The sequence below is a fragment of the Corythoichthys intestinalis genome, chromosome 9 (assembly GCF_030265065.1).
Source record: "Corythoichthys intestinalis isolate RoL2023-P3 chromosome 9, ASM3026506v1, whole genome shotgun sequence".
Lineage (NCBI taxonomy): Eukaryota > Metazoa > Chordata > Actinopteri > Syngnathiformes > Syngnathidae > Corythoichthys > Corythoichthys intestinalis.
Window position 1 is genome coordinate 24,766,747 of NC_080403.1, and position 1,076,904 is coordinate 25,843,650.

Here is a 1,076,904-nt window from a genome sequence, read left to right on the forward strand (position 1 = left end):
CCTAATTGAACACAATGCAGAACATACCGTATACCATTTGCAGCCACGACTGACAGTCATGCTTGCCAAACTTCCCATCATGCATTTGGGCGGAACAGTTAAGTTGCTACAGTATCATTTAGTGAAAGCACATCAAAAATAATATTACTATCTCCCAAAAAATTAATGTTCACAAAAAGAAAAGTGCTCAATGCAAAGAGAACTGGCATTCCCAATAAAATAGCTTTGCAAAATACATATAAATGTTAATAATGTTAATGCCATCTTGTGGATTTAGTGTTATAATAAACAAATATACATCACACTTAAATACTTATGTACAGTATGTTGAATGTTTATGTCCGTCTTGTGTCTTTTCATTGCAACAATAATTTACAGAAAAATACGGCATATTTTAGAGATGGTTTGAATTGCGAATAACTACGATTAATTAATTTTTAAGCTGTGATTAACTCGATTAAGAATTTTAATTGTTTGGCAGCCCTATTATTAAGGTTATTATTATGTTTGTCTGATGAAGTGTCCTAGTGCCCTATCCCCAAACACTTAATTTTAAGATCAGGATTCCAGGAAAAATGAATAATAAAATATGATATGATATTTTTTTAAAATGCAAGTATGCAACAAAAGGGTCAGCCCTCGACTATATTGCATTACCCTACTGTTCAAGGTCAAGCTGCATGGCACAAACAGGTGAAAAACATTGTTGGGTCCCACGGGAAAAATCAGGTGAGCTTGTGAATCGCTAATGTAGTAAGTTTGTATGGTCATGCTATATTAACAATTGACATGCCAGTTTAATTCAGTCTCTGGCCACAATCATATCGCTAATCATCTTTCCCCATTGGAATACCAATAATGCGTTCCAGTGCCTCCACAAAAACAAGCAGCAATAAACAATTTTAGTAGTGTTTAAAGAAAAAAAGAAGAAACAAACAAAGACAAAACAAAACTCAACAGTATTGTAGTTTATCAAAAGTTCACATAGTAAACATCATGCTTGTTTATGATGTTCGGTTAAATACAAAATTTGTGAAAGCCTTATTTTATCATGTGTTTTGCAGTAAATTTCAGATGCAATTTTGATTAAACAGCTGAAAGCAAGCATTTGTAACTTAAAACCAAAAAAAAAAAAAAGGCCTAGCAATGGCTTGAATTTCATTATACCCATAAAGTGGATCACTAGTATGTCGAGGTGTCGCTAGTCTCTTCCAGCTTTATATTCACAACCAATTGCTTAAATTCAACAAGGCATGGGACAAACATTTGACATAGAAAGCATACCCTATTGTGACAGGAAACAGTTTGAATTGATTTGAATTAATGCAGCAACTCATGTGCCATCTAGTGGTCACAAATATGTGGAGACTTTAGAAACACCCTTACGATAACATTGCATGGTGACTAAATCGCCCTCCAATTTCCCTCTTCTTTAAATCGCCCTCCAATTTCCCTCTTCTTCTTCTTCTTCTTTTTCTTTCTTTTTTGTTTTTTTTTTTTGCATAGTTTACCCAAGTTGCAGTACCAGACAAAGCTAACCCATGTATAACAAATGCAGTTTTTAAATGGTGATGTTCTTTATTAATGTAAAAAGCTATCTAAAAGTTACATGACCCTGTGTAAAATATAATTGACCATTTCCTTATTAAGTCAGAAACTAACTGTATTGAATCACATCTTTAGGAAAACTGAGGTCATTTTTAATGACAATAACCAAATACCCCAACTATCCTTTCCCTCCGCACATTCAATAAATTTCTTAAATATGATGTGCATGACCAAATGAAGTCACACACACATTCACGTCCACCCACCAAAGACTCTAAAACAGTGGTTCTCAACCATGCTAAAGGTACCGAACCCCATGAGTTTCACTTGTGCATTCCCCGAACACTTCAGAATTATATAACAAAGCAATAAAAAAAATAAAAAAATAAAAAAATCTAAACCTGTTATACTGTATCTAAGATAGAAAAGTAATACCTTAGCGAATTCTTCTCCAGATTTTGTCCCATTTTGAAAGTACAGTATGTTTTAAAACAGGTCAAAATGTGAGTTTTTTAGTGTTTCGTTCACATCTACAGATGTTTTAATCAGCTGTTTGACAATACCTGATGGAAACCTTTGTTCTTAAGAGTGGTGGACTTGGGCGGTTGAATAAATTTGTCAATGAAGTAATCACAGAAAAGCCATAAATTGGAATATTCCAAAAAATATTTTTTTGATTTCAGTTGTATGTGTCTGTTTGACATGTCATTATTTAATGTGATTATAAAAAAGATGAAAAATACATGTCAAACTTATCTACTGTGGGGGTTGAATAATTTTGAACACAACTGTCGATGTATTGTCATTTCTCTCAAGGCCAAATTCCAATTCTTTATTAAAAAATTTACTCAAAAATGGTGCTGCTCTCAAATACGAAGAGATCCAACACCACCCTTTTATAACGATGTGAAATGGATGAATGGATTTAGGACGGATGTATAGGAGGTTTACTTTGACTAAAATCACAACCTGATCCACTTTTCAAAAACAAACGATATGACCTCAAACTTCCTGTTGGTTTCATGTAATTAAAAAGGGGGAAACCCATGCGGCCACATTGCTGTCAAACCAAGATTTTGAGTGGTGTTACTCACAAGCCGGTCCAGTATAGTGGAAGTTGAGCACATGTTTAGAGCGGATTTAAGTGATCATTTTTCTGTACAATAGACAATAAGACATTATCGAATGTTGGAAACAATCCCACGGGTGGCATTGTTAAACCTTAAACAGCCTTTGTTTTGCTTTAGAACAAATATATTAATTTGTATATATTTTTAACAAAAATAGTCACTAAAGAGATTGTAAAAGCCGCAAAATAATAGCAACAAAGTAGCCGCTAGCTTTGTTATGTTGATAAAAGCTGTACTCAAAATCTGCTCTCAACCTGTGCGCAGAAGTTTGCACCCTCCCAAAGAAAAAAAGCCTTGCCAACTTGTTGTAAGATTAGCAAATAGAAGCAGCATGATATGGCCTTAGGAAACTGAGAGGATTCAGAAATGACACAGAATTACAGAATTAGCAACATTTCAGCTCAACAAGTAAGTTTACATCCATGTTTTTATTTGTAATTTAATTTCAATTTCATTTCAGGGTTTCCCCCATCACTTTCTAGGGCTTGCCCCGCCCACCAGGAGAAAACTGTGCCATAGAAGAAAGTATGAAAAGTATATATGTTAACCGCGTCTAGTGGTACGTTTGAAGGAGCAACGGCGATATGTTATGGTCAATAGGTGAACAAAGCAGTCCCAGCCATCTGCCATTGCACTGAATTCAAGGGCGTAGGTTTGCAAAGGGACGGTAGGGACATAACACTACCGACTTTTCAGAATGCTGAAATTATCCCCACCAACTTTTAAGCAACCTTATTTGCATTATATAATGACTTCAGTTATATAGGTCATTTAGATTGTCTATCCATATGTTGTAAATGACCCTCCCATTATTAAGTTAATTACAGTACTTTCATTATGTTCTGACCCCTTTTCACTCGCTGAATGTGCCAGTCCATTTTCCCCCCTCAAATGCATGTTTGATTGGCTGATGACTTGACCCCCCCCCACACCCATTCACAGCCCGACAGAAATACAACATGCCGCCTCCCCTGCCCCCTTCAAAGACAAGGGATATTAGAAGTTTTTTTCCGCCACCAGCAGCCACTGTATGTAATGTAAAAAGACGTCAATGTTGTGGAGGTGAGGAACACTCCACTAATTTTACTACTGCTACAGTGCTTCAAGTCCATTTTACTCACTGAGATTTCTTGAAATAAGAAAAACAGCTAGCTGAAAATAGGATTAACAGACTTATGATAAGCAAATAGTTTGTATATTTAATCTTAAAAGAAAAACTTGTCAGAAATGTTCTTAAGTCAAGGATATTGTTCAAAACATTATTTGAAATTTTTTTTTTTTTGATTTATGTGAAAAATGACCAACTTTTAGATGTATGGGTTCAATACAAACAAATAGTAATATTTAATTAAAGTAAGTGGAAGAATCTGACGCATTAATCTGTTAACTAGCCTTTAACACTCAAAAAAGATGGAGAAAATTATTTGACTAGATAAAAAACAAAAAATCAGATTAAGACATTATAAATTTGCTGTGTGAAAATTAGTATAGGTCAATACAGATTTATTTTGCATTAAACATTTAGCCTCTCTATTAATTAGGTTCATATTGGTGAGGAATGTAGCCCTGACCCCCATTCACCAAATATGTTTGGTCTTATTAATTCCCCGTCCCCAGCAAAAAGTGTACATGCAGGTTTTGCTGTTATATCGTCCCTGCCAGTATTAAGACCAAACGTACGCCCTTGACTGAATTGCAGTGTATGTTTATTTAAAACTTTATTTCAAGACTGTACCTTTTTTTACCACCAGGCTTTGTAAATTTTCTTCCGACAACGCAATAGTTCAGCTGTTTGTTGCGGACAGTTCACACAGTGATGCATATACTAAATGGCGGACTTTCTTCATTCGTCTCCCTTAGCTGATGTCATCACTGAAAATTACCAATTGTACCCGATCGCGCCAACTGATTTCTAATTTGTCGCTGACGACCTGTGTGACTGATTTAAAAAAACAAAACAAAACAACTTTATAATAACTGCTGCTATATTATTTCAAAACTAGTTTGGATTGTGGAAGATTTTATTGTATATTTTTCATATCTGGCTGTAGTAAAAACTCAAATTTGAGTCTGTTAGATTTGCCAAAGTGTTTGCACAGCAATACTGTCATCTAGGGGAGGTATGCATGTACTGCAGGAATTAATAAAGCTATTTGATAGTTGAATATAAATTAAATTTTCCTCCTTTTATCAGTAGCCAGCCCCTTTCCTCTCGTCCAGTTAAGTTCCAGTTTCTGCTTTATCCTCAGCCTTTTTCCTCTTTTAACACAAAACTTTCACTTGGCAATGTTTGCATCACATGTGAGCCTTGCACTTGTGTATAAAGATAGTCATAACATCATACAAATACACACGTACAAAATTATCCATCAGGAAGTAACAGGAAGGAGCTGAAGGTAAAACTCATTAAGTTCACTGCAGACGATTATAGTGGCTGGTGATGCTATAATCTCTAATATTCTTTACTAGTTTACTTTACAAAAATTATGCACATGATGTGCAATCATCATTGCCTCAAATTAACCAAAATGTTTATTTCCCCCCAAAAGAATACGGATAATGATATTATTCTATATCAGAAATTTACTATGCACCCCTCAAATAGGAGCAGCGAGTGGGGGGTCCCCACCAAACCATCACTCCCTCCCTCTTGACATCAGCAATGACATCACTGCTGATTATACTGTATATAACCAGTTAGTCCTCCGGCATATCAGAGGCACCCCACCCGCTTAGCCAGCTGTAGTTGATGCCGGCGTCACCATGCGTGAAATTGTACATCTGCAAATTGGACAATGTGGCAACCAAATCGGCTCAAAGGTAATTAAACTGAATGCTCGAACTGGAATGCAGCAAAGAATTTCAGACCATATCAGGCTAGTTATATTATTATGAGTTTATTGTTATACTGTAATGTTATATCTACTATGTCCTATTAAATAACCATGATAATGATTACGTAATGTGGAATTAAGAAGAAATCTGGATGTATTTTTTTAATTTTCCATTTTATAAAATAAAAGTGGAAACATTTTCATTATCGATTCCCCTTTATTATTGTTATTGCATTTGTTTTTACTATTACTATTTTCCGCTAAAGAGAAAAAGACGGTGGAGATTATGAAATCTGCATTTCTCTTTTATTTCAAAATGTTTATTTTATTCTGAAATTGATTTTTAAAAAAAAGAAGCATTTAAAATATATTTTATTTCCTAATTTATTTGCACAATATTGTTTAAATGAGACCTAAATTATAAAAATAATACCTCAAATTAATAATGTTTTCAGTTTTGGACAGAATGTAGAGTCAAGCAAGTGCTTGTTTAATTGGTAGCTGAGGCCATCCTGGTACTCTACCAATACTGTAAACTCGTGTGACTTTCACTGTGGTATCGCAGTGCCAATAACTGTGAGTGACATGGGTGTTTTCTGTCGGGCATTCTGGGAGGAGATAAGGGCGACACTGGTGAGGGTGGGTCATTCTGTTTTATCGTGGCCAACGCAAAATGAGAAAGAGGAAGAACGAGATAGTAAGCAGCACATAATATGATATGTCAGTCATGTGTGCTTGCCCAATACATTTGAGTCCAAAGCCACAAATAACAAGTGTATTTTAAATATTTAAGAAGTATACATGTAAGGATTCACTTAGAGAAAAGAATATGTTCATGCACATGCATAATTATTAGGGCTGTCAAACTATTAAAATTTTTAATCGAGTTAATCACAGATTAAAAATTAATTAATCGTAATTAATCGCAATTCAAAACATCTATAAAATATGCCATATTTTTCTGTAAATTGTTGTTGGAATGGAAAGATAAGGCACAAGACGGATATATACAGTACATTCAACATACTGTACATAAGTACTGTGTTTGTTTATTAAGACAATAAATCAACAAGGGTGGCATTAACATTATAAACATTCTGTTAAAGCGATCGATGGATAGAAAGACTTGTAGTTCTTAAAAGATAAATGTTGGTACAAGTTATAAAAAATTTATATTAAAACCCTTCTTAATGTTTTCATTTTAATAATTAAAAAAAAAAAATTCACTCAAAAAATAAACTAGTAGCTCGCCATTGTTGATGTCAATAATAATTACACAATGCTCATGGTGCTGAAACCCATAAAATCAGTCACATGCAAGCGCCAGCAGAGGGTGACAAAACACCAAAAAACACAAGTTGTAACAAGTGGACATGACACTGTGCTGTCATTTTAATCTGTTTGAGCGGGGCATATGCGTTAAATGTGTCAAATATTTTAACGTGATTAATTAAAAAAATTAATTACCGCCCGTTAACGCGATAATTTTGACAGCCCTAGTAATTATTTTAATGATTATCAACGGTTCTTTTTTTTTCATTTCAGTTTTGGGAAGTAATCAGCGAGGAACATGGAATCGGAAAGACTGGTATCTATGAGGGTGACAGTCCAGTCCAACTGGACAGAGTCAATGTCTACTTCAATGAGGCGCACGGTAAGGCGCTATCAAGAGAGCATGTGATGGACACCCCTTACTTGCGGTGAATGTGTCTCCACTCTTTGTTCAGGTGGTAAATATGTGCCTCGCTCCCTGCTGGTTGACCTGGAGCCTGGGACCATGGACAGCATCAAGGGGAGTCAAATTGGTGCGCTCTTTAGGCCAGACAACTTCATCCATGGTGAGCTATGTATCCAAACTATCATGACTACAGCGGTGCCTTGAGGCACAAGTGGCATGTGCCTCAAGGCACCCTCATATTACATGTGCTCCATCTTACGTGTTCCAGACAACGGAAATCGAAGATTACCAGCAACAGTAAATGTCTGGGAACCAATGTAGTAGTTACTATAGTCCTTTCACGTACGCCGAAACATGTGAAAGCAAGGATCAAATTCACAGGTCACACCACGATGGCTGATGACGTAAATATCATGGCGAGCCGAACGTCACTTGCTCTTTCTTCGCAGTAAGAGGAAAAGCGGTGAACAAACATTACAATTATCAACATAACAAGCGGGAAGTAGCTAAATTAAACTGAAAACATAATGAATTTAAATTGCAACTAGATCGTAGAGGCGAGGAAGAGAGTCCATAGTCCCTCTTTGGAAATGTGTGATTTATTTTGTTGCCGATTTTGGGATCCGAAACTCCGAAAACAAGGTTGTACCTCAAAGCACAAAACAATTGAGGGATGCGTTCAAGTGTTTATTAAGACAAACAAAAATACATGCGATCGCGGAAAAGGGGGGATAAAACAATGGGTCTCTGACAGTAGGTCGACGGGGATCAATAATACAGTGCCTTGCAAAAGTATTCGGCCCCCTTGAACCTTGCAACCTTTCGCCACACTTCAGGCTACAAACATAAAGATATAAAATTGTAATTTTTTGTCAAGAATCAACAACAAGTGGGACACAATCGTGAAGTGGAACAAAATTTATTGGATAATTTAAACTTTTTTAACAAATAAAAAACTGAAAAGTGGGGCGTGCAATATTATTCGGCCCCCTTGCGTTAATACTTTGTAGCGCCACCTTTTGCTCCAATTACAGCTGCAAGTCGCTTAGGGTATGTTTCTATCAGTTTTGCACATCGAGAGATTGACATTCTTGCCCATTCTTCCTTGCAAAACAGCTCGAGCTCAGTGAGGTTGGATGGAGAGTGTTTGTGAACAGCAGTCTTCAGCTCTTTCTACAAATTCTCGATTGGATTCAGGTCTGGACTTTGACTTGGCCATTCTAACACCTGGATACGTTTCTTTTTGAACCATTCCATTGTAGATTTGGCTTTATGTTTTGGATCATTGTCCTGTTGGAAGATAAATCTCCGTCCCAGTCTCAGGTCTTGTACAGATACCAACAGGTTTTCTTCCAGAATGTTCCTGTATTTGGCTGCATCCATCTTCCCGTCAATTTTAAACATCTTCCCTGTCCCTGCTGAAGAAAAGCAGGCCCAAACCATGATGCTGCCACCACCATGTTTGACAGTGGGGATGGTGTGTTCAGGGTGATGAGCTGTGTTGCTTTTACGCCAAACATACCGTTTTGCATTGTGGCCAGAAAGTTCAATTTTGGTTTCATCTGACCAGAGCACGTTCTTCCACATGTTTGGTGTGTCTCCCAGGTGGCTTGTGGCAAACTTTAAACGAGACTTTTTATGGATATCTTTGAGAAATGGCTTTCTTCTTGCCACTCTTCCATAAAGGCCAGATTTGTGCAGTGTACGACTGATTGTTGTCCTATGGACAGACTCTCCCACCTCAGCTGTAGATCTCTGCAGTTCATCCAGAGTGATCATGGGCCTCTTGGCTGCATCTCTGATCAGTTTTCTCCTTGTTTGAGAAGAAAGTTTGGAAGAACGGCCGGGTCTTGGTAGATTTGCAGTGGTCTGATGCTCCTTCCATTTCAATATGATGGCTTGCACAGTGCTCCTTGAGATGTTTAAAGCTTGGGAAATCTTTTTGTATCCAAATCCGGCTTTAAACTTCTCCACAACAGTATCTCGGACCTGCCTGGTGTGTTCCTTGGTTTTCATAATGCTCTCTGCACTTTAAACAGAACCCTGAGACTATCACAGAGCAGGTGCATTTATACGGAGACTTGATTACACACAGGTGGATTCTATTTATCATCATCGGTCATTTAGGACAACATTGGATCATTCAGAGATCCTCACTGAACTTCTGGAGTGAGTTTGCTGCACTGAAAGTAAAGGGGCCGAATAATATTGCACGCCCCACTTTTGAGTTTTTTATTTGTTAAAAAAGTTTAAATTATCCAATAAATGTTGCTCCACTTCACGATTGTGTCCCACTTGTTGTTGATTCTTGACAAAAAAAAAAAAAATTCATATCTTTATGTTTGAAGCCTGAAATGTGGCGAAAGGTTGCAAGATTCAAGGGGGCCGAATACTTTTGCAAGGCACTGTACCAACCTAAGCTGTAGGCGGAGAGCCGATAAGACAACAAAACAAATACACTCAAATACCAGCACAACTCAGGGGTTTTCAAAACAAGGGTGGCAGAGGTGTCGAATGGCGCCCAGCAAGATTATATCTCGGCACCCTTCTCTTGGATCGCCTGGGCTTAAGTACAGTCTTGATGAGCTTGAATTGGCTGCAGTTACGGCTTCGAAACGTTCCCACAAACGGCTCTGGAAAAAAAACAAGATTTGACCAACATTGTGACAGCCTATGCCGACCAAAAATGACATAATGTCCGAGTTATAAAATCAAGCCAGCAGCCCTCCCCACACAGAAAGCGCCAGTGGGCAACACAGGACAAGTCTTTAAAAGTGTCCAACCCGCGTCATTCCCGGGATATCTCTACATGCGTGAAAGCAATGACGCAAGCAAATCCGGCGTCACTTTCCACGGGAATTTAACGGGATACGTTTGTGAAAGGGGCTTATGTTAACAGGCTTACAGCTGCTCAGTGATCTTGAACTGAATTTTAGCAATTATCAAGCGATTCCAGAATCTATTGACCAACAATGTTCTTCATTTTTTCAATCAAGGCAACTCAGGTGCTGGCAATAACTGGGCGAAGGGCCACTACACAGAAGGGGCGGAGCTGATAGAACAAGTGATGGACCGGGTTAGGAACGAGAGCGAGAGCTGTGACTGCCTGCAAGGGTTCCAACTGATTCACTCCCTGGGGGGCGGCACGGGCTCCGGCATGGGGACCCTGATGATCAACAAAATCCGAGAGGAGTACCCCGACCGGATCATGACCAGTTTCAGCATCATGCCCTCTCCGAAGGTCTCTGACACGGTAGTGGAGCCATACAACGCCACGCTATCGGTGCACCAGCTCCTGGAGAGCACAGACGAGACCTTTTGCATTGACAACGAAGCTCTGTACGACATTTGCTTCCGCACGCTCAAACTCACCACACCCACTTACGGGGACCTCAACCACTTGGTGTCCTTGACTATGAGTGGGGTCACCACCTCCCTGAGATTCCCCGGTCAGCTCAATGCTGACCTGAGGAAGCTGGCGGTCAACATGGTGCCGTTTCCCCGCCTCCACTTCTTCATGCCAGGTTTTGCCCCGTTGACGGCGCGTGGTAGTCAACAGTACCGCGCCTTGACCGTACCTGAGCTCACCCAGCAGATGTTTGACGCCCGCAACATGATGACGGCCTGCGACCCCAGAAGGGGCCGCTACCTCACCGTCGCAGGTATCTTCCGTGGAAGGATGTCCACCAAGCAGGTAGATGAGCAAATGTTGGCCATCCAGCAGAAGAACAGCAACCATTTTGTGGACTGGATCCCACACAACGTCAAGGTCGCTGTTTGTGATATCCCACCTCGAGGTCTCAAACTGGCCTCCACATTCATAGGCAACAACACGGCTATTCAGGAGATATTCCGCCGAGTTGGCGATCAATTCGCGCTGATGTTCAGACGCAAAGCCTTTCTCCACTGGTACACGGGCGAGGGCATGGACGAGTTGGAGTTCACAGAGGCTGAGGGCAACCTAAACGACCTTGTGTCCGAGTACCAGCAATACCAAGACGCCACTGCCGACATAGAGTCCGAATTGGAGGATGAAGATGAGCAGGAGCCACCCACGATGTCTATGGCCACAAGAATCCAGTCTAGAACTGAAGTTAAAATGGAAACAGTGAGAGAAACGAGTAGAGAAACTGTGGATGAGGACACAACTTGAAATGATAACACTCTATAAGGAAATGGTGCTACTGAATATTTATACAATTGTACTTTCGCTGTATTGTTTCATATGTGGAGTTGATTCTCACCTCAGGGTACTTTGGCTTCCTCCCACATAACAGAACATGCATGTAATTGAAGACCCTAAATTGTCCATAGGTGTGAATGTTGGTGTCCTCTGACTGGCTGTCAACCTGTCCAGGGTGTACTTGACGTTCCCCCTAAATCAGCTGGGATATACCTCAACTGATGAACACAAGCGCTATAGAAAATGGACTGATTGCTTTTCGGCAATTGGCTTCACCCTCCTTTGGCCCTGCACAGTTGTATAGACTACGGGTAGCTGGTAGGATACTTGACTTTGAATACATCTGTATTTCATGTGATTTTTTTTTTTTTTTTTAAGCTAATTCATTTTCTCTTGAGAATGTTTATACATAAAAGTTGGAATGTTATGAGAATTAAGTCATAACATTTTGAGAATAAAGTTGGAATATTAAATTACTGAATTCAAAATGTTAACCGATTAAATGTCGGAATGTTACGAGAATGAAGTTAGGTTACGAAACAACTGTAAATTAATAAACTAGGATAATGTTACGAGAAAGTCAGTCAGAAATGTTTTTAGATTAAAATGCTGTTAAGTGAATGAATTCCAAATGTTACCTGATAAAAGGGCAGATCATAGACTATGGTGCGGATTAGGTCATTATGTTTTGAGAATAGCAGTTTACAGTAGTGACCATAAAGTTGCAAAGTTAGAAATACAACATAAGGGTACGGGAAAAAAATCGTGACATTATGAAAAGAAAAAAATCATAATATTACAAAAACAAAGTCAATAATTTCAGATTCCGAAAGTCATTAAGTCCCAAGGTTGCGTGAAGAAAATCAATACGTTTAAATAAAACTGCCACAATATATTCATCAGGTGATATAATACTACAAAATACTTCAGATTACCATTCAAAACAAGCAATAGATACGTGACTTAAATTATAATGCTATCGCCCCCTATTTTTATGATTTTTTTGTAATAGCAACTACGTAAATGTGCAACAACGGTCCTCATTTTGGCGCCCTTTTGTTCTCATAGTATTACAAATTTTCTTGTCTTATATACTTTTTTTTTTTTTACTTTCACAATAATATTGTCATGTTTCAACTTTATCTTGTAATATTCCTTTGTCTCTTTTCAGTGCTGCCCTAACATACCCATATATATCCAACTATTTAAAACTTGTGAGTGATGGACCGCTTTGACGCTGATAGTGTGCTTGGCTGTCACACTGTTTCCTCCCACTATGAGTGGTCTGGGACTTTGAGATTACACATTTTACCGCCTTGAATGTCTGTGCCATATGATAAGTGCAGAAATAAAGTTATCTAAAACCTATGCATTATGATGTGGTTTTTAACCAATTGGCTAACGTTCCCAAATTACGAATGCTTCCGGTAATTATTTTTCACAAAAAATACAGTGTTAATAAGTAAGGTCACCTCAGAAAAAAAGGGGAATGAAAAAAAATACCTGGAAAGATAAGGAATTCCACAGGACAAAGGAGGGCGCAAAGTTCTCTGACAAGGACAATGGCCAACTGTATGGAAATCAATGCTATTTGGTAAATAGAGAATTCGTAGTAAAATTGTAAAATTACAGCAACCAAGATACAAGGTACCTGGGAAAATCTTTCCAGGATAAAATATAGATTTTTTTTTGCTTATTATCATGACAATAGTTAAGAAAGTTGCAAAATTCATGACTTCCAAAAATAAGCACAATTTTCTGAGAAAAGGCATAAAAGTACTCGAATAAAGTACAATGTTGGGTGTGAAACAGTTCAAATGGCTGCTGGAATAAAACAAAAATGAGAAGTAATGCTGCAAATTCAACTGTAAAAGTTGTGAGGGGAAAAAAAGTCTTATTTGTGAGATTAAAGTTGTATTAATTAAAATACTGTAATTTTTAAAACTATAAGCCGCTACTGTTTCCCCTCATTTTGAATTCTGTGGCTTTATAGTCCAGTGCATTTTATTGTTAATGTATTTGGGTTAAAAGGTAACACTTTATTTGACAGCAACATCACAAGACTGTCATAAAACCGTCATAATGATGACATGACACTTTCATAGGCATTAATGAATGCTTATGACGGATATCATTAAGTGTCATCTGGCAAATTTTGTTATTAACTCCATTCATGTCCAGCTCGTCCAGCTCATCCATCCGAAAGTGAGATAATTTGCCAGATGACACTAAATGACATCTGTCATGAGCATTCATTAATGCTTGTGACAGTGTCGTCATAATTATGATAGTCTTAGAATAGAATAGAATAGAATAGAATAGAATAGAATAGAATAGAATAGAATAGAATAGAATAGAATAGAATAGAATAGAATAGCCTTTTATTGTCATTATATAGTTGTACAATGAAATTGTGGGGCATCTCCCTTGCAGTGCAGGACAAGTAAAAATCTCATAACTACAAGAATAAAAGTATAAAATCTAAATAAATATAGAATCTGTATGAGGTAGTCCGATGTTCAGGCAGTGCAAATAATTGAAGTAGCAGCAGTTGTTAGTGAAGGCATTGAATATTGCACTTAGCAAGTATTGCATATAGTATATTGCATGTATAATAATAATAATAATAATACCTCAAACTTATATAGCGCTTTTTTGGACACTCAAAGACGCTTTACATAACATATCACAAAGACAGAATTAAGAATTAAGAGGTGGGAAAAGCTAGTTTGAACAGGTGGGTTTTTAGGAGTGATTTGAAGTTTTGTAATGAGTCCGAGTTCCTGATGGGTTTTGGGAGTGAGTTCCAGAGTGAGGGAGCAGCAGCGGCGAAGGCTGTATGTAAATTAATATTGGACATTGGGTGATGTGGTGTTACATATGGCTGTTTAGGGTGGAGAGGAAATTGATGACAGGCTTGTGACGCCGCTGTCAGAGTCTTACCGGTTAATATCTTTTGTTGTAAATATCCCACAATACAGCGAATGCCATTTTCATGTCAAATTTGTTGGGCGGCGGCTAGTCAGGTCAGGTGCGCTTTATAGTCCGAAAATTACGGTAGTTCAAAAAAAATTATGTTCTGAGAATAGCAGTAATGTTGCAAAAATAAAGTCAAAATATCATTAAATAAAAGTTGTATCACTCTGAGAATAGATATTTGAAGTTGTATTGTTTAGAAAATACTGTTGTATTATTTTGTGGAAAAATTCTATTCTGAAGATTAAGTCATAACGTAGATGAAAATAGTCATATATTCAAAAAAGTTATCCTGTTGTGAAAATTTATTTTTTGTAATGTATTATTTATTTTCATTCATATTAGTGATTGTTATTTTACAATTTTCTCAAACAGTTGTACCACTACAACAATAAAGTTGTCACATTACGGCATTCAGGTATTGTCTTGAAAATAAAGTAATTTTACTACGACAATAAAACTCACATTGTTACAAGAACACTTTTTTGTTTTTTGCTGTATAATAAGAGTTGTAACAGTTACTGAAAATTCCTTCTGTTAACATCAGTCCATAAATACTTAGATATACCGAATGTCAGTCAACAGCCTAAACTTTGTCCTTGTTCTTCCAAGGTTGCACAGAACTTTCAACCTTCCAATAGGGGAGAATTGTGTAACATTGAAGGTTATTGATACAATATTCACAGAGGATAAAATTATTACATTGCATAGTTTTTACATAATACAGGGTAGATGAAAAGTAGGTACACAACCTTTTTAATTAATTGTCTATCTAACTGGCAGCCCTCTCAAATCAAATGGATTGGACGTCTATTGCCGTCACTGGCAGTGAATAAATGACTGACCTCAGGAAGGGGAAAAACGTTGAATCAATTTACCTTAAAAAACAACAAAACAAAACAAAAAACAAAAAAACTGAATAATTATATGAATTGCAGTTTACGCTGTCTTGCTGTTATGTCACTCCGTTAGTGACTGACAGCAGGCCGGTCACGCGCGTAGTTGCATGCTGCTGAAAACCGGAAGTACGTCATCGCAATCACATGACAGCCCATGAACGGGAATCGGAAGGAGAGGGGGAGGGTCTTGCGGTTGTCTTGACTTCAACCCGCCGGCATCTCGCACACGTCGACCGGCTTCAGCGTGACGGATAACCCCGGCGAATTCCCTCCATCAATCCAACCCAAACTCGCCGTACGATGAAGATTTGGACATCTGAACACATATTCAAGTAAGTTTCAACTAATTCTGCTTGCGGTTTTATTGCAAAAGCTACGTTTGACATTGTCTTGTATCGTGACCGGCTTACATAAAACGGAACATCCGGGTATTGGATGATAGGCGCCAGAACAGACCCCCACCCCTTTGTTTGATAGCTAACATGCTAGCGACATCTATTCTTGTAATTTTAATTAGTTTTAACGGTCAGTATTGAGACATGTAGGTATTTTTTTAAGTCGCTTAAACAGACGTATTGTTAAGTATTGTAAAGGCGCATTTAAATGTAGCCAGTGGTGTTCTTGTTGCGTAAGCGACCCGTGCAGTCGAGTAACCTTTCCCCTACTTTTTCCTCTCTGGCGCTGTGACGCCATTAGCCAAACGCGTCTCCAGGGAAACGAGACACTGACCTTCGTCTAGCCCCGTATTCTCTGAGGATCCAGTCTGTGACATTTTGTCCCACTTTATTTGCGTTTTTAAAATTTTAGTTCCAAATATAATTGAAAGGAGATTATTTTAAAGGACCCCTCTCATATTCCTAATTAGGAGTGTGACAAAATATCGAAATGGTGGTATATCGTGATACCTTGTATTCCAAAAGGTTATCGATGGTCCTACCAAGAATCGAGATATCGTTTTAAAAAAGTGTCAGTGTTTAAAAAGAAAAAGGAATCAACAAGTTGATACAGAAAATTTTCCACGATAATAGTGTTTAGTTAACTCTATGGCTGCCATTGATGGCGCTCGACACCCAGTCCATTTAGACTGGTGGGAGGTGAGGGGGGCGAATAAACGTTTGTTCATTCAAAACCAGAGCATTGACAGTCACATACCAATTTTCAGGCCATTTACAGGTCACTTTCTGTTTATTTTAGGGCATTTACAGGTCACTTCCTGTTGAGTTTGAGTCACTGCCACTCATTTGGGAGATTCCTGGGTCACTTCCTGTTCGGTAACCCAAAATCAACAGGAAAAGAAACATTAAAACATTAAAAGAGAAAGTAAAATAGGACCGCATTCTATCTCATCGTCACATCAGCCACGCGGTGCGTTCAGGTTCAGCAAAAACGTCCGCCACTTTAGAACCCGATTCATTACATTATTACAGGAATTATTATGATGATGATGATCATATGATTCAGATTTTTATTTATAATTTATTTGTTTTGCTATGTGTAATTGCCATTTGTAATAGTACCAGCAGTATTTATCAAGGATTTAGTGTAGGTTTTCGGGCTGTGAAACGAATTAATGGAATTATAATGTATTCTTATGGGAAAATCCTGCTCGACATATGACCATTTCGACTTACAAACAAGGTCCTGCAACGAATTGACTTCATATATAGAGGTACCACCATATTTCGAATGAAATTGATGGACGAGCACATATTGTAGCCAACTTGGTGATAATACACACTCAAAAGGAAAACAGTACATTATTTTCAATTAAATATACCCACCTGGACGCTACAAACTGTTTGTAAAAAAAATGTTGTCCGAGAGTATGAGAGTACGCTCGCCTAATTAGCCTAATGCTAACGCGAACGCTATGCTAACGCTACGAGTTACATTTAGTGTGTGATGATCACTCAGCACAGACCTTTAAAAGCTAAAACAACATTGTATATTCTTCCTGGCCAAGATAAGAAAATAAATCTTACCGTGTGTGCAAGCTGGAGTGACTGGCAACGACACTGGTGAGTCGGGGGGGGGGGCCTAGCATGTCACATGAGTGGCACTAGACTCTGCTACTATGCAGACTACACATAAAAATGTCACATTGTGAACATGTGAAGGAAACTACTGTATTGGGCATTTTCGTCTCGTTCTCGTCTTGTCAGACGAAAACTGGCATTCATGTCGTTATGTTTTATTCTCCCAATACATGTTTTTAGCACGTTATCGTCTCGTCATTGTCATGAAAAAATTGTTCGTTGACGAAATATTTTCGTTATCGTCGTCATTGACAAAAACAACACTGGTGTTGCCATTGTTGTTTATTGTTGACTTTTTCTCCAACAGTCACCCATGGGAAACTGTGACCAAGGCTGCTATGCAAAAGTACCCCAACCCAATGAATCCTAGCGTGTTCGGAGTAGACGTTTTGGACCGGACAGTTGACAAGCAAGGCCGCCTTCACAGCAAAAGACTTCTCAGCACCGAGTGGGGTCTACCATCTATAGTCAAGTCTGTGAGTATCCAAAAGACAACAGCTCTCACAATGCGTTTCCTGTCTTTGGACAGAAAAGTTGGACCAGCTTTTTGACTGGAGTGTAGTAGTTGAGTGAGTTGAGTGTAGTAGTTGTGAGTGCCAATTTTGTTATGGCTGTGCTGAAACCCGTGACGGCATGTGATGTAACTTTCCAAGTTAAATTAAGAGCTCACGAGAACTCTAAATTCCTAGGGGCCCGTCTCTTATGTTGCGGTTCTCGTGACCTTGCCAAGGACTGAGGACTATGAGTGTGTCCTGTCAGTGATCCAGACTGCTCTGTGACTGTTGATTTTATTGTCACATTTGTCCTCAGATTATTGGCACCACGCGGACGTGCACTTACATTCAGGAGCACTCAGTTGTGGATCCGCAGAAGAAGAGTCTTGAACTTCAGTCCACAAATGTGAGTACTTAACCAATGGAAAAAAAAAAAGTAAGTGTGGAGCGTTGGAAATCAATAGCGCAATGTTAATTTTTTCCAATATTATTTAGGCCTATAAATATATATGGCGCAAAACACCCAGGTGTCATGAAGTTCCGCTCTGAGAAACCCAATTCGGCCATATTTCAAAATTGTCCCATATGCATGTGTAATAAATCATTGAAAAGCTTAAAATCTAAATTTTCTGGGGGAAGAAAAATTTTGAACAGGAGGGCATCTAAAAAAATTATTTATTTATTTTTTTTTTAACAGCAAAACCCTAACTGGACGCGAGAGCATGCGAGAGCAGAATTAAAGACGCCACGATTTTAACGAGATGTTATCGCATACTTACCTTGTTTCGATCCAAAAACTCCATTTGGCATGTATCACAGAGTGTCAAGACACAGCTGTGAATGGCCACAGCCGGATTTTTGGGGAATTTTATGGGTGAAACATGGTGATATAACAAGGGTCGCGATGCATAAATCGCAGACAGCAAGGAGTAGTTGAGATTTTCTTTTTCAAATATTTACCCTTTTAAAGTTTTCTTTTAAAAATTAAAAAAAAAAAAAAATTTCTTTGTTTGGATCGATTATTTATCATCTAAAATATCGGGGAAAATGCGACAGTAACAAAAAATTACAATTTAGAGATAGTTATGAGGTAGATATCCGTGACCTATTTACAGACACTATTTTTTTCATTGTGACGTAATTTGTTTAAAAGTTTAAAATATGCCAGTGAATAAATTTTTTTTTAAAGAGCAGAAACGGCTTTTTCAGCCTTGTCTGTGTTTTCCGCCATGTATTTTTTTTTTTTACTTTTTAAGGGCTAAAAAGTAACAAAATCATCAAGAAATATAATGTCATTGCCAAAAGAGAGAAAAATATTTGTTTTCTATTCCGCAACACTCCTGGAAAAAGTGGAGGAGCCAGTACTGTAAAGAGGAACATGTTTGGAACTTTTTTTCCAATTAAAAAAACCAAAAAAAACTAATTCTGTATCTGATTGGGACTCTGTATAATCCCATTCTCAAAATCAGGTGACTCTGACCCGGGTGCAGAAATATACGATTGGGACATTCCTAGTTTCTAATACACAATTCTGCTGTAGATTCTCTTCTTGTAGACCTTTGGTGGAATTAAAATTGGCTTGTTTTGCAATGGAATGTACTTATACTTAACTCTTTGAAGACCCGTCTGCCAATGTCCTTTTTCTTTCTCCCCACGCTGTAGATTACTTTTACCAATTTGGTGTCTGTGGATGAAAAGTTAACGTATAAACCTCACCCTGATGATTCTAAAAAGTAAGTTCATAGAAGAAAACCCATCCAGTGTACAAGCCTGACAATTCATGAGTTGTATTTTTTCATTTCTCCCCATAGAACAATCCTCACACAAGAAGCTATTATTTCTGTAAAAGGCGTAAGTTTGAGCAGTTACCTCGAGGGCCTTCTAGCAAGCAGCATCTCGGTCAATGCAGGAAAGGTAGGAGATTGACAACACTGCACACTAGTCTGGTCAGTGCCTTAAACAATTATTTTGATAGGTGACTAATCACTGAGTGAACTAATGGGCTCAAAAATAAATCACCTTGTTTATTGTGCACTGGAACGCTCTTAGAAAAGTTGGACTGAATAGTATTTAAATATGTAAGTGTACCATTACACGTAGATTTACACAGAGGTTTGCAAATCACTCCGTCAAAAATACTGTAATTTTCGCATTATAAGGCGCACCTGACTATAAGCCGCCACTCATCAAATGTGACACGAAAACGGCATTTGTTCATAGAAAAGCCGCACTGGATTATAAGCCCTGTCCTCACTGTATTATGGGATATTTACACCAAATGATATTAGCCGGTAACACTTCATTAGACAGCGGCATCATATGACGGTCAGAACACCAAATGAACCACCATGAAGCTTTTAACCAATTGGCTGCAAAGCTTCATTGCTTCAAGAAGCTTCATTTGGCCATCACTGCTCCCTTGGGGGAGACAGTCAACCTTTTATGCCACCTGCTGTCAACACTGTTGTTGTCCAACATGCCTCCTAGCATGCACTGCAGCGCAACACATGTAAATAACAATCAAAATTCAAGTTCTGTGCTATTTATTTATTCAATTACTGTTCCTGTTGTTTAATTAATTGATAGTTACAGTGTTTGGTAACACTTTATTTGACAGTGGTGCCATAAGGCTGTCATTAGACAATTAGAAATAATTATGACATGACACTGTCATGAGCATTACCGAATGCTTATAATTATCATTTATTTACAGTTATCAGTCAGTTTTATTCAGCAAATGATCTCACTTTTGAATGGAAAGATCTGAGCTGGACATAAATGGAGTTGGTAACATAATTTGCGGGACGACGCTTAATGACACCTGTCATAAGCATTCAGTAATGCCCATGATAGTGTCATATCATAATTATGATGGTCTTACGACAGTCTTATGACGCCGGTTCAAATAAAGTGTTACCAAATACCATAACAAGCAATTAACGAAACAACTGGAACAGTAAATGAATAAAAAATTAGCAGAGAACATGAATTTTGATTGTTACTTCCATCTAGAGTGCTGCAATGCATGCTAGGAGGCATGTGTTGCCTGTTAACGCAAATAAATCAACAAATAAGCCACACTGGACTATAAGCCGCAGGATTCAAAATGAACGAAAAAAGTAGCGGTTTATAGTCCGGAAATTATGGTAATTAAAAAAAAAAATTTTTAATGGAGAACTACAGAAATGAGAAAATATTTACTTTTAAAAGATTTTAAAAAAGGATTTGGACAAGTAAACCAAGTCTATAGACAATAATCCATGATCAAAATAGTTTGCTACTAATTGGATAATCGATTAGTTGTTCATTAAACGTGACAGTCAATACAATTTAGAGTACGGGTGTCAAACTCAAGGCCCGGAGGCCAGATCTGGGCTTCATGTCTTTTTGTGTGGCCGGTAAAAACAAATTATGTTTCTTGCTAAAGTAACCAAATTACAGATTGTTGTCCGTTTTGAAAACATTGAGATATTTCAAGCGTTTTTTTTGGTTACAAATAACAGGTTTGTACTGGCTTCTTGTTATACAACCAGGTATCATTCAATTTGTTGTGTATATGGAGTTGTTTGAGGTGACTGGAAAAAAAAAATATTTTATGGGTTTGCAGTCAAACCATTACTCGGATGTGGCCAGCGACAAAAATGAATGTGACACGTTTTATATAGAGCCTTGGATTATTTTAACGCTCTTTGGATTATGAAAACGAGAGAAATAAGTTTGCCACTTTTTTTATCATTCCATCCAGGGCCGTGAAGCCGTGGAGTGGGTGATTCGGCGGCTCAACACTGAAATTGAGGAACTAGCAGCGACGGCACGTGGAACCATACGCACCCCCATGGCAGCTGCTACCATCACTGACAAATGACCTCCGCTTCCCATTTTTCTAGCAAAGCGTCCCTCGCCCTGGTGATACTGACACAGCCTGGTACTGCTTTTGTGGTACAGCTGGGTCAAAATGGACTTGTAACTTGTATTGAAGCAGCAGGCTTTGGTGGAGTCTCAGGGGCTGGAGGTGGCCACTCAGGGAATTGTGGACATGGGGGGGGGGGGGGGGTGCTTGCCAAAACCTGGATTTGTACTGCATTGTTAAGTGATCATTTTTAAAGACGAAAAAAAAAAGGCATTTAATCAGAAGCGCGCACTTGGACCTGGAGTGTAAATAAAGCCTGAAGCAGCGCAGCCAACAACAGTGTATATGGCAATGTAATATGGCACGTGCCAATTGTGGCATGAAAAACAGTTGAGCGCACAAAGAGATGCATTGTCACAGGGTTACAAAAGCATCTACACAAGGAAACGGTTCACTGGATGAAGTAGCTTCCTATATAAGAATAGTTGCATTGAAGTGTTTTTTTTTTCCTCGTGTTTGAGGACACATTCAATGGCAGACATTTTTATTTTTTGCCGTGTTGAGATACCTCAACACTACTCTGAGACCTCATTGATAACATTCTGTACTAGAGTACGTTAATAAGCTTGTAAATTATTAGGTGTTATTTAATAGTCATGTATTTAAGTTGTACGAAGGGATCAAGTTGGGACGTGTGTGTTTTGATGAAGTCAATTATGGGTGGCTAATTACTGTGCTTCCATGCATAAGAAGGCTGCCATCATTCTCTTCTTTTGCACTTCCTACTAAGGCACTGCACATTTAGGAGCTGACAGAGATGAACTCACAAAGTTTTCCATCCTGTGACAATGGAACATTGGTGGAATTTTTGTTTTAATTTGAATGTATAACATTTACTCAGAACGCAGACTTTTAAATGCAGTGAGTTGGAAATTGTAACTTGTGCCTCTGTAAAATAAGTGGTCATGCCAACTCCAATACTGTGCTCATCTAATAAAATTATTTTGGTGACTTTGTAAATGTTCTTGTGAACTCCTTTTATGTTAAATTGTATAAGGAATTGCATGTTTTAAATGCAGACTTGGCCTCAATTATTAAAACTTTTAATGAATTATCCTTGAAATGAGTAAGTAAACTCTTACAAGGGCTTTGAAAGTCCACACTGTTGTCACTATTCACTACTTTTATATATATTTCATATTGTATGGCATAAATATTACTGCAATATAAGTATCCAATCATCCATTCCCTACTTTCCATAGATCCCCATAGGGCCAAATCAAAAGTCTTAAATTTCTCTTAGTTTCCACTTAACATGGCTACTGAAGTTGTCTTAATTCGTGCCAGTTACTACATATAGCTGAGTTTCGTCTCTTATTATTGCTTTCAACACGATAAAATTTACATAAAGTTCAGTTCAGTGTTAGCTTTTCTCGCTTGTATGTTCCACTCAACGCCAGCAGGGAGCGATAATGCGCCCCTGCGCTGCTTTACTAACCTAATCTAACTCAAGAAACAAGTGGGTTGTTTTGATTTGCCGCAATTTGAAGATTAGTTCGATGTTTTCGAGTTAACTTCTAAATAATGCCACTCCACGTTTACCTTAAATTACAGAGCAAAATAACTACGGAGTTGGATCCAAGAAGACTGAGGTAATGAGCAACTACGATACGAGAATTACAATGACGAAAATGGTTGAATGTAAACCATTCGTGGGGACGGCTTCCTTGAGGTTACCTTGGTAACTGGCAGGTCGTCAAACGTGGAGAATTGACGTCGTGAAAACCGGTAACAGTAAATATATTTGGCGGAATAATTGATGAAAATAGAGTATATGACATTTTTCCTCCTGAAGCCTCTGTTTAAAAATAATATACAGTGATGCCTCGTTTTTCACGGATAATGGGGACCGTCTCCCCCACCGCGAAATCTGTTTAAAAATAATATACAGTGATGCCTTGTTTTTCACGGATAATGGGGACCGTCTCCCCCACCGCGAAAATCGAAAACCGGAGTAGTGGCGGAGCCTATTTACATTAGAGATTTTTACAAGGGTACCACGGATAGAAAGACATGTAGTTCTTAAAAGATAAATGTTAGTACGAGTTTTAATAATTTAATATTAAAACCCCTCTTAATGTTTTCGTTTTAATAAAATGTGTAAAATTTTGAATCAAAAAATAAATTGCTCGCCATTGTTGTTGACGTCGCAGAAGGTAACGTCACATGGGCTCCTTGCCATTCTTCAACAGTGTCACACTAACTATCTAAGGTAGTGATTTAAATACACCACATGGTCTCAATGGCTTGTTTTAAATTAATTAGAGATCAAGCCAACGAGCGCGTTTTGTCCCTAGACTGACGCCGTAGTTTCCGGGTTCATTGTACCTTATGTTCATTTGCGTGTGGTCTTCCAAACATACAAGTCTCATGATAATGGCTCTCAGCATCATAGTTTGTATATTGTGACTAAATATTGACATCCAATGTATTGTGGCGCTAAACGAGTTGCTAAAATGTTTAGAGTTTTACCAAAGTCTGAGTAAGTTTTATGTGTATTTTGCATATCTTGATTGTGAATGCCAGTTCTCTTTGCATTGTTTTTTAATCGTGTGAGAATAGGGCGTCATTAATACAGATTGAAGCGCTTTTATTTTTGTGAACATTATTTTTTTGAGAGATATGTTTATTATATTAGATGTATTTTCACTATAATACTTACGTTTGTTGTGAAGGATTTGCCGAAGCTTATGCCAATAAACGGCGCTGTCCAATGAACGCCTGCGTCCACTCGCCTTTCTCTGCCTCTTAGATCTCAATGTGCAAAATAAGGCGTCATTAAAATGTTAAAAAATCATTTCAAATGATTCATTAGGAAAATAAATTAGTTTAGGATTGTTAAAATATTGAAATTACAGCTCTACTTTACCGAATAATCATGATTAAAGGATTTCCATTAATATCATATCACAATTTAGTAATACATTTGGGCTGTCTTTTGCATGTGCCTTGAGCTGAAATAACTGTGCGTCATCGCAGACTATATCAATAATTGTAAAGTCACACCTGCTCTTCTGAATCAAACATTACTAGATAAACAACTTCAATGCAAAAAACTTCTCGGGGTGTTACTGTCCTGGTCTCTTAGACTACAACTACCAATGATGGATCAGTTGATGCAAATCACTTTTGTTACCAGAGAAGGGTCATCTGACTCTAATCAGCACAACTTTTGTAAGGGTTTAGGTCCTCATTAGTCATTCCCATTCACACTCGCAAAACCACAGGGTTGGATGGCTCCAATTAGCATCTTGAGTGTTTGCAGGGTAGGGCTGCCTTGGCTTTGTCGGACAGTGGACCACTCAAGCAGGCAATCGGGCGGACAACCTTTTTACTGTATGTTTTAGTGTTTGGTAACTGCTCAGTATGGTTGTCTGATGTGATCGAATTGTGCACGACTTGAAAAAATTGGCAAGATATCAGACACTTTTTTTTGCTGGGGATTTGTTGCGGAGGACTATCTGACATTACAGCATTGAGAAAGAACAGCTGTCTCAATCTCTCTGAATATTTAGTTGCACTGTTTCTTTTATGTATGGAGCTACAATTGTCATATTGCTGATGATGAATGGCTGATGATGCACAACACAAGTCATTTTTTGCACAAAAAAGAAAAGCACGTGAAAAAAAGACATCAAAAGAAACTTTATACAAGGGATGGTGTAATAAAAAAACAAAGCATTTTTTATGTGGTGACACATGACATTTCACCATTTTCCCGGGCCTAGGTGTTGGAGGCTGTTGCCGAAGCAATTTTTCCTTCTGCGCCTTCTTTGCGCCCATATAGGAGTGAGCCAATTCCTTTGCAAGACCCACCAGAAGTCCACCTGTGCATGCCTGATACAACACATATGCATTCAGTGCTCTGCCATGTCAATCATATTGTAGAACAGGGCAACTGTCCATCTCCGTGTTCCTCCGTGTTTGACAAAGCCAAGCGAGCCCTGGATTTGCAAATATTCAAGTTGCTAATTGCAGCTATCCAGAGTGAAACGCCCCCCTTTACACCTAGGCAGCGACTCCACAGGAGTGTGTAGGGGGGTTGTCTGCTTGATTGCTTGTTTGAGTAGTTTATTGTTTGACAAAGCCAAGTAGCCAGTTTGGTATTGGGGTCATCTGACGCCCTTCTGGTCTTTCTTTATAGCCCAAAAACCCCGGGACTTCCAGTGATAGAAAGCCTTTATTCAAATGTCGTTTTTTTTTTTTCTTGCTATAGAAAAAAAACTAGCAGGAGTGTATGTTGTGTGTACTTTGCAGTGGGACAAATGAAGAGATGCGTGCAAGGCAAGCGCAGGGATAATGCTGTCGGGTCATGTGGTGAGTCCAAGTCAATGATTAAACACGATACGCAAGAGTTTTTTTAGTCTTCACTGTGACTTTTGAAACATTAGCTAAGCTGGAACACACTGACAAAGCTTGTGTTTGAACATTTTCGCAGGTGAGTCTCAGCAGGAAGCTTCCACATGGCATTGAATGATTCTGTTCCAGTACAATTGACAGCAATAGATGTCCAATCCAGTTGAACTGGGAGAGTTGGCAGTGAATAATCACTGCCAAACCCTTCAGTCAAAATGGATTGGATGACAGTGGCAGCAATTTAGTTAAATGTTTTTCATTCTTTTAACTCTTGCTTCATTATCAGTTCAATGTCTAATTCTTTATCTTTGTCATGTTCTATATGAAAATCCTCAAGGCATAGATGGCACGATTTCTCTCCCTGATCCGACCTCAACCGTACCTGCCTCTCTTTGGAAGGAGGAAAATGTCACTCGACTTTGGGGCACGCGAGGTGTTTGCAGCTGCAGTGGAAGCCGTGCAGCCCGACATCGTCGTCCGGCAGAGTTTGGTGCGACAAGGCGACAGCGTGGAGGTCGTCGGTGCCGATCGCAAGTTCAAGATGGAAAACAACGTGCACGTAGTTGGCTTCGGGAAGGCGGTGCTGGGCATGGCTACGGAGGCGGAGAGGATTGTGGGAGAACACTTGGTTGACGGAGTTATCAGTGTGCCACATGGCATTCAGCAGACGTTGCGGGAGCATGGAAAACAGTAAGCAAAATCAGCAAGATAGAAAATGATTACTTTCATGGCAACTTGCAAAAATACAGTAGGAACAAAGTCAAAAGTCTGATTTGAATAATGTGTGAACGCCACAGATTAATTTGTGAGAATTAAGTAACAATAATGTGGTAATGGTTTTATGGGAATAATAATGGTTTTATGGGAATAACCACACTATAATTAGCAAGATTGTTTCTGTCCAGGTTTATTTGAAGTAATTGTTCTACAATAGTATCATTAGATTACATGAATAATGTTGTAAAATAATGAAAGGATAAGAATAGGGTCAGAATATGAGTTTCCTTAAGATTCTATGACAGAAATACTTTTTTTTCACTATTGGTTGAAAGAAGTTGAATTTAATGAGAATTTAAACATAAAATGATGGGAATGTTTTTAAAGTAAGTAAAATGTTTTTTTTAAAGGGAAGAGTTGATACTGGAATGCTACAGGGGATAAGTCATGATTTTGTGAAGAAAGTATTATTATTACTAGAAGTCATCATTTTAAAAGAGTTAAGATGTAATAATACTAGAAAGGAGTCCTAAAATTTTCTGGGGGGGGGGGGGGGGGGGGGGGGGGGGGGAGAAATACATTTTCTTCAAGATAAAAAAAAAAAAAAAAAAAAAAAAAAAAAATTCTAGAATGCTATCATATGTTGTAATTTTGTTTTTTTGACAATTCCCGTATTAATAGAATAAAGTTAAAAAATGTTTCAAAGCTAAAAATAAGTTCTAGTTTTAAAGGAACTATTGCTGTCTTCACATTCCCTCGGAAAAATGATGCTTACCACTTGCTAATTGGTAATTATGAGTGCATCCTATTCATGTGCCTTTGTTGTCGTAGCAAAAAAACAAAATATGGCATGCTGTCATTGGCTTATACTCTAAACAAAAACATTTACGTAAGTAGTTCATTCAGACTGATTAAGTGCTTACTAGACATGTGCCGATTACCGATTTCAAGATATTCTGTGGTATGAAAACATCAAGGTTTCAAAACCGCAAAAATTTTCCATCATACTGTCCCTCAGGGATTAGCTATTTTTTTATGTCCCAAAAATGCATGGACAAATCCGTCGCTTGCAGCTGTAAGGCTCAACACTCCCCCAACGGTTGTTGCTCAGTTTCTGTGAGTCAGCTGTGCTACATAATGGCTGGAGGAGGTGAAACTCCTGAACTTTTTCCCCTATCGAAGAAAACAAAACCGCTGGTACGGGAATACATCGGCTACAGAAAAATTACAGACGGCCGCAGCTTAGAGGAGGAGGGCCAACAGACATGTAAAACATGTTTGCTGTGGGTGGCTGCCGAGGAGGCAATACCTCCAATATGATTTCACATTTACTGTATATCAAATTAAGGGCTAGTAAACACTGTCGTGAACTTTTCCCACCAGTTACAAGAGTTAACTCCAGTGTGTTTAGTGTGTCTAGTGGTTGTAAAACATGGTGTTTTTCTCTCTCTGCCAACTGTTTGTGTTGAGAAAGCGAGTGTGTGTCTAATGTAAACATGATACGCGTCATACACACATGCTTTTTATGGAAAATAATTACATTATTTTTGTTCTGACAGTAATAATGTTGAGCTGTGGCTGTGGGTTTAGGCTCACTGAAAGGACTGCACTTATTTTATTTAGAAAATGTTTTTGTTTCTTAATTAAACTTGACATTATTTTGTTCCAATTTGCTCATATGTTTTGAAAAATAAATGTTCAATGGAAAAACTTTTTTTTAAAAACCCAAATAACACATTTTAGAGCTGTAATTGCAATACCGTGGAACCGTGATATTTTGGCTTAAGGTTATCATACCGTCAGAATATCAAACCGGCACATGCCTAGTACTCACCCATGTCTCTTTCGCTATGCAAAACTAAAATTAATCGTAAACACTTAGTTACAATGAGTTTTTAAAATGTGTACATTACATTAGTGACCTGGTGTAAAAAACAAACATGCAAATTAAAGATGAATCTGCTTTTTAAAAAATTATAGTTTCTTACCATTCACAACTTCAAGTTAACACTGTCATTTTGAAAATAAAAGGTCATCCCATCTTGGAAACTGGCATCATAATAAAATCTCAGTTCTCCAGTAGAAAATATGACTTCATAGCTCGTTCACATGCAACTTTTGACTCAACAAGTAGTATTTACCATAATTACGACACCACATGAAGGCAGCATAAGTTGTATTACAATAAGAAATAAGTGTGGTAATAATTTTGTGATTAAAATTCACATCACTTTAAGAAAAAAAAAGTAGGATTCTGGAAAATTTGTGATTGTAATATTTATCGCTGCAGCCACCTGCTGTTAAAAGAAAATAGCCGAATACGAGTCATGGAGGGCGCCCAACACAACCTGCCTGACTCCGACTCGCAGAAGGCAGCAGAAAGTATCGCTCGGCTTGCTAACACCTTAACGGCGAAAGACCTGCTTCTCGTGCTGATTTCAGGTACACTTGAACTCATTCACTCCCAATAGCAGGCAATAGATTGATAAATCTTTGTTGGTGTGATGGCCGCATTCAGGTGGCGGCTCTGCATTACTACCCGCACCCATCGCGCCAATAACCCTGCAAGAGAAACTGGACGTCACCCGCAAGCTGGCAGCTGCCGGAGCCACTATTCAGGAGCTGAACACAGTGCGGCGCGCCTTATCTGTCTTAAAGGGCGGAGGACTTGCTCGGTGTGCACACCCTGCTCAGGTAATATACACTTTGAATTTTGGAAAAATGTGATTTAAAATGTTATATTCCAAAGCAAATAAATGTATTGTCACTTATTGTAGCATCATGCTTTTAGGCTGTGTTCACACATGGACAATAAAAACATTCTTGATGGTCCAATGAAAAGCATGATGATTTAGTTGGCCATAGTTAAGACAATAAAGAAATATTTTGATATGACTATTTTGCAGAAACTGTAACTGCTTTTAATTTGTGTGAGGGTTTGTCTTGTCAAAAAAACAATTGTAGATTTTAAATGGGAAAAAAAATACATAGAACTTTATTAAAGCTTGGCTAAAATTAATTTTTAAAAAAAAAATCAGTAAAACGGGTGTGTTTACATTAAAAAAATAAAATTGAGATGTTTCTATTTTAAGGATCAGTTATTGTAAATTATTCGGTAAAATATGACGGAATCGGCAAAAAAATATCGGACATGCCTTTTTAAAAAAAAAAAAAAATATATATATATATATATATATTTATATATATATATTTTTTTAATTAAATCGTTTTCTAAATGTATTTACCGTTACAGACAATGTGTTTACACTCTTCTAGAGTCTTTAGTTTAAGCTTAAGGTAGGGTTATCAAATTTATCGCGTTAATGGCGAGAATGAATATTTTTTACATTTACCACGTTACAATATTTAATGCAATTAACGCATGCGCTGCACGACCCACTCACGCATTGTCGCGTTCAATCTATAATGGCGCCGTTTAACCCATACAGTATATAGAGCTAAACGGCAGCGTAAAATGAGTAGAGTGGATTTTGACAGCCTTTGGAGCCTTTATTTAATGGCTAAAGCCTTACTATTCCTCTCCCAACGATTAGAATAATCGTGGGAAGCAATGTGGGGAAGAAAGGTTGTAGTTGATCTTTTTCTTGACGCCCTATGTAATTTCCCAACGCAGAGAAGATATATCAATTGGTACCACAACACACAGTCATGGTTGCACTTCCCATCATGCATTTGTGCAGAAGTTAAATGGTTACAGTATCATTTACTGAAAGCCCAACAAATACACTAGGTGGCAATATTTAGTCACAATATACAAAGTCACATTTATCCTTTAAGAATGACAATTCTTTCTATCCGTGGATCCCTCTCACAGAAAGAATGTTAATAATGTAAATGCCATCTTGAGGATTTATTTTCATAATAAACAAATACAGTACTTATGAACTGTATGTTGATTGTATATATTCACCCCAGTTTTATTCATTTTTTCTTAACGCATTGCCAAAATGTATATGATCGGGAAAAATTATCCGGAATGATTGGAATTGAATCCGGAGCAAAAAAAAGCAATCGGATCGGGAAATATCGTGATCGGCAGATACTCAAACTAAAACGATCGGGATCGGATCGGGAGCAAAAAAACATGATCGGAACAACCCTAATTGGCACCCATGCAATTCTGTCAGATAATGCTAATTTTTTCCCCAGAAAATGATTGCAATTACAATGCATTGGTAGTAATATCTTCATTTAGTTTGCTTGCAATGAAAAAAAACACAAAAGAGAATGGGGGGGGGGGGGGGGATCATTATCATTTTACACAAAACTAAAAAATGGTCCGGACAAAAGTATTAGCACCCTTTGAAAAATCATGTGATGCTTCTCTAATTTGTGTAATTAACAGCACCTGTTACTTACCTGTGGCCAAAACTGGTGGTGGCAATAACTAAATCACACGTGCAGCCAGTTAAAATGGATTAAAGTTGATTCAACGTTTGTCCTGTGTGTACCACATTGAGCATGGAAAAAAGAAGACAAAAGAACTGTCTGAGGACTTGAGAAGCAAAATTGTGAGGAAGCATGGGCAATCTCGAGGCTACAAGTCCATCTCTAAAGACCTGAATGTTCCTGTGTCTATTGTGCGCAGTGTCATCAATAAATGTTAAGCCCATGGCACTGTGGCTAACCTCCCAAGAAGTGGACGGAAAAGAAAAATTGACGACACATTTCAACTAGCGATTGTGCGGATGGTGGACAAAGAACCTCGACTAACATCCAAACAGGTTCAAGCTTTCCTGCAGTCCGAGGGTACAACAGCGTCAACCCATACTATCTGTCGGTGTCAGAATGAAAAGAGACTCTCTGGTAGGATACCCAGGAAGACCCCACTTTTGACCCAGAGACAAAAAAAGTCAGGCTGGAGTTTACCAAAACTTCCCTGAGAAAGCCAAAAACGTTTTGGAAGAATGTTCTCTGGCCAGATGAGACAAAAGCTGAGATTTTTGGGAAAAGGCATCAACATAGTATTTACAGGGGGGAAAAAAAAAAACGAGGCCTTCAATGAAAAGAACACGGTCCCCACAGTCAAACATGGCGGAGGTTCCCTGATGTTTTGGGGTTGCTTGGCTGCCTCTGTGCTTGACCGTGTGCATGGCATTATGAAGTCTAAAGACGACCAACAAATTTTGCAGCATAACGGAGGGCGCCCATTGTGAGAAAGCCGGGTCTCCCTCAGAGGTCATGGGTCTTCCAGCAGGACAATGACCCAAAACACACTTCAAAAAGAGCTAGAAAATGGTTTGAGAGAAAGCACTGGAGACCTCTTAAGTGGCCAGCAATGAGTCCAGACCTGAATCCCATAGAACACCTGTGAAAACGGCAGTTTGGAGAAGGCACCCCTTCATATCTCAGAGACCTGGAGCAGTTGCCCAAAGAAGAATGGGCTAAAATTCCAGCTGAGAATTTTAAGAAACTCCTTGCTTGATACCAAAACCAATTGTTCGCAGTTATTTTGTCTAAAGGTTGTGCTACAACGTATTAGGCTGAGGGTGCCAATACTTTTGTCCGGCCCATTTTTGGAGTTTTGTGTAAAATGATGATTAATTTTTTTTTTCATTCTCCTTTGTGTTTTTTCAATGCAATCAGAATCAACAAAGATATTACTACCAAAGCATTTGTAAATGCAATCATTTTCTGGGAGAACTTGAGCATTATCTGACAGAATTGCAGGAGTGCCAATACCTTTGGCCAGCACTGTTAATGCTTTTTTAAAATTGCTTTCGAGTTTCATTATATTTTCACCCCCCAAAAAATCATGCTTTTACTGTAATTTATTTTCACTTGTACAGTCATTTTTTAAATGGGTTTAAAATTGAATTTTAAATTTTTTCACGTTTTTTTTTGGGTGGGGGGCGTACAACAAAAACAAAGTTGGAAGTGTTTCAGAGAGTACTACTTGTACTAATAATTAAAAAAATGGAAATACATTTGGAATTTTTTGATTTTTTGGGAAAAAACATTTAAAAATGGTGAAAATGTTACTCTTTTTTTCCCCACTTTTGTGTGGTTGTGTATTCATATATTGTTTTTGACAGGTGGTGGCGTTGATACTATCAGATGTGATTGGCGATCCGCTGGACCTGATAGCAAGCGGTGCCACAGTGCAGGGTCCGGTGTGTCGCCAAGAAGTCCAGGCTGTTCTCGAACACTATGGCTTGATGGACTCTGCTCCCGCCTCAGTGAAAGATGTGCTCGGTAGACTTCGTCCACAACAAGAAGTCCAAACGGACGAGGCGAGCCATGTTCTCAACGCTGTAATCGGCTCCAACGGTGTCGCCCTCCAGCACGCGAGCCGCCGGGCCCTTGAGCTGGGTTTCCACCCGATCGTGCTCTCGCCGGGAGTGTGCGGCGATGTGAGGTCGGTATCTCGTCTTTACGGCCTCTTGGCCCAATTCGGTAAGGAAGCTTCATCCGAGCTCACCGTCAAGATGCTGAAGCTCGGGCCGGAGGTCGGGGTGGAGAGCAAGGACCTCCATCGGGTGATGCAGAGTTTGGAGCAGGGACGCGGCGTCACTTGCGTGTTGGCTGGGGGGGAGCCCACCGTGGAACTTACGGGGAAAGGCCGTGGCGGACGCAACCAGGAGCTTGCTATGAGAGTAGGGCTGGAACTGAGGGGCTCACGACCCCCGCCGGACAGTCCAGTCTTCCTGAGCGGAGGAACCGACGGCCAGGACGGGCCAACCGAAGCGGCGGGGGCAGTCACTGACGCGAGCTTGTACGAAGACGCCCAAAAACAAAAGCTGGACACGCTCAGCTTCCTGAAGAACAATGATTCTTTTACTTTTTTTAAACGTCTCTCTGGTGGACGCAACTTACTTGTACCAGGCCTAACATGCACCAATGTCATGGATGTGCATGTTCTTCTTATTCCGCAAGGCGCAAAATAACACCGATTACATAACTTAATGAATCCACTACAGTAAGCTCTATTTGTGAGGTTTAGTCATTTAATTATATTACCCCTAAAAATAAAAAGACTCATGAAAAAAAAGGGTAAAGTTAAGTGGATGTTTATGGTTCTGATTTGCATCCAAAAAATACCAATAACAGTGGTGCTTTGAGCAATGAGTGACTCGATTTAAGAGGTTTTTGACATATGAACTGTCATTGTAATATTTTTCTTTGACTCAAGATGCAGGTGTAGAGATCTCATAACAAGCAGCCCTTTGACAAATCATTAAAAAAAAGTGTCTTTGAGCTGTTTAAAGCTACTCTTAATTGATATTCACAGTCAAATGAAACAAGTCATTTGTGTTCTACAGTAATCCAGACATAATAAAACCAGTAATAATAATAATGATATATCATGTATGAAGAGCTAAATATTTCTGACATGGTACTTTAAATTTACAACAGATTCTACACAATTTTCTAGAAACAACCACAGTGAGTAAGTACTTCATAATGTTAAATAATCACAGAGACAGAGGTAATATAAATTGTGTATTTACAATGGTGTTTTCCAGTCAACTGTACAGCTTATATATAGAGTAATGATAAATTCCTATTAATAAAGTCTGAGTTTTAACGTGATTTCGTAGTCCCTGGAACTTTCTAGAACTCATCTCCGAGCCGTCAAACTAATCTCTATGAGATTTGAATGGTTCCCCCGCTGAGCTCCCCCTACAAACACAATGACAATACTCAAAAATAACAACAGTTGCCGTAATAGTCAGCGGATACCTACCATCTACCCAGGCCAGGTGTTGTGTCAGGTGTACCCCCGTTCTGGCCGCTCCCTGAACGCCACAACAAGTCACCTAAACATCGCTACGAATAAATCGACGATACATGTGCAGGAGGAAAAGAACTCACCCTGTCGATAATACATATCGTTTACGGTGTTTCCGTAAACCTTCCAAGCGAAGTGAATAGCTAGAAGACTGAAAATTAACCAGCTGAGGAGGATTTTGAATATGGAGACCCTCATGTCGTTGGCGAGCCAGTCCTCCACGAATTCGGACAGGAACGACAAGCAGCCGTCGGCAATGCGGGACAGAATCTCAAAATCCCATGGTTCCTCCATCATGCCCGTTTATTTTCCAGCGTTTGTCGAATATTCAGCGGAAATCCTTTTGCAAAACATCGCTCACTCTGTGAAACAAACACCGTAGCGAAATCTCATTACGGAAGTGACGCAAGTCTTGCAACCCTCCCCTCCGTTATGTACGTGACGTACTTGACAAACGATAAAACAATAAGTATCCATTATCAAATTTAAAAAAAACCAAACACCCCTTATTTTTACAAAATTATCAATTACCCTTCTTAATAAACTTTTACGATTAATGAATTTTTTTGAAAGAAAAATTCGCTCTTGCTACCATTTTAAGTACCTCGGGGGCGGTGCCGCCTGGAAACAACAACCATCCTGATTTGCTAAAGGATATCTTGCGTCACCAAATCCGGATGTATCTCCTGCGGTAAGCGAAGCATTTGTTTTCTTATCACTAACGGCTCCTATGTAAGCGTGAAGACCAACGAGAGACTACATGTAGCACTTTATGAATCCAGCCTTCGTCTGTTCACCAACTTGTAAGTTTTACCCTTTGTTTTAGTTTCTAATTGCGTCTAATTTGTTATGATCAAGAGTAAGCCGGGGGCCATAAAATAAACTGTGTGCGCGTCCCTTGCTAGCAGCTTTGGCTATCTCCTGACATCAATATGATCTGATTTGAATACAATATGTAGCAGTGATTAAACCTAACCCGTCATTGAGAATTGTAAGAAAACATTTCACACACAGGTACGAATAAAGGCTAATTATTACCGGAACGCCAGCCTTTTGGCAACCTGTAAGTCACAGTAAATACTCAGCTTTCAATGTGCGTTGTAGGAAAAATGCATAGCGAATTCCACAGTGTACTTTGTTATAACTCTCTTGCAGAAGCTTTTCACTGTTATCATGTGACCCGACACTTGTTTAATTACTGCCTTTCTTCCATATTGGCTAATTTATGATACGACCGCCAGTTTTTGCATCCATCCAATTTCAATAGCACAGTATTAAAGGGACAGACAACATCTAGCTAGTACAAATAACCTTCATGTGAAAGACTGCTTAAAATATTTATGTATGTATGTACAGTGGGGAGAACAAGTATTTGATACACTGCCAATGGCAGTGTATGTATGTAAACAAAACTACACTCCTTACGAGCGCAGCCATTATGTGATGTCAGTGATACCCACACACATACACATTGTTTGACTTGAGCACAGGTGCATGCGATAATAGGTAATAATGATGCCATTACTCCTGCAACGACTAATTAGGACTCGAGTAATTTGATTAGAATGAAAGCTTCAAATCAAATTTTGCTTCTTCGACGATTCGTTTCATGAGAGTGGCGTTGTAATGGTTTGTTTTAAAAGTGTTAGCATTTAGTTTTATTGATTTGGGTAGTTACACTGCCTCTAGTGGCAACAGTCAATGTAATATGGCATATAACTAATCTGGTTTAATCTGGCTGCTCCCTGTTAAAACCAACATAAGGTAGGTTTTTGTATGAACTGATATGTTTATGGATTTGTAATTTAGTTTAATGAGCAGCTTTTTTAGGAATATGTGTTTGACAATTTGTTAAGAGCATTGTAAAAACATTTCAGGATTTAAGCTCGCAGACTTTTGCCATGCAAGTTGCCAATTCTTCTTTTGTTGTACTTGGATCCTTATTTTTTCCCCCCACTATCGTTTTAGGCTAAGATCAGGTATTTTATTTTTAAATGGAAGTGAAATTCTGCATACTTTGAAGAAACACAAATTCATTTTGTGTTGGCATTTAATGCTATTTTTAAGTGTAATTTTAGCAAGCTGAAATAAATATTATTGTAAACCCTTGTTTATTTGTTTTACATATCCTAAAATTTATTCTGCAACAGATTAAATGTTCGTAATCCGATTATTAAAATTAACTGATCGATATAGTAATCGATTACATAAATAATCAATAGCTGACGGCTGCCCTAGACGTAGCATTAGAGAGGTGTTGACTTTCTTTTTAAAAAAATAAAATAAAAATTAGTGTAGGCATGGAACTTTCTATATAGATTTCACCATGTCTTTTTATTTCATCCTCATTCCCACCAACAAACCTCCAGTGAATGAGATGGTATCATGGACATGGACAATCATCAAGAAGGAGAGACACAGGGAGTCAAGATTTGCGATCCACCCATAAAAAGCACCACAACAGGTACAGTTATTGTCTGCATATTTGTGGTATTTGACATCTTTACCATTAGTGATGGTGAGGGTTCCCTTCATCAAAACTATTCTGTACTACAATTTGTACCTATCCTGTTTGTCATTGTGTTGTCTTTTTAGCAGCAGACACCCTGGCAACCTCACTTTCACTCTTGGGGAATCACATGTTTCCGGATCTGGTGGCCAGGAAGACTGCACAAGAGGAGGAACGGACACAAGCTGTACCGGAAGAACCCCTTCAGGACTCGGGAAGCTCCATCGGTTCTTCAACGACTGAGCCGAAAGTCGAGGAGCATCAAGATGTTACAGATGACACTAGGAACGACTTTAACAACGCTACCAATGATGCTACCAATGATGTCACGAACGATGGCACGGACAACGCCACAAATGCCTCGCAAAGCGACTCAGAAGATTTTGTCATCACCATGCTGGCTAAGGCCAAGCTAGAGGAGCAAGGCCTCGGCTTGAAGGGTCGTTCATCGCCACTATTGGAGACGGGCGTCCAAGAATCTCCCCTCGCTGTTCACAGCACGACCCACCGCGAAGAGGACGTGATGGCAGAAAGCTGGCGGCGTCACAGAAAGCATGTTTTTGTGCTAAGTGAAGCTGGAAAGCCTATCTATTCACGCTACGGCAGCGAAGAAGCTCTCTCATCAACGATGGGCGTCATGATGGCACTGGTGTCCTTTGTGCAAAGTGGAGATAACATCATACGCTCCGTCTACTCAGGTGTGAAGATATATTTTCCTGCTGATGTTTTAACCAAACTGACTAGCCTTGCTATGCTAATCAGTTTTGGATAACTTGTTGACCAACACAGCCGTTCCTGAGCTATGGTACATTGTACTGTAAGTGACTACAACAAAGTATGTGTGTTGTATTCACAGCGTATATGTTTTGTTAGTTAGTAAAAGAAGGTTTTTTTTAATGAAAAAGGTCTATTAACGGCAATTGAAGTCCAATTAATTTTGACTGAGGAAGGCTGAAGGGAGCAATCATTTGCTGCCAAACCCGCCAGGCTAATAAAGCACTGGTGAGAACCCTGCATATTTGTACAAAACAGGTTTTCTTTAAGCAATTTTCAATCAGCATACAATTTACATGACATGAGGCAGAAATGAGGCAGTAGTGAAAAAAAATGTATGTTTTATTACCTTTTTTTGTTTTTCTATAATTTTAATCTGTAATTGGTAGCGCATTCTTTCAATATTTGCAAGTCTCTTCTGAAATATAACAAAAGTACAAGTATTATCTGTTGATGATGACTCGACGATCATCACTTTAAGTACAGCAAATCCTGAGGAAATCCCGTATAATGTGCTTTGTGTCTTATGTCCTCTAAAAGCGGTATACAAATATAAAGTTTACTTTCTTATTTCCTTACTTACTAATGCTATTCATTTCTTTGTCAGAGGAGCACACAGTTGTCTTCCTCCAAAAAGGGCCCCTTGTGCTCGTGTGCGTGTCCAGTAGCCGTCAGTCGGAACAGCAGCTGCGCACCGAGCTCCTCTACGTCTACTACCAGATCATCAGCATGCTAACGCAGGCCAGCATCTCTCGCATCTTCGAGCATAAGAAAAACTACGACCTGCGTCGTCTTCTGGCCGGCTCTGAGAAGATCCTGGACGGCCTCCTGGACCTGGTGGACTCAGACCCAAGCTTCTTGCTATCGGCCGTGCACTGCCTGCCGCTGGCGTCCTCCCTCAGGGACTCGCTCAGCCAGATCCTGCAAAAGGCTATCACGCCTAACTTGGTTTTCTCCATTCTGGTCGCCAAGAAGCAGCTCCTGACTGTCGTTCAGGAGAGGGCGGTAATCGACGACGCCCGCCTGGAGCCAGCTGACGTCCACTTGCTGCTGAATCTCGTGGGCGCCTCGTCCGCCTTCCAGGCCGGCGAGATCTGGACTCCCATCTGCTTGCCGCTCTTTAACCCCGACTGTTACTTCTACGCTTACATCTCCTACCTGGACCCGCCCGAGTGCACGGTGTGCCTGCTGTTACTCTCCACTGACAAGGAGGCTTTCTACGCCGTGGCCGATTGCAAACGCCGCATCGAGGAGGCCATGGCGGCGCAGGGCTCATTGGGGCTTATTGCCAAAGCAAGGCCGTATGTTGTGAGTCAGGTGGGCGTGGCTGACTTACGGCACTTCATGTACAAGCCCTTTGACGTCCCCGACAACCATCGCCAGCTCACGCAGTTCACCAGGTTTGTTTGTCTATAAGACATTAAGCATTTGATACACTAATTATGATTTTTTTTTTAAAAATTCCCTGCATGACATTCATTCAACTCATTTGCTGCCATTAACGGCGCTAGACCTCCAATCTATTTCGACTACGTGGGTCGAATTCATGAACAGTTGAAATGGATAGGAGTCACGTCTAGTCTGTCAATGGTACTAAAATATAAGCATTTGCAGACAGTGACTGCAGCTGACTGGATCAAATTTGATAAGTCAATATTTGAATTTCAACACTTTTCTTTGATTGGCCGTCGGTAGAGTGGGTGTGTCGGTGGGAAGCTCATGGCAACCCAATGTGATTTTGACACATTGCGGAGACGCAAACCACACTTGTTCCTCAATGACACAGCTTCGCTATTTCACAATTATACAAAAATAAAAACATTAACTGAATTGGCACTCATGCTTCAGCGAGATTCCGTGTGCACTTGCACACAGTAAGCTGTATTTCAGTCATGAGACGTGCTTTCACCGGGACTTCCTGGTTCCAAGATGAAATATGTATTCACCTGACTTCTACACACAACTCACATTGTGCTTCAAGGCTCGAGGTGATCATCATATTGGAGACGTATGGATGAAAAGCAAAGGTGATGGGGAAAAAAAAAAAAGTAAATCGAGAAATAAGCAAGAAGGCCAACTTTTGCTGGCGAACAAGCTAAGCGGGGTGCCTCTTGGCTGGCTAAAAGGGAGAAAGACAGAAACTGGTCGTGTGACTAAAGTATTTTACTAAACTACAGCAAATGCAAATATTGGAAAATGACTTTAGTGTTTTTTAAAAAGTCCTAAATGGTACTCAGTGAAACATGTGGGAACCCGGCTTTTGGCATTCGAGCATGAAACATGAAGTTGATGCTCATGATTTGTTTTTGCGGACCACAGAAAATGACGAGGCAGGCTATATCTTGTTCACAGGCCCTGAGTTTGATATCTGTGATCTAATGAATTCTTGTGTGTCCGACCTGAACTGTGGACTCTGCTAGCCCCGAGATGGAAGCTCCATACCACACAGAGGAGGAGAAAATGAGGCTCTTGGACCTTTACCGGTTCATGCACAGTCGCATCCACAGTAGCTCTCGACCCCTCAAACTCATCTACCACGTTGCCCAGAGGGAAACTCTTCTAGCGTGGGTAAGTACACTTTTTATTTTTTCTTGCAATCTGTGGCCCGGATCCGTCTCATTGTGGCTTGTCACATGGCTTCAAGTACTACCAAATGATTTTTTGTTTTTTTTTTTTGACAAGAAAAGAGTTCAAAATAATCAGTGGTAGCGTGATTATTTTGGATGACAAATGCACATTGGAAGTCATCAATGTTCATGATATTGCTTGTTGGGGTGTGACAATATATCGATATGCTGATATATTGTGATATTTTGTATCCCTATAGTTTTTCGATCAGCTCACGCCAAGGATCAATAGATCGTTTTAAAATGAAGTCACTGTTTAACAAATAACCAGTAGGTTGCCACCCAAATTTTCCACTAGTCCAACAATTTAAACTAGAATAGTATTTATTAAAAAAAAAAAAAAAAAAAAAAAAAAAAAACTAAAATTCAACTTTTATTTTGCTACTAGCAGTATGGCGTGGCATTGCTTAGGTTTGTGGTATGTGAACGCAATACAACCGAATGGCAGGTAAAAAATACTTTCTTTGAGAGATGTAGCTGTAATTTAGTAATAGTAAAAAGACCCCATCTAGGGGTGAATGCACACTCGCTTTTCCATCACTGTGTACAGAGCGACGTGGAGAATAGTGAGAGACAGTTTTTATGTTTCACACTTGCTGCCCCAAGAGACAGCGCTTTTATTGAACAGAAAACACCAGAATTTAACAAGAGCAACCACCACTCTCAGTCATGGTTGCCACAGCTCTCCATGAACCATTGCGGGAGTAACACATAATAAATAACAGTCACTACAGTATGAATATCGAGCCGAAATAAATCCCATAGTAATATTTCGGAAATTTTGGAGTTGTGTTGTTCTCAAGGACAACACATTTTATTTTGTACATGAAATCGTAAACTTTGAAGGCTAACTGCGACATTGCAATCGAAAGAGACGTGTCCTTTGCCCAAAAGACGGCGCTGTCGCCACTGCAATCAGGGATTTACTATGCTAATTTTTGTAGTTCCGAATGAATTCTCCAGACTAAATGGAGGCGTACGGATATCGAACCCATCTAAAAACACACCCAGAAACATAAAGTACAACTGTGTAAAATTTTGTCAAAATCCGCCCAGCTGTTTCGGAGTCCATAGGGAACGAACATACGTGCACAGACACATACACACACGCAAACAGGACAAGTTTCATTCATATATACTGTAAGTATAGATATAGATATGGCTGCTCTCTCAAAATTGGCGTACTCCACAAGCAGTATCTTTTGAAAGTTTTGTTTTTTTTCTAGAGATTTCAAGGATTTTAAATGGTTGTTTTGCCCAGGTGACAAGTAAATTCGAGCTATACACGTGCTTCAGCCCGCTGGTGACTAAGGCGTGCGCCATCACGGTCATCACTAAGCTCCTCCGCTGGATCAAGAAGGAGGAGGATCGTCTCTTCATCAGATATCCGCCCAAGTACTCTACCACACCCAATCCCGCCAAAAGCTCACGGGGGGCCAAGGCGGAGCCACTGGACTCTGCCGACAATGGCTTCCTGTCCCTGCTTTGAGATGGACCTGTTTTGAAACTTGCCGGCAGGTGATGCAAAAACAGGTAGGAACAACTTTTAATTCTCAGATGGATACGGAGGACGGACAGCGCTATTTAAGTGATTTTACGTTTGTTTTATTAAACTATGAATGTACGGGCATGGGAGACTTCTTAAACAGCATTATGCAAGAAGAGATGGACAAACTGTAACACCTTGCAATAAAACCTCAGAGCCCCAAATATCAAATCTACAATGGTCCATAAGATACTTAGTAATAATAATATGATATTGTTGTTTGTGTTTCATTGATTTAGAACAGGCCTCATAGGATTTAAGAGGATTAGGAACACACAGATAAATTATATGACGAGAATAAAAGTTATATTCTTTGCCTAAAAGCAAAGCTGCCCGAATCATAATTGACCATTTTCAGAAAACAAGAAATAAAAAAAAATATATATATATACCAATTACCAAGGACATTGTTATTTTTATTGCTTTTGTGACAGTTGATTTGGCAGTTATGAAAGTAGGCTAACAATGTTCTACAGATAAAAAGGTCTATTTTTGCAAAAACAGTTATTTTTTAGGTGGAAAAAAAATATATTTTTCAAGATGAGATATTTTCTTGTACATGAAAAAGGTGGGTTATTTTGGCAAGTCTTAGGTAAAACGTACCTTCTTCTGGGAAGAAAAAGTTGTAATTTTATGAAAATAAAATAGTATTTTTTTCTGTATTTGGCTGGGAGATGAGATGTTATACTGTATTCTGATATGTTTTATTTTTTGAGCTAAAAAGTAAAAATAAAGGTTATTTTTGTGACAACTTTACACAAAAAAATGGTAACACAAAGTTATATTCTGGTAATATTACTACAAATATTACCTTCTCAAAAAATTACAACTTTTTTTTTCTAAAATACATCATTCCAGAAACAAAAAGATCAATTGGACTTTTCTAAATGACATTTTGGGGGGAAAATCTTGGGAGATTCTCGTGATATAATTATTTTACAGTGTATCCTTAATACTCCTTCATAGTGCAAAAAAGATACAGGAACATTTGTCTGTTACAATCGTGTTTTCATCAGCAGGATTTCAAACATTTGTTATAATTGTGCTTGTTTGTATTGGAGATTCCATTTAGACAACAGCCTCACCATTCATGTATTAATGTTGTCTCTTCAAATAGTCTTAAAAGTCTATGACTATGATTACTAGTATTAAGAAGTAAATCCCCAGGCCAGGTTGCACAAGTACATTAAGTGTTCAATGTGCATCGTGTGTTTGTTGTAACTAAATGTAGTTCTACAACCACACTAATAAACACATTATTAAATCTAAATCTAAACTTATTTATAAATGGAACTTTGTGTGTGCGTGTCTGTGTTTATTCCCTATGGACTCTGAAACGGCTTGACCGATTTTCTTGAAAATGTACACATTTGTACAATAAGCATCTGCAAGTGTTCTTAGGTAGGTTTTGTATCGAAGTACACCCGATAAGTATCAAAAACTATCATTGATAAAATTGGGTTGCTGAAGGAATGGCCAAAATTTGACAGACTCATAAAGAGTGACATCAATAGTGTTTCTCAGAAGTTTCAAAACTGCAGAGCTTTCAATGGTTCAGAAAATCAACAAAATCCCCAAAACCGATATATTCCGATTCCACCCCACAAATAGTGCTGTTATTGGACTTTCAAAAAGTGGTGTTTTTGGGAAAGTAGGCATTAGCCCTGCACAATATATCGTTTGAACATCGCCATCGTAATGTGTGCTTGCGCAGTAGTCCCTTGGCAGGACGTGCGATTGTTTTTTGTTTTTTTTAATGTAAACTTTTGTTTTTCTTCACAAAAGCAGCAGTTACAGTGGGGCAAATAAGTATTTAGTCAACTAACAATTGTGCAAGTTCTCCTACTTGAAAAGATTAGAGAGGCCTGTAATTGTCAACATGGGTAAACCTCAACCATGAGGGACAGAATGTGGAAAAAAAAAAACAGAAAATCACATTGTTTGATTTTTAAAGAATTTATTTCCAAATTAGAGTGGAAAATAAGTATTTGGTCACCTACAAACAAGCAAGATTTCTGGCTGTTCTGCAGAAATCGCAGACATCAAGGAGTGTCCGAGATTTTCATTTTGATATATTTACCCTTTTAAACTTTTTTTCCCCCAAATTTTTCTTCGTTTGGATCGATTATTTATCATCTAAAGTATTGGAGGAAAAGCGAAAGTAACTAAAAAAATACAATTAAGCGATAGTTATGAGGTAGATAGCCGAAACTTTTTACAGACGCTAATTTTTTCATTGTGACGTAATTTTCTTAAATGTTCAAAACATGCGAGTGAATAATTTTTTTAAGTAGTTTTTTTAAAAAAACTAAATATTAGACATCAATTAATGATTCTAAGCTAAAAATGACAGGCATTTCGAATAATAAATGAGATTACTTACCCTCTTTTTATGCCTAGGTTGATAGGCATAAATTGTTAATATTAAAACACGATGCCGTTTTTTTGATGGGAGTAAAAACCAAGAATCTTGCTGGGTTGATTCAAACAGCTTTTATTGTTGTGTGAGAAAATTTCCGAGAGAGAAAGGAGAACCTCGGGAAGGCTCAGGTGTTATGCTGCGTGACTTTTTTTGTTTTATTTTTTTAAAGAAAATTTCCTGACGTGTTGTCACCATTACAAAGAGCTACGAAGCGCCGTACACCCAAAAAGTTTTCACATATTTGAATCTCTCTGCTTTAAAATAACACTCTCGGCTTCCTTGTTTTTTTTTGTTTTTATAAATTAAACGTCTAAAATTGCATTCCTTTTAAATTACTTCCTGTTAGCCGGTATAAACAAACATTTACATATGTACAAAAAAAAAACTATACAGTTGAATAATCGTACTGTATGTTCCACACGCACTCTTTCTCACACAGACACACACACACTGGAGCCAGTTTGTGCTATTCAAGTCGATTAAAATGTCGCTCGACAGCAGTAGTCTTTGTATGCACTTAGCAAGTACTCCATGTACACTTTCACAATATGGAAAAACTTAAGTACACACTACAAGTCCCATGTATTGGATATCGCATCATGGCTGGAATTCAACGTACTGTACAGCAGAACTTCTAAAATTTGTGGATGGGCATTTTGTGCGATCATGACCATTTTAGAGTGAGCGCCTCGTAACTGTGACTTTTGTCAACTACACAAGATGGTATTTTTCGGACTATAAGTCACTTTTTGGGTGGTTTTGTTGGGCTTGCAACTTATACTTAGGAGCGACTTATTAAACTATTTGACACATGTATTACCATTTTTTTTTTAATTGAAAAAATGTTTTTGATACATTTTTTACAGATCAGGGGTCTTAAACATGCAGCCAAGGAGATAACTGTGTTCCACAGGACAATATTTTGTGGACCACATTTGACATCCAATTGTAATATTCATGTTGCCCACATATATTTTGTGGAAAAAAAAAAAAAAAATCATTCCAAATAAAATTAATTGAAGAATCCATTTTGGGTAAAAAAAAAAGAGTAATAAAAAATGGAAATAATTCAAAATAAAATAAATTTGAAAAAAATTCAAACTTCATCCCCCCCACCCCAAACTTTTTTTTTTTTTTTTAATAAATTGGGAACAAAAAATATTTAAAATCAAGTGTGGCCCAGGCTCATTTTGCTCTAGTTGTACTTGTATATTTAATTTTGATCTCTTCTGAACTCTCATAATTCGTTGCTTTCCATTGACTGTAATAGAGGTCCAATCCATTTTAACAGAGGAGCTGGAAGCTATTGAATTATAATTAAGAACGTATACTAGTATTTACATTTAAGATATTAATCTTACCAGTAGAATAGTAAGATTATGAAATCGCAGTTGTTTGATTTAGTATGTTCTATGTGCGTTTCATTTTGACCCGTTTTCATTTCGTCAAGCGCTGTCGATAGCAGCCAATGACTTAAATGAGTGCCCTATAAAGAGTTAAATTAGAAGTCAACCATGCTAACTATTTTAGGAGATTCCACTGTAATAGTAAATTTCAGTTAAAACCGTCCAGCCATGACGCGAATGTCAATTGAGACTTTCACAAAATACAATCTAAATAACTTTTCCCTTTTGAATGTTCACTATTTACAACTTTGGCCAAAACGGCAAAATAAAAATCATTTATGAACTCAAAGAGACAAGGGGTTGTGTCATAGTCATTACCGCTCGTCTTCCACTACACATAAGAGCACCCGGAGACGTTCTTGTTACATTTTGACAAAAAGTCATAAAAAGTTGGAGGTGGGCGTGAAATTGAGGTTGTCTCGGATGCGGTTCATGTGCATCATGGCACGGTCATACGCCGTGTGCACAGACTTGCGAACGCTCGGCTTCTTGCCTTCCATCAGGCGCAGTTTGTCCACGGTGTCGTCCATTCCCATAGGCAGAAGTTTATCCCGAGGGAGCCACTGCCTGAAAAGGAAAATTGAAACTTTAAACATAACCGCGGTTTGTTCGGTATCCAGCATCTCGTTTCCGATCTCACCAAGTTCTTTTAGTGTCAAAGAAAAGCACCAGGAAGAGCTTTTGTCCCACCTCCGCTCCCCTCCACTCGCCCAGCTTGAGCACCTCCACGGGAGGCACTGGGATGGGGATGCCGTTGTGGAGGAGTCCTTCCTGGGGCATGTCTGGGTCAACGATCTACCACAGTGAGGGGGATTCATGAACAATTGCTCTTTCAGCGTCTCGCCGGAAACTTCGTCGGTTCTTTCTCACCATGGCTGGGTATGATGGGTAGCCTCTGCATTTGGCCCACACCAGATCAAGAGGGGCCAACTCTGTCTCGCTGTCTCGACAAAGAAGTGTAGGTTTGCCTGTGGACAACATATGGCAACGAACATTTGCATTTGAAACCTTGATAATGATCATTTAGTACTTGGTTGTTACAGGCCACATTGTAGATATGGTTTCTTTGGGATTAAGTCATTGAAAGTTAATCAATTATTGAATGAATTGACTAACTATTTTGATAGTTTAGAGACATTTTTGATCTAAAAATTGTACTAATATATTTTTTTGCAAATTTTCTCTTTACATTACATATTCATTCATTCATCTTCTGTACCCCTTATCCTCACATGGTTGCAGGGGTGCTGTCACCTATTCCAGTTAACTTAGGGCAGGTGACCTGGCTGCCACCCAATTGCAGATATGGAAAAATATATAATTTTTCAATTCTTTAAATAGGGAAAATGTGTTTTGACTTTTTGCCTTTTTAATTTTTATTCAGTTATACTGTTTGCATTTTTTTTTATTTTAAATAAAGGGGGATGACTAAATTTTTTTTAGATTTAAAAAAAAAACCTTTTTAGTCTTTTTTTAAAATTATTTTTTAAAAAGAAAAAACTGCAAGTATACCCTTAATTAATGTAGTCCTCAGTCTTTCATGGAGGACGACAGATGAAAATTTTCTTTTCGCAAAAAAAACTTTTACTTTACTGGGCCATAACTATGTGGAATGTGAATTTTTGAAAATGACACACACACAATTAGAGGTGTGCAAAATTTCCGATTCTTAGATTATTTGCGATTCGACTGTGGAAGATTCGAGAACGATTCACAAACATCCAAATTCCGATTATTGAAATATGCCAAGTAAAGTGGAAGTAAAACACACTCAGCGCGCCGCGAGGTCTTCGGGACACAATGAGGAACGGAGCGAGAGTAGCTAAACATCATGCTTCTCATTACCCGGCCCCTCGGGTAATGCCAATGCTCAACTCACGGCTCTAGCTCAACTCATGCCACGAGATAAAAAAACACAACAACATACCTGACTTCTGCCGACAGCTGCTACAAAGTACATCCACATAATGTTACGGTAGATATCATTTATATAGGACTAGATGCAATATAGATTCGGTAGCGTTAGCAGCACATCTACAAAAAGCTAGATGCGGGCGTTAGTAAACGGCCGCCATCTTAAAGCAGTACACTTCCCTGCAAGGCTGTTGTAGCGAACCTTCCAAGCGAACCTAATTAACTTTTTATCTAAAATACTCCTAAATCGGTAAAATATTGACTTGAATCTATCTTTAAAATAGTTTTAAAACTTTCACATCCCGAAAGTAGACAAAAGGGAAATTATGGAATAACGGGAACAATTTTAACAACTTTAACGGTTGATTCACAACATTAAATTAATTGAATGTAGTTTAAAGCTGCTGATACAGAACGGGACTGGAGTTTTTTTATTTACTGTTATTTTTGAATATTTGTTTACTGTTATATGTTAACTTGATACTGAAATAGTAGTTTGGTTTAGCCTGAGAGTATTTTTGAACAATTTTGGAACTAATGTACAAAACATTAAAAAAAAAAAAAAAGAGGGGAGTGCATCAATAATCGTTTTATAATCGAATCGGAGCCTCTGAATCGTAATCGTAATCGAATCATTATGTGCCCAAAGATTTCCAGCTCTACACACAATGTACTCTGTCCCCTGGGAATACACACCTGATTCTGAGATATCTCCATTGTCGCTGATGGGTTCCTTGGCGAGAGCGGGTTTCCCTCGACTGCGTTTCGGAGGGTTTGCCTCGCTGCTCGATGCAAAAAGACAGAGCGACAGGGTTCATTTTAAGTCCAATTCTACAGGCAGAAGGTAAGTGCTCTCCACTCACTTGAGTTTTTGGTCATCATCTTGTTCGTCTGAGGCGTGTTTTCCATTTGGTAGGTCTAAATATTAGAAAAAGAGATGAAATTTGGCCCCTTCCCAAAATTTGACCCTTTGCTGCCCCCACATATCTTTCTCACCTCCCTCTCCAAAGTGTTTTTCCGCCTCGCTGTCTGAGCTGTGGCCTTGAGACCTCAGGTGGTGTGATGAAGGCGAGGGAGGACCAGTCTGTAAAGGGGTGATGTTAACATGAGGCGAATGCGGGCTAGCGGGGGCTCCGGCCAATCTGTCGGTCGGATCCTCTGTCGCTTTTCCATTGTGCTGCGATGGAGATTTCTTTTTGCCTGCTCTTGTGCCATTTTTGGCCTTCTTGAACAGCACGGATGTACGCCTGCCTACACCCACGACAGGCAGAGGGGGTGGCGTTCCCAGGGGCGTGCCTTCGTGTACGACTTCCGGTCGGGAAGATGGCGTCTCGCCCACTTCGGCCTCGTCCTCACCGTGATTTTTGATGACGCTCCGGGACGATCTCTGACGCTTGTAGGAACGCCCGGGTGACCGTCGGCCTCCAGTTATGATGCCCAAAATAGGCGGTTCCAGCGGCGCGTCGCCTGGTAGCGGTGATGACGCTGGACACGTAAGTTCTAACACAGGAGGGGAGTCATCTGTAGGCCAAAAACAAAATGAACTAGAAAATGCAATTTCCGGCAAAAGGTCACAGGTCACTTTATTTTCTGTCACTTCCTATTAAATTTGGTGCATTTTCAGGTCACTTTCATGTTAATGCATTGACTGCCATTGGTTGTGCTGGACGCCCAACACCTTTTGACTGAGAGGGACGTATGAACATTCAGTCAAAAGAGATTGGATGTCTAGCACCGCCAATGGCACTGAAAGATGTGCATTCAAAGCCAGTCCAACCAGTTTAATTGAATTGGATGTCTATTGTTGTCAAGGGCTGGCAATAAGTCAATTGTGGGTCACTTCTTGTTGATTTCAGGGCATTTCTGGGTCACTTTGTTGATTTCGGTTCACTTTCCTATGATTTTGAGGTTTTTCCGGGTCACTTCCTGTACATTATGGGTCACTAAGGCTACGTTCATACTACAGGTCTTAATGCATGAATCTGATTTTTTCGTGTTTTTCCGACTCGAGTCTGAACGTGACAAGTCGCATAGAACTGGACCATTTAAAATCCGATCTGGGTCACTTTCATTATGTGGTTCAAATCCGATCTAGCCCAAATTTTTCCAGAATGTCGCGGCGGTCTGTACAGTCAAGTCTCCTAAATCTGAATTCATGTAGCAATTACGTCATCAAAGAGCGACACAGACGCTACGGTAGCGGTGAAGCTGTGCGTTATTGGCGCCTAGCTTGCATTGAACACGGCTTTTGGGGAAGGGCCGGGCTTGGCAACAGTCATAAAAAAATAAAAATGTGTTGAGGATAAGCCTGAGAATAATCAGTTTTCACTGGTCTATATGAGCAATATTTCAACTAGGGCTGCAGCTATCAAATATTTTAGTAATCGAGTAATCGACTGAAAATTCTATCGAGTAATCGGATAAAACTTTTTTTTTTTTTTTTAGGTAAAGAGCAATTATAAATTTATATGAAAAAAAGACATTTAATCCAATATTGAACCATTTTCAGTCAATCAATGTCTTAATTTCCGATGTACAGTACATTGTTGAAAACAGCCAACAATTGCATCTCAGATGTGACGAACAAAAAATTCACTGCTTTTACTCAAAAAACTTCTAGATCTTTCTAGAAATTTCTTACCTAAAAATGTAATTACGCTTGATAACACACATCACTTGAAAGCTATGTGTTTTTCCCACGTGTTTCAATTGAATTTCCATTTGTGTCAAGCTATTTAAGTTCTAATTAAGTTTTAAGTTAGTCCAAACTGTAAGTACTGATAGGATTTTGAGGTTTTGCAGTGTTGAAAATAAATATATGATACCTGCTGTATTAGAGCACATTAGGGACCAGTGCTACTTGGTGTTTTATTCAGCAATGAGTACTGAGCTCAAACTGACAGTTAGCTTTATTATGTTTTAATTTTACACCCTCATCACTCTACAGCGCTGTGTTTTTACAGATTAAATATAGCCTGTATGTAAGACACGTTAGCCACGCATCGGCAGTGGTCATAATCAATAGAAACTAGCCCTCCGAAGGGTTAACGTTACGTGAGCGAGAGACAGTAACGTTATATTTATTAGCGCATTCAAGTATACTGCTTAAAGATGGCGGCTGTTTATCCACGCTGCCCAGACGCGGCCGAGTCTGCCATTTCGCATCTAGTCCCAGATGCTTGCGATATCTATGAGACGCGTCGGACACTACCTGCTACCACTAGCATCATGCGGACGTAATTTTTAGCAACGTCAGCGTAGTTTGTAGCGGCTGTCGGCTGCAGTAAGGTTTTTTGTTTTTTTCTTTTTGTTATTGCTTCTTCCTCTACGCACGTGATGTCAGTGCGCTGTCCCTCATAAAAAAGTTGTCCGGGCAAAACGTGATGCTTAGAGCTGGCAAAATTAAGTGATTCCTCAAGGTGAATAAAATTACTCGGATCAGTTTTTAAACTAGAGTTGCTCGAGTATTCGTTTCAGTTCTAATTTCAACATTGCTTACACGGCCGAGAGTCGGGGCAAACGGCCCGTATGTATGTGTGACATGCACGGACCGTGCGTGCATGCTATCGATCCATATAAACTTTGAATATAAGCCTAAACGGGGATTATTTATGTCTTTTATTTGTGTCCTCTTTTTGAAAAGCAAAATATGATATCCCTGGAATGACTGATGACCGCCAGCATGTGTGGTCATTTGTTTTGATGCTTCTGCGCATGCGGGTCTTCTTGCCCAGTGCGTGTCAGACTGCGAATTAGTGCGCATGCGTAATACTTCAATGGTCTCAATGGACAAAGGCAGTCTGAACGGGCACGCCAAATAAACAGATGACAAAAAATCTGATTTGTGCATTAAGACCTGTATTATGAACCTAGCCTTACTTTACATTTTTTGGGTCAAAAATAATGGATTATCTAAAAGTCCCAATTGAAAATCAATAGGAATGGATTGTGAGGAATGGTTGATGGATATGTTTTTGTGTGATGGGGCCATTGAAAATGTATGTGAAAGTTTTGTCAAATTTTGGTGAAATTGTGCATATATGCCAAAAACTACCTGATTTAAATGTTCGTGGGATAAAAGCATGACAAATACCACTTTTTAAAAATGGTTTTGCAATTGAAATGATTTTTATTTGTTCTTGTTTTTTTATTTAAAAAAAAAAAGGCAAAACTGAACATTAGGGGTGAAATCGAAAGAGAACCTGTGCTGCATACATTTTGGAACAGAGTGTGTCAGTTGCGCCAAATTAGTGGACAGAACCTAAACCTGAATATTATATGTGGGGGAGCTTTACTTTGCTCTGTGTAAAATCAGGCTTTTGTAAGTTACCTCCATGATCCATAATCTTCTTTTTGGCCCTCTTCGGTTCCTTTCTCTCCTCCTCGTCTTCCTCATCATCATCATTCTTGGCGTTAAGCATCTGGGCAGTTTGCTGCTGCTGGTTCACCTTCTGCCGAAGAGTGTTGATTTCTCGACGCAGTAGCCGAATGCGTTTGGTTCGTCCGCCGCTTGTCCGCATGGACGTCACTACGTCCAGTTTGTCAAGCAAGGCTTTGAGCTGCTCTTCCGTGCTCAGGTGAAGCCTGTTGTCAGGATCCAAGAGGGAGTCAACTGTGTTTGAGAGGGAAATGAAAAACATGAGTCTGGATACAGGGATGTTACGCGACATTGATAAATGTTGACTCACCGTCATCCCAGGTGCACTGCTGGAAGCCATGCTTGTTGGGAGACTCGGGCAGGTGCATGCCCGTGCTGGGGTCCAGGCCAATGCTCTGCGACTGCCTGTGGGCGTGGCGTAAGACAGCCCCGCCTACCTCGCGCAGCTGCAAAGCTGTTTTGTGGAACATAGTGTCCTTGGAGTTGTACTTTAGGCAGTTGGAGATCATGAGCTCAAAATCCTCCTCCAGGTCTGCCACGGAGCAGTAGGCGTGTCTCTCCAACTTGACCCGCATGGTGGACAGGTCCATGGGTCGGGATACGAACTCTAGGTAGTCTGGGACCTCGTGAAGAATTTGAATGACAATGTGAAGCCAAGTTTTAAAACAAAACAGTCTTTTTCCCCCACGTGTTCTAACCTCTGCAAGATTGACTGGCTGGGAGAAGATTTTGGCCGTGTCCTTCTCCTGCAGCTGCTCCAAGGTGGTCCGGAGGAGCACCAGTGCCGGCGTCAACTTCAGCTCTGTGGCAGCCTGCTGAATTTTCACCTAAAAAGGAAATTCCGGCGATTAAATTTGCTCAACTTGCACCAGAATCCTACTCAAGACCAACCTGTTCCCTCTTTAGCCGTTCTCTCTTACGAATGAGTTCCACCAGGAGTCTCGCTCTTTCCAGGTCTTGCCGCAACTTTTGCCAATAACGCAGCTCCTCTCGAGCAGCGCACAGCTTCTCATCGGGCTCCTTCTAAACACACAAGAACACGCAAACTTTAAACACTGGTCTGCTACTAAATATCCCTTTTGGGATTAATTCAGTGCCACTGACGGTGAAGGAGGACCGGAAAGATTAGGGTATATGCGACATTCAGAATGGATTGCGAATCAGTGGTTTTGATGTCTTCAAATCCTTCAGCCATCTTTCCTCACCTGTTCAGCAGTCCGATGGGCCTGCATGTGGGAGTGAAGTCGACGTATTAAAGGCATTCCGTTCCGAGACTGTCGCTTCAGTAGCCAGTAATTATGAAGCCTCTGCATGAACTGATTCTTCCGCTGAACTTCTACTCCTGTGCAAATCTTGTTCAGCCTGTAGAGACGATAAATTTATTCCCACTGAAGTATTCATCACTGGCAGGTGCCAGCCTTGGATTTTCCTTCTTGTCTCACCTGTGAGAAGGAATTTGAGGCACAAGCAGCACAGGCACGTTTGAGCGACGTGTAGACCCGCCAGGTCCTTTACCCTTCTTTTTTTGTCCCTTGGATGACTTCTTTGCCGGGGGCGTGGGTGAACTCTGAGTGTAGGACCTCTGTCCTCGGTTTCCCCTTCCCCCCACCAGTCTCCCTTCCACCGACTCGTCCCCTGACCCGTCTTGCCGTGACCCCACCGGGGAATGGTGCTCACAGAAGGCAGTCTTCTTAACAGAAAAGGTGGTCCCATTCACGCCAGTTTCCCGGACGGGGTCAATCTTCATGTAGAGTCCGGCTTTCTGGGCACAGGTGACGTGAAAGGCGCGGTAGCAATTGGCTTTGTGGCACTGGATAGACGCCCCCCGACCCTTCTGCTTGCACAGGTAACAAGTGAGCTTCCAGCGGGCAGGAGGGATGTTTTTTACCCCCTCTACAGGCTCCAGGAACACTGTGTTGGCAAAGCATACCTCCGGGATCCATATGGCGCACACCACGTGAGCCCAACGCCCGTCGCAGGTCTGCTTGAAGGCACCTCCTCGGTTGGGACACAGTACACAATCTACAGGGCGGGAAGGCGACTGCAGACAGCAGCGGCACAACCACTGGCCCTCAGGTACGTACGGCACGCCGTAGCACTCCTGATGCACTGCCAGGTTGCAGATGTCACAAAAAAGGATGACGTTGCTATTCAGACATTCGTCGTCCAGGCACACGCAGCAGAAGGCGTCCTCATCCACGGCGCACTGGGACAGTGCCTGGCTGCGGGACTCCAAGATGGACTCCCTCTCCAGGCGGTCTATCAGCAGCTCAAAGGTGTCTGCGGACACCGACGCGTGACCGTCGGACACTCGCTTCTGGTTTACCATCTCCAGCCAGGCTAGGTCTTCCTCGTCCATGTCGTACTCAGCCACTCTGTCCAGCTCTTCGTTGGACTTCTCAATGAAGCGGTAGTACGCGGCCGGCAGGGGAGTGGCATCCGGGGTACAAACGGATCCCAGCGTGCGGAAGGTAGGCTCAGGTAGTGGACTCTGAAGCTGCAGCGAATTGGTAGATGCCGTTTGCTGCTGGGAGCTGGATCGTTTGTTCTGCTGCGAATCATTTTTGCAATTCCTTCTCCCTTTACTGTTGGGGCTGGGCTTCTTCTTTTGAGTCTGCAAACTGTTCTCCTTGTTGCTGTTACACTCTGCGATATCCTGGGCCATCATTTCGTCCTCAGTGATCACTGGCAAAGGGTCTGTGATGTTGATTCGATGCAGCCTGCCGTCCAAGTCCACCTCAACGATCTTCTGCGCCTGGGCGTATGTCAGCGTCTCTCTAGAAGGAGAGAGCTGCAGTCTGTAGGGCGAGGGTGAGCGCAAGTGGCCCGCCGAGCCTCTGCCCCTGCCTCGCCCTCTGCCTCGGCCGCGACCCATGTTGAGTCCTCTTACAGCTGTCTTACATTCCAGCCTTCTTGCCTTCTGCATGGGGGGCTTACAACAGCTCTCTAGCACACACAGACACAGAGGAAGATAAATTAATGCTGTGCCTAATACTTGTGAGGAGAGACAGACAACTTCATCATGTGCATCCCAGCAGGAGGAATCCTGTTACATACATTTTAAAAAACAGAATTTAATTTTACTGATGTGTAACAAAGGAGGTTAATGTAACTAAAAGCCAGTATTTCCAGAAAAGAGACGCCCATAGTTAGGGCAGAAATTTTATTAGGGTTGGTACTATTTTAGCCGATAAAATTTGAGTATTCAAACTTCATGTGACATTTCGAGATGTCAAAAATGCCCACTATCCCATGCACCTGCGTTTAAGTCTCAGTGTCTTTTTTTGACCAGCAGCCTTAAAGGGATCCGCAGATAGAAAGACTTGTAGTTCTTAAAAGATACTTTAGTTTCAATATCTAATTATTTTAACTCATAATAAAGATGTCCCGATCGATCGGCCGATCACGTCATTTTCAAAGTATCGGAATCAGCAAAAAAATATCGGACATGCCTTTTTTTTTTAATATATATATATTTTTTAATTAAATCATTTTCTATTTGTGTTTAACGTTACAGACAAAATGTCTTACACTCATCCAGAGTCTTTAGTTTTGGCTTAAAGTAGGGCTATCAAATTTATCGCGTTAACGGCAGTAATTAATTTTCTTTAAATTAATCACGTTAAAATATTTAACGCAATTAACGTATGCACTGCACGACCTACTCACGCATTGTCGTGTTCAATCTATAATGGCGCCATTTTACCTATTTATAGAGCTAAAAGGCAGCGTAAAATGAGTAGAGTGAACTTTGGCAGTCTTTGAAGCCTTTTTTTAATTGGCTAAAGCCTTACAATCCCTCTCTCAACAATTAGAAATATCGTGGGAAGCAATGTGGGGAAGCAAGGTAATAGTTGATCTTTTTCTTAACACCCTATGTTATTTCCCAACGCAGAGAAGATATATCAATTGGTGCCACTACGCACAGTCATGGTTGCACTTCCCATCATGCATTTGGGCAGAACGGTTAAATGGCTAAAGTATCATTTACTGAAAGCTCAACAAATACACTAGATGGCAATATTTAGTCACAATATACAAACTCACATTTATCCTTTAAGAATTACAAGTCTTTCTATCCGTGGATCCCTCTCACAGAAAGAATGTTAATAATGTAAATGCCATCTTGAGGATTTATTGTCATAATAAACAAATACAGTACTTATGTACTGTATGTTGAATGTGTATATTCGTCCAAGTTTTATTCATTTTTTTCTTAATGCATTGCCAAAATGTATACGATCGGGAAAATTATCGGGAATGATTGGAATTGAATCTGGAGCAAAAAAAAAAAAAGCAATCGGATCGGGAAATATCGGGATCGGCAGATACTCAAACTAAAACGATCGGGATCGGATCGGGAGCAAAAAAACATGATCGGAACAACCCTAAATTTGAAACCCCTCTTGATGTTTTCGTTTTTATGCAATTAGTAAAATTTGTTTAACTAGTAGGTCGCCATTGTTGTTGACGTCGCAGGGCGATGACGTCACACTGCCGGGCTTCCAGAGTATGACTCAAGCGATATAAACATGTCATCTGTACAACCATTTCAATTTGAACCCGAGAGGAACATTAATGAGCACAACAGCACTGTTGATATTTCACAAAACGAGCACCAAAAGCAAAATGAACAGGAAAGACTGTTTGAGACGAGACGAGAGACCAAAACCGGCTAAAAGTCCAACAAGAGGCGAATTTGACACCCAAAGTACAACCGTGCGCTTTCAGCTTGTTTTGTTTAGATGCATCCGGACACAACATACTTAAAGAGCATACGACAGGAGAAAAAAAAAAGTCTTAAATAGCATTATTATGTGAATTAGTATCATATTTTGAGACGATTCGACTATATACAACAATTTAGCAAAGCGCAGATGACGAGAAATTAGTCTTTTAATCTGCCGGTTAGCCACGCCTACCATTATAGGGCTCTAGTGTCCCCAACAGGTGGATGACGTCAGCGGGAGACTGGGCTCATCGGTTTTACTATACAGCCCATTGAGGGGGAATTATTCAGAACGAGGAAAACGCGACGAAGAGACCCGCAAAATTTCATTGTTTCAGTCTCTCTACTCCAATATTTTTACAGGATATTCTTTTTATCCAAGTATTTTTCCCCAATAGCTAAATAAATGGCTTGAGAAGGACCAGTCAGCCCGTCGAGGGGGAACTATTCACAACGAGGAAAACGCGACGAAGAGAGCTGCAAAATGTCATTGTTTCAGTCTCTTTACTTCAATATTTTTACAGGATATTCTTTTTATCCAAGTATTTTCCCCAATTGCTAAATAAATGGCATGGTCATGACAAATAACAGTCTTGTGCTAAATGGAATATGAAATAATAAAAATGCACTTATTCAGGACAACATGGCAAAATTACTCCATAATGGTCAAAACTGTCGACTTCACCTTTACTGTCGCACCTCCCAAACGATATTTTATGACACCTAAATCGGACATATGTCATTTCCCTTCCCCTGCTTCGGAGAATGTAAACAAACCAAGAGGCGTGACAGCAGGCCGACATGCTAACCCGAACCGAGTGATGTTTCAAAGTCTTTGAAGCGGAAAATCACACATAACTAGCTCGGATGTTTTGACATGACGACTGGGTTGTCGATTGTCTTCGCCGGAGAGCAATTTACAGCTTGTTCCCCGGAGGAGGGCGGCTGCAATTGTTGTGCACCTAATGTGCATGAGGAGAGCTTTTTACATGCCTTTCAATGACCAAACGTAAGTAGTCCTTAATTTAAAGAAAGTTTGTAGTGTTTACTTTGTAATCGCTGTATTCGCGGCTATTTTTAACTCAAAGTTGCAATTTCTGATCTGTCGGAAAATTTGACAGAACACCGGGCACATGAGCACAATAAGCCGAATATAGTGCTCTCCCGGCGGATGGATGTGCGACAAGCCGCCGGTGTTGTGCCGAAAAATAGCCGCCCCGCATGCATGTCAGCCACAAAATGCAAGCCACCTACATATTAAAATAATCCCAGTATTTGACATAATACAAAACACAATGTTTACTCACTTCCTCTTAAGTCCAATGGTCCCACAGTAGTAGGGCTTGTTTTGGCCAATATCCACGGTGAATCGGAACCTTTTGAAACTCCAAAGAGGCGCACACGCCTCTCCCTCATACATTTAGATTTTTCTGTAGCCGTTTGGCTGGCGTGACGCAAAAAATAAACATATTAATCCGCAAAATCAGCTGAATCCTTTGTCCTCATACACAACAGTACGGCTGTATAGCGAAGAGGACGCCTTCACCCGTAGATGTCACAGTGCCCTCCTCCTCAATGCAAGACCGAAGCCGGAAGTCACTCATTTTCATGGCGCGGGATTAAAAAACTAAATAAATATAGCGATCGCTTCCACACACATTCAAGCAGTCCATATCATTCAGGAGCATAAAATACCGCGTGAATTATGAAATAAACAAGCTTTTTCATGTCACATGCACTTTAAGATGCCTTAGGAAAATACTTAAACGTAGTAATATCAAATAAGGGTTGTTTAAATATACTACGTGACTAATGTGGTCAACAGATCAACAATCCGCTTTAAAGCTACCACAAGAAAACACAATGCCTTAAAGTATGAGAAGGATACACATGCAAAAAGTGTTTTGAGGCAATGAAAAAGTAATAAAAGACTCAATAAAAACACAAATAGTAAGTACTCGCTGCTTTTAACAGATGAGCAAATGTGTTGGACATCTCGCTGCGTAGAAGGAATTGCAGTAACCCGGTAGTATTCGTTGAGTGGCAGTTACAATCTACGTCGTCACCCCGAGTGTCCATTGCAGGTATAAAAACATGGCGGCCTCCGTAGGTCAAAACATGTACTGAATATAGATTTTTAAATCAATGGCAATATTTTATGTGTTTCTGATAACATATTTTAGTAAAATAGAACAATTGTGGCTTACTAGAGCCTACAAGTCTTTAATCTGAGGTTCCCTTTTAGAAATTCACAAATAGCATGAATACTTTAGTCAAGAGTCTTTCAAATCATAGCCATTTATACAAGGAGTTATCTGTTCTTTTAAAGTGAACAAATATGAGAATTTACTTTTTAATATCTTGTGTACAAATATTATTGAGTTAAGATGTAGGGGGGAAAAAGTGTCAAAATAATTTTCAAAGAGGTTTTACAATGTAATGTTTGTTTAAACTCAGATTCAGAATATTTATTGTCATTATTACAAAAAGCACAACGAAACTTTGTTTGGAGCATCCATACAGCTAAGTTGGCAAAGTGCAAAACCCATATAATACCAGTGTTGGAAATAACGCCGTTACAAATAACGCCCTTACATAACGGCGTTATTTTTTCAGTAACGGGGTAATCTAACATTATTTTTTCCGCCGTTACCGTTACTGATGGTCAAAAGCGGTGCGTTACTTACTTTGAATAAATTGAAGAAACTACCAGCCGTAGCGAGTCTGCTCTGTTTATTTGCCATCCAAGACTTGAGGTGCGTTCAAGTTCATGGCAATGAAAATAGTCAACACACATAGCCTACCTTTGCAAGAACGATGGAGTTGCCGTTTGATAGGGTCATAATGTGCAGGTCCTGCACCCATCCGCAGCAAAACTGTTCGTAGCTTTGTAGCGATTTGTAATTTCGGAATCATTGATGAGTTTAGTTACATACACAAAACAGCAGAATGTCCATTTTGCGTAAATGTGGAAGTCTGTTGACAAATTCACTCCATTTGTCTTCGGCTTGCTCGTAAGGGTCAACATTGTTCACATCCTTAAGTTTGATCACATATCTGTTCTTCCGAGTTTGTCTCTTTATCGACCTAGCAAGTTAAAGTTTAATGTCCTGCGAGCCAGACCTGCTTCCATTATGGCTGCGTTGTTGTCAAATCTCACATTATCCCCCATTTTGTGATGTAAACGCTCGAGCATTTGCATAAGAGCATAAAGGCGCACGTACTTCAGAGCCGGTTGTTTATATGTATGTGAATTGTCTCGCCCTATGTTTGTATATGTGTATTTGTTGTTAATAAAGTTTTTTTTTTTTTTTGTAAACCAAACTTCAGAGCCGTTTTCACACACAAACCGGAACAGCGCGTGCGGCAAACACACACACGCAAAACAGATGCAGAGGGATATGATGGCAGAGCATTCAGAGGAAAATTTGTCCTTTACGAGGTGGAGATATAAACACTATTTCAAGTTGGTCGAAATTAAAGGAAAGAACATGCATGTAAAGTGTAATTTATGTCCCGGGGCAAAGCTTTTGTCAACATCTGTGGTAAGCAATTCAAACCTGTTTATTTTTGTTGCACATTAAGTGTAGGATAAATCTGTTGCTGGTGAGGTGCAATAAATATTACAAGGTTGTATAACATAACTACTTGTCCGTTTTTCTCTATTTAACGAACTCGAATACTGCTCAGAAAATTTCAAATTCTTTGACATACAACAACTTTTTAAAGTAACGGAAATAGTTACTTTCCCTGGTAACTAGTTACTTTTACTATAGAGTAATTCAGTTACTAACTCAGTTACTTTTTGGAAGAAGTAGTGAGTAACTATAACTAATTACTTTTTTAAAGTAACGTGCCCAACACTTTATAATACATACCCTTTAGTACCAACTGTAAATATTGACACAGTATTGGACATATGTACAACAAAGATTCAACAGCAGTATGAAGTAATGTCATGTAAACTGCGATTAGAACTAACTGCTGACTAAATATACTCAATGTCTCCTCCAGGTACGTGGATCTGGTCAAACATACGGATACAAATATACTGAGGAGCTATTTAACAACATGGTTATTATAATTATAGCAATAGAGTGGCACTATCAGTTTCTTGTAGTTTGCCTTTTGTGTTGCAAAATAAGTTCATAACTTTTTGCTAGCCTGTAACAATGACATTCGGTTAGTTAAAATAATGACAACAATAATTCATTCTTAAAGACTATAATATAACAATTTGCGCTCGTCCGGCTGTACAGGTGTACGCAATGTTTTGGCATTCGTGAATTTCCTGTCAAGACACGCCTTGTCTCTCTTCCCATTGGGCCAATCGGGAGCCAGTACCGTTGTCACGTTTCTCTTCGTCCAATTATATTTCCGTAAAAGTCTTTTTCTCTTTTTTTACGTCCTGTTGCTGTGTATAGTTCGGTTGAGCAGCGCTAAATACCAAACCAAGTAGCTCGTCGTCCGTCAGCCATTTTGAGCTCTCAACAGCACAGGGAAGCGACACAATTACATTATGGCAACAGCAGCAAATAAAATGAGCATTAGGCTCGGTGCTTATATGAGGTATTTAAATGAATGTACACGTTAGACGACACGACATAACTATATTCACAGTCTAGACTGTCAGTCCGTTGCGTTCACCCACAGCACATGTTAAAAAAAAAGGAAGGACAACGATAGCGTTTCTCTGTAAGAGCAGGCACTAAACATACACACGACTCTTACTTTAAAATAACAATTTCTCGACTAACGCTCCAAACGTCGAACATGTCTGCCTTACCGTGGAAAGTGGTCCTCAGTAGTGCGAGTGACAAACAGAAGGGAGGGTGGGGAAGGGGGAAAAAAAAGGACCTCGCTAAATGTCAGCTCAGGCTTCAGCCACCGCGGTGGACGTGCTAGCGGTTAGCCTAGCGAGCCGGTCAATTCGTGAGCGACGCGGCGTCATCTTCAATTCAACCGCCATCGTTACGACTCATCACGCCGGCTGTTTACATGGCTGTGATTTAAACCTTCCCAGGGATGCCAGTCCACAGTCACACAGTCGCGTAACCGCAAAGATATGAAATTAATGTACCTTGGATATGGCTAAATATTCGGTCAAGATGGCTCGAAAAATACGCCCCTTTTTGGAGGAAAAAAACGCCGTCAGCCAATCAGAAACCGGCGCTTCGGTTCGCGGGCAACGCGCACCTTTTCGTGATTGGTTGGTTTGGCAATACGAGGTCACCGCACTGGATCCGGCGATTTGTAGCGTGAAAAAGCGATGGAAAAAAACAACGGATAGCGCGCTTTTCGGACATGTCCTCATCATGAAGTAATTCAGTACAGTGAACCCTGGCTACATGAGGGTAATGCACTCTCCCCTTTATAACTGTATAAGAGTTTAAAAACCTTATATACATTTCAAACTATGGTCTAACCTCATTTTACATTTCCCTTTTAACCCTTTATACGGCACTTATTGAACTTATTTCTGGCTGCCATTGACGGTGCTAGACGTCCAATTCATTTTCACTAGGAGGGATGGCCGCAATCATTCGCTGACAGATAAGCATTTACAAGCAGTCCTCCCAATGAACTGGATGTCTATCAGTGACAGGGAATGAGTTAATAGTAAATATTCTTTTATTTATTAATATTATTATTAATATTTTCACTTAAAAAAAGAAAAACAATCAGCAAATATTCTTTTTCATTTAATTTTTTTTACTTGAAATATTTCACTAAAAGAGATAAGACTGCTATTTATTAAGTTAAAACCTTTAGTCATTACAAATACAATATTTAAGAAAAAATGAAGTTTTAAACCTGGGCAAAGGTTCTGAGGAGAATCCATTCATCTTCATTCTGCGCAAAGCATTGCTTAATCCAGTTCAAGATCGTACACAGGTCCCACCTTTCTAAATCTCGGTTTGCAAAAATTAATTCTCAAATTGATCCATCATGTGACCAATGTAAATCAGAAGTGGCCACTTTAGCACATATGTTTTGGTATTGTCCCAAGATACAACAATACTGGGAGGGCATCTGTAATGCACTATCTAATATGATTAAGGTCAAAATTTCTATTAAATACACTTATACTATTCTTTGGGGTTGTACATGAGAGATTAGTATTACCTATTGGGGGACGTAAAATCATTGCCTTCTCAACATTATTAGCTCACCGCCTGATCCTTTTTAAATGGAAGGATGCAACGCCACCGACAATATCAGAGTGGATCAAAGATGTGATATTTCATCTGAGACTTGAAAAAATCAGATACTTGATGAGCGGCTCAGAACAAAAATTTCATCTAGTATGGGGGGCTTTTCTGAAGTACGTTGACCATCCTTCAACAAAGACAGAGGAATGAAAACTCTGTAGTATAAAGGCAGACTCAATATGTATCCTGTTATATGCTTATGGTCTTAAAGTATGTTTTATGTATATGCCTGTGACAGTGGGGAAAGGGTCATTTTTTTCTCCTTTTTTGGGGGGGGGTCTTTTTCTGTTGGGGGGGAGTGTCTTAAATGGATCTTCCTTTAATTTTTTGTCAATTCTGAATAAATACATTCCAACACAAAAAATGAACACAAAAAAAATATATTTTTTACTATTTTAGTTATTATTTAAGAAATTTAGAGTGTTATTGGAGCCATAACCAGGAAGTATTTCTGTTTTTATTATTTGTAATTTTGTTTTATTCACATTTTATTAATTTATCATTTTAATCTTACAAAATATATACAGAATATATGTGGGCGCCAAATTTTGGGTCATATAGGCCACACTTGTACTATACCAAATATTAATGTGGTCTACATGACCCAAAATATCATGTTCACATATGTGGATACCAGGACTTTAATCAAGTTTTTTTTTTTTAATTATTTATTTAATTTAATTAATAAAATTGTCAATTGTCTTATAAAATGTTACAAATAAATTCCTCAAATTTAATTCTTGATTGGTAAACAGGTCATAATTTCCCCACGCTATGTCCCCTTTTAAATTCCTCCCACTACTTGAGAATTCTTTCACAATCCCCTCCCACCAACCCAGCATGACTGCTGGCTATCTTCACCAATTTGGCAATCATCACACTTTCACTCTGTCATCTGACTATCCGACATCCTAGACAAGCGGTCTGGTCCAGTGGTGAGGACGCCCCATAAAGGTAGACTGCCCTTGCATACATATGTATGATTAATGGAGATTTACGTCATTGTACCTGTTTTTTTGCATACCACATTATGATTAATAGAGATATATGTAACCTTTTTTCCCTAATCATAGGATAGGCAACATTAAATCATCAGGATGCTGTTTGTCTTCTTTTTATGGTCTGTTGGGTTCTTCTTCAAGATTGGGACATGCACTGCAGGTAAGGAATTTGCACAGATAACCCAACATACCAGAATGTGCATTTGTCAGCAGACTCTAAAATTAGTCTCAAACAAAAGAAATATTCATAACACATATACGATTTTTTCTTCACGGCGTCATAATTTTGTTCATAAATTTAGGAAATGAAATCCTATCAAAGTTTACTAGTGGTGAGGACTGCGTAGGATGCTCTAGGTACTCAGGCTTTATTTCGTGTCAAAACACACTAGGTTCATTGAAAACGTGGACTGTCTATAGGTGTAAATATGAGTGTGGAGGCTTCTCCTGGCCAAACTTGCTATAAGATGATGTATAGAACATGGCTGGATGTTCAGCCTGTTCAGATAATGTGGAAAAATATGGTGTTTTTAATTCCTGTATCCAAACATGTCAAAGTGTGACCCGATTACAACATTAGGCCATTTGCTGTGGCCCGTCTCCAAACTCCTCAATGTGTTTTTTGCCCTGACGTGACATAAATGCTTAATCTGTCAACTTTGCATCAAAAGTGTTGCTCAGCATCCTGTCCAACTGTTGAGAAAGAAGAAAACAGTCAAATTTTCATGGAAAATAGTCATAAATCATCAGTATAGAAGCAGGGGGTGTATACAAAGGGCCTTGTGTGTCTCAGTGACATGGGGTTGGAAGTGCTTGTATTAGTGTCATCTCTTTGAAAAGGAGGACCCATAAGGGCCTTGGCCCAGACCGGCGCTCTTGATACTCTTTTGACTGGCCTCTCATGTCCAAGTGCCATGACATTGACATCCTTTGAATGGACACGCTGCTGCGGACTGAAGAGTGTAGCCTGAACAAGGAGACTGGAGTGGTCATATCAACGGGACGCAGGAAGGAGATGTTTGTGTCCTCCAAGTGTTCATCTCAAGTGCACAAAGAACGCTTTGATTTTGCTACATCAAGGACATGAGCCAAGGCAACACGAGCGGTATTCTTGTTGTTGCTGTTCTTTTTATCTGGGCTGGCTAGACCGCCACAGTCATGGGTGAGCTGGAGCCTTTTCAATCTTTGTGACTTTTGGCAAAAGATATGGTATACGTCTGTGATGGCTCGCCATACATTAAACAGTCACATACAGGCAAACAACCATTCATACATACACCTATGGGCAGTTCATTCAACCTAATGTTTGTTTTTAAAACGTGGGAGTACAGCAGAAGACATACAGTAGAAAAAACAACTACTACATAGTGTTATCCATATTTGAATAAATATGTTTATGTTAAATGTTAAATACTGGTTGGTCTTTTGTTTTGTTTGTGCTCTTTTTTTTTATTGTATGGATCTAATCTGGATTTATTATTTTTTGCTAGGCTTTTAATGGCAACCTATATTTTAGCATCCTTATTTAGATGATTACATACTGTACATGAATATATTAGGGCCCGGTGATTTTAAGTTTGAAGATCTGAAGATTTTATTTAAGTTGATCTCGGTAAGCAGCAGTTTAATCGACTAGATCAGCTGTAAACTGAATTGATACTGTTCTGATACCCGACTAAGAGTGGGAACCTCACGATACGATATGATTTGCGATACAAAGCTCACGATAACGATCATCTGACGACATGGCGATACAATGATTATCGATACATTTGTAGAATATCCTAGAATGAGTTTCTGACCAACAACTAATAAACAGAAAAACAAGGTTCTGCTGTGATTTGGAATGAGTTTATCACTAGTACACGTCCATCCATTTGAACTAGGAGGGTGGCAGCAAATGAACATTCGTTCATTCACTGCCATCCCTCCCCTTCAAACAGATTGAACGTCCAAGGCCGTCAGTGGCAGCCAATGCCAGGCAATGAGGTAATTTTAGGCCTTTAAAGGTCATTTACCTGTTGATTTTCAGTTACTTCCTGTTTATTTTGCGTTACAGAGCAAGAAGTGACCTGGGAATCACCCAAATGAATAGGCAGTGGTTCAAACTCAACAGGAAATGACCTGTAAATGCCCTAAGATGAACCACAAGTGACCTGTAAATGTCCTGAAAATCGGACAGAATGACTGTGAATGCTCTGGTTTCGAATGAACGAACAGTCTAAATGAATCGGGCGTCGTGCACCGTCAATGCAGCCTTAGAGTTATATGAGACACTATTATGGTGGAAAATTTTGGTAGCAACTTGTTGGTTCTGTTTTGTTTTATTATGTTTTTTAAACATTGACACATTTTTAAAACCAGGAGCATATCGATAACCTTTTTGGGAAACAAAGTATCACGATACATCACCATTTCGATATCTTGTCACACCCCTATACCCGACTGTGTGGTATTGCCTGATTCAACACTGATATCATGTTTGTTTGTTTCGTTGTTGTTGTTTTTTAATATATAGCTTTTAAAAAAAAACAAAAAACAAAAAAAACTAAATTTCTACATACTCACGTGAATCTTATGTAATTCTCCTGCTTAACTCATTGATTGCCACTGATGGCGCTAGACGCCCAAACGTTAATTCGCTGCCACACTGCCACTTCAAATAGATTGGACATCTAGAAGTAATAAACACATTTAAATTCACAGCAGAGGGATGATAGCACAGCTTACGATTGAACATCTAGCATTGTCTTCAGAAGAGCGACAAGCGCTCCTTTTTTTTACAGCGCCGTATGTAGCTAGCGGCCATCTTGGGTAAGGCGACCGGCGGTTAGCGACTAGGTCCCAAAGTGTACATATTGCGCAGCATTGGTACGCTGTTTCTTAGTACTCCCAGATACTAGTTATGTCATCTTGTTGCTGTATCCGTACACGGATTGACTCATTGTCATAACTTGTTGAAAATAGTTCAAGTTTGTGTTAACTCACTTGAAAGATCTGCATAACAGTGTAATAAATTAGCTATTTTTAAGGGTGCTGACTTGGCGATTGAACATAGGTTTTGAGCGGCTTTGTTTGTAAGGTATGTTACCAACTTGAATGAGGATTCTGTTTGACAGTGACAATTTATACTTAGTAAACATGTCAGATTTTTATCTACCGTAATTTCCGGACTATCAGCCGCTACTTTTTTCCCTCATTTTGAATCCTGCGACTTATAGTCCAGTGCGGCTTATTTGTTGATTAATAGGGAACACTTTATTTGACAAAGGCGTCATAAGACTGCCATAAGACCCTGATAATTATGAAATGACATTATCATGGGCATTAATGAATGCTTCTGACAGATGTCATTAAGTGTCATCCGGCTAATTATGTCACTAACTCCCATTTATGTCCAGCTTGGATCCTTTACATCCATTTAAAAGGGAGATAATTTGCCGGATGACACGAAATGACATCTGTCATATGCATTCATTAATGCTCATGGCAGTGTCATGTTATAATTATGATGTCTTATGACAGTCTAATGGCACCACAATAATATAAAGTCAAATAAATTGTTAGCAAATTCCATAACTAGCAATTAATGAAACAACTGGAACAGTAACTGCAGAAATAATTCGCACAGACAATTTTGATTTGTTATTTACATCTCTAGCGCTACAATGCATGCTAGGAGGCATGTTGGATGAAAACAGAGTTGACAGCAGGTGGCAGCAGAGGTTTACTGTCTCCCCCAGCAGTGATGGCCAAATGAAGCTTTTTGAGGCAATAAAGCTTTGCAACCAATTGGTTTAAAACTTTATTGTGGTTCATTTGGTCTTATGACAGTCTTATGATGCCGCTGTCAAAGTGTTACCGGTTGAGATCTTTTGGTGTAAATATCCCAGAATACAGTGGGGACAGCTGCGGCTTATAGTCCAGTGCACCTTATCTATGAACAAATGACGTTTTCGTGTCAAATTTGGTGGGTGGCGGCTTATAGTCAGGTGCGTCTTATAGTGCGAAAATTACGGTACTTTTTCTTCAGTTATCATAAAGATATTCATGATGAAAAAGAAATAACTGCCTAAGTGTATCTAATTGTCTCCCCCTTTATCAGCCCAATCCGAGCTGAGAATTACTACAATCCTGGTAACCCTCGTTTCTTTCATTTGTCATGTTTTTTTTTGTTCGTCATGGTGCAATTCAGTATAACAAGCAAACCTTTTCACATACTTTAGCAAGAGCCTTACACAATGCCCAAAGGATCACAATTGGAAGGCTTTTGCATGGACTTGCTGTCAGAAGTAGCTAAAAAACTGGACTTCAAATACAAAGTGCATCTGGTGAAGGATGGCTCTTACGGCAGACAAGATGACAACGGGCGCTGGAATGGGATGGTTGGCGAAGTGGTGCGAGGGGTAAGAAAATGACTGAAAAAGTGTGTTGGATATTTCTGGTCAAGCCTCATTTGAACGCTCCTTGCAGGAGGCTGACTTGGCGATCGCTCCGTTGACCCTCACTGCCGCTCGGGAGAAGGCGGTCGGCATGAGCAAACCCTTCATGCAGACAGGAATAAGCATCCTGCTGAGGAAGGACATCTCAGAGGGGACCGGATTCTTTGATTTCCTCACTCCCTTTTCGGCTGAAACTTGGATTGGTATCATCATCGCCTACCTGGGAACTGCTGTTTGCTTCGCTATAGTGGCAAGGTTGGTAATATGGTATGGTATCATGGTTTTAAGTGCCTATGACAGCAAAAAGCATGTTCATTTCATTTCATATTTTACGCGGTGTATTATGCTCCTGAATGATGGCTTGGATGTGTGTGGAAGCGATCAATATATTTATTCAATTTTTTGAATCCTGCACCATTAAAATGAGTGACTTCCGGACAGTGTCTGGATTGAGGAAGAAGGCAAATGTGACGTCAGCGGACTAATCATCTTCACAATACAGGCATTACTATATTATGCAAAAGGACTCCGGATTCAGCTGATTTTGCGGATTAATTCGTTTATTTTTCGCATCACGCCAGCCCAATGTGCTGCAGGCATTTGTTGCTGCACCAAGTTGAGGCGTGTGAGCCTTTTTGGGTTTCCAAAAGATCCCGTTCACCGCGAAGAATGGGCAAAACAAGTCCGACAACTGTGCGACCATTGGATGGAAAAGGAAGTGAGTAAACTTCGTGTTTTATATTACGTCAAATACTGGGATCATGGCACACGTTTTAATATGGAGGCGGCTTGCATTTGACAATGCTCCCTGTCCACTGAAAAGGCGGGAGTGGCCGCCTCCCTCTGCCAACGACTGGCGGCTTGTCGCACACCATGGTCGCCGGCCGATGAGCATCCGTGCTCTGGCAGTCACGCGCTCATGTCTGCGGTTCTCAATTTTGTAGAGACTTCCATCCCTCTCGGCCCTCTTCGTGTGCCCGCCGAGAGAGCACTATCCTCGGCTTCGGCTCAGGCAGCCATGCGCTCCGACGTCGACCGGTTTGTCCAGCGAGAATACGCTATTTTCGGTGTTCAACGACGAGCCAAAACTTGCTCGCCGCCGGGGCTGGTCGATCGATGAAGGCTATGACCCCCCCCCCCCCCCCCCCCCGCTGCTTGTGACATGAGTCAGGGTAGTTTTGTGTTAGTTTTAGTTTTCGAAAGGCAAGGAAGAGACTTGAAAGAGCCGCCCGTTTCGGGTTAGCATGTAGCACAGCTCTCACACTCCTTTGTTTACACTCTTTCCTTGTCTCTGAGTCCCCGCAGGGAAATGACAAGAGCCGACTAACTCCGGTGGCATAAAATACCGTTCGGGAGGTTTAAGAACTCGACAGTTTTGACCATTAGGCAGTAATTTACCCCGTCGTACAGAATAAATGTATTTTTAATATTTCATATTCCATTTAGCACACCACTGTTATTTGTCACGACCATACAATTTTTTTAGCAATTGGGGAAAAAAATACTTAGATAAAAAGAATATCCTGTAAAAATATTGGAGTAGAGAGATAAAAAAATGATGACATTTTGCTGCTCTCTGACGCACTTTTCTTGTTCTGAACCTTCCTCCTCTAGCTGAAATCCAAATCAGCTGAAATCATTACTCTGGTGACGTCATCACCCAGATGGCGCCACCAGAGTGCTATTATGACAGGAGAAGCTAAAAGGGCAGATTGAAACACTCATTTCTTGTCATCTGCGCTTTGCAAAATTGTTGTATATAGTTGAATCACCTCAAAATATGATATTAATTCACATAATAATGCTATTTAAGATTTTTTTGTAATGGTGTCACAGGCACTTTAAATGGCTAATAGCTTGCTCGATAGTGACTGTTGACACAGATATATTTGTTTTTTTTTTCCAGAGTGAGCCCGAGTGAGTGGAGTCAACCTCAAAGTGAGCAGAACACTTTCAGCCTTCCACACAGCCTATGGTATGCTGTTGGGGCGCTAACGCTACAAGGTAACATCTCAGATGGGCATCATTGAGGTTTCAGCTGTTTATGTTCATCTTCAGCCTTTTGACTCAGCTTTTTATTAATCCTTTCGTGACAGCGGTCACTACAGTGGGCAGCTATTCAAAAGTTAGCATTAGCTGAACTTATTCACTGTCAGCACAGGTCACTGAGTATGTGTTTTGGTTTTATTAAAAGAGGGAAATTGATTTTGAAAACACCTATTGACGGACTAGACGTCCAATTCTTTTCAACTGGAAGGGGCTGGAAGTGATCATTCCATTGAATGATTGAATGGTTGCTTTTGTTCGATTCTGGTGTTTGCTGGGTTTCAGGCGCCGTTTGCCTCTGCGGAAGTGTCGTTGTAGAATTTAGATGATAAACCACCTCTTCTACTTGGAGCTCCACTTCATTCTGGTCCACTCCGCTGCAACTGTGAACTTTGAATACACAGATTTATTGTTTTTTCTGTTCCTGGAATCAATCATTCCATCAAATGATTGCTTCCCCCCTCTACCAGTTGAAATGGATGGGATGTCAGGCAACAAGGTAATTTTGGGCCATTTCAGGTCATTACTTGTTATTTTCAGTCAATTCCGGTTGATTTTGGGGCATTTTATGGGTCACTTTCTGTTGATTTTGGGTTATAGAACAGGAAGTGACCCGGGAATAGTGACTCAAACTCAACAGGAAATGACCTGTAAATGCCCTCAAATGAACAGAAAGGGACCTCTAAATGCCCCGAAAATCGGAAAGAATGGTTTCGAATGAACGACCGTTCATTCCCCCTTCCCAGTCTCTTAACGGACTAGGCATCCAACTCGGTCAATGGAAGCCATATAGTTAACTGAGACACTATTATGGTGGAAGATTTTGGTAGCAACTTGTTGGTTCCTTTTATTTTTTTGAACATTGACACCTTTTTAAAACGATATCTCGATTCTTGGCAGGAGCATATCGATAACCTTTTGGGATCCAAAGTATCACGATATATCACCATTTCGATATTTTGTCACACTCCTACTATCGCCGTTAATTGCAACCAAAGAGTTATGCTGTGTGCGGTCAGCAGAGATGTATAAAAACAAAACAAAACAAAAATAAATATACGGTATAAGTACAATTCCCGGCACAAAATACACACAGGCCATACTTTTTTGAAATGTGTCTTTATTAATGAAATTTTTTTTTTTTTTTTTTTTTTTTTTAGATTTTCATTTTTTAGAATTAATGTTATTTGTTTAAAAATGACTTATATTTTATATTAATCATGTATTTTTTTTAAATTTGTTTTTCAAAATTATTTTTTATGTATTACTTTTTAAATACTTGATTTTTTAAAAAATGGATCCTCCAATTAAAGCAACACTAGGGAACTTTTCAACCTTTAGAAAATATTTTCATAACATTTGTGATAATATGCTGACTGACAATTAGTTGGATGACACCTCTTTTATATTTTGAGGGTATCTGTATCGCTTTCACCAACACTAATTAATTTTGAGGAGGGTTGCAGGAACCTTGCCACACAAAAAAAAACTATAAATGTGCTGAGTGCTGTACGACACGAGTCCCCAAACTACGGCCTGCAGGCCGGATATGGCCCGCCTCCACATTTGGTCCGGCCTCCTGAACATTTTTTTTTTTTTTTGTCTTTTCAATAGTGTTATTTATTTCTTGGCTTTTTTCTGTGAAGAACCCAGAGAGGGTTATTTGGTTGTTATCTATTTAATTAATAGTGTTATTATTATTTATTATCATCTCATCTCATCTCTACGTTTGTTCCGTGAAGAATCCAGAAAGGGTTATTTGATTGTGGCTTTCTGAAAAGCAATGCATTTTTACATTTAGGCACTCCTGCAATCGTCACACTTTTTCTGTTACAAACTGACCCCGGCCCCTCATCAGAGAAGGGAAAAGTTATGTGGCCCTCACAGGAAAAAGTTTTGGGACCCCTGCTTTCCGGCGTACGTCACTTTCCCCATTTATTATAAAAACAGAAGTCGATGCGAACGCTTTCGCACGAATTTTGTAAGGATGGCAGAGCAACAAAAGAGACAAAAAGATTTGTCTGAGGAGGAAAAAAGAGGAAGGCTACCAGGATATACAGAAAAAACATTGGCCCGACTTTCACTTGCTGGCATGAACGCCACCCCCTCCCTCACTCTCCCTAACCGAACTCGTTAGCGCTAAGAAGTTCGGCAGGGGTGGGGGGATTACCCACACTAAGCCACACGGTTGCTAACTGTCATATGCTATTGTTTAGCCACAACAGGATTTATTAACTTATTACTTTTCATTCTTCACAGAGCCGCTGGAAACAGAAATGTTGTTAAATCCGTCGGCAGGCGACCGGGAGATTGATTTTTGATTTATTGATAATTTTACCAAACTGCGGGTGTGCGCTGGTCCTCATGGGAAATGGAGTGCTGGTCCTCATGGGAAACAAAGTCTTTCTTAAGGCAAAACACTTCCGCTTCTGTCCACTGGTCACTAAATCGTCGCTAAAATCGACCAAAACTGAAAAGTTACATAGTGTTGCTTTAATACATTCATTTCGTTTCAAATTATTTATAGATTTTTTTTTATGGCCCATCGCAAAATACGTGCGGGCAGCTCTAAGGCTACAAATGGTTCTCAAATATGGGCCGTAAAGTATTTTCTCGTGGGCCGCAATTGAACCCTGGGCCGCAGATTAGAGACACCTGCACCACATAAATGCAATTACTTTTTAAGGTGGACTTTGTCCGCTTGAAGTTTAGAAGGGAAGCTAAAGTAGATTTTATTTCTTCTTTGTAAATTTAGTGACCTGTTTTTTTAAAAGTTTATTTATTTATTTATTTATTTATTTAAATGTTTGATAGAAGACGATTGGGGCTGGTGGTGTCTCGCAAAATATATTTTTATATATTCTAATATATTCATATATATCTCTGTAACATCTTTGTCTGTAAATATCCCAAATTAAAACGTGGACACCTGCTGTTTATAGTCAGGTGGGGTGTATGTATAGGTTTTTTCCTTAAATTTTCGGCTTGTAATCAAGTGAGCTTTCTTGTCCGTAAATTACAGTAGTTATTGTATTGTGTTGACAGGTGCCGGTCCACATCCCCGCGCTTTCTCCGGACGCGTCATCTGCTGCAGCTGGTGGCTTTTTGCTATGGTCATATTGGCTTGTTATTTCTCGAACCTCAGTTCTTCCAAGAGCCCTGAATCCACCCAGCTGAACGTGAAAGGCTTTGAAGACTTGGCCAAACAGGATGTGATCGAGTATGGCTGCCTGAGTGCCTCCTCTACGCTGGCCTTTTTCAAGGTAAACATGGAGAATGGCTTTGTCATTTATTAGTGGTGAAAAGAATTAAACACACATTTTTCCTTTCTCGCCCAGAATTCGGACAACCCAGTGTATCGCAGGATTTTCGAGCACATGGAGAGAAGTAAAAGTCTGGTGTTGACCATGGATGAAGGAATCCGGCGCGCAAAGGAAGGCAACTTTGCCTTTATTGGAGAGTCTGTGTCTCTGGACTTAGCAGTGGCACGCCACTGCGACCTGGTCAGAGCGCATGAGGTGGTCGGCATGAGGGGATACAGCATCGCCGCCACTCTTGGTGAGAAATGATTCTTTAAATTTAAGTTACAGGATGGGATTTAATGGGAAAATTAATGTTCATCTAAACCACAAGTGTCGAACGAAAGGACAGATCCGGCCTGCTGTGTAATTTTGGTTTGTTTGTTTCTCGCAAAAAAAACCGAAATACATCTGTGGTCCTCATTGAATGATCGAATCCTACTTGTACATTTTTTCTTTGCTAGTTTTGTTTTTACTTTTTAATGAAAATGTTCCCTCTTTTTTTAAAAAACCAAATATTTCGCCCTTTCATTGACATTGGTCACTACAGTGGACATCTTTTCAAAAGTTATTATTAGTTTAACTCATTCACTGTCAGCCCAGGTCACGTCAGGTCATGTGTTGTGGAAATTAGTAGAAGAGCGATCATTCCATCGATTGATTGCTTCCAGCCACTCCCAGTTAAAATGGATTGGAGGTCTCATGCCATCAATGGCAGCCAAAGAGTTAAGCTATGTGAGGTCGGAAGAGATAACCGAAACGGAACAGAACAAAACGAATGGATAAAATTCCCAGAGCAAAATACACACAGGCTGGGCCACACTTATTTGAATTAATTTGTTTTAATTCATTTTTCTAAGTTCTAGTTTCCTTTTTTTTTTAATTAATTTGATTTTATTGAAAATGATATAGGACAGTGATCCCCCGCTATTCTCGCACTTCAAACTTTACGCCCTCAGTCCATTGCAGATTTTTTTTTTCAATTAAATAATAAATAAACAAATGCAGTATTTTATAGAGCTGTCCCGATCCGATCATGTAGTCTCTCACTCTCCCTCCTGCTGCTTTTCTTGGTCAAGCAGCGCACTGGAGTTGCTTTTTAAAGTTAACGATGATTGATTGTTAAGGTTTTATCTTGCCAGAGAAGCTTGGAAGCCAAAACTTCAAGGCCCCGCATGTGTCAATCATCGTTTGGCGTGTTAAACATTTTCTGTAGCAACTCATTGTGTGCAAGTGAGCAGCATGATCGGATTTGAGTGGACTCACTCATTTAAGCATTTAATAAAGAAAAGCATTTTTCTACGCAATTCTTGTTTAAAAATAATTCAGTGGGACAGTAACCTGTTTAATACGTGTAACATTTGAAGTGCTTAAAACCATTTATTAAAATATACAGTATATTCTCTATACGTTATAAGTTTTAAGTTAAGTTACGTTTATGTTAAGTTTTTTTTAATTATACTTTGGGGGAAAAAACTGAAAAGACGTATTATGTGTATCTCTTTCCAATGATAAATCTGAATAAATACATTGAACACACACAAAAAAAAAAAAAAATGGGGGGGGGACGCTACTTTGCGGTTTTTGACCCATTGCGGGGTTTTTGGTCCCCATTAACCGTGAAAAATAAGGGATCACTGTGTATATATTTATTACTCGTGGCTTTTTTTAATTTGCGGGTTTTTAAAAAATTCTTTATTATTTATTGCTATTTAATCAATTGACCGCCCCCTACAAAATGAATCCTTAATTTAATTCATTTATTTTAAATTGAAAATTACTCATGTTTTTTTGTTCTTGTTCACCATAGCAAAATACATGCGGGTATAACTAATACTACAATTGGATTGTCAACCTTGAGCCGCAATTGGCCCCTGGGTAATAAGTTTTACTTATTACTTACTTACTCCAAACATTTGGGGGGACGGGGTCATAATTACTGCATGCAAGCATAAAAAAAATAAAAACTTTAAAAATATGTAATTTTTTCTTTTACAGATTTTTCCATTTTTATTTTTTTGAATGGCAAAGTGAATGATTAACATAAAAAAAAGAGAATATTACGTTTTTAATTTAAAAAGACAAAATGATAATTTTTTTGGTTTTAATTTATGTAAATATTGAAATATTTATGAGAACATACAGTAGTTGCTATCTTGAGGCTCAAAACAAAAAGATACATCAACTCTCAAAATCGTTGTGGATTCATTTGATAATCGATTTGTTGTTGTTGATTTTGCTCTAGTTGGCAGACATAATGGCCCCCCGATGGAAACTAGAACTAACATGTTGCCCAGGACAAACATAAGTTTGACATCTCTGATCTAAATAACCTTGAGTTTTCTCTCCAAGGATCCCCCATCATAAAGAACCTGAGCGTGGCCATCCTGCAGCTAAGTGAGGCAGGCGAACTGGCTTATCTGCAGAGCAAATGGTGGGCCAGCAGCTGCCTGGAGGACAAGGCCAAGGTGACAGCTTTGCATCCGCATAGTCTCAAGGGGATGTTCGCCGTGCTCGCGCTAGGCCTGACATTGGGAATGCTGCTGGCTGTGCTGGAGCTCGCCTCCAGGAGTCGCAGCAGAGCGGAGGAGGAGAAGGTATGAATTGATTTGGGGGGGGGGGTTTGACATTTATCAAACCTGTTAAAACCATAAGCGGATTTAAAGGGGGGGGCAGGGGGACGGCACCCCCCTGCTGGCCGAAAAGTGTCATTGCATGCAACAAAAATGAATGAAATGAACAAAAACTATATATTTTTAATGGGTCAAAATTATTTTTCGAACAGATCATGTGACTAGCAACTTGGAGACGGTCATTTGCTTTGCATATAATTTTCAAAAATAAGAATAAATAATTAGGGGAGGGCAATTGTATTTTTTTAAATGATTTTTTTCTTTGATTGAATTTTTTTTTTTTTTTTGATTGAAGCAACTTTTATTGGGATTGAATGATTTAGACACAAATGTCCTACCCATAATATTGCCCAAACACAAAAAGAATTGCTTCAAAGAAAACGTTTTTGATGAAAAATCAAGTGTTCAAATACAAATTTTTCCATCTCAAATATTTTTTCGCATTCAGAAACTTTTTCCATGATTGAAATTTTTCGTTTTTTGATTGAAAAGATTTTTCGTTTTGAAAATATATTTGTTTTGAAGGAACTTATTTTTTGATTGAATAATAAAGACAAAAATGTCCTAGCCAAAATCTGGGCCAAACACAAAAAAATTACTTCAATCAAATAAAAAGATCAAAGAAAAATAGCTTTCACATGCATTTTTTTTTTTTTTTAGTTTCAAATGTATTTTTGCATTCAAACACATTTTTTAAGCGACTTTTTTTTTGGTTGAAAATATGTATTTTGATTGAAGCAACTTTTTTTGATTGAATAATAAAGACACATTTCTACCTCCATATGGCTCTGCCCAGGGGATACAATTTATGATTGGGGTAACTACATTGGCACGACACCGGCGGGCGTACCATATTTAATGGATGATGATCTTGGCGAAAAGTATTGCCTAAGCAGTCTGATTTAGAATCCCCCTCAAGAATGATGGGAAACAAAAAACACTGTCAACTTATTATTATAAATATTCTTGTAAGTTAATTTTATTGCTGATACTGCGTTTGGGGGGGGTCATCATCATGTTGTCCCCCCCTGCCCCAAAAGTCAAACTCCGCCTATGGTTATAACATATATTTGATATTAGCTATTTAAAAAAATACACTACATCACAGTTTTGATGATGCAAACAGTTTCATATTTTTCAGGATTTTCTCATTTTAAAACTCACAAGTCACAGATACAATGAAAATCCTCAATATACGTTTCTTTTCTTTTGTGTTTCAATACATCTTGCCCACAGAAATCCTTCTGCCGGGTGCTGACTGAAGAACTCAGCCTGCGTTTCAGAAAAAACGACAACAACAGTGCAACAAAGCGAGCTCAAGAGCCTGCTGAAAAAGAGACAGAAAAGGCATAGAATCTTTCTTCACACACTGACAAAAGACCCTTTCTGATGGCCTATAACTCTTTTAAAACCCCATACATAATCAATGGCTTGGTAACAATAATACAAATACTCAAACAATTAACATCTCTAACTATGAACTATATGTAAACAATTGCTACTAGTATGCTTCTAGAAATTTAAGGAAGCTTAAAATAAAAACAGTCACACAAATTTTGTTATTTTACAATGACACGCCAATAAAGGAACTTATTCCTTGTTAGAATTTCATCTATTTGAAGGCTGCTTTCCTATTTCAGGACCTGGATGACAAATTAAGTGCTTTGCAAAACAGTATAGCATTTTATTTTACTATGACATGCCAATAAAGGAACTTATTCCTTGTTAGAATTTCATCTATTTGAAGGCTGCTTTTCTATTTCAGGACCTGGATGACAAATTAAGTGCTTTGCAAAACAGTATAGCATTTTCACCGAAGAATTTCAGTTATTTCAAAGTCGGCCAGACAAGGTTAACCCAACTGTGGTAACATTGAGATAATTTCTGTGACCTGTTTTCACCACATCACGTTTGTTCATGCTATTTGGCATCAGTGTGCCTTGACTGAGTGCCAGTAAAGAGATGTTGTTTTGTCGGGACATGATTATTAAATTTTTTTTGTTTTATATTTTAGGCCAAAATTAGTTTCAGACTTTACAGACAGTAGCCGCCAGAAATATTAATGCAGTAGTATATATTTTCACAAAAAGTCTGTTATCAATTTTTAATAAACAAAAAAACAAAATGGAATCAGGAATTGTAGATATAATTGCTTATATGGTAGTCTCCATGTTTGCCTGGTCATAAAGCACAATATTCGATAGGATTTGAAAGATCAGTAAAAATTCTCTCAATTGGCCAGCACTCTAAAAAAATGTCTTTTTGTTTTTGTTCAGCTCAATACCCGGCATTTCAGTTTGTTCTGCTGGGGAATATGTATGTTCGTATTTGAAAGACCGTGAATGTGTACTGTTAGCAAGGGATAGGGACAAAACCCTGCTGCCTATGAAGAAAATGAGTAACAGACACGGATTCAAAAACAGATAAGACAGATGACAGAAAAGCATACTAAGCTATGACCGGCCTAAATGAAGCTCATCTATTTTTAACCTATGCGCTTGGCAGCAAAATGCCACCACATGGCTTAATAGTGATATTTTTATTAGACTTGTATTTGTCCGAAATATAAAAAAAAAAGCATGCAAGTACACAAAATTCACGAATGAGGTGGTTATTTGTAATTTTGTTATAATCCTGGACACAATTTTTTTAAGTCGATGTACCACTGCACCTTGTTAGACTAACTAGTGGTAACAAAGCCTACCTAGGCCCAAATGTGTTCTCAGATCCTTTTACATCAAACAAAAGTGGGGATGTGCATCTAATTGCTCTCAGTTTTTGGTCAAAAAGTGCCTTCATCTCCCTCTGCAGGGTGCCATCACACTGCTCAGCACCTGCCGCAACGGGGGCATCTCTGAACTCCAGGCTGTCTGAGCTGCCCCCGCTGCTAGACGAACTGTCAGACAAGCACAGGCCGTTGGGTACAGTTCTTACTAGGTGGTCGCTGTCCTCGGCCATGCTCTGGACTCGCCAAGTCTGCCAACGGAAAGCGGATCTGCGGTCTACCATGGGTGTGACAGGGGAGATATTGGGTTTTCGGGGGCAACTGCGTGAGCGCACTTTAGTTCGTATTGGGGTGGAGGGCTTGGGGGTGGCAGGTGCCTCTAATGTTCTTCTGACGCGAGCTGGGGAAGGCGGAGGGATAAGAGGTACAAATTTTGCTTCGGAACATAGGGGATGGTGTGGTATCGATGGAGGAGCTGCAGGCGGAGGTTCCCCCGGTGGATCTGTGTCAGTCACTGTTTCTGCATCAGCCACCACAGAGGGTTCAGGCTCCTCTTCTCTAAATGGGGTCAGTGTTTGCAACTCATCAGCTTCAGGCAAAGACTGCGGATGACTGAAATTAACTGCAACGGGATCCTGTCTGTCTTCGATAGGACTGTTTGGGCGTGAAGGGCTGTCCAGGTCAAAGCTCTCTTGAAGCAGAAATGCCGGTACTCTGTTTGAATCTGTAGAAGACATCTTACTAAAGATCCCTCTCCTCATCTGTGTTGGCTCATGAATTTTGACTCGGTGGGCACGTCTCACGGGTTCACTCATGATCCCTCTGTGCATGGCTGCCCTGGCGGCGGGCCCTTGCACCAAAGGGGACATTTCTTCGTTCCTGCTGTCCTGGGAGAAGCAGTCGGCGTCCTTGCGGAGATACAAGGGGGGCCAGTCTTCGGAGGACTGGACGGAGGAATCGAGGGACGGCTGCCTTTGGGGTCCCTTCATGTGTTTCTGGGCTGCTTTCTGAATGTGCTTTCTGGCCACTTGTACAGCATTTGCTGGCTTTACCTATGACATAAAATGTTTAGTTATTCAAAAACTTCAAAATGAGTATTTTTGCATGAAGCTTACCTTCCCATCGATGATAGCAATGTGAACAAAGATGGAAGACTCTGCCATCCCTTCCAAGTACACATGCCGATAACCTTCAAGTTCACGACAAAGGCATCTCATTTACTTCAGATAATTACTTACAGATTCTGTGGCTCTCACCTGGCATCATACTGCTGAAAGATATTGTCCTCTGACCGATGAAATCCCGCCCAATAGGGTCATGATCCCAGACTTGGAAACGTACCAGAGCGATCTGTGGCATCAGAATGTGGAAGACAAGAGTCTCCTCCCACATGGGGTTGAAACCTGAGGGACAATATAATACTGCGTTCATACATCATCTTATATTTATTTCACCGAAGTCCTGGTATGCTTACATATAGTGTACGAGAAGTATTTTCATCAATTAAAAGCTCATCTGACTGCTAAAATACTGTCTTTACATACCGTTGTCATCTACCACTCTAGTCTGCTGCTTTGTACAATCGACAGGTAGACCGATGATCTCAACCTCTACAAATGGATCGATGATCTAAAAGAGGCATAAAAATATCAAACCGTATCCATACAGATTGAAAAGAAGTAGTCTAGGCAGTGCAGTAATGTATATTGACCTCTCCTCTGTCTCCAAACATGGAGTCCTTAGGTTTGGGAAGCTGCTGTCCACTGATGATCTTCAGCACTAACTGAATCTTCTTCTGCCCTGGAAGTGGATCTTCCAAATTGGGATTAAAGGCACCTGGAAAACAAACAACAACAAAAACCAAACATCACCCTTCTTCACGCTCGTCAACTAATGCAGGTGAACATTTGCATACCTTTACGCATGATTTTAGGTTTCAGAATGTAGCCGCAGTTTCCGTTGCTTGAGAACTTGGCTCTGTTCAGTTCGAGCATACGACCCTCTGTTTGATAGTTCATTGCCACTGGAAAAAGACCTATAAATTCAGAGTCCCATACTCATACAATTATATGTAATTTCATTATACCCATGTGACACCCTGTGTTCCAGTAGGGTTGCGGGTTGAAGTTGCTGGAATCCACCCTGTAATTGGACGGGTAGACTCTCAGGAGTTGGCGCTGGTTGAAGCGCACCAGCTGACGAGGCTTCAGCAGCACAATCTGATTCATCACGGTTTCGTTGAGCGACGAAACCTGGCAACTGTTTGTATAGGCTGCCGGACAAAATACAAAATTAGTTTTTCCAAATAACAGTTTGTTACCATTGCTAGGTCTCATAGTAAAATGAGGGGTACCTTGAGTTTCTATGTCGTGCACCCGGACAGATTTTGTGTACTTGACAAGGTCGGACAGAGCACGGGACAACCTCATTGTTTTCCTCTTCCTGAAAACAAAAATAGAAATGAAAAAAATAGAATGATGCTGCTTTTAAAAAGCCCAACAAAAAGCCCTACTTTGGATGATAAACTATTTGTGTCCTGTCCCTACTGCCGCTGCTATAGTCAGACTCTCCATCAGACCTGACCTTACTCCTTCCTCGCATTCTCTTTTTTCTCTGCAACATGAACATATGTTATATTTTTAAATGTTCTGAGGGCATCCAGTCCATCCAAACCAGAAGGAAGACCTTGCGTTTGAAGCTTCTCATGATGGATCTGCCGAAGCGCCTCTTCTTCTTTGGCTGTCGAGCAGCTAGACCACAGTTTTCTTCCTGAAAGAGTCGTGTTGTACATTAAAAACAGGACACATTCAATTAAACTTATTTTAATGTTGCAAGTAAATTTGCCTGGGAATAATCTTCTTCGTCATACTCTTCTTCCTCATCCCCAGTGTCTTCATCAGACACATCTCCTTCCTCGGCATTCGGATCAAGGTTTGCTGGGAGTTTCTTTCCCTGAAATGCAACACATGTCTGCTTGCTGAAATCTGGACTAGGGCTGCAGCTATCGAATATTTTAGTAATCGAGTAATCGACTGAAAATTCTATCGATTAATCGAGTAATCGGATAAAACTTTTTTTTTTCTTTTTCTAGGTAAAGAGCTATTATAAATATACATGACAAAAAAAGACATTTAATCCAATATTGAACTATTTTCAGTCAATCAATGTAGGGCTGCAGCTATCGTATATTTTAGTAGTCGATTTATTGATGGACTAGTTAGTTCATATAATCCAGTAATCAGATAAGGAACATAAAAAATTAAAATACCTGAGCTGAACCTCAAACATTATAAATGTATTTTTAAAAAATGAGAATCTATGTAAAACAAAAGAACAATTGGCTAACTTGCATAGAAAAAGTCCACTAGCCTAAACGCTATAAAATGCTAAAGTTTTTTTTTAAATGCTCTAAACAATTGGTTCAGACACACATTCCCACCAAAAAAAACAAAACAAAAAATGGCTAAATATACCTATAAACTAGATTATAAATGCATTTAAAAAAGCATTAGCTCAAACAAAAACTTAGCTTACGTTGGTCTTAACAGGGAGCAGTTGGATCCAGCCATGTGAAAAGAGGCAGACCAGACAGCAGTGTATCCACCCTAATCAATAAAACTAAATGCAAACACTTTCAAAATAAACCATTACAACGCCACTTTAATTAAACGAATACTCGAGGCAACAAAATTTAATTCGAATATTTTTTTTCTAATCGAATACTCGAGTTCATCGATTAATCGTTGCAGCACTAATCTGGACTAAGATGAGGATCTATCAAGTAGGTATTTACAGTATGTCTGTATTTCTGTAACTTGTACAGGTGTGCACTCGATCGACGTTATGAAGCTCTTTGTCTATCTTGGACTCGACTCCCGAACTATTAAGTCTTGGTCTTTGCCCAATATTTCAGTCTAGGTCCTCTCTTCCAAAAGTCTTGATTTTGACTTGGTCCCAAGTGACTTTTGGTTTTGGACAAATCCTGGTCCGGTCTTGGTTGTGGTCTTGAGCGCAACACTAGTAAGGTAGCAGGTCGCAGCAGATATACAGGTAGGCAAGTAACTCTGTAGGTGAGAAGTTATGTAAGTAGTCAGGTCAGTCAGTGGGTAGAAAGGTAAGTAGTTTGTTTGCCAGGAAGAAAGGCATGTAGCAGGTTGGCAGTTGAGTGGCTCTGTCACTAAGTAGGTACTATAACTAGGGTTGTTCCGATCATGTTTTTTTGCTCCTGATCCGATCCCGATCGTTTTAGTTTGAGTATCTGCCGATCCCGATATTTCCCGATCCGATTGCTTTTTTTTTTTTTTGCTCCCGATTCAATTCCAATCATTCCCGATAATTTTTCCCGGTCATATACATTTTGGCAATGCATTAAGAAAAAAATGAATAAAACTTGGACGAATATATACATTCAACATACAGTACATAAGTACTGTATTTGTTTATTATGACAATAAATAAACTTATGCCCAAATGCATGATGGGAAGTGCAACCATGACTGTGCGTAGGGGCACCAATTGATATATCTTCTCTGCGTTGGGAAAGAACATAGGGTGTTAAGAAAATGATCAACTACTACCTTTATTCCCCACATTGCCTCCCATGATATTTTTATTTGCTGAGAGAGGTATTGTTAGGCTTTAGCCACATAAAAATGGCTCTAAAGGCTGTCAAAATTCTCTCTACTCATTATACGCTTCCTTTTAGCGCTATCTATAGGTAAAAAGGTGTCTTTATAGATTGAAGGCGAAAATGCGTGAATGGGTCGTGCAGCGCATGCATTAATTACCTAACGTGATTAATTAAAAAAAATTAATTACCGCCGTTCACGCAATCATTTTGATAGCCCTACTTTAAGCCAAAACTACTCTGGATGAGTGTAAGACATTTTGTCTGTAATGTGAAATACAATTAGAAAACTATTTAAATAAAAAATATATATACAGTATATTAAAAAAAAAAAGCATGTCCGATATTTTTTTGCCGATTCCGATACTTTGAAAATGACGTGATCGGACCCGACCGATCGATCGGGACATCTTTAACTATAACTACTATAAAAGGCTAATTAGGTGCTTAAGTAGTTGGTGGAAAAGTAAGTTTTGTAGATATGTTTGTTTGAATGATCTCAGTCCAAAAATGTGATTGCGTTTGACCTTAAAGTTACCCCAGTTGGCTAGTTACTAGTTAATTGTAGTGTTTTTTTTAACAGCTTTACCTTGACTAATATTTTTCCCTTAAGGATCTCTGGCGAAGGCAGCTTCCTGAATTCATGCGTGTTGATGTTGGACAGGTCCAGTTTATCCTGTAGCACCTCTTTCAGGTATTCTGCCATTTTCTTCTGCTGAGGCACACTGCAGTGGTTCTCTATGGACAAAATCACTGGATACCTGCAGAAGAGGCAAACGTGAAATCAGTTTTGTTTTGTCACTTCTTCTGGCTTGTTCAATTGAATGAGCACATACTGTGATTTTGTGAAGGCATATTTGTTGATTGTTTCAATGACGTCTTTGAAAAGGATTTTCGATGTCAATGTGTAGCCGTGGTGAATGATGGGCTCGCCATCTGGCCCATCCCAGCAGTCCACTGCAGAAGGATATGAAAAAGTGGCAAGTATGAAGAGCTCAAATGTTGTCTATTTTTTCTGTTTCATAAGACCCCAAGATCTCAGTCATTCATAGCGCACCTCACTGGATTATCTCTTGTCGTTTAAATCTTTTTTACTTTGCTGTTCTATGCAAAGTTCGAAAACAATGTCTACCAGAGTATCAGGTTGAAAAGGTTCACCTTCCACGCAGCGACAACCAGCCTGGAGAACGTAGGCATACATCTCCACACTAGATTGCGATAGCAACTGGTCTCCGGTCAGGTAGGTGTTGTGCGAAGTGGCGATGAAGTAATTGCCCAGTGCCTGTGTCATGTCCTGGTTAACCTGGTTATGCTCTGGGTTGAAAATATCTCCGCTCGGGCTTCGCATGTAGTTCGTAAAACCTGGATGGAATGAGGAGTTAAATTGGTGTCAACGGATGCTTTTCTAGTTGATGTCGGACTGATACCATCTATTCCCAGAACCAGACGCTGCAGGTTGACAGGACATGGCTCAAACTTGGCCACGATTTCCATCAGGTGCTCTCTGGTTAGACCTTGCATCTGCCAAACAAACATGACTTCTGCAGTAAACAGTTACGTGCTTGGTTTCATCTGTGTCCAGAAGGGTGCCTCCATCTATTCTTCTGTTTATCAATTCAGACTATGGTTTCATCATCTCATACAAAACATAAATACTACTCCTTCTCAAAAAATTAGAATATTGTGATAAAGTTCATTATTGTCTGTAATGTACTGATAAACGTTACTTTCATATATTTTAGATTCATTACACACAACTGAAGTAGTTCACGCCTTTTTTTGTTTTAATATTGATGATTTTGGCAAAAAAGTCAACAAAAAACAAAAATCCCTACCCAAAAAAATTAGCATATTTCATCCGACCAATACAAAAAAAGTGTTTTTTAATACAAAAAAGGTCAACCTTCAAGTAATTATATCGGCTATGCACTCAATACTTGGTCGGGAATCCTTTTGCAGAAATGACTGCTTAATGTGGCGTGGCATGGAGGCAATCAGTCTGTGGCACTGCTGTGGTGCTATGGAGGCCCAGTATGCTTCGATAGCGGCCTTAAGCTCATCCACAGTGTTGAGTCTGGTGTCTCTTAACTTCCTCTTCACATTAACCCACAGATTCTCTATGGGGTTCAGGTCAGGAGAGTTGGCAGGCCAATTGAGCACAGTAATGCAATGGTCAGTAAACCATTTACCATTGGTTTTGGCACTGTAAGCAGGTTCCAGGTCGTGCTGATAAATGAAATCTTCATCTCCATAAAGCTTTTCAGCAGATGGAAGCATGAAGTGCTCCAAAATCTCCTGCATTGACCCTACCCTTGATAAAACACAGTAGACCAACACCAGGAGCTGACATGGCATCCCAGACCATCACTGACTGTGGGTACTTGACACTGGACTTCAGGCATTTTAGCATTTGCTTCTCCCCAGTCTTCCTCCAAACTCTGGGACCTTGATTTCCGAATGACATGCAAAATTTGCTTTCATCTGAAAAAAGTACTTTGGACCACTGAGCAACAGTCCAGTGCTGCTTCTCTGTAGCCTGCCGCTGCCGCTGTTTTAGGTACAAAAGTGGCTTGACCTGGGGAATGTGGCACCTGTAGCCTATTTCCAGGTTTCTGCAGGTCCCCCAAAGTCTGGAATTGGCCCTTCTCCACAATCTTTCTCAGGGTGCGTTCACCTCTTCTGGTTGTGCAGCGTTTCCTGCCACACTTTTTCCTTCCCACAGACTTCCCACTGAGGTGCCTTGATACAGCACTCTGGGAACAGCCTCTTCGCTCAGAAATTTCTTTCTGTGTCTTAGCCTCTTGCTTGCGGGTGTCAAAGATGGCCTTCTGGACACCAGTCAGGTCGGCAGTCTTGCCCATGATTGCGGTTTTAAGTAATGAACCAGGCTGGGAGTTTGTTAAAGCCTCAGGAATCTTTCGAAGGGGTTTTGAGTTAATTCGTTGATTCAGATGATTAGGTTAGTAGGGGGGGAGGACGATGACTCCTTTGCTGGGCTGCGGGAGGAGGAATGGGCTGCGCTTGGGGAGTATATCAGACTCTCAATGTGAAACATTAAAACTGTTCAGACAACCCGGGCGCTTAGACTTCCATTCTCTGTGTCAAACAGCTGAACAGGACAGGTAAAAAAAAAAAAAAAAAAAAGGTTAGTAGCTTCTTTAGAGTACCTTTTCATGATATGAGATAGGGATTTTTGGTTTTTATTGACTTTTTTGCTCAAATCATCAATATTAAAACAATAAAAGGTTTGAACTACTTTAGTTGAGTCTAATGAATCTAAAATGAAAGTCCAATGTTTATCAGTACATTACAGAAAATAATGAACTTTATCACAATATGCTAATTTTTTGAGAATGACTAGTAAAGTAATATGACTCTTAGATAGCACATCTCCCATCGGAGGTCCAAGTTTAGATCTCCTTCCTGAGTGGAGTTGAGTACTTTGTCTTTCTCTGACATTTCAAAAGCACACGTTAGATTTATTGAGATTCTAAATTGTTTATTAATGAGACTGTTAATTATTGTTCAACCCAAAGGCCTTTCTAGTTCACCCACTACCCTACTGTTAAGTCTCCTCACTGTACAGTAAGTGCCCAACAATTTATCCTCATGCCAAAATGACAGTCCATTAAGTCTATGGTTACTGTTGTGAAAGCACTCTTTTGTGATTCCTGTCCATAGGCTAAGCTAAGTGGAAATTACACCAACTGCCAATTAGCAGGGGTTGACCAGCACACAAAAGTTTCAACTCTGTCATCGTACCTTCTGCTCGTTCTCCAGGAAGCGGGCGAGGTCGTGGAGGTCCATTACTTCTTTTTGGTTGCTGTAGGAAATCATAATAAGGTAGAGATCTCGGCGCGTGGAGATCATCTTGTAGAAAGAACAGAATTCCTCGAATCCCAAAGAGCCCTGGTTTTCGTCTGTGTCTGCTTCCTGTAACATGAGATGTATTATTTTCTATATTTACTCAACTGCCAGGCACTGATGGCATAGTGGTTCTTTTTGTGTGTTTTCTCTCTAGGCATTGCGGGTTTAAGTTTCCACAGTGATTATGTAAGGGTGAATGCTTGTCTGTGAATGTACAGTGTGCCTCTGGATTGTCTGGTGAGTAGTCCAAGGCATAGACTGTCTTTCACCTCAGGCAGGTGGCCCTAAACTATTCCACATCAGGCGGCAGTGGGTGCAGGATTTCTTTCCAACAAAACAGGACGACACCTTTGCACCAATCTGGTGCATGAGTGTTGTCAGTTGATTGTAGTCAGGTGCTGCTTGTTTTAGCAGAAACCTCATTGGTTAAATGGTCGGTGCTCGATCGGTAGGAACAAAAACAGGACCCACAGCGGCTCTTGAGGACGGGGTTAGGCAACCCTGACCTAATTTCTTCTGTGATCGATTACCAGTTACCCTGAATATGTTAGGGGGTAGGTGGTATACAGTGTTGTTAATAACGGCGTTACAATATAACGGCGTTACTAACGGCGTTATTTTTTTCAGTAGTGAGTAATCTAATTAATTACTTTTCTCATCTTGGCAACGCCGTTACCGTTACTAAGGACGGAAAGGCATGCGTTACTATGCGTTACTATATTGGTCGAAAAGTCTGAGGGAGACGGACTCACCGAGACGACAGAGCAGAGCAGGAGCGGGGAGGAGGCAAGAAAGTTGTGACGCCGAGCAAACGCGATGCTAGGTAGCTCCAATAATACATGTTGTAGCCGATAGCCGACAAACTACGCCCGCATGTTATGGTAGATATGGTAGACATGGTAGATATCACATGTACTGTACATAGATATAACTAGATGCAAAATGACAGACATGGCACTAAATGCATTAGTAGACAGCCGCCATCTTAAAGCAGTAGGCTTTTTAGGACGGCTCTGTTGTAGAGAACCTTCCTAGCGAACCTAAGTAACTTTTTATCTAAAATACTTCTAAATCGGCAAAATCTTGACTTGAATCTATCTTTAAATGATGAAACAGTTTTAAAACTTTCATTTGTCGAAAGTAGAGAGAAGGGAACTAATGCAATAATGGGAGCAATTTTAACAACTTTTAACAGTTGATTCAGGGTAAAGGGTAAATTAGGGTAAAGAATTGGGCTCGGGCCAATTGTACCAAAAACCTCCACAAAAAACACATAGTGTGGCCAATGTTTTTTTTTTTTTAATTTTATTTTATTTTAATTTTTTTGAGGGAAAAAAAAAAAAAAAGTAATTATTACCAATGACTTTGCCAAGTAACTAATTACTCTTACATTCAGGTAATTGAGTTACTAACGCAATTACTTTTTGGGAGAAGTAATTTGTAACTATAATTAATTACTTTTTTTCAGTAAGATTAACAACACTGGTGGTATATAGTAGCAATGTCACGGATGGACAATTAATGCTGCCTGTGATTGGCTAGTGACTACTCCAAGGTACAGTGGGGCAAATAAGTATTTAGTCAACCACTAATTGTGCAAGTTCTCCCACTTGAAAATATTAGAGAGGCCTGTAATTGTCAACATGGGTAAACCTCAACCATGAGAGACAGAATGTGGAAACCCCCCCCAGAAAATCATAGTTCGATTTTTAAAGAATTTATTTGCAAATCATGGTGGAAAATAAGTATTTGGTCAACACCAAAAGTTCATCTCAATACTCTGTTATGTACGCTTCTTTGGCAAAAACGTAGGCCAAACGTTTTCTGTAACTCTTCACAAGCTTTTCATACACTGTTGCTGGTATTTTGGCCAATTCCTCCATGCGGATCTCCTCTAGAGCAGTGATGTTTTGGGGCTGTCGTTGGGCAACACGGACTTTCATCTCTCTCTACAGATTTTCTATGGGGTTGAGATCTGGAGACTGGCTAGGCCACTCCAGGACCTTGAAGTGCTTCTTACGAAGCCACTTCTTTGTTGCCGTGGCTGTGTGTTTGGGATCATTGTCATGCTGAAAGACCCAGCCACATCTCATCTTCAATGCCCTTGCTGATGGAAGGAGATTTTCACTCAAAATCTCTTGATACATGGCCCCATTCATTCTTTCCTTCACACAGATCAGTCGTCCTGTTCCCTTTGCAGAAAAACAGCCTCAAAGCATGATGTTTCGACCCCCATGCTTCACAGTGGGTATGGTGTTCTTCGGCTGCAATTCAGTATTCTTTCTCCTCCAAACACGAGAACCTGTGTTTCTACCAAAAAGTTCTATTTTGGTTTCATCTGACCATAACACATTCTCCCAGTCCTTCTGGATCCTCCAAATGCTCTCTAGCGAACCGCAGGCGGGCCTGGGCGTGTACTGGCTTCAACAGGGGGACACGTCTGGCAGTGCAGGATTTGAGTCCCTGGCGGCGCATTGTGTTACTGATAGTAGCCTTTGTTATTGTGGTCCCAGCTCTCTGTAGGTCATTCTCTAGGTCCCCCCGTGTGGTTCTGGGATTTTTGCTCACCGTTCTTGTTATCATTTTGAAGCCACGGGGTTAGAACTTGCACGGAGCCCCAGATCGAGGGAGATTATCAGTGGTCTTGTATGTCTTCCATTTTCTAATAATTGTTCCCACAGTTGATTTCGTTACACCCAGCGTTTTACCTATTGCAGATTCAGTATTCCCAGCCTGGTGCAGGTCTACAATTTTGTCTCTGGTGTCCTTCGACAGCTCTTTGGTCTTGGCCATAGTGGAGTTTGGAGTGTGACTGACTGAGTTTGGTGGACAGGTGTCTTTTATACCGATAATTAGTTAAAACAAGGTGCCATTAATACAGGTAAAGAGTGGAGCCTCGTTAGACCTCGTTAGCAGAGGTTAGACTTCTTTGACAGCAGAAATCTTGCTTGTTTGTAGGTGACCAAATACTTATTTTCCACTCTAATTTGGAAATAAATTCTTTAAAAATCAAACCATGTGATTTTTTCCCCCCACATTCTGTCTCTCATGGTTGAGGTCTTTTCAAGTTGGAGAACTTGCACAATTGGTACTTGACTAAATACTTATTTGCCCCACTGTATATTTGGTAGAGGTCTTACCTGGAACATCTCACGGACTTTCTGCTTAGGTAGATTCACGTTGAGTTTGTGAAGCAGTTGGTGGACTTCACCAATGCTCAGGGTGCCATCTCCATTTTTGTCTGCCTCCGAGAAAGTCTGCTGAAGCCATGTGAACTGAACTGAAGTCAAGGTGGATGACGAATAGATGAGTATTCACTTAACATGGTTTGGCAACATCCACTGGTAGTTGAGTAAACAGAAGAACTATTTTGTTTGCAGATTTTTTTTCCCTCATGCATTTTGCCAAATTACCAGAATAGCCACTAAGAACTTCCCACTCTTTACTCTTGTGCTAGTTTTGTGCATTATAAATCTTGGTTCAAAACAACACAATGGAGCTCTTGATCTGGTGTTGGAGTGTTGTTAAAAAAGAATGGGTTTTTTATCTCACTCTTCGTATTGTTTAGTTTTTAGTGATGGTCTTGACTCCCTTAAGTTTTGATCTTTACTTTGTCTCAGTGATTTCTGGTTTTGGGCAAGTCTTGGTCAGGTTTTGATCATGCTTAAGTATTTCTACACCAACTTAAATGATGATAATGTAATTACTTTGGCTATCACTTGCAAAGTTAAAGGATATTGATCACGGGTGCGCTGCCTCCTAGCCAAACTGTCTTCGTCGCTGATGCCAGCCATGAGATACTTGAGTCCGTTGATCCAAGTGCGGGCCTCCTCGCCGTTGGTGCTGACCAGGTCCAATGACTTGACGCGCTCACCGTAGTAGATGCTGAAGCAGCAGTTTGGGTCAAAGCGATTGTCGGCGTATCGTCGGAAAACCTCTGACTTTTTCCCCTCACGAACCTCGTGGATGGAGTCAATTGTAACTGAAATCAGATGAAGAATTGATTACAACTCTGTCGTGTTTAGGTCTACAGCAGGGGTGTCCAAACTTTTTGCAAAGGGGGCCAGATTTGATGTGGTAAAAATGTGGGGGGCCGACCTTGACTGATGTCCTTTACGTTCGAACAATATATTTAAGCAAATTTTAGCAAGCCATTCTGGGTGCTAAATTTGCTTTATTATTATTTTTTTTAATTAATAATTTTAACAATCTCGCAACTAGCCTTTGTGGCGTTCTCTTTCGACTCTCGGGCTCTTGCAAAATACTGCTGTTGTGAAGTTAAACTATCTTCAGGTTACTTCAATTTCTCGTTGCTTATCTTCCCTGTAATCTTGTCGTACATGTCAACGTGTCTTGTTTGATAATATCGCCTCACATTGAACTCTTTAAAAACGGCGACTGCCTTTTTTGCAAATGAGGCAGACACAGTTGTTGTGTATTTTAGTGAAGAAATAGTCCAATTTCCACCTATCCTTGTAGCGTCGGCCGTCGCAGTCAACTTTTTTTTTTTTTTGGTCGCCATTTTAGAAAATTGGAAGGGTCACATGGGGTGATGTTGCTCAGAGTGCTGCTGCCTTTTAGTGGGTAAATGAGGAGCAGCATTTAGTGTGTAAGCAACTTCATATGCTGGTAGCAGTACTGCTGACCAATTTATCAAGTCTGTGTGCGGGCCAGACGTTATTGATTTTATGACAGAGGCTGGGGGCCGGATGAAATTTGACCACGGGCCGCATTTGGCCCCCGGGCCGGACTTTGGACATGTCTGGTCTACAGGGATTAAAACAATCAAAATTTACTTTTGGCTTTGTCGTGTTTCCTGGAAGGACGCCATCGGATGCACGAGCGGTGCTCATCCAAGTAGTAAAAGCGCATGAGTCCTTTCTTCTTTCCCTTGAGTTTGGTCATCTGGGTCCCAGTCTGCATCGTGCACATGCATCTCTCCACTGGAAGGTAACCAACCCCCAAAACAAACAAATCATCAGAACTGACAATGAATAAACACGTGCATGCACGATAACCTCCAATGGAATGGGTTAATTTTACAACATGTACACGAACTTGTAAATATTCCACAATTAGCCAAATATGCTAAATGTTAATGTTAGTGCTCTTTGCAAATTAATTTGTTCAAAGACAGTGTATAATTCTCTCTTTGATATGGAAATACTGTATAAAATTACATTGTTCCCCCGCATTTTCCCGGTTTGGCATTAGTGAATTGTGTATGCGTGCGCATGACCAGAGCAGATGACTGTACTAGTTTGTAATCTGAAAACTACATGTGACGCAGCCTGGCTAATCCCAAAGGATTGTCTTTAGTCCATATGCCCATTATTGACTCAAGGGCCTCCCTAATGTACATTGTGTTGAAGGTATGCTAGAAATCAAATATAGGAGTATTTTAAGTCAAATAAAAAGTGACTCTTACCAAATTGGCCTAGCCTCCATTTAGGCTGAGCCACCACACTCCCACCAATCCAGAAAAACTCCTCTGCTAGTCTGGAGATGGACGCCTTCTGCCATAGTCTTGGGGAGCTCATAATGGACCTGGCAGGGGAATTTGGAGGATTGGAAGGCATCTTGGGAGAACCCCCAGACTGGAATGCGCTCATTCTGGGGGAGAGAGAAGCCGGCGGTGGAGGGCTGCCGCTCATCCCCGCAGTTGGAGGCGGCACCCCCGGTGCGGCATTCATCCCTGAAGTGGACATTGGCCCCCAACTCTCCTGTCCCATGAGCCCTGCTGCCACTTTTTTTCAGCAAACCTGACCCCCTAATCGCAGGTCTTCATCCCGCCGGTCCTCTGACATGAGTGGCAACCTGCAACGGGCATGCATTGTTGCTTGTAGCGATGAAGAAAGCAGCATGTGACCACCTGTAAATCTTCCCCAAGCGATAATCCCGAAGTGAGGCTTCGGTCTTGCTATCATGGAGGGATTTTAACGCGACCAATAGGAAGGAGGAGCAAGTAGACACTCCATACACCCGTCAGTTATAAATGCTGTATATGCATAAACTAATACACGGTTCAAGGATGTATTATAAAGAAACATTTGGATTTTTATTTTCTGGGCACTTTGTCACTTTTATGTAAGGCTGATTCCAGGAAATTAGATGTTTTTCATGCACAATTAGGGTAGTCTCCCAACAGTAGGTCGCACTTCAATACTAAAGTCAAAGATACTGGAGGGTCTCCATTCGCTCCTGATGCTGCACTATAAGTAGGTAAATGATGACACTGTTAAAGTACTTAAAGGGAAAGACAAGACCTTTATTATGTTCATACTCAGGGGTGAAAGTGGCTAGAATTTCTTGCCGGAACTCCCTGACGTGAAGGTTGCCACGGGGCCAGAAATTTAATTAATTTATTTATTTTCCCCCTTTCATTTTTGTGTATGTGTGTGTGTGGGGTGGGTGTCAAACCTCTTGAACTACTGAAATAAAAGAAAACTGTTTTAGCAGTTATTTTTATAACACATACAAAAACTGATTTTCATTCAAAATGGTATTTTTTAAATGATTTGCAAATTAAAAGTTAATAAAACAGCAATAACCCCAACCTCCATCTCCTAATTTTTTATTTTCCCTCGTTTCCTCACATACTAAATGCCAAATCTCAATTTTAACTACTTAAGAACATAGGATGTACTAGTGTAATAAAATTGAAGTTAATGTACACATTTACTTTTTTTTTTTTTTTTTTTAAATAAAGATGTATGTAACATACATTCAGAAAAATAAGTACCAATGACTTATATTATGCAGCGTGAAATGGGATATATTTTGAAGATCGCGCAAACATTGGCTTTTTTAAATCATAAGGAAATTAATAATTAGCCTAACATAAATGAACAGTCCAAAGTGCACATTGACAGCTAAGATGTACTGAACCTCCCCATCAGAGCAAATAAAACTAAATATGATAAATAAGCTTCCTCAAGTCTTTCGTTGCTCTTAAAGATTTGATCCATTTTATGTTGCATTGCCCTTTTTTTGGCTGTTGTAGAAAACATGCACATTTGAACCAATCAGAGCTAACTATCTCTGCTGATCATATGTCAGTATGTCAGCCAATTGAACGGATAAATGAGTCCAGGCGTTTTGCTTTGCTGCGTGCATTCGCACATTGACGTGACTCATCATCGTCAGACTCTTGTAACTGCAGCAGCTGGGGAAACCTCCATGCCATCCGTGGAATAAAATAAATAATAAATATTGGTGGAAACAGATTACGCTAGACAAGCACTTTATTATGCATGTTGTTAACACTTGTGTATGTAAATCTGATGTTGGTAGATTGTTTTCTTGGAGATGAAATGCATGTGTGGCAGCTAAGCATTTTTTTTAATATAGCTTTTTGACAGTTGCCATCATATTTTTGGAATCAAAGCACCGTGTACTGCATTTCGGCCCTGAATCTTATACCGGAACAGCATTATGGCCCTAAATCTTATGCTGGAACTCCGTTCTGGCCCTGAATCTTATACCGGAACTGCCCCTGTTCATACTACTTTACTACTATTTTAGCCAATCAAATGTGTGTATCCAAATTTACCCAGTATTATGCCTTAGTATTATGCCCGGGACTATCACCGGACGAGGCGTGTGTGAAAGCGCGCGTTTGATTTCCGGGTCACAGCACGATGGCTGATGACGTAAATATCATGGCGGGCCCATTGTTATTTCCTCTTTCTTCGCAGTAAGACGAAAGCCGTAAACAAACATCACGAATATCAACATGGCAAACTGGAAATGGCAAAATTAAACTGAAAACAAAACGAAATTGCTACTGGATCATAGAGCCGAGGAAGAGAGTCCATCGTCCGTCTTTAGAAATGTATGGTTTATTTTGTCGCCGATGTTAGGGTCTGCAACTGCAGAAACAATGTGGTACCATAAAGCAGAAAACGATGGAGGGAGGTGTTCAAGGGTTTATTAAATACAAACAAAAATACACGTGATCGCGGAAAAGGGGGAGTGACACAATGGGTCATTGAGAGTAGGTCGATGGGGATCAAATATACTAACCTAAACAGTGGCCAGAGAGCCACTAAGACAACAAAACATACACTCAAATACCGGCACAACCTAGTGGATTTAAAAAACCAGGGCGGCGGACAACCAAGCTAGCAAATGCACAAAATTCGAGAGCACAAGGTGTCGAATGGCGCCCAGCAAGTTAATATCTCTGCATCCTTCTCTTGGATCGCCTAGGCTTAAATACGGTACGACGTCGGGAATGCTCCCACAACCGGCTCTGTAACAAAACACGATCTGACCAACGGGAATTTACCATAATATCTGTGTGAAAGGGGCTTTTGTTGTCAATGCAACAGGGCATTGGTGAGTTTAATTCAATTGTTGTGGGAGGAGTTGCATGACTCTTTTATCTCTTTAAATATATTGTGTATGTACTACGTATATATATGTGTATGTATATATATATATATATATGTATATATAGAATTCTGCTGAAAAAGTAGCGGGTATTTAAAGATAATCCAACAACAATTTGCCTTTCAGACCCCGCGTATTGGTCAGCTTTCTTTCTGAAAGAAAGAAGAAAAAAGAAGTCCTGTGCTAAAGAGAAAAGCAATCCCAATGACAAAGATTTTAACATGTATTTTACAAATTAAATGACTCAATGAATCATTTTTTTTTTCTTATGAACGGTTTTCAAAAGCTTTATTGGTGGATTTTCTCAAGTTAAAGCGCCACACAGAAATTCATAAATTTAATTGTGTAAGCAGGATCTGGGTATTATTATTTAATCACAGGTGTTTTAGCTTATTTCAATTTTTTTTAATTTAAATGGGCTATTATTTATTTTATTATGTGTTTATATTTTACAAATGTGATGTAGTATTCATTTATATTGTATATTTTATGTTGTATTACTTTAGTTCCTATGTGAATATTAGTTCCTACTTGTTTTGTTGCGGTAGGAGGGTTTTGTATTGAACACGGGGCCGTGTGGGTTAAAGTGGGTTACCATTGCATATTAGTTTGAAAATCGACCGGATCCACTGTATTTTTACACGAGTGACTTCCGGTCTGTCCGATCCTAGCTACCGGAAGTAGTATTGATGCAAGAGGGTCGCGTGTCGCGTCAAATAATAAACTCTGCCGTTCTTTTCGCGTGCGTTGTGTTGAGCCGCTTCTGGGACGCGTCTAACACGCGGCCGCACTGCGACTGGTGTGCATTGGCTGATTGACTTTAACGCCCGCGTTTCACTGCATTCTTGGGCCGGCCACGTTGTCATGCCGTTGACGTTTCTGGGTTATACTGTTCTACCGTGTTGGTCCTCATTATAGTAGAGAAGGCGGAGTAAATATAATCTACACAAAGAAACTGTAACCCGATCGACTCACAGCCTCGAAAAGTCAGGGTTACATTACGTCAGAAACTTGTTCGGTACGCCTCCTTTCCGAACCGAACACCACATACCGAAACGGTTCAATATAAATACATGTACCGTTACATCCTTAATATATATCTCAAAATATTTTCTTTCTCAATCAAAAAAAAAAAAAAAAAAAAAAACAAACAAAAAAACAACTGAGTGACTGAATTAACAAAATCAAAATACTGTCAACAAATAAAATCCACCTTGTCCAAATACATTATTCCTATTCTGTTACACATAGGCCTATATTATTATCAGTTATATCATAAAAATCTTATGATGAACATGTCTTCTAATCACTGTGATATTATACTATTGGTATCATGTATGTGACTTTCTGGCGACCAGGCTGTAGAGCGACTTTGATGTCAGATGAGATGGGCTCCAGCACCCCCGCAACCATTTGTGAAGATAAGTGGTAATTTTCGGACGATAAACCGTTTCTTTTTTCCCTCATTTTGAATCATGTGAATTATATCTAGTGCGGCTTATTTGTTGATTTATTTGGGTAACAGGTAACACTTTGACAGCAGCGTCATAAGACTGCCATAAGATTGTCATAATTATGACATGACACTGTCATAGGCATCAATGAATGCTTATGACAGATGTCATTAAGTGTCATCCAGCAAATTATCTCACTAACTCCATTTATGTCCAGCTCAGATCTTTTACATCCATTTAAATGTGAGATAATTTTCCAGATGGCACAAAATGACATCTCTTCATAAGCATTATTTATAAGGTTCATAGCGGTGTAATGTCATAATTATGATGGTCTTATGACAGTCTTATGGCACAACTGTCAAATAAAGTGTTACCAAATATCATAACAAGCAATTAATGAAATAAATTGAACAGTAACCGAAAAAATATTTAGCACAAAACATGAATTTTGATTGTTATTTACATCTGTAGCGCTGCAAAGCATGCTAGGAGGCATGTTGGACAACAAGTGTTGACAGCAGGTGGCAGCAGAGGTAGTCTGTCTCTCCCAGGGGAAGGGAGAGATTGCATTGAGCAATGATGGCCAAATGAAGCTTTGCAGCCAATTGATTCAAAGCTTCATGGTGGTTCATTTGGTCTTATGACAGTCTTATGATGCTGCTGTCAAATAAAGTGTTGCTGTTTAATATCTTTTGGTGTAAATATCCAATAATACAGTACGGACAGCTGTGATTTATAGTCCAGTGCGGCTTATCTAAGAACAAATGCTGTTTTTATGTCAAATTTGGTGGGTGGCGGCTTACAGTCAGGTGCGCCTAATAGTCCGAAAATCACGGCATGTAGAAAATGAATTTTGATAGGGAGTATGCTTGAGCTCAATATTGCAATTTTTCTTTCGACACTTAAATGCCACAAAGTGTCCTTTTTGATGTTGTGGAAATTGTCACCCTATTCCCAGATAAGAACACACTCTTGAGAGCACTTGATGATTGACTTAGATTTTTAATTGGTAATATACACATTTTCCAAAGGGAAAAATAAAACAAAAAGAGGTGAAGGCCTACATCCAAACCAAAACTACAAGAGCATGAGCTACAGTAAGAAAATTCTGAGTGCTATATAACACTGTACCCAATAAACAGTGAGCCAAGGTAACATGATGATGGAATTGATAAGACATACACGTGTTTCTTGTCTAAACTAGGCGAGAACACCAAAAGAAGGCTCGGTTTCTACTCTACATCCAAGTTGCAGGTACAAACATTTCAATTGTCTTTCAGTTTTTTGGTCAGTGGCGTCAATATATATATTTTATATACTCTATTCATCTCAAATAAACAATCAAAGGGGACTTAGTTTAGTTTCATCCAAGTCTGCTGAATGCCCCATTGGTGTGATACTTTGAAAATCCCAATATAGGTTCTTTTTGGTTTCAAGTAAGAGCAAAACAAACAAACAAACAAACAAACAAACAAAAAAAACAGGAGCAAGCGACAAAATCTTATTTACAATATTCTCGTATTTACATCAGCGCATGAGGGAACGAGTGTTTCATTTTAACTTGTCTGTATCACGAAACGGGGAGCAATGCGAGGTTTGTTTCAAAAGTGCAATTCCTTGTTTTTTTTTCCTAAAGTAAAAAAATATTTGCTCGCTTCTCATTTTATATACGTAGAAATGCTGTTCATATAAACGCCATTTGTTTATTTAAGAGCCCTAAAAACGAATGCTTTCAAATGAGCCGTATAAATGTAATTACAGTACTAAATACAAAAACAACCCCAGAGGTACCGCATTCCGAAGGAAAAAAAAAACTGCCTTATCATTTCTTTTGTAACTTTGAAGCGTTAATTGCTGATAGGCATATTTTGAAAAATAAGAATGTACAAGAAGATATATAGGCTGAAGTCATATATTATATATTTATGAAAAAATGCATCCAATACTTCAGCTTTAAATGCGTACACGTTGGTATGTGGCTGCTTTTCTTGCCTATGGAATATACAACAAATATAATATCTTTAAAAGTTCATCCTCTACACAGTTATATTCATATTTATTTATATAAAAAAGCAAGCTGATATTAAAAGTGAATAGTGGTAAACAGGTGTCTCTTGGGTCCAGTGGTTTGCAGCGACACCTTGGAGTGTACCAATACTTTTGTGGCACCATTGTTGACTGTGTGACCGTTCCCTTCATATTCAAGTAAGTGTGATGTGGCCTCTCTCCAATTAGCTTATAACAAAACAGTCACTCATGGAGTTCTGGACATCATGCTTCCTTATCCAGTTTTCATTTCCTAAAAATTGCCCATCTTACTGATTCATCATACGTCCATAAAAGTACTCTTTTAATTGATTGTACGTCCGTTTTGTCTCCACTTTAGGACGGAGCACTTTGAGGCGTAGTGTCCTGAGCCGCCAGCTGGGACTGCAGGTCTCGAACGGCGGTTTCAAGGTTCTGGCGTGCCTCTCGTTCCTGCCGTAGTTCCCGACGCAGCTGGTCGCGGTCCGCCTCGGCCTGCTGCAGCTGAGAGTGCAGCTCGTCCATCTGGTGACGGGGGTGAAACAGGAGAGGTTAAAATAAAGCGGTTGATGTCTAAGTACAAGTACAGTTTGAGAGCGGGCAGTAAATTATAATATTTCAGTGCCATTGACGTAGAATCATTCGCTGCCAACCCCTCCCAGTTCATATGGATTTGATTTCTATCGCCATCCATGGTATTCAATGAGTTAAATGGTAATAGCGTACCGCACGAATGCTTTTTTTGACACCACCATCGTAAACTGGAAGAGGGTCAACATGGAAGCATGCTCTCATACAACCCATGCTAGTCCTGTTTGTTTTCTGCTGGTAATCTTTCAAAAAAGAACATGCCGAGTAAACACTGATGCTATGGAACTTGTAGAAACTACTCTAGACATTACAACATATGAAGGATATTTTCTTCATACATTTCCCGAAGCCAAAAACTCAGAAGAAAAAAATGTGAACAATGGATCCAAAAGACCAGTTTAACGCCAGCAAGGTGAAGTCATTCACCTAAATATGCAGTAAAAATTTTGTTGGGGGCAATGCAGTGGCGCCACCCCTATAAATTGGTTGGGCACCCCACTGGCCACCCCGCTTGCCAGTATATCGTTAGATTGTTGTAGCATCAGTTATGCATTTCATCCCAAATGAATGCGTTTATTTTGTTTTGTTAAATGTAGGGCTGTCAAATTTATCATGTTAACGGGCGGTAATTAAATTTTTAAAACTAACCACGTGAAAATATTTATCGCAATTAACGCATTCGCGGTACGACTCATTCACGCATTGCCGCAAACAGCCTACAATGGCGCCGTTTTACTTATATACAGAGATAAGAGGCAGAGTAGAGTAGATACAAGCATTCATTGGGGCTGTGCTTTTAATTGGCAAAAGCTTTGTCATCTCTCCCACAGCAACTATTAATATTGTGGGAAGCGACTTGGGGAAGAATGACAGGAGTTGATCTTTTTCTTAACACCCTGTAGTGTACCCAACGCAGAGAAGATATAGCATTTGCAGCCACCACACACAGTCATGGTTGCACCACTTCCCATCATGCATTTGGGCAGAACAGTTAAGTCGCTACAGTATCATTTACTGAAAGCTCAACAAATACACTAGATGGCAATATTTAGTCACAATATACAAACTCACATTTATCCTTTAAGAATTACAAGTCTTTCTATCCGTGGATCCCTTTCACAGAAAGAATGTTAATAATGTTAATGCCATCTTGTGGATTTATTGTTATAATAAACAAATATAGTACTTATGTACAGTATGTTGAATGTATATATCCGTCTTGTCTTATCTTTCCATTCCAACAATAATTTACACAAAAATATGGCATATTTTAGAGATGGTTTGAATTGCGATTAATTACGATTAATTTTTAAGCTGTGATTAACTTGATTAAAAATTTTAATCGTTTGACAGCCCTAGTTAAATGTACACCTTTTGCCTAATATATACATAACACAATAAAACAGAATTGTTGTGGAACTCAAAATGTTGACTGGACAGTTATTGACTATGCACATTAAATCATTAGTAACATCAAATATTACACAATACACCGAAGTATATCAGTAGCCGTGTTCTTAAGTCTTTCTGATAGTTTTCCCCTGACCTTTTTACTGCAATAATATTATGAAAACCTGAAATTATGGCTTTTAGTTTAGGCCACCCCAAGATTTTAAGTGGCGCCATCTGGCAACCCCTATGAAAAATTTCTGGAGGCGCCACTGGGGGCCATGGTCCTACAGATGACAATGCTGATCCATTGCCTGCCCCGAAGAGGTAGGCCATTTTGATATTTTTACTTATTTTTTCAGTGTGGCGTTTTGCTGTGCTGCTTGTCTGACAATGAATGACCTGAAAAAAATTAAAATAGTTTCCCACTGTCACTGTTGTTACATTTTCTCTTGTTAAGAAACAACTTTAGTGAAGGGGAAGTGTAAATAAATTAATATAATTAAGATTTGTTATCAATGAAAAAATGAAGTGTTCGTTGGCTGTCACTGAGTAGCATTTGCGATCGCTACACAAAAATAGCAATATAAATTACCCCCAAGAACGATCAGAGGTTGGATGCTCTGCATGTGTTGCAAAAGTGAGAGTTCTCTGCTAAAGCTTGACTGGATTACCTATGCTGGATGTCAATTAAACCAAAAGACAAATCCAATAGCAAGGAAGGCTTGATGGCGTACCGGCCTTTTTTATTCTTTTTTTTTTTACTACCTAGGACGTGATTGACTGACACTACAAATGAATCGATTAGTCGCTAATACACAATTTTTTTTAGTATAATCGCAGAACAAAACATTCTGTGGGTTATGAAAGATCAGTCTGTAATATTTGGAGCTCTTCTTTAAAAACTATTGGCAGTAAAAGACTTTTACTGAAATGTTTTACGTAACTGACATATTACATTTTTGGGGTGATTTGCCTACCAAGCAAATATGGCCCAGCAACAGTCCGTTTTGGTTCAGTGACCCTGCTTATCCAGCAGATGGTGCTGCGGTGAAAGAAAAAGATTACGGCGTTGGAAGTTGGAGTGGAAAAAATGAGGGTGCGTAAATACAAAAAAACAAAACAAAACAAAACAAAAAAACTTGCAAATCAGTTGAGCAGCACAAAATATTTACAAACAAATTACATTTAAATACTTCTTTTACATAAATAAATTTTTATATAAACTGATGGTCATACAACGTGATAAAGTGAGCTAATTTACCCGACATTTTTGCTGTCGATGGATATTTTGTTTTTTTTTCCTGCAATTTTTTTTTCAGTAGGGTAAATATATTGTGTAAAACGTGCTGTAGTACATACATACTTGAATATATTTTAAAAACCCAATCTTTTTTTTTTTTTTTTTTTACTCGATTCTGATCCCCTGAAAATGAAGTGATAAGATCCCTAGTGAATGCATTATGTTTCGGGACGCCATCGCATCTCACCTGTGCGGAATACTTGACGCGAAGTCGCTCGGCCTCGCATCCTTTGTCGCAGCCTCTCTGCTTCCTCTCATGTTCCAGTTCTTTCTTGAGCCTGCCGCACGCTTCCTCCGCTTCTCTGGTCTTTCTCTCCCAGTCCACGCGGAGGCGCTCGATCTCCTTTCGGAGGTTCCTTTTTGCCTCCACAGCTTCGCGGAGGCGGCCCTTCTTGGCCACCTTCACAAACTCCAATTCCTGCCAAAACAACGCAAAATGATTGGAAGTTGACCTAATTTTAATATCTTTTACAACAGAAGTAACTTTGAAAGAGCGGTATGCAAAGATTTTTTAATTCAACACCCTCAGGCCACAAAATTGAACATATTTGGTTACCTGCTGAAGGCTACGTTTTGCCTGTACGGCGGCGGCCAGCTTCTCTTCTTGCTTCAGCCTCATCTTGACCACCTCCTGCAGGAGTTTCTCTCGAGCCTCTTTGGTGTCCACACCAGCGTACAGCGTCTGTCTGAGAGCGTCTACCTCGGGGCAGATGGGTCCTGACAGCCAGGTCGGCGCCTCCCGAGGTGGAGAGCTGCCCCTGGTCTGGGGGGTTTGAGTTTGAGGGGTACTGCTGCATGCTGAGGGGGGTGAAGCCAGGGAAGATGCTGGCAGTGGACCTGCACACAAACAATTGGAGTTGGGGGATGTGAAACATTTTGAATAGCTCTTTAAAAGTTTTGAATACCGTAATTTCCCGAATATAAAGCACACTCCCCCCCCCCAGAATCAACTTGTAAAATCATGGTAAGCATTATGCAGCAATCCGTTGCCGAACATTACGGTACATGACGTCACCATTTTGTTTCGTTAATACTTCACTCTGATTGGTCGAATGATTTCGTCTGTGTTAAATTCTGCTTTTTTCACTCTTCATAAAGCACAGAATTTAGTTTCTTGAACTCATTTGAGTCAACGTTTATTGCAACTCGGCAACTCGGACCATAACAAACGTAACACAACACAGACTTCCTGTGTCCGTCAACTATATCTGTCCATCGGGAAACTCACACCCAAAAAAACAATAGTTCCCCTTGTTACAGTAGCGATGTGCTCGTTTCGATTTCCGACTTCGGTACTCACTTTTATTTTACCGTATCAATCCATGGAAGAAATATTTATTCATCATGATGAAACGATCAAATTATACAGCAGCCTTTAAAAGAAAAGTCACATCCGTTTTGTTTTCTCCTGGATTTTGGTAAGTTGGAGAAGTTGTCAGATCATATTATTACCGCGCATATTGTCAGTTTACGGTAATGTTTTGAACTACCACTGTGCTATGCTTTGTGCTGTGTTTCACCAGTCAGTAAAATGACATTTCTGTATCTGTACACGAGCTCTGTTTTCTTGTATTTTTCTATTTATTGGTGCTAAAATTAGGATGTGCATTATACACGGGTACAATAATTTCCCCTAGATTTTACATGTAAATTTGGGCTGCGTGTTATTCACGGGTGAGCCTTATATTCGGGAAATTACGGTACTTCATTTTGTAGCATTTATTGTAATAATTGTTCTAGTGTCTTTTTTAATAATAAACAGAGGTTGGCAGTAACGTATTACATTTACTCAGTTATATTTACTTGAGTAACTCTTTGCGAAAAATGTACTTGTTACAGTAGTTGTACAACGCAATCTACATATTTATGGGGTCAGATTAGTCTCATAAGTACTCGTACACACATTGTGGGATTCATAAACACATAGCATGCGAAACACACACACATTGTGGGATTCGTACACACATTGTGGGATTCGTAAACACATAGCACGCGAAACACACACACATCGTGGGATTCGTACACACATAGCACGCGAACCACACACATTGTGGGATTCGTAAACACATAGCACGCGAAACACACACACATTGTGGGATTCGTAAACACATAGCACGCGAAACACAAACACATTCACCAAATGTGTGTGTGAATTGTTTTACGCGCATTTGTAACGTGCTTCCAATTACAAATTCCCACTTACGAATACAAATTCCCACTTACGAATGTGTGGATCGTTTTGATACCCGTCATGCGCAACTGAGAAGAACACATGCATTTTTTTAACTGGAGCCCGTCTTCAGCCAATCAGACGTCTTCCTCTTAAACAGCCAATCACAAGGGCTGGGCTGTTTCGTTACGTCACTGCTGTGCGCCTTCAAGTCCGGCTGGAGATTCCTTTTAGACTACAACGCAGTTCATGCGGTTGTCGTGCGGGTAAGTAAATTTCTAAAGTATTTTCTTTTTATAGTGCCTTTTGACCACTAACCTATGTAAGCAATTACATATACACGAAATACTTAATTGGAATATTGTTGATATTGCAAGACGAAAGCGTAACGAAGTTAACGTCTCATGATAAGGAGTAAACACTAGCTTCCTTGCTTCTATTGTTGTCGTTGGAAGGGAGTAATATTTCTAAAGTATATTCATTGTATAGTGCGTTTTGTCCGCTAACCTCTGTAAGCAAATACATATACACGAAAGACTGAATTGGAATATTGATGATATTGCAAGACAAAAGCGTAATGAAGTTAACGTCTAAGCAGTAAACATGTTGCTCGCCAAAGTTTTAATGGCGATTCGGTTATTGTTCAAGAGAGATTTTTTTACATTATAGCCGGTTAACAGCGTACGGAAGTTAGCATTGTATGATATAAGCATTAAACATTTGGGTCACCTGGGTTTTAATGGAGTTTCGTGCTTGAAATCATACAGAAATTAACCATATGGCTAGTGACCCAATTAAGCCATTATATTTTGAGAAGGCTAAGTCCTATATATATTAAAATTTTTCAAAAAAGCTTAACTGCTAATCATTGTTTTCGGGAGTGTATGTATAAAGTATTTGGAAGTCATTTTTCAAATTTGTCTTTCTGTGCATGTGCTTTACAGTTGGTGTACAACATGGAGAAGAGGTTCCAGGAGATTTTCAATTTTATGTCTAGGGGTGAATTCCCTAATTTATAGTGAATCTCAGAAATGTGCTTTAAGAAGATATATGCAGAAGCTCAAACTGAAGGGTGAGTAGGCAAAGTATTTGTGATGTTGCTGTTATTTATAATATATATATATATGTGTGTGTGTGTGTGTGTGTGTGTATACAGCTATATAATTGTTATTTGTGTGTATTTGTGTTTATATGTGATCCAGTCCCAAACAGAAGCACGATCACTGTTTAATGAAGTACACTCGGCTTCAATTGGTGCACACACAGGCACTGTTAAAACCAGATCCTCAATGTACTCCAGAAATTATTGGGATGGCATGACGGTGGACATTGACTGGTGGGTATGTGATGGTTTATTTCTGCATTTTGTCACTAACTAATTTTGGTGAGCTATTTCAGATCTTATTAACCTGACCCGTTTCTCATGACGATTTGTTTTAAGGTCTCTGAATGCGACGGATGTCAGAGGACTGGTAACTCTTTGGCTGTGTGTGACACAGCCATTACAAAGCATTAAGGTATATTTTCATACTGACCGTGTGTAATCAAATAAAGAAATGTATTTGTGGTTTTTATTACATGCGTGAAAAATTGGAAACAGCTTTGTCTAATGCAGTGCTTCTCAATTATTTTCTGTTACGCCCCCCCAAGGAAGACGTAAATGTTTCGCGCCCCCCCCCAACTCTCTGCCGCCACTGTAAATAGTATCATTCGTCTATATTACTATTATAAGTACGCCTCAGCCTAACATTGTGTCCTTTTTTTTCTATTAAAGAAAAAAAGTAACATAGATCAACTTATAATAAAGTATAACTTTTTTAACATTGTGTTGCTTGTAACAGAAAAGACTTAATGCGCATCAATTTGCCTGAAGTTAAAAAAAAAAAAAAAAAAAAAAAGTCACATCCAAACTGTAAAAATACACTCAAGGTACATTTTTGACCATTTGATACTGAAAAATAAAATGTAATAAAATCAGTAAATAATAACAAATTCAAATTGATTAGAAACATTTACTCTTCAGGACAACATGCCAAAAAATTTGACCGAAAAAAAACAAAACTGAATAGAAGGGGGGAAAAAGGTCTCTGGACAGAAGGAAAGTTTTTATTTTCGCTGATTCACCACAGTGCTCACTGGTTTACTGATATAACACTGACAAAGCGGGACGATTGTGACAATTGGCAATATTCGGCACATTTTCGCTGAAAATCAATCAAGCGGCTTGTCAATGAGATTGAGGTCTAATGTCTTTAAGTGGCGTCTTAACTGATTTGGCTTCTCCGCTATAATCATTTTTAGACTCAGTAAACAGTGGTCTTTCCTCATTTCCCACTATATTAAAAGTCAAAGGCAAACGGCCCGAAAAAAGCGCATTCTCGGCGGCCGAGGGAGAACCGTAGGTGAGGGCGGTGGTCGTGACGATCCCAAGCCGAAAACGGCACTTCTCGGCCGGACACGTGAGAAAGACAGTGGGTCGCTGCGTGAGTCCAGCTCTGCATGAGTCTCTTCCGTGTGCTCTTGCTTACTTCAAAAATACTGCACGCACTTTGAAAATGAGAGCGCCACTGCCACCCACGGAGTGGATGTGCAAGTACACTTTATTCTAGTACGGCAAAAAAAAAAAAAAAAAAAAGCATGTTCCCCGAGGTCACTCGCGCCCCCCCTGGCATCGCTCTGCGCCCCCCTGGGGGGGCGCGCCCCACCATTTGAGAAGTACTGGTCTAATGTCACGCATGTATTTAATATTTGGACATGCGTGAAAATTAGGTTTTTATGTGTTCCCTTCATATCAAGGTGGGAGCCATCTACCCAGATTAAGTTAAAAACTTCAAAGATAAAACATGGTGCTCTTCAGATTTTGTAGGAATAGCTGTAAGAGATATGTTCAATATTGGATTTGCCTTTCACAGGTGTCTGCTGTTTGGGAGTTGGTTGGGATAGACCTGACTGGGCCTCTCCCAAAAACCAAGGATGGCTTTCAGTACATTCTTACTGCCACCGATTATTTTTCCAAGTGTGTTGAGGCCTTTCCTTTAAAAAACAAAACAGCATCAGAAGTGGCATAACGTATCTGCTCAATTGTTTATAGACACAGATGCCCCCAAAGAATCCTGTCCGACCAAGGAAGAGAATTTGTCAATTAGGTATCTGAATGCATTAAATTATTTTCACAGTGGGATTTTGGCATTGTTGTTTTCCCCCTTTTTTATTTATTTTTTATTTTTTTAATTGGATTTATTTACAATGTATCAATTTTTCAGCTCAACGATAACCTTTGTGCCTCCTGTGCATTGAAAGGAGTGTTACAGCTGCATATCATCCTAAGACGAATGGGCTGGATGAGAGGACAAATGGCAAACATAAAACGGCAAGTTGTTGTTGGTGTTCTAAAATGTATATCTAATTGTACCCTTCTACTTCGTACAGCTCTTACAAAATTGGTGAACGACTGACAGGATTTGTTTGGTGGTTTGGCCTATTCAGTAGATAATTTTGACCGGATGGTCATCTGGTCAAGTGCCGTAAATAATAACTTTTTTGATTTAACAATGTTGTGTTTTCAGTTAAATTACTGTGGGCTGCAGAGGATCAAGGCAAGGTGGAGGCTGTCGTTGGACCGTATAAATTATATGACACATCTTTTCATACGCTAAAAGGCAACGGCTGGCTGTCTGATGAAGTCAGTGGGAGCAATAAGTGTTTAGCAAATAACAAAGATTCTTGCCTTTTGCCAATTTTTTTATTTTGCTATGCAAGTATTTGATGCATACATGCATATCCTCATTGAAAGGCAGCAGCCAAGTGCTGGATATAGTTTTTCTCAATGCATTTATTTTTTGCCGGAGTATAGTTGTAATGTTGTTACCCCTTTTTTTAACAGGAGCCCATTCACCAACTCTCTGCTGTGGTAGCTGGGAGTCTGCTTTTGGGAAAATTTCAGCCTGTTAGAAAGGTAATCCATTTCATGCCAATATTTAGCTATATTATTTTAACGCCAGTAACCCAAAATAACAATAATTTGGTATTGTATGTTCTTCAGAGGAAATTCCCTGTTGAAAAAAAAAGTGTATTTGTCCTGTCCTGACCTGTATGCGCTCATTGGATTTTAGTGGTTAGTGGGTTTCTTATATTTTCTTAAGACCTACCGATTCTGGAATGTATTATATATAGCTATTAATTTAGCTGATGCCATACAGAAGTTAAATTTCATTAAGTTAACTACATAAATCTGTCATTGTGCAGAATTACACAAAGGAACTAACCTTTTATAGATTGTCCACATTTCTAAGAGAACACTGGTGATCAACGATCCCTTGAGTAACGAGGACAAATATGAGCAAAATCTTGCGGAATTGGAGGTAACCGCTTCAGAAAGTTTAAATTCCTAGTATTATGTTAATATGGAAGTTAATAGTTCAATGTTCATCTTCATTGTTTTGCTTATAAAACAATAATTAGGAACTTCTTGAGGTTGGCGGGCCGTGAGTTCCAAATAGAAACTTGGACTACCAAAACTGTGGCCCATAACAAGCAGCAGAACAACAGTAGCTGTGGGGTTTTCACATTAAAGGTAATGATTTTAAGATTTCGGAGTCTCTGCAGTAAAACTTTGCTGCTGTTGTTGTTTAGCACTGATATGTAACAGAATGCCTAAAATGCCATTTCAGTTTGCGGAAGAGTATATGGCCAATGGAGATCTCAGGCACAACCAGACCCACCTTCCCGAAGTTCTGAAGGCTCGAGGAGATCTAGCCTGTGCCCTCCTACAGGCTGGGAGTCTGAGATGTCTATTTAAATTAAAAAAATGTCTCAAAACTTACTTGGTCTCCTCACCTCACATAATTGAACTCCTGATTGCTCTCAATGTCACTATTTACTTTCAAAGGCATCCAAAGAACAGATCTGAGGATTTGCTGCTGCGCTTTATCCTCTCTTGCCATCATTGATCACTTATTAGGTTTGTCGCAATAAAAAAAAGTGTTTAAAAAGGTAGTAAAATTCATGTGGCAGGTCTTAACCCCTTAATGCCTGCAATATGAAGCAATTGTCAGAGAATCACAAAATGTGAAAAATAAGGTCTTAAACCTTTTTTTTTCCAAATTTGTAAAGAAAAATGTGTAATAAGCGCTCTAATATCTATTTTCCTTGTTAAATCCTGTTTTTCTCATGGAACATGCAGATGCATGAGTTGACTTGCATCCATTTTTTTTTTTTTTTTTTTTTTTTTGAGGAAAGAGTTCTAAATCCTAAGTGTATCAAATGTGATTCATTTGGCAAGAAAGCTCTGTTGCTCCAAGTCTTTCAAAAAATATATTTTTTTATATCCGTAATAGACTACCATCCTTTAAATACTGTCACTGTAGGTAGCATTTTTAACAGGCTTATAATGTCTATTTTTTTCCTTTTAAAATGGTCTTAAATTGGTTTAAGCATAGACATCACAATCATACATTAAGAAGTCTGAATTTTCCCAAGTATGACTTTCAAAATGGCTTGAAATGGAGAAAGTAATCTTAAAAAGACTTATTTAGCGGAAAAAAAGCCTGTTAAAAATGTGCCACATATAGTACAGTATTAGACATCTAATCTTGCTCTCATCATCCCTCTGCTGAGCGGTTCAATGAGTTTTTCACCAGTTGACATCCAATACATTTGAAGTGCATGGGAGGTCCTCCCACTCAAAATGGATGGGACGTCTTCAGCTGTCAATGACAGAGAAAGGCAAAACCGTTAAACGTATGCTACACGTACGCTACATTTGTTCGACGGGACACCTTGCATCGATAGTCCCCGCGGTCGAGTTGAGCTGTCAAAAACGGGGCTCCTACTTTTACAAAAGCTCCCCATTTGTCACTTGTCACTCTCAGTACACCGGACTTGAAGGCGCACAGCAGTGACGTAACGAAACAGCCCAGCCCTTGTGATTGGCTGTTTAAGAAGAAGACGTCTGATTGGCTGAAGACGGGCTCCAGTTAAAAAAATGCATGTGTTCTTCTCAGTTGCGCATGACGGGTATCAAAACGATCCACACATTCGTAAGTGGGAATTTGTATTCGTAAGTGGGAATTTGTAATTGGAAGCACGTTACAAATGCGCGTAAAACAATTCACACACACATTTGGTGAATGTGTTTGTGTTTCGCGTGCTATGTGTTTACGAATCCCACAATGTGTGTGTGTTTCGCGTGCTATGTGTTTACGAATCCCACAATGTGTGTGGTTCGCGTGCTATGTGTGTACGAATCCCACGATGTGTGTGTGTTTCGCGTGCTATGTGTTTACGAATCCCACAATGTGTGTACGAATCCCACAATGTGTGTGTGTTTCGCATGCTATGTGTTTATGAATCCCACAATGTGTGTACGAGTACTTATGAGACTAATCTGACCCCATACATATTGACTTTATTTTTTTTTACCAGAGATGCCGACAGTGGCAGTTTCAGTTTCACCAAAAATATTTTTTCACAACAAGAACCACATGACTCCATGATACCAATCAGAAGTAACAATGTTTTTTTTTTTCTCTACTAGAGGGCGCTCATGCTCTTTGGACGGGTGATGTTTCATGGTGTTGTTCTGACTTCAATTCAATGATTTTTGTGACATCTTTTTGGCCTAATATAGTCATGTAATAGGCTATACCGTGATCCCCCATTTTTCACGGTTAATGGGGACCAGAACCTGCCGTGATAAGTAAAAAACCACGAAGTAGCACACCCATCCCCCCATTTTTTTTTTTTTTTTTGTGTGTTCAATATATTTATTCAGATTTAGCATTGGAAAGAGTTACATATAAGACCCATTTTTTCACTTTTTTTCCCCCAAAGTATAATTTAAAAAAAAGTATATGGCGGAAAACACAGACAAGACTGAAAAAGCCGTTTCTGCTCTTGCACTCTTCTTTAAAAGAAACTGCTGTATTTTAAGCCAAAACAACTGTTGTGTTTGATAGAACAATATGTCTATATGCTGCCATTGCAGATTCATGGTGCATTAAGCCCCCGAACTATTTTTAATTTTTCCGTTTTACCCTGAAAACCTCCGTTTACAGACGTCGCACAACCGCTTTTGTTTCAACCCAGCCATAAAACGAAGGTAATTAATTATATTTCTTATTCAAAATCTCTGTCATTTTTAGTTCAGAATCATTAATTGATGTCTCATATTTTGATTAAAAAAAAAAAAAAAAAAAACGACTTTAAAAATTATTCACTCACATATATTACACTTTTAAAGAAATTATGTCACAATGAAAAAAATGGCGTCTGTAAAAAAGTCACAGAAATCTACCTCATAACTATCACTTAATTGTATTTTTTTTGTTACTGTCGCATTTTCTCCAATATGTTAGATGATAAATAATTGATCCAAACAAACAAACAAACAAAAAAACGTTTAAAAGGGTAAATATATGAAAAAGAAAATCTCGACCACTCCTTGATGTCTGCGATTTCTGCATCACGAGCCTTGTTATATCACCATGTTTCATCCATAAAATCCCCCAAAAATCCAGCTGTGGCCATTCACAGCGGTGTCTTGACACTCGGTGATACATGCTAAATGGAGTTTCTGGATCTAAACAAGGTAAGTACGTGAAAATATCTCGTTAAAGCCATGGCGTCTGTAATTCTGCTCTCGCGTGCTCTCACCTCCAGATAGGGTTTTTCTGTTTAAAAAACTTTTTTTTTTTTTTCAAAAAATGCCCTCCTGTTTAATTTTTTTTTTTTTCCCAGAAATTGAAATTTTAAGCTTTCAATGATGCATATCGGACAATTTTGAAAGTTGGCTAAATCGGGGGTCTCAGAGCGGAACTTCAAGTCACCAGAGTGTTTTCCGCCAAACATTTTAACAAATGTTTTTTTTAAGCACTTCAAATGTAATAATTATGATACGTTTTAAACATGTTACTGTCCCACCGAATTATTTTTAAACAAGAACAAAGTAGTAGTAGAAAAATGCTTGATTTTATTAACTGCTTCACTGAGTCTACTCAAATCCGCTCGGAGCTGCTCACTTACACACAATGAGTTGCCACAGCAACTGTTTAACAAGTTAAACAATAATTGACGCTGGTTCGTGACGCTGGCAAGATCAAGCACATATATCTGTCAATCATTGTTAACTTTAATAAACAACTCCAATGCACGTGCCCTGCCTGCCTGACGAATAACGAAAGCGAAAGGGAGGGAGCGAGAGGGAGACTGCGCGATCGGCTCGGGACAAGTCCTCTGTATTTTATTGAAAAAATATCCGCGATGGGCTGAGGGCGTGAAGTTTGAAGCGCGAAGTAGCGAGGGATCTTAGTATAATATCTAAATAACTTCAGTTCATATAGATAAAGTTGTGCTGAAAAAAAAAAAAAAAATTTAAATTTGACATTGTAAGCAGTTACTCATTACTTGAGTATTCTTTTCAACAAATACTGTTTTTTAAACTTGTGCTTGAGTAAATTTTTGCATGACTACTTTTACTATTACTTCAGTACCGGTATTATAATTTAGAAGTAACGCTACTCTTACTTGAGTAAAATTTTTGGCTACTCTACCCACCTCTGATAGTAAATATACACTGTGGAATCAATATTTATTGATTTTTTATGATAAATTTGGTAGTATTTTAGAATATTTTCAAACAATACCTTTGAAGTACCTTTTTAAAACACCTTTTTCTAAATTTACAGTACGTATGTCATCACATTTTCTTCATACTGTTGTAGTTATTTTTAGTATTAAATAAAACCCTTTTTACAAAAAACCTTTGTATGAATTTTAAAATAATTATTCTAGAAAGGTAGAAAAATTCTAAATCTAGCAATTAAAAAAACTTAAATGTATTTAATGACACAATTTGCAATTTTTCATTTTAGAGTAGCATTTTATTTTTTAAATGAAACATTTTGCTGTAATTATTTTAATGCAGCCCTTAGGTTTTAGTAATTTTTTAGGATTAAATTTTGTAGTTTTGTAAGATATGTTTTGTCTACTAAATATTCAATACTGTTTTTAAATAAATGGTTTATTTTTCATACGTAAAATAGTCTGTAGCATGAGAAATATTGTAACTAGTTATGATGAAGTTAAATACTATGTGAATGTTATAATTTTACTGTTAAAATCGATGTCTATAGCCATCAATGGCATGCAGTGAGTTCATTGCTCTAAATTAAAAAAATAAAATAAAATAAAAATAAATAAATCAACATTAAAGTGTTACTTAGGGCCATTAATAACCAGTGTGTATTTCTGTTTTCATTCATTTTAATTTAATTTATTTATAATACAAATCTATATGGAAAAAAAAATCATAATTTAAAAATACCAACTATATTTAAAAAAAAAAAATTAAACAAAAATAGTCACGTGCCCTATAAAGGGTTAACGGTGTCTCATTTTGAAAAGCTGTCCACGATAGTGATATACTAGTAGCGAATAATCGGCCAGTTAAAATGAAAAAAATGTTTCCAAAATTCTTTTGATGTTGTCGCACAGTTAACTTCTACTATGAAACACATGGTGGCGCCACTGTACAGTGATTAAATGAATATGTCTACAAGACATAGACTTTCCTTAGTCTTTGGAAATATTCCCTCTACTAGATGCTTGACTGTACTCACGATCATCACAGTCATCCACATCAATCTCTCCATCCGTGTCCATATCGTCGCGATGGGATGTGCCATTTTGCCCTCCTTGGATCGTCGGAGTCCCCCTGCCAGGAGCATAGCTATCTCCAGGAAGTACCAGAAGATTTGCTGGAGCTTGTGCCAAAGTCTCCTGACTCTTTAAATTACATCTGCAAGGGCAACGGAGATTCTATTTAAATTTGGAGTACCATCAGCTTTCTACTTTAATCCGGCTCACGGAAACTTTGCATTATCAAGAGTTCGATAATATGATGAACAGCCCAAAAAGAGCAGTCTTTTCTTTTACTTTTAAAGTCATCTCAACTACAAATGACCTTGAGCATTGAGTTTGTCCCGCCATGATTTCAAGCATTTGCAAAACCGTGTTCTCACCTCTCCTGCTGGCTCTGAACTGCTCCTTTCTCTCGCTCCGAGCCTTTTGGAGACCAAGGCCGGAACGCTGAAGGTCTCTGCTTGAGCTGGATTTGTTTCAGCTCCTGGAAACAAAAAACGGCAAATTTGAGTCACGATGGAGTAGAACTATCCAAGTATTCAAATGACTGTGACTGACATGCAACGATTTGTTCAACAGTCCTCTATTATTATTGTTTCCCAAAAATCAAGAGGAAGTGACCTAGAAATGCTCCAAATCAACAGAACCGAGCTGGAACTGCCCCAAAATAAGTAGGAAATGACCTGGGAATGCCCCATCATTAACCAGAAGTTACCAATAATGTTCCAAAATGAGCTGTTTACTAGATGCTTTTTTTTTTTTCTATGCGAATGTCAAATGAAACACAACAAGATCTTTAACCCTTTATAGAGCACGTGACAATTTTTGGTCATTTTAGACAAACCTAACTTGAATATTATTAATTTGTATTGATTATGTATATTTTAATTCTTAATCATTATTGTATTTTTACATTATTTGTTATAATGACACATACATTTATGAATTACAGTGATCCCTCGTTACTTCGCGCTTCAAACTTCGCGCCCTCAGTACATTGCGCATTTTTTTTCAATTAAAAAAAAATAAAATACAGATGAGCTGTCCTGAGCCGATCACGGAGTCTCACTCTCTCTTCCTGCTCTTTGGTTGTCAGGCAGTGCACTGGAGTTGCTTATTGAAGTTAACGATGATTGACAGACAGTTGAGGTTTGATCTTGCCAGAGACGCTTACTTTAAAGCGCCGCATGCATCAACATCATTTAACTGTTTAACATTTAACATTGTTAAACAGTTGCTGTGGCAACTCATTGTGTGTAAGTGAGCCGCTTGAATAGATTTGAGTGGACTTGCTTGATGAAGCATTTCATAAAGCCAAACATTTTTTCTACTTTATTCTTGTTTAAAAATAATTTGGTGGGACGATAACATGTTTAAAGCTTATTGTAGTTATTACATTTGAAAAAAAAAAATATATTTTGGTTTATTTATACTTAGGGGAAAAAGAAAAAAAAAAAAACATGTCTTATATGTATCTCTTTCGAATGCTAAATCGGAATAAATTCATTGCATACCCACCCACACAGACACAGAAAAACAAACGGGGGGGGCGCTACTTCGCTGTTTTTCACTTATCACGTCGGGTTCTGGTCCCCATTAACTGCGAAAAACAAGGGATCACTGTAATGCAATGTTGATAAAAACTACAATAATGAAAGTAAAATGAACAAAATTACTAGAAATACACTCTAGTTACGGCCCCAAATAAGTCTCCAAAGTTGCATTTTTTTCAGAGTAATTAACTCATTGCAGTCCAATTTAAATTGGGAAGACTGGCTATTAATACTAAGTTTTCAGTGACATTGACGTCCAGCGCAGTCAATGGTAGCCAATGTGTTAAACCATAATTCGTGCACAAAAGGGCTAATAGGAAGTGACCCCAAATCAACAGTAAGTGACCCGAAAATGCTCCCAAATGAAGAAGAAGTGGCGTGAAATCAACCAGAAGTGAACCGAAAATGTCCCAAAATCAACCGAAAATGACCCAAAATATACAGGATGTGACCCACGAATTAACCCAAAATCAACAGAAAGTGACAGAATTAACAGAGAGTAATGCAAAATCAACAGGACCCGGGAATGCCCCAAAATAAACTGAAAGTGACTAAGAAACAAGAAAGACACAAAATTAACAGGAAGTGATGCAATAGCCTGGCTCTGCCAGACTATTCTCCCTGTATTTTTCAAACACTGAGAGAAATAGTCTGGGAACCATCCCATTAACGGCCTTTTCGAGCAGATACAAAATCAATCGACAAATCAGATTCGTTTATTTGCGTGACGTATTCTTCACGAGCAACGTCACTCTTGCGCGTCCGAAGTCGTCTCCACAACAAAGCTGAACAGGAGAGGCGAGAATATGTTCCAATCCACGGTAAAATCAGTTTTAAATGACCAAAAACACATCGACACGAGTCATTGACAACAGTCTGTCTCGCGCTAGCCATGTCGAATAAACTCCGCTCTCTTCGTATGTTTACTTCCGCGCGCAAGTCCCTCGTCCTGCCGTCGCCATTTTACTAACGTCACGTCTGCCCGTCGCTGATTGGTCCACTCCGCTGTCTGTTTGCTGTGGTTTGCTCCGCCCTGGAAATTGTTTCCGTGGGAATGGTGGCCAGACTCAATAGCTGGAACAGCGTTGAGTCTGGTGTACCAGGCTAGTGATGCAAAATCAACATAATTCGTGCACGAAAGGGCTAATAGGAAGTGACCCCAAATCAACAGTAAGTGACCCGGAAATGCCCCCAAATTAAGAAGAAGTGGCATGAAATCAACCAGAAGTGACACGGAAATGTCCCAAAATCAACCGGAAGTGACCCAAAACATACAGGATGTGACCCATGAATTAACTCATAATAAACAGAAAGTTACAGAATTAACAGAGAGTAATGCAAAATCAACAGGACCCGGGAATGCCCCAAAATAAGCTGAAAGGGACTAAAAAACAAAAAAGACACAAATTTAACAGGAAGTGATGCAAAATCAACAGGCGATGACTTTTAAATGCCCCACAATGAACAGGAAGTGAACAACTGGAGTTTACTGACCAGCAGAACAAAGGATCTCCACGTGATTTCTCCAAAAACGGTACATTCTTGTTTTCATTGTTAGCTGACTATTGATGGCGTTGAACGCCAAATGCACTTTTCGAAGTTTACTGCCTGTTTACCAACCTTGTGCGTGGACCTGGACAAAGCCTGCAACCACTCGGCTTTGCGTTCCTCGTCAGCTGACGGAGATTGCAATTTTTCCAGTTTGGGTCGCTTGGCTGTGACAGGACTCGGCGACTGCGAGAGGGAGAGAAAAGAAGATTTTAATGGTGGCACGTTTTTGTGGGTCAAATAAGTCCAAAGCTTCCAATTTGGGCTTTTTTTTCTGATTATTTTTTCATGAGGAGCGAATTAACACTTTCATGCATGAATTATGAATGTTTATTTATAAACTCTAATAGGTCACTCGTTGAACTCTCGCTGGCTGCCGTTGATAATGCCAGACGTCCTATCAATTTTAACTTGGAGGAGGGAATGAACGAATGAACGTCTAGCACCCTCAACGACACTGAAAGATGAGCTTTCATGGACAGTCCTCCCAGTTCAAAGAACTGGACATCTATTGACGTCAATGGCATGCAATGAGTTAATTACCTTGGGAAAAAAATTACATGGGGCTAGTGCTGCAACGATTAACTTGAGTAATTCGATTAGAAAAAAGATTCAAATTAAATTTTGCTGCTTCGATTATTCTTTAAATTAAAGTGGTGCTGTAATGTTTGTTTTGAAAGTGTTTGCATTTTGTTAAACGATTTGGGTGGATACACTGCCCTCTAGTGGCAACAGTGAATAGGAGATAACTCACATGGCTGAATCCAGCTGCACTCTGTTAAGACCACCATACGCTAAGATTCTGTTTTGAGCTAATGTTTTTGAATGCATTCGTAATTTAGTTTATAGGTATATTTATCGTTTTTAATTTTTTTTTTTTTTTTAATGTGTTTGAACCATTTGTTTAGGGCATTGTAAAAAATGTTTTTTATAGCATTTAAGGTAGCGGACCTTTGCAATGTAAGCTAGCCAGTTGTTGTTTTGTTGTACTTAGATCCTCATTTAATTAATTATTTTTTATACCGTTTGAGGCTCAGCTCAGGTATTTTAAATTTTTATGTTCCTTATCCGAATATTCAAACTAACTAGTTCATTGATCAATCGTTCATTGATTAATCGACTACTAAAATAATCGATAGCGGCAGCCCTGCTTAGAGTACTAACCAGTGTATTCCTGTTTATATTACCGTATTGGCCCGTATATAGGACGGTGTTTTTTGCATTGAAATAAGACTGAAAAAGTGGGGGTCGTCTTATATTTGCGGTTACCCATTCACGACGCTAGATGACGCCAGGTATCATTGAAGTGATGTTCTGTCTACTCTCAAGTTCAACCAGTTTGCATTATTTTATTGCAATGTTTTTCCTTATTCAGATTTGTTTTAAGACTACAGCTACAGTTAGACTTCACTTCGATGGTTAATGCAGGTATTGCAGTTTTGTTGTTTTATCACAACACATTTGGTTTATTTACATTTCAAAAACCAAAAGTCATTCATTTACGAATGTGATTCCACTTTAGTTTACATATTTAAATGTGCAGATATTAAGATTTGAATTAGGCAAAATAACATGCTTTTTCTCTCAAATATATTGTTATAATAATTTGTTTCCTATGTACTGTAATTATTTTCTGTATAAAAATTAATTTGGTGTTCAAAAAGTATTTTTTCAAACTTGAGTTTTGAAAAAGAGGGGGTTGTCTTATAATCAGGGCCATTTTATATTCAGGCCAATACGGTAATTCAAATAATTTAGCTGTTATTAATATTTTGTTAATTTACAAATGTATTAATAACTATATAATAATAATAATACAAATCCAATCATTATTAATATTTTTTAAAAATGATGATAATAATTGTACTGTAGTTGCTAATATTTAAGTTTCTTTAATGAACAAAAATAGTCACATGGACGTTCACGGGTTAACTTTTAAAGAGCTGTCCATTGCAGTGACCGCTGTCCCTGAAATTGTTCAGAGGATGAATTTGGAATAAATGAACACTTTGTTGTGGGTCTTAACTGAACGTGAATGGGAGACAATATAGATTATGCGGGTCTGCCGATTGGAGTTTTTTAGTGGGTCCAAGTTGAAAATCAATTGAAGTGACCAGAGAATATTTTGTAGGTGTTAATCAGTGACTATGCCAATGACTATGAATTGACTATGTCAATTGCGTGAGCAATGCCAATATGTTGAATAGGGCTTTTATACAAAAAGAAACGTGAGAGTTTGCATCCCAGAAAGTGATTACATATGTGTAAAACTCAAAGCATTCCCACAGTAACATCTATTTTTACATTGCTTGTTCTCTTTAGAGTCATGGGTGGTGTGCTCAAAGCGACATAAATGATGCTAGAATGTTACAAGATCATTCAAACACGAGGCCACGTGTATAACCGCTAGTTCAGGTATGCAGTGCCAGACCTGACTTAACACCACCCACCCTTGAGCTCACTGTACCAGACACACACACACACTCCTACACACACTCCCACGCACACATATGCATGTCAACACTCGCACCGACCAAGCGAATCTCACCAAGCTTGATGTGTTAAAGCTGTGAGACGTGATTCACAGCGAGCCTGCTTAACGCTAAATGAGGTTTGCCGCTCATTTGCATCGGCATGCAGGAACAGGAACAACCATTGAGGATTTCCGATCACCGGGTTAGCACTGACACAGATCCCATTTGATATTAAGGCGCGAAAAAGTTGGGGGGCTGCTAATTTAGGAGATGCTCGTGCTCGATGTGTGCTACGGGCGGAATGTCATGGGAGTGAGTAAGCTAGCAGCAGGCCTGTGCGGGTCTCCACGCCCTGCCTAAGTAAACACTTCCCCTTGTGCGACAAGTGCAGACTTGCGGGCCGAGGAAGTTCTACGTATCATCATATTAGCTTTTTTCCGTCGGAGTTGCGCAACTATTCAAGTGCAATTACTTTAATTGACCTGAGACTGCGCGGTTCAAGAATTCATGTGGTTTTAACTGTACCTGACGCCACCTCAATCGGGAGGTGTGAAAACCGTGCTGGCTGCTATCCAGATGCGCATAGACTAATTTTCCACTCTTTTCAAAGCATTACATTGATGAACACTCATTTCCTGAAGGCGTCCGCAAACTCTAAACCACTGCCTTTACACTAACCTTAACTTCAACTTCAAAAGACTCCGCACCTTTAGTAATTGCTTGTACGTCATAGATTTGCCATAAGGGAGGCAAGTTCGGACAGTCACTGCGCGGATCACGTTTTGATGAAACATGGAAAAACTTGAACAGTGTAGAAGACACAGTAGGCTATTATTTAAACAAAAAAAAAATCTGGTGCATGCTTTCCTCTCAGTGCAACGCTACTTATAGTTAGTTACATTGCATATATGTATACACTGCTGGCCAAAAGTATTGGCACACCTGCAATTCTGTCAGATAATATCAGTTTCTCCCAGAAAATGAATGCAATTAAAAAATATTTGGTAGTAATGTTTTCATTTATTTTGCTCACAATGAAAAAACACATAAGAAAATGGGAAAAAAAATTAAATCATTATCATTTTACACAAAACTCCAAAAATGGGCCAGACAAACGTATTGGCACCCTTTGAAAAATCATGTGACGCTTCTCTAATTTGTGTAATTAACAGCAACAGGTGGTGGCAATAACTAAATCACAGTTGCAGCCAGTTGAAATGGATTAAAGTTGACTCAACCTCTGTCCTTTTGTGTACCACATTGAGCATGGAGAAAAGAAAGAAGACCAAAGAACTGTTTAAAGACTTTAGAAGCAAAATTGTGAGGAAGCATGGGCAATCTCAAGGCTACAAGTCCATCTCCAAAGACCTGAATGTTCCTGTGTCTACCGTGCACAGTGTCAGTTAAAATGGATTAAAGTTGACTCAACCTCTGTCCTGTGGCCTTGTGTGAACCACATTGAGCATGGAGAAAAGAAAGAAGACCAAAGAACTGTCTGAGAACTTGAGAAGCAAAATTGTGAGGAAGCATGGGAAATCTGCAGGCTACAAGTCCATCTCCGAAGACCTGAATGATCCTGTGTCTACCGTGCGCAGTGTCATCAATAAGTGTAAAGCCAATGGCACTGTGGCTAACCTCCCTAGATGTGGACAGAAAAGAAAAATTGACGAGAGATTTCAACGGATGACGGATAAAGAAGCTCGACTAACATCCAATTAAGTTCAAGCTTTCCTGCAGTCCGAGGGTACAACAGTGTCAACCCATACTATCTGTCTAGGAAGACCCCACTTCTGACCCAGAGACATTAAAAAGCCAGGCTAGAGTTTGCTAAAACTTAGCTGAGAAACCCAAAAAAGTTTTGGAAGAATGTTCTCTGGTCAGATGAAACAAAAGTAGAGCTTTTTGGGAAAAGGCATCAACATAGAGTTTCAAAGAAAAGAACACGGTCCCCACAGTCAAACAAGGTGGAGGTTCCCTGATGTTTTGGGGTTGCTTTGCTGTTTCTGGCACTGGACTGCTTGACCGTGTGCATGGCATAAAGTCTGAAGACTACTAACACATTTTGCAGCATAATGTAGGGCCCAGAGGGAGAAAGCTGGGTCTCCCTCAGAGGTCATGGGTCTTCCAGCAGGACAATGACCCAAAATAAAATTCAAAAAGCACTAGAAAATGGTTTGAGAGAAAACACTGGACTTTTCTAAAGTGGCCAGCTATAAGTCCAGACCTGAATCCCATAGAACACCAGTGGAGAGATCTGAAAATGGCAGTTTGGAGAAGGCACCCTTCAAATCTCAGAGACCTGGAGCAGTTGGCCAAAGAAGAATGGTCTAAAATTCCAGCAAAGCATTTTAAGAAACTCACTGATGGATACTGGAGGCGGTTGTTCGCCGTTATTTCGTCTAAGGGTTGTGCTCCCAAGTATTAGGCTGAGGTGAGGGTGCCAATATTTTTGTCCAGTCCATTTTTGGAGTTTTGTGTAAAATGATAATGATTCCCTTTTTTTTTTGCATTCTCTTTTATGTTTTTTAATTGCAAACAAAATAAATGAAGATATTACTACCAAAGCATTAGTAATTGCAATCATTTTCCAGGAGAAATTTAGCATTATCTGACAGAATTGCAGGGGTGCCAACATTTTTTCCAGTTTTTAGGTTGACGTTTTTCGAACCCATAATCTCAGAAGTATTACATTAAATCGTGACCAACCTACATTTTTAACACAGTTGGCATTGTTCGTCTGCTTTTTCATGCGCCACTTGAGTAGTTGCACAAGACATGTTTGTCTGGACCTCCACTCCTGTCTGTCTGACTCACATACACGTCTCCTCTACCTGTCTAACCAGTCACCACTTTACACATTTGCTATGCACACACTCACACAATGTTTGACTTGGCTTCTACAAGTTCATTCTTTGAATCCAAACTGCAGCGGTCCTCTCACCTGCCCTATAAGTTAAGCGTTTGTGAGATGTGCCGAGCGGCTCTTTCTACTCTGAGGTTTTTTTTTTCTTTCTGGGTCCGCGGGAAGGTTGGCTAGACATAACAAAGCCTCGAAGCAGACACTCCCCAGACACCGCAAGGGACCCGCGTGGCTAAATATGACGTTGACCTCAGGCTTTGTAGACATAGCTCGGCCCTGGAGAGTCATAACATGTCTTGTACTTCATGTCCCAGTGGTTGAATGACTGGAAGTAGAATGCGAACTAACAAACTGACAAACAGAAAGATGGCCGCTGATGGTGATAGACGTCTAATCAGTTTGAACTGGCAGTGCATCAATGAATGTTAATGAATTACCGGTAAACACACTAGAACAGTGGTTCGACTGAACCCCAGGGGTTCGGTGAGTAAGCCTCAGAGGTAGGCCTGTCACGATAACAAATTTTAGTAGGTGATTTATTGTTTCAAGTCTAATAAATCAACTTTTTAAATGCAATAAGTTTTTATTCTTAAATAAAACACAAACTATATAATAAAAATGATAAATATAAAAAAAAATACACACACACACACAATGCATAACGAGTCATTTTAAAGCTAATTAAGTGCAGAATACGGAATAGGTGAGAAACCCAATGGCATTTTTGTAGTCTGCAAATTAGAGCCCATTAAAAGTGTTTATTTGATCCAAAACTACTTTTTCCTGCAAAGTGCGCATGTTAACCAAAGCCAAACTATTATCATTTATTACATCATATTATCATTGCCAATCAGATTTTCCATGTTGGGCTTCACTTTAAATCTATTCTAAGTGTACACTCTGAAGTATGTAAGATTACCTCCAGGTCCCTGAACATGACGTGCTTTTATTTTGAAATGTTCACTGGAAGTACGTTCGTAAACCGCTAACTGTTAGCTTTACACTCAGTAAAAAACAAACAAACAAAAGACACACTTCGCGTTTCGTCATGCATGCGTGGTCAGTAATAAATATTTTTTTCTTTTGTTCGCATCATTAGCAAACGCTGTAATCCAGCGAGTTTTAATGTTTTAAGTGTCACCTTTTAACCACAATTTTGCGTTGTGGCGAAGACTGCCAATGCTTTATAGCAGGCCAAAGTGGTTATAGTACATTGTCATTTTTCCTTTAGCCTCAATGTAGCAAAGCTAACGTTTTACAATGCCTAATATGGATGTGTTTCCTTATTTAATCGAACTTATTGCATATTGCGACAGGCTTACTCTGGAGTTCGATGAAGGTTAACCCTCTATCTAATGGGAGGAGAAATCGGTTTGCTCAGTGGAAGGTTGACTAGCACTTGGTATGAGGAAGTATAACAGACTTACAGGCAGCATGAACTGCGTAGATAAAAAACAAAACAAAACAAAAAAAACATCATTTTATGTCATGAAAATAGTATATGATGTAAAGATGTGACAATATAATGAGAATGTAGATATGTAAACAAAAGAAGGAACAGTTTGAAATAAAATGAGTTTCATTTCATTTACCAACGTGAAAATCAACAGGAAAAGGCAAAATTATTTGAAGTAAATTTGAAATCTGAAAGAAAATTGAACAGGAATTCACTTAGCTGTTAGCTTGCTAGGTTTTGAATCCGTTAAAAAATGGCTTTATTATGAAATTCCAAAGGGTTCGGTGAATAAACCTTCGGCGAATGCACCTTCGGTGAATGCACCTGTGAAACTCGTAGGGTTTGGTACCTTTAGCAAGGTTAAGAACACTTGGACTAGAATATTATTACACATTCTTGCAAATTTCAGTTAGCACAGAATTTCTTCGGATATTTTTGCCTGCAGTCCCGAAAAATGCGAGTTAGTTCATTGCAAAGCTACCGTAATTTTCAGACAATCAGGCGCACCTGACTATAAGCCGCCACCTACCAAATTTGACACAAAACGGCATTTGTTCATACAGTATATAAGCCGCACATGAATTTAAGCCGCGGCTGTCTTCACTGTATCATGGGATATTTGCACCAAAAAATATTAACCGCCTTTTGACAGCGGCATCATAAGACTGTCATTAAGACCAAACGAACCACATTCATTGCTTCAAGTAGCTTCATTTGGCCATCACTGCTCCCTTGGGGGAGACACTCAACCTCTGATTCCTCATGCTGTCAACACTGTTGTCGTCCAACATGCCTCCTAGCATGCATTGCAGCACTACAGATGTAAATTACAATCAAAATTCATGTCCTGCGATAATTATTTCTTTAGTTAATGTTCTAGTTCTGTCGTCAATTGCTAATTATGGTATTTGGTAACACTTTATTTGACAGTAGCGCTATAAGACTGTCATAAAACCAACATACCTATGACATGACGCTGCCATGAGCGTTAATAAATGCTTATGACAGATGTCATTTTGTGTCATCTGCTAAATTACCTCACTTTTGAATGGATGTAAAAGATTTGCCGGATGACACTAAATGATAACCATCGTAAGCATTCATTAATGCCATGATAGTGTCATTTCATAATTATGACGGTCTTATGGCAGTCTTAAGATGCCGCTGTCAAATATAGTGTTACATTTTCACACAAATAAATAAACAAATACGCCACACTGGACTATAATCCGCAGATTTCAAAATGAGGGGAAAAAGTAGTGGCTTTTAGTCTGAAAATTACAGTAATCAGTCTGCTTCTATAGTTGACTAATTTGACAAATCGATTAGCTATCGACTAATCGTGGAAATTATAGTAAAGTCCTTTCATTTGTCGTCACCCATCGTTGATAAAACACGCTTTTCACCACACCATATCATACTGTACACTTAAGCACTGTGCTCTCTCCTCAGACTTCCTGTGGCCGAGCGAGTCCCTGTGGGAACCGGAGTAGGAGGGAGGTGGGCCAAGGGAGAGGGAACACAGAGGAAACAGTGAGCTGCAGGAATGTTTACTTCAAGGCCAAGTACGTCCCCCACCCCTTGGCTTCTTTAAGACTCCATTCAAGCATTGCCCTTTTCAACCGGCCATTGTATGATATGGCTTTGAGGTGCTGTAATGAAGCGGCCTTTCAAAGCAAATCCGCAGGCTAAACAGCCTCTAATAGCCGCCCGGGCCAGAGCAGACATGCTTTATTTTTTAATTAGAGGTGCCCTGCAATTCTGAAGGTAGGCCTCACATTGCTTGACATGTTGCTTCAACGGCATCGTTGAGGAATCATTTTGTTGATATTGTGCCTACTGGAGCATAGCGAGACAACATTGAGCTTAATGTTTTTTTAAACATTCTCCGGAATTTGGTTTATCATTGTGGTTGGACTTTTATTCCGTATTACAAAGTAGCTACCAAAAATTTATTGACTGCCATCCCAGGTATTTGTATAGTATTTAAAAACTATGTGTTTAAAGCAGTGGTTCTTAAATGGGGTTCGATCAAATGCCAGAGGTTCAGTGAAGGTTAAGAAACGCAGAACCCTATTTTGCACGCTGTCTAAATCTAGGCAAAGTGGCGTTGTAGACCAGGTTTTGGACTGGTTTGCCCTCAATTTACAAGCTTTATTCCATTTCTTTCAACTGCTAGCCCTCTATCTAATTTGAGGAGAAATTGGTTTGCTCAGTGGAAGGTTGACTGCCACTTGGTATGAGGAAGTATAACAGACCTACAGGCTGCATGAACTGCGTAGATAATTAAAATAAAAAATATATACATATTTGCGTCATTTTACGTCATGAACATTGTATGTGGTGCAAGGATGCGACAATAATATGAGAATGTCGACATGAAAACAAAAGGAACAGTGTGAAATGAAATGAGTTACATTTCATTGACCAGCATGAAAATCTACAGCAAAATGATTTGTAGTCAATTAGAAGTCTGGAAGACATTTGAACAGGAATTCACATCGATATTAGCTTACTAGGTTTTGAATTCGTAAAAAAATTGCTTTATAATGAAATTCCGAAGGGTTTGGTGAATGCACCTCTGAAACTCGCGGGGTTTGGTACCTTTAGGTAGGTTAAGAACCACTGTTTTAAAGTCAAAATGGATTGGATGGCTTTCACTGTCAATGGCATTTAACTCATTCACTCCCAGCCATTTTCATTGGAGCAATGCCCTTCGCTCCCGTCTGTTTTACTGGATTTTGACTGATTTAGCAAGGCCCACAGAAAATTCATGTAATCATGGAACCCACCAAAAGAAAGATTAGACTCTCTTGTTTCAGCAGAAAAAAAAGTACGTTCATATCTTTTTCTATTCTTTAGAAATCAGCATTAGAAAATAGCTTAGTTTTTGAGCAATTTCTGATGAAAAAACGGAGAAAATGAGCTTTTTGTAAACGCGTACATTTCAAACATAACTTTGACTTTAATACAGCTATTTTTTGCTTTAGTTACATCCCAATCATCTGAATAATGTTTTCCTTTTACAAAATAACAACCACACAAATAGAGCTTTTGATTGCAAAGTAACAATTTATTGACACATAACTAACTGAGAGATGACGCTTGGTGCCGCGACAACGGGTTAAACTTTTCCCTCACTGCCACTGACTCGTAAAGATGGATTTTTTTTTTGTCTTTATTTTGTGATGACCATTGCCTTGTTCGCCTGGGGAACTTGTGTTCCTGGGGGGGAACTGGTTTGGCCGTGCGTGTTTCCATGCGGGACACTGGAGGTTGTTGCGGGCTCTGCTCGGCGAGCAGCATGGACTCAACTATGCTGTACTGGTTGAATCGGGTTGGGGGTCTTACCAAATGCACTACTGCCCTCCAGTGGCCAGTTTTATTGCTTTAAAATGGGTTTTGAGCATTGTGCATTCTGTCTTCGATACATGGGAACCTATAGATGGCGATTGTCAAAAAAAAACAAAAACAAAAACGCAAAAGACGTATAAATACGTTTTTGGGACACTGAAGAAATTAAAAATTTGCCTGGTATACCAGACTCACCGCTGTTCCAGCGATTGAGTCTGGCGACCGTCCGGTCAAATTCCGAGGGCGGAGCAAGCCACAGCAAACAGACAGCGGAGTGGACCAATCAGCGAAGGGTAGACGTGAAGTTGTTAATGCGACAAGTAATTAGCGTGAGGGGAGAATGGAGAAGTTTATTCAACATGGCTAGCATGAGCCATGTTAACTGTTGTCAATGACTTGTGTCGATGTGGTTTTGGTAATTTAAAACTGGTTTTACCGCGCATTGGAACATATTCTCGGCTCTCCCGTTCGCCATCTGTGTTGTTGTAGAGACGACTTTCGGCGCGCAAGAGTGACGTTACTCGTTAAGAACACGTCACGCAAATAAACAAATCTGATTGGACGGTATATTTTGTACTTGCTCGAGAGGCCGTTAATGGGCTGGGTCCCAGACTATTTCTCACAGTGTTTGAAAAATACAGGGAGAATGGTCTGGCGGTGCCAGGCAAATTAAAAATAGGACGTATTTATACGTTTTTGGGAGCAAATGAGTTAGAGTGAATAATAACATTTGATACAATTTAGATACATTTTTTCCATAAACAAAATATTTATTTTTAAGTACCATATCTTTTTATTTTTCAGCTCTTTAAACAATTAAATCTTCTTTATAAAAAGCTGACAATAATGAAAAAACATCAAATGTGGAACAAATACAATCAATCGAATATTATACAGACATATGAACTGTGTCAAGTGATATCAACCGTCACAATTCCCATAACGAAAGCAAAAGAAACCTTCCCAAAATATCTCTTTGTGAGGAAATGCCTTTGCCCTTATAACTTTCACATGTCTAAACCAATGACAGAAGTCTTAAATGGATACATCCAGCATCTGTTGCAGCGCTTAAAAAAAAGCCCAAACTAAAGGAAGTTATCCAAGAAGCCTAACACGGGTCGGCTCTCATCTGGCAAGCCGGAAATAGCCTCCCTCAGCTGAACTTCCCGAGGCGACAACTCTTTCGCTGTACCGACGCATTCGCCTCTGCTTTAACAACCGAGAAGACACAACAGTTTCAGATAACGGCTTCCTTTCCTCCGCTAAACCCCTCGTTGTAATCCCCCAGCTCCGCGTGTGTTTAGCGGGGCGCTGTCTCCCTCAAGGACACACCAACTGGCAGCGCTCCCTCAGGAAACGGCCTCCCGCTCGGGGAAGGCTGGCTGTCGTCATCGGATCCCTCGCGCTCGGCCGGATGCGCGCTCTCTATCAATTGTAGGACTTTGCTTTATATAAAGCCCCCTGTGGTCACCTTGCAACAGCTGGGTGATGCTCGGAGGTGTCTAACCAAGATATCCCTGAAACTCCATCCCAACTTTGACCCTAACGTCACGCTCCAATTTCCCCTCACTTAAGCTCATTCACCAGCGCTTCTACTTTTAGGGCCATGGTGTTTATGTAGCTGCACCCAGCCATGACAGTCCTGACACACACATGGGGCTTGACATGAGGTCGGCATTACAGCCAAGCTTATTGGATTGTCCTAATTGTCTTGGGCTTGAGACTGGATGAGGTGACGGGCCGGGTGGGGACGCTGATCCTAAAAAAAGGTGCGACATGCGACTGCTTTAGCAGTCCACATGGAGATTTCATAATATTATTTCAGTGTGAACATTCGTTCATTCGCTGCTTTCCCTCCCACTTGGGGAGTGGGAACCTCTTGGTACCTCACGATACGATTTGCGATACAAAGCTCATGATAACGACGATGTGACGATATAGCGATACAACGATTTTCGATACATTAGTCAGGAAATCATTCTAGGATATTCTACAAAAAAACGAATAAACAGAAAAACAAGCTTCTGCTGTGAATTGGAATGAGTTTATCACTAGTAGACGTCCAATCCATTTGAACTGGGAACATTCGTTCATTCGCTGCCACCCTCCCACTTCAAACGGATTAAACGTCTATGGCCGTCAGTGGCAACCAGTGCCAGGCAATGAGTAGTTTTGGGCCATTTATGATCATTTACCTGTTGATTTTCAGTTACTTCCTGTTGATTTTGGGGTATTTCATGGGTCACTTGCTGTTTATTTTGCGTTACAGAATAGGAGGTGACCTGGGAATAACCCAAATAAATAGGGAGTGACTCAAACACAACAGGAAATGACCTGTAAATGCCCTAAAATGAAAAGCAAGTAACCTGTAAATGCCCCGAAAATCGGACCGAATGACTGTGAATGCTTTGATTTTGAATGAACAAACGTTCCTGGTCTAAATGGATTGGGTGTCAAGCACCGTCAGTGGCAGCCTTTAAAAAATTTTTTTAAATTTATTTATTAAAAAGATTTTTTTTTTTTTAAATTGACACCTTTTTAAAACAATATCTCGATTCTTGACAGGTGCATATCGATAACCTTTTGGGATACAAAGTATCACGATATATCACCATTTCGATATTTTGTCACACCTCTATTACAATTACAGTGGGGCAAATAAGTATTTAGTCAACCACCAATTGTGCAAGTTCTCCTACTTGAAAGGAGGCCTGTAATTGTAAATATGGGTAACCCTCAACCATGAGAGACAGAATGTGGAAAAAAACAGAAAATCACATTGTTTGATTTTTAAAGAATTTATTTCCAAATTAGAGTGGGAAATAAATATTTGGTCACCTACAAACAAGCAAGATTTCTGGCTGTCAAAGAGGTCTAACTTCTTCTAACGAATCTAACTTCTAACCTGTATTAATGGCACCTGTTTTAACTCATTATCGGTATAAAGGACACCTATCCACAACCTCATTCAGTCAAACTCCAAACTCTACTATGGTCAAGACCAAAGAGCTGTCGAAAGACACCAGCGACAAAATTGTAGACCTGCACCAGGCTGGGAAGACTGAATCTGCAACAGGTAAAATGCTTGGTGTAAAGACATCAACTGTGGGAGCAATTATTAGAAAATGCAAGACATACAAGACCACTGATAATCTCCCGCGATCTGGGGCTCCATGCAAAATCCCACCCCGTGGCGTCAAAATGATAACAAAAACGGTGGGCAAAAATCCCAGAACCACACGGGGGGACCTAGTGAATGACCTACAGAGAGCTGTGACCACAGTAACAAAGGCTACTATCAGTAACACAATGCGCCACCAGGGACTCAAATCCTGCACTGCCAGACGTGTCCCCCTGTTGAAGCCAGTACACGTCCAGGCCCGCCTGCGGTTCGCTAAAGAGCATTTGGATGATCCAGAAGAGGAATGGGAGAATGTGTCAGATGAAACCAAAATAGAACTTTTCGGTAGAAACACAGGTTCTCATGTTTGGAGGAGAAAGAATACTGAATTGCATCCGAAGAACACCATACCCACTGTGAAGCATGGGGGTGGAAACATCATGCTTTGGGGCTGTTTTTCTGCAAAGGGACCAGGACGACTGATCTACGTAAAGGAAAGAATGAATGGGGCCATGTATCGAGAGATTTTGAGTGAAAACCTCCTTCCATCAGCAAGGGCATTGAAGATGAGACGTGGCTGGGTCTTTCAGCATGACAATGATCCCAAACACACAGCCAGGGCAACAAAGGAGTGGCTTCGTAAGAAGCATTCCAAGGTCCGGGAGTGGCCTAGCCAGTCTCCAGATCTCAACCCCATAGAAAATCTGTGGAGGGAGTTGAAAGTCCGTGTTGCCCAAAGACAGCCCCAAAACATCACTGCTCTAGAGGAGATCTGCATGGAGGAATGGGCCAAAATATCAGCAACAGTGTGTGAAAAGCTTGTGAAGAGTTACAGAAAATGTTTGGCCTTCGTTATTGCCAACAAAGGGTACATAACAAAGTCTTGAGATGAACTTTTGGTATTGAACAAATAATTATTTTCCACCGTGATTTGCAAATAAATTCTTTAAAAATCAAACAATGTGATTTTCTAGTTTTTTTCCCCACATTCTGTCTCTCATGGTTGAGGTTTACCCATGTTGACAATTACAGGCCTCTCTAATATTTTCAAGTGGGAGATTTTATTTTTTCTATTAGTGGTTGACTAAATACTTATTTGCCCCACTGTTTATGTCTATTTGGCCGTGATGGCGCTCAGCTCTTTATTTTGAAGGTTGTATTAAGTTAAGTGAATAATATTCATTAATTATTTATGAGGAAAAAAATATCGATAGTTTTGACATATTTTGGGACTTGGACCACTATTTCACAAAACTTACAGCGGTAGCAAGTAGTAGTAATTGGGAAGCAGACATCAAGCTTTAAGTGCAGAAAGGAATAGAGAACAGGCACATCTTTTAGAGAATTAATAGTCCAAATCCAGGTTTTTTTTCCCAATGCAGACATATAGGGAGAAGTCTATTATTGCACTCAATCATTTTCTTTTTAGTTTGACTGCCAGTGCATCTCATATTAGTGTAGGTGAATGTCATTTATCATCATTTCATGTAATTATTCATTTTGAATTACACCACTATCACACTAAACTTTAAAAACTCGTGCCACTTCTCTGACATTTGTTTTGAATGTCATCAATACTCAATGAAGTTCCCTGTTAGTTTGTTTGACACATTGTGAAAACAAAATTAATCATCCTCTTATTTGTAGTTGTCATCATTGACAAGCTTGTAGTCTTACTTGGCTAAGCACACAAAAAACATGGCAATGCCTTTTCGGCGCGCCAAATTCCAACCGAGGTCCAAACAAGGCCACCATGACAACAGAACGTGCCACCTGCCTGTTGACAGCGGTGTCCTATGTCACTCTCTCCTCATGGAGCGCGACCACACGGCATGTGCAGCTCGTAAGTCATTTCGGCAGCGTCGGCAACCTCGATTCAAGATGGCCGGTAACACATATGTCGGCCGATTGGACGTTATTAACACCGCCGTATTGGTCAAGCCTATCTTTGGACAAGGTCCGACATCAAGAGTGCCTTATATACTCTACAACGGTTGGGAAACACTGATCTAATGGTATCCGATTTTGCTTTTACCAAAATAACATGGCTTGGTTTTGATTGATAAGGCTGGGGTAGGTTTTTATTTGACAGCATATTCATCAATAGAAAGTTTTCGAGCCAGCAGCTTGACTTTACGGATCTTCCACTGACTATGTTGACAGTATCCGTAATATGCTAATGAGTATCATTGTGGCTCTTATCCAGATTGACAGTAAACCTCAGCAAAGACCTGTCAATCCCATGTAATCTTCTAAAAGGGACTATATTTTAGTAAAAGTAAATTGAATGTAGTGTTAGTCAATCTATTTTGAAAGTTTTTTTTTTTTTTTATGGTACACAGTTTTGGCAAAAGGAGCAGTTTCTTTCTAATGAATTTCTGTAGAATTTATTCATGCGTAAAATGATTGTATTTACTCATAATCAGATAATTTATAAACCAATTAGAGTGGGCTAACTACTTTTGTAGACAAAATAAACATTAAAGAGATATTTGGACTTGGACAACTATTGTAATAAATTTTATTATTAGGGCCCGAGCACCAACAGGTGCGAAGGCCCTATTGTTCTGCAAAGGATTATCATTATTATTCTTTTTTCATGGCAAATGAAAATGGCCATTTCGGAGGTCTTAACATGCTCAAAAACTCACTAAAATTTGTACAAACTTCGCAAAAATTTCGATAATTTGGCAAAGTTGGCAAAATGTTACAAAATGGCTCAGTGGCGACCCCTAGAATTTTTAAAAAAGACCTCTCCATTTAGGTTTTTAGAGCGATGAAATTTGGTGAGTCGATACATTGGGCAAAATGCTTTAAAAAGTCTCTTGCTCCCATTTTCCAAACCCAACAGGAAATTGGATATTTTGCATTGAATGTTGAAAAATATGCAATTTTTGTCAAAAACCAGCGTGCACGTTTGAGACCATTGCGCCGAGGCAGTTAGTTGGATCCTCCTCAAAATTGGTGAGACTCTTCATGAGACATATGAGATGTTAAGTTCTCAAAATGGTGAGTTTTCATTCACGGGCCTGACCTGGGCGGAGTACCAAAGTCGAGCTTATTTGGGGTTTAGGGTTAGGGTTTAGGATTAGGGCTTCTTCAGGGCAAATGAAAATGGCCAATTTGAAGTTCTGAACATGCTTAAAAAACTCACCAAAATTCAAAATGGTGAGTTTTCATTCACGGGCCTGACCTGTGCGGGGTACCAAAGTTAGGCGTTTTTTTGTGTTTAGGGTTAGGGCTTAGGGTTAGGGCTTCTTCATGGCAAATTTTAATTATTATTATTAGGTGGTTGTTATTACTTTTTCATGGCAAATGAAAATGGCCAATTTAAATATTATTATTAGGTGGTTGTTGTTACTTTTTCATGGCAAATGAAAATGACCTATATGAAGGTTTTAACATATTAAAAAAAACTCACTGAAAAGAAATTCGAGGAATTGATACATTTCTCGAGGGCCCGTTCAGTCCTGCTCGCAGAGCTAGTTAGTATTATTATTATTAAATCATAGCAACCATTAAACATTAAATCACACTCCTATGAATGACAATGATGCTGTTAGCCCACTCTAATTCTCAGAAGCTAATGTAGCACACTGTATATTACGATTTATATACAGCAGAGATTAAACACGGAATTAAATAAATTACCTATTTACTATTTACTACTATTACTACAAAAGTGCGCTAACACCATCATTTCAAATAATTTCATAATCTAATTCGTTATAAATTTCTCCACTTAACTCATTGGCTACCAGTGACGTTGATAGACATCCAATCATGTGGTTCTTTTCCTCCTTCTGTGTGAATTTTTACATGAGATAATCACAAGTCCATGTCCAATCCATTTGAAGTTGGAGGGTTGGCAGAGAATTAACAAATCGGAAACCTGATAATGATGAATTATTTATAAAATAAACCACAAATAGTTTAATGAAATTCATTTTAATTTCAATGCAATTTATTTATATTCCCTATCTGAGTAAATTGGAGCCTTGGGGGAAAGTAATTTAAATTTCAATACAAAGTAATTAATTCAAAGCAAATCATTTTTGTATATTTTTTTGTATTTTCCCCTCAAGTGATCCATTTATGTTTATTATCATTATTATTTTGAGAGCACATTGGTGCCTTTGAGCCGAACTCCTACTGTGATACAATTGAATTATGAGGAGCGATAACCAAGAGATTTATTTATGAGCTTTTACTAAAACACCCCCAACGTGCACGCGTGCGCACACACGCACACACATTGGCTTTTCTGCTTCTTTTCACATTTAGCACACTTGCAATGCAGGAGCAGCTGCGATGTTAAGCAGAATGCTGGAGGGGGTGAAGGTTAGTGAGAAAAAGCTGACCTACACTTACATTTTATGACTCCTTTCATTATTACTTCTGCTTTCTGTGCAGCTTATCGATTAAAAAAAAAAAAAAAAAAGATTTTAGGTCGGACGGCCGCAAATTCCAAACCCGGTGCAGTAAGCGCTGTGTTGTATCGTTATTATTTTCTGGAACCTTGTTCATACATGTACGCGTGTGCATGTGCGTGCTTGCACAGAACTTGATCTCCGCTGTGCACTGGTGCCAACGCCATCTTGGCTATGTGAGCTTAATCCCTTGGCATTACACTGACCCTCATCTGGTGCTCGGTTGGTACTGCCCGGCTCGATCTGTTCGGCTCGCCATCCCCGGGCCTTGAGTTTTGATCATAATTGCTCGTTTATGCAATTTAAACTGCATAATGTTTTTTGTAATCACAACTCTTTCACTGTCATTGATGGCAATAGACACCCCATCCATTTCCGCTGGACATTTATTGCCAACAGTGGCATCAAATGAATAAACCCTATTAGCAGCTTAGGTTGACAATGAGTGCGCATCCATGCAGCCAATAACCTTGTCAAAATCAAGTTTTTGGCACTAACTTGGATATAAGGCTATGTAAACACAAGCTGTGTTTCTATTAGCCCTAACATATTTTGCAAAGAAAAACAGGTGATGGAAACACCTGAAGTTAGAAAAAAACACTCAAATGTCACCAAAAAGTTTTTACCTTTCATGATGAGGTTTTTCAGATTTTTGATATTAAAATATTTCGCAAGAGTGCAATTGAAAACCTTTTTGAATTTATACACGATGTCAAGTACCCAGTCACATGATCACTTCTCCACACGCAACACTTTTTGGGAGTCCATAATCCTTCAGTTGCGGGATGAGACTACACGAGAATTACGAGCCTTTTGTGAAAAACACCCCTCAATGGAAACAGCTTCAGTTTATTTAGACATATTTTGCAACACACAGCTAGCAAATCACAGTTATACACGCTTAATTCACAATTATAGACAAGTTTCCGAGGTACAGTGTATCACAAAAGTGAGTACAATTCTCCCATTTCTGCAGATATTTAAGTATAACTTTTCATGGGACAACACTGACAAAATGACACTTTGACACAATGAAAAGTAGTCTGTGTGCAGCTTATATAACAGAGTGAATGTATTTTACTCTCAAAATATAGCCATTAATATCTAAACTCCTGGCAACAAAAGTGAGTACACCCCTTAGAAACAACACATATCCCGAAATGTCCAATTTGAGTACTGTTTGTCATTTTCCCTCCAAAATGTCATGTGACTCGTTACAAGAATGCTTGGAATGAGTTTATCACTAGTAGACGTCCAATCCATTTGAATTGGGAGGGTGGTAGTGAATGAACATTCGCTGCCATCCCTCCCACTTCAAACGGATTGAACGTCTATGGCCGTCAGTTGCAGCCAATGCAAGGCAATGAGGTAATTTTGGGCCATTTAAGAGTTACAGAACAGGAAGTGACATGGGAATCACCCAAATGAATTGGCAGTGACTCAAACTCAACAGGAAATGACCTGGAAATGCCCTAAAATTAACAGCAAGTGACCTGTAAATGCTCTAAAAAAATCACAGAATGACTGTGAATGATCTGGTTTCGAATGAACGAACGTTCCTAGTCTAAATGGATTGGGCATCAAGCACCATCAATGCAGCCTTAGTGTTAACTGAGACATTTATTATTGTGGAAGATTTTAGTAGCAACTTGTTTGTTCCTTTTTATTTTTTTAGATATTGACACCTTTTTAAAACGATATCTCGATTCTTGGCAGGAGCATATCGATAACTTTTTGGGATACAAAGTAGGGCTGCAGCTATCCAATATTTTAGTAATCGAGTAATCGACTGAAAATTCTATTGATTACTCGAGTAATCGGATAAAACATTAATTTTTTTATAGATAAAGAGCAATTATAAATATAGATGAGAAAACAAGACATTTCATCTAATATTGAACCATTTTCAGTCAATCAATGTCTTTATTTTCGATTTACATTGTTGAAAACAGCCAACAATTGCATCTCTAATGTGACTTAAAAAAATCACTAATTAATTAATAACTAACTAATTCACTGCTTTCGCTCACAAAACTTTTAGATCTTATAAAAAATTTCTTACCGAAAAATGTCATTACGCTTGATAACGCACATCACTAAAAAGTTAGGTGTTTTCCCCACATGTTTCAATTGAATTTCCACTTGTGTCAAGCTATAAGTTCTAGTTAAATTTTAAGTTAGTCTAAACTGTGAGTCCTGATAGGATTTTGAGTTTTTGCAGTGTTCAAAATAAATGCTGTGCTGTATTGGAGCACATTAGGCACCAGTGCTACTTGGTGTTTTATCCAGCAATGACTACTGATCTAAAATTGACAGTTAGCATTATTAAGTTTTTATTTTACACCCTAATCACTCTACAGCTCATTTTCACAGATTAAATAAAGCCTGTGTGTAAGAGTTAGCCACGCATCGGCAGTGGTCATAATGAATAGAAACCTAGCCCTCCGCAGGGATAATGTTACTGTCACTTGCTCACGTAACGTTAATCTTATTTATGAGCCCTGAGATGTGTACTGCTTTAAGATGGCGGCTGTTTTATTAACGCCGCCGAGTCGGTCATTTCGCATCTAGTTCTACGTGCATGTGATATCGACGACACGCATCAGACGCTACCTGCTACTATGTTGCTACCACCGTAGCAACATGCAGTAAGGTATTTTTTTTTATTGCTCCTTCCTCTACGCACATGAAGTCAACGCGTTGTCCCGCATGAAAAGTAGTCCGGGCAAAACGTGATGCTTAGAGCTGGCAAAATTAAACGATTCCTCGAGGTGAATAAAATTACTCGGATCAGTTTTTAAACTCGAGTTACTCGAGTTGCTCGAGTATTCGTTTCAGCTCTAATACAAAGTATCACGATATATCACCATTTCGATATTTTGTCACACCCCTACTGTCAATTATCATGCCAGGCTTAGGGGTGAGGAGGAAAACACATGACTTCATTAGTGCAGTGAAAGACTTGAACATTGTGTTTTACTGTTGGTAGAAAGTACCGGGATAATCAGATTTAGTAAAAAGTTACTAGTACGTGGTGTTTGACGGAATGCGGAAATGATGCAATCTGCATCATCAACGCTCTCTACGCATGATGACATTGCAATGCGAAACAAATCTGCCGATTTATTCCCAACCCAGTACAGCTCGCGCATGTAAATGGATAACGCTGACGGTCTAAAAAGGTAAAAGAAATACATATGCTGCATGTAAATTAGACATGTAGACAGACAAACAAAGGAGTTTCTACTGTTACTCAGTAGCATTAATATGAATCATTTTTGGCAGAGGATAAAGAATTTATGCCTACATTTCCAGTTGAATTCTAGTTGAATTTAAAATAAAATGAAGAGCCCTCCATTAGCCATGATAATAAATGAAACAGCAACGATCCATCACAGCTGAGTCAGAAATGAGTAACGCGTGTCTTTTACGATGGAATCGTTTTTTTTTTTTTTTTCCCTAATAAAAACGGACCGTAACAAGATGGTGGTTTCTCACTCTCTGCCCTCAAAACCGCAATCCTCCTCCTCTCATCTGTCTGTTTGGGGACTGCAAAACATTGGTTGGTGCGTGCAAGTCCTCCCTCTATGCCCCCCGCCCCTCCCCAAGCCCAAAACAAAAACAAAACACATTGCTGTACACAGCAAGACAGCGACATCGCTGTCTGACTGGCTGAGTTTTTAATCCGCTGGCTTATTCTAATGCCGTGGCAAAGGAGGCCCAAAGACGATTAAAATGTCACTGGATAACCTCTCAACAACCCAAACAGTAACAGTTCCAAACACACACACAACAGTGGTGTCAGTGCCACCGGCAGGTACTGGATCACACCTCTCAGACGTAGTCCAGGTACAACAAGTTACAGCTTATCCCCTGGAGACTTCTCAGTCTAGAAGAGGAACGGGCCAAATGGACGCACGCATCCCATTGTGCTCTGCTGGGGGCCAAACTAAGCCCCTTAATGGCGATCAGGCTGAGACAGTGATGATGTTTTAGCTCCATGAAAGAGTTTGGAAAACAAAAGCTTGGGTGGATTTAAAGCAACATGCAATGAAAACAAATTTAGGATAAATCACTAAATGTAAATTTAGGCATAATGAGGTCACTACAGTGGACAGCTATTAAAAAATAGACACTTAAGACTTTTAATCCTTTATAAGGCAGGTGACTATTTTGGGTGATTAAAAAAAACTTAAATACCCGTAGTCCCCGGGTTGTGTCATACCCGACTAACTACCCGTGTTTTCGACTTTATGACGCCTGAGAGTTTTGTCTCCAGTCGTTTTTTTTTTCAGTCGCGTAAAAAGTTCCCGTTACTGTTCTTCACGTCAGGATCCCTCAATTTTTTGAGTTCACACAGTGGGCTCGCGTTGAGAGAGGCGACGCTGGTGACCTGAGCGGCCATGATACGACCCTTCCCTCGCCTCCCCTTTTTCCTACAGCGCCCTTTTCTCTCCACACGGCAACTCACTCGTGAGTGAAGCCTGAATAGTCATTGAATATGACGGGATTTAACACAATGTACCTCCCAGTATCTTATTTTTTACTTTATTTTATTACCGTATTGGCCTGAATATAAGACGGTGTTTTTTGCATTGAAATATGACTGAAAAAGAGGGGGTCGTCTTATATTAGCGGTCTAGACATTACACCCATTCATGATGCTAGATGGCGCCAGATATCATTGAAGCGATGTTCTGTCATGACAGATCTCAGCTACTCTCCCCACTCACAACGCTAGATGGCGCCAGATATCATTGAAGCGATGTTCTGTCATGACAGATCTCAGCTACTCTCAAGTTTAACCAGTATGCATTATTTTATTGCAATGTTTTTCCAAATTTAGATTTGTTTCAAGACTACAGTTACAGTTAGACTTCACTTTGATGGTTAATGCAGTTATTGCAATTTTGTTGTTTTATCACAAAAGATAGGTTTATTTACTTTCAAAAACCAGAAGCCATTCATTTACGAATGTGATTGCACTTTAGTTTACATACTTAAATGTTCAGATATTAAGATCTGAATGAGGCAAAATAACATGCTTTTTCTCTCAAATATATTGTTATAATCATTTGTTTCGGATGTACTGGAATTATTTTCTGTGTAAAAATTAATTTGGTGTTCAAAAAGTCTTATTTCAAACTTGAGACTTGAAAAAGAGGTGGTCGTCTTATAATCAGGGCCGTCTTATACTGGGGCCAGTACGGTAATATGTCATATAATACATGTTTCTGGATAGTTATTTTGAGATTTTGGGGTATCCTACTTTTTAAAAAATATTTCTTTTTCCTTTTTAAGGATACTTAAAGGGTTAATTTCGACTTGTGCAGATATTCGGGTTACGTTGCCAGCGCAGGAACGGAACTCATTCGTAACCTGCGGACTACCCGTATGAGCAATTATGATTTTATATATATATATATATATATATATATATATATATATATATATATATATATATATATATATATATATATATATATATATATATAATATATATATATATATATATAATATATATATATATATTAGGGCTGTCAAAATTATCGCGTTAACGGGCGTTAATTAATTTTTTAAATTAATCACGTTAAAATAGTTGACGCAATTAACGCACTAGGCCCGCTCAGACAGATTTAAATGTCAGTACAGTGAAAGGCCAACTTGTTAATTGTGTTTTATGGAGTTTTTCCGCCCTCTGCTGGCGCTTGGGTGTGACTTGCATATGTTATGTGGCGTCATGTCGCCCTCTGCTGGCGATTCAGTGCAGCTGATGATTTGGGTTTCGGCGCGCTTTTCTGACGTGATTATATGTCGACGCGAACTCACACTAATAGTGCTATTCAGACCAGCTAACGTCCGCATCCAGAATTCAGTGGCAGTTCTCATAGCCCCATCACACTGTTTGTGTCTAATACATGCATCGCTTGTGAGTTATATTCCTCCTTTGTTTATATTCATAAACATTAGATAGTTATTGATGATGTGTATTTAAATTTGTTCACATATATGGTGAAATGCAGTAACATTGTTAGATGCTTGTGAGCTAATTGGCTAGTGCTACTGCTCAAATGGACACGTGTGTGTACATTTTATGTTATTTTGTGATTTATGCAAGTTATTGACACATTGCCTTGTTATTTTTAGTTTATCAAAAATACAAGAAACGTGCTCCTGTCAAAAAGAGATGACTTCAGTAAAGCCCATGCAACTTTGCCACACCGTCTGATTTCTTTTTGGAACTTATGTTCGCTATCTGTCAATTTGTGTACTCACACACATTGAGGACAGAATAGGGCTACTAGCTTATTTTTTTGATTGAAAATTTTACAAATTTTATTAAAACGAAAACATTAAGAGGCGTTTTAATATAACATTTCTATAACTTGTACTAATATTCATCTTTTAAGAACTACAAGTCTTTCTATCCATGGATCACTTTAACAGAATGTAAATAATGTTCATGCCATCTTGTTGATTTATTGTTATAATAAACAAATACAGTCCTTATGTACCGTATGTTGAATGTATATATCCATCTTGTCTTATCCTCTATCCATTCCAACAATAATTTACAGAAAAATATGGCATATTTTATAGATGGTTTGAATTGCGATTAATTGCGATTAATTACGATTAATTAATTTTTAAGCTGTAATTAACTCGATTAAAAATTTTAATCGTTTGACAGCCCTAATATATATATATATAGGCTATATGGCGGAAAACACAGATAAGGCTGAAAAAGAAGTTTCTGCTCTTGCACCCCTAATTATATAACTGCTGTATTTTAACACAAAAGAACTGTTGTGTTTGATAGAACAATATGTCTATATGCTGCCATAGCAGATCCATGGCGCATTAAGCCCCCGAACTATTTTGAACTTGTCCGTTTTACCCTGGAAACCCCGTTTACAGACGTCGCGCAACCGCTTGTTTCAACCCAGCCATAAAAAGAAGGTAAGTAATTATATTCATTGTTCGAAATGTTTATCATTTTTAGCTTAGAATCATGAATTGATGTCTAATATTTAGTTAAAAAAAAAAAAAACTTTATAAAATTATTCACTTGCATATTTTAAACTTTTAAACAAATTATGTCACAATGAAAAAAATAGTGTCTGTAAATACAGTAGGTCACAGATATCTACCTCATAACTATCGCTTGATTGTATTTTTTTTCTGTCACATTTCCCCCGATATTTTAGATGATAAATAATTGATCCAAAAAAAGAAAAATAGAAAGAAAACATTTAAAAGGGTCAATATTTGAGAAAGAAAATCTCAACCACTCCTTGATGTCTGAGATTTCTGCATAGCGACCCTTGTTATATTACCGTGTTTCACCCATAAAATCCCCCAAAAGACCGGCTGTGCCCATTCACAGCTGTGTCTTGACACTCGGTGAGACATGCTACACGGAGTTTTTGGATCGCAACAAGGTAAGTACACGATAATATTTCGTTAAAATCATGGTGTTTTTAATTATGCTCTCTCATGCTCTAACCTCGAGTTAGGGTTTAGAGTTAAAATTTTTTTTTAATGCCCTCCTGTTCAAATTTTTTCTTCCCCCAGAAAATTGAGACTTTAAGCTTTCCACACGTGCATATAGGACAAGTTTGAAATTTGGCCAAAATTGGGGGTCTCAGAGCGGAACTTCAAGTCACCTCAGTGTTTTCCGCCATATATATTTCATTATTATAAATAATTATTGTTTTGTCTGCGATTATCAATTTGTAAATAAATACAGCATTTATAAAAAACTAAATTAATAAAAGCCAAAATACACTCTGGTTATAGCCCAAAGTAACTCTCTAAAGAAGCTTTATTTATTTATTTGTTTATTTGTTTATTTATTTATTTAGTTTTTACATCGTATTTAACACATTGCATGCCATTGACGTCTGTAGATGTCCAGTTCATTTAAACCGGGAGGACTGGCCATGGATGCTCATGTTTCAGAGGGAGGGACGTCTTTCGCCCTTCCCAGTCAAAATGAATTCGTCAGTGGCTGCAAAGTTAAATTAGTGCCGTGTAAGGGTAAAAAACCAAAACGTTTTGAATTTAATTACTTTTAATTCAGCATGAAGTGAGAAAAAAAATCTTGGAATGAAGTTTTTTAAAAATGCAATTCAGGAAAATTTATGCAAATACTGTAAAAGTTATTTTGTGTAAAAGAATGAAGGCAATCAAAAAAAAAAAATCAGTATCCACTGAATAATATGAATAACATTAATAGGAGCTGATTAAAGTTGGCTGTGCCATTTGTTTTCTATCATAATTCAACCTTTGTTTTCCGTTTCCTAAAACTGCTTCCAAAGAGTCTCGCCTGTGGCCACTTATATAAATTCAAACAAGCGCTTCGATTGTACCAACGCGCAGACGTTTTGGCTAGCCAACGGGACGTCGAAGACTGGAATTTTTGTTTTAAAAATATCAAAACATAAAAGCAGATCACAAGTCAGCTGAGCTGCGGTTTTGCAACGTCGCGTCTGGTAAGCTGAGCCGCATGACCGCGTGCACCCTCCGTCAACCACCGTCGCGCACTCCGACACCCCCGCGGCAGCTAGTAAAGGGGAGGGCAGGTGGCGGGTTTATTTGGAAAGATGAAAATGGGATGAATACCAGAGGTTAAAAGGTGACAGGGGATAGGATTGAATTGGGGTGGGGGGTCCGTAAAATCCGTCAGAGGTGAAGTTAGGGTCAGCGCTCGCTCAGTGTCCCCATCTGATGTCGTTTGACCGAGGCGGTGTCTGTCATGAGAACGGCTCTGAGCTAATTGCTTCAACCCCAGTCATAAATCCGACTGAAATTTATGGATGGCCTTTTCTGCGCAATTCGACCTTCCGGGTCATCCGGTCATCAGAAAGGCTCTTGTGACCAGCACAGACCACAGCTTTTGTTCAAATATATTTGAACTTCACTTCATTGGTAGGCCCAAAATGTTAGTATTAGAGTCCTGACAATAATAAACGTCCAATCCATTTGAACGATTAAGTTTCAGTGCCATTGATGGTGACAGTAAAAAATCAGAAGTGTAATTGAGTACAATATACAGTGAGTTTGAACACCTTGCGATTTTGCAAGTTCTCCCATTCATTGTAGGTGCTTGTCCACTGTGAGAGACAATCTAAAAAAAATCCAGAAATCACAGTGTTTGATTTATTTTTGACAATTTATTTTTATTATACCGTTACAAGTATTTGAACGCCCGTCTATTAGCTAGAACTTTGAGCCTCAAAGACCTGTTTGTCATCTTTAAAAAGTCCACCTCCACTCTACTTATTCTCCTAAATAAGTGGAGTGAAGGTGGACAGTTGACCTGTTTGAGGCGGTTAGCTGCATATAAACACCTGTCCACCTCATACACCCCAAAGAGCTGTCCAAAGACACCAGAGACAAAATTGTAGACCTATACAAGGCTGGAAAGAGTTGAAGGGCAATTGCTAAGCAGCTTGGTGATATAAGATCTACCGTTGGAGCAATTACTAGGAAATGGAAGAGCGCTAAACATGACTGTCAATCTCCCTCAGACTGGGGCTCCATGCAAAATCTACCTCGTGGGGTCTCGATGATCCTAAAAATGGTGAGGAATCTGCAAAGAACGAAACAGGAGGAGCTGAAATGAGCTCCATTTCCAAGGTTACTGTTGGTGATAGACTAAGACGTCATGGTTTAAAATCATGCATGTACGGATGGTTCCTCTGTTTAAACCAGCACATGTCCAGGCCTGTTTAAAGTTTGCCAATGACTATTTGGATGATCCAGAGGAGTCATGGGAGAAAGTCATGTGGTCATATGAGAGCAAAATGGAACTTTTTGGTCTTAATTCCATTCATAGTGTTTAGAGGAAGAAGACTGATGAGTACTATCCCAAGAACACCATCCCTACTGTGAAGCATGGTGGTAGTAGCATCATGCTTTGGGGGTGTTTTTCTGCACACAGGGACTGGACGACTGCACTGTATTAAGGAGAGGATGACCAGGGCCATGTATTGTGAGATTTTGGGGAATAACCTCCTTCCTTCAGTTAGATCATTGAAAATGGATCATGACTGGGTCTTCCAACATGACAATGGCCCGAAGCAGACAGCCAGAATAACCAAGGAGTGGCTCTTTAAAAAGCATATCAAGGTTCTGGAGGGGCTTAGCCAATCTCCAGACCTAAACCCAATAGAAAATCTTTGGATGAAGCTCAAACTCCGTGTTTCTCAGTGACAGTCCAGAAACCTGATCGATCTAGAGAAGATCAGTGTGGAACAGTGGTGCAAAATCCCTGCTGCAGTCTGTGCAAAACTGGTGAAGAGTGGGTGTTCAAAAACCAATACTATGTAACTAGTGCTGCAACGATTAATCGATTAACTTGAGTATTCGATTAGAAAAAAAGATCTGAATTAAATTTTGCTGCTTCAAGTATTTGTTTAATTAAATTGGCGTTGTAATGGTTTGTTTTGAAAGTGTTTGCATTTAGTTTTATTAATTTGGGTGGATAAAGGACCCTCTATTTTATCTCATTTTACATGGCTGAATCCATCTGCTCCCTGTTAAGACCAACATAAGCTAGGTTTTTGTTTGAGCTAATTTTTTTTTAATGCATTCGTGATTGAGTTTATAGGTATATTTAGCCATTTTTTGTGGGAATATTGTCTTAACCATTTGTTAAGAGCATTCTAAAAAAACATTAGCATTTTATAGCATTTAAGCTAGTGGACTTTTGCTATGTAAGTTAGCCAACTGTTCTTTTGTTGTACATAGATCGTTTGAGGCTCAGCTAAGGTTTTTTTTTTTTTTTTATGTTCCTTATTCGATTACTCGAACTGAACGGTTCATCGATTAATCGACTACTAAAATAATCGATTGCTGCAGCCCTTTTTGTAACATTTCATAAAGGCACGTCTACAGTGAGGAAAATAAGTATTGGAACACCCTCCGATTTTGCAAGTTCTCCGTAGATGTTCTACAGCCGTATTGTCGAGCCAGTTCATGGACGCACGCACCACGCTCATATTTTTCCATCATTTTCATCTGCATTTCAATGGTAATCGTCAATTTTTTCCTTTTTCACTACTTGCACTAACCTTGGAACCCGTGTTTTCGATCTCAAGAAAATCCGCCGTGCGTCAGTCTTCTAGCAAAACAAAGAAACTGCGAAAAATTGTCGTATTTCGAGCATGTCGTTGGATGTAGAAACAAATGGTGAGTCAATTTTTACGTCAGATCTCGAAAAGATCGTGTGTCGAAACGATCGTATGTCGAGGTACCACTGTACTGTATTTACTGTATATTACAGTGTGTGCTTTTCGCCATTGGTTGGCGTAGCGTCTCGTTCCCAAAATCAGCCGGGAAAGTCTTCAGATCAGCGAGCACCCTAATAAATATAAGCACTACAGAAAAACGTATAGCAGGAAAAACTTATTTAGTTTTAATATATTCTCTCTGGAGGAGAGACCGATGCAAAAAAGAACCCGCGCATACAATAATATTTGAGTAGGATCAAATAGGGTTTGGCTTGTTTCCACTTGTCCGGGGAATTGTCCGCGAGGGGAAAACGGGGGATTAAACACCCACAACATCCGTTCCTAAGATCACACATTCCAGCCTTAAACACTGCTTTTGCTGCCCTCCTCCAGCCATAGGAAAGCATATCTGCTTACACGAGTAATTAGGTGAGAGGGCCCCGGGCCTTGCATCTTCCATGACGATAAAAACGTGCTCTGTGTACTAAATAAATAAACAGTCCAGCAAAAACCTCGCAAATTGGGCCAACTCCACTGTCTGTTCCTTGAGTCCGCAAATGTCTTTTCCTTTCCTGGATGCTTTTATTGCTCCAGCGCCAGTGTTTTTCTCTCCATGGCAACTGCATAACAGCAGAGCCCATCTCAGCTCTGACTCAACAAACAGAACTCCACAAAATACCCATTTCAGCGCCAGGGTTTTCTCGCTCACCCTCGTAACGTACATCCCGACCTTTCCTCGGGGCGCCTCGGAAAAATGATGGAAACTGGAGGCACGTATGTGCAGTGTGTTTTCATAGTACTGTAAATGTTTGTTAAAATCAATATTAGGGCTTTATTCCAAAGAAGTGTATTAAATATTCTTGCAAGCCACTGTAAATCTAGAAAATGCAATTCCTGGAGAAATTGCGTGGGGATGCCTTGCTCTGTCTACATGGGTCACTTCCTGTTAATTGTGGGGTCAAAACAGTTTGAACACATGCTGTTACTAGTTGTTTTTAATATTGGTCTTCTTTTACTGACTACCACAACACAAACTCTGTGAATACGATCCATATGGATGATTCTCATGAAGCTAACTTAAAGTATGTCTTTGAAGATTTTAGGGATATAGTCATGAAAACCTGAAATCGTTCATCTTTTGTGACAAAGATGCTTATGTCTATTATGTGGCCCAGTCCACGATTTGTCACCAAAATAGAATTTTGTATGTTTTTTTTTTTTTTTTTTTAAACTGATTTTGTCGTTACTATAATGCATCCATGAAAAGCTTTGATGTTTTCACTCCAATACAGCATCATAAATAGAGATGTCCCGATCGATCGGGTCCGATCACGTCATTTTCAATATCGGCCATGCCTTTTTTTAATATATATATATATATATATATATATACAGTGCCTTGCAAAAGTATTCGGCCCCCTTGAAACTTGCAACTTTTCGCCACATTTCAGGCTTCAAACATAAAGATATAAAATTTTAATTTTTTGTCAAGAATCAACAACAAGTGGGACACAATCGTGAAGTGGAACAAAATTTATTGGATAATTTAGACTTTTTTAACAAATAAAAAAACTGAAAAGTGGGGCGTGCAATATTATTCGGCCCCCTTGCGTTAATACTTTGTAGCGCCACCTTTTGCTCCAATTACAACTGCAAGTCGCTTGGGGTATGTTTCTATCAGTTTTGCACATCGAGAGACTGACATTCTTGCCCATTCTTCCTTGCAAAACAGCTCGAGCTCAGTGAGGTTGGATGGAGAGTGTTTGTGAACAGCAGTCTTCAGCTCTTTCCACAGAACACTCGATTGGATTCAGGTCTGGACTTTGACTTGGCCATTCTAACACCTGGATACGTTTATTTTTTAACCATTCCATTGTAGATTTGGCTTTATGTTTTGGATCATTGTCCTGTTGGAAGATAAATCTCCGTCCCAGTCTCAGGTCTTGTGCAGATACCAACAGGTTTTCTTCCAGAATGTTCCTGTATTTGGCTGCATCCATCTTCCCGTCAATTTTAACCATCTTCCCTGTCCCTGCTGAAGAAAAGCAGGCCCAAACCATGATGCTGCCACCACCATGTTTGACAGTGGGGATGGTGTGTTCAGGTTGATGAGCTGTGTTGCTTTTACGCCAAACATATCGTTTTGCATTGTGGCCAAAAAGTTCAATTTTGGTTTCATCTGACCAGAGCACCTTCTTCCACATGTTTGGTGTGTCTCCCAGGTGGCTTGTGGCAAACTTTAAACGAGACTTTTTATGGATAGCTTTCTTCTTGCCACTCTTCCATAAAGGGCAGATTTGTGCAGTGTACGACTGATTGTTGTCCTATGGACAGACTCCCCTACCTCAGCTGTAGATCTCTGCAGTTCATCCAGAGTGATCATGGGCCTCTTGGCTGCATCTCTGATCAGTTTTCTCCTTGTTTGAGAAGAAAGTTTGGAAGGACGGCCGGGTCTTGGTAGATTTGCAGTGGTCTGATGCTCCTTCCATTTCAACATGATGGCTTGCACAGTGCTCCTTGAGATGTTTAAAGCTTGGGAAATCTTTTTGTATCCAAATCCGGCTTTAAACTTCTCCACAACAGAATCTCGGACCTGCCTGGTGTGTTCCTTGGTTTTCATAATGCTCTCTGCACTTTAAACAGAACCCTGAGACTATCACAGAGCAGGTGCATTTATACGGAGACTTGATTACACACAGGTGGATTGTATTTATCATCATCGGTCATTTAGGACAACATTGGATCATTCAGAGATCCTCACTGAACTTCTGGAGTGAGTTTGCTGCACTGAAAGTAAAGGGGCCGAATAATATTGCACGCCCCACTTTTCAGTTTTTTATTTGTTAAAAAAGTTTAAATTATCCAATAAATGTTGTTCCACTTCACGATTGTGTCCCACTTGTTGTTGATTCTTGACAAAAAAATTAAACTTCATATCTTTATGTTTGAAGCCTGACATGTGGCGAAAGGTTGCAAGATTAAAGGGGGCCGAATACTTTTGCAAGGCACTGTATATATATATATATATATATATTTTTTTTAATTAAATAGTTTTCTAATTGTATTTAACGTTACAGACATAATGTGTTACACTCATCCAAAGTCTTAAGTTTAGGCTTAAGGTAGGGTTATCAAAAATATCCCGATAACGGCGGCAATTAATTTATTAAAAAATGTGTCACGTTAAAATAATTAACGCAAATAATGTATGCGCTGCACGACCCTCTCACTCATTGTCGCGCTCAATCTGTAATGACGTCGTTTTACCTATATAGAGAGATAAAAGGCAGCGCTAAATGAGTAGAGTGATTTTTGGCAGCCTTTGGAGACTTTCTTCAATTGGCTAAAGCCTTACAATCCCTCTCCCTATTATTAAAAATATCATGGGAAGCAATGTGGGGAAGCAAGGTGGCAATTGATCTTTGTCTTAACACCTTAAGTTATTTCCCAAAGCAGAAAAGATATATCCATTGGTAGCACGACGCAGTCATGGTTCCACTTCCCATCATGGTTCCACTTCCCATCATGCATTGGGGCATAGTTGCAGTATCATTTACTGAAAGCTCAAAAAAATACACTAGATGGCAATATTTAGTCACAATATACAAAGTCACAAGTCTTTCTATCCGTGGATCCCTCTCACAGAAAGAATGTTAATAATGTAAATGCCATCTTGAGGATTTATTGTCATAGTAAACAAATACAGTACTTATGTACTGTATGTTGAATGTATATATTCGTCCGAGTTTTATTCATTTTTTTCTTAATGCATTGCCAAAATGTATATGATCGGGAAAAATTATCCGGAATGACTGGAATTGAATCGGGAGCAAAAAAAAGCAATCGGATCGGGAAATATTGGGATCGGCAGATACTCAAACTAAAACGATCGGGATCGGATCGGGAGCAAAAAAACATGATTGGAACAACCCTAATCATAAATATTCAATTTCATAAAAACATATTTTTTATATTTTTTAAAACTATAATATCTAGCAGATTATGATAAAATAAAATGGTTTTTCGTACTCTGTATTAAATAGATATTTAAGGAAAATATTGTGTCCAAGCATGCAGCTTTCATATCTGTTGCACTGTGTTCATGGTCCAGTCATAATCACTGTTTTTTAAAATAATTTTTACCCATAATGCACCATAAAGAAGGTAAGACAAAAGATGGCTATAAGGTAATATTGTTGGGCCTCTTCTGATATTGTTAATAGTAGGGATGTACCGAATGCAAAAATCTTGGCTGAAACTGAATATTGGAAACACTTGGCCGAAAAACCGAAAGGCCGAATAATACACAATTCATTCTTTATTTCATGATTTTTTTTTAATTCATTATTTTCCGATGGGCCTTGGCCTTTTTTTTGTCTTTTTTTTCCATCATCAGGCGATCAGGCGGAAATAAATATGATCCTTCTTACAAGTACGCAAATATCTTTCAAAATGTTCTATGACCCCTGAGGCTTGAGAAATTTTGTTTGAAACGTGCAGATTTGCATTCCCGGCGGCAGTGAGCATTTTGTGGCAAACTCGGAACGCGTCCCAAAGGTGCCTTCGTCGTTCTGTTCGGTGCACTTCATGGCTAATGAAACCTCAATAAATGCGCTTTTTTGGAAGTTTGGGACACTCGAAAAATGGGTGTCACGTTGCTAAGCTAAATGAGATCTCGTACAAGCTATTACGTTTTCGCCGCAACTAGTAGTGATGCAATAATGAAATAGTAGTAGAAGAAGAAGCCTTAGCGACTTCCGTTTCAACAAAACATCGCTTTGTGCATTTCTTCTTTAAACGTTAGCGTTATTTCCTGTTGATTTTTTCCATTTTCTACCGTCAGGTCAACAATTGTAAGATCTTTTAATATCTCCAGCAATGTGTTCGTAATGCACATTAAAAACGATTTTGAAATGAGTGTAGTGTTGCAACAATTAATCGATTTACTCGAGTCATTCGATTAGGAAAAAAAGCTTCGAATCAAATTTTGCTTCGAATATGCGTTTCATTTGAGTGGCGTTATAATGGTTAGTTTTGGATGTGTTTTTATTTAGTTTTATTGAGTTGGGTGGATACACTGCCTTCTGGTGGCAACAGTGAATATGACATAACTGATTTAACATGACTGAATCCAGCTGCTCCCTGTTAAGACCAAAATAAGCTAATATGTTTTTAATGCATTCGTAATTTAGTTTATAGGTAAATTTAACTGTTTTTTGTGGGAACATGTTTGAACGATTTGTTAAGAGTATTAAAAAAAAAAAAAAAGTTAGCATTTTATAGCATTTAAGCAAGCGGACTTTTGCTGTGCAAGATAGCCGCATGTTATTTTGTTGTACTTAGATCCTCATTTATTTATTTTCTTAATATCGTTTAAGGCTAAGCTCAGGTATTTTATTTTATTTAGTGTTCGTATTTAATGCTCTTTTGAAAGTGCAACCTTAGCAAGTCTTTGTTTTACATCTCCTAAAATTTATTCTGCAACGCATTAAATATTCCTGATCCGATTACTCGATTATTCGAATTAGCTAGTTGATGGATTAATCGACTACTAAAATAGTTGATAGCTGCAGCCCTAAATGAGTGTGTTTATGAACACTGATCGAATTACAAATCGACGTGAACCGCCCCATGGTTCAGAATGGGTTTGAATTAAGTTAGAATATTCCGAAGGGGGGTTGAACACAAAGCATTTTTTCCCGCTCAGGCTTTTAATGTAACGTAGCCACCGTCAATGGCAGCCAGGGAGTTAACAAGTGAAAATTTGCGTCCCCGCGGTGCCACATTTCGGTAATCACTGACATACGGCATCGGACAGACCGGCGTGGCTCAGGTGCTGCGTGGGTTCAGCCTGACACATTCGGTCGCCGAGATGGCCGCCTTCGAAACGACAGCAGGTTCTGAATAAATAGACTGGACGGTTACGTAAAAGTCTGCCACTCGTGGTCTCGCCGGGCTGAGCTGTCAGGACGCAGGCCAGCGAAAGGTGAAGGCAGGCCAGGGATTAGTGTCAGCGGCATGAGGGGGAGCTCTCACTCGCGCATAAATGCATTTCAAACCACAATATGTATAAGTGCCAGTTGGGCCAAGTAACAAAAAACTGCTCAATTTTTCAGTTTTCCATTCTTCACTCTCGCCAGAAACATGTTAATAGCCATTACAAGTATTTATAATAAGGAATAACATCTCTATTATTTCCATGGTGACCCACATTGCTTGTTTAACATCAGTGGACGAGCCAGGACCGTTCCATGCTGTGTATTACTGCTCTGCATGTGCGTGTTTTTTGTTCCATTGCCTTTCACTTGACGTAAACTAACTTTGGCTACCAAGTGAATTATTAATTAAAAAAAAACACTAATATGCACTACAAAGGCGTGAGCCCCGTGTGGGGAGTGTCTTTACCCATGCCAGGAAATGATTGGAAACAATTGGTCAGAGGCAGCAGAAAAATAGACATTTATACATTACTCACACTATTGCATATCAACTTACAGCCACCATATTGATTTTAAAGGTCCTCTCATATTTGGATGAAAAACACCCCTTGACTATAAATATAAAACAACAAATGACTAACAGTAAGAACGGCGGTAATGGAGCGTCCCTTTGCTTGCTGTATGGTTACGTATTATGTCGCACTCTTTCGAACTTGGAAAATGTCATAATAATAGTAAATATTGGTATGAAAAACATGTCAAGGCTGTCAATATGAAAAACATCTAATCAAAACAGTAATTACATAAGTAACTGAGTGTGAGGCTCGTGCTTTTTGATTGTGTATTCTTATGTTGCATGACGTCCGTAGCCTCCAAATGTCAAACGGGGAGCTCTGTATGCCTCCGGTTTTAATGTTTTTAAAACAGCAAATGAATGCTACCCTCCCAGTTGGAATGCACGGGACGTCTATCACAGTCATTGGCAGCCAGTGAGTTAATCTTGTCTACAAATGTTCAATTCGTAGTAGAACAGCCTTCCTACTCCTCTCCCTGTGGAAAAAAATAAAAATATGTCTTTAATCCATAAGAGGGATATCCCGACCACATATTTTTTTTAACGTGAGTCCGAGTCACCGGAGTTTGAGGTTCCGCTGATCAGTGTTGTTAATCTTACTTCAAAAAGGTAATTAATTACAGTTACAAATTACTTCTCCCAAAAAGTAATTGAGTTAGTAACTCAGTTTCCTCAATGTAATAGCAATTAGTTATTCGGCAAAGTAACTGACGGTACTTTTCATGTTCTACACGTTATTACATGATTCATTCTATAACGTCTTTTACAATATGTTTATATTAACTGATTGAACTGAACTGTCTTTTACATTCCCCCCCAAAAAACATACAGTAGGTCACACTTTTTACATTTTTATAATAAATTTAACCTATATAAGAGTCTATTGTAACCTTATACAAACTTTAGCTTTCAAATGCTGTGAGAAAAAAGCCTTTTTGTTTTTCCTGTTGAACTGAACCCTCACTGAACCGTGACCCCCGTACCGACGTACTTAATGAGCCGTGACTTTTGTGTATAGTCACACCCCTAATATATATCGAGATATTTTTCAATATGCAGGTGAGGCTCTGAATCTCCTGCCTCTCCTATCTTTGCTCTAGTTGTTTTGAATAAAAAACATCACACAAGGTTTATGGATACGTCATTCAAGATAAGTTTAAAGCAAGTGACTATTTTTTGTTAGTAAAAAACAAATTATTATTGTATTGTAGCATCTACAAGGACAATGCCAACTTGGTGATTATAATGCATACTGAACAGGAAAACATTTCATTATTTTCAATATGATGTGCCCACCTGAACGCCATTAACTAATTGCCCGAGAGTTTAAGATGATACTTGCCACGCTGAATGCTAATGCTAGCGAGAACACGAATGCTATGCTAACGCTCTGTGCCACCTAGCATTGCTTTTATGTCCTCCCCATCCTGCTCTGCTCTCTCCGGGTCTCTCGTGTCATTCAACCAAATTTGAGTAACACGAGCCTTCACATCCTTAATAACAGTAACCGCATTGCAAAGATATGAAAAGTAATAAATTAGATTACGCTCTAACGATATAGTATAACTCGAGTCCTTTAAATCTACTCCCTCACCCGTTACCTCCGGTATGCCTCAGGGCTCTCTCCTCGGGCGCCTACTATTCATCACCTACCTTCTTCCCATTGGCAATATTTTCCGCAAAATCAACATCAACTTTCACTGTTACCCCGATGACGCCCAGCTCTACCTCACTGCCGAACGCTCCTCCTCTCTCCCGCTCACCTTCCTGACTGGCTGTATCACCGAAATAAAAAACTGGCTCACCCACAATTTCCTCAAACTCAACAGCAGTAAAACCGAGGTGCTCCTCATTGGTTCAAAATCCACCGTGTCCACATACCATAGCCATCCCCTCACCATCGATAACTCCACTGTTCACCCTCCCTCCAAGTCAAGAACCTGGGTGTCATCCTGGACAGTACACTTTCCATTCACACATCAATAATAATACTCGGATTGCCCACTTCCACCTATGCTCTATCAACCACCTCCGCCACTCCCTCACTCCCCATTCTGCTACCATCCTGGTTCATAGTCTTGTCACTTTACGCCTGGATTACTGCAACTCCCTCCTCTTCGGCCTTCCTCAAAAGACCCTCCATAAACTCCAACAGGTCCAGAATTCAGCAGCTTGCATCATGACTCGTACCCCATTCATCCACCAAATCACTCAAATTCTCCGGCAGCTCCATTGACTCCTGGTCCACTTTCGCATCCAGTTCAAAGTTCTCCTCTTAACATTCAAGGCCATCCACAACCTTGCCCCATCATACCTGTCCGACCTCCATGCTACAACTCCCTACCATGCCCTAAGATCCTCCACCTCCTTACACCTGTCTGTCCTCCCAGCTCGCCTCAGTACCATGGGGAGCAGAGCATTCATCCGCTCTGCTCCCCGGCTTTGGAACTCACTACCCCCCGACCTCAGGAACACAGACCCACTCCTCCTTTTTCAATCCAAACTCAAAACTCACCTGTTCAGACTCGCCTAGCCATAATAATCCCTAATTCCATTGTATTTTCTTTTCTTTCTGAAATGACTGTACGGTGACCTTGAGTGCCAGAAAGACGCCTTCAGAAATATTAGTACTAGTAATACTAGTGTAATGGTATAAGGCGGAAAACACAGACAAGGCTGGAAAAGCAGTTTCTGCTCTTGCACCCCTCTTTAAAATAAACTGCTGTATTTCAAGCCAAAAGAACTGTTGTGTTTGATAGAACGATCTGTCTATATGCTGCCATAGCAGATTCATGGCGCTTTAAGCCGGCGAACTATTTTAAATTTGTCCGTTTTACCCTGGAAACCCTCGTTTACAGACTTCGCGAAACCGCTTTTGTTTCAACCTAGCCATAAAAGGAAGGTCAGTCATTGCATTTATTATTCGAAATGTCATTTTAGCTTAGCATCATTAATTAATGTCTAACATTAAGGTTTAAAAAAAAAAAAAAAAAACTACTTTAAAAAAATTATTCGCATATTATTAACTTTTAAACAAATCACGTCCCAATGAAAAATTAGCATCTGTAAAAACGGATACGTACCTCATAACTATCGCTTAATTGTATTTTTTTCGCCACTGTCGCATTTTCCCCAATATTTAAGATTAAAAAAAATTAAAAAAAATTTAAAGGGGAAATATATCAATAAAAATCTCCTCGAGTGAGGGTAGGAGGGAGCGGGAGATTGACAGGCGGATCGGTGCAGCGTCTGCAGTGATGCGGACTCTGCACCGGTCCGTTGTGGTGAAGAAGGAGTTGAGCCAAAAGGCGAAGCTCTCGATTTACCGGTCGATCTACGTTCCTACCCTCATCTATGGTCACGAGCTGTGGGTCGTGACCGAAAGAACAAGATCCCGGATACAAGCGGCCGAAATGAGTTTCCTCCGCAGGGTGTCCGGGCTCTCCATTAGAGATAGGGTGAGAAGCTCGGTCATCCGGGAGGGGCTTGGTGTCGAGCCGCTACTCCTCCGTGTTGAGAGGAGCCAGTTGAGGTGGCTCGGGCATCTGGTTCGGATGCCTCCTGGACGCCTCCCTGGAGAGGTGTTTTGGGCATGTCCCACAGGCGGGAGGCCCCGTGGTCGACCCAGGACACGCTGGAGAGACTATGTCGCTCGGCTGGCCTGGGAACGCCTTGGAATCCCGCCGGAGGAGCTGGCTGAAGTGGCTGGGGAGAGGGAAGTCTGGGCTTCCCTGCTAAAGCTGCTGCCCCCGCGATCCGACCCCGGACTAAGCAGAAGATAATGGATGGATGGATGAAAATCTCCACCACTCCTTAATGTCTGCGATTTCTGCATTGCGACCCTTGTTATATTACCATGTTTCACCCATAAAATCAGCCCAAAATCCGGCTGTGGCCATTCACAGCTGTGTCTTGACTACATGCTACGTGTTTTTGGATCGAAAAGAGGTAAGTACGCGATAATATCTCGTAAAATCATGGCGTCTTTTATTATGCACTCACGTGCTGTCACCTCCAGTTAGGGTTTTGCTGTTTAAAAAAAATTTTTTTTTCTAAAAGCCCTCCTGACCAAATTTTTTTCTTCCACTAGAAAATTGAGATTTTAAGCTTTCCAATGATGTAACACACATGCATACTTGACAATTTTGAAATCTGGCCAAATTGTGGGTCTCAGAGCGGAACTTCAAGTCACCTGAGTGTTTTCCGCCATAAGTATTATTATTATTATTATTACTCAGTACTGACAATAATAACGCTGTTAGTAACACTGTTATACTCCAACGCCTTTATTAACAACACTGCTGCCGATACTGAGCTCAGATCCGATAGCTTGGTAATGTATTAAAGAGTGGGAAAAAAGCTCTTCCAATTGCCTCCTCACCAATTTGAACAAAGCTATCACAACATTATAGCCATACAAAAGGGTCATTAGTAGAGTTGTCCGATATTATCTGACGAATAGGCGATAGTATCGGCCGATAAAAGCATATTAATATAATATCAACATCAGTTTTTCGTTATCACATTATAGCATTATAAGTGAATGTAAAAGCCTTCTGCCTTTGTACAAGGGCTGGTCACAGCTTAAAAAAGCAGTTATGCTTATTGACCATTAGATGCCTGCAAACTAAGATGCTTGGGATTTGTTATATGAGCATTATCATTAGTAAAATATCCAGTGGGCCACAACGTCACAATCAATCACAATACAATTAGTCATAATATGGTAAGTCTATGACCGCATAAATTGGTATCGGTTTGATATCAGTATCAGTTTTTTGGATATTGGTTAAAAAGTCATTATCCGACAACTTTAGTTATTAGTGCAGCAATGGTTTCAACAAAGCGAAAAAAGGACAAAAAAAAAAATCACAATTCCCCTTATAGACTCCACCATCAGTTGACAAGACAACTCCAACAGACTTTACTCCACACCTTCCCGTAGGGGGCTGAGCCATAGAGCGTTGAGGTGGCTTTCACTATTCACTGAGATAAACACATACTGTGTTCGCTGAATTTAGGTGGAAACAGGACGAAGGTTTTACTTCATATAAGCAAGCAGGAGTGTCTAAAGAGTCATTTTGTCGAGGATTCAAGGTAATTATTATATTTTTCGCACCATGCATGCACTTTGAAACGTTGTGAATAAAATGAAATGAATGGAAACAATTAGCCTAACTTTACCTTGAAATATTTACATAAAAAGAATGATAACTGCCCGTTTTTTGCTCTTAACCAAGAGTCTTGACTGTTTTATGTTCATATGTAAAGAAATTCTCCGATTTAAGCATTTATTTGCTAGAATTTTCAACTTAAAAAGCTCTTCGTTTCGTGACGGCTGCCATGTTGGATTAAACAATACCATAACTTTGACTTGAAATATTAACGTAAAATGAACGGCAACTGCAGGTTTTTTGCTTTTAACAAAGAATATAGACTGAGTTACGTTCATATCTATAAAAATTCCGCGATTTAAGCATTTATTTGCAAGAATTTTCAACTGAAAAATCTCTTTGCTTGTGACGGCCGCCACGTTGAATTTTGTATCCCTACACAATAGCGGAATTCAACCTAAATAAGTTGTGATTGTATACAGAAAAATACAAATTATGCTTTGATTCCCTTTTCTTTTGCAAATCAGTTGTGCAGCTCAAAATAAGGTTGGAAAAAAAAATCTATATAAGCATTTTGTTTTACAAAAATAAACTGTGAGTAAAATAAAGGTGGTCAGCCAATGTGATAAATCAGCTACGTCTGTTCATGAACCCCTCCCAGTCCAAATGGATTGGACTATAAAACTGAAAAAAAAAAAATCAAGTTCAAGTTTTATTTTTGAATTACCAAAAAATAGTCTCTTGCTCTATAAAGTGTTAAAGGTCTTAAGAGTCAACTTTTGAATACCTGTCCACTGTCATTACCATGGTCCTTGAAAAGGTTAAGGGTTATGTTTTGTATTTTTACAACAAAGTTTTGTTGATGGTTGGACCAAAAAAAAGAGAGATCAGAGATGCCTTCTCACTCATGCGGGAGATTTATCTGCAGCTTTTTACACCCGAAGAGCAAGCGTTTGGCTTGCTGCGAATGATCTCAGCAGGAGTTGTCGTCGGCCTAAAACGGACGTCTCAATGTCGCGTGCGCAATGTGACCTACAGCCGTGCGGCATGTGCACATATGTGCTACATTCTCATTCTGAGGATTTACTGGAATTAAACCAGACCTCCGCTGTGGCAAAGACCGCAACTCACACTTGACATTGTTATGTCTTTGAGAAGAAAACCATCAAAGGTGCAAGGGTCCTCTGAGAGTCCCACTGCACACACTCTCAGCCTGTTTATTCACTCACATTTGGAGAAAATGAGGTGAAATTTCAAGCAAAAAAAAAAAAAAAGCCCCTTCCTCTACGAGGGCCTCGACGGTGATCCTCGGTTCCTTCCACTGCATTGAATCAGGGGATAAAAATGTGGGCCTGTGTCTCTTTAAAAGCCTGTCTGCAGAATGCATCAGTCCTGTGGAGCAGACACAGGCCAGGACGGGGGAGGAGCGTGGGGCCGCGCGGAGGGAGGGTGACGGGCGGGAGGGAACAGCCGCAGTCTGGGCTTCCAGCCTCCTGGCTAGACTGCTGAAAGTTATTATTGAGTTCCTGTGTAGGGCCTCCCCTCCCCGTGGCATGCTACGAGGAAGAAAGTGCGGGAAAGGCACGCAGAAAATTAGCGGCCGCCATCTTGGTAGGGGCGACAAATGTCGCAAGTGAGTTCAGCCGCGTCGGCTGAAACGTGAACGCGGGCGCGTCGTGGTATTGAGTTTCACTGAAGTGCCCAACTGTTTTCTTTTTAGCAGTGTAACCGGTCGGAACAAGACGGTTGTCAGCGGGCCAATGAGGAGGCAGCGAGCTAAATCCTCTGCTCTTATGCTAAGTGATTAGTATGATTCAAGGGCAGGTGGTGGGAGGGCGGTGAAAGTTGTGCGTGCGCTCAGTGTGTGTCATGGATTTGAAAAGATGATTTTTGGTAAAAGCATGAATGTTATTTGAAACAATCCGTGTTGATGTCTCCTCTCCCCATGCTCTTTGCAAGTGTTTTCATTTTTGGGTTTGACTGTTTGTCCTGAATGAAAGTTCATTGGGATCGCTCTTGCATTGTTTCTCTTCCCACTTGACATTAGAGGGGGCTTATCTAAAGCAACTGAAAATTTGGCCTTACAAAGCAGTAAACCTACCATGCGGTGACACGAAACTTTGCAAAGAAACCTTTCGTTTTGTATGATCGCCCTTAGTGCTGCAACGATTAATCGATTAACTCAAGTATTCGATTAGAAAAAAAGATTCAAATTAAAATTTGCTGCTTCGAGTATTTGTTTCATTAAAGTGGTGTTGTAATGGTTTATTTTGAAAGTGTTTACATTTACTTTTACTGATTTAGGTGGATACACTGCCCTCTTGTCTGCCTCATTTCACAATCCGAATCCAGCTGCTCCATGTTAAGACCAACATAAGCAAAGTTTTTGTTTGAGGGAATGTTTTTTTATTGCAGTCGTAATTTAGATTATAGGTATATTTAGCCGTTTTTTGTGGGAATATGTGTCTGAACCATTTGTTAAGAGCATTGTGGGGGGAAAAAAACGTTAGCATTTTAATAGCATTTAAGCTAGCGGACTTTTGCTATGTAAGTTAACCAATTGTTCTTTTGTTGCACATAGATCCTTATTTTTTTTTTTTTATACCGTTTGAGGCTCAGCTCAGGTATCTTAATTTTTCATGTTATTTATCCGATTACTCAATTATTCGAACTAACTAGTTCATCGATTAATCGACTACTAAAATAATCGATAGCTGCAGCCCTAATTGCCCTATTTGTCTGATATTGAAAGGTCAATGCATGGATTTCTCCTTTCACAAGTTCCTTGGTATGTGGGCTTATTTTTGGAGTAACTACAGGTGAGTAGAGTAGCCAAAAATTTTACTCAAGTAAGAGTAGCGTCCATGCCTCATGGACCGGAATTGGGCCACAACCCATTGGTTGGGGACCACAGCCCAAACTTTTTTTTTTTTTTCTTTAGTTAAGAACCATTGCTTGGGTTAACTAAGAGCGCTCAAACTCACGAGAAACACATTCTAAACATGAATACGACAAAAACAAACAAACAAATCATTATGAAGTTTTTATGTCATCTACGTAGTTGTTTTTTTTAAAGATTAATTTCAATAGGAAAACTGTATTTATTTTTTGTATTTAAAAATGATAATTATTTTCTTATTATTTTCCATTGATTTAATATTATTTTTATTTCATTTATTTTTGAAATAATTAATTGGGTCTGCAGTTGTATGAGTAAAATGAGTAACAAAACACACACGTACCATCGTACGTTCAAGAAAACTAAGCTCTGTTGCAATCCGATATTGTACTTCAGACTAATTCATACGTTATTTATATAATTCTAACATAATTCTTTTCATACTTTACACGCTACACCTGCTTTTGCAGCCTTCTCCAAGTTTGATGAGCACGTCGAACCCCATGCCACACTAAGGAAACCATTAAAAATGTAATACAGTTGAGTGACACAGAAACCTACAAGGGCGTGGGCGTGCCTGCCAAACATGCTTTCATTCCGCTGTCAGCACTTTTTTTTCTCCCCACACACGAGCAGCCGAGGGTCTTGCAAAGCCCCAACTAGCGCCGTCGGCCAAAGGACGGCGCGAACGTGACTCATGTGTACCACAAACACCAACTTTTTACTACTCATTAATGCTTTAAAGCCCAAAGCGATGTGCCCGTTCTCTCCTTTGACTCATAAATCAATACCTGAGGTCACCCTTTTAACAGCAATGTGGGTGTTCTAAATATTTACAGCGGGGTGAAGTTTGGAGTGTTAAGGGAGCGGTCGCCATTTTTGTTATAGTCGCATCTATCGCTCGCCGTTTTTGACAGCAACGTAGGGGTTAGAACCTCTGGGTACCTCACGATACGATACGATTTGCGATGGAAGGATCACCATAACGATCTCAAAGCAATTATCGACTCATGGGTCAGGAAATCGTCCCAGGATATTCTACAAAACAACTAATAAACAGAAAAACAAGCTATCGTTTATCACTAGTAGACATCCAATCCATTTGAAGTGGGAGGGTGGCAGTGAATGGACTGTTCATTCGCTGTCATCCCTCCCACTTCAAACAGATTGGACGTCTCAGGACGTCAGTGGCAGCCAATGCCAGGCAATGCATTTATTTTGGGGCATTTCAAATCATTTCTTGTTGATTTTGGGGCATTTACAGGTCACGTCTTGTTGATTTTGGGTTACTGAAAAGGAAGTGACTCAAGAATGTCCTCAAATAAATGGGAAGTGACTCAAAATCAACAGGAAGTAACCTGTAAACCTGACTGGCTGTGAATGCTCTGGTTTCAGTGCCATTGATGGGACGAGACGTCCAATCCAGTCAAAATGAATTGGATGTCTGGCACCGTCAATGGCAGCCAGTGAGCTAACGTTGACACTATCCTAGCAGAAGATTTTGGTAGCAACCTGTTGGTTCGTTGTTGTTGTTGTTTTTAAACAGCGACACCTTATTAATATGATATATCGATTCTTGGTGGGGGCAAATCGATAACCTTGTGGGCTACAAAGTATCTCGATATATCACCTTTTCGATATCTTGTCACACCCCTAAACAGATGTCCATTCCATTTTGACTGGGAGGGCTGACAGTGATCATTCGCTGGCAGTCTATTGTCAATCGTCAATAGCAGGCAATAAATTGATGGCTTTCTTTGCATTTATCATATTTTGTAACGACCTGTCTATTCACATACCCATAAAATGTGTAATTGGTATAAAAAGTGTACACACCCTTGCCTGATTTTCAGTTTTTTGCTGTACCTAAATTAGATGAAAATTTCATTTTATAACTTTTTCAAATACCATAATTTTGTAGTTACTATATTAGACGGGCATAAATCTGTTTAAAATGTAACATTTTAAATAATACTAGTAATAATAATCAATACTTTTAAGAACCCGTTCAAATTCCAGATTTTGTGGAATAAACTACCTGAAAATAAATGATTTTGAAACTCTTTCAGGCTCCCGATTTTTGCCCCCCCCCAAAAAATTAAGACAAACAGGACACAGAACTACGTCACACAATACGTCACACAGCCCACTCTTTCGCCGTTTGCGTGCTGCTCTATTCTCACTCGCCGAGACGCCGACTCAAGAAAACAACGACAATCTGGCTCATCCTCTTCCTTGAGTTGATGAAATAATGCATTATCTTGCGCTACATTTAGTTTTCAATTCATCCTGCACGTTTCAAAGTCGCTTGCTCAATCCAACCCGCAGTCGCTCGCTACCCCGCCTCCCTCTTCGTAGGTGGCGCCTCGCTCAGCAACTTATTAAAAATGTTCACATTACCTCTGTCCTTCGTGACCTCACAATGGCTCCTGGGATATGTAGTCTTTCGAGGTGCTTTCGGTTTTGAAAAAGGACAAGAATTTATGGAAATATGGACACATGGTCCATGCAGCGTTTTAATGTTTATTTACCAGGGAAATAAAATAAATTATCTCCCATTTTACTTGGTAGAATGACTTCAAGTAAAAACGGGCATAGAACTTTCAAATGAGACCAACCGGCGACACGTAGGTGACGTAATTGCAGCGTGACGAGGCTTCAAAGAAGATATGCGTAAACGTGTCGCAACCAGCACATTCGGTATTGAAGGGTTAATGAAATAATAAAAAATAATTTATTTCAAAACTCTTTCAAATATTGTTTGTTAAATTAATAAACTAGACGAAAATAGATCATTACAATTTCTTTCAACCATTATTGTGACCTAAAATCTGCACAACTCAACTGATTTTTTTCCCCTTTGCCTATAACCTTAAAAAGGTTATAGCCTGCATTAATGGTGGAATCGTTTTTGAAATGTTTCATCTTGCTGTCATTTATTAATATCACAAAAAAACTGGCATTTGAGGAGCAGTGTATACACTTTTTTTTTTTTTCTTTTATAGCCATTTAAAGAAACAGTCGGAGCAACTCTGAAGCCAATCTAAACCTGCAACCACATAACACATGGTTTCTAGAATAGAATTTTAACGTTAACAATGAACGCCAACCTTTCTCAACCACAAAGCCTAGAAAAAAACAAAAGGATCAAGAACAGAACTGCGATGTGTCACCCCTAAAAATGGGTGTAGTACAGTATGTTACCCTGGTGCCCTCAAGAACATTTTGGTGATTTCATCACTGGTTCATGTTGTGTACTTTCTTAAAGGGTGACTAATGGAAATGTCAGTTTGGAACACTTAAAGAATATTTAGTGATTAAGTATTATAAGTATTGTAAATCATGTTGATGGCACATTTGGCTAGTAATAAGGTGGACCAACCTGGATGCTGGTTGGTTGATTTGTTTTTGTTGTTTTGTGGATATGATGGAGTTATGTTCCATTTTTATTCATGAAGTGGGTAACTTCACTTTTCACTTGAATGACAGGTCAAAAAGAAAGAGTGAAGTGAAGAAGAAAAAATAAGTGTATTCATTTTTGTTGTTCAAATTTGGAAGGCTTAGCAACCAATTTGAAAAAAGCCATATGTTGCAACAAATAATGGCTGTACAGTTAAGAAGCTGCCAGCCTCTCCCAGTCAAAAGAGATTGGACGTCAATCGCTGTAAAAGGCAGCCAGTGAGTTAATTTATATGAATTCCACTCTGACGCAAGCAGCAGAGCAATTTTCAGGGCAAAGATAATGTTTTCCAACGAGTCACTTTGTTAGAAAAATAAAAGTTTGGGAGGTACACGGAGCGCCGTACAGTAATGAGGTTAGAATGATTGACACTGCTCCAGAACCTTCACGCCTCCGTGTCGTTGCGAAAGGGCGAATGGGGTTAATGTGTCTCAGCTGAGGCAGAACTAAAAAAAAAAAAAAGAAATCTCTCAATGCCAGAATCAGCAAATCGGACCTCTGCGTTGATAACCTCATTTTGGAAAGCCTACGGAGCCACTCACATTTAGTCTCTCAAGCGCTGGCTCACTTCAACTCGGCCTCTTCAAACCCGGACGAAAAATGCTCTGGCAGGGTACAGAATTATGGAGAAGATGGACCCTTGAGCGTCTGGCGTTTTCACAGCTTCCTCCTAATGCCACTTCAGTGCAAACAAGAAGCCACCTGACTACCGTATTTTTTGGAGCATAAGCCACTACTTTTTCTGCAAATGTATTAACAAAGTAGCTCATTTATGGATTTTAATAGGCTAGCTAGCATCACGCACACTTTCTGGTTTAGTTTACGTATTTTGCTTAGCAGCCGGGAGTTTGATTGTGACATTGCCTCTCATGGGTATGTTCTAGGAATGTGACAAAATATCGAAACGGTGATATATCGTGATACTTTGTATCCCAAAAGGTTATCGATATGCTCCTGTCAAGAATCGAGATATCGTTTTAGAAAGGTGTCAATTAAAAAAAAAAAAAAAAAAAAAAAAAAAGGCTGCCATTGACGATGCTCGACGCCCAATCCATTTAGACTGGGAACGTTCGTTCATTCAAAACCAGAACATTCACAGTCGTTCGGTCCGATTTTTGGGGCATTTACAGGTCACTTGCTTTTCATTTGAGGGCATTTACAGGTAGTTTCCTGTTGAGTTTGAGACACTGCCAATTCATTTGGGTGATTCCCAGGTCACTTCCTGTTCAGTAACGCAAAATAAACAACAAGTGACCCATAAAATACCCCAAAATCAACAGGAAGTAACTGAAAATCAACAGGTAAATGACCTTAAATGGCCCAAAATTACTCATTGCCTGGCAAGTGGGAGGGATGGCAGCTGCCACCCTCCCAGTTCAAATGGATTGGACGTCTACTAGTGATAAACTCGTTCCAATTCACCGCAGAAGCTTGTTTTTCTGTTTATTAGTTTTTTTGTAGAATATCCTAGAATGATTTCCTGACCAATGTATTGAAAATCGTTGTATCGCTATATCGTCAGATCATCGTTATCGTGAGCTTTGTATCGCAAATCGTATCGTATCGTGAGGTACCAAGAGGTTCCCACTCCTAGTATGTTCTACCTACCAGCACGAATACTCCGTAAGCCACCAAACTACGAGTTTCCAAGTGTAGCAGCGAGCGCTCAGAGTAAATTGTCAAACACAGCTTTAGCTTTGTTACTCAGCTATAGTATTACAGCAAATTATTCATTGGTGCATTGCCAGCTTGTTGTTTAGTAGGGGTGCACGATATCCATTTTTTGAAACCGATATCTACAACTTCCGGCTCCTCAAAGCCGATACCGATATCGATAACCGATTATAAATATATAATTTTTTAAATGTATAACCTGAGTTTTTGAACAGTGGTGACAACTGTCCCTGAAAGGCTTAAATTGAAGTGTTTTTGTTGTTTCAGAGTGGCTGTGAACACACCAGTGGGACTTTTGACCCTGTTTGGCTGCTGATGAATGATGAGGATCTGGTCAAGTGCGGCTCATGTCCACTCTTTCTTAAATTTATTCAATTTGAGTGGTGCAGCTTATATTCAGGCGTATTCTGTAGTGCAGACATTACGGTAATGGGGCTGGATGCGAGGGCTCTTGGTAGAAAAAAATTAATGAGTGTTCGCTAGTCTGTGTGGTGCGCCTGGTTGCTTTGGAGAGGGTGACGCATAGCCAAATAACACCGAGCCATTGATTCATCATCACTGTTTACGCAGTCACATAATTCAGCACCATCTGCACCACTCATCTTCAGCGCGGCAGGCATTACACGAGAAACAGAAAACTCAAATCTTCTCCACATATTTCCACAAACGTTCACAATCCCTACATTGTTTTTACACAAGCTCTGGGAAAAAAGGAAAGAGACATAAAAAAAATCAATTGGAGCCAAGGGGCATTTTTGCATTGGAAAGCCCCAGATTGCAGCAATTTTGAATGCTTTTCCAGGGTACGATACTCTTTGTTGCAAAAAGCTGGGAGGGGAAAAAAAACTCAATAACGATGTTCAATTAATGTCATGGTGGAAGTAAATTAGTTTAGCCCTACCGAATTGTTAAATGTTCTTTCTTGGCCGTGCAACACCCTTCGCAAATCTGCATGGAAATCAGTTTTCCCCTCACTGTCGTTGTCCTTATGTTTGGTGTTGCTGTTACTACATAAAAAATAAAAAAACTTTTGAGTACTTAATGGGAAATCTGACAAGTTGCCCTAAAGAGGACATTAACCTTTTGAGGGACAGTGGTCACTACAGTGAACAGCTATTTAAAAGTTGACACTTAAGACCTTTAACCTTCTATAGGGCACGTGACTATTTGGGGTCATTAAAAAAAAGAAACTGAAGAATTAGAACAAAAAGGTTTCATTTGAACTCTTTGACATTTGTAGGAATACATACATATGCATACTAAAAAAAAGTTTACCAAAAAAAAAAAAAAAAAAAAAAATCACACATTAACATTTCTTAACTCATCAATAACAGCCAATGAGTTAATTTGATTTTATGAAAAAACTACATCCAAATGATGCTTTTTGGGAGTGGTTTGTTTTTTTCCTTTTGGCCACTTTAATCACAATAAAACCTATTAAACACAACACTATTATCCAATTTAGTGGAAAATGTAAAAATATTTTCATTTTTCTTTGATATTGTAACACCAATACACCAATACAATACTTGTGAGTAAGAATGGTTGTTAGTCTACATGAACTGTGATTGGCTGCCACCCAGTCCAAAGACAACTGCAGTTTCCTTTATTGGGCAGTTTTTTGACTCATTTGGAGCGATTGCCCTTCCAGTCAAAACAGATTACATGCCTAGTGCCGGTCAATGATGTTAGAAGATGAGCATTGACAGCCACTCCTCCCACATATATGAATTGGATGTCTGTCATTGTCAAAGGCTGGCAACCCGTTAAATACAATGAAATTAAAAATAAAGAAATCAACTTTAGAGTGGTATTTGGGGGCCATAACCGGAGTGTATTTGTGATCTTGATATTGCATTTATGTGTGGGGGGTTGGGTGGGGTTAATGTTTACGTTTACTATAATTGTATTTATTCATTAAAATAAAATACTTAATAGTAATAAAATATATATACCGGTATAAAATATATATACCGGTATACAGTGATACCTCAGCTCACGAAGATAACTGGTTCCCAGAAAGTGTGTGTAAGGCGAAAAGTTCGTCTTCCGAACATTTATTTCCCATAAGAAACCATTAAAATGAGAATAATCTGTTCTCAGGTCCCCATAAAACATAATTTTCTACTAAATAAGCCTTAAAACTACACAAAAATATACCTTATTTTATGTATAATAAATGTGCTATTGTATTGTAATTAAAGAAATAAACTGTACTGCATAATAAAGTCGTTTTATTTACCTTTGTGATGGTAGTTGATGGCTTGATGGAATGGAGTGGGAGGAGGAGGGAGGGAGGGAGGGAGTTACTGTTTGGAAGGAGAGTCACCTTCCATAAGGTCTGTAGGTAACTCTTTGTCGGTCCCATAATAGCAAAAGTACACTCAATATGGTCCAAAATGTCTATCAAACACAAACCACGTCCGCACTCAACGAAAGGGAGGGGACGAACTGGGACGCCGTGAGCGTGCGTCAGCTTCTTGTGGTGCTGTTCGACCGCGTGGTTTGGTTCGTCCGCCGAAAACTAGTTCGTCAGCAGAGACTATATGCTCGCGAATTTAATGTTCTTGAGGCGAAAAGTTCGTGAGCTTAAGCGTTCGTCAGCGGAGGTTTTACTGTATATGTACAGTATATATACAGTATATATATATATATACAGTGAATATATATATATATAATATATATATACAGTGGTACCTCTACATACGAAGTTAATCCGTTCCAGGACCTTGTTTGTCAGTCGAAATGGTCGTATGTCGAGCAGGATTTTCCCATAGGAATACATTATAATTCCATTAATTCGTTCCACAGCCCAAAAACCTTCACTAAATCCTTAAAAAATACTGCTGGTACTATTACAAATGGCAATTACACATAGCAAAACAAATAAATTATAAATCAAAATCGGAATAATAATAATAATAATAATAATAATTCCTGTATTAATGTAACGAATCGGGTTCTAATGTGGCGGACGTTTTTTGCTGACCCTGAACGCACCGGGGGGCTGACGTGCCAGAGACAGACCGGTGAGCTTGAGTTTCACTTTCACTTTGAATGTTTTCTTGAGAACACCGTCAATTGCGGCAGACAGAAGGTGTTTTTGTTTTGAATAAGTTGTGAAATAAATGATAAAAACGTGGCGAAGTTGGCGATTTCTCTGGAGATGTTACCACAATAAGAATTGTCAGCTTAACTTATAAAGACTGGCGAACGATGGTCGGAGGAGGACCGTGGAGATGTATTGTTGAGCCATTTCACGGATGCCCACCCTACGCTCATATTTTTCTGTCATTTGTATCTTCATTTAGAAGGTAAGCGTCAACTTTTTCCTTGTTTCACCACCTGTACCAACCTTTTCTGAAACCAGTGTTGATTTGTCACACAAGAAAATCCGCCGTGCATTCGTCTGCGGTGCTGCCATTGTCGTCGTATTGCGAGCATGTCGTCGGATGTAGAAACAAATGGCGAGTCAAATTTTACGTCGGATGTCGAAAAGTTCGTGTGTCGAAGCGATCGTATGTAGAGGTACCACTGTGTATATATATATATATATATAAGTTATATAAGTTTTTTACTTCTTCCTACTCCTGTTCGAGTCTTATGTTTTGTTTGTATTCTTGTATATCCATAATGTGATGCATGTTTTCGAAATAAATTCAATCAATCAATCAATCAATCAATCAATCAATCAATCAATCAATCAATCAATCAAACTTTCAAAATGCATGTGTGATACATCCTTGGAAAGCTTAAAATCTCAGTTTTCTAGGGGAAGAAAAATTTTGAACAGGGAGGCATTTAAAAAAAAAAAATTTAAACAGCAAAACCCTATCGGGAGGGGAGAGCACACGAGAGCAGAATTACAGACGCCATGACTTTAAGGAGATATTATCGCGTACTTACCTTGTTTCGATCCAAAATCTCCATTGAGCATGTATCACTGAGTGTCAAGACACAGCTGTGAATGGCCACAGTTGGATTTTTGGGGGATTTTATGCGTGAAACATGGTAATATAACTAGGGTCACGATGCAGAAATCACAGACATCAAGGAGTGGTCGAGATTTTCTTTTTTATATATTTACCCTTTTAAACATTTTTTTTTTCTATTTTTTTGTTTGGATCGATTATTTATCATCTAACATATCGGAGAAAATGCGACAGTAACAAAAAAAATACAATTAAGCGATAGTTATGAGGTAGATATCCGTGTATTTTTTTAAAGAAGCCATTTTTTTCATTGTGACATAATTTTTTAAAAAGTTTAAGATATGTGAATGAATGATTTTTTAAAGTCGAGTAGAGAGGGGGCCAGTGCCCCTGCACCCCCCCCCCCCTTAAAACAGCCACTAGGAGGGTGCGTTACCAGCTTCAGTGATTGCTGGCGTCATCTTAGTATTCTTGTTCAGTAGACGTAGACGCACACGTTGCGGCAAAGTTGGGACACTCAAAAAATGGGTCTCACGCCTCCAATCGCTAAGCTAAATGAGATCTCAATGTACATTTGTATGAAACTGTAGTTCAACAAACAACAAAAAACTATCCCGTTTTCGCTGAAACTAGTAAAGCTCTTTACAAGGCTATTATAATCTCTCCTATTCCTTAAAATCCTTAAATGCTGTTTTCTTGTGCAACAAATGGAATCGATCGAGAGCCAAGCGAGTGTGCAAAGTCCTACCGGCGACGAAGCCAAGCAAAGTCGCTTCCAGTCGCGAAGAAGCAAATTTATTTTAATTTCCTTCATTTAATAATTTCTATATTTCATTGATACCTCACAACACTTCCAAACCGCGGACATGTTGGCTGTGAGCCAGCAGTGTTAGCTCACCTTATTTGATGACATCATCACAAGAGGTTCGTCACACATTTCGGTGGTAAACTTTCGGCCTATTAACCGAAAACCAGAAATGCAATTTTAGCTATTTTTGGCCGAAGGTTTTCAGCGCTGAATTTTCAGTCACATATCTACTACATTCAAATCTATATATTCTTTATCATCTGCAAAGCACACTGAAGCATGGATTGGACGTTCATCGCCGTCAATGACTGTGAACGAGTTAACATAGTTGTTAAACCTCTTCTTTGTCAGTACACCTCTATGTCCTTTTTCTTCTCCTTCTACTTCTTCTCCCTTGCCCTCGAACTCTGACCCCTTGCGTCCCCTACTTCACCTTCCAAGTCAGATGCCGGGAAGACGAGGGAGGGCTGGCTGTGGAAAGGCAATGAACTTCTGACCTGTCATACAGATTGCAGGGGAAGCTCTGCAGCTCGGGGGCAACCAGAGTCCACCATCCACTCTGGCTCTCTTCACCCTGCCATCCCATAAACCGCCTGTAAAAAAAAAAAAAAACCTCTCGCTCCCCCTTTTTTATGGCTGCCAGATGGTGGGGAGGCCTTCTTGCCTCTGGACTTGCCTCTCTGTAGTCTAGTAAAACCAGTTGACCTCAGCCATGTGAAAAAGGGGTTATTTATGAAAAGGCTGGGAACAAAACACAAACATCCGACAATCAAACACCATCTCATCAGCGAAAGAGCGAGCCCCCTCCCTTTTTATTTTTACGAGAGGACGCGCACCCCAGATGCAGGTACACCCCCTACTTCCCTTCTCCTCCTGTGTGAATAGGTTTTATTTGCCCGTCTTGGGCGTGAGTGCACTTCTTTGGCAGAGTTCACGATTTCTCCCCAAACAAACAAGAGCAGTCTGCATTCCCGTCCGACTTCGGACCGCACCGCCGCCGTCTGGCTCCTCGGTTTTCCTACTTCACCTTAAGCAAACCCTCGTTCCGCGTCTCCTCGGGGAGAAAGCCAACATATCCTCTCCCCTATCTTCCACTTTTGCTCTCGTACCAAACCGGCCTCAAATATTTTCGCTGGCTTGTCACTTGTGTAGGAGTCGTAGCCTTTCGGCGGCGGGCCAAGGTCTCTGCGGAGTTGGGTGGAAACGGGGTTAAAAGTACAGATTCTAGACTTGTTATTTTAAGAAAGAATATATAAGAAGCTGTCTGATCAATGAAATCATGCAATGTTGAAAATTGGTTAAATGGGGAAATTAACTAAGCTGTAATATGCTTGCCAGGCCACTTGTTGGCGATGTCACTTTAGAGACGCACTAAATACAACCTAGGTTTTTTTTTCTAAAATAATCTTTTGGATTGATTTTTTTTTTTTTTTTAACATAATTTTTAGCGTTAACCCTACCTTTGCAGCAATACAAGTAAAGCCACTAGGGATGTAAATCCCTTGTTTTATAATGATACGATATCGATTCTTTGAAAAACGATACAATATCTGCCGACATCTGTTAAATTTTGCTCAAGTAATTAAAAATGCAAAGCAATTTTTATCGTTGTTGCTGAAAATGTTCTTCAAACTTTTGAATGAAAATCTTCAAAAGTTCATTGACGTGTTGTGTTTCCTTCTATTCCGATTTGATGCTTAACCGAATCGATCGATATATCGGTCCAGACCGATGTATGATTACTAGGGTTGGGCATCGTTTGAATTTGAATGGTTTGGTTTCGATTCCAGTTCCAAACGATTCTCGATTCCGATTCTTTTAATAGGAAGGGTAAAGAAAAATTGCACAGTTTATATTAATTTCTTAACTTCTCATTTATTTTTTTCTAAATCATATTAACTTTCAATTAACTTTGCTATGAATTTCTCTCAGGGCTATTTTTAACTTGTTTATACTAAATACATATCAGTCATTGAACGTGAATATGTTGAAGTTTCTTTCCACAGGAGTGCACTTTCACAAAGATGTTTATTTTTCAAAAGCTCACGGAGAAAACATTTACACATATTCTTTTGCCTATGTTTTAGAGTTTCTTATGCTGCAGGCATTTATTGCATTGCGTCGTTTGTTTTAGGTGGTATTTCTACAAGTTAGTTAAGGCGGGGAGTGTTTTCTTCCTTAATCATAAGTTGACTACTTTTTAAATTTGATTTCTTTCTAAACTGATATATTGTTCATCCATCCACAAGATTCTCTATTCTCGCTATTGTAACTCCGGACTCTACAGATTTTCTTTGGTTTTGCTATGTGCGCCTGGCTTCTCCTTGTGGTGACTTACTGGAAACAGCAGGCAAAAAGAACTTGAATCCCTGTGGTATACAGACGCTACACACTTCCTCTGCACTACACAGCGTTGGGAACCCTTAATAAAACAAAATCTGTAAGTTTGTACGTTTTAACAGTGGGTCTGATATCATTTCGGTGTGTTTATTCTGTTACTTTGTTGTAATTTACGTAAAGCGAAGCAACAAATTTTTGTGCTAAGCTAAATTAGCAACTTCATATGATTTCCTCATAATGGAGCTAGTCTTCATGTGGCTTCTTCTTTGTGTTGTTCGGCAGCTATTTTTTCAGGTCGGCGGTCAGGGCATCAAAACTTGGAATCGAAATTTTTAAAAAAAGTCGAATGCTTCCGGCAGAACCAGAGTCCCGGATCCCATCGATGCTGGATGCTAAACCCAATGATTACACGCCTACTTTCTATCAATTAAAAAAAAAACCTCTTTTAGTTGTGGTGCCCAACTAGTCGCTTATGATTGCCAAGCGACTAGTTGGAAACATCACTAAAACTGTTGATTTTGAAGTTAACATATTCAGTGCCAGTGTTTTTCTTCTTCGTTCTGTTGCGTAGGAATCTATGAGGCTGCACTACTGTGAATTTCAAGTTACACAATATTAAATGAAAAATCCCCAGTTTTCCCCCTCACATAATCTATTTAAATAGCATTTGTTGGTTTTAAAGTCTAATAGTTACAACTTGAGGTTACGTAAGTTTAACTGGTTTGCAGCAATTTTTGTCCTTGAAGGGTTTTTAATACAAATATTGACTGTCATTATTACTTCACCACGGCGTTAGCTTAGGCAAACAATGCCTTCTGACTTGCGTATAAATTTTCAAGTAAGTTTTAGCTACAGAATCAGGTTTATTCACTCTCATCTACAAAACATTTCCCTGTATTTCATTCGTCGTCATTGTGCTTGCATATCCCTGTTCAAGCTGACGCCCTCTCCCATTTGACTGACCTCACCTCACCTCACATGCCCTTTGTTTCTACCACCCCTCCTTTCTCCAGTCTAGCGGTCAGAATCCAGGCCCATTTAATGCCCTTACCCGCAATTCAAGCCGACCTCAGGGCAACCCCGCACGGCGTGGCTGTATGAGCCATTAAAAAACCGGACTGTGTGGGTCATTAGTGTGGTAAACTTTTACTGTCTGACCACTGAGTCTGCATGGACTCCACTGTTTCAAGCCTAGTCTGAGCAAAAGTTGAAACAAGCTATCCGAACTCTTTCCTTCATAATTGTAATTCAAGATTTAACAGATGCTTCACAAGTTAGATGAAATGTACTGTATGTAAATGTGCAACATCTGTTTGAAATCATTATTAACTGGTTGTTGGCAATAGTCGTCCAATCTTTTAGAACTGGGAGCCCAGTTTAAATGGATTGAACGTCTATCACCGTCAGTGGCAGCAAATGAGTTGAATGCTTGAGTGGCATCACTGGAATTTTCCCATCACGCTGCTGTTTGCACTTAAGTTGGAGAAAGACAATATTACAGAAAGAAATATGTAATAGTGCTAATTGATTAATCAATCATTACTTTTGCAACCGATCGGTTCATATATTAATCACGTTAGTCACTGTTTTATTACTTTGGGCTGGTATTTTGGCTGTAAATTTGTATTTTAACCAAAACGAGCTCAATGAAAAGAGCTCTAAAATACAGGTAGTCAGTCCCTGGGTTACGACGTACCTGATTTACTATACATGATTTTGACTTAACAGAGTCTCGTCTGACATTTTGTCTCCATTTTCTACTCTATTTTATTAATATGACGTATAATACATGTTTTTGGATTGTTATTTTGAGATTTAGGGGGTGTTTAGGTGTTTAAGTGTTCATTCCAACTTAAGAGGAAAATCGAGTTACGGAGCCAGCGTAAGAATGGACCTCATTCGTCACCCGGGCACTACCTGTTCTTTGTAATTGTGTCATTGTTTTGCAGAAAAGCGGTTGTTTGATTAAGTACAGATAATAAATTTGCTTTCATTAAGGACTACAGAAATTACAGAAAATTTATTGTTTTTATTTTGGAAAAACGGAATAAAATTACAAAATACACTACCGTTCAAAAGTTTGGGGTCGCTTGGGGTCGTAGTGTACCATATGGGATTTTTCATTATGTACACCACGGTTCAAAAGTTTGGGGTAAAATAGAGAATTTTTATTTAAAATTCAAGATAAAAAAAAAATCTAATATAAAAACTGAGAAATGCAAAAGAAAAACATTTCCTTTTTTTAAATTTTTTTTTTTTTTTTTTAAATATACTTTTAATTTGGAAAAAATGCACCAAAAAAAGAAAAATACAATAAAAAGAGAATATTTGTCTTTTGCTGTTTGTTTTTTAATCAATAAAAGTAAATGAACTAAGAAATGCAGACAAAATGTAACAAAAACACAAATAAGAGAACATACTTTTTTTTCAATTCAAGAGAACTAAAAAAAAAAAAAAAAAAATCAAATTCAAAACAATAAAAAAATGAGTAATATTTACTCATATTCCTTATTTTAATTTTAACGAAATGTATAAAAATAGAAGGAAAAAAGTAATTAAATATTTACACAAAAATATAGCCTTGTGATTGGCTGCCAACCCGTTGAACTGGGGTGCCCAATCCCGGTCCTCGAGAGCCCCTATCCAGCTTGTTTTCCGTGTCTCCCTCCTTTAACACACCTGAATCAAATGATCAGCTCATTAGCAAGCTCTGCAGCAGCCTGATAACGATCCTTATTAGTTGATTCAGGTGTGTTAGAGGAGGGAGAGATGGAAAACAAGCTGGATAGGGGCTCTCGAGGACCGGGATTGGGCACTCCTGCCGTTGAAAGTGTAGCCCACCTCCTCCCCAACGCTAGTTATGATAAGCTTTGGCATCCTCGCGACCCTTTTCAGGATAAGCAGTACAGAACATGAATGAATGAAAAATATAAGAGAACATTTACTTTTAATTGGGTTTAACTGAGAGGATTTGGACAATTTTTAGGTCAACAATCACTCTGAATGATAATTAACTATCAAACCAGTAGTCGATTCATTTGAAAATCGATCACTTGTCATTTAATCGTGGCAGGCCGAATACATACACAAGTTATGTTCTCCAAAGAAATGCCCAATACAATAGGTGAGGACTGAGGGTATCCCTGCATAACAATATGAGAATAACAGCAAACCATTCTGCTGCTTTCACGGAACTATGTAGACAAGAAGGGGCCCGAGGGGGTGCTCGTCTGCGCTACGTTTCCTCACTCACAAGTAGTTGTGGGCAGCCGAGCAAAAGTGCAGCTTCAGCACTTCCCCGCGTACTCTCCAGTTTCAAGCCAAGACGAGCAAGCAAGAACAAAGGCGGAGGAGCGAAGCTGCCGCAGAGGTAATGAGGACGGAGGCGCGCCGCAGTCTAACATCAAGTCCTGCTGGAGGACGCCTCTACGCACTGTGACCCCCACCCCCCCAATCCTCTTCTCCTTCCTTCGTTCAATCGCCCGCCAAATGGAAACCACAGAGTGGCTGGAATGTACATGTACAAGACAGGAAAAATCAGTCGTTGCATACTGATGGCTCGCAGACTTCCTGTATAGAAAAAAAGTGTCAGGACAATGAATTCATATGACGCCGATGCTAATAATGCGGAGTGAAGAAATCAGCTAAAAGGTGTCTGAGGAGTTCACAAGAAGATGAAAAGTGGAAATCTTTGACACCATGAGAGTACAACGGAACCCAAATTTGAGGATGTGCAGTCTGAAAAAGGAAGTTTTTGACATATCTTTTTCTTGTGGATGCTGAGAACAAATGTGAACTAAGGGGCAGTTTACATGGCGACTCTGCGACACGAAGACGCAATGACTGTGTTGCGGAGTGGCCTCGCGTTCGTATGGGGTCGGCAAAGACGGAAGGCAAAGATGCAAACCTTGGAATCCTGCCTCCAAAGTGGAAGAATTTGATTGCGGGGGATTGAGGGGGGCTTGCTCCGCATGCATATCAAAAGCTCCCGCAGCGCGGGACTGTGCCGATAACATCAGCACTTGTACACGTCACATTGGCCGTGCACAGCAGTGCTACTAAACATTAAAAACAGCAAATATGGCTGAACGTCGGCTGCAATTTACTGTTTTTAATAATATTTTTAATGTAAATATGTTGAATGTTTCCATTTTTGTGCCTTTTTTAACAAAAGAAAATGCCATTGCATGGAGTGGGCGGGCAATCCGGGCATGTTGTCTTCCGGGCTGAGGAGGTCAAAGTGCATCATTCGCTGTCGCCTTGTAAATCTGCACTGCCCCCTTTGGCCTGGCATAAATACTAAATCGTTTTCATGCGGAATTGCGACACTGTTCGAATGGAGACGGAACCACATAAATGCAAACATGAAATTTTTTCGTCTTCTCGGAGAGTCACCATGTAAACGGCCCCTAAGACTGCCATGATTAATCAAGTCATCGACAACTAATCATGTATCCGACAACTAATCATTAATCAAATTAATTGGCGAGTACTTTGAAAGTTGACTAATCTGGTTGAGACATTACTTGAATAAAATTGTTCAAATCCACTTCTGTGAGCCTCCTAGCAGAAATACTCTCTGATTTCTGTCGTTCTCAAAACAAGACTGATTTTCTTTTTAATTAATCAAAATAAGATATTTGAAAACATCTGGAAACCAGGATGCAGTTACATGTTAATCACTTCAGCAATTCTTTTTTTTTTTTTTTTTAAATCTTAGCGGTTATCTAATATAAAGATAATTATTTCTGGCAACTCAAGTGAGAATCCAGAAAACCATCTGTACAATAATTTTATGTAATGTTTGTCCTCATTTGGCTTGCTAATGTTAATAAAACTAAATTAAAGAAATGAAAATGAATACAAATCGAAATACACATTAGTTGCAGCCCCAGGTAAAACTCTAAAGTTGACTTTTTTCTCGTAGTATTTAACTCATTGCATGCAACTCAGGGCGGTAGACAAATTCATTTAAACCAGGACAACTGGTTGTGAATGATCACTTTTTAGTTAGGGGTGTGACAAAACATCGAAATGGTGATATGTTGTCGTATTTTGTATCCCAAAAGGTTATCGATATGCTCCTGCCAAGAATCAATATATCATTGGGGTGCTTACAGGTCACTTTTCATTCATTTTAGGGCATTTACAGGTCACTTTCTGTTGAGTTTGAGTCATTGCCTATTCATTTGGGGAGATTTTTGGGTCTCTTCCTGTTAGTAACCCCAAAATAAACCGTGACCCAGAAATGCCACAAAATCAACACGAAGTGACCGAAAATCAATAGCAAATGGCCTAAAATCCGCCCAAATTAAAGTCATTGGTTGCCATTGACCACCTTAGACGTCCAATTCGTTTGAAGTAGGAGGGCCACACTTCCAGCTCAAACGGACTAGACGTCTATAAGTGATCAACTCAATCCAATTCACAGGAGAAGGATGAAAATGGCTTGTTATTTGGTTTATTAGTTTTTTTTGTAAAATATCTTAGAATTATTTCCTGAACAATGTATGGATAATTGTCATATCGCCATATTGTGAGATCATCGTTATCATGAGCTTTGTATTGCAAATTGTATTGTATAGTATCACGAGGTACCAAGAGGTTCCCACCGCTAGTTTCAGTGCTGTTGACGTCATTAAACGTCCAATCCATTTTGACATGGAGGGACGTAGTTTCATTCGCCCCTCCCAGTCAAAATGGATTGGATGCCGAAAACAGGTTTGTTTTCGTCAACGATGACAACAACGAAAATATTTCGTCAACAAACATTTTTTTCATTACGATGACGAGCTAAAAACGTTCTTTGGGAGACAAAAATATAACTAGACGAATGCCAGTTTTCTTTTGACGAGACGAGAACGAAACGAAAATGCGCAATACATTCCGTCACATGTTCACAATGTGTGACATTCTATGTGTAGTTAGCTGGCTGGTTGTGTCACTCGTGACATGCTGCACACAACTCTTTCCCGACTCACCCATGTGTCATCTTCAGTCTCCATGAAGGCTTGCACACACGGTAAGATTTGTTTTCTTGGCCAGAGACAATATGCAATGTTCCTTTAGCCCAGGGGTCGGCAACTCAAAATGTTGAAAGAGCCATATTGGAACACAAAAACAAATATGTCTGGAGCCGCAAAAAATTAAAAGCCTTAAATAAGCCTAATAATGAAGGCAACACATGCTGTATGTATCTGTATTAGCTTTATTAGCCTACTAACAAAATGACTAATTCAGCTAAAATACATAATAAGCATTCATGATTTAATATTTATTTTCGCTGCATCGCATCCAACGCACCACGTGACTACTCTGTTGTATGATGCCACCTCAAGTTTAACTTCATTAAAATATTATTGAATTGTTTTATTGCTTTTATGAAATTGTAGAAATGTAATAATGAAATTTGATTTTTGATGTCGTTTTTATTTTGAGGTTTCAAAAAACAACAAAATGGAATATGCATAACATGCCCCTTATCTGGACATGTCTTTGATTTTCTTTCTTATCTCGGCTTAGTTTTTGAAGTCTCCAAATAGGTTTTCTGATATGTTGATTAATGTCTCCTTCATGTACTCACTATCTGCGAACGGTTTTCCACGCTTTATTATCCCCTGAGTTGCAACAAAACATGCAGCAGTAGTGGTGTTTGGTAATGCAATCCACTTCTTAAATCTATTTTTGCGCTCCTCTAAGTTCTTCAGAAGTAATGGAATCGCACTTTTTCTCTCACTCCAAACTGGGTACTCGGCTGCCGGTTTGTTTACAATATCCACCTGCCTGGCATCCCGCCCTGCTGATAGAAACGTGTGTTGCAGGCTATGACGAAAATCATCGTTGAAAGAAATGTAATATTTATGCTACACATTTTACAGCATTGGACAACGTTAAGAATGTTTGTGTCATTTTTGTCCTCCTACAGAAACCATATCAAAACGAAAAATATATTTCTCTCAACCATCTTTTCCCATTTTCAAACATTTTTGAAAATGCTCCAGGGAGCCACAAGGGCAGCGCTAAAGAGCCGCATGCAGCTCTTAAAACACGGGTTGCCGACCCCCGCTTTAGCCTTCAAAGGTCCGTGCTGAGTGATCATCTCTCGCACTAAATGTAACTCGCAGCGTTAACATAGCATTCACGTTTGCCCTAGCATTAAGCTAATGCTAACGGCGAGCGTCCTCTTGAACTGTCAACAACTTTTTTACATATATTTCGTGGCATCCAGGTGGGCATAATTAATTGAAAATAATGTGCTGTTTTCCTGCTCAGAGTGTATAATCACCAAGTTGGCGTTGTCCTTGTAGACGCTACAATATGTGCTTGTCTGTCAATGGTCATTCGAAATAGTTGGAGATCTTTACTTATTTATTTAGTTTTGGATTCAATTTTTTAATTTTCCAAATGAAAACATTTTTTTTTAGTAAAGTTTGACTAAAACTAGATTAAATTAGTCCTGAGTTTTCATCAACAAAAACAAGACGAAAACAAACACATTTTGAGATGATTGAAGTATGACCAAGACTAATTAGTATTATCATCCAAAAGACTAAGACCAAGACGAAAATTAAAAGTGCTGCCAAAAACCACACTGCCTAACACAGTCAATGAGTTAAATGAATTCCCTGAAAGGTTCAAAAAAATATTCAATTTTTGTGCATGAAAGAGTTTATATTTAAGAAATTTTCACTCCATCAAAACTAGTGGGCCACATTTAAAGAAAAAGAAAGTTGACATTTTGATTGGCTGCGAATGGACTCAGCACAAAAAGCTATTTCGCCAGCCAGGAAAATGAACAGGATACACCCTTGAATGGCCGATAGTCGGAACCCGACCCGAACTGCAAGGCACACAAGTAATCACCATTACACGTCCAAAGCGGTTTCCGCGCAACATAGCGACCACGTCAATAATAAAGGAAACAATGGCGCAAAGTTGGGAACGAGAGGGGAACCGTGGCGCAGAATCGTGGAAACGAGCACGATTTATTGCGGAAGGAGAATCCTAATTAAATCTCTTGGCACGCCCTTTCTCCCGGGAGAAGCCAAAATGCTGCAGTGTGTCCAATTCGCAGCACTCGGAGGGCACCTGAAGTGGACTACACGTTCTTACACGATTGAAACCCGAACGTCTCGGGAGAACGTCTTTTTGGCGCCCTGTAAAAAGCTGTGTGTCCGTACTGCTCCATGCCAGCCCCACCCCATTAAGAGCCAAGCCTGCACATCATGTGTTTCCATTTTACTGATAGGGTGGAAATGACCTCAATGCTGTAAAAGATGACAGGGGTGCTTGTGCTGTTCACCAGATGTGTGTGCAGAAGCGGGTTGGGGAGAAAACCATTCGCCTGAGGAATTTCTCGGGCGGTGACTGAGGGTTCAAGTTGAGCTGCAGAAGGTTGCTGGAGTATATCAGCGGCACCTCGTGGGGGTAATTCAAGGGGGGGTTCCAGCACCTGCTGTGGCCACAAAAGCCACTTCCTCCCACTGATCCCCCCGTTTTGGGTGCCGCGTGCAACTGCGACAAAAGGCGGAGAAATTAGGGAACGCCGTTGATGATGGGGCGACTAATCTCTTTGGAGCGACTCATTATGTTGCAGTGGCGTGTACAGTGCGACAGCTGGAGGGGAGATGTGGCGCGGGGAGGTTAGCTTTGTGCGAATGACGCCCTCAACAATGCCCTTTTATCACCTCTGGAATCATTCATACATTCCATATGAGACACATCAGCCAAACACAATGTGAACTGTAAAAGCTCAGCAGGCAATTTAATGTATGTTCTTGAATGTTTTTGTATAGCAGACACATTTTTGACAGTAATAGACTATGCTAACAGAACACTGGGGTACACTTTTCAAATCTGATTTCATGTGTTACTACACTATTTATTAGTAAACGAACTAGTGGTGACTTAAATGAGTCGGCTTGTGAATATTTCGAGGCATGGATTGCTTTTATATTTTTCTATTTTGGGGGGGGGGGGGTTCTGTGACTAGGTATGTGTCGGTATGAGATACTGACAGTTTGACTTAAACCAAAATATCACGGTTTCACGGTACTGAAATTACAGCTATAATATGTGTTACTTTGAGATAGCAGGGTTAAAAAACAACAACTTTTTTTCCCCATAGAACAGGAGCCTAAACCCACAGCCACAGCTCAAAAATATTAGCATCAGAACAAAAATATTTGAATTATTTTCCATTAAAAGCACATGTGTGTGGCTCGTATCATCTTTATATTATACAGTACACACTTTATTTGTCAACAGCAACAGTTGCCAGAGAGAAAAAAAACACCACATTTTACCACCGCTAGTCACACTAAACACCCTAAAGTTAACTCTCGTAGCTGGTGGGAATCGTTCATGACAGTGTTTACTAATTTTAAATTTTGTATGAATGCGAAATCATTTTGGAAGTATTGCTTCCTCGGCAGCCACCCTCCGCAAACATGTTTTACACGTGTAACTTTTCTGTCGCCGAAGTATTCCCATACCAGCGATTTGGTTTTCTTCGAAGGGAGAAAAAGTTCAGGAGTTTCACCTCCTCCAGCAATCGTGTTGCACAGCTGACACACTGACACTGAGCAACAATCGGTGGGGGAGGGTTGACCCTTGCAGCTGAAAGTGAGGGATTTCTCCCTGCATTTTAGGGACGTAAAAAATAGCTAATACCTTAGGTACGGTATGACGGAAAATTTTTGCGGTTTTGACACCTTGACGTTTTCATACCACGGTTTACCTTGAAACCGGTAATCGGCACATGTCTAGTTTTGTTTGGTGGGCCGGTCACTCACGTAATTCTTATTTTTCTTCTTGAGGACACTAAAATTGCTCTGCTGTTATTCGTGGACGGATTGCAATTACATCTTTCAGGCATATTCTAGGGATGTATACATATAGTTTTGATTTTGAGTTTTTGATTTTTATTTTTTTTATGGCAGTTACATGTAATTAAAGTAGGGTAGTAATCGAATTGGGATGTAATGTTGCACACATCATGGAATGTTAGAGGTCTTAGTTTGTTTTTGTATTTTTCTTAATGTATTTCAATTATTTTTTATTTGTTTATATTTTGGTTAGTTTTTTTTATTTACAAAAATAAATAATTACATTAAAAAAATGTTTTCAGTTAAAAAATAAAACACAAATATTCTCTCTTTAATTTAAAAAATGTAATTATTTGTTTTTTGATTTAAAACAACCAAATATTAAATATTGTCTGATTAATTTTATTTTATTATTTTTTTATTTAAAAAAGGGGGGAAAACTATGTATATTCTCTGATTTCTTGAGTCTCCAATGTAAACATGCTCATTAATTTGGCATTAATCAAAATAACTTGAAAACTGGAAAATAATACAGTTTAATAGATAAATAAAATTTACAGTCCAACTTTTTCGTGTGGATAATTTTTTCTTCCAGTGCACATTTCCAGCTAAAATATTAAGACCAAAGGATTATAACAGTAAATAAGGTGCTTTATTCATGATCTGATTAGTTGACTAATCGCTAAAATAATCAGTGACTAATCGACCATCAAAATAATTGTGGCAGCCTTAAACTTTACTCACTTTTTCTGAAATTCTTTAACATACCGGTAATAATCATCCAGTTGCGAATAAGCCTAGTGACGCTCTCGAAAACTCTAAATGGCAAAAATTTGACAAACTCCACCCTTTATTATAACGCAGGTAAATTTGACCTATTAGTGATCAAACCATCAAAATCACCTGCATTTTTGCCATCAATGGCAAAAAACGAGTTAATTCTTTACACAAATAATCTCACCAGCAGCTTTTTTTACATGCTAATTTAATTAGCTAAACTCCTCTGTCGACACCATGTATATAAGACACTGCGTCTTATAATAGTCTGGTGGTCATTATAGGATAAAGGCTTGGGTGTGCTCTATTTCGGGCCACCTCTGTCTGTCTCTCTGTGTTTGTGTTTGCAATCCTGCCAGATGCGTGCAGCAAACTGGCAAACACACCGACAATCAAACCTGCCAAAAAAAGGAACGTGACATGAGGAAACGTGACAACATGGCTGTCATAAATGCGCCTTGGCCTGGAACTCGAGTCAGTCTGGCAAAAAACAAACAAATGGGGAGGATGTTTTGGCTGCAAAAGTTTTGAAAAATAAGCCTTTACTTTTCTGATTTCTGTATTCATCAATAATTGGTGATAAACTATTAATATTTGTTTAGTCCGTCTTACAGATTAATGGCAACATTTTCGATCGTAGGTATTATATACTGGGCATGGTCACGGAAACAGGTTTGCAAATTTGTACTAATGTTAGCTTTTTCCAAGGAATAGCTGCTAGCTCTTTTGCTAGCTTTTACTCGCTAGCTAATAGGGAATTTTCTTCTAAAACAGGAAAAAATACAAAAATAACGTTGTTGAGCGGCACATTCAATCAGGGCTAATTGTTTCATACAAATATGAAAACTAGAAGTAAGGGGAAATTTGCTTTCCCATTTTTTTTTAACTGTTTAATGTCAAATTCAGCATATCATGTGATTAATTGCTTCTCTTCTACTATGATAAAAAGGTAACAGGGTTGCTTGCAAGTTGTGGGGTACACGTTGCACCAATAATAATTCATAATAGATTATAAAATATTAGCTCATATTATAAGAGAAAATGGCATTTTAGGGCAGGGGTGGGCCAACTATTCCACAAAGGGCTGCATGAGGACAGCCTTTCACCAATCTGAAATCTTACAAGTAGGCATGTGCTGGTTAACTGTTTCAAGGTTTACCGTGGTATGAAAACGTCTTGTTTTCAAAACCACTGTACAGTATTACGTAGCTATTTTTTATATCCCAAAAATGCATGCCAGAATGGCGTGGAGCAGCAGCACTCACCCCTCCCCCTCCAGTTGTTGCTCTGTCCTGTGTGTCGGTGACACTGCGGTCGCTGTCAAAACTACACCTGAGCTTTTTCAAAACCCCCTCCAAAAAGTTATTGGGAGTATTTCGGCTACCGAAAAGAAACAGATGGCCACGGCTTAAAGGAAGAGGGACAGCCGACGTGCAGACAACACCTCCAACATGATTTCACATTTACGTGACCATCATCCGTCACTTTACACAAAATTTTAGTAAACGCTGTTATCAACGTTTCCCACCAGCTATGAGAGTTCACTCCAGCATGTTTTGTGTGTCTAGCGATGGTAAAAAAAAATACCATGATGTAAGCTTGTTAACGTGGCTGGGTTAGCATGCCAAGACAGCTGAGTAGTTTTCTTTCTATTAGCGTGCTTTCGTAAGGCCTTTCACCATTGTAAACATCTGTTCAAAATAACATTTTCATAATACGGCTCGTGGTGTTTTTTGTGTTGCGAGAGGGTGTGTGTGTATAATGTGTAAATAAAAATTCAAGTCATACACACAGGCTGTCTCTTGCTCTCACTCTCCATTAATATTCAAGTAATTAATCCCAAAATATATAATATAAATATTAGAGATGTCCCGATCCGATATTTGGATCGGATCGGACGCTGATATGGGCAAAAAATGCGCATCGGTATCGGATCGGCCGACACGGAAAAATTCCGATCCAGTTTTTTAAAGAGTTTGGTCCGGGTTTTCTAGCACACCGATTTACATAATCCATTCCAGTTTTTGCTTCGGTTTCCCTAAAATCGGGTCCGCATTTTACGGCACACCTTCAACACACTACATTACCGTCTCCCAATTTACCGAGAGACTTTATCGGTAAAAATGTCAGCTGTGTGGGATCATTTCACCTTAAAGGACGACAGAGACGAAGAGGCAGGGCCCAACATATGCCACAATAAAGTCAAGCGTGGTGGTAAAGCTGTAAGAAGTTTTAATTCAACCAACCTAATCAAGCATTTAGCGAAATACCACCACAAACAATATAAGGAGTTTGTTAAGAAAACCGAAGACAAAAAGAAAGGTCCTACGCAACTAACACTGTCAGAAACTTTTGCTATGAGTGACAAACTGGCACTCGACAGTCCCAAAGCCCAGGGAATAACAAGAGTGATTGCCGAAGAATTCATTCTGGATGACGAGCCATTATCTCTTGTGAGTAAAGATGCACCATCCAACACTTAGAACCACGGTCCAACATGCCCAGCCATCATTACATCCTTGAGCGATTCGGCCGTGGAAGATTCGAGAATGATTCACAAACATCCAAATTCCGATTATTGAAATATGTCGAGTAAAGCCGAACTAATACACCGCGCGGTCTTCAGGACGCAATGAGAAACGGACCGCATTGCGTCCCGAGAGTAAACATCATGCTTGTCGTGACCCGGGTAATGCCAATGCTCAACTCACGGCTTTAGCTCAACTCATGCCACTGGATAAAAAACACAAGAATACCTGACTGCTGCTGACAGCCGCTACAAACTACGTCAACATCGTTTAACTGTAGATAATAGATATCATATGTATATAGAACTAGATGCAAAATGACAGACTCGACAGCGTTAGCAACATTGAAGTATGGAAAACTAGATGCGTTAGTAAACGGCCGCCATCTTAAAGCAGGAGACTTCCCTAGTAGGCTGTTGTGAACCTTCCAAGCGAACCTAATTAACTTTTTATCTAAAATACTCCTAAATCGGCAAAATCTTGACTTTAATCTATCTTCAAAACAGTTTTAAAACTTTCACGTGTCGAAAGTAGACAGAAGGGAAATTATGGAATAACGGGAGCAATTTTAACAACTTTAACAGTTGATTCGCAAAATTAAATGAATTGAATGTAGTTTAAAGCTGCTGATACAGAATGGGGACTTGAATATTTTATTTACCCTTTTAAAATATTAACTTGATACTGAAATAGTTGTTTATTTAAACCTGAGAGTTCTTTTTATACAATTATTGTAACTAATGCACGAAACATTAAAAGCGGCTAATAGCTTGGGGGGGTTTGTGGGATTTTCCATTGAGGTTGTTTGTGTGTTTTGCTTTTTTAAGACAGTTTACAATATTATTTGCACGTTTTACTGACTGACTATGCCATTTCTGTATGTTATTTATAATGTTTTGTGTTTGTCACTGAATAAACAGGTCAGTTTCTTGTTACCAACCGTTGTGTGTTATTCAAACTCACCTAATTCAGCTGGCTAGTTTTTATCAAGAGTACTAAAACTCTTTTCAACATGAGTCTGACAACTAAGTAAGGAGGCTAAATAACTTTAAACTTTAAAACATGCTCAGATAGGCCGGTATCGGTATCGGCCAGTATCGGTATCGGATCGGAAGTGCAAAATAATATCGGTATCGGATCGGAAGTGCAAAAACCTGGATCAGGACATCCCTAATAAATATAAATACATCTCAAAATAATACATTTTAGAGCTATAATTGGAATACCGTGATACTGTGAAACTGCTGTATTTTTGCTTAAGTTTATCGTACCGTCAAAATCTCATACTGGCACATGCCTATGTACAAGTGCAATCAGTTGATTGCAGTCAGGCGCTTTTTGTTACCGCTGAAACCTCATTGGTTCACCTGTCTGTGCTGAATCAGTTGGAACTAACACTGCAGCCCTTAAGGACTGGTTTGCCCGCCCCTGTTTTAGGGGGTACTCCAGACTTATTTTCAAGCATTTTACTCTCTTAGTTTTTCTAGATTTTGTATCAAGACGAAAAAATGTACTTCAAAACTGCATGTTTTTGCATTTCGTAAGTGGCATTGTATCAAATATGAAGGGTGGGACGTAAAATGTCCTCCAATTCTGGAATGACCTGAATGACGCAGTAACAAAAGCCAGTGCAGCAGATCCTGGGGTGACTGTTATATACCTAAAGCGTCACTCCAACAGAGTGTGTTCAATTCATTTGTAACGGGCACCTGGTGACAAAACCGCGTATTTCAATTGCTACCAGGGTGCATTCACACCTATGGATAATTTAAGAGTATATAACGAAGCAAAGAATGGAATGTGGGGAGAACATGCAAACTCCATAAGGAATGCCGCAGCCATGATTAAAGCCCAGAACCTCAGAACTGAGAGGCAGAACCACTAATCCTCTGTGCTGCCTACTTAAAACATGGTTAGGTTAATTTTAGATGGTGGTGGCTGCTTGAAAGAGAATTCTATTTCTATTGCTTTAAAATTGTTTTAACTCATTGGCAACTATTGATGGTGATAGACGTCCAATCCATTTTGACTGGGAGGCCCGAATAAACGAAAACTGGCATTGAATGAGTTTAACGTAGAATTCTGGCAACTGCAGCGGCCAGTATTTTACTGTAAATTTAAAGAAAAAAATACAATGTGGATGAATTGAAGGTGTCCACACTACTTAAGGACTACATTATTTCATGTTAGCACATCACCACATGCAATTAACCATACTTAAATTGTGATTTAAGGGCTTGGATTAATAATTGAGATAGTCCTTGGGCATGTAAATGTTCTCTCTATCTTTCCATCTATCCATCTGTCCTCTGTATGTAGGCCAGAGTGAGTGGAGGTAGAGCTGTAGTAGAAAACAGCGTGAGGGGGAGTGCGGTGCAGTTGGAGGAGAGCCCATGCAGGGAGGCACGTCCTCCAGGGTCGACCCTATGTCAAACGGAGGAGGTGAACGGTCTCGCTGATGGCGAGGCCAGCTTTACTAGAATCGGGCCGCAAGGGAGGAGCGGAGCTCTGAGGTCTCTCAGCTGTGAGAGGGCTATGTAGTGTGAGGTCTGGCGTACAGTACGCTTCAGTACTGTACATATATGTGCCACCGTGCGCTCTGCTGAGCTTTCCTCAGAGCCGGCGAGAGCCAGCAAGTTCTTATTTAGCACAGCTCTGCTTAGCAACCACAGCCGCCCTCCAATCAACACCGGCCCACTGCTAACCACCGTGACTTCAGTCCGACAACGCTCACCTGCCCACACGCGCAAACCCACACGAGCGCGCGCACACAGCCAGTCTGCAAATCAAACTAGTTTGCCAGACATTGTGGTCTTCTAAGCACACTTTCTACCAATGTGTATCATAAGATTTTGCCAGTAATGGAAGACGACTTTTGTATACTACAGCATTGTAAAAGCGGTTTAACAGAACAATCAGATTTCAGTGCCAAAACCGTTGAATTGAAAGACTACTCCGAAACAAATAGCTTGCTTCCTGGTGTTTGGCAGATTTACCGTAATTTTCCCCCTCATTTTGAATCCTGCGGCTTATAGTCCAGTGCGGCTTACTTGTTGATTTATTTGGGTTAATAGGTAACACTTTATTTGACAGCCGCATCATAACACTAACATAAGATCGTCATAATCATGACATGAAAATATCACGAGCATTAATAAATGCTTATGATGGATGTAATTAAGTGTCATCCGGCAAATTATGTCACTAACTCCATTTATGTCCAGCTCGGATCTTTTACATCCATTCAAGAGTGAGCTAATTTGCCAGACGACACAAAATGACATCTGTCATAAGCATTCATAAATGCTCATGGCAGTGTCATGTCATAAGTATGATGGTCTTATGACAGTCTTATAGTGCCACTGTCAAATAAAGTGTTACCATATACCATAACTAGCAATTAATGAAACAACTGGAACAGTAGCTGAAGAAAAAAAATAAATAGGCAGAGAACATGAATTTTGAATGTTATTTACATTTTTTAGGGCTGCAATGCATGCTAAGAGGCATGTTGGAGGAAAACAGTGTTGACAGCATGTGGCAGCAGAGGTTGACTGTCTCCCCAAGGGAGCAGTGATGGCCAAATTAAGCTTCTTGAAGCAGTGAAAGCTTTGCAGTCAATTGGTTCAAAGTCTAATGGTGGTTCATTTGGTCTTATGATGCCGCTGTCAAATAAAGTGTTACCAAATACCATAACTAGCAATTAATGAAACAACTGGAACAGTAACTAAAGAAAAAATAATTACGACTGAACATAAATTTTGAGTTTTATTTACATTTTTTAGCGTTGCAATGCATGCTAAGAGGCATGTTGGACGAAAACAGTGTTGACAGCAGGTGGCAGCAGAGGTTGACTGTCTCCCCAAAGGAGCAGTGATGGCCAAATTAAGCTTCTTGAAGCAGTAAAGCTTTGCAGTCAATTGGTTCAAAGCCTAATGGTGGTTCATTTGGTCTTATGATGCCTCTGTCAAATAAAGTGTTACTGGTTAATATATTTTGGTGTAACTATCCCATAATAGGACATAGGACAGCTGTGGCTTTTAGTCTGGTACGACTTATCCATGAACAAATGCCTTTTTCATGTCAAATTTGGTGGCTGGCGGCTTATAGTCAGGTGCACCTTTTGGTCTGATAATTATGGTAGCTAAATCGCTGCCACTGGTTAGGTTTACATACATACATTTATGGAGATTAAAGCCTAATCGGAATTTAAATGCTTCATGTACACACCCAATCGGAATATTCTGACCCGATCAAGCATATTCCGAACAAGATTTTATTCGGACCGAGAGGGGTGGTGGTAGGTGTCGGTTTATAATCTAATGGGCGTGCTTGAAAACACAAATTTCGGAAAAAAACTGTCTTTACCGCGCATGTCGCGAACGAAAGACATGACAGGAGAAAGACTGAAATGATCTGTATCCGTGATGAGCACGTTGCTGTAAATTTTCAAAAAATCTCAGAATTGTTGAACGACATGATGGTAGAAAGACGGCAAAAATATTTGAAATAGCACCAACATTTAAGTGGAAATGGACGGAGCGATGTTTTGTTGTAACGGCTTCTTCTTCTACTACTGTTTCCGGTATATTCGGTCAATCTGCGCATGTCAAAACGATTTGTTTTGCCCGAAAGTGGGATGCATGAACATACGAGTCCTAATCGGATCAATATTTTCAGTGTCCATGAAGACAGCGAAACCGATCATAATTTTAATCCGAAAACCGAAATTTTGTCAATCTAAACGTAGCTGCTGAAAAGTATAGACGTTCAATCTATTTTTGGGGCATCTTTCGGTGTCAATGGCCTTGAAAGATAATCATTCGCAGCCAGAACCTCTTCGAATGGATTTGAAGTCTATCGCTGTCAATGACTGTGAATCAGTTAATAGTGCAAAACCATTTGTTGTCCAAAAGACAATTTAAAAAAAGAGACTTGTCAAATGTAAAACTTTAATTTTGGAGATTAAATCTAAAATTCAAACTCAAAACTTAATTGTTGAGTGAAAATCTCTAGCGATTAAGTTAAACTTTAATTTTGACAGAATTCAAGTACATGTATCATAAAATATGTACACACAGTACATACATATTAGTGCTGTCAAATATATACTGGAAAATTAAATGTTTATAGTACTGTAAAAGTTAAAGCTTTAACTTTGCAGATGAGTTAATGCTTTAAAGCTTTACTGACTGTTTGACAATTAAACATTTTCCTTTGTCAGCACAGACAAATTTATAATTAGATTAAATTATAAACAAATAAAGTTTGTTTCATCCTTCATCCATTGAAGTTTATGCATACATTTTAACCCTTTATCATCACAGTAAAAAAATGTGTACAGTATGCCATTAATGAAGTACCAACTCTATCAAATTTAAAATTCATAATGGTGATGCACAAACTAATGAGGTTACTGATATCGTGAGACTATTTGCCCTCTCATTGATAGGCAGAATAACATTTTTTAAAAACTGATTTACTGCATTCATCTCAAGTGATGTTAATTTCACTTATGTTGAGCTCATTACTCACTGTTTTAAATGTACTGCACTAGTATATTAAAAGAAAAACCGCACCCCGACAAAGCAAACTGACCCAAACCAACTCGTGGAAATGTGGCTTTAGTTTTATTTTGACTTTACTGGAAGCACATCCTCTTAACTGGGGAAGACTTAATCACTTCATGACATCGTAATCCCAAAACTAATTATGCATCTCCTAAATAACAGGGGAGTCGTGCAATGCGAATCCTCCAAACATTCCTTCCCCTCCGACCCCCAACCCAGAGACATACACGCACAAACAGTGCTTGGCACCAGTTGCAAAGTGCGGCGCGACCCCAATGGTGATGGGAGCCATCAAAACAGGAGGCGCAAACAAGATTTGGAGCAAAATCTGTCTGAATACAGAGCAGTCTGTTTGCTTTTAACTGCGTGAGCTAATCCTCCTTCCCAGCCTGGCTTTGGAGGTTGGCGGTGGGCGAAACGGAGGCAGGGGCGGCATGCCGCTTTGTCATATGGCACCAGCGGAGCCAGATTTGGCTCCAAAGTGGTCCGAAAAACAGAAATACACACTGCTTATGGCCCCAAGTAGGACTCTAAAGTTTTTTTCTTTCATAGTATTTAAATAAATACATGCCAATAATGGCGATAAGACATCCAATTCATTTAAAGACTGGCTATGAATGCTTATATTTCTAACATCTTTAGCCATCAATAGTTTTCAACTCACATTTCAAAGTACAAGTGTATAACCTATATTGCCAAATGAATCACATTTGATACACCTAAAATTTCATGATTTTGAGACTAATTCAGAATTTTGACATTTCTTTTTGAAAAAAAAAATGATGGATGCAAGTCAACACATGCATCTAAAGGTTCCATGAGAAAAACAAACAGGATTTAGCAAGGGTTATAGATATCTGAGCGCTTATTACACATATTTATTTTAACTTTTCTTTTTACAAATTTGAAAAAAAGGTTTCATTAGGACCTTATTTTTCAAATTTTGAGATTCTCTGATAAGTGCTTCATATTGCTGGCATTAAAGGGTTAATGTATTTGAAAACAAATCTCTATACAGTGGTCACTCTACTTGCAAATGTCTCTACATACACATTTAAATTAGAAAATGTTGCCTCTTTTTACGAAAGAAATTTCAGGATACGAAAGGCAAAAATACAGTATGGCTGGTACTCGCAGCTCCCAGTTTACTGAACGAAACATATTGTAGCTGCTCTGCCATTGGCTATTGAATAGCATTCCTGGCATCCAATTGGCTAAGAGGGACCTCTACTGTATGTGTATGTGTGTATCCCAGCGTCCTCTTCATTCGCTCCTCATGTTCTGACAGCTTTACATGAGTGTATAAACTTTAATTCTTTACTCTATTCTTGTTTTTTTACATCATGAACAACTCCTGATTTTATGTTTAACGTGCAATAATCTAATTTGATGGCTTTTTATGAATTATAAAAGATTTATGTCTGAATATTGGGGGGCTTGGAAAGGATTAGGTGCATTAAACGCGTCTCTACTTACAGAATTTTCAAGTTATGAAGTAGAGGTACCACTGTATTACATTTTCATGCGCAAAAAATCTGAGCGGTGTTTTAGAGAATTTTTTTGCTTGCAAATGATTTAGGTCTGTTTTAACACACTTATAGCACATAGTGTTTTACAAAGCATGTTTTAGTATAAAGCTATCAAATAGATGTTGCGGCTTGCACATTTCCCCTCACTGTACGTGCCAGTGAGCTGCCGCGCTACATTTGATGCACGCTCTAATTACTGCATTCCATAGGGGATGCTTATAGGCCCGCCACACTTTGAATGAGCTTGGATGATGACGTAAAGCTTGTCTGAGTTTCCGAAAGACGGGACAGGTCGGGAAGTGTAAAGCGCCCATCGCATTCCAGGAGTGAGGCGGGATTAATGCAGTTTCAAGTCCTCGCCGACCAACCGACCGCCTGCCGCACCCCTCGACTGCAGCGGCTTAGCGTCTCAGCCGGCAGCAGATGCAGACCAAGATTTCCTGCCTCCGCAGCAGATGGGCTTGATTCTTAATCACAGGGCTGGAAATTGGGCGGTGATCGTGGAGAAATTGATCATGACTAACCCAATACAAGCATCTGTTCTGTAGCTGACCGACGCTAATCACACCACTCCTTGGACATTTTGAAAGTTGTCTCACATTACATTTCTTATGTTTAACTAACTAGCCCTCCCAGTCAAAATGGATTGGACATCTATCGCCGTCAGTGGCAGCTAATAGGTTAATACTTTTAAAAAATCTATGCATTTTATTTATTTATTTTTTCTCCTTAACATACCTCGTTTATTATGACAAGGCAGCGAACAGGAAGGGGTTATGGGGGAACAGAAGAAAAGAAACACAAGAGAAGAAAGATAAGAAACACAAACTACAACAGGAAATACATTGAGCGTCTACACTAACTACTAATATGTTGGTGCTATCGTCAACTAAATGTATTTCCGGTTGACACCATGTGGGGGGCCTGTTGACCAGGGAAAGAGGGGGACGGGGGTGGGGGAATCTATAAGCTAAGTGATTGAAAGGGGTAGAGTGTACATAAATCAGCTCTGTGATCTAGAACCCAGTAATCGTGTGAATCCCTTGTGAGTGTAAGCCCGTTGGCGACCGACCCTACGCCGCCCCATCGCCAATCCTGGCACCGGGACCCCCCAGCCGAGCGCGCCCTATCACATCCAGCTGCACGCGAGCCCCACCAGGCGTGCGACAGCCACGCAGACGAGCGGAGACACCATGTGGGCGCCAACCCAGGGCCATGGCCCCCACCCAGCCAGCCCAAATCTATGCATTTTAAAAACTCGATCTTTTACGCTCAATTCGGATTCTTTGGAAATGATGTGATCGGGCTCGATTTTTTGATCACCTGATCTGATCGGGGACATCCCTCATCGTAAGATTTAAATTATAAGCATATCATTATTCTTGATCTACCTTTTGAATAATACTATATTAAAACTATTGAAATCAGCAGTCAATGAATATTATTATCATCATTAACAGTATAGTAGGTATAAATTTGTTTTTACATTTATAGTTTGAATTCTTCATACCAAACACAGACACATATCAAGAAATATACAAGTTTCTTTCCATAAACAAACTCATGACCCCAAACTAAAGGTCGACCGATAAAGGGATTCTCAAAGACTGATGCCGATACCAATAAAAAAAAAAAAAAAACACTCCACCATTTGCTGATGTCTAAAGCCGATTTTGTACGCCGATATTTAAGGCCAATATGCTACTTTTTTCAACCACATTAATTATGAAATGCAAGTCAAACAGTCATTATACAGTGATCCCTCGCTACTTCGTGCTTCAAACTTGACGCCCTCAGTCCATCATGGATTTTTTTTTTATTTAAAAAAAAAAAGAAAAACGGAGGAGCTGTCCCGAGCCGATCGCGTAGTCTCACTCTCCCTCCCTCCCTCCCTCCCTGCTCTTTGTTTGTCGGACAGTGCAGTGGAGTTGCTTATTAAAGTCAACGATGAGTTACAGATGTTTGTGTTTGATCTTGCCAGAGACACGAACTTCAAAGCCCAGCATGCGTCAATCATCGTTTAACTTGTTAAACCGTTGCTGTGGCAACTCATTGTGTGTAAGTGAGCAGCTAGAGCGGATATGAGTGGACTCACTCAGTGAAGCATTTAATAAAGCCAAGCATTTTTCTACTACTTTATTCTTGTTTAAAAATAATTTGGTGGGACAGTAACATGTTTCAAACTTATCATAATAAAAAAAGGCCTTATATGTATCTCTTTCAAATGCTAAATCGGTGCACTACTTCGCAGTTTTTCCACTTTCATCAAAATGAAGGATCACTGTATAAATGTGTAAAAGTCACATTTTTCTTCTGCTGCTTCCTTTTATAACACTGGCCACTAGGTGGTGGAAAATCACAAATAGCTAAAATCATCACCCAAACAGTGAACATAACAAATTTTCCATTATCTTGGCTATATATCGGCCAATAGAAAGTCGACCTTACAAACAAATACTGTACAAATAATTCCAAAGTTACTTGGGCCAATGGTGAACAGTGTTATATTGTCATGCAGACACAAATGAGTTTCACAACTACAGGTAGAAAACTGCAGTGATATGTCAGTTTTTCAAGAGGATAAAGAATACATGCCTGAGATTGTGTGTGTAGTCGGAACAACTGTACTTTAGTAACACAGAAAATCATTGGTTCTGGGATTTTCCAGCCTGGGAGAGTTTGCGAAGCACTCCACACTACCCCTCCGAAAGAAAAAAAAAGAAAGAAAAGGGCCGCACTTCACAACTCGTGAAAGGCCAGCCCTCAAACAAAAGAGGCAGCGGATCTTTAGCCCACATCGGCTGTGACAGAACCCCAGCTGACACTCTTTTAACTCGAGGTCACCCCTGGGAGAATGGAAGCCGCAACCCTTGGGAGCTCCTGACCACGGCGACAAGGTGACGGTCTCCAGTGGGGGCTGCTCAGGACATGAGAGAAAAGACTAAAGGCCACAATGGCAGCCGAAGATGTGAGAAAGAACAAGGATGGACATTGGGCAGACGGGCCCGTCAAGGATGTCATGTGGTAGCTTCCTAGAGGTCAGCAGACAGATGGGAATGGAAATGAGCCGGCCCCGAGAGCTCATTTTAATCTGCCCGCCAACGGATCATCCCGTCATTACGTGCTCTTGTGTGCGTGCGAACGCGCTGACGCTCCAAAACAGCAAATAAGTCATACGTCACTTTGCTTACTTTTCTTTTTTATCCATTTTTAATTATTATTTTGTTCATTTTAATTTCATTAATTGAGTTTTTCTTAACATTGTAATAAAATGTAAATGTATTTATAATAATAAAAAATTACTTCATTTCTTTTGGCTACATAAATGTGAGCATGCTGTCATGTCAAAATGCATCAACGTGCAACTTGCAAAAGAGTAATACTGTAAATATTGATTTACTGCATTCGTGTTTTACATTTCTTAGTTTTACACATTTTTTCCTATGCTCTTGGGCACATAAATGCAGAACAAAATCAATTAATTCATAATAATAATGATAAAAAGACTGATTGCAAATTGTTATAGTTTTTATTTGTTTTCTTCCCCTTCTTTTTTCTTTTATTCATTTATATTTAGCTATTTTATTTTATTTTGTTCTTAATTAATTGTAATTAATTTATGCAGCTATTTTCCCCCCAAATTTTTCACTTTCAAAGATTCAGATTTTCACATTTTGCTCAATTTTGCGTTTTCTTTTTTTAAAATGAACATCGCTTAAATAAGTGTGTTTAAACATGTATATTATTTACCTCCCAGGAGGAAAGTTTTGTTTAAAAAAAATAAATTGACATGACTTTATTATTACATCAGCTACCTCCCACATTAATAACGAAGTAGTAGTCTTTTACTTGTCTTAGTTTATGTTGGAAAAATTAATATTTTACATGAACCAGTTCCACAGGATTCGATTTTCTGAGTCAAACCTCCCATAACATTGCGCAAGACACACTAGACTACAGTTTATATAATTCTGGGTTGGGAAAAAGTAATATTATTTGGACCTCCTTAAACAAAGAAGTTGAATTTGTAGGAGTAGTAGCAGTCTGCTATTTTTTAATGAATTCAATAACTTTAATCGCAGCGTATAAGTGGAAGCACAAGCCCTTGACGCTCACTTGATTGGTTCACGCCACGTTTGAGGCTAATTTCTGCCAGTGAGAGGAACAATGGGATGAAAAATTGCATAAATTGGCCTCAGCTGAATGACTTTAATAGTCGCGCCATGAAAGAAAGGACTAACTTATGCTCTCCCATTTGAGCGTTAATGCTTTCCGACTGAAAGCCGCAACAGGAAACAGGCAAAAGCAATCCCTGGTTTTTAGAGCTTCTAATCCAAATGAGAGTAAATTAACAATGTGTTAGACCCATTGGAGCGTTTTTAAAATTTTCCTGAAAAGTCAAAGTTTTACGATGAACTCATTGGCTGCCAGTGAGGGCAATAGACGTCCAGTCCATTTGAGCTATAGTAACTTTAATTTATTTTCTTGCACATATACTGTATATATTAGAGCTTTGATTGTGATTAATAGCATGACATGCTTGAGATTAATTGCGATTAATCACCTGGTCATATATATTTTGCGATATTAAAACTAGAAGAATTTTCACCAGATGACTTGAATAGCTCTGCTTGGGAAGACTTTGGTGGATCACTATGACCACATTGTATTCATTAGAGATGTCCCGATCCAATCACAAAATCGGAAATCACGCAGATCGCACCATTTTTCCGAGGATTGGAATCGGGTGAAAAGGATCGGGTTTTTAATTTTAAAATACCGTATTGGCCCGAATATAAGACGGTATTTTTTGCATTGAAATAAGACTGAAAAAGAGGGGGTCGTCTTTAATTCGGGGTCTAGACATTATACCCATTCACAACGCTAGATGGCGCCAGATATCATTGAAGTGATGTTCTGTCATGACAGATCTCAGCTTCTCTCAAGTTTAACCAGTTTGCAATTATTTATTGCAATGTTTTTCCTTATTCAGATTTGTTTCAAGACTACAGTTACAGTTAGACTTCACTTTGATAGTTAATGCAATTATTGCAATTTTGTTGTTTTATCATAATGGATTGGTTTATTTACATTTCAAAAACCAGAAGCCATTCATTTACGAATGTGATTGCACTTTAGTTTACATATTTAAATGTTCAGATATTACGATTTGAATGAGGCAAAATAACATGGTTTTTCTCTCAAATATATTGTTATAATCATTTGTTTCGGATGTGTGCAGCTAGTTTGCTACTTAAAATTAACGATGATTTACAGGTTTTTAGCTTTGATCTGGCCAGAGACGCCTCGGTAGCTCTACAATCAAAGAAACAAATGTGGTAATCATCATTAAGCTTGGTAAGCAGTCTGAAGGTAGGTGACTCAGGAAGCCATGTCTCTGCACTATTGGTGCTTTTACGAAGAAAAACAAAAGTTTACATTTAAAACAAAAACAAAAAACATTCGCACGTCCTGCGATGGGTCCATCGCATGCGCACATTGCGATGTTCAAATTAGGGGTGTGACAAAATATCGAAATGGTGATATATTGTGATACATTGTATCCCAAAAGGTTATCGATATGCTCCTGCCAAGAATCGAGATACCGTTTTAAAAAGGTGTCAATGTTAAAAAAATTTAAAAAATTAAAAAAAAGGAACCAACAAGTTGCTATCAAAATCTTCCACCATAATAGTGTCTCAGTTAACGCTGCTTTAAGGCCGCCATTGATGGTGCTCGACTCCAATCCATTTAGACTGGGAACATTCGTTCATTTGACACCAGAGAATTCGCAGCCATTCTGTCCGATTTTCGGGGCACTAGCAGGTCACTTGCTTTTCATTTACAGGTCACTTCCTGTTGAATTTGAGTCACTGCCTATTCATTTGGGTGATTCCCAGGTCACTTCCTGTTCTGTAACTCAAAATAAACAGAAGTGACCCATAAAATACCCCAAAATTAACAGGAAGTAACTAAAAATCAACAGGTAAATGACCTCAAATGGCCCAAATTTACCTCATTGCCTGCTATTGGCTGCCACTGACGGCCATAGACGTTCAATCCGTTTGAAGTGGGAGGGATTGGACGTCTACTAGTGATAAACTCATTCCAATTCACAGCAGAAGCTTGTTTTTCTGTTTATTAGTTGATTGTAGAATATCCTAGAATGATTTCCTGACCAATGTATCGATAATCTTTGTATCGCCGTATCGTCAGATCATCGTTATCGTGAGCTTTGAAGGGCTGCAGCTATCGATTATTTTAGTCGTTGATTAATTGATGAACTGGGTAGTTCGAATATTTGAGTTATCGGATAAGAAACATGAAAAATCAAACTACCTGAGCTGAGCCTCAAACGGTATTAAAAAAAAAAAAAAAAAAGAGGATCTATGTACAACAAAAGAACAATTGACTAATTTACATGGCAAAAGTCCGCTAGCTTAAATGCTACAAAAAGCTAACTTTTTTTTTTTTACAATGCTCTTAACAAATAGTTCAGACACACATTCCCACAAAAACATCTAAATATGCCTATAAACTAAATTATGAATGCATAAAAAACATTAGCTCAAACAAAAACTTAAGTTCAAACTTAAGTTGGTCTTAACAGGGAGCAGTTGGATTCAGCCATGTGAACTGAGGCAGACCAGAGGTCAGTGTATCCACCCTAAACTAATACGATATATCACCATTTCCATATTTTGTCATACCCCTAGTTGTCGCAGTGTAAATGCTGAACCTTTTCAACAAGTCATTTGCAAGTGTTGTTGTAAAGTAGCTCTCCAACCGATCTCTGGTCCTCTTGGTCTAATGTGCCCTGAGCCTAGGGCCCTTTCACACTACAGTAGCACTGCTTGGTCTGTTTTAAAGGGACCAGAGTTCTTTTTATCAGATAGTCAGCCTTGTTTTGTAAATATGAATGCGCACCTGAACTCTAGTTCAGACCAAACAAATAAACTCTGGTCCGCTCAAAATCGTGGGTCTCGGTCCGCTGTTTGGTCCACCACTTTAATGTTCAGCACTCCGAACTAAAATGAAGCAGACACAAGTCTTTACTGTTTTTTTGGTGACTCTGATGTTAATGCGACAATAAAAATGATTAAGTGCGTTAATTTGTGAGTTAATTCAGAATTTACTAGTTAACTTGCCCAGCCCTAATATATTTATATATGATTTATGAACAATAAAAGGCTATAGTGATACAAAAGTTCAATAAAGTTTGGTTAAAAATCTTTTTACAAACACTAAATAGCTTAATTAATATTTTTAGATATAGCAACAAACGCTTTTTGGAACCAATTTTTAAAATGCAAAAGGACAGCCTAACACATAAGTGTCCTTGCATTATTACTCATAGCTTATAATGTTTTGATGGTATGATGTAATTTCATGTCATGATTGTAAATCTGACTTTGTAAATTTTGAACTGGTGCTTGATTTGAAAAATATTGTTGATCAAATCGAAACCGAGTAATTGCACCGCTCCGCCGCTCCCCCCCAAAAAATCGCAATTACAATTTTTTCCCTAAAATTGTTAGTCCCTACCATCAATGAGTAAAAATTTACAAAATGGAGTGCTATTCCACTCAATCTCCCTTTGCGTTCTTTATCAAACGGCCATCTGGCCAGCGGACGGGCCTGCCATTGGGGTGGAGTGGGCGGCTGTGTTGGTGTCTTTGGAGAAAGGTCGAAGGTCGCAGCCCTTTGACAACATGTCAAGGCCCGGCCCGCGGCCTCCTCTCGGCAAGCTGCTCTCGACCGCGAATTGTCGGACGCCATGCGGAACGGACACAATGACTAAGCGGTTTGACCAACTCCCACGCGCATCCCTCAAACCGCTCAATCAAAGTTGTTTTCATGCTTATAGCAGCAAACGAGAACGGCCTGAATTAGTAGAAGTGAAATGCAATTTGTTTTACTACTTCAGTGACACAACATGTTTACGTTCCCTTTCATTTTCTACGACAGTGCATTCACAAGCAAAAACGAGTCAGGCCTGAATTTATCGCGCCATCGGCCGGTTGTTTATTGAGCACCCAAATCCAATTTCTTTCCATTGCTTCAAGATGTGGTGACAACATAACATATGTATGGTTGATTTAAAGTTTACGGCAATCACGTTTGTTGGCTTGTGGTTTCGGAACTGCTGATTTATACAACAGTACTTTTAGACAGTAGAGACTGTCAGTCATAAATACAGTACATGTAATATTGTAGTACATGCTGTTAAATTTGAGGTTAAATACAGGCAGCTGTCGTTCCAAAAAAACAACAACAACAAAAACATAAAATAAGTGTAAAACGATTTAGTGCTTCGATAACTGGTGTTGCACCAATACAGTTTTTTGGCTCAAGATACTGTTTCCGATACCCAGCTGTGTGGTATCAGTCGATACTGTACAGATACCATGTTTTTAAAAAAATATATATGGCGGAAAACACTCAGGTGACTTGAAGTTCCGCTCTGAGACCCCCAATTTGGCCAACTTACAAAATTGTCCTATATGCATGTGTGACACATCATTGGAAAGCTTAAAACCTCAATTTTCTGGGGAAAGAAAAACTTTGAACAGGGAGGCATTTAAAAAAAAAAAATTAAACAGCAAAACCCCATCGGCAGGGGAGAGCATGCGAGTGCAGAATTACAGATGCCTTGACTTTAACGAGATATTATCGCGTACTTGCCTTGTTTCAATCCAAAAACTCCATGTAGCATGTATCACCGAGTGTCAAGACACAACTGTGAATGGCCACAGCTGGATTTTTTGGGGGATTTTATGGGTGAAACATGGTAATATAACAAGGGTCGCGATGCAGACGCCATTTTTTTCATTGCGACACCATTTGTTTAAAAGTTAAAAATATGCGAGTCAATAATTTTTTTAAGTCTTTTTTTTTTTTTTTAAACGAAATATTAGACATCAATTAATGATTCGTAGCTAAAATGACAGACACTTTTAATGATAAATATAATTAATTACCTTCGTTTTATGGCTGGGCTGAAACAAAAGCGGTTGCGCGGTGTCTGTAAACGGGGGTTTCCAGGGTAAAACGGACAAATTAAAAATAGTTTGGCTTCAGAAATGGCTTCATGCGCCAATAATCTGCTATGGCAGCATATAGACATAGTGTTCTATCAAACACAACAGTTCTTTTGGCTTAAAATACAGCAGATTCGTTTAAAGAGGACTGCAAGAGCAGAAACTGCTTTTTCAGTCTTGTCTGTGTTTTCCGCCAAATACAAAATATTGTTTTTCTTCTTTTAGTACAACATTTCTGGATACTAACTTCAATTTAAAGTCATTTCTAATCTATCATGGCTTGGTCCTACACTGCTTAACTCATTGGCTGGCATTGATAGAGCTTGATGTTCAATCCATTTGAAGTGAGAGGGATGGCATCTTGGCCAGAGGAAGAACAAATTTGATTTTTGAACTGATTGGCTGCCATTGACAGCGCTAGACGTCTATTCCATTTTGACTGGAAAGGCGAGCAGTGATCATTCACTGGCAGTCCCTCCTAGTCTAAATGGATTGGACGCCTGTCGCCATCAGCGGCAGATAATTGTCCAACTTATCCTGACTTCACTGTCTTGAGGTGTTGGCATTTAGGTAGCAAAAACTGCAGAATAAGCAGGATGTCAAAAGATAATTAAAGAAAAATAAGCACACTAATATTTTTTTTAAAAAGATATGGAATAGTGTGAATTGTCATTGATCAACAGCACCTCCAAGCATCCATAATCAAGCGCAAACAGCTGAGTTAGCACCTCTTATTAATAAAGCCGCCATGTGACGTGCAAGGGAGTCTGAGTTCGGCAGATAACGTGGGCTCTTTTTTTGTGTGGCCGGCTTAAGCTTGGTGTGCGAGCCGCCGTCTGGCCTTTGAGCAGCTTGGCCTGTCAGGCTGATGTATGGCAGCGGCGCTGGTGCGCGGCTCCCCGAGGAGCGTGGCCTGTCTGCTAAGTGGGACACGACTGACAGTGAACCACAGCCAGCACGCACTGCCTGCCCTCACCCCCCAACCCCCACCCGGCCATCCTTCTGTCTTGTGTGGAACGCAGTAGTGTAGTGGTGCCTTGAGAGACAAGGTGAATTATGTAATTCGCTTCTCAAATTATCTTTCCCCATTGAAATGAATGGAAATGATGTTAATCCATTCCAGCTTCCAAAAAAACCTAACAAAAGTAGCACTTTCCAATATCGTAATTCAACTCAAAACAATCAAGTTTAATAAATAAAATGATAATAGTAATAATAATTAATTCATACAATTTTATGAGGACCAGGAGTAAACAATAATAAATGAAATAAATAAATAAATAAATAAATAAATATATCAGCACTGCAAAAAATAATTTTTACCAAAAATATGTGTCTAGTTTCTTACAAAAAAAAAAATTCATCACACTTAAAGCACGACAAATATATGCACTAGTATATATAATTAAAACAGAATATAAAGGCTTATTTTTTACTTGCTATAAGCAAAAACTATCTTATAAACAGGGGTGCACATAATTTTTTTGCCCAGGTTCTCAGAGGAGGACCTGGAGATGTGACTTGGTCCTCATTGAGCTTGAGAGCCGCCCCGCCTGATGCGATAAATTTATGACAAGCTTTACTTAGAGCCAATTAACTTTAATTCATTATATTAACAATTAATGCTTGATTAACATCAACTGGCACAACAAAATTGCCATTACTTTGAAGTGAAATGTAAGGAAATAAAAAGCACCAATTCAAAATAAAGGGCATTATGCGGCTCCCACATTAACTCCAAGCCTTTTTAAAAGTAGGATGTCCTCCCAATAAGACCTCATTGAACGTGCATGTTTAGCTTTGTAAAATGCGAGCAAAAACATGTTTGTCAGTGCATGTCGCTGTTCATTACTTTTATTCCGCCCTATTCCGCCACTTGTCCATAGGGCGAGTGGGGTCCTGTTTGACATCGATAGTTTGCTTAATTGCCACATGCTCTGTTTTTTTCGTGCTTTTCAAAGTTTGGATGGCTGAAATTCTTTGACCCTACATAAAATGCGCTGCTCTTATCGGCGACATTGGGATTCTCACGGCACATTTTGTACCGCATTTCCGTGCGAGCATCATTTGCTTCTAGCCATGGTACCACCTGTAACCACTTTTCAGCAAAAGTCCTTTTTTTCGGTAGCTGCGGTGACATCTCTGTCGTCTGTCTGTCTTTTGACGGGGGTGGGGGAACACGGAAGTAATTACTCAGTGTGGCCTGCCTCTTCGACATTTTGAGAAGTTGTTTTCTCGTGTCCGCCGTAAATACAGTGGTCAGCCATCGGTACGCAAAAGCGTATGGAAGCCGTTGAGGGCCAGCGCGTTTGTCTACGTCCAGTACGCATGCGCGCATGCGGACCACTTATGTGCACCCCTGCTTATTAAAAAAAAAAAATACTCCACTTTCCAGTGAAATGTAATAAATATTGGAACGTGAAAAAAAGTTGAAGAAAATAAATAAAAAAATGGAAAATAAAGTGCCAAAAATAGATAATAAAAATACCAATTAATGTTGATATAAATGCAAATTTTAAATTAAAAACTGTTGAAATATATGATGAAATAAATATTGCAAATAAAAAAGAACAATGTTGAAATGAATAAAAAGTGAGCAAAATACATAAACATTCAAATATATAAACAGAAACCTCTAAAAATAAATAATAAATTTTTTTGTGATGCATTTCACCAATTATTTCTTTAATTTTGGCACTCCTCATCTCCCATACAGTTCCTCACAGAGGATAAAAAATAATAACAGTGGATATTATTTTTCAGTACTGTGTAAATATGTTGCTGCAAGAGTTGTACTCAAATATGAGTCGCTTAACTCAATAGCTTCCATTGACGGCGGTATATTTTTGACTGGAAGTGCTAACACCTCCAAAGTTGATTTAGGTTGCGAGCATCTCACATCACATCATCAAATTCAACTCATAAGTATTTCCAAAGTGATTCTCAGTCAGATTTACTTCTCTGTTCAGCAACTTTGCTCAATCTTTCTTCCCAAGGTTCCCTGTGATGACACATCTTCTGGCCAGCACTGAGACTGCAATGATGTCCACTCATTTGCCTGAGTCCCACACAGCAGCTGCTCTGTGACCGAGCCAGCCAGCCAGCCCCCCCGGCCGCCCACCCCTGTCCTCTATGCTCTTTTGTCCACGCTGACCCACGCAGGACGCCATCACGGTGACACCAACACCCACCCACGCGCAACTTATCCCTCCACGGCCACCCTCAAACACACATCCATATCCCAAACCTCATTAAACTCTTAACCCCAGCACCACCTTAAAATAGCCTCCACGCACCCATCCTCCTCCTCCTGCCTAAAAACGATCAGGTCTCAATTTATCTTAATGTAGAAGGATGTGTTCACGCAGGAGAGATTCGTCACCCTGGACTGGTCACCCGTCAGTTGCAGGGCACACAGATAGACTTACAACCATTCACTCTCACAACTCAAGAAATATGCAAATGTACCACTAACCCATCTTTGACCTCATCATATATAATTAAAGGAATAAAAAAATGTACTCTGACTTTTAGCAGTGGTTCTCAAAGTGTGGTTATAAATTCAAAGTGCATTGAATGTTAAATGGGGGCTGCAAAATATTGTCCCACGGGCCACAATTGGCCCCTTGGCTGCACATTTGAAAGAAAAAAAATATTTTGAGCATGAAAGGGTTAAAGTGAACCTCAGACTTAAAGACTTGTAGGCTCTAATAAGCAGCAATTGTTCTCCTGTACTCAAATATGTTATTAGAAACATAAAATACTGTACTGTCATTGATTTAACAATCTATAATATTTAGTACATGTTTTGACCTACGGAGGGCGCCATGTTTTACGGACACTCGGGGTGATGACGTAGATTGTCGCTGTCACTCAACGAATACTACGGAGTTACTGCAATTCCTTCTACGCGGCGAGACTTCTAACACATGCGCTCATCGGCGAGTACTTACTATTTGTGTTTTTATTGAGTCTTTTATTACCTTCTCAATGCCTCAAAATAGTTTTTGCATGGGTTTACCTCTCATACTTTTAAGCATAGTGTTTTCTTGTGGTGGCAAGATTAATCACGTAGCATATTTAAACCAACCTTATTTGACATTTCTATGTTTAAGTATTTTCGTAAGGCATCTTTAGTATGTTGTGTCTGTACGCATTCAAACAAAACAAGACGGTAGGACTTTGGGTGTCAAATTGGCCTCTTGTAGGACGTTTCACCGGTGTAGCACATTTTGGCAGAACGTTTTTTTTCCTACTCTCATCACGTCTCATCCCGTCTTTCCTGTTCATTTTGCTTTTTCTGCTCATTTTGTGAAATATTGACAGTGGCGTCATGTTCATTAATGTTCCTTTTGGGTTCAACTTGAAAGGGTTGAACAGATGACATGTTTATGTTGCTAGAATCATGCTCTGGAAGCTTGGCAGCGTAATCATGTGACGTCACCACCCTGTGACGTCAATAACAATGGTGACCGACTAGTTAAACTAATTTTACAAACGTGCATCTAAACGAAAATATTAAAAAGGGGTTTCAATATCAAATTATTCTAACTCATAATAGCGTTTATTTTTTAAGAACTACAAGTCTTTCTATCCGTGGATCCCTTCAAACAAATGGCAATAGGTGTCCAATCCATGCCAGCCCAGTCCAAATGGATTTCCAACCAAAGAATGCAAAACAAAACAAATTCAAGATGCAACTTAATGAACTGTACTGGGAATTGAATCATCAGCGTACCACTAGCTGTACCTGAACCACATTTTGAGAACCCCTCTTGTGGCCAATTATGCTACTGGCGTCAAAAGTTGTAAGAAGAACTGCAGTGTAAAAGTTGCAAAGTTCGATTGAAACATTGAAAAAAACACTTTGAGAATAAATGAATCAAAAGCGAACTTACTCTACACGTCTTCACGGCCATCTTGGCGCTCAAGTCATATTTGCCCTTAAAGTCCCTGAGCAGCTGCTCCAGCCTCGCTTTCTCCTCCTTGCCGCCGTAGTCCGGGTCCAGCAGTACGTAGGCCCGCCAGTTGGCCGAGTCGAAGCCCCAGTGCACGGTCCGGTTCTCCAGCCGCTTGTGGCTGTGCACCACGAACTTCTTGGGAGGGAACATGAGCCTGCAGTCCAGGCACTGCACGCAGGCTGCCCCGGGGCCCGAGTAAAGCTCCGGCACAAGTAAGCCCTTGCAGCGGCCGAAGCACTCGTGGTACACCCGGAAGCTGGCCTCGGTGCGCTCCAGCTCCGGGAGGGCACCGCCGCGGCATCCGCCGCTGGTGCCACCGCGCTCCTTGCCTCCTCCCCCGCGGCGAGGTGGGTACGAACCGCCGTAGATGAGCGCGTTGCACAGACGCTCGGCGTCCGTCTGCGTGATGAGACCGCAGGAGGGCGCCGAGAAGGGCAGGATGCCCACCACTTTGAGGATCTCCAGCTGGTCGGCCGTGCAGCGGGAGCAGTAAATGTGCAAATCGTCGCACACCGAGTTGATTTGCTGCAGGGAAAAGTCCCGCAGCACGCTGTTCAGGATCTGCGGCAGGCACAGCCGCTTCTCGCCGCCCACCACGAAGCAGGAGATGGGCTCGCGCTCCAGAAGCGTCTCGCAGCGCTCCGTGGAGCGGTCCGACGGGATGAAGAGCGGCCCGGACATGAGCGGCGGGGTGTGGGCCGGCAGGCTGAGCACCAGCTCGGCTTTGGGGTCCTTGAACAGGGACTCCTGGTGCGGCCAGCGGGCGGAGAACGACGCCGGTCCGCTCAGGGAGCGCATGGAGCTCAGATGGAACTGCTTCAGAGTTTGCTGAAGTCCGGGGTGAGGCTGGAAGCTGCTCACCTCCATGTTCCTTGATTTGAACAACAAGAAAAACTTGAAGGAAAAGGAGAAAAAAATAGATTTAGTAGTTTTTGCCAGGCGTCTCGTTCACTCCGCGCCCGAGTCGAGCATTTCCACGCCGCCAGTCAGACAGCTTCCCCCGGACGAGGAGCAGCTTCCCTTCCCGGTGAAACCCATTCAAGAAAAAAAAAGATCCACGGAAGCTTGTCTTCTCTGTCACTCTAATGAACAACTTCCACTGTCGGAAAATCCCTCAAAGAAAACTCACCACAATCACGAGTGTTGTTTCTTCTTACGCCTTCCACGGCCGTTTACGCACTGCTCTTAATGTGCGCTTCAAATGTGCCACCAGTCTCTCTCTTCCTCTCCCTCGCTCTCTCTCTCCCTCTGTTTGTTTGTGTCTGCTTCAGTCATTGAATCCCAGCCAGGAATGTGACTGACTCCCCGGGCTTTGGCTCTTCCCGTAGACAGCTGTGCCTCCCACTGCTACATGGCAGCTGCACACAAAAAAAGAAAAAGAAAAAAAGAAAAGAAAAACGAAACGAAAGAAAGGTGGAAAAATCCATCCGAAGTAAAGCAAGAGGTGGAGTGAAGAGAGGAAATTTTTGTTAAAAAAAAAAAAAAAAGATTCAAAATGTGAAAGTCGAGCGAGAGTGATTAGGCAATTAAATAAAATTATTTTAATTTAAAAAAATACATGCAATTTATAATTGTAACAAAAATAAATATTCAAAATACTAATTAAAAAAAATAATTGCAAAAAAAAATAATACTAAAACTCTTCCTCTCGCCTTCAATCTGGGGATCTCTGAGCGCAATTTGCTGCCCCGTGACGCCGACTAGAGGCAAGGCAAGGCAAATTTATTTGTATAGCACAATTCAACAAAAGACGATTCAAAATGCTGTACATGAAATGAAGGTCATAAAAATCACAGTAAATCAAAAGAACGTTAAAACAAAGGCAATCGAAACAGAAAATGAAATTATACATGAAAATCACACTAAACTGAAATCAGAAATGGAAATAAAGCAGAAAAGAAATATAAAGCAAATAGCTTGAAGTTTGAAATATATGGCGAAAAACACAGACAACACTGAAAAAGCAGTTTCTGCTCTTGCACTCGTCTTTAAAAGAAACTGCTGTATTTTAAGCCAAAACAACTGCTGTGTTTGATAGAACAATATGTCTATATTCTGCCATAGCAGATTTATGGCGCATTAAGCCCCCGAACTATTTTTAATTTGTCCCTTTTACCCTGGAACCCCCCGTTTACAGACGTCGCGCAACCGCTTTTGTTTCAACACAGCCATAAAACGAAGGTAATTAATTATATTTATTATTCAAAATGTCTGTCATTTTTAGCTTAGAATCATTAATGGATGTCTATTTTTTTTTTTTTTTTTTAATATTCACTCGCATATTTTTAACTTTTAAACAAATGACGTCACAATGAAAAAAATGGCGTCTGTAAAAAAGTCACGGATATCTACCTCATAACTATCGCTTAATTGTATTTTTTTTGTTACTGTCGCATTTTTTCCGATATGTTAGATAATAAATAACGGATCCAAAGTAAGAAAAATTGGGAAAAAAAAAAAAAAAAAAACATTTAAAAGTGTAAATAAATGAAAAAGAAAATCTCAACCACACCTTGATGTCTGCGATTTCTGCATCGCGATCCTTGTTATATTACCATGTTTCACCCATAAAATCCCCCAAAAATCCAGCTGTGGCCATTTACAGCTGTGTCTTGACACTCAATAATACATGCTACATGGAGTTTTTTGGATCGAAACAAGATAAGTACGCGACAACATCTCGTTAAAGTCATGGCGTCTGTAATTCTGCTCACGCGTGCTCTCACCTCCAGATGGGGTTTTTCTGTTTAAAAAAAAAAAAAAAAATTCCAAAATGCCCTCCTGTTAAAAATTTTTCTTCACCCAGAAAATTGAGATTTTAAGCTTTCCAATGATGTATGACAAATGCATATCGGACAATTTTTAAATTTGGCCAAATTGGGGGTCTCAGAGCGGAACTTCAAGCCACCTGAGTGTTTTCGGCCACATAGACAGTTATGGATATGCTGTGGTAAACAAAAGCGTTTTTAGCCCTGATTTAAAGGCGCAAACAGTTTTAGCACACTTCAGACCTTCAGGTAATTTGTTCCATAGGCGAGGAACATGATAACCAAATGCTGCCTCACCCTGCTTGGTTCTTGTTCTTGGAACATATAGGAGACCGGTTCCAGACGACCTTAGGGGTCTAGATGTTTCATAGGGATCCAACAAATCAAGCATGTATTTTGGTCCGAGGCCATTAAGTGTTTTGTAGACGAGCAGTAGTATTTTATAGTCTATCCTTTGACTCACTGGAAGCCAGTGTAACGATTTCAAAACCGGTGTAATGTGGTCTAATTTCCTTGTATTTGTAAGGACTCTGGCAGCAGCATTCTGTACTAGTTGCAACTTCCTGACTGACTTTTTTTATCAAGACCTGTAAAATATACTGTTCCAATAGTCCAATCTACTGAAAATGAATGCATGCATAAGTTTTTCAATGTCTTGTTGAGTCAGAGACCCCTTAATTCTGGCTATATTGTTTAGGTGGTAATAAGCAGATTTAGTGACAGACTTTAGATGGCTATCAAATTTTAGGTTTGAGTCAATAATTACGCCAAGATTTCTGATTTAATTTGTAGCTGGATGTGACATTGTGCTAAGATGTGCGCTTATCTTTGACCTTTCCTTTTTTGGCCCAAAAATGATCACTTCTGTCTTCTCCACATTTAGCTGGAGGAAATTCTGGCACACCCATTCATTGATTTGATGAATGCATTTACTCAGGGAGACTAAGGGACTATAATCATGTGGGGACACAAAAATGTAGAGCTGTGTGTCATCTGCATAGGTGTGATACAAGATGGGAAACTGTTCCATGATCTGAGCTAGGGGAAGCATATAGATGTTCAATAAGAGTGGTCCAAGAATGGACCCTTGAGGGACTCCACACGTGAATTTGGTTCATTCTGACTGATGACGAATAGCATTTAGGACTTTGATAAGCACGGTCTCGGTGCTGTGTTGTGGCCGAAATCCAGACTCAAATGAGTTAAAAAGATTATTTTGCATCATAAAAACCTGGGTCTGTTCGAACACAACCCTCTCGATATTTTCCCCCAGGAATGTCAGATTTGATTTTGGCCTATAATTACTAATGGTTGAGGCATCTAGATTAGGTTTTTTTTTTTAAGAAGATATATTATTACTGCAGTTTTTAAAGTCTGTGGGAACTCTCCTGTTTGGAGAGAAGTATTTATAATCTGTATGGGTATGTCTGGGACTATGCAAGGAAAAACAGTTTTGAAAAAGTTTGGAGGAAGGATGTCAAGGCAGCATGTTGTGGGCTTTAATTTGGACACAATGTCTGTTAAAGTGGCATGGTCCAAGAGGGTAACCTGTTTTAAGATTGACATGAGGGACAGTTTGGGAGGCATTTAGTGTAACAATTGTTAATCTGGAGTATCACACAGTCTGTCTAATCTTTAGTACTTTTTGTGTAAAGAATGCTGCAAAATCATTACAGGACACCTCAAATACCAATTCCTGAGGTACTAGAGGTTGCTTTTGAAACAGCCCTTGACCAGCATAATGTTGGCTACCATATGTAGACAGTGGAGGCAAGAATCTTTGAGGTCCTCGACTATTTTAACTCATTGGCTGCCATTGACGGACAGCCGTAGACCCTGCACTGAAACATGATTATTTCATGTCATGTCAGTCTTCTCAGTTTCAAGGAATTGGACGTTATCATTGTCAAAGGCAGGCAATAAACAAATATATTTCACCCTTTCAGGGACAACGATACCACAGTGGATAGCTATGCTAAAATTGACACTAAGACTTTTAACCTTATTTTTTCCTAAATACATTTCATTCTTTATAGGGCAAGTGACTTTTGGGTCATTTAAAAAGTATGTTTTAAAACTATTATTAATTAAAGCATCACTATGTAACTTGTCAATCTTTATAAAATATTTTCATAACATTTGTGATATGTCAACTGACAACTAGTTGAATGACACCTCTTTTATTTCTTGAGGGGGTCTGTATTGCTTTCACTGGCACTAATTAACTTTGAGGAGGGTGGCACGAACCCTGTCACAAAGGAAAAAAAAAAAACTACAAATGTGCTGACTGCTTTCTGGCATACGTCACTCCCCCCTTTCCCCATTCATTCTAAAGACGGAAGTCGATGAGTACGCGCGTCGCTTATGCGCAAATTCTGAAAAGATGGCAGAACAACAGGAGACAATAAGTTTTGTATGAGGAGGAAAAAAAGGGAGGCTACCAGGATATACAGAATAAACATTGGCACGGCTTTTACTCGCTGGCGTGACCCCTCCGCCCCCCAAGTATGAATTGCCTTCATATGAGAGACAGTTTTCTCAAAGTACTGTATTTAAGGATGCAAATTTGGAGAAAATAATTTAATAATTGGAGAAATCAATACTCACATTTGATTGACTAAAATGGTACAAACATTTTCAATTTATTGCACAAGGTGTTGTGGTTCCCTTTAAAGCGTTTCATTTAAATTTATGTACAGTACTTTGATTTAAAACTGCAAAAGTGCTTTATAAAATGAGTTGTTGAACTTATTCTTCTAACAGACTGTCCCTTTGTGTCCATACAAACTTCAAACCTTAACAGGAGAGACAATACCTTCATCATGCCCATGCAGGGGGAAATAATTTTTTTTAAATACATTGAATAAAACACAAATTTTCATTTGTCTAATGAGTAAAAGTAGAGAACAACGTTATTAAAAAGCAGTATTTCCACAAAATAGTCAGGGCATGACATTTTATTAGCCAATCAAATGCGAGTATCCGTGATTACCTACACTTTCTTGTGACGTTATTAATACCCATTATTAGAGTTTTCCGATTATGATTTTTTAACCGATATCCCAATATTGTCCAACTCCAAAATTCTGGTACCTATATCAAACAGATAACTATATATGCGGATGTGAACTTAACATATTATGGCAATGGATATCTTTAATCTTTTATTGTTCATTCAATTTTTGCGCCATGAATATAAATGGTCTGCTCACATAACAAATCCCATGCATCTTAGTTTGGAGATAGAGTATTTGATGGTCAGTCAGCATAACTGCTGTGTTGAGCTGTGACCAGCGCTTGTACAAAGGCAGAAGGCTTCTCCATTCACTTTGAAGGCAACATAAATATTGGCCTAAAACCAATCATGAAAAATCAATCTCGATATTACATGATATATTAAAATGCTTTTATTGGACGATATTATCGGGTAGCCGATAATATCTCACAACTCTACCCATTATTGCATGCACTTGTGAAGTCCGTCAATGTGTATGTGTTTGGATATAACTGATGTAATATAGTGGCTACACTCTTAAGCAGTGTCACTTTTTTGCCATGTCTACACCTAGCAGGTTTTTTTTTAAAACGAGGATCCTGCCCTAATATGTCGGGAAAAAATAATTACGTCCACACCAGCGTGTTTGTAGAAAAAAGAGCTTCCACAGTCAACCGCATTCATCCATTTTTAAGTACATTCATAACAATTTGTGAAAAATAATTTTCCACAATACCCCCATCCTTCTCATGTGTTCTTCAATATGAAGCACTGCAAGAGTTTGTAAATACTGGTCAACGGAAGCAAAAAAACAAACAAACAAAAAAAACAAACACTTAATTTACTCCAGATGTAAACATTGGTCCCATGTGTGACGTAGGGAGTAAAGTTTGTCGCAGTCAGGGACGCTTCCACAGTTAACTCTTCAGTTATCAGTGTCCACAGGATGGCGCCACAAATGCAGAATTCGCACATCTTCACTCTGGGCGCTATTTTCAAGACCCCTATTTAAATGTGCGTGTGGATGGTAGGCCAAATCGTAGAAAAAGTTCTTTTTGCCAAATATCCTGCTACGTGTAGACATGGCCTTTATTTAAACATTTTCTCCATTATCTGAGGCCTGAAACTGCTGCACCTGGTACCAGACCTTGGATAAGCGGTTGTAGATGGACCAGAGGTCTGGAGAGAGAGAGAAAAAAAAGCCATTTCCTGAAGCTGCTGCCTCCACAACTTGACCAAAGACAAGCAGTAACTGTCTGATGCGTACATACATAATTTGAGCAAATTTTGGTCAGTCATCCCAACTTTTCCTTAAACTGTTAAAGAATGGTTGTTCGTCTCCAGCGATTGGCTGGCAACCGATTCAGGGTGTCCTACACCCACTGCCCATAGTTAAATGGGATTGGTTCCAGAACCCCCGCGAAGATAAGCGGCTCGAAAAATGAATTAATGAATATCAGTGAAGACTAATTTGGGTTTCCGCTTAGTGTAACCACTGCAGGGCGCCAAATACAAAAAAATGCATTTTGACTGACCTACACTGCACAAGCAGTAGTTTGATTCATTTACATAAAAAAAAAAAAAAAATAGTGCCACGTAAAAGAACTACAGATACTAAAGATTTTATTGAGACCATAAAAAGCGGTAATATTGCTCAACATAAATACACATGCAGTATCCCAAATGTATTCTTTTCATCTGACCTGCTATTTGTTTCAACAGCATTCTAAATGAAACGATTCAAGTTACCAACGTCAACCTTAAAAGAGCATATCAGTAATGTTGCATTGAGATTGCTGCTTTAAATTGTTTAATTAAAAGCATGCTGCAACTTAAACATTATTTATTGGATTACAAAATGCTTTAAAGAACTCAAACCATTTCCTTTCAGCACCGCAATAGTCAACTTTAGTCACTTTAAGACACATTAAAAACATTAACAAAGAATTCCTCCCATTCAGTGCATCTTCATTAAGAACACAATACAAACAGATGCATCAGTATTTACCATCCCTATTTTTTGCACTTGAAATCGTACTTACGTGCTCATATTAAATGTTTGCCTACAACTGAGGCAGAGATGCGTGGTAACTGAACACAACGGGCAAAGTTCCTCGATCTTGTGAGTGGCTGCTCCCAGCAACGTCTAACCTACTTTTGGGGTACCAGCAGTGATAAACTGGCTTCTCAGGAGTGTTTTCAGTCCAGAGATAATTGCGTTCAGCCCAATTCCGGCGGCTTATTGTCATACTGCGGTGGCGGTGTGATGGGCTCGATGTTGACCGGGTTGGTCGTGGGACTGCGGATTTGGATGCGGAAGTCCTTCAGGTGAAGCTTGTCCGACTTGATACGCCGCACCCGCAGGGGGCGCAGCAGGCGGCTGGCCCGGCTGGCGCTGCGCGCCGGTAGACTGGGCTGACGGGCGGCGTCGGCCTGGGGCTCAGCAGCTGGTGATGGGGCGCCGTCGCTTAGGGGGGCGTCCTCAGCCGGTTGCTCGGCATCCTCGTTCTCTACGGCCGCAATGATGTCCTCGTACGACGGCAGGTGGGTGTTGCTCTGCCGGAGGTTGCTCTGACGCACGGGGTAGTCGCTGCTGCCCACTACTTCCTCATAGCTCGGAACGTTGAATGTGGTTGGATCCGGAACGCTAAGGACGGACAAAGCGTTCTTGTTAACCTTGAACTCATTTGCTGCCATTGATGGTAATAAATGTCCTATTTGTTTAACTAAGATGGCTGGAGTGAATGAGTTAATTAAAAGGTCCTACGCACATCTAGCTACTGAATTTCAGCATTTTCTCAATAGAATCACAACATGTCATGATTGTCGATTTATTTCTGGAGTCGTCGGTGAAAGCAGACTGATTAACTTTGTAATTAACCCTTTCAGTGGTCACAACAGTGGATATCTTTTCCAAAGTTAATATTCACTCGGTTACTACCTGCCCATGTCACAGATAGGTGTTGTGGTAGTTAGTAAAAGAGGGAAATTGATATTGAAAACACCTATTGACAACGATAGACGCCGAATCCATTTCGACAGGGAGGGGCAAGAAGCAGGGGCGGAGATTAGGGTAGAGCTGGGGGTGCGACCGCACCTGAGCCTGGGCCCCTTAAGGGTGTAAAGTGGTTGAGGGGAGGGTGAAACAGAAAGGTAACATCATGTGTGGAGCTGTACTATAGTGTTTGTTGAAATATCTTTGGTAGCTGCTTTTGGCCAGTTGTCTGGAGGGGCCCGAAAAAATACACACACATATCCTGATGCACACCGGACGTGCCTATAAGGGCCTGTAAAAGTGTGGAGGGGCACACACATAATTGCCCCCCTCCCCTTTGGACGGCCCACTCGGGGTGTCTTGTTTATGCTCATCGCACCCGGGCCCTGTTCACATTTGTTCTGCCCCTGGCTGGAAGCGATCGCCCCTACCAGTTAAAATGGATTGGACGTCTATTGCCGTCAATAGCAACCAAAGAGTAAGCTATGTGAGGTCACAAAGATCAATGAAACAAAAGGAAAAAAAAATCCCAAAGCAAAATACACTCAGGCCACACTTATTTGAATTTGTTTTTCCCCTCTTCTTTTTTTCATTTATATATTTTTATTAATTCATTATTATTTTTAAAAAAATTGATATTGTTTATTACTCATGGCTTTTTTTGCATTTTATCTTAAATATTGTTAATTACGCATGGCTTTTTTTTGCATTTTATTTTTCTATTACTATTTAAACTGATTATTTTTTCCTAAATGTATCTTTGAATTATTTCATTTTATTTAACATTATTTTATTGCCTATGGCAAAATACGTGCAAGCTGCGCTAATAATACAATTGAATGTCAACTGGAAATAGGAGTTGCAAAATATTGCCCCGTGGGCTGCAATTTGTCCCTGGGAAGAAGGTTTATCTAAATATTAGCAGGCATTTGAAAATGATGTCACAGTTACGCAGTTATATAGTGTTCATAGTGTTTCTACTAGAATTTTGTTCCAGCAGCGGCGGCACAAGTAAGTTTTAAAAATTAATATGTATACAAAATTTGTATTTATTTTGCAATTAAATTTATACTTTTATTGAATTCATATAGAATTCAGATAGAATAGAAAAAGCAAAGGAGACTAGCAAGGTAGTTCTATAACATGAGACAATAATCATGATAATATATACTGCAGTACTGTAGTGTTTCCTAAGAAGCCAGGCACTGGTGTGTGCCAAACTGAGTGAGCAGAAAGGACAAACCCGTGCGCGCAGGGGTCAAGAGATTGACCGAGAGAGATAGGAGGAAAAGAACGGGTAAAACTAACATGCAAATTATGGAGCAGAATAGATTTTTTTTCGCTAAATATATTTTCTTGTTGTCATATCATTGCTCGCTCAGAATTTTGGCACAAAGACAACTCCATGGATTCTAGTTTTGTTTGTGCATCATTTACGTCGCTTGCATCAAAGCTGTTGTGAGGTGAATTTCATTTTACAGCAGAGGGCAGCATTGGACAAAGTGGTGGCCCTATGAGATCAATGAAAATTTTAAAAATGATTGGTTATTCCAAATGCAATTTCCATCAGAATGCCATGCTATTATTCAAAGAGGGTTTGCTTTAATAGGCAGACAAGTGTGCTTGCTTCCGAAAATGTATTTCTTGGGAATAGTTTTTTTTTTTTTTTAAATCCTTAAAATCGTTCCAGGATGAAAGTTCACTGTGCACTTCATTGTAAAGTTACACAGTCAGAATTTCCGAAATTAGAGTTTATGAAATCTTATTTGGAGGGACGGAGTGATGCGATTTCACAGCCAAATTCAGTATACTCACTCTTCTTGCTCGCCGGCCACATGATCCAAGAAGGCAGACGCCGCTGCCGTCGTTGCAACTTGCGGATTGCTGTTCGCTCTGCGCTTGCTCCGAATTCCGAGGCAAATGGACAGCAGCAGCATGGCCAGGCCGACGCCGACCAACACGATGGCGACCGACGATGACTTGGAGAGCTCCCCTTCTTCGCTGCCGCTGTCAGTGTCATCCGCGGTGGTGTTGCTGGACGTGTTGGTGGAGGTGCCAGACGCTTCCCCATCGACGGGGATGACCGTCCACACGATCATGACCACGCCCAGCGCGATAAGGCCCACGCCCAGGGCGCACAGGGCATAGTGAGCCCCCGAACCGGCGCTCTCGGAGCGGGCAGGTCGGTCGGCGGCTCGCTCCCCACTGTTGCAAAGGCCCCGACTGGAACACATCCCTGCAGGACGTACTGAGACAAACACCAAAGTTCATGTTGACATTTTTAACTCTTGGATTTCCTGTAGGATGTTCTATTTTTTTTTATTGGTACTTCCTGACAAACACTTTCACTACAACAGTTAGTTGCCACTTGCTTTCTATGACAAATAGTGCAGCACACCATTCATTAATCTTCAGTGCCGCTTATCCTCAACAGGGTCGCATGTTTTCTGGAGTCAATCCCAGCTGCTATAACTATAGGCAAGGCACACTCTGATTTGGTTGCCAGCCAATCAGCAACTGCTGAAATTTCTTTTCATTCTGTAGAAGTAACATTTACTGGTCTAAAAATCTTAATTTTTTTTTCTCAGTAGTTTTCTTTTTGTAATATATATATATATATATATACACATTTTTTACTTATTCTTTGACTGTTGTATAAGAATGTTCATTTCTTTATATACTTTTGAAATATTTTATGATTTGATTTATGTAAAATTTGAAAACATTTTAAACGTATATCTGTATTTGTATCTATTGATTGATACATAATAAATCTGTATTATTGAGATTGACCAATGTAGGATTTTCAAATGCTAATGCAATAATGAAAAAAAAAAATAAAAAGAAAAATCGGTTGATTGCTGATGTCTGAAGTCAATTTTGAAAGCAGATACTTTTTGCTAAGGCCTTTGAGTGGTCCCTAACTGTCGAACAATCACATGCATTCCCTTTCATCTTACCCTAAACCCTACCACTCTCATCATGCTTTCTACTTCCATACAGAAATTTTTAGGTTAGTGTGAATTTTTTTTTAGTGTCGTGTGAAAATTTATTTAATTTTGTATGGAAGTAGAAAGCATGACAAGAGTGGTAGGGCTTAGGGTTGGATGAAAAGGGAATGAAAAAAACATTTTTTAGGTTCGTGTGAAAATTGTTTTAGTGTTGTGTGAGGATAAGCAGCATGGAAAATGAAGGAATGAATGAAAATAGGTTTTTAGTGTTGCGTGAAAATTTATTTAATTTTGTATGGAAGTAGAAAGCATGACAAGAGTGGTAGGGTTTAGAGTTAAGGGGAATGCATGCGATTTGTTGACAGTTACCGATATTTTATATAAGTGCTGCAACGAATCAATTAGCTCGACTAATTCGATTAGAAAAGAAAAGCTTCGAATCAAAATTTGATGCTTCGAGTATTTGTTTGATTAAAGTGGCGTTGTAAATGCTTTGTTTTGAAAGTGTTTGCATTTAGTTTTATTGATTTGGGTAGATACACTGCCCTCTAGTGGCAACCGTGAATATGACATTACTCATGTAACATCGCTGAATCCAGCTGCTCCCTGTTAAGACCAACATAAGGTTATAAGTTTTTGTTTGCGCCAATATTTTTTATACAGTCATAATTTAGTTTAGTGGTATAATTAGGAGGTTTTTGTGTGAATATGAGTTTGAACGATTTGTTAAGAACATTGTAAAAAAAGAAAAAAAAAAAAAAAATGGTCGCAACTTATAGCATTTAAGCTAGAGGAATTTTGTTATGAAACTTAGCCACTGGTTCTTTTGTTGTACTTAGATCCTCATTTCTTTATTTTTTTTTTATACCATTTGAGGCTAAGCTCAGGTATTTTTATTTATTTTCTGATGAAAGTGCAATTCTGCATAGTTTGAAGAAATATGTTCCATCTCCTAAAATATATTCAGCAATCAGCAGCGCATTAAATGTTCCTAATCAGATTACTCGATTATTTCAATTCACTAGTTGATAAATTAATCGACTACTAAAATAATCGATAGCTGCAGCTCCAATATAGATATAGCGGAAAACACAGACAAGGCTGAAAAAGCAGTTTTTGCTCTCGCACCCCTCTAAAAAATAAACTGCTGTATTTTAAGCCAAAAGAACTGTTTTGAGAGAACAATATGTCTATATGCTGCCATAGCAGATTCATGGCGCATTAAGTCCCCGAACTATTTTTAATTTGTTCGTTTTACCCTAAACCCGTTTACAGATGTGGCGCAACCGCTTTTGTTTCAACCCAGCCATAAAAAGAAGGTAATTATATTTATTATTCAAAATGTCATTTTTAGCTTAGAATCATTAATTGATGTCTAATATTTTGTTTAAAAAAATAAACTACTTTAAAAAATTTACTGGCATATTTTAAAGTTTTAAACAAATTACGTCACAATGGAAAAATTGGAGTCTTTAAAAAAGTCACGGATATCTACCTCGTTACTATCAATTAATTGTATTTTTTTCGTTACTGCTGCATTTTCCCTAATATTTTAGATGATAAATAATCGATCCAGACGAAAAAAAATTGAAAAAAAAAAAATGTTAAAAAGGGTGAATATATGAAAATGAAAATATCGATTATGCCTTGATGTCTGCGATTTCTGCATCACGGCCCTTGTTATATAACCATGCTTTACCCATAAAATCCCGAAAGAATCCAGCTGTGGCCATTCAAATCTGTGTCTTGACACCCGATGATACATGCTATATGGAGTTTTTGGATCGAAACAAGGTAAGTACGCGATAATATCTCGTTAAAATCATGGCATCTTTAATTCTGCTCTCGCGTGCTCTTACCTCCAGTTAGGGTTTTGCTCCTTAATCCCCCCCCCCCAAAATGCCCTCCTGTTCAAAATTTTTCTTCCCCCAGAAAATTGACATTTTAAGCTTTCCAATGATGTATCACACTTGCAAATTGGACAATTTTGAAATATGGACAAATCGGGGGTCTCAGAGCGGAACTTCAAGTCACCTAAGTGTTTTCCACCATATATATACATATTACAAATTGAACACACAGATTGAAATCCAAACATTTACTCAGATAATATAGTCGAATCTTTAGCTTGGAAGAACACTGTCCCAGCTGCGCCTACGAGATGCAACGAAATCCAAATCACACGTCTTCCAAGTTCCGTTACCATTTCTTTCTTATGATTTGACAATCAAAATCGTGTAAAAACAGTTGCTCCTCCCACTTAATAGCTTGAATATACATGCTCACAAAGGGAATGTGTCACATTATCAAAAACGAATGTGCCGATTGACCAAAAGGATATCTTTGTTATCTGTGATCGATTGCTTTTCCCAAGTACCCGTATGTACGTCTCCCAAAAATGTATAACTTGCATTAGCATTTCCTAAAATTGTATTTGTGTCGTGACACATCAATGCAAAAAATTTTTTTTAAATTGTGAAATTTAAAAAATTGTGAAATTACAAATTTCAAAATGTTTTCCCCTTTCAGTTTCAATGCAATGATTCAAATCAAACAATAACATTTCAAATAATGTCATTCAGATAAAGTTTTATAGTTCAAATATCAATGTTTATTGTTTCAAATTCAGTTTGCGATAGAACAAATATCAGCCATCTTCCATCACAACATCGAGTGTCAATCATTAACCACTGCCACACGGCGGGCAGCAGTTCCTGCAATGACTGCCCAATAGTGAGCCAGCTTTACACGAGAAACTCAACTTTAGGAGGGAGGACCTTCAATTAATGGCTGCCATCTTTAGACCCGTTTTTGCTTTCAAATTTGAGTATTCATATCGACTTGTAAAACCAAAGCGATATGTTCACGCACGACCTGTGCTGCTTCGCAGTTAAAACAACGACCAGAACTTCCTTAATGGATGACTTACCTGAGTCACACAGGTGTGTTCGCCCAACTCACTCACACATGCAGACGAAGAAAAAAACCAAACTCCAAATAAAATAGAACGCCCGAAAGAGCTAGTGTATGATTTCAAAGCAGCCAATTTGCGTTTATCCTACAGTTTAATGAGTTGAGAGGAATTTCAGTCAAAACTACTACAACCTTCAACACACGCAAACCTCCTCGCGCCCTCCCCACCTCTTCCTGCCCGTGATATCATATATACAAAACGCTAGATGTCTAAAAGCGGAATCGGCAGCGTAAATTCGTGGCATCCACATTGCTTCAGAGGACTTCTCTATTGTACTGAACGTACGTGATTTTCTCCAGCTAAATACTCTCAACTCGCTTAATTTTTTAAGGAATACACAAACAAATCTATCACTTTATGACAAACTGGATTTTCGTGGCTAGGATTCAGGCTGGATGTTGATTTATTTATTTAAATATTAAAATTACTTTAAAGTACGCAGTAATTTTACTGCAATTCTGAAGCTTATGGGTAACCAAGAAGTTTGAAGAATGAACTTTCCATAGCTATTTCAAAGTACACGCTCCACTGACTCTAATGCTATGTTAGGCAAATGCATCTGACGCAAAATAGACGAAAAGTGACGACGCCGTCCTCAATGGCTCACAGCGCGCGTTTGACATCTAGCCTTATATATATGGTATCTATGATAGCGCACCTTTTAATCCAATGAGAAACCAGGTCCGAGCACCGCATAGCTCACCTCTAGGCCCCGAGGCAATCTGACAAACACCGGAAACGCAAACATTGTTAGCTGTATATCGTCACTACCTATGTCCTTATTAATTTATTGTCACCAAGTAGATAAAAAAATACCTTAGCGTTTGTTATAAAATCCAAGTATGACTTAAGTAAGGACTTTGAAATATTTCTGAATTAGTCAAAGTAAAATTTTCGTGTTTCCATGTCTTAGAGCTTAATTTCCCAGACATAATTGATCAATCTGCATCTGCTCCATTGATTACTACGTACAATGGGAAACATTTTTGATGTTATTTTTAATCTCATTTAAAATTCAACATCTTGGGACTGAGCGAAGATTTTTGAATGAAATGTTCAGGAGATTTCAACAGCTAAATAGCAATCACCAATGTCCTGATTGACCCTCAGCGAACTTGTTTATGAGGTCAATAAGTTGATTAGATACATCACAATCAAACCAATATAACGGTACCTTAAGCAGTGACCGACCAGCTTACTGTTTTTTTTTCTGTTTTCGTTATTTTTACACTCTTACACAGAAAAATGTTCATAATGGATGGACCCGATGCAATGTTGTTTTTCACAGTATGTTCCTTTTTTCTGTCAGTCAAATTCATGACGTCGGGCAGCTCATGAACAGACATTTATATGTTTAGGACTTCAAATGACACGGTGACGTTAAGGGAAGCAATTAAAAAAAAAAAAAAAAATCAATATTTAGGTAAGGATATTTTCTAATGTTCTATCAACTTTAAAGCAGTAATGTGAAGTAATTTCTTCACATGCCAAATAGGGTCACAAGTAAAGTAATTAAACATTGTCCAACAAATAAATCATGAAAAAATAATTTATATGTTGTATATTTGACAAAATAATCGCGTTTCCGAAGTTCGAGCCTGAAAGGGGATGAACCCGGAAGTGACACGTCACACCGGGAATGCGATGGCACCTCCATACATAGGCCGCCATACAAAGCCCTTCAAACAATGATTCAAACAGTGATATAAGCGATAGATCAAGCGCAAGGGAGGAGATCCAAGTTTTTGAAGAGTTGGTGGAAGAAGAGGAGATTGGAATTTTATGTTATTAGCCAGACGCTAATCAGGATGCAAACAATGTGCCTAGACTTCATGACATGGAATGGATACAAGACCCATCGAGATTACAACATTGGTAAGATATAGGCTGTTATTATTTTCATGATTTGAAGATGCAGGCATTTGCACATAATTTTATGTTTTTGTCTATCTGATGACATTGTTTAAAAAAATAATAATCAGACTTCATGTTCATTTTGGCAGATCCGGCAGCTCTCGTGCATTTAAAATAATAATATAAAAACGTTGGGGGGAAAGAAGGAGATGAGTCGTTGTTATATCTTGACCGAGTGACCCACACGACTCCTTTATTGGCTTTTACAACTTTACTCAACGTCTTGCCAAGTGACTGAAGAACAACGTTTCTCTCTTTTAGTGAAGGAGTAAGTCACAAACAATAACACATCTAAATGACATGCGTACACTCTACTGGTGAACTCCCGTATTACAACTTAATAATATCCACTATATCACAATCGCCGATGGCTTTCTCCACTTTATTGTGGCAACAATAAGAAAACAAAGTGGCGTCTAATGGCGTGAGGAAATGTAGTTTTTTCACACAAGCGAACAGATTACAAAGCACCACTTCAGTGTTGTCCCGAGACTACATTTCAATGATTCACTGCGTGGCCTGCGCGCTCGCTGATTCGCATTAAAAGCAACACTTGTCACCAGTGACGTGCGGTGAGGTTCATGGTTGGTGAGGCACTGACTCCTTTAGTGTCAGATTTCCAAATATATAAACCAAAAACGGTAGCTTATTCAATTGGCTACTGGTTATTTCATATCTCATCAGCATTCTTCACAAAACACGCACACACGGTACATATTGTCGATACGTAAAAGTAAGAAAATAACATGCATTTGCCCCACACCCTCAATGTGTTGGTCGTCGCAATTCTATAATTCATGCAACACAAACGAGAGTAAAGAGTGGTGTACAAAGCCACAGAATTCAATTCTGACCTTTAGTGAAATATTCAGTTGTTTTTAAAACTTTTAATTCTGATACTTTAATCAATTTATTACAGATTGCTAAACAAAAAGTGTGAAAAGAAAAACAAAGAATATTTTATTTAAGGCCAAAATTTAGTTTTTAAATATTCTATTGTATTTTTCTTGGTCTAAGCTCTTTTTTTTTAATTTATTTATTTTTTTTATAAGATTGAAATGAAAACTGTTTGTGCTCTTGCGCCTGTCCTTCACCACGAAAACCGCTGTTACTTTGGAAGGGCATAGGTTTGGTCTCAACATTCGTAAGGACGATATAACAGCATAACCTGCATGTAGGTACACTTTTTGCTGGGGACGGGACATTAATAAGACCAAACAGATTGGATGAAAGGGCCACATTTCTCATGTATATGAACCTAATTAATTAATAGGCAAAAATGATCAATGCAAAATAAATCCTTATCTACTGATAATAACTTTTACGTGCATTGGTTCAGATGATACACTGTTCGATTCAAACCTTTGTTTTCAAAAAATACGAACGAAACATTTTGAAAACTTCCTGAATAAATGTCTGGTTTTTATTAGCAAACATAAACATAATGAAAATAATTCACTTAATAATGGTAGGGTCAATTCTATCCTTACAACATATGGAACTATTGAAAGATCTAAATTCTCTATATAACTGAACATTATATCATGCAAAAAAGGTAAGGTTGCTTAAAAGTTGGTGGGGACAATTTTAGCATCCTGAAAAGTTGGTAGTGTTATGTCCCTACCGTCCCTATGCAAACCTACGCCCTTTTTGTAAAAGTCCTCCTTATTTTCCTTTACTTTAAAAAAAAATCTCTCCGCCTCAATGGAGAGGATTGCTTCAATTAGATCGTTCTGTGTTCTATTTGACAAGCCAGAAAACACAGTGGATGTGTCCAAAAGTCTAGCTAACCTTTCATCTTTCTCAGCAAAACCATGTAATCGTTCTACATATATGCCACGTTTAGAAGAACTTACACGCTCATCGTTACCACGAAATGTTAACTCCTGTTTAGCTAGGATGCAGGTTGCATTAATGAGGTCTTTCAAACTCTTTTCTTTACTTTAGCATGGAGGATGCTACCGTTGAGCTTCCGCTGTTCGTCAAAGCCAAATCGATCCTTGAGCTTCCAAAAGTTTTTAAAGCAATCAGGCTTTGAATGTGAGTGGTCGAGCTCTCATGTTTGCTGAGGCTTCGTCGTAGTTTTTTAATGTCACAATATCTCGTGTTAGTCCAGACATTGGCACAAGTTGAGAAGAAAAGGCAGGGAAAGCAGCAAAGGCGATTTTTTGAAGGACAGCCACATAACCAGTCTTTTCGGGTGTACCAGTCCGTTTGAAAAGTGCGAGTTATCTTCTGTCCCGTAGTTTGAAGCAAACCTTCTAGCTTCGGTGTTGTGTTAACCGCGTCCACATTTAACGGAAAGTCCAGTTTCACGTACGCCCCTTGCAGTGCGGCAGAGTACTATCTGCCGCAGCATGTGCCTTTTCACTGCGGTTTTATGTCCCATCAGCAAAACTAAATATGTCGCTAACAAACATTAAACTTTAAGGGATAAAGACATTAGCCAGAATGTGGAAAATCAGGTCAAATAAACGTATCTGGAAACATTATAACGGCGACATGCAGATGTACGGCAACCAGCACGCTCCAATTCCATGTATCAACCCAGTTTGTTATGGATTGCGCAATCAGAGGTGAGGCTTTACTCGTTGCTGCCGCACCTCTCATTTCATTTCTTTATTTGAACAGGAAATAGGCAAATTCAGCGATTTTGACTATAAAAAATGTTTGAAATGAGTCGTACATAAAGAGCAATGGACAAATATTCATATAAATTTGATGCTATAATTATTTTTTTGTCATGATGACAGGTGAGGCTCTGCCTCACCTGCCTCCCCTGACCGCACGTCACTGCTTGTCACCTGTCAGCGGCTCTCGCGAAGCGGCGAAACACAAACTAGAAGGCTATCTGCAACGTGACCGTGAATTACCGCGACGCCGACCCGCTTATGTGCACATCCACACCCCTTTCCCGATTGACAGTGGATTAACCCTTTCGGACAAGATCGTAGATGACGCACAATTTAAACCAGTGGTCTCAAACCGGTCCTCAAAGGGCCGCAGGGGGTACTGGATTTCATTCCAACCAAACGAGACAAATACCTTTTCACCAATCTGGTTTCTTACAAGTGTAATCAGTTGATTGCAATCAGGTGCTGCTTATGTTAGTAGAAACCTCATTGGTTGAACTGTTTGTGCTGGATCTGTTGGAACAAAAACCAGGACCCACTGCGGCCCTTTGTGGAGTCGGTTTGAGACCGCTGATTTAAACGAACGCAACAACAACTATAATCGGGGATAGCCTTGGCTAACGTCGCTAGCTTATACTGTTCGTTCCACAACAGTTGGCAGCTCTGCCTTGACAAAGTCATCAGTCATCTATCCAAAAATCACACTTACTTTTTGGCAAATCCTTGATCATAAGCAGACCGGTTAAGGAAGCAGGCATCTTCGAAGTGTTTGCAGCAGAGAACACTACTCGATGATGGCATGAAATTCATTCGCTTCGTGCGAACGAAAGATGTCCATTTACGTGCCCTGCTATCCTTTGGCCACTCATACAACTTTTCGTTTGAGTGAGAACAAAACATCGCCACACACCGCTGTGGCATCTTACCGAGAAGCAATGCAACAAACAATACTGTTCTAAGGCGGACTTCCCTCGCACTTCCCGGTGTGACGTAATTTCCGAAGTTTTCCGAAGATTGCCGAAGAAAAGCATTTTCGTTGTCAAGGGCGTTGCTATGGGTTAAACAAAGAATCTGGAAGGGTTGCGTGAAAAAAAAAAATGAAAATATGCTTATAATTGTTTAGCCAATGATATTATTCAAAAACATGTTTGGCCAACCTTAGTTCACATTTCCCCTTTCGGGTATAGCCTAAATCCTCTTTCATAGAATTTGATTCCAGCGAAATGACATCTGAAAGAAAATTTTCAAGGACAAGGTTAAAGCTTGGGATTTCCTTCATGTCATATGAAATTCCAAGATAAACAGATAAAAAAAAGTACCTTTTTCCAAACAGAATTTCACTCACTGCGCTTTTCGCTAACAGATTCACCGGCAAAAACAAACGACACAATCCGTTGTGTCAAGTCCCTGACTTGAGCAATTACAGGCAAGGTTTCAGGCCAGGGGTACACAAAATATTCCAGAAAGGACAGCCGTGGGTGCAAGTTTTTATTCCAACGGATAAAGAGGACATCTTTTCAAGAATCTGGTGATTACAAGTGTAATTGGTTGATCGCTGCTTGTTTCAGCAGCAACCTCATTGATTCAATTGTCTGGATCAGTTGGAACAAAAACCTACACCTACAGTAGCACAATGATATTCTGACGGTATGATAACCTTAAGCCAAAATATCTGTGTTTCAAGGTATCACGGCATTGCAATTACAGCTCTAAAATGTGTTACTTTGGAATATCTGTGTTTAAAGAAATAAGAATAATACATTTCCATTGAACAGGATTTAAATTTTTCATAACATATCAGCAAATTGGAACATAAGTACGACGTAATGTTAAAAAAAAAAGAAAGAAAAAAATGAAATATTCCAAATAAAATGAAAATAAATGCATCCATACGAGCTATTTCGTTTTCTTCGAGGGGGGGGAGTTCAGGAGTTTCACCTCCTCCAGCCATCGTGTAGCACAGCTGACTCACTGACACTGAGCAACAACCAGTGGGGGACAGTTGAGCCTTGCAGCAGCAAGCGAGGGATTTCTCCATGGATTTTTGGGACATAAAAAATAGCTAATACCTTAGTGACGGTGTGACGGAAACTTTTTGCGGTTTGGAAACCTTGACGTTTTCATACCACGGTATACCTTGAAACCGGTCATCGGTACATGTCTGGTTAGGTCCCAGCATTTCTGGATGGACATTTATCTGGGTAATTATGACAACCAAGTCATTAATTTATCATAAACAGTGTTCAAATGAAGCTCCTCGGTTGCGTTATGATGGTAAATGCGCTATTATTGTCCAGTGGACAATAATGGCATTTTTAATTGAGTAAACGTGACCATTTGGAAAAAATGTGAGTAAATGAATAATGTGAAAATTTGAATGTTTGCAAAACAATGATTAAGTAATAATAGAGTAATCGTGAATAACCATGAAAAAATTTTTAAAAAATTGTGATGGTTGAAACTTATTCAATCCAGTTTGAACTGGTTCATACATGTTTTGACCTGTCCGACAGTCACGACCATTTTTGCCCTGTTTGGATCAGTCCTATCTTGTTGCTTGTAATTTTGTCAATGGAATAGTCAAATATTTCCATCATTGGAATTGACGGCTGCACCAATCAGTTGGTAATTGAACACCAACTGGAGACTTTTTTTGTTTTTGTAATTTGCAGGTGTGTAGTGAAAATCTATCGGAGCGGATAAAAAGTTTTATTTTTTCTTCTTCTTTTTTTTTTTTTTTTTTTTTTTTTACTGTTATTGAATATGATTTTCAAAAAAACATTTGATAAAGGGCAGGAGGCAAGGTTCACCCAGCCAATCACAAGGCATAATTAGGCAAACAACCATTCACGCACACACAGGGACAAGTTCGAGTGTTCCATCAGCCTACCATGCATGTATTTTGGGGTTTGAAAGCAAACCATAGTGCCTGGAGAAAACCTGCACAGGCTGAGGGAGAACATGCAAACTCCATATAAGGAGGCTGGAGCAAGAATCGATCCATAATCTCAGAATTGTGAGGCGTTGTCCTAACCTGCAACCTTAAAGTTTCTGACGTCTTAGGTTAATTTAGGAAGAGCCCTGGAGAAAAAAAATCCTATAGTGCCTCAATTGATCATTACGATAAAATCAAATGAAAACGTAATTCTGGATGTGCTGGGAGAGCATGTCAAATTCTTTCAAATTCTTGGTATCTCAATGCAGGTTTGAACTTGCCTTGCTTCAACAAAACATGGAGACGCCCACAAAGTGGCGGACCAACCTGTTTTTGGACTTTTTAAATCACCTGAAGTGTGTTTTTACACAAAACAGCATACATTGTTTTGTAAATATAATGTTACTAGCTGTTAATAATCGTAGTTATTTCACCCCTTAAGTGTTAAATATATTTTCCAGAAAAGTAGTAAGAAACATTCTGGGGCCACTTTGCTTTATGTAGTAGTTTTGTGTCTCATTCTGCCCTAAAATGAAGCGAGCATTAGTCACGAACAATATGTCTGCACTCACCTCTACTGGCTAACAATTCCGCAATAATTTAAACAGCCCTGATACAAAATATCAAAAGTCTGGCACCGACAATCAATAGATACTGGCCCATGCTACAAACGTAGTTACCAAGTTTCAGACAATTCACAAATGACAGAGGAGTAGGGCTTACAGATGTGTCCACAAGAACAACAACAACAAGAACAACCTGGGTCACAACTTGTCATGCCTTCAGCCTCTAATAATGATAATAATAAAGTTGTTTTACATGATGGCTGCTGTATTTCACAAAGCACCCCTACAATAAAGTAATAATGTGGGGAGTTTTATTTTGCAAGCTCCCTACAACAAAAAAATATTATAAATTGGGTGCGTTTTTTCAAATGCATCCCTACGATTAGTTATTAAAAATGTCAAAGATTTAACAAAAAACACATTTACAGTCCATACATTTTTATTATATTTACAACAGTTCTTTTATTCTCAATATGAGAGTTGGAGCTAGCTAAAATCCAGAAATCGTCTGATAACAAAAATACGGAGGCCATGTCTATACGTAGCAGAGTACCTTGCAAAAATAACTTTTTCTACGGTTTGGCATATCATCCACAGGCAGGTGCACATTTTGGGCATTGATAACAAAGGTTTTAAAAAATTCAGACCAAAGTGAAGATTTGCGAATTCTGCGTTTGATGTGTCATCATGTGTACGTTAATAACCGGAGTTTTGCGGTTTTTTAAACAGTCGAAATGTCACTGCCTGCAACAAAAAAAGTTCAAACGTCCATATGTGCGACCCATTTTTTACATTTAGGGACTGCGCTGGTGCTTACGGAGGATTTGGAATCTCACAACATAACACATACATCGCAAATGTATTAAAGCAGACATGGCAAAAGTCCGGCCCGGGGGCCAAATGCGGCCCATGGTCAAATTTCATCCGGCCCCCAGCCTCTGTCATAAAATCAATAACGTCTGGCCCACACACAGACTTAATAAATTGGTCAGCACGACTGCTACCAGCATATGAAGTATCTTACACACCAAATGCTGCTGCTCATTTACCCACGAAAAGGCAGCAGCACTCTAAGCAACATTACCCCGTGTGACCCTTTACTCCCAATTTTCTAAAATGGCGACAATCAACAAAAAAAGAAAGTTGACTGCGATGGCTGGTGCTTAAAGGACAGGTGGAAATTGGACTATTCCTTCACTAAAATACGCAACAACTGTCTGACTCACTTGCAAAGAGACAGTCGCTGTTTTAAAAGAGTTCAATGTGAGGCGATATTACCAAACAAGACACGCTGACATGTACGACAAAACTACAGGGAAGATGCGTAGCGACTAGCGAGAAATTGAGGCAAGTTGAAGCTAGTTTAATTTCACAGCAGCAGTATTTCGCAAGAGCCCGAGAGTCGGAAGAGAACGCCACAAAGGCTTGTTGTGAGATTGTTGAAATTATGAATTAAAAACTAGGCCTGCAAGCAGGACTGAACGGGCCCTCGCAATCTAGCGCAACTCGGACGTCATGCAACTCGGACAGTGTGCAGGTCAGGGTGGTGGCAGATCGTCCTCTCTAATCATCTCATTAGAACCTAACATGCGCGAAAGTTGCCTCTTTACATTCACACACCTAAGAGATAAAAACCCCTATTGGACAGAGGACTACAAAAAAGGAGCGAATAAAGGGTCATCACAGCAACAGACAGAGACATGTGGACATGGGCCGTAAAATAAGTATTTTAAAAGGTCTTGAAACTACAATGACCAACCTGAAAAGAACTGGACATATATTTTAAAAAATGAGTGACTTTCTATTGCCACTAGTTGGCGCTGTAGGGTTGATGCAAATGACCCCTACAGGACCCTTCAGACTATGACTCAACAAGCACGATATGTTTGGCGCAGATATGTTGTAGAAGTTATGACTGTTCAAAACTTGTGGTGAGACGAAATGGCTTCAGTCATTTTTACTTCTCCTGTTGGACCCTTCTGCTTCAACCAAACCTCAGTATTTTTCATCAGGCACCTGAACACATGTCTTCAGGCTCCCCTGATGCAGGTTTGAGGTGAATAGATTTTTTTTTCCTTGGAGGAGGAGCCTGTTTCGTAAAAAAGGCATTTCCTGTTCCCACTAGGGGGCGCTAGGCCTAATGAGTAATATTTCAATGCACTCGTGTTCAGGGTGGGATCCCGCACATACATGCCAGATATGAAAAAGATTGAACGTTGTTTCAAGGAGCTATTAGTCCTTTACTGAATTTGTCATTTTGCCGAAAAAATGGCCGACTTTGGCACCACGCCCAGGTCAGACCCATGAATGAAAACACACCATTTTGAAAAGTTTAGATTTCATAGGTCTCCTGAATTGTCTAACCAATTTTGAAGATGATCCAATTGATTCCCTCTGTGACAAGGTCTCAAATGTGCACCCTGTTAATTGATAAAAATTTCACATTCGATCCAAAATACCCGATTTCCTGTTGGGTTTGGAATATGGGTGCAAGAGACTTTTTGGAGCAGTTTTGCACAAGGTATCGACTCCCCAAATTTCATTGCTCTACGTTAAAAAAACCTAATAGGAAACGCCTTTTTGAAAAATTCAAGGGGGCGCCACTGAGCCATTTTGTTACATTTTTTTGTAACGTTGCAAGATTATCGAAATCCACACAAAGCCGCATGTATGTGCAAAATTTGGTGAGTTTTCGTGCATGTCCAGGCCTCCAAATGTAAACTGTACTAGAAATGGACAGAAATTTCACATTTGATCCAAAATACCCGATTTTCTGTTGGATTTGGAATATGGGTGCAAGAGGCTTTTTTGAGCAGTTAGGCATAAGGTATGTACTCCCCAAATTTCCTTGCTCTATGTTGAAAAAACCCAATAGGAAAGGCCTTTTTTAAAAATTCTTTCTGTCGCCACTAGTTGGCACTGTAGAGTTGATGCAAATGACCCCTACAAGAACCTTCAGGGTATGACTCTCAACAAACACGGAAAGTTTGGCGCAGATATGTTGCATATCTGCCAAGTTATGACTGTTCAAAGTTTTTGGCGAGACAAATTGTTGACGGTCATTTTCACTTCCAGTTTGGACCTCTCCGCTTCAACGAAACCTCAATATTTTTCATCAGGCACCTGAACACATGTCTTGAGGCTCCCCTGAAACAGGTTTGAGGTCAATAGATTTTTTTCCCTTGGAGGAGGAGCCTGTCTCGTAAAGAAGGCCATTTCCTGTTTCCACTAGGGGCGCCAGGCCTAATGGGTAATATTTCAATGCAGTCGTGTTCAGGCTGGGATATCTCATAAACATGCTAAAAATGAAAAAGATTGAACGTTGGATCACGGAGTTTTTAATCATTTTCTGAATTTGGTATTTTGCCTAAAAATGGCCGACTTTGGGACCACGCCCAGGCCAGACCCTTGAATGAAAACACACCATTTTGAAAACTTAAGATCTCATAGGTCTCCTGAATAGTCTGACCAATTTTGAAGACGATCCAACTTTATCCTTCAGCGACAAGGTCTCAAATGTAAATCGATAAAATTTCGCATTTGACCCAAAATTTCCAGCTTCCTGTTGGGTTTGGAATATGGGTGCAAGAGACTTTTTGGAGCAGTTTTGTACAATGTATCGACTCACTAAATTTCATTGTTCTACGTTGAAAAAACCTAATAGGAGAGGCCTTTTTGAAAATTTCAAGGGGGCGCCACTGAGCCATTTTGTTAAATTTTTTTGTAGATTATCAAAATTTACGCAAAGTTGAATGTATGTGCAAATTTTGGTGAGTTTTCGTGCATGTTCAAGCCTCCAAACGTAAACTCCAACTGTGAACCGAAAAAATTTCACATTCGATCCAAAATACCCGATTTCCTGTTGGATTTGGAATATGGGTGCAAGAGGCTTTTTTGAACAGTTAGGCATAAGGTATCTACTCCCCAAATTTCATTGCTCTACGTTGAAAACCTGAGAGGAGAGGCCTTTTTGAAAATTTTAAGGGTCAAGGGGGCGCCACTGAGCCATTTTTTGACATTTTTTCAAAACGACGCAAGATTATCGAAATTTACGCAAATCTGCACGTATGTGCAAATTTTGGTGACTTTTCGTGCATGTTCAGGCCTCCAAATTGGCCATTTTCATTTGCCATGAAGAAAGAAGAATAATAATAATAATAACTAGGCCTGCAAGCAGGACTGAACGGGCCCTCGCAATCTAGCGCAACTCGGACGTCACGCAACTCGGACTGTGTGCAGGTCAGGGTGGTGGCAGATCCTCCTCTCTAATCATCTCATTAGAACCTAACATGCTCGAAAGTCGCCTATTTACATTCCCACACCCAAGAGATAAAAACCCCTATTGGAGAGAGTACTACAAAAAAGGAGCCACTACTGAGCTGTGCAGCCAAGCCCTTATTCAAAACCAAAATTAATCTTCTAACTGGGCCAATTCGACCAAGTGTGCCAACTATTGTGGCTCTATAAGCTCCCTGAATCTCTGAAAAAAAATATTTCCTTGAAATGGCGAACAAAGGGTCGTCACGGCAACAGACAGAGACACGTGGACATGGGCCGTAAAAAAGTATTTTAATAGGTCTTGAAACTACAATGACCAACATGAAAAGAACTGGACATGTTTTGGAAAAACGAGTGACTTTCTATCGCCACTAGTTGGCGCTGTAGGGTTGATGCAAATGACCCCTACAAGGCCCTTCAGGGTATGACTCTCAACAAGCACGGGAAGTTTGGCGCAGATATCTTGTATATCTGCCGAGTTATGACTGTTCAAAGTTTTTGGAGAGAAAAATTGTTGACAGTCATTTTCACTTTCCTGTTTGGACCCCTCCGCTTCAACGAAACTTCAATATTTTTCATCAGGCACCTGAAGACAGGTCTTAAGGTTTCCCTTATGCAGGTTTGAGGTAGATTGATTTTTTCCTTTAGAGGAGGAGTGTGTCCCGTAAAAAAGGGCATTTCCTGTTCCCACTAGGAGGCGCCAGGCACAAATGGTAAATTTTCAATCCAGTCCTGCTCAGGCTGGTATACCTCACACACATGCCAGATTTAAAATAGATTGAACGTTGTATGAGGGAGTTATCAGTCATTTTCCGAATTCGGTGTTTTGGCGAAAAAATGGAAGAATTTGGCGCCCCGCCCAGGTCAGGCCCGTGAATGAAAACACACCATTTTTATAACTTAAGATTTCATATGCCTCATGAACAGTCTCACCAATTTTGAGAATGATCAAACTAATTCCCTAGGTGCCAAGGTGTAAAATGTGCACACTGTAAATCGATAAAAAGTTCACATTCAATCCAAAATACCCGATTTCCTGTAGGATTTGGAATGTGTGTGCAAGAGACTTTTTGGAGCAGTTTTGCACAAAGTTTTGACTCTCCAAATTTCATCACTCTATGTGAGAAAAACCTAAATGGAGAGGCCTTTTTGAAAAATTCAAGGGGGCGCCACTGAGCCATTTTGTTAAATTGTTTCGTAACGTTGCAAGATTATCGAACGTTATCCAAAGCCGCATGTATGTGCAAATTTTGGTGAGTTTTTATGCATATTCAAGCCTCCAAATGTAAACTCTTACTGTGAACCCATGAAAATTTCACATTCGATCCAAAATACCCGATTTCCTGTTGGATTTGGAATATGGGTGCAAGAGACTTTTTGGAGCAGTTTTGCATAAGGTATCTACTCCCCAAATTTCCTTGCTCTATGTTGAAAAAACCCAATAGGAAAGGCCTTTTTTAAAACTTCTTTCTGTCGCCACTAGTTGGCACTGTAGAGTTGATGCAAATGACCCCTACACGAACCTTCAGGGTATGACTCTCAACAAACACGGGAAGTTTGGCGCAGATATGTTGTATATCTGCCGAGTTATGACTGTTCAAAGTTTTTGGCGAGACAAATTGTTGACGGTTATTTTCACTTCCAGTTTGTACCTCTCCGCTTCTACAAAACCTCAATATTTTTCATTAGGCACCTGAACACATGTCTTGAGGCTCCCCTGAAACAGGTTTGAGGTCAATAGATTTTTTTCCCTTGGAGGAGGAGCCTGTCTCGTAAAGAAGGCCATTTCCTGTTCCCACTAGGGGGCGCCAAGCCTAATGGGTAAAATTTAAATGCAGTCGTGTTCAGGCTGGGATATCTCATATACTTGCTAGAAATGAAAAAGATTGAACGTTGTATCACGGAGTTTTTAATCATTTTCTGAATTTGGTGTTTTGCCCAAAAATGGCCAACTTTGGGACTACGCCCAGGCCAGACCCTTGGATGAAAACTCACCATTTTGAAAACTTAAGATCTCATATGTCTCCTGTATAGTCTGACCAATTTTGAAGACGATCCAACTATTTTCTTCAGCGACAAGGTCTCAAATGTAAATCGATAAAATTTCGCATTTGATCCAAAATTTCCGACTTCCTGTTGGATTTGGAATATAGGTGCAAGAGACTTTTTGGAGCAGTTTTACGCAATGTATCGACTCACCAAATTTCATCATTCTACGTTGAAAAAACCTAATAGGAAAGGCCTTTTTGAAAATTTCAAGGGGGCGCCACTGAGCGATTTTGTTAAATTTTTTTGTAGATTATCAAAATTTACGCAAAGTTGCATGTATGTGCAAATTTTGGTGAGTTTTCGTGCATGTTCAGGCCTCCAAACGTAAACTCCAACTGTGAACCGAAAAAATTTCACATTTGATCCAAAATATCCGATTTCCTGTCGGATTTGGAATATGGGTGCAAGAGGCTTTTTTGAACAGTTAGGCATAAGGTATCTACTCCCCAAATTTCATCGCTCTACGTTGAAAACCTGAGAGGAGAGGCCTTTTTGAAAATTTTAAGGGTCAAGGGGGCGCCACTGAGCCATTTTTTGAAATTTTTTCAAAACGACGCAAGATTATCAAATTTTACGCGAATCTGCACGTATGTGCAAATTTTGGTGACTTTTCGTGCATGTTCAGGCCTCCAAATTGGCCATTTTCATTTGCCATGAAGAAAGAAGAATAATAATAATAATAATAATAATAATCCTTTGCATTACAATAGGGCCTTCGCACGCCTAGTGCTCGGGCCCTAACTAGGCCTGCAAGCAGGACTGAACGGGCCCTCGCAATCTAGCGCAACTCGGACGTCACGCAACTCGGACTGTGTGCAGGTCAGGGTGGTGGCAGATCCTCCTCTTTAATCATCTCATTAGAACCTAACATGCTCGAAAGTCGCCTATTTACATTCCCACACCCAAGAGATAAAAACCCCTATTGGAGAGAGTACTACAAAAAAGGAGCCACTACTGAGCTGTGCAGCCAAGCCCTTATTCAAAACCAAAATTAATCTTCTAACTCGGCCAATTCGACCAAGTGTGCCAACTATTGTGGCTCTATAAGCTCCCTGAGTCTCTGAAAAAAAATATTTCCTTTAAATGGCGAACAAAGGGTCGTCACGGCAACAGACAGAGACACGTGGACATGGGCCGTAAAAAAGTATTTTAATAGGTCTTGAAACTACAATGACCAACATGAAAAGAACTGGACATGTTTTGGAAAAACGAGTGACTTTCTATCGCCACTAGTTGGCGCTGTAGGGTTGATGCAAATGACCCCTACAAGGCCCTTCAGGGTATGACTCTCAACAAGCACGGGAAGTTTGGCGCAGATATCTTGTATATCTGCCGAGTTATGACTGTTCAAAGTTTTTGGAGAGAAAAATTGTTGACAGTCATTTTCACTTTCCTGTTTGGACCCCTCCGCTTCAACGAAACTTCAATATTTTTCATCAGGCACCTGAAGACAGGTCTTAAGGTTTCCCTTATGCAGGTTTGAGGTAGATTGATTTTTTTCCCTTTAGAGGAGGAGTGTGTCCCGTAAAAAAGGGCATTTCCTGTTCCCACTAGGAGGCGCCAGGCACAAATGGTAAATTTTCAATCCAGTCCTGCTCAGGCTGGTATACCTCACACACATGCCAGATTTAAAATAGATTGAACGTTGTATGAGGGAGTTATCAGTCATTTTCCGAATTCGGTTTTTGGCGAAAAAATGGAAGAGTTTGGCGCCCCGCCCAGGTCAGGCCCATGAATGAAAACACACCATTTTTATAACTTAAGATTTCATATGCCTCATGAACAGTCTCACTAATTTTGAGAATGATCAAACTAATTCCCTAGGTGCCAAGGTGTAAAATGTGCACACTGTAAATCGATAAAAAGTTCACATTCAATCCAAAATACCCGATTTCCTGTAGGATTTGGAATGTGTGTGCAAGAGACTTTTTGGAGCAGTTTTGCACAAAGTTTTGACTCTCCAAATTTCATCACTCTATGTTAGAAAAACCTAAATGGAGAGGCCTTTTTGAAAATTTCAAGGGGGCGCCAGTGAGCCATTTTTTTACATGTTTTCGTAACGTTGCAAGATTATTGAACGTTATGCAAAGCCGCATGTATGTCGAAATTTTTGTGAGTTTTCGTGCATGTTCAAGCCTCCAAATGTAAACTCCTACTGTGAACCGATAAAAATTTCACATTTGATCCAAAATACCCGATTTCCTGTTGGATTTGGAATACGGGTGCAAGAGACTTTTTGGAGCAGTTTTGCATAAGGTATCTACTCCCCAAATTTCCTCGCTCTATGTTGAAAAAACCCAATAGGAAAGGCCTTTTTTAAAACTTCTTTCTGTCGCCACTAGTTGGCACTGTAGAGTTGATGCAAATGACCCCTACAAGAACCTTCAGGGTATGACTCTCAACAAACACGGAAAGTTTGGCGCAGATATGTTGCATATCTGCCGAGTTATGACTGTTCAAAGTTTTTGGCGAGACAAATTGTTGACGGTCATTTTCACTTCCAGTTTGGACCTCTCCGCTTCAACGAAACCTCAATATTTTTCATCAGGCACCTGAACACATGTCTTGAGGCTCCCCTGAAACAGGTTTGAAGTCAATAGATTTTTTTCCCTTGGAGGAGGAGCCTGTCTCGTAAAGAAGGCCATTTCCTGTTCCCACTAGGGGGCGCCAGGCCTAATGAGTAATATTTCAATGCAGTCGTGTTCAGGCTGGGATATCTCATATACATGCTAGAAATGAAAAAGATTGAACGTTGTATCACGGAGTTTTTAATCATTTTCTGAATTTGGTATTTTGCCCAAAAATGGCCGACTTTGGGACCACGCCCAGGTCAGACCCTTGGATGAAAACTCACCATTTTGAAAACTTAAGATCTCATATGTCTCCTGAATAGTCTGACCAATTTTGAAGACGATCCAACTATTTTCTTCAGCGACAAGGTCTCAAATGTAAATCGATAAAATTTCGCATTTGATCCAAAATTTCCGACTTCCTGTTGGATTTGGAATATAGGTGCAAGAGACTTTTTGGAGCAGTTTTACACAATGTATCGACTCACCAAATTTCATCATTCTACGTTGAAAAAACCTAATAGGACAGGCCTTTTTGAAAATTTCAAGGGGGCGCCACTGAGCCTTTTTGTTAATTTTTTTCAAAGATTATCAAAATTTACGCAAAGTTGAACATATGTGCACATTTTGGTGAGTTTTCGTGCATGTTCAAGCCTCCAAATGTGAACTCCAACTGTGAACCGAAAAAATTTCAGATTCGATCCAAAATAACCGATTTCCTGTTGGATTTGGAATATGGGTGCAAGAGGCTTTTTTGAGCAGTTAGGCATAAGGTATCTACTCCCCAAATTTCATTGCTCTACGTTGAAAACCTGAGAGGAGAGGCCTTTTTGAAAATTTTAAGGGTCAAGGGGGCGCCACTGAGCCATTTTTTGACATTTTTTCAAAACGACGCAAGATTATCGAAATTTACGCGAATCTGCACGTATGTGCAAATTTTGGTGACTTTTCGTGCATGTTCAGGCCTCCAAATTGGCCATTTTCATTTGCCATGAAGAAAGAAGAATAATAATAATAATAATAATAATAATAACTAGGCCTGCAAGCAGGACTGAACGGGCCCTCGCGATCTAGCGCAACTCGGACGTCACGCAACTCGGACTGTGTGCAGGTCAGGGCGGTGGCAGATCCTCCTCTCTAATCATCTCATTAGAACCTAACATGCTCGAAAGTCGCCTATTTACATTCCCACACCCAAGAGATAAAAACCCCTATTGGAGAGAGTACTACAAAAAAGGAGCCACTACTGAGCTGTGCAGCCAAGCCCTTATTCAAAACTAAAATTAATCTTCTAACTGGGCCAATTCGACCAAGTGTGCCAACTATTGTGGCTCTATAAGCTCCCTGAGTCTCTGAAAAAAAATATTTCCTTTAAATGGCGAACAAAGGGTCGTCACGGCAACAGACAGAGACACGTGGACATGGGCCGTAAATAAGTATTTTAATAGGTCTTGAAACTACAATGACCAACCTGAAAAGAACTGGACATGTATTGGAAAAACGAGTGACTTTCTATTGCCACTAGTTGGCGCTGTAGGGTTGATGCAAATGACCCCTACAAGGCCCTTCAGGGTATGACTCTCAACAAGCACGGGAAGTTTGGCGCAGATATGTTGTATATCTGCCGAGTTATGACTGTTCAAAGTTTTTGGAGAGAAAAATTGTTGACAGTCATTTTCACTTTCCTGTTTGGACCCCTCCGCTTCAACGAAACTTCAATATTTTTCATCAGGCACCTGAACACAGGTCTTAAGGCTTCCCTTTTGCAGGTTTGAGGTAGATTGATTTTTTCCCTTTAGAGGAGGAGTGTGTCCCGTAAAAAAGGGCATTTCCTGTTCCCACTAGGAGGCGCCAGGCACAAATGGTAAATTTTCAATCCAGTCCTGCTCAGGCTAGTATACCTCACACACATGCCAGATTTAAAATAGATTGAACGTTGTATGAGGGAGTTATCAGTCATTTTCCGAATTCGGTGTTTTGGCGAAAAAATGGCCGACTTTGGCACCCCGCCCAGGTCAGGCCCGTGAATGAAAACACACCATTTTTATAACTTAAGATTTCATATGCCTCATGAACAGGCTCGCCAATTTTGAGAATGATCAAACTAATTCCCTAGGTGCCAAGGTGTAAAATGTGCACACTGTAAATCGATAAAAATTTCACATTCAATCCAAAATACCCGATTTCCTGTAGGATTTGGAATGTGTGTGCAAGAGACTTTTTGGAGCAGTTTTGCACAAAGTTTTGACTCTCCAAATTTCATCACTCTATGTTAGAAAAACCTAAATGGAGAGGCCTTTTTGAAAATTTCAAGGGGGCGCCACTGAGCCATTTTGTTAAATTTTTTCGTAACGTTGCAAGATTATCGAACGTTATCCAAAGCCGCATGTATGTGCAAATTTTGGTGAGTTTTTATGCATATTCAAGCCTCCAAATGTAAACTCTTACTGTGAACCCATGAAAATTTCACATTCGATCCAAAATACCCAATTTCCTGTTGGATTTGGAATATGGGTGCAAGAGACTTTTTGGAGCAGTTTTGCATAAGGTATCTACTCCCCAAATTTCCTTGCTCTATGTTGAAAAAACCCAATAGGAAAGGCCTTTTTTAAAACTTCTTTCTTTCGCCACTAGTTGGCACTGTAGAGTTGATGCAAATGACCCCTACAAGAACCTTCAGGGTATGACTCTCAACAAACACGGAAAGTTTGGCGCAGATATGTTGCATATCTGCCGAGTTATGACTGTTCAAAATTTTTGGCGAGACAAATTGTTGACGGTCATTTTCACTTCCAGTTTGGACCTCTCCGCTTCAACGAAACCTCAATATTTTTTATCAGGGACCTGAACACATGTCTTGAGGCTCCCCTGAAACAGGTTTGAGGTCAATAGTTTTTTTTCCCTTGGAGGAGGAACCTGTCTCGTAAAGAAGGCCATTTCCTGTTCCCACTAGGGGGCGCCAGGCCTAATGGGTAATATTTCAATGCAGTCGTGTTCAGGCTGGGATATCTCATATACATGCTAGAAATGAAAAAGATTGAACGTTGTATCACGGAGTTTTTAATCATTTTCTGAATTTGGTATTTTGCCCAAAAATGGCCGACTTTGGGACCACGCCCAGGCCCGACCCTTGAGTGAAAACACACCATTTTGAAAACTTAAGATCTCATATGTCTCCTGAATACTCTGACCAATTTTGAAGACGATCCAACTATTTTCTTCAGCGACAAGGTCTCAAATGTAAATCGATAAGATTTCACATTTGATCCAAAATTTCCGACTTCCTGTTGGATTTGGAATATGGGTGCAAGAGACTTTTTGGAGCAGTTTTGCACAATGTATCGACTCGCCAAATTTCATCGTTCTACGTTAAAAAAACCTAATAGGAAAGGCCTTTTTGAAAATTTCAAGGGGGCGCCACTGAGCGATTTTGTTAAATTTTTTTGTAGATTATCAAAATTTACGCAAAGTTGCATGTATGTGCAAATTTTGGTGAGTTTTCGTGCATGTTCAGGCCTCCAAATGTAAACCCCAACTGTGAACCGATAAAAATTTCACATTTGATCCAAAATATCCGATTTCCTGTTGGATTTGGAATATGGGTGCAAGAGGCTTTTTTGAACAGTTAGGCATAAGGTATCTACTCCCCAAATTTCATTGCTCTACGTTGAAAACCTGAGAGGAGAGGCCTTTTTGAAAATTTTAAGGGTAAAGGGGGCGCCACTGAGCCATTTTTTGACATTTTTTCAAAACGACACAAGATTATCGAAATTTACGCGAAGCGGCACGTATGTGCAAATTTTGGTGACTTTTCGTGCATGTTCAGGCCTCCAAATTGGCCATTTTCATTTGCCCTGAAAAAAGAAGAATAATAATAATAACTAGGCCTGCAAGCAGGACTGAACGGGCCCTCGCAATCTAGCGCAACTCGGACGTCACGCAACTCGGACTGTGTGCAGGTCAGGGTGGTGGCAGATCCTCCTCTCTAATCATCTCATTAGAACCTAACATGCTCGAAAGTCGCCTATTTACATTCCCACACCCAAGAGATAAAAACCCCTATTGGAGAGAGTACTACAAAAAAGGAGCCACTACTGAGCTGTGCAGCCAAGCCCTTATTCAAAACCTAAATTAATCTTCTAACTGGGCCAATTCGACCAAGTGTGCCAACTATTGTGGCTCTATAAGCTCCCTGAGTCTCTGAAAAAAAATATTTCCTTTAAATGGCGAACAAAGGGTCGTCACGGCAACAGACAGAGACACGTGGACATGGGCCGTAAAAAAGTATTTTAATAGGTCTTGAAACTACAATGACCAACATGAAAAGAACTGGACATGTTTTGGAAAAACGAGTGACTTTATATCGCCACTAGTTGGCGCTGTAGGGTTGATGCAAATGACCCCTACAAGGCCCTTCAGGGTATGACTCTCAACAAGCACGGGAAGTTTGGCGCAGATATCTTGTATATCTGCCGAGTTATGACTGTTCAAAGTTTTTGGAGAGAAAAATTGTTGACAGTCATTTTCACTTTCCTGTTTGGACCCCTCCGCTTCAACGAAACTTCAATATTTTTCATCAGGCACCTGAAGACAGGTCTTAAGGTTTCCCTTATGCAGGTTTGAAGTAGATTGATTTTTTCCCTTTAGAGGAGGAGTGTGTCCCGTAAAAAAGGGCATTTCCTGTTCCCACTAGGAGGCGCCAGGCACAAATGGTAAATTTTCAATCCAGTCCTGCTCAGGCTGGTATACCTCACACACATGCCAGATTTAAAATAGATTGAACGTTGTATGAGGGAGTTATCAGTCATTTTCCGAATTCGGTGTTTTGGCGAAAAAATGGAAGAATTTGGCGCCCCGCCCAGGTCAGGCCCGTGAATGAAAACACACCATTTTTATAACTTAAGATTTCATATGCCTCATGAACAGTCTCACCAATTTTGAGAATGATCAAACTAATTCCCTAGGTGCCAAGGTGTAAAATGTGCACACTGTAAATCGATAAAAAGTTCACATTCAATCCAAAATACCCGATTTCCTGTAGGATTTGGAATGTGTGTGCAAGAGACTTTTTGGAGCAGTTTTGCACAAAGTTTTGACTCTCCAAATTTCATCACTCTATGTTAGAAAAACCTAAATGGAGAGGCCTTTTTGAAAATTTCAAGGGGGCGCCACTGAGCCATTTTGTTAAATTGTTTCGTAACGTTGCAAGATTATCGAACGTTATCCAAAGCCGCATGTATGTGCAAATTTTGGTGAGTTTTTATGCATATTCAAGCCTCCAAATGTAAACTCTTACTGTGAACCCATGAAAATTTCACATTCGACCCAAAATACCCGATTTCCTGTTGGATTTGGAATATGGGTGCAAGAGACTTTTTGGAGCAGTTTTGCATAAGGTATCTACTCCCCAAATTTCCTTGCTCTATGTTGAAAAAACCCAATAGGAAAGGCCTTTTTTAAAACTTCTTTCTGTCACCACTAGTTGGCACTGTAGAGTTGATGCAAATGACCCCTACAAGAACCTTCAGGGTATGACTCTCAACAAACACGGAAAGTTTGGCGCAGATATGTTGCATATCTGCCGAGTTATGACTGTTCAAAATTTTTGGCGAGACAAATTGTTGACGGTCATTTTCACTTCCAGTTTGGACCTCTCCGCTTCAACGAAACCTCAATATTTTTCATCAGGGACCTGAACACATGTCTTGAGGCTCCCCTGAAACAGGTTTGAGGTCAATAGATTTTTTTCCCTTGGAGGAGGAGCCTGTCTCGTAAAGAAGGCCATTTCCTGTTCCCACTAGGGGGCGCCAGGCCTAATGGGTAATATTTCAATGCAGTCGTGTTAAGGCTTGGATATCTCATATACATGCTAGAAATGAAAAAGATTGAACGTTGTATCACGGAGTTTTTAATCATTTTCTGAATTTGGTATTTTGCCCAAAAATGGCCGACTTTGGGACCACGCCCAGGTCAGACCCTTGAGTGAAAACTCACCATTTTGAAAACTTAAGATCTCATAGGTCTCCTGAATAGTCTGACCAATTTTGAAGACGATCCAACTTTATCCTTCAGCGACAAGGTCTCAAATGTAAATCGATAAAATTTCGCATTTGACCCAAAATTTCCAGCTTCCTGTTGGGTTTGGAATATGGGTGCAAGAGACTTTTTGGAGCAGTTTTGTACAATGTATCGACTCACTAAATTTCATTGTTCTACGTTGAAAAAACCTAATAGGAGAGGCCTTTTTGAAAATTTCAAGGGGGCGCCACTGAGCCATTTTGTTAAATTTTTTTGTAGATTATCAAAATTTACGCAAAGTTGAATGTATGTGCAAATTTTGGTGAGTTTTCGTGCATGTTCAAGCCTCCAAACGTAAACTCCAACTGTGAACCGAAAAAATTTCACATTCGATCCAAAATACCCGATTTCCTGTTGGATTTGGAATATGGGTGCAAGAGGCTTTTTTGAACAGTTAGGCATAAGGTATCTACTCCCCAAATTTCATTGCTCTACATTGAAAACCTGAGAGGAGAGGCCTTTTTGAAAATTTTAAGGGTCAAGGGGGCGCCACTGAGCCATTTTTTGACATTTTTTCAAAACGACGCAAGATTATCGAAATTTACGCGAATCTGCACGTATGTGCAAATTTTGGTGACTTTTCGTGCATGTTCAGGCCTCCAAATTGGCCATTTTCATTTGCCATGAAGAAAGAAGAATAATAATAATAATAATAATAATAATAATCCTTTGCATTACAATAGGGCCTTCGCACGTCTAGTGCTCGGGCCCTAATAATAATAATAATAATAATAATAATAATAATAATAATAATAATAATCCTTTGCAAAACAATAGGGCCTTCGCACGTCTAGTGCTCGGGCCCTAATAATAACTAGGCCTGCAAGCAGGACTGAACGGGCCCTCGCAATCTAGCGCAACTCGGACGTCACGCAACTCGGACTGTGTGCAGGTCAGGCTGGTGGCAGATCCTCCTCTCTAATTATCTCATTAGAACCTAACATGCTCGAAAGTCGCCTATTTACATTCCCACACCCAAGAGATAAAAACCCCTATTGGAGAGAGTACTACAAAAAAGGAGCCACTACTGAGCTGTGCAGCCAAGCCCTTATTCAAAACCCAAAATTAATCTTCTAACTCGGCCAATTCGACCAAGTGTGCCAAATACTGTGGCTCTATAAGCTGCCTGAGTCTCTGAAAAAAAATATTTCCTTTAAATGGCGAACAAAGGGTCGTCACGGCAACAGACAGAGACACGTGGACATGGGCCGTAAATAAGTATTTTAATAGGTCTTGAAACTACAATGACCAACCTGAAAAGAACTGAACATGTATTGGAAAAACGAGTGACTTTCTATTGCCACTAGTTGGCGCTGTAGGTTTGATGCAAATGACCCCTACAAGGCCCTTCAGGGTATGACTCTCAACAAGCACGGGAAGTTTGCCGCAGATATGTTGTATATCTGCCGAGTTATGACTGTTCAAAATTTTTGGAGAGAAAAATTATTGACAGTCATTTTCACTTTCCTGTTTGGACCCCTCCGCTTCAACGAAACTTCAATATTTTTCATCAGGCACCTGAAGACAGGTCTTAAGGCTTCCCTTATGCAGGTTTGAGGTCGATTAATTTTTTCCCTTGGAGGAGGAGTGTGTCACCGTAAAAAAGGGCATTTCCTGTTCCCACTAGGAGGCGCCAGGCACAAATGGTAAATTTTCAATCCAGTCGTGCTCAGGCTGGTATACCTCACACACATGGCAGATTTAAAATAGATTGAACGTTGTATGAGGGAGTTATCAGTCATTTTCCGAATTCGGTGTTTTGGCGAAAAAATGGCCGACTTTGGCACCCCGCCCAGGTCAGGCCCGTGAATGAAAACACACCATTTTGATAACTTAAGATTTCATATGCCTCATGAACAGTCTCGCCAATTTTGAGAATGATCAAACTAATTCCCTAGGTGCCAAGGTGTAAAATGTGCACACTGTAAATCGATAAAAAATTCACATTCAATCCAAAATACCCGATTTCCTGTTGGGTTTGGAATACGCATGCAAGAGACTTTTTGGAGCAGTTTTGTACAAGGTATTGACTCTCCGAATTTCATCCATCTACGTTGAAAAAACCTAAATGGAGAGGCCTTTTTGAAAATTTCAAGGGGGCGCCACTGAGCCATTTTGTTACATTTTTTCGTAACGTTGCAAGATTATTGAACGTTATGCAAAGCCGCATGTATGTCGAAATTTTTGTGAGTTTTCGTGCATGTTCAAGCCTCCAAATGTAAACTCCTACTGTGAACCGATAAAAATTTCACATTTGATCCAAAATACCCGATTTCCTGTTGGATTTGGAAAATGGGTGCAAGAGACTTTTTGGAGCAGTTTTGCACAAGGTATCAACTCCCCAAATTTCCTCACTCTATGTTGGAAAAACCCAATAGGAAAGGCCTTTTTTAAAACTTCTTTCTGTCGCCACTAGTTGGCACTGTAGAGTTGATGCAAATGACCCCTACACGAACCTTCAGGGTATGACTCTCAACAAACACGGGAAGTTTGGCGCAGATATGTTGTATATCTGCCGAGTTATGACTGTTCAAAGTTTTTGGCGAGACAAATTGTTGACGGTCATTTTCACTTCCAGTTTGTACCTCTCCGCTTCTACAAAACCTCAATATTTTTCATTAGGCACCTGAACACATGTCTTGAGGCTCCCCTGAAACAGGTTTGAGGTCAATAGATTTTTTTCCCTTGGAGGAGGAGCCTGTCTCGTAAAGAAGGCCATTTCCTGTTCCCACTAGGGGGCGCCAAGCCTAATGGGTAAAATTTAAATGCAGTCGTGTTCAGGCTGGGATATCTCATATACTTGCTAGAAATGAAAAAGATTGAACGTTGTATCACGGAGTTTTTAATCATTTTCTGAATTTGGTGTTTTGCCCAAAAATGGCCAACTTTGGGACTACGCCCAGGCCAGACCCTTGGATGAAAACTCACCATTTTGAAAACTTAAGATCTCATATGTCTCCTGTATAGTCTGACCAATTTTGAAGACGATCCAACTATTTTCTTCAGCGACAAGGTCTCAAATGTAAATCGATAAAATTTCGCATTTGATCCAAAATTTCCGACTTCCTGTTGGATTTGGAATATAGGTGCAAGAGACTTTTTGGAGCAGTTTTACGCAATGTATCGACTCACCAAATTTCATCATTCTACGTTGAAAAAACCTAATAGGAAAGGCCTTTTTGAAAATTTCAAGGGGGCGCCACTGAGCGATTTTGTTAAATTTTTTTGTAGATTATCAAAATTTACGCAAAGTTGCATGTATGTGCAAATTTTGGTGAGTTTTCGTGCATGTTCAGGCCTCCAAACGTAAACTCCAACTGTGAACCGAAAAAATTTCACATTTGATCCAAAATATCCGATTTCCTGTCGGATTTGGAATATGGGTGCAAGAGGCTTTTTTGAACAGTTAGGCATAAGGTATCTACTCCCCAAATTTCATCGCTCTACGTTGAAAACCTGAGAGGAGAGGCCTTTTTGAAAATTTTAAGGGTCAAGGGGGCGCCACTGAGCCATTTTTTGAAATTTTTTCAAAACGACGCAAGATTATCAAATTTTACGCGAATCTGCACGTATGTGCAAATTTTGGTGACTTTTCGTGCATGTTCAGGCCTCCAAATTGGCCATTTTCATTTGCCATGAAGAAAGAAGAATAATAATAATAATAATAATAATAATAATAATAACTAGGCCTGCAAGCAGGACTGAACGGGCCCTCGCGATCTAGCGCAACTCGGACGTCACGCAACTCGGACTGTGTGCAGGTCAGGGCGGTGGCAGATCCTCCTCTCTAATCATCTCATTAGAACCTAACATGCTCGAAAGTCGCCTATTTACATTCCCACACCCAAGAGATAAAAACCCCTATTGGAGAGAGTACTACAAAAAAGGAGCCACTACTGAGCTGTGCAGCCAAGCCCTTATTCAAAACTAAAATTAATCTTCTAACTGGGCCAATTCGACCAAGTGTGCCAACTATTGTGGCTCTATAAGCTGCCTGAGTCTCTGAAAAAAAATATTTCCTTTAAATGGCGAACAAAGGGTCGTCACGGCAACAGACAGAGACACGTGGACATGGGCCGTAAAAAAGTATTTTAATAGGTCTTGAAACTACAATGACCAACATGAAAAGAACTGGACATGTTTTGGAAAAACGAGTGACTTTCTATCGCCACTAGTTGGCGCTGTAGGGTTGATGCAAATGACCCCTACAAGGCCCTTCAGGGTATGACTCTCAACAAGCACGGGAAGTTTGGCGCAGATATCTTGTATATCTGCCGAGTTATGACTGTTCAAAGTTTTTGGAGAGAAAAATTGTTGACAGTCATTTTCACTTTCCTGTTTGGACCCCTCCGCTTCAACGAAACTTCAATATTTTTCATCAGGCACCTGAAGACAGGTCTTAAGGTTTCCCTTATGCAGGTTTGAGGTAGATTGATTTTTTCCCTTTAGAGGAGGAGTGTGTCCCGTAAAAAAGGGCATTTCCTGTTCCCACTAGGAGGCGCCAGGCACAAATGGTAAATTTTCAATCCAGTCCTGCTCAGGCTGGTATACCTCACACACATGCCAGATTTAAAATAGATTGAACGTTGTATGAGGGAGTTATCAGTCATTTTCCGAATTCGGTGTTTTTGCGAAAAAATGGAAGAATTTGGCGCCCCGCCCAGGTCAGGCCCGTGAATGAAAACACACCATTTTTATAACTTAAGATTTCATATGCCTCATGAACAGTCTCACCAATTTTGAGAATGATCAAACTAATTCCCTAGGTGCCAAGGTGTAAAATGTGCACACTGTAAATCGATAAAAAGTTCACATTCAATCCAAAATACCCGATTTCCTGTAGGATTTGGAATGTGTGTGCAAGAGACTTTTTGGAGCAGTTTTGCACAAAGTTTTGACTCTCCAAATTTCATCACTCTATGTTAGAAAAACCTAAATGGAGAGGCCTTTTTGAAAATTTCAAGGGGGCGCCACTGAGCCATTTTGTTACATGTTTTCGTAACGTTGCAAGATTATCGAACGTTATCCAAAGCCGCATGTATGTGCAAATTTTGGTGAGTTTTTATGCATATTCAAGCCTCCAAATGTAAACTCTTACTGTGAACCCATGAAAATTTCACATTCGATCCAAAATACCCAATTTCCTGTTGGATTTGGAATATGGGTGCAAGAGACTTTTTGGAGCAGTTTTGCATAAGGTATCTACTCCCCAAATTTCCTTGCTCTATGTTGAAAAAACCCAATAGGAAAGGCCTTTTTTAAAACTTCTTTCTGTTGCCACTAGTTGGCACTGTAGAGTTGATGCAAATGACCCCTACAAGAACCTTCAGGGTATGACTCTCAACAAACACGGAAAGTTTGGCGCAGATATGTTGCATATCTGCCGAGTTATGACTGTTCAAAATTTTTGGCGAGACAAATTGTTGACGGTCATTTTCACTTGCAGTTTGGACCTCTCCGCTTCAACGAAACCTCAATATTTTTCATCAGGGACCTGAACACATGTCTTGAGGCTCCCCTGAAACAGGTTTGAGGTCAATAGATTTTTTTCCCTTGGAGGAGGAGCCTGTCTCGTGAAGAAGGCCATTTCCTGTTCCCACTAGGGGGCGCCAGGCCTAATAGGTAATATTTCAATGCAGTCGTGTTCAGGCTGAGATATCTCATATACATGCTAGAAATGAAAAAGATTGAACGTTGTATCACGGAGTTTTTAATCATTTTCTGAATTTGGTATTTTGCCCAAAAATGGCCGACTTTGGGACCACGCCCAGGCCAGACCCTTGAATGAAAACACACCATTTTGAAAACTTAAGATCTCATAGGTCTCCTGAATAGTCTGACCAATTTTGAAGACGATCCAACTTTATCCTTCAGCGACAAGGTCTCAAATGTAAATCGATAAAATTTCGCATTTGACCCAAAATTTCCGGCTTCCTGTTGGGTTTGGAATATGGGTGCAAGAGACTTTTTGGAGCAGTTTTGCACAATGTATCGACTCGCCAAATTTCATTGTTCTACGTTGAAAAAACCTAATAGGAAAGGCCTTTTTGAAAATTTCAAGGGGGCGCCACTGAGCCATTTTGTTAAATTTTTTTGTAGATTATCAAAATTTTTGCAAAGTTGCATGTATGTGCAAATTTTGGTGAGTTTTCGTGCATGTTCAGGCCTCCAAATGTAAACTCCAACTGTGAACCGATAAAAATTTCACATTTGATCCAAAATATCCGATTTCCTGTTGGATTTGGAATATGGGTGCAAGAGGCTTTTTTGAACAGTTAGGCATAAGGTATCTACTCCCCAAATTTCATTGCTCTACGTTGAAAACCTGAGAGGAGAGGCCTTTTTGAAAATTTTAAGGGTCAAGGGGGCGCCACTGAGCCATTTTTTGACATTTTTTCAAAACGACACAAGATTATCGAATTTTACGCAAAGCCGCACGTATGTGCAAATTTTGGTGACTTTTCGTGCATGTTCAGGCCTCCAAATTGGCCATTTTCATTTGCCCTGAAAAAAGAATAATAATAATAATAATAACTAGGCCTGCAAGCAGGACTGAACGGGCCCTCGCAATCTAGCGCAACTCGGACGTCACGCAACTCGGACTGTGTGCAGGTCAGGGTGGTGGCAGATCCTCCTCTCTAATCATCTCATTAGAACCTAACATGCTCGAAAGTCGCCTCTTACATTACCACACCCAAGAGATAAAAACCCCTATTGGAGAGATTACTACAAAAAAGGAGCCACTACTGAGCTGTGCAGCCAAGCCCTTATTCAAAACCAAAATTAATCTTCTAACTGGGCCAATTTGACCAAGTGTGCCAAATATTGTGGCTCTATAAGCTGCCTGACTCTCTGGAAAAAAATATTTCCTTTAAATGGCGAACAAAGGGTCGTCACGGCAACAGACAGACACGTGGACATGGGCCGTAAATAAGTATTTTAATAGGTCTTGAAACTACAATGACCAAACTGAAAAGAACTGGATATGTATTGGAAAAACGAGTGACTTTCTATTGCCACTAGTTGGCGCTGTAGGGTTGATGCAAATGACCCCTACAAGGCACTTCAGGGTATGACTCTCAACAAGCACGGGAAGTTTGTCGCAGATATGTTGTATATCTGCCGAGTTATGACTGTTCAAAGTTTTTAGCGAGACAAATTGTTGACGGTCATTTTCACTTTCCTGTTTGGACCCCTCCGCTTCAACGAAACCTCAATATTTTTCATCAGGCACCTGAACACAGGTCTTAAGGCTTCCCTTATACAGGTTTGAGGTAGATTGTTTTTTTCCCTTTAGAGGAGGTGTGTGTCCCGTAAAAAAAGGGCTTTTCCTGTTCCCACTAGGAGGCGCCAGGCACAAATGGTAAATTCTCAATCCAGTCCTGCTCAGGCAGGTATACCTCACACACATGCCAGATTTAAAATAGATTGAACGTTGTATGAGGGAGTTATCAGTCATTTTCTGAATTTGGTGTTTTGGCGAAAAAATGGCCGACTTTGGCACCCCGCCCAGCTCAGGCCCGTGAATGAAAACACACCATTTTGATAACTTAAGATTTCATATGCCTCATGAACAGTCTCGCCAATTTTGAGAATGATCAAACTAATTCCCTAGGTGCCAAGGTGTAAAATGTGCACACTGTAAATCGATAAAAATTTCACATTCAATCCAAAATACCCGATTTCCTGTTGGGTTTGGAATACGCATGCAAGAGACTTTTTGGAGCAGTTTTGTACAAGGTATCGACTCTCCGAATTTCATCCCTCTACGTTGAAAAAACCTAAATGGAGAGGCCTTTTTGAAAATTTCAAGGGGGCGCCACTGAGCCATTTTGTTACATGTTTTCGTAACGTTGCAAGATTATCGAACGTTATGCAAAGCCGCATGTATGTCCAAATTTTTGTGAGTTTTCGTGCATGTTCAAGCCTCCAAATGTGAACTCCTACTGTGAACCGATAAAAATTTCACATTCGATCCAAAATACCCGATTTCCTGTTGGATTTGGAATACGGGTGCAAGAGACTTTTTGGAGCAGTTTTGCACAAGGTATCGACTCCCCAAATTTCATCACTCTCTGTTAAAAAAACCTAATAGGAAACGCCTTTTTGAAAAATTCAAGGGGGCGCCACTGAGGCATTTTGCTACATTTTTTCGTAACATTGCAAGATTATCGAACGTTATCTAAAGCCGCATGTATGTGCAAATTTGTACAAGTTTTTGTGCATATTCAAGCCTCCAAATGTAAACTCCTACTGTGAACCCATGAAAATTTCACATTCGATCCAAAATACCCGATTTCCTGTTGGATTTGGAATATGGGTGCAAGAGACTTTTTGGAGCAGTTTTGCATAAGGTATCTACTCCCCAAATTTCCTTGCTCTATGTTGAAAAAACCCAATAGGAAAGGCCTTTTTTAAAACTTCTTTCTGTCGCCACTAGTTGGCACTGTAGAGTTGATGCAAATGACCCCTACAAGAACCTTCAGGGTATGACTCTCAACAAACACGGGAAGTTTGGCGCAGATATGTTGTATATCTGCCGAGTTATGACTGTTCAAAGTTTTTTGCGTGACAAATTGTTGACGTTCATTTTCACTTTCCTGTTTGGACCCCTCCGCCTCAACGAAACCTCAATATTTTTCATCAGGCACCTGAACACAGGTCTTAAGGCTCCCCTGATGCAGGTTTGAGGTCAACAGATTTTTTTCCCTTGGAGGAGGAACCTGTCTCGTAAAAAAAGGCATTTCCTGTTCTCACTAGGGGGCGCTAGACCTAATGGGTAATATTTCAATGCACTCGTGTTAAGGGTGGGATACCACACATACATGCCAAATATGAAAAAGATTGAACGTTGTGTCAAGGAACTATAAGTCATTTACTGAATTTGTCATTTTGCCGAAAAAATGGTCGACTTTGGCACCACGCCCAGGTCAGACCCGTGAATGAAAACGCACCATTTTCAAAACTTAAGATTTCATATGTCTCCTGAACAGTCTCACCAATTTTGAAGATGATCCAACTAACTCCCTCGGCGAAAAGGTCTCAAATGTGCACCCTGTAAATCGATAAAAATTTCATATTTGATCCAAAATAACCGATTTCCTGTTGGGTTTGGAATATGCGTGTAAATGCTTTTTTGGAGCGGTTTTGGACAAGGTATAGACCCCCCAAATTTCATTGCTCTACGCTGACAGACCCTAATGTTATAGGCCAATTTTAAAATTTCAAGGGGGCGCCACTGAGCCATTTTGTTATATTTTTTTGCAACGTTGCAAAATTATCGAAATTTACAATTTTCCGGACGTATGTGCAAATTTTGGTGACTTTTCGTGCATGTTCAGGCCTCCAAATTGGCCGTTTTCATTTGCCCTGAAAAAAAAAAAAAAAAAAAAAAATAAAAAAAAAAATAATCCTTTGCAAAACAATAGGGCCTTCGCACGCTTAGTGCTCGGGCCCTAATAATAATAATCCTTTGCAAAACAATAGGGCCTTCGCACGTCTAGTGCTCGGGCCCTAATAATAATAATCCTTTGCATTACAATAGGGCCTTCGCACGCCTAGTGCTCGGGCCCTAATAAAGATATATTGCATGTCTGAATGTTCAGAATTAGTGGGGAGAGAAAATGGCGACGGTCATGATGACTTTCTTATCGGACCCCTCTGCTTTAACAAAACAAAAGTGTTTATTAGGCACCTGAACACGGTCATCATGACTTTCCTATTGGACCCCTCTGCTTTAAGGAAACAAAAGTCTTACCGGAGTATAAGTCGCATTTGTGGGTGAAATTTACTTGATAAAATCCAACAAATAGAACAGATATGTCATCTTGAAAGGCATTTTAATATAAAGATACAATAGAGAACAACATGCTGAATAAATGTACAGTGTACAGTGCATAAACAACGAAATGCGAATATACTGTCCTCACCAGGACGCTACCGCTCGGTCCTGGCTATAGACAGCGAACTCCAAAAAGACAATTATGGATGTCCGCATAATTTGTTGAATCAATTTGGTCCTCGATAGCAAACAGGTTCACATCACCGTAAATAAATGATAATTACGTACTATTACAGCAATAATGTAACAGATTAGCATGCGTTCGCTAGCATTAGCACACCATTCAAACAACCACACAACTGGCTGTAAGTGTCCGCTCGCGGGTGGAAAACACACAACAACAGAAAAGATGATACACGCAGGCGTTGCCTCTGTAGAGATATTTTAAAGGCATAAACAATGAACGTAGGTTCGCAGCCGTCTTTCTCTCTTGCTAACTCGCCCACTCACTCGCTCGCTCGCTCACTCACTCGCTCACTCACTCACTCACTCACTCACTCACTCACTCACTCACTCACTCACTCAGAGCTATGTGGCTGTCAGTCTTCTTCTGGTGTGCGAGCGCTTATTCACGTAAACAAGTGCGAGTGCGCTCCCAGGTGGGCGTGAAAGCGCCACAAACTAAATGCATCCATTTCAATATAAAAAAGTCAATTATACAATTGAACATACATTGCCAAAGGCAGAACGCGAACGTGGCCATAGCTATTAACAGTTATTCAGATAACTATAGCATGCTAACAAGTTTACAAAACCATCAGTCCAAAACACCAAAATAACACGGGAAATTATATCATAATGTGTTAATAATTTCACTCACCAGGGGGCACCAGGCCTAATGGTTTTGTAAACCTGTTAGCATGCTATAGTAATCTGAATAACTGTTAATAGCTATGGCCACGTTCGCGTTCTGCCTTTGGCAATGTATGTTCAATTGTATAATTGACTTTTTTATATTGAAATGGATGCATTTAGTTTGTGGCGCTTTCACGCCCAACTGGGAGCGCACTCGTTATTATTATTTTTTCATGGCAAATGAAAATGGCCATAGCTATTAAGAGTTATTCAGATAACTATAGCATGCTAACAAGTTTACAAAACCATTAGTCCAAAACACCTAAATAACATGGGAAATGTTATCATAATGTGTTAATAATTTCACACATAAGTCACTGCTGAGTATAAGTCGCACCCCAAACCAAAATATGAAGAAAAAAAAACACGACTTATAGTCGGAAAAATACAGTAGTCTTTTACTGAATTGTATTGTCAAAAATAAGACACATTTGCTCCCCTGCCCAGGAAAGGGCCGTGAATGAAATGTCACCATTTTGATAACCTAACATCTCATATGTGTCATGAACATTCATTCATTCATTCATTTTCCATGCCGCTTTTCCTCACGAGGGTCGCGGAGGTGCTGGAGCCTATCCCAGCTAACTCGGGGCAGTAGGCAGGGGACACCCTGAACTGGTTGCCAGCCAATTGCAGGGCACAAGGAGACATACAACCATTCACGCGCACACTCATACCTACGGACAATTTAGAGTGCTCAATCAGCCTACCATGCATGTTTTTGGGATGTCTGACCAATTTTGAGAAGCATTCAACTTACTGCTTCGGCGTAATGGTCTCAAACGTGCATGCAGGTTTTTGACAAAAATGCAAGATTCAATCCATAATACCCGATTTCCTGTTGGGTTTGGAATATGGGTGCAAGAGACTTTTTGGAGCAGTTTTGCACAACGTATCCACTCCCCAAATTTCATCACTCTACGTCGAAAAAAACTAATAGGACAGGCCTTTTTTAAAAATTGAAGGGGGCGCCACTGAGCCATTTTATTACATCTTTTGGCAATGTTGCTAAATTCATGAAATCTACATGAAGCCACATGTATGTGCACATTTTGGTGAGTTTTCGAGCATGTTCAGACCTTGAAATTTGCCATTTTGAGAGAAAATGCCGAGGGTCTTTTCACTTTCCTGTTTGGATACTGCAACATCAACGAAAACTCAATATTTTTCATCAGATACCTAAAGACATGTCTTAAGGCTCTCCTGATGCAGGTTTGAGATCAATTGATGTTTTTCACCAGGAGGAGGAGCCTTTTTCGTAAAAAAGGGTGTTTCCTCTTCCCACAAGGGGGCGCCAGGCCTAATGGAAAATATTTCAATGCAGTCGTGTTCAGGTTAAGACACCTTACATGCATGCCAAATATGAAAAAGATTGGACCTTGTATCAGGAAGTTATTAATCATTTACTGAAATTGGCGCGTTGCCAAAAAAACACCTGACTTTGGTACCCCGCCCAGGTCAGGCCCGTGGACGAAAACTCACCATTTTCACAACTTAGTATCTCATATGTCTCATGAACACTTACACCAATTTTGAGGAAGATCCAACGTACTGGCTCGGCGCAACGGTCTGAAACGTGCATGCTGGTTTTCGCCCAAAATGCTATGTTTTTCAACATTCAATCCAGAATATCCCATTTCCTGTTGGGTTTGGAATATGGGTGCTTTAGACTTTTTGAAGCGGTTCTGGACAACGTATCCACTCCCCAAATTTCATCGCCCTACGTTGAAATACATCAAAGCAAAGGGCATTTTGAAAATTGCAAGGGGGCGCCACTGAGCCATTTTTTTATTTTTTTTGTAAACGTTGCCAAATTGTCGAAATTTTCGCGAAGCCGGATGTATGTGCAAATTTTGGTGAGTTTTTGAGCATGTTCAGGCCTTCAAATTGGCCATTTTCATTTGCCATGAAAAAAAAATAATAATAAAAATATTTCAATGCAGTCGTGTTCAGGTTAAGACACCTTACACGCATGCCAAATATGAAAAAGATTGGACCTTGTATCAGGAAGTTATTAATCATTTACTGAAATTGGCGCGTTGCCAAAAAAACACCCGACTTTGGTACCCCGCCCAGGTTAGGCCCGTGGACGAAAACTCACCATTTTCACAACTTAATATCTCATATGTCTCATGAAGACGTACACCAATTTTGAGGAAGATCCAACGTACTGGCTCGGCGCAATGGTCTGAAACGTGCATGCTGGTTTTCGCCCAAAATGCTATGTTTTTCAACATTCAATCCAAAATATCCGATTTCCTGTTGGGTTTGGAATATGGGTGCTGCAGACTTTTTGAAGCGTCTCTGGACAACGTATCCACTCCCCAAATTTCATAGCTCTACGTTGAAAAACATCAAAGCAAAGGGCATTTTTAAAATTTCAAGGGGGCGCCACTGAGCCATTTTTTGATTTTTTTTAAAAACGTTGCTAAATTTTCGAAATTTTCGCGAAGCCGGATGTATGTGCAAATTTTGGTGAGTTTTTGAGCATGTTCAGGCCTTCAAATTGGCCATTTTCATTTGCCATGAAAAAATAATAATAATAACTAGGCCTGCAAGCAGGACTGAACGGGCCCTCGCAATCTAGCGCAACTCGGACGTCACGCAACTCGGACTGTGTGCAGGTCAGGGTGGTGGCAGATCCTCCTCTCTAATCATCTCATTAGAACCTAACAAGCTCGAAAGTCGCCTCTTTACATTCCCACACCCAAGAGATAAAAACCCCTATTGGAGAGAGTACTACAAAAAAGAAGCCACTACTGAGCTGTGCAGCCAAGCCCTTATTCAAAACCAAATTAATCTTCTAACTGGGCCAATTCGACCAAGTGTGCCAACTATTGTGGCTCTATAAGCTCCCTGAGTCTCTGAAAAAAAAATATTTCCTTTAAATGGCGAACAAAGGGTCGTCACGGCAACAGACAGAGACACGTGGACATGGGCCGTAAAAAAGTATTTTAATAGGTCTTGAAACTACAATGACCAACATGAAAAGAACTGGACATGTTTTGGAAAAACGAGTGACTTTCTATCGCCACTAGTTGGCGCTGTAGGGTTGATGCAAATGACCCCTACAAGGCCCTTCAGGGTATGACTCTCAACAAGCACGGGAAGTTTGGCGCAGATATCTTGTATATCTGCCGAGTTATGACTGTTCAAAGTTTTTGGACAGAAAAATTGTTGACAGTCATTTTCACTTTCCTGTTTGGACCCCTCCGCTTCAACGAAACTTCAATATTTTTCATCAGGCACCTGAAGACAGGTCTTAAGGTTTCCCTTATGCAGGTTTGAGGTAGATTGATTTTTTCCCTTTAGAGGAGGAGTGTGTCCCGTAAAAAAGGGCATTTCCTGTTCCCACTAGGAGGCGCCAGGCACAAATGGTAAATTTTCAATCCAGTCCTGCTCAGGCTGGTATACCTCACACACATGCCAGATTTAAAATAGATTGAACGTTGTATGAGGGAGTTATCAGTCATTTTCCGAATTCGGTGTTTTGGCGAAAAAATGGAAGAATTTGGCGCCCCGCCCAGGTCAGGCCCGTGAATGAAAACACACCATTTTTATAACTTAAGATTTCATATGCCTCATGAACAGTCTCGCCAATTTTGAGAATGATCAAACTAATTCCCTAGGTGCCAAGGTGTAAAATGTGCACACTGTAAATTGATAAAAAGTTCACATTCAATCCAAAATACCCGATTTCCTGTAGGATTTGGAATGTGTGTGCAAGAGACTTTTTGGAGCAGTTTTGCACAAAGTTTTGACTCTCCAAATTTCATCACTCTATGTTAGAAAAACCTAAATGGAGAGGCCTTTTTGAAAATTTCAAGGGGGCGCCACTGAGCCATTTTGTTAAATTGTTTCGTAACGTTGCAAGATTATCGAACGTTATCCAAAGCCGCATGTATGTGCAAATTTTGGTGAGTTTTTATGCATATTCAAGCCTCCAAATGTAAACTCTTACTGTGAACCCATGAAAATTTCACATTCGATCCAAAATACCCGATTTCCTGTTGGATTTGGAATATGGGTGCAAGAGACTTTTTGGAGCAGTTTTGCATAATGTATCTACTCCCCAAATTTCCTTGCTCTATGTTGAAAAAACCCAATAGGAAAGGCCTTTTTTAAAACTTCTTTCTGTCGCCACTAGTTGGCACTGTAGAGTTGATGCAAATGACCCCTACAAGAACCTTCAGGGTATGACTCTCAACAAACACGGAAAGTTTGGCGCAGATATGTTGCATATCTGCCGAGTTATGACTGTTCAAAATTTTTGGCGAGACAAATTGTTGACGGTCATTTTCACTTCCAGTTTGGACCTCTCCGCTTCAACGAAACCTCAATATTTTTCATCAGGGACCTGAACACATGTCTTGAGGCTCCCCTGAAACAGGTTTGAGGTCAATAGATTTTTTTCCCTTGGAGGAGGAGCCTGTCTCGTAAAGAAGGCCATTTCCTGTTCCCACTAGGGGGCGCCAGGCCTAATGGGTAATATTTCAATGCAGTCGTGTTCAGGCTGGGATATCTCATATACATGCTAGAAATGAAAAAGATTGAACGTTGTATCACGGAGTTTTTAATCATTTTCTGAATTTGGTATTTTGCCCAAAAATGGCCGACTTTGGGACCACGCCCAGGTCAGACCCTTGAGTGAAAACTCACCATTTTCAAAACTTAAGATCTCATATGTCTCCTGAATAGTCTGACCAATTTTGAAGACGATCCAACTATTTTCTTCAGCGACAATGTCTCAAATGTAAATCGATAAAATTTCACATTTGATCCAAAATTTCCGGCTTCCTGTTGGGTTTGGAATATGGGTGCAAGAGACTTTTTGGAGCAGTTTTGCACAATGTATCGACTCGCCAAATTTCATCGTTCTACGTTGAAAAAACCTAATAGGAAAGGCCTTTTTGAAAATTTCAAGGGGGCGCCACTGAGCCATTTTGTTAAATTTTTTTGTAGATTATCAAAATTTACGTAAAGTTGCATGTATGTGCAAATTTTGGTGAGTTTTCGTGCATGTTCAGGCCTCCAAATGTAAACTCCAACTGTGAACCGATAAAAATTTCACATTTGATCCAAAATATCCGATTTCCTGTTGGATTTGGAATATGGGTGCAAGAGGCTTTTTTGAACAGTTAGGCATAAGGTATCTACTCCCCAAATTTCATTGCTCTACGTTGAAAACCTGAGAGGAGAGGCCTTTTTGAAAATTTTAAGGGTAAAGGGGGCGCCACTGAGCCATTTTTTGACATTTTTTCAAAACGACACAAGATTATCGAAATTTACGCAAAGCCGCACGTATGTGCAAATTTTGGTGACTTTTCGTGCATGTTCAGGCCTCCAAATTGGCCATTTTCATTTGCCCTGAAAAAAGAAGAATAATAATAATAATAATAATAATAATAATCCTTTGCAAAACAATAGGGCCTTCGCACGCTGAGTGCTCGGGCCCTAATAATAATAATAATAATAATAATAATCCTTCGAAGAACAATAGGGCCTCGCACGCTGAGAGTGCTCGGGCCCTAATAACTAGCCCTGCAAGCAGGACTGACGGGCCCTCGCGTATGGCGCAACTCGGACGTCAAACAAAGTCGGAGGGCAGGCAGGTCGGGGCGGTGGCAGTCGACAACAGACAGATATCCAGGCAGATATATTGCATGTCTGAATGTTCAGAATTAGTGGGGAGAGAAAATGGCGACGGTCATGATGACTTTCTTATCGGACCCCTCTGCTTTAACAAAACAAAAGTGTTTATTAGGCACCTGAACACGGTCATTATGACTTTCCTATTGGACCCCTCTGCTTTAAGGAAACAAAAGTCTTACCCGAGTATAAGTCGCATTTGTGGGTGAAATTTACTTGATAAAATCCAACACGTAGAACAGATATGTCATCTTGAAAGGCAATTTAATATAAAGATACAATAGAGAACAACATGCTGAATAAATGTACAGTGTACAGTGCATAAACAACGAAATGCGAATATACTGTCCTCACCAGGACGCTACCGCTCAGTCCTGGCTATAGACAGCGAACTCCAAAAAGACAATTCTGGATGTCCGCATAATTTGTTGAATCAATTTGGTCCTCGATAGCAAACAGGTTCACATCACCGTAAATAAATGATAATTACGTACTATTACAGCAATAATGTAACAGATTAGCATGCGTTCGCTAGCATTAGCACACCATTCAAACAACCACACAACTGGCTGTAAGTGTCCGCTCGCGGGTGGAAAACACACAACAACAGAAAAGATGATACACGCAGGCGTTGCCTCTGTAGAGATATTTTAAAGGCATAAACAATGAACGTAGGTTCGCAGCCGTCTTTCTCTCTCGCTAACTAGTCCACTCACTCACTCACTCACTCACTCACTCACTCACTCACTCACTCACTCACTCACTCACTCACTCACTCACTCACTCACTCACTCACTCACTCACTCACTCACTCACTCACTCACTCACTCAGAGCTACGTGGCTGTCTGTCTTCTTCTGGTGTGCGAGCGCTTATTCACGTAAACAAGTGCGAGTGCGCTCCCAGGTGGGCGTGAAAGCGCCACAAACTAAATGCATCCATTTCAATATAAAAAAGTCAATTATACAATTGAACATACATTGCCAAAGGCAGAACGCGAACGTGGCCATAGCTATTAACAGTTATTCAGATAACTATAGCATGCTAACAAGTTTACAAAACCATCAGTCCAAAACACCAAAATAACACGGGAAATTATATCATAATGTGTTAATAATTTCACTCACCAGGGGGCACCAGGCCTAATGGTTTTGTAAACCTGTTAGCATGCTATAGTAATCTGAATAACTGTTAATAGCTATGGCCACGTTCGCGTTCTGCCTTTGGCAATGTATGTTCAATTGTATAATTGACTTTTTTATATTGAAATGGATGCATTTAGTTTGTGGCGCTTTCACGCCCAACTGGGAGCGCACTCGTTATTATTATTTTTTCATGGCAAATGAAAATGGCCATAGCTATTAAGAGTTATTCAGATAACTATAGCATGCTAACAAGTTTACAAAACCATTAGTCCAAAACACCTAAATAACATGGGAAATGTTATCATAATGTGTTAATAATTTCACACATAAGTCACTGCTGAGTATAAGTCGCACCCCAAACCAAAATATGAAGAAAAAAAAACACGACTTATAGTCGGAAAAATACAGTAGTCTTTTACTGAATTGTATTGTCAAAAATAAGACACATTTGCTCCCCTGCCCAGGAAAGGGCCGTGAATGAAATGTCACCATTTTGATAACCTAACATCTCATATGTGTCATGAACATTCATTCATTCATTCATTTTCCATGCCGCTTTTCCTCACGAGGGTCGCGGAGGTGCTGGAGCCTATCCCAGCTAACTCAGGGCAGTAGGCAGGGGACACCCTGAACTGGTTGCCAGCCAATTGCAGGGCACAAGGAGACATACAACCATTCACGCGCACACTCATAGCTACGGACAATTTAGAGTGCTCAATCAGCCTACCATGCATGTTTTTGGGATGTCTGACCAATTTTGAGAAGCATTCAACTTACTGCTTCGGCGTAATGGTCTCAAACGTGCATGCAGGTTTTTGACAAAAATGCAAGATTCAATCCATAATACCCGATTTCCTGTTGGGTTTGGAATATGGGTGCAAGAGACTTTTTGGAGCAGTTTTGCACAACGTATCCACTCCCCAAATTTCATCACTCTACGTCGAAAAAAAATAATAGGACAGGCCTTTTTTAAAAATTGAAGGGGGCGCCACTGAGCCATTTTATTACATCTTTTGGCAATGTTGCTAAATTCATGAAATCTACATGAAGCCACATGTATGTGCACATTTTGGTGAGTTTTCGAGCATGTTCAGACCTTGAAATTTGCCATTTTGAGAGAAAATGCCGAGGGTCTTTTCACTTTCCTGTTTGGATACTGCAACATCAACGAAAACTCAATATTTTTCATCAGATACCTAAAGACATGTCTTAAGGCTCCCCTGATGCAGGTTTGAGATCAATTGATGTTTTTCACCAGGAGGAGGAGCCTTTTACGTAAAAAAGGGTGTTTCCTCTTCCCACAAGGGGGCGCCAGGCCTAATGGAAAATATTTCAATGCAGTCGTGTTCAGGTTAAGACACCTTACATGCATGCCAAATATGAAAAAGATTGGACCTTGTATCAGGAAGTTATTAATCATTTACTGAAATTGGCGCGTTGCCAAAAAAACACCCGACTTTGGTACCCCGCCCAGGTCAGGCCCGTGGACGAAAACTCACCATTTTCACAACTTAGTATCTCATATGTCTCATGAACACTTACACCAATTTTGAGGAAGATCCAACGTACTGGCTCGGCGCAACGGTCTGAAACGTGCATGCTGGTTTTCGCCCAAAATGCTATGTTTTTCAACATTCAATCCAGAATATCCCATTTCCTGTTGGGTTTGGAATATGGGTGCTTTAGACTTTTTGAAGCGGTTCTGGACAACGTATCCACTCCCCAAATTTCATCGCCCTACGTTGAAATACATCAAAGCAAAGGGCATTTTGAAAATTGCAAGGGGGCGCCACTGAGCCATTTTTTTATTTTTTTTGTAAACGTTGCCAAATTTTCGAAATTTTCGCGAAGCCGGATGTATGTGCAAATTTTGGTGAGTTTTTGAGCATGTTCAGGCCTTCAAATTGGCCATTTTCATTTGCCATGAAAAAAAAATAATAATAACTAGGCCTGCAAGCAGGACTGAACGGGCCCTCGCAATCTAGCGCAACTCGGACGTCACGCAACTCGGACTGTGTGCAGGTCAGGGTGGTGGCAGATCCTCCTCTCTAATCATCTCATTAGAACCTAACATGCTCGAAAGTCGCCTATTTACATTCCCACACCCAAGAGATAAAAACCCCTATTGGAGAGAGTACTACAAAAAAGGAGCCACTACTGAGCTGTGCAGCCAAGCCCTTATTCAAAACCAAAATTAATCTTCTAACTGGGCCAATTCGACCAAGTGTGCCAACTATTGTGGCTCTATAAGCTCCCTGAGTCTCTGAAAAAAAATATTTCCTTTAAATGGCGAACAAAGGGTCGTCACGGCAACAGACAGAGACACGTGGACATGGGCCGTAAAAAAGTATTTTAATAGGTCTTGAAACTACAATGACCAACATGAAAAGAACTGGACATGTTTTGTAAAAACGAGTGACTTTATATCGCCACTAGTTGGCGCTGTAGGGTTGATGCAAATGACCCCTACAAGGCCCTTCAGGGTATGACTCTCAACAAGCACGGGAAGTTTGGCGCAGATATCTTGTATATCTGCCGAGTTATGACTGTTCAAAGTTTTTGGAGAGAAAAATTGTTGACAGTCATTTTCACTTTCCTGTTTGGACCCCTCCGCTTCAACGAAACTTCAATATTTTTCATCAGGCACCTGAAGACAGGTCTTAAGGTTTCCCTTATGCAGGTTTGAAGTAGATTGATTTTTTCCCTTTAGAGGAGGAGTGTGTCCCGTAAAAAAGGGCATTTCCTGTTCCCACTAGGAGGCGCCAGGCACAAATGGTAAATTTTCAATCCAGTCCTGCTCAGGCTGGTATACCTCACACACATGCCAGATTTAAAATAGATTGAACGTTGTATGAGGGAGTTATCAGTCATTTTCCGAATTCGGTGTTTTGGCGAAAAAATGGAAGAATTTGGCGCCCCGCCCAGGTCAGGCCCGTGAATGAAAACACACCATTTTTATAACTTAAGATTTCATATGCCTCATGAACAGTCTCACCAATTTTGAGAATGATCAAACTAATTCCCTAGGTGCCAAGGTGTAAAATGTGCACACTGTAAATCGATAAAAAGTTCACATTCAATCCAAAATACCCGATTTCCTGTAGGATTTGGAATGTGTGTGCAAGAGACTTTTTGGAGCAGTTTTGTACAAAGTTTTGACTCTCCAAATTTCATCACTCTATGTTAGAAAAACCTAAATGGAGAGGCCTTTTTGAAAATTTCAAGGGGGCGCCACTGAGCCATTTTGTTAAATTGTTTCGTAACGTTGCAAGATTATCGAACGTTATCCAAAGCCGCATGTATGTGCAAATTTTGGTGAGTTTTTATGCATATTCAAGCCTCCAAATGTAAACTCTTACTGTGAACCCATGAAAATTTCACATTCGACCCAAAATACCCGATTTCCTGTTGGATTTGGAATATGGGTGCAAGAGACTTTTTGGAGCAGTTTTGCATAAGGTATCTACTCCCCAAATTTCCTTGCTCTATGTTGAAAAAACCCAATAGGAAAGGCCTTTTTTAAAACTTCTTTCTGTCGCCACTAGTTGGCACTGTAGAGTTGATGCAAATGACCCCTACAAGAACCTTCAGGGTATGACTCTCAACAAACACGGAAAGTTTGGCGCAGATATGTTGCATATCTGCCGAGTTATGACTGTTCAAAATTTTTGGCGAGACAAATTGTTGACGGTCATTTTCACTTCCAGTTTGGACCTCTCCGCTTCAACGAAACCTCAATATTTTTCATCAGGGACCTGAACACATGTCTTGAGGCTCCCCTGAAACAGGTTTGAGGTCAATAGATTTTTTTCCCTTGGAGGAGGAGCCTGTCTCGTAAAGAAGGCCATTTCCTGTTCCCACTAGGGGGCGCCAGGCCTAATGGGTAATATTTCAATGCAGTCGTGTTCAGGCTGGGATATCTCATATACATGCTAGAAATGAAAAAGATTGAACGTTGTATCACGGAGTTTTTAATCATTTTCTGAATTTGGTATTTTGCCCAAAAATGGCCGACTTTGGGACCACGCCCAGGTCAGACCCTTGAGTGAAAACTCACCATTTTGAAAACTTAAGATCTCATATGTCTCCTGAATAGTCTGACCAATTTTGAAGACGATCCAACTATTTTCTTCAGCGACAAGGTCTCAAATGTAAATCGATAAAATTTCACATTTGATCCAAAATTTCTGGCTTCCAGTTGGGTTTGGAATATGGGTGCAAGAGACTTTTTGGAGCAGTTTTGCACAATGTATCGACTCGCCAAATTTCATCGTTCTACGTTGAAAAAACCTAATAGGAAAGGCCTTTTTTAAAATTTCAAGGGGGCGCCACTGAGCCATTTTGTTAAATTTTTTTGTAGATTATCAAAATTTATGCAAAGTTGCATGTATGTGCAAATTTTGGTGAGTTTTCGTGCATGTTCAGGCCTCCAAATGTAAACTCAAACTGTGAACCGATAAAAATTTCACATTTGATCCAAAATATCCGATTTCCTGTTGGATTTGGAATATGGGTGCAAGAGGCTTTTTTGAACAGTTAGGCATAAGGTATCTACTCCCCAAATTTCATTGCTCTACGTTGAAAACCTGAGAGGAGAGGCCTTTTTGAAAATTTTAAGGGTCAAGGGGGCGCCACTGAGCCATTTTTTGACATTTTTTCAAAACGACACAAGATTATCGAAATTTACGCAAAGCCGCACGTTTGTGCAAATTTTGGTGACTTTTCGTGCATGTTCAGGCCTCCAAATTGGCCATTTTCATTTGCCCTGAAAAAAGAAGAATAATAATAATAATAACTAGGCCTGCAAGCAGGACTGAACGGGCCCTCGCAATCTAGCGCAACTCGGACGTCACGCAACTCGGACTGTGTGCAGGTCAGGGTGGTGGCAGATCCTCCTCTCTAATCATCTCATTAGAACCTAACATGCTCGAAAATCGCCTATTTACATTCCCACACCCAAGAGATAAAAACTCCTATTGGAGAGAGTACTACAAAAAAGGAGCCACTACTGAGCTGTGCAGCCAAGCCCTTATTCAAAACCAAAATTAATCTTCTAACTGGGCCAATTCGACCAAGTGTGCCAAATATTGTGGCTCTATAAGCTGCCTGAGTCTCTGAAAAAAAAGATTTCCTTTAAATGGCGAACAAAGGGTCGTCACGGCAACAGACAAAGACACGTGGACATTGGCCGTAAATAAGTATTTTAATAGGTCTTGAAACTACAATGACCAACCTGAAAAGAACTGGACATGTTTTGGAAAAACGAGTGACTTTCTATCGCCACTAGTTGGCGCTGTAGGGTTGATGCAAATGACCCCTACAAGGCCCTTCAGGGTATGACTCTCAACAAGCACGGGAAGTTTGGCGCAGATATCTTGTATATCTGCCGAGTTATGACTGTTCAAAGTTTTTGGAGAGAAAAATTGTTAACAGTCATTTTCACTTTCCTGTTTGGACCCTTCCGCTTCAACGAAACTTCAATATTTTTCATCAGGCAGCTGAAGACAGGTCTTAAGGCTTCCCTTATGCAGGTTTGAGGTAGATTGATTTTTTCTTTTAGAGGAGGAGTGTGTCCCGTAAAAAAGGGCATTTCCTGTTCCCACTAGGAGGCGCCAGGCACAAATGGTAAATGTTCAATCCAGTCCTGCTCAGGCTGGTATACCTCACACACATGCCAGATTTAAAATAGATTGAACGTTGTATGAGGGAGTTATCAGTCATTTTCCGAATTTGGTGTTTTGGCGAAAAAATGGCCGACTTTGGCACCCCGCCCAGGTCAGGCCCGTGAATGAAAACACACCATTTTGATAACTTAAGATTTCATATGCCTCATGAACAGGCTCGCCAATTTTGAGAATGATCAAACTAATTCCCTAGGTGCCAAGGTGTAAAATGTGCACACTGTAAATCGATAAAAATTTCACATTCAATCCAAAATACCCGATTTCCTGTTGGGTTTGGAATATAAATGCAAGAGACTTTTTGGAGCAGTTTTGTACAAGGTATCGACTCTCCGAATTTCATCCCTCTACGTTGAAAAAACCTAAAAGGAGAGGCCTTTTTGAAAATTTCAAGGGGGCGCCACTGAGCCATTTTGTTACATGTGTTCGTAACGTTGCAAGATTATTGAACGTTATGCAAAGCCGCATGTATGTGCAAATTTTGGTGAGTTTTTATGCATATTCAAGCCTCAAAATGTAAACTCTTACTGTGAACCCATGAAAATTTCACATTCGATCCAAAATACCCGATTTCCTGTTGGATTTGGAATATGGGTGCAAGAGACTTTTTGGAGCAGTTTTGCATAAGGTATCTACTCCCCAAATTTCCTCGCTCTATGTTGAAAAAACCCAGTAGGAAAGGCCTTTTTTAAAACTTCTTTCTGTCGCCACTAGTTGGCACTGTAGAGTTGATGCAAATGACCCCTACAAGAACCTTCAGGGTATGACTCTCAACAAACACGGAAAGTTTGGCGCAGATATGTTGCATATCTGCCGAGTTATGACTGTTCAAAGTTTTTGGCGAGACAAATTGTTGACGGTCATTTTCACTTCCAGTTTGGACCTCTCCGCTTCAACGAAACCTCAATATTTTTCATCAGGCACCTGAACACATGTCTTGAGGCTCCCCTGAAACAGGTTTGAGGTCAATAGATTTTTTTCCCTTGGAGGAGGAGCCTGTCTCGTAAAGAAGGCCATTTCCTGTTTCCACTAGGGGCGCTAGGCCTAATGGGTAATATTTCAATGCAGTCATGTTCAGGCTGGGATATCTCATAAACATGGTAAAAATGAAAAAGATTGAACGTTGGATCACGGAGTTTTTAATCATTTTCTGAATTTGGTGTTTTGCCCAAAAATGGCCAACTTTGGGACTACGCCCAGGCCAGACCCTTGGATGAAAACTCACCATTTTGAAAACTTAAGATCTCATATGTCTCCTGTATAGTCTGACCAATTTTGAAGACGATCCAACTATTTTCTTCAGCGACAAGGTCTCAAATGTAAATCGATAAAATTTCACATTTGATCCAAAATTTCCGACTTCCTGTTGGATTTGGAATATAGGTGCAAGAGACTTTTTGGAGCAGTTTTACGCAATGTATCGACTCACCAAATTTCATCGTTCTACGTTGAAAAAACCTAATAGGAAAGGCCTTTTTGAAAATTTCAAGGGGGCGCCACTGAGCGATTTTGTTACATTTTTTTGTAGATTATCAAAATTTACGCAAAGTTGCATGTATGTGCAAATTTTGGTGAGTTTTCGTGCATGTTCAGGCCTCCAAACGTAAACTCCAACTGTGAACCGAAAAAATTTCACATTTGATCCAAAATATCCGATTTCCTGTCAGATTTGGAATATGGGTGCAAGAGGCTTTTTTGAACAGTTAGGCATAAGGTATCTACTCCCCAAATTTCATCGCTCTACGTTGAAAACCTGAGAGGAGAGGCCTTTTTGAAAATTTTAAGGGTCAAGGGGGCGCCACTGAGCCATTTTTTGAAATTTTTTCAAAACGACGCAAGATTATCAAATTTTACGCGAATCTGCACGTATGTGCAAATTTTGGTGACTTTTCGTGCATGTTCAGGCCTCCAAATTGGCCATTTTCATTTGCCCTGAAAAAAGAAGAATAATAATAACTAGCGCAACTCGGACGTCACGCAACTCGGACTGTGTGCAGGTCAGGGCGGTGGCAGATCCTCCTCTCTAATCATCTCATTAGAACCTAACATGCTCGAAAGTCGCCTATTTACATTCCCACACCCAAGAGATAAAAACCCCTATTGGAGAAAGTACTACAAAAAAGGAGCCACTACTGAGCTGTGCAGCCAAGCCCTTATTCAAAACTAAAATTAATCTTCTAACTGGGCCAATTCGACCAAGTGTGCCAACTATTGTGGCTCTATAAGCTGCCTGAGTCTCTGAAAAAAAATATTTCCTTTAAATGGCGAACAAAGGGTCGTCACGGCAACAGACAGAGACACGTGGACATGGGCCGTAAATAAGTATTTTAATAGGTCTTGAAACTACAATGACCAACCTGAAAAGAACTGGACATGTATTGGAAAAACGAGTGACTTTCTATTGCCACTAGTTGGCGCTGTAGGGTTGATGCAAATGACCCCTACAAGGCCCTTCAGGGTATGACTCTCAACAAGCACGGGAAGTTTGGCGCAGATATGTTGTATATCTGCCGAGTTATGACTGTTCAAAGTTTTTGGAGAGAAAAATTGTTGACAGTCATTTTCACTTTCCTGTTTGGACCCCTCCGCTTCAACGAAACTTCAATATTTTTCATCAGGCACCTGAACACAGGTCTTAAGGCTTCCCTTTTGCAGGTTTGAGGTAGATTGATTTTTTCCCTTTAGAGGAGGAGTGTGTCCCGTAAAAAAGGGCATTTCCTGTTCCCACTAGGAGGCGCCAGGCACAAATGGTAAATTTTCAATCCAGTCCTGCTCAGGCTAGTATACCTCACACACATGCCAGATTTAAAATAGATTGAACGTTGTATGAGGGAGTTATCAGTCATTTTCCGAATTCGGTGTTTTGGCGAAAAAATGGCCGACTTTGGCACCCCGCCCAGGTCAGGCCCGTGAATGAAAACACACCATTTTTATAACTTAAGATTTCATATGCCTCATGAACAGGCTCGCCAATTTTGAGAATGATCAAACTAATTCCCTAGGTGCCAAGGTGTAAAATGTGCACACTGTAAATCGATAAAAATTTCACATTCAATCCAAAATACCCGATTTCCTGTAGGATTTGGAATGTGTGTGCAAGAGACTTTTTGGAGCAGTTTTGCACAAAGTTTTGACTCTCCAAATTTCATCACTCTATGTTAGAAAAACCTAAATGGAGAGGCCTTTTTGAAAATTTCAAGGGGGCGCCACTGAGCCATTTTGTTAAATTTTTTCGTAACGTTGCAAGATTATCGAACGTTATCCAAAGCCGCATGTATGTGCAAATTTTGGTGAGTTTTTATGCATATTCAAGCCTCCAAATGTAAACTCTTACTGTGAACCCATGAAAATTTCACATTCGATCCAAAATACCCAATTTCCTGTTGGATTTGGAATATGGGTGCAAGAGACTTTTTGGAGCAGTTTTGCATAAGGTATCTACTCCCCAAATTTCCTTGCTCTATGTTGAAAAAACCCAATAGGAAAGGCCTTTTTTAAAACTTCTTTCTTTCGCCACTAGTTGGCACTGTAGAGTTGATGCAAATGACCCCTACAAGAACCTTCAGGGTATGACTCTCAACAAACACGGAAAGTTTGGCGCAGATATGTTGCATATCTGCCGAGTTATGACTGTTCAAAATTTTTGGCGAGACAAATTGTTGACGGTCATTTTCACTTCCAGTTTGGACCTCTCCGCTTCAACGAAACCTCAATATTTTTTATCAGGGACCTGAACACATGTCTTGAGGCTCCCCTGAAACAGGTTTGAGGTCAATAGATTTTTTTCCCTTGGAGGAGGAGCCTGTCTCGTAAAGAAGGCCATTTCCTGTTCCCACTAGGGGGCGCCAGGCCTAATGGGTAATATTTCAATGCAGTCGTGTTCAGGCTGGGATATCTCATATACATGCTAGAAATGAAAAAGATTGAACGTTGTATCACGGAGTTTTTAATCATTTTCTGAATTTGGTATTTTGCCCAAAAATGGTCGACTTTGGGACCACGCCCAGGCCCGACCCTTGAGTGAAAACACACCATTTTGAAAACTTAAGATCTCATATGTCTCCTGAATACTCTGACCAATTTTGAAGACGATCCAACTATTTTCTTCAGCGACAAGGTCTCAAATGTAAATCGATAAAATTTCACATTTGATCCAAAATTTCCGACTTCCTGTTGGATTTGGAATATGGGTGCAAGAGACTTTTTGGAGCAGGTTTGCACAATGTATCGACTCGCCAAATTTCATCGTTCTACGTTGAAAAAACCTAATAGGAAAGGCCTTTTTGAAAATTTCAAGGGGGCGCCACTGAGCGATTTTGTTAAATTTTTTTGTAGATTATCAAAATTTACGCAAAGTTGCATGTATGTGCAAATTTTGGTGAGTTTTCGTGCATGTTCAGGCCTCCAAATGTAAACCCCAACTGTGAACCGATAAAAATTTCACATTTGATCCAAAATATCCGATTTCCTGTTGGATTTGGAATATGGGTGCAAGAGGCTTTTTTGAACAGTTAGGCATAAGGTATCTACTCCCCAAATTTCATTGCTCTACGTTGAAAACCTGAGAGGAGAGGCCTTTTTGAAAATTTTAAGGGTAAAGGGGGCGCCACTGAGCCATTTTTTGACATTTTTTCAAAACGACACAAGATTATCGAAATTTACGCGAAGCGGCACGTATGTGCAAATTTTGGTGACTTTTCGTGCATGTTCAGGCCTCCAAATTGGCCATTTTCATTTGCCCTGAAAAAAGAATAATAATAATAATAATAATAATAATAATAATAATAATAATAATAATAATAATAATAATCCTTTGCAAAACAATAGGGCCTTCGCACGTCTAGTGCTCGGGCCCTAATAATAATAACTAGGCCTGCAAGCAGGACTGAACGGGCCCTCGCAATCTAGCGCAACTCGGACGTCACGCAACTCGGACTGTGTGCAGGTCAGGGTGGTGGCAGATCCTCCTCTTTAATCATCTCATTAGAACCTAACATGCTCGAAAGTCGCCTATTTACATTCCCACACCCAAGAGATAAAAACCCCTATTGGAGAGAGTACTACAAAAAAGGAGCCACTACTGAGCTGTGCAGCCAAGCCCTTATTCAAAACCAAAATTAATCTTCTAACTCGGCCAATTCGACCAAGTGTGCCAACTATTGTGGCTCTATAAGCTCCCTGAGTCTCTGAAAAAAAATATTTCCTTTAAATGGCGAACAAAGGGTCGTCACGGCAACAGACAGAGACACGTGGACATGGGCCGTAAAAAAGTATTTTAATAGGTCTTGAAACTACAATGACCAACATGAAAAGAACTGGACATGTTTTGGAAAAACGAGTGACTTTCTATCGCCACTAGTTGGCGCTGTAGGGTTGATGCAAATGACCCCTACAAGGCCCTTCAGGGTATGACTCTCAACAAGCACGGGAAGTTTGGCGCAGATATCTTGTATATCTGCCGAGTTATGACTGTTCAAAGTTTTTGGAGAGAAAAATTGTTGACAGTCATTTTCACTTTCCTGTTTGGACCCCTCCGCTTCAACGAAACTTCAATATTTTTCATCAGGCACCTGAAGACAGGTCTTAAGGTTTCCCTTATGCAGGTTTGAGGTAGATTGATTTTTTTCCCTTTAGAGGAGGAGTGTGTCCCGTAAAAAAGGGCATTTCCTGTTCCCACTAGGAGGCGCCAGGCACAAATGGTAAATTTTCAATCCAGTCCTGCTCAGGCTGGTATACCTCACACACATGCCAGATTTAAAATAGATTGAACGTTGTATGAGGGAGTTATCAGTCATTTTCCGAATTCGGTTTTTGGCGAAAAAATGGAAGAGTTTGGCGCCCCGCCCAGGTCAGGCCCATGAATGAAAACACACCATTTTTATAACTTAAGATTTCATATGCCTCATGAACAGTCTCACTAATTTTGAGAATGATCAAACTAATTCCCTAGGTGCCAAGGTGTAAAATGTGCACACTGTAAATCGATAAAAAGTTCACATTCAATCCAAAATACCCGATTTCCTGTAGGATTTGGAATGTGTGTGCAAGAGACTTTTTGGAGCAGTTTTGCACAAAGTTTTGACTCTCCAAATTTCATCACTCTATGTTAGAAAAACCTAAATGGAGAGGCCTTTTTGAAAATTTCAAGGGGGCGCCAGTGAGCCATTTTTTTTACATGTTTTCGTAACGTTGCAAGATTATTGAACGTTATGCAAAGCCGCATGTATGTCGAAATTTTTGTGAGTTTTCGTGCATGTTCAAGCCTCCAAATGTAAACTCCTACTGTGAACCGATAAAAATTTCACATTTGATCCAAAATACCCGATTTCCTGTTGGATTTGGAATACGGGTGCAAGAGACTTTTTGGAGCAGTTTTGCATAAGGTATCTACTCCCCAAATTTCCTCGCTCTATGTTGAAAAAACCCAATAGGAAAGGCCTTTTTTAAAACTTCTTTCTGTCGCCACTAGTTGGCACTGTAGAGTTGATGCAAATGACCCCTACAAGAACCTTCAGGGTATGACTCTCAACAAACACGGAAAGTTTGGCGCAGATATGTTGCATATCTGCCGAGTTATGACTGTTCAAAGTTTTTGGCGAGACAAATTGTTGACGGTCATTTTCACTTCCAGTTTGGACCTCTCCGCTTCAACGAAACCTCAATATTTTTCATCAGGCACCTGAACACATGTCTTGAGGCTCCCCTGAAACAGGTTTGAAGTCAATAGATTTTTTTCCCTTGGAGGAGGAGCCTGTCTCGTAAAGAAGGCCATTTCCTGTTCCCACTAGGGGGCGCCAGGCCTAATGAGTAATATTTCAATGCAGTCGTGTTCAGGCTGGGATATCTCATATACATGCTAGAAATGAAAAAGATTGAACGTTGTATCACGGAGTTTTTAATCATTTTCTGAATTTGGTATTTTGCCCAAAAATGGCCGACTTTGGGACCACGCCCAGGTCAGACCCTTGGATGAAAACTCACCATTTTGAAAACTTAAGATCTCATATGTCTCCTGAATAGTCTGACCAATTTTGAAGACGATCCAACTATTTTCTTCAGCGACAAGGTCTCAAATGTAAATCGATAAAATTTCGCATTTGATCCAAAATTTCCGACTTCCTGTTGGATTTGGAATATAGGTGCAAGAGACTTTTTGGAGCAGTTTTACACAATGTATCGACTCACCAAATTTCATCATTCTACGTTGAAAAAACCTAATAGGACAGGCCTTTTTGAAAATTTCAAGGGGGCGCCACTGAGCCTTTTTGTTAATTTTTTTCAAAGATTATCAAAATTTACGCAAAGTTGAACATATGTGCACATTTTGGTGAGTTTTCGTGCATGTTCAAGCCTCCAAATGTGAACTCCAACTGTGAACCGAAAAAATTTCAGATTCGATCCAAAATAACCGATTTCCTGTTGGATTTGGAATATGGGTGCAAGAGGCTTTTTTGAGCAGTTAGGCATAAGGTATCTACTCCCCAAATTTCATTGCTCTACGTTGAAAACCTGAGAGGAGAGGCCTTTTTGAAAATTTTAAGGGTCAAGGGGGCGCCACTGAGCCATTTTTTGACATTTTTTCAAAACGACGCAAGATTATCGAAATTTACGCGAATCTGCACGTATGTGCAAATTTTGGTGACTTTTCGTGCATGTTCAGGCCTCCAAATTGGCCATTTTCATTTGCCATGAAGAAAGAAGAATAATAATAATAATAATAATAATAACTAGGCCTGCAAGCAGGACTGAACGGGCCCTCGCAATCTAGCGCAACTCGGACGTCACGCAACTCGGACTGTGTGCAGGTCAGGGTGGTGGCAGATCCTCCTCTCTCATCATCTCATTAGAACCTAACATGCTCGAAAGTCGCCTATTTACATTCCCACACCCAAGAGATAAAAACCCCTATTGGAGAGAGTACTACAAAAAAGGAGCCACTACTGAGCTGTGCAGCCAAGCCCTTATTCAAAACCAAAATTAATCTTCTAACTGGGCCAATTCGACCAAGTGTGCCAAATATTGTGGCTATATAAGCTGCCTGAGTCTTTGAAAAAAAATATTTCCTTTAAATGGCGAATAAAGGGTTGTCACGGCAACAGACAGAGACACGTGGACATGGGCCGTAAATAAGTATTACAATAGGTCTTCAAACTACAATGACCAACCTGAAAAGAACTGGACATGTATTGGAAAAACGAGTGACTTTCTATTGCCACTAGTTGGCGCTGTAGGGTTGATGCAAATGACCCCTACAAGGCCCTTCAGGGCATGACTCTCAACAAGCACGGGAAGTTTGGCGCAGATATGTTGTATATCTGCCGAGTTATGACTGTTCAAAGTTTTTGGAGAGAAAAATTGTTGACAGTCATTTTCACTTTCCTGTTTGGACCCCTCCGCTTCAACGAAACTTCAATATTTTTCATCAGGCACCTGAAGACAGGTCTTAAGGCTACCCTTATGCAGGTTTGAGGTCAACAGATTTTTTTTCCTTGGAGGACGAACCTGTCTCGTAAAAAAAGGCATTTCCTGTTCTCACTAGGGGGCGCTAGGCCTAATGGGTAATATTTCAATGCACTCGTGTTAAGGGTGGGATGTGGCACATACATGCCAGATATGAAAAAGATTGAACGTTGTGTGAAGGAACTATTAGTCATTTACTGAATTTGTCATTTTGCCGAAAAAATGGCCGACTTTGGCACCCCGCCCAGGTCAGGCCCGTGAATGAAAACACACCATTTTGATAACTTAAGATTTCATATGCCTCATGAACAGTCTCGCCAATTTTGAGAATGATCAAACTAATTCCCTAGGTGCCAAGGTGTAAAATGTGCACACTGTAAATCGATAAAAAATTCGCATTCAAACCAAAATACCCGATTTCCTGTTGGGTTTGGAATACGCATGCAAGAGACTTTTTGGAGCAGTTTTGTACAAGGTATCGACTCACCGAATTTCATCCCTCTACGTAGAAAAAACCTAAATGGAGAGGCCTTTTTGAAAATTTCAAGGGGGCGCCACTGAGCCATTTTGTTACATGTTTTCGTAACGTTGCAAGATTATTGAACGTTATGGAAAGCCGCATTTATGTCCAAATTTTTGTGAGTTTTCGTGCATGTTGAAGCTTCCAAATGTAAACTCCTACTGTGAACCGATAAAAATTTCACATTCGATTCAAAATACCCGATTTCCTGTTGGATTTGGAATACGGGTGCAAGAGACTTTTTGGAGCAGTTTTGCATAAGGTATCTACTCCCCAAATTTCCTCGCTCTATGTTGAAAAAACCCAATAGGAAAGGCCTTTTTTAAAACTTCTTTCTGTCGCCACTAGTTGGCACTGTAGAGTTGATGCAAATGACCCCTACAAGAACCTTCAGGGTATGACTCTCAACAAACACGGAAAGTTTGGCGCAGATATGTTGCATATCTGCCGAGTTATGACTGTTCAAAATTTTTGGCGAGACAAATTGTTGACGGTCATTTTCACTTCCAGTTTGGACCTCTCCGCTTCAACGAAACCTCAATATTTTTCATCAGGGACCTGAACACATGTCTTGAGGCTCCCCTGAAACAGGTTTGAGGTCAATAGATTTTTTTCCCTTGGAGGAGGAGCCTGTCTCGTAAAGAAGGCCATTTCCTGTTCCCACTAGGGGGCGCCAGGCCTAATGGGTAATATTTCAATGCAGTCGTGTTCAGGCTGGGATATCTCATATACATGCTAGAAATGAAAAAGATTGAACGTTGTATCACGGAGTTTTTAATCATTTTCTGAATTTGGTATTTTGCCCAAAAATGGCCGACTTTGGGACCACGCCCAGGCCAGACCCTTGAATGAAAACACACCATTTTGAAAACTTAAGATCTCATATGTCTCCTGAATAGTCTGGCCAATTTTGAAGACGATCCAACTATTTTCTTCAGCGACAAGGTCTCAAATGTAAATCGATAAAATTTCACATTTGATCCAAAATTTCCGGCTTCCTGTTGGGTTTGGAATATGGGTGCAAGAGACTTTTTGGAGCAGTTTTGCACAATGTATCGACTCGCCAAATTTCATCGTTCTACGTTGAAAAAACCTAATAGGAAAGGCCTTTTTGAAAATTTCAAGGGGGCGCCACTGAGCCATTTTGTTAAATTTTTTTGTAGATTATCAAAATTTACGCAAAGTTGAATGTATGTGCAAATTTTGGTGAGTTTTCGTGCATGTTCAAGCCTCCAAACGTAAACTCCAACTGTGAACCGAAAAAATTTCACATTCGATCCAAAATACCCGATTTCCTGTTGGATTTGGAATATGGGTGCAAGAGGCTTTTTTGAACAGTTAGGCATAAGGTATCTACTCCCCAAATTTCATTGCTCTACGTTGAAAACCTGAGAGGAGAGGCCTTTTTGAAAATTTTAAGGGTCAAGGGGGCGCCACTGAGCCATTTTTTGACATTTTTTCAAAACGACGCAAGATTATCGAAATTTACGCGAATCTGCACGTATGTGCAAATTTTGGTGACTTTTCGTGCATGTTCAGGCCTCCAAATTGGCCATTTTCATTTGCCATGAAGAAAGAAGAATAATAATAATAATAATAATAATAATAATAATCCTTTGCATTACAATAGGGCCTTCGCACGTCTAGTGCTCGGGCCCTAATAACTAGGCCTGCAAGCAGGACTGAACGGGCCCTCGCAATCTAGCGCAACTCGGACGTCACGCAACTCGGACTGTGTGCAGGTCAGGGTGGTGGCAGATCCTCCTCTCTCATCATCTCATTAGAACCTAACATGCTCGAAAGTCGCCTATTTACATTCCCACACCCAAGAGATAAAAACCCCTATTGGAGAGAGTACTACAAAAAAGGAGCCACTACTGAGCTGTGCAGCCAAGCCCTTATTCAAAACCAAAATTAATCTTCTAACTGGGCCAATTCGACCAAGTGTGCCAAATATTGTGGCTATATAAGCTGCCTGAGTCTTTGAAAAAAAATATTTCCTTTAAATGGCGAATAAAGGGTTGTCACGGCAACAGACAGAGACACGTGGACATGGGCCGTAAATAAGTATTACAATAGGTCTTCAAACTACAATGACCAACCTGAAAAGAACTGGACATGTATTGGAAAAACGAGTGACTTTCTATTGCCACTAGTTGGCGCTGTAGGGTTGATGCAAATGACCCCTACAAGGCCCTTCAGGGCATGACTCTCAACAAGCACGGGAAGTTTGGCGCAGATATGTTGTATATCTGCCGAGTTATGACTGTTCAAAGTTTTTGGAGAGAAAAATTGTTGACAGTCATTTTCACTTTCCTGTTTGGACCCCTCCGCTTCAACGAAACTTCAATATTTTTCATCAGGCACCTGAAGACAGGTCTTAAGGCTACCCTTATGCAGGTTTGAGGTCAACAGATTTTTTTTCCTTGGAGGACGAACCTGTCTCGTAAAAAAAGGCATTTCCTGTTCTCACTAGGGGGCGCTAGGCCTAATGGGTAATATTTCAATGCACTCGTGTTAAGGGTGGGATGTCGCACATACATGCCAGATATGAAAAAGATTGAACGTTGTGTGAAGGAACTATTAGTCATTTACTGAATTTGTCATTTTGCCGAAAAAATGGCCGACTTTGGAACCCCGCCCAGGTCAGGCCCGTGAATGAAAACACACCATTTTGATAACTTAAGATTTCATATGCCTCATGAACAGTCTCGCCAATTTTGAGAATGATCAAACTAATTCCCTAGGTGCCAAGGTGTAAAATGTGCACACTGTAAATCGATAAAAAATTCGCATTCAAACCAAAATACCCGATTTCCTGTTGGGTTTGGAATACGCATGCAAGAGACTTTTTGGAGCAGTTTTGTACAAGGTATCGACTCACCGAATTTCATCCCTCTACGTAGAAAAAACCTAAATGGAGAGGCCTTTTTGAAAATTTCAAGGGGGCGCCACTGAGCCATTTTGTTACATGTTTTCGTAACGTTGCAAGATTATTGAACGTTATGGAAAGCCGCATTTATGTCCAAATTTTTGTGAGTTTTCGTGCATGTTGAAGCTTCCAAATGTAAACTCCTACTGTGAACCGATAAAAATTTCACATTCGATTCAAAATACCCGATTTCCTGTTGGATTTGGAATACGGGTGCAAGAGACTTTTTGGAGCAGTTTTGCATAAGGTATCTACTCCCCAAATTTCCTCGCTCTATGTTGAAAAAACCCAATAGGAAAGGCCTTTTTTAAAACTTCTTTCTGTCGCCACTAGTTGGCACTGTAGAGTTGATGCAAATGACCCCTACAAGAACCTTCAGGGTATGACTCTCAACAAACACGGAAAGTTTGGCGCAGATATGTTGCATATCTGCCGAGTTATGACTGTTCAAAATTTTTGGCGAGACAAATTGTTGACGGTCATTTTCACTTCCAGTTTGGACCTCTCCGCTTCAACGAAACCTCAATATTTTTCATCAGGGACCTGAACACATGTCTTGAGGCTCCCCTGAAACAGGTTTGAGGTCAATAGATTTTTTTCCCTTGGAGGAGGAGCCTGTCTCGTAAAGAAGGCCATTTCCTGTTCCCACTAGGGGGCGCCAGGCCTAATGGGTAATATTTCAATGCAGTCGTGTTCAGGCTGGGATATCTCATATACATGCTAGAAATGAAAAAGATTGAACGTTGTATCACGGAGTTTTTAATCATTTTCTGAATTTGGTATTTTGCCCAAAAATGGCCGACTTTGGGACCACGCCCAGGCCAGACCCTTGAATGAAAACACACCATTTTGAAAACTTAAGATCTCATATGTCTCCTGAATAGTCTGGCCAATTTTGAAGACGATCCAACTATTTTCTTCAGCGACAAGGTCTCAAATGTAAATCGATAAAATTTCACATTTGATCCAAAATTTCCGGCTTCCTGTTGGGTTTGGAATATGGGTGCAAGAGACTTTTTGGAGCAGTTTTGCACAATGTATCGACTCGCCAAATTTCATCGTTCTACGTTGAAAAAACCTAATAGGAAAGGCCTTTTTGAAAATTTCAAGGGGGCGCCACTGAGCCATTTTGTTAAATTTTTTTGTAGATTATCAAAATTTACGCAAAGTTGAATGTATGTGCAAATTTTGGTGAGTTTTCGTGCATGTTCAAGCCTCCAAACGTAAACTCCAACTGTGAACCGAAAAAATTTCACATTCGATCCAAAATACCCGATTTCCTGTTGGATTTGGAATATGGGTGCAAGAGGCTTTTTTGAACAGTTAGGCATAAGGTATCTACTCCCCAAATTTCATTGCTCTACGTTGAAAACCTGAGAGGAGAGGCCTTTTTGAAAATTTTAAGGGTCAAGGGGGCGCCACTGAGCCATTTTTTGACATTTTTTCAAAACGACGCAAGATTATCGAAATTTACGCGAATCTGCACGTATGTGCAAATTTTGGTGACTTTTCGTGCATGTTCAGGCCTCCAAATTGGCCATTTTCATTTGCCATGAAGAAAGAAGAATAATAATAACTAGGCCTGCAAGCAGGACTGAACGGGCCCTCGCAATCTAACGCAACTCGGACGTCACGCAACTCGGACTGTGTGCAGGTCAGGGTGGTGGGAGATCCTCCTCTCTAATCATCTCATTAGAACCTAACATGCTCGAAAGTCGCCTATTTAAATTCCCACACCCAAGAGATAAAAACCCCTATTGGAGAGAGTACTACAAAAAAGGAGCCACTACTGAGCTGTGCAGCCAAGCCCTTATTCAAAACCAAAATTAATCTTCTAACTGGGCCAATTCGACCAAGTGTGCCAACTATTGTGGCTCCATAAGTTCCCTGAGTCTCTGAAAAAAAATATTTCCTTTAAATGGCGAACAAAGGGTCGTCACGGCAACAGACAGAGACACGTGGACATGGGCCGTAAAAAAGTATTTTAATAGGTCTTGAAACTACAATGACCAACATGAAAAGAACTGGACATGTTTTGGAAAAACGAGTGACTTTCTATCGCCACTAGTTGGCGCTGTAGGGTTGATGCAAATGACCCCTACAAGGCCCTTCAGGGTATGACTCTCAACAAGCACGGGAAGTTTGGCGCAGATATCTTGTATATCTGCCGAGTTATGACTGTTCAAAGTTTTTGGAGAGAAAAATTGTTGACAGTCATTTTCACTTTCCTGTTTGGACCCCTCCGCTTCAACGAAACTTCAATATTTTTCATCAGGCACCTGAAGACAGGTCTTAAGGTTTCCCTTATGCAGGTTTGAGGTAGATTGATTTTTTCCCTTTAGAGGAGGAGTGTGTCCCGTAAAAAAGGGCATTTCCTGTTCCCACTAGGAGGCGCCAGGCACAAATGGTTAATTTTCAATCCAGTCCTGCTCAGGCTGGTATACCTCACACACATGGCAGATTTAAAATAGATTGAAGGTTGTATGAGGGAGTTATCAGTCATTTTCCGAATTCGGTGTTTTGGCGAAAAAATGGCCGACTTTGGCCGCCCGCCCAGGTCAGGCCCGTGAATGAAAACACACCATTTTTATAACTTAAGATTTCATATGCCTCATGAACAGTCTCACCAATTTTGAGAATGATCAAACTAATTCCCTAGGTGCCAAGGTGTAAAATGTGCACACTGTAAATCGATAAAAAGTTCACATTCAATCCAAAATACCCGATTTCCTGTAGGATTTGGAATGTGTGTGCAAGAGACTTTTTGGAGCAGTTTTGCACAAAGTTTTGACTCTCCAAATTTCATCACTCTATGTTAGAAAAACCTAAATGGAGAGGCCTTTTTGAAAATTTCAAGGGGGCGCCAGTGAGCCATTTTGTTACATGTTTTCGTAACGTTGCAAGATTATTGAACGTTATGCAAAGCCGCATGTATGTCGAAATTTTTGTGAGTTTTCGTGCATGTTCAAGCCTCCAAATGTAAACTCCTACTGTGAACCGATAAAAATTTCACATTTGATCCAAAATACCCGATTTCCTGTTGGATTTGGAATACGGGTGCAAGAGACTTTTTGGAGCAGTTTTGCATAAGGTATCTACTCCCCAAATTTCCTCGCTCTATGTTGAAAAAACCCAATAGGAAAGGCCTTTTTTAAAACTTCTTTCTGTCGCCACTAGTTGGCACTGTAGAGTTGATGCAAATGACCCCTACAAGAACCTTCAGGGTATGACTCTCAACAAACACGGAAAGTTTGGCGCAGATATGTTGCATATCTGCCGAGTTATGACTGTTCAAAGTTTTTGGCGAGACAAATTGTTGACGGTCATTTTCACTTCCAGTTTGGACCTCTCCGCTTCAACGAAACCTAAATATTTTTCATCAGGCACCTGAACACATGTCTTGAGGCTCCCCTGAAACAGGTTTGAGGTCAATAGATTTTTTTCCCTTGGAGGAGGATCCTCTCTCGTAAAGAATGCCATTTCCTGTTCCCACTAGGGGGCGCCAGGCCTAATGGGTAATATTTCAATGCAGTCGTGTTCAGGCTGGGATATCTCATATACATGCTAGAAATGAAAAAGATTGAACGTTGTATCACGGAGTTTTTAATCATTTTCTGAATTTGGTATTTTGCCTAAAAATGGCCAACTTTGGGACTACGCCCAGGCCAGACCCTTGGATGAAAACTCACCATTTTGAAAACTTAAGATCTCATATGTCTCCTGAATAGTCTGACCAATTTTGAAGACGATCCAACTATTTTCTTCAGCGACAAGGTCTCAAATGTAAATCAATAAAATTTCGCATTTGATCCAAAATTTCCGACTTCCTGTTGGATTTGGAATATAGGTGCAAGAGACTTTTTGGAGCAGTTTTACACAATGTATCGACTCACCAAATTTCATCATTCTACGTTGAAAAAACCTAATAGGACAGGCCTTTTTGAAAATTTCAAGGGGGCGCCACTGAGCCTTTTTGTTAATTTTTTTCAAAGATTATCAAAATTTACGTAAAGTTGAACATATGTGCACATTTTGGTGAGTTTTCGTGCATGTTCAGGCCTCCAAATGTGAACTCCAACTGTGAACCGAAAAAATTTCAGATTCGATCCAAAATAACCGATTTCCTGTTGGATTTGGAATATGGGTGCAAGAGGCTTTTTTGAGCAGTTAGGCATAAGGTATCTACTCCCCAAATTTCATTGCTCTACGTTGAAAACCTGAGAGGAGAGGCCTTTTTGAAAATTTTAAGGGTCAAGGGGGCGCCACTGAGCCATTTTTTGACATTTTTTCAAAACGACGCAAGATTATCGAAATTTACGCGAATCTGCACGTATGTGCAAATTTTGGTGACTTTTCGTGCATGTTCAGGCCTCCAAATTGGCCATTTTCATTTGCCATGAAGAAAGAAGAATAATAATAACTAGGCCTGCAAGCAGGACTGAACGGGCCCTCGCAATCTAGCGCAACTCGGACTGTGTGCAGGTCAGGGTGGTGGCAGATCCTCCTCTCTAATCATCTCATTAGAACCTAACATGCTCGAAAGTCGCCTATTTACATTCCCACACCCAAGAGATAAAAACCCCTATTGGAGAGAGTACTACAAAAAAGGAGCCACTACTGAGCTGTGCAGCCAAGCCCTTGTTCAAAACTAAAATTAATATTCTAACTGGGCCAATTCGACCAAGTGTGCCAAATATTGTGGCTCTATAAGCTGCCTGAGTCTCTGAAAAAAAATATTTCCTTTAAATGGCGAACAAAGGGTCGTCACGGCAACAGACAGAGACACGTGGACATGGGCCGTAAAAAAGTATTTTAATAGGTCTTGAAACTACAATGACCAACATGAAAAGAACTGGACATGTTTTGGAAAAACGAGTGACGTTCTATCGCCACTAGTTGGCGCTGTAGGGTTGATGCAAATGACCCCTACAAGGCCCTTCAGGTTATGACTCTCAACAAGAATGGGAGGTTTGGCGCAGATATGTTGTATATCTGCCGAGTTATGACTGTTCAAAGTTTTTGGAGAGAAAAATTGTTGACAGTCATTTTCACTTTCCTGTTTGGACCCCTCCGCTTCAACGAAACTTCAGTATTTTTCATCAGGCACCTGAAGACAGGTCTTAAGGCTTCCCTTATGCAGGTTTGAGGTAGATTGATTTTTTCCCTTTAGAGAAGGAGTGTGTCCCGTAAAAAAGGGCATTTCCTGTTCCCACTAGGAGGCGCCAGGCACAAATGGTAAATTTTCAATCCAGTCCTGCTCAGGCTGGTATACCTCACACACATGCCAGATTTAAAATAGATTTAACATTGTATGAGGGTGTTATCAGTCATTTTCCGAATTCGGTGTTTTGGCGAAAAAATGGAAGAATTTGGCGCCCCGCCCAGGTCAGGCCCGTGAATGAAAACACACCATTTTTATAACTTAAGATTTCATATGCCTCATGAACAGTCTCGCTAATTTTGAGAATGATCAAACTAATTCCCTAGGTGCCAAGGTGTAAAATGTGCACACTGTAAATCGATAAAAAGTTCACATTCAATCCAAAATACCCGATTTCCTGTAGGATTTGGAATGTGTGTGCAAGAGACTTTTTGGAGCAGTTTTGCACAAAGTTTTGACTCTCCAAATTTCATCACTCTATGTTAGAAAAACCTAAATGGAGAGGCCTTTTTGAAAATTTCAAGGGGGCGCCACTGAGCCATTTTGTTAAATTGTTTCGTAACGTTGCAAGATTATCGAACGTTATCCAAAGCCGCATGTATGTGCAAATTTTGGTGAGTTTTTATGCATATTCAAGCCTCCAAATGTAAACTCTTACTGTGAACCCATGAAAATTTCACATTCGACCCAAAATACCCGATTTCCTGTTGGATTTGGAATATGGGTGCAAGAGACTTTTTGGAGCAGTTTTGCACAAAGTTTTGACTCTCCAAATTTCATCACTCTATGTTAGAAAAACCTAAATGGAGAGGCCTTTTTGAAAATTTCAAGGGGGCGCCACTGAGCCATTTTGTTAAATTTTTTCGTAACGTTGCAAGATTATCGAACGTTATCCAAAGCCGCATGTATGTGCAAATTTTGGTGAGTTTTTACGCATATTCAAGCCTCCAAATGTAAACTCTTACTGTGAACCCATGAAAATTTCACATTCGACCCAAAATACCCGATTTCCTGTTGGATTTGGAATATGGGTGCAAGAGACTTTTTGGAGCAGTTTTGCATAAGGTATCTACTCCCCAAATTGCCTTGCTCTATGTTGAAAAAACCCAATAAGAAAGGCCTTTTTAAAAACTTCTTTCTGTCGCCACTAGTTGGCACTGTAGAGTTGATGCAAATGACCCCTACAAGAACCTTCAGGGTATGACTCTCAACAAACACGGAAATTTTGGCGCAGATATGTTGCATATCTGCCGAGTTATGACTGTTCAAAGTTTTTGGCGAGACAAATTGTTGACGGTCATTTTCACTTCCAGTTTGGACCTCTCCGCTTCAATGAAACCTCAATATTTTTCATCAGGCACCTGAACACATGTCTTGAGGCTCCCCTGAAACAGGTTTGAGGTCAATAGATTTTTTTCCCTTGGAGGAGGAGCCTGTCTCGTAAAGAAGGCCATTTCCTGTTCCCACTAGGGGGCGCCAGGCCTAATGGGTAATATTTCAATGCAGTCGTGTTCAGGCTGGGATATCTCATATACATGCTAGAAATGAAAAAGATTGAACGTTGTATCACGGAGTTTTTAATCACTTTCTGAATTTGGTATTTTGCCCAAAAATGGCCGACTTTGGGACCACGCCCAGGTCAGACCCTTGAGTGAAAACTCACCATTTTGAAAACTTACGATCTCATATGTCTCCTGAATAGTCTGACCAATTTTGAAGACGATCCAACTATTTTCTTCAGCGACAAGGTCTCAAATGTAAATCGATAAAATTTCACATTTGATCCAAAATTTCCGGCTTCCTGTTGGGTTTGGAATATGGGTGCAAGAGACTTTTTGGAGCAGTTTTGCACAATGTATCGACTCGCCAAATTTCATCGTTCTACGTTGAAAAAACCTAATAGGAGAGGCCTTTTTGAAAATTTCAAGGGGGCGCCACTGAGCGATTTTGTTAAATTTTTTTGTAGATTATCAAAACTTACGCAAAGTTGCATGTATGTGCAAATTTTGGTGAGTTTCCGTGCATGTTCAGGCCTCCAAATGTAAACTCCAACTGTGAACCGATAAAAATTTCACATTTGATCCAAAATATCCGATTTCCTGTTGGATTTAGAATATGGGTGCAAGAGGCTTTTTTGAACAGTTAGGCATAAGGTATCTACTCCCCAAATTTCATTGCTCTACGTTGAAAACCTATGAGGAGAGGCCTTCTTGAAAATTTTAAGGGTCAAGGGGGCGCCACTGAGCCATTTTTTGACATTTTTTCAAAACGACGCAAGATTATCGAAATTTACGCGAAGCCGCACGTATGTGCAAATTTTGGTGACTTTTCGTGCATGTTCAGGCCTCCAAATTGGCCATTTTCATTTGCCATGAAAAAAGAAGAATAATAATAATAATCCTTTGCAAAACAATAGGGCCTTCGCACGCCTAGTGCTCGGGCCCTAACTAGGCCTGCAAGCAGGACTGAACGGGCCCTCGCAATCTAGCGCAACTCGGACGTCACGCAACTCGGACTGTGTGCAGGTCAGGGTGGTGGCAGATCCTCCTCTCTAATCATCTCATTAGAACCTAAGATGCTCGAAAGTAGCAAAAACCCCTATTGGAGAGAGTACTACAAAAAAGGAGCCACTACTGAGCTGTGTAGCCAAGCCCTTATTCAAAACCCAAAACTAATCTTCTAAGTGGGCCAATTCGACCAAGTGTGCCAAATATTGTGGCTCTATAAGCTGCCTGAGTCTCTGAAAAAAAATATTTCCTTTAAATGGCGAACAAAGGGTCGTCACGGCAACAGACAGAGACACGTGGACATGGGCCGTAAAAAAGTATTTTAATAGGTCTTGAAACTACAATGACCAACATGAAAAGAACTGGACATGTTTTGGAAAAACGAGTGACTTTCTATCGCCACTAGTTGGCGCTGTAGGGTTGATGCAAATGACCCCTACAAGGCCCTTCAGGGTATGACTCTCAACAAGCACGGGAAGTTTGGCGCAGATATCTTGTATATCTGCCGAGTTATGACTGTTCAAAGTTTTTGGAGAGAAAAATTGTTGACAGTCATTTTCACTTTCCTGTTTGGACCCCTCCGCTTCAACGAAACTTCAATATTTTTCATCAGGCACCTGAAGACAGGTCTTAAGGTTTCCCTTATGCAGGTTTGAGGTAGATTGATTTTTTTCCCTTTAGAGGAGGAGTGTGTCCCGTAAAAAAGGGCATTTCCTGTTCCCACTAGGAGGCGCCAGGCACAAATGGTAAATTTTCAATCCAGTCCTGCTCAGGCTGGTATACCTCACACACATGCCAGATTTAAAATAGATTGAACGTTGTATGAGGGAGTTATCAGTCATTTTCCGAATTCGGTTTTTGGCGAAAAAATGGAAGAGTTTGGCGCCCCGCCCAGGTCAGGCCCATGAATGAAAACACACCATTTTTATAACTTAAGATTTCATATGCCTCATGAACAGTCTCACTAATTTTGAGAATGATCAAACTAATTCCCTAGGTGCCAAGGTGTAAAATGTGCACACTGTAAATCGATAAAAAGTTAATATTCAATCCAAAATACCCGATTTCCTGTAGGATTTGGAATGTGTGTGCAAGAGACTTTTTGGAGCAGTTTTGCACAAAGTTTTGACTCTCCAAATTTCATCACTCTATGTTAGAAAAACCTAAATGGAGAGGCCTTTTTGAAAATTTCAAGGGGGCGCCAGTGAGCCATTTTTTTACATGTTTTCGTAACGTTGCAAGATTATTGAACGTTATGCAAAGCCGCATGTATGTCGAAATTTTTGTGAGTTTTCGTGCATGTTCAAGCCTCCAAATGTAAACTCCTACTGTGAACCGATAAAAATTTCACATTTGATCCAAAATACCCGATTTCCTGTTGGATTTGGAATACGGGTGCAAGAGACTTTTTGGAGCAGTTTTGCATAAGGTATCTACTCCCCAAATTTCCTCGCTCTATGTTGAAAAAACCCAATAGGAAAGGCCTTTTTTAAAACTTCTTTCTGTCGCCACTAGTTGGCACTGTAGAGTTGATGCAAATGACCCCTACAAGAACCTTCAGGGTATGACTCTCAACAAACACGGAAAGTTTGGCGCAGATATGTTGCATATCTGCCGAGTTATGACTGTTCAAAGTTTTTGGCGAGACAAATTGTTGACGGTCATTTTCACTTCCAGTTTGGACCTCTCCGCTTCAACGAAACCTCAATATTTTTCATCAGGCACCTGAACACATGTCTTGAGGCTCCCCTGAAACAGGTTTGAAGTCAATAGATTTTTTTCCCTTGGAGGAGGAGCCTGTCTCGTAAAGAAGGCCATTTCCTGTTCCCACTAGGGGGCGCCAGGCCTAATGAGTAATATTTCAATGCAGTCGTGTTCAGGCTGGGATATCTCATATACATGCTAGAAATGAAAAAGATTGAACGTTGTATCACGGAGTTTTTAATCATTTTCTGAATTTGGTATTTTGCCCAAAAATGGCCGACTTTGGGACCACGCCCAGGTCAGACCCTTGGATGAAAACTCACCATTTTGAAAACTTAAGATCTCATATGTCTCCTGAATAGTCTGACCAATTTTGAAGACGATCCAACTATTTTCTTCAGCGACAAGGTCTCAAATGTAAATCGATAAAATTTCGCATTTGATCCAAAATTTCCGACTTCCTGTTGGATTTGGAATATAGGTGCAAGAGACTTTTTGGAGCAGTTTTACACAATGTATCGACTCACCAAATTTCATCATTCTACGTTGAAAAAACCTAATAGGACAGGCCTTTTTGAAAATTTCAAGGGGGCGCCACTGAGCCTTTTTGTTAATTTTTTTCAAAGATTATCAAAATTTACGCAAAGTTGAACATATGTGCACATTTTGGTGAGTTTTCGTGCATGTTCAAGCCTCCAAATGTGAACTCCAACTGTGAACCGAAAAAATTTCAGATTCGATCCAAAATAACCGATTTCCTGTTGGATTTGGAATATGGGTGCAAGAGGCTTTTTTGAGCAGTTAGGCATAAGGTATCTACTCCCCAAATTTCATTGCTCTACGTTGAAAACCTGAGAGGAGAGGCCTTTTTGAAAATTTTAAGGGTCAAGGGGGCGCCACTGAGCCATTTTTTGACATTTTTTCAAAACGACGCAAGATTATCGAAATTTACGCGAATCTGCACGTATGTGCAAATTTTGGTGACTTTTCGTGCATGTTCAGGCCTCCAAATTGGCCATTTTCATTTGCCATGAAGAAAGAAGAATAATAATAACTAGGCCTGCAAGCAGGACTGAACGGGCCCTCGCAATCTAGCGCAACTCGGACGTCATGCAACTCGGACAGTGTGCAGGTCAGGGTGGTGGCAGATCGTCCTCTCTAATCATCTCATTAGAACCTAACATGCGCGAAAGTTGCCTCTTTACATTCACACACCTAAGAGATAAAAACCCCTATTGGACAGAGGACTACAAAAAAGGAGCGAATAAAGGGTCATCACAGCAACAGACAGAGACATGTGGACATGGGCCGTAAAATAAGTATTTTAAAAGGTCTTGAAACTACAATGACCAACCTGAAAAGAACTGGACATATATTTAAAAAAATGAGTGACTTTCTATTGCCACTAGTTGGCGCTGTAGGGTTGATGCAAATGACCCCTACAGGACCCTTCAGACTATGACTCAACAAGCACGATATGTTTGGCGCAGATATGTTGTAGAAGTTATGACTGTTCAAAACTTGTGGTGAGACGAAATGGCTTCAGTCATTTTTACTTCTCCTGTTGGACCCTTCTGCTTCAACCAAACCTCAGTATTTTTCATCAGGCACCTGAACACATGTCTTCAGGCTCCCCTGATGCAGGTTTGAGGTGAATAGATTTTTTTTTCCTTGGAGGAGGAGCCTGTTTCGTAAAAAAGGCATTTCCTGTTCCCACTAGGGGGCGCTAGGCCTAATGAGTAATATTTCAATGCACTCGTGTTCAGGGTGGGATCCCGCACATACATGCCAGATATGAAAAAGATTGAACGTTGTTTCAAGGAGCTATTAGTCCTTTACTGAATTTGTCATTTTGCCGAAAAAATGGCCGACTTTGGCACCACGCCCAGGTCAGACCCATGAATGAAAACACACCATTTTGAAAAGTTTAGATTTCATAGGTCTCCTGAATTGTCTAACCAATTTTGAAGATGATCCAATTGATTCCCTCTGTGACAAGGTCTCAAATGTGCACCCTGTTAATTGATAAAAATTTCACATTCGATCCAAAATACCCGATTTCCTGTTGGGTTTGGAATATGGGTGCAAGAGACTTTTTGGAGCAGTTTTGCACAAGGTATCGACTCCCCAAATTTCATTGCTCTACATTAAAAAAACCTAATAGGAAACGCCTTTTTGAAAAATTCAAGGGGGCGCCACTGAGCCATTTTGTTACATTTTTTTGTAACGTTGCAAGATTATCGAAATCCACACAAAGCCGCATGTATGTGCAAAATTTGGTGAGTTTTCGTGCATGTCCAGGCCTCCAAATGTAAACTGTACTAGAAATGGACAGAAATTTCACATTTGATCCAAAATACCCGATTTTCTGTTGGATTTGGAATATGGGTGCAAGAGGCTTTTTTGAGCAGTTAGGCATAAGGTATCTACTCCCCAAATTTCATTGCTCTACGTTGAAAAAACCCAACAGGAAAGGCCTTTTTTAAAACTTCTTTCTGTCGCCACTAGTTGGCACTGTAGAGTTGATGCAAATGACCCCTACAAGAACCTTCAGGGTATGACTCTCAACAAACACGGAAAGTTTGGCGCAGATATGTTGCATATCTGCCGAGTTATGACTGTTCAAAGTTTTTGGCGAGACAAATTGTTGACGGTCATTTTCACTTCCAGTTTGGACCTCTCCGCTTCAACGAAACCTCAATATTTTTCATCAGGCACCTGAACACATGTCTTGAGGCTCCCCTGAAACAGGTTTGAGGTCAATAGATTTTTTTCCCTTGGAGGAGGAGCCTGTCTCGTAAAGAAGGCCATTTCCTGTTTCCACTAGGGGCGCCAGGCCTAATGGGTAATATTTCAATGCAGTCGTGTTCAGGCTGGGATATCTCATAAACATGCTAAAAATGAAAAAGATTGAACGTTGGATCACGGAGTTTTTAATCATTTTCTGAATTTGGTATTTTGCCTAAAAATGGCCGACTTTGGGACCACGCCCAGGCCAGACCCTTGAATGAAAACACACCATTTTGAAAACTTAAGATCTCATAGGTCTCCTGAATAGTCTGACCAATTTTGAAGACGATCCAACTTTATCCTTCAGCGACAAGGTCTCAAATGTAAATCGATAAAATTTCGCATTTGACCCAAAATTTCCAGCTTCCTGTTGGGTTTGGAATATGGGTGCAAGAGACTTTTTGGAGCAGTTTTGTACAATGTATCGACTCACTAAATTTCATTGTTCTACGTTGAAAAAACCTAATAGGAGAGGCCTTTTTGAAAATTTCAAGGGGGCGCCACTGAGCCATTTTGTTAAATTTTTTTGTAGATTATCAAAATTTACGCAAAGTTGAATGTATGTGCAAATTTTGGTGAGTTTTCGTGCATGTTCAAGCCTCCAAACGTAAACTCCAACTGTGAACCGAAAAAATTTCACATTCGATCCAAAATACCCGATTTCCTGTTGGATTTGGAATATGGGTGCAAGAGGCTTTTTTGAACAGTTAGGCATAAGGTATCTACTCCCCAAATTTCATTGCTCTACGTTGAAAACCTGAGAGGAGAGGCCTTTTTGAAAATTTTAAGGGTCAAGGGGGCGCCACTGAGCCATTTTTTGACATTTTTTCAAAACGACGCAAGATTATCGAAATTTACGCGAATCTGCACGTATGTGCAAATTTTGGTGACTTTTCGTGCATGTTCAGGCCTCCAAATTGGCCATTTTCATTTGCCATGAAGAAAGAAGAATAATAATAATAATAATAACTAGGCCTGCAAGCAGGACTGAACGGGCCCTCGCAATCTAGCGCAACTCGGACGTCATGCAACTCGGACAGTGTGCAGGTCAGGGTGGTGGCAGATCGTCCTCTCTAATCATCTCATTAGAACCTAACATGCGCGAAAGTTGCCTCTTTACATTCACACACCTAAGAGATAAAAACCCCTATTGGACAGAGGACTACAAAAAAGGAGCGAATAAAGGGTCATCACAGCAACAGACAGAGACATGTGGACATGGGCCGTAAAATAAGTATTTTAAAAGGTCTTGAAACTACAATGACCAACCTGAAAAGAACTGGACATATATTTAAAAAAATGAGTGACTTTCTATTGCCACTAGTTGGCGCTGTAGGGTTGATGCAAATGACCCCTACAGGACCCTTCAGACTATGACTCAACAAGCACGATATGTTTGGCGCAGATATGTTGTAGAAGTTATGACTGTTCAAAACTTGTGGTGAGACGAAATGGCTTCAGTCATTTTTACTTCTCCTGTTGGACCCTTCTGCTTCAACCAAACCTCAGTATTTTTCATCAGGCACCTGAACACATGTCTTCAGGCTCCCCTGATGCAGGTTTGAGGTGAATAGATTTTTTTTTCCTTGGAGGAGTAGCCTGTTTCGTAAAAAAGGCATTTCCTGTTCCCACTAGGGGGCGCTAGGCCTAATGAGTAATATTTCAATGCACTCGTGTTCAGGGTGGGATCCCGCACATACATGCCAGATATGAAAAAGATTGAACGTTGTTTCAAGGAGCTGTTAGTTCTTTACTGAATTTGTCATTTTGCCGAAAAAATGGCCGACTTTGGCACCACGCCCAGGTCAGACCCATGAATGAAAACACACCATTTTGAAAAGTTTAGATTTCATAGGTCTCCTGAATTGTCTAACCAATTTTGAAGATGATCCAATTGATTCCCTCTGTGACAAGGTCTCAAATGTGCACCCTGTTAATTGATAAAAATTTCACATTCGATCCAAAATACCCGATTTCCTGTTGGGTTTGGAATATGGGTGCAAGAGACTTTTTGGAGCAGTTTTGCACAAGGTATCGACTCCCCAAATTTCATTGCTCTACGTTAAAAAAACCTAATAGGAAACGCCTTTTTGAAAAATTCAAGGGGGCGCCACTGAGCCATTTTGTTACATTTTTTTGTAACGTTGCAAGATTATCGAAATCCACACAAAGCCGCATGTATGTGCAAAATTTGGTGAGTTTTCGTGCATGTCCAGGCCTCCAAATGTAAACTGTACTAGAAATGGACAGAAATTTCACATTTGATCCAAAATACCCGATTTTCTGTTGGATTTGGAATATGGGTGCAAGAGGCTTTTTTGAGCAGTTAGGCATAAGGTATCTACTCCCCAAATTTCATTGCTCTACGTTGAAAAAACCCAACAGGAAAGGCCTTTTTTAAAACTTCTTTCTGTCGCCACTAGTTGGCACTGTAGAGTTGATGCAAATGACCCCTACAAGAACCTTCAGGGTATGACTCTCAACAAACACGGAAAGTTTGGCGCAGATATGTTGCATATCTGCCGAGTTATGACTGTTCAAAGTTTTTGGCGAGACAAATTGTTGACGGTCATTTTCACTTCCAGTTTGGACCTCTCCGCTTCAACGAAACCTCAATATTTTTCATCAGGCACCTGAACACATGTCTTGAGGCTCCCCTGAAACAGGTTTGAGGTCAATAGATTTTTTTCCCTTGGAGGAGGAGCCTGTCTCGTAAAGAAGGCCATTTCCTGTTTCCACTAGGGGCGCCAGGCCTAATGGGTAATATTTCAATGCAGTCGTGTTCAGGCTGGGATATCTCATAAACATGCTAAAAATTAAAAAGATTGAACGTTGGATCACGGAGTTTTTAATCATTTTCTGAATTTGGTATTTTGCCTAAAAATGGCCGACTTTGGGACCACGCCCAGGCCAGACCCTTGAATGAAAACACACCATTTTGAAAACTTAAGATCTCATAGGTCTCCTGAATAGTCTGACCAATTTTGAAGACGATCCAACTTTATCCTTCAGCGACAAGGTCTCAAATGTAAATCGATAAAATTTCGCATTTGACCCAAAATTTCCAGCTTCCTGTTGGGTTTGGAATATGGGTGCAAGAGACTTTTTGGAGCAGTTTTGTACAATGTATCGACTCACTAAATTTCATTGTTCTACGTTGAAAAAACCTAATAGGAGAGGCCTTTTTGAAAATTTCAAGGGGGCGCCACTGAGCCATTTTGTTAAATTTTTTTGTAGATTATCAAAATTTACGCAAAGTTGAATGTATGTGCAAATTTTGGTGAGTTTTCGTGCATGTTCAAGCCTCCAAACGTAAACTCCAACTGTGAACCGAAAAAATTTCACATTCGATCCAAAATACCCGATTTCCTGTTGGATTTGGAATATGGGTGCAAGAGGCTTTTTTGAACAGTTAGGCATAAGGTATCTACTCCCCAAATTTCATTGCTCTACGTTGAAAACCTGAGAGGAGAGGCCTTTTTGAAAATTTTAAGGGTCAAGGGGGCGCCACTGAGCCATTTTTTGACATTTTTTCAAAACGACGCAAGATTATCGAAATTTACGCGAATCTGCACGTATGTGCAAATTTTGGTGACTTTTCGTGCATGTTCAGGCCTCCAAATTGGCCATTTTCATTTGCCATGAAGAAAGAAGAATAATAATAACTAGGCCTGCAAGCAGGACTGAACGGGCCCTCGCAATCTAGCGCAACTCGGACGTCACGCAACTCGGACTGTGTGCAGGTCAGGGTGGTGGCAGATCCTCCTCTCTAATCATCTCATTAGAACCTAACATGCTCGAAAGTCGCCTATTTACATTCCCACACCCAAGAGATAAAAACCCCTATTGGAGAGAGTACTACAAAAAAGGAGCCACTACTGAGCTGTGCAGCCAAGCCCTTATTCAAAACCAAAATTAATCTTCTAACTGGGCCAATTCGACCAAGTGTGCCAACTATTGTGGCTCTATAAGCTCCCTGAATCTCTGAAAAAAAATATTTCCTTGAAATGGCGAACAAAGGGTCGTCACGGCAACAGACAGAGACACGTGGACATGGGCCGTAAAAAAGTATTTTAATAGGTCTTGAAACTACAATGACCAACATGAAAAGAACTGGACATGTTTTGGAAAAACGAGTGACTTTCTATCGCCACTAGTTGGCGCTGTAGGGTTGATGCAAATGACCCCTACAAGGCCCTTCAGGGTATGACTCTCAACAAGCACGGGAAGTTTGGCGCAGATATCTTGTATATCTGCCGAGTTATGACTGTTCAAAGTTTTTGGAGAGAAAAATTGTTGACAGTCATTTTCACTTTCCTGTTTGGACCCCTCCGCTTCAACGAAACTTCAATATTTTTCATCAGGCACCTGAAGACAGGTCTTAAGGTTTCCCTTATGCAGGTTTGAGGTAGATTGATTTTTTCCTTTAGAGGAGGAGTGTGTCCCGTAAAAAAGGGCATTTCCTGTTCCCACTAGGAGGCGCCAGGCACAAATGGTAAATTTTCAATCCAGTCCTGCTCAGGCTGGTATACCTCACACACATGCCAGATTTAAAATAGATTGAACGTTGTATGAGGGAGTTATCAGTCATTTTCCGAATTCGGTGTTTTGGCGAAAAAATGGAAGAATTTGGCGCCCCGCCCAGGTCAGGCCCGTGAATGAAAACACACCATTTTTATAACTTAAGATTTCATATGCCTCATGAACAGTCTCACCAATTTTGAGAATGATCAAACTAATTCCCTAGGTGCCAAGGTGTAAAATGTGCACACTGTAAATCGATAAAAAGTTCACATTCAATCCAAAATACCCGATTTCCTGTAGGATTTGGAATGTGTGTGCAAGAGACTTTTTGGAGCAGTTTTGCACAAAGTTTTGACTCTCCAAATTTCATCACTCTATGTGAGAAAAACCTAAATGGAGAGGCCTTTTTGAAAAATTCAAGGGGGCGCCACTGAGCCATTTTGTTAAATTGTTTCGTAACGTTGCAAGATTATCGAACGTTATCCAAAGCCGCATGTATGTGCAAATTTTGGTGAGTTTTTATGCATATTCAAGCCTCCAAATGTAAACTCTTACTGTGAACCCATGAAAATTTCACATTCGATCCAAAATACCCGATTTCCTGTTGGATTTGGAATATGGGTGCAAGAGACTTTTTGGAGCAGTTTTGCATAAGGTATCTACTCCCCAAATTTCCTTGCTCTATGTTGAAAAAACCCAATAGGAAAGGCCTTTTTTAAAACTTCTTTCTGTCGCCACTAGTTGGCACTGTAGAGTTGATGCAAATGACCCCTACACGAACCTTCAGGGTATGACTCTCAACAAACACGGGAAGTTTGGCGCAGATATGTTGTATATCTGCCGAGTTATGACTGTTCAAAGTTTTTGGCGAGACAAATTGTTGACGGTTATTTTCACTTCCAGTTTGTACCTCTCCGCTTCTACAAAACCTCAATATTTTTCATTAGGCACCTGAACACATGTCTTGAGGCTCCCCTGAAACAGGTTTGAGGTCAATAGATTTTTTTCCCTTGGAGGAGGAGCCTGTCTCGTAAAGAAGGCCATTTCCTGTTCCCACTAGGGGGCGCCAAGCCTAATGGGTAAAATTTAAATGCAGTCGTGTTCAGGCTGGGATATCTCATATACTTGCTAGAAATGAAAAAGATTGAACGTTGTATCACGGAGTTTTTAATCATTTTCTGAATTTGGTGTTTTGCCCAAAAATGGCCAACTTTGGGACTACGCCCAGGCCAGACCCTTGGATGAAAACTCACCATTTTGAAAACTTAAGATCTCATATGTCTCCTGTATAGTCTGACCAATTTTGAAGACGATCCAACTATTTTCTTCAGCGACAAGGTCTCAAATGTAAATCGATAAAATTTCGCATTTGATCCAAAATTTCCGACTTCCTGTTGGATTTGGAATATAGGTGCAAGAGACTTTTTGGAGCAGTTTTACGCAATGTATCGACTCACCAAATTTCATCATTCTACGTTGAAAAAACCTAATAGGAAAGGCCTTTTTGAAAATTTCAAGGGGGCGCCACTGAGCGATTTTGTTAAATTTTTTTGTAGATTATCAAAATTTACGCAAAGTTGCATGTATGTGCAAATTTTGGTGAGTTTTCGTGCATGTTCAGGCCTCCAAACGTAAACTCCAACTGTGAACCGAAAAAATTTCACATTTGATCCAAAATATCCGATTTCCTGTCGGATTTGGAATATGGGTGCAAGAGGCTTTTTTGAACAGTTAGGCATAAGGTATCTACTCCCCAAATTTCATCGCTCTACGTTGAAAACCTGAGAGGAGAGGCCTTTTTGAAAATTTTAAGGGTCAAGGGGGCGCCACTGAGCCATTTTTTGAAATTTTTTCAAAACGACGCAAGATTATCAAATTTTACGCGAATCTGCACGTATGTGCAAATTTTGGTGACTTTTCGTGCATGTTCAGGCCTCCAAATTGGCCATTTTCATTTGCCATGAAGAAAGAAGAATAATAATAATAATAATAATAATAATCCTTTGCATTACAATAGGGCCTTCGCACGCCTAGTGCTCGGGCCCTAATAATAATCCTTTGCATTACAATAGGGCCTTCGCACGTCTAGTGCTCGGGCCCTAATAATAACTAGGCCTGCAAGCAGGACTGAACGGGCCCTCGCAATCTAGCGCAACTCGGACGTCACGCAACTCGGACTGTGTGCAGGTCAGGGTGGTGGCAGATCCTCCTCTCTAATCATCTCATTAGAACCTAACAAGCTCGAAAGTCGCCTCTTTACATTCACACACCTAACAGGTAAAAAAAAACCGATTGGAGAGAGTACTACAAAAAAGGAGGTACTACTGAGCTGTGCAGCCAAGCCCTTATTAAAAACCAAAATTAATCTTCTAACTGGGCCAATTCGACCAAGTGTGCCAAATATTGTGGCTCTATAAGCTGCCTGAGTCTCTGAAAAAAAATATTTCCTTTCAATGGCGAATAAAGGGTCGTCACGGCAACAGACAGAGACACGTGGACATGGGCCGTAAATAAGTATTTTAATAGGTCTTGAAACTACAATGACCAACCTGAAAAGAACTGGACATGTGTTGGAAAAACGAGTGACTTTCTATTGCCACTAGTTGGCGCTGTAGGGTTGATGCAAATGACCCCTACAAGAACCTTCAGGGTATGACTCTCAACAAGCACGGGAAGTTTGGCGCAGATATCTTGTATATCTGCCGAGTTATGACTGTTCAAAGTTTTTGGAGAGAAAAATTGTTGACAGTCATTTTCACGTTCCTGTTTGGACCCCTCCGCTTCAACGAAACTTCAATATTTTTCATCAGGCACCTGAAGACAGGTCTTAAGGTTTCCCTTATACAGGTTTGAGGTAGATTGATTTTTTCCCTTTAGAGGAGGAGTGTGTCCCCTAAAAAAGGGCATTTCCTGTTCCCACTAGGAGGCGCCAGGCACAAATGGTAAATTTTCAATCCAGTCCTGCTCAGGCTGTTATACCTCACTCACATGCCAGATTTAAAATAGATTGAAGGTTGTATGAGGGAGTTATCAGTCATTTTCCGAATTCGGTGTTTTGGCGAAAAAATGGAAGAATTTGGCGCCCCGCCCAGGTCAGGCCCGTGAATGAAAACACACCATTTTTATAACTTAAGATTTCATATGCCTCATGAACAGTCTCACCAATTTTGAGAATGATCAAACTAATTCCCTAGGTGCCAAGGTGTAAAATGTGCACACTGTAAATCGATAAAAAGTTCACATTCAATCCAAAATACCCGATTTCCTGTAGGATTTGGAATGTGTGTGCAAGAGACTTTTTGGAGCAGTTTTGCACAAAGTTTTGACTCTCCAAATTTCATCACTCTATGTTAGAAAAACCTAAATTGAGAGGCCTTTTTGAAAATTTCAAGGGGGCGCCACTGAGCCATTTTGTTAAATTGTTTCGTAACGTTGCAAGATTATCGAACGTTATCCAAAGCCGCATGTATGTGCAAATTTTGGTGAGTTTTTATGCATATTCAAGCCTCCAAATGTAAACTCTTACTGTGAACCCATGAAAATTTCACATTCGATCCAAAATACCCGATTTCCTGTTGGATTTGGAATATGGGTGCAAGAGACTTTTTGGAGCAGTTTTGCATAAGGTATCTACTCCCCAAATTTCCTTGCTCTATGTTGAAAAAACCCAATAGGAAAGGCCTTTTTTAAAACTTCTTTCTGTCGCCACTAGTTGGCACTGTAGAGTTGATGCAAATGACCCCTACAAGAACCTTCAGGGTATGACTCTCAACAAACACGGAAAGTTTGGCGCAGATATGTTGCATATCTGCCGAGTTATGACTGTTCAAAATTTTTGGCGAGACAAATTGTTGACGGTCATTTTCACTTCCAGTTTGGACCTCTCCGCTTCAACGAAACCTCAATATTTTTCATCAGGGACCTGAACACATGTCTTGAGGCTCCCCTGAAACAGGTTTGAGGTCAATAGATTTTTTTCCCTTGGAGGAGGATCCTCTCTCGTAAAGAATGCCATTTCCTGTTCCCACTAGGGGGCGCCAGGCCTAATGAGTAATATTTCAATGCAGTCGTGTTCAGGCTGGGATATCTCATATACATGCTAGAAATGAAAAAGATTGAACGTTGTATCACGGAGTTTTTAATCATTTTCTGAATTTGGTATTTTGCCTAAAAATGGCCAACTTTGGGACTACGCCCAGGCCAGACCCTTGGATGAAAACTCACCATTTTGAAAACTTAAGATCTCATATGTCTCCTGAATAGTCTGACCAATTTTGAAGACGATCCAACTATTTTCTTCAGCGACAAGGTCTCAAATGTAAATCGATAAAATTTCGCATTTGATCCAAAATTTCCGACTTCCTGTTGGATTTGGAATGTAGGTGCAAGAGACTTTTTGGAGCAGTTTTACACAATGTATCGACTCACCAAATTTCATCATTCTACGTTGAAAAAACCTAATAGGACAGGCCTTTTTGAAAATTTCAAGGGGGCGCCACTGAGCCTTTTTGTTAATTTTTTTCAAAGATTATCAAAATTTACGCAAAGTTGAACATATGTGCACATTTTGGTGAGTTTTCGTGCATGTTCAAGCCTCCAAATGTGAACTCAAACTGTGAGCCGAAAAAATTTCAGATTCGATCCAAAATAACCGATTTCCTGTTGGATTTGGAATATGGGTGCAAGAGGCTTTTTTGAGCAGTTAGGCATAAGGTATCTACTCCCCAAATTTCATTGCTCTACGTTGAAAACCTGAGAGGAGAGGCCTTTTTGAAAATTTTAAGGGTCAAGGGGGCGCCACTGAGCCATTTTTTGAAATTTTTTCAAAACGACGCAAGATTATCGAAATTTACGCGAATCTGCACGTATGTGCAAATTTTGGTGACTTTTCGTGCATGTTCAGGCCTCCAAATTGGCCATTTTCATTTGCCATGAAAAAAGAATAATAATAATAACTAGGCCTGCAAGCAGGACTGAACGGGCCCTCGCAATCTAACGCAACTCGGACGTCACGCAACTCGGACTGTGTGCAGGTCAGGGTGGTGGGAGATCCTCCTCTCTAATCATCTCATTAGAACCTAACATGCTCGAAAGTCGCCTATTTAAATTCCCACACCCAAGAGATAAAAACCCCTATTGGAGAGAGTACTACAAAAAAGGAGCCACTACTGAGCTGTGCAGCCAAGCCCTTATTCAAAACCAAAATTAATCTTCTAACTGGGCCAATTCGACCAAGTGTGCCAACTATTGTGGCTCCATAAGTTCCCTGAGTCTCTGAAAAAAAAAAATTCCTTTAAATGGCGAACAAAGGGTCGTCACGGCAACAGACAGAGACACGTGGACATGGGCCGTAAAAAAGTATTTTAATAGGTCTTGAAACTACAGTGACCAACATGAAAAGAACTGGACATGTTTTGGAAAAACGAGTGACTTTCTATCGCCACTAGTTGGCGCTGTAGGGTTGATGCAAATGACCCCTACAAGGCCCTTCAGGGTATGACTCTCAACAAGCACGGGAAGTTTGGCGCAGATATCTTGTATATCTGCCGAGTTATGACTGTTCAAAGTTTTTGGAGAGAAAAATTGTTGACAGTCATTTTCACTTTCCTGTTTGGACCCCTCCGCTTCAACGAAACTTCAATATTTTTCATCAGGCACCTGAAGACAGGTCTTAAGGTTTCCCTTATGCAGGTTTGAGGTAGATTGATTTTTTCCCTTTAGAGGAGGAGTGTGTCCCGTAAAAAAGGGCATTTCCTGTTCCCACTAGGAGGCGCCAGGCACAAATGATAAATTTTCAATCCAGTCCTGCTCAGGCTGGTATACCTCACACACATGCCAGATTTCAAATAGATTGAACGTTGTATGAGGGAGTTATCAGTCATTTTCCGAATTCGGTGTTTTGGCGAAAAAATGGAAGAATTTGGCGCCCCGCCCAGGTGAGGCCCGTGAATGAAAACACGCCATTTTTATAACTTAAGATTTCATATGCCTCATGAACAGTCTCACCAATTTTGAGAATGATCAAACTAATTCCCTAGGTGCCAAGGTGTAAAATGTGCACACTGTAAATCGATAAAAAGTTCACATTCAATCCAAAATACCCGATTTCCTGTAGGATTTGGAATGTGTGTGCAAGAGACTTTTTGGAGCAGTTTTGCACAAAGTTTTGATTCTCCAAATTTCATCACTCTATGTTAGAAAAACCTAAATGGAGAGGCCTTTTTGAAAATTTCAAGGGGGCGCCACTGAGCCATTTTGTTAAATTGTTTCGTAACGTTGCAAGATTATCGAACGTTATCCAAAGCCGCATGTATGTGCAAATTTTGGTGAGTTTTTATGCATATTCAAGCCTCCAAATGTAAACTCTTACTGTGAACCCATGAAAATTTCACATTCGATCCAAAATACCCGATTTCCTGTTGGATTTGGAATATGGGTGCAAGAGACTTTTTGGAGCAGTTTTGCATAAGGTATCTACTCCCCAAATTTCCTTGCTCTATGTTGAAAAAACCCAATAGGAAAGGCCTTTTTTAAAACTTCTTTCTGTCGCCACTAGTGGGCACTGTAGAGTTGATGCAAATGACCCCTACAAGAACCTTCAGGGTATGACTCTCAACAAACACGGAAAGTTTGGCGCAGATATGTTGCATATCTGCCGAGTTATGACTGTTCAAAATTTTTGGCGAGACAAATTGTTGACGGTCATTTTCACTTCCAGTTTGGACCTCTCCGCTTCAACGAAACCTCAATATTTTTCATCAGGGACCTGAACACATGTCTTGAGGCTCCCCTGAAACAGGTTTGAGGTCAATAGATTTTTTTCCCTTGGAGGAGGAGCCTGTCTCGTAAAGAAGGCCATTTCCTGTTTCCACTAGGGGGCGCCAGGCCTAATGGGTAATATTTCAATGCAGTCGTGTTCAGGCTGGGATATCTCATATACATGCTAGAAATGAAAAAGATTGAACGTTGTATCACCGAGTTTTTAATCATATTCTGAATTTGGTATTTTGCCCAAAAATGGCTGACTTTGGGACCACGCCCAGGTCAGACCCTTGAGTGAAAACTCACCATTTTGAAAACTTAAGATCTCATATGTCTCCTGAATAGTCTGACCAATTTTGAAGATGATCCAACTATTTTCTTCAGCGACAAGGTCTCAAATGTAAATCGATAAAATTTCACATTTGATCCAAAATTTCCGGCTTCCTGTTGGGTTTGGAATATGGGTGCAAGAGACTTTTTGGAGCAGTTTTACACAATGTATCGACTCACCAAATTTCATCATTCTACGTTGAAAAAACCTAATAGGACAGGCCTTTTTGAAAATTTCAAGGGGGCGCCACTGAGCGATTTTGTTAAATTTTTTTGTAGATTATCAAAATTTACGCAAAGTTGCATGTATGTGCAAATTTTGGTGAGTTTTCGTGCATGTTCAGGCCTCCAAACGTAAACTCCAACTGTGAACCGAAAAAATTTCACATTTGATCCAAAATATCCGATTTCCTGTCGGATTTGGAATATGGGTGCAAGAGGCTTTTTTGAACAGTTAGGCATAAGGTATCTACTCCCCAAATTTCATCGCTCTACGTTGAAAACCTGAGAGGAGAGGCCTTTTTGAAAATTTTAAGGGTCAAGGGGGCGCCACTGAGCCATTTTTTGAAATTTTTTCAAAACGACGCTAGATTATCAAATTTTACGCGAATCTGCACGTATGTGCAAATTTTGGTGACTTTTCGTGCATGTTCAGGCCTCCAAATTGGCCATTTTCATTTGCCATGAAGAAAGAAGAATAATAATAATAAATAATAATAATAATAATAATCCTTTGCATTACAATAGGGCCTTCGCACGCCTAGTGCTCGGGCCCTAATAATAACTAGGCCTGCAAGCAGGACTGAACGGGCCCTCGCAATCTAGCGCAACTCGGACGTCACGCAACTCGGACTGTGTGCAGGTCAGGGTGGTGGCAGATCCTCCTCTCTAATCATCTCATTAGAACCTAACATGCTCGAAAGTCGCCTATTTACATTCCCACACCCAAGAGATAAAAACCCCTATTGGAGAGAGTACTACAAAAAAGGAGCCACTACTGAGCTGTGCAGCCAAGCCCTTATTCAAAACCAAAATTAATCTTCTAACTGGGCCAATTCGACCAAGTGTGCCAACTATTGTGGCTCTATAAGCTCCCTGAGTCTCTGAAAAAAAATATTTCCTTTAAATGGCGAACAAAGGGTCGTCACGGCAACAGACAGAGACACGTGGACATGGGCCGTAAAAAAGTATTTTAATAGGTCTTGAAACTACAATGACCAACATGAAAAGAACTGGACATGTTTTGGAAAAACGAGTGACTTTATATCGCCACTAGTTGGCGCTGTAGGGTTGATGCAAATGACCCCTACAAGGCCCTTCAGGGTATGACTCTCAACAAGCACGGGAAGTTTGGCGCAGATATCTTGTATATCTGCCGAGTTATGACTGTTCAAAGTTTTTGGAGAGAAAAATTGTTGACAGTCATTTTCACTTTACTGTTTGGACCCCTCCGCTTCAACAAAACTTCAATTTTTGTCATCAGGCACCTGAAGACAGGTCTTAAGGTTTCCCTTATGCAGGTTTGAGGTAGATTGATTTTTTCCCTTTAGAGGAGGAGTGTGTCCCGTAAAAAAGGGCATTTCCTGTTCCCACTAGGAGGCGCCAGGCACAAATGGTAAATTTTCTATCCAGTCCTGCTCAGGCTGGTATACCTCACACACATGGCAGATTTAAAATAGATTGAACATTGTATGAGGGAGTTATCAGTCATTTTCCGAATTCGGTGTTTTGGCGAAAAAATGGAAGAATTTGGCGCCCCGCCCAGGTCAGGCCCGTGAATGAAAACACACCATTTTTATAACTTAAGATTTCATATGCCTCATGAACAGTCTCACCAATTTTGAGAATGATCAAACTAATTCCCTAGGTGCCAAGGTGTAAAATGTGCACACTGTAAATCGATAAAAAGTTCACATTCAATCCAAAATACCCGATTTCCTGTAGGATTTGGAATGTGTGTGCAAGAGACTTTTTGGAGCAGTTTTGCACAAAGTTTTGACTCTCCAAATTTCATCACTCTATGTTAGAAAAACCTAAATGGAGAGGCCTTTTTGAAAATTTCAAGGGGGCGCCACTGAGCCATTTTGTTAAATTGTTTCGTAACGTTGCAAGATTATCGAACGTTATCCAAAGCCGCATGTATGTGCAAATTTTGGTGAGTTTTTATGCATATTCAAGCCTCCAAATGTAAACTCTTACTGTGAACCCATGAAAATTTCACATTCGATCCAAAATACCCGATTTCCTGTTGGATTTGGAATATGGGTGCAAGAGACTTTTTGGAGCAGTTTTGCATAAGGTATCTACTCCCCAAATTTCCTTGCTCTATGTTGAAAAAACCCAATAGGAAAGGCCTTTTTTAAAACTTCTTTCTGTCGCCACTAGTTGGCACTGTAGAGTTGATGCAAATGACCCCTACAAGAACCTTCAGGGTATGACTCTCAACAAACACGGAAAGTTTGGCGCAGATATGTTGCATATCTGCCGAGTTATGACTGTTCAAAATTTTTGGCGAGACAAATTGTTGACGGTCATTTTCACTTCCAGTTTGGACCTCTCCGCTTCAACGAAACCTCAATATTTTTCATCAGGGACCTGAACACATGTCTTGAGGCTCCCCTGAAACAGGTTTGAGGTCAATAGATTTTTTTCCCTTGGAGGAGCAGCCTGTCTCGTAAAGAAGGCCATTTCCTGTTCCCACTAGGGGGCGCCAGGCCTAATGGGTAATATTTCAATGCAGTCGTGTTCAGGCTGGGATATCTCATATACATGCTAGAAATGAAAAAGATTGAACGTTGTATCACGGAGTTTTTAATCATTTTCTGAATTTGGTATTTTGCCCAAAAATGGCCGACTTTGGGACCACGCCCAGGTCAGACCCTTGAGTGAAAACTCACCATTTTGAAAACTTAAGATCTCATATGTCTCCTGAATAGTCTGACCAATTTTGAAGACGATCCAACTATTTTCTTCAGCGACAAGGTCTCAAATGTAAATCGATAAAATTTCACATTTGATCCAAAATTTCCGGCTTCCTGTTGGGTTTGGAATATGGGTGCAAGAGACTTTTTGGAGCAGTTTTGCACAATGTATCGACTCGCCAAATTTCATCGTTCTACGTTGAAAAAACCAAATAGGAAAGGCCTTTTTGAAAATTTCAAGGGGGCGCCACTGAGCCATTTTGTTAAATTTTTTTGTAGATTATCAAAATTTACGCAAAGTTGCATGTATGTGCAAATTTTGGTGAGTTTTCGTGCATGTTCAGGCCTCCAAATGTAAACTCCAACTGTGAACCGATAAAAATTTCACATTTGATCCAAAATATCCGATTTCCTGTTGGATTTGGAATATGGGTGCAAGAGGCTTTTTTGAACAGTTAGGCATAAGGTATCTACTCCCCAAATTTCATTGCTCTACGTTGAAAACCTGAGAGGAGAGGCCTTTTTGAAAATTTTAAGGGTCAAGGGGGCGCCACTGAGCCATTTTTTGACATTTTTTCAAAACGACACAAGATTATCGAAATTTACGCAAAGCCGCACGTATGTGCAAATTTTGGTGACTTTTCGTGCATGTTCAGGCCTCCAAATTGGCCATTTTCATTTGCCCTGAAAAAAGAAGAATAATAATAATAACTAGGCCTGCAAGCAGGACTGAACGGGCCCTCGCAATCTAGCGCAACTCGGACGTCACGCAACTCGGACTGTGTGCAGGTCAGGGTGTTGGCAGATGCTCCTCTCTAATCATCTCATTAGAACATAACATGCTCGAAAGTCGCCTATTTACATTCCCACACCCAAGAGATAAAAACCCCTATTGGAGAGAGTACTACAAAAAAGGAGCCACTACTGAGCTGTGCAGCCAAGCCCTTATTCAAAACCAAAATTAATCTTCTAACTGGGCCAATTCGACGAAGTGTGCCAAATATTGTGGCTATATAAGCTGCCTGAGTCTTTGAAAAAAAATATTTCCTTTAAATGGCGAATAAAGGGTCGTCACGGCAACAGACAGAGACACGTGGACATGGGCTGTAAATAAGTATTACAATAGGTCTTCAAATTACAATGACCAACCTGAAAAGAACTGGACATGTATTGGAAAAACGAGTGACTTTCTATTGCCACTAGTTGGCGCTGTAGGGTTGATGCAAATGATCTCTACAAGGCCCTTCAGGGTATGACTCTCAACAAGCACGGGAAGTTTGGCGCAGATATGTTGTATATCTGCCGAGTTATGACTGTTCAAAGTTTTTGGAGAGAAAAATTGTTGACAGTCATTTTCACTTTCCTGTTTGGACCCCTCCGCTTCAACGAAACTTCAATATTTTTCATCAGGCACCTGAAGACAGGTCTTAAGCCTTCCCTTATGCAGGTTTGAGGTCAACAGATTTTTTTTCCTTGGAGGAGGAACCTGTCTCGTAAAAAAAGGCATTTCCTGTTCTCACTAGGGGGCGCTAGGCCTAATGGGTAATATTTCAATGCACTCGTGTTAAGGGTGGGATGTCGCACATACATGCCAGATATGAAAAAGATGGAACGTTGTGTGAAGGAACTATTAGTCATTTACTGAATTTGTCATTTTGCCGAAAAAATGGCCGACTTTGGCACCCCGCCCAGGTCAGGCCCGTGAATGAAAACACACCATTTTGATAACTTAAGATTTCATATGCCTCATGAACAGTCTCGCCAATTTTGAGAATGATCAAACTAATTCCCTAGGTGCCAAGGTGTAAAATGTGCACACTGTAAATCGATAAAAATTTCACATTCAATCCAAAATACCCGATTTCCTGTTGGGTTTGGAATATGCATGCAAGAGACTTTTTGGAGCAGTTTTGTACAAGGTATCGACTCTCCGAATTTCATCCCTCTACGTTGAAAAAACCTAAATGGAGAGGCCTTTTTGAAAATTTCAAGGGGGCGCCACTGAGCCATTTTGTTACATGTTTTCGTAACGTTGCAAGATTATTGAACGTTATGCAAAGCCACATGTATGTCCAAATTTTTGTGAGTTTTCGTGCATGTTCAAGCCTCCAAATGTAAACTCCTACTGTGAACCGATAAAAATTTCACATTCGATCCAAAATACCCGATTTCCTGTTGGATTTGGAATACGGGTGCAAGAGACTTTTTGGAGCAGTTTTGCACAAGGTATCGACTCCCCAAATTTCATCACTCTCTGTTAAAAAAACCTAATAGGAAACGCCTTTTTGAAAAATTCAAGGGGGCGCCACTGAGGCATTTTGCTACATTTTTTCGTAACATTGCAAGATTATCGAACGTTATCTAAAGCCGCATGTATGTGCAAATTTGTACAAGTTTTTGTGCATATTCAAGCCTCCAAATGTAAACTCCTACTGTGAACCCATGAAAATTTCACATTCGATCCAAAATACCCGATTTCCTGTTGGATTTGGAATATGGGTGCAAGAGACTTTTTGGATCAGTTTTGCATAAGGTATCTACTCCCCAAATTTCCTTGCTCTATGTTGAAAAAACCCAATAGGAAAGGCCTTTTTTAAAACTTCTTTCTGTCGCCACTAGTTGGCACTGTAGAGTTGATGCAAATGACCCCTACAAGAACCTTCAGGGTATGACTCTCAACAAACACGGGAAGTTTGGCGCAGATATGTTGTATATCTGCCGAGTTATGACTGTTCAAAGTTTTTTGCGTGACAAATTGTTGACGTTCATTTTCACTTTCCTGTTTGGACCCCTCCGCCTCAACGAAACCTCAATATTTTTCATCAGGCACCTGAACACAGGTCTTAAGGCTCCCCTGATGCAGGTTTGAGGTCAACAGATTTTTTTCCCTTGGAGGAGGAACCTGTCTCGTAAAAAAAGGCATTTCCTGTTCTCACTAGGGGGCGCTAGACCTAATGGGTAATATTTCAATGCACTCGTGTTAAGGGTGGGATACCACACATACATGCCAAATATGAAAAAGATTGAACGTTGTGTCAAGGAACTATAAGTCATTTACTGAATTTGTCATTTTGCCGAAAAAATGGTCGACTTTGGCACCACGCCCAGGTCAGACCCGTGAATGAAAACGCACCATTTTCAAAACTTAAGATTTCATATGTCTCCTGAACAGTCTCACCAATTTTGAAGATGATCCAACTAACTCCCTCGGCGAAAAGGTCTCAAATGTGCACCCTGTAAATCGATAAAAATTTCATATTTGATCCAAAATAACCGATTTCCTGTTGGGTTTGGAATATGCGTGTAAATGCTTTTTTGGAGCGGTTTTGGACAAGGTATAGACCCCCCAAATTTCATTGCTCTACGCTGACAGACCCTAATGTTATAGGCCAATTTTAAAATTTCAAGGGGGCGCCACTGAGCCATTTTGTTATATTTTTTTGCAACGTTGCAAAATTATCGAAATTTACAATTTTCCGGACGTATGTGCAAATTTTGGTGACTTTTCGTGCATGTTCAGGCCTCCAAATTGGCCGTTTTCATTTGCCCTGAAAAAAAAAAAAAATAAAAAAAATAAAAAAAAAAATAATCCTTTGCAAAACAATAGGGCCTTCGCACGCTTAGTGCTCGGGCCCTAACTAGGCCTGCAAGCAGGACTGAACGGGCCCTCGCGATCTAGCGCAACTCGGACGTCACGCAACTCGGACTGTGTACAGGTCAGGGCGGTGGCAGATCCTCCTCTCTAATCATCTCATTAGAACCTAACATGCTCGAAAGTCGCCTATTTACATTCCCACACCCAAGAGATAAAAACCCCTATTGGAGAGAGTACTACAAAAAAGGAGCCACTACTGAGCTGTGCAGCCAAGCCCTTATTCAAAACTAAAATTAATCTTCTAAGTGGGCCAATTCGACCAAGTGTGCCAACTATTAAGGCTCTATAAGCTGCCTGAGTCTCTGAAAAAAAATATTTCCTTTAAATGGCGAACAAAGGGTCGTCACGGCAACAGACAGAGACACGTGGACATGGGCCGTAAATAAGTATTTTAATAGGTCTTGAAACTACAATGACCAACCTGAAAAGAACTGGACATGTATTGGAAAAACGAGTGACTTTCTATCGCCACTAGTTGGCGCTGTAGGGTTGATGCAAATGACCCCTACAAGGCCCTTCAGGGTATGACTCTCAACAAGCACGGGAAGTTTGGCGCAGATATGTTGTATATCTGCCGAGTTATGACTGTTCAAAGTTTTTGGAGAGAAAAATTGTTGACAGTCATTTTCACTTTCCTGTTTGGACCCCTCCGCTTCAACGAAACTTCAATATTTTTCATCAGGCACCTGAAGACAGGTCTTAAGGCTTCCCTTATGCAGCTTTGAGGTAGATTGATTTTTTCCCTTTAGAGGAGGAGTGTGTCCCGTAAAAAAAGGGCATTTCCTGTTCCCACTAGGAGGCGCCAAGCACAAATGGTAAATTTTCAATCCAGTCCCGCTCAGGCTGGTATACCTCACACACATGCCAGATTTAAAATAGATTGAACGTTGTATGAGGGAGTTATCAGTCATTTTCCGAATTCGGTGTTTTGGCGAAAAAATGGCCGACTTTGGCACCCCGCCCAGGTCAGGCCCGTGAATGAAAACACACCATTTTGATAACTTAAGATTTCATATGCCTCATGAACAGTCTCGCCAATTTTGAGAATGATCAAACTAATTCCCTAGGTGCCAAGGTGTAAAATGTGCACACTGTAAATCGATAAAAATTTCACATTCAATCCAAAATACCCGATTTCCTGTTGGGTTTGGAATATGCATGCAAGAGACTTTTTGGAGCAGTTTTGTACAAGGTATCGACTCTCCGAATTTCATCCCTCTATGTTGAAAAAACCTAAATGGAGAGGCCTTTTTGAAAATTTCAAGGGGGCGCCACTGAGCCATTTTGTTACATGTTTTCGTAACGTTGCAAGATTATTGAACGTTATGCAAAGCCACATGTATGTCCAAATTTTTGTGAGTTTTCGTGCATGTTCAAGCCTCCAAATGTAAACTCCTACTGTGAACCGATAAAAATTTCACATTCGATCCAAAATACCCGATTTCCTGTTGGATTTGGAATACGGGTGCAAGAGACTTTTTGGAGCAGTTTTGCACAAGGTATCGACTCCCCAAATTTCATCACTCTCTGTCAAAAAAACCTAATAGGAAACGCCTTTTTGAAAAATTCAAGGGGGCGCCACTGAGGCATTTTGCTACATTTTTTCGTAACATTGCAAGATTATCGAACGTTATCTAAAGCCGCATGTATGTGCAAATTTTTACGAGTTTTTGTGCATATTCAAGCCTCCAAATGTAAACTCCTACTGTGAACCCATGAAAATTTCACATTCGATCCAAAATACCCGATTTCCTGTTGGATTTGGAAAATGGGTGCAAGAGACTTTTTGGAGCAGTTTTGCATAAGGTATCTACTCCCCAAATTTCCTTGCTCTATGTTGAAAAAACCCAATAGGAAAGGCCTTTTTTAAAACTTCTTTCTGTCGCCACTAGTTGGCACTGTAGAGTTGATGCAAATGACCCCTACAAGAACCTTCAGGGTATGACTCTCAACAAACACGGGAAGTTTGGCGCAGATATGTTGTATATCTGCCGAGTTATGACTGTTCAAAGTTTTTTGCGTGACAAATTGTTGACGTTCATTTTCACTTTCCTGTTTGGACCCCTCCGCCTCAACAAAACCTCAATATTTTTCATCAGGCACCTGAACACAGGTCTTAAGGCTCCCCTGATGCAGGTTTGAGGTCAACAGATTTTTTTCCCTTGGAGGAGGAACCTGTCTCGTAAAAAAAGGCATTTCCTGTTCTCACTAGGGGGCGCTAGACCTAATGGGTAATATTTCAATGCACTCGTGTTAAGGGTGGGATACCACACATACATGCCAAATATGAAAAAGATTGAACGTTGTGTCAAGGAACTATAAGTCATTTACTGAATTTGTCATTTTGCCGAAAAAATGGTCGACTTTGGCACCACGCCCAGGTCAGACCCGTGAATGAAAACGCACCATTTTCAAAACTTAAGATTTCATATGTCTCCTGAACAGTCTCACCAATTTTGAAGATGATCCAACTAACTCCCTCGGCGAAAAGGTCTCAAATGTGCACCCTGTAAATCGATAAAAATTTCATATTTGATCCAAAATAACCGATTTCCTGTTGGGTTTGGAATATGCGTGTAAATGCTTTTTTGGAGCGGTTTTGGACAAGGTATAGACCCCCCAAATTTCATTGCTCTACGCTGACAGACCCTAATGTTATAGGCCAATTTTAAAATTTCAAGGGGGCGCCACTGAGCCATTTTGTTATATTTTTTTGCAACGTTGCAAAATTATCGAAATTTACAATTTTCCGGACGTATGTGCAAATTTTGGTGACTTTTCGTGCATGTTCAGGCCTCCAAATTGGCCGTTTTCATTTGCCCTGAAAAAAAAAAAAAAAAAAATAAATAAAAAAAAAAATAATCCTTTGCAAAACAATAGGGCCTTCGCACGCTTAGTGCTCGGGCCCTAATAATAATCCTTTGCATTACAATAGGGCCTTCGCACGCCTAGTGCTCGGGCCCTAATAATAATAATAATAATCCTTTGCATTACAATAGGGCCTTCGCACGCCTAGTGCTCGGGCCCTAATAATAATAATAATAACTAGGCCTGCAAGCAGGACTGAACGGGCCCTCGCAATCTAGCGCAACTCGGACGTCACGCAACTCGGACTGTGTGCAGGTCAGGCTGGTGGCAGATCCTCCTCTCTAATTATCTCATTAGAACCTAACATGCTCGAAAGTCGCCTATTTACATTCCCACACCCAAGAGATAAAAACCCCTATTGGAGAGAGTACTACAAAAAAGGAGCCACTACTGAGCTGTGCAGCCAAGCCCTTATTCAAAACCCAAAATTAATCTTCTAACTCGGCCAATTCGACCAAGTGTGCCAAATACTGTGGCTCTATAAGCTGCCTGAGTCTCTGAAAAAAAATATTTCCTTTAAATGGCGAACAAAGGGTCGTCACGGCAACAGACAGAGACACGTGGACATGGGCCGTAAATAAGTATTTTAATAGGTCTTGAAACTACAATGACCAACCTGAAAAGAACTGAACATGTATTGGAAAAACGAGTGACTTTCTATTGCCACTAGTTGGCGCTGTAGGTTTGATGCAAATGACCCCTACAAGGCCCTTCAGGGTATGACTCTCAACAAGCACGGGAAGTTTGCCGCAGATATGTTGTATATCTGCCGAGTTATGACTGTTCAAAATTTTTGGAGAGAAAAATTATTGACAGTCATTTTCACTTTCCTGTTTGGACCCCTCCGCTTCAACGAAACTTCAATATTTTTCATCAGGCACCTGAAGACAGGTCTTAAGGCTTCCCTTATGCAGGTTTGAGGTCGATTAATTTTTTCCCTTGGAGGAGGAGTGTGTCACCGTAAAAAAGGGCATTTCCTGTTCCCACTAGGAGGCGCCAGGCACAAATGGTAAATTTTCAATCCAGTCGTGCTCAGGCTGGTATACCTCACACACATGGCAGATTTAAAATAGATTGAACGTTGTATGAGGGAGTTATCAGTCATTTTCCGAATTCGGTGTTTTGGCGAAAAAATGGCCGACTTTGGCACCCCGCCCAGGTCAGGCCCGTGAATGAAAACACACCATTTTGATAACTTAAGATTTCATATGCCTCATGAACAGTCTCGCCAATTTTGAGAATGATCAAACTAATTCCCTAGGTGCCAAGGTGTAAAATGTGCACACTGTAAATCGATAAAAAATTCACATTCAATCCAAAATACCCGATTTCCTGTTGGGTTTGGAATACGCATGCAAGAGACTTTTTGGAGCAGTTTTGTACAAGGTATTGACTCTCCGAATTTCATCCATCTACGTTGAAAAAACCTAAATGGAGAGATCTTTTTGAAAATTTCAAGGGGGCGCCACTGAGCCATTTTGTTACATTTTTTCGTAACGTTGCAAGATTATTGAACGTTATGCAAAGCCGCATGTATGTCGAAATTTTTGTGAGTTTTCGTGCATGTTCAAGCCTCCAAATGTAAACTCCTACTGTTAACCGATAAAAATTTCACATTTGATCCAAAATACCCGATTTCCTGTTGGATTTGGAAAATGGGTGCAAGAGACTTTTTGGAGCAGTTTTGCACAAGGTATCAACTCCCCAAATTTCCTCACTCTATGTTGGAAAAACCCAATAGGAAAGGCCTTTTTTAAAACTTCTTTCTGTCGCCACTAGTTGGCACTGTAGAGTTGATGCAAATGACCCTTACACGAACCTTCAGGGTATGACTCTCAACAAACACGGGAAGTTTGGCGCAGATATGTTGTATATCTGCCGAGTTATGACTGTTCAAAGTTTTTGGCGAGACAAATTGTTGACGGTCATTTTCACTTCCAGTTTGTACCTCTCCGCTTCTACAAAACCTCAATATTTTTCATTAGGCACCTGAACACATGTCTTGAGGCTCCCCTGAAACAGGTTTGAGGTCAATAGATTTTTTTCCCTTGGAGGAGGAGCCTGTCTCGTAAAGAAGGCCATTTCCTGTTCCCACTAGGGGGCGCCAAGCCTAATGGGTAAAATTTAAATGCAGTCGTGTTCAGGCTGGGATATCTCATATACTTGCTAGAAATGAAAAAGATTGAACGTTGTATCACGGAGTTTTTAATCATTTTCTGAATTTGGTGTTTTGCCCAAAAATGGCCAACTTTGGGACTACGCCCAGGCCAGACCCTTGGATGAAAACTCACCATTTTGAAAACTTAAGATCTCATATGTCTCCTGTATAGTCTGACCAATTTTGAAGACGATCCAACTATTTTCTTCAGCGACAAGGTCTCAAATGTAAATCGATAAAATTTCGCATTTGATCCAAAATTTCCGACTTCCTGTTGGATTTGGAATATAGGTGCAAGAGACTTTTTGGAGCAGTTTTACGCAATGTATCGACTCACCAAATTTCATCATTCTACGTTGAAAAAACCTAATAGGAAAGGCCTTTTTGAAAATTTCAAGGGGGCGCCACTGAGCGATTTTGTTAAATTTTTTTGTAGATTATCAAAATTTACGCAAAGTTGCATGTATGTGCAAATTTTGGTGAGTTTTCGTGCATGTTCAGGCCTCCAAACGTAAACTCCAACTGTGAACCGAAAAAATTTCACATTTGATCCAAAATATCCGATTTCCTGTCGGATTTGGAATATGGGTGCAAGAGGCTTTTTTGAACAGTTAGGCATAAGGTATCTACTCCCCAAATTTCATCGCTCTACGTTGAAAACCTGAGAGGAGAGGCCTTTTTGAAAATTTTAAGGGTCAAGGGGGCGCCACTGAGCCATTTTTTGAAATTTTTTCAAAACGACGCAAGATTATCAAATTTTACGCGAATCTGCACGTATGTGCAAATTTTGGTGACTTTTCGTGCATGTTCAGGCCTCCAAATTGGCCATTTTCATTTGCCATGAAGAAAGAATAATAATAATAATAATAATAATAATAATAATCCTTTGCATTACAATAGGGCCTTCGCACGCCTAGTGCTCGGGCCCTAATAACTAGGCCTGCAAGCAGGACTGAACGGGCCCTCGCAATCTAGCGCAACTCGGACGTCACGCAAGTCGGACTGTGTGCAGGTCAGGGTGGTGGCAGATCCTCCTCTCTAATCATCTCATTAGAACCTAACATGCTCGAAAGTCGCCTAATTACATTCCCACACCCAAGAGATAAAAACCCCTATTGGAGAGAGTACTACAAAAAAGGAGCCACTACTGAGCTGTGCAGCCAAGCCCTTATTCAAAACCAAAATTAATCTTCTAACTTGGCCAATTCGACCAAGTGTGCCAAATATTGTGGCTCTATAAGCTGCCTGAGTCTCTGAAAAAAAATATTTCCTTTAAATGGCGAACAAAGGGTCGTCACGGCAACAGACAGAGACACGTGGACATGGGCCGTAAAAAAGTATTTTAATAGGTCTTGAAACTACAATGACCAACATGAAAAGAACTGGACATGTTTTGGAAAAACGAGTGACTTCCTATCGCCACTAGTTGGCGCTGTAGGGTTGATGCAAATGACCCCTACAAGTTCCTTCAGGGTATGACTCTCAACAAGCACGGGAAGTTTGGCGCAGATATGTTCTATATCTGCCGAGTTATGATTGTTCAAAGTTTTTGGAGAGAAAAATTGTTGACAGTCATTTTCACTTTCCTGTTTGGACCCCTCCGCTTCAACGAAACTTCAATATTTTTCATCAGGCACCTGAAGACAGGTCTTAAGGCTTCCCTTATGCAGGTTTGAGGTAGATTGGTTTTTTCCCTTTAGAGGAGGAGTGTGTCCCGTAAAAAAGGGCATTTCCTGTTTCCACTAGGAGGCGCCAGGCACAAATGGTAAATTTTCAATCCAGTCCTGCTCAGGCTGGTATACCTCACACACATGCCAGATTTAAAATAGATTTAACATTGTATGAGGGTGTTATCAGTCATTTTCCGAATTTGGTGTTTTGGCGAAAAAATGGAAGAATTTGGCGCCCCGCCCAGGTCAGGCCCGTGAATGAAAACACACCATTTTTATAACTTAAGATTTCATATGCCTCATGAACAGTCTCGCCAATTTTGAGAATGATCAAACTAATTCCCTAGGTGTCAAGGTGTAAAATGTGCACACTGTAAATCGATAAAAAGTTCACATTCAATCCAAAATACCCGATTTCCTGTAGGATTTGGAATGTGTGTGCAAGAGACTTTTTGGAGCAGTTTTGCACAAAGTTTTGACTCTCCAAATTTCATCACTCTATGTTAGAAAAACCTAAATGGAGAGGCCTTTTTGAAAATTTCAAGGGGGCGCCACTGAGCCATTTTCTTAAATTGTTTCGTAACGTTGCAAGATTATCGAACGTTATCCAAAGCCGCATGTATGTGCAAATTTTGGTGAGTTTTTATGCATATTCAAGCCTCCAAATGTAAACTCTTACTGTGAACCCATGAAAATTTCACATTCGATCCAAAATACCCGATTTCCTGTTGGATCTGGAATATGGGTGCAAGAGACTTTTTGGAGCAGTTTTGCATAAGGTATCTACTCCCCAAATTTCCTTGCTCTATGTTGAAAAAACCCAATAGGAAAGGCCTTTTTTAAAACTTCTTTCTGTCGCCACTAGTTGGCACTGTAGAGTTGATGCAAATGACCCCTACAAGAACCTTCAGGGTATGACTCTCAACAAACACGGAAAGTTTGGCGCAGATATGTTGCATATCTGCCGAGTTATGACTGTTCAAAATTTTTGGCGAGACAAATTGTTGACGGTCATTTTCACTTCCAGTTTGGACCTCTCCGCTTCAACGAAACCTCAATATTTTTCATCAGGGACCTGAACACATGTCTTGAGGCTCCCCTGAAACAGGTTTGAGGTCAATAGATTTTTTTCCCTTGGAGGAGGAGCCTGTCTCGTAAAGAAGGCCATTTCCTGTTCCCACTAGGGGGCGCCAGGCCTAATGGGTAATATTTCAATGCAGTCGTGTTCAGGCTGGGATATCTCATATACATGCTAGAAATGAAAAAGATTGAACGTTGTATCACGGAGTTTTTAATCATTTTCTGAATTTGGTATTTTGCCCAAAAATGGCCGACTTTGGGACCACGCCCAGGTCAGACCCTTGAGTGAAAACTCACCATTTTGAAAACTTAAGATCTCATATGTCTCCTGAATAGTCTGACCAATTTTGAAGACTATCCAACTATTTTCTTCAGCGACAAGGTCTCAAATGTAAATCGATAAAATTTCACATTTGATCCAAAATTTCCGGCTTCCTGTTGGGTTTGGAATATGGGTGCAAGAGACTTTTTGGAGCAGTTTTGCACAATGTATCGACTTGCCAAATTTCATCGTTCTACGTTGAAAAAACCTAATAGGAAAGGCCTTTTTGAAAATTTCAAGGGGGCGCCACTGAGCCATTTTGTTAAATTTTTTTGTAGATTATCAAAATTTACGCAAATTTGCATGTATGTGCAAATTTTGGTGAGTTTTCGTGCATGTTCAGGCCTCCAAATGTAAACTCAAACTGTGAACCGATAAAAATTTCACATTTGATCCAAAATATCCGATTTCCTGTTGGATTTGGAATATGGGTGCAAGAGGCTTTTTTGAACAGTTAGGCATAAGGTATCTACTCCCCAAATTTCATTGCTCTACGTTGAAAACCTGAGAGGAGAGGCCTTTTTGAAAATTTTAAGGGTCAAGGGGGCGCCACTGAGCCATTTTTTGACATTTTTTCAAAACGACACAAGATTATCGAAATTTACGCAAAGCCGCACGTTTGTGCAAATTTTGGTGACTTTTCGTGCATGTTCAGGCCTCCAAATTGGCCATTTTCATTTGCCCTGAAAAAAGAAGAATAATAATAATAATAATAATAATAATAATCCTTTGCAAAACAATAGGGCCTTCGCACGCTTAGTGCTCGGGCCCTAATAATAATAATAATAATAATAATAATCCTTTGCATTACAATAGGGCCTTCGCACGTCTAGTGCTCGGGCCCTAATAATAATAATAATAATAATAATAATCCTTTGCATTACAATAGGGCCTTCGCACGCCTAGTGCTCGGGCCCTAATAATAATAATAATAATAATCCTTTGCATTACAATAGGGCCTTCGCACGCCTAGTGCTCGGGCCCTAATAATAATAATAATCCTTTGCATTACAATAGGGCCTTCGCACGTCTAGTGCTCGGGCCCTAATAATAAGAAAGCGTATGTGACACACAGAATGGCTTGCTAAAATTTGCTTAAATATATTGTTCTACATATAGGACGTCAGCCAAGGTCGGCCCCCCACATTTTTACCACACCAAATTTGGCCCTCTTTGCAAAAAGTTTGGACACCCCTGTATTAAAGGGAACCTCGAATTTAAAGACTTGTAGGCTCTAATAAGCCACAATTGTTCTCTTTTACTAAAATACGTTATTAGAAACACATAAAATATTGCCATTGATTTAAAAATCTATAGTATTTAGTACATGTTTTCATCTACGGAGGGCGCCATGTTTTATGGACGCTCATGGTAGATTGTCATGGTCACTCGACGAATACTACCAGGTTACTGCAATTCTTTCTACGCGGCGAGACGTCCAACACATGAGCTCATCGGTTAAACGCGGTGAGTACTAACTATTTGTGTTTTTATTGAGTCTTTTATTACATTTTCGTTGCCTCAAAATACTTTTTGCATGTGTTTCCCTCTCATACTTTTAAGCATAGTGTTTTCTTGTGGTAGCTTTAAAGCAAATTGTTGATCTGTTGACCACATTGGTCACGTAGCATATTTAAACCAACCTTATTTGATATTCCCACGCTTAAGTATTTTCTAATGGCATCTTTAGTATGTTCTGTCTGTATGCACTCAAACAAAACAAGCTGAAAGCACACGGTAGTACTTCGGGTGTCAATTTCCCCTGTTGTAGACGTTTCGCTGGTGTAGCAAATTTTGGCAGAACACCCCCCCTCACTCTTGTCATGTCTCACCCCGTCTTTCCTCTTCATTTTGCTTTTGCTGCTAGTTTTGTGAAATATTAACAGTGCTGTCATGCTCATTAATGTTCCTCTCGGGTTCAAATTGAAAGGGTTGAAGAATTTGAACAGATGACATGTTTATGTTGCTAGAGTCATACTCTGGAAGCCCGGCAGCATAACCATGTGATGTCACCGCCCTGCGACGTCAACAACAACTAATTTAACAAATTGTATAAAAATGAAAACATCAAGAGGGGTTTCAATATCAAATTATTTTTATCTCATAATAACGTGTTTCTTTTAAGAACTACAAGTCTTTCTATCCCTGGATTCCTTTAAAGACATCTATCATGCACAGATACAAACAAATAAGCGACCGCACGCGCTAGCAACCCATGCTAACATGCTAATGGTTCACGAACATCTCACAAGGCAATGGCTAAAAAGACAAAATACGATCGTAGTACCATTTTACTTCTTGTCAATCACTCTGTGCTTGGATGGAGATAAGGAAATATGTAGAAAAACAAAACAAAAAAACCCACACTTATCCAGTTGCGTGTAGATGATATTTTTCCTACACACGAGATGGTGTGGATGTTGAATTTTTATTTCTTGACGGAAAGGGCAAAATGCTCATTTTTAAAAAACCCTGCTACGTGTGGACATGGCCAGAATTGGTTGCTTGCGTTCAAATTTGATAGCTTTGCGAATACTATTTGGAAACAACATTAAAATGTCAGTTTTCCATTTTATCCCCTTTAAATGACAAGGTGAAGTCCTTATAGATCCACAGTGAAGCTTTGTTTTCACATATGGGTGATGTCCACACTCTTGTAGGCGCGCATGGGGCTGCGAGAAGTCCGAGGCCCGGAGTGAACACGTGCTTCTGCCGAGCGAAATCTCAGTGGACTCTGGGCACATGCGAGAACAGGTACAAACACAGTATGATACAAATGAAGGCCTTTAATGAGTTCCAAACAACAATTGAGTATGGTATATACAGTGGGGCAAATAAGTATTTAGTCAACCACTAATTGTGCAAGTTCTCCCACTTGAAAATATTAGAGATTCCTGTAATTGTCAGCATGGGTAAACCTCAACCATGACAGACAGAATGTGGAAAAACAAACAGAAAATCACATTGTTTGATTTTTAAAGAATTTATTTGCAAATCATGGTGGAAAATAAGTTTTTGGTCAATACCAAAAATTCATCTCAATACTTTGTTATGTACCCTTTGTTGGCAATAACGGAGGCCAAACGTTTTCTCTAACTCTTCACAAGCTTTTCACACATTGTTGCTGGTATTTTGGCCCATTCCTCCATGCAGATCTCCTCGAGAGCAGTGATGTTTTGGGGCTGTCGTTGGGCAATCCGGACTTTCAAGTCCCTCCGCAGATTTTCTATGGGTTTGAGATCTGGAGACTGGCTAGGCCACTCCAGGACCTTGAAATGCTTCTTACGAAGCCACTCCTTTCTTGCCCTGGCTGTGTGTCATTGTCATGCTGAAAGACCCAGCCCCGTCTCATGTTCAATGCCCTTGCTGATGGAAGGAGATTTTCACTCAAAATCTCTTGATACATGGCCCCATTCATTCTTTCCTTTGCTTTCCACAGATCAGTCATCCTGGTCACTTTACAGGAAAACAGCCCCAAAGCATGATGTTGCCACCCCCATGCTTCACAGTGGGTATGGTGTTCTTTGGATGCAATTCAGTAATCTTTCTCCTCCAAACACAAGAACCTGTGTTTCTACCGAAAAGTTCTATTTTGGTTTCACTTGACCATAACACATTCTCCCAGTCCTCTTCTAGATCATCCAAATGCTCTCTAGCGAACCGCAGACGGGCCTGGGCGTGTACTGGCTTCAGCACGGGGACACGTCTGGCAGTGCAGGATTTGAGTCCCTGGCGGCGCATTGTGTTACTGATACTAGCCTTTGTTACTGTGGTCACAGCTCTCTGTGGGTCATTCACTAGGTCCCCACGTGTGGTTCTGGGATTTTTGCTCACCGTTCTTGTTATCATTTTGATGCCACGGGGTGAGATCTTGCATGGAGCCCCAGATCGAGGGAGATTATCAGTGGTCTTGTATGTCTTCCATTTTCTAATAATTGCTCCCACAGTTGTTTTATTTACACCAAGCGTTTTACCTATTGCAGATTCAGTCTTCACAGCCTGGTGCAGGTCTACCATTTTGTCTCTGAGTTAAAACAGGTGCCATTAATACAGGTAACGAGTGGAGCCTCGTTAGACCTCATTAAAAGAAGTTAGACCTCTTTGACAGCCAGAAATCTTGGTTGTTTGTAGGTGACCAAATACTTATTTTCCACTCTAAAGCTTGTGAAGAGTTACAGAAAACGTTTGGCCCCCGTTACTGCCAACAAAGGGTACATAACAAAGTATTGAGATGAACTTTTGGTAATGACCAAATACTTATTTTCCACCATGATTTGCAAATAAATTCTTTAAAAATCAAACAATGTGATTTTGTTTTTTTTTCACATTCTGTCTTATGGTTGAGGTTCACCCATGTTGACAATTACAGGCCTCTCTAATCTTTTCAAGTAGGAGAACTTGCACAATTGGTAGTTGAATAAATACTTATATGCCCCACTGTAAATAGAGCAGGGGTTTCAAATTCATGTTTAACACAGGCCAAATTGCAGTTATAGTTTCGGTCGGGCAGGCTGCTATGTCTGCCCAATGAGGGCTGCCACGATTAGGCAAGGCAAGGCAAATTTATTTGTATAGCACAATTCAACACAAGGGAATTCAATGTGCTTTACATCACATGAAGATCCACAAGCAGAGATAAAATGATTTGTAAAAATCACTTTAATCAAAAGAAAGTAAAACCAAAGAAAATAGAAAGAGGAAAAAAAAATATATACAAAAAACTATCATTAAATAACGAATAGAATTTAAAAAATGAATGACAATTGAAATCACAAAGAAAGCAGAAAATGAATCAAAAGCAAATAGTTTGAAATTTGAAATATATAGACATTTATGAATATGATGTGATAAACAAAAGCGTTTTTAGCCCTGATTTAAAGAAGCTAGCTTCCAAAGGTGAGGAGCATAATACCTAAATGCTGCCTCACCCTGCTTGGTTCTTGCTCTTGAAACATACAGCAGACCGGTTCCAGACGACCTTAGGGGGTCTAGATACTTCATAGGGATCCAACAAATCAAGCATGTATTTTGATCCAAGGCCATTGAGTGTTTTGTAGAAGAGCAGTAGTATTTTGTAGTCAATCCTTTGACTCACTGGAAGCCAGTTTAACGATTTACGATTAATTGACTAACTGACAATCTGTTTTCAAATAAATCGACAGCTATTTTAATAGTCGATGAAAGATATTGTTGAACTAAAAATTGTCCAAATCTTCTGAGTCTTAAAGCAAATACTTTCTTATTGATTTTTATTTGTATATAATTTTTTAAAACAAAAAAGGAGGGAATAATTATAAATAATTATTCTTTTTAAAATTTATTTCAACACTTTAAAAAAAAATTATAATAGGAAAAACATTGAATATTGTTATTTTTATATGTATTAAAAAAAAAAAAAAAAAAGTCGATGCACATCATTTACTTTAGCCGGCCAAACAAAATGATGTCAAAAGCCGGATCTGGTCCCCAGGTCTGAGTTTGACACCTGTGGAATACAATGTTATGATACCTTGCTGGATCTCCTCATTGGCTTCCTTCCCTCGGCAAAGCGCTTGACTGCCACCGGAGTCAAGGAACTGACCACCTCGCCTTCCCGCTCCTCCTGGTTGCTGTCGATGCAGACCATTATTATGTGTTCAGTGGAAAATCCAAATTGGAAGACTAGTACTATACACAAAAAAGTGGCACTTGAACAGGTGTGTGTGTGTGTAGACGTTTGAAATGACTCGCCTGCTAGCAGCAAGGAGTACTTTCATCTCTTCACGCAGATGCCGATGGAGCGAGTGTCTCTCGACTGGGATTTCTAGCACTCTCGCCATAGTGTCGGGGTCAAAATTTGGGTTCATAACCAGCACTGCGCCATTCACTCCTTTACCCTGAAGGTTGTCAGCAAACATCTGAAAAATAAGTATAACAATGTAAAAAAATATAACTTCCTATTAATCATGCAAACATAGGATTTTAAATACACAAAACTCATCTTTTTAAGTAACATGTTGTTTTGAGTATATCGAAAGCTCGCTGACAGCCCCTCCCAGTCTAAATGGATTGGACCTCTATCATCATCAATGGAAGCTAATAAATTCATTTATAATAAACAAGAGGGTTCTTGATCTGACCTCAATTTGAGTGTTGTAAGTAGGGATGGGAACCTCTGGGTACCTCAGGATACGATACAATTTGCGATACAAAGCTCACGATAATAATGTTCTCACCATATGGCGATACAACGATTATCGATACATTGGTCAGGAAATCATTCAAGGATATTCTACAAAACAACTAATAAACAGGAAAAATAAGCTATCGTCATCCTTCTGCTGTATGTTTATCTCTAGTAGACGTCTAATCCATTTGAACTGGGAGGGTGGCTGCAAATGAACCCTTACTACTTCTATGGCCATCAGTGGCAGCAGATACTGGGCAACGAGGTAATTTTGGGCCATTTCAGGTCATTAACTGTTGATTTTCAGTCATTTCCTGTTGATTTTGAAGCATTTAATGTGAAAAAAAGCTCATGTAATGTAATTAATGCAACTCTGCCATGTTTGATTGTGCGTCCTTGGCTGCATGGGGACGGGTCTTGATAAGCATATGCTTCTCCCGTCAGCCCTTGTCTTTCTTCGGTTCTTTCTTTCTCCTGGCTAATCATATTACAGTTTAACTGTCAATGATACCGATGATGATGACAATAAATGAATAAATAAATAAATATATAAATCTAATGGGTCAATTCCTCTTGATTTTGGGTAAAAGAACAGGAAGTGACCCGGAAATGAATAGGCAGTGACTCAAACTCAACAAGAAGTGACCTGTAAATGCCCTAAAATGAACAAAAAAAACAGTAAATGCCCAGAAAATCGGAAAGTGAATGTGAATGCTCTGGTTTTGAATAAACGAACGTTCTTTCGCCCTTTCTAGTCTTATGGATGGGGCGTTTAGCGCCGTCAATGGTAGCCATAGGTCTGCGATATTATTATGGTGGAAGATTTGGGGGCAAATTGCTGGTTCCTTATTAATTTATTGATAAACAGTGACACCTTTTTAAAACGATATCTCGATCCTTTTGGGATGCAAAGTATCACGATAAATCACCATTTCGATATTTTGTCACACACCTAGTTGTAAGTGGTCATATGCGGTAGTTCCTTTGTAGGCAATGTAAAAACAGCATTGTACATTTTTAAAGCAACTTTGGTTTGTCAATCACCGTCAATGGTAGCCAATGATTTAAATCACTCACTTTAAGATCTATATCCCTGATCCACTTCATGACTCGGTGACAGGTCCAAACAATGGGGTCCTTGTTTTGGTGCTCGCACTTAGCCCTTCTCACCCGCATGGTCTGCGTCAACAGACACAACACAAACTGAGTTCAGCCTCTTTCAACTCGCCGTCATCGTGTTGAAGTCTGACCTCCTTATTGAAGTCCAACATCTGCAGGAGCTGCACCGACAGCAGCAGACTGGCCTGGTGGGAGCGATCGCTAATGTCAAGGTGTTCCTCCAGGTCATGGCGGTCAAGAGAACTCAATACCCGGCCGTCCACCAGGTGAGCGTGGAAGGTTTGCGAATACTGAGGAAGGCCTACATCGCTGAGCCAGGATGTCGCCACCCAGTGGTGGTCCAAATCCGATGCGTGGGATAGACTGCAAGGAAAAGGAATAGGCCAGGGGTATTCAAACTATTCTACATAGAGCCGCAGTGGGTGCTGGATTTCATTCCAACAAAACAAGACGACAGCTTTTCACCAATCTGGTGTTTTACAATTGTAATTCGTTGATTGCAGTCGGATGCTGCTTGTTCTAGCAGAAACTTCATTGGTTAAACTGTCTGTGCTTGATTGGTAGGAACAAAAACCATGACCCAGAGTGGCACTTGAGGGCCAGTTCGACACTCTTGGAATAGGCGTTTATTGGGTTTTTTAACCTTTACTGAGCTAAAGTGCAGATTTGAAATTTGATAAATATCACAGCTCATGTCTCAAAAACCTTGAACCATGAAATCTGCTGTCCTTTATAATTCGCCCCGTGACCATGCTCATAACGCAAAACACTTGTATCTAATAGGCCGTTTAAATGGTAAAGCTCCACAAATACGACACATTTCGCGTTTGCATTTAAATGGTTTCGTCTCCATTTGAACAATGATGTAGTATTCATGGCAAGCCCTCGGGGGCAGTGCAGTTTTACAAGGCAATAGCCAATATTGCACTTCCTTAACAACAACCTCCTGCCCACTCGAAGCAATGGCGTCCATGTGTTTTTTTCTTTTGCTCCAAAAGGCACAAAAATGTGAACACAAAATATATTTAAATTAAAGATATTGTAAAAACTAAATTAAAGCAGACGTTCTACTATTTTTGCTGTTTTGAATGATTAGTAGCAGCGACTGCGCATGCCCAAAGGGATGTGTGCAGGGGTGAAAGTGGGTCAGAACGGTCAGGAATGCTGTTGCGGTATAATGCGGTATAAGATTCAGGGTCGGAATGCTGTTCCGGTACACGGTTCTTTGATTCCGAAAATATGACGGCAATTATCAAAACGCTATGTAAAAAAAATAAATAAATAATGCTAAGGTGCCACACATGCATTTCATCTCCATGAAGAAAACAATTTACCAACATCAGATTTACATACACAAGTGTTAACAACAAGCATAATGAAGTGCTTGTGTAGCGTAATCAGTTTCCACCAATAGCTATTATTTATTTTATTCCACGGACGGCATGGAGGTTTCCACAGCAGCCGCAGTTACCAGAGTCTGACGATGATAAGTCACGTCAATGTGCGAATGCACGCAGCAAAGCAAAACGCCTGGACTCATTTATCTATTCATTTGGGTGACATACTGACATGTGATCAGCAGAGATTGTTAGCTCTGATTGGTTCAGATGCTCATGTTTTCTGGAACAGCCCCCCCCCCCCCCCCCAAAAAAAAAGGTTGTTGAATTGATGCGACAAAAAAGGGCAAAACATAAAATGGATCAAATCTTTAAGAGTAACGAAAGAGTTGAGGAGACTTATTTATCAAATTTAGTTTTATTTGCTCTGATGGGGAGGTTCAGAACATCTTAGCTGTCAATGTGCACTTTGGACTTATATTTGTTCATTTATGTTAGGCTAATTTTTTATTTCCTTGTGATTTGAAAAAGTCATTGCTTGCGCGATCTTCAAAATATATTCCATTTCACTCTGCATAATATAAGTCATTTGTACTTATTTTTCTGAATGTATGTTACTTATATCTTTATTATTGAAAAAAAAAAAAAGAGTAAATGTTCACATTAACTTCAATTTTAATATACAACCTATCTTCTTAAGTAGTTAAAATTGAGATTTGACATTTGGAGAGCAAGCATTCCATTCATATGGTTGCGGAGCAATCCCCGCAATCGAACCGTTACACTTTGAAGGCCGGAAACAAATGTTTGCATCTTCGCCTTCCGTTTTCGCCGTCACCGTGTATAGGTGAGGCCATTCCGCAATCGTTGCGTTTTGGTGTCGTAGCGTCACCATGTAAACGGCCCCTAAATCATCCTTTCCAGTCTAAATACCACTACAGCACTCCTAATAACTTTTCAGTAACTACAGTAACTTTTTTTTCACTATGAGCACAGTGGCCCCTGAATTTTTCAGGGATGTGCTGTTAAACAACATGTGAACTAAATAATACATCAACTACATTACTGATAAATTATTTACCGGTACCAATGCATGCAGAAAGTGTATGTGAACTGTGAAACTAGTTCACCTGGATAGAAGTTGAAGAACAACAACACAAATCTTACCAAAGAAGAATAATGTACTTGCACACTCGTACCACCAATTTAACAGCCTCCCATTGAGATTTTTAATAAAGGTAAATAGCACTTAAAAAGATTATGTTTAAAAGTTTTGTGCGCCGGAAGTCCTGCCTCCTCCCGTGCATAGAGCCCATTGATTGTGGTGCTCCTTCTGGTGTGCCCACATACAGTGGGGCAAATAGGTATTTAGTCAACCACTAATTGTGCAAGTTCTCCCACTTGAAAATATTAGAGAGGCCTGTAATTGTCACCATGGTTAAACCTCAACCATGAGAGACAGAATGTGGGAAAAAAAAACAGAAAATCACATTGTTTGATTTTTAAAGAATTTATATGCAAATCATGGTGGAAAATAAGTATTTGGTCAACACCAAAAGTTCATCTCAATACTTTGTTATGTACCCTTTGTTGGCAATAACGGAGGCCAACTCTTCACAAGCTTTTCACACACTGTTGCTGGTATTTTGGCCCATTCCTCCATGCAGATCTCCTCTAGAGCAGTGATGTTTTGGGGCTGTCGTTGGGCAACCCGGACTTTCAACTCCCTTCCGCAGATTTTCTATGGGGTTGAGACCTGGAGACTGGCTAGGCCACTCCAGGACCTTGAAATGCTTCTTACGAAGCCACTCCTTTGTTGCCCTGGCTGTGTGTTTGGAATCATTGTCATGCTGAAAGACCCAGCCACGTCTCATCTTCAATACCCTTGCTGATGGAAGGAGATTTTCACTCAAAATCTCTTGATACATGGCCCCATTCATTCTTTCCTTTACACAGATCAGTTGTCCTGGTCCCTTTGCAGAAAAACAGCCCCTAAGCATGATGTTTCCACCCCCATGCTTCAGAGTGGGTATGGTGCAATTCAGTATTCTTTTTCCACCAAACAAGAGAACCTGTGTTTCTACCAAAAAGTTCTATTTTGGTTTCATCTGACCATAACACATTCTCCCAGTCCTCTTCTGGATCATCCAAATGCTCTCTAGCGAACCGCAGACAGGCCTGGACGTGTACTTTCTTCAGCAGGGGGACACGTCTGGCAGTGCAGGATTTGAGTCCCTGGCAGCGCATTGTGTTACTGATAGTAGCCTTTGTTACTGTGGTCCCAGCTCTCTGTAGGTCATTCACTAGGTCCCCCCGTGTGGTTCTGGGATTTTTGTTTCCCGTTCTTGTTTTCATTTTGACACCACAGGGTGATGAGGGAGTTGAAAGTCCGTGTTGCCCAACGACAGCCCCAAAACATCACTGCTCTAGAGGAGATCTGCATGGAGGAATGGGCCAAAATACCAGCAACAGTGTGTAAAATGCTTGTGAAGAGTTACAGAAAACGTTTGGCCTCCGTTATTGCCAACAAAGGGTAAATAACAAAGTATTGAGATGAACCTTTGGTATAGACCAAATACTTATTTTCCACCATGATTTGCAAATAAATAAATTTAAAAAATCAAACAATGTAATTTTCAGTTTTTTTCCACATTCTGTCTCTCATGGTTGAGGTTAACCCATTTTGACAATTACAGGCCTCGCTAATATTTTCAAGTGGGGGAACTTGCACAATTAGTGGTTGACTAAATACTTATTTGCCCCACTGTAGGCCACTAGGAGGCAGTGTGATAAGTCATGCAGATGAAATTCAAGAAGAAAAGACTTGTTCATCTCCTACTACTTCCTGTTTGTGAAGACTTCAAATAAATCAGTGATATAGTGGGGTAAATAAATTTCCCTTGCTCACCTTTGGTCCCCTTCAGCTCTTCTGAAGTCCTCGATGGCCAATCTTAGTTTCCTGCGATGAATTGGGTTATATATTCCGAGACCCATCTCTAAATCCACATCAGTCAATCTGAGAAGAACCTTAAATGTGAAAGACAATCATTTGAATCAGACCAAAAAACTGAAAGTACACCACCATGCGTATCAATATCCATTTACCTCCCCACTTTTGACATTTTCCAAGCAAGGCAACGTGTTGACGGGCATTCCCATGACCACCTCCAGCCAGGCCCGCACGGTGCCCGCCCGCCACACAGACATGCATGTGGTACGGGCGAGAGCCGCCTGCTGGAGGCGGTCCAGGTGCTCCTCAACGTCAGACGAGAGGCCGTCGCGGTCTGAAGTTACGGTGGAGGTCGAGGGTCAGAAGAATATGGACATCAAAAATAATGACTTAAGGCCGCGGCTCATTACATTAAAAAAAACAACAACCTTTTCCTACAGTAGCTCAGTGTTTTACTGGCCTTATCAATTACCACATTATTGGGTGAAGGCACTACAAAAAAATGGTATTTACAAAAATAATAACGCTTGGTTTTGACTGACTCGTCATGAAAGTGACCAGAGGTGGGTAGTAACGCGTTATTACTAGGGCTGTCAAACGATTAAAATTTTTAATCGAGTTAATCACAGCTTAAAATTTAATTAATCGTAATTAATCGCAATTCAAACCATCTATAAAATATGCCATATTTTTCTGTAAACTATTGTTGGAATGGAAAGATAGGAAAACAAGACAGATATATACATTCAACATACTGTACATAAGTACTGTATTTGTTTATTATAACAATAAATCAACAAGATGCCATTAACATTATTAACATTCTGTTAAAGCGATCCATGGATAGAAAGACTTGAAGACTTAAAAAAGACTTAAGGACTTTAAAAAATTGATTACCGCCCGTTAACGCGATAATTTTGACAGCCCTAGTTATTACATTTACTTGAGTAACTTTTTGAGAAAGATGTACTTGTAAGATTTGTTTTCCAAGGTCATACTTTTTACTTGAGTAGATTTGTGAAGAAAAAACACTACTCTTACTCTGCTCTTTGGGCTACACAAGAGTTTTTACATTTGTCCTCTCTATATATTAAATTTATTTATTTTTGTTAGCGATGCCAAGAGTAGCTCTACCACTTCCACCAAAGAGACGTCGCAACAACAATCACATGACTCCATTATACCAATCAGACGCAAGCTTACTGTTCTATGTTCACCCCAGCCTGTTCAATCATGTAGTGTCTTTAAAGCACCGTAAAAATGAAGTATTTGACATAGAGCGCTGCCCTCAACATGATTTTAAAGCACGGATTTTCAACTCTCTCCCAGTTTTTATTTGGCACCGATTGACCATGGAAAACAGGAGATATGACCCTTTTAATTTCATGATAGTAGTTATGAAGGAGCTACAGTATTCACTATTCAAACTAGGATCTATTTTTTCCACCAGAGGGTAGTCACGCTCATTGGACGAATAACGCTTCATTTAATTTTTTTTCTCTCGTCGGAATTTTTTTTTGGTGTGTTTGTATTTCTTTGGCTTAATGTGGTTATGTAATGGGTTATTGTTCAGTACCATCATAGAAACAATCAATATTGCTAAATTTGTGTTCAGAAAAAATACCATAGTTTAAAAAAACAAAAGTCAAACAAAATGTAAGCAGTTACTCACAATGTTACTCATTACTTATTCTTTTCACCAAATACTTTTTTACTTGGACTTGAGTGCATTTTTGGATGACTACTTTTACTTTTACTCGAGTAATATTATTTTGAAGTAACACTTCTCTTACTTGAGTAAAAGTTTTGGCTACTCTACCCACCTCTGGAAGTGACACAATCTATGAAATGTATTTAAACTCAAAAAATGAAAAATTCAGTTATGTATTTCACTTTACAAAAAAAAAAAAAAAAAGTTGCAAATACAAATATTATGTAATTTACTCGCATTTCAACTCATTGGTTGTCATTGACAGTGATGTCCAATCATGTAGGTCGTCTCATCATTCTGTTGCTAATTTAAATTAGTTTGTTGCTAGTACACGTTCAATCCATTTGAACTGGGAGGTTTGGCAGCCAGTCCTCCTAACTCTAATGGATTGGACGTCTATCGCTGTCAATGGCACCCAATGAGTTAAAAGAAAAAAAATTATTAAACTGTATTTTTATGAAATTTCACTCATACAGTGGACAGAGTTGATTTCTAATGGAATTAAAAAACTCTGAGTACATAAGAAAAAAAATCAGAATACAAAATGGGAGTTATACTGTAAATACTTACAAACAACTTTGAAACATAACTAAAAACTAATATAAATAAAACATCTTGTAATGTAATTTTAGGTGAAAAACGAAACAAAACGAATCTGAATTTAAAATATAGCTCTCCGACTAAGTCTTTCCCCGCACAACAGAAACTCGTGGTCCCTTTATTCCATTGGGTTGAGTGGTCTTGAAATTCAATGACCATTAGATGGGGCTACAGTCTCTAGCTGGCTTTGCAGTTTTAAACATGCATATTTATAAGAGATAGATGGTGTCCAATTCCAAAACTCGACGCTTTCATTATTCCACTCACACAAGTAGCTAAATGAGTTGGCGTTATTGTTTTAGTGAATTTGCAACACTTTAGTGACTACATTCTATGGTGAGACTCTAAAGGGAGCGGTATTAGTTATTACTTAGGGATTATTCATGAAAGAGCTTTACCCTTTGACTCGCATGCAGGATGAAACTGATTCACCTTCACACACGTGGTCGAGGGTTTCTTATAATTCAATAAAATAAGCAAGGCGACGTCCGATATGAATAATCCCCTCAAAGAACTATTTACATAGATATAAAAAGTCTACACACCCAGGTTTAAAGTTGAGCAAACATGTTATAGTAACATCATGCTTACTTGGGGTGTGTAGACTTTTTTTGCTATTGTGACTAGTGATTTAAAATGATGAGAAGGAAGAGAGACACACATTAGAAACAACACTTACTCCATGGAACATGTGCTGAAGTTTTATTTTAGAAAATAAGATTCCATGTCCCCCCAAAACTTATCTGCAGCAGATAAATGTTTTATTTTTTTAAAATAAAATACCTCCATAGATTTCATCTTTTATTCCATGTTGCCTACATTACAAAGCATTCAACAGAGACGTAGTAGGAAGAATTTTACACAAACAGGAGAAGTAAGCAACACGAGGGCTTGCATTTACAATGCAAGTCACTTGCAGATGAAGCAATGAATGAAGCATGAATAAATGAATGAGAAATGACAATAATGCAGATGTTTTTCTTTTCTTTTCACACATTCATTGGACTGGTTTTGGCTTGTTAGGCAGCTCTCAGGAAGAAATGAAGTAAGCAAGTACTAACAGCGAGATTACAACAAATTACTGTACTTCCTTAAATAGTGGCATTTATTACAGGTAATAAAAGTCAAATGCATTGTCGTTCCATAAAACTACATATTTTCATTATTTATTATAATTTTGTAATATTTTAAATATACATATTTTTATGATCGGTTTTTCAAAAATAATTATTTGTACAGTGATTAACAAAGGTATTAGACCACCTATTATAAAGTGACATCGAACGTTATAGAGTGCTTGAATAGAATAGAATGCTAAGCTCTAACTATTTCAGTACATTCAACAACTAAAACTTTTTTCTCTTCAGGAATGATAGCAATAATTCTTTATGCCATAACAAAACATAAAAGTGCTAATCTATTTGTTAATCACTGTATTTTAAATGTGTTATTATATTTTTTGCACAACACAAGTGATACTTCATAAAAGGCTAAAATAAAAATATTGTATCATTGGTATTTTTATGAGCGTTACTAGCGTCAACTTTTTATTTATTGCATTAATCCCAAAATATATAATGAGCATAGAATCAGCAGAGTATTATAATACTGAGGCCACTATTTGAGAAAATAAGCTATTTGAGCAGGATGACAGTCACATTTGTTATACTCATTGATGATGACATTCCATCCCTGGCCCACGTTGCGATATGATATGACAACACCTAACTGCATAAATAGCCATTTTGGGACACCCGAATGGAATATTTTTTTCCGCACATGAAAGTAAAATGGACTTGGCCAGATAAAATATTTTTGTAAAGCGCCATAAAGTAAAAACAATTGGAAAAAACAAAACCACGGTTAAAAAGACAAATTGCTCCTATTTACACATGAACAGCAGTCCTTCAAGTCTCCAGTTGTAAAAAACAAACCAAACATAAAGACACGATAATACAGCATGTCTACAAATACACATGATAATAACCCCGCCTATATATTTATATGCATGTAAACATATATACATATGCATACATGTACATCTATAAATATATATATCATTTACATACATACAATTTAAGGGTTTCATATACTATACATTTGGTGGAATAGCAGTCTTTTTAGGCTTTTATTTTTAACTGGACACCCCCCCAAACAAGCCCATCTCATACACGCACACACACACACACACGCGCACACCCACACGCAGTATCACCAGTCGGCATCCTCCTCTATGTAATAGTCGGGTGTGGCAGTACCATCAAAGAGGCCCGGGTCCAAAGACTTGCGCTGTTTCCCTCGAGCAAAGACGCGCGAAAGCGAGCCCAGTGTCATCTTCTCCTTTTTCTTCTTACGCTTCTGCTCCTCCAGGTCCTCCATGGACTGAAGCGCACACAAAAGCATACCGTCGTTAACTTCTGTAGTAATGTGTGCATATTACCTTTGTGTAAAAAGTAGTCAGTCAAAAGTGTACAAAAATAAGAGCGTATGTAGCAAACTCAGGGAGAAAAAAAATTGCATATACCCCATCGTGGTGGTATTCAATCTATGGCCCACAGGCCAACTGCGACCCACTGCCTAGTTTTTACTGGCCCAGAGTAAATATGAAACTATCATTGAATATGGCCCATACAGGAAGATTCCAGATTGGTGTGTGTGCTATGGACACACTGTGTGAATCCTGGATAAAGATCATATATATGATATATGTATACACACACAGTGAGGAGTATTTGCACCCTTGTGATTTTGAAAGTTCACCCACTTAGAAAATACCGTATTGGCCCGAATATAAGATGGTGTTTTTTGCATTGAAATAAGACTGAAAAAGTGGGAGTCGTCTTATATTCGGGGTCTAGACATTATACCCATTCACAACGCCGGATGGCGCCAGATATCATTGAAGCGAATGCTGAACTTGAGGAGTAATGTTCTGTCATGACAGATCTCAGCTACTCTCAAGTTTAACCAGTTTGCATTATTTTATTGCAATGTTTTTCCTTATTCAGATTTGTTTCAAGACTATAGTTACAGATAGACTTCACTTTGATGGTTAATGCAGTTATTGCAATTTTGTTGTTTTATCACAATAGATTGGTTTATTTACATTTCAAAAACCAGACGCCATTCATTTATGAATGTGATTGCACTTTAGTTTACATATTTAAATGTTCAGATATTAAGATTTAAATGAGGCAAAATAACATGATTTTTCTCTCAAATATATTGTTATAATCATTTGTTTCGGATGTACTGTAATTATTTTCTGTATAAAAATTAATTTGGTGTTCAAAAAGTCTTTTTTCAAACTTGAGCCTTGAAAAAGAGTGGGTCGTCTTTTAATCAGGGCCATTTTATATTCTGGCCAATACGGTAGGTAGAGGCCTGAAATTTCAATCACAGATGCATTTACACTTGTAGAGACATAATCTAAAAAAAGAAATCTGGAACACACAAATCTATGATTTTTAAACAATTTATGTGTAATTTACTGGGGTTCATAAGTATTTGTACCCCTGAGAAAATCGATGCCAATATTTAGTGCAGAAGCCTTTGTTTGCAGTTACAGAGTTCAGACGGTTTCTGTTGTTCTTCACCAGGTTTTCACATATGGAAACAGGAATTTTGGCCCATTTCTCCGCACATATCTTTTCTAGATCTGTCAGGTTTCAGGGCTGTCGTTAACAAACATGAAGTTTGAGGTTCATCCAAAGATTTTCTATTGGATTGAGCTCTGGCGACTGGCTAGGCCACTCCAGAAACTTGATATGCTTTTTACACAGCCACTCCTTGGTCAGCTTGGCTGTGTGCTTCAGATCATTGTCATGTTGGAAGATCCAGCCACGACGAGGTTGTGGCCACGATGAGGTTGTTGCTCATATGTTTCACCATTCATCCTCTGCTTTATACAGCACAGCCGTCATGTCCCCTTTGCCGAAAAGCAGCCCCAAAGCATGAGTTTTCCACCCCCATACTTCACAGTGGGGATGGTGTTCTTGGGATTGTAATCATCCTTCTTTTTTCTCCACTGACGACGACTAAAGTTTGCACCACAAAGTTCTACTGTTGTCTCATCTGACCACATGACTTTCTCCCATGACCCTGCTGCATCATTCAGAAGGAGCTTCACATGTACTGGCTTCAACAGAGGAACCTTCTGAGCAATGCATGATTTTAAACCATTGCACCATAGTGTGCTGACAGTTGCCTTTGAAACTGTGCATCCAGCTCTCTTCAGGTCATTGACCAGCTCCTGTGGTGTAGTCCTAGGCTGAGCCGTCACTTTTGTCATCATGAGTGATGCCCCACGAGGATAGATTTTACATGGAGCCCGAGTCCAAGTTAGATTATCAGTCATGTTTAGCCTTTCCATTTTGTAACAATTGCTGTAACTGGTGATTTATTCTCACCAAGCTGCTTTCCAATTGTCCAATTGCCTTTTCAAGCTTCGTGGAGCTCAACATTTTTTTTCTCTGGTGTCTTTTTAAAACTCTCTGGTCTTGCCCATGGTAGCAGTTGGATTATGACTGACTGTGGGGTGCACAGGTGACAGTAATGAGCTCAAACTGGTTGGTCACTCATTGGGTGAAGGTGGACTTTTTTAAAGGTAGACTGACAACTCTTTAATTGTCACAATTATTGCTGATTCTCAGGGGTACAATTACAGTACTTATGAACCCCAGTAAATTACAAATAAATTATTTAAAAACATACAACATACAATGTGGTTTCTGGATTTTTTTTAAGATTATGTCTGTATGGGTGGAAATGCATCCATGATTAAAATGTAAGACCCTTAATATATATTAAGGGTGTAACGGTACATGTATTTGTATTGAACCGTTTCGGTACGTGGTCCTCGGTTCGGTGTGCTGTCAACTTTAGCGCGTTAACGGGCGGTAATTAATTTTTCAAATTAATCACGTTAAAATATTTGACGCATTTAACGCAAGCACGGAATGCCCGCTCATGCTTCCCATAATCCCACTGTTACGTCCCACGGACGGCTGCTAAGGGTGTAACATAAAACGAGCCACGCACACAAGTTGCAAGTGGACACAAATTTATTCATACAAGTCGAACAAAATGCGGAAGAAGCTGGCTTCAGCGTAAGCCCAGGCCAAAACAACAAACAAAATGAAACTACACTTGAACCCCACCCGCTAAGTAAACCCTGATCGTAAAAAAGAAAAAACAATACAGCCACTACCGTGGCTTCTCCACTAAACAAAACGGGTTGAACGAAAACGGCAGTTTACCTTTACTGCTGCGGTGCTCTTATTTACAGTGGTGAACAAAAACGATCCAATAACGAATGAACACAAAATACCTCACTGAAAAAGCGGGAGTGTAACAAAATAGCGATCAAATGCACAGGTGAATGAATGGCGAGCAAACAGCTGGCGAGGAGGTACGCGGCACGTATGCTGTCAAATGCGAAGTTGCGAACTCTGAGTGTTGACTGTAAAATGACGAGCGGTCAGATGACTTTTGTTAACGCTGCCTTTATTTGGTTAACAAGACTCAGGCACAATACAACACACATGCGGGTATGCAAGCTCAAACAATGGCCTAATAGTATTACCCAGAGCCGTATTACCGTGTATCGGATTAGCTGCCGTAAAGCAAGTGTCGTTATTGCCGCAAATGTAAACAAAGCGCTGCATAATAGATACATGTCAGACAGCGGCTAGTTCGGGTGACCCGTCAGTGGCGGTGACGTCGTGTGCCCGTCCGACGTCCGGCGCTAGAGTACGCCATGTTGGGAGGGGAGGCAGCCAGCTGGCGGACGGGGCGATCAGATGACTGACAGTCTCAAAAAAGATAACAATTAAACGGCCAGGGCCGTCGCACCACTCACAAGTGCAGTGAGCAGCGTGGGTAACAGTTAAATATTAACATGGATGGGGAATTCAAATTAAAAAAGAATATAGATGGAACAACTCTTCACTTCAGTGTTGCAACTGTTCAATTTTGCACATCAGATATTTATTTTGAAGAAAAAATCTTAGCCAAAGTTATTTTTATTTTTGTTTTTCAAAATATCTACATTTTAGAATATTGTATTTTCTATTTTTGAGCAGAATTCTAGCTTTGTATAGGCTAATGTTCCTATTGTTGAAAGCACAAAAGTGTGTGATAAACAACTGGCACATTTATATTTTGCATTTTGTTTTCTTACTGTACCGAAAATGAACCGAACCGTGACCTCAAAACAGAGGTACGTACCGAACCGAGATTTTTGTGTACCGTTACACCCCTAATATATGTATATATGCATTCATTCCAGGACCTGGTTTTTAAGTCAAAATGGTCGTATGTCGAGCGGGATTTTCCCATAAGAATACATTATAATTAAATTAATTCGTTCCACAGCCCAAAAACCTACGCTAATTCCTTAGTAATTGTACTTGCAGTATTTAATAATAGCAATTACACATAGCAAAAAATAAATAAATAAAAGAATTATAAATATAAATTGGGAAAAATAATAATTTTGTGTAAAATTGTAAAAAGCCAATGGCAAAGATGGTCACATTATATATCAAAGTGCATCTAGCGTTGTTATTCCATTGTGTTTTTTTTCTTTTGAAAAGCATTTGGAAATGCTTGACACTTCCTGACCACTGCAACTGAGGGTGAGCTGTGCTTTTTAATTAATAATGCAATCACGCTGAATAATCCTGATTGTATTGAATTATTTTTGTGCACTGTAGTAACTGCAGTTATGAATCGGGATAAGTTTGATTAATACTGTAATTATTATTCGCTATTATTGGGAAAACGTCAGTATTTTTTGTGCACTATTTTTTCACAAACAATATGTAAACCGTTTTCAGTGTAAAATGAAATTTATAAATCAATGGATTGTCAGTTAAAAATAAAAGATAATATATCCTTAAAGAATTAAAAATTCACAACAAGTTACATTAATAAATATCTTTTCATATCACATTTTTCAACTTCATGTGATACTCCTCAGTGTCAATTTTTGGAGTACTTCATTCTCTTGCCATTACTTGTTTGTTATTTATTCAGGCATCTTCCCCTAGAGGTTGGCTGATGACTTTCTGAGAAGGTACTTGATTAGATGTGCAACAGAACCTGAATTTACAATGTAAAAATCTTCAACAACCACCAACACAAAGAAGCCATGCTAGCAACCACAGAACATACACCCACACGCACACACAAGTGGCGGACAGCTCTTACGTTGCAGAGAGAATGCGTCCGGTGGCGGGGGGAGTTGATGTCGCTGGGCGTGGACGAGCGATCCCCGTCGGCCGCCGAGGCGTCAGAGATGACGGACGGCTGGCGCGAGTGGCAGGGGCTGATCCTGACCACAGCTGGGGGGGCGGATGCCACGCACATACGCAAACACACACACACACACACATACATACACGTGGTCCCAGAATTGACATAAACCCATTGTTAGTTTACGAAACCTCAAGGAAAGCAGTTAGTAGGAACACCAAGACAGCATCCAAAGACCATTTCATTACGTACACGCTGTTTTACATCTGTACTTCTAATTAAGTACAGAGTGTGAGTTTGGGTGTACCTAATGAAGTGTCTGGGGAGTATGCGGGTGTTACCTTGTCTGTCGGCATTGTGTCCACCGTGGTAGAGGGTCTGCTGGCTTTGCCGGATGGCGGCGGTCAGCGGCAGGTCGACCTGCATCACCCACTCTTGACTGCCGTTCACCACCGGCTCGCCGCCGCCGCCAGCGTTGACACTGGAAGCTAACGAGTGCCGCTTGGGGACGTCTTTGGTCAGCGTGGCCAGAGATTGCTTGGCCTGCTCGCAGAAACAAATGCGGTGTCAGTATTTTAAAAATTTGCTAGCCTATAGACGCAACCTCTGCATAGGGCATGGAATGAAAATAATTATACAGTAAAAAAATTTAAAACCGTGATGTAATGAAAAAGCTAAATTATGTTAATTTATGGAAAAACATTAACCCTTTTAACCCGAATGATAATTTTTTTTCTTCTTGATTACATTAATGTCGGACAGTGGTCTCAAACCTGTGGCCAAGGGGCCAATTGCAGCCCACGGGGCAATGTTTTACAGCCCCCATTTGATAATCAATTTTAGTATTAGAGTTCCCCACACATATTTTGTGATGGGCAATAAAAAATCTTTGATAAATACAATGAAATAATTCATTTTGAAAAAAAATATATTAATGAGATACATTAAAAAGAATTGGGGAAAAAAATGCACACACACAAAAAAAAGCGACAAATAATATTTATTCATTTTCCAAGCCGCATATCCTCACCGGGTGCTGGAGCCTATCCAAGCTAACAATGGGCAATTGGCGGGGTACACCCTGACTCGGGTGCCAGCCATCGCAGTGTACACGAAGATGAACAACCATTCATATTCACAAATGCATAGCCTAGGGACAATTTAGAGTTTTCCATCAGCATACCATGGATGTTTTGGGGATCTGGGAGGAAACCGGAGTACCCGGAGAAACTCCACACAGGCACGGGGAGAGCATGAAAACTCCACACACCAAGGTCGGGGATTGAACCCTTGATGTCTGTCAGGGAAATTCAATTTTGTACTCCAAGACAAGTGTCAACTCGGTAGCTCGATGAGAAATGAATCAGACCCCAACCATGGATTGCTGTGCTTCGAAGGCTTTATGAACAAGAGCTCTCGGGTACAGATGCGGAGCCACGCACAAAGCGTCCTCTCCGCATGTGGACAAAAGAGAAATGTAGGGCAAGCCTCTATTTATGGGTTGACATCATAGAAAAAAACCCGAAACTTACTATAGCATATCCTGGTAAAAACATCTCAAGTTATAGAAAAACATCTCTAGTAGGGGAAAAAACACCTCAAGTTATGACCTTGAACACCGGCTCTGACAAGAACGATGATGAGCTCAGTCTGATAAGCCACAGTCGCCCATTGTATTCATTCAGGGCATATTGGAAAACACAGGAACATAACAGTCCATATTTGGGCATATTGTGATACAGTCTACAATAGTCAAAGCTATGGGAAGGCACACTCAAACAGGTTAATATAACAATGATGCTCTATGCTACAATATTCTCATGCAAGCATAACAAAAGCATACAAAATATGATGTATAATGGTTGTGTTTTAAGCATGAATAAAATTCTCTCAGAATGTCAAAACTGTGACTCGGACGTGCTGAACCCGTGTCGCCCGCCACATGTAATAAGAAAATATATTAGTGATGCACGATAATGCATTTTTCAACCGATACCGATAACCGATAATTTCCTCCTCATTCCAACCGATAACCGATAATGTCAAGCCGATAATTCTATTAAAAGATTTATGTAAAATTTTAAAGTATACACAAAAGAAAATATTACTGTGCAAAAATATAATTTGTTGCTCTTTTTTTCAACACAATGTATGAACAAGTCGTCAATTCAAACATCTAAATAATGACAGATTGTCTGACATTGTGTAATGGTAAACCTTTGGCAACAATTACTTACAGAGTAAATACCTAAGTTGCACAAAAATGCGTTTAAAATTAAGCCATTCCTAACATATATAACATTAATCCGCTGCAAAACACACCTCCTTAAAACTAGTCAGTTTTAAGTGTAAATCTATTGGCAATAAGTGAAATTATCTGCCATCGCTTCAAGTGTATTTCTCTCAGATTTCTTGGAAGAAAAATAGCTAGCTGAAAATAATCTTAACAGGCTTGTTTTAAGCAATACATTATTATACTTAATCCTAAAAAAAGAAAAAAAAACTTGAGAAGGAAAGATTTTGAATAATATTTGTGGCTACAGAATATTGATTTAAGAATTTGATTATCTACTGTGACTGTAATTGAGCAAAGAAATAAGTTAAATAATTTGAAAAGTGATTGCTAATGTTATATGCTTTGTTGCACACTGTGAAAATGATTACCTCAAAAGAGCGAGATGTCATGTACCCATTCTGCAGAGCTTTGTTTACATTTGCGGCTTTCACGACATTTGCGTTACAGCAGCTAAACTGCTACACGGCAGTACTATTTGGACCGAGTTGGCGCTCGCATCCGTGTGCGTGTTGTTTTGTGCCTGAGTTTTATTAAGCCGAAAATAAAGGCAGCGTTACAAAGTCATCTGACCGCTCGTCATTTCACATTCTGAATGCATTATTGACTGGCTGACTTCGTTTTCTCCATGTTTAAACTATCTTATAACCACTGTGCCGTCATGATAAGCTTGCTTACCGGACATCACTTTTTCATGAAGAATGGTGGTCGTATAAACTGCATTATTTCTTTTATCCAGGGCTTTGGTTCTCGTGTCATTAAGGTAAAAAAAAAAAACTGTGTCTCGTCTCGGCGGCAGCTACATTCGTACCGGATAATCCGCCCGCCCGCCCCAGCGTATTCGGGTCCTGGCTCTGCTCGCGCGCCGTGGGGGAACGCTCGAGAAACCGGGGTGTTCGCCGGAGGTCCAGAGGCCGGGGAACCGGGCTCGGCCCGCCCCGCCTATGGCGAGGCGGCGGCGGCCTGCCGGACTGGCCAAAGCGGCGGGCTCCGTCGGAATTTACCACCCGCCTTGGGCTGCATTCCCAAACAGCCCGACTCTGTATCGTCACAAGCCCTGTAGTTTAGCTTAGTGTTTACAATAGCTTTAGCATTCCTGCTAGCAGCACCCTCGTATATGTTCCAAAATTCTTTGTGATGCAGTTTTAAATGGCTGCTGGGTTAGTGGTTTTGAATGAGGACGCGTTCTTTCTGCCTCGTGGAACTTGTACGGTACATGTTTCGCAGATGGCGAGAGCGTCGTTTTTTTAGTAACAGCCGCCATAATATTCAACTACTTCTTGTCTTGTAACTCCGCCTCCTCAACCCCTCCTCCCTCAGGGGCTTCAGAAAGGGGAGGGGTTGAAGAGGCGGCGTGCTGAATTCTTCGGTTGAGCACATTTGGAGGCAAAATCTAGTATATAATTATCGGATTGCATTATCGGTTGAATTTTTTTATTATCTGGATTATCTGTGTGACGTCATAATTGCCATTATCGCCCGATAATTATCGGTGACCGATATTATCGTGTATCTTTAAAATATATAGTATATCACAAAAGTAAGTACACCCCTCGCATTTCTGCAGATATTTACGTATATCTTTTTTTATGGGACAACACTGACAAAATGACACGTTGGCACAATGAAAAGTTGTCTGTGTGCAGCTTATATAATAGAGTTAATTTATTTTCCCCTCAAAATAACTCAAAATATAGCCATTAATATCTAAACCCTGGCAACAAAAGTGAGTACACCACTTAGAAACTACTTCCCTAAATGTCCAAATTGAGTACTGCTTGTCATTTTCCCTCCAAAATGTCATGTGACTCGTTAGTGTTACTAGGTCCAGGTGTGCACAGGGAGCAGGTGTGTTCAAATTTGTAGTTCAGCTCTCACACTCTCATATTGGTCACTGAATGCTCCTACATGTCACCACATGGCAAAGAACTCTCTGAGGATCTTCAAAGACGTATTGTTGCGCTACATGACGATGGCCAAGGCTACAAGAAGATTGCCAACCCCCTGAAATTGAGCTGCAGCACAGTGGCTAAGATCATCGAGCGTTTTAAAAGAGCAGCATCCACTCAGAACAGGCCTCGGGTTGGTCACCGAAAGAAGCTGAGCCCACGTGCTGAGCGTCACATCCAAATGCTTTCTTTGAAAGATCGTCGCAGGAGTGCTGTCTGCATTGCTGCAGACATTGAAGAGGTGGGGGTCAGCCTGTTAGTGCTCAGACCATACACCACACATCAAAATGGGGTGCATGGCTGTCACCCCAGGAGGAAGCCTCTTCTGAAGACGGTACACAAGAAAGCTCGCAAACAGTTTGCTGAAAACATGTCAACAAAGCACATGGATTACTGGAACCATGTCCTATGGTCTGATGAGACGAAGAATAATTTGCTTGGTTCCGATGGTCTCAAGGATGTGTGGCGGCGACCAGGTGAGGTGTACAAAGATGAGTGTGTCATGCCTACAGTCAAGCATGGTGGTGGGAATGTCATGGTCTGGGCCTGCATGGGTGCTGCAGGTGTTGGAGAGCTACATTCTATTGAGGGAAACATGAACTCCAACATGTACTGTGAAATACTGCAGCAGAGCATGATCCCCTCCCTCCAGAAACTGGGTCGCAGGGCAGTGTTCCTGTCATGACAATGACCCCAAACACACCTTCAAGATGACCACTGCTTTACTGAAGAGTCTGAGGGTAAAGGTGATGGACTGACCAAATATGTCTCTAGACTTGAACCCATTAGAACATCTTTTGGGGATCCTGAAGCGGAAGGTGGAGGTGCACAAAGTCTAGAATATCCGGCAGCTCCGCAATGCGTCATGGAGGAGTGGAAGAGCATTCCAGTGGCAACCTGTGAAGCTCTGGTCAACTCCATGCCCAGGAGAGTAAAGGCAGTTCTGGATAATAGTGGTGGCCACACAAAATATTGACAGTTGACATGTTGTATGTTAATATTGACAACTTTCACTAAGGGGTGTACTCACTTTTGTTGCCAGGGGTTTCGATATAAATGGCTATATTTTGAGTTATTTTGAGGGGAAATAAATTAACTCTATTATATAAGCTGCACACTGACTGCTTTTCATTGTGTCAAAGTGTCCTTTTGTCAGTGTTGTCCCATGAAAAGATATACTTAAATATCTGCAGAAATGCGAGGGGTGTACTCACTTTTGTGGTACACTGTAAATGATTGACATGTTGTATGTTAATATTGACAACTTTCACTAAGGGGTGTGCTCACTTTTGTTGCCAGGGGTTTAGATATTAATGGCTATATTTTGAGTTATTCTGAGGGGAAAATAAATGAACTCTGTTATATAAGCTGCACACAGACTACTTTTCATTGTGTCAAAGTGTCATATTGTCATTGTTGTCCCATGAAAAGATATACTTAAATATCTGCAGAAATGCGAGGGGTGTACTCACTTTTGTGGTACACTGTAAATGATTCTACATACAATAATTACAAAAAAAACCCAAACAAACAAAAAAAACTTCAAACTAAAAAAAAAGATAAACTTCAAATAAGTGTGGTCAATGTGTATTTTGCTCTGGGAAATTTTTGGATTTATTTATTTTTCTGTTTTATTAATCTCATGTCACCTCACATACCTAAACCCCTTAAGCGCCAAAGGTGCAAAATTGCGACAAGCAACATTGCTGACATTTAATGAGCCAGAGCTGCAAATGTGGTGCCTAATCTACTGTAGTTACTACTTTGCACCAAAAGATGGCAAACATCTGAATGATCGCTTCCAGCCCCTCCGAGTTGGTATGGATTGGATGTCTATTGCTGTCAATAGATGTTTTTGATGTCAATTTCCCTCGTGAACTAACTACCAAAACACATAATCTGTGACCTGGGCTGACTGCTGATGAGTTAAGCTAGTGATCATTTTTTATTTGCCCCCTGTCTCTCAAAGGGTTAAAGCCCCCCCCCCCCCCCCAAATAAAAAAATAAAATATAACCATGACATCCTGAACTAAGCCAACCCTCTCCAGCACAAGGATTAGAAATTGGATGGGGAAAAAAATCTAGGAAAAAAAAAAACAGGCACATTTTGAAAATAATTTATGATATAAAATAAATAAATACATGAAAAATGTGATTTGAGTGTCTGTCTGTTGTCCTAATTCTATGTGATAGTTCCCAGCTCACTTGTGACACAGAACAGAATCGGCAAGCAGTAGAAAAAGGGCAAACAACTCATACAGTATAGCAACACACCCAGGCAAAATACTAGGAACAGCTCCCTTTTCTTTTGTTGAATTAATCGTTTTCACGTGAAACACATACTTTTTTGGCAGAGTCAGTCAAAATTACCTATTTACAGACAAATACAAGCCAAGATAGAGTTTTTGACAGTCGGAAACAAGAACAAAATATCTGTTGTTGACTGACCATGGTGAGCTCGGCCTCTAGCTCCTTGATCCTGTTCTCTTTCATATCCAGCTGAGAACGCAAGATGTTCGCCTGCTCGGTGGCCTCTTTGGTCTGCCGCCTCAAGTCCCACTTCTCCCTCTCCAGCACGTCCTTCTCCTTGGCCAGCACTTTCACCGCATCCTCGCTCTCCTACAAGATGTAATTTCACTTGAAGATCAACCGAGAATTCATCTTTTGAACAGGACATTATAAAAACGGCTTAACCTTTCGATGCAGGACATTATAAAAACGGCTTTACCTTTCGGTGCTGGTCATAGTTGCGTATGAATTCTCGTAGCTGGTCCTCTCGGCTCTCCAGTGTCGTGTAGAGCTGCTGCATCTGGCTCACTAAGTCGCCCTTCTCGCCTTTTAGACGCTTACGATCTGCTTTCATGGCTGCAACGCAACATAATCGGAGTTAATAGTCATTTTGTGATAGCAAAATAATACACTTTATTCAGTTAATAACTGTATGTCTCAATCCAAGGTGAGTATTTTTGCTACAGCTCTCAAATTGAATCACATTACCTATAATGGACTCTGCTGAAATGAGGTTGGCAGTGATTAAGGTAATGTTAAAAGGCTTTCTCAATCCATATATTTGATTAAAAAATGAGCAAATGCAAACATTTAGAGTACCTATAGGCCATAATATAATTATCAGAGTAGCACACTGCTACATTCGAGTACATTTATCCATCTATCCATTTTGCATAGCCTCGGTCCCCAGTAGGGTGTTCGTGGAGTTGAGCTGGAGCTGATCCCAGCTGACAATTGGCGAGAGAAGCTTGCAACACTCTGTACTGGTGACCAGTTAACAGCAGGGCACATATAGACAAACTAGTCGCTTGTCCAGTGAGTCAAAATGAAATATGACATTGTAAATTGAAATGGTCGTATGTCAAGCAGGATTTTCCGATTGGAATACAGTACATTATAATTCCATTAATTTGTTCCACCGCCCGAAAACCTACACTAAATCCTTAATAAATACTCCTGGTACTATTACACATCGCAAAACATATAAATTATAGATTAAAATAGGAATAATATTATAATAACAATAATTCCTGTAATAATGTAACAAATTTGGTTCTAAAGGGGCGGACGCTTTTTACTATACCTGAACACACCGCGTGGCTGACGTGACGGTGAGATGGAGTGCGGTTCCATTTTACTTTCTCTTTTAATGTTTTGTTGCTGTTGTCAAGTGCAGTGGAAAGCAGGCGTGTTGTGTTGGACAAGTTGATGGAATAAATGATTAGAAACCTGATGAAGCTGGAGATTTCTTTGGCGATGTTATCACAATAATAATTGTCACCTTAACTTATAAAGACTGGCGAACGGAGGTAAGAGGAGGACCGGAGGTCGGAGGATGACTGTTGAGATTGACATTCTACGGCCGTATTGTCGAGGCAGTTCAAAGATGCGAACCCCATGCTCATATTTTTCAATCTTTTCCATCTTCATTTCAATGGTAAGCGTAACCTTTTCCTTTTTTCACCACATGCTCTAAACTTCTTGGAACCAGTGTTGATTTCTCATAAGAAAATCCACCATGCGTCCGTCTTCCGGCAAAACAAAGAAACTGTGGCGCTGTCATAAATCGTCGTATTTACAGCATGTCGTCGGATGTAGAAATCGCGAGTTAAATTTTACGTCGGATATCGAAAAGATCGCGTGTCGAAGCAATCGTATGTTGAATTACCACTGTATTTAATTCAATGCCTACACATGACAACAATAGCCATCCAATACATTTGAATTGGGAGGACAGGTTGTGAATTCTTATGTTTCAGTTTCATCGATAGCCAATCCATTTTGACTGGGAGGGTTGGCAGCGATCATTCCTACTCTCCAAGTCAAAATGGATTGGGCTTATAGAGCCGTCGATGGCAGCCAGTGAATTAAATGAGTGCCCCATGAAGGGTTAACAATACATCTGCCTTACAGTCTTAAGGTTTTAGGTTCGAATCCCTGGTGTGAATGTGAGTGTCTACACTCACCGGCCACTTTATTAGGTACACCTGTCCAACTGCTCGTTAACACTTAATTTCTAATCAGCCAATCACATGGCAGCAACTCGGTGCATTTAGGCATGTAGACATGGTTTAAGACAATCTCCTGCAGTTCAAACCGAGCATCAGTATGGGGAAGAAAGATGATTTGAGTGACTTTGAACGTGGCATGGTTGTTGGTGCCAGAAGGGCTGGTCTGAGTATTTCAGAAACTGCTGATCTACTGGGATTTTCACGCACAACCATCTCTAGGGTTTACAGAGAATGGTCCGAAAAAGAAAAAATATCCAGTGAGCGGCAGTTCTGTGGGCGGAAATGCCTTGTTGATGCCAGAGGTCAGAGGAGAATGGCCAGACTAGTTGGAGCTGATAGAAAGGCAACAGTGACTCAAATAACCACCCGTTACAACCAAGGTAGGCAGAAGAGCATCTCTGAACGCACAGTACGTCGAACTTTGAGGCAGATGGGCTACAGCAGCAGAAGACCACGCCGGGTGCCACTCCTTTCAGCTAAGAACAGGAAACTGAGGCTACAATTTGCACAAGCTCATCGAAATTGGAAAATAGAAGATTGGAAAAATGTTGCCTGGTCTGATGAGTCTCGATTTCTGCTGCGACATTCGGATGGTAGGGTCAGAATTTGGCGTCAACAACATGAAAGCATGGATCCATCCTGCCTTGTATCAACGGTTCAGGCTGGTGGTGGTGGTGTAATGGTGTGGGGAATATTTTCTTGCCACTTTTTGGGCCCCTTGGTACCGATTGAGCGTCGTTGGAACGCCACAGCCTACCTGAGTATTGTTGTTGACCATGTCCATCCCTTTATGACCACAATGTACCCAACTTCTGATAGCTACTTTCAGCAGGATAATGCGCCATGTCATAAAGCTGGAATCATCTCAGACTGGTTTCTTGAACATGACAATAAATTCACTGTACTCAAATGGCCTCCACAGTCACCAGATCTCAGTCCAATGCGCAGGTGTCAAACCGATTCCAGAAAGGGCCAAGTGGGTGCTGGATTTTGTTCCAACCGATACCGTGCAGAGAGTTTAACCAATGAACTTCCTACTGAAACAAGCAGCACCTGACAAAGTATAAGCGATTACACATGTAAAAGAGCTGATTGGTGAAAAGGTTTCCTTTTCATTGGTTGGAAAGCAAACCTGCACCCACTTGGCCCTTTCTGGAATCGGTTTGACACCTGTGCAATAGAGCATCTTTGGGATGTGGTGCAATGGGAGATTCGCATCATTGATGTGCAGCCGACAAATCTGCACCAACTGTGTGATGCCATCATGTCAATATGGACCAAACTCTCTGGGGAATTCTTCCAGCACCTTGTTGAATCTATGCCGCGAAGAATTGAGGCAGTTCTGAAGGCAAAAGGGGGTCCAACCCGTTACTAGCATGGAGTACCTAATAAAGTTGCTGGTGAGTGTATATGTGCAATGCAATTTTTTTGGCAACCAGTGCAGGGTGTAATTCTGCTGCTATTTCAGTTTCTATACTAGAGCTATAGCAATTTCAACTGAGAGCCACACGGAGGCACTGTAAACAAGCTGCTGGCGTGGCAACCAAGAGCCTGACATCCAGCAATAAAAGAGCATTCGGACATGAAACTATTTCCCCTTGCACTCTCCTCTTAGAAAGAAACATACTTCAACGCACGTGTCACAAAGTCACGCCCGCCTGCTGGAATTCCTGCTGTCAGTGCTCGCATCTCTTTCATATTTCACACTCGGCATTCCAAACCTGTTTAGTGATTGTTACACAACGCATCTGACGGCTCATCTTTGAGTGTGACATAAACAATGTTGCCTAACTAAATCGAAATTCTGCTAAAAGCGGCTTGCAGCTGCTGTGTTGCATAATGCATCCTGGAAAACAATGCGGGGTAATTGCTGCATCATACCTGCTGCGTCCGGATTGCATTCACCTTTCAAAGCAAGGCCTTTGTAAGACAGCAACGATTAAAAGAAAAAAAAAATTCTCACCTTTTACTTGTGTTAGTCACTATATATCTTTGCATAATAAAAATGATTTTTAAAAAGTGCTAAATATAGCACAGACCAATTTCCGCAATATTTTCAAATACACTAACACAGTGGGAGCTAACTAGAAAATAGCCCCACTTTGTATATATTCACATTTGTACTCATTATTGCTTGCATTATTGGTTAGTGGGGACCGCAAAAATCGAAAATCCGCAAAGTAGAGGCGGAGCTTATTTACATTTAAAAAAATGTTTTTGTGGGTTTGTTCAATGTATTTATTCAGATTTAACATCATTGGAAAGCGATACATTTAAGACATGTTTTTCCCTGTTTTGCCCCAAAGTATATTTAAAAAAAAAAAATATATATATATATATATTAATTAATTAATTAATATTAATAAATGGTTTTGGCATTGCAAATGTAATAATTATGATATAAATGACATATACTTATTGTTTTCCGAAATTTCCAGGTTCGCGGTGAAACAGTAATAGGCACACTTTTGCAAAATAGACAATGTTTATTGATTAGAAAATGCAGAATAAATGAGATTTATTGATTACAATCCCACAAGATCAAGCAACAAGCATAAAAAACAAGCATAAAAAGGGTAACGATGACGCTAGATTTGAGTGTGTCAATCCCAGAATCCCCACGCTACGTCACAGCACAACCAGGTGTCCCTTAGTAATGAAAATCGCTTACCGTGACAAAGGAGCGGGAGCCAACGCTCCGGTCAGGCAGCGAAGGAACAAAGCCAGGCGATCCGTACGTGACCGGCTGGTGGACTTTCTTCGTCGCCTACCCGGAGCGTTAGCTCCCGCTCATTTGTCACGGTAAGCGATTTTCATTGCCAAGAAACACCGGGTTGTGCCGTAACGGTAGCGCAGGGATTCTGGGATTGACAAACTCAAATCTAGCGTCATCGTTGCCATTTGTTATGCTTGTTTTTGATACTTGTTTGCTTGCCCTTGTGGGATTATAATCAATAAATCTCATTTATTCTGCATTTTCTAATCAATAAACATCGTTTATTGAGCAAAAGTGTACTGGTTGCTGACTCACCGCGAACCTGGAAATTTCGGAAAACAGTGGCGTCACAGACTTGTCGTATTACTTGATAAACTGATTGGGATTTGTATTGTTTGATAAATTGAATTAAGTACAGTAATACTGGAATTGTGTTGTTTGATAAATTGACTTGAGTAATACTAGGTGAGCCGTAACAGAATAGTGATGTTTAAGAAATTGCGGAAGTCCGCCAGCGGGTCACGTACGGATCGCCTGGCTTTGTTCCTTCGCTGCCTGACCGGAGCGTTGGCTCCCGCTCATTTGTCACGGTAAGCGATTTTCATTGCCAAGGAACACCTAGTTGTGCTGTAACAGTAGCGCGGGGATTCTGGGATTGAGAAACTCAAATCTAGCGTCATCGTTGCCATTTGTTATGCTTGTTTTTGATACTTGTTTGCTTGCTCTTGTGGGATTATAATCAATAAATCTAATTGATTCTGCATTTTCTAATCAATAAACATCGTCTACTGAGCAAACGTGTGCTGGTTGCCGACTCACCACGAACCTGGAAATTTCGGAAAACACTTATGTAAAAGAAAACAATGATTTGTACATGTATACATGCATATATCTTGTCACTTTTGATTAAAAAAATGAATTTATTTATATTTTTAAATTGAAATCTGCGACGGACTAAGGGCGCAAAGTTTGAAGCGCAATATCGCAAGGGATCACTGTACCAGTATTGAAAATAAATCTGGAACCATGTCGGGTGGCCACTTCCAAAAAATAGTGGCTTTTATTTATGTACGTTTTTTCTCCACTAATTTACCTCAGAAAAATTCAGTTAAGTGTTTTTTATTTATTTATTTTTTTTCAATAAGAATCTTTCCTCTGGACTGCACATGATTAAGATGTCTTCTGTCCTAATAAGTGGGAAGTTTGGCTGCAAAATTATTGTTTTTTAAATTCCAGAAAAAGGATGATTAACTCATTGGCTGCCATAACGGTGGTAGACGTCCAATTCATTTTGATTGGAATGGGCTGGCGGTAATCATTTCTTAAATATTGGATTAGACATCTATTCCCGTCAATGGCACTGAGACATGATCGTTAATGGCAAGCCCTCCAAGGTCAAAAGAATTTCAATCTTGAAAACAATTTACTGCCAACAGATAGCACAGTTGCGCAATTTTAGATATGAAATAAGCACCATTTTTCAGTCCGCATGAGAGCTTTTAAGGGAAAAAATGCTGAATTTGGATTAAATTGACCTCTTTTACCAGTGGATTGCCGAAGAAAGGAAAAATGTCAAATTTAACTTTCTTTTCCTGGTGACAAAAGAGTGTATCTTTTTTTTTTTTTTTTTATGGATAAGAACATACTGCTATCACTCCTGTTGCCAATTACTCTTGATAATCATCATCTTGCACAGAAGAAATTGAAAGCTCAACTGGCAATACTTGGTCTGACCTTGTAAGGCCTCCTTGGCACGGTCCAGCTCCTGCTCCTTGTCGACCAGCTGTACGTGGAGATCGGCTGCGGAGAGCAGACCCGCGCTGCCCCCCCCTTGCGAGTCCTCATGCAGGTCTTTGCCCAGCATATCCTTCATTTGCCGCAAAAGGTGCACCTCCTCCTGAAGATGGGCCACCTCCTCATGCAACAACACTGTGGACCAACAGGAGATGAGAGCGTTAATAAACTTTTAGCGCTAAATTTATACTGCACATTATCACCACCTATAGGCTTGGAGTGCCAAAGTCTCAACAGACATGTCAGTATTCTTTGATAGGGCTAGATGAATGCACCCTCCTTTGCCTTGAGGCAAAACTGTCAAGCAAACACATGACCTGGTGGGCAAGTTTGACAAGATAAGGGGGGGGGGGCAACCCCCGCTTTTATGGATTCACAGTACAGTAGACTTCCAAATGCAGCTGCACATGCTCTAAAAGACATGTGAAACATGTAAAATAGTTTGACACTAGACTACAAACAGCAAAGAAGTCCAAGCAGCAAACTAGTGTTTAAATTAAAACGGGCCGCTTTACAACCAACAGAGAATGCAGCCCTCCTGGCTAAATCCATTTACTGATTTGTTTACCTGTAGGATGGCCTTTATTTGCTGAGCCGCTGTTTTCGTAGCGTTCACTTCAGCCTATCCTTTAACTCTTTCCCTGCCAGTGATGACCAATAGCCGTCTAATCCATTTGAACTAGGAATTCCGAGTGTCATTTCATGTCAATTCATACACCTTCCCATGTTATACCTCTTCAATTTTCCTGATTTGTATAATATTTGTGCTTTGTGATGTCATATGAAAATCTAGAAGTTTTAGCCTGTAACTCAATTGGTTTTCCAGTTATAAGCTTTTGTTTTAATGAGGATATTGACCTTTAACTTTCTATATCCATGTATGCATTATCAGAATTACTGGCGGGAACCTCTGGGGACCTCTTTATACAATACGATGTGAGAGGCAAGCATCACGATGACATTTATCTCAAGATATAGTAATACAACAATTACATGGGTCAGGAAATAAATCTACGATACTCTACAATACAATTAATTAAGCGGAGCGGATTTGCACTGTCGTGGACAATTTGTCAAAAACTTTTGTCTTCCTCACAGACTGAGGATATTTCAGCGCAGCATTTCTTTAAATAATTACAGCTACATTACGTATTATTATACGCATTATTACGACATTTGTGTAAACCAATGAGTGTCTTAATTGCCTCTATTCCTTCCATTGTAACGAGAAATCCAATTCAGTTAAAATGGATTGGCTATGAATGCTCATGTTTTATTGCCATTGACAGTGCGAGACGTCCAATCCATTTAGACTTGGAGGAGCATTTATTCGCTATTAATAATTCCGGCATGAAAGAGTTACAGGTACAGTGACAGTTAAGCACGCATCACTGGTAGCGGTGTGCCAATACATCGATGATTAGATTCATCAAGATTCGACACGTGACGATTTGATTACGATTCATAAATGCTCAAAAACTATGATTTTTCCAAATAACTTAATGACATTCGCTGCTGGCGGAATGAAATTCAAAACACGACTGCCGCCCGGACGCTTTAGGGGACGCACAATGTTAGGATGGCTGCAGTGGAAGTTACTGAGCGAGAGATTTACTCCTGTTCAAAAGACTCGAAAATAAATTTGTGTATGAGACAGGCAAGAACCGGGCGGTCACGATTTGGATCCTCTTCTGTGCGCAAGTTTTTTTTAGAGCAAAAGGGTGTTAGGTTTTGTGTTGGTTTTCTCCTAGAGTGACTTGTCTCTGTGATTGCCCATTGATTTCACCTGTTGTGCCTTCTCCTAGTGTACCCTGCAATCTGAATCCTACTGTGTTACCCAGCTGTTCCTCGTTGTCTCATTACCCCTTGTCTGCGGGTGTGTGTATATAAGCACCCAATTTCTTGTCACTCCTTGTTGCGTCATTGTCAACGTCAAAGTCTATGTCAATGTCTTTGTTCATGCCAGCGTCAACTTTGCCTCTTCCTACGTCACAGCCCTCATGTTCCTCTGCATAGTAAGTTTTTGAGACCAGTCTTTTGCCAATACCCTGGGTTTTGTTTGGAACTGTGTTTTTGGGATTACCTCAGTTTTGGTTTGTACTTTGTTTTTCTGTCGGTTTTAATTAAATTACTTTTTCACCACCTTTTTGCCTCGCTTCCCTTTCCCTGCACTTGGGTCCACACACCACCTGCCTGCCCAGCACTCCTGATAAAGGGGAAGAGAGATAGTTTGTTGCTTCTTGCCTTTCAGTTGTCCAGTAGTAGGTTCAAGTCGTGTTAATTGTAAAATGTCCCTAGTGTGTTGTAGAGCAGGGCGGTAAACCGAAAATTTACCGTTACCGAAATTCTTCACGATGACCGACATAATTTTGATGTCAGTAAATTCAATAATTTAATAAAACAAGAAAAATATAGTCTTTTCATCCCGTTTTGTGTTGTTCGGCTATGTTCATTCCCCTTTAAGAAAGCAGTCAGTGTGCTTATGTATGGAGTCACGTGGTTATCAGGAAGCTAAACAAACAGAAGCCCGGTAGGCTAACACGAGTTGCTAACGCTACAAGAAACGTGATGGAGTGTGGCTTAAGGGAGGTTTGCCAAACTTTCACCCGACATTAAGTAGACTCTTGGTGGCATCCAGATGGACTTTCACCCGCAGTCCTCTTTATTCTCACCATTTCCGGAGAGGGTGCTTTCAGAGCTTTCTACTGGTAGCCAGGCCACAGGCAAACGTGAGCGGCTAACGCTAGCGGTTAACGCTACAAATGAATGTGATGGAGTCGGATAGCGGCTCTAACCTTGTCGAAATGGCTGAACTTAATGAGTGGACTGAGCACGGACTGAATCTAGCAATTAGTATGTTGCATTATTTTGTATCTGTCTGTGTGTGGCTTAAGGGAGGTTCGCCAAACTTTCCCCCGACATTAAGTAGACTCTTGGTGGCATCCAGACAGACTTGATTTCTCTGATAGCATTTGTGATGGTAAAGCATTCAGCATAAAGTACAATCCAACAGTGAAACTTGTAATATGAACGTTTAATGTCCCCAGCTATTTCTCTGTATGTGCTTAATTCTATGTCATTACTGCCATTAGGCCTGAACGATATATCGTTTAAACATCGCCATCGCGATGTGCGCATGCGCAATAGTCCCATCGCAAGGACGTGCGATAGTTTTTTCATTTCATTTTTTTAAATCCACAAACGTTTGTTTTGAGCAAGGAGCGAGAAAGAGAGTGCACAGTCTCTCATTCTCTCCAGCTCGCAGTCATCGGCTCCTCCCCCTCCCCTGCTAGAGCGGAGTGGAGGGAGGAGGGGCCGAACAGCAGAGCGGAGGGAGGAGGGGCCGTTTTCAAAGTGAAAGCAAGCAATCAAGCAGCACGTTGAATAGGGAAGACTGTCTCCAAAAGGAGTTTTGGAAGTATTTTGGCTATCGACAAGAATATAAGGAACAAAAAACAGCCCTGTTGACAGTGCCTCGCCATGGTTGCCTCAACAAGAAGTAATCCGTCGAACATGTGGGACCATTTAAAACGCAGGTATCTATGCATTCCTGCTACGAGCTTCCCATCAGAGGCTTTTTAGTACAGGTGGGAACATTGTTACGTGCCAACGTTGTTGTCTCAAGCCTGCAATTGTTAGGGAGCGCTGGGAATCGGACCCCAAAGCAGACAAGGGAGAATTCCGTTATTATTTAACAAGGTTTATTTTCAGCGGCACGTCGAGAGTCGTTGTAGCACACGTGCACGTCGTGTGGTCGCTGGCAGGCGTAGACGTGATATCAGGCAACGGTACAGGTCAGGGAGCAGGCACGAGGAATCGGGAATGCCGAAAGAGTTGGTCTGGCGACGAGTGGCAACGACGATCAGGCTTTTGTAGGCAGCTGATGTTAATGGCTGGCACCTGTCGCCGCTTCCCCCCGTCTGGTCTCCAGCCTGCAATCAAGGAACCCTAACAGTACCCCCCCCCTTACGGGCGCCACCAGGCGTCCGAGACAGGCGACCGGGATTGGCACGATGGAAATCTCGTATCAGGGACTTGCACAACACCTGCCTGGCAGGGATCCAGCTCCGTTCTTCAGGCCCATAGCCCTCCCAGTCAACCAAATACTGCAACCCACGGCCACGGCGGCGAACGTCCAAGAGCTGCCTCACTTTGAAAGCTGGGTGCCCGTCAATTGACAATGGAGGAGGGGGAGTCGGAACTGGTGGGGACAAGGGGCATGACGAGACTGGCTTGATCTGGGAAACATGGAAGGTGGGGTGGACACGGAGAGACTTTGGGAGTTTGAGGCGGACGGAGCAGGGATTCACCACCTTCTCTATTTCATAGGGGCCAACGAACCGTGGAGCCAGTTTCCTGGAGTCAACCCGTAATGGCAGGTGCTTTGAGGAGAGCCATACCCTCTGACCCACAGAGTAGACAGGTGCTGGTGCACGGCGGCGGTTGGACTGAGCCTGGGAACTTTGAGAAGAGCGGATAAGTGCAGCCCGTGTTCTTTTCCAGATGTTGGTGCACCGGCTGATGTGCCTTTGCACTGTGGGTACCGCAATGTCCTGCTCTTGGGAAGGAAACAAAGGGGGCTGATAGCCCAGTGAGCACAGGAAGGGGGACAGGCCTGAGGAGGCATTCGGCAAGGTGTTATGGGCATATTCGACCCAGGGAAGATGGTCACTCCAGGAGCTGGGACATGACTGTGCGACACAGCGAAGGGCCGCTTCCAGCTGCTGGTTTGTGCGTTCACACTGGCCGTTGGTTTGAGGATGGTAACCTGAGGAGAGACTCACCCCAACATCCAGAGCTGCGCAGAAAGCCTTCCATACCTGGGAGGTGAATTGTGGACCCCTGTCTGACACAATCTCAGCCGGAATGCCGTGCAGGCGGAAAACATGCTGAACCAGTAACTCTCCGGTCTCCTTTGCTGATGGGAGTTTTTGAAGCGGGATGAAATGGGCCCCCTTGGAAAATCTGTCAACCACAGTGAGTATTATGGTGTTACCTTTGGAAGGGGGGAGACCGGAGACAAAGTCCAGGGCGATATGAGACCACGGGCGGCTAGGGATGGGAAGAGGGCAAAGCAAACCAGAGCTGGGTTTGGTGGAGGTCTTGCTGCGGGCGCAGACGTGGCAAGCCGTGACAAAAGCCCGAGTGTCCTCCGACATGGTGGCCCACCAGAACCGCTGACGCAATACAGCCAGGGTCCTGCGGATACCCGGGTGACAGAACAGGCGGGACGAATGGGCCCACTCTAGCACCTGTTGCCGGACTGAGGCGGGAACAAACAAGGTAGTCTGAGGTCCCTCTCGGGGGTCAGGGTGCTCATCAAGGGCCTCCTTGACCTTTGCCTCTATCTCCCACTCCACTGAGTGGAGAAAACAGGTGGAAGGGAGTATAGGAGCCGGTTCTTTAGTTTTGCTGGGCAGGAACTGGCGGGACAGGGCATCAGGCTTGATATTGCGTGACCCTGGGATGTAGGAAAATGAGAAATTAAAGCGTTCAAAAAACATGGCCCACCTGGCTTGGCGTGGATTGAGTCTCTTGGCGGATTTGAGGTACTCTAAGTTCTTGTGGTCTGTCAGAACTATGAATGGCTGGCGAGCTCCCTCCAGCAGGTGTCGCCACTCCTCCAGGGCAAGCTTAACAGCCAGCAATTCACGGTCACCAATGCCATAGTTTTGCTCAGCGGGGGAGAGCCTGCGGGAGAAAAACGCACAGGGGTGCACCTTGCCATCGCTGGTCTGGCGTTGGGACAAGACTGCTCCCACGCCCACTTCAGAGGCGTCCACCTCCACGATGAACTGCAGGGTGAGGTCAGGATGCGCCAGCACGGGGGCTGAAGTGAAGCGTCGCTTAAGGTCCTCAAAGGCGGTGTTGGCAGTGTCGGACCAGCGAAAGGGCAACGTAGTTGACGTCAGGGCCGAGAGTGGGGCGGCGACCTGACTGTAATTTCTAATGAACCTCCGGTAAAAATTAGCAAACCCTAGGAAACGTTGTAGTTGTTTCCGATCGGTGGGGCGAGACCACTCCACCACCGCGGTTACCTTGCTGGGGTCCATTCGGAGTTCTCCACCAGCAATGACGTAGCCAAGAAATGAGACCTCCGGAACGTGGAACTCACACTTTTCCGCTTTAACGAACAGTCGGTTCTCCAGGAGCCTCTGGAGGACCTGGCGCACATGCTGCTGATGCTCTGTGGGGTTGGAGGAGAAAATCAAAATATCATCAAGATAAACAAACACAAACCTATTGATCATGTCCCCCAGCACGTCATTGACCAAGTTCTGGAACACTGCGGGGGCATTGGCAAGTCCAAAAGGCATGACGAGATACTCGTAATGACCATGGGGCGTATTGAATGCAGTTTTCCACTCGTCTCCCTCCCTGATGCGGACCAGGTGATAAGCGCTGCGCAGGTCTAGCTTTGTGAACACGTGCGCACCATGAAGGGGGGTGAATGCAGAGTCCATCAGGGGAAGCGGGTACGTGTTCTTGATTGTAATTTTGTTGAGGCCCCGGAAATCAATGATGGGCCTCAACGTGCCATCCTTCTTTCCCACAAAGAAGAGACCGGCGCCGACGGGGGAGGAGGACGGACGGATTATACCAGTGGCCAAGGACTCCGTGATGTAAGACTGCAGCGCCTCCCTCTCAGGCTCAGAGATCTTATAAATACGCCCCTTCGGCAGGACGGCGCCAGGAAGCAGGTCTATGGCACAGTCATAAGGACGGTGGGGGGGCAGGGCCCCTGCGCGGTCCTTGCTGAAGACCAGCCCCAGGTCATGGTAGCACACTGGAACTGACGAGAGGTCGGCCTGGACTGGATCCTGAACAGGATAGGTCGGAGCTAGGGCAGACCGTAAACAATTATTGTGGCAGTGGGCACTCCATGAGGTGAGCTTGGGGTGGGTCCAATCCACCACCGGATTGTGAGTCTTTAGCCAGGGTAGGCCTAAGACCAACGGCGTGCGAGGGCAGTCAATGACAAATAGGCTAATCATTTCTTGGTGATTACCCGAAAGGAGAAGTTTAACTGGGTCGGTCTGCTCCCTCACACTAAACAGCACCTGTCCATTGAGTGCGACGGTTCTTAACGGAGCGGGCAACGGGCGTGTTACGACGCCCAGCTGTTTCACCAACCTGCGATCGATAAAACTTTCATCAGCTCCACAATCAATAAAAGCCTTCAAACTGCAGGACTGGTCTTTCCAAGAAAGAGTGGCTGGGAGCTGGAGCCGGGCTGCAGGATTGTTAGACGCCTGACTCAGCAGTATTTCCTCATCTACTGGAGAACCTGCCCCTCCTCCCAGACGTACCGGACAATGGCGGAGGAAATGTCCCGCCTGGCCACAGTAGATGCATAGCTGGGCAGTGAGCCGCCGAGTGCGTTCTTCCTCAGTAAGTCTGGCTCGCCCTAGCTGTATTGGCTCCGGATTCTCAGCAGAGGGCAGTGAGGAGGCGCCAGCAGGTCGAGGAACCCTAGTAGGAGGGGCCAAACCTGAGGCAACAGAGCTGCGAAACGCGGAAGACGGCAGCTCGCAGCGTTGTCGTCGCCTCTCGCGAAGTCGATTATCGATCAGAATCGAACGATTAATGAGCTGATCGAGATCTCCTGGATCGTCCCTGGAAGCCAGCTCGTCTTTGAGGGATTCGCTGAGAGCGTTAGTGAAGACCTCTTGAAGCGCGGCGTCATTGAAATGGCTCTCCGCCGCAAGCGTGCGGAATTCCACGGAGAACTCTGCGACGCTGCGTTCCCCCTGACGGATGGACATTATGCGTTTGGCGGCTTCCTTACCACGGACTGGGTGATCGAAAACTTTGCGCATCTCCGCTGTGAAATTGGCATACGAGGCGCACGCCGCTGAGCCCTTCTCGTACAAGGCTGCCGCCCAGCTCAGGGCTCTCCCACGAAGGCACCCGATCAGGTAAGCGATCTTGGCCCGCTCGCTACTGTATGTATGCGGCTGTTGATCGAACACGAGACCGCACTGCACTAAAAATGCACGACAAGAGCCCAAGTCGCCATCGTAGGGAGCAGGGGGGGGCACGTGTGGCTCACGTGGCGTCGGCGGGGGGGAGACGAAGCCTCGGCGGGGTGACGATGTCGGTCGCTCGGGGAGTGGCGTAAACTGCGTCTGGATAGACTGAATAGCCAGAGAGATCTCTCCTACCTTTTGGAAAAGGTACTCGAGGGCTTGCACGTGGCGGTCCAGGGCGGGGGACGACGGGGAAGCGGAACTCTGATCCATGTCCGCGGGGTCCACGTGGCCAGACCAAACTGTTAGGGAGCGCTGGGAATCGGACCCCAAAGCAGACAAGGGAGAATTCCGTTATTATTTAACAAGGTTTATTTTCAGCGGCACGTCGAGAGTCGTTGTAGCACACGTGCACGTCGTGTGGTCGCTGGCAGGCGTAGACGTGATATCAGGCAACGGTACAGGTCAGGGAGCAGGCACGAGGAATCGGGAATGCCGAAAGAGTTGGTCTGGCGACGAGTGGCAACGACGATCAGGCTTTTGTAGGCAGCTGATGTTAATGGCTGGCACCTGTCGCCGCTTCCCCCCGTCTGGTCTCCAGCCTGCAATCAAGGAACCCTAACAGCAATGGTGGATAAACTAGTAGTCTTGGCCAAAAACCTATGAGACCCAGTTGAGAATTGCTGAGCAAGGAAGGTGGACGATATGCAGACAAATACATAAATTTGGGAGTTAAAATGGTTCTGTTATTCATCAGTTATTTGCTGTTATTCAGTTCAATTATTTACAAGTTCAATTGAGTTTCTGTTTCTTTTATATTTAAATTAACTGTAAATCGTATTTTTCAAATAACTATAGTACAGCTGCACATAAAGTTTTGATACTTAATATTTTTTAAATATTTTTACAACTTTGTTGCAGTTTTGCAGTTCTATATTGTTATATTTTGTGTAAACAACTCAGGGGACTAATGCACTTGCACTTTTATTTGACAGATTTAATATTTAAGTTCAAATATGTTGACAACTTTATTGTTTTACTGAGGTTCTTATTTATTGTTATAGTTTGTGAACAACTCTTATTTGTCATATTTAATATTTTTGTTCAAATATGTTTACAACTTTGTTGTTATTTTACCGAAGTTGTTATTTATTGTTATATTTTGTCAAAAACTCAGGGGACGAATGCACCTGCTCTTTTATTTGTCATTTAATGTATTTGCTGCTGTTGAAGTGTCAAATATTGTGTTCAAGAAATTATCTATTTTGTGCAGACATGGCTTCCTGGATCCCTTCATAATAATACAGCAATCTTAATCATTCACAAATGAAACCGTATTATATGAATACACTGTGGTCACGGTGTGTCATGCAAAGTATTTCCAAACAGCTATTCAAGTCATCTAGTGAATATTTCTTTAAAATTATTTATTTTATTTTATTTTTTTTACTATCGCAATATAATATCGCAATATATTGCATACCTAAAAAAAATCGCAACAATAGTTTTTTCCAATATCGTTCAGGCCTAACTGCCATCATAAAATCTTAAATGTTCCATTTGCAGAAAATCAATATATCTTTAATGTGTGTGTGTCTGTGTCTGTGTGGGGGTTCATGTGTGTTTGCATGTATTAAAAATGCACTGGGAAAAAAAAATGAAACCTTGAAGTAAACACTTGTGTTGAGTATTTATGTCACAGCAGCCATTAACAATAAGTTGTCTTTTTGAAGTGTACTGTTCAAAATGGAAGTCATGTGTTACAATGACATGTTTGCACAGGCGTCGTATTTTTTTTAATGTTGTACATTGTTCAAGCCATAAAAGCTGTTATAAATGTTCATACTAGAATTCTTAGTTTCCAATAAATTTTTATATACCTAATGTTTAGACTGCATGTACAATTGTTAAATATATTAAATTGCAAGCTGGTAAATAAATCAACGAGAAATGGTTAATCTGTACTTCATGCATTGATTCAGATTTTCAAATTATATAACAGTCCGCTTGGGCGAATTTATCGTCATTTATCATTATCAAGGTAAATCTGCTCAATTTACCGTGATATGTGCTTAAACAATATTGCCCAGCCCTAGTGTGTTGTGTGTAAAACCAGGATTAAGTACAGCGGTAACAATACAAACATGCGAAATAGTACAGAAATCTGTGAAAACAAAGTATATTAGTTAAAAGAAGTGTTATTTCTATTGGCACTTTGTTCGTTTCCAGAAAATGTGTAATTTATTCCACCGGTGTAAATTTTATTGTGTTGTTGAGAGAAATAAGTACTGCCTTTGAAACAGCTAATATTTTTGCACCTTCTTGTGAAAAAGAGCATCTCAAGGTCAGCTGTGTGTTGTATAGGCATGTTGAGAAATAAGTACTGCCTTCTAAACGGTTAATGTTTTTCCACTTTCTTGTTTTAAAAAAAAAAAAAAAAAAAAAAAAAAGCAGCTTAAGGGCAGCTTTTTGTGTATGGGCATATTTCCATCGTTCCTGCTGAATCATTAGGATATATCAAATAAATAATGGACATAAATTTGTTTGGCTACTTTAAAAAGTAATACTGTATGACGCATCGATAATCGTTATCATCGTCAATACCGTAATCATCGTTGATCGATCGAATCATAGCACCCTGAATTGTGATCAAATCGAATCCTAATCACTACCCTAATCACTGGGGAGGTTTAAGGGATTTGTGTTAATTGACATAAAATGACCCAATGGCAGCCATAGAGTTAAACAACTGAGCTCACAAGCGTCTGATCAGACTGCTCTTTATTCGTTAGACCGCCCGTTCAATTAACCTCTTGACCCAGAATATTATTAAAGTGTCCATCAAAGCACCGTCTCGCCCTGTGATAAGACCCCACACACTCAGAGGAGAGTGTGCAAAGTGGCAAAGTGATTGGCTTCAAGGAAAGGCAGTGACGGCATTTTTAGTCCCTGGAAAACAGATTACGGTGATGTGCAAGCGAATTGGTAGTACTATTGCAAGACTTGATTGAATGAAAGCTGCTGGGCTGAAATGTAAAGAACTATTTCAATGGACAGTGCAGAAAATGCGCAAACGTTATGATTAAGTGACTACTTAGGTTCGTCACCTGTCAGAAAACAGGCAAAAATGTTCATAATTGCTTTTCGAAGTACAATCGTATGTTCCCAAATGGCTTATTTTGATTCGAAACAATGAGAAGAAACCTGTTTTCATGGCGGAATTTTAAGGATTTGAGCATACTGTATTTATTTGCAACTAAGTTGTCAGGCCGAGATGACGAGGTAGACTTAACTGCAGAGTTCAGGCAAAAAAATTTATTTACAAAAAGATAAAGGTTCCTCCATTTCTTTCCAGTTCTTCCAAAGCACTCCAAGTAGAAGGTAAAAAACAGTGACTGTGAAAGCTGCGAAACAAAACCGACGTCAGCGACATGGGTAGGAAAACACTTTGGCACAAGACAAGGGAGACATATACACACACAAGCGGTAATGGGGTATAGGTGGAAATAAAAGGTGATTAGGTGACATGAGGAAGAGCAAATGCACAGACCGAGGTGGATGAAGCCTTCAAAATAAAACAGCAAATGACATTACACCCGTTACAGGACAAACCCTCAACAAAATAGATATAGTCAATTTGTTTGCGAATCATTTGTCTTTGGGCAACTGGATTGAAATACATGTTTGCAGTGTCGTGCTTAATCAGTATCTAACAAAGTTTATGAAGATTAAGTCACAAACACAGCATTTGGACTATGAAAAAGGTTCGCTGTATTGGCTGCCATTAACTGTGATAGACGTACATTCTATTTGAACTTGAAGTGTTAGTGGTAGGGATGTAAATCACCAATTTCATGACAAAGCAATTTCAATTCTTTGCATAATACGATATTTATCAATATTTAAAAGTCTGCAATGGTTCGGTTCAGGTTTTGATGTTTTTGACAATTTTGTTGCTAAATCCATTTGTGTTTAACAATTGATCTAACCATCAAGAATGACCCCCCCCCCCCCCCCCCCCGCTTTTAATGTTTTGTACATTAGTTCTGAAATTGTTCTAAAATCCTCTCAGGCTAAACCAAACTACTATTTCAGTATCACGTTAACAGTTAATAACAGTAAATAAAATACTAAAGTCCCCATTCTTTATTAGCAGCTTTAAACTACATTCAACCGTTAAAGTTGTTAAAATTGCTCCTGTTATTCCATTATTTCCCTTCTGTCTACTTTCGACATGTGCAAGTTTTAAAACTGTTTCATCATTTACAGATAGATTCAAGTCATGATTTTGCCGATTTAGGAGTATTTTAGATAAAAAGTTAATTAGGTTCGCTACAACAGAGCCTTCTAGAGAAGTGTACTGCTGGCGGCTGTTTACTCACGTTGCCAACTCTGTGATTTCGCATCGAGTTCTCTACCACATGTTCTAACCCCGCCGTTGTCTGTCATTTTGCATCTAGTTATACATATATGTGATATCTATCATCGCCGTATGTGGTCGTATGTTTGTAGCGACAAGCAACTGGGCGTTGTTTGTAGCGGCTGTCGGCCGCAGTCAGGTATTACTGCTTTTTTTTATCCAGCGGCATGAGTTGAACATGATATTTACTTTCGGTCCGTTCCTCATTGCGTCCCGAAGACCGCGCTGACTTTGTTTTAGTTCCGCTTTACCTTGTATAATTCACTAATCGGAATATGGATGTTTGTGAATCGTTCTCGAATCTTCCACGGCCGGATCGCGAATAATCTAAGAATCGGAAATTTCTCACGCCTCTAATGTATACTGTATAAAACTAATTTAGTTAAAGCAACACTTTGTAGCTTTTCAGTTTGGTCATTTTTAGCGACGCCGGTGGACAAAAGTGGTACTGTTTTGCCTTCAGGAAGACTACGTTTCCTATGAGGACCAGCGCACACCTGAACAGTGTTGTAAAATCATCATTGAATCAAAAATCGATCTCCCGGTCGCCTGCAGATGGATTAAACAACATTTCTGTTTCCCGCGGCTGTGTGAAGGACGAATAGTAATAAGGTAATGAATCCATTTGTGGCTAAACAATAGCATATGACGGTTAGCAACTGTGTGGCTTAGTGTGGCTAACTCCCTCACCCAACCCGAACTCGTCAGCTGAGTGGGGGTGGGAGGGGTCACACCAGCGAGTGAAAGCCAGGCCAATTATTCTGTATATCCTGGTAGCCTCTCTTTTTTTTCCTCCTCAAACTAAAATTTTTGTCTCTTGTTGCTCTGCCATTTTTGCAGCATTCGAGCGAATGCATTCGCATTAACTTTTGTTTTTATAATGAATGGGGAAAAGGGGAAATGACAAATGCCGTATGGCAGTCAGCACATTTCTAGTTTTTTCGTGTGGCAGGGTTCCTGCCACCCTCTTTAAAGTTAATTAGTGCTGGTAAAAGCGATACAGACCCCCTCAAAATATAAAAGAGGTGTCATTCAACTAGTTGTCAGTTGACATATCACAAATGTTATAAAAATATTTTATAAAGGTTAAAATGTTACCTAGTGTTGCTTTGCCTATTACTGTGCCATTGACTTCTAATCAATTTTGACTGAGAAGGTTAGCAGCTATCATTCATCAAAACAAATCACATTTATTTCTATAGCCCTTCCCAAAAACCCGAAAGGTCCACAAACTGCTTTCCAAAGCAATTTTTTGGGCCATTTTATGAAATATTTGTGTCGAACTTTGGCTGTTGACGTATTGTATGTCAGGTACATGACATCTCATCAACCATGTTCAATGCAAATGTAATCTGCTAATCTGTAGTTGTGTTTTGTGTTGAACATCAATAAAACACAACTAATAAGCTACATTTGCTGCATAATGTATAACTGCAATCGACTTACAAGGAACATGTATAGGCACATTTGAATCATTTCGTCAATAAGACACATCATAAGTAGATTTGTGGATATAGCCAGGAGTGAAAGTGGGCCACAACGGTCAGGTATAAGATTCAGGGCCAGAACGCAGTTCCGGTATAAGATTCAGGGCCGGAATGCTGTTCCGGTACACGGTGCTTTGATTCCGAAAATATAACAGCAACTGTCAAAACGCTATGTATTTAAAAAAAAAAAAAAAAAAAAAATGCTAGGCTGCCACACATGCATTTCAGCTCCAAGAAGAAAACAATCTACCAACATCAGATTTACATACACAAGTGTTAACAACAAGCATAATAAAGTGCTTGTGTAGCGTAATCGTTTCCACCAATATTTATTATTGATTTAATTCCACGGACGGCATGGAGGTTTCCCCAGCTCCTGCAGTTACCAGTCTGACGATGATGAGTCACGTCAATGCGCGAATGCACGCAGCAAAGCAAAACGACTGGACACATTTATCCGTTCAATTGGCTGACATACTGACATGTGATCAGCAGAGATGTTTAGCTCTGATTGGTTCAAACGTGCATGTTTTCTGGAACAGCAACCAAAAAAAAAACAGCTTGTTGGATTGATGCGACAAAGAAAGGGCAATGCAACATAAAATGGATCAAATCTTTAAGAGCAACGAAATAGTTGTGGAGGCTTATTTATCATATTTAGTTTTATTTGCTCTGATGGGAAGTTCAGAACATCTTAGCTGTCAGTGTGCATTTTGGACTTATATTTGTTCATTTATGTTAGGCTACTTATTATTTCCTTATGATTTAAAAAAAAAAAAAAAAAAAAAAGTCAATGTTTGCACGATCTTCAAAATATATTCCATTTCACTCTGCATAATAAGTCATTTGTACTTATTTTTCTGAATATATGTTACTTATATCTTCATTATTAAAAAAAAAAAAAGTAAATTTTTACATTAACTTCAATTTGAATATACAGTATATCCTATGTTCTTAAGTAGTTAAAATTGAGATTTGGCATTTAGTATGTGAGGAAATGAGGGAAAATAAAAATTAGGAGATGGAGGTTGGGGTTATCGCTGTTGTTAACTTATTTTGCAAATCATTGAAAAAATACAATTTTGAATGAAAATCTGTTTTTGTATGCGTTACAGAAATAACTGTGCTTAAACAGTTTTCTTTGCATTTCAGTAGTTTAAGAGGTTTGACCCCCCCCCAAAAACAAAAACAAAAATTAAAGCGAAAAAAAAAAAAGATAAATTTCTGGCTCTGTGGCGACCTTCACGTCGGGGAGTTCCGGCAAGAAATTCTAGCCACTTTCATCCCTGGACATAGCTGTATGGTGCCATTGTAAAGCAAGTTCTATCCGACAACGTCCGTACTCTCCGTGCCGTGTAGGGTTGAATGTAGTGCTGCCCGCCCGTTCTGGTTTAACAGCTTCAGCCTGAAGCAAACGGGCCTGCGTTCAAAGCGGGGACAGCGATAATGGCTGTCATTTCTTTGCAAGAAAGAAAAGCCAAACTTGACAGTGTTTCATCCTGTGCGAGCTCTTCCTGAGCTGCCTTTACAACTGCGCGAGGAAAACAGAAATATCTTATTGTGGAGAATTGGAGTCAAAGCAATTGTAATCGCTGGGATTAGTCATCTTTTGACAGTTGTAACGATGACGATCTGGAAAGACAACCTGAGGGAGGTTTTTCGCGGCTATACTTCAATACATTGCACATGTTTCCTGTGAATTACAACACGGTTAAAAATAACTCATCATAATCCTCCAACATATGGATGGCGACGCCCACCGTGGAGTCGAATCCAAACTGTAACAAGCAATAATAAGCTGAACGTTCCACTCGGGTGCAAAACGCTGAAAAGGACTAATGCGGCAATTAGCTGATAAGAGCGAGCGCTTCATCAAACAAACGAAGAAAAGTCTCAAAATTGCGCCGATAAGAGGAATCATCTCAGGGATGGCACAGAGCTGCACATTGCGCTTACTTAAGGTGACGTAATTTTTTAAAGTCAACAAAGGCCTTATTGCTGGATGTCTCTTAAAGATTAAGAGCGAATATCCTTTGTTGTGATGTGTCTTAAGAGTGATTTTTTTTCCTGTTGCAATCTGATCAGGAAACAGTTGGATTGATGATTTAAAAATGTTTAAATCGAGTAGACACATTGAGAGAGAAATCGGGCGAATTTCAGCATTTTTACTTCCCTTCCAAATCAACAAAGGTTTGATGTCTCTTAACTCATTAACTGCCATTGTAAGTGATAGATAGGGTTGGGCATCGTTTGACAATTCCGATTCCGCATTTCGATTCCGGTTCCAAACAATTCTCAATTCCAATTCTTTTAATAGGCAGGGTAAAAAAATTGAGTAGTTTATATTAGGGCTGTCAAAATTATCGCGTTAACGGGCGTTAATTATTTTTTTCAATTAATCACGTTAAAATATTTGACGCAATTAAAGCAGATGTCCCGCTCAGACAGATTTAAATGACTGTTCAGTGAAAAGCTCACTTGTTGTTATGGAGTTTTGCCGCCCTCTGCTGGCGCTTGGGTGAATGACCATCTCGCATATTGCCTCAAACAGATTATACAATGAGGCCGTTTATGGACATTAAGAGTGAAGAGAATGCCACCGGCCGCTTGGGGGCAGCGCCGTTCCATACTCATGTTATTTCTTCAAAACGTGGGAGAATTAGTAGTTGTGAGACGTTTATGCTGTATTCACAATGCAACGCAAATTGCTATTTGTGCTCCACACATATTTTGGTAAGTTTTCTTTCTTTTAGTGGCAATTATGTGTCTCTTGTTGTATTTTGGGTAAGATATGTACAGATATATGTAATACAGTAAAGGCGAGTGGACACAGGCGTTCTTTGGACCGCACCGTTTATTGGCAACTCCTTCACAACAAACATACAGTGGGAAGAACAAGTATTTGATACACTGCCAATGGGAAAACCCATTGGCAGTGTATCAAATACTTGCTCTCCCCAATGTAAGTATCGTTTAGTGAAAGCACAACAAAAATAATATTCCTATCTCTCCAAAAAAAAAAAAAATCACAAAAAGAAAAGCACTTCAGTCTATAGTAATGAGGACCTATTCTTAAACAACAATGCAAAATGAACTGGCATTCCATATCAAAATAGCTATGCAAAATACACGTAAAACTTTGGTCACTCTACTTTTATTATTGTTATTTTTATTCTTATTATTATTATATTAACTCTACTTTTGATTGAAAATTTTACAAATTTTATTAAAACGAAAACATGAAGAGGGGTTTTAATATAAAATTACTATAACTTGTAACTATAACATTTATCGTTTAAGAACTACAAGTCTTTCTATCCGTGGATCACTTTAACAGAAAGAATGTTAATGCCATTTGTGGATTTATTGTTACAATAAACAAATACAGTACTTATGTACAGTATGTTGTATGTATATATCCGTCGTGTGTCTTATCTTTCCATTCCAACAATAATTTACATAAAAATATGGCATATTTTAGAGATGGTTTGAATTGCGATTAATTGCGATTAATTACGATTAATTAATTTTTAAGCTGTAATTAACTCGATTAAAAATTTTAATCGTTTGACAGCCCTAGTTTATATTAATTTCTTTAGTTCTAGATTATTTTACAACTTAAATGGCCTTTCAATTAACTTTGCTATGAATTTCTCACAGGGCTATTTTTAACTTGTATATAACTTAGGGCTGCAGCTATCGATTATTTTAGTAGTCGATTAATCGATGAACCATTAGTTCGAATAATCAGACAAGGAACATGAAAAATTAAATTACCTGAGCTGAGCCTCAAACGGTATAAAAAAAATAAATAAAGGAGGATCTATGTACAACAAAAGAACAATTGGCTAACTTAGATAGCAAAAGTCCGCAAGTTCAAATGCTATAAAATGCCAAAAAATTTTAACAATGCTCTTAACAAATGGCTCAGACACATATTCCCACAAAAATAGAATAAATATAACTATAAACTAAATTACAAATGCATGAAAAAAACATTTGCTCAAACAAAAACGTAGCTTATGTTGGTCTTCACAGGGAGCACCTGGATTCAGCCATGTGAAATTAGGCAGACTAGAAGGCAGTGTGTCCATCCAAATCAATAAAACTAAATGGAAACACTTTCAAAATAAACCATTACAACGTCACTTTAATTAAACGAATACTCGAAGCAACAAAATTTAATTCGAATCTTTTTTTCTAATTGAGTACTTGAGTTAATCAATTAATCGTTGCAGCACTAATATAAATATCAGTCTTTGAACTTGAATATAATGAAGTTTCTTTTCACACGAATGCACTTTCACAAAGATGTTTATTTTTCAAAAGCTAACCAAGAAAACATTTACATATATTCTTCTGTCTATGTTTTAGAGTGTCTTATGCTGCAGGCATTAATTGCATTGCAATGTTTGTTTTTGGTAGTATTTGTACAAGTTAGTTAAGGCAGATGTCAGGTGTCGAGTGTTCTGTCCCTTGATCTTAAGTTGACTACTTTTTAAGTTTGATTTCTTTTGAAACTGAATATATGTTTATCCGTCCACAAGATGTCACTATTGTAACTCCGAACTCAACAGTTTTTCTTTGGTTTTGCTATGTGCGCTTGGCTTCCCCCAGTGGTGACTTACTGGAAGCAGCAGGCAAAAAAAAACTATTACTTTAGTTGGAAAAGAATCCTTGAGGTGTACAGACACTACACACCTCATCTGCACTACACATCGTTGGGAACCCTTGATAAAAAAAAATCTGTAAATTTGCACGTTCTACACATTGCTAAGCTAAATTAACCACTTCATTTGATTTGCTCATAACGGAGCTAGTCTTTATGTGGCTTCTTCTTCGTGGTGTTCGGCAGCTATTTTTCCCGGTCGGCGGTCAGAGCATCGAAACTTGGAATCGAAATTAAAAAATTCGAACGGTTCCGGGAGAACCGGAGTGTTAGTCCCAGATCCCATTGATGCTCGATGCCCAACCCTAGTGATAGACGTTCAATCCTTTTGTTCATTCACTGCCAGCGCTCCCAGTTCAAATGGATTGGACTAGTGACAGACTCATTAATATACACAACTGAAGGATGAGAAGAGCTACATGATCGGACGTCGAGCAACTCAAATCTGCTCTGTAAATAGGGTTGATGATAAAAATCGGGTGGACACATACAGTTAATCGGGGGAATTTCAGCATTTTTATCCTCTTAAATGTTTGATGTCTGAGCCAACAACTGAACAAAAGTTGGGTAAGTGTACACTCAGCATTACCTGACGTGTGAGGCTGGCTATTTCTGCAGTCTATTACGAGAGGAGCAGCGGTCGGCTGAGCTTTGCCCTCCATCTAATTACGGTGTGAAGATCAGACTCTAGGCTCTCGATTAAACGCATCGTCAGGGTAACAGACGAGCCTCGGGCGATTGAAGCCTGCGTGCGTTGGAATAACTCAGACCCGTTTGGTAGTCACCTCTCACGACAAACGCTTGAACTCATCTGAAATGGTGACAGATAATTTCAAAAGATCAACGCATCCATTCATCTGTTGTCTATTGAGTTATTCGCTGCCCTTGAAGGCAGTAAATGATAGGCCATCAAGTTTAGATCAGTGCTGTTTCCGTCAAGGATTTATCTTGGCCAGAGAATATGTTGCTTTAGCCTTTAAAAGTCTGTGCTAAATGATCATCACACACTAAATGTAACTCGTATCGTTAGCTTTGCGTTAGCATTAGGCTAATGCTAACGTGAGCGTCCTCTTAAACTCTAGGAAAACTTTTTTTAACATCTAATTCGTGGCGTCCAGGTGGGTATAACTAAGTGAAAATAATGTAGTTTTCCTGCTGAGTGTGCATTATCATCATCATCATCATCATCATATTGTAGATGCTACAATGTGTGCTCGTCTTTCAATGTTTATTATTTTTATTATTGAAAACCTTTATTTATTTATTTATTTTTGGAGTAATTTTTAAAAAATTTACAGACGAAAACGAAATTAGTCTTGAGTTTTCATCAACAAAATCTAGACAAAAAACATTTTGAGATGACCAAAACATGACTAAGACTAATATCTATTATCATGCTAAAGACTAAGACGAAAATTAAAAGGGCTGCCAAAAAAACAACAACACTGGTTTAGATTTGAGAAAACAAGTTTCAAATGAACTACAACCGCCCAGCTCCTTCTATTGGCTAACTCTGAACCTGCAGGCAACAATAAGTCTGCAGTTAATTAATGTTAATTAGTCATCCCTGGGGCCCAATAAAATTTGAACTAGGTCCTTAAGGATTGATATGGTAACATTCCTAGATTATACCAACCAAAATTAATTCTTATCTCTTCACGAATAACGGTGGAGTAGCAATTTTAATTCAGCAATCAATGAATATACAGTGGTACCTCTACATACGAAGTTAATTTGTTCCAGGACCTTGTTTGTATGTAGGTTGTATGTCGAGCAGGATTTTCCAATAGGAATACATTATAATTCCATTAAATCGTTCCACAGCCTAAAAACCTACACTAAATCCTTAATAAATACTGCTGGTACTATTACAAATGGCAATTACACATAGCAAAACAAATAAATTATAAATAAAAATCGGAATAATATAATAAAAATAATGATAATAATAATTCCTGTATTAATGTAACGAATCGGGTTCTAATGTGGCGGACGTTTTTTGCTGTACTTGAACGCACCACGGGGCTTACGTGCTGGAGACAGAGAGCGGTGAATTTGAGAGTTTCACTTTCAATGTTTTCTTGAGAACACCGTCAATTGCGGCAGACAGCAGGCGTTTTGTGTTGAATAAGTTGTGAAAGAAATGATAAAAACGTGGCGAAGCTGGCTATTTCTTTGGAGATATTACCACAATAAAAATTGTCAGCTTAACGTATAAAGACTGGCGAACGATGGTCGGAAGAGCACCGTGGAGATGTATTGTTGAGCCATTTCACGGATGCCCACCCCACGCTCATATTTTTCTATAATTTGCATCTTCATTTAGAAGGTAAACATGAACTTTTTCCTTGTTTCATCACCCGTACAAACCTTTTCTGAAACCTGTGTTGATTTCTCACACGAGAAAATACACCGTGCATTCGTCTGCAGTGCTGCCATGTTGTCAAATTTTACGTCGGATGTCGAAAAGATCGTGTGTTGAAGCGATTGTATGTCGAGGTACCACTGTAATTAATCAGCCCTGAGACAAAAATAATGAATAAAAATTACATTGCGAAAGCATTTAAATGCCTAGACTATATCTACCAAATTTGATTCTTATCCGTCCATGAATAACAGACTAGTAGCAATTTTAGTTAGTGTCCTCTCCAAAAAGAACAAAAATAAAAACAAGTAAGTGAGATTTTGAGACCTCCCTGTAGGAGTGGAGTAAAAATGGAGTAAGGTAGTTGGACAGCGTTTGTGGTTTTGGTCCTGTTATTTCATTTAAAGAAATGTTTTGAATTGAAAACAAAAACGAGTTTTGACCGAAAAATTTAGACCACCAAAAGACATTTTAGAGAGAATGTTAACTCCCTGGCCCATTGAAAATAATAGACATCCAATAGTGTGGCTGTTTTATCATTCTGCTATGAATTAAAAAAAAAAGTCACTACTAGATGGCCAATCCATTTGAACTGGAAGGGATGGCAACAAATGAACGTTCCTTCAATGCTCCTAGTTTAAATGGATAGGACGCCTAGCACCATTAATTGCAGCAAACGTCCATTTTAAGATACTTTCTCATCCTGCTGAATGGTGATGTCTCTCAAAACATTTGACCGAGGGTATACTTTGAAAGTTAATGCTGATTTGGTTAGCGGATTACTGTATTTTCGGACTATAAATCACACCTGACTGTATGTTGCATTGAAGTACGCCTAGAGCAAACATTAAACATGATAGAAATAACATTAAAATTAAGAACAACAGGCTGAATAGGCATCTTTGCATTAGCAGTAGCCTAAACAACACAACATTGTTTACTAAATTATATCTATCTCAGTCTAAATCACTACCAAATCCATCCAAAGTGAGTCTATCGAGGATTTTCTTTTTGCCCTAAACATTTGCAATACTTCTGAATAACAACATACATCATGCTTGTGCACTGTTTTTTAGGCAAGTTACACCTCATACCACACCCATTATACAGTACATTCTGTACTGTATAAAGCAGCTGAACAGCAGCTGCAAGGCGAATGGATGGCGGATGGCGAAATCAGTGGATATTTCATGTCAAATATCGTACTTTTCGGAGGAAATTTGTTCGAGGGACAACGCGAGACACATTGAGCGTGCTGTCCAGTGACAGGAGCTTGCAGGCTTGGTCAGTTTGAAAAGCAACACGACAGTCGAGATGGATTACGATGGGTTGCTCGCTGGTGCCGCTGATAAGATTTGGACTATCTAGATGACAACAAATTGCATGTTGATCCAAGGCATGTCTTGGCAAATTTATTTTTATGGCAAAATTCAACAAAAGTCACAAAACACAGTTAAAAAGAAAAAAGATCGAACCCGGAATTAAAGACACAAACGGATAAAAAGCTCATCTTGTTGCTCGAGAGGCAGTAGCACCTTGGATGTCAAACTGTGTCATAAATACTGGGCAGATTAGGACTACTTATTGCTAATATGTTTCAGATCATTACAGAGTGTAGGCTTGGCCTAGAAAAATGTGATCTGATCTTTGTCAAAATCACGCAGCTGTAAAAACAGTGTCTGCTTTAACTAAAACCACCCAAACATTTATAGGTTTTCATATTATAATGATGATAGCATGCAAACAATAACAGAAGGGGGAAAAATAATTAAGTGAACCCTCTGCCAAAGGAGACTTAGAGAGCAATTGAAACCAATTCTTTACCAAACTATTTAGGTCAGGTGTTTGCCCAATCACTGATGAGTGGTTTAAAGCCGCCCTGCCCATTATAAAAAACACACCTGGTAAAAATTTGTCTTGATGAGAAGCATTGTCTGATGTGCATCATGGCTCAGAAAAAAAGCTGTCTGAAGACCTGCGTTCAAGGTTGATTTGTATAAAGCTGGTAAAGGATACAAAACCTTCTCTAAAAGTCTGGATGTTCATCAATCGACAGCCAGAGAAGTTGTCTACAAATGGACAGAGTTTGGCACTGTAGCTACTCTCCCAAGGAGTGGCCGTCCACCAAGACGCCAACAGTTCAATGCAGAATACTCAGAGAGGTAAAAAAAGGAACCCTAGAGTGTCTGCTCAAGACTTACAGAAATCCCTGGCACATTCCAATATCTATGGCCAAGAATGGTGTTCTTGGGAAGACTCCAAGGAGCAAGCTGTCTAAAAAAAAACATTGTTGCGCATTTAATGTTCGCAAAAAAGGCACTGGGACACTCAACAGAAGTTGTAACAAAATATTTTGTGGACTAATGAAACCAAAGTTGAATTGTTTGGGAGTAACACACAACGTCATGTGTGGAGGAAAAATGGAACAGCTCACCAACATCAACACCTCATCTCCACCGTGAAGCATCGTGAAGGGAACATGATTTGGGGATGTTTTGCTGCCTCAGGGCCTGGACAACTTACAATCAATAATGGAAGAATGAATTCAAAACTTTATCAGGATGTTTGGCAGTAAAACCTGAGGCCCTCTGTCAGACAGTCGAAGCTAAAAAGAGGATGGATGCTACAACAAGACAATGATCCAAAACACAGAAGTAAATCCACTTCAGAATGGTTTCAGAAGAACAAACTATATGTTCTGGAGTGGCCAAGTCAAAGTCCAGACTTGAACCCCATTGAAATGCTGTGGCATGACCTAAACACAGCGATTCATGACAGACATCCCAGGATTCTGACAGAATGAGAAGAATGGTTCAAGATTAGTCCTGATCGATGTGCCAGACAGATCTGCAGCTACAGGAAGCGTATGGTTGAAGTTTTTGCTGCCAAAGGGGGGAGCCACAAAATATTAAATGTGATGGTTCACTTACTTATTTTCCCCCATTCTGTCATGGTTTACATACTATTCTCATTAAAAAATGAAAACCTAGAAATGTTTTGGTGGTTTTAGCTTAAGCAGACACAGTTTTTTCATCTGTGTGATTTTGACAAAGATTAGCTCACATTTGATGGTGATTTTATGCAGAAATGTGAGAAATTCCAAAAGGTTCAGATACTTTTTCATACCACTGTACAATTTGACCGGAGTCACAATTTAAAGTCTTCTTCAGTGTTATTTCAGAATAGCTATGCCAACTCTGGAAAATAAAACGTGTGATCCATCGTCTGGAAAATACGGTAGTTATTCCCACTTTTTCAAATGAGGAAGCCATTTATTTTCATTACAGTATGAGATGTCTGTTAAATGTACAACTATTTGAATGCAATAACATAAAATGATTCCAAACAACTCCCAGCATGACCTTTCGGAAATCGTCAATCAAAAGTCCGCTTTTGTTTCGAAGCAGCTCTTCTAAGTTGTAATTCTCCGTAGACGTCCGGATCTTATTTACAGTGTTAGTGTCTATGGGGGGAATGCTAATGAATTGCCAGTGGGCTTGCATTACGAGCGAGCCGAGCTCCAGGATGACAAGCGCAGATAGCTGAAATTGATTCGCACGTTCACCACGCGCACCCTGGGCTTCAGTCCAAGGACGCCGCCACCATTCAACAATGTTCAGACGTATCTCGTGCCGCTGTCGCGACATGTCACAGTGAAGCATGTCGGTAGATGACAAGGGGCGTTTCGATGGAAAACAATTTGTTGGATTTATGTGGCTGAACATTACATTTGATGGCTACTTTTTCAATTTAGGGCGCTTCCGATAACATGTTTCTCTTTCTTGCACCGCCCACCCACTCTGACAGTACATACTGAACATACACAGAGTACATACACATACTGTACAGGTCATTCCAGGATTGGAGGAAATTTTGACTCAAAAACTGTTGAAAAATAAGCATTCTTGATCTGGTTTTATGCTACATTTTCACCAATAATCGGTAAATGATCAAAGGATGGATTAGCTCATTTTACAGATCAATGGTAAATTTTTCATTGCACGATTTATTTAGTATTTAAAATATTTGGTATAATCACGGTAACAGGGTTGCAAATCCGTTTTTCTTAAGAGTAGCTGCTAGCAGATTATCTAGTTGTTAATGTTGATAAAGAAGACAAACTTACTTATGTAAATAAAGGAAGAAAATTGTCTTGTTTTGATCTTATGCATAACAGGGTTGCATGAGGTAGAGTGAAACATTCACTCAAGGGTAACTATTTTTTCAAAATATGAAAAATAGAAGCATGCCCATACAGTTGTTTTGAAAACAAAAAAAAAAAAACCCTGACAAAAAACACTCCTTTATGGTGTAGCAGTAAGTCAGTCTTTTTAAATATATTATTTTTTAAACAGATCAAATAAAGACGGAAGTGTAATATAGACAAATGCAACTGTCGGTTTACAGCTTTTACAGAAACTTCATCTGATTATATCATCAAAAAATAGATACTACAATACTGCAGTGAGGGTTGAATAATTTTGAACACATCTGTAAATTTGCAATACGTAGAAATGTGCCGATTGCCGGTTTCAAGGTGATATGAAAATGTCACAGTTTCAAAACCGCAAAAATTTTCCGTCATACCGTCCCTATGGCATTTGCTAGTTTTTTATGTCACAAAAATGCAGAGAGAAATCCTTCGATTGCAGCTGAAAGGCTCAACCCTCCTCCACTGGTTGTTGCTCACCGTCAGTGAGTCAGCTGTGCTACATGATGGCTGGAGGAGGTGAAACTCCTGAAACAACCCCCCCCCATTGAAATCGCCGGTATGGGAATACTTCAGCCACAGAAAAGTTACAGACGGCCGCGGCTTAGAGGAGGAGGGCCAACTGACATGTAAAACATGTTTGTGGAGGGTGGCTGCTGAGGAAGCAATACCGCCAATATGATTTCGCATTTATACAAAATTAAAGGTTGGTAAACGCAAACATGAACTAATCCCACCAGCTACGAGAGTTAACTCTCTTAACTCTCTGTTTAGTGTGTTTAGCTCTGGAACTGTATGTGTTGAGAAAGAGAGTGTGTGTATCATGTAAACAGGATACGAGTCATACGCACGTGCTTTAAATGGAAAATAATTCAAATATTTTTGTTCTGATGGTAATAATGTTGAGCTGCGGCTGTTGGTTTATGCTCATCTTAAGGACTGCATTTATTTTAATTGTATCTAGAATATTTCAGTTATTTTTAAAAAATGATTTTAACTTAACATTATACAGTGGTACCTCTACATAAGAAGTTAAGAAGTTCCAGGACCTTGTTTGTAAGTCGAAATGGTCGTATGTCGAGCAGGATTTTCCCATAACAATACATTATAATTCCATTAACTCGTTTCAGAGCCCGGAAACCAACACTAAATCCTTAATAAATACTGCTGGTACTATTGCAAATAGCAATTACACAGAGAAAACCAAATAAATTATGAATAAAACAAAAGGAATAATAATATAATAATATTGATAAAATAAAATAAAAACTAATAATAATACCTGAAATAATGTAATGAATTGCGTTTTAATAAGCGGAACTGTTTTGCGTGGTGTAGCTGAACGCACCGCGTGGCTGACGTGACGGAGTGAGCGAGAGGTACATTGGAGTTTTTACTTACTTTTTTTTACTTTTACTCAGCTGCAGCGGACAGTTGGCGTGTGGTGTTGCACAAGTTCTGAAATAAATGATTAAAAACCTGATGAAGCTGGTGATTTCTTTGGTAATGTTAAGCTGTAGATAGTGTCTCTTTTTTTCCACCACCTGCACTAACATTCTTGGAAACCTTTGTTGATTTCTCTCACAAGAAAATCCGACGTGCGTCCGTCTGACAGGAAACATACTGCGGCGCTGTCATTAATCATCATATTTCGAGCATGTTGTCAAATGTAGAAACAAATGGCGAGTAAATTTTACCTCGTGTGTCAAAGCGATCGTATGTCGAGGTACCACTGTACTTATGTTCCAATTTGCTAATATGTTTTGAAAAATAAAAATCCTGTTTAATTGGAAAAGTTTTTTTTTCTTTTCAAACCAAGATTAACCAAGAGTACCAAAAGTAACACATTTTAGAGCTGTAATTGCAATACCGCGATAGTGAAACCGTGATATTTTTGCTTAAGGTTATACCGTCAGAATCTCATACCAGCACATATCTAGCCATATGTTTGGAAAACTGATAATGTCAAGTCTTGCATATCATGTGACTCACTACTTTCTTCTTCTTCTACAATGATAAAAAGTTACGGTCAATCATGGACTTCATAATGTATCGACGGGACACGGGGCGCGGGCCCGGTAAATAGGGGGCCTGCATTGTTGTCGAGGCCCTCAAAACTGACCGAGTGGAATCACAGACAAAGAGCCTTTTTCGTTGAAAATTCTTGTGAATGAATGCTTAAATCCCTGAATTCTTTATAGATATGGATGTAAAACAGTCTATTTTATGTAAATATGTCGAAGTACAATGCTAGTCTGTTAGTGAATATAGCTAGCGGCCATCTAATGTAAACAGAGCTTTTTTGGTGAAAATTCTTGTGAATAAATGCTTAAATCCCCGAATTCTTTATAGATATGGACATAAAACAGTCTCGATTCTTGGTTAAAAGCAAAAAAAAACCAAAAAAAAAACCGCGCAGTTAGCATTTATTTTACGTAAATATTATGAACTATAAGACCAATGCAGTAGTGGCTAATTTCTCCCATTGATTTTTTTCACAACCTTTCAAAATGCATGCATGGTACGAAAATATAATGATTACCTTGAATCCTCGAACAAATCACTCCTGAGACAATCCTTCCTGTTTGTATGCGGTGCAGCTTTCATACTTTTTCATAGAAATCTTGCGTTTGATCGCTGCGTGCGTGGGTTTGTCAATAGCTCCTCTTGATGTGGGCGGCCCCCTACTTGAAGGCGAGGCGCAGTGCATGACCGATTTGACCCGTCAATACCATTATGAAGTCTATGGGTGGATGTTGTATTGTGAAACAGTTTTCATGAGTAGTAATGAATATTTGAAATATTTACGTTTGAAATAAATGTTTAGTATTTTAAAAACAATTTCTAGCATTATTTTCACTTGAATTTACTACGAAACTTCAGTTTTATCATTTTGTATATGGATTATTTAAAAATTGGAAACATCTTGTACAGGCTTCCCCAGAATGTGCTTACATGTGAACGAACGCTTGATTTGCAAAATCTAAATGTGAAGCATTTGTGCGAAAGCACGGCGCAAAGTTTGGCTGTGGAATTAGTCGTGCTTCCCTGAGCTGATTGGCTAATCGTTAGTCTAAGCCTCGACGCTCATCGCATTGATCAGGTTTCATCTGGAAAGAGCCGTTTCCTGTCACGACGCCAGACAACTCTGTTGGAGATGATGCACAGATTCCGGGTTTGTCGACAAAGTGGGGGATTTGTACAACCACGCGGATGTTCAAAAGACAGGCAGGCTTCTCAGTCGAAGACATCCACAATACACCACTACAATAAAATTGGCGTGTCCGCTAAATGTGTATTCATGTGTTTAAAGTGATGTCCTTTTTTAATACCGGATTATTATTACGCATGCAGAGAATTAATAGAACTATGACAGAGATAAGCTTTGCTGGGGACTGATAAAAGCCGCATATACAATACACGGCTTTAAATATTAACTGAACAGTGGTACAAACTGCACAATGAGCACAGTGATCAGCACGCGCTGTAAGCTAGGGAGAAACATCATCAAGGCTGTTTGTATGTGCTTTGAATGAGAGGATTTCAATGTGGCATTCATTAAAATGTGTAATACTAGTCCTTGGATTTTATCACGCTGATTAAATGAAATATCAATTTCAACAAAAAGTCTGACTGCAAGAGTGGTGCGTTGCTATATGTGGGGTCCCATTGACGTCACTTTCACGAGCACACAGAAAGTGTTAGCATACCACCTGCTTTTTTTACGTGTGTAATCTGCCTCTAAATGATATTCATCTGGAATTTGAGATTGTGAGCGTAGACAATACAAACGCCACAAAAACAGCTGGGATGTTCACTTGAACTCTTTCAATGCCAATAATGGCAACGGATGTCCAATCCATTTGAACTGGGAGAGGAATGATCACCAGTGAAAGCCAATGAGTTAAACTCAAAATAAACATAATAAATTGTATTAAATCCATACATGTGATCTAAGGCAAACTATGCGAGCGTGTTTACTCCTGCTCTTATCCACACAATATTACATATCAGCATACTCATGCGCGCTATGCTTTCAGTCTATTGTAGCAGATTAACAGATAAGCAGGTCGTCTATATAGGCACATTCCCGATCTAGGTCGGCAGAGAACCATAACGGGGAGGTGAGCGTGGCTCTCTACATCAAAAAAACAATCCATAATATTTAAATTAGAGACCTAGAGAATGCATGTAGATACTATGCAGTACAGCATAAGCCTTCTACTTGTGGTTTTGTGGAAGGATGTTTCCTGTGTCTCTCTGATCAGGACTTGCATTGCCACAGTTACTCTTAAAGAGAATTATAATACTAAGGGGCTGTGAGATGTCAACAGAACTGTTATGTGGCAAGATAACAAATATTGATAAAGTTAACAAAAGAATAAATCACATTCATGACCAATTATCGAAAATAGCTGGAAAATTACGAACATTTCCCAATGTAGCCAATGTAATGGGGCTGTGATGTCACAGCCAGGAAACAAAAGGTCGAGGCAGGTGCCATCGTTGTTTATCGACGAGAGAGTTGCGTTCGTGTTTTATTTTAAAAAATCGCTAAAATGCTTCAAACTTGTTGTGCTATGTGGTGTACAAATAGCCATTTGTCGCAATGTAGTACCTATGAGTTCCCGAACGCGAGAAAAAGAGCTGCACTACTCAGACAATGAGTAAAGTTCGTCCGTGCATAAAGGGCTAATTTTGCAGACCCAGCCTCCGGCACGGTTGTGTGTGGTGCGCATTTTACACCTGAAAGCTATTCAAATTATGGACAAATGAAATCAGGTTTTGCTAAGAAATTGCTGCTGAAAGCAGATGTGGTGCCCACCATATACGCGCAGCCACCTAAATGTCCCGAGATATCAAGAAAGAGGACGATGACTGGCACTGATGAGACCATCCCACCACCCCAGGCAAAGCAAAGGAGGGGAGCAGCCAAGCTCGAAATGGCCAGAGTGAGTACTTCTTTATAATAAAAAACATATCACGCATTGGATATAGGACTGGACACATGTATAAATTATCGCTCGTAAAATATATACAACAAATCCTTTCATACCATTCATATTTGTGTCTGTTGGCAGAGCGAAAACCTATGATACCACAATAAATGATAATTATTCTATATATTACTTTATTTTGCGGTCACGGTGTATCAGCTTCACAAAAAGAAATGCAAATCAAACCATTCAGTGTTTCCCACACGATCTGTTGCCGGTGTTCTGTCAAAATTTGCTCCCTTATAAAATTTTGCTCCCAAAGCTTTTGTGGCACTGAAAAAGCCCTCTTTTACATTCAGTTGGGCTCTCAATGTTATCCAAAGGTGCTAACTAAACTAGATACATCATTAACATACATGTGCAACACAAAAATGGCGTAAATTAATACTTAACAACATGGCGAAGTCGTTAACAGTGAGAGCGCGGGGTGCAGTTGCTGTGTGCAGCTAACATGGTAGGATGTGTCTGAGAACTTTTGTAAATGTAAATATTCCTTTCTTTAAAGAAAGTTTGTAGCGTTTACTTTGGAATCGCTGCATTCGCGGCCATTTTAACGTTACACGCATGGGCAAAACCGCAAGGTAGCAATTTTTGATGGGTTGCAAAATTTGTCCGAACACCGGTGTTTCATCAGTGTGTTTCATTAGGCTGCATTTGCTTTTGTTTGGGCTCAAATTGATAACCAACTCTCCTCGTCAACATTAGAAGAACATTCGTTACGTCGGATTCGTCGCTGCAACTAGAAACAAAATTGTCCGCCAACATCGCCGCCATTCAGTTGCCTGGCATGGCCAGACTGTTCTCCCAGTATTTTTCAAATACTGAGAGAAAAGTCTGGGAACCAGCCTATTAACGGCCTCTCGAGCAGGTACAAAATCAATCGACAAATCAGATTCATTTATTTGCGTGACGTGTTCTTAACGAGCAACGTCACTCTTGCGCGTCGGAAGTCGTCTCCACAACAACACAGATGGTGAACAGGAGAGCTGAGAATATGTTCCAATCCACGGTAAAATCAGTTTTAAATTACCCCCCAAAAAATTCGACATGAGTCATTGACAACAGTCTGTCTCGCGCTAAGCCATGTTGAATAAACTCCGCTCTCCTCGCATGTTTACTTCCGCGCGCAAGTCCCTCGTCCTGCCCTCATCGTTTTACTAACGTCACGTCTGTCCGTCGCTGATTGATCCACTCCGCTGTCTGTTTGCTGTGGCTTGCTCCACCCTGGAAATTGTATCCGCTGAATGGTGGCCAGACTCAATAGCTGGAACAGTGGTGAGTCTGGTGTACCAGGCAAACCATTCAGTACTTTGTCAGGACCCAAGCACTGAGCCGGGTGTTTCCTAGTTGTGACGTCACGCACACAATATGCTAGATTTCCGGGATCTCGGGCGCCGGTCGTTTTAGCTTGACAATCAACGCAAATTTTGATCTTTTTCTTGGTGTTGCGATGTGTAATTACAAGAAGTGACATGATATGAATCCAAAAGGCATGCGTTTATGGATAAATGATGGAATATTAGCATTTCCCCAGGTGTTTTAATACTCTTTAAATAGTGATCTGATAAGGAATTACCGATAACCAGTGTTGTCAGTATCAAGTAATCTAACGTGTTCATTTCTACAAACTATTAATCTTATTAAAGTTAGTTTCCTTAGTGTTTGTGCAGTCATAATGTATGTATAATGAAGGGTATTGTAGTCATGTACAAAGAGCATTTTGAATGGAAAATGTTAGAGAGGTTCTCAAATGTGTTCGTTTCCATGGAAACAGTTCATGGCTCTTCCTGTTTTGGTGTTGTGTCACATGCGCTAAGTGGTTTGGGACTGACGTGTGCCAGAGAGGATTCACATTCGAGCCGGGTGCAGCTACTTGTTGAGATGTGCGAGGGAATATTGATCTGTTTGCGTCCATGGATGAATGTGAGTATTTTTCTTTCATTCTGGAGGATTCCAGCGATAGGTTAGAGCAGGTACATGCACAACCGTTTGTAGCTTTGCCGTTTTAACGGCGGGTAGTCGTCGCTCCCGCTCGTCCTCGCGAAGTCGACAACCATTTTTTACATCATATTCGTGTTGCATATTTATGCTGTGAGGTGACGTGTTCGTTTAGCATCTTTGGGATGTTTTGTAAATCCGATTGAGCGTAAAGTGCTTAGTTGCTGCTATGTTTTGTGGCCAAATAGACCGCGTGTGTGTACGGCGTACTTCCAGGTTGTGCACGCGCATCTGTGCCCGCCCCGACCTTTGTGTTTATTGCACTGTGCAATTCATTTGTGTGTCGTTGATTATTGTGCAGTCAATTTCCATTGCTTTATATTGGAACTGATGTGCTGTTAATCCTAACCCCTCACCCAAAATCCAGAATTTTTGATGTGAGGCTAAATCTTCGAGTTAGCAGGGTTTAATTAGTCGCAGCTGATTTCAACAAATTCCATGCAGTTTGTCAGTTATCTGTCAGTTTCAGGGCTCCGGAGTGGCTTAGCTAGCACAAGTCAAAGGTGGTTGAAATCAACTCCATCGACTAATTAAACCTTGGCTAACTCAAAGATCAAGCCTTATATGAAAAATTCTGATCTTCTTTAAATTCAGTTATCGGAAAGTCAGTTACATCCGATGACATTTTTCTGTTGTCATTCTTATGTTAAGACAGCAAAAGGGAGACAAATTGGTAAAAAATAACTGATAAATTACTTTTGAAGTAACTTAGTTACTTTGATAATACAGTAATCAGTAAAGTAACTACCGGTAGATTAGTTTTTTGAGGGGTAATCAGTAATTAAATTACTTTTTCAAGTAATCTGCCGATAACTCATTTAAACCTTTCAGTGAGAGTGGTCACGACAGTAGATATCTATTCAAATGTTATCGTAGCTCATTCTCTGCCAGCCCAGGTCACAGAGTATGTGTTGTGGTAGTTAGTAAAAGAGGGAAATTGATATTGAAATACCTATTGATGTCCAATGAATTTCCACTGGGAGGGGCTAAAAGCAATCGTACGATCAAAGTGCAAAAAGAATGTATGAGCGTAGTAACAAAGGAAATAAACTAATAAGTCAAGGCATCAATCTTATAAAGAATTGAAAGATGTAAAAATACACATTTCTTAAAGGTATAAATATAAAAGTATGTAAAATTAAATAAAAAGCCCCTACATATGTGTAGTTTGGGATCCACAGACTCACCTATTACCTAAGGTCTTTTAATTTAATCTTTTTGGAGGAAATTGATCCATGGAAGCCACTGAGTAGGATTTTATCATGGCTTATTGAAGAATTTTTGGAGTTTGGAAAAAAAGGAAGAAAAAGTTATCAATTAAAAAGGAAAAAAAATCAATGCATTTTAAATGTGTCAACAACAGACAAATGGGGAAAAGGGGAAATCTGAGCACCCTGAGGTTAACTGCTCGCATGTTAGAAGGAAACAAAGTTCACACTGGTTCATTTTTGGAACTGTGAACTTTTAAAGCTGAAATCATAAACTATGAACTGAACTACTTTGTTCTATTATATGATCACTAAAATTTATAATATTCCTTTTTTTTCCCCACTAGTGTTTGTTTGACGCACTGCCCAGCCAAAATCGTTTGACCCACTGACGCTGTTCATACTCTAAAATGTGTGACACAGGTTCTCTTTTGTTTGACACCCCAAAAATTACCGTATGACCGAAAATGCTGGTTTTGGAAGAAAAAGTGGAATTTCAAAACGCTACTTGTACTACAGCTTTTGTCCAAATCACATCATTTACACATCAAGGGTTTCAGGATTTTTTAAGAATGGGGACCAGAGGGTGTGTTCTAAATATAGAGGGATCACAGCCTCCCCAGTAAAGTCAGGGGTGCTGGAGAGGAAGGTCGGTTGGGAAGTCGAATCTCTGATTCAGGAGGAGCAGTGTGGTTTTCATTCAACCCGTGAAACAGTGGACCAGCTCTACACCGTCGGCAGGGTCCTCGAGGGTGCATGGGAGTTTGCGCAACCAGTCTACATGTGTTTTGTGGATTTGGAAAAGGCGTGTGCCTCGGGGAGTCCTGTGGGGGCTGCTCCGTGAGTACGGTGTACCGAGCCCCTTGGTAAGTGCTATTCGGTCCCTGTACCACCAGTGTCAGAGTTTGGTCCGCATTGCCGGCAGTAAGTCGAATTTGTTCCCAGTGAGGGTTGGACTCCGCCAAGGCTGCCCTTTACCACTGATTCTGTTCATAATTTTTATGAACAGAATTTCTGGGGGCAGCCGAAGCGTTGAGGGTGTCCGGTATTTGCAGATGATGTGGTGCTTCATCAAGCCGTGACCTCCAACTCTCACTGGAGCGGTTCGCAGCCAAATGCGCGGTTGGGATGAAGATCAGCATCTCCACATCCGAGACCATGGTCTTCAGCCAGAAAAGGGTGGAGTGCCCTCTCTGGGTTGGGGATGAGATCCTGCCCCAAGTGGAGGAGTACAAGTATCTTGGGGTCTTGTTCACGAGTGATGGTAGGAGGGAGCGGGAGATCGACAGGCGGATCGGTGCAGGCTCTGCACCGGTCCGTAGTGGTAAAGAAGGAGCTGAGCCGAAAGGCAAAACTCTCGAATTACAGGTCGATCTACGTTCCTACCCTCACCTATGGTCACGAGCTGTGGGTCATGACCGAAAGAACAAGATCCCGGATACAAGTGGCAGAAATGAGTTTCCTCCGCAGGGTGTCGGGCTCTCCCTAAGAGATAGGGTGAGAAGCTCGGTCATCCGGGAGGGACTCGGTGTCGAGCTGCTACTCCTCCGCGTTGAGAGGAGCCAGTTTAGGTGGCCCGGGCATCTGGTTCGGATGCCTCCTGGACGCCTTCCTGCAGAGGTGTTCCAGGCATGTCCCACCGGCGGAAGGCCCTGGGGACGACCCAGGACACGCTGGAGAGACCATGTCTCTCGGCAGCCTGGGAATGCCTAGGAATCCCGCCGGAGGAGTTGGTTGAAGTGGCTGGGGAAAGGGAAATCTGGGCTTCCCTACTAAAGCTGCTTCCCCGCGACCCGACCACGGATTAAGCAGCAGATGATGGATGGATGTATGAAGTCAGGATATTGAAATGCACCAGCCTATTACAGTATTTTTCTTGTGGAAAAAACATACGGTTCTGGCAACATTTGCTAAAAACTTTCCCTTTCATTTCCACAGAACAAAATTTCCCCATTCATTTCCAATGGACCTATTCGCTATTTCAATGCCTCAAAATCAACAGGAATTGATCCAATATACCAACCATCATAGCAAAGCTACCATCACAATTTGCGGCCCGATATCAACATGAAGTGACCCCCGAAATGCCCCCAAATAAACAGGAAGTGACCGGATATCAACAGGAAGTGACCCTAAAATGTCCCCAAATCAACAAGAAGGGACCCTAAAATGCCCCAAAATCAACAGGAAGTGACCCGATAACAACAAACAGCGACCCCAAAACGCAAACAGAGAGTGACTGGATATCAACAGGAGGGGATCCCAAAATGCCGCAAAATAAACTGAAAGTGACCAGATATCTATAGGAAGTGATCCCCAAATGCCTCAAAATCAACAGCAATTGACTCAATATAACAACCATCATAGCAAAGCTACCATTGCAATTTCTCCAGAAATTGCATTCTCTAGTTTGTATAGAAGTTGAAATTTCCAAATCCTATATATATTAGATATGGATGAGAAAATGTAGTGGAATAATTTCTATGATGATTACATAATAATTTATATACATTTATAAAAATAAAATACACACATTTCACATGATATTAAATCATGGCATAAAGAACATAATGCAGTTGTTGTTTTTTTAAATGTAGGTTGAGAAAACATCAAAGCATTGCTGTCCAATCAAATGTGTTCATACCCATTTATGGGGATATTCTGATAAAATCATTTGGCGATGCAGCTTTTTCCTGGAAAGGAGTTCAACAGATAAGCAAATATACTGGCATGATCGTGTTACTGTTGAGTTTAAATCCACTTCAATGACAGCGACATGGCATAAAATGAAAGTAATGCAATAGTTTCACCTGAAATGTAATAACAAAAAAGCACACTGAGGCACTCGACTGAGACTGCAGTATGTGCACAATGACACTGTGAACTTGAACTCACGCACACAGAGCAACAGCAACGCCATAAAAATTTGGACCTTGTGTGTACGCGTCACTCACCGGGCTTCACTTCCTCCCTGTCAGACCTCATGGCCACGTTGGCCCCGGTTCGGCTCGGCTCCACGGTCAGACCCGTCAATGTGAGCTCTCATAGCAAGCGAAAGTCAATGCTAAATACGCACCGAGCAACACGTTCAACACACACCACCCTCTTCAGTGCCCTCGACCGCCCTCGACCCCGCCCCAGAATGGACCAGGTAACCAGGAAGCGTTCCCCCGAGAGCGTCTTTCTCGTTCAGCGCCTGTTTCGATGGACACACCCAGCGAGTCGCCCTTCCTCAGCTCCTTAGGTAGTAAAAGGAGGAGGGGGAAACTGCACCTGAGGAGTCAGGTGACGTGACACCAGGTGAGTCAGAGGCACACTGACACCCCCTGTTGGCTGAGATGTGACATTTTTCAATGTCCGACCAGTTAAAAATGCAGCAGTCTTGTCCATTTTGGTATATGGGGATCATGTTTCAGTGCCATTGACGGCGATAGATGTCCCATCCATTTTGACAGGGAGTGTTCATAATCAACATCTTAAATGTGAACTTCAATTTTCTGTTTCATTCATGAAACAGGTCAAAATCATTGTGTGACCTGGTTAAAGTTTGTGGTTTGTGATTTAATTGTATTTGCCTTTTTAAGTTCTGTTGTCCTGGGACCCAACAATGATTCCAGCACTGTACAAGGCTGGCGGGCCACTAGGGTTTTCTTACTGGTTTCAACGAGTAAAAAAAGAAAACTTTTTCAGACCATGTTAACACCACTCAGAATAGAATTTACTGTAATTTTCGCAATTTAAGGCGCACGTGACTATAATCCACCATCCATCAAATTTGACATGAAAACGTCACTTGTTAATGGATAAGCCGCACTGGACTATAAGCCGTAGCTGTCCTCACTGTATTACGGGATATTTACACCAAACATTATTACCGGTATCACTTTATTTGACAGTCATACGACTGTCATAAGACCAAATGTATCACCATTATTGCTTCAAGTTTCATTTGGCCATCACTGCTCCCTTGGGGGAGACAGCCAACCTCTGCTGCCACCTGCTGTAAACACTGTTGTTCACCAACATGCCTCCTAGCATGCATTGCAGCGCTACTGATGTAAGTAACAATCAAAATTCATGTTATGTGCTAATTATTTCAGTTACTGTTCCAGTTGTTTCATTAATTGCTAGTTATGATATTTGGTAACACTTTGACAGTGGCGCCATAAGACTGTCATTAGGCAATCATAATTATGACATGACACTGTCATGAGCCTTAAGGAATGCTTATAACAGATGTCATTTAGTATTATCCGGCAAATTATCTCAATTTTGAATGCATGTAAAAGATCCAAGTTGGACATAAATGGAGTTGGAGACATAATTTGCCGGATGACACTTAATGACATCTGTCATATGCATTCAGTAATGCCCATAATAGTGTAGTGTCATAATTATGACAGTCTTATGGCAGTCTTATGACGCCACTGTCAAATTAAATGCTCCCAATTAACCCCAATAAATCAACAAATAAGCAGCACTGGACTATAAGTCGTAGGATTCAAAATGAAGGAGAAAAATAGCGGCTAATAGTCCGAAAATTACGGAATTACAAAAAATAACTCCTAGGATATCAGATAATAGAAGTTTCTCTACTTACTGGACATTTCTCTACACACAGTTTTACACAATGCGCTGTACGGCATTTAAGGTGTTTAAGATACAGTGGCAACACTGTCAGTTATCAAAAACGAGTTGGAGCCCTAAAAGATGACAATGTTGTGTTATTTCATTGTTATTTTCTCTAATTTCCCTCATTTCACCAAAGCACAGCCTTGGCTGTAACAACAAAACAAAACATTAAAATTCTTTTAACGCGTAGATACAGCACTATGTTACACCACTGTGTGAATGTGGCACATGGACACAGCAACAACACAAATATTTCAACTTGATGGGTGGGCAAGCACTCCAGAGACCCAACTATTTGTATACAAGCCATTAAAAAGTCAATTTTCCATATTACGTCCCCTTAGGGCTTTTTAACACACACTGCAAATTGCGGCAATAACTCTATCCAAATTCATTAAAAGCAGAAGGAGTATCTTTTGTTTTAAAAGCTTGGACTGACCTTCTCCACCCCAGTACTCTATCTCATCCTCATTGCTTTCAACCCGACGTTTCTTGAGCTGCTACATTTCCATCTCTCGCCGTCATTTTTCTTCCTGCAGCTTAACGCTCTGCGCTGCCATGTCATTCATTGGCCGCGCTTTCTTTTAAAAGCCTGTGGAAGGCTTCAAAAAAAGCCCTCGTCGTTGAACTGTCAGTCTGTGTTATTAACAGAGACGGTCGAGAAAGTGTAGCTCCAGAGAAGCAGTAGAGACAAACCGAAACATTAATTCTTGACATGAAGGATGCACTTATGATAGAGGGGGACACACACACCTTTTTTCTGTTGGCTCTTGAACGCCCCTCACCGTTAAGAAATGGCTCGAGAACATCAAGGGGGCAAATGGTGTAGAAAAGAGATGCATGGAAATTCATGAGAGGATGCTGCACAACATTAGTAAGTAATGCAGGGTTTCTGTGACAACGACAGAGAAGTCTAACCTCTGTATTGACAGCCATCTTAGCCTTGACATGAGTTTGAAGCTTTTTTGTGCCAAGTTTGTTAGATTATGACTTGAATTGTTGCTTTCACTTCAGATCTAAATGGCAAGATTAATACTTTTCATTAGCCACGTTTGCAATGATGCTTGTGCGAACACAAAATGACAACATTACAAAGAACTAGCATAGGTCATGCTGGGTTGTCATAGCTACGACATGTTGGTGACTGTTGATTTGAAGCGGTTTTGTAATATTTTACACTTCCAGTACTAGGAATGTCCCGATTGCAAATTTTTGAATGCAAGTCTGAGGCACGTAATTTTGAAGATCAAACTCGATTGAACATCAGAAGCGTTCAACAAACACATACTGTATATCAGGGGTAGGCAAACCGGTCTTCGAGGGCCGCAGTGGGTCCTGGTCTTTGTACCAACTGATTCAGCACCGACAGTTTGACCAATGAGGTTTCAGCGGAAACAAGAAGCACCTGACTGCAATGAACTGATTGTATGAAACCAGATTGGTGAAAGGCTGTCCTCATAATGGGTTTGAACAAAAACCCGCACCCACTGCGGCCCTTTGTGGAATAGTTTGCCCAACCCTGCTGTATATGATAGTAAGGGTGTAACGGTACATGTATTTGTATTGAACCGTTTCGGTACGTGGTGCTCGGTTCGGAACGGAGGCATACTGAACGAGTTTCTGACGTAATGTAACCCTTACTTTTCGAGGCTGTGAGTCGATCGGGTTACAGTTTCTTTGTGTAGATTATATTTACTCCGTGTTCTCTACTATAATGAGGACCAACACGGTAGGACAGTATAACCCAGAAATGTCAACGGCGCGGAAACGTCGCCGCCGCGAGAACGCAGTGAAACGCGGGCGTTAAAGTCAATCAGCCAATGCACACCAGTCGCAGGGCAGCTGCGTGTTAGACGCGTCCCGGCTCAACACGACGCACGCGAAAAGAACGGCAGAGTTTATTATTTGACGAAACATCACATTTGTAAAATATAAACAGACGAAACATCACATTTGTAAAATATGAACACATAATAAAATAAATAATAGCCCATTTAAATAAAATAAATTAAAATGAGCTAACACACCTGTAATTAAATAATAAGAATAATACACAGATCCTGCTTACACAATTAAATTTATTAATTTCTGTATGGCGCTTTAACTTGAGAAAATCCACCAATAAAGCTTTTGAAAACCATTCATAAAAAAAATGTTTCATTGAGGCATTTCATTTGTAAAATACATGTTAAAATCTTTGTCATTGGGATTGCTTTTCTCTTTAGCACAGGACTTCTTTCTTCTTTCTTTCAGAAAGAAAGCTGACCAATACGCGGGTCTGAAAAGCAAATTGTTGTTGGATTATCTTTAAATACCCACTCCCTTTTCAGCAGAATTCTAGCTTTGTATAGGCTAATGTTCCTATTGTTGAAAGCACTAAGGTAGGTAATAAACAACTCGCACATTTATATTTTGCATTTTGTTTTCTTACTGTACCGAAAATGAATCGAACCGTGACCTCAAAACCGAGGTACGTACCGAACCGAGATTTTTGTGTACCGTTACACCCCTATATGATAGGGTGACGAAACATCCGCTTTTACCCGGATATGTCCACTTTTCAAGTCAAATGTTTCAAGTGTTGAAATTGACTGACACTTTGCTACGGTACTGTGCTGCCTGTGACGTGTTCCCAAAGAGCCTGCTCAGTTGTTAATAATTTTTTTATGATCCATACATATATAATCAAATGCTCGTGTACCCAAAAGAGTAATTAAGTCGAAAATACCTTTATTCTACTTTGGATACAAATTTGCGCATGCGTGCGCAGTCATGGACTGGCTTTATCATGGCATTAACTGTCAATTCTCATTCACAAACAAACCATCAAGACAGGAGCTAACAGGCTACAGGTACACTTGCTAAACTTACTTTTTGGCAACTGTTGACTTCTGTCTGAGCTTTGTACTGGCGCGATCTGTAAAATTTGGTTTGGTGTCTGTTATGACCCTGTGGGCAGGGCCAGCCCAACCTATAGACCCTACCCACGTGACGTCACAACTCCTTCCTCCTGATTGGTGCCGCCCAATTGTCCGTCAACACATCATGTTTCCCTGTTACGGCTACGTACATTCCTCCTATTTACGATGTGTTTTTCTGCTCGTTAACATTAATAATCAAAATGGTGAAGGCGTGTGTGGCGGTCGGTTGCAATAACAGAGAAGATAGACGGAGAAGACGGAGAGACTTGAAGTTCTACCGGATTCCGAGAGACCCGGAGAGAAGAGAGCGAGATGGGCTGCTGCAATTCGACGAGAAAACTGGGCTCCAAACGATTACCACACATTATGTAGTAGTCATTTTATATCTGGTAAGATGCATTTAATATATATTTAGAGGGTTTTGGGCTGACAACCACAATTAAGATCATTGCTAGGCTAATCGCCGACAACATACACGTATGTATGTAGTGAGAGTGCTATCGCTAAACCATATAAACATTAAAAGCCCTAACTCCATTGACAAACGACATGAAATACATTAGACTTGACAGTGGATGTTAGCAATAACAAAAGATTTTGAATTGAACATTTCGTAACTCACCTTTCCAAGCACAAGATAGATTCCTGCCGAATTTTCGTGGACGAGGACCTGTTTCACCCAACCAGCAACGAAGTATTTATAAGCCTCCAAGCTCTTAAAGTTTTTCAAACTTTCGTGAGAATAGGCTGATTTTGTGTGGACAAGATAGTTGTACAGTTCAGGGTAGCTAGCAGATGTCAGGCAAATACGGCTGAGACAGTGGGTTGAAAAACATCGATTTAGGCATCAAATATGGATCTGGCGAAAGGATAAACTGAAGCTTTTCCACATAACGCCTTTTATGCAACGCATCAAGTGAGTTTACGGCATCCGAAAGCACCGGGTCTTCCATGAAATGCATTATAAATTGCTCGATCAATTGAGACCATTGATAATACAGACACAAAATGACGGACAAGTGGGCGGAACCATACAGTGAGCACGTGATTTTGTGACGTCGGTGGGTAGGGTCTATATGCAGACTATGCAGCTGCTTAGGGCCCCTGACCACTAGGGGGCCCCCAATCTGGCAGTTTTTAAAATTTATATTCTATTTTGTTTACTACAGTTTGCTTTATTTGACTTTTGTGAGTTTTGATACTTGCTTACAAGCTTAAAAAAAATAAAATTTCTTCCTTAACCTCTTCCTCTTTTAGAAAAAGGTTGGGCGCTATCTACTGTAAGTACTGACAATCATTCTGGGTGAGAAGTTTGAAGTATGCAGTGCAACAAAATCTGATTAATATACAAAATATGGACGTATGGATTGGATTGCATGTATGGGTTTCACAGTACACTGTGATGAAATGGTGGGCCAAAAATATGGGCCCCTTTGCATTATTTTGCTTAGGGCCCCCAAATGGCCTGGGGGCCCTGCCTGTGGGTAGCTTTTTCTTGTTTTGCTTTTTCCACTGCTGCGTGTGTGAGTTGGGTGGCTGATTGAATGAATTAGGTGCTGGTGTTACTGATTAAGCCACTTCTGATTGCTGCCACCTGATTATAAGTTAAGGTAACAATTATTATTATTGTAACATCGGCAAAGAAATCGCCAGCTTCGTCAGGTTTTCATTTATTTCAGAACTTATGCAACACAACATGGCTACTGTCCGCCGTAGCCGACGCCAACAACAACATGAAAAGAGAAAGTAAAAACTCTACCGCACCTCTCTCACTTTGTCGTCAGTCATACCGTACATACGGGAACAGCATGCAAAACACAACCGCCACATTAGAACCCGATTCGTTACATTATTAGTATTATTATTATTTATGTCATTATTATAATGATTTGAATTTATAATTTATTTGTTTTGCTATGTGTAATTGTTATTTGTAATTTTTCCAGCAGTATTTATTTAGCATTTAGTAGGGGTGTAACGGTACACAAAAATCTCGGTACGTATCTTGGTTTTGAGCTCACGGTTCGGTTCATTTTCGGTACAGTAAAAAAACAAAATGCAAAATATGAATGTGCTAGTTGTTTATTACACACTTTTGTGCTTTCAACAATAGGAACATTAGCCTATACAAAGCTAGATTTCTGCTCAAAAAGTAGCGGGTATCTAAAGATAATCCAACAAAAATTTGCCTGTCAGACCCCGCGTATTGGTCAGCATTCTTTCTGAAAGAAAGAAGAAAAAATGACAAATATTTTAACATGTATTTTACAAATGAAATGCCTCAATGAAACATTTTTTTTCTAATGAACGGTTTTCAAAAGCTTTATTGGTGGATTTTCTCAAGTTAAAGCGCCACACAGAAATTAATAAATTTAATTGTGTAAGCAGGATGTGTGTATTATTCTTATTATTTAATTACAGGTGTTTTAGCTCATTTCAATTTATTTTATTTAACTGGGCTATTATTTATTTTATTATGTGTTTATATTTTACAAATGTGATGTAGTCATTATATTGTATATTTTATGTTGTATAACTTTAGTTCCTATGTGAATATAAGTTCCTACTTGTTTTGTTGTGGTAGGAGGGCTTTGTATTGAACATGGGGCCGTATTGGTTATTATTATAGCAGAGAAAACAGCCGTAAATCAACAAAGACAAGTCAACTGTGCCCCGATCTACCACTCAAGAGATCTGATGGACTCAAAAAGTAGGTTACGATTAGGGATGGGAATTGATAGGATTTTTACGATTCCGATTCCATTATCGATATTGCTTAACGATTTGATTCTTTATCGATTCTCTTATCGATTCTAATTTGGGGAAAAAGAAGAACCAACGTTTTGATTGGCATCGAGTTTGTTTAATCAGAAGTCACAACCTTACAAACTCACAACGAGATCAAAAGAGGCCCAAAGCCTCAATGTTAACTGTGGCAATAAGTGGCAAATATACAAGAATGTGTAACATTTTACTGAAACATTTATCTAATAGAAATAAAAAAATATTGGTATATATTGGCAGATAGGTTTTTGTTCTGCCTTTGGCAATATGTGTTAAAGCAGGGGTCCCCAAACTTTTTCCTGTGAGGGCCACATAACTTTTCCCTTCTCTGATGAGGGTCAGTTTGTAACAGAAAAAGTGTGACGATTGCAGAAGTGCATAAATGTAAAAAATTATTGTTTTTCAGAAAGCCACAATCAAATAACCCTTTCTGAATTCTTTATAATAATAATAATAATAATAATTAATAATAAAAACACTATTAATTAAATAGATAATAACCAAATAACCCTCTCTGAATTCTTCAAGGAAAAGGCCAGAAAATAAATAACACGATTGAGAAAAAAAAAAAATTCAAAATAGCCGGACCAAATGTGGAGGCGGGCCGTATTTGGGCCGCGGGCCGCAGTCTGGGGACTACTGGTTTAACGTGTATTATTTTACCATTACATTGAATTGCATGCCTTTTAGTTTTTGTGGCGCTTACACGCTCAAGTGGGGGCGCCCTTGCGCTTCCTCACGCGAAGAATAACGCGCTCACGTGAAGAAGAGCGCGCTTACACCCAAAGAAGAAATGCCGCATCCAAGTGAGTGAGCGAGTTAGTGAGAGAGGGAAACACTTCTACGAGCCTACGTTCTTTGTTAATGTTAATATCTACAGAGGCAACGCCTGTATGTATCATCTTTTGTGTTGTTGTTGTTGTGTTTCCACTTGCGACCGGACACTTAAATCCAGTTGTGTAGTGGTTTGAACGATGTGCTAATGCTAGCGAACGAATGCTAACCATACTGTTATTAGCAGCTAATCATCGCTGATTTACGTTGATGCAAACCTGTTTGTTATTGGGGACGAAATTGATTTGTTTAATTTCTATTCTTAGTTTCACTCTTCAAGTGATGGTTGAATAAAGTCAGCAAATTATACCAACGTCTTCTGCATCGTCATTTGGGAGTTTAGCTAGCTGTATAGCCAGGACTGAGCCTTAGCCTGTCTGTAAGGACAGCGCAGTCGTATTCCCTCCCGATGCAGTTATCTCCACATTGCAATGACTGCAAGTCGCTTTGTTGTAATTTTTCCTCGTGAAGTGAAGACACACTTTCGAGCGTTTGAACCTACGTGCTGTCATTGTTATATTTATGGCTGCAATGCTCGTGCTTACCTGTCGTAACCTTTCATTTTCACACTCTTTCCTGGTGAAGTGTAGTCAAACTTTGGAACGAGTGGTTCTTGGCGCCATGCTAGTTTGATGCGTCTGGACAACAACACACGTCACGACGCAATACGCGTCTTTAGGAATCGTTAAAGGGATCGTTAAGGCTTTTTCATTGTGATGTCGAGGCCTCGAAACACTCGGAACCGGTTCCGAATTGGAATCGGATTTCGATTCCCATCCCTAGTTACGATTGCATACTAGTTTGAAAATCGACTGGATCCACCGTATTATTACACGAGTGACTTCCGGCCCGATCCTAGCTAGTAGTATTGACGCAGGATGGCCGCGCCTCACGTCAAATAATAAACTCTGCCATTCTTTTTGCGTGCGTCACGTTGAGCCGCTTCTGGGACGCATCTACACGCGGCCGCACTGCGACTGGTGTGCATTGGCTGACTGACTCTAACGCCCGCGTTTCACTGCGTTCTCGCGGCGGCCACGTTGTTGCGCCATTGACGTTTATGGACTGTCCGAGCGTGTTGGTCCTCATTATAGTAGAGAAGACGGAGTAAATATAATCTACACAAAGAAACTGTAACCCGATCGACTCACAGCCTCGAAAAGTAAGGGTTATATTACGTCAGAAACTCGTTCGGTACGCGTCCGTTCCGAACCGACTACCACGTACCGAAACGGTTCAATACTATTACATGTACTGTTACACTCTTAGCATTTAGCATAGGTTTTGGAGCAGTGGAACAAATTAATTGAATTATAATGTATTCTTATGGGAAAATCCTGCTCGACCATTCCGACAAACCAGGTCCTGGAATGAATTAAAATTACATTTATGGGTACCACTGTATTGCCATATTGTGCAGCCTGAATAATCTATCAACAGCAGTGTCGCATCTGGAACAATGGGGCCTAACAACATCATCACGTGGCATAAAAAGAAATACAGACATACAGTAAAGGTTTTATGGATGTGTGACTGATAGATGGATCATCATACTGTATACTGTAATTAAGGCTGGTCACTGAAATTACGCCAACCCTACTCCCTCTCTTCTTTATGCATATGAAGAAAATATTCTTCTGATGCAACTCCAGTGAAATTGCTTTTATTCAGACTAGAAATGCTTTTCTCACACGGCTCACTCCAACACCCAAAGCCTGCAGTGTTGTGTAAGGTGGTCAGCACACACCTTTGCTCCCTGATTTAACCTCCCTCCTGTCTCTTTTAACTACTCTGATAAATCCCTGTGCGCACGGTCACCACGGCAACGCTTCTCAGGCCCGCTCTCTTTAACTGGAGGCAAGCGTGTACCTTTGCCCAGTGAGCAGTCAGGGGAGCCGAAGTCCATCAGGCTGGAAATCTCTGTCGGGTAGCACATGTCTGTCACCACCGTCTTCTGTCTGTGATGCACGGATGAATCTGCGAAGAGGAAAAGCAATTTGGCAATGAGCTTAAAAATGGTAGAAAATGTGTTAACGAAAAATGCAAAATATGTAGGTGTCAAACTTGTGGGGCGGGGGCTAAATTCGGACTGCCAAGTCCTTTTTTTGTGGTCCGCAAAAGTAAATCAACTGCATTGACTTCGTTTTTCTGGCTAAAACAAAATTTATATAAAAATCAGACAATAGTAACTGTTTTTTTTTTTTTTTTTTTTTTTTAAATTAAATTAGTCAATTAACCCTCCTATTCTTTTCGACCCGCCACTGTGTTAAAAGCCCCCAAAACGATACGCTACAAGGTTAAATTGTTCACAGTAGGAACAAAAAAAAACAACTTTAATCATTCGGATGAAGAAAAATGCATTCAAAACTCCTTTTCGCAGATTTTCTATCCCCTTAAGCTTTAGAAATTCAAGTGAAGAGGAAAAACTCAGGTATTCACACATATTGTGGTGAAGGACAAGTTGTTGTTTTTTTAAGCAATTTTGGTGTTTAAAATTCAATCAAGTTGCTCAAATTGGGGGTTTAGTGAAGACAGGTAATTTTGACCCTGAGGACACAGGGTGTACCCAACAGGCCAAATGTTTGGACACACCTCATTCAATGCAACAAAAATGAGGGTCCCAACCCCATTGATAAAGCAATAAATTCCACTAATCAACCTTGAAAAGGCATACATGCGAAGTCAAAAACCATTTTAGGTGACTCATCTAGCTAATCAAGAAAATGGCAAGAGTGTGTGAAAAAGTAATCAGAGCAAAGGGTGGCTACTTTAAAGATACCAGAATATTATACATGGTTTTAGTTACCCCCCCCCCCTTTTTTTTTTATGCTAAGTACATAATTCCACACGTGTTCAGTCATAGTTTTATTACCTTCAGTGAGAATTTACAATGTAAATCGTCATAAAAATAAAGAAAACTCTTTGGCCTGTACTATGTACAGAAAAAGGGCAAACAGGAGGTTTAATTGTGGCGGACCTAGTTTTCCTGCCACTGACAATGCTCGACGTCCAATCCATTCTAGCAGATCTGGCAGGGATCGAATGACCACGGCCAGAAGCTCCCAGTCATAATGGATTTGATATCTAGTGAGGTAATTAGATAAATATTGCTCAGTTGGCTGACATATAGAAAAGTTTGACACTTCTAATCCAGAAACAATAAAAACATGGTTTCCAAATGAGTATTTTGTCAAGAACCCAATGAGTTAACCTATTCTTGTCTGTATTTGCTTCTTGCAAATTCTGCAATTCGCTAATCTTATCGACTGAAAACCTCATCTTTTTGCTTTTGTGCTGTGAGATGCAACAAAATGGAATCGATTCTAAGAGGAAAAGCTATGGTTTACGATTGCACATTCCAATGGTGCTTATAATTGTGTACAATTGTTTGAAGATATGAGCATGGCACCTTTAGGCATGTAGAAATTGAACCCAGGGATGAACCAGAAAAGTTTTTTCAAGTATTTCAATGAATTTTGTTAGAAATTTGTTAGAATCTTCCTAATAAATTACATCATCATTGGGGTTTTCCCAAATTGTTCAACCCCTTATTGAACTAGTGATTATTTTTGATAATTTAAAAACTTTAATAACATTAATTATTGTTGCTAGAATCTTGCACCTTATAGTCAAGTGCTGCTCATTTCTGTACTTTCACAGGGTTTTTGGTGTAAATATCCCATAATACAATCTGGACACCTTTTGGTGCGTACAGCTTCGATAGTCTGGGGCATTTTCTATTTTAAAAATTATACTGTATTTTTTCGAGAATTATTTTATTGTAATTATTACATACATTTTAATTTTTTTTAAATGAATTATTACTGTATTTTTCTTTTTCTTTGTGTTTTTAAATGAATAAAATTATAAATTAATAACATTTGAGTAAAAACTAAAGTATTAAAATGACAATGAATAAAAACTGAAAAGAATAACATGAATTAAATTCTAAAGTTGTTGCCCCCCCCAAATTGTATAGCATTCAAATGAGTACCCTATAAAGAGTTAAAGGCAAATGCATGTGGAACAAGCTGGCAAGGAATAGTATAAAAATGTAATATCATCAGATTCATAAAACGTAGTTTTAATTTTTTATGAAAAATAAAAGAGTAAAAGTCTTTGTGTCTCACGTCCCATTTCTCTGAGATTATGGCAATATTGAACGACAGACATGCCAGTTATGAAAAATGACTTTTACATCTCTCCAGTTTTTAACGTGTGAATCTCCTTTATGAACAATGCAGAGGACAGAATTAGACTATCCGACCAACGAACCATCAGTAAAATGCTTAAACAAGCTCTACATGGGCATTAAAAAGCCACAAAGTTGACAGGGGACTTTTTTTAAACACCGTGACCAGCTGACTTTCTCTGTGTCCCCCAGGGGACACAGAGAAAGTGAAGCCGTGTGTCGTATTTCCTCCCCAGCGGCCAAACACGACACCTAAATCAAAGCGGTGCAGACATTTTTACTTGCCTGCAGCTGAACAACTTTTTATCTCTACGAGCGTATCAACGTGTCCTCGCGATCAATCAATTTAAAGCTAGAAAAGATTCCGCCTGTGCACAGTGTGAGGCCCCCTCCACACCCCACTTTATCCGTCCCTTGTGACAAAAAAAAAAAAAAAAAAAAAAAGCCTACAGGGACACACCCATTACACAGCTAGGGAGGAAGATGAGGCAGATGATGCTCCCTGCTCAGAACTAATGGTTTGAAAACCTCTACAGTGTGGGAGGAGAATGCTGCAGGTCTTTTTACTTGTTCATTAGTGTAGCATGCACTGTAACGCCTCATTGACTTCAAGTTCTCGTGAAGTTTCTCGCATTTTACATGAGTTTGTGTACAAAGCATCCTGCAGTCTTGTGTCAGAAAACTAGTGCGGATGCTTCAGACAGGATTCACTCCATAGTAGGCCATTTGATATATTTTTTAATGTATTGTAATTAATATAAAATAATAGAAACACTATTTGTAATGATAAAGATAATAAGAAAGTGTAATATACTAGCCTGGCTCTGCCAGACTATTCTCCCTGTATTTTTCAAACACTGAGAGAAATAGTCTGGAACCCCTCCCATTAACGGCCTTTTCGAGCAGATACAAAATCAATCGACAAATCAGATTCGTTTATTTGCGTCACGTGTTCTTCACAAGCAACGTCACTCTTGCGCGTCGACAGTCGTCCCTTCAGCAACACAGACGGTGAACGGCAGAGCCGAGAATATGTTCCAATCCACGGTAAAATCAGTTTTAAATGACCAAAAACACATCGACACGAGTCACTGACAACAATCTGTCTCGCGCTAGCCATGTCGAATAAACTCCGCTCTCTTCGTATGTTTACTTCCGCGCGCAAGTCCGTCATCCTGAAGTCGCCATTTTTCTAACGTCAGGTCTGCTCGTCGCTGATTGGTCCACTCCGCTGTCTGTATGCTGTGGCTTGCTCCGCCCTGGAAATTGTTTCCGTGGGAAGGGTGGCCAGACTCAATAGCTGGAACAGCGTTGAGTCTGGTGTACCAGGCTAGTAATATACTAGTCCTTCTCAAAAATTTAGCATATTGTGATAAAGTTAATTATTTTCTGTAATGTACTGATAAACATTAGACTAATATATTTTAGATTCATTACACACAACTAAAGTAGTTCAAGCCTTTTATTGTTTTAAAATTGATGATTTTGGCAAAAAAAGTCATGAAAAACCAAAAATCCCTATCTAAAAAAATTAGCATGTCATGAAAAGGTACTCTAAAGAAGCTACTAACTAATCATCTGAATCAACGAATTAACTCAAAACCCCGGCAAAAGATTCCCGAGGCTTTTAAAAACTCCCAGCCTGGTTCATTACTCAAAACCACAATCATGGGGAGGACTGCCGACCTGACTGCTGTTCAGAAGGCCATCATTGACACCCCCAAGCAAGAGGCTAAGACAAAGAAAAAAACTTCTCAGTGAATAGGCTGTTCCCAGAGTGCTGTATCAAGGCAACTCAGTGGCAAGTCTGTGGGAAGGAAAAAGTGTGGCAGGAAACGTCGCACAACCAGAAGACGTGACCGCACCCTGAGAAGGATTGTGGAGAAAGGACGATTCCAGACCTTGGGGGACCTGCAGAAACCTGGAAATGGGCTAAAGGTGCTGCATTCCCAAGGTCGAGCCACTTTTGAACCTGAAACAGCGGCAGAAGCGCCTGACCAGGGCTACAGAGAAGCAGCACTGGACTGTTGCTCAGTGGTCCAAAGTACTTTTTTCAGATGAAAGCAAATGTTGCATGTCATTTGGAAATCAAGGCGCCAGAGTTTGGAGGAAGACTGGGGAGAAGGGAATGCCAAAATGCCTGAAGTCCAGTGTCAAGTACTCACAGTCAGTGATGGTCTGGGGTGCCATGTCAGCTGCTGGTGTTGGTCTACTGTGTTTTATCAAGGGCAGGTTCAATGCAGCTAGCTATCCGGAGATTTTGGAGCACTTCATGCTTCCATCTGCTGAAAAGCTTTATGGAGATGAAGATTTTATTTTTCAGCACGACCTGGCACATGCTCACAGTGCCAAAACCACTGGTAAATGGTTTACAGACCATGGCATTACTGTGCTCAATTGGCCTGCTAACTCTCCTGACCTGAAACCCATAGAGAATCTGTGGGATATTGTGAAGAGGAAGTTGAGAGACACCAGACTCAACACTGTGGCTGACCTTAAGGCCGCTATCGAAGCATCCTGCGCCTCCATAACACCTCAGCAGTGCCAGAGGCTGATTGCCTCCATGGCACACCGCATTGAAGCAGTCATTTCCGCAAAATATATGATATGATATATTAAAATATATGAAAGTCTAATGCTTATCAGTCCATTACAGAAAATAATGAACTTTATCACAATGTGCAAATTTTTTGAGAAGGACTAGTATATTGGTGCTGCAACGATTAATCAATAAACTCGAGCAATTCGATTAGAAAAAAAGCTTCGAATCCAATTTGATGCTTTGAGTATTCGTTTAAATAGAGTGGCATTGTAATGGTTTGTTTTGAAAGCGTTTGCATTAGGTTTTATTGATATGGGTGAATACACTGCCCTTTAGCGGCAACAGTAAATATGACATAACTCATTAAACATACTGTAGCTGAACCCAGCTGCTCCCTGTTAGGACCAACATAAGGTAAGTTTTTGTTTGAGCTAATATTAATAAGTTAATGTTTATAAGTATATTTAGTCATTTTTTTGAGGGAATATGTGTATGAACGATTTGTTAGGAGCATTGTAAAACAACAACAACAACAACAACAAAACTTTAGCATTTTATACCATTTAAGCTAGCAGAGTTTTGCCATGCATGTTAGCCAATTGTTCTCTTGTTGTACATAGATCCTCCATTTATTTATTTTTTCATACAATTTGAGGCTAAGCTCAGGTATTTTAATTTATTTTTAAATTAAATGCAATTCTGCATAGTTTGAAGAGACACTCGAGAATTTTATTTTGTATTTGCATTTAATGCTCTTTTGAAAGTGCAATCTTTGAAACGCTTTGTTTTACATCTCCTCAAATTTATTCTGCATCGCATTAAATGTTCATTAAATGTAAAAATCCAATTACTTGATGATTCGAACTAACTAGTTGATAGGTTAAGTGACTACTAAAATAATCGATTGCTGCGGCCCTAATGTATATATAACGAACGTCCATTTGCCCCTCCCAGTCAAAATAAATTGGATGTCTAGCGCTGTCAATGTTAGCAAATGAGTTAAATGAGTGTCTTGTAATGGTTAAAAACACACACGCACACAAAAAAAAACACACCAAAAAAAAAATCATAATTTTTGCAGGAAAGAATTATCAATGACTAGGTACACATCCAAACGAAATATTACACTCTCTTTCATGTAAAAAAAAAAAGTTTGGGCTTATCTTATTCTGTTTTATACTAATAAGCTGTAGAAAAAACGTTTCACACAAATGACCATTTAGGAGCCAAAACATGAGGAAAACAAGCTATACTTTTCATACTCAATAGTGACTTAAAAACAACTAATTTTGCTTTCTAGACAACTCAAACACCTTAACAATGCTTTCCTCCTTAAAAATGCCAACAAAAGCATAAAAAGTGCTCTTCATGGCAAAATAACTATTTAGAAATAATCAATGTTGTGCAAGCGTTGTAGCATTTTCACATTCCACACAGCACGTGCTCATCAGGGAAACATCTTTTTCATCACACTCTAGGTAGCACATCTAGCCAGAAACATTTTATTTGAGCAGAAGCGGCTTTAATCGTCAGATTTACATTACATCGCCATTTTCTCTATAAAACTTTATCTAAAAACATCCAAGAGACCTTTTGCTGCCTTCTAGAGACCACAGTTCAAACAAATTTGAGATAACTTTCCTATTTCTAACATCGCCAACAGCACAAATCTTTTAGTGTTATTTTAATATCATTACTTTATTTACATAAATATTACAATGACGTGAAAAGAGCAATGATGGATGTGTTTCTGGCCAGAAAGCCGTAAATGTGAGGCTAAACGCATGCAAAAGTGCAACACTAAGCGAGTGCACACACACACAAGAGTGTATTATAGCTCATCTGCTTAATACTGCGGGTCACAGCTGGTACTGGCGTTCCTGGCAGGGGCCCATGTGAGCCTTCCTGGACCACAACAGCTAAATGAGGTCGGGTTTATAAAAAAATAGGGAAGATTAAACAACGAAATCTGCATCTGGAAGGACTCCAGCAGAAAAAGTGCCTGCAATTTTTTTTTTTTGCCAAAAGTTGCTAAAGGTCAATAGAAATGTTGCACCGATACTGATACTAACATTGGAAAATGCTCCGATATGGCATTAAAAAGCAGGCTGAGACATTACGATGAGGCGCAGTATGTACTCTTCAAAATTTAAATTACAACCACCAGTTGCCATTTACAAATGCTGCCGAAGAAACAGAAGAAGAAAAAGCAGCAGAAGATGAAGAAGAGGAAAAATAAATGTTTTTTTAGCTTTACAGAGGTTTTATTCTGGTAAGTGTTGTTGAATGTGGTCATTTAAAAGTTATATTTTCGATGTGTGGGCTTATATTTTATGTAGGCCCTACATGTTGAATGGTAATAGCAGCTAGGATTTGACATTTTATGAACACTGACACTGACATGAGTGTCTACTGTATAAAAATGTTAGCTTTGTTAGAAGGACAGAAAATGAAAACGCTGGCTAGCGAACCTGTGTCCTCTGCTAGCATTATTGTGCTAAGCTATCGTACTAATGTGATATACAGTGATCCCTCGTTTTTTGCTGTTAATGGGGATCAGAACCCGTGGAAAACCGCGAAGTAGCCCCCCCCAAAAATAATTTTTTTGTTTTTGTGTGTGTCAAGGTCTTAATTCAGATTTAGCATTGAAAAGAGATACATCCAGTACAAGACAGGTTTCTTCACTTTTTCTCCTGTAAAGTATAAAAAAAACAAACAAATTATGTATATCTTAATAGATGGTTTTTAAGCACTTCAAATGTAATAATTAAAAGTTTTAAACATGTTACTCTCCCGCCGAATTATTTTTAAACAAGAACAAAGTCTAAAAATTCTTGTCTTTATTAAATGCCTCATTGAGTGAGTCCACTCAAATCCGCTCCATCTTTTCACACACAATGAGTTGCTACAGCAACTGTTTAATAAGTTAAATGATGATTGACGCATGTGGCGCTTTGATGCTGATGCTTCCAGGGATCTGTGGCAAGGGACGTCTATCAATCATCGTTAACTTTAATAAGCAACTCCAGTGCATTGCCTGAACAATAAAGAGCAGGGAGAGGGAGGGAGGGCAAGTGAGATTACGCGATCGGCTCGGGAAAGCTCATCTGTATTATTTTTCTTTAATTGAAAAAAAATCCGGGATGGACTGAGGGCGCGAAGTTTAAGCGCGAAGTACCGATGCATCACTGTAATGGCATTGACTGTGGATTTAATCAGAGCATCAGGCTAGATACTAAACTATATATATATATATATATTTTTTTTTTTTAAACAACATTTTAGGTTCATTCCGTTATTGTCACCAATACCAAATAGACAAAAAGGTTGTTAAACAGTGCCATGATAGCAATTATTTTACATTAAAGTGAATATGCAGTAATTTAGCAATAAAATAATTTAAAAAAAATAAGTTTTTCATCGGTTGATACCACAGAAAGTCAGAATCGGTATCAGGAGGCAAAAAAATGGTATCGGTGCAACAATAGTAATTAGCTAAATAAAATAACATCTGAAAATAATGATAGCTGTTTTTCTTTTGGGAGCTGGGTCCAATTAATGGTGCGTACACAGCTCACTATTTTATCTCGTTAGCTGCCATGGACGGTGATCGACATCCAATCCATTTAAACTCGGAGGATAGCAGAATGCAGGTTCCACCGAAAAATAAATCAATACTCCAAAGTTAATTCATTCTGTGATTGAGCTTGTAACTCAATTTCTCTTTTTTTTGACATTTACAGCAGTTTGACAATCAAATGGGAGCTTCATTTTGATGATTTCTTTCCTCACGGCCAAACTGCTGCTGAGTCAATTTCAGTTTGTACACGCTGGTAGTTTTGCAAGCATTTCTGCTGGCACTTCCACATTGTTTTGTATTCTTCAGCATCTGATTCAGATCAAGCGGGAGCGAGGAGTTAAAGGGAATAACTAGTTGAGCGCAATCAAAGATTGAAGGCATCCGCTAAGAACGTTCCTTATCAAGATTCATAATACAGAGATCCACCAACGCTTCCTTTGGACTCTTCATCCTCTGCTGCTTTTATGTTTTAATAGCAGGACACTGAGAAGCACAGTCAAGGAACTCGTGTATCAATAATAGAACTAAAACTAGCTTGTTAGCAGCTCTGGATGAGGCAACCGAGGAGAGAAAAGATGGTTGAACCTGCAAACTTTCCATTCAAACTGAATATGAAATAGCTTGTTCTTTTGCATACACTAGATAGGCAACTTATTACCTTGATGGTAAAAGCTGCATAGATAGTGGTGCCTTGAAATAAATATACCCACTGATTGAGCCAGTACAACAAAAATAAAGGATTATTGAAGGTGCCAAAGCCCATTTTTGCAACACAATTATAGAAAAATGTGTCATTTGTTTATCAAGAGTTGGAAAGTTCTCTTCCAGACTGAAGAAGATTGTCATTTCAGTGTTTTTTTGCAGCATTCGTTCTGCCATCTATCTTGACAACCCTTTCAGGTCCAGCTGCAGTAAAACATACCCATAGGATGATGCTACCATCACCATGCTTCACAGTAGGGATGGTGTGTTTTTGGTGATGTGCAGTGTTTGGTCTTCGCCAAACATAGCGTCTTGTCTGATGGCCAAAAAGCTCAATTTTGGTCTCATCAGACCAAAGAATCTACTTCCACTTGACCATGGAGTCTTTCACATGCTTTTTGGCAAACTCTAGTCAAGACCTAATATAACTTCTCTTCAACTGGCTTTCAACTTTTCAAACACCAATAATTTTTTGTGTTAAAAAAATGCCAAATTGTTTTGACCATGTTTGATGCATGAATGCAATAAAAGGGGAAAATATCCAAAGGGGGGAGTAATTATGATACATACTGTATATATTTTAAGATACATTTTTCTCCCCATTGCTAGCACTGCACTTACTTGGCACCAGTGTTGTTTCTGTCAACGTCTATGACGATGATAATATAAATAATTCGTCAACGAACAATTTTTTCATGACAATGACGTTTCTTGGGAGACTAAAACATAAGATGAATGCCAGTTGTCGTCTGATGAGACGAGATTGAAAATTCGCCAGTTTCCGTCATAAATTCACAATGTGTGATATTTTTTTATCGCATATGTAGTTAGGACGCAACTTATCTGTTTGGTAGTGTCACTCATGAGACGTGCTGTCCCCCCCACCCCACCCCACCCCACCCCACCCCACCCCACCCCACCCCGTCGCCCCACACACAGGCTTAATTACGGGTGTTCTGTCAAATTTTGCACCCTCTCAAAAATTGCAACTTTGCAGGTCTGAGCATGCACATAATGTTAAAAATAGCCACGAATGCAGCGGTTACAAAGTAAACACTAACAACTTTCTTTCAAGAAAGGAATATTTACTTACTTTTGATCATGAACAGACAGTTCTTCTTAGACTGCCATGTTAGCTGTACACAACAACTTAATGCCGCTCTCTTACTGTTAACGTCTTCGCTGTTTCGTTAAGCATTCATTTGCGCCATATTCGTGTTGCACATTTATGTTTATGATGTAACTTGTTGTTTACCACCTTTGGATAACACTGAGAGTCCAACTGAATGTAAAAAAGGGCTTATTCACCACCACTGCAGCTTTGGAAGAAAAATATTACAAGGGTACAAATTTTGACAGAACACCGGCCGGTGAGTAAGCTTGTGCCCATTCCAGGCTCCTTTTGTGAAACATGTATCAGGTGCTGCTTGGTTTTGTTTTCTTATTTTGGCTATGCCATGTTGCTTTAGCATTTATAGGTCTGTGCTGAGTGATCATCACACACTAAACTAACTTGTAGTGCTAGCATAGCGTTCGTGTTAGCCTTAGCATTTAGCGCGGTGACTCAGTGAGTTTTCTTAAACTCTTGGAAAACTTTTTACATACAGTTTGTGGCGTCCAGATGAGTTTCATTAATTGAAAATAATGTGCTATTTTCCTGCTAAATGTGTGTATTATCATCATGAAGATGTTGATGTGCTTGTAGACAATAATGTGCTATACTGTCAATGTACATTCGAAATTGTTGGAAACCGTTTATTTATTTATTTATTTATTTATTTATCGACCTATCTATCTATTTATGGACAAAAACCTTTGAAGTTTATAGACGAAAACATTTAGAGAATTAACTATAAACGAAATTTGTCTGGTTTTTTGTTGACTAAAACTAGACAAAGACAAACACATTTTGAAATTTAAAAAAAATATGACTAAGACTAAAAGTATTTTAATCCAAAAGAATAAGACTAAGACGAAAATTAAAAGGGCTGCCAAAAACAACACTGCTTGGCACACTGAGCACATCATCGGCCTCATCATCAAAACATCTCACATTCACGCCTGTTGACAATGACTATTTAGAGCAGGGTGTCAAACCCAGAGGACCATTATGATTGCAAATCCGTCCGATTTTGACATTCATGATTTAGAGCAGTCAGTGCAGCAAATTATTAAATTTTTCAATTTTATACGGCCCGCACAAGAAGCTTGAGCTCCGTCTCCACTCTTTTCCACTTCTCAGTTTCAACACTAGATGGAGCATTTAGCTGCTAGGACGGAGTGTTTCCTCTCGTCGCCTCTCTTTGTGTAGCAGTACAAAAACATTTGATCAACAACTGTAAGAGAACATGCCACAAATGGCAAGCCCATAACTTAACATGTTGAAATCAAGGTTGGAAAATTTGTAGAATATCACTTGATAAATATGACACCACTGATAGAAGAATATCCTTGAGTACTCACATTTTCCTGTGATATATACTACCATATATACAGTATTAAAGAAGTTATTTATATTAAAAACAGATGAAAATTCACCACCATTGTAACCCAATGGCTGCCTTCGACAGGAATAGACATTCAGTTCATTTGAAGTGGATTTGAAGGTTGGCAGCTGCCTCGCTCCAGTTCAAGTGGACTGGACATGTACTAGTGATAAAGTAATTGGTGAGGGAGTGCATCTTGGCCAGAGAAAGAATTAGTTGTTGATGTTTTTATAACTCAATGGCTGCCATTGACGGTGATAGTATTAATACAATGACAATATGGTTTGATATTTGAGGTGACTTTTTTTTTTTTTTTTTTTAGATTTTTTTTTAAGGACTTTCAACCTATCCTAACGTTTTCTTCATCTTTTTTGGCCCTTGCACCCTTCGATTTTTCTGAAAGCAACCACTGGAATAAAAAGCTTGAACGCCCCTGATTAAGAGTCTTGATTGAACCTAACATGCATTTTTTGTCAAATCCACCCTGACCTGTGACTCAGAAAATTTTGAGTATGAGGCTGACATGCAGAAGCCCCTAATAACAAGCCTATTTTCCTACTGCTGAGCATTTTAAGTGCTCCCAGGCCTGTTATTTTCCTCAAACAAATAAACAGCAACACTGAAAATCCACCAAGGCTTTAACAACAGCTGCAGTATTTGTAAAATGCATGAAGACTAGCAGCAGCGGCAGCAACCCGCCGTGTTTATGGAGTGTATAAAACACCGCTTGCTAATTTACAATTCCTCACACAAGCTCCCAACGCATTAGAGACAACGCTATATCGCAAAGTGATTTCTCCGCTACACTGGAAGTCGTCGGTCCCAAAGAGGAGTAAGTGATGATCTCCGGCTCCCGCCGAGACGTCGCAGAGTGAAATGCTGAGTCAGCGTGACAGCGTTGACCTTCAAGATTTAGCGCGTATTGTTACGTCGGCAGCCAATGAGAGTTGGCGCGCGGCGTACAAGGTCAGTAGCTTATTTAGGGCAACAAATTTTCTAAAGTTGCATCCGAGCAACAAACTTCCCAATGGACAATTCATCTCGGAGAGGAATAGAGCACTTAGATGCCATTCTTTGGAAAGACATTTGTATTTGCTAAGCTTGGGCCGCTTTCAGAGAAAATCGAGGGATGCAGTATATACAGTGCTGGCCAAAAGTATTGGCACCCCTGCAATTCTGTCAGATAATGCGCAATTTCTCCCAGAAAATGAGTGCAATTACAAATGTAGTAATATCTTCATTTATTTTGTTTGTAATGAAAAAACAAAAAAGAGAATGGAAAAAAAAATCTGTATCATTTAGGCCGGACAAAAGTATTGGCATCCTTTGAAAAATCACTGATGCTTCTCTAATTTGTGTAATTAACAGGACCTGTTACTTACCTGTGGCGCATAACAGGTGGTGGCAATAACAAAATCACACTTGCAGCCAGTTAAAATGGATTACAGTTGAATCAACCTCTGTCCTGTGTCCTTGTGTGTACCACATTGAGCATGGAGAAAAGAAAAAAGACCAAAGAACTGTCTGAGGGCTTGAGAAGCAAAATTGTAAGGAAGCATGGGCAGTCTTAAGGCTACAAGTCAATCTCCAAAGACCTGAATGTTCCTGTGTCTACCGTGTGCAGTGTCATCAATAAGTGTAAAGCCAATGTCACTGTGGCTAACCTCCCTAGATGTGGATGAAAAGAAAAATTGACGAGATTTCAACAAAAGATTGTGCCGATGGTGAATTCAATTCAATTCAATTTTATTTGTATAGCCCTATATCACAACAGGTTTGTCTCAGAGGGCTTTACAAAGTCATTTTGATACACAGTCAGATACAGTAGATGAATGAGATGAGTCCATGACCTGGGCATCCCCCATCCTTAGACCCTCACTGGCGGCAAGGGAAAACTAAAAAACCCCATGGGAAAAAAGAGAAACCTTGGGGAGAACCACAATCAGGAGAGATCCACTGCCAGGACGGACAGGCTATAGATGCACCAGGACTGATGATGGGTAGTAGCAGAAGGAGTTCCAGTTTGTAGAGATGCAGTGGAGTAACGGAACATGAGGAGGTCCATCCAGGTGGATGAGACGGGGGGGGGCAGGGAAGAAGTCCATCCAGCCAGGGGCCAGGCGGCTGCGGCTGAAAAAGTAGCCCCTCCCCAGAAAAGAACCTCGACTAACATGTGTAAAAGTGATTGTATGTCGAGGTACCACTGTACTTTATTTGTCATTATTTCTATTTTGCCAAGAAATTGTAATTTATGTCGGAAAATTGGGTTTAAGAGAAAACAATCGTTATTTTCTTGTTGGGCAAAATCGAACAGACCTAGCATGTTGTGCGTGCCAGATTAAATTATACTTTCATAATTTGCCTTTATATGCATAGGCATATAAAAACTGGACCACAGTTGGCCTGCACACAGTAGCTTGGACACCCTTGATTTGCAGCATCATGTGGCCTGGTATGGCCATTGATTTATGCTAAAATTCCATGTGCGTAATGAAAATACCATGCATGTAATGTTAAATACCGAGCACAAAAGTTTGTTTTATGACAGATGGTGTATTTTTAAAATTGTAGTCGGAAATGGCCTTCAATTACCAGATAATACAGGAATCAGAATGAGAAAATGTGTTTTAGGTGAAAGGTTTTGTTAATTTATGATTATGTTTATGTATCATAATGATTTTTCCTACTTCAGCAAAACAACAGATATGGTGAAGTTTTAAGCTATAGTAAGTAGCGGGCTTCCGTGGCCATCTACCATGCTCAGCACTTAGAATGAGATGGTGAGAAGGTGTTTCTGTTGAATCTTAGTGAATATTTTTGTCATGTATGCAATATTTGTACAGTCTACGTCTAGCGCTGTTTCTTTTGTAAATAAATGTGTATATAGAACAGCTACTGTGTAATTTATGGAAATAAATGGGAAATGCGCTTTAATTTGTCAGATGTTTTGATGGATTGTCCACCAAATGCTACAATTGTGATATAGTTGCAAATACAGGTCTGAAACAGATTCAGATCAGATTTCCTTTTATTGTCATTGCACAAAAAAAAAAAAAAAAAAAAATGGCCGCAGTGAGATTTATGGCAATGAAATGTTGTTGCTTGAAGTGTAAGAACAAGTAAGACTCAATGCGAAACAGGCATCGAGAACCCCGAAAAGGTTTGCAAGCTTGTTCCCACCCACTTTTTATTATTGCACAGTAAGCAGGCAATGAAAATTTGCACTGCTTTCTGAATTCTGAGCGATAACAGCTCTGAGTCAGGTCACCACATACAGCTTGGGCTGTAATTCAACACAAAAATGCCGACATGTCATACTGAGGGACTTACAAGCCTCAATTTCTGAAAATATCCATGGCAAATGCTAATGACATGCATCATACTCCAAGCTACAACATACTCCTATTTTCTTTAAAGCGACACACATATTTACAGATATGACAGTGTATAACATCACCTAAAATTTAACATTAAATAAGAGAAAAAATATAGAAGAACAGTCAAAAAGAAAAATGACTTTGAACATTCTATATTAGTAAAAGGCCACAAACAGCCTTTCACACGCAGCAAAAAAATCCTTGACAATGTGGCACTTTGGCACCTCACTGCACACCCCTGCACCCAACAATACCCCACGACTCTGCTCACAACAATGCAATCTCCGTTTTCTCCTACTCTATTTAAAAAACGAAAACAACTGTGAACCGATGCATCACTCCATCAAAACAAACTCATTTGTAGCAAGTGCACGATCGCAAACTTGCTCATCATTCCCCTCGCCGATCACAGTGTGCTGATAACAGGCATGGTTATTCATCTTCATCAGAACATCATCAGCCTGCTTTCATTGTCACAAAGCCAGCAAGTTGTCAGCGCGTGCACACGGCCCAGTGCGACTACAAACGCGAGGTGGCCGCCATCCAAAAGCGCTTCCACCTGCTGCACGAAGGATAGTCGGCTGGCCCTAGTGCTCCACTGAGTGATTGATGTCATCTCATTAGCTGAAGGAGTACTGAGTAGATGTCAGTGCATTCCCTCCTCTGCCTCCTTGCTTCCTTTCCTTCCCATCATCCTTCATCAATCAGCTCCTCTTCAAGGATTAAACCCCCCCCCAAATCCCTCAACTCATCTACCGTGTCCCCCTCTTTGGGATTTGCTCTTCTCTTCGCGCTCTAACCGCTCTCCACCCTCGCACGGTCACGCCGCTACTAATGGTCCCCGCCAGCTCCCCCCCTCAACAAACTCGTTCCGCGTCGATCGCTTCGATCCGCCATCGACAGAGGAGAGCCTCGCCGCCTCTGGGAAATGGCCAAGAAAATACATGGAGAGAATGGCAAAGATGGATTTTTTTGTCGTTTTAGTTTTTGCAATAACCACAGAAATTGCATCGTCACCTCACTGAGGAATCCCATGTCAGTGCTGCCTGACTTGACAATCAATCTGGCTATGAATTCTGATTGTTACCATACCTCAAGGTCTGCTTCACTGCTATGCTTTTATTAGGCATGTGGTTTGAAGGCCCTCTTGAAATTGCATAGTTTCTTCTTGTGTTATTTTATTTCAACCAAATCAATCTGCATTTTTCAGGCCTTTCACTATTCAAAAGGTCATCAAACTTTTGGCACTTGAAGCAACATGAAATATGGTGATAATAATGTCCAATGATAAAATAGTCCAAGAGACTGTATTTTAACACATTGGCTGCTATCACTGTCAATCAAGGGCGTAGCTTTGTATAGGGACAGTAGGGACAAAACACTACCTACTTTTCAGGAATCTTATATTGTCCCCACCAACTTTTAAGCAACCTTATTTGCGTTCTATAATGACTTCAGTTATATAGGTCATTTAGATTCTCTTCCCATATGTTTTAATTGTTGTAATTGACCCCACCATTATTAAGTGAATTGTTTTCATTATGTTTAGACTTACATGTACCTCTTTTCACTTGCTGAATGTGCCGGTCCATTTTCTCAACTCCTAAACACACATTTGATTGGCTGATGATTTGATCCCTCCCCCCCAACACACACACACACACATTAGATATTACAGATGTTCGGGATATAAGATTTTTTTTTTCATCCAGCAGCAGCCACTGTGAGAAATGTAAAAAGACGTCAATGTTGTGGAAGTGGGGAACACATCACTAATTTTGAAGTCCGACCTGCATCAGAGATAGCATAACATTAAACTATGTGAACTTGCTAACCTTGCTAAATTCGAGTAGGAAGCTGCTTAGAGAGAAGTGTCCTCCTTTATGTGTTTTCTACTGTTAATGTTAAATTAACTGTGAGAAATGTAGTGAACCGAGGTTTACCCTAGAGCTGGGAATCTTTGGGCACCAAACGATTCGATTACGATTACGATTCAGAGGCTCCGATTCGATTATAAAACGATTATTGATGCACCCCCCCCCTTTTTTTTTTTATGTTTTGTACATTAGTTCCAAAATTGTTCAAAAATACTCTCAGTCTAAACCAAACTACTATTTCAGTATCAAGTTAACATGTAGCAGTAAACAAATATACAAAAATAACAGTAAATAAAAAACTCCAGTCCCCATTCTGTATCAGCAGCTTTAAACTACATTCAATTAATTTAATGTTGTGAATCAACAGTTAAAGTTGTTAAAATTGCTCCTGTTATTCCATAATTTCCCTTTTGTCTACTTTCGACATGTGAAAGTTTTAAAACTATTTTAAAGATAGATTCAAGTCAATATTTGACCAATTTAGGAGTATTTTAGATAAAAAGTTAATTAGGTTTGCTTGGAAGGTTCGCTACAACAGCCTTGCAGGGAAGTGCACTGCTTTCGTTTACTAACGCCCACATCTAGCTTTTTGTAGATGTGCTGCTAAGGCTACCGAATCTATAATGCATCTAGTCCTATATAAATGATATCTACCATAACATTATGTGGATGTACTTTGTAGCAGCTTTTCGGAAGCAGTCAGGTATGTTGTTGTTGTTGTTTTTTTAATCTCATGGCATGAGTTGAGCTAGAGCCGTGAGTTGAGCATCGGCATTACCCGAGGGGCCAGGTAATGAGAAGCATGATGTTTAGCTATTCTTGCTCTGTTCCTCATTCCGAAGACCGCGCGCCGCGCTGAGTGTGTTGTACTTCCGCTTTACTTGGCATATTTCAATAATCAGAATTTGGATGTTTGTGAATCGTTCTCGAGTCTTCCACGGCCGGATCGCGAATAATCTAAGAATCGGAAATTTTGCACACCTCTAGTTTACCCCCTTCTCCCCAGTTTTACTTTTTATTTTATTTATGTGGTCTTAATGCAGTCCACAGGAGCTTTCATTTTTTTGTTGAGTTTGGCTGGGCTTGTTGACAAAAGCTGTAGTGTTTTACCTTTCAGTTATATTTAATTTCTTTTTTTAGACAATGTTGAGTGCTCTTAAGAAAAATATTTTATTTTATTTTTTAAATTCCTGGATAGTTAAGAGATGAGTAAAAAGCTTGTATTTGTTGTGTATGTAAATATAATTTAAGTGATGTTCAAATAATGCAATTTGAATTTGCTCATAAAATCGGGATTTTTTTTTTCTGAAAGTTTTAAAAATATTACTTTAGTAGTTTTTGAAAACAAAGGTTTGAATTGAACGGTGTAGGCTGAACCAATACAGATAAAAGTTATAGAAGTCAATACAGATTTTTTTTGCATTGATCATTACAAATGTCCCATCCCCAACAAAGAGTGTACATGCAGGTTATGCCATATTGTCCCTACCAATGTGGAGACCAAACCTACGCCCTTGCTGTTAATGCCTGCAAATCAGTTAAAATTTACCAAATAAATGGTTCGTTCTTGCTTTCAGAAGCTACAAGCCACATTGGCCCGGCTTTCACTCGCTGACGTCACGCCAGCGAGTGAAAGGCGGGCCAATGTTTATTCTGTATATCCTAGTAACCTGCCTTTTTTTTCTCCTCAGACAAAATGTTTTGTCTCTTGTTGCTCTGCCATCTTTGCAGAATTCGCGCGAAAGCGTTTGCATCGACTTCTGTCATTATAATGAATGGGGAATGGGGGAAGTGATGTATGCCATAAAGCAGCCAGCACATTTATAGTCTTTTTGTGTGGCAGGTTTCCTGCCACTCTCCTCAAAGTTAATTAGTGCCAGTGAAAGCAATGCAGACCCCCTCAAGATATAAAAGAAGTGTCATGCAACTAGTTTTCAGTCGACAAATTATCACAAATATTATGAAAATATTTTATAAATGTTGAAAAGTTACCAAGTGTTGCTTTAGAAGCTTAGGTTCAAACTTCTTAACAGAAGTTTACTTAATTTTTTTTTCTGTAGTTTTTCATCAAAACTTTAAAATTCAAGTGAAATTGTCATTAAAATCCAAATATTTTAAGGCTTTCTTCATTTTTCCCAACAATCTTGCATGCAGTAAATTTTGACAAACACCTTAGTTTAAAGCCTAGGACTATTAAGAACATCCACATGGCACCTGAGTTCAACCTCAAATTTTCTAAGTGTGTTTCTAAGCTTAAATGCTTGAGGGAAGATGACTAACTAGTATCTCACCAACATTTAATTGATGGAGCCATTTTCTAGTCTTGTTTTTCTCACCCACGAAAAACAAGATGCAACCTGAAATCCCACAACACAACACTGAAGAGTGCCAGGAGGGTGTTGAGTTCATTCTTTTAAAAAAAATAAATCACAAATGCAAAGACGGAAACATAAATGGGGTCGACAAATAAGTACGGGAAGGCAATTTGATTTAAGTTAGCTGAGAACTTTCAAGTAACCAACCAACCATCAATGAGAGGAACATTCCCTCAGACACAAACATTCATCTTGCCAAAAAGTGCATACAGTTCCTGTTTATCTAACACCCCCATCTATTATCTACTTTTTTCTTTCTTTTTTTTTTTTTTAATTTTGTGTTTCATAATCATGTTGTAATGATGTGACAGTAGAGTTTTCATGTGATTGGTAAATTGAATCAGTTCTGGTCCTGTCACGCGATGTGCGGTTGTCAATTTCCGACAGATTTGAGACGATATCCTCATCATTGTTGTAACGTTTGGTGACATTTATGTATTTTTGGATAAATAGGATGTAGGGAAACAATGTTTTTAGATGAGAATGTAGTCAAAATGACACAATTTTCCTCAATGACAATGTTATATTTACAGATCGCATACTCTTTGGCCATTTTGTCCTTGAGGACAGTGGTCTCCAACCCGGTCCTCAAAGGCACGCTGTTGGTGCAGGATTTCATTCCAACCAAACAAAATGACTACACTTTTTCACCAATATGGTGTTTTACAAGTGCAGTTGATTGCCGTCTGGTGCTGCTTGTTTTAGCAGAAACCTCATTGGTTCAGCTATCTGTGCTGGATCGGCAGGAACAAAAACAACGACCCACAGCGGGCCTTTGAGGACCGGGTTGGAGACCACTGCTTTTGGACAACAATACGTTCTTGTTTTTTGTTTTCCTCATACCTGGTCACTTGCTGGAAGGTAGTGTATTAAGGGCCTTAATCCATGATCAAGGATTAGGATGTAAGATTATTCAAACTCATTTGTGAGGCATATTCGACCAAAAACATTTCACACTAAAGTATAATTAACCCTTTCGTGTAGAAATTATAATTTATCATTATTTTTTCCCCCCGTAAATCAATCATATAGGCCATGTTTTCAAACTTGTGGCCAATGGGACAATATTTTGCCGCAACTCATTTAACATAAAATTTTAATATTGAGGGGGGAAAAAACATTTTAAAAATTAAACAAATAGAAATTATTGAAAGATTAATTTTGAAAATGATATAGTAATAAAAAAACATCAACGATAGAAGCAATATAACTAATTCTAAATGAATTTAAATTATTTTAAACATCAAAAAATACATTTAAACAAATTTTAATAAATTGGAAAAAAAGAATATAAAAAATTCACATAAGTGGGGTCTGTATCAGGGGTCGCGTTAACCGAATATTTTCCGTCGTTGACCGGTTTTTTCAAACGGTGACGGAAAAAACTGAAGTCCGTCCGTCGTTTTGACAGGTTGCAATTCACACCCCAGACCACAGGGTGGCGAGTGAGCATATTAATTAGCTATTGTCTCTCTTAATGCATGACGTCGTTGGCTATTCTGTCAGAATATTGGAGCTTCACCGGGGTCTGGCGGCGGCACCGTGATTGACACATTAACGCGAGGTTCTTATTGGTACACCCGGTGTGCCAGCGCGTCATCCAATTGGTGGACTAGATTGCCGCCTGTGTATAGACCCCAATCACATGACGTCACAACTCCGCCCCCCTGACTGGAGCCGCCATATTGTCCGTCAGCTCGTCGTGTTTACACATTACCGCTATGTACATGCCTCCTATTACGGCGTGTTTTTCTGCTCGTTAACATTAATAATCAAAATGGTGAAGGCGTGTGTGGCGGTTGGTTGCAGTAACAGAGAAGATAGACGGAGAGACTTGAAGTTCTACCGTATTCTGAGAGACCCGAAGAGGAGAGCGAGATGGACTGCTGTAATTCGACAAGAAATATGGGCACCAAACGATCACCACAGACTATGTAGTAGTCATTTTATATCTGGTAAGATGCATTTAATATATATTTAGAAGATTTTGGGCTGACAACCACAATTAAGATCATTGTGTGACGTTGGTGATTGGGGTCTATATAGTTGCCTCTTTTTCTTTGGGGGCGGAGTTGTTGTTTTGTTGGTGTTGTTGGCGGTAAGCAGAGTAAAAAGAGGGTGAAAAATACCACGACTTCCGTGTCTAATTTTTCGCCGCCAAGCAAGCGTTACAATATTAATTAAAAATGAATGAAAACTAAATACTATTGAATATGTCATCATTATCATTTTAAAAAATTAAGTGACGGGTAAAAATAGATTATAACCGAATTTTTATGACCCTGTCAGTCAAAATGACAGACAACGAAAATGTCTAGCGCAACCTCTGGTCTGTATGTAATTTGATCTTTGAATTCTTTTTCTTTTTTCTTTTTTTTTTTTTTTTAATATATATCTCTTGTGACCTCAGATAGCGTAACTCTTTGCCATTTCCAGTTAAAATGGATTTGACATTTATTGCCATCGATAGGCGCTTTCAATTTCAAATTCCCTACTTTAAAAACTATCACAACCAGAGGTGGTTACATGTACTTTTTGAGAAAAATGTACTTCTAAGACTAGTTTTACAAAGCCATACCGTCTTTCATTTTTCCTCTTTATTTTACATATTAGATTTATTTATTTTTTTGCCAGCAATGCTAAGAGTAGAGATGTGCCTGGTGTATTACCGGTGTACCTCTACCGATTTCACCAATGAGACGTTGCAACAATAATCCCATGTCTCCGTTATGCCAATCAGACGCAAGCTTGCTGTTCAATCATGTGGTGTCTTTAAAGCACCGTAAAAATGAAGTATTTGATATAGAGCGCTGCCCTCAACATGACGAAAGCATGGATTTTACCCTCTCTTACAGTTTTTATTTGGTACCGATTGACCATGGAAAACCGGAGATATGATCCTTTTAATTTCAAAATAGTTATTATGAAGGAACGCTTCACTATTCAAACACGGAACTATTTTCTCCACCAGAGGGCAGTCATGCTCTTGGGACGAATAATGCTTCATTTATGTATTTTTTTTCTCTTGTCAGAATTCAATGATTTTTTTTTTTTTTTTTAATTTCTTTGGCTTAATGTGGTTTTGTAAAGGGTTATTGTACAGTTTCACTTTAACGATAGTCTATATAAATAACTTTGTGCTCAGAAAAAAAACACCACTGTTTATAAAAAAAAAAATCCAACAAAATATATATTTTTTTCACCTAATACTTTTTTACTTGTACTTGAGTACATTTATTGGACGACTACTTTTACCTTTACTTGAGTAATATTTGGAAGTAATGCAACTCTTACTTGAGTAACATTTCTGGCTACTCTACCCACCTCTAACCCAACACACACTCTGTGATTCCTCACAATGTTACTCATTACTTGAATATTCTTTTCACCAAACACTTTTTTAGTTGTAATTGATTACATTTTTTGGATGATTACTTTTACTTGAGTAATATCATTTTGAAGTAACGCTACTCTTACTTGAGTAACATTTTTGGCAACTCTACCCACTACTGAACCCAACGCACACTCTGTGACATGAGCTGGCAGTGAATGAGTTAACCTTTTTTTGTGGTGATATTTTCTAAAAGTCTCACCTCAGAAATTTTCTATCCCCCCACCCCCACTCTGAAGTCGTGTTTCAATATGTGTTTGTAAGCACACCCTTCATAAAGTGTGAAAATAGCTATTAAAAAAATACCCCAAATTTGCCAGTTATTGAGTAAATAGAGTAGATCCCTGTATTACAAATATCCGTTGCTACAAACAATGCCTCAGGTGAAGGCATCAATTTTCCATAAATGATAAAATGAGGGTCAGAAGTCAGTTCAATTTAATGATGGTTGCTAAGGAATTTCCGGAGGCTCATTTGTCACATTTTACGATCTTGAATTCCTTCAGTTTGAAGATAGAAAAGGTGATTGCCAATTGTCATCAGATATCTTTGCAATCTTGGAAAGCTTGTCGAAAACGCAACAAGGACAGCTAAAACTCAAAATGTTCACTATTTCCCTCATGTCTGGTTCCTGTGGAAGGGCTTTTGCATTTGGACCCCTTCTCTGTATTCAAAATGTGAGCGTGCCATCTGAGTAGCAAATATTGTTAGATGTCTCATCCGCCATCTACACACGCACACACATCATAGGCCCACATATTGGAGATCACAAGGTTAATTTACAGCAGAGTACGTGCGCATGCATGCATATCTCAACACAAGGCCATGGAAAACACGCAATCTCGTGAAATGTAAGGTCAATGCACTCCAATTGCCTCACACACAAACTCACACACAACCATTTCTTTACCTCGACGCTTGTCAGAACCACGCAGATTCCAGGGTATACAACTGGGCCGCGGCATCCTCTGGCCGTGTGACCCAAAGTCCATGTCAGCACTTCCTCTCACATTCGCTCATGTCCACTCTGATCACAGGCGGGGGCGGAGCAAGAGCTTACTCGTGCCCAGATGTGGTGCAGATTAGCACTGGGGCCGGCCCTCGCATCACTTTCATCCCCACTCCCCTCCACTTTTTTCGCAAAAGCCCGCTAAACCTTTTAGTCGTCCCGCAGTCCTGCCGGCCCCCTGCTGGTCGCCCTCATAAGGGTCAGGCGAAACATGGTGTCCTTCAAGTCACTGTGTCACAAGTTTTGTGGAGTGAGAATATAGTTTTGGTGTATGTGGAAATATTTTTTAAAAAAATTGTGGAAATTATTATCACAGTGGAAAGAATATTGCTTAGTAAAATGAAAACTAAATTGTATTTTTATGATGTGTAAATGAAAAAAAAAAGTAAATAAAAGCCAGTATTTCCAGGAAGTGGCCATCATTAGTGGTGGCAACCATTTTATCAACGCCGATATTATTTTAGACAATTAAATGTAAGTATCCCAGATTGTCCGCCCTTCCTCGTGACATAATTAATACCTGTTATCAAATGTGCGTGAGTCTATTAGTGTGAATGTGCGTTGATATACAGTAACTGACGCCAAAAAATTGTTGCGCCCGTAAGATGTGTCATTTTTTATGTGTACAATTATTTTCTCTATTATCAAATGTGTAAGAAATTCACCATTTGCATACTTCAATACAATGGTCCCTCGTTTTTTGTGGTTAATGGGGACCAGAAATCGCCGCGATAAGTGAAAAAAAAAACGCGAAATAGCGCATAAAAGAAAAAAAATAAAATTTGTATGTGTTCATTGTTTTCATTCAGATTCAGCACTGGAAAGAGATACATATAAGACTTTTTTCACAGTTTTTTCCCCAAAGTATAATTTAAAAAAACATGTGTTGGAGCAATTTTTGTGTGGAATTTTGCTGGTTCCAGCCAGCCAGTGAAGACCTGTTTGATATACTCATGAAAGTGCAATGGATCATTTTGTTTTTTTGTTGTTTTCTTTGAATGCTCCAACTTTGAGTATTATTGTTTTCGCTTTGCCCATAATTATAGGGGCCGGTGTGTTGGAGCAATTTTTGTGTTGAGTGACGTAATGTGGCAGTGCCGCCAATATGGGCGATGACGTCACCACTATGCGAGTATACAGTAAATTAATGACTTACTCAGCACAGGTGTGGAACGCTGGCGAATAGTTTTCAACCGCATACGCAACCGCAACGCAACAAATATGACCGCACGCAACGCAAACAACGCATATACGCAATCTCAAACGCACGTGTATGTTATAGATGACCGCAGAGTTCCGTGTATATTGTTTTGTTTTGTTTCAAAGTTTGAAGACTCCAAGATCGCAGTTTTGTTTCGTTATTTGACCACACGACATGACCTTTGACTGAATGACCACGATTAGTTTGACCATATTCATTGACAGTTTGACACCTTGGATTACCATCGGCCACGTCGTTTTGTCTGATCCTGCCGTATGACATTGACATAAGGTGAGTGCGCGTTGAAACATTCCTAAACCAGCGTATTATTGAAAATTGTTAGAACAATATGTGTGTGTGTGTGTGTATATATATATATATATATATATATATATATATATATATATATATTTTTTTTTTTTAATCAATGTTTTTAAAGCACTTCAAATGTAATAATTATGATGCTTTAAACATGTTACTGTCCCACCAAATTATTTTTATACAAGAATAAAGTACTGTACTGTAGTAGAAAAATGCTAACCTAATGGCAGTGTATCAAATACTTGTTCTCCCCACTGTATGATCGTTTTAATTTGATGGTAGAAAATATGTTTATCCGTATAGGATGCGCACTAGAGGGCACTGATGTTCTGAGGGTGGAACGGCTGATGCTTTGATGATTTGGTGTATTTTTGGTCTAATACAGTACTTCTCAAATAGTGGGGCGCGCCCCCCTGGGGGGGCGCAGAGCGATGCCGGGGGGGGCGCGTGTGACCTCGGGGAACATGCTTTTTTTTTTTTTTTTTTCTGCTGCCGTACTGGAATAAAGTGTACTTGCGCATCCACTCAGTGGGTGGCAGTGGCGCTCTCATTTTCAGAGTGCGTGCAGTATTTTTGAACTAAGGAAGAGCACTCATCACACAGAAAACAAATATGAAGAGCAGTGCGCCGCCGCCGTTTTCGAAAGCCGTTTTCCGACCGGACTCACTCACGCAGCGACCCACACGCCGCCGCCCGATAAGTGCCATTTTCGGCTTGGGATCGTAACGACGACCGCCCTCACCTACGGTTCCACCTCGGCCGCCGAGAATGCACTTTGTTCGTGCCGTTTGCCTTTTAGCTTTGACTTTTAATACTGTGGGTGATGAGGAAAGACTGTTTACTGTGTCTAAAAATAATTATAGCGGACCGCCAGAAGCCAAATCAATTAAGACGCCACTTAAAGACATTCGACCCCAATCTCATTGATAAGCCGCTTGCTTGTTTTTCAGCGAAAACGTGCCGAATATTGCCAACAATCGTTCTGCTTTGTCAGTGTTATATCAGTAAACCAGTGAGCATTGTTAGCATGCTCATTGCAATATGACTCCACACCATTGCAAAGGAGGTAATACTGAGTGTGAGCAGCAAAAATAAAAACTGTCTTTCTGTCCAAGGACACTCTTTTTTTCCTTTATTCATTTTTGTTTTTTCGGTCAAATTTTTTGGCATATTGTCCTCATGAGTGAATGTTTCTAATCATTTTGAATTTGTTATTATTTACTGATTTTATTACATTTTATTTTTCTGTATCAAATGGTCAAAAATGTACCTTGAGTGTATTTTTACAGTTTGAATGTGACTTTTTTTTTTTTTTTTTAAATTCAGGCAAATTGATGCACGTCAAGTCTTCTCTGTTACAAACAAAACAATGTTAATAAAGTTATACTTTATTATAAGTTGATCTATGTTACTTTTTTTCTTTAATAGGAAAAAAAAAGGACACAATATTAGGCAGATGCGTAATTATAATAGTAATTTTATAGACAAATAATACTATTTACAGTGGCCACAGAGAGTTTGGGGGGGCGCGAAACATTTACGTCTTGCTTGGGGGGGCGTAGCAGAAAATAATTGAGAAGCACTGGTCTAATATGAGAATGTATTAGGTGTGATCATAGCAGTTCATAAACTAGATGTTGTTGTGCTGAGAGAAATACCACACATGATACCCACCCAGGGAATTTTAAACTTTAGGACCTTAAGGGTAACTAAATTAACTCATTGGCTGCCATTAGTAGACGCCCATTCCATTTAGACTGAGGCTAGTAGCGATCGAATGAGCCTCTGAGATAAGGATTTTGTGTTTTTTTTCAATTTATTAGGTAAGACTTGTCCACTAGGATACAACTGATAAAGGTGTTGTCTATCCCTTTAAGCCATTTTTAAGTGACTATTTAAAAAAAACAAAAAACAAAAAAAAAAACAATGTGCTTGCTTATCTCACTGGCTGCCTTTGGCAGTGAATGACTTAATACTGTTTATTTTGTCCTCCAAGTTTCATCCAAGTCATGTCAAAACAAATGAACAAATGAAGCAATTGGATTTTTATTCCTCATTGAACCTGGTGACTCCCCATCCCCGGAAGCATTCTTGCGTCACGGCCTCCTCATTACAGCCGACCTCTCGTCGAGCTCTGCACCATCACGGCTCAACGGACCGCTAAAAGTCTCCTGGTTGTTTTATCTGTTGTTGTTTTTCTAACCTTTCACCTCGCGGGCCGCACGTTCGGCATCATTCCGTCTAACCGCCACTTCCGTTTGCCTAAAAAAAAAGTCTCCCGTCAACTGAGCTGCTTTAAATCCTAGAAATGATTGTGGACGTATGCTGCGTTTGAACACAAAGGAGACAGGATGCGTTACGGGAGAAGAGCTGGTGAGAAGCAGCATCACAACACTTATAAAAGCCTCCGCATTTTCTCTTTTTGAGGACGGGGCTGTGCTGGCGTATGGAATAATGAGGGCGCTCAGGCTTGTATCAGCACCATTGAGTGTATACAGATCTGCTTTTCAAAGTGTCCAAGTGTTTTTTTTTCCGTAAAAGATGTTGAAACGACACTGGATGGCCCTCGATTCCCACGCTGACACTTGGGAAGGATGAGCAGTAGTTTGGGACAGGGGTGCATCTGACCCTGGGGAATAGTTTTTTTTTTTTTTTCCTTAGTAGAATAAAATATAATTGCGCATCCAGTATAGTATGGTTTGTATCCACCGACAACGTGCGCACAGAGCACAGAGCGGGAGATATGGAGTGTGGTGAAAAAAAGTCTCAAGAGACAACATGAAAAAATACTGCACAGAGATGAAAACGGAGGCAGAAACAAAGAAAAGTCTCATAAAGCTAAAACTATATAAATGACAAAGCTCATCTAGCGCTTGACTTCACTGTGACTATCGTGGGAGAAAAGGAGAGATTAGTGTACCTCCTGTGGCAAAAAATGTTGGCAGTAAATTAATTATGGTGTCACTTATAGGTACGTACTACAATTTAATAGCTCATAAACAGCAGTTTTTTCAGCAAACACTTATGAAATATTGCCACGTTATTTAAGACAGCCGCATGGTGGATTTTCTTATGGAGGAAATCAACATGGGTCCCAAGAAGGTTAATGCAAGTGGTGAAAAAAGAAAAACGTGACACTTACCATTGAAATTAAGAAGGAAATGAAAAAATATGAGTGTGGTGTCCGTGTCAATGAAGTAGTTCAGCCGGAATATGTCTATAAACTTGAGGACAATTCTCATTATTATAATTATTATTAGTGTACCATGGGCAAGGAAGTCACCAGCTTTGTCAGGTTTTTAAACAGTTATTTCAGGACTTGTGCACACCAACACGGTCATTGTCCACCGTAGCCGACACCACCAACAACAGAACATGAAAAGAGAAAGAAAAACTTCCCACTCTTTCGCACCTCTGTCACTCTCTCGTCAGTCACGATGTGTTAAGGTACAGCATGCAAAACACAACCGCCACATTAGAACCTGCCTCATTACATTATTATTATTTTTACGATTTTATTTATAAGTTATTTGTTTTGCTATGTGTGATTGCCATTTGTAATTGTACCTGCAGTATTTATTAGCGATTCAGCGTAGGTTTTTGGGCTGTGAAACAAATTAATGAAATTATAATGTCCTGGAACAAAATAAATTCGTATGTAGAGATAGCACTGCACTGTATGTTTTCCAATTGTTTGATGTTTTCCAAAAACGTTCATTCCCTCCCGCTTCAAATGGATTGGACGTCTACTAGTCATAAACTAATTGGTGGGAGGCTGCATCTTGGCCAGAGGAAAAACTAATTTTATTCTCCACTTCATTGGTTGCCATTTACGGCACTGGAGGTTGATAGCAGAGGACATTATTGGACAAAATGGCAACCCTCTGAGCCCTATGAAATGTATATTTTATTTGTTATTCCATGTATATAATACCCAGTGTTGTCACTAACACGTTACTAAGTAACGCGTTACTGTAAGCTGATTACTTTCTTTTAGTAACGAGTACTCTAACAAGTTAATTTTTACAAACCAGTTATCTGATTAAAGGTAGTTTCCTTAGTTTCTGTGTGTTGCTATTTTGTTATTGCCTCATAATGTATGTAGAATGAAGAATATTGTAGTCATGTACAAGAGCGTTTTGAATAGAAAATGTTAGAAAGGTTCCCGCTACGTGTTCGTTTCCATGGTAACCGCTCATAGGTCTTCCTGTTTTGGTCTCGAGTCACTTACGCTAAGTGTTTTGGGACTGACGGGTGTCAGCGTGGGTGCACATTTGAGCCGAGTGCAGTCACCAGTTTAGATGTGCGAGGGAATGTTGATCTGTGTGCATCCATGAATGAACGTGAACTTCGTTCTGGAAGGTTCCAGCGATAGCTTGGAGCCGGTACATGCGCGGTCGTTTCGTAGTTTTGCCGTTGCAATGGCGGGTAGTCGTCGCTCCTGCTCATCCTCGCTAAGTCAGCGACCATTTTTTACATCATATTCGTGTTGCACATTTATGCTGTGAGGTGACGTGTTCGTTTAGCATCTTTGGGACGTGTTATAAGTGCGACTGAGTGTAAAATGCTTAGTTAGCGCCACTTTTTGTGGCAAAATTGACTGTGTGTGTGTACGGCGCACTTCCGGGTTGCGCGCGTGCATCCCCTGAGCTTTGTGTAAATTGCACTGTGCAATTTATTTGTGTGAGTTGATTGATTTCAATTCCAGTCAATTTACATTGTTTTATATTGGCAATGACCTTCTCTTAACCCTAACATCTAACCCGAAATTCAGAATTTTGACATTATGCTTAATCTTCGAGTTAGCGGGGTTTAATTAGTCGGTGTAGTTGATTTCAACAAATACCATGCAGTTTGTCAGTTATTTATTAGTTTCAGGGACTCCGGAGTGGCTAAGATAGTCAATGGTGTTTGAAATCAACTCCATCGACTAATTACACCCTTTAAATTCAATAATCGGAAAGTCAGTTACATTCAATGTAATTTTCTGGTGTCATTCTTATGTTGAAGCAGCAAAGGGAGAAAAATTGGTAAAGATGCACCGATACCGATACTAGTATCGGCAGGGGGCGCCGATCTGGCCCGAAATGGTGGTATCGGTATCTGCGAGTACCAACAAAGACGGCGCCGATACCATTTACCGGTCCATTATTATAACATTTGACCACAGCCTTTTTCTCCTCCTGGCGCTCACTACACTCTGTCTCTGTGTTGTGTGATGACACGTGAACACCAAGCAGCTATCGCTATTGGCCTGCTATTGGCCTGCTCCAGACCAATGAGAGCGGGCCAATAGCCACTCCTGACCAATCAGAAGGGGGCTTTTTCATATGGACGAAAAACCAACCAGGAAATATGGCGGAGGTCGGGAAATATTTCCAAATAGAAATCCCGTCGATTAAAATCAATGGCTGCATGCAAGATTTGCGGCCTGAAAGTTTGGAGATGTGGAGTTAAATCGGCCAGTTTCAATACCTCGAACTTGATAAAACATTTGAAGACGAAACGTGAACGAACACAACGAGTTTGAGCCTGCAAGAGCAGGACTGCTATCCAGAGGAAGAAGGCCGCTGGACCGGAGCAACAATCTCTGGTCAGTTCACTTCGTCTACTTTACTTTTATTGTCTTTTACTGAAAGAAATGCCGCAGTAATTTGGGAAGTGTTTCCAAAGTATTGTTGCCACCTTTCAGAAATAGAAATAAGGGACTCCCACCTCCCGAAAAAAAGGAGAGACCGGATGCTGTGGTCAATTATTATTACTTATAATTGTTAGCGTCCGCAAATGCGGAAACAAGGTTGAACCTCGAAGCAGACAACAAGCGGGGGATACATAAAAGGGTTTAATGATTGCAAACAAAAAATAACACGCGATCGCGGGACAGTAGAAATAACAAAAGGAGTCCGTGACAGCAGGTCGACGGACAAACTAAGGCGATAGGCAGCGGTTACAAACGAGAGCAGCACACTAACAGAAAAACCCAATGCAGGGGCATAACAAGCAAATGTAGCGAGATTATTGTGCCAGATGTCAAATAGCGATCAGCAAGGCATATATCTCGGCAGCCTTCTCTGAGATCACCCGTGCTTAAATGCTGCGTTGATGAGCCTGCATTGGATTCAAGTGCCACGCCCCCACGCCCAGCAACAAAACACAATCTAACCAGCAGCAGAATGTGACAATAATTTCATGAAAGTTGCACTGTTTGGACTTTGAGAGGTTTAAAAAAGTTTATTCAGTTCATTCAGAGTTTATTATTATGAATTTATTTTTACTTTCTTACTGTTGGGCTAGTATTATACATGTTTTATTAATTTCACAAATTTAGCACTATTTTGGCCTTTGAGAGCGGAAGGTTTATTCAACTATTGTCTACTAGGGTTTAGTGTACTTTTTCCTATTTTGCAAAGGTAAGCAACAGCCTGACAAAGCCTTGATAGCAATGATTTCACATCCAATTTTGTAGCTCTTTGGGAAAAAAAAAAAATTAAGAAAAAAAAAAAAAATATATATATATATATATATATATATATATATATATATATATATATATATATATATATATATAATCGGGCAGGTATCGGTATGGTATCAGTATCGGCCGATACTGCACAGCCAGGTATCGGTATTGGTATCGGGGCCAAAAAATGGTATCGGTGCAACACTAAAAATTGGTAAAAAGTAGATAAATTACTTTTAAAGTAATTTAGGTACTTTGATAATAAAATAATTAGTTAAGCAACTACCGTATTTTTCGGACCATAAGTCGCAGTTTTTTTCATAGTTTGGCTGGGGGTGCGACATACTCAGGAGCGACTTATGTTTGAAATTATTAACACACTTGATATCATTTCACATGTTATTTTGGTGTTTTGGAGTGACACTGATGGTTTGGTAAACTTGTTAGCATGGTCTTCATGCTACAGTTATCTGAATAACTCTTAATAGCTATGCCCACGTTCGCGTTCTGCCTTTGGCAATGTGTGTTCAATTGTATTATTGACTTTTTTACATTGAAATGCACGCTTTTAGTTTGTGGTGCTCTCACGCCCACGTGGGGGCGCACTCGCACTTGTTTACGTGAAGATGAGCGCTCACAAGCCAGGAGAAGACTGACAGCTACGCAGCTCTGAGTGAGTGGGCGAGTTAGAGAGAGAGAAACACGGCTGCGAACCTACGTTCATTGTTTGTGCTTGTAAAATATCTCTACAGAGGCAACGCCTGTGTGTATCATCTTTTCTGTTGTTGTGTGTTTTCCACCCGCGATCGGACACTTAGAGCCAGTTGTATGGTGGTTTGAACGATGTGCTAATGCTAGCGAACGCATGCAAACCGTTTGTGTCATTGCTGTAATAGCACCTAATTATCATTTATTTAAGTTGATGCGAACCTGTTTGGTATCGAGGATGAAATTGATTCAGCAAATTATACGGACATCCACCATCGTCATTTGGGAGTTTAGCTCGCTGTATAGCCAGGACCGAGCCGTAGCGTCCTGGTGAGGACGGTATATTCGCATTTCGTTGTTCATGTATCATGTAACATCATACTGTACACTTATTCAGCAGGTCGTTCTCTATTGTATTTTTATTAGGGGTGTCAAACGATTAAAAATTTAAAGCGAGTTAATTACAGCTTAAAAATTAATTAATCGTAATTAATCGCAATTAATCGCAATTCAAACCATCTATAAAATATGCCATATTTTTCTGTAAATTATTGTTGGAATGGAAAGATAAGACACGAGATGGATATATACATTCAACATTCGGTACATAAGTATTGTATTTCTTTATTATAACAATAAATCAACAAGATGGCATTACCAATATTAACATTCTGTTAAAGCGATCCATGGATAGAAAGACTTGTAGTTCTTAAAAGATAAATGTTAGTACAAGTTATAGAAATTTTATATTAAAACCCCTCTTCATGTTTTCGTTTTAATAAAATTTGTATAATTTTCAGTCAAAAAAATAAACTAGTAGCCCGCCATTGTTGATGTCAATAATTACTTACACAATGCTCATGGGTGCTGAAGCCTATAAAATCAGTCGCACCCAAGCGCTAGCAGAGGGTGCCAAAACTCCGAAAAATACAACAAGTACACATTTCACTGTGCTGTCATTTTAATCTGTTTGAACGTTAATTTGTGCGTTAATTGCGTCAAATATTTTAACGTGATTAATTTAAAAAATTAATTACCGCCCGTTAACGCGATAATTTTGACAGCCCTAATTTTTATATTAAATTGCCTTTCAAGATTACATATCTGTTCTATGTGTTGGATTTTATCAAGTAAATTTCCCCCCAAAATGTGACTTATATTCCGGTGCGACTTAAATATGTTTTTTTCTCTTCCTTGGGCATTTTATGGCTGGTGCGACTTATACTCAGGTGCGACTTGTAGTCCGAAAAATACGGTAGATTACTTTTTTGAGGCGTAATCAGTAATTAAATTACTTTTTCAAGTAATCTGTGACAACACTTATAATACCAAATAAAAGAAGCTGATAGTCTTATCCTGGCTTCCTCTGCAAGCATCAGCAGGCGAGAACAACTTGCATCGCAGGTGTTGCCGCACCTTTTCATTTATTCATAAAGTGTGCACAATGTGGGCTAATCTCTCACAGGGCCCGTGTTAAAAGGTCACAAGGCTGGCTAATTAGGGAAAGATGCACATATTAACAGGAATTAGGACTCGACTGAAGCCACACGTAGATGGGAGGGAGTTTTAAGTGAGTCCAGATGGAGCGGTCTGTGACGAGAGGAAGGAAAAATGGAACCTGTTTGTACCGACTGATGAATCTCTAACTTGTATTGTACTATATGTATCAGATTGATGGTGATAGACGTCCAATCTGTATGGGGGGAAAGGGGGGGTGGGGCTGGCACTGAAGGTCATGTTTCATTAAAATATCCTTTGTTTTTTCTATTGGCCAAAGGCACAGTCATAATTGAGCCCTTTGAAATCTGCATAGCAGTGCAGCACAGAGGTGGTTTTGCCTATAAATATTCAGCATGACTAAAATGCATTTTATTTCCGGTTTTGATGTTTTTGCCATGGTATGAGAAAAATGTCATTGCGAACTGCTAGATTTTAGTGTAGAGATTTGGATGTGTTTGTAAGAGATGTCTCAGAAAGTAAATGTCATCCAAAAATAAGAGAATTAACTTTGTCTTTCTGGAATGCCACCCATTGTTTTTGCTCATTATTTTGCAATGTGATAGATCACTTGAATATCAGACTGCAACACATGATTATTTTGATTGACTAATCACCAATTATTTTTTAGACAAGTTGACTAATCCGCTCGTATAAAAAAACATTTTTTTTAACGTTAGACAAGGCTTAAGATTTTTGCTGTAAATATGTATTGGACTCAAAACCTATGTGCTAAGAAATGTTGAACTATGAATAATATATAACCAGGGTTTTCCCAAGTGCTTTATAAGCATGGCGGGTCATCAGACTTTTCTGCCCCACCCCAACAAGGCTAAAACAGTGCTACAAAATAAAGTATAAAAAGTATATGTATTTTAACCGCATATATTTGAAAGCCAAATGGTGACATTTTATAGTTGATATGAGAACAATCCTGTCCCAGCTCTCTGCAATTGCTCTGAATATTTTAGTTTATTAAAACTGTATTTCAAGAAAGTGCCTTTTTGTAAGATTCTAAGTATTTAATAAATTGTTACACACCTCCGTCAGCGTGTTGATTTATGTTAGTTCTATTCTTTTAATTTGGTGGGTTCCTTTTGTTACTCTGTGTTCACCTTGTCAGTCTTGTCTTGCCTTCCCCTTAATCAGCTGAGTGCCCACACCTGCACATCGTTAGCCTCAGTCCTTATATTCCCCTCTTGTTCCTTGTCTTGTGCCAGTATGTCATTCTTGTGTAAGAAGCCGCAGGAAGCTAAAACACCATCTTCAGTTAAGTTTGTTCTTGTCATATTTTTTGTTCCAAGTATACATTGCTGAAGATCTTTTGTTGTTACTTTGATTTCTTTTGGACTTTGAAGCTGGCCTGTGTTACATGCCAGTAGTAAAACCGTCATTGGAACCTGCATCTCTCCCGTCGCCTCTTGCGTTTGAGTCCTGCCGTGTGTGCCTCCTGTGACATTAGTGGCTTATAATAGGCATAATTTAAAAGCTCCTGTCGACATAGCATTTTTATTCATACCCCCCTCCCCAAAAATAAAAATATGGTGTGCTGCCAGTGGTCTTCTCTACCACCACCAGTTTTCTAGGGGAAACCCTGATGTAAATATACATATACTGTAGGGACGGGAGTCAAGAACCGGTTCTTATGGAGAACTGGTTCCATGTGTTCCGATTCCATGGAATCGTTTACCAATTTATCTAACGACTCTCTTATCAATTCCATCCAGCACGATTTATGTTTCGAAATTTACGCATGATGCACCCGTTTCTTTCGGCACGCACGGCTACATAAGTACTCATGGAGAACCATCTCATCAAGTGTAACCTGGAGAGAGTTGTTGCTGAGTGTATTTGCATTGACTTTCACAGGCCAAGTCATTATTCATGAAAATACTTAAAGAAATGGTGATTTTTCAAAAAAAGTCTATTAATGGAACTATCGTATTCCTCGTTGAATACTCTATAAGATAAAATACAACATATATGCATCAAAAATCATCCTAGAAACGATTTTATTAGCAATTTTAATACTCCTGTTAGAAAGATTCCATGGGTATGCGTTCATTCCCATAGCAACCACTCTGTTTCGTGTTATTGTCCTACGTCATGCGCCCTGTGTATTCTGGGACAGAGAATATGCGTAAGGTGCGCATTTTGAGCAGAGGACGGCCACCTGTTAGAGGGAGTATCTGTGTGCGTCCATGAACAAATGTAAGTATTTCCCCTTCATGCCATAAATTTCTTATGACAAGTGAGAGCCGTTATCAGCGCGACCGTTTCGTGTTTTTACTGTTACGTCCGCTGGTTGCTCCTGCTCGTTCTCGCTGCGTCGAGGAGAGCGTTGTTTACATTATATTTGCGTTGCACATTTGTGTTAAGAGGGAATGTGTTAGATCTTAAGATGATGTTGTATATCCATATGAACTGTAAAGTGCTTAGTTTTCGCCCTTTTTATGGCCAAGATGACCACACGTGCACGCAGCGTGCTTGCTGGTTGTGCGCTCGCGAACCCCATAAACACACCCCCCCGACCCCACACACACACCTTTAATGTGCAAGTCGTGTATGTGTGTTATTGACTGCTTTACAGTCAATTTACATTGTTTATTGTATCACCACTAATTTTCTTTCCTTTCAGAACCACACACCCACACATTCCAGTCTTCTTCCACACACATACAAATACACCAACATCTTTCCACGCATACTCTCATCTGCTCATTGAGTGATTGTCATATCAAGTGCCATTGCCTGTATATAGTTGTGCCTGTTGCCAAGTTGGATTAAAAGTGCCAAAGACCAACTCCGCTCTCCACTCCTTGTGTTCTAACCGACACCCTGAGGCGAATGAACCATAAAACATTTAACCCAAAACCTCATATAGTCCATTAGTCCAAATTAGAATCGATAAGGGAATCGATAAAGATTCGAATCATTAAGCAATATCGATAATGTAATCGTAAAAATCCTATCAATTCCCATCCCTAATATACTGGAGCTTTGTTTTTTTCTAAGTGAAACTAGATGTTTGCAATTACCTATTTCTAATTAATAATGAGGATCCTCAGTGTTTCCATCTGGGACTACAGAAATGAGCCTATATTTACTGTTACGAGACTCAAATAAGTGGATTTTTAGCAAAATAATGTTTCTAAAAATCCATTCATCATCTTTTTCAGCTTTATCCCCTCAAGAGTCACCGCAGTGACACAGACGATATACATAATAGATTTGGCACACAAATTTTGATGCTGGATGTCCTTCCTGATGTAAACCCACACGCGTGAATCAAACCCCGGGCCTCCGCAATGGCAGTTGGGAGCTCCAACCACTGAGCTACCACCCAGGTAAACAAAGGCTCAAGAAATGATTAATGATTATCAGTGTTGTTTTCGTCAACGATGACGATAACAAAAAAATTTCATCAACGAACAAATTTTTCATGACGATGACGTCACGATGACGCGCTAAAGAGGTGTCTTGGGAGACTGACACATAACGAGATGGATGCCAGTTGTCATCTGACGACGATCGAGATGAAAATTAAATTCACAATGTGTGGTATTTTCTTATTGTGTGTGTACTTAGAATGCATTTAGCGGTGTTTGGTCGTGTCACTCCCCTCCGACCCACGCACACGCTTACTCACTGATCAGTGAGTAAGCCTGTGCCCGTTCCAAGCTCATTTTGTGAAACGTGTCAGGTGCTGCTTTCTCATCTTGGCTATATATGCCTTTAAAGGTCTGTGCTGAGGGATCATCACACACGAAACTAACTTGTAGCGTTAGCATAGCGTTCGCTTTAGCATTAGCATTTAGCCCGGTGACTGGCTGTGTCTTTTTCAATTCTTGGAAAACATTTTACATACAGTTCGTTGCATACAAGTGAGTTTAATTAATCGCAAATAATGTGCTGTTTTCCTGCTGGGTGTGTGTTACCATCATGAAAATGGTGATGTCCTTGTAGACTCTACAGTTATATGGTTGTCTGTCATTTTCTTTCGAAATTGTTGGAAACCATTTATTTATTTATTTATTCATGGAGTAAAACTTTTGACGTTTATAGACAAAAACATTTTGAAAATTGTTGACTAGCTAATACTAATTGAAGACTAACACATTTTGAAATGAGTAAAATATGGCTAAGACTACTAAGTATTTTCGTCCAAAAGACTAAGACGAAAATTGGCTACCAAAGACAACACTGCTTATTATCAATCTAAATGGATAAATTTGATTATCGATTAGTCAATCAATTAATCATAGAAGCTAAGGGTGTCAACAATAATCGATGCGGCGATGCACCCCGATGCGGGGCAGGGACGATTCGATTCGATGCGGGCAACACGCTGAATCGATTCAGCGCATTTTAAAATATATAAGTACGTTCAAAAATCTTCCCTGCGCAATTCCGGTGATGCAATGGATTTGGTTTCCCCATTTGTATTGTTATTCTCATGTTTACCTGTAGAGAGAGCTACTTTACATTCAAAGAAAGCCCGTAAAGGTTAGATCGGGCCTAAAAAATTCCAGCCCAACCCGACACGGCCCGCTGGTATTGAAGCCCGACCGGCCAGATCAATTAACTATAGATTTGCATGCCCGAGCCGAGTGATGCGGAAAAAAAAACGCAGCAGCAGCAGCAATTTATTTTCGTTTCTTCAATTTTCTTACTGTTTAAATAGTCTACATATTTTTATAAGAGTTATAAAACCCTTTACACAACAAAATAACGCTGGGAAAGTTTAATATAAAAAAAACACGGTTTTGCAGACACACAGAGGAGAAGATTCGAAAGGATCACATTTGCCTTTGTGTGCATAAATAAAAGTGTCTTTCCTAACAAATTCTCAGTTGGCAGACAAAAAACGCAAGTTTACTCAATATTTAAATAGTCTACATATTTTTAAGAGATTTATAAAAGCATTTACTCAACAAAATAACGCTGAGAAAGTTTAATATTTAAAAAAAAAACACTGTTTTACAGACACACAGAGGAGAAGATTCGAAAGGATCACATTTGCCTTTGTGTGCATAAATAAGTGTCTTTCGTAACAAATTCTCAGTTGGCAGTTTTTTATGAGAATTATAAAAGCATTCACACAATGAAATAACGGGAGAAGAAGAAGAAAAAGAGGGCTGCGCCACAGCCCTCTGCGCATTTTTTTTTTTTTTTTAATAATTTATTAGTCCGGCGCGGCGGCCCGACCCACGAAAACGGGAATGCTTAACATTTCGGGTCGGGTCTGGTTCGGGCACAAGATCTAACCTCTATGCAGGGGGGACGAGGAACCCAAATCCGCTTCCTTACCGGAGTAACGTCACAGACAAGCGCAGTTGTAATCGAGAGAGCAGAGAGATAGGGCATAACATAACAATGGCTGGAACGGAGAAAGAGGGAGCGAGAAATATTATAGATATAAGATAGGCTAGGCCTACATTTTACTTTTGTTCTACATTGCAATTTAGTTGATGTTTTGTTTGCAACTGAACTGATCCCTGGATTGATATTGCGATAAAGATGCTGCTGCACTACAATATTTTCTTTGTCGTTATCTTTAATATTTACTTGAATATTTTTATTGATGGGTCGTTGTGACTAAAATACAGTGACTGTTATTACTGATTTTGCACAGGAGTTCAGATGTTGCACTGTGTGAAAGGCTGCTACTGTGTGTAAAAAAAAAAAAAAAAAAAAGAGAAAGTCTCATTCAAAGCACTAATTAAATGTTGTGATCTGATTTTTTTTTTAGTCGTTATTTTTAATATTTACTTGAATATTTTTATTGATGGTAAATGGTGTTATACTTATATAGCGCTTTTCCACCTTTCAAGGCGCTCAAAGCGCTTTACACTATCTCACCATCCACCTACTGGTGACGCAGCACCAGGAGCAACGTGGGGTTCAGTATCTTGCTCAAGGACACTTAGGCGTGTTCATCAGGGCAGAGAATTGAACCCACAACCTCTGGGTTGGGGGACAACTACTCTATCACTGAGCCACGCCACCCTATTGATGGGTCGTTGTGACTAAAATACAGTGACTGTTATTACTGATTTTGCACAGGAGTTCAGATGTTGCACTGTGTGAAAGGCTGCTACTGTGTGTAAAAAAAAAAAAAAAAAAGAGAAAGCCCTGGTCTCATTCAAACCACTGATTAAATGCTGTGATTTGATTTTTTTTTTTTTAAGTTATATATGAAAGTATACTATTTTCATTTAACTTCAACCAGGAGTGACACAAGAGCCAATAAAAAGTTGTTTAATGTCTGTCCGCTTGTGTTGGCTCATGATTCACGAAAAATGTGCTTTGCTTTAGAATCAACCAGTCAGTAAAATGACATTTCTGTATCTGCACACGAGCACTGTCTATTCTTCTATTTATTGGTGCTAAAATTAGGGTGCGCGTTATAAACGGGTACAATAATTTCCCCAATATTTTACAAGTAAATTTGGGGTGCGCATTACACACAGGTGCGCCTTATATTCGGGAAGTTACGGTAATTGCATTTATCTGCAAATAGCATCAGATGTCTTCCAAAGAAATGGGGGAAATTGTCAAAGTGGAAATACCGAAAATGACTTCACAGTTTCAGGTGATTCAGTGCTACCGTGTGCACCAAGACAGTTGAATGACGTCACAGGTGGAAATTAAACCCAAGTAGAACGTAGCTAAGTACACTCTAAGGCCAGCTTTATAAAACAGTCTAAAAGGAGAAGCAAGGCAGAAGCGTACTAAACTCGCTCTCTTGCTCTAAAGGCACCTGTAAATTACTACCCACCCCCTCACTCTAATAACACCATAATGATGCCACTGTTAGAATAGCACCGAGACTCTGTGCTTTATGGACTGACCCCAAAATCAATTCAGCAGCATGCCTGTGTCTATTAATGGACATTCTCATCTGGTCGCATAAGCCAAAACGGCCACCAGAGCTCCTGCAGGACATCACGTTGGACAACGCACACACACAGAGGCTATCTAACAACAAGGTAATAGAGTCGTCGTAAGCTGCTGACGCACAGCGGCCATAAAACAGAAAAAAGTATCATCACAGTGTCTGCAAGCAGCAGAGTGCTGCAGCATAAAAGGCGTAGACTGTTGTTGGAAGAGAAAGAGAGAGAGCGTGATGGTGGGATGGCTTGGAGGATTCATTAGTGGTTTGGGAGCACATTCCCAAACACAAAGTAGCGCGTCGACCGTCTCGCGGGCGGTTACTCGGGAGAATTGGAGGGGAAAGCCCCCTGAATGTGAACCCCTCTCCCCCCAGCCCCAAGAAAAAACAAAAAGCCTGCACTTCAATTTGGAAGTTTTTGGTGGCCATGTTTGAATGGAAGTCATTGTTCAGTAGCCAGCATGGAAGATTCCATCGCTGGTGCAGTCTTTCTGATCCTTGAAAGAAGGACTCAGATACATTCGACTGCATTGAAAAAATACAGACAATAAAATAAAACTAGGTAGAATAAAAATACTTTTTGATGAGGAAAAAATATCCCAGGAATTGAGTCTTTATGTAAGAAAAAGAAAACCAACTCATAATACGGAATTATAGGCATAAAGTCAAAATATTGTAAAGTCAGAACCTAATGAGCATAGTTATAATTTTATGAGAGGAAAAAAAATCACATTACTTTGAGGACAAAGTTGAAGTATTACGAGGACAAGGTAAAAAGTATTAGAAATGGATTGGAGGTCTACGAGTGACAAACTCAGTTCATTTCACGGCGGGATGATTGGACTGTCACATGACTGGAGGTTTAGCATCGTATATGACACTGAAAGAGTTACAGTGGTATGAAAAAGCATCTGAACCTTTTGGAATTTTTTACATTTCTGCATAAAATCACCATCAAATGTGATCTGATCTTTGTCACAATCACACAGATGAGAAAACAGTGTCTGCTTTAACTGAAACCACCCAAATACTTAGAGGTTTTTATATTTTAATGAGGATAGTATGTAAACAATGACAGAAGGGGGAAAATAATAGGTAAATGAACCATCACATTTAATATTTTGTGGGCCCCCCCCTTTGGCAGCAATAACTTCAACCAGACGCTTCCTGTAGCTGCAGATAAGTCTGGCAAATGGATCAGGACTAATCTTGGCCCTTTCTTCTCTACAAAACAGTTCAGTCAGATTCCTCGGATGTCTGGCATGAATCGCTGTCTTTAGGTCATGCCACAGCATCTCAATGGAGTTCAAGTCTGGACTTTGACTTGGCCACCCCATAACTTGTATTTTGTTCTTCTGAAACCATTCTGAAGTTGATTTACTTCTGTGTTTTGGGTCATTGTCTTGTTGCAGCATCCATCCTATTTTTAGCTTCAACTGTCTGACCGACGGCCTCAGGTTTTCCTGCAAAGCATCCTGATAAACGTTTGAATTCATTCTTGCATGAATGATTGCAAGTTGTCCAGGCCCTGAGGTAGCACAACAGCCCCAAATCATGATGCTCTCTCCACCATGTTTCACGGTGGGGATGAGGTGTTGATGTTGGTGAGCTGTTCCAGTTTTCCTCCACACATGACGTTGTGTGTCACTCCCAAACAATTTAACTGGTTTCATCAGCCCAAAAAATATTTTGCCAGAACTTCTGTGGAGTGTCCAAGTGCCTTTTTGCGAACAATAAATGAGCAACAATGGTTTTTTTAGACAGCAATGGCTTCCTCTGTGGAGTCCTCCCATGAACACCATTCTTGGCCATAGTTACACATATAGTTGACGTATGCACAGAGATATTGGACTGTGCCAGTGATTTCTGTAAGTCTTTAGCAGACACTCTAGGGTTCTTTTTTTTTTTTTAACCTCTCTGAGTATTCTGTGCTGAACTCTTGGCATCATCTTTGGTGGACGGCCACTCCTTGGGTGAGAAGCAACAGTGACAAACTCTCTCCAATTGTAGACAACTTCTCTGACTGTCTGATTGATGAACATCCAGACTTTAAGAGATGGTTTTGTATCCTTTCCCAGCTTTATACAAATCAACAATCCTTGATCGCACGTCTTCAGACAGCTCTTGTGACCAAGCCATGATGCACATCAGACAATGCTTCTCATCAAGACATTTCTTACCAGGTGTGTGTTTTATAATGGGCAGGGCAGCTTTAAACCACTCATCAGTGATTGTGCACACACCTGACTTAAAATGTTTGGTAAAAATTGGTTTCAATTGCTCTTTAAAGTGCATGTGACACGAAAAACCATGTTTATTTCATAATACACGCAGTATTTTATGCTCCTGAATGATATGGACCGCTTGGATGTGTGTGGAAGCGATTGCTATATTTATTCAGTTTTTTGAATCCCGCGCCATGAAAATGAGTGACTTCCGGTTTGGGCCTTGCATTGAGGAGGAGGGCTCTGTGACGTGTACGGGTGAAGGCGTCCTCTTCACTAAACAGCCGTACTGTTGTGTATGAGGACTAAGGATTGAGCTGATTTTGCGGATTAATACGTTTATTTTTCGCATCACGCCAGCTAAATGGCTGCCGAAAAATCTTGCTTTATGAGGGAGAGGCGTGTGCGCCTTTTTGGAGTTTCAAAAGGTTCCCATTCACCGTGGATATTGACCAAGTCCTACTACTGTGGGACCATTGGACTTACGAGGAAGTGAGTAAACATCTTGTTTTGTATTATGTCAAATATTAATACAATAAGCTATATTACAAAGTAAACACTACAAACTTTATTTAAATAAAGGACTACTTACGTTTGATCATTGATAGGCATGTAAAAAGCTCTCCTCGTGCACATTAGCTGCACGTTAGCTGCACAACAACTGCAGCCGCCCTCCTCCGGGGAACAAACTGTAAATTGCCCTCCGCTGGGCGGTTTGCCGATCTGCGAAGGCAATCGACAACCCAGTCATCATGTCAAATAATCCCGGCTAGTTATGTGTGATTTTCTGCTTCGAAGACTTTGAAACATCACTCAGTTCGGGTTAGCATGTCGGCTAGCTGTCACGCCTCTTGGTTTGTTTACATTCTCCGAAGCCGGGGAAAGGAAATGACATATGTCTGATTTAGGTGTCATAAAATATCGTTCGGGAGGTGCGACAGTAAAGGTGAAGTCGACAGTTTTGTTATTTTGTTATTTTGTTATGTCAATTATGGAGTAATTATGGAGTAATTTTGCCATGTCGTCCTGAATAAGTGCATTTTTATTATTTCATATTCCATTTAGCACATAACTGTTATTTGTCATGACCATGCCATTTGTTAAAAAGAATATCCTGTAAAAATATTGAAGTAAAGAGACAGAAACAATGACATTTTGCAGATCTCTTCGTCGCGTTTTCCTCGTTGTGAATAGTTCCCCCTCGACGGGCTGACTGGTCCTTCTCAAGCCATTTATTTAGCTATTGGGGAAAAATACTTGGATAAAAAGAATATCCTGTAAAAATATTGGAGTAGAGAGACTGAAACAATGACATTTTGCGGCTCTCTTTGTCGCGTTTTCCTCGTTCTGAATAATTCCTCCTCAATGGGCTGTATAGTAAAACCGATGAGCCCAGTCTCCCGCTGACGTCATCCACCTTTTGGGGACGCTTGAGCCCTATAATGGTAGGCGTGGCTAACCAGCAGATTAAAAGACTAATTTCTCGTCATCTGCGCTTTGCTAAATTGTTGTATATAGTCTAATTGTCTCAAAATATGATTCTAATTCACATAATAACGCTATTTAAGACTTTTTTTCACCTGTCGTATGCTCTTTAAGTCTCCTCAGGCAGAAGGTTCACTTACTTATTTTTCCCCCTTCTGTCTTTGTTTGCATGCTATCCTCATTAATATATGAAAACCTATAAATGTTTGGGTGGTTTTAGTTAAAGCAGACACTGTATTTTCATCTGTGTGATTTTGACAAAGATCAGATCACATTTGATGGTGATTTTATGCAGAAATGTGGAAAAATTCCAAAAGGTTCAGATACTTTTCATACCACTGTAAATATATATATTTTTTTGTTAAAAGCCATATTGACTTTAATTTATAACATTATACGCTGAAAGACATTCATTAGTTTCATTCTGACCCTCTTTTACCTACAAAAAAAAACACAGTTAAAGAAGTCAAATTGCTCAAATCCAGTTTAAAAAGGAACGAACAGGGATATACTGTATGTATGATTGTTTGTCTTGTCGGATGTTCCACACATTAATTCGGAAAGAAAACAAGCCTTTGACTCTTAAATGTTTCAATTTCTTAGCTCTCTAGCGTGAAATTGGGATCCCAATTCTGCATTGCAATTAAGTTGCCTTAAAACTCAATTTGGGATTAGTCTCATTGAAAAAGATTAAAATGTTTATTTCTATTTAACCGAGTGTGTAGATTGAGCCTATCATGAAAAGCAGACATCAATTAATTTGTTTTGTTTAATAGACACGTGTTTTGAAAACAATCTGCATTCTCTCGAAATAGAAACATCCATTAACCCTTTACAAAGCACTCATTCAAATACTATGAATTAAAGGAAAAAAATTACAGTGTTACTGCGGGCCAGACACCGTTTCTTTCTCATGCAAATGCCTCAAAATCAACTGGAAGTGACCCAAATGAAACAGGAGGTTACCCCAAAACTAACAGAAACTGACTTCAGATCAGCAAAAAGTGACAAGACATGCTCCAAACTAAGAGGACCCAATATTCACACAAAATTAACAGAACGTGACACAAAACCAACAGGAATGACACAGAAATGCCACAACATCAACTGGAAGTGAACCTGTATTCACACAAAACCAGCAGAAAGTTACCCAAGATAAAAGGAAGTGACTAGGCATGTGCCGGTTACCGGTTTCAAGGTTTACCGTGGTATTAAAATGTCATGGTTTCAAAACCACAAAAATTTTCCATCATACCGTAGTACGGTATTAGCTATTTTTTATTTCCCAAAAAATGCAGCGAGAAGTGGAGCGGGAGCGTTTACCCCTCCCCCTCCGGTTGTTTCTATGTCCGTCAGTGATGCTACTCTGTGCTATAGACTAGAGTTGACACAATGGCTGAAGGTGGTGAGCTTTTCCCCCTGTCAAAAATAAACAAAATAGCTTTTATGGGAGTATTTTGACTGCCGAAAAGAAGCAGACGGCCGTGGTTTGGAGGAGGAAAGACATCCGACATCAAGACTTGCTTGCGCAGGGTGGCTGCGAGGGGGGGGGGGGGGTAGCTCAAGCTGGTTTCACATTTACGTGACCATCATCCATCACGTTATGCAAAATTCAAGGTAAGGAAATCCTGTCAGTTACATTTCCCACCAGCTACGAGAGTTCTCTCCAGCGTGTTAAGTGTGTCTAACGGGAGTAAAAAGAAATACTACAACATTACGTAACTAGCTTGTTAACGAGGCACATGAAGTGGCTAGTTAGCATGCCAAGACTGCTAACCGATGTTCGACAATTACTTCTACGTGGCGAAACGTCCTACACAGTCAGTTAAAAGCGGTGAGTACTCACTATTTTTTTTTCTTTGAGTTTTTTATCACCTTTTCATTGCCTTTTTGCATGTATTACCCTCTCGTACTTTTAACTAGGGCTGCAGCTATTAGCTATTAGCGATTATTTTAGTAGTCGATTAATCGATAAACTAGTTAGTTTGAATAATTGAGTAATCGGATGAGGAACACGAAAAATTAAAATACCTGAGCTGAGTCTCAAACGATACGAAAATAAATAAGGATCTACAGTGCCTTGCAAAAGTATTCGGCCCCCTTGAATCTTGCAACCTTTCGCCACATTTCAGGCTTCAAACATATAGATATGAAATTTAATTTTTTTGTCAAGAATCAACAACAAGTGGGACACAATCGTGAAGTGGAACAACATTTATTGGATAATTTAAACTTTTTTAACAAATAAAAAACTGAAAAGTGGGGCGTGCAATATTATTCGGCCCCTTTACTTTCAGTGCAGCAAACTCACTCCAGAAGTTCAGTGAGGATCTCTGAATGATCCAATGTTGTCCTAAATGACCGATGATGATAAATAGAATCCACCTGTGTGTAATCAATTCGCCGTATAAATGCACCTGCTCTGTGATAGTCTCAGGGTTCTGTTTAAAGTGCAGAGAGCATTATGAAAACCAAGGAACACACCAGGCAGGTCCGAGATACTGTTGTGGAGACGTTTAAAGCCGGATTTGGATACAAAAAGATTTCCCAAGCTTTAAACATCTCAAGGAGCACTGTGCGAGCCATCATATTGAAATGGAATGAGCATCAGACCACTGCAAATCTACCAAGACCCGGCCGTCCTTCCAAACTTTCTTCTCAAACAAGGAGAAAACTGATCAGAGATGCAGCCAAGAGGCCCATGATCACTCTGGATGAACTGCAGAGATCTACAGCTGAGGTGGGAGAGTCTGTCCATAGGACAACAATCAGTACACTGCACAAATCTGGCCTTTATGGAAGAGTAGCAAGAAGAAAGCCATTTCTCAAAGATATCCATAAAAAGTCTCGTTTAAAGTTTGCCACAAGCCACCTGGGAGACACACCAAACATGTGGAAGAAGGTGCTCTGGTCAGATGAAACCAAAATTGAACTTTTTGGCCACAATGCAAAACGATATGTTTGGCGTAAAAGCAACACAGCTCATCACCCTGAACACACCATCCCCACTGTCAAACATGGTGGTGGCAGCATCATGGTTTGGGCCTGCTTTTCTTCAGCAGGGACAGGGAAGATGGTTAAAATTGACGGGAAGATGGATGCAGCCAAATACAGGAACATTCTGGAAGAAAACCTGTTGGTATCTGCACAAGACCTGAGACTGGGACGGAGATTTATCTTCCAACAGGACAATGATCCAAAACATAAAGCCAAATCTACAATGGAATGGTTCAAAAATAAACGTATCCAGGTGTTAGAATGGCCAAGTCAAAGTCCAGACCTGAATCCAATCGAGAATCTGTGGAAAGAGCTGAAGACTGCTGTTCACAAACACTCTCCATCCAACCTCACTGAGCTCGAGCTGTTTTGCAAGGAAGAATGGGCAAGAATGTCAGTCTCTCGATGTGCAAAACTGATAGAAACATACCCCAAGCGACTTGCAGCTGTAATTGGAGCAAAAGGTGGCGCTACAAAGTATTAACGCAAGGGGGCCGAATAATATTGCACGCCCCACTTTTCAGTTTTTTATTTGTTAAAAAAGTTTAAATTATCCAATAAATTTTGTTCCGCTTCACGATTGTGTCCCACTTGTTGTTGATTCTTGACAAAAAATTAAAATTTTGTATCTTTGTTTGAAGCCTGAAATGTGGCGAAAGGTTGCAAGGTTCAAGGGGGCCGAATACTTTTGCAAGGCACTGTATGTACAACAAAAGAACAATCGGCTAAATTACATAGCAAAAGTCTGCTAGCTTAAATGCTATAAAACACTAACTTTTTTTTTCATTTTTACAATGCTCTTAACAAATGGTTCAGACACATATTCCCCACAAAAAAAAAAAAAAAACGGCTAAATATACTTATACCTATAACTGATTTACGAATACATTAAAAAAAACATTAGCGCATACAAAAACTTTGCTTATGTTGATCTTAACATGGAGCAGCTGGATTCAGCCATGTGAAATGAGGCAGACTAGAGGGCAGCGTATCCACTCAAATCAATAAAACTGAATGCAAACACTTTCAAAATAAACAATTACAACACCACTTTAACTAAACGAATACTCGAAGCAGCAAAATTTAATTCGAATCTTTTTTTCTAATCGAATACTCGAGTTAATCGATTAATCGTTGCAGCACTACTTTTAACCATTGGGTTTTTTTGTGGTAGCTTTAAAGCAGTTGACCACATTAGTCACGTAGTGTATTTAAACTGTCCTTATTTGATATAACTCAGTGGTCTCAAACCGGTCCTCAAAGGGCCGCAGGGGGTACTGGATTTCATTCCAACCAAACGAGACAAATACCTTTTCACCAATCTGGTTTCTTACAAGTGTAATCAGATGATTGCAATCAGGTGCTGCTTATGTTAGTAGAAACCTCATTGGTTGAACTGTTTGTGCTGGATCTGTTGGAACAAAAACCAGGACCCACTGCGGCCCTTTGTGGAGTCGGTTTGAGACCGCTGATATAACTAGATTTAAGTATTTTCTTAAGGCATTTTTTAGTACGTTATGCCTGTATGCATCTAAACAAAACAAGTTGAGAGCGCACGGTAGTACTTTGGGTGTCAAATTCGCCCCGTGGACGTTTCGCCGAAGTAGGACATTTAAGTAGAAAACCGGCTTCCTCTCTACCATTAGCAAATTTTTCTAAAGTCCTCCACGCTAGGGTAACCAGTCGGAATTTCCTATATTGCGGGTTGTCGTGCACAATCTGGGACTGATGGCAACCTTAATTCTTTCGCCATTGTGATCATCTGTTCAAAATAACATTTTCATAATACAGCCTGTGGTGGTTTTTCTCTATGGCGACACACTCGCTCTCCATTAATATTAAACTAATTAATATTAATAGAAGTAGTGGTATATTAACCGAGAAGAGGTGAACATACTCACATTCCTGCATCATAACTTGGAGTGAGAGAGAAATATGTTGACAATGAGCAAGTCTCTAAAAATGTTGAGATGGAGCTTTAAAGTCAGTGAAGTGCCTGGTATACATTTTATTTAGAAGAGTTTTTATTTTTTGATGGAAAATAATTATTTTTGTTCTTTGGGCTGTTGTTTGAGTCTCTAAGTTCTATTTATTTAAAATATTTCAATTATTTATTTTTGTTATATTATTTATTTATTTATTTTAACATTATATTCATGTCGATGTTCCAATTTGCAATATGTTGTAAAAAATTTTAAAATCCTGTTCAATGGGAATTTTTTTTTAACCCGAACATCTCAAAATAACACATTTTAGAGCTACACTGCAACACCGTAACACTGTGAGACAGCGGTATTCTCATACCGGCACATGCCTAGAATGGACAAGAAATGCCCCAAAAATCAAAGGAAGTGACCCAGTATTCACACCAACGCACCAAATCAACAGGAAATGAAACATAAGACCCGAAATCAAAAAGAAGTGACTACGTATTGACTCAAAATAAACATAAAGTGATCCAAATTCAACAGGAAGTGACACTGTTTACCCTCAAGTCAAGAGGATGTGACCTAGAACTGAATCAAAATGAAAGGGAAATGACCTGAATAAATAGGAGGTGATCCAGGAATGACGCCAAATCAACAAAAAATGACCCACAGATGCACCAAAGCTAACAGGAACTGACCCAAATTCACCAGGAAGTGACCTGGAAATGAACAGGAAGCTTCTCGGAATTTAAACTAAATCTAGAGGAAATGACCTAAATAAATATGTGTGTGAACTTGTGTTATTAATTTTGTTATAATCATCATCAATGATATTATTGTGTTTTTTTCTACACTCTTGTTGTATTTCGTTATTACGACTTGAAATAAACAAATCAAATCAATCAATCAATCAATAGGGACACCTAGGAATGCCCCCAAATCAACAGGAAGTGACCCACAAATGCAAAGTTAACACAAAGTGACCTGTACATGTGTAAAAAAAAAAAATTTGCATTTTCTGGGTAATTTAGCTTCTTATGAGATTTTCCTTAATTGATAAATGTATTTATTCATTTAAAAAATCACAACATTACAATATTAATGAATACATAACATGAGATTACATAATAATTAGGGCTGTCAAACGATTAAAAGAGTTAATTACAGCTTAAAAATTAATTAACCGTGATTAATCGCAATTCAAACCATCTATAAAATATGCCATATTTTTCAGTAAATTATTGTTGGAATGGGAAGATAAGACAAAAGACAGATATATACATTCAACATACGGTACATAAGTACTGTATTTGTTTATTATAACAATAAATCAACAAGATGGCATTAACATTATAAACATTTTGTCAAAGCGATGGATAGAAAGACTTGTAGTTCTTAAAAGATAAATGTTAGTACAAGTTATAGAAATTTTATATTAAAACCCCTCTTAATGTTTTGGTTTTAATAAAATTTGTAAAATTTTTAATAAAAAAATAAACTAGTAGCTCGCCATTGTGGATGTCAATAAATACACAATGCTTATGGTGCTGAAACCCATAAAATCAGTCGCACCAAAGCGCCAGCAGAGGGTGACAAAACACCAAAAAAACACAAGTAACAAGTGGACATTACACTGTGCTGTCATTTTAATCTGTTTGAGCGGGGCATATGCGTTAAATGTGTCAAATATTTTAACGTGATTAATTTAAAAAATTAATTACCGCCGGTTAACGCGATAATTTTGACAGCCCTAATAATAATAATAATCTTGTTAACTCATTCACCGCCATTGACAGTGATTGACATCAAATACATTAGAACAAGGACGCCAAGCCTCCCAGGCCAGTCCAGAATAGAAGCGCGTGCGGATTAAAAAGTGGACACGCCAAAGTGTGATTAAGAAGAAAAAGAACGCCTGCTGGGGCCCCTCCCAGTCCAAATGGATTGAACATTTAACACCGTCAAAAAGGTCACTTGCCCTTTTAAAGATTATCTGAAAATGCTGATGTTTGAAGACCCATTGACGGCAGTAGACTTGCATCTGAAGTCATCACTGTAGCTCTAAAGACAACACGTGCACGCAACCCGTGCGGAACATCTGCTTCGAGGGCAAATGGAAGCTGTCATTTTCTTCCAAATGTGACATAAGTCTACAGGAATGCATATACACAACCTCCACTGTATGTGTGTATTGCCCAAGCACAGCAAGCCCACTCTAATTGGCGACCTGATAAATATTTGCGTTAAAAGCTCTCCGGTAGGCAGGCTTTTAGAAGCCAGTGCTGACAGTCTGCACAGCAAAAAACAATCAATTGAATGTCAACGTCTCATGCGCGGGCGGCATGAGGATGTACTGGCATCAAAATTCATGTAATTATTGCACTTATAATTTTATAAAAATGGACTTAGGGCTGGTGGATTTACCCACATATACAAAATTACCATAAAAATACAACAAAATTTTCCATCAACTAACAAATTTTGGGGAGTTATATTTACTAAATGATAAATAAATTCCTACCTGTTTAGTATTCGTTTCAAACAAGGGTTGTTGTTTTGAACTAGGTCTTGAAATACGTTTAGCGTTTCAAATTAGGGTTTTAAAATCTGGGTTAGGGTCTGAAATTAAAATTTGTTATTTGTCTTAGCATGATTAATTGACAAGTAATTAATTATCAAATTCATCAAATTAATCGGGAATTATTTTGATAGTTAATTAGCGGTAGTTGTTAAGTGACACTGTTGACCTAAAAATTGTCCAAATCAGAATCATTTATTTATACACAATGTTGTTTTTTAAATTGTTTTTGGCTTGATTGGCTTGATTTTAATCGTGCAAAGAAAAAAACATTACCAGGGAAATTTTAGGGGTTTAATTCCAATACCATAATATTTTAATTTTTGCAGTGGGCTTTTAAAATATTTTTTCAATTATGATTACAGTACTTGGTGATACATGCTACACGGAGTTTTAGGATCGAAACAAGGAAATTACGCGATAATATCTCGTTAAAATTAGGGTGTCTTTAATTATGCTCTCTCATGCTCTCACCTCGAGTTACCGGAAACCCACAAAAAGACATAAATTGCAGTCGAACGCTAGCGCAAGAATTATGGACACAGCAGGCTAACTGACTAGCATGCTATCCATGAAATTTTCGACTCTTGTTGCCGTTTGGATTGCTTATTATGGGATGATATCGATGTATTAGATACATTAGATGCTTAAATCATAAAGCCTAGGCTCTTGGCTTCAAGGTTAAATACAATAAATACATAGTGTTATGTACTCACATTTATATGTTCCCTTTATGCATATGGATCCTTTTATCCAAGTCAAAGCAGTCGTGCATTTATCAAGACACAGCTGTGAATGGCCACAGTCGGACTTCGTGGGGATTTTATGCGTAAAACACGGTAAAATAAAAGGGTTGCGATGCAGAATTCTCAGACAACAAGGAGTGGTCGAGATTTTCTTTTTCAGATATTTATACTTTTAAACTTTTTTTTCTCAATTTTTCTTTGTTTGAATGGATTATTTATCATCGAAAATATTGGGGGAAATGGGACAGTAATAAAAAAAATTACAATTAAGCGATGGTAATGAGGTAAATACATCCGTGACCTATTTACAGACACTATTTTTTTCATTGTAATTTGTTTAAAAGTTTAAAATATGCGAGTGAATAATTTAATAAAGTCTTTTTTTTTTTAACTAAATACTAGACATCAATTAATAATTCTAAGCTAAAAATGATAGACATTTCGAATAATAAATATAATTAGTTACCTTCTTTTGATGGCTGGGTTGAAACAAAAGCAGTTACGCGGTGTCTGTAAACGGGGGTCTCCAGGATAAAACTGATTGATTGATTAATACCCCATGAAACTGCTATGGCAGCATATTAAAATATTGTTCTATCAAACACAACAGTTCTTTTGGCTTAAAATACAGCAGAATATTTTAAAGAGGGGTGCAAGAGCAGAAACTGCTTTTTCAGTCTTGTCTGTGTTTTCCGCCATATACTGTATATAGTATTTGATTTAAAACTATAAATTTTGAATTAAAAACCAAAACAGAAAAAAACCCTAAATATTCTCCTTTTAATTTATATTTTTCTTATTTGTATTTCTTATGGATAAAGGATATCGAGATTAGTGCTGCAACGATTAATCGATTAACTCAAGTATTCGATAAGAAAAAAATATTCAAATTAAATTTTGTTGCTTCTAGTATTCGTTTAATTAAAGTGGCGTTACAATGGTTTACTTTGAAACTGTTTACATTTAGTTTTATTGATTAGGGTGGATACACTGCCCTCTGGTCTGCCTCATTTCATATGGCTGAATCCAACTGCTCCCTGTTAAGACCAACGTAAGCTATATTTTTGTTTGGGCTAATGTTATTTAATGCATCCTTAATTTAGTTTATAGGTATATTTTGTCGTTTTTGTGGGAATATGAGTCTGAACCATTTGTTAAGAGCGTTGTAAAAAAAAAACAAAAACGTTAGCGTTGTACAGCATTTAGGCTAGCGGACTTTTGCTATGTAAGTTAGCCAATTGTTATTTTGTTGTACATAGAGCCTCAATAATTTATGGTTTATACCGTTTGAGGCTCATCCCAGGTATTTTGATATTTCATGTTCCTTATCCAATTACCTTATTTTTTGGACTACAAGTCGCACAGGAGTATAAGTCAAATTTTGGGGGACATTTACTTGATAAAATCCAACACATAGAACAGATCTGTCATCTTGAAAGGCAATTTAATATGAAAATACAATAGAGAACAACATGCTGAATAAGTGTACAGTGCATGAACAACGAAATGCGAATATATTGTCCTCACCAGGACGCTACAGCTCGGTTCTGGCTATACAGCGAGCTAAACTCACAAATGACGATGCTGGACGTCCGTATAGTTTGCGGAATCAATTGCTAGCATTGGCCCATCGTTCAAACAACCACACAACTGGCTTTAAGTTTCCGATCGCGGGTGGAAAACACACAACAACAACAGAAAAAATTATACACACAGGCGTTGCTCCTGTAGAGATATTTTACAAGCATAAACAATGAACGTAGGTTCGCAGCCATGTTTCTCTCTCGCTAACTCGCCCACACACTTAAGCTGCGTAGCTGTCCCTCTTCTTCTGGCGTGTGAGCGCTCTTATTCACGTAAACAAGTGCGAGTGCGACCTCACGTGGGCATGAAAGCGCCACACACTAAAAGCATGCATTTCAATATAAAAAAGTCAATAATACAATTGAACACACATTGCCAAAGGCAGAATGTGAATGTGGCCATAGTTATTAAGAGTTATTCAGATAACTATAGCATAAAGAAGATGCTAACAAGTTTACCAAACCATCAGTGTCACTCCAAAACACCAAAATAACATGTGAAATGATATCATAATGTGTTAATAATTTCACACATAAGTCGCTCCTGAGTATAAGTCGCACCCCCAGCCAAACTATGAAAAAAACTGCGACTTATAGTCCGAAAAATCCGGTACTCGATTATTCAAACTAACTGGTTCATCGATTAATCGACTGCTAAAATAATCGATAGCTGCAGCCCTGATAGTAGATAGTAGATCTACTATTAGAGATAGTAGATAAAAGCATTATTTTGATTTCTGTAGTCCTCAATGAAGCAGACTGCTTATCTTTGTATTTAATCATTTAGGTACATATTTTCGTTTTGAATTAAAAAAAAAAAAATCTTAAATAGTAAAATAATTATTATCAGTATAATCTATTAAAAATGGAAAAAAGCATTATGGTGATCACTGTAGTCCTCAATGAAAACAGACTGATTATCTTTGTAATTCATTAAAGTACTTACATAGTCACATAATATTCATAGAGCCAGTATTACTTTTTAGTTCCATTGCGCAAATTTCTAGTTAAAATGTTAAACCTCGAGCAATAATGTATTTGTGTATGGCTACCAATATAATCGTTTGTGGTATTCCTTCTTATCAGGTTATCACGTAGCAGGATCACACTCCCAAAGTTCTGGTTAGCAACTGTCTCTGCTTACAATCGACGAATAAACTAAATCAAGTGTTTAAAATTCCTACTGACTGACTTGTGGAATATGTTTTAAAAAGGAACATCAGGGAAGTAGCAGAACATCACTGCAGCAGCGTCAGTAAGTGTTCTGCTTCTCGTCGGCCGAGCGGGAATGTCACGCTTTGGCGGCAATAGCTCTGCGCTTCCTCACAAATCATTTTCCTCCACGCCGGCTCCATTTTGCGCTCTGGGAGGATTTAAACGAGCCGCCCGCGCAATGACAATACCTACTGTAGCGGCGGCGGCGGCTCTCGTAACCGTTAACGCAATGAGGCGTTGGAAATGGATGTTGGCTTCCCGCCCTCAAGCGCTGTTTGAAGTTTGGACTCAAAAGAGGATTTGGATGATTTCAGGGGGAAAAGTGGAAAAGGGGACACCAGTGTGCGCACCCCAACACCCAGATAGGGTGTTGTTTGACATTAGGGTTTTAGGGTAGGTTTAACATTGAAAATTTGTGTTGGAGTTAGAGTATTCATGGTAATGTCAAAGTTTCAAAATTAGTGCTTCAGGGTAATATTTAGAGTTTCAAAATATGCTTTCAGGGTATGGTTCGAGTTTCAAGTATGAGTTGGAGATGAGGATTTAAAACCTGATTAGAGCTTCAAAAAAGGGTTTATAGGTAAGATTAGGGTTTCAAATTAGGATTCCAAACCTGGTTAATGCTTCAAATCAGGGTTTTAAGGACCGGTTGGGGTTTCAAATTCAGATTTCAACCCGGGGCCGGCTGTATGGGGGCATGGCCCACCCAGACGTGAGTCGTGCCCACTCAATCAAAATATCGGGAATATCTATTGTAGCGTCGCACTGGATATAGAGAATGCACGGAGATTTGGTCTCACCTACTTTTTTATTGCAGGATTAATGGTTATTGTTGGCCGCAACCACCAAAACAAGCTGTTTTTCCAACCTTGTTTGTTATCCGCGCGCTTCCTCTCTCCTCCAGACACATTCTCGCAGTCGGTCATCCGGGCATTAATGACGTCACCAGCCACAACAAAGCGTCGCCATATTGAAATGGGGGCAAAACACGAGTCACAAGCAGTTGCTCTGTCGTGCATTGTAGTACAAACGCATTGAACTTTCGTCTTATTTGCGGTCTTTTTTTCCGTCGGAATGACTAAAAGTTGCCGTGTTGCGGGTTGTAACACAAGGAAGAGTTCAGAGCTGCATTTGAAGTTCTTCATTCTTCCTCGTGAGAAGAAAAGGACAAGCAAATGGCTGAAAGCAATCAATCGAGGAACAGTAAAGGAAGACGGATCGGTGGACCATTCTCGCCAGTGGGAACCTAAATCCAGGCACATTTACGTTTGCAGCCGACATTTTATTACATTTATTGGCCTGGTGGGAATTGGTTATTTTGCCATGACGTGTTCACGGCTAAATAACGCTTGGAGGCGAATTACCGGTTACGGCAGAAATTATCACTCTGTATATACTACCAGTTTTCTTAGTTCCACACAGTACATATTCCACGTAATTGATAAAGGTCAACTTACTGGGTGACTTTATGAGGTAGTTGTAGATGTTTCCGAACTCCACTGCAGGCAATTCCTTTGAATTGTTTATCCAGCGACTTTGTATGGGCAGATTTGCACGCCAATACACGCTAATTTTAAGTTGTATCGCCTCCTCGCGTCTGTCGGCAGTGACTCGTGATAATAATAAGTAATGTTATGATAAGTCATGTTTAAGACGCTTTTATGAAAAAAAGATGCAAAACACAGCTGAAATATATGAATTTCAGACAACTTGTTTACGGAAGTTTACCTGTGCGTGCCCCCATCTCAAAATGGCGACACGTTGCTATGCAAGATGACGTCATCGTGACGTCACGCCGACTGCGAGAAAAAGTAGATAGATGAATAAAATAAATAAATAAATAAATAAACACAAAAAAACAAATACCCCCCCCCCCCCCCCCCAAAAAAAAAAAAAAAAAAAATTGATGCAGCCTCAACAGGACACAAGCCAGTGTCCTACTTGCGCCTGTCCCAAGCCTGGAGAAATGCAGAGGGTAAAAAAAAAAAAGCCTGCATTGGGGGTGCCCCCTCAAGATTTCTTAGTGCCCACTCTGGTGTGTAAACCTAGATCAGGGCCTGTTTCAAACCTGGTTAAGGCTTCAAAATGGGTTTCAAGGACCGGTTGGGGTTTCAAAATTCAGATTTCAAAGCTGTTGAGGCTTGAAGGTAAGATTACTGTTTCAAATTTGAATTTGAACATATAGCAATAGTTTCAAATAGAGACTAGTTTGAAATCAAGGTTAAGAGTACCTATACCGGTAATTTAATTTGGTACACATTGTAATTATGTTTCTACCGTAAAGGTTGACAGTCTGTCCCAGCAGCCGACTGGCACTCTTCAGCACACATTTGACAGATCGTTGGTGTCACCATCTGAAGGATCCCTTGGTTATCTGAAGCCAACTGTGAATCTCATGGAAACATCAGGGAATTATCTCGAACCTTCCTCACTTTTCAACTACAACAAGGGAATGACGCCCTCCCCATAAACAAACCATGAATGAATTCGCCCGTGCGACAGACAGACACACTGTGGTGATAAACACAAGATGCCTGTGGATTGCGTGCAGATTTGCCTCATTTCCTCCATTTCCTTCTGTTATTGAAGAAACTTTGTGGCATACAAACCAGTTATGAACATCGTGGCCATACGGAAACAGCAGGAGTCAATTTCTTTCCTTCAACCAATAAGGGGTGCTACCAGTATAATGACTGTCTCTTTTTAGCTATCCACACCTACAGTACATACTGAGTTAACGACCAATTGACCAATATATCACCAACTCACCTACCAACTTAATTGGCTGCCTAAAACCTAATTACTACCAAATATAATTATCAGACAAAGATAACTCAAATAAACATAAAATAATGGCGAGTTGATCATTAAGGGTGGGAAAAAACTGGCATACTGTGAAAAAGGAATTGCCCACCTCCCACCTTGTTATAATTTTTATAATTAACTATAGCTTCTCAAGACTTTTGGGATAAAGCTGAATGCATTTTCATCAGACCAGAACTGTGCAATCAAGAACTCACTAAGGGCGCTTTCACGCTAGCACTGTTTGGTCAGTTTTTAACAGACCAGAGTTCTTTTCTCCGATAGTCCATTTAGTTTGTAAATGTGAACACGCATCCGAACTCTAGTTCGGACCAAACAAACTCTGGTCCATTCAAAAATTGTGAGTCTCAGTCTGCTTTAACCGCATCTCTGCTTTGCTTGTGAATGTTACTACTTTATGTGCAGCGTCACAGCGTGGAGCTTTGATGCTCCAGTCTGTGACGCTACACACAGGGCATCCTTGGAAGCAGAAGTACAGCGTGAATGCTTTAAAATCAACAATGGCAAGATGACAGACGATTAACCATGGCCAAATGTTGTTGAGCTGCGCTAAGCAGTTGCATTTGATACACAGAATTGGGTTCTAATGTGGCGGTTGTGTTTTGCATGCTGTTCCTGAACAGACAGTGTAAGAGTGACAGTGGCCAAGACAGGCGGAGCCTCTCTGGGCGGTTGTTTCATGAGTCTCGCTATCCTGGAAGTGGTGACAATTTGGCAGTCGAAAACATCCTGAAAGTGAGAGAAGTTGTGAGAGTTACACGCCTGTGTGACTTTGGGTACCACACGGTTCCCTTTCGTGGTTTAATTTTTTCCTATGTATTTTTATAAAAACCAGTTCGCTCGGCATACAGTCGGGAGGGAGAGATCCTGCCGGTGAACGAGCGGAGACTTAATTTATGCTACATTACATGCAGTGTCACAGCATCAAGCCCCCTCTCCTCCCAGGGGGAGGTATTTCCTCTTCTTTTTGTCCAATTAATGACTGTGCCTTTTGTTGCTACTCAGAAAGTTTGGTCGGTGCAGTGTGAATGCTGAACCATTTCAACAAGTCATTTGCAAGTGTTGTTGCATAGTAGCTCTCCAACCCTGGTCCTCTTAGTGTAATGTGAAAGTGCCCTAAAACAGAACCTACAAGAGAATCCAGATAAAGTGGGGCAAATGGAGGAGATCCGCATGGAGGAATGGGCCAAAATACCAGCAACAGTGTGTGAAAAGCTTGTGAAGAGTTACAGAAAACGTTTGGCCTCCGTCATTGCTAACAACGGGTACATAACAAAGTATTGAGATTAACTTTTGGTATTGACCAAATACCTATTTTCCACCATGATTTGCAAATAAATTCTTTAAAAATCAAACAATGTGATTTCCTGTTTTTTTTTTTCCACATTCTGTCTCTCATGGTTGAGGTTTACCAATGTTGACAATTAAACGCCTCTCTAATATTTTCAAGTGGGAGAACTTGCACAATTTGTGGTTGACTAAATACTTATTTGCCCCAATGTACAAAGAAATTCAAGAAGACATATGAACAAAGTAAGCGATTTCTATCGATCAGGAAACGCATGAGTTAACATTTTACAAGAGATTGGTTTAAAACTGTCATCCGTAGCAAAGTTCCAAGGGGAAAACCACTACTGATCAAACAGAACAAGGTTCATTTTACATTTACACCCGCCAAAAAAACTGAATGATTTAAAAAACTTTTTCATAATGTTTGTTTCTCATTACATCTAGCGTAAAAAGAACATAACAGTCGAACATGGCAGTTGTCTGGGGCTGTCTTACTGCTTCCGGATTTGGACAACTTGGAATTGTTTCTGTGATCGAATGACTGCTTTATTTAATTACTCTTGCACGTATGCATTTAGAAGTTGCAAGATGTCCAAGGTTCGACACGTGAAACTATCAGAAAGATATGAAAGGTCTGGGAGGGGATTTAGCTGCTCTTTTTTTGAGAACACAGCTGCTGTCGAGGACATCTCTTCTGCTGCCTTGGCTCATCAGCCCCGCCCCCTCCACAACCAGAAACTAAACCTATGCTGAAACATGGAAATGACTTCTGCACTACAAACTTGGCTTCTATTCAAGCCATCAAAACAAAAGCCAAACGCTTCCTGTGCCCATGCATGCACATGAAAGTGCATTTGCAGCTCTCAGCTGTCCTTCATACCTCCCAACACCCAGGCGGCCACAATCAAGAGATCAAGCGCTTGTGCGGGTCAAAGCGCATCGCACACGCACACACACACACGTGCGCGTGCCCTGTCAGACAGTCTGCAGCGTGCTGCCAGGTCAGCACTGGCCTTGTGTTCCATTACAGCCACAACAAATAGATGCTCATTGTTTATTCATGAATCATTAATCAGCACAGAAATGACCAGTTTTGCAGAAAATGCATAGAGTAAAGAGAAAAAGTAAAGGAATTATGAAGCCACAAATTGAAAACAATAATTAAGAATGTTAAAAAATACTTTTTCATTATGTATTTAGTACAAAAGTTACGAGATTTAATGCTTTGTGGAGATTTTAAATGGCTTATGATTAAACTCTAACCTCAGAAACATTCACTTAAAGGTTTCAATTCTAAAGTTGTGTTGGAGTGGGCACACATATATAGTATGTTTTATACTACATATACATTTATATTCAAATTTAAACAGACTTTGGAGAACAAAGAGAAAATGTCCAGTGACAGCAAAAGAGTCAATCACAACCAAAATATCTCAGTTTATCACATTGGATGACCAACTTTATTTTTGACTTTATTTTATGTAAAACAAAATATTTACCATAATTTTCGCACTATAAGGCGCACCTGACTATAAGCCGCAGCCCACCAAATGTGACACGTAAACGGCATAGATAAGCCGCACCGGACTATAAGCCATAGCTGTCCTCACTGTACTATGGAATGTTTACACGAAAAAATATCAACCGGTAACACTTAATCTGAAAGCGGCATCATACAACTGCCATAAGACCAAATAAACCACAATGAAGCTTTGAACCAGCTGGCTTCAAAGCTTTGTTTCTTTAAGAAGCTTCATTTAGCCATCACTGCTCCCTTGGGGGAGACAGTCAAACTCTTCTGCCACCTGCTGTCAACACTGTTGTTGTCCAACATGCCTCCCAGCATGCATTGCAGCGCTACAGATGTAAATAACAATCAAAATTCATGTTCTGTGCTAATTATTTTGTTCAATTACTGTTCCAATCATTTCTTTAATTGCTAGTTAGTGTGTTTGTTACACTTTGACAGTGGTTCCTTAAGACTGTCATTAGACAATCATAATTATGACATGACACTGTCATGAGCATTAATGAATGGTTATAACAGATGTCATTAAGTGTCATCCGGCAAATTATCTCACTTTTGAATGGATGTATAAGATCCGAGCTGGGCAAAAATGGAGTTAGTAACATAATTTGCCTGATGACACTTAATGACATCTGTCATAAGCATTTAGTAATGTCCATTATAGTGTCATGTCATAATTTTGACAGTCTTATGACAGTCCTTTGATGCCGATGTCAAATAAAGTGTTACCAAATACAATAATAAGCAATTAATGAAACAACTGGAACAGTAACTGAATAAATAACTAGCACAGAACAAGAATTTTGATTGGTATTTACATCTCTAGTGCTGCAATGGATAGGAGGGATGTGTTGCCTATTAACCCAAATAGGGCTGCAGCTATCGATTATTTTATTAGTCGATTAATTGATGAAGTAATGAGTTGAATAATCAAGAAATCGGGTAAGGAACATGAAAACTTAAAATACCTAGAGCCTCAAACGGTATAAAAAATGAGGATCTATGTACAAAAAAAGAACAATATGCTAACTTACATAGCAAAAGTCCGCTGTCTTAAATGCTATAAAATGCTAACTTTTTTTTTTTTTTTTTTTTACAATGCTCTTAACAAATGGTTCGGACTCATATTCCCACAAAATAACGGCTAAATATACCTATAAACTAAATTACGAATGCATTAAAAAGCATTAGCCCAAACAAAAACTTAGCTTACATTGGTCTTAACAAGGAGCAGTTGGATTCAGCCATGTAAAATGAGGCAGACCAGAGGGCAGTGTATCCACCCTAATCAATAAAACTAAATGTAAACACTTTCAAAATAAACCATTACAACACCAATTTAATTAACGAATACACGAGGCGACAAAATTTCATTCAAATATTTTTTTTTTCTAATCGAATACTCGGGTTAATCGATTAATCATTGCAGCACTAAACCCAATTAAATCAACAAATAAGCCGCACTGGAGTATAAGCCACAGGATTCAAAATGAAGGAAAAAAGTAGTGACTTATAGTCCGAAATTTATGGTAAATGTAATTTATTTGCAACCTTATTTTGTGCAGCACAGTTTAGTTGCAAAAAAGGTATGCTTTTATTTTTTGCTTCATTGAAACAAACACTCTTCTATAGCTATAATATTGGGATAGTTTTGTTCAAATTGGGGGAAAGAGACAACTAAATGTTTTCCTTTTCCTCTTTAACACATTTCAAATGGTATCAGATTGAGACTCTGTGTCGAGAGATCCGCAAAATTAGACGGTGTGATCTGCAAATCCCTAGTAACAAGTGTAAACCAAAGGTAATCAAGTAGTCCCTCGGTTCTTGGATTGGAGGAAGTGTGCAAGGAAAAGGAAGAGTCGGGGGACGCGAGGGGCTGCCTTTCTGCTGGCTATTGTTTGGATACGATTACTCTCACGCTGCGTTGACCACAGACGGGACGTTGCGAGTGGAGGCCACGTAGGGAATGCGGCGGCCGAGGAGGCGCGGGGTAAACTATTAGAAGTCGGTGAGCCCACGAGGGAGGTTCAAGAGCATTGCATGCGTTCTTCGCATGTGCGAGGGTGTTCCCTAGAGAGCAATGGAAAAATAGAATGAGTGACAATGGAGTAGGGGGTCCAGCAGTGGGGGTCTGCTATGTAAAAGTTCACGTTCCAGCTTGTGAAAAAGTAACAAGAGATGCTAGGCTTCATGTAAAACTCAGCCCAGATGGGGGAGAAGAGAAACGATTGGTCGCTGCAATGATTCTGTAGGAGAACACATTAAAGGCACTTTGGCTTCTCTTTTGCAGAGGTTATACAAGTGTTAAGAGGAGGACACTTCATCGCAACTATTTCACAGCAGGCTGCACCGGCTTTTAAACGCTCACGCTTCATCATTCGCTTATATCCCTTAGTAGCATGAGGCAGGCTACGCTTATGACACTGCATTATTGCATTACAGCACTTAAAAACTTGTAATGGCAAACTAACGACGTACTAAACCACAGCAACGTGCAGAACTCCAAATAAGAACTTCACCATCTGCATCTGAGATATCTAGCAGATGCAGTCTTTTAAATTAACAGTTGACAGTTATGATGGCGCATGTTGCTAGGCAGAGTTCATTGTCATAAATGTGCAGTAATGTGTGGTCAATAGTCTTTCAACATTTCATGAACAAGTTATGATTTTTTTCACCCTAAATGTATTTATTAAATTCATATAGGATGGGAATCTCAAACTTGAAGCCCAGGGGCCAATTTGGCCAGCGGGGGAATATTTTGCCACCCCTATCTATATATTTATACAGTGGGACAAATTAAAAAGTATTTAGTCAACCACCAGTTGTGCAAGTTCTCCTACTTGACAAGATTAGAGAGGCCTGTAATTGTCAACATGGGTAAACCTCAACCCTGAGAGACAGAATGTGAAAAAAAAAAGAAAATCACATTGTTTGATTTTTAAAGAATTTATTTCCAAATTAGAGTGAGAGTAAAGCATTAAGTAAAATGTATGAATTAATTGAAGGAGCAATTTGGGGGGGGGGGGGGGGTGGAATAATTAAAATAAATTGTGTGTGGCTTGTGTGTATTATTCTCCAAGAATATTCTTTATTTTTTTGTTTAGTTTTGTGACCTCACCGAGCTTAACTCTTTGGCTGACATGGTAATCACAGACGGTGATCATTCCATCGCTTCCAGCCCCTCCTAGTTTAAATGGATTGGATGTCTACTGCCGTCCACAGGTGTTTTCAACATTAATTTCCCCCTTTCACTAATTACCACAACACATACTCTTTGAACTGGGCTGGCAGTGAATGAGTGAAGATAATGATAACTTTTAAATAGCTGTCCATTGTCGTGACCACGGTCACTGAAAGGGACATTACATCATAATATATTACATCTGGGGAATTTCATCCCAAATTGTCTAGCAAACCTGATTAGAATGAGGTCACATTTTATTTAAAAATATTCAAACTAGGGCTGTCAAAATTATCGCGTTAACGAGCGGTAATTAATTTTTTAAATTAATCCCGTTAAAATATTTGACGCAATTAACGCACAAATGCCCCGCTCAAACAGATTAAAATGAGAGCACAGTGAAAGGTGTACTTGTTGTGTTTTTCGGAGTTTTGCCGCCCTATGCTGGTGCTTGGGTGCGACTGATTTTATAGGCTTCAGCACCCATGAGCATTGTGTAATTATTGACATCAACAATGGTGGGTTACTAGTTTATTTTTTGATTGAAAATTTTAAAAATTTTATTAAAACGAAAACATGAAGGGGGTTTTAATATAAAATTTCTATAACTTGTCTTTAAAGAACTACAAGTCTTTCTATCCATGGATCGCTTTAACAGAATGTTAATAATGGTAATGCCATCTTGTTGATTTATTGTTATAATAAAGAAATACAGTACTTATGTACTGTATGTTGAATGTATATATCCATCTTGTGTCTTATGTTTCCATTCCAACAATAATTTACAGAAAAATATGGCATATTTTATAGATGGTTTGAATTGCGATTAATTGTGATTAATTACGATTAATTAATTTTTAAGCTGTAATTAACTCGATTAAAAATTTTAATTGTTTGACACCCCTAATTCAAACATATATAGTGGGGAGCGGAAGAATTTGCACCCCTTGTGATTTTGCAAGTTCACCCACTTAGAAAATAGGTAGAGGTCTAAAATTTCAATCACAGATGCATTTCCAATAATAGAGATATAATCTAAAAAAAAAAAATTTTTTTAATCCGGAACTCACATTGTATAATTTTTCAAAAATTTTTATTTGTAATTTACTGGGGTTCATAAGTACAGTATTTGTACCCTTGAGAAAATCATTCCAAATATTTAGTGCTAAAGCCTTTGTTTGCAATTACAGAGGTCATACGCTTTCTTTAGTTCTTCATGAGGTTTTCACATGTAGAAACAGGGATTTTGGCCCATTCCTCCACACAAATCTTTTCTAGAGCTGTCAAGTTTCGGGGCTGTCGTTGAGAAACACGGTTTCAGCTCCATCCAAAGATTTTTTATTGGATTGAGGTCTGGAGACTGGCTAGGCTACTCCAGAACCTTGATATGCTTTTTACGCAGGCACTCATTGGTCAGCGTGGCTGTGAGCTTTGGATCATTGTCATGTTGAAAGATCTAGCCACGACTCATCTTCAAGTCTCTGACTGAGGGAAGGAGGTTGTGGCTCAAAATCTGATGATACCTTTCACCATTCATCCTCTGTTTTATACAGTACTGTGCAGTCATTCTGTTGCCTTTGCCAAAAAGCAACACCAAAGCATGAGGTTTCAACCCCCATACTTCACAGTGGGGATGGTGTTGGGATTGTACTAATCCTTCTTTTTACTTCACACACAATGAGTTTGTACCAAAAAGTTTGGTCTAATCTGACCACATGACTTTCTCCCATGACCTCTCTGCATTATTCAGATGGTCCCTGGCAAACGTCAGACAGGTTTTCACATGTACTGGCTTCAACAGGGGAACCTTCTGAGCAATGCATGATTGAAACTATAGCACCATAGTGTTCTACTGACAGCAGCCTTCTAAACTGTGCAGCCAGCTCTCTTCAGGTCATTGACCAGCTCCTGCCGTGTAGTTCTAAGCTGAGCCCTCACTTTTCCCATCATAAGTGATGCCCCACGAAGAGAGATTTTACATGGAGCCCCAGTCCGAGGTAGATTATCACTCATTCATTTTCCATGCCGCTTTTCCTCACGAGGGTCGCGGAGGTGCTGGAGCCTATCCCAGCTAACTACGGGCAGTAGGCAGTGTACACCCTGAACTGGTTACCAGCCAATCGCAGGGCACAAGGAGACATACACATCACGCGCACACTCATACCTACCGACAATTTAGAGTGTTCAATCAGCCATGTTTAGCCTTTTCCATTTTCTAACAATTGCTGCAACTGTTGATTTATTCTCACCGAGCTGCTTTCCAATTGTGCCACGGCCTTTTCTAGCTTTATGGAGCTCAACAATTTTTTTCTCTGGTGTACTTTGAAAGCTCTCTGGTCTTGCCCATGGTAGCAGTTGGATTATGACTGACTGAGGTGCACAGGTGACAATATTGAGCTCAAACGGGTGGTGGGGGGTGGTTAATCATGGGTTAAAGGTGGACTTTTTTAAGGTAGACTGACAACTCTTTGAGTGTCATAATTATTGCTGATTCTCAGGGGTACAAATACTAATGAAACCCACTAAATTACATATAATAATAATAAAAAAAAATTTTAATCATACATCGTGATTTCTGGATTTTTTTTTTTTTTTTTTAATATTACAGTATGTCTCTATGAGTGGAAATGCATCTATGATTGAAATTTCATACCTCAACCTATTTTCTAAGTGGTGAACTTGAAAAATCACAAAGGGTGAAAATACCTCTGGTCCTCACTGTATATAAATTTGTTTCCTAATATCCAAGGTCATCCTTAATTATTTGAGCGGAAATCACTTTTTTAATTTCTGAAGAATTTGAATCATTTTAATTCTTTAAAAATCCCTCAACATTGCCTATTTTCAATCAAGAAGTGATATCTCAAATTTTACAGTCATGGAATGTTTGTCTGTGTCATCTGCATGCAGTGTCATTGAAAAACATATCAATCACTGCAACCACTTGGTTGACTCATTGTCTCAACATCCAACAGTGGGCCACTTACATATTTTGATGCATGCATATACCCCATAGGGTTACCTCACATGCTTTCACACACCTCTGATAGTCATGAGGTATGGCAGCTGTGCACTCTGCTCGCTCCTAAAGCGTCTGAGTCATTTAGGAATATTCAACAAGGCCTTGACATCCATGTGATGGAATCATGCTGACGAGCCAATAGAGAGGATGAGAGGTGAATTCATTACTGAATGCACTCGCCTTATAAATGAGCTTGTCACTGAGGTGTTACCCTCAAAGTTTCTGCTTTTATACCCTTGACATTTCACGTTTTTACAGCTTGGCTAAAGTTGCTGTTAATTACCTCCAAGTTCAATAATTTGTCCCAAGAGTTATGTCTGTTGGGGGTCTTTTTTCCAGTAAAGATCTGAACAATTAAAAAAAAAAGGAAGTCATTTCAATTATATGACAGTGGAAGTTTTGTGATATCATGCTGTTTTGGGGGACGAATACACCCGAGTCACGGCCGAGGAAACCTTGATAATGTGCTTTCTTGAAGTTTCCGAAGCTTTGGAACACTTGAAAAGTGGCTCTTACACATCTCCTTGCCAAAAGAAATAATATCTTGATGCACGTTCCTGTTAAAATGTTCTGTACTAACAAAAAAAAACAAAACTTTTTTTTACTCCTATTACTCCTATTATTATCTCCCCTACTCCTTAAAATATGACAAATTTGTTGTGCAACAATAAAAAAATACATGCATTAGTGTGTGGGAATGTGGTAAATAGCCCCAGCTTTTCACTTCCTGACCGTGTCTGCATCAGCCCTCCGCTTACTATCGTGTTGCGCTTTGCTGCGGGACCCTGTCAAACTGGGCTAGTGTGAAACAGCCTTTATCCACCACAACAGGGGTCAGTAACCCCAATAGTCAAAGAAAAAAACTAAAAAGATAGATTTAATGCCACACAAATGGCTACCAGGAAATTGTAGGAGAAGAAGGACGAAAGACCAACATGGAGCTGAAAGTGCCTGTGACAGCATAAAAAAAGAAAAATCTTAAATAGCATTATTATGTGAATTAGAATCATATTTTGAGACAATTCGACTTTATTAAAACAATCTGGAAAAAAGCAGATGACGAGAAATTAGTCTTTTGATCGGCATTTAGCCCCGCCTGTCATTATAGTTGATTGATTGATTATAGTGCTCTAGCTTCCCCAGCTTCCCCAGCTGGAGGATGACGTTGGCAGGGTCAAAATTTCATCTGATTTAGAATTCAGCTCATTGAGGGGGAATTATTCAGAATGAAGAAAGTGCGACAAAGAGAGCAGCAAAATGTCATTGTTTCAATCTCTCTTCTCCAATATTTTTACAGGATATTCTTTTTAACTAAGTATTTTTCCTCAATTGCTAAATAAATGGTATGGTCTTGATACATATCAGTCTTGTGCTAAATGGAATATGAAATATTCAAATTGCATTCATTCAGTACGACATGGCAAAATTACTCCATAATGGTCAAAACTGTTGACTTCTTGCACCTCCCGAACGATATTTTATGCCACCGGAGTTAGTCCGGCTTTTGTCATTTCCCTGCCCCGGCTTCGGAGAGCGTAAACAAACCAGGAGGCGTAACAGCTATCCGACATGCTAACCCGAATCGAGCGGCATTTTTAAGTCTTATTCTTGCCTTTCGAAGCATAAAATCACACAAAACAACCCCGGATCATCTCACACGGCGGCGGGGTTGTCAATTGTCTTCACCGATCGGCAACCCTCCTGGCGGCAAGCAAGTTACAGCTCGTCGTTCCCCTGCTGCAGGAAGGAGAGCTTGTTTGCCGGAGAAACAGCTGGTGAATGACCACCGGACAAACCGGCCGACGTCGGAGGAGTGTGTAGCTCCGAGCCCAACCCAAGGAGAGTGGTCTATTGCCGGGCACACAAAGAGGGCAGAGGGGGCTGGAAGTCTGCATAAACTGAGTATAGACCCCACTCACATGACGTCACAACCACGCCTCCGCGCCATATTGTCCGTCAACTCGTCGTGTTTACGCATTACTGCTACGTAAATTCCACCTATTATGGCGTGTTTTTCTGCTCGCTAACATTAATAATCAAAATGGTGAAGGCGTGTGTGGCGGTTGGTTGCAGTAACAGAGAAGATAGACGGAGAGACTTGAAGTTCTACCGTATTCCGAGAGACCCGGAGAGGAGAGCGAGATGGACTGCTGCAATTCGACGAGAAAACTGGGCACCAAACGATCCCCACAGATTATGTAGTGATCATTTTATATCTGGTAAGATGCATTTAATATATATTTAGAGGGTTTTGGGCTGACAACCACAATTAAGATCATTGCGAGGCTAGTCGCCGACAACATACAGTTTCAAATTCAAGATGCTTATTTCTTCCACCATCATTATTTTTTTAATAATATTTAGCTGGTACCAAGTGAAATAAGCTGGCCTCGTCTACGGATCATCAGTTAAACAGGTGTGTCCAAACCTTTTGCAAAGGGGGCCAGATTTGGTGTGGTAAAAATGCGGGGGGCTACCTTGGCTGATTTACATAGAACAATATATTTGAACAAATTTTAGCAAGCCCTTCTGTGTGTCACATTTGCTTTATTATTTTTTTTAATTCATAATTTCAACAATCTCGTCTTTGTGGCGTTCTCTTTTGACACTCGGGCTTTTGCGAAATACTGCTGCTGTGAAATTAAACTAGCTTCAAGTTGCTATAATTTCTCGCTGCGTATCTTCCCTGTAATGTTGTCGTACATGTCAGCGTGTCTTGTTTGGTAAGATCGCGTCACATCGAACTCTTTGAAAACAGCGACTGTCACTTTGCAAATGAGGCAGACACAGTTGTTGCGAGTTTTATTGAAGAAATATTCCAATATCCACCTATCCTTGAAGCGTCGGCCATCGCAGTCAACTTTTTTTTTATTGATTGTCGCCATTTTAGAAAATTGGAAGTAAAGGGTCACACGGGGTAGTGTTGTTTAGAGTGTTGCTCTTAAAGTTTTTCAAACTTTCGTGAAAATAGGCTGATTTTGTGTGGACAAGATAGTTGTAGATATCAGGGTAGCAGACGTCAGGCAGAGAGGGCGAAGACAGCGGGTCGAAAAATATCGATTTAGGCATCAAATATGGATTTGGCGAATGGATAGACTGAAGCTTTTCCACATAACGCCTTTTATGCAACGCATCCAATGAGTTTACAGCGCCTGAAAGCACAGGGGCTTCCATGAACTGCACTATAAATTGCACGACAAATTGAAACCATTGAGAATACGGATAAACAATGACTGACAATATGGTGGCCGGATACAGCGACACGTCATTGTGTGACGTTGGTGAGTGGGGTCTATAGAGCTCTCTCCCGGTGTGCACGCGAAGAGTACCGAGGGGGATGTGCGACAAGCTGCCGGTCGTCGGCCAAGTGAAATTCTCGGTGGACAAGGAGCATTGTCAGCCACAAAATGCAAGCCACCTCTGTATTAAAACATTGTGCCATTATCCCAATATTTGACATAATACAAAAGATGATGTTTACTCACTTCCTCATGAGTCCAATGGTCCCGCAGTTGTCGGACTTGTTTTGGCCAATCTCGGGGTGAACAGGAACTTTTTGAAACCCATAAGGCTCACACGCACCTCCCTGGTGCAGCAAGCAAACCCTGCAGCACATTTGGCTAGCGTGATGCTAAAAATAAACAAATAAATCCGCAAAAACTGCTGAATCCGCCGTCCATCTGCATGCTATAAAGCAATGCTGTATTTTGAGATGCTGACCTGGGTGACGTCACATTCGCATTCCTCCTCAGTCCAGGAAGTCACTCATTTTCATGGCGCGGGATTTAAAAAAAAATTGAATATATAAATCGATCGCTTCCACACACATCCAAGCAGTCCATTTCATTGAAGATCATAAAATACCACGTGAAATATGAAATAAAGATGCTTTTTGCTGTTATAGGTACTTTATGAGCCACACGTTTCCAACCCTGAAACCATTTTCTGTGCTTGATAAAGTATATATAAAGGGACAGACAACACCTAGTATGACCTTCATGTGAAAGACTGTTGCTCAAAGTAATTGAAGTATGCAAATCGTCAAGTTCTTCGACCGATGATATCGAGGGAAAAAAATGACAGCACTTGTGAGCGCAGCCATTTTGTGACATCATTTGTACCCTTTCACATACACACTGTTAGACATGAACACAGGTGCACGTGCTAATGGGTATTAATGACATCATGATGAAGGAAGGGCAATCACATTTAATTTGGCTAAAATAATATCGGCATTGACAAAATGTTAGCGCACTTCTTGGATACACTGCCATTTATAGACATTTTTTTCCACTATAATACATCAGAAAAATGAAATTCTGTGTTTCTCCAATTGAACAAACAAGACCCTTTCCATTGGAATACATATGATAAAGGTATTGTTTGTTCCTTTATCTCATTTGATGCCACTGGCAGTGGTAGATGTCCAATCTATTTTGACTGGGAAGGAAGCATTTGCTGTATATCTATTGTCATCAATGCGTCTAAAATATGAATATATATGAACATTCACTCCCACCCTTTACAATTTAAATGAACTTGATATAGACGTCTACATCACAAAATACATGATGTTCCAAATGGACTACTTCCACAGGAAGAGGCAGTCGATAGAGGGGTAAAAAAAAGCGTGTAAAAAGTGGCACTGTAATTAATCCCGATGAAGGGTGAAATTTCGGGAAAGGGATTTAATCCCCCGTCCCTGGTGATGAGTTCAGCGAGGAGGCCAGAGGCAACGCGGGGTCACAGCATCTGTCGGGGAAGTTACAGCGAGTCGAAACGAAGCGGAAAAACCTGACATTTTGGCAAAGGTGTCCGTAATACATATTCAGGACATCATGTCATGCATATCAAAGACGCCCTTTGATGAGAGATAACAAACGGACTAACAAATGCGCCAGGACTCGCGAAGGCGAGTATGATCCGCCTAATCCGTTGGACTCATCATAGCCTGAAGTCCTAAGCTGATCTGTCAGCTAAACCTTGATAAACTTAAACTCTCTCTTGAAATTCTGATTTCAACTTGATTCGGGGGAAAAGGTTTTTTTTCGTATTGTACAAGGGGACATACACTAATATGGAAAAACTGTCATTTTAAATGTGTGACATCAAGTGTAAAATTAAACAAGTAAAAGGGGAGCCTTTGCACTGAGAGCATAGTTTCTCACATAGTCTCAAAATTAGACACGACGCCTTCTGAATGATGTAGGTGTATTTTATGTAAAAATAAAGTAAAAATATTTTTTTGCCTTGTAATTCGGACAATGATTTATACCTGTCCGCACTACGTTTAAGGAGTTTATAAACTCAACGCTTCAGCAAGGGACGCCTGCATTTGCGCCTGAGTGAAAAGGAGCAGCTTCGTGTGTGACATCATCATCCACGCGGGTCACCTCTGAACCACATTGCAATCTGGATCTCTAGCCCGTGTAATAATATATCCGGACAAGAGGTACATTAGTGTAGCCAATATGCCGCACAGCAGGGGTTTGGAACCTCTGGCTCGCGAGTCAGATATGGCTCTTTTGACTGCTGCATCTGGCTTGCAGACAAATCTTCAAATCTTCAATTACTTAAAAGAAAAAAAAAAAGTTTGTTATGTAATGGGAATGGCGCGACAGGACCTCAGGGAAAACCTGGCAGGCGTAAGGGTCACAGGGGGAGCGTTAAAAAGAGCAACCGGTAAGGGGCGCTCACATTTTTTCCTTTAGCAAGCCAGTGATCAGGCGACATTCAAATTTCAGGACAGGTGCGGCTGAGGAGAACGCAAAAGTCTGATGATGCGTGTGGCAGTCGGTTGAAATAATAGCTATGCATCTTTAGCGTGGTGCAGACAGATATTTAAATGCTGCAGCCTGTTGCTAAACATTTAATTTTGTTTTATTTTCATTTTTCTTGTACAGCTGAAACGAGAAAAAACTAACAACGTCCGTCTCGCATTGCTGCACACAGACAGCTCATTTCCTATTCGCTCTAAAATGCGAATTCTTATACAATTGTGATAATAAATGAATACAAGTTTTTGTGACAAAACATTTCACGTCTGCATTTTAGACACTACTAGCATTCACTCATTGTCCGCTCACCATTACTAACACATCTGCAGTCATACATAAACATACATAACGATTAAAATATTTCTGAACTATATTAACACACAGTACACATCACAATCATCCGAAAATAAAGCAATTTGCTAATATACACAGTCAAATTATACTTTTTCCCACCTGAAACAAGATAAAAATACTTTTAACAATGTCCGTCTCGCATTACAGCACAGACGGGTCATTTCTTATTCGCTCTAAAATGCGAACACTTATTGCCCATGCACGCTAAGAAGCAAATGCTGCCCCCTGCTGGTTTAAAACCGTAAGTAAAACAGTCTTTTCCGGCTGAAACGTGTGTATATTTTCCGCAAAAAACTAAATAATATGAAACATTTTAAACATAGGGTGAATCCATCTGTGGAAACAACAAAATGTTAAATAATTATTTTAATATGATTTAATATTTATTATTTAATTTAAATTATTACTTATAAAAGTTATTAAAAATAATTTAGAGACTTATTGTACTTTAATAAAAGTGTTGAAACACAAAATGCACATATTGTATTACTTGTATTTTTAGTTTTAAACATATTGTATGGCTCTCTCAGAATTACATTTAAAAATATGTGGTATTCATGGCTCTCTCAGCAAAAAAGTTCCCGACCCCTGCCGTATAGTATAATAAATTGAACGCTTAAGGCCATTATCAGTCCTAGTGCAGACGTAGCCTCAAAAAACTTTCCTTTCAGGTTTATGTCCTGAAGTTTTTTTTTTCTAAATAAGAACTGAGAAAACAACAAATACACCAGCCAAAGATGAAAGGTTTTAACCGTATTGCGGTTGTGCCATATTTGTAAAAAAAAATCAGTATGAGGGTCAAAAATCTGTGTATTTGAATGAAGGATGGTTGATTAGGACTTTTAAAAGGCAAAGATTCCTCATGGCTTTAATACTTGTATAGCACTTTTCTACCTTCAAGGTATTCCAAGCGCTTTGACACCATTTCCTCATGCTGATGATGCAGCATCAGGAGCAATGTGAGGTTCAGTATCTTGTCAAAGCACACTTTGACATGGCTTGACCCGACAACCTCTGCATTGGGGAACAACTGCCACCTACTCACGCCACCCCATTTTCCAATTTTATAAGAATGTTATGATTTTGAATAGAGGTCGACCGATATATCCGCCGGCCGATATATCGGGCTGATATTTGGACTTTTTTCCAACATCGGCTATCGGCCGATTAACAAAAAAAAAAAAAAGCCGATAAAAAAGGATTTTGATCAGGCATCTGTGTGGGCAACTGTGGCCGCAGCTTAAAGGCAGGCTGCTACAGGAAGCTTCAAACTTGCCTGTTTTGTAAATATTGTAGGATTTTATATCTTGCATGACAGAATATGCAATGTTGCTTCAGCCTTTTAAGGTGTTCACTGAGTGATCCTTAAACTCTAAATATAACTCGTAGCGTTAGCGTAGCATTCACGTTACCATTAGCTTTAGCATGGCGAGCATCCTCATAAACTCTCACTTGTCATGACGTCCTGGTAGGTTTAATTATTTGAAAATAATGTACTGTTCTTGCTGAGCCTGTATAATCATTAAAAGAGTTTATTTGTTTGGTAGCACCAGACCGAATTAATCCTTTCAAGCAACACTATGTAACTTTTCAGTTTTGGTTGATTTTAGCAACACTAACGGACAAAAGCAGTAGTTTGCCTTAAGGACGTCTGCATTTCCCATGAGGATCAGCGCACAGCGGCACAGTGTCGTAAAATCATGATCACCCGGTCGCCTGCAGATGGATTAAACGACATTTACGGCTTAAAGTGGCTAACCTCACCACTCGTCATGCCAGCGAGTGAAAGCTGGGCCAATGTTTATTCTTGATAATCCTTTTCTCCAGGAAGCCTCTCTTTTTTTCCTGCCACTGCTAACAAAACTTTTTGTCTCTTTTGTTGCTCTGCCATCTTTGCAGAATTTGCGCGAAAGCATTGACTGCCGTTATAAGAAATATAAGAACAAATTAACTGATGTTATAAGAAGGAGCAAACAGTTGTATTACAAAAACAAATTGTACGAATATAAAAATAACATGAAGGGAACTTGGAACATACTGAACAGTTTGATTAAACATGGACCACCAAAGTCTACATATCCCAACTATTTTTTAGATGAAAGTGGAGAGAATTATGAAATGAACGAAATAGTGACTAAATTCAATAATTTTTTTGTAAATGTTGGCCCAAATTTGGCTGCTGATATTCCTGACCCAGGTTCTGACAAACACTTCTCAAATATTACGCATAATCCATGCTCTATTTTTCTATCAGCAACAAATGAACAGGAAGTGATAAACACTGTACTTAAATGTAAAAGTAAGATTTCTACTGACTGCCATGATATCAATATGAATTTGGTTAAAAGAGTTATTTTAAACATTGCAAAACCCCTAACATACATATTCAATTTATCATTCCAATCTGGTTGTTTTCCGGCAAAGATGAAAATTGCCAAAGTAATCCCATTATTCAAAGATGATGACAAGCATTGTTTTTCCAATTACAGACCAATTTCTCTGCTGCCCCAGTTTTCAAAAATTTTGGAGAAACTCTTCAATTCCAGACTTGAAAAGTTTCTTGACAAACATCAGATAATACATGAAGGACAATATGGTTTCAGAGCCAATAGAACGACATCAATGGCAATAATTGATGCATTTGAAGAAATCACGACTGCTATAGACAAGAAAAAACATGCCATCGGTGTTTTTATTGACCTTAAAAAGGCGTTTGATACAATAAATCATTCAATTCTACTAAATAAGTTGGAAAAATATGGAATTAGAGGTGTGGCTGGGGACTGGGTGAAAAGCTATTTATCAGAAAGGGTACAATATGTTAAGATGGACGAGAACATATCTGGCACACTTCACATTATCTGTGGTGTCCCTCAAGGGTCTGTGTTGGGACCAAAACTTTTCATTGTGTATATGAACGATATCTTCCACGTATCCAATGCATTAAAACTTATCTTATTTGCTGACGACACCAACATATTCTATAGTAGTGATAATTACAGCGAGCTAGTAACTACTGTTAATAAGGAACTAAAAGCCATAAAGAAGTGGATGGATATAAATAAATTATCCCTAAATATTAAGAAAACAAAGGCAATGTTATTTGGTAATCAAATAGCTAATTCTGAGTTGAAAATAATAATTGAAGGTCTACCAATTGAAAATGTAAATGAAGCTAAATTTCTAGGCGTTATAATTGATAACAAGCTGTCATGGAGACCCCATATCAGATACACGAAAAACAAAATCTCCAAATGCCTGTCAATCATAAATAAAGCAAAACAATACCTTGATTTAAATGCACTTCGGATTTTATACTGCACTTTGGTACTCCCATACTTTTCATATTGTGTCGAAGTATGGGGGAACACTTACCAAAGTGCATTATATCCATTAATTACATTACAGAAGCGAGCAATTCGGATTATACATAAAGTGGGTTTTTTAGATCACACTCATGATTTATTTACTCAATCAAAACTGTTGAAATTTAATGATCTTGTGAAATACAACACATCAATATTTTTATTTAAAGCATTTCATAAGTTATTGCCCCTCAATCTACAATGTCTTTTTACAGTGCAACAGCAATCTCATAATTTGAGAAGATTTGCCAACTTTTCACAACCAAAATTTCGTACTACTCTTAAAGGATTCTGCGTGTCTGTATGTGGGGTAAAACTCTGGAACAGTTTGGGATTACATTATAAGCAATGTCAAAGTATTCAGAAATTCAAATTGCTGTATAAACATCAGGTCTGGTCACGATATACAGAAAGAGGTCTTTAATAGTCTTGGGTGTATGCAGAAATATTACATGTTTTATGGATAATATTTTGTACATATGTAATAGTTACTCATGTATTATTAGTGATGTGTATGTATATGTGTGTATGTGTATATATATGTACATATATATATATATATATATATATATATATATATATATATATATATATATATATATATATATATATATATATATATATATATATATATATATTGGTGTTATTATGATTACTGCAACTATTATTATTATTATTATTATCAATGTAATCATTATGATTAGTACAGCTGTTGTAGGGAAGTGACTGCATTCCTATGGAATTTTTGGAGTGAAATGGGGGTGGGACTCAAAAAGCTCGGCTTCTTCCCACTCCTTTTCGAGCTACACGTGTATGTATTGTTATAATTTTTGTTACATTCATCATGACTGTTTAATTTTTTATTGTATTTTATTTTTTCCATACTTGTTGTTTTTTGTTTTTTGTTGTTATTGCTCGAAATAAAATCAATCAATCAATCAATCAATCAATCTTTATAATGAATGGGGAAATGCGGAAGTGACGTGTGCCGTAAAGCGGTCGACACATTTGTAGCTTATTTGCGCTGTGCTTTAAAAATCCCATATTGGTTGACCTCTCATTTTGAATTTCCAACAATTTGAAGGTGATTCCTTTCGAATTCTAATAAGATTCCAAGTTGTTTTAGAAATGTCCTCAACAATTACAGTAAGGTAAAGCCTTTCATGATCAAGTGTAGCGCATTCCATATGTTGTTTTCAGGCTGGGCCATATGGCCTAAAAATAAAATCCCCACTTAGTTTCATTAAAAAAATTGATTTACTAAGCAGAGAATGATAGAACGACCCTTTGCTGCCAGTTCAAATGGGTTGGATCTTTATCGGTGTCAATGGAAGCCAGTCAATAGGGTGCCAGACAATTTAAGTCTAGTGTTTCAGTAGGGATGATGCATTAATTCTCCAGATCTACAGTGTTAATTATTCAATGAGGTCATTATATGAAAGACTCCATCATGGGGAAAAATAAAGTACAAACTCTTCTCTATTTTCAAACAGTACATAAAGGTTACTAAAAGTGTCGCCTGTTAAGTCTTCTGTCATTGTGATGATCACAAGAGCACAAGCAGTTTGTTTGGCTCTGGTCACCTGACCGCTGGCCCTCGCGCCTGGGAACAGGAAGTGTGACATCACCGCCCTGACATTCAGGAATGTGGGAATGTCAGGCTCTCACATCAGCGAGCAAACCTAGGAACGCCAACAGCAAAGATCATCACGGATCAAACGCGGAGTTGTGTTTTTTGCAGTTGTAATTATTGCCATGTTTAGAAACTTGACACCACTCTTGAGTCATAGTTCCAATGTAAATTTCAGGCTGAACTTAACTCATAAACTGCCATTGACAGTGACAGATTAACCATTTCTGGCTAAACTGTTTTCACATTGGCCACACAGTAATTTTGCAAATGATGCTCAAACTAAGGAAACACATCAACTAAAGTCCGATTGTTTAAACAGCTGTAATGTTAGTTCATCAATTAACACTGGCTGCCATTGATGGCGAAAGAAGTGAAGGTTACAGGGGTGACAGTTTATTGATCAACCATTTAGTAAATACAACATCCCAAAATTTGATAGTTGATGAAAATGTTTCTGTTTTTATGCTTATGTTTCGGTGGCCTCGACGGTAATAGACGTCCAATCAATTTGAACTGGGAGGGCTTGGCAAAACCCTCGCAGTTCAAATAAATTGGACGTCTATTGGCGTCAATAGTAGCGAGTGAGTTAAGATCGGTCCACCTACAAGAGCACACTCAAACACAACCTTGAAGTAAACCTAGAAGTTAAAGTTTTTGAGGTAAGAGTTCATCAATCAATCATTCGATGAGTACACAGTCACTTCCTAGAATTTGATAGTTGATAGAAATGTTTACGTTTCAGTGCCACTGACAGCGATCCCAGTCCAAATGGATTGGACATCTATCACCGTCAATGGCAGCTGAAGAGTAAAGATTGGTTTTCTTCTAAAAGCACAAGTAAACTAAACCTAAAAGAGAAAGTTTCTGAGGCGGGAGTTTATTCATCAAAATGATCATGATTAGTCAATGCCATAATGTCTATCGCTGGTAATGGCAGTTAAATAGTTAAATGCATGAGCTACAAGACAGACAGTGTAAGTCACTTTTTGGTCCAAGATTGGACAAAAACAAAAAATGTTTTTAAGTGCGTCCAAAGTAAAACGAATGGAACCGGCCAAAAGTATACCATGGACAAAATGCAAAACTTTGGCTCAAGTTGCAAGTTGTTTGAGATTCCAGAGGGAAGCAAGCCCAGCAGCGGCTTGGAACAGCCACCCCTAAAACCGGCTCTGGTCCAATTCATCCCCTCCCAATAAAATGCAGCCCCCTTTAGCAGCAGCATTCCCCAAATGCTTCCCACGTCCCGACACATGTTCTGCTTAAAGAAGGGACCGCGGCACTCACCCCGATAGCGGAGGCTGTCAGCGTGGTGTTTGTGCTGCCGGTGGTTCTCCAAAGCGGAGGGGCTGCCGGCGGCCAGGCCGGCCAGCCTGCAGTTGGTGGCGGTCAGCTCCGAGCGTAGGTTGCTGACTTCCTGGCCGGCCGAGCGAATGGCCCCATCAATGCGGCGGGCCAGCTGCTTGTTGTCTTCCATCATTTTGAGGATTTTCCCCTGTAGAATGGATCCACACAGACCGGCGGCATGGTGTTAAAGTTGATCAGAAGGATACCGGTGGCTACTCCTCCACTGCTGATAAGTTAAAAACAAAGAACAAAAAAACCGAGAAGTGCCTTCCACTAGGGATGACGTCTACCTGCTACTGCATTATTCGCACGTGAGGGCAAAGACAAGACCAAAAGGATACGGAGGAGAACGTGCTGTGAGCAGCTGCTCTCAGAGAAGGAGGGAGTGAGATGACATGCAGCCTTTCAGCGGACTGTACCATGTGCTGCATGACCAGGGGGAAGGAGGGAGAGAGACAGAGAGAGGTGGGAGTAGGGTGCACTGCAAAATCCACCGTATCATTAACAACTAAAGCTTTAGGACTCCAGAGAGAGACATTATCTGAACAAATGAAACAGTGGTGAATATGCATTTGTCGATAACCGGTTTTATGCACAGATTTTCACAAGATAACTATAGAAATGGATGTTAACTCTATTATACATATATCTAAAGTATACATTTTTTTCAAACGGGAATAAAGCATTTTTAACACCTTAAAACTTTGATACTTTTAACTGGGTAGCGTAGTTAACCTTTCCACGACTGACCGGCCTACAACAATAGTTTCCAGGAGCACAGTGACCACTCATCCAGCTCACAAAAGAACACAGCAAAACATTTTTCAGGCTTTCTTTCCCTAAATTAAATTCCTAAAATTTATTTCACTATTTTTTTTTTTTTTTGATATTTAACAAAAAATGGGGGAAAACATTATTCAATCATTTTAATATCCAATTATTATTTTTTTAAAGGAGTATAAATAATTTAATATTTCATTACTGTGTGTTTTTTTTTTTTTTTTTTTACATTTCATTTAAATAAAAAATAAAAACAGTAAAAACACTTTCATTTTTTTAATCTCGTGTAACTGATTTTCAAAAAATATTTTGAGTAAAAAAAAAAATCAAACATTTTAAAAGTTTTTCTTAATTTTAAATAGATCTATAAATGTTCTCTTTTCATGTATGTTTTTGATTAGAAGCGCAACAATTAATCGATTGATCGACAACTAATCAATTAGAAAATTAATCGACAATCATTTTGAAAATCAATTAATCGTTTAGGACCTTCTTCACCTAAACTTATCTAAATTCTTGCAATCATAACATACAGTATGTATAATTCCCGGCTGTATATGTCAGAATTCTTCATTATATTTTTGCTAAGTCAAAGTAGCACATGAAAAAAATCTACTTTTACTTCGGAAAACAATTCACATTTTTGCCAGTTTTCAGACATCTTATTTCGTATCGTTTGTATTCATTGTTGATGAGACGTTACTACTTATCACGTAGGGCTAAGCTAGTTTACGATTACGCTAATGAGTGTTTTAAGCATCCGTTTGTATTGTGTTTTGGAGAAGCATATTAGCGCTTGAGTAATTGTTAGATAGTAAAGTTGATAGTAAATTAATTTTTATAAAGAAACCACACATGTAAATCCATTCATATTCATCTTAGAGTTTCAACACGAACTCCCATTCAAACTGTAAATTGTCATACAAGAGCGTGCTTTGAAATTGGATTTAGTCTTCATTGTTTCTTCCAACATCCCTCAAGTTAAAATGTGAAAGTAATAGTAAGAAGTGACATTTATCCGATTAATCGTTTAATTAATTGGCTGAATAATCGATTATAAAAATAATCATTAGTTACAGCCCTATTTTTGATTATGAAAATGCCTTCATTTTAAAATATTTTTGATTTAAAACAGTAAATATGAGTTCTCTCTAATGGTTGAATGGTCATTTCAAATGGATTTGATGACTATAACCGTGAATGGCAACCACTTAATAAGGTGTCACATCAAAACCTCATCCTGTTTTATTGACAGAAAGTTTTTCTTCAGTTTACTAACACATTCCTCATGTCAATATTTTCAAAAACTCAATTCAAGGCTAGTGTTCCAGTGGGGATGATGCATTCATTCAGTGGATCCCACACCCTTATGGCGTCTGTTACTAGTTAGCTCTGTGGGAAAAAAAATTAAATTCTCCCAGCTCGGTCCCCGCTCTACTATCCCCCTTCGAAAGCACTCCAACACCCCCGCTGTCTTTGGGTCTCTCACACCCCCGCCCACTCCCGCACCCGCACCCTCCACCCACGTCCAGTTTGTTCCATTATATTTTCATCTCTTTTGTCCTGGGAAAAGTCCCCCCCCACCATGTCGGTGGGAGAGGAAAGGGAGGGTTAGGGAGGGGGCTCAAGGCGCCCAAGGGGGAAACTTTTCAACTGTGAGTGAATGAGGCCCATTGAAGCGCAATGGAGAACAGTTAGACGGATTACATTACAGCGAGCAAACTGAAAGTGTCACCATCAGTCTTGTGCGTGGATGTAAAGTTCCATCAAAACAACAAACAAACAAGACTGATGGATGGGGGGGGAAAAGCATTTGCACAGACTTGGTTATTTGACACTTCATTTGCTTAGCATGACAATATGTTAGCTGCAATGCATGACCAAGTTTTTCCCCATTTTTTTAACTCTCAAAAGTTATGGGACCCGCCCACGCGTCCTGCACGCATGTCATCTTTGAAGTTTCGTCACGTTGTAATTACGTCACCAACGGTTGTTGGTCATGTTTGAAAGTGCTGAACTTGAGGTTCACTTTCGTTTTCACTTGAAGTCAATCGACTAAGTAAAACGAAAAATAATGTCATTTGAGTTTAATAGTTTTATTGCCCTCATAAATGAACATTAAAACGTTGCATGGACCGCTCATTTATCGCAATATTTCCATCATTTCTTGTCCTTTTTCAAAACCGAAAGCACAATGAAAAACTGCATAACCCAGGAGCTGTTGTGAGGTCACTAAGGACGGACATAATCTGAACATTTTTAATGAATTGCCGATCGAGGCGGCACTGAAGGAGAGGGAGGCGAGGTAGCAAGCGACGGCCGGTTGAATTGAGACTTTGAAATGTGTAGAATGAATCGAAAACTAAATTTAGCGCAAGCTAAAACATTATTTTATCAACTCGAGGAAGACGATGGACCAGATTTGTCGTTGTTTTCTTCGGATGAGTCGGCGAGCGAGAAGAGACTGACAGCAGTGCGCAAATGGCGGAAGAGTGGGTTGTGTGACGTAGTGTATGACATAGCCCTGTGTATTGTTCAAGGGAAAACTGAGTGACATGCCTGAAAAAACTGAACTGAACTAGTTTATTGTCAATATTGTTTAAAAGACTTTTTTTCAATGTTATATTTGATTTTTTTCCCCCCACTATCAATCTTTTTTATTTGTATACAGATGTGTGTGTTCGAGAAGCTAGATTGTATGTATATCAGGTGGGGCAAATAAGTATTTAGTCAACCACTAATTGTGCAAGTTATCCCACTTGAAAATATTAGAGAGGCCTGATTGTCAACATGGGTAAACCTCAACCATGAGAGTCAGAATGTGGAAAAAAAAAAAACCCAGAAAATCACATTGTTTGATTTTTAAATAATTTATTTGCAAATCATGGTGGAAAATAAGTAGTTGGTCAATACCAAAAGTTCATCTCAATACTTTGTTATGTACCCTTTGTTGGCAATTACAGAGGCCAAACGTTTTCTGTAACTCTTCACAAGCTTTTCACACACTGTTGCTGATATGTGGGCCCATTCCGCCATGCAAATCTCCGCTAGAGCAGTGATGTTTTGGGGCTGTTGTTGGGCAACACGGACTTTCAACTCCCTCCACAGATTTTCTATGGGGTTGATATCTGGAGACTGGCCACTTCTTTGTTGCCCTGGCTGTGTGTTTGGGATCATTATCATGCTGAAAGACCCAGCCACGTCTCATCTTCAATGCCCTTGCTGATGGAAGGAGATTTTCACTCAGAATATCTCGATACATGGCCCCATTCATTCTTTCCTTTACACAGATCAGTCGTCCTGGTCCCTTTGCAGAAAAACAGCCCCAAGCATGATGTTTCCACCCCCATGCTTCAGAGTGGGTATGATGTTCTTCGAATGCAATTCAGTATTATTTCTCCTCCAAACACGAGAACCTGTGTTTCTACCAAAAAGTTTTATTTTGGTTTTCATCTGACCATCACAAATTCTCCCAGTCCTCTTCTCTTCAAATACTCTCTAGCGAACTGCAGACGGGCCTGGACGTGTACTTTCTTCAGCAGGGGGACATGTCTGGCAGTGCAGGATTTAAGTCCCTGGCGGCGCATTGTGTTACTGATAGTAGCCTTTGTTACTGTGGTCCCAGCTCTCTTTAGGTCATTCACTAGGTCCCCCCTTGTGGTTCTGGGATTTTTGCTCACTGTTCTTGTTATCATTTTGACCCCACAGGGTGAGATCTTGCATGGAGCCCCAGATCGAGGGAGATTATCAGTGGTGTTGCATGTCTTCCATTTTCTAATAATTGCTTCCACAGTTGATTTCTTTACATCAAGCGTTTTACCTATTGCAGATTCAGTCTTCCCAGCCTGGTGCAGGTCTACATTTTAGTCTCTGATGTCCTTCGACAGCTCTTTGGTCTTGGTCATAGTGGAGTTTGGAGTGTGGCTGACTGAGGTTGTGGACAAGTGTCTTTTATACCGATAATGAGTTAAAACAGGTGCCATTAATATAGGTAACGAGTGGAGCCTTGTTAGACCTCATTAGAATAAGTTAGACCTCTTTGACAGCCAGAAATCTTGCTTGTTTGTAAGTGACCAAATACTTATTTTCCACTCTAATTTGCAAATAAATTATTTAAAAATAAATCAATGCGATTTTGTTTTTTTCCACATTCTGTCTCTTATGGTTGAGGTTTACCCATGTTGACAATTACAGGCCTCTCTAATCCTTTCAAGTAGAAGAACTTGCACAATTGGTGGTTGACTAAATACTTATTTGCCCCACTGTATGTTTCAGTAACACTGACAGGAATAGACGTAGAATCCATTTGAACTAGACGTCCCAGTCCAACTGGGTTGGACATCTATCACCGTCAATGGCAGCTGAAGAGTAAAGATTAGTTTTCTTCCAATAGCATACTAAACACAACTATAGAAAGTAAACTTAGAAGTGAAAGTTTCTGAGATGGGAGTTTATTCATCAACATAATTATGATCATTCAATGCCATCAATGTTTTAAATTTGTACATGGCAGAAAACACAGACAAGGCTGAAAAAGCAGTTTCTGCTCTTGCACCTCTTTAAAATAAACTGCTATACTTTAAGCCAAAAGAGCTGTTGTGTTTGATAGAACAATCTGTTTATATGCTGCCATAGCAGTTTCATGTTTTTTTTTTTTTTTTCATGTTTTTTTGAAACGGTAATGTTTTAAGACCATGGTATACTGTACCTTGAAACCGGTTATCGGCAGATGCCAACAAAAAATATATATATCGTATTGGCCCGAATATAAGACGGCCCTGATTATAAGACGACCCCTTCTTTTTCGAGACTCAAGTTTGAAAAAAGACTTTTTGAACACCAAATTCATTTTTATACACAAAAACAATTACAGTACATCTGAAACAAATGATTTTAACAATATATTTCAGAGAAATGGCATGTTACTTTGCCTCATTCAAATGGTTAGGGTTGGGGTTCAATGCAAAAAAACACCGTCTTATATTCGGGCCAATACGGTATTAATATATATATATATATTTCACTATTTTGCAGTGTTGGTCTACTGTATATAACTTGTTTTGACCATAGTATTTGTAAAGGCCAAAAACACCTATGACCATACCTGCTGTTTGTGTTGAATTTTCAAATATAAAACTATTCAGTCTTATTTTTTCTGTTGAATGTTGAATAAATATCATCAAGCTTCAAAACGGTTCATCGAGCATGTTTGATTGTCAACAGGACATCAATATTACAAATTTTGACAAAAATTTGGGGGATTTGTTTGGTTTTTTTGGGTCCAAAATGTTGAGTATAATTAATCGGTGAAGAAAAGGTTATGGTGTCCTGAAGAAAGGGACCCAACCAGACCATTGTGAACATCGTTTTTCTTTTAAATATAAAGGCAACATCAAAGGCATGCAAAATCTGACAAAATAGACCTTTCATCAAAGGGATTAAAAAATAGCAATACTAAAAAATAAATAAGTTAAGCTTGGCCAAATTTAACTCTTTATGGGGCAAGAAACTATTTTTGGTAATGTAAAAAACTTAATTTTAAAATGATTAATTATTAATATATACATTTACTTTTATGTTTTATTACTTTCATAGATTAAAAATATTTTCTTAATGTATAAATTAGGGCTGTCAAACGATTAAAATTTTTAATCGAGTTAATTACAGCTTAAAAATTAATTAATCGTAATTAATCGCAATTCAAACCATCTATAAAATATGCCATATTTTTCTGTAAATTATATATATATATTCTGTAAAATAATTTGTTGGAAATGGAAAGATAAGACACAAGATGGATATATACATTCAACATACGGTACATAAGGACTGTAGTGGGCATTTCACTCTACTGTCATTTAAATCTGTCTATGCTGTCTTCACTCCGAAGCGTCTACTTTTTCCAAAGCTAGACAGCTAGTGAACAACGCCTTAATAATCAGACTTCTTCCTTTTTCATCTGATTTATTAATAAAATGGCCTCAAACCACTGTCCTCTTTAGACCGTAGTGAAACTACAAAAAAAAGTACACAAGCATTGCATTAGCAACAACGTTAGCTTAGCACGCTATACAGGTTCACTAAACATAAACAAAAAGCGTCTCATACAAAAAATATAACATTTCGCTTACTAACATAATATGTACATTCTTTACAACAACCATACTTACGGACAAATCTTGTCCAACGATCATATAAGCACAACATTACAACGTAGGCGTCTGCCCGAGACGTGGTGCAGCCATATTGAACTGGCAAGAAAGCAATAAACCATGTCGCAAAGCGACCACAACAGTTCGCTGTTAGCACAAAAAACCTTGCTGTAAAACTTACCAAAAGGCAGAATACTGTCTGAGCGGGGCATGTGCGTTAATTGCGTCAAATATTTTAACGTGATTGATTAAAAAAATTAATTACCGCGCGTTAATGCGATAATTTTGACAGCCCTAGTATAAATTAATCAATTTTAATGCAAACTAAATTAACTAGAGAATGTCTGGCAGCGATACGGATTGGATGACTATTGCAGTCAATAGCAGCCAAAAAGTTACGATTTGTCTTCTTACAAAAGCACACTCAATCACAATTAAAGATGTACAAATCCTAGATTGGAAAGTTTCTGAAGTGGAGGTTTATTCATCAACCATTTAGTAAATATAACACCCCAAAATTTGATAGATGATAAAACTAGAAAAGTCAACAGTCCTTTTTATCAAGTGTCTTTGAAAGATTATCTTGGGCGAGTTAAGATTGACTTTTATCCCAACTCAATCTGCTCACCAAACAGTCGAAGCAGAAAATCTAAAATACTTGAAGAGTGATACACACATATTGACAATTGGGCAGAATTTGAGCTTGCACTTTTAAACTTGAAGCTTTAAAGCTTTCGCTCAGGGGATAAAGATTTTTTCACGTCATGTTTGGGGTTGAAAATATCTCCTTGTATACAATGCTTAAGATGTTGCCTTGCCGTTGTCACCCTCACAGCACGGCGGTGGAGTGGTACAAACAACGACGTGGGTGGCTAGCGTTTGAACAAGGCACTTTTTGAGTTACGCCAGGTTTGCTCGCGTTGATGAAGCATCAAGGCCTCTACTCATTCAGTGCGTCGTAGACAGGTGCGCCTCCCCCAAGGCTCCATCACCTGTGATGTGTGTCAACAGTTATCAAGGATGTAGATGAGTCAAAGTCTTGTGAATGTTAGAAGATCCTTCATAAGCAAAATCTGAGTTGATGAGATTTGACAGTGTGTTAAATGAGATGGGGAAATGGGATGTGAAATACTTGACTGGGATATAAATCTTAAAATCTCAATTGGGGTCTTTATGAATTGCAGACTATCAAGGTGATTCATTATCAAACTTTGTGATCGGTATGGTGGAAGCATGTGGGTTTTGTAACTGCCTCGCCATCAAAGGTTCTAAGGTTGGAATCTTAGCTCAGGCCTTACTGTGTGCTGTTCACATGCTAACCGAAAATGAATAGAATCCTTTATGAAGTTAATAGTTTGGTTACTGTAAGAGGACTGCTATTCTATCATTCATTATACTCACAAGGGACGTGGTGGTGCTAGAGCCAACTGATTAAAAATTGAAAGAAAAAGAAAAGAAATAAAGCATGAGAGGGTACCCTGCTGTAGAGGTGGGTAGTAGCAGGTTACATGTACTCCGTTACATTTACTTGAGTAACTTTTTGAGAAAAATGTACCGTATTGGCCCGAATATAAGACAGTGTTTTTTGCATTGAAATAAGACTGTGAAAGTGGGGGTTGTCTTATATTCGCGGTCTAGACGTTATACCCATTCACAACGCTAGATGGCGCCAGATATCGTTGAAGCGATGTTCTGTCATGACCAGGGGTCGCGTTAACCGAATATTTTCCGTCGTTGACCGGTTTTTTAAAACGGTGACGGAAAAAACTGAAGTCCGTCCGTCATTTTGACAGGTTGCAATTCAAACCCCAGAACACAGGGTGGCATATTAATTAGCTATTGTCTCTCTTAATGCATGACGTCGTTGGCTATTCTGTCAGAATATTGTAGCGTCACCGTGGTCTGGCGGCAGCACCGTGATTGACACATCAACGCGAGGTTCTTATTGGTGCACCCGATGTGCCAGCGCGTCATCCAATTGGTGGACTAGATTCCAAGGTACTTCCGGTTTACTTCCTTATGTCTTCCTTCTCCTTCCGTTTCCGCCTGTTTACCGTTGAAGTCAATGGCGGTGGAATCGAAGTTGGAAGGTCTTTATACAAGATCCCGGGAATGTTATTTTGATGTAGGCGGGTGGAGAACCAAGCCCAGGCCTCCATGCTTCGTACCATGTCGATTTCCAAACCATGGGTGCTCGTACTCGTCATACAGGTGGGAGGGAAGGAGATGTACAAAACTGACAGCTCCTGCAGTCATGCCCCCGCTGTTATGGAAGGTAATGTGCTCTAAAAATATGAAACCTAAAATCTGGCGCATGAAACGACTTGTTGCCATTGCTATTGATATTACGATGATGATTGTAATTACGAAGTTTAATCATTTTTACAACAACTAGCTTCTGCTATTGCTGCTAGCCGCCTGTTGCTAATCGTGTTTGAATGCACCGCATAAATCCAAGTGTTACAAGTTTTTATTCGTTTGTTTACAGCTGGGAAATGCTGTTATAAAAGGGAAGACAACTTGACTTGTACGTTGATGGACATATATCGAACATATATCGTTTGCGTTCCACAATGATGATGACAGCTCGACTCCCGGGAGAGATCGCCGTGATCCAGTTACGAACTTGTGAACGGTAGCATCTTTAAATATATGCTGTTGGAGCTGGAATTACCGAGGACGGGGAAAAAAGCACATCTAAATGCCGTTTGCCTCTTTTTCTTTGGGAGTGGAGTTGTTTTGTTGGTGTTGGCGGTAAGCAGAGTAAAAAGAGGGAGAAAAATACAACTTCCGTGTCTAATTTTTCGCCGCCAAGCAAGCGTTACAATATTAATTAAAAATGAATGAAAACTAAATACTAGTGAATATGTCATCATTATCATTTTAAAAATTTAAGTGACTGGTAAAAATAGATTATGACTGGATATTTATGACCCTGTCAGTCAAAATGACAGACAACGAAAATGTCTAGCGCAACCTCTGGTCATGACAGATGTCAGCTACTCTTAAGTTTAACCAGTTTGCATTATTTTATTGCATTTTTTTTCCTTATTCAGATTTGTTTCAAGACTACAGTTATAGTTAAACTTTGATGGTTAATGCAGTTATTGCAATTTTGTTGTTTTATCACAATAGATTGGTTTATTTACATTTCAAAAACCAGAAGCTATTCATTTACAAATGTGATTGCACTTTAGTTTACATATTTAAATGTTCAGATATTAAGATTTGAATGAGGCAAAATAACAAGCGTTTTCTCTCAAATATATTGTTAAAATCATTTGTTTCAGATGTCAATTATTTTCTGTATAAAAATTAATTTGGTGTTCAAAAAGTGTTTTTTCAAACTTGAGTCTTGAAAAAGAGGGGGTCGTCTTATAATCAGGGCCATCTTATATTCGGGCCAATACGGTACTTCTAAGAGTAGTTTTATCAAGCCATACTTTTTACTTTTCCTTGAGTAGATTTGTGAAGAAAAAAAAAAACGCTATTCTTATTCTTTTATTCGTCATATTAGATTTTTTGTTTTTGCCAGCGATGCCAAGAGTAGCTCTACCAATTTCACCAATGAGACGTCACAAGAAATAATCACGAGTCCATTATACCAATCAGACGCAAGCTTGCCGTTCTATGATCACGCCAGCCTATCACGGGGCGTCTTTAAAACACCATAAAAAATGTTGAAAATAATAAATAACACTATACAATGAGTTTTAAAAAAAGATATTTAATAATATATGTGGATGGTTCTGTACATTGTAAAATATTTTTTCATAAAGTTAGGAAAATTGAAATTCATAACTCGTTAAAGGAAAAAAGCTATCTTTACACATAGTGGAGTAAATAAGTATTTAGTCAACCACTAATTGTGCAAGTTCTCCTACTTGAAAAGATAAGAGAGGCCTGTAATTGTCAACATGGGTAAACCTCAACCATGAGAAACCGAATGTCGAAAAAAAAAAAACAGAAAATCACATTGTTTGATTTTTAAAGATTTTTTTTCCAAATTAGAGTGGAAAATAAGTATTTGGTCACCTACAAACAAGCAAGATTTCAGGCTGTCAAAGAGGTCTAACTTTTTCTAACGAGGTCTAACGAGGCTCCAACCTCAGTCAGTGACACTCCAAACTCCACTATGGCCAAGACCAAAGAGCTGTCGAAGGACACCAGAGACAAAATTGTAGACCTGCACCAGGCTGGGAAGACTGAATCTGCAATAGGTAAAACGCTTGGTGTAAATAAATCAACTGTGGGAGCAATTATTAGAAAATGGAAGACATACAAGACCATTGATAATCACCCTCGATCTGGGGCTCCATGAACGATCTCACCCTGTGGCGTCAAAATGATAACAAGAACGGTGAGCAAAAATCCCAGACCCACACGGGGGGACCAAGTGAATGACCTACAGAGAGCTGGGACCACAGTAACACAATGCGCCGCCAGGGACTGCACATCCAGACGTGTCCCCCGCTGAAGAAAGTACACGTCCAGGTCTGTCTGCGATTCACTAGAGAGCATTTGGATGATCCATAAGAGGACTGGGAGAATGTGTTATGGTCAGATGAAACCAAAATAGAACTTTTTGGAAGAAACACAGGTTCTCTTGTTTGGAGGAAAAAGAATACTGAATTGCACCATACCCACTGTGAAGCAGGGGGGTGGAAACATCATGCTTTGGGGCTATTTTTCTGCAAAGGGACCAGGACGACTGATCTGTGTAAAGGAAAGAATGAATGGGGCCATGTATCATGAGATTTTGAGTGAAAATCTCCTTCCATCAGCAAGGGCATTGAAGATTAGACGTGGCTGGGTCTTTCAGCATGACAATGATCCCAAACACACAGCCAGGGCGACAAAGGAGTGGCTTCGTAAGAAGCATTTCAAGGTCCTGGAGTGGCCTAGCCAGTCTCTAGATCTCAACCCCATAGAACACTGGTGTCAAACTGACTCCATAAAGGGCCAAGTGGGTGCAGGTTTTCTTTCCAACCAATGAAGAGGACACCTTTTGACCAATCTGATCTCTTACATGGGTTATCAGTTAAAATTTGTCAGGTGCTGCTTGTTTCAACAGAAAATTCATGGGTTAAATCGTTTGCGCGGTATCGGTTGGAACAAAATCCAGCACCTACTTGGCCCTTTGTGGAACTGGTTTGACACCTATTCCATAGAAAATCTGCGGAGGGAGTTGAAAGTCCGTGTTGCCCAACGACAGCCCCAAAACATCACTGCTCGAGAAGAGATCTGCATTGAGGAATGGGCCAAAATACCACCAAAAGTGTCTGAAAAGCTTGTGAAGAGTTACAGAAAATGTTTGGCCTCCGTTATTGCCAACAAATGGTACATAACAAAGAATTGAGATGAACTTTTGGTATTGTATATTGGTTTGGTACTTATTTTCCACCATGATTTGAAAATAAATTCTTTAAAAATCAAACAATGTGATTTTCTGTGGTTTTTTTTCCACATTCTGTCTCTCATGGTTGAGGTTTACCCATGTTGACAATTACAGGCCTCTCTGATATTTTCAAGTGGGAGAACTTGCACAATTAGTGGTTGACTAAATACTTGTTTACCCCACTGTATGTGTAAAGATAACTTTTTTCTTTAACGAGTTATGAATTTCAATTTTCCTAACTTTATGAAAAAATATTTTACAATGTACAGAACCATCCACATATATTATTAAATATCTTTTTTTGAAACTCATTGTATAGTGTTATTTATTATTTTCAACATTACATGTCTGAACTGAGTGACAAAACTTAAAAATTTTGTTTCATAATTCCAATGAAAAATATCTAGAACTTGAATTTATTGACTGCAATTAACACTTATGCAATGATAGTGAATAAACACATTCTGGCTTCTGCCGCAGAAGATCAATTGGATGTTTTGCATGTCTGATCGCATCACATGTCAGCGAATCATTAAGCACGTCTAGACTGGCCCTGATTAGTGGCCCTTTAGTGATGCGGGACACAACAACCACAATCTCCAGTGTTGTTATTTCGAGGCAAAGTTGAGCGCCTGCCACGTGAGACGGTGCCCCCACTGTGGAATGTTAGGAAATGAACGATCGGAGCAGGTTAAAGGTCGCGGCGTGTCCCAGATCCGCATCAATAAGCGGGCGGGCGCGTTAAGGACGTGTCATTATTACCGGGACGTGCAACGTCACGCGTCGTTGCCTCTTTTGAATCACTTTCTCTGCACGTGTTGGCACTTTGTTAACGCCTTGAGTTTAATTAAGTGTATGGAAGGTGTGGCGTTAACAAGAGCTATTGATGAACAGTCACTATGATTGTCTGCTTGGGTTAATTGAATATTGATTAATCCAACGTACATAGAAATGGAAAGCGTCCTTTGTTATTTTTTGCTTTCATGTTTTAGTGCCATTGACGGCAACAGACGTCCAATTCATGTACTAGTACTAGTACTTCCCACTCAAAATGGAATGGACATCTATTGCCATCAATGGCAGCAAGTCAATTAAGATCGGTCTGCTTACAAAAGGACACTCAAACACAGTTATGGGATGTAAAGCTAGAATTGAAAGAAATTTCTGACGTGAGAGTTGTTGCATCTTTTATTTAGTAAATATAACGTAGTTTAGTGTTAGTGTAGTATCCCTTGTTTTTCGCAGTTATTGGGGACCTGACGCGATAAGTGAAAAACCGCAAAGTAGCGCTACCCCACCCCACCCAACCACCCAAAAAAAAAAAAAAAAAAAAAAATATATATATATATATATATATATATATATATATATATGTATTAGGGCTGTCAAAATTATCGCGTTAACGGGCGCTAATTAATTTTTTAAAAATAATCACGTTAAAATATTTGACGCAATTAACGCACAAAAGCCCCGCTCAAACAGATTAAAATGACTGCACAGTGAAATGTGTACTTGTTTTGTTTTTCGGAGTTTTGGCGCCCTCTGCTGGCGCTTGGGTGCGACTGATTTCATAGGCTACAGCACCCATGTGCATTGTGTAAGTAATTATTGACATCAACAATGGCGGGCTACTAGTTTATTTTTTGATTGAAAATTTTACAAATTTGATTAAAACGAAAACATGAAGAGGGATTTTAATATAAAATTTCTATAACTTGTACTAACATTTATCTTTTAAGAACTACAAGTCTTTCTATCCATGGATCGCTTTGACAGAATGTTAATAATGGTAATGCCATCTTGTTGATTTATTGTTATAATAAAGAAATACAGTACTTATGTACCGTATGTTGAATGTATATATCCATCTTGTATCTTTCCATTCCAATAATAATTTACAGAAAAATATGGCATATTTTATAAATGGTTTGAACTGCGATTAATTGCGATTAATTAATTTTTAAGCTGTAATTAACTCGATTAAAAATTTTAATCATTTGACACCCCTAATATATATATATACATATATATGTGCGTGTGTCCAATGTATTTATTCAGATTTAACATTGGAAAGACATACAAATAATACATGTTTTTTCACTTTTTTCCCCCAAAGTATAATTAAGAAAATAATTATGTCTATTTTTTTTTAATAAATGGTTTTCAAGCACTTCAAATAATAAGTCATAATTATGATAAGTTTTAAACATGTTACTGTCCCACTGAATTATTTTTATACAAGAATAAAGTACTGTAGTAGAAAAATGCTTGGCTTTATTAAATGTTTCATTGAGTGAGTCCACTCAAACTGCTCCATTACACACAATGAGTTGCCACAGCAACTGTTTAACTAGTTAAACGATGATAGACGCATGCGGCGCTTTGAAGTCCGCGGCTCTGGCAAGGTAAAACCCAAGCGTTTGTCAACATCGTTAACTTTAATAAGCAACTCCAGTGCTGAGGAACAAAGAGCAGGGAGAGAGAGGGAGGGAGCGAGCATGAGACTACACGATCGGCTCGAGACAGCTCATCTGTATGCTTTTTTTTTTTTTAATTCAAAAAAAAATCTGCGATGGACTGAGGGCTTAAAGTTTGAAGCGCGAAGCAGTGAGTACTAGTTGATGGAAATTTTTACGTTTTTGTTTCAGTGGCACTGACAGCGATAGATGACCATTCCATTTTGATTGGGACTCCTAGTCAAAATAGATTGGATGTCTTGGCTGTCAGAGGCAGAGTTGAAAAAAGTGAGTTTAAAAAATCGTGGATTGAGGGGATGTTAAAGTGTGAATGAAAAATGTGAAACGAAAAAAGCCCGCAGCGGCGGCAAGATAACTTGCAGACACAATCATCAGCTGTCAAACACAAATCCAACCCAATTTCCCTTTCCAATCCTCACAAGTCATGTTCTACCCAGCCCATTTCCAACCGCTCGGTCACAACAAACACTTTGACTACCGCTTCAGTGCCGGGAGATAACAGTCAAAGGTGCTTTGGGATGAAACACGATGAGTCGCCAGATAAAGGCTTGACTGCGGCACCCCGGGGGATGGAACGGAAGACAAGAGTGAGACAAGCGAGCAGGAGGGGGAAGGCGGTAGACGATGCTAAAGACCTCCAGGAGGAAATCGGCTCATCTTTCTTGCCTCATTTCACTCATGGGTCTCACTTGTGGCCCCTGCTGGCCGATGTGGAGAAATGTATGTAGTGCTCTTAAGTGTTACGATTTAATTGCGAAATCAATGTGGGCAAGCAAACTTTGTCAAATAGCCAAGTAGGTGTGGCTGGCTGAAACGGAGGTTAGAAAATGTAGTTTGTTTTTAACTTATTATTTTTCCAGGAATCTCATAACGTTAACACTTCTATTCTATTCTATTCTATTCTATTCTATTCTATTCTATTCTGTTCTATTCTATTCTATTCTATTCTATTCTATTCTATTCTATTCTATTCTATTCTAACAATGTGATTTAAGTCTTTAAATATATTTTTTGTTGTTTTGAAAATATAACATTTTGTTTGAAAAGAGAGTTGTTGTGAAAAAATGTATTTGAATGCAAATAATATAATGATTTTTTTTTTCTGGTTAAACAGACATAACATTTTGTATGTAAATATTTATATATTGTATGTCTTAAGATGTATCATTTTAAAAATAATCTGATTTGATGATCATGGTGATAATTTTGTTTGTGTTTTAAATCCCTGTAACAAAAATACCCCCCAAAAAATCACTTCTTTTGTAATAATAATTAATTCTAGATTTTCTCAGATTTTAAGATTTTTCTCATTAAAATATGTCTTGTTTGATTGTATTTTTATTGATTCATTTTTAATAATAAAAATCTCTCTCTCTCCAAAGAAATCCCCCAAAAATCATGCAGCTTTTGCGAGTTCTTTCATTACATTCAAATAGTTTTTTGTCAAAATATAAATTTAGTCTTGCAATATTTTTTTTTGTAGCATTATTAAACTTTATTCCCAAAAATATTCACCTATTTTCTAAAGTAACTATTGATTCTTGTCTTACTGCGAGTCAGTTATTTGTTATACTACACATCCTATATATACAACTATGTTCTTGAAATATATAGACAAGTTTCTTGAGCGAAACATGGGTGGCGCCACCTTTGATAATTTCTGCTCCGAACCGCCAGTTTAGACAGAACCCAATGAGTGCTGTTGAAGTAAGTAGTGTGTTTTCAAACCAAAGGAACCCACAGAATCTCCCAAAATTGATTCAGCACGATGTAGATGACACTCCGAGACTTTCTGTGCTCTGCGTGAACTCCTGGAAGCGCCAATACATTTGGTTGGAAGTGGAATGTTTTGATCAGATCGACTAGCTAGTAGCTATAATGCGCCAGTGTGGATCGACCTCGCCACACGCCTTAAATCGAAAACAGCTGCAGACAATAAGTTAAGGATGTGCTTTAAATCTAAAAATCTACCTAAAAGATTGTGTCAAGTTCAAAAATATCAAAAATAGACCCTTAGGTAGACATTTGTAAAATTACCCAAAAATAAGGAGAGAAGACACTCAGTTTTCTTGGCCAAGGAGAGCAAAAGAGTGACTAGGCAGAGATTACGCTGTCCAGCCACCAAAATTGATCTAATGAAAAAACCCTCCTTGGTATTTTTATTTAGGGGTTTGTCCTAACACAGAAAGGGTGCCGCCCTGAGGGAGGGGGAAGCAAGCTGGAGACACCCATGTGATTTTGGTTGGATATGTGTGAGCATGTAGGTGGAACTAAGTAAGTACACCTATGTAAGCAAAGGCTCATGTAAACAATGGTCAAAATGACCCAGACACTTCAGTTATGCAATGCTGCGGCCATGGAAGATGTCCTCGGATGGAAAATTGTCCTCGAAGGTCTAGACGAAAGTCTAGACGTAAGACGCTGAAGATGTCCTAGAAGGTCTAGTGACGCAATGTTGCGGCCATGAAGCAAGGTGGTTGTCATCCCGACCCTCTTTACTCTTTGTAACACTTAAACATTATACTACACCCTAGTATAGCAAGCAATAATCATTTAATGGTTATATTAATCATTTACTGGTTATATCAATAAGAAAAATATTATTATGCAATAGTATTATGCATGTATTAGGTATGTATGAGCACAAGCAGATATTCAATCAATCAAGCAAATATTCAATCAACCCTCGATAATTAACTCAACAGATTGTATGTACTGTATGTTCTTATGACTTCGATGATTATTCATGGACAAAATTATAACAATCTGTGCAGCCTGTTTTAACGTCAGTGTTGTTTTTGGCAGCTCTTTTGAATTTCGGCGTAGTCTTGGTCTTTTTGACGATAATATTAATTAGTCTGAGTCATATTTTAGTTATCTCAAAATGTGATGGTGTTCGTCTAGTTTTTGTTGACGAAGACGCAAGACTAATTTTGTCTAGTTTTAGTCTACGTTTACTAATAATATTTTCGTCTGTAAAATAATAAAAAAATACTTCAAAACTAAATGAAGAAATAAAGGTTTCCAACTATTTTGAATGAACATTGACAGACGAACACACATTGTAGCATCTACAAGGACAACACCAGCTTGGTGATAATACACATTCAGCAAGAAAACAATACATTATTTTTAATTAGACCCACCAGGACGCCACGAACTGTATGTAAAATAAAAAATAAAAAAAAGAGAGTTTAGGAGAACTCTCACCGTTAGCATTAGCCTAATGCTAGTTAGCATTAGCCTAATGCTAACGTGAATGCTATGCTAACAAAACGAATTGCATTTAGTGTGTGAACTCAGCACAGACCTTAAAGGTTAAAACAACATTGCGTATTCTCTTTTGCCAAGATAAAAAGACAAATTTTATAGTGTGTGTCTCAAAGCAAGCAATGGGAAGACTGGAGAGGACACTAGTGGGTGAGTTGGTGGTGCGCAGCACGTCACATGAGTGACACAATTAAACACTGCTAAGATGCAGGCTAACAACACATAAAAATGTTACACATTGTGAACATGTGACAGAAACTATTGCACATTCTCGTGTAGTTCTCGTCTTGTCAGACAAAATCTGGCATTCTTTTCGTTATGTTTTAGTCTCCCGAGACAGGTTTTCAGCTCATTATCGTCTCGTCATCGCCATGAAAAAAAAATATTAGCTGTCGAAATATTTTCGTTATCGTCATCGTTGATGAAAACAACACTGGTTAACGTGAGGTGCAGATTGATACACCGGCCACTTGAGTGACCCAAATGAGGTGAAATCATAAATAATATTACAGTTGCAGAGTGCAGAATATTCCAGTTGCAGAGTGCAGAAGGGTTGACGTAGCACATCTAGTTTGCTATTTCATAATATCTAGTGTGTGCGCGCATTAAAAAACTTAGCAAACACCACAGAAGTCACGTCTGCTCATTACTGCACAACACCAGCATATGACAATCGACTTTCATAAACAGGACGAGTTTGAAGCACAGCGCTCTTAATTTGCCACTCAGTGTACGTCATGTCCATTCAGCTGTCCATTGTCAGAGCGAGGTTGTTCGTAGCAGCCAAGTCGATAACAATGTTTTGGCGGACTTCGTTGTAAATATCCGGAAGTGCACTCAACAGTGATGTTTTGTTCATGTGATGCAGGAGTGAGAAAGAGACTGTTTACCGAGAGCCACGGGTTTTTGTTAGTTAGCGCCGTGTATTAATAAAAACAAAAAAGTTGTCAGCACGTCGTGTGTTTGATATCATTGCCAGAAAATCACACTTAATAGGACACTTTGCAGCTTCCCTTTTAAGGCTGTCCTTATAATAATGATCTGTTGCATCATAAATCACTTTGTGACTTTCCAGCTCCATGATGAAATGTTCTTCGTCCATGTTCGTTGGTGTTTAAACTGTTAATAAGACACTGGATAAGACTGGATCCGCCCATTTTGATGGATGTGTCTCCAGCAAAAATAGAAAGTCGCCTAAACCATTCGGCGGGCTCCGCCATGCTAGAGATGGTCCGCGGCCAGACCGGAGCACTGACGCAGCCGGTATACGTTGAATAATGGGATATAATGGGAACGGATTGGCTCCGGCGCTATTTTTTGCCGGACTCGGAACGAAGATGCATTCTGCGTAGTTGGTAACAAGGAATCCGAACTTTTAACAGCACGTCTGCCGCACGCACACGCACGTGCACGCGGGGCCATAAGTCGTAGTGGAAAAATTACCACCTTCATTTTTATTTATCGTGCGATAAATGGAATTATTGCATATTGCGACAGGCTTAGTTGTAGTCAATAATATTAAACATCATAATTACAATTATCATCGTAATAACAGTATCAAAGACATCAAGTCATTTCATAGGCAAGATTTTACCTTTAGTATTTTTTGAGCACCGGACACATGAAAATGCAGGAATAGGAAGAACATACCTTCCATAACACAAGCAGCAACATGAACACTCGGTCTTTGTGGTGGCACGGGCTCACATCTCGTAATGATGGCAGATGGATGCGGTATTTCCAAATTGTCTTTTTTATGGGATTTTGATGAGTGATGCCACTCCAGCTCCACTGCTGTCTTGGATGGAAAAAGTGTATAACGGAAGTCGCGAGCAGAAATGCGGAAGTAAAGTGGAGGTACCTCGGAAACCTGTCTATATAATTTTTAATTCTGTAAAAACATTCTAAATTCAGGCAGATTTCAGTTTATCCTCAAGGCTTTTATTTTAATAATGAAGATTTTTTTGTGAAATGACGACTGTGTCAAAATGTTACTTTTCTCATAAAAACACAGTTGAATGATTTTTTTCCCTCCCGATATTTTGTTCTATTCAAAAGTCATGCAGTTGTATGTGTGATATATTATCTGACAAACACAAAAAACATCAGTCAACAAAAACGTCTGTACAACAGGCATTTCTAAGTGCTGAACTTGCCAGGGAAAATAATGCCGCATCATTTCTGCTTTTTTGTTAGTGAGCATAATCATCATCGCAGCTTTTTTTTGTGTGTAAAAGCATTGAAGCACTTTCTATTGAATGTAGTTCCAAATCAATAGTTCTTGTCTCGACACACACATTCACAGACTGAAGGTGCTGAACTCTTCATCAATACACTCCAACCACACCGTCTATTTGTCACGTACAAACGCATGTTCTCATTACGACTTTGTGAGAATCAATGCTGCTGCACAACAGGAGCTTACACAGAACGGTCAAGTGAGAGCTAACGACAATCGAGTAGGGATATTTACAAAAACGTCAACTTTGCATTCATTACGCAAATTGCGTGACCTTGACGATTGGCCCAACTGCTTCATTAGTGCAGAGGATACTGGACGCCTTCCGAATGTGTTTCTTTCGCTCGCCAAGAATCCAACCAATTACCCCCCAGAAGCTGTTGAGAAACGCGCCATAGTCAAAAGTCAAAACTTAACAAATTGACGTGGTCTGTTCTCCAGAGGAAACAAATTGGATTGATTTTGGAAGGAAAGCCGCTCCCTGCAATGTTTTGGAGGCCTAATTAGTTGTTTAACGCTGTAATGAAGCCACAAACCTGTTATTGGATCAATTGAAGTGACTTAGGAATTGTATGAATAATTAAAACACCGTCCGAGTCTTAACTCGTTTACTGCCACTGGTGGTGATAGACATCCAATTCATTTGAACTGGGAGGGCTTGCATGTTTAAATGAATTGGACGCCTATCGCTGCCAATGTGTGAAGGGATTGTTGTGCTTTGTGCTAATTACCTCTGCCAGTAGGTGAAACTTATGGAAGGCAGAGGTTATGTATGGTATTTGGTTCTGTATGTACTGTATGTTTTTGATGATAACCCAAGAGTGAATAAGGGTTATCATCAAACTTGCAGGATATATTCATAATATGAAAAGGAGGTGATTACATTTTGGGGTAATGAAATCAAAGGTCACAGAGGTCAGAAAAAGAATTTCGCAATAAATTGATAACAAATTAGGCTATTTAACTCTCATTTGCAGGGTAGATAAGATGAGACAGGAAAGGGTCAAAGTTCAAAAAGGTCAGAAATATTACAATACTTGAATTTGGATGTACGGCTGCAACAACTAATCAAATAATGAATTAGTTGCCAATGAATTTGATCATCGATTTTTGCCGGCAGCTATGAGCTGTCCCGTTTGGGTCCTTGTTTGTACGTAACCCAACCTGCTACACTCAGGTTGGGTTGCTGAATCAATAATAGAGCTGGGAATCTTTGGGCACCTAACGATTCGATTACGATTACGATTCAGATGGTCCGATTCGATTCTAAAACGATTATTGATGCACCCCCCCCCCTTTTTTTTTTTTTTTTTTTTTTTTTAAATATTTTGTACATTTGTTCCAAAATTGTTCAAAAATACTCTCAGGCTAAACCAAACTACTATTTCGATATCAAGTTAACATATAGCAGTAAACAAATATACAAAAATAACAGTAAATAAAAAACTCCAGTCCCCATTCTGTATCAGCAGCTTTAAACTACATTCAATTAATTTAATGTTGTGAATCAACCGTTAAAGTTGTTAAAATTGCTCCCGTTAATCCATAATTTCCCTTTTGTCAACTTTCGACATGTGAAAGTTTTAAAACTATTTTAAAGATAGATTCAAGTCAATATTTTACCGATTTAGGAGTATTTTAGATAAAAAGTTAATTAGGTTTGCTTGGAAGGTTCGCTACAACAGCCTTGCAGAGAAGTGTACTGCTTTAAGATGGCGGCTGTTTACTACGTCTGCATCTAGCTTTTTGTAGATGTGCTGCAAACGCTACCGCTACCGTAGTGCATCTAGTCTTATATAAATGATATCTACCGTAACATTATGTGGATGACGTACTTTTGTAGCAGCTTCAGGTATGTTGTTGTGTTTTTTTATCTCGTGGCATGAGTTGAGCTAGAGCCGTGAGTTGAGCATTGGCATTACCCGAGGGGCCGGGTAATGAGAAGCATGATGTTTAGCTACTCTCGCGCCGTTGCTCATTGACCGCGCGGCGCGCTGAGTGTGTTGTACTTCCGCTTTACTTGGCATATTTCAATAATCGGAATTTGGATGTTTGTGAATCGTTCTCGAATCTTCCACGGCCGAATCGCGAATAATCTAAGAATCGGAAATTTTGCCCACCTCTAATCAATAATATTACAAAGTGTGGAGAGTTAGATTGTCTTGTGTGTTGTTAGAGCCAATTTGCCTCCGTCAGAGGAGAGTAAATGAAGTCAATTGCATTGTTTGTATTCTTTGTTGATGAGACGTTATTACTTAGCACGGAGAGTTAAGCTTGTTAGTGACAATGCTAACCAGTGTCTTAAGTGTCTGTTTGTATTGTGTTTTGGAGCAGCATATTAGCATTTGAGTTATTGTTAGATAGTAAAGTTGTCTCATTTATTTATTTTAGGCCTGTCAACAATAACGCGTTAACGACCATGAATAATCTGGAAATATTAACGCATAAAAAAAAAAAAAAAAAACACAATTTACCGCTCACACTAAGTTTGGCCACAACTGCCTCCCGTCGTCCCACACGCTGACGTTTACACTCTCCGTGTCGCAATGCAGGACAAAATGCAGCCACCCACGATGAGTGAGGATGATGACCCAGGACTGCTTCATGGCAAATTCCGTTTTAAAAAGGTGCCTTATGGAAATCTGGATAAAACCAAAGTTATGTGCACATACTGCTGTAATGAATTGTCCTTCGATCGAAGCTCAACCAGCCTAAAGTACCACCTTCGGGCAAAGCATATCTTCGCTAGTGTTAGCAATGACGCTAACACTGCGTGAACAAGCTGCAGTCATCAAGCTACACTGGCAGCGTGCGGACTCGGACAAAAAGACAACAAGTAGGTTGATTACTGCTATCGCTACTTGGGTAGCCAGAGACTATAGAGTGTAGACCCATTATCATAGTCGAAGACGAGGGCCTTGAAAATCAAATGACAACAAACAACAACAACAACCAATGACAAACCACTCGGCAGGTACAAGGCAGTGCCAGCATCGATTTATGTCCACTACAGTGGTGATCTGCGCACAGTGGTGCCCACAGTAAGCTGGCCCACCTTGCAAAAAAACTATCTGGTCACACCTGCCACAACCGTTCCTTGCGAGAGACTGTTTTCTTTGACAGGGCACACTGTTCAAAAGAAAAGGTCTGCTCTGTTATCTGAAAATGTCAACAAGCTAGTTTGCCTGAGCCGTTGGTTAAAAAAAATTTGAGTATGACAGGCTAACTTAAGCAGTGTTTCTAAACACCTTATCACACAGTTTAGTGTAATGTTTTTCAGTTAAGTGTGTGAAAATTGACAGTTTGTTTTTTTATATCTCACGCAGCTTTCAGGCCATTTAGTGTAAAACTACAAATGCTGCATTTATTTGTGTGAAATGTTCAATTTAACAGACAAGTTGTTTACACATTTTTTGAAACACTAGCTATTGTTACTGTATTGTGCTTGTCTGCTCTTTAAATTGTTAGTTAATTTTGGGTAATATGCCAAACGGTACTTGAGCCACATTGTTAGTCTGAGGCACTTTAATCTGTTAAAGCCCTTTGCTATATAATACAGACAATTTATTTGATTTTTTATTTTATACAAGCTGAATTGTTAAATAAAATTTTAAAACTCTATTTGTTCAAGTATTAATTCATTCACACAGCATACATTTCATCTTAAAACAAATTTTAAGTCAATTATAGTATTTTCCAAATGTTTTTTTCCTGAAGAGCATTTTTATTCATCCCGAGGGAAATGTGATTAATCATTATTCACACAGTTGACATATGATTAACTAGATTAAATTTTTTAATCGTTTGACAGCACTAATTTATTTATTTATTTTTATAAAGAAACAACAAACATTAACCCATTCATAGAACAGCTAAGTCTCCTTTCAACACGAACTCCCATTCAACAGTAAATTGTCATACAAGAGAGCGTGCTTTGAAATTTGTATTGTATTTATGAACAACTGTTTGATAGAGAAAATTGATTCATTACAGTCTGCCTTCTACTTATTCGATTTTGTTATTTAGTTTGTTTAAAGAAAATAAATGAGTCATTGACACAATTCAAATCAGCGCATTGCCCACAACACAAAAACAATGTCAATCAGCAGCACTATTTTTTTTTTTTTTTAATTTAAATGAACAGGGTTTTGTCTGATTTTTGTACTGAGAAATTCTTTTCATGTTTTATACTCAGAACCTTTATTGAAAACTTCAACAAGTTTGATGTATTTAAAACTGTACAGTTGTAGACTACAGTTAAGTCAGGAAGCTGTAATAAAATATTATTTTTGAAGGAGATAGTCATCCATTTTGTATTCAGTTTTCCTTACAACATTCCAAAAACAACTTTAAGTTAAATTGTGAAGGTAATTGAAAAAAAAATTGACATTTATCTGATTAATTGTTTAATTAATTGTTTGATTTATTGATTATTAAAATAATTGTTACTTTCAGGCCTACTTAAGTGAAAGCCTGTCCTCTCAAGAGTGCTGCTTTTGTTTGCTCTTTTGTTCAAATTTTTGTTGACCACACAAATATTTGTCATCGTTAATAAAAATTTTGCATAAATATTCCAAACAAATACTTTGTAATATTATTTATAAACTATAAATATTGTGACATATTATTATATTGCAATAAAGTATACTATAACAAATATTTGCTGTATTAAAGTTTTGTAATAATTTAATAATATTTTGGGAGCAGATCGGACAACCCCCCCCCCCCTTTTTTTTTTTTTGCTTAATTTGTCACCGTTAAAATTATAAATATTATGGGAATATAAATATTTTTTAATGAATATAAATATTCATACAATTATACATTATACATGATACTATATTACAAATAATATTTAAATCGTTTATTATATCAATTTAAATAATTTTGGGACCAGAACACCATTTAACTGGGAATAAGGATGTTTCACTGCCATTTACTATGACTGTATTTTTTTTTTTTTTTTTAATCTTTCAACTATAATATTTTACATTTTCCAAATGATCCATGAATAAACTCTGACTTCAGAAACTTTCACATCTAGATTTCCATCCTATATTTGTGTTTGAGTGTGCTTTTGTAAGCAGACCGATCTTAACTCTGGCTGCCATTGACGAGGATAAGACGTCCAATCCATTTTGATTGCGAGTGGTTGGCAGCAAATGATCATTCGATGCAATTGACGTCTATCGTCGTCAATGGCAACCAGTCATTTAAGTTACATTATAGCTATGGAGAAAAGAAAATGTCAGAACTTACCCCAGGTAAAGGGTGCACAACTCACAATGTCGCCCATATAAACTGCAAACGGCTTACAGGCGCACTTTCTGACAGCCGGAAAATGTATTTTCGCTTTACCGAACGACACAAGGGCGTCCAAACATGTCGACTTATCGGGAGGACCAAATTGAAAGACGTTCAAGCGTGCAATAAAAGCAGCGGTGATGACCACAGCAAAAAAAAAAAAAAAAAAAAGAAAGACGAAAAAAAAAAGACCGAAAACTGTGCTTTTCACAGACACACACACACCTGCTCTCTCACATCGTCCGATAAGCGTCACATTAAAATGCAAAAGCAATTAAGCCCGAGCCACAACAGCACTGAAGAAGTGCCAACCTGACAGCAGGACTTTGATTATTTTAATTAGAACAATATGGCTGCTCGGTGTAAGCAGTGTAATTGAAGTTGTACTAGAAGTTGCCGCCTTAAGTCGGAGGGCAGCGCTTCTTTAAATATTCACGCATTTATGCAAATTACTAAATTCTCCATTGTGTGTGCGTGTATGTGTTTTTTCCAATCGAAAGTCTCCAAGTGATTTGTATTGTAAACGACTTTTAAGTGTTCAATAATAAGAACTGGGGATTGAATTCATCTGCATGTTAAATAAGTCCCGAGTGCATCTGGCTCGCGGAGTTTTGAGGGATTAGGAGGCAGCGTTTACAGTAAACAGTGCAGCAAACTAAAAGAATATCATATCATGTTCCTCCACTTTTTTAACACAGTTTGCATGTGGGCAAAGTAATTACCATGCAGCATTTTAACAGGATGCATGAATAATTCAGAGCGCTCACCAGTAACCTTGTAAAAATGATGCCTTGCGCGAATGCCGTATGTTTGATTTTGTCATGTAGCCTGACAAATTGGGCGTGTTGTTGGGAACAAGTGGAAGGCGGGAAAAAAAAGATTGGAACGCCGATCAGTCTGGAACAGGAAGTGCTGTCAGCAAAACAATCACTTTTCTTTGCAAGCATGTGGCTCTGAATAATGCGTTTTTCGGGGGAGCATCGGACTTTATGTCTGTAGTAATACAAGTTTCGGAAGAGGAAAATACAGATGACTTTCTCACAATAGTGCTTGTTCCCCGCATCAAAAAAAAAAAAAAAAAAAAAATTCTCAGAAAAGCAAATTTATTGCCCTATTATTTTGACGTGTATAATCCCAAAATGTTTTTATTTAAATTCCTAAAATAAATAAATCAATAAAAATGTCTTTGAATATTGCTTTTTGTGACTTTAAAAATCTTATTAAACATAGTTTTTGGACGATAAGCAACTACTTTTTTCCTTCATTTTGAATCCTGTGGCTTATAGTCCATAGGGGCTTGTTTGTTGAGTTATTTGGGATAATAGGCAACACATGTCTCCAAGCATGCATTGCAGCGCTACGGATGTAAATAATCAAAAATTCATGTTCTGTGCTAATTGTTTATTCAGTTACTGTTCCAGTTGTTTCAGTAATTGCTTGTTATGGTATTTGGTAACACTTTATTTGACAGTGGGGTCATAAGACTGTCATAAGATGGTCATATTTATGACATGATATAATCATGGGTATTACTGAACTCTTATGACAGACTTCATTAATTCATTTGCTCCCAAAAACGTATAAATATGTTCTATTTTTAATTGTTTCAGTGTCCCAAAGCCGTATTTATATGTTTTTTTTCACAAGAGACATCTCTGGGTTCTGAATTAACTTAGCTCCAAAGCACAACGCTGAAAATCCATTTTAAAGCAATAAAACTGGCCACTGGAGGGCAGTAGCGCATTTGGCAAGACCCGCAACCCGATTCAACGGACCGAACGGCCCGGCCGCACCGGTGGAAAGCGACCAAATGGACGTCCAGGATGCCAGGCGGCGGACGACCGAGCAGAACAACTGGGAGGACGCCCGTGATGCCAGTCGCTGGACGACCAAGCAGAACGACCGGGACCCCCAGTGCAGGGGACGATGCCGTTGAGTCCGTGCTGCTCGCCAAGCAGAGACAGGCGGCTGTCGCGGCCACAACAGCGTCATCTCTCAGTTATTCATTCATTCATTCATTTTCCATGCCGCTTTTTCCTCACGAGGGTCGCGGAGGTGCTGGAGACAATCTCAGCTAACTATGGGCAGTAGGCAGGGGACACCCTGAACTGGTTGCCAGCCAATCGCAGGGCACAAGGAGACATACAACCATTCAGGCCCACTCATACCTACAGACAATTTAGAGTGCTCAATCAGCCTACCATGCATGTTTTTGGGATGTGAGAGGAAACCGACGCAGGCACGGGGAGAACATGCAAACTCCACACAGGAAGGCCAAAGCCTGGGATTGAACCCTTGATCTCAGAACAGTGAGGCGGACGTGCTAACCACTCAGCCACCGTGCCGCCATCTCTCAGTTAGTTTGTGTAAATAAATTGTTAGCGTGGAAAGCGGCACAAAGCCAAAAAGCACACCAGAGTGACCAAAGCATGGACTTATTCCAACGAAATAAAGGAGGGTACACTGTGCAGTCTCTGTAAAGCCAAGCTTGCACACGATGGCAGCACGCCGGCCATGAATGAACACCTAAAGGGCCGTCACCCAGGTATAATTTTGGAAGATGACAGGAGACAACAAGCTGGCGGATCGTCAGTCCATATAACGACATTTTTTTATCAAAGTTGCCTTTATGTGAGTCATACGACAGAGTATTAAGGGCTAATGTTGGGCTAAGGGCTAATGTTGGGCTAATGCAGTTGAATAAGCAGCTACGTACTTTATGTAGTGCGTTGCCGTCTACGTTAAAATCAACAATATTGAAAGCATCTTGTGTTTTAGAATCGGTTTTATCAAATAAGGACATCCTTATTATTTTGCTTCATCTACATCAAATTATAATCAATAGAAGAATTTATACTAATGCTTCATCGTAGCTCCCAGCGAAGGTACATGTATGTAAAGTGTTTAGCGACTCACAGCTTCATTACTCCTACGTAATTATGCGTCTTTTGTTTATCTCGTAGCAATTTGACGATTTTAATATCGTTCTTTTTTTTTAATGTATTTATTTGCCGCTTATACTCCTTCGTAGCGTTGTATCAACGTGCATCAAATATTTTTTTTTCACGTACGTCACTCGAGTGATACGTGACATTTATTTATCTACTCTGCTGGTGCTCACTCTAATGTTGAGAACAATATATCACAAAAAGAGAAAGTAAGAATTGTTTTGGATCCTGTTGGAAAAGTGAAGTCTCAGTGTTCTGAGTATGTTTAAATTCCATTCTTTTGCACTAATTAATGCCATTAGCATTTAACCTCATTGTTTGTGATTTATTATTGTTATTTATTTGTTTATTTGTACTTTAATAACGAATTTAGGTGTTCCAAAATATTTTTGTGAATTGTGAAAAAAAAAAAAAAAAAAAACTTCATAAAAAATTATTAGGACTAGTTGACTAATCGTTAAAAAAGTCTGCTGACTAATCAGGAGAAAAATATTCGTTTGGGACAACCCTAAACTTTATTACATTTGTCTTGTGAAAAGAGGCCGTTTTTGCATTCTTACACATTGCCGATGAAATATTTCTATTTGCCATTCAATTTAATTGCTAACTCGCTTGTTTTTCGGCCACATTACTGTGACATCACCAAAAAATACTGCAGACTAGACAAGACAGATGTTAGCTTCTCCACTATTGCTACTTTCAATCATCTTTACAAGACTTGCAGGTTAAGTGACAATGCACAACACCTGCCCGCATTTCCGAAAGAACTTTGCGGAAGGACACGCATCAATCTTCTGAGGAGTTCATTAAGAAACACCATCTGCCGCCGCAGCCCTCCGAAACATCACCGCAAGCAGAATGGCTCTCCACTGGCTTGTCTCAAGATTTAAGGTTGTGTGTGTGTGTTTTTTTTTTTTTTTTTGTAATCTGGCAGCGGCAGGCGATACAAGATTACACACAGGGTGGTGTATAATTCCTGGAAAGACTTCCCCAACCGGCCAACAAGGCTGAGTTATTGTAATTACGTTGAAGCAGAGCAGGAAAGAGCAATTTGAGGATGTGGTGATTTCTTGAGTCCCCGATCGGTTAGTCATTTGACTCATTGGCTGCCATTGCCCCATTGCCCGCACTAGACGTCCAATCTATTTTTGTAGGGAAGGTTTGCAGCGAATGAGCGCTGCCTGTCAGTCATCTAGTGCCTTCAATGGCACTGAAAAATCCTCATTACCTGCCGGCCTCCCAGTTAAATAAATTGGATGTCTATTGCTGTCATTGGCATGCAATACTTTAGTACCGTGGTACCTCTACATACGAATTTAATTCATTCAAAGACCTGGTTTGAGAGTCAAAATAGTCGTATGTCGACCGGGATTTTCCCGTTAGAATACATTATAATTCGATTAATTTGTTCCAAAAACCCTACGCAAAATCCTTCATAAATACTCCAGGTACAATTAAAAACAGCAATTGCATATAGCAAAACATATAAATTATAAATCTAAATTGGAACAATAATAATAGGATAATAATAACAATAATAATAATAATAATAATCTAACGAATCAGGTTCTAATGTGGTGGTTGTGTTTTGCATGCTGTTTCACCACCTGCACTAACCTTGTTGTGATCCATCTTGATTTCTTTCACAAGAAAATTTGCCATGCTGCCGTCTAGAGGGAAAACAATGAAATTGCGACACTAATGTAAATCGTCGTATTTCAAGCACGTTGCCATATTTCGAGACAAAAGGCGAGTCAAGTTTTATGTCGGATGTTGGAAGGATCATATGTCGATGCATTCATTAGTCGAGGTACCACTGTAATATAAAATAAAAAAATTAATAAACCTCCCCTAAATCGTTATGGGAAGGCATACCAAGAGTGTATTTCAGTTTTTATTTATTTCATTGCTATTAATTTTGTTTTCATTAACATTTTATTAATTTAAAATGTTAATAAGTCATTCAATAATATTTAAAAACAATGAAGAAAATAACAATAATATAACTTTGGACCTGTTATATACAGTGGGGCAAATAAGTATTTAGTCAACCACTAATTGTGCAAGTTCTCCCACTTGAAAATATTATAGAGGCCTGTAATTGTTAACATGGGTAAACCTCAACCACGACGGACAGAATGTGTGTGTGTGTGTGTGTTTGGGGCAGAAAATCCCATTGTTTGATTTTTAAAGAATTTATTTGCAAATCATGGTGGAAAATAAGTATTTGGTTAATACCAAAAGTTCATCTCAATACTTTGTTATGTACCCTTTGTTGGCAATAACGGAGGCCAAACATTTTCTGTAACTCTTCATAAGCTTTTCACACACTGTTGCTGGTATTTTGGCCCATTCCTCTATGCAGATCTCCTTTAGAGCAGTGATGTTTTGGGGCTGTCGTTAGGCAACACGGACTTTCAACTCCCTCCATAGATTTTCAATGGGGTTGAGATCTGGAGACTGGCTAAGCCACTCCAGGACCTTGAAATGCTTCTTACGAAGCCACTCCTTTGTTGCCACGGCTGTGTGTTTGGGATCATTGTCATGCTGAAAGACCCAGCCACGTCTCATCTTCAATGCCCTTGCTGATGGATGGAGATTTTCACTCAAAGTCTCTCGAAACATGGCCCCATTCATTCTTTCCTTTACACAGATCAGTCGTCCTGGTCCCTTTGCAGAAAAACAACCACAAACCATGATGTTTCCACCCCCATGCTTCACAGTGGGTATGCAATTCAGTATTCTTTTTCCTCCAAACAAGAGAACCTGTGTTTCTACCAAAAAGTTCTATTTTGGTTTCATCTGACCATAACACATTCTTCCAGTCCTCTTCTGGATCATCCAAATGCTCTCTAGCGAACCGCAGATGGGCCTGGACGTGTACTGGCTTCAGCAGGGGGACACGTCTGGCAGTGCAGGATTTGAGTCCCTGGCGGCGCATTGTGTTACTGATAGTAGCCTTTGTTACTGTGGTCGCAGCTCTCCGTAGGTCATTCACTAGGTTCCACCGTGTGGTTCTGGGATTTTTGCTCACCGTTCTTGTTATCATTTTGACCCCACGGGGTGAGATCTTGCATGGAGCCCCAGATCGAGGGAGATTATCAGTGGTCTTGTATGTCTTCCATTTTGTAATAATTGCTCCCACAGTTTATTTCTTTACACCAAGCGTTTTACCTATTGCAGATTCAGTCTTCCCAGCCTGGTGCAGGTCTACAATTTTGTCTTTGGTATCCTTCAACAGCTCTTTGGTTTTGGCCATAGTGGAGTTTGTAGTGTGACTGACGAAAGTTGTGGACAGGTATCTTTTATACCGATAATGAGTAAAAATAGGTGCCATTAATACAGGTAACAAGTGGAGCCTCGTTAGACCTCGTTAGAAGTTAGACCTATTTGACAGCCAGAAATCTTGCTTGTTTGTAGGTGACCAAATACTTATTTTTCACTCCAATTTGGAAATCAATTCTTTAAAAATCAAACAATATGATTTTCTGTTTTTTTTCCACATTCTGTCTCTCATAATTGAGGTTTACCCATGTTGACAATTACAGGCCTCTCTAAACTTTTCAAGTAGGAGAACTTGCGCAATTGGTGGTTGACTAAATACTTATTTGCCCTACTGTATATGGCGGAAAACACTCAGGTAACCTGAAGTTCCACTCTAAGACACCTAATTTTTGGCCGAATTTTAAAATTGTCCTATATGCATGTGTGATACATCATTGGAAAGCTTGAAACTTCAGTTTTCTGGGTGAAGAAAAAAATTTTGAACAGAAAGGCATTTTTATGAAAAAAATTTAATAAAACCCCTCAACCCAAACTCGAGCTGAGCGCATGAGAGAGCATAATTAAAGACACCATTATTTTAACAAGCTATCATTGCATTCTTGTTTCGATCCAAAAACTCCGTGTAGCATGTCTCACCGAGTGTCAATACACAGCTGCGAATGGCCACAGCTGGACTTTTTGGGGATTTTATGGGTGAAACACGGGAATATAACAAGGGTCGCAATGCAGAAATCGCAGACATCAAGGAGTGATCGAGATTTTCTTTTTCAAATATTTACTCTATTAAACAATTTTTTTTTGTTTTTTTCTCTTTGTATGGATCGATTATTTATCATCTAAAATATCAGGGGAAAATGCGACTAACAAAAAAAAATACAATTGAGCGATAGTTATGAGGTAGAGCTCCGTGACCAATTTACAGACACTATTTTTTTCAATGTGACTTAATTTGTTTAAAAGTTTTAAATATGGGAGTGAATAATAATTTATAATGTTTTTTTTTTTTTTTTTTTTTTTTTTAAACTAAATATTAGGAATCAATTAATGAGTCCAAGCTAAAAATGATAGACATTTCGAATAATAAATATAATTACTCACCTTTTTATGGCTGGGTTGAAACAAAAGCAGTTGCGCGGTGTCTGTAAAAGGGGGTCTCCAGGGTAAAACGGACAAATTAAAAATAGCTCGGGGGCTTAATGTGCCATGAAACTGCTATGGCAGCATATAGACATTTTAAAAATGGGTGCAAGAGCAGGAACTGCTTTTTCAGCCTTGTCAGTGTTTTCTGGCATACACATAGTATATATATATATATATATATATATTAGGGCTGTCAAACGATTAAAATTTTTAATGGGTTAATTACAGCTTAAAAATTAATTAATCATAATTAATCGCAATTAATTGCAATTCAAACCATCTCTAAAAGATGCCATATTTTTCTGTAAATTATTGTTGGAATGGAAAGATAAGACACACGACGGATATATACATACAACATACTGTACATAAGTACTGTATTTGTTTATTGTAACAATAAATCCGCAAATGGCATTAACATTCTTTCTTGTTAAAGTGATCCACGGATAGAAAGACTTGTAGTTCTTAAACGATAAATGTTATAGTTACAAGCAGTGTTGTTAATAACGGCGTTACAATATAACGGCGTTACTAACGGCGTTATTTTTTTTCAGTAATGAGTAATCTAATTAATTACTTTTCTCATCTTGGCAACGCCGTTACCGTTACTGAGGTGGGGAAGGCGTGCGTTACTATGCGTTACTAAGTTGGTTGAATAAAAAAAAGTCTGAGAGAAACGGACTCACGGGGACGAGAGCAGAGCAGGAGTGGGGAAGACGCCGTTGCGACCGCGATGCTAGATGGCTCCAATAATACCTGACTGCAGCCATAGCCGACAAACTACGCCCACATGACACGGTAGATATCATATTATAGATCTAGATGCATATGACAGACACTGCTGCATTGCCAACATGTTTTAAGGACTACATGCGTTTGTAAACAGCCGCCATCTTAAAGCAGTAGACCTCTCAGGAAGGCCCTGATGTAGAGATCCTTCCTAGCGAACCTAAGTAATTTTTTTTCATCTAAAATGCTCCTAAATCGGCAAAATCTTAACTTAAATCTATCTTTAAATGATGAAACAGTTTTAAAACTTACACATGTTTAAAGTAGACAGAAGGGAACTAATGCAATAACGGGAGAAATTTTAACAACTTTAACGATTGATTCACAACTTTAAATGACTTCCACACATAGCAAAGGTTACTAGCTAGTTATCGCAATACCCTTGTGTCTAGTTAAGTGGAGGGTAAAGAATTGGGCTTGGGCCAATTGTCCCCCAAGCCCTTTAAGCTTCACATTGTGTGACCTGTTTTTTTTTTTTTTTTTTTTTTTTTTTTTTTTTTTTTTTTTTTTTGGAGAAAAAAAAAATATCACTAGTTACTTTGCCAAGTAACTAATTACTCTTACATTCAGGTAACTGAGTTACTAATGCAATTACTTTTTGGGAGAAGTAATTTGTAACTGTAATTAATTACTTTTTTAAAGTAAAATTAACAACACTGGTTACAAGTTATAGTAATTTTATATTAAAACCCCTCTTCATGTTTTCGTTTTAATAAAATTTGTAAAATTTTCAATCAAAAGTAGAGTTAATATAATAATAAGAAGAATAAAAATAACAATAATAAAAATAGAGTGACCAAAGTCTATGTTTTAGATGTATTTTGCATAGCTATTTTGTTATGGCATGCCAGTTCATTTTGCATTGTTGTTAAACTATGTCAGAATAGGGCCTCATTACTATAGACTGAAGTGCTTTTCTTTTTGTGAACATTATTTTTTTGGGGAGAGATAGGAATATTATTTTTGTTGTGCTTTCACTAAAGTATTTGATACACTGCCAATGGGAAAACCCATTGGCAGTGTATCAAATACTTGTTCTCCCCACTGTATGTTTGTTGTGAAGGAGTTGCCAATAAACGGCGCGGTCCAAAGAACGCCTGTGTCCACTCGCCTTTACTGTATAACATATATCTGTACATATCTTACCCAAAATACAACAAGAGACACATAATTGCCACTAAAAGAAAGAAAACTTACCAAAATATGTGTGGAGCACAAATAGCAATCTGCATTGCATTGTGAATACGGCATAAACGTCTCACAACTACTAATTCTCCCACGTTTAGAAGAAATAACATGAGTATGGAACGGCGCTGCCCCCAAGCGGCCGGTGGCATTCTCTTCACTCTTAATGTCCATAAACGGCCTCATTGTAATCTGTTTGAGGCAATATGCGAGATGGTAATTCACCCAAGCGCCAACAGAGGGCGGCAAAACTCCATAACAACAAGTAAGCGTTTCACTGTACTGTCATTGAAATCTGTCTGAGCGGGACATCTGAGTTAATTGCGTCAAATATTTTAACGTGATTAATTTAAAAAATTAATTAACGCCCGTTAACGCGATAATTTTGACAGCCCTATATATATATATATATATATATATATATATATATATATATATATATATATATATATATATACATATACATATATATATATATATATATATATATATATATATTTTTTTTTTTTTTTTTTTTAATTACCAAAACTAGTCAGTTGCTCTATGAAGGGCTAAATGCAGTAAAGGTTGTATTAAGAACTTTTTTTTTTTTTTTTTTTAAAGAAGATTTAAAAATCGCTTAGTGTGTCCACAACAAGGCTTTTTTTCTCTCAAAAATATCCAACGAATTAAATAGGACAGTTAATAGAATATAATTACCTTGACAAACAAATATGTTTGTTCCAGCTTTCAACTAGGTTTAAATTCAATCTAAAGAAGATCTCTTGATTAAATAATCAGTTGTCATCAACAATGATTGAAGTCCAATCCCTTGGAACTGGGAGAGCCAGCAAGAAACAATTGCCCCAAAAAGGGAATGACAACACTTCTATAATGTGTGTCCCAGCTGAAAGAATTTTTTAATAATATTTTGTAATTCTTTAATAAAATTGAAAATAGCACAGAATTTCCTTTTTCTGATGTATAACAGTGGAGAAAAAGGAACATAAAACATAAAATAAAATATTTCCAGGAAGCTGGTACTATTTTAGCCAATCAAATGTGAGTATCCCAGATTGCCCGCCCCCTTCCTCATGACCTCTATAATACTCATCACATCCCTTTTTCAAGTCTGTAAATGTTTGTGCATAAATAGAAATTCAAACATTATAACAAGTTGAAGAAATTCACCATTTGCATACTTAAATAATTTTAGCAACTGTCTTTCACATGAAAAGAAAAACTCAAAATGTTTCTATTCTCAATATCAGGCGGTGAGTGATCTATTTTTTCCCCAGTTGTTCATATTTGCTGAGCTCCCTCAAGCTATAGAGGCATTCAACAGTAATCGGCAAGCATGAGAAGGGGCTGTGACAACAACAATCCCATCTTTGATCCCGCGCTCTTCTGAACATTGGCTCTTGGAGAAGCGCTGGAAAATGACACGCCGACAAAGAAGGTTTTCACGCGGGAACGATAAGGCGCGGCGGCATCTCATTTAATGTCACCCCTTTCGGCCGCCGCCAACAAAGCCGATGTGTCCTCTTGTGAATTATTTAGAATTCTGTTATGCGGAGGCGGCAGACGGCGCAATAAAACCGGACCGCTTGGTGCTAAGCGCTCTCTGCATGAGTCCTAGATATATGGATTCAATGTGAAATTTCATTAGGAGGTCTACGTTTTGCTGGGTTGACTTGGTACACTAAAGACAGGCGAAAAGTCTCAGGGTCACGTTGAGTGTTCTGGCAAATATTTTCAGATCTGACTGATCTTGATTTTTATATTCAATTACAAGTAACACAATTTGGACGGAAAAAAAAGGCACTAGAGAGTGGTTAAACTTATTATAAACATATAAATAAAGGGTGTCTACAATTAATTGACAAATAATCCAATGTCAAATTAATAGACTACCATTTTGATTTAGTTTATGAATTGTGTAGAGACATTGATGATGTCAAAACTGTCCAAATCCTAATTTTTTTAACCACTATATTTTATTGATTTTTTTTTTTTTTTTTTTAAATATGGGTGGGACTCGATTTAAACCCTAATGTAAATAACGAGCAACGTTGTAATTAGTTAAATTGCATTGTCATAATCCAGTGGTACCTCAACATACGATCGCTTCGACACACAATCTTTTCGACATCAGACGTAAAATTTGACTCGCCATTTGTTTCTACATCCGATGACATGCTCAAAATACGATGACATGACAGCACCGCAGACGGAAGCACGGCAAATTTTGTTGTGAGATAAATCAACACAGGTTTCAAAAAGGTTTATACAGGTGGTAAAACATGGAAAAAAGTGACACCATTGAAATGACGATGCAAATTATAGAAAAATATGAGTGTGGGGTGTGCATCCCTGAACTGGCTCAACAATACATCTCCACGGTCGTCCTTCGACCACCGTTCGCCAGTCTTTATAAGTAAAGATGACAATTATTATTGTGGTAACATCGCCAAAGAAATCGCCAGCTTCGTCAGGTTTTTATCATTTATTTCAGAACTTATCCAACACAAAACGCCTCCAGACCGCCAAAGTTGACGGTGTTCTCAAGAAAACATTGAAAGCGAAAGTAAACTCTAAGCCGCGCCACTCCCTCTGTGTCACGTCTAAGCCTGTCGCAATATGCAATAATTCCATTTATCGCGCGATAAATAAAAATGAAGGCGGTAATTTTTCCGCTGCGATTTATCGCCTCGCGTGCACGTGCGTGTGCGCGAGCGGCAGACATGCTGTTAAAAGTTCGGATTCCTCGTTACAAACTGCGCAAAATGCATCTTCGCTCCAGTTCCGGCAAAAAGTAGCGCTGGAGCCAGTCGTTCCCATTATAGCCTATTGTTCAACGTATACCGGCCGCGTCAGTGCTCCGGATTGACTGCGGACTATCTCCGGCGCGCTGGTTTTGTTGACGTGTGGGCGCTCCCGTCAGGAGTGACTTTTCACGCGGGGCGGCTATTTTTCGGCACGACGCCGGATATTTACAAGGAAGTCCGCCAAAACATTGTTACCGACTAGGCTGCTATGAACAACCTCGCTTTGACAACGAACAGCTGAATGAAATTAAGAGCGCTGTGCTTCAAACTCGTCCTGTTTATGAAAGTCGATTGTCATATGCTGGTGTTGTGTAGTAATGAGCAGACGTGACTTCTGCGGCGCTTGCAAATTTTTTTAATGCGCGCACACACTAGATATCATGAAACTAGATGTGCTACGTCCCATGCCATTGGCTACGTGAGCACAGAGTGATTATGGGACACGTAGTCCATATACTACATCGATGAATTCTAAACTGTCATGACTGAATGGAAGTTAAGAAGGCCAAATCAATCCATACCAGTAACTATAGATAATGTTGCAAATATTGTTTATTCAGTACGTGACACAGATGGATTCGGACCACAAATAGGATGTCTTGCTCATGTAGCAAACATAGCTGCTAAGACAGCTGTAGCAATCAACAGTGTGCCTTGCCTCACTTCACAAACAGTAAAGACTGTTCTCAGCACTTTTATACAAAAAAAAATTCAGATCAGTAAGAAGTAAGCACATAAATATTATGTACTAAAATGCATGTTTATATGATGGCAATTTTTGCTCGTTAGCAAAAAAAAAAAACAACAACAACAACAAAAAAAGAAACAAAAAATATAATTTTTTTTTTTTTTTTTACGGAGCATTAAATGTATTGAATCGGATCGAAAATCGCATCCCCCGTATCAAAATCGTACCGAACCGTGACTTAACTGTATCGTTGCATCCCTATGGAACACCATTGCAGAAGCTATGATGGGAAAAGTTTTCATTTGCCTAAATGCTTAAGTTATTAAGTGCAATTTTTTTTTTCTTTTTTTTTTTGAACACATTTTATTTATTCTGTGTTTCTGTGCGGTATCAATATTGTTGTTTTATACTTATGAGGCATGGTCTATTGGTTTTATTTGTGATTTCTTAAAAAGTATTTTTGAAGTTATCAATATATACTGTATTCTCACTGTGTTATTGTAAATTGGTTTTTAAAAAATTGGGGGGGTGCAATAATATCGCATATCGCAATAATTTATGAAAATAATGATTGCACACTAAAATTTGTTATCGTGACAGGCATAGTCACGTCAGCCACACGGTGCGTGCAGGTACAGAAAAAAATGTCCGCCACATTAGAACACGATTTGTTACATTATTACAAAATTATTAGTATTATTATTACGATTTTTATTTATAATTTATTTGTTTAGCTATGTGTAACTGCCATTTGTAATAGTACCAGCAGTATTTATTAAGGATTTAGTGTAGGTTTTTGGGCTGTGGAACGAATTAATGGGATTATAATGTATTCTTATGGGAAAATCCAGCTCGACATACAACCATTTCGACTTACAAACAAGGTCCTGAAATGAATGATCTTCGTATGTAGAGGTACTACTGTAGAATACTATTTTGTCAGCCGTAAACAGATCTGAGTGATGAAATACAGTGGTACCTCTAATTAAGAATGTCTCTACATAGAGAATTTTCAGGTTAAGACACGCCTCAATGGGAAAATATTGCCTCGTTATAAAGAAAATTTCAGGATACTCTTAACCTGAGAATTTTCCAGTTAAGACACGCCTCAATCGGAAAATATTGCCTCTTGTTATGAAAGAAATTTCAGGATAGTCTTAACCTGAAAATTCTGTATGTAGAGACGTTCTTAAGTAAAAGTACCACTGTAACAAAGAAAATATAATCCGTGATGAAATTTTAAGAGATTGTTACAGAACATAAAGTGTCATTGCAGGACCTGAGTTTTGCAATCACAATTATCAGCCCCATCTCAGGATCTACACAAAATCGTTTTAACTATTGCATAGTTACATTTAAACTGATATTATGGACTGTTTGTGTTTCTGAAGTTTCTAACCATCAAAAAATTGAAATGACACAGAGCCAGAAATGATATGTCAAGGCACTAAAAGTGCTTGATAGGTTGAAAAAAGTATTGCACCCATTTGTCCCGTCCGTTTTGCATTGCAGCCCACTTCTGCATCAGTTAAAACTCATTCACTGCTATTAATAATAATTATAATAATTAGAGGTGTGCGAAATTTCCGATTCTTAGATTATTCGCGATTTGGCCGTGGAACATTCGAGAACGATTCACAAACATCCAAATTCTGATTATTGAAGTATGTCAAGTAGAGCGGAAGTAAAACACACTCATCGCGCCGGCGCGGTCTTCGGGACGCAATGAGGAACGGAGCGAGAGTAGCTAAACGTCATGCTTGTCATTACCCGGCTCCTCGCTCCTTGCTTTAAAGGTAATTACAAGGATCTTATAATTGATTCTTAGTTTGACTAGGAGCCTAGTGAAATTGACGAAGGATGGGGGTGATGTGGTGTGTGGTGGGGGTCCGAGTGATGAGGCGTGCTGCTGAGTTTTGGAGGAGCTGTGGTTTCTGGAGGGACTTATTTGGGAGACCGAAGAACAGTGAGTTACAGTAATCGAGTCGGGAAGTGACTAGACTACAAACAAGAGCGGAAGCAGTATGGCGGGTGAGAGAAGGGAGGAAGCGAGAAATATTGCGAAGGTGGAAGTAGGCTAATCTGGTGATGTCGTTGATATGGGAATGGAAGGAGAGCGTGCTGTCGTGGATGACACCCAGACTCTTAACCTGAGTGGAAGAAAAGATCGGTACATTGTTGATGGTAATAGGGAAGTTATCGTCATTATTCACTATTGATGGCAATAGACATCAATCCACTTGTACTGGGAGTGTCTTCTCAACTTTCAGTGATAACACGTAATTTTAACTCTTAAACACAGTTCCATCACAACTGCAAGACACAACAGCATTACATAGTACTCGCTATGAGTGAGTACTCACATTTAAGAGTTGGTACTTGTCAAATTAAAGTGGCAACAGTGCATTCCTGAAGACATCTAGTCCTTATAAAGCTCAAAAGAGATTAATTCATTGAAAAAGCAGAAACCCTGGTGTGTCAGTCGTTTTAGAGTATTTCAGCTTATCTTTCAAGGCCCACCGAAGATTGTCTTCTAACATACTGAATCTATCAAATGAAAGAATGCATTCTCTTTCCCCACAAATAGGATTAACTCTCTCTTTTTCCATTTCTTATTCATCAGAATTAAGCGAAACCTTGACTTTGACTCAAATATTTTTAGCTTTGTTGAGACATACAGTACAGTATAACATCTGAAGAGTGGTTTTGATGGCACCCACATTTTCTTCTGCTCAATACAACAACACATAGTGTGCACTGAAACTTGTCTAACTTCCATCGTGTTGGGGGCCATCGTTTTTCTCCTCATACATTAAGGGGCAGCTGAAGAGCTTTTCCAATTTCAGCGTAATTTTACAAATATAAACTATGGACGAGTTCGGCAAAACAACCTTTTCATTTTTAGCATGTAACTGCGAGGATAATTTGCGTTTTTTGTTTTTGTTTTTTTGCATTCTGTTCTGTTAATAGTCCCTTCCCAAACCCGGAAGTGTGACGTAAATTCCTGAATGCAACAGAAGACTATCCACAGCTAGCAAAGCAGCAGCGACAATATCAGTGATATTTCCAGTGAAAGTAACCATTCAGGATCGGTCTTTCGTGACGCTAACAATGGCAAAGTCTCCCAGGAAATATTATCTACAATTAATCCTTTCATGTTTGAACCTGAGGCGTCAGATGACGACCATTTACTTGGCACAGCAGACGTTGGTGATGACGCCATCTGGCAGCCCGACCCTTCACGAAAGGAAGAGTGGTAGGCATCTAGCATCGGGATTTCTATCTGAACCTTTTTTCCCCCAGTCATTCTGTAATATAACTATCACTAATTGCAAAACAAACGAGTAGTTACATAGATCTAGTAATAAATGTATCAAATTGACATGAATAGACAACCTGTCAGCTGTCTTATGACAGGCAAGCAACAACAACAAAAAAACAGGTCGCGATCAAGTAATAAATGTGTCAAATTGCCAGTAAGGGTCTACTTACGTCTTTGAAAAACCAAACTCTTAGGCTTTCAAATCTGTAGTGGCTGAAATGTTGACAACAAAGACGCAATCGTGGAGCCGGTGTTTTGCCAATCGCGCCGTAGGGAGCAGCGGTGCGCGGCGGGTGGGCGGACAGCGCGAGCCGGTGTTCTGACAAATTTTGCTACTCATCAAAAATTGCTTCTTTGCGGTTCTGCGCATGCGCGCATCATTGAAAATGGCCGCGAATGCAGCGATTCCAAAGTAAACACTACAAACTTTCTTTAAAGAAAGGAATATTTACTCAAGTTTGATCATGGAAAGACATGTAGAAAAGTTCTCAGACACATCCTACCATGTTAGCTGCACACAATAACTGCACCCCGCTCTCTTACTGTTAACGACTTCGACGTGTCGTTAAGTATTGATTTACGCCATTTTCGTGTTTTATGTTTATGATGTATCTAGTTTAGTACCTTTGGATAACATTGAGAGTCCAACTGAATGTAAAAGAGGGCTTTTTCAGCGCCGCAAACGCTTTGGGAGCAAAATTTTATAAGGGAGCAAATTTTGAAAGAACCGGCGAGCTGGGCGCGGCCTTCCAAGAGTCAGGTTCATCCCAGCGATGAAACCCCGAGGCGCAAAGAAGGTGCAGGTCGTCCCTCGGCAGCCAGCCATGGTGGGATCCCAGCCTCGCTGGGGGTTAAGAGTCTACCAACAACCGGCCGCACCACCGGCCCGTCTCGCCCTGATATGTTACAACACCAGGTAGAAGTTCTTCCGCTTGACTCTCACAAAAGATGTCCAAATCCTTGAAGAAGAAGGTTTTTGGAGCCACTCATAGAGTCTCAAGCCTTTGTATGAGCACTTCATCGCTGCACATCGAGATGGCATGACAAATATCGCGAGAAACCCAGAAAATGGATAGCATGGTGCTATACTTTCGTATTAGAGCGCTGGCGGGGTCCTCTTCAATTGAGATCAGGTAGCAGCCGGGAGCGAGGCGCGTCCCCCATTGCTAAGGTGTTGTTATGGCAGTAACTCAAAAACTATCAATGTCAAATCAAAACAGTTTTTGGTAATGTGAGTTTTGAGACAGCAAATAATGTATTCAGGCCAATTTCACCGAGTAAAAAACTCATCCGAAAAGTTCTTCAGCTGCCCTTTAAATTCAAATTCACAGTGAGACAAAATTGACTAACTGGATGTAATTTAATGTGAGCTCAAAATCTATATTTTTGTTAAAAATGTACTGCAATTGTGCACATTTTCCAGTGTCTCTACTCTACTATGTAATGTTAACCTTTTCATATGAAAATAAAGGTTTGGCATTAACTAAATAAGTGTTGTTAATATGCATAATCAAAATACATATTCATACACCATGAATAACAAAAAAGTGCAATGTCTGTTGAAAATACACTACTTTGAGCTAATACATACGTATAATATCTTATTTATATCTATCTTATATACTGTATATACAGTGGGGATAGTGGGGAAGTATATCTAATATATACAGTGGGGCAAATAAGTATTTAGCAACCACTAATTGAGCAAGTTTTAAGAGGTCAGGCTAAAACCGAGATAAGGATATTGGTGGGTAAGAAGGTGCAAACAGGTGTGTTTTAAGTCTGGATTTGAAAAGTGAGAGGGTAGATATATTGCGAAGATCGAGGGGTAGGGAGTTCCAGAGCTGGGGGGCACAGTGACTAAAAAATGACTTGAAAAAATTAGAGAGGCCTGTAATTGTCAACATTTTCACTCAAAATCTTTCGATATATGGCCCCATTCATTCTTTCCTTTACACAGATCAGTCGTCCTGGTCCCTTTGCAGAAAAACAGCCCCAAAGCATGATGTTTCCACCCCTATGCTTCACAGTGGGTATGGTGCTCTTTGGAACCAATTCAGTATTCTTTCTCCTCCAAACGCGAGAACCTGTGTTTCTACCAAAAACTTCTATTTTGGTTTCATCTGACCATAACACATTCTCCCAGTCCTCTTCTGGATCATCCAAATGCTCTCTAGCGAACCGCAGATGGGCCTGGACGTGTACTTTCTTCAGCAGGGGGACACATCTGGCAGTGCAGGATTTGAGTCCCTGGCAGCGCATTGTGTTACTGATAGTAGCCTTTGTTACTGTGGTCCCAGCTCTCTGTAGGTCATTCACTAGGTCCCCCCGTGTGGTTCTGTGATTTTTGCTCACCACTCTTGTTATCATTTTGACGCCACGGGGTGAGATCTTGCATGGAGATTATCAGTGGTCTTGTATGTCTTCTATTTTCTAATAATTGCTCCCATAGTTCATTTCTTTACACCAAGCGTTTTACCTATTGCAGATTCAGTCTTCCCAGCCTGTTGCAGGTCTACAATTTTGTCTCTGGTGTCCTTTGACAGCTCTTTGGTCTTGGCCATAGTGGAGTTTGGAGTGTGACTGACTGAGATTGTGGAAAGGTGTCTTTTATACCGATAATGAGTTAAAACAGGTGCCATTAATACAGGTAACGGGTGGAGCCTCGTTAGACCTCGTTAGAAGAAGTTAGACCTCTTTGACAGCCAGAAATCTTGCTTGTTTGTAGGTGACCAAATACTTATTTTCCACACTAATTTGGAAATAAATTCTTTAAAAATCAAACAATGGGATTTTCTGTTTTTTTCCCCACGTTCTGTCTCTCATGGTTGAGGTTTACCCATGTTGACAATTACAATCTCTAATCTTTTCAAGTAGGAGAACTTGCACAATTGATGGTTGACTAAATACTTATTTGCCCCACTGTATATACAGTGGTACCTCTACTTACGAGATGTATTGTTTCTGGAAGTAGTTTCTGAACTGGAATATTCTGGACGTAGAGATGCGTTTTCCATGTAAATTACCTAATCCGTTCCAAACCCACAAAAATTCAGATATAAATATTTTATAATGCAGCAGAACATGTTACAATTAGATCATTGCACAATAAACATAAAATCTGAGTTGCGCATAATTTACTTGCTTTCAGCATTGAATGATTTAAATCATCATCCATATGTACACAAACAATCACTCTCCCTCCTTGCATCTGAATCAGACGCTTTCATACAGAGATTGAGCCCAGAGATCCCAAAAGTGGTTTCCGTGGCAACAACATAAAAAGCCAACCACGCCCACTGCAATAGCATCACGCTGCTGATCTTTATGGCTACAGCGTTACGACGTGTCACAATTTGGCCTCGAAGGATGCATTAAAATTTAAAGCCACATTGAAGATTTGATTGACTGGAAAAAGTAACATTGGTTTGACTGAATGGCAGCGGGAAGAAATTAAGCTAATAAACTTGAGCATGTTTTTCTTCCACTCCTCCTAGCCTTTTCTTTTTTCTTTTTCTTCTCTCTATCCCTTTTCTAAGTTGTTCATTTTGTCATCATTTCAAGAGGAACCCAACGGAATAATTGTCCCCACAAAACAGCCTGCGGACATCTCAAACCTCGCCGGATCATTAGTCTCCTCAATCTATTTTTTGGGGTGGCTTTGGCTCATACTCGAACTTTCATTATTTCACGATCAATATTGAATTAAGACAGATTTACCTTAAGCTTTCTAATGAAAATTACTAGGTTGGTTAAGTTAAGGCTCAGTCATTGCAAGCTTCAAACATCACATTGCTAAGTGTTAAACTATCCAATTAGTTCAAATGTAGAAAAAAAACTGCAGTAAATTGGAGTGACCAGGCGCACTCTCTTCAAGGGTTTTTTACTTATTTTAATTACATTTAGCTGTTTTGTCCACATGCATCATATTTATACTAGTTTTGCACAGGGGTGAAAGTGGCTAGAATTACTTGCTGGAACTCCCTGACATGAAGGTCACCATGGATCCAGATTTTTTTTGTGCCTTTGGCACAATTATACCTATAATACTTACACACACAAACATGGTTTTACATGTGCATTAAGCTACTGCATTATACATACTGTCACAAAACATACCATATTTTTCGGACTATAAGTTGCACCAGCCATAAAATGCCCAACGAAGAGGATAAAAACATATATAAGTCGCACCGGAGTATAAGTCGCATTTTTGGGGAAAAATTACTTGATAAAATCCAACACATAGAACAGATATGTCATCTTGAAAGGCAATTTAATATAAAAATACAATAGAGAACAACATGCTGAATAAGTGTACAGTATGATAATGTTACGTGATGCATGAACAATGAAATGTGAACGCTACGGCTCAGTCCTGGCTATACAGCGAGCTAAACTCCCAAATGACAATTCTGGACGTCCGTATAATTTGCTGACTTTATTTTGGCTGTCATTATGACACCATCATTTGAAGAGAAACTAAAAATAGAAATAATACAAATCAATTTCGTCCTCGATACAAAACAGGTTCGCATCAACGTAATTAGCTGCTATTACAGCAATGACACAAACGGTTAGCATGCGTTCGCTAGCATTAGCACATCGTTCAAATAACAACACAACTGGCTCTATGTGTCCGATCGCGGGTGGAAAACACACAACAACAACAACAGAAAAGATGATACACACAGGAGTTGCCTCTGTAGAGATATTTTACAAGCATAAAATATGAACGTAGGTTCGCAGCCGTCTCTCACACGCTCAGACGCTGCGTAGCTGTACGTCTTCTTTTGGCATGTGAGTGCTCTTCTTCGGGTAAACAAGTGCGAGTGCGCCCCCACTTCGGCGTGAAAGTGCCACAAACTAAAAGCATGCATTTCAATATAAAAAAAAGTCAATAATACAATTGAACACACATTGCCAAAGGTAGAATACGAACGTGGCCATAGCTATTTAGAGTTATTCAGATAACCATAGCATAAAGAACATGCTAACAAGTTTACCAAACCATCAGTGTCACTCCAAAACACCAAAATAACATGTGAAATGATATAATGTGTTAATAATTTCACAAATAAGTCGCTCCTGAGTATAAATCGCACCCCCAGCCAAACTATGAAAAAAACTGCGACTAATAGTCCGAAAAATACGGTACATTAGAAACTGATTTTCATTCAAAATTGTATTTTTTCAATGATTTGCAAAATAACAGTTAACAAAAACAACACTAAGCCCAACCTCCAACTCCTAATTTTTATTTTCATTTTTCATTATTTTTCATTTCCTCACATCTAAATGCAAGCCCTAAATTTTAACTACTTAAGAACATAGGATGTACATTAAAATTGAAGATAATGTAAACATTGACTTATTATTTGTTTAAATAATAAATATATAAGAAACAAAACCAATGTGCTGCCGTGGTATGCAAACTTGACATTGCAGAGATTGCACACGACAGTGTACCTACCCTCTGTTGTTTCGTTGAAATAAGTTCATGTGCTTTGGTCACTCCGGTGCACTTTGTTGGCTTTGTGATGCTTTCCCCGCTTGAATCCCAAGCTTCTGCCATGCTCAACTTTCCGCACATATATTTTTATTAACCCTTTTTTAACAGTCGACGGGATGGTGTGCTCGTCGACGCATTTACGCCATCGATGACGTTGACTACGTCGACAGCTGTAATATACTGTGTGTATATATATATATATATATATATATATATATATGGCGGAAAACACAGACAAGACTGAAAAAGCAGTTTCTGCTCTTGCACTCCTCTTTAAAAGAAACTGCTGTATTTTAAGCCAAAACACCTGTTGTGTTTGATAGAACAATTTATCTATATGCTGCCATAGCAGATTCATGGCACATGAAGCCCCCAAACTATTTTTAATTTGCCCGTTTTACCCTGAAAACCCCCGTTTAACGTCACGCAACCGTTTTTGTTTCAAACTTAGCCATGAAAACAAAGTAAGTAATTTTATTTATTATTCAAAATGGCTGTCATTTTTAGCTTAGAATCATTAACTAATGTCTAATATTTCGTTTAAAAAAAAAGATTTTAAAAAATGATTCACTCACAGACTTTTAAATAAATTATGTCACAAAGAAAAAAATAGTGTCTGTAAAAAATCACGGATATCTACCTCATAACTATAGCTTAATTGTATTTTTGTCAGGAATGCGGGCAGGCAGGTGGTGTGTGGACCCAAGTGCAGGGAAAGGGAAGCGAGGCAAAAAGGTGGTGCAAAAGTAATTTAATTAAAGCCGACAGAAAACAAAGTACAACCCAAAACTGAGATGATCCAAAAAAACACAGTAGCAAACAAAACCCAGGGTATTGGCCAAAACTGGTCTCAAAAAACTTACTAGGTAGAGGAACACAATGGCTGGGGCGCAGGAACGGACAAGGATCAACGTTGGCATGAACGAAGACATTGACGATGACGCAACAAGGAGTGAAAAGAAACTGGGAGCTTATATACTCACAGAGACAAGGGGTAACGAGACAACGAGGAACAGATGGGTGACACAGAAGGATACAGATTGGCGGATACACTAGGAGCAGGTACAACAGGTGAAATCAATGGGCAATCACAGGAGCACACTAGGAGGGAACCAACACAAAACCTAACAATTTTTTTCGTTACTGTCGCATTTTCCCTAATATTTCAGACGATAAATAATCAATCCAAACAAAGAAAAAAATGGGAAAAAAAGTTTAAAGGGGTAAATATATGAAAAAGAAAATCTCGACCACTGCTTGATGTCTGCGATTTCTGCGTCACGACCCTTGTTATATACCATGTTTCACCCATAAAATGTCCCCAAAATCCAGTTGTGGCCATTCACAGCTGTGTCTTGACACTCAGTGATACATGCTACATGTAGTTTTTTGATCAAAACAAGGTAAGTATGCGATAATATCTCATTAAAGTCATGGCGTCTGTAATTCTGCTCTCGCGTGCTCTCACCACCAGATAGGGTTTTGCCTTTTTTTTTTTTTTTTTTTTAAAATGCCCTCATGTCCAAAATTTTTCTTCCCCCAGAAAATTGAGATTTTAAGCTTTCCAATGATGTATTACAAATGCATATCGGATAATTTTGAAATTTGGCCAAATTGGGGGTCTCAGAGCAGAACTTCAAGTCACCTCAGTGTTTTCCACCATATACACATACATACAGAAATCTGACTCAATATTCAAAGAACCAGAAAATTCATTGACTGCTCAATTTTATTTAAAAGGGTGCAGAATAGAAAAAAAAACAAGCAAAAAAATTGACTGCACTGTAAATAGAAGTTTAACAAGCTCAAATCCTCCAAAACCTAGCATAATGGCAGATTGCAGGCAACAATCAGGTGCATATCGCCACCTACTGTACTAGAGTATGCAGCACCCATCTGAAGGTGAGTTTCTCTCACTGTTGGTTTTTATTGGTCAATATTTTGTACACCTGCCTAATCTTGCTTGTACGTGTGTTCCTGCCTCTAGTGCTCAATTACAGTATATTTGCACGGGGCTTATCGATTGCGCCAGAGGCATGAAAAAGAAACTATCAATTCACAACGTGAAAAAAAAGAAAACAAACAAAAGCAACTTGTAACCCAGGGGGCATTTTGAAAAGTAGTGGAGAAAAAAGTACAGATACGTGCTTTAAAATGTAGTGAACTAAAACTAAAAAGTACCACTTCATATTTGTACTCAAATCGAGTACAGATGCACCAAAATGTACTAAAGTAAAGTAACGAAGTACTTTTACTTCGTTACATTCCACCACTGATATTTGGTCAATCTGCGCATGTCAAAATAACTTGTTACGACTCGGGGTTTGAACCTCGGTTTTGGGATCACGGTTTCGGTTTGCGTTTTTTTTTTTTTTTTTTTTTTTTTTTAAACTGCCTTTATTTTGCTTTTAAGAAAATGAAATAAACACTTAAAATGTAAACATTTTCAACTGTTAAAATGCCTCTTAGCTCTTTGGCTAGTGTAGTGACTGACTACTGAAATACACACACAGTAGTAAAAAAGTTACTTGGTAAATTTACTGGTGTTACCTTTCATGTTTTTTTTTCTTTTCATTTTTTCCCAAAAAAAACCCAAACAAAAAAACTAAAATATAGTAACCTTTGCTATGTTTGGAGGTCATTTAATGTTGTGAATCAACCGTTAAAGTTGATAAAATTGATCCCGAGTTGATAAAATTGATCCCGTTTTCGCATTAGTTCCCTTCTGTCTACTTTAGACATGTGAAAATTTTAAAACTGTTTCATCCTTTAAAGATAGACTGAAGTCAAGATTTTGCCGATTTAGGAGTATTTTAGATAAAAAATTACTTAAGTTCGCTAGGAAGGTTCACTACAACAGAGCCTTTCTGAGAAGTTTACTGCTCTAAAATGGCGGGCGCTTTATGCATGAGATATCTAGGCGTAGACCGTAGGCTGTCGGCTACAGTCAGGAAATATTGGAGCCACCTAGCCTAGCATCAGTTTGCTACAGCGTCACAACAAACACTCTTCCCTCTCCGTGTCTCTGACTTTTCTCACATCATTCAACCAACGTATTAGCGCACATTGTCTCATGCCGAAACGATGACGAAATCCGAACGGAGGGAAAAAAAACGTAATGCACGACAAACGTACAGATTTTGAACGTAACGTACGGCGTACACATTTAAAAATCAGTGCTCACTTGTACAAATTACGCCGAGACCGTACAACTTGACAGGTATGAATTATAGTGGACCGTCACAGTTAGGTAGTAGCACTCTGTAGAATGGGACGTCCAACTATCAGTGGTCAGGGCGAAACTATGTGCTTTAGCGAAATCATCTTCGATGGCTTTGCATGCCATTTCATAAATGTCGGGGATTACGTTGTTGGAGAAATATGTCCGCGAGGGAACAATGTAACGCGGGTCAAGCGTTGCAAATAAATTAAGGAAGTCCGCCCTGTGTTTTCACTGGTGTCATCTTGGGGGTTGTCCTGCTCTGAGAAAGTGATAACTGTGGGTGATGCCGGCTGAGGTGCCGGAGTCATGTTATAAGTGTTGCCATTAGCATAGGGAACAAGTGCTGAGCAATGCTTGCAAATTGTTTTTAAAAAAAAATATTTTCTCTCGCTCCGCATTGTAGTCCACGGGGAAACCGAAATGTTGCCACACCGCAGATTTGAAAGAAGCCGGTCCTTCCTCAAAATTCGGTCTCTCCACTCCTCCGCTCGCCATAGCTTTTTGTTTTCTTTCTTGTTTTACTTTCACTTCGCTCATAAGCGAGGGAGGGCGTTACTCGGCTTCTATTACACAGGTGCTTGACAGCGATCGGACATTTACTTGCGGGGCGGGAATTTCTCCACAGTGGTGCTTCCCTTCACACACAGGCACACAGAGCTCGACCAATTCATTGCACAAGCGCTCTGAATAAATTAATGAATCTCGCCCGGCTTTGCCAAACTTTATGAAAAAAAATGTCACTCACTTTGAATTCTGCAAAACGACAAGCATTCTGAGGCTGCATGCAATTCAATATAATGGTCATTTTCCAGTTTGAACACACAATAGATCTCCTCAGAATAACTGTTATCAGGAGTCAGTGCCAGTGCGGGGCTATTTTTTAAGTGAATGCGAACAACCTTTGTTGGCTGTCGTCATAGCGACAGTCAGCAACGTCTTTTGTGGGATAATTTAAATCTTTCTGACAGAGTCATCTAATTTATCTACGTTCGGTAGAAGAGAAGAAAAGAACAAAAGCACAAATCACAACCCCGTCAACCAGCAAAGTTCCTCGTCATCCATCAACCGCAGAGACTTTAGTCCTCAATAACAGCATTACAAAGTGCAGTCTAACCACATTTGACCTCGGCTTCCAGGTGAGCACAGTCAAGTCAATGACTCAGACGATGAATGTGGAGGACAACGACAAGCGGCCAAACATTTATCATAAAGTAGAGAAATGCGTTTTAAAAGGAAACACCGGAAGAACGCGATAAGGACGAAGTATCATTCTTAACACAGGAAAAAGGGCTGTATTGATATGGTACTTAAATAGCTTTTTACGAATGACAAACTGTATTTGATCTAAAAGATGCCATTTCTGGAGAAATTGTGAGGGAATGTTTTGATCTCACTTCCTGTAGATTTTTGGTCACTTGGTATAAATTTGGGGGCATTTACAGGTCACTTCTTTGTTAACCTATTGGCTGCCAATGACTACAGCCTTCAATGATACTAAAAGATGAGCATTCCCAGCCAGTCATCCAGGTGTCTTATTGTTGTTAATTTGGGTCACTTCCTAGACATTTTGAGGCATTCTGGGAACTAGAGATGTGACGGAAAATTTAGCGCCGAAAACAGCCAAAATTGCATTTTTGGTTTTCAGTAAAAAGACCGAAATTTTATGAGCAAAAAGTCTGAAGAAAAGTAGTCCTCTTGTAATAAAACGTAATCAAAACACGGCAACAAGCTGGCTACTACTGGCACACAGTCAAAATGTCTGCAATTTAGAACTATGGTCATTTTCGGACTGTAAGGTAGGCCTGTCGCGATAACAAATTTTAGTGTGCGATAATTTATCTCATAAATTATTGCGATATGCGATATTATTGCGCCTCCCCATTTTTTTAAAAAAACAATTTACAATAACAAAGTGAGAATACAGTATGTATTAATAGATCAAGTACACCCATTTAAACGCGATAAATATTTACTCTTAAATTCAGAAATACTTTTTAAGAAATAATTAAAAACAATAAACCATACCTCTTAAGTAAAAGACAGCAATATTAATACCGCACAGAAACACAGAATAAATAAAATGTGTTTTTCAAGAAAAAAAAAAAAAATGCACTTAATAACTTAAGCATTTAGGCAAATGAAAACTTTTCCCCTCATAGCTTCTGCTATGGTATTCCATAGTGATGCAACGATACAGTTAAGTGACAGTTCGATATGATTTTTGATACAGAGGACACGATTTTTGATTTGATTCAATACATTTAATGCTCTGGGAAAAAAAAATAACAATTGTACTTTTTTTTGTTTTTGTTTTTGTTTTTTGCTAACAAGCAAAAATTCAATTGCCATCATATAAACATGCATTTTAGTGCATAATATTTATGTGCTTACATAGCCAATGGCATGGGACGTAACACATCTAGTTTGCTATTTTTATGATATCTCGTGTGTGCGTGCATTAAAAAAGTTAGCAAACACCACAGAAGTCACGTCTGCTCATTACTGCACAAGTGCATAACACCAGCATATGACAATCGACTTTCATAAACAGGACGAGTTTGAAGCACAGTGCTCTTAATTTGCCACTCAATGTTCATCATGTCCATTCAGCTGTCCGTTGTCAAAGCGAGGTTGTTCGTAGGTCGTTCGGGGTCCTGGTGCCGGGATTGGCAATTGGGCGGCGTAGGGTCGGTCGCCAACGGGCTTACACTCACAAGGGATTCCCACGATTACTGGGTTCTAGATAACAGAGCTGATTTGTGTACACTCTAACCCTTTCAATCACTTATCTTATAGACTCCACCACCCCCATCCCCCCCTTTCCCTGGTCAACAGGCCCCCCACATGGTGTCAACCAGAAATACATCTAGCTGACGATAGCACCAACATATTAGTAGTTCGTGTAGACGTTCAACGTATTTCTTGTTGTAGTTTGTAGTTTGTGTTTGTGTTTCTTTTCTTTCTTGACTTGTGTTTCTTTTCTTCTGTTCCCCCATAACCACATAATAAACGAGGTATGTTGAATGATCACAATGGGAGTATGTCAGACTCTCAATGTGAAACATTAAAACTGTTCAGACTATCCGGGCACTTAGACTTCCATTCTCCGTGTCAAACAGCTGAACAGAACCGGTTAAAAAAAAAAATGTATATATATATATATATATATATATATATATATTAGGGCTGTCAAACCATTAAAATTTTTAATCGAGTTAATTACAGCTTAAAAATTAATTAATCGCAATTAATCGCAATTCAAACCATCTATAAAATATGCCATAATTTTTTAAAATTATATATATATTCTGTAAAATAAATTGTTGGAATGGAAAGATAAGACACAAAATGGATATATACATTCAACATACGGTACAAAAGGACTGTAGTGGGCATTTCACTCTACTGTCATTTAAATCTGTCTATGCTGTCCTCACTCCGAAGCGTCTACTTTTTCCAAAGCTAGACAGCTAGTGAACGACGCCTTAATAATTAGACTTCTTCCTTTTTCATCTGATTTATTAATAAAATGGCCTCAAACCATTGTCCTCTTTAGACCGTCGTAAAACTACAAAAAAAAAGTACACAAGCATTGCATTAGCAACAACGTTAGCTTAGCACGCTATACAGGTTCACTAAACATAAACAAAAAGCGTCTCATACAAAAAATATAACATTTCGCTCACTAACATAATATGTACATTCTTTACAACAACCATACTTACGGACAAATCTTGTCCAAGGATCATATAAGCACAACATTATCAGCCTGAGACGTCGTGCAGGTATAATGAACTGGAAAGAAAACAATAAACCATGTCGCAAAGCGACCACAAGAGTTCGCTGTTGGACAGCAAAAAAAGTCTTGCTGTTAAACTTACCAAAAGGCAGAATACTTTCTGAGCGGGACATGTGCGTTAATTGCGTCAAATATTTTAACGTGATTAATTAAAAAAATTCATTACCGCGCGTTAACGCGATAATTTTGACAGCCCTAATATATATATATATATATGTGTATATATATATATATATGTGTATATATATATATATATATATTTTTTTTTGTACTGTTTTCCTGCTGAGTGTGCATTATCACCAAGTTGGTGTTGTCTTTGTAGACGCTACAATATGTGCTCGTATGTCAATGTTTATTCGAAATAGCTGGAAACCCTAGTTTTAAAGGAGTGCCAAAAAATTGATTATTAGATCCATCGCGATCCATCGCGATTCGACACATGACGATTCAATTACGATTCATAAATGTTCAAAAACGATGATTTTCCCTAATAACTTTATGACAGCCGCTTATAGCGGAACGAAATTGAAGACACGTCTGCCGCTCCCGGACACCTTTAACGGACGCACGCACAACGTAATGATGGATGCTGCCGGTTACTGAGCAAGAGATTTACTCTTTTTCAAAAGACTAGAAAAATAAATTTGCGTATAAGAAAGGCAGGGACCCAGCGGTCGCACTTCCGTACGCAAGTTATCTTTTAGAGCGAGAGGGGAAGAGAGATAGTTCGTTGCTCCTTGTCTTTCAGTTGTCCAGCAGTAGGTTCAAGTCGTGTTAATTGGAAAAAGTCCCTAGTGTTTTGCGGTGTCCGTCTGTCAGAAGTGAGTACACGAACCCTGTTGTACTGTTTAGCCTTTTTTGTTGTTGATTTTGGGATGTTACTAGTTAGCGCCGAGTGCTATGCTAATTAGCGACTTCGCTAATATGTATTTCCATTTCAAGTTGTGCATTGTTTGGACGTGTACATAAATTACTCCAGATGCAGAACGTCTAAAACCAGGATTAAGTACAGTGGTAACACTACAAACATGCGAAATAGTACAGAAATCTGTTAAAACAAAGTATATTGGTTAAAAGAAGTCTTATTTCCAAAGACACTTTGTGTGTATCCAGAAAATGTGGAATTCATTCCACCATTGTAAATTTTGTTGAGAGAAGTAAGTACTGCCTTTGAAACAGCTAATGTTTTTGCACCTTCTTGTGAAAAAGAGTATCTCAAGTCAGCTGTCTGTTGTATGGGCATGTTGATAAATAAGTACTGCCTTTAAAATGGTTAATGTTTTAGCGCTTTCTTATTTAAAAAAAAAAAAAAAAAAAAAAAGCTTTTTGTTGTATGGGCATGTTGTCATCGTTCCTGTTGAATCATTAGGATATTTTAAAGAAATAATGGACATAAATTTGTTTGGCTACTTTATTAATTAGTAATGTATAAGGCATCGATATTCGTGATAACCTTGATCATCGACAATACCGGGATCAGCGTTCAATAATCGAATCGTAGCACCCTGAATCGCAATCGAATCGAATCGCGGGGTACCTAAGATGGTACACCCCTACTAAGTTTGTTTATTTATTTTTGGAGTAAACATTTTTAATTTTACCTTCAAAAACATGTATAGTAAACAACTGAAACTAAACAAAATTAGTCTTGAGTTTTTTCAACACAAACTAAACAAAGATATTTTGAGATGACTAAAATATAACTAAGACTACTAAGTTTTATAGTCAAGACGAAAACCATGCAGGTCAGAATGTGATGATAATTGTTGTCTTAATCCACAATTTAAAGAGGAAAGGACATGGTTGGTTTTGTAAAATTTAAAAAAGCAACAATAATTTGTTGAAGAACAGTGCCGATAAAAACATTAATAAACTTGAGCAAAATACATTTTTCACGCAATTATTCAATGAATCGGGAGAATAATAGACTCTGAAAATGGCCGATTGTGACAGCCAAAATGAAAACAAATAGCCTAGAAATAAAAATTGGTTACCTGAGCGTCCATGAGCAGGTGTCTCATGAGAGTCATGGACTTGGTGAAGGGGTCTCCGTCCCGTTCCCCCGTCAGTAAGTCATGCTCGTTGCAACTCAGGCTCCACGGCCGGCTCACCATGAACTGAGCAAGTTGGTCGTTAAGATTGTTGAGGGACTGCACGGCTGCGTAGGAAAATACCAAAAAAAAGTCACATCCAGTACAGACATCATATCTTCTGTCTTTTCGTTTGTCTGCTCGCTCATGACAATCCTTCCAACGAGGTTGCTCTGATCCTTTCCTCAGCCAATGAAACTCTCCTTTCAGACAACAGGGGAACCATTAGGCCCAATCCATTAGTGAGACACAGAAATCAACATTCGCTCCATTATGTGATATTATTCTTCCTGGGGACCGCCGGCGTAATAACGGCATTATGTCTTGTTGCGGTTAATGGCCGTTTTGCAGCGCTTTGTCTCGCTGGCTTTATGCAAAGCTGGCCTTTTGCCGCTGTCAGACTTCGTGTAAGAATTGTCCTCTCAGTGCAGTCATATTTCATAGCGAGCGAGAACATTGTAATGGATTGTTTATCTTTTATCTAAATGAGTCAGTGCCAATGACGGCGATAGAAGTCCAATCTATTTGAACTAGGAGAGAAGGGACGAAATGCAAGAAAGTAAGGATACGTCTACACTAGGACAGATAATGGCCTTAAACCAGTAATTAGTTAGACTATACGGCATGTCGGCTCTTGTCCGGATACGTTCTTACACGGAGAAGGTAGGCGGGTAATATTACCCATCTCATACCTGTCGACCCGAGGCCGTTGGCAATCTTACAATTTGTGAAGCATGCCCTTACAAATTGGTGACTAATCTTACAACGTTGTATATAGCGTGCAATATGACACAAAAATCCAACTCCATTTTTAAAATAATATGAATTTATTGGTAATATTGTAACATATAACCTGGTGCAATCAAAGAACAGTTAATATCTTCAGCTACATCATGATTACTAAAATTTAAACAGTGACTTTTGTTATAATTGTATGTAGCACTTTTGGCAATTTCTATCACGTCTTTTGATGGCTGCACGTCATGGCACTTCAGCTCACAAGTCAATTTGACTTGAAGGTAGTCGTTAGTGTGTCCAATTATAAATTAAAAAGGTCAGTTGATAAAATTATCTTACCGGTGCAATCTTTGAGTCAGGGAACATTTCTTTTACTAATTCTGAGAAGTGATCAGCAATAGTTGCGGGCAAATTTTGTTCGGCAACAAATTGGCAGAATAAAATCTCCGCTTTTGTCACTTTGCATTCTGCAGGCTTCATCTTTATGACCAGTGTTGTTAAATTTTAAAAAGTAATAATTACACTTACAAATTACTTCTCCCAAAAGTTATTGAGCTAGTAACTCAGTTACTTGAATGTAAGAGTAATTAGTTGCTTGGCAAAATAACTGGTGTTTCCTTTCATGTTTTTTTTTTTTTTTTCATTTAAAAGAAAAAAAAAAAAAAAAGTTTGGAAGTCATTTAACTCATTTGCTCCCAGAAACATATAAATACGTTCTATATTTAAATGCTTCATTTTTCCAAAAACGTATTTGTACGTCTTTTGAATCTAGAATCTATAGCTTGCGATCTATCTGAGAAACAAAAAAGCAAGGCTCCAAACCCATTTTAAAGCAATAAACCCGGCCACTGGAAGGCAGTAGCGCATTTTGTAAAGACCTACAACATGATTCAACAGCAATGAAAGGCCGGGCAGCACGGTCGGAGCGCTGGCGGCAGTATGCCAGGCGGCGGACAACCGTACAAAACAACCGAGAGGGCGCCTGGAATGCCAGGCGCTGGACGACGGAGCAAAACGACTGAGAACACCGTGCAGCGGGCTCGCCAAGCAGACCCCGCAGAGATTAAAAAATAATCCATTTTTGTGAGACAGACAACGATGAGGGAAAAGTTTACACGCCAGACGCGGCGACAACGGCGTCATCTCGGCGACAATAGGCGTCATCTCTCAGTAGTCATGTGTAAACAAATTGTTACTTTGCTATCAAAAGCTCTATTTTTCTTGTTTATTATGATATTTTTTTAAAGGAAACATTATTCAGATGTTTGGGATGTAATTAATGCAAAAAAATAGCTGTGTTAAAGTGTATGCGTTTACAAAAAGCTCATTTTCTCCGTTTTTTCATCAGAAACTGGAAAATTGCTCAAACTAAGCTATTTTCTAATGCTGATTTCTAAAGAATGGAAAAAGATATGAACTTACTTTTTTTTCTGCTGAAAGAAGAGAGTCTAATCTTTCTTTTGGTGGGTTCCATGTTTATATAGCAATAGAAAAGAAATTTCTGTGGGCCTTGCAAAATCAGTCAAAATCCAGAAAAACGGCCGGGAGCAAAGGGCCTTGCTCTGGTGAAAATGGCTGGGAGTGAATGAGTTAATGTTGTGACTCAACTGTTAAAGTTGTTAAAATTGCTCCCGTTATTCCATAATTTCCCTTCTGTCTACTTTCGACATGTGAAAGTTTTAAAACCGTTTCATCATTTAATGATAGATTCAAGTCAAGATTTTGCCTATTTAGGAGTATTTTAGATAAAAAGTTATTTAGGTTCGCTAAGAATGTTCACTGCAACAGAGCCTTTCTGAGAAGTCTACTGCTTTAAAATGGCGGCTGGTTACTAACGCCGCTGAGTCTGTCATTTTGCATGTAGTTCTATATGCATGTGATATCTAGGAGTAGATTGTAGGCTGTCGGCTACAGTCAGGAAATATTGGAGCCACCTAGCCTAGCATTGCGTTTGCTACAGCATCACAACAAACAATCTTCTCTCTCCGTGTCTCTGACTTTTCTCGCGTCATTCAACCAATGTAGTAACGCATAGTAACGCACAATGTCTCGTTGCCGAAATGGTGACAAATTCCGAACGGAGAAAAAAAACGTAATGCACAAAAAACGTACAGAATTTGACTTACGACGGCGTACACATTTGAAAATCAGTGCTCACTTGTACAAATTACGCCGAAACCGTACAACTAGACAGGTATGCCATCTCTTGATATAGACGGCTGTCTTCATATAACAATCGTATAAAAAACGTGTAACTCAGGAAGTGACGTCATCGAGCGTGTCATCGCCATTGTTAGTGCGGCATGACGGCATTGTAAACAATGGAGGTGGACAATCAAGACGTGGAATTCCTGCTCCTCTTTTCTTTTCCACAGTCATTGCTTACAGTTTATCATCTAGAGCGGGGGTCGGCAACCCGTGTTTTGAGAGCCGCATGCGGCTCCTTAGCGCTGCCCTAGTGGCTCCCTGGAGCGTTTCAAAAATGTTTGAAAATGGAAAAAGATGGGGGAAGGAAATATATTTTTTGTTGGAACATGGTTTCTGTATAAGGACAAACATTACACAAATAGTCTTTGTTTTAGTTTTCCAATGCTGTAAAAATGTATAGAACAAATATTAAATTACAACATTTCTGTCAGCGAAGTTTTGCGTCATAGCCTGCAACGCACTGGTTCTATTAGCAGGGTGGCCGGCGGCTATACAATCGGACATGGATTCCAAAGAGGAAAAGAGAAAAAAAACTGAGGAGTACAGAGGACTCAACCTTTCTTGGGCCAATCAATTGCATTCATTGCCAATGCGGAATAATTTTCTAAATGTTTGCTCTGTAGCGAGAAGTTGTCAAATCACAAAAGGAGTAATGTAGAAAGACATTTGCAGGGAAGGCATACTACTTTTGCAGCCGAGTACACAGTAAGTGTGACTGCATTACTTCTGGAGAAATTAGAGGAGTAAATAGTAAGAGCAAAAATAGATTTAAAAAAGGCAAGGCAAGGCAAATTTATTTATATACCACAATTCAACACAAGGCAATTCAAAGTGCTTTACATCACATGAAGATCATAAAAATCACATTTAAATCAATACAACGTAAAAGCCAAGACAATCAAAATCGGAAATAAAATTATAAATAAAAATCGCATTTAATCACTAATAGAATAAAAAATTTTTTTTTTTTTAACTACTACTACTAACAATAATTGAAATCAGCAATGGAGATAAGCACAAGAAGAATAGAAAGCAAGTAGATTGAAATATATAGACAGTTATGGATATGCAGTGCTAAACAAAAGCGTTTTTAGCCTTGATTTAAAAGAGCTAACAGTTTGAGCATACTTCAGACGTTCAGGCAACTTGTTCCAGAGGTAAGGAGCATAATAACTAAATGCTGCCTCACCCTGTTTGGTTCTTGTTCTTGGAACATGCAGGAGACCGGTTCCAGACGACCTTAGGGGTCTAGATGTCTCATCGGAATCTAACAAATCCAGCATGTATTTTGGTCGAAGGCCATTAAGTGTTTTGTAGACGAGCAGTAGTATTTTATAGTCTATCGTTTGACTCAATGGAAGCCAGTGTAGCGATTTCAAAACCGGTGTAATGTGGTCCAGCTTCCTTGTATTTGTGAGGACTCTGGCTGCAGCATTCTGTACTAGCTGCAGCTTCCTGACTGATTTTTTTATCAAGACCCGTAAATATAACGTTGCAATAGTCCAATCTGCTGAAAATGAATGCATGCATAAGTTTTTCCCATGTCTTGTTGAGTCAGAAGCCCCTTAATTCTGGTTATATTTTTTAGGTGGTAATAAGCAGTGGATTGTATCTCCAAACTCCACTACAGCTTCAACTTTTGTTGCAACTCGGAATAAATAAAGTGTGGAAAACCGTTCACAGATGGTGACTGGTAAATTAGGGAGTTATTCATCAACATATCAGAACACCTATTTGCAGACTTCAAAAACAAAACCGAGATAATACAGAAAATCAAATACATGCCTCTCGTACTAAGACAGTGAAGGAATGGGTCATAAAAATGGCGGGCAACTTCACCAATCATCAAATCAAGTACATATGCTTCAATTCAGTGCCCATTTGCGGTCCTCCCATTGCGGATTACACTCAATGCTCACCCAACTGGAGTATATAAAAATGCTTAGAGGAAAATTAAACCCTGAAATGTGAACGGTGTGGTACCCCAAGTCACAGAGGCGCTAAATAAGTTTCATTTGATGACGTTTCCCCCCGTCAAAACTGTCGCCACTTTCAGGAGCGCCACTGTTATGCACAAGCACTCCTCATTGCAGTTTCCACTTGCAGGAAATATACGAAATATAATTTCTATTTATTATTTTCCAAGTGGTGAGTGCGCAACTGAGCATCGATTGTATCATCCCAAGTAACGATGTCAGTCTTTCGTTGTTGTTTTCTAAAGATTAATTTCAATCACAACTCGGCGACTGCTCATAAACGCCAAGCGTTCCCTCCCTTCACTCTCGCTCCAGCTTGATGCGCTCAATTGTGTTCACAAAATAAACAGTGATCACAAAATGGAGCTCACGACCCAGGTTCTAGAAGGTGTAGTAATTTCGCAATTTCCTGCCGGCGAGTAATGAGTTTCCGGTTCAGAGGTTGATGACGTAACACATGAGGCTGCTCCTTTCTAAGCATGCATAGTTTGCATAAATGCAGGCGTACCTTGCACAAATGCAGTGGGTCCTTAAACGCAACTTAAACGTAGTGCGGACAGGTATAAAAATAGTCGACAAAATACTGCGGAGAAAATTATCTGTCCTAGTTTAGACGTAGCCCAAGAACGATTTCTTGTCTATCAATGTTCCCGAGGCGTCGTGTGCAAACATCGATTGTTTTGAGAAGGAAGGCGGTGCTAATTTCTGTTCGCGTGTGATTAGCCTCTTCCAATTCATATTAGCATTTAGCTAGTGGGCGTTCAGTTGAAGAAATGTATTTTGTAATTTAGTGCACAATATGTGTCTTTTGGTTGTATTAACCCACTTGGAAGCCATTAAAATTGGACTCTTTTTCAGCAACTGTTCTAAATCTGCAATACAAGTCTGTTTGCATCTGTATATGCTAAATTAAATATGTCATGGCGGATGACAGATCAACCTCAAATTTTTTTTAGATGTTCGATCTAAATCTTATATCAATTGGAAGTCTATTGCCTCCAATGGAAGCCAACGCGTTAAATAGAAAATGAGTGGATGGGGGTTTTTGAGTTCTAAAGGATTAATCAGCAGCAAAACACTGGTGCTGTCTGCATGAATGAAGCCGGTTGTAATCCCACAAGTTGCAAAGCACGATTAGAACAATGTTTTCACTGCAGGGAGGTGTGCATTGCATCTTAATGAACACAATCATTTACTATGCACACTCATTAGGTACACCTGCAGAAAATACAGCCACGTAAAGACTCCGGATGGGTCCCACCGGGTCATTACGACGCCATTAGTAGTACTTTAAAAAGATTTATTCATTTACAGTAGGAAGAAATATATTCATTTATCATATTCTTAACGCATTAACGCCAAAATGAAAATTGCTTTTTAAAAGACCCATTATGGATTTTGAAATCAGTTAGACATAAAAGCCTGTTAGCCATGCCTTCAAAGCCTTATATTGTCAGACAGTGAAATAAAGAGAGATTAAAAGGGCCCACAATATATTAGCGGCAATAGACTGGCAGAATACAACAGCCAAGGTTAACTTTTCACCAGAAGCATCAAAGATTTACGAGCACTCCTCGCCAGCCTCGTCTTGTATTCTAGCAAAGACTTTTTACGAGGGCGAGGCGGCCTGCGGCCAGCAGGCAGGCATCAAATCAGCCAAGGATAAAGGAGGATAAAATGTTTATGACAAGAGATCGACAACTGAATTCCAATATTGCCTTCAACGTTTACAAGGTGCGCACCTTTGCCCCCGGTCGACGGGTGAGGGGCAGCGGGGAAGATGTTATGAAAATTACTAGTTGCTAGACGGCAACTGTCAAACTGTGAAAATGGACACACGCTCTATTATTCAACATGGCATATCACAATCAAAAATGTCACACTTCCAAATGCAAGAATGACTATGGCACATGGCTAGGGTACTAGATTGACATGCGAGGGTCAAAGGGTTTATCTCAGTTCCCACCACAGACACTAGGGGTGTAACGGTACACAAAAATCTCGGTTCGGTACGTACCTCTGTTTTGAGGTCACGGTTCAGTTCATTTTCGGTACAGTAAAAAAAAAAGCAAAATATAAATGTGCTAGTTGTTTATTACACACTTTTGTGCTTCCAACAATAGGAACACAAGCCTATACAAAGCTAGAATTCTGCTCAAAAAGTAGCGGGTATTTAAAGATAACCCAACAACAATTTGCCTTTCAGACCCCGTGTATTGGTCAGCTTTCTTTCTGAAAGAAAGACGAAAAAAGAAGTCCTGTGCTAAAGAGAAAAGCAATCCCAATGACAAAGATTTTAACATGTATTTTACAAATGAAATGCCTCAATGAATATTTTTTTTTTCTTATGAACGGTTTTCAAAAGCTTTATTCGTGGATTTTCTCAAGTTAAAGCGCCACACAGAAATGAATAAATTTAATTGTGTAAGCAGGATGTGTGTATTATTCTTATTTAATTATAGGTGTTTTAGCTCATTTCAATTTATTTTATTTAAATGGGCTATTATTTATTTTACTATGTGTTTATATTTTACAAATGTGATGTAGTATTCATTTATATTGTAAATTTTATGTTGTATAACTTTAGTTCCTATATGAATATTAGTCCCTACTTGTTTTGTTGTGGTAGGAAGGGTTTGTATTGAACACGGGGCCGTGTTGATTATTATTATAGCAGAGAAGACAGCAGTAAATCAACAAAGACAAGTCAACTGTGCCCCGAACTACCACTCAAGAGATCTAATGGACTCAAAAAGTAGGTTACGATTGCATATTAGTTTGAAAATCGACCGGATCCACCATATTATTACACGAGTGACTTCTGGCCTGATCCTAGCTAGTAGTATTGATGCAGGAGGGCCGCGTCTCGCGTCAAATAATAAACTCTGCCGTTCTTTTCGCGTGCATCGCGTTGAGCCGCTTCCGGGACGCATCTAACACGCGGCCGCACTGTGACTGGTGTGCATTGGCTGATTCTAACGCCCGCGTTTCACTGCGTGCTCGCGGCGGCCACGTTGTCGCGCTGTTGACGTTTCTGGACCGTCCTACCGTGTTGGTCCTCATTATAGTAGAGAAGACGGAGTAAATATAATCTACACAAAGAAACTGTAACCCGATCGACTCACAGCCTCGAAAAGTAAGTGTTATATTACGTCAGAAACTCGTTCGGTACGCGTCCGTTCCGAACTGACTACCACGTACCGAAACAGTTCAATATATGTACCGTTACACCCTTAACAGACACCCTTTGAAACAGTCATGGGTGACGTTGGAACAGACAAATATCAACATTCAAGGGATTAATTCTTGATTCAGCTCAAGCTGTGTGCAGATGTACCCTTCTCAGTTCTAACAACATTGCCTAAGTGCAATGCCAATTAATAACTTTTGGGAAGATAATTCATGTGGAAAAGGAAAAAAAAACAAAAAAGCTCATGTAATGTGATGTATGCAACTCTACCATGTTTGATTGTGCGTCCTTGGCTGTAGGGGGACAGGTATTGATAAGCATATGCTTCTCCCATCTGCCCTTGTCTTTCTTCGGGCTAATCATATCACATTTTGTAATTGTCAATGATACGGATGATTATGACAATAAACATTTCATTCATTCATGCCACAGGCTAGGTATTTCATTTTTTACAGACAAGTTTCCTGAGCGAAACATGGGCAGCGCCATCTTTGACATTTTCTGCTACGGACTTCCGGTTTAGACAAAACACTATGAATTGCGGTTGAAGTAGGCAAAATTTTAAAATGCTAAAGCAAACCAGAAGAACCCACGGGATCTCCAAAAATGGATTCAGCTTGATGTAGATGTGACTCCTGTGTGTGGTTGTGTGAACTCCTGGAAGCGCCTATATATATATATTCTCGGAAGTTGAATGTTTTGAACAGTGTCCAGCTTCACAGCGCCAGTGTGAATCTACCTCGCCATACGCCTTAAATCGAAACCAGCGGCAGATTAAGGATTTGGCTCGCAGTTTCAACCCTAAAGGATCCACCTTAAAGATTGCATATTTGTTCTTTTCACTTCGGTGATTAATCGTGGACAAAATTCTAACAATCTGTGCAGCCTGTGTTAAAATGGGGTGTAGATTGATACGCCAGCCACTTGAGTGACCGAAACGAGGCGAAATTACAAAAATTATTACAGTTGCCGATTGCAGAAGGGGTCACACGGATTATGTTGTTACAAGGAACTACTATGAGGTCATTTTCATCTGGTTATAGTTATGGTATACAGTCCCTAACAAAAGATACAAGAGATCAAATACAAAAGTATGTTACATAGCATAAGCCAATTAAGTAGTGGTGCTTTGAGATCCAAATTTAATATTTTGTATGACTTCCATGGGCTTAAAGGACTTCATCCATGCTGTTCGGCAAGGATTCACATATTTTTTGATTAAGTCATCGGGAACATCAAAGAAAGCAGTCTCCAATGCCTCTCAGAGTTCATCAACATTCTTGGGTTTTGTCTTCCATGCCTCCTCTTTCATCCTACCCCAGACATCCTCAATGATGTTCATGTCTGGTGACTGGGCTAGTGGGCTGGCCAGTCCTGGAGGATCTTGATTGAAGTATGCGATGGAACACCATCCTGTTGCAGAATTTGTCCCCTTTTATGGTTAGGAATGTACGAGGCAGCTAAGATTTGCTGATATTTCAGACTATTTATGTTGCCTTCCACCCTGCAGATCTCTCGTACACTCCCATACTGGATGTAACCCCAGATCATGATTTTGCCACCACCAAACTTCACTGTTTTGTGGCAAAAGGTGGATTTTTCAGATGAATCTTCAATTGAATTACACCACAGTCGCCGCGAATAGTGCAGGAGACCTACTGGAGCCCACATGGATCCGAGATTTACTCAGAAAACAGTTTTTTTTTTAATGATAAATCCGTATATAATGGCGACTGTTGACTTCTGTTGGAAATTTGTACTGGCATAATCTGTAAAATCCCGTTTGGTGTCGCATCGCTGCGCTGCCAATGATCGTAAAGTTTTATAGCAAAGTTTGATTTTGCCTCGTCTCTCATTACTCGCTAATAGCATAGCTATCAGTGAGCTCTGCCGCGCTAGGCATTATGGGCAATGTAGTTTTGAAATGCTGCGTTTGGACCGGTGTTATTTGGGTCTTTTTTTTCACGGACCGGTGTTCTGACAAATTTTGCAACCCATCAAAAATTGCAACGATGCGGTTCTGCGCATGCGCGTAACGTTAAACATAGCCGCAAAATGCGCAAATGCAGCAATTCCAAAGTAAACACTACAAACTTTCTTGAAAGAAAGGAATATTAACTTACGTTTGATCATGGAAGGACTTGTAGAAAAGTTCTCCTCAGATTCATCCTGCCATGTAAGCTGCACACAACAACTGCACACCGCGCTCACCATTAACGACTTCGCCTTGTCGTTACAAAGATACGATGTTGGAAATTGTATCAAGGTTTTCAATGCTCTTGTCGCGATGTCAGGATATTCCAGAATGACTTTAATCCAGAACCTCGGTAGAGTTGTTGTCTCAAATGTACGTTTAATAAGGTCGTCGTCATTTGCGATCTCTGTTTATTCACAAACGGGTCACGAATCCACTCCTTCGCAGTTCGTGGGTCTTCGAGGTTGTAGGCTCGTAAGGTGCCTTTTTCGCCGTAAAAATATCCTTTTCGCCGTAAAAATATCTCCAAAGACGTCTGTTTTCCAGTTATCTTCGCTCGTGAGGGGGCTAATTATTTCCGGGAACAAATGTGCTGCGCCCGCGGCCTAGTAATACGTTATTATCGAGGACAAGCGCACATAGATATATTATATACACAAACAAGATGTACTGCTAGCAGTCCAATCAATGGACTTCTATGAGAACATTGTAATCTATCCCGTAGTATTATATCTAGAGTAGACAGAGATATTGGTGTGTTAAGCAGGGGCACAGGGTTAATTCGGCCAGAATTATTAAATTCGTTATTAAATTATTATTTCTTTGCGGCCCGGTAGCAAATGTGCCACGGACCGGTACCGGTCCGCGGCCCGGCAGATGGGGACCCTTGATCTAGAACATTGAATGAGAATAAAAATTGAGTGGGGATAACAATTTGTCAACGACAATTGTCGTGATAGTAATTTATAAAAATGTTGAGTTGGCACATAGCCCACTGTGTGTGTGTACTGACTGGACTACATTTCCATGGGTCTGCATTATATTATTATTTTTTTAATCATTATTCGTTTGTTTTTTTTGTTTTGTTTTTTTAATTGTTTATTTTTTTTAGAAAGAATAAAGCCTGTTGAGTAAAAAAAAAAATCCATATAGTATATTATATATACTATATGGCAATAGGCCTATGTTTTTTTTTTTTTAATCTGAATTTTTCTGTCCAGACGGAGGAGGCACACTTTAAATATGTTAAAGTGACATAGGCATCTTTGAGTGAACTTCGAGTAAAATTCAAGTATCTCGAGGCCGGGCCGAGTGTCCTAATTTTTGGAGGTCAAAATATGGTCACCCTGACAGAGCACCATAGTGAGGTGTTCCATTGTCCGACAACACTTTCTGAGTGTAGCAGCGGAAGCGGATACAGAGAGTATTTTCGAACACACCTTTAGCTTTGTCGCTACACTTGCAAAAAGAAATGTGTTTTCTGAGTACTTGCGGACTTCTTGTCAAGAGAAGAGCCGTATTGTTAATAAAGAGGAGCGTTTTAGGGTTAACAATTGGTGGTTTGTGAGATTTAAAAATAAAACTGTTTGCAATGACAAAGCTGCCATGCTAGCATTCTACTAGCCAAGTTTGAGTGGCACTATGGAGATAGTATTGCAGAAGAAGTCTCTGTCAATGCTTGGTGCCAATACAGAAGTACAAGTTAAGGCCTGGAGTGGTTTGACAGATTTAAAAAGAACAAACATCCACAGTGCGTTATGACGAAGCTGCAATGACGGCTGTTAGCCCTGATTTCGTAAAGCACTATGAGGAGTCCATCTGTTGCAAGCTGACAATTCAAGGTAAAGTGGATTTTATTTTTTTTCTTCTTGGTAAATGCAGTAATTTCGATTTTAGAGACATGCTTTTGCCATTTCAGATTGGCTGTGAACACACCACAGGGGTGGCTACATACAGTATTAATGACAAGGACGTGGCATACGAATGAAGAGTGCTGATGTTCATTTAGTTATATGGAGCTTTACCTTTCAAAGGACCATGAGGTAAAATTGCTTTTTTTTTTTTTAACGGCGTTTTCTTCGGCGCGCCACACATCCTAAACCGTTTGACCGACCGTCACCGTTCAAATATCAAAATGACCGGAATTTTCATGCGACACAGGAAATTTTTCGAATGAACCCCCAAAATGTCCATTCGCCTGTAAACACGGGTATTTTGAAAAATGAAAAAAAAATTCAAAATCTCATGATTATAATATATAACATATATAATTATATAAATCAAATATAAATATAAATTAAAACTTTAATATTTTATTGCAGAGACTAGAATGTGACATAGGCATTAGAGGAGCAGCTCTCTGCTGGTTTAAATCATATTTATCGAATAGGTACCAGTTTGTCAATGTAAACCAGCAATCATCACCGTACTCTAGAGTTACTTATGGTGTGCCGCAAGGATCGGTCATCGGGCCTATCCTGTTTACGCTGTATATGCTTCCTCTAGGTAATATCATCAGAAAACATAGCATTAACTTTCATTGTTATGCTGACGACACACAACTGTATTTATCAATTAAACCTGAGCAGATCAGGCAAGTGGACAAACTAAGCACCTGCGTCCGAGATGTAAATACCTGGATGAGCACTAATTATCTTCTACTTAACCCTGAAAAGACAGAAGTCCTTATAATAGGCCCAAAAAGTGTGAGAGACTCTTTAGCTGCCCAGATAGTCACTCTGGACAATGTAAGTATAGCCTCCAGCACCACAGTTAAAAACCTAGGAGTTTTATTCGACCCTGACTTATCGTTTAAAGCTCACATTAAACAAACCTGCAAACCGGCCTTCTTTCACCTGCGCAACATAGCCAAAATTAGAAATATTTTAGCTAAAAGCGATGCAGAAAAATTAATTCACGCGTTCGTTACATCGAGATTGGATTACTGTAACTCCCTACTTGCAGCTTGTCCTAAAAGTTCTCTAAAAGGTCTTCAGCTAGTCTAAAACGCAGCAGCAAGACTTTTAACAGGAACCAATAGAAGAGAGCACATCACCCCTGTGCTCCAGGCCCTTCACTGGCTTCCAGTCGAGTTTAGAATGAAATTTAAAATCCTCCTCCTTACATTTAAGACCATTAATGGGTTGGGGCCATCTTATCTCACCGATGCTCTGGTTCCATACCGCCCCAAAAGAACACTCCGCTCTCAGAATGCAGGTCTACTGGTAGTTCCCAGGGTTTCTAAAAGTACTGTCAGAGCTAGAGCCTTTAGCCACCAAGCCCCTGTTTTATGGAATCAGCTTCCAGCTAATATTAAAGAAGCCGAGACAGTCTGCACATTTAAGATTAGTTTAAAAACGTTCCTATTCGACAAAGCTTATGGTCAGGCTAGTTGAAGTCGGAGTAGACTCACAGTTTAGTCTAAGCTGCACTAGAAGCTATAATGCTGGGGGAAGTACAGCCACTGAGTTCTATCTCCCTTTTCTCACTCTACCTACCACTTGTCTTACTTTATTTCTATTTTCCAATGTTAATATCTAGTTGTCTAGTCTCTTCATCACTAGTCACCCGGTGTCCCCTTTCCCCGCTCCACTCTGGGGAGCGGCTATTTTTCCCTGGCTGGATGGACGTCCTCGTTGCACCCCCGTCTCATCTGGCTAGATGGACCTCTTCTTGTACCTTTACTCCACTGCATCTTTACGGACTGTAACTCTGCCTGCTAATTCCCATTAGCAGTCCTGGGGCTTCCTGTCTATCCGCCCTGGGAGTGGATCTCTCCTGACTGTGGTACTCCCCAAGGTTTCTCATTTTCTCCCAAAGACTCTGGAGTTTTTGGAGTTTTTCCTTGCCGACATGGAGGGTCTAAGGATGGGGATACCCAGGACTTGAACTTTATTTATTCATCTTTGTTCATCTTTGTTGCTTCATTTGCTGTTTCTGATTGTGTATCATATTGCCTCTACAAAGCCCTTTGAGACAACCTTGTTGTGATCCAGGGCTATACAAATAAAATTGAATTGAATTGAGTTGAATGATTTACACATAAAAAATGGACAGAAATGGCCATAAAAGTTGTATACAGAATTTGGCAAAGACTTACGGTTCCCCCAAAATTTGCCCAAAACTGTCCCATTAATTTCTAATGGGATGCCATTGACAGACATGAACGTCTAAATTTCCCATTCATTTTCTATGGCAGAAATGTATAATTTCTCGTTATTTGTTACCATTTACCATTACAACCCATTGACATTCAACTGGCGCTCAAGTAAGTCAATGCCATTGAAGGCCATGTACGTCCAAATAACCCATTCATTTCCAATGGCTTTTACATTGCATTGACGCCTATATACATAGATGCCAATGAGGGCTGTGCGCGCCCATGCCATTGACGGCCATGTATGTTGATTCTGTTGATGCCTATGTACTTGGATTCCATTGACATATATGTACTGTAAGTCAATGCCATTGATGGCAATGTACGTCCAAATTTCCCATTCATTTTCAATGGCGAAAAAAAACATGTGTGCCCCAATCAACAGGAAGTGACCTGATATCAACAGGACGTGTCCACCAAATGTCCCCAAATCGATAGTAAGTTACCTGATATCAACAGAAAGTGTTGTCGAAATGTCCCCAAATCAACAGAAAGTGACCTGATATCAACAGGAAGTGTCGTTGAAATGTCCCCAAATCAACAGAGTGACCCGATATCAACAGGACGTGTCCCCGAAATGTCTCCAAATCAACAGCAAGTGACCCAATATCAACAGGACGTGTCCCTGAAATGTCTCCAAATTAACAGCAAGTGACCCGATATTAACAGGACGTGACCCTGAAATGTCCCCAAATCAGCAGGAAGTGAGCTGATAGAGCTGTATCTATCACAGCAAAGCCCCATTTTAATTTCTTCAGAAACTGCAATTTCTAGTTCATGAAGTTGTAAAAAAATTCTGTGTAAATATCTTATATTAAAATGTAGAAACCAGTGGATTGTAGTCAGGTTCATGCACATTTTTTCTTAAATTTTATAAAAATGTGAGTATCTTATAGTCAGGAGCATTGTTTAATGTGGAATTTACGGCAATTCGTGAGGATTATCAGACTCGGTGATGATTTTTATAGGCAGCGAGTACAAGACAGAAAGCAGTTTTGTTGTTATTGACACAGCATTGACCGGAAAAGAGTTTAGAGTCTGAATCCAGAATATATCCTATTGGTGTTTCCAGGAGAAGAAAGGTACAGATACTGCAAGTTTAAACTGACATTTCATGTGATTTGGAATGCGGACAGCCCATTACATTCTTAGTCGACACCCACGGGAGAAATGATACATCAACAATGCGCTCTAATGAGGCATGTGAGCCCATCCCAAAAAGAAGCAGTATAATGTACATATGAAAACAACGTATGATCAGAAGGATGTTTTACGCAATACCTAAACATCCATCAGTAAGCGGTCGAACAAGAAACTGCATTAAAGTCTCTCTTCGCCTCATATGCTCGGGGCACCATCGGTTTTGTGTCAGATAGCCTCTGCCAAAACAATTTGACGAGGCTCCAATAGCTCTATTTGGAGCCAAAAGGTCCAGAAGAGCGGGAATGAACAATATGAGGCAATCGCACACTAGAGCGCCAGGCTTTATTTCCAAGATAATGGTGCCAGAATAAATACGCTGTGCCGTTTTAGCGAGGCCCAAAAAGTCCACGCTGGACCGCAACCGGTGCAATAACACCACCTTGAACTGTCACACTCTAGAAGATGGACTGGAATTTTTCTTAAGTGTGGGGTTCAATAAGGGCTAAGCGATGTTGCCTTTTTGTGGGTGACAGCCTGCAGCGTTGTTCTTGTGCAGCACCAGCAGCATGTGGGTCCAATTTGATAAATCCTCTTGAGTAATTGGACCAGTCACTTTTGTCAGTTTCAAGTTATTCCAGTAATTATCGAACGTTTTTCTTTCTTTAATTGTAGGCTCAATGTTTCTTTCCGATTCTGTACAGTGTTTACAGAATTCTACGTTGGTTGAAATATGTACTAGCAGAAGCACTGATTCCCTTTAACAACTTAAATTGTATTAATGCATATCTTAAGTCTATTATCTTCTTTGTCCAATTAGATTTCAGATAAGTTGCCCTGTACATGTTAAACCTTCAGAGTTTTTATTGCTATATGCTGCTTTCTGCACGGACGCCCCTCAGTCCTTTGCTCAGTTGCAGAGTGGCAATGACTGTTTTTCTGAACTTTGATTGGTTGCGCCATGATAAATACACGTTGATTGTTTGAGCTAATTATACACACCAAAATTGATTTAGTCAGTGCAAATTGTGCGCTATCTGTGTGCCAAAATGTACATTGCAGCAACAGGTCTATTTATTGCAATAATGACACTAGACATAAAACGTCGATAGAAGGTTTTATACCGTATTGGCGATATAAAGTGGGGCAAATAAGTAGTCAGTCAACCACCATTTGTGCAATTTCTCCTACTTGAAAAGATTAGAGAGGCCTGTAATTGTCAACATGGGTAAACCTCAACCATGAGAGACAGAATGTGAAGAAAAAAAAACAGAAAATCACATTGTTTGATTTTTAAAGAATCTATTTGCAAATTAGAGTGGAAAATAAGTATTTGGTCACCTACAAACAAGAAAGATTTCTCTCTCAAAGAGGTTTAACTTCTTCTAACGAGGTCTAACGAGGCTCCACTCGTTACCTGTATTAATGGCACCTGTTTAAACTCATTATCGGTATAAAAGACAATTGTCCACAATCTCAGTCAGTCACACTCCAAACTCCACTCTGGCCAAGACCAAAGAGCTGTCGAAGGACACCAGAGACAAAATTGTAGACCTGCACCAGGCTGGGAAAACTGAATCTGCAATAGGTAAAAGGCTTGGTGTAAAGAAATCAACTGTGGGAGCAATTATTAGAAAATGGAAGACATAGAAGACCACTGATAATCTCCCTCGATCTGGGGCTCCATGCAAGATCTCACCTCGTGGCGTCAAAATGATAACTAGAACGGTGAGCAAAAAATCCCAGAACCACAAGGGAGGACCTAGTGAATGACCTACAGAGAGCTGGGACCACAGTAACAAAGGCTACTATCGGTAATACAATGTGTGACATATTTATGTCACACTGCTGTTGCCATAGTGTGCACTTCCTGTGGGTGTGGTATTACAGTATAAAAAGGAATTTCTGTTATGTCTCTGTGACATATATGATGAGAAGCACACTGAATAAAGAAGTGTTGTTCCATTCAAGTCTCGGCCTTACATGTACTCAGATCAGGAAGTCCATAACAAAAGTGGCGACGAGGATGGGATCTCATGCAGGAATCCCTTCACTGGCTGCTGCACGTCTTCAGAGGTGGGCTTTGTTGTTATCAGCTCACTCATACGACATCAAGTATCGTAAATCTGATTTGCATTGCAATGCTGATGGACTTTCGATGTTGCCGCTTCCTGTCACAAAACATGAACCTACCTCAGTGGATATATTCTATTTCCGAAATGTTGAACATGCACCAATTTCAGCGTCGCAAGTAAAACGTGCAACTCGGAACGACCCCGACCTGTCAGTCGTCATGGACATGGTAATTAAAGGACAAACCAAGTGTGAGAGCACCGCTCTCAAACCTTTTTTGGATAGGAGGTGGGAACTTTCTGTTCAATCGGGTTGTTTGCTGTGGGGGAGGAGAGTGATTGTGCCACAGTCATTGCGTGCTAAAATGCTTGCGCAACTGCATGCAGGTCACAGTGGTATTGTTAAAATGAAAGAAATGGCAAGAAGTTATTTTTGGTGGCCAGGATTAGATAAACAGATCGAAGAGACGGTAAAAAGTTGTTCATCTTGCCAGAAGATTCGCAACAATCCACCTGCAGCCCCACTTCATCCTTGGGATTTTCCTCAGGACCCTTGGCACCGCATTCATATTGACTTTGCGGGGCCTTTTGAAAATCGAATGTTTCTGGTTGCTATCGATGCCCAGAGTAAGTGGCCAGAGGTAGCTATCATGAAATCAACCACATCGGAAAAGGCAATTGAGAAGTTAGGGGAGATGTTTAGTCGTTTCGGAGCCCCTGCACAACTCGTCTCAGACAATGGCCCCCAATTTGTGTCAAAAGAAATGGTTGAATTCCTGCAAGCCAATGGGGTTCAACACATTAAGTCGGCTCCCTATCACCCGGCAACCAACGGCCTGGCAGAGAGGTTTGTGCAGACCCTCAAACATGCTCTCAAAGCATCACAAGGGCAAAGTACACTCCATCAGAGACTACACGAATTTCTCCTCAAATACCGAACATCTGTGCATGCAACTACCAAAGTATCGCCAGCAAGCCTCATGTTTTCTCGAGAGATACGAACTGAGATTGTTCAAATGGATCAACGGAAGCAAGTCAAGTACAGAGACCTGCATTCCAAGAACCGAGTTTTTGCACCTGGTGACTCTGTTATGGCCCAGAGTTACCCGAGTAAGGAAAAGTGGGCCCCTGCCACCATCATTGCTCAAACCGGGCCTGTTTCCTACACCGTTCAGACAGCTGATGGTGTTTGGCGTCGCCATGTGGATCAATTGTTGGGAACATCAGACACTACTCCAGAACTGTCTATTGATTGTGATGATGCTAGCAGTGTAATTATACCAGAAATGTCTAGCTTACCGGATGTGTCAAACCCAAACAATCCTGCTGTAATTGTGTCTAATTCAACCAATGCCCAAACGGAACCTGAAACGGTATCGGAACCTGTTTCCACAAGTGGGAAATCGGAAGTGACTGTTGAACGTCGTTATCCTGCACGCGACAGGCGACCGCCTGATAGATTGGATTTATGAGTAATAAGTAATGAGGGGAAAACAGGAGGTATTCTTGTGTTTATTTCTGGGACATGTTATGTAAGGGGGGAGGAGATGTGACATATTTATGTCACACTGCTGTTGCCATAGTGTGCACTTCCTGTGGGTGTGGTATTACAGTATAAAAAGGAATCTCTGTTATATCTCTGTGACATATTTGATGAGAAGCACACTGAATAAAGAAGTGTTGTTCCATTCAAGTCTCGGCCTTACATGTACTTAGATCAGGAAGTACATAACACAATGCGCCGCCAGGGACTCAAATCCTGCACTGCCAGACGTGTCCCCCTGCTGAAGCCAGTACACGTCCAGGTCCGTCTGCGGTTCGCTAGAGAGCATTTGGATGATCCAGAAGAGGACTAGAAGAATGTGTTATGGTCAGATGAAACCAAAATAGAACTTTTTGGTAGAAACACAGGTTCTTTTGTTTGGAGGAGAAAGAATACTGAAATACATCCAAAGAACACCATACCCACTGTGAAGCATGGGGGTGGAAACGTCATGCTTTGGGGTTGTTTTTCTGCAAAGGGACCAGGACGACTGATCTGTGTAAAGGAAAGAATGAATGGGGCCATGTTTCAAGAGATTTTGAGTGAAAATCTCCTTCCATCAGCAAGGGCATTGAAGATGAGACGTGGCTGGGTCTTTCAGCATGACAATCATCCCAAACACACAGCCAGGGCAACAAAGGAATGGCTTCGTAAAAAGCATTTCAAGGTCCCGGAGTGGCCTAGCCAGTCTCCAGATCTCAACCCCATAGAAAATCTGTGGAGGGAGCTGAAAGTCCATGTTGCCCAATGACAGCCCCAAAACATCACTGCTCTATAGGAGATCTGCATGGAGGAATGGGCCAAAATACCAGCAACAGTGTGTGAAAATCTTGTGAAGAGTTACAGTAAACGTTTGGCCTCTGTTATTGCCAACAAAGGGTACTTACAACTTTTGAGATGTACTTTTGGTATTGACCAAATACTTATTTTCCAACATGATTTGCAAATAAATTCTTTAACAATCAAACAATGTGATTTTCTTTTTTTTTTTTTTTCCACATTCTGTCTCTCATGGTTGAGGTTTACCCATGCACTGTATATCATCATATCGTACATCACCAGCTGTAATGATGAACTATGCTATGGCAACTGGACGGCAGAAGAAGGGGCGACGTGACGAATTAGACCACTGAAGCCACGTTCCATGCATGTTAAGGTCAAATGTGAATATGTTCTTTCATTTCCACTTCCTGTAGCTAGAATCGCCACGTGTCCCATTATTTGTGGTCATACTTTGACACTCAAACTTGCGGTCAGTTTTTGTGCTGCTCATTAAATGTAATATGTGCAAGCCAAGTTAGAAACCGCATAGGGAGGAAAGGAAATCTCTAGTGGATAACTGTAGTATATTCTCCAAATGTATGAATAGCAAATGTGAATTTTAAATAAGGCCCTGGCTCTCTTGTGGACTCACTCGTACTATGGTAATCCTTTCATAATGAAGCCAAATCATTTCTTGGAGGTTTCACTGCTTCAGTTGATATGGAAACTGCAACTAATTGCTTGCAGATATAAACACATACACACACATAGACTGTATTCCCACATGTCAAATGTTCTCTGCAGTAGATGATAACTTTGCTTGTGCAGCCTTTCAGGTGTGATACGTCAGAGAAAAAATTGGAAGTCTTCAGGGGATGGCTGGAGTTGTGAGGGTGCAGCTCTGACTTGCAGGAGAGGCAACGCTGCCCCCATCTGGGCACTTTCAGTCACATTCACATGACGTAATGATTTGCTCTGATCTCGGCAGGAATCCATTTGTTATGGTCTAAAATCTTCGGATCACTGGCAGCGTCGCTGTTTATTCGCTTGACTTGGGTGCAGGCAGCTCCGGTTCAGTTCCCGCTCAGTGGTGGAGTGAATGTGAATGATCGTGTGTCTTTCTATGTGCCCCTCGATTAACTTGGTGATCAGTGGAGGGTGTCGTTTGCCGTTTGCTTGAATAGGATCCCTCTAAAGGGGATAAGCAGTATAAAAATGGATGGCTGGATATTTGATTACTACTCTTAAGCCTATGAATGGACTCCTATGAAACCAGGTCTAGCCATAATATACCTGTACCTGCTCACTGACTTCTATGCATTTCAGAGATGAGAATCAATTGTGGCCGAAAGGCTAATTTTGTTCAAGCGGAGGTCATTCTCTCCCTTAGTGGAAGGCAGACATGATTTTACTTACTCTGCATAGTAATTTAAAAGTGTGTGCAGTATGTGTCACGTGACTGGTGCAAACTTGTTCATGGCGCTTTGGCCGTGATATCAATATGCTAAAGCAGGGGTGTCCAAACTTTTTGCAAAGGGGGCCAGATTTGGTGTGGTAAAAAAGTGGGGGGCCGACCTTGGCTAACGTCCTTTACGTAGAACAATATATTTAAGCAAATTTTACCAAGCTCTTCTGTGTGTCACATTTGCTTTATTTTTTTAAATTAATAATATCAACAATCTCGCAACTAGCCTTTGTGGCGTTCTCTTCCGACTCTGGGGCTCTTGCGAAATGATGCTGTTTTGAAATTAAACTAGCTTCAAGTTGCTTCAATTTCTCGGTGCGTATCTTCCCTTTAATCTTGTCGCACATGTCAGCGTGTCTTGTTTGGTAATATTGCCTCACATTGAACTCTTTAAAAACAGCGACTGTCGCTTTGCAAATGAGGCAGACACAGTTGCGTATTTTAGTGAAGAAATAGTCCAATTTCCACCTATCCTTGAAGCGTTGGCCGTCGCTGTCAACTTTTTTTTTGGTGATTGTCGCCATTTTAAAAAATTGGAAATACCGTATTTGCCCGAATATAAGACGGCCCTGATTATAGGACGACCCCCTCTTTTTCAAGACTCAAGTTTGAAAAAAAAGACTTTTTGAACACCAAATTAATTTTTATACAGAAAATAATTACAGTACATCCGAAACAAATGATTATAACAATATATTTGAGAGAAAAGGCATGTTATTTTGCCTCATTCAAATCTTAATATCTGAACATTTAAATATGTAAACTAAAGTGCAATCACATTCGTAAATGAATTGCTTCTTGTTTTTGAATTGTAAATAAACCAATCTATTGTGATAAAACAACAAAATTGCAATAACTGCATTAACCATCAAAGTGAAGTCTAACTGTAACTGTACTCTTGAAACAAATCTGAATAAGGAAAAACATCGCAATAAAATGATGCAAACTGGTTAAACTAGTAGCTGAGATCTGCCATGACAGAACATCGCTTCAATGATATCTGGCCCCATCTAGCGTCGTGAATGGGGAGAGTAGCTGAGATCTGTCATACCAGAACAGCGCTTCAATGATATCTGGCGACATTTAGCGTCGCGAATGGGTATAATGTCTAGACCGCGAATATAAGACGACCCCCTCTTTTTCAATCTTATTTCAATGCAAAAAAACACCGTCTTATATACGGGCCATAACGGTAAATGTAAATGTTAAATGTTAAAATCAAATGTTGTTTAGAGTACTGCCGCCTTTTAGTGGGTAAATGAGGAGCAGCATTTAGTGTATAAGCTACTTCATATGCTGGTAGCAGTACTGCTGACCAATTTATTAAGTCTGTGTGCGGGCCAGACGTTATTGATTTTATGACAGAAGCTGAGGGCCGAATGAAATTTGACCATGGGCCGCATTTGGCCCCCGGGCCGGACTTTGGACATATCTGTGCTAAAGCGTCAACATGACCAGTGGAACACAGGTCTCTAGTGATAAGAGAAAGAATTGCTTAATTAAATTGACAAACCTCAATATTACACTGCAAAGACAATTTTTGTTGTTATAGGTCTAATTCGTGTTTCAACAAATTTTTGGGTGCAGATTTCAAAGTTGTTTTCAATTTTTCCTTATCGCGTTAGGTTTTCGCACTGTGTGTTCCTCATTTTCTTAAAACTTGTGGTATAAAAATGTTCAAATATTGACAAATAAAGAAATATGGGCAAAATAGGCATGACTGCAATATCAATTTAATATTTTTATGTTTTTACAAAGTAGTTGTGTGCATCTAATAACAACATAGGTATAAACTTCCATCCATCATCTACCGCTTAGTCCGGCGGGATCCCAAGGTGGTTCCAGGCCAGCCGATAGACATATTCTCTCCAGCATGTCCTGGGTCATCCCCGGAGCCTCCCGCCGGTGGCACATGCCTGGAACACCTCTCCAGGGAGGTGTCCAGGAGGCACCTGAACCAGATGCCCGAGCCACCTCAACTGGCTCCTCTCAAAGCAGAGGTGTAGCGGCTAGACACAGAGTCCCTTCCGGATGACTGGGCTTCTCACCCTATCTCTAAGGGAGAGCCCGGACACCCTGCGAAGGAAACACATTTCGTCTGCTTGTATCCGGGATCTTGTCCTTTCGGTCACGACCCACAGCTCGTGACCATAAGTGAGGGTAGGAATGTAGATCGACTGGTAAATCCAGAGCTTCGCCATTCGGCTCAGCTCCTTCAGACGCTGCACCGATCTGCCTGTCGATCTCCCACTCTCTCCTACACTCACTCGTGAAGAAGACCACAAGATACCTGAACTTCTCAACTTGGGACAGGATCTCATCCCTGACCCGGAGAGGACACGCCACCCTTTTCTGACTGGAGACCTCAGATTTGGAGGTGCTGATCTTCATCTGAATTGCTTGGATGGCTGGATATTTGATTGCTCCTCTTAAGCTTATGAATGGACTCTTATGAAGCCAGGTCCAGCCATCATACTGTAGCATACTGTATAAACTTTGGAGAAATAAATCGAATTGGTAGGGAAAAACTGATATCAGTTTTGAATTCAGCATCCCAAAATTTGTTGTCACACCTAATACAACAATTTTTAAAAAATGTTTCAAATTGCCCAGTGTTAAAAATATTAATAAGCAATAAAGTTGAAATATTTATTACGATTATTTTCTTGTATTTATATTTGAAATTAGTTGGATCACTTTTAACTCATTTGCTCCAAAAACGTATAATACGTTCTATTTTTAATTGTTTCAGTGTCCCAAAGGCGTATTTATACGTCTTTTACATTTTTTTTCATAAGAGACATCTCTAGGTTCTGATGCAATTTAGCTCAAAAGCACAATGCTGCAAATCCATTTTAAAGCAATAAAACTGGCCACTGGAGGGCAGTAGCGCATTTGGTAAGACCCGCAACCCAATTCAAGGGAACGAACGGCCGGGCCGCACGGCCGGGGCACTGGCGGAAGACAACCGAATGGACGTCCAGGGTGCCAGGCGGCGGATGACCGAGCAGAACAACCGGGAGGACGCCCGGGATGCCAGGCGTTGGACGACCGAGCAGAACGACCGAGACCACCAGTGCAGCGGACGCGCCGCTGTGCTCGGCCGCTCACGTCCCCCGCACCCTCCAGTGTCCCGCGACTTAGCCGGAAACGCGCACAGCCAAACCAGTTCTCCCCCAGGAACACAAGTTCCCCAGGCGAAATCCGCCACGAGGCAGTGGTCACCACAAAAGGAAGACTCAAAAAAATCCATCTTTATGAGTCAGGCAGCGATGAGGGAAAAGTTTACCCCAGCTGTCGTGGTCACAACAGCGTCATTTCTGTGTTCAATAGTTTAGTTATGTATAAATAAATTGTTACTTTGCTATCAAAAGCTTTATTTGTCTTGTTGCCTATGTTGTAGAAAAAAAACATTCAGATGTTTGGGATGTAACTAAAGCAAAAAATAGCTGTGTTGAAGTCAAAGTTATGTTTGAAATGTATGCTTTTACAAAAAGCTCTATTTCTCTGTTTTTTCATCAGAAATTGGAAAATTGCTCAAACTAAGCTATTTTCTAATACTGATTTCTAAACAATGGAAAAAGATATGAACTAACTTTTTTCCCTGCTGAAAGAAGAGAGTCTAATCTTTCTTTTGGTGGGTTCCATGTTTATATAGCAATAGAAAAGAATTTTCTGTGGGCCTTGCAAAATCAGTAAAAAATCCACTAAAACAGCCGAGAGCGAAGGGGGTTTCACCGGTGAAAATGGCTGGGAGTGAATGAGTTAATGAGCTTGTAATTACAGTATACTGTATAAGTAGATGTAAAAGTATTAAAGTTACTTTTAAGGACTATAAAAGGTTACTTTAACTCTTTGGACATCTGTCGCTATAAATGAGTGTTTTTAAAATATTTTTTCTTCTACACATGCTCTGTATAATATACATATCGTTTGTTTTCCCAATTTATGAGTCAAGGTAGTAATTTTGGTGTGTAATTTAGGCTACTTTTAGGTAGTTTTGCTTTGTATTTGTGTAATTTTAGGCACATTTAGGGAGTATTTTATTACATTTAGGAGTCTTTTGTTTACTTTTACGGAGTATTCGACTACATTTAGAAGTATTTAGATAATTTATAGGAAGTAACTCAGGGGATTTAAGAGTTTTTATGTACTTTTAAGAAGGATTCGAGTAAATCTATGGAGTGTTTCAGCAACATTATTCATGAAAACATTGGATTACAATGTGAGTATATTTACATGCTGGTCATTATGGGTAGAGCTAAGTGAAGTGGTACTTGGTGTAAAAAGTTTGTCAAGCATTGAACTAGATTTCTTCGCTTTGAAGTCAAATGTTTTTGGCGTCTGCTCATGAACGAGAGGATTCTCTAGTCCTGTCATTCAACCTCTAATGTAGAGTGTAGACACGATTAAAAAAGTAAATTTTGCATAATATTACTCCTGGCCCCTATACTGAATTTAAAAAGAACCCAAAACATCACGCTTTTATCCTAACAAGTATTCTAGTCGTAGACAATGTAGGCCCAGTTGTTGCTCATTAAGACGCTTGTGCGCAGCTCAACAAAGCAGCGAGTTCAAAGCGCTCGGGCTCCACAAAACTTGCGCTCGCTCACATCAAATGCCGCGAAGCCCCAAATCGCGCCGTCTACGATATCACATGACCCACCTTCCATTTTCTATTACACTGTTAAGAGGTGCCTCTGTAGTTCAAAGTGGGTCAATTTAGCCATTTGGTTAAAGGGCTGTGAGAATTTTACAGAATTTATATGAAGTTATGTGACAGACAAGTCACTAACTGCCCTTGACGGCGAAGGACCTCCAATCCATTTGTACTGGCATGCTTGGCAGCGTGCAAATACGCAGCACCGAGGTAAAAAGTAGCCACAAAATGTAATGATGAAATCTTTTCACCACGTTTGACAGTCCTGTTTTCAAGCGCAGCTTAGTCGGAGTGAATGTGCTTCACATCCAGCCACTCGAATTACATCAACTTCTATTCTGACAACTACACGCCCACGATGCGCACACTCGTGCTTTAAACTGAGCCCATGTCGAGCATGCTCATTAGCTTTTCCATATTTAACACCCGATAGAACTTTGCGACTAGAACTTTGAGACATTTCAAACATGCAGTAGGAATCTTTTATCTGTTCAGAAACAACAATTTTCAAATACATACATACTTACATACAGTGTGGGTTTTCCCATTGTCAGTGTATCAAATACTTGTTCTCCCCACTGTATATATACAGTATATATATGTGGTGTACTTTGAGTAAAAGATGCATACTTTGCGGTCGGAACATGGAGTGTGCCTAGCATGTTAAAAAGAAGCACCCAAGAGAATGAGATCCATTTCATCACCACAGGGGCGACTGATGCATATTTACACGGGCGGTGGGGAGAGAGGCTGCTTACTTCAACTCGGGAACGCGCTGGCTCGACATCACGCCGCCACACAGCTGTAAGGATGTGCGATGCCAGGGTGATCACAATCACACTGAGGCTTGGTGTTAAACTCGATCGAGACATACGACGCTAAAAATGGAGGGAACACGTATTGCCTTGACTGGACTTACATGACAATTTAGTGATAATGTTGCAAGAATAGAGTATAGTTAACTCATTGGCTGCCACTGACAGCTATAGACATCCAATCCGTTTGACTAAACATTTGATCGCTGCCATTCCAGCTCTCCCAGTCCAAATTGGTGGGAGGCAGGGGGGGCCGTGCCGGTGCTCCCTGGCATCCTCCGAGCAGCATTTCCATTTTTCTGCAGGACTATTACACGTCTAAGGGGCTAAACACACGGGAGGCGATAAGCAATGGTGAAATACAAAAGTCATCGCAGTTAAGCTGAAAGTGAACACATGGGGCGCGATGCGACTGCAGCGCCAAGCGACGCTGACCACCCTCTGCCTAGGCGTCATTGCTCGTCTCTGAATTTGGTGGGAATTTAAAAAATTTGGCTCTTTTCCGATTGCAACCATGCGGGGGCAGAAGGTTTTGTTGGAATTAATGGAGAAAAAAAAAAAAAAAAGACTCTGGCTCCACACATCTTATAACTAGGATGGTCAGTGGAGAATGCCATTATCTAATAACTTTCCATACTGCTGCTTTTTCATTAATGTGCTGGAAATCAAGCCGAGAGGTATCACAAAGTATGTGCTGGTCGCCCACTGCTAAAATGATTCACTCCTCCATGTTGACGAAGTTTTTTTTTTTTTTTTTTTAAATGACAAGCGATGTTATACAGTGGGGAGAACAAGTATTTGATACACTGCCAATTTTGCTGGTTTTCCCACTTGCAAGCCATGTAGAGGTCTGTAATTTGTATCATAAGTTCTCTTCAACTGTGAGGGACGGAATCTAATACAAAACCCCAGAAAATCACATTGTATAATTTTTAAATAATAAATTTGTATTTAACTGCATGAAATAAGTATTTGATACATTACCAATTAGTAAATAATTTGGCTCTTAGTTCTTTTTTAAGAACCCCTCCTGTTCTCCACTCATTACCGGAAGTAACTGCACCTGTTTGAACTTGTTACCTGTATAAAAGACACCTGTTCACATGCTCAAACAAACAAACTCCAACCTCTCCACAATGGCCAAGACCAAAGAGCTGTGTAAGGACTTCAGGGATAAAATAATAGACCTGCACAAGGCTGGGATGGGCTACAGGAAAATAAGCAAGCAGAAGGTAACACTGTCGGACCAATTATTAGAAAACGGAAGAAGTTCAAGTTGACGGTTGCTTCATGCAAGATCTCACCTTGTGGGGCATCACTGATCATGAGGAAGGTGAGGGATCAGCCCAGAACTACACGGCAGGACCTGGTCAATGACCTGAAGAGAGCTGGAACCACAGTCTCGAAGAAAACCATCGGAAACACATTACGCCGTCATGGATTAAAATCCTACAGCGCACGCAAGGTCCCGCTGCTGAAGCCAGTGCATGTCCAGACACGTCTGAAGTATGCCACTGACCATCTGGATGATCCAGAGGAGCAAAGGGAGAAGGTCATGTGGTCGGATGAGACCAAAATTGAACTTTTTGGTCTAAACTCGGCTCGTCGTATTTGGAGGAAAAAGAAGGATGAGTACAACCCCAAGAACACCATCCCAACCGTGAAACATGGAGGAGGAAACATCATTTTTGGGGGCTGCTTCTCTGCCAAGGGTACAGGACGACTGCACCGTATTGAGGGGAGGATAGATGGGGCTATGTATCGCCAGATCTTGGCTGACAACATCCCTCCTTCAGTGAGAGCCCTGAAGATCGTCGTGGCTGGGTCTTCCAGCATGACAACGACCCAAAGCACACAGCCAAGGCAACTAAAGAGTGGCTCCGTAAGAAGCATCTTAAGGTCCTGGAGTGGCCTAGCCAGTCACCAGATCTGAACCCGAAAGAAAATCTATGGAGGGAGCTGAAAGTCCGTGTTGCCCGGCAGCAGCCCCAAAACCTGAAGGCTCTGGAGAAGATCTGCATGGAGGAGTGGGCCAAAATCCCTGCTGCAGTGTGTGCAAACCTTGTCAAGGACTACAGAAAACGTTTGGTATCTGTAATAGCAAAACAAAGGTTTCTGTACCAAATATTAAGTTCGATTTTTGTGACGTATCAAATACTTATTTCATGCAATTAAATGCAAATTTATTATTTAAAAATCATACAACGTGATTTTCTGTTTTTTTGTATTAGATTCTGTCCCTCACAGTTGAAGAGAACTTACGATACAAATTACAGACCTCTACATGCTTTGCAAGTGGGAAAACCAGCAAAATTGGCAGTGTATCAAATACTTGTTCTCCCCACTGTACATGTCAGTACGCGTTGACGAGGTGGACCCAAACGCAGGGAAGCGGGAAGGCGAGGCAAGGAGGAGGTGAACTCAAAATGGTTTTAATGATAATGACAAGTCCCAAAATAAAGTACAAACAAAAGCCCAAAAAAGCAAAGTACAAACCAAACTCGAGGAGAACAAAAGGGTACAGAATGACGCAACAAAGACTGACAGCACATGGGGCACTTACACACATGGGGTAACAAGACAATGAGGCACAGGTGGGTGATACAAAAGGCAGCAGATTGGTCAACACACAAGGCGCAGGCCACAAAAGGTGAAATTAATGGGTAATCACAATGACCAGACACACTAAAGGCACAAATGTAACAGAACACAACTCATTGCATGACAATACAATCATTGAAACATGTAAATCAAACATACAAGAGATACAAGAGAAAAAATTAAATATCCATGTTGACAAAGTTGAAAGCGAGAGACGTTGCGAGTGTCTTGCCTCTCAGTGGGTTCGCGCATGACTAGGTGCAACTAGGCACATTCAGGTAAATGAGCTTGGTGGAGCCAGGATTGGTGATCAGGTAGCATAGAGTAGGATGTCAGCCTATCAAAACTGGTGATTTTCATAATAATGGGTTCCCCACCTCACGTTGCCGGAATTGTGCACGTCCCATCCTGCGTTTTCACGTTTCTTTCCAACTTACCTTCCTCTTTTCCCTTTGTTACCAGTACCCCCACACACACACAGGTCCCCACACACAATGTCCACGGGTAAATATAATTAGATTACCATTGCGTCACTATGTTCTTAGGTCGCATCAATGTTTAATAATGTATTTTTTGTTGTTGTTTGTTCTTCTCTTCTGTCTGCTTCCTTTCTCTCCCCCCCAACCCCTTCCTGTACGCTGCTTTCTCCTAAGAAATAAATCAATATGAACAACCACAATTGGAGCATATCAAACTCCCATAAAGCACATTAGTTCAGTCTATAAGGACACTCAATTCCCTTTCTCTGTGTCTAAGCCGCTGAAATAAGACAGGTTAAAAAATGAAAAAAATAAACGCAACTTGAATTTTATTCTTCTTAAATGACAAATTATCTTAAAAATAATAAAAATACATTTTAAAACTATTTATTTGAGATTGAGTGATTGTAATGACTAAATTCTTGTAAAGAATTACTTATTTACCATAATAACTTAATTTTCATGAAATCATCACTTGGTCACATAATATGTTCTTTGTAATTACAGGTAGTCCCCGGGTGACGACGTACTCCACTCATCCACCATTTTGTCTTCAGTCGTTTTTTTTTTTTTTGTTTTTTTTTTCGGGTAAACAGTACCTTATTGTACCTCACAGTATATTATTGTTTACTTTACTTTATTAATATGATGTGTTCTGTCCTCACTAAACGTTAAAAGTGTTCAGCTTGACAGACAGCAAACAAGGCAATTGTGTTTTTGGGAGTTTTTCACTTCCTTCACTTTCGACAATTTGTAAAGCTGTAACACGCATATGTACTCTTGTGTTCAAAATGACACACATTTTAACAAAAAAACAAAAAAAACAGATGACACAAAACAATTCGTGTTCAAACATCCATCTAATCTGATCAATGTAAATTTAGTAGATTAAATTAGCCCAATTCGCCAAACAAAAGTCCGTTAGCTTAAATGGCTATGAATGCTAACGTTCAGTATTTACAATTCCATTCCATAAACTGTAGCTCTAAACTTAATTACAAATGCATACACAAACATTTATTAGCTGAAACAACTTACAGCCTTATGTAGGCCAAACCAGAGCGCAACTGTCCTTTATCCATGTCAGACGAGTCTGCTGCTCAGTCATACAAGGCGGCAGTCCAGCCAGACCCAACGCTGCCACCAGAGGGCAGTGTATCCTCCACAATCAAACAAATCACAATACTTTGGGACATTTTGCATAGTTATTTAGAGTTAGGGGTACCTAAAGGGTTAATTCCGATTTACGGGGAAGTTCGTTTTACGTTGCCAGCATAGGAATGGAACTCATTCGTCACCCGGTTGTTATATTGTGGCTTTTTTCTCCCTATTGCCTAGCAGTGAGTTAAGTTATGATTTCCAAGTGATATAGATTTCTATTAATAATGCATCCCCTTTGGTACTTAATTGTGGTTGGCCCAAACTAGCTGGCTATGCGGCTGTCGATAAGGGGTGAAGAGAGCGAGTGAGGATTTTAAAGCAGAGAGTGGGCACTAAGAGGCAGATATGCGGCGTCAGCAGACATTCCGGCACACCACTCAACGATGCAGAAAACGCAGCTGTGACAGCAAACACGGAAACCGCTGTCCTGCCGTAGAAATTAACTCCTGATACATTTGAATAACATCAGCTTTTCACTCGTCTTCTGTCGTCTGAGATTGGATTCACGTTGTACGTGTTGAGATATTCTGCTAGAGCTCTCGCGGCTTAAAAGCAGCACACGCTGCTTTTAAGTGTCGTTGATGTGAGGGCGTTAAATCTGAGGCAACGTGTTGACTGCAGTTGAACACTCAGGTATTCTCGGCTAACGTGCAGCAGAAACTTGAAATAGGAGAGATCACTCACACAACATTTCAACTGAAATTGGAGTGTTGGCAGTGAAGAATAATGGTTCAGTGAAATTGACAGAGACAGACGTCCAATCCATTTGAATTGGGAGGGGCCAACAGTGAATTCTCATTTATCTGTCAAAATCAAGTGGACGTTGTGATTGCACACGAGGTAGGCCTGGCCAGGAAGGAGCTCGGGACGCCAAGGTTTTCAACCAAACTGCTTCTTTATTCAGAAAAAAAACAGCCGGTTTTCCCCAAAAGAAAAAGGCCAAAATGCAGCACCAGAAGTAACAAAACAAACAATAAACTAAATATCTCAAAAATAGCAACTTAGGTCTGTTCTCATCAAAATATTTTCTTCTAAGTCTTTCTGTCAATCTCCTTCCGCCTCTTTCTTCACTTCATCTGGTCGTCTCTTATATAGTTCTCCAGGCCAGCTGCAAATAAGTGGCTTAAGCAGCCACACCTGGAGGAGTTGTGCGGCATGCTGGGAGGCGTAGTCTTTCGGCTGGCGGCCATTTTGACTGGATTCTTCATCTCTGGCCAAAGAATGTAATGGCCCTCCACAACAACATCTAGTGCCGTGAATGATTTATTATTAAACTACACTATGCTATAATGTACTGTACTATGGATTACATACCGTATTTTCCGGACTATTAGTCACAGTTTTTTTCATAGTTTGGCTGGAGGGTGCGACTTGTACTCTGGAGCGATTTATGTGTGAAATTATTAACACATTATTACACCATTTTACATTTTATTTTGGTGTTTTGGAGTGACACTGATGGTTTGGTGAACTTGTTAGCATGTTTTTTATGCTATAGTTATCTGAATAATTTTTAATAACTATGTTACGTTAACATACCGGCCACGTTTGCATTTCGTTGTTTATGCATCATGTAACATTATCATACTGTACACCTATTCAGCATGTTGTTTTCTATCGTATTTTTATTTTAAATTGCCTTTCAAGATGACATATCTGTTCTATGTGTTGTATTTTATCAAGTAAATTTCCCTCCAAAATGCAACTTATACTCCAGTGCGACTGATATATGTTTTTTCCTCTTCACTTGGCATTTTATGGCTGGTGCGACATATACTCAGGTGCGACTTATAGTACAAAAATACGGTACTGTAATAATATATACTTTACTATACCATACATAAATTTGAACTATAAGAAATAGGGGTGTCCCGATCGCATATTGTCACACTCAAGTCCAAGTCACCTTATTTTGAGACAAAAGACAATGCTATCTTGTAACTGTCAATGATACTGATGATGATGACAATAAAAAAAAAACAAACAAACAAACATCTTACAGCACTGTAATGCTGGGCTGCTATAGGTGTGCAAACATCCCAGTAATGGCGGCCAACCACTAGATGGCGACGTACACAAATCTCTACTCAGATAAGTCAATAGAGTAGACAGGCATATTGATGTGTCAAGAGGCCCAGGCCAGACAGTCATTAAAAAATTATTTTTTTCTCTTATTTCTTTCTACAGTACTTCTTCTTCCGCTTTTCCCCAGGAGTGTTGTGGAGTAGTGCTGCAACGATTAATCGATTAACTCGAGTATTCGATTAGAGAAAAAGATTCGAATTAAATTTTGCTCCTTCGAGTATTCGTTTAATTAAAGTGGCGTTGTAATGGTTTGCTTTGAAAGTGTTTGCATTTAGTTTTACTGATTTGGGTGGATACACTGCCCTCTAGACTGCCTCATTTCACATGGCTGAATCCAGCTGCTCCATGTTAAGACCAACATAAGCTAAGTTGTTGTTTGAGCTAATGTGTTTTTAATGCATTCGTAATTTAGTTTATAGGTATATTTAGCCGTTTTTTTTTTGTTTTGTTTTTTTGTGGTAATATGTGTGAACAATCTGTTAAGAGCATTGTGGGGAAGAAAAAAAAACGTTAGTGTTTTAATAGCATTTTAGCTAGTGGACATATGCTATGTAAGTTAGCCAATTGTTCTTTTGTTGTATATTGATCCTTATTTATTTATTTATTTTTTAATACCGTTTGAGGCTCAGCACAGGTATTTTAATTTTTCATGTTCCTTATCCGATTACTCGATTATTCGAACTAACTACTTCATCGATTAATCTAGTACGAAAATAATCGATAGCTGCAGCCCTATTGCGGAGTATAACGCGTACATATTTTTGTTTGTTTTGACAATGCCATGGTATTTTCTGAATTATTTTAGCCCTTTTTTTTTTTTTTTTTTAATATGTATTTTTTTAAATTAAAAGCCCGATCGTTTTCACCCGATTCCGATCCTCTGAAAAATGGCCAGATCTGCCCGATTTCCGATCACGTTTCCGACCATATCATTTAGTTATTTGATTTACTGTCATTCTTTATTTTACATTTTAATGTTTACTGTTTGTTAAATGTTTTTTTTTGTTGTTGTTATTTGATACGCCTTCTGGGATTTTTTTGATGTTTAGGAACTTTTATTTTATTGATTAACACATTTTTTTTTTTTTTTTTTTTTAAGAAATAAATAATTTAAATGATCACTTTCGGTCCTCATAGCCAAAATTGATTAAATGTCTGTTGCAGGCAACAGCAGCAGATTAAACAAAGTTTATAAATATTAATAAATAGGTAACAAAATTCAAATTTATTATTCTTATGTGTTTTCATTAATGTTTTTTCATTAAAAAATGATTAAACCCATTTTCTTCATTATTATTTTATTTTCAGTTTGATTTTTTTTTTTAATAGACAAAAATAATTTACATATATTATTTTTAATAACCAATAAAAATTGTTTGGTTGGATTAGTTAACCATATTTTACAAAAGCGGATGTTGAACAAGTGACTTCTTTCGTACACAGCTCACTCCTATTGCATTATTGACCACCACGATTGAATTGGCGGTGGGGAGCTGATGAAGATACACGAGTCTCGCTGAGAGCGAGGAAGTCAAGGAGCTTATGGCAAATGGAAGTCTTTAAACACCTCATAAGTCAGCTCGTTTGGACGCCTGCAGTTGATTAGGTTCTACGGTAAATAAAGCTGAGTAGTGTACGGATAGTAACGAAAGAACTAGCCAGCGCCAATTAAAATGGATTGTTCTGATATATTATTGCCAATAATTTATAAGTAAAGCTTCATCCGAGCATTGCAGGCGTACCTAATGAAATGTCCTGGAAGTATACGCCACACAAAATCTAAAAATAGCAGCAACGCTCAAGCTTTGAACCTCCACACAGACGCCTCCCTTTGGCGTTAAGTGTAACAGATGCATCATAAAGTTCTCATATGGCAACTGAAAATTTCACTCAAGAGATGCAATTCATTTAGTTGGCCGCCCACAAAACTCATTCTGCCCAACTGTGACTTTACATTAACGTCTCTCTGGTGAAGCTTTTCCAGGTTGCGCCCGAAAACCTTGATCGCCTCCACTTGTCAATAATTCAGCCTCTGCAGCAACTCCCTGTGTACCTCCTCATGTATCCGCATTATGAATCTGATGTGCTCGTGGGATCAAACTGCTGAGGTGGGAATTATGCAGCTGAAAACATTCAGAGATGGTACATAACAGAAAAATTGAATTTCCACAGCTTTCGTATAAATAAATGCCTGCCGACTTTAGAAATGCTCACGGAAACCTTTTTTTTCCCCACACCTCCTCGCTCTCCATTTCTGAATGTTGTGTGTGTAACTCATGGCGGACAACAAGGCGCTCTAAAGCCCGCTGCTGACCGAGCTAAATTAATTTTTTTGTTGTTGTTTTTTTTTCCTTTCTTTTTTTTCTTTTTCGATAACTAGATAGTAACCTTTGCTATTTTTTGGAAATCATTTAATGTTGTGAATCAACCGTTAAAGTTGTTAACATTGCGCCCCTTATTGCATTGGTTCTTTTCTGTCTATTTTCGACATGTGAAAGTTTTACAACTGTTTCATCATTTAAAGATATATTCAAGTCAAGATTTTGCTGATTTAGGAGTATTTTAGATATAAAGTTACTTAGGTTCGCTAGGAAGGTTCTCTACAACAGAGCCTTCCTGAGACGTCTACTGCTTTAAGATGGCAGCTGTTTATTAACGCCAGCATGTGTATCATTTCGCATCTACTTCTCTATACATTTGGTAGCGCTGCCGAATCTCTCATTTCGCATTTAGTTCTATATACATGTGATATCTAGCGTAGCATCATGTGGGCGTAGTTTGTAGGTTGTCGACGACAGTCAGGTATTACTGGAGTCCCCTAGCCTAGCATCGCATTTGCAACGGCGTCACAACTCCCTAGACTACTTCCCACTTACATTTTTTTGGGCAACTAGTTTTGATAACTGGGGATGAAACAGGGATTTTTATTTATTCACCTTGAGCCAAAGCTCTTTCCTTAACCGAACAATCACCATAAGATATTATCAACTTAACTCGACCATGTAGTGCGGCAATTGAGTCGTTAACATGCCTGCTGTTGCAGTTAATGGCTTGTAAGATGCATGCAAACGCTTAACACAAGCAGTTTTTAAAGGTCCTAAGTAAACATGTGCCAATTACCGGTTTCAAGGTATACCCAGGGGTGAAAGTGGGCCAGAACGGTCAGGAACGCAGTTCCGGTATAAGAATCAGGGCCAGAACGCAGTTCCGGTATAAGATTCCGAGCCGGAATGCTGTTCCGATATAAAATTCAGGGCCGAAATGCTGCTCGGTACACGGTACTTTGATTCTGAAAATATGAAGGCAACTGTCAAAACGCTATGTAAAAAAAAAAAAAAAAATGCTAAACTGTCAAAGAAGAAAACGATCTACTAACATCAGATTTACATACACAAGTGTTAACAACAAGCATAATAAAGTGCTTGTGTAGCGTAATCCGTTTCCATCAGTATTTATTATTTATTTTATTCCACAGACGGCATGGAGGTTTCCCCAGCTGCTGCAGTTATCTGAGTCTGACGATGATGAGTCACGTCAATGTGCGAATGAATGCAGCAAAGCAAAACGCCTGGACTCATTTATCCGTTCAATTGGCTGACATACTGACATGTGATCAGCAGAGATAGTTAGCTCTGATTGGTTCAAATGTGCATGTTTTCTGGAACAGCAAGGAAAAAAAAAAAAAAAAAGTTGTTGAATTGATGCGACAAAAAAAGGGCTATGCAACATAAAATGGATCAAATCTTTAAGAGCAACGAAAGAGTTGAGGAGGCTTGTTTATCATATTTAGTTTTATTTGCTCTGATGGGGAGTTTCAGAACATCTTAGCTGTCAATGTGCACTTAGACTTATATTTGTAAATTTATGTTAGGCTACTGATTCATTTCCTTATGATTTAAAAAAAAAAAAGTCAATGTTTGCGCGATCTTCAAAATATATTCTATTTTACTCTGCATAATATAAGTCATTTGTACTTATTTTTCTGAATGTATGTTACTTATATCTTTATTATTAAAAAAAAAACAAAAAGTAAATGTTTACATTAACTTCAATTTTAATATACATCCTATGTTATTATTCATTCATTCATTTTCCATGCCGCTTTTCCTCACGAGGGTCGCGGAGGGGCTGGAGCCTATCCCAGCCAACTACGGGCAGTAGGCAGGGGACACCCTGAACTGGTTGCCAGCCAATCGCAGGGCACAAGGAGACATACAACCATTCACGCACACACTCATACCTACAGTGCTGCTCGAAAGTTTGTGAACCCCACAGCGATGGTCAGATTTTTTGTAAAAAAAACTAAAATAACCTTATTAAATGTTAAGTTATACCCAAATCCACAATACTGACATTCCAAATAATGGACTGAAACAAAAGAAATAGTTATATTGTCATTCTTTATTTAACAAAAGTGGTTGATTTAAGAAAAACTCAGATATCATGTGTGCAAAAGTATGTGAACCCCTTCAGTTAATAGGATATTGCGCCTCCTTTTGCAGAGATTACCTCAACCAAACGGTTTCTGTAGTGACTAATCAGCCTCTCACATCTACTTTGGGGGATTTTTGCCCATTCTTCCTTGCAGAACGCAGTCAGTTGAGAGAGGTTTGATGGGCGTCTGGCATGAACTGCTCGCTTCAGGTCCCGCCACAGCATTTCAATGGGATTTAGGTCAGGACTTTGACTGGGCCAGTCCAGAACACGAATCTTCTTCTTTTTCAGCCATTCCTTGGTTGTATTGCTGGAATGCTTTGGATCATTATCATGTTGCATGATCCACCTTCTGCCAAGCTTTAACTTCAAAACAGATGGCGTCAGGTTATGTTCTAGGATTTGACAATATTCCTCAGAATTCATGATTCCCTGGACTATGTGGAGTTGTCCAGGTCCTGAGGATGAAAAGCAAGCCCAGATCTTGACATTCCCACCTCCATGCTTCACTGTTGGGAGAAGGTTCTTTTGGTGGTATGCAGTGTTGACTTTTCGCCAGACATGGCGGTTTTGGTTGTGACCAAACAGTTCAATTTTGCACCTACATCAGTTGATGAAAACTCTTTTTAATTTAGTCTCGACAACACAACTGTTAAAAAAACACAAAATAACTACTGAATTGATTGATTAGGAAATCAGGTTGAAATAATAGAAAATTCCAAAATGTTGAGGGGGTTCACAAACTTTTGAGCAGCACTGTATGTTATTAAGTAGTTAAAATTGAGATTTGGCATGTAGTATGTGAGGAAATAAGGGAAAATAAAAATAAAATTTAGGAGATGGAAGTTGGGCTTATTGCTGTTTTTGTTAACTTTTATTTGCAAATCATTGAAAAAATACAATTTTGAATGAAAATCAGTTTTTGAATGTGTTATAGAAATAACTGTGCTAAAACAGTTTTCTTTGCATTTCAGTAGTTTAAGAGGTTTGACCCCCCCCACAAAAAAAAAAAGAAAAAAAAAAAGAAAAAATTCTGTCTCCGCGGCGACCTTCACGTCGGGGAGTTCCGGCAAGAAATTCTAGCCACTTTCACCCCTGGGTATACCGTGGTATGAAAATGTCAAGTTTTCAAAACCGGAAAAATTTTAAATCATACTATGGTATTAGCTATTATGTCACAAAAATGCATGGCGAAATTCCGCACTTGCAGCTGCAAGGCTCAACTCTGCCCCACCGGTTGTTGCTCTGTGTCAGTTAGTCAGCTGTGCGTCACAATGGCAATGGCATGACTCCTGAATTTTTTCCTTTTTCGAAGAAAAAGAAATCGCTGGTATGGGAATACTTCGGCTACAGAGAGTTTACAGACAGCTGTGGTTTAGAGGAGGAGAGCCAACCGACATGTAAAACATGTTGGCGGAGGGTGGCTGCCGAGGAGGCAACACCTCCAATATGATTTCGTATTTATACCAAATTAAAGGTTACTAACACTGTCGTGAAGGTTTCCCACCAGCTACGAGAGTTAACTCCAGCGTGTTTAGTGTGTCTAGCGGTGGTAAAACGTGTTTTTTTTCTCTCTAGAAACTGTCTATGTTGAGAAAGACAGTGTGTGCATTATGCAAACATGATACAAGTCATACACACGTGCTTTTTTTCTAACCCTAAACCCATAATTGAATTATTTTTGTTCTGATGGTAATGATGTTGAGCTATGGCTGTGGGTTTAGGCTCACCTATAGGACTGCATTTTTTAAAATTTCATTTAGAATATATTCCATTTTATTTATTTATTTATTTATTTTAACTTAAGATACTTATGTTCCAATTTGCTAATATGTTTTGGAAAAAAAATCCTGTTCAATGGAAAAACTTTTTTTTTTTTTTTTTTTTTAAACCAAGGTATCGCAAATCAACACATGTTAGAGCTGTAATTGCAATACCGTGAAACCATTATATTTGGGTTTAAGATTATTATACCTTCAGAATATCATACCGGCACATGCCTAGTCCTAAAACGTAACGATCACGTTACAAAATGAAAATGACTGCACCAATGTAATTTTACATGAGGAGGACTTTGAACCTAAAAACCTCTGTCTTTTACCATTTCAGTTCTTCCATTCAAAACAATGCATCAGGGAATGCCCACTTTTTTTTGCAATTCTGGTAGTGATGATCATGCCTAGCTTTCTAGGGCTGCTATCAAGTCAGTACATGTTGACAGAATGACAGTCACATGGAAACAACGCGGCAACAACGAAATAGAAAGCCTATGGATAGCATACTGGCAGACAGCAAAAATCTGCACGACATACTGGTTGTGACTTCAACTTCCGTTTGGAGATGTTTTTAGTGGGCAGGGCAAAGGCAGTTGAGAAAGGAAGACAAATTAGATTTCACAGTTAAGCCTTTACTGGTATTCTTATTGATGGATTTGTGTCAAAAATAAGGTCTGATATCATTTTAAAATCACTTGCTGTAATGTTTCATAGCACATTTAAACATGAAAACAAATAGAATGCGCAAAAGGACTTCACTCATTGGCTGCCACTGTCGACAACTTAGTTTTCATCAGCAAAATGGACATGCCCCAACTGCTTTTGTGATGTCAGTAGACACTGGAGACAATCCCTACATTGGAAAAGGTCTAACTTACGTTGCTGATCATGTCAAAAATTGTGCTATATTGTCACAAAAATGTATGCGTACATCTTTACTCACCCTCGCGTCAAAATATTTAATCAATACGCCTCTCGATCGTTCGATCGTTGCCAGCCCCCCAGTCAAATTAGATTAGGTGTCTATTGCAGTCAATACCAGCTTTCCCAGTTGAAATGGATTTCAAGGGTAGTGGATGAGTTAAGGGCTACAAGCAACATATTAATAATATTAATTGAGTTATAAGGATGCTGGGAAAAAATAAAGTACATTTTATATATTTACACTACTGAAACAAACTGCAGAACAAAGAGAAAATGTCTATCACAACCAAGATAACTCAGTAAATCACACTGGTATATATATGCAGTGCCCTCCATAATTATTGGATTTATAATAATTATGTGTTTTTTAGCTTCTATTAATTTTTATTTCAAATAATATGGGACCTTAATGGAAAAAAAGAGAAAAATCAAACCTTCAATACCAGTGCATTTATTCAGTGGGGAAAAAATCCCACATAAAGAAATTATTATTTGACATCAAATAATGTGTGTCACAATTATTAGCACCCCTGGTGTTAATACTTTGTACAACCCCCTTTTGCCAAAAAAACAGCACCTAATCTTCTCCTATAATGTTTCACAAGATGGGAAAAGACAGAAAGAGAGATCTTCAGCCATTCCTCTTTGCAGAATCTCTCTAAATCATCCAGAGACCTGGGTCCTCTCCTCTGTGCTCTCCTCTTCAGCTCACCCCACAGGTTTTCAATGGGGTTGAGGTCTGGGGACTGAGATGGCCATGGGAAGAGCTTGATTTTGTGTCTGGTGAACCATTTCTGTGTAGATTTGGCCAAATGTTTAGGGTCATTGTCTTGCTGAAAGACCCAGTGATGACCCATCTTCAGCTTTCGGGCAGAGGGCAACAGATTTTGATTTAAAATGTCCTGGTATTTCAAAGCATTCATGATGCTATGCACTCTAACAAGGTTCCCAGGGCCTTTGGAAGCGAAACAGCCCCACAGCCTCACTGACCCACCCCCATACTTCACAGTGGGTATGAGGTGCTTTTCAGCATGCGCATCTTTCGTGGCACGCCAGACCCACTTAGAGTGTTTGTTGCCAAAAAGGTCAATCTTGTTCTCATCTGACCAAAGCACACGGTCCCAGTTGAAGCCCCAATACCGCTTGGCGAACTCTAGACGTTTGCGTTTATGATTGTGAGTGAGGAAAGGTTTTCCCCGTGCATGCCTCCCAAACAGCTTGTTGGCGTGTAGACAGCACCTCATACCCACTGTGAAGTACTGTATGGGGGTGGGTCAGTGATGCTGTGGGGTTGTTTTGCTTCCAAAAGCCCTGGGAACCTTGTTAGGGTGCATGGCATCATGAATGCTTTGAAATACCAGGACATTTTAAATCAAAATCTGTTGCCCTCTGCCCGAAAGCTGAAGATGGGTCGTCACTGGGTCTTTCAGCAAGACAATGACCCTAAACATATGGCCAAATCTACACAGAAATGGTGCACCAGACACAAAATCAAGCTCCTCCCATGGCCATCTCAGTCCCCAGACCTCCACCCCATTGAAACCTGTGGGGTGAGCTGAAGAGGAGAGTACAGAGGAGAGGACCCAGGTCTCTGGATGATTTAGAGAGATTCTGTAAAGAGGAATGGCTGAAGATCCGTCTTTCTGTCTTTTCCCATCTTGTGAAACATTATAGGAGACGATTAGGTGCTGTTTTGTTGGCAAAAGGGGGTTGTACAAAGTAGGGCTGAAGCTATCGATTATTTTAGTAGTCGATTAATCGATGAACTAGTTAGTTCGAATAATCGAGTAATTGAATAAGGAACATGAAAAATTAAAATGCCAGACCTGAGCCACAAACGGTATTAAAAAATAAATAGGGATCCATGTACAACAAAAGAAAAATTGACTAACTTACATAGCAAAAGTCCGCTAGCTTAAATGCTATAAAATGCTAACTTTTTTTTTTTTTTTTACAATACTCCTAACAAATGGTTTAGACACATATTCCCACAAAAAACGGTTAAATATACCTCTAAACCAAATTACGAATGCATTAAAAAAACATGAGCTCAAACAAAAACTTACGTTGGTCTGAACAGGGAGCAGTTGGATTCAGCCATGTGAAATGAGGCAGACCAGAGTGTAGTGTGTCCACCCTAATCAATAAATCGAAATGCAAACAGAAATAAACCATCACAAAGCCACTTTAATTAAACGAATACTCGAAGCAACAAAATTTAATTTGATTATTTTTTTTCTAATCGAATACTCGAGGTAATCGATTAATCGTTGCAGCACTAGTACAAAGTATTAACACCAGGGGTGCTAATAATTGTGACACACATTATTTGATGTCAAATAATAATTTCTTTATGTGGGATTTTTTCCCTACTGAATAAATGCACTTGTATTGAAGGTTGGATTTTTCTCTTTTTTTCCATTAAGGTCCCATATTATTTAGAAAAAAAAAAATATTAGAAGCTAAAAAACACATAATTATTATAAATACAATAATTATGGCGGGCACAGTATATATTTTACATATGTTTATATATTTTTTAAAAAACTAAATATTTAAAGGTAATTTGTTTGCAAACTTATTTTGTGCTGCAAAACTGATTTGCAAAAAAGGAATTTGTGATTTCTTTCCCTGCTACCTTGAAAGTAAACCACTGTACTAAATAACCTTTTAATCAGAGGTTGCGCTAGACTTTTTCGTTGTCTGTCATTTTGACTGACAGGGTCATAAAAATCCGCTCATAATCTATTTTTACCCGTCACTTAAATTTTTAAAATGATGATAATGACGTTGTGGTGACCCTTTGTTTAGCATAATTCACCTTCCGTACTTGTGTGTCCATTTGGCCGAGCGCGTTAGCGGCTACGACACAGTCACGTGACAGTTTTCATTCATTTTAAATTAATATTCTGTCCGAACAAGCTTAACAGAGAGTCCACACCGTGCCATCACACATCAAGCAGATGAATATGTAACTTTTTCTCCGCAGTGACAAAAACAGCTGACTGTGGCCCCAGTAGGTAAGTAGCCTACCATATGTAGCATATGGAACAATGAAATTAACAGTTCACCTGCTGTGGCCTGAACGTAGTTTTCACACCTTCCTCCTGGTGCGCATGGACTTGAATTGCGTGCCCGCTTGTCCGGGCCCTGTTTTTTCACCTCTTTTATCAACACCATCTTCGTTTTGGGGCTTTTTGAAGAAACTTCGGACACTCAGTTGCCTTGACTTCGGACACTCAGTTGCCTTGACATTTTTCAGAGTAAGGCCAACGACGTCATGCATCAAGAGAGACAATAGCTAATTAATATGCTCACTCGCCACCCTGTGGTCTGGGGTGTGAATTGCAACCTGTCAAAATGACGGATGGACTTCAGTTTTTTCCGTCACCGTTTTAAAAAAATCGGTCAACGACCGAAAATATTCGGTTAACGCGACCCCTGCTTTTCATTCTTTTTCTTCTTTCTTTTAATTTCTCTCTCTCTCTCTCTCTCTCTCTCTCTCTCTCTCTCTCTCTCTCTCTCTCTCTCACTCTCTCTCTCTGTGTCAGTTCTCAAACAATTATTCCAATAAATTGAGTAACTCGATTTTAAAAATTGATTGAGGCATTTTCTCCGCCTCGAAGAATCATTTAATTTTGCCAGCTCTAAGCATGACGTTTTTCCTAGACTACATTTAACGTGCATAGAGGAAGAAGGGAGAGCCGGCAGATATATTTGATTTCAACTACAAATGAAAATAGAGGTAATGACAAAGAAGCCGACGAAAGCGAAGAGAAAGGCACGAAGAAAAAGCAGAAAATGTCAAACGTGTGGGAGCATTTCAGACTAGAGACCAAGGCGAACACTGTTTCATGTATTCACTGTAAGACAGTGCTTGCATAACACTACCCCCGCCCGGCCCCGGCTACCTGCGGCCCCGCCAATGCTTCTGCTCCCTCGGCTGGACCCAGCGACCGATGACCGCCCCCGAAACCCGGGCCGGGCGCCACCGCGCGACCCACTCGTCTAGCCCCAGCTCCACCAAAAGCACCACGTTTACTCCGAGAGTGAACAAGCGATACTCGTGACAAGGTAAAAAAAAAAAAAAATCGCGCTAATAAATAAGATTAACGTTACTGTACCTTGCTAACGTAACATTAGCCCCGCGGAGGGCTAGGTTTCTATCAATTATGACTACTCTCGATGCGTGACTAACGTGTTTTTCATACAGGCTTTATTTAATCTGTAAAAAGAGCACTATAGAGTGATGAGGGTGTAAAATAAAAAAAATTCAAAAAAAGCTAACTGTCAATTTTAGCTCAGAAGTCATAGATGGATAAAACACCAAGGGGCACTCATGCCTAATTTGCTCCAATACAGCAGGTATCATACATTTATTTTGAACACTGCAAAAACTCAAAATCCTATCACGACTTCAAATTTAGACTTTAACTTAAAACTTAACTAGAACTTAAAAATAGCTTCAAACAAATGAAAATTCCATTAAAACACATGGGAAGAACACCTAACTTTTAAGTGATGTGTGTTATCAAGCGTAATGACATTTTTAGGTAAGAAATAAGATTTTTAAAAAAATTTTTAAATAAGATCTTAATGTTTTTTTTTTTTTTTATGAAAGCAGTAAGTTTGTTGGGGGGTTTTCTAGTCACGTCTGAGACGCAATTGTTGGCTGTTTTTAACAATGTATATCTAAAATAAAGACAATGATTGTCTAAAAATGGTTCAATATTAAGTAAAAATGTCTTGTTTTCTCATGTATATTTATAATTGCGCTTTACCTAAAAAATTTTTTTATGCGATTACTCGATGGAATTTTCAGTAGAATACTCGATTATTAAAATATTCTATAGCTACAGCCGTATAAAATAAGACACATAATTCATCAAACCAAAATGAGTAAAAACAAAAATACACTTTGTTTATAGTCCCATGTTTTTAGTTTGTTTTTTTTAATTTAGAGTATTTGAATGAGTGCTCGATAAAGAGGTAAATCAAGATAATTTTAGTACTGACATTTTTCCTTACAGACCTGCAACACAATTGTTAAAGTTCAACCCAATCATTGCTAAATTTAAGAGGAAAACATGCACTTTTGTAGCTTGGTTCCCATCACAGACACATTGCAAAACATTGCCCACTTTAGCATCAGTTATGGATGAGAATGATCTGTTGAATGAGCTAAATGAGGAAAGAGCCTAATGGCAATGTTGGCGAGCGGAGTTGCGTTTTAAAGTCCTCTGAGGACTGTGTGAAATTGATGAAAACATGAGCTCACATTATGCAACGGGCATTTGCGAGTTCCAAATTTTTGGTCTTTGTGTGCCCGTTACGTTTAGAAAGAAGAGTCAACTCACTGGCTTGCATCAGCTGTCCCTGGCGCCCGAACACCTGGGAGAAAGTGGTGTCCTGGCTGCAGCAGGTGAGCGAATCCTCCATGGCGGCTGCGCTGGCTGGAATAGAGGGGGGCGCGTCACGTTGGCAAAATGAAAAAATGGACAGATAAGAACCGAGGGAGAAAGCTTACCTCCAACTAGGTTCGCTTCCTTCGCACCGCTGATGAGGGAGCAGTTGCAGCCCCGCTAGCTCGCAGCGATGTGAGCAAAATGTGCACGCTGTGCGGATGATGGGAATGGGGAGGCGGGTGTGCGGGTTAGGAAAGGCTGGGCTGGGTGAGTTGTGGCTGGAGGGAGGGGCCGAGGAAGGTGCTGTCAGTGGGAAAGTGCCTTTTAATAAGAGTAAGTCTTTTGAACAATGGCTACAAACCAGGCAAGTCAAGGGGTTTCTGATGATTACTATCCAATACAAATTAATGTTCAGTTTTATATTTTTGTTTTTCTAACCTCCCAGCGTGATATTATTTCTTTTCAATATGAATTTTAAATTTAAAACTAAGCTGTTATTCTGTTGTGATTTCTGGATTTACAGAAAGTTTATCAATGAAATGGTTGCATTAATTTCCTAAATTCATCAAGTCAAGAGCATAGGGCTGGATGGTATTTAACACTACAGAAAATGTTTTATAGTGAACATAAAATGGTAATTTAATTGTTGGGTAAACATGCGTTCAAATACGGTTTGTATTTTTATTTTGTGATAACTCCATGTTTTAAAGTGACAGACAATAATTTTATCATGTGCATCCTGGTGGAATTTTGCTAAATAAACTGAAAATGCACATAATTCAACTTTTCTGATGTGCAATACAATGATCCCTCACTGCTTTACGCTTCAAACTTCGCGCCCTTAGTCCATCGTGGATGTTTTTTTCCAATTACAAAAAAAACAAAACAAAACAAAAACAAAGATGAGCTGTCCCGAGCAAATCAAGTAATCTCGCTGTCCCTCCTGCTGCTCTCTGTTGGTCAGGCAGTGCACTGGAGTTGCTTTTTTAAGTTAACGATGACTGACAGACGTTGAGGTTTGATCTTGCCACAGATGCCTGGAAGCCGAAACTTCAAAGTGCCGCATGCGTCAATCATCGTTTAACTTGTTAAACAGTTGCTGTGGCAACTCATTTTGTGTAAGTGAGCAGCTTGATCAGATTTGAGTGGACTCACTCAATGAAGCATTTCATAAAGAAGCATTTTTCTACTTTATTCTTGTTTAAAAATAATTCGGTGGGAAAGTAACATGTTTAAAATTTGTCATAATTATTACATTTGAAGTGCCTAAAAACATTTGCTAAATTATATATAGACCAGTGGTTCTTAACCTGGGTTCCGTCAAACCCCAGGGGTTCAGTGAGTCAGTCTAAGGGGTTCGGTGAAGTTTAAGACACACAGGGCCCTAATTTTGGACGATGACTAAATCTAGGCAAATTGGCGTTTTAGACTACGTAGGTTTTGGACTGGTTAGTTCCCAATTTACAGGCTTTACTCGAATTCTTTCAACTGCTAGTCGTCCTCTATCGGATGGGAGGAGAAACTGGTTTGCTCAGTGGAAGGTTGACTCTCACTTGGTATGAGGAAGTACAACAGAAATATGCAAATAGTGCACTGTGTTTACATAAAAAACAACATTTGTGTCATATTTTACACCATGAAAATAGTATGTGAGGCAAGAGTGTGATAGAAATGGAATGTCGTCATGAAAACAAAAATAAAAACGGTGTGAAAGGAATTGAGTTTAATTTCATTTTCCAATGTGGAAAGCAAATCAAAAGGCAAAATTATGTGTTGTTGTTAATTCCCACTGTTTATTGGATTTGTGAGAACATTCATGTTTATTTTATATTATATATATATATATATATATATATATATATATATATATATATATATATATATATATATATATATATATATATATATATATATATATAAAACGACTTTGTGTACAAATTTGGCAATCATTTTGTGCAGACTTTTTCATTAAATTTGATATCATTTGAGATGTAAACATGACAGGCACTGCACGGTCAAGGTTAATGATGTTGACCACTATAACATATATATTCCTCCAAATTTGAACAAATTTAACATTTAAACAAATGTCAAATATGCACATTGGGCCAGTCTTGGTTTAGTGGTCTGATGATGCAGCAGGCATAAAAAAAAAAAAAAAAAACATACATTTTGGCCTGTTTGAAAACATTTTGTCTAAATGAGAAGAAATTTGAATAAAAATCGACTTAAGTTTTAGCTTAGTGGCTTAGACGTATTGATTTTGAATTTGGAAAAAAAAAAAAAAAAGATTATTTCAAAGGGTTTGGTTATTGCACATGTGAAATTCATGGGGTTCGGCACCTTGAGCAAGGTTAAGAACCACTGATATAGACATTAAAAAATTGTAATGATTCTTTTGGGGAAAAAAGTGAAAAAACATGTTTTATATGTATCTCTTTCCAATGCTAAATTTGAATAAATACATTGAACACACAGAGTTTTTGCGCAACTTCGTAGTTTTTCACTAATTGCGACGGATTTTGGTCCCCAGTAACCGCAAAAAACAAGGGATCACTGTAGTGAAAGCCAGAATTTCTAGAGAGCAGTCTCCTGACGTGGGAGCAAACATTTTGTCAATGCCAGTACTATTTTCATCAAATGCAAGTATCCCAGATCACTCTCGCATTCTTGTCAGTAATACCAATTATGTCATGCACCTGTGTTCAAGTTTATCAGTATTGTGTGTATGGGAATACCTCAGTGCTTCTAAATTATTTTCTGTTACGCCCCCACCGAAGACATAAATGTTTCGAGGCCCCCCTCAACTTTGTTCTACGTAAATAGTATTTGTCGATAAAATTGTTAGACGTACACCTCTGCATAACATTGTGTCCTTTTTTATATCAAAGGGGGAAAAAAATGGATCAACTTTCAATGAATTTTACTAACATTGTTTTGTTTGTAACATAAAAAACTTAAAGCACATCAATTTGCCTGAATTTAAAAAAAAGTCACATCCAAACGTAAAAATACACTCAAGGTACAATTTTTGACCATTTAATACTGAAAAATAAAATTTACCGTAATAAAATCAATAAATAATAATACATTCAGATTGATTAGCAACATTAACTTATGAGGAAAATATGCCAAACAATTTGACCGAAGAAACAAAAAACAATAGAACAAAAACGACAGTGTCATTGGACAAAGGGACAGTATTTATTTTTGCTGCAGGCAGTATCAGCTCCTTTGCTTTGGTGTGGGGTTATTTTGAACTAAGCAACTTGGTATGCCACCATATGTGATGCTAACAGTGCTTGCTGGTTTACTGATGTAACAATGACAAAGCGGTACAATTGTTGACAATATTCGGCACGTTTTTGCTGATTAAAAAAAATCAAAATGATTATCAATGTGATTGGGGTCTAATGTATTTAAGTGACATCTTAATTGATTTGGCTTCCTGCTGTCCGCTGCAAACATTTTAAGACACAGTAAACAGACTGGTCTTTCATCGTCTCCCACTGTATTAAAAGTCAAAGCCAAACGCGACATACAGTGGGGCAAATAAGTATTTAGTCAACCACCAATTGTGCAAGTTCTCCTACCTGAAAAGATTAGAGAAGCCTGTAATTGTCAACATGGGTAAACCTCAACCATTAGAGACAGAATGTGGGGGAAAAAAACTGAAAATCACACTGTTTGATTTTTAAAGAATTTATTTCCAAATTAGAGTAGAAAATAAGTATTTGGTCACCTACAAACAAGCAAGATTTCTGCCTGTCAAAGAGGTCTAACTTCTTCTAACAAGGTCTAACGAGGCTCAACACGTTACTTGTATTAATGGCACCTGTTTTAACTCATTATCAGTATAAACGACACCTGTCCACAATCTCAGTCAGCCACACTCCAAACTCCACTATGGCCAAGACCTATGAGCCGTTGAAGGACACAAGAGACAAAATTGTAGACCTGCACCAGGCTGGGAAGACTGAATCTGCGATAGGTAAAAGTCTTGGTGTAAAGAAATCAACTGTGGGAGCAATTATTAGAAAATGGAAGACATACAAGACCACTGATAATCTCCCTCGATCTGGGGCTCCATGCAAGATCTCACCTCGTGGCCTCAAAATGATAACAAGAACGGTGAGAAAAAATCCCAGAACCACAAGGGAGGACCGAGTGAATGACCTACAGAGAGCTGGGACCACAGTAACAAAGGCTACTATCAGCAGCACAATGCGCAGCCAGGGACTCAAATCCTGCACTGCCAGACGTGTCCCCCTGTGAAAGCCAGTACACGTCCAGGCCCGTCTGCGGTTCGCTAGAGACCATTTGGATGATCCAGAAGAGGACTGGGAGAATGTGTTATGGTCAGATGAAACCAAAATACAACTTTTGGTAGAAACACAGGTTCTCGTGTTTGGAGGAGAAAGAATACTGAATTGCATCCGAATTACACCATACCCACTGTGAAGCATGGGGGTGGAAACATCATGGTTTGGGGTTGTTTTTCTGCAAAGGAACCAGGACGACTGAGCTGTGTAAAGGAAAGAATGAATGGGGCCATGTATCGAGAGATTTTGAGTTAAAATCTCCTTCCATCAGCAAGGGCCTTGAAGATGAGACGTGGCTGGGTCTTTCAGCATGACAATGATCCCAAACACAGAGTGGCTTCGTAAGAAGCATTTCAAGGTTCTGGAGTGGCCTAGCCAGTCTCCAGATCTCAACCCCATAGAAAATCTGTGGAGGGAGTTGAAAGTCCGTGTTGCCCAACGACAGCCCCAAAACATCACTGCTTTAGAGGAGATCTGCATGGAGGAATGGGCCAAAATACCAGCAACAGTGTGTAAAAAGCTTGTGAAGAGTTACAGAAAACGTTTGGCCTCTATTATTGCCAACAAAGGGTACAAAACAAAGTATTGAGATGAACTTTTGGTATTGACCAAATACTTATTTTCCACCATGATTTGCAAATAAATTCTTTAAAAATCAAACAATGTGATTTTCTGTTTTTTCCCCCACATTCTGTCTCTCATGTTTGAGGTTTATCCATGTTGACAATAACAGGCCTCTCTAATATTTTCAAGTGGGAGAACTTGCTCAATTAGTGGTTGACTAAATACTTATTTGCCCCACTGTATATTTCCATTAAATAATTTAAAAAATATATAAATCAATAATAATTGAGTTATTAATATTAAATTGGGTACACTGCAGCTTCTTAAAATATAATCATATATAAATAAAATATAATCGTTAGACCTCGTTAGTTAGACTTCTTTGACAGCCAGAAATCTTGCTTGTTTGTAGGTGACCAAATACTTATTTTCCACTTTAATTTGGAAATAAATTCTTTAAAAATCAAACAATGTGATTTTCTGTTTTTTTTTTCCACATTCGGTCTCTCATGGTTGAGGTTTACCCATGTTGACAATGACAGGCCTCTCTAATCTTTTCAAGTAGAACTTGCACAATTGGTGGTTGACTAAATACTTATTTGCCCCACTGTACTTTGTCATGTTATTTTCACTTTTTAAATTTTATTTTCATTTAGCTTGATTTTTGTTTTCATGAGCGAATTTTGTTTTTAAATGTTATTCAACTCTCATACACCATCTGAAATCTAAAAATAGCAGCGACGCTCAAGCTTTGAAACCTCCATGCAGACGCCTCCCTTTGCGGATGTAACAAAGTCCTCATATCGTGAAAAAAATTCACTCCAGAGGCAATTCCTCTTGAGCACAGTTCAAATGAATTGGACGTCTATCTCCATCACTGAAACCAAATGAGTTACAGTTGGTCTGCAATTAATAGGGACGCTAATAAATAATGAACAGCTGTGAGGAGTGAGTAGCCTATGTTTTATTTCAAAATGCTATGCTTTTGTATGTAGGTAATTATGAATTACTTAGGCATTGTAGCCTACAGTCAGATAGAAACTGGATGGCTCTTGTGTAGTCTAAACAGTCACAAAGCACAGAAATCTGATTTTTGAGACACAGATTGAAACCACATACGTGAGGTAGTTTCATACCTGATATGGAAAAGATACTTATCAGTCTAAACAGTTCCGATGGGTTTTGACTGTCCGTTACACCACTCAGCGCTGGATGAGGCCTTCGTTGCTACAGCAACTTGTCAGATAGGTGAAGGTATGACCCAGTCTGAACAGGTCTAGATCCGAATGGACACTTGCTAAAACGTGTGTGAACAGTTGGCTCTAAAAATCGGATTTGAGGAGAAATCCGACTGGAATCGGATAAGCCTGCAGCCTTAGTATCAAGATTTGGGCTTGAATGCTGTCATGTAAGATAAATTGTTCAAATGTTTTAAAGTCTTTCATTAAAAAAATCAGCACTATTCCAATTGTGGATTTTTTTTTATATTTTCAAATTGTGTGTTTGTCATTTTTTTCCTAATAAGAGTATGTTTTAGAGTTAACTCATTAACTACCATTGACGGTGACAGACGTCCAATCTACTGTATTGGCCCGAATATAAAACGGCCATGACTATAAGACGACCCCCTCTTCTTCACGACTCAAGTTTGAAAAAAAACTTTTTGAACACCAAATTAATTTTTATACAGAAAACAATTACAGTACATCCGAAACAAATGATTATAACAATATATTTGAGAGAAAAAGCATGTTATTTTGCCTCATTCAAATCTTAATATCTGAACATTTAAATATGTAAACTAAAGTGCAATCACATTTGTAAATGAATGGCTTCTGGTTTTTGAAATGTAAATAAACCAATCTATTGTGATAAAACAACAAAATTGCATTAACCATCAAAGTGAAGTCTAACTGTAACTAGTCTTGAAACAAATCTGAATAAGGAAAAACATTGCAATAAAATAATGCAAACTGGTTAAACTTGAGAGTAGCTGAGATCTGTCATGACAGAACATCGCTTCATTGATATCTGTCGCCATCTCGCGTCGTGAATGGGTATAATGTCTCGACCGCGAATATAAGACGACCCCCTCTTTTTCAGTCTTATTTCAATGCAAGAAACATCATCTTATATTCGGGCCAATACGGTATTCGGATTGAGAGCGATGTAGCCTCTCACAGTACAAATAGATTGGACGCCTATTGCCATCAATTGCAGCCACTGATTTTAGATTTAAAATGAAAGTATTCAGAGCAATTCTTTTGATCTACTGTAGTCACCAACACACCTTCTCTTCCTCCCCCTCACATTCCACTAGATGCAAATCCCTTCCATCCATCTTCAGTCTCGGGCCGCCGCCCGGAACCTCGAGAGGTTAATCTCGCCCTGTGATGATGATGAGAAAGAAAAAAAAAAAAAAGAAGAGGGTGAAGAAGCAGGGAAATCGTCTGAAGAGAAACTGATGAATTACTTGAAGTATGTAGTGAAAATTGGGTAATGAGTCTAAACAAATCCCACGCCGTGCGCAGCCGAAGGAGATCAAAGAGCACACGCTGGCGTCAAATTACATCAATATGAAATAGGCGGTGGTTGGCATGGCGACCTCAGGCCAGCATTCATTTTTCCACTTGTGGTGAAGAAACCCCCCCCCCAAAAAAAGTTCAAAGATACGTAATTCTATTTGGTCATTGTTAAAATATTTTTTTTCAGAAGTGCTTCAGAACAGGTGCTTGATCAAGAATAGACCAAAAGATTACCTTCATCAAATCCTATTGTTATTATTCATCTTGCATTTAACCTTTCGTAGAGATTTAAAATTAACAACAGGTTAGAACTGCAATACTGGAAGTCTCACAAAAAGGCTTATGCTTGGACTTCTGTCACGACTGATAATTGAAAACCAAATTAGATATTTTGAAAATCACTTAATCTCTTAAAGCAACTGATTACCTTGTAATTGCCTGAATCCTCTAATTTTAGCCTCGAGACCACAGGTGCCAAACTCAAGGCCCGGTGGCCTGCGAAAATCCGTCACGCACATCTACTCCACGGTTCCCTGAAAAAAATTAAAATTGGATTAAAAATAAAACGAAAAAGAACGTCATAACAGCTTTTTTTCTCATTTTAATTTAAAAAACACTTAGAATTAAAATAATAATAAATAAAATATTGGAATATTTCAGAGCGATTGTAATTTAGAGACTCATAAAGGGTTTTGACCATTTTCAGGTCAACATTGTCTTCAAACAATTCATTGACTGTAATGGGTTTGTCACAGATGCCCTAGTTTGCAGATGGTCTTCCAAAGAAAATCCTCACTACAATGTGGCCTGCAACACTACATTTAAAACCAAGGGTGTAGGTTTGGGTTCAACATTGGTAGGGACGATATAACAGCATAACATGCATGTACACTTTTTGCTGGGGACGGGACATTAATAAGACCGAACAGATTGGGTTAACGGGGGTCAGGGCTATATTTCTCGCAAATATGAACCTAATTAATTGATAGGCTAACTGATCACCGCAAAATAAATCTGTATTGAGTTATACCAGTGCTTCTCAATTATTTTCTATTACGCCCCTAATAGGAAGACACTGTGCACTCATGCGCTGGTCCTCATGGGAAACGCAGTCTTCACAAAAATACCGCTTTTGTCCACCAGCGTCACTAAAATCAACCATAACTGAAAAGTTACCAAGTACTGCTTTAAGACCACATAAACAAAACAAAAATAAAAATTGGGCAGAAGGGGGTAAACCTCGGTTCACTACATTTCTCACAGTTTAATTAACGTTAACAGCAGAAAATATATGTAGGTAGATTTGTGTCTTTATTATTCAATCAAAAAAAAAAAGTTGCTTCAATCCAAATATATATTTCCAATCGAAGAAAAAGTCACTTAAATTAAAAAAAAAAAGTGTTTGAATGCATAAATAAATTTGAAACTCAAAAAAATATATTTGAAAACAATTTTTCTTTAATTGAATTTTTTTTTTTTTTAAGTCAAGTTTTTTTTTATTGAAAAAACATTATTGATTGAAGTCATCACACCCTCGTACCGGTGCCCTATATTCGGCTTGAACTCCAGCAGACTCCGATGGCTGGATGGAGCCCTGGTGGCCATGATGCTTGCTTCACACTTTTATGCCATTGGCGTACTCACCTGTCACTCAAACACACCGGAACTAGCGTTGAAGTTGAATCTTTGTGTCAAAATGATTCAATCGAAAAAAAGTGCCTTCATACCTTTTTCCACTTAAAAAAAAAGTGCGTTCAAAACTTTTTCCACTTTGAAAAAATAAAACAGTTTAAAACTTTTTGCTTTTCAAAAATAGTGACATTTCAATAAAAAAATATATATATTTCAAATAAAAAGATATATTTTCAAAAAATATATATTTTTGCAAATGATTTTTTTCTTTGATTAAAAATAGTTTTTTGATTAAAGCAACTTTTATTGCGATTGAATGATTTAGACACAAATATCCTACCCCTAATATGGCTCAAACACAAAAAGGATTGCTTCAATCAAAGAAAACAGTTGGAAAAAAAAATAAAGTGTTCAAATGCGATTTCTGAGTCTCAAATATTTTTTCACATTCAAACCTTTTTTTCTCCGATTGAATTTTTAAAAATTTTTTGGTTGAAGTGATTTTTCTTTTGAAAATATATATTTTTTTTGTTTGAAGCAACTTATTTTTTGATTGAATAATAAAGACACATCCTAGCCAAAATGTGGTCCAAACGCAAAATTACATGACTTCAATCAAAAATGTTGTTTCAATCAAAAAATCTTGACTTAAATCAGAAAAAAAAAAAATTTAATCAAAGAAAAATAGTTTTCAAATATATTTTTGGGAGTTTCAAATATATTTTTGCATTCAAACACATTTTTTTTTTTGATTGAAGTGACTTTATCTTCGATTGAAAATATATATTTTGATTTTTTTTTGATTGAATAATAAAGACACAAATCTACCTCCATAAAAATACATACAAAAGTGGAGGACACTTCTCTCTAAGCAGCTTCCTGCTCGAATTTTGCAGGTTAGCAAATTCACACAGTTTAATGTTATGCAAACTCTGATTTCAGGTTCTAGCAAAATTTCAGAAGCAAAATTAGTGGTGTGTTTCCCACCTCCATAACATTGACGTCTTTTTACAATACTTACAGTGGCTGCTGCTGGATGAAAAAAAAAAAAAAAAACTTCTAATATCCCTCCCTTTGAAGGGGGCGGATGAGGTGGCATGTTGGCAACATTGGCTGATGACTAGAACCACCCCATTCATACAATCCCGACAGAAATACATGTCAATATGCCGCCTTCTCCGCCCCCTTAGAAGAGGAGGGATATCAGAAGGTTTTTTTTTCAGCCAGCAGCAGCAGCAGCAGCCTCTTTAAATAATGTAAAAAGAGCCAATGTTGTGGAGGTGGGGAACATGCCACTAATTTTTTTACTGGAAGTCCGCCCTGCATCAGAGCATAACATTAAACTGTGTGAACTTGCTAACCGGTAAAAGTCGAATAGAACAGTGTTTTTCAACCGGTGTGCCGCACCACACTATTGTGCCGTGAGAGATCGTCAGGTGTGCCGCAAGAAGTTATCCAATATCGATTTTTTTTTTTTTTTTTTTTGACGTCGTCAGCCGGAGTTTGTAACAGTCACCTCCTTAAATGGTGTTCCTCCCGACATCCACCACGCGGTGGCGCTGCTTTATTTACATTGAATATGTTCTTCTTCTGTTGCTGCTTACGCTTATGTTGGAGTTAATCTGCGAACGCGTGTGTGCGAACCACTGAGCTCCCAAGTGGCGAGTGGTCAAGGTGGTTTTATTATTATATAATAAATCCATTATATAATAAATGTGCATAAGTGGAAGCTTCTCCCCTTTTTGTTACGTTTATGCACGCATCCTACCTACCACGTGTTACAAGTAGCAGTAGGAAAGGAGTACGTAGGTAGAAGGTTGCGGTCGTGTGCAAATGAGCAATGTATTGCTCGTGTCGCGTTCAAGAACTGCTCAGATTTCTAGCCATTATCCATCTCGCTGCCTGCGAAAATGTGGATCCCAGCACGTCTACTGTACATCATTTGATTAGAGTCGTCAAGTGTCAATATACATGAAAGTGTCCTTTCCATTTCATCCATATGTGAGACCGTAAATCCTCCCCCTGTGTTTTATTCCAACACATAGTTGAGGACAGCAAGGTAGCTGATGGCTAGAAATCCGAGCAGTTCTTGAACGTGACGCGAGCAGTTGCATTTGCTCTCGTTTCAAAAGTCGCTATTTGTTCGCCTACATTAAAACAGAGAAAAAAGGCAACTTTTTTTTTTAGAAACACTACAAAGGTAAACGAGCAAGCCCTCAAAGCCAGTTACTTTGTTGCTAAACTTTTCGCTGAATCCAAAAAGACACTACCTACCTGCAAAGCCATTGTCAGTGAGATGCTTGCCCCTGATGCGATTACAGACATTTCTAAAGTCCCCCTGTCTGACAATTCTGAGCTTTTCAAGCCTAACTGCTATTCAAAAAAAATATTTTTTCTTTTAAATGAGCTGTTAAAGATTCCTGCCAGGATATCGACTTTGTGTTAATCCATATATAATTAAAATGTATTTTCTACATTTAAAATATATATATTATATATATATTTGCAGCCTATACACATTTTTAACCCCCCCCCCCCTTATAAAAACACAAAAATACAACCACTGTAAATTTCCTTTATATGAAGCAAGGATTTTGAAAAATGACTTTATCCCTATGAAAATAATTTCACTTTTTTCATTTTTAGTAACCAGCAATTTTTGAGAAACGTATCCAATCTGTTTGGTCTTATTAATGTCCCGTCCCCAGCAAAACGTATACATTTATGCAGGGGCGCCGTATAGGGGGGAAAAGTGGTACTGATTCTAAGGGCCCATGGCCTGAGGGGGCCCACAAAGAAAATTAGAGCATTAGGTAATCGTTTGCAAATTTAAATATTAATCATTATAATTTTAAAAGGTATAAAACGAAGGGCTTCTTTTTCTTGTTTTGTTTTTGGCAAAAAGTAAACATCCAGAGAGCATATGTATTGCCAGCAACCCCCCCCCCCCCCCGCGTATTTTCATTAATTGGTTTCGTCCGCCCTTCCTTTGATCAGACCGCGCGCAGGCTGAGCAGCGGTGCACATTTACACCAGTCAATGACTCTGAGTATTGTGTAGAGGGGTAGAAAAGGCCAACAGGATGTGAAAAAGTACTTCACAAAGGAAGGTTGGTGTAAATTGTGTCAGTGTAGTGCTGAAAATTAACCTGTTATTTTAGCTCACGCGACGTCTATTAGAAAGCTCAGAAGCAGGTCCCAGCTCACTCCGTAAGAAATACGGGATTTTCCCGACCTCAGTGAGCGACATTGACCAATTCAAGAACATGAATTCCAAATAATGACAGCATTTTTTGGTATCATACAGATGTTGAAAGTTGGTGTGGATTTTTTTTAATCTGGTTGAATCCAGTTTGTCAAGAATTTATTGAATTTAGTTTGTCATCAATTAAATTTAGTTAGTTAACAAGGAAGGGACCTGGCTTCGGAGCTGTAGCCTATAGACCCTACTCACGTGACGTCACAGCCACGCCCCCGCGCCATGTTGTCCGGATACTAGTCATGTTAATGCATTAGCGCTTCGTAAATTCCTCCTATTATGGCGTGTTTTTCTGCTCGTTAACATTAATAATCAAAATGGTGAAGTCGTGTGTGGCGGTCGGTTGCAAAAACAGAGAAGATAGACGGAGAGACTTGAATTTTTACCGTATTCCGAGAGACCCGAAGAGGAGACAGAGATTGACTGCTGCAATTCGACGAGAAAACTGGGCTCCAAACGACTACCACAGATTATGTAGTAGTCATTTTATATCTGGTAAGATGCATTTAATATATATTTAGAGGGTTTTGGGCTGACAACCACAATTAAGATCATTGCTAGGCTAATCACCGACAACATACACTCAAACGTTGTGAATGAACTACCTGAAAATATATAATTATAAGGGGATAATCAGACAGTTGTCATACAATTAATTTACAATTTCACTATTGAGGTCAAAAGCCAAAAAATAAATTCAACTAGGGACAATCTGGAGTAGTGCTATCGCACTTCATATTTATTACGTATTATATATGTATATAGTGAGAGTGCTATCGCTAAACCATATAAACATTAAAAGCCCTAGCTCCATTGACAAATGATATGAAATACATTAGACTTGACAGTGGATGTTAGCAAGAACAAAAGATTTTGAATTGAAAATTTCTTAACTCACCTTCCGAGCACAAGATTCCTGCCGAATTTTCGTGTACGAGGACATGTTTCACCCAACCAGCAACGTAGCATTTATAAGCCTCCAAGCTCTTAAAGTTTTTCAAACTTTCGTGAGAATAGGCTGATTTTGTGTGGACAAGATAGTTGTAAATATCAGGATATCAGATGTCAGGCGAAGCCAGCGGGTCGAAAAACATCGATTTAGGCATCAAATACGGATCTGGCGAATGGATAAACTGAAGCTTTTCCACTTAACGCCTTTTATGCAACGGATCCAATGAGTTTACAGCGTCAGATAACACCGGGGCTTCCATGAATTGCTCTATAACTTGCTCGACTAATTGAAAACAATGAGAATAGGTCTGAAAAAGAAGTACAATATGGCAGCCGGAAACAGCGACACGCCCATTTTGTGACGTAGGTGAGTAGGGTCTATAGCCTATAGTGGAGATTGTAAGTTTTCAAATGGGGCTAAGCCTACTCCATAATGAAATACTGTAATTGTTTGCGAGCTAGTGTTTGCTCCACTTTTAGCTTACATTTAATTAGTACAGCAGGTTAACCCTTTCGCAAGCTCTCCACACCAAAACAGTTGTCTCTGCCCTCGCCTGTTGTAATAGGCACAAGCACAACTCCTCTTGCTGCGTCTGGCTCAGCAGCCCTGTCTCCTGACACCCTTTATGAGCCAGCCTCATCTTTACTCCCAACTGAAGGAGGTGAGGAATCAACTTGAACACTGCCACACCACACATAAAATATCAGTGGCTAAGAGACAAATAGTAATAAGTAATAATAATAATTATTATTATTAATTAATGATACATAATTAATAATTAAATTAAGATACTAGAATAATATAGAAGATATTGTTATATTTGTCATTTTATGTACACTACAGAGCCAGGACCATCTTCAGTAAGACACCTGAACTCTGTGTATACTGCTACATTCCCCCCTAACTTGTCCTCTCTTGGTCTCCTGAATGCAGTTTTTAAGATGCAGCTGCAAAGCATTTTTGGAGAAGTGTGCATCGCTTTACGAATATTTTGCACACTCCCCGTAACGGTTGCAGGCGGCGAGAGAGCTTTTAGTAAGCTAAAACTCATAAAAAATTATATGAGGTCCACTATGTGTCAGGACAGGCTTTCTAGTCTTGCCATGTTGTCCATTGAAAGTCAGTTGGCTAGGAAGCTAGACTTTAATGATTTGATCACTGACTTTGCTATCAAGAAGGCTCGGCGCTGGGCTCTTGGTGACTAAGGCTGAGCAACCTGCAATCTGCTCGCTTTGTTTGTAATTGTGAGTGTGATTGCTTGTGTGTGTGTGTGTGTATGTGTGGTGTTCGCTTTGTTTGTTATATCATTCTAAAGATTGTTTTTTTGATTGGCGTTAATGTATGCTGTAGTATTGTTAGAATAAAAGTTTGGTTTTAACTTAAGTCATTCATTGTGGTATTTGAGAATATTTCTAATAAAAATATATTTAGATTGTAAAAGATGGGCTTCAGTACATTTCTTAAAGATGATATCAGTCTATTCATTATTGCTCTATACGCTGTATGTTTACATAAATATATTTTCATCTTAAATTAATGCAGAAAATGCACAAATTAGTGTGTAAAGATTCACCAGAATGCAGGAAATTACATAGTTGATACTCTAAATGTGTGTGTGTGTGTCCCGGCACTGGTGGTGGGGCCCAAAGTGATATCTTTTCATGGGGCCCAAAATCCCTGGCAGCGCCCCTGCATTTATGCTGTAATAGCGTCCCTACCAATGTTGACACCAAACCTACGCCCTTGTATAAACCGTTCTGTTCATATCGTTAGAGAACAGAAATTTTTCCTAAAATAGTGAAGCGTTGGACACTTCTAAAACGTACTAATGTTATAGCGCATTTAAATGAATCACACACTTGCCTCCATCTGATGTCTGAAATCCAACACGTCCTGCACTGCAACACAAGATTCGATTGAACGAAAACATTAGTTGAATTGACTTCAAGCAAGTAAGAAATAGTAGTCCAAGTGTGAAGAAACTTAGCAAACACTCACCAGCTTATGTAAGCAAAAAAAAAAAAAAAAAAAAAAAAAATTGCGGACACTGACATTCTGTGACAAAGGAAATGATTGAGTGATGACATAGATTACATAGAAAAACAGCGTTTGCTCTTAGGGTAAAATAACGAAAGCTAGAAATATCATTAATAGCCACACGGTGGCAGTATTGCGCTTTTTTCTTCTTCTGACCGTAACATAGCAACACCACTACTTCAATGGCACATGTTTTTTTTTTTTTTTTTACCATTACCTTTGGACTTTTCAGCAATTCAGTACAGTAATTTATCTAATAGCAACAACAGAAAACATGCTTAATGTCTTTTTTTTAATAGAGAAGGCCTTTGCAAGGACAACTTTAACGTTGTCAATATTGAAGAACTACAACTATGCTAATGCTAAAAATGCTACTTATGCTAGGGTGACCATATTTTCATTTCCAAAAAAAGAGGACACTGCTCGGCCTCGAGATTCCTAAATTTTACTCGAAGTTCACTCAACGATGCCTTATCACTTTTATGTATTTAAAAGTGTGCCTCCACTGTCTGGATCGGAAAATTCTGTTTTAATTATACTTCTCAGATTATTATTTTTTCAATAATAAAGACAGAAATCTAACTCCATATAATTAGTCAGCAACATCATCATTACACAGAAGTTGTTCAAAAACTAATAGCTAAATATTTTATGAGTATAATGCAGACCCATGGTAGTCCAGTCAAGTAGTAGGCTGACAACATTTTTGGAAATTACCGTATTGACCCGAATACAAGACGGCCCTGATTATAAGATGACCCCCTTTTTCAAGGCTCAAGATTGAAAAATGACTTTTTGAACACCAAATTAATTTTTATACAGAAAATAATTACAGTACATCCGAAACAAATGATTATAACAATATATGAGAGAAAAAGCATGCTATTTTGCCTCATTCAAATCTTAATATCTGATCATTTAACCATGTAAATTTAAGTGCAATCACATTCATAAACGAATGGCCTCTGGTCTTTGAAATGTAAATAAACCAATCTATTGTGCTAAAACAAAATTGCAATAACTGCATTAACCATCAAAGTGAGGTCTAACTGTAACTGTAGTCTTGAAACAAATCTGAATAAGGAAAAACATTGCAATAAAATAATGCAAACTGGTTAAACTAAAAAGAGTAGCTGACATCTGTCATGACAGAACATCGCTTCAATGATATCTGGCGCCATCTCGCGTCGTGAATGTGGAGAGTAGCGGAGATCTGTCATGACTCATGACAGAACATCGCTGATATCTGGCGCCATCTAGCGTCGTGAATGGGTATATGTCTAGATCGCGAATATAAGACGACTCCCTCTTTTTCAGTGTTATTTCAATGCAAAAAAAACCGTCTTATATTCGGGCCAATACGGTACTATCAATAAAATTGTCATTGATAAATTGGTATTCCCATTCAATTATCCTTATTCAATGTTCTAGAACGCAAACAATAACCCAAATAAACTGACAAACAATTCAACCAGCATGTTCCCAAACGCGGCAGTTCAAAACTACATCTCCCATAATGCCTAGCACGGCTTAGCTCACTGACAACTAGCTTATTAGCAAGCACCTATAGCCGAGGCAAAAATCCAACATTGCTCTAAAATTCACAATCATCGGCAACGCAATGATGCGACACAAAACAGGATTTTACAGATCACACCTGTAAAAAGCGCCAACAAAAGTCAACAGTTGTTGAAAGGTAAATTTAGCAAGTGTACACAATGATAGCCCGTGAGCTCCTGGCATGAGAAGGTTGGTTGAGGAATGACGCCACGATAAAGCCAGTCTGTGACTGCCCACGCTAAGCAAATTGGTATGCGAAGTAGCACATATTTTCTCTCTTTTGGGTACATGAGCATTTTGTTACATACCTATTGATCTTAATAAAACTCTTAACAACTGTCTTAACAACTGGACAGGCTCTCTGGGAGCACATCACAGGTAGCACAGTACCATAGTATTCTGTGTAAAGTATTAGGCAATTTCAACACACGCCAATTGGTCCCGTGAAAAATAATAAAAACCGGACATTTTCCTGAATTTAAAAAAAACCCCACAGATGCCACTGACAGGATGTAAAAAGTGGACGTGTCCTGGCAAAATAGGATGTTTGGTCACCCCAACTTATGCTAATTATATAATGATGGTCAGTGTCAAAACATTTTGTACGGAAAAACTTTGACCATAATTTTATGTATTGAAAAAACATCTCCAACACACTTTTCAGCAGTTTCTACTAGTGCAACCCATGAAAGCTGTTTTCTTTTACGAATGCCAAAAAAATAACAATCCCTGTAGGAAATAAAGCACATTTCTTGGGCAAATTATACATTTTACTTGAGGTCATTCATAATGTTTGTTCATCCATAAAACAATTTTTCCATGGACGCTCCAAGGCAAAACACTTGCGATTCATTGTGGAAATATAAATTAGCTTTCATTCATAGCGTTCAATTTACTTTCCCAGGTACATGCTACAAGTGTTTCGAGCAGCGTCTGTGCTCGATTCACAAGGGGAAGTATTTATAAAAACTTGTTTGGAGGGACACCGGCATTCATTTTTGTTACATTGTGTTGGCATGGCTCTCGAGCAAAAATTACATTGAAAAACAAACAAAAAAAAACACACAAAGAATGTTGGAACAACAGATACTGTTACATTTGTCGAAAAATGTTTCAATCATGCAATTATAACATGACAAAAGTGATGAATACATTCCATTGTTCATCAATTCATGAGGCCAATCTTTTCCACAATTTGGCAGTCCATTCTAAAGTGCTGCAGGGACGTGCGAGTGATGTTAAATGCTTTTTTGTCAAGGATCAATAAGATCATTATCGTTGCATGATGACTCAGCGAGTGGGCCACATAACCATGACCACTGGAATCACCTGCTAGCGTCAGATAAAAAAACAAGTAAAAAGATGAGATGTCATCAAAATCCAGACTGGAGGAATTAAGAGTTGTCCATCTGAACACACGCGCACACACAGAATTCCTGAGGACCAATTGTTGCAGTCAACTGCCACGTTTCATTCCCCCCCCCACACACACAAATGATAAGCCAATAGAACAAGTTCTACAATAAGACCACTACAGTTGCAACCCAACATATATAAGTTTGCAAAAGAAATTAAAAATATGAACTGAAGCCGGCGGCCGCTGGAAGAAACTTGGAACTTTTGACATTGTCTAGATTATATTCTAACTTTCAACACATGCATTAGGAAACTCTTTAGGAAAGAAAACTGCCCAAATCAACCTAAAAGAACCCAACCAAGGAATAAGCGAGTTTCCCTAACTGATGCATGATTGCCATTTGCAAAAGATCAGCTTTGACAGAGCCCTAATGTTACTGTTTTGGGTCAAGTAATGACGCATATTTTACATATATTCAAATATATATATATATATTACCCCACTGCCATTTACAGTGTGTTTCTTTTTTTTTTTGCAAGGCTGGCTAAACACAAACTGGAGGCTCAGATTAGTTCGTATGACAAGTGGAAGAAAGAGAAAACAGTCCACAAGGCAGTCGATCCCATGTCGCAGGAACCCAATGAGGTCAATAGGGCTTACTTCATTAGCACCTCCTGAAAGCACAAAAAATGGCAGTAGGAATGAATCACATTATACTCTACAGATTTCCAAAAGAATTGGTTGAGCAAATCTTTTTTTTTTCCAATTGTTAGCCTTGACTAAATTCGATTATTTTTTCAATTTGATTTCTTTAATTACATAAATGCATCCTCTTGGTCAGCGGTAACAGCTACCCAGATAGCAGACCGGCATTGAATAAACATTGATTTTCCATCAAAATCATCAGTATGGTTGACATCGAAATTTTCAACAATAAACAATGTTGAATCAAAGTTGCAAATACCGATGACAAATGGCAGTACGTTGAAACAACGTTCTATGGTACGTCTGGCGATGGTTGGATTAACGTTGTTTTATAGTTAATGAACTAATGTTGACAAATAGTTGCTTTATGATTGTCCGGGAAATATGATTGCAAAGTCATCTAATTATGGATGAGCGGGAGTTTTGGTCGAAAAATAGTTGTGTTCTTGGTTGACCGGGAAGACAGCGACTCACCTCGAACGAACTCCAATTGAAACGCCTCATTTAAGGATAGCCATATTTAAAGGTAGGCCTGCTGCGCTTTTTCAGAGCCTTGAACAGCAATGATGTCTTATGGTACAAAGACCCAAGTTTGTCATTATTACTTGTATAAAAAACCGTTTGCCTGACACAATGTGACAAAGTTGCCAAAATTGTATGAAACTGCATTTGCTGCAATTGGCATTCATGTTAAGACCAACTTCGCTTGGATGCTAGCTAAGTAGAAGTTCAGGCAAACTAAATTCCTTTTCCAATTGAAGTGCTAAAATCAGTAGATATTACACAATCGAGCCTAGTCTAAATTAATTTATTGAACACCATGACAGTGTGGGCTTTTTCCATCTTAGATAGCTCCGTTCCCTCATTTAGCCCTAATTTGGTTTGAGATTGGTTGAGAAACTCACTCCCACAACAAAATACTGATGTTAAACTAACTAGAGGTGCACGATATCCATTTTTTGAAACCGAAACTGATAACCTCCTGCTCCTCAAGGCCGATACAGATACGATAATCGATAATTTATATATAATTTTTCAATGTATATTCACCTGAGTTTTTGAACACCTGTAGGTCAAAAATACAAGTGGTTAATTCAGCATAGATTTGCCTTTGACCGAACCAGAATTTTGACGATGACATTATATATAATTATATTATTATAATTTCAATATTATATTATAATCATTATTATAATGAACAAAAAAAGACAAGAACAGTTTTGACTTCAAATAAAGTGCCCATATTAATTTTTTCAAATAAATATAATCGCAGTCCATCACAATCAATATCACTGACCATGTGTTCCTCTGAACAATGAACACTGATCTAAAACAAACATAAACCCAACAGGTATTGTGCTTTGTCAGCAGAGAAAACATTTGGTGCAACAGGAGAGGAGACTTGTCGTCTTGGTTCATGAAAAAAACTTTCTTAACCTGGCAATTACAGAACAGCAAGCCTATCAATAACCAAAAGGCCTCTCAAGAACTTGTAATCATAACACTGTAAAATGCCAACATTTGCCAATTGCCATAGTAAGGTTTATAACTCAGTGAAGGAAAAATACAGCCTCTAGAACAGTAACAAAGATTTGCATACTGGCAAAACAGGAGTGGAAACAAACGCTCGAATCTCAATCCGACACCGTGCCAGAAATATTATTAATAGGCCCAATAATATATAATGGTATCGGATTTATTGGAATGACATCATAATTCCTATTATCGGACCGATAATTATCGTGCACCTCTAAAACTAACCCATGATATCTGCTTGAATTCCATGATATGAATTAACTGTCAATGTCATTTTGTCTGTTCTTCAGATTCACTGACGAGGCGCTGCTGCTGTGCAGAAGTTGCTACGCCGTGCCCCAGACCGCGTTGGTGGCAAGGTTCGCAGTGAAGCTCGTCAGACTGAAGAGGAGGCCTAAGTCTGAAATACGTTCACTGAGATTTATTTAAAATAATTTGAAATCTAGACGAGTTTTAATTTTTATTATTTATCCAGTATATTTTATTAGTTGGCCTAGCCGTTTCTTCTGTCTGTAAATAAAGCAGGACCTCTAAATAACCGGCATATTGGAAAGCAATAATAGTGTCATGGTTGAAAATAAAGGAAAACATAACATTGATTCAGTGTTGTTCCAATATTATTAATAATTGAAATGACGTTTAGGTTTTGTAAGGATTCAAAACGTTGAAACAACAATAATTGAGGGTGCTAAAGTGATGAAAAATCAACGCCGGGTGTCAATGTTGATTCAACGATATAAAGCTCGACAGCGGATTGTTGATCCAACATCTTTTAAACGCGAGTCTGCTATCTGGGAAGTTTCTACTCTCGAGGAAATCTAACACCAGGACAGATTTGCAACAGTTACTGCGATTACTCCATGTATTGTAAATATCAAATAATGTAATCAAAATGTTTTCTATTGATCTGGTAACCGAGCTAATCAAGCCCTAGTTTGTTACCTACTGTTGGTGAATATGTAGCTGAAAATCCAACTAAGTGAAGGGTTTTTTCCAAGAATTCTGAAGCCTAAACAGCCTCCAATTCCTAACTTAACCAAGCTTGCTTTGGAATAACTCAAGGATGACCTACCGGAGCATCTTTAAGCTCAGACATTGGTGCTTCCTCAGATTTGGCCTCCGCTGCAAGGGGTGCCAACTGCGAGCTCCTGGTGACCGGACCGCTGAGCCGCTCCCTCGTTCGGAGGGAGAAGCGCTCTTCTTTCTTAGGTGGAGACGACGACTTGGGTTCTGCTAACTTCTTGGGTGCCTCTCTGCCCATACGTTGCAACCTCACAGGCTGCTTTTGTGCCACGTCATCTTCGGGAAGGTCAGGGGGTGATGGCTGAGCAGAGCCTTTCTTGGCTTTTTTGCCAGCGGCGGGGGTCGCCAATGGGAATGAAGCGGGCCTCTTTTGCACACTTTTGCCTTTTGTCGTCCGCGGGGGTTCAGGAAGTTCTACTGCACCGGAGCTACGAGCACGAGTCTTGCCTGGCCGTTTCACTTCGGGCTCAGTTTGTGCTGCTTCGCCGTCTTTCTTCTTGGCATTTTTATCCACTGCTTCTTTTTTCCTGCTCTCGAGATTTTTCTTGCCTTTTTTCAAGGCAGGCTTCATGGGGCAGCTGAATGCCATGTGCTTGCCGAGACTGGCCTGATAGGTAAACTCCCTACTGCAGTGAGGACAGACGTTACTTTGCTCTTCTTCAACTTTAACAGCGGCCTTCTTTGCCGAAGTGGCGGCTTTGTTCTTTTGTGAGATAGCCTTCTGGACCAGCTGGTTTTTCTTCTTACTGAGGGCACTCATTTTTGTTTTACCCACATCCTGGTTAAAATTAAGTCTCTTTGGCTGGCCCATTCTTCGGAAGGCACTCTGGCCTCCCGAGGGTGACGCGACACCGTTGGGAGACTTGACTATTTGCTTGAGGGGGATGGGGTTCTTTTTGGGAGTGTAGCGCTTTTTGTCGCTGGCGTTTGCGCAGGCCAAAATGTGCTGGTGCAACTCTGGCATGTTGTCGAAGCTGTTGCCGCACTTGGTGCAGCGGATGGCGGTGGTGAACGTCTGCGGTATGTTATGTGTGGTGAAGTTGGTCGCGGAGGCCACAGAGTTGGCGTGGGAACGGCTGTGATATGGAAAGGGGGGCGGTTTGTAACTGGGGTAATGCTGATTCTGACCAAGTCGGACATCGGGACCTTTGGACTTTCCGCCCTCAGAGGCCATGATTTTTATTGTAGTGTAGAGCTCTTCATTGGGGTCCTCAGTTCCATCCTCTGCGTGGTTTCCATTAACGTCGGGCTCTTCCTTTGCGGGCGTGGCGTTATTTTGTTCCATCGCTTCCTCATTAGTTCCATGTGCTGGTGCAGCGGCACTGATTTCTTCTTTGGCTCTGAATGGGTCGGTGTAGTTTTGCGGCCTCAGTTTCCCGCTCTCCACGGAGGTATGTGTGCAGGCATCATTTGGATGCAAATCTTTTTGGTGCTGTTGCAGATTGCAGAGAAAGGCAAACTCCTTGGAACAAACAGAGCACACGAAGATGGTGCCCACCCCGTGCAGCGTGGTCCGGTGAGCCAACAGGGAGTCTGCGTCGCCAAACAACTGCAGGCAGAACTCGCACTTGAAGGGCCAATCGACCGCGTGCTCGGCAATGTGCCCGCTGAGCTCTTTCATTGAGATGAACGGGCCCTCGCAGACATTGCAAACAAATGACTTTCCATAGGTTGAGTCTATTTTCTCAGCTGAGGGTGAATTATTGGGTTTCTTTTCGAGAGGCTGAGGTGAAGGGTCCGCACTCACATCATCCCGAGGCACGTGGTTGGCGACAGAGAGAGTATCGGTGCAATTCTCAGGCTCCACTTTTACGTTTGTTTGAGGAAGGCCATCCGAAAGCAGTGACGGGGCCGGTTCAGGCGACGCAAGAGAAGACGGAGATTTCGGTAAAGACTCTGGCCGGGGCGAGAGTGCAGCCAAGTCGGAGTTTTCAGACTTTGGAATTCCTGAGTTGAGGTCACTGTCAGTTTCACCATTCAGCAGGTTGCTGCTTTCTTCAGTCAGAGAAATGTTATTTGTAGCGGACACGCCGACTGAAGTAGGCTCAAGAGGTGTGGGATGATCAAGGGGGTCTTGAAGTGGAGTGTTCAGGGAGTCCAGTGTTTGAGTGTGATGCTGCTCTTCCTCGCTTTTGTCGTCACCGGTGAATAAGCTCTCTGCCTCTTCGGGCGGGAGTTGCGGCGACTTCGGCGACATCTTTGGCGATAGGACAGGAAGAGGACGCTGCGCTGACGATTCCAAGGGCTGGGAGAGAGGAGAGTTTGCCGTGGGTTGCGGCGAGGGCATGGTGGGTAGTACAGGGGGAGGCGGCGTTGTCGATGTCACGCTGGAGGTGCCGGGTGACGAGGGGTTCATGGTGACGGGAGTCAATGAGGGAGGAGAGGGGTGAGCTGAGTCGACATTGGGGGACTGCGGTTGAAAGCTGAGGTTAGCGAGAGGCGAGGGTCCCTCGTCTGTCGGCAGAGGCAAACCCACATACTCATTCATCAGCACCTTTTCAAGCATGCTGGTGTTCGGCTTTCTCTTTTTGACTTGCAGGTGTGGCGCTGCAATTCCCTTGAAGTCAGTATCAATGCAACTCTTCCGATGCAGGCTTAAATCAAGGGCGGAGTCGGCAAGAACCGTGTTGGTGTTGCTTCTTCTATTGACAGTGTTTGACAGGTCCAAGGGTTGTTGATTGCACGCATTGCCTCCGCTGCCAGAGGTGGTTTGGCCAAAGTTACTTCCACATGGGCTCAGGGTTGCAGTGTCATTCTTATCCATAGTGTTTCCAAGAGGGGAGACACTGAGGTTCTCTAGCTTCGGCACCTTGAGGGTGTACGAGTTCACCGTCTCGAGCTTGCAGCCCTCCCCTCTATACGCCGGACTGAGCTGCAGCGATAACGGAGGTGAAGCAGTTCGTCTTTTGAACCTGCCAGCGGGGCCTTGCAACGGCGTGACGGAAAGCGGGGACGCCAACCGGTGGTTTTCAGTTATGAGCGTGATGGACTTTTGAACGTCTTGCGTTTGGAGAAGCTGCTTGAGTTTCGGCGATAGATAAACAGTTTTCTCCCGCGGAAATACTGACGGATCCGCCGTTTGCTGGATTAGTCCGCCCACAACCAAGTTGGGTGAGGACGATGCCGTGGACGATGAAGACGCAGTGAACGAGCCCGTTTCAGTCTCTACCTTGAGGCCAGGAAGGAGAGGAGGGGTCGACGTTCTTCTTTTGGATGACGGGGGACAGAATTCGGACGCTTGCTTGGCGGTGCTGGTTCGAGTCTCCACCTTTAGCACCTGACTGAGCTGGTTGGGGCTGATGATGACCGCATCAAGACCAAAAAGCGCAGCCGATCGAGTGTCAACCTCGATGACCTCGCAGCTGCTCACCGTACTGCTAGACACTATCTTTCCATCGATGTAAAAACTCAAATTCTCAGATATGTTTTTGGATATGTCCACTGCATAATCGTCCCGGTCTGCCTCATCTTCCGTGTCGGCGCTGGGCATGTACACGAGGGCGGGACCGGTATTCGGCGATGCCTCAGATCTCGGCTGTGCCGACACCTCTGGCAAGAGCGTGCCTTTCCGGCGAACGCCCTTCGGAAGCAAGTGTCTTTCATGTATTCTGCGCTGGTGGCGTCGCATATTGGTGTGTGTGCCGAAAGCTTTGTTACAGTACTTGCAAGGATGGAGTTCTTTGGATGCCCCATTTTCATCCAAAATGTAGGGAGGATCCGCATGAGGCCCCGACTCCCTCCTTGCAGTTTCAGAGTGGTGTGCAGGTACTCCGGTGAGCTGCGGGCCCGTGGTACTGTAGTGACCTGTAGGGCTGGCACAGTCGGGACTGGAAACATCAGTCTGCACCAAAGGGAGCAGATGAGCGGTTCCAGCCAGGGAGTTGGGCTTTTTCTTGAATCCGCTCTCGTGCCTCCTCTCGTGGCGACGCCGACCCACCTGCGAGCCAAAGGACTTGCTACAGTATCGGCACTTGAACAGTTGCGCTTGCTGGTCCGTGACGCCGTGAATGTGCACATGACGTTCCAGACCCTGCCTGGTGGAGAAGTGCCGTTCACAGTGCTGACAGGGAAAGGAATCTCCGTGCAGATCGCCTTCCATTAAGGGGTCAAAGTCAGGGTCGGTATCAGCGTCCTGTTCGTGCTCCTGAGGTGGGGAAGAGTGGGAATGGCTTCTTCCAGTGACTCTGAGGGGAAGGTCGGTCCGCTGCTGGGCTATTTGTCGCTGTGCCTGCAAATCATTTGCATCCTCTTCCTCTTCTTCCTCCTCTTCGTCGTTCGCCCCATCCATCGCGTCGACTGACTTTTCCTGTGAATTTCTGTGGTCGGTCATTTCCGTGGGCGGGACTTTGGAGGCTCCTTGCGCTAATGTCCTCACATCCTCCTCCTTCACACCTGTCGACAGTCATCAGGAATGTCAGCTAAATAAAAGATTGGCACCTATGACCATCTATCACACTTTACAATGTGTTTTGAAGGTCACAGTTTAGTTTAAAAAGTTGTAAGACACAACTTTTAAAAGACTCAACTGAACAAAGTGGCACTTTCAGACGCACGCAGGTTAATATAAAGGAAGGTTAAACACACTAAATGTCCACTTGCCTTCTTCCCCCTCCCACATCTCTTCCACAGATTTGTCACCACTCGTTTTTTTCTGCAAGTCGGCCCAATGAGCTCGTCGTTACCAGCTTTCTTCTGGCTGCGGACAGAAACAAGATAGGCATGACAAACAGTTGGAGAGACAAATCAAAAGTATTTGTGCTAAGAAATGTCACTTTGAACGACGAAGAAGCTTTTGTTTGTTTACTAACTAAAGATTTTGGGTCCCAGTCCTGGTACTATGAGACCAGTCAAAATACAGGGTGTTCCAAAATGGTTGACCCCATTCTCAATGCCCATATCTCGGAAACTACTTGATGGATCTTAATGAAACTGAATACACTTTATGTTGAAGCTCATAAGTTTTATTGGTTAAGTTTACAAAGAAAAGTACACATTTTTGTTGGTTCTATGACAGACTTTCATAAATGTTCAATATGAGCGCCGCCTTTGACTCTACACACGTCGAGTCGGTATTCGAACTCGTGCCAAACTCGCTGCAGCACGTCTTCGGTAACAGTATCCATTGCAGCTGTAATTCTCTGTTTTGTTGTTTAGTTGGTGCCTTCTTTGCAAAATATGAGAAGAAGGCATGCTGCACTGTCTTCGGTGACTGAGTCCGAGCATACTCTAACACGCAAAATGCCTTTTCTTTTGAAGTGAACGGCATTTCTTAACCTGAAAAGATAGAAATGCCAAACGTTACACACAAACACTTGAAACGTTTCTACACAAGCTGCGAACATTTGAGGTCATTCCAACGAAAATTGTCAAAATTATTGGCCTATGAAATGGGGTCAAACATTTTGGAACACCCTGTAGTATGCATGTTATTAGAATGAAGTTGTGATTCAATTACCCAATTATGACCAGGGTAGAAATGCATAATTGTTAATAAAATTCAGACAATATGATGCCTAGTAAAATTTTAAAATACCTCACCAAAATTGCTATCATACAAGACTTATTTTTATAATGAACAACTATTTGCCAAAAATTAGAGCTTTATTTTTGAGAGCTCATTTCTAACTTCATTTTCACTTTACATTTGGAACATTCTTCATTCTTGTAACATTCTCAGTAAAAAAGTTGCCTTGTAAAATTACATCAACATTAGGACTTCTTTCTCGTAACATTGTAACTTTATTTTCATAAGACTGGGACTCCTAATATCATGAGTTTATTTTCATAAAACTAGAAACAATATATACAGTGGGGAGAACAAGTATTTGATACACTGCCAATGGGTTTTCCCATTGGCAGTGTATCAAATACTTGTTCTCCCCACTGTAGTAGTACTAATAGTACACCTTAATTTTCTTAGGGTTACCATTTTTTCATGTATTCCTGCAGCATTATTGCTGTGATATATACATGCTATCCCTGTGCCAGTTTTCTTCAGGTGCTCAGTTTCCCCCCACTATAGTTACATTTATTAATTTCTGTATTTATAGGAGAAATCATCAAGTCAAATTATCTTTACTTAACTCACTCAAGCTTTTATAAGTCAAGATGAATCAGGCATTCGTGCTATTTATAAAGCAGCTGGGAGCAACTTTAAAACAAGTATGTGATGTGAGAAGCAACCAGGATTTCATGCAGACGTTCTTAGCATCACAGAGCTTTTACAACTCCCGTTTGCACGTCGTATATTCGCATGGACACTTCGCCGTTTCTAGGCGAGGATTCGACCAGCTCTCGAAAGCTCCCAACAAACAACACGACTGGTTCTGACTATTTCGGGAATGCAGTGAGACCTTTAGCAGATTAGGAACTGTATGTACTGTGTATACATATGCTTATTTCAAAAGCTTTACGACCAACATGGATGATTTCAATGCAGACGTCAACACGGCAAGTTACATCAAGAGAGCATGATTCTTGAGCCTCTTTTGACATTGTGCATGTTTACTTCATTAAACTTGAAAAGACAGGAAAACATGCCAACAATTATCCAAATTTAAGTCGTGTTTTTTTCCCCCTTTTTTCTCTACTTGTCTAACAAGTCCTTCCATTTTATGGGTTTTATCATCCACTGATTAACTCATTTTCCCAATTGCATACATCCTAAATTGCCCTTTTGACTAATATAGCGGACGTTCCACACAACGGTAGGTGACAAACCACATTTCCGACCAGTGGTGAGGTCACGCGACCTGGAGTTACAAAGCCTAATTCAAAATCAAAGCACAGCGTGAGAGTTTGTGGGAGGTCGGTCATTCCGTAGGCAAGCACTTTGAGGACATGGCTAATGACTTAGACGGGTTCATTCAAGTTAAATTAAATTCAACATGACTAGAGGAGGTCCCTGCTCTTGGACATTATTCATTAGGGGTGGGAACCTCTGGGTACCTCACGATACGATACAATTTGCAATACAAGGCTCGCGATAAAGATCTCACAATATGGTGATACAACAAATATCAATACATGGGTCAGGAAATCATTCTACGATCATCTTTGATAGTATTAATGAACAGAAAAACAAGCAATTTTCATCCTTCTGTTGTGAATTGGAATGAGTTAATCACGAGTAGACGTCCAATCAATTTGAACTGGGAGGGTGGCAGCAAATGAACCATCACTTTGTCACTTTGGGGCATTTCACGTCACTTCATGTTGATTGTCGGTCACTTCCTTTTCCTTTTGGGGCATTTACAGGTCACTTCCTATTGAATTTAGGACATTTACAAGTAACTTCCTGTTGATTTTTGGTGACTGAAAAGGAAGTGAGTCGAGAATGTCCCCAAATGAATAGGGAGCGACTCAAAATGAGCAGGAAGTAACCTATAAATGCCCTAAAATGCACAGGAAGTGCTTGTAAATGCCCACAAGACTGTCTGTGAATGCTCTGATTTCAGTGTCAATGGCGGCACTAGACGTCCAATCCAGTCAAAATGAATTGGATGTCTAGCGCCGTCAATGGCAGGCAGAGAGCTAAAAGTATACGCTATTCTTATGGGAGATTTTGGTAGCAACCTGTTGGTTCCTTTTGTTTTTTAAACAGCGACACCTTTTAAACGCGATATATCGATTCTTGGTGGGAGTATATCGATAATCTTTTGGGCTAGGAGGTATCGCAATAGATCACTTTTTCGATATATTGTCACAGACCTACTGTTCATGTGCTACAACTAAAAGACAATTCCGATATTGTTGAGGATTTTGTTAGAACAACCACTATCCCGGATCGAAGTCCTATTTTGAAACTTAATATCTAACTTGATAGCCTAATTCTTTAATATTGAAATTTGTTTGAAACCTGAAGGCCATCTTGAAAACTAATTTGGCAAAGATGGCTGCACGACCAATATGATTAAACAACTCAGGCTTCATGGAATACAAGTGCCGAGTGCCAAGTGCATAGCCGAGTGACACGTATTTGACACGCTGTGTCTGTCCTCTACCCAGTCAGAACCAGGTAAGTACTCCATTTTACGTAGCGCGTTGTCATCTCCATTAAAATCAACAGTAGTAAAAGCATCTTTTTTTAGAATCTGTTGTGTTGCTAGTTTAGAAAGAAGTAGCCATATGAAGCATTCGATTACCTTTTTTAATGAACTTGTAGCAGTGAGCACATGCAGACATGACATAGCATCCTAGCCAGACTCTCATTTCTTCCTCTACGCATTATACGTACACACTAGTACAGCGAAACTCACTGGCCGGTTATTGTCACAACATAGACATTGCATGTGTCTGTAAACACAACAGAATCGGCTTTACAAATAAGGAAACATTATTTTGCCTCATCCACATCAAATTATAATCAGTAGAAGAATTTATACTTATGCTTCGTCATAGCTCCCAGCTAAGGTAAAGTTATGGCAAAAGATATGTGTAAATGTTCTCTCCGTGAGCTTTTGAAAAATAAACCATCTTAGTGAAAGTGCACACCTGTGGAAAGTAAGACCATAACATTTAAGTTGAAAGACTGATATTTATATACAAGTTAAAAATAGCCCTGTGAGAAGTTCCTATAATTTAAAAAATCATTGAAAAGTTGAGATCGACAGGCAGATCGGTGCAGCGTCTGCAGTAATGCAGACTCTGCACCGGTCCGTAATGGGTGAAGAAGGAACTGCGCCGAAAGGCGAAGCTCTCGATTTACAAGTCGATCTACGTTCCTACCCTCACCTATGGTCACGAGCTGTGGGTCGTGACCGAAAGAACAAAATCCCGGATACAAGCGGCCGAACTGAGTTTCCTCCACAGGGTGTCCGGACTGTCCCTTAGAGGTAGGGTGAGAAGCTCGGTCATCCGGGAGGGACTCTGCGTTGAGCCGCTACTCCTACTGAGGTGGCTCGGGCATCTGGTTTGGATGCCTCCTGGACGCCTCCCCGGAGAGGTGTTCCGGGCATGTCCCACCGGCGGGAGGCCCCGGGGACGACGCAGGACACGCTGAAGAAACTATGTCTCTCGACTGGCCTGGGAACGCCTTGGGATCCCGCCGGAGGAGCTGGTTGAATTGGCTGGGGAGGGGGAAGTCTGGGCTTCCTTGTTAAAGCTGCTGCCCCCGCGACCTGACCCCGGAGCAAGCGGAAGATGATGGATGGATCGAGAAGACATTAATATAAATTATGCATTTTTTTTTGAGACTGCCTTTTTTATTTTACCCTGCGTCTTAAAAGAATCGGAATTATTCGGAACCGGAATCGAAACGTTGAACCGCAATCATTGAATTTCAAACAATGCTCAACCCTAGTCTTGACAGCCTAATTTAACCCAACCTATGCATTTAACTGACAGTGAGAAATGTCATTTTAAGTGGAATGGCTGGTATAAAGTAATCATGTTTCAGTGCCACTGATGGCAATAGACATCCAATCCATTTTGACTTGATGAGGCTGGCAGCGTATAATTGAATAATCGCGGTCAGTCTGCATATCGCGGTCAATGGCACTGAAACATTAGCATCAAAAATACATTGCTGCCGACTATCAAATTTTGGGAAGTTATATTTACTAAATGATTAATGAACACTCACCTCAGAAACATTCACTGAGGGTTTACATCCGTTAGTTTTGTTTGTGCGTGCTTTTGTCACTAATCTCAATGCCTAACTCATCCACAATCGTTCAGCGTACAGTGGGGAAAAGAAGTATTTAGTCAACCACTAATTGTGCAAGTTCTCCCACTTGAAAATATTAGAGAAGCCTGTAATTGTCAACATGGGTAAACCTCAACCATGAGAGACAGAATGTGGAAAAACAAATAGAGAAAATCACATTGTTTGATTTTTAAAGAATTTATTTGCAAATCATGGTGGAAAATAAGTATTTGGTCTATAGACCCTACCTACGTGACGTCACAACTCCGCCCTCCTGACTGGTGCCGCCCAATTGTCCGTCAACACATCGTGTTTACCTGTTACGGCTAGGTACATTCCGCCTATTTACGGCGTGTTTTTCTGCTCCTTAACATTAATAATCAAAATGGTGAAGGCGTGTGTGGCGGTCGGTTGCAATAACAGAGAAGATAGACGGAGAGACTTGAAGTTCTACCGGATTCCGAGAGACCCGGAGATGAGCGCAAGATGGGCTGCTGCAATTCGACGAGAAAACTGGGCTCCAAACGATTACCACAGATTATGTAGTAGTCATTTTATATCTGGTAAGATGCATTTAATATATATTTAGAGGGTTTGGGGCTGACAACCACAATTAAGATCATTGCTAGGCTAATCGCCGACAACATACACATATGTATGTAGTGAGAGTGCTATCGCTAAACCATATAAACATTAAAAGCCCGAGCTCCATTGACAAATGACATGAAATACATTAGACTTGACAGTGGATGTTAGCAAGAACAAAAGATTTTGAATTGAAAATTTTGTAACTCACCTTTCCAAGCACAAGATAGATTCCTGCCGAATTTTCGTGGACGAGTGCCTGTTTCACCCAACCAGCAACGAAGTATTTATAGGCCTCCAAGCTCTTAAAGTTTTTCAAACTTTCATGAGAATAGGCTGATTTTGTGTGGACAAGATAGTTGTAAATATCAGGGTAGCTAGCAGATGTCAGGCAAAGACGGCGAAGACAGCGGCTCAAAAAACATCGATTTAGGCATCAAATATGGATCTGGCGAATGGATAAACTGAAGCTTTTCCACATAACGCCTTTTATGCAACGCATCCAGTGAGTTTACGGCATCCGAAAGCACCGGGTCTTCCATGAAATGCATTATAAATTGCTCGATCAATTGAGACCATTGACAATACAGACACAAAATGACGGACAATGGGGCGGAACAATACAGCGATCACGTGATTTTGTGACGTCGGTGGGTAGGGTCTATACAAAAAGTTAATCTCAATACTCTGTTATGTACCCTTTGTTGGCAATAATGGAGGCCAAACATTTTCTGTAACTCTTCACAAGCTTTTCACACACTGTTGCTGGTATTTTGGCCCATTCTTCCATGCAAATCTCCTCTAGAGCAGGGGTCCCCATCTGCCGGGCCGCGGACCGGTCCATGGCGCATTTGCGACCGGGCCGCAAAGAAAAAATAATTTAATAACGACCGCATTCTGGCCGAATTAACACTGTGCCCCTGCTTAACACACCAATATCTTTGTCTACTCTAGATATAATACTACGGGATAGATTACAATGCTGTCATAGAAGTCCATTGATTTGACTGCTAGCAGTATATCTAGTTTGTGTATATAATATATCTATGTGTGCTTGTCCTCGATAATAGCGTATTACTAGGCCGCGGCGCAGCACATTTGTTCCCGGAAATAATTAGCCCCAACACGAGCGAAGATAACAGGAAAACAGACGTCTTTGGAAATATTTTTACGGCGAAAAAGGCACCTGACGAGCCTACAACCTCGAAGACCCACGAACTGCGAAGGAGTGGATTCGTGACCCGTTTGTGAATAAACAGAGAGATCGCAAATGACGGCGACCTTATTAAACGTACATTTGAGACAACAACTCTTCGGAGGTTCTGGATTAAAGTCATTCTGGAATATCCTGACATCGCGACAAGAGCGTTGAAAACCTTGCTACAATTTCCAACATCGTATCTTTGTGAAGCGGGCTTCTTAATTAATGTTTAACGACAAGGCGAAGTCGTTAATGGTGAGCGCGGTGTGCAGCTGTTGTGTGAAGCTTACATGGCAGGATGAATCTGAGGAGAACTTTTCTACAAGTCCTTCCATGATCAAACGTAAGTTAATATTCCTTTCTTTCAAGAAAGTTTGTAGTGTTTACTTTGGAATCGCTGCATTTGCGCATTTTGCGGCTATGTTTAACGTTACGCGCATGTGCAGAACCGCATCGTTGCAATTTTTGATGGGTTGCAAAATTTGTCAGAACACCAGTCCGTGAAAAAAAAGACCCAAATAACACCGGTCCGTGGTGCAAAAAAGGTTGGGGACCCCTGCTCTAGAGCAGTGATGTTTTGGGGCTGTCGTTGGGCAACATGGACTTTTAACTCCCTCCTGGACTGGAAGAATGTGTTATGGTCAGATGAAACTAAAATAGAACGTTTTGGTCGAAACACAGGTTCTCTTATTTGGAGGAAAAAGAATACTGAATTGCACCATACCCACTGTGAAGCATGGGGATGGAAACATCATGCTTTGGAGCTGTTTTTCTGCAAAGGGATCATGACGACTGATCTGTGTAAAGGAAAGATTGAATGGAGCCATGTATCGAGAGATTTTGAGAGAATATCTCCTTCCATCAGCAAGGGTATTGAAGATGAGACATAGCTGGGTCTTCAGCATGACAATGAGACCTAACACACAGCCAGGGCAAACAAGGAGTGGCTTCGTAAGAAGCATTTCAAGGTCCTGAAGTGGCCTAGCCAGTCTCCAGATCTCAACCCCACAGAACATCTGCGGGAGGGAGTTGAAAGTCCGTGTTGCCCAACGACAGCCCCAAAACATCACTGCTCTAGCGGAGATCTGCATGGAGGAATGGGCCAAAATACCAGCAACAGTGTGTGAAAAGCTTGGTGAAGAGTTACAGAAAACGTTTGGCCTCCGTTATTGCCAACAAAGGGTACATAACAAAGTATATATATGAACTTTTGGTATCGACCAAATACTTATTTTCCACCATGATTTCCAAATAAATTCTTTAAAAATCAAACAATGTGATTTAGTTTTTTTTTCCCACATTCTGTCTCTCATGGTTGAGGTTTAACCATGTTGACAATAACAGGCCTCTCTAATATTTTTAAGTGGGAGAACTTGCACAATTAGTGGCTGACTAAATACTTATTTGCCCCACTGTATGTACATGGATGAATTAAATACGGATGTCAACACTGCAACTTACATCAAAAGAGCATGATTCTTGAACCCTCTTTGGACTTTGTGCATGTTTACTTCATTGAACGTGCGAAGACAACAATTATCCAAATTTAAATCCTTGAAATAACCCTGGACAAAACATCCACATAGCAATCCTAATCCCTGATTGAAATCATACTTCCAAACTTTCTTGATAGCCTAATTTAACCCAACCTATGCATTTAACTAATTATCTATCATTAACAGGGACATTTAGTATTTAGTAAAAGGGGGATAAAATTGACATTTAAAACATCCATTGACGGTAACAGACGTCCAAAGAGTTAAGACCTAACTATGAAGGAGTACTGATGTCACAAGAGCAGACCAGCAAGATCCATTTATCTTTTCCTGACAAAAAAAAAAAAAAACTGTCCAAAGTTCATCACACACTGCAAGGCTTTGACTACAAAGCCAGTTGAACATTAGGTGTCCAAATGAACAATTTCCTTATTTGCTAGCACATCATTCAAAGTAGGGGTGTGACAAAATATAGAAATGGTAATATATCGTGATACTTTGTATCCCAAAAGTTTATCGATATGCTCCTGTTAAGAATTGAGATATTGTTTTAAAAAGGTGTCAATTAAAAAAAAAAAAAAAAAAATGGCTGCCATTGACGGTACTCGACACCCAATTCATTTAGACTGGGAACGTTCGTTCATTCAAAACCGGAGCATTCACAGTCATTCGGTCCGAGTTTCGGGGCATTTACGGGTCACTTGCTTTTCATTTTAGGGCATTTACAGGTCATTTTCTGTTGAGTTTTGAGGGGCAGTTTACATGGCGACTCTGCGACACAAAGACGCAATGACTGAGTAGCGGACTCGCCATGCGTGCATATGGTGTCGGCGAAGACGAAAAATTCTGAATCCTGCCTCCAAAGTGGAAGAATCCGATTGCGGGGGATTGAGGGGGAGCTTCCTCGGCATGCATATCAAAGGCTCCCGCGGCGCGAGACCGCGCCGGTAACGTCAGCACTCGTACACGTCACATTGGGCGTGCGCAGCGATGCTACTAAACATTGAAAACAGCAAACATTGCGGAATGTCGGCTTTAATTTACTGTTTTTGTTTTTGTTTTTTTATTAAATAAGTTGAATGTTTCAATTTTTGTGCCTTTTTGAACAAAAGAAAAATGCCATTGCTTCGAGTGGGCGGGCATATTTTTTTTCGAGCTGAGGGAGTTTGGTGGGGTCAAAGTGCATCATTCTCTGCCGCCCTGTGAATCTGCACTGCCCCCTAGGGCCTGGCATGAATACTACAAAGTTTTCATGCGAAATTGCGACATTGTTCGAATGGAGATGCAAATGCAAATTTGAAATTTTTCGTATTCTCGGAGAATCACCATGTAAACGGCCCCTGAGTCACTGCCTATTCATTTGGGCGATTCCCAAGTCACTTCCTGTTCTGTAACGCAAAATAAACAGCAAGTGACCCATAAAATACCCCAAAATCAACAGTAAGTAACTGAAAATCAACAGGTAAATGGGCAAAAATTACTCATTGCCTGGCATTGGCTGCCACTAACAGCCATACTGTTACATTCATTCGTTCGTTCCCTGCCATCCCTCCCACTTCAAATGCAACGCAAAATAAACAGCAAGTGACCCATAAAATACCCCCAAATCAACAGGAAGTAACTGAAAATCAACAGGTAAATGGGCAAAAATTACTCATTGCCTGGCATTGGCTGCCACTAACAGCCATACTGTTACATTCATTCGTTCGTTCCCTGCCATCCCTCCCACTTCAAATGGATTGGATGTCTACTAGTGATAAAACTCATTCCAATTCACAACAGAAGCTTTTTTTTTCTGTTTATTAGTTTTTTGTAGAATATCCTAGAATGATTTCCTGACCAATGTATCGAAAATCGTTTTATCGCTATATCGTCAGATCATCGTTATGAGCTTTGTATCGCAAATCGTATCGTGAGGTACCAAGAGTTTCCCACTCCTAATGGCGTACCGCATGCATGCAATTTTTAGACCGTAACGTCGGTTCGTAAAGCGGAAGTAAAGCAAGAGTGGGACATTATAGACTCGCCCTCGCATAGAAACCACGTTAATTGTGCTACTTTTCTCCGATAAACTTTCAAAAGCGAACACGCAGATTACACATTTTTTTGGAACTTATAGAAACGACTCTAGACATTAAGACATATGAAGGACGTTATCTTCATACGTTTCCCGAAACCTAAAACTCAGAGGAAAAAATGTGAAACTGAATCAACTTGCGCAGACTTTTAACGCCAGCTCGGCATCAAACATTTATGCAGTAAACATTTTGTTGGGTTGGCATTGTCTTTCAGAGGACAAAGAGGTAAGCCATTTTGATATTTTTATTTTTTAGCATGACGTGCCGTGCTACTTCTGTCTGACAAAGAATGAGCTGAAAACAGTTAAAATGGTATTTGACTGCCACTGTTACATTTTCTGTTGTAAAAAAAAAAAAAAAAACTTTAGTAAGGGGGAAGTGTAAATAAGTTATTGAATTAAGATTTGTTAACAACGAAAAAATTAAGTGTTTGTTGGCTGTCACTGAGTAGCAATTGCGATGGCTACACAAAACTAACTAAATTACCCACAAGAACGGTCAGAAACGTAGGACACCCAGAGGATATAATATATAAGACAGACAGGGCTGGTGGTAAAGGATAGGTTGTTGAAACAGGAAAATGTCAGTCGCGTAGATAAAAAAGTTAAGGCTATGCCTCGCCTCGTTTTTTTCCGTCTTTTTCAGCCTTCGACGCTCAAGCCATCTCTTTAACTGAACATTTTTAAGTTCTTCCACATCTTTGCCAGTGAATTTGGCACCAGGGACATTTTCTGAGGGAATTGGTAGGTTTAGCTCTGTAAACATCTCCTTCGTACACGATTTCCATTTCCTATTAGGGACAAACGGTGGCGTGTCCCCCCCTTAGCAACAGTAGCTAATGTCATGAATGTTAATGAGCGGAAGTGACGTGTTGCTTGCGGTACGCCATTCATAGTATGAAATATATATGCTTTTTACATGATTGCACAACTTAAAAAGAAATGGCGTTTTGGTTAAATGGTGTTCTCGAACAACCTTTTCACATCTCACGAGGCACATACGAGGAAGTATAAAGTCTTTTTAAAAGAAGTTTGTTCGTTTTAAAGTGCCAATTGATAAACTACTTTACCATCTGCTCCTAAGCACCGTGATGTCCCTTGCTAGCAGCCTAGCTCGGCTTAGCATTCGCCCGTCATGACAACCCGACCGACTGGTTATTCTGGAGCCCAAAGCGAGCGCCCGCTCGGTTCGAATACTCCCCAGAGTATTTTTATTCGCTACCCGATACCGGCGAGACTAAAGAAGGTGGGCAGTCGTCACTAAACGCGGTAGTAGGAGTTGGACGATCAGTTTAGCTTTAGCTCGCCGCGCTAGGCCACCATCAAGTGGAGGCTCGCCGATGGATGGCTTTCACGCTTTTCGGGAGCTCAGGAAGGTCACATCCTCAACAAGGAGCAGCCGAGCGGGGGAGGGCACGGAGACGAGGCGGGAGGGGGGTGGGCGAGCTACGGCGACCGATAAAACCAATAGGTTAACGGAACGACTTTGGGGTGTCATTCGGTGCTCGTAGCGACGACTTTGATATCGAGCATTAAAGTGGAGAAAAGCCCCCCCTCTCTCTACCTCTTCCTCCTTCTTCTTCACACTCATCGACTAGCCTCCCAGTGCTAAAGCACTAGCTCAACTTAGCTCCCAAGTGCTAAGAAATCACTCCGCGGCTAATTTAGCGGAGGTGTCCGATGTTGAAAAGCAGTCTTGTTAAAAAGTCTGTCAAATAAACTTAAAATCTGGCCTTTTCCTCTTTTAAGACACACAAAAGAGGCCTCACCTCGAGAGTTTTTCCTTTCTTCCTCCAGTGCAGCTGTTATCTCGGGGTTGTCTCGTCTCGCCTCGCACGGTGTTGTACCACACCAGCAGCCTGCCAGCAGCAGCTCGTCTCCGGCTGTGATTGGCTGTCTAGAATGAAGGATGAGTTTGAGGACCAATCACAAGACGCCTCGCCGCCCTCTCCTCACCCGCCCCGGGGGAAGATTTGGGACAGCGAGCATCTAATCTGGCTGTGATGCGTTCAAGGTGCACTTTGGTACCTTCCATGTCAACATGAAAATAAAGAGCGGTGCACTACTTTTTGCTTGTACTGTATTTAATTTGACTTTATGCGTTTTAAAACGGATTTCTTAAAGAAACTAGGTTAGATACTTTAAAGGAAATGACACCATAGTGTCAAATGTCTAACCAAATTTCCAGAAAGCAGAGGAATTTTTGAGACATTTTTGTCCCTTTTGAGGGGGATGATTTCTATAGTATCACTGGTCAACAAAAAATGGGGTGCTGAATTCGAACCGAAACAAGCGTTTTTCTATTCATATATATTTTTAAGAAATGTATATATCTTGAACTTAAAAAAATACCCCAGAGTTACAGTATGCAGCAAAATTCCTGTTAAATGCCATGTTTTAAACAACTGCAGACGCATGATGAGATCAACAATAGGCACAATGTGCTTAAAATAAGAAATAAGTCAACTGCGAATAACTCGAATAACTATGTAAAGGACTGAAAATTTATACTAGTTTCAGGTCAAAAATATATGATAAATCTTAAAAAAATACCACTAATATAACAGCATCAAACATGCCGAACACTAAAATTAAAGCATACAGAAAAAATTGATGGCAAATTTGGAATCCACCAAAGAATAGATGGAATCATTTAACTAATTGACAGTGATAGTTATCCAATCCGTTTGAACTGGGAGGATTGAACATCTACTGGTAAGTAATTTACTACTTTAAATTTACATTATAACCACACAAAAAGTCATGTAACAGAAAATATTAGCCAGTGTAATCAAAGACAAAAACGTGTCATAAGCAGGTGTGTGTGTATGCTTTGTGAGTGGTTCCGCATCATCACAAAGAAGACTCAAACAGCACAAAATTCCACAGTGAAGTTACCATATTTTATTTCTTTTAAGTGCCATTCATGCATATTGGGCAAGGAGAGGGCTTAGGTATGGGTTCAGGTGGTATTGACAATTCTAATAACACTTTACAGCACTAAACGAATACAAAGAGTAGCTGTGTCACCTCATCGGACAGCAAAAATAATAAATCGTGCAATTTAAAATTTAAAAAAAAGGGGGGAAACAGGAGGAAAACAAAAATGACAAAGACGAAAAAATAAAACAATGAAACACAAACCAAATATATATTATCAACACTGAAACACTGAATGTAGAAACATAGTACAGGTAAAAGGTAGTGTCACACACACCAAAAAAAAAAAAAAAAAAAGCCAATGCATTTTCATCACATATATACAATATAGATATATACATACTGTCACCCTCTGAACGGACGATAACAAAATATTCTTTCGCCTCCCTCGTCTATTTCGTGAACTCCCCCGGCCCCCAGAGAGAGGAAAAAAAGAGGGCGGGGTGTGATTGAAAAGACAAATATGTACAAAGCACGACGACACACCAGCACTGAAGGAAACGACCATTCATTGATGATGGCTGCTCTTGAAAAACAACTCCGACCGGGATTTTTTCTGTTTTTCCTCATTCAAAATGTTTTAAAATCTCCCAAATAATCTCTGCGGCAGGTAAAAACAACCTTTACATCCCGCTCCATTTTTTAAAATGTTTTTTTTTAATGTTTTTTTTTTTTTATCACTCTCTCACACGCAGTCTCTCAAGTAACAAAAGAAAGTGATCCAGTCATTTTTTCTTAACTTTGTCCCTTTTTTTTTAAAGCCACATCCAAGTTGTTTTCCATCTTCACCTGGAAGACTTGAAACAAACTTGACCTCCGTATACTTCTACAATCGGGATGGGCATAAGTGTCTATTGATTGGATTGGTTAGTCGTGGGTGCAAATTGGGAGTGCACTCATCACGTTGTCAGCTATGAGCTTGGCTACAAAAAAAAAAAAAAAGGGGAATTTCAATTTGCACACTTAGCACTTTAAAAAATGATTGTCAAAAACTGTACCCTTAAATGACAATTTCTGATTTCACTTTCCAGGGTTTAACCCTTTATAGGGCCCTCGTTTAACTCATTAAAAGCAATAGACAGCGCTAGACGCCCAATCCATTTTGGATGGGAGGGTTGGCAGTGATCATTCAATGTAAGATAAGCATTCACAGCAAGTCCTCACAGTTCAAGTGAATTAAGCATCTTTCATTGTCAATGGAAGACAATGAAATCACAATGAAATTAAGAAAGGGAAATAAAATAATCAATTTTAGAGTGTTATTAGGGCCCATAACCAGAGTGTATTTCTGCTTTTATTTTAATTAGACTAATTTAGTTTTTAATAAACATTTTAATAAATTAGTTTTTTTTTTCATTAAAAAATACATTTAAAAATTATGACGAACAAAACAAGTTCAAAATGAACTACGACCCGGATCCCGGGTCAATCACAAAAGATCTCATTAGTTTAGAAACATGAAAAGCACAACCGAACATGCCCTGTACTGGCTAACTCTGAACCTACAGGCAACAATAAGTCCCCGTAATTAATCAAATTAGAAACGAAAAAATGAAACAAATTCGAAAAAAATCGGGCTTTAAGGATTGATGCGTATACGTCCCAAGAATATACGACTACATTTAAATTGAAAGCTTCTTATGACTGTGTCATTACCTGCAATTAATATGAAAGAATCAGTAAGTGACAATTATTGGCCTGTCATAAACATTCATTCATGTTCAAGACAGGTGTCATATCATTATTATGACACTTGACATGTTTACATTGCCACTTAAATTCGGATTAAAAGCCTAACCGGAATAAAAATGATTCCTGTACACATCCCATTCTGAATATTGTAACCCAATCCAGTTTATTCCGATTAATATTCTTTTCCGAAAGAGAGGGATGGTTTATGACGATTGATAATCTGATTGACATGCATGAAAACACTTTATTCCAAAATTTTGGAACAAACTGTCCTGTGCTGGTCTGTATCTGAGGTGAACACATTGCTGGAGATATTAATTTATCTTAAAATTTTTGAAAGACTTGATAGTTGAAAAATAGGAAAAATACATGAAATAACACTAACATTTCATGTCATGTCAGTACCGCGTCCTCTTCTTCTTTAACTACTTTTTCCGTTATATTTGGTCATGCTGCCTTCACATGCTATGGGAAGATGAACATTGACGCATTGGTAATTACAAATACTTCCTGTACATGTGCTTTTTTTTTGTCATAGCTAAAACATACCAGACATGAAGTTCATTTTGGTTTGTTGCGTGTAAAAAAAAAAAAAAAAAACTGTTTTAGACCTACTAAATCATCCAACACAAGAAAATGCATCAAAATGCACACATTAAGCTTTTGTTTGTAATTACATTTTAGGTAACACTTGCTTAAAAAATAATGTTTTCATAGATGTGTACGCTATGTTGTTATGATGGCTTCAAAAAACGTGCCAATTGACAATAAATTGTAAATAAACTAAGCTTCTAACCATATTTACGACACTCATGAAAGCAGTATTAATCTGTACACTAGGCGTCTGACAAAATATCGAAATGGTGATATATCGTGATACTTTGTATCCCAAAAGGTTATCGATATGCTCCTGTCAAGAATCGAGATATCGTTTTATAAAGGTGTCAATGTCTAAAATAAAATAAAAATAAAAATGAACAAGTTGCTACCAAAATCTTCCATCATAATAGTGTCTCAGTTAACTAAGGCTGCCAGTGACGGTGCTCGACGTCCAATCCATTTAGACTGGTAACGTTCATTCATTCAAAACCAGAGCATTCACAGTCATTCGTTCCGATTTTCGGGACATTTACAGGTCACTTACTGTTCATTTTAAGACATTTACAGGTCATTTCCTGTTGAGTTTAAGTCACTGCCTATTCATTTGGGTGATTCTCAGGTCACTTCCTGTTCTGAAACTCGAAAATAAACAGGAGTGACCCATAAAATACCCGCAAATCAACAGGAAGTTACTGGAAATCAACAGGTAAATGAACTTAAATTACCCAAAATGACCTCATTGCCTGGTGTTGGCTGCCACTGACAGCCATAGACGTTCAATCTGTTTGAAGTGGGAGGGATGACAGCGAATGAACAAATGTTCATTCGCTGCCACCCACCCAGTTCAAATGGATTGGACGTCTACTAGTGATAAACTCATTCCAATTCACAGCAGAAGCTTGTTTTTCTGTTTATTAATTCTTTGTAGAATATACTAGAATGATTTCCTGACCAATGTATCGATAATCGTTGTGTCGCCATATCGTTAGATCATTGTTATCGTGAGCTTCGTAGCACAAATCGTATCATATCGTGAGGTACCAAGAGGTTCCCACTCTTACTGCACACGTTAAATAATTTGTTCTGACTGAATTTCTCATGCATAAACTAGCAAGTCCTAATATTTTTAGTGTCCATGAAAACAGTACATCCGATCATAATTTTAATCCGAATACTGTTCGGATTAAGGAAATTCTGACCATGTAAATGTATTCACTGTCATAAGAAGCATTCAAATAAAATGTAACCGAATATTCATGCAACATTTCTTTCCGATTTATCCACGAATAATGGAGAAGTAGCATTTTCAGTTTGTGTCCTCAACAAAAACAAAGCAGGCGACTTTTTGAAACCTCCCTTTGGGCGGTCAAAAAATAATATACTGTATTTATTGAGACATGGCGTCCACATACCGGTATTTTAAGTGGTCATCACATTTTGGGTCAGGTAGGCCACACTTGTATACCAAATGTTAATATTGTGGCCTACAAGACCTACAATGGGAAGTCCACAATTGTGGACACCAGATCTTTAGGGGGTTAATTTTTGTGATTCCTAAAAATAGTCACTTGTTAAAGGAATAGTTCAGCATATTGGAACCAAACATTTCATAAAACAAATCAATAAATTTCATGCGTGGCTAGTTAACTCCTATGGGAAATGTCTTTTTGTACACACAAAATGATATGTTGCGCAATTCCCAAAAGTGAAATCATGGCATAATGACCGATGAGTTCATTGATCAATGGTTAAAACTTCAGTGACGTGGAATCGATTGTTGCATTTGTTAAATGTCGTTTGCAGTGATTAAACATTTTTTTCTCAAGAAAGCTAATAATTGTTATTATATTAGCTCTTCAGAAAATGCAGTCACGTGCCCATCCCTAAAATAAAGCCACACCCAAATTGTCATTACAATGACACATATAACTAAGTGTTTAAGTATTTGCATGTGTTGCATTTTAATCACACGTCTAATATGGAAGTTTCCAGAACTGCCGATCACCCTGTTTTCTTTTTTTTTTTCTGTGCTTTTCCACAAAAAAATGTTCTGCTTACAGCAAAACTTTTAATCAAAATTAGAATTATAACTTAAGTGCCATTGCAAAATTATCTTTATTTCAACTTATTCGGTACCATTGACGGCAAATGTGTCAAATGGATTCAATGATTTGAGATTAGTTTTTATACTAGAAGATGTCCATTCCATTTAAAGTGGACATCCACTTCAAACAGATTTGACATCTATCGCCATCAAAGGCACTGGAACATGATCAAGCAATGCCAGGCATCCCAATGAAAATTAATTTGATGTCTATTATGGTCAGTGGCAGTGAATGAGTTAAGTTAGTTGAAATACGTGCATTAGCTCAATATATGTTGGGAAACATTGCTCGAAATTATTGAATAAAATGACATGGACGCAAATTTTCTCACACATTTCAAGACAAAATCAACATTTGGTATCCTGCTGCTGTCACACTCATCCTATTAACTTAAATTAAAATAAAAAAATAAACTTTTGCAACAATATGATGACTTTTTCACCATTAATTTTACCTTTTTATCCCCCATTTGTCCCAAACACTCATTTGCTTGGCTTTTATATCGTTAACAGGCCTACAGACCTTTTTTTTTTTTTTTTTTTTTAAACACCCTGTTCAAAATGCAAACATCACCTCCATCCACAAGGGGGCCCTCTTCCACCGTCGAGCGCGCAAATCACATGACTCCCAGAGGCGGCCTGCGTGTCTTTTACAAAAGAATAAAAAGATGAATAAAAAAGAGAGAGCTAAACTCATCCACGAGGCAGCTGACGCCAACACGAGAAGAAGAATCACAAGCTCAAATCACAGAACAGTGGTGGAGTGGCTAAAAGTGGAGCGAAACGGGTAGGGGGCATTTTTGGAAGGCCGCTGGTTAGGATGGTAAGGGAAAGGGATGCGGGCTTGATCCTGTCCTGGTAATATGATTGTCTTTTTCTGGTTATGAAAAAAAAAGGTCTCGGGGCAGCCCGTCTAATGTTCGCCCACCTTAAAAGGAGGAATCAAGGGGTGTGGGTGGGTCAGGGGGCATTCATTTCCTCCATTTTCTGCCCCTCCTGGGGCCTTTTTTAGCCCGGCCTGCTTTCCTCTGGCTTCCACCTCCTCCTGCCTCTTCTTTTGTTAGCAAAAAAAAAAAAAAACAACAACAAAAAAAATAAGAGGAGGAGGAGGCTACACAATGGAGTCCCAGTCGAAATCATCCTGGATGTCATCAGCCGCCATGCGATGCATCTGGAAGTTTCTGTTGGGCATCATGTGCTGCTGGTTCATCTGAGCGTGGTGTCCTGGGGACGGAGAAAAGAACATGAAGGCATTTGTTTGGTCATTAGCCATCAATATATCCTTCTGTCTATTCTCACTCACCAGTCATAGCGGGGCCAGCGCTGCTCATCGGGGGCATGTGAGGATACCCCGGGGGGCCCATCATGGACATGCTCTGTCTGGAGTCCATGTAGAGATTTCCTGACGAAAGAGAACCACAACAAATAAAACGTGTTAAACTTTTATTTGTAGTTGGACGTTAATGATCATGTTTCAGTGCCATTCAATGGCAGCCAATGAGTTAATGATGTTAACAGTGCAAAAACGTTTGAAGCGTATTGCGATATGATCCAATATGGCAAAGTCATACTACAAAACGCGTTGGGCAATGCTTCTCATACTGTTTTTATGTTTACAGATGAATGAAAAACCGTATTAAACTAATTCTGTTTCTTACAAGCTACTGCAAACAATTTTCAGGGATTATAGCGAGCTAGCTATAGCCATCCAGCTAGGCCTACATATTTGACGTTCATAACAACCGTGCGAAAATCTCTTTTAAATAATCGTAAGATTGTGATGATTGTACATATGTCTAGCGGGCCCAGTTCAATGAGGTGTCAAGTATTCATTGTCTATGGTTGCGGCTTGCTTAGAACGAGAACAACACTCATGTGGGACCTTGACTTTTGATACAATGGTGGCTTTGAGAGAAATTTATCGACAAAAAAATAAATGGATAACTACCGTATTTTTCGAACTATAGGTCGCACCTGAGTATAAGTCGCACTAGCCATAAAATGCCCAACGAAGAGAAAAAAAAACATAAGTCGCACCGGAGTATAAGTCGCATTTTCGAGGGGATAAAATCCAACACATAGAACAGATATGTCATCTTGAAGGGCAATTTAATATAAAAATACAACAGAGAACAACATGCTGAATAAGTGTACAGAATGATGTTACATGATGCATAAACAACGAAATGCGAATATACTGTCCTCACCAGGACGCTACGGGTCGGTCCTGGCTATACAGCGAGCTAAACTCCCAAATGACGATGCCGGACGTCCGTATAATTTGCTGAATCAATTTCGTCCTCGATACCAAACAGGTTCGCATCAATGTAAATAAATGATAATTAGGTGGTATTACAGCAATGACACAAACGGTTAGCATGCGTTCGCTAGCATTAGCACATCGTTCAAACAACCACACAACTGGCTCTAAGTGTCCGATCGCGGGTGGAAAACACACAGCAACAACAGAAAAGATGATCCACACAGGCGTTGCCTCTGTAGAGATATTTTACAAGCATAAACAATGAACGTAGGTTTGCAGCCGTCTCGCTCTCTCTCTCTCCCCACCCCCCACTCACTCAGAGACGCTGTGTAGCTATCCGTCCTCTTCTTCGAGTAAACAAGTGCGAGGGCGCCCCCACGTAGGCGTGAAAACACCACAAACTAAAAGCATGCATTTCAATATAAAAAAGTCAATAATACAATTGAACACACATTGCCAAAGGCAGAACGCGAACGTGGCCATAGCTATTAGGAGTTATTCCGATAACTATAGCATAAAGAACATGCTAACAAGTTTACCAAACCATCAGTGTCACTCCAAAACACCAAAATAACATGTGAAATGACATAATAATGTGTTAATAATTTCACACATAAGTCGCTCCAGCGTATAAGTCGCACCTGTGACTAAACTATGAAAAAACCTCAACTGGGACCGTGTGCTTTGGTCAGCATGCGCATCTTTCTTGGCACGCCAGACCCACTTAGAGTGTTTGTTGCCAAAAAGCTCAATCTTAATCAAGCTTTTTGGCAACAAACACTCTAAGTGGGTCTGGCGTGCCACGAAAGATGCGCATGCTGAAAGGCACCTCATACCCACTGTGAAGTATGGGGGGTGGGTCAGTGATGCTGTGGGGCTGTTTCGCTTCCAAAGACCCTGGAAACCTTGTTAGGGTGCATGGCATCATGAATGCTTTGAAATACCAGGACATTTTAAATCAAAATCTGTTGCCCTCTGCCCGAAAGCTGAAGATGGGTCGTCACTGGGTCTTTCAGCAAGACAATGACCCTAAACATATGGCCAAATCTACACAGAAATGGTTCACCAGACAAAAAAATCAAGCTCCTCCAATGGCCATCTCAGTCCCCAGATCTTGTTTTTTTGGCAAAAGGGGTTTGTACAAAGTATTAACACCAGGGGTGCTAATAATTGTGACACACATTATTTGATGTCAAATATTTTCTTCTTTATGTGGGTTTTTTTCCCCACTGAATGAATGCACTTGTATTGAAGGTTGGATTTTTCTCTTTTTTTCCATTAAGGTCCACTATTATTTGAATTAAAAAAAAAATAGAAGCTAAAAAACACATCTTTTTCAGGGTGCCAATAATTATGGAAGGCACTGTATACAGTATATATGGCGGAAAACACAAACAAGACTGAAAAGGCAGTTCCTGCTCTTGCACTCCTCTTTAAAAGAAACTGCTGTATTTTAAGCCAAAACAACTGTTGTGTTTGATAGAACAATATGTCTATATGCTGCCATAGCAGATTCATGGCACATTAAGCCCCCAAACTATTTCTAATTTGCCCGTTTTACCCTGGAAACCCCCGTTTACAGACGTCGCGCAACCGTTTTTGTTTCAACCCAGCCATGAAAACAAGATAAGTAATTATATTTATCATTCAAAATCTCTGTCATTTTTAGCTTAGAATCATTAAATGATGTCTAATATTTAAAAAAAATAAATAAATAAAAATAAAAAAAACGACTTAAAAAAAATTACTCACTCTCATATTTTAAACTTTTAAACAAATGACATCACATCGAAAAAAATAACATCTGTAAAAAAAAGTCGCTGATACCCGCATCTACCTAATAACTACCGCTAAATTGTATTTTTTTTGTTTCTGTCGCATTTTCTCTGATATGTTAGATGATAAATAATCGATTCAAACAAAGAAAAATGGGGGGGGGGGGTGTTTGAAAGTGTAAATATATGAAAAAGAAAATCTTGACCACTCCTTGATGTCTGGGATTTCTGCATCACAGCCCTTGTTATATTACCATGTTTCACCCATAAAATCCCTAAAAAAATCAAGCTGTGGCCATTCACAGCTGTGTCTTGACACTCAGTGATACATGCAACATGGAGTTTTTGGATCAAAAACAGGGAAGGACGCGATAATATTTTGTTAAAATCATGGCGTCTGTAATTCTGCTCTCGCCTCCAGATCGGGTTTTGCTGTTTAAACCCCACCCCCCAAAATGCCCTCCTGTCCAAAATATTTCTTCCTTCAGAAATTTGAGATTTTAAGCTTTCCAATGATGTATCACAAGTGCATATCTGACAATTTTGACATTTGGCCAAATTGGGGTCTCAGAGCAGAACTTCAAGTCACCTGAGTGTTTTCCACCATATATTGTATATATATTTTAAATAACATTTTAAATACACGTTTTGCACAGTGGCTCCCATTGATGGTGATAGATGAACCAAATCTGCTTTTAAAAGAACGGTTTTTCCATTGACATATTAATACTTACAACACTGAAACTAAGGAAAACGATCAACAACCTTCCTGTTATAACGGTTTTATTGTTATTTCATAACTCAACTCATTGGCTGCCATTGACGGCAATAGACGTCCAATTCGTTTACACTCGGAGGGGCTCGTTCGATTGCTGCCAGCTGCTCCCAGTAAAGATGCATTGGACGTTAATGTCCGTCAACGGCAGTGAATGAATTTGTTATGAATTAATTTAATTTTGGCGCTCATGGTAAATGGTGTTACACTTGTATAGCACTTTTCCACCTTTCAAGGCGCTCAAAGCTTTACACTACATCGCCATCCACCTACTGGTGACGCAGTACCAGGAGCAATGCGAGTTTATCAGGGCAGAGAATCGAACTCATAACCTCTGGGTTGGGGGACAACTACTCTACCACTGAGCCACGCCATCACATAATCCTTCCGCACAATTCCTGAAGGTGCCCTTATTGTAAAGTAGCATCCACCAGGGTACAAACAACACAAGCAAGCGCGACAGCTGCTGTAAACTCAACGTCGGTGTCGGGTATCAAACCTGTGCCGAGGTGCTGGCTGGGTTTGTTTGGGTGCATGGCCGCGTGGCAGACGGCCGGCGGCACCGTTCCCTGTGGCTGGATGACGCCGGTGCGGGCGAAGAACTGATTGATGGACGAGCACAGGTCGGCGATCTGCGTAGGCTCCAGCGACCAGTTGTTCAACTCTGCCTGTCTCATACTCTCTCGTAATCCTGAGAGCGGGAAAAAGATTATTTTAGCCACAGTTCTGTCTTTGAAAACTGCGTACTAATTCTATCCGAAGTCCAACCTTGGAAAGGTGACAGGTCCACATCTGCCCAGTTATAACTGCTGGCAATGCGGCAGCTTTCTTTCAGTGCGTCCAGATTAGGGTACCAGTCAGAAAGTAAACCTGCAAAAAACACCAACAGAATATCAAATATTTAACCTGTTGTTATCTAGCCTTAACAATTGTTTTCTGTAAGCATTTTAGGTTTAGTAACTTAAATCAAGAGTTTCATCTTCATCGACAGAAGGGGCTTTACAATTAAGTATTTTTTTGCAATTGCAAAAAATATATATATATCTATCTGCAACTGGAAGTTTCTAAAGTAAAAAACAATGGGAACAATATACTATATATTTTTTACAACTACATAGCAAAATGGAATGCAAACTAGGGCTGCTGCAAACAACCTTTTTGGTAGTCAACTACTCACTGATTATTTTCGCAATAAATTGACTAAATGGCTAATTTTTAAATCATATAACTTACTTTTATAGTACTCAGGGCTAAACGTTTCAGCAGTAAATGTGCTATGAAAGAAAAAAAATATGCGCTGAGAAAAAAGTTGGATTATGTGTGCAATATAACTATCATTTTTTTCCAAATCAAAAGCAGATGTTTGCAAATATCTTATTTTGATGAATTGCAAAGGTAACAATGGACAACATTTTGTAAATAAATCTGTTGTTAGTGGTCAGGCAGCTGTTGTTACCTAATATTTGGGTACGGAATCCGAAAGTGATTTCCTCTATCACGTAAATTCAATGTTTACCTTACCATGTTGTTACTAGATGCAGAAAATTAGCCGTATCCTATGTGGACACATGCAGTAATAGTGTTAAATAAACAATATTCATGCCTGTTTCTTACACATTTCATTGTATTCAATTTATATAAAATAATATAGTGGGTTCATTGTTTGTCATGATAAAAATGGGTATCCTACAGTTGCAAAATGTGACACAGAAAAACGGAGATCAGTTTTCATTTCACACCCAAAAATTAGTCAAAAAAAGTTGTTAGACCTAAGACAACAAAAACAGTTTTCACTGAATCAGTTTGCTTTCATAAAGAATTACAGAAATCAGATGATTTACTGTTAAGAGGTACAAAAAAGAACATTTGTAATATTTTTTACTTAACTGTGGTAGCCCTACGGGAACATGTCTTTAAATAGATTGCCAGCAATTTGTAATGTACTGTGCTGGCCAAATGTATTGGCACCCCTGCAATTCTGTCAGATGATGCTCAATTTCTCCCAGAAAAGGATTGCAATTACAAATGCTTTGGTAGTAAAATCTTCATTTATTTTACTTGCAATAAAAAAACACAAAAGAGAATGGGAAAAAAATCAAATCATTATCATTTTACACAAAAGTCCAAAAATGGGCTGGACAAAAGTATTGGCACCCTTTGAAAAATCATATGATGCTTATGTAATTTGTGTAATTGACAGCGCCTATTACTTACCTGTGGCACATAACAGGTGGTGGCAATAACTAAATCACGCTTGCAGCCAGTTAAAATGGATTAAATTTGACTCAACCTCTGTCCTGTCTCCTTGTGTGTACCACATTTAGCATGGCGAAAAGAAGGCCAAAGAACTGCCTGAGGACTTGAGAAGCAAAATTGTGAGGAAGCATGGGCAATCTCAAGGTTACCAGGCCATCGCCAAAGATCTTAATGTTCCTGTGTCTATCGTGCGCAGTGTCACCAATAAGTGCAAAGCCCATGGCACTGTGGCTAACCTCCCTAGATGTGGACGGTAAAGAAAAATTGACGAGAGATTTCAACGAAAGATGTGCGGATGGTGGATAAAGAACCTCGACTAACATCCAAACAAGTTCAGGGTGTCCTGCAGTCCGAGGGCACAACAGTGTCAATCCGTACTATCCGTTGGCGTCTGAATGAAAAGGGAGTCTATGGTAGGATACCCAGGTAGACCACATTTCTGACCCAGAGACATAAAAAAAAGCTAGGCTGGAGTTTGCCAAAACGTACATGGAAGAATATTCTCTAGTCAGATAAGACAAAAGTCGAGCTTTTTGGGGAAAAGGTATCAACATAGAGTTTACAGGGGAAAAAAACGAGGCCTTCAGATAAAATAACATGGTCCCCACAGTCAAACATGGTGAGTTCCCTGATGTTTTGGGGTTGCTTTGCTACCTCTGGCACTGGACTGCTTGACCACGTGCATGGTGTTATGAAGTCTGAAGACTACCAACAAATTTTGCCACATAATGTAGGGCCCAGTGTGAGCAAGCTGGGTCTCCCTCAGAGGTCATGGGTCTTCCAGCAGGACAATGACCCAAAAAACACTAGAAAATGGTTTGAGAGAAAGCACTAGAGACTTCTAAAGTGGCCAGCAATGATTTCAGACCGGAATCCCATAGAACACCTGTGGAGAGATCTGAAAATGGCAGTTTGGAGAAGACACCTTCAAATCTCAGAGACCTGGAGCAGTTGGCCAAAGAACAGTGGTCTAAAATTCCAGCAGAGCATTGTAAGAAACTCATTGACGGATACCGGAAGTGGTTATTTGCAGTTATTTCGTCTAAACCAGTGGTTCTTAACCTTGCTAAAGGTACCGAACCCCACTAGTTTCACATGTGGATTACCCGAACTCTTCGGAATTGGATAATAAAAAAATTTTTTTTTTAAATTCAAAAGCGACATATCGAAGCTAGCAAGCTAATAATTTAGCAAATTCCCGTTTAAAATTCTTCTCATTTTAAAAGCATGTTGTATAAACAGGTCAAAATTTGAGACCACGCTGCCCATTGGTCTGTTTTCCCTCTTTCCAAGTGCGAGTCAACCTTCCACTAAGCAAACCAGTTCCTCCTCCCATCAAATCGAGGACTAGAAGTTAAAAGAAATGTAAATTGGGAGCAAACCAGTCCAAAATCTGGTCCAAAAAGCCCCTTTGTGTCGATTTAATCAGCGCACGAAAATAGGGCTCTGCGTTTCTTTAACTTTGCTGAACCCCTTAGACTTAGACTTACTGATGGAACCCAGGTTAAGAACCACTGGTCTAAAGGTTTTATTTATATTATATTTATATTTATATTAATATATAAATATATATAATAAAATTAATATTATATTAATATTAAAAAAAAAAAAAATTCATTCTGTTTTGTGTTTTTATTCATTGCAAGCAAAATAAATGAAGATATTACTACCAAAGCATTTGTAATTGCAATCATTTTCTGGGAGAAATCAAGCATTAACTGACAGAATTGCAGGGGTGCCAAAACGTGTTTTTTTTTTTTTTTTTTTGTAGAAATGATTCATGAAAATGGAAAAACATTTTTATTTTAGACATAAACTCTCTAATATTTGGGTGGGAGGTGATTTAATACTTTTAATAAATGTTGAGAGGTATACTGTAATATGTGCAGATATTTCTCTCCATTAATTAAAATTTATGCAAAGTGTCCATTAGGAGGCGCCAGTCAACTGTGCAAATACTTCGAAGGCCGCTGCTTGGCTTTGTTCTCCCATCAGATAAATCACTCTATGATTTATTGTTTAACACCTCGACTGCCTTTTCCGCGCTTAGCAACTACAAACGAGATGCAAAATCAATTTTGGCTGCGTGCGCGTGTGATGAACTGAAACAAGGTTTCAAGACGGGGTTTACCTGGATTGCAGCCCATCTGCTGCTGGGCGGGATGCGGCTGGTGGGAGAGGCTCTGATGCTGTTGCGGGTGTTGGCCGTGTTGCGCGTGTTGGGCGGGATGCGGCGTGTGCTGCTGAGGGTGCTGCTGCGGGTGTTGCTGAGGGTGCTGCTGCGGGTGTTGCTGCGGGTGCTGTCCGTGCTGCGGGTGGGGGCCGTGCTGCGGGTGCTGGTTGTGGGAGCCGGCATGCGGTGGGAGGTGCTGCGCGTGCGGGGAGCCGTGTCCGGGGTGGGCTTGGGCCGGGTGGGAGAGGGGCACCTGGCCGCTGTTGTTGGAGTGGCTGTTGGGCTGGTTGTTGGACAGGTTATTCTGCGTGTTGATGGCACCTCCGGGAGAGTGCTGATAGGAGCAGGATGTGTGGGTCTGCTGCGACGCGTCTGATGGGATTCCCATCAAACCTGTCAAGTTGGAAAAGTGGGAAATGCATAAAACAAAGGCACACATAAAAAGTATTTACATAATACCGTATTTTTCGGACTACAAGTCACACCTGAGTATAAGTCGCACCAGCCATAAAATGCCCAACAAAGAGAAAAAAAAAACATATAAGTCGCACCGGAGTATGAGTCACATTTTTGGGGGAAATTTACTTAATAAAATCCAACACATAGAAAAGATATTTCATCTTGAAATGCAATTTAATATAAAATTAGAGATGTCCCGATCGCCGATCGATCGGTCCGATCACGTCATTTTCAAAATATCGGGATCGGCAAAAAAATATCGGCCATGCCTTTTTTTAATATATATATATATATATATATATATATATATATATATATATATATGTATATGTTTTTTAATTAAATCGTTTTCTAATTGTATTTAACGTTACAGACATAATATGTTACACTCATCCAGTCTTTAGTTTAGGTTTAAGGTAGTGATATCAAATTTATCCCAATAACGGCGATAATTAATATTTCTAAAAATGTATCACGTTAAAATATTTAACGCAATTAATGCATGCGTTGCACAAGCCGCTCACGCATTGTCGAGCTCAATCTGTAATGGCACTGTTTCTTCTATATAGAGAGATAAAAGGCTGCATAAAATGAGTAGAGTAAATTTTGCCAGCCTTTGGAGCCTTTTTTAATTGGCTAAAGCCTTACAATCCCTCTCCCTACGATTAAAAATATCATGGGAAGCAATGTGGGGAAGCAAGAAAGCAATTGATCTTTTTCTTAACACCTTATGTTATTTCCCAACGCAGAGAAGATATATCAATTGGTAGGACTGCGCACAGTCATAGTTCCACTTCCCATCATGCATTGGGGCATGGCTACAGTATCATTTACTGAAAGCTCAACAAATACACTAGATGGCAATATTTAGTCACAATATACAAAGTCACAAGTCTTTCTATCCGTGGACCCCTCTCACAGAAAAAATGTTAATAATGTAAATGCCATCTTGAGGATTTATTGTTATAATAGACAAATACAGTACTTATGTACTGTATGTTGAATGTATATACTGTATTCGTCCGAGTTTTATTCATTTTTTTCTTAATGCATTGCCAAAATGTATATGATCGGGAAAAATTATCGGGAATGATTGGAATTGAATCGGGAGCAAAAAAAAGCAATCGGATCGGGAAATATCGGGATCGGCAGATACTCAAACTAAAACGATCAGGATCGGATCGGGAGCAAAAAAACATGATCGGAACAACCCTAATAAAAATAAAATAGAGAACAACATGCTGAATAAGTGTACAGTGCATGAACAACGAAATGTGAATATACTGTCCTCACCAGGACGCTACGGCTTGGTCCTGGCTATACAGCGAGCTAAACTCCCAAATGACGATGCTGGACGTCCGTATAATTTTACTGAATCAATTTTGTCCTCGATACCAAACAGGTTCGCATCAACGTAAATAAATGATGATTGGGTGGTATGACAGCAATGACACAAACAGTTAGCATGCGTTCGCTAGCATTTGCACATCGTTCAAACAACCACACAACTGGCTCTGAGTGTCGATCGTGGGTGAAAAACACAACAACAACAACAGAAAACATGATACACACAGCCGTTGCCTCTGTAGAGATATTTTACATGCATAAACAACAAACGTATGTTCGCAGCCGTGTTTCTCTCTCGCTAACTCGCCCACTCACTCAAAGCTGCGTAGCTGTCCGTCTTCTTCTGGCGTGTGAGCGCTCTTCTTCACGTAAACAAATGCGACTGCGCCCCCACGTGGGCGTGAAAGTGCCACAAACTAAAAGCATGCATTTCAATATAAAAAAGTCAATAATACAATTGAACACACATTGCCAAAGGCAGAACGCGAACGTGGCCATAGCTATTAAAGGGGATGTAGCGCCCTGGGAAAATTGTGATATTCCATCATTTATCCATAAACGCATGCCTTTTGTATTCATATCATGCCACTTCGTGTAATTACACACAAGAAAATGAGAGAAATTTGGCTCGATTGTCAAGCTAAAACGACCGGCGCCCGAGATCTGGCAGATTGTGTGCGTGACGTCACGTCAAGTGAAGAGAGTGCCACCGGCCACTAGGGGGGCAGCGCCTGTCTGCATCAATATAATTCCTTCTAGTGTGGGGAGAATTAGGGGTGTTTTGAGCTGTTTATGCTGATGCATTGTGTTCGTCCTGCACATATTCCAGGTTCCCTCATGAAGAAACACCGCTCGTTGTCAATAAAAGAGAATTCAGAGTTGGCAGTGAGGGCTGTTTCTTCAACAAGAAAAAGGCTCAGTGCTTTAATACTGAATGGCGGCGATGATGGCAGACAATTTCGTTTCTAGTTTCAGCGACGAATCCGACGTAGAAGGACGTAACGAATGTTCATCTAATGGTGACGAGGAGAGTTGCAAAGCTTTAATCGGTGTTATAGGTGACCAATTTGAGCCCAAACGAACGCCAATGCAGCGTAATGAAACGGTCATTGAGGGGAGCAATGACACTGATGAAACATCGGCAGCAGATCGTGTGGGAAACACCAATGATTTGTTTAGCATTTCTTTTTGTGAAGCTGATACACCGTGACTGCAAAATAAAGGAATGCATAGAATAATTATAATTTATTGCGCTATCATAGCTTTTCGCTCTGCCAACAGACACAAATATGAACGGGATCAGAGGATTTGTTCTATATATTTTACGAACGATCATTTATACATGTGTCGAGTCCTGTATCCAAAGGCGTGACATTTTTTTTTATTAATTATAAAAGAGTACTCACTCTGGCCATTTCAAGCTTGGCTGCTCCCTTCTTTGCGTAGCTTTAGCCTCCTTTAGCAGTCATCGTCTCTCTCTTGATATCTCGGGACATTTAGGTGGCTGTGCATCTATGGTCGGCACCGCATCTCCTTTGAGCAGCAATCTTTTAGCAAAACCCGATTTCTCTTGTCCATAGTTCGAGAAGCTTTCAGTTGGAAAATGCGCACCACAGAAAAGCGTGCCGGAGGCTGTGTCTAGAAAATTAGCCCTCTTTGCACGGACGAACTTTACCCATTTTCTGTGTAGTCCAGCTTTTTTTTTCGCGTTCAGGAACTCATGGATACTATATTCCGATAAACAACTATTTGTACACCACATAGCACAGCAGTTTTGAACCATTGTTGTGATGTTTTGGTCAAACAAACCCCAACGCTACTCTCTCGTCGTTAAAAAACAATGGCACCTAGCTCCGCCTCGACTTTCAATCACTTGTCGTGACGTCGCCGCCCCATTCGGCTGTTTCCGGAACACTTTCGGTAGTGTTCGTCATTTTCGATCTATTTTCGATAATTGCTCATTAATGTGATTGATTTTTTTGTTAACTTTATCAATATTTGTTATCTTGGCGCATAACGGTTCTATTGATGTCTCACACCCCCTTTGCCGAAACATCCCCTTTAAGGGTTATTCAGATAACTACAGCATAAAGAACATGCTAACAAGTTTACCAAACCATCAGTGTCACTCCAAAAGACCAGAAAAACATGTGAAATGATATCATAATGTGTTAATAATTTCACACATAAGTCGCTCCTGAGTATAAGTCGCACCCCCAGCCAAACTATGAAAAAAACTGTGACTTATAGTCCGAAAAATACAGTAGTATCAATTTGAAACACTGCCTTTTGTGGTAGTTTATATTAGAGATGTCCCGATCTGATATTTGGATCGGATCGGACGCGGATATGGGCGAAAAAATGCGCATTGGTATCGGATCGGCCAACACGGAAAAATTCCGATCCAAATTTCCGATCCAGTTTTTTTTAAAATCCGGTCCGGGTTTTCCAGCACACCGCTTTACATAATCCATTCCAGTTTTTGCTTCGGTTTCCCTAAAATCCGGTCCGCATTTTACGGCACGCCTTCAACACACTAAATTTACATTACCGTCTCCCAATTTACCGAGAGACTTTATCGGTAAAAATGTCACCTGTGTGGGATCATTTCACCTTAAAGGACGACAAAGACGAAGAGGCAGAGTGCAACATATGCCACAATAAAGTCAAGTGTGGTGGTAAAGCTGTAAGAAGTTTTAATACAACCAACCTAATCAAGCATTTAGCGAAATACCACCACAAACAATATGAGGAGTATGCTAAGAAAACCGAAGACAAAAAGAAAGGTCCTACGCAACTAACACTGGCAGAAACTTTTGCTAAGCGTGAGAAACTGGCACTCGACAGTCCCAAAGCCAAGGGAATAACAAGAGTCATTGCCGAAAAATTCATTCTGGATGACGAGCCATTATCTCTCGCGAGTAAAGACGCACCATCCAACACTTAGAACCAAAGTACAACATGCCCAGCCGTCATTACATCCTTGAACGATTCGGCCGTGGAAGATTCGAGAATGATTCACAAACATCCAAATTCCGATTATTGAAATATGTCAAGTAAAGAGGAACTAATACACAGCGCGGTCTTCGGGACGCAATGGAAACGGACCGCATTGCGTCCCGAAAGTAAACATAATGCTTGTCATAGACCCGGGTAATGCCAATGCTCAACTCACGGCTTTAGCTCAACTCATGCCGCTGGATAAAAACACAAGAATACCTGACTGCTGCTGACAGCCACTACAAATTACGTCAACGTCGTTTTACTGGAGATATTAGATATCATATGTATATAGAACTAGATGCAAAATGACAGACTCGACGGCGTCAGCAACACTAAAGTATGGAAAACTAATGCGTTAGTAAACGGCCGCCATCTTAAAGCAGGAGACTTCCCTAGTAGGGTGTTGTGAACCTTCCAAGCGAACCTAATTAACTTTTTATCTAAAATACTCCGAAATCGGCAAAATCTTGACTTGAATCTATCTTCAAAACAGTTTTAAAACTTTCACATGTCGAAAGTAGACAGAAGGGAAATTATGGAATAACGGGAGCAATTTTAACAACTTTAACAGTTGATTCGCAAAATTAAATTAATTGAATGTAGTTTAAAGCTGCTGATACAGAATGGGGACTTGAGTATTTTATTTACTGTTTTAATGTTAACTTGATACTGAAATAGTCGTTTATTTAAACCTAAGAGGCTTTTTTTTTTTTTACAATTTTTGTAACTAATGCACGAAACATTAAAAGCATCTAATAGCTTGGGGGATTTGTGGGATTTTCCACTGAGATTGTTTGTGTGTTTTGCTTTTTTAAGACAGTTTACAATATTATTTGCACGTTTTAGTGACTGACTATGCCATTTCTGTTTGTTATTTATAACGTTTTGGGTTTGTCAGTGAATAAACAGGTCAGTTTCTTGTTACCAACCGTTGTGTGTTATTCAGACTCACCAAATTCAGCTGGCTAGTTGTTATCAAGAGTACTAAAACCTTTTTCAACATGAGTCTGACAACTAAGTAAGGAGGCTAAATAACCTTAAACTTTAACACATGCTCAGATAGGTCGGTATCGGTCAGTATCGGTATCGGATCGGAAGTGCAAAACAATATCGGTATCGGATCGGAAGTGCAAAAACCTGGATCGGGACATCCCTAGTATATTTTGTGTTGAGCATTCAAAAATAAAATTGAACAGAGAATGGTTTGAAAGAATGGTAATACATTAAATTAGAAATAGCCATTATAGAATAGAAGCATAATTGAATACACATGCTCTAGATGGCTGGAAATAGTGTTACAAACAAAGCCCTCATGGCTAACTGAATTTATTTGATAGAAAAATATTTTTAAAGGATTCGCTGCCCTTGATGGAAATAGACGCCCAATCCCTTTGACTGGGGGGGCTTATGGTGATCGTTCATCAATTGAATTACTGAGAGCACGAGTGGACTAACTCAAAATTTCCCCCAGTTTTAACTAATTTGCTGCTATTGACATCAATAGACACTCCATTTTGACTGGATTACCAGCATCAATAGCAGTAAATGAGGAGTTAATGGGCACAATGAGAAATTGTGTATATTTTTGTCACAAAATCTACAACATATCTTTTTTGTATAATCATACTCGGAAGAGCAACTACCCAGTGTCCATCCTTAAAAATTTACTTTGATTGTAGTTTTGATTCCAATACTTTGGGTTTTGTTATTCTCATTGTTAAGGCAGACTCTTGTATTGGCTCTGATTAGATTGCGCCTGCCTACCTAATGTTGCGGCTGTGGAGGGTACATTCTCCCTGGCAAATTAATTGAGCGTGAAAACAATTTGTTGCGGCTCTGCCGGTGACTGACGGCAGATTAAGTGTTCTGTCAATAAAATTGCAGAAAGTGGTGACAAATGACGCAAAACGAGAGCATTTCCCAGACACTCTGATGTCCTCGTGTTTCTCCTGCGCTCACCGGACGATCAGCTGTCCAAAGATAGCATGGCAGAAGGATTGGGGAAAAAGCAGGAAATCACATTTAATAAGCTACACGATGACCTGCCTTTGTTTTACCTGAGTTTGGAAAAGCTCGTCAAGGACATGAACAGGTCTTTGGGTGGATTTCACTCCACATTATTGAAATTAAACGTATGTAAATTTAATCTTTTATACATTTCCCCTAATCATCCTAGTTACCGTTACTCATTTTTTAGAGCTGAAACGATTACTCGGACAATTCGAGTAACTCAATTTTAAAAATTGATCGAGGAATTATCTCCGACTCGAGGAATCGTAAATTTTGACAGCTCTAAGCATGACATTTTGCCTGGACTACTTTCAATGCGGCACAATGCACTGACATCACGTGAGTGGAAGAAGAGAGAGGCAGCGAACATATTTGATTTAAACCATGCATCAATACAGAGTTAACGAAGAAGAAGCCAACGAAAGCGAAGAGAAAGGCACCAAGAAAAAGCAGAAATTGTCAAAAGTGTGGGAGCTTGGAGTGGGAACCTCTTGGAACCTCACGATACGATTTGCGATACAAAGCTCATGATAACGATGATCTGACGATATAGCGATACAAAGATTATCGATACATTGGTCATAAAATCATTCTAGGATATTCTACAAACAACTAATAAACAGAAAAAACAAGCTTCTGCTGTGAACTGGATTGATTTTACCACTAGTAGACGTCCAATCCATTCGAACTGGGAGGGTGGCAGCCATCCCTCCCACTTCAAACGGACTAAACGTCTATGGCCAGTAGAGGCAGCCAATACCAGGCAATTAGGTAATTTTGGGGCATTTAAGGTAATTTACCTGCTAATTTTCAGTTACTTCCTGTCAATTATGAGGTATTTTACGGGTCATTTCCTGTTTATTTTGAGTTAGAGAACAGGAAGTGGCCTGGGAATCACCCAAATGAATAGGCAGTGACTCAAACACAGCAGTCAATGACCTGTAAATGCCCTAAAATGAACAACAAGTTTAGGGCTGCAGCTATCAATTATTTTAGTAGTCGATTAATCGCTAAACTAGTTAGTTCGAATAATCGAGTAATCGGATGAGGAACACGAAAAATTAAAATACCTGAGCTGAGCCTCAAACGATACAAAAATAAATAAGGATCTATGTACAAAAAAAAAACAACAATCGGCTAAATTACATAGCAAAAGTCTGGTAGCTTAAATGCTATAAAACACGAACGTTTTATTTTTACAATGCTCTCAACTAGAGATGTCCCGATCGATCGGATGCCTATCGATCGGATGCCGATCAATCGGGTCCGATCACGTCATTTTCAAAGTATCGGAATCGGCAAAAAAATATTGGCTATGCCTATCGTTTTCTAATTGTATTTAACGTTACAGACATAATATGTTACACTCATCCAGAGTCTTTAGTTTAGGCTTAAGGTAAGGTTATCAAATTTATCCCGATAAAGGCGATAATAAGTTTTTTTTTAAATGTATCACGTTAAAATATGTAACGCAATTAATGCATGCGTTGCACGACCCACTCACGCACTGTCGCGCTCAATCTGTAATGGCACCATTTTACCTATATAGAGATATCTCTATATAGGTATAAAGGCAGCGTAAAATGAGTAGAGTGAATTTTGGCAGCCTTTGGAGGCTTATTTTAATTGGCTAGAGCCTTACAATCCCCCTCCCTACGATTAGAAATATCATGGGAAGCAATGTAGGGAAGCAAGGTAGCAATTGATCTTTTTCTTAACACCTAATTTTATTTTCCAACGCAGAGAAGATATATCAATTGGTAGCACTACGCACAGTCATGGTTCCACTTCCCATCATGCATTGGGGCATGGCTACAGTATCATTTACTGAAAGCTCAACAAATACATTAGATGGCAATATTTAGTCACAATATACAAAGTCACAAGTCTTTCTATCTGTGGATCCCTCTCACAGAAAGAATGTTAATAATGTAAATGCCATCTTGAGGATTTATTGTCATAATAAACAAATACAGTACTTACTGTATGTACTGTATGGTGAATGTATATATTCGTCCGAGTTTGATTCATTTTTTTCTTAATGCATTGCCAAAATGTATATGATCGGGAAAAATTATCGGGAATGATTGGAATGGAATCGGGAGCAAAAAAAAAGCAATCGGATCGGGAAATATCGGGATCGGCAGATACTCAAACTAAAACGATCAGGATCGGATCGGGAGCAAAAAAACATGATCGGAACAACCCTACTCTTAACAAATGGTTCAGACAGATATTCCCACCGGAAAAAGAAAACAACTAAATATACCTATACTTATAACTGAATTACGAATACATTAAAAAAACATTAGAGCAAACAAAAACTTGGCTTATGTTGGTCTTAACATGGAGCAGCTGGATTCAGCCATGTGAATTGAGGCAGACTAGAGGGCAGTGTATCCACCCAAATAAAATAAAAAAATGAATGCAAACACTTTCAAAATAAACAATTACAATGCCACTTTAATTAAACGAATACTCGAAGCAACAAAATTTAATTCGAATCTTTTTTTCTGATCGGATACTCGAGTTAATCGATTAATCGTTGCAGCACTAAGCAAGTTACCTGTAAATGCCCTGAAAATCGGACAGAATGACTGTGAACGCTCTGATTTCGAAAGAACGAACGTTCCCAGTCTAAATGGATTGGGCGTCGAGCTCCGTCAATGCAGCCTTAAAGTTAACTGAGACACTATTATGGTGGAAGATTTTGGTAGCAACTTGCTGGTTTATTTTTATGTTTTTTTTTTTTTTTTGCTTTTTTTTTTTTTTTTGACATTGACACCGTTTTAAAACAATATCTCGATTCTTGGCAGGAGCATATCGATAACCTTTTGGGATACAAAGTATCACGATATATCACCATTTCGATATTTTGTCACACCCCTAGTGGGAGCATTTCAAGCTGGAGACCAAGGCGAACATTGTTTCATTATTCACTGTAAGAGAGCGGTTGCATAACACTACCCCCGCCAGACCCCGCCGACGCTTCCGCACCCCCGGCTGGACCGAAGGCAACCTGTTTACTCCGAGAGCGGAGGAGCGGAGGAGCGATACTCAGGACAAGGTATAATTAAGTTAACATAACGCTAATAAATAAACTGTCAATTTAATCTCAGTAGTCATTGATGGATAAAACACCAAGTAGCAATGGTGCCTAATGTGCTCCAATACAGCAGGTACCATACATTTATTTTGAACACTGCAAAAACAATTAGGACTTAAGACGTATTTTTTATTTATTTATTTTTTTAATAAGATCTTAGGTTTTTTGAGTGAAAGCAGTGAATTTGTTGTTTATTTTCCTAGTCACTTCTGAGATAGGTCTGTCGCGATAACAAATTTTAGGAGGCGATATATGTCTCAAATTATTGCCGATATGCGATATTATTGCCTGTCCCCCCCCCCCCCCCCCCCCCCCCCAACCTATTCAACCACGAGTAGCGACAATACATCCTAATAAATGGTAAATGGACTGTACTTATACAGTATAGCGCATTTATCTGCATGGTTACCATCACCTATTCAAATGCAATAAATTTCTATTCTTAAATAAAACACAAAATATTAGGGCTGCAGCTATCGATTATTTTAGTAGTTGATTAATCGATGAACTAGTTAGTTCGAATAACCGAGTAATCGGATAAGGAACATGAAAAGTTAAAATACCTGAGCTCAGCCTCACACGGTATTAAAAATAAATAAATGAGGATCAATGTACAACAAAAGAACAATTGACTTACTTACATAGCAAAAGTCTGCTAGCTTAAATGCTATAAAATGCTGGGGGTTTTTTCTGTCCAATGCTGTTAACAAATGGTTCAGACTTGTATTCCCCCCCCAAAAAACGGCTAAATATAGGTGTACATATACTGGACTGTCTCAGAAAATTAGAATACACAATATTCTAATTTTTTGAGACAGTCCTGTGTATATATACAGGACTGTCTCAGGAAATTAGAATACACAATATTCTAATTTCCTGAGACAGTCAGGAAATTAGAATATTGTGTATTCTAATTTCCTGAGACAGTCCTGTATATATACACAGGACTGTCTCAAAAAATTAGAATATTGTGTATTCTAATTTCCTGAGACAGTCCAGTATACTAAATTGCGAATACATTAAAAAACATTAGCCCAAACAAAAACTTAGCTTACGTTGGTCTTAACAGGATGCAGTTGGATTCAGCCATGTGAAATGAGGCAGATCAGAGGGCAATGTATCCACCCTTCTCAATAAACTAAATGTAAAGACTTTTACATGTAATGTAAAGACCACTTAATTAAATGAATACTCGAAGCAACAAAATGTAATCCGAATATTTTTTTCAAATCGAATACTCAAGCTAATCGATTAATCGTTGCAGCACAAAAAAATATATTAAAAATTATTAAATATTAAATAAAACACAATGCATAATGAGTCATTTTAAAGTTAGTTAAGTGCACAATATGAAATAGAGAAACACAATGTCATTTTTGTTGTCTGCCAATTAGAGCCTATTACAAGTGTTAATTTAATCCAAAATGACTGTCATCTTGTCCTGCATAGTGCGCATGCAACAAATTTAAAGCCAAATGATTATCATTTATTACATCATCATATCATTGCCAATCAGATTTTTCATAATGGGTGTCATTTTAAAAATGTATTCTTAGTGTAGAATCTGAAGTAGGGGTGGGAATCGAAATCCGATTCCAATTCGGAACCGGTTCCGAGTGTTTCGAGGCCTCGACATCACAATGAAAAAGCCTTAACGATCCCTTTAACGATTCCTAAAGACGCGTATTGCGTCGTGACGTGTCTTGTTGTCCAGATGCATCAAACTAGCATGGCGCCAAGAACCACTCGCTCCAAAGTTTGACTACACCAGGAAAGAGTGTGAAAATGAAAGGTTACGAAGGGTAAGCACGAGCATTGCAGCCATAAACATAACAATGACAGCACGTAGGTTCAAACGCTTGAAAGTGTGTCTTCACTTCACGAGGAAAAATTACAACAAAGCGACTTGCAATCATTGCCAGGTGGAGATAACTACATCGGGAGGGAATACGACTGCGCTGCTCTCTCCTCACAGAGAGGCTAAGGCTCAGTCCTGGCTATACAGCTAGCTAAACTCCCAAATGACGATGCAGAAGACGTTGGTATAATTTGCTGACTTTATTCAACCATCACTTGAAGAGTGAAACTAAGAATAGAAATGAAACAAATCAATTTCGTCCCCAATAACAAACAGGTTTGCATCAACGTAAATCAGCGATGATTAGCTGCTAATAACAGTAATACCAAATGGTTAGCATTCGTTCGCTAGCATTAGCACATCGTTCAAACCACGACACAACTGGATTTAAGTGTCCGATCGCGAGTGGAAACACAACAACAACAACACAAAAGATGATACATACAGGCGTTGCCTCTGTAGATATTAACATTAACAAAGAACGTAGGCTCGTAGAAGTGTTTCCGTCTCTCACTAACTCACTCACTCGCTTGAATGCGGCATTTCTTCTTGGGGTGTAAGCGCGCTCTTCTTCACGTGAGTGCGTTCTTCTTCGCGTGAGGAAGCGCAAGGGCGCCCCCACTTGAGCTTGTAAGCGCCACAAAAACTAAAAGGCATGCATTTCAACGTAATGGTAAATAATACACGTTAACCCAGGAGTCCCAAAACTGCGGCACGCGGCCCAAATACGGCCCGCCTCCAGATTTGGTCCGGCCATTTTGATTTTTTTTTTTTTTTTCTCAATCGTGTTATTTATTTCCTGGCCTTTTCCTTGAGGAATTCAGAGAGGGTTATTTGGTTATTATCTATTTAATTAATAGTGTTTTTATTATTAATTATTATTATTATTATATTATTATTTTTATTTTATTTACTTTCATTCCGTGAAGAATCCAGAAAGGGTTATTTGATTGTGGCTTTCTGAAAAACAATAATTTTCTACATTTATGCACTTCTGCAATCGTCACACTTTTTCTGTTACAAACTGACCCCGGCCCCTCATCAGAGAAGGGAAAAGTTATGTGGCCCTCACAGGAAAAAGTTTGGGGACCCCTGCATTAACACATATTGCCAAAGGCAGAACAACAACCTATCTGCCAATATATACCAATATTTTTTATTTCTATTAGATAAATGTTTCAATAAAATGTTACACATTCTTGTGTATTTGCCACTTATTGCCACAGTTAACATTGAGGCTTTGGGCCTCTTTTGATCTTGTTGTGAGTTTGTAAGGTTGTGACTTCTGATTAAACATGCCAATCAAAACGTTTGTTCTTCTTTTCCCCCAAATTAGAATCGATAAAAGAATCGATAAAGAATCGAATCGTTAAGCAATATCGATAATGGAATCGGAATCGTAAAAATCCTATCAATTCCCATCCCTAATCTGAAGTATATGTGATTGCCTCCAGAAATCTGAACATAACGTGCTTTTATCTGGAAATGTTCACCGGAAGTACGTTTCCACTCAGTAAAAAAAAAAAAAAAAAAAAAAAAAGTGCGCTTCGCTTTCGTCAAGCATGTGGTGCTAGTAATAGATTTTTTTCTTTTGTTTGCATCTCTTGCAAATTCTTTAATCCAGTGAGTTTTCATTTTTGAAGTGTCACCTTTTAACCGCAATTTTGCGTTGTGGAGAAGACTGCCTATTATAGCATGCTAAAGCGGGTAGTACATGGTCTTTTGTCCATTTGCTCAAATTTAGCATTGCTAACATTTTACAATGTTTATTATAGAATTGTTTCCTTATTTTTTATGTCTGAACTTTAATTCTACTGCGTGTTGATAGCCAATAAACATCTATGATAAGTAAGACCGGGATTGTCTAAAAATGCTTCAATATTAGGTGAAATGTCTTGTTTTCTGATGTATATTTATAATCGCTCTTTACCTAAAAACAAAAGTTTTATCCAATTACACGATTAATCGATGGAATTTTCAGTAGGATACTCGATTACTAAAATATTCGATACCTGCAGCCCTACTCATTTTTACAAAATACAATCTGGAGAAATTGTAACAACCTTGTGGAAGAATTTTGTTTGCAAACCTAGACAACTGAATCAGACCAGAGAAAGTAAAGTACTACTTTTACACTGATGGAATCTGGCTCCTGTTTTTAAGTAGCTGTACGCTTGAGACCGTCCAGCTGCCTTTTTGTTGAATCACCGGGTGACTCAGCACGCCGAGTTTCACAAGTGTCACACACACACACACACACACACATACGTGCAAAGTAATAGTTGTGCTTTGGTCCCATCTAGTTACATTTTGGTGCAGAGGAATTATATAGCAAGTTGAGGAGTTTTAATCCGACCAAAAGTCCTCTGTCAAAACACACGCACAAAATCAACCAAAAAAAGAGGGTACCAGTTGCCACCTCAAAGCGTTCCAAGTGAATGTAAACAGCAAAGATGGCTGATCGCGACAAGTGCTTTTTTTATTTTGGCCATCAAAAGATATTTTGACTTCCAGCAAATCTGCCTTCTCGTAAGTGATCAAATAATGGAGGCGTTCCAATGATATTTTTCCTGATTGGAGGTTGGAAACTGACTTCCCACCTTCCTCGAATGCAGCATCAGTCTGCTGAATTAACTGACGGCCGGCAACATGGCGAAATGTGCATTTAGAGGCTGTGGGAGCAGACAGAATAATGGGCAAAATTTCCACAAATTCCCTATGAAGAACGGGGGGCCTAAACCCACTGCCACAGCTCAACATTATTACCATCAGAACAAAAATAATTGAACTATTTTCCATAAAAAGCACGTGTGTATGACTCGTATCATGTCTACATTATACACACAATCTTTCTCAACACAGACAGTTGCCAGAGAGAAAAGAACACCACGTTTTACCACCGCTAGACACACTAAACATGCTGGAGTTAACTCTTGTAGCTGGTGTAAAACGTTCATGTGACAGTGTTTATTAACCTCTAATGTAGTATAAATGCCAAATCATATTGGAGGTAATGCCTCCTTGGCAGCCACCCTCAGCAAACATGTTTTACATGTCGGTTGGCCCTCCTTCTCTAAGCCGCGGCCGTCTGGAACTTTTCTGTAGCCGAAGTATTCCCATACCAGCAATTTCGTTTTCTTCAATGGGGGGAAAAGTTCAGGAGTTTCACCTCCTCCAGCCATCGGTTAGCACAGCTGACTCACTGACACTGAGCAACAACCGGTGGGAGAGGGTTGAGCCTTACAGCTACAAGCGAGCGATTTCTGCACGCATTTTTAGGACATTAAAATATCTTAATACCAGGGGTCGCGTTAACCGAATATTTTCCGTCGTTGACCAGTTTTTTAAAACGGTGATGGAAAAAAACTGAAGTCCAGCCGTCATTTTGACAGGTTGCAATTCACACCCCAGACCACAGGGTGGCGAGGGAGCATATTAATTAGCTATTGTCTCTCTTGATGCATGACGTCGTTAGCCTTACCCGGAAAAACGTCAATGCAACTGAGTGTTTGCCTGGCACGGCCAGACTGTTCTCCCTGTATTTTTCAAACACTGAGAGAAAAGTCTGGGACACAGCCTCTCGAGTAGGTACAAAATCAATTGACAAATCAGATTTGTTTATTTGCGTGACGTGTTCTTCACGAGCAACGTCACTATTGCGCGCCGAAAGTCGTCTCTACAACAACACGGATGGCGGGAGAGCCGAGAACATGTTCCAATCCGCAATAAATTCAGTTTTAAATGAGCTAAAACACATCGACACAAGACATTGACAACAGTCTGTCTCGCGCTAGCCATGTTGAATAAACTCCGTTCTCCTCGTATGTTTACTTCCGCGCGCAAGTCCCTCGTCCTGCCCTCGTCGCTTTGCTAACGGCACGTCTGCCCATCGCTGATTGGTGCACTCCGCTGTCTGTTTGCCTCTTGTTAAGCTTGTTCGGACAGAATATTAATTAAAAATGAATGAAAACTAAATACCATTGAATATGTCATTATTATCATTTTAAAAATGTAAGTGATGGGTAAAAATAGATTATGACTGGATTTTTATGACACTGTCAGTCAAAATGACAGACAACGAAAAAGTCTAACGCAACCTCTGCTTAATACCTTAAGGACGGTATGACGGAAAATGTTTCCGGTTTTGAAACCTTGACGTTTTCATACCACGGTATACCTTGAAACCGGTAATCGGCACATTTCTAATAGTAGTGTACCGAGTTTGTGCTAAAAAATGACATAGCGTGACTGTTCAAAAACTGACTTACTTGCAGATTTTCAAGGTAAGAAAATACAAAAAACAGATGAACATTTAATGGTTGCTTGGAAAAGCATGGCAGTGTACAGAACTGTCCACATACTTTTGTGACAAAAATGGACGTGAAGGCAATTAGCTACTGAAAATGACAATGCTCACGGTCAAATTGATGGGAATGACATTAAAGGTTCAATTTTGGACATTAATCAAAGACCCCGCTGTTGTTGATGAGGTTTATTCACACTGTTTCAGAATGAATTAAAAAAAATAGAATAAACACATTTAAATCATCATTTCATAGCTGACTGAACTAGGGATGTCCCGATAGCATATTTTTGCACCCGAGTCAGAGTCACCTGATTTTGAGAATCAGCCGATACAGAGTCTCAATCCGATATCAGGGGAAAAAAGTCTGTTTTTGCCCTATTGCCCTAAACAAATATATATACATTGCCCTAAACAAATTTCTATCCTTTCCAACACAAGAAATGACAACTTTGGACACAATGCAAGTCGCAAATGTCCCATTTTGATGGCAAAATATTTCCACACAGCAGACATTACCACTCCAGCAGCTACCCATTAGGTTCCCGTGTTAGCTCCCAGAACATTTTCCTATTGGGCTGTTTATAGTACTTCCTGTTCCGCTTTTTCCAGGAGTGTTGCGGAGTATACAACAGATATTTTTTATTCTTTTTGGTATGCCGTTGTATTTCTGGATTACTTTGATACGTTTTAATCTTTAAAAAAAATGTTTATAAAATTAAAACCCTGGTCCTTTTCACCCGATTCCCATCTAGGGCTGGGCGATATGGCCTTAAGTACGTATCACGATAAATTGAGCCGATTTACCTCAATAACGATAAATGACGATAAATTCGCCCAAGCAAACTGTTATATAATTTGAAAATTTGAATCAATGCATGGAATACAAATTAACAGTTTCCGTTAAATGTATTTACCAGCTTTCAATTTAAAAATTGCACATGCAGTCTAAACATTAAGTATTAAAAATATATATATATAGTAAACAATAAGAATTCTTGTGTGAACATTTATAACAGCTTGTATGACTTGAAAAAAATCACTTGAATTTCATTAAATTCATTCCGCATTGTTATACACTAGATAGTGGCATGCGTTTAGATATTTAGAATAGATACAAATACGACACATCCACCCGCCCCCCAGAAATTATACTTAATTAAAAAATAAAATGTTTCACAAACCTTTCCTTTCTTTTATTCGGCTCAGTTATTTACATCTTATGATTTTAGAAATCCTTACAGTATGCAATAAATAATATTCCTGTTCCCAAGCACTGTGCTTACTGTACTGTAATTTTTACAAAAAATAAGCAATACATAGTTACTCCCCGTCATCTAGCCACTTACAAGACTAGCACTGTCGTGTATTACAAATACTGCTTTGAACACATCTTCACAGACAAAAGCAATGACACAGGCTTAAAGAGGTCAACTTTAATTGTGTAAATCACACTTAATGACGACACGATCTCCTGGTTGAAATAGACGACATCCACTTAATTCTATTGAAGATATGTAATGCTGAGGCAATTTGTCAACTTTACTTTTAAAAAGAAACGTGCACTGTTTATCCAGTAGATGGGGCTCTTGCAGTGTGTCAAACAGTGATTCAATTTAGGGCAATTGTCTTAAAAGTGGTTCATTGTTTCAGAAAGCCTCGGTTTTTCCATCCCTATCTGGAACCCGTCAAGAGTTTACTTAATGTCGGGTGAAAGTTTGGCGAAGCTAACTTAAGCCCGACTTCATCCCGCTTACTTGTAGCGTTAGCCGCTAGCGTTAGCAGCTAGCGTTAGCCTACCGGGCTTCTGTTTGATTGGCTTCCTGAAAACCATGTGACTCCAAACGTAAGCACACTGCTTTCTTAAAGGGGAATGAACATAGCCGAATAACACAGAGTCAAAGCGGCATGAAAAGACTATATTTTCTTCTTTTATTAAATTACCGAATTTACCGACATGGTCAAAATTACGTGAAGAATTTCGGTAACGGTAAATTTTCGGTTTACCGCCCTGCTCTATTCCCATCCTCTAAAAAATGGACCGATCGGCCCGATTCCCAATCACATAATCGGATCGGAGACATCCCTAGATTGTACTAGTGCTGCAATGAATAATCGATTAACTCGAGTATTCGATTAGAAAAATATATTCGAATTAAATTTTGTTGCTTCGAGTAGTCGTTTAATTAAGGTGGCCTTGTAATGGTTTAATATGAAAGTGTTTGCATTTAGTTTTATTGATTAGAGTGGATACACTGCCCTCTGGTCTGGCTTTTTACACATGGCTAAGTCCAACTGCTACCTGTTAAGACCAATGAAAGCTAAGTTTTTGTTTAAGCGAATGTTTTTTAATGCATTCATAACTTAGTATACAGGTATTTTTAGCCATTTTTTGTGGGAATATGTGAACAATTTGTTAAGAGCTTTCTAAAAAAAAGCTTTAGGATTTTATAGCATTTAAGCTAGCGGACTGTTTCTATGTAAGTTAGCCAATTGTTCTTTTGTTGTCCATTGATCCTCATTTTTGAAAGAAAAAAATTATACAGTTTGAGGCTCAGCTCAGGTATTTTAATTTTTCATGTTCCTTACCCGATTACTCGATTATTCGAACTTAGTAGTCCATCGATTAATCGACTACTAAAATATTCGATAGCTGCAGCCCTAGATTGTACAATACATTGTTCCTCGTTATGTCCTTGGTTTCTTCACCAAATTTGGTGGTCACTAAAATGCCAGTTTCGAAGGACAAGTGAAGGGTGTTGTAGGAATACAAAAGCCATTTTCCAACTGTTTTCTCCTCATTTTGGAAATCCAAGATTCATAGATCACTAAATTTGAAGTCACGATTTCTCAGAGATGAACGGTCGTAGCAAAATACTTGATATGTTACTGGAAAGCTGAGATGGTTCTTGTTTTGATTATACAAAAACCTCCGTTTTGAAGAACGGGTCACTATGACTCATTTTGCTGTGCCAGGTCATATATTTCGAATAGAAAAGCCGGTGAAAGGCTTTTTTAGTCCTCCGCAATCAGTACGCAAACACCTACTGCAGAGGTACCAAAGGTGCACCTCTCTTATCAGAACCGCCATTGTCCAAGCAGTGAAGTACAGAAAGCAATTAACACAGCGGCGGAATAATAATGCCAGCTCATTACCTATTATCAAAGCCGGCGAATTAGCTCGCTGTCGACACGCCGGCCCGCGTGTGAAATCCTCCAGCTAGATTATTTACGCTTTTTAATTGCCGGAGCTTGTCTAACGATGGAATGTGCACACACACATGCAAATAAAAAAAGGTAACAACTTTAATGAAACATAGATGATAGATTAAAGGGAGAGGACCTCTTTGAAAAGCATGAAATGAATTTGAATGGTGAAAAGTAGGTTATACACAGAAAGCTCAGATGACTTTGCTCATAACCCGCTTGTCAAGCGCTTTTTGTTTTTCAGTCAATCAGATTAGGAATTTTGCTCCAGCGGGATTCTTCTGCCGAGCTTTTTTCAGCGAGGAAATCCACTCGGCGCATTCACGTATCCACACATCCTCTCCGTTGCTACGTATTATAGCAAAACGTGTCTCCATCACAGTGACGGATGAAGCTCAACGCAACGGAATTACAAGGGGGATTGGACAAGCTCCCCGGATGAGACGCTGGCGGTGCGGGGAAAACATTTTTGCCGCTGAAGAGAAACAGATGGTGGATTTTCATGCAATTTTAGGCAAGAAGACCTCTGCATTAATTGTGCCTTTAACTGCCGCAATTAAAATAGTTGATATGAGGCGTATTGTGCTTTTTTTCCCACAATTCAAAATGGTTCGCATGTGGATAAGCACATGTCTTTGACAGACTCATGTCGAAATCAAAAAGAATTTTAGCACACGTTACACTAACGCTGCACAGTTAATTGTATTTTAATTGGGATTATGATTTTGGCGGCCGTAATTAAACAAATCTAATCATCGGCCATATTGACATTTAAAATGTGGTTTCTGCCGCATATGTAATCAAGCACTGTCTTAGGAGTTGAAAAGAGCAAAAATTGAAGATGAGAATCATTGTTCCTCAAAAGGGATGAGCATTCGTTTTGGAAGACCAAATAACTTGTTAACTCATTGACTGCCATTGTGCTCTGTGCGATAGACGGTCAATCCATTTGATTTGTTAAACGGACTTAAAGACTTGTAGGCTTTAATAAGCCACAATTGTTCTCTTTTACAAAATAATTCATCAAACAAATAAAATATTGCCATTGACTTAAAACTCTATAATATTTAGTAATTGTTTTGACCTACGGAGGGCGCCATGTTTTATGGACGCTGATAGATTATCACTGGACGAATACTACCGGGCTACTGCAATTCCTTCCACACAGCGAGACGTCCAATTGGTTAAAAGCGGCGAGTACTTACTATTTGTGTTTTTATTGAGTCTTTTATTACCTTTTCATTGCCTCAAAATACTTTCTGCATGTATTTCCCTCTCATACCTTTAAACCAGAGGTCAGGAACCTATGTCTCGCGAGCCATATCTGGCTCTTTTGATGAGTGCATCTGGCTCTCTGCCAATCTGAAATTTCAAATGCTGAACCAGCCGGCTCATTTGAGATGAACGAGCTGTGATGAGCTGATGGTCCATTCATACATTTTTCTTGGACTTTCAAACATATGTCGCAATAATATGTTTCAATTCAGCGTCTATTGGTGGTCTTTCCGTCACGGATTGCAGAGAGATCGTCTTGCGCCTTAAATCTCTGCTCAGCCAGAAGCGGGGCTGGCCTCTCCCAACTCAATGCTGAGCGATCTGGAGTATATAAAAATGCATAGGGGAAATTTACCTCAAGTCATAGAGGTGCGCAATAGGTTTGACTTCCATGACTTTTTCGTCTGTCAAAATTGTCGTGTTCCCTGGTTGCGGCTTCCACTTCCAGGAATTATATGCAGTGCCACAGCATGATTGCATTTGTTATTTTCCAAGTGGGGAGTGTGCAACGATTTCAACACATCAAGTAACGATGTCAGGCTTTCGTTGTTGTTCCGGCCCCTGCTTTAAGCATTGTTTTCTTGTGGTAGCTTTAAAGCAGATTGTTGATCTGTTGACCGCATTAGTCACGTAGCACATTTAAACCACCTTTAGTTGATATTACTAAAGATAAGTATTTTCTTAAGGCATTTTTAGTATGTTTTGTCTGTATGCATTAGGGATGCACGATATCCATTTTTTTAAAAACCGATATCGATTACTTCCTGCTCCTCAAGGCCGATACTGATATGATAACCAATAATATATATAATTTTTTAAATGTATATCAATCAGTCAATATCGTTGATGACGTGTTCCCCTGAACAATGAGCACTGATCTAAAACAAACATAAACCCAACAGGTATTGTGCTTTGTCAGCAGATAAAACATTTGGTGCAACGGGAGAAGGGACTTTTATGGTCTTAGTCCTTGAAACAACTTTCTTAGCCTGGCAATTATAGAACAGCAAGCCTATCAATAACCAAAAGCCCTCTCAATAACTTGTAAACATAACACTGTAAAATGCAAACATTTGCTAATGGCGTACCGCAAGCAACACGTCACTTCTTTTCATTAATATTCATAAAATCCGCCCTGCGCTCCGTCGCGGGTCGCTGGCTGGGCGCCGGTGTATCAGCGGGGTGTCGCCTGCACCGGCGGGGGACCCTGCCTTGCCTGGGGCTTGGTGGGACGCTGGCGGTCCCGTGGCGTGCCGTGCCGGTTGGGGGGCTGTGGCTCGTGGCCCGGGTGGGCGGGCGGGGGTGGGTGTAGGCGTGGGGTTGGTGGTGCGTCCCCTCCTGCCATCCCTGAAGGCCGGTTGATGGGTGCGCGGGTGGCCCGGGGGACCACCCTGGGTCCCGGGGGGGGGGACGATGGCTCCTTTGCTGGGCTGCGGGAGGAGGGATGGGCTGCGCATGGCCCCCTGCCCCCGCGCCCGCCCTCCCTCCCTCCCCGGGCTGGCTGGGTGGGGGCTGTGGCCCTGGGTTGGCGCCCGCGCGGCTTCTCCGCCCGTCTGCGTGGCTGTCGCGCGCCCGGTGGGGCCTGCGTGCTGCTGGATGTGGTAGGGCATTCTCGGGTCGGGGGTCCCGGTGCCGGGATTGGCGATGCGGCGGCGTAGGGTTGGTCGCCAACGGGCTTACTCATAAGAGATTCACACGATTACTGGGTTCTAGATCACAGAACTGATTTGTGTACACTCTACCCCTTTCAATCACTTAGCTTATAGGCTTATAGACACCCCCACCCCCATTCTCCTCTTTCACTGGCCAATAGGCCCCCACATGGTGTAAACCGGAAATACATCTCGCTGACGATAGCACCAGCATATTAGTAACTAGTTTAGATGTTCAATGTATATCTAGTTGTTGTTTGTGTATGTGTTTCTTTTCCTTCTTCTCTTGTATTTCTTTTCTTCTGTCCCCCCATAATCCCTTCCTGTTCGCTGCTTTGTCATAATAAAAAGGTATTTTGAATGATCACAATGGGAGTATGTTAGACTCTCAATGTGAAACATTAAAACTGTTCAGAATCTGGGCACTTAGACTTCCATTCTCTGTGTCAAACAGCTGAACAGGACAGGTTTTTAAAAAAAAAAAAAATAAAAATAAAAATAAAAATATTCATAAAATTAGCTACTGTTGCTAAGTAGGGACAAGCCACCGGTTGTCCCTAATAGGAAATGAATGGAAATCGTGTACGAAGGAGATGTTTACAGAGCTAAACCTACGAATTCTCTCCGAAAATGATGTGCCTGGTGCCAAATTCACTGGCAAATGTGGAAGAACATAAAAATGTTCAGTTAAAAAGATGGCTTGAGTGTCAAAGGCTGAAAAAGACAAAAAAAAAACGAGCTGACCTAAGCATAGCCTTAGCTTTTTTATTGACGCGCCTGACAATGACATTTTCCTGTTTCAACAAGCTATCCTTTACCATCAGCCCTGTCTTTCTTATATATCCTCTGGTTGTCCTACGTCTCTGACCGTTCATGGGGGTAATTTAGTAAGCTTTGTGTAGCGATTGCAAATGCTACTCAGTGACAGCCAACGAAAACTTTTAATTTTTTCATTGATAACAAATCTTAATTCTATAATTTATTTACACTTCCCCCTTACTAAAGTTGTGTTATATATAACAGAAACGGTAACAGTGGCAGTCAGATGCCATTGTAAATTCTTTTCAGGTCATTCATTGTCAGACAGAAGCAGTACGGCACAACGTTACGCTAAAAAAATAACTTAAAAATATAAAAATGGCTTACCTCTTTGTCCTCTGAAAGACCATGACAACCCAACAAAATGTTTACTAATGTTTACTGCATATGAAATGTGAATGGATTCACCGAGCTAGTGTTAAAAGTCCGCGCAAGTTGATTCAGTCTTCACATTTTTTCCTCCCGAGTTTTTGGTTTCCGGAAACGTATGAAGAAAACATCCTTCATGTGTCGTAATGTCGAGAGTAGTTTCTACAAGTTCCAAAAAAGCAATTTGTGATCGGCATGTTCGTTTTTGAAAGCTTACCGGAGAAAAGTGGCATAAATTACGTTGTTTCTATGTGAGAGCGGGTCTATAATGTCCCACTTCGGCTTTACTTGCGCTTTACGATGCGACGTCATGGTCTAAAAATAGCATGCGTGCAGTACGCCACTGACATAGAAAGGTTTATACGTAATTCAGTGAAGGAAAAATACGGCCTCTAGAACAGTAACAAAACTTTGCATACTGGCAAAACAGGAGTGGAAACAAACGCACACATCCCAATCCAACACCAAAAATATTATTAAAAGGACCGATAACATATATTATTATTGGATTCATTGGGATGACGTCACAATTCCTATTATCGGACCGATAATTATTGTGCACCTCTAGTATGCATCTAAACAAAACAAGCTGAAAGCACACGGTTGTACTTTAGGTGTCAAATTCCACTCTTGTAGACGTTTCGCCGGTGTAGCACATTTGGGAAGAACACAGTTTTTTTTTCCTACTCGCATATCGTCTCATCCCGTCTTTCCTGTTCATTTTGCTTTTGCTGCTTGTACTGTAAATGTTGACGGTGCTGTTATGCTCATTAATGTTTCTCTCGGGTTCAAATTGAAAGGGTTGAACAGATGACATGTTTATGTCACTGGAATCCTACTCTAGAAGCTTGGCAGCGTAACCATGTGACGTCACCACCCTGCCAACAAGGGCGACCTACTACTTAAATTAATTGTACAAATTGTATAAAAACGAAAACATCAGAAGGAGTTTCAATATCTCACAATACCGTTTATCTTTTAAGCACTACAAGTCTCGTGGAACCCTTTATGGTTCATTGGACCACTATTGCCATTAATGGCATTTGTTGAGTTAAATCTAGTTAGGCTTGCTTCCCATTTTAGCCATTGTGCATTTACATCTTCCAGTGAGCAAGGTAATAAATTTTGGATTATTTGTTATGGTTGGTTTATTGAGTTGTGAATGTTTTTTCTCTCCCAGAATTGCCTCAAATTAGCATGAAGTGATCTGAAATCAATGGGAAACTAATGACCGACATGAAGGTAAGCATTTTCTACAAAAATGGCATTTTCTAGTTTTTTTTTTTTTTTTTTTTAATGAAAAGACCAACACAACACAGCACACATAACAATATCTCCAACGACCTCGAAAACTGACCACACGCATTTGTGAGGATTTGTGACCGCTAATACCAAAAATTGTTTTTCAAGCAGATTAAGGAGAAAATTAAAAAAATATATATTCCTCACACATCTCACGCCACAGTATAATCACACTGGATCATTTCAATTTCAAATTTACCACTCACCTTGTTGGCTGAAGGACTGCTCAAAGACGGACTTGTAAAGGCTGCGGAAGGAGGCACTGAGATCTTCAAATTCAGAGAACATGAGCTGCTTGTCCCTGTCGGGCATGTTGTACTGGGACTGGGGCTGCTGGAGGCTCAGAGACTGGGACACGGGTTCGGGGTGACTGGTCACCTGCTGAAAAGGGGAAAAACAGGTCAAAAACACAGGACATGTGAGGAATTAAAATGCAAAATGAAGCAATACAGCGACGAAACACGCTCATGAATAATTCACACGCTTTCTGAGAGATACTCGCAGCACTCATCAGTTTGTGGGAGCACCAAAGGCTGCGTTAGAATATTTTACAGAAATTTGAGGTTTCATGTGGAGGCATGCAAATAAAAAATAAAATAGAATCTTCAGAGCGTCTGTCTGGAGCGAACACAGATTTGAATACCGGTATTTTATATTGTATTTTGTCTGCATTAACAGGCCATTTCCTGGTTCGCGGAGAATGACGTAAAATGACTGGACCGTAGTAAAACTGTACTTAAATCCGATCATCTGAATGATTACATTTCAGTGCGACGGAAGAAGCGAATGCGTTAAAAAAAAAAAATCACACTTCACTTGTGTCCCAGGGTTTTCTCTCAGTGCTTTCATTATAATACATTACGCCTTCTGACAAACGTGTAAATTACACTAACGCTAAATTGATTAATCACCCAGGCTTCATATAAACTATGACAGCAAGCATTGAAAGCACAATCTTTCACTTGAATTATTTTTTTATGCCATTTACTTTTTGTTATTTTGTTTACCAATGACATTCAAATGTGACCGACAAAAAATCCCTACTAGCTCCCATTGACGTTCAGTTAGGGCCCACAAAAAACATTTTACCAACCTACATCCTTCCGATTTTAAAGTGTTTTGCTCGACCCTTAATGATGAAAATTTGACACCATTATCTCCTAGTTATCAATTTAAAATCACTTTTTTGTTGAATCACTGCAATGTGCTACAGTGTTTCACAAAAGTGAGTAAACCCCTCACATTTCTGCAGGTATTTAAGTAAATGTTTTCATGGGACAACACTGACAAAATGAAACATTGACACAATGAAAAGTAGTCTGTGTGTAGCTTATATAATAGAGTTGATTTATTTTCCCCCTCAAAATAACTCACAATATAGCCATTAATATCTAAACCCTTGGCAACAAAAGTGAGTACACCCCTTAGAAACTACGTACATCCGTAAATGTCCAAATTGAGTACTGCTTGTCATTTTCCCTCTAAAATGTTATGTGACTTGTTACAGGAGTGCTGTCAGCATTGCTGCAGAGATGAAAAAGGTGGGTGTCAGCCTGTTAGTGCTCAGACCATACGCCCCACTCTACATCACATGGCTGTCACCCCAGGAGGAAGCCTCTTCTGAAGACAAATTGTCAAAAGTGAAGAAAGTAAAAAGCTTCAAAAAGCACAAATGCTTTTGTTTGCTGTTTGTCAAACCAAACAACTTCACGTTTAGTGAGGACAGAACAAGTCATGTTCAGAAAGTAAATTAAAAATAAGATACGATGAAGTACAATTAGGTACTGTTTGTGCGACTAAAAAAAAAAGACAAAACAAAGTGGCGGACGAGACTGTCATAAAGACGAAATGGAGTAAGTCGAGTACGTTGTAACCCGGGGACTACCTGTATCGTGTATTTGACAGGCATCAACACCGAAGCCAATGCTCAGGTGGTTGCCAGAAATGTATAAAGAAGTTAAATCAATAGTAATAGCTCGTACAAATGAAGCGGTGTTTTATGCAGGCACTCGAGTGGGCAGCCTACGATATACTGAGAGTGCGAGATAGCGAGCAGCGTTCCCACCGCAATTTGAATCGCAAAACCAGACTTGACCCATGCATCAATCGCTACACTTAAGGTCACATATATTTGATTTTCTTTTTTTTTTTTGATGCTAACATCTTCCTCCTGTTGCGGCTTACATGAGAGGTGATAATAAAGCCGGAGTGTTTACTGTGAGAGCGCGCCAGTCGGCCGGCACATCCATCAGACTGAGCCGATCGATGGCCGGCGCCTGGAGCGAGGGAGCACGAGAGGACCACACCAAAGAGAGAGGGGCATCTCTGGTGGGAGGGCATCAGAAAGAGAGCGCTCTCTTTGTCTGCCTTCCAGAAGCGCGCGCGTAGAATCACTCCTTTTGCCTTAATGCACTTCCTGAGCTGGAAGCGCTGGAGCGTGTCCACCCCGAGCCATGTTGCTGGTTTCTTTGAAATCTGACTCCCAAGGTTAAATTTGGGGTGGGATGTTTCAGTGCAATTGACGGCAATAGATGTCCAATCCATTTGAACTATGAGGGCTGGCAGTGACTGATTACTGCTATTTTTACTTCTGGTTTACATTAAAAAATGTCCCAATCACATATTTGCATCCGTGTAAATGCCCCCTGATTTTGAGGATCCGCTGTTTAAACTGGCCAAAAAAAAGTTCTTAATTTAATTTTCATATTATAGAATCGCAATTTTTTTTTATAATGGTAATATTAGGGAACCTGCACTGCAATCGTCATTAGAGAGAAGTTACACATTTTATTTCCATATGATGTAATTATATAAAAAAATAAATGAGGCAACACGAGCTAATTTTCTTTAGCATGTGAATGGTGTCTTCTGTTATATATTAGTACAGGTAGTTCTCAGGTTACAACGTATCTTACTTACGTGATTTCGACTTTACAACGCCAGAGTCTCGTCCGTCATTTTGTCTCGATTTTGTTTTTTTAAATTTTATAATGTTGACTTTTGGCATTTACACCCACGAAGAAGTGGGCGAGAGACGAGTGAGAGAGGCGATAGTTTACATCTACAAGCATGCATGCACATTTGTTGCATGTGAAGCATCCACAGAGGTGACGCCTGTATATAACACTTTTTGTACTGTTAATTGTGCGTTTTCAATTGTGGTCGAATACCTGGGGCGAATTTATGAGATTGTTTTTGCTGATGTGCGGATGGTAACTGATACATGCTAATGCAAATTTGAATTGCTGTTATTGAGGATTACACTGATTTCATTTCATTTTTATTTTAGTTTTATTCTGCAAGTGTTGCTGTCATGAGCAGCTTAACCCTTTAACACCGAAAGTGTCGGCGGCAACATTCTTACGCATATCATCTTTGAAGGCTCGTCACGCTGGAATTACGTCATCCACGTACCGCTGGTTGGTTTCATTTGAAAGTGCGGAATTTGAGGTCCAGGACAGTTTTTACTTGAAGTCAATCGACCAAGTAAAACGGGAGATAATGTCATTTGAGTTTTATATTTTTATTGCACTGATAAATAAGCATTGAAATGCTGCCTGGACCATGTGTTTATCTCCATATTTCCTTCATTTCTTGTCCATTTTCAAAACCGAAAGCAGCACAAAAGACTACATATCCCAAGAGCTGTTGTGAGGTCAAAAAGGACGAACCAAATGTGAGCATTTTTAATAAATTGCTGAGCGAGTCGCCACCTAAGGAAAGGGAAGCATGGGAGCGAGCGACGGCCAGTTGGATTGAGCGAGCATCTTTGAAACATGCGGAATGAATTTAAAACTAAATTTAGCGCAAGCTAATGCATTATTTCATCAACTCAAGGAGGAGGATGCGCAGCATTTGTCGTTGTTTTCCTCGGATAAGTCGGAGAGTTAGAAGAATGACAGGCTGACAGCAGATTTTTTTTTTCTTCACTATCAATCTTTTCAATTTCTATATAGATGTGTGTGTTCGAGAAGCTTGATGCATGTATATACTTTTGATAAGGTGATGGGTACAATACCTAATCTCACAAAGAAATATCCTCCAAACCCTTTTGGTGTTAGATGACATATACTGTATGTAATATTGCGTATTGGCCCGAACATAAGACGGTGTTTTATGCATTGAAATAAGATTGAAAAAGAGGGGGTCGTCTTATATTCGCGGTCTAGACATGATACCCATTCACGACGCTAGATGACGCCAGATATCATTGAAGCGATGTTCTGTTATGACAGATCTCAGCTACTCTCCCCATTCACGACGCTAGATGGCGCCAGATATCATTGAAGCGATGTTCTGTCATGACAGATCTCAGCTACTCTCAAGTTTAACCAGTTTGCATTATTTTATTGCAATGTTTTTCTTAATTCAGATTTGTTTCGAGTTACAGTTAGACTTAGATGGTTAATGCAATTATTGCAATTTTGTTCTTTCATCACAATAGATTGGTTTATTTACATTTCAAAAACCAGAGGCCATTCATTTACGAATGTGATTGGACTTTAGTTTACATATTTAAATGTTCAGATATTAAGATTTGAATGAGGCAAAATACCATGTTTTTTCTCTCAAATATATAGTTATATTCATTTGTTTCAGATGTACTGTAATTATTTTCAGTGTAAAAATTATTTTGATGTTCAAAAAGTCTTTTTCCAAACTTGAGTCTTGAAAAAGAGGGGGTTGTCTTATAATCAGGGCCGTCTTATATTCGGGCCAATACGGTATATATAGATATTTTTTTTACTATTTTGCACTGTATATACCCTGTTTTGACCATAGTATGTGTAAAGGCCAAAAACGCCTATGACCCTACCTGTTATTTGTGGTGTGGTTTGTTTGTGGTCTTATTTTTTCTATTGAATGTTTATCCTAACAAGTTGAATACATATTATCAAGCTTCAAAACGGTTGGTCGAGCATGTTTTGGTTGTCAATGGGACATCAATGTCGATTTTGGGATTTTTTTTTTTGTCTTTTTGGGTCCAAAATGTTGATTATAATTAGTCAGTGAAGAAAACAACAGTTTGGACATGAAGGTTATGGTGTTCTGAAAAAAGGGACCCAACCTGGCCATTGTGAACAATTCTTTCTTTCATCAAAGGCATGCAAATTCGGCCAAAATAGGCTTAGGTGTTAAAGGGTTAATAAAGTCAGCAAACCACAGTGATGTTTGACATCATTTCAGAGCTCAGCTCGCTTTCTAGCTAGGACTTATCGCCAACGTCTTGGCAAGAACAGTATAGTGACGTATAACACATGTTTTTTGATAGTTATTTTGAGAATTAGGGGTAGTTATAGGGTTAATTCTGACTTATGTGGAAATTCAGGGTACTTGGCAAGCGTAGAAACGGAACCCGTTGGTAACCTAGGGACTACCAGCTACTACACGAGTGAGTGTTTGAAAAACAATGTATTTGTGTTTCAATGCACAATATGAGTACTTTTCTTTGTCATGTGTGTTTAGTGTTCCAGTTTACCCCAAGAGGTTTCTCTTAAGCTTGAAAATTTGCAATACTGGACTTTCATTGAGGGGCTACATTCAATTTGCATCATTTACTATGTTTGGTCCATTAAATACTAGTATGTCCCGACCAGGGGTCGCGTTAACCGAATATTTTCCGTCGATGACCGGTTTTTTAAAAGGGTGACGGAAAAAACTGAAGTCCATCCGTCATTTTGACAGGTTGCAATTCACACCCCAGACCACAGGGTGGTGAGTGAGCATATTAATTAGCTATTGTCTCCCTTGATCAGGGGTGGGGAAACTATTCCACAAAGGGCCGCAGTAGGTGCGGGTTTATGTTCATACCCATCATGAGGACAGCCTTTCACAAATCTCGTTTCTTACAAGTGCAATCAGTTGATTGCAGTCAGGTGCTCCTTGTTTCCACTGAAACCTCATTGGTTATACTGTGTGTGCTGAATCAGTTGGAACAAAGACCAGGACCCACTGCGGCCCTCGAGGACCGGTTTGCCCACCCCTGCTCTTGATGCATGACGTCGTTGGCCTTATTCGGAAAAATGTAAAGGCAACTGAGTGTCCGAAGTTTCTTCAAAAAGCCCCAAAACGACGATGGTGTTGATAAAAGACGTGAAAAAAGAGTGGCCGCAGAGCGCGGATTCAGCCTCCAGAACAACATCAAAACGGCCATGAGAAGTCGTCTGTCCGAGGCAAAAGTCCAAAACCTCATGACAATAGCCTCTGCAGCAATCCCACTTGAGACATTTGATTATGCACAAGCAGGCACGCAATATGCGCACCAGGAGGAAGGTGTGAGACTGTGTTCAGGCCACAGCAGGTGAACTGTTAATTTCATTGTTCCATATGTAGCCTACCTACTGGGGCCACAGTCAGCTGTTTTTGTCACTGAGGAGAAAAAGTTACATATTCATCTGCTTGATGAGTGATGGCATGGTGTGGATTCTCTGTTAAGCTTGTTCAGACAGAATATTAATTAAAAATGAATGAAAACTAAATACTATTGAATATGTCATTATTATCATTTAAAAAATTTAAGTGATGGATAAAAATAGATTATGACCGGATTTTTATGACCCTGTCAGTCAAAATGACAGACAACGAAAAAGTCTAGCGCAACCTCTGGTCCCGACTGAGAACCGAGCTCCAGCTAAAAATGTTCCCATCTTTGATCTCAATCTTAACATAACCCAGTATTGCTGCAGCTCACTGGGGAGTGACGACCTTTACCTTATGTATACCTCTGTCAGTAACAGACTGCCCCCAGGTAGCCAAAGCAAGCACACCAGAATGAGCAGCGCAATGTCCATAGTATTGAAGAAAAAGAATTGGCAAATATGTTTTAATTTCACATAGGAAACACCTGAAAACATTTCTGCTGTTTATTCAAGAGTCTGAAAATGGGCACAATAATCCATGGGCATGAATATAGTAACTCATGGGAATTTTCACATATTTGGTACTAAGGTATTTTAATTTTCGCCACTAAAAACAAAATGCCAGTATGTCGCATTGTTGTAAAACAGTGAGAATCAACATTGTGAATTGAATACCTCTCTGACTGTGTCAATCAAAAGGGACCATTATCAGCTTTGTATAGATTTTTGTTTGTGTGTGACATTCACAGTCACCAGAGACTGCATTAGTTCAACAGCAAATCAGTAAAAAAAAATGAAGCAGACTGCTGCATACACAATGAGGATGAAGTTAAAGTTAAAAAACAGGGAGGGTTGTGCAGCTTGCAAATTATACCCTTCCCACTGGGACAAGGTAGGTTATTTTTTGCGATCTGCTGAGTGCCCCAAATCCCTCATTATTATCATTACATAAAATATGTATAAGCACAGCAGGTTTCTAAAATGCCTCACTTCATTGTGTTGCTTTTTGCAGAGGATAAATACTTGCCTGTGAGTATTGTTCCACTGCTTGTCTACATGTTTAAATAGTTGTAACACAGCCACATCATTACTTTCACAAAACAAAACTGTGTCATCGTTTTTTTAATACACAAAGTGATTGGCCGGAAACTTGCCATAGAGAGCTCGAATCTCAAAATGTTTGCAAAAATGTTGGCTGGAGGATGGCGCATATAGCAAAACAAAAACGTAAAACGTCTTGTCTCAAATGTGCTTACGAGTAAGTGGGTTCCCTCAAGTGGTGCCAGAAAGACTGGCTGAATGAAATAATCCTTCCCCCCCCCCCCCCCCCCCCCAAAATCCACGACAGTGCATTTATCGAGTGCAGTTCAGTTGTATTCAATTTAACCCTTTAACACCGAACGTGTCGGCAGCGACGCGTTTACGCATGTTGTCTTTGAAGTGTCGTCACGCTGTAATTACGTCACCCACGTGCCGCTGGTTGGTCTCATTTGAAAGTGCGGGAGTTGATGTCCACATCAGTTTTTATTTGAAGTCAATCGACCAAGAAAAACGGGAGATATTGTCATTTGAGTTTTATAGTTTTATTGCTCTCATAAACATGCATTAAAACGCTGCATGTACCATGTATCTATCTCCATATTTCCATCATTTCTTGTCCTTTTTCAAAACCGAAAGCAGCACAAAAGACTACATATCCCAAGATCCGTTGTGATGTCAAGAAGAACGAACCGAATGTGAACATTTTTAATAAATTGCCGAGCTAGGCGCCAACTAAGGAAAAGGAGGCATGAACACTGGTTGGACTTTGAAACGTGCAGAATGAATCGAAAACTAAATTTAGCGCAAGCTAATGCATTTTTTTCATCAACTCAAGGAATAGGATGAGCGGTAGTTGTCGTTGTTTTCCTCGGATTAGTCGGCATCTCAGCGAGTAGAAGTGACAGCAGCGCTCAAACGGCAGAAGAGTAGGCTGTGTGACGTTGTATGTGATACAGTTCAGTGACCTGTTCAAAAACAAACTTTATTGACTGCGCAAAAAAAAAAAAAACTATCGGGTCGCATGCTTGAAAAAATTGAATTGAACTTCAGTACTTGTCAATATTTTTGAAAATACTTTTTTTCAATGTTATATATATTTTTTTCTTCACTATGAATCTTTTCAATTTTTATATAGATGTGTGTTCAAGAAGCTTGATTGCATGTACGTACACTTTAGATAAGGTGATGGCTATAATACCTAACTTCACAAAGAGATATCCTCCAAACCCTTTTTGTGTTAGATGATATATATATATATTTTTTCTCACTATTTTGCACTGTATATAACCTGTTTTGACCATAGTATGTGTAAAGGCCAAAAACGCCTATGACCATACCCGCTGTTTGTGTTGAATAGTCAAACATAAAACTATTCAATCTTATTTTTTTCTATTGAATGTTCATCATGACAAGTTGAATAAATATTATCAAGCTTCAAAACGGTTGGTCGGGCATGTTTGGTTGTCAATGGGAGACCAACTTTACAAATTTTGAAAAAATATTTTGGGATTTTTTTTGTCTGTTTGGGTCCAAAATGTGGATTATAATTGGTCAGTGAAGAAAACAACAGTTTAGACATGAAGTTCAAGGTGTCCTGAAAAAAGGGACCCAACTTGGCCATTGTCAACAATTTTTTCTTGTAATTATAAAGGCAACATCAAATGCATGCAAATTCGGCCAAAATAGGCTTAGGTGTTAAAGGGTTAAACAAAAACAAAAAAATCATTCACATTTAATGTTGTAGAACTGTATTGTTCTTAAATATTCAGAACAACTTCTAAGGGTAATGCTATTTACAGCAGGGGCCTGCAAACTACGGCCCGTGGGCCGGATACCGCCCGCCTCCAAATTTGGTCCGGCCCCTTGATCACAAAAAAAAATATTTTTTTGTTTTTTTTTAAATGGGGGGGGGAACCCCCCCCCATATAGTGTTATTTATTTCCTGGCTTTTTTCATGGAAGAACACAGAGAGGGTTATTTGGTTATTATCTATTTAATTAATAGTGTTTTTATTATTAATTATTATTATTATTATTATTATTTTTTTTTTTTTTTTACTTTCATTCCGTGAAGAATCGAGAAAGGGTTATTTGATTGTGGCTTTCTGAAAAACAATAAATCTTTACATTTTGGCACTCCTGCAATCGTCACACCTTTTCTGTTACAAACTGACCCCGGCCCCTCATCAGAGAAGGGAAAAGTTATGTGGCCCTCACAGGAAAAAGTTTGGGGTCCCCTGATTTAAAGCAACACTTTGCAACTTTTCAGTTTGGCTGATTTTAGTGACACCGGTGGACAGAAGTGGAAGTGTTTTGTAGAGGTGGGAATCTTTGGGGAACTAACGATTACGATTACGATTCAGAGGCTCTGATTCGATTATAAATCGAACATTGATATACACCCCCCCTTTTTTTATTTTATTTTATTTGTTTTAATGTTTTCTACATTAGTTCCAAAATCGTTCAAAAATCCTCTCAGGCTAAGCCAAACTACTATTTCAGTATCAAGTTAACTTATTTGCTCCCAAAAACGTACAAATACGTTCTATTTTTAATTGCTTCAGTGTCCCAAAAATGTATTTATATGTCTTTTGAGTTTTTTTATTTATTTATTTTATTTATTTATTTTTATAAAAGGCATCTATAGGTTCCGATGTATCTAAGATACAATGCACAAAGCTCAAAACCCATTTTAAAGCAATAAGACTGCCCACTGGAGGTCAGTAGCACATTTAGTAAGAACTCATCTCGGGCCAAGTAAGGAAGTGAAGAAAAATAGTCAGGAAACGGAAGTTGGAGGGATCTTGTGAAGACGCGCAAAAATGTGGAGAACGATCGGGAAAAAAGGCAAACGACACTGGAGGACTGTTTTGAAAAGAAAACGAAACCATCGTCAAAGAAGGATTAAAAAAAAATCTATCTTGGTGAGACAGACGGTGACGACCACAACAGCGTCAGCTTCCACACGCGTTCTGCGGAGTCACGTTGCATCACTCCTTAGCCCGAGGGTGAAACCAACGATGAAGATGATGAAAAAAGTGAGACCGATCTTGATCCGGACTCATCCGATTACTGAGCCTTCCCCGTTGTTATGTGCGCAAATAGTTCAACAGTTCAATAGTTTAGTTATGTGTAAATAAATTGTTACTTTGCGATCAAAAGCTCTATTTGTCTTGTTTGTTATTTTGTAGAACGAAAACATTATTCAGATGTTTGGGATGTCACATAAGCAAAAAAATAGCTGTGTTAGAGTCAAAGTTATGTTCGAAATTTATGCTTTCACAAAAAGCTCAATTTCTCTGCTTTTTCATCAGAAATTGGAAAATTGCTCAAACTAAGCCATTTCTAATGTTGATTTCTAAAGAATGGAAAAAGAGATGAACTAACTTTTTTTTTTCTGCTGAAAGAAGAGAGTCTAATCTTTTGGTGGGTTCCATGTTTATATAGCAATAGAACAGAATTTTCTGTGGGCCCAGCAAAATCAGTCAAAATCCAGTAAAACGGCCGGGAGCGAAGGGCCTTGCTCCGGTGAAAATGGCTGGGAGTGAATGAGTTAACAGTTAATAGCAGTAAATAAACTACTCAAGTCCCCATTCTGTATCAGCAGCTTTAAACTACATTCAAGTAATTTAATGTTGTGAATCAACCCTTCAAGTTGTTAAAATTGCTCCCGTCATTCCATAATATCCCTTCTGTCTACTTTTGACATGATAAAGTTTTAAAACTGTTTCATCATTTAAAGATAATTCAAGTCAAGATTTTGCCGATTTAGGAGTATTTTAAACAAAAAGTTAATTAGGTTCGCTACAACAGAGCCTTCAAGAAAAGTCTACTGCTTTAAGATGGCGGCCGTTTACTAACGCGGGCCGAGTCTGTCATTACGCATCTAGTTCTCTAATACTAATAAATGTTCTAACACTGTGATATCTACAGTGGCTGTATGTGGCCGTATGTTTGTAGCAACTAGCAACTGGGCGCTGTTTGTAGCGGCTGTCGGCCGCAGTTCGGTATGATCTGTCATTACGCATCTAGTTCTCTAATACTAATAAATGTTCTAACACTGTGATATCTACAGTGGCTGTATGTGGCCGTATGTTTGTAGCAACTAGCAACTGGGCGTTGTTTGTAGCGGCTGTCGGCCGCAGTCAGGTATGATTGTTTTTTTATCTAGCGGCATGAGTTGAACAGGATATTTACTCTCGGTCCGTTCCTCATTGCGTCCCGAAGATCGCGCTGACTGTATTTTAGTTCTGCTTTACCTGGTATAATTAAAAAATCGGAAGTTGGATGTTTGTGAATCGTTCTCGAATCTTCCACGGCTGAATCGTGAATAATCTAAGAATCGGAAATTTCGTACACCTCTAGTGTTTTGCCTGAAGGAAGACTGCGTTTCCTATGAGGACCAGCGCACATCTGAACAGTGTTGTAAAATCAATAAATGAATCAAAAATCAATCTCCAGGTCGCCTGCAGATGGATTAAACAACAATTCTGTTTCCAGTGGCTGTGTGAAGGATGAATAGTAATAATGTTTTGGAATCCAGTTGTGGCTAAACAATAGCATATGACGTTTACCAACCATGTGGCTTAGTGTGACTAAGCCGAACTCGTCAGCACTGAAGAGTTCAGTTGAGGGAAACTCGAGGGAGGGTGGGGAGGTCAAGCCAGCGACTGAAAACCAGGCCAGTATTCTGTATATCCTGGTAGCTTCTCTTTTTTTCCTACTCAGACAAAACTTTTTGTCTCTTGTTGCTCTGCCACCTTTGCAGCATTCGTGCGAAAGCGTTCACATCGACATCCGTCTTTATAATGAATGGGAAACGGAGAAGTGACGTATGCCGTAAAGTAGTCAGCGCATTTGTAGTTTTTTTTGTGTGTGTGTGTGTGTGGCAGGGTTCCTGCCACCCTCCTCAAAGTTAATTAGTGCCGGTGAAAGCGATGCGGACCCCCTCAAGATATAAAAAAGGTGTCATTCAACATACTATCACAAATGTCTCTCTCTCTCTATATATATACAGGGGTGCACATATTTTTTTTGCCCAGGTTCTCAGAGGAGGACCTGGAGATGTGACTTGGTCCTCATTGAGCTTGAGAGCCGACCCGCCTGATGCGATAAATTTATGACAAGCTTTACTTAGAGCCAATTAACTTTAATTAATTATATTAACAATTAATGCTTGATTAACATCAACTGGCACAACAAAATTGCTATTACTTTGAAGTGAAATGTAAAGAAATAAAAAGCACCAATTCAAAATAAAGGGCATTATGCGGCTCCCACATTAACTCCAAGCCTTTTTAAAAGTGGGATGTCCTCCTCATAGGACCTCATTGAACTTGCATGTTTAGCTTTGTAAAATGCGAGCAAAAACACGTTTGTCAGTTAATGTCGCTGTTCATTACCTTTATTCCGCGACTTGTCCATAGGGCGAGTGGGGTCATGTCTAACATCGATAGTTTGCTTAATTGCCACATGCTCTGTTTTTTTCGTGCTTTTCAAAGTTTGGATGGCTGAAATTCTTTGACCCTACATAAAATGCGCTGCTCTTGTCGGCGACATTGGGATTCTCACGGAACATTTTGTACCGCATTTCCGTGCGAGTATCATTTGCTTCTAGCCATGGTACCTCCTGTAGCCACTTTTCAGCAAAAGTCCTTTTTTTCGGTAGCTCCGGTGACGTCTCTGTCGTCTGTCTGTCTTTTGACGGGGGTGGGGGAACACGGAAGTAATTACTCAGTGTGGCCTGTCTCTTCGACATTTTGAGAAGTTATTTTCTCGTGTCCGCCGCAAATACAGTGGTCAGCCATCGGTACGCAAAAGCGTATGGAAGCCGTTGAGGGCCAGCGCGTTTGTCTACGTCCAGTACGCATGCGGACCACTTATGTGCACCCCTGTATGTATGTATATATATATATATATATATATATATATATACATAAAAGACTAAAAAAGTGGTTTCTGCTCTTGCACCCCTCTTTAAAATAAACTGCTGTATTTTAAGCCAAAAGAACTTTTGTGTTTGATAGAACAGTATGTCTATATGCTGCCATAGAAGCTTCATGGCGCATAAAGCCTCCGAACAATTTTTAATTTGTCCGTTTTACCCTGGAGATCCCCGTTAACAGACACTGCGCAACCGCTTTTGTTTCAACCCAGCCATAAACAGAATTATATAATATAACATGCGATGAAATATATTAGACTGTGAAAATATACAAAAATATATATTTAATAAATATATAAATAATAGTAATTCATTCATCTTTCATGCTACTTATCCTATAGCATATAGATATATATATTTGGGCTGTCAAAATTATCACGTTAACGGGCGGTAATTAATTTTTTAAATTAATCACGTTAAAATATTTGACGCATTTAACACACATGCCCCTCTCAACCAAATTAAAATGACAGCACAGTGTCATGTCCACTTGTTACTTGTGTTTTTTGGTGTTTTGTCGCCCTCAGCTGGCGCTTGGGTGCGACTGATTTTATGGGTTTCAGCACCATGAGCATTGTGTAATTATTGACATCAACAATGGCGAGCTACTAGTTTTTTTTTTTTTATAGAAAATTTTACAAATTTTATAAAAACGAAAACATTAAGAGTGGTTTTAATGTAACATTTCTATAACTTGTACTAACATTTATCTTTTAAGAACTACAAGTCTTTCTATCCATGGATCGCTTTAACAGAATGCTAATAATGTTAATGCCATCTTGTTGATTTATTGTTATAATAAACAAATACAGTACATATGTACAGTATGTTGAATGTATATATCCGTCTTGTGTCTTATCTTTCCATTCCAACAATAATTTACAGAAAAATATGGCATATTTCATAGATGGTTTGAATTGAATTAATTTTTAAGCTGTCAAACGATTACAATTTTTAATCGAGTTAATTACAGCTTAAAAATTAATTAATCGCAATTAATCGCAATTCAAACGATCTATAAAATATGCCATATTTTTCTGTAAATTACTGTTGGAATGTAAAGATAAAACACAAGATGGATATATACATTCAACATACGGTACACTAGTACTGTATTTGTTCATTATAACAATAAATCAACAAGATGGCATTACCATTATTAACATTCTGTTAAAGCGATTCATGGATAGAAAGACTTGTAGTTCTTAAAAGATAAATGTTAGTACAAGTTATAGAAATTTTATTTTAAAACCCCTCTTAATGTTTTCGTTTTGATAAAATCTGTAAAATTTTCAATCAAAAAATAAGCTAGTACCCCCCCATTGTTAATGTCAATAATTACTTACACAGTGCTCATGGATGCTGAAGCCTATAAAATCAGTCGCACCCAAGCACCAGCAGAGGGCGACAAAACTCCGAAAAACACAACAAGTATACATTTCACTGTGCTGTCATTTTAATCTGTTTGAGCCGGGCATTTGTGCGTTAATTGCGTCAAATATTTTAACGTGATTAATTAAAAAATTAATTAACGCCCATTAACGCGATAATTTTGACAGCCCTAATATATATATCTATATGCTATAGGATAAGTGGCATGAAAGATGAATGAATTACTATTATTTATATATTTATTAAATATATTTGTTTTTTATATTTTCACAGTCTAATATATTTCATCGCATGTTATATCATTTTTAAATACATTTATGAATTAATACAGAGTTACTAAAAACAATATTAATAAAATTAAAAAGAATGAAAACAGAAATACACGCTGATTATGAAACACTGTAAAATTGTTTTCCCATGCCCGTCAAAATGGACATTCAATCCATTTTGCCTGGGAGAGGCGAATGAATGAACGCTTAAATCCTACTTCAAAGCCTACTACATTACTGTACAGTATTTCAATGTCGGCCATGTTGGTGGCACTTGAAGTGCCAAGTATTTCTGGAGGTAGTACAGTACTTACTGTAAAATGTTTGCGAACCACAACTATTGATGCCTTTATGTTAAAATATTAATCTGGACTGCTTGTTTTAATTTGTATTATTGGTCCACTAGATGGCGCTATATCCCCTCACTTAAAGCACGCATGTTTTCTGCCTTATCAAAATCCTAATCATGTCACAACTGATGTTGGATAATGGTGTGTAGTCAAAACAAAAATCTGAAAAGCTTGATAAGGCTGAAAGAGTTAAAAAATATACAATTAAAGTACAGCAAATATTCTTGTGCCGTTCTCCACATACAAAAAAACATGCATATTAGATTTCTTAAAACCTGTAAAATTAAAGTGGCTCTGTCAAGGGTTAAAGCACTGAAACATGTTTTAGTGTGTCTAGCACAAACATAAAAAAAATAACAGCTATTGTTCCTCTTTCCGCTGCAGCAAGTGCTTATTATTTAAAGGTCGATGCGGCGCTGCCAAGATTGGCAGTCGTTTCCCCACTCCAGTCAAGCGCATTTTGCATCAAGTCGTTTTGAAACCTGTTGCCATCCCAGTCATGAAAAAAAACAGCACATCTTACCGGCGTGTAGCTGTGCACGCTGCCCACACTGTTGAGATTGACGGAGGCCAGGCTCTGATCGGACAGGCTGTTGTTAAGGCTGCTTCTCGGACTGTCGCTCCCTTCCTGGTCCGTGTTGTAGAGCGCCACCTTGAAATGCACATCAAAACGTGAGCTTTGGCGTTTCACACAAATCAACTCAACAATAGAAACTATGTCATAATAGCAGAGTATTTCCACTTTTCTCTGTTAGAGAAAGGAGCGGTTCTAGTCGGATGCGGTTTGGAGACAACTGAGACGTTCCCATCAGGAAAGGTCACACGGGTGGCGATGTCGGCCGCATCTGCTCAGCGACCGCAAATGCGTTTGAGACAGCCGACAAAGGATTTTCGGAGACACCGCTGACGCTGACCTTTCAGTTAGAGGGGCGGAAACCAGCCAAAGCACTTCTGCACGACAGTTTTAATCATCCTCAGACAATCTTGGATTCAAATTTATTTGACGTCGTGCGTTTAAAATGCCTTAACCATTCATAGGACATTCATTTAACTCATTGGCTTCCATTGACGTCTAGGGCCATCAATGGAAACATGGACATTCACATCTAGTCTTCCAGGTTTGAATGAATTAGATGTTAAATACGATGAAAACAAAAGACTTTAGATGGTGACTTGGGGCCGTAACCAGGGCTGAACCATATTGGAAAAAGACTAACATTGCGACTTTTGTGGGGTTTGCGATATATATTGCAAGGGTGGGACGTTAGGGACATAACTACCACGATCTAACTAACACCACTACCAACTTTTCAGCATGCTCAAATTGTCCCCACCAACCTTTAAGCAACGTTACAGTACATGCATTACATAATGAGTTCAGCTATACAGGTAACTTAAATTGTCTTCTTATATTTAATAAGGATATAATTGACCCTACCATAATAAAGTGAATTATTTTCATTATTTTTAAACTTACATTTACCCCTTTTCACTTGCTGAATGCGACGGTCCACCCCCCCCAAATGCATGTTTGATTGTCTGATGACTTGACCCACCCACAACACACACACTCATACTCACACAGCCCCGACAGAAATACATGTCGACAACAAGGCCCCCTCCTCTGCCCCCCTTTCAAAGAGGAGGGTGATTAGAAGTTTTTTTTTTTTAGCCAGCAGCAGCCACTGTGAGTAAATTAAAAGACATCAATGTTGTGGAAGTGGAAAACTCACAATTATGAATCAAATCACAATTTTGCTACTGAAAGTCTGACCTGCATCAGAGTTAGCATAACATTTAACTGTGAACCTGCTAACCTGCAAAACTCGAGTAGGAAGCAACTTGGAGAGAAGTGTCCTACTGTTTTTGTGTTTTCTACTGTTAAAGCTAAATAAACTGTGAGAAATATAGTGAACTCTGCTGGATACTAGAACCAGAAAACGTGAGCAAGAAACTGCTTAGAGAGAGATAGGTGCTGCATAACCTCATATGTTCCTCACACAACACAACATATGCAAAACATAATCATAATTAACTATGTACATTTAAAAAAAAAAAGTTTTGGGGGGGATGCCGCGAGCTACGCAAGCTAGTGTTGCGATCGACTGGTTTATCATGATCAACTTAATGAGCACCCCTGATTTAGCATATCAATTAATTAAATTCATATTTGTGAGAAATGTAGCCCTGTTTGGTTTGTCGTATTACTTGCTAAACTGGGAATTATTTGGTAAATTGGATTGAGTAATATTGGGATTGTGTTGTTTGATAAACTATGGTAATACTAGGTGAGCCGTAACAGAATAATGATGTTTAAGAAATTGTGGAAGTCTGCCAGAGGATTACGTAAGGGTCGCTTGGCTTTGTTCCTTCACCGCTTTGCCGGAGCGTTTGGCTCCCCGCTCGTTTGTCAACGGTAAGCGCTTTTCATTGTTAAGGAACATTTTGTTGTGCTGTAACAGTAATGCGGGGATTCTGGGATTGACAAACTACATCTAACGTCATCGTTGCCACTTGTTATGCCTGTTTGGATATTTGTTGCTTGCTCTTGTGGGATTGTAATCAATAAATCTCATTTATTCTGCATTTTCTAATCAATAATCGTCTATTGAGCAAAACTGTGCTGGTTGCTGACTCACCGCAAACCCGGAAATTTCAGAAAACAAGGGTGGATACACTGCCCAAAGGTCTGCCTCATTTCACATAGCTGAATCCAGCTGCTCCCTGTTAAGACCAACGTAAGCTAAGTTTTTGTTTCAATGAATGTTTTTTTTAATGCATTCGTAATTTAGTTTATAGGTATATTGCCTGAACGATTTGTTAAGAGTATCGTTTGATTTTCTAAACAAAACAAAAAGAAACGTTAGCATTTTATAGCATTTAAGCTAGCGGACTTGTGTTATGCAAGTTAGCCAATTGTTCTTTTGTTGTACTTAGATCCTTATTAAATAATTTTATATACCGTTTGAGGCTCAGCACAGGTATTTTAATTTTTTATGTTCCTTATACGATTACTCGATTATTCGAACTAACTAGCTCATCGATTAATCGACTACTAAAATAATCGATAGCTGCAGCCCTACGGCACACAGTATCGTAAATCCTAATCTCCCGGTCGCCTGCAGATGGACTGAACGACATTTCTGTTTCTAGCCAATGCGTGAAGAATTAATAGTAATGTGGTAATGAATCCACTTGTGGCAAAACACTAGCATATGATGATGTTGAAAATAAGAAACTTTTGATTTTGTACTGTATTCCCCCACCGACCCTTCGGCTAAGGGCGTTTATCTGTAAATGATGAAGATTGCTAGATATGAAAGGGATACTGGATGCTACAGTGCTGACCAAAAGTATTGGCACCCCTGCAATTCGGTCAAATAATGCTCAATTTCTCCCACAAAATGATTGCAATTACAAATGCTGTGGTAGTAATATAATTATCATTTTACACAAAACTCCAAAAATAGGCCAGACAAAAGTATTGGCACCCTCAGCTTAATACTTCACAGCACACCCTTTAGACAACATAACTGCAAACAACCGCTTCCAGTATCCATCAATGAGTCTCTTACAATGCTCTGCCGGAAATTTCGACCATTTTTCTTTGGCCAACTGCTCCAGGTCTCTGAGATTTGAAGGGCGCCTTCTCCAAACTGCCATTTTTAGATCTCTCCACAAGTGTTCTATAGGATTCGGGTCTGGACTCATTGCTGGCCACTTTAGTAGGAGTCTCTAGTGCTTTCTCTCAAACCATTTTGTAGTGCTTTTTGAAGTGTGTTTTCGGTCATTGTCCTGCTAGAAGACAGATTACCTCTGAGGGAGACCCAGCTTTCTCACACTGGGCCCTACATTATGCTGCAAAATTTGTTGGTTGTCTTCAGACTTAATGACATGCACGCGTTCAAGCAGTCCAGTGCCAGAGACAGCAAAGCATTCCGGCCCATTTTTGGAGTTTTGTGGAAAAAGATTTAATAATGTTTTTTTTTTTAAAATAAAAAATTCCCATTCTCTTTTGTGTTTTTTCATCGCAAGCAAAATAAATGAAGATATTACTATCAAAGCATTTGTAATTGCAATCATATTATGGAAGAAATTGAGCATTATCTGACAGAATTGCAGGGGTGCCAATACTTTTGGCCAGCACTGTATGTCTCGGTACACATGCTGCTTTTATGAAGCAAACCAAAAATTTACGTGTTCAAAAAATAATAATAATAATAATCGTACATCCTGCGATAGGACTATTGCGTATGCCAACTTCGCGATGGCGATATTCAAACGATATATTGTGCAGGCCTAGCCGTAACCAGTATGTATTTCTGTTTTTATTCATTTTAATTTCATTAATGTAGTTGTTATAAACACTATTAATTGATCATTTATATAAGATTATTTAAAAATACAGTGCCCTCCATAATTATTGCCCCCCCCTGAAAAAGATGTGTTTTTTAGCTTCTTATATATATATTTTTTTTTAATTCAAATAATATGGGACCTTAATGGAAAAAAAGAGAAAATCCAACCTTCAATACAAATGCATTCATTCAGCGGGGAAAAAATCCCACATAAAGAAAAAATTATTTGACATCAAATAATGTGTGTCACAATTATTAGCACCCCTGGTGTTAATACTTTGTACAACACCCTTTTGCCAACAAAACAAGGCCTGGGGACTGAGATGGCCATGGGAGGAGCTTGATTTTGTGTCTGGTGAACCATTTCTGTGTAGATTTGGCCATATGTTTAGGGTCATTGTCTTGCTGAAAGACCCAGTGACAACCCATCTTCAGCTTTCGGGCAGAGGGCAACAGATTTTGATTTAAAATGTCCTGGTATTTCAAAGCATTCATGATGCCATGCACCCTAACAAGGTTCCCAGGGCCTTTGGAAGCGAAACAGCCCCACAGCATCACTGACCCACCCCCATACTTCACAGTGGGTATGAGGTGCTTTTCAGCATGCGCATCTTTCGTGGCATGCCAGACCCACTTAGAGTGTTTGTTGCCAAAAAGCTCAATCTTGGTCTCATCTGACCAAAGCACACTTTCCCAGTTGAAGCCTGGGACTGTGTGTATTTTTGTGTGGGATTTTTTCCCCACTGAATGAATGCACTTGTATTGAAGGTTGGATTTTTCTCTTTTTTTCCATTACGGTCCCATATTATTTGAATTTAAAAAAAATATATATATATATCAGAAGCTAAAAAAACCCACATCTTTTTCGGGGGTGCCAATAATTATGGAGGGCACTGTATATAAAAAATAGTTTACTTTATAAAGGGTTAAAGGTCTGAAGACCCAAATTTGAATAGCTGTCCACTGTAGTGACCACTGTTCCAGCAAGGGTTGAATGAATTGTACGTGTGTCGTCACTGTCGGGCAATTAGTAAAATACTCAAATATAAAACAATAAAATAAATAGACTTTAGAGTGGCATTGGTGGCAAAAAACCAAAGTGCATCCACATATTTGGCAGGATTTGTCCCAGTGCTTTATTAGTTTGGCAGGCTTAAGTCTTAAGTTATGAAACCCAGTTTTTGAAAAATTGTGATATAATCTAGATCTGACGATATGAAAAAATAAGCAAACAAGCAGAAAATGTGTTTCAAAATCCCTCCAAAAAGCACTGGTTTGCGTTCTACGTTAGCCACTGAGTTAGAAAGTCTCTGAAACATAGCACATGAGGTTGGCTGCTTTGACAAAGGAATGGCAGTAATGCACTGACGTTGTTCCTTTGGACCGGTGTGTGTATGTGTGAGTTGCATGTGTGTCCACCCGTGACCCAGAGCAGCGTGGTGCCTTCTGCTCATCAACGAGCGAAACAGAGCAAGCCCTGTACAGGGCACAAAGAGACAGCACAGGCCACAGCCACGGGGCGAACGGACTGGGCTGGCGGTAACACAGAATCCTCTCTTATTTTTCCGTCGAACCGCCGAGGCCGCGAGGAAGAGGCGACCGATCTGATCGGCTGACCGCCATGCAGAGACCATCATTATAGGCTTTAATATATGCGCTGGTGGATGCATAGAAATACCATGATGAAAAAGAAAAAAGGAAATAAGGCTTAGACGCTAAATCCAACAAGGTTCAAGGAAGAGAGGGAGAGGAGGATAGACAGAGGAGCTCATTAGGGGACTGTAGACTCCCTGCGCTCAGTGTGGGCTCGGATCCAGTGTTCATTAGCGTGAAGGGGAACTCAATGAAAATCAGCCTCGCCATGCTAATCAAAAACAGGGTGCCGCAGAAACATAAATGTTATGCGGAGTGAAGTCATAAAAGTCGCCCGCTGCAATCTATTTTTACGTCGCTCGCCCGTTAAGTGTGATTATTTTCAAACCTTGCCGCTCCGTGGTTTCAGGCAGATCCCCAGAGAGCGAAACGCCGACCGGCGTACATGTGGCCTGCACATTTCTGCACGAAACCAGGATGACACGGAGTCACATGTATGTGAGCTCGAGTGAGCGTTCCCGCAGTGAACGGGGGCTGTGTGTCGTGTTGATGCAAGCGTACTCGTTTTTAACATCTTAACCTGTTTTTTAAATGGAGCGATCTCACAAATGATGAAGGAAAAATTCATGTCCACGTCGCACTAAAGATGCCACAGCACACATAACCACAGTGAGATCAGTCAATTTCAGACAAGTGCTGAAATTCTGCCTGATTATCACTAGGTGTGAACCTTGATTGAAGGCATTAAGCATTTTCAAAGCAAATCAGGTCAAAATATATATTTTTTTAAATTAACCGTCTCCCAACCACAAGATAATTGCTAAGGATAATCACTATCTGACCTTTTTCTGGAATATACCACAGCAAAATCGCCAAGATAATCTAAAATATCAGATGATTAGGGGTGTGACAAACTATCGAAATGCTGATACATCGTGATACTTTGTATCCCAAAAGGTTATCGATATGCTCCTGCCAACAATCGAGATATCGTTTTAAAAAAGTGTCAATGCCTTAAAAAAATATATATATATATATATATTTTTTTAACGGAAGCAACAAGTTACTACCAAAATCTTCCACCATAATAGTGTCTCAGTTAACTCTAAGGCTGCATTGACGGTGCTCAACGCCCAATCCATTTAGACTGGGAACGTTCATTCATTCAAACCCAGAGCATTTACAGTAATTCTGTCCGATTTTCAGGGCATTTACAGGTCACTTGCGGTTCATTTTAGGGCATTTGCGGGTCATTTCCTGTTGAGTTTAAGTCACTGCCTATTCTTTTGGGTGATTCCCAGGTCATTTCCTGTTCTGTAACCCAAGATAAACAGGAAGTGACCCATAAAATACCCCAAAATAAACAGGAAGCACCGTATTGGCTCGAATATAAGAGTGTTTTTTTGCACTGAAATAAGACTGAAGAAGTGGGGTCGTCTTATATTTGCGGTCTAGACATTATACCAATTCACGACACTAGATGGCGCCAGATATCATTGAAGCGATGTTCTGTCATGACAGATCTTAGCTACTCTCAAGTTTAACCAGTTTGCATTATTTTATTGCAATGTTTTTCCTTATTCAGATTTGTTTCAAGACTACAATACAGTTAGACTTCACTTTGATGGTTAATGCAGTTATTGCAATTTTGTTGTTTTATCACAATAGATTGGTTTTTGAAATGTAAATAAACCAGAAGCCATTCATTTATGAATGTGATTACACTTAAGTTGACATTTTTAAATGTTCAGATATTAAGATTTGAATGAGGCAAAATAACATGCTTTTTCTCTCAAATATATTGCTATACTCATTTGTTTCAGATGTACTGTAATTATTTTCTGTATAAAATTTAATTTGTTCAAAAAGTCTTTTTTCAAACTTGACTCTTGAAAAAGAGGGGATCGTCTTATAATCTGTCCCAAACGGCTTATTTCATTTACTTTTTTTTTTTTTTTTTTAACTAATTTAGCAATGAAAATTTTTTGACGCTTATTACTTCACAAAAACATTTTGGAACACTTAAATTCTTTAATAAAGTACAAATAAACATGTAAATAACAAAAATCAAAAATAAACAATGAGGTCAAATGCTGATAGCATTAACTAGTGCAAAAGAATGGAATGTAAACAGATTCACAACACTGACTTCGCCTTTCCAACATGATTCTAAACAATTGTTAAAAAAATATCTAGCATTAATATTATAGTATACTACTATGTATAATAGTATTAGTATAATTATAATAATTATTCACTGCCAATCAAATTTTTCATAAAGGGTGTCATTTTACAGCTATTCTTAGTGTAGAATCTGAATTCTGAAGTATGTGGGATGAACTCCAGAAATCATTATCTATACGAATTTGGGCCTTTTTAAATCTCGTTTAAAAACACACCTTTTTAGACTCGCCTTTCCCCCAGATTAGTTTAGCCTGGTTTTATTTCTTAAGGGTTTTTATTGTTTTCGGATTTTATCTGTTTTATCGTTTTATTTGCTGTCGGACCTTTATCGTGATGCGTTGTTTTGCTTCTTTTTTTTTTTCTTAATGTCATGGTATAATACTTTCCTGCCTTTTATCTACTATGAGCCATGTTTGTCTTTGTTGTAAAGCACTTTGGGGACCTTTTGGGTTTCGTAAAGGGCTATATAAATAAATTTGATTTGATTTGATATGATATGACGAACATGACATGCTTTTATTTTGAAATGTTCACTGGAAGTACGTTCACTAAACCGCTAACCATAAGCTTTACACTCTGCAAAAAAAGCACTTTTCGCCATGGCATGTGGTGTCAGTAAGATTTTTTTTTTTTTTTTTTTTTTTCCCGTTTGCAAATGCTGTCAACCAGCAATTTTTCATTTTGAAGTGTAACCTTTTTACCGCTTGTTTGCGTTTTGGAGAAGACTGCCAATGTTTTATAGCAGGCTAAAGTAGGTTAACTTTTTTTCCTCATTAGCCTGAATGTAGGAATGCTAACGTTTACAGTGTCTAATATAGATGTGTTTACTTATTTTATATATCTGAACTTTAATTCTACGGCGTGTTGACGACCAATAAACATCTGTGAAAGGCACTGGAGTCTAATATGCCATCAACACGCACACACAAATGTATGTATGAAAATTAAGCTGTTTTTTGTGGGAATATGTTTTTGAACGATTTGTTATGAGCACTGTAAAAAACAACAACAAAAACAACAAAAAAGTTAGAATTTTATAGCATTTAAGCTAGCGGACTTTTGCTAGCTCCTCATTTATTTATTATTTTAATAGTGTTTGAAGCTAAACTCAGGTAATTTTACTTATAATTAAATGAAAGCGCAATTCCGCACTCAGTTTAAAGAAACACTCGGATATTCGTTGGTGTTCGCATTTAATGCTCTATTGTAAGTGCAATCTTAGCAAGCCTTTGTTTTACAGCTCCTAAAATTTATTCTGCAACGCATTAAATATTCCTAATCCGATTACTCGATTATTCGAACTAAGTAGTTGATAGATTAATCGACTACTAAAATAATCGATAGCTGCAGCCCTACTCAGGATAATCTTCCAGAATCATCAGATAACGAGGAATTTACTTATTTTTTACTAAAGGGTGGAAAAATAGTAACCGGTAACCTTATTGACAAAAAAAAACTTGAACACAACCCACACTACAGGATAATCGTCTAGAGAGAATAATTTGGGGACAAAAGACACTTAAAGAAAGGACCAACAGAGGATTAGAAATCACTCAACACAGGACGCACGAAAGATTAATCACTCATTATCTTTTAAAGGAATTAGCTCTTTTGATCAACATGAATGGAAAATACTCAAATTTGTGCCAATTGTCGGTATGTATGTCTCACTTTAGCAAGCAGGCAAACAAGTCTGACTTCAACTCTCAGCAGTGAAATTTTTTTCAACAAGCATTTTACGATCTTCAGCCAGAGACATTGGGAAATCAGATCTGAACTAGATGTCTCCTGACTGCAAAGAGGAAGGGGGTGGGGGACAAACAGACTTCCAAGCCTTCATCATCACACCTCTGTGCCACAGCTTCATCACACTTGTGCCAATGTTGACGGCCACTTCAGTGGAGGGGAAAAAAAGTGAGTGCATGTGAAAGTAAGAAAGATGCACACACAATAAAAAGAGGGAGTGGAATGCCCGACAACCCGCGGAAAAGAAAAGACAATCTCGCTGGTGCCTTCCGCGTCTGCCATTGGTCTGTGCGCAAAGGCGGGAATGAGGGACAGCGACTGGAATAGAAAAGAGAGGGAGAGAAAAACAGACAGGGAATTCCTGTGGCTTGGCATGCCGGGGCAAAAGAGGCGTGGCCTGCCTGTCGCGTGTTTACAATGCTGAGACAGTGAGAAAGTAACTTTTTACATGCTGTCAGCCCGTGTCTCAAATAAAAGAAAAATGTTTGGTGTCTTCCGTTGATTTCTTACCAAAAAAAAAAAAAAAAAAAGAGAGAGAGAAATAACGAGGAAATTAAGACTGACTAGCAGTGAATGATGTTTCAGTGTCATTGGTGATGATTGAATGAGGACATGTATTGCTCTTGAAGGTGCACAATCCGCTCGGGCTGCACAATCTGATCGGGGCCTGCGCCTACTGATGACGTCACAACAACACTGGTGTAGCATACGGGGAAGGTGGGTAATAGGATTTTTCCAACCATTGACCCAGAAATACATAATTGGATCGCCACTCGAACTGGGAGATCCTAGTCATGGAGTCGAGGGGAAAAAGTACCACTTCATGAGTCACTTCAATCGGACGCTTAAGACAACATATTGATTAGGGGTGTGCCATCTTAGGCCCCCCACGATTCGATTCGATTACGATTCAGAGCGCTACGATTCGATTATTGAACGATGATCACGGTATTGACGATAATCGCGATTATTGCTAACCGTACATTACTAATTAATACGGTAGCAAAAAAAAATTTTTGTCCATTATTTTTTTAAATATCCTAATGATTCAACAGGAACGATGGAAACATACCCATACAACAAAAAGCTGCCCTCAAGCTGCTTTTTTATTTATTTATTTATTTATTTTTAAACAAGAAAGTGCAAAAACATTAACCATTTTAAAGGGAGTACTTATTTCTCTATACAATAAAATAAAATTTACACAGGTGGAGTGAATTCCACATTTTCTGGAAACAAAAGGTCTTTAGAAATAAGACTTCTTTTAACCAATATACTTTGTTTTCACACATTTCTGTACTATTTCGCATGTTTGTAGTGTTACCGCTGTACTTAATTATGGTTTTACACGTTCTGCATATGAAATACACATTAGCTAAATAGCTTAGCGCTCGGCGCTAACTATCAACATCTCAAAAACAACAAAAATAAAGGCAAAACAGTACAAGGGGGTTTGTGTACTCACCTCTTATAGATGCACACGGTCTTAGCAACAGATTTGGGACATTTTTCAATTGAAATGCCTTAAAACTACTGCTGGACATCTAAAAGACAAGGAGCAACGAACTCTCTTCCCCATTTGCTCTAAACAATAACTTGCGCACAAAAGCGCGACCACCGGGTTGCGCTTCTGTACCTGCCTGTCTCATACACAAATTTATTTTCCAGTCTTTTAAAAAGGAGTAAATCTCTCTCTCAGTAACAGGCAGCATCCATCATAACGTACGTGCGCCCGTTAACGGTGCCCGGGCTGCAGACGTGTCTTGAATGTCATTCTGCTACGAGCCGCTGCCATAAAGTTATGAGGGAAAATCTTCGTTTTTGAACCTTTATGAATCGTAATCGAATCGTCACGTGTTGAATCGCGATGCATGTAATAATCGATTTTTTAGAACTCCTCTAGTATTGATAACACAATAATGAAGTGACACAAAAATTAAGTTTCTTTGAGGCGCCATGTTTTTCTTATACAGTAAATTAGCTTAATGAATTTATATCGCATTTCAGCAGGGACGTAACTAAAGAAGGCAGTTACAGTGTGTGCAGTTTATTTCAACTGTCACTTTTCCTCCACTTTTTGATCGCTTATGAAAAGGCAGGTTTGCTGGAGGTCAAAATGTCTTTTAATAGCCAAAATAAAAGTACAAATAATTGTCGCTATCAACCATCTTTGTTTACATTTGCTTGGAATGCTTTGAGGTCACAATGGGACCATCCGAGTGCGATAAGTCCCACCTTCCTCGAATGCAGCAATGACGATAAATCATTATTTAAAGAAAGGAACACACAACATCAGTACTAGGAGTGGGAACCTCTTGGTACCTCACGATACAATACGATTTGCAATACAAAGCTCACGATAATGATGATCTGACGATATGGCGATACAACGATTATCGATACATTTGTAGAATATCCTAGAATGATTTTCTGACTAACAACTAATAAAGAGAAAAACAAGCTTCTGCTGTGAATTGGAATGAGTTTATCACTAGTATATGTCCAATCCATTTGAAATGGGAGGGTGGCAGCAAATGAACATTCGCTGACATACCTCCCACTTCAAACGGATTGAACATCTATGGCCGTCAGTGGCAGCCAATGCCAGGCAATGAGGTAATTTTGGGCCATTTAAGGTCATTTACCTGTTCATGTTCAGTTACTTCCTGTTGATATTGGGGTATTTTATGGGTCACTTCCTGTTGAGTTTGAGTTACCGAACAGGAAGTGACCTGGGAATCACCCAAATGAATAGGCAGTGACTCAAACTCAACAAGAAATGACCTATAAATGCTCTAAAATGAACCGTAAGTGACCTGTAAATGCCCTTTAAAAAAACTGTAAATGGATAGGGCATCGTGCACCGATAATGCAGCCTTAGAGTTAACACACACTATTATGGTGGAAGATTTTGGTAGCAACTTCAACTGGTTCCTTTTTATTTTATTTTTTTTATACATTGACAGCTTTTTAAAACGATATCTCGATTCTTGGCAGGAGCATATCGATAACCTTTTGGGATACAAAGTATCACGATACATAACCATTTCGATTTTTTGTCACACCCCTAATCAGTACTGATGTCAAAAGCAAGCCAGACAAAAAAAAAAGAAAAGAAAAATAAATAAATAAAATTTAAAACAGGGTTAAAAGCCAGGGAATGAAAGTGATTTTTTTTTTTTTTTTTCCCAAACTAGTTTTAGAGACAGTGATGGGCCCTGATATTTAATGTCCTCTAACATCAGAGAGACAGGTGTGCCCACAAGTTTGCGCTTTTTTTTTTTTTTTTTAACTTTCACATTTAATTGTTAATAATCATCTCTGCGTGTGATATCATCAATCGCTTACGTACTTACACACTTTTAAGCTCTCAAGAACAACTGTCACACTTTTAAGCAGAAATTTTACAGGAGAGCACGGCTGTAGGAGAGTATTTCGACTCTTCGGCCAATCATATCGCAAGAATAAGGGAACGTCACTGTCAAGCGCAGACAAGAGCAGATTGTCCAGCCTGAGCAGATTGTTTACCTACACCGTAAGTGGCAGTGCTTCATTTAATTTTCAGCTTTAAATTGAGCGTATTTAAAATTAGGTGGCATGTGAAGGTTTTAGAAGAGTCTGTATTAGAGCTGAGGCATCAGGCCCAAAAATTGATCATGATTTTTTTGTCCATATATTGTCCGATTTCTATGCTTTTCACTTTTTTTTTTTTTTTTTTTTTTTTTTTGTGGGGGGGGGGGGGGGCGGTCTTTGTTTTTCCACTGTTGAATAACACTTTGTTGGTATTCTTTTTTTCCGACTGATATACAGTAACTCGTTTTTGGCAGTATACAAAGAGCATGTGAATGTTATCAATTGGGCTAGGGAATTAACAACCCCCACCCCTCTTTAATTGCATACTAGCATTAAGCTAGCGTATGCTCGAAAAATGAAATGTATTTAGTATTTTAGTGCACAATATGTGTAATTTTCTTAATTGTGTTATCTTAACAGTTGAGCTCACCTGGAGTGTAATTAACCACCTGAAAACCATCAACATTGGAGGGACTTTTAAAAATCTGCCAAATTAGTCAGTTTGCATCTGCTTATGTATACGGTCAATTGAATCAAGTTTGAGTCAACCTCAAATATCTTCTGATCTTCGATCTTAAAATCGCGCAACCCTCGTTGTTATATTTTTTGTCATTGAATGTTCCAGGAGAGTTTGTGTTTGTGAATATGAATTATTTTTGGTCAGTCGATACTAATTTTTGTTAGCACTTGAATGGCGTCTTCCATTGAATATCAGCGTTAGTGCTCAAAAAGCGATATATATATATATATTTTTAATGCACAGTATCTGCAATTGTCTTTGTTGTGAATTTAGTATTACAATTGAACTCAACTGGAGTGTTTTCAACAAAACTAGACTGCAAATAAAGGGCTGTTCAAAAGTCCCAAACTATAGTCAATTTGTATATCCATCAAGTTTGGTCGTTTAATATGTCACGGCTGATCACAGAGATTGACCTAATAAATATATGGCGGAAAACACTGAGGTGACTTTCGCTCTGAGACTCCCAATTTGGCTAACTTTCAAAATCTGTCCGATATGCATGTGCGATACATCATTGGAAAGCTTAAAATTTCAATTTTCTGAGAGACGAAAATTTTTGAACAGGAGGGCAAAAAATATTTTATTAAACAGCAAAACCCTATCTTGAGGTGAGAGCACGCGAGAGCAGAATTACAGACGCAATGACTTTAACGAGATACTTCGCATACTTACCTTGTTTCGATCCAAAAACTCCATGTAGCATGTATCACTGAGTGTCAAGACACAGCTGTGAATGGCCACAGCTGGATTTTTGGGGGATTTTATGGATGAAACATGGTAATATCACAAGGGTCACGATGCAGAAATCGCAGACATCAAGGAGTGGTAGAGATTTCTTTTACATATATTTACTCTTTTAAACTTTTTTTTTTCCTTTTTCAATTTTTCTTTGTTTGGATCGATTATTTATCATTACCATATCGGAGAAAATGCGACAGTAACAAAAAAAAAAAAATACAATTAAGCGACTTTTTACAGACACCATTTTTTTCTTTGTGACGTAATTTGTTTAAAAGTTTAAAATATGCGAGTGAATAATTTTTGTCAAGTCGTTTTTTTAAACAAAATATTAGACAGCAATTAATGATTCTAAGCTAAAAATGACAGACATTTTAAATAATGAATATAATTAAATACCTTCATTTTTATGGCTCGGTTGAAACAAAAGCGGTTGCACGGCGTCTGTAAATGGGGGTTTCCGGGGTAAAATGGACAAATTAAAAACAGTTCGGGGGCTTAATGCGCCATGAATCTGCTATGGCAGCATATAGACATATTGCTCTATCAAACACAACAGTTGTTTTAGTTTAAAATACAGCACTTTTAATGAGGGGTGCAAGAGCAGAAACTGCTTTTTCAGCTTTGTCTGTGTTTTCCGCCATATATATATATATATATATATATATATATATATATATATATATATATATATATATATATATATATATACATACATACATATATATATATATTAGGGCTGTCAAAATTATCGCATTAACGTGCGGCAATTAATTTTTTAAATGAATCACGTTAAAATATTTGACGCAATTAACGCACATGTCCCGCTCAGACAGTATTCTGCCTTTTGGTAAGTTTTACAGCAAGGCTTTTTGTGCTGTCTAACAGCGAACTCTTGTGGTCGCTTTGCGACATGGTTTATTGTTTTCTTGCCAGTTCAATATGGCTGCATTATGTCTCGGGCTGACGCCTACGTTGTAATGTTGTGCTTATATGATCCTTGGACAAGGTTTGTCCGTAAGTATGGTTGTTGTAAAGAATGTACATATTATGTTAGTAAGCGAAATGTTATATTTTTTGTATGAGACGCTTTTTGTTTATGTTTAGTGAACCTGTATAGCGTGCTAAGCTAACGTTGTTGCTAATGCAATGCTTGTGTACTTTTTTTTTGTAATTTTACGACGGTCTAAAGAGGACAGTGGTTTGAGGCCATTTTATTAATAAATCAGGTGAAAAAGGAAGAAGTCTGATTATTAAGGCGTCGTTCACTAGCTGTCTAGCTTTGGAAAAAGTAGATGCTTCGGAGTGAGGACAGCATAGACAGATTTAAATGACAGTAGAGTGAAATGCCCACTACAGTCCTTATGTACCGTATGTTGAATGTATATTTCCATCTTGTGTCTTATCTTTCCATTCCAACAATTTATTTTACAGAATATATATATAATTTATAGAAAAATATGGCATATTTTATAGATGGTTTGAATTGCGATTAATTGCGATTAATTAATTTTTAAGCTGTAATTAACTCGATTAAAAATTTTTAATCGTTTGACAGCCCTAATATATATATATAGATTAGATCCTGAATTTAAAAGAAAAAAAAAGTGATGGGATAACCTAAGACTCATAAATCAAACGTTTTAACTCTTTCAGTCCCATTGACACCCATGGACATCTTAACCATTTTAATTGCATGGCTAGCCTTGAACGATCATGTTTCAGTGCCATTGACAGCAATAGACATCCCATCCATTTAGACTGGAAGGGCTGCTACCGATTATTTGCCATCAATGGCAGCCAATGAGTTAACTGTCATGTTGTGAAGAGACAGATTCATGAAAAAGTGCCTGTACATTTATACGTGGTGCTTGTCAAAACAAGTGGAAACCCTCACTAACATACTCTGCGTGCATGTACGCACAAGTTACAACACACGCTGACATCGTGCCCTTCGCCACACAACTCGGGAGCTTTAGAGGCCCCTGTCGCACAAACACACGCACCTACACACTCGTGCATACACACATACACAGGACTGCATGCGCATACGCTCTTCTTTTTTTTTTTTTTTTTGTAATGCTCGCTTGCAGATGAATGAGTGACTCTTGTAGGCTTTTTAAAAGTACTCCCGAGAGCTGCCCCCGATGGGCCCAGAGGATGAGAGCTTAAGGTTAAAAAGCCTATTTCAATTTCAGAGTGAATGGCACACTGGCGGCTAACAGCTCGCCGTCCCCGTCGCATTACTCCCGGATGTAAGCGTGGTCTTGAGCTTTTTAAAGGTAGACGTAGAAAAAGTGCTCCCTCGTTTTCCTTGGCTTCCCCACTTATACCAAAAATTAAATGTATTGGATGTCTATCGCTGTCAGTGGTAGACAAAGACTTTAGAGTGATGACGTACATAACTGATTGTTCTGATACAAAAACATGAACAACACTGACAATGGTTTGGCAACAGCTTGAAATCCAATTAAACATTTTCTAAGGGTTCTCCATTTGGGTCACGCCTGAGCTGAAGCCTATCCCAGTTTGGTGAGAGAAGCATTCAAATCATGGCATTTGCTAGTCAGAAACGGAGCTGAACTGTAATTTTTAAAAAAAATTTTAAACAAGGTGTGTAGCATGAGTATGAGGCAGATATACGTCTTGTCCCTTAATAAATAATATTTGCATTCTATGGAAAACCCTTCAAATTTTAGATAATTGTTAATAACATGAATTGAATGAATCAATCAACAAAATGAAAGGAAAAACTTTCTCAAATAGGGCTACAACGATGAATGAACCAATCGACATTAAATAGAACATCAAATTGCCAATTATTGTATTTTCCGCAAAAAAAGGCCGACCTTATATTGGCTAATCCTGGCATGACATTCCCTTTAGCGCAGTTCTATCTAGTGGATGCATAACGCAACCACAACCACTACTACTACTACTGCCACTTAATAATGCGGTGCACCCAAATACAGTGGTATGAATAAGGATCTGAACCTTTTGGAATTCCTCACATTTCTGCATAAAATCACCATCAAATGTGATCTGATCTTTGTCAAAATCATATAGATGAAAATACAGTGTCTGCTTGAACTAAAACCACCCAAACATTTATAGGTTGTCGTATTTAATGAGGATAGCATGCAAACAATGAAAAAAGGGGGGAAAATAAGTGAACCCTCTGCCTAAGGAGACTTAAAGAGCAATTGAAACCAATTTTTACCAAACATTTTAAGTCAGGGGTGTGTGCCCAATCACTGCTGAGTGGTTTAAAGCTGCCCTGCCCACTATAAAACACACACCTGGCAAGAAATGTCATGATGAGAAGCATTGCCTGATGTGCATCATGCCTCTGTCAAAAGAGCTGTCTGAAGACCTGCAATAAACGTTTGTTGATTTGTTTAAACCTGGGAAAGGATATAAAACCATCTTTAAAAGTCTGGATGTTCATCAATCGACAGTCAGTGAAGTTGTCTAAAAATGGAAAGAGATTGGCACTGTTGCTTCTCTCCCAAGGAGTGGCTGTCCATAAAAGATGACGTCAAGAGTTCAGCGAAGAATACTCAGAGATATATAAAAAAAAAAAAAAAAGAGTCTGCTAAAGACTCACAGAAATCACTCCAATATCTGTGCACACATCAACTATAGGTAAAACAATGGCCAAGAATGGTGTTCATGGGAGGACTCCACAAAGGAAGCCACTGCTGTCTAAAAGAATCATTGTTGCTCATTGGGCTGGGAATCTTTGGGCACCTAACGATTCGATTACGATTATGATTCAGAGGCTCCGATTCGATTATAAAACGATATTGATGCACCCCCCTCCTTTTTTTTTTTTTTTAATGTTTTGTACATTAGTTCTAAAATTGTTCAAAAATCCTCTCAGGCTAAACCAAACTACTATTTCAGTATCAAGTTAACATATAACAGTAAACAAATATACAAAAATAACAGTAAATAAAAAAACTCCAGTCCCCATTCTCAGCTTTAAACTACATTCAATTAAGGTGTGAATCATCTGTTACAGTTGTTAAAATTGCTCCCGTTATTCCATAATTTCCCTTCTGTATACTTTTGTCAAAGTTTTAAAACTATTTCATCATTTAAAGATAGATTCAAGACAAGATTATGCCGATTTAGGAATATTTCAGATAAAATGTTAATTAGGTCCGCTAAAACAGCCCTCTAGAGAGGTCTACTGCTTTAAGATGGCGGCTGTTTACTTACGCCGGAAATTCTGTCATTTTGCATTTCTGTTCAATAATACAAGGTCCAACACCGACTTTGTCTGTCAAATTGCATCTAGTTCTACATATATATGATATCTACTGTAGCTGTATGTTTGTAGCAACTAGCAACTGGGCGTTGTTTGTAGCGGCTGTCAGCCGCAGTCAGGTATGATTGTTTTTTTTGTTTTTTTTTTATCTAGCGGCATGAGTTGAACATGATATTTACTCTTGGTCCGTTCCTCATTGCGTCCCAAAGACCGCGCTGACTGTGTTTTACTTCCGCTTTACCTGGTATAATTCAATAATTGGAATTTGGATATTTGTGAATCGTTCTCAAATCTTCCACGGCCGAATTGCGAATAATCTAAGAATCGGAAATTTCGCACGCCTCTAGTTGCTCATTTCAGATGTTTTGGCAAAATATTTTGTGGACTGATGAAACCAAAGTTGAATTGTTTGGGAGTAACACACAACGTAATGTGTGGAGAAAAAATGTAAAAGCTCACCAACATGAACACCTCATCCCCACCGTGAAGCATGGTGGAGGGAGCATCATGATATGGGGCTGTTTTGCTACCTCAGGGCCTGGACAACCTGCCATCATTAATAGAAGAATGAATTCAAAGGTTTATCAGGATGTTTTGCAGAAAAACCTGAGGTCGTGTGTCAGACAGTTGAAGCTAAAAAGAGGATGGATGCTGCAACAAGCCAATGATCCAAAACACAGAAGTAAATCAAATTCAGAATGGTTTCAGAAGAACAAAATACACGTTCTGGAGTGGCTAAGTCAAAGTCCAGACTTTAACCCCATTGAGATGCAGTGGCATGACCTACAGTAAAGACAGAGATTCATGCCAGACATCCCAAGAATCTGACTGAACTAAAGCAGTTTTGTAGCGAAGAATGGGCCAAGATTAGTCCTGATCGATGTGGCAGACTGATCTGCAGCTAATGGAAGGGTCTGGTTGAAGCTGTTGCTGTCAAGGGGGGGCACAAAATATTAAATGTGATGGTTCACTTACTTATTTGTCCCCCTTCTGTCATTGTTTGCATACTATCCTCATTAAAAAATGAAAACCTACAAATATTTGGGTGGTTTTAGTTAAAGCAGACATTTTTTTCATCTGTGTGATTTTGACAAAGATCAGATCACATTTGAATTTGATTTCATGCCGAAATCTGAGAAATTCCAAAAGGTTCAGATACTTTTCCATACAACTGTAGGCATTCATTGAAGGTGCACCTTATAGTGTGGAAAATATGGTATTTTAATAAAATGATTCATGTCTGTCAACTAGTGCTGCCACAATTAATTGAAAACTGTTTTGATAATGTATATACACAGCTATTTTTTGATTAATCTTTTAGAAACATTGTTAACATAAAAATTGCTCAAATGCTCTTTTTGGGCCTCTAAATAGCAACATTTTATATATACTTTTTCTTTATTTTAATTTTTTTCATTTGTCAATGGCAGCCATCGAATTAAAAACAGTTAATATTCTCTGATATCTGTAGTTTTCAATCTTACCTTGAAGACTCGAGATATATTTTTTCTTTTTTTTTTTTACAAGGAACATGAAAACGCAGTGACACCTGTGATTTAGAGACATTCTTTACCAAAAGATTTTCCAAATCCACTTCAGGATTTGATTCTTAACAGTAAATACCGTCTGATTTATGTAGTCCTTAATGAAATCAGACTGAATATTTTTAATAATTAATCAAAAAACGACAGTTGAAAACATCTGTTTTTACTTTGGGAAGCAAGGATACAGTTACGTAGTTACATGGTATTCATAGTCCAATTTTTCTGGGTGAATAGGTTTTGATGCTAATTAGCATTTGCAGCTAGAATATCAAGCATAGAGTAATATTAAAGTGGATTTTGTCGATGAATCGCAAAAACAATGTGATTATTTGACAATGAAAATAATTGTTTGTGGCAGCCCTAATCTCAAAATCAAAAATGTCAGTGCAGACTCGGAAAAGACCCTGTGTAGGAATAAGATGGCGTTATGTCACTATTTTAAATATAAGACAAGGCCATTTGTGAATCCACGTTAGAGATTTCTGGAAAAAGCGGCTATATTTTGATCAAATCAATCCATGTTCTAGTGTTGATTGCTAGGGAAAGGTAGTATAAAACATTTGTTCCTGGTGAAATTAGTTTAATTTCATTTTTAGATTTGGTGCATACTTTGAGAACACAATATTCTGTAGGTCTTGAAAATTCAGTCAAAATTCCATAAAACACCGTTAAATTACAAGTGAATGAGTTCATCATCAGCATAATTGATTTCAAATACATTAAATTAGCATGGATCTATTTTTACGTTCAGTAGAAAAATGGTTTCAAGTTTTCTCAGGAAGAAAATGCAGGCACGGGCTTGAGTTTGACACCATGCTGGATGACAACTTGGCCACTCAAAACTAGTAACCGGAGCCGAGAGCAAATGCAGAGAATGCGAAGTTACGACAGCTAAGCCAAGCTAACAGAATAGTCAGTGAGAGGGCTGTGTGTACTTGCTACGAAAGTTGGAAAAAAAGCTGACAAAGCCGTTGTTGATCTGAAATATTTTTAAAATAGTTCACTAATCTAAAGGAATTTCACGTTGGCATTAGCACTGCAGGACTGTGCATCGCTACTGGCCACGAAGGTGGTTTCAACAGCAATTAAGGCAACTCAACTATTCAATTCGTTTTAATTCGTACTAGTGAATGTGCATAGATAGCTACTTGGCAAATGACATACATTTTCCCGGTGGCTAGGGAAACACCTGTGTCCATTGTAGACTATGGGAATTCTGCAACTGTAATGTGAGCATGTGCGTGCATGTACTGTACAACAATATCGTATTTCTAGGTTTCGAATTGCAACGCACCCATGCGGGCATCGTGTTGCCGGCATCACAACAGGAGCCGGTTATTGTGCAGGAATCAGGTGTACCTCTTTGTGTATTTTGGTGTGGGTTGCGGATAAGCTTTAGGCAATTGAGGGTGTGCGTGTATGCGTGTGTGTGGAGTGCTCTCTCTGCGGAGAAACGGTGCAGTAGGTGGTTGGCAAAGTGGGTGGGGTCAGGGTGCAGCCGCGTAGCCAGGTGCGTGTTGGGGGAGCTGGAGGCTGAAGGGCTGCCTGTAGTACCTTGTTAGTCACAGTGTTGATTGCCAGCGTTGGAGAGGCACTTCCAGAGATCATACACTCCATCCCCAAAGACTCTGACTCCAGGCTGTACGGCGTAGAAGCCTGTTGGGGAGGGGTGTCGGGGGGATGTGGAGGAAGAGAGAGGAGAAGAAATATACTGTATCAAATCCAACATAATCCAATGATTAAACACAAGAAGGTTGATGGTTTTTGGCCTTTGTTCACATCCCGTCGCAAAATGAAGACCATACCTTTTATTTAGGTCACGCTTCATCCCAAAGCTCACCTCCTACCCAAGAAACGCACATGGCCGTCATCGCAAGGCGCGCCACGCGTGCTGTCGCCAAAGATAACTCCGCCGTGCCCGTCTCCCTCCGAAAAAGTGCTTACGCTAAGAGGATTGGCTGCCGACAATACCATTTTTAATTCATGATAAACACTAAATGAGATTTCCCAAACTCTCACTCGTGCCGTCTGAGACTCTTAATGGAATTCCTTGTTTGGAGGGGGAGGGCAGGGATGACAGAATAGACACGCTTCACTTTTCTGCTGTGGCGCGTCGCAACATACGAGCACAGAGATACATCGAAAATAATAAGATGCAGAATACATTGAATTTCTATTTGGGCCATTGATATATACTGTACGTTTTACTGAAAATTATTGAAATTATTGAATCAAAATGTATCTTTATAATAATAATTATTATTATATTTATTATTAATTATTTCTCGACAATTTATTGGTTATTAAATTAATCAAATACTATTTTTGACAACGATTAATCGTTTACTCATGTATTTAGACTTCTGCATTGCAACAGTAAGTGCTGTCATTTCTATGATTGTCCATGACAGCAGGCTGATCGACTTTGTGTTGAACATTTGCAAACATCTATTACTTTGGAAAACGCAAATAAATATTTTAGCCAATCTTCTGAGATTTTAAGGGTGAAACAAACTATAAAATACTCATACAAAAAAAAACTACCGAATGCATTTATTACATTATATACATTACTTTTGATGATATTTATATAATAAAAAATGTGTATGCATTATATTTACACTGTTTTTTGTTTTAAAAATAAAAAATATTTTTGTATGAACATAAACAATTAATACTCATGTAATTATTCCATTTGTTGTCTTATAAACCTTTTTTTTTTCTAACAATCTAGTACAGTATACAGTATTTTAAAAATTAAAAATCTTTTTTATTTTAAATCGATTTTTCATGTCAACATGGCATAACATGTTAAATGCATGTACAGTGGTACCTCTACATATGAAGTTAATTCGTTTCAGGACCTTGTTTGTAAGTCGAAATGGTCGTATATCGAGCAGGATTTTCCCATAAGAATTATATTTCCATTAATTCATTCCACAGCACGAAAACCTACACTAAATCATTAATAAATATTGCTCGTACTATTACAAATGGCAATTACACATAGCAAAACAAATAAATTATAAATAAAAATCGGAATAATAATATAATAATATTAATAATTCCTCTAATAATGTTAGAAATCGGGTTCTAATGTGGCAGACGTTTTTTGGTGTACCTGAAGGCACCGTGTGGCTAACGTGACGGTGAGATAGAGAATACGGTTCTATTTTTTCTCTTTTAAGCTTTTGCTGCTGCGTCAACTGCAGCGGACAGTAGGCGTGTTGTGTTGCACAAGTTGATGGAATAAATGATTAGAAACCTAACGAAGCTGGCGATTTCTTTGGGGATGTTACCACAAATAATAATTGTCACCTTAATTAACAGTGCCCTCCATAATTATTGGCACCACTGAAAAAGATGTTTTTTAGCTTCTAATATTTTTTTTTTTAATTCAAATAATATGAGACCTTAATGGTTTTGTTAGCAAAAGGGGGTTGTACAAAGTATTAACAGCAGGGGTGCTAATAATTGTGACACACATTATTTGATGTCAAATAATTTTTTCTTTATGTGGGATTTTTTTCCCCCACTGAATGAATGCACTTGTATTGAAGGTTGGATTTTTCTCTTTTTTTCCATTAAGGTCCCATATTATTTGAATAAAAAAAAATATTAGAAGCTAAAAAACACATCTTTTTCAGGGGTGCCAACAATTATGGAGGGCACTGTATAAAGACTGTCGAACGGAGGTCGGAGGACTGTCGAGATCGACATTCTTTGGCCGTATTGTCGAGCCAGTTTCACGGAGGCACACACCATGCTCATATTTTTCTATTATTTCCATCTTCATTTCAATGCTAAGTGTCACCTTTTCCTTTTTTCCCCCCACCTGCACTAACCGTCTTGGAACCAATGTTGATTTCTCCCACAAGAAAATCCGCCGTGCGTCCCTTTTCCGGCAAAACAAAGAAACTGCAGCGCTGTCATAAATCATCGTATTTGGAGCATGTCGTCGGATGTAGAAACAATTGGCTAGTCAAATTTTACGTCAAATGTTGAAAAGATCATGTGTCGAAGCGATTGTATGTTGTTATAACACTGCGTTTAACATGTTTACATAACCCCCCCCAAAAAAAAAACCCAAAAAAAGAAGACAAATCTATTAGGACGTCACTTAAAGGCATTCGACCCCAATCACATTGATAAGCCGCTTGATTTTTTTTTTTCCCCCAGCAAAAACGTGCCAAATATTGCCAACAATCGTTCCGCTTTGTCAGTGTTACACTAGTAAACTAGCGAGCACTGTTAGCATCATATAAGGTGGCATACTAAATTGCTCAGTGCAAAATAACCCAACACCGTAGCAAAGAAGCTAATCCTGCCTGCAGCAAAAATAAAAATGGTCCCTCTGTAGTACAATGACACTGCTGTTTTTGTTCTATTAATTTTTGTACTTTCGGTCAAATTGTTTGGCATATTGTCTTCATGAGTTAATGTTGCTAATAAATGTGAATGTATTATCATTTATTGATTTTTAAAATTTTATTGTTCAGTATCAAATGGTCAAAAAATGTACCTTGAGGGTATTATTACAGTTTGGGTATACTTTTTTTTATTTAATTCAGGGAAATTGATGTGCTTAAGTCTTTTCTGTTACAAACAAAACTGTTAGTAAAGTTATACTTTATTGTAAGTTGATCTATTTTTCCCTTTAATATAAAAAGGACACAATGTTATGCAGAGGTGTACTTATAATAATAAATATTGTATAGACAAATGATACTATTTACAGTGGCGGTAGAGAGTTGGGGGGACAAATGTTTACGTCTTCTTGGGTGGGGCGTAACAGAAAATAATTGAGAAGCACTGTTGTAAATGTACAGTGTATCACAAAAGTGAGTGCATTTCTGCAGATATTTAAGAATATCTTTTCATGGGACAACACTGACAAAATGACACTTTGACACAATGAAAAGTAGTCTGTGTGCAGCTTATATTAGGGTTGTTCTGATCATGTTTTTTTGCTCCCGATCCCGATCGTTTCAGTTTGAGTATCTGCCGATCCCGATATTTTCCAATCCGATTGCTTTTTTTTTGCTCCCGATTCAATTCCAATCATTACCGATATTTTTTCCCGACCATATACATTTCGGCAATGCATTGAGAAAAAAATGAATAAAACTCGGACGAATATATACATTCAACATACAGTACATAAGTACTGTATTTGTTTATTATGACAATAAATCCTTAAAATGGCATTTACATTATTAACATTCTTTCTGTGAGAGGGATCCACGGATAGAAAGACTTGCGACTGTATATTGTGATTAAATATTGCCATCTAGTGTATTTGTTCAGCTTTCAGTAAATGATTCTGCAGCCATGCCCCATTGCATGATTTGCCTGGTACACCAGACTCACCGCTGTTCCAGCTATTGAGCCTGGCTACCATTCAGCGGATACAATTTCCAGGGCGGAGCAAGGCACAGCAAACAGACAGCAGAGTGGACCAATCAGCGACGGGCAGACGTGACGTTAGTAAAACGACGAGGGCAGGACGAGGGACTTGCGCACAGAAGTAAACATACGAGGAGAGCGGAGTTTATTCAACATGGCTAGCGCGAGACGGACTGTTGTCAATGACTCGTGTCGATGTGTTTTTGGTAATTAAAACTGATTTTACCGTGAATTGGAACATATTCTCGGCTCTCCTGTTCACCATCTGTGTTGTTGTGGAGACGACTTCCGACGCGCAAGAGTGACGTTGCTCGTTAAGAACACGTCACGCAAATAAACGAATCTGATTTGTCGATTGATTTTGTACCTGCTCGAGAGGCCGTTAATGGGATGGTTCCCAGACTTTTCTCTCAGTGTTTGAAAAATACAGGGAGAACAGTCTGGCCGTGCCAGGCAAATGCATGATGGCAAGTGGAACCATGATGGGAAGTAAAACCATGACTGTGCGTCGCGCTACCAATGGATATATCTTCTCTGCTTTAGGAAATAACTTAAGGTGTTAAGACAAAGATCAATTCCCTCCTTGCTTCACCACATTGCTTCCCATGATATTTCTAATCATAGGGAGAGGGATTGCAAGGTTTTAGCCAATTGAAGAAAGGCTCCAAAGGCTGCCAAAATTCACTCTACTCATTTTGTGCTGCCTTTAATCTCTCTATATAGGTAAAACGGCGTCATTACAGATTGAGCGTGACAATGAGTGAGAGGGTCGTGCAGCGCATATATTAATAGTGTTAAATAATTTAACGTGACACATTTTTTAATAAAATAATTGCCGCCATTATCGGGATATTTTTGATAACCCTACCTTAAGCCTAAATTAAAGACTCTGGATGAGTGTAACATATTATGTCTGTAACGTTAAATACAATTAGAAAACGATTTGATTAAAATATATACATATTTAAAAAAGGCATGTCCGATATTTTTTTGCCGATTCCGATACTTTGAAAATGACATGATTGGACCCGATCGATCGGGCGATCGGGACATCTCTAGCTTATATAATAGAGTTAATTTGTTAGTATATATGTATAGTTAATAGTTCATTTATTCTTAGCCATTAATATCTAAACCCCTGGCAACAAAAGTGAGTACACCCCTTAAAAATTACGTACATCCCTAAATGTCCAAATTGAGGACTGCTTGTCATTTTCCCTCCAAAATGTATGTATGTAGTTTCTAAGGGGTGTACTTACTTTTGTTGCCAGGGGTTTAGATATTAACGCGTATATTTTGAGTTACTTTAAGGGGAAAATAAATCAAATCTATTATACAAGCTGCACACAGACTTTTCATTGTGTCAAAGTGTCGTTTTGTCAGTGGTGTCCCATGAAAAGATACACGTAAATATCAGCAGAAATGCGAGGGGTGTACTCACATTTGTGATACACTGTATCTAATCCATACAAAATATTTTTTTTAAAAATACACAAATTTTACAAATCCATTGCTTTTTTACAATACTTGAAATGTGGCGTGCAGCAAGCGCAGACCTGTCCCTAAAAGTCCGCCTTAACGGAACCTTCCCTTCCCAGCGGAATGCGGTCAGCCGCATCATAAGGGAGGCTTTCCAGAGGCCGCAGTGCTGAGATGCCCTGAGGCCAGTTCAAATGTGAGCGGCTTGCTTAAAAACCCATGCGTAGTGCTTGACCATCTATAATTAAAAAGCCAAAAGCTCAGCGTAGCGCTCCGCATTAATTGATGTTTGTTAAAAAAAAAAAAAAAACATGATAAGAGAGGGGGAGGCGCAGATCGTAATGTGTAACAGCTACCTGGGGCAACATGTATTAATAAGGTGCCCACTTCATGGCTGGGTAGCGAGGCAGTTACATAAAGTCTATATATGAACTCCTACTGTGAGTGGTGAGTAGAGTGGGAGAAAAAGGAAGGAGACCAAAGTAATAGAATATTTGCAATACACAGTCAACTTACACGACAATTCAATAGCTACACCTCCACAATCGAAGGCTGTTTAAAGTCATAAGCAAGAAGTAGGTTGCCATGACGAATTAGCTACTGTGTGTAGCTACTGTACCTGAAGTAGGGCTGCAATTAACGATTTTTTACAATCGAATAATCGTATGATTAATCAGACGATTAATCGGATAAATGTCACTTTTTTCAGTTACCTTCACAATTTACCATGAAGTTGTTTTAGGCATTTTTTGTAAAGGTTCTGGCCGCTCAATCGGGTCCAATCACGTCATTTTCAAAGTATCTGAATCGGCAAAAAAATACCGGCCATGCCTTTTTTTAATATACAGAATATTTTTTTTTTTACTTAAATTGTTTTCTAATTGTATTTAATGTTACAAACATAATATGTTACACTCATCCAGAGTCTTTAGTTTAGGCTTAAGGTAGGGTTAACAAATTTATCCCAATAATGGCGGTAATTAATTTTTTAAAAATGTATCAAGTTAAAATATTTTACGCAATTAATGCATGCGCTGCACGACTCATTCACGCATTGTTGCACTCAATCTGTAATGGTGCCGTTTTACCTATAGAGAGAGATAAAAGGCAGCGTATAATGAGTAGAGTGAATTTTGGCAGCCTTTGGAGCCTTTTTTAATTGGCTAAAGCCTTACAATCCCTCTCCCTATGATTAGGAATATCATGGGAAGCAATGTGGGGCAACAAGGTAGCAATTGATCTTTTCCTTAAGTTATTTCCCAACGCAGAAAAGATATATCAATTGGTAGCACTATGCACAGTCATGGTTCCACTTCCCATCATGCATTTGGCCATGGCTACAGTATCATTTACTGAAAGCTCAACAAATACACTAGATGGCAATATTTAGTCGGCCTGTAAATTTCGGGAGGTGGAGTTAAATCAGCCAGTTCCAATACCTCGAAACTGATAAAACATTTAAAGACGAAAAGTGAACGAGCACAAAGAGTTTGAGGCTACAACAGCAGTAACTGCTACCAATAGAAAGGTAAGATCACTTCATATACTTTACTTTTATTGTCTTTTACTGAAAGAAATGCCGCAGTAATTTGAGACCTGTTTCAAAAGAGTCGCCACCTTTCAGAAATAGAAATAAGGGACGTGTCCAAAGCTGTACAGGCAAACAAAAGCTAAAATGCATCTTTTTACATGTATTCCGTATTTATTCAATACAGAACACAACTTTTAATTCCCAATTCGGAACGATTCTTAAGCTAAGTCACTAAGTGTGTGTTGCTGCTGGTGCTCAGAGAGGGAGGCTAATAAAGAGACAGGATGCTATGGTCAATTATTATTACTTTAATTTCATAAAAGTTGCACTGTTTGGCTTTTGAGAGGTTTATAAAAGTTTATTCATCATTCATTCATTGTATTTTTACTTTCTTACTGTTGGGCTGGTGTTATACATGTTTTCATTTCACAAATTTAGCACTATTTTGGCCTTTGAGAGCCAAAGGTTTATTTAACTAATTTGTCCACCATAACAGGTATGCAATAAAAAGTTCTACTGGATTCACTTTGTATATCTGTATATATAAATTTTAGGGCTGTCAAACCATTAACATTTTTAATCGAGTTAATCACAGCTTAAAAATTAATGTAATTAATCGCAATTCAAACCATCTCTAAAATATGCCATATTTTTCTGTAAATTATTGTTGGAATGGAAAGATAAGACAACACAGATATATATACACTCAACAAACTGTACATAAGTACTGTATTTGTTTATTATAACAATAAATCCACAAGATGGCATTAACATTATTAACATTCTTTCTGTGAAAGGGATCCACGGATAGAAAGACTTGTAATTCTTAAAAGATAAATGTGAGTTTGTATATTGTGACTAAATATTGCCATCTAGTGTATTTGTTGAGCTAAACGAAATGTTTGAATAGAGTTTGACCAAAGTCTGAGTATTATTTTGCATAGCTATTTTGATTGGGAATGCCAGTTCTCTTTGCATTGGGCGCTTTTCTTTTTGTGAACTTTTTTTTTTTTTTTTTTGAGAGATAGGAATGTTATTTTTGTTGTGCTTTCAATAAATGATACTGCAGCGACTTAACTGCTTCGCCCAAAGGCATGATGGGAAGTTGGGCAACCATGACTGTCAGTAGTGGCTGCAAATGGTATATCTTCTCTGCGTTGTGTTCAATACAGGGTGTTAAGAAAAAGATCTCGTGTAATTCTTCCCCACGTCGCATGCCACAATAGATATAATTGTTGTGGAAGAGATGCCAAAGCTTGTGCCAATAAACAGCGCGGCCCCAATGAATGCGTGTGTCCACTCCACTTGCTTGTCTCTGCCTCTTAGCTCTCAATATACATAAAACGGCCCCATTGTAGTCTGTTTACAGCAATGCGTGAGTGGGTCGTTCCGCGCATGCGTTAAATGAGTTAAATATTTTAACGTGATTCATTTGACAGCCCTAATACATTTTAAACAAAGTGGGATCGGTATGGTATCGGTCGATACTACACAGCCAGGTATCGGGGCCAAAAAAATTGTATCTATCTACACTAGGGCTGCAGCTATCGAATATTTTAGTAATCGAGTAATCGACTGAAAATTCTATCGATTAATCGAGTAATCGGATAAAACATATTTTTTTAGGTAAAGACCAATTATACATACAGATGAGAAAACAAGACATTTCATCTAATATTGAAACATTTTCAGTCAATCAATGTCTTTATTTTCGATGTACATTGTTGAAAACAGCCAATAATTTTATCTCAAATGTGACTAAAAAAAAGACTAATTCACTGCTTTCACTCCCAAAACTTTTAGATTAAAAAAAATATATATATATATATATATATATATATATATATTTTTTTTTTTTCTTACCTAAAAATGTCATTAAGCTTGATAACACACATGACTTAAAAGTTAGGTGTTTTTCCTACGTGTTTCAATTGAATTTTCACTTGTGTCAAGCTATAAGTTCTAATTAAGTTTTAAGTTAGTCTAAACTGTAAGTCCTGATAGGATTTTGAGTTTTTGCAGTGTTCAAAATAAATGCTGTGCTGTATTGGAGCACATTAGGCACCAGTGCTACTTGGTGTTTTATCCAGCAATGACTACTGAGCAAAAATTGACAGTTAGCATTATAATGTTTTTATTTTACACCCTAATCACTCTACAGCGCTGTTTTCACAGATTAAATAAAGTCTGTATGTAAGAGTTAGCCATGCATCGACAGTGGTCATAATGAATAGAAACCTAGCTCTCCACAGGGATAACGTTACGTGAGCGAGTGAAATAACGTTAATCTTATTTATGAGCGCCAAGAAGTGTGCTGCTTTAAGATGGCGACTGTTTTATTAACGCCGGCGAGTCGGTCATTTGGCATCTAGTTCTACGTACATGTGATATCTATGACACGCATCAGACGCTACCTGCTAGGCTGCTACCACCGTAGCAACATGCGGGCGTAGTTTTTAGCAACGACGACGCAGTTTGTAACGGCTGTCGGCTGCAGTAAGGTTTTTTTTTTTTTTGCTTCTTCCTCTACGCACGTGACGTCAGCGCGTTGTCCCGCATTAAAAGTAGTCCGGGCAAAACGTGATGCTTAGAGCTGGCAAAATTAAACGATTCCTCGAGGTGAAAAAAAATTACTCGGATCAGTTTTTAAACTCGAGTTACTCGAGTTGCTAGAGTATTCGTTTCAGCTCTAATCTACACGATTTACAATACTTATACTATGAGCCAATTAGTTGACTAATTGCAAAAATGATAGGTTAAGAGTCAACCATCAAAATAATTGTTTGTTGCAGACCTAAAAAATGTGACATTTGCCTTGGCTCAATAAAAATTGACGAGTGCCAGCTTAAGAGAAGACAAAGTATTTCTTTCCTCCAGTCACTTACCCGTTCTCCAGACCGCGGCCTCTTCTTGGGTCGCGTTGGCAAGGCGTCCTCCTTTGGGTTGGTGTCAATGGCCCAGTAAGAGCCCTACAGGGGGAAAAGAAAGCTGTGAGTGCATTAAAAAAAACGATTTCCCACATTTCCACTTGATTCCAGGTGCTAACTGAAGTGTCACAAAAGAATCAGGTTTATTTTTGGGGGGTAAAAACACCATAATCAACCTTCATCCCACCATTCGTTAAGTGCTTGTGCGAAATGCTGGTGGGCTTTTCTGGGTAAGTAAGGCTGGTAAGGGCTAAGCATTTCCTTGAACCTCCGCTTCCTCAGCCTCAGGTGAGCCCGTGCGGCATCGTTGCCAAGACAGAAGGGAGGCAAACCAGGTGCGAGTGAGGCTAATCAAGGATAGAACAGTGCAGGCTGGCTAGGGAGGGGGTTTCGGGGGGGCCCCCATTCTACTGCCCCCGCCTGCATTATTTATCCTTTGCATTTCATTTATTTTTCCGATGGTGTTCCTCCTCCGAGCCTAAAGTGAGGCAATGTACACTTGCTAAAAAAAAAAAAATGAGATTTTTCCACCTTAAGGCTGTGCTGGTGCTCGAATTAATTTTTAATACTTCATGATAAGAAAAATCTCAATTGTCAAGAGAAAGTGAGATCAGGACCTTTTAAAATGACTTCCCCAGCAGAGAGAATAATTGATGCGTCCACTAGAGAAGCAGAGTATCCATAAAATAATAGCGTCGTACACAATGGCCTGCTCTTGTTAAAGGGGAGGGGGTGCCTTTTTTCACAAGTCACGTACCCCGGCGCAGTTGTGATTGTTCAAATGAAAAGCCACGCTTGGCCTATATTCATCAGGGGCGGGCATGTGTGTACGTGAAATGATATGTTTTAATGTGCGCCAAGCTTTGGGGTCAATTAACGGCTCCTCCGAGGGGAGGAGAATAATTCACACGTGCAATCAAGCGTCGGAAAAAAAATACAACGGTGATAAAAATGCGGCGGCCTCATTAGAAATTCCACATCATTGATAAAGGTGAGGCACGTTGTCACCGCAGTCAGTCCGCGTGCGTCTTGTGATGCACGCGTTTCAAAATGAAGAGTCACACAGACAAAGCCGGGCTGGGCTTGGTTGCTTCTAATTAGCGAGGGGAAGAACACTTTAAGTTAACCCTCGTGGGAAGAGAGAGTTGCTGCATCCCCCCCAGTCCCCCCCACCTCTGACGCCCACCCCCAGAGAGTTGGCAGGAAAAGAGAAAAACATATAAAGAGCCATTAAATTATTCACAAATATTCTGCAACATAGTGTTGGGTACACAGAACACTGTATTTTCTTAAACTGCAACAAACGGCGGCTCTATCATAAAACAGACCACCTGTAAAATGACGCAGCAGCTTTTTATACATCAACATGAATTATTTCAACTAGCCCAGCAGCTATTCGATGGTAATTTTTCTATCACTAGCGTAACACATTTTAAATTATGAGATAGTCGATAATTTTTCAAGAACAAAATTGTAATAACGAGAAAAAAATATATATATATATGGCAGAAAACACAGAAAAGTCTGAAAAAGCAGTTTCTGCACTTGCACCTCTCTTTAAAATAAACTGCTGTATTTTAAGCCAAAAGAACTGTTGTGTTTGATAGAACAATATGTCTATATCAGGGGTGTCCAAACTTTTTGCAAAGGGGGCCAGCTTTGGTGTGGTAAAATTGTGGGGGGGCCGACCTCGGCTGACGTCCTTTACGTAGAACAATATATTCAAGCAAATTTTGGCAAGCCATTCTGTGTGTCACATTTGCTTTATTATTACTTTTTAATTAATAATTTCAACAATCTCGCAACTAGCCTCTGTGGCATTCTCTTTTGACTCTCGGGCTCCTGCGAAATACTGCTGCTGTGAAATTAAACTAGCTTCAAGTTGCTTCAATTTCTCGCTACGTATCTTCCCTGTAATCTTGTCGTATATGTCAGCATGTCTTGTTTGGTAATATCGCCTCACATTGAACCTTTTAAAAACAGCGACTGTCTCTTTGCAAATGAGGCAGACACAGTTGTTGCATATTTTAGTAAAGAAATAGTCCAATTTCCACCTATCCTTGAAGCGTCGGCCGTCGCATTCAACTTTCTTTTGTTGATTGTTGCCATTTTAGAAAATTGGGAGTAAAGGGTAAAACGGGGTCATGTTGCTTAGAGTGCTGCTGCCTTTTCGTGGGTAAATGAGGAGCAGCGTTTAGTGTGTAAGCTACTTCATATGCTGGTAGCAGTACTACTGACCAATTTATAAGTCTGTGTGCGGGCCAGACATTATCGATTTTATGACAGAGGCTGGGGGCCGGATGAAATTTGACCACGGGCCGCATTTGGCCCCCGGGCCGGACTTTGGACATGTCTGGTCTATATGCTGCCATAGCAAATTCATCGCACATTAAGCCCCCGAACAATTTTTAATTTGTCCGTTTTACTCTGGAAACCCCCGTTTACAGACGTCGCGCAACCGCTTTTGTTTCAACCCAGCCATAAAACGAAGATATATTTATTATTCAAAATTTCTGTAATTTTTAGCTTAGAATCATTAATTGATGTCTCATTTTGTTTAAAAAAAAAAAAAAAAAAAAAAAAAAAAAAAAAAAAAAAAAAGGACAGAAAAATTATTCACTCGCATATTTTCATATTCATATTTTGTCGCATTTTATACGATATGTTAGATGATAAATAATCGATCCAAAGGAAAAAAAAAAAAAAGTTTAAAATGGTAAATATATGTATAAGAACGTCTCGACCACTCCTTGATGTCTGTGATTTCTGCATCGCGACCCTTGTTATATTACCATATTTCACCCTTAAAATCCCCCCAAAAATCCAGCTGTGGCCATTCACAGCTGTGTCTTGACACTCAGTGATACATGCTACATAGAGTTTTTGGATCGAAACAAGGTAAGTAAACGCTAATATCTCGTTAAAGTCGTGGCGTCTGTAATTCTGCTCTCGCGTGCTCTCACCTCCAGATAGGGTTTTGCTGTTTATTTATTTATTTTATTTTATTTTTTAAATGCCCTCCTGTCCAAAATTATTCTTCCCCCAGAAAATTGAGATTTTAAGCTTTCCAATGATGTATCACCAGAAAATCACATTGTTTGATTTTTAAAGAATTTATTTGCAAATCATGGTGGAAAATAAGTATTTGGTCAATACCAAAAGTTCATCTCAATACTTTGTTATGCACCTTTTGTTGGCAATAACGGAGGCTAAACGTTTTCTGTAACTCTTCACAAGCTTTTCACACACTGTTGCTGGTATTTTGGCCCATTCCTCCATGCAGATCTCCTCTAGAGCAGTGATGTTTTGGGACTGTCGTTGGGCAACACGGACTTTCAACTCCCTCCACAGATTTTCTTCGGGGTTGAGATCTGGCGACTGGCTAGGCCACTCCAGGACCTTGAAATGCTTCTTACGAAGCCACTCCTTGTTGCTGTGTGTTTGGGATCATTGTAATGCTGAAGGACGCAGCCACGTGTCATCTTCAATGCCCTTGCTGATGGAAGGAGATTTTCACTCAAAATCTCTCGATACATGCCCCATTCATTCTTTCCTTTACACAGATCAGTCGTCCTGGTCCCTTTGCAGAAAAACAGCCCCAATGCATGTTGTTTCCACCCCCATGCTTCACAGTGGGTATGGCGTTCTTCGGATGCAATTCAGTATTCTTTCTCCTCCAAACACGAGAACCTGTGTTTCTACCAAAAAGTTCTATTTTGGTTTCATCTGACCATAACACATTCTCCCGGTCCTCTTCTGGATCATCCAAATGCTCTCTAGCGAACCACAGACGGGCCTGGATGTGTACTTTCTTCAGCAGGGGGACACGTCTGGCAGTGCAGGATTTGAGTCCCTGGCAGCACATTGTGTTACTGACAGTAGCCTTTGTTACTGTGGTCCCAGCTCTCTGTAGGTCATTCACTAGGTCCCCCCCTGTAGTTCTGGGATTTTTGCTCACCGTTCTTGTTATCATTTTGACGCCACGGGGTGAGATCTTGCATGGAGTCCCAGATCGAGGGAGATTATCAGTGGTCTTGTATGTCTTCCATTTTCTAATAATTTCTCCCACAGTTGATTTCTTTACACCATGCGTTTTACCTATTGCAGATTCAATCTTCCCAGCCTGGTGCAGGTCTACAATTTTGTCTCTGGTGTCCTTCGACAGCTCTTTGGTCTTGGCCATAGTGGAGTTTGGAGTGTGACTGACTGAGATTGTGGACAGGTGTCTTTTATACAGATAATGAGTTAAAACAGGTGCCATTACTACAGGTAACGAGTGGAGACCTCGTTAGACCTCGTTAGAAGAAGTTAGAAACAGCCAGAAATCTTGCTTGTTTGTAGGTGACCAAATACTTATTTTCCACTCTAATTTGGAAATAATGTGTAATTATTTGTAATGTTCTATTACATTGCTATCAGTACCAGATGTTAACAGTCAAGCTGTATTTTTTGCATTAACAATGCAATACTGCAAACCTTTTGATGTGGTTTTTTATTTAATTTTGTATTCTAATCTTTGTATAATAATGTATCAGAATTTATTCAAATTGAAAAATATAGTTTAGCCTGTCAAATACTGGCATTTACAATGAATCCAACAAGAGTCGAAGCATGTCACTGTTTACACATTTTGCTCGGTTTCAGCATTGGATTCCATTTTTTTCGAAAAAATTCTACCGGCAACATTCAAAAAACATTTTTTGAAGATTAACAATCCCATTAATTTGTCATCATATGATAAGGATGAATCATGATATTCGACTTTTGTAGCATTTTATCTCTATACAAATGACTGGATTATTAATGACACGGCCCGACTGATTTACATGCAGTAGGTGGTGTTTTTCGCACAATAACGAGCGCCATTTAATCCCGAACATCTCCCAGACTGACAGACGCACACTTTGCCGCTCCTATCTCATCCGAGCAGCGGTTTTCATATTCCTGCCACATTACAATATTGATGCAACATATCAAGAGCAGCTACCGCCTCTTTGAAGTTGTCTTGTGCACGCGGGGGGTGGCGGAAGAGAACGTGTGTGTGTGTGTGTGTGTGTGTGTGTGTGTGTGTGTGTGTTGGGGGGCTGGAGAAGGGAGTGAGGAAAATTCCAAATTAAACATTAAGGATGCGAGCACGTTGGCCGTGCATCTGGAATGGGATCCATACAGCAATAGATTATTTTGTATTTAGTGGAGCAGCTCCCAGGAGTGTCAATATCAGAGGATTACAGCAAAACACGAAATTAGCATTCAGTCCCCATCCTCTAGTACACAGCCAGGCGTAGCTCTCTACGCGTGTGTGTGTGTGTATGTGTGGAGAGGGTAATTATTTGTGCCTATTTTTTTTTCTTCTCCCCAGCATGGTGTGCAGCAAAGGCTCCGATAGCGCCGGGCTGAAATGTAGGTTGGGATCTATAAGATTAGACCCATGCACAGAGCAGGACTGAATAAAGGGGCTGCACCGTCATGAACCGCCTCGGTGGATGAGGGCTAATTATCAGCTTGATGTCACAAGAGACGGCCAAGTAAATGGGCCTGCCAAACCGACGGTAGGTGGTCCCTCTGAGATTCAAATGTCAAATTAACATGAGCAAGAAAAATGCGCAAAGTAGGAGATTGGCGGCAAATGCTTCTGGGGATGCGACGATTTGGGAAATGACCTTACTTCAACTCTGTTTTGACACGGTTTCCAGCAGTCAGACTTTTTCCTCACCTTACCCGCATCTGATGTCTGAGCTCGCTCAGTCATAAAAAAAAAAGTCTCTCCTTACATATGAAATGCAATCCTGCGGGGGAGGAAGGTTCCTAATAGATTAAGAGCGTGCCATGCATTTCTCTACTGTCAAGGTTCTGGCAGGGATTCAAAGTTAACATTTTTCCAACACAGACAACATGATATGCGCCTTCCAACAAAAAAAAAAAAAAAAAAAAAAAAAAAAGAAAGAAAGAGGAGGTTGATTACTGCCAGCTGCTCGTACAAAACAAACATGCTCCTCTGTTGTATTCATTCGTTATGAAATGCGTTAATTTAGGTAGGTTACAAAGATAACACTATTTTGTTGATCCTCAAAAAAGTAACATCATAAAAAATTTGGTAAGAAAGAAATCAGTGTGAAGAGAACAAGTGGTCATTTTGCTGTAATAACATCATAATTAACATACAAACCTGCATTATACTGTAAGGAAAAGACAATACTTTTTAAAAATTTGAACTATAATCCTACAAAACAGAGTTGAGACTGAAACTATACTTTAAAAACATCGTAATTAACATACAAACGTCATCATTTTGTGGCGATTAAAGTATAACTGTGTTACATTATCAAGAAAAAGATCATTTTTATAAAACTTGTATATGAATATCAGTCTTTGAACTTGAATATGATGAAGTTTCATTCCACAGGAGTGCACTTTCACAAATATGTTTATTTTTCAAAAGCTCACGGAGAAAACATTTACCGTATTTTTCGGAATATACAGTGCCTTGCAAAAGTATTCGGCCCCCTTGAATCTTGCAACCTTTCGCCACATTTCAGGCTTCAAACATAAAGATATGAAATTTAATTTTTTTGTCAAGAATCAACAAGAAGTGGGACACAATCGTGAAGTGGAACAACATTTATTGGATAATTTAAACTTTTTTAACAAATAAAAAACTGAAAAGTGGGGCGTGCAATATTATTCGGCCCCCTTGCGTTAATACTTTGTACTAGGGCTGGGCGATATGGCCTTAAACATGTATCACGATAAATTGAGCAGATTTATCTCGATAACGATAAATGGCGATAAATTCGCCCAAGCGGACTGTTATATAATTTGAAAATCTGAATCAATGCATGAAATACAGATTAACTATTTCTTGTTGATTTATTTACCAGCATTCAATTTGATATACTGTATTTAACAATTGTACATGCAGTCTAAACATTAAATTTATAAAAATTAGGGCTGTCAAAATTATCGCGTTAACTGGCGTTAATTAATTTTTTTAATTAATCACGTTAAAATATTTGACGCAATTAACGCACTTGCCCAGCTCAGACATATTTAAATGTCACTAGAGTGAAAGGCCCACCTGTTAATTGTGTTTTGCGGAGTTTTGCTGCCCTCTGCTGGCGTTTGGGTGCGACTGATTTTATAGTGTAAGTAATTATTGCCATCAACAATGGCGGGCTACTAGTTTATTTTTTGATTGAAAATTTAACAAATTTTATTAAAACGAAAACATTAAGAGGGGTTTTAATATAAAATTTCTATAACTGATTTAGAACTGATTTATTGTTATAATAAACAAATACAGTCCTTATGTACCGCATGTTGAAAATATATATCCATCTTGCGTCTTATCTTTCCATTCCAACAATAATTTAGAGAAAAATATGGCATATTATATAGATGGTTTGAATTGCGATTAATTACGATTAATTAATTTTTAAGCTGTAATTAACTCGATTAAAAAATTTTAATCGTTTGACAGCCCTAATAAAAATGTATTGTAAGCAGTAAGAATTCAAGTATGAACATTTATAACAGCGTGTATGACTTGAACAATGTACATTGTCAAAATCAATATGCCTGTGCAAACATGTAATTGTAACACAAATGACTTGCAGCTTGAACAGTACACTTCAAAAAGACAACTTATTGTTAATGGCTGCTGTGATATAATTATTAAATACAAGTGTTTACTTTATGGTTTAAGGGTTTTTTTCCCCCCCAGTGCATTTTTTCATAAATGCACGCACAATAAAAATAGCTGGGGCCATTTCTCGGTCATTATAAGTTTCGCCGTTGGATTGTACTTTATGCAGAATTCTTTACCATCACAAAAGCTATCAGAGGAATCACACACACAGACAGATACAAAATAACGCCACATAGTAATTGCTAGATGCAGTCCGTGCCCAATCCACTCATTAAGTTCAGCCGTTTCGACCAGGTTAGAGCCTCTATCCGACTCCATAACGTTCATTTGTAGCGTTAGCCGCTAGCTAGCGTTAGCCTGGCTACCAGTAGAAAGCACTGAAAGCACCATCTCCGGAAATCGTGAGAACAAAGGAGGACAGCGGGTGAAAGCCCGTCTGGATGCCACCAAAAGTCTACTAAATGTCGGTTGAAAGTTTGGTGAACCTCCCTTAAGCCACACTCCATCACGTTTTGCTTGTAGCGTTAGCTGCTAGCGTTAGCTTACCGGGCTTTTGTTTGATTGGCTTCCTGATGATCACGTGACTCCCTACGTAAGCACATTCACTGCTTTCTTAAAGGGGAATGAACATAGACGAACAACACAGAATCAAAGCGGGATGAAAAGACTATTTTCTTGTTTTATTAATTTACCGAATTTACCGACATGGTCAAAATTACGTCGGTCATCGTTAAGAATTTCGGTGACGGTAAATTTTCGGTTTACCGCCCTGCTCTACTTTGTAGCGCCACCTTTTGCTCCAATTACAGCTGCAAGTCGCTTGGGGTATGTTTCTATCAGTTTTGCACATCGAGAGACTGACATTCTTGCCCATTCTTCCTTGCAAAACAGCTCGAGCTCAGTGAGGTTGGATGGAGAGTGTTTGTGAACAGCAGTCTTCAGCTCTTTCCACAGATTCTCGATTGGATTCAGGTCTGGACTTTGACTTGGCCATTCTAACACCTGGATACGTTTATTTTTTAACCATTCCATTGTAGATTTGGCTTTATGTTTTGGATAATTGTCCTGTTGGAAGATAAATCTCCGTCCCAGTCTCAGGTCTTGTGCAGATACCAACAGGTTTTCTTCCAGAATGTTCCTGTATTTGGCTGCATCCATCTTCCCGTCAATTTTAACCATCTTCCCTGTCCCTGCTGAAGAAAAGCAGGCCAAAACCATTATGCTGCCACCACCATGTTTGACAGTGGGGATGGTGTGTTCAGGGTGATGAGCTGTGTTGCTTTTACGCCAAACATATCGTTTTGCATTGTGGCCAAAAAGTTCAATTTTGGTTTCATCTGACCAGAGCACCTTCTTCCACATGTTTGGTGTGTCTCCCAGGTGGCTTGTGGCAAACTTTAAACGAGACTTTTTATGGATATCTTTGAGAAATGGCTTTCTTCTTGCCACTCTTCCATAAAGGCCAGATTTGTGCAGTGTACGACTGATTGTTGTCCTATGGACAGACTCTCCCACCTCAGCTGTAGATCTCTGCAGTTCATCCAGAGTGATCATGGGCCTCTTGGCTGCATCTCTGATCAGTTTTCTCCTTGTTTGAGAATAAAGTTTGGAAGGACGGCCGGGTCTTGGTAGATTTGCAGTGGTCTGATGCTCCTTCCATTTCAATATGATGGCTTGCACAGTGCTCCTTGAGATGTTTAAAGCTTGGGAAATCTTTTTGTATCCAAATCCGGCTTTAAACTTCTCCACAACAGTATCTCGGACCTGCCTGGTGTGTTCCTTGGTTTTCATAATGCTCTCTGCACTTTAAACAGAACCCTGAGACTGTCACAGAGCAGGTGCATTTATACGGAGACTTGATTACACACAGGTGGATTCTATTTATCATCATCGGTCATTTAGGACAACATTGGATCATTCAGAGATCCTCACTGAACTTCTGGAGTGAGTTTGCTGCACTGAAAGTAAAGAGGCCGAATAATATTGCACGCCCCACTTTTCAGTTTTTTATTTGTTAAAAAAGTTTAAATTATCCAATATATGTTGTTCCACTTCACGATTGTGTCCCACTTGTTGTTGATTCTTGACAAAAAAAATTAAATTTCATATCTTTGTGTTTGAAGCCTGAAATGTGGCGAAAGGTTGCAAGGTTCAAGGGGGCCCGAATACTTTTGCAAGGCACTGTAAGTCGCAGTTTTTTTTTCATAGTTTGGCTGAGAGTGCGACTTATGTGTGAAATTATTAACACATTATTATATCATTTCACATGTTATTTTGGTGTTTTGGAGTGACACTGAAGGTTTGATAAACTTGTTAGCATGTTCTTTATGCTATAGTCATCTGAATAACTATAATAGCTATGGCTACGTCCGCGTTCTGCCTTTAGCAATGTGTGTTCAATTGTATTATTGACTTTTTTATATTGAAATGCATGCTTTTAGTTTGTGGCGCTTTATTGCCCACGTGGGGGCGCACTTGCACTTGTTTACATGAAGAACAGGGCTCACACGCCAGAAGAAGACCGACAGCTACGTAGCTCTGACTGAGTGGGCGAGTTAGCGAGAGAGAAACACGGCTGCGAACCTACGTTCATTGTTTATGCTTGTAAAATATCTACAGAGGCAACGCCTGTGCGTATCATCTTTTCTGTTGTTGTTGTGTGTTTTCCACCCGCGATCGGACACTTAGAGCCAGTTGTGTGGTTGTTTGAACGATGCGCTAATGCTTGCGAACGCATGCTAACCGTTTGTGTCATCTCATTGCTGTAAAAGCACCTAATTATCATTTATTTACGTCGATGCGAACCTGTTTGGTATCGAGGATGAAATTGATTCATCAAATTATACGGACTTCCAGCATCGTCATTTGGGAGTTTAGCCCGCTGAATAGCCAGGACCGAGCCATAGCGTCCTGGTGAGGACAGTACATTCGCATTTCGTTGTTCATGCATTGTACACTGTATACTTATTCAGCATGTTGTTCTCTATTGTATTTTTATATTAAATTGCCTTTCAAGATGACATGTCTGTTCTATGTGTTGGATTTTATCTAGTAAATTTCCCCCAAAAATGCGACTTATACTCCGGTGCGAGTTGTATGGTTTTTTTCTCTTCGTTGGGCATTTTATGGCTGGTGCGACTTATACTCAGGTGCGACTTGTAGTCCGAAAAATACGGTACACATATTCTTTTGCTTATGTTTTAGAGCAGGGGTGTCCAAACTTTTTGCAAAGGGGGCCAGATTTGGTGTGGTAGAAATGAGGGGGGCCGACTTTGGCTGACGTCCTTCACGTAGAACAATATATTTAAGCAAATTTTAGCAAGCCATTGTGTGTGTCACATTTTCTTTGTAATTTTTTTAAATTAATAATTTCAACAATCTCGCAACTAGCCTTTGTAGCATTCTCTTTCGCCTCTCAGGCTTTTGTGAAATACTTCTGCTGTGAAATTAAACTAGCTTCAAGTTGCTTCAATTTCTCACTACGTATCTTCTCTGTAATCTTGTCGTACATGTCAGCGTGTCTTGTTTGGTAATATCACCTCACATTGAACTTTTTAAAAACAGCGACTGTCTCTTTGCAAATGAGGCAGACACAGTTGTTGCATATTTTAGTCAGTGGCGGAGCTAGACTTTTATTCTTGGGGTGGCCAGGGGGTGGCCGAGGCTATTTCAGGGGGTCCACAGACTATAACAATACATTTGTTTCTTGACTTATCAATTGCTATCAGAGTGTCAAATGTTGAAATGTACATACTAAGCACACAGGTGATGAGATTTATGTATATAATTTGTTTATTAACTTGATAATAACTATTTTTTACAAAAATGGTGAAAATGCACCAACACATTCACAGTTACTCATACGACCCCCCCCTTCTCTCTTATTAATCTATCTTATGAATAGATGATGCAATTCATCATGCAAATCATTTGTTATTAGTCTGAATTTGTATGTCATTATGTCACTAAATTATTTCCAAGAGATTGTAGATAAGTGATGTATGCAAAATAATTAATCCAAATATTTTAAGATAACTATTAAGATAAATATATTTCCATACAATGGCTTCCATACTAGTGGTATGGAAGCCATTGTATGGAAATATATCGTAAAACTACTACTATAGAACTAAATATAAAAAATCAAGTTCCATACTTTCCATACTCATGTAGGAAACCTGTATCTGAAAAATGACTGCTGAAGTGAGCATGTGACTGCTTCTCAGACCAGAGAAGCTGCTTCTCTGCTCTGACTGACCTGGTGATGGGCAGTGTGTGCCAGATTCTTTCTCATCCTGAGCCTGACTCGTCCCAGACTTTGATCGCTTTAAAAAGAGGAAATCTTCGCCCCCTGCCTTTTCATTCTGAACTGTCCCTATGAAACAATGAGCCAGTCCTGTTAACGTTACTCCTAGCATCACTCATAATCACACAATGTTGGTAAATGATTAAATCCCTACTTCAAGCCTTAAAAAATTCAGGGCAAATAAACCACCGTAGACATTATATTACATAATATAATAATACATATATACATAATAATACATAATAGACATAATATTCTGACTTTCAAGCTAGTTGACAGCAGGCCCGGCCAACTACCGTGTTCACGTGATGTTTCATTTAAGGCAAGAGAGCATGAGACAGCTGGCTAATGCTCTACAATTATTGGAGAAACATGTATGTAAATAGCGACCCAAATGAATTAAATATAGACGTTAATATCGAGCGGCTGTTGGAAGCTGGACAACATTAGATAACGTTAACGTTTGCTTGATGCCGTGGCTCTCTCTTTTAGCGACAACAAAAAATCTCCCTCCTACAAATTTAAACATTGACTCATTAGGACACCAGCATAAAACTTACATTACGACGAGGATTTCAGTGGCTTGAAGGCAGGGTATCCAAGTTCGTCTCCTTGTTTGTTCTTGTCACCTTGTTTATCTTCCGTGTTCCGTTCCGTCAACGATACTCAAACGGTACTCAAATCTCAAATCTTCCTCCGTTTCAGTGGCGATTCTTCTTCTCCTCATCAAAGCGAATTTGCAACGCTTTATGGTACATAGCGCCAACTACTGTACAGGAAGGACTTAGCAGTCGGTGCCGCGATATGTCATTGTCAATCATCTGGGGTGGCACCTGGGGGGTCCAATCAGATTTTAGGGGGGTCCAGTGCTACCCCGGCCCCCCCTCTAGCTCCGCCACTGATTTTAGTAAAGAAATAGTCCAATATCCACCTATCCTTTAAGCGTCGGCCGTCACATTCAACTTTCTTTTGTTGATTGTCGCCATTTTAGAAAATTGGGAGTAAAGGGTAAAACGGGGTCATGTTGCTTAGAGTGCTGCTGCCTTATAGTGGGTAAATGAGCAGCGTTTAGTGTGTAAGCTACTTCATATGCTGGTAGCAGTACTACTGACCAATTTATAAGTCTGTGTGCGGGCCAGACGTTATTGATTTTATGACAGAGGCTGGGGGCCGGATGAAATTTGACCACGGGCCGCATTTGGCCCCCGGGCCGGACTTTGGACATGTCTGTTTTAGAGTGTCTTATGCTGCAGGCATTCATTGTATTACATTATTCGTTTTAGGTGGTAGTTCTACAAGTTAGTTAAGAGGTGACATCTTGCAGATGTCAAGCGGGGAGTGTTCTGTCCCTTGATCTTAAGTTGACTACTTTTAAGTTTGAGTTCTTTCTAAACTGATATCCGTCCACAAGATGTCACTATTGGAACTCCGAACTCTACAGTTTTTCTTTGGTTTTGCTATGTGCGCTTGGCTTCCCCTAGTGGTGACTTACTAGAAGCGGCAGGTAAAAATAACATTACTTCAGTTGGAGTAGAATCCTTGAGGTGTACGGACGCTACCCACCTCCTCTGCACTACATATCGTTGGGAACCCTTGATAAAACAAAATCTGTCGTTTTGCACGTTTTAACATAGGGTCTGATATCATTTTGGTGTGTTTATTCTGTTACTTTGTTGTCATTTATGTGAAGCGAAGCAAGATAAATTAGCCACTTTATTTTATTTGCTCATACCGGAACTAGTCTTTATGTGGCTGCTTCTTCGTGGTGTTTGGCAGCTATTTTTTTCCGGTCGGCAATCAGGGCATGGAACATTGGAATTGAAATTTTTAAAAATTCGAACGCTTCCGGGAGAACCGGAGTGTTAGTCCCGGATCCCATCGATGCTCGATGCCCAACCCTAATTATAAGGAAAAAGACCCTAATTTTTTAAAGGTTGATTTATAATAGAAAATTTACTTTGCTCCAAAATTATTACATTACATAACAATTAACGCTTACTTTCGGTATACTGGACTGTCTCAGGAAATTAGAATACACAATATTCTAATTTTTTGAGACAGTCCTGTGTATATATACAGGACTGTCTCAGGAAATTAGAATACACAATATTCTAATTTCCTGACTGTCTCAGGAAATTAGAATATTGTGTATTCTAATTTCCTGAGACAGTCCTGTATATATACACAGGACTGTCTCAAAAAATTAGAATATTGTGTTTTCTAATTTTCTGAGACAGTCCAGTAGAGTGGTACAAGAAGGTCGACTGGTAGAAAGATGGCATTTTTTTCCCTGTTAATTATTATTACTGCGGGAATCAGAATCTTTTAAAAATAAGACCGTAATAATACAAGTGTTTATACAGTACACAGTATGAATGCATCACATTAATAGAAAACCACAAAACAAGTCAGCATGTAGTATCGATTTTGTGATTCCACAATAACAAAGTTGAGGGGAAAATAAATACATTTTGTAGAAGTAATTCAATATAATGATTTAAAACATGTACCATTTATTATTTCTTAGGAAAAATATTCAGTGAGTCAAAAAGTCTAATATTGTTAAAAAAAAAAAAAAAATTGTACGACGAACTGATAGACAGTTTTCAAGCGAAAGACATCTTTTTTTATCAAATGAAAAACAAATATTTTGCATTTATAACATCTGTGTGTTAAATGTGAGTTGCAACATGTAACATCTCTATATAACTTTTTGAATTCAATTAAAAAAAAAAAAAAAAAGGTATTTCTTCAGAACATTTTCTGAGGGGACAAAACAACAATTATATATGTTCAATTGTGTGGGTTAAATGTTCCCATCTCACCTTTCCCGGGTCATCTTTGGAGCGAGGCACTTTGAGAAAACACTTGTTCAATGACAGATTGTGCCGTATCGAGTTCTGTGGGGGCAAAAACAGAGAGAGACGGGTGGAGAGAGTGAGTACAAACATATGAAAAACATTACATGAAAGAACAAGCCTGCATTAACACATTGACTTGCATTTTCATGGTTTGAACTTAGAAGCTGTCTTTGAGAGGCATTCTGCCTGTTTTCACTCATCTCATACATATAAGGTCAATAGGTGTGGTGTGTAACTAGGAACATTCCTACACACAGTTGGGCTTAAAATTGGCCCGTTTTGACATTTGACAGCAATAAAATACCCCATATGTCAGTGGTTTGCAAACATTTTAAACCTAGTACCACCTCAATGAATACTGGAGTACCACTATCAGGACCAACATTAATTTACAAGCTGCCATTGATGGCGCTAGACATCCAATCCATTCGACTGGGAGGGTTAGCAGCGATCATTCTGAACTGATCAACGTAGTTTATTTTGGTGTACAGAAGCCCAGCAGTGGCGTACCATGTTTTTTTTTTTTTTTGTGGGGGAAAAAAGAGATAAAAATAAAAATGTTATGTTGACACAGGAATTTTGAAATTATGACTGTGTTATTGCAATGTCTTACAATATGGTACACACTTGAAATGCATGTTTGTTAGCTTATCGAACATATGTATCACCAGACCTGGTTAAAATGTGATTAAAATATGGATACTCCTGATATTTTCTTCTGTAGCACTGTTTTGGCCCGCCTGGCTTATAAAACCCCTGAATTACTGCTAATCCCTCAAGTTGTCGCTGTCAATGACAGGAAATGAGTTCAAATATGTCAATGTAGTAGGCCAATGCGCTTCAATAATTAACACTCCACTTAGATTTCAGAAAAAAAAAAATACATAAAATGGTAATGCACTTAAATATTGTGTTAAATTGTACTTCAGCTACAACTGTTCCTAAAAATTTGAAAAACATCAGTTGTTCAACAATACATTTAAATCTTTTGTAGTTTAATACAACTAAGCTGTTCTTGATACAGTAGTGCAGAGGTCGGGAACCTATGTCTCACGAGCCATATCTGGCTCTTTTGATGAGTGCATCTGGCTCTCCTCCAACCCGTAATTTTTAAGTGTGAAACCGGCCAGCTCGTTTAACATGAATGAGCTGTGATGAGCGGATGGTCCATTCACACATTTTTCTTGGACCTTCAAATTTACGTCGCAATATTTTTGCTTCAATTCAGTGCCCGTTGGTGGTCCTCCCGTTGCGAATTGCATGGAGATGGGCGTTAGTACAGAGCTCGTCTTACACCTTTCAGGCCGAGTTATACTTCTGCGTCAGACCTACGCCGTCAAGGAAGAATCGAGTTACGACCCTACGCCGTAGCCTGACGCGCACCTCTCGATTTTTGTAACCTTCGCGTCGCGTAGACGCGTAGACGTAGCGAAAACGGACTGTGATTGGTCCGCTCAGACTGTTGTTTCCGGGCGAAAACACCGCCATTGTAGAATAGAATCAAACATTATTTTCTACACGCAAAAATGCACCAAGCCGACGGGAGTATCATCGAAGAGCAAGTCTCGTCAAGAAATTATTATTGTGACTGCCAAATGGCAAGGTCGGCGATCGAAAAAATAAATAAATGGAAGAACCACCGAGACGTGTGTGTTCGGAATCGAGTGGCCACACGAAGCGGTGACACAGTCGGCCAAAAACTGCCAACTTTTTATCACTTTATGTCGTATTTTTGGTTGGTGCACTTCATCATTTACTGTGTACATATGTTTCAAGTATATGAAGAATAAAGCACAGATCTGGTGTCAAAAGAGTTGTTTTGATCTTTAATTTTCAATAACAGACAGTTCACACACACAATACATCATCACTGATTGAGAGTACCTCGGTGCTTTTTATGATAACCTTAAAATCAAGCCTCCCAAAGCAGTTTGGGAAGTTCCCTAGACGCCAGAAATCTGCTACGGCTTCCCACTGGCTGGTTGTAGGACACGGCAAACAGGCTGGAGGGCTTTGTAGACCTTGAACGCAGTGCTCGACGCCAGTTTGAAGCTAGCCGCCACAGCTAGCTCTCTCCACCCGAGCCTCTGTGCGGCATCAAAAGTCGGCCAGACCGCCTCGAAACCGTCTTCTGCGTCGCCTGCCCGTCAACATTTGTATGTTCAATATTTATTCAGTGTTGATGAGCAGAATATTTACTTTCAAGAGTTCCATCTTGCATTGTTTATTTTTTCTACGACTAGCGGAAATAAACAAGCATGCCCCAAAACCGTACAAACATAACGCCACATCCCTCTAGTGGCTTGGCGGTGAATTACAGAGCAACGCGTTCCCTCACCGCAGAACTATCGAATGTCGAATGACGCCGTAGTCGCTACGCCGTCACCGCAACGCGGGAGTATAACTCAGGCTTAAGTCTCCGCTCAGCCAGCCGCCCAACTCAATGCCGAGCAATCAGGAGTATATAAAAATGCGTAGGTGAAAATTAAACCATGAAAGTGAACTGCGTGGTTCCTCAAGTTATAGAGGTGCGCAATCATTTTGACTTTCAGGAGAAAGAGACTCACGAAATAGCTTCTCCGAGAGGCTCCACCTGTCTTGGTCACTGTTATTTACAAGTGTGATTTCCACTTCCAGGAAATATGCAGTGCCACACCATGATCCAAGTGGTGAGTGCGCAACGATTGTAACATACCAAGTAACGATGACAGGCTTTTATTGTTGTTTTCTAAAGATTTATTTCAATCACAACTCTGCGACTACTCGTAAAAGCGGAGCGTGCCCTCACCCTTGCTCCCGCGTGATGCGTTCAAATGTGCTCACGAGAACATAAAAAAAAAAAATTGTGATCACAAAGCGGACTCGGACAAGCTGGCAACAGAATATGTAAATATATGTATATATATAAATTAGGGCTGTCAAAATAATCGCGTTAATGGGCGGTAATTAATTTTTTTAATTACGTCAAAATATTTGATGCAATTAACACACATGCGCCGCTCAAACAGATTAAAATGACAGCACAGTGTCATGTCCACTTGTTACTTGTGTTTTTTGGTGTTTTGTCGCCATCTGCTGGCGCTTGGGTGCGACTGATTTTATGGGTTTAAGCCCCATGAGCATTGTGTAATCATTGACATCAACAATGGCGATCTACTAGTTTATTTTTTGATTGAAAATTTGACTGATTTTACTAAAACGAAAACATTAAGAGGGGTTTTAATAGAAAATTTCTATAACTTGTACTAACATGTATCTTTTAAGAACTGCAAGTCTTTCTATCCATGGATGGCTTTAACAGAATGTTAATGTTAATGACATCTTGTTGATTTATTGTTATAATAAATATAGTACTTATGTACAGTATGTTGAATGTATATATCCGTCTTGTGTCTTATCTTTCCATTCCAACAATAATTTACAGAAAAATATGGCATATTTTATAGATGGTTTGAATTGCGATTAATTAATTTTTAAGCTGTGATTAACTCGATTAAAATTTTTAATCGTTTGACAGCCCTTATATAGATATACATAAATGCAGTATATTGACACACACAGACTGTATGGCTCTCGTGGAATCATATTTTAAAACATGTCGGGTGTTTTGGCTCTCTCGGTCAAAAAGGTTCCCGACCCCTGGTGTAGTGGATTAAAAAAAGATTGCTTGAACATTTAATTTTGTCAAACTTTCACATACCACTAGCAAACGTGCAAACTTTGGCTATGTACAGACTGCATGCATATTTGATTTCAATTGGATTCCCCCTCAAATATGATTTTTAGGGCGGACTATTCACACTATTTTTGAGCAAGTGTCCAAATCAGATCTGGTCCTGTTCAAACTGGGGCAAATTATTGACACACCTGACAGGTTGCTGTGGCAACAAAGGCATCATCCAGCATAGAGTGATGTCACGGACATTCAAAACCCATCTTAGCTGTTCAGACTGAGAAGCATCATTTCCAAAACTGATATAAAACCACCTCTCGTATGTGGTTTCAATCCGTCTCGCTGAAGTCAGATTTGCTGTGCGTTGTGACTATTCAGACTGGAAAGAGCCATCCAGTTTCAATCTGGATGGGCAAAAAATCAGATTTTGGCTGCAACAAATCCTTTGAGAACCACTGCTATTGTCATTCTTTCAGATTAAAATCTGAGGAATTTTCCGAAAGTGAAAAGACAACCTATTGCGTCTATCGCCGTTAATAAGCTAACAAAACTGACCCAAACCATACTACACATGCATGAAAAACGAACATCATGCATGAGTTTAAGTCCCTCCCCCAAAAAATGCAATCTACGATAATAGCATATCAAATTCCACATGTGCCAAAAACAGGCGCCAAGAGGAGTCCCACATTGGGATCGTGGCAGGAGCCGGATATTAATTAATGCTCCAGCAGGCCCTGTGGGGGCAGGAAATAAATTATGCAGATCATCATCCCAAAGTTAACTCATTACACGCTTACAAGCTACTTCACGGCGTGTAAGAGCGAGCTCCAGCCAGCTGTCTCGTTGGGATGGAGCGTCGGGCTAAAGTAGCCACTGGGGCCATAGAGAGCAATGAACGCAACCCCCCTAAAAATTGTCTACCCCACAAAAACCTCCACTCCACTTATAGTTGGGAGTGCTATTGACAGATGGCCACGCTTAAAAAAAAAAAAAAGATTCTCCACTCGGCTTAACGGATGCAGGAGATGAGTGGAGAGTGGCGGGGAGTGAACGAGAGACCCCCGAGCGCACGAGATGGGAGCCGATTGTTCAACACTAAAGGCAATTATACCACAGGAGGGACGATAATGACAGGTTCGTTGTGTGATGCCGCCAATATCGCTGCTGTGAAATGCCAATGGAAACCAGAGGATGCTTTCCATGTTCCACGACAGAACATAAAGAGCCTGGCAGTTGGTCGATTATCCTTGCGGTTGGAGGGGAAAGGAAAACTGTACCCCAAACCGTGGGTTTTGAGGATCCCCTATAGTGACGGGGGATGGTAGTTCTTATTCAAAGGCTGGGTTTGCACAACAAAAGATACTTCTGTTTTATATTCAGGATTAATTGTTAATTGTTAAACTTAAATGTTAACTGTAACAAGAAAATGCTGGAAAAATTGAAACATTTCTGGAGAAATTGCGTGGGGACGCTTTGCTCTGCTGTTTGGTAAGCTTCCACAGGTCAACTTTCTGTTGATTTTGGAGCATTTACAGGTCACTTCCTTTTAATTTTGGGGCATTAACGGGTCCATTTTTGGAAACCTCCTGTTGGTTTCCTGACATTAATGAGTCACTTCCTGTTAATTTAGGGGCATTTCCTCTTCACTTCTTCTTGATCTTGATTCTTGGATGCACAAGGCCTAGTTCCAACGTGCGTACATATTCAGGAACTTATTCATAAAATGCATATTTGCAGATGTGACTGCAGCAAAAACAAATAAGTTAGCATCATGTATCACAACACACATGGGATTTTTCTCTCCTCATCCAAACTGTTACTTTCCCATTTCCAAATAGTCAATCAGGGTGACGAGTCACTGATGACTAGACATGTGTCGATTACCGGTTTAAAGGTATACAGTTGTATGAAAACGTCAAGGGTTCAAAACAGCAAAAATTTTCCGTCATACCATCCCTACGGTATTAGCTATTTCTCATGTCTCATGTCTGCATGGAGAAATCCCTTGCTTGCAGCTGCAAGGCTTAACCCTCCCCACCGGTTGTTGCTCAGTGTTAGTGAGTCAGCTGTGCTACACGATGGCTGGAGGAGGTGAAACTCCTGAACTTTTTCCCCCATTGAAGAAAACGAAATCGCTGGTATGGGAATATTTCGGCTACAGAAAAGTTACAGATGGCCGCGGCTTAAACATGATACGAATTATAAACACGTGGTTTTATGGAACATAATTCAAATTATTTTTGCTCTGATGTTTTTGCTGTGGCTGTGGGTTTAGGCTCACCTAAAGCACAGCTTTGACTTTATAGAACTTTTTTTTTTTTTTTTTAACTTAACAATATACTTATGTTCCTATTTGCGAATGTTTTGAAAACTAAAAATCCTTTTTAAAAAAAAAAAAAAAAAATTATATATTTTTTTAAATATCTCAAAGCAACACATTTTAGAGCTATAATTGCAATTAGGCTTAAGGTTATCATATCGTCAGAATCTCATACCGGCTAGTGCCTACTGACAACTAAAAATCTGATCAAGACAGAACAATAAACCGCTGATTTGAAAGTGCGGTTATGGAAGCAATAGTAATAAATTCTAAAATTTTGAAGGATAACAGTGAACAGGTAAATGCATTACTGCATTTAGGCATGTGCCGGTTACCGGTTCCAAGGTTTACCGTGGTATGAAAACGTCACGGTTTCAAAACCACTAAAATTTTCCGTCATACCGTAGTACGGTATTCGCTATTTTACAAGTCTCAAAAATGCAGCCAGAAGTGTCTTGGAGTGGCAGCGCTCACTCTTCCCTCTCCGGTTGTTGATGTGTGTGTGTCAGTGACGCTATTCTGCTAAACACCAAAAAAGAAACACTCCACACAAAAGGCCTACTTTTCTTGAATTTATGGAGGTCTCAAATCATGGTAACTGAAATATACAAAATGAACACTTTTAAAACGCTGTACAATAGTATTTTACACGTATGAGTAGCTTCATTAGCACAAACACAACAGAATGTGAGGAAGTCATCAATGAAAAAGTTCGCCAAAAACAAAACACACATTTTCCTCTCAAATTCAAAATATAAATTAATTAAAAACTTACAAAGACGAATGTTAGCCTAGTCTTAGCTGGGAGAGCAACTTCGTCGAGGTTATAAATCTCATGGCCACTGAGAAACAAGCTTGAATGAAGGAAAAGGCATAACATCAAAGATCGCTAATTGCGTCAGATAATCTTGCCCTAGGCACAAATGTACATTCGCTGGACAAGGAGAGGTCTCACTCCCAGTGTTTTTAGATTAAACCTTTACACAACAACAACATTCACATTTTAACTAACTTATCCATTTTTAACTTATTAACTTATGAATTCTGCGTCTTTTTAACACAAAGGCATGACATGTAGACTAGAGTTGACACAGTGGCTGAAAATGGCGAAACTTCACTTGAGCTTTTGCCCCCTCAAAAAAAAAAAGTACAGTCAATATTTTTCAATTTTATTTAGAAGTGTTTTTACTTTTTTATAGCAATTAATTTAGTTCTTGCTCCAATCTTGAGCAACCTGAGCTGTGGCTGTGGGTAGTCTATAAGTTCTATTTATTTTAATTTTATTGAAAACATTTTTTTGTTTATTTATTTATTTTAACATAATATTCATGTTCCAATTTGCAAATATTTTCTCAAAAATAAAAAATCCCGGATTTTTTTTTTTTTTTTTTTTTAACCCATCCCTCTCAAAATAACACATTTTGGAGCTATAATTGCAAAACCGTGATACCGTAAAACCGCGGTATTTTTGCTCACAGTTATCGTACCGTCAGAATCTCATACCGGCACATGCCTAACTGCATTATGTAAGTAGAAAAAAATTAAATCATTATAAATTATTATTTAGTAGCTTTCTTGACACAAAGTTAAACAATGCATGTTGGGCTGAACTAAACTCCAGAATGCACTCCCTACACAGGATACCTGCTACAGCTGAGTTAGCCCAGTTCAAGTTCAAAGCTCCAGTGCACTGCATTAATAATGGATTCGGGATGGTGTGTGCCCCTCTAATAATTCATGCGATTAAACCCACGCAGATGCCACTGTCACAAAACACAATAAAATGCACATTTCACCTAAATGCATTTGTCATCTATTCCGACCACTCGCAAAATAAGTCAGAATGTAAGTTCAAAACATACAAGCAGAACGCATTAGTTAGCAGGTCCTAATTCGAGAACATTCTTCTAGAATTCTGGATTGCCCAAAGGACTTCTGGAAAATACAGCGTATTCTTGGGAAAATTTTCAAATCTTGTCTTCAGACAAGATTATACTTTTTACTCTCATATTTGCTTAAACTACACCTCGTGTGCAAATAGTCTCCTGTCTCACTTCCTTGACATCCGTTTTTTTTCCCCTTTCATGCTCTTTAAGCTACCAATGTATAGCATCATATTATGTGATTAATGATTGTCCGCTCGGCATCCATCGCAGCCTGTTCATCCTGGAAGGGGATGACTCCATCTGTGAGTTTTGTCTTGACCGGATGGGGAGTTTAAACAAGGAGCTCTCATTCATTTCTCTAAACTGTGGGCCCACCAAACACAATACAAAACAAAAGAGATGGAGTTGAATCATTTAAACACTTGGTCATGCATAGTGTATGGTGACAAAGAGATATAATGCTTTGGTTGAAACTGGCATCTCCTACTGGAAAACGCTGTGAACATCTGCGAGGCAGGCCCAATGGCACAAGCTAAAATACAGAAGTACAATTAGAAGTTGACTTTTTAAACGAACGCCATCTGCACGGTTCTTTCCCAGTCGAAACGTCCCGTGTTTTGACTTTTTACATCGCTCCATTTGTCCAAAGGCAAGCTGACTGCAAGCGTTTTTAGTAAATACAAAACAGAACAAAGAACACATACTCAAGACTATTGCAATTACAGCAGAGAGGATGGGAGTGACGGATCATAGTAGTGGCTGGGAGAGCAAGAAGCGAGAAAAGCAAGGATTTGCTGACAATGAAGCACCTTGAACATAATTACTTCACAATGAGATTAAAGTGGAATCTGAGTTTTTGGTGATTAACCTGTTTTAAAGGGTCATTTACCTTTATTAAATAATCGCAAGACTGTGTGTGTGTGTGTGGGGGGGGGGGGGGGGGTAAAGTACTCTTAAATTTGAACAATCAATAAGGACTTCCCATAGATCCGAACGCGCTTGGCTAAACATAAGGCATTTTCATACTTTTGTGTCATCTCATATCAGAGGCTTGGCACTCCAAACCTATTTTTGGCAACATGTTGGTTTATTTAGTAATCGCACTCAATAATCAAAAAACTTTTGAAATGATTTAGATCTGGATTTGCATGGGATGCTTTGTGTGGGAAATCAATTCAGGGAAATGAGGGTCAAATTCAAGCAAATGGGCGAAAACCGAATCAGGCATATGTTAACCAACCAAGATTCCACGATAATTATATTTAGAACAATCCCTTCCAGAGTCAAAACAGTTGCTATTATAAAAACACCGCAAGCCATATTTTAACTCAAAAGTTTTGGTCAAACTCTACTACATTTAGACTCTATAACAATGCATTACTTAATGTTAAGAACAAAAGGGGGGGACGTGAGGTCGGAGAGTTTTAAGAGAGGTACATAAAGTGAGTCAGACAGTGCTCACTGCAGGGGTCCTGCACAAGTGCCGCCCAGCATCTACCTGCAACCCCCACAGAGCACTTCATATCTGACCTCAGTCTGTATGTGTGATGCCTCCTACACACCTCCAAAAAAACGTGCGCACACATACACAGAAATGGCGGTGATTTAACACACCAGGACAGCAGCGGAGGCGTAAGCAGCTCCGCCCTCGCACAAGACCCCCCCACTTCCCCTGCTGAGGAGCGCCAAAGCTCAGCAAGAAGAGCCGCCGAGGGGGAAAAACTAGGTCAAGCTGACCTCTGCGCTCAGCACGTCAAACGTCCCGAGTGAGCCAAAGGGACAGGTCGCGTCAGAACCCGGCTTCTCACAGCTGGGGGACAAACGCGCAACCCTCGGAGTGCGGTCAGGGAGCTCGGCTCGGCCACACTGGGACAGATGCATGTACAGTATGCACACACAACAGTAATGACATCGAGGGGGAAGTAACACCAAGAAAATGGTGCCCACCGTACTTCATGTTGGAACTTTACAACACTGGCTTTTCCCCTCTAACTTCAGCCAGCAAGTGAAAGACGATAAGTTGTGTCAAGGGATGTCCCAATCACATAATTTTGCACGCAAACCCAAGTCCCGATCCAATACGTCTGCAATGTGTTAATAAAATTTTTTTTTTAATTTAAAAAATAAATCACGTTCAAAAAGAGACGGGCGGTTTACCGAAAATTTACTGTTACCGAGATGGTTCACGATGACCGACATAATTTTGACCATGTCGGTAAATTCTTTTTTTTTTTTTTTTTTTTTTTATTATTATTATTTTTTTAATTAAACGAAAAAATTAAGTGTTTTCAGCTGGCTTTGACTATATGTTGTTCAGCTACACTCATTCCCCTTTAAGAAAGCAGCCAATGTGCTTACGTGTCAAATCACGTGGCGATCAGGTAAATGGTGATATATCGTGATACTTTGTATTAGGGATGTCCCGATCCAGGTTTTTGCACTTCCGATCCGATACCGATATTGTTTTGCACTTCCGATCCGATACCAATACTGGCCGATACAGACCTATCTGAGCATGTGTTAAAGTTTAAAGTTATTTAGCCTCCTTACTTAGTTGTCAGACTCATGTTGAAAAAGGTTTTAGTACTTTTGATAACAACTAGCCAGCTGAATTAGGTGAGTTTGAATAACACACAACGGTTGGTAACAAGAAACTGACCTGTTTATTCACTGACAAACCCAAAACGTTATAAATAACAAACAGAAATGGCATAGTCAGTCACTAAAACGTGCAAATAATATTGTAAACTGTCTTAAAAAAGCAAAACACACCAACAACCTCAGTGGAAAATCCCACAAATCCCCCAAGCTATTAGATGCTTTTAATGTTTCGTGCATTAGTTACAAAAATTGTATAAAAAGCCTCTCAGGTTTAAATAAATGACTATTTCAGTATCAAGTTAACATTTTAAAACAGTAAATAAAATACTCAAGTCCCCATTCTGTATCAGCAGCTTTAAACTACATTTATCAAATCAACTGTTAAAGTTGTTAAAATTGCTCCCGTTATTCCATAATTTCCCTTCTGTCTACTTTCGACATGTGAAAGTTTTAAAACTGTTTTGAAGATAGATTCAAGTCAAGATTTTGCCTCTGCCTCTTCGTCTTTGTCGTCCTTTAAGGCGAAATGATCCCACACAGCTGACATTTTTACCGATAAAGTCTCTCGGTAAATTGGGAGACGGTAATGTAAATGTAGTGTGTTGAAGGTGTGCTGTAAAATGCGGACCGGGTTTTAGGGAAACCGAAACAAAAACTGGAATGGATTATGTAAATCGGTGCGGAAAACCCGGACGGGACTTAAAAAAAAAAATTTTTTTTAAATGGATCGGAAGTCTGGATCGGAATTTTTCCGCGTTGGCCGATCCGATACAGATGCGCATTTTTTTGCCTATATCGGCGTCCGATCCGATCCAAATATCGGATCGGGACATCTCTACTTTGTATCCCAAAAGGTTATCGATATGCTCCTGTCAAGAATCGGGATACCGTTTTAAAAAGGTGTCCCAAAAAAAAAAAATTTGACGGTGCTCGACGCCCAATCCATTTAGACTGGGAACGTTCGTTCATTCAAAACCAGAGCATTCCCAGTCATTCGGTCTAATTTTCGGGGCATTTACAGGTCACTTGCTTTTCATTTTAGGGCATTTACAGGTCATTTCCTGTTGAGTTTGAGTCACTGCCTATTCATTTGGGTGATTCCCAGGTCACTTCCTGTTCTGTAACGCAAAATAAACAGGAAATGACCCATAAAATAACCCCAAATCAACAGGAAGTAACTAAAAATCAACAGATAAATTACCTTAAATGGCCCATAATTACTCATTGCCTGGCATTGGCTGCCACTGACGGCCATCGACGTTCAATCCGTTTCAAGTGGGAGGGATGGCAGCGAATGAGCGAATGTTCATTTGCTGCCACCCTCCCAGTTCAAATGGATTGGACGTCTACTAGTGATAAACCCATTCCAATTCACAGCAGAAGCTTGTTTTTCTGTTTATTAGTTGTTTGTAGAACATCCTAGAATGATTTCCTGACCAATGTATCGAAAATCGTGTATCGCTATATCGTCAGATAATCGTTATCGTGAGCTTTGTATAGCAAATTGTATCGTATCGTGAGGTACCAAGAGGTTCCCGCTCCTACCACCTACTGCCCATAGGTAGCTGGGACAAGCTCCAGCCACCCCGCGACCGTCCCTCATGAGGACAATAGAGGAGTTCCAAAAAATCGATTATTACATGCATCGCGATTCGACACGTGACGATTCGATTACGATTCATAAAGGTTCAAAAACGATGTTTTTCACTCAAAACTTTATGGCAGCCGCTCGTAGCAGAACGAAATTCAAGACACGTCTGCCACCGGGCACCGTTAACAGGTGCGCGCACATTATGATGGATGCTGCTGGTTACTGAGAGAGAAATATACTCCTTTTTAAAAGACTGGGAAATAAATTTGTGTATGAGAAAGGCAGGTACAGAAGCCCAACCCGGTGGTCGTGCTTTTGTGCGCAAGTTATTTTTTTAGAGCAAGAGGGGAAGAGACATAGTTCATTGCTCCTTGTCGTTTAGATGTCCAGCAGTAGTTTTAAGGTGTGTTGCTAAGACCTGTGTGCATCTAAAAGAGGTGAGTATACGAACCCTCTTGTACTGTTTAGCCTTTATTGTTGTTGTTTTTGAGATGTTAATAGTTAGCGCCGAGCGCTAAGCTAATTAGCTAATTTGTTAACGTGTATCTCATATGCAGAACGTGTAAAACCACGAATAAGTACAGCGGTAACAATACAAACATGCGAAATAGTACAGAATTCTGTGAAAACATAGTATACTGGTTAAAAGAAGTCTTTTTTCTAAAGACACTTTGTTTCCAGAAAATGCAGAATTCATTCCACCTGTGTAAATGTTACTGTATTGTTGAGAGAAATAAGTACTCCCTTTAAAATGGTTAATGTTTTTGCACTTTCTTGTAAAAAATAAATGAAAAAGCAGCTTAAGGGCATCTTTTTGTGGTATTGGCATGTTTTCATCGTTCTTGTTGAATCATTAGGATATTTTAAATAAATATTGGACATAAATTTGTTTGGCTACTGTATTAAGTAGTAATGTACGATGCATCGATAACCTTGATAATCGCGATGACCGCGATCATCGTTTAATAATCGGATCGTTGCACCCTGAATCGTAATCGAATCGAATCGTGGGGTGCCTAAGATGGCACACCCCTCGAGGACAAGCAGCATGGAAGATAAATTAGTGCATCTTAAAAACCCGATCTTTTTGACCCGAATCCGATCCACTGAAAATGATGTGATCAGGCTTGATTTTCGATCATCAGGGACAACACTAGTTATGCCCCTCACTATATCTCACCAACATAAAAAGAACATGCCTGCTATATGAGCCTGCATATTGGCCAGCTCTAATAGACAAAATTCTAAACTGAACTGCTCTGTATTGAGGCACACTCTTCTCAGTTGAATTCGTTCAGACTGAAATGAAGCACACTAAAGGCTCAACTTTTTTTTTTTTTTTTGGTAGCTCAGATGTTAATGCACGATCACTTTGAAATAAACTTAAAAATAATTAACTACGTTAATTAATTTGTAAGTGAGTTTACTGAGTTTACTCGTTAGCCTTATAATTAAGATTTTCCGATGATAGAATGTTATGATTGGGAGTGAATACATTTCCTTCTGACTGATTTCCAATCTTTTGTAAACAACTAACATCTGATCTAACATCATCCCAATAAAGCATTGTGGTTGACCTTCAAGGTTCCACTCTAGTGAGTTTACATCAAGCATTCCAAGGATCAGCTGAGGCTCTACGTTGACCTACAGGTGCTCTTTTAAGTGTTTGGATTAAACCCCTGAAAGAGGCGAATTTAAACGGCTCTGGATTTGCTGCCTTTCTGATCAAAGAGCCAAGAAATGGTGGGAAAAAAAGTAGGCAGAGGTGAGCCCTGCCAGAGACAGTGGTTAAACATTACAATGACCGCCAGCACAGCAGCTGCTCATAAAAGGTAAATATGCAGAGTCAACTGATACTCGAGACCAGTTTATATCCCAAAATAAAAAGAGTAAGCCACACCATGCGAGTAAGTTACATTAGCTTCAATAATCACATAACATAAGACTATAACAATTTAAGTCCATCCTTAAATTGACCGAAAAAGTAAACGTATGTACATGAGTTTTGCTTCAGAAGAAAGCAACCCCGTGTTTCCCTGTCGAACATCCTGAATGAAAGCTCTGCACGGAGGAGTTGTACTAGCAAATCCAAAAAAAACATTCTTGCAAGAACCGTCACTTTGGAAGATAGGACCGCAACCTCTAATTGACCTGTCAGCAAGTCTGAATGATGGAAAGATATAAAAGACTGGAACCACTGCGGAGATGGGATGCGTCATTCAGGATCAAAAATACAAAGAAAAAAAGCTGTTTGGCATCTGCGGAGTGAACCGACAAGCGAGGAAGTGTCCTTTCTGAGCGTGCGGACAAAAAAGAGCTTTGTCCGAAATGTGAAGAATTACTGTCGACCTTAAAATTGAGCAGACCACCAAGTACTTCTCCTTTTGTTCAGTAAACCTCAGGCTGAAGATCCCAGTAAGTCTATACAAGAGCAACACAACAACCGTAAGCGCATTTAAGCAAATTAGAAGCAAAATTGCGGGCAACACAACAACGGTGAGAATTTATACATGTTGTGGACTGATCCTGAAGTGGGTATCTAATGTTGAAGACAAAGTTCACCACACAATAAAAAAGATACACATGGGGCAACTGACACACACCAAGTAAGGATGGAAATACAAACTGGCATAGAAACAAAAAGGACTATCTCACGTAGCAATGTAGGTATGATCACTTTAAGACTAGTAGTGATCCAAATACCGTAATTTCCCGATTATAATGCACACTTTTTTTCCCCAAAATCAACTTGTAAACTCATGGTGCGCATTATAAACGGGTACATGGATGGAGACAGAAATATATATGTATTACATACATATATATATATATATATATAAACCGATTTTTTTTCATTGACACGGCCACGTTGTGTTGAAGAAACGTATGCGGCGACCCGTTGCCGACCATTACGGTACGTGACGTCACCATTTCGTTTCGGTAATACTTCACTATAATCGGCCGAATGATTTCGTCTGTGTTAAATTCTGCTTTTTTCACTCTTCATAAAGCACAGAATTTAGTTTCTTGAACTCATTTGAGTCGACGTTTATTGCAGCTCCGCAATTCGGACCATAACAAATGTAAGGACACACACTTCCTGTGTCCGTCAACTATATCGGTCCCTCGGGAAACTCAAACCCAAATAACAATAGTTCCTTTTGTTACTGTCGTGTTGACAGCGATGAGCTCTCACGGATTTCCGACTTACGTTCTCACTTTCATTTTACCGTATCAATCCATGGAAGAAACATTTATTCATCATGAGGAAACGAGCAAGTTATACAGCAGCCTTTAAAAGAAAAGTCACATCTGTTTTGTTTTCTCCTAGATTCTGTTAAGTTGGAGAAGTTGTCAAATCATATTATTACCGTAAATATTGTCAGTTTACGGTAATGTTTTGAACTACCAATGTGCTATGCTTGTGCTGTGTTTCACCAGTCAGTAAAATGACATCTCTGTATCTGTACACGAGCTCTGTTTTCTTGTATTCTTCTATTTATTGGTGCTAAAATTAGGGTGCGCGTTATAAACGGGTACAATAATTTTCCCTAGATTTTACAAGTAAATTTGGGGTGCGCATTATACACGGGTGCGCCTTATATTCGGGAAATTACGGTAGCTAAAACTAGCGAGGCTCATCACTAAACTCATGCACAATTTTCTTATCTTCATATTCTTGAATACTACCAGACTGTGTTGCCTTGTCGCTGCAACATTTCACTGTTCCAGATTGCTATAGTCCAAAACTATTGAAAACAAGTGATTAGCGATTAATCGACACTAAGCTGTGAAGTCGAATTGTCTACAAGTCAGTTAAAACCCTAAAATAAATATAACAGCAACAAAGTGTTTTTCATACGGTAGAGTCTAATATCTTTAAGTTTACACTTTAACTGACTGGCTGTCATTGACAGCGATACGTGTCCAATCCATTTGAAGTTGGAGGGCTGGCAGTCCAGCCCTCCCATTTCAAATAGATTGGATGTCTACTAGTGCGTCGTGACAAACTCATTTAAATTCACACCAGACAGATGAAAAGAGCCATCATCGTCAATGACACAGTCACAGTCGGTCAGTCATGAGTTCAGTCACTTGAACCATTCTGTTCTGTATTTTTCCTTGTACCATTTGACAAGAAGGCAACCTTGAAGAAGCCAATCAATTACTCCTGAAGTTTGACCACCAACAGCACACACCATGACGACATACAGAGACGATAACCAAAGAAAAAAATGTGTTTCCCCAAATGCTGACAACTACAACCTGGATAGTCTTTACTGTGACTGGAGTTTAAATTTCAGTCTGTTTTTAGTTACCCAAAAATGAACTTTTGCTTAGCACGTGGCTGACAGAACAAAATGCACACCACAATATAATGCATCACATATTGGTCTGGTCCATGCATTAAAGTTTTTCAAACGGAAAGAGGTGCAAAATTATTTTTAAGACACAAGAGTCGATAAAATGAAAGATAGTTTTGCCTGTAATGGGGTGGCTTGCTTTATGTGTGTGAGTTTCTGTATTAAATCAATGGAAGCAGACAAGCAAAAGCCAACACATAATACAGGAAGGAACTATTATTAATAATTTTAGGTTGTTCATATGGACCCTGTGGCATACCCACCAACACAGAATGCACACCTCTGCCTTAGGGGAACTGCATAGAGGCCACGGAATGTATCACATTCACTGGCTATTTGTAGGGGGTGTGGGAAGAAGAAGGCACGTGGGATGCCACAACCAGCAAGCATTTCGGTTTAAAAAAAAAAAAAAAAAAAATCGAACAGGGAGGTTAATTCTCCAGGTATGCTCAAAACAACTGAGCTGAATTACTTACACTCTAAAACAAAAAAACAACCCCCCAATTTTTTTTTAAATGTACAGCAAAATACAGGCAATTGTAGTTGCCCGAATTTAAAAACAATTAAAAATTGGGAATACGTTAAAAAGAGCACTGTGAATTAGTAGGGGTGTAACGGTACACAAAAATCTCGGTTCGGTAGGTACCTCGGTTTTGAGGTCACGGTTCGGTTCGGTTCATTTTCGGTACAGTAAGAAAACAAAATGCAAAATATAAATGTGCTAGTTGTTTATTACACACCTTTGTGCTTTCAACAATAGGAACATTAGCCTATAAAATGCTAGAATTCTGCTCAAAAAGCAGCGGGTATTTAAAGATAATCCAACAACAATTTGCCTTTCAGACCCCGCATACTGGTCAGCTTTCTTTCTGAAAGAAGAAAAAAGAAGTCCTGTGATACAGATAAAAGCAATCCCAATGACAAAGATTTTAACATGTATTTTACAAATGAAATGCCTCAATGAATCTTTTTTTTTTCTTATGAATGGTTTTCAAAAGCTTTATTGGTGGATTTTCTCAAGTTAAAGCGCCACACACAAATTAATAAATTTAAATTGTGTAAGCAGGATCTGTATTATTCTTATTATTTTATTACATGTGTTTTAGCTAATTTCAATTTATTTTATTTAAATGGGCTATTAATTATTTTATTATGTGTTTATATTTTACAAATGTGATGTAGTACTCATTTATATTTTATATTTTATGTTGTATAACTTTAGTTCCTAGGTGAATATTAGTTCCTACTTGTTTTGTTGTGGTAGGAGGGTTTTGTATTGAACACGGGGCCATGTTGGTCATTATTATAGCAGGGAAGACAGCAGTAAATCAACAAAGACAATTCAACTGTGCCCCGATCTACCACTCAAGAGATCTGATGGACTCAAAAAGTGGGTTACGAATTACGATTGCATATTAGTTTGAAAATCGATCGGATCCACCGTATTGTCGCGCCATTGACGTTTCTGGGTTATACTGTCCTACCGTGTTGGTCCTCATTATAGTAGAGAAGACGGAGTAAATATAATTAATCTACACAAAGAAACTGTAACCCGATTGACTCACAGCCTCGAAAAGAAAGGGTTACATTACGTCAGAAACTCGTACGGTACGCCTCAGTTCCGAACCGAACACCACGTACCAAAACGGTTCAATACAAATACATGTACCGCTACACCCTTAGGACGCGCACACCACGCTCATATTTTTCAATTATTTCCATCTTCATTTCAATGGTAAATCTCACCTTTTTCCTTTTTCACCACCTGCACTAACGTTCTTGGAACCCGTGTTGACTTCCCTCGCAAGAAAATCTGTCGTGCATCCTTCTTGCAGGAAAACAAAGAAACTGCGGCGCTGTCACAAATCGTCGTATTTCGAGCATGTTGTCGGATGTAGAAACAAATGGCAAGTCAAATTTCACGTTGAATGTCGAAAGGATCGTGTGTCAAAGGGATCGTGTATCAAGGTACCACTGGATTTGAAAATAGAGCATTTCTCGAGGAGGTACCAACAGGGCTCACTTTAAGACAAAAAATATGATTTGTCATTGAACGTTTTTGCTGTATTATTATTTTTAATTGTATAAAAATGTAGGTATTGGGGAACAGCATTGCCTCAGTATCAGAGTGGTATCAGCAAAAGAGATCTTGGGGGGGGGGATCTGTATCGTGACATTTTTACAGCAAACGACCGTAAAAACAAAATTTTTACATTTGCTTTACAGCAAATGACTAAGTATGTAATGGTCTGATGGTGGAGGTGATGTCACTACTTTCTCTTCATCCCTTTCCAAATGTGTTTTAAAGTGCCACAACACAGCTGTGCCAGCTGAGTATTATTGAGCCAATTGCCCAGTCTCTTTAAAGCCTTTCTCACTCTCTTTTAAATTCTCAGGGAGTAAGGTTTTCCTAACCTTCTACACGCACAGCACTGGCTTTAACCGGTCTTCAGTAGCTAACTTGTCAACACGTTCAACTACTAAGGTGACGCCAGTGTTCGAAAACCGGTTGGAGAGGGGAAGCAATGCGAAAAAGAGTGCAGTGAAGTTGTCAACACCATCAAGACAGGTTATACAGTATATCGTTAGCCTAACATATTCATATTTTTTCCAAATTGAAATTTATGCATCCCGTTACTCTCCTGCAACTGCTGCATCTTCCTGCCTTACTGCTTTTTACCTAAGCCAATCAGAACTGTTCAAAAACACTGCCTTAGTCATCAAAATATCAATATGTTTGCCAACCCCCCCCCCCTTTTTTTTCACAAAAATGTTCAAATATGACTTAGGCAATATTACAATATTAAAATGTTTCCTGCCATGATTTTCAAGAAAAAAAAAGTGTTTTTTTTTTAAACAGTAAAACTGGCAACCACAGCTGCCGGTATTTTACCATAGAGTGCAAGGTTTTTTTTTTTGTTTTTGTTTTTTAAACAGTGTACTTATTTTAGATCTAATAGATTAAAACCATCACAGCCAATGATCTGAAAAATATTTAACTTTTGTTATTTGTAACTGGTTTTGCACATTTTCTGTTTGTGCTGTTTGATGACAAGGAACACTGAAGATGTAGTTTGCTACATTAGCATCTTGCGCTAGTCAAAGGCAAATCCTCTCTTGACCTCTTATTATAATCACATTTTTAAACCCAAAATGCTCAGCTTAACACTGACTTTTCAACCCTGGGTCCTTGCAACTAGCATTTGCTTTTAATAAAACTCGCAAACAAAAAAAGCACACAAACGCACACAAACCGATCTTGTAGGTGCTATGAAGACAAACGAGAAGCGAGAAAACAACATAAAATGATCCTCAACTTTTTCCCAGGGTCATATAATGCAGTTCACTGAGGTATTATAGTAATTAAAACCCAACAGCCACTTCTGCAAAAGCAGATGGCACCATGGGGAAATTCCTCTATAGCCAAACCCCCCATGTCCCCCAACAATGAGCATTTGGTGAAATTAAAACCATTTCTCACTTACGGGCACTGATAATGAGGACAACGCATGCAAGGACAGAAATTGGCTTCATAGGAGATGACCTATGTTGATTTTAAAGAAGCAAGTTAAGCAGTAGAAAGTTTCTTTGGTGGAGTTTTTAAAAGAGCAGACATCACTTAAAGTATTAGAATCAGAAAGCTTAGACGTCACTAGAGGTCACTGGCTGTACATGTGTCTCTGGAGGACAAGTACACATTTATTCAACTACACATCTACATATTAATACAGTCAGATAAGCTTAAACCCCAGACTCAAGCAAAACAGGTTTATATAAATAAATAATATTCGAGTTTAATCCAAGGATTTTGCAATCTATAGTTCAGACAATAGGCAAAGGCAACACAAAAACCTGCACAGTTCTCTAGAGGCACATAAGAAGTTTATGAGTGCAGCACCAAGGATGTTCCCGCTTCAACAGAGAAGCATCGAGGTTAGAGACCAAACGCTCCTATATATCAATGTTCTGAACTCAACGCAACCCACATTTTTTTTTTTTAAATAAACCTGCTTTGTTGCTTACAGACCAATCTTGGAATAGAACAGCACAAATTTGAGGAGGTTGTTGGGGTTCAGAGAAGCAGCAGACTCCTGCATTATTTGTGAACCGCACTTGAGGCACCTAAAGTGAAAGCTACAGTTAACCAGCCCTTCCTCAAATAAAAGCAATGTGTGTGTGTGACAGAGGGGGGATTCCCTTAATGCAGTGTTGAATGGCAGGTCACTCATGAGGCATGCTTGATCACCGCGTTTGAGAGAGCCGCCTGTCTTCACCGCACTTTTCTCCCTAGCCACTATTTGTGTCTGTCCCAATCTGTCTCACTCACAGTCAAAAGCGCTTTGTTTGAGCCCCGCTGATGCCGCACTAGTCCACTATGCAACGCCGAGCGCGGGCGTAGAAGCATGCTTCCATTAAGTGGATTATTTCAGCGCATCCCTGACCTTACGGAGGGCTGTCGCTGGCAAGGAACCAAGAAAGAATAGGAGAGAAATTATGACGGTCACGCACCTCTTTGAAAATTGGCAGTGATTCACAAGGCCGACTTGTCAATACAACACGCCTGAGATGGGAACTAAGACCTGGAATTATACCGTCCCTGGGGAAAAATTGGTTTTGATGAACTCTCAGAGTAGTGAATCTGCTCGTTGCAATGCAGAGATCTGGAAAGTTCTAGCTTCAACCTTGTAGTTTCACTTTATGACAATCTCCCTTCTATATCCACTTTTAGAGTCGCTAAATAACAAAGAAAAACATGTTTATAATGCAATAAATGCCAGGAGAACTGTCCTTCAAAACACTTTCAATTTAGAGTACACCTCAACCATTCATTCACTCTAAACTAGGGATAAATGTTGCAATTGTCTAAATAATTTTCATTTTTGCTTCGGAAAATAATACTGTCACACCGTTTTATATATATATATATATATATATATATATATATATATATATATATACGTATATATACAGTATATACAGTGTATCACAAAAGTGAGTACACCCCTCGCATATCTGCAGATTTTTAAGTACAGTGGTACCTCTACATACGAAGTTAATCCGTTCCAGGACCTTGTTTGTAAGTCGAAATGGTCGTATGTCGAGCAGGATTTTCCCATAGGAATACATTATAATTCCATTAATTCGTTCCACAGCCCAAAAACCTTCACTAAATCCTTAAAAAATACTGCTGGTACTATTACAAATGGCAATTACACATAGCAAAACAAATAAATTATAAATCAAAATCGGAATAATAATAATAATAATAATAATAATAATTCCTGTATTAATGTAACGAATCGGGTTCTAATGTGGCGGACGTTTTTTGCTGACCCTGAACGCACCGCGGAGCTGACGTGCCAGAGAGACCGGTGAGCTTGAGTTTCACTTTCACTTTGAATGCTTTCTTGAGAACACCGTCAATTGCGGCAGACAGAAGGTGTTTTTGTTTTGAATAAGTTGTGAAATAAATGATAAAAACGTGGCGAAGTTGGCGATTTCTCTGGAGATGTTACCACAATAAGAATTGTCAGCTTAACTTATAAAGACTGGCGAACGATGGTCGGAGGAGGACCGTGGAGATGTATTGTTGAGCCATTTCACGGATGCCCACCCTACGCTCATATTTTTCTGTCATTTGCATCTTCATTTAGAAGGTAAGCGTCAACTTTTTCCTTGTTTCACCACCTGTACCGACCTCTTCTGAAACCAGTGTTGATTTGTCACACAAGAAAATCCGCCGTGCATTCGTCTGCGGTGCTGCCATTGTCGTCGTATTTCGAACATGTCGTCGGATGTAGAAACAAATGGCGAGTCAAATTTTACGTCGGATGTCGAAAAGTTCGTGTGTCGAAGCGATCGTATGTAGAGGTACCACTGTATATCTTTTCATGGAAAAACACTGACAAAATGACACTTTGGCTAGGGTTGGGCATCGTTTGAAATTGAACGATTCCTGTTCCGATTCCGATTCCACGTTTCGATTCCAAACGAGTCTCGATTCCGATTCTTTTAAGAGGTATGGTTAAAAAAAAATGCAGGGTCAAAAAAAAATTTGCTTAATAGTTTATATTAAAATCTGAACTTCTCGATGATTTTTTAAATTAAATGAACTTCTCCCAGGGCTAATTTTAACTGGTATATAAATATCAGTCTTTGAACTCGAGCAATTTTTTTCCCGCTCGAAGATCAGGGCATTGAAATAAGGAATCGAAATTTTAAAATTCGAACGATTCCAGGGGCATTGGAGTGTTACAACCAGTTCCCATCGATGCTCGATGTTCAACCCTAACTTTGACACAATGAAAAGTAGTCTGTGTGCAGCTTATATAATAGAGTTAATTTATTTTCCCCTCAAAATAACTCAAAATATAGCCAATAATATCTAAATCCCTGGCAACAAAACTGAGTACACCCCTTTGAAAAAAGGTACATTCCTAAATGTCTAATTGTCATTTCGCCTCCAAAATGTGACGTGACTCGGTACAGGAGTGCTGTCATCTTTGCTGCAGATACTGAAGAGGTGGGGGGTCAGCCTGTTAGTGCTCAGACCATACGACGCACTCTACATCAAATTGGTGTGCATGGCTGTCACCCCAGGAGGAAGCCTCTTCTGAAGACGGTACACAAGAAAGCCCGCAAACAGTTTGCTGAAGACATTTCAACAAGCACAAGAAATACTGGAACCATGTCCTAAAGTCTGATGAGACGGGCGGGCTTATTAAAAGAATCAAACTAGAGCAGCAATTTTCATTTGTTTACTTTTAATATAATTGATTTGGAACACATAAAAAGAAAAAGACAAAAATGTTGTTGTTCATGAAATGTGTACTATGTTAAATGTGAGAGTCCTGCTTTTACCATAGGAAGAATCCCGCTTTGACCTGGTTAAGGTCCAGTTGTGGCATAGATGAATTAATAAATATAATGAACAACATGGGAGTACAGTATAACAAACAGTATAACAAACTCAATCATTAAAACTGTAATAAGGACAATCAAGATTCCCTATTGCAGCTACACTGCAAAAACACACCTCCTTAAAATTAGTTAAATTCCCTTGTTTTAACTCCAAATCTACAAGAAATACATGAAATTATCAGCCAAATTTTATTCACTTAGATATCCTGAAATAAGCTTATTTTCAGCAGGCCATTTTTCTTAACAGCCCGATTTTGAGCAAAAACTTAGTATATATAATCTTAAAATAAGATTGTTTGTCAGAAATTCAAGAATAGATATTGTTCAAAACATTATTTGAAATCAAAATTGGAACAAGGATGGACTTGTACGGAAAGTAAAATATCCTTTGGTGACAAAAGACTTACAAAGGGCAACGCACTAGTAAGCCTTCTGTTGTACAGCGTCCTGTACATAAGCAAATTCTTTTGTTGGAATGTTTGAAAGCTTCCTGAAATGTGGTTATTTCATTGTTGAAAATTATTCATTTGTTAGTTGTTACTAGTATTCATAATTTTGGTGCGAGTGTAACTAACGAAAGCCTAATTTTTGTGTTCCGAACGTATTTTATTTTGTAATTTACCATAACTTCCTGTTCAGCTTTTTTTTGGGGTGTATTTCCTGTTCCGTGTGTTTTGCAATGTTTGTAACTTGAAGGCGGGCCAAAATGAGTAGCAGTGAATTGTGAGAGTTTTGATCTAGTGGAGCGGCCCCTCTGGAAGAGGCAAAGCTCTTATGGTGGCTCTTGGTTATCCTTGTATTTTCTAAGGCAGGGGTGTCGAAACTTTTTGCAAAGGGGGCCAGATTTGGTGTGGTAAAAATGTGGGGGGCCGACCTTGGCTGACGTCCTTTACGTAGAACAATATAGTTAAGCAAATTTTAGCAAGCCATTTAGTGTGGCACATTTGCTTTATTATTTTTTTTAATGAATAATTTAAACAATCTTGCAACTAGCCTTTGTGGCGTTCTCTTTCGACTCTCGGGCATTTGCGAAATACTGCTGCTGTGAAATCAAACTAGCTTCAAGTTGCTTCAATTTCTCGCTGCGTATCTTCCCTTCCATCTTGTCATACATGTCAGATAGTCTTGTTTGGTAACATCGGCTAACATTGAAATCTTTAAAAACAGCGACTGACTCTTTGCAAATGAGGCAGACACAGCTGTTGCGTATTTAAGTGAAGAACTAATCCAATTTCCACCTGTCTTTGAAGCGTCGGCCGTCACAGTCAACTTTCTTTTTTTTTGTTGATTTTCGCTATTTTAGAAAATGGTAATGGGTCACACAGGGTAATGTTGCTTAGCCCTTAAATACCTGCAACATGAAGCAATTATCAGAGAATCCCAAAATTTGAAAAATAAGGTCCTAATGAAGCCTTTTTTTCAAATTTGTAAAAAGAAAAGTCAAAATGAATATGTGTAATAAGCACTTTAAAGTGCATGTGACACGAAAAAGCATGTTTATTTCATAATACACGCGGTATTTTATGCTCCTGAATGATATGGACCGCTTGGATGTGTGTGGAAGCGATCGCTATTATTATTTAGTTTTTTGAATCCCGCGCCATGAAAATGAGTGACTTCCGGCTTCAGTCTTGCATTGAGGAGGAGGGTGCTGTGACGTGTACAGTAGAAGTCGTCCTCTTCACGATACAGCGTACTGTTGTGTATGAGGACGAAGGATTCAGCTGATTTTGCAGATTAATACGTTTATTTTTCGCAATACGCCAGCCAAACGGCTGCAGAAAAATCATTCTGTGTGAGGGAGAGGCGTATGCGCCTTTTTGGAGTTTCAAAAGGTTCCCATTCACCGTGGCCTATAATGGTAGGCGTGGCTAACCAGCAGATTAAAAGACTAATTTCTCGTCATCTGCGCTTTGCTAAATTGTTGTACATAGTCGAATCATCTCAAAATATGATTCTAATTCACATAATAATGCTGTATAATAAGACTGTTTTTCTCATGTCGTATGCTCTTTAATATCTATAACCCATGCTAAATCATGTTTTTTTTTGTCATGGAACCTGCAGATGCATGAGTTGACTTGCATCCATCATTTTTTTTCCCCAAAAAAGAAATGTCAAAATTCTAAATTAGTCTCAAAATCATTAAATATTAGGTGTATCAAATGTGATACATTTGGCAATAAAGGGTTAAAGTGCTGCTGCCTTTTAGTGGGTAAATGAGGAGCAGCATTTCGTGTGTAAGCTACTTCACATGCTGGTTGCAGTACTGCTGACCAATTTATTAAGTCTGTGTGCGGGCCAGACATTATTGATTTTATGGCAGAGGCTGGGGGCCGGATGAAATTTGACCACGGGCCGCATTTGGCCCCCGGGCCGCACTTTGGACATGTCTGTTCTAAGGTGATCGGTTGGTTTAATTAACTAGATTACCGTATTTTTCGGACTACAAGTCGCACCTGAGTATAAGTCTCACCAGCCATAGGATGCCCAACGAAGAGAAAAAAAAACATATATAAGACGCACCGGAGTATAAGTCGCATTTTCGGGGGGATAAAATCCAACACATAGAACAGATATGTCATCTTGAAAGGCAATTTAATATAAAAATACAATAGAGAACAACATGTTGAATAAATGTACAGTGTACAGTGCATGAACAACGAAATGCGAATATACTGTCCTCACCAGGACGCTAAGGCTCGGTCCTAGCTATACAGCGAACTCCCAAATGACGATGCTGGACGTCCGTATAATTTGCTGAATCAATTTGGTCCTCGATACCAAACAGGTCCGCATCAACGTAAATAAATGATAATTAGGTTGTTTTACAGCAATGACATAAATGGTTAGCATGCGTTCACTAGCATTAGCACATCGTTCAAACACCCACACAACTGGCTCTAAGTGTCCAATCGCGGGTGGAAAACACACAACAACCACAGAAAAATGAGACACACAGGCGTTTCCTCTGTAGAGATATTTTAAAAGCATAAACAATGAACGAACGTAGGTTCGCAGACGTGTTTCTCTCTCGCTAACTCACCCACTCACTCAAAGCTAGTAGCTGTCCGTCTTCTTCTGGCGTGTGCGCGCTCTTCACGTAAACAAGTGCGAGTGCGCCCCCACGTGGGCGTGAAAGCGCCACAAACTAAAAGCATGCATTTCAATATAAAAAAAAAGTCAATAATACAATTGAACACAATTGCCAAAGGCAGAACGCGAACATGGACATAGTTATTAAGAGTTATTCAGATAACTATAGCATAAATAACATGCTAACAACTTTACTAAACCATCAGTGTCACTCCAAAACACCAAAATAACATGTGAAATGATATCATAATGTGTTAATAATTTCACACATAAGTCGCTCCTGAGTATAAGTCGCACCCCCAGCCAAAATATGAAAAAGACTTATAGTCCGAAAAATACGGTATATCAGTTCTAAAATTCGATACTAACTACTTCTGTAGCGCTTGCAAAGATTGGCAGCGGAATGTTGCTTCAGAAAATTAGCTTCGGAGTCTAGCTCTCTTTTCACCACCAATGGAAGCGTCACGTTGCCGTATCGAACGCACCAATATGAGTGTCGCGCTGACACATCACAGTGGCGCCAACAGTTGTCCAAGTCGTATTGCCGTATCGAATGCACTAATAGGAGCGTCACATTGCTGTATCAAACACCCAATACTGCAGCCCTGACAGTAGTAGTGACGCTACAATATGTTTATGTTGAATTTTATTTTGTGCGCTGCATAGATTTTCTTGTGCGCAGAGGATGTTCAAGCTGTGCAACTGCGCACGCGGGCAGCTTAGAGGGAACATTGATATCATCTAACACAAAAAGGATTTAGAGAATACAGTGATCCCTCCCTACTTCGCGCTTCGAATTTCGCGGTTTCAGTCTATCGCGGATTTTTTTTTCAAGCCAAAGCACTGTATGATAGCCTCATTCCTGAAGAAGAGTTGAATGAAGGTGATGGTGATGCCGACTACGACGAAGATGAACCGCAGCCTAGTACCAATGCTTCAAGTGAAGAAAATTGTGGTTTTGTTGCCAGCAAGAGCTGGTTTGAAAAATTCAAAGAGAGGTTTGGATTTCGCAGCGTTACGTGGCATGGGGAGGCCTCCTCGGCGGACCATGACGCAGCTGTTCGTTTCGTTGAGGACCAATTTCCCAAATTAATTGAAGAGGGGGCTATCTCCCGGAGCAGGTGTTTAAAATGGACGAGACTGTCCTTTTATGGAAGACAATGCCATCCAGGACGTTCCTTTTCAAGGAAGAAGTGAAGAGGCGAAGCTTTAATGCCCACAAAGATCGCGTGACTCTCAAGCTTCTCAATAAATCATCTTTACCTTCATATCCATTGTTTCGGAGTTTTTTCTTCATTTATCAAGATCATCAGTGTGGTGAGTAAATTTTATTCATCTTATGCATGTTATTGTATATTAATATTGCATTTACTTTTCTAACTAGTGTACTGTATACACAAAAAAATATATGAAGAATGTAATATACATAAAATAAAATTCTCCTGTATCCAAGCAGCTGAACAGGACAGGTTTTAAAAAAAAAAAAAAAAACTTTTTTTGGGGGGGGGTCGCTACTTCGCAGTTTTTCACTTATCGCGGTGGGTTCTGGTCCCCATTAACCGGGAAAAACGAGGGATCACTGTATCTCTTTTGAGGTTAGGTATTGTACCCATCACCTAATCAAAAGTATATACATGCGATAAAATTGAAAAAAAGTATTTTCATAAATATTGACAATAAACTAGTTCAGTTCAATTTTTTTCAGGTGTGCCACTCAGTTCCCCCTTGAACAAGACAAAGGACTGCGTCATACATTGCGTCACACAGCCCACTCTTCCGCCATTTGCGCTTCCCAACTCGCCGACTCACCCGAAGAAAACAGTGACCAATCTGGTCCATCCTCTTCCTGGAGTTGAAGAAATTATGCATTAGCCTGCGCTAAATTTAGTTTTTGATTCATTCTACACGTTTCAAAGTCGCTCGCTCAATCCAACCGGCCGTCGCTCGCTACCTCGCCTCCCTCTCCTTAGGTGGCGCCTCGCTCGGCAATTTATTAAAAATGTTCACATTACGTAAGTCGTTCTTGACCTCACAATGGCTCCTGGGATATGTAGTCTTTCGTGGTACTTTCAGTTTTGAAAAAGGACAAGAAATGATGGAAATGTGGAAATAAACACATGGTCCATGCAGGTACTTTCAGTTTTGAAAAAGGACAAGAAATGATGGAAATGTCGAAATAAACACATGGTCCATGCAGCTTTTTAATGCTTATTTATGAGGGCAATAAAACTATAAAACTCAAATGACATTATCTCGCGTTTTACTTGATCGATTGACTTCCAGTAAAAACGGGGGCAAACCTCAACTTCCGCACTTTCAAATGAGACCAACCACGTGGGTGACAAAATTACAGCGTGACAAGGGTTCAAAGATAATGTGCGTAATTTTGTCGCCGCCAACACGTTCGGTGATAAAGGGTTAAACTACAGAAGCAGATAACATAATGGACATAGCTAAAGAAACCGTGACATTATGCTCAAGATTATCATACAGTCAGAATCTGATAGTCGCCCATGCTTCCTTTTGACTATCAAAATACATAAAGTATAAACACTGTGGGGATGTTGTTTCCTACCAAAAAAGTATCAGCACTGACAGGATATATCATTAATCCAGATATTTTACAATCCTTTGTAACCTTGGACAAGGGAAGTACATGAAACATGTTGCATTCCAGACTTAATTGCACTACTTGCTGTAGAACAACGGAATCTCTGGCACCACCGAAACCTGTGATGACTTTGCATTTTCTCTTTCTGAAATTAGCAGAGGCGGTAGATTTGGGTGTGAGGGAGGAGGGTCACAAAGCCATTTCAAACAGCCTTGTGGGAAATCACACTTAATTTAATCATATCAGAAAGAATTTTCGAGGAACGAAAACTGTTCACCATCACCCACTCATTAGATAACATTGACGGCAGTAGACGTCTATTCCATTTTGAACTGGAAGGGACTGGCAATGAATTACACCAAAGTTACATAATTAGCAGCTAAACGTATGATATATCTCAACTCTTAGAACTTCCTTTTTATAGCTCTCATTATGAACTTTAAAGGTAAAAGCATATACTGTAAGAGCGTGTTGGCTGAATCCCTGCCGACATCCACTGACAGGCCTTATTTGGCAAAGTGTACAAACATTTCATAATGAAGGCTCATTAACAACAGCCTTTTTTGTCTGCAGGCACAAAGATTATGAGCGATGTGAATAGGCACATTTAACGTGTTACACTTGTACAATGAAACAGTATCTCTTCCTTGTTTTGTTTTCCTGCAAATACTTTGTCTTTGAGGGACCACAAAAACCAACAAACGGACAAAAAAAAAAAACCTGCCAGATTGCCAAAAAGGAATACCTCTGTGTGGCTGACCATTGAGACAAACCAGGAAAATGTACAAACCACCGATACACGCAAAGAGGGCTTTGTCTCTGCAATTTTCTACTGCGCTAAACACTGCAGAAGCAGCAGCAGCACAAGGCAAGGAACGATTGGAAGCAAAGTGACGTCCCCCTGTTTATCCCCCCTGAAAGCCTTCGCATGCTCTCAGTTCCACATGAGGGATCTGATGAAAGCCGTTTGTCAGTCCGCCACTTAATTATCAGCCCGAAGAAGAGGAAGAAAAAGAGCCTCCGACATTGGCCTCTGACAATAGCTCGCAGCAGCCTGCTGACGATGGCGCCCACTAACAATGAAGAAGCGAATGTGGTCACTAATGGTGAAGGGGCGGTGCCAACTGTCCATTTAGGAGTTGGGACGAATGGCCAAACGGCACAGAAAGTCATTGTGTGACACTTGGCTGTGCATTCTTTTATTGTGGCTGCTTCAGGATGGAGGGATAGCACTGCTGCAAAATGCATACAAACATGCTGAACCGGAATCAAGAGAAAGCATACTTATATCTAGGAGTGGGAACCTCTTGGTACCTTACGATATGATATGATTTGCGATACAAAGCTCACGATAACAATGGTCTGACGATATGGCGATACAACGATTATCGATGCATTGGTCAGGAAGTCATTCTAGAATATTCTACAAACAACTAATAAACAGAAAAACAAGCTTCTGCTGTGAATTGGAATGAATTTGAACTGGGAGGGCGGCAGCGAATAAACATTCGTTCATTCGCTGCCATCCCTCCCACTTAAAACGGATTGAACGTCTACAAGTGATAAATTCATTCAGTAGACGTTAAATCCGTTTGAAGTGGGAGGGATGGCAGCGAATGAACATCGTTCATTCGCTGCCATCCCTCCCACTTCAAACGGATTGAACGTCTATGGCCGGTATGACAGCCGGTGACAGTCAATGAGTTAATTTAGGGTCATTTAAGGTCGTTTTCCTGATGATTTTCAGTTACTTCCTGTTGATTTTGGGGTATTTTATCGGTCTCTTCCTGTTTATTTTGAGTTACAGAACAGGAAGTGACCTGTAAATGCCCTGAAAATCGGACAGAATGACTATGAATGCTCTGGTTTCGAATGAACGAACGTTCCCAGTCTAAATGGCTTGGCTGAGACACTATTACGATGGAAGATTTTGGTAGCAACTTGTTCGTTCATTTTTATTTTTATTTTAGACATTGACACCTTTTTAAAACGATATCTCGATTCTTGGCAGGAGCATATCGATAACCTTTTGGGATACAAAGTACCACGATTAGGGCTGTCAAACCATTAAAATTTTTAATCGAGTTAATCACAGCTTAAAAATTAATTAATCGTAATTAATCACAATTCAAACCATCTCTAAAATATGCCATATTTTTCTGTAAATTATTGTTGGAATGGAAAGATAAGACACAAGACGGATATATACATTCAACATACTGTACATATGTGCTGTATTTGTTAATAATAACAATAAATCAACAAGATGGCATTAACATTCTGTTAAAGTGATCCATGGATAGAAAGACTTGTAGTTCTTAAAAGGTAAATGTTAGTACAACTTATAGAAATGTTATATTAAAACCCCTCTTAATGTTTTTGTTTTAATAAAATTTGTAAAATTTTTAATCAAAAAATAAACTAGCAGCTCGCCATTGTTGATGTCAATAATTACACGATGCTCACGGTGCTTAAACCCATAAAATCAGTCGCACCAAAGCGCCAGCAGAGAGAGACAAAAAACACAAGTAACAAGTGGGTATGACACCGTGCTGTCATTTTAATCTGTTTGAGCGGGGCATGTGCGTTAATTGCGTCAAATATTTTAACGTGATTAATTTAAAAAATTAATTACCGCCCGTTAACGCGATAATTTTGAAAGCCGTAATCACGATATATCACCATTTCGATATTTTGTCACACCCCTACTTATATTTGTTCCATCACCAACCTTTTATTCACCATTTGCTGATATTACAAAGTCTACCACGATTCAATTTTAATTCCTTTCGTTTCAAGGGCCTTCGATTGATTTAATACAAGACAACACCTTTTTATTGTGTGCATCCCAGCAGTAAGAATCTGTCAGGAGTGCGAGAAGGACGCAAACGCAGGGAAATAACGGGGAGGCTAGGCAGGGTGGTGAAAAAACTCAAAAACGTTCTAATGATCGTAACAAAAAACTGTAGGGATCAAACAAAAGACCAGGACTCAAAACCTACAGGGATACAGGATAACCAGGGCAAGAACGACGCATGGCACAGGACAAGTAGCCTGGTACTCCAGACTCACCGCTGTTCCAGCTATTGAGTCTGGCCACCATTAAGCGGATAAAATTTCCAGGGCGGAGCAAGCCACAGCAAACAGACAGCGGAGTGGACCAATCAGCGACGGGCGGGAAGGGGGGACTTATGCGCGGAAGTAAACATACGAGGAGAGCGGAGTTTATTCAACATGGCTAGCGCGAGACGGACTGTTGTCAATGACTTGTGTCGATGTGTTTTTGGTCATTTAAAACTGATTTTACAGTGGATTGGAACATATTCTCGGCTCTCCTGTTCGCCATCTGTGTTGTTGTGGAGACGACTTCCGACGCGGAAGAGTGACGTTGCTCGTTAAGAACACGTCACGCAAATAAACAAATCTGATTTGTCGATTGATTTTGTACTTGCTCGAGAGGCCGTTAATGGGCTGGGTCCCAGACTATACTCTCACTGTTTGAAAAACACAGGGAGAACAGTCTGGCCGTGCCAGGCAACAGGACAAGAACAGACCATGGGATAGACAATGACGCAACAAGAACAGTCAGCACATGGGGATCTTAAAAACAGACATGGGGTAATGAGACAATGAGGCACCGGTGGGTGACACAAGAAGCAGCGGATTGGTCCACACACAAGGAGCAGGCCACAACAGGTGAAATCAATAGAAAATAGAAAAAATGCAGAATTTCATTCCTCTGATATGGAGAAAAATGTAAATAAAACCCAGTATTTCCAGAACATAGCCAACCATAGTGCGGGCAGACATTTTATCAATAACAGTATTATTTTAGCCATTCAAATAGGAGTAACCTAGATAAGCTGCCCTTTCTCCAGTCATCACTAATACCCCCTATTACATGCACTTCTGCTTGAGTCGTTCAGTATTTATGTGCATGGGTATAACTGATGGCACAAAATGATCGCACTCATAAGCGGTGTAACTTTTTGTGTTCAAACATTATTTTCTCCATTATCATAGGTCTAAGAAATTCGCCATTTTGGATGCTTAAATACTTTGAACAACTGTCTTTCGCATTTAATTTAGACTAGGACTAGGTTCATACCGCAGGTTATAATGAACAAATCTGATTTTTTTCGTGTTTTCCGACTCAAGTTAGGCATTATCAGGACAAGTTGCATAGAAGTGGACCATTTCAAATCCAATCTAGGTCACTTTCATATGTGCTTTTAAATCCGATTTGTGCAACATTTTTCGAAATGTGGGAGTGGTCTGAACTCTCAAGTCTTCCAAATCGGAATTCATCCAGCAATTACATCAGCAAACAGTGAGAGAGGCAAAGAGGACTGCAGCGATGGAGTTGTGCATTATTGTTGGGGGATAAAAAAAGGACAGGATTTCTTTCTGTACATCAAAGGAGCAATATTTCAATTTGCTTCCATGCCCGAAACTCGGGGCTAACTGACCGTATGTGTGTACGTCGTACACGCCCAGTGCGTGCATGCGTTCTATCAATACACATAAACTTTGAATATGAGAGAAGTCAGGGATTATTCATGTTTGTTTATTGTGTCCTCTTTTTGGAAATCAAAATCTGGTCACCCTAGAATAACGTAGGGCCAGCATTATTAGTTACTTGTTTTGATACTTCTGTGCACCCCGGTCAGTTTGCTCAGGGCGTGTTGCATGCGTAATTTTTGAATGAACTCAATGTAAAGAGGCAGTCTGAACGGGCAAATGTCTGGAACGCCAAAATGTTTTTCTGGCGTGCCAGACATTTTTCATAACTTTTCTGATGATGCATTTCAGACATTTGAACACTTTTTTTTTTTTTTTTTTAATCGATCATTTAGTTAACAGACTTCTATTGCAGATAATCTTTCTCTAATTAAATGCATGGAAACACCATTCATCTGTTCCCACCAAAATGTTGTCCAATATGCTATTTTAACTCATTGACGGCCATTGACAGTGCTAAATGAATTAATGTTGCTCTCAAAATGAACTGTTTTTACATTTGCAACTTTGGCATATTTCTACTTACAACACTCAAACTCAGGAAACACATCCATCAAAAACCTTACTATTATTCGAAAAGAGGGGCTTTAGTTCTTAATTGGCTGCCATTGATGGTGACCGACATCCAATCCATTTTAACTAATTGAATGTCCATGGCTGTTGACCGCACTAAAAATGTTGTCATTCACTGCCAGTCATCCAAGGAAAAATGAATCATTGTGAATGGCAATAAATGAGTTAATGAGAAAAAAAAGCACTCTTTCATAGGGTGGTTTATTAATTCCTAATAGCAAAATTAAATAGAATTACGGGATATTAAATAGTGTTTGTCAAATTTGGCTAATAAACAGTGTACTGCTGTCCACCTTGGCCACCTCAAGGCAATATACCGTGAGGATCAAAACTTCACTGGAGAGAGCGAAGCCACACAAAAAAAGGGAAGCAGCAGCAACTCGCTGCTCTCATGACTGAAGTACGAGACTATTTTTTACTCCCTCAAACTATCAAACGTGCTCAATTAGATCCTCTTATGAGAGGAAAACCCGCGGCCCTTTCGACAGTCCATTAGCTGACTTCACAGGGTGGTACTAGACTTGCTGACCCATTAATAATAAACGGTGGTGGTCAAAAGAGGCCAGACACCTCCGCCTTCCCTCCACGCAGCCACATTAACGCATTACTTCGGACACAATTAAGCAGTGGGGAGAGGCTATGGCTTTGCGGCTGCCGCAGGACATGTTGAAGGATTTTGAATTGTCAGCACTGGAGGCAAAAACATGTGCTGAGCATTTCGAGTGGAATCAACACATTACATGTTTTGTCATTTTTTATGTTGTATTCTTTCACATTGAAGTAGTAGTGGCAATATCTTCACTTTCATTAGCTCAATGGCACTGAAACATGATCACTCATTGCCAGCCCTCTCAGGCCGGAATATCTACCACCAACGTCTACCATTCACATTTAAATTCAAACCAACTGGCAATAGCGTATCGCACAAATGCTATTTTTAGACCGCAAGGCTGCGTGACGCCACCACCGTAAACTGGAAGGGGGTCAACATAGAAGCCCCCTCGCAAACAACCAATGCTAGTACTGCTTGTTTTCTGGCGGTAAACTTTGAATAGAAAAAAAAAAAACAGGCAGATAAAACACTACTGCTATGGAGCTTGTAGAAACGACTGTAGACATTAAGACCGTCCACATATGAAGGATGTTTCCTTCATACGTTTGCCGAAGCCAAAAACTCAGAGGGGGAAAAAACGTGAACAATGGATCAACTTGTGTGAACATCCAAAAGACCAGTTTGACGCCAGCAAGGTGAAGCCATTCACCTTCATATGCAGTAAACATTTTGTTGGGGGCCATGGTCCTACAGATCGACAATCCTGATCCTCTGCTTGCATATTGTGGTAAAGGATAGCTTGTTGAAACAGGAGAATGTCATTGTTAGTGTCGTAAGGCAATGCACACAAGACAAAGGTGTCGATAAAAAAGCTACCTTTGGATCAGATCGGCTCTTTTTCCCCGTCTTTTTCAGCCCTCGAAACTCAAGCCATCTCTTTGAATGAACATTTGTATGTTCATTACCAGTTAATTTTGCCCCAGCAACATCATTTTCGGACAGAATTGGTAGGTTTAGCTCAGTAAACATCTCGTTCATACACTATTTACATGCATGCAACTGCATGAGGGACAAACGCGAGTTTGACCCCCTTAGCAACAGTTGCCAACGTCATGAATATTAATGAGCAAAGGTGGTGTGTTATGTGCAGTACGCTATATAAGAAATTAGCTAACATTCTTGTTTTTGAAATGTTGGAGATGTTAAAATTCGAACCTTGGACTTGTTGACAGTGAGTCAGGCATGCCAACCAGCAGTCCACTGAGCTACCAGCTCCTTTGCTATGAAACACACTCTGAAAATAATGTTGGCCTGTCCCTGAATTAAAAATGAATGAAAATCATTACACTAATCTAGACGCTTATGTCCATGCATAATGTATACACCCTGTGACAAAATGTTTAACCTGAATACTGATGTAACACCAGCCAGACACCAAGTGGAAAATGTCTACTTTGGACCATGGAGATACTTCTACATAAGTTTCACGTAGTGTTTTAACAGCGACAAGCGCCTAGGACGTGACATTGACAGATGAGCAATTCCGTCGCTGATCTTCACGTGTCATGTCCGCAGCCGGCGTGACCCGCGATTAGCCCCGCTTGACGCTCGCGACGAGAAGCGCGCCTGTCAATACGAGCGCCTGGGGAAGGCGGCGCGGCCCGTTTTGGCATGTCATCCATCACCGGTTCCACTCGACTGCCACAGCTGCGCCGACGTACCCCGACGCACACACAGACGCTGACCCCAATGAGGACACACTAACAGGATGATCAAATATCAAGGACAAGGGGCCCGTACTGCTTCATTAACAAGTATACTTGAAAATATTGACAAATGTGTCAATAAGTTGTGACGAAAAGCAGGCCGAAGCACAGTCAAGTAAAGCTATTCATTAAAATAAAAACTGAAGTGTGCAAGTAGGTGGGTGACGGGGGGGGGGGGGGCTCTTTAATAATTGCAAGAGCGTAGGAAACTTGGATTTCCAGCATAATTACTTGCCATGCTGATTTTATGAAAACGCCAATCATTCGGCTCCTTTTATCAGATGTGAATGACCCGGCGTCTGGATGTCGGGCAATGCAGCTGAGCTCACATAAGGCTCTATGCTTTCATCAGGCAGGCTGCACACCTTTGACCGCATTGGCAATCTCAGGTTGAAACTTTATTTTTTCATTCTGTTTAAAACAAAAAAATACTGCTCTTGCTTCTGCTAATTAGTCCAGGAACTATTCCCTTTGAGTGCATGTTATGTTACAGTGCTGCCAGATAAGCATATTCTTTAGAGAGAACGCACAACCTTAATTATAAATCTTATTAATTACTTCGAAGATGAGATAAAGCAGACTAGCCATGTTAAAAACACAGTGGACATCTATCACCCCAAATGTATATCAATTTCAGGAGGAGCTTATCATTTTCCAAATACATATTTGTTAAAACAGTCATTTGAAATGGATTTGTTGACAAGGTATTGATCATCAAACCAAACTATTGTAACAATCATTAATTGTTTAGAGCCATTCTTCAATTTCAAATCGTTCAAATCCTTTGATTTCAGCCTCTCGAAAGAAAATGCCATTTCTGTTGTCCTTCATCAAAGCGGACTGATTAGAGTTTAAATTAAATGAATTTTTAGATCGCCTGGCGGGGGGTCTCAAACTCTCACTTGCTTTGTTCTTATTTTTTGTTGTTCCTCTTGGGGAGCACATTAATTAAACTTACTATTCTCCCATTACGCGTAGACGGTTGAGAGTGAAATTTGGTAGGTCTATTGTAGGATGTATAGGAATTGATTCTCAGAGCTGGATTTTGATTTTTTTTTTTTTTTGTCTCAGGGCTGATTAATTAGATTAAATAATTGCAGAACTGAAATTGCTACTCAGTTATTTGTGGACAAATAACAATGTAGTTTGGTGAATGTATTCTAGGAATATATACACATCGATTATAGGCGCACAATTTATTTATTTATTTATTTTAATCTCATAGCTGATTAATTACATTGAATAATTAGTTCTTTTAGCCCTTAATTAGCCCTTAACTGGTTAACCTAGTTAACCAGTAAAGGGCATGAGCACTCTTCAGTTGTGCTTTCAACCTCTCTGAGCTGATGATACGTTTAGGGAATGAGCCAGGCGGTCATAGTTCATTTTTGACTTGCTTACAGAATGATTGACGTTTTCCCCTATTTTGTGGCATTATGGACCAATATGAAGTTGAATCATATCAATTTATACTTAAAATATTGTCAATGTGATCTGGGGCAGAGGGATGAACAATCCCGTTTCAGTGCAATTGATGGCGATAGATTGATGAGATTGATGGCAACCTATTTTACCAAAGGTTAAGCAATAAATTGATCTGGATCGATATAATGATAGGTTGAGCACAAACAGAACTGAACAAAACGCAGAGCTTCGGTCACCATACCCCTAACCCAAAGCAGAAGAAGCAGTTTCTGTCCTTGCAACCACCTTTTAAATAAACTACTGTATTTTAAGCTAAAAGAATTGTTGCATTTGATAGAACAATATGCCTACATGTTGCCATAGGAGTTTCATGGCCAAATATGCCCCTGGACTATTTTTTAATTTGTCCGTTTAACCCCAAACAAGGCTCAACATTGCTTTTAGGGCTCTGCGCACTGCAAAGGGGAAGTGATGAAGAGAGTGGCTTCCTCTCCCAGGCCCTCAGAAGAGTCGTGTACTCTGAAAAAAACTTCCGCAACCCCAAGGACATGGTTGAGTATCTGTCCGAGAAGCATGGCACGGCCCTGAGGTAATGGTTACGTCTCTTTTTCATACAAGCCGATGTGTCCTTTCACCCAACGACTATGAAATGACAAGGAATGGGGAAATCATCTTTAAGAAATAGATCTTATAAGGTTTCTGTTACAAAATGTTGCTTGAAGTGTTTGTTATTTATTATTTACCAGGATGGGTGTCCAAAACCCTTTTTTTTTTCATGAGAAATGTAAAGGTCTCAAATTTCAAATGTCTCAAAAATTCCTATTTTTAACTCTCCTGATTTGACGACTTTAAGGTGTTAAAAAATGCCTTCCTGTTCTTCCCCCAGAAAATAAATGATGATTGATAGAAAATGCATATAAGATCATTTTGAAATTTGGCCAAAATGGGGTTCTCAGAGCAGAATTTTAAGCTACCTGAGTGTTTTCCACCATATGCTGTTTTGTTGGGGGGGGAAATGGTTGTATTTCAAAAGTGTGGAAAGTTGCAGCTACAAAAAGATAAAATATTTTTATATCTTAGATGAAATGTAACTGGCTGCGTCAAATATGTATATATCTTATCAAAACCAAATTATGCCCTTCAATCCAGTTGATTGGAATCGTGTCACACTTGGTAATTTTGGCAAATATCGTATCGCTATCCAAATAATTTATATCATTTTGTCATGAAATAGGTTATTTACACCACTATTTGGTACATCATAGTGATGCACGATAATACATTTTTCAACCGATATCGATAACCGATAATTTCCTGCCCCTTCCACCCGATAACCGATAATGTCACGCCGATAATTCTATTCAAATATGTTTGTAAAATTTTAAAGTATACAAAGATCAAATGTTACTGTGCAAAAATGTAATTTAGTGCTATTTTTTTCCACATCAAATGTGAACAAGTAGTAAATTCCAACAACAAAACAATTGCAATGACGTTGTGTAATGGTAAGCTTTTGGCAAAAATTACTTAGAGAGTAAACACCCAAGTTGCACAAAAATGCCTTTACAAGTAAGCCATTCCTAACATATATCACATTACTACACTGCAAAAACACCTCCTTTAAACTAGCAGAATTGGACAAAACTGTTGATTGTGCACATTTGGAGGGTAAATGAAGTATATAATTATCGGATTGCATTATCGGTTGAATTTCGTTTTATTTGGATTATCTGTGTGACGTCATAATTGCCATTATCGGCCGATAATTAACGGTGACCGATATTATCGTGCATCTCTAGTACATCATAAAACATACCAAAAAAAATTCTTTTTAATGTAGTGCAACAGTAAAAGTACTTCACTGCTCTTTATTTAGTGAAGCACAGTCAGAGTTGAAACAAGCCAGGGTATATGCACAGCAGAGTCAAAGTTATAAGTCAAGGCTTCAAAGTAAAGGCAAAAATGTATTGTCTTTACATTACTTCCTCTGGGAAAATGGATTTAAATCACAAGTTGGAAGTTAGGCAGGCTCCCATAATGGATTGCAATTGACTTGGGAGGTTCCAATGGTAAGTGCTAAATCAGCAGAGATTAAAAGACATCAGTTAGTATTAAATCACAATTTGTTGACTTGAAAGGCGACGCCACTGGCAGCAGAAGCGGGTATAAGCTGGCGTGGATGAGTTTAACAGGCAGATTCACTGTTAAAGGCAGATTCCGAGGGCTGATCTCTATTTTTAGCATGCGGCATTCATCAACGCACCCGTCTCCCTTCTCCCCCACCCTCCTCATTGGGGCAAAAAAAAAAAAAAAAAAATCGGAGCGCACATACAAGAGGCAATAGTAAAAAGGCACCATCTGTGACCTTAATGTGTGTTGAAATGGTAGCTCAGTGTTTAGGCGTAAATGTGGATGGTCCCTGACCTTCCTTTATGAGTAGACTTCTGCAATTCGGATTGCTTTTTAGTTCACCCGTAGTCAAATAGTGAATCAAGATGTTTGAAGAAGTTTACAGACAACATTTGCTATCAATAGTAGACATCCAATCCATTTGAAACTAAAGCGCTAACAGTGAATGATAACTGTGTCATGTATTTCTGTCAATTTAAACACTGCTACATTCAGATGTCACTTGGAATGGAAATGGAAATAGGCAGTCAAAAAATAGATACATAAAGGCGTTAAATTGGATTTGTCCACATGAACCAGCAGTGTAAATCCAGCCAGAAAAATCTGAAACACGAAACAGAAATGTCAATGTCGTACATCTCATGTGTGACAGCCAGCTAAACACTTCAAATAGTATCCAGGTCAGACAGCATCAAACAAGAGGGAAACCAGCTTGAACCGGCCTACATATTCATGGAGCGATCCAACAACCTGTGTCTCTCATACTTCCCTGTAATTACAAAACATAAAAAAGCATGCCTCAACAATACAAACTGATTAAGTGTTTTTTGAAAAGGCCCGAAGCTGTGACCAAGAATGCATGTAGAAATCAACATTGATGCCTGTTCAAGGAAAAGGGGGTGTGTCTTGGACTTGGTATTGACATTAACATGTGCTCTTAACACTGAGGTGGAAGTTTGCAGAATCAATGGGTGGCCCTCATCAATGGTGTTTAGATTGCCATCTCATCGAAAAAGAAGACTGAGAATGCCAACAGAAAGCATCGCTTTGAGAGCCAGTAAAAGGACTGTCACGAAAACAGCAAAAATTTCAAGCCAACATCTCGATGCAGGCCTGCAGGCCACAGGAGGAAGCAGTAGCAGCCTCGGGTCTTTTATGTTCTGCAGTTAGCACTTCAGCAGAGTGTGGGGACAGCGGCTCCGTGCCAAAAAGTGTGTGCGCCAAGGCCCGCCAGCCTGCCTGCCCGCTCTCCCCGCCCACTCTGGGAACCCGAGCGTGAGCGGCGGGGCGCCGGTAGGCGGGTGCAAGGTGAGGCTGGTGGGCGGGCGGCCAGGCTGGAGCTTCCTGACATGGGAACCCGCCGCACGGCAGGATCAAGCCGGCTGCCGGGTGAGTCACTGCCCCTCCCACGAGCCGACAAAGTCGGTTCCTGTCCGTCGCCACCTAGCCTTGTATTCTGCACCTCAGAAACCGAGACAAATCAGAATATTTTTGGGGTGGAGTGCTCAAGTGGGGGCAGGATGGCATTGCAGTGATTTCTACATCTGCCTCTCATTTAGTGTTTCTGGATTTAAATCTGGGCTCCTACATCTCACATTCCAAAAGCAGACATGTTGATTTAAAACTCTAAAGTGATAGATGTAATAAATATGAGCCTATTTGTTTGTCTAAAGGTGCCGTTGTGATTGTTCTGGTAACCCGTCCACTTTATGGGACAGACAAGATCTTTATCATTTGTAACATATTCACTAATATTAATGAAGTTTCTTAAAAAGACATTAAAATTAATCTGGTTAGTTCGAATACTTAAAGGGAACCACAACTAGCACTAACATTTTTTAACATTATTTTTCATAACATTGGATGCCATTTTACCAGCACCAATGCTCAGGTCCATCAGCATGTACCTGCATGAGTTTTATTGATGGCTGCACTTGTAAACCGGTGCCAATTTTTTTTTTGTCCATCATCAGTGGTCTAAGAAATTCCCAATTTGTATACTTAAATAGTTGGGGCAACTGTCTTTTGCATGAAGTTCATTTATAGATGATGTTTGCCCCTTAAAATGATACCGTATTAGCCTGAATATAAGACAGTGTATTTTGCATTGAAATAATACTGAAAAGTGGGGGTCATCTTATATTCGCTGTCTAGACATTATACCCATTCACGACGCTAGATGGCGCCAGATATCATTGAAGCGATGTTCTGTCAGGACAGATCTCAGCTACTCTCAAGTTTAACCAGTTTGCATTATTTTATTGCAATGTTTTTCTTAATTCAGATTTGTTTCGAGTTACAGTTAGACTTAGATGGTTAATGCAGTTATTGCAATTTTGTTCTTTTATCACAATAGATGTTCAGATATTAAGATTTGAATGAGGCAAAATAACATGTTTTTCTCTCAAATATATTGTTATAATCATTTGTTTCAGATGTACTGTAATTATTTTCTGTATAAAAATTATTTTGGCGTTCAAAAAGTCTTTTTTCAAACTTGAGTCTTGAAAAAGAGGCGGGCGTCTTATAATCAGGGCCGTCTTATATTCGGGCCAATACGGTAATCCCTTCGCATCATTTTATAGAAGCAAAGTGGTGTTTAGGAATGTATCATTCCTAATAAATATTAGAAGGGGGGGGGCTATTTGCAGCTATATTTTTTTGAATGCGATGGGTCACTGCGCTAATTGGCCTGAATACAGGAGGACTTTTATAAAGGAAATGTACAGGGTCTTAGAACCTCAGCCCGAGAATCTGGCCCTCAAAATAGAGCAATTATGATTGTGTCACTAACTGGTGGCCAAAATGTTTTACACTTACCAATCAGGAAACATGCAGCTCATTTCTAGACTTCATTTTTTAACAGGATGTCACTCAGCAAGTACGTAAATTGTTGCGAAATACTGTTAAACAGCACATTGAGATTAAAACACAACTTCTAACCATCTCACTTCATCAGACTTGACAGCGGTTAAAAGGCAGATGTCTGGGTCTTTCAACTTGCCGATGAAGGGATCAGGCAATTGAATAGAGGTGTGCAAAATTTCCGATTCTTAGATTATTCGCGATTCGGCCGTGGAAGATTCGAGAACGATTCACAAACATCCAAATTCCGATTATTGAAATATCCCAAGTAAAGCGGAAGTACAACACACTCAGCGCGCCGCGCGGTCTTCGGGGCGCAACGAGGAAGAACGCAGCGAGAGTAGCTAAACATCATGCTTCTCATTACCCGGCCCCTCGGGTAATGCCAATGCTCAACTCACGGCTCTAGCTCAACTCATGCCACGAGATCAAAAAACACAACAACATACCTGACTGCTGCCGTAAAGCTGCTACAAAGTACATCATCCACATAATGTAATGGTAGATATCATTTATATAGGACTAGATGGACCATTGCTTCGGTAGCGTGAGCAGCACATACACATACAAAAAGCTAGATGCGACCATTAATAAACGGCCGCCATCTTAAAGCAGTACACTTCCCTGCAAGGCTGTTGTAGCGAACCTTCCAAGCAAACCTAATTAACTTTTTATCTAAAATACTCCTAAATCGGTAAAATATTGACTTGAATCTATCTTTAAAATAGTTTTAAAACTTTCACATGTCGAAAGTAGACAAAAGGGAAATTATGGAATAACGGGAGCAATTTTAACAACTTTAACAGTTGATTCACAACATTAAATTAATTGAATGTAGTTTAAAGCTGCTGTTACAGAATGGGGACTTGAGTTTTTTATTTACTGTTATTTTTGTATATTGGTTTACTGCTATATGTTAACTTGATACTGAAATAGTAGTTTGGTTTAGCCTGAGAGGATTTTTGAACAATTTTGGAACTAATGTACAAAATATTTAATTTAAAAAAAAAAAAAGGAGGGGGGGGTGCATCAATAATCGTTTTATAATCGAATCGGAGCCTCTGAATTGTAATCGTAATCGAATCGTTAGGTGCCCAAAGATTCCCAGCTCTACAATTGAACACTTAAGATATTCTAGGTCCTGAAAACCTAAGCTAGAGGTGGTTGGTAGGATCAGTCAGGTATACAAATTTGAGCACTTCCTTCCCTATCGCATTTAAATAAGCAACAGGAAGAGAGATTTTCCACTCTGGAGCGAGCCAAAAGTCAGAAGCAGGAACATTATCTCCCAAGTAATGTCCTGAAGGTCTGATCTCGAACCAAAACTCTCCATTAAATGGAGCAAACGGCCTAGGGTGGCCATTATGAACCCTCAGATCTAATGGCAAGTTGAACCTTTGATCTGTTTAGGCTTGTGTGTATTTGCATTTTATAATGAGGTGGGAGGAAATGTCCAAGGCCCCAACAGAAAGCGGTTCTGTGTCCTATTTTTGCAAACCGGACTATTTACAGGGCAAAGTGATATTTCCCTGTTAACGAAAGCACATACGAGCACTGGAGTTCAGTAAAAACAGTTTGAAATTTATTTGGCAATCATCGCTAATTCCACATTTCAGTTCATTTTCATTCAAGTGCAGGTACCTGAGAGACATCATGAAAATCACGCCCTTAGCAACAACCTCCAGCTTGTCAAACAGTTTGAAATGTGCTCCAGTTTTTCATCTAGAAGAAAAGCCAGAGTGGTTTTGGGATTTACAGGAGTTTTACCCAAGTGAGCCTCCAAGGAGCTGAGAGGGGTTTTTACTTGACAGTGGAGGTCAAAATTTGACAGCCGGTGTGTAGCTGGCTACATTTCTTCCTGAGCAGATTTAAGGTCGGTCTTACATTTTCAGACTGCATAACCAGGGCTGATCAATGAAAAAGCGATCGGACACTGCTAGTGACTGAGACAGACTAGCCTGGCTGTGTTTCTTTGTATGAATAAAGACTTAAAAATCGACCTGAGAGGTTCAGTTGAACAGCCGATTAGAGGAGCTGTAAGTTGTGCAAGTGCCAACCGCCCTGTGGCTTATAATATTTAGTAGCAAGTTTGAACAATTCTACGCCGCTAGCACAAAACATTTATGCTAATTATTAATTGCTACAATGTACCCGACTTATGTGATTTTGACTGCGACGCCAATCTCGTCCGTCATTTTGTCTCCAGTCTTTTTTTTTTGGTTTGTGTCTCTTTTTTTTTTTTTTTTAAGAAATAATGTTGACTTTTGTTTTGTGATGCATGTTTTTATTTTAGCGCAGGAAGCATAGAGCAGGTAGTACTTCCGCACGCGAGTAAGCCCACATGTACACACGAAGAAGAATGTATTTGCTCTAGCGATGTCCCGATCCGATATTTGGATCGGATCGGATGCCGATATGGGCAAAAAAATGCGCACCTGTATCGGATCGGCCGACACGGAAAATTCCGATCCAGACTTCCGATCGATTTTTTTTTAATAGTAATAGTAATAGGGTTTTCCAGCGCACCGACTTACATAATCCATTCCAGTTTTTGCTTCGGTTTCCCTAAAATCCGGTCCGCATTTTACGGCAAACCTTCAACACACTACATTACCGTCTCCCAATTTACCGAGAGACTTTATCGGTAAAAATGTCAGCTGTGTGGGATCATTTCACCTTAAAGGACGACAAAGACGAAGAGGCAGAGTGCAACATATGCCACAATAAAAAGTCAAGCGTGGTGGTAAAGCTGTAATAAGTTTTAATACAACCAATCTAATCAAGCATTTAGCGAAATACCACCACAAACAATATAAGGAGTATGTTAAGAAAACCGAAGACAAAAAGAAAGGTCCTACGCAACTAACACTGGCAGAAACTTTTGCTACGTGTGACAAACTGGCACTCGACAGTCCCAAAGCCCAGGGAATAACAAGAGTAATTGCCGAAGAATTCATTCTGGATGACAAGCCATTATACGCACAATCCAACACTTAGAACCACGGTACAACATGCCCAGCCGTCATTACATCCTTGAGCGATTCGGCCGTAGAAGATTCGAGAACGGTTCACAAATATCCAAATTCCGATTATTGAAATATGTCGAGTAAAGCGGAACTAATACACAGCGCGGTCTTCAGGACGCAATGAGAAACGGACCGCATTGCGTCCCGAGAGTAAACATCATGCTTGTCATAGACCCGGGTAATGCCTAGACATGTGCCGGTTACCGGTTTCACGGTTTACCGTGGTGTGAAAACGTCGCGGTTTCAAAACCACTAAAATTTTCCGTCATACCTTAGTACGGTATTCGCTATTTTTCATGTGCCAAAATGCAGCCGAAGTGGCTTGGTGTGGCACCGCTCACCCCTTCCCGTTTGTTGCCGTGAGTGTCACTAAACAGCCAGCAAACCCAAAAACAAATCTTCCAAACACAAGGCGCACTTTTCTTCAATTTATTGAGCTCTCAAATCGTGGTGAAATATATAAATAAATACATTTAAAACGTTGTACAATTGTATTTTTCCACGTGTGATTAGGTTCAACAGGATAGCAGTAGCACCATTAAAAAGTTCGCCAAAAACAAAACACACATTTTCCTTTCAAATTCAATATACAAACTAATTAAAACTTACAAAGACGAATGTTAGCCTAGGCTAAACTGGGAGAGCAGCTTCTTTTATGTCTCACAGCCGCTGAGTGAGAGAAAAGCTTGAATGAAGGGGGGAAAGAAAAAGAATCGCATCAAAGATCGCTAATTGAGAGAGGAGGTCTCACTCCTCACTTTTTTTTTTTTTTTTTTTTTTTTTTTAGATGAAACCTTTCCTCAACAATATTTACATTTTAACTACTTTATAAAACTAACTTATACATTTTTAACTAACTTACTAACTTATGAATTCTTTGTTCTTTTTAACACAAAGGCATGGCATCATGTAGACTAGAGTTGACACAGTGGCTGAAAATGGCGAAACTTCACTTGAGCTTCCCCCCTCAAAAAAAAGTCATACAGTATATATTTTTAATTCTATTTAGAAGTGTTTTTACTTTTTATAGCAATTATTTTGTTCTTACTCTAATATTGAGCAACTTGAGCTGTGGCTGTGGGTATAGTCTAGGTTCTATTTATTTTAATTTTATATAATATTTATTTTTTGTTAATTTATTTATTTTCACATTATATTCATGTTCCAATTTGCAAATATGTTTTGAAAAAATCCTGTTCAATGGATTTAAAAAAAATTTTTTTTAAACCCATACATCTCAAAATTTTGGAGCTATAATTGCAATACCGTGATACCGTGAAACCGCGGTATTTTTGCTCATGGTTATCGTACCGTGAAAATCTCATACCGGCACATGCCTAGTAATGCCAATGCTCAACTCACAGCTTTAGCTCAACTCATGCCGCTGGATAAAAAACACAAGAATACTTGACTGCTGCTGACAGCCGCTACAAACTACGTCAACATCGTTTTACTGTAGATAATAGATATCATATGTTTATAGAACTAGATGCAAAACGACAGACTCGACTGCGTTAGCAACATTGAAGTATGGAAAACTAGATGCGTTAGTAAACGGCCGCCATCTTAAAGCAGGAGACTTCCCTAGTAGGCTGTTGTGAACCTTCCAAGCGAAATCGGCAAAATCTTGACTTGAATCTATCTTCGAAACAGTTTTAAAACTTTCACATGTCGAAAGTAGACAGAAGGGAAATTATGGAATAACGGGAGCAATTTTAACAACTTTAACAGTTGATTTGCAAAATTAAATGAATTGAATGTAGTTTAAAGCTGCTGATACAGAATGGGGACTTGAGTATATTATTTACTGTTTTGAAATGTTAACTTGATACTGAAATAGTCGTTTATTTAAACCTGAGAGGCTTTTTATACAATTATTGTAACTAATGCACGAAACATTAAAAGCATCTAATAGCTTGGGGGGGTTTGTGGGATTTTCCACTGAGGTTGTTTGTGTGTTTTGCTTTTTTAAGACAGTTTACAATATTATTTGCACGTTTTACTGACTGACTATGCCATTTCTGTTTGTTATTTATAATGTTTTGTGTTTGTCACTGAATAAACAGGTCAGTTTCTTGTTACCAACCGTTGTGTGTTATTCAAACTCACCTAATTCAGCTGGCTAGTTGTTATCAAGAGTACTAAAACTCTTTTCAACTAAGTAAGGAGGCTAAATAACTTTAAACTTTAACACATGCTCAGATAGGCCGGTATCGGCCAGTATCGGTATCGGATCGGAAGTGTAAAACAATATCGGTATCTGATCGGAAGTGCAAAAACCTGGATCGAGACATCCCTAATTTGCTCCCATTAATAAGTCGCGCAGCCAAGTAAGAGAGAGAAGGGAAAGACTACAGCTGCAAGCCTGTGCGCACATTTGTTGCTTGTGAACCATTCACAGAAACAACACCTGTATATAACACATTTTGTACTGTTTATTCTGCGTTTTCAATTGTGGTTAAATACTTGGGGCGACCTTATGTGATTGTTTTTGATGATGTGTGGACACTAAATGATACATGGTAATTGTTTGTGTGCATTGTTATTTCTGTATCAGCAGCTAGTTATTAAAGCAAATGTGAATTGCTGTTATTGAAGATGAAACTGATTTTATTTCATTTATTTATTTTAGTTTCATTCTGCAAGTGTTGATGTCATGAGCAGCTGAATAAAGTCAGCATATCACACGGAAGTCTGACATCGTCAATTCGGAGCTTAGCTTGCTGTCTAGCTAGGACTTAGCTCCAAAGTCTTGGAGAGGACAGTACAATGACATATAATACATGTTTTTGGATATTTCTTTTGAGATTTGGAGGGTATATAGGTGCACTTAAAGGGTTAATTCCGGCTTATGCGGAAATTCGTGTTACGTCACCAGCATGGGAACGGAACTCGTTTGTAACCCGGGGATTACCTGTATATAATTATGATTAATATTATTGCAGTCAGGGGGAAACTCCTAGTTTTAATATGGTAATTTAATTTCTAATTTTTGACACTAATAATTGATGCAATTCGATAATTATCCATCTTAAATCATTATCACACCTCGCAGTTAAAATTTTTGGGCAGTAGATCACTGATCTGTCCAGGCTGCTTAGTGGAAGCCAACTCATAAGCAAGTTTCATTACTTTTGAACTGCTATGTGTGCAATAACAACAAATATTCTTGTTTTTAAATTGTCATCACAAGAACACTGTGTGACCTTTGAATTGATCTATTTAGAAGCCACATAAACTGATTGTAGTGTTTGTAAACTGGTAAGTGTTCTCAATAAACACTTAGCCAAACATCTAAGTGAGTCCATTTAAAATTCCTGAGATGTCATGGGCCAACATATTTGATTTTTAAGGGGGAGGACTGACAAACACATCGATTCAGAATATTTCCATTTCAGAGAGAAACCTTACTTTTCATGGATAAGTCTTCAGGAATCCTTAAATCTGAAATGTCCTCAAGCTACTTGGCCACCCTCCAAAAAGCAATGCCTCCCATACAGAAGAGGGATACAGACCTGAATCGTACACTCGAAAAACTGCTTAGGACTGCGTAGTGTGAGGCGATGTGCCAAAAGACTGCCCTGAAAAAAAACATTACAAGAAGGTAATCACTATCTCGGATTCCGTATCCGCTAAAGGTGACCTTGACAGTTTTAATATTTGCCGGAATCTTCTCAACTCTCAGTAGTTTCTTTAAGGTGAAGTAGAAATTCAGATTAGAGTGTGAACATTCTTGTGACTGGTCCCAAATTCCAGCAGCTGACGTCTATGGGTGAACTGAGAAATGATGACTACATCCGACCTACATTCACCACGCCCAGGTACGCGTGCTTCCAATCATTACGCACACAAACAAGCTGAGGTCCGTTTATTCATATCATTGGAAGGATATACCATAAGTACACAGTAGAGATTGGGCCAATCCGATCCTGTGTCGTAATCAGATCTCACTATAAGTTTAACTCACTAATTGGATCGACACAACGTGTAAAAATTTCCAATCCGTGAGCAATAACTCAGGTCTTGTCATTTAAAGTGCACAAATGCGCTCCCACTCCAAAATGTTATTTGGGGAACGCACCATTACAGCGCTCCAGAGTTTTATTTCATTTCGTTAAAAGATAAACAATGCTAATGTTTGATTTCGAGTCAACTTTCATGAGCAACGGCCGTTTGACCAGTTTACAAGTCCATTACAACTACATCTTAAAACAGCTGCGTTCGGCACACATAATTTGGTGATAAATGGCTGTAAAGGAATTTAACATTTACTTAATGCCAGTCAAACTGCCTCAAAGGGCTGTATCTTGGGCATTTTTGGCAAAAAAAAAAAAAGAGTTTCGCCTAGAACCAAGATTTTACACAGACCCTAAGCGCGAAATAAACCCAAATTAAGGCAGATTTGGTGGCCACGAGAAAGCGAGATTGGGGGTGAAAATCCCAAAATTAATCTATACTTATGGGATCATGAGTTCGATCGCAGCTCTGGCCTTCCTGTGTGGCGTTTGCACGTTCTTCCAGTGCCTGCGTGGGTTTTCTCCGGGTTCCTGCCACATTCCCAAAAACCGTGCATTGTATGCTCATTGAACACTCCAAATCGTTCGTAGGTTTGAGTGTGTGAGTGAATGGTTGTGTGTTTATATGTGCCCTGCCACTGACTGGCAACCTGTTCAGGGTGTACCACGCCTTCTGGCTGGATTTAGCCTTGATAGGATCCAGCAACCCTGCGACCCTCATGAGAATAAGAGGTTCAGAAAATGAATGAATGTTATGGAGAGTGATTAAAAGTATGGCGTTAAAGGTGATACAATGAAAAATGTGTGTGCGTTTTGTGCTGGTGCGCCTAAAGAAAAAAGGCGCACTAGTACAACCAATGCAAAAAGTATGGAGTCTTGGCAATATACTGGTATACGTATATAGCAATGTCAGTTTTTTCCAATATCGTTCAAGCTCAATTTATATAGTTTTTTACTTTTAAGAAGTCAAAAGTAACAAAATGATCCAGAAATACAATGGCATTGCCAAAAGATACAAAAATGTATACTTTTCATACTCCACAACACTCCCAGAAAGAGTGGAAGAGGAAGTACTGTAAAAAATACAGTACTGTAACATGTTTGGAACTTTTGTTCAAATAAATACAATATATAGATTTTTTTTTTTTTTTCGGTATCGGATCGGGACTCTTTTAGCAGATTTTTTAAATCAGGTGACTCAGACGCAAAAATATGTGATCGGGACATCCATAATTATTACAGCAAACTGTCGCAACAAGCAGCACGGACATAATAGACATAAGGACAGCTGTCAATGGCTCTCCTGGATTTTTTCAAACCGTGAGGCCTGAATATTATTAAAGAAAAAAAAACAACTAGATCTGGTATCGAAATTGTATCGATATTGACAGATATTCTAAAATCAGGAATTGGAATTGGACCGGAAGTGAAAAAATGTCAATCGGTGCATCACAAGCATACAGGATACAAATTAGAAGACCCAAAAGACGTTACTGTCAAACAATAAACACATTGTTGCCTGGTAGTACTATATTACTATTGAATGATGACTTTCGTTCCATGTCCAAAACTTGTATGACAACTAAGTTTCGTTGAATGCTGTATGATAACTGAATTGAGATTTAAAGGCCTTTGTGACAATCAGATTTGACTTATTAAGAGTTTTGTGTTTCATCCATTGTTGTAGTCTGCCAACATGCAATTGTGACAACTCCAAGAAGTAGGTTCAAATTTGGCAGCCAAATTTCCTGTACTCGACTTTCAACACCTGAAAAATAGATAAAATGACTATTTCAAATCAAAATGACAAGCATCCTATGTCTGTTCAGGCATTGGTTATTGAGACTTTTTTTGTTCATTTTGTTGGCTTCAGGGCTGAATTTTTTAAATAAATTACAGCACATACTGCAGTTAATATGTGTGGCTAAAAATGTACAAGTCCACCAAGAGCAAAATGTCCACATGATTTCTATAAGAGAAAGCCTATTCATTTTTTTGGCCAATGGATATTTAAGGTAATGTATACTCAGGTCCTAAATATATACAAATGTGAACTACTGCTAACAAATGCACCAGAAGCTTCTCAGGCCTTTTCCAATGTTTTAAATTAAAATAAATTAAGTGTGACTGTGATGAAGAAAAAGCTGAAAAAAAACATAAGTAAAACAAGAACTAACACTAGTAATGCTCACTCGAGCAACATAGGCATGGAAACAGCTCAATTGGATTCCATTCAAAACATATTATGATGCAATGACAAGAATTTACACTTCTTTTAAACAGTCTACTTGACCGTAGATCCTCTGAAAACTAATCCCAACAACAGACACGAGGTGTAACCATATTAAAGTCATTCATTGATTCATTTAAACTGGCAGTGCTGGCAGTGAATGCTCATGTTTCAAATCAACACTTAGCACTAGAGGTGTGCAAAATTTCCGATTCTTAGATTATTCGCGATTCGGCCGTGGAAGATTCGAGAACGATTCACAAACATCCTAATTCCGATTATTGAAATATGCCAAGTAAAGCGGAAGTACAACACACTCAGCGCGCCGCGCGGTCAATGAGCAACGGAGCGAGAGTAGCTAAACATCATGCTTCTCATTACCCGGCCCCTCGGGTAATGCCAATGCTCAACTCACGGCTCAAGCTCAACTCATGCCACGAGATAAAAAAACACAACAACATACCTGAAGCTGCTACAAAAGTACGTCATCCACATAATGTTACGGTAGATATCATTTATATAAGACTAGATGCACCACGGTAGCGGTAGCCTTTGCAGCACATCTAGAAAAAGCTAGATGCAGACGTAGTAAACGGCCGCCATCTTAAAGCAGTACACTTCTCTGCAAGGCTGTTGTAGCGAACCTTCCAAGCAAACCTAATTAACTTTTTATCTAAAATACTCCTAAATCGGTAAAATATTGACTTGAATCTATCTTTAAAATAGTTTTAAAACTTTCACATGTCGAAAGTTGACAAAAGGGAAATTATGGATTAACGGGAGCAATTTTAACAACTTTAACGGTTGATTCACAACATTAAATTAATTGAATGTAGTTTAAAGCTGCTGATACAGAATGGGGACTGGAGTTTTTTTATTTACTGTTATTTTTGTATATTTGTTTACTGCTATATGTTAACTTGATACTGAAATAGTAGTTTGGTTTAGCCTGAGAGTATTTTTGAACAATTTTGGAACTAATGTACAAAACATAAAAAAAAAAATAAAAAAAAAAAAAAGGGGGGGGGGGGTGCATCAATAATCGTTTTAGAATCGAATCGGACCATCTGAATCGTAATCGTAATCGAATCTTTAGGTGCCCAAAGATTCCCAGCTCTACTTAGCACAGTAGAGCTGTGAAAAAATATCATTTGGCGATATCACAATCCTTTCTGTCACGATCCGAGTATCGATACTTCTTTATGAGTATCGATACTTTAGATACTTCTAATGTGCTGGACCAAAGCAGCGCTGGCCACAAGCAAACAAACTAGAGATGTCCCCTCCGTCCTGCTGCTTTACTTGGTCGCTGTGCGGTGTGAGATTGCTTGTTAAAATTAACAATGAGTGACAGCTGTTCAGGCTTAGATGTTGCCAGAGAAGCCTGGGAATGCTATACTATTCCTTCTCAAAAAATTAGCATATTGTGATGAAATTCGTTATTTTCTGTAATGTACTGATAAACATTAGACTTTCATATATTTTAGATTCATTACACACAACTGAAGTAGTTCAAGCCTTTTATTGTTTTAATATTGATGAATTTGGCAAAAAAGTCCAGAAAAACCAAAAATCCCTATCTCAAAAAATTAGCATATCATTAAAAAAGTACTCTAAAGAAGTTACTAACCTAATCATCTGAGACAACGAATTAACTCAAAACCCCAGTGAAAGATTCCCAAGGCTTTTAAAAACTCCCAGCCTTGTCCAATACTCAAAACCGCAATCATGGGAAAGACTGCCGACCTGACTGTTGTCCAGAAGGCCATCATTGATTGACACCCTCAAGCAAGAGGCTAAGACACAGAACGAAATTTCTGAGCGAATAGGCTGTTCCCAGAGTGCTGTATCAAGGCACCTCAGTGGGAGGTCTGTGGGAAGGAAAAGGTGTGGCAGGAAACGCTGCACAACCAGAAGCCTGCCAACTCTCCTGATCTGAACCCCATAGAGAATCTGTGGGATATTGTGAACAGGAAGTTGAGAGACACCAGACCCAACACTGTGGATGTGCTTAAGGCCGATATCGAAGCATCCTGGGCCTCCATAACACCTCAGCAGTGCCACAGGCTGATTGCCTCCATGCCACACCGCATTGAAGCAGTCATTTCTGCAAAAGGATTCCCGACCAAGTATTGAGTGCATAGCTGATATAATTAATTGAAGGTTGACCCTTTTTTTGTATTAAAAAACACTTTTTTGTATTGGTCGGATGAAATATGCTAATTTTTTGAGATAGGGATTTTTGGGTTTTCTTGACTTTTTTGTCAAAATCATCAATATTAAAACAATAAAAGGCTTGAACTACTTCAGTTGTGTGTAATGAATCTAAAATACTGTACTTTAAATAGGCCGCATGTTTAACAAACTCGAAGTGGTGAGGGGACATTCATTGTGTGCGTGTAAGTGTTCTCAACAGTGTAAAAGGATTTGAGCGGACTGACTCGATGAAGAGTTTAGTAAAGACAAGTATTTTTCTACGTTATTCTTGTTTTAAAATAATTCAGTGGGACAGTAACATATTTAAAGCTTTTTTTTTTTTTTGGTATTGGATCAGGACTTTGCATAAAACTATTTCGCACAGGAACAGTTGCTGCAACATTTTCAACTTTTCAATGTAATTAAAAAAAGATAAAAAAGATAAAAAGATAAAATTTTGCAATAGCTGAAGTATCGCAATACATATCGGATCGCCACGCAAGTATCGGGATTTGGATCGAATCGCAACAAAAGCGGATTGTCCCAGCCCTAAAGCACAGGTTAACAAATAGACTAAAGAGAGTTTCAACTTGTTTGAAAATTCGGGTCATCATGTCACCATACGAATAAACTTCCAAAACGCGAGGACCCCCGTAACAGAAATAGTTAAGCATTCCTGTGAAACCGTCACTGCAATTTGAGCCATGTCAAACCAAGTAGGCACAATGCAGTGCAATTAGTGCAATTTCTCGCACTGTTTTGACCCGTTTTGTTTGTTACAAAAGAGTTTGCCTGTCTGGCTGTGATGTTGCCAACTGCTAATTAAGGGATGATGAAGGTAGAAGAAGAGAAAAATGATTTTTCAAACAAAAGCCCAAGTCCCCCAAAGCAAGAATCAAACCATTAAAAGTAACATATGCATTCTAATCTCGCCCCCTACTCACACAACACGGAAAAAAACCTCCATACAGCCGTCTATACATGCGCCAGATCTTGTCGCCTCAGGAAATGGGCTTCATTCATCTTGTCTGACGGCAATAAAGCAGTGCCTAAGATTCTACTTCCAATAAACGTCGACTGATTGGAAAACTCATTCTAATATCAATTTCCATCTGGGCCCTTTAAAAGGCAATCAGCATAGCTTCAACTCCGTATATCACGGGCTCCTTGAGATGATGACACAGCACTGGCTCTCTTCTGCATAATGGCCTTCTCCTATCAAGGCATCTGCAATGAATAATACCACCCATGAATGGGCTATTTAGTGCATGTTAGCATGGACCAGAGCCACTTCTCTGAATAATAATCTCCAAGTTTCACACTTTACTGCCGGGCTGCATCAGTTTTTCATTTGGCTGAGTGAGGCACTTTGTGTGATTTTTTTCGACACTCGTGGTCTCTCTTTAAGCTTTTTTGTCATGAGTGACGAGGCTGATTGGTGATGATTTGCACATCCATTTCATGTCTCGTGGCTACACAACAATCACTTGAATGAAAATATAGAAACTTTTCTCTAAAGATTGGAAATTATGAATTGAAATACATTCTATAACACGATGTTAGACTTCCAATATTTTATTTCACGTGACATCTAAGTAAATCCTCATTATATCGGTAATTTGCTATTGATCATTTGTCCCATTTTACAATTACCTCACCATTCGTGCAATTTGCATCCATTTATTGTGCAATTTTGGAACCATGCATTTTGGTCCATTCCACGGCGGGGTGGCGATACATTTGTACGTGCACATTCGCCGATGCGCATGCGCCGAAATATGAGATATCCTCTCTAGATGGTTATGCTGATGTGGTAGAACCATGGCTGAAGACTGCAACCAAATGGTGGCATTTTGAGTCTAAAATCAGAGCCAGTGCGAGTAGTTTTTTCATCTACCGTATTTTTCGGACTATAAGTCGCAGTTTTTTTTCTTTCATAGTTTGGCTGGGGGTGCGACTTATACTCAGGAGCTTATGCGTGAAATTATTAACACATTACGATATCATTTCACATGTCATTTTGGTGTTTTTGGTGTTACACTGATGGTTTGGTAAACTTGTTAGCATGTTCTTTATGCTATAGTTATCTGAATAATAGCTATGGCCACCTTCGCGTTCTGCCTTTGGTAATGTGTGTTCAATTGTGTTATTGACGTTTTTTGTATTGAAAGCATGCTTTTAGTTTGTGGTGCGTTCACGCCCAGGTGGGGACGCACTCGCACTTGTTTACGCGAAGAAGAGCGCTCACACGCCAAAAGAAGGCGGACAGCTACGCAGCGTCTGAGCGAGTAGGCGAGAGAGAGAGAGCGACACGGCTGTGAACCTACGTTCATTGTTTATGCTTGTAAAATATCTCTACAGAGGCGGCGCCTGTGTGTATCATCTTTTCTGTTGTTGTTGTGTGTTTTCCACCCGCAATCGGACACTTAGAGCCAGTTGTGTGCTTGTTTGAACGATGTGCTAATGCTCGCGAACGCATGCTAACCGTTTGTGTCATTACTGTAATAGCAGCTAATTATCATTTATTTACGTTGATGCGAACCTGTTTGGTATCGAGGATGAAATGGATTTGTATTATTTCTTTTTTTAGTTTCACTCTTCAAATGATGGTGTCATAACGACGGCCAAAATAAAGTCAGCAAATTATACGGACGTCCAGCATCGTCATTTCAGAGTTTAGCTCGCTGTATAGCCAGGACCGAGCCGTAGCGTCCTGGTGAGAACATTACATTTGCATTTTGTTGTTCATGCATCATGTAATATTATTATACTTTACACTTATTCAGCATGTTGTTCTCTAGTGTATCATTATTTTAAAATTGCCTTTCAAGATTACATATCTGTTCTATGTGTTGGATTTTATCAAGTAAATTTCCCCCAAAAATGAGACTTATACTCTGGTGCGACTTATATATGTTTTTTTTTCCTCTTTATTGGACATTTTATGGCTGGTGCGACTTATACTCAGGTGCAACTTATAGTCCGAAAAATACGGTACTTGCACATGCGCGACCAATAACAGAGTTTGTCAGCAAAAAATAAACTCCTTCACATTTAAATCCACTAGTTGGCGGTAATGTATAATTGGAGTAGCGCAAAAACTTGACAACACTTGCAACAATGACGAAAAGGACAATAAGTGACTACTTTCTTTCCAACAGACCCACCGGCACTGTTTCAAAGGAGGCCAACGGGGGAAATAAGTCCGACTCAGGGGCTTCACACACAGGAGGCGATGAGCGATGGCAAAATGCGAAAGTCATTGCCGCTGAGCTGAAAGCCAACACATGGGGTACGATGCGACTGCAGCTACAAAAGGAAGCGACACGCACCGCTCTCTGCCTGTGCGTCATCGCCCGTCCCTGATGAGCTATGAATTTGGAGGACATTTTAAAATTTCCAGTCTTTTCTGAGCACCAACAACTTCCCATACTGCTGATTTTTTATTTAGGTCTCGGAAATCATGCCGAGAGTTATCATAAAGTATGTGCTGGCCACACACCAATAAAATGATATTCTCCTCCATGTTAACAAAGTGTGGCATGTGGATGTCAATTTCCGGGTTGAGCAATGTCCTTGCAGGTGATTTGTCGATCAATAAATCTGTTGCTGAATGGTTGTAGTGCCAGGTGACAGCGACAGAAATGGAACAAAATTTCCATGTTAACCTAATTTCTAAGCAGTATACTGCTTGATGTAAAAACTGATAGAGAAAAAATATATAGATTCATAAGTTTGTAGTTTTATGCGTTTATTATGAAAGTATCGATTAAACAGTTTGTAGTTTTATGCGTTTATTATGAAAGTATCGATTAAACAGTGAAAATTAGAGGAAAATTTTGCATTTCTATTTACAGTGTGCGCCCCTGAATCTTCTGCTTGCGCCCTTAAAATTTTAAGTTAGGGGCCACTGTGCTCCTAGTAAAAAAATGTTGTTCTGGAGCCCTTAGAACACAACAGTATGTACATAAAAACGCTTGCATTTGCAGCGTGGATGCGACAATCAAGTATTGATGGATCCCGCACTGAGCACTAGCATCTATATAGCTAGTATAGCTAGTTTCTTATCTCGATCTATTCATTTTCAGCGTCAGATCAAATATATATACATTTTTTTTATGCAATGGACAAAATGTCATTCAATTTTAAGATGAAATGCAGACCTGTGCCTTGTTGAAAGGATCATTTCTTCATCCACCTCATGAAATATTCTGTCCATTGCGCTCATTAACGTACATTATTTTTATGTAAAACTGACTCTTTAAATATTTGTTTAGAAATAGTTGGATCTGGGGCTGGGAAATGGGGCCTAAAAATAAAATCTGATTGTTTCACAGAAAAGTTGATTTGTGATATTTTCCTCTATCCTACTTTTTAATGATGACTAAGTAACAAAGACGGTGAAAACTCTCTTTAAATTCTTTTCGGTAAATGCTGAAAGCAAGTAAACACAATTTCCATTCTGGAGTAAATTTGTAAAACTTCTTCTGAAAAGCCTCAATTCAACCTATTTGTGCTGTCAGTCGCCTAATAACAAGTAATAACTCTACAAAAACACAAAGGCAAGCTTATTCTTATGGAATAATCTATTAATAACTCTTTGCTAGAGTTCTATTCTTTCAACAGCACCTGACTGACTTGACACCTTCTTTACTATTAGCTTCAAATACTTGTCTATATTCTTCCCATTTTACAGATGGGTGCATGTGCAGGTCTTTTCTTGCATTTTAATCATTTTCCTGCCGTCACGAATATTCCCAGCTAGAACAGTAAGGAGCATTTAGATCCTTTTACTCCTAGTGTAACCGGTGTGTCAGCGCCGCACCGCGTTCCGGTCCCACCTCTGAACAGGCTGGGACGCGAACCCGCGCGCCACGACGCTTCCACTAGGCAGGTAGGGACGCTAACCACTACGCCAATAAAGCCCAGGCCAGCGGCACAGCTGTCTGCGTCCCTACATGAAGGAATCGGCAGGGAGGTTTCCACGCTCCGGTACGGATGTGTGTGTACCTGTTACACTCACCCCCCGAAACCTTCGCTGCCGACCCGGGTCACGGCACCAATGTAACCGGTGTGTCAGCCGTTCCGCTCCCACCTCTGACCAGGCCGGGACGCGAACCCGCACGCCATGACACTTGCACTCGGCGGGTAGGGACGCTAATCACTGCGCCAATAACGCTTGAGCCAACGGCACAGCCGTCAGCGTCCCTACATGAAGGAATCGGCAGGGAGGTTTCCACACTCCGCTATGGACCTGCGTGTACCTGTTACACTCATATGACTGCTGCTTAATGATAAGCAGAATTTCTTGACAGTTCTGGTCAAGATTGTTTATTTTAAGTCCAGAACTGGACATTTTCCAACTTCCTTGTCACTGCTCGACTTCTTTCGTTCATGTAAGTATCTTAAAACGTCTGCAATTAAAAATTAATTCATAAAATCGAGTTAGCGATCGATGTAGTTAGATTCCTCAAATGTTTGATCATAGATCAATGCATTTTCTTTTCAATCCAAACGTTTGCCTGAATATTTCGGTTGGCGAGTGTGCAATATTTGACAGGAAAATAGCAAATTCCCCAAAATGTTCCTTACCTTCCAGCCACTTCCCGCCTCTCTGTAGTAGGGAAAGTTATCACAGATCCACTGGTAGATCTCGCTCAGTGTCATCTTCTTCTTTGGCGAACTGTTGATGGCGAACGTGATGAGGCTGGCGTAGCTGTACGGCGGCTTGCCGTCTTTGTGCTGCTGTACTTCCTCCTGGTCCAGAGTGGTGTTGGGATCCAGCAGGGCACTCTTCTTGCCTATGCCTGGCCCGTGGCCGTGCTGGCCGTCGGCCTTGCGGATGGCTGCCTGCATGGTGAGTTGAGGGAGCCAATCCATGGAGGTCAGGCTACTTTCCAGCTCCGACGTCATGATGACGACAGGCCGGGCAGCAGGGTGGGGGGACGGGGGAGACTGAACCCGAAAGCCTGGAGGTAAACCGGTGACCTCTTAGAGCTTGAAGAACTGGTGGGGAGAGGAGCGGGTGGGGATGACAGAGTGGATCTGGGCCCTCAGATCAGGACATCAGCATGATGTGTTCTCCAAGGCGAGTCTGCAGAAACAGTGGACAGACATGCAAAGGTCAGTTCAACTTATATTCAGTATCTGAATATCAGAAGACTCATTTTCTCATTAGTTGTTTAATTAATTTTGCCATGTTGTCAATCTTTAACATTTGAAGATTTTTATCAGACTGCAATGATATGTTAACTGAGCAAAAAACAGAAGTAGTTTACATGGTCCCCACACATGCTTTCACTGGCTGTGCAGCAGATTATTAGCTCACCACCTTCTCTTCCACTTGCTGCTCTCAGAGCTGACTCATAGCTAGGACTCCATCTGCACGGAGGGAGAATAAGAGAGGGAGCTGGAGAGAGCGAGTGAGAGTAAATGTTGGGCAATTGTTTTCACAACTGCCAGCCAAATGGGGCAATGGCTCAGGAAGAATTCTGACTCTCTTGTGGCTAGTAAAACCCCCTTTCCCCCTCCGTCTGCCCTGCCTTCCAGCTTGCCCGCCCACTTGCCTTTGCCATAAACAAGGCAGGCAGTGTCATCTTGCAAACTGTCCTCCACCCAGTGTGTGTCTGCAACAGCCTGTCTCGTTGTCCTTTCTGGCACACTGCCCCGCTTGTCCGAAAATAGAGGAGCAGGCTAGATAAGCCGTAAGTTCTAAATGGAGGTGAAGACGGATATCTGCGCAGAGGGAAAAGGAGTGTGATGACACCTTGAACTGGTTGACGGGAAAAACAAACCTAGCATTTTGCACGATTTGTTTTCGGTTTAGTGTGCATCAGTGTGGGAATAAACAGTCTGACAGTCCTCAATAGGCCAAACACCGTATCCCTCAAAAATAGTCTGCACACAATGTGAAATAGTATCCCATTCTTTTGAAAGAATTTGCAAACGGTGATTCAAAAGTGCCTCCAGACAGCAAGCTCTATTGTACTGATTCACTCTGATACCAGGATCAAAATGACATTCTCAACTATTTTCACTTACCTCTGAAAACCTTGAAAGAGAGGTGCTTACCAGCTTGACAAAGCCTGCTTCCACCTACACTGCTGAGGTCAAGAAAGGACACCATTGAAGCCTACACAAACTAAATAGTCAGTTTTCTACCAAGGTTCAATCATCTACCAAGAGTGATCAACCACAAACTCTCTTTAGTCCGTTTTAATCGGCCACCAAAGTGATTTACGATGACATATCCAACTTGAGACTTTGTTCTACCAATAAGAGTGGAGAGTAGAGATGTCCCGATCCGATATTTGGATCGGATCGGACGCCGATATGGGCAAAAAAATGCGGATCGGTATCGGATCGGCCGACACGGAAAAATTCCGATCCAGACTTCCGATCCAGTTTTTTTGAAAATCCGGTCCGAGTTTTCCAGCGGACCGATATACATAATCCATTCCAGTTTTTGCTTCGGTTTCCCTAAAATCCGGTCCGCATTTTACGGCACACCTTCAACACACTACATTACAGTCTCCCAATTTACCGAGGATCATTTCACCTTAAAGGAAAACAAAGACGAAGAGGCAGAGTGCAACATATGCCACAATAAAGTCAAGCGTGGTGGTAAAGCTGTAAGAGGTTTTAATACAACAAACCTAATCGAGCATTTAGCGACATACACATGCATTGAAAACTAGGTGCGTTAGTAAACAGCCGCCATCTTAAAGCAGGAGACTTCCCTTGTAAGCTGTTGTAGTGAACCTTCCAAGCGAACCTAATGAACTTTTTATCTAAAATACTCCTAAATCGGCAAAATCTTGACTTGAATCTATCTTCAAAACAGTTTTAAAACTTTCACATGTCAATAGTAGACAGAAGGGAAATTATGGAATAACGGGAGCAATTTTAACAACTTTAACAGTTGATTCGCAAAATTCAATGAATTGAATGTAGTTCAAAGCTGCTGATACAGAATGGGAACTTGAGTATTTTATTTACTGTTTTAAAATGTTAACTTGATACTGAAATAGTCGTTTATTTAAACCTGAGAGGCTTTTTATACATTTTTTTGTAACTAATGCACGAAACATTAAAAGCATCTAACAGCTTGGGGGGTTTGTGGGATTTTCCACTGACAGTTTACAATATTCTTTGCACGTTTTACTGACTGACTATGCCATTTCTGTTTGTCATTTATAATGTTTTGTGTTTGTCACTGAACAAACAGGTCAGTTTCTTGTTACCAACCATTGTGTGTTATTCAAACTCACCTAATTCAGCTGGCTAGTTGTTATCAAGAGTACTAAAACCCTTTTCAACATGAGTCTGACAACTAAGTAAGGAGGCTAAATAACTTTAAACTTTAATACATGCTCAGATAGGCCGGTATCGGCCAGTATCGGTATCGGATCGGAAGTGCAAAAAAATATCGGTATCGGATCGGAAGTGCAAAAACCTGGATCGGGACATCCCTAGTGGAGAGATAAAATTTCCGTGTGATATAGATTTTCTTATTTTGTGAAAACGGAACCATACCAATCAAAACAAACCTGAGACTTTCATACAACTACATAAACTACAGTCTATACGGACAGCTTTTGCTCTTGAGTCAACACTAAGCCGCGTAACACACTTTTAAACCGAATGCTCCAGTGCTTGGTTACGACGCCGTAATCAAGTTCTCAGACACCTCAGTGAGCGAACTGATTAGTGACGTATCGTGAGTCGGTCTTCTGGGATGAGGATCAGCGTCTGATGGGGTAGTGTGAAAATAACAAGAGTGGCCATGAACACCAAGATCAAGGAGCTCATTGTGGACTTAGTGTGGGCAAAAGGGATGTAAACACACGCCTCCTTCTGAGAAAAAGAACATAGCACTGGGCTACAGATCCAAGTTAACCTAATACAGAGAACAGATGTCTAATAGTCTAAAGATAACTTGGGGGGGGGGGGGGAGGGATCTCAATTCAAAGGAAGCTACAAACACCTGTGAAGAACTAAAAGTAATCAATGTTTTAATACATGGCCTACTTGACGTAATTTTGGTTGAGATCAGGGCTGCCCCCTTCAACTAATAAGCAACTAATCGATCATGAAAATAATTAACAATTATTTTGATCATGGATTAATAGTTCTGAGACATGACAATAACAGTAATTTTTCTCTGAATTCTGTAGTACTAAATGAAAGTAGACTGATTATTATCCTAAGTAATCAAAATATGGTATTTGCAAACATCATTTGCAACTACTTTAACAGTAAATAAATGTGATTTATAAATGAGAAAAATAGTCGACTCATTCCAAAATTGGTAATTAGTCGACTATCAAAATAATTATTTGTGGCAGTTTTTTTTCAGCACATAATTTTTGTTTTCAATGCAAATTTAAAGCTAAAACAAATATAACAGTAAATAACATAAATTATGTATAGATAGTCCTGAACGAGTTCCGTTCCTAGGCTGGCGATGTAACCAGATAACTCGGAATTAACCCTTTAAGTACCTCTAAATAAAAAATAACTGTCCAAAAACATGTATTATACGTCATATTAATGAGATCAAGTAACAAATATGATACTGTGATGTATGTTGTGTTAAATGCCGTTATATTGAATAACTATTTGGGCTTGAAAAAAAAATAATAAAAAGGATCGGGACTCGCAAGAGGAGTCAGCGCCGGGGGAAAAGCAGCAGCAGCGGCTGCAGCAGCACAAGGATAAGTAAGTGGGAAGTCCGAAAAAGGCGAATTGTCGGCGGCCAGGGAAGCACGGACGTCATGACTCTCCCAAACCGAAAAGGGCACTTCACGGGCAGACACATAAAAACCGAAGAAGACAGCAGGTGGCTGCTTGAGTCCAATCCGAAAAGTCGCTTTGTCGGCGGTGAGATGAAAACTGTAGGTTTGGGCGGGCATCAGGATGCTCCCAAGCCGAAAAGGGCGGTTCTTGGGCGGACTCATGAGAATCTGAGAGGACAGCAGGTGGGACCTTACGCGTCAGGAACTGCAGGCAGCGACGCTCCTGGCGGAGGAGGCATGGCAAGAAAAAAAACATGACTGGAGACAGAATGTCGGACGAGACTTCAGCGTCCTAAAGTCTGTATGTGAGCCGATTAGTTGACTCATCACAAAAATAATCAGTGATTAGTTGACGATGAACAATCGTTTGTCGATGCCATAGTTGGGAATAGGAATTCAGAAGTGAAGTGAACCCAGATTTATCGCGGTGGATACTTTTCAGAAAGTAGTAAATGAGCTTGATAATGATTCTCTAGGAAAGTGTTCATCCTTGATGAATGAAACATGGTTGTCTTTCCTTTAAGATTTATTTTTAATGTGTCCTTTTCATTACACTGGCTTATAAAAAAGTGGATCATTGCTTTTATTGGCATGTATTGAAAAGTATAAATGCCCGTCAGATTTATTAAAATGACAGTAACCATCAATTCTAATGCCCTATAGAAGATAAGACCAATTTTTACTGTCTACTGGTTGACAGATAAAACATGTTATATTAAAGAGTGAAATTTTGCAAGTGGAAATGGATGTCATACATCATAGAAATAATTATCTACCGGGCCTCCATGAGCCACAGCAGGAAGACATTTCTAAATGGAGCAAACTGCTTTGGCATCAGATGGTCAGAGGAAGTTTGCGCTTGCCAAGTCCATTGATCTCTAACAGCGGGAGGTTAGCGGAGGCTCAGCAGCCAATTCAATATCTGTTATGGGTACAGACATGAGCAGATGATTAAGGCATTTTTTTCTTCCATGTCAACAGAATTCAGAGCGGGACAAGGCCAGATCAAGCTTGGGGTGATATTTAATGGGGTGGAGCATTTGAATGTCGTAAATAATATATCCCCCCTCACATTCCCTTGTCTTCTTTCAGATATTTGACATTGTGTATCGCGTTTACACAATAGAAGAGGTGATTTTTTTTTTTTTTTTATAATCTCCTTTGTCTGTGTATGTGACTATGATTAACTCATTGGGTGCTATTGGTGGTGATAGACGCCCAATCCATTTTAGATGATAGGACTCATAGTGAATGATCATGTTTCAGTGTCATTGACAACAGTAGATCTCCAATCCATTTGAACTGTGAGGGGCTACATGACAAGGTATATAATGCTAAAGGATCTTTGTTTGTCAATGTAGTTGTTTTTTTCCCCTCATACTGATGGGAAAATCACAACAGTGAACTTGCGGTAACAAGTCATTACTGTTATGCCAAACTGATTAGCACATCCGATAGTGAAAAAAATAAAAAGTACTCAAAATACTTTTATTATGATTTCTATGGCATTGGCACCTTTTGCATTGTTTGTTCACATACTAAAAAAAGTGTGAACGAAAATGACACCTGCTTGAAATACGTGCGTATCTGCTCAGCTCCACACTCATGAGAATGAGATGAAAAGCCTGATTAAAGATAAAGATATGGTTGTTGGCAAAACGGAAGATTCGTGTCTTGTCTGTCTTGTCTTTTAAAATATCAACAAAGACTAAATATCTCCACCCAGTAACTAAAATGAATGTTTACACTGATATAAAAGAGCCTCTGCCAAGTCAATGGGTGGTAATATAAAAGTAATTCAGTTTATTTGATCATTTGACTTCCCCTAAAGGCTACACTGTACAAGCCTGCTATAATATAATGTTATGTTGGGGTGGCGAAATTATAAAAATACCCAACAAGTTCACTTATATGCTCATAATGATGACCATGAAAGTCCGCAACCAAAATGCTAATGTGGCTAACCGACAGTAGATGTGACCAACCAATCGGTGCACCTTTAAAATTTCTTTTGATATGTCATGATGACAAATCACGTAAAAGATCATAAAGTACTACTATAACCAGATGTATATATCCATGTTGAAATGACGTTTCACAGAAAAAATGTGCTTAAATTTCAAATAAGTTAGAATTACTGTAAATTATAATGATTGTCACTGCTGTAATTAGGTTCTGTGAGAGCAGTAGTTGCTTTTCAGCAGATGATGGCAATATTTTTTTTCACCTGCATAGAGGACAAGGAGTGTGGGTGTATTTCAGTTTTTATGAGACTGCAAATAATAATTCAAGATAATTACACTGTACACAAGGAATTTTAGAGAAAGAAAAGTTACCATGAAAAGGGTGACCTCACTGTCACTCTCAGTGAACCAGTTACGTTTCTGATCTGAGGTTTGACTATTAGAAAATGTCTACTATCTGCAAATTTCTGCGAATGTCCTACTACCAAGAGCAAAAGAAAAAAAAGGTCCGCCTACAATTCCAGTGGCTGCGGGAGGTGAGCTGGCAAAGATACAAGTTGATGAAAGGCACTGCGCCCCGCTACATGGAGATGCCTGCCATTTGACCCGCCACGCTAATGATCCAGCTGCTTCGTAATCGGCGAGGCCAAGTTCGCCGTCTTAATTAGAGGGCCTCGGGTAGTGGTGGGAATTAGGAAGCGCGATACCACCGGGCAGTAACGACCCCCCACTGCCTTCATTACCCTGTCGGGCCATGGAATGCTCAGAGGCCCCCCTCTGGTATACTGAGGAAAGCGGTACAGTACAGAGTAGTGCTCCGAGGTGTATCGAGGATGAAAAATGTACAGAGAAAAGGTGCATTTAATTTTGGGCAAGTCAGCATCAGTATTTCCTGGCAAGAAGAAATTCACACATCATTGCTGTCATTTGACTGTCGTGTATTTCCATAGTCCTTTGCGAAATATTTCATTTAAGTGCACCGCAATCGACTGTCATTAGACACGTTCGGCACCAGAAACGTAAATCTGTCATCTGTTTTCTGTAAGGTTTGTGTGGGTGTGTGTAAGAGTAATAATGGCTTCCTATGACAAAGTGATGCCTTGCGAGTATGTTCTTTTCATTTTGTAAGTAACCATGTGAATCAAGGTTAAATAAAGGGTTTCCACAATGCTCACAAGGTAGTCAACACACTGGATTACGTACTGTATGATCGCTGCCAGATCTACCAGTTCAAATGGATTTGACGTCTACCGCCATCAATGGCAGTCAATGTGACCAGTCAATTTTGAGCTGTATCAAACTTGATTACGAATCGGGAAATATACTTTTGTTATTGTACATGGGTTTGGTAATATTATTAGTAATTTATAACAATTCATGTCATATAACGGTGCATTTTAAAACTCAATGACAACGATTATGGAAGAATTATACAAAAGGCAGACTGATCAGAGAAAATACACTGCGTAGATTCCTGAACATAAACATAGATGCACACAAAATCAAAGTTAGCTAGCTAGAGAGCTATCGCCGTTAATTGCATCTAACGAGTAAAGGGGACAAATTGATTTTCAGCTGTAACAGACTTGATTAGAATTCGGGAAATATACTTTTATTACTGCAGATGTGTTTGGCAGGGTTGTGGATTATTATTAGCAGTTTTTGACAATTCATGTCATGTAATGTATATTTTGAAAATCAATATAAAGGATTATGGGAGAAATGTAGCAGAGGGCAGACTGATTCAAGCAAATGTTGCATAGATCCCTGTAGAGGTGGGAATCTTTGGGCACCTAACGATTCGATTACGATTCAGAGGCTCCAATTCGATTATAAATCCATTATTGACGCTTTTAATTTTTTTGTACACTAGTTCCAAAATTGTTCAAAAATCCTCTCAGGCTAAACAAACTACTATTTCAGTATCAAGTAACCGTTAAAAACAGTAAATAAAATACTCAAGTCACCATTCTGTATCGGCAGCTTTAAACTACATTCAATTAACTTAATGTTATGAATCAACCGTTAAAGTTAATCATTTCCCTTCTGTCTACTTTCGACGTGAAAGTTTTAAATCTGTTTCATCATTTAAAGATAGATTCAAGTCAAGATTTTGCCGATTTGGTATTTTTTTTAGATAAAAGTAATTAGGTTCGCTACAACAGAGCCTTCTAGAGATGTCTACTGCTTTAAGATGGCGCCTGTTTACTAGCGCGGGAAAGTCTGTCATTTCCATCTAGTTCTTGGTATTTGATCTAACTCGGCCATCGTCTGTCATTTCACATCTACTGTAGTTCTACATATATGTGATATCTACCATAGCCGTATGTTGCCGTATGTTTGTAGCAACTAGCAACTGGGCGCTGTTCGTAGCGGCTGAAGGCCGCAGTCAGGTATTATTGTTTTGTTTTGTTTTTTTAATCTAGTGGCATGAGTTTAACATGTTCAATAATCGGAATATGGATTTTTGTGAATCGTTCTCGAATCTTCAATGGCCGTATCGCGAATAATCTAAGAATCGGAAATTTTGCACGCCTCTAGATCCCTGGTACAATTACATGGGTGCACACAAAATCAGAGGAAAGACAACTATTTGAGGAAATAGGCTAAGCTATTATTATGGCTATTTATTACAATTCATGTCATGTGATAGTGAATTTTGAAACTAAAGATCAAGCACTATGTACTATATGTACTATATACCATAAATGGCATCTAATTAATAAATGTGACTAGGCAATTTTTCACTGTATAAAACTTGATTAAGAGCGAAGAAATACAGTACAGTGGGACCTCTACTTACAAAATTAATTGGTTCTGGAAATAGTTTCTTAACTTGAAAATTCTGTAAGTACAGAGGCGTTTTCCATGTAAATGCCCTAATCCGTTCCAAGCCCCCCAAAATTTAAACATAAATCTTTTATAATGCATAAAAATGCATCAAAATATGTACCAAATACATTATACATTACAATACATGTTATATTATTCCACAATAAACATAAAAGCAGAGTTGTGCATGATTCAAAAAAACAAAAATAGAGTAAAAAATAAAAGTTAATAGTAATACTAGGGTTGTTCCGATCATGTTTTTTTGCTCCCGATCTGATCCCGATCGTTTTAGTTTGAGTATCTGCCGATCCTGATATTTCCCGATCCGATTGCTTTTTTTGCTCCCGATTCAATTCCAATCATTCCCGATAATTTTTCCCGATCATATACACTTTGGCAATGCATTAAGAAAAAAAATGAATACAACTCGGACGAATATATACATTCAACATACAGTACATAAGTACTGTATTTGTTTATTATGACAAGAAATCCTCAAGATGGCATTTACATTATTAACATTCTTTCTGTGAGAGGGATCCACGGATAGAAAGACTTGTGACTTTGTATATTGTGACTAAATATTGCCATCTAGTGTATTTGTTGAGCTTTCAGTAAATGATACTGTGGCCATCCCAAATGCATGATGGGAAGTGGAACCATGACTGCAACGTGCTATCAATTGCTATATCTTCTCTGCGTTGGGAAATAATATAAGGTGTTAAGACAATGATCAATTGCCACCTTGTTTCCCCACATTGCTTCCCATGATATTTCTAATCATAGGGAGAGGGATTGCAAGGCTTTAGCCAATTAATAAAAGGCTCCAAACGCTGCCAAAGTTCACTGTACTCATTTTGCGCAGGCTTTTATCCCTCTATATAGGTAAAACGGCATCATTACAGATTGAGCGCGACAATGAGTGAGAGGGTCATGCAGCTCATGCCTTAATTGCGTTAAATATTTTAACGTGACACATTTTTTAAAAAATTGCCGCCGTTATCGGGATAAATTTGATAACCCTACGTTAAGCCTAAACTAAAGACTCTGGATGAGTGTAACATATTATGTCTGTGACGTTAAATACAATTAGAAAACGATTTAATATATATATATATATATATATATATTAAAAAAAGGCATGGCCGATATTTTTTTGGCCGATTCCGATACTTTGAAAATTACGTGATCGGACACGACATCTCTAGTTAATACACTTATGTAAAGCTGTTGGAACACGAGGGGCGAAAGAAGAGGACGCTGGGACACACACATAAACATACAGTAGAGAGATCCCTCTTATCCAACTGGATTCCAGGAATGCTAGGCAATAGCCAATGACAGAGCAGCTATAAGTATGTTACATTTAGTAAACTCTGGTTGCTGCGAGTACCAGGTATACTGTATTTTTGCCTTTGTATCCTCAAAGTAGACAGTAAAAGCTTACTTTATATAGATTACTGATACGTTAACATGGATGCACACAGAATCAGAGGGAAGACGACTATTTGTGAAAATGTGATCACTCTTGATCATTTGTCAATGAACAAGGGTGATATAGTGAAAAAAAAAACTAGCAGAAAAACACAAGAGCTGCTTTGGATGGTGACATCAAGCAGGCATAGAAACTGTGCATGTGTGGGGGTGTGCGTATGTGTGTGCATGCGCACTGAATAGGGTCATGAGTTCAGGCATTACACCCCCACAGACTCTGTGATCCCACGCATAACTATTGAGCAACTTTGATGGCAATATAAGAGTGGCGTGTGTCACCGTCACAGCAGTAAAAACTAAAAAGGTTTAATTTTGAGGGTTGAATTGACTGTCAGCACTACTTTGTCGCTCAGGAATGAATGATAATTTTCAAACCATTTTTAATTGACCCAGATCTTTTCCCGACATGTCCCGACAACATTTGCACAATGACGACAAAACACTCATTATGAATGTCTCAATCAACCTGCCAAAGCATTTAAGTCAGCTGCCAAGCCTTCTTTAATTGAAGAATAGCCAATGAGGCAATAGGGCTGAGTAACATGCTGTGATTACTCAACACAACCATGCTGAGCGAACGTCACTGTGATGACAGGTCGCCATCTGCGTCATTAACTTTGCCGCTGTTCCTCGTTTTGAGCCATTGCGCCATGTGAGTTTCTACTTAATATGCACTTAAAACCTTGGTTACCTTAGGCCTGTCGCGATAACAAATTTTAGTGTGCGATAATTTATCTCAAAAATTATTGCGATATGCGATATTATTGCGCCCCCCCCCCCCCATTTTAAAAAAAAAAAACAATTTACAATGACACAGTGAGAATACAGTATATATCAATAGATCAAGTACACCCATTTAAATGAGATAAATATTTACTCTTAAATTCAAAAATACTTTTTAAGAAATCACAAGTAAAAACAATAGACCATGCCTCTTAAGTAAAAGACAATATTAATACCGCACAGAAACACAGAATAAATAAAATGTGTTTTTCAAGAAAAAGAAGCTAAAATTGCACTGAATAACTTAAGCATTTAGGCAAATGAAAACTTTTCCCATCATAGCTTCTGCTATGGTGTTCCAGTCAGAACGAACCAAATTCACGTGTGGAGTCCCTCAAGGGTCAATTCTTGGACCACTCTTATTTAACATCTATATGCTTCCGTTAGCTCAGATAATGGAACAGATTGACATCTCCTATCACGCCTATGCAGATGACACACAACTGTACATTTCTGTGTCCCCACATGATTATAGTCCCTTAGTCTCCCTGAGTAAATGCATTCATCAAATCAATGAATGGATGTGCCAGAATTTTCTCCAGTTAAATGTGGAGAAAATAGAGGTGATCATTTTTGGGCCAAAAAAGGAAAGGTCAAAGATAAGCAGCCAACTTAGCACAATGTCACTTACAGCTACAAATCAAGTCAGAAACCTTGGCGTAATTATTGACTCAGACCTAAAATTTGATAGCCATCTAAAGTCCGTCACTAAATCCGCTTATTACCACCTAAAAAATATAACCAGAATTAAGGGGCTTCTGACTCAACAAGACATGGAAAAACTTATGCATGCATTCGTTTTCAGCAGATTGGACTACTGCAACGGTATATTTACAGGTCTTGATAAAAAATCAGTCAGGAAGCTGCAGCTAGTACAGAATGCTGCAGCCAGAGTCCTCACAAATACAAGGAAGCTGGACCACATTACACCGGTTTTGAAATCGCTACACTGGCTTCCAGTGAGTCAAAGGATAGACTATAAAATACTACTGCTCGTCTACAAAACACTTAATGGCCTTGGACCAAAATACATGCTTGACTTGTTAGATTCCTATGAGACATCTAGACCCTTAAGGTCGTCTGGAACGGGTCTTCTGCATGTTCCAAGAACAAGAACCAAGCAGGGTGAGGCAGCATTTAGTTATTATGCTCCTCACCTCTGGAACAAGTTACCCGAAGGTCTGAAGTATGCTCAAACCGTTAGCTCATTTAAATCAGGGCTAAAAACGCTTTTGTTTAGCACTGCATATCCATAACTGTCTATATATTTCAATCTACCTGCCTTCTATTCCTCTTGTGCTTATCTCCATTGCTGATTTCAATGATTATTATTAGTAGTAGTTTTTGCTTTATTTCTATTTTTGTTTTATTTTTATTTATTTATTTTTATTCTGTGATTAAATGCGATCTTTTGTCTTGGTTTTTACGTTGTGTTGATTTAAATGTGATTTTTATGGTTTTCATGTGATGTAAAGCACTTTGAATTGCCTTGTGTTGAATTGTGCTATATAAATAAATTTGCCTTGCCTTGCCTTGCCTTGCCATAGGGATGCAACCTTACAGTTAAATCACAGTTCGGTACGATTTTCGATACGGAGGACATGATTTTCGATCCGATTCAATACATTTAATGCTCTGGGGGGTGGGAATGTTTTTTTTTTTTTTTTTTTTTTTTTTTTTTTGCTAACGAGCAAAAATTAAATTGCCATCATATAAACATGCATTTTAGCGCAAAATATTTATGTGCTTACTTCCTACTGATCTGAAGGAATTTCGTATAAAAGTGCCGAGAACAATCTTTACCGTTTGTAAAGTGAGGCGACACTGACACTGTTGATTGCTACAGCTCTCTTTGCAGCTAGGTTTACTACTTGAGCAAGACATCCTATTTGTGGTCCGAATCCATCCGTGTCACGTACTGAATTAACAATATTTGCAGCATTATCTATAGTCACTGGTATGGACTGATTTGGCCTTCTGAACTTCCATTCAGTCATGGTGGTTTATAATTCATCGATGTAGCATATGGACTACGTATCCCATAATCACTCTGGGCTCACGTAGCCATGGCATGGACATAGCACATCTAGTTTGCTATTTCATGATATCTAGTGTGTTCTCGCATAAAAAAGTTAGCAAACACCACAGTCACGTCTGCTCGTTACTGCACAACACCAGCATATGACAATCGACTTTCATAAACAGGACGAGTTTGAAGCACAGCGCTCTTAATTTGCCACTCAATGTTCATCATGTCAGCTGTCCATTGTCAAAGCGAGGTTGTTTGTAGCAGCCAAGTCAGTAACAATGTTTTGGCGGACTTCGTTGTAAATATCCGGTGTTGTGCCAAAAAATAACCGCCCTCCGTGAAAGGCCACCCCTGACGGGAGCGCCCACACGTCAACAACACCGGAGAGGGTCCGCAGTCAATCTGGAGCACTGACGCGGCCAGTATACATACACTTTTAACAGCACGTCTGCTGCACGCGCGCACGCACGTCCACGCGAGGCGATAAATCGCAGCGGAAAAATGACCGCCTTCATTTTTCTTTATTGTGCGATAAATGGAATTATTGCATATTGTAACAGGCTTAGGTAACCTTGCACATTTTAAACTACTACTATAGTAAGACGCTGTAATATTTGGTACAAGATAAAGAATACACATGTCACATCTCAAGGAACCGCTGTGGCATATATTTTTTTTCTCCAAATGTTCTTGACGTGCTTTCGAGAGGTCCCTGGTTCAAATCTCGGTTTCTTAAATCTCACTGTGCCCAACTAATCATGTGAGTGACTTGCTATAGCATCCATTTGGAAGGCGAACTAATTTCCTACTCCCCTGGCTTCCTCTTACGTTTCAAAAACATCCTGTTATTTAATTTGTCTAAATTGTGGAATTGTCTAAATTCCTAATGATAGGAGAGTTGGTTGTTCAAAACTCCAATGTATAGCATATCATTTGCTTTGTCTCCATTTGCAAGACAGTTGGGTTTCTATTTTCCAACAATTTATACCTAATCTCAGGCAAATTATTTCATTGCACCTTTACGCTTACCGTGAATAAGCTATTGTCCAGCTGTGAGCAAATATTATGACCAGGCCGTTCTAAACAGAGCAGTCCAGGTGCATCATACGAGCAGGCTAAATGAGTCTATTTCAATAGCACCTTTTGAAGGGCTACTCCGAATTGCCTTGTCAAAACTAAATCGTATTCAGGCATCTAATGTGCGAATAACACAGATGGCACACTACAAGCAGTTCAGAATTCCCTGATCATTACCAAGAAGGCTACCTGAGCATTGAAAGGAAGGAGGGAAAAAAAAATCAATTTTGTTGTCAGTGTGAAGTGTCAACATGGCTTGTTCGACATACTGTATGTACACAATTGAGCAATCAGCGCTATGCTGACAGTTGATGGTTAAAAGCAATAACCTGTAACAGCATGAAATCTATTTTTGTTGCCACCATGTTATCACAATTTTGGTCATATTAGCTGTATCTTTAAGAAAATTAATACAGCCAGCAGAAGCTTACATTTCAACGATTGGAAAAACTGCAACTGAATGCGATTTGGACATAAAGTATGACTAAATTGTAGGTTTAATTGGAACAAAACACTACTATTTTAACCGACAAGGCAGCGAATAGATTGAAGTTGTTTGGTTTCCAGGCTGTCATGGCCACATATTGACCCCGGGGGAACAGGTGAGTCAAGCCAATGCTTCCTCCTCTAAATGCACGTTACGCAGCGTAAGACTGTGTTTAGCAAAATATGCACATACTGTATAGCAACACTCCAAATTAGCCTAGGATGGTAGACCTCGGGCAACTCACCATTTTTCCGCAATACAGTCAAAACATTGTCATGTTATGTAATAATAATAATAATACATTACAGAGAGCTTTATTTATGTTCTGCCCGGAACTTCTTACAGCATGACTGCAACAAGCTCATCTCAAATACCACACACAGCATCACAGCCGTGATTTCCTCAGGCTATTCATGCTCATGCACTTATACACAGAAGAGCTGTAGCAGGTACCAAACCGTACAAGCTCTCCTGCACTTTTCTGCAATTTTCAAAAATGAACCCCCCCATTTCATTTTTTTTAGCGGAGGCATGAATCCATCACGGGAAACACAACAACACAATGCCGGCTCACACACATGATGACACGTGTGATGGACGCTCCATTGAGAACAATGTCGCTAAGACGGTAAATATTTAGACAAGTGATTGCAAAATGCTCGCCCAGACGGTGTGTGAAAAGGGAGCCACGCATTGAGGGGGAAAAAAGGTTGAGACTATTATGACAAGAATCTTCCTGTGGTGTGATGGCAACTTGGCATCAGGGAGGGGGATCACAAAGCACTCTACCTTCTATTACTCCTTAAGATGTTGGCACACACGCTCACAACAACAACAGTGCTGTGATGTAACCTGGTAACAAGCCTTTGGTGTCTTCACCCTTCACCGAAACCTAGGTCATACCTTCCATATCAAGTCTTAATCTATTCTAGAGAATGGGTGGGAGAAGTGCTTGTTTTCCTAGTGATTGCAAGGGGATAATCAGGGAGGGATGGGAACCTGGCTCACCTGCCCCTCAGTCACTCCTCACTTTTTCCAGACCTGCAGGGCAAAGTATTTTGACGCGTCTTGGAGACTAAAATAGCAACGTGTTGGAGTAGCGCGAGCGCACGTGCGTGCTACTAACGTGTGGCAAGCTAGGCTAAGCCGCATTTTCATTAAATCACAAAGGAGTCAGGGCTTTGCCAAATCAATAGCTTTTAATGTCAGTGCTTCCTTCTCAATGTGAGGTTTAATGGCACGACGGAAATCACCCCTGTGAAGAAGGCATTCATGTGCTGCTCTTCACTTGTATTTTCGGTAGGGCTGGGCAACACTTAAAGATTTGAATGGCGATTAATCACAGGAGATCCTTGCGATTAATCACATTATTATACACATACAGTGGGGAGAACAAGTATTGATACACTGCCGATTTTGCTGGTTTTCCCACTTGCAAGCCATTTAGAGGTCTGTAATTTGTATCATAAGTTCTCTTCAACTGTGGGGGACAGAATCTAATACAAAGATCCAGAAAATCACATTGTATAATTTTTAAATAATAAATTTGTATTTAACTGCATGAAATAAGTATTTGATACATTACCAACTAGTAAATATTTCGGGTCTTAGTTCTTTTTTAAGAACTCCTCCTGTTCTCCACTCATTACCGGAAGTAACTGCACCTGTTTGAACTTGTTACCTGTATAAAAGACCTGTTCACATGCTCAAACAAACAAACTCCAACCTCTCCACAATGGCCAAGACCAAAGAGCTATGTAAGGACATTAGGGATAAAATAATAGAGCAGCACAAGGCTGGGATGGGCTACAGGAAAATAAGCAAGCAGCTTGGTGAGAAGGTAACAACTGTTGGAGCGATTATTAGAAATTGGAAGAAGTTCAAGTTGACGGTCAATCTGCCTTGTTCTTGTTCCATGCAAGATCTCACCTCGTGGGGCATCACTGATCATGAGGAAGGTGAGGGATCAGCCCAGAACTACACGGCAGGACTTGGTCAATGACCTGAAGAGAGCTGGAATCAGTCTCGAAGACAACCATCGGAAACACATTACGCCGTCATGGATTAAAATCCTACAGCGCACGCAAGGTCCTGCTGCTGAAGCCAGTGCATGTCCAGACACGTCTGAAGTTTGCCACTGACCATCTGGATGATCCAGAGGAGCAATGGGAGAAGGTCATGTGGTCGGATGAGACCAAAATGGAACTTTTTGGTCTAAACTCGGCTCGTCGTGTTTGGAGGAAAAAGAAGGATGACTACAACCCCAAGAACACCATCCCAACCGTGAAACATGGAGGAGGAAACATCATTTTTTGGGGCTGCTTCTCTGCCAAGGGTACAGGACGACTGCACCGTATTGAGGGGAGGATGGATGGGGCTATGCATCGCCAGATCTTGGCTGACAACCTCCATCCTTCAGTGAGAGCCCTGAAGATAGGTTGTGGCGGGGTCTTCCAGCATGACAACGACCCAAAGCCAGGCATGAAAATGCGTCAGGGGTTAAAAAGGTGAGAAGCGTGTGGAGGAAATATGTTCCAGTACACTGTACACCCCAACAAAATATTGAGCTCTGTCGACCCACACTGTGTTTCAGCAGGGCCGTGCAGAGACCGGTGGAGGGGCGGGTGCTCGTAGATCAAAAGGGGCACATGAACAAGTATTTAATACACCTTAAAACAACATAACTTCAATTTTAACCAGCTTTAGATAATAATTGGCTGCGACTGTGACATACTTTAATTGGGAGGGGGCAACAGTGAATAGAAATCAAAACTGTCATCCACACTTTCTGGCTGTGACTCAGTCAGTCTAGCTCTTTTCTTCCTTCAACCTCTGCATCAAAACTTCCTTCCTCAACTTGTTCATCTGAGAACAAACCACATCAGATGGTCACTGAGCCACCAACAGCACAGTTTTCTCAAAACTATTATTTCATTATTATCCATACTTAACAACTCTAGCACCTAATGATTAATAAAGCAATGACATAAAATCTTATAGAAAAATAACATTGTAATTGTGTTTATAATTGTATTTAATACCCGACTATCCTTGCAAACCTGTTCTTACCAGGTCTGCTATTCACCCAGCTGATGAGGTATCCGCTGCCTTTAGCAGCCTCATCCAACTCTTTTTATCCCTCAATCTCCTTTCCCTACGAGGCATGTCCATGTAATGAAATATAAATACTTAAAAAATAAATAAATAAATAAAATAAAAATTTTTAAAAAAAAAACAGACTCCCCGGTGGCTTTTAGTTTTAAAGTTTTCTTAATTTCTTTCTCTCTCAATAACGATGGAGGTAGATTTGTGTTTTTATTATTCAATCAAAAAACAAAGTTACTTCTATCAAAAACAAAGTTGCTTCAATCAAAATACAGTTGTACTTTTAATCCCAAAAGTCACTTCATTAAAAAACATTGTTTTTGATTGCAAAATAAATTTAAGACAAAAAAAAGCATTTGAAAACTATTTTTCTTGATTGAAACAAATTTTTCCATTGAAGTAATGTTGTTTTGCGTTGGGCCACATTTTGGCTAGGACATTTGTGTTTTTATTATTCAATCAAATAAGTTGCTTCAAACAAAAAATATATATAAAAAGAAAAACTTTGCACATGTGTCAATCACCGTTTAACAAAGCCTGAGAGGGTTTGAGTAGACTCAGTATGAAGCATTTAATAAAGCCAAGCATTTTCTTACTACTTTATTCTTGTTTAAAAATAATTTGGTGGGGCGGTAACATGTTTAAAACTTATCTACATTCTTACATTTTGAAGTGCTTGAAAACCATTTATAAATGATACTTTGGTGAAAAAAGTGAAAAAACATGCCTTATATATATGTATCTTTTTTCCAATGTAAAATCTGAATAAATACATTGAACACACACACAAAAAATGGGGGGAGGGCGCTACTTCGTGGTTTTCACTTATTGCGGCGGGTTCTGGTCCCCATTAACCGCTAAAAACGAGGGATCCCTGTATTTCTGAAAAGCTTTAAGAAGCAAGAGTCATTCCCACCACTCGTCGGGCCGGTGTTGTGCCGACACCGGCCGTCAGCTCAAGTCCCAGCCGAAAATAACGCGTCTAAGGCGGACGACGGGAGCGATGCTGCGAGGCGACCCTTCAATCCGAGAGCATGCCACTTAATTTGACTCAACAGTGTGTTTCTTCGTTTATATTACCGCTAAATACACAAGCTTGACGCCAATTTAACGGGAGCCATTTTTTTTCATGGGAGATTTGGCTAGCTCTGGCAGTGTTCAACGCAAGCTGCAACGAATGGCATTAACTTTTTTATATCGCAAAATGTGAAAACGATTGAAACCATTACTCACCAAATTCAATCTGCTGGCAAATACAGGCAAGTGTGTATGCTGCACTCTGGTCTGCCCCGGTGTGGATGAGGCCTGCTTTTTTGTTTTCGAAGCTTTGCAATGCAACCAAAGGCTCGCCGAGCACTCCTTGTTTCACGTAAGGAGTGTGCGCGTTTGGAAAATGGCCCGCAGCTTGGGCCGATGATTGGTTCTCGTCAGCGAAGCATCTAGAAGGATTTGCTGACTGTCCGTGTCACTTTTTTAAAGAACCGATCAGTTTACGTACTAAGTTAATCACATGATGATAATAATAATAATTATTAAATAAAACCTCCCGACCCCCCCCTCCTCCCAAAAAGAAATTCTCCTCGGATCTACGCAATTCACGTAGGTCGCCCTTTTTGACTTCAAAACGGCGAATTTCGCCGAAAGGTGAGAGATTTTCATGCCTGCAAAGCACACAGCCAAGGCAACTAAAGAGTGGCTCCGTAAGAAGCATCTTAAAGTCCTGGAGTGGCCTAGCTAGTCGCCAGATCTGAACCCGATAGAAAATCTATGGAGGGAGCTGAAAGTCTGTTGCCCGGCAGCAGCCCCGAAACCTGAAGGCTCTGGAGAAGATCTGCATGGAGGAGTGGGCCAAAATCCCTGCTGCAGTGTGTGCAAACCTTGTCAAGGACTACAGGAAACGTTTGGTATCTGTATTAGCAAACAAAGGTTTCTGTACCAAATACTAAGTTCGATTTTTGTGATGTATCAAATACTTATTTCATGCAATTAAATGCAAATGTATTACTTAAAAATCATACAACGTGATTTTCTGTTTTTTTTGTATTAGATTCCGTCCCTCACAGTTGAAGAGAACTTATGATACAAATTACAGACCTCTACATGCTTTGCAAGTGGGAAAACCAGCAAAATCGGCAGTGTATCAGATACTCGTTCTCCCCACTGTATCCTACGTGTCCTGCCACCACTCCAATGGACAGGACTCTGAACGAATGCTGGGTTCTGTTCTGTATTACTATTTTAAATTACATCTATAGAGAATCATAGTCAAATGAAGCAGGCAAAAAGCTTAACTTGTTATTTCTTCTTCTAAAGGGAAACACTTCTATCATGTACATCCCAGTGAAAACAATCCCTGTTTAATAAAGTGAAAAAACAGAATTACAGTTATGCAGCAATTACACAGCGGTACCTCAACATACGATTGGATCGACATTCGAGGAGTTCCAAAAAATCGATTATTACATGCATAGCCATTCGACAAGTGACGATTCGATTACGATTCATAAAGGCTCAAAAAAGATGATTTTCCCTTATAACTTGATGACAGCCGGTCGTAGCGGAACAAAATTCAAGACAAGTCTGCTGCCTGGACACCGTTAAGGGACGCACGCACAACGTTATGCAGGATTCTCCCGGTTACTGGGAGAGAGATTTACTCCTTTTTAAAAGACTGGAAAATAAATTTGTGTATGAGACAGGCAGATAAAGAAGCGCAACCCGGTGCGCTTCTGTGCGCACGTTATTTTTTAGAGTGAGAGGGGAAGAGAGATAGCCCGTTGCTCCTTGTCTTTCAAATGTCCAGCAGTGGTTTCAAGTCATGTCAATTGAAAAATGTCCTGACTGTGCTGCTAAAACCCATGTGCGTCTATAGGAGGTGAATACACGAACCCTCTTGTACTGTTTAGCCTTTATTGTTGTTGTTTTTGAAGTGTTAATAGCTAGCTCCGAGCGCTAAGCTAATTAGCTAATTCGCTAACATGTATTTCATATGCAGAACGTGTAAAACCATAATTAAGTACAGCGGTAACACTAAAAACATGCAAAATAGTACAGAAATCTGTAAAAACAAAGTATATTGGTTAAAAGAAGGCTTATTTCTAAAGACCCTTTGTTTCCAGAAAATGTGGAATTCATTCCACCAGTGTAAATTTTATTGTATTGTTGAGTGAAATAAGTACTCCCTTTAAAATGGTTAATGTTTTTGCACTTTGTTGTAAAAATAAATAAATAAAAAAGCTGTTTAAGGGCAGTTTTTTGTTGTATGGGCATGTTTCCATCGTTCCTGTTGAATCATTAGGATATTTTAAATAAATAATGGACAAAAATTAGTTTGTCTACTTTATTTATTAAAAATGTACGATGCATCGATAATCGTGATAACCGTGATCATCGTCAATACCGTGATCATCGTTCAAGAATCGAATCGTAGCACCATGAATCGTAATCGAATCGAATCATGGGGTGCCTAAGATGGCACACCCCTAATCGACATACAGTATGACAGCGTCGCAATTTCATTGTTTTCCCACAAGACAGACGCACGGCGGATTTTCTTGTCAGAGAAACCAACACGGGTCACAACAAGGTAATTGAAGGTGGTCGAAAGAGCAAAAAGGTGACACTTACCATAGAAATTAGGAAGGAAATGATAGAAAAATATGAGCGTTGAGTGTGCGTCAGTGGGAACGATGATTGACGTATGCAGCGCTCTGAAGTTTAGGCTTCCAGGTATCTCTGGCAAGATCAAACCTTAACGTCTGTCAATCATCGTTAACTTTAATAAGCAAATGCAGTGCACTGCCTGACCAAGAAAAGAAGCGGGAGGGAGCGTAAGACTAAGTTATCGGATCGGGACCGCTCGTCTGTATTTTATTTATTTTTTAGTTTGGGGGGGGGGGGGGGGGTGTCTACGATGGACCGAGGCCACAAAGTTTGAAGTGCAAAGTAGCGAGGGATCACTGTAGTAATTGTACCTAAAGTATTTAAGGATTTAGCGTAGGTTTTTGGGCTGTGGAACGAATTAATCGAATTGTAATGTATTCTTATGGGAAAATCCCACTCGACACTCGGCCATTTCGACTTACAAACCAGGTCCTGGAAGGAATTAAACTCGTATGTTGAGGTACCACTATATTTTGTATTCCAATCTGGTGTCTTAAAAGTAATCAGTTGAATGCAGTCAGGTGCTGCTTGGACCCAGGGTGGTCCACCGGACCATCCTCGCCCCCATTAACCAGCCCTTAGGGAAGGGATGAGAGGACGCACCACCGCCCCAATGCCAATACCAATGCCTCACTCGAGTCGGAAAAACACGAAAAAATCGGATTTGTGCATTAAGACCTGTAGTATGAAAGTAGTTTATGTGATGTGAATGTGTGTGTTTTTCAGGAATTTAGTACATGTGTCAGATATATTAGCGGACTGTGGTGTGCGAGAAAATTTCTCAGCTATTGTAAAGGAAAAATTGTTATCGCTCACTCATCCCTGAGTCACCAATGGTCGAGCAAATCAAGTCCATAATTATTCTGCCAATCAATTCTGAGCGCAACCATACCGCTGGGCAGTTAAACGCTGACAAGAACAACCTGTCAAAAAAAAAAAAAAAAAAAAAGAGAGAGAAAAGGGAGCTAAGGTAAAACCACAATTTTCTTTATACACATTGAACTCTTCAAAACGCAGAGGAGACCCTTTTGTCTCATCAATCAGATTCAAACAGACTTCTAAGTGCAGCTGTACATGGTGAAGAGGCTAGCGGGCAGAGCAGACAGGGGGACAGTGGAAAGGGGGGTAACTGGCTCCGGATCAAGTGAGCCACTTCATGCTGTCTGGAGAGGCCTCCAAATCAAGCAAGCTTTGCTGACCTGAATGCAGAAACAGCAAACTCCGAGTGACAAAAATTGTCTACAGAGAGTTGGACAAAATACAAATATTTGAATTTTTGATGACTTGGAAAACAGTGAGCTGGAAAAGTAGAACATGACCGACGATTATTTAAGTACACTGTGTTTATTTTGCATTAGCTATAGCGATATTGTGACAGCATAGGAATAATGCCTTTGTTTTCTACTTTGTGTATAGGATTGTTCAGGAAGGCAAATTCAATTGCAGTAATGCCTGTTAAAAGTAATAGGAATAACTTTATACGGTTTCACTGTTGAAACATAGTAGAAAGCTCTCAGCCAAGAAAAAAATTATGTTTCTGTTTTTACATGAATTTGTATACGGTTGTTATGTGCCCTAGTTTATCATTCATCTATACTAACGTAGTGCTTAAGTCATAATTACAGTAATGGTATAACACTCGAAGGTCATTAAAAAAACAGTTACATGAAAACCTTTATTCAAAAGTAACTCTGTGTCCTTGTTGTGCTGTTGCTAGCATCTTTCAGACAGGACTGACAGATGATCCAGAAAATGTTTTTGTTTTTTTACATCATGACTGTTTGATGATCAGCGGGCTGGCGGTGGAGACATTTCAAATCCAAGCATGAAAAACTCATAAGTAGTGCTGCAGCTATTGAATACTTTAGTAATCGAATAATCGACTGAAAATTCTATCGATTAATTGAGTAATCGGATAAAACTTTTTTTTTTTTTAAGGTAAAGAGCAATTATAAATATACATGAGAAAAAAGACATTTAATCCAATATTGAATCATTTTCAGTCAATCAGTCTTTATTTTCGATGTACATTGTTTAAAACAGCCAACAATTGCATCTCAGGTGTGACTAGAAAAAAAAATTCACTGCTTTTACTCAAAAAACTTCTGGATCTTGTATAAAAAAAAAAAAAAAATTTAATATTTCTTACCTAAAAATGTAATTATGCTTGATAACACACATCACTTAAAAGCTAGGTTTTTTTGTCCCACGTGTTTCAATTGAATTTCCATTTGTGTCAAGCTATTCTGTTCTATTCTATTCTATTAAGTTCTGATTATGTTTTAAGTTAGTCCAAACTGCAAGTACTGATAGGATTTTGAGTTTTTGCAGTGTTCAAAATAAATGTATGATACCTGCTGCATTGGAGCACATTAGGGACCTGTGCTACTTGGTGTTTTATTCAACAATGACTACTGAGCTAAAACTGATAGTTAGGTTTATTATGTTTTAATTTTACACCCTCATCAGTCTACAGCGCTGTGTTTTTACAGATTAAATAAAGCCTGTATGTAAGACACGTTAGCCACGCATCGACAGTGGTCATAATCAATAGAAACCTAGCCCTCCGAAGGGCTAACGTTACGTGAGCGAGTGACAGTAACGTTATATTTATTAGCGCTGAGAAGTCCACTGCTTAAAGATGGTGGCTGTTTACTAACACCGCCCAGACGCGGCCGAGTCTGTCATTTTGCATCTAGTTCTAAATGCATGCGATATCTATGAGACGCATCAGACACTACCTGCTACCACATCATGCGGGCGTAGTTTTTAGCAACGTCGGCGCAGTTTGTAGCGGCTGTCGGCTGCAGTAAGGATTTTTTTTTTGCTTCTTCCTCTACGCACGTCAGCGCGTTGTCCCGCATTAAAAGTAGTCCGGGCAAAACGTGATGCTTAGAGCTGGCAAAATTAAACGATTACTCGAGGTGAATAAAATTACTCGGATTAGTTTTTAAACTCGAGTTGCTTGAGTATTCGTTTCAGCTCTAAGGATAAGTAAATTGTTCGCCAAAGGGGAATCCAATTCACACTTTGAGGAGAAGTAAGTCCAAGTACAGCAGAGAGTATTGTGCCACAGTTACGCCCCAATTAATACATTTCAAATGAATTTGGGTGATGCTCAACAAGTGAGCAATCTCCCCAGAAATCATTTCTGTCTGCCCTGCAGCAAACTGAACCTGAGACCCTCATGTCCAAAGTGCTTACACACTCAGCTTTAACAGAAGAGGCAGCAAGACAGGCCAAAAAAAGAAGACACTCATGATGCAATCTGCAAGTCATCATGAAGACAGAATAGTCATCCAACATTCCAGTAATTGAATAACCCTTTCCAGGGGATGAGTGCTGTGATCAGGAGTTGTTGCGGTCCTAACAGCTTGCCGGGAGTTGGCCTTTGTTTCAGGATGTGGCAGGGGTGCGCTGACACAGACCATGCAAACCCAATTACCTTGGTCCCACTGCCCGGGGGCTTGCTTTAACACACTCCCCCATGAGAGGTTGACTTCATGCCAGCCTGGCAGCCAGCAAAGGACTGCTGCTGAATCACAAATAGACCACTTGTGTATGCACTGATGGAACAAGTATTTTGGTGACAACTTAGAGGGGCCATCTTCATGTGCATTTGAGTCAGGCTTGTTGTTGAGCCTCTCACTACAGTTAAAATCAGATTGGTAGCTCACATTTGTCTGTACGAGAACTTTATGATGTATCAAAGCTGATTGCCAAGATTATTTCCCTTATAGAACATAATTAGCAGTTCATCCATCCATCTACAAGTAGCTGGTAATAGGTAGTGTCGACTTGCTGCATATGTTACACAAGTGTAAAATAAAGGTCTCCAATGATCGTTTTAAATGTGTCTGCAAACGGCCTATCATACATCCCTTGTGATGAGTCTTGATACAGGCTTGCACAATTCAGGAATCGAAACCTCAATCATCAGTGGTGATTCCGAATGACTAAATCTGATGAATACACTTTCAACAGTAATCTCAGATAACGACTCTATATGCAATGGTTCAGTAGGATTGACGAAGGGGAAAAAAAAAAACAACCGACTGCGTGCTAGTGGTTTAGAATAGGTGTGTCGCTTAAGGCCTTAGTGGTACAATTAAGCTCATTTTAAGTATAAATCAATATTGAATCCCTGAGGAATTATTTAAAAGAATATTTACTTTCAGACAAAGCTAAGTGCTTCACGATCATAAGGCTACTGAAGGAGTGCTTAACATCTTTCCAATTCAAACTCATGTAAAATGCTTTTTTTTTTATATTTCTGAAATCATCATAGTGCACAGTGCCTGTAGGGAAAATGGTCCTCTGCTAGGACGCTGGACAAGTTCTCTCAATGTTCAACTAGAAAAAGAATTTTTATGTCTTCATTTGTAAAGAAGTCTGCGATCAAAGCTTTCCGAGTGTATTGGTGTGGAGAGGCCACCGGCCATAAATCAATGACCTTTCCTCAGAGCCATAATCCGGACTACACAAGACGTTACACAACAGCAAAGACTGAAAAAGTGGTTGGAAGTCTTCTTGGGAAGACAGTTTCACAATCATGTCTTCTAATCTACAAAGACAACTGTCAGAAAATTACAGACTTTGACCTCGACCGGGAAGGACTCAGACAAAATATCGTTATTGTGCATCTTACTGATACGCCATGAGTTTTCTAATACAAATTGAAAATTCAAAGTCTCCTCCATAAAGTGTCAACACAGCTCACATAAATGGCTAATGAAAACATGTTTTATTACAGTGTTATGTCAAACAATTGTCATTACTCGCAGCTCTGTTCATTTGGTTTTGATAAAGAGTCAATGCTGATTTGCTTTATTTTGATAAGGTGACAATCTCTGATAAATGTGTTTGCCTTTAAGTCAAAGAGAAAAGTTTTTTACTCAAGATCTTTCTCACGTTCATGAAAACCCATAGGATATTATTGTAAAAATACAACCTAATGCAACACATTTTGGACATTAGGATCAGAATGTGTGACACCATGATTAGAGCAGAAATGTGTTATGGTGATATTTTGTTCATTTTCATATGTTTTAGAGGTTCAACAACTGATTATCAAAGTGACAATTTGATCAAAAATGAATCATTTAGAGATTGTATTTAACATATTTGACAAAAATCCTTAGAATTTCTGCCTCTTAACGGTAAATATTGTTTTGTGGTCGTCCATGAAAGCAGGCTCATTATTTTCATGTTGAATCAAAGTAAGGGTAAAGTAATAACATCTGCTTTTACTTTGGAATACAATGGTCAATATTTTTGCCGGACCAGTAACTGAATCATACTGTAATATATTGTATATTGGACCACTTTATGCGCTGTCAACTTGATAGTGTCCTGCTTTTGTATGATATGATTAAAAAAAAATTTTTTTTAAAACCTGAAAAATATTATCATCCCTTTGTCTAAAAGGATCACTCACAAATTGATGGATTATAAAATAATCATTAAATGCCTAATTATTAGGGGTGTAACGGTACACAAAAATCTCGGTTCGGTATGGACCTCGATTTTGAGGTTACGGTTCGGTTCATTTTCGGTACAGTAAGAAAACAAAATGCAAAATATAAATGTGCTAGTTGTTTATTACACACTTTTGTGCTTTCAACAATAGGAACAGTAGCCTATACAACGCTAGAATTCTGCTCAAAAAGTAGCGGGTATTTAAAGATAATAATCCAAGAACAATTTGCCTTTCAGACCCCAAGTATTGGTCAGCTTTCTTTCTGAAAGAAAGAAGAAAAAAGAAGTCCTGTGCTAAAGAGAAAAGCAATCCCAATGACAGAAGATTTTGACATGTATTTTACAAATGAAATGCCTCAATGATTTTGTTTTCCTTATGAACGGTTTTCAAAAGCTTTATTGGTGGATTTTCTCAAGTTAAAGCGCCACAGAGAAATTAATAAATTTAATTTTGTAAGCAGGATCTGTGTATTATTTTTATCATTTAATTACAAGTGTTTTAGCTCATTTCAATTTATTGAAATGGGCTATTATTTATTTTATAATGTGTTTGTATTTTACAAATGTGATGTAGTATTCATTTATATTGTATATTTTATGTTGTATAACTTTAGTTCCTATGTGAATATAAGTTCCTACTTGTTTTGTTGTGGTAGGAGGGTTTTGTATTGAACACGGGGCCGTGTTGGTTATTATTATAGCAGAGAAGACAACTATAAATCAACAAAGACAAGTCAACTGTGCCCCGATCTACCACTCAAGAGATCTGATGGACTCAAAAAGTGGGTTACGATTGCATATTAGTTTGAAAATCGACCGGATCCACCGTATTTGTACACGAGTGACTTCCGGTCTGCCCGGTCAGCTAGCTAGTAGTATTGACACAGGAGGGCCACGTCTCGCTTCAAATAATAAACTCTGTCGTTCTTTTCACGTGCATCGCGTTGAGCCGCTTCTGGGACGCGTCTAACACGCGGCTGCACTGCGACTGGTGTGCATTGGCTGATTGACTTTAACGGCCACATTGGACTGCGTTCTCGCGGCGGCCACGTTGTCGCGCCGTTGACGTTTCTTATTGTCCAACCGTGTTGGTCCTCATTATAGTAGAGAAGACGGAGTAAATATAATCTACACAAAGAAACTGTAACCCGATCGACTCACAGTCTCGAAAAGTAAGGGTTACATTACATCAGAAACTCGTTCGGTACACGTCCGTTCCGAACCGAGCACCAAGTACCGAAACGGTTCAATACGAATACAAATACCGTTACACCCTTACTAATTATGTTAAAACTATTCCTTGCTCCATCAATTGCACTTCAATGTGTTTTGTTGTTATTCAGTTCTGCTGTATTGGAACCAACTGTCGTTACTTTGCTTTCATAAACCACACTATGACAACATAAGGTTGTCAGTTATATTCCAAGGACAAAAATCCACCGTTTAATGAGAATATTTTTGTTCAGTGGAATGTGTGGAATCTCTTAAAATGCGAATGTTTGACTATTCGCCATGAGTGACTGCTTTATTTTTATATTATTTTTGTCTTGTATTGCTGTTACTTGTTCTACAGGTTACATAGAATATGTTATGTATTGTGGTTGCTGTCCCCAGGTGTATCGCTCACCGCTTTATCATCGTATCCTTGGCAAATTTTTGCGATTCTCCAGAGTTAATAATACTATGTCTATCAACTTGAGCGCAGACGTGAAATACAGTACAAGTGATAAATTATTAATAAAAAGGGAGTGAACGCGATCAACGGAATAACCATCAACACACTCCTACAATGTTCGACGCCGTCTGTGTTTAAACAAGATGAGAAATTCCTTTGGCATTCTCATATCTACAATGATTAAGGAGGGGAACGTGAACCAAGACCAAAAAGTGAGCAGCAGACCAGAAATATGTTTTCATTGGGAATAAGAAGGTATTAATGTCTATATGCCTCTACCTGTTCTTTTCCCGCTGCTCCCTTGCAGATCATTTCAATTAATTTGGTTACCTGGAGACAATGTTGTTATTTACAAGGGTGGGGATGAGGGAAATGGAAACAGCAGTCATTGTTGCTTTAAGCTTTGCAGGCAAAATCAAATTGATTCCCTTCAAGGTGCCCGGTGCCCTATAATAGCCAGTAAAGGGCAACACAAAACCTTGAGGCTTGGGTGGAAAGAAGGCTGGTGATCAGTAATTTGTGAACGCAAATCAATGCAATTAGATTATGGAGTATGAAACAATGACAATAAACGAGCATTAAAGGAACAACAAAAACAACCAATGAGTTAAGGTCCAAGCTACTTTGGCAGAAGAATTGGGGTACACCCTTAACTGATCGGCAGCCCAACGTGGCCCACATATCAACAAAAAAATTCACACTCAAACCTCGAGAAATTTTTAAGTTGTCCAAATCCGATCAGGGGATGTGAAATCGGGACCATTTAACTACTGTTAAATACTAGGTGTGTTATTTGCATTTGCATGTGTGCACCATACTTTCTTTAAGAGGCCGAGGAGCAAACAACCCTAAATACACTATGGCTACATTCATGCTGCAAGTCAAAATTAAATGTCTTTGCCCATACGCGATATGTATTTCATTTTTCATGCAAAGTCCAATTTCAATTATTTCAATTATTATTATTCAATTATTTCCAAACAGCAGATGCCTGCGCCATTCATTTTTAATCGGATGCATCAAGAATCAATATCACTTTTATTTGTCAGGGCTTTTATGAAATTTGAGGTTGCAGGCAAATGTGAGCTATTCCAAAATGAACAGACTTAATACAGAATGAACTTTGCTAATATTGACAAATCCACCAGACAACTGTGGGGACTCCCACCCGACCTTACCAGGAACACAGGAACTCTCACTGTGTAAAGACTGATTAGACGTTCTGCAGGAGATTCCGTAATGCTTGTGAAACTGACAGTGGTGTTTCCAATAGGGAAGTCTCTTTTCAAAGAGGGGGAAGGTGAAAAGGCTTGCGTGGGCAGCTGACATTTCCGTTTCATTCCAGTGGTGATATCTGCCATGATAGGTCAACGGCCGCCTTCAAGCATGTGAAATCACATGAGCTGGATCGGTAAATAAGATGTGCTCACTTTATTTACTCGAGTTGGATGCTGTCAGTTCCTGGTCTAATTGGCCTCATCGCTGTTGCTATTTTTATCAATCTGAACTTTTCAAATTTGCTCAGCTAAAGCTTGGGGATACACTTTGTGAAAGAAGAAAGACTGTGCCAGCTATGCAAATTGTGTGACGTCTTAGCAGAGTGATAGGAACTGATTTGCCAAAAAGAGGGAAGCTAAATTACAACAAATTGATCCTGACTGTGTCTTAACAGATTTTGAATTTTCTCTCCCTTTTTTGTAAAGATCACATATCCCCCATCCTATTTCTGGCACTGGAACAATCAATGGCCTACATTGTGTCTAATGCTTAGACACTTGATATCAACAATACTGGTGTGAATTTTACAGGGTGCCAAAAAGTCTGGTGATAAGGATTAGAAGAATATGAGTGGGGAAAAAGTGTTATGGAGTAAAGTGAACTACGTCAAGCCTGAAGTTTAAAACATTCAGAGAGATTCCCCTCATGCTCCCAAGAAGATCCATAAATTGATCGCAATTTCATGAAATAAATTTAGTCAAGAACAATATACGGTTTGATGCTCCTCAGCACGCAGGAAATGACAATTAACCTGTGATCGGTCCCACGGCACTCATCACAAATCTTTACGTTAATGGGTAGAGACAGAGGCCAAAGTGTCACATAGACTGGCCACTCAATTTTTTTATGGGTAAAATAAAATCAAAACGGCACGGCTATTGACCTTTACGGCACTGAACAATGGATTTTTTTTTTTGCACTCTTTGGGGACGACATGGCTGATGATTGCCATGTAGTCTTATTTATTTTGACAGCTTTTTAAAGGATGGCGATCTCGTTATCAAAAATATATATACAGTTTATGGGAATTTGATTCAATTTCCTAGATTGACATACGTGTTGTCAGCGCCAGTTCTTTTTATTCGACAAAAGTTAGTGAGAGACTATGGCATGTTTCAAATTAATGTACAGTGAGGCAAAAAATGTTTTTGGAACACTATAAATTTGAGCTGTGTTGTGGGTGGTTATCACAAATATGCAAAAAAACCTGTCAAACAAACACCGTTAGTCACGTATACAGGTTGAGAGTCAGTTAATTAGTAAGTAGGCTAGCTTTTTTTGACATTTCAACATGCAGCGGGTCACATTAACCCATTAATTATTTTTGGCAAATAACAAACGTAGCAGGAAGGTTTAAAGTTAATTAGGTCCTTGGTTTATAGCAGTACTGCTTTGCCGTAAGAACTGAACTCCACTGCCAAAAGGAACTATTCTCAAAAATCAATGTGAAATTGGTTGGAGCAGAAGTATGGTACTTGGTAGAGTGGCATGTGGGCTTCCTCTACTGTAGTGTTAAACGCAAGCATCACTAAAGTGTTGGTAAATGTTAAGGCTACATGAATTTGCATTCAATCATTTCTTTACGGTTATCATTTGTTTATGTTTTTTTTTTTGTGGTTTTGGTATAAAAAGGTTAGGGAGGAGGATTCATAATCATTTATTAAGTGATTATGACTAGTGATGTCCCGATTCGATCACATGATAGAAAATCCGGCCGATCACACCATTTTTAAACTGATCGGAATCGGGTGAAAAGGATCGGGTTTACAATTTAAAAAATATACTTATGTTTCTGTTTCATGCTCGTATAGCGTCTCCCTCTTGCTGCTTTTCTTGGTCAGCAGTGCACTGGAGTTAGCTATTTAAAGTTAACAATGATTGACAGGTTTGTAGCTTTGATCTTGCCAGAGAAGCTTGGTAGCTCGACCATCAAAGCCCCAAATGTGCCAGTCATCGTTTAGCTTATTAAACACTAGCGGTAGAGTGGTAAGTGTAGTAGTAGTGTAGTGGTAGTGTGGCAACTCATTTTGAAAGTGAGAGGCTGTTTTCAGCAGCTTGAGCGTCAAAGCGTAAGTGGACTCTCTCAATGAAGCATTTAATGAAGACACGCATTTTTCTGTTATATTCTTAATTCACATAAAGAAGGCAGCACGGTGGGACAGTAACATGTTTAAATCATTTTTTTTTTCGGTATCAAATCGCGACTCGTTATCAGTAGATTTTCTAAATTTAGGTGACCCGGACTCTGGTGCAAAAATATGCTATCGGGACATCCCTAATTATGACATCCATCGCTGTGAAGGACTACAGAAAATGTTGTCAAATTACTTAAGGCACAAAACTGTACCACATTCAAATCATTGCATTAGCCTGAAAACCTGAGTGTTTTAGGATGCAAAACATTACAAAATCCCTACCAAAGCTCCACTGCACTGTGTACTGATTAGTAGGGTGCATTGTATTTCTTATTTTTTCACATCGTGTCTTGCTGGTGTAAAAGATAAGGCTAATTAACTTGGCACCGTTTGCATCTCGACTTGAGTCAGGATGAGCAGCCATAGCAGGCTAATCAAATGCTTGATTCCAGAGGAAATATTCCGTCACTTCTACTACCCTCATGACAAGCCCGAAAAAACCCTCCAAATTCCCGCGGTAAGGCTGACGGCGTCTCACCTTTTTCCTACACATTCCCCTTCTCCACTTTACATTCCTTAGTTCACCCCCCCCGTCTTCGCTCTCCTACTACCACCACACAGGCTGCGCTCATTACGGCGGATTTGCATGTCTGCTCCAGAGCTGCATGAGAGGAGATGAAACAGAACTCCCAGTGGCTCCCTCTGCACAGCTTCACACATCTGACAGAGAGCGCTCCACGTTTGGGCCCCAGACGCAAGCAGGCAAACACCAAATGCAGACTTCACAGAGATACCGCACCGCCATGACTTTGCGCCACACGCAGTATTCGTACGGTCGCCATACATATGTGCGGGAAAATAAATTGGGAAAACAAGCAGTCTTCCACCGACTCCTTGCACCATTCTCAGGTGATCAGGAGGAAAATCCGTGTTATACAACTGTGACATCTGCGGCATCCTAATGTCTTGTTTCCTTTCACTTGGTTATCAGACTGAAATGGTGGGACAACCTAAATATTCACGATGATGAAGTGACATTTGCTGCCATCTTGTGGCGAATATAATAAAATATATCGGATTACAGTTGCTAGCTCTAGCTGCACGGCTACAACTGACGCCAAGTCATTCAAAGCATATACTGGTTAACTCGTTTTAACAACCAGCCAACTCATCACTTTCATTCGCCGACTTTCACATCGTTCCACAGACCAAACACAAAACGTTACGAATAAAGTAAATGTATTGTTGCTGCTTTGCAAATTTTCGGCATTCATGATAAAACAGGAATGACAATTGACTGGAACAAAATATCGCTATTAGTTTAGTTCGTTTGTATTTTAAGGTGCAATTCAATTCATGGCATATTTAAACATATAACAGTAACTGATGTTTAAAACTGAAGGTACCAAGGCAATCAAAAATAATTGTGTTTTGATTATTTCGGGTCTGATTCTATTCTACATTTATTATTTCCCTTTCCTCTTTCAGGTCGGATTGGCCATTTACTAATCCGCTAACATTAAATTGAAAAGGCGGAGGATCACAAGTTCCAGATCAGCCCTTTATTTGTGTCAAACCCTAGCAACTCACTATCATAGAATCCCTAATACTAAATGTCTAACGAGTCAAATTTCTACTACTAAAAGGCCTCTATTGTAATATTGCCCAACCATTAATGATTAATTTCAAAGGACCACAATGTTTACATCGGAGCAGCATGCCAGGTACTGTATCAATAGGAAAACCACAATAAAACAGAAGAACGGCTCATCTATTATAGTTTAATCATTTCATGTATGGATGCAGTAAATGTGTAACTACAATTAATATAACCGTAAGTTGCTGAAAAGTAACATTACAGTCAGCCCCAATAGAATCTTTATTCATTCAACACATTTTATATTTTATATTTATATTTTATATTATATTATATTTTTTATAATGGGTCAAAAATATTTTTCGAACAGATCATGTAACTGGCACCTTAGAGACGGTCATTTGCTTTGCTTAGCCAAAACCACCTGAGGACAGAAGAAGCAAGATGGATATACATAATTTTTTCAAACCTACAGTATGCTTTCAAAAGCGACAACAACTACTGAGCGAGGACCAAGGATTGAAGATGTGGACCATGAAACACCGAAGAGCACCGCCAAAATGGTGAGAGGAGTTACAGTTTGCCCCACTAAAGACGTTAATTGTACAACAGAGCCACCACCGGGCGTACCCAGGGGTTAATTTGAGCCGGATCTTGCCGGAAACAAGATCCGGCCCCTTTTGATTTTGGCCTTCCTGCGTTCCGGGACTTATCTGGGCAGATCCGCTACCTCTCGTGTATAGAAAATAATAATAATATGTGGAGCGGTGAGTTCCGTGGCTCGTTCCTCATGGCTCCTACGTCCGGTTCTTCCTTTGGGGAGATGGTGTAGTGTATAATAACACAGAGATGCCTCGGATGGCTGTTGCATGGACACTTTTATTAACTAAACAAAAACAAACAACGGACAATCAGCCAGTCAACACGAGTTCCAGCGCAACTCTCCTTTTCACTCCCTCTCTCTCACCCTTACACTCGCCCACTTCTTCTTCTATGCCAAATTGACAATGCCGGTCACATTGAAACAGGACAGCGGCCCCGTGAGGATACCGGTACAATGTTGTTTATAAAATTTAATGTCATTTGAAAGAGTCGGAGATTTGTTGATGCACTAAAAAGCTGGACCAACAAATCACGCCCCTGACATTAAAAAAAAAAAAAAAAGAAAAAAAAAAAAAACGGGTCCGGGACCGGGTGCAGCATGAGCCTACCGCCGCAGCAGTTAGACATGTTCATGGATAGCCAGCCAAGCTGGGGCTAGAGGTTGCTACTGTGGCAGCAGCTGGTCAGGTTCAACGCCACCCGGAGTGGGGGCCAGCTACAATGCCAGCAGTCAGCCAGGTGGACCACCAACAGAGTAGCAACAGGCCAGTACCCTTTGGGTACAATTCGGGTGTGGGCTGCACAATTTGTAAGGTGGTGGGACCTTGGAAATTCGCAAAAGAATTGGTTCGTGTTATGGATTGTAATCTGTATTTTTTTTTTTTTTTTTTTTTTTTTTTAATTATTTTATTGTTACTAATTGCTGACTGTGTACTCTAAGTCCTACTTGAGGTTATGTGGGCAATTGCCCGGGCTGTTCAGAGTGTAGCCTAAATATTTGTAAATTGTTGTCATAACATTTATACCATTGATATTATCTGAAATTAAGGACTGTAAGTCTCACAGCATGGGAAGTGGGCATTTGCTGTTTTCAGCACCATTTTCTGCGTATGTTCCGGGACCGGTGTCCGTCTCGTCATTCCTGCGCTGTCAAATGTACTTTGCGTTCCGGCACCTTATGATTTACAAATTAAGCACTGGGCGCACCGTATTCAATGGACGACGATCTTTGGCCAAAAGCATACAGTAGCTGTCCTAAGCAGCCTGATTTAGAATACCCCTAAAAAATTATGAGAAACAATAAAAACTTTATTATAAATATTCCTGGCTGGATAATTCAGTCAAAAAGGATGCGACGCACTCTCTCCTCTAGGCAAGACTGAAAAATGGACACGCTCATACTCGCACACACACACACAGCTGGGATGCCTGTATGTAAAAGCATGGGCTAAGCTACTATCCGAGCATATATCTTGTAAATTAATTTCATTGCTGACACTGCGTTTGGGGGTCATCAACATGTTTGTCCCCAATGCCACAAAAGTTAAACTCCACTTTTGCTCTCAGCATGATTTCCGGGACATAGGTAAAAAAAGCAGCAGTATGGGGAAGTTGTTGGTGCTTAGAAAAGACCAGAAATTTTGAAATGTCCTCCAAATTCATAGCCAATCAGAGACTAGCAATGACACAAAGCCAGAGGCCGATGCAAGTCAATGTCGCTTGCTGCTACAGTCGTATTGCGCCCCGTGTGTTGGCTTTCAGTTGGACGGCGATGACTTTCACATTTCGCAATCGCTCATCGGCTCCGGTGTGTTTTGCCCGTTAGGCCGCGTTCTTACTGCAAGCATATCTGATTCCAATCGGATTCCTCCGCAAATCTGATTTTTAGGGTTGACTTTTCACACTATTTCACAAGTGTCCAAATCAGATCTGGGCCTGTTCAAACTGGGCCACATTATTGCAGAAGTGGGTAGAGTAGCCAAAAATTTTACTCAAGTAAGAGTAGCGTTACTTCAAAATAATATTACTAGTAAAAGTAGTCATCTAAAAAATGTACTCAAGTACAAGTAAAAAAGTATTGGGTGAAAAGAATACTCAAGTAATGAGTAACATTGTGAGTAACTGCATATACTTTTGTTGGATTTTTTTTTTTAAACAATGGTATGTTTTTTTCAGAGCACAAAGTTATCTATATGGACTTGTTATAATGACACTGTACAATAACCCATTACATAACCACATTAAGCCAATAAAATACAAACAAACAAAAAAAAATCATTGAATTCCGAGGAGAAAAAAAATTTAAATAAATGAAGCATTATTCATCCAAAGAGCATGACTGCCCTCTGGTGGAGAAAATAATTCCGAATTTGAATCGTGAAAAGTTCCTTCACAATTACTATTTTGAAATTAAAAGGATCATATCTCCGGTTTTCCGTGGTCAATCAGTGCCAAATAAAAACTGCGAGAGAGGTTAAAATCTGCACTCTCGAGGCATGTTGAGGGTTCAAATATTTTTTACGGTGCTTTAAAGACACCACATGATTGAGCAGGCTGGCGCGAAGATAAAACGGCAAGCTTGCATCTGATTGGTGTAATGGAGTGATGTCATCATTGTAATACACCAAGCAAGGCACGTCTTTACTCTTAGCATCGTTTGCGAAAAAAATAAATAAATTTAATATGTAAAATAAAGAGGGAAAATGTTACGACTCTTGAGTAGCCCAAAGTAGCGAAGAAAGAATAGCGTTTTTTTCTTCACAAATCTACTCAAGTAATAAGTATAGCTTAGTAAAACTACTCTTAGAAGTACATCTTTCTCAAAAAGTTACTCAAGTAACTTTAACGGAGTACATGTAATGCGTTACTACCCACCTCTGCATTATTGACACACCTGACAAGTTGCTGTGGTAACGAAGACGTCATCTAGCATAGAGTGATGTCATGGACAGTCAAAATTCATCTGAGCTGTTCAGACTGAAAAGCATCTTGTTCATATTGGATATGAAACCACCTCCCAGATGTGGTTTCAATCTGTCTCGCCAAAATCAGATTTCTGTGTTTTGTGACTGTTCAGACTATAAATGAGCCATCCAGTCTCAATCTGGATGGGCTAAAAATCGGATTTTGGCAAGGCCAGTCTATGCAAGGCCTTAGTGAAAGTGGCGCATCATGAGGCATGCAGCATGAGTCATAGCCAAAGATAAGGACAGAGGCCACCGACAAGGCACACAAGCAGCTGACCTGTATTGTTCTCTTGCTGACTACACCGTGATCTTACATTTAATGCTACATCACCTTGACATTCAGAACGTGAACTGTTCCTTAGTGCGTCGATTGACACTCATTGCGTCACAGAGACAAGGGAATTCTTAATCATAGCAGTGTGACTCATAAGGACGTGAGGGCAAATCATGCCCAGTAGACAGAAGAAAAAAAACAAACTTAAATCAAACTTTCACATTCATAATCTCTGAAATGGTAGGCTACAAAAATATAGTACATAACGACAAGTTATGTTTGATCTTGCCAAATATGATATTGAGTTGTAAAACAGTTAACAACAAAAGCAGTTCTTTTCTTCTATACTCTGCCACTAACTATTGAGTCAACACGTTCAATAAAGGCATGAAAACTTCACAAAGAATAGCAGCTTTGGAAGAGCGCTTTATGGGAAAGACAAACACAAAACACAAATTTGACACATCATGAATGTCAGGTGAAAAAAACTTAAATCACTGAGGAAAGCACTAAAATGCTTAGAAAATGTGTTAAAAGCACTTTTCAGACAGCTTCTTTCACTAGAAATCAAACGGTAGCAAGCAGAGATACGACCGCTGCGAACCGCAAAGAGTGTCGCCAGACTGTGAGCCCTTTAAGTCAACCCACCGCCCCCTCACTAACCTCCTACACAACCAGTGACCACCCCCGAGCCCCCCAGCGAGACGCCTTTCAGACCAAACGCTGCTCTGCCTGCTGCATCTTAATAGGATGTGGGAAACTAGAAGGGAAATGAAGGCATGGCCATCTTTAGGAGGAAGCCGAATAAATGAGTGAACACGCACCCCGGGGCAGGCATGCCGGGGGCTTTACAGGAGGTCGGCACGAGAGCGGCCAATCGTGTCGAGGCGAAGGCGTCAGACAGAACCTAAACTGACATATCAAAGCAGCCAAGTCTTGTCAAGGGAAGAAGGGGGCTGCCGAGGCGTCGCGTTTGACGGCGGGTTGCTGCATCCGCCAGGGACAAGGTGCCAGGCCTTCTAAAAATGCAATTAGAGATTGAAGAATGTGACAGCTGAACGACATTTTCAAAGCAAAACCAGTCCAATAATTACAGAACTTGCTGCCAGTGATGGCAATAAATGTCCAATCCATTTTACCTGTGAGGTTAAAACGTATTGGATGCCGATTGAATTCAATAGCAGCCAATGAGTTAAACTGCTATTATTCTTGCTTGTGTTCACTCTTGCCCAGGCGATAGCAAATTTAAGTTACTCAAAAATTCATTTTGACTGTCTCCGCTACAAACTACCAGTGAAATTCAAGAATTTTAAAGACCTGTTTAAGACCAGTACAGACAGAATTCATGCCAAGACCTTGAAATAGTATGGTTCAGAGGGGTGTGACAAAATATCGAAAATGGTGATATATCGTGATACTTTGTATACCAAAAGGTTATCGATATGCTCCTGCCAAGAATCAAGATATCGTTTTAAAAAGGTGTCACTGTTTAGCAAGTTGCTACCAAAATCTTCCACCATAATTGTGTTTCAGTTAACTCTAAGGCTGCATTGATGGTGCTCGACGCCCAATCCATTTAGACTGGGAACTAGGGCTGTCCCAAACGACTAATTTTCTCCCGATTAGTCAGCCGACTATTTTTACGATTAGTCGACTAATCTTATAATTTTTTTTTTTTTTTTTTTAAACTAATTTAGCGATGAAATTTTTGTTGACGCTTATGAATTCACAAAAACGTTTTGGAACACTTAAATTCTTTTATTAAAGTACAAATAAACAGATAAATAACAATAATAAATCACAAATAAACAATGAGTTCAAATGCTGATAGAATTAACTTGTGCAAAAGAATGGAATGTAAACAGATTCAGAACACTGACTTCACCTTTCAAACATGATTCAAAACAATTCTAAAAAAAATACCTAGCATTAATATTATAGTATATTGTGGTGCTATAATAATTATTCATTGCCAATCAGACTTTTCATAAAGGGTGTCATTTTAAAGGTATTCTTAGTGTAGAATCTGAAGTATGTGGGATTAACTCCAGAAATCGTTATTTAGATGACGAACATGACATGCTTTTATTTTGAAATGATCACCGGAAGTGCGTTCGCTAAACCGCTAATTTAAGCTTTACACTCCGCAAAAAAAACACTTTTTGCCATTGCATGTGGTGTCAGTAATAGATTTTTTTTCCTTTTGCAAATGCTGTTAACCAGCGATTTTTCATGTTTGAAGTGCCATCTTTTAACTGCAAGTTTAGGAGAAGGCTGCCTGTTTTATAGCCGGCTAAAGTAGGTCGTCTTTTTTCCCCATTCACCTCAGTGTAGCAATGCTAACGTATATAGTGTTTAATATAGATGTGTTTTCTTATTTTGTATGTCTGAACTTTAATTCTACAGCGTGTTGATGAGAGAAAAGAAATAGCGTCTCATATGCCATCAGCACGCACGCACAAATGTACGCACGTGCGCACAGCGATAAAACGCAGCCGTGAAAATGACCGCCCTCATTTTTATTTACCATGCGATAAATTGACTCATTGCATATCGCAACAGGCTTAGCAACTTCAATGAAACAGGTCATTAGTTAGTTAGATGGACTTACAATCTCCTGTCGTTATCATTCACGGCCGACGTGCAGCCAAGCTTGGCATTGAAGAGACAGGACACAACAGTGTACCCTCCCTTGTTTCTTTAAAAATAAGTCAATGTTTTGGACTCTCTGGTGCGCTATTTTGGCTTTGTGCCGCTTTCCCCGCTTGCATACCAAGCGTCCGACATTCTGAACTTTCCACGCATGTATTTTTTAAAACCTTCATTAACCGTCGACGGGATGTTGTGCTTGTCGACGGATTTACGTCATCGATGACGTCGACTATGTCGACTAGTCGGGACAGCTCTACTGGGAACGTTTGTTCATTCGAAACCAGAGCATTTACAGTTATTCTGTCCGATTTTCAGGGCATTTACAGGTCATTTCCTGTTGAGTTTGAGTCACTGCCTATTCATTTGGGTGATTCCCAGGTCACTTCCTGTTCTGTAACTCAAAATAAACAGGAAGTGACCCATGGCATGGAATGTTCATTCGCTGCCACCCTCCCACTTCAAAAGGACTGGACGTCTACTAGTGCTAAACTCATTCCAATTCATAGCAGAAGCTTGATTTTCTGGTCATTAGTTGTTTGTAGAATATCCCAGAATGATTTCCTGACCAATGTATTGATAATCGTTGTATCGCCATATCTTCAGATCATCGTTATCGTGAGTTTTGTATCGCAAATCGTATCATATCGTGACTCTTGAGGTACCAAGAGGTTCCCACTCCTAGTTCAGATGGTTACTAATAAGTTTTTCTTTGCTGTCCAGTTATTTTTCAGACACAAACTCACGCAACGCAAAAAAATTGAAAATTTTACAAAGTAGCCATAGAAATTCAATGGGTTTTTTTGTGTGTGTTTTTTTAACAAAACGCTTCAAGGTTTCCCCCTGAAAAAGTGTAATGTGGAAGAGAAGACCAGATTTTTGGAAAAATAAATAAATATGTCAAGTGGACAGGAATTTTTAAAATTATGACTATTTGTTATTATAAACCATTTATTAACCATACTTAAACGGAGAGTCAAACAAAAGTCTTTGACAGTCTTTGTCAGTTTTATTAAAAGTTTATATACACTGCAATTCAGTGCAATGGGAGAGCGCTGGGACAGGTTTGTTCGCATATTGACCATTTGATGCCACCAATGTGCTTTCAAAGAAAAGCCTGGCACACCAGGCTTTGAAACCATGCACTTTATCAAAATTAGTACATTTAAGAGTAAAGATATTTTAAACCTGTGTGTATTCAAAAAGAAAAAAAAAAAAGACTACAGTATGTAACAATTGATTTAAAAATAATTAGGGATGTTCCGATTGCATATTTTTGCATCCGAGTCCTAGTGCACTGATTTTGAGAGTCTGCCGATACAGTCCCGATCCGATAACGAAAATAAAGGTTTTCTTTTTTTTTTTTTTTTTTTTTTTAAATAAATATGTATTTAATAAAAGTTCCAAACATGTTACACAGTACAGTACTTTTTACATTTCTCTTCCTGTCATAGCCTCTGTTCCTGCTGCTGCACGCCCTGATTGCCTTCAATGATCCCCCATCTGTTCTCAATCCACCTCCTAATTGCCCAGCCAATAGCACTGCTTCACCCTGCAATTAACCTGTGTATTTAAAGCCTTGTTTTTAGTGCTTCTCTGTCAGACTGTCTACGAAGCCTGCCCAATACCTGCCTGTCGAGCTCTCTGAATCTGACTCTTGTTGCTGAATCTAACCCTGCCCGACTGCTGCCTTCTCTCCTGCCCTGGTAACTCGACCTGCCTTCGGGTTTTTGGATCCCCGACTCCTACCTAGCCCTTATCTTTACTGCTGCTGTGACCTTCAATAAACTGTTGAAAACGTGACGCATTTTTGGTCCTCCTTTGTCTGGTCCGTGACACTTCTTCCGGGAGTGTTGCGGAGTATAAAACCTAGATATTTTTGTATCTTTTGGCAATGCCATTGTATATCTGAATTATTTCCTTACTTTTTTAGCACTTAAAAAGTAAAAAACTATTGGAAAAAAAACTAACTGTGATTTTTTTTTTTTTTTTTTTTTTTTTTGTGAGTTTGCAATGTATTGCGATATTAAAACTAGCAGAATTTTCACCAGAGACTAGCTCTGTTTGGTGCGCCTAACTTTTCTTAAGGTGCACCAGCACAAAATATAGGCGCACCCACATTTTTCATTTAACGCCATACTTTTAATCACTCTCCATAACATTCACATAATTTATGCATTCATTTATATTCTGAACTGCTTATCCTTACGAGGGTCACAGGGGTGCTGGAGCCCATCATAGTTAACTCCAGGCAGAAGGCGGGGAACACCCTAAACAGGTTGTCAGCCAATTGCAGGGCACATCACGCACACACGCACACCTACGGACAATTTGGAGGAGTGTTCAATTGGCATACCATGCATGTTTTTTGGGGATGTGGCAGGAACTAGGGATGTCCCGATCGCATGCGTGTCCGAGTCAGAGTCACCTGATTTTGAGAATCTGCCAGTACAGATATCGATTCGATACCGTATAAACGTGTTTTCAAAAAGTTTTAAACATGTTACCCACCGTACCGTCTTCATAAAGTAATTATTTTTTTAACAAGAATAACATAGAAAAATGTTTGTCTTTATTAAATGCTTCATTGAGTGAGTCCACTCAAATCCACTCACGCTGCTGAGAACAGCCTCTTACTTACGCAATTAGTTGCCACAGCACACTACCGCTAGTATTTAATAAATTAAACGATGATTGACAGATCTCCACCTTTGAAAGTACCGCTACCAAGCTTCTCTGGCAAGAGCAAAGCTTCAAGCCTGTCAATCATCATTAACTTTAACAAGCAAAATCCAATGAACTGAAGAAAAGCGGCAAGAGGCAGTGAGAGCCTGTACAAGCATGAAGCAGAAAACCAAAAATATATATTTTTAATTAAAAACCCAATAATAATTATATTAATTAATTATAAAAATAATAAGAATAATGAACTGTTAGAGAGAGTACAAAAATATATGCACACAGGAATTTTCATAAGATTTGATAACTAAAAAGATATGCAGGCTGAAGCTCACTTTCAAGTCAAATATAGTCATTAACTATTTGAGTCTTAATTAACAGTCCCAAATAAAACACTTCACAGAGAGAATGTCACAGTGAGCCACAACAGAAACATGAATGAGTCACATGTTGCTCTGGAGCTGCAGGTTGCAGACCCCTGCCCTAGCTAGACTTTTTAAACAGCTCAGATTTCAGTGTGTTAATTCAGTTTCGACAAAATGCTTGGGGGAAAAAAAGAGTAATGAGTCTTCCGCAGCATGTTGGGTCCTAATCCATATATTTAAAGCCACCTGTTCAAACTGCCAACATGACTACAACAAAGTAACTACAGCTCTAGGCAATCTCGGCTGCTTTATGCTAAAGCAGGATTTGTCTATACACATAATCTGACAAGGTGGATAAAAAAGAAACTGAAAAGTGTTTCAGTTTGTCATGATACCGAGTATACTTCTAATTGGGTATCAAAGCTCAACTACTATTATGTGATAATGAAGGGGAATCCGCTGGGTTGGCTGCAATGCTGACGCAGCCTTAAAGCTTCCTAAATCTAAAAATGGCCACCTTAAGTGTATTTTAAATGACTTGTGTTTACCCACTACATTGTCTCGCAAACAAAAAGGGAATCTTCTGGCACTCTTAGAAGACTGCGAAAGTAGGTCACTCAGTCTCCTGTGAGTCATCGGCTCTGGCAGGGGACCAAGAGGAACAGGTATGAGGGAGACACAGAGAGACGAGACGAATGCTAGACTGATACTTTCATCAGCACTTTTAAAAGGTCACAAGGTATGCTTAGGAACATTTAGTATACGTTGCCATATACCGGGGAAAGTTGGATGTACATGTAAAATAAAGAGAATACTGTACATGCGAGAAGCGCCAAATCCCTCAACGTTAGCCATTTATACTGGAGTTAAAAGCGACAATTCCACATGCTAGCTCATATTTTAGCACCAATGAGATATGAGGAAAGAGACACAAAATGAAGGCAATTGGGAACGCCTTAGATAGGAATCAGGCCAAATGCGGGTATAAAAATGAATTCTTGCCAATGCAATTGTGTTGTAAATAGTCAGATTATAAGAGCTAAAACAGTAAACGGTGTGTAATGTTTAATATCCACTATGTTGCTGCTGAATTTGGGCTTGTGCAGGTTGTACTAATTATTATAAGCACTGTAGAATCAGCTGTTCAAAGAATCCATCTTCAAAGTGTTTATTATTATATGGGAAGTGGGAAAATATGTTCCCCTGCAAAATGAAATTCCTACATTGCTGTCCATATGGATGCTGTACAATAAAAACTGACAAAAAGCTAAATGATAATACAAAGCAAATTCAACCTATAAGAAAAGCATAACAATACACCATACAATATAGGACACTACATCAGCATTTCGGTTATTTTTAGACCGTAGGTCCGAATGCAAAAATCCAATTTTTTTGTTTCAACATTTAGACTACAGTTTTCTATAGTGGCCTGAAAAGTGTCGCGCATGCGTAGAAGAACCCCGTAACAAATGAGTAAAGTAAAGCAGATGCAGAAGAATCCATCACAAGGCAGCAGCGGAAACATGCTAAACAAATAGCATAGTATATTTAACATGGAGGCATGTGATTTCCCTGTCCAAGGATTTGTGCTAAACTCTTGAGCAATGGTAGCTAGATGATTTCACAGACATCTAAAAGTCCTTCCCCCATGTGTTGAAAGAATGAATGAATGCCTTTATAGTAGGGCTGTCAAACGATTAAAATTTGTAATCGAGTTAATCACAGCTTGAAAATTAATTAATCGTAATTAATCACAATTCAAACCATCGATAAAATACATCATATTTTTCTGTAAATTATTATTGGAATGGAAAGATAAGACGGATATATACATTCAACATACTGTACACAAGTACTGTATTTGTTTATTATAACAATAAATCAACAAGATGGCATTAACATTAATATTCTGTTAAAGTGATCCATTGATAGAAAGACTTGTAGTTCTTAAAAGATAAATGTAAAAACAAGTTATAGAAATTTTATGTTAAAACCCCTCTTAATATTTTCGTTTTAATAAAATTTGTAAACTTTTCAATCAAAAAATAAACTAGTAGCTCGCCATTGTTGATGTCAATAATTACACAATGCTCATTGTGCTTAAACCCAAAAAGTCAGTCGCACCAAAGCGCCAGCAGAGGGAGACAAAAAACACAAGTAACAAGTTGGCATGACACTGTGCTGTCATTTTAATCTGTTTGAGCGGGGCATGTGTGTTAACTGCGTCAAATATTTTAACGTGATTAATTTAAAATTAATAAAAATTAATTCGCCCGTTAACGCGATAATTTTGACAGCCCTACTTTATAGTCAACAAAATTGAGGAGCTCTTCTACTGTGTTGTAATTTTCCGCTACTTCCCACCATTCCCTGCAATTCCTCCCCTTGCAAAACAATACAAATTGATGTCATAAACTGTTGCCTGAATTCCGATTTGGGGTCATGCCAGATCGCAGCCACATTCCGCAATTGGGGCAAATCACCTTAATGCAAATAAAATCGGAATTGGGTGTGAACATGGCCTAAGAGACACCAAATTCCCTAAAAAAATGAAAAGTGAAAATCTGTTTCAAGGTCTTTAAACCAAGTATACAAGTTTCCATTCAAAATTTTGACACAAATATTTCCCTGGAAATGAATATTGGCTCCAAATAACGGTAATTTGCCCTCTATGCAGCTATAAATCGGTATCAAAATCAAGCCTGAAACAGCAAATTAATCTCAAAACTAGGCACAAAGACCTGCTCTCCAGGTGCTCCAAGGATAACCCTCCTTTTAATACTGTACACGTTTCCCGCAGTACGGCAGGGTGATTTGTCAGCTCACAGGTGCAGGCCCACTGCTTTCCAGGGCTCCGGGCTTCCCTCCCAGAGCCGCAGCTTGCTGGCAGTGTGGCCACTGCTCAGGGTCAGATCCCTATATTTCCAAACAGTTTCTCCTTTTTTTTTTTTTTTTTTTTTTTAATCTAGGAGGTGACTCAGACTCATCAGATCCATCAGTCACGAGCTCACCTCAGGAACAGCCCACGTTCTGATGCCGGCGTCTCTTTACAACCAGCATTAGCTTTAATTACGTTGAGCTCGGACCGCGTTGCCTTAACCGCGGTGTCCCCTCATCCCGAACTTCTCCGCCAGCTCATTCATCCACCCTGAGGGAGAGGCATGCAGGCCAGAGGATGTATGACTCATCAGAGTAACGAGATGCATTCTTTGGAATACTCCGGAGATGTGTTGTTTGCTAAACGAAGAGCACAGTAGGTGCAGAAAAAGTAATAGTGCTGGCCAACACAAAAAAAAAAGAAAAAGAAAAACAAGGTAAGGAGGTAATCAAGCGCCACTGTGCCTGAGAGCAAGGAGTGAAGACGTTGGGTTAATAGAGGCAGAGCAAGTCATCACTTGTGTGGGTTTCTTGGTCCACAGAGATCAACATTTTCTCCAAATCCAGAGAGAGAGAATCCTTGGCATTGATCGGGGGTTTTCTGAATCACACATGGAGACCACAAACTCTACATCTAAGGCTAATACGTCAGGATTTACATGAAGCCAGGTTCTGAGAGGTTTTGATAAATGATTCTGCCAAGCGTGCCGAGCCCTCAGAGACGCAGAGGTATGGAGAGAAGTGTTTTAATGATCAGGTCGAACAGATCCACTGCCTCCCCTTCCAACTGACGCCACATCAGGACTTGGCACTCGCCAGTGCACATCACGAGCCTTTCGCACATTACACGCTCCCCGACTTCAGTTCCAAGTCTCTGGACTGACTGAGCCCAAATTTGCATGAAATTTAGAACACAATCCAAAATGCCAAGACCTCATTTAGTGGACCGTACATTGCCTTTTTTGCTATTGGTAATTTCCTGTGAGAACAGTCAGATCGCATTAGGCTATTTTTATTTTGTGTTTAGTATGCTCGCTTGCTTATTACTAATATACAATGTAAGATGCCATTCGTTCGCTTACGAAAATTACCATCGCTTTGCAATGGCTGTACCACAAAAACGCCTCGGTAGCATTCATAGACAAAAAGTATAACAACAATCACAGGCATATGCTTTTCGTACGCTGCCAAAACCAAGTTACCGTGTTTTTTGGACTATAAGTCGCAGTTTTTTGCGTCTTATACTCTGGAGCGATTTATGTGTGATTATTTACGGTCGGGTCGGGCTGGACTTCTCTCTCGCTAACTTTTTTTAAAATAAATTCATATTCATACCAAAACAATGTATGGATGTTAAATAAAATAAATAATTTGGATAAAATAGAGAAGGTGCTGTGCATGCCTGCACATGTGAACGCCGTGGCCCCGCTCTCTTTTCAATCTTCCCCTCCCACCCTGCCGCCCTCCGCTAGTCCACATCCTGCTATTTCCTTTTCGATATGCAGCAGCTAGGAGTGAAAAACAAACTAAAGACAGGGGAATTGAAAAGCAAACAACTGCGGTAGGAGCGGGGTATGGAAAGGATTCAAATTGTTGAAGATGCCATACAGAAACCTGTGTCTGCTTCGCTGAATGTAAACAAATGTGGCGCTTTGGTCTCATACGAGAAATATATTTAACAAACTTTTCCAGCATTATTTCGTTGTGTAAATGCATTTATAATGATCATTAAATATGTAGACTATTTAAACATTGAGAAAACCTGCGTTTTTTTCTGCCAACTCGAAGAGATTAAAATAAATGTCAAATCCACTATCTGCCCATTAGAACAGACACACAAATACAAAAGATATAAATGTTTATTGAATATCCGTCTTGGTCTTGTTTAACTGGGAGAATTCGTTACAAAAGACAGGCTTTAATTTGTTATCTTTATGAATATATGCACAGGCATCGTCACAAATGTGATCACACAAAACGCAACCACGCATCGCATCCCCGCATTTCCTCCTTCTCCTGAGTCCTCACAAATAAAACCTAGAATTTCAGGGGGGGGTTCGGGCTCGGGTCTGCAAATCAAAGTTAATTGATCGGCAGGCCGGATCGGGCTTTAATAGACCCTACTCACGTGACGTCACAGCCACGCCCCCGCGCCATGTTGTCCGTCTACTCGTCATGTTAATGCATTAGCGCTTCGTAAATTCCTCCGATTATGGCGTGTTTTTCAGCTCGTTAACATTAATAATCAAAATGGTGAAGTCGTGTGTGGCGGTCGGTTGCAAAAACAGAGAAGATAGATGGAGAGACTTGAAGTTTTACCGTATTCCGAGAGACCCGGAGAGGAGACCGAGATTGACTGCTGCAATTCGACGAGAAAACTGGGCTCCAAACGACTACCACAGATTATGTAGTAGTCATTTTATATCTGGTAAGATGCTTTTAATATATATTTAGAGGGTTTTGGGCTGACAACCACAATTAAGATCATTGCTAGGCTAATCGCCAACAACATACACTCAGACGTTGTGAATGAACTATCTGAAAATATATAATTATAAGGGGATAATAAGACAGTTGTCATACAATTAATTTACAATTTCACTATTGAGGTCAAAAGCCAAAAAATAAATTCAACTAGGGACAATCTGGAGTAGTGCTATCGCACTTCATATTTATTACATATTATATATGTATGTAGTGAGAGTGCTATCGCTAAACCATATAAACATTAAAAGCCCTAGCTCCATTGACAAATGACATGAAATACATTAGACTTCACAGTGGATGTTAGCAAGAACAAAAGATTTTGAATTGAAAATTTCGTAACTCACCTTCCCGAACACGAGATAGATTCCTGCCAAATTTTCGTGGACGAGGACCCGTTTCACCCAACCAGCAACGAAGTATTTATAAGCCTCCAAGCTCTTAAGGCCCAAGTACACTGCATGCGTGATCGTTGCGGTTCCGGTCCGGTTCAGTGTTGCCTGCGTGCCACGCAGTCCGTCAAAAACAGGCAAATCATACCGGCTGCTGCACGGCTGCGGTCCGCCAACCTCGTCCCCCCGGTGAGCTCTCGCGTGATCGCGCGCGATAATGTGCCATTTAAAACAATGAAAAACACACGGAGTCTATACTCATCAGAGAAGCCGAGAGAGAGCACATATTTTCTTTGCATATTGATATTTTAGTTAATCTGGAATTAAGAGACAGACATGACTGCATCATGATGAGATCAGGACAGAAAAACACACATAATAGGACACCTTGCAGCTTCCTTTTTAAAATTGTCCTTATAGAAAGGATCTGCTGCATCATAAATGATTTTGTGGGTTTCCACCTCCATGATGAAGCGCTCATCATCCATCTTCGCTCGTGTTTAAACCGTGATTAGGCACCTGGGTTGTTACGTCCAGGCCCAGCTCCGCCCATTTTGCCGGATGCGTGTCCGGCAAAAATAGAAAATAGCCTATACCATCCGGCGGGCATGCGGCACGCCGGAGGTGGTTCGCAGTCAAGCCGGAGCACTGACGCGGCTGGTATACGTTGAACAATAGGATATAATGGGAACGGATTGGCTCCGGCGCTATTTTTTACCGGAGTCGGACCGCAACCGCAACGATCACGCATGCAGTGTACTTGGGCCTTTAAAGTTTTTCAAACTTTCGTGAGAATAGGCTGATTTTGTGTGGACAAGATAGTTGTAAATATCAGGGTAGCAGATGTCATGCAAAGACGGCGAAGACAGCGATGTTACCAAACAAGACTATCTGACATGTACGACAAGATGGAAGATACGCAGCGAGAAATTGAAGCAACTTGAAGCTAGTTTGATTTCACAGCAGCAGTATTTCGCAAATGCCCGAGAGTCGAAAGAGAACGCCACAAAGGCTAGTTGCAAGATTGTTTAAATTATTCATTAAAAAAAATAATAAAGCAAATGTGCCACACTGAATGGCATGCCTAAATGTGCTTAATATATTGTTCTACGTAAAGGACGTCAGCCAAGGTCGGCCCCCCACATTTTTACCACACCAAATCTGGCCCCCTTTGCAAAAAGTTTGGACACCCCTGATTTAGATCATATTGAATCATATTAAAAAAATAAAGCACTGAGCATCAAATTTAACCTCAATTACTAAGTGTGTTTGACAAAAGAATGCACATTTACTGAAGATACAATTAAAACACATTTAAATATAAGGTCTTTCAGATTTTTTTTCCCAAAATGGATTTTACTCTATTTTTGTAAAGCAACTTCAGAAATTACATTTGCAAAACAACAGGTTTCCCTTTTAAGAGGACATAGTCAAGGTGGTAGGTTGGTGATTGTCAAGTTGGTCACCTTAACTGGTGATTGTCAAGTTGATCACCTTAACTGTAAAGTGCTTGGAAAAATCTTGCAATTGGCAGTGAAAGTTTAAAAAACAGCCACTAAATGGCAGTAGTTTACCATTAATTACCACAAAACAAATAGGCTACACATGACCATTTCCCTTGGTAATTGTTTTTTTCTAATCACATTACAAGAAGTATACAAAACACATGTTAATCCTTTGTTAGCTATTGAAGACATTTCTTTTAATCAGATAGAGAAAATCCATACTCTTATTCAATCAAGAAAAATATTTAAATATACCAGGAGGTGTTTTACTATCACCTACATTATAATTTGCCTATCACCATGCCATGTTATTCAGATCAACGTTACCCCGCACTCGTTCCAATAATAGTGTCAACCGTGTTTTGTATCTGAGGGTGATGGTGGATCTACGACTCCCGTTTACCCATGCTACGGCTAGTGCACCTGCCAATACCCTATTGAACATGGCTAACTCTTGAGTTAAAACTACGAAATTCACATTCATTCGTAAGGCAAACTGTGCAGAAATACATTATTGCATCTAACACATTTTAATTGGAGAAATTGGCAACTTACTTTGAAATGTTAAGCAGGTCCACGGCCTTCGCATGACCCATAAACTGCGACCCAAAGTATCTGGATGCAACTTGGTCGCCGATCCAATACCTCACATGCTGGTCCAACTGTTTGGACTTGGTTGTCTTGTTGAGGCTTTCGTCGAACATAACAACTAAGGCATCTGAGCAGTTCCTTACGTTAGCACACAGTACTGTGCGATTGCCTGCTGTTGTGATGTTGATGCTAATGATGCTAACAGCGCGCACGCACGAGGTGCATTATGATTTGTAGTGCAGTGCATCGTAAAAATTCTACGCGTCATCTTCGTTATGGATTTTAAAAAAAACAAAACTTCGTCACGGATATAATTTAGGTTGCACTGAGATGTTCTTCAAAATTAAAACCACGGTGAAAAAATTCCAGACTTACGACAGCTAATTTAATACTTTTAATACCTTTAATAATGGAAAACTAAATTCAATGCTTTTTTAATACTTTTAATAACCCGCGGGTACCCTGGTACAATTGTACCGCTTTTGGCACTGCAATTTTTTTTATTTCCGTTTCTAGGTTTTTTTCTTCCCATTGGCTTCTGCTTCTTTTTCAGTACAGACGGACATTTTAAATACAGCAGATGCATCACTGCCTACCGTCCAAACGTTTGGTTGCTTTCAAACAAAAGAGTAGGCGACTGCTTGCATATAAAACGCTCAAGTGCGATCACAAGTGGTGATTTTAAATATGGAGAATTATTCGTTATGAACTGATGAGCTGTCCACTTGTGACTAGATGCATTTTATTTACCCATTCATTTAGGAGGTTGCTAATAACTACAATGGCCACATATCTCAATCATCCAATTTCTTGTTTCTCATTAGACTTTTAATCAAAGTGGTTTAATTGCAAAGCTTTGAAAATGTAATGTATCTTTTTAAATCAAGATTTCTGCTAATTTGTCACTGTCAGTTCTGAGAAGGCAATGTAATTTAAGGGAAGAACTTAATTCATTTTATAACCACTAGATTGGAATGAGTCACAAAAAAATAACGTGCATTTCAGGCACTGCCACCCCTTTCACCATTTTTAATCAACATGCCTAGTGAGCTCTTAAGTGGCTTAATACAGTAGCTTTCCTGTAGATTAAGATAGTCCTGATTAGTCAGTTTGGGGAACTAAATAACGTAACACTTGATGGTGAATTACTGTATCGAACGCACTTTCACAAAGAGATGCAGAGAAGACACCGCATTTATATGTCTGTGCCTTTTTACTGAATATTAAGCTATAGGGGATTTTTTTGCAATCGTGTACTTCCCCGCAACTTAAAAATTAGTTGTCGTGGTTGACGTGAGCGCCGAATGTGACTTACAAAACACTTGTTTGACAGCGACAATTACTTACAACACTACGTTGCAGGGTAAGAAAGTGACAGGTGTTAAGGTTCACATCCCCTGTCACACTCTTACAAAAGGGTGTTAAACCCTTTTTAATGCCTCTTTAACCCTCTTAATGATGATTCTTATTCAACCCAATCAGTTAGTTGCAAAAAGGTGGGGGGAAAGTGCACTGGTCCAAACAAAGTCTGTGAAAAAGGTTCAATACCACAACTTTTTTTAAAAATTCCGTGCAAACCCCAGACAACTATATAAGGAAGTACTGTAAGATAGGGGAAAAAAGAGGGAATTCTTAAGCAGATGCATGTCTACATTCAATTACAATTCAATGCGTAGAGTTGGCAAACTGATTCAACTCACTGGACAAGGAGGATGTGCGATGAGGAGAACCGATGCAGTGAATTGCAGGATGAATTCGAAAAGTGTAGCGCTTCGCTAAATTCGTTCTCTCCATCCCGGGAGAAGTGTGGTGTGGGGGTTGCACTAAAGAAGATGCTTGTTTGAAAAGTGAACTGCATTCACAAAAGCACTTTCTCCCCCACTATTCAACGACTGCCTCTTTAAAAATTCATTAATTTACAGCAAAAAATAGATTAAAGCACCCGGCCGAGCAAAACTCTATAACTTCGGCTCTTAAATCACATTAATGGTGAAGCGTCTCCTGCAAAGCCTTGAGCTGTTGCCTGAAGAAAGACTGCACACCTTGAGAATCATCTTTTCAATTATTATAAAAACAAAGCCTGTCTAATTGTCACATTTAATTATGTCAATCTGCGGATGAGAAAATGTAGGGAGCTGAGCAAAAATCCCACAAAAACTAATTAAAATCCATTGAAGAATCCGTCACTCCTGCGATTCGGTGCCAATGTCATTCTTCTCAGTATTTGATATTTCGGCTTAAGAGACCCAATGACAGCTGCTCGTGCTCCCCCACCTTCCAAAAATGCAGAGAACTGCAGTTACAATAATTGCTCTGGCCAGCACTAAATGAGGTTCACTTAAGTGCAATTATCCCCCTCTGATCTCCCCCCGTAAAGAGACTTCTCTAACACGGAGAAGTGGGCTCACACATTGTGACTGCAAACAAGATTCAAATTGGAATTGGGGAGGCGCTTCCAAGCGGATGAATGGCTCCACGGCTCATCTGCATTCTAGTGAGGAGGCACAGCGGCTCTAATGAAGACTGAGCTACTTCCTCATCCTCCTTCCTCTACCTCCTCCTCATCCGAACGCCTCCAACTTAGAGTTTGAATAGAAATTTCTACCAAAAAAGACCTTCACTGCTCGACACTAGCAGCGGTGGAGAGGAACGCAAGAGATTTTTACGTTTGTTCAAGGTGAATAAGGTCAGAAAAACACTTTGGACATGGGAGTCAAAAACAAAAATATGACTTTGAGTGTGTGGAGCTTTTAAAAGTGGAGCCTTGCATGGTGAGTGGCATGTGTGCTGATAAAATGCAGATTTGCCGTTCATAGCGGCTAGATGTTAGCTAGCTAATCATTACCCAGTCTACATACAGTTGTGTGCTTGAATGCTCATTACATTTTTATTACATTACAGTTTATTCAGTAAAGAAATTGAAAGTGCCCCTGTCAGTCCTTTACCAGATTAGGGGGGTATGACAATAAATTCTAATTAGGCTGTAACAAATCAGCTAGCATGATCTCATGTGTTGGGAGATTGTAGGCATGCTGTTGGTACATTAGTTCTACTTGGTGTTAAATAGTAAACTGTGATAAAATCTCAGAAGGTCATTCTGGATTTCCTGCATTGCTTTATAAGCTTGTCGGTGGACCATCCCCCAGTTCCCACATACCCCCACCAGGGTAAAACTATAGGCTATAAAAATAAAGAGTGTTTTATGGTACGTTACTACTAGAGGTGGGAATCTTTGGGCACCTAACGATTCGATAACGATTACAATTCGATTATAAATCGATTATTGATGTACATCCCCCCCCTCCCAGCTATTAGCTGCTTTTAATGTTTCGTACATTAGTTACAAAAATTGTACAAATACAAATTGTTCAAATACATTCCTTTGAGGCTTAAATAAATAACTATTTCAGTATCAAGTTAACAGTTCAAAACGGTAAATAAAATACTCAAGTCCCCATTCTGTTTTGTGAATTAACCGTTAAACTTGTTAAAATTGCTCCCGTGATTCCATAATTTCCCTTCTGTGTACTTTCGATATGTGAGAGTTTTAAAACTGTTTCATCATTTAAAGATAGATTCAAGTCAAGATTTTGCAAATTCAGGAGTATTTCAGATAAAAAGTTAATTAGGTTCGCTTGGAAGGTTCGCTACAACAGCCTTCCAGGGAAGTCTACTGCTTAAAGATGGCGGCTGTTTACTAACGCTGTCTGTCATTTCGCATCTAGTTTATTATACATGTGCTGCTAACGCCGCAGAGTCTGTCATTTTACATCTAGTTCTTTATACATGTGATATCTACCGTAGCATTATGTGGGCGTAGTTTGTAGCGGCGGTCGACAGCAGTCAGGTATTAAAATAAGTCTATGCCTTTTTTTAAAATAGATTTTTCACAAAGACTGAACCATTTGATGATTTTTTTAAAAATTTCCTAAGATTTTTTTTTTGTGCATAACTTCAACAATTACTTGAATAGGATAGTCCAGTGGTACCTCGACATATGAACGCAATCGACATACGGCGTAAAATTTGACTCGTCATCTGTCTCAACATGTCGAAATGCTCAAGATACAACCATTCACGACAAGACGGCAGCACGTCGTATTTTTCTGTGGGAGAAATCATCATGGGTCCAGAGGAAGTTCAGTGCAGGTGGTAGTAGTGGTGAAAAAAGGAAGGTGACGCTTATATTGAAATGAAATAATCATAGAAAAATTTACATCTGTCTAACTTAATGCATTTGTTAAATTAGAACATGACTCACCATATTCTCCTCTACCTCCACACCCGCTGTCGCGTTCTACCTCCGTTCGCCAGTCTCTATGATTTAAGGTGACAATAAAAATAAAATATTTATTTATAATCTGTTTTGCTATGCGTAATCACTATTTGTAATTGTACATGCAGTACTTATTAAGAATTTATTGTAGGTTTTGGGGCTTGGGGACGAATTACGATAATCGTAATGTTTTCTTATGGGGAAATCTGTCTCGACATACAGTGCCTTGCAAAAGTATTCGGCCCCCTTGAACCTTGCAACCTTTCGCCACATTTCAGGCTTCAAACATAAAGATATAAAATTTTAGTTTTTTGTCAAGAATCAACAACAAGTGGGACACAATCGTGAAGTGGAACAAAATTTATTGGATAATTTAAACTTTTTTAACAAATAAAAAACTGAAAAGTGGGGCGTGCAATATTGTTCGACCCCCTTGCGTTAATACTTTGTAGCGCCCCCTTTTGCTCCAATTACAGCTGCAAGTCGCTTGGGGTATGTTTCTATCAGTTTTGCACATCGAGAGACTGACATTCTTGCCCATTCTTCCTTGCAAAACAGCTCGAGCTCAGTGAGGTTGGATGGAGAGTGTTTGTGAACAGCAGTCTTCAGCTCTTTCCACAGATTCTCGATTGGATTCAGGTCTGGACTTTGACTTGGCCATTCTAACACCTGGATACGTTTATTTTTTAACCATTCCATTGTAGATTTGGCTTTATGTTTTGGATCATTGTCCTGTTGGAAGATAAATCTCCGTCCCAGTCTCAGGTCTTGTGCAGATACCAACAGGTTTTCTTCCAGAATGTTCCTGTATTTGGCTGCATCCATCTTCCCGTCAATTTTAACCATCTTCCCTGTCCCTGCTGAAGAAAAGCAGGCCCAAACCATGATGCTGCTACCACCATGCTTGACAGTTGGGATGGTGTGTTCAGGGTGATGAGCTGTGTTGCTTTTACGCCAAACATATCGTTTTGCATTGTGGCCAAAAAGTTCAATTTTGGTTTCATCTGACCAGAGCACCTTCTTCCACATGTTTGGTATGTCTCCCAGGTGGCTTGTGGCAAACTTTAAACGAGACTTTTTATGGATATCTTTGAGAAATGGCTTTCTTCTTGCCACTCTTCCATAAAGGCCAGATTTGTGCAGTGTATGACTGATTGTTGTCCTATGGACAGACTCTCCCACCTCAGCTGTAGATCTCTGCAGTTCATCCAGAGTGATCATGGGCCTCTTGGCTGCATCTCTGATCAGTTTTCTCCTTGTTTGAGAAGAAAGTTTGGAAGGACGGCAGGGTCTTGGTAGATTTGCAGTGGTCTGGTGCTCCTTCCATTTCAATATGATGGCTTGCACAGTGCTCCTTGAGATGTTTAAAGCTTGGGAAATCTTTTTGTATCCAAATCCGGCTTTAAACTTCTCCACAACAGTATCTGGGACCTGCCTGGTGTGTTCCTTGGTTTTCATAATGCTCTCTGCACTTTAAACAGAACCCTGAGACTATCACAGAGCAGGTGCATTTATACGGAGACTTGATTACACACAGGTGGATTCTATTTATCATCATCGGTCATTTAGGACAACATTGGATCATTCAGAGATCCTCACTGAACTTCTGGAGTGAGTTTGCTGCACTGAAAGTAAAGGGGCCGAATAATATTGCACGCCCCACTTTTCAGTTTTTTATTTGTTAAAAAAGTTTAAATTATCCAATAAATGTTGTTCCACTTCACGATTGTGTCCCACTTGTTGTTGATTCTTGACAAAAAAATTAAATTTCATATCTTTATGTTTGAAGCCTGAAATGTGGCGAAAGGTTGCAAGATTCAAGGGGGCCGAATACTTTTGCAAGGCACTGTACGACCATTTCGACATACAAACCAGGTCCTGGAACGAATAAAATTCATATGTCGAGGTACCACTGTAATGTGAATCTATGATAGCAACCCTTTGTATATTTAGGTTACTAAAAGTACAACTGGTTGACGATTTTTTTCCCCATAATGTCTCAATTCTTTTTTTTTTTTTTTTTTTTTTTAAACTTAATGTTTTTACATTGTTCTTATTAACTGTTAGCTTTTATACAATGGCACCTCCCATTGTATTTATCATTGCGTGAGCGGGCATTCGCAAGATAAAATGAATTTATTATTTTTGTGCATAATATGTGTAATTTTCTTTATGAGTGTTTAGCTTTACAATTTACTTCACCTGGAGTGTAATACATCACTTGATAACCACCAACATTAGACTCTTTTGAGGGACTGTTTAAAATCTGCCAAAGTAGTCAGTCTCCATCTGCATACTATTATGTGTGGTGTTGATTAAATATGATTACCGAAATCGATCTAAAAAAATTCCCATCTTCTATGTCAGTCTTAAAATTGCCCAGAACCTATCTAAAGAACAGATACCGATACCCTAAATATACCCAAAAAGCGAATAGCTGTTTGTCTCCATGACCTGTGATTGTAACCGAATGAGGACAAGCACTACAAAAACAGATAAATGGATCCTATGATCTCCTTGCTTTGAAAATCGACCACAGTCAGCAATAGGCTTCCAGAAACTATTGTACTTTGGATGTGCCCAATAATGAAAAACAAAAAACTAGGAATATCATATATAAAAATATACATGCATCCTCATGAATATATTGCCTCCTGTCAATCACACAGCACACTAGAATTTTTGCCTGAGGGCTGAGATGTGGTGGTCTAATAGGGTTTTGCTTCACCAGGTACCTGTTGTTGGGTGCTGTCCAACCGCGATACAGTGTGTGTGTGCACGTATATGTGCATGTGATGAGTATGCATGTAGCCACAGGCTCAACTACCACCAAGAGTCTGATAACTGCACCTCACGGATGGCCATTTGAATAATCACTTCAACAAGGGGAGAAATTAAAAAGGCTCTTAGTGTGAAGGGGGGCTAGGCAGAGGGCCACACGCCGCATTCCAAATGAGCACCGCCATTCTGACAGCGAAAGCCAAACCCTCCCCACGCTGCCGCCACCACTTCCTACCCAGAATCACAAGCCTTGGCATTGACATCCATCCAACTTTGTCACGTGCGCGTCACGAGTAATTTATGAAATGTTGCGCAGACGGGAATTTTCTGCAGCAAGGCGATTACATATCAAAGCTTCCAAAGATAGTAGAAACTGATGAAAATATAAAGTTTAGAGTGTGCCCCAAATAATTACATTATTCCACTTCATTCATTCAGATATTTATTCCGTTCTATTCCAAATTAGTCTTTGTGCTTCCACACAGACGTTTAGCATTTTTCAGAAATTACAACTTCTTGTTATTAAGGATACACGATTGATCATAAGAGAGATAGACAAAAACTATTGTTAAATGTACAATCTTTTTAGGAAAAGGTGAAAAAGTTAACCTACACGTCGGGGAATCCACCCACACGCTTTTTACAAGACAGGCAGAGATACTGATCCACTACGCTAACGATGAGTTAAAACATCATTTCCATCACTCAAAATGGAACCTACTAAACTGTAGGGCAATCAATAAAATTTCTCTTTTCAGCCAGGGAAACTAAGCCCCATCTTTCGTTTGACTGATCTTTAAGGGACAAAAAAGTAAAATAAATGTAATCTTTTTAAGAAAATGTGTCATAGTCTCCTCCTAGTCGGGCAATCAGAGCGTGACCTTCTACATGACAGGCAGCGATACCGATCAACTATACTAAAAGAAGTGAAAATTTGTCTCCCATTGCCGATGGAACCCACTAAACTGAGGAAAACTAAAAAAAAATTTTTTTTTTTATTTTAAATACAGTGACACGCGCACACAGAGACACATTCATTTTTTTAAAGCCTGCTGACATCACTAAAATTAAACCAAATTACTTTCAGGCTTTCCCCTACATATTACTAATCGTGGCACTACGCCACACCAAAATAAAAGCCGCCACACTTCGCAGATGAGATTTTTTGTTGTTGTTGTAAAATTCATTCTAATTATTAATTCGTATTATTCAAAATGACATCTAAATGAATATAAGAAGCTCATTTTTACGCACTATTTGCCATAAGTCGTCTGAAATAGCACGACAAATACAAATTGTTCCTTTACACGCTTTATTTTGAAAAGCGCATCAATTCTCCTACTGAAGGTTTGCACCTGGAGTACATCAGCACAGAGATGAAAATGGGGAGAAAAATCCACAGAAAGGCATTTGAAGTTAATGAATTTACCTCTGGCTTATACTATAAAAACGACCTTAATATTGACATTGACGTAAGTTCTTTATGGCGTGTCTTTGACCAGAATCGTTGCCTCCTAGCATAGCATTTGCTCAGCGCTGACGTCACTCGTTGTTATTTCAGATGAGGATTTCGAAGTACAGTATTTTGGAAACACAAAACTTCCTGAATATGAGGGTCCACTAACAAAATTACCATTATTGTTGTAGCATTCCAGACAGTCACGTTTCTAAATATTGAATTAGCGTCTGAAGCTAATTCAATATTTCAGAACGTGAGGCACACGCTCCCCGGTTCCATAGGTATTAGCTCTCACGTTCTGAGGAGTAGATATAACCAAATGGTTATGGCAAGCGGTGTATTTTAATGTTTATACAAAGTTTTCAAATGAGGCAAGATCACAACTGGAGACGCAGATCAGGAAAGCGCACAGTTCAGCGTAGGCGAACTCTCAACTAAGCAAAATAGCAAACAGAGAATCTAGCTCGGACCCAACATGGACAGAAATGGCAAAGTTCAAGTCATGCATGTACCACACAAATCAAGGTAAGTGTTAAGAATCCTTCACCTATTATGTTTATCAATCAGAAATTCATTATTGTATTATTGTATCTTAAATTCTGGTGTTGAAAAAGGTTAATTGTCTATAAACAATAGACATTATGATTATTGTTGATAACCTAGACTATTCCTTATACAAAAAATTACAAGACAGATGGGGTACTGACATTGAAAGAAGTATAAACAAATTATAAGAATTTTCACTAACAATCAGAAAAGTAACTCCAACAAAGACTTCAGTTTGAACTGAAGTCGGATTGACTAATTTAAATTAGACATATTTGATTTAAATCCAAATGGGTAAAACATTGAATGTGTTTCAGAATATGGACCAGGTCAGATCTAATGATGTCAAAAATGGCATCACAGACTGATAAATGGGGAGTGCTGCTGACAGCAACTGTCGGCCATTGCGTTGCCAGTGCCCATCTCAACAGTGAACTGTGAGAGAGATTTCTCTGCAATGAACAGAGTAAGACATTTAGTCAACTGTACAATGTAAGTTGAGATGCTTGCTTTTTTTCTTATTCTCGTGTAGGTGAAGACAGACTTGAGAATCGGGGACCATCTTGCAGCACGCCTCACAAAAAATTGACCATTAATTGCTGATTTCCCTTTTTATGTATTTATTTTCCAAGTCCAGTGAAATCAACTGTTCGCAGGCAGGATGCAAACTTTGCAAAGGTTAAGGTTCTTAGAAAAAAATTAATGTTGTGAAAAAAAATCTTATTTGTCATGATATAAACAAATTCGCCGCGGCACATGATGGGGTTGTCCGACTCTTAACGCGGCCCACCACCACCACCACCACCACCACCACCACAGCTTCAAAAAATCCTAGGGGAAACACTGACTTTCCCTTACCAATTAACAATTCCCCACCAAAAAAAAGAATAAGTGAATTTGGATGATTTTCCTCTCTCTGTACCTCTATTGATGTCACAAGAGCTCACTGTTGTGCAACGTCACCCATGCTGCGAATCAATCACAGCGTGACGCCAATACTGTGCTACACATATTGTAGCTATGTCAAGTTGTGTCTGTTTCAGAAAACACTGTTTGGAACTGCACTTTACAAAGACGTCAGTTAAGGTAAGCGAGGAGGAATTCTCATTACAAAACCTTTTCCCCCATAGCCAGGCATGACAATTCATTCACTCCAGGTTCAAACAGTTACTATCGTAAAACTTTTATAACCAAGTTGAAGTACTTTGGTGCCCTAAGATATTAGGTTAATTTGTTCAGCAACCACAACGAAACTTAAAAGACTTATGTCACAAATCAAGACTGCAAAGTAAAAACTCACCATTAACCTTGTCTGGAAGTGTGTGAGGGGGTAGAACTGCATGCACGGATGAACTCGCTCATTCACATTTAAAGGAACGATGATTAATATTCAAAAGCAGGTCTGACATTTCACTGCGGTTGCTGACTAATACGAAGGGTATTTCTGTCACTCTTAAGTGGGTTGGGTTAGTTTGAGGATAGAGGGAAGCACAAGCCAGCCATCTATCCGTTTTCTACACAGTTTGTCATCACTGTCACTGATGAGTTGGGAGTCTATCCCAGCTTTCTTTCACTCCTGACTGGTTGCCAGCCAATCGCAGGCCACATGCTGTTAGAACAAACATATAGACTAACGGCTGTGGACAGTTCCAGTCAAATGAAATTGCACAAATTTTGGAACATGCAAGCTTCACTTCAGATTCAAACCAAGAACCTCAACTATGTGACAGTATAGGACATGAACAACACAATAATAAAGTTAACGCACAAAGCACAGTTAAGGCATGCTAAGCGACCTCTGTCATATCTGGTTTTCATTTGACTTTCAAGTTTTTCAATCAAATATTTATTTCAAACTATGACTTATCTACTGTTCCAACGTAAGTGACGTAATTTTTCTTTGGGGAGTTACATATACTTAAATAATCATGCTGTTTGGCACTGAAAGAGCATTTAATTGTTCTGTCTGTCACTATGCATTAATGGCATGGATAGATGAATGAAGATACACAAGTGGAATTGGATCATTTACCACACCACACCACACCACACCACTAATGTGCTGCAACACAGTGGTTGGGACGCAGAAAACGTATGTTGCATTCCAACTTAACTCAATCCCTGCCATTGACATCGATAGACATTAAATCCATTTTAACTGTGATGTCTGGCATTGAATTGTTTCAGTTCTATTAACGGCGTTGTACGTTCAATCCATTTGGACTGGGAGGTTTGGCTGCGATCACTCAGCCAACGTTAATTTATGAAATAACATTAAAGCCGTTAGAACAGAAGTTATTGATGGGTTTCCTTCGTGTCAGTGTTATAAGTGGTAATATGCCAAAGTTACTAAGTGGTCAATGTAAAACCAGTTCACTTTTAAAGCATGTCTGGTTCGTCTATCACCGTCATTGGCAGCCAATGAGCTCAATACAAACTCGGGTAAAGTGGTTGCCATACCAACAGAAATGAATTTTATTAATAGTGTTTTTCATACAAATTTGTATTGTAACTATGATTTATGTACTACTATTTTCAGGGCTTGAAGTTAAAGAGTTTCCTCACTTTCCTGATTGCCCTGGGCAAGGAAAAACACTCCCGGCAAACGACCTTCATATACCGTAATAATACATGCCCGATCGGGCGTGCGAATGAAAAAATATATATATATTCCAAGCTGCGCACGAATTGGTGGTTAAAATTTTTTTTTATAAAAATTAAGGACTGCACGAATTGGCAGTAACTCATTTTGTCATTTAAACGGGAGTGCATCCAAAATGAGTTTATTGAACTGTCTATTTCAGGGAAAGAGAGTGAGTAGCCCGGCGTGAACTTAAATCAGGACAGACCAAGCCGGATCCTTAAAAAACATAAAAAACACCTGAGTTGTCCATGTTGTTGTTTCAACTTGTATTCTATCATCTGCCACGGCAAGGGATCTTGTTAAGTCCCATACCCCATTTCCAACAAAAAATAAAATTTGGCGATAATGCTATAGGCAAGACGCACCGGATACAAAGCTGTTATCCGTATGAAGCACAAAATATCACTGGAACGCGCTATAGAAGTGCACTCCATTTAAATTTTTTATCAAATATAGTACATCTTATTGGTTTTTTTCACCTTGCAATGTGTAAAGCGTAAACGTTCCGAATCGAAACTCTATCAAAATGCACAAAAATCTCTCGCTAGAATAGTCTGCTCATTAATAACTTTTGGTTGGATTATGGGTGAACTTCAAAATAAATTCAAAATGAACAAAAGTGGTAAAATTTAAAATTTTTTCGCAAATGTACCCAGTGCAAAGAACAACAAATGAGTCTGCTGTAATGCTTTAGTTTTCATTGAATCACATTTGTTCATATTTTTTGGTATTTTATACAGATTTGTTATGTATTTCCATCTAATACCAGACTTTTCAGTCCTTTGCATAGTTCTAAACATTTTTCTGCTATTAGCTTGTCATACTTGACTATTTTCTCACATATTGGAGCAGTTGGCCAGCAGTGTAGTGCAGCACGTCACTTTTTCCATATTGTTGGTCTTGGTTGTCTAAAACAGGGGTTCCCAACCTATTCCACTAAGGCACACTGTGGGTGCAGGATTTCATTCTTACCAAACAAGATGACAACACTTTTTCCCCAATCTGGTGTTTTACAAGTGCAATCAGTTGATTGCAGTCAGGTGTGGCTTGTTTTAGCAGAAGCCTCATTGGTTCAACTGTCTCTGCTGGATCGGCTGGAACAAAAACCAGGACCCACAGTGTGCCTTGAGGACTGGGTTGAAAACCCCTGGTCTAAAACATGGCATAACTTGGAATATTTTGCCACATTGTTACTTTTGGTGAATTTTCTAAGCGCCAGCTATATAACTCAAGATGTTAAATACATCACTATGCAATAATTTTGCATTGCACAAACTATTTGAATCATGAGTTGCAAAAAACACTAGCGCATACAGAAAAAAATAAGGTTATATTTGGATTCAACACCTCAAAATTATGTAAGAACAAGTGTTTGTATCAATGCAACATTTGCCTCGGGTGAGCCATAATTTGGGTGGACCTGACAAAATAGCGGTAAAGCTTACTTTTAATGGTTCCTAACTGTCAACCAATCACATGCACGCCTATAAATGCTGATGACAGATGTCATTAAGTGTCCTAACCCTAACACAGTTCCTAAACTCTAATCTCAACCCAAAGACATATGAAAAAAATCTCAATATTGCATCAAAACTGACATAATTTACTAAACGACACTCATTGACATCCGTCATAAGCCTTCCTTCATATTCATGACAGATGTGCATGTGATTGGTCGACAGTTAGGGACCACTAAACGTAAGCTTTCCCCAAATTGGCATGTAAAAAAATAAAATGTTAACTTCAAGCCCTGATTTTACTGTAGAAAAATATCTAATAAACATCCATCATTTTTCTGTAACACAAATCAATGACAAATTTTCACTGTAAGGTTTGTGAGTTTGCTGGAGCCTATCCTCACTAAAGGCAAGAGGAGTACAATTCATATGCTATAAACTGTACAAGCAAGATATCCAGGGCAAAAAAAGGGAAAGTGCTGGAGCACCCCCTTGACAGACATTTCTGCGCGTGCCTGTTTGGCGAGATGGCCAGAAGCTGAAGCAGAAAAAAAACCTCACATAAGCAGAGAGAACATTCGGAGTCCAAACTGGACGGCCAGAGCCTAGTTTCAAACCTCCGACCTCCGAACTATGAGTCTGATTTGCTAACCGCACAGCTACACACACCATGCTGCCATAAGCATGAAAGCCACAGACAGTGAGTACACTGAAATGGAAAAGACAATGTACCGTGGTAGTTCAAATGCATTTAATTATCACTATCTTCATTAACTTAGATGACCAAAGATTCATTAAATAATATTTTTCAAAGCCGTCAGATTTAATTGGATTTTTTTTTTCAGAACCTGATGATATTTCATGCACCATTTGCTGGAAACCGTATGCTCCAAATTACGTACACATGATAGAACCTAAACTGTCGTAGATCGAAGACCTGGGCTTATTAGACATGCACGTGGCGTGGGAGTGACCCGCCTCTACACTGTCTTGTTGTCAGATTTTGGCTGTGGCGTTATGAGGCCGTGCAGGTGTCCTCCATGTAGTGTCCATCCGCTGGATTGCATATACTGCACTTGTTGAGCCTCGGAGCACAAGTATGAGTATATTTATGTTCGGGAGGAATTCAATGGCGCTGTGCGAGGGTTGACAGTGAGGGGGGGAAACACACTGCAACAGCTGTGAGTCAAATGCCACCAGGGCACGCAGGAAAGCCAAATGACACACACGCACAAAAACATGCACACGCAGACAAGAGCGCGCGCTAACACACACACTTCCTACTGCACACGCATACCAAACAGCTAGCCTAGCAGTGAGAGAGAGCCGGGGTACGTCACTACATTAGACCCAGAAAAGAGGGTGTCTCCCCCCGCCTCCTACCGACCCGACGCGCGCCCCCCTGCCACGGCGAGGGGAAAGCTGTCAACCGGGGCCTGCCCGGCGGGTTCGACCCCCCCGCCCCTCCTCCTCGTCCCTGCTCGATGAGAGAACTTGAACGCAGCACACTTTGCCCGAGAAAAAGTCGTCCATTTCGTGGGCCCTAGTTCAACTTCCATGTCCTTACAGCTCACTTACTCTGTTTGGAGAGGGAGCTGATGTTGACGGTGGTCTCCGTAATCCTCGCGGTAGTTTCGCACTTAACTGCTCCCGCCTTCCACCGCCGTCCGCCTCCTGTGTCCCGGCAGGGTCCCCGAGAGCGTCCCCCGTGCGCTAGAACGCGTGTCGTCCCGGGCAAAGGTTCGCCGGTGTGCCTGCGGTGCCGTGGCGTCCCTTTCTCTCTCTCAGCCTGCCTTCTACCCGATTCGCCTCTCGTTCGGCGGCCAAGCCAACATCCGGGACTCTCCGCGCTCCAGCCGGATCTACTTTTTGGCGTACGTGGACGCGCATGAAAGGTTTGGCTGCCCCCAAATTCTTCCAATCTGTTACAGCCCCTGCCGCTATGAAAACTAGTGCGTAATAAAGAAGGCGAGGAATCACATCTCGACAGTTGCACATGCATAATGAGAATATTACTAATTTTGCCGTGACATTTTGACACAAATCGAAAAATATGCAGGTTTTACCAAATATGGTATTACTCGTATGTAACGTATGCATGTTTAAAAAATAAAGACATACTGCATCTTCAGGGTTTTTTCTCCATTATAGTATAGATGCTTTAAAATGTAGTACCAAATATTTTATTACTCATGTGGAACTACGTGAAGTGACTAAATACGTGCAATGTAATAAATGTAACAACATACAGTGGTATGAAAAAGAATCTGAACCTTTTGGAATTTCTCATATTTCCGCATAAAATCACCATCAAATGTGATCTGATCTTTGTCAAAATCACACAGAGGAAAAAAGTTTTTATAACCAAAACCACCCAAACATTTACAGGTTTTCATATTTTAATTAGGACAGTATACAATGACAGAAGGGTGGAAAATAAGTAAGTGAGCCATCGCATTTAATATTACGTGCCCCCCCCACCCCACCCCCACCCCGGCAGCAATAACTTCGAACAGACGCTTCCTGTAGCTGTAAATCAGTCTGGCACATCTTTGAGGACTAATCTTGACCCATTCTTCACTACATAACTGCTGTAGTTCAGTCAGATTCCTGGGATGTCTGGCATGAATTGCTGTCTTTAGGTCATGCCACAGCATCTCAATGGTGTTCAAGTCTGGACTTAGACTTGGCCAATCCAGAATGTGTATTTTGTTCTTCTGAAACCATTCTAAAGTTGATTTACTTCGGTGTTTACTTCTTTTGGATCATTGTCTTATTGCAGCAACCATCCTCTTTAGCTTCAACCGTCTGACAGATGCCCTCAGATTTTCCTGCAAAACATCCTGATAAACTTTTGAATTCATTCTTCCATTAATAATTGCAAGTTGTCCAGGCCCTGAGGCAGAAAAAAAAAAAAAAATCAAAATGCTCCCTCCACCATGCTTCATAGTGGGGATGAGGTGTTGATGTTGGTGAGCTGTTCCATTTTTCCTCCACACATGACATTGTGTGTTATTCCCAAACAATTCAACTTCGGTTTCATCAGTCCACAAAATATTTTGCTAAAACGTCTCTGGAGTGTCTAAGTGCCTTTTTGCGAACATTAAACGAGCAACAATGGGTTTTTTTAGTTATCTGTGGCTTCCTCTGAGGAGTCCTCCCATGAACACCATTCATGGCCATAGTTCTACTTATAGTTCATGTGTGCACAGAGATATTGGACTGTGCCAGTGATTTCTGTAAGTCTTTAGCAGACACTCTCGGGTTCTTTTTTACCTGTCTGAGTATTCTGCGCTAAACTCTTGGCATCATCTTTGGTTGACGGACACTCCTTGGGAGAGAAGCAACATTGCCAAACTCTCTCCATTTGTAGACAACTTCTCTGACTGTCGATTGATGAACATCCAGACTTTTAGAGATGGATTTGTATCCTTTCTCATCTTTATACAAATCAACAATCCTTGATCGCAGGTCTTCAGACAGCTCTTTTGACTGAGCCATAATGCACATCCGACAATGCTTCTCATCAAGACAATTCTTACCAGGTGTGTGTTTTATAGTGGGCAGGGCAGCTTTAGTGATTGGGCACACACCTAACTTAAATTGTTCGGTAAAAATTGTTTTCAATTGCTCTTTAAGTCTCCTTAGACAGAGGGTTCACTTACTTACTTTCCCCCTTTTGTCATTGTTTTCATGCTATCCTGATTAAAATATGAAAACCTATAAATGTTTGGGAGGTTTTAGTTAAAGAAGACACTGTTTTTATATCTGTGTCATTTTGACAAAGATTAGATCACATTTGATGGTGATTTTATGCAAAAATGTTAGAAATTCCAAAAGGTTCAGATACTTTTTCATACCCCTGTATTCTATTACTTCAATAAGACTGGCAAGTTATTAGTTTGACATACTACATTGTATACATTCTGTATATATATTTTCATTCATTCATTACTATTAGCTTAAAAATGTTATGGACTAATTATTCATATACACAATAATTAAATGAGTATACATTTTATATTCATTTGAATATTTTCACTACTTTTAATTGTGAACTATCAGTTTCACATATCAGCTTATACAGTATGCTGTACTGTGTCTGTGCTATGTGTACATAAACTGTGCCAAAATAACTATCAAAAATATGTTATACATATGTTTTCATGACTGTTTATAATGTATACATTATGTGAATATGAATTTAGTTAGGTGTGTGTCACAAACCTACATTAGTGTTGTCCTTATTTGATACTCAGTATTGATATCAGCACCCGATACGGCTATTTTTGGATCGGACACTGCTTCTCTTTAGAGACCAATGATAGTAACAGAACATTAGAACAAAATCTAATATTTGCAAATAGGGCATTTCTCCGTGAGGTGCCAGCAGGGCTCACTTTAATACAAAAAAAAAAAAAAAAAAAAAAACATTATTCAACAAAGTTATCGCCAAAAGCTTTTTTCTTGATCAGTTGACTGTCATTTACTTCTTATGTACGATTTAGTTTTAGCTTTGAGTTTAAAATATTTAGGATTTACATGTTTATTATTTTATGTTTTTTTTTTTTTTTTTTTTTTTTAATAACCTGGCTGGCAGAAAAAGTTTGTTGCAATAAAGTTCATTAACCAAATCAAGCTCATTTATACGTAGCCCCTTACAAAAACCTGAGCGGTCCTCAAAGTTCTTTATAACAAAGCAAAATACAGTACATGCTAAATAAGAGGAAGGAAAGCACTATAAAATAAAATTGAGGGGGTAAAAAAAATCTGTCGCGCTATAAATCATTACAACAAATAAAACAAAATAAAAACGATAAAATACGAACACATTGAAACCGTAAAAACCAGGCTACCTGACTCAGGAAAAAGTGGCTCTTTAACCAATATTTAAAAAGACCTAGATTAGTGATGGTGCGGATGTTAGGAGCCAGGCTATTCCAAAACCTGGGACCAACAAAGAGTGAGAAAGGCTGATGTAAGTAGTGCGCCCTATTAAGCAATACAACGGCGTCCTCTGTTGGTCAATAAAAGGTAGCGCTAAGACTTCGTTTTGCAATCTACAAACTTGATTAATTATGAGTTATGGCATGACATGATGATAATCTTGCATACATTTTTTTCTTTATTTACAAAAAGACTTTTAAAAATGCTGTTTAGCGCAAATAACTAATTGTTGAGGCGCAGTAGTACCATAGATATCCATGTAAGGCGCTGACGAATCGATTGTATGTTCTCTCACAAAGCGGGTAGAAGAAGAAAAACGCCCCTCTTCCTTCAGGAAGTGCCGAAATTGAGCGTCTGTTCATATTTTTGCGAATGTGTTAGTCAATTTTCACGGTCATCGCATCTCTGCGTCCAAAGTAAGCCTTCACAATTTGCTTTCAATTTTCTTAATAATCAAATGGGGTTTTTTCTCACGACACGGATACATGAGAAAATAGCTATAAACTTTTGTTGTGACACAGATGTAGGTTTTGTTATTACTCTACTAGTCACTGGGCAGCAATGAAAAATGAAAGTGATGGGAAAAGTTTATCACAACGAAAATGAAAGGATTTCTTTTCTGTAAGGATTTAATTTCGCGTAGATTCATTGTGGCGTCTTTCCTCATCATGTTATTTGCCTCTTACCTATTCAGATTAGTGATTAACTGCATGTTGAACAATATCATTATGACTCATTTGAATTACTGTAACGTAAAACTGCCAAAAGAAAGAAATTTGTTCTAATCATTAACGGAATATTGATTTTTTTTATTAACGCTGCACCCAGTGGCAACATAAGACTATGGGTGGGGAGTTATTGGGTTCAAGATATCTTTGTATGTACATATCTCTTTTCAGTTTTAACAAGGGGAAATGTTGCAAGTATCTCCCTGGAATTATTAATTTATATTATGGTTTAGATATCTCAAACTGGAGAGACCTACGTTTTATTTTAAGCAGGATACACGTGCAAACGATTTTGAAGATTATTGCCTGTGGTTGTAAAAAACGAAGTCCCTAAAAGGACCTTAAAATGGCTTTTCGAAATCGTTCGGACCTAAAGATAACAATTGTTAGCATTTACTATATATATTTTTTTCATTTGGATTTGATTTCAGGCTCTTACCATTAAAATAATTTGAGTGATACCAGCTATCACACTATTTTTCCAAAAGAAAAATGTTTTTTAAACTATCCTATTTGTTATATCCTAACAAATTCCATACAGCAAATTAGTATGAATAAAATCAAGTTTTAGTTTCCCTGCCAAAAAAAAAAAAAAAAAATTTTTAAACATTTTTAGCACACTATTACTTTCAATTAACACTTTTTTAAATTAATAAACAATGCATGAATTTTTCAAATCATGATCAAGTTAACAATTGTAATAACCTTTTTATTTAGTAATGGAACAATAAAACCATATTTGGTCTGAATTAATCATTAATAACCTAAATTAATCATTAATGATAGTACCAGGCAACTGCATGAAACACCCTTTGCCCAACCCTGGTCTTTAGTGACTTTGCTGTCTGTCCCATTGCATTGCCATCTTCATCTCAGCAGGCTATGGCAGAACCCAGAGTGCCTTCCATCGACGGCAAGTTGGCCGAAGAGTTCGCCGCACCCTCGCACATAGACGAGGTCCGCGATAAGATGGCCGCCTTTGCCCGGCTCCACGCAGAGGCAGGTCGCCGTGTAGTCCTCATCACATCTGGTGGCACCAAAGTCCCACTGGAGTCGCGCACCGTTCGCTTCCTGGACAATTTCAGCAGCGGCAGGAGGGGGGCGCAGTCCGCCGAATGTTTCCTAGATGCCGGCTACGCTGTCGTCTTCCTGCACAGGCATCGCTCGCTCTACCCGTACGCTCGCATGTTCTCCTCAGTCAACATGTTGGACGCCCTGCAGTTCTCGGGCGGGGATCAGGAACCGGATCGCGTAGTAGTTAACCCGCAAGTGCTCCCCGATGTGGCTAAAGTGCTGAAGAAATACCAAGAAGTTACAGCGTCTAAACTTTTGCTTCCTGTTGAGTTCAGCACATTGTCGGAGTACCTGCACCTCCTTAAAGCATCGGCGCAGGCCCTCAACGCCATCGGTATATGAAAATGCCCGCATCTTCGACATGCGGCGGCATGTCACTAACAGACTTCTTCACTTTTAGGGTTCAAGGCCATGTTTTACTTGGCAGCAGCTGTTTCTGATTTCTATATTCCTGCGAGTGACATGCCGGAGCATAAAATCCAGTCTTCCAATGGACCACTTCAAGTGAGTCAAAAAAGCTAAATCTAACCTAATTTGAGCATCCTTAGTGATTATCATCAATAATCCCTTTGTCCTCGCAGCTCAGTTTGAAGATGGTTCCCAAAATCTTGTCTCCACTGGTGAAGGACTGGGCGCCGCAGGCCTTCGTCATATCCTTCAAACTGGAGACCGACACCGCCATCCTTCTGGACAAAGCTCGGAAAGCTTTGGACACGTACAGGCACCAGGCAGTGGTGGCCAACGTGCTGGATTCGAGGCGGGGCCACGTAGTGGTGGTGACACCTACCAGCCAGCATGAGGTGGTCCTTTCCCAGGAGGACATCAAAAACCGGGTGGAGATTGAAGAGAGGATTGTGACTAATTTGACAGCGGCACATGAGAGCTTCATTAAACAACAAGCAGGCTGAGTGTCGTCATCAGCTGCGTGTTGTCTTGATTTTTGGCTTTGTAGCAGGGATGAATATAATTATCATGATTAACCCTTCTAGGGCATTTGTTTAAATCTTTGGGTCCCATTGACGGCGCTATACGTCCAATCTATCTTGACTGGGTGGGCTGACACTGATCATTTGCTGCCAGCCTCTCAGTCAAAATGGACTGGACGTCTAGTGTCGTCAATGGCATTGAAAGATGAGCATTCAATAAGTTAAATGCAAAATTTAAAAAGAAACTTTTGAGTATTGTTCGGGGCCATAACCGGAGTGTATTTCTGATTGTAATTTGATTTAGGTTTTATTAACATTGTATTAATTCACGATTGCACTTATTCATAAAAATTAAATACATGATTAATAATTAAAATATTTGGAGAACTGGCATCCACATGTGTGGATGTCCATCTATATGGACACTAGGCCTTCAAGTGGTTAAGTTTGAAAATTCCTTTTTACTGGCCATAATCGAGTTATACGTTAAAGGCCTTCCTGAGGAAGTTCTAGATCGGTCATTTTTTCATTTAAGAAAAGTGACACCAATCGTCAAATAGAGTGGTACCAAATACATATGATTAGTACTTTCTAACCTCGTACGATTACGCAACTATTAAAAGTAATAGTTTTGCTTGGAAAAATAGCCAAAAATCAAAATGCAACAACCAATGTTGAGTCATACTTCAAATTTAAAGGCGGTTGAGCGAACTTTCCAGAGAAGTTTTAAAATGTCAGCAATTAACAATCATACTAAATGTCGAAATATTCAGCTGTATTCAATTATGAATGTTCCCGGTAACTATATTGCTACCATTCTGTGAAATGTTCAATGATTTTGTTTTTTTTTTTCAGTACAATGCTCCTACAAAGTGCAACTCATTAAAAATTGGAGAAAAACAGTTTATTCGCTTGATTTCAGTATTGTTGTAATTGCATAATAGCCAAATAACACGTGAATAATTTTAAAACTCACAAGCACATGATTCCACTGGACATAGTTTTGCAGGAGTTTTCTTTTGTTACTTGAGCTTGATACTCTTCTTGACTCCTGCGCGGATGCCAGACAGTTCTCCACTGTATCTCGTCTCCTCCCGACGAACCTCGCGGACCTGATAAACATCAAACCAGTCGACATCAGATAAAAAGCGTGCACTGAAATGACTTCACGTGTCTGTAAATGGTACCTGGCCCTTTCTGCGAATCTTTGCACGCCGGTACTTCTCCCGGTGCTTGACTCGGGGGTTCCGGTCAATCTTCTTTCTCTTTGGAGTGAGTCCTTTGTTCTTGGCCATCTGCGAAGAAAGTCGAGGCATAAAATTAGGTTAATACTTTTTGTGCTGATCAATGTGGTGGACTGCCAGTTTGAAATACTTCGTCTACAGTATTTCAGGTTGAACTAGTCTGTTTTCGGTCATATAACTTGTGATAAGAAATATTATAGATAAAATTAGGTGGATGTTTTCAAATATTTTGTTTTGACTGAACACAAAGATTAAATCAGTCTGCTTCCATGACGGCGGTTTACAGAAATTAAAGAGATTGAATTGAGAGATTGAAACCTTAAAGAATAGAACAGAATAGAATACAATTCCATTTGTGTCATTGTACATCGTACAACGAGTTACTTTTTCCTGTTCAGTGCATATATCAAGATAAACAATACTGCAAAGTAGGCCTGAACGATATTGGAAAAAACTGTCATTGCGATTCCTGCGGGGCTTGCAATATATTGCGATATTATATTGCGATATTTAAAACTCGAAGAATTTTCACCACGTAACTTGAATAGCAATGTTTGGGATAGGACTGAACGATATTGAAACGATTGGAAAGAATTAACATGTAACATAGTCCCTGGGTCACGACGTACATGGTTTGGCCCACATAAGGCTGTAAGTTGTTTCCGCTAATATATGTTTGTGTATGCATTTGTAACTAAGTTTACAGCTTCAGTTTCTGGAGTTTCAGGTGAGCGATTTAGAATGAGAATTGTAAATACGTTATCTTTCGTGGCATTTAAGATCGATGACTTTTGTTAGCCAAATTAGGCTAATTTCATCGACTAAATTTCCATATTGAGCAGACTACATTGATGTTTGAACACCAATTATTTTGTGTCAAGTGTTTTATCGCTAAAATGCATGTCGTTTTGAACATAAGTGTACATATGTACGCTACAGCTTTATGAACATAGGTGTACATATGACAAAACACGTAATATTAATGAAGTAAATGAAAAAACTAAGATACTGTGAGGTACAATAAGGTACTGTTTATGCGCTATAAAAGGGAATCTGCACACTTGCTGCCCTTACGAAGTATAAAAAAACATATTAAAACAAAAAAAAACAAAAAAAATTTGCACATTCTGCGACGTGACTATTGCGCATCCGCACATTGCGATGGCGATGTTCAAACAATATATTGTGCAGGCCTACTGCAAAGTAGAAATAAAAATAATATAAAGGAAAAACATCTAACAATGAAAATATGTAGGACGGAATGCATAAAAAGTACTGCACAAGATGTTGAGTCTTATGGCCGTAAGCTGGCCATTTTTTAAAACAAATTCAGTGCAGCTTGTTTTGTTAGGTGCAGGGCTCCGGGTTGTCTAAGCTAGCGCAGGTGCTTGCTAGCATGCCAATTAAAAAAAACAACAACATGAATGCATGGGAATCACAGATGACCCTTGCAATCAATAGTGTTGGCTAAGTTTTCAGGATAAAGTTTCTAAAATTTACCATTGCATGTCAATAATCGTAGTATGACCATCAACATTTCAAACATTTCAGTTCTGGTGTTTGCTAAGTTTTCAGGATAAAGTCACTAAAATTTACCATTGCATGTCAATAATCGTAGTATGACCATCCACATTTCAGTTCTGCAGGGCGGAGTGATATCACACAAATTTTTTCACCAACATTTTTGGGTGGAAACGAAAGGGACTCCCCATCCCCCAAATGAATCACCCTGACACACTGTACTGTTTACTTTTTGACCACGACATGGCTTTCTTTGAACAGTTAGATCTGGTCATCTTTTTTTTTTTTTTTGGCATCTTAGCAAGCACCATTGACTCGCGATAGCTTAGCCACTCCAGAGCGCTGCAACTAAAAAATAACTAACACTGCACGGAATTTGTTGAAGCCAACTCTACCCACAAATTCCCCGCTAACACAAAAATTAAACCTAGTATCAAATATTCTGAACTTCGCCTTTAAGACCTTTTTTTTATAAAGCAAAGTTGTGACATTTTTGGTCAATAAAAAAAAAACAAATATTAGCAATTTTATAATATTAATTAATAATATTACAGTATATTATTTTCTAAATGATCAATCATTGGATTTTTATATAATTATAAAGTTATAAATATTATGTTAGTAAAAGCGAAAATTAAAATGAATAAAAGCATAAACACACTGGGTACAGCAGCAATATTAGCAATATATTATTACAGTATATTATTTTTAGGGTTGTTCCGATCATGTTTTTTTGCTCCCGATCCGATCCCGATCGTTTTAGTTTGAGGATCTGCCGATCCCGATATTTCCCGATCCGATTGCTTTTTTTTGCTCCCGATTAAATCCCAATCATTCCCGATAATTTTTCCCGATCATATACATTTTGGCAATGCATTAAGAAAAAAATGAATAAAACTCAGACGAATATATACATTCAACATACAGTACATAAGTACTGTATTTGTTTATTATGACAATAAATCCTCAAGATGGCATTTACATTATTAACATTCTTTCTGTGAGAGGGATCCACAGATAGAAAGACTTGTAATTCTTAAAGGATAAATGTGACTTTGTATATTGTGAATAAATACTGCCATCTAGTGTATTTGTTGAGCTTTCAGTAAATGATACTGCTGCCATTTAACTTCTGCCCAAATGCATGATGGGAAGTGCAACCATGACTGTGCGTCGTGGTACCAATTGATATATCTTCTCTGCGTTGGGAAATAACATAGGGTGTTAAGAAAAAGGTCAACTACTACTTTCCTTCCCCACATTGTTTGCCTTGATATTTCTAATGGTTGAGAGAGGGATTGCAAGGCTTTAGCCAATAATAAAAAGGCTTCAAAGGCTGCCAAAATTCTCTACTCCTTTAACCTTGCCTTTTAATTCTATGAATACGTAAGATGGGGCCATTATAGAAAAAACGTGAGTGGGTAGTGCAGCGCATGCGTTCATTGCGTTAAATATTTAAATGTTATTACCGCCGTTAACTCGATAAATTTGATAGCCCTACTTTAAGCCAAAACTACAGACTCTGGATGAGTAAGACATTTTGTCTGTAACTTTACATACAATTAGAAAACGATTTAATTAATATATATATATCAAAAAAAGGCATGTCCGATATTTTTTTGCCGATTCAGATACTTTGAAAGTGATGTGATCGGACCTGATCGCCGATCGATCGGGACATCTCTAATTATTTTCTAAATGATTAATCATTGTATTTTTTTTATAATTACTGAATTATAAATATGTTAATAAAAGCTAAAATTAAAATGAATACAAGCATAAACACACTGGGTACAGCGACTACAGCAGCATGTAACGCGCACCAAAAAATTCACAGAATTTAGCTCATTGCACGCCACTGACAGCGATAAGACGTCCAATTAATTTAAACTAAGAGGACTGACCTTAACTGCTCATCTGTCAGTGCCGTTGATTTGTGAATGAAAGGGTTAATCAATTAGTTGCAACACCGCTACCATAATGAGGAAATTAGATGACACTAAAGTGACAGCGATGGAACATTTATAGAATTGAGCATTATAGCTATTCTCCCATCAATTAATTGAGGAATTGGATGAAAATAAGATTTTGCCACGTGTGGAAAAGTGAAAAATGTTGTGATCCCATTATTCAAGTTATTTGATTAATTGTCATTACCTGGTATGTGATGCTTCTTTTCGCTTCTGGATCCAGCTCTTCCTCTTCATTTACATCTTCATTCCCCCTGCAACATTGTTGACAATGAAGAAAGTAGAGATTGTTTTTTTTTTTTATCTCAACGTCCCTATCATCCTACTCACTCTTGGGCTTTCCGCTGTTTGCTCTTCTTCTTTAACTTCATCCTCTCCTCCACTTCTCTGTAGAAACGCAACGCCGCCTCTTCGTCCAAATCTGAGTCAGAAGCCACTGCCGTTTCTGACACCGCTTTCCCGGAATCCTACGCCCGAAAACCTTCCCCCGTTAGCATCCCTTATCAATTCAACCAACGTTAATCAGCACGAATGAGTTTTCCTTCACCTTGTCTTTTCTGGCGGTTGTTGCATCTTTCTTCCCGGCCGCTGGTTTGCGAGTGATTTCATCTTCTTCTCGAGCGGCTAACAGCTTTTTGTACTGCGGCTCCAAGCGGGCGTCAACTGAGCTCAGTTCATTGATGAGCTGCGAGCAAGAAGACAAAGTTACTGTGATTTCGAGTGAAAACAGAAATCAGTAGATGTGCGGACTTACATTTCTGTAGGTGAGCAGTCGTTCGATGACCGGGTGGTTGTGAGCGGGAATTCGTTTGGCCTTGAGGACCAAGTAGAAGCTGATGTTGGTACAATAACTGAGACAGGAAGAGGAAAAGTTAAGGACTTGGCTAATGAGACATCACAATTTGAAACCACTTTACGTACTTGAGGTAAAGCTGCTGTTTTGTCTTCAGGTAGTCGGCGCCCTTTTAGGACACAAGCAATGGTAGGATTCAATAAGTGAAAGGGATCAAATATATGGACCTCCCTGACCAAAAAAATAGAATTTTAAAAAGGTAAATAGATCACCTTTCCTGGTGGGATCTTTTTATCCTTGACCATTTGCACAAGTGGTTGCAATTGCTCCTTCAATTCTGTAAGCTGCACATCAACAGTTCCTTTCAGCCGCTATCTCGTTTTGTTGTTTTCTTAAGCACCTATCACTGTTTCCATCTGTACCTTTGCCTTAAAGTCTTGAATAAGTTCCAGCAACTCAGGCGACTCCTTCTTCAGCAGTTTCATTTTCTCCTTGTGAGACATCTGCTTCAAGTCCTTAACGATCTTCTCCTTTTCCACAACCGTCGCCTCGGTTTGGTCCTCTTTGGCAAATTCCTTTACGTGGAGCCGTACAACACCAAATTAATCTTTAATCCAAAACTGAGGAGTATTTTCAAATAAAGCCTGATGTTACCTGGAAAAGATTCAAGTCATAATCCTCCTCACTGAGTTGTTCCGCCATACGCTTTTGGATTTTCTTTGCTTCTTCTTCCTCTTCTTCATCCGCCGCTTCCAGTTCCTCCTGTGATTTTCCCTCTGGCGGTGTAGGTTGAAAGTGTGGAAAATTCAGTCTTTTCTGCATATTTTAACAAACTTAGCCCCTACACAATCAATAGTCTGCTCACTTGTGGCCATGTAGTCAGAGTCATAGAACATCTTCTTCTTGGTGCCCCATGCGAGTTCATTGGGTAGCTCTGAAAAGCACAATATGATTCATGTCAAGCCAGCTGTAAGTCTGTCAACATTAGAATCGGACCGATTATATCTCACCTTCCTCGTTCTTTCCCTCCAGATCACTCTCCATGTCGGTGCCCTCGTCTTCCTCATTGTCCTCCTCATCTTCATCGTCATCATCGTCTGTCTCGGAATCATCTAAAGCCATCACTTCCTCCTACAGAAATCATTGTATTTTTCTCAGGAATTCATGTCAGTTCATGATAAACGGCGACTAAAGAAAAGGCTCATACCTCATCATCCAGCTCCTCCTCATCGCTGTGCAAGTCTACTCCACTGGCGAGGAGTTTCTATGTGAAAAAAGTGCAGAATACAGTGGTACCTCGACATACGATCGCTTCGACACACGATCTTTTTGAGATCCGACGTAAAACTTGACATGCCATTTGTTTCTACATCCGACGAAATACGACCATTCACGACAGCGTCGCAATTTCATTGTTTTCCCGCAAGACTAACGCACGAGAAATGTGAAAGAAATCAACATGGTGCCAAGAATGTTAAAGCGGGTGGTGAAAAATGAAAAAAGGTGAGGCTTACCATTAAAATGAAGATGGAACGATAGAAAAATATGAGCGATGAGTGTGCGTCCGTGAACTGCTTGAAAATACTCGTCCGACCTCTGTTCGCCAGTCTTTATAAGTTGACTATTCTGGTACCATCGCGAAAGAGATCGCCAGCTTCGTCAGGTTTTTAATGATTTATTTAAAAACTTGTGCAACACAACACGCCAACTGATAGCAACAACAGGACGTTAAAAGAGAAAGTCAACTGCACTCTCTCTCACTCTGCCGTCAGCACCGCCGTGCACCACGCAAAATACATCCGTCACATTAGAACCCGATTTGTAACATTATTACAGGTATTGCTATGATTATTATGTATTATTATATTATTATTCCGACTTTTATTCATAATGTATTTGTTTTGCTCTTTGTTTTTTGCAATAGTAACAGCAGTATTTATAAGGGTTTTGTAAAATAGCGCTGTGCTGGTGTGACAAAAAGAATGGAAACCACTGCCACTGCCCCAAATTAATCAAACCAAAACTTTATCTTCCTCAACGCGTTGCCTTTTATTTTCTTTCTATGAGCACGTAAGTCCACCAGAGCGTCTAAAACACATAACATGCAAACAACCTGAACAACCTGGCATTTTTAACAGATTTAGTGTAGGTTTTCGGGCTGTGGAACGAATTACTGGAATTATAATGGATTCTTATGGGAAAATCCTGCTTGACATACGACCATTTCGACTTACAAACAACAATCGTATAGAGGTACCACTGTATATTTTTGGCATAATTGTCTGAATGGTACTTGACAGTTTTTGTGGTCTATATTTAGGAAATAACACCACTAATCGCATTTTAAGTGAGTATCATGATCAAAAACTTACCTCAATCTTCTCATCGTGAAACTCATCAATTTTGTCCTTCGAGATCTGAGATGAGAAAATTTCAGATGCAACTTTATTTTAATTAATACACTGTGTTAAACACAATTGCTCACACACAATATATATACTACATAACACAAGCAGAAAAAAGATGCTTACTTTATCAGGGACAGCCATGCTTTTGTATCCTTCTGGGTCACCTTCATCATATTGTTGCTGATTCTTTGGCCTCTGGAACTTTTTACGCCTATTCACATTAACAAATAGGGGTAGTTACTTACGTTTCTATTGGCTGTAAAGAAACATGCCATCAAATGAAAGGAGAAATTTTCATTTTTTTTAAAGAATTCATAAAGATTTTGCCATTGTGCATCCATAAAGATATTTTCCAGAAATTTCATGCGGAAACTGCATTGTTAATTAGTGAATGTTGTACACTTTAATTTAAGGAAAACCAGATACATTTATCCTCCCAGTCGGGGAACCGAACAGCGGTCTTCTACTGGACAAGCAGAAATTCTGGTCCACTATACTAACGAAGAGTGAAGAGGTAGCTTTTGACTTATTACCGTACAGTTGCCTAAAATTAGGTCAACCGATTATAAAACAATTTAAAAATAATACATGACTGAGTTATACATCGTTTAAGGCAAACCATTATGGCTCTCACTTATTTTAAAATGAAGACTTAAACTTTAGTTAATCTTAGCTAACGTTAGCCAGACTTACCTTAATGCTCGAACCATTTTGCAGAAATTTAATACAGTATCCAACAACAGTAACAAGAACCCTTGATTATGTTTACAATAATTTTTACGTTGTTAAATTGAGCTTTTTAATGCGTTAATAGCTCAAGTTGCAAACTCTTAACACATGGTTAGGAGCTAATTTTACTACTAGCCTTCCGCATGGTTTTCTTCTGCGGCGTATTAATGCAGAGGACTTGCATCCTCCGCCACCTACTGTACTACATGGGAATTACATATATCATGACGTAGTTGCAAGGGGTTTCAAACTCGCGTTTGTCCCTCATGCTAGATGCATGTAAGTACTGTAAGAACGAGATGTTTACTGAGCTAAACCTACCAATTCTGTCCGAAAATGAGTTCGCTGGTACCAAATTCCCTGGTAAAGATGTGGAAGAACATACAAATGTTCAGTTAAAGAGAAAGCTTGAGTGTCGAGGGCTGAAAAAGATGGGGGAAAAGAGCCGACTTGATTCAAAGGTAGCTTTTTTATCGACACCTTTTTCTTGTGTGCATTGCCTTACGACACTGACAATGACATTCTCCTATTTCAACAAGCTATAATTTACCACCATATGCCCCGTCTTTCATATATATTATATCCTCTGTGTTAAGTCTCTGACCGTTCATGCGGGTCATTTATATTGGTATTTATGTGTAGCGATCGCAAATGCTACTCAGTGAAAGCCAACGAACACTTTTAATTTTTTCATTAATCACAAATGTTAATTCTATTAATTTATTCACACTTCCCCCATACTAAGGTTGTTTCTTTACAACAGTAAAGCTAAAGCTGTTGAAATTAGAGCCTACCTGTAGGCATGAACAGGCTTACTGCAAAAAGACCAAGGCCAAACATGGCTAATTTATTTAAATAGCCATATTTTAGAAAAATAGGCCTACACGACTGTTGTGATATATAAATAAAATTTTAATTTTTTTCAGGTCATTCATTTTCAGACAGAAGCAGCACGGCAAAACACCACACTAAAAAAAATATCAAAATGGCTTACTTCTTCGGGGCAGGATTGTTGATCTGTAGGACCATGGCCCCCAACAAAATATTTACTGCATATGAAGGTGAATGGCTTCACCTTGCTGGCATTAAACTGTTCTTTTGGACATCCGCACAAATTGATCCATTGTTCACATTTTTTTCCCTGAGTTTTTGGCTTCAGGAAACGTATGAAGAAAACATCCTTCATATGTGGATGGTCGTAATGTCTAGAGTTGTTTCTACAAGTTCCATAGCAGCAGTGTTTAATCGGCATGTTCTTTTTTGAAAGATTACCGGCAGAAAACAAGCAGTAGTAGCATTGGTTGTATGCGAGCATACTTCTATGTTGACCCTCTTCCGGTTTGCGATGGTGACGTCACGCAGCCTTGTGGTCTAAAAATAGCATTCGTGCAGTATGCTATTGTTGAACTAAAATTTAGTTCACCAAAAAAGCCCTTTAGTGAAGTGTTTTACCAAATGAGGGAAATACAGTACATTCCTGATGGGTTCTGACACTCATTTGTGAGTGGCATGAAGTATATTTGCCTTTAACATTTCTAGCATACAACATCGTGATGGAGTGGTGAACACGTCCGCCTCACATTTCTGAAGTTTTAGATTCTATGTGTCTGACGTAACCCTTATGTCAGAAGCATAGACTGTAAAAAAAAAAAAAAAAAAAAAAAAGTAAGACAGGATTGTCAACGCTGTTGCATGTGCAATGCTCAGACAGCGAGCATTTCTCTCCCTGTCATTTGTGACAAGTATGATTAAAACATTACTAACATACTGCACAGTGGAGGAGTGTTCTGCCTCTAAGACCTGGGGTTTGAGGATTAAAAATCAACTCTAGCCTTTCCAAATAAGGAAAATACGTACTGTATGCAATTGAAAGACCTATGAAACAGTATAGCAGACAGGATTGGCAACTGTCGCATCTGGCAAGCTCAGACTCCCACTCATTCACTCCCAGTTCAGATCACTCAGTTTGAATCTCAGCCCAACCTTTCTGTGCGCTTTGCATGATTGACTGACATCTGCTTGACTTTTCTGAGGGGAGCATTAATGTAATAGTCTAATAAACATTTATTTTTCAATTACTGTGGGCTTCCAATTTAACCCAACACATTTAAACATACAACAAAGTACAATGTATAGTCTTTAGTGAACATGTATGACAAAACTTATACAGCTCGGCCATAAACTACATTCATAGACCACTTTTCTATAGTATGTTAAGTACATCTTATTTCACAGGAACTTGTGCACAAGACACAAACTTAAAATAGTTAAAAGAAGGTAATAAATATACATTTTTTTATTTGTAGCTGGGGTTACTCACGACCTAGAAACTTCAGTTAACCTAACAGCATATCTTTGGGGAATGTGGAAGGAAGGTGGACTACTAGCAGAAAACTGATGTGAGATCAGGGAGAATGTAAAAACTCTAAAAAATGAAAGCCAAAGCTGAAATTCACAGCCCAAACCTCTCAACAGTGAGGCAGGCATGTTGAGTGCATAAGCGTTAATGGATGAAAAATGAACTCCTTACATTTTTGGGATTCGAGTCAGGCTTTTTTTGTTTGATTTGCATGTTTAATACTACCGAGGTAACAGAGGTTTTCCAGTTTCCTTCAAGAGAGATAGATCTTTGTAATTCTATGTGATGGGTCATTTGTCTCCCTCTTCTTTGCTTTCCTTTAGAGGCTTCCAGTTCAAATCAAGGCCAGAACTGCGAAGTCGATCTCCGGGCAGAAAGGTCTTCGGAATTCTTTGCAGGGCCGAACTTACTACGTCATTCCTCCTCTTCATCAGGATTAAACCCGGTGTCATTTGGTCTTGGTCATAACTCTGTGCAATAAATCGAAAAATACTTTTAAAGACATGAAATTACATAATAAAAACCCAATTAAATGCAGAAGCGCCCACTAACTTTGTCATTGATTCTTGACATCGAGAATCTCCTCTCATCAGGAGCTCGCCCTGCGTCGGGTGCATCCTCGCGGAGGTCCATCATGGACTGCGTGATGTCTGTCATGCTGTTCCTGGAGCCTCTGCTGAACAGATCCACCTTGTTTTGTTTTGTCGTGAATCGTTTCATTAGGTCACTTAGTGAGCTAAAGCTCTCCGACTGCGGCACCTTCAAGATTAAGGGCTTCTACAAGCACAAACAGACCAGAGACTCATTTTTGGCGGTGATACATGATTTGGAAAACACTTTCGAAAAAGTGGCTTACTCTTGAGGCAGCTTTGTTTTCTATGGTGGTGCTGATGTCATCCAGGTTGGGATCAGGCTTTACACGCCGTGTTTCCCTCGCTGAGGAAAAAAGCGGGTTCTGTTTTAAATTGCTGTCTTTTTTGTCGCGCCATGCTGAATATTGTCGGTCTTCCGTGTTGTTTCCCCTCCCTTTGAAAAAATGGTTGGATGTTGTGGCCTGGTCTTCCTGATGGTCAGCATAGCTGGGAAAAAAGCGATTTTTCAATATACTGATTTCAGTTGAGTTTTTACAGTTTGTGGTTCTCATATTCCTGATTTAAAAAAAAGAAAAATTATGAAATATGTTTCAGATGTCTCTCTGATAAAGCTTACTTGGATTTCTTTGCGTTATCAAGCATATTGTTTGTCTTTGGAAAGCTGTTCTGTAACCTGTAAAGTACAAAAAATATATCTGTCAAATCTTGCGGCACATAAATTCATACACAAGTATCATTATTCTTACTGGAAAAACAAAAAAAAAATCTAAGGCCGCCTTTAGATTTTGTGCCTGAGAATAATGAATAGACGGATTGGGACTATGATAATTCTATTGATCGTGAAGGCAATGATGTGTGCAATTTGGGTTGGGTTTACAGATGGAGTGAGTGATGGGGTTTGGGTTATCAAAAGGGTTATCAATTTTTTTTTTTAAACTGAGTTACTTCTTGTGTACTGATTAATGCTGATAGCTGTCAGTTCAATAGACAACCGTGTTGGTGACTCCTTGGTAAGGTTTGTGTAACGGTTAAGGTTAGGCTTTCAGTTAGGTATGAGGTTGGATTGGGATTATGTTTAGTTTTACAGATGAAGTGAGTGACGTGGTTTGGGTTATCAAAAATGGTTATCAACTTTTTTTTTTTTTTAAACTGAGATACTTCTTGTGTACTGATTAATGCTGATAGCTGTCAGTTCAATAGACAACCAGGTTGGTGACTCCTGGGTAAGGTTTGTGTAACGGTTAAGGTTAGGCTTTTAGTTAGGTATGAGGTTGGATTTGGATTATGTTTGGTTTTCTGTCATTTTTACCCGCAATGAATAAAGTGATAGAAATAAAGATAATGGTGACAAATACTTTTTGCACTACACGTTTAGAGGTTAGCCTGCAAAAGGACTTCAATGTTTCTTTTACGGTGCTTGTACCTTCTCGTGGTTATTGTCTCATAACCATTCTGAGTAAAAGTATCCAAAGCAGGTGCCTGTTTTTGAAACCCCATATTAGTCTGAAAGGCTGTTTCACTCGCGACAATTCCCCCCTCTTCAAGACTATCTGGGTAGGTGCCTCTGGGGATGACGCCCATGGCTTCCCAATCCAGGTTGGTGTCCATCGGTGGAGAAGGAGGGTTGAGGATCTCATGTTTGATGTGGAAGTGTCTTGGGGGGCTTGGGTCGGTGAAATCGTTTCGCGCCTTAGTCATGTCTACATGGGGAACAGCGTACTCCCACAGGTTAGGAACTGGGGCCGATGCAGCAAACAGCATCCGAAACTCTTTGTCGAAGCTGTCAACAGCTGAGCCGTTGATCACAGAGATTATGTGCCTGTGTAAGTGAGCATCAGTCCATGTGAGGCTGTAAAGAAAGATGACAACCTGTTATGACCTCAGCAATAAACATAGATATAAGGGAACTTTTGGATATGAATCTTTACCTGTAATTGCCATGAATGACTGTCACCAAATCCACCAGTATAAATTTGTCTTTCAACTCCCCAACCATCATCTTCCCCTTCCTTGAACAGAAGCTTTTACCTCCAAGAAGACGAACTCGAATGTTCTGCCGATTAAAGGTGAAACAGCATTATAAACATACAATATGTTGCTGGCTGGAATGTAATGATACACACGGCTGACTTTCCTGCCACCTACGTGGAACTGATTTCTGCTTAGTGAGTGGAAGTGAGTGTGTGTCTAATTGTCTATTTCTACATGTTACCTGTGATTGACCAATGAGAGGTGATCAATCCAATGTATGATCATCTGGAATAGACTGTAGCGTACTGTGAACATGGGACCAGAGAAAAACGAGACTATCACAAAGGAAAAAGTGCATTGAGAACAAAAGGGCCAGTGAACTTGGGGGTTGACAGTGTGGAATTCCTTGGAATATGACACATTGGGAACTTTCATTTGAAAATGCGAGACTTGACCTCTGAGACAACGACAATATAAGAATATGGGGGCCCTGGAATTATGGGATTCATGGTAAGTATGATACCTCCTTAACAGGAACCTCGGAAGTATGGCCCTGAAAATATGGCTTTTCTTGTATACTAATGTACTGCACCCTTCAAAAAGGAAATTCTGGTCAACGGGAACCTTGTTGGCACGCATAAAACTTTGGGAACATTTGTCCAAAAACGGAACCCTTGGAATTCAAGAAATTGACTCCCAAGTACAATAGAACTCTTGGTGTATGAGACATCTGGCCAGTTGAAGATGGGGTTTGGTAATCCTACAAATACATATATTACCGTATTGGCCTGAATATAAGACGGCGTTTTTTGCATTGAAATAAGACAGAAAAACGTCGTCTTATATTCGCAGTCTAGACATTATACTCATTCACGACGCTAGATGGTGCCAGATATCATTGAGGCGATGTTCTGTCATGACAGATCTCAGCTACTCTCAAGTTTAAACAGTTTGCATTATTTTATTGCCTTGCTTTTCCTTATTCAGATGTTTCAAGACCACAGTTACAGTTAGACCTCACTTTGATGGTTAATGCAGTTATTGCAATTTTGTTGTTTTATCACAATAGATTGGGTTAGTTACATTTCAAAAACCAGAAGCTATTCATTTACCAATGTGATTGCACTTTAGTTTACATATTTAAATGTTCAGATAGTAAGATTAGAATGAGGCAAAATAACATGCTTTTTCTCGCAAATATATTGTTAATGCAGTTATTGCAGTTTTGTTGTTTTATCACAATAGATTGGTTTAGTTACATTTCAAAAACCAGAAGCCATTCATTTACCAATGTGATTGCACTTTAGTTTACATATTTAAATGTTCAGATATTAAGATTTGAATGAGGCAAAATAACATGCTTTTTCTCGCAATTATATTGTTATAATCATTTGTTTCAGATGTACTGTAATTATATTTTCTGTATAAAAAGTAATTTGGTGTTCAAAAACTCTTTTTTCAAACTTGAGTTTTGAAAAAGAGGGGGTCGTCTTATAATCAGGGCCATCTTATATTAGGGCCAATACGGTACTTAAGGTGCAATAGTATGGGTACACTGACTATGGTGTTGTACCGACAGGGTCGTAGATATTTGAGTGCAACCCAGGAATCATAGGATCCATGACACATGAATTCCTGGAAAGTTGGCCACTAGGAATTACAGGTAAGTATCCCAAACTCAACAATCAACCTGGAATTTTTGCTATAGGACACATTGGCAACATTTGGAATACTAGAGTCCTGCAATCTTGAAATTGTAAGACTGGTCAGTACTCAAACAAACCAAGGAAGGTAGCAATTCAATCAAACATGATTTCATGTTTCAAATTGTTGCGTCTTTTTGTCTTCAATTAAAAGTATCTTCTGATGATTCTGCAACAGAAGCGTAAAGACTCCACTGAATGCCACGCGACCAGTTGAACTGCAATGTTTCGCTAGCATAACCGTGATTACTCAGGCACGCGATGTTGTGCCTCATCTTCAGTTGTCAATGCTGTATGTCAAGTTTTAAATTATTTTGGGTTTGGACAACTATCTGACGGTTAATAGTGATCAGTTTGAGGGAATTCATGTTAGACTTTTTGTGCTTTTCCGACTCACCGGATGTCCCAGCCTTTGGAATGTGTACTTCTCCTCACTAGTCCTTTGGTTCAGAATGATGTAAACTGGGACACCCCTGGAGGCTGCACCATGTAAATCCCCAATTATGGTGCTGTCTGTCAGCCGGTCTGTCACAATGCCAAGTACCTGCAGGGTAGGAGACAATAGCTTTCGAACCCAATCTACCCCTTCGACAGATTAAAAATATGAGTCCAAGTGATGTATGCGTACTTGGCTGGCCTTCTGCAGATGTCGCCGGATGACCTCTCTGATGGGAGGTCCTCCCTCGGCAGGGGGGTTTGTGTAGACTGACACATTTTCCATGCGGACCCAAGGCGCCTCGGGCCAGCCCAGCTCCAAACCTGGAACCGGCGCGTCCGAGTAGGATGGGAAGTAGGAGGATGTAAGGTCCTCTTCATGCGGGTCAGCAGTCCCACCGTTCTCCTTCTTTTGCAGGGGAGTAAAATGAAAGTCCTTAACCCAGCTTGTTATCTCGCCCACTTCATCAGGAGACAAGAAGGAGCCAAAGAGCCCTGCGCCGACGGAGTTGTAGAAAGCTTTGGGACCTTCGCACAAGAGTTTCTCCACCGACTGGCGCTCTCGCTCAGAGTAGAGGAACTCCGGGGAAGACGGCTTTACCGGCAGGATCACAGCGTTCTCATCCAGACTCGCCTCCTGAGAGCCTGGCATGACTGCAGCCTTGCTGATAAAACTTTAAATGTCTCAATTACTGCTCCGGTTTCTTTTCATCCATCAGTCCAATGAGGTGCTGTTCTCAACCAAACAGTTGAGCGGAAAGACATCCAATGAATACTGCTAAGAGGAAGTCCCTCAAGGCTACACTGCATACGTTGTCTTAGTTTTATTTAGCCTTCTTTCGCAGCACCATAAATATAAAGTCATAGCAGAGAGAGAACGGCGCAGTTGGTGCATTTTTTTGTCTTGTCAAACTCACCTCCAGTGGAGCTGGTGTGACTCTGTGCTTCTCACTTAACTCGTTCCCACCCTTGCCTGTTATCTCAGTCAGCCTTCCACTCCTTGTGGGTGACATTGTAATCGGATTCCACAAATTCTGTGCTACTGACAGGTTTTTTCCCTTTTTGACCGCGCCATCACCTCCATGTGCTTACTTTTACTCAATGACTCTTTAGTGCAGACACACTTTTAACGTGTCTGTCTGAGAGAAAACTACTACAAAACAGCATTTCTTAAAGAGATATCATTTTGATACAAGTGTCTTATCTGACAGGTCCAGCCTGACTGGCAACTTTGTTAATCCGTACTTAATAAAACAGTTGTTGTTTTGCAGAACCATTTTCTTGATTCTACTTGGGCAATTCCCTTCCTCGTTATGTCTGAATTCCTGCTGCCAGCATGTATTTCGCAACATGTTGAAAGATGACCAAGAAAAGGCTGACACACCCTTAAAAAGTATACAAACATATTTGTCTAATCGCCTGAAGTCAGCAAACTTGGCTAAGACCAAAGCAGTTCAAACACGGAGTTAAAAAAAAATGTGTACTTGATCAGGCAGAGCCATGTTTTTGTATCCTTTTGGGCCACCTTCATCATGTTGTTGTTTGAACCCTGGCTCATTTACACCTGGGGGTTTTGGGGGCAACAATGCATTTGTTTGCTGTTGTGTTGACATGCCAACACGAGGATAAAGCGAGGTGAAAATTATATATTTTTTCCACCCAAAAATCTAATTCATTCCCAAAGGCAAATTAAGCATTGCATCATTCCATTGTATTAGTCATGTGATTCACATCATTCAAATTTACATACATACAATAAAACAAAATCATTCATATTTTTCGCAGAAAGTCACCATTTTTCAACCAACAAAAATCCAATTCATGCCCATTGGCGCTTTTAAATTCCAGGTTCACATCCTTCTCATTCCAATTTGAAAAGTTCTGCACATTCAGTTTACATCTGAAGCAATATTCAACAGTGCAACAATTAAGACCTACGAAAAAAATCCGTATTCATTCCCATTGCACACATCCAACATTACTAATTCACATTGTTTACACTCATTCAGGGTGTGCCCTAAATTCAATAGTAAGGGACTGGATTATTCCACTTCATTAATTCATATTCACCCAGATATTTCTTCACCTTAATTGAACATCATTTCACATCATTCCTCACTGTTTAACATCTTGCCATCGAGCATTCACTACTAATTTTTCCAGAAATCACATCCTCTTGGTATTATGGATACTGTAATGATAATTAAAGTGATAGTTTTGTTTTATTTTTCAAATGGGGGACAATCCTTTTTTTTTTAAAAAAAAAATTCTTCCAGTTGGGGAATCAACCCAGAGCCTGACATGTGACAGAAAGGAATTAATAAAGAAATAAGATATCTGCCCCGTGGGGGAAGTGAACCTTAGTTTTCTACATGACAGGCAGAGATACTGATCCACTATACTAACAAGGAGTGTCAGTGTTAAGCAGCGTGCAAAATTCTAAACCATTTAGTATAATCCTGTCACTGGAAAAAAGGGCTGACAAATGTGAAACAGTTGCAAAATCCACCACTAAGTTATACATTGTTTTAGGCAAACGACAATGACTGAAACTGAATTTAAAAAGAAGACATGACCTTTAGCTGATGTTCGCTAACGTTAGCCAGACTTATCTAAATGTTCAAACAATTGCCTAGCAATTGAATGACACATCAAACAACAGAAGAAAACAAACCACTATTTTTGTGTATAATACAGTAAGTCTTACGTTGCTGAATTAGGTTGTTCAATGCGTAAATTGCCCGAGTAGTGAACTCTTAACATATGGGTAGAGCGTGTGCTTCTCCCAGTTCTTCTTCATAAATGCTGGTTAATTCCATTGACATTGTTTTACAGTATTTATTTTTATTTTTTAACAAGTGAACAGAGTTGGGTAGAGTAGCCCAAAAAAATACTCAAGTAAAAGTAGCGTTACTTGTCAATAATATTACTCAAGTAAAAGTAGTGATCCAAAAAATTACTCAAGTAAAAAAGTGTTCGTTGGAAAGAATACTCAAGTAATGAGTAACATTGTGAGTAACTGCTTACATTTTTTTTTTCTTAGCACAACTTCATTGAAATGAACTGTTATTATTATACTGTATTATAACTAGGGCTGTCAAAATTATCGCGTTAACGCGCGGTAATTAATTTTTGAAATTAATCACGTTAAAATATTTGACGCAATTAACGCACATGTCCCGCTCAGACAGTATTCTGCCTTTTGGTAAGTTTTACAGCAAGGCTTTTTGTGCTGTCTAACAGCGAACTCTTGTGGTCGCTTTGCGACATGGTGTTTTCTTGCCAGTTCAATATGGCTGCACGACGTCTCGGGCTGACGCCTACGTTGTAATTTTGTGCTTATATGATCCTTGAACAAGATTTGTCTGTAAGTATGGTTGTTGTAAAGAATGTACATATTATGTTAGTAAGCGAAATGTTATATTTTTTGTATGAGACGCTTTTTGTTTATGTTTAGTCAACCTGTATAGCGTGCTAAGCTAACGTTGTTGCTAATGCAATGCTTGTGTACTTTTTTTTTGTAGTTTTACGACGGTCTAAAGAGGACAATGGTTTGAGGCTATTTTACTAATAAATCAGATGAAAAAGGAAGAAGTCTGACTATTAAGGCGTCGTTCACTAGCTGTCTAGCTTTGGAAAAAGTAGACGCTTCGGAGTGAGGACAGCATAGACAGATTTAAATGACAGTAGAGTGAAATGCCCACTACAGTCCTTATGTACCGTATGTTGAATGTATATATCCATCTTGTGTCTTATCTTTCCATTCCAACAATTTATTTTACAGAATATATATATAATTTACAGAAAAATATGGCATATTTTATAGATGGTTTGAATTGCGATTAATTGCGATTAATTACGATTAATTAATTTTTAAGCTGTAATTAACTCGATTAAAATTTTTAATCGTTTGACAGCCCTAATTATAACCTATTACATGACCATATCACACCAAAATGATGACACAAAAATCATCAAATTCAGGACAAAACAACAATATGAAACATCACCCGTCCAAAGAGCATGAGTACCCTCTAGTGGGGAAAAACATTGTTAATTCTGATTAGTATGATGGAGTTATGTGGTTATTGCTTCGTCGTCTCATTGGTGAAACTGAGACGGCTAATGTCGGCATCTCTGGCAATAATAAAGTCAATATGTAGAATAGACGAAAAATGTAATGACTTTAGTGTAGCCAAAAGTAGTGGAGTAAGAGTAGTTTTTCTTAACAAATCTACTCAAGTAAAAGTAAAAAGTATTGCGTGGTAAAACTACTCTAAGTACATTTTTTTCAAAAAGTTACTCAAGTAAATGTAACTGAGTAAATGTAACGGGTTACTACCCACCTCTGCAAGTGGATTACAGGTAGTCCCCAGTTTACGAACGAGTTACGTTCCTGCGCTGACGATGTAACCTGGATTTCCGCTTAATACGGAATTAACCCTTTAAATACCTCAAAACAGCCTCTAAAATATATATATATATATATATGGCGGAAAACACTCAGGGGACTTGAAGTTCCGCTCTGAGACCCCCAATTTGGCCAAGTTTCAAACTTGTTCTATTTGCATTAGTGATACATCATTGGAAAGCTTAAAATCTCAATTTTCTGGGGGAAGAAACATTTTGAAAAGAAGGGCATTTTTCAAAAATGTTTTTTAAACAGCAAAACCTTATCTGCAGGTGAGAGCATGCGAGAGCAGAATTACAGATGCCATGACTTTAACGAGATATTATCGCGTACTTACAGTGGGGAGAACAAGTATTTGATACACTGCCAATGGGAAAACCCGTTGGCAGTGTATCAAATACTTATATATAATACTTAAATATATAACATATAATATCCAAAAACAACACCAAGACGTTGGAGCTAAGTCCAAGCTGGACAGTGAGCAAAACTCTGAAATGACGATGTTAGACGTCCGTGTGGTTTTCTGACTTTATTCAGCTGCTCATAACATCAACACTTGCAGAATGAAACTAAAATGAAATGAAATTTAATGAGTCTCATCTTCAATAACGGCAATTCAAATTTGCGATTACAAGTAGCTGCTGATACAGTAATACTAAATGATTAGCATGTATCAGTTAGCACATCATCAAAAACAATCAAATAAACTCGCCCCAAGTAGTCAACCACACAATTGAAGACGCACAATAAACAGTACAAAATGGGTTATAAACAGCAGTCGCCTGTGGATGCTTCACAAGCAACAAATGTGAGCGCAGGTTGTCACCTCTGTCACTCGGCTGTTCTGTGTGTGCGTGTGGGGGGTGTCTGTACATGAACTCGCTTCCTGTTCTACGCTTCCTGCACCAAAATAAAAGCATGCATCACAAAACAAAGTCAACATTATAAAAAATAACGACGAGACTCAGGCGTCGTAAAGTCGGGTCCGTCCTAACGCGGGTACTACCTGTATTTAAAAAAAATGAAAAATAAAAATAAGGTCATGTAATCATGACTTTGGACTTCCAGTAAAAGTAGCAGACATGCTGCTGTGCTAAGCTGTGACCAGCCCTTGTGCAAAACAGAATGCAGTAGACTTCTACATTCACTTCTACATTACACCTATGTCGATATGATCTGAAATTTTTTTATTATGCTTTTAAATCGGGCAACTCTGGATGAAATTAAACATGAAAAAAAATTAATTTTTCACATATTAAAACCGTAAATTTAATCAGTCATTAAAAAACACATTTGACATTTCAAACTTGAACGTGATAAAGATCATTCAAGGCATGCATAGATTTGCTGTGTGCACTTTTTGCACTTTTGTAGATGTTCTTAATTTCAGACATTTTGACATAAACAACAATATACCCTTTCAGTCCTTTTGATTGAAACGCACAAAGCCTAAAGAAGCGTACTTTCATTCTTTCTTTCGCAGGTGTCCGTACAGAACACCGCTAATAATCAGGAGAGGGACGCACAGCCATGCCAGGATGAAGCAATAACCAAAGCGACCCTTCGCCAAATCTCTAGAGTCGTTGAGGATCTCCTTCCTGTGGAAGGTGAAGATGAGGCAAGCGGCGAAGTCCGTCAAGCCTACAAAAGTTACAGAAAAAAATGTCAGAATATCAAAGGAATTTAGACATTTTTAGATTCTTTACTGAAATAACTATTCCTAACTGCACTAAAATGCCCACTTCAACATAGAGTTGTACCTCTACTTATGAAATTAATTGGCTCTAGAAGTAGTTTCGTAACTTGAAAATTCTGTAAGTAGAGATGTGTTTTACATGTAAATGGCCTAATCCGTTCCAGGCTCCCCAAAATTCAGACATATTTTATACGCATAAAAATTCATCACAACATGTAAAAAATACATGTTACAATGAGATTATTGCAGAATAAACATGAAATCAGAGTTGTAAATAATGTAAAATACCAAGAATAAAGAATAAAAGTCCTCAAGTAAAGCTGTCAGAACACGAGGGGCGAATGAAGAGGACGCTGGGATACACACATACAGTAGAGGTCCCTCTTAGCCAATTGAATGCCAGGAATGCTAGGCAATAGCCAATAACAGAGCATCTATAAGTATGTTAAAATCAGTAAACTCTGGGAACTCTGTATGTAGATGTTTGTAAGTCGAGGTACCACTGTATTTTTTTTAAATACATAATTCAAAAATAAAAATTACACTTAAAAACAACTTGGATTACAATCTTCCAGGTGAAAAAAAAAAAGTAAACTATTGCAAAAATTATTTCGATTACTGAATTCTTCCTCCTGGATTAAATTTAGATAAGATTAAATTAGATTCAACAATAAAATTAATGCTTGAACATCCAGGATAAATGATCAAATGATTAAAAAATATATCTTCACACTGAAGTTGAGGAAATAAAAATAATAATACACATTTTTAAATCTGATTTTAAAAAACAACAACATTAAAATAAAGTTAAATTCAACTGAAAAAGTCAAACCATACCACAGGCGGAAGAAAAATCTATTTTCTAAATATTTAATAAAATAAAATAAAAGTTGAAATCAAATTTAAGTCATACACTCACAAAATGACAGATACTACATGTTTATGTTTCCTAGTTAAAAGGATTTAACAGTAAACACATTTAATAGAAAGAAACATTCACAAATAAATCTAATCAGTCTACACTTGCAAATTCCAAATTTAAAGGCATCAAACAACAAATTAATACAAACTCAGACTAAATAAGTAATAACTACCCCTGTTGTAAAATAAACCAGCATTGAGTCCATGAATCCAAATCACCTGCAAAAGCTTGACACAGTCCCGTCAAGTAGAAGAGCCCTCCTTTGGACATTGTGAAGAGCTGAGCCACAAACACAAGTAGGGAGATGGACGAGAAGACCACCGACAGAACCATGAGGGCTTGCACCGACTGCAGCCAGTCTAAAACCAAAAATGCTCTTAAACCAAAGTTCTGACTACAATACCTGCAAGGCCGGCCCAGCCTATACGCAGACTATGCAGCTGCTTAGGGCCACCACCAGGGGGCCCCCCAATCTGGCAAGCGCATTTTATACATTGTTAATAAAGCATCGTGAATAATGTGGCGTGCGTTGCCATTTATCTATGCAAAAATCCATTTTCTTGTCATTACAATCTGGCAACCTGGGGAGTGACGTTGAACTTGCTTTGCGATGATTGGTGCTCAAACTTGATTGGAAAATAGATGCACAAATATGTCGAAGAGAATTTATCCTTTGGAGCAGAGAAACGAAAGAAGAAGAAAATCAGAGAAGATAAGAAACAACAGTATCAAGCAGGGGTCGCGTTAACCGAATATTTTCCGTCGTTGACCAATTTTTTAAAACGGTGACGGAAAAAACTGAAGTCCATCCGTCATTTTGACAGGTTGCAATTCACACCCCAGACCACAGGGTGGCGAGTGAGCATATTAATTAGCTATTGTCTCTCTTGATGCATGACGTCGTTGGCCTTACTCTGAAAAATGTCAAGGCAACTGAGTGTCCAAAGTTTCTTCAAAAAGCCCCAAAACGACGATGGCGTTGATAAAAGAGGTGAAAAAACAGGGACTGCACAAGCGGGCACGCAATTCAAGTCCATGCGCACCAGGAGGAAGGTGTGAAACTGCGTTCAGGCCACAGCAGGTGAACTGTTAATTTCATTGTTCCATATGCTACATATGGTAGGCTACCTACCTACTGGGGCCACAGTCAGCTGTTTTTGTCACTGCGGAGAAAAAGTTACATATTCATCTGCTTGATGTGTGATGGCACGGTGTGGATTCTCTGTTAAGCTTGTTCGGACAGAATATTAATTTAAAATGAATGAAGACTAAATACTATTGAATATGTTGAAGCGGTATGCAATGTTAAGAGTCTTGCTAGCTCGAATTGCTGTGTCTAGCCACTGTAGCTCTGCTGCTCTCTGTGAACGCTCTATTCAAGCCGGAACGCGCGCGACTCTTAAGTGTCTCTGTCACGTGACTGTGTCGTAGCCACTAACGCGCTCGGCCCAATGGACACACAAGTACGGAAGGTGAATTATGCCAAACAAAGGGTCACCACAATGTCATTATCATCATTTAAAAAATTTAAGTGACGGGTAAAAATAGATTATGACCGGATTTTTATGACCCTGTCAGTCAAAATGACAGACAACGAAAAAGTCTAGCGCAACCTCTGGTATCAAGGTAATATAGCATGTTGTTGAAGTTGTTGTTGTGCAAGATACTACGACTTGAACGTTGTTGTCAGCTGAGTTTGTCAATATGTCATATTGGTAATTGCCATTAGCCACAGTGCCCCCGCCGCCTACGCGCCGCCTAATATGGACTGCTGTCACCGTACAACATTCGGATACTCAGCAAGGGACGTCATGCCGTCGCTGTTTTTACTGCGGCATGACAGCATCATAAACAATGGAGGTGGACGATCACGACGTGGCATTCCCCCTCTTTTCTTTTCCACACATTTTTCTTGAACCTTCAAACTACGTGACGTCTCTCAATAATATGCTTCAATTCGGTGACCATTTGGGGTCCTCCCATCGCGGATGAGGTGGAGATGAACGTTTTTTACAGAGCTCATCTCCCGAGTTGTCTCCGGTCAGCCAGCTGCGGGGCTGGCCCCTCCCAACTCAATGCCGACCAAAAATGAGTAGCCTACTGTATATAAAAATGCGTAGAGGAAAATTAAACCCCAAAAAAGTGACCTGTGTGGTAACCCCAGTCAAAGAGGCACGCGATCAGTTTTTTTCAACTCAAGTCATTTCTGCCTGTCAAAACTGTCGCCACTTCCAGGATGGCTACTTTTATGCACACATTTACAGGAAATACACGTAGCGACACACCATATGCTTCTATTTGTTATTTTCCAAGTGGTGAGAGCGCAACTGAGCATCGATTGTAACATCCCAAGTAATGATTTTAGGCTTACGTTATTTTATAAAGATTTATTTTTATCACAACTCGGCGCCTGCTCGTAAAAGTGCTCTCCCTTCACTCTCGCTCCTGCGTGATGTGTTCAACTGCGATCACGAAAAAAACAGTGATCACAAAATAATGACAGTAATGTGTAGTGATTTCAAAATTTGCCGCGGGCAAGTAATGAGTTTCCGGTTCAGAGGTGAACCGCGCGGGCGACCACAGAACACATTAGGCTTCTCCTTTCTACGCATGCGTAGTTTGCGCAAATGCAGGCTTACCTTGCAGAAGCGGGGGGGCTTAAACGCACCTTAAAACGAAGTGTGGAAGAATAAAAAAAAAAATAGTCGGCAAAATACCCTAGAGAAAATTATCTGTCTCGTTGCATTTATATCACACATTATTATCAAGTAGTATGCCATGTATCAGCCTACGGTGAATCGACTGAATTAGTTGAGCATTCCCCACAGTACACGTTTTTGTTGACGAATATTTTCCTGGGCTGAATTTTGTTCCACTAATCATATGTTGTACTTTGGATGATTCAAAGGATCTATTGAGAAGAATCTCAGTATGGAATTGGAGGTGGAGTGCCGTCATCTTCACAAGATGATGATTTCCCCAAATGTACAATTCAAGGTAATGGTTGGCAATGTCGTGTACATAGTTAAGAGATCAAGAATCAAGAAAGATGCACATAAGGTTACAATTTTAATACATTTTTACAAAAATATGGGCCCCTTGGTATTATTTTGCTTAGGACCCCCAAATGGCCTGGGCCGGCCCTGAGTACATGCCAGGGATAGGGTCGATTGCTTACCGCTCTCGTTGGTGGCGGCGCACAGCCACGTATTGGTGGCGTTGTCGTGGAAACAGTTATACCACAGATCGCTGATTTCCGAATCATCCCACACCCACCAAGACTACATTCAGATGAGAGAAAGTATGCGTCTTTTACTCAATGGCTGCCATTGACGGCGACAGACGTCCAATCCCTTTTGACGGTCAAAAGGGATTGGACCATACGCGGAGTTTGAGGGGGGCGGCAGGTGCGGAAATCCCTCCCTCCCCACACACACACGCGCACACACCCCACCCCCCGGTGGCCGAAAAATGCAATTTTCATAATGGGTCAAAATTATGTTTCAAACAAATCATTTGACTAGCACCTTAGAGAAAGTCGTTGCTTTGCTTAGCAAAACTACACCTGAGGAGGCAAGATAAGTTCAAAGAAATTCCGACTATCTAAGCTTTCAAAAGCTTTAATAACAACCGAGCTTGAACACGAACAGTCATCTTAGAAATGATGGGCGGGTTTGAAATTTTCATGCTAGATGTTTGTCCACTGTGAGAGACAATCTAAAGGGGGAAAAAAATCCAGAAATCACAGTGTATGATTTTTTAACAATTTATTTGTATTCTACTGCTGCAAATAAGTATTTGAACACCTGAGAAAATCAATGTTAATATTTGGTTCTGTAGCCTTTGTTTACAATTACATAGGTCAAACGTTTCCTGTAACTTTTCACCAGGTTTGCACAGACTGCAGCAAGGATTTTGCACGACTGCTCCACACAGATGTTCTCGAGCTCAATCAGGTTTCTGGGCTGTCACTGAGAAACACGGAGGTTGAGCTTCCTCCAAGATTTTCTATTGGGTTTAGGTCTGGAGACTGGCAAGGCCCCTTCAGGAACTTGATATGCTTTTTATGAAGCCACTCCTTGGTAATTCTGGCTTTATGCTTCAGACCATTGTCATGTTGGAAGACCCAGTCACGATCCATTTTCAATGCTCTAACTGAGGGAAGGAGGTTATTCCCCAAAATCTCACAATACATTGTGCTGGTCATCCTCTCCTGAATACAGTACAGTTGTTCAGTTCCACGTGCAGAAAAACACCCCCAAAGTATGATGCTACCACCTGCATGCTTCACAGTAGGGATGGTGTTCTTAGGATGGTACTCATTATTCTTCTTCCTCCACAGACTGAGTGGAATTACTACCAAAAAGTTCCATTTTAATCTCATATGACCACATGACTTTGTCCCATGACTCCTCTGGATCATCCAAATGGTCATTGGCAAACTTAAAACGGGCCAGGACATGTGCTGGTTTTAGCGAGGAACCTACCATTCCATGAATGATTTTTAACCATGACATCTTAGCAGAGGCGTAGCAAGGGTCCCCGGGGGTCCCAGGCAACAAGCAACATGGGGCCCTTCGAGCGTGTGCAAGTAAGGGGGACAGTTGGACTTGGAGCAATAGCATATTTAATAAAAGTATAATAACGCCTCGGTCTCATAGAGCACTTTTTAGGACACTCAAAGTGCCCGGCTTCTACTACATTAGGACTAAAACTACAGTAACATAGTACAATCACCCCTGTCTTGCTTCCTTTACTCCTCTTCTGCTTTGTTTTTCCTTTTGTTGCTTCCAGAAGGATAACTTTTTATTTCGAATATACACCAATTTAAAAAAAGCCAAATCGCCGCTAACTCTCACTCTGAGTCACGTGGGGGGAGGGGCGGGTAGAACGAGTGAAGTGGCCCATTCAGGGAACTCAGACACAAGGCTTTCACTGGTGCAATAAAGCTGCGTGTGGTAAATCTGTTGGCCCTCTGGGGGCCCCTGCTGGCTGGGGGCCCTAGGCAATTGCCTGGTTTGCCTAATGGGACGCAACACCTCTGCGTCTTAGTGTATGTAGTTTGTGACAGTAACCTTAGAAATGGTGGTCCGAGCTCCTTCTAGGTAGTTCTTGGCTGATTCCCCAAGATTCTTATAGGATCATTGAGACCCTACAAGGTAGATCTTGCAAGGAGCCCCAGTCCGATGGAGATTGACAGTCATGTTTAGCTTCTTCCATTTTCGAATAATTGCTCTAACGGTGGATCTTATATCACCAAGCTGCTTGGCAATTGCCCCGAACCCTTTCAAGCCTTGTAGAGGTCTACAATTCTGTCTCTGGTGTCTTCAGACAGCTCTTTGGTCTTGACCACGTTAGTAACTGGGGTTTCTATGGGGTGGACAGGTGTTTATATGCATCTCAAACAGGTCAAAAAGTGTACCTCTACTCTACTTTTTCATTGAACTTTTTAAAGGCGACTAACAGGTCTTTTAAGCTTACAATTGTAGCTAATCCACAGGTGCTTAAATACTTATTCGCAGCAGTATAATACAAATAAATAGTTAAAAAAAAAAAAAAAATCATACACTGTGAATTCTGGATGATTTTTCTTTTAGATTGTCTCTCAGTGGACAAGCACCTACCATGAACATTTCAAACCCGTCCATCATTTCTGATTGGGAGAACTTGCAAAATCAGTTCAAATACTTATTTCCCTCTCTGTATAAACATATGTTGCAAGTTTATTTTACTGCTGGCACTGCGTTTTGGGGTCATCATCATGTTTTGTCCCCCCCCACAAAAGTCAAACTCCGCCTATGGATTGGACGTCTATCGCCGTCAATGGCAACTTTCTATGGATGTATATTGCTTCAGAGCGCCATCTTCTTGAAAAAAAGTGCTACTCACCTTCTCAAGGGTTGCCACGAGGAGCATGGACAGAGTAAGCAGATGCAGCACAGTCAAGGATATGAGCAGATAGACCATGGTTGAGCCTGCTCTAAATGAATAAAAATATTATTAGGCATTTCGTTCCGGAAATGTCGCAAGCGGGTTCTGTTATGATTCATGGCGCAGCTTCCTCTTCAAAAGATGAGGGGCAGACATGCAGAAAGAGCCTCTGGTGACTCCCTCCCTTCAACATCTTTTATCTATTAGAGCAATCACGAACACACTCCCCCTATAATCTGCACGTCTCGCACTTTTTGTCTCCATGACATCACAAGCCACATACTCATAACTTCTTTTCACTTTCAGAAAGACCCTTTCTTTCAAACAGGAACTGAGATTGAGACAAGTTGTCGCCAAAGGAAAAAAATGCATTAATGCCCGTATGACGCTTTGCAATGCTTACAAGGATTTTCTTCCCCTTTATGGTCTACATTCCATTTTTCTTACTTCACACTTTGCTATTTGAGCAGTTGATAACTCGAGTGGGCTAGCCGCTAGCCCATTCTGATTCTCAGTGACTTATTAAAAGTTTTGTTTGTAAAAGTACAATTTTTTGAGCAGGGTGGCGGATCACTGTAAAATGCAAACTATGCGATTAGGATGACAGGGTGGACATTTTCAGCTAGTTTTTAGTATTTTTAGTATTTCGTGAGTGTTAGGACCTAGACCACTATAGCACGAGTTTTTTTTTTTTTTTTTTTTAAACATTGAACTGGAACAGTTTAACATGAAATTTAAACAAAAAAACCTAAAACTCAAAATAATAAAAATGGAGTTAGCCCATTCTGATTCTCAGTGACTCATTTCAAATGTTCTTTTTTGGAGTTTTTAAATTAAAAAAAAATTTTTTTTAAAGAAAAAAGTTGTTAGAACTAAGACCAATCACTGCAGTCACTGCAAAATGCAAACTCCTGTATATATGAGTTGGATGACAGGGTGGACATTTTCAGCTAATGTTAGCATTTTGTGAGTGTTAGGACTTAGACCACTATAGCACTAAACAGTTTAATTTTATTTATTTATTTATTTTGTTATTTACACTGGATAGCAACTATTAAACATAAAAGTTGAATACAAAACACAAAACTCCAACTAAATACTTAAAACTGAGTCAGTCCATTCTGATTCTGAGTCACTCATTTAAAGTTCTATTTATAATTTGTTTTAGATTAAAAATAAAAGGTTTTGGGAGGGGAAGAAACTACAGTATGAGTTTCATTACAGGGTGGACATTGTCAGCTGAAGTAAGCATTTTATGAGTGTTAGGACTGTCATTGGCAATTAAGGGGAAAAAAAAAAAAGAAAAGAAAAAAAAAAAAAAAAACATTAGAAAGCAACCAAACAAAAAAGTTAAATATAAAACGTAAAACTCTAGCAAATTGAAAAAAATACAGTCCAGTCTAATTCTCATTCTCATTTTAATTATTTTTTGCTTAAATGTTTTCTGATCTTTTTGTTTGGAGAAAATCACTGCAAAAATTCAAATGAAAACTGAAAATGCTAGTAAAACAACACAAAAATCGAGTTGCGCAATAATGATTCTCAGTGGCTCAAGTATTTTTTGAGGAATTTCCCTTTTTCTTTTCAGGAAAAAAAATCACAATACAAAATGCTAACTTTGCAAGTTTGATGACTTGCCATTAGCAATACCATTTTTGACAGCACAGTGAATTTTTACTGTGGAGTATGATTCTGTTAGCAAACTGACTGTGAACTGTAACAAATATATTTAAAATTCATGAACGACTTTTATGTCCACCACGAGTTGACCATGAGACAGAGGACGTGTTAAACTTGACATCATCCAGCTACACATATAAAAGTTGTTGATAAAATAAATATAAATATACTGCAACTGTCCACTTCTTCAGCAACAAAATGTTGGTTGTAAAATAATGTTTTGCACATACCAAGATCCATTAATAAATAGTAGAAAAAACACATTTTACAACCTATTCTACTTTGCATGTACTGTTAAGTTCCTCTTTGAATGAATAGGCTGAGAGAGTGTGGGCAAAGTTGTTCTCATCACATTCTGATGTTGCCTCAAGTTAGCTTACATTCTCCTATATAGTGCATCGAGTTCATGTAAAAATGTCCACACAGTGCCAAGACATACTGTAATTTTCTGGAATGTGAAAACAAATCATTTTCCCTGAGTGTTCACACCCAAAGAGTAAAAAAGCATCACACCAGCATGATGTCCTCTTACCAGTTTAGTTCGAAGCTTTGGAGTTTTGTCCCAAGAGGTGGTGTTATCCTCCTTCAGCGCTCTTTTCCAGGATAGTCGGAATGTGTGGAAGCATAGGAGGAGTACTCTACACCCATTTCCTCTGAGTTTCTGCCTCCTCCCTCGCCTCCTTGTAGCCCTCCCCCTCATAACTGTGGTCTGGAGCAAGGAACATCCAATTTGCCTGGATCGACCAGATTTTCCCCCTCTCACTTTTAAGCGGTATAGATGCCGTTTGGACCAAGAGAGAATGGAGTCTTCCGCGACAGCTTCAAGCGAGTCCGCAGGGATGTGAAGGAAGGCAGGCAGGAAGTTCAAAGCGCTTGGAGGCAGCGACCCACTCTGGGGGCCAACGCGCAGGAAGTGGCAGCCCACCCAAGACACAACACACACGATGAGCGAGGGAAAAGTTGGCTTCATGATGCTCAAATGGACCAAAACTGGCACATGAGCGGAAAAAGCAGTTACAAATAGTGGCAGGACAAAGAGATTACGGTCAAGCTACTGATATTTATTCAGACGAATGTACTTACATTTTGTCTGTTATTTCTTTGTATTGTTCTTTCTTTCTTTCTTTCTTTCTTTCTTTTTCTTCAAAAGCTAAGATTCTTGACTATTTATTTTGCAATTTATATTGATTTATATATACAGTGTTTTGTACAGAGTGTACAAAAGTAAGTACACCCATCGCATTTCTGCAGATATTTAAGTATATCTTTTGATATATAAAGCCAAGCATGTCTCCAGACTTCATCCCAATAGAACATCTTTGGGGGATCCTCAAGTGGAAGGTGGAGGAGTGCAAAGTCTCAAATATCCGGCAGCTCCGCAACGTCGTCATGGAGGAGTGGAAGAGCATTCCAGTGGCAACCTGTGAAGCTCTGGTCAACTCCATGCCCAGGAGAGTAAAGGCAGTTCTGGATAATAGTGGAAGCCACACAAAATATTGACAGTTGACATGTTGCATGTTAATATTGACAACTTTCACTAAGGGGTGTACTCACTTTTGTTGCCAGAGGTTTAGATATTAATGGCTATATTTTGAGAAGAAAATAAATTAACTCTATTATATAAGCTGCACATAGACTACTTTTCATTGTGTCAAAGTGTCATTTTTTCAGTGTTGTTATATATTATATATTATTACTATATTAATTATTAATTATATTAATACTATATTAAAGATAGTTAAATATCTGCAGAAATGCGAGGGGTGTTCTCACTTTTGTGATACACTGTGTGTGTGTATATATATGTATATGTATATATATATATATATATATATATATATTATATATTTATGTGTATCATATTATATATTATATTCAATATTATATATTGAATATTATACATTGAGCGGCTGGATAGCTCAGTGGTAATGACTTTGGTACGGGAGGTCGGGGGGCACCTGGATATAGTGATATCCAGGTGGGTCCTTAGGCAAGGCATGCTATATGCCTACACCTCCGCATGAGCGGAACAAACCATGATAGATTCATACCTGGGTTAACAAGGCGTCAGGTGTTGGGGGACCAGGACAATGTCAAGTGGGCTACTGGAATAAGACACAGATGGAGCAGGACGGAGAACAAGGTGTTAATGGAGTGCTACTACAGCAGCAACCCCTAAGAAAGAGCCCCAAGAGCAGCGGAAGAGAATGAGAGAGCAGCGGACCTGAGAGAGAAGATCATGAAGTCCTGGGGGAACTCACCTACCTCCTGCCTCCCAAGGCTAACAAACAAAGTACCATCAGAATATCTACATCACTGAGACCAATCAGCTGATCTATGCAACAGCATCAGTCATCCTAGAGTCACTTGGCTACAAGATAAATAGCGCCAGTAGCCGGAAAGAGCCTCCATGGAAACGAAGGCTAAGGCAAAAATCATGGCAACATGGAGAGAGGTTAGCCTCCTAACAGAGCTGAGCAAAGGTGTGAAACCTTAGAAAAAACTGCCCAAGAAATACAGCAAGCTGTCCACAGCTGAGGCACTGGAGACTGCTAAGCAAAGGCTCACAGCCCTAGCTAGCCGCCTAAAGAGGTACACAACAGAAGTAGAGGCCAGGAGAATAAACACTATGTTCTCCAATAATCTCTACTCTCAGTGGCAGGGTAGCAAGACCACAGCAGACCCACCCAGAGCTGAGACTGAACAATACTGGAACAGTATCTGGGAAAAACAAATGCTTCCATGTTGCCGATAACACATTTGTTTAGGAATAATTCACAACATTAACGCCCAATGGCTGGCAGACCTGCAGTCAGAACATCGCAACATCCCAGAACAACATCACAACAGCAGACATCCAGACAAGACTGTCCAAAATAAAGAATTGGAGAGCTCCAGAGCCCGACAAGCCTACTGGCTTAAGCTATAATTTATTTATTGTCCACTTCAATTTTTTTTCTGATGGGCTATGGTAGCACTGAGACGACGAAGTGGGGAGTCTAGGAGGCAATGCAACTGTATATGAAATTGCAAAAGTGCAACGATGAATGGCTGAGCCGAACATGGCACGCAATGCAGATTTTCTTCAATACTGGAGGAGCCAATGGACATCTTATCCAAACCTCTTTCAACTGGCTAAGAAATTCTTGTGCATGCTGGCATCGTTGGTTCCATGCGAGTGTGTGTTGTCCACAGCAGGTGAAATTGCTTTTTTTTTTTTTTAAATAAAAAAGAGCCAACTAAATTTTAAACTTTAAAAAACTGTTTTTGAATAAAATTTTATCAGAACAAAACGTCCACAAGCATCCTCATTCACCCATTCATTATTACTTACATTTTCACATTATATGTTCACATAATTAAAAGATATGGAATAATGCAAAATGAATGCAAAGATTTAAATGATTAGATTTTACTATGTCGTCAATTCAGTGTCATTCTGTCAAGTGGGTTGTCTGTAGGGATTTTTTTTATGTCCAGCAGGTGTCAGTATTCAATGACACAGTATCCACACTGTGTTAACACAGTGTCACTGTGTCGATACGCTTTATAAGGTCTCACGGACCCATCACTAGTGTTTACATCAATTCAAGTTCTTACTGAGAAACACCAGCACACTTAATTGTTTTTTTGTAAATTTTACGATCATAGAAGCCATCAGGGAAGTCAGAGAAACACACGCAGATACAAAATAGGGTGACTTACCGATTGACAGGTGCAGTCTGTGCTACTTCAGGTCCCACGCAGAGAGCATTAGTTTGAAGGCTTGCGCTATCATTTCACCCGTGTGGTCGTTGGGGAAATAGGCCGTTTACAGCACCAGGGTGCGATGCTCCCACTTGCTGTTTATAAAATGGACCGTCAAACTAATGTAGGGCTCTGTCGTTCAACCGGATTACAAATCTGACGTGACTGCAAAGTATTTAACATATCGGAGTTCAGCCAAAACTTTTTCCCTCTCCGTAGTGTACATCTTCGGGATGACCGTTTTGGAAAATTTTCTAGATAGGATGTTGTAGCGCTTGTCTGTTTCATGCATTAAGCATTTGAACCCCTGTTGTTCCAGTGCTGCTCTCAGTACCATGTCTCTGACAATGTAGTACGCTATGGCATCGGTTGTTTCTAACCACCTTTTAGTAGTTCGCTTGTAAGGTGTAGCCCATACGAAAGCTATGCTGGGCTGCAGCTGTTTGGAAGTGGCACGGGCACTAACGTTTCTCACATTGTCGCCCTGTTTCTTCGTCAGTTTAACTGCTTCGAAGTCCGTATTGTGGTTGTGCTCTAGGTGGTGGAACAGGTTCGAAGTGTTGCCCTGGCTCATGGCAACGGTTTGCACTGTGTGTGCTTTTTATCCACGTCGTCCTTCTGGTATCCAAAATACCTCCACACAGCTGACGTTGAGTTTTTTTTTTTTTTTTTGCAGCAATGCGTCGTCGTCATATTGTGGCCTGGCTACTGATAGCCGTTTCAATTTTATGGGCCTCCATCACATTCAAGGTAGCGTTAGCGTAGTGGATGGCAACGTGCTTCTGTTTGTAGTTTGTGATAGTCATGTCACGTGACTTCACATATAAGCACACTGGCAGGAGCTCCTTAAAAGGGAAGAAGCACAGCCTAACAACACACATCGTCAAAGCGGGCAGAAAAGACCATATTTTCTTGTTGTATTAGATTACCGAATTTACCGACATGGTCAAAATTATGTCAGTCATCGCGAATTTCGGTAACGGTAAATTTACGGTATACCACCCGGCTCTAATATATACATGTATATATCAGGGGTCGCGTTAACCGGATATTTTCCGTTGTTGACCTGTTTTTTAAAACAGTGACGGAAAAAACTGAAGTCCGTCCGTCATTTTGACAGGTTGCAATTCACACCCCAGACCACAGGGTGGCGAGTTAGCATATTAATTAGCTATTGTCTCTCTTAATGCATGACGTCGTTGGCTCTTCTGTCAGAATATTGTAGCGTCACCGGGGTCTGGCGGCGGCACCGTGATTGACACATCAACGCGAGGTTCTTATTGGTGCACCCGGTGTGCCAGCGCGTCATCCAATTGATGGACAAGATTGCCGCCTGTGTATAGACCCCAATCACATGACGTCACAACTCCGCCCCCCTGACCGGAGCCGCCATATTGTGTGTCAGCTCGTCATGTTTACACATTACCGCTACCTACATGCCTCCTATTATGGCGTGTTTTTCTGCTCGTTAATATTAATAATCAAAATGGTGAAGGCGTGTGTGGCGGTTGGTTGCTGTAACAGAGAAGATAGACGGAGAGACTTGAAGTTCTACCGTATTCTGAGAGACCCGAAGATGAGAGCGAGATGGACTGCTGTAATTCGACAAGAAATCTGGGCACCAAACGATCACCACAGACTATGTAGTAGTCATTTTATAGCTAGTAAGATGCATTTAATATATATTTAGACGATTTTGGGCTGACAACCACAATTAAGATCATTGTGTGACGTTGGTGATTGGGTTCTATATCGTTGCCTCTTTTTCTTTGGGGGCGAAGTTTTTGGCGGTAAGCAGAGTAAAAAGGGAGAAAAATACCACGACTTCCGTGTCTAATTTTTCGTCGCCAAGCAAGCGTTACAATATTAATTAAAAATGAATGAAAACTAAATACTATTGAATATGTCATCATTATCATTTTAAAAATTTAAGTGACGGGTAAAAATAGACTATGACCGGATTTTTATGACCCTGTCAGTCAAAATGACAGACAACGAAAATGTCTAGCGCAACCTCTGATATATATATATATACATATATACTAAGGGTGTAACGGTACATGTAATAGTATTGAACCGTTTCGGTTCTTGGTGTTCGGTTCTGAACGGACGCGTACCGAACAACCCTTACTTTACGAGGCTGTGAGTCGATCGGGTTACAGTTTCTTTGTGTATATTATATTTACTCCGTCTTCTCTACTAAAATGAGGACCAACACGGTAGGACAGTAAACGTCAACGGCGCGACAACGTGGCCTCCGCGAGAACGCAGTGAAACGCGGGCGTTAGAGTCAATCAGCCAATGCACACCAGTCGCAGTGCAGCCGCGTGTTAGATGTGTCCCAGAAGCGGCTCAATGCGACGCACGCAAAAAGAACGGCAGAGTTTATTAACTGACATGAGACGCGGCCCTCCTGCGTCAATATTACTACCGGTAGGATCGGACCGGAAGTCACTCGTGTAAAAATACGGTGGATCCGGTCGATTTTCAAACTAATATGCAATCGTAACCTACTTTTTGAGTCCATCAGATCTCTTGAGTGGTAGATCGGGGCACAGTTGACTTGTCTTTGTTGATTTACTGCTGTCTTCTCTGCTATAATAATAACCAACACGGCCCTGTGTTCAATACAAAACCCTCCTACCACAACAAAACAAGTAGGAACTTATATTCACATAGGAACTAAAGTAATACAACATAAAATATACAATATAAATGAATACTACATCACATTTGTAAAATATAAATAATAGCCCATTTAAATAAAATAAATTGAAATGAGCTAAAACACCTGTAATTAGATAATAATACACACATCCTGCTTACACAATTAAATGTATTAATTTCTGTGTGGCGCTTCAACTTGAGAAAATCCACCAATAAAGCTTTTAAAAACCGTTCATGAGAAAAAAAATGTTTTATTGAGGCATTTCATTTGTAAAATACATGTTAAAATCTTTGTCATTGGGATTGCTTTTCTCTTTAGCACAGGACTTCTTTTTTCTTCTTTCAGAAAGAAAGCTGACCAATACACGGGGTCTAAAAGGCAAATTGTTGTTGGATTATTTTTAAATACTCACTACTTTTTGAGCAGAATTCTAGCTTTGTATAGGCTAAAGTTCCTATTGTTGTATAAGCACAAACGTGTGTAATAAAAAACTCGCATTTATATTTTGCATTTTGTTTTCTTACTGTACCGAAAATGAACCGAACCGTGACCTTAAAACCGAGGTACGTACCGAACCGAGATTTTTGTGCACTGTTACACCCCTAATATATACGTACATATATGTGGCGGAAAACACTCAGGTGACTTGAAGTTCCGCTCTGAGACCCCCAATTTGGCCAACTTTCAAAACTGTCCGATATGCATGTGTGAGACATCATTGGAAGGCTTAAAATCTCAATTTTCTGGGGGAAGAAAAATTTTGAACAGGAGGCATTTTTGGAAAAAAAAAAAATTTAAACAGCGAAACCCTATCTGAAGGTGAGAGCATGAAAGAGCAGAATTAAAGACGCCATGAGTTTAATGAGATATTATCGCGTACTTACCTTGTTTCGTAGCATGTATCACTTAGTGTCAAGACACAGCTGTGAATGGCCACAGCTGGATTTTGGGGGGGATTTTATGGGTGAAACTTGGTAATATAACAAGGGTCGCGATGCAGAAATCGCAGACATCAAGGAGTGGTTGAGATTTTCTTTTTCATATATTTACCCTTTTAAATGTTTGTCAATGTACTTTGGATTGATTATTTATCATCTAACATATCGGAGAAAATGCGACAGTAACAAAAAAATACAATTAAGCGATAGTTATGAGGTAGATATCCGTGACTTTTTTACAGACACCATTTTTTTCATTGTGACTTCATTTGTTTAAATATGCGAGTGAATACAAGTTTTTTTTTTTAAACGAAACATTAGACATCAATTAATGATTCTAAGCTAAAAATTACAGACATTTTGAAAAATAAATATAATTAATTACCTTTGTTTCATGGCTGGGTTGAAACAAAAGCGGTTGCGCGACGTCTGTAAACCAGGGTTTTCAGGGTAAAAGGGACAAATTAAAAATAGTTTGGGGGCTTAATGCGCCATGAATCTGCTATGGCAGCATATAGACATATTGTTCTATCAAACACAACAGTTCTTTTGGCTTAAAATACAGCAGTTTATTTTGAAAAGGAGTGCAACAGCAGAAACTGCTTTTTCAGTTTTGTCTGTTTTCCGTCATATGCACACACACACACACACACACACATACATATATATATAGACCCTACCCACGTGACGTCACAACTCCGCTCTCCTGAATGGTACCGCCCACTTGTCCGTCAAAACATAGTGTTAACCTGTTACGGCTACGTACATTTCTCCTATTTACGGCGTGTTTTTCTGCTCCTTAACATTAATAATCAAAATGGTGAAGGCGTGTGTGGCTGTTGGTTGCACTAACAGAGAAGATGGAAGGAGAGACTTGAAGTTTTACCGTATTCCGAGGGATCCAAAGAGGAGAGCGAAATGGACGGCTGCAATTCGACGTGAAAACTGGGCACCAAAAAATCACCACAGACTATGTAGTAGTCATTTTATATCCGGTAAGATGCATTTAAGATATACTTAGAGGGTTTTGGGCTGACAAATAACCACAATTAAGATCATTGCGAGGCTAATCGCCGACAACATACGACGTAGTACGACATAGTTTCAAATTCAAGATGTTTGTGACTTCCCTTTCTTCCACCATCGTTATTTTTTGAATAATATTTAGCTGGTACCAAGTGAAAGAAACTGGCCTCGTCTACGTGGCTGACAAATAACCACAATTAAGATCATTGCGAGGCTAATCGCCGACAACATACGATGTAGTACGACATAGTTTCAAATTCAAGATGTTTGTGACTTCCCTTTCTTCCACCATCGTTATTTTTTTAATAATATTTAGCTGGTACCAAGTGAAAGAAACTGGCCTCGTCTACGGGGCTGACAAATAACCACAATTAAGATCATTGCTAGGCTAATCGCCGACAACATACACGTATGTATGTAGTGAGAGTGCTATCGCTAAACCATATAAACATTAAAAGCTTTGACTCCATTGACAAACGACATGAAATACATTAGACTTGACAGTGGATGTTAGCAATAACAAAAGATTTTGAATTGAAAATTTCGTAACTCACCTTTCCAAGCACAAGATAGATTCCTGCCGAACGAGGACCTGTTTCACCCAACCAGCAACGAAGTATTTATAAGCCTCCAAGCTCTTGAAGTTTTTCAAATTTTCGTGGGAATAGGCTGATTTTGTGTGGACAAGATAATTGTAAATATCAGCGTAGCAGATGTCAGGCAGACAGGGCGAAGACAGTGGGTCGAAAAACATCGATTTGGGCATCAAATATGGATCTGGCGACTGTATAGAACGAAGCTTTTCCACATAACGCCTTTTATGCAACACATCCAGTGAGTTTACAGCATCAGAAAGCACCGGGTCTTCCATGAAATGCATTTTAAATTCCTCGATCAATTGAAAACAATGCTAATACAGAGACAAAATGACGGACAAGTGGGCGGAACCACACAGCGAGCACGTGGTTTTGTGACGTCGGTGGGTAGGGTATATAGTCTGTGTGCAGCTTTTATAATAGTTATTTTATTTTCCCCTCAAAATAACTAAAAATATAGCCGTTAATATCTAAACCCCTGGCAACAAAAGTGAGTACACCCCTTAGAAACTACATCCCTAAATGTCCAAATTGAGTACTGCTTGTCATTTTCCCTCCAAAATGTCATGTGACTCATTAGCATTACTAGGTCCAGGTGTGCATAGGGAGCAGGTGTGTTCAAATTTGTAGTGCAGCTCTCACACTCTCTCAAACTGGTCACTGAAAGTTCCAACATGGCTCCACATGGCAAAGAACTGAGGATCTTAAAAGACGTATTGTTGCGCTACATGAAGATGGCCAAGGCTACAGGAAGATTGCCAACACCCTGAAACTAAGCTGCAGCACAGTGGCTAAGATCATCCAGCATTTTAAAAGAGCAGGGTCCACTCAGAACAGGCCTCGGGTTGGTCGTCCTAAGAAGCTGAGCGCACGTGCTGAGCGTCACATCCAAATGCTTTCTTTGAAAGACCGTCGCAGGAGTGCTGTCAGCATTGCTGCAGAGATTGAAGAGGTGGGGGGTGTCAGCCTGTTAGTGCTCAGACCATACGCCGCTCTCTACATTAAATTGGTGTGCATGTATGTCCCCCCAGGGGGAAGCGTCTTCTGAAGACGGTACACAAGAAAGCCCGCAAATAGTTTGCTGAAGACATGTCAACAAAGCACATGGATTACTGAGTTGACATGAGTTAAATGGCAAATTATTGTGATAGTAACAAAAAAAATAATTCTGGACTCTTGTAAAGTTCTGATTATTGTTTTATTTTTTAAAAAAGAGGTTGACAGTCAATCTTATGTTTTTTTTTGGGTGTTAGGAAATGCAAGGCTACTACAATAATAAACAGATTGTTAAAATTTCTTTATCGCCTTTTTAAAGACATTTTTTCTTTTTTCTTTCTTTTTTAAACCACAACTCAAATCGCATTTAAGAAATTGTGCGGGTGTCCCTAATGAATTAGCCTTTGAGTTGAACTCTTTTTTTTTTTTTTTTTCATTATCAAAACAATCTCAAGAGGGAATGTGGCCAAAAGAATAAATATGGACGATACAAAAACTGGGCACATAATATTTACATAAACGTAAGATACGTACTATATATAGAAGATAGCTTAACGAGCATTAAAAAAGTTAGGGAGCGTATAAAAAAGAACAATCTGTGACATCACGATAAATGTTATAAGTCTGCCTTCTCCAGGCCTCAAAGTGCTCATTAGACGTAATCCAGATGTGTATATATATATATATATTTATAATTAATACAGAGGAAAGTAGTACCTCCTCAAAAGATATTAGTACACTCTGGCACTTTTTTTTTTAGGGGGGGGATCCGTACCCGAGTCCATCAGTCTTGTGGCATTCTAAACGGAGAGGGAGAGGTGATGTCGGGACAAAATGGCAGCGGCGCTCAGGTCAGAGATGTCCGTGCGGGGGTGGAGGTGGGGGGCTTCGCTCCTCCGAGGCCCCGCGTGCTTGCACGTGTGCTTCATGAGGTAGGTCTCCTGCGGTAAGGAATGCGCTGGTGTCAGGTTTGGGACGGGGACGGACAAATGGACGGGCGGAGGCGGGACTCACCGACGTGTATGCTCTGTCGCACGTGCCGCAGCAAAAGGCCCGAGCAGTCTTGATGGCGTGGGCCGACAGGTGCATCTGCAGCGACGCAGCGTCCGAGTACGCCCGGAAGCAGTTGGAACACTTGAATGCCTTGTCTTTGTTGTGGTGCCTCTGGTGGGACTGCAAAATGAAAACAAATAGTGAAAAATCAAAATCATCAATAGTTTATTACTATAGTAAAAAGACATACACAACTAGGGTATTGTACCAAAATCTGGCATCAATTAGGTACTGGTTCAGCTCTACTTTTGTCTCATCTGAGACGAGAACATTCTTCCAAAACGTTTTTGGTTTTCTCAGGTTTTGGTAAACTCCAGCCTGGCTTTTCTTATGTCCCCGGGTCAGAAGTGGGGTCTTCCAGGGTATCCTACCATAGAGTCCCTTTCCATTCAGATGCCGACAGATAGTATGGGTTTACGCTAAAGATGTCCCGATCGATCGATCAGGTCCGATCACGTCATTTTCAAAGTATCGGAATCGGCAAAAAAATATCGGACATGCCTTTTTTTAATATATATATATTTTTTATTTCAATCGTTTTCTAATTGTATTTAACGTTACAGACAAAATGTCTTACACTCATCCAGAGTAGTTTTGGCTTATAGTAGGGCTATCAAATTTATTGCGTTAACGGCGGTAATTAATTTTTTTTAATTAATCACGTTAAATAATTAACGCATGCCCTGCACGACCCACTCACGCATTGTCACGTTCAATCTATAATGACGCCGTTTTACCTATAGATAGCACTAAAAGGCAGCATATAATGATTAGAGAGAATTTTGACAGCCTTTGGAGCCTTTTATTATGTTGCTAAAGCCTTACAATACCTCTCTCAGAAATTAAAAATAACGTGGGAGGCAATGTGGGGAGGAAAGGTAGTAGTTGATCGTTTTCTTAACACCCTATGTTCTTTCCCAACGCAGAGAAGATATATCAATTGGTTCCCCTACGCACAGTCATGGTGGCACTTCCCATCATGCATTTGGGCAGAAGTTAAATGGCTACAGTATAATTTACTGAAAGCTCAACAAATACACTAGATGGCAATATTTAGTCACAATATACAAAGTCACATTTATCCTTTAAGAATTACAAGTCTTTCTATCCGTGGATCCCTCTCACAGAAAGAATGTTAATAATGTAAATGCCATCTTGAGGATTTATTGTCACAATAAACAAATACAGTACTTATGTACTGTATGTTGAATGTATATATTCATCCGAGTTTTATTCATTTTTTTCTTAATGCATTGCCAAAATGTATATGATTGGGAAAAATTATCGGGAATGATGGGAATGGAATCGGGAGCAAAAAAAAAAAAAAAAAAAGCAATCGGATCGGGAAATATCGGGATCGGCAGATACTCAAACTAAAACGATCGGGATCGGATCGGGAGCAAAAAAAACATTATCGGAACAACCCTAGTTAACAAATTTTTTTTCCCGTCCACATCTAGGGAGGTTAGCCACAGTGCCATGGGCTTTACACTTATTGATGACATTGCGCACTGTAGACCTAGTAACATTCAGGTCTTTGGAGATGGATTTGTAGCCTTGAGTTTGCCCATGCTTCCTCACAATTTTGCTTATAAAAGTCCTCAGACAGTTCTTTGGTCTCCTTTTTTTTCTCCATGCTCAATGTGGTGACCACAAGGACACAGGACAGCGGTTGAGCCAACTATAATCCATTTTAACTGGTTATAAGTGTGATTTAGTTATTGCCACCACCTGTTATGTACCACAGGGAAGTAATAGGTGCTGTTAATTACACAAATTAAAGAAGCATTACATGATTTTTCATAGGGTGCCAACAATTTTGTCCGGCCCATTTTTGGAGTTTTGTCTAAAATGATCATGATTTAATGTTTTCTTCCATTCTTTTTGTTTTTTTTTTCATTGCAAGCAAAATAAATGAAGGGATTACTACCAAAGCATTTGTAATTGCAATCATTTTCTGGGAGAAATTGAGCTTTATCGGACAGACATATGTGCGTCATTCTCGGTGTGGCACTGGTTCAGAGAGCAAAGCAAAAGTATGTTTTGGATCTGGAAAAAAATGTTTCTTATTAACCACCCAGCAGCAACATCTACATTCAGGTCATTCATTGAGGTCAGCTCTGCCATTTTTTCTTTTTTTTTTTTCTTTCTTTTTCTTTTTTCACTCTGCCCGCCACAGTTGCAACCACTGATTTATGAGTAGCGGCCATGAAGCTTACTATTTTGGTTGTTCTCTTAGTTCATTAACCTTCACGTTCATTTGATGGACTTCGTAATGACATTGTTGTGCTGAAACTTATAAGCTCAGCTGTTGTGGGAATATGTAAATTGTGAAAAGATGAATATCTATTTGGGTTTTGGTGCCCCGATTCAATTGTTCCCCCCGGGCTCTTATTTGATTTGTTCCGCCACTGGTCACTATATACATTTTTTATGCTAAATATAAAAAATATAGATACAAATATAAATGAATAATGAAAATACCACACAATTTTAGTTTTTAATGCATAACAAAACAAAGAATAATGTTAGTGTTTCGTGCAAAAATGAAATGATTTTAAAACCCAAACAAAAAACGAATTTTTGTTTTTATGAAAACTGAGCTATTATAATTTTCAATATTGAAATAATAATCACAAAATTATATGGTTCTGATTTTAAACGACGAATAAAATCAACAGTAATATACAATACACCTAATGTAGTATTTTGATTTTTAACAGTGAATAAAGGATTCATTCCAATTTATTCTATAAAGCTTACATTTTAAGTTTTTAATGAAATGAGATATATTTTATTATTTTTAAAATATGAAAATATTGTTTTATTTATTATTTATTAGTATTTATTTATTTTATTTTAATTAATGCTGAAATAGTTTATTCTTATTTTGAATGAAATAAAACAGAAAATACTGTTTTAGGTATTTATTAAAAAATAGAACGTTCCAAAACATGTAATCAGGTATTAATCCTGAATTACAAAAGTAACAATTATAATTATTTTTTTTCTTGAAAATGATTATAACATTTAACTTAAACGGGAAGAAATACACAATTTTAGTTTTGACTTTTGATTACAATCATCATGAAAATATGATAATAGTTTTTGACTCATTTGCTCCCAAAAATGTATAAATAGGTTCTATTTTTAATTGTTTCAGTGTCCCAAAAACGTATTTAAACGTATTTTAAGTTTTTTTTCCACAAGAGCTATCTCTGGGTTCTGATCCAACTTAGCTCCAAAGCCCAAAGCTGAAAATCCATTTTAAAGCAATACTACTGGCCACTGGAGGGCAGTAGCGCATTTGGTAAGACCCGCAACCCGATTCAATGGAACGAACGGCTGGGCCGCACAGCCGGGGCACAGGCGGAAGACAACCGAATGGACATCCAGGATGCTGGGCGGCGGACAACCGAGCAGAACAACCGGGAGGATGCCCGGGACAGGTGCTAGACGACCGAGCAGAACGACCGGGACCACCAGTGCAGCGGACGATGCCGTTGAGTCCGTGCTGCTCGCTGAGCAGAGCCCGCGCTGCCGTGCTCGGCCAAACGCATCCCCCTCACCCTCCAGTGTCCCGCACGGAAACGCGCACGGCCAAACCAGTTCCCCCCCAGGAACACAAGTTCCCCAGGCGAACTCTGCCATGAAGGCAGTGGTGACCACAAAAGAAAGACTCAAAAAAATCCATCTTTATGATACAGGTGGCGATGAGGGAATAGTTTACCCCGGCTGTCGCCGCTACAACAGCATCATCTCTCAGTTAGTTATGTGTAAATAAATTGTTACTTTGCTATCAAAAGCTCTATTTGTCTTGTTGTTGATGTTATTTTGTAAAAGGAAAACATTCAGATGTTTGGGATGTAACTAAAGCAAAAAATAGCTGTGTTAAAGTCAGTTATGTTTGAAATGTATGCTTTCACAAAAAGCTCAATTTCTCTGTTTTTTCATCAGAAATTGGAAAATTGCTCAAACTAAGCAATTTTCAAATGCTGATTTCTAAAGAATGGAAAAAGATATGAACTAACTTTTTTCCTGTTGAAAGAAAAGAGTAATCTTTCTTTTGGTGGGTTCCATGTTTATAAAGCAATAGAACTGAATTTTCTGTGGGCCTTGCAAAAATCTGTCAAAATCCAGTAAAACGGCCGGGAGCAAAGGGGGTTGCACCGTTGGCTGGGAGTGAATGAGTTAATGAGAATATATTAGGGGTGTCAAAATTATCGCACTAACGTGTGTTAATGAATTTTTTAAATTAATCACGTTTAAATATTTGACGCAATTAACGCATGCACTGAATGACCAGCTCGCACATTGCCTCAAACAAATTACAATGAGGCCGTTTATGGACATTAAGAGTGAAGAGAATGCCACCGGCCGCTTGGGGGCAGCGCCGTTCCATACTCATGTTATTTCTTCTAAACGTGGGAGAATTAGTAGTTGTGACAAGTTTATGCTGTATTCACAATGCAATGCAAATTGCTATTTGTGCTCCCCACAAAATTCGGTAAGTTTTCTTTCTTTTAGTGGCAATTATGTGTCTCTTATTGTATTTTGGGTAAGATATGTACAGATATACTGTATGTTATACAGTAAAGGCGAGTGGACACAGGCGTTCTTTGGACCGCGCAGTTTATTAGCATAAGCTTCGGCAACTCCTTCACAACAAACATAAGTAGTATTGTTTAGTGAAAGCACAACAAAAATAATATTCCTATCTCTCCCCAAAAAAATAATGTTCACAAAAAGAAAAGCACTTCAGTCTATAGTAATGAGGCCCTATTCTGACACAGTTAAACAACAATGCAAAATGAACTGGCATTCCATATCAAAATAGCTATGCAAAATACACGTAAAATTTAAGACTTTGGTCACTCTATTTTTATTATTGTTATTTTTATTCTTATTATTATTATATTAACTCTACTTTTGATTGAAAATTTTACAAATTTTATTAAAACGAAAACATGAAGAGGGGTTTTAATATAAAATTACTAAAACTTGTAACTATAACAATTATCTTTTAAGAACTACAAGTCTTTCTATCCGTGGATCACTTTAACAGAAAGAATGTTAATAATGTCATTTTTGGAATTATTGTTACAATAAAAAAATACAGTACTTATGTACAGTATGTTGTATGTATATATCCGTCATGTGTCTTATCTTTCCATTCCAACAATAATTTACAGAAAAAATATGGCATATTTTAGAGATGGTTTGAATTGCGATTAATTGCGATTAATTACGATTAATGAATTTTTAAGCTGTAATTAACTCGATTAAATATTTTAATCGTTTGACAGCCCTAGAATATATAGAACAAAAGTATGTTAAGTTGTAAATCAATTTTTTTTTTAATCAATAAAAAGGCCATTTTTTGTCATATGAAAGTATAATTATCATAATCACTCAATATCCATTTTTATTTTGGAATGGTAAACATTTTGGATTTGCTGCAGCGGTGTAAGTTTACCTGCAGATTGGACAGCTGCGTGAAGGCCTTCTCACATCCGGGTTGGAAACATTTATATGGACGATCGCCCGTATGGATTCTGAGCCCCGTACATTCACAAACCATGAAAAGAGAACGTTAACACCAAAATGTGACAAAATCCAAGCAAAGGAACACCTGTAGCCACGCCCCACCTAGTGTGCTGCTGCAGGTGTGAGAGCTGGCGAAAGCACTTCTCGCAGTAAGCGCAGCGATACGGCTTCAGGCCCAGGTGTATGCGCAGGTGTTGCGCAAGATACGGGGCGTTGGCGAAGGTCTTGGTGCAGTGAGGGCACTTGTACGCTTTGGCCTCCGTGTGCGTCTTGGAGTGGATCTGCATGTCCGACTTTGAGAAGAAGGTCAGCGGGCACACTTTACACCTGCGGTCCAATGCAAACAGATTACGCGATACGCTTCGGATGACGGGACGTTCTTTACAGTCGTACCTGTACGTTTTTTCTTTGGCGGCGATGCTGATGGAAGACTGATCGTTGCCGGACGCCAGGATAGGGTACGGCACAACCAGAAGCGAGGAGCCGTTCTCCGCTTTGATTTTCCTACGCCCTTCCTTCGGAGGTTTGGACACCCCGAGTAGACCCACCAGACCGCCGTTGTGTCTTCCGGGCTCCATCCCGTGTGGGTTGGTGAAGCTGCACAGCAGGTGGGGGGTGGAGCCACCCGAGGGCGGGGTGGCCGGGGACGTCACCTCGGAGTTGTTGAGGTTTCCCGTTCTGGACGCCAGCGAAACACCTGACGCAACAGAAAAATTGGATGGACCGTGACCCAAAAATTTAACTCAAAAAAAAAATTACCTGAGAGGTGGTTGGCCCGAGCTGGGTGCTCAATCAGCTGACGCCAGTCCTCCCACAATCCCCGGGCTTTGATAGCCGCTTTGTCGTCCAGATTTAGGTTGACGTCACCCAGAATGCGACCTTGAAAACATGTCGTTGTGCTTAAACCATTGTATGACTAAAGAAAAAAAAATCACTTACCACAACTACACATAGTGCCAGAGAGAAAAAATTTCAAATGGCATTGATCAATAAAACCAAAACTCAAAATGAATACTTATTACATCATTGAACATTCATGTTGTACTTGATTGAATTGAATGATTAAATGTTTTGACATACGTAAGTGAATATACTGTATATATTTTGTGCAAAAAATTGAAACCGTACTCAATAAATGTTGATATTTACATATTGAAGAAAATAAGAGCCAATCAATCATCAGTTATTACATCTATCTATCTATCATTACAATAAAAATACATTTTTGTTAACAATAATATAAAATTGTTATTCATGTTCTAAAAAGTTGTTTAAAAAGTAATACAAATGTTTTGCGCGACGCATTTTAACGGAACGTACTTAATAAATGTTACTTTTTATACTTATAAAAACTGCTCCAAAAAATTAGAGGAACATTTCGAAAACATCTCAGATCTAAAGGGGGAAATTCTTTCCTGATAATAAGTAGGTGATGTACTACTAACAAGATGCCACATAATTTGATAGAAATGGAAATGACCAGGGGAGAAATCAAAGATACCACAAAAATGAAAGTGAATAAATGATGCCAAAGGATGGTCCAGTTTGCTAAAATGTCATTATAGCAACTCAAAATGATTCTCAGTAATTTGTGTGGCCCTCATGTGCTTGTACGCTTGCCTGACAACATCTAGGCATGCTACTAATGAGACGACGGATGGTGTTCTGGGGTATCTCCTCCCAGATTGGACCAGGACATCGCTGAGCTCCTGGACAGTCTGAGGAACAAACTGGCAGCCTGGAGGGGATTCCAGAAGACAGGTAGTTACTCCAGGAGAGCTGGACAGGGCTGTAGAAGGTCGCTAAACCCTCAGCAGGATCGGTATCTGCTCCTATTTGAAAGGGGGTAAGTACTGCGAGAGTCCTACAAATTGACCTCCAGAAGGCCACTGGTGTGAATATTTCTGACCAAACAATCAGAAACAGGCTCTGTGAGGGTGCCCTGAGGGCCCGACGTCCTATAGTGGGTTCTGTGCTCACTGCCCGGCAAAGTAGAGCTCGACTGGCATTTGCCATAGACCACCAGAATTGGCAACTACGCCTCTGCCGCTCTGTGCTCTTCACCAATGAGAGCAGGTTGAACTTGAGGACATGCGACAGATGTGAAGTCTGGAGATGCCATTGAGAATATTATGTCCAGTTTGGGAGTGGGTCAGTGTTGGTCTGGGTAGGCATATCCCTGAAAGGATGCAAAGACCTCCACAGATTAGATAATGGTACCCTGACTGTTATTAGGTCTCGGGATGAAATCGTTAGACCCGCTGTCAGAACCTACGCTGGCTAAGCGGGACCTGGGTTCCTCCTGGTCCATGACAATGCCCGATGTCATTTGGCTATAGCAGAGGTCCCGAACCTTTTTAGCACCACAGACCGGTGTAATGTGGGCCTTTTTTCCACCGACCAGCAATATGTGGCAAAAAATTACAGTAAATTTAAAATGACACAACAGGGCTGAAAATGAACATTAAGTTCAGGCTAATGTAACTCACCATCAGTGTTGTTAATCTTACTTTAAAAAAGTAATTAACTAGTTACAAATTACTTCTCCCAAAAAGTAATTGCGATAGTAACTCAGTTACCTGACTGAATGAAAGAGTAATTAGTCACTTGGCAAAGTAACTGGTGATAATTTATGTGTTTTTTTCCAAACACAAAAAAAAACAAACAGGCCCTAGCCCAATTCTTGACCCTAAATATAACTAGACACAGGGGTATTGCAGATATTGCGATAACTAGATAGTAACCTTTGCTATGTGTGGTAGTCATTTAATGTTGTGAATCAACTGTTAAAATTGTGAAAATTGCTCCCGCTATTGCATTAGTTCCCTTCTGTCTACTTTCGACATGTTTAACTTTTAAAACTGTTTCATCATTTAAAGATAGATCTAAGTCAAGATTTTGCCGATTTAGGATCATTTTAGATAAAAAGTTACTTAAGTTCGCTAGGAAGGTTCTCTACAACAGAGCCTTCCTGATAGGTCTACTGCTTTAAGATGGCAGCTGTTTACCAACACATCTAGTTCTTAATACATGATGCTAGTGCCGCCGTGTCTTCTATTTGCATCTAGTTCCACAATATGTGATATCTTCCGTGGCATCATACGGACTTAGTTTGAAGGCTATCGGCTACAGTCAGGTATTATTGGAGCCACCTAGCACCGCGTTTGCAATGGCGTCTCAATTCTCTTGCCTCCTTACCACTCCTGCTCTGCTCTCTCATCTCCGTGAGTCTGTCTCCATCAGACTTTTCTCGCGTCATTCAACCAACATTGTAACGCATAGTAACGCACGCCTTTTCCGCCTCAGTAACGGTAACGGCGTTGCCAAGATGAGAAAAGTAATTACTTAAGATTACTCACTACTGAAAAAAATGACGCCGTTTGAAACCGAAGTTTGAAGCCGTTATATTATAACACTGTTATTAACAACACTGCTCAACATACACGTAATCAACCTTTTTTAACAGCGTCCTCTTCTAAAACTTAACGTCAAATATCCTTGGTCGCAGGTATGATGAGTTCTTCTCCAATCGTGAAAGGTTACTTGGCTTTAGCAATATGGTTTGCCACAAGGTATAAAGCTCTCAGTGCATTCGCTTTTGTTGCCTCGTTTGTTAGCTTTTAGCCACATATTATGTAGAATGTACTTGGTTGTAGGCTCCCCTTCTGGCTCCTTTTCCCCGTAAAAACCCGCCCAACGACGTCGCAGCCCGCAACACACAGCCAACAGCAGCTAACGTTCCTGTTTACATTGACTGACGCTGGGCTGCTATAGGTGTGCAAAAACCCCAGTAATGGTGGCCAACCACTAGATGGCAACGTACTCAAATCTCTACCCGATTAGTCAATAGAGTAGACAGGCATATTGATGTGTCAAGAGGCACAGGCCAGATTGAGGTCGTTAACAAATGATTTATCATTTCTATGCGGCCCGGTAGCAAATTCACCACGGATTGGTGCCCAGCCCTGTGGTTGGGGATCACTGTGCTGGAGTATTGCAGGCAGTTCCCAGAGGATAAAGGAAACGATACCATTGAATGGCTCCCACGTTCACCTGACCTAAACCCAATAGAACTCCTCTGGGACATAATGATAAGGATAATCCGGCACTGCCAAGTTGCTCCTCAGACTGTCCAGGAGCTCAGTGAACTGGGAGAAGATCCTCCAGGACACCATCCGTCATTACATTAGGAGCATGCCCCAACGTTGTCAGGTTTGCATACACGCACGTGGGGCTCACACAAATTACAATGAATCATTTTAAATTGCTACAATGACATTTTGGCAAAATGGACCAGTCTGTGGAATCATTTTTCCACTTTTATTTTCGGGGTGTCTTTGACTTCCCCCTCTACAGGATGAGCATTTCCACTTCTATCAAATTATGTGGCATGATGGCATCATTTTGTTACTAATACATCACCTACTTATTATAAAGAAAGATATTATTTTGAGCAGTGTATACATACGAATGTTAAATCACTCCAACAGTTTGAACAATGATGAATTGTTTACCACTAGAGGGAGCCAAGACACTTTCAGGTTACTCATTTCAATTTCCTTGGCTGCCAATGGTGGTGATAAGCCTCCAATCCATTTCAATTGGGCAAAATTAATGCCAGCCCCTCCCAGTTTTACGTCAATCGCCATTAATGGCTGTAAATGAATAAATATCTGAATTTAGACATCTATCTGATGATGACTCTTGTACCTGTGAGCGAGCTGGATGTAGGTCGCGCAGGGCTAGCATGCAAGACAACGTCCGGCTGCTGCGCAGCTTTGGACGTTACGTGCTGACCGGCGTCCGGAGACAGCAGAGGCTGCTGGGAAGGAGGCGTGACGGGTGGCGGGTGAGATGCCCTGATCTTCTCGGCCATCAGCTGCTCCTTCATTTAAGGAATGGAGAAGATTTAGTTGTTTTGGGGGACTTTGTCATTGTTGCTGTGCCTAAAAATAATCCCATTTGAATGAAATAAAACTCCCTGGTGAATTCTGTGAAGATCATGTTGCCAGGTAACAACATGAATTGGAGATTTCGAAGGACTGATGTATGCAAAAAAAAAAAAAAAAAAAATAATTTAAAGACAAGCAGACTTAGTAAGACTCACCTGAGTGACAGCCATGGTAGGTGGTGGGGGCCAAAAATAAGGACTGTTAAAGCGAGGTTCAGCCATTCTGGAACACAAAGAGAAAGAGTTCAAAATGACGAGTTGTTTTCATTGATGGTTTCTCAGAATCTGCATTAAATTTCTCTTTCTGAACACAGTAGCCATTTATTATAGTTTCATTTTATTATGCTAATCAAGTTTGGACATAATGTGTGATGAACGCGACCGCGAATCCGCTTAATTTGCTTTAGAAGATTTCTTCACATCAAAATGGCCAATACACCAATTTTAATTTGGGCTCTAGAGACTTTCATGTTTCTAGACAAATATGATTATGAATAAAGACATTAGGGATGTGAAAGTATATTGATCTGAAATTAATATGCAGAACATCGATAAATAATGTAATTTTAGACCAGATTTGTGAAAAAAAAGTTTTCAGCCAAACGTCTGAAATGTGTCCCCAAAAATTTTTTTTAAAAACTAAAAAACTAAAAAAACAAACAAACTCAGAATTGATTCATGTTTTTTATAGTCTTGGATGAAATTAAACTGATTGCGTTAAATGTCTACATCAGGGGTCCCCAAACTTTTTCCTGTGAGGGCCACATAACTTTTCTCTTCTCTGATGAGGGGCCGGGGTCGGTTTGTAACAGAAAAAGTGAGACGATTGCAGGAGTGCCTAAATGTAAAAATTGTTTTTCAGAAAGCCACAATCAAATAACCCTTTCTGGATTCTTCACGGAACAAAAGTAAATAAAATAAAAATAATAATATAATATAGTATAATAATAATAAATAATAATAACACTATTAATGAAATAGATAATAACCAAAAAACCCTCTGAGTTCTTCACAGAAAAAGGCCAGGAAATAAATAACAATATTGAGAAAAAAAAAAAAAAAAATGCTCTCTGGTATTGTTCAGGGGGCCGGACCAAATGTGGAGGCGGGCCGGACCCCTGGTCTACATTGTATATTAAAACCATGAAATCAGATCATTGCAAATTGTAAAATCAGCAAATATCGTATCGTTACTCAAACAACCAATATTGCATCGTATAGTCACAAAATTTTAGTGTTTACAACCCTAATATGTCTGGGTTTTTTTCATTTATTTTGATTCAGTCCTCAAATGGAAGTGGATCTAATTGGCTGTCGTCACGCACATTTACGTCATGTTTGACTGAGGAAATACAGTACACTCGCGTGTGATTACCCGGACTTTATAATTTTTCACGATCAACTTATTATAGGTTTTGCCATCCCTATTCCAGTGCTACTCTTCAACAATATAGTGAAGCATGTCAACTATATATCATTACCAAACTCTTAATTTAGGGCACCAATCCGCAATTTTGTGTCACCATTCACCATCTACGTATAATATAGTGTCACTAATCAGCGATTGTCACCACCTATCACACAGGGCAACAATATGGGGGGAAAAAATTCTGTTGTTTCAGGGCTGACAGTTTGTTCTTAGTGCGCAATCCAAAATTCATGTCAGTTGTTCTCCATCATAATTTTTTTTTTCTCCACAGCTTACCTACTTAATATGTAGCTTACTATAAATATTTGTCATTGTCACATGTCACAATGACATTTCAATCGTGACCCTTTTTTCATATTTCATTGTTTTTCAGTATTTATAAGTAGTAATCTAAAAAATGTTCTAAAGTAAAAAAGAATTTGGTGAAAGAAAACAAGTAATGAGTAACTGCTTATGATGTTTTTTACAGTGGTATTTTTTCTAAGCACAAAGTTAACTATATCAAACGTTATTATTTTACTGTACCTGCTACATAACCATGTTAAGCCAAAGAAATACAACAAAAAATATTTAATTCTGGCGAGAGAAAAAAAAAATCTACAGAAATTAAGCATCATTCGCCTAAAGAACATGAGTGCTCTCTAGTGGAGAAAACATATTTCCTATGATGAAATTAAAAGGATCATATCTCAATTTTTCCGTGGTCAATCGGTGCCAAATAAAAACTAGGAGAGAGGATAAAATCTGTGCTTTCGAGTCATGTTGATAACAGCGCTTTATGTCAAACACTTTTTTTTTTTTTTAAAGACGCCATGCGATTAAACAGGCCAGTTGTTAGAACTAACAAATATTCATACCTGTCAAGTTGTACGGTTTCGGCGTAATTTGTACAAGTGAGCACTGATTTTTAAATGTGTGTGTTTTTGTGAATTACGTTTTTTTTTTCTCCGTTCAGATTTTGTCACTGTTTCAGCAACGAGACTATGTGCGTTACTATGTTGGTTGAATGACGTGAGAAAAGTCAAGAGATACGGTGAGAGAAGAGTGTTTGTTGAGACGCTGTAGCAAACGCGATGCAAGGCTAGGCAGCTCCAATATTTCCTGACTGTAGCCGACAGCCTACAATCTACGCCTAGATATCACATGCATATAGAACTACATGCGAAATGACAGACTTGGCTGTGTTAGTAAACAGCCACCATTTTAGACTTCTCAGAAAGGCTCTGTAGTAGTGAACCTTCCAAACGAACCTAAGTAACTTTTTATCTAAAATAATCCTAAATCGGCAAAATCTTGACTTGAATCTGTCTTTAAATGATGAAATACTTTTAAAACTTCCACATGTCGAAAGTAGACAGAAGGGAACTAATGCAAAAAATGGGAGCAATTTTAACAACTTTAACAGTTGATTCACAACATTAAATGACTTCCAAACATAGCAAAGGTTACTATGTTTTTTGTTGTTTTTTGTTGAAAAAATGAAAAAATAAAATAAAATAAATAAAAAAAACATGAAAGGTAACACCAGTTACTTTGTCAAGTAACTAATTACTCTTACATTTAGGTAACTGAGTTACTAACTCAATTACTTTTTGGGAGAAGTAATTTGTAACTGTAATTAATTACTTTTTAAAAGTAAAATTAACAACACTGGTCACAAAGATGAAGTCTGCAGAATAAAAAGTGACGAAAGCGGAGATTTTATTTTGCCAATTTGTTGCCGAACACAATTTGCCTGCAACTATTTCTTATCACTTCTCAGAATTGGCAAAAGAAATGTTCCCTGACTCAAAGATTGCATCGTTAAGTTTATTTCATCAATTGACCTTTTTAATTTATAATTGGACACACTAACGAACTACCTTCAAGTCAACCTGAATTGCGAGCTGAAGTGCCATGAAGTGCAGCCATCAACACATGATAGAAATTGCCAAAAGTGCTACATACAATCATAACAAAAGTCACTGTTAAATTTTAGTAATCATGATGTAGCTGAAGATAATTGTTCTTTGATTGCACCAGGTTATATGCTACAATATTACCAATAAATTCATATTATTTTAAAAAATGAGTTTTATTTTTGTTTCATATTGCACGCTATATACAATGTTGTAAGATTAGTCACTAATTTGTAAGGGCATAAATCACTACTTGTAAGCTTGCCAACGGCCTCGGGTTGACATGTATGAATATTATGCTACCCAAGCTAATTTAGTGTCACCCATTTGCTAAAACTACAAATGCTAACCGCTAACTGCTAAAGCTATTCGTTGTATGTAACAGCTTGCATTGGCTACTCTGTGGATTTTGTGGTAACAATGAATGCAAGTCGTATGTTGAGTGTATTTTCTGTATCTTACAATCCACAAGAAATATATGGACCCTTAAAAAATAATAAAGATGAATAAATCAAACTCGTGGAGTTATTTTGTGAAATTAAGAAACTTCAAATGGTTTAAACCGAGTACTTTCATTACTACCATTTGTAAACAGGTTACTGTTTTGATTTTATTGTAGGCGTTTTGTTTTTAATCTAACTGCTGCATTTGGTTTGTTAAATTTCTAATATGGATAAGCGGCTCGGAAGATGAATGAATGAATACATTTATATAGTGAAGTGTAATCAACAAATATCATCAAATATCAGCTTAAAAAATCAGGTTTAGACATCGGCAATCAGCAGTCTTTTTTTTTTTTTTTTTAAATTAGTATCAGCCTTTGAAAATCACATATTGGTTGACTTCTAATCACCACCCATCATTTTGACCCTTGACCGCTTGTGTGCACATCTAATACAATAGGAAGTAGGACATAGAGGTCCAGTTACATAGCTACCACAAACAAAGTGAGGAAGACATTTTTAAGACAAGGCATCCATGTCTGTTGTTAGATACGTAGTCACGTGAGCGATGCTCTTGTTTAGGGCCTCACTGTCAAATTGTTATCAGTGCAGACACAGACTTTGAGCTCAACGACTGACTGGGAAATACAGCAGCCATAATAAGGTCAGCCAAACAAATAATAACCTAGTCACTATTTTTTGTGATTAAAATTCATTTTTTAGCATTTAAAATAATTGAGTGTTGGCATTCTGAGAAGTGAGCATGTGAATTTCTAAACAATGAAAAAAATCACAGGCAGAAGGTGCACGGTGGTCATGCGTTCCATCTTTGAACTCATCTCAGGTCAACTTTTCACCATTTAAAAAATGTGCAGTACAAAAGATGAAAATTGGAGCGGAGACAGCAACAAATCTAATCTTGGTTTAAAAAAAAAAAAAATTAAAAAAAAAAAAGGAGAGGGGTAAATCCAAAACAATGGAAATAAAATGACATAAAAAATAATCATGATGTTAATAAATTGAATGAAGTGAATAATATCATAAAAATACCAATAAGTAAAAACAATATTATTTATTTGCAATTTTACAAAATTAAAAAAGTTTTTAAAAATAAAAATTAAAAATAACAAAAAAATAAAAGCACCGATTTCACCTTTTGTCAGGTTTTTTTTTTTTTTTTTTTTTTTAAATTCTAAGTAAAACTGCTCAGAGTAACTGTACCATTTTTTTCATTTTTTCTTCTGGGATGCGCATGTGAAATGTTCCATTGGGATTTAAAAAAAAAAAAAAAAAAAAAAAAGTCATTCTGACAAACGGCTTAATAGAACTTTTATTTTTCAATCACTCCACTTAAAAAACCTCCGTTGTCATGGATACAAAATTGAGCATGATGACAGTTTGTATTCTTATGGTACATTTTGTGCCTCTGCAAAAAACAACAACTGTCCTAAAGTTGTGCAGCCTGAACAAACTATAGTATACTTACAGTATAAAGTGTTTGTCATTTGAAAAGTGTCGCGTAGTTCCCGCAAGTTAGACGAGCTCGTAGTAGGTGAAAGCGATCCCCTCCACCCACCATCATTAGACAAATATTTAGGGGGTGAAAAGGGGGTGTACAGAGTCGATTTTTTTTGTTGCTCTTGGCTGCCGTACGCGGACCAGTGTTATGCCTCAGCTAAAACAAACACAGGCAGGAATGGTGAAAGTGTGCCAAAGTACGCAATGAAAAATCTCTCCAAAAGCCTGAAAAACGGCCAGGAGAAAAAAAGAAGAGATCATTTGTGTGTACAGAAATTACGTTGAGCATATACGGACCACATTGGGGGGAAAAAATCCGTTTAGAGCGGAATCAAATGCACTGAGTGATTACCCTTACATGCAAAATTCCAAGTTGGCTGCCATTGACGGTGATACACGTCCAATGCATTTTGACTGGGAGGGCTGACAGCTTCTCCGTTCCAGAATGCACTGTCAGCCCTTCTAGTCAAAATGCATTGGACGTCTATCGTCGTCAGTGGCAGTGAACGAATAATTTAAAAGTGATTCGTGTCATCATGTATGCAGAAATCTCGACAACTTGCAACAATACAGTGCTGGCCAAAAGTATTAGCACCCCTGCAATTCTGTCAATTTCTCCCAGAAAATGATTGCAATTACGAATGCTTTGGTAGCAATATTTTGATTTATTTTGCTTGCAATGAAAAAACACAAAAGAGAATGGGGAAAAAAAAAAAATCATTATCATTTTACACAAAACTCCAAAAATGGGCCGGACAAAAGTACTGGCACCCTTTGAAAAATCATGTGATGCTTCTCTAATTTGTGTAATTAACAGCACCTGTTACTTACCTGTGGCACATAACAGGTGGCGGGAATAACTAAACCACACTTGCAGCCAGTTAAAATGGATTAAAGTTGACTCAACCTCTTTCCTGTATCCTTGTGTGTATCACATTGAGCATGGAGAAAAGAAAGGAGACCAAAGAACTGCCTGAGGACTTGAGAAGCAAAATTATGAGGAAGCATGGGTAATCTCAAGGCTACAAGTTCATCTCCAAAGACCTGAATGTTCCTGTGTCTACCGTGCGCAATGTCATCAATAAGGGTAGAGCTCATGGCACTGTGGCTAACCTCCCTAGATGTGGACGGAAAAGAAAAATCGACGAGAGATTTCAACAAAATATTGTGCGGATGGTGCATGAAGAACCTCGACTAACATCCAAACAAGTTCGAGCTGTCCTACAGTCTGAACAGTGTCAACCCGTACTATCCTTCGGCGTCTGAATGAGAAGGGACTCTATGGTAGGATAGCCAGGAAGACCCCACTTCTGATCCAGAGACATAAAAAAGCCAGGCTGGAGTTTGCCAAAACTTACCTGAGAAAGCCAAAAATGTTTTGGAAGAATGTTCTCTGGTCAGATGAGACAAAAGTAGAGCTTTTTGGGAAAAGGCATCAACACAGTTTACAGGGAAAAAAAACGAGGCCTTCAAAGAAAAGAACACGGTCCCCACAGTCAAAAATGGCGGAGGTTCCCTGATATTATGGGGGTGCTTTGCTACCTCTGGCACTGGACTGCTTGACCGTGTGCATGGCATTATGATATGAAGTCTAAAGACTACCAACAGATTTTGCAGCATAATGTAGGGCCCAGTGTCAGAAAACTGGGTCTCCCTCGGAGGTCATGGGTCTTCCAGCAGGTTAATGACCCAAAACACACTTCAAAAAGCACTAGAAAATGGTTTGAGAGAAAGCACTGGAGACTTGAACTCAGACCTGAATCCCATACAACATCTGTGGAGAGATCTGAAAATGGCAGTTTAGAGAAGGCACCCTTCAAATCTCAGAGACCTGGAGCAGTTGGCCAAAGAAGAGTGGTCTAAAATTCCAACAGAGTATTGTAAGAAACTCATTGATGGATGACTGGAGCAGTTGGCCAAAGAAGAGTGGTCTAAAATTCCAACAGAGTATTGTAAGAAACTCATTGATGGATACCAGAAGCAGTTGTTCGAAGTTATTTTGTCTAAAGGTTGTGCTACCAAGTATTAGGCTGAGGCTACCAATACTTTTATCCAGCCCAAAATAAATGAACATATTACTAACAAAGCGTTTGTAATTGCAATCATTTTCTGGGAGAAATTGAGCAAAAAGTACGTATTGCAAGAATATCAGTCTTTCTGACCCATCCGATGTTACCTTGCTGCGTTTTGTTTACGCCACAAGGGACTAAAGAACTACGTGGCAATCCCTCCTTCCATAATTATTGGCACCCCTGAAAAATATGTGTTTTTTAGCTTCTAATATTTTTTTTTCTATTCAAATAAAATGGGACCTTAATGGAAAAAAGAGAAAAATCCAACCTTCAATACAAGCGCATTCATTCAGTGGGGAAAAAATCCCACATAAAGAAAAAATTATTTGACATCAAATAATGTGTGTCACAATTATTAGCACCCCTGGTGTTAATACTTTGGGAATAGCTTGATTTTGTGTCTGGTGAACCATTTCTGTGTAGATTTGGCCATATGTTTAGGGTCATTGTCTTGCTGAAAGACCCAGTGACGACCCATCTTCAGCTTTCGGGCAGAGGGCAACAGATTTTGATTTAAAATGTCCTGGTATTTCAAAGCATTCATGATGCCATGCACCCTAACAAGGTTCCCAGGACTTTAGGAAGCGAAACAGCCCCACAGCATCACTGACCCACCCCCATACTTCACAGTGGGTATGAGGTGCTTTTCAGCATGCGCATCATTCGTGGTGTTTGTTACCAAAAAGCTCAATCTTGGTCTCACACAAAAATACACCCGGTCCCAAGCTTCAACAGGGACTGTGTGCTTTGGTCAGATAAGACCAAGATTGAGAACAAGATTACCCACTGTGAAGTATGGGGGTGGGTCAGTGATGCTGTGGGGCTGTTTCGCTTCCAAAGGCCCTGGGAACCTTGTTAGGGTGCATGGCATCATGAATGCTTTGAAATACCAGGACATTTTAAATCAAAATCTGTTGCCCTCTGCCCGAAAGCTGAAGATGGGATGTCACTGGGTCTTTCAGCAAGACAATGACCCTAAACATATGGCCAAATCTACACAGAAATGGTTCACCAGACACAAAATCAAGCTCCTCCCATGGCCATCTCAGTCCCCAGACCTTGTTTTGTTGGCAAAAGGGGGTTGTACAAAGTATTAACACCAGGGGTGCTAATAATTGTGACACGCATTATTTGATGTCAAATAATTGTTTCTTTATGTGGGATTTTTTCCCCCACTGAATGAATGCACTTTTATTGAAGGTTAGATTTTTCTCTTTTTTTCCATTAAGGTCCCATATTATTTGAATAAAAAAACATTATTAGAAGCTAAAAAACACATCTTTTTCAGGGGTGCCAATAATTATGGAGGGCACTGTATGTTTAAGTATTTTAATAAATGTTTTATAATCACACATAATTGTCATAATTTTAGAATTTCTGTTGACTTATTTTTTTTTTTAATTCTATTTTTTATCCCCAAAAAAGGGGGTTTACGGTACTCTGCAACCAGGCTTTGCGAGGTTTCTGGGGGAAACCCTGCAATTGAAGCCATTTTCAAGGCATTCAGGTAGGATATTCATTTAATGGTTTTTTAATCTGAAAATTCAACGCTTTATTATAGGATGGAGTGCAAAAAGTGGCTGCACAAAGTTTGACGGGTTTTGTGCTGGAGGGTTGCTTGATGGTGTAATTTCAATCGGTAAAAATGGGCCCACATTTTTTTTCATACTGTCTGGCAACAATTTCAACTTTGGGCTAGCGGGACATGAAAGTAGAGAACTTAACAAAAGTATTTTGAAAGGAATCTCAGTTGGTCCCTTACGAAAAACGAGGACTATAGAACCTTGGCGGCTCCAACCATTTGGAAAAATATTAATTCATGATTAAACGTGAGCGATTCTATTGAATGCAGATGCTTCTCGCCGTGTCAAAATATGACACCCTCTAATGGTAATATGCGTATTGAATTTTTGAGAGGTGGATGTATTAGAATTAACTCTCATACCTTCAGATACCTTCATTTTGTTTGAAACCTAAAGTTGTGTTTGTGTCTGCTTTTGTAAACAGACACATCATGGGCCTTGAGGAAATAGCTTTAAAAAAAATGAAAATAGATTAATAATTATAATTATTAAAAAAATGTTTGTTAAGAAGCAACCACGGGGTTGGCACTGGGCCACGAAACATCTTAGCCAATGTGGCTAAACAGTACAAAAATATTCTAACCGCATTTGAGTGTAGTTGGTCACAGCAATATTACATGATGTAAGTAATAAACCACCTGATCACCTCATTTTTAATTTTTTTCTCTGAAACTGGGGAAAAGCTTTTATGAGGGCAGCGCTTGACAGTTAGGTTAACTCTTATTGAACCCGAAAGTTGACTAAACGTTGAAAGATTTGTAAATGTGGACATTTTTACAGCGTGTAGAAAGTGGGCAGTCTCAGCTAAGCATTATCATGGAATTTTGACACAATACGAATTGTTGAACTGATCCATGAATAATCATCGATGTGAACTGAACATGAGGGATCCTTTCTGTGAATTAGCAACTCTAAATCAAAGCTTTGCATTATTTGTATGTGGTGTTGTGTGATTCGTCGTGTTCCGTTGTCAAAATGATTAGTCTACAATGATAATGTCATAGGAGAAAGAAATTATTTAATGATCAATAATTTCAGTATTTATTTTGTTTGCGTTAAACAGGTCTATAAACATCCTTGAAAGTGATACTGTATGAGATGCATAAATCTACATTTTATATATGGAAATTATGAACTTTTTTGATTTTTTTTAAGCACTTATTACAGTTTGCTCATTGATTCTCATAGGATTTAATCATGCAAAAATTCATCTTCACCTATATCGCAGAATTATCAACCTTACAATCATTGGAAAGTTAATTAAAACTCAGTAGTGGCTGGGGGCGGGCAGTACTCAAAATGTTGCTCCTCCCCCCGTCCTCCCATCATACTTTTCATTGGCGTTTCTGATAGCAATGACTTTAAATGCTAACTCTCCTTATATACTGGCATACAGTATGTAAGTAGACATGTGAAGATTACCGGTTTCAAGGTATACCGTGGTACGAAAATGTCAAGGTTTCAAAACCACAAAAATTTTCCGTCATACTGTGTCTAAGGTATTAGCAATTCATTATGTCCCAAAAATGCATGGAGAAATCCCTCGCTTGCACCTGCAAGGCTCAACCCTCCCCCACTGGTTGATGCTCACTGTCAGTGAGTCAGCTGTGGTACACGATGGGTGGAGGTGGTGAAACTCCTGAACTTTTTCCCCCATCGAAGAAAACGAAATCGCTGGTATTGGACTACTTTGGCTACAGAAAAGTTCTAGACGGCCGCGTCTTAAAAGAGGAGGGCCAACATGTTTGAGGAAGGTGTTTGCCGAGGAGGCAATACCTCCAATATGATTTTGCATTTATACAAAATGAAAGGTTAGTAAACACGTGATGAACGTTTCCCACCAGCTACTAGAGTTAACTCCAGCGTGTTAAGTGTGTCTGTTTATACTGTAATCATATGCGATACTGGCAGTGTGTATTATGAGACTGTTCCATGTGTCAATGCAGACAGCGGGCGACTTCCATCTGCCAAATTTACTTTTTGCCAATGTGGCGAGAATGGAAAATATTTTCCTCCCCACACGCCATTTCAATTTGCCAATGGCGATGTGGCAAGTTGACAGCATACACCCTTGATCAACAATATTACAGATATCACCGTCTAAATGAAAACCCCCTGGCGACATGGTGGTAGTGCTAATTTTCCATTAACGATCAAAACGAGGGTCAAAAGTCAATCTTTTTAGATAATGGGTGGCTGCTAAGAACTTTTGATGCCATGTGACCCCTTGGGCCATTTAATCATATCTTATGATCCTGAATTTCCTAAAATCGAATGGGAAATTAATTGATTTCCAATTTTGATTGGATTTCAAATATCATTGCAGTTCTGGAAAGCTCATCAAAGGCAGAAGCAGAAAATCTCATTTTAGTTATATTTATTTATGTATAAAAATAATAGACCAAAAACAAAGAGTGAAATAGAAAAAAATCATTTAAGGCTGAACAACAACTAAAAACATTGTGAAAACTTTTGTAAAAAATAAATAAATAAAAGATTAAATTGAAATGCTCAAAAACCATCCCATAATCTAAAAACCTGATGTCTATGGAAATGGCAAATAGTTTTTAAAAAGTAAAACAAAAATGAGGAGTTAAACAACAAATAAAAATGAAATAAATGACAAATAGGATGACACATGATACAAAATAATAAAAGGGTGACCGAAAGTAAAACAAGAAAATTATTTTCACGTATCTATAATAAAACACCAAAATATATGATAACAAATGAAAGGTAAAAGAAAGAAAAATGTGAAAAGCTAAAACGAAAACACTAATTTGTTACTCGTGTTTGCGGAGTTTTACTTAAAAGCAGGGGCGTAGGTTTGGTCTCAATATTGGTAGGGACATTATAATAGCATAACCTGCATGTACATTTTTTGATGGGGACGGGACATTACTAAGACTAAACAGATTTGGTGAATAGATTTCCCACTAATATGAAATGAATTATTTGATAGGCTAAATGATTAATGCAAAATAAATCTGTATTGATTTATACTAACTTTCACACTGCAATTTTAAAACTTCTTAATCTGATAATTTTTCTTAAATCAAGTTGAATAATTTTCTCCATCTTGTTTTGAGTGTAAAAGGCTAGTTAACAGATAAATGCGTCAGATTCTTCCACTTACTTTAGTTAAATATTACTATTTGTTCTTGTTAAGACCATACATCTAAAAGTTGGTCATTTTTCACCCAATTCAAGCAAAAAAAGGTTTCAAAAAATGTTTTGAACAATATCCATTCTTGAATCAAGAACATTTTTGACAAACAAGTTTTTTAAAGATGAAATATACAAGCTTTTTGCTTACAAAAGTCTTTTAAGCTTATTTTCAGCTAGTTATTATTTCTTATATCAAGAAATCTAAGTGAGCAAAATTGACTTGAAGCACTGGCAGATAATTTCACTTATTTCTAGTAGATTTACACTGAAAACAATGGAATTTTTTATCTTCCAAGTTTTAATGAGGTGAGTTTTTGCAGTGCATATGTATTGGTTCAGGTGATACACTGTTAGATTCAAACCTTTGTTTTCAAAAACTAAGAAAAGAAACATTTTGAAAACTTCCAGAATAAATGTCTGGGTTTTATTAGCAAACTTAAATTGCAATATTAGAACACAAATTATAGTAACATACACAAGAAATACAAACTTTATAATCATCCCTTTACTATTCATGAAGGCAAAAAAATAAAAATGTCTTATTAGTTATTACCATTCAGAATTGTCTGTCTAAATAAAATAAATATGACAAAAAAAAATTCTTAGGCAGGGAATAATGAAAATAAATAAAAATAGAACCTTCCTTCAGGTAAAACTACTATTTTTGTCCACAAGCACAGCCAAACTCAACAAAAAATGAAAGCTCCTTTGGGCTGCTTTAAGACCACATACATAAAATGAAAATGAAGGGGGTAAACCTTAGTTCACTACATTTCTTAAAGTTTTATTAACGTTAACAGTAGAAGACATTAGGTGTGGGAATCTTGGGGCACCTAACGATTCGATTACGATTCGGAGGCTCAGATTCGATTATAAATCGAATATTGACGTACCCACCCCCACCCGCTTTTAATGTTTTGTACACTAGTTCCCAAATTGTTCAAAAATCCTCTCAGGCTAAACCAAAGTAATATTTCATTATCAAGTTAACAGTTTAAAACAGTAAATAAAATACTCAAGTCCCCGTTCTGTATCAGCAGCTTTAAACTACATTCAGTTAATTCAAAGTTGTGAATCAACCATTAAATTTGTTAAAATGGCTTCCATTATTCCATAATTTCCCTTCTGTCTACTTGTCAAAGTTTTAAAACTGTTTCATCATTTAAAGATAATTCAAGTCAAGATTTTGCCGATTTAGGAGTATTTTAGATAAAAAGTTCATTAGGTTCGCTACAACACAACCTTCTGGAAAAGTCAACTGGCTTCAAGATGGCGGCTGTTTACTAACGCTGGGAAGCCTGTCATTTTGCATCTAGTTCTCTATACATGTTCTAATGCTGGCGACTGTGACACAAAGACGCAATGACTGAGTAGCGGAATGGCCTCACGTGCATATGGTGTCAGCAAAGACGAAAAATTCTGAATCCTGCCTCAAAAGTGGAAGAATTCGATTGCGGGGGATTAAGGGGGCTTGCTCCGCATGCATATCAAAGGCTCCCGTGGCGCGAGACCGCGCCGATAACGTCAGCACTCGTACACGTCACATTGGCCATGCGCAGCGGTGCTACTAAACATAAAAAACAGTACATATACCTGAATGTCAGCTTTAATTTACTGTTTTAATAATATTTTTAAATTAAATATGTTGAATGTTTCCATTTTTGTGCGTTTTTGAACAAAAGAAAAATGCCATAGCTTCGAGTGGGCGGGCATATTTTTTTCCGGGTTGAGGAACTTGGTGGGGTCAAAGTGCATCATTCGCTGTTGCCTTGTAAATCTGCACTGCCCCATAGGGCCTGGCATGAATACTACTAGAGGTGTGCGACATTTCCAATTCTTAGATTATTCGCGATTCGGCCCTGGAAGATTCGAGAATGATTCACAAACATCCAAATTCCGATTATTGAAATATGTCAAGGAAAAGCGGAAGTAAAACACACTCAACGTGCCGCGCGGTCTTCAGGACGCAATGAGGAACGGAGCGAGAGTAGCTAAACATCATGCTTGTCATTACCCGGCCCCTCGGGTAATGCCAATGCTCAACTCACGGCTCTAGTTCAACTCATGCCGCGAGATAAAAAAACAACAACATACCTGACTGCTGCCGACAGCTGCTACAAAGTACGTCCACATAATGTTACGGTAGATATCATTTTTATATAGCACTAGATTCAAATTGACTCGGTGGCGTTAGCAGCACATGTACAGAAAGCTAGATGCAGGCGTTAGTAAACGGCCGCCATCTTAAAGCAGTAGATTTCCCTGCAAGGCTGTTGTAGCGAACCTTCCAAGCGAACCTAATTAACGTTTTATCTAAAATACTCCTAAATTGGTAAAATATTGACTTGAATCTACCTTTAAAATAGTTTTAAAACTTTCACATGTCGAAAGTAGACAAAAGGGAAATAATGGAATAGCGGGAGCAATTTTAACGGTTGATTCACAACATTAAATTAATTGAATGTAGTTTAAAGTTGCTGATACAGAATGGAGATTTGAGTATATTATTTATTGTTTTTAACTGTTAACTTGATACTGAAATAGGCGTTTATTTAAGCCTGCGAGGCTTTTTTTTTTTTTTTTTAGTTTTTGTAACTAATGTACAAAACATTAAAAGCAGATAATAGCGGGGGGGGGGGGGGGGGGGTCATTAATAATCGATTTATAATCGAATCGTAGCCTCTAAATCGTAATTGAATCGTTAGGTGCCCAAAGATTCCCACCCCTAAATACTACATAGTGTTCATGCGAAATTTCGACATTGTTCGAAAGGAGACGGGCCCATATAAATGCAAAATTGAAATTTTTCATATTCTCGGAGAGTTACCTTGTAAACGGCCCCTAAGTGTGAACATAATGAAAGTACTGTAATTCACTTAATAATGGCAGTGTCAATTCTATCATTACAACATACTGGGATACAATCTAAATTACCTTTAAAACTAATGTCATTATATAACGCAAATAAGGTTGATTAAAAGTTAGTGGAGACAATTTGAGCATCCTGAAAAGTTGGTAGTGTTATGTCCCTACTGTCCCTATGCAAACCTACGCCCTTGCTTAAAAAGTGCATAATGTAAAAAAAAAAAAAAACAATACTAATAAAAACAAAAAGGTCAAACTTTTATTTCCCCCCAAAAAAAAAAAAAAAAAAATCAAGGCCTGTAAAAAAAGAAAAAAATACAAAAAACAAACTATCTGCTTGTTTTTGGGTTGCTGTTGTACAATCCAACATCATCATCTGCAGTCATAATGATGATTTAAAGCGAGATGACTTCTCGAGAGGCCGTCATTATGATTATTAATAACAACGCCAATAACGGGAGGCGATGTTGCATTGTGCTGCTTTCGAGTTGCGGCAGCCACTCTTTCCCTTTTCTCTCATTTTTCCTGCTCGTCTGCTTTTCCTCCAAAATGAGACAAAAGGCAAACAAAAATGGCAGCCTCTTTCTCGCTTTGGATTTTGGCGAGCGGAGCGGTGGGCGCCGTCGTCACAGCCGAGCATTTTGCAGCTTTAAATATCCCGGCTTGAAGGGGGGAAAAAAAACATTGACACTTCCTCGAACAAACACGTCAATGTCTTCTTCTTCATGGAGGATGTGAGGATGCATCAGCACGCCTCCTCCGCACACAACAACAAATGGAACATTCGTGCACATTGGACGCAATGTCGTGCACGCGTGGTTCGGTTTGGGTTCGGTTTATTTTTTTTTTAGGTTTAAATGGCAACTTAGTTTTAGAACGACTTGCGGAAGGGGCGCGTGGAACACGCCACGGGGAAAAAAAGGGTTACACGCGAAGGTTCTTCTTACCTGCCGGAACCACGTCCAGAACCCGAGGCAGGCTCGTCCGTCTTCTTCTTTTTCGTGTCGTTTTGCAGTCGAGTGGACTCGAAACCTTCCGGGTCGCCCCTCCGTTCACTTCTGGGTCCTCCTGCACGACGGCCAGCAGAACCCTAGCAACAATTCCACCTAGATTATTTTTTTACTCCCCCTTTCTCTATTTTTTCCCTCTTTTAACCCATTTTATGCCACCGTGTTTTGGGGGGGCTTTTTTGGGGAGCGTGAACGCGCTTCCTCCATGTTGGGAGAAATCAAACGCGTGAACGAGCGCTAGCTGGCCTGATGTGCACGTGTAGGGAAAAGCAGCAGGGGGCGCTGCTGCAACGTCTCACAGACATCGTGATTTATATTGGGAAGGATTTGATGTTTCTTGGATCAAAGCTATTATTAACTCTTTCAGGGACAGTGGTCACCATAGTGGACATCCAGCTATTCAAAAGCCATTGACAACACTAGACGTCCAATCCATTCTGTCCTATTTATTATTATAAAAAAATACAATAATGATGAATAATTGTTAAAAATAATAATAATTGTTAGTATTTTTTTAAAATAAAAAAGTCATTTGCTCAAAAAAGTGTTTAAGGTCTTTAGTGTGCACTTTTAAATAGCATTCATGCATGCATTCATAATTTAATTTATAGGTATATTTAGCAGTTTTTTTGTGGGAATATGTGTTTGAACCATTTAAGAGCATTGTAAAAAAACAAAAAAGTTTTATAAAAAAGTTAGCGTTTAAGCAGCATTTAAGCTAGTGGTCTTTTGCTATGTAAGTTAGTCAATTGTTCTATTGTACTTAGATCCTGATTTTTTTTTTTATACTCTATGAGACTCAGCTCAGGTATTTTAATTTTTTATGTTCCTTATCCGATTACTCGATTACTCAAACTAACTAGTTCATCAATTAATCGACTACTAAAATAATCAATAGTTGCATCCCTAGTCCCTTCTAAGTATTAAATATAGCATAAATGCACCAGCCCCTTGTGTATGTAATATTACTTTCACTTGCTCCCTGTGTTGCAGCTGTGTCTATATTGGCTTTTGCGACAACCATTGTTGTGAGCACATTTAATCAGAGGTGGGTAGAGTAGCAAAAAAATTTACTCAAGTAAGAGTAGCGCAATTTAAAAAATATATCACAAAAGTAAAAGTAGTCATCCAAAAATGTACACAAGTACAAATAAAAAAGTATTTGGTCAAAAGAATACTCAAGAAATGAGTAACATTGTGGGCAACTGCTTATGATGTTTGATTTTCTTTTTAAAAACAATGTTTTTTTTTTTTTATCTGTACAAACTGCTAATACTGTACTTTGAATAAGACTATATATCCTATTACATAACCATATTAAGCCAAAGAAGTACCCCCCAAAAAAATCATTGGATTCCAGCGAGAGAGAAAAAATACAGAAATGAAGCATCATTTGTCCAAACAGCATGAGTGCCCTCTAGTGGGGAAAACATACTCCCTATTTTGAAACTTAAAATGATCATATTACGGTTTTCTGTGGTTAAGCAGTGCCAAATAAAAACTAGGAGAGAGGTTCAACTTGCGCTTTCAAGTCATGTTAACGGCAGCGCTCTATGTCAAATATTGAATTTCTTACAGTGCCTTAAAGACGCCACGTGATTGAACAGGTCGGCGTGATCATAGAACAGCAAGCTTGAGTCTCATTGGTATAATGGAGTCATGTGATTATTGTTGCAACGTCTGTTAGTGAAACTGATAGCGCCACTGTTGCGCCACTCTGGCAAAAAAAAAAGAAAATCTAATGTGTCGAATAAAGAGGAGAAATGTAACGACTAGTGTAGCCCAAAGTGGCGGAGTAAGAGTAATGTTTCTTCCTCACAAATCAACTCAAGTAAAAGTGAAAAGTATAGCCTACTACGCTACTTAAACTACTCTTAGAAGTACATTTTTTTCAAAAAAGTTACACAAGTAAATGAAAAGGAGTAAATGTAACACGTTACTACCAGTGTTGTTAATAACGGCGTTACAATATAACGGCATTACTAACGGCGTTATTTTTTTCAGTAGTGGGTAATCTAATTAATTACTTTTCTCATCTTGGCAACGCCGTTACCGTTACTGAGGACGGAAAGGCATGCGTTACTATGCGTTACTATATTGGTCGAAAAGTCTGAGGGAAACGGACTCACCGAGACGGCAGAGCAGAGCAGGAGTAGGGAGGAGACAAGAAAGTTGTGACGCCGAGCAAACGCGATGCTAGGTAGCTCCAATAATACATGTTGTAGCCGATAGCTAGTACAAACTACGCCCGCGTGTTATGGTAGATATGGTAGACATGGTAGATATCACATGCACTGTACATAGATATAACTAGATGCAAAATGACAGACATGGCACTAAATGAGTTAGTAGACAGCCGCCATCTTAAAGCAGTAGACTTTTTAGGACGGCTCTCTTGTAGAGAACCTTCCTAGCGAACCTAAGTAACTTTTTATCTACAATACTTCTAAATAGGCAGAATCTTGACTTGAATCTATCTTTAAATAATGAAACAGTTTTAAAATTTTCATATGTCGAAAGTAGAGAGAAGGGAACTAATGCAATAATGGGAGCAATTTTAACAACTTTTAACAGTTGATTCAGGGTAAAGGGTAAATTAGGGTAAAGAATTGGGCTCGGGCCAATTGTACCAAAAACCTTCACAAAAAACTTCACATAGTGTGGCCAATGTTTTTTTTTTTTTTTTTGAGGGGAAAAAAAAAAGTAATTATCACCAATTACTTTGCCAAGTAACTAATTACTCTTACATTCAGGTAATTGAGTTACTAACGCAATTACTTTTTGGGAGAAGTAATTTGTAACTATAATTAATTACTTTTTTTCAGTAAGATTAACAACACTGACAGCTCTGCATTGAACTAAAATGAATCATAGCTAACTCAAGCAGGGCTGTCAACAGACTTGCAGGGGCCCGGGGACAAGAGAACATTATAGGGACCCCCCGCCCCACCCCTGGCTTGTCACAACGACATTTGCAGTATTTTTAATACTTTGCAAGCAATGACAGTGTAAATTTTTCAATTATTTAATTTGAGATGGACAGTTAAATTTAACAGACCGTAATGTGATGTGACACAATGCAAACAAACTATTTCCATCTATTGTCCCAAGTAGGCTACAAAACAATACAACTGAGAGTGCTATGCCTACCTTCTAAGCAACAAGACAGTATAACTAAACATACTGTGCCTGCCTCCTCCACATCCCTTGCTATAATACACAGGAGTGCTATGCCTGCCTGCTAAGCAACAAAACAGTATAACTAAACATACTGTGCCTGCCTCCTCTACATCTGTTGCTATAATATACAGTGAGTTGTAAACCCAAGATAAATCCAGCCGCCGGACCCAAGTCTGTTCAGCCTCGCGCACCTGCTCCCCACAGGCTAACATATCCCTGATCTCCCATCACCTCTCTCCTCGGCTCAACGCGAGCAGCATGTCTTGTCATATCGCTTAATAGGCTACAAGCGGCCAGTGACAGACTCAAATCGAGCTTTGGTGATCACGAATGTAAACGTTCAGTTTTAGCAGCTGTTGTTCACTTACCTACATGACCGTCCACAGCCAACTCTAGCTCTAATTCTCTGGCTTCTTGCCCCCCTTTTAAAAACTTCATCATTTTTTCTCATTCACCTCTGATCTTGATCTCTTTTTATTTTTTCTTTTCTTTTCTGCGCACCCGATTTATGATGACACGCCATGTTTAGAGTTTATAACAATGACAGATTTTAATTTCCCGCTTCAGGGCATGTACGTAGTGTAGCCTTGAGTGCGCCAAAGTGGGATCAAATCATTCTCTGCTAAGACAGATGGGGTGGGGGGAGCGTTGTGCAAAAAAAAAAGAAAAAAATATACTGTATATTTGAAATATTCAATATGTTAAAGTTTTTAAGTATATGTCAAGTAGAACATAATATTTAATCAGACAATGATTTAAATTAGGACTGTCAAACGATTAAAATTTTTAATCGAGTTAATTACAGCTTAAAAATTAATTAATCATAATTAGGGCTGTCAAACGATTAAAATTTTTAATCGAGTTAATTACAGCTTAAAAATTAATTAATCGTAATTAATCGCAATTAATCGCAATTCAAACCATCTATAAAATATGCCATATTTTTCTGTAAATTATTGTTGGAATGGAAAGATAAGACACAAGATGGATATATACATTCAACATACGGTACATAAGGACTGTTTGTTTATTATAACAATAAATCAACAAGATGGCATTAACATTATTAACATTCTGTTAAAGCGATCCATGGATAGAAAGACTTGTAGTTCTTAATAGAAAAATGTTAGTACAAGTTAGAGAAATTTTGTATTAAAACCCCTCTTAATGTTTTCGTTTTAATAAAATTTGTAAAATTTTCAATCAAAAAATAAACTAGTAGCCCGCCATTGTTGATGTCAATAATGACTTAGTCAATGCTCATGGATGCCTATAAAATCAGTCGCACCCAAGCGCCAGCAGAGGGCGGCAAAACTCCATAAAACACAACAAGTGAGCGTTTCAATGTGTACTGTCATTTAAAACTCTCTGAGCGGGGCATCTGCGTTAATTGCGTCAAATATTTTAACGTGATTAATTTAAAAAATTAATTAACGCCCGTTAACGCGATAATTTTGACAGCCCTAATCATAATTAATTACAATTCAAACCATCTCTAAAATATGCCATATTTTTCTGTAAATTATTGTTGGAATGGAAAGATAAGACACAAGATGGATACATACATTCAACATACAGTACATAAGTACTGTATTAATTTATTATAACAATAAATCAACAAGATGGCATTAACATTATTAACATTCTCTTAAAGCGATCCATGGATAGAAAGACTTGTAGTTCTTAAAAGATAAATGTTAGTACATGTTATAGAAATTTTATATTAAAACCCCCCTTAATGTTTTCGTTTTATTAAAATTTGAAAATTTTTAATGAAAAATTAAACTAATGGCTCGCCATTGTTGATGTCAATAATTACACCTCTTACTCATGGTGCTGATAGCTATAAATTCAGTTGGACCCAAGCGCCAGCAGAGGGCGCCAAACACAAAAAAACAAGTAACAAGCAGACATTACACTGCTGTCATTTTAATCTAAACGGGCCATGTGCGTTAATTGCGTCAAATATTTTAACGTGAATAATTTAAAAAATAATTACCGCCCATTAACGCGATAATTTTGACAGCCCTAATTTAAATAAAAAAGAAATATGTGAATGTATTAAAATGAAATAAGGGTCATTCAGAGGCAACATACCCGCTTGCCCCTCCCGTCGAAAGGCTTGAACGCAAGGTGTGTGCCATTGTTGTGACTGTACTCTTCTGCCCTCATCTTATCAAATTTATTGATTCAACCTTGATGCGTGAAAAATATACAGATGCGTTACCCTCCCAAAAATGCAAAAAAAAAAAAACTAGCTGACCGCTGTACGTGCATGCCCTCCACTTGCTAACTTGTAACGTAGCAGCAATGCAGGAACCAATAATTCCATAATTGGCGAATTAAACAGCCTTTATTTAAGAAAAAAATGCCTCCAAGGATTAATAGATACTGACCCATTCTACATAGCTACCAAGTATCAATATGATCAGTTCACGAATGAAGGAGGTGTAAGACCTCACAGTTAGTGTCTACAAGAACGACCACTACCTGAGTGGTGACTTGACATGTTTTCAACCTGTAATAAAAAGGAAAACTTTTCTTTTAGCAGCGGGCTAACATACAGTGCCCTCCTTAATTATTGGCCACTTAGAGTGTTTGGTTCCAAAAAGCTCAATCTTGGTCTCATCTGACCAAAGCACACGGTCCCAGGCTTCAACTGGGACCGTGTGCTTTGGTCCCAGTTGAACTTTGTACAAGGCTTCAACTGGGACTATGTGCTTTGATATGAGACCAAGACTGAGCTTTTTGGAACCAAACACTCTAAGTGGGTCTGGCGTGCCACGAAAGATGTTCATGCTGAAAAGCACCTCATACCCACTGTGAAGTATTGGGATGGGTCAGTGATGCTGTGGAGCTGTTTCGCTTCCAAAGGCCCTGGAAACCTTGTTAGGGTGCATGGCATCATGAATGCTTTGAAATACCAGGAAATTTTAAATCAAAATCCGTTGCCCTCTGCCCGAAAGCTGAAGATGGGTCGTCACTGGGTCTTTCAGCAAGACAATGAACCTAAACATATGGCCAAATCTACACAGAAATGGTTCACCAGGCACAAAATCAAGCTCCTCCCATGGCCATCTCAGTCCCCAGACCTTGTTTTGTTTGCAAAAGGGGGTTGTACAAAGTATTAACACCAGGGGTGCTAATAATTGTGACACACATTATTTGATGTCAAATAATTATTTCTTCATGTGGGATTTTTTCCCCACTGAATAAATGCACTTGTATTGAAGGTTGGATTTGTCTCTATTTTTTCCATTAAGGTCCCATATTATTTGAATTAAAAAAATATTAGGGGCTAAAAAACACAGCTTAACCAGGGGTGCCAATAATTATGGAGGGCGCTGTATCAGATAGCAAAAGCCAAAGGGAATCGTGAATAAAAAATATTCTTCGCTGAAATGGCAGAACAGATGAAGATCTGTCATGAAGGGGGCGGGACTTAATGAATGGTCACTTTCAATGAAGGAAATGCGGCAAAACTAGTTTAATTCTTGACATCAGGGCCGGCCCAGCCTATACGAAGACTATGCAGCTGCTTAGGGCCCCTGAGCACAAGGGGGCCCCCAATCTGACAATTGTTTAATTTATATTCTATTTTGTTTACTACAGTTTTCTTTATTTGACTTTTGTTAGTTTTGATACTTGATTACGAGCTTAAAAACTAAAAGTTCTTCCTTAACTTCTTTCTTTCCTCTTTTAGAAAAAGGTTTGGCGCTATCTACTGTAAATACTGACAACCATTTGGGGTGAGAAGTTTGAAGTATGCAGTGCAACAAAATCTGATTAATATACAAAATATGGACGAATGGGTTGGATTGCATGTATGGGTTTCACAGTACACTGCGAGGAAATGGTGGGCCAAAAATATGGGCCCCTTTGCATTATTTTGCTTAGGGCCATTGAGGGCAAAAGACCTACAATCCATGAGTTAATTCCTTTTCTCTTTATTTTTTTGAAGAAAGTGGGTTAAAAAAACGCAAATCAATAAACAGCAAATGATGATAACGAAACACTTGACACGGTCAAAAATGTACAAAAGGTTAGTTCTCATAATACTTGGGTAGAACAAGTTACAAGGACTATAAAAGTCAACAAGGCCTGAGGGTCAGCACCCACTAAGTGTATTAACATGCAGTTGCCTGAACAAGTGAAATCCTTCCCTCTGTGTTTCTTTCTCACCTTGTTTGTCCTGACACGCTTTTCTCGCGAGGCAGTCAGTTGCCCGACTGGTTCCCCTTCTTGTCTGTTCAAACAGTGCCACGCCCGCCACTGCTCCAGGTGCGCCCCAGGAGGCAACAGAGGAGGGGTTGAGAGGGGGTATTAGTACAACAAAAAGGGGGTGGGAAGGGATAAGGAAGAGAGTGCGTTGAGAAGCTCCCAGTGACATGCGGCTCTGAAGGCTAACAGGTAATCTAAACATGTTTTTCAATGAGTCTCTCCATGTTCACTTCAGTGTTATGTTGTGTCAGTGTGCAGTGGTTGGACATCAGGATATAACTCAGTATTACATCCCAAGCTACTGAAATGTTCTCACTTTGCTGCAATTTGTTTGCGAACAATTCACCTTAAAGTCTCTGTGCTGGTTTCAGTATATTTTACTTACATGTGTGTATTTTAGTTTGAAAGGATTTGAATTATGTGTGTGAAAGTCTTTCTGTTTTTATGCTCTCCTGATGGTAAACTGTACAAAGTTCAAGTATCGACCTCCAAGCACTGGATGGATATAAGAAACAAGTGCAGAAATAATGATTACTTATCTAAGAGCGTCTGATGTTTTTGAGCTGATGGCCCTGGACGTGAAAGTGGAAAACCTGTTTTGCGCCTGGTTTACCCGCAGACATGGACGGCACGTTGGACGGCGCGTCGGTGTTGTGCGTGTTCAAGCTGGTGTGCGGCCTCATGTGCTTGCCCTCGCTGGCGACGTCGCGCAGTCCAGTGGGATTCTGCGGTTGCTGCATCCTCATCTTCACAGACTTCTTGCTCACAGGTGCATGCCTAGAAGGTCCTTGTTTTCTATGCCCTTTGCGTTTACAAAAAATATACTGTTCTTTGAAAACTAAAGTGGCTCCAAGCTGAGAAGAAATCTTTGGTCAATTGAAGGTCCTGTTTCTTTATCGTGCACACAACTTTTTGATACAATGAAAACAATGAGATCCAACCAGTCTGACAAGATCAAGTTGACCAAAAGATTTCTAGATGCAACCAAATGCTACCATCCAAAGAAGTTAAAGAACAGATGACAAATGAAGTAACTGACATTTCAAGAGAAGAGTAGAGAAACAATGAAAACAAAGGAAAATTTGTGAACCATGGAATTCACTCATAGACTCCACCATCAGTTGACAAGACAGCTCCCACAGACATTGCAACACGCCTTCCCGTAGGGGGCCGACCCAAGCAGAACGTTGAGTTGGCTTTCACTGTGATAAACTCAAACACACGCTGCGTTCTAACGCTGGATTTAGGTGGAAATAGGACGGAGGTTTTGCATACAAGCAGGCAGGGGTGTCTCAGGACTGATCTGGTCGAGGAGTCAAGGTAATTATTATATAAAATAGCGACATGCATGCACTTTAAAACGGGAAAAAACAAATCAATGGATAAAATAGTATAACTTGGCTTGAAATATTTACGTAAAATGAATGATAACTGCCCGTTTTTTGCTTTTAACCAAGAATCTGGACTGTTTTACTTTCATTTCAATAGAAATTCCGCTATTTAGGCATTTATTTACAAGAATTTTCAACTTAAAAAGCTCTTTGTTTTGTGACGGCCGACATGTTGGATTTTACATCACTACACAATAGCAGAATTAAAGTTGTGATTGTATATAGAAAAATGCAAATTTTGCTTTTGTTGAATAAAATTAAGAATATTCTTCATGCTTTCCTCAAGTATTAAGTTCCTGTTGCCAAAATTGAGTGGTTAATTAGTTGTAGAAAACCTGCTCAAAAAAAAAAAAACAAAAAAAAAGTTGCTATTATGGGCAAAAACTTTTATGATTTGTTAAATATTGCTATTGATCCTGAAAATATAGGTGATTATCTCTGCATTTTGGGATTTCTTTGTGCATCTATCTTAAAATCTTATAATTTTATAGTAGGGCTGTCAAAATTATCGCGTTAACGCGCGGTAATTAATTTTTTGAATTAATCACGTTAAAATATTTGACGCAATTAACGCACATGTCCCGCACTGTCCCATGTCAGACAGTATTCTGCCTTTTGGTAAGTTTTACAGCAAGGTTGTTTGTGCTGTATAACAGCGAACTCTTGTGGTCGCTTTGCGACATGGTTTATTGCTTTCTTGCCAGTTCAATATGGCTGCATGACATCTCGGGCTGACGCCTACGTTGTAATGTTGTGCTTATATGATCCTTGGACAAGATTTGTCCGTAAGTATGGTTGTTGTAAAGATTGTACATATTATGTTAGTAAGCGAAATGTTATATTTTTTGTATGAGACGCTTTTTGTTTATGTTTAGTGAACCTGTATAGCGTGCTAAGCTAACGTTGTTGCTAATGCAATGCTTGTGTACTTTTTTTTTCTGTAGTTTTACGACGGTCTAAAGAGGATAATGGTTTGAGGCCATTTTATTAATAAATCAGATGAAAAAGGAAGAAGTCTGATTATTAAGGCGTCGTTCACTAGCTGTCTAGCTTTGGAAAAAGTAGACGCTTCGGAGTGAGGATAGCATAGACAGATTTAAATGGCAGTAGAGTGAAATGCCCACTACAGTCCTTATATACCGTATGTTGAATGTATATATCCATCTTGTGTCTCATCTTTCCATTCCAACAATTTATTTTACAGAATATATATATAATTTACAGAAAAATATGGCATATTTTATAGATGGTTTGAATTGCGATTAATTACGATTAATTTTTAAGCTGTAATTAACTCGATTAAAAATTTTAATCGTTTGACAGCCCTATTTTATAGCTATTTTAAGAGCATTAAAAAATAATTACTGGTAATTGGGATTTTATTAGGGAATGACTTTAAATGTTTTGATATCCCTGCTCATGGAGACTCATATATGCTTAGGGGAGGTGCCTGTTTTGGTTTTAGGTCACTTGCCGCTTTGGTTTTGAAAATATTTGAATATTGAGTTTTTGAAAATAGGCCCCCTACGGATCAGCTCCGAGCCCTGTGTTCTGTCAACGGATAGTGAAGATCACATGATGTGTATATGTGAACCTTCCCAGGATTGGCCAGCCAACAAAAAGTTAATGACTCAACAATAATATCGAAGAGACAGGGCCAAAATAACAACCACGCCAGCGTTTCAAGATGGAAAAACACTGCTGACTAAAATATAAATACTCATCGATTTAAAAATAAAATAAAATGTGGTCTTGTCCACATATAGCAGGGTTTTCATCAAAGCAAATATCCTGACTCCACCGCCTAGAGAAAAAAAATATGTAATCACCATCTCATTAGGAGAAAAAAAACACAACATACCTTTTAAGCAAGTTTAGAGCTTTAGATTGCCCTAACTACTAGTAAGCATTTGTTCATTGTTCAGAGTGTGGATCTGATGTATTTCTGCACCACGGGTTTGAGTCCCGCAATGTATTTTTATTTTGGAAAAAAAAGTTAACTATTCTTTGCAGCTGATTGGAATTAGCCAACTAGCCGTTGTGTTTCTCTTGCTTCTTCAAAATGTTGACATGCAGTTGAACGCGAATGTGGCGAATCTGCAGAAAGGGACAACACAGATCTTTTCGAAGGAGAACCAGTCCTGCATGTGGGACTTGGAAGTTGTCGGAAAATAACTTTGCTTATTTTTTCGCCTAAGTTCTTAAATGCGTTCTAATCGGAGTATTGTCAAATGTTAAGGTTGGCCTGAGGCTTTTGAAATAATTTATTACCGTAAATCAGTGGTTTTGTGTGGCTAACAGGCCAAACCGTGGAAAATGTTGTTTAATAATATACCCCGATTCAGAGCTGGGATAGGCTCCAGCACCTCCGCGACAGTCGTGAGGATAAGCAGCTCGGAAGATGAATGAATGAATAAGACACACTGATGCGCGTGGACAAAGCCGTAACGTGCAAGACTTCTGGGAAATTCTTCAGTCTGGCAGTTGACGGAGCATCATAAGCCCCTTTCACACATGCCGAAACACCATGAAAATCCTGGGATTTAAACGGGCATCCCTTGCAAAAGAAAGCAATTCCCGGGATCGACTGACACAGAGATTAGGCGGACATTTAACAGGTCGCGCCTTAGAATAATGCCCGGAAAAGTCCCGGGACAAGGCGTATGTGAAAGCAACGGCTGATGACGTTAATATCATGGCGAGGCGATCGTCATTTCATCTTCGCAGTAAAACAAAAACCGGTAAACAAACATCCCAATTATCAACATAGCAAGCTGGAAATAGCTAAATTAGACTGAAAACATAAAGAAATTAAATTCCTACTGGATCGTAGAGCTGAGGAAGAGAGTCCATCATCTATCTTTGGAAATGTGTGTTTTTTTTTTGTTGGTGTTTGTTAGTGTCCGCAACTGTGGAAACAAGGTTTTACCTCAAATTAGAAAACAACGGAGGGATGCGTTCAAGGGTTTATTAAATACAAACAAAAGTACATGTGATCGCGGAAAATGGGGAATAACATAATGGGTCCGTGACAGTAGGTCGACGGGGATCAATAATGCGGTTGGCAGAGAGCCGATAAGACAACAAAGCAAATACACTCAAATACCAGCACAATGTAGGGTTGCACAGGTGTCGAATGGCGCCCAGCAAGTTAATATCTCAGCACCCTTCTCTTGGATCGCCTGGGCTAAAAGACAGTCTTTATCAGCTTGAATTGGCTGCAGTTGCGATGTCGGGAACGCTCCCTCAAACGACTCTGTAAAAAAAACACGATTTGTCCGACATTGTGACAGCCGATGCAGACCAAAAATATCAAATTCCTGTTGATTTTGATTCACTGCCTATTCATTTGGGAGATTCCTGGGCCACTTCCTGTTCTGTAACTTAAAACCAACAGGAAGAGACTCATAAAATGCCCCAAAATCAACAGGAACTTCAGGAAGTGACTGAAAATCAATAAGGTAATGATCTGAATTGCCCCAAAATTACCTTGTTGCCTAGCATTCGCTGCCACTGATGGCCATAGGCGTTCAATCGTTTGAAGTGGGAGGGATGGCAGCTGCCACCCTCCCAGTTCAAATGGATTGGACGTCTACTAGTGGTAAACTCATTCCAATTCACAACAGAAGCTTATTTTTCTGTTTATTAGCCGTTTTGTAGAATATCTTAGCTTGATTTCCTGACCAATGTATCGATAATCGTTGCCTCGCCATATCGTGAGATCATCGTTATTGTAAGCTTTGTATCGCAAATCGTATCGTATCGTGAGCAAGGGCGTAGGTTTGGTCTTAATATTGGTAGGGACGATATAACAGCATAACCTGCATGTACACTTTTTGCTGGGGACGGGACATTAATAAAACCAAACATATTTGGTGAATGGTGGTCAGGGCTACATTTCTCACCAATTATGAACCTAATTAATTGATAGGCTAAATGATTAATGCAGAATAAATCTGTATTGACCTAAACTAACTTTCACACTGCAAATTTATAACGTCTTAATCTGATAATTTTTGTTAAATCCAGTCAAATAATTTTCTCCATCTTTTTTTGAGTGTTAAAGATTAGTTGAAAGATTAATACGTCAGATTCTTCCACTTTGAGTAAATATTACTATTTGTTTGTATTGAGCCAATACATAAAAGTTGATCATTTTTCACCTAAATCAAGAAAAAAAATCTTTCAAATAATGTTTTGAACCATATTCTTAAATTAAGAACATTTCTGACAAACAAGGTTTTCTTTTAAGATTATACAAACATTTTGCTTAAAAAAAGTCTGTTAAGCTTATTTTCAGCTAGCTGTTTTTATTTCAAGAAATCTGTGCGTAACGTCGACTTGACTCGACTTTTATCAAAATTAGCGAAGTGTTCCCCACCTCCACAACATTGACGTCTTTTTACATTACTTACAGTGGCTGCTGCTGGCGGAAAAAAACTTCTAATATCCCTCGTCATTGGGGGGGGGGGTTTGTATTTCTGTCGGGCTGTGATTGGGTGTGTGTGTGTGTGGGGGGGGGGTCAAGCCATCAGCCAATCAAACGTGCGTTTGAGGGGGAAAAAATGGACTTGCACATTTAGCGAGTGAAAAGGGGTCAGTGTAAGTCTGAACATAATGAAAGTACTGTAATTCACTTAATAATGGTCAAGGATCAATTCTATCCTTACAACGTACAGGAAGATAATCTAAATGACCTATATAACTGAAATCATTATATAATGCAAATAAGGTTGCTTAAAAGTTGGTGGGGATAATTTGAGCATCCTGAAAAGTTGGTAGTGTTATGTCCCTACCGTCCCTATGCAAATCTACGCCCTTGATCGTGAGGTACCAAGAAGTTCCCACTCTTAGTGACGGACTGGGGCTGATTTAATACTTCAGGAACTAGACAGCTTTCCGTGAATGATTTAACCATATATTCTTCTAAATGGGAAGTTGAGTGAAAATGTCAAATTGTGTCTGTGTGCAGTCTGCCTGAGCTTCCTGGGCATCTTCGAGTCATGGTTGAGCGGTCTTCCGGTTCCCCCAGGCGTCATCGCTCTACGCTTCTTGCTCTTCCTGAGCTACACCTACGCCATCGTGTTGATGCTCCTCACGCCCCTCGTCGCCGTGGAAATGCTCTACCGACACCTGTGGTTGACGAGAGGAGAAGAGGAAGATGAAGAGGAGCAGGAGAAGGCTCGGCTTTTTGACGCATTTGGTTACCTGTGCTGTTTGTCGGTGTGGGTGAAGGTAGCACTCAGCCTGCGGTGCCAGTGGTGGTCGGAGGACACGAGGACAGCGGCTTGCTTGGGCGCCGGGGGGTCTCTGATGTGCTGCCTTCCTAATATACTAGGCCCACGGCCCAGTGCTCTGCGCCCCTGCTGGGATATGGCCTTCCTCTGTTTAATCCTGCTCCTGCTTACATGCTTGCTTCTTCTCGCGGTCGTGGCCTGCCATGGTTTGCATGAAGAGAAGAAGGAACACAAAACGATCCCCCTCGGGCATGCTCGGCGGGATCCAAACTTGGTGCTGGCATTGCTGGCTGTGCTCGGCGTACTAGTGCTTCCGATTTACCTCGGCGTCAACGTCCTTCTCCTGAGAAGCGTGGAGACCCTCCTGGAGGCCTGTATCAGCTTCTTTTTGGGATGCGTACCCCGAAGCGCCGCCATCACGGCCGCTGTGCCCGTGTGAAGCATTTGGACTCTGATTGAAAAAGGGATTACAGGATTAATATGACATGTGGGGACAGTGTTTACACGCAGGGCGTAGAGTGTTGGTGAAATGCTGAGGAGGCAGGTTGAGGGAGGCTTGCTGGCCAAAGCCAAGGAGGATTAAGGGGCACTACGAGGACGCAATCGGATGGGCGTTATGAAATAAAAGCATGATCGAGCTGAATTTTTACGATGATCATCTAAATTTTGGGGGGCTCTCAAACTCACTTCAACATAGTTTCTTGGCATCAAAATGAAACCACGACTAAAATTATTCATACCAAATAAGATTTTTGTGATATACAGAAATAATATATTTAAATAATTTTTTAAAAATTAATACAATGCTAATAAAATTAATGGAATTAAACGTAAAGTTTTTTTTTCATCATATTTAACTCATTGCATGCCACTGATAGTGATAAATGTCCAATTTATTTTCGTTTACAATGGGAAGACTAGCTGTGAATGTTTGTTAATTCACCCCTCCCGGTCAAAATGGATTGGACGTCTGGCGCCCTCAATAGCCGTCAATGAGTGCCCTGTAAGGGTTAAAAAATTTTTTTTTTTTTTTTTTAAATCATGCAAGAAAGGAGAAAAGGTTACCAAAAATTGTGACTAAGTGTTTAAAGCAATACTTCAAAATAGGAACAAAAGAGACTGCACTCAAGAGAATGTAACAATGTGGAAAACATGGACTTACTGATTGCTTGGAGAAAATGGGAAAGTACCACCATTGAAGTGTGTTTACACATCCAACGAAATGCAGGTGAGCAAACAAAAAAAGGTAGGGACGGAGATTTGATAAAACGTTACACAGGAAATTGAATGTATGCAAACTTGGGATTCAGTTGAACACGATACATTTGGGATAATTGCTTTTTGTCACCAGCTGAAATCCATCCATCTTCAACTTGGATAACACAGTGTCAGTCCTAGAGTGGTTTGTTGAATCTGCCTTACTGTTCCTAAGGTAAGGGGTTCAAATCTTATACAGTATCTGAACTCCATTTGGATTTAGCATGTTGTAGCAGTGCTTGGCTTGTGAAGTGATGGCTTTTCTCTGGGTATTCTGGATTCCTTCCACACCCCAAAAAATAACCTTCGAAGACTTTGAAGGTTAAAATGAGTCAGTTTCCCTTAAAGCAGTACTTCTCAAATAGTAGGGGGGGCAGAGCGATGCCAGGGGTGGCGCGTGTGACCTCGGGGAACATGCTTTTTAAAAAAAAATTTTTATTCTTGCCGTACTAGAATAAAGTGTACTTGCACATCCACTCAGTGGGTGGCAGTGGCGCTCTCATTTTCAAAGTGCGCGCAGTATTTTTGAAGTAAGAAAGAGCACACGGAAGAGACTGACATGAAGAGCTGGAGAGTTCCCCATCTCGAGTTGTGCACCGTTTTCGAAAGCCGCTTTCCGGCCGGACTCACGCAGCGACCCACTGTCTTCTCCGGTTCTCACGTGTCCGCCCGAGAAGTGCCATTTTCGGCTTGGGATCGTCACGACGACCGCCCTCACCTACGGTTCTCCCTCGGCCGCCGAGAATGCGCTTTTTTCGGCCTGTTTGCCTTTTGGCTTTGACATTTAATACAGTGGTAGATAAGGAAAGACCACTGTTTACTGTGTCTAAAAATGATTATAGCGGACAGCCGGAAGCCAAATCAATTAAGATGCCACTTAAGGACATTAGACCCCAATCTCATTGATAAGCCGCTTGGTTATTTTTCAGCGAAAACGTGCCGAATATTGCCAACAATGGTCCTGCTTTGTCAGTGTTATATCAGTAAACCAGTGAGCACTGTTAGCTTGCTTAGTGGAAAATAACCCCACACTATTGCAAACTGGAGGTGATACTGTGAGCAGCGAAAATAAAAATTGTCCTTCTGTCCAAAGACACTCTTTTTTTCTTCTTCTTCTTCTTCTATTCAGTTTTGTTTTTTCGGTCAATTTTTTTGGCATATTGTCCTCATGAGTTAATGTTTCCAATCAGTTTGAATTTGTTATTATTTACTGATTTTATTTTTCAGTATCAAATGGTCAAAAATGTACCTTGAGTGTATTTTTACAGTTTGGATGTGACTTTTTAATTCAGGCAAATTGATGCACGTTAAGTCTTTTCTGTTACAAACAAAACAATGTTAATAAAGTTGTACTTTATAAGTTGATCTGTTATTTACTCTAATAGAAAAAAAAGGATACAATGTGAGGCAGAGGCGCACTTATAATAGTAATATTATAGACCAATTATACTATTTACAGTGGCGGCAGAGTTTGGGGGGCGCGAAACATTGACGTCTTCCTTGGGGGGGCGTAACAGAAAATAATTGAGAAGCACTGCCTTAAAGCAACACTAACTTTTCAGTTTTGGTTGATTTTAGCGACGCAGGTGGACAAAAGCGGTAGTGTTTTGCCTTAAGGAAAACTGCGTTTCCCATGATGACCAGCGCACAGTGTTGTAAAATTCAGATGAACCGGTCGCCTGCAGATGTATTAAACATTTCTGTTTTCAGTAGCTGTGTGAAGGACGAATAGTAATGAGGTAATGAATCCAGTTGTGGCTAAACAATAGCAAATGACGATGTTGAAAATAGAAACATTTCATTTTGTACTGTATCGCCCCACCGGTCGTCTGACCCCCCATACACCCCCGAACTCGTCAGCACTGACAAGTTCGGTTGGGGGGGTCATGCCAGCGAGTAAAAGCCGGGTCAATGTTTATATTTGTGTGTACTTTTGTCCTGGTAGCCCCCCTTTTTATTTTTTTTTCTCCTCGGACAAAACTTTTTGTCTCTTTTGTTGCTCTGCCATCTTTGCAGAATTCGCATCGACTTCCGTTTTTATAACAAATGTGGAAAGGGGGAGGTGATGTATGCTGTAAAGCAGTCAGCCCATTTGTAGTCTTTTTGTGTGGCAGGGTTTCTGCCACCCTCCTCAAAGTTAATTAGTGCCAATGAAAGTGATGCAGACCCCCCTCGAGATATAAAAGAGGTGGCATTCAACTAGTTGTTAGTCGACATATCATCACAAATGTTACGAAAATATTTTATTAAGGTTGAAAAGTTACCTAGTGTTGCTTGAAATGCAATCATGTCATAGGCTTCAGCTCGAAAGTGACCCTAAACTGAAGTGCACCCAAAAAAATGGATAATTTGTAAAATGACCCAAATGTAATATGTAAGCCAAGTTTGTATTAAAATGTATTTAAATATAAATTGCACTTGTTTTCTTTCTAAACTTATGGGTGTCAATGTTTGATTGCATTTGCGACTGGTATCAAAGCTGAAAATAAAAACAAGCAAAATGCTGTCTGCATAATTTGGAAAGAAGTTCTTGTGTAGGCTAATTGGTCGACCAGTTTTAAAATAGTTTACTTTTGACCATACGCAGAGAATAGGAGGGGCGGGGGGGCATAGCCCTCCCTGGTGTCCCAAATTGACTTTCCAATATATGAATTTAAAATTAAGACCTTGCCGGTAAAATGTTGTCTGTAAAAGTTGTACAGCAATAAAACAAACTACAAAACTGAATGAAATGAACAAAAAAAAAAATGTTTATAATGGGTCAAAATTACCCCCGTGACCCTTGTGAGGATAAACGGCTTGGAAATTGAATGAATGGTTAAAAATTATTTTTCAAAAAGATCATGTGACTAGCACCATGGAGACTGTCAATTGATTTGCTTAGCCAAAAAAAACACCTGAGGACAGAAGAGGAAAGATGGATATACGTAATTTTTTCAAACCTAAGCTTTCAAAAGCGACAACAACTACTGAACGAGAACCTAGAATTGAAGATGCGGGTCATGAAACGCCGGAGAGCACCGCCAAAAGGGTGAGCAAAGTTTCAGTCTGCTCCACTGAAGACGTTAACCCTAAAAAATAATGGGTAACAAAATAGCACTCATTTTCAACATATTATTTTAAATGTTCCTGGCTGGAATATATAAAGCCTGTATGTACGAGCATGGGCTAAGCTACTATCTTATAAATTTATTGTTGACACTGCGTTTCGGGGTCATCAAAATTTTTGCCCCCGCTACCACAAAAGTCAAACTCCGCCTATGCTTTTGTCCCTCTCGAGGCAGGGGTTGCACATTTGCAACAACTAAATACTACAGCAATCACCTAATTAATGCACATTCATATTTTATAAGCCTTTATTTATTCTGATGTGCCATTTTTCTTAAAGTTTGAGCCTCAGCAAGTTAATAGAATTTCTACACTGAAGAAAATAATATTTCTTTAAATAACGATACTTCATGTAAGGAAATCGCATTTCCAAATATTATTAATAAAATTTCCAGTGAATCAACCATTTCTTCAAATAGAGAAATGTTTTGGGGGAAAAATAGCCTACTATGTTTATCAATGTTGGATCCTATTTAATTTTACATTACACCAAGTGCGTAGGTTTGCATAGGCACATAACACTACCAACTTTTCAGGACGCTCAAATTGTCCCCACCAACTTTTAAGCAACCTTATTTGCATTATACTGTTTAGTTATACAGTTATACACTTCGGTTATATAGGTAATTTAGATTGTCTTCCCATATGTTGCAATGATAGAATAGACCCTACCATTATTAAGTGAATTATTTTCAGACTTATATTGATCCCGTTTCACTTGCTGAATATGCCGGTCCATTTTTTTCCCCCTCTCAAACGAACGTTTGGTTGGCTGATGACTACCTACGCCCAAGCAGGCCCGTGCAGAAAGGGGGGGGGGGGTGAGGGTGCTTGAGCACCTGCCCCTTTGCCCCTACATGCCCAAAGTGCCCCTTTTGCCTGGGCTTTTTATTTATTTATTTTGTGCGTATGTGTGTGCTGGCATGCCACCGAGTACTTTACTTGAACACCGAAAACACCTTTAGAAAGTAAATAAATAAATAAATAATTAAATGTTCTTCTGTGACCTGGGTGTGTGGTGAGGAGTCTGAGGACATCCGGTGATTGAAAACAAACGGTGTTACTCAATTAAACAGTGTTCGAGCAAATACTATAGTGAAAATTCTTACACCAAGTTTATTGTGAGGATTTAAAAAAATAAAATAAAAATGTAATTTTCTCTTAATGTATATAGTTTTCTACTTTAATAATGAATTACCTCCCGCCCTCAGGCTATTTTGGCCCGTGTGTCTCTTCTCTCCCTAGGCAACCCTATTTGTCTGTTCTCGTCACAACATTATCCAGAAAAGTACACAACTTTAAGTTCTCTAATTATAAAATAATAGTTTTGAAAAACTGCTGATGGTGGCTCAGTGAACATCTAATTTGGTTTGTTCTCAAATGAACAAGTTAAGAAAGTTTTGATATAGGAGGTTGAAGAAAGAAAAGAGGCAAAGACTGACTGAGTCACAGCCAGAAATCCCAATTACAGTCTGTCACAGTCATAGCCAATTATACTGTAAAGCTGGTTAAACTGGTAGTTATGTTGTTGTAAAGTGGATTAAATTTTTGTTCATATTTATATCTCAACCCGAGGCCGTTGGCAATCTTACAGATACGTATGCCCTTACAAACTGGTGACTAATCTTACAACGTTGTATATAGCGTGCAATATGAAACAAAAATAAAAACTCTAAAAAAATAAAAACTCTATTTTTAAAACAATATGAATTTATTGGTAATATTGTAATATATAACCTGGTGCAATCAAAGAACAATTAATATCTTCAGCTACATCATGTTTAATGAAATTTAACAGTGACTTTTGTTGTAATTGTATGTAGCACTTTTGGCAATTTCTATCATGTCTTGATGGCTTCACTCGCAATTCAGTTTGACATGAAGGTAGTTCATCAGTGTGTCCAACTATAAATTAAAAAGGTCAATTGATAAAACTAACTTACCGACGCAATCTTTGAGTCAGGGAACATTTCTTTTGCTAATTGTGAGAAGTGATCAGCAATAGTTGCAGGCAAATTGTGTTCGGCAACAAATTGGCAGAATAAAATCTCCGCTTTCGTCACTTGTCATTCTGCAGACTTCATCTTTATGACCAGTGTTGTTAATCTTACTTTTAAAAAGTAATTAATTACAGTTGCAAATTACTTCTCCCAAAAAGTAATTGAGTTAGTTACTCAGTTACCAAAATGTAAGCGTAATTAGTTACTTGGCAAAGTAACTGGAGTTACCTTTCATGTTTTTTTTTTTTTTCATTTTTTCAAAAAAAACAACAAAAAACAAAAGACATAGTAACCTTTGCTATGTTTGGACGTCATTTAATGTTGTGAATCAACCGTTAAAGTTGTTAAAATTTCTCCTGTTTTTGCATTAGTTCCCTTCTGTCTACTTTCGACATGTGAAAGTTTTAAAAGTATTTCATCATTTAAAGACAGATTCAAGTCAAGATTTTGCCGGTATAGGAGTATTTTAGATAAAATGTTACTTAGGTTCGCTGGGAAGGTTCAGTACAACAGAGCCTTTCTGAGGGCCCAAGTGCACCAGATGCATGATCATTGTGGTTCCAGTCCGACTCCGGTAAAAAATAGCGCTGGAGCCAATCCGTTCCCATTATATCCCATTGTTCAACGTATCCCGGCCGCGTCAGTGCTCCGGATTGACTGCGAACCACCTCCGGCGTGCCGCATGCCCGCCGGATGGTATAGGCTATTTTCTATTTTTGCCGGACACGCATCCGACAAAATGGGCGGAGCTGGGCCTGACGTCAAAAGCCCGGGTGCCTCATCACAGTTTAAACACGAGCGAAGATGGATGATGAGCGCTTCATTATGGAGTTGGAAACTGTCACAAAGTAATATACGATGCAGCAGATCGTTATTATAAGGACAGCATTAAAAGCGAAGCTGCAAGGTGTCCTATTATGTGTGTTTTTCTGGCAATGATATCAAACACACGGAGTGCTGACAATTTTGAGCGAAAAAAAAAAGAAAAAAAAGCAGCGTATCTGGAAGTGGTTCCACTGCAGAAATTCTCGTGCCGGGCGCACACACAATGTCGGTTTGTATACAGAGTCGAGGGGGAACAGTACGAAAGAGAAAAAAGAGACACCCACAAGTTTCGACCTGGTGGTCTATTCAAGACGTTTCTCTTTCTTTCCTACATTACACTTGACTTCATAGAAAAAACAACAGTTTGCGCTAGGCACAGGAATCTGCAGTGTTGAGACACCAATTCCAAGTACGCTGTTTTTTTAGTTCGTGTAGTATAGAATTCGCTATCCATTTTATAAATATTACAGATTATTTAACAGTTGTTTATAACAGCTCTATGAGATGTTATGTGCCATAAATTTTAGATGTGCACAAAGATATAAACCCACCGACACAACCAAGGGCATAATAGCCCCCCTTCCCCCCACACACGGAGCCCTGATCTCAACATGATGCAGTCAATCTGGAATTAAGAGACAGACACAACTAAAATATTATAGCGTCGCCGGGGCTGTCATCGGTGGGTTAATTTATGCACCAACGCGGGGCTGTCATTGGTGTGCTGGTGCACCAGCGCGACGCTCCGATTGGTGGACTAGATAGCGTCAGTGTATATAGTTGTTGTTTTTGCATTGGTGAGGTGGCGGGAAATTTATAAAGAAAAAGAGGGAAAAGGCGTTGAAGCTCGTGTGTTGTTTTCGCGGCCAAACTTCCGCTTAGCAAACGTTACAATATCAATATGCAAGGAAAAAAATGTGCTCTCTCTCTCTGCTTCTCTGATGAGTACAGACTCCGTGTGTTTGTAGTTGTTTTAAATGGCACATTATCGCGCACAATCACGCGAGAGCTCACGAGGGGACGGAGTTGGCGGACCGCAGCCATGCGCAGCCGGTATGATTTTCCTGTTTTTGACGTACTGCGTGGCACGCAGTCAACACTGAACCGGACCGGAACCGCAACGATCATGCATCTGGTGTACTTGGGCCCTGAGAATTCTACTGCTTTAAGATGCTGGCTGTTTACTAACGCCGCCGAGTGTCATTTCGCGTGTAGTTCTATATGCATGCGATATCTAGGCGTAGATTGTAGGCTGTCGGCTGCAGTCAGAAAATATTGGAGCCATCTAGCCTAGCATCGCATTTGCTACAGCATCACAACAAACACTCTTCTCTCTCCGTGTCTCGGACTTTTCTCGCGTCATTCAACCAACGTAGTAACGCACATTGTCTCGTTGCTGAAACGGTGACAAAATCCGAACGGAGAAAAAAAATGTAATGCGCGAAAAACGTATGGCATACGGATTTAAAAATCAGTGCTCAAATTACGCCAAAATCATACAACTTGACAGGTATGCATATACCCCTTTTGATCTATGAGCACCTGCCCCTCCATCGGTCTCTGCACGCATAAGCAGATTTTAAGGGAGGCCAGGCCCCCCCGGTGGCCGAAAAGTGTCCTTGCATGTATTTGACTTTCCTATTTATATAAAATTTGTAAAGCAATAAAACTGCAACAAAAATGAATGAAATAAACAAAAAAATATATTTTTACAATGGGTCAAAATGATTTTTCGGACAGATCATGTCACTAGCAACTTAGACGGTCATTTGCTTTGCATATAAAATTTAAAAAAAAAAAAAAATTCAAATTATTTTTTTTCTTTGATTGAATATATATATATATATATATATATATATATATATTATATTATATAATTAAATTTTGCTGCTTCGAGTATTTGTTTAATTAAAGTGGTGTTGTAATAGTTTGTTTTTGAAAGTGTTTGCATTTTGTTTTCTTCATTTGGGTGGATACACTGCCCTCTAGTCTGCCTCATTTTACATGGCCAAATCCAGCTGCTCTCTGTTAAGACCAACATAAGCTAGGTTTTTGTTTGAGCTAATGTTTTTTTTTAATGCATTCGTAATTTAGTTTAAGGTATATTTAGCCAATTTTTGTGGGAATATGTACTATGATATGAGTATTTATGAACCATTTGTTAAGAGCATTGTAAAAAAAAAAAAAAAAAAAAAAAAAAACTTTAGTATTTTATAACATTTAAACTAGCAGACTTTTGCTATGTAAATTAGCCAATTGTGCTTTGGTGGACATAGATCATTTTTTATTTTTATACCGTTTGAGGCTCAGCTCAGGTATTTTAATTTTTTTACGATTATCCGATTACTCGATTATTGGAACTAACTAGTTCATCGATTAATCGACTACTAAAATAATCGATAGCTACAGCCCTAATTAATTGAATCAAAAAGTTGATTCAATCATAAATAAATAAATAAATAAATAGCTTTCGCATGCATTTTTTTGAGTTTCAAATGTTGTTTTTTTTACATTCAAACACATTTTTTTTTTTTGATTGGCTTTTTTTGGTTAAAGATATACTGTATTTTGATTGAAGCAACTTTTTTTTTAAATTGAAGCAACATTTTTTTGATCGAATAATGAAGACACAAATCTACCTCCATATGGGTCCCGTCCGTCCAGGGGATATAATTTTTGACTGGGGTAACTACATTGGCACATCACCGGCGGGCGTACCATATTCAATGGATGACGACCTTAGAAATGAAGTTCTTCCCCTCAAGAATGATGGGAAACAATAAACACTCATTGTCAACTTATTATTACAAATATTCCTCTAAGTTAATTTTATTGCTGACACTGCGTTTCGGGGTCATCAACATGTTGTGCCCCCCCTGCCCCAAAAGTCAAACTCCGACTATGTCTGCACGGTTCTGTGCCCTGGCGTTACACGCACATGTTTAACATCAATTTAACAAAGACGAGATATTTTTATAAAGTATAGTACTTTTCTGCCCCCATAAATTAGAAATAAACAAAATATCATTCAATTTGACATAAAGAAATTGTATATCCAAATGAAATCAGTGAACAAGAGGTTATTCGTTAGGAGTGGGAACCTCACGATACGATTTACGATACAAAGATCACGATAACGATGATCTGACGATGTAGCGATACAATGATTTTCGATACATTGGTCAGGAAATTTCTAGGATATTCTACAAAAAACTAATAAAAAGAAAAACAAGCTTCTGCTGTGAATTGGAATGGGTTTATCACTAGTAGACGTCCAATCCATTTGAACTGGGAGGGTGGCAGCGAATGAACGAATGTTCATTCCCTCCCACTTCCAACGGATTGAACGTTTATGGCCGTCAGTGGCAGCCAATGCCAGGCAATGAGTAATTTTGGGCCATGTAAGGTCATTTACGTGTCGATTTTCAGTTACTTCCTGTTGATTTTGGGGTATTTTATGGGTCAATTGCTGTTTATTTTGCGTTACAGTTACAAATGAATAGGCAGTGACTCAAACTCAACAGGAAATGACCTGTAAATGCTTTAAAATAAAAAGCAAGTGACCTGTAAATGCCCCAAAAATCGGACCGAATGACTGTGAATGCACTGGTTTTGAATGAACGAACGTTCCCAGTCTAAATTACGTTTTTAAAAAGTACTGCTCATTGAGCCTTGAGAATTTTAAAATTTTTAAAACTGCCTGTCTAATGTACAAGGTGTTAAATGGATTTGCCCCACCTCCCATGTCGGACTTTCTAAAAAAAAAAAAAAAAAAAAAGGGCTCACAGAGGTCTCGGGACCAGGGCCTCGGCTAGAGGGGACTGTGAGGTTCCAATCAGAAAAACAGCCTTCGGTCACAATTCTCTCTCTGTAAAGGCCTGTAAAACCTGGAACAGTTTACCACTCGCCATCAGGCAATGTCCCACAATACGAATTTTCAAAACTCAGCTCAAGCAGTGGTTGAAAGCAAATCAGTCTTGCAATCACTGACTTTTAAGTTCTTAGTAACGTATTGTGTTGTTTTATTGTAACCTTTTGTTATTTCTTTCCTTTTTGTATCTTTGTGTCACCTGTTTAGGGATTACAGATGTAAATTAGCATATACTTGCTACAATCTGGCATATTTACATCTTTTTAGATGTTCATCAACGTGCACTGTCCCTATTAAATAAATAAATAAATAAATAAAAATAAATAAATGGATTTTTTTTTTTTTTTTTAAATTGACACCTTTTTAAAACGATATCACGATTCTTGACAGGAGCATATCGATAACCTTTTGGGATACAAAGTATCACGATATGTCACCGTTTCGATATTTTATCACACCCCTATTATTCGTCCATCTATGAAACTCATTTGTGGGGGGAAAAATGCCTGATATGTATGCCAATTTTGGATTGAATTTATTTACTTAAATTTACAACTAAGAAAACGACATTCTTAAAAAAAAAAAAAAAAAAAGAAGAAAGGAAAAAAAAAAGGGAAACAAGTTATACTCGTTATTTTGCTTGAGTCGGGAACCAAAAATGAACGTTTTTTTGTTTGTTTGTTTTTTAAATACTAAAATGCAATCAGGTGTACCAATAATTTAATACAATTTGATAATTTAATTCACCAGACCAGCAACAACACTAGCTTTGGGTTCAATTCATTTTCTTAATTTTCCTATGGAAGAAAAACTGTAAAATTGTGTGTAAAAGTGTTCTTATACCCTTTTGTGTATTCGAAATTGAATTTAAAGAACAATCTAACTATCACTGACTACAATTTGACTAATTTTCTTACTCATTTTAATCCTGTGTGTAATGAAAATCATTTGAAATGCTGCTGAAAAGCCATGTTGCAGCGGCCTTTGGACAGCTGTTGTTTCCTTATCGTCTGCAGCTTGCGGCTCTTGCAGCGATTATTGTTGCAAATGTAAACAAAAGCTGAAACGGAACACGAATTTGCTCCCACGCTCGTATCGTCGTAAAATATGTTCACCACTGGAGGGCGCCAAAAGCTTCCTAGAGGAGCCTTAAAATGGAATGGGAGATAGGGATCCTATTTTTTGAACTGGGAGGAATGGTAGTGAATGATCATATATTACCAGTGTCATTGACGGCAATAGACGTTTTTACATAAATAAATCACGACAAGGATGCATCTGTAAAATATATCAGTGAAGTGATTTGATAAACAATGGGATGGATTTCCATGACAATTCAGAGTCAGGCTCACAAGGCTGCATCCTAAAACGCTATAATCCCTCCTAATCCACTGCATTTTTTCTTAACGTTTGAGTCATTTAGTAAAACAGCTGGCTCTAATCCAGGCTGGAACCCTCCAAAAATCTCGTGAATGCTGCCGGAGCAAAACACTAATGTAGGCAAAGGTGAGAAATTTCCACACACTGAGGTATTTACAAGTCATTTATTGTACATGGGACATTTCTCCTCCATAGCATCATTGCACATTAATCTCATTTAAATATCATAACACAAACGACATTGAGGTGTCACCAACAAAGGGCTTGATTGGTTCAGTTCTTTGTTGTTATTTTTTATTTATTTCTGAAGCAATTAAAATGATTGTAATCAGAACCGCAACCCTGACAAATCAGTGAAAATCAACCACGACGACAAAAAGACAAATATTCTCAATCAGACCCTCCTGGTTATTTGAGGTGTTTCATTGGATCCCAAAAAGGAGCTCCAGATGGGTTTAATGAATGACGGGCCTCGCTGGATTCAAAATGCAGCCAGCATGGCGGATTTGGCTGAGGGACAAGAAGCTCTTAGAACTCGTGTCCACATGTGCCCATTAAGCCGAGGGCTTGGGGCACGTGGGACCGACCAACAAGTAAGAATCATCTGGGTTTTTGTCACATGGATGTGTTTGTATGATTACATTTCAGTGCCGTTGAAGACCATAGACGTCCAATTTATTTGAACTGACGGCTAATGATTGCTGCCATCCCTCCCAATCGAAACCGATGGGATGTCTGTTGTCGGCAACAGCGGTGGGTGTATGAGTTAAACGTCACAAGGCTGAAGCTATGTAAAAAAAACCACAGTGGTTTTAAATAAAGTATCATACACATTTGATACCGGAACAAATGACTAATTTCATTTTTTCCTTTTAGGTTTTGATTTGAAGTTTAAAATGTAAAGTAAAAGAAAAAACAGATTGAACTGTGTTAAATTTTCTTCGAGACTTCGGTTTACTGTGGTCTTTAAATATTACATTTCGAAGTGCAGAACTTCAATCATTGAAATAATTTGATTAAAAAGATGCATTTATTTATGTTGTGATGTTTTCATTAGTTTTATTTATACTGTATATGTATATACAGTGAAGAAAACAGGTATTTAAACACCCTGCTAAAAATAAAAATCCAGAAATCACAATGTATGATTTGTTTGCAATTACAGAAGTCAAACGTTTCCTGCAGATTTTCACCAATTTTGCTCACACTTAAGGATGGATCTTGGCCCACTCCTCCACACAGATCTTCTTTAGATCAGTCAGGTTTCTGGGCTGTCGCTGAGTTTGCGCTCCCTCCAAAGGTTTTCTATTGGGTTTAGGTCTGGACACTGGCTAGGCCATGCTATAACCTCGATATGCTTCTTATGGAGCCACTCCTTGGTTTTCCTGGCTGTGTGCTTTGGGTCATTGTCATGTTGGAAGTTACAACCACGACCCATCTTCAATGCTCTGACTGAGGGAAGGAGGTTGTTCCCCAAAATCTCACAATACTGGGCCCTAGTCATCCTCTCTTTAATACAGTGCACTCGTCCTGTTCCAGGCGCAGAAAAACACACCCAAAGCATGATGCTACTACCCCCATACTACACAGTAGGGATGGTGTTCTTGGGATAGTACTCATCATTCTTCCTCCAAACACGTTTAGTGGAGTTATGACCAAAAAGTTCTATTTTTCTCTCATCTGACCACAAAACTCCCATGACTCCTCTGCATCATCCAAATGGTCAAAGGCAAACTTAAGACGGGCCTTGATATGCGTTGGTTTAAGCAGGAGACCCTTTCCGTGCCATGCATGATTTCAAACCATGACGTCAGTGTATTACCAACAGTAACCTTGGAAATGGTGGTCCCAGCTCTTTTCAGGTCATTGACCACTTCCTGCTGTGTAGATCTCGGCTGATTCCTCACCTTCTTAGGATCATTGAGACCCCATGAGGTGATATCTTACATCGGGCCCACTCCGATTGACAGTCATGTTTAGCTTCTTCCATTTTCAAATGATTGTTCCAACAGTAGACCTTTTTTCACCAAGCTGCTTGGCAATTGCTCCACAGCCCTTTTCAGCCTTGTGGAGGTGAACAATTTTGTCTCTGGTGTCTTTAGACAGCTCTCTGGTCTTGACCATGTTACAAGTTTGAGTAGTACTGATTGTATGGGGTGGACAGGTGTCCCGATGCTGCCATCGACCTCAAACAACTGCATCTGATTCAGGATAATACATGGAGGGGAGGCGGACTAACAGGTCTTTTATGGTCCGAATTCTGGCTGATAGGCAGGTTTTCAAATATTTATTTGCAGCTGTACCACACAATAAATTGTTAAAAAATCATGCATTTTGATTTCTGCATTTTTCATTTTAGTTTATCTCAAAGTGGACATTCACTTACGATGAAAATTTCAGACTCTTCAATGATTTCTAAGTGGGAGAACTTGCAAAATAGCAGGGTGTTCAAATACTTATTTTCTTCACTGTATATGGCAACCCCAAAACTCATATGTACCGTATTTTCTGGACTATATATAAGAATTTACAATTAAATCAAACCAGCCAAAAAAAGAGGAAAAAAACAAAACATTGATCACCCTGGAGTATAAGTCGCAGACCCCGACAAACTATGGAAAAATTGTGACATAGTCCAGAAAAGATACTGTAATTACTGTATATCTTTACTAAGGACCTAGAACTTGTTAAAAATTCAGTTACGCCGCCATATAATTCCATGGGAAACTTGCATGTGAAATCCATGTCGCTTAATAGCAGCGTTACTTTCTCTTATGGAGACTTTCTGGGTAGGGTAGACACAAAAGTACATTAAGAGACGGTGCGCGACGTGAGTGAGGTTCCATCAAGGAAAACAGAACAATGCAAAACACCCTGCCGTTGAACAGTGACAGATGTATAGTCCATTGTTCGAGTCAGTCAAGACAGACTCAGGGGCCAATCACAGCCTCACGTCACCTCAAGGTACATCCCTTGTCACCATGTTGTAACACCCTCAGTGACCACAGGCACAAGTCACCTTAGTGAAATTCCAACAAAGAAGAGTCACACGTAATTGGCAGGATGTAGTCCCCTTTCACCCAGTCTTCCCCCAAACCCCAAACAACAATAAGTGGTACAAAATGGATGATTGCAGCCCCTTTTCATCTTGAGGGTCATATCTAGTCGTCCATTTTGTGACATAATTCACTGACCACCAGAACAAGTCTAATTATTAGTGAGGTTCAACAAGAGGTTTCCTGCGACTGAATGGCAAAGGTTTCAGGTGTAGCCCATTTTTAGGTCAGTCAGATATGAGACTTTAGCTGTTCAATCACTTACAAAATGGATGACTCCACCAGGGACATGATCTTTCCCCCTATTTTCTGTTATCTTGAGTGACAGTTATCAAAAATCAGATTATCAGTATGATTCTATCAGGGAAAACGGCACAAAGCACAGCACCTTGTGATGGACTGATGACCAGCTAGATAGACTCCAGCTTCCCTGCCCACCTGAACAGCACAAGTAGATGAATAAAAACGATGATCGAAGCCCTCTTTTATCCTCAGCTAACACCCCTCTTCCTCCATTTTGTGATGGATCTTAAGTAGGGTTTTTACACAACAGATAAACACCTGACAGTGAACATTTCTTGGACATCTTTTGAAACCCGCATACGCTTGAAGAAAACGAGGATAGCCGCGCGGAGCTCTAAAGGCGCACGGTGTTAATCCGCAGAGGCTGTACGTTCTTGCCGTTGGCGTGACTTTGGCCCGGACTGAAGTAAGGGAAGACCTTCATCGGGAATTTCTCACGGTAGGTGTACAACCAGGACATGTCGTCCGCGTTGTAGAAGATGAGCAGGCCTTTGGGGTAGTCCAGGTAGACGCCCACCTTCTCGAGCTTGCTCTTGACATTGAGACGGGTCCAAGGCTCGGTGCAGGCGCTGTATTGGTTGCCGTCGTGCATGACGATGCAGTAGAAGCCGCGGCCGGGCTGGATCTGGATGCTGCCCTTGCGGCTCACCGTTTCGCTCGCTACGCCGATCATCCACTGGGTCTTCTCTGACACCATCACCTCCCAGTAGTGTACGCCGGACGCAAAGCCCTCGGCACCGAGGACCGACACCTCCACGTCAAAGCGTCGTGGCGAGTCCTGCAGCGGCTGCGGATGGAGGTTCCCGTAGGCCACGATGGTGCAGTCGTCCGAAAGGATCAGTCTTTGGTGAGCCGTGATGGGGTCCAGCATCAAAGCGGCGGGCACTAAGGGGTCAAAACCAAAGGAGGGGAATTTAGAATACAGTGTATCACAAAAGTGAGTACACCCCTTGCATTTCTGCAGATATTTAACTACAGTATATCTTTTCATGAGACAACACTGACAAAATGTCACAATGAAAAGTAGTCTGTGTGCAGCTTATACACTCACCAGCCACTTTATTAGGTACACCTGTCCAACTGCTCGTTAACACTTAATTTCTAATCAGCCAATCACATGGCGGCAACTCAGTGCATTTAGGCATGTAGACATGGTTTAAGACAATCTCCTGCAGTTCAAACCGAGCATCAGTATGGGGAAGAAAGGTGATTTGAGTGACTTTGAACGTGGCATGGTTGTTGGTGCCAGAAGGGCTGGTCTGAGTATTTCAGAAACTGCTGATCTACTGGGATTTTCACGCACAACCATCTCTAGGGTTTACAGAGAATTGTCCGAAAAAGAAAAAATATCCAGTAAGCAGCAGTTCTGTGGGCGGAAATGCCTTGTTGATGCCAGAGGTCAGAGGAGAATGGCCAAACTGGTTCGAGCTGATAGAAAGGCAACAGTGACTCAAATAACCAAATAACTCAAATAATAGGCAGAAGGGCATTTCTGAACGCACAGTACGTCGAACTTTGAGGCAGATGGGCTACAGCAGCAGAAGACCACGCCGGGTGCCACTCCTTTCAGCTAAGAACAGGAAACTGAGGCTACAATTTGCACAAGCTCATCGAAATTGGACAATAGAAGATTGGAAAAACGTTGCCTGGTCTGATGAGTCTCGATTTCTGCTGCGACATTCAGATGGTAGGGTCAGAATTTGGCGTCAACAACATGAAAGCATGGATCCATCCTGCCTTGTATCAACGGTTCAGGCTGGTGGTGGCGGTGTAATGGTGTGGGGAATATTTTCTTGTCACTCTTTGGGCCCTTTGGTACCAATTGAGCATCGTTGGAACGCCACAGCGTACCTGAGTATTGCTGCTGACCATGTCCATCCCTTTATGACCACAATGTACCCAACGTCTGATGGCTACTTTCAGCAGGATAATGCGCCATGTCATAAAGCTAGAATCATCTCAGACTGGTTTCTTGAACATGACTATGAGCTCACTGTACTCAAATGGCCTCCACAGTCACCAGATCTCAATCCAATAGAGCATCTTTGGGATGTGGTGGAACGGGAGATTCGCATCATGGATGTGCAGCCGACAAATCTGCACCAACTGCGTGATGCCATCATGTCAATATGGACCAAACTCTCTGAGGAATGCTTCCAGCACCTTGTTGAATCTATGCTATGAAGAATTGAGGCAGTTCTGAAGGCAAAAGGGGGTCCAACCCGCTACTAGCATGGTGTACCTAATAAAGTGGCCGGTGAGTGTATAATAGTTAATTTATTTTCCCTCAAAATATAGCCATTAATATCTAAACCCCTGGCATTAACACCGAGTACACCGCATGGGAACTACGTACATCCCTAAATGTCCAAATTGACTACTGCTTGTCATTTTCCCTCCAAAATGTCATGTGACTCGTTACAGGAGTGCTTTTAGCATTGCTGCAGAGATTGAGGAGGTGTGTGTGTGTGGGGGGGGTGGGGGGGTCAGCCTGTTAGTTCTCAGACCATACGCCGCACTCTACATCAAATTGGTGTGCATGGCTGTCACCCCAGGAGGACGCCTCTTCTGAAGCCCGTCCGTCTCATCAGACTATCGGACATGGTTCCAGTAATCCATGTGCTCTGCTGACATGTCTTCAGCTAACTGTTTGCGAGCTTTCTTGTCTACCATCTTCAAAAGAGGCTCCCTCCTGGAGTGACAGCCATGCACACCAATTTGATGTAGAATGCGGCGTATGGTCTGAGCTAGGGGTGTGACAAAATATCGAAATGGTGATATATCGTGATACTTTGTATCCCAAAAGGTTATCTATATGCTCCTGCCAAGAATCGATATATCGTTTTTAAAAGGTGTCAATGTTTAAAAAAAAACAAAAAAACAACAACAACAAAAACCCGTTAATAATAATAATAAAAATAAAAAAAGGAAGCAACAAGTTGCGACCAAAATAGTGTCTCTTAACTCTGGCTGCCATTGACGGAGCTAGACACCCAATCCATTTAGACTGGCAGAAGTGAATGATCATTCGTTAATTTGAAACCAGAGCATTCGCAGCTAGTCTTTCCAATTTTTGGGGCGTTTCTTGGTCACTTTTGGTCATTTTCGGGCATATACAGGTCACTTCCTGTTGAGTTTGAGTCACTGTCTAGTCATCTGGGAAAATTCCCAGGTCAATTCCTGTTCTGTCACACAAAATCAACAGGAAGTGAGTCAGAAAATGCCCCAAAATCAACAGGAAGTGACCCGTAAATGCCCCATAATTAACAGCAAATGACCTGAAATGCTCCCAAACTAAACTCATTGGTTGCTATTAAATGCCATAGACGTTAAATCCGTTTGAAGTGGGAGGGATGGCAGTGAATGAACATTCGTTCATCCTCCCACTTCAAATGGATTGGGCGTCTACCAGTGATAAACTCACAGCAGAAGAATGAATTTAGCTTGTTTTTCATGTTTATTAGTCGTTTTGTAGAACGATTTCCTGACACGTCTCGATAATCGTTGTATCCCTAAATCGGGAGATCTTTATCGTAAGCTTTGTATCACAACTCTTATCGTATCGTGAGGTACCAGGAGGTTCCCACCCTTAGTCTGAGCACTAATAGGCTGACCCCCCCAACTCTTCAATCTCTGCAGCAATGCTGACAGCAGTCCTGTAACGAGTCACATGACATTTTAGAGGGAAAATGACAAGCAGTACTCAATTTAGACATTTAGGGATGTACGTATTTGCTAAGGGGTGTACTCACTTTTGTTGCCAGGGGTTTAGACATTAATGGATATATATTTTGAGTTATTTTGAGGGGAAAATAAACTATTATATAAGCTGCACACATACTACTTTTCATTGTGTCAAAGTATCATTTTGTCTGTGATGTCCCATGAAAAGATATACCGGTACTTAAATATCTGCAGAAATGCGATGGGTGTACTCACTTTTGTGATACACTGTATGTGCAGAACATATCAATTTTTGCACAGCACATAACTGGTTTCGTCATTTATTTTTGGGAATTGTACATTCAGTGAAGTGACAGTTCTGGGGAGGAAACTTTTCCTGAGTCTCTGAAATATCTGGCTGAAGGGAGAAGTTGCAGGAGTTTGTGTCCTCTAGGTCACAATACAACTGGAAAACCACAGCGAGATGCAGTGGCTCAGCAGAGACTCCATTGAGCATCGCTGGAATGACACCTGGAGGTCAGATCTTAACGTGGAAGTTCAGAATTTTTGACATTAGGCTTAATCTTTGAGGTGGCAGTGGTTTAATTAGTTGGTGGAGTTGAAGTTATTTGATATTTTGAGGGATCCGGAGTGGCTAAGCTAGGGCGAGTCAATGTGTCGACAACATATGCACACATGAAAATCATCGATGACCCATGCAATCAATCGTGTTGGCTATGTTTTCAGGATTAGGTTGTTAAAACAAACCCTTGCATGTCATCAACTGCACTATAAACAGCAACATTTATAATCCAGAAGCTCTACAGAGGAGCAGGGCGGAGTGATATCACTAGAGGTGTGCAAAATTTCCGATTCTTAGATTATTCGCGATTCGGCCGTGGAAGATTCGAGAACGATTCACAAACATCCAAATTCCGATTACTGAAATATGCCAAGTAAAGCGGAAGTACAACACACTCAGCGCGCCGCGCGGTCAATGAGGAACGGAGCGAGAGTAGCTAAGCATCATGCTTCTCATTACCCGGCCTATCGGGTAATGCCAATGCTCAACTCACGGCTCTAGCTCAACTCATGCCACGAGATAAAAAAACACAACAACATACCTGACTGCTGCCGAAAAGCTGCTTCAAAGTACAGCCACATAATGTTACGGTAGATATCATTTATATAGGACTAGATGCAATATAGATTCGGTAGCGTTAGCAGCACACCTACAAAAAGCTAGATGCGAGTGTTAGTAAACGGCCACAATCTTAAAGCAGTACACTTCCCTGCAAGGCTGTTGTAGCGAACCTTCCAAGCAAACCTAATTAACTTTTTATCTAAAATACTCCTAAATCGGTAAAATATTGACTTGAATCTATCTTTAAAATAGTTTTAAAACTTTTACATGTCGAAAGTAGACAAAAAGGAAATTATGGAATAACGGGAGCAATTTTAACAACTTTATAGTTGATTCACAACATTAAATTAATTGAATGTAGTTTAAAGCTGCTGATACAGAATGGGGACTGGAGTTTTTTTATTTACTGTTATTTTTGTATATTTGTTTACTGATATATGTTATTTTGATACTGAAATAGTAGTTTGGTTTAGCCTGAGAGTATTTTTGAACAATTTTAGAACTAATGTACAAAACATTAAAAAAAAAAAAAAAAAAAAAAGGAGGGGGTGCATCAATAATCGTTTTATAATCGAATCGGAGCCTCTGAATCGTAATCGTAATCGAATCGTTAGGTGCCCAAAGATTCCCAGTTCTAGATATCACATAGTTTTTTTTCACCGCTGAAGTCTTATGTCGTGGCCAGCAGCAAGTAACCAGTTCATATTGTTCCTCTTTCTTCATAGGGAATTTGTGGAAACTTTCATTTGCCCATTTCTTCTGACTGTATACAGCAACTAAATGCACATTTCGCCATGTTAACGGCCGTCAGTTAACTCAGCAGACTGATGCTGCATTTGAGGTAATTAAGAAGTAAGAGTTTCCAACTTTCGATCTGTAAAAATATCATTGGAACACCTCCACTATTTGACCACTTATGAAATGGCAGGTTTGCTAGATGTCAAAATGTCTTTTGATGGCCAAAATTTTTTTTTTTTAAGTTGTCGCAATCAGTCATCTTTGCTGTTTACATTCGCTTGGAATGCTTTGATTTCGCAACTTGTACCCTCCGAGCGGGATAAGTCCGACTTCCCACCTTCCTCGAATGCAGTGTGAGCACAAGTGGCCGAAGCACTCCTCTCTATTGTGGTCGTATTACGCATTTAAAAATACAGTCCTGCAGAATGAAATGAATTCCGGCAGTTTATTTGTGACATTGTTTTAGCCGCATGGGGGTTTTGGAACAATGATCTGCATTTTGAATTTATTTGACTATATTAGATCTGTTCGTAGATCTGTATCGTTTTTTTAATTGGCATGCTAAATTGGTCCTATTGACTCGCGCTAGCTCTACCACTCCAAAGCCCCAAAACTAACAAATTACTTACAAACTGCACGGAATCTGTTGAAATAAACTCCACCAACTAATTAAACCCCCGCTAACTCGAAGATTAAGCTTAATGTTAAAAATTCTGAAATTCCGCTTTCAATTAATCATCCTGAGAGTCTCTGCTGAGGCTTCTTCAAGCTAGATGTGGAGAGTTCTATCCAGCTCAGGTCCACACCAGTTTAGGTGCCCAGGAATCTGCCCCTGTTTATGGTAACAGGTTAAACATCCAATGTATAGCTCCTAAAGTCAACAATCAGTTCCTTCAACTTGGTGTTTCGGATCAGATTGTTGGTGATGCAACAGACTGACATTTCTTGTCCTTAATTAGCCCTTTATTGCCAAATGTATCACATTTGATACACCTAAAATTTCATGATTTTGAGAGTAATTCAGAATTTTGACATTTCTTTTTGGAAAAAAAAAAATGATGGATGCAAGTCAACACATGCATCTGCAGGTTCCATGAAAAAAAAAAAAACAGGATTTAGCTAGGGTTATAGATAGTAGAGCGCTTATTACACATTCATTTTGACATTTCTTTTTACAAATTTGGGAAAAAAAAGGTTTCATTAGGACCTTATTTTTCACATTTTGGGATTCTTTGATAATTGCTTCATGTTGCAGGTCTTTAAGGGTTAAATGTACATTGCCAACTACCCGTCTGACATGAGGATTATCAAAATAAACTTTCCCTTACCAACACAGGGGAATAAAGTTTGCGAGTGTAGGAAATGATGTGTGATTATTTGACGTTTACGCTGTAGGGAAACATTCCCCAATACCGTTTTGATCTTAAGTGCACCCTTCCGAAAGATGCCTTCTGTCTTTAATGTAGGGTGAAAAAGAAAGAACAGGCAATCGCTGTGCATGCTCTGAACTCAGAGATGACTGATAGCTTGTGATTGAGCAGTACGCCCACCTGGCAGCTCCACTTTTACATGTCAGCTTTTGGAGCTGGTTGCTTGATCTGGTCTGCAGTCTAGCTGAATTTTGGAAAAACAAGATTTTTAGAGTGTTAGTGATTTAAACCTGCTTCCGGTTTTCTGAAAAGCAATCAAGTCTGTTTCGACACTACATATAAAAATGCTGTTTTGCTGTATTTCTTCCTCATACAGATGTCCTGGGCTGGAGTGGGACTCATTTTTAGCCCTGGAATTTCATGCCTCAGACCGGCCCACTTTATATCATTTAAAATAGGGATGTCTTTTGCACTCGAGTCATAGTCACATGATTTTGAGAATCTTCCGATAAAAGTCCCGATCAGATACCGAAAAAAAAAAAATATATATATATATATATATATACTGTATATTTGAACAAAAGTTCCAAACATGTAACATTACTGTATTTCATTCCATTCATTAGGGCCCGAGCACTAAGCGTGCGAAGGTCCTATTGTTTTGCAAAGGATTTTTTTTTTTTTTTTTTTCAGGGCAAATGAAAACGGCCAATTTGGAGGCCTGAACATGCACGAAAAGTCACCAAAATTTGCACATACGTGCGGAAAATTGTAAATTTCGATAATTTTGCAACGTTGCAAAAAAATATAACAAAATGGCTCAGTGGCGCCCCCTTGAAATTTTCAAATTGGCCTATAACATTAGGGCCTGTCAGCGTAGAGCAATGAAATTTGGGGGGTCTATACCTTGTCCAAAACCGCTCCAAAAAAGCATTTACACCCATATTCCAAACCCAACAGGAAATCGGTTATTTTGGATCAAATATGAAATTTTTATCGATTTACAGGGTGCACATTTGAGACCTTTTCGCCGAGGGAGTTAGTTGGATCATCTTCAAAATTGGTGAGACTGTTCAGGAGACATATGAGATCTTAAGTTTTTAAAATGGTGCGTTTTCATTCTCGGGTCTGACCTGGGCGTGGACCTAAGTCGGCCATTTTTTCGGCAAAATGACAAATTCAGTAAAAGACTAATAGCTCCTTGACACAACGTTCAATCTTTTTCATATCTGGCATGTATGTGCGGGATCCCACCCTTAACACGAGTGCATTGAAAAATTACCCATTAGGCCAAGCGCCCCCTATTGGGAACAGGAAATGCCTTTTTTTACTAAACAGGCTCCTCCTCCAAGGAAAAAAAATATATTCACCTGAAACCTGCATCAGGGGAGCCATAAGACATGTGTTCAGGTGCCTGATGAAAAATACTGAGGTTTGGTTGAAGCAGAAGAGTCCAACAGGAGAAGTGAAAATGACTGAAGCCATTTCGTCTCACCACAAGTTTTGAACAGTCATAACTTCTACAACATATCTGCGCCAAACATCTCGTGCTTGTTGAGTCATACTCTGAAGGGTCCTGTAGGGGTCATTTGCATCAACCCTACAGCGCCAACTCGTGGCAATAGAAAGTCACTCATTTTTCTAATATATGTCCAGTTCTTTTCAGGTTGTTCATTGTAGTTTCAAGACCTTCTGAAATACTTATTATACGGCCCATGTCCACATGTCTCTGTCTGTTGCCGTGATGACCCTTTATTCGCTCCTTTTTTGTAGTACTCACTCCAATAAGGGTTTTTATCTCTTAAGTGTGTGAATGTAAAGAGGCAACTTTCGAGCATGTTAGGTTCCAATTAGATGATTAGAGAGGACGATCTGCCACCACCCTGACCTGCACACTGTCCTAGTTGCATGACGTCCGAGTTGCGCTAGATTGCAAGGGCCCGTTCAGTCCTGCTTGCAGGCCTAGTTCGGATTTGTTTCATGACTACAGTTACAGTTAGACTTCACTTTGATGGTTAATGCAGTTATTGCAATTTTGTTGTTTTATCACAATAGATTGGTTTATTTACATTTCAAAAACCAGAAGCCATTCATTTATGAATGTGATTGCACTTTAGTTTATATATGTAAATGTTCAGATATTAATTTTCAGAATGTTCAGATATTTGAATGAGGCAAAATAACATGCTTTTTCTCTCTCAAATATATTGTTATAATCATTTGTTTCAGATGTACTGTAATTATTTTCTGTATAAAAATTAATTTGGTGTTGAAAAAGTTTTTTCAAACTTGAGTCATGAAAACGAGGGGGTCATGTTATAATCAGGGCCGTCTTATATTCGGGCTAATACGGTACTTTAGTATTAAAAATGTGTAAAACCTGGACCGAACTAACTCTTCTGGCCGGCTGGCCCACCGGGATTTGCCCCGATCTTCCCAATTAGCCACTCCGGGCCTGCCTAATAGGGACTGGCATGGATGCTTTTCTCAAACCTTGTTGTGTTGAACGCAATTGTCGTTGTCAAAACAACTCATTTTGGATCTTGCACCAAACGCTAGCTTTAAGAGAATAGAACTTAAAACTAGCAGAGTGGTAAAGTGATATTTCAGCCATCCAGACAGTGAGAAGAATGGAGCCTCCACCTTAAGTTGTGGTCGGTGTTTGTTACAGTCATTAAAGATTTACAATCCAAACGTGTGTTGTCAGAAGCATGTGGTAATAACAAACAAGTGCTTCACTCCGAGCATTGTGGTGAGACCAACGCTTTGTTCTCAGCGGCTAACCAAACGATGGATGAAGGATGATGGGAGAACATCTTTGTCCTGTCCCTGGCAGCCACCACTGATGGATTGGAACCAATTGTTCCATTTGGCTGTCAGTCAAGGGGAAGAAAAAAAAAATTGCTTGGCCGCCACTTCACTGGCAGCAGGTTGATATGGGATGACTGAAGCAGGACTAAGAAAAATTCCTTTGCACATTATTTGGATCATCTTTTTCTGGAGTGATTGACGGAGGCAAGCAGAGTTGCTTTCAGTACTTGAATTCTTTTACTTGTATCGACGTCAAATCTACCGACATCGAGCGGAACCAGAATTTCTCTTTGTACCTACTTACCTGGAGAAATATCCTGGAATAGTGACTTCCAGATGGTGTACTGCAAAGGCCCCATGTACTTGGATGTCGGAAAGTCTTCATAAGTCAGATTGGTCTCATGGATCTTCCCTTTAATCCTGCCACAGAAACAGATCAATGCTAGTCTAAACCCACTCAATTGCTTCTCGCTAAAATGCAGCGCCCCGCTCGACAACGGCTGATTAATCTTGAACGTCGGTGAAATGCCTTGCCGTTATTAGCATTAATTGACTTGAGTGACTGAATGAGGTTAGATGATGAGCTCAGCCCCTGTAGGACCTTATGAGTGGGTTATTTCCCTCACTGAACACAGAGAAGGGATAGAAACCACATACTATCCGTATAAAGGAGTAGTCAACTTTTAGTTTTCTCCCATTTTAACTTCACCCGAAAATGACAATTTAACAGATATACGGTTCTATTTAAATGGTCCCCATGAAAACCTGCGGATTTAACATGCTTTTTTTTTTTTTTTTTTAAAAGAAGTCATCTCTTCAGGCTGGGCATGAGATTCTGACAGTATGATAACCTTAAGCCCAAATATCACGGTTTCACGGTATTACTGTATTGCCATTACAGCTCTAAAATGTGTTACTTTGAGATATATGGGTTGAAAAAAAAAATCCATTAATCAGAATTTTTATTTTTCAAAACATTAGCATATTGAAACATAAGTATAATGTTAAGTTAAAATAAATTAAAAATCTAAATACAATTAAAATAAATGCAGTCCTTTAGGTGAGCCTAAACCCACAGCTAAACATTATTATCATCAGAACAAAAATAACTGAAATTAATTCCATAACAAGCAAGTATGTATCACTCGTATCATGTTTAAATTATACACACACTCTCTTCCTAAACACTGACAGTTGCCAGAGAGAGAAAAACACCAAGTTTTACCGCCGTTAGACACACTAAACAAGCTGGAGTTGAGAGCTGGGAAACATTCATGACAGTGTTTACTCACCTTTAATTTTGTATAAATGCAAAATCATATTGGAGGCATTGCCTCCTCGGCAGCAACCCTCTGCAAACATGTTTTACATGTCCTCCTCTAAACCTTTTCTGTAGCTGAAGTACAGTGATACCGCTACATACGAAGTTAATTCGTTCCAGGACCTTGTGTTTAAGTAGAAATGGTTGTATATCGAGCAGGATTTTCCCATAAGAATACATTATAAGTTGATTCATTAGTTTCACAGCCCGAAAACCTACACTAAACCCTTAATAAATGCTTCTGATACTATTGCAAATAGCAGTTACACAGAGCAAAACAAACAAATTATGAATAAAAATGGGAATAATAATAATAGTAATAGTAATAATAATATTAATACCTGTAAAAATGCAACAAATAGTGTTCTAATGTGGCGGATGTGTTTTACGTGGTGTTGTTGCACCGTGTGGCTGACTTGACAGAGTGAGAGAGGGACTTTTTACTTTCACTTTGTTCAGCTGCGGCGGACAGTAGGCATGTTGTGTTGTACAAGTTCTGAAATGGAATGATCAAAAACCTGACGAAGCTGGCAATTTTTGGGCGATGTTACCACAATAATAATTGTCACCTTATCTTATAAAGACTGGCGAACGTCGGTCAGAGGAGGCTGTCGAGATCGTAGACATTCTACGGCCCTATTGTCGAGCCAGTTCATGGACGCGTGCACCATGCTTATATTTTTCTATCATTTCCATCTTCATTTCAATGGTAAGCCCCACCTTTTTTTAACCACCTGCACTAACATTCTTGGAACCCATGTTGATTTCTCTCACAAGAAAATCCTCCATGCGTCCGTCTTGCGGGAAAACAAAGGAACTGCGGCGCTCTCATAAATCGTCGTATATCGAGCACGTCGTCGGATTTACAAACAAATGGCTGGTCAAATTTTACGTCGGATGTCGAAAAGATCATGTGTTGAAGCGATTGTATGTTGAGGTATCACTGTATTCCGATACTAGCGATTTCGTTTTCTTCGATGTGGGAAAAAGTTCAAGAGTTTCACCTCCTTCGGCCATCGTGTAGCACAGCTGACTCACTGACACTGAGCAACAACCAGTGAAGGAGGGTTAAGCCTTGCAGCTGCAAGCGAGGGATTTCTCCTTGAATTTTTGGGACATAAAAAATAGCTAATACTGTAGGGACGGTATGACGGAAATTTTTTGCCGTCTTGAAACCGTGATGTTTTCATACCACGGTATACCTTGAAAACTGTAATTGGCACATGTCTAATTCAGGCATTATCAGAATTTGTCACAAAAAGTCACCAACAGTTCCAAAATTGTATGTTCTGTCAGGAGTCTCCATCAGGAAATCTCTCAATGCACTACTATCCTTCCCAGTTCATATATCGCCATCAATGGCATCCAATGAGTCAGTCTTGTTCATATGATAAAGCTGAAGTTGAGCTAAACCTGTCTCACCTCTCAGATGTGATGGCCACTCCTTCAAGGAAGTCGTGGCGTCCCGTCTCATTGAGCCGCTCCTGCAGGATTTGGATGCCCTCCTTGACGTCGCGTAGTTGCTGGCTATAGCGTTGGATCTTGTGCTCGATGTCGGTTAGCTTACGCGCCGTGTCCATCTCTAGTTCTTCTAACATGCTCTTCTGACGCTCGCGTAGGAAGCGGTGAAGGCGCTCAAAGGCATCGCCGATGGTGGCGCGCAGACCTTTGGCTGAAGACTGCAAAGGAGATGAAAAAACAGTTCACGCTGGCCTGTCTGCGAATAATAATGCAAATTTTATGCTGAGGAATTGATTAATTTAATTATGTTATTTATTGGAGTTAATGAGGTGAAAAGCAGAAAATCCCGGGTGTGGTTTTCAAAAGGTGTAGGCTCAAGTCAGCTGAACAATTTGCTGGGAACAGCATGTGGTAAAGCAGAACAGTTGAGCTCACTGATTCAAGAGCTAAGCAGACGGGATCTCAAAGAGAATGAGTCATCGGAGCGCTATCAGTGCCAGAAGTGACAAAAAACAAACAGCAATGAGCAGGTTGTCAAGTATAAGCAACAGGGAAGCAAAACAGGATGCTCTTGATTGAATATTTTGTTCTTAAATTCTTTTTGTATCTTGCATCATCATCAAGGATCAGTCAGGTTTTTCTTGCGCTAATTATGAATGTTTGATGATTGACAAAATCCGATGAAAATTGTGGTTAGGTGTTAAGGAACAATGTGCATTTCACCTGAAGGGCCAAACGGTTCCAAAAATGCAAGTTTTTCATTTGCCAGGCAAAACTGTTCCATTTCAAATCCTTTTCAATAAATGTTTACAAGCACATCTTTTATCTATTGCAAGACTGAAAAAAAACTCAGGCATTTGACTATTTTCTACTTTTTGTCCTGTGTTTTGGGGTCTCTCGGAAGCTGGAGCCTTTTGCAGCAGACACTCGCATACTAAGCCCTCGTTGGATGACAGTCAACACCTGCAGTCACTGAGCGAGAATCGATCCCATGCTGGCTACAAGAAATGTGAAACAACACTACACCGACATTGACCTTCGAAAAGGACCTTTATCTGGATGAGCTTCAATTAGATGACCTCTTCTTTGGGCCCACATGTCCCATATAAACAAAGGTAGAAAAAAAATCAATTCCTTGTTGTGATCACATTCAGATTAGACCCTCACATCTTTGGCTTTTCCTATTTGGGAGTAATTAATTAGGTTGTTCCTAAGACCCCTTTGCCCTTACAGACATGAACCAGTTGTTACTTCTAAGAGACTGGAATGTAGAGATGTTTAGTAGATTACAATCATTATGACTCTTTGTTGCACAAAAACTAATCTGTCTCGAGACACTATCAATCTCTCCTCTGAACTTTAAAATTTAATTACAGAGGCCTAAAAATTCCCCCCTTTCAGAGAGTGGGGGCAGACAGGCTCTCTACGGGAAGAAGTTAAATGTGGCGATTTGTCAAATACAGCGACAGTTATGACATTAGGGTGGGCTGCGTCTCGGCCCACCTAGCTAGTTGATGAGCGGAGTGGGCGGATGAAACAGCTCGACAATCAGTCTCGCTGACATGCTGCTGAGACGCTGCAGTATGCGACGGTACCGAGCAGGTGTCGGGAGCCCTTGGAGACGAGGGATTGACTAACTTTCGGGCAAGTATGTGATTATCAAAACAAATCCCCTGAGGATAAGAGATGAGAGCCTTCTGAAAAGGACCCTACAAACAGCTGAACGTATAGTGAAGTGCCCAAATTTTAAACCCTTTCTGCATGTACAGTAATATGAAAAAGTATCAGAACCTTTTGGAATTTCTCACATTTCTGCATGAAATTACCATCAAATGTGATCTGATCTTTTGTCAAAATCACACAGAAGTAAAAACAGTGCCTGCTTTAACTAAAACCACCTATTTATAGGTTTTCATGTTTAATGATGATAGCATGCAAACAATGACAGAAGGGGGAAAAATAAGTAAGTGAACCCTCTGCCTAAGGAGACTTAAAGAGCAATTGAAACCAGTTTTTACCAAACAATTTAGGTCCAGTGTGTGCCCAATCACTGATGAGTAGTTTAAAGCCGCCCTGCCCACTATAAAACACACACCTGGTAAGAATTGTCTTGATGAGAAGCATTGTCTGATGTGCATCATGACTCGTTCAGAAGAACTGTCTGAAGACCTGTGATCAAGGATTGTTGATTTGTATAAAGCTGAGAAAGGATACAAATCCATCTCTAAAAGTCTGGATGTTCATCAATCGACAGTCAGAGAAGTTGTCAACAAATGGAGAGTTTGGCACTGTTGCTTCTCTCCCAAGGAGTGGCCATCCACCAAAGATGACGCCAAGAGTTCAGGGCATAATACTCAGAAAGGTAAAAAAAAGAACCCCAGAGTGTCTGCTAAAGACTTACAGAAATCCCTGGCACAGTCCAATATTTCTGTGCACACACCAACTCTATGTAAAACTATGGCCAAGAATGGTGTTCATGTGAGGACTCCACAGAGAAAGCCACTGCTGTCCAAAAAACATTGTTGCTCGTTTAATGTTTGCAAAAAGGCACGTGGACACTCCACAGAGGTTTTGAAACCAAAGTAGAATTGTTTGGGAGTAACACACAACGTCATTTGTGAAGGAAAAATGGAACAGCTCACCAACCAACACCTCATCCCCACCGATAAGCAAGGTGGCAGGAGTATCAGGATTTGGGGCTGTTTTGCTACCTCAGGGCCTGGAAAACTTGCAACCATTAATGGAAGAATTAATTCAAAGGTTTATCAGGATGTTTTCAGGAAAACCTGATGCCGTCTGTCAGACAGTTGAAGCTAAAAAGAGGATGGATGCTGCAACAAGACAATGATCCAAAACACAGATGTAAATCAACTTCAGAATGGTTTCAGAAGAACAAAATACCTGTTCTGGAGTGGCTAGGTCAAAGTCCAGACTTTAACAACATTGAGATGCAGTGGCATGACCTAAAGAAAGCGATTCATGACAGTCATCCCAGGAATCTGACTGAACTACAGCAGTTTTGTAGAGAAGAATGGGCCAAGATTAGTCTTGATTGATGTGCCAGACTGATCCACAGCTACAGGAAGTGTGGTTCACTTATTTATTTTTCCCCCCTTCTGTCATTTTTTTTTGCATACTATCCTCATTAAAATATGAAAACCTATAGCTGTTTCGGTGGTTTTAGATAAAGCAGACACTGTTTTTTCATCTGTCTGATTTTGACAGATCAGATCACATTGGATGGTGATTTTATGCAGAAATGTGAGAAATTCCAAAAGGTTCAGATACTTTTTCATACCACTGTAGGAAATGGTAGTGTCGGCCACAGTGAGAAGGAAATAAAACAAGCGTCCCTCTTGGTGAGGAGGTAAAGGAAAGAAACAAAAGAGGAAGTTTCCTAAAGGCCCAAGAGACGAATGCAGTGGCGGCATGCCCTTCTTCTAGGCAGGGGCAAATGGATGGAAATCTAATGAGATTAGCGCACTGAGAAGTGGCTGAAAGGACCGTATCCCGCGGTTAGGGCACATCATCAGAATGGCTTGGTGTCGCTCTGACAGGAGATGATGTGATGCTCCAACTTTGCACAGCAGGTGTGCTGAGGCATTTCGCTCTTTGTGTGTAATCTAGTGGAGTGTGCGATGGTAAGTGTCACTGGAACTCTCGAGGGAAGGCGTGCTACTTTCTCCCATCGATGGAACCAGACATCTGCTGATCCGCAATGTTCAAATGAGCATCACTCACAGAGAAAAGGGCGCGGATGGTGCATTGCAGGGTTTACATTTTTGTCTTGTGACAGTATCTGGTTGAACATTACATATCAAAAATGTCATTTTTATTAAACAGCTGGCAGAGCTTTGTAGTACTCCACTTTGCCTGGAATTCTGGAAGAACGGTGGCTGACAATAACACACTAACATATCCACTGTCTACTTCAAACCAGGATTGCTGATGGATTCATCTTCTAAAAATAAAGTATTTGTTGCTTTGAAATGTTAGTGGTTTTTTTTCAGGTTAGCTAGGAGAAAAAGAAGTGCCGCAGTACCTTAGTCTCAGTGAGCTGTCTCTGCAAGAGCTGCAGGGCCTCGGTGTGACCCTTCTCGCTGTCATGCAGTGTGGCCAGCTGCTCTTTCATCTCTCTCTGCAACCCAAACAAATGACAAGCAAAGGCCACGTCAGCAAAATGTGATAAGGCCTAAGACATTCAGACTAGTATATAACACCATTTGTGGCGATATAGCAATCTATGATTTGCTTCTGTTTTTTCTCAAAATAAACCTCCTGGACAGCTACACCGAAATGCTAATGAGTGGTGTCAGCTAAACCACATCCTGCTTTGTTTATCCAACTTGGTATTGTTTGTTGTTCCTGCTCGCTCTACTTCGGCACAGATTAAAACCCACAGCTACAAAACAAGGAATGCAGATGGAGAGCCAAGACGTGAAAAGATTGCATGAAATCCCAGAAGAGGCCGGGCGGCGTCGGAAGAAAGTGGGTCTCGTCCCTCGTTGGGGTTGACGCCGGTTCTGCTCAATCCTCTTTGGTTCGACTCACGTGAGGAGCGAGACTCTGCGGGGCCAGCTGTCACAAAGAATGCAGGTGTACACGGATCCCTTAGAATAGAACATGCACGCACATCTGGGATGAACAGATGTTTTTGTCCATTTTTTAATTAGTACCAGGTTGATGTTGTTTGGCTCACTGCCTTACAAGGTCTTATTGAATTACCGTAATTTCTGGAGTATGAGTCACATTTTTATTTCATAGTTTGGCTAAGCCTGCGACTTATACTCAGGTGTGATTTATATGTTTTTTTTCCCCCACAGCCGCAAGAGGTGCGCTCTAGGCAGGCCCTCTATTTCGAGAGTTTAAGGAGTTGTTTAGAAGTGATACTGAACATGAAGACTTTAATGGCTTTAGTAGTGATTTGGAGTGAGATTGAGAGTTTGGTAAACAAGATAAGTCGTGTTGTTTTATCTGTAGTTATCTGAATAACAGTGTGTTACATTAATAGGCGAATAGAATAACCCTTGCTTTGGTCTCTGATAAAATAATAACTCCCCTCAACAATGTGACAGCCCTTGTTTGAATGTTCTAATGACTATGTCCTGGGTAGACGTGCTGGATACCGGATTCGAGTATACTAATATTGGGGCTGTCAAACGATTGAAATTTTTAATCAAGTTAATCAGAGCTTAAAAATCAATTAATCGTAATTAATCGCTCAAACTATCTCTAAAATATGCCATATTTTTCTGTAAATTATTGTTGGAATGGAAAGAAGACACAAGACGGACATAAACATTCAACATACTGCACATAAGTACTGTATTTGTTTATTATAACAATAAATCCACAAGATTGGCATTAACATTATTAACATTCTTTCTGCTAAAGGGATCCATGGATAGAAAGACTTGTAGTTCTTAAAAGATAAATGTTAGTACAAGTTATAGTAATTTTATATTACACATGGGCTCCCTGCAGTTCTTCCACGGTGTCTTTAACTACATAAGGTAGTGATTGAAATATACCAGAAGGTGTCAATGGCAAGTTTTAAATTAATTAGAGATCTAGCCAAGGCAAAGTCTGAGTATGTGTATTTTGCATAGCTATTTTGATTGGGAATGCCAGTTCTCTTTGCATTGAGCGCTTTTCTTTTTGTGAACATTATTTTTTTTGAGAGGGAGGAGTATTATTTTTGTTGTGCTTTCACTAAATGAGACTGTCGCGACTTAACGGTTCCGCCCAAATGCATGATGGGAAATTGGGCAACCATGACTGTCAGTGGTGGCTGCAAATGGTATACAGTATGTTCTGTGTTGTGTTCAGTTAAGCGTGTTAAGAAAAACATCATTTCCTGTGAGAGATATGAATATTATTTTTGTTGTGCTTTAACTAAATGATACTGCAGCGACTTAACTGTTCCGCCCAAATGCATGATGGGAAGTTGGGCAACCATGACTGTCAGTGGTGGCTGCAAATGGTATACAGTATGATCTGCGTTGTGTTCAATTAAGCATGTTAAGAAAAAGATCTTCTCCTGTCATTCTTCCTGACGTTGTTCGCCACAATACTTATATTCGTTGTGAAAGAGTTGCCAAAGCTTAAGCCAATATAAGGCGCGGTCCAATGAACACCTAAAGTATGTCCACTCGCATTTCTCTGCCTTTTCCCTCTCAGTGTGCTAAAATGGAATCATTGTAAACTGTTTGAGGCAAAGCATGAACGGGTCATTCCGTGCATGCCTTAATTGCGTCAAATATTTTAACGTAATTAATAAAAATAAAATACCGCCTGTTAAGGCGATAAATTTGACGGCACTATATACTATATGTATATATAACTTTTCATCATATCGTAGGTATTAGCTATTTTTTATGTCCCAAAAATGCATGGAGAAATCCCTCGCTTGCAGCTGTAAGGCTCAACCCTCCCCCACCGGTTGTTGCTCAGTGTCAGTGAGTCAGCTGTGCTACGCAATGGCTGGAGGAGGTGAAACTTCTGAACTTTTTTTCCCTCCATTGTAGAAAACGAAATCGCTGGTATGGGAATACTTGGGCTACAGAAAAGTTATAGAAAAAGGTAAAAAGGTACTTCCAATAGGATTTCGCATTTATACAAAATTAAAGGTTAGTAAACACTGTCATGAACGCTTCCCACCAGCTACGAGAGTTAACTCCAGTGTGTTTAGTGTGTTTGGCGGTGGTAAAACGTGATGTTTTTTTTCCTCTGGCCTCTGTGTTTAGAAAGAGAGTGGGTGTATAATGTAAACATTATATGAGTCATACACACGTGCTTTTTATAGAAAATACTTCAATTATTTTTGTTCTGATGGTAATCATGTTGAGCTGTGGGTTTAGGCTCACCTAAAGGACTGCATTTATTTTAATTTTATTTAGAATATTTTAGAATATATTTGCAAATATCTTCTGAAAAATAAAAGTCCTGTTAAATGCAAAAAAAGTTTATTTTTATTTTTTTTAATGCAGATATCTCAAAGTAACACATTTTAGAGTGCAAAACCGTGATATTTTGGCTTAAGGTTATCATACCCTCAGAATATCACTCAGGCACATGCTCAGTCCTGGGTCTAGCAAACAGGTGCAACCAGTGCCAAAGGTTTTGAACTTGTTTCTCTACAAATAACCATCCCACTTCACTTAAATGTCTGTTTTCTAAAGACCCTGATACCAGACCTAGATATCAAATGAACCAGAATCTTTATGAAAGGAGCCTTTTAGCATACATGAAGTGACTGTCCAATTTTATCTATCTCAAGGTCAAGGAACCTATAAATCGAATTTCAGTTCATTTCAGTGGGAACAATGGGTTAAGATTTTAATTTTAGATTTTGAGTTAAGAATGTGGATCAAATTAAACTTGTATCCGAAGGCACTATTGAACTCAATCTACATGACTGACAGGAGAAAAATTCTCACAAACACGCATCATAATTTTGTCGAAGGTCTTCCGTAAAAGCTTCAGGTGTTTTAGCTGCAATGGACTGTGACACTTATCGCTGTCCATCTGGCTCTTAGGAATCTGAATTAATGGGCGCATCAGTGGTGTCCATGTCAGCATCTTTTCATTAAATTGCTTCTAATTTAGGGCGAAACAAATGGAATAAAAGCAGGCGTCATCTATTTCCCATTCCACAGTTGAGTTAATCGTGCCGCCTCGCCGCTTTGCTCGGGTGTCACCTCCCTTGAACACCTACGACAGCACAAATCCCCCAAATGGAGCTGTCAGCTCAGGCAACTGGGGGGGGGGGGGGGGGGGGAATCACTGAGGTTCTACTCGGAAATAAATATGAGAATAAGATCTCTGCTGACAGAGGAAAACTGTAACAATTTAAAAGCATCTAATGGGGGGACGCAACAGGATGACTTAAAACACATAAGCAATTCATTAGTGTGTGCTGGAAACTCCCCGAGCGCAACAGCTTGTTGGAGAATTAGTCGAAAAGGGCCGGCTGACGGCTGTTAAAAAGATGCCGCATTTCTCCTCTCAAGGACGCGGGGAGAGGAAAACAAATGTCTGCTGTATGGGGCGGGGCGGGGTGGAGGGGAGGGGAGCGTGACTCTCCATGTAATGATGGCAGTGCGGCAGCTGACAGACCGAGCGAGAAAATGTGCTCCTCGGCTATTGTGTTGAACGACGTGGGACTGACTGGTGTGAAAAGCGGCAACGATTACCGGGAGGGCTAATGCACTCTGTGACTGAAATCATTAAATCAACTGCTCTTTGGAACTTCAATTTGAATTTCCCATTGTTAGCAGTAGATAAATGCATTTGATGGCAACCTGAAAATGGAGACCATCAACCGCAGTCCAGGGCTGATTAAAACATTTTTCCAAGATGCCTAAAACTAAAATGAAATACAAATGATAAGATGTGCTTATGGCACTAAAAAAATATGGGTAACACTTTATGATAACTATCCGTTTTACTAGTTCATAGATCATTAGTAAACTGTTGATAAATGATTTATTGTTTATTTGTGAAGTATTTGTTAACAGTTTGTTAAGCATTTACAGGGTGTTCTTAACCTGAAATGTTTCAAGTTTTTGTGTGTAACGTTTGGCATTTCTATCTTTTCATGTTAAGAAATGCCGTTCACTTCAAAAGAAAAGGGATTTTGATAAGGCATTTTGCAGGCAGCGCTCATGTTGCACATTTATGAAAATCTGCCATAGAACCAACAAATATTTGTACTTTTCTTTGTATATTCAACCAATAAAACTTATGACCTTCAACATAAAGTGTATATCGTTTTATTAAGATCCATCAACAAGCATGGGCATTTAGAATGGGGTCAACCATATTGGAACACCCTGTAAATGCTTAACAAACTGTTGACAAATCGACAATAAATCATTTATCAACAGTTTACTAATGATCTATTAACTAGTAAAACGGATAGTTATTATAAAGTGTTACCAAAATATGTATTTTATGAAAATCTAATTTCCAATGATGCACTCAAAAATGAACTGCCTGCCTTGCTACAAAAGACAGGTATGATTTGATTTATGCAAACAACAGGTGGCTATAAAATAGAGCTGAACGATATTGGTAAAAACTGACATTGCGACCTTTTGGGGGTTTGCGATATATACGGCGATAATAAATCTTGAGGAATTTTCACCAGATGACTGAATTAACTGTTTGAGAAGACTTGGGTTGACTCACCATGACCACATTGTATTCATATCTTCTTCTAATACCATTTAATTCAAGGGTCCCCAACCTTTTTTGCACCACGGACCGGTGTTATTTGTTAGCTGCACACAACAACTGCACACGACTTCGCCTTGTCGTTAAGCATTAATTAAGAAGCCCGCTTCACAAAGATAAGATGTTGGAAATTGTAGCAAGGTTTTCAGTGCTCTCGTAGCGATGTCAGGATATTCTGGAATGACTTTAATCCAGAACCTCGATAGAGCTGTTGTCTCAAATGTACGTTTAAGGTCGATGTCATTTGCGATCGCTACGAGCTGATCCTCCTGTTGCACAGACATGCTCGAATCACTCTGTTTATTCACAAACGAGTCACGAATCCACTCCGTTGCAGTTCGTGGGTCTTTGAGATTGTAGGCTCATCTTCTGGCTCGTCAGGTGCCCTTTTCGCCGTAAAAAATATCTACAAAGACGTCTGTTTTCCAGTCATCTTCGTTCGTGTGGGGGCTAATTATTTCCAAGAACAAATGTGCTGCGCCCCGCGACCTAGTAATACATTATTATCGAGGAGAAGCGCACATAGATATATTATATACACAAAACAAGATGTACTGCTAGCAGTCCAATCAATGGATTTCTATGACGACATTCTAATCTATCCTGTAGTATTATATCTAGAGTAGACAAGGATATTGGTGTGTTAAGCAGGGGCACAGGGTTAATTCGGCCAGAATGCGGTCGTTAATAAATTATTATTTCTGTGCGGCCCGGTAGCAAATATGCCACGGACCGGTACTGGTCCGCGGCCCGGCAAATGGGGAGCCCCTGGTGTAATTCATGATAAGGGGCCGTTTATATGGTGATGCTGGGACACCAAGATGCAATGATTGTGCTGCGGAAAGGCTTAGCGTTATTACAGTGACAGCGAAAACATAAGGCGAAGACGCAAGCTTTTGATTGTGGCCTCCGTAGTGGAACGATTCGATTGCGGGGCTTGCGACATCATTCGAACGGAGACTGAACCACGTAAATGCAAACATGAAATGGGTTGTGTTCTGTTGTATTTGTCAGAGCGTCACCATGTAAACGGCCCCTAAGGGGATTTATCTGTGAATGATGAGGATTGTTGGATATAACAGAGATCCAGGAGGCTATTTCTCTGTGCATTTGATGATGATCGATAGATAGCTGGATAGAGCATAACAAAAACAGAAAATCAACGTTTACAGTGATCATTATAAAATTTGACTGTAGCAGGAATAAACGACTTCCTAAAACGCTGTCTTGGAGCACAAGGCAAAAAGGCTGTCTGACTTGCTACTTTTATGAAACAAAAGTTAACATCTTAAAGTGCATACGACAGGAGAAAAAAAGTCTTAAATAGCATTATTATGTGAATTAGAATCATATTTTGAGACGATTCGTCTATATGCAACAATTTAGCAAAGCGCAGATAACGAGAAAGAAGTCTTTTAATCTGCCGGTTAGCCACGCCTACCATTATAGGGCTGTAGCGTCCCCAACAGGTGGATGACGTCAGCGGGAGAATGGGCTCATCGGTTTTACTATTCAGCCCATTGAGGGGGAATCATTCAGAACGGGGAAAATGCAACGAAGAGAACCGCAAAATGTCATTGTTTCAATCTCTCTACTCCAATATTTTTACAGAATATTCTTTTTATCCAAGTATTTTTCCCCAATAGCCAAATAAATGGCATGGTCATAACAAATTACAGTCTTGTGCTAAATGGAATATGAAAAAATAAAAATGCATTTATTCAGGACGACATTGCAAAATTACTCCATAATGGTCAAAACTGTCGACTTCACCTTTACTGTCGCACCTCCCGAACGATATTTAATGCCACCTAAGTCGGGCTTATGTCATTTCCCTTCCCCAGCTTCGGAGAATGTAAACAAACCAAGAGGCGTGACGGCTAGCCGACATGCTAACCCAAACCGTGTGACGTTTCATAGTCTTCGAAGCGGAAAATCACACATAACTAGCCCAGAGCATTTCACATGACGACTGGGTTGTCGATTGACTTCGCCGATCGACAACCTGCCCGGCGGCGAACAAGTTGGAGCTCCTCGTTCCCCAGCTGAGGGCAGAGGGCTCATTTGCGGGGAAGCAGCTGGACAATGACCGCCGGACAAACCGGCCGACGTCGGGGAGGAGCAAGGAGCGCGTAGCTGCCAAATGGTCAACACAAATACGGCAAAATAATGCTTTACTACACGGCGAAGTCGTAAACAGCGAGACACTCAGAGGAGGGGGGGGCTGCAGTTGTTATGCAGCTAACATGACAATATGTGTTTGAGGAGAGCTTTTTACGTGCCCATCCATGATCAAACGTAAGTAGTCCTTTATTTAAAGAAAGTTTGTAGTGTTTACTTTGTAATCACTGTATTCGTGGCTATTTTTTTACCACACAGTTGCAATTTCTGATCGGTTGGAAAATTTGACAGAACACCGGGCACATAAAGAGGGCAATAAACCGAGTATAGTGCTCTCCCGGCGGGGGGATGTGCGACAAGCCGCCGGTCGTTGGCCGAGGGGACAAGAAGCATGTCAGCCATAAAATTCAAGCCACCTACATATGAAAATTATCCCAGTATTTGACATAATACAAAACACGATGTTTACTCACTTCCTCGTAAGTCCTATGGCCCCACAGTAGTAGGGCTTGTTTTGGCCGATATCCACTGGTAAATGGGAACCTTTATAGACCCCAAAAAGGCTCATACACCTCTCCGTCGTACAGCAAGCTTTTTCTGTAGCCGTATGGCTGGCGTGATGCGAAAAATAAACAAATTAATCCGCAAAGTCAGCTGAATCCTTAGTCCTTCTCATACAACAGTACGGCTCTATAGTGAAGAGGACGCCTTCTCCCGTACACGTCACAGCGCTCTATTCCTCAATGCAAGACCGAAGCCGGAAGTCTGTCATTTTCGTAGAGCGGGATTCAAAAAATTGAATAAATGTGTCGATCACTTCTTCACACATCCAAGTGGTCCATTTCATTCAGGAGCATAAAATACCGCTTGTATTATGAAATAAACGTGCTTTTTCGTGTCACAGGCACTTTAAACGAAGAAAAAAAAAAATTGTGCGTCCTGCGATAGGAACGTTGCGCAAGCGCACTTTGCAATGGAGATGTTCAAACGCTATATTGGGCAGGCCTACTATAGAAGGAGAACAATCCTGCTAGTTCACATGGCTGTTGCAAAAGCTAATATGAACTAGAAAATGCAACTTCTGGAGAAATTCCGAGGGAAGCGCTTTCATGCTGGTCGATAATCCTCCTTGGAATTTGGGACGCTTCCTGATGATTTGGGGGCAGTTTTAGGTCAGCTCCAATTGATTTTTAGTCATTTCCTATTCATTTCTGGGTTATGTCCTGTTGATTTTAAGGAATTCCTGGGTCACTTCCTGTTCTTATTTTTTTGCTACAGAAATCAGAAAATATTTATTGTTAGGAGGCCCAAAGAATCGTATTGGGACATTTTTAGATAAACGATGTTTCATCAGTTAATCGATTTGTGAAAATAGTTTTGGATGAATTAGATAACTGATTAGTTGCAGATTGACTGTGGCAGTCCCAGGCAGTGATATTAATTATGGTGTTATTTTCCCATCTTAGCAATGCCTTTACCGTTACTAAGGATGTAAAGGGGCGCGTTACTACAATTTTGTTGAATGAAGCACAAGTTGTCTGATTTTGTCACACATCAGCTGCCTGCCTGGAGACTCGGGCCGCTTTCACACTAGCACTGTTTGGTCCGTTTTAAACGGACAAGTTTTTTTTTTTTTAGATAGTCCGCTTCGTTTTGTAAAGGTGAATGCGCATCCGAACTCGAGTTCAAACCAAACAAACGAACTCTGGTCTGCTCAAAAATCGTGGGTCTCGGTCTGTTTTAAGCGGACCCTGCTTCGCTTGCTAATGCAAGCGGACCAGGGTGCGCTTATGCTACATTATGTGGAGCGTCGCACCATACTCCCTCCCCTTCTTCCGAAGGAGGTATTTCCTTTTCTAAATGTGTCCAATTAATGAGTGCGCTTTTCGTCCACGTGATGTTACTCGGAAAGTTCGGTCGGCGTAGTGTGAATACTGAACCTTTTCAACAAGTCATTTGCAAGTGAATGAATGAATGAATGTTGCCAGGTAAGCTCTCCAACCAGACCCTAGTCCTTTTGGTCTAATGTGAACGTGCCCTCAGAGAACAGAGCGGGAGGAGGGAAGGGGGTTGTGACGCCATTACATTTGCGATGATGATTGGCTAGGTGGGTGGATCATGCCCTGCTTCACCGCATGCTCTGGCAAACACAACAAGACAGCGATAATGGTGACGGACCAGGGAATTTCAAAGATAGCGTTCTACTTACTTTACGGAATATTTAAGGATAGTGTTCTGCTTGTTGTGTAGTAGGCCTAACATACAGTTTCAGAGATTTGCACCGGTTAATGGTCAGGGTACATTTGAGTTTACTTAACAGACCACCAAATTTTCTAAAATACTGTGTACAGTATACTGTTTTTATTCTTCAGTCAGTTAATATAAACATCCATGATGTGAAAGATGTTATAGAAGTTAGAACAAGGGTGTTGATTGTTTTTTGCTCCAAGAAGGGGGGGGACAAAAAATATATATATTTTTGGGTGTGGGGGAGGTGTTGGGTGTATAGTTTATTATGTGTATTTATTTATTCATTTATTTTTATGCTGCGAGCTACCCAAACTAGAGTTGCGATCGATGTAATGGGGACCCCTGTTATAGAATGTATAACGTGTAGAACATGAAAAGTAACGTTACTTTGCCGAGTTACTAATTACTCTTACAATGAGGTAATTGAGTTACTACGGTAACTCAAATACTTTTTGGGAGAAGTCATTTGTAACTGTAACCAATTACTTTTTTAAAGTAAAATTAACAACACTGGTCCTAGGGTCCACCCATGATAATCATCCATACCAAATTTGATGTTCCCGAGGAAAAATAGCTGAGGGCTTGATCGCCACATTGTTTCAACTCATTGCAATCGTCATGCATACATTGCAAGGCTTTCCATAAGGTGCAATTGCATAATCCTCTTCAGTCATTCTGCTATAAAAGAAAGTCCCCCAAGTGTCCTCCAGACATTTTCTTTGGTAGCGAAAAGCTCTCCAGTTTTATTACAAGTCCTGCACAAGGAATTGGATCTGAAGTGTCGGCGCACTGCAGATGCCCCAAGAAAGAAAAAAAAACAGGTGGCTGAATCCTAAAAGGGACGTTTGTTTTCTCCGTGGTATTGAAGGAAGACTCTCACCTGTCTGTCTGATCAGGCGGAGGCCAGTTTGACGTGACATTCCGCCACAACGTCAGCAAAAGAAAGGGCTGATGCCGTCAACCACCCTTGGACTGATTTTACAGTGCTATGAATGATCATGCTTCAGTTTCATTATTCGCTGCAAGCCTCTCAAAGTTGAAATGGATTGGACATTTATCACCGTCAATGGCAGTCAATGAGTTAATCCTTCTCTTTAACATAACACTGTTAAAAAAATAATAATTTTTAAAAATCACTGAATGAAAATTCATATTCCTTCTTTGAATTTTCTGAAGGCAATTTTAACAGGAAGAGTAGTAAAAGCTAAACCTTGTCAGATAGGATCATTTCACGTCTGTATGCATAACACTAATAATGTGGTCCATCCCAGATGAAGGCCGTCATTTTCAAGGCTCACCGTCTTTCTCTGCTCCGTGCTGAAGGGCTTTATTCATTATTTATAGCGTCTGAAAGTGCACGCTTCCCCGTGGCCGTGCATTAAAAGCCAACACAAATCCCCTTCAACCGTCCATACTGATGCCGGCTTTATTATTCTCTGCCGCTCCTTCAGGATATACAGGAGTGTGTCGGGTCAGAGTGAGGAAGAATCCAACAAAACATGCATTTTCACAGCCATGAATAATGATTTTAAAAAGCCTACAGGATGGAAAACGTGCACTAAATATTATCTGACATCCCACGGACTTCAGTCCCATATGCAGGTTGACCTGAGATGAATGCTTATAAGTTGCACAACATGGGGACACGCTTAGTTGGCCAGTGGCCATGCGTACATTCACACGAGATAAAAACCGGTTGACATTGTACAAAGTGGCTTAAGCAGTAGTTCTATTGGCCCAAGTATGTTTCAGGGCTGTCAGAATTTATTGATTACATTTCATATATAAGGAGCATCTGATTACATGGCACATTAGCGTATCAATGTACTGCATTTATCTTTTATCAATGTGTATTTATTACATTGTGTTGTTTTATTTATGTTTGTTGAATGATCAATGTGGGTCTTTCGCACTTCATTAGAGCAGTATAGTACAGTTTGGGGTTCGAGGCCATTAGGCACAACCAAAATCAACACATAAAGCGCACTGGAGTATACGAAGTACTTTCAATTTTGGGGAAAAATAAAGGATTTTAAGAGGACCTTATAGGCCAAAAGCTACAGTATTTTGAATAGTTTAAAGCAATGGATTGACTGAATTGAATGTTCAAACCAATGATAAATGTTTTTCACCTTTTTTCTGACATGCTACAGATCAAAGCAGTACCAGAATCATAGTGTGATCTATTCACAAAAAAAATATGTATTTGCAGCCGTAGTATGAATAACCTGAAATTGACATGTACTGCAGTTGAACCTGAAACAGCCTCAGAAGTGTTTATTGAACTCGTAGCACTTCAAAATATTATCAATATTCAAGAAGTATCTCTCAAAAAGGGTTAGTGTATACATCACTCCTCCTGTGATATTGCCTTAATGTATATTTGATTGCATTTAATAATTTAATATTACCACAAAGAAAACACACCATTTAGTTAATAATTAGTCATTGGGATATAATGTTTTTGCAATAACTTTTAAGATAACCAAATCTTTTTCTGTTAGAATGATCTCTATCGAATAATCAATTCTAAAAAAAATATTTGATAAAGACAGCTGTAGTATATTGTGCGTGTAATTTCTTTAAAAAAATAACTCATAGCTGTTCTTTGTGTACATAAATAAATAAAAAGTACAAGTCAAAAGTTTGGACAAAATTTCTCATTTGTGCATTTTCTGGACTATTTACATGGTAGATTTTCATTGAAGGTACTAAAACTATGAATGAACACATGGAATTATGTACTTAACAACAAGAAAAAATGGTGAAATACAGTAAAGTACAGTAAAGTGAGAAAATATCGTCAAAGTAGCCACACTTTGCTCTTGATGACTATTTTGCACACTCTTGGCTTTTTTTCCAATGAGCTACAAGAGTTAGTCACCTCAAATGGTTTTCGCGAAATGGTATGCCTTATCAGGGTTAATTTGTGGAATTTCCTATGGGGTTGGGACCATCATTTGTGATGTATTGAACGAGGTGTGTCCAAACTTTTGGCCTGTACTGTATTTATTTTCTGGTGTGGTCGGGTAATACCGTGATAGCAAATTATTTCTCATACAAAGCTGTGCAGCAACATAGTCACTTCGCCTTTACACCAAATGTTCGGTAAGCGAAGTCGTCAGCATATAGGGCACCCCATGCAAATGATGACTTAAGGGTCTTCTGACTCTCGACTTCATGGAGCGAGGAAGCTCACACGGTATGCAAATGCAACAAACTGGAGTAGACCAGGAAAACAACATGACATGACAGTTCCTAAACTGTGAGGAAATATTTTTTTAACAAGAGTTTGCACTGTACTGCATTATATACACACTCTGTTGAAAAATCCAATCCAAACTGATCTTAAAGGCATAAGCGGATTTTGCAGGGGGGCCAGGCCCCCCTTGGTGACAGAAAAGTGTCATTGCATGTAATTGACTTTCCTATATATGATTTTAAAATTAAGAATTTTTCGGTAAAATATTGTCTAAAAAGTTGTAAAGCAATAAAACAAACAGCAAAAATGAATGAAATTAACAAAATAAAAATTATCACTGGTCAAAATTATTTTTCAAACAGATCATGTGATGATTGTAATGATATGACCAAATCGTATCTGCATGTTCAATTAGTAATGTCTGCTCGTCACAGCACACGGAGGTCAGAGATACGCAGCGAGCTCGAGACAGCTGATAAACAGCCCGCCAGTGGACAGTTAATGTTGATGATGCCTCTCTTCTATTCTCTAACTAAAGATCTGTCAGTCACACCTTTCAGTAAGTTGTCTTATACTGTACAAGAAACCCACAAAGTAACAAAACTAGCACCTTAGACGGTCATTTGCTTTGCTTAGCTAAAACCACCTGAGGAATGAAGAGGCAAGATGGATATAGCCTACGTAATTTTTTCCAAACTTAAGCTTTCAAAAGCGACAAAAACTACTGAGCAAGAACCAAGGATTGAAAATGTGGACCATGAAAAGCCAGAAAGCACCGCCAAAATGGTGAGCGGAGTTTCAATTTGCCCCACTAAAGATGCGAATTGTACTACAAATTTTGCACCCTTATAATAGTTTGCTCCCACAGCTGTTGTGGCGGTGAATAAGCCCTCTTTCACATTCAATTGGAATGGCAATGTTATCCACAGGTGCTAAGTAAACAAGTAACATCGTAAACATACATGTTCCACACAAATATGGTGTAAATTGATGCTTAACTACATGGCGAAGACATAAACAGGGATAGAGCAGCGTGCAGTTGTCGTGTACAGCTAACTTGGCAGAATGTGTCTGAGAACTTTTCTACATGTCAGTCCATAATCAAACGTAAGCAAATATTCCTTTATTTAAAGAAAGCTTGTAGTGACTACTTTGTAACCGCTGTATTTGCGGCCATTTATAACACATAGTTGCAATTTCTGATGGGGTGCAAAATTTGACAGTGCACCTGTTGACACCGGCGGGCGTAGCATATTCAATGGATGACGATCTTGGTGAAAAGTATAGCTGTCCTAAGCAGCCTGATTTAGAAATTGATGGGAAACAAAAAAACACTTATTTTAATGTATTATTATATTATTCTTGGAAGTTAATTTTATTGCTGAAACTGCGTTTCGGGTCGTTCATCAACATTTTGTGCCCCCCCTACCCCAAAAGTCAAACTCCGCCTATGCTTAAAGGGAACCTTGGACTTAAAGACTTGTAGGCTCTAATAAGCCACAATTGTTCTCTTTTACTTAAAATATGTTACACTACCGGTGTTCTGCAATATTTTCGACACGGCGAGACGTCCAATACATGCGCATATCGGTTAAAAGTGGCGAATACTTACTATTTGTGTTTTTATTGAATCTATTACCTTTTCATTGTCTCAGAATACTTTTTGCATGTGTCTCCCTCTCATACTTTTAAGCATTGTGTTTTCTTGTGGTAGCTTTAAAGCAGATTGTTGATCTGCAGACCTATTAAAAGCACCATTATTTGATATTACTACGTTTAAAGCAACACTAGGTAACTTTTCAACATTAATTAAAATATTTTCATAACATTTGTGATTATATGTCGACGGACAACTAGTTGAATGACACATCTTTTATATCTTGAGGTGGTCTGTATCACTTTCACCGGCACTAATTAACTTAATTAACTGAGGAGGGTGGCAGATACCTTGCCACACAAAAAAATGTGCTGACTGCTTTACGGCATACATCACTTCCCCCTTTCCCAATTCATTATAAAGGCAGAAGTCGATGTGAACGCTTTCGTGCGAAATCTGCAAGAATGGCAGAGCAACAAAAGACACAAAAAGTTTTGTCTGAGGAGGAAAAATAGGATAAAAGGACACTCAAGAATAAACATTGGCCCTGCTTTCACTCGCTAGCATGACACCAACAACTGACTGACAGGGTAGGGAAGTGGTTAGCCACACGAAGCCACATGGTTGCTTTTCTCCATCTGCAGGCGACCGGTAGATGACGATTTTATGACACCGTGCACTCATGCACTGGCCCTTATGGGAAACGCAGTCTTCCTTAAGGCAAAACACTACCACTTTTGTCCACCAGAGCTGCTAAAATTGACCAAAACTGAGAATTTACCAAGTGTTGCTTTCAGTGTTTTCTTAAGGCATCTTTAATATGTTCTGTCTGTAAGCATCTATACTAGTGACGCATGATAATACATTTTTCAACTGATACCGATAACCTATAATTTCCTCCTCATTCCAACCAATCACCGATAATGTCAAGCCGATAATTCTATTAAAAGATTTATGTAGAATTTTAAAGTATACACAAGAGAAAATATTACGTGCAAAAATAATAATGTATGCTCTTTTTTCCAACATCAAATGTGAACAAGTAGTAAATTCCAACATCTAAATGAAGACAGATTGTCTGACATTGTGTAATGGTAAACCTTTGGCAACAACTACTTACAGAGTAAATACCTAAGTTGCACAAAATTGCCTTTAAAAGTAAGCCATTCCTAACATATAACATTACTACACTGCAAAAACACACCTCCTTATAATTAAATTCCCTTGTTTTCAATGTTAAATCTATTGGAAATAAGTGAAATTATCTGCCAGCGCTTCATATTTCATTCAGATTTCTTGAAGAAAAATAGCTAGCTGAAAATAAGCGTAACAGCCTTATTTTAAGCAATAAATTATTATACTTATTCCTAAAAAAACAGAAATGTTCTTTATTCAAGAACAGGTATGGTTCAAAACATTATTTGAAAGGTTTTTTTTAAAAACAATTTATTTAGGTGAAAAATGACCATTTATTTTTAGATGTATGGGCTTAATAAGAACAAATGACAATATTTACTTCAAGTAAGTGGAATAATCTGGCGCATTCATCTGTTAACTAGTCTTTAACACTCAAAACAAGCTGGGAAAAATTATTTGACTAGATTTAGGAAGAATGATCTGATTAAGACGTCATAAATTTACAACGTACTGAATGCATTACTGACTGGCTGACTTCTTTGTGAGAGTGGTTTGGTGCATGTTCAAATTATCATCTATCCACTATGCTGTCATGATAAGCATGCTTACTTGACATCACTTGTCCAAATGTTCGTGGTGAAACTGATGTGATCAACATGTTTTTCACGAAGAATAGTGGTCATATAAACTGCATTTTTTTTTTTGTATCCGGGGTTTGGGCTCTCGGGTCACTTTGGTAAAAAAACGTCTCTCGTCCGGCATCCCCTCCCGCCTGTGCCCTTCAGTCCGTCCTGCTGCCAAATTAGTACCCACGCCAGGCCTCTGTCTGGCCATAGTGCTCGATGAGTTGAACCGGAGATGAGTGGCAGCTGCAGCTACGTTTGTACCGGATATCCGCCTGCCCCGGCCGGCTTGCCACGGCGTATTTGGGGCCTGGCTCTGCTCCGGATGGAGGCGCACGCCTCACGTCCCACACGCTGTGGGGGAACGCTTGAGAAACCGGGGTGTCCGCTGGAGGTCCCGCCGCCGGGGAACCGGGCTCGGCCCGCCTGCCGGCCCTGCCAAGGGCGAGGCGGCGGCGGCGGCCTGCGAGACCGGCCAGAGCGGCAGGCCTTAGATGGAGTTTACCACCCGCTTTGGGCTGCATTCCCAAACAACCCGACTCCGGGAAGGCCGCAGCGTCTCTCCATTGTCACAAGCCCCGTAGTTTAGCTTAGTTTATGTGTGTTTAGCTTTAGCATTCGCGCTAGCAGCAGCCTTGTATTCGTTCCAAAAATCTTTGTGATGCAGTTTTAAATGGCTGATCAGGTTATTGGTGTTGAATGAGGACGCTTTCTTTCCGCCTCGTGGAACTTGTGCTGTGTATGTTTTGCAGATGACGAGAGCGTCTTTTGTTTCACACACGGGGGGTGGGGGTGGGGGGGGGGGATCAACCCACGTTAGTGACAGAGCCGCCTTGATATCGCCTCAACCCTGTTGTGTAACTTCTATGATGAGGAGGGGTTGAGGAGGCGGCGGTGGAGAAGTGGACAAAACTGCTTCGGTTGCGCACATTTGGAGGCTAAATCAAGTATATAATTATCGGATTGCATTATCGGTTGAATTTTTTTTCATCTGGATTATCTGTGTGACGTCATAATTGCCATTATCGGCCGATAATTATCGGTAGCAGATATTATCGCGCATCTTTAATCTAAACAAAACAAGCTGAAAGCGCACCGTAGTACTTTGGGTGTCAAATTTTCCTCTTGTAGGACATTTCGCTGGTGTAGCACATTTTGGCAGAACACCGTTTTTGTAATACTCTCGTCTAGTCTTATCCCGTCATTCCTGTTCATTTTACTTTTGCTGCTCGTTTTGTGAAATATTGACAGTATTATCATGCTCATTAATGTACCTCTCGGGTTCAAATTGAAAGGGTTGAACAGATGACATGTTTATGTTGCAAGAGTCATACTCTGGAAGCTCGGCAGCGTAACCATGTGACGTCACCGCCCAGCGACATCAACAACAATGGCGACCTACTAGTTAAACTAATTTTATAAATTGTTTCAAAACGAAAACATCAAGAGGGGCTTTAATACCAAATTATTTTAACTCATAAGAACATTTATCTTTTAATAACTACAAGTCTTTCTATCCGTGGATCCCTTTAAATTCACACGCAAAGTTTCTGAGCAGCTTGTCTTTCTAATTTTGGGTGTTAATTTTCTTCTGACAAACAACCCAGGAGGTGGCTGGGTGAAGTCCGCATGGACATGAATGCACAACAACATGCTTTCATCTCTTTGCTCGCACTAGAAAAAAGGGTGGGAAATGGGTAAACGCCCTCAAAATGACCCTTTATAATGTGTTTGACTGCCAGAGGAATTTCACAACAACCGACTGAATGCCAGAAACATCTTTTTTTTTTTGTAAAGCCTCTTAGGATTAGTCATAACTCTAGTAGTCAGCATGTTATTAATATAAAACCATGTAGTATGTGTCAATAACACAATTCACCGGGTGTTGAAGTGTGATGCTGCTTTAGTTTGACCGAATGATTACGTTCACTCTTTAAATTCACTGCCATTATTTTTGCTATATCAGTCAAGTTGCTGCTTATATTAAACTGCGGCACACATTTGGACTGACGCTTGATCCACGTCCCTTCTAGAAGAACTGCTTTGCACTACCACTGCTGCAGGGAAGCTCATTTGTTATACAGTGACACTTAAGCAATAAGTCACAGCCCCGTGACAGGCTCTGCTTTATTAGCCTGACCATCAACATAAATGGAAATGGGTACCTAATGGCATTACGGGTAATAGGAAAGACAGTGCGAGGGATGGTAAATCTCGTCAAATGGCAATTAGGGCAAATTGGTGGTTTAAATGGTAACATAACTTAGAAACGCTGACTGGACACAACAAAAAGCCCTACAACATGGATAGTTCCTAAACATTCTAGTGGTCAACAATCCTCACATCATAAGATTTGACGGTGAATAGGGTCTACCGATCTTTGCTAACAACTTTAAAACATCTGAACTCTGCTTCCCTTCCTCAAAGGATCGGTCAATAAAGTAATGACTTCTTTGTAACACTACTTATAGTCAGGTAGCCTGTATATTCACCAGTTTATTTTCCATATGTCAGTCCAACTAAGTTATTTTCTGTCCAGCGACATCTTAAATAAACAATATAAACAACCTAAAAAAGAAACTTTTCCAGCATTAAAATGCATTCAGATCTACCATTCTGCATGTCGAAGCAGCTAAACCAAACAGGAATATTTTTTTTAAAAATGTCATTACTCAACTTAAAGCTAAAACATTTTCTCTCTTTGCAGCTCTTTGCAGCAAACTGCTGGTTCTTTGAAATCCACATAGGTTTGTGCAGTTTGACAAAAAAAATAAACACACTTAATTGTGAGTGGGAATCTGACAATTAGACAATCTGTGAACATTGGACACCTCTCAAGCAGGGTTGAGATCTGGGCTATTTGCAGGCCATGACATTGACTGGATGAGTCTTTCTCCAAGGAATTCTTTAACAGTTTTAGCTCTGTTGCATGATGTATTGTCATCTTGGAAAATGACAAACATATTTTGAATTGAAGGGATAAGAAAGCTGTCTACAATTTCAATGTAAACTTCTGCATTTATTGAAGGTTTATAAACAGCCATCTCCCCAGTGCCTTTGCCTGACATGCAGCCCCATATCGTCAAGGACTGGGCGAATTTTTATGTTTTCTTCAGGCAGTCATCTTTGTAAATCTCTCTGGAACAGCACCAAACCAAAGTTCCAGCAACATCACCTTGTCCAATGCAGATTCTTGACTCTTGACACTTTGTCCAAAGCAGATTCTTGACTCTTGAAAAGGTGATGATGCTGGAACTTTGGTTTGGTACCGTTACAGTGAGATTTACAAAGACGAGAGTTGGCACCAAATTAATGAAGAATACTCATCAACTCCATGCATCAGAGACTGCAAGCTGTCTAAAAGCCAGAGGTGGTGCTATTAAATACTAGAGATGTGTTTTGAATTTTATTTCTTTGTTTGTTTCTCACGATTCCATATTTTTTTCCTCAGAATGGAGTGATTCCTAATATATTTCCCTGCACTTGCCCTATAAAAGTAACATTTACAGACCACCACAATGTTTTTTTATTCATTTCTTTTAGTGTTTCTGAATGCTAAAGAGTTGCACTTTTGAACTAATTAATTATTTTTTTTCAAGCTTTTTATCAGAGTGAGTTTGTTCTACATGATAAAATGTCTGAGTGAGTGCTCGTCCCAGACTGGTGATTTAATACTCTTTGCTAGGGGTTGTATATTTTGCTTGTTTCCCTGTCGTTTCTGCTTAGTGGTGTTCAAACTAAGGCTGGGTTTATACTTCAGGTCTTAATGCACAATTCCGATTTTTTATATCTTTTTTTTTTTGCCTGTTCAGGCAGTCCATAGACTTCATAATTATATTGACGGGTCACATCCGTCAGCCACTGCGCGACGCCTTCAAGTAGGGGGCTGTCCTACAGTCCGCTTCAGTTATTCGCAGTCGGTTGCAGTTAGTCAACACATGCAGGGATCCAACGCCGGACTTAGGTTGAAAAAGTACGAAAGCTGTACCGCATACAAACAAGAAGGATTGTCTCAGGAGTGATTTGTTCAAAGAGAAAAGGTAATTATTATATTTTTCGTACCATGCGTGCATTTTGAAACGTTGTGAAAAAAAATCAAAGGGAGAAATTAGCCGCTACAGCATTGGCATTATAAGTTGCAATATTTACGTAAAATAAATGCTAACTGTTTGTTTTTTTGCTCTTTTAACAAAGAATGGAGACTGCTTTACGTCCATATCAGTAAAGAATTCAGGGATTTAAGCATTTATTCACAAGAATTTTCAACGGAAAAAGCTCTTTGTTTATATATGGCGGCCGCTAATTTCTTTACTGACTAGTCTCAAAGTTCGCAATATTTACGTAAAGTAAATGTTACCTGTACGTTTTTTTGCTTTTAACCAACAATCGAGACTGTTTGACTTCCATATCTACAAAGAATTCAGGTATTTAAGCATTTATTCACAAGAATTTAACGGAAAAAGCTCTGTCTTTGTTTCCACTCGGTCAGCTTTGACAGAGACAGGCCCCCTATGAATCGGCTCCGTGCCCTGTCAATATATTAGGAAGTCTATGGAAAGTCCTTGTTCACTGAGCCCATTCAAGTATTAGGCATGCGCACTAATTCGCAGTCTGACACGCAAACTGACCCGCATGCGCAGGCAGAAGCATCAAAACAAATGACTACACATGCAGGCTGTGCGTCAGTCCAGGTCGATATTTTGATTTTCAAAAAGAGGACACAAATAACAGACATTAATAATCCCAGTTATGTCTCATATTCAAAGTTTATATGGATTGATAGAGCGCATGCATGCACTGTGCGTGCATGATGCACAGTGTGCGTCAGTTTGCGCACAGAAAGAAAACAAGCATTATCAGGCTTATCCTTTTCTCCATTTTATTTTTTTTTATGACTGTGGTCAAGCCCGCCTCCTGCGTAAAAGCCAAGTTCAAGCTAGGCACTATCGCTAATGCCCAGCTATCGCTGCCATCCTACCTGCCTCTCTCGCTCTTTGCTGATGTAATTGCCGCATGAATTCCTATTTGGGAGACTTGACAGTTCAGACTGCCGCCACATTCTGGAAAAATGTGACACAGATCAGATTTGAACCACATACGAAAGTGACCCAGATCGAATTTGAAATGGTCCACTTCTATGCGACTTGTCCTGTTCAGACCGCCAACTTAATGCCTCACCCGAGTCGAAAAAACACGAAAAAATTGGATTCGTGCACTAAGACCTGCAGTATAAACCTAGCCTAATAGTAAAAAACTGTTTTCCTTTCTAGTAATTAGCCAAACACCTTGCTTACTTAACATAACAAGATTTGCCTGATTCATTAGCTAAGACTACACTGAAATCAAGAGTATGGGAGTGCCCTGAGCTGTGCTTGAGTCACACGGTGTCATTCTGCAGCAGGATTGCAGCTGGAAACACCGGTTAGTGGGTAAACAGAGATTGGCAATCACTCTGTCAATTCGACAAAAGAGACGTTTAATAGGTAAACAACCTAAGGCCTCAATTGCGGAAGGGACGGTTAAACGATTGGAAGCGGAAGTGGCGACTTCCAACAGCAGTTGGCCAAATTAAATCATCTGCTGCAAATCACAGGGAATGGGAATTACCACAGATTATAGTCCGGCCATGCCCGCTGCCAGGGAACAAGGGCCTCTAATCTGTTTTAATTCCCCGGCTAATCAAGAATTCAGCAGAAGGTCCACAAGCCCAACCAAAACATCAACGTGATGTGTTCAAAACTCATAGGATACATATTTATATCATCACTTTACCGGCCTGTCTGCCTTTGAAGGGAGGTGGAGTGAAAGCAACATCATTCGCTGCCTGCTCACATGCATTTAATGTCATCTGTGTGCTGCTTTCACTCTTGATCTGCATCACATTACGTTGAGGAAAGGCCTCGACATTAAGCCTCGCTTTAAACTGCGCAACTTGAAAAGAACCCCATTTCCTCTTTCAATTACTCAGACCACCAGCAAGACCCTACTGGTTATATAAATGAATGCAATGGTGCAAGTGCTTTGGCGCTCAACATTTTCTGAAAAAATGTGCGTCTAATAGTCCTGAATGTTGGCTAAGCAATATCACAGCAAGCATTAAAATTAGTTTTAATCTAGAGGGCGCTTGAAAATCAAATTTTGTATTTTAATGCGCAGTATGTATTAGGGCTGCAGCTATCGAATATTTGAGCAAATGAGTATTCTATCGATTAATCGAGTAATCAGATGAAACTTTTTTTTTTTTTTAAGGTAAAGAGCAATTATTTGTAAATATTCCTTTTAAAAAAAGATGTTTCAATTAATATTGAACCATTTTCAGACAATCAATGTCTTTATTTCCGATGTACATTGTTGAAAACCGCCCTTAGCTATTTTTTAGTTCTAGTTAAATTGGTCTAAATTGTGAGTCCTGATAGCATTTTGAGGTTTTGCAGTGTTCAAAATAAATGTATGATACCTGCTGTATTGGAGCACATTAGGCACCAGTGCTACTTGGTGTTTTATCCAGCAATGACTACTGAGCTAAAATTGACAGTTACATTTATTATGTTTTTATGTTTACACCCTCATCACTCTACAGCACTGTGTTTTTACAGATTAAATAAAGCCTGTATGTCAGAAACGTTAGCCACGTATCGACGGTAGTCATAATTACTAAAAACCTCCGCAGGGCTAACGTTATCTTAGCAAAGTACAGTAACGTTATTCTTATTCATTAGCACTGAGAAGTCTACTGCTTTAAGATGGCGGTTGTTTACTAATGTCGTCGAGTCTGTCATTTCGCATCTAGTTCCATATATAGGTGATATGTATGAGACGCAACAAACGGTACCTGCTACAACTGTAGCATCAGGCGGGTGTAGTTTGTAGCAACGTTGACATAGTTTGTAGCGGCTGTCGGCTGCAATCAGGTATTATTGCCTCTTCCTCTACAGACATGACGTCAGCACGTTGTCCCGTAATAAAAGTAGTCCAGACAAAACGTGATTCTTAGAGCTGGCAAAATTAAACGATTCCTCGGGGCAAATACAATTACTCGGATCAATTTTAAACTCCAGTTACTCGAGCATTCGTTTCAGCTCTAGTATGTATACAGTGGTACCTCTACATATGAAGTTAAATCGTTCCAGGACCTTGTTTGTAAGTCGAAATGGTCGTATGTCAAGCAGGATTTTCTCATAAGAATATATTATAATTCCCTTAATTCATTCCACAGCCCGAAAACCTATACTAAATCCTTAATAAATACTGCTTGTACTATTACAAATAGAAATTACACAGAGCAAAACAAATAAATTATGCATAAAAGTAGGAATAATATGAAAATAATACCTGTAAAAATGTAATGAATCGGTTTCTAATGTGGCGAATGTGTTTTGCGTGGTGTACCTGAACGCACCGCACGGCTGACGTGATAGAGTGAGAGAAGACCTTTTGCTGGCGTCAGATGCAGTGGACAGTAAGCATGTTGTGTTGCACATATTTTGAAATAAGTGATTAAAACTCTGATGAAGTTGTCGATTTTTTGGGCGATGTTACAAGCCTAATAATTATCACCTTAATTTATAAAGACTGGCGAATGGAGGCCGGAGGAGGACCATCGAGATCGTAGACATTCTACGGCTGTATTGTCGAGCCAATTCACGGACGCCCACACCACGCTCATATTTTTCTATCATCTCCATCTTCATTTCAATGGTAAACCTCACCTTTTTCCTTTTTTTCACCAACTGCACTCACATTCTTGGAACCCATGTTGATTTCTCTCACCAAAAAATCCACTGTGTATTACTGCGGCGCTGTAATAAATCGTCGTATTTCGAGTAACATATGGCGAGTCAAATTTTACGTCGGATGTTGAAAAGATCGTTTGCCGAAGCGATCATATGTCGAGATACAACTGTATTCTTCTTTGTTATGTGTGTTTAGTGTTACAGTTTATCTAAACCAGAGTTTAATAAACAACATTGGACTCCTTTTGATAGACCGTTTAAGATCTTTCAAACTATACTAGTGTATTTGCTTCTCCGCCATGCTTGAGTGAATAAATATGTCAAGGCTGATCTGATTGACCTAAAAAAATTTTATGTACGATCTTAATTTTAAAAGTCGCCTAACCCTACTTGGAAGTCACCTAGCAGGACTTAACAAAGTCATTCTCCAACATACTGAATTATCAGCACACATTAGAGCTCTTCCATCTTTTAACCATCAACGCAATCATTTGTGCCTTCTATCAAATGGCTTTAAGAGCACGCGCGTGCAACTAATGCAAAGGCTATGCAACATTTCTAATGCATTAAAGATCCACCTACTTCTGGCTCTCACTTAAGCTAAGTGCGGGCCAGAAGTAATCATCTTAACAAGACAAAAATGTTGCCTTTGATGGATGCGCTACCAGCTCTACTTTCTCGCATAAGTGCTTATGTTTATCTCTTAATCTGTCGACGATACGTGCGGGGATAAACACGCTGCCCGGCCATGTGCATCCTCCACAATGTCAGTAAAACCAACTTCTTCCCACATGAGATCCTCAGGCCTGGCGCATCAGGTAGGATAGACAATAACTCCTGTATCGCTGACATCTTAAGCAAATTCTCATGGCAAAGAAGAAAAAATGAGAAGTCTAAGCCAAGTTGAAGGTGCTGGGGGAAAAGGAGGGCATGCGAGGCGATGCAAAACCACAAGGGCAGTGGGGGCGTCATCCGTGGGTGCCCTTGAGAAGGCCTGACTCATTACTGCGGATGCGAGCGAGGTGGCAGCGGCGGGGGCGACGGTCGGGAGATAGAAGAACACTTCAAAACGGTGATGAAGACTGCCTGCTGTTGCGTTGATGCAGGTGGCAGAAATGCAAATGCGCTGGCGGCGTGGTAATAGGCAAACGGGAATGGTGTTAATAAGAGATGATATGCAAGGTGCATCTGGATGCTCTGTGTATGTGAATCCACCAGAGTTTCAGTCTCTAGTAGTATGGGCTTTATTCTACCACACTGCCTTCATATGCTGCCCACTGTAACCATCTAGTCCCCAAATATGCGCTAATTAACAGTCCCCCAACCCCCATCATGCATCTGGATATTCGCTGCTGTCAAGTAGAGTGTAAAGACTTCTTGAGGGCAAATACATAGCGGGAGTGCTTGGTCAAACATCATTAAGAAGTTGGAAATTAGTGACATTGTGTGACTGAAAAGCACAGTTGCAGAAGTCATGCAGAGGTAGCAGACCTTTAGGTAGATTTTACATGTTATTTCATTGTTATTACATCTGAAGCGCGAAGATTTTTCCTGGAATGTACAAAATTATATGATTGGGAGGTGCACCTACACAGCTATACACTATTTTATGGAAATTACAGTGTTCTGCTACAGCTGGAATGTATTCTTTGTAATGTTGGTGAATCTGTTTAGAAAAGAATCTGATTTTAATTTATCAAAATATGTGGTTTGGGGATGTTCAGATTGACCGTAAAACGTCAGTTTTTTTCTGTGTATTCTCAGGCATGGATTCTAAACACTTTATTTTGGATGAACACACCATCATTTAAATTTTTCATTAGCGTTTGCCCAGTAAAAATTAGGGCATCTACTCACTGATGATCACAGCCAAATGATTTGTCTTAATACGGAGTTCCCCACTACACATTTATAGCATTGCTTGCATACTCATCCTGCTCTGTCACACCGTAATCTGACCTTGATCTATGAAACCTATAAAAGTTTATATGATCGTTGTTGCTGGAGCCTTCAGTTTCTCTTTTTGGCTATTCATCACAACAACCTGTTCCAAAGTGCGACGAGCATAAAAGTAAGCCCACTTCAAGGACTCCACACGCATTTTCTGCTTGAATTTTGTCCAGTTATTTGTCCATTGGCCATTAAAATAGATGAAACTGTCGACTCTGACATTACTGAATGCACTAGTGAGTAGTGACACTAAATTCAAGGCCTTTTCACAAGGAAATTATCAAAACACCTCTAGAGTAAAACAACAACAACCTGTGTGAACCAGTAAGACTGCCACCTGGCTACTGTAATGACGTACCAGTGTGAAGTCACAGCTCGAACCGCCCCGAGGGCTGAGAGACATCTTTAAAAAGCAATATCTTCGAATACAATTGAATTTACAAACTCCATACAGATTTTGTCTAAAGATGCCTGTACCATTTCTTCACATTAAGTGTGTTTTAGAATTTGGGATCAGCTTTAAAGACATTCAGATTTACCGTTCCGTGTGTCTGAGCAGCTGAATAGGATAAGTTAAAAAATAAATCAATAAATACTAATAAATATAAATAATAAATAATAATAATAAATAATAATTTTGAGAAGAAGGAAGTACTCGAAATGACGTCTTATTTGGCCTAATTACAACAGTGTTAAACAGTTAGAATCACACTCGGCATACAAATTCTCAAACCCTAATTAACTTTCCTAACGACCTGAACTCGTATTTTCACCAAGTATTATTTTAGTCCAACTCCTCAGAGGCTATTTGTCCCAAATTTGAAAAACGAAGCTACACTTGGAGCTGCATGTACCATGTACGAAGAAGGTCGCGTCCTGAGGAGAGCCATACATCACAAGCTGAGTCTCTCATAGCGGAATTTTTGGATTTGTTCCAAATTCAGGCAAGGCATATTTCACTTTCAGAGTTCTCAGATTGTGCTGAACCGCATCCCTCTCTCTCTTCGTGTTTAAATCAGTGGCAGTTTAAACTGTCCGTTGCAGCTATGATGTCACAATGTTTATACAGCAGCCACAGCTACCTGCTACCTGTGTCCCCATCCAGTTTAGAGACCTTGTATGACAAACGAGGCGTATCAGTTTACCTTTCCTAACCTTACCGCAAGTGATGTAAAAAGAGGGCTATTATTGATTAAATAATTATTAAGATGTATATTACATATTTGCTTGAATCAATTGCTGCTCGCAATGAAGAGATGCTCTGCTTATTATTGCTCGCAATGAAGAAAAGTTTTGTCTTCAAGAAACTGATAGGATGATAAGATCGACACCAACCGGCCTGCTTGAGACAAGGACACACCCGGCTACGTTGGAATGTTTTGACACATGTATTAATTCCACCAATATGTACACACATAGCGAAACAAGTTCAATAGGTGTCACCCTCACTTTGCTCTCCAATTCCTTTTAAGGTTGACACCCCCTTTGTAGCTTGGGACGCCCAAATAAAAAGAAAGGGAACGGAAATGTTAGGTTTAGAACGACTTTGTAGACTGTTATGCAACCCAATTTTCGCACTATAAGGCGCACCTGACTGTGAGCCACCACCCACCAAATTTGACACAAAAACTGCATTTGTTCATAGATGAGCCGGACTGGACTATAAGCCGTAGCTGTCCTCACAGCACTATGGGATATTTAGAGCAAAAGATATTAACCGGTAACACATTATTTGACAGCGGCATCATAAGACCCAATCAACCTCCATGAAGCTTTGAAACAATCAGCTACAAATCTTCATTGCTTCAAGAAGCTTCATTTGGCCATCACTGGTCTCTTGGGGGAGACGATAAACCTCTGCTGCCACCTGCTGTCAACATTGTTGTCATCAAACATGCCTCCTTGCATGCATTGCAGCACTACAGATGTAAATATCAAACATAATTCATGTTCTGTGCTAATTATTTCTTTAGTTACTGTTCTAGTTGTTTCATTAATTGCTAGCCAGCAAATTATCTCACTGAAAATTATGATGGTCTTATGGCAGTCTTATGACATCGCTGTCAAGTAAAGTGTTACCTATCAACACATAAGCCGCGGGGGACAATAAGCCGCAGGATTCAAAATAAAGGAAATAAGTAGCGGCTTATAGTCCAAAAATTATAGTAGACTATTATTACTACATCTGAGGCATCCAAAGTACTCTCATGAAATTCTGATGTGTGATTTCCTTTTACTTTATTTTTTTTCAAGTCAGTTAATGTTAATGTCAGTGTCCCTCATTCTTAGGACTTGCACTCTGAAGCCACCGCGTTGCATTACGGTAATGAACATAATGCAAACAATGATCCCAATGAGGGTCGGCTAGCTTGACTTCGTTGTTCCTTGTGGGGGCTGGCCTGACCGCAGTAGTTTTGCAGGTTATCAAGTTCACACAGATTAATGCTATGCTAACTCTGATGCAGTTCAGATTTTTAGTAGAATAATTTGTGGTGTTTCCCCCACCTCCACAGCACTGACATCTTTATACATTACTAACTGTACAGTGGCTTGTGCTGGCCGAAAAAAAGAAAAAAACCTATAATAACCCTCCTCTTCGAAGAGGGTGTGTGAGGCGGCATGTTGTATTTCTGTTGGCGAGGTTGTGTGTGTGGGGGGGGGGGGAATTCAAGTCATCAGCCAATCAATCGTGCGTTTAAGGGGGAAAAAAATTGACCGTCACATTCAGCAAGTGAAAAGGGATAACTAAGTCTGAATATAATGAAAATAATTCACTTAGTAGTGGGAGGGTCTATTCTATCCTTACAACATATGGGAAGACAATCAAAATTAGCCATATAACTGAACTCGCTGTATAATAAGGTGGCTTAAAAGTTGGTGGGGACAATTTGAGCATCCTGAAAAGTTGGTAGTGTTATGTCCCTACTGTTCCTATGCAAAATTACGCCATTGGTATTTCTAAATGTCCTCCTAAGGATTTGTATATGAACTTGACAATTATGTGGATTAATGTGTGCCATTTGTGTATTTGCGTAGCATCATGTCATCGGGCGCTTTTGGAGGTTTGTTTGTGCATCGCAAATTTGGCCAAAGATGTGAACCAGCAGGAGGTAAAGCCCCCGCACGCAATATGCCTCGAGGCCGGAGGTCAGCCTTATGACGTGCCAGGCTAAGGAGATTAGAGACCAACCAGCGGCTGCCCTCCTCAGTGGCCAACAGGTAGCAAAACAGTCATGTTCAATGCAGGGGGTCATTTTGACAATGGTCAAGTAAAATGAATGCGTTCTTCAATTGGAACAGGCCGAAGTATATTCGGGCAGTAATGACCACTTCTGATATTTAGAACATATGTGTTGTTGTTCAGGTTAAGGCTAAAACTAGGTCTCTCTCGGAATAGGTTTTAGAGCGAAAACATAGTAGACTTATTATTTATGAGCATCAAAACTCAATGGGCAGCAGCGCTTGATTGGTACATTGTATAATTTTTTTTCAGGCACGTTTATACCAATACAGTGATGTCCTGATACAGTGCCTTGCAAAAGTATTCGGCCCCCTTGAACCTTGCAACCTTTCGCCACATTTCAGGCTTCAAACATAAAGATATAAAATTTTAATTTTTTGTCAAGAATCAACAACAAGTGGGACACAATCGTGAAGTGGAACAAAATTTATTGGATAATTTAAACTTTTTTAACAAATAAAAAACTGAAAAGTGGGGCGTGCAATATTATTCGGCCCCCTTGCGTTAATACTTTGTAGCGCCACCTTTTGCTCCAATTACAGCTGCAAGTCGCTTGGGGTATGTTTCTATCAGTTTTGCACATCGAGAGACTGACATTCTTGCCCATTCTTCCTTGCAAAACAGCTCGAGCTCAGTGAGGTTGGATGGAGAGTGTTTGTGAACAGCAGTCTTCAGCTCTTTCCACAGATTCTCGATTGGATTCAGGTCTGGACTTTGACTTGGCCATTCTAACACCTGGATACGTTTATTTTTGAACCATTCCATTGTAGATTTGGCTTTATGTTTTGGATCATTGTCCTGTTGGAAAATAAATCTCCGTCCCAGCCTCAGGTCTTGTGCAGATACCAACAGGTTTTCTTCCAGAATGTTCCTGTATTTGGCCGCATCCATCTTCCCGTCAATTTTAACCATCTTCCCTGTCCCTGCTGAAGAAAAGCAGGACCAAACCATGATGCTGCCACCACCATGTTTGACAGTGGGGATGGTGTGTTCAGGGTGATGAGCTGTGTTGCTTTTACGCCAAACATGTCGTTTTGCATTGTGGCCAAAAAGTTCAATTTTGGTTTCATCTGACCAGAGCACCTTCTTCCACATGTTTGGTGTGTCTCCCAGGTGGCTTGTGGCAAACTTTAAACGAGACTTTTTATGGATATCTTTGAGAAATGGCTTTCTTCTTGCCACTCTTCCATAAAGGCCAGATTTGTGCAGTGTACGACTGATTGTTGTCCTATGGACAGACTCTCCCACCTCAGCTGTAGATCTCTGCAGTTCATCCAGAGTGATCATGGGCCTCTTGGCTGCATCTCTGATCAGTTTTCTCCTTGTTTGAGAAGAAAGTTTGGAAGGACGGCCGGGTCTTGGTAGATTTGCAGTGGTCTGATGCTCCTTCCATTTCAATATGATGGCTTGCACAGTGCTCCTTGAGATGTTTAAAGCTTGGGAAATCTTTTTGTATCCAAATCCGGCTCTAAACGTCTCCACAACAGTATCTCGGACATGCCTGGTGTGTTCCTTAGTTTTCATAATGCTCTCTGCACTTTTAATAGAACCCTGAGACTATCACAGAGCAGGTGCATTTATACGGAGACTTGATTACACACAGATGGATTCTATTTATCATCATCGGTCATTTAGGACAACATTGGATCATTCAGAGATCCTCACTGAACTTCTGGAGTGAGTTTGCTGCACTGAAAGTAAAGGGGGCCGAATAATATTGCACGCCCCACTTTTCAGTTTTTTATTTGTTAAAAAAGTTTAAATTATCCAATAAATGTTGTTCCACTTCACGATTGTGTCCCACTTGTTGTTGATTCTTGACAAAAAAATTAAATTTCATATCTTTATGTTTGAAGCCTGAAATGTGGCGAAAGGTTGCAAGATTCAAGGGGGCCGAATACTTTTGCAAGGCACCGTATAGTCTGGGGAGGAACCATGTGAAAAGTTGTTACTGTAAGTGGTTTTGCCGAATTCCAGTTCCTGAAAATGGTTTGTTCATGTGCTCACACCAATTTAATGAAATATACTTGATTTTCCCAGCAATGTCTTACAAGTCTTTCCTTCGTCACAACCTGCCTTGCGCTTGGTTTGGCTCAGTCTCCACACCTAACAGTCTTGTTTGTGTAGTCAGGAGAACAACAATACCAAGTCCTTTAGACAGCCATGTAAAACAAGCAAAATCCTCAGCATGTACTACTAAAGTCTAAATTGAGATAGAAGTAATATAGAGGCTACCTTATTACAGAATATTTAATTTTGTACAAATCTGTCAGATCCTAATTGTGTTTATTTCTGTCCAGTGTGTATAGACTGTTCAAAAACAGAATTGAATACCCCCTCAGGGGAGCTAACAAAGGGTCACGGTTGTTCCTCTTTCTCTTATTAATGAGGCTTTTGAACGGGTAACCTGAGTAAAAACAAGACCTTGTGCTGAATTTGGACCGTCCTATGCGCACTCTACTCTTTTGTCTTCAAACACTGATTGCAAAAGAAGACAAACAATGACATAGCAACACTGCAAACTGTGTCCTAACCTGTCTCAAATCCATGTTGCACGCAAGGTAGAATGATTGCTCATGATGTCTGCATTGTGTAAGCGTCTGCTACATGTGTGGAAAGACATTTGTAGCACTGATTATCAAACAAACCACAGTGAGTCAGTGGAGCAACAGCTTTTTGAGAGTGCAGTTCAATGATATGTTGATTGCCTAAGTACCCTTCACCCTATGGATTCTATACTGCTACATCTATGAAAGAAAATGTTAGCAAATGAAGTAATTGGCTGCGATTGATATGTAGTCTATTTGAACTGTGAGTCAAAAGGTCGTGTGATCTAAAACCAAAGCCAGAACATTAGACTATGGCAGCGTGCTAGGACTATTTCAGCAAATAAAAATACTACCAGTGCTTTACAGCCTCAACATGTTCTTCTGGCACTTGAGCATTGATTGCACCTGTGGGCGATGTTCTTAAGTATACTTCTATCCTACATACTGTTCCTATTCACTCGTTGGCAAGGCAACAATAGAGTACCTTACACAAGTTGACCGCGGCGTGATGTCAAAAATGAATTGTACACAAACAGATCCTGTTTTTCCTTGTAGGACATTTCTAAAACTGCAGGAGACTGCTTTGTTTCCAGTAGTCATACTTCCTTTCAGCTTGGAAAATCTGGGAAGCCTCCAAGGCTCTGGTCAGAATACAAAAACGGCAGATTGTTGAAGAGCTTCAGAGCCACGGGACAAGCTGGTGGAATCCAAGGGAAGAGAAAAATCTTGTGTCCAATTAGTTTTCTCATGCTTCCAGCGAGCCATCACTGGGAGCCAGCAGATTCATTCGATAGAACATCCTGAGCCATTTTATCGTCTTACTTGGAAAATAAACATGTGCTGCATCATCTGTCTATTAGGTTTCAGTCGAAAGAATCATCTTTACATGAGAATGGTGTGTGGGCTGTGTTGTGTGAAAAGGTCAGTGCACTGACTCACCAAACAACTATTAAAAAAAAAAAAAAAAAGTTAGGAATATGTTTTTATGTTGTTTGTACATCAGCTTATATGCATGTGTGTATAATAAGGGTGTAAGAACAGTTTTCATTGAAATGTCTGAAACGTTTCAGCTACAAAATGCTAAAATTGCTTTGTATTCTTAAAGATCAGCTTAGGTAGGTACAACTCATTTTTTTCACGTGCCACATTTTTATGGTTTCCCCTCTTAAAGCCATCATGATCACAAACTGAATTTTAAAAAATTCATTGGCTGCCATTGACGACACTAGACGTTCAATGCATTATAACTTCATAGCTAGCAGAGATCATTCAATGCCATCCTCCCAGTAAAATTGGATTGTCCGTCTGTTGCAGTCAATAGCAGTGAAACATGGTCACTCAATAGCAGTCATCTCAGTTGAAATGGAATTGATGTTTATCAGTGTCAATGGCAGTGAATGAGTTAACTATTCAGTTTGTTTATGTATTTATTTATTTATGGGCATAGGTAACACAAAAAAAAAAGTTTTCAAAAAATGTCAACAATAGGCTCCAGCACCTCCGCGACCCTCGTGAGGAATAAGCGGCATGGAAAATGAATGTATGAATGAATGAAAATGTCAACAATTTGCAAATTTGTCATTTTAGAATCATGAATTGTAATGTAGCCCATTACAGTTATTTTTGGAGTATTGGACAGTATCGCTTTTGGCCACAATATTATCCAATTCAGTATTCACGTGTGTTTTTGGCATCATCGTGCTTTTCGGCTGCTGTGAATCGAATCAGTCGGCAAAAAAGTCAGTTGTTTGAGATTACGTCTCTTTAGAAACTAATGAAAGTAGCAGAGCATCGTGTAATATTTGTAAACGGAGCTTTTCTTGAGGAAGTACCAGCAAGGCTCACTTTAATACAAAAATATGATTTGTCATTCACTGATTGAATTATTTTTTGCATGATTTTTACTGGTTCAAAAATATGGGCCAGCATCGGCAGAACATATCTTGAAAAAATCAGAACAGAGGTAAAAAAAAAAAAAAAAAATTTTTTTTAATTGCATCGAGACATCCCTAATTGTATGTACATGTTTGGCCTTCGTGGGTCTAGCAAAATCATGTAACTGGCCGAATCTGGACGCCAGGCCTGGGAAATGTAACCAATTGTGTTAAATGTGTACTTAAAGTGCCTATGACGGCAAAAAGCATGTTTATTTCATATTCCACGCTGTATTTTATGCTGCTGAATGAAATGGACTGCTTGGATGTGTGTGGAAGCGATCGATATATTTATTCAATTTTTTTTAATACCTCGCCATGAAAATGAGTGACTTCTGGCCAGAGTCTGGATTGAAGAAGAAGGCGAATGTGACGTCAGCGATCTAATCATCTTCAGAAGGACTGTGGATTCAGCTTAGTTTGCGGACTAATTCACTTATTTTTCGCATCACACCAGCCCAATGTGCTGCAGGCTTTTGTTGCTGCACCAGGGAGAGGCGTGTTAGCCTTTTTGGGTTTCAAAAAGATCCTGTTCACCGCTGAGAATGGGCAAAACAAGTCTGACAACTGTGGGACCATTTGACGGACAAGGAAGTAAGCTACATGTTTTATATTATGTGAAATACTGGGATCATGGCACACGTTTTAATTAGGAGGTGGCTTGCATTTTGTGGATGATAATGCTCCCTGTCCACCGAAAAGTCGGCCGACAACCGGCAGCTTGTCGCACACCATGGTCACCGGCCGATGAGCGTTCTTGCTCGGGCAGCCATGCGCTCTCGTCTGTGGTGCTCAATTGTGTTAAGACTTCCACCCGTCTTGGCCCTCTTTGTGTGCCCGCCGAGAGAGCACTATCCTAGGCTTGGGCTCGGGCAGCCACGCGTTCCGACGTGGGCCGGTTTGTCCACCATGAATGCGCCATTTTCGGCGTTCAACGACAAGCCGAAACTTGCTCCCCGACGGGGGCTGGCCAATCGGTGAAGGTTATCACTCCCGCAGCCGTGTGTGACATGAGTCGCGGTAGTAGTGTGTGATTTTTCATTTTCGAAAGGCGAGGAAGAGATTTGGAAGAGCCGATCGGTTCGGGTTAGCACGTAACATAGCTCTTACACTCGTTTGTTTACACTCTTTCCTTGTCTCAGAGTCCCCACAAGGAAATGACAAGAGCCGACTGACTCCGGTGGCATAAAATACCGTTCGCGAGGTTTAAGAAGTCAGCAGTTTTGACCATTATGCAGTAATTTAGCCCTGTTGTACTGAATAAATGCATTTTTAATATTTCATATTCCCTTTAGCACAAGACTGTTATTTGTCATGACCATACAATTTATTTAGCAATTGGGGAAAAAATACTTAGATAAAAAGAATAACCTGTAAAAATGCATTTTCGTCGTTCTGAATCTTCCTCCTTCATTGGGCTGGATTCTAAATCAGCTGAAACGGTTACTCTGCCGACGTCATTACCCAGATGGCGGCGCCATAGCGCTATGATGACAGGAGCAGCTAAACGGCAGATTGAATAACTCATTTCTCGTTATGTGCGCTTTGCCAGATTGTTGTATATAGTCAAATCGTCACAAAATATGATATTAATTCACATAATAATTAGGGCTGTCAAACGATTAAAATTTTTAATCGAGTTAATTACAGCTTAAAAATGAATTAATCGTAATTAATCGCTATTCAAACCATCTATAAAATATGCCATATTTTTCTGTAAATTATTGTTGGAATGAAAAGACACAAGACGGATATATACATTCAACATATGGTACATAAGTACTGTATTTGTTTATTATAACAACAAATCAACAAGATGGCATTAACATTATTAATATTCTCTTAAAGCGATCCATGGATAGAAAAACTTGTAGTTCTTAAAAGATAAATGTTAGTACAAGTTATAGAAATTTTATATTAAAACCCCTCTTAATGTTTTCATTTTATTAAAATTTGTAAAATTCTCAGTCAAAAAATAAACTAGTAGCTCGCCATTGTTGATGTCATTACACCATGCTCACTCCCCAAACCCATGAAATCATTTGGACCCAAGCGCTAGCAGAGGCCGCCAAACAACAAAAAACAAGTGACAAGTAACAAGCGGACATTACACTGCTGTCATTTTAATCTGAGCGGGGCATGTGCGTTAATTGCGTCAAATATTTTAACGTGATTAATTTAAAAAATTAATTACCGCCCCTTAACGCAATAATTTTGACAGCCCTAATAATAATGGTATTTAAGATTTTTCTAATGGGGTCACAGGCACTTTAATGTTATATTGAATTGATTGAAGGCCCTACCTTGAATTAAGTTGAATTGTGGCAGACTTTGTAAAATTGGCAAATGGGTGAACCTTTGAAGGTGCAATATGGAGTTTGTCACTTTTTTTTTTTTTTTACTCGCAACTGCCATCTACGGCCTAAAGCATAACTGCAGCCTCTGTGTTAAGCTCGTGCATGGTGCGCATGCTTGTATGAGTTGTACTACAGTTGAGGCTGCGCTGTAAGACGGTCTCTTTTTATTGTGTGCAGAATTCATGGTAAACTGCAGACAGTTACCGGCTCGCATGTGTAATGTTTTTAGCAAGCAAGGCTAGGTGAAACAGCGCTGCTCCCACAGGGACGCGCGTGGAGGCGCAAAGGTGTGTGTTCGGCCAGAAACCTCTCTATTTAAGAAAAGAAAAACAGCTTTTGGGGGCAGTTTCAAGTTAAAATGTCCGGCTGTGTACTCAGCAGGGCAGTGGTGGAACATGCATGAAGTGAAAAAGTATTTTACATTAAAATACACATAAATTTCATTTAGTACTTTTAACTACAGTAGTTGTCGATCTAATGGGTTACACCTCTACAAATAGTCTGCCATTGAAGGCGACGGATGTCCAATCTATTTGAACTGGGAGAAGCTGTCAGCAATCACTCTCCCAGCAGTTTGTTTTAAAGTTAGTTCAGAAACATTAAAAACATGATACTAAGTGAACCATAATTACACATATGAGGTTTTAACCTTAATAGATGAACAGTACTACTTATTACTTTTTGTACTGCTTATTACATTTCAATTATTTGTACAAGGCATGTTAAATAAATGTCATTTGCACGGCGAGCGACGCAGTATGAGGTTGCGTTAAGAAAATGTCAGCCTCCCGAGGGAATAGGTAACAGTGTAGGTGTGTGTGCGTATGTGAGACGGACCTGAATTTCTTCGTACGCCTCGTCAATGGTGGTGACCTGGTGCTGTTCGTGGAGCGCCGGTTCGTCGCAGAAGAAGCACACCAGGCTCTTGTCAGTGAGGCAGAAGAGCTTGACCTTCTCGTGGTCCTTGCAGGGGTACGAGCTGCGTTGGGCGTTAAGAATGGCGTCGAGCGGAAAGGCCGAGTAGCGCTCCACGATGTTAGACAGCTTGAGGCTGGGCGACAGCAGCGGGTCGGCGAAGCTGCGTCGGCACTCGGGGCAGTCGCGGGCGCCGTGCGGCTCCTGCCGGCTCCAGTGCTCAGTGATGCACTTGCGGCAGAAGTAGTGCTCGCACCCAAAACTGACTGGATCTTGGTAGATGCTGAGGCAGATGGAACACAGGAGCTCGTCCTTCAGACAGCAAGCCATTTGCGAAGAAAAGGGGAACGGTGCACTTTAATCCTCAGTTCGGCACTTCACTGCCATGGAGGAGTAACAATTTGGAATCCTTATTGGGGTTTTTTCAAATTTCTGTTAACAAACAAGAAATAAATCGTTAACCACAGCACAGTTTAATCTAGAGTTGTCCGATAATGACTTTTTAACCGATAACCCAATATTGTCCTACTCCAAAAATCTGCTACCGATATCAAACAGATACCGATATATGCACTCTTGGACTTAACCTATTCATTACTGTATATTCCAATCATTTATCGTTCAATATATTTTTGCACCATGAATGCAAATGGTATGCTCACATAATAAATCCCAAGCAATTTAGTTTGGAAACACCTAATGTTCAATAAGCATAACTGCTGTGCTAAGCTGTGACCAGCCCTTGTACATTCACTTTGAAACATACAAATCAGCCCAAAACAGATAATTGATAACCGATATCGATATTATCCGATATAATTTTGAAAGGCTTTTTTCGGTGATATTGTCGGCTAACTCTAGTTTAATCACTTACTTTCAGTAAGAGTGAAATGTCATGAAAGCTGTCATTAGGTTATTTCCTGCAACATTCGATACAGCTCTGTTGGAAAACTACACCATAATTTAGTTGAAATTCCACAAAGAAGAGGAACATGATACAATAATAAAGGGACAACACTGGAGGACTTATTGTGTTTCCTTTTTCTTGCCATGCGGCTCTTCATTGTGCCGATTAGCGAGTGGGAATTCCCCATCAACTGGCCTGTCAACAAACCCAAACTAATTGTGGACTATATAATGACAAACAAACATTAGGGTTTTGACTAGAATAATAATTTTAAAAAAACAAATAAGCAAAATTCAGGTAAATTAAAAGTTGCAAGCTTTGTTTTTATTATAAATAACATTAAGATATGAGATGTTTACTTAACCCTTTATAGATTGCCCACTGAACTAATTGGCTGCCATTGACGGGGCAAAATGGATTGGACGTCTCGCCCCATCAATGGCAGCCAATGAGTTAACTACTACGAAATTTGAAGAAAAATAATAATAATATTAAATTTTGAGTGTTATTAGGGGCCATAACCACAGTGTTATGAGCATTTTATTGCTCTACAATTTAATCGATGCACAAAAAAATATATGTGAACGATATTAATAAATACAAATACTGTAGTCAGTTGCCCTATGAAGGAATTTAAAAAAATAAAAGTTTGGCAATAAATAACGACCTTGAATATAGTCGCAGAAAATAAATTTTAGGCAATTCTCAATTCAAGTCTATATAGCCATTTAAGAACATATTTGGGCAAAAAAGTAAAGTACTCATGAAATAAATCAAATTAAATTGACAATACAGGCAGAAACGCAATCTGTGTTTAGGAATTAAAATGAAGCGGGAGCTTGCTGACTTAAGCGCAGCATGGTATTCAATATTTACAGATCAGCAACTCCTTTTTTAGGAGTTCCGCAAGGTTCACTTTTAGAGCCGTTCCTTTTCTCTTTGTGTGTGCTGTCCTGAGAGTTCATCTTTAAAAATAATAATAATAATAATAATTAAAAACATACACAAAAAGGTTTCCTTCAAATGCTATACGGATGACAGATTTATGTGCCATATAAAAGAAAATAACGTCTTCCTTACAAGTGTTAAAATTACACCACAAGTATCCACATGGCAAACACCTGCAGTGACACAGTTTCTCCCTGTCGGGGTCACTTATGCTACATTCTTAACTCATTGGCAGCCACTGACAATGATAGGCGTGTATCTTTTCAGCCTTCCTATGTGTATTTAAAATTATCCCTAGTAGACTTCCAATCCATTTGAATTTGGAGGCAGCCCTTACCATTCAAATGGGTTGGACGTCAAGCGCCGTCAATGGCAGCCAATGAGTTAAAAGTAGTATTTTCGGGAAGTTGATCGGCTTCACAAAAATCACAAAACGTTAAACACGCAGAAGGAAACGCAGATTTATATTCATCGTTCATTTATTACCTTTTTTTCCTGGCGTGACTGCCAGTGAAGCTGATCTATCAACACAAGCGAGCACGGACACCAGCAACAGCGGCGAGTGCCCCTTTAAATATTCCTTTAACTAGCAACACGTGAAGCCGGATATTTCAAAATGTCGCATCCGGGAATGAATACTGTATGAATTCTACAGTGAATAGGAAAAATCTTTTTAAAAGAGTGTGAATGTTTGGCTTACCAATGGATGTGAGGCGACATCGGCAGCTCCTCAGAGGTAAGTCTCGACCAGGAAGGAGAGCAACATACAGCGGCAACAGGCGAGACCAACTGGCCACAAAAACGAGGGGTGCTAGTTTGGTGGTGTATTTATTTGCCCTCACTAACTCGTCACTTAATAATCAAAACACATGACAGTACAATTGAAATGATTTTAAAATTCTGTAAAAGTAAAATTGCCACGGCTGTGTCCTCGCAAAACATTCAAATTAAAAGGAGCACTTCCCAACCATACCGAATAATTGAACATTCTCGATATCCTCCAGGTTTGCTGGTTTTAACTCATAAAAAAATAAACGTTGCGATTAGCCAACTATAATTTACTCCGTTTGAGCAAGATTTTAACTTTTCAGACGGTTGACTTGTGACGTAAAATGTGTCATTCAATGTTATTTCAGGGGGGATTTTTCAATTAAAAGGGTTGCCTTTTCCGCTTTTCTCCAGCATGTGGCAGCATTATCAAATATATCTTGTTACACCAAATCAATACAAAATAATTCTATGCGGTATATATATCACAATATTTCCAGCAAGAAACAATTATAAAAGTTCTTATTTTCTTGGAATGAAAACAAATATAAGAATAAATTAAAGTACCATCGCTCACAACCAAAAGACTGAAGTGTGTTAACCCATTCACTGCCATTGACGGCAATAGACGTCCAATCCATTTTGACTGGGTCCCGATCAAATTTAACTGGACGTCCATCGCAAAAGGCACTAAAAGATGACCAATCATCATTGCCAGTCCTCCCAATTTAAATGAAGTGGATGTTTATTATTGTCAATGACAGCCATTGAGGGAATATCTGCACGTTACCGTAGTATTATGTACAATTTCAATGAACGATAACTACCATTAATAACCCTCATGTAAAGTTAAAACGTTTCCTTTGTAAATCGTAAATTTCTCGTCTTCCGACAATGTTTAAACACAAAAAAGTGAAACCGCTTATAAAGGTTATCCTTTCTTTTAACACTGTGTTGAAATGTAAGAAAAGTATTTATGATATTAATGTATTGCTCATAAAATTATATATAACTGTTAAACGCAAACATCCATTGAAGATTAAAATGCAAATATATTAAACTTAAATTTACAAATGAAGTACAGTTGGACTGTACTTAGGTGATTCTTTTCTTTTTTTAGTACTACAAGAGTGGGTCCGTGGACAACTTTTTTAAGTCACTGCTCCAGCAGGAAGCCATTGTGAAAAACAGAAAATACTTGCTAGTCTCCTTCACACCATTTGGCTTGTTGTAACTTTATATATTTAAAAAAAATAAAAATAGACAAGTATGGACGGGCGCCAATCACTTTCACGCTACTGTAAATCCCTTTGTTGACTCCATATAACAAATATCAAATGGAAAACTGCAAAATGTTTACATTAGGCCTGCTTATCAGAGTCATGTAATTCCAAACTCTCCTGGTCAGGCAACTCTTTTCCAGCTTCCTGTTTTGGAATACTGATAGACTCTTGCTCCTCTCTAAAGCTCAGTTCCAAGTCTTGCAGTGGTGAGTGTGAGCCTCCATCTCCTATGTTGAACGTGATGTTGACGCTGATGTGCGGAACACATGAATGGATGTCGGTACCCGAAGGCAAAGGCTGCTGTTGGGGAAGGGCTAAGGTGGACGGCGGTGTTTCGAAGGAGTTCTGGCTGCTGCGGAAAGAGCGAGTGTCGCCGCCGCCGAGGCCAGAATCGCAGCTGCCCTCTGTACTCTTCAGCAGGCGGCATTCCTCACCCGGTGAGACGTCGGTGAGGGAAGTCCGTAGAGTCTTCAACTGCAGCGGATGGAGAATATTTCATTATAAACAACAAACCACAAGTTGTTGATGAAGATGACTCACTTCATTGCCGCTCTCAAGACTTCCACTCAAAGTGTCTTTAGGATGCAAGTTGGCAGCGCCTGTAAAAGATAGCACAACAAGTGTAAAAGTAAAGATGGATAAGAGTTTCAACTAGGGGTGTGACAAAATATCGAAATGGTGATATATTTTGATACTTTGTATCCCAAAAGGTTATCGATATGCTCCTCCCAAGAATCGAGATAACGTTTTAAAAAGGTGTCAATGTCGAAAAAAAAATAATAAAGAACCAACCAGTTGCTACCAAAATCTTCCACCATATTAGTGTCTCAGCTAACTCTAAGGCTGCATTTACGGCGCACGACGCCCAATCCATTTAGACTGGATTTCCTGTTGAGTTTGAGTTGCTGCCTATTCATTTGGGTCATTCCCAGGTCAATTCCTGTTCTGTAACTCAAAATAAACAGCAAGTGACCCATAAAATACCCCAAAATCAACAGGAAGTAACTGAACATCAACAGGGACCTTAAATGGCCCAAAATTACCTCATTGCCTGGCATTGGCTGCCACTGACGGCCGTACACGTCCAATCCATTTGAAGTGGGAGGGTGGCAGCCAATAGACGTCTACTAGTGATAAACTCATTCCAATTCACAGCAGAAGCTTGTTTTTCTGTTTATTAGTTTGTAGAATATTCTAGAATGATTTCCTGACCAATGTATCAATAATCGTTGTATCGCCATATCGTCAGATCATCATTATCGTGAGCTTTGTATCGCGTATCGTATCGTGAGGTAACAAGAAGTTCCGACTCCTAGTTTCAACAATATGTACACTACAACTACCAAGGGTGGATCAGTTGATACAAATCGATTTTGTATCCGGAGAAGGGTCATCTGACCTGAACCAGCATATCTTTTGTAAGTATTGAGGTCCTCATTAGTCATTCCCATTCACACTCGCAAAATCACAGGGTTGGATTGCTACAATTAGCATCTTGAGTGTTTGCAGGGCAGGGCTGCCTTTGCTTTGTCGGACAGTGGACCGCTCAGGCAGGGAATCGGGCGGACAACCTTTTTACATATTCCAAAAGCTGCACAAGGGACGGCGAAATAAAAAGCAAAATAAAACATTTTTTATGTGGTGATGTATGACACTTGGCCCTTTTCTCGGGGCTAGGTGTTGGAGGTTGTTGCTGAAGCAATTTTTCCTTCTGCGCCTTATATGCGCCCACATGAGAATAAGCCAATTCCTTTGCAACACCCACCAAGAAGTCCACCTGTCTCTCTTGCCTTCTGGTTCATGCCTGATACAACACATATGCATTCAATGCTGCCATGTCAATCATATTGTACAACACGGCGACTGGCTATCTCCGTGTTCCTCCGTGTTTGACCAAGCCAAGGGAGCCCTGGATTTATAAATATTCTAGATGCTAATTGCAACTATCCAGAGTGAACCCCCCCCCTTCCCCCTTCACACCTGCTGGATTGCTTGTTTGAGTGGTCTATTGCTTCAGAATGCCAAGTAGTCAGTTTGGTATCGGGGTCATTTGAAGCCTTTCTGGTCTTTCTTTATAGCCAAACCCCCCCCCCCCCCCGGGAATTCCAGTTAAGCACTGAAGTGCATGTGGTAAAATGCTTAACTCTTTAGTATGCTGGCTAAAGAATAAATGCTACAATGTGATACAACCAGCTGTTCAACCAGTTATTTTTTAGTAATCGGTTTTCATTATTGCATGATTTAAGTTCTGTTGAAAGTGTTTCTCAAACCTTTGATGCCCTTTGTCCCCAATTTGTTACTTCTGTTTGCTTTCAGAATACATTGTGAATTCCTGCCTTTTATTAAAGCATGATTTCTATTTTTTGAACATCATTTTCCCATATTTTTATGTCCATATGTATTCTCACCCAGGTAATACACTAGGCGCATCTGCGGCACGTCAATGCACCGCTGATGCTTGCCCCCAATTTCCATAGGTTGCGTTTTACGAGCAGAGTGTCTGTGGGGCGGCTCGATTGGTTTACGGGAGGACATTGCGCGAGAGTAGCGGGTATTTAAAGACAGAGGTAGGTAGTTGCGTGGGTAGTTGGGTAGTCGCAACAATAATCACATGACTCCAATACACCAATCTGACGCAAGCTTGCCATTCAGTGATCACGCGAGCCTGTTCAATCACGTGGCGTCTTTAAAGCACCGTAAAAAATAAAGTATTTGACATAGTGCGCTGCCCTCAACATGAACCGAAAGCATGGATTTAAACCTCTCTCCCAGTTTTTATTGGGAACCTATTGACCACGGAAAACCAGATTCTTTTAATTTCATAATAGAAACTATGAAGGAAGTATTCACTATCCAAACTAGGAACTGTTTTCTCCACTAGAAGGCTCTCAGGCTCTTTGGATGAATAATGCTTCATTTCTGTCATTTTTTTTCCTCTCGTGGAATTCAATGATTTTTTTCTTCTTTTTTTGGGTATTTCTGTAATGGATTATTGTACAGTATCATGAAAACAACAGTTCATATAAATGAGTTTGTGCTGAGAGAAAAATACCAAAAAAAAAAATAATAATAATAAGTTACACACAATGTTACTCATTACTTGAGTATTCTTTTCACTAGATACTTTTTTACTTGTACTTGAGTACATTTTTCGGATGACTTTTACTTGAGTAATATTATTTTGAAGTAACGCTACTCTTACTTGAGTCAATTGTTTGGCTACTCTACCCACCTCTGTTGAACGATAACAATACAACAAGCATTTGCCTTTTAGACCGCATGTTGGTCAGCTTCTAAGAGAAAGTAGAAAATAGTAGTCCTGTGCTAAAGAGAAAAGCAATTGCAATGACAATGATTTTAACATGAATTTTACAAATGGAATGCCTCAATGAATCATTTTTGTCTGATGAAAGGTGTTAAAAAGCTTTATTGATTAATTTTGTTGTTGTTTAAAGTGCCAGACAGAAATTGATAAAATTGCAAATTATTTTGAAAATGGTCCAGATCCACCGTATTTTTACACAACTGACTTCTGGTCTGTCCGATTTTACCCACATCAATTGATGCAGGAGGGTTACGTTTCGTGACAAATAATAAAACTCTGCCGTTCGTTTCGGGTCTAACGCATTGAACCGCTTCTGGGACGCGTTCTGAAACGCAGCCACTCTGCAACTGGTGTGCACTCGCTGCTTGACTTTAGCCGCGACGGCAATGCTGATGCGCGTGGTGTATTACAGCCTTTACAATGCATGTCCAGCGCTTGTTCACTAAATGTAAAATAAAAAATCAGTCATAAAGGGGTTCTTTTTTTATTAACTCCTGTTGTTATTTTTTAAATATTTGCGTTTTTATTGTAAATATTTAGTATTTTTCTTTTCTTTTTTTTCTTTTTTTTTTTTTGAATTTATTATGAAGTAGTGATTATACTGTACTTATATTGGTTTTGCATGTATTTTTCCCCCTATTTATTTGGTATTGTCCATTGTTTTCAAGTTCTTAAAATGTCGTTCTGAATATATTTTTTTTTAAATTTCAGTTTTTTTTCTTCTTTTTTTTTTTTTTTTAACAAATGTTTTTCAAAAATATATCTTCAGATATTTTCCATGATTTAATTTAGGCTGCCAATGGTAATTTCTCAAACATATTCAATAACTAACTACTAATATTAATGGACAAACTGAACATTTATCATTGCTAAATGCACAAAAAAAAAAAAAAAAAAAAAAAAAAAAAAAATTCAAATTTTGAATACCGGTACTTTCATAGTAATTGTTATTTGAAGTTAGTGTTGTGCTAATTGCTCATAGTCATAAAGCAATTTGACAGAGTAGAATACAATTTTTGTGCATGTAAAATATGTTGAAGCTAGAAATTTTCTTCCACAAGGTGGAAACCCCGTTTTTGTCAAAAATGGTACTTTATGGAGGGGGAAAAAAATTCAAGTAAAAAGCACAAACCTTTGCTCCGTGAGGTCTTATAAAGGACCAGTAGAATAACGGCGACGATGATGAAAAACATGACTGTTCCGACAATACTGGCGACTGCTGCAACTGAGATAAACACAAACACACTAAGTCCCATCATCACAGGTCAGTGCTCACTGGTCTCTTACCCTTGTCATCATCAGCCCCTGGACTTTTTGTCAACCAAGATGGCGAGCCCCCCAAAACAGCTGGTCCAAGCAAAGGATTCTCAGTGCCCGTGACCATGCTCGTTGGGGTCATAGTTGCCCCTTTGCAAAGTGTATCCATCGTTGAAGTGCCTTCTCTTAACACGGGCCTCTCATGACAGCTGCACACCAAAAAGTCTGATAAGCTGGGAACACTTGTTGGCATACTTGACTCACTTTGTATGAGGTCGACATGGTTCTGTTGCAGACGACGTGTTGGAGAACGTCCCGTTTAGGCATTGTTTGCACTTGACGTTTGAGTGGGCTGTGCCTGGAAAATAACACGACACCTTCAAATTGGCTCACATCCATGTTAACTCACAGGCTGCCATTGATAGCACTAGACGTCCAATCCATTTCGACTGGGAGAGCGAATGAACATTCCGGTCAAGATGGATTCAGCGTCTCGTGGCATCAATTGCAGCCAATGAGTGCTCTATAAACAAAATAAACAGTTTGTCCTAAAACTTTTTTTTTTTTTCATGGTTTTCCAATTTTTGTGGATTTTTCGCAGTTTTTATACTTTTTCCATTTGCAGTTCTTGTGGTTTTTGTGGGTTTTTTCCTCCGAAAGTTTTTCTTCCTTTTGTTGCGGATTTTCACATTTTTCTTTTTTTTCGATTTTCAAGATTTTTTTGTGGTTTTCTCAGGGGGGTGGCTTAGCATTCATTTTTAAAGATCCACGGATAGAAAGGCTTATAGTTCTTAAAAGATAAATGTCATTACGAGTTAAAATAATATGATATTGAGACCCCTCTTGATGTTCTCATTTTTATACCACTTGTAGAATTAGTTTAACTAGAAGGTCACCATTGTTGTTGACGTCGCAGGGCGGTGACGTCACATGGTTACACTGCCGGGCTTCAAGAGTATGACTCTAGCGACATAAAGATGTCATTTGTTCAACCCTTTCAATTTGAACCCGAAAGGAACATTAATGAGAATGACAGCACTGTCGATATTTCACAAAAAGAGCAGCAAAAGCAAAATGAACAGGAAAGAATGGATGAGACGAGACGAGAGTAGGAGGGGTTGTTGTGCCAAAATGTGCTACACCAGCGAAACGTCCTACAAGAGAATTTGACACTCAAAGTACCACTGTGCGCTTTCAACTTGTTTTGTTTAGAAGCATACAGACAAAACATACTAAAGATGCCTTAAGAAAATACTTAAACGTAGTAATATTAAATAAGTGTGGTTTAAATATGCTACATGACTAATGTGGTCAACAGATGAATAATCTGCTTTAAAGTTACAAGAAAACACAATGCTTAAAAGTATGAGAGGGAAACCCATGCAAAAAGTATTCTAAGGCAATGAAAAAGTAATAAAAAACTCAATAAAAACACAAATACTAAGTAACTGCCACTTTTAACAGATGTGTGCATGTGTTGGACGTCTCGCCGCATAGGAGGAATTACTGTAGAGTAACCCAGTAGTGTTCATCTCGTGACCGTGACAATTTACGTAATCACCCCGAGCGTCAATTGCGCACATATAACATGCCGCCCTCCGTAGGTCTAAATGTGTACTTTTTTGTAACTTTTGAGCACTTTGATTTCTTTTGATTTTATGTGAATATGATATAAATTAAATGCAGGATGAGATACATTTTGAAATTTGAAACGTTTTTGCTATTGGAGATGAATTAGTTTTTTTTGCTGCAATTGTAAACGTATGGGGCGAAATCAAAAGAAAACTTGTATCGTATTAATTTTTTTAATGCTTCGAAGTTGGGATGGTTAGAATCGGTCAAAGTGCCTGGGCTGTGCAGCGAGCAGAAAAAGTGGACGGGAAAAAATATTATATGATGGGAGCATTGCTTTGCAAAGCATCTCCACAATGCTCTGGAGTCATTTGGGGTCAAAGCAGTTTATGAACTTTTTCTTTCATTTTTTTGTCAAGCAACCCATTGAAAACGCTTATTGGCCATCTATCAAAAAGTTCAGTGTGTTAAAAAAAAAAAAAAAAAAAAAAAACTCAATGCATTTCCCATGGAGGCCTTTTCTCTATTAACAGTAGGTGTTCACTATTCTCCCTAATAGTCTCTTTCTTTAACCCTGTTTTAATACATACAAAATGTTAAGAATCTTGCCACCTGGCACAGAGACTCCAAAACCAGCTTTGCAGCTCTTGTGCTGTAGACAGGCAGTGCAGTGTTGCTCGTCAGACTCCATGATGCAGTACATGCCAGGTTGGCACGAACACTTGGACATGGCGATAGGGGAGCACGCTTGGGCGAACTGCAGGCCTTTATCTGGTCGTCCAGACAAAATTGCTTTAATTTTTTTTTTTTTTTTAAACAAATTAGTAAACAGCTCAAATTTGGAAAGGAGTTTTAGCTACTAACTAGGTTTGCATTTGGCGCAAGGGAAGCAGTTTGGTGCGTAGTTCCAACTCTCCATGTACTGGTCGGGTTCACACCGCTCACAAACGGTCTCTGATGTTTGGTCGCACTCATGTGACAATCGCCATCCTTTGGGAGAAAAGAACAAAATTCACCATGTTAGTATGTTTATGTTCATTTCATTTGCTGAATTGTTATCAGATGCCAACGTTTTTTTTTTTTTTTCCAATTAATTTATAAAAACTGCTGATAAAGATGTTTTACTATATTTGTATTGTTAGTGATGTTCAAAATGGACACTGCATAAGTTATTATGAACCACAATGACTTGCCCAGCCATATGCAGAAGAAAATACAATGGTCAAAAGTGTAACATAATTTATAATATTAAAATATATACATTTTTATCTACATAGGACTATTGTCATATAATTTTGTAGTCTTTTTTGTCTAACAGCAATATAGTATTTATATGCTAAAATATAGATTGACAAATGAATGTATTTTATATTTAAAATTGAAAACCAGAAGTATTTAAAGAACAATTAGAACATAATTTTTTTCAACTTCATTTTCTGAACAAGTGCCCAACCATACCCAAATTAAAGGGCAAACAGCGGAATTATTTTCCCCATTTATTACTGATAAATTACAACAGCAACATTTGTACTAGTTAACTAAGTTAAAAGAAAAACCTATATTATTGTCTTTCTACACATGATCTTGCAAGTTTAATAACTAGTGATGCACGATAATATATTTTTCAACCGATATCGATAACCGATAATTTCCTGCCCCTTCAACCCGATAACCGATAATGTCACGCCGATAATTCTATTCAAATATGTGTGTAAAATTTTAAAGTATACAAAGAGCAAATGTTACTGTGCAAAAATGTAATTTAGTCCTATTTTTTTCCACATCAAATGTGAACAAGTAGTAAATTCCAACAACTAAACAATGGCAATGATGTGTAATGGTAAGCTTTTGGCAACAATTACTTAGAGAGTAAACACCCAAGTTGCACAAAAATGCCTTTAAAAGTAAGCCATTCCTAACATATATCACATTACTACACTGCAAAAACACCTCCTTAAAACTAGCAGAAGTGGACAAAACTGTTGATTGCGCACATTTGGAGGCTAAATCGAGTATATAATTATCGGATTGCATTATCGGTTGAATTTCGTTTTATCTGGATTATCTGTATGACGTCATAATTGCCATTATCGGCCGATAATTATCGGTGACCGATATTATCGTGCATCTCTATTAATAACTGAATTTGGATGTTTTCCAACCTCTGAACACTGACAAAAGTATTAAATTACCCTATTGATGGGATGATAAGGAGCACATTTAACATTATTATTGTTTTATCAATATATTTTTGTTTTAATGTTTGTTATTTATGTTCTACTTGAATGACTGAGTTTAAACGACAAATTACTATTACTAAAATACTGACTCAAAATACTTTATACAGTGATCCCTCACCATTTCACGCTTTTGCGCCTTCAGTCCATCGCGTATTTTTTTCAATTAAGAAAATATATATATATATGGCGGAAAAGTTGAAGTTCTGCTCTGAGACCCCCAATTTGGCCAAATTTCAAAATTGTCCGATTTGCATGTGTGATTGATTTCGAAACATGCATCACATTATGGATATACAAGAATACAAACAAAACATAAGATACATCATTGGAAAGCTTAAAATTTCAATTTTCTAGAGGAATTTTGGGCATTTTGAAAAAAAAAATTTTTTTTTTAAACAGCAAAACCCTAATTCAGGCATGAAAATGGGTCAGGGGTTAAAAAGGTGAGAAGGGTGTGGAGAAAATATGTTCCAATACACTGTACACCCCAACAAAATATTGAGCTCTGTCGACCCACACTGTGTTTCAGCAGGGCCATGCAGAGACCGGTGGAGGGGCGGGTGCTCGTAGATCAAAAGGGGCACATGAACAAGTATTTAATACACCTTAAAACAACATAACTTCAATTTTAACCAGCTTTAGATAATAATTGGCTGCGACTGTGACATACTTTAATTTGGAGGGGGCAACAGTGAATAGAAATCAAAACTGTCATTAACACTTTCTGGCTGTGACTGTCAGTCTGCCTCTTTTCTTCCTTCAACCTCTGCATCAAAACTTCCTTCCTCAACTTGTTCATCTGAGAACAAACCACATCAGATGGTCACTGAGCCACCAAGAGCACAGTTTTCTTAAAACTATTATTTCATTATTATCCATACTTAACAACTCTAGCACCTAATGATTAATAAAGCAATGACATAAAAATCTTATAGAAAAATAACATTGTAATTGTGTTTATAATTGTATTTAATACCCGACTATCCTTGCAAACTTGTTCTTACCAGGTCTGCTATTCACCCAGCTGATGAGGTATCCACTGCCTTTAGCAGCCTCATCTAACTCCTTTTTTTATCCCTCAATCTCCCTTCCCTACGACGCATGTCTATGTAATGAAATATAAATATTTAAAAAAACAAAAAAACAGACTCCCCGGTGGCTTTTAGTTTTAAGCTTTCTTAATTTCTTTCTCTCTCAATAACGATGGAGGTAGATTTGTGTTTTTATTATTCAATCAAAAAACAAAGTTACTTCTATCAAAAACAAAGTTGCTTCAATCAAAATACAGTACATACTTTTAATCCCCAGAAAGTCACTTCAATAAAAAAATTGTTTTTGATTGCAAAAATAAATTTGAGACAAAAAAAGCATTTGAAAACTTTTTCTTGATTGAAACAAATTTTTCCATTGCAGTAATGTTGTTTTGCGTTTGGGCCACATTTTGGCTAGGACATTTGTGTCTTTATTATTCAATCAAATAAGTTGCTTCAAACAAAAAAATATATATAAAAAGAAAAACTTTGCACATGTCGTGCACATGTGCAAAGTACATGCATGTGCAAACATGCACAAAATCACCGTTTACCAAAGCCTGAGAGGGTTTGAGTAGACTCACTATGAAGCATTTAATAAAGCCAAGCATTTTCTTACTACTTTATTCTTGTTTAAAAATAATTCGGTGGGGCAGTAACATGTTTAAAACTTATCATAATTCTTACATTTTGAAGTGCTTGAAAACCATTTATAAATGATACTTTGGTGAAAAAAGTGAAAAAAAGAAAAAAATGTCTTATATACATATCTTTTCTCCAATGTAAAATCTGAATAAATGCATTAAACACGCACAAAAAAATGGGGTGTGGGGTGTGGGGGGGGGGGCCTACTTTGCGGTTTTCACTTATTGCGGCGGTTTCCGGTCCCCATTAACCGCAAAAAACGAGGGATCCCTGTATTTCTGAAAAGCTTTAAGAAGCAGGACTCATTCCCACCACTCGTCGGGCCGGTGTTGTGCAGACACCGGCCGTCAGCTCAAATCCAAGCCGAAAATAACGCGTCTCCGGCGGACGACGGGAGCGATGTGAGGCGCCCCCTCCATCCGAGAGCATGCCGCTTAATTTGACTCAACAGTTGTTTCTTCGTTTATATTACCGCTAAATACACAAGCTTGACGCCAATTTAACGGGAGCTATTTTTTTTCATGGGAGATTTGGCTAGCTCTGGCAGTGTTCAACGCAAGCTGCAACGAATGGCAGTAACTTTTTTATATCGCAAAATGTGAAAACGATTGAAACCATTACTCACCAAATTCAATCTGCTGGCAAATACAGGCAAGTGTGTATGCTGCGCTCTGGTCTGCCCCGGTGTGGATAAGGCCTGCTTTTTGTTTTCGCAGCTTTGCAATGCAACCAAAGGCTCTCCGAGCACTCCATTTACAGTAAGGAGTGCGCGCGTTTGGAATAATGGAACGCAGCTTGGGCCGATGATTGGTTCTCGTCAGCGAAGCATCTAGAAGGATTTGCTGACTGTGTTCTTAAGTGCTCAGTTTACGTACTAAGTTAATCACATGATGATAATAATAATAATAATTAAATAAAACCTCCCGACCCCCCCCCCCCCCCCCAAAAAGAATTTCTCCTCGGATCTACGCAATTCACGTAGGTCGCCCTTTTTGACTTCAAAACGGCGAATTTCGCCGAAAGGTGAGAGATTTTCATGCCTGCTAATTGGAGGCGAGAGCATAATCAAAGAAGCCACGATTTTAACGAGATGTTATAGCGTACTTACCTTTTTTCGAGCCAAAAACTCCATGTAGCATGTATCACCGATTGTCAAGACACAGCTGTGAATGGCCACACCCGGATTTTGGGGGGATTTTATGGGTGAAACATGGTAATATAACAAGGGTCGCGATGCAGAAATCGCAGACATCGAGGAGTGGTCGAGATTTTCTTTTTCATGCATTTACCCTTTTAAACGATTTTTTGCAATTTTTCTTTGTTTGCATAAATTATTTATCATCTAAAATATTGGGGAAAATGCAACAGTAACAAAAAAAAAATACAGTTAAGCGATAGTTATAAGGTATATATCTGTGACCTTTTTACAGACACCATTTTTTTCATTTTGACGTAATTTGTTTAAGTCTTAAAAATATGCGAGTGAATAATATTTTAAAGTCATTTTTTTTTTTTTTTTTAAACTAAATATTAGACATGGATTAATGATTCAAAGCTGAAAATGACAGAAATTTCGAATAGTAAAATTACAGAGCTTCTTTTTATGGTTGGGTTGAAAAAAAAAAAAAGCGGTTGCGCGACGTCTGTAAACGGGGGTTTCCAGGGTAAAACCGACAAATTAAAAATAGTTCAGGGGCTTAATGCGCCATGAATCTGCTATGGCAGCATATAGACATATTGTTCTACCAAACACAACAGTTGTTTTGGCTTAAAATACAGCAGTCTATTTTAAAGGGGGGTGCAAGGGCAGAAACTGCTTTTTCAGTCTTGTCTGTGTTTTCCTCCATATACAGTGTATATATATATACACACACACACACACACACACACACACACACACACACACACACACACACACATTATTTCATTTAAATATGTTAGAATATATGCAAATATACATGTACAAATCATTGTTTTATTTCTATATACAGTATCTGTTTCATATCATAATCATATTTTCAGTACTTAAAAAACTATTTATTAAAATACACAAGTTTTTTGTTGTTGTTGTTGTTTTGGGTTTTTTGCTTATATGTATCTCTTTCCAAAACTGTTAAATCTAAATACATTAAACACACCCAAAAAGAAAATTTTTATATATTTTTTATTTTATGTAAATATGCACCGCCTCTACGTCGCGCATTATTCATTTTCAAACGAGGGATCACTGTACTATTTAAAATATGACTATTTCACTAATACTACTTTACTACGAAGTTGGTTTCTTACTATTAAACTAGCTATGTAAGTATATTTGTAAACTATATTATTAGTCGTTTGACAGATATAATGCTCCAACAAAATAGGTTCAAAGTCATCAAGCACAAACCAGAATTAATACAAAAGGCGCACTGGATTATAAAGTAAACTGTCGATTTTGAGGAAAAATAAAGGACTTTAAGTGTGCCTTAAAGTCAGAAAAATACAGTATAAGGTACTGTACTACTAAAGCTGTTGTCCCCAAAAAATTAATCCAAAATAATAATAATATATTTTATTTCAAAGTGCCTTTCACAACACTCAAGGACACTTTAAAACCAAATATACAAGACATTAAGAAAAAAAGTAAATAAAAAAGATGAAAAGTCGGCGTAGATTTAAAGAGCAGGAAATAAATCATAACACAAAACTACAGAGGATCAGGATACACAGATATGTTTTGAGTCTGGATTTGGAAAAAAAAACATTACTGGAGTAAAATGACACTATTTCGAATCATATTTCCTTATATCGCTTGTGTGTTTGTTACCAAGAAACTTTCCAAAACCTACCTGGGGGACACTTTTTGCAACACAAGCCCAAAGCCTCCAACAAGTATTCTTGATTCGTGTTATTACACTTAGTATTTGAATCCACATGGTAGGGCAGTGACGACACCTGCACGACAACAATTCTTTATCAATTAGGGGGAACATCATAACTAATAAATTGCTATTTTGAGGTGTAGAATCCTCTAATGTAAAGCAAATGTCCACTAATGGAGGAAGTGCTTGAAACAGTAGCACAGCATGTTACAAAAGCTACAGGAAGACACAAAGGCGGCCTTTGTTCTTCACCTGAAGATGCATAGCGAGCGTTTTATCTCTACCATCTCTTGGGGCCTTGAAAAATGCTTGCGACCACAACAAAATACTGAGAAAAATTTAGATGACAAGCTGGTGACGCGTAAATATGCTGACAGCGAGAGCATAATTATCGTGTGAAAGGAAATGGAGGCGGCAACAGAGAAGTTCTCAGTTTAGGAGTGAAGGAAAAAAAAGCTGAATGCTAAATTAACAAAGGCTTCATTTTTGAAAGATATGCAAGAATATTTCTAACTTTGTAAGAAATGTATGTGTATATAAATCAATAGATTTTTGTAACCCCCCCCCCCCAAAAAAAAAAAACTTTAAAAAAAACAAACAAACAAAAACCTTGTATTCTACAATGCTACAAACTTTCAAAATGGACACACCTTGATAATGTAAACGTCCAGCAGCATCACCAGCAGTGCGTCCTTCATCGTGTCCCGTCCCAACATTCGACAAGCATAAAAACGTAGTCAGTTTTCTTGAAGTAGTTGTTTGGAGGAAGGAAATAAGACTGCCACTCACACGCACCACCTCACGTGTGCGGGTCCTCCCCTTGAGAGTTGAGCTCAGGGGGAAACTGACACATCATTCTCGATTGGAATCACTACAAGACGAAAAAGCAGGTTATTGCTCAATTATGTTTTTTCATACAGCATGTGAAAGGCCTCAACGTACCTGGACGCACTCTCTAAAAAGTCCATGAATTTTGATAGTTGGTGTTACAAGCTGGGGACAATTTCGTGTACTCAGTGATTATTTTAAAGTAAAACAGCTACAGAACTAACAGTTGTTGATTTGTCATTTTGTGCTAACAATTCAAATGCGATGCAACTAAAAAAACTGCACTTTTGTGTAACTAAAGCCTTGTGACAAAGACTTCCTTCATTTTGACAACATGAAAGAAAAAAGTCAGTTTCGGACTTGACTCACTATTGTGAAATATACACAGAATGCATAAAAATAGTTGTACCCTCACCGAGAATGTTGGTTGGATGTTTCGCACATTGACCGTCTTTTTAAGGGGGCTTACTAATCCCACCAGTCAGGCTGAACCTGGAATTAAATTTTGTTGCCCTTGTTGTAATGACAAATAAAGCTGATCTGATCTTGTTACTATGTATTTAATTCAAAGTATCTCCATCTTTATCCATTTCAAACCGCATTATTGTGTTATGTGATGTGCGACCTGTACAATGCAATTAAATGATCAGTGAATATATTTAACATGTATTTACATACAAAAAACAAGCACGATAAAAAAAAAAAAATGGGAGGAAAATACTTCAGTCTCTCATTTTTTAGTTGAAGGGTGTTTCTTTTTTCTTTTGGGCGTGAAGTGCTGGAAGTGGTGTCGAGCTATTGGAGTGACAATTGTCACTTGGGCTGGTTGATAGCTTCTTGACACTTGTTCCTGAAAAAATGTAAATACATAACAACAGCTATGAGAAGTAGATCATCAGGCATCAAGTCAAAAGTACATTCATACAAATACCGTATTGTTAAAATTTTCAATTGATTCACTCGCACCTGATGGACCCATTGAATTACAGTGGTACTTCTATTTACGAATGTCTCTACATACAGAATTTTCAGGTTAAGACATGCCTCAACGAGAAAATATTGCCTCTTGTTAAGAAAGAAATTTCAGGATACGAAAGGCAAAAATAAGCCGCTTTCACAAATATATCCCAGTAAATTCCTGTGTAAAGTGACACGGGATTTACTCGCGTCATTTCTTTCACCAATGTAGAGATATACCAGGAATGACGCAGGTTGGACACTTTCACAGATTTGTCCTGTGTTGCCCACTGGCGCTCTCTGTGTGGGGAGGGCTGCTGGCGCAATTTTATAACCCGGACATTACATAATTTTTGGTCGGCATCTGCTCTCACAATGTTGGTCAAATCGTCTTTAGTTGTGGGAGCGTTGCTGACGTTGTCACTGCAGCCAATTCAAGCTCATAAAGACTGTGTTTAGGCCCAGGCGAGAGACCCAGGCGAGAGAAGGTTGCTGAGATATTAACTTGCTGGGCGCCATTCGACACCTCTGCCGCCCTTGTTTTGAAATCCCCTACGTTGCGCTGGTATTTGAGTGTATTTGTTTTGTTGTCTTATTGGCTCTCTGCCTACCGCTTAGGTTAGTATTATTGATCTCTGTCAACCTACTGTCACGGACCTATTGTGTTATTCCCCCTTTTATGCAATCGCGTGTATTTTTGTTTGTATTTAATAAACCCTTGAACTCATCTCTCTGTTGTTTTGTGGTTTGAGGTACAACCTTGTTTCCGCAGTTGAAGACCCTAACATCGGCCACAAAATAAACCACACATTCCCAAAGATGGTTGATGGACTCGCTTCCCCGGCTCTATGATCCAGTAGCAATTTAATTTCGTTATGTTTTCACATTAATTTAGCTATTTTCAGCTTGCCATGTTTATAATTGCGATGTTTGTTTACCGCTTTTTGTCTTACTGCGAAAAAAGAGGAAGTGACAATTGGCAAGCCATTATATTTACGTCATACTGTGACCCAGGAATTTAATGCTTGCTTTCACATGCGCCTCGTCCCAGGAAAGTCCCGCACATTATCCTAAGACAGGACCCGCTAAATGTCCGCGTAATCTCTGTGTGAGTCAACCCTGGAAATTGATTTCACATATAAGGGCTGCCCGTTTCAATCCCGAAAGAAAGGGGCTTATACAGTATGGCTCCCAGCTCCCAGAGTTTACTGAATGTAACATACTTATAGCTGCTTTGCCATTGGCTATTGCCTAACATTCCTGGCATCCAATTGGCTAAGCGGAACCTCTACTGTATGTGTGTATCCCAGCGTCCTCTTCATTTGCTCCTAGTGTTCAAACAGCTTTACATGAGTTTATCAATTTTTTTCCCTTACTCTATTCTTTTTTACATTATGCACAACTCTGATTTTATGTTTATTGTGCAATAATCATACTGTAACATGTATTTGATTCATGTTTTGATGCATTTTTATGCATTATAAAAAAAAATGTCTGAATTTTGGGGGGCTTAAAACGGATTAGGGCCTTTAAAAATCTATTAAGTGGCATATACCGTATTTTTCGGACTATAAGTCGCAGTTTTTTTTCATAGTTTGGCTGGGGGTGCGACTTATACTCAGGAGCGACTTATGTGTGAAATTATTAACACATTATTATATCATTCCACATGTTGTTTTGGTGTTCTGGAGTGACACTGATGGTTTGGTAAACTTGTTAGCATGTTCTTTATGCTATAGTAATCTGAATAAGTCTTAGTAGCTATGTTACGTTAACATACCAGCCACGTTCCCATTTCGTTGTTCATGCATCATGTGACATTATCATACTGTACACTTATTCAACATGTTGTTCTCGATTGTATTTTTATTTTAAATTGCCTTTCCAGATGACATGTCGGTTCTATGTGTTGGATTATATCAAGTAAATTTCCCCCCAAAATGCGACTTATACTCCGGTTCGACTTCTGTATGTTTTTTTCCCTCTTCGTTGGGCATTTTATGGCTGGTGTGACTTATACTCCGAAAAATACGGTAGATATCGTCATAAAAATCGGCCATTTCATGGTAAATTTTTTTCTCCCACCATATCACACATAGAAGAGGGGGAATTAAAAAAAAAAAAAAGCAGCTCCCTTTTGTGAATACTGCAAATTTCGTGCAGTCAAGTTAAGAGCTGCAACAACACATTATATATATTTTTTAAATCATATGGAAAAAAAAAATTATTTTTTTTTTAAATCTCCAGTTCATTGAATAAATCAATTTATCGCCAAGGCCCAATTTTACATGAGGTTCTCACCACTGGTGTCTCAATTCTCTTTTCCAAATGACTTCGCAAATCAAGGTGGCTGGGTGGGTCATAGCTGTTCTGAACCTTGTTGGCACAGCCCAAGAGGCAATGCTGTTAAACAGACAAGACATGAAGAACCTGCTATCAATGTTGTACTTATACAACGTGCTGAGACTGTTTTGCTTACCGAGGGCAACCCCAAGCTGTCAGCTGGATCAAAGCTTTTTCGGCGATGCGCTCTGTACTCATACGGTGGGAGGATGGTGGCGCAAGGGATGCTGACCCTAAAGAATATATTCACTTATTTATAATTCTTGACGGAAAAAAGTGGATTGTTTCTGCTGTTGTTACCTGACAAGAGCTGGTTTGTCTCTACTGTGTGGGTGTGCAGATTTTGTCTTTTTACACATGGGGCACTGTTCATCTGGGTGAGTGGGGATGGCGAACAGTCGGTTGTTCAGCCTGTACATGTAGGTGCCTGAGTAAAAAGTAGTGCAAAAATGGATCACCGTATTGGACACTACATAAGGATGATCGAGTACACCACTATCTGTATCTGTACAACCATCTAAACGATCTTGTTCCGTAAATGTACTCGGAGGGGGCGGGACCGAAAACGGAAGTGGGTGGGGTTTACATCAGCACTTTATTTAGGATGACATTGAAATTGATTTATCAAAAGTCGCTGTATTTGTTTATTTGAAACCTTTGTGACAAATAAATGAAATACATTTTGATAAGAAATATTTAAATACTTTTTTTAATACTCAGAACATTTTTTATATTTAGTTTTTTTTTTTTTTAGTATTGCAAGTATTTTTAATAAATATTTACATACTTTTTTTTTTTTTTTTTAAATAAACTCAGAACATAGTTATTTTTTATATTTAGTTTGTGTGTGGGGTTTTTTGTTTTAGTATTTTAAGTATTTTTAATAAATATTTACAGAACATTCTGAGGATTGGGATTTTGTGTTTTTGATCACAATAGCAGTAAAGGAATCAATTATAAAGTTTTAATAAAAGCAGAAATATTTGAAAATAATAAGCATCAATGAATATAACACATGTAGTAGGAAATCATGACCTACTAAGTATTATATTACCTGCCAAATAGAGAGCAATTAGAAGGTTAAAAAAAAAAAAGAAAAAAAAAACGGACCGGGCGAGGCAGAGACTGACAGGACACGATTTGGGTTCAGCTCTACCTTTTGAAATGCACGGCGTTTGCCACCTACGGAACAAAACAAGTCCACCAAGTAACTTTACAATGAATCCAAAAACAAAATACAGGTGAGCTGAAGAAGACTAAGGAAGGAGTAGGAAGAAGAGAGCAGCTAGTAAGCGCCGAGCTTCCCAGTTCCCAAGCAGGGTTCTCAACATGAACACTGAAGTGAGCATTTCCACTCGTACTCGGATAAATTGCATGATCTGTAACGGATACTCGTGTCACCCCGGTATCTGGCTCATTCCTAACACCACAGTGGCCGCAAGATGAACCTTACACTGATGAGCAACCATGTCATCGCCCAGGCTGTCTGTGTCTGCTAACAGTGTCAGGACAGAGGGTTCCTCCAGGCTAGATCTATACGAGGGGAATCGTGATGATGAGTTTTAGTTGAAAATGACTAAAACCAGGAAGCCGGTGCAGTATAACTGACTTGTCTCTGGGCTGGTGCATGCACTCCTTTGTATTTTGTGTTCGAAAATCTTGGAGTTCTGCGTAGAAGTCATCTGAGTGTTCGTTCAGGGACTTTTCCACATCAAGAACACCTGAATAGGAACAGACCAGAGTGACAATTATAATTGGTTATTGGTGTGTTTTGACAAAAGTTACCTGGGAACAGTTTTAAATGAACCCTTTGACACCAAACGTGTCAGCAGCAACACTTTTACACATATCATCTTTGAAGCTTCGTCAAGCTGTAATTTCGTCACCCACGTGTCGCTGGTTGGTCTTATTTGAAAGTGCAGAAGTTGAGGTCCACGCCCGTTTTTACTTGAAGTCAATCGACCCGGTAAAACGGGAGATAATGTCATTTGAGTTTTATTGCCCTCATGAATAAACATTAAAACGCTGCATGGACCACGTGTTTATGTCCCTATTTTGTTAGGGTGCACGGCATCATGAATGCTTTGAAATACCAGGACATTTTAAATCAAAATCTGTTGCCCTCTGCCCGAAAGCTGAAGAAGGGTCGTCACTGGGTCTTTCAGCAAGACAATGACCCTAAACATATGGCCAAATCTTAGAGGTGTGCAAAATTTCCGATTCTTAGATTATTCGCGATTCGGCCGTGGAAGATTCGAGAACGATTCACAAACATCCTAATTCCGATTATTGAAATATGCCAAGTAAAGCGGAAGTACAACACACTCAGCGCGCCGCGCGGTCTTTGGGGCGCAACGAGAAAGAACGCAGCGAGAGTAGCTAAACATCATGCTTCTCATTACCCGGCCCCTCGGGTAATGCCAATGCTCAACTCACGGCTCTAGCTCAACTTATGCCACGAGATAAAAAAACACAACAACATACCTGACTGCTGCCGAAAAGCTGCTATAAAGTACGTTATCCACATAATGTAATGGTAGATATCATTTATATAGGACTAGATGCACCATTGATTCGGTAGCGTGAGCAGCACATCTACAAAAAGCTAGATGCGGGCGTTAGTAAACGGCCGCCATCTTAAAGCAGTACACTTCCCTGCAAGGCTGTTGTAGCGAACCTTCCAAGCAAACCTAATTAACTTTTTATCTAAAATATTCCTAAATCGGTAAAATATTGACTTGAATCTATCTTTAAAATAGTTTTAAAACTTTCACATGTCGAAAGTAGACAAAAGTGAAATTATGGAATAACGGGAGCAATTTTAACAACTTTAACAGTTGATTCACAACATTAAATTAATTGAATGTAGTTTAAAGCTGCTGTTACAGAATGGGGACTGGAGTTTTTTTATTTACTGATATTTTTGTATATTTGTTTACTGCTATAACTTGATACTGAAATAGTAGTTTGGTTTAGCCTGAGAGGATTTTTGAACAATTTTGGAACTAATGTACAAAACATTTAATTTAAAAAAAAAAAAAAAACAACAAAAAAAAGGAGGGGGGGGTGCATCAATAATCGTTTTATAATCGAATCGGAGCCTCTGAATCGTAATCGTAATCGAATCGTTAGGTGCCCAAAGATTCCCAGCTCTACCAAATCTACACAGAAATGGTTCACCAGACACAAAATCAAGCTCTTCCCATGGTCATCTCAGTCCCCAGACCTTGTTTTGTTGGCAAAAGGGGGTTGTACAAAGTATTAACACCAGGGGTGCTAATAATTGTGACACACATTATTTGTGTCAAATAATTATTTCTTTATGTGGGATTTTTTCCCCACCGAATAAATGCACTTGTATTGAAGGTTGGATTTTTCTCTTTTTTTTTCATTTAGGTCCCATATTATTTGAATTTTAAAAAATTATTAGAAGCTAAAAAACACATCTTAACCAGGGGTGCAAATAATTATGGAGGGCACTGTATGATAAGGTGATGGGTGCCATTCCTAACCTCACAAAGAGATATCCAACAAACCCTTTTTGTGCTAGTTGGTCTACTGCATATAACCCGTTTTAACCAGAGTATGAAGAAAGGACAAAAACGCCTATGAACATACCCGCTGTTTCTGTTGAATTAGCAAATAATACAGTGGGGCAAATAAGTATTTAGTCAACCACTAATTGTGCAAATTCTCCCACTTGAAAATATTAGAGAGGCCTGTAATTGTCAACATGGGTAAACCTCAACCATGAGAGACAGAATGTGGAAAAAAAAAACAGAAAATCACATTGTTTGATTTTTAAAGAATTTATTTGCAAATCATGGTGGAAAATAAGTATTTGGTCAACACCAAAAGTTCATCTCAATACTTTGTTATGTACCCTTTGTTGGCAATAACGGAGGCCAAAGGTTTTCTGTAACTCTTCACAAGCTTTTCACACACTGTTGCTGATATTTTGGCCCATTCCTCCATGCAGATCTCTAGAGCAGTGATGTTTTGGGGCTGTCGTTGGGCAACACAGACTTTCAATGGCGTTGAGATCTGGAGACTGGCTAGGCCACTCCAGGACCTTGAAATACTTCTTACGAAGCCACTCCTTTGTTGCCCTAGCCGTGTGTTTGGGATCATTGTCATGCTGAAAGACCCAGCCACGTCTCATCTTCAATGCCCTTGCTGATGGAAGGAGATTTTCACTCAAAATCTCTCAATACATGGCCCCATTCATTCTTTCCTTTACACAGATCAGCCGTCCTGGTCCCTTTGCAGAAAAACAGTCCCAAAGCATGATGTTTCCAGCCCCATGCTTCACAGTGGGTATGGTGTTCTTCGGATGCAATTCAGTATTCTTTCTCCTTCAAATACGAGAACCTGTGTTTCTACCAAAAAGTTCTATTTTGGTTTCATCTGATCATAACACATTCTCCCAGTCCTCTTCTGGATCATCCAAATGCTCTCTAGCGAACCGCAGACGGGCCTGGAAGTGTACTGGCTTTAGCAGGGGGACACGTCCGGGAGTGCAGGATTTTAGTCCCTGGCGGCGCATTGTGTTACTGATAGTAGCCTTTGTTACTGTGGTCCCAGCTCTCTGTAGGTCATTTACTAGGTCCCCCCGTGTGGTTCTGGGATTTTTGCTCACCGTTCTTGTTATCATTTTGACGCCACGGGGTGAGATCTTGCATGGAGCTCGAGATCGAGGGAGATTATCAGTGGTGTTGTATGTCTTCCATTTTCTAATAATTGCTCCCACAGTTGATTTCTTTACATCAAGCGTTTTACCTATTGCAGAGTCAGTCATCCCAGCCTGGTGCAGGTCTACAATTTTGTCTCTGGTGTCCTTCGACAGCCCTTTGGTCTTGGCCATAGTGGAGTATGAAGTGTGACTGACTGAAGTTGTGGACAGGTGTCTTTTATACCGATAATGAGTTAAAAAAAAGGTGCCATTATTACAGGTAAAGAGTGGAGCCTCGTTAGACCTCGTTAGAAGAAGTTAGACCTCAGACAGCCAGAAATCTTGCTTGTTTGTAGGTGACCAAATACTTATTTTCCACTCTAATTTGGAAATAAATTCTTTAAAAATCAAACAATGTGATTTTCTGTTTTATTTCCCACATTCTGTCTCTCATGGTTGAGGTTTACTCATATTGACAATTACAGGCCTCTCCAATCTTTTCAAGTAGGAGAACTTGCACAATTGGTGGTTGACTAAATACTTATTTGCCCCACTGTATAAAACTATTCAGTATCATTTTTTTCTGTTGAATGTTTATCCTAACAAGTTGAATAAATATTATCAAGCTATAAAAGGTTTTGTTGAGCATGTTTGGTTATCAATGGGACATCAATATTACGAATCTTGACCAAAAAACAAAAAAAAAAAGATTTTTTTTTTTTTTTTGTCTTTTTGGGTCCAAAATTTATTATAATTGGTCGGTGGAAAAAAAACAGTTTGGACATGAAGGTTATGGTGTCCTAAAAAAAGGGACCCAACCAGGCCATTCTGAACCATTTTTTTCTCTGAAATATAAAGGCAACATCAAAGGCATGGAAATTCGGACAAAACAGGCTTGGATGTTAAACCCAATCCATTTAAAGTGGGAGGGTTTGCAGCAAATGAACGAAATTCGCTGCCAACCCTCCCACTGTAAAAGGATTGAACATCTACATGGGACAACTCATTTCAATTCACAGCAGAGAGATAAAAACAGCCACACAATTTGACTTCTAGCTTCATTAATAGCACTGAAAGAGTTAATGACACGTACCCGCTATCCAGTCGTATCCAAGTAACGGCCGCAGACGAGTGCTGTCATCCGAAGCCGGTTCTTCTGGGGGTTCATCATTCTGAATAATGACTGCAGCCTCCTTACGTTGTATTTTCATTTGAAAAAAATATATATACAGTAAATTCATAATTGTGAGGCACAGTTTTTAAAAACATCGTCTAGTGTCCTTCTGAAGCGACAATTACATACAGTATATTTGCTCACCTGTCCTTTACTTTGAGGCGCCAGACCTGAATTAGTAGCAGAAGGCCCACTGCTGCCATTGAAGTGTGGTGATTCAGTACGTATTCTTAACGGTTCAGCTGCCCAAGATGTTGATGGGATTGGACTTGGAGTGTGAGAATGTCTCTCACAAGTATCTGACAGGATTGTTATGTGTTTTTCTGAGAATCACAGAAATCACAATGTTAGCTCTCCGTTAACAGGTTCTTAAATTGTAAACGTTTCCATAAATCTCAAATTACTCAAGTGTCCTGAATGACGTTTGGGTTGTATTTTTGTTGATTTCATGCTTCGTTTAACTCATTGGCTGCCATTGACAACACTAGATGTCCATTTTGAGTGGGAGGGGCGAATGAGCATTCACAGCCAGTCTTCCCAGTTTAAATTGGATGTCCTTTGCTGTCAGTGGTATGCAATGTGTTTATTACTTTGAAAGCTGAAAAAAACATCAACTTTATAGTGTTACTTGGCACAGTTACAAGAGTGTATTTCTGTTTTTATTCATTTTAATTGATTAGTTTTTGTTCATATTAATTCATAAATTTAGCACTATATAAAAATAATTTTAAAATATACAATAATGAAAAGAGTGAGCCTTTTTTAGGCTCACTTAGTGTGCTACTTGTACAGTGGGGCAAATAAGTATTTAGTCAACCACCAATTGTGCAAGTTCTCCTACTTGAAAAGATTAGAGAGGCCTTTAATTGTCCTCATGGGTAAACCTCAACCATGAGAGACAGAATGTGGGGAAGAAAAAAAACAGAAAATCACATTGTTTGATTTTTAAAGAATTTATTTCCAAATTAGAGTGGAAAATAAGTATTTGGTCACCTACAAACAAGCAGGATTTCTGGCTGTCAAAGAGGTCTAACCTCTTCTAACGAGGGCTAACAAAGTCTAATGAGGCTCCACTCGTTACCTGTATTAATGGCACCTGTTTTAACTCATAATCGGTATAAAAGACACCTGTCCACAAATTCAGTCAGTCACACTCCAAATTCCACTATGGCCAAGACCAAAGAGCTGTCGAAGGACACCAGAGACAAAATTGTAGGGGAAGACTGAATCTGCAATAGGTAAAACACTTGGTGTAAAGAAATCCACTGTGGGAGCAATTATTAGAAAATGGAAGACATACAAGACAACTGATAATCTCCCTCGATCTGGGGCTCCATGCAAAATCTCACCCCGCGGTGTCAAAATGATAACAAGAACGGTGAGCAAAAATCCCAGAACCACACGGGGGGACCTAGTGAATGACCTACAGAGAGCTGAGACCACAGTAACAAAGGCTACTATCAGTAACACAATGCGCCGCCAGGGACTCAAATCCTGCACTGCCAGACGTGTCCCCCTGCTGAAGCCAGTACACGTCCAGGCTCGTCTGCGGTTTGCTAGAGAGCATTTGGATGATCCAAAAGAGGACTGGGAGAATGTGTTATGGTCAGATGAAACCAAAATAGAACTTTTTGGTAGAAACACAGGTTCTCGTGTTTGAAGGAGAAAGGATACTGAATTGCATCCGAAGAACACCATACCCACTGTGAAGCATGGGGCTGGAAACATCATGCTTCGGGGCTGTTTTTCTGAATGAATGAATGAATGAATGGGGCCATGTATCGAGAGATTTTAGGTGAAAATGTCCTTCCATTAGCAAGGGCATTGAAGATGAGACGTGGCTGGGTCTTTAAGTATGACAATGATCCCAAACACACAGCCAGGTCAACAAAGGAGTGGATTCGTAAGAAGCATTTCAAGGTCCTGGAGTGGCCTAACCAGTCTCCAGATCTCAACCCCATAGAAAATCTGTGGAGGGAGTTGAAAGTCCGTGTTGCCCAACGACAGTCCCAAAACATTACTGCTCTAGAGGAGATCTGCACGGAGGAATGGGCCAAAATATCAGCAACAGTGTGTGAAAAGCTTGTGAAGAGTTACAGAAAACCTTTGGCCTCCGTTATTGCCAACAAAGGGTACATAACAAAGCATTGAGATGAACTTTTGGTATTGACCAAATACTTATTTTCCACCATGATTAGCAGATAAATTCTTTAAAAATCAAACTGTGACTTTCGTGGGGGGGGGGGGGGGGGTGTCCGCATTGTGTCTCTCTTGGTTGAGGTTTACCCATGTTGACAATTACAGGCCTCTCTAATATATTCAAGTGGGAGAACTTGCACAATTGGTTGTTGACTAAATACTTATTTGGCCCACTGTATGTACAAGTACATACACTGTACTACTGTACTGTACTACTACTACATGCTGTCTGCGATAAACAGCCTTAAAATGCATTATTACTTCATTTACCGACGGGATTCACCTAATAACAGAAAGGACTGGAAGTTACTACTATTACCACTGTATATGCAACTTTTGAATTTTATAATGCTTTGTGTGTACAGGGTTTCTATGGGTATCGGCAAATATCATTTCATGCTTTTTAATGCCACTTCAAATTAATTTAATGCCCATGCCCAACTGCAGATAGTTTCACACACCTATTTTAAGCGTTAACAATATTTTTAATGGTTGAAAATATATATGCATCTTGAACGCAACAACTAGTGAGAACACAAGACTCAGAAGGTCATGCATTTATGGATGAGAGCTAGGAGAGGACACTAACAGCAGATGGGTATTACCTTCAGCCCTAAAATTAGCAACCAGAGTAGCTACCGGTACATAAGACAATCCACACGTATAAATTAGATTTAGATAAATAATGTAAAAACAAATATTTTAACCATCAAGTTTACAGAATCTTTGATGCCTCAAACATTTAGTTTATCCTTAATAAATACTGCCGGTACTATTACAAGTGGCAATTAAACAGATACATTAAATTATAATAATAATTCCTGTAATATGTAACGATCGTGTTCTAATTTGGCAGATGTGTTTTGCGTGATGTAGCTAAACGCAGCGGGTGGCTGACCTCACAGAGAGAAAGGTACGGCAGAGATTTTACTTTCTCTTTTAATGTGCTTGTGTTTTTGGCGTTAATTGTGGTGGACAGTAGGCGTGTTGTGTTGCACAAGTTCTGAAATAAAGGATTAAAAATCTGACGAAGCTAGCGATTTCTTTGGCAATGTTACCACAATAATAATTGTCACCTTAACATATAAAGTCTGGCGAACGGAGGTTGGAGGAGGACTGTCGAGATCGTAGACTTTCTACGACCGTATTGTCGAGCCCGTTCTCGGATGCGCACACCACGCTCATAATTTTGTATTATTTCCATCTTCATTTCAATGGTAAGAGTCACCTTTTTCCTTTTTCATCACCTGCATTAATCTTCTTGGAACCAGTGTTGATTTCTCTCACAAAAAAATCCACTGTGCGTCCGTCTTGTGGGAAAACAAAGAAACTGCGGCGCTGTCACAAATCAACGCATTTCGAGCATGTCGTCAGATGTAGAAACAAATGGCGAGTCACATTTTAAGTCGGATGTGGAAAAGATCATGTGTTGAAGCGATCGTATGTCGAAGTACCACTCTATTTCATTTTAGTAATCACAGTTAAAATGTTTCATGTTTAATTGCCCAGCCCTATTTTTTTATTAACATTCATTGTAAAATAAAAAATAAAAAAAACAGCAACTTTTGAATAGATGTCCACTGTCATGATCACCAAAAAATACATCTGTGGGACTGATTAGTTTTTGTTAGTGTCCCTCATTTTTTTAGGAACCAAAACCAAAGTGATATTTGCCTGCTCATCTATGTCATGGCCACGTAGTTGCAAATAGAACTCTTTCAGTATGCGAGGGTGAGGGTGACCCCCCCAAAAAAAACAGTTTTTAACAATCCATTAAAAGCAAGATTGATGAAAGAAAAAAATATATATATATGGTAATTTAAACCCTACAGCATGCCATTTAAGACAGTATGATGGAATTTTATTTTTTTTAAATGACGTTATTTAAATGACGTCCTCCTGTACGAATACAGTGTTGAGCTGTTAGATTTATCATCTGAGCTGGCATGTGAATTTCATCCTGAATTCACAATGGTTACTAAAATGGCAGATTGTTTACTTGCTCAATGTCACTGTCTCGCAGTGCTGTCACTTGCTTATGCCTGCCAATATGCAAAAATTCCCGTTTTTTCCAACAATAGTCAAAAGCAGATTTCAAGAATGCGTTCATGCAGGAGGACGTCATCTAAATGGCGTCATTGTAAAATGAAAATTGCATAACTGTTTCTTAAATGGCATGTTTTAAGTGTTCAACCACAGTGAATAAAATATTTTTCTTCCATCAATCTTGGCTTTATAGTATTGTTACAAAGTTCCCGTTTTTGGGGGTAACAATGTATTTACTGACAGTGAATTCATTCATGACTACTGTCAGGATGACTTGTCAAGTGTTTCGGGCAATATTATGTTACTCATATGCAGCCAAAAGCTTAAGAAGTCAATGCTCAAATGTATTGTATTATCATGCTTGTATCTTGTCGAATGCTTAAATATGCAAATTCCACAGAAGGAAAGCGTCGTTTTCATTTTTTAAAAATGTATTTATTTATTTGGAAGGTAAAAGACAACATGCAGCGCTGAGGGTTTGACTTCCTGCAGATTGAAAACTTCACAAAATTGAAGGTATTTAACTTGTAAGTTTCAATAGAAAACTTAGAACTCGTTTTCGCTGCACGAAAAAGCCATTTTAACAACTTACCTTTACACTTTCTTTTCATTTCCCTTTCACACCTTTCCCCTCTCCCTCACGACAAATCGATTAAATGTTGATTACGTGACCGATATATAATCGTTTCACTCTCATGACATCATTTTGAAGGAGAATACGACATCGAATACGCTAATATTTTTCTTCCGCGTTTTGAAGTGACGCCATCGTTTTTTTAAGAATATCCGTTTTAAAACAGCGCCCTTCGCCCCCGTTTTCATAGTAACACGCAAATCCAACAATCTGATTGGCCAACAGTACCTTACCCATCATGCCTTGTTGGGAAGACCCTTAAAGCGGCAGACACGTTCCAAATGAAACATACTAAACGGCAGAGGGCACCATTTGCAATGAATTCAAGTACGTATTAGTTTGTGTATGTAATAGGATGAAATCGTATTAGGGGATACGTTATTTTTTTCTTTTTTTCCCCAAGTGTTATATTATGAGATATATTACAAAGCATTCCTTCAAAATCTGGAAAGATAAGATACACTTGACAAATGAAAATCATTCACCTTAAACTTGCAATGATTTCAACTCACTCTTTCATATTAGGCTCGAGCGTTTACGTCACAACAGCACGGGATCATGCGAGATTTGCGACAACGCAGCCATTTCGGAAGCACGTCTGCATCACGGGACATTTAAACTTAACGGCAAATACAATTCAACTACGAGTGCCAAAGATGGAAAAAAGTAAGGAAAACTTGCCAGTTCGATACAGAGACAAACTTGTTACCACGGCGAAGGACAGATATGTGAGCAATTTTAAGGATGTGAACAATGTTGACCCTTACGAGCAAGCCGAACACAAATGGAATAAAGATGTCGACAAGCTTCCACCACTAGAAATGGACATCATGCTGTATTTAGTGTTTGGTGTAAGTTACTACACTCATCAGCAATTCCGAAACTACAAATCGCTACAAAGCGACGAACAGTTTTGCTGCGGATGGGTGCAGGATCTGCACAATATGAGCATAGCAAACGGCAACACACTCTTTCTAGCAAAGGTAGGCAATGTGTGTTTACATTAGTCTGTGACCACGGATGTACAAATTTTTTGTTGCAGAAAATGTAGCCTGTGTACAAATTCTTTGCCACTCTCTCACGTCAAAATATTACAGCTTTTTCATTTAGCAACGACAGGAATTATGTCTTATGAAGACAATGCACATGTATGCATGCTAGTTGTTTAGCTGTAGCTATAGCTAACAACAGGCCGACTTAGGGCATAAAGTTACCGAAATTTGCGTAAACAAACTAAATTAACTTACCGGAGTGGAAGTGCATAGAGCAAACTCCGTGTGTAACTGGAGAATCAAACGTTATGCCATTCCTTCTGATCGAGGCCACCCATGCCATTCTTCGACGTTTGGTAAGTTCAGATATGACCTTTCCCTCGCCTTTTCTCCATGTAGGGATCCGGAAGAAACTCAATGGTGTTCCGTCGAGCTGTACGTTCTCCTTTCTATTCGATCGGTTGTTGCAATTCTTTACCGCACAATAATTTCCAACCATTTTTAAAGAGCGACCTGTGTTGAAATGCCTCATTGTTTATGTTTCCCGCTTCCAAATTGGGATTGCCTGTAAGTGGAAACAGTCTAGACAATGGATCAGGTTTACCATTCTTGGAACCTGGTCGATAAGACAGTATAAAGTTGAATCTGTTGAAAAACAATGCACACCTGGCCTGACGTGCACTTAATCTCTTTTTTGATATACTCTAAGTTTTGGTGGTCCGTCCAAACAATGAACAGGTGTTTAGCCCCCTCTAGCCAGTGTCTCCACTTTTCTAGAGCAGCTTTAACAGCAAGGAGCTCACGGTCACAAACGTCGTAGTTGCGCTCAGCCGACGAGAATTTGTGCGATAAAAAGGCACATGGATGAAGCCTGTCTGTGGGACAGGGCGGCTCCTAAGCCCTCGTTGGATGCATCTACTTCCACAATGAACTGGCGCTGTGGGTCTGGAACAGTGAGAATAGGGGCAGACGTGAACAGGCCTTTGAGTCGTTGGAACGCTCTGCCTCCTTGTGGATTCCACTCAAAGCGAACTTTGGCTGAGGTCAGGGCATGGAGCGGTGCGGCCACAGAGCTGAAATTCCTAAAGAAACGCCTGTAGAAATTTGCGAAGCCCAGGAATTGTTGGACCTGCTTTCTGCTAGTGGGCGTTGGCCAGTTAAGCAATGCGCTGATCTTAGCGGGGTCCATCATTGTCTGATCTGGTTTGATGATAAAACCAAGGAAGGAGATGGTTGTGATGTCGAAATTGCACTTCTCGGCCTTAATAGTTTATTTTTTAACAGTCACTGCAATACTAATCTAACGTGTTGAATGTGTGTCTTCTCATCTGGGGAAAATATGAGAATGTCATCCGGATACACAAAAACTAAAATGTTCAGGAAGTCCCTCAAGACATCATTGACTAGTCCCTGAAATACCGCTGGAGTATTCGTCAGCCCAAAAGCCATGACGAGGTACCATGTAGGTGTGTTGAACCCAGTTTTCCATTCATCCCCTTCACGAATTCTCACCAGATGGTAGGCATTGTGCAAGTCCAACTTTGTGAAAATCTTGGTTCCCTGTAACAGATCGAAGGCTTCGTTCATTAGTCGAAGGGGATACTGTTTTGTTATTGTAATGTTGTTCAAATGACTGTAGTCAATGCAAGGACGTAGCGTTCCATCTTTCTTCTGCAAAAAGAAGAAATCTGGCCCTGCTAGTGAAGAAGAGGGCCTGATGAGTCCTGCCTTTAGAGATGCCGTTATGTACTTGTTCATGGCTTCCCTCTCCGCTCCAGAGATGGAGTAGATGCGCCCTTTTGGGATGACCGTCCCTGGCTGGAGTTTAATAGCGCAGTCACTGGGTCTGTGGGGAGGAAGAGAAGTGGCCTTGGCCTTGTTAAACACGTTCAAATCAAGGTAGCAGTAAGGTACTTTGGACAGATCTGGATAGAGTTCTTGACCTTTGGTATCAGTTAGCTCTTTACTGTTCTTAAAACAGTCTTTCCTGCATTGCTCACCCCACTCCAATACCATTACCGATCCCCAGTCAATGTGAGGGTTGTGTTTAAGAAGCCTGGGATAACCCAGGATCAGAGGGTGTTGTGTAGATTGGAAAAGATGGGATCGGATTTCTTCAGAATGTCCCTCTGCCATTATCAAGACTACGGATTCGGAAACATGGGTCACACTGAACAAGAGCTCGCCATCAAGCACCCTAGTGTTTAGAGTTTGATCTAAGGCAGGGGTCCCCAACCTTTTTTGCACCAAGGACCGGTTTGATTTGGATATTTTTTTCGCAGACCGGCAATGTGCGGCAGAAAAATACAGCAAATATAAAATTCCATGACATGGCTAAAAACAAATGTTAAGTGCAGGGAAAAAAATATAACTCACCCGCTGAATCAGTTGGAGGCCTGAGCTTGTTTTGTCGAGACGAGATGGTCCCATTGAGGTGTGATGGGAGACAGTGAGACACGTAGTGTGTTCCTTATTTCTAGTCTGCTCCGTAACTTTGTCTTGGTTGCCGTCATTGCAGAAAAGCCCGCTTCACAAAGGTACGACGTTGGAAATTGTAGCAAGGTTTTGAGTGCTCTCGTCGCGATGTCAGGATATTCCGGCATGACTTTAATCCAGAACATGTCACATTCTGTTGCTGGTTAGATTTTGTTTTCCATTACAGAGCCGGCGGTGTGGGCGTTCCCATCATCGCACCTGCGGCTAATTCCAGCAACTCAACAGTTGTATATAACGCCGGCGACCCAAGCCAACGTTGCCGAGATATTTGCTTGCTGTTTGCCATTCTATACCAGTACTTTCGAGGCTCATTGGATTTGCTAGTTTATGCGTCAGCTGTTTTTTCGTTTGGTGATTCCTCTACCTTGTGCAGGTATTGAGTGTGATTACTTTTGTTATCTTGTTGGCTCGCTGCCCACCGCTTAGTTTAGTGTTATTTGATCCCCGTCGACCTCTTGTCACGGACTCCTTTTGTTATTCTCCCTTTTTCCGCGATCGCGTGTTTTTTAGTTGTATTAAAAACCCCTTTTACTATTCCCTCTGTCTCTTGTCTGCTCTTTGGTCCAATCTTGTTTTCCGCGTTCGCGGATCGTAACAGAACATTGGTAGAGTTGTTGTGTCAAATGTACGTTTGAGGTCGCCGTTATTTGCGATCTCTACAAGCTGATCCTCCTGTTGTACAGACATGCTTGAATCACTTGGTTTATTCACAAATGAGTCCCGAATCCACTCCTTCGCAGTTCGTGGGTCTTTAGTGGTGGGGAAGTAGCGCTCAAACTCTTGTAAAAGTGTAGACAGGTGTTTGCTAACCAGCTGAGAGAACATGCGTTCAGGTGATGTGTCTTTCAAAATCCCTGCTAATGTCTGGAACATGTCAAATATCCCTGCATTCACTCGCCGCTCCCACAATTCCAATTTGGCTTTAAAACCAGCTATTTTATCCGCCAACTTAAACACTGTTGTCATTCTCCCTTGTAGTGACAAATTTAGTTCATTGAGACAATTAAATATGTCACACAGGTAAGCGAGTTAATGACCCAGTCTTTGTCGCTAAAATGAGCAGCCAGTGGCGAGTTCTTTTCGGTGAGAAATTTCTGCAGCGACTCACGTAACTCAAAAACTATGGCCAATGATCTACCTCTGGATAGCCATTTTACTTCTGTGTGCAAAAGAAGGCTTTTGTGCGTTGCATCCATCTCCTCACAAAGCTGCTCGAACAGACGGGAGTTGAGCGCATGTGCTTTGATGAGGTTGATAATTTTAACAACATATGTTGTGAAGCTCAGCTGACATTTTCCGACTAGCCAGCATTTCTCGGTGAATGACACAGTGTGTGGACTCACATTCAGGTGCGACCTCCTTGATCCGAGTAGTTAGACCAGACAGCCGACCTGTCATAGAGGCACAGCCTCTCCTAAAACTTCACGGCAAATATCCTTGGTCGCAGGCAAAATAAGTTCTTCTCCAATTGTGAAAGGTTTCTTAGCTTTAGCAATGCGGTTCGCCACGAGATACGATGCTCTCAGTGCATTCGCAATTGTCGATGTGGTGGCCCTCATTAGTTGTTTTTGTCCTTCGTGCTCGCTCTTTTTTTCTTTCAAAATATTCCAAAGGCTTGCCTTTTATTCCAGGGTGCTTAGTCTCTATATGCCGGAGCAGCTTCGAAGGTTTCATTGCCTCGTTTGCTAGCTTTTGGCCACATATTATGCAGAGTGGACTTTGCGCCTGACAATCACCTGTTGCGACAAACCCATATTTTAGGTAGGATTCTTGGTATTGTCTGTTAAAAGAAGATTTTGTTTTCTTCGATGTTGTAGGCTCATCTTCTGGCATGTTAGGTGCCCTTTTCCCCTTAAAAAATCTGTCCAAAGACGTTTGTTTTTCAGTCATCTTCGCGACTGTGGGAGCTAATTATTTCCCGGGAACAAATGTGATTGGCACCGACCTGCGTCATACGTTACTCTCGAGGCCAAGTGCACATAGATATACAAAACAAGATGTACTGCTAACAGTCCAATAAACGCATTTCTATGACAACCTCCTATCCTGTAGTTGTATATCTAGAGGTGACATAGATATTGGTGTGTTAAGCGGCACAGGCCAAAGTCAATCGGCCAGAATGCAGTCGTTAATAAATTATTTATTATTTCTGCTCGGCCCGGTACCAAATGCGCCACGCGGTCCGCGCCCCGGCAGATGGGGACCCCTGATCTAAGGCCTCGCTTTGTAGGCCCCATTTTTTAACAAAAGTCCAATCCATTAGGTTTTCATCAGCCCTTGAATCAATAAACACACCAACGGATTTGTTACGCCCCTGGAATTGCAATTTTGCCTGAGTCAAGGTGCGTGAATGGAGGATAGAAACCGGTGAAGGACTGACGCTTTTCTCCGGCTTGATGGACCTGCTTTTGCCGAGCAGGCTGCCAGGAAATGTCCCCATTCACCACAATAAAAACAGCGTCTCGCCACGAAGCAGTGATGGCGTTCTTCTGGAGTTAGCTTTGTCCTCCCCAGTTGCATGGGCTCACCTGGGTCATTTGAGGGCGCCATTTTTCCAACAGGGTGGGGTGCAGCAGGTGGAACTCTGGTCGACTGAACGTGGGAGCGCCCCCATGGAGGAATCGTCAACTGCGAGTTTTTATTCTTGTCTCCGGATTGGCTGTCAATCCGGGAGGCTATGGCCATAACAGAATCCAGGTCAGAGGGAAGGTCCAGAGGAGCAAGCTGGTCCTTGATATCATCAGAGTCCATGCAAAAAGGCGTCTAGTAGGGCCATATCGTTCCAACCGCTGTCGGCTGCTAGTGTGCGGAACTCTATAGCATAGTCTAAAATTGTGCGTTGGCCTTGCTTCAGCCCAACTAATGCCTGAGCCGCCTCCCTTCCTGGGGTGGTATAATCAATCACATCACATGAAGACCATAAAAATCACATTTAAATCAACACAACGTAAAAACCAAGACAAAAGATTGCATTTAATCACAGATTAAAAATAAATAAATAAAAATAAAACAAAAATAAAAATAAAGCAAAAACTACTACTAATAATAATCAATGAAATCAGCAATAGAGATGAGCACAAGAGGAATAGAAGGCAGGTAGATTGAAATATATAGACAGTTATGGATATGCAGTGCTAAACAAAAGCGTTTTTAGCCCTGATTTAAAGGAGCTAACAGTTTGAGCATACTTCAGACGTTCGGGTAACTTGTTCCAGAGGTGAGGAGCATAATAACTAAATGCTGCCTCACCCTGCTTGGTTCTTGTTCTTGGAACATGCAGAAGACCCGTTCCAGACGACCTTAGGGGTCTAGATGTCTCATAGGAATCTAACAAGTCAAGCATGTATTTTGGTCCAAGGCCATTAAGTGTTTTGTAGACGAGCAGTGGTATTTTATAGTCTATCCTTTGACTCACTGGAAGCCAGTGTAGCGATTTCAAAACCGGTGTAATGTGGTCCAGCTTCCTTGTATTTGTGAGGACTCTGGCTGCAGCATTCTGTACTAGCTGCAGCTTCCTGACTGATTTTTTTATCAAGACCTTTAAATATACCGTTGCAGTTGTCCAATCTGCTGAAAATGAATGCATGCATAAGTTTTTCCATGTCTTGTTGAGTCAGAAGCCCCTTAATTCTGGTTATATTTTTTAGGTGGTAATAAGCGGATTTAGTGACAGACTTTAGATGGCTATCAAATTTTAGGTCTGAGTCAATAATTACGCCAAGGTTTCTGACTTGATTTGTAGCTGTAAGTGACATTGTGCTAAGTTGGCTGCTTATCTTTTACCTTTCCTTTTTTGGCCCAAAAACTATCACCTCTGTCTTCTCCACATTTAACTGGAGAAAATTCTGGCATATCCATTCATTGATTTGATGAATGCATTTACTCAGGGAGACTAAGGGACTGTAATCATGTGGGGACACAGAAATGTACAGTTGTGTGTCATCTGCATAGGCGTGATAGGAGATGTCATACTGTTCCATTATCTGAGCTAACGGAAGCATATAGATGTTAAATAAGAGTGGTCCAAGAATTGACCCTTGAGGGACTCCACACGTGAATTTGGTTCGTTCTGACTGATAGTTTCCAATTGACACAAAGAAATCCCTATCATGTAAATAGGATGTGAACCACTGAAGAATAGTGTCAGTAAGCCCTACCCATTGTTCCAATCTGCTGAGTAGTATGTTGTGATCAACCGTGTCAAATGCGGCGCTGAGATCCAATAGTAGCAGAACAGATGATTTGCCTGCATCGGTATTCCGACGAATATCATTTAGGACTTTGATAAGCACGGTCTCGGTGCTGTGTTGTGGCCGAAATCCAGACTGAAATGAGTTAAAAAGATTGTTTTGGATCATAAAAGTCTGGATCTGTTCAAACACAACCCTTTCGATAATTTTCCCCAGGAATGTCAGATTTGATATTGGCCTGTAATTACTAATGGTTGAGGCATCCAGATTAGGTTTTTTTAGGAGAGGTTTTATTACTGCAGTTTTTAAAGTCTGAGGAAACTCTCCTGTTTGGAGGGAAGTATTTATAATCTTAAGTATGTCTGGGGCTATGCAATGAAAAACATTTTTGAAAAAGTTTGAAGGAAGGATGTCAAGGCAGCATGTTGTGGGCTTTAATTTCGACACAATTTCTGTTAAAGTGGCATAGTCCAAGAGGCTAAACTGTCTAAGATTGACGTGGGGGACATTTTGGGAGGCATTTAGTGTAACATTTGTTAATCCGGAGTTGCACACAGTCTGTCTAATCTTTAGTACTTTGTGTGTAAAGAATGCTGCAAAATTATTACAGGACACCTCAGATGCCAATTCCTGAGGTATTGATGCTTGTGGGTTTGTCAGTTTGTCAACAACAGAAAATAGTGTGCGAGTATTGTTGGTGTTTCTACTAAGGATCTCTGAAAAATATGATTGTCTAGCATTTTTCAGTTCCTGGTTGTATTTGCGAAGACTCTCTTTGTAGATATCATAAAAAACAGGAGTTTGTATTTTCGCCATCTGCGTTCTGCTCGTCTACAAACTTGCTTTTGTTTTATAGCTAGTATGGCATTTCTCCAGGGTGACCTCTTCTTTCTTGACAAAGTTTTTGTCTTAATCGGGGCAATAGTGTCCATTACAGTCATCACACTGGAACTGAAACTATTTACAAGTTCTTCCACTGGAGCTATTGTAGGGGTTAATGATGAGGCATAGGCCTGTGTGAATAACGCACATGTGTTATCACTTATGTAACGCTTCCTAATAACCTCTGTTTCCCTTTTTAGAGGATGGACAGGGGTGGTCATTTTAAACATAATGCAGTAGTGATCAGACAGAGCAACATCATTCACTGTGACCTCAGAGATGTTAAGACCTTTGGATATTATTAAGTCCAGTATGTGCCCTCTGTTATGTGTTGGAACTGTGACATGCTGAGATAAACCAAATGTATCCAAAATATTTAAAAGCTCTCTAGCACATCCTTCTTCAGGATTATCAACATGAATGTTAAAGTCACCCACTAAAACAACACAATCAAAGTCCATGCAGACGGAAGACAGTATTTTGGTAAACTCATCAAAAAACATTGTGTTATACTTCGGTGGTCTGTAAATTGTTACCAAGGCAGCTCTGCAAGGGCTTTTTAGCTGAATGACAATATACTCAAAGGAATCAAACTGACCACATGAAATATTCGTGCATTGAAAACTGTCCCTGATCAGACTGAAGACCTGAGACGACTTGCAAATCTCTGACTTACGTGCCCACTCGGCTGTGGCCAAGGCTGCTGCTCTGCCAGTCATGTGGGATATCATGAATGCCACTTTGGACTGTTCAGTCTGGTACATGGCAGGTTGGTGACTAAAATGCAGTTCACATTGTACCAAAAACGGTCTGCAGTCCCCAGAAGCCCCGCACAACTTTTCCGGAGCAGCCAGGCGAATTGACACGGGTTTGCAGGTACTCCTGGAGACAAACAGGTGGCAGCAGTAGGTGATGATCCGGGAGGTGGGCCTCTCCCTGGGGTCAGAAGCTGTTGGAGTTGGTCTGAAAAAAAGTCTTAATTGCTTGGTGATCGAAGCTTGGAATTCACCATGTTGGCTGTGAACCTCCCTGATCCCTTGGTCAACAGCACACAGCTGTTCCTCGTGTTGTTGCAAACGACTGCCTTGATGCCGCATTGCATACTTGAGGTCAGTGTTGGGAGTAACGCCGTTATAAATAACGTTACGTAACGGCGTTATTTTTTCAGTAATGGGGTAATCTAACTAATTACTTTTTCCGCCGTTACAACGCCGTTACCGTTACTGACGGTCAAAAGCGGTGCGTTACATACTCTGAATAAATTGAAGAAACTCCCAGCCGTGTCGAGTCGACTCTCTGCTCTGTTGATTTGTCATCCAAGACTTGGGGTGCGTTCAGGTTCGAGAATAGTGCACGTACTTCTGACTCCAAGCTGTTTGTCCCTGCTCATTCAATTAGACAATGCTTTCCAAAGTTTGGTAACGTTTCTGTGTTTGCTACACCTGATGCTAGCCTCGTTCCCATCTCCCACTGTCAGCCAGCAATAATTCTGCTTCCATCTTGAGGACGGCGGACGCTTTGAAGGTGACGTGAATTGTCGGGAAACGAGCCTACCTGAATGCAGTCCCTCGAGAGATGCGATGGAAGTGATTGTGATTGGCTGAGGGTTAGAGTCATGTGTCGTGGTAAGCCAATCAGAGCCGGTGATTTCACAAGCAAACCGGAACAGCGTGTGCAGCAAACACACACACGCAAAACAGATGCACAGGGTCGGGATGGCAGAGCATTCAGAAGAAAAATTGTCCTTTAAGAGGTGGAGATATAGACACTATTTCAAGTTTGTCGAAATTAAAGGAAAGAACCTGCATGTAATGTGTAATTTATGTCCCGGGGCAAAGCTTTTGTCGACATCTGTGGTAAGTAAATGGTGTTACACTTATATAGCGCTTTTCCACCTTTCAAGGCGCTCAAAGCGCTTTACACTATCTCACCATCCACCTACTGGTGACGCAGCACCAGGAGCAACGTGGGGTTCAGTGTCTTGCTCAAGGACACTTAGACGTGTTCATCAGGGCGGAGAATCGAACCCACAACCTCTAGGTTGGGGAACAATTACTCTACCACTGAGCCACGTCACCCCACAATTCAAAGCAATTCAAATCTGCTGAAGCACCTAACAAGTTAACTACCTGTCTGTTCTTCTCTATTCCACTGACTCGAATACTGCTCAGAAAATTTCAAATCCTTGATATACAACAAGTTCTTTTTAAAGTAACGGAAATAGTTACTTTCCCTGGTAACTAGTTACTTTTACTATAGAGTAATTCAGTTACTAACTCAGTTACTTTTTGGAAAAAGTAGTGAGTAATGTAACTAATTACTTTTTTAAAGTAACGTGCCCAACACTGCTTGAGGTTTTCAGTATCGGCTGGGTCCACACTGGTCGGTTTGTATTGACAAGGAAGCACTAAGGACCCAAATGATCGACGGCTGTGCTCAATCAAAAGTTTTTATTCTCTGGTTCGTAAAGTTCAAAAAAGGAAGATAACAAAAGATCACAGACAGCTGGACAGCAATCAACTGAGTCAATTCCAAAAGACAAAAGGCTTTAGTTCAAAAACGTCAATCGTGGTCAAAAAGGGGTTACACAAGGATGTGGCGTAGGACATGGCAGGATAGCAGACAAACCGACAGTGGGCAAGGTTAGAAGCAGGCTATTTATACAGAGGGACACAGGTGGACATGATCAGCCTGATTGGCAAGATCAGGAAGTAAAGTAAACTCAAGGAGGCACGCCACTACCAAAATAAAAGAATCTGACATTAACCAACACAAAACATTAACAAGACTTGCGAGACGTGACACTTGTAGTATATACTGTAACAATACCCGTGGACGTAAATTAGGAGCAGCCACTTCATTTGAGCGAAAACCTTTCATGCACTAGTTGTAATTTTTTTTTCTCTCCGTAGAGGTTTTTTTAAAAATTACATTTATATAGGACAGGGGTCTTAAACTTACAGTTCAGGCACAAATTACGGCCCGTGGGACAATATTTTGTGGCTCACATTTGACATCCAATTGAGTGTTGCCCCCACATATTTTGCGATGGGCAATAGAAAAATATATAAATAATTTGAAATGAAATGAATAAATTAATTTAAGGATCCATCTTAAAGAAAAAAAATCCACAATTAAATTCTAATAAATAGCAAAGAAAAAAAACCCGCTAATTATTAAAAAAAAAAAAAAATTTAAAAATGAGGAAAATAAAAAATGAATGAATGAAAAACTTCAAAAAGTCAATTAAAACAAATTTTAACTAACTGAAAAAAGAAGAAATATATATAATATATAAAAATAATACATACATATATATATATATATATATATAATACACACACATTCAAAAAAGTGTGGTCCATGTGTATTTTGCTGTAGGAATTTTATTCATTTGTTTATGTTTTAAATTTTGATTTATAAATAAGTTGTGACCTCGCATAGCTGAGATTGACAGCAAGAAAATTCCAATCCATTTTAACTGGTAGGGACTTCCCCAGCTGAAATGGATTGGGTGTCCATTTCTGTCAAGGTGTTTCAATGTCAATTTCCCTCTTTTACCAACTTCCACAACACATACATTGTGACCGAGGCTGGCAGTCAATGAGGTAAGCTCTTGATAACTTTTGTATTGATGTCCACTGCCCATGAAAGGGTTCACCATGTAAAATGACAGAAGACACTAAACATGTTAACCTTACTGATCTTTCAACAAAATGGCAACACAACATGTGACAGGTGAAACACACATACAGTGGGGCAAATAAGTATTTAGTCAACCACCAATGGCGTACCGCACGCATGCTATTTTTAGACCGTGACGTCGCATCGTAAAGCGGAAGTAAGGCCGAAGTGGGACATTATAGACCCGCCCTCGCATAGAAACAACGTAATTTGTGCTTCTTTTCTCCAGTAATCTTTCAAAAACGAACATGCCAATTACACGTTGTTTTTTTTGGAACTTGTAGAAACGACTGTAGACATTACGAAACATGAAGGATGTTTTCTTCATACGTTTCCGGAAACCAAAAACTCAGAAGGAAAAAATGTGAAGACCGAATCAACTTGCGCGGACTTTAACACCAGCTCGGTGAATCCATTCACATTTCATACGCGGTAAACATTTTGCTGGGTTGGCATGGTCTTTCAGAGGACAAAGAGGTAAGCCATTTTTATATTTTTAACTTATTTTTTTTGCGTAACGTTGTGCCGTACTGCTTCTGTCTGACAATGAATGACCTGAAAAGAATTACAATGGTATCTGACTGCCACTTTTACCGTTTCTGTTTTATATATATATATATACATACATACATATATGTATAACAACTTTAGTAAGGGGGAAGTGTAAATAAATTATAGAATTAAGATTTGTTATCAGTGAAAAAATTAAAAGTGTTTGTTGGCTTTCCCTGAGTAGCATTTGCGATCGCTAGACATAGCTTACTAAATTACCCCCAAGAACGGTCAGAGACGTAGGACAACCAGAGGATATATAAGAAAGACAGGGCTGATGGTAAAGGATAGCTTGTTGAAACAGGAGAATGTCATTGTCAGTCGCGTAAACATCTCTTTCTCACACGATTTCCATTCATTTCCTATTAGGGACAAACGGTTTGCTTGTCCCTACTTAGCAACAGTAGCTAATGTCATGAATATTAATAAGCTCAAGTGACGTGTTGCTTGCGGTATGCCATTGTGCAAGTTCTCCTAATGGAAAAGATTAGAGAGGCCTGTAATTGTCAACATGGGTAAACCTCAACCATGAGAGACAGAATGGTTCCCTCCCAGGTCCGCCCGGCCGGAGCCGCGTCTCCCTGTACCGGGTGCCGGAGAGGTGCCCTCTGGTGTCATGCCGCGCGCCCCTCCTGGCCCAGGGGTGGGTTGTGGGGGGCGCGCTTCCGTCCCCTTGGTCTGCTTCCGGCCCTGTCCGCCTCCCTGGGCCGCGGCGGCCGCTGCTGCCCCCCGGCCGGCGGGGTCGTTGGCGGGGCCCCTTGGGGCCCGCGAGGCCTTGGGTGAGGCTTGCTGTCCCTTGCCGGTGGGGTGGACGTCCCCTGGTCGCCGGCGCTTGGTGTGGCGCCTGCTCGGAGTACGGGGTGGGTGCTCGGTGGGTGGGTGCTCGGTGGGTGGGTGCTCGGTGGGCGGTCGCGGAGGTGCCGTGGGTGGTCTGGGGCGGAGATTGATCGGGGCCCTGACGCCTCTTCTGCCCTGCGGCCGGTGGTTCTGGTGGACGGGGCCACACCCGCGGGAGCCTGCCTCTTAACTCACGCACTTCTCACTTCGGCACTGTAAATATTTTTCACCTTGGCACTTACATGCTCATACATTTCTCCGGGGAGAGTTGGGACGGGGCTTTACAGTCCCGGCCCGGCTCCCCCCTGTTTTTAATGCACCACACACCAAGGTTGTGGGATGGTTAGGACCTGTTGGGGGTGGGGGTACCTCACGGCTGCCTCCTCACCACAGGCCCCGCCATCTCTGCACCTTTTTTAAATGCACCACACATCATACTCCACAGGAGAGCTCTGGCAAAGGGCGGTGGGACGGGCGGCTGGGCAGAAGCTCCATGCTGCGGTCCCACTGCCCCAAGCCAAGCTCTCCTATTTTAATGCATACATTGCACTACCCTCCCCTCACACCCCCATCACGGTGCTGGGTGATGGCTGCCAGTCGGGAACCTGGCAGCCACAGTAATAGGGTGGTAGGTGGGTCCCACACTTTTTTATATGGCGTGGCTCCTGGGGTGTGGCCTCCCCTCTGCCTCGGCTGCCGGCCGCGGGAGTAGGTTGGGGGGTCGGGTCTCCGATCTTGCATCGCCCCGTGGCAGTTCCTGGGCGTTCTCCTGCCTCCGCCTTCCCCTCTCTTCTCTGGCTGGGCATCCGCCCTGCGCTCCGTCGCGGGTCGCTGACTGGGCGCCGGTGTATCAGCGGGGAGTCGCCTGCACCGGCGGGGGACCCTGCCTTGCCTGTGGCGTGCCGTGCCGGTTGGGGGGCTGCGGCTGTGGCTCGTGGCCCGGGTGGGCGGGCGGGGGTGGGTGTAGGCGTGGGGTTGGTGATGCGTCCCCTCCTGCCATCCCTGAAGGCCGGTTGATGGGTGCGCGGGTGGCCCGGGGGACCACCCTGGGTCCCGGGGGGGGGGGACGATGGCTCCTTTGCTGGGCTGCGGGAGGAGGGATGGGCTGCGCATGGCCCCCCGCCCCCACGCCCGCCCTCCCTCCCCGGGCTGGCTGGGTGGGGGCCGTGGCCCTGGGTTGGCGCCCGCGCGGCTTCTCCGCCCGTCTGCGTGGCTGTTGCGCGCCCGGTGGGGCCTGCGTGCTGCTGGATGTGGTAGGGCATTCTCGGGTCGGGGGTCCCGGTGCCGGGATTGGCGATGCGGCGGCGTAGGGTTGGTCGCCAACGGGCTTACTCATAAGAGATTCACACGATTACTGGGTTCTAGATCACAGAACTGATTTGTGTACACTCTACCCCTTTCAATCACTTAGCTTATAGGCTTATAGACACCCCCACCCCCATTCTCCTCTTTCACTGGCCAATAGGCCCCCACATGGTGTAAACCGGAAATACATCTCGCTGACGATAGCACCAGCATATTAGTAACTAGTTTAGATGTTCAATGTATTTCTAGTTGTTGTTTGTGTATGTGTTTCTTTTCCTTCTTCTCTTGTATTTCTTTTCTTCTGTCCCCCCATAATCCCTTCCTGTTCGCTGCTTTGTCATAATAAAAAGGTATTTTGAATGATCACAATGGGAGTATATCAGACTCTCAATGTGAAACATTAAAACTGTTCAGAATCTGGGCACTTAGACTTCCATTCTCTGTGTCAAACAGCTGAACAGGACAGGTTTTAAAAAAAAAAAAAAAAAAAAAAAAAAAAAAAAAAAAAAAAAGAGAGACAGAATGTGGGGGAAAAAACAGAAAATTACATTGTTTGATTTTTAAAGAATTTATTTCCAAATTAGAGTGGAAAATTAGTATTTGGTCATCTACAAACAAGCAAGATTTCTGGCTGTCAAAGAAGTCTAACTTCTTCTAACGAGGCTCCACTAGGCCACTAGGCCTGTATTTATGGCACCTGTTTTAACTCATTATCGGTAGAAAAGACCCCTGTCCTCAACCTCAGTCAGTCACACTTCAAACTCCACTATGGCCAAGACCAAAGAGCTGTCGAAGGACACCAGAGACAAAATTGTAGACCTGCACCAGGCTGGGAAGACTGAATCTGCAATAGGTAAAACGCTTGGTGTAAAGAAATCAACTGTGGGAGCAAGTATTAAAAAATGGAAGACATACGAGACCAATGATAATCTCCCTCGATCTGGGGCTCCATGCAAGATCCCACCCCGTGGTGTCAAAATGATAACAAAAACGGTGAGCAAAAATCCCAGAACCACACGGGGGGACCTAGTGAATGACCTACAGAGAGCTAGGACCACAGTAACAAAGGCTACTATCAGTAACACAATGTGCCGCCAGGGACTCAAATCCTGCACTGCCAGATGTCTCCTCCTGCTGAAGCTAGTACACGTCCAGGCCCGTCTGCGGTTCGCTAGAGAGCATTTGGATGATCCAGAAGAGGACTGGGAGAATGTGTTATGGTCAGATGAAACTAAAATAGAACTTTTTGGTAGAAACACAGGTTCTCTTGTTTGGAGGAAAAAGAATACTGAATTGCACCATACCCACTGTGAAGCAGGGGGGTGGAAACATGCTTTGGGGCTGTTTTTCTGCAAAGGGACCAGGACGACTGATCTGTGTAAAGGAAAGAATAAATGGGGCCATTTATCGAGAGATTTTGAGAGAAAATCTTCCATCAGCAAGGGCATTGAAGATGAGACGTGGCTGGGTCTTTCAGCATGACAATGATCCCAAACACACAGCCAGGGCAACAAAGTAGTGGCTTCGTAAGAAGCATTTCAAGGTCCAAGAGCAACATGTTAGACTTCAAAACAAATCTCGTAAAACCGAGCTGCAACAATATCCATCACGACTTCATGTACATTAAAGCTGACCATCCGTGGCCACACTCATAATGAGGTGTTGCAGGGTCAGGACCGTATACCGCTACGCTCCAATAGCGCCTCCCCCGCCGAGCCAACGATGCACAGCAGCCAGGCCCTGAAGCCCACTCAGTATTCCGGTCACGGCTAGCCAAGCAGGCCCAGTCCCGTTTTGATTAGTTGACTGCACCGGCGCCCGGTTCCACCCCATTATGAGGCGACGGGGGCAGTCGCCAGGTTGTATATTCCTCCCTGCCTGTCCAATTAAACCCCCCGCTGGTTGGCCACCAACAATTACGGCCTGCCTCCGTCGCTCATTAGTGGCGGATACACAACAACAACATAAATAAATAAATAAATAAATAAATAAAACGCTCTTCTCATTTCTGCCAAATAATCAGAGTAGAGTGGTGTTTCAGTGGGTTGACAACAACACATTTTAACTTACTATCCTACTGTATGTGAATAAAAATCAAAAAAGCAAAACAACTCACCTTTTGAAGAGCAGAGGGAACCCGATTAAATAAAGATGACCAATGTTTATGTTACATATCTTTGCTTTATTTTGTCAAAATTACTGTTTTTATTTCATTCATAGTTTGATAGGGGTAACGTGAGACACCCTCAGTATTTAAGTGAGGGAGCACATTTGTGATCATGCAACCATCATGTTTTCAAGCACTTACGAATTCACCTTGTCCATGAAGAAGAGATCTTCCTCTTAATGTGGTAAACATGTTTTTTTTTCCCACAAAAATATATTTTTTGCATGTAAAAGTAATTGTTTTTTTTTCTGTCAACTTTATCAGCTGTTGTGCCAAAGCAAATTGATTTAGCTTTAAAATGTTTGATCACACATGTTGATGAACATAAAACTAAAATTGTGGTGATGAGGTAAAGTGAGGCAAATGTTGTGGCGTAAAGTGAGATGTCTCACTTCACTCCTTCATGTCAGCAGCGACACTGCACATCACATCTGGATTTAGATCTACGGAATTTTCTCAGATTAAGCATTTGCACCATCCATGATGTCAGACAGGAAAAACCATGAGCTGCAGCATGCCACTGCAGACGATCTGCAGATGATCAGGGCCGTGCAGAGACCAGTGGAGGGGCAGGTGCTCATAGATCAAAAGGGGCACATGGACAAGTATTTAATACACCTTACAACAACATAAATTCCATTTTAACCAGCTTTACAGTATAATTGGTTATGACTGTGACATACTTTAATTGGGAGGGGGGAATAGTGAATAGAAATCAACACTGTCATCAACATTTTCTGGCAGTGACTCAGTCAGTCTGTGCCTCTGTTCTTCCTTCAACCTCTACATCAAAACTTCCTTCCTCAACTTGTTGTTCTTCTGATAACAAACCACATCAAATGGTCACTGAGCCACCATCAGCAGTTTTTTCAAAATTTTTATTTCATTTTTATCCATATTTGGCAACTATAGCACCTAATACTTAATAAAGTAATGACATAAAATCATATAGAAAAATAACATTGTAATTTTGTTTATAATTGTTGTATTTTATACCTGACTATCCTTGCAAACTGTGTTATTCTTACCAATTGTGCTATTCACCCATCTGATGAGGGATCCACTGCCTTTAGCAGCCTCATCCAACTCATTTTTTTTCATCGCTCGACCTCCGTTTCTTACGAGGAATGTCTACATAATGAAATATTGATCTTGAATTTAAAAAATCAGACTCCCCGGTGGCTTTTATTTTTAAATGTTTTTGAATTTCTTTCTCTCTTAATAACTGGGAAGGCAGATTTGTGTCTTTATTATTCAATTTAAAAAAAAAAAAAGAAAAAGCTGCTTCAATCAAAAAAAAAGTTGCTTCAATCAAAATATATATTTTCAATCAAAAAAAGTCACTTCAATAAAAAAAAATGTGCCTGAATGATAAATTTATTAATAAATAAATAAATTTAAATTTCAGACCAAAAAAAGCGTTTGAAAACTATTTTTCTTAAAAGATTTATTTTGATTGAAACAACTTTTTTGATTGAAGTAATGAGAATTTGCGTTTGGGCCACATTTTGTCTAGGACATTTGTGTCTTTATTATTCAATCAGGGTTAGGCTTGAGTGGATTTGAGTAGACTCGGTATGAAGCATTTAATGAAGAAATAATAATAAATTATATATATACAGCTAAGACTGAACAATACTGGAAGAGTAGCTGGGAAAAAGAGGCGTCTCACAACACTAACGCCCACTGGCTGGCAGACTTTCAGTCTGAACATCGCAACATCCCAGAAAAAGACCCAATAGTCATCATAACAGCAGACATCCTGACAAGACTGTCCAAAATGAAGAACCGGACAGCTCCAGGGCCCGACAAGATTCATGCCTACTGGCTTAAGAAGCTAACTGCTAACTCCATGAACACCTAGCAGCACAAATGAACCAGCTGCTGAAGTTTGGGACCCACCCAGAGTGGCCCCAAGGTCAGACAGTCCTCATCATGAAGGACCCCCAGAAGGGTAGAGTACTATCCAACTACCAGCCTATCACCTGCCTCAGCACCACATGGAAGCTCCTATCAGGCATCATAGCGGCTAAAATGAGCAGGCACATGGAGCAATACATGCACAGGGCACAGAAAGGGATTGGCAATAACACTAGAGGAGCCAAGCACCAACTACTGGTGGACAGGGCAGTTGCCAGAGACTGCAAGGCCAGGAGCACCAACCTGTGTACTGCCTGGATCGACTACAAGAAAGCCTATGACTCAATGCCACACACTTGGATACTGGTACGCTTGAAGCTGTATAACATCAATAGGACACTAAGGACCTTCCTCCAGAACTCAATGGGGATGTGGAAGAGAACTCTAGAAGCCAACTCAAAGCCATTTGCACATGTGAGCATCAAATGTGGTATCCACCAAGGAGATGCTCTGTCACCCCTGCTCTTCTACATAGGCCTAAACCCCCTCAGCCAGATCATCACCAAGAGTGGTTTCGGGTACTAGTTCCAAAGTGGAACAACCATCAGTCACCTCCTCTACATGGATGATATCAAGCTGTATGCCAAGAATGAGCGTGACATCGACTCCCTGATTTACCTCACGAGAATATACAGTCCCTGACAAAAATCTTGTCGCTTATCCATTTTGAAGAAACAATTGCCAATAACCTAACTTTTAATTATTCAATTGGTTTCAGAAATGGCCCATATAAAAGCTAAGACCCTCCCAAATGATGTTGAATGTACAAAAATATATTTGTTTCACTGAAAAAACATTTATCATTTAACGAAGACATAAAAGGTCAAATTTTGGCAAGACAAAAGTTTTGTCGCCTATAGAAAGTAGTGTGAAAATTGAACAAAAAATGTACTTCAAATACAAAAATATATTACATAACATAAGCGAATTAAGTAGTGGTGCTGTGAGATCCAAATATAATATTTAGTATGACTTCCATGGGCTTAAAGGACTGCATCCATGCGTTTCAGCAAGGATTAATACAATTTATTGATGAAGTCATCAGGAACATCATAGGAAGCAGTCCTGCATGCCTCCCAGAGTTCAACAACATTCTTGGGTTTCGTCTTCCATGCTTCCTCTTTCATCCTACCCCAGAGATGCGCAATGATTTTCATTTCTGGTGACTGGGCTGGGCAGTCCTGGAGGATCTTGATCTTCTTTGCCTTGAGGAACTTTGAGGTAGAGATTTAAGTATGCGATGGAGAACCATCCTGCTGCAGAATTATTTTTTTTTATGGTTAGGAATGTAAGAGCCAGCTAAGATTTGGTGTAGGGCTGTCAAACGATTAAAATTTTTAATCGAGTTAATTACAACTTAAAAATTAATTAATCGTAATTAATCGCAATTAATCGCAATTCAAACCATCTATAAAATATGCCATATTTTTCTGTAAATTATTTTTTGAATGGAAAGAAAAGACTAGATGGATATATACATTCAACATACGGTACATAAGGACTATATTTGTTTATTATAACAATAAATCAACAAGATGGCATTAACATTATTAACATTCTGTTAAAGTGATCCATGGATAGAAAGACTTGTAGTTCTTAAAAGAAAAAATTTAGTACAATTTATAGAAATTTTATATCAAAACCCCTCTTAATGTTTTCGTTTTAATGAAATTTGTAAAATTTTCAATCAAAAAATAAACTAGTAGCCCGCCATTGTTGATGTCAATAATTACTTACACAATGCTGATGGGTGGCTGAAGCCTATAAAATCAGTCGCACCCAAGCGCCAGCAGAGGGCGGCAAAATTCCATAAAACACAATTAACAAGTGGTGTTTCACTGTACCGTCATTTAAATCTGTCTGAGCGGGTAATCTGCGTTAATTGCGTCAAATATTTTAACGTGATTAATTTAAAAAATTAATTAACGCCCGTTAACGCGATAATTTTGACAGCCCTAATTTGTTGATTAAATTATTATAATATATAGTTATTAAATTATTATATTATGCATCTTTAAAAAAAAACAAAACTTTTTTTGTTAATTCAGTTAATGTTACATTGTTATTTATTTTTGATTTTTTTTTTTAAGATAACTTTCATCTTATAGTGACTTTTATGACTATGCTCCTATTTTAACATTTTATTTTTGTACTGTAAATGTATGAAGACTATAGCCACTGTAACATTAATAACTTTGAATATTTTTTATTATTTTTTTTTTTTAGTATTGCAACAGTTTTTGCTTTTTTTCCTCATAATATTAAAGGTTTTTCTTGTTAAAAAAAAAAAAAAAAAGAACGACTTTTCTCATAGTATTGCAGTACCTTTCTGTTTTAATTATTTTGAAGCTAAATTTAATATCAAGTTTATTGTCATGCATTTCATTGCTTTCTTGGGTAAAATCATTATTTTGATTTTGTAAATATAATAAAGGCATAATTCTTGTTACAGTACAGTATTACAAAATGTCTTTCCTTTTAAAGAAAACAGATTTTATCCAGGTATTTTGTATTGCCAGCGTGAAATACAGCCAACGTGAGAAGTTCACTCTTTCCATCTCAAGTGTAGGAAATAAACTCAATTTTTGAAAATAACTCAACTATATTTGTGCAAGCAACTCCACATATTAATTTCCCAGGTTTATTGTGAGATAAGGCGACAAACTTGGGTTGAAGGCCATCTGAATAATCTGATGAAGGAAGAGGAAGGTGACAAGGAGGCAGGCTGAAAATAGTGGAGGTGTTTGGGGATTTTTGAGCGAAAGGTTCTAGCACGATAAGGAAGGGCGAACGGATCGATTTTGTGTGCAGCTCTCCTGCGTCGGCGGTGTGCCGATGCCATTAAGATGAAGGAGATTAGTGCTGACACAATGTGAGGGGAAGTTGGAGAAGCAAGTAAATCGGATTGGGAATTGGTTTTCATTATGTTAAACTCATAGGCAAAACAATAGACTGTGTGTGTGTGTGCGTGTGTGTGTATATATACTGTATATATATATATATATATACTTTATATTACATTTGTAAATGACAAATAAAACTAACCTGATCCACAACAAAATTTAAATTTGAAGTCATTGGCTGCCATTGACGGTGACAGATGTTTACCTGTGTCCTGTAATCCCACCACCGAACACAAGATGGCGTCACACCGTTATTTCAATTCTAAAGAAACGCGATTATGCACGCTCACGCGTTTACCCGCTGTGTGTTTACGCCACTGTTTTGGCTACTGATTGATGGCGGGCAGTCTATCAATGGCGTGACCTCATTTAAGCTTTATATTCCACCGCCGGCCCGCTTAATGGGCCGTACGCGTCGGCGAGGGGTATTAAAAACTGTCGTAAATCAGTAGAGGAGCAACAAAACTGGTATCGACACTCTTCAACTAAAGTCTGCACACCCACACGCTCAGATGTGTCACAGGCGAGCTCATAACAAAAATTAGTTGCATCTCAACTCATATTTTTCCATTGAAATGAATACAAATGGCATTCAAAGCAAGAAAAACTGTTTTAAGAAAAATAAAAAAACACTTCACAGCAGTGTTTCTCAAAAATTTTACACCAAACAAACAAAAATAGCTTAGTGCACTAGGCCAAACTACTGAAAAATAGCAGAGGTTTCTTTAATTTTCATAAACCACAGTTTGAATATTAGCACTGCTTAGATTTTGTTTTCGTAATTAAGTTTAATAACATGATTAATTTTAATTAATCATTCATAATTTTATGCTTAATATGCGTTCGTGCTACTCCTTCTAATGTACACGCTTTGGCCACCAGGGGACAGTAAACAAAGGACATTTTACATTGACATCACTTAAAGGTGCTTTATGTAGTTTGTAACTTCTTTACTCGCGACTGCCACCTATGGCCTAAAACATAACTGCAGCCTCTGTGTTACGCTCGTGCATGGTGCGCATGCTTGTACGAGCACAAACATAAAGCTTGGAGTCTGAGCTTTTAATTGTCTGCAGAATCCATGGTAAATTGTGGACACTTACGGGCTTGAATGTGAAGTGTTTTGACAAGCTGAGACTAGGCAGCTGCCACGGAGCCTAGCACAGGCGTGTTTTCGCCCAATGCCCCTAACCCTCTGTATTGAAGGGGGAAAAAAGGGGCTTTTGGGGCAGTCTCAGTTAAAATGTTAGGGCTCTGTGCACTCATCAGGGCCTTGGTGGAGCATGCATCGTTTTATATTAATGCTATAAATTTCATATAGTACCTTCAATCATATTTTTTGGTGGACCTGCTTGCTCCCACTCCAATTGACTGCCGGGGCCCTGGGGCAGCCCTCGCGCAGCATTTCCACTTTTCTTTAGGACTATCTCACAACTGAGCATGTTCACGCATGACTGGGTGCAATTAGACTCACTCAGGTAGAGAGATTGTCGGTGCCAGGATTAGCGATCAGGTAGCATAGAATAGGATGCCAACATATCCATCACATAATACTGGGTTCCAAAACTTACATTGCTGATTTGAGTATGCTTCACCCCACCTAATCACGTCTCCTTTGGACTTCCCTCCCCTCCTTCTTTCTCCTTGTTCACAACCAGAGTTGTTAATTTTACTTTAAAAAAATAATAATGATTACAGTTAGAAATTAATTCTCCCAAAAAGTAATTGAGTTAGTAATTGAGTAATTATTCACTTGGCAAAAGTAACTGGAGTTACTTTTCATGTATTTTTTTTTTCATTCCGAAAAAAAAAATATATATATATATAGGTCACACTATGTGAAGTTCAAAGAGTTTTTGGGACATTGGCCCTAGCCGAATTCTTTACCCTAAACTTAACTAGACACAGGGGTATTGCGGATATTGCGATAACTACATAGTAACCTTTGCTAAGTTTGGAAGTCATTTAATGTTGTGAATCAACCTTTAAAGTTGTTAAAATTGCTCCCGTTATTGCATTAGTTCTTTTATGTCTACAGTACATTCGACATGTGAAAGTTTTAAAACTGTTTCATCATTTAAAGATAGATTCAAGTCAAGATTTTGACGATTTAGGAGTATTTTAGATAAAAAGTTACTTAGGTTCGCTAGGAAGGTTCTGTACAACAGAGCCTTCCTGAAAAGTCTACAGTACTGCTTTAAGATGGCTGCTGTTTACTAACGCCGGCGAGTCTATCATTTCGTATCTAGTTCTGTATACATGTGCCAACGCCGGTGTGTCTGTCATTTCACATCTAGTTATCTACCGTAGCATCATGGGGGCGTAGTTTGTAGGCTATCGGCTACTGTCAGGTATTATTGAACCCACTTAGCATCGCGTTTGCAACGGCGTCACAACTCCCTTGCCTCCTCCCCACGCCCGCTCTGTTGTCTTGTCTCCGTGACTCCGTGTCTCTCAGACTTTTGGGAATGCACAATTAACCGAGAGCCCAAAAAACTTAAAAACTGCAAATTATCCTCGCAGTTACGCGTTAGAAATGACAAGGTTGTTTCAATGAACTTGTCCAAAGTTTATATTCGTAAAATTACACCAAAATCCGGAAAGCTCTTCACCTGCCCTTTGAATTAAAATTTTTGACTTTGTTCTAAAATTATTTTTGCATGATATTTCAACATTTTCCTCTTAAGTGAAACAGAGCCATAGATGGTAATGGGCATCCATCATTTTGACTGGGAGGGCTGCCAGTAAAAGTTTGGGTTTCCTATCCCTTGACTGCAATTGAAGTCTAATCATGTTTGACTGGGAGGGCTCCTTGCACTCTATCTCGATGAAGACCCCCTTAGCCCACATCGTGACAAAATTGTTGAATGTGGGGGACCCAAACGTAATGTGTTGACTGTCCCAGGACATGGACATCATCACAGCCAAAATATCCCATTTGCACACCACACCAAACCGGAGTAAAGAACAATAGTGAACAATTTATTCAAGTATTTTCCTTTTTATTATATATACAGTGGGGAGAACAAGTATTTGATACACTGCCGATTTTGCTGGTTTTCCCACTTGCAAAGCATGTAGAGGTCTGTAATTTGTATCATAAATTCTCTTCAACTGTGAGGGACGGAATCTAATACAAAAAAACAGAAAATCACGTTGTATGATTTTTAAATAATAAATTTGCATTTAATTGCATGAAATAAGTATTTGATATATCACAAAAATCGAACTTAATATTTGGTAGAGAAACCTTTGTTTGCTATTACAGATACCAAACGTTTCCTGTAGTCCTTGACAAGGTTTGCACACACTGCAGCAGGGATTTTGGCCCACTCCTCCATGGAGATCTTCTCCAGAGCCTTCAGGTTTCGGGGCTGCTGCCGGGCAACACGGACTTTCAGCTCCCTCCATAGATTTTCTATTGGGTTCAGATCTGGTGACTGGCTAGGCCACTCCAGGACCTTAAGATACTTCTTACGGAGCCACTCTTTAGTTGCCTTGGCTGTGTACTTTGGGTTGTTGTCATGCTGGAAGACCCAGCCACGACCCATCTTCAGGGCCCTCACTGAAGGAAGGAGGTTGTCAGCCAAGATCTGGCGATACATAGCCCCATCCATCCTCCCCTAAATACGGTGCAGTCGTCCTGTACCCTTGGCACAGAAGCAGCCCCAAAAAAATGATGTTTCCTCCTCCATGTTTCACAGTAGGGACGGTGTTCTTGGGGTTGTACTCATCCTTCTTTTTGCTCCAAACACGACGAGCCGAGTTTAGACAAAAAAGTTCAATTTTGGTCTCATCCGACCACATGACCTTCTCCCATTGCTCCTCTGGATCATCCAGATGATCAGTGGCAAACTTCAGACGTTTTTGGACATGCACTGGCTTCAGCAGCGGGACCTTGCGTGCGCTGTAGGATTTTAATCCATGACGGCGTAATGTGTTTCCGATGGTTTTCTTCGAGACTGTGGTTCCAGCTCCGTTCAGGTCATTGACCAGGTCCTGCCGTGTAGTTCTGGGCTGATCCTTCACCTTCCTCATGATCAGTGATGCTCCACGAGGTGAGAGCTTGCATGGAGCCCCAGAACGAGGCAGAACTTGAACTTCTTCCATTTTCTAATAATCGCTCCAACAGTTGTTACCTTCTCACCAAGCTGCTTGCTTATTTTCCTGTAGCCCATCCCAGCCTTGTGCAGGTCTATTATTTTATCCCTGATGTCCTTACACAGCTCTTTGGTCTTGGCCATTGTGGAGAGGTTGGAGTTTGTTTGTTTGAGCATGTGAACAGGTGTCTTTTATACAGGTAACAAGTTCAAACAGGTGCAGTTACTTCCGGTAATGAGTGGAGAACAGGAGGGGTTCTTAAAAAAGAACTAAGAGCCGAAATATTTACTAGTTGGTAATGTATCAAATACTTATTTCATGCAGTTAAATACAAATTTATTATTAAAAAATTACACAATGTGATTTTCTGGATTTTTGTATTAGATTCCGTCCCTCACAGTTGAAGAGAGCTTATGATACAAATTACAGACCTCTACATGGCTTACAAGTGGGAAAACCAGCAAAATCGGCACTGTATCAAATACTTGTTCTCACCACTGTAATTGTAGGAGTATTCCAAAATCAGCCTGCTGCCACTCCACCTAACATGAAGCTCATTCGTCAATCATTCCTAATTACCCCCACCTGGAACTTGTTACCAGCTGTGCATTTAAGGCATGGCCTCCAAACAGTCAGTGTCAGTTTATCAACGATTCAGCACACTCCTGCTTGTCGACTGTCCTTGACTGATCCCCACTTCCAACCCAATCAGCTCAACCTGCTCTGCTTACCCGACTACACCAGGTCTCCAGCCCGATCAACCTGCACTGCTTTACCCAACTAAGCCAGATGTCCAGCCTAGCCTGCCGACTCGGCTATGCCATCTTTCCAGTTCCGGACTGTTTTCGCTGTCTGCCAACACTAAAGCCCTTTTCGCACACATATCCAGGAAAATTCCTGTGTAAGGTGATGATGCTGGATTTACTCGCATCATTGGTTTCACGCATGTAGAGATGTCCGGAGAATGACGTGGGTTGGACTTTCACAGACTTGTCCCGTGTTGCCCACTGGCACTCTCTGTGCGGGGAGGGCTGCTGGCGCGATTTTATGACCTGGACATTACATCATCTTTGGTCGGCATCGGCAGTCACAATGGTGGTCAAATCGTGTTTTGTTCCAGAGAGAGCGTTCACGAGGTCGTAACTGCAGCCAATTCAAGCTCATCAAGACTGTATTTAAGCCCAGGCGATCCAGGAGAAGGATGTCGAGATATCACGGACCCATTGTGTTATTCCCCCTTGTCCGCGATCACATGTATTTTTGTTTGTATTTCATAAACCCTTGAACGCTTCCCTCCGTTGTTTTCTGGTTTGAAGTACAACCTTGTTTCCACAGTAGCGGACCCTAACATCGGCAACAAATAAGCCACACATTTCCAAAGATGGACGATGGACTCTCTTCTTCGGTTCACTGTCACGGACCCATTGTGTTATTCCCCCTTTTCCACGATCGTGTGTATTTTTGTTTGTATTTCATAAACCCTTGTACACATCCCTCTGTTGTTGTCTGCTTTGAAGTACAACCTTCTTTCCGCAGTAGCGGACCCTAATATCAGCAATAAAATAAACCACACATTTCCAAAGATGGACGATGGACTCACTTCCTCGGCTGTATGATCCCTTAGCAATTTAATTTCGTTATGTTTTCAGTTTAATTTATGTATTTCCAGGTTGCTATGTTGATAAATGCGATGTTAGTTTACCGCTTTCTGTCTTAGTGCGAAGAGAGAGGAAGTGACGATTGGCCCGCCACGCCATGATATTTACGTCATCAGCTATCGTGCAGTGACCGGGGAATTAACGCCTGCTTTCACGCACACCACTTCCCGGGAAAATTCCAGACATTATACTAAGACGCGACCCTTGAAATATCCGCGTAATCTCTGTGTCAGTTGACCTGGGAAATTGTTTTCACATACAGCTGCTGCATGGTTAAATCTCGCGATATTCCCGGTGTTTCGGAGCGTGTGAAAGGGGCTTGATATAAACTTGTGTTCACGATACGTGACTTGTTCTCCTGTTTCTTACCTGACATAGACATCAAATCCATTTAGACTGGTAGAGGCTGGCAGTGATCATCCACATCTCTCCCTTCATTTCTGTTTAAATAATTTTGATTTGATCGATTTCTTTTCACTAGCTTTTTGTTCTCAATGTATTTATTCATAAAAATCTATCAAATATAATACTAAAGTGATTAATAATTTATATACAGTACATACAGTATATGGCGGAAAACACAGATAAGACTGAAAAAGCAGTTTCTGCTCTTGCACCCCTCGTTAAAATAAACTGCTGTATTTCAAGCAAAAAGAACTGTTGTGTTTGATAGAACAATGTGTCTATATGCTGCCATAGCAGATTGATGGCGCATTAAGTCCCCAAACTATTTTTAATTTGTCCGTTTTACCCTGGAAACCCCTGTTTACAGACGTCACGCAACCGCTTTTGTTTCAACCTAGCCATAAAAAGAAGGTAAGTAATCATATTTATTAGGGCTGTTCCGATCATGTTTTTTTGCTCCCGATCTGATCCCGATCGTTTTAGTTTGAGTATCTGCCGATCCCGATATTTCCCGATCCGATTGCTTATATTTTTTTGCTCCCGATTCAATTCCAATCATTCCCGATAATTTTTCCCGATCATATACATTTTGCCAATGCATTAAGAAAAAAATGAATAAAACTCGGACGAATATATACATTCAACATACAATACATAAGTACTGTATTTGTTTATTATGACAATAAATCCTCAAGATGGCATTTACATTATTAACATTCTTTCTGTGAGAGGGATCCGCAGATAGAAAGACTTGTGACTTTGTATATTGACTAAATATTGCCATCTAGTGTATTTGTTGAGCTTTCAGTAAATGATACTGCAGCCATTCAACCCAAATGCATGATGGGAAGTGGAACCATGACTGTGCGTAGTGCTACCAGTTGATATATCTTCTCTGCGTTGGGAAATAACATAAAGTGTTAAGAGAAAGATCAATTGCTACCTTGCTTCCCCACATTGTTTCCCATGATATTTCTAATCGTAGGGAGAGGGACTGTAAAGCTTTAGCATATTAAAAAAAGGCTCCAAAAGCTGCCAAAAGTCACTCTACTCATTGTACACTGCCTTTTATCTTTCTATATAGGTAAAACGGCGCCATTACAGATTGAGCGCGACAATGTGTGAGTGGGTCGTGCAACGCATACAATTGCGTTAAAGATTATAACGTGATACATTTTTTAAAAAATTAATTACCGCCGTTATCGGGATAAATTTGATAACCCTACCTTAAGCCTAAACTAAAGACTCTGGATGAGTGTAACATATTATGTCTGTAACGTTAAATTAGAAAACGATTTAATAAAAAAAATATATATATACGGGTGACCCAAAAAGATGCGTACCCATGAAAATTTCAATTGTGACTTTGATTAAAAAGCTATTTATTTCAAATTACAACCACACATTATTCAGTTTATGGAAGACCATTCACCAGAGTTTCAGCTATTTCTGTCAATTTTTAGTCAATTTATGGCTTTCCCAAGATGTGTTCCAAATGTCCACCATTCCGTTGCAAGCAAACCTGTACTCGTGTGTCAGAAATTGTTGTTTTACTTTCAGATATTAACTGAATACCACATGTGATGTCATATGTTTCTCGTTTAATAGTGATATAATGTAATTATATCAAGCGGGGAGTGTCATGCCTTTTTGTTAAAAAGACAAAAGTAATTCATAAGTTAATAAGTTAGTTAAAATTCTATAAGTTAGTTCAAATGTAAATATTGTAGTCCAAAGAGTTCATCTAAAAATGATAGCGAGTGAGACCTCGCCTTTTCCAGCAAACGTGCATTTATGTTGAAAGCAAGAGCATCTGTCGCAATTAGCGATCTTTGTCGCCAGCCTTTTTTCCTCCTTCCAAGCATGTTTCTCAGCGCCTGCGAGGCTTAAAACATCGACGAACTTGCTCTGCCGTGTATACCAGGGAAATCCACAAACAATTGAGGAACTGAAAACTGCCATCACAGCAAAAATAAGAGCCATCCCGAAAGAGGAGTGTGTAAAAGTGATTGACAACTTTGTCAGACGAGTACAGGTTTGCTTGCAACAGAATGGTGGACATTTGGAACACATCTTGGGAAAGCCATAAATTGACTAAAAATTGACAGAAATAGCTGAAACTCTGGTGAATGGTCTTCCATAAACTGAATAATGTGTGGTTGTAATTTGAAATAAATAGCTTTTTAATCAAAGTCACAATTGAAATTTTCATGGGTACGCATCTTTTTGGGTCACCCTGGTATATTAAAAAAAAGGCAAGGCCGATATTTTTTTGCCGATTCCGATTGTATGAAAATGACGTGATCGGACCTGATCCATCCCGATTGAATGTCTGTCATTTTTAGCTTCGAACCATTAATTGATTTCTAATATTTAGTAAAAAAAAAAAAAGACTTAAAAAAAAATTAATCACTGGCAAACTTTTAAACAAATTACGTCACAATAAAAAAATTGCCGTCTGTAAAAAAGTCACGGATATCCACCTCATAACTATCGCTTGACTGTATTTTTTTTTTCGTTACTTTAGCATTTTCCCCAATATTTTAGATGATAATAATCGATCCAAACAAAGAAAAATTGAAACAAACAAACAAAAAAAAGTTTAAAAGGGTAAGTATATGAAAATGGAAATCGCGACCCTTGTTATATTACCATGTTTCACCCATAAAATCCCCCAAAAATCCAGCTGTGTCTTGACACTCTATGATACATGCTACATGGAGTTTTTGGATCGAAAAGAGGTAAGAACGCTATAACATCTCATTAAAATCATGGCGTCTTTAATTATGCTCTTGTGTGCTCTCACCTCCAATTAAGGTTTTGCTGTTTTTTTTTTTTTTTTAATGGCCTCCTGTTCAAAAATTTTCTTTCCCCCCAAAAATGGAGATTTTAGGCTTTCCAATGATGTATCACACATGCATATAGGACAATTGTGAAATTTGGGCAAATTGGGGGTCTCAGAGCGGAACTTCAAGTCACCTGAATGTTTTCCGCCATATATATCTATACACAGTATATAACTATAATAAAGACCACATAAGTCCACATAAGTGGACATTTATTTTTAATTTCTTTTAGGCCACACTTGTATACCAAATGTTAATATACATAACGCAATCTGCGATATCCACATATGTGGATGCCAGGTCTTCATGGGATTAAGTATAATTAAATTACCCAAATGAGTCATGTGGCCTATAAAGGGTTAAGTATTTATAATTCTAATAATTAGTTAAGAGGAATTAATTGACTGTGCTTAATGATATATTTTTATTGATTTATGAAATAATTTAGTGTAATAAAAAAAAAAAAAAAAAGACTGAATTTCATGCCAATTCTCAAGATCTGAGCCCTCCCAGTCAAATATATTGGATGTTTATTGCCACCGATGGCAGCCAATGAGTTCATATCAAAACGAGTATTATTCATTCCTTGGAGCTTTCCAATTTTTTTGTTTTTGTAATACTTTATCATTGCTTTGTCGAAATGAGCATTTAGCGTGACTAAATAGACAGTAAACAACCCATAATGACTCGACTGTATACAATCACATGAGTCGATTTAAGATCCAAGCTCAGTTTTTATCCCCAGGCGACCAAGCATAACAATCGCACCGACATCCTAATTAAAAAGCTTTTAAGCCAAGTTCTATATTTGTTTATTCACCTTACAATCAACGCGTTGATCAAAAGCGCACAAATTTTTGCAGTAAACGTGATTAGTGGTTGTATTAATATAACAAACAACTAGAACAAGCAGCACGTGACAGACGAAGAAAAACACAGCTGGCTGCAAAGCAGCTGGAAGTTTTAAAAGAAGAAAAACATTGCGAGAGAGAGCAAGGCAGCCTTTAAAAGCACTTGATTTGTACTGAGTAGAAATGCATTAGTCGGCAAAAAGAAAGGAGCTTTTGGTGATTTTTTTCTTTTTTTCCATGCAAGTCAAGACAAAAACGGTTGCAACAGTCGAACTCAATGACTGCCTTTGACAGTGACAGATGTTCTCAGTAATCGTGGGGTAAAAAAGTAGCTTATTTAACCCTTTTAGGTACAGTGGTCACTACAGGTGACATCTATTCCAAAGTTATCATTCGTTTAACTCATTCAAGGCCAGGTCAGCTCAGAGTATGTGTTGTGATAGTTAGCAAAAGAGGGATACAGTGGGACAAATAAGTATTTAGTCAACCACCAATTGTGCAAGTTCTCCTACTTGAAAAGATTAGAGAGGCCTGTAATTGTCAACATGGGTAAACCTCAACCATGAGAGACAGAATGTGTGGAAAAAAAACAGGAAACCACATTGTTTGATTTTTAAAGAATTTATTTCCAAATTAGAGTGGAAAATAAGTATTTGGTCACCTACAAACAAGCAAGATTTCTGGCTGTCAAAGAGATCTAACTTCTTCTAACGAGGTCTAACGAGGGTCCACTCGTTACCTGTATTAATGACACCTGTTTTAACTCATTATCGGTATAAAAGACACCTGTCCACAACTTCAGTCAGTCACATTCCAAACTCCACTATGGCCAAGACCTAAGAGCTGTCAAAGGACACCAGAGACAAAATTGTCGAACTGCACCAGGCTGGGAAGACTGAATCTGCAATAGGTAAAACGCTTGGTGTAAAGAAATCAACTGTGGGAACAATTATTAGAAAATGCAAGACCACTGATAATATCCCTCGATCTGGAGCTCCATGCAAGATCTCACCCCGTGGCGTCAAAATGATAACAAGAATTGTGAGCAAAAATCCCAGAACCACAAGGGGGGACCTAGTGAATGACCTACAGAGAGCTGGGCCCACAGTAACAAAGGCTACTATCAGTAACACGATGCGCCGCCAGGGAATCAAATCCTGCACTGCCAGACGTGTCCCCCTGCTGAAGCCAATACATGTCCAGTCCCGTCTGCGGTTCGCTAGAGAGCATTTGGATGATCCAGAAGAGGACTGGGAGAATGTGTTATGGTCAAATGACACCAAAATAGAACTTTTTGGTAGAAACACAGGTTCTCGTGTTTGGAGGAGAAAGAATACTGAATTGCATCTGAAGAACACCAAACCCACTGTGAAGCGGGGGTGGAAACATCATGCTTTGGGGCTGTTTTTCTGCAAAGGGACCAGGAAGACTGATCTGTGTAAAGGTAAGAATGAATTGGGCCATGTATCGAGAGATTTTGAGTGAAAATCTCCTTCCATCAGCAAGGGCATTGAAGATGAGACGTGGCTGGGTCTTTCAGCATGACAATGATCCCAAACACACAGCCAGGGCAACAAAGGAGTGGCTTCGTAAGAAGCATTTCAAGGTCCTGGAGTGGCCTAGCCAGTCTCCAGATCTCAACCCCATAGAAAATCTGTGGAGGGAGTTCAAAGTCCGTGCTGCCCAACGACAGCCCCAAAACATTACTACTCTAGAGGAGATCTGAGGAATGGGCCAAAATACCAGCAACAGTGTGTGAAGAAGCTTGTGAAGAGTTACAGAAAACGTATGGCCTCCGTTATTGCCAACAAAGGGTACATAACGAAGTATTGAGATGAACTTTTGGTATTGACCAAATACTTATTTTCCACCATGATTTGGAAACAAATTCTTTAAAAATCAAACAATGTGATTTTCTGGGGTTTTTTTTCACATTCTGTCTCTCATGGTTGAGGTTAACCCATGTTGACAATTACAGGCCAGTCTAATATTTTCAAGTGGGAGAACTTCCACAATTAGTGGTTGACTAAATACTTTTTTTGCCCCATTGTATCCCTTTTTACCGTAATTTTCGGACTATTAGCCACTACTACTACTTTTTTCCCCTTATTTTGAACCCTGCGACTTATAGTCCAGTGCAGCTTATTTGTTGATTTATTTGGGTTGATAGGTAACACTTTATTTGACAGTGGCGTCATAAAACTGTTATAAGACGGTCATAATTAGACACGACACGATCATGGTCATTACTGAATGCTTATGACAGATGTCATTAAGTGTCATTCGGCAAATTATGTCACTAACTCCATTTATGTCTAGCTCGGCTCTTTTACATCCATTCAAAAGTAAGATAATTTGCCGGATGACACTAAATGACATCTGTTATAAGCATTCATTAATGCTCATGGCAGTCATAATTATGATCGTCTTATGACAGTCTTATGGTGCTACTGTCAAATAAAGTGTTACTAAATACCATAACTAGCAATTAATGAAACAACTGGAACAGCAACTGAAGAAATAATTAGAGCAAAACATGAGTTTTGATTGATATTTACATTTGTAGCGCTGCAATGCATGCTAGGAGGCATGTTGGATGACAATAGTGTTGACAGAAGTTGGCGGTAGAGGTTGACTGTCTCCCCAAGGGAGGAGTGATGGCAAAATGAAGCTTCTTGAAGCAATGAATTTGCAGCTAATTGGTTCAAAGCTTCATGGTGGTTCATTTTGGTCTCCTGACAGTCTTATGTTGCCGCTGACAAGTGTTTCCGGTTAATATCTTTTGGTGTAAATTTCCTATATTACAGTGAGGACAGCTGCGACCTATAGTTCAGTGTGGCTTATCTATGAACAAATGTCCCCCACAAAAATTGAGTAAAATTTCAGGAGCAAAATACGCACATACCACACATATTTAAATATGTCTTTAATCTTCTTTTTTTCAATTTATCAGAATTTGTTCGATATTTCTGAAGTTGTATTATTTAAAATGTATTCAGCTTTATATATTTTATTTATTATGGCATTTTAAAATTTGCATTATTTAAAAAAATATATATATTATTATTGCAAATTTTATTTATTTAAATAATTGTTTTTTTCCAAAATGGATCCTTATGAATTAAATCAACGTACTTGGGTTTTTTTAATCGCCCATTGCAAAATACATGTAGGCAGCACTCATACTACCATTGGATGTTCAATGAAGGCCGTAAAATATTCTCCTGCGGGGCGCTATTGAACCCTTGGCCGCACATTTTAGACGTCTGTCCTATATGAATGTAAAAAAAAAAAAAAAAAAACATTTTAAACTCCATCATAATTTGTGCATCAAATGGTTAGTTGGTCATTTGGCCTCATATTAATTTGGATTTAAATGATGTATGTAAAACTATATTATTCATGATCAAAATGCTGAGCACGGTGAATATAGGAGGTGAAGCTTCCCCTCGTCCATTCATCAAATATTAAGTCTGTTGCAAAGCTGTACTTCTTCACCCCCGCCGGGCTGCAGGCCATCACTCATCATTCCGCAGCATCAACATCTCAGCAATCCATATCATGCTGCATATCAAAATGTGATATGAACTCTCCGAAGGTCGTTTCTCATCTGGGCGAGCGGCTGCTCTTGATGATCAGCTAATTAGAGCATTTAATCAGGCCCCATCACGCCAGTCACAAGGGAAGATTACATGGTGATGAGGCAAATTTTTGGAAACGTGCAGTTGGATGCCACTTTAAAGCATGATAAGCTCTCAAAAATGAGCTTTCCTTATTAGTTCTAAAGGTATTGGAAACTCTTGCTTTGGATCTTATTAGACTGTGTAGGCGTACCTAATGCTTGGGCCAGTGTGAGGAAATCAATCTTTAATGTCAGACGAGGTCAGCTGATTTCACGAAGCTTGTTTTGTAGACAAAAGATTGTAACATGATAAAGAAATCCTACATACATTACTATTATACATTACTTTAAATGTTGTACATACTGCATATACACACAATTATAAACGAAAGATTTGAATGTACGTACATATGAATACTACAGTGTATGTATAGGTACTGTATAGATGTTATGAAGTTTATTTTGTAAATATTTTTATATTTTATATTTATTTTTATATTCATGTAAATAAATACTAAAGAAATACTGTGCAAATATATAAATAAATAGTCATGGACAAAATTATTGGCACCCCTACAATTTTCCAGAAAATACAACATTTCTCACAGAAATTAATGCAATTACAAATGTTTTCAGGATCAGTGTGTTTATTTCTTGAATGTGCATTGGAAAAATTAAAAAAAAGTAGGGATGTCAAACGATTTTTACGAATTTTTAATCGAGTTAATCACATCTTAAAAATTAATCGTCAATGCCATATTTTTCTGTAAATTATTGTTGGAATGGAAAGATAAGACACGAGACGGACATAAACATTCAACATACTGTGCATAAGTACTGTATTTGTTTATTATAACAATAAATCCACAAGATGACATTAACATTATTAACATTCTTTCTGTTAAATGGATCCACGGATAGAACGACTTGTAGGTCTTAAAAGATCAATTTGAGTACAAGTTATAGTAATTCTATATTAAAACCCCTCTTAATGTTTTCGTTTTAATAAAATTTTCAATCAAAAAACAAACTAATACTGTAGCTCACCATTGTTGATGTCGCCGAGTGGGACGTCACATGGGCTCCCTGGCGTTCTTCCACAGTAGTGATTGAAATACACCACAAGGTGTCAAAGGCAAGTTTTAAATTAATTAGAGATCTAGCCAAGGCAAAGTGTGAGTAGGTTTTATGTGTGTTTTGCATAGCTATTTTGATTGGGAATGCCAGTTCTCTTTGCATTGAGCAATTTTTGTTTTGTGAACACTATTTTTTGAGAGATAGGAATATTATTTTTGTTGTGCTTTCACTAAATGATACTGTAGCGACTTAACCGTTCTGCCAAAATGCATGATGGGAAGTTGGGCAACCATGACTGTCAGTGGTGGCTGCAAATGGTATCCAGTATGTTCTGCGTTGTATTAGGAAAAAGATCCTCTCCTGTGAGAGATAGGTATATATATTTTTTGTGCTTTCACTAAATGATACTGTAGCAACTTAACTGTTCCGCCCAAATGCATGGTGGGAAGATGGGCAACCATGACTGTCAGTGGTGGCTGCAAATGGTATACAGTATGATCTGAGTTGTGTTCAATTCAGCGTGTTAAGAAAAAGATCGTCTACTGTCATTCTTCCTCACGTCGTTTGCCACAATATTTATATTTGTTGTGAAAGAGTTGCCAAAGCTTAAGCCAATAAAAGGCGCGGTCCAATGAACGCCTGTGTCCACTCGCATTTCTCTGCCTTTTCACTCTCAGTGTGCTAAAACGGCGTCATTGTAAACTGTTTGAGGCAATGCATGAACAGGTCATTCCGTGCATGCGTTAATTGCGTAAAATATTTTAACGTGATTAATTTAAAAAATTAATTACCGCCCGTTAACGCGATAAATTTGACAGCTCTTTAAAAAAAAAAAAAAAAAAATGCTTAAGAGGAAAGCCAAAATGTACACAATTTTACACAGAATGCAAATAATGGGCTGGACCATATTGTTGGCACCCTCAACTCAATTTTTGGTTGCGCATCCTTTTGAAAGAAATAACAGAAAGCAATCGCTTCCTATATATCTATAGGAAGTGATTGCTATCAACAAGTTAGGACTATCAAGGACTATCAACAAGTTTGATGCACCTCTCAGATGGAATTTTGGAGCACTATTCCTTTGCGAATTGTTCCAGGTCTCTCAGATTTGAAGGGTGCCGTCTTGCAACAGCAATTTGAGATCTGTCCATAGTGTTCGATATGATTTAGATCTGGACTCATCGATACCCACCTCAGAATTCTCCAGGACTTCGTCTCCAACCATTTCTTGGTGCTATTTGAGGTATGTTTTGGGTCATTGTCCTGTTGGAACACCCATGACCTCTAACGCAGACCTAGTTTTCTGACACTACACCCAACATTCTGGCCCAACACATTTTGATAGTTTCCATATTTCATGACTCCTTGCACACTGTCAAGGCACCCAGTGCCAGAGGCAGCAAAACAACCCCAAATCATGATTGGACCTCCAGCATGTTTAACTACAGACACTGTGTTCTTTTTTTTGTAGGCCTCATTCAATTGTGTACATTTTGGCTTTTCTCTTCAGCTTTTTTGTGTTTTTCCAATGCACATCCAAGATATAAACACATTCATACTGAAAATATTTGTAATTGCATTAATTTCTGTGATAAATGCTGTATTTTCTGGTAAAATTCCAGGGGTGCCAATAATTTCGTCCATGACTGTATACTAGTATATACACACAAACACACACACACACACACACACACACACACACACACACACACACACACACCTGTATATACAATAGATTTGAATGTATATCCTTATAAACACTATATCGTATGTCAAGGCTGCTACAATGTTTATATAAATATATATACAGTGGGGAGAACAAGTATTTGAGACACTGGCAATGGGTTTTCCCATTGTGAGTGTATCAAATACTTGTTCTCCCCACTGTACATACAAATGTAAAAACAATATATATACATAAACAAAAATATGTATGCATGCATGTAAAAAGGGGTGGCCAAACTATTCCACAAAAAATAACCCATCATAAGGACAACCTTTCACCAATCTGGTTTCTTACAAGTGCAATCACTTGATTGCAATCAGGTGCTTCTTGTTTTCACTGAAACCTCATTGGTTAAACTCTGTGATGAATCAGATGGAACAAAGACCAGGACCCACTGCACGCCTGGAGGACCAGTATGCCCACCGCTGATGTCAACCATTTCTACAGTTTACACCCAATATAAAGTATATATATTTACATCTATACACATACACTGCTGGCCAAAAGTATTGGCACCCCTGCTTTAGTAGTAATATCTTCAGTTATTTTGCTCGCAATGAAAAAACACAAAAGAGAATGGTAAAAAATTTAAATCATTATCATTTTACACAAAACCCCAAAAATGGGCCGGGCAAAAGTATAGGCACCCTTTAAAAATTATGTGATGCTTCTCTAATTTGTGTAATTAACAGCACCTGTTACTTACCTGTGGCACATAACAGGCAGTGGCAATAACTAAATCACACTTGCAGCCAGTTAAAATGGATTAAAGTTGACTTAACCTATGTCATCCGTCCTTGTGTGTACTACATTGGGCATGGAGAAAAGAAAGAAGACCAAAGAACTATCTGAGGACTTCAGAAGCAAAATTGTGAGGAAGCGTGGGCAATCTCAAGGCTACAAGTCCATCTCCAAAGACCTGAATGTTCCTGTGTCTACCGTGCGCAGTGTCATCAATAAGTGTAAAGCCCATGGCACTGTGGCTAACATCCCTAGATGTGGACGGAAAAGAAAAATCGCCAAGAGATTTGACGAAAGATTATGCTGATGGTGGATAAGAACAAGTTCAAGCTGTCCTGCAGTCAGAGGGTACAACAGTGTTAACCCGTACTATCCGTCGGCGTCTGAATGAAAAGGGACTCTATTACCCCTTTCCCACTGGCCAAAAAACCCGTGTCAACCCACTAACAATCGGCTTTTGGTGGCAGTGGGAAAGGTGCAGCGACCTGCCTCGACCCGTGTCAATCAACCCGCCAAGCAACCCGCGTTAAAATCACCTCGGCTCCGATCGTCATGCAGTGTGAAAGCAAAACCCCGGGTCAACAGTCAACACCCTAATCTTCGTGGTGACGTAGGCTCTTACGTGATGCGTCATAACAACGTGCCAATCGCCTCCCATTTAACACGCCCCACAACCGTAGTTACGTCGATGCGTCTACGTCAGGGGTGGGCAAACTATTCCACAAAGGGCCGCTGTGGGTGCGGGTTTTTGCTGCAACCCATCAAGAGGACACCTTTTCACTAATCTGGAGTGTTATAAGTCCAATCAGTTGATTGCAGTGAGGTGCTTCTTGTTTCCATTGAAACCTCATTAGTTAAAAGCTCTGTGCTAGATCAGTTGGAACAAAGACCAGGACCCACTGCGGCCCTTGAGGACCGGTTTGCCCACCCCTGGTCTACGTCGATCAAACCAAAATTCACGTCGCCTACGTTGCCTCAGCAGAAGCAGAGTGTTGATCCTTTGCTGCATTTCGACCATTTTGAGGGCAGTAAAAAGCATGCAAACAGAAAACATAAAGGGAAAGGAGGCTTCCATGTTGCTCTGCATTGTTTACTTCCTTGAACTGAATGAATTCGGTCGCATTTGTCGACGCGCATCTTAGCGTGGTGACGTCACGTAACCTTACGCACGGCTGAGGAGGGGTGGGGGGGTTACACGGGTGGAAAAAACGCGAGTTTACCCACTAGTTTCAGTGGGAAAGGGGCATATGGTAGGATACCCAGAAATACCCCAATTCTGATCCCGAGAGATATATAAAAAAAAAAAAAAAAACAGGCTGGAGTTTGCTAAAACTTACCGGAGAAAGCCAAAAACGTTTTGGAAGAATGTTCTCTGGTCAGATGAGACAAAAGTAGAGCTTTTTGGGAAACGGCATCTGCATAGAGTATACAGGGGGAAAAAAGCAAGGCCTTCAAAAAAACAGAACACGGTCCAAACAGTCAAACATGGCGGAGGTTCCCTGACGTTTTGTGGTTGCTTTGCTACCTCTGGCACTGGACTGCTTGACCGTGTGCATGCCATTATGTGTGAAGTGTGAAGACTACCAACAAATTTTGCAGCATAATGTAGGGCCCAGTGTGAGTGAGCGGGGTCTCCCTTAGAGGTCATGGGTCTTCCAGAAGGACAATGACACAAAACACACTTCAAAAAGCACTAGAAAATGGTTTGAGAGAAAGCAATGGAGACTTCTTAGGTGGCCAGCAATGAGTCCAGACCTGAATCCCACAGAACACCTGTGGAGAGATCCGAAAATGGCAGTTTGGAGAAGGCACTCTTCAAATCTCAGAGACCTGGAGCATTTGGCCAAAGAAGAATGGTCTAAAATTCCAGCAGAGCATTGTAAGAAACTCATTGCTGGTTACCGGAAGCAGTTGTTCCTAGTTATTTCCTCTAAAGGTTGTGCTACCAAA

At 39.6% G+C, this 1,076,904-nt stretch overlaps 22 protein-coding genes across 47 annotated transcripts in view; 6 read left to right on the forward strand and 16 right to left on the reverse strand.

The window, feature by feature from the left end:
* Window positions 1-12,758, forward strand: part of LOC130921432 (tubulin beta-6 chain) — a 43,963-nt gene extending 31,205 nt beyond the window's left edge. The window contains exons 1-4 of one of the 2 annotated variants that reach the window (XM_057845316.1): window positions 5,401-5,498; window positions 7,058-7,166; window positions 7,240-7,350; window positions 10,187-12,758. In XM_057845316.1, coding sequence (XP_057701299.1) covers window positions 5,442-5,498; window positions 7,058-7,166; window positions 7,240-7,350; window positions 10,187-11,343 — 1,434 coding nt within the window. In that variant the 5' untranslated portion in view covers window positions 5,401-5,441 and the 3' untranslated portion in view covers window positions 11,344-12,758. Of the gene's footprint in view, window positions 1-5,400; window positions 5,499-7,057; window positions 7,167-7,239; window positions 7,351-10,186 lie in introns of those variants that run through there. The other variant, XM_057845317.1, reaches the window with a different exon arrangement.
* A 2,656-nt stretch (window positions 12,759-15,414) lies between these two features.
* LOC130922184 (PRELI domain containing protein 3B-like) lies at window positions 15,415-22,648 on the forward strand. Its single transcript, XM_057846773.1, has 6 exons — window positions 15,415-15,580; window positions 17,592-17,760; window positions 18,095-18,184; window positions 19,441-19,511; window positions 19,590-19,692; window positions 21,524-22,648. Exons 1-6 carry the CDS (start codon window positions 15,549-15,551, stop codon window positions 21,641-21,643), a joined length of 585 nt encoding a protein of 194 aa, XP_057702756.1. The 5' UTR covers window positions 15,415-15,548; the 3' UTR covers window positions 21,644-22,648.
* Window positions 22,649-22,793: 145 nt separating this feature from the next.
* On the forward strand, window positions 22,794-34,379 carry glyctk (glycerate kinase). 3 transcript variants are annotated; one of them, XM_057846772.1, is made up of 6 exons: window positions 22,794-23,280; window positions 25,946-26,005; window positions 26,444-26,734; window positions 29,052-29,203; window positions 29,280-29,455; window positions 32,818-34,379. In XM_057846772.1, the coding sequence occupies exons 2-6, from the start codon at window positions 26,001-26,003 to the stop codon at window positions 33,667-33,669; spliced, it is 1,476 nt and encodes a 491-aa protein (XP_057702755.1). In that variant the 5' UTR covers window positions 22,794-23,280; window positions 25,946-26,000; the 3' UTR covers window positions 33,670-34,379. The 3 variants fall into 3 exon arrangements, with proteins under 3 accessions (XP_057702755.1, XP_057702753.1, XP_057702754.1); XM_057846770.1 differs by having other exon boundaries at window positions 26,382-26,734; window positions 32,818-34,376; XM_057846771.1 differs by lacking the exons at window positions 22,794-23,280; window positions 25,946-26,005 and adding an exon at window positions 26,091-26,126 and having other exon boundaries at window positions 26,382-26,734; window positions 32,818-34,378.
* tcta (T cell leukemia translocation altered) lies at window positions 34,213-34,931 on the reverse strand. Its single transcript, XM_057846774.1, has 3 exons — window positions 34,598-34,931; window positions 34,470-34,521; window positions 34,213-34,405 (listed from the first exon to the last, which is right to left on the reverse strand). The coding sequence occupies exons 1-3, from the start codon at window positions 34,809-34,811 to the stop codon at window positions 34,363-34,365; spliced, it is 309 nt and encodes a 102-aa protein (XP_057702757.1). The 5' UTR covers window positions 34,812-34,931; the 3' UTR covers window positions 34,213-34,362.
* A 238-nt stretch (window positions 34,932-35,169) lies between these two features.
* mon1bb (MON1 secretory trafficking family member Bb) lies at window positions 35,170-61,634 on the forward strand. Of its 3 annotated transcripts, XR_009064357.1 has the most exons (7): window positions 35,170-35,317; window positions 36,884-36,978; window positions 37,110-37,721; window positions 38,405-39,197; window positions 40,218-40,365; window positions 41,686-54,166; window positions 54,261-61,634. XR_009064357.1 is itself a non-coding variant. In XM_057845381.1 (6 exons), exons 2-6 carry the CDS (start codon window positions 36,900-36,902, stop codon window positions 41,911-41,913), a joined length of 1,860 nt encoding a protein of 619 aa, XP_057701364.1. In that variant the 5' UTR covers window positions 35,170-35,317; window positions 36,884-36,899; the 3' UTR covers window positions 41,914-61,634. The 3 variants fall into 3 exon arrangements, 2 of the variants coding, with proteins under 2 accessions (XP_057701364.1, XP_057701365.1); XM_057845381.1 differs by having other exon boundaries at window positions 41,686-61,634; XM_057845382.1 differs by having other exon boundaries at window positions 37,113-37,721; window positions 41,686-61,633.
* On the reverse strand, window positions 43,771-61,958 carry LOC130921458 (bromodomain and PHD finger-containing protein 3-like). 3 transcript variants are annotated; one of them, XM_057845378.1, is made up of 13 exons: window positions 58,127-61,573; window positions 53,533-55,036; window positions 53,296-53,452; window positions 52,982-53,113; window positions 52,789-52,917; window positions 52,401-52,713; window positions 52,043-52,324; window positions 48,709-49,233; window positions 48,576-48,630; window positions 48,409-48,494; window positions 46,669-46,766; window positions 46,439-46,593; window positions 43,772-46,365 (listed from the first exon to the last, which is right to left on the reverse strand). In XM_057845378.1, the coding sequence occupies exons 1-13, from the start codon at window positions 58,233-58,235 to the stop codon at window positions 46,179-46,181; spliced, it is 3,732 nt and encodes a 1,243-aa protein (XP_057701361.1). In that variant the 5' UTR covers window positions 58,236-61,573; the 3' UTR covers window positions 43,772-46,178. The 3 variants fall into 3 exon arrangements, with proteins under 3 accessions (XP_057701360.1, XP_057701361.1, XP_057701363.1); XM_057845377.1 differs by having other exon boundaries at window positions 43,771-46,365; window positions 52,401-52,917; window positions 58,127-61,574; XM_057845380.1 differs by lacking the exon at window positions 58,127-61,573 and adding an exon at window positions 61,606-61,958 and having other exon boundaries at window positions 43,773-46,365; window positions 52,401-52,917.
* Window positions 61,959-63,489: 1,531 nt separating this feature from the next.
* si:dkey-183j2.10 (probable glutamate receptor) lies at window positions 63,490-78,982 on the forward strand. 2 transcript variants are annotated; one of them, XM_057845383.1, is made up of 10 exons: window positions 63,490-63,985; window positions 64,105-64,192; window positions 68,138-68,169; window positions 68,259-68,438; window positions 68,506-68,729; window positions 70,381-70,478; window positions 73,566-73,783; window positions 73,859-74,078; window positions 76,172-76,416; window positions 77,689-78,977. In XM_057845383.1, the coding sequence occupies exons 2-10, from the start codon at window positions 64,129-64,131 to the stop codon at window positions 77,803-77,805; spliced, it is 1,398 nt and encodes a 465-aa protein (XP_057701366.1). In that variant the 5' UTR covers window positions 63,490-63,985; window positions 64,105-64,128; the 3' UTR covers window positions 77,806-78,977. The 2 variants fall into 2 exon arrangements, with proteins under 2 accessions (XP_057701366.1, XP_057701367.1); XM_057845384.1 differs by lacking the exons at window positions 63,490-63,985; window positions 64,105-64,192 and adding an exon at window positions 64,857-65,194 and having other exon boundaries at window positions 77,689-78,982.
* On the reverse strand, window positions 77,234-93,550 carry plch2b (phospholipase C, eta 2b). 2 transcript variants are annotated; one of them, XM_057845376.1, is made up of 20 exons: window positions 93,100-93,550; window positions 92,468-92,614; window positions 91,408-91,653; window positions 90,812-90,939; window positions 87,567-87,737; window positions 85,232-85,325; window positions 84,963-85,166; window positions 84,641-84,761; window positions 84,394-84,565; window positions 82,022-82,129; window positions 81,863-81,946; window positions 81,690-81,790; window positions 81,531-81,619; window positions 81,264-81,449; window positions 81,093-81,200; window positions 80,889-81,013; window positions 80,722-80,806; window positions 80,434-80,580; window positions 80,293-80,366; window positions 77,234-80,229 (listed from the first exon to the last, which is right to left on the reverse strand). In XM_057845376.1, the coding sequence occupies exons 1-20, from the start codon at window positions 93,401-93,403 to the stop codon at window positions 79,153-79,155; spliced, it is 3,771 nt and encodes a 1,256-aa protein (XP_057701359.1). In that variant the 5' UTR covers window positions 93,404-93,550; the 3' UTR covers window positions 77,234-79,152. The 2 variants fall into 2 exon arrangements, with proteins under 2 accessions (XP_057701359.1, XP_057701358.1); XM_057845375.1 differs by having other exon boundaries at window positions 81,264-81,619.
* Window positions 93,551-98,504: 4,954 nt separating this feature from the next.
* On the reverse strand, window positions 98,505-208,913 carry skib (v-ski avian sarcoma viral oncogene homolog b). The gene is made up of 7 exons (XM_057845107.1): window positions 207,583-208,913; window positions 117,813-117,926; window positions 115,020-115,123; window positions 114,618-114,796; window positions 103,387-103,667; window positions 103,018-103,248; window positions 98,505-100,072 (listed from the first exon to the last, which is right to left on the reverse strand). The coding sequence occupies exons 1-7, from the start codon at window positions 208,510-208,512 to the stop codon at window positions 99,905-99,907; spliced, it is 2,007 nt and encodes a 668-aa protein (XP_057701090.1). The 5' UTR covers window positions 208,513-208,913; the 3' UTR covers window positions 98,505-99,904.
* Window positions 208,914-215,234: 6,321 nt separating this feature from the next.
* tmem51b (transmembrane protein 51b) lies at window positions 215,235-222,832 on the reverse strand. Its single transcript, XM_057846370.1, has 3 exons — window positions 222,284-222,832; window positions 218,219-218,651; window positions 215,235-216,055 (listed from the first exon to the last, which is right to left on the reverse strand). The coding sequence occupies exons 2-3, from the start codon at window positions 218,635-218,637 to the stop codon at window positions 215,629-215,631; spliced, it is 846 nt and encodes a 281-aa protein (XP_057702353.1). The 5' UTR covers window positions 218,638-218,651; window positions 222,284-222,832; the 3' UTR covers window positions 215,235-215,628.
* A 97,154-nt stretch (window positions 222,833-319,986) lies between these two features.
* Window positions 319,987-326,790, reverse strand: LOC130922337 (kazrin-A-like). The gene is made up of 5 exons (XM_057847069.1): window positions 326,302-326,790; window positions 326,129-326,230; window positions 324,616-324,782; window positions 324,395-324,494; window positions 319,987-321,619 (listed from the first exon to the last, which is right to left on the reverse strand). Exons 1-5 carry the CDS (start codon window positions 326,320-326,322, stop codon window positions 321,515-321,517), a joined length of 495 nt encoding a protein of 164 aa, XP_057703052.1. The 5' UTR covers window positions 326,323-326,790; the 3' UTR covers window positions 319,987-321,514.
* A 3,570-nt stretch (window positions 326,791-330,360) lies between these two features.
* Window positions 330,361-331,006, reverse strand: LOC130921568 (kazrin-like). Its single transcript, XM_057845615.1, has 3 exons — window positions 331,000-331,006; window positions 330,613-330,791; window positions 330,361-330,534 (listed from the first exon to the last, which is right to left on the reverse strand). Exons 1-3 carry the CDS (start codon window positions 331,004-331,006, stop codon window positions 330,412-330,414), a joined length of 309 nt encoding a protein of 102 aa, XP_057701598.1. The 3' UTR covers window positions 330,361-330,411.
* Window positions 331,007-333,431: 2,425 nt separating this feature from the next.
* Window positions 333,432-589,570, reverse strand: kaznb (kazrin, periplakin interacting protein b). 5 transcript variants are annotated; one of them, XM_057847064.1, is made up of 13 exons: window positions 589,293-589,570; window positions 588,631-588,728; window positions 581,577-581,757; window positions 581,407-581,502; window positions 535,795-535,958; window positions 479,423-479,630; window positions 399,662-399,769; window positions 353,238-353,432; window positions 346,996-347,132; window positions 346,716-346,886; window positions 340,367-340,568; window positions 339,981-340,114; window positions 333,432-335,150 (listed from the first exon to the last, which is right to left on the reverse strand). In XM_057847064.1, the coding sequence occupies exons 4-13, from the start codon at window positions 581,486-581,488 to the stop codon at window positions 334,980-334,982; spliced, it is 1,572 nt and encodes a 523-aa protein (XP_057703047.1). In that variant the 5' UTR covers window positions 581,489-581,502; window positions 581,577-581,757; window positions 588,631-588,728; window positions 589,293-589,570; the 3' UTR covers window positions 333,432-334,979. The 5 variants fall into 5 exon arrangements, with proteins under 5 accessions (XP_057703047.1, XP_057703049.1, XP_057703048.1 ...); XM_057847066.1 differs by lacking the exon at window positions 339,981-340,114 and having other exon boundaries at window positions 333,433-335,150; window positions 589,293-589,412; XM_057847065.1 differs by lacking the exons at window positions 535,795-535,958; window positions 581,577-581,757; window positions 588,631-588,728; window positions 589,293-589,570 and having other exon boundaries at window positions 333,435-335,150.
* A 7,321-nt stretch (window positions 589,571-596,891) lies between these two features.
* Window positions 596,892-619,840, reverse strand: prdm2b (PR domain containing 2, with ZNF domain b). Of its 4 annotated transcripts, none has more exons than XM_057846411.1 (4): window positions 619,495-619,605; window positions 607,525-607,621; window positions 602,975-607,317; window positions 596,892-600,335 (listed from the first exon to the last, which is right to left on the reverse strand). In XM_057846411.1, the coding sequence occupies exons 2-4, from the start codon at window positions 607,541-607,543 to the stop codon at window positions 600,318-600,320; spliced, it is 4,380 nt and encodes a 1,459-aa protein (XP_057702394.1). In that variant the 5' UTR covers window positions 607,544-607,621; window positions 619,495-619,605; the 3' UTR covers window positions 596,892-600,317. The 4 variants fall into 4 exon arrangements, with proteins under 4 accessions (XP_057702394.1, XP_057702396.1, XP_057702395.1 ...); XM_057846413.1 differs by lacking the exon at window positions 619,495-619,605 and adding an exon at window positions 619,001-619,371; XM_057846412.1 differs by lacking the exon at window positions 619,495-619,605 and adding an exon at window positions 611,659-612,606.
* Window positions 619,841-620,811: 971 nt separating this feature from the next.
* foxj3 (forkhead box J3) lies at window positions 620,812-847,432 on the reverse strand. 2 transcript variants are annotated; one of them, XM_057845439.1, is made up of 13 exons: window positions 847,150-847,432; window positions 836,670-836,725; window positions 781,219-781,720; window positions 721,224-721,298; window positions 706,406-706,489; window positions 696,659-696,760; window positions 675,096-675,224; window positions 659,425-659,599; window positions 634,467-634,901; window positions 630,848-630,949; window positions 630,579-630,770; window positions 626,570-626,668; window positions 620,812-626,490 (listed from the first exon to the last, which is right to left on the reverse strand). In XM_057845439.1, exons 3-13 carry the CDS (start codon window positions 781,537-781,539, stop codon window positions 626,378-626,380), a joined length of 1,827 nt encoding a protein of 608 aa, XP_057701422.1. In that variant the 5' UTR covers window positions 781,540-781,720; window positions 836,670-836,725; window positions 847,150-847,432; the 3' UTR covers window positions 620,812-626,377. The 2 variants fall into 2 exon arrangements, with proteins under 2 accessions (XP_057701422.1, XP_057701421.1); XM_057845438.1 differs by lacking the exon at window positions 836,670-836,725.
* A 3,357-nt stretch (window positions 847,433-850,789) lies between these two features.
* Window positions 850,790-854,393, forward strand: ppcs (phosphopantothenoylcysteine synthetase). 3 transcript variants are annotated; one of them, XM_057847176.1, is made up of 4 exons: window positions 850,790-850,934; window positions 852,123-852,654; window positions 852,721-852,824; window positions 852,907-854,393. In XM_057847176.1, exons 2-4 carry the CDS (start codon window positions 852,129-852,131, stop codon window positions 853,117-853,119), a joined length of 843 nt encoding a protein of 280 aa, XP_057703159.1. In that variant the 5' UTR covers window positions 850,790-850,934; window positions 852,123-852,128; the 3' UTR covers window positions 853,120-854,393. The 3 variants fall into 3 exon arrangements, with proteins under 3 accessions (XP_057703159.1, XP_057703158.1, XP_057703160.1); XM_057847175.1 differs by having other exon boundaries at window positions 852,902-854,380; XM_057847177.1 differs by lacking the exon at window positions 850,790-850,934 and having other exon boundaries at window positions 852,509-852,654; window positions 852,907-854,391.
* Window positions 854,129-862,088, reverse strand: utp3 (UTP3 small subunit processome component). Of its 2 annotated transcripts, none has more exons than XM_057847174.1 (16): window positions 861,876-862,088; window positions 861,306-861,393; window positions 861,147-861,191; window positions 859,982-860,038; window positions 859,785-859,905; window positions 859,640-859,708; window positions 859,429-859,550; window positions 859,197-859,349; window positions 859,047-859,118; window positions 858,903-858,943; window positions 858,736-858,832; window positions 858,529-858,666; window positions 858,312-858,448; window positions 858,169-858,235; window positions 854,434-854,541; window positions 854,129-854,358 (listed from the first exon to the last, which is right to left on the reverse strand). In XM_057847174.1, the coding sequence occupies exons 1-16, from the start codon at window positions 861,890-861,892 to the stop codon at window positions 854,269-854,271; spliced, it is 1,422 nt and encodes a 473-aa protein (XP_057703157.1). In that variant the 5' UTR covers window positions 861,893-862,088; the 3' UTR covers window positions 854,129-854,268. The 2 variants fall into 2 exon arrangements, with proteins under 2 accessions (XP_057703157.1, XP_057703155.1); XM_057847172.1 differs by having other exon boundaries at window positions 859,197-859,361.
* A 769-nt stretch (window positions 862,089-862,857) lies between these two features.
* On the reverse strand, window positions 862,858-870,134 carry fam83e (family with sequence similarity 83 member E). The gene is made up of 8 exons (XM_057844882.1): window positions 869,166-870,134; window positions 868,935-869,081; window positions 866,792-866,916; window positions 866,287-866,712; window positions 865,480-865,536; window positions 865,127-865,349; window positions 864,823-865,047; window positions 862,858-864,740 (listed from the first exon to the last, which is right to left on the reverse strand). Exons 1-8 carry the CDS (start codon window positions 869,622-869,624, stop codon window positions 864,561-864,563), a joined length of 1,842 nt encoding a protein of 613 aa, XP_057700865.1. The 5' UTR covers window positions 869,625-870,134; the 3' UTR covers window positions 862,858-864,560.
* A 3,775-nt stretch (window positions 870,135-873,909) lies between these two features.
* On the reverse strand, window positions 873,910-884,492 carry LOC130921237 (epithelial membrane protein 3-like). 2 transcript variants are annotated; one of them, XM_057844884.1, is made up of 5 exons: window positions 884,148-884,492; window positions 881,894-881,979; window positions 879,183-879,285; window positions 876,223-876,363; window positions 873,910-875,027 (listed from the first exon to the last, which is right to left on the reverse strand). In XM_057844884.1, the coding sequence occupies exons 2-5, from the start codon at window positions 881,969-881,971 to the stop codon at window positions 874,852-874,854; spliced, it is 498 nt and encodes a 165-aa protein (XP_057700867.1). In that variant the 5' UTR covers window positions 881,972-881,979; window positions 884,148-884,492; the 3' UTR covers window positions 873,910-874,851. The 2 variants fall into 2 exon arrangements, with proteins under 2 accessions (XP_057700867.1, XP_057700866.1); XM_057844883.1 differs by having other exon boundaries at window positions 881,894-881,984; window positions 884,148-884,490.
* A 7,775-nt stretch (window positions 884,493-892,267) lies between these two features.
* Window positions 892,268-930,014, reverse strand: znf362a (zinc finger protein 362a). Of its 2 annotated transcripts, none has more exons than XM_057846430.1 (11): window positions 929,118-930,014; window positions 928,486-928,575; window positions 921,061-921,203; window positions 905,294-905,360; window positions 904,897-905,065; window positions 900,946-901,065; window positions 900,580-900,883; window positions 900,289-900,513; window positions 900,116-900,194; window positions 894,601-894,759; window positions 892,268-894,527 (listed from the first exon to the last, which is right to left on the reverse strand). In XM_057846430.1, the coding sequence occupies exons 1-11, from the start codon at window positions 929,268-929,270 to the stop codon at window positions 894,387-894,389; spliced, it is 1,650 nt and encodes a 549-aa protein (XP_057702413.1). In that variant the 5' UTR covers window positions 929,271-930,014; the 3' UTR covers window positions 892,268-894,386. The 2 variants fall into 2 exon arrangements, with proteins under 2 accessions (XP_057702413.1, XP_057702412.1); XM_057846429.1 differs by having other exon boundaries at window positions 904,897-905,071; window positions 929,118-930,009.
* Window positions 930,015-947,283: 17,269 nt separating this feature from the next.
* Window positions 947,284-1,006,963, reverse strand: trim62.1 (tripartite motif containing 62, tandem duplicate 1). The gene is made up of 6 exons (XM_057845412.1): window positions 1,006,862-1,006,963; window positions 1,004,229-1,004,738; window positions 967,503-967,598; window positions 963,422-963,678; window positions 960,983-961,098; window positions 947,284-951,837 (listed from the first exon to the last, which is right to left on the reverse strand). The coding sequence occupies exons 2-6, from the start codon at window positions 1,004,634-1,004,636 to the stop codon at window positions 951,287-951,289; spliced, it is 1,428 nt and encodes a 475-aa protein (XP_057701395.1). The 5' UTR covers window positions 1,004,637-1,004,738; window positions 1,006,862-1,006,963; the 3' UTR covers window positions 947,284-951,286.
* Window positions 1,006,964-1,006,989: 26 nt separating this feature from the next.
* Window positions 1,006,990-1,022,707, reverse strand: tnfrsf1b (tumor necrosis factor receptor superfamily, member 1B). 4 transcript variants are annotated; one of them, XM_057845416.1, is made up of 11 exons: window positions 1,022,089-1,022,707; window positions 1,021,936-1,022,017; window positions 1,021,797-1,021,838; window positions 1,021,114-1,021,219; window positions 1,015,231-1,015,356; window positions 1,014,979-1,015,137; window positions 1,013,059-1,013,152; window positions 1,012,825-1,013,003; window positions 1,012,670-1,012,762; window positions 1,008,753-1,008,811; window positions 1,006,990-1,008,686 (listed from the first exon to the last, which is right to left on the reverse strand). In XM_057845416.1, the coding sequence occupies exons 3-11, from the start codon at window positions 1,021,821-1,021,823 to the stop codon at window positions 1,008,291-1,008,293; spliced, it is 1,239 nt and encodes a 412-aa protein (XP_057701399.1). In that variant the 5' UTR covers window positions 1,021,824-1,021,838; window positions 1,021,936-1,022,017; window positions 1,022,089-1,022,707; the 3' UTR covers window positions 1,006,990-1,008,290. The 4 variants fall into 4 exon arrangements, with proteins under 4 accessions (XP_057701399.1, XP_057701397.1, XP_057701398.1 ...); XM_057845414.1 differs by having other exon boundaries at window positions 1,021,797-1,022,017; XM_057845415.1 differs by having other exon boundaries at window positions 1,021,936-1,022,707.
* Between the last annotated feature and the right edge of the window lie 54,197 nt (window positions 1,022,708-1,076,904).

Coding starts and splice junctions, on each gene's coding strand:
- ppcs (XM_057847175.1), top strand. CDS start 852,129: ATGGCAGAACCCAGAGTGCCTTCCATCGACGGCAAGTTGGCCGAAGAG. Junction 852,655..852,720: donor GCAGGCCCTCAACGCCATCG/GTATATGAAAAT, acceptor CTTCACTTTTAG/GGTTCAAGGCCATGTTTTAC. Junction 852,825..852,901: donor CTTCCAATGGACCACTTCAA/GTGAGTCAAAAA, acceptor TTGTCCTCGCAG/CTCAGTTTGAAGATGGTTCC.
- si:dkey-183j2.10 (XM_057845383.1), top strand. CDS start 64,129: ATGCTGTTTGTCTTCTTTTTATGGTCTGTTGGGTTCTTCTTCAAGATT. Junction 68,730..70,380: donor TGCTTCGCTATAGTGGCAAG/GTTGGTAATATG, acceptor TTTTTTTTCCAG/AGTGAGCCCGAGTGAGTGGA. Junction 74,079..76,171: donor CAGCATCGCCGCCACTCTTG/GTGAGAAATGAT, acceptor TTTCTCTCCAAG/GATCCCCCATCATAAAGAAC.
- utp3 (XM_057847172.1), bottom strand. Junction 859,709..859,784: donor GGAGGGAAAGAACGAGGAAG/GTGAGATATAAT, acceptor TGTGCTTTTCAG/AGCTACCCAATGAACTCGCA. Junction 854,542..858,168: donor AAAGAAGCATCACATACCAG/GTAATGACAATT, acceptor CTTTCTTCGCAG/ATGGCCAAGAACAAAGGACT.
- tnfrsf1b (XM_057845414.1), bottom strand. CDS start 1,021,862: ATGTTGGGACGGGACACGATGAAGGACGCACTGCTGGTGATGCTGCTG. Junction 1,015,138..1,015,230: donor TTGCGCCAAATGCAAACCTA/GTTAGTAGCTAA, acceptor CTGGACGACCAG/ATAAAGGCCTGCAGTTCGCC. Junction 1,008,687..1,008,752: donor GTCTTGAGAGCGGCAATGAA/GTGAGTCATCTT, acceptor CATCCGCTGCAG/TTGAAGACTCTACGGACTTC.
- LOC130921237 (XM_057844884.1), bottom strand. CDS start 881,971: ATGGTCTATCTGCTCATATCCTTGACTGTGCTGCATCTGCTTACTCTG. Junction 879,286..881,893: donor TCGTGGCAACCCTTGAGAAG/GTGAGTAGCACT, acceptor ATCTGAATGTAG/TCTTGGTGGGTGTGGGATGA. Junction 876,364..879,182: donor CGCCGCCACCAACGAGAGCG/GTAAGCAATCGA, acceptor TTTTGGTTTTAG/ACTGGCTGCAGTCGGTGCAA.
- fam83e (XM_057844882.1), bottom strand. CDS start 869,624: ATGCCAGGCTCTCAGGAGGCGAGTCTGGATGAGAACGCTGTGATCCTG. Junction 865,537..866,286: donor GAGACAATAACCACGAGAAG/GTACAAGCACCG, acceptor TGTACTTTACAG/GTTACAGAACAGCTTTCCAA. Junction 865,350..865,479: donor GATAACGCAAAGAAATCCAA/GTAAGCTTTATC, acceptor CTTTTTTCCCAG/CTATGCTGACCATCAGGAAG.
- znf362a (XM_057846429.1), bottom strand. CDS start 929,270: ATGAGGATGCAGCAACCGCAGAATCCCACTGGACTGCGCGACGTCGCC. Junction 901,066..904,896: donor TACATCCAGCTCGCTCACAG/GTACAAGAGTCA, acceptor CATGTTTTCAAG/GTCGCATTCTGGGTGACGTC. Junction 900,514..900,579: donor GCCAAAGAAAAAACGTACAG/GTACGACTGTAA, acceptor ATTGGACCGCAG/GTGTAAAGTGTGCCCGCTGA.
- tcta (XM_057846774.1), bottom strand. CDS start 34,811: ATGATGGAGGAACCATGGGATTTTGAGATTCTGTCCCGCATTGCCGAC. Junction 34,522..34,597: donor CGATATGTATTATCGACAGG/GTGAGTTCTTTT, acceptor TGTGGCGTTCAG/GGAGCGGCCAGAACGGGGGT. Junction 34,406..34,469: donor ACACCTGGCCTGGGTAGATG/GTAGGTATCCGC, acceptor TTGTGTTTGTAG/GGGGAGCTCAGCGGGGGAAC.
- plch2b (XM_057845375.1), bottom strand. CDS start 93,403: ATGGGACAGGAGAGTTGGGGGCCAATGTCCACTTCAGGGATGAATGCC. Junction 82,130..84,393: donor AGGGAAAAATATTAGTCAAG/GTAAAGCTGTTA, acceptor GTTGCATTTCAG/GGAAAGAAACTCCCAGCAAA. Junction 81,947..82,021: donor ACGAAGAAGATTATTCCCAG/GCAAATTTACTT, acceptor CGACTCTTTCAG/GAAGAAAACTGTGGTCTAGC.
- LOC130921568 (XM_057845615.1), bottom strand. Junction 330,535..330,612: donor AAAATGTCAAAAGTGGGGAG/GTAAATGGATAT, acceptor TTCACATTTAAG/GTTCTTCTCAGATTGACTGA.
- LOC130922184 (XM_057846773.1), top strand. CDS start 15,549: ATGAAGATTTGGACATCTGAACACATATTCAA. Junction 15,581..17,591: donor ACATCTGAACACATATTCAA/GTAAGTTTCAAC, acceptor TTTCTCCAACAG/TCACCCATGGGAAACTGTGA. Junction 19,693..21,523: donor TCTCGGTCAATGCAGGAAAG/GTAGGAGATTGA, acceptor CATTCCATCCAG/GGCCGTGAAGCCGTGGAGTG.
- trim62.1 (XM_057845412.1), bottom strand. CDS start 1,004,636: ATGGCTTGCTGTCTGAAGGACGAGCTCCTGTGTTCCATCTGCCTCAGC. Junction 967,599..1,004,228: donor AGGCGTACGAAGAAATTCAG/GTCCGTCTCACA, acceptor TTTGGGTTGCAG/AGAGAGATGAAAGAGCAGCT. Junction 961,099..963,421: donor GTGGCCATCACATCTGAGAG/GTGAGACAGGTT, acceptor TTTCTGTGGCAG/GATTAAAGGGAAGATCCATG.
- foxj3 (XM_057845438.1), bottom strand. CDS start 781,539: ATGACGTCGGAGCTGGAAAGTAGCCTGACCTCCATGGATTGGCTCCCT. Junction 634,902..659,424: donor GCAGTCCTTCAGCCAACAAG/GTGAGTGGTAAA, acceptor CCAACTTGACAG/GTTTGATGGGAATCCCATCA. Junction 626,669..630,578: donor CAGCCAGCACCTCGGCACAG/GTTTGATACCCG, acceptor CTCTTTCGTCAG/GAAATCTCTACATGGACTCC.
- glyctk (XM_057846770.1), top strand. CDS start 26,388: ATGGCACGATTTCTCTCCCTGATCCGACCTCAACCGTACCTGCCTCTC. Junction 26,735..29,051: donor TTGCGGGAGCATGGAAAACA/GTAAGCAAAATC, acceptor TTATCGCTGCAG/CCACCTGCTGTTAAAAGAAA. Junction 29,456..32,817: donor GGTGTGCACACCCTGCTCAG/GTAATATACACT, acceptor TGTTTTTGACAG/GTGGTGGCGTTGATACTATC.
- LOC130921458 (XM_057845377.1), bottom strand. CDS start 58,235: ATGAGGGAGAGGCGTGTGCGCCTCTTTGGAGTTTCAAAAGGTTCCGAT. Junction 52,325..52,400: donor GCAGTGCACCTGGGATGACG/GTGAGTCAACAT, acceptor TCTCAAACACAG/TTGACTCCCTCTTGGATCCT. Junction 46,594..46,668: donor ACCCATCATACCCAGCCATG/GTGAGAAAGAAC, acceptor TCACTGTGGTAG/ATCGTTGACCCAGACATGCC.
- kaznb (XM_057847064.1), bottom strand. CDS start 581,488: ATGGAGGATTCGCTCACCTGCTGCAGCCAGGACACCACTTTCTCCCAG. Junction 347,133..353,237: donor TGCCAAGGAGGCCTTACAAG/GTCAGACCAAGT, acceptor GTTGCGTTGCAG/CCATGAAAGCAGATCGTAAG. Junction 340,115..340,366: donor ACACAATGCCGACAGACAAG/GTAACACCCGCA, acceptor CCGCCCCCCCAG/CTGTGGTCAGGATCAGCCCC.
- skib (XM_057845107.1), bottom strand. CDS start 208,512: ATGGAGGTGAGCAGCTTCCAGCCTCACCCCGGACTTCAGCAAACTCTG. Junction 103,668..114,617: donor TGTGGATGACTGTGATGATC/GTGAGTACAGTC, acceptor GTTTGTGTGCAG/GTCCACTGCCAGCATCTTCC. Junction 100,073..103,017: donor GCGTCAAGTATTCCGCACAG/GTGAGATGCGAT, acceptor CCCCGTCACCAG/ATGGACGAGCTGCACTCTCA.
- LOC130922337 (XM_057847069.1), bottom strand. CDS start 326,322: ATGTTGGACTTCAATAAGGAG. Junction 324,783..326,128: donor TCAGGGATATAGATCTTAAA/GTGAGTGATTTA, acceptor CTTATTTTTCAG/ATGTTTGCTGACAACCTTCA. Junction 324,495..324,615: donor GTACTCCTTGCTGCTAGCAG/GCGAGTCATTTC, acceptor CTGCATCGACAG/CAACCAGGAGGAGCGGGAAG.
- tmem51b (XM_057846370.1), bottom strand. CDS start 218,637: ATGTGTTCCAGTCGGGGCCTTTGCAACAGTGGGGAGCGAGCCGCCGAC. Junction 216,056..218,218: donor GTGGCCGGCGAGCAAGAAGA/GTGAGTATACTG, acceptor GTCCGTCCTTAG/CGTTCCGGATCCAACCACAT.
- mon1bb (XM_057845381.1), top strand. CDS start 36,900: ATGGACATGGACAATCATCAAGAAGGAGAGACACAGGGAGTCAAGATT. Junction 36,979..37,109: donor CATAAAAAGCACCACAACAG/GTACAGTTATTG, acceptor TTGTCTTTTTAG/CAGCAGACACCCTGGCAACC. Junction 37,722..38,404: donor CATACGCTCCGTCTACTCAG/GTGTGAAGATAT, acceptor TTTCTTTGTCAG/AGGAGCACACAGTTGTCTTC.